Raw genomic sequence first — 1,141,218 nt, 5'->3', positions numbered from 1 at the left:
CCTGTGGGTCACGACCCCTTTGGGGGGTGAACAACCCTTTACAGGAGTCGCCTAAGACATAACAGTAGCAAAATTACAGTTATGAAGTAGCAACAAAAATAATTTTATGGTTGGGGGTCACCACAACATGAGGAACTATATTAAAGGGTCGCGGCATTAGGAAGGTTGAGAGCCACAGGGTTAGAGCGTCGGCCCACAAACCGGAGAGTCCTGGGTTCAGTGCCCGCTAAGGGCATGTACCTTGGTTGTGTTTCGTCCCCTGCCCCGGTTGGGGTTGTGTGGGTGGCGACCAGTCGATGTGTCTCTCTCATGTCGATGTTTCTCTCCCCCCACCCGCCATCTCCCGCTCTATCTAAAGATAAGTGCAATAAAAAAATGTCCTTGGGTGAGAATAAAATAAAAAAAAAGGAATAGTTAATTTGGGAAAATTTTCCCCAAATACTGATAAAGGGAGAAAGCAGTTCTTCACAAAGACAAGAGAAGCCACCAAACCTGCTGGGTATAGGGTCTGGGCCTGCTGGGTTCTCTTCCTTCCCACCAGCTGGACAGAGAGCTGCCCCTCCTCCTGAGGCAGCCCCTCTTCCCCCGAGAACCTCATTCTGTCTGTCACCGTGGCCCTGATAGCAGCTGCCATGTAGGGCACGGTGTCATTGCTGAGTGGACGAATAAAGCCTCAGGTATGTGGTATGTGAACTCATTCTTTTCTGTTTTGATCAGAAAAGAGGATCTGAAACAGAGCAACCGCAGTTATTTGTAGTTTTGCTCCAGGACTATATTAACCCCCCCATCCTCTGTCATAAAATCGTCCGCGGAGATCTGGACCCCTTCCAGATTGCACAAAAATATCATGCTGATCTATTACCTCAATGACATTATGCTGATACGAACGAGCAGAACGCGGCCAGTTCACTGGAGGTTTCAGGAAGCCCCACGCACACCAGTGGGTGTGCCTGTATTTATACTTGATGTCAGTGGCATTGTATAGCATCACCATTCTCTTACTTGTTTCAATTGTGACTGTGTTTTTAAGATCTATTTGTGTTATCTGTACATATGATCGTTTGCTTCATAATAAGAGTGAGAGTCAACCCAGATTGCTATGATCTCTCCTCCCGCAAACCTGCAGCACACATCCTTGTAGACAGGTATCACATGGTGCACGTGTTAGAATTTCTTTGGGTCCTAGGGGGGGTGTGTGCTTAATTCGCATGAGTAGTTTGGGACCGCTCTCTAAAAAGGCTTTACCAATTTACACTCCCATTGGCCATGTGTGAGGGAGACTATCTTCCTCATTTCTGCCACTAATTGGTATTACCCAGCATTCTAGTTTTTGCCTGTCTGAAGGTGTAAAGTGCTATCTCGTTTTAATTTGCATTTCTTTGACGACTAATGAGTTTGAGCATCACTTCATGTGCTTATTAGCTTTTGGGGTTGCCTTTTCTGTAAATTGCCTGTCATATCATTTGCCTATTTTTCTATTGGAGTTGATGTTCTCTTCTTGTTGCTTTACTGAGTTCCTTGTATATTCTGGATGTTAACCCCTTGTCAGTTTTAGACTTTGAAAAAGATCCCAACCCGATCATCTGACTCTTAATTGGCCCATGTTTTTATTTTTCATTTCTATTAAGCACTTCTTCATTTTGATGTAATCAGATTCAGCAAATGTGTGCATTCTGGTGTGTGCTTGTAAAGTTTTGCTACATAGTAATCTCCTTGCCCTTCCCTAAGCCCAAAGATAATCTTCCTATTTTTGTTTCTATTAACCCTATGATTTTCAACATTCACATTGAGCTCTTTAATTCACCCACAGTCCCCCTTATACGTGAGGCTAAACAGGGATCCAGTAATAATTGTATTAGTAGATCGAGCTGGTTTTCACTACCGTGTGCAAAATAATTCATCGTTTCCGTGTTGATTTGCAGTGCACCCCCTTTATTCCTGTTACGTTCCCACATATACATAGGTGGGCCTTTGAGTTTTATTCCATTGATATATTTATCAATTCTTGTGCTGATGCTACAGTTTTGGCTTTTAAAAAAAATATGACTATGGCTTTATAGTACGTTTTATTATTTAGTAGGGAAAGTCATCCGCTTCATTTCTTTTTTTTTTTTTTTTGGTTGGCTTTGTTCTTCATGTACTTTCTGTTAGTCCATATAATTTTTAGAGTAGATTTACCAAGTTTCTTTTTTAAAGAAAACACATACATACACACACACACACATATATATGCATAATATATCTGTACTTATTGTTGGGATTGCAGTGAATTTGTGAATCTGGGGAGAGGTGTCTTGGTTATAATAGTAAGTCATCCTATCTAAGGGTTGTCAATTATTTAACTTTTAAAATTCAACTCATGGAGGACTTTTATGTTCTTGGCTTAGTTCTCAGATAATACTTATTTTTTGTTGCTATTGTGATGTATTTCCTTTTTCCTTTTTGCATAGTTCCTGTCTGGTTTTGGAAATAGGATTATGTTAGCCCCACAAAATTAGCTGGGTAGCATTGTCTATTTTAAAAAAATTTTCTAGACAACTTGATTAAATTAGAAAATAACTGTTCCTTAGAAGTTTAGAAGAATATATATGTAGCATCATCTAAAACCATCTGGGTCAGCCTGGCAGGTGTGGCTCAGTGGACTGAGCATTGTCCCATGGACTGAAAGGTCCCAGTTTGATTCCCGATCCGGGCACATGCCCGGGTTTTGGGCTTGATCCCCAGTAGGGGGTGTGCAGAAGGCAGCCGATCAATGTTTTTCTTTCACATTGATGTTTCTTTCTCTCTCTCCCCCTTCCTTTCTCTCTCTAAAAAAAATACAAATACAAAACAAAAACATTAAAATCATCTGGGTTTAATGTTGTGTGGGATGATGGAGGGGACAAAAACAAGATTTTTTAATATGTATTTGTTCAAGGTCATTTATATGTCTGGTCAAATTCTATTCCTCTTGTACAAATTTTGACATTTTATATTTTCCTGTATGTTTACGCATTCCATATAGGTTCTTAAATTTGTTACCATCTAGCTCTTCATAATACTCTTTGAGTATTATTAACTTCCCTTTTTAGATTTTTTTCCAGAACAAACTTTTAGTTTTATTAATCTTTTCTCCTTTTCTCCTTCACTTTTTCATTGATTAAAGTGTTTATCATTGCTTTTCTTCCCTGGTTTGCATTGTTTTGTTATTTTTCATTTTCATATTTCTTGATAAATAAAAATATTTATTAGATGCCACAAATCTCCCACCAACTATTATTCTCAGCTGTGTCCCTAGTTTTGACAAGTACTGTTTCTCTTACCGTTTGCTTCTAAACACTTCTTCCACTTTATAGTTCTGTGTGATAGGTGGTACAGTCCAGGGGCCTGGGGCCTGTCTACCTGGCTTTGCATCCCTGCTGTACTACTCACTAGCTGTTTGGCCTTGGGCAAGTCACTCCACCTCTCTGCGCCTCCGTTTGTTTAAATTTCAGTAATGGTATTAGCTCATGCACAGACCACCACAGAACATGCCTGCATGTGGGAAAGACTGTGTAAATGATAGCTATTAAAGTTTCCAAAAGTTAAAGTGGGACACTGTAGCAATCTTTTAATTGTGAATTTCTAGTGAGAGAGTAGTCTTAGATGGGAACGGGGCCTGAGCCCTGCTAGAAAGACACAGAGAGAGACCCTGGGTCCGTATGAGGCTGAGACCTTAACTAGTCAGAGGCACACTCGTGGTGGCCACCTCCCCTGAAGGATGCCTCGCTGGGTCTGAGCAAGAAGAAAGAAGATTGCTTCTAGGGTTGAAGATCACAAGGCAGAGGGGAAGGACGGACAAATAAGAACGTCAAGGACACTGACAAGAAAACGTTCCAGAGATGCTTCGTGAAGACAGAGCAGATTGAATTGGGGGTGTGGTTAGGGGAGAAGAAGGGACAAGGATGACCCCAGGGTTTCTACAACTGGGGAGACAGAAGTGCTGGTTCCTCATGCCGGAAAAATAGGAAAAGGAGCAGTTTGGGAGGTGAAATGCAGAACTGGGATTCAGTTCTGGGCACATGCTGCGTGGGTTGGGTTTGGTCAGTGCATGAGTGTGGGTGTGGGCAGGAGAGGATGGCATGAGAGAGGAGAAAGGTGGGCAGGATCAAGTAACCCATTTAAGAGCATGAATATTCTCGAGTGCAAAGAGAGCGATGGAAGGAGTGTGAAGTAGGAGCTGGGCATGGTTAATAATGAGTTTTAGGAATACCACTGACTCCAGTATGGAGAATGGGTTATAGGAAGAGAGTGGAGGAGGGAGACAAGTTGAAAGGGATCTGGCCTTACCAGACACTGGGCATCACCAGGGCCCTGCATTCCAAAGGAGCCCACATTTGGCTTAATGCTCTGCTTTTATCTTGAGATTCTGAATCATTTGTCTTTGAACTTGTGTTTTGTAAGTCAAGTTCGATGGGATAAGGGAGTGTGTGCATGAGCAGAGGAAATGTACATAGTATGTATGTCTGCCATGATTCCTTGATGCTCCGTTTATATGTAGTGTGTGTGATGCCCCAGGAACAAAGAATTCTGGTGGACCCACAATCTGTGGATTTTACATGTCCATAACGGGTTGGTTGGTAGCCTTTATGTTTGAGTTTGCCTGGATATAAAATCTTGGCCCATTTCCCCTCTTATGTATCTTTAAAATGTTGCTTCATTTTTTTTTTTTAATCCTCACCCAAGGATATTTTTTTATTTATCTTCAGATAGAGTGGAAGGGAGGGAGAGAGAGGAGGAGAGAGGGAGAGAGAGAAACATTGATGTGAGAGGGACACATCGACTGGTTGCCTCCTGCACGACCACAACCAGGGCTGGGGATGAACTGCAACTGAGGTATGTGTCTTTGACTGGAATTGAACCCACAACCCATTGGTCCATGGGCCGTTGTTTTAACCGCTGAGCCAAACTGGCCTAGGTGTGTTGCTTCATTTTTAAAACATGAAATGTTGCCATCTTGTGTCTTGATGCCATCCTGATTGTCTTTTTTTAAAAAGTAAGTTAGACTTAACCTGAATACCTACAAGATTTTTATTTTATCGATAAGGAACAATCAAATCACTAAGCTATGTGTTAGTGTTGCCCAATCTAGGTTAATTCCCTAAGGGACAGAGTGTGCCCTTTCAATATTTAGATTCAAATCTTATATTTCAGGACATATCTTTAATTCAGTTTTAAAATAATTACTCTGTTTCCACTGTTTAGGTTTTATTTGTTAGGACTTTCAATTATACATATGTTGGATTTCCTTTGCCTACTTCTTTATCGTTTTCTCTCAAGTCTTTTTTATCTCTTTCTCTGCTTGATTTTATTTTATTTTTTACTTCTCTGTTCTGTATACTCTATTTTCCTTACTGTTCCCATCAAGGTGTCTACTCACCCTTGTGTTCCTTCTAATTCAATCTTTATTTCTGGATTGTTTAATTCTCTCTTTGTTTTCCAACTCTACCAGATTGTTTAAAATTCTCCTGTATTCCTGCCACCTCGTTTCTGAGTGCGCTGATTCCTGACGTGTGCTGTGTTCCTGACAGCTTCTCACGTTTTCTTAATTGCTCTCAACTCATTTAGTTTTGTGCCCACATACGTTCTCTTGGTCTACCAGAATAGGATTTCATTTATTTCCATTTCCATCTTCTTTTCTCTTGTTAAAAACCTTTGTTTGGAGTTATATTGTATTTCTCTTCATTTTCTGAATAAAAACGGTATTTTCCCCCCTAGATTCTTAGGAGAATTTTGCTATGGAAGGGGCAGAAATGGACCAGGTGGCTTTCCCTACATTTTCTGTTGTTGCTATGAGACCCCCAAATGGTGGTTTCTCTGTGTAATGTTTTTTTTTCACTTCTCTGAACTAAGCCTGAATCAAAAGGCTTAATTCCTGGGTTTCCTATTGCTCTGGGGCTTTGCTCTTTAAGGCAGAGTTCTACTCGTCCAACTTTCACGATCCGCTGTGGTAGCCACCAGCCACCTGTGGCTCTGAGCACCTGCAGTATGTGTAATCTGAACGGAGATGTAAAATACACACCAGATTTCACAGACTGAGTATGAAAAAAGTATGATAGCTCATTAATAATTTTTATGTTGATTGCATGTTGAAATAAAATTTTGAGTATATTCAATGAAATAAAATATATTATTAAACTTAATTTCACCTGTTTTCATGTCCTTTTTGAATGTGACTGCTAGAAAATATGAGCTAGGTGGCTTCCATTTGTGGCTAAGATTTTATTTCCACTAGACCACTCTGCCTTGGACTTTTTATTTTGCTGTTATAAGACAGCAAAATCTGCTTCCTATCAACTATGAACCTTTTCTCTCACCTCCCCCTAGTGTTCCTTCCTCATTCAATTTGTTTTCTGCTTCTAGCAGTTTTCTTTCAGGGTTGAACATGTGGAAGTGAGTCTTTCCTGGATATCTACAAAATCCTCTAGGACTCAGAGCCCTGTTGAATCCACCCCTCTGCAGCACCTTTATGTTTTTGTTTTTTAATATATGTTTTTATTGACTTTTTAGAGAGAGAGAGAAACATCAGTGAGAGAGAAACATCCATCAGCTGCCTCCTGCACGCCCCCTACTGGGGATCGAGCCCGCAACCCAGGCATGTGCCCTGACTGGGAATCGAACTGGGACCTCTCAGTCCATGGGACCACGCTCAATCTACTGAGCTGCACTGGCTGGGCCTGCAGCACCTTTTTGTACCCAGCCACAACATCCAGTTTAATCAGATTCTCACGTCTGCTTGAGCCCACTCAGGATGGAGGATTCTGCTTTTGAGTATGCAAATATTTTAGGGATTTGGGGGTTCTGAGACCATCAACAGAGTCTACTTTCAATTCCTGGGGCTCCTGAGTCACAGCTGCCATCGGTCCTGTCCTTTCTGTTACTCAGCAGACCTGCCTCATCTGCCCGCACACTGGACTGATGGGGAAGCTTCATCACCTAGTTTTGTTGGAGAGATAGTCTGTGCATTTCTTTTTTTTTTTTCTTTTTCTTTTGCTACTCTGTTGGTTTTCAGAAAATATTTTGTGTTAATTAGAAGACTACACTGCTGCCACAGTCTTACTCTAACTAGAATCCTCTCATTTTCTATATTCAATTCTTTAATCTACCTGGAGTTTATTTTGATGAACAGTGTGAAATGCTGATTATTTTATTTTATTTTATCCTCACCCTAGGACATTTTTTCCATTTTTTGTTCAGATAGATTGGGAGGGAGAGAGAGGAAGAGAGAGAGAGAAACATCGACATGAAAGAGACACATTGAGTGGCTGCCACCCGCACCACCAACCAGGGCCAGGGACAAACTGCAATCGAGGTACGTGCCCTTAGCGGGAACTGAACCCGGGTCTCTCTGGACCGCAGGCCGACGCTCTAACCACTGAGCAAAACCGGCCAGGGCTGATCTTTTTATTTTTAAGCAGTTTCACTTTTTATTTTTATAAAAGTTATACGTACATACTGAAGCAAAAGGAAAAAAAAAAGTATAATCTTCCCACCCAGAGAGAACCATTTTAACATTTTGATCTATATGCTTCCAGGCATTTTTAAGTTGGCTGACCTTGGGCAAATTACTTAGCATCCTTGAGATTCAGTACCATCATCTATGAAACTGGAGAAATAACATATTCCATTAAATCTAACATGCCATCAGTTGTAAGAATTACCTTTCTTTTTTTTTTTTTTTTTGCCACTGAGAAAGAAAGAAAAAAAACACTGCCAATTAAACTATGACACATAGGCAATCAATTTTAGGTATGTCGATATATAAAAATTTAATCTTAGAGTTGGTTCAAAATGGTAATAATGACCTTATGGGACTGTTATAGGAATAAAATGATATAATGTATGTAGAGTACAATAAGTGATGTGTTATTTCATTATATTAATATATTGACATTTATAAATGTAACTTATTGTTGAACACGTCGGTTATCTCAAGTTTTTAGCTATTATAAACATTAATAACTCATTAATAGATAAGTGCAAATGATCAAAACATTTTATTTATTTATTTTTTATCCTCACCCGAGGACATTTTTTCATTTTTTGTTCAGATGGAGTAGGAGGGAGAGAGAGTAACATCGACGTGAAAGGGACACATCAAGAGGCTGCCACCCACACAACCCAACCAGGGCCAGGGACAAACTGCAACGGAGGTACGTGCCCTTAGCAGGAACTGAACTCGGGTCTCTCTGGACCGCAGGCTGACGCTCTAACTGCTGAGCCAAACCAGCCAGGGCACAGATGATCAAAACATTTTAAATCTTAACACTGAGAAATGCAAATCAAAATGACAATGAAATACTGTTTCAATTTTCACATTAATAGGACTCTTTTGTGTTAAAGAAACATTAGGAAAACCCCAATACCTAGCAATACAAGGTAACTAAGTGACTGTGATTCGGTGGTATTCTCAGCCATTAAAAAAAAAGACAAAGGTAAACAATTTATGTCAAATGCTACAGTTCACAATGAAAACACAGTTATGCACATCTGTGCACTTAGCAACAGGAGCCACAAGAAGAAACAAATAGACAAATTAGTAGGAGGAGGCTTTAACTCACCCAGGTTTATGACACATTAACAAGTAATAGTATAAAATACCTAAAAATATAATGAATGAGTTAAGTCTAATATATGACCACACTGACTAACCATTAGAAACAGTGCCTCCACATGCCCTTAAAGTACTCCTGTTGGTTCACAAAATTGACCATATATTAATTCTAAAAGGAAACAAAAGCAGAAAGAGTGAGACAGTGTTCTCCGATCACAATGAAGTATCACTAAATAATAATAACAGTACTCAAGTGCAAAATTTTTTTTCTGACTATAAAACTTAGAACTTTCAAACAATTCTTAGGTGAGGAAGAAATCAAACCCCAAACTTCAAAGTATTTTTAAAAAAGTGATAACAAAAATCCTAAATATTAGACCTATGAGATAGAGATAGAATAGTGATCAGAGGAAAATTCATAGCCTCTGATATGTATATTAATAATCCAGTAAGAACGAACAAAATGAATCATGTTTAACTCAAGAAATTAGAAAAAATAAACCTTTAAAAGTCAGAAGGAAGGAATCACAAAAGGAAAAGCAGACACTAATCAATTTGAAAAGAGAAAAAAAAAAAGCATTACTAACTCCAAATGTGGGTTCTTTGTGGGGGAAACAAGAGTATTTTAGTGTTTTGGTAAACTAATAAAAAAAATGAGAAAAGTAAGATACACAAAATAATCATGACAATCAGAAAATAAATACAGAGGCAATTATTAGCATTGTGAGAGACACTGCTCAACTTGATGCAAATACATTTGACAACTAGAAGAAATCGATAATTTTATTAGAAAAAAATAATTTATCAAAACTGACTTCAGAAGAGAAAGAAATAATAAACAGACAAATTGCCATAGAAGAAATAATAGAAAATGCTCTTAAAGATTTACCCACTCTCTTGAAAAATAACCCATCCAAGTGTTACAGGGGAATTCTACCAGTTTTCTGACGGACAGATAATTGCAGTGCTACTAAAACTGCTTAGTGCCTGAAAGTCTTTTATTTCTTTACTGTTCAAATTGTGTAAAGCAAATAAAGACGCAGATATGAATATACATCATATGTATATACATTTATGAATATTGATGCAAAGTCCAAATTAAAATAGTACCAAACAAAATATAACAATGCTTATAAGCAAAACTAATATATTATGACCAAATGTTTACTACAGTCATACAAGAATGGTTCAATCTTTTAAAATATACTAAAATCTGCTGGGCCAGTGTGGCTCAGTTGGATGAGCATTGGCCAATGCTCCAGGAGGTCACTGTTTGACTCCGGATCAGGGCACATGACAGGTGCATGCTTGATCCCCAGTAGGGGGCGTGCAGGAGGCAGCCGATCAATGTTTCTCTCTCATCAATGTTTCTATGTCTCTCTCCTCCTTTCCTCTCTCAGAAATCAATAAAAACATATTAAAATAAATAAATAAAATACATTAAAATTGTTTAAAACCTATGATCTGTTATGTGATAAAGCAAGAATAGTGACATGTTAATGGCAGAAGGTAGGTGGTAGGTATATGCTTGTTCGGTGTAACATTATTTCAACCGGTATGTCTGAAAATTTTCATAATAAAATGGCAAAATATCTATTAATGTAATTCATCATATTAATAGGTCTAAGGAGAAAGATCATAAGATCATCTTCATAAACACTGAAAAGGCATTTGACAAAACTCAATATCTATTCTTAATTTTTAAAACATTTTCTAAAACAGGAATATATAGTTATTTCTTTAACATATAAAGTAGATTAATCTCAACCCATAAGCCAGCATTATGCTTAATAGGAAAATCACTAAAAAAATTCTCCTTAAAGTCAGGATAAAACAAAAATGTGCAATATCATTATTGGACTATTATTTAACATTGTTCTGGAAGAAATAACCAATGTAATTAAAGAAAGATATTAGAGGTATGAAACTAAGGAAGTGGGACATTAAATTATCTTTATTTGCAGTTGATAAGATGAAATGATATAATTGTATAGTTGTAAAACCCAAGAGACTCAACTGAAAAACCATTATTAAAATAAGATAGCTCAATAATGTGGTTGGGTACAAAATTAAAAGAAATATCAAGAGTGCATGTATATAGATAGAACATACTCTATGATTCTTAGCACACTCAGTGTTTTATCAAAATAAGAAATGTGTGATATATATGTGAACAAAATTTTGAAATACTGAGGATCACAAATGATGATTTTAAAAATGGAAAATTATTTCATGTTTCTGGGTAGAAGACTCAACATAAAGATGTCAGTTCTTTTTAAATTAATTTACAATGTAAAGGGATCTTACCAAAACGCCAATAGTATTATTTAGTGAAACCAGATGATCCTAAAGTTCAGATAAAAATAAACAAACCAAAACAGAAAACCAGCCTTTTTAAATATATATTTTTTTTAATCCTTACCCGAGGACATTTTCTCTATTTTTTGTTCAGATAGAGTGAGAGGGAGAGAGGGGAAGAGAGAGAGAGAGAAACATTGACATGAAAGGGACACACCGAGTGGCTGCCACCCGCATGACCAACCAGGGCCGGGGACAAACTGCAACCGAGGTATGTGCCCCCGGCAAGATCTGAACCCGGGTCTCTCTGGACCACAGGCCGACGCTCCAACTGCTGAGTCAAACCAGCCAGGGCGAAACCAGGCTTTTCAAATGTTAAGAAATTAGGGGGAAATAGGGCACCGAACAATGAAACATAAGGCTACAATGAGTAGAACAGTACAATGGTGGTACTTGCATATATGGACACATCAGTGGTACAGACTAAAAGTTCAGAATTAGACCCAAATATGCACAGTACTTTAGTATATGATAGAAATGGCATTTTATATCAGTGCGGGAAAGATTGCTCTTTCAATACTATGTCGAGATCATTGGAATGTCATCTGGGAAAAAAGTTGGATCCGTAAGAAATGTCCAAACCTGGAGAGAATTTTTACAAGAGTTACCTGGGCAAAAAAAGTTGGATCCTCAATGTGGATGCAAGAAAATTCTGAACCTAGAGAGAATTTTTATGAGTTTATTTGAGTCAAACTGACGACACTTGCCGGAAAGCAAATTCTCAACGGACGGAGACAATGCTCCGGGGAATGCAGCCCTGCCGTCTATTCTGTACATTAGAATCAAAGGAGGAGACATACGAAGGCTTACATGGAGTCCATGGGTGACGGATTAAGGGAGTGGGGGAAAACAAAGTGGGGAAATCTCTGGGGTTGGATAAAAAGGCAACATAGAGAAACACATGCTTGCTTCATGTTGGCAGGTGCAGGATAGTTAGACATTTACAGCACGGAGAGAGGTCTCCAGGGAACAAGGTAGCAGTGAGGGCTTCTGTGGTCCCCTGCTTTGGTACCATGGTTGTGTCCTGCGGGATCTGGCAAGATTACTCCGACATTCCACGGGTGTATGATGCAGAAAGACAACGGACAGGCTCCCCTAAGGTCAGTAAAGGAGGCTTAGGAGTAGGTTGTGAGTACCTGCCATGATTCACTTTTAGTTAGCGGTTTTTGTGTTCAGAGCGTCCGAGTGGTTATTTTCGGTCTCCAAGTTTGTCACGCCTGCCTCCTGTCGGGTTTAGCATGTGGCTCCTTTTTCGTCCATGCCAGTTTGTACCTTACACCAAAACAAATTCAAGTAGGTCAGAACTTTACTTACTTACTTACTTATTTATTTATTTTTGGTACGTGCCCCTGCGAACCGAACCCGGGACTCTCTGGTTCACAGGCTGATGCTCCAACTGCTGAGCCAAACCAGCCATGGCAGTCAGAGATTTAAACATAAAAATGAAACCATGAGCCCTGGCCGGTTTGGTTCAGCGGTTAGAGCATCAGCCTGCGGTCCCGAGAGACCTGGGTTCAGTTTCCACTAAGGGCATGTACCTTGGTTGCAGTTTTTCCCCGGTCCTGGTTGGGTGGCAGCCACTCGATGTGTCCCTTTCACATCGATGTTCCTCTCTCTCTCTCCCTCCCACTCTATCTGAACAAAAGAATGGAAAAATGTCCTCGGGTGAGGATAAAAACTAAAATAAAATAAAATGAAACCATGAGCCACAGAACAATGTTTTTATAATTTTGAAATGACAAAGGCTTATCTAAGTGTGACCACAACCCAGAAGCCATAAAAAAATCAATAAATTCAACAACCTTAAAAAAAAAATCATCAGAAACGAAATCCCAAGAAACTAAAAACCTGGGGGAGTCATTTGCAACTGATACAAAGCATCCCTAGAAAATGAGAAGAGTAAGAACAACAGCTCCACAACGTGTGGAGGCCTGAGGCACAGCTTCTCTTTCACGGAGTGTGACACCCCCTCGAAGGGCAAAACACGTTCGTGGGGGGCAAGATATCTTAGCCATTCCAATGCCTTGTGGCCTCCAATGTTCAAAGCTAAGCAGTAAGTCTTATTTCTTAGTATTTAATTTCGTCTGTTAACGATTTCATTGGTTATTTAAACAAATTTATTAATTATAATATAAATTCATATAATAAAATTGAATAATTAAACAATTCCCAAATTAATTAATTTTATTCAACAGATAAAGGTTTTCTCCTTATGGAGTCGATTGTGAAAAAGGATTCAGAAATACGAATCTAGACAAATGGTTTGTAAAAAAGGAAATACAGATGGTCGTTGAATGTAATAGACTCACCAAAAAATGTGCGTGAATGATCAAAGCATTCCTAATCCACATGGTGGACACAGCCCATCCGCTGATGAATGAATAAAGAAAATGTGATCTATTCATGCAAAAGAATATTATTCAGCCATGAAAAAGGAAGTACCAGTCATGGATGAATCTTGACCACACGATGCAAAGGGAAAGAAGCCAGTCACAATGGATCGCATAGTGGATGACTTTATTTATATGAAATGTCCAGAAAAGGCAAATCTATAGAGACAGAAAGTACGTGAGTGGTTGCTGAGGGCTGGGGGGCAAGGGCTGTTTGGGAGATGATAGCCAAAGGGTACAAACTTCTTATAGGGGTGATGAAATGTTCTAAAATTGTGGTGATGGTTGCACAACTCTGAGAATATACCAGAAGGCACTTAGTTGTACTTAATTTTAAATGGGTGAATTGTATGGTATGTGAATTATATCCAGTAAAGCTGTTACAAAAGAAAAAAAGAAAAAGATCAATAATAAGGGTTCTCAGTCTTTCTTTGGAATGGGCCACTTGGGGATCTCTTAAAAGCTATGGATACTCTCCTAGAAAAATTCACACATGCAGAAAAGTTTGCATTTAATTGCCGTGAGTTGAAGGACCCCCTAGACTCCCTGGGAGTCCATGTGGCTCAGATTAAGAACTTCTGCTGTGAAATATTTAGTGATATGAAAATCTATTCATTAATTGTCATTAAGTATAAAGCGCTGGCTTATAAAGGGAGAATGATTAGGGCGAGTTCATTTCTGTGGTGTGTGTGTGCAGTCATTGAGAAGAAACATCTGCGGAGTATCAACTCTTCCCATTCCTGTACATTTCTCATTTATGCAGGTCTCCTTTTATGTGAAGTTTTATGGTTCTCTTCATATGTCTGCACATTTTTTTTGGTTGTTTAATAATTTGAGTTGCTTTTTTGAATTGTGTTTTTATTCCAATATTGCTTTATAAATTTTTATTGCTGCCACATTTATTTTATAAGCTGCTACCTTACCAAACTTTATTAGTTTTTTTGACTTTTTACCCCTCCGTTTTATTTAATTTTCAAAATGAAAATACCATTATTGTTTTCTGAATATAAAAGTAATACATGTTCATCATTTTAAAATTCAAACAATTTAAAAGATTAGAAAGGGAAAGTACCTCGATAATTCTACCCCTAGGGATAACCACTGTTTCTTATTAGTTCTGAGTATTTTTCAGTTAATTATCTGGGGTTTCCCAGATAGAGAAATCATATCATCTTTAGTGAATGTGTGACAAGGAAAATGTTTTGAAGATATTAAACCAATTCATTTTCTTTAAAAAAGAATCTTAATTATGAAATATTTAAAATATACCAAAAAAAAGCATAGAAAATGATATAAAAGATACCCGTTTTACCATCATCGGAGTTTGGGAGTCTCTTTCCCCGCTCCTAACCTTCCCCCCCCCGGACAGCACTCTCCTTAAGTTGATGAGTATTATTCCCATATGCTTACAACATATTAATATCCACAAACCATACATACAATTCTTTTATGTGTTTGAAGTTTACATGAATAGTAGCACACTGTTCATATCTTTTTTAAAACCTGATTTTACCTGATCTACTCTCTCGGCAACTTTTAAATACACAATACAGTATTTTTAAATATAGTCACCATGATTCCTTAGACCCCATCTTACAGCTGGAAGTTTATACCCCTTCGCCAATGAATATCCCTTAGGGGACCCAGTAAACTCCTCTCTGTACCCAGATAACTTTATAAAAAAAATTTTTTTTTTCTTTATTGATTTTAGAGTGGAAGGGAGAGGAAGAGAGAGAGAAAAACATCAATGAGAGAACATCGATCGGCCGCCTCCTGCATGCCCCCTAGTGGGAATCGGGCCCACAACCTGGGCATGTGCCCTGGCCAGGAATCAAACCTACTACCTCTTGATACATGGGTTGATGCTCAACCACTGAGCCACACCAGCCGGGCCCAGATAACTTTTCATAGATGAGAATTCAGTTTTATTACATGCTCTCCCCTACATTTATTGAGATGATAATTTGATTTTTCTCTTTTAATGTATCACTGGGTAATTACATTAATATTTTTAAATGCTCCCTGGCCAGTTTGGCTCAGCGGTTAGAGCGTCGGCCTGCGGTCCAGAGAGACCCGGGTTCGGTTCCCACTAAGGGCACATACCTCGGTTGCAGTTTGTCCCCGGCCCTGGTCGGTCGTGCGGGTGGCAGCCACTCGATGTGTTCCTTTCACATCGATGTTTCTCTCTCTCTCTCTGTTCCCCTCTCTCCCTCCCACTCTACCTGAACAAAAAATGGAAAAATGTCCTCGGGTGAGGATTAAAAAACAAAAACAAAAACAAGAATATTTTTAAATGCTACACTATCTGGGCATTCTTCAAATAATCACTACTTGTTATAAGGTATAGTCCTGTTTTGCACTCATTACTCAATTTAATATTTTATTTAGGATTTTTGCATCTATGCTCAATAGTAAGACTGTCTCATAACAGGAAGACATTGTAGCTTCTAGTCTATTTTGGTATCAAGGTTATACCAGCTTCATAAGGTGTATTGAGGAGATTCCCCTTTCTTCATTCATGAGACCGTGTTGTAAATAATAAAGATTTGCTATTCCTTGAAGTTTTTTTTTTTTAATTTTTTGAAATATTTTTTCTTTATTGATTTTAGAGAGAGAGGAAGGGAGGGGGAGAGAGAGAGAAACATCAATGAGAGAGAACATCAATTGGTTGCCTCCTGCATGCCCCCCACTAGAGGTTCGGCCCACAGCCTGGCGACTTCCTTGTGCATGGGCCGATGCTCAACCAGTGAGCCACGCCAGCTGGGCTCCTTGAAGTTTTGATAGCTCTCACTTATTAAAGTATCTATGCCTAATAATTTTATTTTGTTTAATTTATACGGGTAGAGTCTAAAATACTGATATAATTTTGTTAATGAGTCAAGGTCTGTTCAGGTGCATCTTCTCTTTTTGGATCAGTTTTAGACATTATACTTATCTAGGAAATTGTTCAGATTTTTAATTTGTTATAAATTTTTTTGTAGTATCCTCCTACAATTTATTATATTGGAAGTTTTGTAGCTGCTCTCTTTTCATTTTTAGTATTGTTTATTTGTGCTTTTTACTTTTTCTTGATAAGTTATATTGGAGGTTTGTATGTTTTATTCATCTTTGTGAAGAGCCATTTTAAGTCCTTTTTAATGTTCTCTGCTGTTCATTTGTTTTGTATTTAATTGATTCCTGTTATCTTCTTTGTTCTCATTTTTATTATTGTCCTTTGAGTTTAGTTCCAGTTTTTTTTAACACTAGACTTGGATATTCGTTGATTTTAGAGTACTTCCTTCCTCCAGTATTGCTCCCTAGACGTTTTTAAAATATGATACTTTTTGTTTCATTTTCTAAATTAATGTGGTGTTTGATTTCTAATTTTATTTCATTGTTATCAGTGTATATGGTCTGCATGATACTGGAGTTTTCATAGACTAGCCTGAGCTAGCATGTGCTTATTTTTTTATTCTATTTTTTTATCCTCACCCGAGGACATTTTTCCATTTTTTGTTCAGGTAGAGTGGGAGGGAGAGAGGGGAACAGAGAGAGAGAGACACATCGATGTGAAAGGAACACATCGAGTGGCTGCCACCCGCATGACCGACCAGGGCCGGGGACAAACTGCAACCGAGGTACGTGCCCTTAGTGGGAACCGAACCCGGGTCTCTCTGGACCGCAGGCCGACGCTCTAACCGCTGAGCCAAACCGGCCAGGGCAGCATGTGCTTATTTTTTAACTGTTCCATAGGTGCTTGAGAAGATTGATTATTCCCTAAACAGTAAGTATAGGGTTCTAAACGACTTTATAAATTCTAACTTGTTAATACATCTTCTTTATTATTACTAGTTTTATTTTTCATCTGCTTGGGATAAATAAGAGAGAGTATATTTAAAATCTCCCTTTATGATTGTGGATGTGTTTGCTTTTCTTTATACTTTCAGACATTTTGCTTTATATATTTTGAGGTGGTTGTTAAGTGCATACAAGTTTAGGATTCTTGCATCTTCCTGGTTAATTGTTTCTTCTTATTGTGCAACATCACTCTTTATCTCTATTAATGCTTTTGCTTCAAAATCTATTTTGCCAGATCTATATAGAGGTATACCAGCTTTAAAATTATTTTTTGGCCCTGGCAGGTTTGGGTCAGTGGTTAGAGCATCGACCTGTGGACCAGAGAGTCCTGGGTTCGGTTCCCGCTAAGGGCACGTACCTCGGTTGCAGTTTGTCCCCAGCCCCGGATGGGGTGGGGTGGGTGGCAACCAGTCAATGTGTGTCTCTCACATCAGTGTTTCTCTCTCTCTCTCTTCCTCCCTCTCTCTCTCCTGCTCTGTCTGAAGATAAATGCAAAAATGTCCTCGGGTGAGGATTAAAAAAATTTCTTTTTGATAAAATTTCTCTGACATAACATTTTCTATTCTTTTATTTTCAGTCTTTCTGAGACAATCTTACTTTGTATACAGCTGTTTGCTTCCCCCTCCTCATTGCCAATCTAAGCATCTTTGTCTTTTAACTGGCAGGGTTAGTTCACTTACATTTATTCTGAATACTAACGTACATGTCTACCATCTTACTTTGTGCGTTCTGTTTCCCATCCTTTTTCATCTCATTTTCTGCCTCTGTTTGATTGATCGGATTTCTTTATACCTTTCCCTTGTTTTCACTACCCCAGTGCTTTGGAATCTATTTAGTGGTTTAACATCTATTTCTCTACTTTTCAGAAGGTATGCTTAAATTTTTATAACATATACTGGACAAAATATGTCTGAAAGTATAAAGATCCACAATCATAAAGGGAGATTTTAAATATACTCTTATTTATCTCAAGCAGATGAAAAATAAAATTAATAATAATAAAGAAGATGTATTAACAGACTAGAACTTATAAAAATCTGAAGTTAATCAGTATCCATGCCCTTATCCCAAACTGTTCAGAGATCTGATAGCCATTTCTTCCCATAATGTCCATGTTGTTGTTTTCTAGAAATTTAACCCCACATTGTTTTAAACCTTGTCTAAATTGACTCGCTGTTTAATATGTGGTTCCCTCTCCTGGGGGCTAAACTTCAGTTTGCATACCTATAGCTCTGGCTTTTGAAAACATCCCTCTTTATTTCTTACATTTGAGCATTTTCATTTGTGAGTATTTGTGTGTGTGTGTGTGTGTGTGTGTGTGTGTGTGAGAGAGAGAGAGAGAGAGAGAGAGAGAGAGAGAAAGAATTAATCAGTCTGTATTTTGAAAATGTGGGCTATCCTTTTACAGGATTTCTAGGAAGGTTCTGGAGGGGATAAGGACTCCCACCTCATCTCAGTCGGCCGTATTGAATGACACTTCAGATTGTTCATGCATTTATGTACATGAACTTAGAGAAAGTATAGTTTGTTTTGCTGTGGATTTTTCTAAACATATAAAGCATCATATTATATGTACTGTTCTGCATCTTTCCTTTTTTGGTCATAGTGCTCATCTTTTCCTGTCCATATCTATACATGAGAGTGATTCATATTAACTATGGCAGTGTCTTGCATAGTATGGGTTCAATATAGCTGACTCAACCACGCTCTGTGTGATGGGCACTTAGACTGTTTCCAGGTTTGCTGTTCTGGGACGCTGCAGTCAACGTCCTGTGCAAGCTGCCTTAGGAATGTGTGCCAGTGTTTCTCCAAGGTACAAGCACACGTGTGGAATTGTCATGTTATAGAGTACACATGTGTTCACTGTGGTCCTGTCCCAATGCCCTCCGAAGTGGAAATGCCATTTTATGTACATTTTCATATACATTTTATATTTCCTCTCATAATGTAAGAATCTATTACCCCATCCTGCCAACACTTGTTATACTCATCCTTTAAAAAATATATTAAAATAATGATTGAGAAATAGTATCTCCATTTTACTTTGCAATTAGTTCCCTGATTACTCATGAAATAAACATCTCTTCAAATATGACTATTGACCATTTGTATTTTATTTTCTGTGAATTGCCTGTTCATATCCTTTGCACAGTTTCTATTAGATTGTTCATCTTTTTCTTAGTGACTTGTATGCATTCTTTATTTATTCTTGATCCTAATCCTTTGTCTCTTAAATAGGTTGTAAACATTTTAAACATGTTTGTCACTTTTCAGAAACTTTTATGGTGTCATTTGTTATACCACAATTAAGGCTTATAGGGTAGTCAAGTGTATTAAACTTTGCATTTATGCCTTCTGATTTGTGTGCTTTATCTAGAAACTGTCCATTCTTCAAGTTGATAATACAGCCCCCTATATTTCTTCTAACACAGTTGTTTTGGGTTTTGCCTTTAGGACTTTAATCATTGGACCTTTTCCCTTATGGATAGTGTGAGGTCAGGATCTAATTTTATATTTTCTGAATGGGGGGCAACTGTCCCAATATCATTTATTGAATGGTATGTAATTTCTTCATGCTTATTTAGATTAATACATCAATGGACAAGATATATCTGAACTCTCTACTCAGCTGTATTATCTATTAATTTAATGGTCTTTTCCTGTACTGATATCCCACCATTTTAATTTCTATGATTTTATAAAGTTATTAATCTTATAGAATGAAAAATGGATTATGTTTAATATTTATCTGGTTGATTCATGCACATTTACTCTTCTATATTAATTTTAGATTCAGCTTGTAAAATTCCATGAAAAATTCTATCACGTTGCAATTGATATCATAATGACTTTAAAGTTTATTTGAGGGGAAATTTCTTTTCTTTTCCAAATGCTCTGAGCTTTTTATTTGTTCAAAATTTTGTTATACATTTTTTATTTTATTGCCTTAAAATGAGAAAATACAGACTTCTTCCAACAATCAATATTTATTGGCACCTACTTTGTAGCAGCGGCCAAGCTACACACTAAGGATCAATAAGAGACGGACCTGTTCTGCCCCTCTGTGACTATAACCGCCTACCCTTTGCAAGGTATTAACATTTCCTTTGTGGGCTAGAAAAATGTTTCTTTTTAAAAAATGCTAAGTGGAATGTGTTAAGATTATGTATTCTATGTATGTAGATTACAGAATTTGAAATATATCTAGTAAATAACCTTATTAATGAAGTTATTCATATCTTTCATATGTTTATTTCTTTTCGCCTAGTTGATTTGACAAAGACAAAGCGATGCAATAATATTAAGGTATCCCATTAAGATTATGATTTTGCCAAATTCATCTTGGTATTTCTAATAGCTTTGGCTTTGTATATTGCTTTTTTAAAAAAATACCATTTGTTAGATTTTTTAATAAAGAAAATGTTAAAGAATATCCCATAATCCCACCATCAGCATAATCCTCACTAATTCCTAAACACAGACACACACACACACACACACACACACACACACACACACACTCACTTAGGAAACTCAAATCGTTCAGAAACTAGAGAACAAATACTCAAGTTTCCTGCTTCTCTCTCTGTCTTCCCAAAGGTCGCCACTGTTAACCTTCCTCCCTGCAGCGTGCTCCACGGAGCCTTGTGTTCCTGGGCCCCGTGAGGAGCTGCATGGGTGCCCTCGTGCAGGACAGCCCTCGTCGTCGGGGAGCGGTGTTTTCAGATCTGTGCCCCAGATCCTACTGCCAATGCCTCCTGTTTGGAACTGCTTGCAACTAAACCACCTGCTTTCTAGAGTGCTGCTTCTCAGACATGTATGTGTATCCAAATGCCTAGACACGGAATCGAAGCAAATTTTAATTCAGTGGGTCTAAGGTAAGACCTGAGAGTCAGCATTTCTCATGAGCTCCCAGCTAATACCCAGGCTGCTGGTTCATGGGCCACACTCTGAGTAGCAAGGTCCCACCCTTAAACTTTGGAATCCTCTGGGGAGTTTTATCAAATATGGATGCCTGGGTACCACCCCCAGAAATTCTGATTTAATTGGTATGGCCTATGGACCCAGGTCATTCTAATGTGCAGCAAAGCGTGAGAACCACTGGTCTAAGGAAACCTTCTCCAGCACCACACCATGCTTTCGCCGCAGAATTGCTCTCAGCAGAGGCCTGAACCACAGCTGTGAAAGAAGCTCCTGTAACCTGTTCCACAGGTTCCTAGTGAGGACCAAGACCTTGACCATGTGCTTTCAAGGGCACAGACTTCACTTTGGACCTCACAGGAGACTTTTTAATTTTTTTTCCCTTTATTGATTTCGAGAGAGAGAGAGGAAGTGAGATGGAGAGAGAGATAGAAACATCGATGAGAGAGAACAGCAATTGGGCGCCTCCTGCATGCCCCCCACTGGGGATCGGGCCCACAACCTGGGCATGTGCCCTGACCAGGAATCAAACTGGCGACCTCTTGGTGCATGGGTCGATGCTCAACCACTGAGCCACACTGACCGAACTAGACTTTTTACTTTGTCTTTTTCTGCTATTGTGAGCTATGTCCCTGCAGTTTTGTGCCCCTGAGTTTTCCCTTCTCCTTTTAGGAGGCACTGATTTTGTCTGTGGTAGCTCCAGAGAGAGCAAATGAAATCAGAAAGTTGGCTGTGCTAAAAGCATCTGCAGAGCAAGCAAATTTTGCCCAGCTTTGATTTACCTACTAAGTTGGACAGTCCTGGCCAGGAGATGTTCTCCATCAACCAGCATCTAACCCAGGCTTGCTTCCATCTGTCATTGTCCTGCCTGGCTTATCTTTTAGTGTGTCTTATCTTTGCAGTGTCTTCCCTTAGAAAATGTGGTTGTCGAAGTGGGGTTCCTGGGCAGCAGTCTCAGCATCATCTTGGAACTGCTTAGAAATTCAAAAATCTCAAGCACCACCCAACCCTATTGATCAGAAACTTTGAAGGTGGGACCTTGAAATCTGTTTTATCAGGCCCACCAGGGGATTCTTATGCCCACTCAAGTTTGAGAACCCACCCCCAAGAGCAGGAGTCATGCTGACTCATTTATTTGATCTGGGGTGCTGCTGAGACATCACTATGTTGAAAAGTATCCCCTGATGATTCCACTGTGCAGCCAGGACCCTGAATCACTCACTGCCTTAGAGAGTCCTAATTCCTTTGATTTATCCGGCCATTTTCTTGGGGACCAACTAGTATCTTGATCTCCAGCTGCACTTTGAAACTCACCTTGTAATATTTGAGTATATTGTACTGATCTTCCTCTTCCCTCCCAAATTTGTCTGGGTTCTCTGTAACTCCTGGGTTTAGATGCCCAGTGTCTAAGGGGAGAGTTTCCGGTTGCTCCAATGATATAGTGTGTGTGTGTGTGTGTGTGTGTGTGTGTGTGTGTGTGTGTGTGTAAGAGGCCAGCTCCCAGTGGTTTCCTGGATTTGGTTCTCTTGGGGAGAATCACTCTAGTCTCGTCTCTGAGATCTTGCTTCTCCTCCTCTAGTAAATTTCCTCAATCACCATTTCTGGTGTAGTCACGGCTGAGACACGGCCTCGTTTCGACTGCTGTGTCTGTCGTTCCCATTCATAGCAGTCTGCTGTGCCTTCAAGGGCACACTGTCCTCCTATCCATCCAGTCTGGTCCCAAGGTCTCCAGCTTTCTGTTCCTCCAGGTTAGTGGGGCTTTTAAAATTGTTCCTTTTCTTCCACTTCTCCTGATCTAATAGTCTGCGGTATACTTTTCTCTGTGTACCCTGATTTTCTGGACAACTTAGTTCTTAGAGGCAACCTGCCCGTGGTCACATAGTTAAAAAGTGACAGACCTGGGATTCCATGTTTCATGTCCATATTCCCACTGCCTCTAGAATAAATGGCAGAAAGAGCGGACAGAATGGAGCAGACCACACTCTTTGCAGAATATATTCCTTCCAGACTAGAGAACGCTGATGGGCTATAAGCAGATTTAACTCTGTGCAAATCTGGAAGGGTACAGGCAGCCGACCTCTTAGGCTCTGGTTGGCTGAATTATAAAGTAACATTTGCGCATAAAAAAAAAATAACTATATAGTATAGTTGATTGTTTTACATATGTGCCACACATGCATGTTTTTTAAAAAAACTATTTCTTAGACAAATAGTATTATGGGTTAATGAGCTCTGTGGAAAGGGGCTTTAAATGGGATATGACTTTTTGCCAAAAGTTTGGCTTTTTATGTACTTACCAAAAAAATTTTAAAAACCAGTGGAATGTTCTTGCTGTGCCCCTCCCTCTGCCGTGGACTTCCTGGTGGCAGTCACTGTCCAGAGGCTGCTTATACACTGGGTCTTAGACAGGCCCAGGCACGGATGTGTCCCGCTCAGAGGAGGGGTAGTCAATGTCTGACACTTCCCAGGGCTTAAAATAATGCCCCTGAAGGAGAACACAAAGTGACCTGTAGCACAAGAGAAAACAAATCAGACATCTGGTCACCAAAGACAACAGTGACCAAAAGATTTGTAATGTTATATTGCGAATTAGCCCCTAACTTTCAAAACCTCATGAAAAGATGAATGTGAAATACCTCTATATTTAGTGCTTTTTTTTGATAAAAAATGAGTTAGGTATACGAACATGACAACAGTTACTAAAATAACTGCATTTCCAACCAACTCGTTCAGCAGGAAATCTGTTCTGTGTTCTTGAGTGGACTCCGCATGACCCCTCCTCCAGCAACAAGGGCAGCTTTGTTGAGCTCTAGTGAGCAATGGGCTTGGGGAAGGTCGGCTTTTCTTCTGCTATTTTCCATTTGCTATGGAACCTCCCCACACCACTGATCTGCACCTGACCTTGTAAGGCAGGAGGGCCCCAGATTGGGGGCGCTAACTCGAGAGCAAGCCATCTCTCCATACTTCAGCCCTGGGTAATTTGGGAAGAAGGTCAGCCCTAAACATTGCACCTGGAAACCAAGTTTTGTGTTAGAAAAATAGGTCTGACGTTGTCACTCCTTTACACAGAAAACCCTTCTGTGGCTCCACATTGTCGCTGGGAAGAGTTCCAACTGTTTAAGGTGGCCACGTGGCCTTGCAGGGTCTGGGGACTGCCCATCTTGCTAGCCTCGTTTCGAACCACCTTCCGATTTCCTTTTCTTAAATTGAATTTCAGAATTTATATCAAAGTGCATGTCCATGTTTTAAAAGAGTCAAATAGCAGCAGAAGGCTTATAATAAAGAACAATGGCCCCTGCTACAGCCTCAGTTTTCCCCTCCCATGAGGCAACTTTCAATTGGGTAGCAGTCTTTCCCGCCAGTTAGCTTTGCACTGTATTTCAAGACAACGTTTTATGCGGATAGTTCCACCTTTTTGAAGAACTATATATTGACTTTCTTGTAAGAAAAGTGAGACGATGCCCTGGCTGGTTTGGCTCAGCAGTTGGAGCGTCGGCCTGCGGACCAGAGAGTCCCAGGTTCTGTTCCCGCCAGGGGCACGTACCAAAAAAAAAAAGAAAGATGAGAATTTAGTTCTTTACATCACACTAAATACCCTCTCTTCCCATCCTACCAACATAGTTACATCACAAATTTTGTCAATTGAATATTCGATATTTATATAATTAGGACTATATAAATACTGGCCACAGCTGAGCAACGTTGTATACTATTAATACGTCCTTTTTTTGGTACAACTTTTGTTTTTCCCAGAGTTAATAGTTGCTTTGCTTTTCTCATTTGCCTAGTTTCTGTGACTTCTTCACCACTACAGCCTCAAACTTGCCAATGAACTCTAATCCTCCTCCCGATCTGGTCAAACGCCGTAGGTAATCTGTCATTGTTGTTTTCTTCCCTGGATACAGCCCTCCTGCAGCCTTCAATGTTTCTGACATAATCCAGGGTGATTTTTCTCCAGGCCTGCCTGGTACACAACTTGTCAACCTGACACATTTCCTTCCCATCACTTCAGTTTCCCGTTTTGCCTTCTGTTGGACCTCATTTCCCGTATCCCATGCTTTTCTCTTTCTTGGTTTTCTTCCTCATTCGGTTGTAGCATGTCTTCTAGTAGCATCCTGAGAAGAAATGCAGAGGAGCTAATGTATTTTTTAAATCTTGCATGTCTGGCCCTGGCTGGTTTGGCTCAGCGGTTAGAGCGTCGGCCTGCGCTCCAGGGAGACCCGGGTTTGGTTCCCACTAAGGGCATGTACCTCGGTTGCAGTTTGTCCCGGCCCTGGTTGGTCGTGCGGGTGGCAACCACTCAATGTGTCCCTTTCACGTCGATGTTTCTCTCTTGCTCTTTCTCTCTCTCTTCCTCTCTCTCCCTCCCCCTCTATCTGAACAAAAAATGGAAAAATGTTCTCAGGTGAGGATAAAAAAATATAAAAATAAATAAATAAACAAACCTTGCATGTCTGAAAATGTACTTATTCCTCTTTCACAGTTAATTGATGACTAGGTGAGATTCAGAATTTTTGGTTGGAACTTATTTTCCCTTATACTTTGTAAACCTTTGTTTCATGTCTCTGGCTTCCAGGGTTGCTATTGGAAAGTTCAGCCCTAATCTGGTTCACAGTTCTTCGTATACAACTTTCTTCCTTTCTGGAAGTTTCTAGGATCTATCTTTATTCTTGGTGTTTTAAAATGTCAATAATATAACTAACTGTGGGTCTAGCCGGTGTGGCTTGGTGGTTGAGCATTGACCCATGCCCAAGAGGTCACTGGTTCGATTCCCAGTCAGGACACATGCCCAAGTTGTGGGCCAGTCGATATTCTCTCTCATCGATGTTTCTATCTCTCTCTCCTTCTCCCTTCTTCTCTCTCTCAAATCAATAAGGGGGAAGAGAAAGACTAATTGTGGGTCCTTTTTCATTGGGCTGGATTGTTTGCTTTCAATCTGCAAAGTTAGGTCCTTTAATTATGGGAACTTTTTTTGTCTTATTTCTTTGGTAATATTCTCTTTTCTTTCTTTCTTTATTTAAAAAGTTGTTAGTAATTGATTTTAGATAGAGAGAGAGAAACATCCGTTTGTTCCCACTTATCTATGCACTCAGCATGCATTGGCTGGTTCTTGCCGTGCCCTGACCAGGAAACAAACCCACAACCGTGGCGTATCGTGATGATGCTCCCATCAACTGAGCTTCCTCTGGCTCTTTGGTGTCCTTCCTCCTCCCCTCAGACTCAGGAGGTTTTCAGAAAGAAGAAGAAAAGAGTTTTCTTCTCCTGCTAGGAGGCTGTTCAGGCCTGGCCATGGCCTCATCTACCCTGTGACCGTGTGTCTGCTGAGCTGGTCCCCGGGGTCCCTCCCAGCTGCTGGCCAAACGCAAAGGTCAGAAGGAACAAGGCTTCCCTTTGGTCCCTCAGCCTCACCACACGTCTGGGACGTTTTATGCATACCCTTGTTTTTTCTGTCTCTGGCACTCTGTCTGGGTCTCGGCCATTCTCTGTGTCTCTCTTTGTCTCCATTTCAGTGTCTCTGTCCCTTTCTCCCTCTGGACCCCTGTTCTCTCTGTACTGTTCTGCCCTTTTCCCCTCCCACCTTCTCTTCTCCCACGTCTCCCCCTTCATGTCCACCCACCTCATTTTTCCCTTTGTCTCCCTCCACATTCCTCCTGCGCCCGCTCCGGCTCTGGCTCTGAGAACACTTCTCTCTCCCCGGTACCCACACACTCGGAGGGCTCCTCTGAGTCCTTCCCCTGCCTCGCTCCAGGTGCCTGGGCGGTGGGGGCTTCCTGCAGCAGGGCCCCAGGTGTGGCGTGGCCTGGTGGCCGGCCGGACCGCCTGCTGTCTAACACTCTTGTAAGGTTACTATTTATCTAGTGCAACCAGAGTTGGCACACACATCTGGCGCCTGGTACTTAGTGCAATTATTTATGATTTCCACCAAGATTTAAAAGCTCATCGCCGGCCTTGTAATGCAGTAACTGATTGCGCTGCTAATGTAATTAAGAAAAGATTATGATGTCCACGTGGCGTACCAGATGGTGGCATTCATAGTAATCGGCGTGCACAACTGGCAGACAACTGCACAAGGGCAGCCGAGCGGAGGCAGCTGGAGACCAGCGTCTTCCTCCAGCCACTGAGGAAGGAGGGAAGGCTGCTGGGAGAGCTGGACAGGGCGGGGTGGGGAGGGAGGGCCGGGAGAGGAAAAGGGAACAGTGCAGAGGACTGGGGAGGAGATGAGGAGCCCATCACCCCGATCTGCTGTCCTAAGAGGGCCTCCTTTTTATTGCTCCCCCGCCCCCACACACCCCACAAAGTTTTGCTGTACACAAGCACACAAAGATGCACATGAACACAAACCCTCAGCCCACTGCAAATAAGGAACTCATTTCTTCAGTTACTGAAAAATTTTGACTACGTGACTAGTTGTGCTAAGCCCTGGGAATAATATATTGATCCATCAAGCAGATGTGTTCCCCTTCCTTGTGAAGCTCAACAACTAGAAAAGGAGTAAACGTTGATTAAATAACCACAAGAAGAAATGTAAAATTAGATTGTGAGCAATGTCATACATGAGAGGTGGCATTTTGAGGGCTTCCATCGGCACTTGATCGGGTCAGGAGTTCAGGGAAAGCTTCTCTGAGGAAGTAACACCTGAGATGTGCTCTGAAGAGTAACAGCTAACCTGGTGATGAGAGAAGGAAAGGGTGCAAGACGGACATGTGCAAAGGCCCTGGGGTTGGAAAGGGCATGGTAAATACATGCATAAAAAAAGAAGCCAGTGACCAAGAATAGCTAAGGCAACCTTGAAGAAGAGAAGTGACCTTGGATGCAAAGTTTTTTGTGTGTTTTTTTATAAAGCCATTGTAATTAAAACAGTGTGGTATTGGCACAAGGATAAACAAATTGACCGACGGAACAGAGGACAGGGTCTGGAAATAGATCCACGCGTGTACAATTACCATATTTATGACAAAGGCCACACCGTTGTGGGAAAAAATGGTCTTTTCAATAAATGGTGCTGGGTCAGTTGCATCTCCCTATGAAAAATAGTAGGTCTCTAATCTTATCTCACATCATATACAAAAAGAATTCCAGATGACTACAGAGCAAAATGTGAAAGGTAAAACAATAAAACTTAGAGGAAAACATAGGAGAGCAGTCCTGTGACCCTGGAGTAGGCAAATATGTCTTAAAAACAGGACACAGCCCTGGCCAGTTTGGCTCAGTGGTTGGAGTATTGCCTTGTGGACCAGAGAGTCCCAGGTTCGGTTTTCGCTAAGGGCATGTGCCTCGGTTGCAGTTTGTCCCCGGCCCGGGTTGGGGTCATGTGAGTGGCAGCCACTTGATGTGTCACTCTCACATCGATGTTTCTCTCTCTTTCTTCCTCCCTCTCTCCCTCCTGCTCTATCTGAAGATAAATGCAAAAATGTCCTCGGGTGAAGATAAAAAGAAAACAAAAACAGGACACAAAACAGCTAACTATATAAGAAAAAAACTCATAAATTGAACGCATCAAAGTCAATAAACTATTTTTAAAAAGCAAATAAACAACAACTATATTCAACATGGATGGATCTCGAAGATGTATTTATGAGTGAAAGCAGACAGGACGAAAGTGTAGACATGGATAATCCCATCTGTGTAAAGCACAAAAACAGGCAAAACTTAGCCCTGGCGTTAGAAGTCAGGAGAATGGTCGCCCTCGGGAAAGTAGGGACGGGAAAAGGACGCGAAGGTGGCGTCTGCAGTTTGTGATGTTCTATTTCATGTGCTGGGCCCTGGTTACATACTTCAAAAAAGTCCAGAGAAAGGAGGAAGAGGCCCGTGCGGCTGAAGCAGATCAAGGGGAAAGAATCAGGAGGAGGCTGAGGAGACAGGTAGAAACCACGCAGAGCCCAGGGGCCACGTAGAGGAGCAGTGGGAACCACTCCCGGGAGGGTTGAGAGATGGTTCCGTGACCTGTTTTGCATCTTTTGTATAAAGATGACTCCTTTCGAGTGTACTTACCTCCTTTTTCTCCTGAGATGCTACCAAAATGAATGGAAAGAAATGAACAAAGAGCGTCGGTCTGCAGTCCTGAGAGACCCGGGTTCGGTTCCCGCTAAGGGCATGTACCTCGATTGCGGTTTGTCCCCGGCCCTGGTCGGTTGTGTGGGTGGCAGCCACTCGATGTGTTCCTTTCACATCGATGTTTCTCTCTCTCTCTCTGTTCCTCTCTCTCCCTCCCACTCTACCTGAACAAAAAATGGAAAAATGTCCTCGGGTGAGGATAAAGAAAAAAAAAAAAAAAAAAGAAAGAAATGAACAGGATATACACCTACAGGGATGAAAACAACCAGAAGAGAGATTGTGGGCTAAAACCTTTCACGGAGTCTCTGGAAGCCAGAAAGTGGATGGGAGAGGGGAGTTGAGGCAGCCACTCAGGGGACCTGAGCTGCGGTGCAGTCCTGGGGGCCCTGGCACAGAAGGATTTGATCCCACAGAACCTGGGAGAGGCTTGGTCTCATGCAAGGGAGGGTGGGAGGGACACGTGGGCTTAAAGCACGGGGATTGATTGAAAGCTGGCCGATAAAGCCATCGAGTCCTATCCTTCTCAACCCCCTGCTACACAGAGAATGCACAGAAAAATACAAGTGAGAAAGGACTCAGACATGAATCACTCAAATGAAAACTTCAATAGAATTAAATGATACATTCAAGGAAACCCCCCAGAACATCAGACCAAGGTAAAGAGGCAGAAAATAGGAGAAGAAAATAGGGGGGAAAAAGGATTTGTTTAGGGGTTTCAATAGCTGACTAATAGTGGTTCCAGAAACACTTCATTTAAAAAGAGGGGGTGAAGGAAGAATTAACAAAGAAATAACAAGAAAATTCCCTGCAGCTGAAGGATGCGCATCTATGGCAGAGACCCACGGAATGCTCACGACCGTGAATACATGGAGACCCACACGCGGGGTCGTGTCATGCCTGGACACCACAAGCAGAGAGGAGGAGGAGCTGTTAAAAGCCTCAAGAACGAAAAGTGTATGTTACCTAGAAAGGACCGAGCACCAAAATGGCACCAAATTCCTCCTAGCAACACTAGAAACAATGTTTTCAATCGCACCAACATTTTGAGAGAAATCATTTCAGCTACCATTTATATGCCCAAGCCCCAGAAAAACAATAAAACAAAGAAAAGGCAAAGACTGTGTCCAAGAAACAATGGGCCAGCCCAGAAAAACAGCAGAGAAACCCTCAGAAAGAAGCCGGCCAATCTTAGGAGCAACCAGTCCGCCCGGCTCTGGAGTCTCCTGGGAAGGGAGAATGTCAGGCTGCAGATGAATGAAAATACGGTAATGACAGATAGCACAAGAGGAAAGGGACAGATGAAAATCCCAGGGAGAAAAGTATATTCAGAAAGGAAACTATAATCACAATACACTACTTTGCTCTGTAATGACCAGCATTTAAATAGTGTTTTCTGCCTAGCTGGTGTGGCCCAGTGGTTGAGCGTCGACCCCTGCACCAAGAGGTCGCCGTTCGATTCCCAGCCAGGGCACATGCCCAGGTTGTGGGCCTGATCCCCCCTGGGGGGCATGCAGGAGGCAGCCAATCGGCGTTCTCTCTCATCGATGTTTCTATCTCTCTCTCCCTCTTTGTCCAAAATCAATAAAAATAAAATAAATAAATAAATAAGTAGTGTTTTCTATGAACTAAATGCTCACCTATGGCAGCAGGAATTCAATGAATGTCTGAGTTCCGTAAATCGAGAAACAGAAATGGAGGCATGTTGTTGGAAGGGATCAGAGATATTGTAAATAGCAGCCAGAGGAGCTGGAAGTTGGATCAAGGGGTGGTGACTAGATGGGGATCCAGCAATGATGCCTAATTCCGTGCCTGTGTGTGTGGGTGGAGCCATCTACTCAATCCTGGCCAAGGGCTACGGCATTAGGAGAAGGCAGTGAGTTCAGCTGGGCACGTGTTTGGTGACATCAAAGAGAAGAGGTTAGTAGCCAGCTGTAAACACAGCTCTGAGCTCAGATCACTATCCAGTGTTAGGTAGCAACTGAAGTTCTCTGTGCACATGAGACCTCCCAGGGGGACGCAGACCCAGCTGCACTGGAGGAGCAGTGCACAGAGAGAAGTCATTGATGGTGTAAGGTTGATGGTCTCGTGTTAGATACATCCAGCACCCAGTTCCAGAGACACCGATAGAAATATATTCACAGTCACGACGCCCTGTCTAGCACAGTATAACCCAGACACACAAAGACTGCCCCTTACTTTATAGTAAAACCAGGCAGTTTGAGCTCCCATCCCACATACGGTGGAAGCTCCCCAGTATCTCTGTGGGTTTCCAGGCAGACTCTGGGGGTCCATTTGCCTGGTAGCTGCCCTCACTACTCTTCCAGCCTCTCCCAGTGGCTCTGAACTCCAGCTTCTGCAGTCCACGCCCACCCTTACCCTGCTATTCTCCTTGAACAGCACCATCGCACGTTCCTGGGTGAGCAGACTTGACTGAAGTGGGGGCCGTGGGGACCGTCATACACAACAGGAAGCAAATGGCAACTCAGTAGCAGACGTCATCATTCTTAGGGGTGTATCTGCTACAGGGAATTTTGCACCAGCCATGCCTTCCGTGGACTCCCTGTTCCGTTCCCTGCAGGGATCCTCTTCCTGCCGCGGCCCCCCCCCCCCCCCCCCCGTTTGTTCTTGTCTCTGTGCCCCTCCCACCACTCCTGCCCTTCCTGCCTCCCGGGCTGTCCTCAGAACTTCTGCTGAGAGCCAGCTCTCTCTCTTTCATCCCTTGCCATCCAGGCCTTACCAGGCCACTAACACCCAGGGAGGCCAACATAGTACTTTTCAAAACAAGGAGCCATTTTCCTGAGATGAATCACCTCCATCCCTTTGAGTGGTAAGCTGGCTGCCTTCTGTTTATTCTTTTAAAAGCACTCACACTTACACTCATGTGCAGATGTGCACACCACCTTGACATTCATTCATGTGCACACATGCTCAGGCCCTCACAACTACAGCTGTTCATGGATGTGTGTACACACTGGGTACACATGTTCGCATGCATACACCCTTGGGCATACAGACTTACTTACAGGCTTTTAACAGCACCCAGAGGTCGATCCAGAACCATTCCCTCAGGTTAATGCCACCCTGTGAGCGCCTGCCTGTGTCCACACCTGCTCTTGGCTGCTCTGGTCCCCCCGCTGTCGTAAGGGAGTGTTCTGCTCTTGGACTGGTGCCTGTCACCTGGGGAAGAGGTCTTCTCAGCCCAGAAACTAGAACTGAGCTAGTGAGCCTGAGCGTGTGGGAGTGGGCTCTGAAACATCCCCTGCACAGTGTCACCAAGGCGGCCCCTCCCTGAGCACGCAAGGCAGCCAGTGGGGCTGTGGTAGGAAAAATGATGGTCCCCCAAAGATGTCCACCTTTTAAATTCCAGAACCTGGGCATATATCACCTCACCTGGCAAATGGATGTTGCAGATGTGGGTCAGGCTAACGACGCTGAGAAGAGTGGGGAGGCCCCGTGTAACCACAGAGTTGTAGGGAGGAGGGAAACAGGAGGGTCCCGGGAGGTGTGACCACAGAGCAGAGTGGTGGCTGCCGGCTTTGAGGGTGGCGGGGCCAGGACCCCAGGAGTGCTGGCAGCTTGTAGATGCTGGAAAAGAAAAGGCAAGGAGAGGCTTTGCCCCAAGAGCCTCTAGGAGGAACTGCCCACATTAGTGCAGGGAGACCCAGCTCAGACTTGTGACCTCCAGAACTGTAAGATAACAAATTTGTATTGTTTAAGCCACTAAGCTTGCGGCCATTTTCCATGGCAGCATTAGGAAACTGCCGTGGGGCCCCGTGGCGTTGCCAGCCCGTGAGGCCGAGGTCGGGAAGCATGGGTGATGGGGAGGAACAGTGAGGGTGGGGCCCCCCGAGGTCCCTGTAGGCCGAATCGAGGCCAAGCCTTCCTCGCCTCGCTGTGACTGTCTGAGTTCTGCCAAGACTGAGCAGTTGGGTCTCGTCGCCCAGCAGCCCCGCCTCCAGAACCCCCTCTGCTAGGGGTGCACCTGGAGATGCTGGGTCTCCTTCTGGGCGTGGCAACCTGAGGCTCTGTGGTCCGTGGCTGTGGAAGGGGCAAACGCTGCCATCCCGCAGGGCTCTGGAGGGGACTCCAGGCTCTTTGGCTGATTGATGCCAAGTCTCTGGACCCACTGGGAGCTCCTCAGGTGCAGGTCTGTCTTTGGCTCATCTCCGGACCCCATGGCAGGGCCAGCTGTCCAGCCGGTGCCTCTGAACCTTTGTAGGGGCAGCAATGGACAGAAGCCCCAGGCCCACTGTATAAAACGAAATCTTTAGACTTACAAACGTTATTGATAATGTAATAAAATATCATGAAACCACTAGTCAGCTTCACTCAGATAGTCCTTTGACTGAAAGAAGAATTCTTTAAGTTATTTCAAAAAATGTGTTCATTTTTGTTCAAGCAACATAGAAGTGTATAAAATAAAGTCTCTTATCAATCTCCCTAATCACTGAATTGAGAAAATGTATTTAATAACTTAAAAGATAATATGAAAAATAAAAAATATATACCATATTCTTGGATGGAAATTTTTTTTTTTTTTAGGAATGTAAAAGTGGTTTTATTAAGGTGGGAAGAAATGGGGAAAAGGAAACCTTATCTTGAACTGAGCCGAATTAAAATAATAAGAAAGACTATAATAAATCCACTGAAAGTTGGGATGAATGAATGAGTCAGGGACCGAGGCTGAGATAACTGAGCGCATCAAGAGAGGAAGTGGGAGGATCGGGCAGGCATATGAAACACACTTGCTCGTTCTACAATCTTGAACTTGAGTATCTTGTTTTTTGTTTTGTTTTAATCCTCATTAGAGGATATTTTCCCATTTACTTTCAGACAGAGTGGGAGGGAGAGAGAGAAACATCAATGTGAAAGAGACACATTGACTGGCTGCCTCCCGCACAACCCTGACCAGGGCTGGCAAACCCGAGGTACATGCCCTTGACTGCAATTGAACCTATGACTCTGGTCCATAGGCTGACGCTCTAACCGCTGAGTCAAACCGGCCAGGGCTGAACATCTTGTTTTCAAACCACATTTTAAGTCATTAATCTTTATTTTTTAATAAAAATGAGCCCTTAATTGAAACAAGTTAACAATTAACTAAGGATGCAGGTGGATGGAAAATCTTAATATAAAAATGTCCATTCTCCCAACACTAATGTATAAATTTTATGTTATCCTAATTATAGTACCATCTTAATTGGATAAAATGAGCATACAGTTAATGTGGGAAAATAAGTGTCTGAGAATGGCCAAGAAATATTTAAAGGAGGAGACCTTAACTGATAGATATCAAAATATCCTATAAAGCCAGTAGAGTCCAACAATATCGTGTTGAAATAGGATAGTTGAATTGACAGGAAACTTTGGAACAGAGTAAAGAGCCTAGAAATATATCCCAGGATATATGATAATTCAATACATAATAAATATTTCACCTCAGGAAGAAAGAAAAAGGTGAATTAATAAATAATGCTAGAGAAAAGCACCTTATCCATCTGTAAGACTGGAGTTGGAGTCTCACCTCACACCATATAAAAAATTGAATCCCAATGGATTAATAAGACAAATGTGAAACTAAAGTATAAAAACCTTAGGAGAAACTTGAGGTGAATATATGTAGAATCCAGGGATTAGAGGGGACATTTTTACCTGTAGTAGAAAAACTAGAGTCTATCAAAAAAAAAAAAAGCCATTTTTTACTACATAAAATTTAATCTCACCCAGTTAATTTTTTATTTGATACTGTATGTCTTGGCTGTAGAATTCTCATTTGCTTATTTTTATAGTCTACTTCTTTGCTGAGTTTTTCTATTTAAGCATTCATTACTAGCATATTTTCCTTCATGTCCTTGAAAGTTATAGTTATTCTAGCTGCTTTAAAATGCGTGCTTCTTAATTCCAAGATCTGGGTCACCTTGAGGTTGTCCTCATGGTTGCCTTTTTTTTCTTGAATATGGCACATTGTCCTATTTCTTCTTGTGACTAGTAATTTTGGAGTGTATCCTGGATGCTACCAATGATACATTGTGGAGACTCTGGATTCTATGATGTTCCTCTGGAAGATGGTTGATTTTTTTTTTTTTTTTTTTTTTTTTTTACACCAGGCAATTAACTTGGCTGAACTCAAACTCCGAACTCCTGTGGTGGGCACAGCTGAAATCTCTATTCAGAAGGCACAGTTAGGCTTCTCAGAGTTCTCCACTGAATTCATTGTTCAGAAAAAACCTCGAGGTTTGAGCAAAGTTTACAAGCAGAATTTGGAACACCCCCCTCTGTGGATTTCTCCTTTCTGGGATTTTATCCTTCACTTTCCAATAACTATGGAAGCCCCAAAATTTGTCCTCTGGTTCCCCAGTAAGTAAGACACAGATTTCTATACAAATTTTAGCTGACTCATGTAGCACTGCCTGGGGCCTCCTTTAGGCACAAAGATGCAAAAATGAGAAACTCCTTCAATGTTACTCCTCTGGCCTCCAATTTCTGCCTGGGTTTGATCACCTTCAGTACCTGTACAGAGCCCGTTAAATATCTGATCCAGAGCTGAACACGTTTATCCGTCAGGAAATCACCTTTTACGAGGTATTCTGGCACTGGAGTGGGGACTCTCTGATGACATAAAATTTAAACATTTTTAGATGCCTAGAGATTCCCATAAACAAAGGTAAAAGACAAGCACTTAAGTTGGGAAAACTATATTTGCCATGCATATGACAGATAAAGAGTTAATTCCTAGTTCTTACAAATTGTTAAGAAAAAGACAAAGCATCTGATAGAAAATGTCCCCAGGGTATGAATAGGCTCAAAGAAGACTGAACTCCATGGCCAGTGAGCATGTGGCTCAGTGTCCTCGCACTCAGGGAAATGCAAATGGAAGCAACTCCTTGCCCATCAGACTGGCAAGAATTCAAAAGGATGTTAACACTGACTACGGATGGGGTAAAGGAAAAGTGTCTTTTCATATGTGACTGGTGAAAAAGAGAACTGATACTGCCTTTTAAGAAAGTAATATGGAAAAAATCTATTTAAAAAATTCAAATATACATTTCCTTCAACCCAACAATCTCATTAGTAAGAAGTTGTCCCATAGAAGTAAACAGAAACCCTCAGATGTAAAGTCTCTACAGGTGTTTAGTGCAGAAATATGTAGCGTCCAAAGAACCAGAAAGAGTCCATGAATAGGAGAGTGTAAATCGCGGCACATTTATACCATGGAACCAGAGTAGCCATTTAAAAGAAGAGATTCACTTGCAAGGATTTCCACAATATTATTAATTGAAAAATTAAAGAAATATATGTAATATGATTCCATTTGACAATGACTTGTGAGCTTCATATATATATATTTTGCTAGTTGATCAAGCCCCAAATCCGGAGGTTCCTCCTGATTCTTCTTGATCTGTTTGATCCCACATTTGATCCAGGGACAACCCCTGCCAGGGCTAAGCTTGATCCCTTGCTTAAGGTGGTGTCTGCCAGATTCAGCCTCCATAAAGGACACTTTCTTACTTGATATTATATTATATTATATATATATGAGTGCACAGACATATAAGAGGGTACAGAAGGATTCGAACCAAATTTTAACATTGGCTGTTGGAATATTAGAGAAGGACCAGGGAGATGGAAGAGGGGGTAAGATAAAAAAGTGTTTAAGAAGCGTTTTAGCCCTGGCCGGTTTGGCTCAGTGGTTAGAGCGTTGGCCCACAGACCGGAGAGTCCTGGGTTCGGTTCCCGCTAAGGGCATGTACCTTGGTTGTAGTTTGTCCCCGGCCTCAGTTGGGGTTGTGTGGGTGGCGACCAGTTGATGGGCCTCTCTCACATCGATGTTTCTCTCTCTCTCTTTCTCCCTCTCTCCCTTCCGCTCTATCTGAAGATAAATGCAAAAAATGTCCTTAGGTGAGGATAAATGAATAAAAAAGAAGCGTTTTAAAAGTGTCCATAAGAAGCACACATGATTTGATCCATTTATGTTCAGACAGGTGTATGAGAACAGAATAACAGAAAGTGTTTGAGGTATGATCATCAAAATGGGAATGGTGAGGTTTGGGGGATTATTAATTCTTTTGTTATATACTTTTATTTTTTTAAAAATCTTTTTAGGTATGTATATATCACATAATGGAAAAATAAAAGCTATTTTGTTTATGAATAAGATTTTAAAACTACTGAAGTTAACTTCTTCCCTATATGATGTTTTTCAGCCCAGGGCTACCTGTATACTTAGGACTCTTGGATTTCCATCTCCACTTCTAACCATGGTCAAGAGCTGCAGGTTCATAGACTGAGATGTCTGTTCAACTACTGCACCCGTATGAGCATCTCCAGCTGGACAGAGCCAGCCAGACTGGAGGGCTTGGTTGTCTCCTCTTTAATGGGCTCTTGCTTCAACCATCCCCATCTTAGTAAATGGCACCCCCCATTTAGCTAGTTGATCAAGCCCCAAATCCGGAGGTTCCTCCTGATTCTTCTTGATCTGTTTGATCCCACATTTGATCCAGGGACAATCCCTGCCAGGGCTAAGCTTGATCCCTTGCTTACGGTGGTGTCTGCTAGATTCAGCCTCCATAAAGGACACTTTCTTACTTGATATTATAAAGTAATCTGTTGAATAATACATTGAAATGGTGTGACTGTCTTGTGCCCCCAACATTTTATCCAACAATTTTAACATCCATTCCTGAGCCTTACTTGAATCAATTATTACATTGGTGATTGCAAAATGCTAATTTTTCTAATTTTATCACTGCTTCTATTTTTATTTTACACTGTTTTGTAAAGATGGTTTCCTCCTGTTCTCTCTTTGAGTGTTTCGGATGGATTCATGGGTTATATTATAATTCAATGTGCTGTAATCCATTATTGTCATTATTCTTTTGTATGCTCAAATTGTTCAAAATTTGGCCATCTCGGCCAAGCTACCTTCTGTGTCCTTTTGACATGTCCTCCCCAGTCTTGCAAGACACCTTGCTTTCTGGCATCACAGAACAGGGACAATTGGGAAAATTTAAATATAAACTTTATATTAGATGTTATTTTAGCAATGTTAGACTCTTGGGTATGATCATGGTATTGCGGTTATGCAGGAGACTGTCCTTGCCCTTAGAAGATACTCTGAAACCTCTTGGGGTGAAATGTGATGTCTGCAACTAACTCTCAAATGGGGGGACAGGGGAAGAAACAAATGTAGCAAAATGTTAACAGTTGGGGAAGCTAGTGTTTATTAAAAGGATACCTTTCTCTCAAGTGTTTTGTAGGGTTGGACTTCTTCAAAATACAAGTCGTGGAGAAGATAGGCCTGTCTCAGTCACTGGCCAGGCCCTTCCCTTCTGCCATGCGGACCCTCAGCACCGGCCCTGCTGCTATGCCCCTTGCTGGGCCCGCCTCCCCCACCCCTGCAGTCCAGTTTCGAGATTTAAATCAGAACTTGCCATGCCCTTGCCTGAAACTCTCCTTGACTCCTGAAATACAGTCTCAGTTCCTGCCCAAGGTCTCTGAGGCCTCCCAAGTCACCCTCCCTGCGCTCATCCTCGCCTGTGCCTCTCGTTCTGCTCCGCCTCCGGGCTTTCACTCCGGCCCTGGCCTTCTGGGCTCTCTTAGCCCAGATCTGCAATGAGTTTCTTCGTCTTGCTCACACTTGGAGAAGCCCTCGCTGCCCCTTACTGCACTGGCTTCTCCACGCCCACACAGGCACACTCTGCCCTCGACCTACTTAATGTTCTTGGTGCTGGATTGTTGTCTGTTTTCCCTGCGGGAGTGTAACGTGCTTGAAACAGGGACTTGTCTATTCAACACTATATCTATCCTTAGCACTGACAACAATCCTAACACACAGTAGGTGCACTATAAATACCTGGTGCGGATGTGCACTGATACAAACACACATATCTAGGTGTGTTTGCACACACAGATGCATGCACAAAGGGACACACACAGATGCTTATGAGGAACACACACAGAAGCAAAGTCACATGGAAACATCCATGAACAAACATACAAGTATAGTTTCTATAATTCACACACACACACACACACACGACATAAAAAGACAGATAAACTCACATAACAATACACACTTATCTTTAGTCATATATCCACTAATCCATGTACGTTCAAACGCCGACACATTGATGGAACAGACACAAAAATGTTCACACAGTCACACACACACACACACACACACACACACACACACACATGTCCAAGTATAGGGGCATACAGGGAACGCCTGCCATACTCTTGCACATGTGTGTGGGTGCACACACTTTGCCTTAGCCTGACTTAGCTAGGCTTTCACATCCTTGCTAAGCCTGGCCTGGGTGGGCACTGCTGGGCCATGCTGCACCCCTTGGCCTGGAGAGCCCCAAACCTCCCAGCAATGCTCCCCTCCCCAGGACAGATGATCTGCTGGGCAGGCACCCCCTGACGTATGACTGCCGCAAGGCCACCGTTTGAGCGGAAGTGTTGCAGAGACCATTAGCCACCTGAGCAGAGCTGCAAAACAGGCCTGGCTTGGCACCTGTGCTCCAACCACACTCACCTCTGAAATCACCGGGTCTCCCCGGGTAGTGCCCAAATACCCAGGCAGTGGCCTCTCCTAGCCCCACACTAAAGAGACAAGGGCAGCGGAGAAAGTCCTCAGCGCTCCCGAGGTGCCTAGCCACCCAGCTGGCAGGGATGATGGTCCTCAGCAATTTGAGATAAACTGGTATATGTTCTGCCCACAAACAGCCAGAACAACGGCTGGGTCTGGGGGGAGCTGTGGCTACCAGGAGAGGGTCTGAGAGGGCACCTGGTCCCGAGTGGGCTCGGCTGGTGCCTGGAACTCCCAAGGCACAGTCAGTCCAGACACTGGGGAGCAGACCAGCCCCAGAACCCAGTAGCTGGTGCAGCCCACCCAGGGCTACACGCCCAGCCTGCACAGGATTCCAGTCTGAGCTCATGAAGTCTTCAGACAGCTGGACACGTGTTCCCTCAGACATCAGGTGGCAGACCCAGGGGAAACCTCCGCGGCCAGCCTCTGGGCTGCCTCAGTATAGGCAGAGCCTTTGGGGAACACCCTCTGCTGGGCTCAGGAAGTGGCAGGGCAGGTCCCCTAAGGGTCCCAACCATATGTTCCAGCCTGGAAGCTGGAGAGGACACTGTTTGTTCAGCGACTCTGTGACACAGCTTTGAACAGGGCCAGCGCAGTGGAGAGCGAGGTGGGAGAGGACTGTTGTGTGCAGGTCACTGAGTTGGGCAGCTCACATACCTGATCTCTGTTGGGAGGGACTTCCCATCCCATTTTACAGACAAGAAAACTGAGACTCGGAGTGAAGACACTTGCCCCAGTCCTCACAAAGGGCTCTGGCCCCAGGCACAAAGGCCTCAGAGAGCCGGAGAGAACAGCCTGAGGTACTTCAAGGGTAATTTTCATCCTTGTCTTCAGGCCCAGTGAGGTTCTGAGGTTCCTAGAAAGGATGGGACCCTGGGGAGTTGGACCAAGGGCCCGGCACCGCCTCCCCCTTGGCCCTTGATTAATGCCTGACAGTCCTTCCACTCACAGGGAACTAATCAGACTAATATTTCCTGATGTGAACTCCGTGTCGCCCCAGAATGAGAAATCCCAGCCTCCTCGCATTCCGGACCCCAGATGAATGGGCTCCCGTCCCTGGCCTGTGAATGATGCGGCAGGAGTCTGCAGAGGGAGGTCGATAAAGGCCCTTCATCAGCAGAACGGCGGCCTCTCCCGCGGGCCAGCAGGCCTGGTCGCCTCGCCGCGCTGATCCCTGGGGCTGGCCCTGGACTCCCCATCAGAGATGGGGAGGTGAGGTCCATGCCCAGCAGATGGGGAGGGGGGACCCCGGGAAGGGACCGACAGGCCTTCTCCAGCCCAGCCATCGAAGCCAGGGCCCTCGGGGATCAGAGGGAAGGGTAGGGCCTGCTAACATTTTGTCTTGACTTCAAAGCTGCAGTGAGCCCGAGGAGGGCTTTAAGCTGCAGTCCAGGGCCGTGAGCAAATGCCTGCTGAAGGCGATGTAGGACCTCAAAGGCTTGTGGAAGGTGCTGGAACCGAGTGATTCTAGAATAGAAACACCAGTGGTGGTTGCTGTAGTAAGGGGGAAATAGGACTAATAGCCAGTACTGTTTACTGAGTGCTTACCATGTGCCAGCATGGTGCCAACATTGACATTCATTACTGCATTCAGTCCTCACAGAGCCCCGTGGAGTAAGGTGGTATTACCCCCATTTTACAGAGGAGTAAAGTGAGGCCTACAGCAGTGAAATGATACTCTAGAGGTGTCAGGATTCAACTCTAGATTTCCCTACCTTCAAACATGTGCTTTTAGCTATTCATCATCCAATCATTCCACTGATAATTTGTGGTTTTTTGTTTTTTTTTTAATATTTCTTCTTTAATGGTTTTAGAGAGAGAAGAAGGGAGAGAGAAAGATAGAAACATTGATGAGAGAGAATATCGCTTGGCTGTCTCCTGCATGCCCCCTACTGGGGATCGGGCCCACAACCTGGGCATGTGCCCTGACCGGGAATTGAACCGGTGACCTCTTGGTGCGTGGATGGATGCTCAACCACTGAGCCACACCAGCCGGGCTCCACTGATATTTGTAAAATGGCATCTTTGTGCCAGACATTGAGAGAGTTCTGGGACTACACAAGCCAGGAACCATCCCTGTCCTCCCGGAACTTGCAGTCTCTTGGGGGAACTGACGTCAAACAAGGTGATCAGGGTGCCTCATTGAGAATGTGGCTGGGGACAGGGTGCTCAAGGAACTTGCCAAGAAGAAGGGGAGGGAGAAATCAGTCCACTTCCAACTGGGGGTCTTGAGGACAAGTCCCCTTGAGGTGTCCAAAGGTGGAAAGAATCCAGGGCTGAAGGTCAGAGCATTGGACGCCAAAGCCAGAGCGAAGGGATTGTCCCTCATGCAGCCACAGCAGACGATGGGGTCAGGATGTGGACGTGGGCAGGAAGGAAGTGACCAGAAGGAAGCAGGGTCTCCTGTGTGAAGGAGGCAGTTGTCATGACCTGAACTGTATAGTACCTGGCTGGGTGGCTGGCTTAAAGGTGGGTATTGATAAGGACAGCTATCCACACCTGAGAGGGACATCTCCTCCTGAGGGTGTCCTTCTACAATGGGAGACACTTTGGGTCAGGTCACAGCTAAGACCAGGTGCTAGGTTTACGGGAGGTCCCCAGCCAAAAGCGCAGGGAGCAGTTGTGACTTTGGGGGATGGGACCTGGCATGGGTTGTGCAGGAGGTTCAAGCACCCAGCCAAACAGCTGGGTTCAGGGCAGGGTTCATGGTCCAGCAAGAAAGATGAGGTGAGAGTGGGGGCCAGATCTGAGCAGAACCAGAACCAGAGCTCAGGGCAATAGGAGTAATACTGGAGGCCACCTGCTGGCGGCTCTGCAGCCTGGACCTGCTCTTCACCCAGCCCTGACTGGGACTGGCGGTGGGGAGCTCCAGGTGGGAGGGCAGGGAGGCGGGGCTGGGAGGGAGCAGCCTCTGTCCTGGCTGCAGCGGGCTAGTCCTTCCTCTGCATTTTGCTAGTGGTTTGGCCTCAGGACTTCAGCTTCTTGCATCCTGAAGTTTGGGCCCATCAGACCCTCTCACATGGCTGCACCCTGTTTCTGACTGTGCCCTGAACCTGACCCTCAATTCACTCTTGACCCTTATCCTGTTCCTGTCTGCCATTCCTGAGCCCCACTCCAATCCTGAGGTTTCTTTCATCTCTGCGCCTTGGCTCCTCCAGGACCGTACACCTCCTGCTCATCCCACTCTGTCCTGAGTCGTACCCCTCCCCCATTCAGTTACCCCATCTTTGACTCCGGCCCCACCCCACCATCTCAGACCCATCCCAGATTCTTTCCCCTCCTCCACTCCACCCCTCTGCCCTTGAATTGGGGCCAAAATTCCATGGGAAGTTTGGGAGAAGAGATGAGAGTCTCTGTTGTTTATGCTTCTTATTCATTATTTTAAAAGTGAAGAGGTTCCTGTTTTCTTCGGTGGGAATTTAAAACTGCCCTCATTAATGTGCCATGTACAGAATCAATCCACAGCTTGTGACATCAGACTAGTGGTCACCTCGTGGGAGAAGGGAGGGTAGAGGATGGAGCGAGGGCACAGGGGGCCATCTGGGGGTTTCTGTTCTGTTTCTTGACCTGGGTGTTGGGTACACCGGTGTATTCAGTTGGTGAATCAAATGGTATACCTATGATTCGTGCACCTTTCTGTATCTGTGTTATACTTCACAGAAAGTTTTTATAAAATGCCCTGTAGTCTGGGCACTTTGGGTCCTGGGGCAATGGAGCTGGCCGAGGGTCCCTGTGTCACCGGGCTCTCAGTGTTCTCTGGACAAGCTTTCACCCCAATGGGACGCTGACAACAGCCCCCCTCATCCCCCCACTGTCCACTGGGACTGCCTTGGTGCCAGCTGCCTTTCCTACCCTAACAGCTGTATTTTTCAGGTCCAATATGACAGGCTCAATCTATTCCTGTTATATATTTCCCAGTAAATGGACAAGGTGAAAACAGTGTCAGTTCAAATCACTATCATGACACTTAATTCTGATTTACTGTACCTTTTGCTGCAATCTTGAAAGTGCCTGCGTCTGTGCCGAGCTGGATTGCCCAGCCAGGCCCCACGGGGTCCATGTTAAGATCAGCTTCAATAAAAGAATTTAGGGTAAGGCAGCCCCGGTGGGCAGGGGGCAAGCCGGGGCCCAGAGGACGAGCCAGCAGAGACGCTGAAGCCGCTGCTCTCCCACACCTCCCTCCCCGAGACTCTTTGTCCCCAGCCCCGTGTTTGCAGCAGCTGGGAAATTTATGGAGGCTCCATAAACGGGTTTTACAGACAGCTGTTAGAGCATGCCGAGCAAGGCTGGGCTGTCGGGGGACCTAGTCGCAGGCTTACAGCCAAGACACTTAAATATTATGGCCCCACATATATAAAAAGTGTGCTGTGCACGTCCTCTGCTCCCTCCCTCCTCCTGACCCAGGAGCATGGGGTATGGCCGGAGAATAGCAGCCTCTTCCAGTTGCCGTCTGCCAGAGACAAAATGCCCACAACCCCTTGCTCCAGCCCCTGCAGCCAAGGCCGGGAGCCTCTGGCTGGGCTGGCAGCGAGGAGGCAGCAGGGAGACAGCAGGGAGACTGGTCCAAACCGCAGTGCCAGGCATGCGCTGGCCTCCTCCCCCCACCTTCTTGGCCCGCTGTGCCTGAGCTCAGCTTACCACCTCCTTCTAGCCTCGGGGCCTGGCTCCAGCTGTTTCCTCTGCCTTGAAATCGCTCCCTTTCCCCCTCCCCCAACCCCTGCTTGCCCTGGCCACTTCCCGCCTACCCTTCCAGAACTCAGCTGGAATATTGCTTTCTCAGAGGCGGAGTCCCTATCCTCTAGCGTCAGGTCCCCTGTTACAAATGCTCATATCCCCGCGGACTTCTTCATAACATTTATAACAATTGTAATTAAATCATTAGTGGTGTCATTATCTGTTTAATGTCTGTCTTCCCCACTGGACAATAAACTCTGTGAAAGCGGAGATTCTATTTGAATGTATCCCTAGTGCCTTGCACAGGGCCTGGCACTCAATAAATATTCAGTGAGTGAATGAATGAATGAACGAACGAATGAACAAACGAGTGAACAAATGGAGATGCAGAGATGAATCCCACACAACACTCAGACATAGCACAAGGCAAAATGTGCTCAGATCCTAAGAGCAGGAGAAAGGTTCAGTAAAGAGAAGCCACTTCAACAGGGAGGAATCAGGAGAGGCTTCCGGGAAGAGGTGCCATCAGGCTTCCTGTTATATAGGAAACCGCTTTTATTTAAAAGTACCCAGCTGTGAAGCTTAAGATGTGAGTCTAGTCCCTTAGTCTCATTGAGCCTCAGCTTCCCTGTATTATAACAGGGCTAATGATGGTGCCCATATCACGTGGTGGTTGTGAAGGTTCAATGTAATGAGCTCAGCGCATGTAATGAGAGTTCCTTAAGCTATGTTACTACTGTAGCTAGAACTTGGGAGCAGCATGTGTGCAGGTATTTATGAGGGACAAAAATCATTCCCCTCGATGCCCTCTTGCCTCCAAAGCCATGTTTTGTTTCTCATAACCGTAGCCCCAGCTGTTTGACTGGGGGAGAATGTCTGACCCAATAAGAGCCAATCATAGGCTGGCTAGTGACCTATGACCTATGGCTGGGCCAATCAGATTTCCTTTCTTGGGTGTTTGATTGAAGAGACATGGGAAGAATTGGCAGTGAACTGAACTCCGTGATGGAAATATCATTGCACAACAAAGTGGAAATTAACAAGGAATCAGAGAGATGCCTCAGATACCTCCCCTCCCAGCCCATCTGTAACCTTATGGTAAGAGTTTTTCATTTGTTTTCTTTTTGAGGAGGCAGTACAGGCACACCTTGTTTTATTGTACTTTGCAGATACTGTGTTTTGTTTTTTTTTTATAAGTTGAGGGTTTGTGGCAACTCTGCCTCGAGCAAGTCTGGTGGCACCATTTTTCCAACAGCCTCCGAAGATGGTTAGCATTTTTTAGCAGTATTTTAAAATTAAGGTATGTACGTGTTTTAGGCATAATACTATTGCACATTTACTAGATTATACTATAGTGTAAATATAACTTTTATATGCACTGGGAAACAAAAAATATTTTTGTGTGTGTGACTCACTTTATTGTGATATTCACTTTATTGTGGTGATCTGGAAATGATCCTGCAATATCTCTGAGGTATAACTGTATAGCAATGCAATTAAATGTGACTTTTCACTCAAGGATGTATTAGCTGTGTGACCTTGGACAGAATACTTAACCTCTCTGAGCTTCAATTTCCTTACCTAGAAAATAGAGATTATAGGAATATTTATCTTAGGAAGTTGTTGTGTGGATTCAATGAGATAATGTGGCAGATTGTATTACTACTGTTCACTGATATCCTCCTCATTAAGACTAACCAGCCTAGTCTAAAAGAGATTGTCACTGCTGAAGCCTTAACCCTACCCTTAAGCCTCCAATCTTTTGTGGAAAGAAAAAAGGCTGAGAAATCTGCTCCACCCCTAAACTGGCCATATTCTCCAATGCTATCATTATATGTGGAAGAAGATAGGTTGGGCCATATGAAATTGCCAATATTCAATTCAATGTTTTATGGGCATTTTGATCCATAAAAGTGGATTTCCAGATGGTTCAACTTTAAAAAAAAGAAGGATCCCCCAAGAGCCATGATCCATAGAGATCACTGGACTGGGGCATTTCTCCCAGGAGATGGAATTGGGGCCTAATCAAGGAACATTCCCTATGTCTAGGGAATAGACCCTTCAAAATGTATACCCAGAATGACTTCAGAATCTACAGTACTGTGACTGCCTGGTGTCTCCTATTTTTGCCCCTTCAGAATGGAAGTGTATGACTATGGTTGCCCTGTCCCATTTCACTATAATATTTTGGGCCTGTGGACAGGGGGTAGCTGGACCTATTGGTTCATAGATCTCTGAATAAAAATGAGCTAGTTTTCTCTCTCTCAGATGAAGCGAATTCTAGGCATCATGTAGAAATCCTAGACTTTGAGCTTGAACAATGACTGGATGGGACTTTGGGTCACTTGCCTAGAGGTGAACAGGTTCTACATGTGGGCAATAGAGGGAATTGAACATGTGGTGACCAGAAAGGTAGACTGGTAGATTATTTTATTGGTCCTTAACACCCTGGCCCTTTGAGGTCAGTCTTGGCCACAAAACTCACTTAGGCCAATGAAATGTGAGTGCATGAGACATATTGCTCTAGGCAGAGACTCTTAAAAGCTAGTTTGTGCTTTGCCACACTCTTTCTTGCTGAAAAGATGACTGCAGCCAGCAATGTTCCAGACAGAAGATGCTCCAGAAGCCTGGGTCCTGGGAGAAAAAAAAATGTTGCCAAGCCATAGCCATTGTGCCCTTGACAGGCAGCATGACTGAGAAATAGACTTTGGCAGTCATAAGACCCTGGAATTTTAGAGTTGTTTGTTACTGCAACATAGCCTGGCTTATTCTGACTGATAAGATGCTATGCAAATAGCCTAGCACAGATTCTGGCTCAGAATAAGTGCCATCATTTTTTTTTCTTTATTGATATTAGAGAGAGAGCAGAAGAGAGAGGGAGCGATAGAAACATCGATGAGAGAGAACATTGACTGGCCTCCTCCTGCATGCCCCCCACCGGGGATCAGGCCCACAACCTGGGCATGTGCTCTGACCGGGAATCGAACGGGTGACCTCTTGGTGCAGGGTCCATGCTCAACCACTGAGCCACACCAGCTGGGCTGTGCCATCATTTATTCCTCCTGTCTCTTGAAAGCCAAAGGGTCATACTCAAAGGCCTGGAGGCAGAAAGCATGACTGCTTTGGTAAAGAATTCATTGTAACTAGAGTGAAGGTTATATGAAGGGGAATTGAAAAAAGTATCATAAAGAACTTGGACTAGAAGCCATGTGTCTGGTTTAACCAGCATAGAGAGTAGGAAATCCAGTCACCTTTTAACTTTGACTCTAAGACCCCATCTCCCCGTAGAAGAAAGAGTGCCTTTCTTCTCTTTTCACAATACCTGCTCCCTAAGTCTCCTCCTTACCCCAAGTTAAGTCTGAAATCCTCAGCAGGAGTCCATTGAAGCCACTGTGGTCTCACAGAGAGGATTTGAAAGAAAGTCTAATCTGTCCACCAGAGGGAGGGCCTATGTTCCTGGCTGCGGGTTTCCCTGCCTAGCAGTATCAGCTGAAAACAGACTGGCCAAAAGCAAGCAGCATAAAAGAAACAATTGATAGATCTCACTATACTAAAATGTAAAACTTCTAAATGACAGAAGACACCATAAACAAGCTAAAAACAAGCAGTAGCCCGAGAGAAAATATCTGCAATTTATATAACAGATAAGGGATTAGCATCCAAAATATATAAAGAATTCTAACAAATCAATAAGCAAAAGACAAATGGCCCAATAGAACACTCAGCAAATACTAAAATCAGTCGATTTATGGAAAAGGAAATTTAAATGGCCAATAAACTTGAAGAATGTTCAGTTTCACTAGTAATCAAGGAAATAAAACATTAAATTACCATGAACTATATGTCACTCATCAGATTGGCGCACACACAAAATTAAAGTTTGATATTAAATGTTAGTGATGGTGTGTGGGAATAGGGACTCTTGAATTCTGCTGGTGACGATGCAAATTGGCACAAGCACGTTGAAGGATAACAAACGCACTTGCTAGTATCTCCCCTGAAGAAAATGTTTGCACAGGTGCCCAAGGAGGCTTGGGGAAGCATGTCTACTGCAATACTGGTCAGAAGAGTAAAAAAGTGGGGAAAACCAAAGTGCCCACCAAAGGGGATTAGCTACATAAACCACAGCATGGCCACACTATGTAGTTCTGTGCAACTGTTTATAAGAATCCGGTAAATCTGTAACATAAGATGAAGAAATACTGTTGCGTGAATAAAACAAGTGGCAAAAAAAACCCCCCCAAAAACATAAAGCAGGACACTTTTTATGAATAGACAGAGAGAAAGAGAAACATACACAATACTTTTAAAAAATTTATAGATAAAAAATATTAGAAAGGATGATTCAGAGGGGAATAAGAGTAGCAGCCTGTGAGCCTGCTGGAAAGGGCCTTGTGTGGTGGTGGTCGGAAGAGAGATAGTGGGAAGAAATAATAACAATAAAGCTAAGTCCTCAAAAAGGACTTCGCTTTATTGTTATTATTTCTGTTTTTTTAGTTGGTTTTTTAAAATACTCACTGGAGGATATTTTTCCATTTATCTTCAGATAGAGTGGGGGGGGGGGAGAATGAGAGAGACAGAGAGAAACATTGATGTGAGAGGGACATCGATTGGTTGCCTCCCGCACAACCCTGACCAGGGCCAGGGACAAACCACAATGGAGGTACGTGCCCTTGACCAGAATCGAATCCACGACTCCTTGGTCCACAGGCTGATGCTCTCACTGCTGAGCCAAACTGCCCAGGGACGTTTGTTTTTTAAACAGAAGAGAGAAAGGAGGCAGTATTTAGGGACTGCTTGTGCAGTAAAAAATGAATTATTTATAAAGAGAAAAACAGGCTGTTTGGCTGATGACTCCCCTCCCCACTAACAGACCATGGGAACCAGGAGCACACACGTCCCCATCACTGATGGGCAATCATGCTTCAGGGTCCAAGAGGGGCAGACACTGTGCATTAGGGTAAACTAACAACTCTAACTACCATCAGCATGTCTCCGTGCCTTAACACAAGAGTTCATTTCTCACTCATGTCACAATTCAATGTGCATGGGGTGGGCGGGGGAAGCTCTGTTCCACACAGTCACTCAGGGCCCTAGACCCCTTCCATGTTGTGGTTCTTTCATCCTGTGGCTTCTTGTCATCCCCTGCATGGGGCTGGTGAGTGGAAAGTACAAGAGAGCCTGGAGAATTCCTCGGGAGATTTTTAGGGGCCAGGCCTGGAAGCAGCAATACCTCCCATACTGTTAGCCAGGACCTGGTCATATGGCCCCACCCAACTGCAAGGGAGGCTGGGAAATGCAGTCAAGCTGTGTGCTAGGGAAGAGGGAACTAGCTTAGTGATCAAATGGCAATGTCCACTCTCCCAGCTATGGCGTGCCCAGCTCCTATTTACACAGTTGTTTTAGGACACACCCCGGCTCACCTTCTCAGAGCACCCCCCACCTCCCTGCGCCACGCCGTTCCCCCAAGGTGCCCTCTGACTGTCAGCTTACAGCTTCTGAGTGGTTTCCAGCTCGGACCATCCTCGTCTACACCCACCTACTCCCACCTCCCAGGGTCTTGGCCCTGGGGAGCAGAGGAATCCTTCCCACACTCCATACCCAAATGCCCACCCTATTTTTAGTCTCCGGGGCAATATTTCTTCCAGGAGGAAGGTTTTCTTTGTTACTCTGGCGAATGAGTACAGATTTCATCAGGAGCAGTGGGAAGCTCTGGTTCTGAGATTCTGAGTAGGGTACTTGACGAAGTCCACGCCTTGGAAAGGTGAGGAGGGTGGACTGGGTGAGGACAGGATGAGGGGCTCGAGGCGAGGATGCAGAACGAGACCGGTGCCTACGCAGGGGCAGGGGCAGGGGCAGGGGCAGGGGCAGGGGCAGGGGCAGGGGCAGGGGCAGGGCGCGGGAGGGAGCCCCCGTAGCAGATATGGCAGGTTCCACACAGGGCAGCTGATGTGGTGATGCCATGTGTGGTGGAGGGACACGAGGGTGGCTCCCCGGTTTCGAAGGACAGTGACCCGGAACACTGAGATGGGGAACAGGTTTGGGACAGGAGACGGGTGAGTAACTCCGGGCTGGAAATGTCTGTGGACGTTCAGACAGAAACTTCCTGTGACAGCCGGGTGAACACAGCTGGAACTCAGCAGCAAGGTCTGGGATGTAGGTAGAGATCTGGGGATCATAGATGGTGCTGGAACTCAGCTCTCCCCAAAATAGGCTAAGAACTTGTCTTCGTGATTCCAGAATCCTGACGTTAGGTCAGCTGGAAGGACGCACTTCCAGACACCGAGTGACCTCTGTCACCGGGCACCGAGCTGACCATGTCCGGGAAGCACCTGGCAGAGGAGGGAGCCCCGGGAGGGCCGTCGTCTTTCCGTGAGGGAGCAGCCAGGTCCCGGGAGCAGAGGCTGTGAGCCGAGGCTGTGGCAGGGGCAGGACATGGCCAGGGCACGTGGACCAGGTTCACAGGCAGCCGACTGCCGTCACCCTCACGCAGGAGAGCCGTGAGCTTGGCTGAGTGCTTTGCTGTTGCCATTTTGAAACTCTTAAATCTTTTTTTAAAAAGTTGAAGTATAATTAATATACAGCCTTATGTTAGTTTCAGGTGTACAGCATGATTCGCTATTTGCATACATAATTCTATCTTTGAACTTGTTTTGTAGGTAAAGTCCAATGGGTTGATGAAGTGAGCAGAGGAGACACACGCAGTACACCAGTCCCCGTCCCTCGCCTCCCCCTTGGCATACCGTGTTTGCAATGTGCCATGAACACGGAATTCCAGGGGGCCCCAATGCTGGGGAACCCAACGAGGCTCTAAGCAACTAGAAGGTAAGTGTGTTATTTCTGCAGCTCAGTGTGGTGCTCGGCGCCCCAAGAGGCCACGCTTCTCCTTCAAATAGGAATTTCCTGGGAACACAGAAGGCAGTGGTGTCCTACGAAACACAAGCGACCAAGCAACCCAGTCATGTCCTTTCTCATTCATGCTGCTTCCCGGGACTAGCTGCTACTCCAGTTGAAAACCATGATGGAGGAGGAAAGGAGAAGCTGGAGCAGACATGGTCCCTTGCCCTCGGAGCCCTTCCTTGCCCATCAGTGGGCTACAGCAGAGTGGTAGGAGGGTGTGCGCGTGCCAGGAAGGGAAATAAACACAGTGGGGTGCGTTTCCTGCAGCTTTCCTTCTGTTCCAGTCGGAAGGAAATGCCTGTCGATGAGTACGAAATACGTGTGTATTTGGTGATTCTGCATACAGGTTAAATGCTCGTATATTTGCATTTAAAACTGCAATTGCAAAATATAAAGTGACAGTCAGGTCAATAATTAAAAACTGTATTATTTCTTTACTTAGAATGGCATTAAATAGCAAATAAAAATATTATGATAAGTCGAGAGGGAAACCACTGAAGAAAGGAAAAAACTTTATATTTTAATATTTTTAAATTGCACTTTCGCCCTGGCCGGTTGCTCAGTGGTTAGAGCGTGGGCCTGTGGTCCAGAGACCCGGGTTCGGTTCCTGCTAAGGACTCCCTCGGTTGCAGTTTGTCCCCGGCCCTGGTTGGTCGTGCCGGTGGCAGCCACTCGATATGTCCCTTTCACGTCGCTGTTTCTCTCTCTCTTCCTTCCACTCTATCTGAACAAAAAATGGAAAAAATTGTCCTTGGGTGAGGATAAAAAAAAATTGCCCTTTCCCCCTGCTTTTTGAACAAGGGGCCTATGTTTTCATTTTGTTGGCAGCCTCGAGTCCAGGGCTTCGCCTAGCACCTCGAGGCCCAAGGAAATTCTGTGCCTTTGGGAAGGCATTTGGCTCACTGGTTTCTTGACCAAGCTTTTGACCTTTCCTGTCACTTGGCACCGTCTCGGATCCTGGTGGCAGACTGCTCCACGGTTCAGAGCTCGGCTTGAGTCAGGCTGCCTTGATTCAAGTCACCGCTCGGCTTTGGTTGGCTGTGTGGTCGCTGGCAGATTCCTTGACCTCTCTGTCCCCTGGTTTTGCCACCTCTTGAATGGGGATTTTGATAACAGTACCGACGTCAAAGGGTTGTTGAGAAGGTGAGATGAATGAATGCCCGCCAAGGGTTTGGGACAGCTCTTGGAACCTACAACTGGGACTCAGTATGTATGAGCTGTTATTATTATAGCGTTTCCCACAACGTCACTGTACAGCAAGGAAGTCCCTGGGTTCCTTCTCCTCTTCCTGGGAGACAGGACGAAGAGTGGTCCCTGTGTGGGGGAGGGGCTGTGGGGAAGGAGGTTCGCGCAGGCCCCAGGCTGTGGGTCTGTGCGTGCAGGATGTGCTGTGAAGACTTGGTCTGCAAGTTGATGTGGTTCTGCTAGGGCTGCCAAGCAAAGTAGAGACCAGTGCTTTAAACGACAGATATTTATTGCCTCATCATTCTGGAGGCTAAAAGTCTGAGCTCAAAGGTGTCGGCAGGTTTGATTTCTTCTGAGGCCTCTCCCCTCAGCGTGTAGATGACCGACTTCTGCCTGTGTCCTCACAAGGTCATCCCTCTGTGTGTGTCTGTGTCCTAATCTCTTATAAAGACACCAATTGTATTGGATTAGGGCTCACCCATATGACCTTAATTTCCCCTTTAAAAGCCCTATCTCCAGTCTGACTGGTGTGGCTCAGTGGTTGAGCATTGACCCATGCACCAAGAGGTCGCCAGTTTGATTCCCAGTCAGGGCACATGCCCAGGTTGTGGGCCAGATCCCCAGTGGGGGACATGCAGGAGGCGGCCAATCCATATTCTTTCTCATCGATGTTTCTCTCTCTCTCGCAAATCAATAAAGGGGGAAAAAAGCAAAAAAAAAGCCCCATCTCCAAATACAGTCACATTCTGAGGTACTGGGGGTTAGGACTTCAGCATGTGGATTTCTGGGGAACACAGTTCAGCCCAGTGTCTGTGAGTGCCTGGCTGTTCTATGGGTCCCTGTGACCATAGGCTGGCACATCTGTGTGTGTCTGTGTCTCTGACTTTTGGGGACTTCGTCCTTGTGAGTGATGCCGGAGCTCCCGGGTCTTGGCATGCCTGTGTTTATGAGACCTCTTCAGTGTTCTGCGTCAACCTGACGGTGCTGTGAGTGGGTCTATAATCTAGGACGTCGCAGGTCTGGGAGACGGGGGGCCTGTAGGAATGGGATCTGCTCACCTCTGGGTCTCTGTGCACGGGGGTCCTCTGGTGTGTGTGTGGGGGGGGGGGGTCTGTAGATCTGAAATCTGCCCAGGCATGTGGCTGGAAGGCAGGATTTGAAAGGAGAGGGGAAGGATCACATTAATTTGAGGTTTGAAAGAAGACAGCATATTTACAAAAGCGAAAGAACAGAGGGTTAAACATATGTTGGCGACGACGGTAAGAGGACAGCAGCTGAGGCTGGGCTGGCTCCGGTGTGAGTTCTGTGGCATGTTGGTACCTTTAAAACTGTCACAGAACCAGATACAGAAGCAAAACAATGGGACTGAGCAGAATCCAAGGTGGGGGCAGGGAGAGGAGGAAGCAGCAGAAGCCACCTTCTGGGAGGTGGCGTCATCACGAAGGCCGCTTTGTCCAGCTCCAATGAGCACACAGCCAGGCCCTCCAACACTGAACATTTTCTCAGTCTCCACCCACCTCATCCCAGCTGAAACAAACCCGCAGCCTGAACCAGCGCAGAGGGGCGGGCGTGACCCTCACACACAGCTCGCTGGGCTCTGGGCTTCACGTGCATTTCTGTATTCTTCCCTGTAAGCCTGCAAGAAGGGAATTCTCCTCTCCAGCTAAGAGCTGAGAACACTGAGACCCAGAGGGACGCAGGGCCTTGGTCAAGGCCATAGCAGCTGGGATTTGAACTGAGGTCTTTCTATATGCTCTCAGGATTCTTGGGATGGTGTTTGGGAAAGAGGGGGAGAGAGAGAGAGAGAGAGAGAGAGAGAGAGAGAGAGAGAGAGAGAGAGAGAGAGAGAGAGAGAAGAAGAAGAAGAAGAAGAAGAAGAAGAAGAAGAAGAAGAAGAAGGAGGAGGAGGAGGAGGAGGAGGAGGACGACGAGGAGGAGGAAGGAAAGAAGGAAGGAAGGAAGGAAGGAAGGAAGGAAGGAAGGAAGGAAGGAAGGAAGGAAGGAAGGAAAAGAGGGAGGAAGAAAATGACAAAATATTCTTTGTGCTTTGAGGTCGAGTCTATGTTCAGGCCCCAGTGAATGGCCTGAAGGGGCAGTAGCCACCCCTTACTTTCTCCACTACACCCATCAGCCCTATGATAAATGGAGTTGATCACTTGGATCTATTCTTTTTGGAAAGTCAGTGGCTGTCAGGAGACAGTAGACACTGGTGGCTTCTAATCCAGGGAGCAGACTTTTTCTTGGGAAACAAATGGGAAGGGGATGGCAGAACAGAGATTCTTTGGTCCCCTGCCCTTGGCTCAGCTTGGAGCTGGTTGAATACCAGCTCTGGCCCACCCTGCCTGTCCATTTTCCTTGCACACTTGCTTTGCGGTTCTTTCCTCTTTTTATTGCACTGAACAGGTTGAAATGCACAGCTCTTTCAGGTTGTTCTTTAACTCAGGTCTTAGGGTACAAATGGCCCCTTGGATGTACCCACGGGGTCTTTTTCTTGGTGGCTTGTTTCCTTGGGTGCTTTGTCATTGTCCCAAACTCGCACTAAGCAGTGCTTGGTTTCCTTGGGAACCCCATGTGCCCCGGGGTGTATCTAAGACGGTTTGAAGCTTGCCTCCCTGGGGATCCCGAGGTCTTTCTCTGGTCCCCATGAGGTTGCTTATTAATTTCCCAGGATCAGTCTCCATGGCACCAGGCTTAACACTGGAGCAACAATGCAGCCCTGAACTCCTGGTTTCTTTTCCACTCTTGGCCCAGGCCAATGGCAAGTCCTTGCGCCTCTTTGGTAGACCAATGGGCAGAATTTCCCCTCATAAATTTTGTTGGGTAGAGGTTCTGCCTGTGTTTATTTGTAAGAATGGTACTTTCTCATTACCATGACGATGTCTTCTTGAGCCCATCGCAATCTGGAAATGTCTTTGTGACTAGCTCCTTTGTTCCTTTCCAGTTCCCATGTTTGTACTGTCTGTTCTAGGGCTACGCACCCTTATTTTCAGCCTGATTCTCACCACAGCTCTTTGAGGGTAGAAGTCCCCTCGTTGGCAAGGCTTTGGCTCACAATCTACAAGTTTTGATAAGGAGTGTTTTCCAACTCAAGCATCTAATGACCCTTCATGGATTTATAAATGCTTTCTTTACTTTCTGAGGTTTCCTTTTTCTTCATCTTTTGCCAGTCCTAACAGACTTTTAGGGTGAATACTAACGAGAAAGGACAACTACAGGTGTCTAGAGATGGTCTGTTTAAGTTGCACGTTTAAAGCGATAATGCCTGCTGGTCAGCACACAGGCAGGGAACCCTGTGGCCAGGTCGAACCCCTGCCCCAGGCCTCACTGAACGGTGTCACTTGGAGGTTCCAGCCCTGCTAAGGTCTTGGGGCCTCTGGCTGCCCATGGGGAGTTGGTGGCATGAGAGCCCTGGACTGAGTTGTCCTGGTGTCGCTTTTTCTTAGCAAGCACTTCCCTGGGGCTCCGGACTTTGCACGCATAGCTCAGTTCCTGCCCATTGGGTTCGCAGGACCCACTGTTCCCAGCCCAGGGAGGCCCTCCACCTCCGATCCTGCTCACCTTCCCAACATCGAGTTGCCTCTTCATCTGGTTCCTGGGGCATCTTCTTCGTGGCTTTGAATTCGGCTGTGCATTTACAGTTTTGAGTTATAGTTTATCTAGTATTTTAATGTATATAGAATAGGAGAGGGGATTTCCCATATTGGCTTAATGTGCCACATTAACTAGAAGTTTCTGGCATGCTTAGCTATTCTATACCTTTGAGCAAGACACTTAAACTTCTCTGAATCTCAGTTTCTTCATCCATAAAATAAGTAGGTTCTCTAATAGGAACATCCACAGAGTACGTTGTGAAGAGGATTAGGTGAGACAGGTACACAAAGAGGTTAGCAAACATGGTGCCTAGAACACAGTAGGTGTCCAGTAAATGGTAGGTGGCATCATTTCTGATCCTATTTTGCATGCAAAGATCTGAGAGATTAAGTAACTTGCCTAAAGTCACACAGCTGATCAGTGGAATAAACCCCAAGTAAAGTTTGAGTCTTCCCCATCCAGGAATCAGACATGTGAGTGAAGAGGTCTTTAGAATGACCCAGGCTCTAGTCACCACCTGAATGTACCCATGAGATACCCCAAGTGAGAACTGTCTAACAGCACCCAGTCAACCCCGATTCATGAGCAAAGTAAATGATTGCTCTTCTTATAAGTCCCTGTTTTGGGAAGCAATAGATAACAGGAACACTGCCCCATTGCTTACTAGGCACAGTTAACTCTTTGGGCAGACAGAGGAGATAGCACCACGTCATTTGTTCAGTATGTATTTGCTCAACAAACATAGATCTATCCTGCCCGATTGTGCCCCAGGCTTTTTCCTGGGTGCTGGGGATTCACTGGTAAACAAGACAGGCAAGCTAGGAAACAAACAAACAATGAAATTAGAAAAAAAAGAAAGGAAATACCAGGTAGTGATAGATGCCTGGATGAAAATAAAATATGATGAGACAGACTGACAGATGGAGGCTTTTCAACCTAGGTGATGAAACGAAGGTTTCTCTGAGGCAATTAAGTTGAGACGACTGTCAAAAGGGAGTAAGATCTGGCTGCGGAATATTACAGGAAGAAAGAGTTGCCAGAGGCAATGTCCTACGGTGGGAATGATCTTGGTGTGTCTGGGCATCCTTCAGAGGCTGGTGTGCCTGGAACACAGTGAATGCGGGAGCAAGGGGCAGGAGAGGAATGCCAGGAGGTAGGCAGGGGTACAACAGGTAGGGCTTTGTAGGCCAAGGAAAAGATGTAAGATCTTTCTCTGAATGTAGTGGGAAGGCACGGTGGTTACTTGAACACAGATGTTTGTCAGTCAGGATAGGATAGGCTATGCTGCAGTGACAAATAAGCCCTAAAATCTCAGTGTCATTCCACAGTGAAGCTCATGTTGTTCTTATGTCACAGTCTACTGTGTGTCTGGAGGGTTTCCTCGAAATGACAACTCAGGAATTCAGCCTGCTTCCATCTTATAGCACCATCATCTTGTAACTGCAAGGTCACCTTGATGCCATCTCCCTAGGGACAGGTAGAAGAAGAGGAGACAATGAGGAAGGCACACCGGATACCTCTCCACCTTAGCCTGGAAGTACTACAAATCACTCTGCTCATATCTCATTGGCCAGAACCAGTCAGATGGTCAAACGAACCACAGGGGAGGCTGGGAAATGTGAAGGAGCACACAGATACCTTGGTGAGCCTCAGCAGCCTCTACCATAGATTGTAATAGAATCGGATTTATATTTCCAGTTGGCACTCCGGTTACGGTGTGAAAAACGTGGATCATGATAGCAGCTGGAGTCCCAGCTGTGCCGAGGCTCTGAGATTGTAACCCAACTCCTTCCCTTTTGAATTTGTCACTTGTGGCTTTAAATGCTATGCAAATTTACCTCTTAGAACAGAAAAAAAAACACACTGAAAGTTGTATCCTGCTGGGATATTCAGATCAAAGCCTGGTCCAGAGTTCAGAACCAAATGTTTAATCAGGAGGCCCTGGTTCCCAGACTTTGGGATCATGGATTGGTAAATTCCAAAAATAACGTGGAAACAAACAAAGGGCTATTTTGTTTCAGAAGCCCATACTGTCATCATCATTTTGCAGAATAAAGGAAATCTTAATACTGAAAAGCCGGAAGGAAATAGTAGCACAATCAGGAACATTTCTTTCACAGAAAAGACAGTTGGCAGCTTTTACGCAGATCATACACACAGGCGCACACGCACACGCACCGAGCACATACATGAACGCGCTAGCTGGGTATACACAGATGCTCTACGTTAGCTGGCTTCCTGGAATGACCTGTGAGGATCCTTTATCATCGTTAAATAAGAGAGTCTGGGCCATGACCCACTATAGACCTATCGGAGTTGCCTGTGTGAGAAGGTGCTTGAGGCAAATGACCACCTTTCGTTCAAAGAACACCCTGGGAACTTGCAATCTGGGGATCACATTTGAACTCACTGCTTGCTTCCTTTTGCTGTGATACGTTAATGCTCACATTATCCCTCTCAACAGGCAGCCAGACTGGCTTCTTATTGTAATAGCTCTTACCTGTTGGAGGTGTCTTTCCCCTCTGGGCCCCTACAGTGAATTCTGACCGGGTAGCTTCGATCTGCAGCCAGAGCGGTCCAGACATTCCTCACATGGTCCATATGCCCAGCCTTCTTGCTGTGACGGGGTGACATGCAAACCGAAATGCACTTCTGCTTGTAGAGTGCCACGTTGTCCTTATTTTTCTCATTTTCCTATTTTCATTTTCTGTCTCGTTGACCAGCTCTGGTCCATGAACAGAGACTGGGAAGCTACGGGACAGGCAGAACAACTGCAGCCCAGGTCCAGGGCCAAACCCAGAGGTTTAGGAACCAGGCGCTGAGAGCCAAGGCGGCCAAATGGGTAAAGGGCGGACGCCTGGGTGAATGCTGGCGGAGCAGGCAACGCCTTGGGCGTTGGCGACAGGCTCTGGAGGGGCCTGGGGGGTGAGCTGGGAGCACCTAGAGAAGCCTGGTCATGACCTGCAGGAGCTGGCTGGACTCCACCTGCTTCTCCGGTCTTACCCCACCTGGCCCCCTCCAGTCAGAGAGACCTCCCTGTCACCTCTGCCCAAGCTCTTCTCTTTCTGTGTCCTGTGCACGTGTCCTTTCCACCAGGAGCACCTCCTTCCTTGCCTTAACCCTACCTTTCCCTGCCTGGCCATGCATCCTTCCAATGGAGCACACTGCTTTCTTGCTTGCATGGATTTAATAAACTTGGCGCTCCACAGAGGCACCTCCTCCCCTGTCCTGAGCCTTGAGGCTGACATCACGCTGGAAAGAACAGGTTTCCAACAGATGAGACGCAGAAGACTGAGGGAGGGGCAGGTGTGGAAAGGATGCTCAGGAGCGGATTCCAGATGTGTTACCTTGGAGATGCCCACTGGACCTTCAAGGTCCGTCGGGTGGAGTTTAGGGAGAAATCCAGGCTAGAGACATAAATTTGGGAGTCATCAGTACACGGCTGGTATTTAAAACCATTTTTGGGGGGAGGAGATTATGTGGGATGTGGCTCAAAGGCCCTCACTCTGGGACACAGTCGCTTCCAGCTGGCCTTGTCCACCTGACCTCACTGGTTGCCCTCCGGCCATGCACCCTTCACAGCGGCTCCAGCAAACCTCCCGCCCTCCTTGGACTTGTACGACCTTCCTCCTTTGCTTACGTGTTGACTGTTCCGCATTTTCCAAGGACCAGTGTATATATCTTTTTACTCTGTACCTTCTCCCTGGAACAGTGAATATTTCTCTTCTGACTCTATGTATTAATACTCTTGGGAAAATTACTTCACACTGTATTATACCCGTGCCACTGGAAGTACTTTGATAGATACCCAGGGAGTTTTCCCCTCAGCTGTGCCTCTTCCCTCTTTAAAGCCTCTTTTCTGAGCCTTAGCCCCTCAGGGCAGAAATGATAGGAAGCCAAAACAAAAACCAAACAAACAGCGAAAACAAAGGAGGAACTGCTTGGCTTTGCATTTTCAGATTTCAATATTAAAATTCCATGGCACCCAGAGAATAAGAAGATAAGCCACAGATATTTGCTAACGACAGCGCCTGGTACGTGCGCGTTGGTGAATAGATGCGATCTTGCCCTGTACCCCAAGTTACTGGGTCCAGTGTAGACCTGTTATTAGGCCTATCATATTCTCTCCCCCTACCTCTGAAATGGGGGCTTAGGGAGCTTGTCAGCGTCTGCAGCTCACTGGAACTGACACGGTATCCATGGGGGCTGAGGATACTGTCGGGGCAGCTGGCTTAGCCTGTGAACAGAGAGAAGAAAAGAGTGGTCGATTAGGGCACAGAACCGAGGCAGACACACAGGTCGCGGGAGTAACATGAGGGCATATGGCCCTGGAAGAGCCCTGGAATTTTCCTGCCTTCTGACTGCTTCCATGAGAGCCCCTGTTACTTCCATGAATTCCTTTTTGCCCAAGTTTGAGTGCATTTCTGTTCCTGACAACCACGTGACTGTGGACCGGTAACATCTGAATCCCCTCCACCCTGGGAGCCTCTTGAGGAGAAAACTGACTCTGTTCATCCATCTCAATCCAGAAGCCTGGCAGGATGCCAGTAAGGGATTGAAGGGATACTGTGGTCCATAGAATAACATGGCCCCGCCCCTCAGTTCTCCAGGACTGTGGAAATCCTGTCTGAGAGTTTCCTATAACAAAGTTACAAGCTGTCATTGTCACTTTGGTGTTTGGGGCCTCCAACCCCAAATCACCACAACGTGATTTAGGGTGCCCGAATTTCTATAATTGTACTGTGGGGGTCACGATCCCCTTCACAGGATCCATGTCAGTATTGAGTGAAAGAATTTATGCAGAAGGGTCTAGCCCAGGGCCTGGCACGGATATGGAAGCTATCATGATTTCTGACAACTGCCCTTGAGAACTGACATTCTTCATTCCAGAAATGTTTGTCAAGGACTGTGTCCTGGAGATAGGACTCCTACGGTGCCTGCCCTCGTGAAACTTACAATTGAAAGGAAAGGAAACAGCTTTTCTTCAATGCCATCGTTTAAAAAATATCTTTTATTTTTTAATGACAATTGACATTCCAGATTAGTTTCATGTGTACAACCCAGTGATTAGACATTATATAACTTACTAAGTGATCACCCCTATAAATGTAGTATCTATCTGACACTACACATCGTGATTACGACATTATTGACTATATTCCCTGTGCTATACTTTACATCCCTGTGACTGCTCTGTAACAACCAATTTGTACTTCTTAGTCCTTTCACCTTTTTTCCCAGCCCCCACCTCTCATCTGGGAACCGTCAAACTGTTCTCTGTATCTATGAGTCTGTTTCTGTTCTGCTTGTTCGTTTTTGGTTTTTTGGTTCCACATATAAGTGAACTCATATGGCATTTTTCTTCCTCTGTCTGACTTATTTTGCTCAGCACAATACCCTCTAGGTCCATCTGTGTTGTTGCAGATGGTAAGATTTCATTCTTTTTTTATGGCTGAGTCATATTCCATTTATATATACACTTCTTTATCCATTCATCTGTGGATGGATACTTAGGTTGCTTCCATATCTTGGGCTGTTGTAAATAAGCTGTGGTAAATATATGGGACTATCTGGATGTATATCTTCAGTGCTTTCTTTGTGCTAGCTCTCGGGTCAAGCTCCTCTTGATTTGGGAGGGTTTAGAAAGAATTACACAGTGGGTCTTTCATTATGTGGCACCTCCTTGTAAGAAAAGCAGTTCTGCATGTGGTTATGGTTTCTTAGTTTCAACAGCACTGTTTGTGGTTATTCTGTGTTTAGTTTTCACAACCTTCCAGTCAAACTCTCATGAAAAAGAGCCAGCCACATTTATACACCTGCCCCACGAACATGTCAATCCCACCTGCTCGCCTCTTGCTCCAACAAGCATCTGTGTTCACTCTGAGAGCACTGATCAGATCAGAAACTCTTCAGGCCGGGGAAAAGTTCCGTTTAGCTTGCGGGCTGACAACTGATGAAATTGTGCCCTCGCGCTCTCAAGGCAGAATCAATCCGTTCTGGTCCCCACGGACCAATAGCAGAACAGACCCTAAGAGTAAGGATGTATTTGTTAATTGAGAGGGCCCTGAAGGAGGACCAAAGAGGACAGAAGTGAGTGGTGGAGATCTCAGGTTCAGGAAGCTGCCCCAAGTTGGTCCTTGACCTGTGTGAGCGAGGCCTTGTTAAGCAGCAAGGACCTGCCCTCCAAACTGTGGCCATTTACCTACTTCTCTTTCAGAAAAAATACTCTTTGTGGCATTGAACCCTTCTGGGATCTCATGTGTCTGAAATACATTTACATGTTTTTGTTTTTTTTGTTTTTTTTTTTATCCTCACCCGAGGACATTTTTCCATTTTTTGTACAGATAGAGTGGGAGGGAGAGAGAGGAAGAGACAGAGAGAGAGAAACATCGACGTGAAGGGACACATCGAGTGGCTGCCACCGCACGACCAACCAGGGCCGGGGACAAACTGCAACCGAAGTACATGCCCTTAGCGGGAACCGAACCCGGGTCTCTCCGGACCGCAGGCCGATGCTCTAACCGCTGAGCCAAACCGACCAGGGCCATGTTTTTCTGATTATAAAAATCATACATGTTCTTTTTTTTAATTTTTAAAAATAATTTTATTAATTGCTAGAGAGAGAGAGATTGATGTGTGAGAGTGAAACATCCGTCGGCTGCCTCCTGCACACCCCCTACTGGAAATTGAGCCCGCAACCTGGGCACGTGCCCTGACCAGGAATCACACCAGCAACCTATCTGCGTTCAGGACCATGCCCAACCAACTGAGCCATATATATTGCCAGGGCAATATATGGTCATTATTAAAATTTTAAAAAATCTTAACTGCCTTCCTCCCTGATCAGGAAACATTGACTTTATTGAGATATAATTGACATATAACATTGTGTAAGTTTAGGGTATACAACATGATGATTTGATATTACACTATTGTGAAATGATTACCACAATAAAGTTAGTTAAGACAGCCATTGCCTTACATAGTTACATTAAAAATTTCTTGTGTGTGGTAAGAACTTTTAAGACCTACTCTCTTGGCAACTTTCAAGTATATAATACAGGATTGTTCACTATAGTGACCAGGCTGTAAACTAGATCCCCGGAATCTGTTCGTCTTATAACAGGAAGTTTATACCCTTTGACTATCTTTACCCATTTCCTCATACTCCCTCCACCTCCACTCCTGCAACCACCAATCTACTCTCTGTTTCTATGAGTTCAGTTTTTTCAGATTCCACATATAAGCGAGCTCATACAGTATTTGTCTTTCTTTGTCTGACTTATTTCACTTAGCGTAATGTCCTCAAGCTTCATCCATGTTGTCACAAATGGCAGGATTTCCTTTATTTTTATGGCTGGATAATGTTCCTTTGTATCTATCTCCTACCTTTTCTCTATCCATTCTTCCATCAAGACACTAGGCTGTTTCCATGTCCTGGCTAATGTAAATAATGCTTCAGCGAACATGAGAGTGCAGACATCTCTTCCAGATCCTGCTTTCATTGCCTTCAGATATATACCCAGAAGAGGAACTGCTGGATCACAGGGTAGTTCTGTTTTAACTTTTTTTTTTTTTTTTTTAGGAAATTCCACATTATTATTCAAGGGACGGGTGATTTTTATTGGTCTGAGAATATGGCCTGTCTCAGGAGGTGACTGTAGTTGACAAAACCAGTTTCCTAGCCTCCCTTGCAGTTAGGAATGGCCATGTTACCCATTCCGACCCATGGATCTTAGCAGATCTGCTGGGGAGTTTCTGGGAAAGATTTTGCTCTCTACCCCCTCACCTTCCATGGAAGAGGAGGCCATGACTCTGAAGCTGGAGGAGCTATCTGTGCCCATGAAGCAACAAACACAAGCATAATAGACAACCATCCTGAGGATGTCAGCCAAGGATGGAAGGGCATGTGTTCTTAAGGTCTTCATTTTCCTATAGCAAGAAGACTGAGGTAGATGACTGCTGGCCTGTACAATAAATGCCTATTGTTCAAGCACTGTGGTTGAGTGTTCTTCTGTTACTTGCATCCAAATTTCTAAGATATGCTAAAATGTAGATATAGATATGCTGAAATAGAAAATAAAAGTTTCTACCCTCCCTGTGATAGAGCCACTATTAATCTGTTAATGTTGGTATACATTTTCCCAAGTATTTTATGCATACATTAATATATAATCACAATTAAATATGAAATTAATGGGCTGGTAGAATAAATACATTCTGGTCTATAGCCTGCTTTTTTTTTTTTTTTTAATTAACAAAATACCATGGTATATTTCTATGTCATTTTTTAAATGATTCAGTGTTCTAGTGCCAAACAGTTAGGATATATCCAATATTTTCTCATTATCAGCAATGATGAAATGATTATCCTTGAACATACATTTGTGTGCACTGGCCTGATTGTTTACTTTAGACAATTATTTGACATGGATAAAGGGTATGCATATATTAAGTGTTGACACGTCTATCTATTAGGCAAACGTTTACTGAGGGACTAGTATGTGGGGCACATTTCTGCCTGGTGAACAGATACCTTGGTGGAGCTTTTAGTCTGGTGGGGAGACTGACAGTGGAACAGGCGAACAAATGGTAAGTAGTTACAAACTGTAATGAGTGATAAGCAGGAAATGAACTGATGCGGTATGAAAACATCAGGGACCTACTTTGACCAGTGAAGGCTTCCGTGGAGGTGACACTGATGCTGAGAGTTTAAGGGTGAGAGGGCCCAGGCCCTGTAAAGATGGAGAGGAGGAGCGCTCTAGGTGAAATCCCCAGGGAACAACTTTGAAATGTAAGAATCTAAAAGGAAGCCAGTGGGGCTAGAGCAGCTGAGGTGAGGGTGGAGGGCAGGCAAAGATCTTTAAAAAAATTTTTTTTTCTTTATTGATTTTAGAGAGAGAAAGGGAGAGGGAGAGAGAGAGAGAGAGAGATAGAAACATCAATGAGAGAGAACAATGATTGGCCGCCTCCTGCATGCCCCTCACTGGGGATTTGGCCCACATCCTGGGCATGTGCCCTGACCCAGAATTGAACCAGGGACCTCTTGGTGCAGGGGTCAACGCTCAGCCACTGAGCCACACCAGCTGGGCATAGGCAAAAATCTTGTAGGTCATATTGGAGCATTTGAATTATATAGAAAGTCACTGGAAGGCTTTAAGCAAGTGAGTGACTTGCTGCATTTTATTATTATTTTTTAATGATCATTCTGGTTGCTATTTTCCATTGTTTGGATGGAGGCAAAGCCAGGAGACCAACAAAATTATTGAAGTGGTCTAGGCAAGAGAGTATAGTTTGGAGTGGGGTCTTAAGAATATACAAGTAGCTCCGGCCGGTTTGGCTCAGTGATTAGAATGTCAGCCCATGAACTAACTGAAGGGTCGAAGGTTCGATTCTGGTCAAGGGCATATACCTGGGTTGCAGGTTCAATCCCCGGCCCATCAGGGTCCTGTGGGAGGCAATCATTCAATGTGTCTCTCTCACATTGATGTCTCTCTCTCTCTCTCCCCCTCCCTCCCTAAAAAAAATAAAGGAAAAATATCCTCAGGTGAGAATTAACAACAACAACAAAAATATAAAAATCGATCAGTGTGTACTTCTACACACAATATTGCATTATATTTTATATTCATTATTACTGTAATATTCTGATAATAATATTAATGTAATTAATTAATTTCAAAAATTTCCTGGATTCCCCCCATATTTATTTATCAAGATAAGTTTTAAAATAACTTTGTCATGCTCTATTGTACCCCATCCTCCAAATCATGTTGGTTCTTTGATTTGGATTACAATAAATTTATTAACTAAGTTGGGGAAGATAATGACATCTTTGCAATATTGAGACTTCCTGACCAGGGGTTTGTTATGCTTTTCCATTTATTAAGGACTTCTTGTGTGTTCTCATATAAGGTTTTATAGTTTGTTTCTCTGTCCTTTGCCATTTCTTGTTAAGGTTATGCCTAGGTATTTTATAGTTTTCATTGCTAATGTGAATATGAATATATATATTTTAAAAATTATACTTTCTACAGATATGCTAAAATGTAGATATAGATATGCTGAGATGGAAAATAAAAGTCTCTACCCTCCCTGCAGATGTAGTCACTATTATGTTGGTATACATTTTCCCAAGTATTTTATGCATATATTAATACATATAAATAGGGACTCCTATAAGTAATACCTTGCTCCCTCTTCTTAGTTTGGAAGAAACTGAGGATTAGTTCTAGGAAAGAGACATAGGAAATAAAAATACTTCTTTTATTACTATTAAAGCTAACTGGAAAATGTAGCTTTTGATCTGTACCTGAGGAGGCTTTCTGTATATCCTCTTGAGTTGGATAGATTTATCTCTATAGTAGCAGGCAGTACTGGACAATACCGTCTCTCTGCTCCAGAAACAGGTCTACTTACCACATGGTGGAGAGTACATGAAAATATTTGCTCCCTGCCATTAGCCAAAGCCAGAAAGAGAACTCAGAAGCATCTATTCTTATCCAGTTCCTTCTCCCAAACTCACTAATCAAACAAGTCACTCATCCTCCCCCAGGGTGGAGAGAAACCAAGAATCATTACTCTAATGGAAGTCCTATATGGAGAAGAAGGTGTTCCCCTTAGCATTTAGGAAAGCCATTGATTTTTATGCTTATCTTATAACTGGCCACTTTATCCAAACCTCTAAAATTTTTAGTTGATTACCCAGCCAGTGTGGCTCGTGGTTGAGCATCAACCCATGCACCAAGAGGTTACTGGTTCGATTCCTGGTTTTGGGCTTGATCCCTAATAGGGGGCATGCAGGAGGCAGCTGATCAATGTTTCTCTCTCATCTATATGTTTCTGTCTCTCGCTTCCTCTCTTGTTAAAAAAAAAAAATCAATAAAAACATATTTTAAAAATAATACAATTTTCAGTTGATTCTTTTCAGTTTTTGTTTTTAGGTATGTACTTAAGTCATGAGCAAATAATGACAATTTTGTCTCTTTCCAATATTTGTATTTCTTGTTTATTTTTCTTATTTTATTGCATTGGCTTCAGTTTTTAGCAATTATAGTAGGCATCCTTGTTTTTTTATTTAAATGAGAATACCTTTAGTGTTTCACCATTAGAAAATTTGTTGATGGCTTTTGATAAATAAACTTTGTCATGTTAAGAAGTTTAAATTTTCTTCCTAGTGTACTAAGAGGTTTTTAAAAATTTATAAGTAATTGAAGTTTGTTAAATTCTTTAAAGCATCTATCCTGTTGATGAGATCCTGTGATTTATTTTTCTTCAACAATGTGATGAATTTACAGATTCCCTAATGTTAAATTATCCTTGTACTTTCGGAATAAATCTTGTTTGATCGTGGAGGGTTTTGATTTGTTTTACAGCAAGCTGGATTTAAATTGCTAAGATTGTATTCAGTAGTTTTACAACTACTATATACTTAAGTGGGTTGGTCTACAGCAGTGATTTACATATTGGAGATTAATTGGTAAACTTCTAGTCTTGGCTCAGATGAGTTGGAGAAATGCCAGGTGAAACAGGTTTCTTCACTCCTGGACTTCACATAGATCTTAATATACTAATACTTATTGTGCCTCTTCAAAAGGTAGACTATAAATGGCATGCCCATTCTCTCAAATTATTTGACTGCAAAAATATATATTAAACTCTCAGGGAGCTAGTGTTCTATGTAGATCTGCACTTCTACTTGTTGGTGTTATCTCTGTTGGATTTTGGTATTGGGTTATGCTAAACTTGAGAAATAACATTGAAAACGTTTTGCCTTTTTTTCCTTTTTTCTGTGTAACAGCTTAAATAACATAGGGATTGTCTGTTCATTAATGGTTTGCTAGAACTTGCCTCTGAAACCATCTGATCCAGTGGCATTTGAGTGACACAGACACTTGCATGGCTTCCCCACAGGACCTTTTCTTCCACAGCCAGTTCTGCTTGGCACCCCTTTCTTTAGGATCAGACAGCTATTTTGGAAAAGCCTGGAATGTATGAAAATGAAACCTGATGCATTGGCAAATTGATGCAGATCAAGTCTGCGTGGGTCTCAGCTCCAAACTCTCCAGCCTTCTGACCAGAATCCTTTCATAGAGCATGCTGGCCTCTGCTTGGGGGTGCCTTGCTGGGACTGTGGGGGGGCATATTTGACTTGCACCCCCCCCCCTACTGTAGGGAGCACCTCTGCTAAAACCTCTCCCTCTGGTTGCTTCCCTGAGGCTGACCCCCAAACCCTGGCCCTGACCTGTGTGGGTAAATCATTTGCCTAGCTAGTGGGGATGTGGAAAATTGCTAGGATACTGGGGTCAATTTGAGAGGCCTGGGATTAACAGTGGGTTCTGGGGTCTGACCAAGCTTGTGTTGGGTCAGGTGGGGCAGTAGGGTTCCCTGACCTGGAGTAAGCAGAGCGGAAGAACTGGTCTGCGCTTCAGTAAAGCATAGAAGGGCCGGGTGGGCCGAGTGTCCCTGCAAGAGGCCAACGTGTGTGTGCGTGTGTGTTTGTGTGGTGTGTGTGTGTAACGGTTATCCCGGGCTCCAAAAGGCCTGGGGGCTTCCAGGGATCGGAGGCAGTGCGTTAGGACTGATCTGGGGTCCAGGAGGCCTAGGAGACTGAGTAGGCTGCGGGTGCCTGGAAGAGACCAACTCGGGGGAGGGGATACTGGTGTCCCAGGCGCCAAGAGGCCCGGGGCTCCCAGGGGTCTGAGGCTGCACTGGGGCCGCCTGCAGGCTCGGCGAGGCCCGGGTCTGCGGCGCCCGCCGTGGGGGAGGCCGGGGTTGGGGGAGGCGGGGGGCCGGCCGGGGCGGCGGCGCGGGCTCCGGACGCCAGAGGTCCAGGGTTCCCACTCTCTCCTCCGGCCCGAGCCAGCCTGGGGCGCCGGCCGCCTCCCCGGGAGCCCGCGCCAGTGTCGGGAGGCCCGGAGCCCGGCCCGCCGCCGCGGCCCGCGTTGGGGGCGCCGCCGCCGCCGCCAGGCCGCGCCCCGCCCCCGCCGCCGCCGCTCCCGGTGAGGCTCGCGCTCGAGCTGCGGCGCCGGCCCCGCCGCCTGGGCCCCGGGCCCGGCCCCTCCCGCGCCGCCCGGGCGATGAGAAGCTGCTTCTGCGTGAGACGGAGCCGGGACCCGCCGCCGCCGCAGCAGCCGCCGCCCCAGCGGGGAACAGTTAAGTGAGGCCGCGCGGGCCGGGCGCCGCGGAGGCTCGGCCGAGCCGGCCCTGCTGCCCCGGCGGGCGGGCGGGCGCGGGCCCCGGGCCGGGGGGCGGGCGGGCGGGCGGAGTCGAGCCGCGCGGAGGCCTTTCGGGCTCCGTGCCCGGCCCGCTGCGGGGACAGGCCCGGCGGCCGCTGCCCGGCCCGCGCGCCGCGGCTGCCCGTCCTGGCTTGGCCTTGCGGCGGGCAGGCGGTGGGGAGCCCGGGGACCCGAGTGCAAGCAGCGCCCCCAGGGCCGGGACAGGTGAGGGTCTCCCGAGAGCCTCCCCCATCTGTGTGAGCGGTGAGGCGGCTCACCTGTGCCCAGGCCGCCGGGCACAGACTGCGGACAGTCGTTTCACTGGCCTGGAGTCCAGCTCTCTGTAGTCACGTGGGTACAGATCAGCGTGCACCTGAGCCTCGGGCATCATCTAGGGTGTGGCCTCATCCGTGACCTGGGCACCTTTCTGCAAGATGAGGTGCCGGGCCTGGGCACCTGAGGCTCAGTGTACTCACCCTGGAAGGATGGTGGGCGTGTTGATGAGCACCCCACAGGCGCTCCAGCTCAAGTGAGGCTCAAGGGCAGGGGTTGGGACAGGAACTATGGTTTAGCGCCAGGGGACATCAAATCCCCAGAGACAGGCCGGGTGAAGAAGGCAGACCCATGAGCACCTTTGTCCTCTTTGTTACCGACACATAACTCTTCCTAAATTATCAGCCTTTCTCACCATTAAAGATATGACTCTTCTGTTCCCTGCTCCTCAGCAGCCTCTTCAGCAAGATGCAGAGGAAGGCCACACCAGGGCAAAAGGCAAATGACCTTTGCCCCTTCTTGCTCCCTGCCCCCATCCAACAACAGCACCCACTCAGATTTCTGCCACAGAAGCAGACTACAGGCCAGTGCCTCTTTAGCGGCCTTTGTCTCTGGTGGTTGCTTCTCAATGTAATCTCATTGTACATTTCTCGACAGCTGGCTGGATCTCATCTCATTTTAACAGGGCTAGAAAATCTTATCAGCTGCACCAGAAAAGCCTTAGAAAAGTTAGGAGATAAGCTCTGTGGAAGCCTAGACTAACTGAAAAACTGAGTGTACTCGGAAGGTCAGCTACAGGAGGTGGGTGACACCTTTCTTGTTCTCCAGAACTTGTGCAGGCTACTTTGGATATTGTCCATACACAGAATATTTAAACGGGGCCTCTGAGGGGTAGGGCCTGTGCTGGGACCTAGGCACCAGACCCGTGCGAAGCAGTTGACATGGCAATTACTGGTTCGTTTGAGCCTAGAATCATCTTCTCTCATCCACATTTTTCATTCCCTTCTTCCAGCTTTTTGGCCACACTCCTGATTTATGCCGAAGACATTTCCCCTGCCCTGCCTCCATCCAGCTGCTGCGTGTTCCCCACGCTAGCTGGAAGAGTGGCCATGGCTAAATGCAAGGGCTGTAGAATTAGACCTCATCTCAAGCCTTTGTGTTCTTGGGCAAATTGAACTTTTCTGAGCCTCAGTTGCCTCACCTGTGGAGTGAGGCTAATGATGATCATTCATTCTATCTCGTAGGATGATGGTGAGAATTGAAATATTACAAGAGGAGTGCTTAGCTCTGTGCCTGCCGCAGGGCAAGTGGTCAATAAAAGTTAGTGGTTATAATTAAGGGCTTGTTAACTGATTAATCAGAAGAGTAGCTTCATTTTTTTATTTTTTATTCTTATTTTTTAGAGTGCCTTTCTGTTTGTGATTATTATTTAATTCTTCTCAGAGCAACTAGGAAGGGATAATAGAGAGACCATTGGGCTTGAGTTGAGAGGCTTGGATTTGAATCTCACTCTACCTCCTGGGACTCGGGTGACCTTAGGCAAGTCATGGAACCTCATGGAACCTCTCTGAGTCTCATTTTGCTTATTTGTTAAAGTGGCTTAAGAATAAATCCTACCCCATAAGGCTGAATAAGCTAATGTATGTGAATGCGTGTGACACTGTGGAGGATGGGGGATCCTCACTAAATTTAAGTGGGATTCAGGGACAGACCCCAATTTGTGGATCTGCCGTTTAGACAATATGTGCGTAGGGGAGTGGCTATAAGAAAAGAAATAAAAGAATATCTTGCTTTTGTACATTTCACAAAAACCACATGACAAACACAATGACAAGACCCTCTCAGGGTCTTGGAAAAGGTGGGGGTGGTGGCTGAAAATTGACCTCAGTTTCAGAGCAGGTCTGCTTCTGGAGGCATCTGAATTCAGATGTCCTGGGCCCCTCTGCCCTAGCAGTCTGGAAGTGCTTTCTGCTTCACGCTCGAAGAGTGACATCCTTGCCACACTAGAAAGTAATGATGGTGTTGGAGTCAACATGGGAAATGTCAAAGGTGCTATTATGATGATGAAGATAACAAATGACTACATGGCTGGATGTGGTGGGCTGAGAGCACTGCATTTAGTGGGCTGCGGTTGAGTGAGCAGAGGCTCCTTTGCTCGTTAGGTTGTGGGAGGGGAGGCCTGGGTTCCTTGAGTGAGCAGCCTCTCCCCCAGGCATTCTTGTTCGCTCGGAGGCCCTCCCTGGCCAACATTTCACTGGCCCCACTGGCTCTCCTTGGTCTTCTGCTTGCTGGGTTGCCCTTGGGAGTTGTGGTTTCTCTGGGTTGTCTGTGCTGTTTGCAGTGGGGTTGCCTGCATCAGATCTCTCCCCATCTGCCTGGGAGGCAGAGATACTGCAGGGTGAGCTTGACATTACCTCCTTGTTGGAGACATCCTGTGGGCATGTGTTTGGTTTACTTGACACACTTCTGGCGAGATGCAGAGCTTGTCCAGGCTGAAATGTGAGAGGCCCATGGGCCTGGAGCCCAGGGGTCGCATGTTGGAGCTTTGTAGCTCCTACTTCCCCAAGGACTGGAGGGCCATCTTGTTGAGCCTGAGGCTAGAGTCAACAACACAAGGTCATTCCGTACACACATACACACACACACACACACACACACACACTTTAACACTTTAAAAAAATAATGAATACTCGACCTGGCTGCTGTGACTCAGTGGTTGGAATGTTGGCCCATGCATTTGAGAGTTGCGGGTTTGATTCCTGCTCAAAGGCATATACCTGGGTTGCAGGTTCAATCCCCAGCCCTGGTCAGGGTTCGTGCCAGAGGCAACCAATCAATGTGTCTCTCTCCCATCGATGTTTCTCCTCTCCCTTCCTCCCCCCTTCCCATCCACTATCTTAAAAAAAAAAAAAAAAAAAAAAAAAAATGAATGCAAAAATACCCTTGGGTGAGGATTAAAAAAATAAATAAAAATAAAATATTTTAAAAATGATACTTATCAGCAAAGTGTTCAAAGAATATCCCTTGATCCTTTAGGAGAGGTATATAAATGAAAACACAATGAGCTAAACATCCCTATGATGTTTATGAAAATGCAGACTCCAGGAGCTCAAACCCAGATCTGCAATCAGAATGTCCAGGGAAGGGGCCCCCAAATCTGCATGTTTAAAATAAACCTTGAGATGTACTTATTGAAATATGAGAAACACAGTTGTAGATGCTTTTAAAAAAAAATCCTCACCTGAGGATATGTTTATTGATCTTTTTTTAGAGAGAGAGAAACATCGATTTGAGAGAAAAACATTGATTGGTTGCCTCCTGCATGCACCCTGACCAGGATCGAACCCGCAACCTAGGTATGTGCCCTGACCAGGAATTGAACATGCGACCTTTCAGTGGACAGGATGACACTCCAACCCACTAAGCCACACCATTCAGGGCTGTAGATGCTTTAAAAAAAAAGTTGTAAAATACCCATAACATAAAATATACCCTCCTAATCATTTTTAACTGTATGGATCAGTGGCATTAAGTACATTCATGTTGTGTAACTAATCTCAGGAACTGTTTCATCTTGAGAAACTGAAACTCTGTACTCTTTAAATAACTCATTTTCTCCTCTCCTAACCCCTGGCAACTACCATTCTACTTTCTATTTCTATGAATTTGACTACTCTAGGTACCTTACATAACTGGAATTACACAGTATTTGACCTTTTGTGACTGGTTCATTTTACTTAGCATAATGTCTCAAGGGTCATTCATATTGTAGCATGCATCAGAATTTCCCTCTTTTTAAAGACTGAGTAATACTTCCTTGTATGGATGTGCCATATTTAGCTTATCCATTCATTTGTCTATGGGCACTTGGGTTGCTTTCACCTTTTAAGAGGCTATTGTGAATAATGCCACTGTGAACACTGATGTGCAAATATCTCTTTGAGACCCCATTCAATTCTTCAGGTATATCCCTGGTGAAACTGCTAGATCATATAGAAATTCTTTTTTAAAATTTTGGAGGAATCACCATACTGTTTTACATAACAGCTGCATTTTCATTTCCACCGGTGGTGTACCAGGGTTCTAATTTCTCCACATCCTTGCCAGTTTTTTGTTTTTGATGCGAGCCATCCTAAAGGACGTGAGGTGATATCTCACTGTGGTCTTGGTTTGCATTTCCTACTAATCAGTGATGTTGGACATCCTTTCGAGTGCTTGGTGGCCATTTGTATGTGATCTCTGGTGAAATGTTCAGTCAAGTCCTTTGCCCATTTTTTCATTTAATCGTTTCATTTTTGTTGTTGTTGTTGAGTTATAGTTCTTTATAGATTTGGATTTTAATCCCTTATCAGATATATCATTTGCAAATTTTTTTTTTCATTCCATAAGTTGTCTTTTTCACTCTGTGGATTGTATGTCTTTTTTAAAATCCTCACTCGAGGATATTTTTCCATTTATCTTTAGATAGAGTGGGAGGGTGGGAGAGTGAGAGAGAGAGAGAAACATTGATGTGAGAGGGACACATCAATTGGTTGCCTCCCACATGACCCCGACCAGGGCTGTGGACAACCCGCAACTGAGGTGTGTGCCCTTGACCGAAATCGAACCCAAGACTCATTGGTCCTCAGGCTGACACTCTAACCACTGAGCCAAACTGGCCAGGGCTGTGTGTGTCTTTTGATGCAAGTTCTACAGGTTCTCTATACACATTCTAACACTGTAGAGAAAATAGTATTATTTCATATTCTAATTTAATAGGGACAAAAATTTAGGCCCAGTTTAGTTAACTTGCCTGGGGTCACATAGCTGTAAGAAAGTGTCAGGGCTGGCATTCAGACTTGGGTCCCTCTGACTCTGAAGTGTGCAACCTTTTCAGCCCTCTGCTTTATCTCGCTTTCTCCCACAGAGATAATAGCAGAAGGAGGCCCCATGGGGATCTGCAGGAAGTGGTGTTGATTTGAGAAGCATTCAGTTACGGAACTAGGAACGGAACTGTGAACAGAAGACTTGGCAATCTGTCCCTTCCAGCCAGTGGGTGCCCTTTCCTGTGCCAGGGGTGGGGAACCTTTTTTTCTGCCAAGGGCCATTTAGATATGTATAACATCATTCTTGGGCCATACAAAATTATCAACTTAAAAATTAGCCTGCTCTATTTGGCGAGGCGTGTGATGTTCACTGGGATTGACTTCTCAGGCCTTACAAGGCCTGTGGCCGGATGTTCCCCACTTCTGCACCTATGTCATTGCTCAGACCTCAGAGCAGACAAGTGCAGGCTGTTTTGTTTATTTGTTTGTTGGTTTAAACTTTTCATAAGCTTGTTCCAAGGCCAACCTGCTACTCACAGTTCCCCCAGCCGTCTGTGTTAGTTCATGTCACTGTGACTTCTGCCTGACACTTTCACTGTTCTGCACCCTCCATCCTTCAGGGAGGCCACCCTAGTGGCAGCCCTTCTCTGTCTGCCTGACTCACCAGGCACAAGAAAGTGTCCCCTCATTTGTAGTCCCTTTCTTTTGGATATTTCCTCCAGCCTCTGAGCGCCACAAGTGGTGGCCATGTCTTGTTTGTGGCTGTATCACCCAGCATAGTGGCATTATCCAGTGTCAGCCCCAGACCAGTTTCATCAGAACCCAGGGGCTGGAATGGGCAGCTGTAGTTCTTACAGTCTCCGTAGGCGAGGCTTCTGTGCATCCAGCCTGGACATCTGCGAGCCACTGCCAGGCCCTCACCCAGCCTGCTTGAACCGAGACCCCTCTGGAATTGCTGGGGTGCGGCGGGCCACCTCCCTTCCCTGCAATTGTGGTGTTTGTCCTTCATGGGGCTGTGGCATGTTGTCCAGTGAAACATGCACAATTTTGAGAGGATGATAGGGACTTCATTCATTCATCTGTCCTTCCATGCAGCTCTCCTTTATCATTTATTGTGTGCCCACTGGGAGCCAGGCACTGGTGGACATAACACCTCTGAACAACTTATGTTCTTCCAGGGAAGTGTGTTATAACCCGAGAGATAAGGCTGTGTATTTGTGTGTACACATGTATGTGCTAAGACCGTGCGTGTCCTAGGATTCTCAGTGACAGCACCTGTGTGGCTGGGCAGCTGGGAAAGTTTTGGGGAGAATGGAAGATGTGACCCAGATTTAGAATGGTGGGGTGAGTGTCATAGGGAAGGTACTCTGTGGCCTGTGTTGCGGTCTTGGCTGACCTGTGTTGCAGAGGGAGAACCTGGGGGACTCATTCTGAGGCTGTTCTTCATGGATGATTACCTTCAGGTTCTTTCCATTCATTTGTTCATTCATTCAGTCACTCATCAAACATCTAATGAGTACATGCCACCTCGTATTCAAAGTTTGCCCTGCGGACCAGCTGTTTGAGCGTCACTGGAGCTTGTTAGAAATGCTGCCTCTCTGGCTCCATCCGAAACACGTTGAATCAGTATCTCTGGGAGTGGGTTAAAAAATCTGTTTTAACAAATGCTTCCGGTGACTCTTATGTATGCCAGAATTTGGAAACTCCTGCTCCAGAGTGTTGGAGTTTCCATCTTCATCAGTGCATACCCTCCTTCAACGCCCAGCACAGAGGCACTCCATACACGTTTGTGGGCCGACTGCTTTGCGCCAGCTTCTGTTAGGTACTGGGAATGTGGGAGATGCTTCAGGGGGAGGAGGGCAAGGTCAACTTAGTTTGGGGCTTTCTTGGGACTTGTGGGTGATGATGGACAATAGCACACTGAGTCTCGAGAGGAAGCTTCGGGCTGTGGAGGAATTTTTGGAAGCCATCAGCATACAGAGAAAACGATTAAATGCCCAAATGTATGAAAAGAAACATGTGAACGCCAGAGAGTGTGGTGTGCCTGGCTGTCCGGAAGCCATGCGTTCTGATGATTCGGAGTCCATTTGCCCTGTGTTGAGATGGCATTGACATTTATTTCTCCACAGACATTCTGACTATCAGGGCAAGGGTGTGACTCATGTCACTGAACATCAAGACAGCATTGCTCTTGGGGCCTCCTGGGATAGTTTCATCTGTAGGGTATCTGCCTCCTGTTGGGGTGGTTCTTCTTCATCTTCTCCGGGGAACAAGACCTGAAGGGAGTGGTCGGGAACGACCTTCATTTGCAGTAATGGTGGGCAAGTTGGTGCAGGGCTCAGGTGTCCTGGGGAAGGCCACTTCCCAACCAGCACCAGTATCTCTGGTTTTGCAGAGTCAGGCTTGTGAGGAGCAGGACTTTGGCCACTGCAGTGCTGTAGAATTTGATCCGGGTTTATTTTTGGAGAGTGAATTCTGGGATCTGGCATTGCACTATACTGGGCTGCAGCAACCTGAACCCCAGGCCTGCCTCACATGGTTCACAGGAAGTGCGTTTGGTAATCAAGTGGTTAATATAAATCCAATCATAGGTCAGATGGAGTGGATGCGTTTACACATCAGACTCTTCTATTAGAAGCAACAGACCTTTACTGGGGAAAAGGAAGTGCGTGCCATTGTTAGTTCCTGAGCTGGAAAATTCTTTGTGGTCTAGGTATGCTTAGAAAAATATTTGCTTTAGTTTCCCAATATCTTAGCAGCCTCCAGTAGCCTGTGGCCTGTTGCCACTGGACCACACACAACAGCGTTTGTCAGAGTGATTTGGCTTCTGACTGGTCTCTAGATAAGTGGTCCAGACCAAAGTACAGGAAGCAGCAGGATGCCATCCTGAGGTCCACAGTGGCGTCCTCAGCCTGTGCACTACCTCCCAAGAGCCAGCTAGCCATTCGCCGGGGTGCCGCATGGACCCTGGCCTCTGCTCTCAGTTCCTGAGGAGGTAGGTCTCTGCACCTTGGCTGCGTGGAGGTGGCCCAGTTTGTGTGTTTGTGTGTGTTGTGGTGTGCATTGGTGAAGCATGACCGTGACTGGGGCGGTGTCCTGTCCCCTGCTTAAGTTTTGTCAGTAGTAGAGAGGTGCCAGTAATCATGGGGCTACAGAGAAGGGCGTGGATTCCTACTGCCACTGGGAAGCAGGCAAAGCTGGGGGACAGCCATTCTCAGTCGAGACCCTGCTCTTAGGCCATTTCCCATAGAGAGTGAAATATTTATCCACTCCTCCTCCCAGCCCTGCAAGCTGGTAGCTGTGGGCACACACTTTGTCTTTTGTGCCCTTGACTTTGGCAACAAGCTGATCGAAATTTCGTCCTTCTGCAGGGATTAATTAACCTACTGTTTTTGTCATTTCAATTACGGTAGCCCCATTAACTGTCCTCTCCCCCGAATAGTTTGAAAGTACTCTCCTCAAAAGTTGTGTGAGTCACGCTTGTAGCCCTGGTGGGCCTTGCTGGCTGCCGCTGCTTCTGAGCCGGCAGGGAAGCCGAGTCAGGGTTCCTGCTGCTCCTCCTTTGAAGGCAGCACCCCCCACCCGCAGTTGTTGCCCCCTCCATCCTTAAACTCCTCAGCCTGCACCCCACCCCGCTGCTAAAGGGGCCTCGGTGGAGAGAGGTCTGAGCTCTGTTAGTTGGGTTTTGATTTCAGTACAGGAGTTGATAAAATGAGATAAACCCCAGGCTCACGGGGCCGGGGAAATTAAACAGAGATGATATCAAAGTTCCCCTGAGTTTTCAACTGTGATACAGTAGCTTAGTTTTCTCCCTGACTGGGGCTGGGAGGCACGCCTTTGATTCTGAAACAATGTTCAGCATCAGTTAAGCCCAGCACTGCTGACTTTTAGGGATTAAGCAAACTGTTGTGGTAATTCTTTGATCAGCTACAAGGGAGCAGTGTGCTGTCTGTATGAAGGGGCTTTCTAGTTAAAGTTCATTTCTCTGTGAACCTGGGATGACAGCACCGGCGGGGTGCTGCGGTGCTGGGAGCTGGGGCCTCCCCCAGGCACTGTCTGCGGCATTGCAGGCAGAAGCAGGAAGCGGTTTTCTCCCACCCAGCGCGGTGGCATCCTATCCATCCAGCATGCATGGAAAATATCCTCAGGCTTGGAAAACACACCTCACCCTAACGGACCCCATCTAGTCCTAGTATGTGTATGTGAGGTGCAGGCACACGCGTACACACACACACACACACACACACACTCTCTCTCTCTTCCACCTTGCAGAGAAATCCTCTTGGGCAGACACAGGAACAGCTGCCCAGAGCCAGGCTCTGCAGCCTCCAGACTTGCAAATGATCTAGCAGAGGCTGCCCGGGCACTGGGGGCAGAGATTGGGATGGGGATTGGGACCAGACGACCTGCAAGTTTCAATTAAGAGGACAAGCTCAAGGTCAGTGTTGCCACCACACTCTCCCCGCACCCAAGAGCAGACCCAACTCCCAAGTGCTGCCACCACCTTCGTTCTTTACCTGGCGTTTACTGAGAACCCTCTTAGTTTCAGATCGGCTCCATCCTATAGTTCTGAGTAATTTCAATATCTGTTATCTTGTCATTTGAAATACTGGGTCAACTTTTGGCTTTCACAATAGAGATCCTCCTTGCAGCCACAGCTAGGATGGTAGAAGTTCCCCAAATTGCCCCCTCCTCCTGGTGGGCCCTGAGACTTGCAGTTGATAATGGAGCCCCAGTGTGCTGTCGATAGGCTCACACCGCACCATGCATCAACCTATTCCCTCCTGTGCAGCGCTCAGATCTCCCTCATTAGGCCTAAATTTACCTCCGTCCTACACAAACATGGCCTTAGCTCATTTTTATTGTTGTAAATTATTTATGAGGGAAATGTGGAATCTTGAAACTGAGGTGTGAGGGAAATTAATCCCCGGTTACTGTTCTCTTTCTGTACTTCGCTCCCCCTTGCTCCACTTAACTGCACTATGGCTGGAGAAAGAAGAGCTTTGGCATTTTATATTTAATTAGTGTTGAAACTGTTTACTCAGTCGGATATGGGATGGGATGTTGGCCTCCTTCTGCACAGTGTCATGGAAAATAGACCAGACGGGGGGAAGAGGACAGAGGTCCCATTCAGCTCTGCTGTCTGCCGGCTGCACGCTGTCTGAGAACTCCGGGCCTCAGTTTCTCTCCTCTAAAATAGGGATAATGCGACTCAGCCACCTCCCAGGCTTGGTGTGAGCACTGCCTGAGAAGGAGCCTGAGACAGCTTCTGAGAATGCAGAGCCCTGTACAGGTGCAGTGGGGGTGTTTTAGTGTGTCCGTGTGCAGTTAGGGTTTTGAGAGAGAAGTGGGTGCTGGTGATACTGGCTGAGGGTGAAACCAGGAGTTGTGCAAGTAGGCCTTGGTATTTCATGCTTTAGACCAGCATCCCTCTTGCCAGACAGGTTAATGTTGGCTTTAAACACCCTGCCCCCCCTTCCCCCCTCCCTGGCAGATTCACTCTGCAGGCCAGCATTAATGGCCTCTTCTCCCCCTCGGAGAGGCCTGGCCTGTGACCCTGGGTGGCTGAGTACTCAGCGGTGCCATCCCTTCTGGCTCGAGGCTCCACACAGCCCGGGAAACGTGGAGTGCTAGTTAATAAATGGCCTTTTGTTAGGAAGGTCAATTGAAGTGACGGTAGAGATGCTGTTAAAAGTAATTTGCAGTCAGAAAATATGTAATTCAGGGCAGGCTGCTTTGAGTGATTGCCTCTGCCATGGATATCTTGGGCGTTTCTCATTAAAAGCTTCCCTCGCTGGTAGTGGGCTTCCTCCACCGCCGAGCTGGCCTCAGCCCCGCGCGGCGAGCAGTCATTTGTCTGTATTTCACAAAGGCTGCCTTGATCCCCAGGGTACCGCCACTGGGGGGAAAGGAAGAAGGCGTGCGAGATGCTCTGTGCAGTGCTCTGCTCGAACATCCTCCCGTCCTGCAGGCTGGGCGGTGACCGCGGTGTCCGGGCGGCCGGTCCTTTGTCTGCCTCAGCTGGAGGCAGCCTGCAGCCATCTTGGAACCTGCTGCTGGGCTGCTCCGGTGCATTCTGGGAGCAGCATCCTTGCTTTCCGAGCGCATTTCCCCGACTGCACTTGATAGCATGCTTCAGAGCAAAAGAGAGCCATTGTCATCAGTGCCTCGTGGAGGATATTGTAAGCCAAGGATGTGAATCTATCAGCAAATAAAACATTCCTTATTTATTCCCATGCTTACCTCCCCCTCCTCTCTCTCAGATAGTAGAGGCAATACTATCTTAATAAAAAAAAAAAAAAAAAAAAAAACTTACCTCGCATGTTCTTTATTAAATTCACAGCATGATGTTTTAGCACTGGCAGAATTTGTACATTTTGTTAATGAGTTGTTAATTGCAAAGCATTTTGGTAACCAACAGCAGGTACCAGTATTTTGCAAACTGCAGCATTGTTATTGTTATGTTACCAACAAGAGGGAATTTTCCAAGTGAAGATACTTTTTGATCAGTGTTTGCTTTGGATTGGGCCAGCGCCGATATTTAATTATAAACCTTTTTTTCCTGGGGGCGTGGGTGGGCTTTCATTCAGTAAGTATTTACTCGATGCCTACTGTGTGCGGGAAGCACTGAACCTCATGCTTTATGCAGATACACCTACCTGGCCAATGACATTTGTAAAGAGAAAATGATGCAGTGATGCAACGTGGTGTCCCGGGCCCTGCCCTGGGCCTCCAGAAGCTCATTTTCAGTAGACTTAAGTAAAGCATAACTTGGTTTGGCTTTTGTCGCGAACAGGAGCTGAGGGTGTGACTGCTGCCAGGCTAAGAAGCACCTTGATGGGAGACTTGGCTGCACTGCATTAAGTCTGTTCCCTGAGCCTTTTGTGGAGTCCAGGGGGGATACTGCTTACATGGGAGACTTACATATAGCATTTCAGTTGTTCCTATTTAGGAGGCACACTCATTTTTAATAGTCTCTGCCTTTTCTGAGTCTAGGCTGAGCACTAAGAGTATTTCTCCTGCCTGCCTGGTGAGGCAGGGAGTTGGCTTGCTTTAGAAGCAGTAACCAGCCTTGAGAGATCTGGCAGACCTACAGCCAGTGGGATTTAATTGCTGCAGAAGGAGGTGGAATTTAACTTGCTCTTTTTCAAGGCTTGTCCTTTTAAAAGTACTGCAAGTCATTTACATAAGGTGTTAACTTTTTTATTTGCTTTCCGGTGCTCTGCCACTCGAGCTGCCCAGACCCAGTGCTCTCTATATACTGCTTGTCTCCTCTGGTCACATCAAGAGGCAGTCAGCAGCAGAATAATAATTCCATTTCCCTCCCTGTCTCCCAAAGTGCCCAGAAAGAATTATGGTCATTGTTAGTGTTTAGCTTTGAGTAAATGCCCACGACCTGCGGGATTAAACACAACAAAGGGACCTTGCCAGTCCTCTCAGGAGTGGCGCCCAGCGTGTTTCTGGTCAGTTACCCTGGACCTGTGTGCCCCAAACCCCGCCAGCCTCATCTGTGCTTTTTGTTGAGTGCCTACTAAGTGCCAGGGACCTCTCCAGGACCTTCGTTTACATAACTCAGCTCTCACAGCAGCTCTGCGGCGACCGTCAGTGTCAAGACTCCTTGCTTGCTCCAGGTGGTGGAGCCGGACTTGAACACCATTCCTCTGCCTCAGTGCCCAGGAGGCTTTCTTTCCTGTGTTTGTTTGCAAAGCTCTGCCTAGCGAGCAGTCCATTCTGGTGGTGGTAGAGGCTGTGTGTTTGGAAGGCTGCACCTCCATGAAGAAATAGTGTAAGGGAGAGGAATGCAAGGTGGGGTTAGACTTAGCCCAGTCTGCTTTGTCCTCAGAGAAACTGCTGGTATCTGTTCAGAAGTCAGGCAGCTGGATGGCTGGATGGGAGACTGCAGAATGGTTTGCTTTGGGGTTTGAGTTAACATTACATACTTACTCAGAGCAGGGACAAGCCCTCATTAAGTGTATTAGCTCAGTGTTCAAAGCTAACCTGAGATAAGCAGAGGCCAGCGATGTTTTGAATTCTTGATCTGAGGAAAGAGGCAGGTAAGGTCAAGGCTCCCTTTGCCAGTTCAGGAAGTGGAGCTTAGCTCAGGATATCTGCCCTGAAAGTCCTGTTCTATCTGTTTGAGACTTTGCATTGTTCACATTAAACGCTCAGCTTGAATTTTGTGCTTTCTCTTTCCTTTTCGGAACCAGGACCAATCCACCATGCCTGAAGTCAAAGACCTTTCGGAAGCCTTGCCAGAGACGTCAATGGATCCCATCACGGGAGTGGGGGTGGTGGCTTCCCGGAACCGAGCCCCGACAGGCTATGATGTAGTAAGTCAGGATACTGTTTTGTACCTTTTGTTCACAGATTCAAGACCCTCCGACCCTTGTGTGTAAGATGTGTTTCTTCCCTCTAGAACCTTAAGCAGGGAGGGAAAGATCACGACTGGGCAGGCATGGGGCGTGTCCTGGCCTGGGAGTCAGAAGACCTGAGTCTGTCGGGGCAGCTCCCGGGGCTGAGTTGCTTGACCTCTGTGAGGCTCATTTTCACCTTCTGTAAAATTAAGGAATTGGATTCGTTGCTTTGCACTCACTTCTAGTTGTGACATTTCATGAAAATGATCCAAGAGTCTGAAAGACCCTGGGTGATTGTCATAGATTGTCCCACACGTGTGAATGTCATCAGTGTGTTGCCATACAGTCATACAGCTCTTCACAGTTTACAAAGCAGTCTCCTCCCCAGGAACCTGTTTAGCTCTCACGATCACATGGGGAAGACAAGTAGCTTTGTCTCCACCTTGCTGATGAGAACCCGAGCTCCGCCCTTGGGGGTGGCGGGTCTGGACCAGACCCCTCCCAAGTCCAGTGCTCTGACTGACCACACCACCACGCTGAGCAGAGCACCTGCCTTGCTTTCAGCAGACATTGGTGGTGTTCAGTAGTGCCACTGGCTGGAATCGGTTATTTTGTTTCAATAAATAAACCCGGATTTGGGCGGAGCTTTAAAGCATGCAGAGTAACGTCAGGAGGGTTGAGTCAATAGTGACCATCATCATGTGCTCTGAGATTCTGAAGTGGTCTCGTTTTCACTTTCCTCATTTTGTTTATGGCAGCATTTTATTCCTGCTCACTGAAGGTGTCTACCAAGATGGCATAAGAGTAAAAGAATGAGAGACTTAGTAGCCAGCTCTGAAAACCTGCCGATTAGTGTCTGACGTCCCAGGGGTGGGGGTGCGGGGAGGCAAGGCCTGGTCCCCAAGGACCCCAATGCAGGGTTTCTCGACCTTGGCACAATTGATGTTTTGGGACAGATAATCAGATAACTCTGTGTTGTGGGTTGTCCTGTGATCGTAGGATGTTTAGCAGCATCTTTGGCCTCTACTTTCTAGATGCCAATGGCACTAACCCCCCAGCTGGACAACCAAAACTGTGTCCAGATATTGCCACATGTCCCCAGGCGGAGGGGCTGGGTGGGCAAAATCACTCCCATTGAGAACTGTGCCGTGTGTTCCAGGCCAGCCAGCGCTGGTCCTGCAGGGGGAGAAGCCCGTTAAAATGTTCCCCCTCACTTTCCCAGCTGTCTGAAAGCCTTTAAACATTTTAAAAGTGAAAGAACGAGGGAATCTCTTTTGACAAAGATTTGAGTCTTACCTGCTGCCTGACTTCAAAGCACTGTTTGAATGTATAACTTGCCATAAAATAGAATCATTAGGTATGGCTTTGTGCCATAAAACTCTTGGGGAAGCTAATAAAAGTGTTCCCGATTTGAGAAGCCAGGGTCTTTGATGAATTGGATGTGAAGCAGCGGGCTGTGCGTGGGGCAGGGCGGGGCGCTCGCGGCCCGGGAGGACTGGGAGGGCTCCCGCGGGGCTCACACTCAGGGCACGGCCCCCCTTCACGCCATGCTCTTTTGTTGATCTGTGTCCTTCGCATTCTGCTGTACCTTCGGGGTCATCTTAAATGCTTGGCTAGTGGGCGGCAGATGGCCTTGGATAGTCTGGTTTTCTGAAAGTCTTGGGAAGTCTGACAGGAGCAGAATCTATCCCTATCATTTTCTCCTAACATCTCGCTCAGGGCAGGAGAGCGCAGTGTCAAATGAGTAAAATTAATAAGCACATTTCATGATTATGCTGTGCCGTGCATCACAGTGAAAGGTGAGCAGGGCACAGGGCTCTGGGGTCAGCCCGGCAATTACCCGCCTCCGCGCCAGGCTGCAGCGGCCGAGCTCCCTCCAAAGGCCCTTTCGGGGAGACAGCTGGAGTCACTTCTGTACTGACCACTGGACTCTTGTAGAGAAGCATCCAGTTCCCCAGAGGCCTGACCCTGAGTTCAAGGGCAATGAGGGGAGAAACTCCGCGTTCCTTTTTTCTGGAGTTTGCTGTGAAGTCAGCATCCTTATGGAAATATAAGACGTTTGATGGTGGCTGGGCCGCGGGGAGGCTCAGACAGAACCGCCAGGGCTGAGGACACCCGGCTGTGGATCGGGGCGAGACCTCCCCCGTCACCTGCTGTGGGAGTGATCTGCCTCATGCACAGTCACATCAAGCACTGTGACCACGCAGCCCTGAGACTCAGGCACCAGACGGACTGCTGGCCTGGGCGCACAGCCACTTTCGAAGGGGCATGGACCCTGTTGCTGCTTAAAGTAAAAGATGCCAAATGTTCGTTCATAAACATTTAATTTTATCACTCCTCTCCAGGTCAGGGGAAGCTGCTTAGGCTAGGAGCTGAGGCCTATTTGCTACACTTCCCCATTTGCTGTCCCGATCCCCGCATTCCCCTCTGAAGTAGCATCCCCCATCCCCTTTCTCATGCGTCTCGGAGTGGCTGGTGGTGATGCTCCTGACAGAGGGCGGGTGGGTCTTGTGTGTCCTTGTGACACCCCAGTTCCTGGTATAATGACTCTGTCGTAGATGTCTGGTGTTTGCTGAAGGTAGTACGTGCTGTTTTGTCAGTTTTTAGTGCATCGTGATGCCACAGAAGGACTTCATTCTAAAACTCTATACAGAATTAACCCAAGTCCCTCTGGGATGTCGCCGTGTCTAAGGGCATCGAGCTGGACATCACTGGTGACCATTGTTGGGTGTATTTCTTTGTATTTCCAGTAAAAGACAGCTTACCTTTTACCTGAATTCTTTTTCCTTTCTAAAAATTCTTTTGTCTCTTTACAACTCAGAGACTAGAGCCACAATACCATATTTATGAGATGACTCCCAGAAAGGAAAATTGTTTCTTTGATAATATACTTTTTGGTAATATGCTTTCACTTGCTATACTTTCACAAAAACAAAACAAAACGTCAGCAATACAGAGAGATAACAAACACTCCAGAGTGTTTTAATTTCACACCGTAATCTCTGCGGCCTGTTCTTCGAGCCCCTGCGGTGGGCCCGCTGGAAGCCGGGGGTGCCGTGGTGCATGAACGCGCTCCCTGCCCTCGTGATGCGTGCAGTCCGGAGGGGGAGGCCGGCGATTAATGATGCCACGAGTAAATGCAAAACAAAATTGTGGTAAGTGCTTGGAAGGGGAGTCCTAATAGACTATTTTTATCTTTCACGTCTAGCTTTGCAGATCTATCCGTTTCCCTTGCTGAGTCCCAGATTATGAGAGCACCGCCCCCCCACCAGCTTACTTCTGGGTGACGCTCCCCTCCCTGGAGACCTGCCGATGTCTGTCCTCCAGCCCCTTCCCTTCTGAGCCTTTCCCACAGCACCACTCCCGTGTGCTCAGGGCTATTTATTTGTTTATATTTTCTTTATTGATTTTACAGAGAGCGGAAGGGGGAGGCAGAGAGAGGTAGAAACATCGATGAGAGAGAACATCGATTGGCCGCCTCCTGCATGCCTCCCACCGGGGATCAGGCCCACAACCTGGGCAAGTGCCCTGACTGGGAATCGAACCGGCGGCCTCTTGGTGCAGGGTCGACGCTCAGCCGCTGAGCCACACCGGGCGGACTGCTCAGGGCTCTTTAGCGGCACTGTTTTGTTGGTGCCATCTATGAGGTCACCCTTGGCCGGGTACAGCCCCACTGCTAACCTGGCCTGAGGGGGGCAAACACCACCGTTCCTTCTTCTGCCGCTTTCCTTGGTTTCTCATAGAACAGCTGAGACCAGACTTACTTTAATGAGACTCCTCGAGCCGTGAGGACAGTGGGGATGCGAGAGCAGAGCGCGGAGACCGTCGATGCCTGCTGCCGATCCCAGGTCGGTCCGCTGACCCGCTGCTTGCGCGGCCTCGGCCTTGCTTTTGGCTGCCTCCATCCCACCTACGCTAGAACGGCGTTTAGAAGTGCCACCCGTAGGGTCCCAGCCCGAGAGACCTCGCCCCAGTCTAAGACCTCCTCCATTCCCTTCCTGAGCAACCCCACCCTGCACACTGGAGTCTGTGGCACAGTGACCCTGGAAGGACAGATTATCCTCCAGTGCAGTGACTGTTCCCAGATGTCCGGTTGGGGATTCTCAAGATTTTGTGAGCCTCAGTCCTCTGTAGAGCCCCCTGCCTTAAATTCCTCCTGCTGGGTCAGGGGGGGGGGCTGAGAGTGTGCATCCCAACTGATGCCCAGGGCCACTGGGCTGCTGGTCTGGGGGCCACACTTGGAGAACTACTGGGCTAAGTTAAGTCATTCTTTGTTAATTGATTTTTTGAGAGAGAGAGCGCACGAACAGAGAGATACAAGACTACTCTCCAGGGATGTGTGTCTATGTAAGTTTTTTAAAGAAATATTTTAAAAATCGGATGGTACTAGTCATACTCTTGTAACTCTTGAGAGGAGAGTAGAAGTGTGAGAGAGAGATACAGAGATACAGAGAGATACAGGACGACCCTCCAGCCAACTGAGCCACACTGGCCCAGGCTAAGTTAAGTCATTCTTAACTAATCTCCACGTGTGGTCATCATGGGCCTCTCTCCGGAATAGCCACGCTGGCTCTTCTGTTGTTTTTCAGCCTTTCTTGATTTAGAGTTCAGAAAGTCTCTGGGGATGCGTGTCTATGTTTGTAGGTTTCTTAAAGAAATATTTTTAAAATGAGATGGTACAAGTAATACTCTTGTAACTTTTATTTATTGATTTTTGAGAGGGGAGAGAGAGAGAAAGAAACAGAAACATTGATTTGTTCCACTTACTGATGCACTCATTAGTTGATTCCTGAAGGTGCCCATACTGGGAATAGAATCCTCAACCTTGACGTATCAGGACAGCACTCTAACCAACCGAGTTACTTGGCCAGGGCCTCTAGTAACTTAAAAATATGTATATATTATGGACATAGCTCCATATCTATCTATCTATCTATCTATCTATCTATCTATCATCTATCTAAAAATATATCAGCCTTCTAATAATGTTTATTTTACTATCTGGCTGTACCAAAATTTGATTAATAATCCCATATTGAAGGACATTTAGTTTGTTTCTATTTTTTTAATATGATAAGAAAAAAATCCTTTTATATGTGTCTTGGCATGGTGTCCTGTTAGCTCCACAGAGTAATTTCATAGGTTGAAATTACTGGGTCAGGGTGTCCACATTTCAACTCGATAAATATTGCCGATGGCCTTCTAGAAAGGTTGTCACATCTTGCCATTTTCTGTTCTCAGTGAGGGTAAGATAGATCTTGGAGTGGGGCATGAATTGCCTGAGTCTTCCCTTCCTCCGGGCTGTGGGCCAGCTCCGTGTCACGGTGGTTCTCGTCACAGTCGGCAAGCCTCCAGCAGCAAGGGCCCACATGGATCTTCTCCCCACGAGGCTGCTCGTGTCTGATAATCAGAGAGGGACAGAAATCCCAGGTCTCCCATTCGGCACACGTGATTTCAGCCTACCTTCCAGTCTCGCTTCTTCTCTGGCCTCATCCAACCTTTCATTTTCTCGTGTTCAGAATAAGTATGAACTTTGTACCATCACACCTCTGAGCCTACTTTTTCCTGTTTCCAAGGTTCCTGCACCCCTCCTATCCTGGTAAAATTTTACTCATTCTTCAAAACCCAGTTCGAATAGCTCCTTAGTGAAACTTCTCCTGATATTACTCATTCATTTACTTGTTCATGCATCGGTGTCACGAATATTTATTGAGTACTTACTTTTTTGTAAGGCACCCGGAAGCCCAGTATTCTAGAAGGTTGGGTCCTCTGAGGTGAAAGGTAAGAGATGAGGATGGACAGATGGACGAGGCCAGACCACAACAGAGTATTGCAAGCCCCACAGAGGAGTGGGAGTCATTCGAGGATGCGAAAGAGAAGAGGTTCTTGGATCCGTGTTTCTGAGAGTTTGCTTGTTGTGTGCGGCAAGGAAAGAATCGGAGGTGTAGGTACTGAGGCAGGTGGGTGAGTTTGGGGGCTCTGTGCTAGTGTCGGGTCAGGGGGTGCCAGCCTCACCTGTTAGCAGTGGGCTGGAAAGAAGTGGCTGTGTCTGGGGACCCGAATACATATTCTTTCACAGAAAAAACAGAGTTACTTTTGGGAGAGGGTGCGGAGGGGAGGGAAGGGAAGGACCAGAGTGACCCCAGCATGCCTTCCGGGAAGAGGGGTGGGTTTGATGCTGTCCGTTGAGGCAGGAACGTGGACAGCCAGGTGGGTGGAGCTGGGAACAGGCATTGGTTCATTGTGGACACGCTGAGTTTGCGGTGTTTGTGAGACATCTGGGTGGAGATGTCAGGCAGCCTAGGTCCGAGGTCTGGGTGTCATCGTTGCATAGCAGAGGCCATGGCATGACTGAGGTGGTCCAGAGGAGACAAGGGGTCATGCCAGCCCCCACATCAGCCCCCACCTCAGACCCTGGAGGAGCACTGATTAGGAAGGCGGGACAGGGCTGAGCATCCAGCGAGGTGGGTGGACTCTTACCAAGAAACTGAAGGGGCAGGTATTTCTGCGGAAGGGGTGGTCAGTGATTCAGAGTCGCCTGCAGGGTGAGTGAAATGGGACTGAACGGTGGGGGTGGCCGTGCGCTGGCGGCGGCTCGGAAGCAAGATTGGCGTGGCCTTGACGACCCGTGGAAGTGGGAGGTGACAACGGAGGCCGAGTGCAGGTGGCCTTTGAAGGAGAGAGGGGAGAGGGGAGCGGTACCTAGAGGATGACGGGGTCACCAGCGGGGGGTGGGGGGGCTGACCGTGGAGGAGAGAGGGGCTGCCTGCTGCAGCAGAACCCTCCAGAGAGCAGAGGCCTGGGCACCCAGAGCCTGCAGAGAGAAGCCAGGGAGTGACAGTTGTCCAGCTCCCCTTCCTGTCGCGGCCTCTGACCTCCGTCCGAGTGGGCCACCCGGTGAGGCAGGGACCCGTCATCTCGGAAGTCTCCACTGTCGTTCCTTCCTCTCTGTTCTTCCCCTCCACCTCCCTTTCTCTCAACACTCTGTTTATTTCTGAGACTAATTAGACAACAAAGCATTTCTTAAAAACGGTTGCACCTGTATAATTTATAGATGCCCCGAATGTGCCTGGGAGTTTCTGGATAATAGGCAGGCTCACGTGCACGCACAGTCCAACGTGAGGGCTCCGGGGCACTGGGCCAGCCCGGCTCGCTCGGGAGTGGGCTGTGTCTAGAGGACATAGGGAAGGGGAGCTTGAACGTCCTACCCTGCTTCACCAGAATAGAAAGAGAAAAAGATCCTGTAAATGCTGATGCAGATTCGAGCAGGCTGGTGTCTTTGTAGAGCTCACGATGCTGTCAGATCACATGGAAAGCATGCGAAGATGGTACGATATCTTGTTAAAAACACAGGGTAGATAGCAAGTGGGAAGGTGGGACATAGAATTATGTCCCATCTGATCACGGCTGTCACTTGGATCCCCAGAAGCTGAACTGGGAGAAGGGAGAGGTGAGCAGGGCAGGAAGACCCCCTTCTTCCTCAGGGCCAGAGGGTGGGGGACAGCCCAAAGCTTTGGGAGCCCCCCCCCCCCAGCTCTGCCTCCGTGAAGCTAAAGCAGAAACCAGGGCATCAGCAGCTCCCGGCCGCCCAGCTCCGCCCCAGACTCTGCGACCGGCTGCTCCCAGTGCAGAAATAACCGCAGACCCAGTTCCGCTCACACCCTGCTTTATTTTCAGAACCAGAACTTGTTTTGATAAAAGGTACCAGGTGTCTCCCTTTAGTTTTGTTAGAAAATACATTAAACGGAGATTTGCTGGAGACACGGAAAGCGGTTTTATGACCGGCCCTTGGGTCTTTGTGTAATTCTTACATCTTCCCTGCCCATTCCGCTTCGCCCTGCAGGGCCCGGGGTGGGGCCGCCAGAGAGGACGCCCGAGGACCACTGGTGCTCAGTACAGTGCCTGGCATCCAGGAGGCAGGCAGGAGGCAAACGGCTGTTGTTGGCATGAGTTGATCAGAAATAGTGGCTTAAACTGCCTCCTTCAAGGCTCTTCTCCCCGACCAGCTAGGAATTTTGGTTTTGACCAAAAGACTGCAATGACTTATTCCATAGTTGGGGTTCCTTTGGACAGCGGAGAGGCCCCGTGGGGAACAATGCAGTGTTCTGGGACTTCCTGCTGCTCCCTGAAACTTCCTAGTCGCTATTTAGAAAAGCCTCTAACAATGAAACCTCGTTAGTTGGATTAATGGAAAAGATGAGGGACCTGCTTTACTTTTCCTTTCATTTTTTTTTTAGTTAAACTTTCTATTTTGAGACTTCACCTGGAGTTTAAGAAGCGGTACAGTGAGGCCTTGTTTACCCTTTTACCCATTTCCCCCCAATGTAACAACTTGCAGACTGGAGTACAGTTTCGCAGCCCAGATATTGACATACATATGGTCAAGGTACAGAACATTTCTGTGTTGAAATGTACCAGGGGTTTTATTTTTATTCAGGTCTGGTGAGGCCAGCAGATCAGAAGACAACGGCCGTTGAAAAGTCGCTTGTTGTCAGGGATCCCAAGAGGAGGGTCACGCCGCTCCACGCAGGGCCCCGCGGGGAGGCTCCAGGCTTGTCAGGAGGCCACGGGAGGGAGAGAAAAGCTTTGGCAAGGGCGCTTTGTGGTCCTGCAGGAAAGGCAGGGCAAGCAGACTTAGGGCTGTCTAGTTTACATGTCAGTGGGCTCTGGGCTGGAGAGGTGGTCTCCAGTTGTCAGATACCTGGCCCTGGGGTGATTTAGGGCAGGGGGAGAGAGTCCCAGACTGAAAGAGCCTGATAGGAGGAGGCAGGTAGAGCTAGGGACTCAGGATTGGTTGGTTTATATTCAAAAGTGCTCATAGGTAGGTGGTTTACTGTCTCTAGGAATTAGCTAACCTCTCTTTTAACCACTGACAACCACTAATTTGTTCTCCAGTTCTATAATTTCGTCATTTCAGAAATATTATAGAAATGGAATCTTACAGCATGTAACTGTGGGGGATTGACCCCACCCCCACCCCACCCCACCCCGCCCTCAGAAACTCAGTGTAATTCTCTGGAGACTCGTCTGGCAAGTCTAACGCATGCATCAATAGTTTGTTCCTTTTTATTGCCGAACAGTGTTCATTGATAAACCTATACCGTGATCTGTTTAACCATTTACTCACTGAAGGACATCTTGGTGTTTCATTTGGAGCTATCATGAATAAAGGTACTATAAATACTCATGAACTGGTTTTTGTGTTAACCTAAGTTTTCATTCCTCTGGGATAAATGTCCAGGGGTACAACTGCTGGTCATCAGGTAGTCGCATATTTAGTTTTTTAATGAGAATGTCCGACTACTCTCCTTTGTGGCCATAACAGTTTACATTTCCACCAGTATTGTATGAATGATCCAGTTTCTCCACATCATTCCCAGCATGTTATCGTTAATATTTTTTGTTTTAGCCATTCTGATAGGTATGTAGCGATAACTCATTTGGTTTTAATTTGTATTCTTCTAGTGGCTAATGATGTTGAACACCTTTCCGTGTGCTTATTTGTCATGTCTGTATCTTCAATACAGTGTCACTTCATGTTTTACTCATTTTCTAATTGAATTGTTAGGTTTTTTTACTGTTGAGTTTTAAGAGTTCTTTGGGTATTTAGGTATGAGTCTTTTGTTGATTATGTGATTTGCAAATATTTTTTCCTAGTCTGTACTTGTCCTTTTATCTTAACAAGGTCTTTTACAGAGCAAAAGTTTAAAGTTTTCATGAAGTGCAGTTTGTTAATTTTTCCACTTATATTTTTGGTGTCAAATCTAAGAACTCTTAGCCAGCCCTAGATCCTGAAGATTTTCTCCTCTATTTTTTTCTGCAAGTTTGATAGTTTTACATTTAACATTTAAGTCTGGTACATGTTGATTTAATTTTGTATAAGGTGTGAACTTAGGTCAGAGTTCTTTTCCCCACCAGTGGATGAACAACTGCTCAGCACCATTTGCTGAAAAGGCCATCTTTCCTTCTGAATTGCTTTTCAACTGTTATAAAAATCAATTGGGCATATTTGGGTGGCTCTCTATTCAGCTCCATTCTGTCTAGCCCTCTGCCAATACCACACATTATTGATTACTGCAGCTACATAGTAAGTCTTGGCATTGGGTGGAATGATGCTTCCCACGTTATTCTTCTTTTTAAAAATTGTTATAGCTATTCAGGTTTCTTTGTGTCGTTCCGTATAAATTTTAGAATAATCTTTTCTATATACATTCTGCAGGAATTTAGATGGTAAGTAATATTTAAAAGGGGTTCTAGACCCAGTTCCAACAAGGGGGTGGTTCTCCCACCAAACAAGCTGTTTAACAATTCTGACACTGTCTCCTTGGAGACAGCACCAGACTCCACAGATTAAGGGCTCAGCCCCCATAAAACTACCCCACCTCACTTCAGATGCCAATTGCAAGTCCAAGTTGTCCCCTGTGCTTCTGACTGACCGGCTGTAGATCAGAAGTTCAGTGTCCCCCTTCTCAGGTTTGATAAATTTGAGTGGCCCATAGAACTAGAGAACCTTTTTACTTATTAGATCACGGGTTTATTATAAAAGGGTATAACTCAGGTATAGCCAGATGGAAGACATGCACAGGGCAAGGTATGTGGAAAGGGCACAGAGACTCCACGCCCTCTCTCCCAGCATGTCACTCTCTCCACATCTTCACATGTCCACTGCCCTGGAAGCTTTCTGAACTCCATCCTTTTGGGTTTTTTAGGAGGCTTCATTACATAGGCATTATTGATTAAATGATTGGCCATTGGTGGTTGGTTTAGATACCAGTTCTCTTCTCTCCCTGGAAATCAAGGAAAGGATTAGACTAAAAGTTCCAAACGGATGTGCAGAATTATTTGTAGCATTCCCTTATTCTTATTTTGATGCCTGCAGAGTCTATACTATTCTCTGATTCTGATATTGATCATTTGTGTATTCTCTCTTTTCTTTGTCAGTCTTAGAAGTTTGTCAATTTTATTAACCTTTTCAAAACAACCAGCTCTTTGTTTCATTGAGTTTTCTATTTTTCTGTTTTCAATTTAATTGATTTCTGCTTTTATCTTTGTTACTTCCTTCTGCTTGTTTTAAGTTTATTTTGCTCTTTTTCTAGGTTCTTGAGGTAAAAGCTTAGATTATTGATTTGAGACTTTCCCCCATTTCTAATATGTACATTTAGTGCTATAAATTTATCTCTCAGCACTACTTTAGCTATATCCCACAAGTTTTCATATACTTTATTTTTGTTTTTATTCTGTTCAGTGTATTTAAAATTTTTTATTAGACTTCTGTGACTCATGAGTTATTTAGAATTGTGTGTTTTGTTTTTTTTAGTTTCTAACCATTTAGAAAATTTCCAGTAATCTTTCTGTTATTGTTTTCTAGTTTGAGTCCATTGTGATTGGAGAACAGACTCTGTACGATCCCAGTTTTTAAAAATTCATTGAGGTTTGTTTTATAGCCCATGAAATGGTCTGCTTTGGTGTATGTTCCATGGCCATTTGCAAAGACAGTGTACTCTGCTGCTATTGAATGGAATTTTTTAAAAACATAGATTAGATCCTCTTGGTTGATAGTGCTGTTGTATTCTTCTGTATCCTGGCTGATTTTCTATCTAGTTATTCCATCAGTTTGAGAGAGCGTGGTGAAGTTTCCGACTGTAAGTTTGGAATTATCTTTTGTTCCTTTCATTTTATCCATTTTTGCTTCACATGCTTTTCAGCACTGTTGTCTGGTTCACACACATTTAGGACTGCTATGTCTTTTTGGTGTATTGACCATTTTATCATTGTATAGTGTCCCTTTCTGTCTTATACTTATCTTAGCTCCAATATCTATTTTATCTGATATTAGTATAGCTACTTCTGCTTCCTTTTAATTAATGTTTTCATGATATATCTTTTTTCCATACTTTCATTTTCAACCTGCTTATTACTATTATATTGGAAATAAGTTTCTTATAGACAGTATATAGTTAGATCATGTTTTTAAATCTACTCTGCAAAGCTCTGTTGTTGTTTTTTTAAATTTTTCTTTATTGATTTTAGAGAGAGGAAGGGAGAGGGAGAGAGATAGAGACATTGATTGGCTGTCTCCTGCATGCCCCCCACCGGGTATTAGGCCCACAACCTGGGCATGTGACTTGACTGGGAATCGAACTGGTGACCTCTTGGTGCATGGGTTGATGCTCAGCCACTGAGCCACATCATCTGGCAAAGCTCAGTCTTTTAATCGGTGTAGTTATATCATTTATATTTAATGTAATTATTGATATGTTGGGGCTTAAACCTGCCATTTTATTTTGTATTTTCTGTTTATTCTGTTATTTTAAAAAATTGTTTGTTTCTGTATTCTTTTTCCAGCCTTCCTGTGAGTCACTTGACATTTGTTAGAATTTCATTTTGGCTTATCAAAGTGTTTGGGGGTATATTTTGTTATACAGCATTTTTAGTGGTTGCTTTAGGTAATACATTCTGTGTGTGTGTGCGCACATGTGTGCGTGTGTGTATCTGGTAACATCTTATGTCTCTTTACCCTCCCTTATTTATAATATATTTGTCTTAAATATTTCCATATCAGACAGTGTTATAATTTTTGCTTCTACCATCAAACATAATTTAGAAAATTCAAAAGTAGAAGTCTATTTACCCATATTTTTATATCCATTTTTTTTCCTTCTTCTTGATGGTTCAAAGTTTCTTTTTTAAAATCATTTCTATTCTGTCTAGATAACTTCTTTAGCAGTTCTTTTAGAGTATGTCTGCTGGCGACAAATTCTCTTAGTTTTTCTTTATCTGAGGATGTCTATATTTCCTGTTCATTTCTGAAGGATATTGCACAGAATATAGGATTCTGGGTTGACAGTTCTTTTAGCACTTGAAAAATGATGTGTTATTTCCTCTGGCCACTCTGATTTCTAATGAGAAGTCTGCCATCATTTGAATTGTCGTTCCCCTATTTTCAATTCTTCAAACATTTTTCTTTGTCCTAATTTTTCAGAAGTTTGATTATGATGTGTACTGGTGTGAGTTTATTTGGATTTATCATGTTTAGAGTTTGCTTACCTTCTGGACTCTAGATTTATGCCTGTTAAATTTAGGAAGTTTTTAACCATTATTTTTTCAGGTACTTTTTTAGCCTTACCCTATTCCTCCTCTCGTGGAACTCTGATGAAAGGAGTGTTCGATCTTTTGTTATAGTACACAATTCCCTGAGGCTCTGTTCATTTTTTCTCAGTCTATTTTCTCTCTGTTTTTCACATTAGGTCATTTCTATTCTATCTCCCAGTTCACTGATTCTTTCTTCTCTATCTTCTATTCTGTTGCTGAGTCCATCCATTAAGTTTATTTCAGTTATTGCATTTTTCAGTTCTAAAATTTCAATTTGGTTCTTTCTATTTTCTATTTCTTTACTGAGACTTTCTATTGCTTTGCTGAGACTTTCTACTTTTTATTTGTTTCAAGCATGTTTATAATTGCGCAGTGAAGCATTTTCATGACGACTGTTTTAAAGTAGTTGGTTTTTTTTCCGCAGATAATTCTAGCATCTCTGTCATCCTGACTTTGGCTCTGTAGATTGTCTTTTTAAATTCAGTTTGAGATCTCTCTGTTTCATGGTGCTTTACTTTGATGAGTGGGTTTTGATTGAAACCTGGAAATTTGGGGTGTGCATTATGTTATGAGACTGTAGATCTTATTGAAACCTTTTATTTTAGCTGGCTTATTCTGACACTGATCTGGAAGTAAAAGGAAGATGACCATCTCTTCACTGCCAGGTAGGAGTAGAAGTTCAGGTTCCCCACTTGGCTTCTGTTGACACCCAAGGAGATGGGGCTCCTTGTTACTGCTGGATGGTGATGGGAGTTCCAACACTCCACTAAGCCTCCCTTATACCTCCCCTGTGGGACTGCCTCATTGCAGCTCTTTTTGTAGCCCTCACTGACATCACAGTGTTGGGGAAGTGGCCTTGTTAGATAGCATGGTGAAAGTCTTGATTTCCACAAGGTTTCTCTAATATCATTCCACGGGGGAGTGGGAGGGGCAAAGGGAGGGAAGCTTCATTGCTGCCTGATGGGGATGAAGGTCCTGGCTCTCTGTTTGGCCCTCCCTAATGGTGGGATACCTCGTCACATACAGCCTTGTGAGGGTGGACAGCTAGTCCCCCTACTCTGGCTTTACGGGCATGGGTGGGGGGGGGTACATTGTTTTATATGGTATTTGGCTGGAGTAGATCTGTTATTGGCTAAATGATCTATTAGGAGGCTTTTGTCAGGGCTTTTTTGGTCTGTGTCTGTTGCTGTTTCTGGGTTGCTGGCTTCTTTAGCTCCAGGTCTGAGATGTGTGGGGCCAAAAGAAACCACAGAACTCACCACATTGTTGCTCCTTGGGTCCCAAGGTCCCTAGCTGCCTGTCTTCTTCTCTAACCTTTCCGAGTGCACTTGTGCTTCTTTCATTTAATTCTCAGGATTTTAGTTGCATTTAGTGGGAAAACTAAGAAAAAGTATATCTTCTCCTATATTCCTGGAAGTAGAAGTCTCGGCTGGCTTCAATTTTATGTTAATTCGGGGTTAACCAGAGAATCTGTTTATTTCTAAGCCTGTCAGAAATCTTTCCTAAACATTTATGTTTCAGCCTTATGTATATAGACGAGAAATACGCTACTGCATGCTTGTAAAATACTTGTCTGTCACTCCTTAATGTCTACAAGACTCAAATGCTTTAGCCACCTTTCTCAGTTCCTGTGGTCCGCAGTTACAGGATTAAGAGACTGTTTGCTTGAGGGATGATGCGTGTGGGGAAGGAGAGACGTGGCTGAAGCTGAGAATGGCCAGGGTGAGCTGTATTACTGAGAGATGGCGGTCACTAAGGGGACAGAGAGTCTTTTCGGCACCTCAGTGTAAGGGAGATGAGGCCAGAAGGGAGAATCTCATCTGTTTCTTGAAGTAGTCAAAATCCAGGGGATCTAGCAATCAGTTCTATTAATTACTTGATTACTTGTGAAGCAATGTTTTGTTTTAGTAACGTAACACTGTGTTGTTAACAATTTGGTCTATATCTTTTCTTTTTTTTTCTTTTTTTTTTATCCTCACCCGAGGACATTTTTCCATTTTTTGTTCAGGTAGAGTGGGAGGGAGAGAGAGAGAGAGAGAAACATCGATGTGAAAGGGACACATCGAGTGGCTGCCACCCGCACGACCGACCAGGGCCGGGGACAAACTGCAACCGAGGTACATGCCCTTAGCGGGAACCGAACCCGGGTCTCTCAGGACCGTAGGCCGACGCTCTAACCGCTGAGCCAAACCGGCCAGGGCTGGTCTATATCTTTTCCAATCCTCTTCCTGTAGAGAGGGAGAGAAGGGGGAGGGGGGAGGGGGAGGGGGAGGCTGTATAGTTTAGTGACCAAAGCACAAACTCTGCAACCCTCTTACCTCGGTTCAGATCTTCGCTCTGCCACTTATGAGCTGCATGACCTTGGTCGTGGTACTTTACCTCTTAGTGCTTCAGTTTCCTTGTCTCTGAAGTGGGCGATATTCACAGAACTTTCCTCATAGAATTGTGGTGAGGATTAAATAAGCTAATGTCTATAAAGGGATTAAAACATTAACTTACATTACCTTGAGCCATATAGCTATATTATTATTATTATTATTATTATTATTATTAATACATGTGCTCTACAGAATATTCCTTCTTCCTTCTTTTCCTTAATAATTTATGTAGGAAATCTTTTCATATCAACATCATTCTTTTTCATGACTGTTTTCACTCTAACTTGTTAGCCACTGCCCTGCTAATGGAGTTACAAATTGTTTCCTTTGGTCTTTGAAAGGCAATGCTGTGTATACATATGTATATACATCTCCCTGTATCCCTGTACATATGTCTCTGGGTGTGTGCTGATGGGTGAAAGGATGTGCACATTTTACATTTTAGTAGTTACCACCAATAGCTGTTAAAACTGCTTTACCAGTTTATGTACGCTCCCAGGAAATGGTATACAAAAGTTTCTATTTACCCTCAGCCTTAACATCACTCTTTATTATCAGTCTTACTTTAATTTTTCCAAACGAGGAGCACATTGTATGAATTTGCAGTTCTGTTATTAGTAATGAGATTGAGCATCTTTTCATGTTTATTGGCCATTTGTATTTTTTTCAGTTAATATCCTGTTTTAAAGTTGACTTGTTGGCTTTTTCTTATTGGCTTGTAGGTTTCCCTTATATATTTTGTTTATTCTTTGACTATTATATATGTTACAAGTATTTTTCTCTCAGTCTATCATTGTCTTTCTACTTTATAGTATCAAAGTTTGTTGATTATTATTCATCTTTTCAAAGTTTTTAGTTTTTATGTAGTCACATCTATCAATTTCTTTTTAGTCTTAAAAGATATATCTAGATATTAAAACCACTAGGTGAAAGTTTTATGAGAAGTTGTATATTTACATAGTCTCAAAATATCTCTCATAAAATACTTAGTTGCAAAGAATAAAAGAGGGAAACCAAACAGATACCATGTTAAGCAAGTTACTGGTTAACATTACCAGTAATGAGACAGATAGACATCGTGTGCCTCTTGATATGATACACTGTGCGGAATACAGTGTATAAATAAATATATGAATTTAATAGAGAAAGGAAGAGAGAAAAAGCAAATGTGGTAAAATGTTAACATTTTAAGGAATCTGTGTATTTTTTGTAACATCTCTAAATCTTAAATTATTTCAAAATAACATGGTATAGCTTTTCATTTAAATTCTCTTCGATTTCTTTCACAAGATTTTTTAAGTTTTCAGTGTATAAGTCATGCAGATATTTTGCCAAATTTATCCTTTAGCATTTCATATATACATATACATATATATATTTTTAACCCTCACCCAAGGATATTTTCTCACTTATCTTCAGATGGAGTGGGAGGGAGGGAGGGAAGGAGACAGGAAGGGGAGGGAGAAAGAGACAGAGAGACATTGATGTGAGAGAGACACATTAATTGATTGCCTCCTGAACCATCTGGGGATGGAACTGCAACCGAGGTACATGCCCTTGACCAGAATTGAACTTTCAACTCTTTGGTCTGTGGGCTGACGCTCTAACCACCAAGCAAACCGGCCAGGGTAGCATTTCATTTTTTTTATCCTCACCTGAGGACACTTTTCTATTTTTTGTTCAGATAAAGTGGGAGGGAGAGAGAGAGAGAGAAACATCGATGTGAAAGGGACATATCGAGTGGCTGCCACCTGCACAACCCAACCAGGGCCGGGGACAAACTGCAACTGAGGTACATGCCCTTAGCGGGAAGTGAACCTGGGTCTCTCCGGACCTCAGGCCAACGCTCTAATCGCTGAGCCAAACCGGCCAGGGCTCATATTTTTGATGCTATTGTAAATGGTATTCAATTTTACTTTCCTCTATCCAGTCTAAACGCACTTTTATTTGTATTTCTTGTCCTACAGCACTGACTAGAACATCCAGTACACTGTTGAATTGAACTGGTGAAGGCAGACATCCTCACCTTATTCCAGATTGTAGGAGAAAATCATTCCGTATTTTATCACTTAAATATAGTGTTAGCTGTATCCCCCTTTTTTTGGAGATACTATTTAATAAGCTTAAAAAATACCCTTCCAGAGAGTTTTAATCATATACGAATATTGAATTTTGTCAAATGCTTTATCTCTATCTATGGAGATAATCATATCACTTCTCCTTTTTAGTCCTTTAATATGATGAAATATACTGATTGATTTTTGGTGTTGAACCAAACTTGGATTTCTGGGATAAATCCCACATGCACATAATGCATTGTTCTTTTAATGTATTGTTAGATGTGATTTGCTAAGACATTTTATGATATGTCATGAGAAATATTGATTGACCTGTAATTTTTGTTTCTTATAGTGTCTTTGTCTGGTTTTGGTATTAGGATAATGCTGGTCTCATATAATAAGTTGGGAAGTGTTTCTTCCTTAACTGTTTTCTGGAATATTTAATGTAGAATGGTATTTTTTTTCTTTACGTGTTTGTAGAGTTCACTAGTAAAACTATTTGGGCTTGGACCTGGGTGAGCTTCTAAAAATATTTAGTGCTAGTCAAGTTATCTATTCTTGAATGAGCTTTGGTAATTTGTGTCTGTCAAGAAACTTTTCCATTTAAATTTTCCAATGCCTGGGTGTAAAGTTGTTCATAATATTTTATTATCTTTTTATCTTCTTATTCATTCCTAGCAATGATCATTGCTATCATCTCTCTTTTTTCCTCATCAAATTGCCTAGACTTTTATCAATTTTATTGATCTTCTCAAAACACCAGCATTTGGTTTTATTTATTTTCTTTATTATTTTTATGTATTATGTTTTATTGTTTTCCCTTTATTATTTTCTTTCTTCTGCTGACTTTGAGTTTAATATTCTAGGTTTTTAAGATGGATGTGTTGGTTATTGATTTGAGATCTCTCTTTTTTCTAATATAACCATTTTAATGCTATGAATGTCCCTCTAGACTCTGCATTAGCTGCATGCCTGAAATTTTATTATTTTGTGTTTATATTTAATTCCATTAACAATACTATTTAATTCCCCTTTTGATTTCTTCTTTGATCTGTGGGCTGTTTAGATGTGTGTTGTCTTCTTCTTGAATAGCAGTAGCAATGATCTAACTCATCAAGATTTTTAATTTTAGTCACATAAGGCTACACATAGGAACTATTCATCATCGTCTCTCATAATTTTCAAATCTCCTTATACTCTTACTTTCCTTTTTTCAATCTACTTATATTTATTTCCTTTTACTATCATATTTGCAAAAGAGTTTATCTGTTATGTTTTTTACAAAAAAATCAATTCTCAATTAACAACTCTTCCTTTTCTCTTACTTCTGATTTCTTATTCTATTTTTATTATTTCTTTCCATGTGCCTCCATGAATTTGGGGATTTTCTAGATATATATCTGTTATTGACATCTTATGTAATTTCATGTCATCATAGAACATACTCAGTTTTATGGCCTAGAATAGGAGTCAGCAAACTTTTTCTGTAAAGGTCCAGATAGTAAATATTTTAAGCTTTGTGGACCACATGTGGTCTCTATTGCATATTCTTTTTAACCCTTAAAAATATAAAACTATGTGTAATTCACAGGCTTTACACAAAGAGTTACAGGCTGGACTTGGCCTGTGGGTTTTAGTTTATTAACCCCAACCTGGACTATGATCTGTCTTGGTAAATGCTCCATGTACACTTGAAAAGAATGGATTCTCTGCTGTTGTTGCAGTTGAAAAATTTCTGGACATTATTGAAATAGTTCTCCTTTACTTCTCTTTTTTCTGAGGCTCTAATTACATGTATATTAGACCAATTAATATTGTCCCACAGCTCAAGTAGCTAGAAAAACACATGGAAAGAAATAATAAAGATAGAATAAGAAATCAGAAGAGAAAAGGAAGAGTTGTTAATTGAGAATTGATTTTTTATAACAAGCATAATAGATAAACTCTTTTGCAAATATGATAGTAAAAGGAAATAAATATAAGTAGATTGAAAAAAGGAAAGTAAGAGTATAAGGAGATTTGAAAATTGTAAGAGACGATGATGAATAGTTCCTATGTGTAGCCTTATGTGACTAAAATTAAAAATCTTGATGAGTTAGATCATGCTACTGCTATTCAAGAAAAAGAAATTCAATAACAAACCTTATCAAAAGAAGATGTTGGAAAAGTCATTAGAGAATTATTTCTAACAAAAGTACTAGGCCCTAATTGTTTTATGTTAGCATTCCCTAAAATTGTCAAGGAACTGGTAATACCTTCATTATGCAAACTATCTTAAAGCTTTGAAAAAACATGGGAAGCTTCTCAGCTTATCTAGAGGAAAGCTAATCTCTTAAAAATATATATTTTGGCCTGGCCGGTGTGGCTCAGTGGATTGAGCAATGTCCCATGGACTGAGAGGTCCTGGTTCAATTCCCAGTCAGGGCACATGCCTGGGTTGCAAGCTCAGTCCCCAGTAGGGGGCGTGCAGGAGGCAGCCGATTGTTTCTCACACTGATGTTCTCTCTCTCTCCCCCTTCCTATCTCTCTAAAAAATCAATAAAAACATATTGAAAATATATATACATATATATTTTGCTTATGTCCAACAACCTCATTGAATTCTTTTATTGTTCCTAATTCTGACCTGCCCCTCACGCCCACCTCCACCCCAACCCCACCACCACTTGGTTTCATGGCTATTTCATGACCCTTTTGATCATGGTTTAGGCTGATGAGTTTATAAGGTTTATGTGATAGGAAATTATGTGACTGCAGATTCCCCTGTGTTTGTGTAGAGGGCAAGATAAGAAGGCCAAGAGTTTAAGAAGGGATTGATCTGTTGACTAAGCAAATATCCGATAACTCTACTCTCCACTCTCCTCTGTTGCAGCCAGTGGACTTGTTCCCAGCGCATCTCCCTAACTCCATTCCAGCCTTGTGTGTCCTATAGTATTGTCAGTAGAAACTGTCGAAAAGATCAGATTACTCACCTGCTTAGAATTGTTCTCCAGCTCTCTATTTTTAGGTTCAAAGGCAAATTCATTGTTTGATTTACAGCCGAATGCAGCAGCTAGCACTCAGGAGCTGTTTATCAAAAGGAAGGACTTCACTGGAACCTAAGACTTGTTTTTATTTGCCTTTCCCTGCCTTCTAGCCCTCACCCTATCCCTTGAACCCTACCCAGTTCTCAAATGAGATGTTCCCGTTTCTGCCTCTGTGTCTTTGTGCATCACAGCCTTCCTCTCCCTGTGGGATGATGTTCTAGCTCTTTGTGTTCTGATGGTGCATCCACTTTTCTCTGTTACAGCTCTTATCACTCTTCCACTACAGCTGTCGGCTAGTGTGTTCTATCTCTGTCCGCATCGCAAGGCCCCTGGAGGCCATGGAACGGTGTATGTCATAGAGCTGCACCTCCGATACCCAGCACGGTGCTTGGGTGCGTACATACACCACTGGGCATGCAAAGAACGTTCATTGAATTGAATTAGCTGGCTCATTTCTGTTTTGCCTTTCTGTGTCTGGGATATTGGATGCCAACATCCAGCTAAGTTATGTTTGTGTTAAACATGAATTGAAATGCAATTACAGCTGGCGACGTGGTTTGAGAGCTGAGTAATAGAGTAAATAGGAAGGGTGACTTAGTCCCAAGTGCCAGTTCATCTCCTTTGTTTTCTTGCTCCTGTCATTGAGGATGACTCATGAGCGCACAAGTTCAACTTGTCTCCTCTTAAATCCTATCACTTTCACCCTTCCTGTCTGACTTATCTTGCTGGGTCTCTTTCAGCCAGCAGCCCAGAGCCTGGCCTTGCAATCTGAGTGGGTTGGCTCCGGCAGGAACCTGGGCCACCTCTCCAGGTGGTCTGTGTGGAGAGCTGGGGCAGGGGTGAAGCCAGCGACACGGGGCAGGGGAGCCTGGGCCAGCGCGCAGACCAGTGTTCTTGCTCAAAGCCTGGGAGAGACAGAAAGGGTCACTGGATTTTCTGCTAGTCCCAGGATTGAGAGATTTTACTATTTTCTTAACCATATCCTGCTAGGGCCCTAGCTAGGGCAAAAACAGTGCCATTCATCAGTGACGTTGCCTTCTTGTCATAGGCCCATTTTGTTTTCATCATCTTACTGAACTGCAGTCAGAAATTGTGGCTTATACTTGGGCCTGTCTTGAGGTCCGGTGGTTTGGCCTAATAGAAAAACGTCCTTGTTCTTCACAAGGCACTTAGGTGTCTTGGAGTCTCAAAGTAGGGGTCTCCAGACCTGTGCCGTTGCTTTTTAGTGAGCATTCTCCAGCCTCCCTGAGTCGCCTGGCATGCTCCTGTACACAGGCCCACGCTCCAGGGTTCGGAGGGGATGCCCTTAAACTTTGGAGGTGGGTGGAGCAGCAGAAGAGGGGAGGCAGGCGTTCATTTATTCGCAGGTCCTGGGCTAGGCACTGGGAATCGTGAATGTCAGATGTAGTCCCTGCCTGCTCATAACTTACCGACCCAGCCAAGAGGTGGCAAAGGATGGAGCCCCTGTGGGTGGCTCTGTTCCTTCCCAAGATTGATCCCCCAGGCGAGTTCTCATTTCCATTTCTATCTGCCTCTGTCCTTGCTTGTAAATCCCTCCTTGTGTAAATGCGTTCATTCTGTCCTCATTCTCTACCCCTTTCCACACAAACCTGCCGCTGTCCCCTGTTCCTGAAAACAGGCAGATGCTGCACCACCTCCTGGCCCCTCACCAGCACTCCAGCACTGTCTTTGCAAGTGAGCCCTTCCTGCCCAGGGCATTTCGGCTTTTTCTTCATTTTCACTCACCCCTTAGAGTCTAACTGTCTAACTCAGTTGTTCCTTTCTGATTCTTACTCTTCTCGACCTCGTCTCAGCTTTGGATGCTGTTGACCAATTTCTTCCTTCTCTGATATGTTCCTCTTCTGAATGCAGAACTAACATATGCTCTTCGTAGACAATCTGGAAGATACAGAAAAGTGCAAGAAAGAGAATAAAAGTTACTCAATCTTACCACTCAGAGGAAAAATGCTGATAACATTTTGATATAGGTATATCCTTTAGTTTTAGTTTGTGTGTGTGTGTGTTTTAGCAATAATGGGATTCTTTTGTATGTACTGTTTCACAACATGCTTAGTATTGAATGGCATTTCCTTACTGTATTATTGCAGTAGTTTCTTAGATCATCAAATATTCTTGTATAGCCCTTCTTTCTTAAAAGTGATTTCTCTTATCCCTTCAATGTGGTTTCACCTATTTTCTACCTTGTTCTTTTCTGATCCCCCTTCTGTGGTGGTGTCTCCCACACCGAGGACATCCCCAGGAGCTGTCCCAGCCTTTCTCAAGGTCCTCTTCCAGCCGGGGTCCCGGTGACGCTGGAGCCGAGCGGCCACCCCCTACAGGTGACCTGTGCTCGGCCTCCCTTCTTCCTCGCCCGGCCCACACTCCACCTGCCTGGGAGACACGCCCTCGTGGCCTGGCTGTCTGATGCGCACTCTGAGTATCCTGGAACTAGACTGTCTTCTGTTCCCTTACCACTCCCACCCCGTCCCCCAACCCACAACTGCCCCTGAACTGTTCCTACCAGACAGAGCCCAGACTCCTCCTGAGGCTCCTCCACGCCCCCTCCCACACCCTGTCAGGCAGTTTCTTTCTTTCTTTGTTTTTTTATCATCACCTGAGGACATTTTTCCATTTTTGGTTCAGATAGAGTGGGAGGGAGGGAGTGAGGAAGGGAGGGCGGAGGGGGGTGGAGAGAGAGAGAGAGAGAGAAACATCGACGTGACAGGGACACATCGATGGATGCCTCCTGTACGACCCAACCTGGGCCGGGGACAAACTGCAACTGTGGGACATGCCCTTAGCGGGAACCGAACCCCGGTCCCTGTCTCTCTGGACAGCAGGCCGATGCTCTAACCGCTGAGCCAAACCAGCCAGGGCGGCAGTTTCTTGATTCTACCTCTGCTTCACCTTTCACATCGTCCTTTCCTATCTCTTCTGCCACCCAGCTCAGGTCCCCACCATCTGCCCACATAGCCTCTTCTAAGACACTCCGGTCCTCCCCTCTCAGCGCCGGGCTTCTCCTTTAAGCACCACTTAGAATTCCTTCTCCTGCTCCCAGTTCTGCAGAGATGCCTCCCCTTCCACCAAGGGAGTCCTAACTCCCACACCTGCCCTGCTCCGCCCACCCTGCCCGCCGTCTCCACTCTTACCCTGCACCGCCCGGTCCCTCCAGGGCTCTGACCCAGTCTGCCAGGGGTGTGCTGCCCCCCTTCCTCAGCCCCACTTCTGCCTGCTGATGCTCCCTGGTGTATCCCACCAACGCTGCCTTTGATTCTCCTCTCCCTCCCCTCCCCCGCCCCACCCCAGGTGCCTTGTTATTCTAGTTCATTCCTTACAGTACTAACATCACTTTGCCGAGCACTTCCAGTAACGCTGGATATCCGTGCTGTGTCTGTCTGTCCCTGTGCCCGCTGCTCCTGTAGACAGGATTTACTTCACACAGTGACCCTGTGAAATGACCATGATAATCATATTTTACAAATAAGAAAACAAAGCCTCAGGGAGCTGGAGGGCTCTTCCTGAGATCACACATCAGGCCCTGGCCGGTTTGGCTCAGCGGTTGGAGCGTCGGCCTGCGGTCCTGAGAGACCCGGGTTCGGTTCCCGCTAGGGGCGCGTACCTCGGTTGCAGTTTGTCCCCGGCCCTGGTCGGTTGTGCGGGTGGCAACCACTCGATGTGTTCCTTTCACATCGATGTTTCTCTCTCTCTCTCTCTGTTCCTCTCTCTCCCTCACACTCTACCTGAACAAAAAATGGAAAAATGTCCTCGGGTGAGGATAAAAAAAAAAAAAAAAAAGATAGATCACACATCAGGTGTGGGTGAGCTGGGATCAAACCCAGGTCTCCTGCCTCAGCATCGTGCCCTCACTGCGATGCGCCGCGTTGCTGGCCTTGCTCCGAGGTGGGGACCGCGCCTTGCACGTCTGTCTGCTGCCGTGCGTGGTGCCAGCGCCTTCCGTATCAGGAGTGCTGAGTAAACATTTGCCGAAAGGAAGAGGGGACCTGTGCCCATGTGATGACCACATGTGCAGGGAGAGGTCTCTCTTTAAAGCAGGTCAGCCTGCCCACTGGGTGTGGGAGGGAAGCAGTGCTCCTGATACGCCAACACCAGTATTGACCATCGATCAAGTGATCACTGAGTGCTGGTGCTGCTAGGCAGAGCGCTTTATCTGCATTGTCTCTCTTAGTTATTACTGCAGCCGTACGAGATACAACCCACCGTCTCCATTTACAGAGGCAGAGGCTGAGGCTCAGAGAGGTGGAGGAGCTCAGCCAAGGTCACACAGCTGCTGAGTGGTGAGGTCCGGATTAGAATGCACATCTTTCCGATACCAACGTCCATGTTTTAACCGGCTGTGTTCCCCTGCTTCCCTGGCCCAGAGAGCAGGCTTTGGGCGGTATGAGGCACAGACTGTTATGCAGCATCCAGCCAGAAGAGGACCTGGGAACGTCTGCAGGAACCGGCCTCACCCGCCGGCTGCTCTGTTCCTTTGCTGATCAGACGCACCCTCCATCCTGAAATTCTCGCTCACTGCCAGGACCTATGGTAGAGAGGGTCAGTGAACCCTGCCTTTTACATGTTTAATTAAGGATATCTTCATGACATTTTAAAAGTATAAAAGCTCATTTCTGAAAATCCAAATCATATAGAATTATGTAAACTAAAGAATGACAATATTACCTTTTCTTTTCTCTGACCTGACACAATGTGGAAATATCCTTCTAGACTTGTGGGGTTTGTTTTTTTTTTACAAAACAAAACTTATATTTATTTTTAATTAAATGAGGAATACAGAAATCTTATTTTGAAACATCAAATAATGCCACCAAAGCCCAGCTGACTTTCACCACACCCCTGATTTCTGGTGGCCACTCTGACGGTCTGTTCTCCGTCCTCGCTTCCCATGCATTTGCATGTGTGCGATTTTGTAGAACTAAGTCATAACTGTGCTCTTACTGTCAGACAGGTCGTGCAGTGAGCGCTTGCTTGTTTGTGCTGAATGATGCTCATGTCCTTTAGCTCTTTCCCGGTGAGTGTCCGGGGCCACCGCGCCCTCATTCCCTGACGTGGGGTCCCGGTGGGCCAAAGGCGCTACCCGGCATTCATTCTCCTGCTGCCCAACTTTTCGTTTTGTTCCAGTTTTCATTCAAGAAAGCCTTAGTCCAGCCTTTTTGTTCAGGCCAGATTTAGCAAATAAAAATACAGGGTGCCCAGTTAAATCTGAAAAATTTTAAATTTCAAAATACGGTTCGTTGTTTATCTGAAATTCTAGTTTAACCAGGTGTCCTGTTTTCTCTGGCAACATTGTACACATTTGCAAGTATTTGAAAGCCCCACTCTTTTTTTTTTTTTTTAGGTTTCTACTATCTGATTTTTTTTGCATTAAAAATTGTATTACAAGCCTGGCAGTACGGCTCAGTGGACTGAGTGCCGTCCCATGCACCAAGAGGTCACTGGTTCGCCCAGTCAGAGCACGTGCCTGGGTTTCAGGCTTGATCGCCAGTAGGGGGCGTGCAGGAGACAGCTGATCAATGTTTCTCTCTCTAAAAATTAATAAAAAACATTAAAAAAATTATATTCCAGAACAGTCCCATGTGTGTCCATGTTAGAGAAGGTTTGCTGTGAGCAGCTGAAGGAGAGGGAAGCTCCCGGAAGAAGAGAGGGTACTTCCGGCTGGTGTCCCTGGGGAGGCTTGGCAGGGCAGGCTGCTTCCCGCAGGCCGGGGATGAGAACCTTCCAGGTGAGGAGGTGTGAGAGGGACCAGGAGCACAGCCAGAGAGGCAGGATGGGCCAGGCAGGTGTAAGGAAGACAAGCTCGAGGAGGGAGAGCTGGAGAGGCAGCCAGGGCGGTGCAGTGACACAGAGGCCAGGGAGGAGTGGACAGTCGTGTCCCTGTGCTCTGGGAGGGGGCGAGGGAGCAGCCTGGGGCTGAGGGCGTTGCAGGGAGATGCGAGTTAGGGATCCAGAGGACGCTTGCTTGGGCTCCCTGACTCCTTGCTCTGCCTCAGTCTCCGGTGAAGAGTTAAAGTGGCTCCACCATTGGCCACGGTGTGACCCAGGCCAAGTGTGTGTTTCCACAGCGCATGATCTAACATATCCAGGGTCCTTTGAACTTCATTCCGATTCAGAGTGTCAGCCAGATATTTCCTCTGGAATGTCTGCAGAGTTTCCTGGCCCCTTTGATTGCTTCGTGTCTGCCAAATTCATCTTTGAAATGTGGGCGGGCTCTCTTAAAACACCAGGGTGTGAACAGGTTGACAAATCTGGTGGTTAGCTGGGGTGTCTTTCAAGAGCTTCTCTTGGGCAGAGGGCGCTCGAGCCGGCGTTGAGGAAGCGCTGACAGTTGTGAGGGTTTGCTGCACGCCCTGGTCCCGGGCGAGCGGGACGGCCGAGGTACCAAGCGTTTCTCACGCAAATCTTTGTTCCTCACCCCAGCAGATGAGGTCTTTGAAATGGTTGTTTTTCTTATCATAAAAGTTAAATGGAATCAAAAGGTACAAACTTCCAGTTGTAAAATAATTAGGTCATGGGGATGTAATGCACAGCATGCTCTGTGACCTGTCATTTCCTTTGTATGTGACCCGTTCTTTCTCTCTGGTTTTTAAATCCCAGATTTGGTGGGATGGTCTGATCTGTTGCTCCGGGGCAGGACTTGGCCGTTTGCTGTGGTGAACACTCAGGGCCTCTTGAATGTGGAGGCTCAGTTCTCGTCCATGTTTTATTTCTCTTTCCGAAAAATGTCCTCAGTTTGATGTTGTGTTGATCCTGTAGTTTATCTCATCTTTGCTTTTCATTTTCTGGAAGAATTCCTCAATTTTCTCTTCCAGTATTTTATTGTTAAATTATAGCTATAACTTTTTTTTTTTATCTCTAGGCTTTTTATATTGTCTTACATTGTTCCTCTGAAGAGATTTTCACAGTGGCCCATCCTTGCTCTGTGCAGCTGCCCGTTCCCTCATCCCTGAGGGTACGAACTGGAGGTTTCACCGTGGGCTCCTCAGTTTTCATTGTTTCCCTGTTACCTGGGCCGCCTCCAAGTTCCCCTTCATCCAGTCTGGGCCCTGACTGTCCCCCAATACCTGGTGACCCTTTGTCGTCAGTCTATATTTAAGCTCGCTGCTGACTCCTGGCGTTGAATCTGTGGATGGAGACGGGGTGGGGGACACGGGATGCAGCAGGGCGAGCTTCTGCGAAAGGACACCCGGAGTCTGTGTGATGGCCTCTCTCTACTCTGTACTCCAGGGACTGGTCCTTCCTCATCCAGCACGTGTGTGTGTGTGTGGGGGGGGCGGTATAGCTGGCTGCCAGGGAGAGCCTTATGGTGGCAGGGGAGAGGGGCCCACTCAAGGTGTATTGTTAACCCCTCGTTCCCACTCTGGAGTCTCATTTCCTCCTTCACCTCCTTCCCCACCCTCCAGGCTGGTATTTGGAGTCCTGAGCCTTACCGGTTTCGTGTCTGCAGAAACGACCTCAGAAATGGGGTAGGGGTGGGAGCCCAACCGCTTTGTTTACAGACCTTGTTCCGGTCGGCCTGTTTCAGCCCTAACTCACACCCGCCCACCTCCGTGTCCTCGCCCTCTGGTGTCTGGTGGCTCCGGGCCTGGAGGTCTGAGGGGCCCGGCCTTCACATGTCAACCCCCTACTCTGCTCAGTCTCCCACTTTGCACACCTGCACACACTGGTTGGCATCTCTCTTGTGTTGTACTCCTCTCTTGCTCCTTATTTTAACAGGTTCATCCTTTCTCCACTTGACTTTTAGTAGAGACATAAACCCATGTGCTCACGCTCCTCCTCCTCAGAGGCGGCTCCTATACCCAGGCAGGTGCTAGAACGAGAGAGAGGGAAGGTATGAGAGTGTGTGCACGTGCATGTAGGAAGAGAGTGCGTGTGCGTGTGTATGAGTGTGTGTGCGCGTGTGTGTGCACGTGTGTGTGAGTGTGTGCGCGTGCATGTAGGAAGAGAGTGCGTGTGTGTGTGAGTGTGTGCGTGCGTGTGTGTGCGCATGTGTGTGAGTGTGTGTGCGTGCATGTAGGAAGAGAGTGTGTGTGAGTGCGTGTGCGTGTGTGTGAAGCCCTGTAACAGACCCTCAGAGGTACTGCGGTCAGCGGCAGCTGTGATCATACTCTAGTCATCTGGGGAACAAGGCACAAGCAAGGTAACCAAAAAAATAAGTGGCCTCACAGAGGCCCGCACTGGCCTCTTGTTCACAGAGTGCTGATTTTGAGGGGGACACACTCAGTTCTGGGGTTAAATCCTGGAAATTCCACTTTTAAAAAGTCTTCCCTGACTTGGATAGCTGGCAGGGTCTGTGGCTTTTCACACTTTGCTCCTGATTGAGTGGCTGACTCCTTCATTCATTCCTTCATCAAGTTTTGATTGAGCCCACAGGGTCAGGGCCGGCTTAGTGCAGGGGAAAGATGGCGAGCAGAGCAGACAGCGTCCTCGCGGGTTAGAGGGCAGACACACGTCGTCACCCGCGTGTGTGCCTCATGTGGGAAGACCAGGTGGCCCAGAGGTGGGACACAGCCCCGGGACCGGAGGTCGGAGTGGAGCTCTAATGCGACAGTTCAGGACTTTCGAACCCAGGTGTAGCGTGACATCACTTTTAATATTTGGTTCGATGTATGTCCTCACCTTTAGCTTAGACGTGGGCACTCCCCGGTGAGCATGTGGCAGGCATTTTGCACGCTCATGTCCTCTAATCCCACAGTGCCCAGGAGGGGGCCCCTACACACTCCCTGTGTTAGTCTCAGAGGCTGGCCGCTGAGCTCACGGGGTCAGAATTGAACTTTTGCAGGGACACCCCACGAAGATGCCGGCCTCACCCATAGTTTATCTTGTAGGTCGTTAGCTCATCGAACTTAGGAGGGGAGAACTTCGGTCAGTGAGCCCCTCTGTGTGACTGGGTTGGAAAGAAGCTTCTCGGTGCCTGGACTCGCTCAGGGAAGGCCTGGCCTTGCTCCACCAGGGCCGCGCCCCTCGGGCTGCTGATGAGACAGGACCCGGTCTTCTCACTCCCCGCTCTTGTTCACGGAGCCGTGGCCCCGCGTGGATCTGGCTCGCGTGGCTCAGGCTTCAGGTGCCTCTGCATTCTGCCTACACACACACTCCCTGCCCCTCTCTCCCCCCCTTTCCCTCTCCTTCCCTCACTGCTCCTCCCCCCTCCCCCCCTTCCTCGCCTCCCCTCGCTGGGTTGGAGGGCACGCCACAGTTTCACTCCACTGCAGATGAGTCGTGGCCTCAGGGCCAGCCGGGCCTTCGGCTTGGTTGTCCGTTTATAGTGCGTCTCAGATGGGTCGGGGGCTGTAGCTGCCTGGACGGGGAAGGGGGACTGAGGAAGGGCCGGTCTGCTGGTGACCACATCTGCACTGGCCTCTCTCCTCCAAGGGGTCTTCCCCCAGGAAGGAACGTCTAGCAGCGGTGAGAAGAGGGAGCATCACTGTCAAACTGCAGAGACAACAGCCTGGATGGAGGGCGCACAGCACCCTCCGTGGCGTTCCCCAGGGTGTAGGGGGCCCTCTGAACGCCTTCCCAGTGGAGGGTTAGACACAGCTGCTCCCTTCGAGGCCCCGCCTGGGGTTCCTCAGACTTTGCGTATTCTGCAGACTTTGTTTTTAATGTATTAAAACTGATACATCTATTATACAGAAACCAAATAGGTTTCCTCATCTCTTTGTACCTATACATTTTTTATTTTCACATATTACTGGTTCTGAAATGGAGATGAACCTTAAAATAGCTTTGTATGGTTTGATATCAAGCTATTTCTTTTTTCCCTAAAGGGGTGTTTTTTAAATCCACGGTGATTCCCAAATGACTACATCCTAGAATTGAGGAAATGCAGTAAAATAGAGTTTAGGAAACAAAAAGTCTTTTAAAACATGGAGTCAAAGGGGGGAAACAAACTGGAGGATCCTTGGTGATGGGGAACTGGGCCCCTGCTTTAAATCTCCTGTTTTCAGGAAACCGTGTGAGCCCATCATGGAGAGAAGTGTGAGGGGGCCTCACCCTGGACCGGTTGGAGCGAAGGGTCCCTAAGATTACCCCTGCCGTTCCTCCTCCAGAGTTCAGGCTGAACACATTTGCATGTTTAGCAGAAGGACCTTTCTTCTTCCTTTGTAGCATTTGCTAATTTACAATTGTTGGGTTTGAAAAAAAGTGTTTTTCTTCCGCCTGTTGACCTGTGAGCTTTTCTGAGGCAGCCTCGGAGCCGTGGCTGTGGGGGGTCCGGGACTGTCCTGGCAGAGCCCGGGCGCCTGGCCCGTGCGTGTGATTGGAGCGGTCAGCGCTGTGAGTGTGTCTCGGGATGGGGCTGACCCCAGGCCTGTTCTGTGTAATGAATGGAGACACTTTCAGCAGTTTGTCAGCATGGCCAGCAGGGAGGTTGTCAGATCAAGGACTGCATCCGACGTCGACACCTCACAAGGACAACAGGGAGACTCCCAGTGCACCCCGAGTGGGATGCTGCTCCCTGAGGCTTCCTGGTGTCCCCCACGGGGTGCCAGCCAAGGGGTTGGAGGTCCATGAATCCTGACAAGATGCCGGTAACGCTGTCTGTTGGGCTGCCGAGCAAGAGGGCAGCCCCAGACTGGCAGTCCACGCGGGAAGCCGTCGGGTCGGCAGCCCCCTCTCTCCTCCTTCTGGCTCAGCATAATCCCTTCCCCACACCGCCCCGCCCCACAGTCCAGTGCACAGGTCCTGGGTGGCCCAGGTCAGGGCTGGCTTCGTCCTTGAACTCTTTGGAGAGGAAGATGCCTGCATGCGCGTGAGAAAATGGCTTCCTGGTGGGACGGTGAAGCAGGCCCTGGGTCTTCCCTATTTTTCGATCATGATACAGTTTCTGACCTTGAACACTACTCGAAGAGCTGGCACCAAGGGGACACGCCGAGGAGTGTCTTTTCCTGACACCTGCCCCTGGTGCCCAGTACACCCCCACGGACTGAGACACCCTGGCTGGCCCCAGGGCCCTGGAGCAAGGGGGACGTGTCGGTCTCCCCACAGGCGGTGCCCCTCTCAGGTGGCATTTCACACCCCATTGGACTTTTTCCTGCTCCCCTACCTCCTGTCCCCCGAGTAAGTGGTAATGAGCAACTTAATGTGCTGACTTCTCCAATCCCTCCTCGGTCCATTACAACAAAAGTTGTTCTTTTCTCATTAGAACCATTTTTGTCAGGGTGTCTTTAATCAATGGCTTCCCCGGGGACAATATTTTTAGAAGTTGTATTTTTCACACTCTCCCTTTTCCCCTTTTGGAAAATCTCTTCCCAGGGCCTAGTGAAATGAACTAATGAGATGCCAGGAGAGTTCCTGCCGGTGTTAATTGGCTCAGGTAGGGAGAAGCTGTGGGCTCACGCCCCCGTTGCGCCCCGCCTTACCTGCGGCCCTTCTCTGTCCCTGGTGCAGGTCGCACAGACGGCAGATGGCGTGGATGCTGACCTCTGGAAAGACGGCTTGTTTAAATCCAAGGTTACCAGATACCTGTGCTTCACAAGATCATTTTCCAAAGAAAATGTAAGTCTCCTAGTGCTTTTCCGTTTGCTGAGTGAGCACAAGCCACTTGCATTCCTGTTTGAAATGTCCTCCTGTTTTTGTTGTGGTTCATTTTCATCACCATGTTAATTTATCTGTGGTTTTAGTGAACGGGGTGGAACCAGCAGCTAGCGCTGTGCTTCATTTGTTAGCAGTATTACCAGCCGTGCACCCAAGTGCACCGTGAATTCCATTAAAATGTGTTCTCAGAAGGAAACCAGGAGATTTCTCTCGCAGCTCATTTGCCCACCTTTCCTCCAAGTCACAAATCACAGGGAGCGTGGACGTGAGACTTGCCAGTGGAGCTGGATACAAAGCTGACCCACAAGCCAGAAAGATGCTGCACGGTCACCCTTCCCACAGATACGGCCCTGTTTCCAAAATGGCTCTTTCCCCCCGAGTCTCTGCGACATAGGGTGTTTCGTTGTTTCTGCAGGTGTGGATTCACCAAATGCAGATTTCTGTTAGTATGTTGTTTTTCATATTTGGGCCCATAAATTAAGAAATTTTTGAAGATATCTACTGAGCTTTTCCAACAGTGTTTTAACAGGTGGCTTTCAGAAAAGGGAACTAGCACCCTGGACGGTTTGGCTCAGCAGTAGAGCGTCGGCCTGAGGACCAAAGAGTCCCGGGTTGAGTTCTGACCAAGGGCACGTACCTCGGTTGTGGTTCGTCCCCTGCCCAGGTTGGGGTCGTGTGGGTGGCAACCAGTCAATGTGTTGCTCTCACATTGATGTTTCTCTCTCTCTTTCTCCCTCCCTCTCTGACTGAAGATAAATGTAAAAAAAAAAAATCCTCGGGTGAGGATTTAAAAAAAAGGGGAAATAGCTTTCCCGAGCATCTGCCCCATGGGGGACCTGCCCTGGTCACCTCGCAAATACACCTCTTCCATCCCGACCGTCTCTGCATGTATCCGCTCCTTTCCTGACATCAGAGAGTTCGGGGTGTCTCCACGGTCACCTGTCTTGCCTAGCCCCAAATAGGGAGCAGGCTTTTATTTTTAGGAGTGCTGTTTTATTTTGGGCCTAAGTGTTACTGTCTCTAATGCAGAGATTTTTTTAAAAAAATATTTTTATCAATTTATTTTTATAAATTTTATTATAACAGTAATATATGTTCATGGTTTAAAAAGAAAAGAAAAACAACTTTAAACATCTTCCTTCAGAAGCGTGAATGGGAGAAGAAACGGCCTTTCTCCCATCACATATCCCCACAGCCCCACGGTCCCGTCACAGGGTCCTCGCCTGTCCCGCCTGCGGTTCGCATAGTTCTCTGACTGTCACTCTCTTCCACCTGCCGTGCCTGTGTTCACTGAGAAGGCTTTGGGAAGAAAATTACTGGTAACATTCAGAACCGGGAGCAAAGTCACTGCTTCAGTCCCCCCGGCCAATTCCAAGAGTGAGGTGTGCTTGGTGTGAAGTAGTTTCCAGTGGAGTGGGGTAGTCCTGGTGGAAACACTGGAACTTTCCTTACAGATAGGCCGGAGGGCAGCAGCTGCACCTGTCATGGTCTGAGCAGGTCCCCAGGGCTCAGGGCGTAGCATGCGGACAACCGAGGGGCCGGTCTGAAGGCCAGGTTGCCGTCACAGACGTCCCCCCCTCGCCCCACCTTCCCTCCTGCATCCACATTCACGTGGCATTCTCCGCCCCTTTGTCCCGGGAGGTACCTAAACCCTTTTTTGAAACTATTTATGTTTTTAGCTTTTGTCATCTCTGTTCTGTCTGCTGCTACCCCTTTGTGCAGAGGTCGGTCTGCACTGCTGCTCCAGGCTGTAAGGATGGACTCCCGGGGATTCGAACCTCTCGTGTTCACACCCTGGCCCTGCTCAGTGGTTTCACGGTGTCACTTCTGATCTCTGCTCAGTCTTCACCTGTCCCGACTGAAGAGGCTTCAGTTCAGAACTGTGGCCTCCCAGAACTGTGGTCTCTTTGATCATTTTTTATTTCTGTTTTTCTTGCACGTCCCCCAAAGGCTGTGGGTTATTGGTACTCTAGGCCAGAAGAGTCCCTGATCACTTGGTGTGGGGACAGTGACAAATCTAAAAAATGACAGAAGAGTCACCTGCACTTGTTAGTCTTGGAACCATAGGTAAACATATTATAGAAAATGCATTGATTTAGTCACCATTTCTTGAACATTAGAGAGATGTTCATTGACTGCTTCCTTTGTGTGTCTTCCTCCACGAGGCCCTGGTGGCAGGGGGTGTGATGAGGGATGTAAGATGAGGACCAGGGCTGTGGGAGAAACCTCTGCCTCTCTTGAAGCAGCATAGGAAACAGGTGCATTTAGGTTTCAGAAAAAAGAATGAATGGGTCCCGTAGTGAGATCCAAAGAGACCTATTTCCGGGGGCGGCAGGGGCCCGCTGCCGGGCCAGGAGCAGACAGGAACGAGGCAGCGTTTCATCTGTTGCAGCCCGTCTGCCGGCCCTGCTGTCGGAGCCGAGGCTTGGCGTAGCGTAATTTTTTACAACTGTAAAGGAGGGACGGGGGTGTCAAGACTGGACAGATTCTTAATTAGGTGACTTGAGACTCCCAATGTAGGAGTTTTGGGAGACTCCTTTGGAACCTAAATTTCTTTCCCCCAATAATGCTGTTAATACAGAAACCGGGCTTTGGAGTGACAGTGCGTCCCGGGGAAGGAGCGAGATTAATTGCACTTTTCATGCCCTGTACTTTCTGCATTACCTGTAATAATAATGTACATAGATTAGGTAGGGAGGATATTAAACAGAAGGATTTATGAACATTTGAATATTAAGTTGGTTATCTGTGGCTACCTTAAATGCAAGGTTGTCAAAAATAATTACAGTATACTAGCAAATACTGGCTACCAGAGGCAATATAAATACCCTGAGTCAGTGCATATTGGGCTTTTGGCATGAATCATTTGCTCAACAAGGATTGGGAATACGTTCTTCATATTTATGAGGAGGAAATGAAAGGGAGCACAGGATGGGGGAGGGGAGAGGAACACGCAAAATTAATGGTGTCGCAGACCCGCTGTATTAAACCCAGTGCAGCGCAGCCCCGTGTGCGGAGGGACCCCACTCAGACTGCGGGGAGCTCTGACAGCGCGGCCTCCTGCTTTGTATGCACCGGAGGGTGTTGTGATGCTTTTTAAAAATAGCCACACCACCCGTGTTCTGGTTTTATGATCGGGGACATTTGTAGAGTGCGGAGGGTGAGGTCGCTAAGTGGTTTGCAGTTGACTTCCGTAAAACCCAACCTGTCAAGCAGAAGACATTTGAGAAGGATATTGATGAATACCCAATCCATCTCCAGGGCAGGGAAACATACCCAGTTGTTAATTTCTAAATGCAGAAAGCAGTGATGACATGGAAACGCAACTGCCATGAAAAAAAATTATGATCGATTAGATGAGGCGGCTCTGAGAGCAGCTGATGTCTGAGAGTCAGGTGAACGGTTCAAACGCTGAAGTACACGGGCAGAGAATGCTCCGCGTCCGGAAGGGTCCCGGTCCACCTGCTGCGACCGCCCTGCATTGTTTTTCCGAGGCCCGGCCACCGAGACCCGCTGCTGGAGAGCGCCCGGCAGGCCGAGTTCTGCGGGGAAGAAACAGTTTGGGGACCACAGGCCCGGAGAAGCATCGGTCGCAGTTTGCACGAGATACACCCACCTTCAGTTACATTTTGAAGAATTTATTTCGCTTGTGTGCTTTTGGTTTACAATGTATTTATTAAATAGACATTTAATGTTTTTATTAATGTAGTTTAGATTTGTCATCCCAGCAAATCCAATTTGATTTCTGACTTTGAGCAGCCCACCCAGTCGAAAATGTACCAAAAGACATTAATTTATTCAGCTAATAATGACTGAGCACCTACGGTGTGCCAAGAACTGTGCTGGGTTTGGATTTATAGTAGTGACAGATAATTTTGGTCCCCGTGGTATATTTTGTTTTTTGGTTTTGTATTTTTGTTCATCTTTACCCGAGGATATTTTTTCCATTGATTTTATGACAGTGGAAGGGAGGGAAGGTGGGGAGAGAAAGAGAGAGAGAGAAACATCAATGTGAGAGAGACACGTCGATTGGTTGCCTCCCTCATGACCCCGACTGGGCTGGGGATGGAACCTGCAACCCTTGACCAGAATCGAACCTAAGATCCTTTGGTCCTTGGACCAACGCTCTAACTGCTGAGCCCAACCGGTCAGGGCAGGTCCTCCTGGTTCCTAAACTCTGCTGGGGAGACAGATGTTAAGTAACCTCACAAATGTGCCATTAGAATTTGATATGAAGGAAAAGAGTGCCGAGAGAGAATAGAGCCGGGAGCTGAGACGGTAAGAACTCCCTGAGTGGCCTTCAGCGACTGTGTTAGTTGGCACCATGCAGGGGGCAGGGGGCTGGCTGCCCATGAGCAGACAGAGTTGCAAGCTCTTCTCTGAGCAGGATGGAACAAGGCCCGAGGAGCTGCTGCAGAGGCCAGAGTGACGGGCTGACCATGGGTGCTTACCCACATGCAGAGCAAGGACCCTGCGGGTGCTCCGGCCGGGCTTCTGGGGATGAGCAGCTTCCGGGAAATGGGCACACAGAGTGCACTGCTCGTATCCTAACAGGGAGATTTGGGATCAGCAGCCATAAGTCTTTCCTTAACTGGCTCTAACTGGAGAAGGGGAAGCAAGCTGCAAATCACTCTGAAGATTTTAATGAAATCTCCGGGGTGGCCCACATATTTAAATTGTAGGGTAGATGCCTTCAGAGCTCATTTCCAGCCTGAAACGGGGGCTGCGTGTGCCGGCGCGTCTGCAGAGAACTCGCGCGCAGTTACAGGCCGGCGCCAGCCCTCTTCCGAAGGTATTTTCGCACCGGTTACGGAAACTGCGCACTGTGGACCCCACATACTACCACTAAACAGAAACTTTAAGAGGCCCTGGTGCATGTCATTTTAGAAGATGTGTAATACCGAGGCAGCAGGGCTTTCGCTCTGTATTTTATGATTCTTGAGATTTTACAGAATGTATCTAGCAACCGAAATATGTGTCAATATGCAGACTGGTGATCACTTTAGTCACCAAGCGTGTGCTTGGTTCTGTGTTTGGCTTAGATGCCGCTCTCTGCCCACGACTGGCCCAGGAATTTGCTTTCTAAGACCTGCTGGGCCCAGAGCTGGGCCCGGGATGTGTGCACAGCTGCCCTCTGCTGGGTCATGTCTCAAGCGTCTCCTGGGTTGCTCATCCACCTAACCAAGGCCATGACTAAGTGAGTGGCTTTGAGGTTCTGCAGATGAAACTCCTTCCCGCGGGCCACTGAGCCCCTGTGTCCGCTGGGGAACATTAAGTGGCACCTACTCTAATTAACCTGCTGCAAGAATTATTGTGTTAAATAATGCACCTCGAAACCAAGATGGCAAACCCACCACGGGCATGTTCGGATTAATAGTCTGTATCTCTTTTCTTTCTTCCCAAGAGTCATCTAGGGAACGTGTTAGTGGATATGAAGCTCATTGACATCAAGGACACTCTGCCTGTAGGCTTCATCCCAATTCAGGAGACCGTGGACACACGTGAGTCATCCTTTAGTCTGCTCATCATAATGAGAGTTTCCTTCTTCCAGGTACATTTTTAGATTTTTTATGTGCATTTTTCTTTGGAAATATTTTAGGAGTCCTTACTGCTTGCCCATGAATAAACCATGCAGATTTTGACACGTGTCTAACTTGGTTCTCCAAGGAGTCTGTAGTGTTCTGGCTAGTGCCATGTAAGTGAGCAGAATGTCCTTTTCTCTCAGAATGGGGCTCCCTGCAAAATTGGTCACTGAGGAATGGGTGGAGAAACTGGTGGTAGTTTGTCCTTAGCACATCTTCTGTGTCGCTGAAGCCAAGCTTGGCACAAGACCCAGAAGCAAAAGTGAAAAATTCAGAAGACGCCCAGGGAATGCAAGTGCAACAATGTCCCTATTTTTGGCTCTTGGAGCTTGCAGAAAGGTAGACCAGAAGGACGGCACATCAGAGCACACAGGATGCAGTCTGAGCCCCGAGCAGACCTGAGCTGAAGGAGGCGAGGACCCATGGAAGCTTCTGCAGGGTCCTGTCAGCTCTGAAACAGTGTGGAAACCTCTGCCTGTTTGAGCCTCCTCATTTTCATGTGAAGCCACTTGTTTTACTTTTAATTACTCTTACCTACTACCTTTAGGATGTCCATTCAGTAAAGCAGTAAATAAAAAATGAATACGGACTCCTTTCTTTTTGACATGACTTCTTTACGATGTTCGTCTCATTCTGCGTCATGTTTTCCACAGTTAGCCCCACTTAGACTCCCTCTTTTTGCTGTTTTTCTACTAGTATTTCGTGTAGACCAGACTTTTCATATCTGTATAGACTACCACCTTGCTCTTACTTTAATGAAGCAAGTAGATTCCATTGCATAGCATATGTTCATCTTCTTAAGAGCCTCCTCACTGTTGGACATTTTGCTGTTACTTGTTTGTTATGATATGCATTAGCTAATAATTGTAATAGCTGATATTCAGTATGTATTTACTGTATGCTAACCCCTATGATAAATGCTTTACATGCCTGATATCACTGAATCTTCAGAAGATCCCTATTTGGAAAGTGGTATTATTAAACCCATTTCACACATGCAATAAATGGGGTAACTGCTTAGAAGTAAAGAATTTATCCAAGGTCACACACCCAGAAGTCGGGGAGTAACTAGAATACACACACGAGTCAGACACCAGCCACACTCTTAACCACAGTGTCACTCAGTAAAGGCATGTGTTTAAGCACCTTTTACAGAAGGATTTTATATATTTATGTATCAGGAGCTTGGGTAACAGCTTTACTGGATATAATTCACATACCACACAATTTACCCATTAAAGTATACAATTTAGAGGTTTTTGGTATATTTGCAGAGTTTTGCAACCTTCACCACAATCAATTTTAGAGCATTTTATCCCATCCCCCAAAACCTCATGCCCATTAGCAAACACTCTCCATTTCTCTCCAACCCTCCCCTTCGCAGCCCCTGCCAGCCCTAGGCAGTGCCAGTCTACCTTGTCTGTAGATGTGCCTGTTCTGGACATTTCATACATGTGGAATCATACAATATGTGGTCTTTCATGATTGCCTTCTTTTACTTGGCATATGTTCAGGGTTCATCCATGTTGTAGCATCTATCAGCACTTCATTCTTTTTTATCATCAAATAATATGCCATTTATATGGATATACCACATTTTGCATATCCTTCCAATTGATGGATATTTGGGTTGTTTCTACTTTTGGCTATTATGAATAATGCTGCTATGAACATTTGTGTACAAGTTTTTGTGTGGGTGTATGTGTTCATTTCTCTTAGGTATACACCTAGATGTGGAATTGCTGGATCCTACTGTAACTCTAGAGTTAACGCTTTGAGGAACTGCCAGCTGGTTTCCAAAGGAGCAGTCGCATTTTACATTCTCACCTGCAGTGTAGGAGGGTTCCAGTTTCGCCACATCCTCCCAGCACGTGTTATTGTCATTCTTGTTTATTCCAGCCACCTTGTTGGGCATGAAGTGGTTTCTCATTGTGGTTCTGATTTGTTTCCCTGAGAGCTAAGGATGTTGAGCATCTTTTCATTTGCTCGTTGGCCGTTTGTGTGGCTCCTCTGGAGAAGTGTCTCTTCTGATCCTTTGCCATTTTAAATCGGGTTGTCTTTGTTTTACTGAGTTGTCAGAATATTTTATTATACAGGTGACCTTTGAACAACATGGGTTTGGGCTATACGGGTCCAGTTATATACAGATTTTTTTTCAATAAACACTATAACTGTATTTTCTTGTCTTTATGACTTTCTTAACATTTTCTTTTCTCTAGCTTATTCTATTGTAAGAATAGAGTATATAATTCATATACAAAATATATGTTAATTGACTATGTTATTAGCAAGACGTTGAGTCAACAGTAGGCTACTAGTAGTCAGGTTTTTGGGGAATCAAAATTATACCCTCCTTTTTAATGTGTGTGTGTGTGTGGGGGGGGGCATTGGTGCCCCTAATGCCTGCGTTTTTCAGGGGTTAACTGTATTCTAGATGTAGGTACTTTATCAATTATATGATTTGCAATATTTTCTCCCATTTTGTAGGTTTTCTTTTTACTTTCTTGGTGTGCTTTGAAAAGTTTTTTATTTTGATGAAGTTCATTTATTTTATTTTTTTGCTTATGCTTTTGGTGAATACCCAAGAAACTATTGCCTAATCCAAGATCACCAAGATCTGTGCCTGTTTTCCTAAGAGATTTATAGTTTGTTCTTCCATTTATGTCTTTAATCCATTTTGAGATAGTTTTTATGAATGGTGTGAGATAGGGGTCCAACTGTATTCTTTTGCATGAGAATATCCAGTTGAAGAACCATTCCTTCCTCCACTGACTTGTCTCAGCATCCTTGTCAAAAAGCCTTGAGCATAAATGTGAGCGTGTGTTTGTGGACTCCGCTCTCTTCCATCAGTCTGTGTGTCGTTCCTCATGCCCGTCTTGATGACTGCAGCTCTGTAGCAGACTTTCAAACCAGGAACTTTGAGTTCTCCAACTTTGTTCTTCCTTTTCCAGATGAACTGACTATTCTGGGTCACTTGAATTTTCATATACATTTTAGGATTTGTCAATTTCTGCAAAGAAGCCAGCTGGGATTTTGATAGGAATGATATTAAATCTGTAGGTCAGTTTGAGTATGTATAGATTTTGAATTATTTCCTTCTGATAGGTTTCTAAGTATGTGAGGCTGCAGGGTCACAGGTCCTCTATGGGTCTGCCCCTACGAACATGTCCCTCATCTTCAAACACCCACACTTGACCCAGCCGAGCCGCCCACTGTGCTCCCCACACTCCTTTCTTTTCTGTACGTACTTGCATTGTTGTTTTCCCAGCCAGAAATGCCCTTCCCCTCAACTCTGAATGTCCACACCCCAGATCTTTCAAGGGTGAGCCTGAGTGCTCCCACCCGCATCAAACAGTCTGGCCCCTGCAGCAGGAATTGTATTACCACATAACAGACAGGGCTGTAGTCAGTCGAGGGCAGGGTCCCTGTCTGCCTTCTTCACTGCTTGTCGTCACCCCTGGCACAGCACACATCGGGGGGGGGGGGGGAGGCGGGAAGTGAGCATGTGTGGTTCATGGTAGGAAGCCAGAGGCAGTGATCGATTCTGCTCTGAACCCCCATCTTTACCTCATTAGGACACTGTGAGGCTTGGCGTGGTGGAGAACTTGGGTTCGGGAGTCAGACTCGCCTGATATTGAGTCTGGTCCTGCACCTACGACAGTAGGACCTCACCCTCTGTGGCCTCAGTTTCTTCATCTGTAAAATGGTGGGGGGGTATTATCTACCTCATAATAATGTGTTTAGTTTGCATTTTAGCCATTTATATGTTTTCTTAATGTCTTTGCTACTCTTTCTTTGAGGGCACAGTCTGTGTGTAATTCACCTTTGAGCCACCCATCACATACAGTGCCTTGCTCAGAGAATGGGCTCAATAAAGAGAAGCATTATTGCTCTCTGTTGCCAAATTAGCTTCCAGAAATACCATTTCATGGTGCACTAATGATACAGACTTGTATCTGTTTTCCATAGACCAGCCAGCGTAGGTTTTACATTTTTTATTTAGTTTTGCTATCCTAATATTATTTAATTTTTCCCTCTTTATTTATTAGCAAGACTGATCATTTCACAAGTGTTTGCTTGCTACTTTTGCTTGGTCTTAAATGGCTTGTCCGCTTGAGAAGTAAAATGGCCTGTAGACTTATATTAATTTCCCACTTTGACTCGTGCTTTTCTTAATTTTAAAATTTGCATTGGTGGTCGTTTTTGACAACGAATTGACGTATAATGTCTTGATATTGATACTCTGTAGAGCCACAAGGGATTCCCCATTCTGCACTTTCCTCTTGTTGAACCAGGTACGCGAGGAAGCCCGGGGCAGAGTCCTGTCTGGGCCGCGACCTCGCCGCTGCGGGCGAGCCTACGTAGTGATCCGGGGCAGGCAGGCTTCCCGTGACTAGGGCGCATGCGTGGCCACGTCGTGGACTTTCTGAGGTTGTCCTGGCCTCTCCACCAGGTGTCTTATCCCACAAGGGGGGTGGGACTAGGGTAGCCTCTTCATTTTGTGTCACATGGTCATTTCCTGCAGCCTGCACCCAGGGGACAGGTGAGCCCGAGGTGGCCCGATAAACCTCTAGTCAGCTTGCGCAGTTTGAGTGCATGCAAGGCCCTGATTGTACAAAGTCAGCCAAAAGGATGAGACTCCTGTAATTAATTTAAAATACAGTTTCTTGCAATCCATACAGTACTTAAAAACTGGAAGACTGTTTGTTTTAGTGAAATGCTGTGTCCTTTCTCTGTGTTCATTAGCATGACTGAACACATTTCTATTGACTCTGTATAATATGTTTACTTAAAATTAGGCCTGTTTCAGCATGTGTCATTAGTGGCTCCAGGCTGTCGATGGGCAGCGGGGCAAAGAGCAGCGTGGCGAAAGCAGGTACAATACCTGTATCTTCACTTACTTTGAGGCCAGGTCTCACCTTCTCTGCACTTTGAAAGGCTGGTCTCTTCACTCAGACTCTCCAGGGTGCAAGGTTGCTCTGACAGTTTCCTCCCAAGATGCCGTCCCTGCCTTGCGGGGGACAATGTCTGGGGTCTGGATTCAGGACATTATTACTCTGCAGGTAGATCTGATCGCGCCCTCAGTTTACTCACCAAGGAAGAGAACCCACAAAGTTTCTGACTTTCCACCTGGCTCTTTTAAAAACAATCCCCTCCCCAACAATAGAACAACACCCCGGATTCTGGTCCCCCCTTGGTAAAGTCAGAACGGCCGCAGGCCTGCACGTCCCTCTCCGTTCTGCTCCCTGATTGGCGTGTGCTTCCTGCCTTCCCAGAACCGACAGACAGGCCTTGAAGGTTGGCGCCGAGCCCTGACATAAACTGTGCGCTGGAGGCTGCCTTGTAGTGACGATGACGAGCACATTCCCGGCGGTTCTCTGTCGAGCACTTCCGTGTGCCAGGCGCTGGGCTCAGTGAAGTGTATCTGTTCTCCCCTTTCATCCACCTACGTCCCTGTGGGGTGGGGTTTCACTGGCTCCCTTTTACAGATAATGGGGTGAGGCCCAGAGACATTAAGGTCATGGTCCTGGAAAGTGGCCGAGTTGGGATTTCAACCCAGGTCTGTCTGACCCAGGTATTGAGTGACTGCGGTTGCTTGAAACTCATGTTTAAAAACCACAAATGAGCCGGTGAACACCTGGCTGGCCACCTCTGGAGGTTGCTAGGACACCTACTCATCACTCTAAGACTCGATAAATAAAAGAATCACGTATTTATCTTTTTTTCCCCCTATACAAAGCATATTTCAGAGAGACTACTTCTTCAGTAGTTGAAGAAGAAAGGTTATTTTTTTTTTAATATAGAAGAATTCCAGCTAATACATGCAGAAGGAATGACAGATTTAGAAAATCGCCATTTTGAAACCTTGAATGAAATGATGGATTTAGGCAGCAGTCCTGAGAGGAAGGAGCACTGCTCAGAGAGTGGCTGTTGGGGACAATCACAGGGGCGCCAGGCCAGCACCCCCAGAAGCCGAGGTGGCAGAGCTGGAACCATGCCTCACTATGTGATCACCTGGGAAGTGTTCTTGCCTGAAAAATCCTGACCTGAATCGTATTGAGCCTTTAGCTGTAACTGCCCGTTTACAGGGGAGTGACCCAGTTTCTCCAGCTTACCAGTGCCCTGAACACAGGGGGGGAGAAGTGCAGAGGTTGTTCCAGAATAAAAGGGACATAAGAGACCTAACAACCATGTTCGGAAAAACCACCAGCTTTTGAGACATTTTTGAGGTACTGGAGGAAACTTGAATATAGACTATTTATTGGGTGATATTAAGGAATCCTTGTTCATTTTGTTAAGAATGATCACGGCTTGGTGGTCGTGTTAAGAATGTTGTCTGCCACAGATGCCTGCTGAGCTATTGACAGGTGACAAGACACAGTGTTAGATTCATTTTAAACCCTCCAGCTGGGCTAAAGCTGGGATGGAACCAGCTTGTTCAGCTTGGGCAGTGTTGAAACCAGACAAGGGGCATGTGTGGATTCACACACTTTGGGGAATGTTTGAAAATTTCCACAATGAAAAGTAAAAAAGGTACATGCCCTTGACTAGGAATCGAACCCACGACCCTTCAGTTCATGGGCCGACGCTCTAACCACTAAGCCATCAATGGAAAAAATATCCTCAGGTGACGATTAACAACAACAAAAAAGTGAAAACGAAGAGTCCGTGTGGCAACATGTACTAATGCCCAGGTGCCCACGTGCACACGTCTGAAGCGGGAGCCGTGAGTGGGTTGTTCAGGAGCTGGCTCCATGGGTTGATTCCAGGCGTTTTCTAGTGGAGGTGGATGCAGCCCTGGGAGCCCCTTCTCGGCCCAGAAATCTGCAGTCGGGTCCTGCAGACACAGCCTGTCCACCGTGGGCCTGGGGCAGGCAAGGCGGGTGCAGCCCAGTCCTTCTGTCGGGCACTTGGATGACCGGTCGCTTCCGCTGCCAGAAAGGGCACGCGACGGGAGAGGTGTGTGCGGAACAGAGACTCATGCCTTCCTTCTTGTTCTCCCCTCAGAGGAGGTGGCTTTCAGAAAGAAGAGGCTGTGCATCAAGTTCATCCCGCGGGACTCCACAGAAGCAGCGATCTGTGACATTCGGATCATGGGCCGGACCAAGCAGGCCCCTCCCCAGTACACATTTATTGGGTAAGTCTTCACAATACGGATCTTGTCGCCTGTCTCAGCCAAGAGTGCTCAGGTCACTGCTGGGGACGGAGTGCTGAGACTGTGACCAGGAGCTCGGCCTCCACTCTCATTGCTGCCCTTCCTGCGTGTGCTGCAGCCAGTTCAGACCGCCACGCTGTCCACCCCTCCTTGCCTTTGCTCATGCCACGTGCTGCATCCAAGGGCCTTTCCATCCGCTTGTCCTGTGTGTTTATCCTTGAGGCTCTGGGGCCTCCCAGGTGCCCAAAAGCCCAGGAGTTCCCTCCTTTGCGACCACCGGGCCTCACCCGCACTGTTGATTCGCCCACTCGGCTTATGAGGCAGCCTTTGTCCCACCGGGCCAAGGACCCGAGGCGGGGGTGACTGAGGCCAAGAGTGTTGTTACAGGGTTGTGTGCTAGCCGCAGAGATGAGCAACAAACAGAGATTGATAATGAAATCATTTTAATGAGCAACAAAAATGAAACATAACAGCGAAGGGCTTCCTTCAGCCAGGGGTTCAGGAAGGTGAGGCTTGAGCAGAGACCCCAAGCTCAAGAAGAAACCCGCCTGCAGAGTCCAAGGCAGAGCCTCTGGGCGGAGGAGAGGGGCGGGTGTAGCGTGGGAACAGGCGTGGCATCCGGGAGCAGCGTGGCTGGTGGGCGAGCCAGGGGGAGTCTGGGTGAGGGAGCGGCTAGCAGGACCTCGCAGGACATGGTGGCGGTGTGGGTTTGATTCCAGTGCACTGGGATGCCATTGGAGGTTAAGTCAGGGGAAAACATATTACGTGACCACGCTATAATTCCTTGTGCAGTTTTTTGGTCTGATGTTCCTCTTCCCTGATGAGCAGAGGGCTGGCCCATTGTGCCTTGCTCACCCAGTAGCCTCAGTACCAGGCACCGGCCTGGCTCTGAAGCCGCTTCACAAATACTAAGTACTGTACAAGGAATCTCAGGATTTCACTCTGGGCTCTTTGGATTGTGACAGGAAACCCAACTCAGGCTGGCTTAAGCAAAAGGAAGCATTTGTTCACGGATGTAACAGCAGAGCTCGGGGCAGGCTGGCTTCAGGTGTGGCTGGAAGTAGGCGCTCGGAGGATGTCACTAGGATCTAGTTTCCCCCTTTCCTCCTGGCTCCAGGTCCAGGGAGGACCCCGTTCCTAGACATGTTCTCCCCAGCAGAGGAATGGTGGCCCAGTCAGTTCACTACTTTCCTCCAGGTTCAAATCCCCAGGCAAAGAGCAAGTCTGTATTCTCGATAATGCAAACAGAAGTTCTAGAATTCAGTCTCATTGGTCTTGATTGATCTCACGAGGACCCTGTGCACGCTGAACTGTCACTGCTACCTGGAAAATGTCATTCTGTCTTCCAGGCCTGAACCATTGGAACTCAGGGACCAAGAATGAGGGGGTGGCTGCCCCCAGATACAGAGGGGAGGTAAAAATTCAGAATGGGGGAAGCGAATGGATGCTGATGTCCAAAAGATAATAGATGTTCAGTATACTTAGTCAACTGAAATTCAAGTCTTTCCAGTTAATCAGGGTGGTGGATGGTTTTTGGCCCCTCAGCCATGGCCTCTCTCCCTAGCTGGCTTTGCTGGCGTCTCGTTCGTCCCCGTGGGTCCCCATGGATTATTTCTCCTACTTGGCTTTTGAGGTCAACCTCCTGGGTCTTCTTGCTCATTTTAATCAGACCCTCCTCTTGACTCCGACAGCCAGAGCCTTTCCCCATAAGCCCCACACAAGCTGGGCGATAGACAAGCTGTGTTGTTTGCTTGAGGTGCGTGGGGAGCTGGTATCACAGAAACAGATTATTTTCATCCGGGTGCACAGAGTTTGTTCAGATTCTTCAGCTATGGAATCTGAATGCTCTGTCTCAAGATTTTGTTTTCTTAAGAAGGACTCTCTGATCATTTCCTTCCTACACACTCAGAATCTTGTTTTGCAACATGGTTTAAACAGGAGTAACAAATGGTAAGAGAGTAACCATATTCCATTGCCTTAGAAGCAGCCATTTACATACAAAGAGTAGAAGCCAACAATTTAATGATGAACTTTTAAAGTCTAATTTCAGTTTGTTATGTGTATTTTTAATTAGAAATTATACTACTTTAACAGATTTCAATTTTTAACCAATTTAAAAACTTCTAAAGAATAGACTCTTACCATATACATGTCTTGATAATCAAAACTAAAATCCTCTTTTATATCATTTTGAAGATTGCTAAATAAAGTACATTTTTGTTTTGTTTTGGGACAAAAATTCTTTTCCAGAGGCAGGCAATTTCAAATGTTATTTTTAAGTAAGGAAAGAGAATTCAGTTCAGAACGCTACGTCACTTTTTCTTAAAAACAGGCACAATTGCACATGTTACTTTGCAAGGGTTGGGTTGTCGGCGGAGGGAGACAGAAACCTCAGAGAGAGGGCTGCTCCTCCAAGGCCTGACCACAGACCCCGGCGGGGATGTGCAGCCGATGGGAATCAGCCTCTCCCCAAGAAGACGGATTGTGGTTTAGAATTGTTCCCACAGCAGACTGAGAAGCTGCTAGAAGGGTCCACTGGATAAATCTGTTTTCCTTTTTTTAAGAGATGATATTCCTCTACATCCCAAGATACAGTTCTGTGGGGCGGTTAAGAAGTTGTAAGTTGGATATGGCTGAAATAATCTCATTACAGTTCCTGAGAACAAACCTGTCTCAGAAACGCTTGTGACCCGTGTGCAGCCGGCTGCGCTGGGCAGGCATGTCGGGTCACAGGGCATTGGACGAGGCATCTGGCAGCCCTTTGGGGTCCAGTCTTAGTTGTGGTGGCTCATGGGGCACATGCTTCATGGTTTGAAGATGTCTCCCAAGCTCTGGGAGGTGAAGAAGATGGCCATGTCATAGAGGCCTGCCTGGCTGGGACAGTTGCCCTCACATTCGGCTCTGAACTGTGACACCCAGAGCACCAAGGGAGGTGATGTAACCACTCTGTGGACAAGAATTGATGCCCTGGTGTTTGAGGCTATGATTGTTTAGAAATAGTTGGTTTGCTTTGTTGCTCAGGTAGATGCTTTGTGCTAAAAAGTGCCATGAAGGTTTCTCTTTTCTCCTGAAGGGAACTGAACAGCATGGGGATCTGGTATCGAATGGGCAGAGTACCGAGAAATCATGACTCATCTCAACCCACGACACCTTCCCAGTCATCAGCTGCTTCCACCCCAGCCCCCAACCTTCCCAGGTGAGGCCTCGTCCATGGCGTCTTGTGCTGCTATGCATGTTACAGTCACGTGGCCTTGGCTCCCACAGCACACGTTTTAGAACACCTCCACTTGGCATCTGCTGGAATCGTGCAGAAGCAAGATACCTTTGGAGGAGATTTTTTAAGTCCAATTAGAAATCTTTGCATTGCATGAATGTAAAGGCCATTGTGTATTCTATTCTGCACATATTCTGAAGGCCCTAAAATAGCAGACTCTGCAGCTTTAAGTTGGCTCCCCAGTCTGAAGAGCTCATAGCTGCACACAGAATCTGCGGCCGCAGGCTTGGGAACAGTGGCCTGAAGAAGGTGGGATTCCTTCTTTGCCTCGGCCAGCGGCTCCTCTGAAACCCAGGAGGGTTGGTAAGTAATTATGCTCATTTTCATATTGTTTCTTTTCCCAGTGAGCTACAACTAAGAAATGAGTAGTTTGGGTATGAGAGAATAGAAGTTCTTCAAGGGATGTTAATTTCAATCAGTGTTTCCACAAAGAAACTTTGGAGAGCAAACTGGTCTCTCTGCAACTGATTTCAGTCACGATGCAGGTAGAAGTGGTCTCCACACTTTCTGCACGAAGCAGGTGGGAAAAAGAATCCTGTCAAATAACAAAAACCTCGGCATCACTAGCAATAAAGTATTTGAGGACAAGGAACAGCAATGATGGATTAAGTTTGAGAAAGGGATTGCGAAGGTAAATAAAACAAAGCATTGGCGAGGCAGCGCCCTTTGGGGATTGATGTAACATCAATGGGAATGGAGCTAGAAGCTTTCGTGTAGGGGAATAGAGATGAACACAGTCTGTCAGGGACACGACAAAATAGTCACCGGTGGCCCCTCCTGGTCTCCACGACCCACCTGCCCTCCGGGAGGTGGAGAGGGGGACGTGGCCACGGCTCTCTGCACTGTGCTCCAAGCAGCCGCCTCTGCAAGAAGGCGCTGTTCTGAGCCAGCAGCTCAGAGGGCTCTGACCTTCGGCCCAGCCCCCTCACGGACAGTCTCACAAACCAAGACTGGTCCTTCAACTTAACTGTCCCTGGAATCACCTGCAACTTTAGAAGCAGTTTTCCAGTTCACTTTGATAGGAAAAGATACGACTAGCTAACGAGCTGCCCGGAGGGGCAGATGGAGCAGTTGAGTGTCCCTGGTTTAGGAGTTCGAGGCTGGCACAGCTCAGTTCAGCCTTTGCTCACCACCTCAGCACTGTCATAGGTGCAGTCACCATACCTGTGCTTGGGGCTGCTCAGGCCCATCCCCATCACCTGTGCCAGGGCAGCTCCGGCCCATCCCTATCACCTGTGCTCAGGGTATCTCAGGCCTATCACCATCGCCATCACCTATCCCTGGGGTCAGCGCAGGCCCATCATCACCATCACCTGTCCCTGGGGTCAACTCAGGCCCATCATAACCATCACCTGTGCCTGGGGTCAGCTCAGGCCCATCATCACCATCACCTGTGCCCGGGGTCAGCTCAGGCCCATCATCACCATCACCTGTGCCTGGGGTCAGCTCAGGCCCATCATCACCATCATCTGTGCCCCGGGTCAGCTCAGGCCCATCATCATCACCATCACCTGTGCCCGGGGTCAGCTCAGGCCCATCATCATCACCATCACCTGTGCCCCGGGTCAGCTCAGGCCCATCACCTGTGGTCAGGGTGATCCTAAACTCAGCCCTGAAGTAGTTACAGCTGCTCCCCGTTGACATTCTATGGCTTGGAAGGGCCTAGAAATGGGCACAACCTTAGGGCAGGCTCTGCCTTCCTGTTGGATTAAAAAGAGCACCGGTTCTCCCAGTTAAAGCAGGACTGATGGCCCAGACGCTTGTGGTCAGTGGTATGGTCACTAGTCCCTGAAGCAGGAAGGCCCAAGAGCACAGGCCGTGTGGTGCCGGGCGCAACTGGAGGTGGCGTTTACAAGGCTTCTATGTTTTATAACCTCTTGTTGTACAGTTTATGGTTTACAATGGTTGCAGGGAAATTGGATCAGTTTTGTTTTACTTGCCAAATAAAACAAATGTCAAAATAGTCAATATAAAATGTATTCTAATTTGGCTGAGTTAAGCCGGCCAGTATGCAGTGGGATAATTGAATGTTACATTAATGCTTCCCAGTGAAAACCACTTGTCTGTCCCAAGCCCTCCTCTCTCGCTGTGTGGTATTTACAGGTGGCGTGCACACCTGTGTCAGCCTCCGAATTCATCACGGTGTTTGTGCCTTTGGCTTTTATATTGTTTTCTTATCCAGTATCTGTGATATTTTTTAAAAATGAAATACTGATTATTTATTGAAATTTTCCATTGAAGATTTATGAAATGATGAGGCTCCAGGTCTCAGTAATCTCGCCAGCGGAGGGCACCTGATACCTGACAGCTCTCTCTCTGGTGGTGAACCTCGGTGGTGCCTGTGTCCCCGTGTGGCCACACAAGCTCTGCAGGGCCCGTAGACTGAGCTCCTATGACTTCTGCTCTTCTCTCCCCTCCCCAAGCCTCAGACTTTAAGCTGAGCTGGTGGCTGCTGCTTCCCTTCCTGTCTCGTGCTTCTGCGTCTTTGCTCATGTGGATCCTGTGTATCAGGTGTCACAAATCCCTGCCTTAGATATCAGCTCAAATACCACCTCTCACAGGAAGTCTTCCCTGAACACCGCGGGGCTGGGCCTGTCCCTTGACCCTCTTCTGAGCGCCTCTAGGCTGTTACGTGTTTACTCTGTGTTGTGGTCATGCTCCTTGAGGGCAGGGACCATGTCCAGTACCTGTACCTCCCAGCACTCAGCTCAGACCCAGGCAAGTACTCAGTTATGCAAAAATACTTCTCCGACAACTTAGGACCTCATGCTGCTTTCCTCCACCTCCACTCCCCCAAACTCCCGAGCCCCGAGCAATCTGACGGATTCTCCTGAGGACGAGAGTATACAAACTTGTAGAAAATTGACAGAGCATAGAAAATAATGAACACACAGAAATCCCATTTCCAGTAAGCAAAGGTACATAATCTTGGTTATAGTTCCTTCAAGTCACTTTTCTGTGTACTTTTTACATGGGCGATAGCATATGATAGCAAGTTCGTGTCTTGCTGCTGCTTTCTCACGTAGTATTGAACCACAAGCATAAGAAATCCTTCTTCAAGCTTGGTCTTTGTGTGGACAGAAGGATCATTGCAAAGCCAAGGCTAGAGTGAGAGTGTGGTGGTGCAGTGCCCTCTACTGACCGAATTTGGAGGCGGCAGTGGGGAGGACTGGCAGGCTGGCTCCTGAGCAATGGGGGGCAGGCCATTTTCCCAGCAAATCCCTTGTGGGGACTGGAAGGGGACGAGGGAGCAGGGCCAGGAGCAGACCTTATTGCTTTCTTGAGCCTGAGCCTTTGTCTCAAAAGCTAAAATTGTGTTTTTCTGCCTCCGTTTCTTTTGTTGTCACTCACATTTCAAAGAACCCCCTGCCATTTTTTTTGAGAGCTCTGATCCTCAGTTTGATTCAGACAAAAGGGGCAGCTGGTGGACTTCATGGTCCTAGCAGAACTGGCTTCTCTTTCCAGAGGCAGGTGCTGCCCCGAGACAAGCACTTCCTGCCTGTCTCCCTGTCACTGCAGAAAGTGCCAGTCGTGGGCTGGAGTTGCCCTTTCACAGTAGGCAGCAACACTCCCCGCCAACCCAGACCAAAGCTGCCCCTTGGCTGTGTCTGCTGAACTGGATGCAGTGTTTGGTGATGGTTGTGGCAAAAGGTAGGATTAAATGTCTAGGCAGAGCTCCTGATTCAGCAAATCTTTATCTCGCCCACAGACAGCTCTGCACACATGTCTGAGTTTCCAAGTGAAGAAGGTTGTGCCCCCTCTTCCAGGAGCTCAGGGCCTCTGTTTCCCATCAGCGCGGCTCTGGCTCTGCCCATCCACCCAGCCTTGGGGCTGAGGCACGGCCACCTCTCCTTCTCTCCTTTGGCCTGGCCTCAGCTTTGAGTCTGCCTGGTGCAGGCTTCTCGGATTCCCTTCTGTGCTGCTGCCTCAGGGCCAGTGCAGATGGGGAAGTACCTTCCCGCTTCACCCAGGCCAGCCCCCCACCCCTCTCTCCCACACGGGGCCTCACACATGATTCTGCCCGGAAGAAAAGGTTCCGCTGCTGCCGGCACCAAGGTTTGGGAAAGTTCCGGGAGGTGGGTGGATTCCCAAGTGATGGAGCACCGGTTGCCCTGGAGCGTGGGTGGAGGGATGTTCTGTGTATTCCTGGCAGGGCCCCGTGCACTGCTGCCCCTGGCCTGCGGAGCCACTGGCTTGATAGAGACATCAGAAGCATGCTTATGAAATTTGCAGATGACACAGAGTCGTTAGGGAGAACTGAAGTTCTGAGTGACAGAGTCGATACTCCTCCGCTCCTGTGCAGCTAGAACACCCGCCGGAACCAGAGGTGAGGCGATGGGCAGAAACGGACAGGGCTGCCTGAGGCTCAGACAGCGGCCACACGAGAACCAGGTGGCGGAGACTGGACATAGCAGTTGTTTGTGTGAAATGACCGGCGTGAGCTTGGGGTGTGTGGAATGCAGCCCGGTGTGCACACAGGGCACATCCCACGAGGCAGTGTCCCACGCCTGCGGGCTATGTGGGGAGGGTCACGTCCGCTGCCACGCACCCCCTGTGAGAGTTGCCTGACTCCAGCCCTGCATCTGAGGATGAGAAATCACTCAGTTTTGACCCGAGTATGGCAGCTAGTTTCAGGTGTTTAAATATGTAGGAGATATAAGTGGTGTTTCCGGTAGGGTTGGGTCATGGAAAGCCCCAGAAGGCAAAATTAGATCCGGTGGACCGAAGTTAGAAGGAGGTAGGTTTGGGCTTAACATTTTAAATCAATAAAGAAAACTTCCCCAAAGTAAAAATGCTATGGCCTTGGAGAAGCTGACCTGAGGCCATGAGTTAGTTCCCAGCCACTGGCAATAGTCAAACAGCCTTTGGATTCTTCAGACTCGAAGAAATGTGTCCTGGTTCCTGTCCCCACACATGATAGGGCCTCAGACACCTTGCCTGGGTGACTCTGGGGCACTCCCGTGGTGGGGAGGGTGCTGAGCAGTGGGCATCTGTCCCGAGGTCTGCTCACCCGACTCGTAGCCCGCGGCTCTGCGGGCCAGTGTCAGAGGAGGAGGCCGGGCGCCTGCAGAGTGACCACCGTGCACCCTCACTGTACAGATGGCACCAAGGCCCATCCCAGCCTTGGCGTCAGGAGCTAAAGGCAAGTATTTTTCATCCCTTGCAGAGTCCATTTGAAATAAGTAGTCCGGGCTCCGGCACGCTGGGATTCTCGGGGTACCTCACGTCTGTGTGGACATTGGGCTCGGGTGTCCTCGAAAATGTGGTTCCAGTAGCTCCGGTCTGCCTTCCCATCGTCCTGGGGTGCTGAGGCTTGTCCATCACGGTCCTGCCGGAGCAGCCGCACCCAAACTCTGCTCCACACAGATCCCAGGCCGTGGGCACACCCTGTGACCCGCCACTGACCCCGTCCCTGCCCTGAGAAAGTGTCATCCAGTGCCACAGAGCACACAGCTTCTTTCCCAGCCAAGGAGTCCTGCCCAGCAGCCCGCGCCTGCGCCGGGCAGCCCCCAATAGCCCCCCCGGGAGCCGGTCAGGGCTTCCCTCGGAGGGTGCGTGGGGCTGCTCTGCGTTGTTCATAATCTGCCGGTGATTTGTCAGCTTCCAGCAAGATGTCAGTCACTGGTTCCGAAGTATGTTTCCTAGTGACAGACATAATTGTACTTAACTTTTTGCGTGGATGTTATCAATCTGTGACAGATACTCTGGGAAATGGGGCATTTTGATTGCAGAAGATCTGTCACATGCATTTAGTCTTCCTCTCAGGGACACCAGGATTCAGTCACAACTTTTGCATGTCGATGTCAGGTTTTGAGAACATAGATCCTTGCTGACCTCAAAAATCGTTCCGTCATTCCAATCCCAGGGCTGTCATCTAAAAGGTTAACGGCTCCTCCTAAAGGAGAGGGAAAAATCAGCCTACGGTGATCAAGAATTCAGGCCATGCACGCCCAGCTTGTCCCTGTCAGCCGTGGTCAGACGCCCCTGAGCTGCCGAGCTCTGTCCTGGCCTCGCTGACCTCACCTTCCTACCATGTGGGATCAACCCTGCTCCTTGATCAACCTGCAGAGTAAGCCGGTGACAGGACGGAGCCTTAGCTCACTGCTGGAGTCCCGTTGTCCACGCTGACACCCACAGTCCTCCGGCTGCCTTTTGTTCAGTGATAAGATGGTCTTTGTACCACAGATGACATGTCACCTGCTGTTGTGGCAGGACTTGAACGAGAGGCCCAGAGTGGCACCGATCAGGGAGACTGGATTCTCCTTTTCCCATCGAGGTGCTTGCAACCCGTCCTGAGTGACAGAAGGTTCGGTGCAGGCAGCATTTGCCAACGGGAAGGCCCAGCCCAGGGGCTGGAGGGATTCTGCTGTAGAGTTGAGAGCTGTGCTCTAACACAAGGGTCATCATGTGTGAGAAGGGTTGTGTGTGTCCTGCGTCAGGGTGAGATTAGAAGGCAAGGCCAAGGGCTGATTCCAGGATTTGATTTTTCCTAACAGCAAACAAATCATGACTTGGATTTGGAGCTCCACGTCCATGGGAGCAAGAAATGGTCTGGGGGTTGGTGAGCCGGGCGAGGGGCGCTCTGTCCTGCTCCCATTAAAGGCGGGCGGTGAACCTTGAACCTCTGCAGGGCAAGTCCAGGCGTTAACTGTGTCTCTGGATTTACTTGGAATAGTTAGGTTTCCTTTTCCTTCACACTAAAACCACACACTCTTATTCTTTGTTTAACTCTAAAGATGGGACACATTTTTATACCCTGCCTCGATGTGACACCTCTTCAGTTGTTTTGTTTTGCACAGGGAGACAAGCAGGCATTGCACATGTGAGTGACCTCACTCTGAAGTGTGGCCTTCCCCCGACGCTCAGTCGGAAGTACCGGCAGCCAGGTGTCTCGGAGAAGAGCTCTGTGGAGGGGGACTTGAACATGGAACTGGAGTCAGATTAGAGGTTGGGCTGCCTGGGGCTCAGGTATCACTTAACTAGTCCATGTTGACATGATTTGCCTGTAACTTTCAGGTCCCAGGTGTCCTGCCCTCCTGGTGGGGTTTTCACACATGCCGTGTTCCTTTCCTGGGCGGAACCGTCACTGGCTTCCATGGTCTGACACGTCTCCCACGTCATCTTACGTTAGTTAGGCGAGTCTCCTCCTGGCTCCTGAGCCTGTCATCCTCATTCCAGAAGCCCCTGTGCTCTGGCCAGTGCTGGGCCTCACCTCGTGCAGCCCCTGCGCTCCGGGAAGAGGCAGACTGGATTGCAGTCTGGCCTGTCCACCTCCACACCCGGGGGAGCCCTCGCCTCGTCTAGAAAGCCTGGGTCCTCTCGCTTTCCCCTTCCTCCCCTGCAGCCGCCTGGTCGGACAAGCACTGGCATTTCACATTCCCTGTCTGTGTTTGGTCTTACCACTAGATTGGCTGGCCCATTGAAGACAGGGATTCTCGTGTCCTGTTTTTCCTGAAAAGCCGCGGGAAAGGCTAGACACAGACGTAACAATGAGGGTGGTATTGCATCACTGTGGATCAAAATTCAGCAAGTGCTTTCAACTGTGTCATCTCATCTGATGCTCACAGTAAGCGTGCAGTGCAGTGCGTGGCCCCAAATGGCGGGGATCTGTGAATGTCAGGTGCCGGGCACATGTTAGGCACTCAGACAATATTTATTAGATGTACAAAGTAAGCTGGTTTAGATACATGAGACCAGGTATTATATATTTATCCATCATGTTTTTCACCTATTCTCCCATCCAGCCAGCCAGCAGAGGCTTGTATTGTATTTCCTAGGTCTCCGCACTGTTCCAAGTGCTTTGTAAATAACAACTCACTTAATCCTAATAACAGCTCTTTGGGTCAGGTACTATTATCACCTCCATTTTAAGATAAGGAAATGGAGATCAAGGAGGTTAGATTCCTTCCCCAGGGCCACACAGCTACGTGTCAGAGGTAGGATTTGCACCCAAGCAGATGAGCTACCTTTGGATTGCCGACAGCCCCTGTGCCCTGTCACAGGGTCATCACTGGTGGTGAATCATTCCATCGGAAAGCTGAGCAAGTGCCTCAGGGGGCCGGTGGTGGGTGCAGCCAGCGAGGACAGTGTCCCAGGCTCCTGCCCAGCAGCTGGAAGGCGAGGACTTCCCACAGGGTGCACATGTGGGTGGGGGGCTCATCATCGTCTTCCCTGCGTGCCTCTGGTCGGAAGCTGCCGAAGCTGTCTGCATTCCCACGCGTCTAGGGAGACAGCCCCTTGAGTTTAGATGATGACCAAGGAAACGCAGGCCTCACACGACTGGGTCCCAGCGTCCCGGACCCGGACCCTCGCACCCTTGGATGGCTTCAAAGCCCGTGACTAGGCAAGGTTACAAGCAGTTTGATTTATCCTGGTGATTAGCAGAATGGTGTGCAAGAGACCTACAGGGCCAGCTTATTTGAGTCTCTCTAAAATGCTGTCACAGAGCTGCGCCTGCTTTTGTAACAGGATCAAACTTAGTTGTGTCAGAAGACGTGTTTGAAGACTGTTTCCTCAGAAGGCGGTCGGTGTTGTTAGGCAGGAATGATGAGTTTAGGCTGAGCAATACACTTTTTGGTATTAATTTTTAATGTGGCTTCTTGGGAAGTCGGAGCTTCTATTTAATGAAGAATTGACTATTTGTCAATACAGCTCCCACCTCTGAGCTGGCCCTCCCGGCTTTGTCCCTCGCACATCAGGTTCTGACAAGGTATTTGCTGCTTGTACGTGTGTTATCGCTGTAATTTTTGTGACTCTGTGAGTGTCTAATTTTTCTTGGTGGTGCTGGTGGTTACGTGGGCCTCTCGCTGTCCCACAGAGCGGGTCACGAAGGCGGAGCGATTTCCTCCCGCGCCCGGTTCTCAGGTGCCCGGCAGCTCTGCGCAGCGGGGCTGAGCTCGGGGGTTTGGAGAAAGGCCTTTCTCAGGATTATGAAAATAGTTCTCTGTGTGTCAGAACAGATTTATCAGTTCACTTCAGGGTCGGTTTTGTGAACCAGACCATTTAGAGGAGGACATTTTACCTTTTATCGGAGTGGAAGCTGACAGTCTATTTGCAGGTAGCTGGCTCTGTGGAATATTTCACCTGCGCCTCGCAGTGTGAGTCTAGCCGTCAAACAAAGTGAAAATGGGTGTTAAACAAGCGATATTTCCCGGGACTTGACCAATGTGCACGCCCCCTCCCCCCCCAATGCTGTTCTATTTCAAGGCAGGGTTTCAATTATTAATTTGGATATTGAACAAAATCCTTTGCTTTGCAGTAACTTTTCAAAGGCCCTTCAGATTTATTTGGGTCGGGCTTCTGCGTGTGGGGGGGCAGCATTGAACTTGAGCAGCAGACACTTGGTTTCCAGTTGAATAATAATAATAGTTACTACTATAGGAATAAATACAGTTATCATCATTATTATTTCAGCTACAATTTTTTGAGAGCATCTTGTGCCAGGCATCATGCAAACGTTTTATGTATGTGGTTTTAATCTTTATAACCATGCAATGAGGTGAATCAAAGTGTCCTCCTCTAAACAAATGAGGAGACTGCAGCTTGGAGAGATGGTGACTGACTTACCCAAGGGCAGAACAGTAGGATTTAGAGGAGGCAGGATTGGAACCCAGGTCCCACCATTGTGTCTTCCCCACCTTCCTGGGGATCCTCAAGGCTCCCTGAATCTGGGGACTCTCTGCCTCAGATTGTGGGCACCCAAGTGGCCATGAGCTATTCCAGACCATAGCCCACATTCCGCCTCTGTTAGTTGGTGCTTTACTTTGCTAAACAAATTGCCTTCTCCAGAGTTTGGGAACGGGCATGGAGGAGGGGAACGCTGCCCCGGGCACGGAGGAGGGGAACGCTGCCCCGGGTTCTTTGTTGCGGTTTGCTGTGCTCAGTCCTGGTGCCCACCCCACGCCACCCGCCCCCACGCGCTCACGCTCTCACGCACGCGGCCTTTTGTGAATCTGAGTTTGGCAGCCTCGCCCCTCTTGGATTTTGGAAAAACGGATATTTTAGTAGGTTGGAAGGAGATGAAAAGCTAGCTGTGCCCATATGTTCCTTGTTTTTAAAAGTAGGGTCAGTGAGGTTTAGAGACTCTTTAAATATTTCAGTTTATAAGATTAGACCAGATCATCTGGAATGGAAGTGTGGTGCCCGCGGCCCCAGACTCTGCTGCTTTCTTCGCTCCTTTTATATGGGAGGTAGGTGTTTTGGCATTGCAGGATTCAAGTGTAATAAAACTTAAACATCGTGAATAAATGCCATGATTTGGAGTGTTGCTGCAGCTATGAAAGTTAGTTTCCTTTTTTTTTTTTTTTTTAAAGTAATCAGTGACTTGAAAAATAGCAGATTGGTACAAGGATGGTAATTTAGGAACCGAAAACTCCCAAGCTTTAAAGGAGTGAGGTCCTTGGCATTGTTTTCTAGGGAAGCATTTTCTTTCCTCAGTCAGATCTTCTGAGTGGAGATTAGACATCCATCCTGAAATCTGAATTCAGCACCAGTGCGCACTTTGAGTGAGACAGTGCATCATTGGCCGTCGTTTTCTCCTGAATTATGAATGGGAAATGATGTGGTTGCTTTTCTTGATCCCAGGATATTTATAGAAGCCCAGAATCTGAGCTACTGGCCAGCCCAACCCCCAGATTCTAACGGGGGCCCCTGGGAAGAGGCTTGATGCCCAGGTCACAGGGAGAGGCCCCGCCTCCGTACCGTGTGCCTGACATTTACACTCTCCACTGTGCGAGCCCACTGTCCTGGGTCACCAACGTGAGCGACCTACTGCCGGGAGCCACCGTGGGGAGGAGGGCTGTCTGTGACCACTGCCCTTGACCTGGCTTGTTTTCCAGGGTCCTGACCTTCTCCCACGCGAGAGGCAGGAACTCTGTGCCCACTGGCATTTCTTGTCTTGTTCTGTTCACTCGTCATACCTCTTCAATTCTAAATTTCAGACATAATTTGTCACTTTAGAGGAGGGAGTCATTAATAACCATTATTTAGAACTGTCGAACCTTCCTCTCTGTGTGTGAGTGTCTGAGTTAAGCATCCAAAAAATTGCCCTTGTTGGTGGCAAGCAGGGCCTCCGCGGGGACAGACCGTGCCGCCGCCCCCCTGGCCTTCTCGCGTTCTCGCTGTTCAGTCTGTGTTTAATCGCCGGGAGGGGCGGCGGAGGGGTAGGCAGGGCCTCCTGGAACTCATTAGTATCAGTACCAAAGAGCCTGTTGTAAAGTGTTGATTTTTTTTAACTGCTTGGAAAAAATTTCTCCTTAACTGTTTCATTTTAATGTACTTAAAAAAAGAAAAAATTTTTCTGGTCACACGTTTGAGACAGAATAGTTCAGAAACCCCGACTTCAGTTTCTGCGGGGTGTGGCTCTGAGCCGTTGTCCTGAATGAAGCTGAAGTTTTGTCATCACCCTCAGGCGGGGGGCTGAGGAAGAACCCCCAAACCTTCTGAAGGTGGGGCTGAGGAAGAACCCCCAAACCTTCTGAAGGTGGGGCCAAGGAAGAACCCCGAACCTTCCGATGGTGGGGCTGAGGAAGAACCCCCAAACCTTCTGAAGGTGGGGCCAAGGAAGAACCCCAAACCTTCTGAAGGTGGGGCCAAGGAAGAACCCCGAACCTTCCGATGGTGGAGCCGAGGAAGAACCCCCCAAACCTTCCGATGGTGGGGCTGAGGAAGAACCCCCCAAACCTTCCGATGGTGGGGCTGAGGAAGAACCCCCAAACCTTCCAATGGTGGGGCTGAGGAAGAACCCCGCAACCTTCCGATGGTGGGGCTGAGGAAGAACCCCCAAACCTTCCGATGGTGGGGCTGAGGAAGAACCCCCAAACCTTCCGAAGGTGGGGCTGAGGAAGAACCCCCAAACCTTCCGATGGTGGGGCTGAGGAAGAACCCCCAAACCTTCCGAAGGTGGGGCTGAGGAAGAACCCCCCAACCTTCCGATGGTGGGGCTGAGGAAGAACCCCCCAACCTTCCGATGGTGGGGCTGAGGAAGAACCCCCCGAACCTTCCGATGGTGGGGCTGAGGAAGAACCCCCCGAACCTTCCGATGGTGGGGCTGAGGAGGAACCCCCCAAACCTTCTGATGGTGGGGCTGAGGAAGAACCCCCCGAACCTTCCGATGGTGTGGCTGAGGAAGAACCCCCCGAACCTTCTGATGGTGGGGCTGAGGAAGAACCCCCCAACCTTCCGATGGTGGGGCTGAGGAAGAACCCCCCGAACCTTCCGATGGTGGGGCTGAGGAAGAACCCCCCGAACCTTCCGATGGTGTGGCTGAGGAAGAACCCCCCGAACCTTCTGATGGTGGGGCTGAGGAGGAACCCCCCAAACCTTCTGACACTGGTGAAGAAAAAGAATTAACATTCAGTGTATATGTTAATGCACGTTGTTATTCTTTAACATTAAAATTCCACTAAAGTACTAATAATTACTGTTAATATCTTCCCGTGGAAACTTACAGCAAAGGAGCAATAGTAGAAACAGTATTTAAGGGAGAGCTGCCGGCATGATAAGAATGCAAATAAGTGTTATTAGCCTAATGATTTTGCCGTCGCCATGGTTGTGCGGCGGCAGTGTTGTGAATATGTCATCCGGCACCCGTGAATTTGGAAAGTGTGTCAAAACACAACTTCAATTAGTTTGCTCTAATTATGGCTCTGGAGAGTTTGTAACTACATCACTCCTCATTAAAAGAGATTTTCTTATATGGATTAATGTAATATACAAAGGAAAGTTTCAAAGTTCCCGACGCCATTTGTTCCCGCAAGGAGCAGGCTCGGAGCAGGGCTGAGGGATCCTGGGCATCCCTCTGCCAGCCTGGCCCAGCAAGGGGCCGTGCCCGGGCCGGCGGGCCGCTCCCTCCTGCTGAAAGTGCAAATGGAGTTTCAACAATTTCCAAAAGAGGCTAACAACCCATCTCAAGCTTTAAAGAGAAAACTGCTCATCTGAAGCTATCGGGATGCCCCTCATTCTTAGCTTCTCAGTGGAGTCTGGGGGCAGAAAGGTCTTTAGACCTGCCACGGCCAAGTGCAGTGTGCAGAGTCAGCCTTTGGTCCTGTCCTGGGGGCTCGGAGGAAATTGCAAGGGAAAATCTTATTCTCGGTCATACAGAATCATGTGACGTCTATGAAATGTCACTAAAAGTCTTCATAGAGTGAAAAAGAGGACTTTAAGGAAATGTTTTCTCTTGTCTAAATTGATATATAGTTATAAATGCTGTTGTCGAGCTGTTACCATTTGGAAAGAAGAAAAATGCATTTACATTTTCTTGTTCTGTTACTGACGTTCCTCTCCCCGTGGACACCAGCAGTGTCCCCACAGTGCCCGCAGCGTCTGACCCTACAGCATCACCGCTCACAGGCGAGAGCGGGCAGAGGCTAAGACAGCAGCTGCGGCTGCTCTCCTCGGGGAGCTCAGTGGTGCACTTTGAACCCAAGAGTTAAGTTTTAGGGTGCTGACTGAGGAGCCCTGGGTTTAGGTTGCCCCCCCAATTTATTTGCGCAATGCTGAATATCCAAAATACATCTTTGAATACATTTTTGTCGTTATTTATGGTGAGCATAGGGAGTGTGTGTGTGTGAGACAGAGACAGAGACAGAGACAGAGACAGAGATGAGTGACTTGGCCAGCTTTATACCACTGTCACTGTTCCCTTGAACAAGTTATGTCACTCCTCCAAGCCTCAGTTTCCTCTCCTGTAAAATGGGCATGGGAATACCTTCTTTGCAGGCTTGTGGTGATAACAAAAGGGGGATATATGAAGTGCCACACCAGGCCCACAGTGGGCACGCGTGCACGTGGCCCTAACGCCTGGAGCTCATTTCTGAGCTTCGTCCAGGCGTGAGTGGTCCCTGCGGGTAGACCTTTCTGTTGCCACCATTTGGCGCCTTTCTGCCCCAGTGGTAGCCTCGGTCACCGCACTCCACTCCGAGTGCCCCAGGCATGCTCTCTCCCCTGCAGAGCGGGGACAAGAATCACTGTGCTCACAGGTGAGCAGCTGATAAAGGGTTAAGATAGCAATTGTGTAAGTCTTCCAGGCTTTCTCCCAGTTCTGCAATAATTTGATGAAGAACTTCACCCTAATTAAATATTCAAATTAGGAATAAGTGTCAATATGGCTTCCCATTGCCTGGAATGATGATTTATTGTATTCAAAACTCCAGCGGCTCACTGTAATCTAGACCGAACCGTTGCTCTTGATTATTTCCGCACCACACTTGCCATGTTTGTGCTTTAAGATTTAAACTAGTAATTGATTTGCCATATGCTGCCGAGCTGCACTGACTTGAAAGCGCTGCGCGGAGGAACCCGGGGAGTTTGGAATTGTGATTTCCTAGTCTTCCCGGGCAGCTTTCTCCCCTGGACCAGCGTGGAGTGGTTGTTTGTGGGGGGTTGCCCATGAGGAAAACTCATCATACAGTCAGGTCGGTAGGTTGAAGTTATATTGATCATGGTGAATGGGTTGCTTGAATGGAAAATGAACAAGTCTGCATTTATACTTACTCTGAGCTGGTGGCCTCTCAGCAAAGGAACTGGACGCGGTGGAAAAGCGTAAACTCAAATCCTAGCTCAGCCCATTTCCTGAGCTCTGTGACCTCGGGCACATATCCTAACCTCTCTGAACCACCTTTCCCCCATCTGTAGCATAAAACTTCCCTTACTGGGTTGTGGAGGTTAGAGGTGAGTGTAAAACACGAAGGAGGGTGCAAGTTCGCCCCGCCGGGCGGCTCAGTTGGCTGGAGTGTCGTCCGACCCATCCACCAAAAGGCCGCGGGCTCCATCCCCAGTCAGGGCGCATACCTATGTGGTGGGTTTGAACCTCAGTCAGGCCTGCAGGGAGGCAACGGTCGAGGTTTCTCTCTTACATTGATCTCTCTCTCTCTCCTCCCCCCACCTCCATCCTCTTCCTCTCTCTCTAAAAGGAAAAAAATCAATTAAAAAAGCATATTCTTGGGTGAGGATTTAAAAAAAAAAAGAACAGTGCAAGTGCGCAGAAAGTGGTAACTGTCAAGGTCCTGGGGTTACAGGAGCAGAGCCTCGGGCCCCTCCAGATTGCCGCCCCGCCATCTAGGGCAGAGGCTCTCTGCTCTGACCCCAGACGCCTACATGGCTGGCTTCTCACTTTGTGTCACCGCTTAGGTCTGTCTTGATTCCTGAGTGACTGTTTCATCGCTCGGCCTCTTCTGTCCCACTGCGTGCTCTCCTCTGGGCAGATGGGGCCACGGCGCCCTCTTCTGTCCCACTGCGTGCTCGCCTCTGGGCAGATGGGGCCACGGCGCCCTCTTCTGTCCCACTGCGTGCTCGCCTCTGGGCAGATGGGGCCACGGCGCCCTCTTCTGTCCCACTGCGTGCTCGCCTCTGGGCAGATGGGGCCACGGCGCCCTCTTCTCTCCCACTGCGTGCTCGCCTCTGGGCAGATGGGGCCACGGCGCCCTCTTCTCTCCCACTGCGTGCTCTCCTCTGGGCAGATGGGGCCACGGCGCCCATGTCCCTGGCATGTCACAGGGCTAGTGGGGCATCTGGGGCATGGCTGGTGCTCCACAGATGTGTGTTTTGTTTTATGCCATTGTTTTAAAATTAAAGCATATAACCTTATACTCTTATTTGCATATCTTCTGATATCTAGAGCGTTTTACTTTATAATTTAGGAGATTTATGTATGTGTTTCAATTTACTTTCCTAAAGGAGAAAGATAGGAGTTCATTTGTTTTTTTTAATTTTTATTTTCATGTTTTACTCTTTTAGAGAAGTTTTAGGTTTACATCAAAATTGAGAGGAAGGTATAGAGATTTTGTATATACCCTCAGCCCCATCATCAACGTTACTCATCAGAATGACACTTTTTTTTTTTTATTCTCACCTGAGGACATTTTTTTGTTCAGATAGAGTGGGAGGGAGAGAGAGAAAGAGAAAGAGAAACATGATGTTAAAGGGACACATCGAGCAGCTGCCATCCGCACGACCCAGCCAGGGCCGGGGACAAACTGCAACTGAGATACGTGCCCTTAGCAGGAACCGAACCCGAGTCTCTCTGGACCGCAGGCTGACTCTCTAACTGCTGAGCCAAATTGGCCAGGGCTTTTTTTTTAATCAAGGAGGAACCTACAGTGACACATCAGTCACCCAAAGTCCATAGTTTATCTCAGGGTTCACTCTTGGTGTTACACAATCTGTGAATTTGGACAAATGTGTAATGACATATGACTATCATTACAGTATCAGACAATATTGTCACTGCCCTAAAATTCCCTGTGTTCTGCCTATTCATCTTCTCCCTCAACCCTCTCTTCCTCTGGCAAACACTGACCTTTTTACTGTCTCTATAGCTTTGCCTTTTCCAGACTGTCATATTGTTGAAATCATGCAGTCTGTAGCCTTTTCATGTGGCTTCTTTCTCTTAGTAATCTCTACTTATCATTTGTTTCTGTTTTATTGTCTCAGCACCAAACACAGTGCTTGGCATATAGTAGGAGCTCAGTTAAACACCAGTGGACTGAACCAAGCACCGCATCTAATTACAGCAGCCTTGTGTGCTTGTTGGTACCACAGTCTGTCCCCTCTTGAAGGGCATTGTTTCATTGGGTATATTTGGAATTAAGTTTCAGGTCTGGGCATAGAAAGTTTATGAGCGAATGAATATCATTGTAGAAGAAATGGGTCTGTTTGAAGTTTTACAAAGCCTGACTTGTTTTTCCTGGTGTCAATTACAAAACAAAACACTGTTTCATCAGACCATGATAAATGATAGCAAACTTTGCACATGGAGATTGTTTTCTGAGGTTGGCTCCAAAATCAATGAGAAAAGAAAAATTGCCACCCCTAAAAATATGTTGGGGCCTAGAATCATCAAAATTACCGAGTTTCTGTTTCAGTGGAACCAAGTTACGAGAAAAAAAAAGTGCAAGATTTCCTCGCATCTCTGGGTCTTCAGAGGTCTGAATCCTAACTCAGAATCTCGGCGTGGAAGCGCAGGGGACCAGGAGCAGGAACCCTGGCTGTGAAGTCTTTGAGGAGAGTGTTGGTCAGGCCCTTTCGGCAGAAAATGATTCATTTTAATTACCTTCCAGGGTGATCCAGTACCTGAGCATATGGTCCTTAAGAAATAAGCTTCCCTAAACTGTCAGCGCGTGTGGGCACTGGTCAGGGACCTCGTTCTGACACCGCGGACCAGCCTTGGAGAGCTGATGCTGGAGAAGGTGCTTATTAAAATGCCAGCAGGTGTAGCAGAGGCCCCTTTCCTGTGACTCCCTCACCCTGCTTGTGCCAGGTGTTTTATAAAAGCCTTTTTCTTCATTAAATGGCATTCATTAAGCACGTCCTTACACCTGGCACAGAAGCTGTGTGTCACAGATGACTTCTTCCCAGTGGTGTTTCGTAGGAATAAAGTGGAATTTCATTTAGCCATTTGCTGTGTTCTTTCTCCCCCTGACCACCTTAACTCAATTATTGTGGCTTCTGCATATTCCTCCCCCTGACCCCATTCTGTGACTTTCCTTTGCACATTGCCTCCGGTCCTTGCCCACCAGCCAACACGTTTATCTGGGAAACATGATGTACCTTTAGCACCAAGAGCTGGGTGCCGCTGTCCTGCACCAGCCCCTCTAGCGCTCCCTGCCACTTTGAGAGGAAGTCTCCTCCTCGCTTTGCCATCCTCTTTTCTTCCTGAGAAACAGAAGAGCAAGTTCCCATTTACAAAAATGAACACGTAAAAGAGTATGGACTTCAGACTCTCGTCTCAGAGACGGGTCACGCCAGGAGCACGCTCCTGACCAGCCCTGCCTCAGCACAGGGACAGCGCTGAGGAGGTGCCCAGGCCCTGGCTGTGCCGTGGCAAACGTGTGTATGTGTAACCACAGAAATAGGTTGTTTGTGTGGTATTTGCATACTGTATGTCATTCTGCAAGTTGGTGGATTTTTTTTTTTACATAATGGCTGTTCTTTGAGATCTGGCCCTGTTGATATAAAAATGTCTAGCTCATTCTTTCTCCTTGTTCTGTCCTTGTTTAGTATTATATGAACATTTTGTCAACCTATTGCTCTTCATAAACACTGCCCACAGAGCCAGTTCCTGCCTCTTGCGCCCGGATCACCCTCCCCACATGGTCTGCACCCCGAGTCCCTTACTCAGAACCACATCACAAGCGCCCTCCGTCGGTCCAGCCACAAAACCTGCAGGCATCATTTTATGTCTGCCAGATATTCTGATCCAGACATAGTTATTTCCAGTATTTGAGTAGAGCATCTTGATTCAAAGTTGAACTTTTTTTATTTTCCCCATTGGGGTTCAGATCCATGCTGGGCCCCCTCGGGCAAGCTGCAGAACCACTCTGAGACCATCTGTCCAAGAGCTGGTCCCAGCGCCTCCTTGTAGTACCTGGGTGGGGGCTGCATGAGCCTGAAGGGTGAGCCCTGCCTCGAAGCAGCTCAGAGTATTTTGTCATGATTTCCTCAGGCTAGACTCCCACAAGGAAAGCGTAAATGCTGGTCCTTTGTCCCATCATCTCCCCGTTCTGAAGTCTTAATTCTGAATCATCTGGAACCTGTTAGACGTATTTCTTCCCGAGACAGGGACATGAATGGTCTTTTTGTGTTGTCATCTTCACATACAAAAGACAACTTGAAGGAGTGAAAGATTTCTAATTCATGACTTTCTTTCCTGTCCAAATTCTGTGGCTCCACTGTCACCAGGGAGTTAGTGTGACAGAGGAAGTGTCCGATGTCACCGTTGCAGGGTTCCTCTTGCTGTAGGTCCCTCTTCACTCCCTTTTCTGCCACACTGCGAACCCTATGAGCTTCTTTATTTAGGGTGTTTTACATTTTCTTTAGATCAGGAAAATATTTACTAAAGTATACTCAATGCAAGACAAACTGAACATATTTGAAGTATAATTTGTGGAGCTTGTCTAGTTTGTGCTGTTTTGTGTCCTATTTAAGAAGTCTGCCAAACCTAAGGTCACAAAGATTACCTCCTGTGTTTTCTTCTAGAAGAGGTCATGCTGTACCTGTGAAATCCTGATGCCTTTAAACAAAGAGTATCAAACCCTAGGCCTTCTGGACGTAATCGTTCACCCCTTCCCTTTGTGCTTCTCCAGAAGAGCCCCACGAATCTCTTGGGTCATTTCGTGTGTGTGTGTGTGTGTGTGTGTATATGGCGTGAGGTAAGCATCAAGGTTAATTTTTTTTTTTCCATGTGGCTCTCCGTCATTCCAGCATCTGAAAAGATGACCCTTTCCCCACTGAACCGTCTTGGCACCGCTGTTGAAATTCAATTGATCATATATGTGTGGTTCTATTTTTGGACTCTCCGTTCTGTTCCATTGATCTGTGTGTCTTTCCGCCAGTGCCACCCTGTCTTGATGCCTGTGACTTGACACTAAGTCTTGAAATCAGGATTGATTTAGTTGTGAGTCACTTTGTTGACTTTGGAGTGTTGGAAGCCCTATCAGCTTCTATATTTAGTTGTTTTATTTCTAATTAGACAAGCTTTGAACTTTGTAAACTGTTACTTCTCTTAATTGTTCAGATTTCTTTCTAACACCTAGAATATTTAGGTTGGTCTTTTTTCTCCATATCTATCGTATTTCCCCTCAGCATTGTCATCTCTGTGTTCTTTCTCTGCGTTCTAGAAAATCTTGGCAGGCTTGTCTACTGTGATACTAATTCAGTTTCTTGGAATTTCATTTCTGCATTATTTCTGAAGCAGATCGTTTTTCCGCACCCTGCGATACATTTTTTCCCAAGAGGGAATGCTCTTTTCATCTTGTCACATGACACTGTTATCCACCTTCCTGAGGGTGTGTATTTCTAGCTGGGTGTTGGCCAGAGGCAGGCCATGTGACCCTCTCCCCTCCCCCATCTCATTCGGGCGCTCATTATTTGGTGGTAGATCTTCTGACTCTTGGTTACCTTTCTCTGTTCTCGTTAGTTTTTGTGGAACCTGGGTGACCAGGGGCTGGCTGGAGCCGTCACTGGCCCTGCAAATCCTACAGACCTGCCTCCTTCTTAGGGCACGTAGCATTTCATCCTCCTAATTTGAACTTTAGCAGTCTTTTCGATACTTTCAACTATTGATCCTTTATATCAGTGAAAGTGAATAAACAAACGTAATTCATCATTACTTGGGGATATACTATTTAAATCTCTAGTCTGTCATTCTTGCTTACTTGGTCTCATAGACACAAGCTGTGTCCTTTAAGGGGTTCATCACTGCCACTAAGGAAAGGGGGCCCCTGGCCGGTGGGGGACTTGGAGGCGGCTGCATGCAGGGGTGAGCGCGTCTGTCTGCGAGCCCGTCAACTGCTCTTCGCTGGCTGGTGGTCTGGGCCGCTGCTCTCCGGCCGAGCTGGCTCTCTCAGTCAAGATACGTTTGTTTTTTATTTCAACTTTTATTTATTTTTTTGTCAAGATGTGTTTAAACCAGAGTGTCAAACCTGGGCCTCCGGGCTTCGTGCTCTTACCCCTTCCCTTTCCTCCTCCCTCGAGCAGTTCTGTGAGTCTCGGGTCCTTTTCCTGCCTATGCCTGGGTGCGGGCAGATGACCGGCAGGTAGAAACGAAGCCCTCACGCGTCCCGGGGCTTCACAGCTCCGTCTTCCGCAGGGTCACCCTCCGCACGCTGTCCTTGGACCATGGCCTTCAGACTTTGGGGTCTAGGAATTTTATACTCTTAACAATTGAGGATTCCAAAGAGCTCGTGTTTGTATGTGTTACCTTATTAGAAATTAAAACAGAAAAATGGAAACCACGAGAACGCCATGTCACGTGGCTCCTGGGAAATTCTTCTGTCTGCTTGTGAGAGTGAGAGGCAAGTGATGTCTTAGTGTTACTGTGGAAATACTGTGGCCGGTAGGCTCCCTGAAAGGGTCTCGGCGGCCCTCAGGGCTCTCTGGGGCTCACACTGAAAACTCCTGCCCCAGAAGGTGGTATACACGCTGTCAGCCTGAGAAACGGAATGGGAGGGTAATTTCACACCGTGTGTGTGTGTGTGTGTGTAGGGGAGGGGAGATAAAAGTGACAGCTGTCTCAAACCGTGCGTGTGCCTCGACGCTGCCCTCGGACGGTTTGGGAGGACGGCAGGCATTGCTGGTGCCTGGGCAGAGCCGTCTTCATTAAATGTGGCCACCGGGTCCAGAAGATTAATGGTCACATTTTAAAAATTCACATAGACCTGAAATCAGCACTAGAAAATACAGATTTAAATTAACAAGGAAAAAGCAGAATCCCATCAAAGGAAATAAATCGTGCTGGCAACTATTGTCACATAATAAAATGTGTTCTGTAACTGAAGGGCTTTTATATGGAGCTGGCTGCAGCTTAGTGGCCGTGTTAATTGAATAAGGTGCCTACGACTGACTTGGGGGGGAATGAAATTTCCCTGGGCGTCTGTTTAGCCCGAGCCCCTGTCAGCAGCTTGTGGGATGCTGACCTGATTGTTTCAGGGCAGCTGTCCTCCTGCAGAGATGTGATCACTCAGCAGGGTGTGCCCTGCCTCCTCTGGGTAGCTCCGAGGGTGGGGCAGAGGGGGAAGCTCAGCCCAGTGCCCGCGTTTAGGGGCTGTTGTAGTTAGAGTTCTCCAGTTACCAAACGGATTTTAGAAGAAGAACTCATCGCCCGAGTCAAGTGGCAGAATTTGCTGGCCTCTGATGGCCAGCCCCTCACTCCAGTGGTCCAGGACCTGCTGGGGACGGTACAGAAGGTCTTCCTCTCCAGGGGTCACGCGGTAGAGCTGGTTTCCTGGGGGTTCTTTCTACTTTCTCCTCTAGCAACACCCAGTGTCATGAGTGGGGCATGCCTTTAATCTCTGTGGCTGGCCGTGTTATGGGAAAGAAGCTAGAGAATATTGGGTTAACCGATCACAATTCCAAGTGTGAAAATAAGGATTTTATCTATCTTTTCTCACTAGACGCTACGGTGCTAGACATGAGTTCTGCCATTATCATCTTCTAAATGAGCGTAGAATGTTTTCTCTGACAGTCGTAGCATAGTTTTTAACCAGTCCCCTATTATTCGATATTTCCCTTTATTCCAGTTTTTGGCTTTACAAGCAGTGCCATGATGAATATATTTACTGTTTATGTAAAAATATCCATGAATCAAAAATGATTGCATTTTTCAAACCGTGAAGCAGCCCAGTTCTGGTGGTGAGAAGGAGGTGAGTGGGAGGCCTTGCTGTGAGTTTCCTGAGATTATCTCTACTTATAAGAATCAGACTCATTCACTCACTTAACAAGCATTAGGTAATATTACAGGGGTCTCCCTCGTGTTTCGTAAGTGCCCACTGTGTGGCGAGCACTGTCCTAGGCACTGGGGAGATGGTGGGAAGAGAAAGTGGAATGCAGACCATTTCTGGTGCTGTGCAGACACATCAGACAACCTGCAGGCCGGGAAGGGCTCTGCGGAAAGCAGAGTGATCACGAGAGAGTGACTGCAACCAGGCAGGTGCTTCCTCGGATGGGTGGTCAGGACAGGAATCTTAGGGGTGGCCTGTCTGAGGAGGAGGAGCGAGCTTCTGGAGAGCTGGGGGAAGAGTTGCAGGCCGAGGGAACAGCAAGTGCAAAGGCCCTGAGGCAGGAATGAGAATGAGGAGAAAGAGAAAAAAGCAGCTAGTAAGGTTGGAGGATGTGAGTGCCTGAGCCAGACAAGGTCAGAGAGGAGGGCTGGGCTGGAACTGGCAGGGCCTCGCAACCATGGACAGTTTGCATTTCATTCTAACACACAGGGAGGGCACCAGTGGGTTTTGTAATGCCCTGTACTGAGGCCCTCATGAGCAGGACTCTCAAATTATGCCAGGGATGGCAGGAGTCATGGGGAGAATAAGAGTCACACATGGATTATACTAGGAATTATACGTCTGCGTGCTCACCACAGGCCCAGTTCTGTGCTGTGTGCTCTGCCCACATCGTATGTAGCAAGGTGTGTACCGGGAGGCAGCATACCTCACTGAAGGGCACCGAGCTCCTGGTGGAGGGGCTGGGATTGGAACCTGCTGGGCAGACGTTAGGGTTGGTGCTCTTAACTACAGCCACTGCTTTGCCTCCCTGGGTACCAGCGGGGCCACGGCTTATCCAAATTTATATGTTGTTTTTCCCTTTGTAAATATTAGAGGGACTGCGACCTGTCAGGGTCACCAAGCTAGTAAATGGCAGAGATGTTGAGTCCCTGAACTCATGGGCTTCCAAAGGGTCTCCAGCCTGGACCCCACATCCCTGGTCGAGTAATCTCACTACATCTACCTGATGGTCAAGAGGCACATGAGGACAGCCTTAGATAATAGGAACCACCTGCAGGGGACGCAGGGATGGACTTTTTCTTTAACTCCTGGCTTTCTTTCGAGAGCCTGATTTTCCTGTTCTGTTAAACGAATACAGTTATTCCGACCTAAAAAGGTTGCTGAGAGGATTGAGCAAGGTGATGTATATGAAGGGACCTAGCCCAGTGCCTGGCAGCTGGGTCCCCACCAGACTCGGGGGATTAGAATGGCATTTTGTTCTGAGGCTCAGCTGATTACAGAGCTGTTTCTGCCCCTCTGTCACTTTTAGGCTAATCTGACTCTGCAGAGCCCCTGGGCCACTTCTCCTGCAGCAGGTGACTTTCATTCAATTTAACCACAGGTGATGTGTCCCTTGGCCCAAACTGCTCATTCTCATTAACAGAAGTCCTTGATTTGCCTCCTGTCCCCATGTCCCCTCCTTCCCATGTCCAGGAACAACAGAAGCAAAATTGCAAGAGCAGCTACTGCAGCGTCAGGAAGTCCTCTCCCTGACACCCCCTGCTCGGGGCCTGGCCCACTGTCTGCTTGCTGAAGGCTGCCCACACCCACTCGCAATCAGCCGCTATCGCTGGAGATTCCTGTTGAGCAGTTTCTCTGTAAAACACGCAGTCAAGTTTGCGACTTCAGTTCTCTCTTAATTTTACATTGACGGCGTCACCACGCTTGTCTGTTGTGTATGATCAGAAACTTTCCCCCTTGTCAGTTCCTGGCTGCTGCCAGCACTGGTTTCTTGCTACATCACACCTGCTTGCCTCCCTCACGGAGAGGAGCGGACGCACCGTAGAGTGGGTCTCCCGGAGATCCCTCGAGTCTCACTGGGCAAACACACACATGCAGAAATGAAATGACAGAGGCTAACAGCACTTCACGCCCAAGGAGGACCATGGGTTTTCATGGAGTAGAGGCAAAGCTTGATTTGGTCAACAAATGTTCAATAATCCAGGGCAGAAATTGTCCTAGAAAACGGGGTACAAACTTGATGAGATTCGGCCATGCTCTTGAGGTCACATCCACGTTAGGGAGACGGGTGTATGTCAAATGATTAAAGTCTGTTGTGATAACTGGACCAAGAGGGGTCATTCAGGCACCCAGTCCAACCTGGAACAAGCCCAGAAAGGTTCTACCAAAGAGGAGATGCTTAGGTGGGGTCTTGAAGGATGAATAGGAGTTTGGAGATTACGTGGGAAATAAATAGAGATTGTAGGAAGAGGGAACGGCATGGATAAAGAATCAGGCTAAGGCATGAAAAAAAACATGGCATATTCAGATTTACAAGGCTTCCCTTATTCCTGTTCGAGGGAGAAATACGCTGGAGATTGGGGCTCTGTGTGATGGCCAGGGTGTGGCTGTGGATGCGCTTGCCCAGGGCAAGTGCGCGGAGTGAGAAGGGAGCTGAACCCTCGACAACAGCAACCGTTAAAAGGTTGAAGGAGGAGCCAGAAAGGACCTTCGGCAAGGAAGAGAAAGAACCAGGCCAAGGGAGGGAGCGTTGCAGGGTCTGGCCAGACAGGCAGAATCTGACGACCTGGAGAGGCAAGGAAGTTCAGACCGTGTGGGGCAGCCAGGGAGCAAGTCCCACGTGCCAGAGAATTATCCCAAGACTGTGCCCTTAGAAGATCGCAGCAGGTCCTTTTGGCAGGACCTGCTGAGGGTCTGCACGCAGTAGGTGCTGAATGGTTGTTTGCAGTTCTGTGGGAATCTCCATCATACTTTGCTGCTCCATTTGCACCACTCGGGGCATCTTGGGTTTTCCCCTCACTTTCCCGCAGGCAGGCAATCTTTTAAAATTGCAAATTGGATCGTGTCACATCCCTGCTTAAAAATCCTTCTGGATAAAGTCAGAACCCATGTAGGGCCCTGAGTGCTGTGGCCCCGTAGCCCCGTTGAGCCTGGTCTCCTAGCCTCTCCCTGGCTTTTGGGCGCTGGCCTCCCTGCCTCCTTCCAGGTCTTCTCTCAGGCACCCTTCCTGCCACCTGGGGGCCTAAGCCTCCTGGGGCTGCGCTCCCCCCTGCCCGCCCCACCCTCCGCCTGCCCAGCCTCACTCCTCCCACACTGTGGTCCTCTGCCCTGTGCCCTGGGGAGGCCTGAGCAGAGCTGTGCGGCCTTAGTGTGCCTGCTTTCCACGTGGGATCGCATTTGTCAGCAAGTGTCCTGTGGGCGTTTCATGGCCCCTGCTTCAGGGTGAGCTCTGAGAAAGCAGGGCCCTGCCTGTCCTGCTACCGCTAAGTCCCCCAGAGATCGCTGCTGACGAGGGCCAGGTGCTTGCTTGGCCTCTGCCGTCATCCTGGTCCGCCTGTCTTCTCACCCCCCCCCCCCCCCCCCCGCGAGCCTTCCTGAATGCCGCCAACTGGAGTACTACCGCACTGCACAGACGTTCTGTGTCCCTAGTTCGATCAGATGCACCTTTTTAGGGTTTGCAAGGCTCAGAAATCTTAGGGTACAGCAGTCTTGCTGCACAGTTCTTCCCTGGAAATCTCCTCATTGGTACAGTGGGGCCGCAACAGCACCTACTCCGGTTTGAACCGCAGCCCCACATTTTTATGTTGCACTGAACCCTGCATGTCATGTAGCTGGCCCTGTGTCCGCCTTGTAGGGCGGTGTGAGGAGCCATGGGGAGCGCGTGAGACCCACATACCCCAGGGCCTGGCACATGGCAGGCACTCTCGGCAGGGTCACCTGTCATCATTTTAGCTCTGCTCAACCACAACCACAGTCAATAATTCATTCTTGTGTTTGCTCAGCTTCATTGACTAAGTGCTGTGGTCAGAGGCATTGATCAACTGCTTAAAACCCCTCTGCAGCTGCTCCTCACCCTCTCCGGTTCCCCAAGCTGGCCAGTCTGTAGTCACTGCTGGAGCTTGTTACAAATAGATTTCTGGATGCACCCCAGGCCCACTGAACCGGACTCCAGGGTCGGGGTCCTGAATCTATATTGTTAGCAAGTTCTCAGGCGACTCCGATGCCTTCATCTGGGCTGTGAGGGGCGAGCAGAGTTGGGACCCTTCATCTTCGTGCTAGAACTCAGACCTCCTTCCATTCCGGCCCTGGCTTGTCTGGTCCAGCTTGGTGTCCCATGTGAACCCTACCCTGCACCAGGGCTCGGCTTTCCCCGACTCCCAGGGAGTCCCTCCTACTCCGTTAGCACCCCTAGCCTCCTCCGAGAAAATGTCACAAGGAGCTGTGCTCCCTTTATTCGAATGTGTCCCTTCCTTTGGTGCTCACTCAGCACCCAGTTTGTGTTCTCCTCCAAGCAGGTCATGTTGCAGGGCAATTGTTCCTGCACCTCTGTCCCCTGCACCTGAGAGATCCTTCAGGGAGCCCACCCTGCACCTTCAGTGAGCGCCGTGTGCCTTCACTACCCGGTGGGCACGTGTGCACGTGGTGCCTGCTGCTTCCCCTACAGCCCGGAGCGCACAGTCAGTGCTCAGTGAAGCCCTCTGCCCGGTGAGCCAGCTGGTGGGCGGCACAGCGTCAGGGCTCCCGCCGCCGCCGCCGGGCACAGCGTCAGGGCTCACGCCGCCGCCGCCGGGCACAGCGTCAGGGCTCACCCCGCCGCCGCCGGGCACAGCGTCAGGGCTCACCCCGCCGCCGCCGCCGGGCACAGCGTCAGGGCTCACGCCGCCGCCGCCGGGCACAGCGTCAGGGCTCACCCCGCCGCCGCCGCCGGGCACAGCGTCAGGGCTCACGCCGCCGCCGCCGGGCACAGCGTCAGGGCTCACGCCGCCGCCGCCGGGCACAGCGTCAGGGCTCACCCCGCCGCCGCCGCCGGGCACAGCGTCAGGGCTCACCCCGCCGCCGCCGCCGGGCACAGCGTCAGGGCTCACCCCGCCGCCGCCGCCGGGCACAGCGTCAGGGCTCACGCCGCCGCCGCCGGGCACAGCGTCAGGGCTCACCCCGCCGCCGCCGCCGGGCACAGCGTCAGGGCTCACGCCGCCGCCGCCGGGCACAGCGTCAGGGCTCACGCCGCCGCCGCCGGGCACAGCGTCAGGGCTCACGCCGCCGCCGCCGGGCACAGCGTCAGGGCTCACCCCGCCGCCGCCGCCGGGCACAGCGTCAGGGCTCACCCCCGCCGCCGCCGCCGGGCACAGCGTCAGGGCTCACCCCGCCGCCGCCGGGCACAGCGTCAGGGCTCACGCCGCCGCCGCCGGGCACAGCGTCAGGGCTCACGCCGCCGCCGCCGGGCACAGCGTCAGGGCTCACCCCGCCGCCGCCGCCGGGCACAGCGTCAGGGCTCACCCCGCCGCCGCCGCCGGGCACAGCGTCAGGGCTCACCCCGCCGCCGCCGCCGGGCACAGCGTCAGGGCTCACCCCGCCGCCGCCGGGCACAGCGTCAGGGCTCACGCCGCCGCCGCCGGGCACAGCGTCAGGGCTCACGCCGCCGCCGCCGGGCACAGCGTCAGGGCTCACGCCGCCGCCGCCGGGCACAGCGTCAGGGCTCACCCCGCCGCCGCCGCCGGGCACAGCGTCAGGGCTCACCCCGCCGCCGGGCACAGCGTCAGGGCTCACCCCGCCGCCGCCGGGCACAGCGTCAGGGCTCACCCCGCCGCCGCCGGGCACAGCGTCAGGGCTCACGCCGCCGCCGCCGCCGCCGGGCACAGCGTCAGGGCTCACGCCGCCGCCGCCGGGCACAGCGTCAGGGCTCACCCCGCCGCCGCCGGGCACAGCGTCAGGGCTCACGCCGCCGCCGGGCACAGCATCAGGGCTCACCCCGCCGCCGGGCACAGCGTCAGGGCTCACCCCGCCGCCGGCAAACCAAATGCCTCTACTGTCCGCAGCGCCTGTTTTGTCCCCAGAGGCTCTGTGCGCTCCCGGCTCTGTGGGCATGGGCCCCGCCCAGAGGACCCTTCCCCCTGGGAGTCCATGTGCAAGAGTGGTTGTAGGACATCACCCACGTGTGGTGTGAAAAAGGCAGCGTGGAAAACATACAGCTTTCTTGTGTAGCAAATGCTTACAGCTCAGTGCTGAGCTGTTTCAAACCAACCCCACTCATACCAAGCAGAGAGGTTTTGGGTGTTGTTTTTCCCTCAGACCTGTGGGGTTTTAAATATTTCCTCTGTTATTTGGATCTTCCGTTTTCGCATCTGCTAAAAGCAGCTGACAACCACACCAAATGGGTTATTCGCTTGATTGGATATTCACATATGCTCCGTGTGCACTGTGGCTTTAACGGCCAGCGCCTGCGCCATGAGACATGCTGATCAGTCGAATGTGCTTACCTGAGCACCTACTGTGCGCTCCTGCCGGAGGGGGAACACGCAGACAGTTCCGAGTATGCCCTTCCCATCCTCTGTGATCATTGGCTTCCTGCACTCACGTGGTAACCATACCCAACACTCTCATCCACAAAGTGCTTCCTGAGCTGTTACCCTCAGCGGCCCTGCGGGCAGGTGTGGAAGCCAGTGGATGACAGTGGAACCCAGACGGTGTAACGACTAAGGCTCATGTCCAAAGCCCGAGTGTTCTGGCCCCATTGGTCCTCTTTGCCTTGTGGGCAGAGACCTGGGCTAAGTGGCCCAGCTCCTTGAAGCACCTTGGACATGCAATAGGCTGGAAAACCCTTTCTTCCTCTTGGATGTCCTTCCCAGTATGGCAGCTGATGTCTGGAAACTTCTGAACTCCTTGGGGGAGCTCAGGCTGGTGGAGAAGTCCTGCTCGCCAGGGGTGCCCACTGCTGCTCCGCTTTGCTGTGGGCTCAATGGCAGCGGGTGCTCTCTGAGCCTTGGGGGATGCTTCGTACACCCTGTAACCTCTTTTTCTCCTCTGTCTCTCTCTCAGGCACATCTCTCTAACGCTCCCTGCCACCTTCCGAGGCAGGAACAGCACTCGGGCCGACTATGAGTACCAGCACTCCAATCTGTATGCCATATCAGGTACGTGGGGCCCCTGCCAACGCCAGCTGCCGCGCCGGTGCGCGCCGCCTCCCTGATGTGTTTCCTGGCTTCCGTGGCATGTCTTACCTCTTCCTTCCCTGCAGGGGTCCTGTTCCCAGCAGGGGTCAGGCCTCCCCTTTCCTCGTGTCACCGCAGCGCTTAGAGGAGGGCCACATACTCAGCATGTTTTGAAACTAATGATGAAAAACAATGTGTAGATTTCACAAGCTTGAAGGGAGGTTTCCAGAGAATAGTCACCGCATTGTTCACCTGCCAGGGCCAGGGCCGGTTTCCCATGGGCACCCGGGGCGGCACAGAGGCTGGGCCCGGTCTGCTCACCCTCCTGTATCCAGGCCTGTCCTCACCTCTGATTTCTCAAAGCCAGGTTTGTAGCCAGAGGGTGCACTGGCGGTCCCCCAATCACCCCATCGTGGGAGTCTGTGATTTCTGAACTCGGCCTTGAAATTGATAGTGTTACGTTGGCAGGAACTTCATCAGTCCTAGTTTTCCTTTCCACCTTCACCCAGGGAGGGGAAACTTACAAGCCTTATTATGGAATTGAGATTCATTAGGTGCCTGGCAAGGCAGGTGACTTGCTAAGAGCCGAGGAAACCCACAAACTCGCCTCCGATTATACTGGGCCTCCAGTCAGGGTGTCTGTATCTAAGGGGGAAGTGGCAAAGCGGTGCCACTTACCAGCGCACACCCTTAATGGTGAGTGACATTTTGAACACGGGAACATGGCATTCATTCATGTACCATAATGAATCGGTTATTTAAAAGGTAATCTTTTTTCTAAAAATTGCGACTTCAGGTTACTAAATAGATGAAATAGAACAATGGTGTAATTCGTGTCAGTATTAGTTTTTCTTGTTATGATCACTCCCTAATAGCTTTGGAAGTAAAAGCAAAAGCCAGTTGTTCCGTTTCTGGGTGGCACACCTGCTGGGGGAAGGCAGGGGCAGGGCTGTTCCCGGAGCCGGCCCCCAGAGGGTCGAGGGAACATGTTGTCTAAGAAAAGCATCCCCAAGGAGAACTGCTTTTGTGCTGTGGCTATTTCAGCAGAGTCGACAAGGAGCATAACAAGTGTGGAAAGATGACCTATTTTGTAGCGGAGCTGACCATTTCCCCAGATGCTTCGTGGCAGAACAGGCCTGTGAACTCCTGCAGGGCGGCCCCGTTCCGCATGCACATAAGGAAGGCTCAGTCAAAGCAGATGACTTTTTCCTCCAGCTTGCAAATCTTTCTCCAGCAGAGTGTTCGGCTACCCCCCCTTACCTGGGTTCTCTGATGGCTTTCCCAGCTGTTGACGTTTCTGCAGAAAAGGGCCCACAGAGTGAAATCTCCTCTGGTTTGGCAGGAATATGCCTGTCTGCCTCTGGACCACTGCTTCCTCACCCCCTGGCTTTGATGAGGTGTTGTCTGGGTTCATTTCAGCTGTTAGTTTAGCAATACCGAGGTAACAGCCTCAAGACACAGGGGAAGCCATTCAGAAACTTCCTGTTACATTTATGTAAATGGCAGTCAGTTGGATTTTATCTTCCAAACGGAGGTAGTTGAGTCTGCAGCCCACAGCAGCAGGCAGCTCCGGCCTCCTCAGCGGCTGCAGGCACCAAATTGCTCTGCCAGGGTCCAGGAATGCTTTGTTGTGTTGTTGCCAGAAATACCCCGCAGGACCGGCTGGCTCCATAAGGCCTGCAAGCTCAGCACTGGGCAACCATGGTGCAGCTGGGAAGCCTGCCCGTCTACCCACCAGCAGCCTGCCTGCCAGTCGTTCTGGCTGGAAGGGAGCAGAGACCTCCCCTCCCCCATATAAACAGTATTTGGCACTGAGTGGCATGTCTCAGTTTGGTATTGTGAAGTTAAGGTTTCAGTGGTTTATTCCAAAAACAGTCAAGGCAAAGCGTGCCCCAGGCCCTAGCCCTTGCCCAGTGCCCAGTGCCATGGTGGCTGGAGCTCTGCTGGTAATGAAATGAATCATCCAAATGTGCTCCTTCCGGACGGCTCCGGCACATGCTCACTGCAGACTTCAGGGCTAAGCCTTTGGTACAAACTCCTGGTGTGCTCTGGTTCGTTCCTGAAAATATGTGATTAGTCTGCAGTCCTTCCTAAGATGAGTAGATCTCCAAACAGTGTCATTAGAATCAGGGAAAGTGGCCCACATTTAATCTGTCTGTATGGTTATTGAAGTAATATTTACTTTTAAATATTCTCCCAAGGGCATACCTCTTGATAGATCCCTTCTCCTGTACCTTTCACTGAGACCTCTATTCCCCACCTGCAAAAAGGAAGATGCTGCTCAGAGTTGCTGGAGAGACCAAGGAGAGAGTAGGTGGCTCTGTCCCCAGCACCAGAGGTGCTCATGAAGTGTTTGTGGAAGGAAGGGAGGAAGAAAGGAGGAAAGCGTTGAGCCCAGTGTCTCCCTAGGCCAGGAGTGCCCTCTGTGACCTCTGGGGCAGATGCCCATCCTGATTTCGCTGCTCAAACGCCTCCAGTGTCTGGGGCCACCAGCTGCCATGAGCTCATCCCACATCTTCGAGGTCCTTTCCTCCCTTGCTCTGTCTTCCTGTATGTTCAGATCCGTCCAGCCCTTGGGGGACGACGTGTTGTCTGCCAAACGTGACAGCTGTTCTACGTGGTGCGGCCAGTGGTGTCCTGCGCCCAGAAGTGGGGCGAGGAGCTTCTGCCAGCTCAGTGCTGAAATCCCGAGAAGCTCTGCCCCTTGCTCTGCCATCGTGTACCCTAATTAAAATGGGGTGAAGCACGCCCTGATCCTCACACTTCCTCTGGGAATGTTCCTCTCCAAGAAAATACACAGTGTGTAAAAATATGTATCTGCAAGGATGAGCGCTGCTACTTTTAAAAAATAATACCCCCAAAAAGGGGTGGGGGGGGATGCATTTCCTAAACACCTAAAACATAGGCAAACGGTTAACTTATGAACATCTATACAATGGCCTTAACTTTTCAGGCATCAGAAATGATTTAGATGAGAATATGTGCATAAGTATTAAGTGACAAAACATAATGAACAATGTGTGATCTCATTAAAATGTCTGGAAGGCGCATGCCAAGCTGTTTAAAGGGGCTGTCCCTGGACCTTCCTGCCCTTTTCTTCTTTTTGCTTCTTCGCAGTGTCTCATTTTTCTTTGACAACATGCGTGGCTTTTGTAATAAGGAAAAGTACAGCGCTGGTGTTAACTTGGCGGTTCCTGGCCGCCTTGCTGGCCCCGTGGTCACGGTCTCTGAGTGCTCCCACTCCTGACGCGTAGTCCGCTTTCAGGTTCTACTGGAAATCACTCTCAGGCCCAGATCAGTCATTTTCTCATTGCTCCTTTCTGAGAACACAGTTTGTCCTGTTGTCCAGCCCCCTGGAACCTCCTGTCCACTGACATTCCTCCAAGACCACCGCCTGCAGCTCCGTCGGCATCCTTTGCAGCCACTGTGGGCCGGCAGGTCCGCGTGTGAAGCACCTGGCGCCCCAGCCAGCCCCTCGCCTTTCTCGCTCCTCACCCTCCACGCCACCATGCTGTCCAGCTCCTTAGGGTTTGAGGATGCTTTTCCGTGGAGGGGGAGATAGAAATACCAGGTAGCTGCCTGGTTTGGCTCCCTTGGTCTCTTTTCCGGTCGGCAAACTGCAGCCTGTGGGCCGATCTCACCCACCGCCTGTGAGCTGAGGAGGAGTTCATATTTCTAGGTAGTTGAAAAAAACATCAAAAAGTAATATTTAGTGATGTGAAAATTATATGAAAGTCAAGTTCCAGTGTTCATAGTTTTTTTTTTTTTAATTCTCACCCAAGAATATGTTTTTATTGATTTTAGAGAGGGACGAAGGGGGAGAGAGAGAGAAAAACAGTGTGAGAGAGAATCATTGATCAGTTGCCTCCCTGTAGGTGCCCCAACAGGGCATCAAACCCACTCCCTAGGAAGTACCCTGACTGGGAATCGAACCCCCAACCTTTTGGTGTACAGGACAATGCTCCAACCAACTGAGACACCCGGCCAGGGCTAAATAAAGTTTTATTAGAACACATCCATGCTCGTTCCTTTACAACTGATCTGTAGCTGCTTTTTTTTTCTATCCTCACCCGAGGACTTTTTTTTTTTTTTTTTTTTTTGCATTTATCTTCAGATAGAGCAGGAGGGAGAGAGGGAGGAAGAGAGAGAAGGAAACATCAATGTGAGAGAGACACATCAACTGGCTGCCACCCACACAACCCCAACTGGGGCCGGGGACAAACTGCAACCAAGGTACGTGCCCTTAGTGGGAACCGAACCTGGGTCTCTCTGGTCTGCGGGCCGACGCTCTAACTGCTGAGCCAAACCAGCCAGGGCTGTAGCTGCTTTCACACAACAGTGGCAGAGCTGAGTGTCTGCAGCAGACTGTAAGGCCCACTGAACCTGAGATATTTACTGTCTGTCCCTTTACAGCAAACGTCTGCCGATGCCTGGTCTTTGTCATCTGCCCTAAGCAGTGGGTGCCCTCATTCTTACTCTTCTTTCTCTAAACATAATTTTATTTTATTTATTTATTAATTAATTTTTTTTTAATCCTCACCTGAGGACATTTTTCCATTTTTTTGTTAAGATAGAGTGGGAGGGAGAGAGAGCAAGAGAGAGAAACATCGACCTGAAAGGGACACATCGAGTGGCTGCCACCCGCACGACCCAACCAGGGCCAGGGACAAACTGCAACTGAGGTACGTGCCCTTAGTGGGAACTGAACCCGGGTCTCTCTGGACCGCAGGCTGATGCTCTAACCGCTGAGCCAAACCAACCAGGGCTATTAATTTCTTTTTGTTACAGATGTTTCTCCTTTTTCTCCCCTAGACACCCTCCTCCCCATCCCACCTCCACAGCACTATTGTCTGTATCCATTGGTTATGCATACATGCATGTAAGTTCTTAGGTTTATCTCATCCCTCCCCCGCACCCCCTTTCCTCTGAGGTTTGTCAGTCTGAACCCTACTCCTTTCTATGTCTCTGGGTCTATTTTGTTCATCAGCTTATTTTGTTCATTGTATCCCACAAATAAGTGAGATCATGTGGTATTTGTCTTTCTCTGATTGGCTTATTTAGCTTAGCATAATACTCTCCAGGTCCCTCCATGTTGTCTCAAAGGATAAGAGATCTTTCTTTCTTACAGCTGCATAGTATTTCATTGAGTACATAGTATTTCATTGTGTACCACAGTTTTTGTGTGCACTCATCTGTTGATGGACAGTTGGGCTGTTTCCAGATCTTAGCTATTGTAAATAGTGCTGCTATGAACATAAGGGTACATATATTTTTTCTGATTGGTGTTTCAGGCTTCTTAGGGTATATTCCTAGAATTAGGATCACTGGGTCAAATGGCAGTTCAATTTTTAATATTTTGAGGTAACACCATAGTGTTTTCCACAGTGGCTGCACCAGTCGGCATTCCCACCAGCAGTGTACTAGAGTCCCCTTTTCTCCACACCCTCGCCAACACTTGTTGTTTGATGATTTGTTGATGGCAGCCATTCTGACAAGTGTGAGGTGATACTTCATAGTCATTTTAATTTGCATCTCTCTGATGATTAGTGATGTTGAGCATTTTTTCATATGTCTCTTGGCCATTTGTATGTCCTGTTTGGAGAGATGTCTATTTAGGTCCTCTGCCCATTTTTTAATTGGGTTCTTTGTCTTCCTTTTGTTGAGTTGTATGAGTACTCTATATATTTTGGAAATTAACCCCATATCTGATGTATCGTTGGCAATTACGCTCTCTCATAGAGCTTTAAACATTTTGATGCTTTAAACATAATTTTAAACCACTTTTTAAATTGTCCTTTCTTTCAGTAAATGCTGGCTCAGCTTTCCTGGAGATGTTCTGACTTCTGTTACGTGTCCTAACCTCCCCCGTCCTGGGAGGGCTCTTTTCGGGGCCATGTGGTCTCTCTAGATTCTACCCCAAACCCCACTCCTCAGTGTCCTTGTCAGGACTCTTAGTGGTCGTCAGTTTTCTTTTTAAGAATATCTTATGTCTCCTGAAAATTCTTCTATTTTAGTTCCCAATTGATGGCATCCTACCTTTTTTTCCTTAGAATTTCTAGATGTTTAGATGTCTGACCATTTATCCATTTCTATTTCACCTGTTTCAGAAAGATTTAGGTAAATCCCAACATACATGTAGCAAAATAAAAATGGGAATGAAAAAATAGGACAGGAAAGCAGAGTGCAGCTGTTGGGGAAGGGGCTCTGGATTCAGTTCTGGGCCAGTACGGCTTCTGTGTGGACAACATGAAACAAACCGGTTGCTCAGGAAGAAACCCGACTGTCCCTTTCCCTGAATTCTTCCTCATAAAACTGGCCCCGTAAGATGCGGTGAACAACAAAATAACCGCTCTCAGTGCGTTGAGAAAGGGCCCACTCGAATGACCGTGTATGGGGATGCGTTCCTGTTTGAACCCCCAGATGTTTGGGAGTTGAGTAAAATGCTTCCTGTGCTGAATGCCACGTGCCTTAGGGACTGGAGACCTCGGGGGCTGCCAGGAGGGAGGAGCTCGCCTCCCCCGTCCCGTCCAGCCTCGGGACACACCTGTCCAGCAGCTCCCTGTGAGGGGCACTCAGCCTGGGGCACCAGGGTCGCTGCTTCTCACCTAGGAATGTCTGTTGTCAGTCTAATGACAGGTTTTACCTTGTGAACAGGTGACTGCTATGGGAAACCAATCTGGGCTAGTCTTTTGTTTGTGTGATGGTTGTTATAAACTGATGTATAGAGCCAGGTGAAGAATTTTTACCCCCAAAACTACTTTTCTCCCTTTTGAAAAAATTGACATGGTAGTATAAAATAGTAAAATTAAGCAAATGCATATTCAAACAGGCACGTAGTCAAACTGAAAATTTCACGTGTCCCCCGAATCCAGGATGCGCCACGGTGCTGAAGTACCCTGAGGCCTCACCATGCAGGGAGCCGTGGGGCTCGGTTCCTTCCCCGTCGGTTCGCGGGCAGGTTGCCACGCGGACGTCTTCATGTTTCCATCAGCAGCAGGCTGACCGTGTAATCTATTAACCACATCGTCCCGTTCGAGGGGGAAGGGCTCCAGGACAAAAGCCGTGACCTGGAACTAACCTGGTGGACCGTGGGGCGTAGTCACCCTGCTGCTAGCTTTTTTTTTTTTTTAGTTTTCTTTTTTGATTGCTGGAAAAGCCAGCTTATTGCCTTGTACAGCTGCTCCCTCTTAGAAACCAGTCCCCGTTCAAGATGTTTGACACCAGGAAACGTGTGAGCGTGGACAAGCCCGAGTCCATCAGCTCATCAGTTGAGCTCACGACTCTCCTACAGAGTGGAGGAGGATTTTATCTGAAACAGAACCGTGTATGAGCCATGTAACTGACATCAGGCCAGGAAAGCGCAAAGCAATTAAAAATAATTAATGATTTCTGAATATCAGCCTTCTCCATGCAGTTTTAATCTAGTCCTCATTTAAATTGGAAGATGGACATTTAATTATCAGTATTATGAAATTCATGATTTATATATTTCATCCAATTGGATAAAATTTCTGCCACCAGCTCTTCATCTTATTATGGAGGGGAAAAAAAAAAAAAAAACCCCTGTATATTTTAAGATTGGATCCTTTGAAAATTCATCTGCAGCATACCAAACAACTGTAAACATAGTGTCCTTTCACTTGGAGTGATTACATTTCTACCTTCTAATTAGGGGGAAAAAATCTCACCTGGAAAATCGAAAATAAACTTAAGACTGTAATGTGCATGCAGCAGAGCCGGGTTGGAAGGTGAAGGCCAGCAAGTGGAACAATGGGGTGCGTGGGGGATGCGCTCTCTGCTGCGGAAGGTTCCAGCCGGCACCTGCTCCGCGGTACCGTGCACGGAGTCCGCTGCAGACCCGCGCCCGTGCGCGTGCCCGCGGCCCTCGTTTCCCCGTGCGTGGGGGTGTCAGCTCCTGCGTGGGTTCAGTGCCTGTGTCGTGGGGACCACAAGTGAGAGAGAGCCAGTGCTTCTGGTGGAAGCCCTGAGTCACCTCGGGCAACTCTGCGTTCGCAGGTATCCCCCGGCCTTTGTCTGTAATGGACGCATTCGCGGGGCTTACGTGGCCTTGTTCCCGACCCCTCTGTCCTTCCTCCCCCGCCGAGGATTGTCAGAATCACCCAAGGCTGATGGGAGACGTGGTGGGGGAGTGTGGGGGAGGACGGCAAGGACCCAGAGGGGGCCATCTGTTTGACGCAGCCACAGATAATAGGATATGGGGAAATTCCTGAATGAAGTGCAAAAAAAAAAAAAAAAAAAAAATGGAAACACACACACATATATGTATGTATATGTATATATAATAATGGTGCTCAAATCAAGGAGGAAATAAGTCATTTTAAGGGCATATGCATTTTTATCGTCACCTCCAGCAGCCATTGCGTCCCTTGTCTATCCATCCATTCTTGCCCTGACTGACAACAAAATCGAGTACAAAGAAAAATATAATAAGAAAAAGAAGAAATGAGTCGGAGCGAATGGGGAATTGATCACACAGTGTATTTGTATATCCTGATGTAAAAGGTGCACTTGACAGGTGGCCAGGTTTGCTCTGTACACAACCATGTGTGTGCTGTCAGGCGCACGCACGCTGCCTTGTTTCGATTGATGAATTGCCTGCTTTCTTGATTAAACCTTCCGTCACTTAAGAAACAAAAAGCCTGTGTTTAGATGGCAGAGTGGGACATGCCGAAAGTCTGTCTCCTTTGCCTTTGTGCACATGTTGGGCGCAGACTGTGACATGTATTATTGAAATGGATGTGGCGTTTGCTGTGCAGTATTCCTTTCCTGGGAGAAAGGACTGTAAATTATCCGCTAATAATAAGCTTTAACCCTTTCAAAATGCAAAAGATTTAAGAGTGCAAATATTCATGTAGGCCTGGCTAATTGGATGTGCTTTTATACATCCGCCGCGGTCGCCGTGTCACTGGAGTTAATGAACAGCGTGTGCGGCAAACACGCGGGGCGCTTGGGGAACTCTCGCCTCTTGGAGGTGTCCGCTCTGCAAGCACCTCCTCTAGGATTTCGCAGACAGAGCCCCCTCGAAAGCCCTGAGCTGGGCTCCAGATCGTGTACTCTGGAGTCCATCCATAGCTGTGTCCAGTTCCCCGGCAGTCTTCTGGAGCTGAACATGAAGGGGGATCCTGTCTGCCCGCCTGCATTCCCACTCACAGGGCTGGGCCCCCGGGCTGGCTGGGCTCAGACCTGGCAGGTACCTGGAGCTGGTGCCTTGCACTCGGCTGTCTTCCTTGGCCAGGCTTTTCTATCCTCAGTCCAGTTGCCCCGGTGGCAGACTTATTTCCCCAAAGCATAACTCCTCAGATCAAACCTTCGTGCCCTGTCCCAGCCCACTGCCTACTGCATTCATTCAGACCTCACCTGCCTCGTGTCAGTGGCCAGTCTCTACCTGTCCTGTGTCTTCCAGCTATTTCTCCTTACCTGCATCCACCAGCCTGGGTTCTCCCTGGGTCTCCCCTTTGCATCTCTGTGCATTTGCCCCTGCCAGTCTGCTGGCTCCACCTTCTCCTCTTTGAAGGCCTGTTCCCAGCCTGCCTCTTCCGTGAGGCTTTTCTGACTCCCCTCCAGCTGGAGAAGCTCTCCTCCTCCTACTTTGTGTTGCAGAGATCTCAACTGCGGGCACCTTGAGAAGGCAGAGACTGTGTGTAGAGAGGCTGGAGGCTGCCTTCAATCCCTTTTGAATCGAGGAGGGTGTAATTAAACACAGGCAGAGAGAAGACAAAGATGGTTTTCTCCTGTTCATTTAGCAACGCAGAGCTACTGTGTGGCCAGGCCCAGTGTTCCCTCCTGGGGGCAACAGGAAGCCCGTGGAAGAAAGCTCAGCATGTGACTGATGGGGCATTTGGGGCCAGGAGCATGTAGGCCATCACACAGAGCCACTGTGAGTGGCCACACTGCACACATATGTGACTGGCACCCCAATAGGACTGTGCAGGGCCCTGCGTTATGTGACCTTGTCGGGCAAGTCACTCAGCGCTGGTTGTTCGTACGCGTAGAATGATTCGGTAACTGCCCACCACTTTCTCAGGATGCTGTGAAGATCCAGGACCTGAGAACACTTTGTAAATTGGGAAGCGATGCTGGAATGTCACTTCCCTTCATATTCACCTCCCCTGCAGGGCTGTGATCGGAGTAGGAGCCCAAGATGTGTTGAGAATTATCACTCGGACACAGTGGCTCACGCCCAGCATGGCCTTCGTCTTCCTTGCACTGTGCTGGTGATGGAAGTTCACATCTGAATGACTGCAGCTCAGGAAAGTGCTCTGGGTGCTCAGAGCGTTTCTCCGCAGACCAGAAGGACTTGCTGTGGGCTGGCTCGGCTTGGCGCCCCCTGGAAACTGAGACATTCTGTCACGCATGGTCACTTAGAAGCGGGCTATTTGCTGTGGCAAGCAGCCCACGAGCCCTTTCTCAGGAAGGTGACAGAATGATGGCTTGGGGGCAGGAAGGAGAGAGTCCTGGCAGAACGAGCCCAGACTCCTATAAAATCCTCCAGTGTGCCTTTCTTTGTTTTTTTGGCGGAAAGTGCTTGGGGGCTGCTTTCTGCTCCGGGCTTCATTTCTGCTTTTCCTGTGCTGCACGGGTAGGAGAAAGTTAAGACTTTTTCCAGTTTCGTCATCATGAAAAATAAAAACATTATTAGGTGACAGATACTTCAGTGCTGTTAAAAGGGTGGGCACCCTCCCGCTGTGCTTTCCTTCTCTCCGTGGTCTTTGAGCGTGGCAGAATTCAGGCGGCATCGGTGTAATGGGCCACGTCCCCCTCTTAAATCGGAGAGCGAGGCAGTGGGGGGGGGGGCGTGGGAAGAGCCATGCAGGAGCCAGAGAAGCCAGGTTCTCAGCAGGCACGGCACCAAGCCCTCCTGGGTCTGAACTCCCGCATCTCTCCACATCAGTAATTGCAGTAACAACACCCATAGCGTAAACATAGTAGAGCTAACGTTCACTGGAAGCTTCCTGTGTACCGGGCATTGGCTGCTATCTGAGGTAGCAGGGATGACACCCACCTTCCAGGGCTGAGGATTTGTGGGAAGGAGCCTTGAGTGTTTCGCAGATGGGCTACTGAACTGTTACCAGCGAAAGGGCATTGTTGCCTCCAGGCTCCACGGACATTCCCAAATACCACCTTGATGGTGATGGACACGGGACAGCTGGAGAAAACCCACCTTCCCGACACCGTTCTCCCTGTGTATCTGTCTTCTCTGTCAAGTTTTTAAATCCTAAATATACCCCCATCTCCCCATCACAGTGCCCCTCCTGGCAGGCCGCAGGATTGTGGGCAGTAGCGGGCCCTTTCCGGAGGCCGAGCCAGGGAGGATGCAAGCAGGGGGAACGCTTAATCCCAGCTCTTCATCTGCCCTGAGCACTGTAGAGGTTTAATCTGGGGCGAGTAACTTCTGGTTTACCCAACACCCCTGCCTAGGGGCAGGTTATATCAAATTAGCCTTTTGTTTCTTTTTCTATCTCTGTCTCTCTTGTAATAAAAGACTATCAACTGAGAGAAAAATTATATAATTAAGGCAACTTCTTTAATTTAAACACATTTAGGGAGCTGAAGTTGTTTTTGCCTTTATTAAAAAGGATTATGTTAATGTATTTTAATAATACCTAACCGTCCTTTAAAATTTACCCTATATAAGACTCCGTAGTAAGCACTTTGCATGCAGTTTATCATTTAACCCCAATAAATCCTTACCAAGAAAACCTTACAGAAGTCTTTAGGCTTTGTGCTATTACTTTTTTTATTTTATTTTTATCCTCACCCGAGGACATTGTTGCATTTATCTTCGGATAGAGCGGGAGGAAGAGAGGGAAGATGAGAGAGAAAAAGAAACATCGATGTGAGAGACACATTGAGTGGTTGCCACCCATACAACCCCACCGGGGCCAGGGACAAACCACAACCATGTACATGCCCATAGCGGGAACCGAACCTGGGACTCTCCGGTCCTCAGGCCGCAGCTCTAACCGCTGAGCAAACTGGCCAGGGCTGTGCTGTTACTTTTATCATCTGTATGTTACAGATACAGCGCGGCCGCCAGGTTTGCTGAGCTCCCAAGCTCGAGCCTTGTAAAATAAACATCTCTTATAAATATATTTTACAGTTATAAATATTTTTACTTTGCAGGTGGGAAAACAGACAAACTGAGGTTTAGAGAGGTTGTGATTTGCCCAAGGGTACACTGCTAGTAAGTGGGAGGGCTGAGATTCGAACCCAGGACTCTGGCCCCAGACCTCAGCTCCAGATCCCTGTGCTGAGGATGCTGCTTCTGGGGCTGTGACCATTGCCCGCACTTGTCACATTGAAGCTGGGAATGGCACACGCACCCCGAGTGAATTATACTGGGACGAACTTGGTAGATGAGGTCTCAGCATTCTTTAAATCTCAAATGATTCCTGGCCCATCACATCTGGGACCTCATCAGAGTGAGGCCCTTGATGTTTGGCTGATGACAACTCCCTAGTCCGTCGGGCATATTGAATAGTGGCCATGGCTCCCGCTGGCCGTTGCTGGGCAGAACACTGAGGGGTGAGCATACAGCCCCTCACTTAGTGCTGAGTGACCTTCGGCAAGGAGCTTAACCTGTCTGTGCCTTAATTTCCTAATCTGTTAAATGGGTGACTGGTTTATGGTGAGGGTCAGAATTGTGCCTGGTCATAGAAAGTGCTGCAGATGTGTGACTATGGCTGTCACTATTCCTCAGCTCCTCCCTTCCACCCCTGGTCAGATCCTTTTCCTCCTGGAAAGGGAATGTTCCAGGAACCTCAAGAGACCTTCTCTCCTTCAGTAGGTGGGGCTGTCGCTGGCCTTGCTGTTAGAGACCTTTGGGGGAACCCTGGGCACCTGCATGTTCCCTGCCATGGCCTTCTCTTAGCCCTGTGATGACACTGGGTGTCCCAAGCCCACCGTCTTCCTTTATTGGGACATTCCCCATGCGTTCTCCCCCCACCCCAGCCCTCCTGGACCCTGGCAGAGTCAGGGCTCTTGTTTTAACTCCCGGCCACCTTGGTGTCCCCCCTGCTGTGAAACTTCATTTTCCAGATTGGGCCTCCTCAGATGCCAGCCTCTGCTGAAATCAAGCCCAAGGCTAAGGAGCCGGTGCAGACCCTGTGTGTGCCCACCAGCCCCCGGCCCAGCCTCCCTTCAGCTCGGAGCCCTCCCGCCGCCACTGTGGCCAGGCTCCTGTGCCCGGCCTGGTGACTCACACAGTAGTCACGGGTCGCGTGCCGGGTCAGCACAGCTAAACTCTTGATGACTTGGTGAGTAAAGGCAGAACCTGGGGAGAAGTTAAGCTCCCAAGGTTTGGAGGGGAGATGAAAACTCATCCTGTATCTATTACACAAGATGAGCTCCTCCCTTTTGTGCTGGGATGAACACATTTAACTGCTCACCTCAGGACAGAATAAATTCTGGTCTGTTTCAGGGCAATGAAGCCCCCTTCCTGTGGACGGAAGACCTGGGTCCATCCGTCGTCACACATTTGGTGTTTGTGTCCTGAATACCCGATGCTTTTCCCCCCTTTTTACTAATGGCCAGTGATGTTTTAAAAACAAACAAAATACCCATAAACAGGGTGGTCTTCTGTTTATGTTTAAAAAAATAAAACCTTCAGTGCTCCAGCCTAGAGTTTGGACGGAATGTATTTATCACCCATCCCAGAGAGCAACGCTCCTTATTCCTCAGATTTGTCTTTCGATTGTCTCTCAGACAATGAGTGATGCGGGGCTCTCATCCAAGGTTGAGATCCTTTGTTAGAGAGCGGCTCCTCATGCCTGACTTGTTTTATAGCTCCGACGATCTCATGATCCACTGCGAGGCCCCATCCATAATTTTGAATGAGTGAGAAAAGCCTGCCTCGTTGGCCCTAAGCATCGCTTCTGGTGACACCCTTAGGAGCACTTAATCGCTTGCTACCTAGAGGCAATAAACACACCCATCTTTATGTCCCAGTTGCGCGTGATACGCCCCATGTTAACAGAATGCCAGGGTCACTCCTGTCAGAAGGGCCTTTGTCTCATGAATTGCACAGTTGTCACCCATCCTTCTTCTGCCGAAGATGGTTGTACCTCTTTAGGCCCAAGATGGGCAGCTTCTTTGGCCATAAGCCTCTTGGCTATTGATGCTTCTCATGAAACATTGGCCCTCTGATTGGTTTCTGATTCGTCTTTGGTTGTGCCATCCGTTTAATGCCCAGTTCTCTGATGGAGTTCAGGGTCCCTTCTGGGAGGGTACACAGTGAAGCCTTATTCACTGGGACGTGCCCCACGCCCAGCCCAGGACCTGGCCCACAGGAGGCGCTGTTGTTGCATTGATGTTTGAGGTCCTCCCCTTTGTGTCCAGTCCACTCTTTCCAGCTGTATGACTTTGGATAGTTTACGTAACATTTCAGTCTGTTTTGTCGTCTGTGACTTTGAGGGTTAGAGATAATGGACGTGAAGCACATAGCACCGAATGGGCACCTGGGAACTGGTATGACCGTCATAAATACTGTTATCCCAGCGATGTACTTCCTGTTATTCCAGGAGGCACTGGGCTTATTCACTCTACAGTTTGACAGCCCCACCTCATCTAAATACATTCGGGTGAGTGGGCAGCTAGCTGGTCCACTAAGGCAGAGCCAGGAAGGAACTCACTGGGAGGGACCTTGCCCGGTTCAGGGGACCCATTGGTGTAATATAAAGCAAACCCTCCCCCAGCCGGTGTGGCTCAGTGGTTGAGCACTGACCCTGCACCAAGAGGCCGCCGGTTGGATTCCTGGTCAGGGCACATGCCCAGGTTGTAGGCCTGATCCCCAGTAGGAGGCATGCAGGAGGCGGTCAATCGATGTTCTCTCTCATTGATGTTTCTGTCTCTCTCTCTATCCCTTCCTCTCTCTCTAAAATAAAGAAAAAAAAATAAAAATAGAAAAAAAGCAAACCCTCCATTCTAGTTCAGAAATCAGTAATTGCTTGAGATGTCAGTGTGCTGCTGGGTAACACAAGTTTAAAGAGAACTTCTCAACATGTGGTTTTCCCCTTCTCATCGAATCAGCTCTGACTGAGAAAGGATCTCTCTATGCTCAGCCATCTAAATGGTTTGACTTCCTTCTCCTTTGCCATTTGGTTTGTGGCTTTCTTTTCTGTCCCCTGTCCCTCCTATCGCAGGACCTTTTAGCAAAAACAAAACAAAACAAAACCCTTTCTTTGTCCCAGCATCCTTACCTACATAGCTGTGAGCCAGGGCCTGCTTTAAGGGTACATGAAAGTCACATCATGAAGTCCCCTGCCCTCCAGAGCTGCTGCCAGGCCAGGGGTCCCCAGGCTCTGAGGCCTGCGCTGCGGCTGGTGTGGCAGCCACCAGGCATTCAAGGTGTCCTTTCTCAGATGTCCCCGTCTTATGGGAGGACACAGGCCATCTATCCATGTTGAGGGATTGCTCCTTTCTTCAGGCTATGTTTTTAAAAAAGATATTGTACCTTTTATTTGGATTTAATGAGGACAGACATTTTAATCAGAGGTTAGTCATTTATTTTTGCAAACTATTGTTTTGATTCATCATTTTTGCAGATAATTAAATGGTTCAGTTGGCACAGTGTGTCTACTTATTAAAACAGGTAATTTTGAAAAAAGGAGATGCTATTTTTTGGATCACTGCACAAGAATTGCTTTTATCTTCATCTTTGAGCATAGTTTCTGGTTGTTTTGCCAGAATGCGTTCTTGTGTTCCAGCACTTGGTGTCCTCTCTGGTCTGGGGGGCGGGCATGCCCATGCATAATTGGGGTATTAGCCACTACACCCCCTGAAATGGGAGATGAAGAGTAAACTCTGCTGTTACCTTTCAGAAGGACTCTCCAGTTTTAATTGGATTGGGGAGAGAGCCTACAAGTTAAGAACTTCACTGAGCCGAAGGTGGTTCTTATGCTAAAAACAGATTAATTGTAGACCTTGCAGTGGGTGGAGTTCAAAAGTCAGTTACTGCTTGTCCTATTATAATTTACACACCTGGGATCTGAAAAAGTCTGTCACTTCGTATAAAAATGAAAAGGTTACGTGTACTAGTTGGAGTATACCTGTGACTTTCCATTTGTAAATGCTTTAGCTACATGTATTTGTATGTATGCAACTTGTAGCTGCAGAGCTGTGGTACTATAACTCCATCTGCGAGCAGGATCCCTGAGAAGAGTAACCTTTAAGATTTAGTTCTTGAAATCTACAGCTGCTTAGAATATAGCCCTTTGTCTGCAGTCGAATCCACTTGTAGGCTCTGGCCAGCCCTGCAGAGCCTTGGGACCACTTCACTCCCAGGTCATGAACCAGTAAAGAAATGGCCCTTCAGGGGTCAATTTTTTAAAAACAAATTGCTCAGGAGATTTGCTTTCTTTGATTTTTCCATGTTTGTGTCCTGAATCAGTTAATTTACTCATTAAAAGGATTTATTTTAGGTGGACCAATTAAAACTTTGGAAGCTAATTTTTTGCTGAGCTGTGCAGACCTCTGAAAACACAATTTATAGCATGGCTTCTGCCCTTTTCCACCGAGAGCTGTCTGATCGCACTGCAACCTCTGGCGCTCGGGAAGTTCTTTGTCCTCCCCTGTGGGCTGAGCCACGGCGTGGGTAGGTTTCTCCCAGCCTCCATCGTTTTAAGGTGAACAGGCAAGTCTAAGAAGTCCAGCCCAGCCCGGCTCAGGAGTGCCACGCCGTATTTGTTTGCTTGCATAAACCCCATAGTTTAATTTTTTTAATGGGAAGCTGCTGTGTAGTTTGGATATTTAAACAGTTATTAACCGAATGACAATTAACAGATTGCATAGACAGATTTTCTTTTGAAAACCTCTGAAATTGAGTACAGTTTGCAAAACTATCACGGCATAGTAATGACAATGAATTTTGATTTCCCGGAACTGATATTAGACTCCTTATTAAACTATGTGCATCTGCTTTTAATTTACTCCAAATAATTGGAAAATGCAATGAAGCTTTCCAATTAAAGCACGGCTTTATGCTGTTTAATAATACCCCCATAATATTATAGCTTATGAAGTGACAGGTGAGTTGGTGTATGAATAAAACATAAAGGCAGCAATAAGGGACAGAAAACCGGAGACAGTTGTGGGGATTTTAAATGCTGGATGTAATTTGCATATATTAATCTCTTCTTTTCAGCCTTATCAGGCGTTCTTCAGTATTTGAAGTTAAAATAGCGTTGACAGGCGGGAGTACGCTTAGTTTTTTCAAGGATTTATTACTTGTATAATTTCTGATCTTTAATAAGCAGATATGACTGATCCTCATAGTTCTATAGAAATCGGTTAATTGTTCCAGATGGCGTGTACTGATTATGCAAAATTACTTTTCACACCATTTTTTTTGTGATGGAGTTTGGAGTAAAATTAAATTTTTTATAGCCTTCTTATCATGCTGTTTTACAGTGGTTTTTCCACAGAAGTTGAATTTAATCTACTATATTACATTGACCAGCACAGTTATTCTAATGTAGCATTTTGTGATTTGACAAAGAATAATAGAACACATTGCTCATTGTTCATTACTGTGTTCCTAATAAAAAGGAGCTCCTGTGTATAGAACATAGCTGTTATTTATGAAGAATGCCTAATTCATGCCGTTAAAAATGCGAAATTGTACCATGAAGTGGTTCCTTTTGGGGAGAGAATATCTGGGAGAAGCAAATGGAAATCGGCTTGTTGCTGCCGATTTCACATGCTAGAGGAGGGGTCTTCTCTTAATGACCAGCGCTGAAATTGTGCTACTTTCTTCTTCTCTGAGGGGGGGCAGGGGGAGCTAGCTAATCTCATTCTATTAAGAGAGGTGTCACCGGTTGAGTCGTCTTGATTTACATAATCCCAGAAGTCTCTCATAATTGAATAGCATTTATAAAAGGTGGGTACACTTTGGTGTAAAGTATCAAAAAAAAAAAAAAAAAAAAAGTCTAAAAAGCTTCGATGATAGTTTGTCTCTAACATTTTCCAAAGTGTCCATTTTTGCAAAGCATGTCGCGCTCATATCAGATCCAAGCCCAGGTTGTGCTGCCAGGTGACATTGATCCAGGCTTGTTCTTGTCCAGCGTCAGTCTGCAGCTCAGCTGCTGGTGAAATGTGAAAGACTCAGCAGATTCACCCCAAAATGGGAGTCTGGGCTGTTATCTTGATGCAAGGGAGATGCAGTGTCCAGGCAGAGAGGTGGTTTTTGTTGGTGTTGCATCCAAAATCCTGTATGGGTGTGTAGTATTTTAAATATAGCAGATAACTATAGAGAAAAATAGGTCTGTGTCTATAATCTGAAGTCTGACCTGTTTTCAAAAAAGACAGCTGTGCGTTAAGTCTTATTGGGATTTTTATAGACCTGGGAAATATGTTTCTATTTTAAATTAGATTCCCTTGCGCAGGAAAACTCGGGTCTCTCTGGGATGGACCACTTGCTTCACCAGCTCAGTCCTGCCCAGCAGCCCCTCTCCCACGGCCGTCATCCGGGGCCTTCCTTGTTTGAACAGGCTAGAGGCGGATTTAGTCTGTTTAAAGGGTTCAATTCCTGTAGCCCTGGGGGAATCAAGCTTTTTTTTTTTTTTAAATATCCTTCCACCAGCAGCCTGATTGCTTTTCATGGAGGGTCCTTGGGGTGGAAGCAGGACTTCCCTATGCCTCTGAGGCCAGCTATAGGGACATAGACCTGGGAGCTAAGAGGATGTCTGTCTGTCAGTGTCTGCTGGGAGTGGGGGCTAAGGGTGCAGGGCGGAGGTTGCTCTCCGGGAACATGCAGCAGTTTCAGTGCGATTCCCAGACACGACCATCGCCAGGGTCGTGTAGGTTGTACTGTGCACTTCGCACCGTATTCTGGTCTTCAGAATCTTTTTGGTTAAATTCCATATTGTATCTAGTCCAGTCTTGAAGGAAGTCTAAGTAGTAAGGTCAATCTGTCCGGCTGCCTATAGCACTGAAATGACTAATCACAGCAAATGTAACTCCGGGAGGGGCCAGAGGACTTTCTGTAAACAGCACCCAGATTCGGTATTTGCTGCACCTCCAGGGCACTTCAGAAACCTGGGCCCTTTCACATCCCCTTTTTTGTAAACTCAAAATGTATTTTTGTGAAAATTGAAATTCTATGAAAAAGAGAACGTGTAAATCAGACACGATTAAAAATATTTGTTCTAATGCAGTAATAATTTGGTAGTAATGCTTTCATCAGTATAGCTTAAGGCTACATTAAGTGGACAGACTTTATATGGATTCTCTCATTTTAATCTTCAAAATGCTATCTAATGTCTCATTAAGACTTGCATATAATGTATCTTAAGTACAGTCATTAAATATAGTTTAGGGAGATTTATGTTCAGATATTGCTTAAAGATGTTTTAATAGGCCCATTTACTCTGATGATATTAATGAGCTCTTAATACAGACTAAGCTTCTAAAACTAGTGGTGAAGACTCCAGCCTGAACACAACAACTTGGAACTGATGCCCGGTTTGGACGAGAGCCCGCAGGTTATCTCTGCTGACCCCTCAAGGTTAGGGCAGACCCCTCCGATGAGCCCCGGCCTTCGGAAAAGGGCCGCCTCTCGCTCAGTCCGGCCGTTGACCCCCAAGGATTCCATTTTTCTGCAAGACTGAGTGCAGCCCTTTTCCTTGCCCCAAACCGTGCGCAGGACATGTGCTAATTTGGCCAAATTGTACATCTCCGAGATCATTTGAGTGGCGTTGACAGTCTCGGCGGTGGCACCGGGGCACGGGAGGGTTGAAGGAGGCTGTTTCCGGGCATCTCCAGGACACGTCTGCCCAGGAGGGCGCGCAGTCTGGCCCCATCGCGCGAGCAGCTTCCATCTGCCACGGTGACCTGGGAACGGTCAGGCGGGCGAGCTCACCGTCCAGGCATTCGTAGTGACTGAGATGCACCGAATAAAGTGGCCCCGCTAATTCAAAACCTGAAAGGGCAAGCCAGCCCAGCAGGACTCTGCCCCAAGCCCGACCGCAGTGGTCCCCAGGCCCCACTTTTAAACGTGTGGCAGAAGATCTCTGTGGCCGTGTTTCCTTTTCTTTCAGAGAAATATTGAAAAGCAGATTCTTTTGTTTCAGTTATTTTAGGAAGGGGGGGGAGAACCTGTAAGTTCAGAGACTTTTCTAATCATTAAATTGGTTTGTTATAAAAAGATAATAGCAAATTTCTTCTTTTCATAATTGGACATTTCTTCCCTGTGGGCTAATGCAGGCCCAGCCCAGCCTGTGCCTGCACAATAAGTGTGCGTTTGAAAAGCCATAACTGGCTAATAACAGCTACAGTGTCATCAGAGAGTAATGGTGTGCTGATTAGCATAATTAATGACAAATGGTGGTGCGGAATTGGTGGATTGGTTTAGCGGATGATGAATGCGGCCGGCCGGGGCTGGGGCCTGCCAACTAGGCCTCGCTGGCTGTCAGCCCTTCTGCTCTGGAGGCAGCCCTCATTAGTCACGATGGGAGGTGCCAGTTTGTGTTCTGTTTGGAGCACAGAAAACTTAATAATCCCCGTGAATGTGGCTTTCCCTTTTCCCTCTGTATTTACTCTCCAAAATCTCTCCTTGCTCGTCCCCACTGTGGCTGAGTCATGGAGACCCAGCTATTTCAAGACACTCCCGTGATGTTTGACGGGAAACAAAGGTGCTACATTGTAACAACCTCTCCTCCGGCCAGGGACGGAGCACTCCCCTCAGGAACTGTTTATCTGCACATTTATGAGGGGAAAGGAGATGAACTTGGGAAGCTCTACATTCTGTCCTGAAATAAGACTAGCACATTTATCTTTGACTTGATTAATCAGATCTAATTTGCATCCTCAAATGAGACTGATAAAAATGGATTTACCTTCTAACCTTTAGAAGGGGGGAAATATTTCTCTGCAAGATTTCTGGGGCTATCTTTCCTTAACTGATAAGAAGCAACTCTTTTATCAATAAAGATGAAAATCCTTAATTTGCATTAGTGAATGAGACTAATTATTATATAGTTAATTAGCATCTGGAAATGAGGATTATCTTAATTACAAAGCACAATTTCCCTAATAGCTACAAAACTGTAAGTTTGATCTGTGTGGAAATTGGTAACTATTATTATGTAATTAGTGATAACATTAATAGTACAGAGTATTTAGGCATGATTTGCATATGCAAATGTAATTTACCTGAGCCAAACAAGTGGACCATTAATGACTGGAGCATGGTAGAACAGACTGACTGAAAGTTCTGGGTAGCTGAATGGTACCCATTTTACGCCAAGTACCTAAGTTATTAAGCGGTAGAGTATGTAAGATCTTTTATATTTAGGTGGTCAGAGTGGATTTTGTTTTAAGAACTAGTAGCAGCAGGGTTAAGTAATAAAGCTAACTGCTTAGGGAAGCAGCCGGCCACACGGTCATCTCCTTGACTCTGATTTCCCACTGCTTCCCAGTACCCTTTGAGTCTCAGAAGTACTTTCCCTACACATTTTAACGTTTCTGGAGAGTGGACCTGTTTTCCGATTGAGGTGTACTGGTAACGCAGTAACACACACACACACGAGCACAGCAAATTGTACACTGACAGTGGCTGACAGCTCTTGGGGAGAAGCCAGCGCTTTCTGAACTTTATCTGCGTGGCCCTAGAGTCTCCTGCCTTCGGAGCTGCTGCTCGTCGTACCTTGTCTGGTTCCCATCGACTCTCACTTGCGGCTCCAACAGCGTTTCCCAAAACACAGGGCGTGTGCTGTGAGGCAGTGTAGAAGTGGATGGCGTTTTAATTTTTTTATTTCACCCATAATGCATATCAGAGGATAGCCTTGTTCGAATAAGATGAAAGTAGGTATATTGATCGGTCTTTGCTGGGTTCTGCTGCAGTGGCTGACAACACCACCGTTTTGTATGTCATTCAAGTTCCAAGCTGGTGACTGCAGATTGGTGGGGTCCTGCTCCATATGTCATCTCTTCTGGGACGCAGGCTGAAGGAGCAGCCCCTTGTCTGCAACATGCTGCTCGTGGAGCAGGGGGAGAGCAGAGAGACCTGGAAGATCTGGCCAGGCACCCAGCTGACACCAGTGTGCAGGACGCGTGGGATCTGCAGGCTGTCACAGGGAAGTGGGACCACATACTCAGGAATGGTCACTTTGAGTTTTAAAAAGTGAGTCTTCAGTTGTAAAGAGAAGTGTAAAGGCAACAATTATACTGGAAAAAAAAAAGTGACTGGGAGGAGACACTGTCCTGAAGTTTGGGAAGGCATCAGCCTGTCGTGTCTGTGGCATATCTTCAAGTGGTCAGGAGCTTGACTTCCCCTGGATGGTTAGCTGTTAGCTCGGGATTTTCACGGGTGTTCCCACATGGTGGAAATATCACTCTCCTCTGGGGTTTAAGGCTCATTTGACCACCTCCAGACTTGAGAAAGTCCCTTCCTCTCGGATTCAGCTTTCCCAGCGGCAAAGTGAAACTTGGACCAGGTGGTCCTGGCTGCCCTGCTCTCTGAGCACCTGTTGAGAGCCTGGCAGCCTCGCCGGGGCTGGAACAGAGGTGCTCCAGCAAGTTCTGCCCCGGGGCTGCCGGGACTCAGCAATTCCTAGAAGAACCTTTAAAAAATATTTTTTGCTACACAGAACAGTACATTAATTTATTTTTCTTTATCAAAAACAGACACAAACTTTTCTGAGTTATAAAAGTAGCATATTCATTGTACAGAAGTTGGAAAATACATCAAAGCATAGGGAAGAAAATAACATCCATAATCCCATTACCTAAAGAAACAATATTTGAAGGTAATCCTTTCAACTTTTTTCTGTACCATACATATTTATATATAAAAGTATATTTCTACCTAATCATCCATTCTGTCAGATTTATTGAGGTATAATTCACATACAATCAAATTCACTCTTTCCGTGTGTATAGTTCAGTGAATTTTGACTGATGCCAAATTACATGATAAATGTCATGTCCCCAGCACCAGAAGTAAGATATGGAGTTTCCCCCACACCCCCGAGAGTTCTCTTTCCTGTTTCCAGTCATTTTCCACCCTGCCCGTCCCTGGCGGCCAGTCGAGTTTCATGTCCCATGAGTGGAGTCACAGTGTGTACCCGATGGTTTTGAGAGTGGTTCATGCTGTTGCCAAGATGGGTAGCTTGCTCCTTTTTGTTGCTGAGACTGTTCATTATGTTTTTTGAGACTTGGTCCCTCTGCTTTCTCCTTGTCATTCAAGTCTTCCTCTGGGGGCATGCATGGGGGGCTGGGATTCAGTGTTCCTCATGATGCAATGTACTCTATCTAACCAGTCCTCTCTGACTGGGTACATTGTCTTCACTTCTAAAAGTAACACACTGGTGAATATCACTTTAGATAAATCTTTGTTCCTTAGGGTAAGTGTGCATTTTTAAGCATTTTGATATATATAATAACAAATTAACCACCAAACACTGCTACATATTAAAAGGGGTTTTTCCCCTGTAGCCTTACTAAGTCAATATTATTTTGTAAAATTAGTATCCATTGGAAAGATGAGATGGCATCTTATTGTTAGTTTACCATTCCTGGACTACCAGTGAAGGGCCGCCCCCTGTGGATTGGCCACGCCCCCTCCTTGCCTGCTCACACCCCTGCTTCCTCTGTTGGAGTATGGCTTTCTTACTGAGCTGTAGCAGCTCCTATGGAAAAGGTCTGCTTGTGCTCACGCTGCTGTCGCTTTTTTCCAATTTGTAGTCTGACCTTTCGTTTTGCTTTTCTTTGTTTTGTGCCTTTGCTATATTTTCCTTTTCCTATGGCCATTTTGTTTGAACTGGGGAATATAAATATATTTTAAAAACTGTTGGATTTTGAGTATTCATTTGAATATTTTGGATTTTGAATATTCATTTTGTAAGTGGCCACCTCCCTGGAGGCTTGTTATTTCCAGTAGCTTCAGATCGATTTACTTGGGTTTTCTTAGTAGACGACAATATCAGGTGCAAATGCAATTTTATCTCTTTGACAACATTGTACCTCTTTTTTTTTTTCCTTGCTTTATGTGATTGGCCAAAACCTCCAGAGCAACAAATGGTAGCGGCAATAGCTTGCATTCTCTTTTATCTGGTTCCTGACTTCAGTGGGAGGTTTCTATGTTCTGCAGTCAAGTCGAGATAGGCTGGTGATTTAGAATAGAGAGCTTGATCATGCTAAAGAGACAGTTCTCCTATTCCTATTTCCTGGGAGTTTTTAAAGAATTAAATTCAGGCACTAATTTTGATTTCATACAAAAGTAATTTCAGAATCTATCAATATAATATTGTATTCTTTCTTGTTTAACTTATTAATACGAATCATTTTATTTTGATAATTTAGCATTTAGAAATTGTTACATTTGTGAAGTAAATCCTACTTTACTATGGTGCATCAGTCTTTAAATATAGTATTCGATTTGAGCTGCTAAGTTAGGCTTTTGGTATTTTATGTAAGTGAAATTGGGCTTAATACTTATCAATATATTATTTTTGAGTGATTCAAGAATCAAAGTTTTTCTTTAAAATATAAGAATTTTTTTTTTTTTTTATCCTCACCCGAGGACATTTTTCCATTTTTTGTTCAGGTAGAGTGGGAGGGAGAGAGAGGAACAGAGAGAGAGAGAGAAACATCGATGTGAAAGGGACACATCGAGTGGCTGCCACCCGCACAACCGACCAGGGCCGGGGACAAACTGCAACCGAGGTACATGCCCTTAGCGGGAACCGAACCTGGGTCTCTCAGGACCGCAGGCCGACGCTCTAACCGCTGAGCCAAACTGGCCAGGGCTAAGAATATTTTTTAAGTATTTTGATTTCTATTCATTGCGGGAGGGAAAGATAATTAACAAAATTCCCTGTAAAAGCTAAATAGACCTGGAAGCACGTGAGCTCGGGGTACTGTGCGCGGAAGGACAGTAATTTCTATTTCTTTCACAATGGCTTGATTTTTCTTGAGTAAATTTTTTTTAAGAAAAATCAGCGCTTTCATTTAAATTTTAAACTTTAGTGTTGTAAAATTGTGCCTAAGAGCTTTTAATTTTAAAGTTAACATACCTGAGGTCAAATATATCTCTAATGTTATTTTCTCTCTCTCCCATTTTCTTGGTTATTCTTGCTAAGGATTTATTTATCTTTTCAAATAACCAGTTTTTAATTTATGTATAAAGGTTTTCGGGTTTTGTCGTATATTTCATTATTTAATTATATCTTTATTTCCTTTTTTCTAATTTGGTTTTCCTTATTCTTATTTTTTTTATATATCTTCTTGGGTTGAATAGTCACCTCATTTGTTTTCAGTTATTTTTTATTTTTTGAATACAGATATTTAAAGTTGTATTATATTATGGTGTATTTTGATGGTATTCTGATATATAGTACTCACATTTATAAATATGTAGTAATTTTAGTTTTGATTGCCTGACTCAAGTGTTAGAAAATATTTTTTCTGGCCCTGGCTGGTCTGGCTCAGCAGTTAGAGCGTCAGCCCACAAACCAGAGAGTCCTGGGTTCAGTTCCCACTAAGGGCACATACCTTGGTTGCATTGTTGGTGTGTCTCTCTCACATCGATGTTTCTCTCTCTCTCCTTCTCCCTCCCGCTCTATCTGAAGATAAATGCAAAAATGTCCTTGGTTGAGGATAAAAAAAAAAAAAAAAAAAAAAATTCTGAGTATTTGAGATTTTGTTTAACCTTTTCTTATTAATTTCTAATTTTATTACATGGTGACCAGAGAATGTGACCTGTATAATTTTTTATTTTTTAAAATGTACTTAGACTTTCTTTGTCATCTACTGTATGATCAGTTTTAGTCAATGTTCTATTGACACATGAAAGTATGTCTTCTTTTTGTAAGGTATAATGTTTGATACACACACACACTACCATTCTTTGATGCAGTAGGATTGATGGATATATTCCTATCCACACCCATATATACATTCATTAATCCTACTTGGCTGAAGAATGGTCGCTTTATTGTTCTGTAAATTTCTTCTTGGGTCATCATGGTTTTTTAGCATCAGTTTTTTCTGTTTCAGGTAGGGTTGGGCAGGCCTGAAGGTTTATTATGGTGTATTTTACTCTCCATCCAAGTAAAATCCCCCCTTGTTGTCCATTTCCTGTGTTTGGCCTTCAGTTGTACGATGTTCTTGTCCCGCATTGGCTCCCAGGTACCTGGCAGGCCCACAGCTCCCTCCGCCCTGGCCCAGGCAGGCTCCTCCTCAGGCCTTCGCTTCGGTCCTCCCCCACCCAGAGCGCCTCCTGTCCCCTGTCCCCTTCCTCAGCCTCCAGCTTGCGCTCCAGCCCCACACTTCGCGGAGGCCATCCGTGGTGACTCCTGTTCTCCTCCGGTTCCTTTCGTGAGCACCAGCCCACACCTGTCCGCTCCCTCCGTGCGCCCGTGAGCTGCCCCGCGGCGCTGTGCGTGGACAGGACTCCTGCTCTCGGATCCCCCAGTCCCGGCCCCCGGGACCGAGCCAGCCCTGCAGAGTCTTTTTTGCCACGTTATCTTGTTATTCAGGGGACTGACTGCTGCCACTAGACTAGTCTGTTCTTAGAGTTTATCGTGAAACGCCAACTAATTCATTTTTTAAAAATTACTTCAGGAGCCTTATTCCAAAACGTCAACCGTGGAAGTGCTGTCTGAAAGCTTTCCCACTTTCCCGCGTGGCACCCCAGGAGTCCACGCAAGGCCACCAGGCAGCATGGCCTAGAGAGGGGCCAGGGCTTTGGAGACCCCGCCCCCCAGGCTCGGCACGACCCAGTAACTGCAGATGCTCCTTGGCCTCCTGTGTGTGGCAGGGCCCCTTGCACCTCTCGCTGGGGGCCTGAGAATTCCACGGGGACCGTCCCTGTTCAGGCTTTACTGAGGAACTGCTGTGTGCCCAGCCCGGGAACAGGTCTGGTTGGTGACACGCAGTTTCAGGGCAGAGAGCCTGGGGGCAGTGGGTGGGTGCCTGGAGAGCGAGGGGTCCCCCCCACACCAGCTGGATCTGACCCGCCACCGTAAAAATTCAAATATAAACTGCAGAAATCAGATGTGCTCTCGGTCTGTTGAGATGGGTCACTGGAGAAGGCTCAGTGGCCGCAGGCGCATGGCACAGTGTCCACAGAGCGATGGTGGCAGGGGCAGGGGGCAGGCCCGGAGATCTGCAGGCCCGCTCAGGCTGCCTGACCGATGGGCGGGCCGGCCTCCCTGGCTTCCTGTCAGCAACGTGCTTTCGGGGAGAGTGAGTATGCCCCCCGCACCCCTCGCTAAGGCTCATTTCCAGAGGAGGCCAGAGACTCATTCTTCATGGTTAGAAGTAAGGACAGCCTATAATTTGGGCAAATTTAGCCACTTCCTACCTTTCCTGCTCAGAGACCTGGGGCGTTCGGGGAAGGCTGGCCCGGGCCCAGTACGCCGAGTCCCGCGGCGGCTGCGCTCAGCCTGGAGTGACTGTCGCGTCTTTACCTGCGATGTGACGGACTGGCTTCTGTCCCCTTACAGCTTGGCCACGCAGAAGCAAGTGACACCTGAGTCTGTCTGGTTTTAGGAATAACGGTTAATATTTATCGAGTGAAGTCACTTTCATGTAGGAACTTATTTCACCCTCATCACCACCCTGGGAAGCACGTGGGATTTTAGATGAAGAGCTGACGTTCTGAGAGGGTCAGCGAGTTTCCCAAGGTCGCACACTAAGTCGTGACAGTGCCCCCTGGACGCCTCCATTGTGCCTTCCACAAGGTTGTGGCATCGCGTTTGGCACTCTGCTCCCAGTTTGAAGCTTCTTTCGCCTTCCCTGGACTGTGCATTCCCCGAGGTCGTACCTGGCCCTGTCAGTCTGTGCTGCCACTGCCTGGTATCTGTGGCGGCAGAGTTGACTGAGGGCTCTGCCGTCAAGTTCATGTCACCATCCGACCTTCCCTGGGGACGGCAGGGAGGCCCACTGGGCCACGCACCCTGCCGGTTCCCGCGCTGTGCCGAGCGAAGACCCCCGGCCCTGGGTGGGGGCCTGGCTCCCAGCGAGGTGGTGGACAAATTGCATTTCCTCTCATTAGGCAGCCTAACTGATGGCCGGCTGAGCTTGCAGATCTTCCCGGGGACTGGTGGACCGGCCGCGGGCTCCCAGAGCAGCCTGGGAAGCCAGCCCCCATCACGGTGGCACAGATGGCAAGCCCAAACGACAGAGTAAACTCCAATATGTCTTGGAGACATTGTCAGCCTGCGGCTTATTTGTCATGTCACAGCAGTCTCCTGGTTCAGGGACACCCTCCCTCCTGGTCCTGCTCCCTCCCCTGGGTGAGGCTTATTTACAGGAAAGTGCTGATTTCAGGGCTGGGGGGAGGGCACAGAGACAGAGGGTTTCCGGAACACACATTGGTCATTTTCTGTCATGTTTCAGAAGCGAATATTAATAACAACAAACACTTAGCACTTCCTGGGTGTCGGCCCCTGTTCTGAGCACTTCACCCAAACCATCTCTTCTCCTCTCGGAACATCCCTGAGAGGCGTTGGTGTCATAGACCCCGGCTTACAGGTGCAGAAACGAAAGCACAGAGGTTAGTTGATTTACCCACAGTCACACAGCTCAGGCAGGCTGGTCCAGCATCTCCCTTACCCTCCACACAGTTGCCAGTGTGTGGTCGCGGCTGACAGGGCAGCTGAGGGGCCCCAGGGATGTCCTGTGGGCCTTGTGGGTGAAGACCAGCTGCTCCCCTCAGCATGAAACGGGGAGCACGAAGGCAAGGGCAGCTCAGTGGTCTGGCCTTCCCCCACGGTGACGAGCCCCCAGTGCCAGGGTCTGCCCTGGGGTGCCTGGTTCCTCGCAGGTGACATCTTTGTGACCTTGGAAGGGCAGTGGTTAGAAGAGGAACAAGAGGACTGGCAAGTTGAATCTCCCCTCTCTGCCTTTCACCCCAAATCTGATCAGGAGCCTGGTCCTTCACCATCGGGATCTTGGTTTCCTCAACTGGAGAAATTGAAATGGAGGCAGGAAAAGCCTCCTTAAAGAATACAGTGAAGCCCTGGCCAGTTTGGTTCAGTGGTTAGAGCATCGGCCCACCGACCAAAGAGTCACAGGTTCAATTCTGGTCAAGGGTATGTACCTCAGTTGCGGTTCGGTCCCCAGCCCTGGTCGGAGTCAGTCGGGGGGCAGCCAATTGAGGTGTCTCTCTCTCTCCTGCCCTCCTCCTCTATCTGAAGATAAATTGGAAAAGTATCCTTGGGTGAGGATTAAGAAAAAAAGAATACAGTGAAGATTCAATGAGGTGACACTTACAGAGTGGCCTGGCCCATGGTAGGTGCTCCCGCTGTGCAGAGTAGTGGGCTGGGAAGGACGAGGGGGGGACTCGCTTACAGGGATCCACCCCTCTGCAGGCTTCCATGGAGGGTGGACACGTGGCGAGCACTGTTGAGGGGGTGATCCTGACAGCTAGCTGCACCCCTCGGTCCTTTAGTGCTTCAAGGAGGAGCCTCAAGCCCAGACCATAGCAAGGCTCTGAGAAAAATGTGTTCAATCAAGCCTGTACCCTGAGTCCCACAGGCAGTAGGAGTTGAAACATTCTGGGGGCAGGAGGCAGAGAAAGGAGTGAGGGGCCCCAGGGAGCTTCGAGGTGGGACAGCCCTCATCCCCTGCCTCCCAGAGGTAGGAAGAGAGAACACTGGAGGGCCTGGGCTGGGTGCCCAAGACACACGTCCTTTGAAAGGATTTATTTATCTTTCTGATTTAGCTTTAGAGATGCGTAGGAACCCCCGCCTGTGGCCAGAGGAAGCAGTGAAAAGCCAGGTGGCATATAAAAAGCAGATTAGGTGAGTCGTGGGATTGATCCCGAGCTGTTTGCTGAGTCTCTGGGTAAATTCCATGCAGGTTGGTTGATTGGGGACACCTGGAATGTCCTGGGTTTGGCAGTTATGAAAGTCACACCGTTTCATTGCACAGCCCCTCTTACTGGTTATGTGGAACTTGTATGGAAAAAGCCCCATTCCCAGCAGCCCCTGTGCGAGTGGGAGGCAGGGGTCAGCCTGTCAAAGCCTCTTCAGGTTAGTGACCTGCAGAGGTACCTCCTTTGTCTCGGGTCGATGAATAAAGGAATGCTGTTACCAAGTGCCCCGGAGGGTCTTCATTTTATGTGTGCACACATGCAGGCGTGTGGCCGCACACGCATGCAGGCTTGCACGTGTACACACAACCAGAGCTCTCAAGTCCGATATGCATCGTAAACACTGAAGCCAGCACAGTCCTGGTATTCAGGCCTTTCAGTCAGTCACTGCTAGTCACTGGCTTGGTTCTGGGCCATAAAAGGCCAAGAAGACAGGCCCTGCCCATGGCCACGGGAGGGCTCCCCTCCAGGGCCTCTGCTTCGGCCAGCACTCTGCTGGGTGTGCGCTTGCACGCCCAGTGGGCCTGGGAGCTGGCCTGGGGGCGGGGAAGTGTGCTCCCTGTTGGAGCACAGTCTGTTTGGAGATTTGGGGGCAGCCGGCCTCCACAGGGCCTGCAGATTGTTTGGCAGTACAGGAAACTGGTTACGTTCCGAGTATTGCTGGAAATAACCAGGCCACTCGCTGTTCAGCCTCTCTGCTGGGTTAATAAGTGGAAAGTGTTTCAACTAGTGGAGGAAAGGGTTCTCAGAGCCTGGTTCCCGTGTCTTTGCTCTCCCGTGGGTGTGTTTGCATGTGGGGTGCAGGGCCAGGCGCGGGGGATGGGGCATGAATAGGGTTTGGGTGAGCTTGTTGGCTAAAGTAATTGGAATAATAACTGAAATATCTTGGAGGGGTGGGAGTTCAAGGGTAATTGCTAACCGATGTCAAAACTAAAAGAACTGTGAAATGCCTAGCAGCTTCACAGACCTTTCTGCAAATTGCAGGACACTGCTTACTCTGGGAAAAGTGACCTGCTAATTTTGGAGCGGTGGTGGCCATACGACAATGTGGTTTCATTGTAAATGCCCTGGAGTCAAGTCCCAGGCCTACCCCTAAGACAAGTCGCTCCCCTTCTTTGAGCTTCCGGTCAGTCTCTGTCCGGGGGCACAGCGGGAAAGGCTCATTGAAGACAAGACACACTGAAGTGCCTTGGCAGCCGTGAGATACATGAGGATGACAGAACCACATTTCTTCAACCCAGCGGCTTTTTATTGAGCATCTACTTTGCCTGTGCTGGTGTCATATACACAAACCCCATGAAGGTGCCGCCTCCCTGCGAGCCCTCCCGGGAGCAGCTGGTCCTCTGAATCCCAGCCGCGGGGTGGCTCAGACTGCAGGCCTGGCGAAGGGGGGGGCAGCAGAGCGGAGGTGGGCTGGGCCTGGCCGGCAGGAGAGCGTCTCCAGCAGTCGGGGTGCAGTGGCACACTCACCGCTTGCCCCTGCTCCATTCTCAAGGCTGGAGTTTTCTTTTCAACCTTGAGGTTGGACATTTCAGTGCCTGTGTCCTCTCTGCCCGCTCGGACTTTGAAAGAGCCCCATTCCCACAGCACTGCCCTGGTGTCCCCGCTGCTCTGTGGAAGAGGTGGGGGGTCACACAGGTGTGGCCTCTGCTCACCTATGGGGCTCAGGTGGTTTCTTTCTTGTTGCCATGCCACCCGTTCACACATGTTCACATGCATCACACACACACACCACACATGCACGTGCCACACATACACGCACACATCACATATGCAGGTGTCACACGCTCATGCACATATCACACGTGCACATGCATCACATGCGTGCGCACACATCACCCATGCATGTGTCAAACACACATGGCTCCACTAACCTGGTTGCCATCCTGGCCCGGGGAGAGGGACCATCAGGCCCTGACAGGGAAAAGCCTCTGAGAGAGAGAAAACGAACGTCTCGTGTCCCATCAGGAAAATCTGAGAAGGAGCTGAAGGTGCAGAGCCCGTACCTCGGGCGGGTGCCCCTTCGCATCCATTAGCAGCTTCCTTTGGTCCCTCCGCGGTTTAAAACCACCGCTCTCCACCGAGAAATAGCCTCCCTGCTTTAATTTTCCAACTTCAAAGATTACTTTCAAAATAAAGTTTTTCCAATGAAATTCCAGAGGTTTTACACATGTGTGAAAGGAGGAGTTTGGCTGTTAAAATGTGTTTGCTCTGCCCCTCGGTCCCCCAACTACAAAGGTTCCCAGACCGCCTGCACTTTGTTCTCTTAAATATTCTACCAGCTCACTCACGCCTCGCAGCACATTGCTGCGGCCTCTCCCTCCACCGCCAGGCGACTTCGGTTCGGCCAAGCCTGGTGGGCAAAGCAGACTTTTTACCACTGGAAGGAGCTTCCGGGTTCGGGTGCTGTTCACGCTGGTTCCCTGGACCCAGCTCTGTCACGGAACGCCACAGTGGCTGGCAGTGGCCCATGGACCAGTGGCCCCAGGGCATAGCCAAAGGAATTTTTGTTTTATTTTTTTTATTACAATGTGCATTCAACACCTTTTTGTATAAGTTTTAGGTGTACCAAAGGGACATAAGGGTAAGTTTGCCGTGGTTGTGGGTGTGTGTGTGGTTGATTTTCACCCTACACATCATCAGTCCCACAAAGACCCAACTGGATCATCGGGGTGGGGTGTAATTGGGAGTCTCTAATGCTCCCTGTTACGGCTTTGCTGTCATGAGTGATTTAGAACAATAAACTTTGCCCTGGCTGGTTTGGCTCAGTGGTAGAGTGTAGACAGACCAATGAGTCTCGGGTTCGATTCTGACCAAGGGTACATACCTCGGTTGCAATTCGTCCCAGCCCTGGTCAGGGTCATGCGGGAGGCAACCAGTTGATGTCCCTGTCACATCCATGTTTCTCTCTCTCTCTCTCCCTCCCTCCCTCCCTCCTACTCTATCTGAAGATAAAAAGAAAAATATCCTCGGGTGAGGATTTAAAAAAAAAAAACAATAAACTTTGATAAGCCATCTTGAAAATCTCTTCCCAATATGGTAATTAGGCCATAAATGTTTTCATAGGATAATTCCCAGATAGTCCCAAAGGCCCAAATTTAAAAACAGCTCTTTAGCACATAATTTCTCCCACAAAAATGTAGTAACGTAAAAGTGAAACATTTTGATGAACCTGTAGAACTAATGATTCTATAAAAATCAACGTCATTTATAAGTTATTTAAATAAATTTTGTCACTAAAATAAATACCTTCGTATATTACATCACTGTTAATAATTTTGATTGTGAGTTTGTTTATGTAAAAAGGAATTGGGCCAAGACCCATGGTTCCTCCAATCAAGCTGTCCGCGCGCTTGGCCGGGGTTCCCTGTGTCGCCCCTCCAGCTCCCCACCCCGGGAAGTTCCACATCCCGGCTGAGTCGTACGCGGCTGCGGAGCTAGGTGGGAAAGGGGGCAGTTAGAGCAACGAAGGCCACCTGACTCAGAAGCTTCCTTTTCTCCTGGGAAATGAGGGTTGCGAGAGGCATCGTCTTCCGACAGAGGCCCATTGCCCCGTTCGCTCCGCCTGCTTCGCCAGCGGCAGCGGGGCTCACAGCGCCCCCTTCACAGCCGCTCGCAACAGTGGGGGCGGGGGCTTCCTAAAGGTCTCAAACCACCTTTACTCTTGGAAATGTTTCCAGGCTCCCCGCTTCTCCTGAACCACAGAGGATCCCATGCTTCCTGCTTCCTTCCTCACACCACCCATTTAACCAGCTCTTCCCGAAGGGGCTGCTTACAGCGGGCGGAGCCCCGGCCACGCGCGCTGGCGGATCCCCGCTCCATTCCATTGCAGCGTGGGGCCCATTCGCGCAGAGCAGCGTCCGGCGCCGGCCACATTCCACCTGTAATTGATCCCAGACGCCTTCCGCACCCTCCCCAGCTACACCTTCATTTTCTTAGACCTCTGTGACTCCCTCTTCCCTTCCAGCGCCAGCAGTTGGCTCTTCGGTGGGGTCCATTTTTTACGGAAACAATCACTTCGAGAAAGTCACTGATTTTTTTTTTTTTTATCCTCACCCGAGGACATTTTTCCATATTTTCTTCAGATAGAGTGGGGGGGAGAGAGAGAGAGAGAGACATCAACGTGAAAGGGACACATTGACTGGTTGCCACCCACACAACCCCAACCAGGGCCGGGGACAAACTGCAACCAAGATACGAGCCCAAACCCGGGTCTCTCTGGACCGCAGGCCGACGCTCTAACCGCTGAGCCAAACCAGCCAGGGCGAAAGTCACTGATTTTGTAGGAGGAAAGCGGGGAGTAGCTAGCCCCTTGGGGCTGAAATTCAGGTGCTGGGTGTCTGTCGGGCTTCCTGACCAGCCAGCCGCCCTGCTCATGGCATCCCAGTGTCACAGATGACAAATTATCTCATGTCATGGCCTTTAGGATTTCCACCAAAAAGACACCACGGAGGTTCTAGTCTCAAGCACCAAGGCAGAGCCTGTTCTAGGCGTAAGGACACAGCTCTCTGGACTTCGGCCTTCTGTGCATTTCATCCCCCTGGACAGCCCTCAGGCATTCCCCATTGCCCTGGGAGAGGGGAGGAGAGGTGCTGGAGTAGCACCCCGAGCTCCCCCAGCATGCGGGGCTTTACAGCAGAACATTTGAAGCCACCTTGTATTTTCACAGCCTCGGGTAAAAGTGAAATCACGTTTTGGCACTTGTCCAACATGGATGGAATGGAGCAGAGAGCCCTGATCATCAGGCTAGCCCCTCTCCACCGAAACTGAATGGTAAAAACAAGCCCGGAAAGGCGTGCTCAAACAGCGTGCCTGTCCGAGACGATTTGGAAACTCTCTCAGGAACGCTGAGCTGCCTGTTAATGACCCGTGTCCTCCAAGAACCCGGACCAGCAGCCCTGAACCTTCTCTCACCAAGAGGCAGCCTTTGACTGGGTTCTGGGGTCCCTTCCAGCCTCTGCTCAGATGGTTTTTCCACTGACCCAATAAAGGATTACATAGCAGTCAGGAGACCCGTATTAAACACCCGGTTCTGTTAGTGGCCCGCTGGGTCGCATTGAGTAGGCCAGTAAACCTCTGAGCCTGGGTGTCGTCATTTTGAAACTGGAACAGGGTCAGCCCTACGGGCACAGGGTAGAAACGAGGACAGAGGAGATGCTGGGTGTTCAGCCACGTAGGAAAGTTACGAGGCACCACAGGTGTTCACGACGTGGTTCTTACAACACTGGTCTCTGAGCTCAATCTCTTGTTCAAGCTGCTTCCAGCCCGGCCCGGCCCTCACTCCACACTGGACTGCCTGCAGGATTTGCTTCCCCCGAAAGGTCTGGGTTTTTACATTTATGCAATACTCCCTGGAGCATTAAAGAAGGTGTTTTTAAGAAGAGGCCCTGGCTTCCTGTGGGGCCTTGCATTTCACGATGTCCCCGCCGACCCCCACAGTCTGGCCTGCGGGACTTCTGCTGTCGCCCTGAAAGCCGCATGGTGGGGAAGCCGCTTGCTGTGTCTTTCAAGCTGTTAGGTTCTGCGGAAATGTGTCCTTCCCCTCTGTGCTCTAACTAAAGGGTCCCTTTAAAAAATTCAAGGCAGATTTCCAAGTGGCTGGAAGTCACTACTCAGAGAAGCACAGAAAGATGTAAGGCGAAAAGTCCAGAATCCAGTACACATTCGAAACACGTTCCTTGGCTCTAGAACACGAAGAGCTGGTTTGAATGAGTAGAGAAGATGCCTTCGGTCAGGATTCCAGAGAAGACAGTCACAGTCGTCTGAGTTTATTCTCTTGTTCCTGCTATTGAAGGTCAGAGTCATAGACACCCTGAGAGTTCAGGAAACTCACTGCAGATGGACAGACAGACCAGGGACCTGTCAGGGTTCCTTTCATCCTTTGAGTTCTAGAGGCTCCATCCACATAAGGTGTGGATGGAAGAGAAGCCCGGGGTTAGGCTACATAATAAATGATCAATAATCAGTTGTGAGCAGAGTGCCCGGCTGTGCTTTGGCACTGGTATTTCTTGACATCTTGGCTGAGACTGTGCCGGAGTGCCAAGAGTCTGGCCCCCTGAGCTACAAGGACATGGTGACCCCAGCTGGCCTCCCTTTGCCCGGAAGCCTGCTCCCTCGCCTCTCAGCCACGATGGGGTGGGCCCATCGACCTCACAGTGCCTGGCACGAAGTCCCAGGCTTCCAAGAGGCAGCTGTCACCGACGCCACAGGACTGCCTGTCCCTGCCGTGGTTAGCGCTGTGGGTCATGGAGAGGCCTGTTTGTGCAGAAAAGCTTCACAGGACTAAACCCATGAGAGACTTGCAGTCACTGGGCCCATGAGACCCTCTGACTGCAGGCACAGGGCCGAGGCTCCCTGGGCGCCATTGTCCTGGTGCTCCTCAGCCAGAGTCTCTGAGGCTGGGGCTAGGGGTTTGTGTTTAATGAGCCTCCCAGGCGTTCTGACACATCTGGAAGCTTAGAACCTGTGGTCTGGGGAGAAAGGATGGTCTCCTGGAGTGTGGGCACAAGCTCTGAAGGTCCATCTTTAAAGCACTGACCAAGTGAGCTGACTCGTGCCCACCCTTACTCGCCCCCGCGTCTGGACTGGCCCCTCTCCCCGGGGGCGCCTCTGTCATGGTCAGGGATGAGCTTGCTCTCCAGAGAGGGCTGTGCGGTGGGCTGGCTTCAGGAGCGGGGCTGCCCTGGTGGAGAGGAGTGCCTCCTGCGATGCGGGGTGTCTGCTTGGACTTCCCTCGTGGGCTCCCGTTTGAACCACGTTTTCCCTGCCTGTGGCCTCTGCAGACTCCGGCACCCCTGTCTCAGCTGCTCTGGAGGCCGCCTGCCTGTCTCTCTGAGGGGCCCCCCAGCACGGTCCCAGATGAATCTGCGACGCGCTCCACAGCCTCTAAACCTGGCCCAGTTCCCCCCAACCGCGTGGGCTTGCTGGGCGCGGCTCGCTGTGCAGGGCCAGGCCCTGGGCGGCTGTGGCTGGAGCTCCATCTTCGCTGTCGCTTGCTGGAGATGTCCCCGTGAAAGTCACGGCAGCTGGGCCCACGTGTCTCCACCCGAGAAAGGAAGGCCCTCCACAAAATGGACCGCCAGACTTCTGGCTGGGGCCTTGGATTTGTTCATCCTCCGAGTTCTGACACCCTCGGTCAGCTCGCACCAGCCGTGTCTCCAGCTGTGCCGTGTAGGCCCCCGGGTTCTACGGCTGCACTTGCATGTGGCAGCAGCGGCGGCTGCCCCGTTTCTTCCCAGGGTCTCTGTGGTAGAGCAGGGTTGGAGGGCTGTGGAGCCAGGAGCAGCCAGGCAGCAAATGTCAGGGCCAGCAGGCGGGCATCCCCGCCGGCATCCTGGGCAGTGGAGGCGGGAGGAGGACCAGGGTCCGGAGAGATCTCTCGATAGAATTAGGAGGCACCGTAGAGTCCTAGGAAAGAGTTGGGCTCCCTGGGTTTAATTCTGCCTCTGCTCCTTGCGGCTGTGTGTTCCTGGGCAGGTTGCTCAGCTGCTCTGTGCCTGAATGTGCTCAAAATGGAGATGGTGATGATGATACATACACACGTACCTCCCTCCCTCCTGAATTATCATATCAGCACACAGGAAGCACTAGACCAGGGTCCGACACACAGTAGGACTTCAAATAAGTGTGAGCTGCTGCCACCACCACCCTCTTTGGGATGTAAAGGCCCGGCGACCAGTGAGGTATGGGGACAGGTCCCTGTTGCTCCAGGTCCCCGGACTGAATGTCCAAGTGGGTGGTAGAGCTGTGCTCTGGGACCAGGAAAACAGAAACAGGAAGCGTGTAAGGGAAGAGAAACCCACCCTTCCCGCCTTTTCCATTGTCTCTAGTGGGCTGGGCTGGGCAGAGCCCCCACGCTTCCGCTGCAGGCTGGCTCGGGCTCCTCAGGGACCGCTGTCTATTGTCTTTGAATGACACTGCTGGGGAGTCGCTTGTATTGATTCCCACGTGTGTAATTAAAACAATTGAGAAACAATTTTCACTATATAAAAAAAGAATAGCTGAACAGGAAGCCTCTTTTAAGCAGATGTTGTGCTGTGAGCCACATAGAAATATTATTTTGTCATCAACCCGGCACCCTGATCTCAAGGCTTAAAAGAAACTAAGGGAACATCTTTTCTACCAACCCAGCGTTTTTTAGCACCTAATATCATTTCACATTTAAAGGTGACAGCAATATCTTTAACGTTTTTCTATCGGATTAATAACATTTAATGTTCAAAGCAATAAAGCGAAATGTTTTCGTGAGGGTGCTTTATATCACTAGTGGAAAATTCAAGTTGGAAAAAAAAAAAAAAGACCACACACACAAAGTAATAGATGTCGGGAGCCATAAACTCACAAGGGAGCCAGGGCGTGGAGGCGGTTTTGTGGAGCCCGCGGGTGTGCGAGGCTGGGCCTGCGGGAGGGGCCGCGCCGGGCAGGGAGCGCGTGGGGCCCTCGCCCACTCCCCCAGCCATTCATCTCCACCCAGCAGTGGAATATGACAATGTTAGCATTTTTCATTTCCCTGACGTTACCATTAATAAAGCAATGATCCAAAAGGGGCTTTGCTGAGTCTGTTCTTTATGCTCCCATCACTCACGACTAGATAATTTCACACAGGATCGTTTTAAAATTAAATGACGATAAAAACGCTCTGCTGTTCTGTGTTCACCAGTTCATAGAAGTCTATCAAGTCATTAATGTGTCATGACAAACTGCTCGATGGATACAAGAGTAATTAATTATTTGACTAAATAACAAGTTGAACCCGGGGCTTTGAACCGCAGTGACACGCATCCCATTAAGGGCGTCTCGGAACCTTTGCGGGGCGCCGGCACGGAGGGCTAGAACGCAGGCCAGGGCGCCGGGGATGGTGAGAAACGATTCCGCAAACGCAGGGTGATAGTTTACAGGGACAAAGGCAGAGTGTCACACTCCGTGCCACGTGAAGTGTAGTGTCTCGAGTCCCCCGGCTGCGGCCATTTCCAGACGCACTTGATCAGGGATGATCTCCGGGAACAATTATACAGACTTTCATAATCACCATTAATCTCTGCATATTTTTCGAGATAATTACAGCAATTATGACTTAGATTTCTCTTACATGCCCATTGTGAAGAGGAACAAGTGCTCATTATAAAGGATAGTTCGAAGAACCTTGGATGAAAAGCCTTTGTCATGTCTGTGCTCACTATTTCAACTCATGTTGGCCCTGAAAGTTCCTCCAGAAATCAGAGGAACATTAGCAGGCTCCGTGATTAAATCATAAGGTTGAGCTTAGAGCGCGGGTAGAGTGGCGGGCTGAGCTGTTCGTCCGTGGGACGGCTGAGTGGTGGGAATGACTGTCGGCTGGCAGGAGATGCCCGTGACAGGTGCCGTCAGAGACGGGCAGCAGCCTCACACCTACGTCCCCTACAGACGTACGGAGCCAGCCGAAAGCCAGCATTTAGAGAGTACATTTTTGTGACATGCCCTTTAAAGGTTAATATTAAATCTGAAATCTGGGTAATTTATGGCATTGTACTTCATAGACGCAGCAACTAGACAGAAGGACACGCACACCCAGGGCTCCCAAGTCAGAGTGGGTGACAGGTCAGACGTCAGTTCCATTTCCAGCCCCCCCCCCCCGTTCCTCTTATCACCGTGGTCCCGAGAGTGTGTCCACTGGAGCCGAGTTTCAGATGTACTCCTTTCGAGGGAAGCCGTTTCCGCAGGGGATAGTTTCTTGAAAACTCTGCGGACTGGGAGTGTACCTGTGTGTGTCCCCACTAAGGGTGTGAAATCTGCAGTCTCCTGTCACCCTACACCCTCTGGGACCACCGGAGCCACCCCCCTCCACCAGATGCAGCAAGCCTACAGTGTGAGGGGAGGACGGCCAGGCCTTTGGTTTTGAACTGGGAAGTCCAGTATGTGAGCGTTCTGAACACTGAAGAGAAGGTAGGACGTGGCCACAGCTTTTCCCCTCTGCACATTGTCAGCGTTGCTGTGAAGCTGTGACCTGACCCAGTGCACACGCTGTGCGGTCCCATGTACACGTAATCTGGGTCTGGCCGCAGCCCCGCCCCGGGTTTATCTGGCCCACAGGTCTGCCACTTGCCGGGGCTTTGGAGTCACCTGGCCGCTCCAGGCAGGAGGAAGCCAGGCCACAGGCGGCTTCTCCCACCGTGGCTGCCCCACAGGGTCCACGCCGCAGCCCAGGGCCCAAGCCCCGCTCTGAAGCTCTCCTCCCGAATTCTCACTGCACTCGGGGGACCCGGGGCCTGGGGACTGGATCTCACTAATCAAGGGCAGGCGCTCTCTGTTCTGTGGTAACAAAAGGTCACATTTTGTTACCATTTTAACTTGTAGACAGTCTCTTCTCAAATCTTAAGTGAAATTGACAACAAGTTGGGACTCTTCCAGTGTGTGTGATACTTCAGCCTACAGCCCTGTTGCTAAGGCGCTTGGGCACATGAACACGTCATCAGAAACGTAGCCATTGCTCATGGACTCAGACCGAAGGGTTGGAATTCCCTTTCCCACAGAGTCCTGCAGACTTCCCACCACAAACAGCTTTCTTCTCGGCCAGGGCCTCCACCACCTCTTCCTTGCAGGCCTAGGCCAGCAGGAGCTCGTCCTCGGGGAAGGACGTCGGGAGAGGGACTCGAACACGCACCGGGCCAACAGACCACTGTTTCTGTGAGCAGCAGCTTGGAAGGTTCCTCAACAGGGTGACCTTTCAGCCAGGTTCAGGGGTTTCTGGACAGGGGCCTCTCCAGGCCGAGCCCACAGCAAGGAGAGGGGCATATCGAACACAGACTGTGTGGCCCGGTCAGAACAGGGTGCGAGGTCGGGGTAGCCAGATCTGTGGTGTGGGAAGAGGGTGTGGGGGAGGGGAACTGGGCCACAAAACTGGGCTAACTTCGGAGATCTCTGAGGTGGGCGTGTTGTCGTGGCCACGAGGGGTGTTTCCTGGTTGAGTGATTGCTCCCTAAGGTCTTCCGGGTCCGCGTAGCTTCTGGTCGCCTCCTCGCCCTTCTCGGTTATCCCTCCCGGTAGAAGACTGCCTGTTGTGTAGCAAGCTGACCCCACCTCATCTCTAGTGTGGTGGGAACACAGTGGATTTTACCTTGACTTGGAGCAAACTGTTGGTCTCCGCCCCAAGCCGTTAAGTACTTAGGAAGTTTAAAAAGTGTTTCTGCAGCGGAGTGAGAACGTTCGTGTTTGTGTATTTGGAGTTTCTCATGGGTGTCGAGCATTGGGCAGCCAGTCACGGCCCAGCTCTCTGGACCTTTGCCCTCCCAGCTCCTGCAGCTCAGAGACCCAGCTTAGCCGGTGGGAGGCGGGGTTTCTGCTGCCAAGCCCCTGCTGCCCCCCCCCGCCCCCCCCCCCCCCCCCGGCTGCTCTGAAGGAGGCTGGAGGGCCCTCAGACCCCTCAGGACACGGACTGTGTGAAGGTCTCCCCGGGTGAGGAAAGTGGCGGTTACTGGCAGGCGTTTTGTGTAGAGATGGGGGGACTGAGAAATGTGGGGGGTGGGGACTTCCTGATGCCCACACCAAATAGAAGCTCAGAGAACACTCGTTTGTGATGTAAAGGCACCTTTACAGTGAAGAGTGGCATTTCCCACTGATCTGGCAAATTAACTCCTGACACCAGGAGTGGTTTTCTTCACTGTGCATTTGGGGCTCTTTTCCAGGGAACAGTAAGCAGCACAGGCCCACCTGGGGCTGCTGCTACCCTTGAACTTGACCTACATCACCAGAGATGGCAGACGCCAGGGAGAGCCCTGGTCTAGGGCACCCAGTGTGGTGCTGCTGGGCAGGCCTTGCTTTGCCCCTGCAACGCCTTTGGGTTGGGACTCAGCCCACAGGCTACCTAACGTAATGTGGCTACACTTAGGTTTCCATGTAAAAGAAGGTGGAATAAGGTCTACTACTTGAGAAAGGCATTGTCCTCTAGTGCACTAATAATAGTAATAATAACAATAATAATGACCGTTATTGAGCGGTTGGTTTTACCCGGCTTTTATGTTTTTAGCTCATCTAAATGTGACAGCAGTCCAGGTATGATTATTTTCTCCCTACTACAGTTGGAAGAGAGGCACAGAGATTAAACGTGTGTCCTGAGTCAAAGCGGGGTGGGAGGACCTGACCCAAACTCACTCCTGGGAGAAGCACGGGCCGCTCGCGCTGTGAGGCTCGGCCAGAACCGCCGCGTGCTGAGCGCCTGCCGTCGGCCGTGCGGGCCCCTCGGTGCCGGTTCACCCGGCGGACTGCAGGGCCAGCCTGAGCATCTCCTCTGACAGATGAAAGTCAGAGACGCAGAGGCTGAGCAACTTGCCCAAAGCCCACGGCCAGCCAGTGGCTGAGCTCACACGTGGCTGAGCTCACACGTGGCTGAGCTCACACCGGTGTCCCGCTCCTTCCTGCCCACGGGGGCTGCCTCCCATGTGTGGGCCTCAGGAGGCTCTGGACGTGGCTGATAAATCACTCCTTTTGGCTTAAGAGTAACAGGCAAAACAAATTACCTCGGGGCCCAGAAGGAGGCTGTTGGCCCTGTATACACTCAGTTGGAATGTCTCCGAGGAGACAGCTCCGGAGGATCCGCGGATGCCTTCCAAGGAACACCCCCAGAGGGAAAGGACCAAGAACAGAACGTGCCTGGCGCTTTGCTTGCAGATGAGTCGTGAGAAATGGCCTTGAGATCTCGAGTCACTGGCATTTTTCCCACACAAATTGTGAAGGACTTTTGGACGACCGCAGGGAAGGGGAGAAGAGGGGGCCGGTTGCTGATCACTTACAGCCGGAGCCCCAAGCAGGCAGACAGAGTTAAAGGCCTCCCGCCACTCCGGCCGCGTCTCATTTCATTCTGAGGACTGCCTGCCAGTAGGCACGCTGTCCCCCACCGTCCCCGCAGGGACTCCTCAGGCACCGGGACTCAGGTTCACTTAACACCGCTCAACAGCTGTACGCAGACAACTAACCATCGAGATGCTGGAAATGTACTCTTTTTATTTTAAATTTTACATTTTCTATCACATGGTTTTGTGACTGTCGTGCGTGTTGAAATGAATGCATATGTTGATTGGAGCATCTTTTTGGTTGAGATGTCAGTGAGGGAAGGGGTCAGCGGCCCTGAGCAACGATGGGCACCCAAGGCCATGGGGTGGCCCTGGGTCCGAGCCCTTGGGAGTGGTCAGCAGTGGGTTTGGGTTGAGCCTGCAGAAGTCCGAGGGTGTGTGTTTGGAGGAGAAATTCAAGGATGGCTCTGAGACACTGCCCTGGCAAGTAAACTTACAGTTCTCATCTGAAGGAAGACGCAGGAGCCGTAGCCCTACCCCATGGCCAGGCAGAGTTCCCAGGGATTCACGGCAGAGCGGTCTGGGCATCCGGGAGTCCCCGTGGACGTACAGCAAACGGCATGCCAGCTGGGCCCTTGCCCGAGAGCGGCAAACACGGTGTTCGGGTCAGCTGGGAGAACCCCCCCCCCTTTCCTTCTTTAAGACAGGGGGTGGCACTGATACAGTAGCAGATTCAAGCTTTATTTGTTTAAACGTTGCAGATTCTATAAGCATTCACAGTCCTCTTGACTCGCGAGCCTGGCTGTAAAAAGAACAGTTGAATGAGCTCATTGTTTCCCGGTTTTTTTCTGGGATGTATTTTACAAACACGCCGGTGACAGGCCTGACGTGCTGATTTCTACGTGGCCGCACTTCAGTTTGGGATTACAGCATTAATAACAGAGTTCCATGCGTCATGCCATTTTTAAGCATGATCGTTATGATAAAGGGCATATACTTAATTACAGGCCTGCTTAATTACAGCTCTGTTGAAGCTCGTTTGTTTGGGAGAATGCTAATTGTGCTACGGAGCCTGCGGCACTTCGCACTTTCAGCGGCTGGAGGTTGCTCTCGGTGCGTGGATCAGCATTTTGTTAAAACTGCCACCAAAAACAAAATTCAAAAAGAACGATTAGGAAACACTGTCCTGGTACCGAAAGGAAACCTGTGGGCACGTGCCCCTCACAGCGGGCCGGGCGCTTCGCCTCCCCTTTCCAACTGCACTTCATTCCGCCCCCAAAGGGCCCCCTGAGAGAGTGTTGTGTTGTCCCCATTTTGCAGACAGGGTCACCAAGGCTCGGAGAGTAGAGGCGGCCTCCTGGGCCACACCTCTGCCACCTGATGAGCTGGAGTTAAGGCCCAGGTGCGTTGACCGCCAGCCCATCCTTACCCACCACCTCCCTGGTTGCACCCAGGCTGGACTCTGGGCTCAGCTCCTGGCTCCCTGGAGCCACATAACTGCTCTGAGCCTCAGTTTCCCTAAGTAGAACTTGCAAGTGATTGTGTTGAGGACTGTTGGGTGCAGTGTCACCACCTAGCCTGGGATGTCCCAGGATGTCCCACCTAGCGTGTGGGTGTCCTTTCCTTGTGTCGCTTTTGTAGAACGGGGCTAGGGGAGAAGTAGTGTTACCTCTGAGCTTGGGGGAGTCTTGGTTATGTCACACGGGGAGTTGGGGGACTACCAGGTGCCCCGGAACGCCACATTTGGCACCCGTGAGGAAAGGACAGGCTCTGTCCCTGCTTCTGGGTCATGACCATGGACTGGTCAGGCTGCGTCTATGTGAGAACCCCCCACCCCATAGAAACCCCAGGCTGACTGGGAGGGCAGGTTGGGGACAAAAATGCAGCCGCGAAGTTGGCTCCGTGAGAGCAGGGACCTCTCACTCGCTCTGCCTCCAGCCCCCCCCCCCCCCGTGTGTCGCTTGGAGAGAGACTCAGCAATAGACAGTGTGAGAATGAGCATCAGCCTCGGTGCAGAGCAGCGAGGAACACACGCACTATGTTTGGCAGACCTCTAGATATTTTAAAATATGGAAAGGCTGGCCAGATAAGGAGTAGAAATGAATGTTATGGAATTAGAAGGGGATTTAGCGGTTCCACAGATCAGCTTTGTAACCGACACAAAATCCCTCCCCAGCTCCCTGACACGTTTCCACCTGCTGGGGCCCCTGGTCCAGCTATGCTGGTCTTACCTCAGGGCTCCCCCAGAGGAGGGCAGCTCTCCCTCAGAGCCACACCCCCTCTCTCTAGCCCCTCCTCCTGTGACAGCTCCGAGAGTACTGCAGATGTTTGGTTACGGTTCCTTCCAGTCTTCTCTTCCTGGACCAGAGCCCCATCTTGCTGAACTGCCCACATGCTGGGCGCAGCACTGGGCTCTGGGGTCCCAGGCAAGGGCAGCAATGAGCAAAAATGGACAGGACCATGTCTTCCTGAAGCCTCAGGCCTGATGGCTTCCTCACCTGGTCTGGCTTTGGGTCCCTCACCATCGTGGACTCCCTTGGAAGCTGCCAGATGACCCTCTGAGGATTTGGTCTGGCACTGAACTCCAGACCGAGATGGTGACTCCTGGCCCTGGCACCTGGACTGTAGCACTGTGCCCTTTTCAAAGGGTGAAAGCACACTATTCGACCACAAACACCTCTCTCTTCTGTCCCTGCTGTCATTCCACATCTCTCATTCCGTCTCATAGCTGGCGTGAGACCTAAAGTCCAGGGCTTAACACCGACCTCTAGCCATTCCATCCATTCAGCTTAGCCCATGGTCCCAACGTTTTTAGATCTTACTGGATTTCTCTCTGTTACCAGTCCAGACTGCCCTCCCTGATTCCTGTCAGCCATATATCAGATAAGCACACTATGCACGGCTTCATTGAAGTGATTGGTAACACCCTGGGCAACCTCCAGAGAGGTCGCTCAAGGTCAGCATCAATCTATTAATCAGCTACTTGGGCATCCAGTCCAACCAGCCAGGGAATCTCCTGCCCTTAATGTTGTCCAGCCGTATGTATCTTATCTGCATGGGTGACGAGATATTTTGTCAAATGCATTGCTAAAATCCACATTCTTTCAGTCTAGCATAATCTTTGACATACTAGATTTTTTTTTTTTTAAGAAATGAAGTTTGTCAGGCAGCTTATCTGTTTAGCAAACTTTCACAGGCTCCTGGGGACTCCGGCCCCCAGTGGGGAACTGCCCTCATGGCTGAAAGTGCCCGTGTCTCCCGAGCGAGCTCGTCCTCAGGGCCCAGCCCGATCTCAGGATCCCCCCCACTCACTGTCTCTTCTTCTGAGTCTGTGTTCCTCTGTTTTCTAGAAAAGTATGAGTAGCGTCTGACTGAGCCTGTCTTTCTACAGTGAACCCCAAGATAAAGTGGTAGTTTGTCCCCGATTTCCTTCCTTCTCTCCACATGGGCTGCCTGCGGGTGGCCCCACAATGACACCACTTCTGGCCTCGGACATTTCTCTGTGAAGAGACTGCTTTTGAGCCTTTCTGGGCCAGGTGTGCCTTAACCAGACACCTTGATTGTTCACTTGGGCAATTAGCCCCCTCGGCCCCCACCACTTCCCACCGTTCTTCTCCAGCTTCTCCAGGTATGGGCCCGGGGTCATCACCCTGGAAGGCAGGTGGGGACGGGCTGCCGGGAGGCGTGGCTGGGCACGGTTCCCGCCTCCTTCCATCTCCGAGAGCTAAGAGCGGGCCTTTGAGAATGCAGTCTGTGTGTGCATGTATATATACACAGATATATGTGTGTACACAGATAAATAATATAAAAATAGATATTGCATATTACATAAATATGCTATAAAGTAGACATGATACGTTATACATTTATCTGTTTATATTATACAGGGGTGGGCAAAAGTAGGCTTACAGTTGTCTGTATGGAAAAATTATGCAGGTTATGATTATTACAACAGCTTTATTAACTCAAAGGAATGTCACGATACAACTGCAGCGCTAAAATGCCATTATTGCAAATACCCCAGTTTTACAGTTATAATTTCTCGGTCTTTTTCTCCTCAGTTTTTATTTACCGCCTTCCAAGTCCGACCAGCGGGTCTGGGCAGACGGCTCTGCCCCCGCCCGTCTTAGCCAGCAAGGCGGGAGCATAACAAACTGTCCCTGGGGCCGGGCCACCACCGTCCAGAGAGCCAGTCTTATGTTTCTAGATCATCTTTTCAAAGACATGACTGTCCACTGGAAGGAGGGATAAGCCCACTCCTGGGGGACTGCTAAGGGCCAAGGGTAGGAGTGTTCCTGGGAGCGAGGGAGATGTTTGGACTCCGTGGAGGTGGTGGTCGCTCCACACCGTGATGGCGCCAGGTGCCACGGCACCATTTCCTCTAAAGTGGGTCTTTGTATTATGTGAGCTTAGCCTCCATGATCACAATTAACAAACAAAATGAAACACTCCTCCGGCTTGGATCGTCTCCATCCCTGGAGGTGATCCCCAGACTCCTGCTGGAACCCACAGCTTCTGTCCCCACAGCCAGCAAGGTGGGCGGCGCAGCCCACGGGACTCTCAGTGGGGGTTGGCATGTGCCCCAGGGTGGACCCCAAGCCCCTGCACAGGGCCATTTGCCTGCCCTCACAGCCGCTGAGCCCCTCTGGGCCAAAGGCACAGGGATGCAGGGCTGACCTGCACACGGACTGCCAGGAGAGGAGACACGGTGCTGGGCATGAACCCAAGGGGGCTTGGAGGCTCGGGCTGGCCTCCTGCAGGAGGGGCTCTCTGAGCAGACCCCCAAGGATGGCCTGGTGTGAACGTAAGGGGTGAGGGGAAGGGCGTTCTGTGAAGAGGGACCGTGCTGGGCACCCTTCAGTGCCAGTGAGGACCCCACCTGGGAAATTCTCCCATTCTCTGCCCTTCTGAGGTACAAGTGTAACCCCGGCCTTTGGCTGGGGAGGAGCAGCCCTCCACCTCCCGCCCCCCAGTGCCTCCCAGCTCTGTCATTTCCCCGGGGAACATCAGGCCTTTGCAGGTCACCTTACCCCCTTTTCAGAACCCAGGTTCTCTAAACATACGTTGACATTTGCATAGAAACAGTTGTCACCAGGGAGAGGGAGTTTGTCACCCCCAAACAGAAACCCCCAAACGCTAGTACGGTCTTTAAACCTCCAAAGGCAGGATACCTCGTGAAGGATGGCAGGGGCTCCTGGCGGGGAGGTGTGTGCAGGAGATCACCCAGCACCTGCCGCGTGAAAACTGCACCAGGCGTCCGGGAGCCGCGGCCTGAGCAGAGCCCACGCGGCGTGCGGGGGACCCCGCCCAGCACCTGTCTGTCTGGGGGGCAGAGACAAGCGGGAGAGGTGTGTGCGGGTGTGCAGGCGGGTGGCAGCAGGGGCTCTGGGAATTTAAAGGAGGGGAAGGCGGCTGGGGCTTCCAGGGTCTGGCTTGGAATGGCCAGGACGGGGCAGCGCAGTGCCCGCGCGAGGGAAGGCCGGGGAACAGCGGGTTTGGGGAGAAGGCGGTGGTGGGTCTGCGTTTGGACCATTCCGAGCACACAGGCCTGACCCGAAGAACTTAGGGAAGGGCCACCGGGAGACTTGGGGTGGGCGTGATGATGGTCATCAAAACCTCGAAGGGCCCTGGTGTGGAAGAAGCAGGAGATTTGTGTTCAGAAATTCCACTTGTACCTCGTGCATGTGGGAGTCCCTGCTTGCTACCTGTGTGGCCCCGGCAGACCTCGACCTCTCTGAGCCTCTGATCCGGGGTCTGTGAAATGATCGGAAGTAGCGGTGCCACGGGCCTGCCTTTCTCCATGGAGGGGAGGGGTCGGAGTCACATGCCCTGTGGGGTGAGTCCATGTTGGGCAGACAGTGGCAGGAGCTGGGAAGGGAGCGGGCTGCCTCTTGGATCTTGAGTGGGACCTGGGCCTGCCCCTCTCTGGGAGGCACGGTGGCCTGGTCACCGATTGTCCAGCTGCAGGCACAGGTGCTCAGATCTCACCCGTGTGTCTGGATGTGAGTGGTTGAGAAGATTATTTGGGACTTTTTCCCTCCTTCCTGGGGAATAGGGGACAGTAGGCAGCCCTTAGCCGGTCGGCTTCCGGCGATCAGGGGCACGTTGGGCCTCCGGTGACGGGAGTCCGCAGGTGTCTGTCTGGGCCGGTGGCCACGCTTGGACAGCAGCCTTCACAGAAAGAAAGTGTCCAGTGCAGCAGCTGGGGCCAGCTCTGCAGGTTCTCTCTTCGGACTTACCAGAGGAAGTGTCATCTCTGCCCTGAAGTTAATCATGACTGTGTTTAAAGTGAGCCGTGAGGCGCGTCTTGCCGGCCAGAGGGCTGTCCCGGGTTTCTTTCCCTTCCCTCCTCTGCTGCTTCCCTCCTGCGCCTGCAGCTCTGCTCTGGGGGAAGTTGTTCGCTGCTTGTATCCCAGAGAAGTCTGTTTCCAGTGCTGGGGGAAGCAAAGAACATATTTCCCGGGAAACTGACTCTTCATGGCTTCTGTTCTGTCACTTCATTTCTTCCTAAAACCACAGTTTACCAGAAAACCACTCGCCGACGGCTGGGCTACAGGTCCTGGCCTCTGCCCATTTCCGTTCTGCTGGGACCTGACAGAGAAGCCAGGCCCAGGCTCCCCCAGTGCAGCCGAGCCCTCACACTGGGCGGACCCCGCGTCTCATCCTGTCGCGTGTGACCTGGTCACCTTGCCACAGTTTCCAGCACTGGCTGGTGTCAGTCCTCCTCGGACATGTAATTCATGAAGTGCACTTGTCCTAGGAGAGAACACACCAGCGGAGGCTGCACCACGCCGTGGTCTTCTCCGTGTGCCTTTGATGGCGATGACCTGGGGACCTGGTGGGCACCACGGATGAACACCCGCCTGCCCACCCTCCCCGTTTGTGTTCAGAGACCCGTTCTCCCCCTTTTTACTGTGTCCTGTTAAAACTGAGCCAGCTGGTGGGCCTTGAGCCAGCCCAGGACAAGACCAAGTTCAGGAAGGTGGCCGCGCAGCCCATGACCTGCTCTGCCCGGCGCTGCGCAGCTGCCCACTCGCACGCACCTTCGCTGAGCCGTGCGTCCGCCTTTGACACGTAACTTAAGAAGCTCATCCAAAACCGCAGCCAGGATTCACACCCAGTCTGTCTGACTCCAAAACCACTCTCATCCTGGCCATGGCTCAGTTGGTTGGAGCGTCGTTCCGTAAACCAAACGGTCGCAGGTTCGAGTCCCAGTCAGGGCACTTACCTAGGTCGCAGGTTCTATCTCTAGTTGGGGCAAATGATTGATGTTTCTCTCTCACATCGATGTTTCTATGTTTCTCTCTCTCTCTTTCTCCCTTCCTCTCTCTAAATCAAAAAACATATCCTTGAGTGAGGGTTAAAAAATAATAATAAACCACTGTTTCCTCCAATCTAGACTTTCCCGTGAGCCCTCCAGCCTGGGATGTGATACTCTGCTGAGCAGATGTCTGATGCACCTGCTGTGGCCCACCTCATGAGCACAGCTCTGTCCCCTCTCAGCCTCGTGCCCCTCTGTCCTGTGGCAGCCCCTGTGGCTCCTACCACTTGCCAGTCAGAGGCCAGGCTCCCAGGGTCAGGCGCTGGGCCCTTCTCTGCTCCCACAAGTCTTGTCTACACAACTGTCTGCTCTTCAGGGCATGTGCAGAGTGTCTACCTCCCACACCCCGTGGGAGTCCCAGGAGCAGGGATAGTACCTGTGCGCACATCCCCGTAGGCCTCACTCACCTGCGTGCAGGTGGGCTGCTCCCGCCACCAATTGGCTTGTCCTGTCCATGTCTACGTCTCAATTACTGTACTTGGACAATGTCTACAATGTTCTTTTCTCTCTCTGTTTCTTCTTTTGCAGCAATGGATGGTGTGCCTTTTATGATTTCAGAGAAGTTTTCTTGTGTTCCAGAAAGTGTAAGTTTTATGCATGATTTTCCTTCCCTCCCTCCAACCCCATCCTGACTCCTCCTGCTGGGGCATGCAGGGCTCTCCTGGGCCCTCACAGCCCATCCCAGTGAATAATTTCAGCCAGCATCTCCCCCTTTACCCCCATCCCCAGAAGCGTGGCCGGGCCCCCAGTGCCCATCGTAGGTACTGGAGAATGAATGGAAGAGGAGGAGGAGACAGACTAGCAGACTCAGATGCAGCGAGCCTTTTTGTTTCAAATGTGATGGTGAACTGGACTGAACTGCACTTGGTTTCCAAGTTCGGCCTAATTTTCGCTTGTTTTTTATTTTTTTATTTTAACCATGATGGTGTCCTATAGAACGCAAGCTGCCTCCTTTTCTCGTTTTAGTTGCTACATTCTGTGATGACCGTGTTCTCTGCTCTCCCTCGGCCCGTGTGGCTAGGCTGGCCCGCCAGCCAGGGCCTCGAAGCAGTAGGTCGTGTGCACGGCCGGCCAACGCTGACACCCAGATACATGTGAGCAAGCGGGGCCCAGCCGCCCCGAGCTCCCCTTAGGACAGAGGCCCTGAGCAAGCTGTTGGGCCCGAAGGGCAGAACTCGGCCCCTGAGAGGTGCCCACCACAAAGGCGTTGGTGGCTGGGGCTGGGGCTGCAGGCCCCGCCTGGCACTGGGGCCCTCTTGCGAGGGTGCCTGCCCCCAGGATGGTCGCCCCCCCCCCCTCCGCTGTGCAGGCCTGGCCCGTGCTGGCTCCACAGACTCGTTTCTGGGGTACGCTATCCTCTCTGAAGAAGTCGCTCCGAGCGGCTAATAGACGTGCTGTCCCGGATTGGGCACCAGCTAAAGAATCCCTTGGTGTTTTTCTTGGATCCAGCTGAAAACCACCCGGCTTGCGATTTGACCTGCTCTGTACTTTCCATTTTCATGAAATATAATAGGCCTCCTCTGAACCCTTCTGGTAAGCAGCTTAATCTTGAAAAATGCTCCTGACGTGACACGCGGAGCATGAGTAACTTCAGCCGACTCCGCTCGGCCGCGTTGCCATGGAGACGCTGGCGCCTCTCCCGCCCGCTCCCTGGGAGAGGCCGTTCTGTCCTGCGCACCGGCTCCAGGCGGGAAAGTTTAGTGGGGCAGTTAGAGCCTAATGATACAACAGCTGGACCTCTGCTGGAGCCCGGGCCGCGCGGGCAGGCCGCCCGTCCCCGCGCCGCCCGGCCTGGCAGCAGGTGAGAGCCAGCCGTGTTCTGGCCGCTGGCCGCGCAGCCCCGGGAGCCGGGCGCCGAATTCGGTGGCCCGGTCCCAAGATCGCCCTCACTAATGCGCTGCCACCGGGGCGCTGCCGACTCAGCAAGTGCTCAAGGCGGCGGACTCGGGCCAAGCCCGGTGCCAAGAGCTTCCCTGTGCTGCTCTCGCCGAGTCCCCCCAGCAGCCTGGCCGGGAGGGCTGCCTGCCCGCTGCTGCTAACAGGAGAGGAAATGATGAAGTGGTTGAACCTGAGGCGGGTTCTGAATCCCGGTCCTTGGACTCAGAAGCCAGCCTCTTCCCGCCTCCCCTTGAGGGAGACCCCCGCCGTGGCTCAGGCTCTGCCCCACCCCTGGGCTGCAGTTCGGCCGTGAAGGCCCTGGCGGTCTGTGGGAGGCCCCTGGGTTTCCCCGTTCAGGCCCTGCTGGCCTGGGCCAGTGTGCCCAAGGGGACCCGCGGGGTGGGGGCTCAGAGACAGTCTCTGCCCCCTCACTGTACATTTCAGCCCAGGCTTCTCTGGGCCTCCAGCTGACTGGTTGCCATGTGTGTGTGATTGTTCATGCCGGCTGCTGAAAAGCCAGCATCTTAAAGAAAAGGGTGGGTCCCCCATCTTCATGAAGTTATACAAACACCCATCGAAATGTGTTATTTTTCATCGCCATTCATTTCACAAATGATAATGGGTGGGCAGTTATTTCATTCCCTTGCATTTCAAAGACCTGGAATTCCCCCCGCTCCTTCCCTGGACACCTGGGAGTCCCGGACAAGAGATTCGCCACCTGCCGCGTGGAATTCGAGACCCGCCCCACCGCCCGGACCCAGCAGTCAGGGCGGTCTGGCGAAGCCCCGGCCGAGGGAAGGCAACCCGGCTCTCCACGTGGGCAGGGAGCGGAGGGGGCGGGAGTTGTTGGTGACCCTCAGTGCCTTTCAGGGCGGCCGTGGCCCTCCTGAGTGCTGAAGGCAGATGGCCAGGCAGGGGTCTCTGCCGGAAGGGACCACCCCCACTGGCGGCCATGCTTTCTGGAAGTGTGCTCCTGGCCGTCCACCCTCACTCATCAGCGCAGGGTCACACACCAGCAGACCGGGTCACGGGGTGGTGTGAGCTGTGCGTGGCAGCTGGGTGAAGCGGCCTTTTCCAGCCCTTACCAGGACGGCCTGGTCTGTATTTTCAGATGCAGCCCTTCGATCTGTTGGGAGTCACCATCAAATCGCTGGCAGAAATTGAGAAAGAGGTAAGCCAGCCACCCAGAGTCGGGAAGGGGCCTGGGCCTAGCTCAACCACCCGGGTCTCTCCTCCCATTAGGGGTCTGTTCCAGGCACGGGAGGGGCCTGGGTGTGGGGTGCCCTTTTGAGAAAAGCACTTCCATTTCACTCAAATGTATTTGCTCAGAAAAAGAAACCCGCTGTTAATGTGTGTATTACTCCAAGTCAGACATGTCCAGCATCACCTTGTCTTCCCGCGGTCGGAAGGCTTTAAGGGACAGATGGAACAATCAGTTGTACTTTCTTTTTTTTCACTGTCTCAGCTTGGAGGTGGGGGTTGGGGGATGGGCATGGAGTCGACGTTTCCGCCTCCTTCTGTTTTATGACGTGCCACCAGGAGGGGTCTGGGAACATGTCCCGGCCTCTTCGTGATTTAGAGGGTCCGGAGACACGCCGCTGTGCGTGGGGAGCTAGACCCCATTTGGCAGCCGGGTTCGAAATAGTTTGGGTGTTTTCCCAATAAAAAGAAAGAAATCCAAGATGGGGTCCACGTGAGGTCGCTGAAGAACGAGCTGAGATCATGGGGCCAGACGAGGCCGGGCGGCCGGTGTCTCCCTGAGACAGCGCAACGCGCGTGTCGTCTTTTATGCATCGGAGGCCGTTAAGCAGTCACGTGCTCGCAGCCAGCTCTCGTCTGAGAGGAACATTTGTCTCAAAGATGGAAATGGTAGAACCATTTCAATATCCTCAGCTCCTTGGGGTTTTCTCTCGTGTACCCAGCTAGCAGAAGCAGGTTGCATTATTGAAAGATGGCTGAAATCAAGGAAAATTGAATCAATGTAGTACAACAAATTTCTAAACCTGTCACAGCAAAAACAAGACAAAAAAGTCCCCCTTTGTCTTTGATTTTCAGTAAATCATAAAAACCAACTTGATTGTCATCCGTGGATTTGGGGGGGGCGGCAAACTTAGGAAGAAGGATGGCTGGCCACCGCCTCGGAGATGTGCACGTGGAATTCCTTGTCGGCCCCCCTCAAAACCGAGAGAGCCTGGGTGGTCCCGCCGGGACTGTCCCTCCGGCCCCTGCGCACCACCTGCCTTTGCGTGGGGTCCCGGATCCGTGGCGCTCGGTATGTGTGTGGGAAGGCTTCTGAGGGTGGTCTTCTCTGGATGCAGGTGGCAAAGCAGGCGTACATCCTGTGACCCCTTTAGGGTGGACACGTTTCTACAGAGGTCCAACCCAGCCCCGCCCTGACTGCGGGCAGGTTACACCCCCCTCTGTTGAAAGCGGAGGGTCTCCGCAGACCTGTCTCGAAGGATTTTTCATGAACACTAACTGAATATCCGTCCAGAGCGCTGGCAGACAGGTGCCTATCACTGTGGGTTGGGTGTCATGAGGTGGCGTGTGCTGGAGACAGGGGGTGGGAGGGCACCACCCGAGTGTCGCCTCCTCTCCCCGGTGCTCTGAGCTCGCTGGGCCACAGCCATCACCCCTGTGTTTAAGCACCTGATGTGCTCGGCTCTGGGCTCCTGGCTTTACCTGCAGCATCGCTGGTTGACACCCCATGCTGACCAGGTGGATGTCATTCCTCCGTGTCTGAGGTGGAGGAACTTGTTCAGGACAAAATTGAAACCTAGCGTGTCACACTCCAAACCCTCTTACTACGAGGTCCAAGTCTGTGGCTCCATGGACCTCTCAGAGGCTGGTGGGGACAACGGGTATAGGAGGCCCATGACCTGGCCCTGACCCTGGCCTTCGAGTCACAGGATAGGGTGACGTAGGGGAGGCCCAGTGCAGAGCCGGTGCGTGTGGTAGAGACCATTGAGGACCTCCGTTCTCTCCCCCGTTCTCAGGACTGAAATCTGGTCCCAAAGTGTGTGTGGTTAGACGGGATCATCTGTCAGGTGCTCCGACGTGCAGTCAGCTGCCCTGGCGTGAGTCTGTGCTCTTCCACTTACCTCGCTGAGCCTCAGTTTCCTCTTCTGTAAAAATGCTTACCCTGTAGCATTTGTGGGGTTTGACTGACAGAGTCTTGTAAATGGCTTAGAACAGTGCCTGCCCCGGCTACTGCTCAGTCAGCTAGCTGCCGCTGTGGGCACGGGCTTGGGCACGGGCATGGGCATGGGCACGCCTGTCCCCAGGACAGTGTGAACTGTGTGCGTCCAGCCCCTTGCAGCATGGCACACCGCTCTGTGCCGGTGGCTGAGCAGTGACACCCGGGTGACCGAGCCTAGCTGTATTTCTTATTTTTAGTGATGGGTTAAAAACACACATCTGTATTCTCTGTTGAAGGAAATTAAAGTGGCGTTTAAAATGTGGGGAAATGGGAAGAGGCTAGAAACGTTAAATAGGGTGTAAAACCATCACAAACACCCCAGCCGTCCAGAATGCTGTGGAGTTTTGCATTTAATCTGAGGATTTACACGTTACACCAGCCATCCGCGTGCATTTAATGGTGATTAGTATGTTGATATCCATACACTTTGGTGAACGGCTCCATCTTCTGCAACCACGTCAGAGGGTTTTCTCCATAAATAATCCTGAACTTGCTTCTTTTAGCCTCTGGTCCCAGCCTTGCAGGGGGAGCTGGAGGCCTGGGAGAAGCAGGGCCCACAGCACCCCCACCCCGGCTCTGGGTCCCGTGGGCCAGCCCTGGGCAGCTGTGTCTCCTCCGTCCATGACTTTGCTCCTTTTTATTCCCAGCAGGTCTGGCTGCTCTTGGTGGGGGAGGGATGGGCCGTGCCAGGGAGCTCTGCCGGGCAGTTTGCTCTGCTCACTGTAAACTCTTATTTCATCGTGTTTTACACTATTCAGCCAAACTTCCTGCCCCCCAAAAGATGGGAGACTGCCTCTGGGTTCAGGGACCCGATGCTGTGGCCGGCATGGGGCTCCGTGCCCATCCGGAACCCCTCCATGGGTCTCGCCTGGGCTCCTATGCAGTGGGAGAGCCCAGCACCCCTTCTCCCTCCACACCCTGTTCTCAGCAGAGACCTGGCCAGGTGGCCCACGGTGAGGGGAGCAGAGGGCCTGCCCCTGATGTTCGCCTCCAGACCCAGGGTAGATGGCTTTCCTACCTGCTCTAACTCGACTTACCTGCATTGCCTGGGATGTTTCTGAATCTTAGCCTGGCCCTGGGACAGGTCACTCCAGGAATGAACCCCATTCGCCTGTCAGCCTCGAGCTTGGTGCTTAGGGACCAAGGGGAGCACACCAGCAGCCAGCCCGAAGAGCTGGCCCCGTGCCTACACCGCCGCAGGCACCCGCCCGCGTGGACTCAGCCCGCCAACCACGAACTGCCTGTTGTTGAGTAACAGGCGGAAAGAGACAAGGTGTCACCCCAGTTGCGGGTGGGCAGGGCACCTCAGCCCCACAGAGTCCTGATGTGCTCAAGGGGGAGGGCCCCTAGGTTGGGGCCCGGCACTGTGGGTTTGCAGAGCCGTCTGGGGCCTACGTCGACAGTGGAGGCGGTGTGGTGTGGGGGAGACCAGTCTTCTCATCCGATGCCTGGAGTGGCCTGCCAGATCTGCCGCCTGGGTCTGACCCTGGGCCAAGTCCCCTGGCTCCACCTCCAGGCTGCAGTCCTGACGACCACCCCAGGCCACGCCCCGGTCAGCGGAGCCGTCGTAGGATCTCCCCAGCGGTTGTGGCCCAGGCAGGACTTGGTTAAGGTTCGTGTGAGACACCCAAGGAAGGTCATGTTTTAAGGTCATGATTAAAATCAGTGTACATGGCGTCGAGCAGATTTCGAAGAAAAAAAGAATCATTGGAAAGTCAAAACCCCTCACAACAGAAATACGCTCAAGCAATGTGGGTAGGTTGTTGAAAATGAACAAAGCCGTGGTTAATAAAAAAAAAACACCTAAAATCTGACAGCTTCTGGCCCTCCACGGTGTTGGCAGCCCCGGTTCTGCCCAGCCCTCCCCCCACCGCCGTGTTCGTCCGCAGCTCGGAGCAGGGGCTTTGCCGAGTAAATTAGTCCCAGGCTTGAGAAAGTGAGATTTTGTTCATGTCCCCTCAGCCCGGGAGGTGACTGGAGCTGCCCAGTGGCGGCTGTGGCAGCTCTAGGGAGGTTTCCTGGCCCCCTCCCCGTGGGGCTGGGCAGCAGCCGGGGTCCCTGGAGGCTGTGTCCCAGTGAAGGCCTTATTGTCCTCCCTGCTGCCCGAACAAAAGGTTCTCTCTACTCAAGAGTCAGGAAAAGTGTAATTTTGCAGCCGACCCCTGTGATGAAGCGTCTTCCCTCTGAGTGAGGAGATGGGCGTATAAATATTCTCTGTCTCCGCCGCTCTTTATTTCCCTTGTAAGCAGTCGCCCCATTTCTCCATCTGATGGATTCCCCATCGCCGCCGGGGCGGGAGCTCCCAGCCCGCAGACCAGCAGCAGCCTCTGCAAGAATTCCGGCTGTTACCTGTCCTGGAGCCTGTGTGTGCTCCTCCTCACCCACTGCCCCACCCTGCCCCTCAGACCAGTCTGCCCCTTGTCCCTAGGAGCGATGGCCAGGAGACAGTGGCCTCGGTGCCAGCAGATTTCATGCTGCGCGTGACGACCTGCAAGCCTTATAAAAATAGGAGCCAGCGATCCCCGTGGTAGCCGGGCATGCAGAGTGCCGTCCAGCCCCGTGCACAGCCGTGTCCCCACCTGCTGCCCACCTCCCACGGAAAACCACGACGCTCACCTCCCTGCAGTGGGTGCCACTCAGACCTAGCACGGGGGATGTGGTTAGCCTACCATGCTTCCTGGTGGAGCACACAGCCTCCATTTTCACTCGGCTCTAAAGCTGAAAGACAAGGGAGAGTCTAATTAGTAAAGGGACGATCCAATATTAATCACTCCCTTAAAATTGACAAGGGAGGCAGTTCATTTAACCACTTAATTGCTACAGGTTTTTATGGGCTGCTGTTTGCAGATGTATTTAATGAAGAAGTTATAAATCTGAGGAAGCTTAAAATTTTAATTTTATACCTAAATATTTTCCTTGTTCTCATGTTTGTAGTCAATCCTCCAGAGTGTAGTCACGTGGAATGTTCTTTAAATGAACATATTTGCTAACTGGCATGATTTCAGTTTTTAAAACATTGGTTCCAGCAATTAGGCATTTTTTTTCAGTTCCCAAATGACTAGAGAAATTCGTCTTGATTATAATTGCTCTTAGCCACGCATATCTAATTTGTGTCTTTTTAAGTGTTAATTAGTAAACAGTTTGAGCTGACATCTTTATGTGTTTGTGTGTTGAAAAATGGGGCTTATTGCTTATTTAGCTTGGGGCCGATTCCACTGGCATTTACGTCACGACATTGAGGTGAAATTAATGGAAATGCATTTGGCAGCTCGAGGTAAAAAGAATGTTTGAATTCAACTTCTGGACCTGCACTTTCCATGGCTTCTGCTGGCCCCTTCGAAGGTATGCGATTTAGAGTGGATGTGGGACCTGCCTTTGTGGGAAGAAAGTGAAACAGAAGATTTTTGTATCAGTAATGAAATGGCAGAGCCCCAATTTTATAAAAGCAAAATGTTCATATCCCAGCACAATTGTTCATTCTCTCGAATTTTGGAAAGCTTTCATTGTGCTTATTAACATGAAAGAATTTTGTGCAGGGAGAGGTCGCAAAATGCCTAGTCCCTTTGCACCATCTAGTGGTCAGGTCTTAAACTGCAACAGGAAACAAGCGGCCTCTCTACCTGTGAGATTGAACATTTTCAACACCCAGAATCCTTTTTCTTTATTTATATTCCAGTAAGGAAGCTGATATGTTTTTTTGGGGGGAAATCTGCCTACTTCACTTATCAAATAAAAGTTAGTTACATAGATCGACGTTAGGCGGTTCTCCCCCCCTCTTTTATGTTGCTGAGACGCAGCTGCCACCAGCTTCTAGAGCAGCCACTCGGTTGAGATCATTCCAGCCCAAAACAAAGAAAGTCAATGTGTGTGTTTAATGGATGGCCCTTCTGAAGGCACACAGGAAGTGCTGGCCTTATTTTGAAACGTGGGAAGTCGCTTGGGGCCACCCCCTCAGGAGTCTGACCACAGCTACGAAACCACTGTTTTATGCCACAGACAAGATTAGTCCTCTCCCCATAAATTGTGGCAGATCTCTCGGGCAGTTTATCATCTTTAACAGCTACCCTGCCAATCACAATCAACTTTTAACATTCCGTGTTTTCCCCCTGAGTTCAAAGGCTGTACGTGTTTATAAAAATGCAAACATTTCAGACACATAAATGTTCCCCGCATTCCACTCCTGGGACACACACACACTCACGCTCACATAAACGGTGTGTGGGCTCACAATATACATACTGTCCTATACCTTGGTTCACACTCACCAGTTTATCTTGCACATCCTTCCACAGCAGAGTGCAAGGATCTTACTCAGTCCTTCCAGTATCTACATTTCCTTTTATGATTATGCCATAATGTATTTAAGCAATTCACTATTGATTGACTTTTGAGTTCTAATTATTCGCTTATTACACTGCTGCAGTATAGTTCCTTGTACCTCTGTCTTTGTTCCCCTGGGTCTCTCTAGAATACCTGTTACCATTTTGCCTTCCTAAAAAAAGGTGTGCCTGCGTAACACTCTGCCTTTTGCATGTGAGGGTACCTGTTTCCCATATCGGCTCTGGGGCTGAGCTGTGAGCTGCCCCTGTATTCAAAGCTGAACATCTTTTCCTATGTTTATTGGTCATTTGTATTTCTTTTAAAATGTCTTTTGTTTGTACACTTTGCCTAATTTCCTCTGTTGGCTTCTTTAGCTTTTTTCATTCATTTTTAAAGAGTTCTTTATGTGTTTCAGAACAACCTTGTCTCTGCTCTGTGTTCACACACACACACACACACACACACACCACTTTAACCAGTGGCTTTTCACCTTGTTATGATGTGTTTCACTACATTTTTTCATGGGCAGTTCTGTTTATTTTTGGCTTCAGATCATACTTAGAAGATTATAAAAATATTCACTCCTGCCTGGCTGGTGTGGCTCAGTGGATTGAACGTCATCCCAGGGACTGAGAGGTCCCGGTTTAATTCCTGGTCAGGGCATAAGCCCGGGGTTGCAGGCTCCATCCCCAGTAGGGGGCATGCAGGAGGCAGCCAATCAATGTTTCTCTAAACAAATCAATAAGATAGGTATGTGGTTATTTAAGTATACACACACACACACACACATATATATATACATTCACTCCTATTTTCTCCTACCCTTTTATATTTTAATATATTAAAATAGTAAATGCTTTTCAACTACAACTACTTAATCCATCTGAAATTTATTAAAAGGTGAGAACTAGAACCATATTTATTGTATCCTAAAATGTTAGCTAGTTTTCTTTCTTTTTGTTAATCCTCCCCTGAGGAAATTTTCCATTGATTTTTAAACAGAGAGGAAGGGAGGAAGAGAGAGAAAGATAAAGAAAGCAACATCGCCCTGGCCGGTTTGGCTCAGCGGTTAGAGCATCAGCCTGCAGTCTGGAGAGACCCGGGTTCGGTTCCCACTAAGGGCGCATACCTCGGTTGCAGTTTGTCCCCGGCCCTGGTTGGGTCGTGTGGGTGGCAGTCACTCGATGTGTCCCTTTCACGTCGATGTTTCTCTCTCTCCCTCTCCCTGTCTCCCACTCTATCTGAACAAAAAATGGAAAAATGTCCTCGGGTGAAGATAAAAAAAAGAGAGAGCAACATCGATGTGAGAGAGACACATTAATTGGTTGCCTTCCACACGACCCCAACCAGGGCCAAAGGCCCCAACCAGTAACCAGCACTGCCCTTGACCAGATACTGAACCCGAAACCCTTCGTCTGAGGACCGACACTCTAGCTGCTGAGCCTAACCAGTCATAGCCATTTTTCTGAACATAGATTATTTACTTCGGTGAATTTTGTTGGGGGAGTGTATCGTTATTGATCTTCAGTGAATTTTAAATACTACTTTTATCTGAGTAACCATGTTTGGGCATATGACCACGTATACAATGATGACCCCATAGATTCTAAAGAAGCTGAAAAATGCCTACCGCAGTGACATCACGGCTGTCCTGACGTCACAGTTGTCCTGACGTCACGGCTGTCTGACGGCCCACTGCATTAGCCACGTGTTTGTGTGGTCTGGTGCGAACAGACCTCCTCCCACCGGTCGTGTCAAGTACAGCAGGCACAATCACGGGGAGTGCACGAGACCGGACAGTGACAATAAATGACTGTTACTGGTGCATGCACTCACACACTCTACTTTCTATTATTTTAGAGTGTGATCTCCGCACTAAACACGTCCGCTGGGAGAGCGCGCGGCGGCTCGGGGCGGCCCAGCCTCGCAGCGCCTGCCCTGATGGCATCGTTTTCCCTGGCGCTTGGGTAACTCTCCCGTGGTTCTGCGCAGTGACACGCGGTGCGAGCTGTCACCGCGGGCACGGGCTGTGCCGGGTCGCCCTGGTGTGTAGGGGCTGAACCACCCGGGTCTGCCTGAGCGCACCATGGTGTTCCCACAGCACAGGGGGCGCGACTGTCGTTCCACGTGTAAGTTGATCCAGGGACATTTCTCTTGACTCTTCTTATCCGTTACCACACTGTTTTGAACCTTGCAGCTGTATACATGACCCGGCCAGCTCTTTTTTTTTTTTTTTTTTTGGCACATGCCCCTAGTGGGAACTGAACGCGGGACTCTCTGGTCCGCAGGCCAACGAACGTCCAACTGCTGAGCCAAACCGGCCAGGGCCAGCTCTTTTTTTTTTTCTCCAAAATTTTCCTAATTATATTCATATGACTATTCTCCCAGCTGAACTTTAGAATCATTTTTCGAGCAGGAGGGAGTCCCAGAAACCTCAGGTGTTTATTTAACGGTATTGAGCAGACAGAAATGGGGGCTGATGGCATCTCGGGTGACGGTCCATCGGGCCTTTGCTCCTGTCACTCGGCGGCGGTCCTGCACTTTTCTGGGGGTTATTCCGAAGTGTCTTGTGTTTCTGTGGCTCTTGCAGATGGGATCGTTCCTTCCATTAGATGTTCTGTTATTTACGTACCAAGAAGCTTTGTGATTTGGAGTTGGCTCACACTGACTCACTGTGTCTGAGGGTTTCTCGGTTGCTTTCCATCCTGGGACACCTGCAAACCCGGCCTCATCCATGTGTGTCCCTCACCTGGGGCCTCAGCCTGCCTGGCCCATTCAGGTCACGGGGCCTCCTTGTCATTCATGTTTCGATGGAAATTTCTAATTTCAATGTTAATCCATAGTGTTACATTTTATCTTGCTATATATACGGACATGTCCCTTTTCTTATCGTGTTAAAGAATTGGCCATCTATTTTTATTTCCCTAAATGTTTCTATCAGAAATGGATGGTGGCTTTTGATAAATGTCTTTTAATCATCTACCGAGATGCTCGTATTTTTTTCTCCACGGGCATATTAATGTGGTAGATTATATTTATATTAATAGAGTTCCTAATTCTGAGAGTCTCGGACTCCCCCACCAGGTTGCTCCCACAGTGGCCCTGGGCATTCATCATGTAAATGAGGGAGCCAGGCTGGGCCATGGACCTGGGCTGGGGCAGCAACGGGCTGGGCACAGAGCTGCCTGCCCCGCACACCATGCCGAGCTGTGCCCGCCCTGCTCATGCAGAACGGACGCCCAGTGCATAGCTGGTCTGTGCAGGGCCTTCATAAAACCATGTTTCTTTCTGGCGTGGGGACCTTTCATCTCCCACATTTTAGAGGAATAGCCCCGGAACTGAACTCTTGGAAGATTACCTGGCAGGCAGGTAAGAATGAGCATGAAGGTGAGGTGCAGAATGGGCCAGGTCCTTCCCAGCGTGACCCACAGCTTGTCCTTTGCACCCAGAAAGCAGGGCCAGAAAGCGGTATTGTTTTACATATTGTCTGCAAATAACCCAGGAGAGGAAAAATACAAACATTGATGTTTTCGGTGATATTCAGATAAAATCTGCAATGCTCACTCGGTGGGAGGCCAGCCCGTGGCTGTCTGTGGACACAGTCTGGTGTTTAGCAGCAGACACCCGTCAGTCCCCAGCCCGCCCAGGTCCCCGCACGGAGCAGCCGGGCTGGGCAGGCAGGGGCCGCAGGGCCGCCCGCCCTGCAGTGAGGGAGGGTCCAGGGACAGCAAGACGCCTTCTGTGTCCTCGTCATCACACAGCACGGTCCACCACAAACGCGCTTTCCCCGTTCCCTTAGAAAGGACAGGCTTCTCCGTCTCCCCTTTGCCCACTCCCTAGTCAGGGGTACAAGACATCTTTCCCTTTCTTGCTTGCTGTGTCCCCGTCACCCCACACACTCACACACAGAATAGTCACAGTGATAAAGTGATCGGGCAGCGTACAGGGACTGTGGGGACGGAGTAGCCTCCAGTGGACCAGGAGAGGCCAGGGGTTGCTGCGCAGGAATGAAGGTCCAGGGTGGCCATATCCCGCTACTTTGTATACGAAGTGAGGACCTCCAGCTTGTCCATGGCCCGTGTGCAGAGAGACAAGCGCAGCTCATACCCAGACTTGTGCGTTCATCACTCACGGGGGTGATAGGGACAAGTCCTGGGCGCAGGACTTCCCATCCTAGTTAAGTACACAGGATAAGGGCCATCACAGCATCCTGTTGGGAGGACTGTGGGCATTCAGAGGACCAGGGCTGGGCTGACATTGCTGCTTCCATACAACCCTGAAAACTGGAATGACCACCCACCTGCCCAAGAGCTGACTCCCTGCCTTGGCTGCCTTCTCTCCTTGCACTGAGCTGACTCCCTGCCTTGGCTGCCTTCTCTCCTTGCACTGAGCGTGCCCAGAGCTCGATCGCCCTTCACTCACCCAGCCACCCAGCCATCCTTACACTCATCCATTTGTTCATCCATCCGTCCATCCATCTCTCCCAGGCCACAGCCTCTGCCGGCTCGGAGCTGCAGAAATGGCCGAGACCCCTTCTCAACACTGTACTCAAGGGGAATGTGGAAGGTGCTGTGGGGGAGGGGACCACCCCCAGAACCGGTGCCCCTCTAGCTGGCCTCGGAGGACGCGCAGGGCTTGGCCACTCAAGGGAGGAAGTGTCCCGAGGGAACCGCATGGGGAAAGGCACGGAGGTGGGGCGCCCGCCCATTAGGAGACGGAGCTTGTCAGGGAGATGGTAGAAACCATGCCTGGGGTGAGGTCTCTGCAGAAGCCATTCCCACTTCGCTCTAGGGGTGAGCAGGGTCCGCCCCAGGGTCGGGAGGTGGTCACTTCTCGGCTCCCGATGCTCCGCCCGAATCCCAGTGGAAGCGCTTTGTGAGCTGTGGCGCCGGAGATGGGGCCGCAGGTGCCACTGTCCCCTCCTGGGGCCCGCAGTTTGGAGCAGGAAAGGGGGTGACTGATGAGGACGGACGAAGTGACCCAGATGCCTGAGCAGCAGGTGGCCTGGCTGACCCCGCGCATGGAGGGCACTCAAGCAGTAGCTGCTCTCCCAGCCCCCCCGGGCGGCTCCGTGCAGGCCCTGGGCCGGGACGGGGGCCTTGGAGGGGCCCTTGACCAAGCCCTCACTTGGGGGACCCAGCAGTGGGATGGGGTGGAGCTCAGGGCAGAGCCAGCCTGGGAACGGACGTGGCTGACCAGCGGCTTTGCAGGATGGTGGTTAAGGGCCTCCCAGCTGTGTCCCGAGCCCTGCTGGTCTTGGTCCGGCCGCTCAGCCCCTCTTGGTCAGGCTCGCTCGTCTGTCATGGGAAGAACAGTACCAGCTTCATGGGGCTTGAAGATTTGGTGCCGACACTCACTCGGATCCCAGCAGTCCCTGCCACCCCGTCCCTTAGTAGTGACCACTGGGTCATAAGCTATAATCCAGGAGCCCTGAACTCCAGGCCCAATCTCACCAAATGAGGGAGTGAACAAGGTGTTCTCCCAGCTCTGGGGAGTTCTAGACGCCTCCAGGGATGGGGAGGGCGGTCCTGGCTTCCCCTACTCCCTCCACCCCCGCGCCCCTGTGTGTACACGGACAGCCGTCATCCTGTGTGTGTGTGCGGGCCCCGATCCATCCCCTCCCCCAGTTTTTCAGATGTCTAGCGGCCAGACCTGCACCATGGGGCCCGGGCCTGCCGCGCAGGCTCCTCCCAGTGCCCCTGCCTCTTCCCCTCCGTGGGCTGAGTTCCCGCAGCCAGGCTTGCCGGCGTGGCCTGGGCTGTGGGCTGCTGCTCGGAGCTCGCCCACCTCCCTCGGACTGTGCAGGACCCGCCACGCCTGCCAGAGCCCACCTGTCAGTGCGACAGAACCCGACTCCTGTCCTTGGCCTAGTCTCACTCCTTGACTCCCCTCCGCCCGGCCTGGCCTGGCCCTCCGGCCTCTGAGGGCCCCTCTTGCTGGCTCCCGGCTGCGGTCCCCCCACCTCCGATCGCTCTGCATGAAGTGGTGCAGACACCTGAGGCCAGGCCGGGCCAGCCCTGCCTCGGCTCCGTCTGTGACCTTGTGACGTGTGATGCTCCCCGCAGGGCACGCTCTGATCTGACCATCGCTGGACCCAGGGAGTGAAGGGCTGGGCCTGTGCTTGCCGTTTTCCATTATATTTGGTATTTCAGGCACGGGCTGGTGCCCGCCTCGCCATGCCACCCTCACCCCACCCCAGGCGGGCCGGGCACCCTGGGTGTCAGTTAAAACCCTTGTTCCTGATGCACCCACCAGGGGGACTGGCTTCTTCGCTCTCCTGGCGCTTTTACGTGAACTGTCGTAGGTGGGTCTCACCGCAACTTTGTGAGTGGGCCGGTGGTGGGGGTGTGGGGTAGTCGCCACCTGTTTGCCAGTGAGGCTGGGCAATAAAGTGACTCAGCCGCCAAGGTGCAGTCGGAAGCTGTGGTCAGCATCTTCCCCTGCCAGGACACTGGCCTCGCAGTGACAGAAGACTTCTGGAAGTTGGGAGTTGTGATGCATCAGTTGCAGGGTCTCCCGCCCGGAAGCACCCATCCCCAGGCCCCGGGCAGAGCCCCCCGAGGGCCCTGGCAGTGATGTCTCCTGGAGAGCCCGCCCAGGCCCGGCTTCCCACGCTGCTGTAATGGTGGCCTGTGCCCACCAGAGGGCGCCAAGGCCCGGCGCTGCTCAGCTGGGCTCGGCTCTGCAAACCCCACTTCTTTTTAATTGAAAAATTTTTTAATTCAAAAAGGATTTGCTGTTTGTACGCGAGGGCAGATTTTCCTTATGCGGGAGACTAATGTCTTGAGTAAACAGATCTGGGCCCAAAATCCACCTTCAAAGGTACTTGCTGTTTGCCCAAGGGAGTGAAAGGGCTTCCAGAAGCAGCCCTAGTCTCCTGGGCAAACACTTTGGGGCCAGCAGTCCCGGGCAGAGGACAGTGTCTGTGGGAAGGGTTATCCGCAGCCTAAGGGGGATTATGTCGGGGGACATATGTTGAAATTTCATTTGGGGAGTTAGAGAAAATAAGAGGAGGGAGTCACCCTTTTCTCCAGCCAATATAACCTAAAAAGGGAAAAACCCAAGGGCAGAGGTAGGGGGACAGCAGTCTGTGCCCGGCATCCTCCCGGATCCCTGGCCCTCTGGGGGGGGGGGGTCTGTGTACTTGGGCTGTGAGTCAGGGGAAGGCAGTGTGTGTTTCCCTCCCAGCCCAGCTGTGAGAAACAGGAATTCAGCAGTTCATCCTTCAAGGCCTGTCTGTCGGTGGCCCCCTTCCTAATGACCCTGTCCGCACTCCTGGCCACGGAGACTGGCCCCAGGGCTCCCCGCCAAGCCCTGCTCAGCACTTGCTTGCCCAGACTAGGAAATGTCCTGTTCCCCTCCGGCTCCCGCCTTTTTGGGGGGCCACTCCTGCCGGCCCCCAGGTCTGCAGAGTGAGCTGTGGACATCTGAGAGCTACTGCCTCCCTCTCCTTTCCTGGGCTCTCTGTGCCAACCAGCCCCCAACAGTCAGGGAGGCTGGCTGCCCCGTGTTCCCCCGAGCCTGGCACAGCAGGGCACCACAGAGACGTCCAGAGGAGGTGTGGCAGCCCGGGATGCTCTGGGCTGGGACCGGTAGCTCCCTCATTGGGGAGGTGCCTTACCTCTGCTCACCCCGCTGCCGCCAGGCAGGCAGCCCCCAGCCTCCTCCCCTCCCGCTTCAGTCCCTGGGTCCTCCTCTCGTCTTGACCTCGTGTGCTTTTCCTGAAACATCTCCACATCTGTAACTCCAGCTGCCCTGACCCCAAGTGCTTCCGATTTCCATCCATTGATCCCTGGTTCCATGTCTCCCCAGCCAAGGGGCTCCCCCTGGGTGCTCCTCGGAGACCACCCTAGGCCACCGGCAGAGATACTCTCATGTTCTCCCCCTCAGCCTTCTCTCCCTCGTGTGTTGCTCATTTGGGTTAATGGCCCCGGCGTGCCTCCCCCTGCCCACCTGGGGCTCTCCTCTGGCCCCAGCGCCCAGCACAGGGTGGATGTGGTGGGTGCTGAGGGAGCCCATCAGGGGACGCTTCCTGCTGTGATGCACCCGAGCAGCCACGAGGTGGCAGCATTGTCCTAGACGTTGCCTGAAGTCCAGGGCCTCTAAGGCTGCACGGGTCCGCCAGCCCCTGGGAGCTGGGACCCCAGGCCCTGTCTGTGGCCTGGTCGCTGGAGAGCAGAGGAGTGGCGGGCTGGGTGCTGCTCTGCCTCTCCCACGTAGCCGACAAGGGTGCAGGGAGTGCTTGCCTGGTGCCAGCAGGGGGCAGGCCCCAACCTGCCAGGCTCCTCCCACCCTGCCAGCAGGCCCTGGGAGTGCCGGCTGTGACCCCACTTTTTTTTTTTTTTACTGAGGCGTAATTGACAAACAACATTATATTCATTTCAGAGGAATCACATAGTGATTCAGTATTTGTATATATTACAAAATGGTCTAGTTCATGTCTGTTACCATAGTTACAGGATGTGTGTGTGTGGTGAGAACTTATTAGACTTACTCTTAGCAGCTTTCAAGTATGCGATGCAGTATTAACTGGAGTCGTCATGACTTAGTTTATAACTGGAAGTTTGTACCTTTTGACCCTCATTGCCCATTTACCCACCCCCACCCCCGGTGACCACCAGTCTGTTCTCTGTATCTGAGCTTGGTTGGGGTTTTGTGTCCTGTGTTTTTCTGTCTTAGATTCCACATATAAGTGAGATCAGAGGATTCTTTTTCTTCTTCTGACTTATTTCACTTGGCATAATGCTGTCACAGACGGCAGGATTTCCTTCCTTTCATGGCTGAGTAGTATTCCACTGTATGTACCACGTTTCCCCTGTCCGTTGTCTGTCTGTGGTGACTCAGGTCGTGTCTCTCGCGTGGCTGTTGAGATCAGTGGGGCGGGGGGCGTGGGGCACCTCTCTCTTCGAGGCTGTGTTTTCATTTCCTCGGGATAAGAACCAGAAGTGAATTAATTGCTGGTCACAGAGCAGTTCCGTTTTCGTTGTCTAAGGATCGCTGTACTGCCTTCCCCACCGAGTCTCACCGGCGGTGCTCACACTCACGTCGAGGCTGAGACCTGCCTGAGGGCACCCCGCACGATGCCTGCCCCCACCCCTCCTGGCAACACACATTGTTTGTAGGGACCACAGCCCTCTCTCACCTCCACGGTTCACACCGGGACCCCGTGTCTGTCTGTCCTGGGTCAGCCCCGTGGGACTGTCAGGCAGGGCAGCTGAGAACACAAACCCTAACTCCACTTTCAGTGTTCTCCCCCGGCGGGGTGCTGGCAGGAGGTGGGCAGGGGGCTTTGGGAGCCGTGGTGGGTCTGCAGCCTTCCCTGGGGTGCCCCGTGGATGGCCCCTGTGCAGTGGTTCCACACTGTCTTCCTCACAGCCTCCCGCCGCGTCCCGGAGGAGGTGGCGCTGGGCGGTGGCCGAGCTCAGCTAGGCAGCTCCACTCTGCTGTTTCGGGGGGGAGCCCCGTCTATGGCAATTCTAACTGCTAAAAAGGTTCAAAGGTCATTTTCAATGTCAGACAACCACTGCCTTAATCCAGCTTCCCAAACCCGCGGGGCCGCGTGGCCGCTCTGGCCTAGTGTCCCAGGCTGTCTCCACGACCTGGCCCATCTCTGCCCGGTGGGCACTCCTCCTGCCCTCCCCTGTGCCCCCTCTTCTGCCTGGCACGCCCTACCCAACATGGAGATGTCGAGACCCCACCTGCCTCAGGTCCCCTGTGCCCACAGTCGAGGTGCTGGTTCTCCGAGTTCCCGTCAGGCCGCGAACCTGCCTGTGCTGGTTCCTGTGGCGCAGGACCTGCTAGTGAACTCGGGTCTGAAGCGTGAGGGCTGAGCTCTCTTGCACGCAGACCACGCTGGCTCAGGCTGGGCGGCCTGTGGGGTGCTGCCGGGTCCCCCATTAGCGAGGCCATTCACACACCCTCAGGGAGTGGCTCCGGGCACGCAGGGGGAAAGCAAGGGGCCTGGTGGCTGTGGCCGGCCTTGGGTCCGGTTTGGGAGAGTCCCAGATCTGCCCGTACCTGTGTGCGACTCCTCCCAGGAGGAGGAGGGTGAGAGGTTGGAGGGTGCTGGGCGTGCAGTGTGGCCTGCTCAGCTCGCGCGTGCTGGCCACTGGCATCACGGCTCGGGGCGGGGCAGGGACTGTGAAAGGTACCCACCGTCACAGACTAGCCGGGCCCGCCCGCGTCCTCACACACTGACCGCCTCCCTCTCTGTCGCCCCGCAGTACGAGTACAGCTTCCGCACGGAGCAGAGCGCCGCCGCCAGGCTCCCGCCCAGCCCCACGCGCTGCCAGCAGATCCCGCAGTCCTGAGGGCCCGCTGCCGCCACGCGGGAGAGCCGGCCAGACTGCGCGCCCCGCCCTGCCCGCCCTGCCCGCCTCGCACTGCCGCACGGCTGGGCTGGGGGACTCCGGCAGCTGAGCCCGCGTCTTCGGTCATCAGCGCGCCTGACATGACGCCCAGCCCCTGGGGATGTTGTTCATAACCTCGACTAACCTGTGTGTGCTGTAGTGACCGGCGCTCCCGACATGTCTGTGACGAGCAGTCCTGTAGACATCCCCACCCGCCCCAGGAGTCCCCGGGCCCTGGACCAGGCTCAGGCCCAGTGACGCACCAGCTCCCTTCCCCCGTCATTGCCACTGATTACTGCTTCCTCCCGGGAGACCCTCACGGCTCGGCGATCACCCCGACCCGGGGCTCCCTGGAACAAGCCCTCAGTCCGACAGCACCGAGGCCCAGCACTTCCCACCCACCCGAGGGCCTGGGCCAGCGCCCTGCCCCACTGCGGACACCCCGCGCTTGGACTCGGCACGATCCTCACCCCGTGTCCTCAGTCGGGGAGCAGCTGCCGGCCCTCCCTGCCCAGGACGCTGGGCTACCCCTCCGCCCGCTTCCCCAAAGGGCTCGTCTCTGCACACCCAGGTGCCCTCCGCAGTGCCCACTGCCTCTTCGGTGCCGGACCGGGGACCACAGCAGCTGGCCCTCCCGGTCCTCGAGCAGCGAGGCTCTGTGAGCCAGTGACCAGCTCCAGGGGGACAGGGACATGTGGTCCCAAGTTCTGGAGCCAGGCCGTGTCTCCATGGCCCCTGCTCCCAGGAGCAGTTGTTCGGAAAAGTCCGTCCGACCCGGTCATCACTCCGGGGCCAGCGCTGACACTTCCGCCACGAGTGGCCACTGGGCCTGGTGCCGGCTGCCAAGTCCATCTCCACGCATGGTTGTCGTGACAGCAGGGTGCTGCCGTGGCTGGAGGCTCGGTCCCCCAGCGGCCTGCCTTGTCTGGCTGTTGGCGTCTCCCAGCCCGGGGTCACCAGGTGGTTGGGGCTTTGGATGGGTTTGGTGTGCGTCTGGAGGCTGGCATGTGGGTGGCCGCGAAGAACAGTGAGGTGCCCCCACCAGGAAGGTAGCACAGGAGAGCCACAGCCAGGCCGGACCCCTCCCTCAGTCCCGGGCCGGCATGGGGTTCGCTGGGAGGTTGGGGCGCAGTAGGACCAGCAACCATCTGGCTGAGAAGCAGGGTGGGCGAGCATACCTCCTGTGCCTGGCAGCCCTGCTCGCTCGGGCCTCTCCTCTCGCCCTGGGTCACCCCTAGGCCTTCATCTTAATACCTCTCGAGCTCGGTGCACGCGGGAGTGGGAGTCTCGCCTTCCCCCAGACCCGAGGGCACCCCTGGCGAGGCTGCCTGCCCGTGCCTCCCCCGCAAGGGGGCAGGAAGACAGAACACGGCCGAGACAGCAGTTCCTGGGGGACCTTTTGGTTTGGTGCCTACCCAGGAGAGCTGACCGGTCTCAGACGGGCCCACCAAGGTGAGCTGGTTGTTTCCGGGGAACTCGGGGAGCCCGTGGGCCCGAGGAGGTGCATGGGCGGAGCTGCTGCCCCCCCTCTGGTCTGCGCCCGGGCCCCCGCCCTGTTCCACGGCCTGTCGTGGATTCTGGACTAACGGCCAGGCGTTTCACCAGCTCCCCATTTACACCCTGGGGGCACCTGGCAGAGGGCAGACCTGTGTAGACTCAGGCCACGAGACGCCCCCACCCCACAGGCTTGGTCTGGACAGTGGCATTGGCTGGGACCGTCCCGTGACTGTGCTCAGTCGGCTGGTAGATTTTAGGCTGTTCCTACCCTGTTTCTTTGCCTTGTGAGGGGGGAGGTTCAGCGAGTGTGTGGGTGGCAGTGGGCTGGGGGTTGGGGGTCCCCAGCCTGCCGGGCTCTGGCTCACACCTACCAAGTGGACGACCTCCTGTCTCCCTCCTGGGGGGCACATCTTCCCCAGCCTCGGCCCACCCCCTCCGCCCCAGAAAGACCCCAAGCAGAGCAGCGCCTCCTCTGCCCCCTGCAGTCAGTCTCTCCTCAGAGGCCTTGGAAGTGGCCCCGCGGTGACGAGGACCCGCTGCAGGGTCCCTCGCACACTTGACAAGGCTTTACCCCACCCCAGTCCAAGAACGAGTCCGGGCCATGTCCTCCCCCCGAGCCAGACCGCGCTGGGGGAGAAGTCGCCAGTGGACCCCACGCTGCCCCGGCCTCGCCCCCTGTGCCGGTGACACGCGGTCCGGGTGAGAAGCACTGGGACCGGTGGGGGCGTCCCTCCTGCAGCGAGGCGGGGGCGGGGGCAGAGCAGCACTGACCGCCGAGCCCGGACTCCTGGCCGGGTGTCGGCCAGCACTGTAAGCACACGTTCCCCCGTCACCCCTCCAAACACCGACCCACAAGGAGGTGTTATTTGCTCCGTGTTACAGATGGAGAAGCTGAGACTTGTCCCAGGGCACAAGGCTGGTAAGGGGCAGAGACGGGACTTGGACGCAAGTCTCCTCAGCCCCAGAGCCCACGGTGCCAGCCATCCCAGCATAAGCACATGCCTCCTGAGGACTTTTTTGTGTCTAGGCCAGTCACGGACATCCCAGCCGCCACCTCAGCACCGGCGCTGCGCCCCCCCGGGGAGCCGCCTGCACGCGCTGCCCCAACGGGCTCCCTGGCGGCCCCGGCCCCTCGCCCGCCACCTGTGGGGAGGCCCCGCCCGCAGCCCCTTGAGACCCTGTGAGGGCAGAGGCCTGACGCACAGCCACCTGCCTGCACAGCGCACAGAAGCTGGGCTGTGGCCCTGGGGAGGAGGGGGCACCGCGCTCACCCCGGCCGTCTGGCGCCCTTGGGTCAGCCCAGCTCTCTTCACCTGTTGTCAGCCTGGCCCTGCGGCAGCTGCAGCTGTCACCACCCGCACGGGCTCCTGTGCTCCCAGCAGCGGGCGCGGGGCTGTGCCCCGCGCCTGGGCAGGCCGCTGCCTCGCGGGGAGCCGTCCTTCCCGCGTGTATTTATTGAGGTGACTCGTACTCGGCCCAGGGAGGTTTCACTGTGTGATTGTCTGTCTTCTTAATATAATTTGTTAAATAAATGTTTGTTTTAACCTTTTCCTGAGTTGCTGCTGTCTCTGAAGCCACCTGCTAAAGCGTCCCTCAGGCCTCCCACGTGTCCCAGACGTGGCCGCGCCACGGAGCAGGTGGCCACCACCACCCTGGCCTTCCCGCCTTCCAGAAAGAGCTGGTGGGCTGCTTGCCCCGCTCAGCTTGGATGTCCTGGTTACCGGCCAGAACTCAGGAGGGGCCGGAGAGCCCTGCGCCTCGGCACCAGCCCGGGAATGGCCCTGGAGGAGGAGACCCAGCGGTCGGAGCAGCCAGTGGGACGTGTGGCTTCAGAGGGTCGCCAGCGAAGAATGCGGCTTTCATCTGCGCCCCCCCGGGCTGCGTCTGAGCGGGGTTCAAGGGTCTGGCTGCCGGGGAGGACAGGCAGCTGGGCCGTTCAGTCCTGTCCCAACGACGCACCTGCGTGCAAGACGCGGCTCGTAAGGCGGGGAAGGGGCTGCAGGGCCGGGCACGCGCTCCCCCGAGGGTGGGCAGTTCAGGTTTCACCACCACAGCGCTTTGCCCCCAAGGTGACCTTTGCATTGTGGGCTGGACAGCAGGGGCTGAGCTGTCACTGCCTCCAGCCCTGTTCATGCCAGAGCAGCCCTGAACTCATCTCCTCTCGTTGGGACCACGAGGGTCCCCACAGGAGTGTCAGCGTGCCTGGCCCGGGCCCCCACGTCTGGCATCTCTCTGGTCTTCTTCCCACAGCAAGAGAAAAGCCCCCAGAGAATTAATTTCATGGAGTCTGAGGAGCTGGATTCAAATCCTGGCCCTGCCTCTTCCCGACCATGTGGCCTTGGGCTCCTGACCCAGCACCTGTCAGATGGCGGCTCCAGCCAAGCGTGGGAAGGTGGGATGTGGCATTCACAGGGCGTGGCACCAGCAGAGCCCGGATGTGCGTGCTGTTCCTGGGGCCTGGGTTCTGTGCCACCATCCATAGCGTGTGCGGTGGCCTCTGGCACCCAGGACCCAGGATCCACCTGGGACGGGCCGCAAGCACTGCTCAGGAAGGCAGCCAGGACGCTAGAGCCCAGGAGAGGTACACGCCAGCCTCGGGCAGCACAGAGCTAAATCCACACACAGCCGCCGAGGCACGGGTAGTAGCCAGACCCAGGGGACGCTCAGAGCCTGAAGCAGGACCCAGGCGAGCCTCTGGCCACAGCCAGGTGGCACCCATTTTTCCTGTCTTGCCCACGCTGCCTTGTCTGCCTCCACCTGGGTGTCTGCTTGCTTCCCCCTCCCTCACACTCTGGCCTCCCTCCCGTGTGCTCTGCACACCAGCATTCGTGGCACACACACACGTGTGTACACACAGCCACCCAAGTTTCAGTTCAGAAGATCCAGAGGCAAGAGTCCCAGGACAGACTCTGATTGGCCGGCCAGGGTCAGGTGACCCCTTCTGTTCCTGGTAGCTCTGACGCAGGTGGGAGGGGGAGCGTGCAATCCCAGAGTTATCTGGAGCAGGTCTAGGTTTGGGTCCTGGAGAGACATCTGCTGCAGAGGGAGGCATGGCTGTGGGCAGAGAGGTGGGAGACCCTCCCCGGGAGACGGAAAAGCACCCCACCCGCAGCTGCAGCGTGAGGAGAGGATGATGAGGTGGGTGACGCATCATCCGTCCATCTAGTCTTTCAAGTCACGTGTGAGTACATCCCACGTGCAGGCCCTGAGCTGGGCGCTGGGCTTCAGCAGTGACCTCTGCGCACTCACGAAGCAGATGATGCAGCCATTCTCGCTCCAGCCCCGGTACACACCCTGGCCACGCCTCTCCTGCTTCTCCCAGCTCCACCTGGTTCTTTCCCAAACTGGCTCCTCCCTAAAACTCAGGGCCTCCGAGCCGCCCCCCCCCCCCCCCCCCCCCCCCGTCCTGCATCCTCCCAGCAGCCGGGAGCAGCCCGTGTATTTAACTCTATGCTCAGATCCATCTCCTTGAGCTCCAGCTGCCCCGTGTCAGAAGCCACCTGGATGTCCCATCTTGACCTCAGCATATCCCGAGCTGAACGTACCAGCTCCCCAAGCCCCAAACGCCCCTTCTGACTTCTCCCCTGAAACAGCTCCTCCGTCCCCTGCCAGAGTCACGCCGCCACCACCTGGAGCTGTCTGTGGTCGTCCCGTTGCCAGCTGGACGGTCCTCTCACCTGAACGTGTTTCCAAACTCAGCCACTGTGTTCTCATCCTGCTCCCTTTCTAGCCCCGCCCCACACTTGTCACCTGATAGCGTCAGCCCCCTGGCCATCCCCCACCCCCGGGTTCCCTTGCAGCCCTTTTCTGCACAGCCGCGACTCCTAACAAGACTCCGCTGCCGCTGCTGTGCCCTCGCCCTGAGCCTGAAGTCCAGGTCCCCCGGGTTCCCACACGCCTTCCCACACCTGACCCCACTCCCAGCCCAGCTCCCGTGCACCTCCCTGCAGCGTCTGTGGTCCCTCAAACTCTCAACTCGGTGCTTCTGCGCCTTTGAATGTGCGAGTCCCTCTGCTCGAAATGCTCACCCTGGTTCTCCGCCTAGTAAACTCCCGTTCCTCCTCCAAGGCCCTGCTCCCACACGTCCTCGTGATGGCCTTCTCGACCCCTTGGAGGTAATGAACCCCACCCCCATGTCCAAGCCCCTCTCGACGTGGCACCTTAGAGGCATTGCTCCAGCTGGTATTGAAGCCATCTGGCCGTCTCACTGGGTATCTGCTCCTGGAGGAAGGGGTACAGGTCCCACTTATTACACTGCCCTCCCCAGCCACACGTACATTCAACCCGAGCACCCAGCCCAGGCCTAGGGAGGCAGCAGGTGAGAGGATGAATTCCCTGAAGCAGGCGGGGAGACAGGTGGACCAGACTCAATTGCTGAGAAGCCCACGAAGAATGGACCCCAGTGGCACTTGCTGTGAGACATGTGACCACCCCAGGGGCCATGATGAGCAGGGGCCAGCCTCCCTGGACAAGTCCTGGTGCTAGCCCCAAAGAGACCAGAGACAGGAGTGGGAGCTGGGCCCTCACCCAGCTGGTGTCTGAAGCCAAGGCACCCAGCATGGCCCGTGACGGTGGGGCAGGGAGATGACTTGCTGGGGAATGCTGGCTCTCTCCCTCGGCCCCAGCTCCGGGGCACGCCGGAGAAGGGGAGGGGACTGGTGGAGCACTGTGCCCAACACCGAAGCTTGGAGGGGCCCGGATGAGATTCGGCGTGGGCAGCGTGGTTTCCGGCCATGCGCGTTGCCCAGGTGGGTCCTTTCCATCCTTCCACCACCAGACAGCAGCTGAGCCCTCAGGTCACCTCTTATCACACCTTGACCCAGGTACGTGCAACCAGGTCTTGGGGAAGGCAGAGCTCTTGGGTGTCTCCTCGAGGGTCTGGTCTCCTGACACGGGAGGGCACCTGGGCAAGGTGGGCACAAGTTGGAGCACCTGAGGGACGTTCATGTCCCCACCTCCTCTGGAGGGGCCCAGGGTTCGCGGCTTTCACTGCACCTTCGCACGGCCTGTGTCCAGACCACCTAAATCCCTGAGATCAGAGTCTTCAGAGGATGCGGGACACGGCCGCTTGTCCGGCTCCCCGAGCAGTCAGTGTGCAGCCAAGGCTGAGAACCCCAGGCTAAGTTCGGGGCTCTCACCAGTCCCTTGGGACATGGCTCCAGCCGGCGGAGCGGGTGGTCCCCAAGAACAGAGTTCACAGGAGAAAAACACACCAGGAGAACCGGGAGACCAGACAGACGTGCATTCAATCTCAACAAAGAAACAGCCCCCAAGAGATGTGGGCGGACACTGGAAACATTAGGCAGGAGCAGTTGTTTTGAATAAGAGTCTATCCGTTTTTAAATACTGACAGACTAAAGAAGAAAAGAAACAGATAAGTCAGCAATTGCACTTGAAGATTTTACTACATTTCTCCCAGTAACTGTAGCCAAGTTGATAAAATATGAGCAAATACACAAGGCCAGCATTATCCTGATACCAAAACCAGGCAAGGACGCTCTAAGAAAAGAAAATCACAGGCCAATATCCCTGATGAACATAGATGCAAAAGTCCTCAACAAAATAGTGGCAAACCAAATTCAACAGTACATTAAAAGGATCATACTCCATGATCAAATGGAATTTATTCCAGGGGTGCAAGGATGATTCAACATTTGCAAATCAACCAGTGTGATACACCACATTAACACAGGGATAAAAACCATATGGTTATCTCAATACATGCAGAAAAAGTATTTGACAAACTTCAACATCCACTTATGATAAACACTCTCAACACACCAGATATAGAGGGAACATACCTCAACATAAAAAAGGCCATATATGACAAGCCCACAGCTAACATCACATGTGATGGTGCAAAGCTAAAAGCTTTTTCTATAAGATCAGGAACAAGATAAGGATGCCCATTCTCACCACTTTTATTCAACACAGTATTGGAAATCCTAGCCACAACAGTTGGGCAAGAAAATGAAATAAATGTCATCTAAATTGGAAAGGAAGAAGTAAAACTGTCACTATTTGCAGATGACATATTACATATAGAAAACCCTAAAGACTACACACACACACACACACACACACACACACACACACACAAGCCTGTGAATAAATAAATTCGTAAATTTGCAGGATACAGAATCAATCTACAAAAATCAGTTACTTGCCTGTATACTTATAATGAACTATCAGAAAGAGAAATTAAGAAAACAATCCCATTTATAATTGCATCAAAAAGAAGAATATACCTAGGAATAAATTTAACCCAAAGAGGTGAAAGACCTGTACACTGAAAACAATAAGGCATTGATGAAAGAAATTGAAGATGACACAAATAAATGGAAAAATATTTCACATTCATAGGTGGTTAGAATTAATACTGGAAGAATTAATATTGCTAACAAATCCACCATACCCAAAGCAATCTATAGACTCGGTGTAATCCCTATTAAAACCCCAGTGGCATTTTCACAGAAATAGAATAAACAGTCCTAAAATTTGTATGGAACCACAAAAGACCCCAAATAGCCAAAGCAATCTTGAGAAAGAAGAACAAAGCTGGAGGCATCATGCTCCCCGATTTCAAACTGTATTGCAAAGCTACAGTAATCAAGCATATATGATGACATGGTGTTGGCCTACAGACACACACACAGATCAATAGAACAGAACAGAGAGCCCAGAAATAAACCCACGCATATGTGGTACAGTTAGTTTATGACTAAGGAGCCGAGAATATACAATGGGGTAAAGGCAGTCTTTTCAACAAATGGTGTTGAGAAAACGAGACAGCCACTGTGTTCCACCATACAGTAAAGTGAACTCAAACTGGACTGGAAAGACTTAAATGTAAGACCTGAAACCATAAAACTAGAAGAAAACAGAGGTAGTAAACTCCTTGACATTGGTCTTAGCAATGAGTTTTTGGATCTGGCTCCAAAAGCAAAAATAAACAAGTGGAACTACATCAAATGAAAAAACTTCTGTACAGCAAAGAAGGTCAACAAAATGAAAAAGCAACCTGTGGAATGAGAGAAAATGTTTGCAATTCATATATCTGATAAGGTGTTGATATCCAAAATATATAAAGAATGCATACAACTCAGCAAAACAACCAATCAATTATAACATGGCCAGAGGATCTGAGTGGACATTTTTCCAAGGAAGACAGACCGATGGCCAACAGGTACATGAAAAGATGCTCACCATCACCAATCATCAGGGAACTGCAGATCAAAACCACAGTGAACTTGCACACCTGTCAGAATGGCTATTATCAAAATGACAAGAAATAACACCTGTTGGGGAGGGTGTGGAAAAGGGGAAACTGCTCGAAGTTGGTGGGAATGTACATTGGTGCAGCTACTATGGAAAACAGTATGGAGGATCCTCAAAAAATTAAATATCGAACTACCATAGGATTCAGCAATTCCACTTCTGGGTATTTATCCAAAGAAAACAAAAACACTAGTTCAGAAAGATATATGCACCCCTCTGTTCACTGAAGCATTCTTTTTAATAGCCGATAAAGTGCCCATGATGGATGAATGGATAAAGAAGGTGAGGTATGTATGTACACAATAGAATACTATTCAGCCATAAAAAAGAATGAAATGTTGCCATTTGCAACAACATGGATGAACCTCGAGGGCATTATGCTACATGAAATAAGTCAGACAGAAAGATACTGTGTGATCTCACTTCTACGTGGATTTTATTTATTTTTGTTACAATAAAACAAAACAAGCTCATAGATACAGAGAACAGAGTGGTGGTTGCTGGAGGTGGGGTGGGGAGGCAAAATGAGTTAAGGGGGTCAAAAGGTACAAGCTTCTAATTATAAACTAATTAAATCATCAGGCTATAATATACGACATGGTGACTACGGTTAATACGTCCTATAGTGCATATTTGAGCATGGCTAAGTATGGCGACAGAAGGTAACTAGACTTACTGTGATCATCTCACAGTATATACAAATACTGAATCAGTGTTGTACACCTGAAACTAATGTTATGTGTCCATTATAGCTCAATAAAAAAATAATTTTTGCCCGTCCGGTGTGGCTCTGTGGTTGAGCGTTGACCCATGCACCAAGAGGTCGCTGGTTGGATTCCTGGTCAGGGGACATGCCCGGGTTGTGGGCCGATCCCCAGTGGGGGGCATGCGGGAGGCGGCCAATCGATGTTCTCTCTCATCGATGTTTCTCTCTCTCTCCCTCTCCCTTCCTCTCTCTCTGAAAATTAATTTTAAAAAATGTTTTTAATAATTTTTTAAACTTAAAAATTTATTAATAAATGTAGTCCAGCCCTGGCCGGTTTTGCTCAGCGGTTAGAGCATCGATCTGCGGTCCAGAGAGACCCGGGTTCGGTTCCCGCTAAGGGCACGTACCTCGGTTGGTTTGTCCCCGGCCCTGGTTGGTCGTGCAGGTGGCGGCCACTCGATGTGTCCCTTTCAGGTCAATGTTTCTCTCTCTCCCTCCCACTGTATCTGAACAAAGAATGGAGAAATGTCCTCAGGTGAGGATAAAAAAATAAATATAGTCCAATTATTCAACTTTTCCTTTATGGTCGGTGCTTTAGAATCTTGGCCTTTAAAAATGGCTCTTACATGCTGCTGCGCCTTCCCTCGCAGGACTCCTGGGAGACGGGAGGAAAGGGTCCAGAGGGCCCAGGTCGGCGGACGGTGCTGAGTGACGGTGACTCGCGGGTGGAGCACTGCGCAGCTCACGGGGCGCCAGCAAACATTTACGGAGGACGGTAGCGGTCCACCGTCTGTGTTATCACCACAGCCCTGCACTCGGGGACCCCCCGCTTAGCAGACATGGAAACTGAGGCTCCAGAGAGTGCTCAGAAGCTCACAGCCGACCAGAGGAGCTCGGGGAGCCCATCCGAGTCTGCCCAGCCTCAGAGCTGTGTCCGAAGGCAGCCTGGATTACCGCCACCCCAGAGGACGTGTCCTGTCGTGTAGGGGTTCCTCCTGAGGTCAGAGAGGCCCAGCTCGGCCGTGTCCCCGATATGTGACCCCGAGGCTCTGTGATCACAGCACCAGCCACCGGGGCTTTCCAGAGAAGAAACTGAGGTCAGGACCCCCCCCCCCCCACACACACACACACTTGGCCCAGGGTGTAGCACAGTGCTGGGGGTGGGACGGCACCCAGCAAAGGGTATTTGGCCCTGGGGAGGCCCCCAAAGGCCCCTTCAGTGTGGGCAGGAAGGGAAACAGGGTCCAAGGTAACCTGTCCACCCATATGGAAGCTGGTGTTTCATCCATGTTCCTTGGCGAGAATTCACCAGGAAACCCAAGGTGCTCTGGGCTAGTACCAACCCCACTGCACCAACCGTCGCTGCACCCTGCTGGGTTGGGGCCGCCTGGGGCCAGGCCAGAGATGCAGGGCAGCCGGTGGCACTGACTAGCAGGGGTCCCTAGAGTGGCCCTCTTGCAGCTCCCAGGGAGGAGGCACTTTCCAGGGAGGCAAAACCCCTCTGAGTCCCATTTCCCACCTGGGAGAACCCGGGAGGTCTCTTGTATTTTTCTCTGGCCTGTTTTCTCCTCTGAAATGGGGGCCGACCTGTAGCTCCTTTCAAGGTTGCTGGGTCGCTGTCAAGTGCGGATCAGGCAGGCAGCGGGCCCTTCTCTGCGCAGCCCGGGCTGCCCGTGCACACACCGACTCCGGCCGCGCGGGGGCGCTCTTCCGCACCGGGCCGAGCGCGCTCCGGCTCTGCGGGCACCCCACCGCGTGCTGGCGGATCTTTCCCCTGGCAGAAGGCAGAGCTCGCGGAGGAGAGGACGTTTGGACCGAGTGCAGCCTGCAGCGAGCCCCCTCCACGACCCTCATGGGTTCCACCCGGCTCACCCGCCGGCTTTTGAGCAAAGGCCCGCGAGGACTCCGGAGCCCCGATGGAGGACAGGCGACGCCCAGCCACCTCACTGAGCTCCGTAATCCGGATCTGCTGGAGGGACCTGAGCCTCCGCCCTGGGGCCACAAGCTGTCAGCTCCGTCCTCCCTTGTGCATGGGCTTGGACAAGTCACATCTCTGAGCCTCAGCTTCCACATCCATAAAATGGGGAAGTCCACAGTCCCTACTTTGAAAAGTCACTGAAGTTAAAGGAGACATATCACTGTTGTCCAGCTTCTGGGCCCGCAGCAAGCCACCCGACCTCCCTGAGCCTCCGTTTCCCCAGCTGTATAATGGGGATGATAAGTTCCTTACCTCACAGGGTCAGTGTACAGATGGATTGCAGCCGCTTCCTGGCACCCCCTGAGCTATCAGTAAACAGCTCGTGGGGTTAGGAAAGCTCAGCAGAGGCCCCCAGCCCACCGCCCTAGCCTGTGTCCTGAACCCTACCATTCATTGTCCGGTAGGGATCTGGGCCGCCCAGTTTGGAAGCTGCTGGCTTAGAGCACAGCTGGTACCCCTCTGGTTCCTGCTGGAATGGGGCTCAGTTGTGTAGCCCACAGCATCTGGGAGGGTGGGGGATGGGCAGGGAGGCAGCGCGCCCCTCCCCCCACTGGTCTGCAGGGCCCTCTCTGGTTGAGTCACCTGGCAAAAACACTCAGTTTTGACACCATCCAGAAAATGAAAATGTCCCAAGCGTCTAATCCTTCCCTTCCTTTTGGCAACTTAAGCCGCCCTGAAACAACCAAGGCAGCGAACACAGTGTGGGCCTCCAGGCTGGAGCGCCCCGCCCCCCCAAAGCCCACCTCGGACCGGGGAAGCCAAGCCAAGCCTCAGGTCGGACTCCGTCTCACCAGGGGTGGAGTGACCCCGACCCAAACCAGCCCATGTCACAGTGTGCCTCCAAACTAGCTGGCCTGAGGGGCACACCCTGGACCCTGACTTTCTTCCCAACCAGGGCTGCTGCCCACCCTCATCCCCCCACCCCCCAAAAAATATTTGAAATGGTCTTTGACTGAAGTGAGATTAATCCTCAGTTCCCTGACAGTGTCCTTGGGCATGTGTTTTTATAACCTCCCTTTAAAATGAGAACCATTTGTCGCAGAGAAGTGGGGAGGCCCGGCCCCAACTGCTGGGCCAGACATCACCGGCACCTGATTGAATGTCAAGGACGGTGCGAGGGGCCAGGGCCGAGGTGAGAGTCGGATGTAAGCAGTGATAACCTGTCTCTTGCTGGTCTCTGCTTGGTCCTCCGCTCCAGTGGCATAAACGGGAGGATCCTGACCAGTCCTGCCTCTCCACACACCAGCCATACACCCTTGAGCTGCTGACTGCCTCTCTGAACCTTACTTTCTTCATCTGTAAAATGGGAAATGATGGTCCCTACCTCCCAGGTGATGTGCCCAGCCCAGCGCCTAGAAGACCGCAGACCCTCAATGTTTAGTGAGGCTTTTAAACATGGTCTCAGCTCCCTTGGAACTCCTGTTGGAAGGGCAAGGTACCCCTGCCTGGGGCCCTCCATAGGCCTGCAGACGTCCATCCCAAAGGTGGCCCCAGTCTCCCCATACAGGCTCACCCCTAGGTGAGAGGGTGTCCCTGCACAGAACTTGAGTTGCTGGTGCTTTAACATGGAGAAGGCTGACCTGAGTTTATAGGCGCTACAATGCAATCTCTTTAATTAACTCTGAGCCCTCTGTCGGTGGCCTCCTCCCCCAGCACCGTCTCCCCCACCCCAAGTCCTGTTTGAAGTTTGCAGCCCCCCCCCCTTCCTGCCGTCTCTGCTTGCTGAACCAACAGCAGACCCTTCAGGCTCAGCTGGGAGGGATTTATTGGAGAATTTCCATCATGGGCTCCTGGCTCAAACTTGTTGCTTCCCCAAAAGTCTCCCCAGAAGTTTGATACTTGTGGAACTGAGGCTTGAAGGAGGGACTCTGATGATCTCCGACCTCAGAAGTGCACCTGGGCCTGTCGGAGAGTTCACGGCCCGGACACGGACACGGAGGAAGGGCGCACAGACAGCGAGAGAGATGCTGGTTCCGGAGCCGCGGCGGAGGTACCAGAATCGCCCGCTTTTAGGGAACTGCTTAGAAAGAGTCTGCCCTCACCTCCGCCTCCCCCAGCAGTGCTGTGTTTGTGCAGGTGCCTGGATCTCTCCGGCGGCGGAGGCTTGGTCTCGGGGCTGGAAAGCTTGAGAACCTGAGCTGCGAGTCCTGAGTGGTGGGACTGGACACCAAAGCCACAGAGATGTGCCGTTTTCAGCATTTTTCTTAAGCGACGCGGCTCGCCTCCCCGAAGGCGTTCCCCTGGCAGTTTTCAGATGGAGGAGCCCACGCCCTTCCGTGGGAGCCGAGCCAAGAAGGTCCTGGGACCGAGGCCCCACGTGCCGCTCATTCCTCTCCCCCTCTGGGCAGGGCTGACTCCTTCCATTTCTAGGAGAGATCTTTGCAGTGATGGATACGCCGTGGCCCCAACTGCTGGGGCCCTGGGCAGGAAAAACAACATCTTTTGCAGTTTTTCGTAAAGCCTCCCACTCCTTGCTTAATAAGTGCTGAAAGCGGCACAAACAGAAAGACCCCGGGCTTTCCATGACTAACAAGATGACCACATCAGGCAGCCGTGCCCTGGTCCCCGGAGTGAGGTGTCCAATTCCCTCCCTGGACCTCCGTCAGCAGTGCTTTGAAGCCCCAGCGAGGCTGCCGCCGAGCTCGGAGCTCGGGAGGAGCCGAGGGGGAAGGGGCCAGGCGCCCCCTGCACGATGGGCACCGATTGCCCACGATAAAGAACCGCAGCCTCGTCCAGCTTGTGCTGAATCGCTCTTTTCAAAAGCCCCGTCAGATGGTTCCACTTCTCTGCGCGCTTTGTTGAAAGATGTAAAAATTTCAAACCACCGCAAAGTAAACATTTCAAAACTCGCTCTTTTCAGAATCCATCACATTTTCAAAAATCCCTTGAATTCCATCTCTCCGCTCCACCCCCCATCTTTTGCTCTCCTCGGACTCGAGTGTTTTTCATTAATTTAGAAGCAGTCCAGGTAAAGATGGTGTTTTCGAGCCGTGTTTTACGGGCGGGAAGTAACTTTGTTATTTAGGAGATGTATTAGATAAGTCGATGTCTTGTCAAAATCAAGCAGGTTTTCTTTATTAGGGTGAAATCGTAATGAACTCATCTGCTTCTAATATTTATAAAGAGAAGAGAGGCCATTAATTCTACTGCTTGTGAATAAAACCATCTGTGATTTCTTTCCATTTGATGGGCTTTGGTTTTAATATACATTTTTCACAAATAAGCGCAGAGATTTTTTGGTGAAAATGTCACATTCAGGATCTCATAAAGAAAGAATGCAAAGGGAGGAAAACGAAATGTTTTGTTAGCTAAGTAATTTCTCACCTTGCAGAGTGGGGAACATTTGAGCCAACTTTAGCACATTAGGTGATAGACTCGCCCATTCAACGCTAATGCAATCCATGACATGTTACAAGGCGAACCACGTCCGTTTTGAAGTTTGTTTTCCTTCGGGAATTACACAGTTCGTTTAACCTAATCTGTCCTGACACTTGAATTATAATATTATGAGCTTCTTCAGGGAAGTAAAACAGTAGTTGCTGCTTAAAAGCAAAGCAGAAGTTAATAAAGTGGGCAAAATGTCAAGGAAAAGGGGCTAATCGAATCATGGTGTCATTCTCTAGAGAAAATACAGTCAACTTGTATTTTTTTTTTTTCCAGTGGAAATCTGGGACGCCTAATGACATATTTCTGTCTGGTAAGAAATTTGAACTCTGAAACCGAACTTGATTAAACCCCAAACTGCACGACCTTGCCCACTGGGACCACTCGGGGACTTTGACTTCTGGGTGTCAGAGCTTAATTAAAATATTCACCCAGCTGCTCTCCCCTCGCCAAGGGGACCCGGAGGAATTAAACCAATAAGCTTAATTCTATTAGTTCACCTGCCTGTGTACACAGGGATGCGGAAGGCCATTGACTGGCTCAGAAGAAAATCATCAGACCCATCCTGTTAATTCAGCGCGGCTGTCCCCGCACCGGGGCGGGTCTCCCAAACAGAGCTCCACGGGACACTCAGCGGCTCAGCTCCTGACTCTCAACACGTGCAGCTTTTTCAATCTGTCGTCCAAGAAAGCAAAAATGCCAAGCAAGTCATTATAAGGATTTATGTGTGTGTTATGACTTATACATCATTTATCATAACGTAATATTTACCGAGTTCTCTGCCACGCTGCTGAGCCTGTCCCATTCGCGTCTCAAGGAAATCGTCACTTCCACTCTGTGAAGTATAAACACCGTTATAACCCCACTTGACAGATGAGAAAACTGAGGCTCTGGGAGGTGAAGTGGATTGAGCTCTTCAGCCCTAGGAGTGAGGGCTTCACAGATGTTTGCTTGACCATTTTAATTAACTTATTTTATATCTGCCCTACACACAGTATAAAATTTAGAAGGTACAGAGGCTGTAAAGGGTTCTTACCCTTCCCCAGCCCCCTGTTCCCCTCCCCAAGGCAGCCACTTTGGACAATTTTTAGCATCTCCTTCCAGAGTCAAGGCTTATACCAGCAAATACATGTCTATTTCCTTTTCTAAAAACACATATGGAACATAACAGGTATGCTATTCTTCAGCTTGTTTTTTTAATTTCATAATCTCTCTGGCGTGTCCTCCACCTCCCTCCTTTTGAGACTGCATGCCATTCCATTCATGTAGTGGATGTAGTGGACTGAACCGTACGAGATTGTCAGTGTCCAACCATGTTTGGCCGGTACCAATGCCAGCTTAATATCAGAGTGTTGTTTACCTGATCTCCTGGGCTGGAGGTGGTTTCCCCGCTTTTGCACCTGCAACAGTGCTGTCTGCGTAGCCCTTCTCACCCGGATGGGTCTGATCTGTAGGACGGATTCTTAAAAGCGCCACTACCTGTGACGTGGGTAAGTCAAGTCCCATCCCTCGGCCCGAAGTGATCGGAATGAAGCGGTTCCATGGAGTGGTTACCAGAGCCCCTGGCAGGCTCTGTTGCTGTGCTGTGAGCCTGTTGTTCCCACCTTTGTCATTCCATAGCATAGCTAGAGACGGCCCCCCACCACCTCGGGAGCGTAACCACAGCTCCGGCTCAGGGTCCCCCAAATCACTGTGGAAACAGATGCTTCCCACCCAACACTCACTCCCACCCTGCTGGCTGGGTCTGTCGGCCAGAGGATGAGACATTTCCCGGGATCAATACAAATGGAATAGAACTCCATCCTGGGCGGCAGCAGCAAGTCTTGGCTTTTTAATAAGGGGACCTCCAGAGGATATTGCATTCCTATGACAACGGCCAACAGGCCTTGATTTTTAGTGTCAGAATGTGTTTCGTGCACAGGTCTGCGGCCGGAGCTTGGCTGAGTGCTGGGTGGGTGTCTCGGGCGGGGACCAGGCTGGTGGTTGCTTAAAGGCTGCTGCAGACACCAGTCCGCTGTCCCAGCCCGTTGCCTGGCCGCAGCCCCTGCGGGCCACCTGTTCCCAAAGGCGGCTGCCTTTCCAGCTGGCCTGCAGTGGAGCCCGCGTCATCTGCAGCCACGGACCTGGTTATTTACGGCTTGCCCGAGGTCCCGACGACCAGGCATCCCTGGGATGACGGCAACTCGCCTTAAACAGGACCAGGTACCTGGGCAGAGGGGGCAGCAAGTGTGAGTGACCATACAGACAGCCTCTTTCCTTGCTATAAATTAATCTGATAAGAGTGGCTTAAAGAAACACCCTGTTTGGTCCCTGTTTGAAAAGACTTGAGAGGGGCCAGCTACGAACTGTCCAGGACAAACTGGGAGGTTCCGAAAACACGATTCTCGCCCAAACAGCCTTGATGCCTCTGGGTTCTGTCTCTTGAGTCTTCTGCCTCTTTTTAAATGATCTGCTGATGCAGAGCAGGGCTGAGGAAGACGGCAGAACAGAAAAACAGCTGGCGTGGAAGCAGATAGAATCGCAGTGATTTATTTCCAGGGATTTGATATTTTAAGTTATTGTTGTTGTTATGTGTGGGCAATAAATCATATTTTAAAGTATCTGTTAATAGAGTGTTTTATTCTTAAAAAATAATAATTATTTTTTCTCTCTTTCAAGTGGATGGGTTGTTTCTTGAAGCCAAGTCCTCGGGTTTTATTAAGAGACGTGACAATAAATAAGAATGTGTCAATAAGTTTTCCACTGGGAAACTTCACCACCCGATCTTGTCAACTAAAAAGGGTCTCGTCCCCTCAGAAGTGAGCAGAAGAAAGGGGGCCTTTTGTTGTTGCTTACAATCCTGTGTTTGACTATATGGAAATGTCTTTAGTCCTCTGGCTTTTTAACCACTGGATTCCTGTTTAGGGATTTTAAATACCGTGATGGGTTCTCTCTCCGAGTTTCAAAAGGCGACTCTCAAAATTGCACCCACCAAAGCCCTTAAAACCAGGCAAGGTCTTGAGGGATGATTACAACATTCTTTTGTGTGACACAGTAACACCCGCTCGTGGGCACCCTCCGACCCTCCGCTGAAAGTGACTGACTGGGCTGCAGCTTAAAACTAATCTTGTCCTTGGCTCCCTGGCAAGAGGTCAGGAGGAGAGCCCTTCAGAACATGATCTCCGGCGAGATCTGAAGGGCTCGGGGAACATAACGCCTCGGAAAGGGCGGGGGAGACGGAGAGAAAGAGAAAGAAAAAGAATAAAAACAAAATTAAATTTTTACAATTAAGTATATTCCTTTTTTTTTTTTTTCATTTAGTTAATTTCCAGCCGCTCACGTTTATTGCACATTAATTATGCATACAGCTTTTGTGCGACTTAAAAAGTGAAGAATGTGATTCTTAGCCTTTCATGGGAGATCCGGCTGCCGGCTGCGGGCCGTGGCTGGAGAGGCTCCGGGTCAGAAGGGGCAGGAGCTGCACCCCACCCCCAGGCCCTGAGCAGTGTGGAGAGGGGACAATGACAGTCCACCCGCCAACACAGACCCCGTATTCTCAGATCTGGCCACCTCGACTTACTTAAAAGCAGTTTCTACGGCAGGGGTGGTGACCGAGGGCCCCAAAGGGTTGGCTGGATGTGTTTCTGGGCCAAGTCTAAGAAGAAGACTTCAAACTAGCCCCTGACCAGCCCCCTCAGCTTGTCGTGGCCAATATCTGAGTTCACACCCACTGGCCCAGGCCTGGGGGCTAAAGCAGAATGTGACGAGGCAACAGACCTGGGACGGAGGGGGCATTTCCTTCCATGCCACCCACCCCTACTTGCCAAAGGAAGCAGGGAGGTGGAGCCCGAGGTGGGGGCAGTCACAGGGTTGGGAGAGCCTTCTTCCAGTTCCACCCACCCCGGCCACAGTCCAGACCCCCGTGCTCCCACGACGGCCTCAGGACCGCACGGGCAGGTGGTCCTCTGCCAGCATGCTGTGTGACACCAGGCCAGGGCCACAGTCTCTGCCCCTCGCAAACCCGCGTGGAAATGCCTGTTCGGCCGGGACCTCGGGCTCTGCTCCCAGCTGGGCCCTCTGGTCTGCGAGGCCGGCACTTCCTCTTCGGTCCTGAGACCAGGGGTCCGGCCACCTCGTGGCACCTCGCACTCACCCTGAGCCGGCAGGCACCCTATTTCCTGCACAGGTTCAGAACAGACAGACGCAGGACCCAAGCCCAGAACCACCCTCCCTGCTGGGTGATTCTGCAAAGGGGCTCCCTCTCTCCGATCCCGGATTCCTCATCTCAAACAAGGGTCTGCACAGGGTTCTCCTCGGTTTGGATGGAATGTTGCCTCCAAAGCCCCAGCCCGGGGTGAGCACCCAGGAAATGGGAGCTCGCAACAGCCCAGAGGAGTGGGCATGGAGACCTCGTTTTAAAGTGAAGGAAACTGAGGCTTTGGGAGGGAAGGCACCCTGCCCAGCCTGGACACAGGAGAGACTGCTCCCAGTGTCCTTCTGGGTCCCACTGCCCTCAGTTCATAAGGGGCCAGAGCCTGACCCCTTTTCTCCATCCACTGATGGTGGAGATGAAGTGACAGGAACGGAGACTCATGCAATCCGTCCCTCTCTGCCTAGGAGGGCTTTTGTGGAGGGTTTGCAGGAAGGGAGGCTGGCACATGGGCTCCTTGGCTCTTGGTCCCTTGGTCCCAGCTCCCTCCGTGTACAACCACAAACCAGTGACTCAGATATCAGCCCAGGGAACAAAGACTGGGGGAGCCACCGCGCCGCCGAGGGGCTCAGCGAGCCGGGGCCTGCACAGCCAGCGGCCCAGGGCGACACCCCCAGGCACAGCCAGGCTCGGGCAGGCTCCGGCTCCCCACGCTCACCCCACTGGACGCGCGGGGCTTGGGGCCGGGCCGCCGCTTCCGCTTGCTGCTTTAATAAAGCTGCTCTCCCAATAGTCCTGCCAGGAGAAGCTGTAAAATCTCTCTCCCTCTCCGGATCCCCACCCCTTTCCGCAGTGACTCGGCCGAACTTGACAAAGTAAATTGTCATCATAAAGAAGCCAACCGGGCAGAATAACAAACAACATGTTTAACATTTATTACTCTGCCTTCTGACAAACTGAAATGTGAAAATATGCCAAAATTCGGGTTTCATAAAACAATTTTTCATCAAGTTCTTTCCTTTGACAAAGTGCCTTCGTTTATTTCCGGGTGAGAGTCGCTTCAAACGCCACAGCGTTTCTAGAAACGGGGCTCGGGTCGGATTCCCAAGGCTCTTTGGCTCCATTAGACTCGCCGCGATGCCAATATCCCAGCTTTCCTAGAAGCCACCGAGCGGTCATGCTGCCCGACACAGGGGGCACCAGCCTTCTGAAATGAACCTCACGATGCGCCAGTCACCAGCACCATGATCCCAATTCGCTATTGTGGTAAAAGACACATAACACAGAATGTACCCTCTTAACCATTTTATTTATTTATTTTTTTATCCTCACCCGAGGACATTTTTCCATCCTTTGTTCAGGTAGAGTGGGAGGGAGAGAGAGGAACAGAGAGAGAGTGAGAAACATCGACGTGAAGGGACACATCGAGTGGCTGCCACCCACACGACCGACCAGGGCCGGGGACAAACGCAACTGAAGTACGTGCCCCTAGCGGGAACCGAACCCGGGTCTCTCTGGACCGCAGGCCGACGCTCTAACCGCTGAGCCAAACCGGCCAGGGCCCTCTTAACCATTTTAAATGTGCAACTCGGTGGCATTCAGTACATTGACATTGCTGTGACACCATCACCACCATCCATCTCCAGAACCCTTTGCATCTTGCAAAACTGAAATTCCGTCTCCATCAAATGCTCCCTGCCCGCCCCCCCTCCCCCACCCCGGCAACCACCCATCTCCTTTCTGCCTCTCTGAATCTGACTTCTCTAGGTCCCTCATCCAAGGGACATCCTGCAGTTTGTCTTTCTGTAACTGGCTCATCTCATTTGGCAAATGTCCTCCAGGTTGTAGCCCGTGTCCGGATTGCCTTCCTGTTGAAGGCTGAATACTATTCCTTTGGCCCAAACTCTGCGTCTAATAGGTACACAGTCACATACTCAAATACACATCACAACACATGCCCTCCACAGGGGGAATGGAAAAGGCACCACCTCTCACCCTCATCCCAGCTCAGCTTCGATGGCCCCGAAGGGAGTTGGAGATGGGGGGTACCCCGATCTGCCCGGTCTCAGGTCTCCCACTCTCCCTACATGCCCTTGTCTGCTGGGCAGGGGCGAGCTGGAAGACAGAGCCCTCTGCACTCAGGAGCAGGGAGGACGACCCGGGGTAGGCTCTGGTCGTAGATACATTTAATCAACAAACACCGTCCAAGCACCTACAGTGCCCGGGCTCTCTGCTTCCTCAGAACTCACGACTTTGCCACTGAGCATCATCTCACCCCCTCCAACTGTCCCAAACGGAGATCTAAGCCAAAGGAAGCCTAAAATAACAGTACTCTGTCCCACCGTTTGGTTTTGGGTTGAGGTATCAGCACGTAGGTCTTGACTAATTATCAAAACCCCAGCCTCTCGAACTACCGTTAATTTTCTTCGAAGGGTAGCGGTGCTGTGGTCGCGGAGGAGAACGGCCGTATTCGGAGAAAGGGCACACTGAAATACACTTTCAAACTCACAGCGAGAAATACTTCGACGAGCGTCTACCTAGAGAAAGCAAGTGCGGCCAAATGTTTCCATGTGTGGAATCCGGGGGGTGGGCACGTGGCCATTCTGTGCCCACTGCTTTCAACTTGTCCATGAGCTTGAATATTTTCATAATGAAATGTCAGGGGGAAACCCTTTGCCCGCAGCATGCCCCTCCCGTTACTGCTCTGTCCCTCTGCACGAGTGTGGCCCAGAGGCCAAGGAGACATGTCAGTGATGGGCCATGGAAAGGACACTCTGCCAGGTACACGCGCAGGAGGCATCACGCGGATCTGCCCACAAACTGCCGGAACAGCGGTTCAGGGGAGCACCCTGCTCCAACATCACCACCCCCAGCGACTCATTAGGACCACGGGCAGGGCTGTCCCCAGACCTCCCTCCTCACACTCTGGGCCACTCTCTGGGGCGTCCCAGTCGGCTGTGAAGCATGTGGCACAGAATCCACCACTGACCAGAATCAGACACCCCTCTGCGAGCAGAGGGACCACAGCCACCTCACCCTCTGTCTCCCCGCCGCCGGCCCAGGGCCTGGCACAAAGCGGGCACTTGATGGAATGAATTCATTCATCTTACAATCAAGGTTCTCTCTTCTCAAGTTAGAATAAAGTTCAAGTCCTTCCTCATGGCCCAGCTGACCACCGAGATCAGGGGTGAATGGCTGGCAGTGATGTGGCGCCTGGGCACACCTGCTCCCTGCCTTCCTGGGCGGAGGCAGCTGAGGGTGAGCAGGCCTGAGAGCCCCATGGGAGAGGGCAGGAGGAGACCTTGGCGCCAGGAGATGGGGGTGGGAGCGGCCAGGCCACTCGGCCGGGGACAAGCTGCCCTGGGCAGAGCCGGGCATCCAGGTGAGCTTCTCCTGGACGGCCTTTGAAACCCAAACGTCTCCCATGGGAAGGCCCTGGGGGGGGATGGGCTCTGGCAGTTCAACGCCTGCTGGCCAGAAGGGGGGGCCTCGTCTGACGAGGAAGAACCACCTGAGAGGGTGTTTCCTTTTAATCATCAGAGATCAAAGACAAGTCCCACTGGGCTGGGACTCCTCCGGGGAGCCAGCAGGCAGCCACGAAGGGCTGCTCCTGTCCCACGGTGCCTGGCTCAGTGCCCCTCCCTTCCAGAGCTGCTACCCAGGGCAGTCGGGGCTCAAGGACCTCAGCACAGGCTTCTCCCTGACTTCATGGCTGTGGCCTCACGGGAGCCCTGGCACCGGGTACAGAGAAGGGAGGGAGGAAGGGAGGGAGTGTGCAGCTAAAGACGGGAGTGCCCAGGGGCCTGAGGGCCAGCTGAGGCTCTGGCCCCCTTGGAAAGCCCCTGGTTAAGCGCTGGGCTGTGGGTTGACAGCCAGTCCCAGCCTGTCTCTGACCAGTCGGCCACCTAACTCTCTTCCGTAAGCAGGGCACACTTGTCTGCTGCACTAAGGCATCCTTATCAGACACTTGGCTCGGGGCCTGGCATCGTCATCCTCGCTGCTGTGCGAGACCTGCGTGTGCTCATGGTGCCAGCGACCCTGGGGCTGTGACGCACTTCTAGCCGATACTGACACTGGGGACCGCAGACCCAGCGTGACCGGCAAGTCGGTCTGAATATGGAACCCAGCGAAGCCCCCTCCTTGCCCATTGCTCATGGCCTGGGCCAGCATCCCCAATCCAGCGCCTGCCATCTCCCCGCCCCAGGAGATGAGATGGCCTGTGTCCCCCAAGGACAGAGGCCAGAGACTTTGGCCCTGCTCTGTTTCCATGAAAGAGCAAAACCACCGCAGGGTTCAAAAGGAAAAAGAGGAAAACCTGGTAACTCGTCCCAGACGGTCCGTCCGCTGTATCAAAGCTGATTCCAGGGAGCAGCGTTCCCACCAGGAGAGGCCGCAGCCTCATTAGGGAGCTCTGGGGACGATGAAAAAGCCTGGCCGCCACGCACATCCCGGGACAATTAGGCCTTGTCCCCCTGCCTTCAAAGGCAGTCTCCCTGTGTGTGTGTGTGCGTGTGCGTGTGCGTGTGTGTGTGTGTGTGCGTGTGTGTGTGCGTATGTGTGTGTGTGAAAGCCTCCGTGTGGGTCTCTTCTTTCTCTTTGGCTCTTTGTTTCTCTGTCTCTGTCTCTCTCTCCTTTCCGTCTATTCTTCCTCCCCTCCCCACATGTCTCCAGCCGTCCGTCTTCTGCCTGCCAGGTCCCCACAGGTGTCCTCGCCCAAACAAACCCCACTCCCAGGCACCCAATGTGGCCAAAAGATGGGTCGGGTACAGTCACTTTGGCCAAGTCCTTCGAACTCCAGTTCTGCCATCATGAGCTCAGAATGCAAACTATTCCCTCAGAGCACAGGCTGGCTCCGGTTTCCAGATGCCGCCCTTGGATGCGCTGCGTCTAAGCCCAGATTCTTCCCCAAACCTGGCGAGCACCGCCCCGCCCTGCCCCACGGAGAGCTTCCTACCCATGTCAGGAGCCCTAAGCAAGGGCAGTAACATCCCTCTGCACCCTGTGCGCGGCTGGGGCCTTACTTTGAGAGGCATCCTGTTCTCCGGAGAAACAGGCTCACTTCTGGAGTGACACCCAAAACAGATCCAGGCCCCACCAGCAGCACCGGCCTGCCCAGTCCTGCCAGCGCCGCCCAGGCCCCGGGCACCATGAAGTTTCCTGTTACCGCCAACACCCCTTGTGAGACACAGATTCCGACATCGGGCAATTATTTGAAGGGATCAGCGTGTTGCTTTAAGTGAGAAGGCAAATTCTAGATACTTCTTTGTGTCATAACACCAGAGGAAGCCGGCCCAATATTTGCAAAATTAGAAACAGCCTAGGTCTCAGCCCCTGGCTGATGGCACTCAGGTATTCATCCATTAAGGCAATCAAAAGAGCTTAAATAAAAGTCTGAAGCCTGCAATATACATGTCCATGAACAAGCGGTAAAACTTCCTGAAAAGGTGATTTCAAAGCCATATTGCCCACGCTTGGCAAATTGCATATTTAATTATTTTGTCAGTCCCTCTTTCTCCTCTAATCTTTGGGGAAAATGCCTTTGGACATACGAAACCAGTTAGGATAATTAAGGTACGATGGAATTAGGTGTCGGCTGATTTCTCAGAAAGATGGCATCCTCTAACCTGGTACGAGATGTGTGCAAACCCCAAAAGGCAGCCACGTCTGTAATGTCTGCCTTTCCACAGAAAGATCAAAGGTCCTTTGTCCCTTTCAAGATGTTTGTAGAATTTGTTTCCCAATTATCCCACATTTGCGCACTGGGACATCCTAGTTAACTCTTTGATGGCACCTCTGGAATTGGGCCGTAATTGACATCAAGCCGCACCTCCCTGCTCCAGGCTCGAGGCCAAGAGTCCCATCTGGGGTCTGCACTCCGAGAGGGGCGAGGTGGGATGGGAGAGAGGAAAGGATTCAGGCGGAGGTCTGGGTCCCTCCGGTTTCAGAGGCTTTTCGCTGGGTGACGCGGGACTCGCTCCGTCGCTGGGACTTGTCGAAACATTGGCCAACTCCCTCGCTCTCCTGGTGTGACTCGGGGCTAGGATTTTGCCTTTGCAAAATGTTGCCACCCTGAGATCAGAGGCTGCCTGCCTTTGAATAGCATTCTGGAAAGAAAATAGGCTGAATACATGATTTTCCCACACTGGGATATTTCTCCACAAGATGTTAAAAAAAAAAAAAAAAAAAAACAAGAAAAAGAAAAAGCTATCAAATATTTGGGAAAAGTGGGAGAGAAAAAGCCATCAGGATTTGGCATTTTAATTATGACATTTGGAAACAATGTGATCAGGATAGCATACCAAGGTATAAAGTCAAATGTTAAAATGTTTTCTCTAACATAAAGATATTTTTGTAGTGTGTGTTTTATTTACTTTTTATTGTTATTCTTTTTTCATGTTCTGTCCATCTTTTTTCCCCTGATGGCTTAGTTCAAACAATTGGTCTGTAACAATTTTGTCTTAGCAAAAAGAAGAGAGGGAGAAAGAAACAAAAATAAAAACCTTTCAAAGTCTCTTCATCCGCAGATGCAATGCCCCCAAGGAAATACTTTTCTGGAAAAATCCACCACAATTTGAAAAATAAAATACCGCTGATTTAAGGAATCCTATTTCCAGCAGTTGCCCCAAGAACTTTTTCTTATACTTTGTCTGTTTCTTTCCGGGCGTCTTCCCCCTTAAGAATCCACCTGTGTCCTAAGGAGTCCTGCAGGAAGGAGGTGACTCCAGGAACAGCCAGGGAGAAGTGCCCTTACAGCGTGGGCTGTTTTGGAAATTCTTCCAGGGGAGCCAGAGATCAGAGGCAGCTGCCGCTGCATTCTCTGCAAACAAGGAACTCAAAAATGCCTCATTTCCCTGACAAAAATGTCCCATTGTGAGGGAACTCCTAAGCCCCTCCTGAAAGAAAAATGTCACAAAAAAATGCCTTTTCTACTCTTTGCAACAGTAAAGGGGTGATCGCGGCACCTCTAGGTGCTGAGAGCAGTGCCCCCCACATGGGTTCCTCCTGCCGGAGAAAACCTGGCAGGTTCTCCCTGGTGGGGAACAGGCACCCCCAGCGGGAAAAGGGCCCTGGGCAGACCTACCAGATTTAACAAGTAAATATACAGTCTGTACCATTCAGCTGGAGTTTCAGATAAACAAGAAATAATTTTTTTTTAGTATAAGTTTGTCCCAAATACTACAGCAGACATACTAAAAATTATTCCTGGTTACCTCAAATTACCATTGAATGGCACGTCCTATATCTTATCCAACAATCCTAGCCCTGGGGTCCACATGGGGTGGAGAAACGGAGCAGGGACACCCTAATTTGTCCATCCAGAAGCAGAAGGGTCCACAAGAGAACCATGCTCCACGGTGGGATGGGGTCTGCAGAAGGCAGGACGCCTCCGCCCTGTGCCAGCCCTGAGCAGGGCTTCCCATGGTCCCCCCACTCCTCCCTCACTAGCCCCAGGTCAGTGACCGTGACCTGAGGGAGGAGGCACAGGCGAGTCACCAGCGAGCAGACCAGACGGAGCCTGCGCTGAGGGCACGCGGCTGGACACGGAGCTGGAAGCTCTGGGGGGCTTGTTCGGAAGCCCACGTACTCACTGCCGCGAGAGCCGGGACTCGGCCCGCCTTCTGACACCTATTATAATTCGGTGCCATTTATTTTGATGAGTGGTGGCATGCAGGCATCGCGACATTGTAGGAGCTTTGGCTGCGACTCCTGGCCTGGCTGTCCCCAGTCTGCGTGGGTGCAGACCCCTGAATGCTCGCTGAGTCCCCAGACCGCCGGCCCTGCTGGGGTGGTGGGGCCTCCGGTCCACAAGGCAAGGCGGGGTGGGTGAGGGTGGCGAGTGAATTCAAATCGTGAGTGCAGAGGAAGGGGTACCGTTCCTCGGGGCTAACTTCCCAGGTTCTCGCTCTCTGCCCCCCACTATAAGGAGCTGGCCCCTGCTTCCCACAGCTCCTCAGTGGTCGGCTGCCCCACTCTTCCAGCCCCAACCCCTCCCTCAGCCAGTTCTTTCTCCTATCCCCCCTAATTCCCTCCTGCTGTAGAAGTCCTTCTGGTCATGCTGGGCCTCCAGGGAGACAGAACAGCTGGTCAGCATCTGGTGCTCTCCATTAGCCAGGGCCCCTGCCCCCTGGGCCTTCCGCTCCCTGGGCAGAATAATCCCGTTTCCTCTAACCTTCCGACTGGGTCCCGTGCTTTCATCATGTCCAGCGCAGCCTCTGCAGCCTCTCCAGGCTCCCCGGCCCTCCCATGGTTTCTGCTGAGCCAGGCCAGGCTGGCCGGCAGCGATGGGGGCAGGGGTGACTGACCCCTCTCTCCTCCCAGCCAGAGAGGTGGGGATGGGGGCAGCCGTGTCTAGGAGAGGCAGCAGATGTCAGGGCCATGCCGGGTTCCCCCACTGCCAGGTGAGCCCCGTCTTGTCACCTGGGAATGGGGGACCCTGTGCCCTCGCTCGAAGGTTTGATGGGTGGACGCCAGGAGGTGGTGGGGTCGAGCTCTCTGCCTCTCTCCAGGCCATCCCCAACTCCCCTTCCTCCGCTGGGCGAAGTTGAGCCAGAACCCCATCTCTTAAACCTGACCTTCCTCACCTGTAAAGGGACAGTCAGGGAGATTCCAGGGACAGGCCCCCAACGTGCGTGGCCGTGGCTCACAGCGAGAGCTCGGGGGCGTCAGGACAAGATTATCACGGGGACTGTGCCCAACGACGGTATCATTATCATTGCCTGTCATCCCAGACCAGGATGACCCTCCCAAAGGCCCAGCGGCCCAGGCCCACTCCACCTCCCACCGTGGGCCTGGATTGTGTGCTCACTGGTGGGCCCTGCCACAGCCCTGCTGGCCGGGAAGGAAGGGGCCTGCGAACAGGGCTGAGTTCTGTTCTTCTCCTCGGCGCTTCCAGAAAGATTCGGGAAATCTCCCCTTTCCAGAAGCCTCCATGGCCCCGGTGCAGGGCTCACTACCCGGGCCCTCTCCCCAGCCTGGGCGCTGAGCTGGCCAGGCCAGTGCCACTGAGCGCAGCGCTCGGCCTTGACAGATCTGAACAAAAGCCAAGTTCACAGAAACTTCCAGCCACCGCACGGGCCTCGGGCCATGCCCCTCGGAGACCCACCACCATGGAAGTGTCCGGAAGCAGCATGAGGACCCTCGATTTCGAAGATGAGCACACCATCCCAACCTCTGCTTCTTCGAGGCCCCTCGTCCTGGAAGGGGCTGCAGAACCACAGGAGTTCGCCATCGCCCCCCCCCCCCGGCCTCTGTGAACCCCAGGAGCCTGGGGCTTGCTCCTCAACAGCGTTGGTGGCATCCCCAGCACCCCCTCCTCATGTCATCGTATCTGCAAACAGACACCCAGCACATAACCTCACGATTAATTTCCCCAACTTGGAAAGAATCCCGGAGACTAGAGAGATATTTATTAAATGCAAACTTCTAATTACTTTGCGGAATGCTGATGAAAACTACTCCTTAAGTAATCTTTTTCCTAGTGACTGAGCTCCGACGTATTTTTCTAGCAATTATTTTTAACATCCCGAAAATTGCCCTGAAGATATGCAAAACACATTTCCTATGAATCGCACTTAAGAGAGGCAGGCTCTCTTTTCCCTCCGTCTCAGTTATTAAGAAAATGGGAAGTCAAATTTGTCGCTAATCACATTTCCGCAGCAGATCCTAATGGGGGTGACGCCCCCACAGCGAACAAGGAAAGGAAACCAAGAAATAAAGCTGAGACCGCGCCTGCCGTGTCTGTGTGTCTGCCACTCCCGCCAAGGTGTGTGGGTTCCAGGCGGGATTTTCCCGGCCTGCCCGCCCTCTCTGAGTGGGTCCCAAGGAGCTAAGAGCTGTAAGAACTTACCTGCAGGCGTCCCGAGGGGCAGGCTGGTCTCCGGAGCGGAGCGTGCCAGGGCTGGGCCCGGGAAGGTGGAGGTGCCGCGTGTGCAGGGCTTTGTGGACAGGTGCACGGGCCCATCCCTCTGCGAGGCGCTACCTGCGGTTTACTGGACGTTTATTAGAAGCCCACGCAATATCATGAAGCACCTGCAGGCAATAAAACCCCTCACATGTGTGAGGCCTTGAGGAAATTAACGGCTCCTCCCTGGGGATGCATATTTTGTGAAGATGTTTATTACAGATGAAGTGCTCCCGGGGTGGACCATTAACAAGTTGTAGAGTGATAAAAGGGTTTTTATCCTTTCTCAGTGACACAAGTAGGAAGAAGGCTTTCACGGAATCCATAAAAGGCCCACTTCCTAATGAATTTTCTTAACTCTTTATTAATAGGGTTGGCTGAGTGAAGTTGGGGGTCCTTGGACCGCTGGACTGTGAGACAAGGCGGACAGAGCAGGATGGGGAGGGGGGGCAGGGGACCTGGATGCTGACCAGAGAACACACCAGAAGGGTCTGGGTTCGAATTCCAGGCCTGGAGGACCGTTCAAGCGCCTGATGAAAGCGTCCTGCCCCAGGAAACTCATTTGCAGGCCCCACCAGGTGATGGGGTGAGTCAGGCCAAAAGGCAGGTTCCAAGCCCCTCTTTTTAACCCCCTGTTCCCCACTCTGGCCTGCAGGCCATTACCAAGATGAAAGCCCGGAGAACGCCTTTGGACCACGACTGTGGAACCTAATTGAATTATATGAACGCAGTTAAACGTCTGCTTCAGAGAGGCAGGGCTCACTTTCAAGACTGGATGCTTCAGGAGTTAATGGGCTATTTGAACAATATAGGCCAAGAGCCGAACACAGGTGGGCTGTGTTAATAACTTTATTTAGACCCGCTTTTTTTTTCCCTTTGAGGCGCACAAGCCTTCCATTAATGCATTCATTAGAGTTTATGGCCGGGCTCTGGTTTTCTCCTAATGACACTGTCCAGACCCGGCTCCCCAGCTAATTGAGGCCAGCTGCCCAGCTGCCCCTCCCCGGCCTCGGGACCCCGTGTCACCAGGATTAGCTGCTGGAACTGGAGCTGGGCCTGAGCCTGGGCAGGGCTGGGGACAATGGCAGTTTGGGGAGGGGACCCTGCTGTTCTCCCATACCCCAGTAGCTGCAGGAGAAGAGGGGTCAAGGGACCCTGTGTATTTGGACACCCCCGGCCCCACCCAGGCACGGTGAAGGAGCCCAGATGGGTGGACTGCCACCACCCGTCACCATGGCCAGCGCCGCCTCCACTCCTGCCCCCTTCTGGTCCTCCTCCCCACTGCAATCCCTGCTGTTCCAGAGGCCAGTCGGATCCCATCAGGCCCCTTCGTCAGCCCGCGTGCTCCCTGCCGTCCTCAGAGGGAGGGTCACACTGTGCCTGGTGGCCTCCCGCCGCACCGTTCACTGTCCCATTCGCGCATCTCGGGCCCCTCCTCTGCTCCTTGTGGGCCCTCCACCAGGGGGAACGTAAAGTCCACACTATCAAAGAGCATCTGGCGGAACATTGAGAGTATAGTTGTGATTAAATAACATCTATTCCAGGAGTGCCGGTCCGAGAAGGCAGGGTCCTCGTGGAGGGTTTGCTTATAAGATCACAAAACTGCCCTGGCCGGTTTGGCTCAGCAGTTAGAGCGCCGGCCGGTGGACCGGAGAGTCCCGGTTCGGTTCCCACTAAGGGCACGTGCCTCGGTTGCAGTTTGTCCCCAGCCTGGTTGGGGTCGAGTGGGTGGCAGCCACTTGATGTGCCTCTCTCACGTCGATGTTTCTCTCTCTCTTCCTCCCTCTCCCCCTCCCGCTCTATCTGAAGATAAATGCAAAAATGTCCTCGGGTGAGGATAAAAAAATAAAATAAAATAATAAATAAATAAAATAAAATATATTAAAAAAAAAGATAACAAAACATATTGTAAAACTATAGCAATGAAATCAGGGCGATCCTGGCAGAGGAAGAGATGAGCATGCCCATGAGCTAGACCCACAAGAGAATTAAGAGCAGCAAAAGGTAAAATTCAAATCAATAAGAAAATAATGGAATTTTTAATAAATAATGTGGAGATATTAGAAGAACCACTAAGAATAAAATAAAGTTAGATTCCTACCTTATGTGAAAAGAAACTCCAGATAGATGAAAGATTTAAATTTTTAGAAGAGATTTTTCTTTTTAATTATCAGAAAAAAATATTGGTGAGTATGTTTATAGTCTTGAGTATGGGGACAATCTTTCCAATGGGACTCCAAAGACAAAAAAAAAATTTAATTGCTATATTTAACTGCATAAAATTATAAAATATTTGGTGTATCAAAATATTCCAAAGGAACAAAATATGAAAGACACTCTAAATTTGAGGGGGGAAAGATAGCTTCTAGATACGACAGAGTGAGTGTATTTCGTATAAATACCTCTTACAAATCTAAAAATATGAGACACTTCACAAAAGAAGAAATAAAAGTGGCCCATGTGTGTAAGAAAGGGTGCCCAAACTCACCAATACTTTAAAAAAGGGTAAATTAATACAACACCAAGATAGCATATTTTGCTTATCAGATTTGTCAAGATTCAAAAGAATGATGACGCCCAGTGCTGAGGAGATGCGGGGACAGAGGCAGTCTGGTCACTGCGGTGGGAGAGCCCATTGGTGCAGCCTCCTGGAGGCGGCGGTGCAGATGAACACCTTTAACCTGGATACGACCTTGGCCCTGGCCGGTGTGGTCAGTTGGTTGGGCACCATCCTGGGCACTGAAGGGCTGCCGGTTCAATTTCTGCTCAAGACACATGCCCAGGTTTCGAACTTTCTCGCTCTCTCTCTCCCTCTCCCTTCCTCATTCTCTAAAAATAAATTTTAAAACATTATGTGTAGATATATATATACATATATGTATATGTATACACACACACACACACACACACACACACACATATATATATAAATTCTGAAAAGATGCCCAAAATAAAACTGCAAGGGGGATATAGCTATTTATCCTTTTAAATTTTTTATCTTAATTTTTTTTAATTAAAAAAAAAAAAGAGCCCTGACCAGTTTGGCTCAGCAGTTAGACCGTCAGCCTGCGGTCCAGAGAGACCCGGGTTCGGTTTCCGCTAAGGGCACGTACCTCGGTTGCAGTTTGTCCCCGGCCCTGGTTGGGTCATGCGGGTGGGAACCACTCAATGTGTCCCTTTATTTTTTTTTTATCCTCACCTGAGGACATTTTTCCATTTTTTGTTCAGATAGAGTGGGAGGGAGAGAGAGAAAGAGAAAGAGAGAGAGAAACATCGATATGAAAGGGACACATCAAGTGGCGGCCACCCGCACAACCAAACCAGGGCGGGGGACAAACTGCAACCGAGGTACATGCCCTTAGCAGGAACCGAACCCGGGTCTCTCCGAACCACAGGCCGACGCTCTACCGCTGAGTCAAACTGGCCAGGGCTCGATGTGTCCCTTTCATGTCGATGTTTCTTTCTCTCTCTCTCTCTCCCTCCCACTCTATCTAAAAAAAAATGGAAAAGTGTCCTCGGGTGAGGATAAAAAAAAAAAGGAGAGCCCGTCCAGTGTGGCTCAGTGGTTGAGCGTTGACCCATGCACCAAGAGGTCACCAGTTCGATTCCCGGTCAGCGCACATGCCCAGGTTGTGGGCCCGATACCCAGCGGGGAACATGCAGGAGGAGGCCAATCGATGTTCTCTCTCATTGATGTGTCTCCTTCTCTCCCTCTCCCTTCCTCTCTCTCTAAAAATTAATAAAGAAAAAAAATTTTAATTAGAAAGATATTCTAAATATATAAGTGCATATTTTCTTATGGAAGACCTGTCAAAATTATCAGGTTCCTAAATAGCACTAATAACATGATATCAACTTTTTAAAAAAGAAGTGTGTGTGTGTGTGTATCTGGTTTGTCTGTATTGTTTCATCTCACTGCTGGGCTTAATAAATATTTGTTAGATAAATCAAAATGCATATTCCTGGAAGATACACGTTAATATCTTTAATGGTGCCGGTCCCTGGGTGATAGGATTATAAATGTCTTTTATTTGTCATTTTTCCCTAAAGTATTTTTAAATAAATAGGTATTGTGTGTATTATTTTCATAACTTTTTCAATTGAAAGAAATAGAAGCCAATCGTTTCTCTACAGAACGGTGACTGACGGGCTGGTCAATGGCCAAGCTGAGATCTGGAGGCACTGAGGAAGGCGGACAGGAGGAGCCAGCCGTCCTGACACAGTCTGCCAAGGGACACCCCTCCTCAAGGCCCCTACCCTAGCACCCCTTCCCCACCGCCCTGATTCCCATCTCAGACAAACGTCAGACACACCGGGAAGCAAACAGTCATTTCCTGGCCCCAGCCCAGATCGCAAGCTCCTGGAGGTGAATGAGGGCACCATGGTCTGGAGCCACCGGGAGAGCCCAGTGTGGTGCCAGGGCCCGGGCAACCCACAGAGCAGGGCTGGACGCTACTGCCCTGCTGACATCCCAGCTTCCAAGTTCCCTCATGATCTGGCCTCAGTTTACCGCTACAAAGTCGTATGTCATCTGTCTCCCGTGAACCCCACTCCCCTCCACCCTCCACTGAACTGCCCACTCTTCCTGGAACCGGCCTGGTCCCTTCACACTTTCATGCGCCCCACTTTGCCTTTGCATTCAGAGATGCTCCCCATTAACAAGTGGGGTCTAGAAGTAGCCCGCAGCCGCCCTGCCCCCAGAATCCCGGGTCTCAGAACACCCACTCCCTGGTCTGGACCGCGGTCACCCTCCCACCACCCCCGGGGGGACCACCTTGGCCCTGGTGTGCTGTCTGTGCCGGAGACGGACGCTCAGCGGAGCACTCAGGAGCCACCCTCTTACAGATCCCATTCTGGGGCCCGGGGGGCTGGCGCTCTCCTGACCACCCCTCAGCCCCCTCAGCTGCTGGCTCACAGAGGAGTCTTGCACGTTAATAAGCAATAGTCAAGCACCCCATTAGAAAAAACACCAATCTTCCAATAAGTGCATGGGGCAGGGGCTTCCTGTTCTGCACCTCAAACAGCTCGGGAACCTCATCTTGGAGTGGGGGTGGGTCCCGGCTTGGTCCTGGCCCCTGCGGGCTCTGGCCCTCCTCTGCTCCCCACCCCAAGCTTCTCCAGCTGGGCTCAGCATCCGACACCCCCGACACCCCCGCACGCAGGTCTGTCAGCTCCCATCATTCCCTGTGCCCTCCAGCACCTCAGTGCCAGCAGGTGACGGCCAGTCGGGGATGTCCTGGTGACAGGACTGGAGGAAAGGGTGACATGTGCTGGGGAGGGGTTGCTGACGGCCCCGGGGGTCTGCGTGGGCTCACCCCGCTCATTTCCCGCAGCCCTGGAGCACGACCTTGCTCTCCGCCCTCTGCTCCCCGGCTCCCTCCCACACCATGGCACGCAGGACCCGTCCCTGGGCTCCAGGACAGCTCCTCTCGCCATCTGTCTGTCCCTCTGGTCCGGGTCTCAGCAGATCTGGTGGCCCTGGGCCTGGCCACATGCGGAGGGCTTGGAGGGTGTCCTGGCGCATTCATCATGACGAGGCAGACCCGCAGCGGGCAGGGCCAGCGAGCAGGCAGGGGCACCCGGGAGGCTGCCCCTCTGACCCTCTAACCCCACTGACCCCTGGGGTGCCCCCTGTGCCTGCCCTGCTGGCCGCGGGCTATGAGGGAAGGAGAGACCGAGGAGGGGCAGGTGAGGGCATTGGGGCAGAGGCTGCGCAGAGGGTCTGGGGCTCACAGGATCCTGTCCTGGTTGACGTGAGCCCGTCCAGGCCTGGCCCCGGGTCATCAAATCCTGGCTCCGCAGCTGCGTGGCCTCAGCAAACTCCCAGCTTCTCTAACCTCAGCTTCCTCCTCTGTTCAGTGGGCACAGTGCTCGCGTCTGCATCACTGGGTTGCCCATGGATTAAATGAGAATGCCCACTTCAGTGCCCCGCTCGCTGCTGGGCCACCTGAGCCCTGGGGCACAGGACCGCTCCCACCCTCCCTCCCCTCCCCTGCCCCTCCTCACTGTGAAGGAGGAGGAGAGGCGGTTGAAGCCTCTGAAACCCACTCAGGAAGCCTGTGGGATGTCAGGGTGGGAATGGTCTGGAATGGAGCAGTCCCTGGCCCTGGGCCCTGAGGGGTCCTGCTGCCTGTCCCCATGCTGTGCCCATGCCCACGAGCATGGCTGGGGAGACCTCGCTGGCCCCTCCCCCATCCCCGCAGCCCTCGCCCCAGCCCCTCACCTGCTCACTCACCCCCAGCCTCTCTCACCACCTGCACCCCACAAGTCCCCACAGGGCAATGTGGCCTTCAGATAGGAAGTCCCCTTGACATTTAGGGCCCCAAACCGAGGCCCCCCACCATGGGGCCCACCTTGCTGTGGCCTCCCCTTCGGCTGGGCCCTGCCTCCAGCCCCTCGTCAGAGGTTTCTTTTCTCGCTCTAGGTTCCCTTGGCCTAGAAACCTGCCCAGGTCTCTCCCCCACTTAAAAAAAAGCCCTCTGCCCTGGCTGCTGTGGCTCAGCTGCTGGGCATCGTCCCATGCACCAGGGGTTGCTGGTTTCGTTCCAGGCCAGGGCCCATGCCTGGGTTTCAGGCTTGATCCCCGGTGGGGGCACACGAGAGGAGGCAGCTGATCCGTGTTCTGCTCTCACACTGATGTTTCTCTCTCTCTCCCTTTCCCTTCCTTTCTCTCTAAAATCAATAAAACATTTGTAAATGACATAAATAAAACGTCCCCCAGCAGCCACGCCCTCTCACAGCTCCTCCCCTGCACAGGCAAACTCCCAAGGAGGGTCCCTGGCAGCCCCCACCCCTACTGCCCCTGCCCTGGATGCCCCACTGGGCTCCGCTCGCCTCCCTCTCCCACGGAGCCCTTCCTCCCAGCCCCCGCCTCTAGGTGCGTCTGTTCTGTCTCAACTTCTCGACCCCGCCTTCCTGAGACTTTCCCTTCTCCTGGCTTCCCTCTCCCTCCGCACCCTGGTGCCCCGAACCCTCTGACCCTCACAGGTAACATCCTTTGTTCCTTGCTGAACCCGGGCACCTAGCACGGCGCCTGGCACAGTTGAGTGAGTGGGTGAGTGAGTGGGTGAGTGAACAGAGTGGCCAGAGCCCAGTGAGGCGAAAGGGGCTGAGGGGATCCAGAGGCGGAGCTGGGCAGGAAGTCCACCGCAGCAAGGAGAGTGGGTGTCCCTGTGCAGACAGGCAACCCCATGAGGCCGGAGAGGGGTGGGCTTGAGAGGAAGGACCATGGAGCCAAACAGCACCGGATTCCAGCCCTGACTCTGCCTCCTGGGCCTCCACATCCTCATCTGTGAAGTGGGCCAGTAGCCACGCTTGGAAGGGATGTCAGCTTGCTCCTGCCGCCGCTTACTGCAGGGTCCTGAGCTCATCTCCTCATCACAAGCCTGGAAGCAGGTCAGACTCTTGTCCCCACTTTTCAGATGAGGAAGCCAAGGCCAGAGAGGTTAGGTGGTTTGTCCGGGGACACAGGGTTCAAGGGTGAAGGGGGGAGGATGTGAACCAAGCAGTCTGACTCCAGGGCCAGCACTGCAATGGGCACATCGACGGCGTCCCAGGCGAGGATGCCCACCCAGCACGGGGCTTACTCTCCGGGTGCCCTCGAGGTGGAGCCTCCAAGAGTCAGTAAGGAAGTCCAGGGTGGCGAAGGCTTCGGGTGGGGAGGTAAGGACACACCGGCCACATGAGAAAGGGCAGGGAACCTTACATTCAGCTGGGGCTCTGACTGTGAGCCAGGGCAGGTGACAGTGTCCATGCAGCAGACTCGTACACTCTGAGAGGCCAGGATCAGGCCCGGCTCATTTACCACTCGGCCCTCGGTACCCACTCAGTGCCTGGCACATAGGAGGCAGACGTCGGATGGATGGATAGATGAAGGTCTGGGTGGTTGAATGAAAGAGGTCACTGTATTAAAATGGATGTCACCCTTCAACCCAAAAGTTCTATTCTGGAAGTTGTTCTACAGACAAATAATCCAATGATGTGTTTATAAGATTCTTCCATGCAGTTTTGATATAATAACAAAAGACAGGCCACAATCAAAATGTCTAGCATAGGGGGCTGGTTCAGTAAGTCAAGGCTGTCTGCACAGTGGAGTACTATACAGCTGTCAAAAGGAGGCCTGGCCGGTTTGGCTCAGCGGTTAGAGCGTCGGCCTGCGGTCCTGAGAGACCCGGGTTCGGTTCCCGCTAAGGGCGCGTACCTCGATTGTAGTTTGTCCCCGGCCCTGGTCGGTTGTGCGGGTGGCAGCCACTCGATGTGTTCCTTTCACATCGATGTTTCTCTCTCTCTCTCTCTGTTCCTCTCTCTCCCTCCCACTCTACCTGAACCAAAAAAAAAAGGAGACACCCATCCACAGAAACATGGAAAGATCTTTAAGATGAAATAAATAGAAAGAGGAAGGTGGAACCATGCGACGCAGCATCTTGGTTTGTTTTACGTGCACCCTATGATGGCACCTCCGTGTTATGTGCAGAGAAACCCAGGAAGGACACCCAGGAAGCTGAGGGCAGCACGTCTTTGTCAAGATGCAGGTGGGAACTGGGACCTCATTGTTGTGTCTGTCCATAAATAACTTCGACCCATGTGAATTGCTCTGTAGTTTAAATAGTTAAATGTAAGATATTTTGTAACAGGTTACAAGGTAAGGCAGGGTCCCGGCGAAGAGGACGGCTCAGCCCTGGGGCTGGCAGCCAAAGCCTGGGCTGTGCAATGCTGTGTGCACGGTGGAGCGCCCCTGGGGCCCCTGCTGAGGGGTGGCTGGAAGGTGGGACAGTGGGTGACACACTGGCAAAGACCATACCCCTTCCCCAGGCAGGGTGGGCTGCCTTCCTGATGGCTGTCCCTGGTGTGCAGGGACAGAAACTGAAGCACAGAGAAGGCATTGCCTGCCAGGTTCCTGGCCTGGTAATGAGTCAAACTGGTGTAGGAGCCCCTGTACCGAGCTCAGGCTTACACGTCTATTTTCATTCATTCATTCATTCATTCATCATTCATTCATCATGTATTCCTTGAGTCCCTGCCAGGACTGAGTGCCAGGGACTCGTGTGTAAATCAGGGCAGGGCAGGGAGGGACACTCAGGCAGGCGCTTGAAGGTACAAGTCGGAATCTGAACACGGAGGCTGGGCAGAGGGACCAGCACACAAAGGCCAAGGCGGGGGAGGGGAGGGGTACTGCTGAAGACCCGGTGCCTGGCCTCACCCTCCCCTCCGGGTGCAGGCTCAGAGCTGAGCAGAGACTTGCCCATTCCAGGAACCCCAACATGTGGGCACCCTAGCCTCAATGCCGGTACACTAAGGGAGTGGCAAGAGACAGGCCAGGGCTGGGCAGCTGGCCTGGGGGAGTGGGTTCGAGTGCCAGGCAGAGGGCCCAGGGCAGCCTCGTGGGGGGCGGGGGGACAGAACGGGAGGGGTGGCTCTTTGAGGGGGCAGCAGCTGCCTCCCTGGCTGCCACCCTCTCCGGGGTGATGGGCGGGCTGATAGCAGCGGTGTTGGGCGGGCTGAGGGGGCGCACTGTGTCCTCCCCGCAAAGTTCTTTATCAGCCGGATGCGCCGTTGCCAGGGAGCCTGCTTCAGGCCCTGCTCCAGCCGTTGCTGGGAGGATTATCAGAAAGATTTGAGTCTTTTTAATTAAAATCGTGCCGAATGCAATTCTGCGGCCGCCTGCTCAGAGAAGCCCATTCAGTATCCTGTCGATGTCTCGATAGCTTTGTCTCCCAGGCCCTGCTATCAGGCCATCCATCTGGTTGCAAGGCAGCCACCCTGTCCCCAGCCTGACAGCGGTGGGCACCAGGGGAGCAAACAGGTAGGGTGGGGGCCCCGATTGCTAGGTGCAGGCCCGAGATCCCGCAGGAAAACTCTGCCCAGAGCCAGGCCAGAACACCAGGCGCTGGGCCCCCTCACTCAGCCTTAAATATTCTCCTGGGCCGCGGCACCACACCACTTGAGCATTTCCTCGGTGCCAGCTTCTGTGCCCGGCAACCCAGAAGGAAGGCTGCAACCCTAGAGGGAAGGTTCTGTTATCATTCCCATTCTGCAGATGGGAAAACAGAGCCCAGAGGAGGGCAGTCACTCACCCAGGTCCACACAGCTGGGAAGAGGCAGAATCAGGATTCGACCCTGGATCCTTCTGCCTCCAGTCTCCTCTCTAAATTGCTAATCTCTGACTGAGTGCTTAGCCCGAGCCTCCCCAGCCAGCCCAGCCTCTCTCCCCAGGCCTCCTGGCTTCGTCCAGACCCTCCCACTGCTGGTGGCCGTGATCCTGAGAGCAGCAGCCCGGCGTTCGGCGCAGCCTGCGGAGGCCGCTCCAGCTCCGCCCCGTCACTCTGCGGGGACAGGGACCCGGGAGGGTGAGCCACAAGCCCGGTACCTCAACGCCAGGCACAGTCCGGCCGGGTCTCTCTGGTTTATAGCAGCCACCACGGCCTCGCTCTTCCCCAGAGGAGGCAAGTGTGTGCCTGGCACAGCCTGGGAGGCGAGTCAGGGTCGGGGCTGGGGGCTGCGAGCTGGTTCACGCTACGGCCAGAGGATAAAATTAACTCGATAAATAACATGGGCACACAAGGGCGGGGGTGTGCTTTTTAGAAAACCCAGCAGCTCCAGGCACCCACGCCTGTGTGCTGACTTCATAGAGCTATGTTTTAATTGCAAGCCCCACACCCTGGCTGCAGCTGCCCTGCAGAGGAGGACGTGTGTTCTTTTTAATTAAATCTGTCTGTTATCACTGCGCATTGTTATGAAGGGTGGCCCATTAGCAGCGCGGCGGCTGCTGGGAAGCGCCTACCGCACTGGACACACGGCAGGAAATCGCTGACCCCTCCCCTGTCCACGCGCAGCGCCAGGGAGAGGCTCTGGCTAGGCCGCTCACCCTGAGCCCGGCTGCGCTCCAGGCAGGCACCTGCCACCAGGGGTCTTGCTGAGCACGGAGCCCCTCGTGCCAGCACCTGGGAGGAGCCGGCTCCCGGGTCAGGGAAACCTGGGTGGAGCCCTAGCTCAGCCACTTGTTTGCTGCGTGACCCTGGGAACATAACTTCGCCTCTGTTGGTAACGGAGTTGATGGGCAGCTGCATATGTTGGCCCATCCTATTGACTTCACACCACACCTCAAGATGCAGGGACAGGTGTTATCCCCATTATACAGAGAGCAAAACTGAGGCTCAGAAACCACTTACTAGGGACACACAGTTTGTATTGTGGCTGAGCCAGGGTTTGAATGGACTGCTGCCTCAGTTTCCCCACCTGAAAAATGAAGATAATGGTCCTCAACTGGGAATGGGGGGCCATTAAATAGGACAATGAAGAGCAGGGAATGAGTCTCAATACATGGGAGCTGCTTTTATTTGAACTTTGTATTTTAAGTGCAGGCGAGGCTGTTAGTCCCCTACTGTCCTTGTACACACACCCCTCAGACGTCATCCCACAACTGGACATCCCAGCAGCCTCCTGGTCGGGTCTCCTGCCCTGGTATGCCTTTCAATCCTGTCTCCTCTAAGCGCTCAGAGCAGTCTCTCAGTCTATCATTAAAATAACATATATTTGATTTTTACTCGATTATAAAATAAAATCAGAAAAAACATGTATAAAAGAAAAGCATAAAAAGAACATTGAAATTGCCTATAATGCAATATTGTTATCTATTTAGGTTGATTTCTTTCTGCCATCTCCCTGCTCACTCATTCATTCATTCTCATTCACTCGTTCAGTATTTCGTGAGCCCTTACTCTGCGCTAAGCCTTGTGCTGGGGAAACCGTGGTGAACACGACCAACCTGCTCCCTGTCTTCAGTGAGCGCCACATGAGGAGATGGATGTGGAATGGGCCAGCCCAGCCATGATACGGAACCTCGCGTGTAAAATGCACTGCCCCACATATTTAAGGGATTATACACCATAACCATGCGGAATTCCTTTCTGGAATGGAGGGATAATTTAACATATGAACATTGATCAATGTCATGTACCCCATTAACAGAATAAAAGGGAAAAAACACAGGAGCATCCCAACTAATGCAGAAAAGCATTTGACAGATTTCAAGACCCTTTCGTGATTAAAAAACACCTAACAAACAAGCAATGGAAGGTAACTACCTCAACGTAATAAAAGCCATATATGAAAAACCCACACAAACATAGCCCATGGTGGGAAAATGAACGCTCCCTCTGAGATCCGGAGCCAGGCAAGGAGACCGCTTTTACCTCTTCCAGTCGATGTAGGACTGGGGGTGCCGACACGGTGGGGAGGCAGGGAAAAGGCGTCCAGCCAGAAGGGAAGAAGTGAAATCATATCTGCTCACGGACTATGAACGTACATGACGAAAAGCCGAAAAGCCCATGGTTAGAACTGATAGCCAAATTCCAAAACCCGTGGTTAGCATGACTGATCCAGTGCAACAAGGATGCAGGAGACAAAGTCAACACACAAAAATCGGTTATATTTCTGAACACTAACCATGAATGATCTGAAAAAGAAATTAAGGAAATTTCATGTATAATAACATCGAAAAGAATAAACTGCTTAGGAATTAACCAAGGAGGTGGAAAACTTGTGAAATAAAAACTGTAAAACGTTTCTGAAAAGAAGTTAAAGACAAATAAATGGAAAAACATCGCGTGTTCGTGAACGGAAGGAATTCATGTTTCTAACACGTCAATACTTCCCAAGACAATCTACCCATGTAACGCAACCCCTATCAAACTCTCAATGATTTTTTTTTTTTTTGGCAGAAATAAAAAGCATCCAAAAATTCACATGGAATCTCAAGGAACACCAAATAGCCAAAGCAATCCTGAGAAATAAGAACAAAGTTGGAGTCATGAGAACAAAGTCTGAGTTCAAAAGTTACCACAGCCCTGGCCAGTTTGGCTCAGCGGTTAGAGCGTCGGCCTGCGGTCCGGAGAGACCCGGGTTCGGTTCCCGCTAAGGGCACGTACCTCGGTTGCAGTTTGATCCCGGCCCTGGTTGGTCGTGTGGGTGGCAGCCACTCGATGTGTCCCTTCACATCGATGTTTCTCTCTCTCTCTTCCTCTCTCTCCCTCCCACTCTATCTGTACAAAAAATGGAAAAATATCCTCGGGTGAGGATAAAAAAAAAAAAAAAAGTTACCACAAACGTACTATATCGATGCAAAGCGCGGGGCCTGGCATAAACACAGACGTAGAGACAAAGGGGCAGAAGAGAGTGTGCAGAAATAAACTCTCACAACGGGATCAAATGATTTGCACATGGGCGCCGAGACTGGCCAATGGGGGAAGACAGTCTTTTCCACCAGTGGTGCTGGGGAACTGGATATCTACGTGCAAACGAATGAAGCTGGACCCTTACCTAACATATTCTACAAAGTGCATTCAAAATGGACCCAGGCCCAAAGTGTAAGGCCTAAAACTATAAAACTCCGAGAAGAAAACAGGGCAAAATTCCCCAACATTGAACGTGGCAATGACTTCTTGGATATGGTACCAAAGGCACAGGCAACAGAAAGGACAAGTTGAACTTGAACAAAATTAAAATTTTTTGTGCATCGAAAGACACCTTCCAGAGAGTGAAAAAAGGCAACCCACAGAATGGAGGAAATATTTACAAATCAAATGTCTGATCAAGGATTAATATCCAAAATATAGAGAGAATTCCTAAAACTCAACAAAAACACACAACCCAATTCAAAAATAGGCCAAAAACTTGACTAAGTTTCTCCAAAGAAGATACACCAATAGCCCATAAACACATGAAAAGATGCTCAACGTCATTTATCTTTATTTTATTTTATTTTATTTTATTTTATCCTCACCCGAGGACATTTTTCCATATTTTGTTCAGGTAGAGTGGGAGGGAGAGAGAGGAACAGAGAGAGAGAGAGAGAAACATCGACGTGAGAGGAACACATCGAGTGGCTGCCACCCGCACAACCGACCAGGGCCGGGGACAAACTGCAACCAAGGTACGCGCCCTTAGCGGGAACCGAACCCGGTCTCTCAGGACCGCAGGCCGACGCTCTAACCGCTGAGCCAAACCGGCCAGGGCTCATTTATCTTTAGAGACACGCAGATCACAACTACATTTCACACCACTTGGATGACTGTTGTAAAAATAACAACCCCAACCAAAGAAAGTTATGGTGAGGACGTGGAGGACCTGGGACCCTTGTGCACTGTTGGCGGGAATGTAAGGTGGTTCAGCCGCTGTGGAAAACAGCGTGGCAGTTTCTCAACAAATTGAAAATAGAATTGGCAGATGATCTAGCAATTCCACTTCTGGGTATATATGAAAAAGAGCCGAGAGCAGAGGCACTATGAACAATAGGGGCGGGGAAAGGAAGGCATAATTGACAGTGATCTTATTTTACACCACATTTGAATATTTTCCCACATACCTTTATAACTGATTTTTTTTCATTATTATTATTTCTTTATTCCTCACCCGAAGATACTTTTCTATTTATCATCAGATAGACTGGGAGGGAGGGAAAGAGAGAGAGAGAAACATCGATGTGACAGAACCACATTGACTGGTTGCCTCCTGAATGACCAGCCAGGGCTGGGGACGAACCGAGGTACTTGGCCGGAATCGAACCCACGACTCATCGGTTCACAGGCTGATGCTCTAACAACTGAGCCAAACAGGCCAGGGCTGTAACTGATTTTTTTAAAAATAAGTAACATTCAAGAAATAAATATATATTTTTCAAACATTACTGTTTTAAATTTTTTATGCGTCGTAGAGTTTTATTATCTATTCACCTGGGTTCAAATCCTAACCCCATCTCGTCCTGATGGCGTGATCTCAGCACACGTGACCTCCCATCTCAGAGGCTCAGATTCTTCATCTATGCTCTTCAGATGGGAACGACCCCGTGAGACATGAGCACAAGCGTAGTCAGCGCGCAGCACATAGTGGTTGCTCATCTCTTCCCACCTGAGCTCGGGAGGGTCCTCCACTCAGCTCAGCCTCGGCTCCCTCGTGTCCTGCTCCACTAGGACCACCTCTAGCTCTGGCTTCAGTTGGATCTTCTCTGACCAGCTCTGGCCCCAAGCTGGGCCAGAAACACTTGAAATGGTGGCCCCCCAGGGAAAGGGGTCCCCCTCTGGGGCTCGATCCCTGCAGCCCCCATCCATCTCCTGCCAGCTGGCCAGCGCATCTGAGGCCCATGTGTGTGCTCTCCCAGCCGGGGTTTGGGTTCCTTGTTTTATGGCTTCCTAATCCTCACTTGGCAGAAAGGAAGTGGTGGGTCCGCCTGGCCGCGTGGAGAGTGGCCGGAGGATCCGGAAAGGAAAGAAAGATTCATGGACCATCAAACGGGACTTGTGCCTTGGAGGCCACCCCAGCCATTCGCATAGAGATAAATCACTGTCTGAAAAGGAAGATGAAAGGTGCAGGGATGCGGGTCCTGTCTTAGGAGACAAACGTGCCGAGGGGGACTTTTCCCCTGGACTCCTGCAGAGCTGGGCTGGTGACCTCCCAGGGGCTCCTGAGACCTGTCCCTCACTCATCTTGCCCAGGCCCAGAGGGACTGGCTTCCTGGGCCTGGGACCGGTGCAGTCTTGCAGCACCTTGCAGGGAGAAGGGCCTGGCGCTTGGCTGAATGTTCTGCTGTCACCATCTTCAATTCTTAATTCTGAGCAGAGGGCCTACATTTTCCTTTCGTCTGGGTCCTGAAAATTATGCAGCTGGTTCTGCCTGGCCAGGAGTCGCTTTGGGCATCTGGTACTCCACACCCTCTCTGGCCAGTGATTATCCGTCACAGCTCACATGCCTCCAGAGACAAAGACCTCACTTCCTCCTAGGGTGGCCCCCTGAGGCCGACGAGACACCACTACAGCTCAGAGACCTATCTCACAGGTTGTGAGAACAATCTGTCCACTAGTCCTAGCTCTCCCCCTCCCCCCGACTGAGGTGGGCATGTTTTTGCACCTGTTTCCTTGTCTGAGAAGGAGGTTAATAATAGGGCCATTGTGGGAATTCAGTGAGATAATGTATACATGGTGCATGACACACTGCTTTTATAGTTCATCAGTGATCACTGTTATTATATACTATTGGAAAAGGCTTCCTTCTGTCCAGTTGGGATCTGCAGGTCTGAACAATGGTTAGGGGGAGGGGAGAGAAGAAGGCAAATGCACATGCGTGCACGCACACACACATACACCCAGAAGCTCCCTTCTAAGGTCAAACCTGAGCCTTCACCTGGGCTCCACCCATCAGGTACCTTGTTCTCTGCTGCCATCTTCTGGCTGCGATAGGGCACTGCATCACAGCTGACGTTGGACACCAAGCTTTATTCCTTCTGCTAGTCTTAGAAGATAATCAAATCACTGGACAGTCGTTTGCAGAGGGTCGGGTTTGTGCCAGGAACTGGGGATTTTGCCGAGAACATAAAGACAAGGTCCCTCCCTCTTGGAACTGACATCCTTGAAGGAGAAATGGATAATAAACAAGAAAAACAATCATTTGATTTCCGCGATTGCTAAGTACAACAAACAGAAAGAAAGAATGCAGCCCAGACGGTGTGGCTCAGTCGACCCATGCACCAAGAGGTCGCTGGTTCGATTCCCGGTCAAGGCACATGCCCAGGTGGTGGGCACAGTCCCCAGTGGGGAGCATGCAGGAGGCGGCCAGTCCATGTTCTCTCTCATCGATATTTCTATCTCTCTCTCCCTCTCCCTTCCTCTCTCTTTAAAATCAATAAAATATATATATATATTTAAGAAAGAAATAACGCAGAGTGTGGGGAACGGAGGTTGTGGGCTCTCGGTGGAGCCAGAAGGACAAGGTCCGTTGTGAGGCGGGATCTGGAGGACAACAGGTTGAAAGCCTGTCAGGCAGGGAGGACAGTGGTCTCTGCTGCGGCCCCATCGGCCAGGCTTCCCGGCCCCGCCTCCCACCTCCGGTAGAGCTGTGGGCAACTTCCTCCCTGACCTTCCTCCTCAGTTTCCGTGTCTGGGAAATGGGGAGAATCACGGCCACTCTTCCAATTAGTGCTGTTCTGAGACTTCAGTGGGATCCTGGAGGGGAAAACATTTTGTGGATTGTAGCATTCCTATTCCATATAATCTTATTGTTCGCTAGCATTTGCTATATGTTTTACTAGAGCAGGGACTCTACTAAGCGCTTTTATAAATTAAATCATTGAATTCTTAGAAGAACCCTGCTAGGTAGGTGATTACGCCCCTTTTCCAGACGAGGAAATCGAGGATCAGGAGATAAAGTGGCAGCCAAGGGGTTTGGATGAGTGAGAGTTGGGGCCCAACACTTGTCTGTAGGAAGGCAGGGCCACAGCCTGCATGCTCGCTCCAACGCCCACTCACTTCCATCCACACTTCCGGTCTCAGCACCCTGGGGAGAGATGGTGAGGGCAGCAGAGGGAAGGGCTTCCCTCGGGGACGCAGACCCTGGGCTCCAGTCTCCATGACTCAGGAAAACATTGTCTGTTGAATACAACTCTCCCACGACACGCCACCATCCCAATGCAGGGTGGGTTCCTATATCCGTGGACCTTAGTATTTCACACTTCCTGTGCCCACCCTGTCTGACCCAGAGATGCTGCCTGGTCTCTCTGGCTCGGTGTTCTCATCTGCAGAGCAGGGAGCAGGAGCAGGATCCCTGGGAGCCTGTGAAACAGCGTGTACAGATCGCAGGAACCGTGAAGCGCATACATACAGCGGCCGGGCATCGTTGCTGGCACCAAGCACCACGCTAAGTGCTTTTCGTGCATTTTCTCTTTTCATCCTCACAACAACCCTGTTAGTGACCCTCTGGTCCTGGTTGGCCTGGAATTTTCCAGGCTTTAGCACTGAAAGTCCCACAGCCCAAGAAATCCCTCAATTCTGGGCAAGCTCGTAAGATAGAGAATGTTTTCTCCATTTTCCAGGTGGGGAAACTGAGGCTCTGAGTAAATATGCACTTACCCCGGGTCCCACAGCCAGGAAGAAGCCCAGGTCTGTGGTCTTCAAAGCTGTCCTCTGGCTAAGACACCTGGCTGGTTCCCGGGGACAGTGGGAGCCATAGAAGGTTCAGGGCAGTGGCAGGCTCATGCCCAGAAGCTCATTGCCCACCCAGGCAGGCCTGTGCCATGTAGCTGTTGGGATGTCGGCCAATGATATAATTCAGAGGAGGACAACCTGGATTGACAGCAAAATGCCCTGTCACCCTCCACTCCTTGTTCAGGTTTTGACTTGGAAGACACCAATGCCTCACATACGTTCAACATGGGCTCATGGCCCAAGAGACTCAGTTGCTTCCAAATGGGGCTGTAGACCTCACCTCCCCGGAACCCGTGGTTGATGTTCACGTGGTTTCAGACACCTGAGGGCCTTTGGCAGGGAGGTGGGCCCACAGAGTGGAGTGAGGAGCTCAGGCTCAGGGTAGACAGGTGTGGGGCAAACCCCAGCCGGAGCTCCTGTCCTCAACTGCTATTGAGCGATCACTGAGTGACCCTCTAAAGGTCACTGAATTGTCACCGTGGCTCAGTAGGGAAGGCCTGTTATTATCCCCCATGTTACAGATGGATAAACTAAGGCTGAGAGGGAGCATGACTTGCCCTAAGTCACTCAGTGGGAAGTGCCTGAGCTGAAGACCGGGATCCTACAGCCCCAAAGTCCCCGGTCGCCTCCTTATCTCGCCTCCTGTGTACTGTGGAGTGAGCTGGATGGGTCCCGCCCTCCGCGCCTTGGTCCGCTCACCTGGGAGACGGAGCAGGAGCCCACAGCTCCCCGTGTGCGGGGGACGCAGAGACGCGGTTTGCAAAGCACTCCAGAGGGACCAGGGCCTTGGCAGCAAAAGTGACTGATAACCCTTACTGCTGACGCACAGCGAGCCGATCTGCGCGTGCAAACACATGGTTTAGTCCTCTATTCTTGTCGCCACTGTGCCCACGCGCCGGGAGCAGGGAGCAGAGCACCCACTGTGTGCCGGGTGCGGCTGCAGGTTCTCCATGCGCGTCATTAACCCGTGTGCTTCTCACGGCTCCGAATTCTCGTGGGCAATTCACGGGCTGAGCCCCAGCGAGAAGGAACGCCCGCAGCCACTCGGCTACTGCGGGGAGGGCTGGGGTTTGAGTCCAACAAGGATGTCCTGGCTTTGGGGAGGGGCAGGAGGCCGGAGGGCTCTGTTCCCCGGGGCTGTGGGTGCCCGGATCCGGCTCTGTTGGGGAGAGATGAAAGCAGCGTGGAGGATGGGTGGGCAGTGGGGTGGAAGGGGGCCAGGAGAGGTCAGGCAGTCAGAACAACCGCACCGACGCTGAGTCGTGAAGGATGGGCGAGAGAGACTTGTGAAGAACCGGAGAGAGTGCACCCAGCCTCGGTTTCCCCCTCTGCGAAGAATGCTGCCTGGAGCTGCCCTGCCCTTGGGGAGGTCACAGACTGGAGTGGAGGCAGAGCCCCAGGCAGCTGTGACCCACAAGCTCCAGGAAAAGGCCAAGGGACATGCTGGGCTGGGCCAGCTTGGAGAAGGGAAGGGAAGCCTCTTCAGGGAGGGTCAGGAAGGCTGCCTGGAGGAGGGGCCCTGGGAGCTGGCCCTCAGGTTGCGGGAGGGATTGGCCTGCTGCCTGGGGGGCCAAGGGGCTGTAGCCTGCATCTCTAGTGGAAGGAAGAAGGACCAGTGATGGGTCTGGGGTCTGGGATACCGGACATGAAGAAGGCAGGGCCCTAACCCACAGCTCTGAAATCTCCCCCTGGCAGGGTAGGGAAGGGCTGAAGCCGAAGCCAGGCTGATGGACGGGACAGGACAGGAGGAGGCGATGGCCATCGGCAGGGAGGGCCGGGAGGAGGGGGATACAGATGGGAAGCAGGTGGGGGGTGGGTGAGAGGCAGGAGACAGATGAGGCCTGGACAGGGAGGAAACGGAGAACAAGATGAGAGATAAGATTTCAAAGGCCCGTCAGACGGTGGCAGCGGTGAGGGGCAGCGCCTGGCCCTGGGCCAGGGAGGGCAAGGCTGGTGGGTGGGGTGGGGCTGAGAGACCAAGGAGGAGAGGGGGTAGGAGGACCCCGGACGGACAGCTCCAGCTCGGGCTCCTCAGAGCCCTGCTCACACCACTGTGTCCCCAAGGGCTGGCCCACTGTACCTCTCGTCCTTCCTACTGTCCCCACCCACAGTCCCTGTCTCCCTGACTCTGTCCAGCTGGGACCCATGCCCAGCGTTCAGGGGTGTGGCCAGTACTGTCCCCTGGGTCCCCAGCCATGTTTGATCCCTGCAGCATCGGCCATACCTTAGCCCAGGGAGGGCGGTCATGCTCTCAGAGGTCAGTGTCCCTGTGCAATGGGGGGGGGTGCAAGCCCCTCCTGGCCCCTGTAGCCCCCACATTTCAGAAGCAGATGGAACCCGAAGGGGAAGACTGGAAGAGCATGGAGAAGCCCATGCAACCTGAGTCCCTGGGAGTATCCGGAAGGTCCTGGGTGAGCTGAACGTACCTCTACCCCCCACAGCCTCTGCTCTCACCTCATCCTAGGTGGCCTGCAGGCGGCTCTGGGGACCCCGGCCATGCAGATCCTGTGGCAGCCCCTGACCTGCAAACATCAGCCCAAACCAACCCCCACCTCTCTGCACCACGGGTGTTGGCACCGGGCAGCCTGGATGGACACCAGGCTCCACCTGGTACCTGCTGGGGCCGTTGGGCCAGTTGTTCAGCTCTGTGCTCCAGGGTGGATGGGTCAGTGGTGGTACCTGCACCCACGGGTCGATGTTGGAAGCCAATAAAGGCCCAGCACACTAGGCCCTGGTTGAGTTGGCATACGACCCCCTTCCCTCAATCCTGCCATCTCCATAGACCGATGGGATACAAAGGCCCCAACTAGAGGGTAAGACCTAGGGTGCCCCTGCCGCCCAGTAGCATCAGACAGTGTTAGAAGCCAGGGTGATCTCTGACATATGGCCTGAGTTAAAGGACAAGTGTCCAAATACAGCTCCGCCTCCACGGACCACTGGTGCCAATTTGCCCCAACTGGTGCAGAGTCCCCAGCTGAATGGACACCGGCTAAAGAGAGCCCACATTCAGGGCCATTCTGACTTCTGGTAACTATGACGATGATGCGGGAAGTGAGCCCCGTGCATGGGGGTGAGGACCTAAATCTTGGCCAGTGAGCTCAGCGTGGGTCCTGAGCTTGTCTGGTGCAGGGAGAGCTCGTGGGAGGTGGGCGCAGCGGCAGCCGAGCCGCAGCCGGGGGCAGGCCTCCGGGGGCCCTCGGCCCTGCCCTGTAGCTGGCACTGCTGGAGGACACAGGGTGAGCACACATACCCACGTCCCCGTGCTCGCGCACTCGGTCCGGTTAGCAGGGACAGCTCGAGACAGGAGTAATACGCAAATACGTCAGCGGGTGCTGAGGGCTCCAGACAAAACAGCAGGAACAGAGGGTGGGTGCCGGGGTGGGTGTCACCGGAGGTCACAAACAGGATGGCCAAGAGCAAGTGCTACGGAGGTGACATTTGAGCAAGGACCTGAGGGAGGTGCGGAGGGAGCCACGTGGACATCTGGGGGAAGAGAGTGCCAGGCAGAGGGCACAGCAGGTGCCAAGGCCCTGAGGAGGGCATGAGCCTGGCGAGTGTGAGGAGGGAGGGGCTGGAGCGGCTCAGAAAGGAACAGACAGGGCCCTGGCTGGTTTGGCTCCTTAGAGCATCGGCCTGCGGACCGAAGAGTCTCGGGTTCGATTTCGGTCAAGGGCACGCACCTCAGTTATGGTTCAGTCCCCGGCCCTGGTCAGGGTCATGCAGGAGGCAGTCAATGTGTCTCTCACATCCATGTCTCCTCCCCACTCTGTCTGAAGTTGGTGGAAGGATATCCTTTAAAGGAACAGGGCGAGGGCATCGTTGCGAAGGCTGACTCGCCTGGCTCAGCGGGTGTGCGCGCGGTGAGCAGAGCCAGGACACGAGCTGACTTGAGCCGGAAGAGGACCACGCAGCCCGTGTGTGGCGAAGAGCGCGGGAGCACGCTGTCGCTCAGGCAGCAGGGGACGGTGCCGGACCAGACAGGTGGCATGGGGAGGGTGTGGGGCCCCGTCGGAGTCAGGGTGCACTGGGAACACGGAGCTGGGGTTTCATGACGGAGCGGGGTGGAGGGGCAAGAAGAGAAAGAGTCGAGGTTTGGGGCCTGAGCGAGGCAGGAAGGAAGTCCCCGTGAGAGATGGGGAGGCTGTGGGGGTGGGGCGGGATTCCATTCTGACCTCTAACTTCACGCACGGAAGGCGGCAGTGAGGACAGAGTGGTCTGGTGGGTGACAATTGGCAGTGGTGTCTGAGGGGGGCAGCGCACCTCAGCCAAGGCTGGGCCCCTGGCACAGTACAAGGTGAGCAGCTCCTGGTGCAGCCAGTGCTGGGAGGGCGTCACCGGAGGAGCAGGGTGACAGGTGTAGAGTGGAGGCTGGCGGGGGTGGGGTGCCCAGAGCCAGCAGCGCAGGCGTGAGGAGGCGCTGAGGAGGTGGGCTCAGAGTCCGGGGACCCATCAGGCCGACGCGTGGTCTGTCGCAGCCTCTGACATCAGAGCATGTGGAGCAGCGTCTAGAACCTGGAGTCTGACGGGACCGAGTTCAAATCCAGCCCCTTTATTTCCCGGCGGGAACCCAGTCTCAAGCATCTCTGAGACGAAAACCTGGGCTCCGGGGTATTGAACGGGGGTCTGAAACCAGCTACACACATGCTGCTTGGCCCAAGTTCTCCCCGAAGGTCATGACCACATGTTCTTTCTGGAAGGTGTCCCCACAGGTCAGGGGGACCCTTCTCATCTTGGGTCCCAGCGCAAATGTCACCTTCGCAAAGATGCTGTTATGGACACTCTTGAGCACTCTGGATGCCAATGGCCCATTCTGTCTCCATCTCAGCTCCATGCATGGGCAAGGGGACACACTGCGCACCGGCTGCCTTGGGGCTTCTGGCTGGACCCAGCGCAGAGCCGGGCACAGAGCTCAGCTACCTGCAACCCAGGCATTCGGGAAGAGATAACCTCGGGGGCCACACCTGTGACCAATGGGGACTGAAGCCGGTGGGCAAATGCTTTCCCCACTTTGCCCAGAGGGACAGTCCTGAGATGTTTCACACACCTCCTCCCCCGTCCAACGGGCTTGAGCACAGATCGTCCCTAGAGCGGCCGACTTCATGACACCCTCACACTGGCTCTTCCCCCTCCCTGTGCTCACACCCCCACTGAGGACTTGCACAGAAGTCTTGGTCTCAGGTGCTTTCAGGGAGCCTGGGCTGGGGCAGAGGCCCTGCTGGGCCACCTGCTCCTAAGTGGCCATTTCATCCCAGCCCCCGAGGGCCCCTCATCACAACCCTCCCCTCAATCTCATCCCCATGCCTTTCATGCTGGGCCGGTCACGCTCATTTGCTGTCGACTCCTGTTCCCCTCTCTCCCCAGCTAAACTGCAGACCTGTGAGGGCTCCACCCTAACACCTGAAACAGCCCGGGACATACTTGGCCCTCAGTAAATATTAGTCACGTGAATTAGACGAGAACGCAGACTTTGCATTCCTCAGCCGGGATCAGGCCTATGTAGAATGGACTAGAAAGCTGAGTCTTTATTCTGGGGAGAGGTGTGCTGTCTCTAAAAACAGGATGTCACTATTCGGATCCACCTAGACAGGCCCCTGCCCTTGAAGGTGATGAAGGTCCACAAAGGAGGCATTGAAATCTATCAGTCAGAGAGCATTATGGCAACTCTGGGGACAGATCATCCTCCCCAGGAACCTTGACTGCCTTGCGCATCTAAATCAACCGGGCTGTTAGGAAGTATCCCCAGACCCCAGAGAGCAGCCTGGGGGACTTGAATACAAGGACTTTCTTTTGCCAAGTGGCAAAGGTAAGCTTCTCAGCTGCTAAGCAGGTGCTGGGCTTCTGTGACCTCATTCACCGACCTCGCAGTGTGGGTTTCTCAGGGGCAGGAGCGGGGGACAAACTAGGTACCATGTGCAGAATGGCTGGACATGTGCCCTGTTGTAACCTCATCTTCATTACTTTTCCCACCTGTGACCCTGCACCTTCGTTGTCAGACCTAAGAGACGAGCCCAGTCCTCCCACACAGACCACCGTCACCCCCAGAGCAGGCAGCAAGGCAGAGCGCGGGTCTCTCCCTGCGCGGCAGCTGTGTGCCCTGGAGCCGGGGAAGTTCCCCCTCTGAGCCCCTGCTGTGGCTGTCAGGTGGGGAAGATAACACCCGTCTTCTGAGGGTGTAAGAGGACTAAATGAGATAATAGAGGAAAAGAGTTTAAATTCGTTCTTCACAAAGAGCTCTCGGGAATGGGGCTACACTGGGCTGAGTAGTGTCCCCCAAATTCACATCCAGCCAGAATCTCAGGCTGCGACTTTCTTTGACAAGAAGTCTTTGCGGATGTGGTCAGCTCCGCCGAGATGAGGTCCTCCTGGCTTAGAGCGAGCCCTAGATGCAGTGGCCGGTGTCTACAGAGAAAGGAGGGGCCGCCGGGACCCAGGCGCAGAGGAGACACGCAGGGACAGGCCACGTGAAGACGGAGGCCGAGCCTGGGTGATGCACCTGCCGCCGAGGAACACCAAGAGCCGCCGCCACCCAGAAGCCCAGGGAGGCGGACTCCCCCGGGGCCTCAGAAGGCACCAGCCCTGCTCACGCCGTGACTTTGGACGTCAGGCCTCGAGAAACTGGGGGAGAATAAACTGTTTCTCAAGCCACCCATTTTGTGGTACTTGTTTGCCAGCAAGTAAACCCAGGGCTGTGGCGACAGGACGCTCATCATGTCAATGATGTCTGGCCCTCGAGGGGATGGACCCAGGGCACAGGGGTCTCTATAACCCACGAGGACCCACACACACTGGTTCCTTAGCGTGCTGTTCGCGACTTGAATTCCCAGGACGTGTCTGGAGCACGGGGTTCCTCCACGGATCGGGGAGAACGTCTGTGCCTCCAGGCACCCAGATGTGTTTAAATCCCACCGTCTGTGAAGTCAGGATCCCGAGAGCCTCTGGGATTTACCGGCAGTGTACACCACCCGTGTGCATCAGCCAGGGCATGTCCAGAGTAGTGACCGAGCACCGGGCAGTGATACTGACACAGCTCCCCACCTGTGTCCAAGGACAGGTGAGCACATTCGCAGCGCTCAGACAGAGCCCACACCCACAGAAGCCTCTGTCGCACATGTGCAATGGAGAGGACACCAGGTGTGGCCACGAACCACCCCGGCTAACAGCCGGTATACACGGCGCCCGGGCGCAGGGACCGCGCACGTGGAGATCGGCAGCCGGGAGGAGTCTGCCCCGCAGAGGTGGCTCCGAGGAACTCGGAGTAGCTATGGCACATGGAAAGCAGAGAAGGAGGAAAATCCATTTGGGGCCAAGAGCTCTGTCTGAACTTTGTCCTTTTCTCAAGCAAAAGAAAATATTATTTCACCCTCTAAAGAACCACACATAATAACAGGCGAAATGTCAAGACCAATGTTGATATAAACCCCCAAGGAAAACAAACATCTCCGTACCTTCTCCACGGCCTCGCCACCTCACCCTGCTCAGCTAGTTTAAACAGATCTGGCGGTGGGCAGAGGGGAGGCGAGAGGCGGGGCGGCTGCCTGGCTGGGGGGCCGGGAGGGAGGCCGGGCCTCTGCAGGACCGGGAGCCGGCTGGGCGAGCCTGGCCTGGGGAGGACACACAGATCACACCGGCTTGGTCTGATTTCAAATCCCAACGTCACTCACTGGCTCTGTGCCCTTGGGCAAAGAGCCTGACCTCTCTGAACCTGAGTTTCCTCATTCACATATCAGGAGGATGGCATATGTGATCATGCAGGTAGGGCACCACGCACGGTGCCTGGCACACGTGTTAAATAAAATAACGACTATTACAGGCCCAGCCAGGCCTCCCAGCAGGGAAGGCCAGGGTCTGGGACCGCCGGGGCTGGGGGGCGGCCAAGGTGCCAGTGTGTGAACAAACATTCCCTGAGCACCCACCAGGCAGCCAGCGCTCGCCTACCTACTCCACCGAAATCACCTACGCACCCATGCAGCCCTTGGAGAGGATCGGCCTCGTGTTGTAAGAAGGGAAACAGAGGCTCGGGAAGGTGAAGGGACTTGCCCAAGGTCACACAGCTGGGAAGGGGACTGACATTTAAAGCCAGGCTGTCCGGCTCCAAAGGCCCCGGGCACGGCTGGTTCCCAGGCCCATCAGGAAGCTGGAAACCCGGTTCTGGTCCCAGAGTCCCTGGGCCTCTGCACCCAAGGGGTGTGTTGGGAGATGTTAGGCTGCACTTCCCAGGTGACCCCCAAATTTGGCTCTGGCTTGAAGCCTCAACTGACCAGTCCCCGGTGATTTGTTCTCCTAGCCCCACCCAGGGGTTCCTCCAAACTTTCAGTCCAGTTGCTTTGTGTCTGAATTGAAGACAACCCAACAAATATTTATTGAGCCCCCTCTCTGTGCCAGACCCTCGGCTGAGCCCTAGAGATTCAGGGTTGAATCATCTTCAAGTCCACCTCTCGAGAAGTCTCAATCCAGGGGTGGGGCAGGTAGATGGAACAAGACTATTAAAATATAATAAATAGCTGCTTTTGTAGGTGCCTTATAAACCCAGTAGGACCGTAGAAGGGGTGCCCGAGTCTTCCAGGGGCCTCGAAAGGGAATGACATTTGAGTGAAGACTTGAAAATGAACAGGAGTTTGCCAGGAGGACCAGAGAGGATGGAGCAGCTCTGGTAAAAGCAGGGAGGCAGGCCTGGCCTGTGTGGCTCAGTGGTTGAGCATCAGCCCAGGCACCAACAGGTCGCAGGTTCGATTCCCGGTCAGGGCACATGCCCAGGTTGTGGGTCAAATTCCCAGTGCGGGGCATGCGGGAGGCGGCCAGTCGATGTTCTCTCTCATCGATGTGTCTATCTCTCTCTCCCTCTCCCTTCCTCTCTCTCTAAAAACCAATAAAGAAAAAAAAATTTTTAAAGAAAAAGCAGGGAGGCAGGAGAGCCTGGTGTGAGGGGCATCACCACAGTGCACATTGCTGTGGGGTGTGGGAGGCTGGCAGGGAGGTTAATGAACTGACCCACGATCCCCAGGAGAAAGTGGGGAGGAGGAGGGGGCAGGAGCCACATCACAATGGGTTTTACTGAGGTGGGTTTATTGTGAGAGCAGCAGGGACCACTGAAGGGACAGAACGGATCAAATTTGCATTTGAGGAAGATTGATCCGTGTACTGGGGGGGGGGGGGGGGAGGCTGCAGGAAGAAGACCAGGCTGGAACATTGGGAGATGACAGGGGGAGGGAGGGGGCACCGGGAGGTGCACAAGGTAGAACATGGAGCAGGAGGAGTGGATGATGGAGAAGAGGGAGGAGTCTGCTCAGATCCCACACTGCTCACACCTGGGCAGAGGCCTCTGGTGAGGTGGGGGGGACTTCCTGGGGGATGCGTTGAGTCAGAGGGGCCCGTGAGGTGTCCCACCAAAGACCCCAGAGGCAGCTGATTATGTGGGTTGGAAGATAAGCCAGAGGCGGGGTGCGGGTTTGCTTATCACCCCTGTGGTCGTGGTGGCTGAGGTCCCCCGGGAGGGTGGCTGGGGCCTGGCTGGAACGCTCGGCACACCGACACTTAAGACGCGGAGCAAAGCACAGTGGAGAGGTAGCTGGGAGGAGCCGGAGGCAGGCGGTGTACCAGAGAAGTGTTAAGGGTGCAAGAAGGCTCAAAACCCAGCCGATGGACCAGACCACATGAAGGACAGAGGTGGCCTCGCCAGGAGCCACTTCCGGGAGGGGAGCCGAGGGCGGGCGTGCACAGGGCCACGGCTAGATGGAGGCGAGGCCGTGGACGGCAGGGGCCACGCACTGGCCTTTGTAAAAGCGTGGCAGGAAGTGGAAAGAGACAGAAGATGGTGGGAGCAAGAGGCTCAAGGTCAAGAGGAGGTTTGTATTTCAAAATGGGAAACTTAAAAAGCTGCTGGTGGTTCAGTTCGCGTCACAGGGGCCGCTGGGCTCCTGGGGGCAAGGAGGCTCTGTGGAGGACAGTGAGACGGGCCAGAGTGGTGGGCTGGGAGGGTCGAGCCCGGGAGGGCAGAGGGAGGAGCAGTGTGGACCAGGGTGGGGGTGGGGGCCTGGGCACGGGGGCCCAAGGCCAGGCCGGAGCCCAGCGGGCGCAGAGGCGCGAGGCCCGGGCTCTGGGTTCAGGCTGACCTGGGCTGCATCCCAGCCCGTCCCCAGCTGCGTGACCCTGCGGTCCCCCCACCTCGCTGTTCCCTCATCCCCGAGAGCTGCCCCGCGGGAACTGGGGCACGAAAGGCATTCGGCACAGGACCCGGCGGCAGAGGACCTGGATAAATGTTAGCGAATAAGAATAATAAATAATGAGGAGCGATCGGAGGGTTTTGAAGCTGGGGAGTGACAAGGTCAAATCTGTATTTTAGAAAGACCCCGCCGGAGGAGGAGGCAGCCTTGGGGAGAAACTAAAAGGTCGTGCACTTCTCGAGGTATTTCTCTGAAGTCTGTGGGAAGTTTGTAGTGTCAGGTTAAAGATTTTATTGGTTCCATGTTTGGTTTTGATTCGGCGGTTTCCTCCGTCCTCCCGCTCGGACGCGGCTCACCGGCTGCGCTCAGACCTGGCCTGGGAGCGGGTCCGCCCGGGCTGCGAGGGGCCCTTCAGAAAGGAATCAGCCGGGGGAGGAAACACAGAAACACACACAAATGACGTGGGTGGGTTTGGGGAGCGCTGGCCGGGCTGGCGGGGGCGGGTGGGCTGGGGCCCCCTAGTGGCCCCTTGAGGAGGAGACTGCAGGGCCAGGGGCTCCTGGCGGGACGAGCAGCAGGGTTCCAGCCCGCCTCTCCCACCCCTCGCGGCCTCAGCTGAAGTTTTCATTTGGGAACAGCACTGACCTGCCTTCTGGGGCCCGCGGTGAGCCCCAGTGGCAGGCCCGGGTGAGACGGAACAGCAGTAATAATATCAGCGAGGGTTGTTGTGGGGTCTCGCTCTCAGCCCCCTGCTCAGCTCTCTGGCGAGACAGACGTGTGATTAGCCCCATGACACAGAGGAGGACAGTGCGGTTCAGGGAATCATCTGCTCGGCCAAGGCCCTGACTTAGACCGGAGCCCTGGAAAAGACCCCCACTCGTCCACCCTGCTCCAGGGCAACCACCTGTGTGGATCCCTGGCAACACTGCCCTGTCAGGAGCCCAGGGGGGCAGGTGGCCTTCCCTTCCAGCTCTCCGCCCATCCGCTGTGCGACCTTAGGCGAGTGGCTCCCCCTCTCTGAACCTTGACTGCGTCCTCCACAGTCTGGTGCAGGTCCATGGCCAGTCCCACCTGTCTTGGGCCCAGCACATAGTAGGCACTCCACGGAGGCCCAGGCCCCCTTCCCAGGGCGTCCTGTCAGGGATGATTATCCCCATGGAATCCACACTGTGAAAATAAACATGAACTCAAGTGGCCCCAGTCTCCGTGGCAGCCAAGGGGAAGCCCGGTCCCCAGCCTGTGTCTGTTCTGGGCAAGAACAAAAGTTTCCCTGTGAGGTCGCCCCCACCCCCTCTCCCCTTCTGGAGCCAGCTGGGATGGGGAGGGGGGAGTGGGCCAGGCCTCAGCCCGGTCAGCTCAGCTGCCCATCAAAGCCCCACCCCACCCCAACACCACCCAGGCCAGGGCAGGTGAAGGGCCCCAAACTCAGGTGCCCCAGGGGCAGAAAGCTTGGATTGTAGCAGGATTGAGAGAGAGAAGAGGTGACCCTGGGGACACCAAACAAGGACTAGATTCCAGGGACACGGATTGGGGAAGCCACCCGGCTATCCTTGCACACACCTTCGACCACCAGCCTCCCCGTTCGAAGCCTCTCAGATTGCGGGTTTCCGGAGCCGCCGGGAAATGGGCTGGCCCTAGAGGACACGGCAGAGCCAGCCCAGAACCTGTGACAGAGAGAAATGGTGCAAATTCTGGTCCATCATAACTTGCCATTGGGCCGAAAGCGTCCTCTTTGAACCTCCGTCTCTGCATCTGAGTCACAGGAGGGACCATCCAGCTGGGGCCAAGGGGCAGCTACATCCAAGTTCAGCAGGGAGCTTCTGCTCAGCAGCTATTTGTAGCCACTGGGGACGGGCAGTGTCCCGGAGCGGGTGTGAGATGCCCACAGTGGGCTCAGATGTGTGACAGCCTGGGGGCACCGGAGAGCTGGGGCGATGGGAGCAGGGCTTCCGGGAGGAGCAGCGGCCTCCCAGAGGGAAGAAGAGCCAGGTTCAGCACAGGACCAAAGGGGCAGAAGGTGGCTGCCCTGCGCGGCAGTGTGGCAGTCTCGACACCAGTGTGGACACAGCTCTCCTGACAGTGGGATTGCTCCCTGGGGACAAAAGCAGCTGTGTGGATGGAGCCCTGCTCTGGGGCCCCCTAACCAAGCCGGAGCCAGAGGAGTGACCTCGCCTTCCCCTCCGAGGCCGTCAGAGCACAGGAAGCCGCAGGGAGGGCCAGCTCTGCGTGGACAGCGGCCGCGGTGGTAAACTGTGTTCGGGTGGCAGTGTCAGATGACAACCAGGATTTGTGTGAATTGCACCTCCATAACGCAGTCTAAAAAGACTTCATCGATGATGGTTCATTGCTAATATACAGAAATACAAGTGATTTTTGTATTTTGATTTTGTATCTTGCAATTTTATTGAATGCATTAGTTTTAGTAGTTTTTCTGTAGGTTACATTGGGTTTTCTACATATTCGTGCCATCTGCATATAAATACAACTTACTTCTTGCTTTCAAATAAAATGACAACCAGAATTTACCTGCGGGTGCAGGTTACAGTTCCCCTCCGGTCCCCCTGAAACACCCAGAAGAGCGGCTTTTCTGAGTGAAGAGGCTGGTGCTCGGACCCAGCAAGATCAAGTCACAGTGAACCTTCCATGCCCTCCCTTAGGAGGGGACTGTCCAGTGTGATGTGCAAGGTTCTAGCCAACTTAGAAATCTCTTTATCCACAGAGATTATGTGTAGATGGATACATGTAATAGGTGTGTTCCTTTTAAATTTGATATAAAATTCCTTACAATAATTTTTTTATATATATATCCAACTTATTGTCATCATAGGCTGATGACATCCACGTAATGGTGATCACATCCCTACTCTATGGGGATCTTGAGAATCCATGACATCGGAGCTGTAAAAGTGTGTGACGCAGAGCGAAATTTGGAGCACACAGAACTGGGCCGTTCATTGTCTGGAAAAGACATTTAAGTGTTTAATAATGTATTGCTAACCCCCCCGCCCCATTTATATGGTGAAGCCTAACATGCTATGTGGAGGCATTAGGAGGTGGAGCCTTTGGGACGTGATTCGGTCATGAGGGTAGAGACCTCGTGAATAGGGTTGGTGCTCCTAATAAAAGGGGTTCCCACACCCCTTCTGCTGTGAAGACACAGTAAGAAGTGAATGTCTGAACGAGGAATGAGTCCCTTTGCAAATACTGATACTTGATCTTAGACTTCTCAGCCTCCAGAACCGTGAGCAATACATTTCTGTTGTTTAAAAGCCACTCAGTCTTGCTCGGCCGGTGTGGCTCCGTGGTTGAGCGTCAACTCATGCATCAAGGGGTCACTGGTTTGATTCCCAGTCATGACACATGCCCAGGTTGTGAGCCTGACCCCCAGTGGGGGGCATGGAGGAGACGGCCAGTCGATGTTCTCTCTCATCGATGTTTCTATCTCTCTCTCCCTCTCCCTTCCTCACTCTCTAAAATCAAAAAAGAAAAAAAAAAAATTTAAATAATTAAATAAAAGCCACTCAGTGTCTGGTATTCTGTTATAGCAGCCTACAGGGACTAAGACGTGTATTTTATTAAAAAATTAAACATCTCCAAAACATTAGAGTGTAGGTTTTTAAACCTGTAAAACTCTTTGATTCTACAATTCTAGTTTTCAAAACTGATCATTAGGACATTGTGAAAAGGCCCTGAACGGTTTGGCTCAGCAGTTAGAGCGTTGGCCTGCGGACCAAAGAGTCTCGGGTTCGATTCCGGTCAAGGGCACGTACTTTGGTTGCGGTTCCTGGCCCTGGTCAGGGTCATGCGGGAGGCAGCCAATCAATGTGTCTCTCTCACATCAATGTTTCTCTCTCTCTCTCCCCCTCCCACTCTATCTGAAGATAAATGGAAAAATATCCTCGGGTGAGGATTAAAAAAAGAAAATTGTGAAATGCACAAATGTACAGATCAGTTGATTGATAGATAGTGGAGAACATCACAACATCATACAAAAATAACTTGGAGATGCCCTGCAAGTCAAGGGGAACGCGGACGGCTCCGCGGCCACGCCGGGTGCTGTGCAGATACACCTGCCTGTGCAGCGTGCTTGATTCCTGGGAGAGGCGGCAGTGATGCGTGTTAGAGGAGACTCTCACTGTGGTCATCATACATACATACATATAGGAAACTATCTGGAAAACACCTCAAACTGTTTGCCTGATTATCCCTAACAGGTGACGTTAGGAATAATGTGCACTTCTTTCCTGATTTTCTTGTTGTTTTATCTGCATTTTCTTGCCTTTCTACAGTTAAAGTGATAACGACAACGATATGAACAATTTCTTAAGCAGTTGCTTGGTGCCAAGCAATGTGATTCGAGCTCTGTGTGCGTGTCCCTACCTCACCCGTGGGACGGCTCTGGGGGACAAGTGCCACTGACTACAGACTCCGCTGAAAGCGACAGAACATCTAACTCCGACCAGCTTAAGCAAAGAAAGAGGACTAATTAGCTCACGGTGATGGGAAATCACAACTGGCTTCACGCATGGGGTTCGAAAGTGGTCCCGTGGGTTTCTGTTGACACTACTCCTCTGGGGCAGCTTCATTCTCAGACAACCAATCCCATCTGGGAGCAAGGTGGGGGGCCCAGCACGCCCTTGCACTGCAAGGCTGTGGGAAGGAAGTGGTTCCAGCGAAGCCCTAAAGGACCCTCCATTGGATGGCTTGGGTCACATGGCCACCCATGAATCAGTCTCTGTAGTCAGGGATGGCTTAAGCCTGCGTCACATGCCACAGTCATGGAGCCAAGGAGTGAAGTCATAGCTCAGAGTGGGAGAGAATTGGTCCTCCCAGAGCAAAAGCAGGAGCTGGGTCACGGATGCTAGACAGGAGGGAAAAACAAGGTGACGGCCACAACTCGCTCCAAGTCACAGAGAAGCTGGAGCTCAGAGACGGAAAATCGTTTGTTCAAAGTCATATAGATAGTAAGTCAGGAGTCCGGGATTTGCAGCCTCATTTTCTAACTCCAAAGACCATAAACTTATTTACTAAACAATACTGCCTCCTGTGATGACTTGTATGGTATTTTGATTGAATAAAATCAAAATAAAATCACAAGCTCCCGTCAATGGGTTATGGTCCCTGGATGCTGAAGGTGCAGGTGGGGTCAGGGCACACCTGAGACACTTGTGCCCAATGCTTCCTTCCCAGAGGCTGGCCATCCAGGTGCCTTGTATCTTTCCATCAGACAAGCTGCCAAGAGCAGCCCTGACATCAGCAAATGGAAAGTGCAGCCCAGAAGAAGACACACGTGATGATAACATCTGATATTGGTGGCTCATCGTGTGCCAGGTATTGTGCTATTGATTCCTCATGACCGCCTGTGGAGGTGGGAACAGTTGCTGCCCTGTGTTACGGATGAGGAAACAGAGCACAGAGAGGGGAGTTCCTAGCCAAGGTCACACAGCCATCGCCGGTGGAGCAGGGCGGAGGCTGACCCGACTCCAGAGCCAGCCCCTCATCACACGCTCCGACGCCCGCGTTCCTCCGCGGCCCAGAGGGCATTTCAGTGGTACCTCCAGAGGTCGGAACTGCAGAGAGTGAACGTGCAGATGCTGTAACTCCAAGCACTGAAGGAGGCAAGGAAGGCTGCTGCTTCTGCTACACCCTCCTGGCTGCCCGGCATCGGCTGGGGAAAGACTGTGCAGTCGGGACCGAGGCCCAGTGCACAGCCTGGAACCTGCTAAATAGTCTTCCTGTTGCGATTTCAGTCTTAATCTTGAGTTTATAATTATTTTATATGGTAAAGGATGTCATCACTGGTAAAAATAAATCCAACCTCTAAGTAGACACAGGTTTAAAGGATGTTCAATTAGGAGAATATTCATGATACATTGTTAGTGATTTTTTTAATGGCAACTATAGAACCATAGCTATATAGCATGATCCAAATGTTGTTTCTTAAAATATGTATATCCATAGGTTTAAAAAAACAACAAAGGAATAAACAACAGACTAATTCTGGGGGCTAGTATTATAGACTATTTTTATTTTCTCCTTTGTTTATTTCTACACTTTTCAAATTTTCTATAATACAGTATATTATATCCATAATTTAAAAGTTAATACATTTTTTACAAAGGTTTCCAAGTACAAACGGCATGAGACTTCCATAGCAACCTCAAGCTTTGTTTCCCTTTTAACTTTCTTTCTTCATTTATTCATTCATTCGACAAACACCCACGGGTTTCTGCTGTGTGGGGCCCTGTTTTGAGCGGACCGGGTGCAGCAGGTGGGCCATAATGGTCTGCTCAGACAGGAGCGACCTCACTAGGTGTGAGCCCTGTAGGAAGAGGACTGTGTCTGGTCCCCCTGTGTCCCGGTCCCTGAGACGGGGTCCTCACAGGTGCTCCGGAGACTGGTGAACAAGCGAGTGGCCCAGATTCCAGCTCCTTGACTTCTGCAAAATGGGGGGGATACTTACTTCGTGGGGTGGTTTGAACGTCTTTTACCCCATTCCTGGAAATAGTACTAGACCCTCAACAAAGAACAGAAACAATGCATTTCGAACTGGGTAGATTATGATGGTGTACAAAGCTAGGGGTCAGGCTTCCCCTGCAAGTCTCCGGAGCTTGACTAGAAGTAAATTAAGTTTAAAATTTGGACAAGGTGTGTGGAGCACACTCCGCTTATCTAGCGAAAGAGGAGGCATTGCATTTTCAAATGGAAAGACAACGCGAAAAGTTCCCCAAAGGGAGAGGCAGGGAGCAGATAGAGTGGCCGACAGAAGCTAGACCTCATCGTGTTCCGTGCCTCGCAGACCCAACTTGGACACCAGGCAAATGTGTCACATAACCACAAAACAGTGTTAAATGTTTTCAAAAGAAGTTGCAAATATCACAAAGCAAAACAAACACCAAGCTGACTTCGGGCAGGTTGGCGATAACCACGTGGGGAGGAGTCACTCCAGCGACTGCAGCCCAGTCACTGTGGCTGTCCATCCCTAACAAGACGTCCCCTGAAGGTACTCTCACCTGAGGTGCCAGGTGGGACTCAGCAAATCTGTCCACTTACCGCTTACCAGGAGCTGGGGAAAGGGACACGGCCTGGGAGAAAGAATACACAGTGTAAAATGTGTGGGGCTCAACCAAGCAAGCTGCGGTCCTGGATTTAATTGAGAAGTGTCCATATGAACTGATGATGTATTTTTAATAATGTAATAGACTTTCTTTTTTGAGAAGTTTTAGGTTTATAGAAAAATGAGCAGAGAGCACAGAACGTTCTCATACACCCCTTCACCCCACCCCCCCGGGTTCCCCTATTATTATTATTATTATTAATTATCTTGCATTAGTGACAGATTCATCTGTTCCAATTGATGAGCCGATGCTGATACAGTATTATTAACTGAAGTCCATAGTTAATGTTAGGCTTCACCTTTGGCGTTGTATATTCTATGGGTCTGGACAAACGGACAGAGACCTGCATCCCATTGCAGTGGTGTAGAGAACAGTTTCCCTCCCCTAAGAATGCCCTGTGGTCCACCTCTGCATCCCGTCCTCCCTCCAGCCCTGACAGCTGCGGGTCTTTCACTGTCTGCGTAGTTCTGCCTTTTCCAGAACGTCATGTAGTTGGAATCATAAAGTCTGTAGCCCTCTCCGACCGGCTTCTTTCGTTCAGCAATATGCATTTAGATGTCTCCGTCTTCATGCCTTCGTGCCTCGTTTCTTTTCACCTTTGACTAGCATTCCATCATGTGAATATACTACAGTGTGTTTATCCATTTACCTACTAAAGGACAGCTTGGCTGCCTAGTTTCGACAAGTATAGTTCAGAATGTATTAATATTCTCTAGCTCTGGCCACTAAAAATGCCCAGAAACAGTGACCAACTGACTCATTATTGAGAACTGTTAAAGAACCAAGTCTTTGTATGGTCTGTATTGTGTATTGAATGATATTGTACCACACCTTGGGGTAACTAGAGCTGATGAAAAGAAGTTCCCTTTTACAAATATTCCAGATAATGAGCGGAGGAGGGCATTCATGACAGCTGACTTCACACACACAGAGAGCACCGGGCACCGTGACTTCCCACTGGAAGGACACACCTCCTGTGAAGCATTAGCTCCCAGATCAAACCTGAGCATGATCAAGCCTCTAGATCTGGTTATAAGAAATGCAGAGGACAGAGGACCATGTGCAAGGACCTCACAGGAACTTGAGTAGCACAACGCAGCTTGGGAGAAACTCTACAGGACAAACAACCAGCTTCTTTCAACAAATGGCGAAGCTGGAGAGGGAGGGAGGCAGGGTAGGAGGGAAACAGAGACAGAGACAGAGAGACAAGAGGGAGAGAGGCAAAAGTATAAATTAAAAGGGACTTAAGACATATGTATGGCCCTGGCCGGGTAGCTCAGTTGGTTAGAGTGTTGTCCCAGGGCACCAAGGTTGTGGGTTCAATGCCCGACCAGGGCACATACAAGAATCAACCAAAGAATGACTAAATAAGTGGAAGAACAAATCGATGTTTCTCTTTCTCTCTCTAAAAATCAATAAATAAGAATTTTTTTTTAGAGCTTTAAAATAAAAAGAGACATATATGGACTTCTTTTATAAAGTGTTAAATGACAGTTCTGAGACAGTCAAGGACACGTAAGCACTGACTAGATATGTGTGGTGGTAATGATTTCTCCAGGTGTGATAATGGCATTGTGGCTCTAATATTTTTAAAGATTTCCTTATCTCCTAAAAAAGAGATACCGAAATAGTTATGGTTGAAATGTTACAGTGTCCAGGATTCTCTTCCAAATAACCCGCTGGGCTAGGGGACTTGGGCGTGAGTTGTATGTGTTGAAGCTGGGTGATAGGTACACTATTCTCCCTACATTTATATATGTTTGACATTTCCTGTAATAAAACAAAGCTTAATAAAAAATGAAAGCTCCTTTTCACTAAGGCAGAGGCTCCCGGGCTCTCTGCGCCTCCGATGTCTTTCTGTTTTCACCTGTTTGAATAAAATGTGGTCTAGGTGGCAACTGTCTTCAATCCTCCTTCCTTCCAGTGCCTGTTGGGTTGGTCCTCACCCGCAGGGCCGAGGAGGGACCACGGGCAGTGCCTTCTCCTCACTAAGCCTGCACCCTGGGAAGGACCACCAGCCGCCAGGCAGAGGGAACAAAGCTGGATTCGGACCCTAGACCGCGGCCAACTTCACAGAGGGAGGTAGGAGCGTTCCAAACCCACCGCAGCCCACCCCCAGGGGGGCTCCTCCCCGGGTCACGTGCAGTGCAGGGCGCTCCCAGCCCAGCACAAACCAGGTGGATCAAAGCAGAATCCTGTAGAGATTAAGAGCCTGGGCCCTGAGAGGCAGGGGTTCAATGCCAGCTCTCCCAGCTCGCGGCTTCCCCGGCCTGAGCCTCGGTTTCCCCTCCGGTAGAGGGCACTGTGAGCGCCGCCCTCGCGAGGCTGTGGTGCGGACTCAGCGTGAGACTGTGAAGCCTTAGCTCGGGGCCAGGCTGGAATGTCCCCCAACAAACAGTGGTTATTTCTGCTGCTAGTAGTACTATTAGTATTAATTATTCCAGAGCCAGGAGATAAAGTAGGGCTTTCCCCAAAAAAACTGATTGCTTATATTTGCCTGTTTGCAGAGCATGATGTATTTGAGAACCTTCTCAAGTACTGCGTTCTGAGCGGCAGACTGCTGTCTGGGGAAGACGCATCAGGCCCAACGACCGCACTCGGCGCTCACTGGGATGTTAATCCCAGCAACCTGACGAAGGGGCTAAAAGAGATAAAGTAAGGGTGTGTCCTTTCAGACTTTCTCCTGGGAGCGTGGCCTGATGCAGTGGAGGTGGGATGTCGTTGCAGATAAGCAGAAGCTGGGGGATTGCGGGTTTCTGCGGGAGGAGTAAGAATAACTGGCGGTGTGGTGGGGCAGGTGTGGGGCGTGGGGCAGTGACGGCACCGTGCACACCCCGCCACCTGTCAGACAACCTGGAGAGGCTGGAGGGGGTGCTCTGGAGAATGACACCGTGCTGGCCATCTGGAAAGTGGCTTAGTAACGACAGAGGACACAGATTCACAAATGCAGGCGAACACAGGCCACAAAAACAGGGACAGAGACTCGGCCTTCTACATGGAAAACTCCTGTGTGTTGAAACACGCTCCACAGTGAAAGGCACCCACTGGGAGGGAGGAAATATTCGCAAAGCATGTACCCGGAAGGGGTTGATATCCAGAACATGTAAAGAACTCTGACAACTCAACGACAACAAAAACAAATATGGGCAAAAGATGTGAATAGACATTTCTTCAAAGAAGAATGACCACGTGAAAAGAGGCTCACCATCACTATTCATTAAGGAAATCCAGATCAAACCCATGATCAACGACTACCTCATATCCACGTAGATACTACTAACAAAACAAAAAAATAGAGGACGTAAAGAAATTGGGACCCTTGTGCAATGTGGGGTGGGAGGTGAAATGGTGCAGCCACTATGGAAAACAGTATGGCGGTTCTTCTAAAAAGTAATATTGGATTACCATATGATCCAGCCATTCCACTTCTGGGTCTATACCCAAAGAATGGAAGGCAGAAATCTGAGATATTCATACACTCATGTTCATGGCAGCATTAGTCACAAAAGCCAAGGAGTGGAAGCAACTCATGTCCATCAACAGAGGAATGGATAAACAAAATGTGTTATATACATACAGAGCAATGTTATTCAGTCTTTAAAAAGAAGGAATTTCTGCCCTGGTCGGTTTGGCTCAGTGGTTGGAGCGTTGGCCTGCAGACCAGAGTCTTGAGTTCGATTCCGGTCAAGGGCATGTACCTCGGTTATAGTTCGATGCCTAGCCCTGGTCAGGGTCATGCGGGAGGTGGCAGCCGGTGTGTTTCTCTCACATCAATGTTTCTCTCTCTCTCTCTCTCCCCCCCTCTCACTCTATCTGAAGATAAATGGAAAAATATATCCTTGGGTGAGAATTTTTTAAAAAGAAGGAATTTCTGACACAGGCTATAACATAGATGAACCTTGAGGACGTTATGTTAAGTGAAATAAGCCAGTCACAAATGGACAAACATCTATGATTCCATCTGTATGAGGTACCCAGAGCAGTCAAATTCATAGACACAGAAAGCAGAATGGTGGTTCCCAGGGCCAGGTGGGACAGAGGATGGGGACAGAGTTTCCGTATTGCGAGGTGAAGAGTTCTGGAGATGGATGGCGGTGATGAGCTGTACACTTAAAAATGGTTGATGCCCAGCCAGGGTGGCTCAGTGGATTGAGTGTCGTCCCATGACTGAGAGGTCCCGGTTTGATTCCCAGTCAGGGCACATGCTGGGGTTTCAGGTTCGATCCCCAGTAGTGGGCGTGCAGGAGGTAGCCGATCCATGTTTCTCTCTCATTGATGTTTCTATCTCTCTCCCTTCCTCTCTCTCTAAAAAAGTCAATAAAAACATATTTGAAAAAAAAATGTTTGAGATGGCTGGGCTGGAGTGACTCAGTTGGTTGAGCATCATCCCGTGTAACCAAATGTTGCCTGTTGGAACCCCGGTCAAGATGCATACACGGGTTTCAAGTTTGATCCCAGTCAGGGAGTGTTCAGAAAGCAACAGAGCAATGTTTCTCTCTCACATCAATGTTTCTCTCCTCTCCTCCTCCTCCTCCGCTTCCTCCTCCTCCTCCTCCTTTTTCTTTTCTCTAAGCATGCCACAAGTGAGAATTTTTTAAAAATGATTGAGATGGTAAATGTGATATGTTATTTGATCACAATTTAAAAGTCAGAAATGCAAGTGAAGAGCTTGACATTAAATTGCCTCAGAAACTTCAAGAAAATCAGTATTTATATATTTTTTTATCTCTTTTCAACCCATTTTTCAGGTTACTGTTATAAACATCCAAAATTATAATCAAATGGTGATTGTCATTTTACAGGTGATACCCAACTCATGAACTTCATATTTTAGGTGGGCATTTGACATTCCCATCGTCTGCAGTTTATATACTCCAACTGGCCAAGAACATTTGGGGGGATCTTTAGAAAAACGCGAGAGTACTTTCCATCCTTTCTCACATGTTCAGGGAACATACGGAATCATTTCCCTGCACCTCTGCCCCCCACCGCCAGCCCTCCTTGGACACTCCAGCCCTGTCGAGCAGCCCTGGACTGTTTTGGGGCCCCCACACAGCCGAGAACCCAGAGCTCGGGGCCCCAGGGCCCCCACAAAGCCTGCCCAATGGGCACTTCCTAAATGCAGAGAGCATTTAGTGTCTAAAAGGCTCATGTCTGTGGGCTTTTTAATGTTCTTTTATTAAAAACTAATGAGCTGCTCAGAGAAATGACTGGAAGCAGATCTTTTGAATTGTTCCTACATCCCAGCGTTCCTTTTGCAGAGTCTCTTCAAGGACATCACCTTCCAGCTGCTCCATGATGAGCCCCTCCCGCAGGGCCTCTGTGCATGGGGGCCGCGAGGGCTCGAGGCTTGAGGGTGGAATCTGGAGTCTCCGCATGCACCGGGTGCCTATGACAGGGACCGCCCCGGCCACAACCCCTGTCCCCTGCACTGAGTGAGGCCGTCACCAGCCCCACGGTTGCCTCTATGAGTACCACCAGGAATCCCCAGAGAAGTGTCGATTTAGGTCCTATGCCCATTTTATTTATTTATTTATTTATTTATTTATTTTTTATCCTCACCCGAGGACACTTTTCCATTTTTTGTTCAGATAGAGCGGGAGGGAGAGAGAGGAAGAGAGAGAGAGAGAGAAACATCGATGTGAAGGGACACATCGAGTGGCTGCCACCCGCACGACCAACCAGGGCCAGGGACAAACTGCAACCGAGGTACATGCCCTTAGCGGGAACCGAACCCGGGTCTCTCTGTACCGGAGGCCGACGCTCTAACCGCTGAGCCAAACCGGCCAGGGCCCTATGCCCATTTTTTAATTGGATTGTTTGGGGAGAGGAGTTGGTGTTGAGTTGTATGAGTTTTTTATAAATTTTGGACATTAACCCCTTATTGGATGTATCACTGGTGAACATGTTCCTCCGCTCGGCGGGTTGTCTCTTCATCTTGTTGGCGGTGTCCTTGGCGTGCGAAAGCTTTTTCGTCTGATCTAGTCCATTTGTTTGCTTTTTTTCTTTTGTTTCCCTTGTCTGAGGAGATAGATCAGACCTGAAACTAACGCAAAATAATACTGAATGTAAACGGTAATTGAAAACAAAGTTTTTAGTTTTAAAAATAAAAATAAAATAAAATGTGTGGGGAAGAAAAAGAATCTCCAGATAGCAGCCTCTCCTTCCCTCACCCATTCCCGCCCCCCCACCCAATCCTGCCCCCCCAAAGCCTCAGAGCTGCTCTGCATCCAAGACCCTGCTGCCTCAGTTTCCCCCGACCAGTCCACCCTCCCCAGGAGCCGAGCAAACCCGTCTTCCTCTGCGTCCTCTCCAGGCAGGTGAGTCAGAGCATCCCCCTCACCCATCCTAGCGCTTCAGTAGACGGATGGGGGAAAGGGGACGGTCACTCAGCACAGCAAGCAGACTCATCTGAGGCTGGGACAAGTCATTTCTTGCCTGAGTCCTCAGCTGGTCTCCGTGGGAGAGGCATATCCCCAGCCGCCGAGCCAGCACGATGTGGACCACGTTCTGTTCCAAGGGCACGTGTCCCCTCCTCATCTTACAGACCCCTTCCATTGCCACCGAAAGGTGCTCTCCCTGTCACCCCTTCCTGCGTTTCTCCCTGAGACTGCACGGGGAGGTGGAGAGGTGGGAAGACAGAGTATCCCATCCCACCATGAAGGAGAAACACACCTTGCTGACAGTACGTAAGAAAGAAACCTAAGCTGATGGGCAGGTAAAGGAAGGCTTCTGGGAGGTGGCGACATTTACACGGAGACGGAAAGGATGAAGAGGAGTAAGCCGGGAAAGGGAGTGCACAGAGCCCTCCGGGCTGTTCAGAGCCCGCAGACAAGAGAGGGTACGAGCTGCTTGGGAAGCGGCATAAAGCCAGTGTGCCTGGCAAGTAGCACGGAGAGCAAAGGGGAAGGAGGTAGAGATGAGGCCAGGGATGGACACCGGCCAGGAGGCCTCAGAGGCCACCGGGAGAATTCTAGACTTGGAGGCTTTTCCTGGGTTTGGGAAAGTCTGAATTACCGAGCTCTCCTAGGGGGGAACCCTGCCGGTCAGACGTGCAGGCTGGAGTGTAGGTGGGAGCCAGGATGCAGGGATGACATTTTCTGGCGTTTCTGTGCACTGAGTCCCACAGAGCTCCCACAGCCGGCTCACCACCCTTCTAGGCTGCCTGGCACCCACAGGGGGCAGAGTAAGGGCAGTAGCTTTGGGCCTGGCTCTACCACTCGGGCACCAGGAGCAAGGCACTCCCCACTCGGAGCCCCGCCTTCCTTGTCTGGGCCACGGGAATCCACACCCGCGACTGCACAGACTCGTTATAGGGTCCACGAGACCACCGATGTCAGAGGCTTGACAAAGGGGCTGGTAGAGTAAGTCATCAATAAAGGTCAATTATCATCAGCATTCCCAGTACTGTTATTGTTGATGTCTGCCGCCCGTCCTGGCTCCAGTGCTGCTCCAGCTGCTGGCTGCCGGACTGTTTCGGGGGCAGACACTGCCAAGACCCAGGACAGGGACGCTCTCCTTTTTTGCATAAATGCACATCTTGCCTTCAGAAGAGCCCCTCCTTCCAAGGAGCGTCCAGCGGGGTTGCTTGGGGGACACATTCCAGAAAGAATAACTCTGTGTAACATGAAACCCTGAATCTGGAAACACAACCTCTCTGGGAAATTAGAGGATCGGGTCTGCTCAAGGACCGCCCGGGCTCCCTCCATACAAAAGGGATATTGAAACCCAAAGGCCTCGTCACTTGGCCTCCTGCCTCTGGTCTCACCCCTCACCACAGCCAGAGAGCTCTTCCTAAAAAACAAACTTGACTGTGGCACTACCACACTGTTTAAATCTCCCGTGGCTCCTCACTGCCCTCAGGGTCAAGTCTCTCTCCTCATCTAGTCCCGCCGTGCCCTATGGCGAGGCTCCTTCCCACCCCTGTGGCCATGCCCTTGCTCTGACCCAGCCATACATGCTTCCAATGGATGGAGTCTTTCCTGCCTCAGGACCTTTGCACATCCAGTGACCCTCGTGCCTCCTCTAACAGGTCACTACCAATTCTAGATTCAAAAGCCCACAGTCCTAGTTGAACCCACACATAGTAATGAAAAGTAGCAACGCCATTCCCATTTTCCAGATGAAGAAGCTGGGGCCCTGAGAACCATCATGTGACTCCTGAAACTAAGCCTCAAGCCAGACTCCAGAATCTTTCGGTGTCCAAGAGGAAGCACCTGTCTGTGCCTCTGTCACAACAAGAGGATGCAGACAAGAGAGAAAGCCACAGAGAAGAAAGGGGCCAGTGTGGCAGCGAGCAAAGGCACTGCAGTCACCCGGAATGCGTTCAAAACCCAGCATAGCACTCGTACACCTGTGGGCTCAGCAATGCACTAGACCAGTCTGAACCTCAGTTTTCTCATCTGTAAAGTGGGGCTAAATAATGCCTCCCTCAAAGGCGCAGGGGGCGTACTCAGGAATAACACATCGGAGCATCTGCAGTATGTGTTGAGACTCAGTGAATGTCATGTGCCGCCCGCCCTGTTGCAGCTGGGAGGCTGCCAGTCCAGACCAGCTCATCCCAGACCAGACTTGCATCACCCTAGGTTAGGCTGACGGGGCCCGGGAACCATCCCTGCCCTGTTTTCTGTTTCGTTTTCCAGCCTTGCCTTTGGAAAAAGTCCAGCTTCCTCCTGCGGGAAGAAGGCAGGAGGGGAACTGTTCATGCCTTGGCCTGGATGCCCGGAGGAGCCCTGTGGGGAGGACCTGGGGTTTGGAGTCTGGGCCAATCTAGGTCTGAATCCACGATCTGACCCTTAGGATGCTGTGTGACCCTGGGTAAAGTGACTTCACCTCTCTGAAGCGCTGATTTCTCCACCTGTTAAAAAGTCTCATGATTTCTACACCGGGGCAGATGGAGGGACTGGGACGAGAGGATTCTGGGTGTGCTTTCCAGTGTACAGTGACTCCTCTTGGGGAGGAGCTGACGCTCGGGGAGAGGCGGAGGCTTACCACAGGAGTCACCAACCCAGATGCCCCTTGGCAAACTGAAGAGGGCAGCTATCTGGCCTGGTGTCGGGGTGTGGGGCTCAATTGGGGAAAAGGGCACAATTCAGCCCAGATTATCAATACCTTGCTGGCTGCGGGCCTAAGACTATCAGGCCTATGATTTTTCAGGAGAAAAATCCATATTTTCACGCAAAAATCTCATGAACAAAGTATGGTCAGGAGTATAGACAGTATGATCTCATTTACATAAAATTCAAAAACAGGCAAAACTCTGGTAAGGTGATAAGACACCAGGTCAGTGTTTTCCCGGGAGGAAGGCCGGGCAGTTATCACCTGGGAGGGCGGCAGGAGGGAGCCAGAAACATGTTCTCTCTTGATCTGCGTGTTGGGGGCATGAGCGTAATGTTATGCTTTGTGCACTTCTCTATATGTATATTATACTTCAATAAAAACGCTAAAATAATTTTAGAACAAATAAATCAAGACTGCCGTGCTGGGAGGAGACAGCCAGTATGGGCCAAACCAGAGTCCTGCAGGCGGCATCAGGCACCTGAGACAGGGGCTTGGGTGCTCCTGGCCCCTGACACCGTGCATGGGCTCTTCACCCGTATGGAGTACCCCTGCTTCGCAAACCACAAAGGAGGAACCCCCAGCCTGCCCACCTGCTGCCCTGCCTGGAGAGGGTGGGAATCCCATCTCTATCAGCCTGTCTCCCAGCCACATACTTCTGAGCTCAAATTCTAGAGAAGCAGGCACACCCTGCCACTTATATGATGAAGTGATGCCCCCAAACCTCACCCTTATCTATTATTCATTTCACTTCACCAAGAATACCCAGAGGGCAGTAATCAAAGGCAGCCAGTTCTGTTTCCAAAAAGCCTTCCTAGAATCTGGAATTCACCGAGCCTGCCTCCCAGCCCACAACCCCACGCAGCAAACCCCCAGGCTGCAAACCCAACAGGCACCGGCCCCAGTGCCCACGAGCCCTGGCAGAGGGGTGGTGGTCCGCAGTGGGGCTGCCCCAGCTCCACCCTCTGCCCACTCTGGATATCTTGGTTTTATTTTTATTTTCACTCTCATTCTTTTCTTTCGGAGGCCCACAGAAGGCCCACACACCTCCTATAGAAAGCGGCACCAGCCAAAACAAATGCACATCAAATGCATTTATTTGCACAGACACTCATAAAAACTTTACTAGACACCACATAATTACAGGAAGGGGCGAACCTCCAACTCCGCGGATCCCTAGTGTTTGGAAGTGGATTGAAGACAAAGATGAAATAGGATGGGCGCTGGGCCCGCATCACACTCAGCCACCCCCCTTTTCCAGCCTGGACCCTCCCGAGGGAGGCCAATGAACTTTCTTGTTTTTATGAAATTGTGTCCAATTCATATAAAATGTCTTTCTGTGAGTTATTAATGTACTAATGGGGCTTTTTTGGTTCCAAATATGGTCCTCAGTTGTCTCTTTGTTCTGGCTCAAGTCCTTTGCCTGGGAAGCCCTTGGTTTTACCCATCCCATCCATTTGGTAAGAAATGCAAAGATTCTTGAGGAAAGTGCCTTTTAAAAAATAAATATAAACAGCGCCTTGAGCATCCCACATGGTGGGTTTTGATGCAATGGGCTGAACCCCTAATTCTGTTCCCTACCAGGGGTCTGGCTTAGGTTGTCCTGGCCCTGGAAGTCTGGGCACTGCCTGGAGGTGGGTGCCCAGCCCACAGCTGTGGGGATCTGAGTCTCATCTGCCCTAAAGGGAGACAGATGGCTGAGCTCCTGTTCATTCAATCATTGACCAAATATGTATAGAGCCCATTATGTGCCAGACACTTTGGTGAGCACTTACATGTTGTCCTCTCTACTACCTTGTAGGATAAATGCTGTCCTTACACCCACTTTACAGATGAGGAAGCTGAGGTACAAAGAGAGAGCAGGTCTTTCCTGAGGTCCCACAGCTAGATCCTGAACCAGATCTAGGTGACTCCCAGAGACCTGTTCTTGACCACTCCTAAACTCTGTCTGGCCAGTGGAAGACCTTAGCCTTGAGCCACCTGACCCGGGTACTGTCCCTCCCTAAGCACCAGCCCTGGGCTGACAGCACCCTTTGGATCTAAGGGAGCCTGGTCTCCTGACCCAACAGGGAGGAATCTCACGACTAATGGCCCAGACCTTGTGCTGAAAAGTCATGGGTCTGTGGCCAGAGACCCCACCAGCTGGTTGGGGGGGGGGAGCTGAGCTGCAGAAAACAGAGGAATTTTGCTGGGGCTGGGCAGTCCGCCACATTGCACAAAGGCACACACTAGCGCACCGCCTCAGAGTCACACACTGTGCCTCACCAGCAAACTCTGCCTAAAATCCCATCTCCTGCCGCCCCTCCCATCTGCCTAAAAACACAGAAGGGAGAGAAGCTGCTCCCAGCCCTGAGTCAGCGGGACCACAGCCTGGACCTCTCCCCAGTCACTCCTCTTTGGATCTCCACCGAACTCAGGGTCTCTGAGTTCTCCAAAAGCACAAGACCATAGACACTTTTCCAGGGGCTGTGGGAAGTGACCATGTTACTTATCACACATCCATCTCTTTGCTAGCTAGGAAGGGGCCTGAGCCTTTGACCCACATGGCCTGGGGCCAACCACCCTTGGGGTCTGCAGCGATGCCTCCAGCTCCACCTCCAGAGCTCCCAGGTCTCCTGACCCCGGGCTGCCTCCCTGAATAGCAACTCCCAACCTGGGTCAGGCTGGGAGCGCTCAGGTCCGGTCTGGCTGACTCCCGTTGGATCTGAGTGGCTTTCCAGCAGGGTAGAATCGTGGACTGGGGTAGCTCCTCCTCTGAACTTCCATGCCTCAAGGCTCTGGCCCTGCCCAGGATCCTCGCCTCCAGCACCGGGGCGATGCACCGGCTCCATGCAGGGAGGAGAGGGTCACCAAGCAGTGCCGGTGGCTCCTGGCGAGGCGGGGGTGTGGGGAGGAAGCACGGTCCTAAGGAAAGAAGCAATGGGGAATGGGGAGAGCTCAGTGAAGATGGGACAACCACAAGATTTGGGAAGTCCAGACGCCCACCCTAGGCTTCCCTCTCCGGTTTTGCTTCTTCCCAAGCGATTCCCCACAGAAAACATCTGAAGCTTTTTCTGCCGCTTAAGTCGGAGCCAGAGAGAATCCCGGATCAGCCGGAGCGCCCGCGTCGTGGGTCCGGGGTCGCTGGGGCCAATCGGCGGGTACCGGATCACACGAACTGCTGTCGGGCAGAACAAGGTGCTGTTCGCTGCCCACGGGTTGTATCGGACTCGGGGCCTAGGCCCCGGTTCTACCGTCCAGTCGGCCACTTCTTCAGCGGGGAAGAGGTCTGGAGGTCCGGAGTCGCGCTTGGGTTTGAGAGGCCGGGGGCCTCCGCGCGTCTGTGCGAAGTATCCGGGTCGACAGACCCAGCTGGGGGAACGAGTGACGGGCAGCAGGGACAAAGGGCAAGGAACAGGACCTATACGGTGACCCCAAAAGAGGGGCAGACGAATGGGCAGTGAGCAGGAGGGCGCAGAGAGGGGACTCCGGGTTGTGCACTAAGCAGCCCGCCCCTCCGACCGCAGAGGGCAGCCCCTCGGCAGCCGCGTGGCTCGGAGCCCCATCTTTGGCCCTCCCAATGTCTGCTCCGGTGGTGTGGGCTGTGGCACGGGCAAGGGCTCGGAGTGACCTGCCAAAATTCTGTGCTCCCCAGGACAGACCAGCCACCGGCATCCGAGCCGGACTGCCGCACGTCCTCCGGCGCTGAGACCCAGCCAGCTGGTGGCCCGGAATTGCGACCCTGGACACAGCCGGCGGCCCCCGACTCGGCTCAGGACGCATGGCCCGAGGGTCAGAGAAGTCTAAGAGGCCTGGACACAGGGGCCCCCATTCCGCCAAAAGGGAGAAAAGAAGTGTGGAGAGGAAGAGGCTGGGCATAGGAAGGGGGTCAGTGGGAGACAGGCGGGGGGGAATGGAACGCTGCACTGGGAGTCTGGGGTCTGGGGTCGGTCTGCAGTGTCTGTGACCGGAGAGGATTTCCAAGTGCGCTCTGAAGAAGGCAAGGGTCTGGGCCGGGAACCGGGACCCTCTTGCCTCGTCGCCCGACAGCAGGTGCAGGGACGCAGCGCTACCAGCAGAGGGCAGAATATGCCCGATCGGTCTGCGAGCCCTGGGCCCGGCTCCGCGCCTCCAGGCCGCCCTCTTCTCCAGGCAGCAGCCGGCCCCCGCCCCAGATGCCGGAGTAGGCGGCCCTGGCCCAACCTCGGGAGCCCAAGGCCTGGGGTTTTCTAAGACCGAGGATCAAAGGCGTGTGAGAAAAACTCCACATTCACTCATCCACCCTCCTGGATATAGACACACAAAAAGTAATAAATACCCAGAGACATAGAGCCGTGCACACGTATACTCCCAAACCCCCAAAACTCTGAGACACTCGAGCACATAGAATCATTCAGAAACTCGGAGATACACATAGACACACAAAGATGCCACGACGAAACACATACAGAAAAGGATCCCAGACACAATACAGAGGCTGAAAAAAGACACACAAAGACATATGTGCCCGCAAAGAGTGGTACAGACACAGGGATAAACACAAAGACCTACAAAACCATGGAATATACAGAGGCACGGAAGGGCCCACAGATTCACACACACACACACACACACACACACACACACACACATAAGGATGCAGGGGAATCAGATACACATTCACAGATTCACACTTTTGGGGCCCAGAAAGTCTCAGGGACACAGAAATATTGTATGTGCACGGAAACACGGTGCACACACACGTACGCAAGAGCCTCAGAGTCCGGAGCGTCCACACGCACAGACACACACAGATACAGGTACTGGGGTGGGGCGGGAGGCCCTAATCCTCCACAAAACCGGGCCCCTCCGCGGGGCCCCCGCGGCACAGGGGGCCACTTCTGACCAAGCCTCCCCTAAGCTCCAAATCCGATCCGCCCTCTCGCCTCCAGCGGGGTCAGGGGACCCGCCTCCCATGCCCTCCGCCCTCACCCGGCTCCGCACCGCTGCTCCGCTCCAAGAGGGGCGGGAGCTGGCCCGCCACAGCTCGCGGGGTCAGCCCGCGCCTGCCCCAGGGCCGCATTGCCCCCCACCCCTGCCCCGGAGCGAGCCGCGCCTCCATGGGGACCCAGGGACCAAAGATACAGCCAGTCCCGGCGCAGGGCACTGAGCACGAAACAGTGGCCTGTGCACCAAGCGCAGTGCCAGGCCCGGTGTGCCAGGCCTCGCGGGCGCCTCAGTCAGTCTTGCCGGCCCCTTGCTCCCCGGTGCCGAGGCCCACTTTGCCCAGCCTCTCCATGGCGCTGTCCCTGCCGGCCCCGACCCCTGGCCAGGTCCCTCCACCACCAAAGGTCGCCTATCCCAGCGGCCAGTCAGGTTTCCGTCGAGCGGCGAAATACACATCGTCCCGGACTTTCAGTCCCCGACCTGGGGACACCACTCCCTACCCGTGTTCCTCGCTCCAAATCCTGCGAAGCCAGGTTCTCATTCATTGCCCTCCAACCCTACCCGTGGACCCCCTTTCCCAGACCTAACCGTCCTCTAAACTTTCCGTCGCCTGAACCCCTGCCTCACTCTCCTCTCCGGTCCAATGTCCCCCATTCTTGACCCTGGGGCCCCTCCGCGATCTTCGCTCACCCCTTCACCCAATCTCTGCCACGTCTAAAGCCTTTCCAGACCCCTCACCCCAAATCCGGGGCCCACCCCCTCTCCCTGGGCCAAGGCTCCCTTTGGCAAGTCCTGGGCCAGCAGCCCTCTCCTCCCGCCGGTTCCAGCCCCTCAGTCCCGGCAGCTAGCCCTCTCTTCGGACCAAACCGGCCCCGGGAAGGCGCCGCCGCCCGGGGACTCCAACTCAGCCCGGTGCGACCTACCTCGGCCGACAGTCGGGGTCCCCGGGCGGCCACTCCCGGCCGGCGCCGTCCCCTGGTGGAGCCGCTGCGCTCCCCGCCATCCGCGCAGTCTGGCCTCGTTCAGGGCCACTCCTCTGAGCGCTGGAGCTTTAAAAAATATTAATAATGAAGAAGGCAAGAAAAAAGAAACCCTTCATTCCCCAACTCCCAAATCAATTTTTCAAGGGGGTGGGGCAGAAGGATTTGTTTGGAGGACGACCCAAACTTCTGAGAGGGACTAGCGGGGCGTTCGGCCTGGCTGGGGCTCCCGAGCCCATGCTCGGGGCCAGGCGCCGCGCGGGGAGCAAGCTGGGGGCGTGGGGAGCCCTCCCGCGGCGGGGGGGCGGCGACGGCACTATTTGACGTGGAGCCGCCGGCTCATCCCGGCGCAGGGATACGAAGCGCTCCAATGAGTTCAAATGTCAGGAAGTTTGAGGAGGGGTGAGGCGGCTCCCGGCCGGAGTATCCCTCCGCCGCAAGCCCCAGCTCTAAACCGAGCGGCTCCTTCGGCGCACCATGGCACTGGAGTAGTGCGGGGAGCGCGCCGGGAGCCCCGCGGCCCGCTGCGCCCCGCCCGGGACCCCGCTGCGCCGCCCGCGCCCCCCCCAGCCCGCGGGGCCGCCCCTACACCCCCGCCCCCTCCCCCGCCCGCCGCCGCCGCCGCCACCGCCGCCGCCGCCGCCGCCGTCTCCTCCCCGCGGCTCCGTCTGCCGCTGCGGCCGCAGCCCAGCTCCGGGGCTGACAAGCAGGTGACAGAAGAGCCGGCGCGCGTGGCTGCGAGTGCCCGGGAGAGCGCGGCGCGGACTGCAGCCGCCCCGGCCCGCCAGCACGACGCCGGGGCCCGGGGCCAGCGTGTCGCCGCTGCACGCTCGCCGGGGGCAACCCGCGGCCCCAGCCGCAGCCCCAACCCCGCGGGAGCCGCGCCTCCCCGGCTCCGGGGACGCGGCGGCGGCGAGCGGGCAGGCGGGCGGGTGGGCGAGCACCCTGGCTGGCGGGGCCCGCAGCACGCCCCGCGTCCCATGGATATAGCAACAGGTCCCGAGTCTCTGGAGAGGTGCTTCCCCCGCGGGCAGACGGACTGCGCCAAGATGTTGGACGGCATCAAGATGGAGGAGCACGCCCTGCGCCCCGGACCCGCCACTCTGGGGGTGCTGCTGGGTGAGTGCGGGGTCGGAACGCCGGAATGGTCACGGGCAGGAGACAGGGGCCTCGTCCCGAGGTGGAAACAGGCGTCTAGGCCAACTGATAAAGGAAATGGTTTGCAGGACATGGGGGTGTGGGGGAACACAGAAAACTCCAGGAGTGATCACCAGAGGGGCAACAAGCTAGACAGGCATCCTGCGGGGACAGAGGTATGCAGGGACATCTCCTAGGAGGGAGGACAGGACAGCTCCAGCCTCCACCCACCCACCCCCATCTTCATCTGGCCTCGGATCTAGAGATGCCACTCTGGGCGGGAGGTAGGAGGTGGGTGGCAGGGGTGATGGAGGACCCAAGTAGTCACCTTGGCAAGCTTGAAAGTAGTGCCAGGTCACTTGGGGAGGGGGAGCTTCTAAAAGAAAAGTGTCCCCCGAGTCCTCCAAATCACAGATTTGGGGAGATTGGGGACAGAAGACCACGAATGCCACTGTGGGGCATTTCAGCCAGCGAGCACCCCAGCCTCACCTCGTCTGTCTCGGTCCCAGCCGGCTACCCCGCGCGGTGCTCGTTCTGATACGTATTAATACCAAGCGCTGGATCTCGGGAGAAGGGGAGAGCTCAGCGCCGAGCCAAGGCTCGAGGCCCGCGGACTCTCCGCGCCGGAGTCCGCAGACTAGAACGAACTAGCTGAGGCTGCCCGGCCCTTGGCGCGGCGGCCAGGGGAGCGCAGGCGGCGGGCAACGCTCCCGGGCTGCCCTCGCCCTTGGAGCCGGGGCTGCGGGTACCAAGCGGCCGGGACGCCGGGGCCCGGCTGGTCGGCGCTGACGGCCCGGCTCTCGTCCTGTGCGCTGCAGGCTCCGACTGCCCGCATCCCGCCGTTTGCGAGGGCTGCCAGCGGCCCATCTCCGACCGCTTCCTGATGCGAGTCAACGAGTCGTCCTGGCACGAGGAGTGTTTGCAGTGCGCGGCGTGTCAGCAAGCCCTCACCACCAGCTGCTACTTCCGGGATCGGAAACTGTACTGCAAACAAGACTACCAACAGTAAGCGCCTCTCGTCCTCCTCCTTCCCCGCCGCCGCCCGGCACTCGAGTCTGGCCGCCCCCCTGCCAGGCCGGCCCGCGTCCACCCTGCGCCGGCTCTGTGCGCTGCTGGGCCCGTCAGCTCCGAGGGCTCTGTGGGCTGCGCGTCTCCGGCAGGGGCGAACCATCCCTGCCGGGCCGACATTGGTGGGGTGGCCGGGAGCCTCGGGCAGCTCCTAGTTGCTGTCCTTTGTCCGGAAAACCTGCTCTGGGCCGCTGAGCTGGGGTGCAGGACAAGGCCCTGGGCCGACTGGGGTATAGATGCCGGCGGTCCTAGGAGGCCTGAATTGGGGACCAGGAATCAAGTTCCAAACGAAAGCAGTGCTTTAGGGAGTCAGGCCCTGGTGGTGTGCTTCTTCAGCCCAAAGCAGGGTCTGTGGAGATTTGGGATTCCTGGAGCAAAGAGATGGAGTGCAGGGATGCTGAACTGCCTGAGCAGCCCCCATATCCCCTCGCTGCCAGCCACCGCGCTGCATTTTTAGTCCCTGTTGGAGAGAAAAGGATGTCCATCTTCCCCAAAACCGTGCCATGCGGGAATTTTGCACTTACAGTTTTCGTTGGCTGGAGGTGTCTAGGAAGAGGACCTCAAGAGGTGGCGGACTACAATCTGGGGCTCCCCATGAGGCTGGGGAACTGACAGAATGAGACTCCCCAGTAGGCTTTCTTTTTTGCAACGTGTAAGTTTTGGGGAGGGTGGCCTGCTCTGCCCTGGTGTAGCTCAAGCCTCAGGGTTGAGGCCAGAGGCTGTAGGTTGAGCTCTACCTGCTGACTTTTGTTTTTAGCTGAGTCTGGATTTGTCTGGCAAGGGGCTTGGGACAGATAAGAGTAGATACGGCCTTTTTTTCTTTCTTTCTTTCGTCTGGGTTTTGTGCCTGGCAGTATGATTGAGAGAGAAGCAAAGAGATGCAACAGCCCAAAGAGGGGTGTGGGGATCCCCAGGGCAGAATTTCGGAGGCAAGTGGGTGCCTGCGACAACTTTCTAGTGAGGCCTGGAAAACTCTTTCAGATGGGGCTGAGGGTGGGTAGGCTGCTCAGGTGGTTTGGGGCTCAGAGGAGACTGTGTGTACCCACGCCTCTGGGAAAAGGCTGGGCTGCCGGTGCCTGGTGGTCAGTGCAGCCTACCTGCTCTGCCCAGGGACTGTCTCTAAATGCAGGCCCTGATGAAAATTGGAGCAGCTAGCCTGCCCATCCAACTGCTTGGCTGAAGCCTGAGCCCTCAAGAGGGCATCGGGTTCTACTCTGAAAGGCTCTGGCTGAGGCTCCTACTAGGGCCTAATCTGGCTGTGCTTCCCTGGTCTGGGGGCCTAGCAAGAGCTGCTTTCTGTGCCTTGCTTTTCTTGCCGGCTGGGGGCTCTGCGGGCAGGAGCTGGGGCCAGATTCAGAGAGTCAGCTCTTTCACTGGTCCCAGAGCCCAGCTGAGGCCTCCCACTCTGACTGGAGCACCCCCGATTAGCCACACTGCCGTCGATCCTTTTGCACTGTTCCCTGGACCGATGGGATTCTAGTTCCAGCAGAAGATGAGGCCACCAGTCAGCTCAGCCACAGACAGCACAAATAAAATGGGGAAAGTGGTTTGGGGTAAATGTGGTTGGTGGCTTTGGGCCGGCCTGGGAGCAGCCCCTCGGCAGGGCTCACCAGCTTCCAGCCCACCCACGTCCTGCAGCCCTCACGAGCTCTCCCTGCCCAACCCGAGCTAGGCTCTGGCAGTGCCACTGCCCACTCAGGTCAGCCACCGGCCTGGACGCATCAACACGTGGGGGCAGGAGGCTCAGGAAACTGAATGGGCGTCCGAATCATTTGTGCAGGTTTTTGAAACTTTTTTTTACCTATCGGAAAGGCTCTTTCTGACCTCTTGTACAAATCTGCTCATTCCACCCCCCACTCTCACCCTCCAATTATTTGTGAAGCTCCTTCCTACAGCAAGGAGAGAGGATACCCTTGGTTCTTCAGAGCACAGAACTGTGGTCACGAAATCTGAACTGGATGTTAGAGCTGAGGGACCAACCCCCTCATTTTACAAAACAATTAAACATTTGCGATTGCTTTGTCAAAAGTATATTTGTTTTTAAAAGAAAAAAAGGCCCCTAAGAGCTTTTTCTTCTTCAGTGCAATAGGGGTGTATGCAAGTCAATTTTGGAATAAGGCGAATTTCGGTCCCGAGTCTGGCTCCAGCAGGGCTGCAGCCTCCGGGTGGGCAGAATTCACACCCCTCAAGGTGCCCCCCTCCTCCCTCGCCCCCTCTTTCTTCCAGTAACACCAATTAGGTATCTGCACTAGGTGGGCCGGTTATCAAGACAATCCTGGGGACAAACCCCGGGTGCGGATCCGCAGCCCTTCTCAGGGAGAGCCAGCGCAGCCAGGCCAGGAGGGACTCACTGGGAAGCAATGTTCTTTTCACAATAAAAATATATTTCACGATTTATTTTTTTCTTTGAGGATCGCAGAGGCATATTTATTGCATCTGTGCATAAATGCTTTCAGACGAGAATCCAGGCAAGTGGGCACAGAAACGTGCCTTCTCGATTTTGTCTTGTCTGTGCGTCAGCAGTATTGGGAAATTAACAACCCCCCAGCCCTGTAACTTTTGAAAAACGCGTCCTCCCCTCTAGGAGCCGCGGGACTCGGTTCTTAGACAGAGCTGGTTATTTTCCTTCAGCCCTTTTCTCCAGCTCGACTTGTTTTCAAGGATTCTGGACACCCAGAAGCGCAGCATTATTTTACGCACCACGGGGGTAATTAATTGACATTCGGACGAATCTGATAGCATTTGATACAAATCCACTAGCACGCCCTGCACACGCAAAACAGAGTGGGGGCCATGGCATTTGGCATTTTCACGCATAACTCAAAAGTCTCCCTTTTTTCCTACGTGTTTTTTTCTTGGGGGGGGTGGTGGTGAGAGGGCATCCTTCTAAGGAAAGAATCCCAAAGCATCGGATGGTTCTCCTGTGCCCGAGGCTCTGGTCGCTCGGCTCGTGCTCCTCAGACAGAAACTCCGGCTAGAAACCGGGGAGGAGATGCGGCCTCCAAATGCGAAATCACGAACACCCCTCTCCCTCCTCCACCGAGAACGCATGAAAAAATGACAACAAACCCCCCCCCCCCGGCATTTTTTTTCTTGGCGGCTTGGCGAAACAGAATTATGTAACTCTTTTCTTGCCGTCTGTCGCTCGTCTGGAAAGGGTTTCTGTCCTGAGGAGGTGGCGCGAATTCCTGGAGGAGGCTCCGGAAAGGGGGAGGGTTGGCAGGAGAGTCCAAAAATCTGTCACAAAATGGAGTCTAATCGCTTGTAAGACAGCTCCCAGGTCTGGCGACCTGAGACTCGTCTGCGTTCGAGCAGGAAGATGCGGGGCTGCCACCCAGGCCAGGCACCCACCTCGGCCTCCTGGGCTGGGCGCCCTTGCCTCTCCGCCGCAGTCACAGGGCCCTGCTGAGCTGGCGAAGGTCCCTCTGGGCTCACTTGCCCAGGTAGGATGCACCATCCTCGGCAGGAGGGGGCAGTGGGGTTTTGATTGAGTTTCACAAAAAGCTGTCTGAGTCCCGGGGTGATTTTTTTTTTTTAATTTACCCCAGCTGGCTGCATGAAACTCCAGTGGCCCAACCCCACTCTTCCCAGCACATTCCTTTCCTTGGAAGTGTTTACACCGGGAAAGGCTTTCCTGGGAGGCTCACCTCCCCTTGGAGTACCAGCAGCGGCAGAGCCTGGGTGTGGTACAGGGAAGGAGCAAAGTCGGCCGGTCTTTTCTGGCTGCTGCATCTCCCAGCTTGGAAGGCCTCCCATAGGCCTTGCTGCAAGGTGCTAGTTACCAGCAGGACCCCCTCCACGAGTGGGTACTCCGGCTGGCATAGTCCCCCGGACTCATTCAGGGCTGCAGACACCCCTGCCCCTAGCCTGGGGTAAGGGCCTGTCCTGGAAATGGATCTCCTTGAAAGGAAGGGCCAGCGCTTGGCCTTACGAAAAGGCCTCCGTAGTGCTCTCCTTGGGGATCTGAAGGCTGAAGGGCTCGCTCTGCCAGCCCAAAGCCTGGGGATCCTCTGGCCCCTGGGAGGGCACCTCTCCATTTAACCCCAGCACCTTGGCTGCAGGCGAAAGGGTAAGCAAAGGCTTTCCTGAGGTTGGAGTCATCCGCTGCTGAACGGAGGCATTATTCACAGCTGACTCCTGGCTCACCCTGTATTCCCCAGGCTCTGGGCTCGGGGAGCCTAATTTGTTTGCCGCTTTTCTCGAGTGGAGGGGAAGCAGGCTGTGAGGGTCTCCTCTGGGGTACGTGATTGGTGACCCTCAGCCCCCTCCCTTTCTGTCCACTGGAGCCAAGCTAAGGACCTCACTGCCCTGGCACCTACCGGAGCCTCTTCTATGAAATGGGGAGGTGCCCACCTGGAGGCAAGAATTCTTGTAAGGATTCGAGATGATGTGCCCCAAAGGACCTGGCATCCTGTGGAATAGAAATGACTGTTGTTACGATTATCACCATCACCATGGCAAGGAATACCTTGTCACACCAAACTGCCCACGGGTTCCATGTCAGAGAGCAGTGCAGCTGGAATGCCGGCTCCCAGAGCCTCTCTAAGCAGGGAAGGGGGGATGGGGTGCAACCCTGGGAAAACCAGTCCCTTTGCCTGGGACATGGAGGATTCTGCTTCCCTCGGTGATGAAAAGAGCATTAGACTCTGAGGCAGACCTGGATTCACCTCCCAGCCTCAGCACTCAGCAGCTGTGTGATCTTAGCCAGGTGGCTGCCCATCTCTGAGCCCTGGGTTCTCCATCAGCAAACGAGGGGCGAGGGTGTCATATCCTAGGGAGTTGTGAGAATTACACAGAACACCCTGGGGGGCTTCAGTAACTGTTCTGTATTCCATGGGATCCAGTATCCTCTCCAGAGAGGCAGGAAAACATCTGATTGTAAGGGTGAGAACAAATGCCAACTGTGCGCTCTCAGGAAGGGCAGACAGTGGGGTGGGGCTGGCTGGTGTGCTGGCCTCTTTCTTCTTGGGAGCCATGGTGGGTGGACACTGGACCAGAGCTATGACCTTTCCACTGAGGAACTATTGGAATCTCCAGGATCCAGTTTGGAAAATACACAATATTATAATCTCATGTTTGGAAAACTGTCCGTGCTTATTGTTTTTTGTGATTCAACTGACAGAAAATAAAGTTCAACCAACATCTCTGAGGCCGAGGGGGGGGGTTCAGGAGAGGGGGTATATGGGGAGAGATCCAGGGATCTGTTTCTCAGAAAGAAGATGAGGTGTAAAAGGTAAAAGGTGAGCAACCCCAGCCCAGGTGGTCAGATGGATCCTCCAGCCAGGGGAGGAGAGTTTTTGGTCCGCGATGGGCTGGGGTGCCTCCCCAGAGAACCTCCCCTGTCCTGTGGCTGTGAGGTTTTTAAAACAAAACAAAACAAAAAAACCACTCCAGTCCTACTTTGGCATTAGGCTGAGGAATGGAGGACACTCTCAATGACATGAGTTATAACTTCCAATTTGTTGGACACCACAGTCAGGCCTCAGCTTCAGGGGAGGGAGGAAGAGAGGGATGGTCGGCTCATCCGAGGAGCCTGGGCGAGCTGTCAGTCACTGGGGGTGCAGGAGGACCCTAGGCCCCTGGCTTTCTGGCTGGCCCAGCCTTCTCCAACCCCTAGATTCTGTGCTGATGGCAGCAAAGAGCAAAACCAAAATTATATATATTTATTGCCACTGCAGTCAGAAGTGAGGAGGCAGTGGTAGTGAGGGGAGGGCCAGGCTGAAACCATATTTGAAAAAGTTGATTCACAAGGCAGAGGAAGCAAAGTGGCAGACGTTTGCCATTTCATCGACCGGCTGGTGTTCTCCATTCATGTCATAAATGTCTCCTGTCATTTGAAGCCAAAAGCAACATGATTTGGTTCCCCGGTGGCCTATAGGGTTTTTCTCCTTTTTTTTTTCTTTTTCTTTTTTTGCAGTAAATGTTTATTTGTTAATAATACACTTTAAACAGCCTAGCCTTGACCTCAAGTCTCCTGAAGCATCCATCTTCTCTCCAAAAAATCTTTCAAAGTTTGTGTAATTTTGGGGGAAGGTGTAACTGACGGGGCAGTGAAGGGCCTGTGTTTGCTTTAACTACTGCTGCGTGGTGGAGTGGTGGGTATAAGGGGCCACTGTGCTTCGAATGGCAACTTTCTTGGGTTTCAGGACTGGCTGACAGCACTTCCTCACTGCCCTGTACCTTTGCTTCTCCTGATCAGTACAAATAAATTTCTGCATGGGCCCTTCCTTTGTTATTCCCGGGGCAATATTCTATCCATTTCTGTTCAGGTTCTTGACTGGCAGCCGCTGGACCTGCCTGGTGGACCCTGGGGCCCTGAAAGGGGTTGGGGGAGTGTTGGGGTCCAGAGGATGTGTGAGTACATTGGGGGGGGGGGGCTCTGTCTCGATTGGGAGCCTGCCTCAGACAGGCCTGGACCCAGAGTGCTGGCTGATAGCAGAGCACCTGGCTGGCCCTGTACTTGGTGAACTGGGGGAAGTGTCGCTGAAGGAAAAACCCGGTTCCTGGGGTTTGGTTCCAGAAGAAACAAAGATGTTTGCTTCCTAGCCGGCCTGTGCCGTAAGAGGTTTCCCTGGGAACTGCAAGGTGGTTGCCAGCCCCGGAGGGTTTTGAGGGCTGCCCAGAGCAACAGAGGTGCCCAGGAGGGCTGGTGGGAGTGAGGAGAACACCGAACTGCTGGCTAGATGCAGAAAGTGAGCGAGCATGCAAGACACAGGCTGCCAGCCGCCCCCCAGGTGCCTCAGCGCCCCACTGCAGCTGGTGATGGGAGGTGGGAGAGGAGGAGCAGCGCTGGGCCACTGGGCCCGACACGCTGGGGCTGGGTGTGACTGCTGTTCCCCTCTCCTGCCTCCGGCTTTCCTCGGGGACGCAGTGACTGTGGTCATGTGACTGCGAAATTGCCATAGTTACTGGGCTGTCGGGGTGTGGGAGCTCGCCCAGGCCTGGAGCCTGTGGAGATGAAGAGGACCAAGGTGCTCTGCGGCTACCTCCTCCACATGCAGGACCCCTTCTTGGGCACATTTTTCTCCAAGGAAAGGGCAAGATTGCAATGACAGGTGAGGGAGAGCGGCACTGGCCCCCAGGACCTTCAGGGAAGGGCTGATGGCTCTTCTTGAGCCTCAGTTTTCTCCTCTGTGAAATAGGGGCAATAATTTCAGTCTCAGGATAAAATGAATCCATCTCCGAGGATAAAGAGAAACCAATGCAAAGGTGCCAGCCTGCACTGGGCATTCAGTCAGGATATGTTTCCTTCCTGCCGGAGAAGTGAGCCCGAGACGCCCTGCCTGGTAGGAATGCACTGTCCGCCTGTTGTGGGAGGCCTACAGCGTGTAACCCCCAAAATAGGCCTCCCAGAGGGGCCTTGCCCACCCCCTGCTCCTCAGCCAGGTCTGGGGCCTGTATTTTGAAATGTTCCCTTGGAAAAGGAATGGGGCAAGGCTGGCTGTCGACACTGGTCCTTGGAGGCAGGCAGTCAGCAATCTGAATGAACCCTGCCTCCAGTACCACTGAGGCACACAGGTCTGTTCATCTCCAACAGACTCTTGAACGTGGCCAGTGTAGATGTGAACGCAGGAGCAGAGCCTTACCCCAGAGGGGCAGCCCACTGTAGTGCTCTAGAAAGAAAAAGAATTGGCCCATCTTGAGTGCCCTCTATGTATATTGACGTTTATCACTCTAGATCCAAGTGTAGGTGAGGAGACCGAGGCTGAAAGAGTTAAGTGACTTCCCTCAGGTCCAGAGTTACTCTGTAGCAGATTTCCCCCCAGGCATGTCTAACTCCCCAAAGCTGATGGCATCCCTAAATCCTCATGTCTTGACCTTCCCGGAGGCCCAGATTCCTGCTCTGGACAGTTAGGATTCTCCCTAGAGCGCCCAGCCTGGAAGGTGCGGGGAAATAGCTGCCCCGGGGTTGGGAAGGGTTGGGTAAGGGTCACTGCCCTCTTTGCGCCGGAATGCCCTGTAGGGCCAGCCTTTGCTAGAGAAGGAAAAAGGTTAGAACAACTGCCTTTCTCCCGGTGGGAGAGCTTCCTTCGAGGCTGGGCGCGCAGGCGGGGCGGTTCTCCGCGGTCTCCACCCGCGCCCTCCTCCAGGTCCACCTCTCGGAGGGGTCCTGCTCCTCGTTTGCCTTTCCCCCCAGTGGAGCGGCGCGGTGCACCGGCTCCTCGGCTCCCGGGCTCCTCCACCGAGCCGCGGGCGCCAGCGGCGGTTGATGAATTTCGGTGTCACCAGGGGTTTAGCCCGGATTTGGGAACCGCGCGCTCTAATACGCGCACACGGTCCTGCCCTTTCTAAAGCGCAGCCCTTTCACCCAGCCGCTGATTTATGAAGGAACCCGATCCCGGGACGGGCTGGGCTGGAGCCGGGAGTCCGGGGCCCCCGCGACAGAACTTCGTGCTCCTCCGCGTTTCGGGGGCCGTCGGCGGCTCCGGGTGCTCTCCTGGGCTGGACTGGGGGCGTCCTGCCGGGTGGAGCCTTCCACGGCCCGGGAGGAGCGAGTCCCCTCGGAGCCACTTACACCCGCTGGAAGGCAGAGGCTGGCGGGGAGCGTCCGCGTTTTCATTGGGAATGGAGCAGAGCGGTCGCCCCTCCCCAAGCCCTCCTGCCGACCCCCTCGGGCAGGCCCAAAAGCAGCGAGTTCGGGAGGTTTGTTTATTGAGGGAACAGAAAATTGAAAAAAGAGTCTAAGACCTTTTTCCCGCCTGAGAAATGTGCAAAGTCCCTCAGCTCCCGGAGCAGCCCAGCGGCCGGAAAGCCGCGTTCTCGGCGCAGAGGCTCGCGCCCCCAGCCCCCACCTCGTGCGCCCCGGCCCCAGCGCGGCGGGAGGGCGGCATTTTTTCAGATTTGGTTTGCAGGGGGGAAATGTGGTTGTATCAATCCACAAATATTTACTCTTAACAGACTTGTATCTGTGGAGATTTCGAACAAAGACAGTTTAGGGGGATTACAAAAACCCTAAACCCCGTTTTTCTCCCGGACTTGGTGCTTTAAATGCCGATTACTGGCAAGCCATATCCAACAGCAACGGGGGGAGGCGGGCAGGGTCGGGGACGGGGTGGGGGCCGAGTCCAGCCATTAAATGTAACTTTTCATTATGAAAAGGATTTCGCCGGTTTTATCTTCTAATAAGATTATGTCACGAACACAAGTACCTAGGATGGTGCTGAGTGACAGGGCTCTGTCGTTTAATCAGAGACTGCGCCGCTCAAACCGCGGGGCCCTTTGTCCGACGGAGTGAACGACGGAAACTTGCCGTCCTAATCCCCTTATTCATGTCAAGCAGAGAAAAGAAGGCAAGCACCTTACAACCGTGTCCCCTCCACCCCTTCCGAGGGCAGGAGGAGGGGGGCTCCGGTCCTGTCGCCCCTGGCGCCTGTTCTTTCCGAGCGCCTGGGTCTCCCCAGCCGGTCAAGCATTGCAGCAGGGGTGGGAGAAGGGGTTGCTTTGCAGAAGCCTCAATTGTCAGCTTCTGGAAAATGGGACAACTGTCCCACGAACAGAGGATGCTGGTTGGGGAGATTTTTATTTTTATGTTTTTGCTTCCACTGACGGAGAGCACGGGCCGCACTGTCCCCTCATCCCAGGAAAGATGGCACTGGGGGTGCACACCCGCCACTCCCATTAAAGTGGGACTGACAAAAATCAAGAGGCCACATGGAGATGCCAGGCTGGGGTCTTCCACGAAGCGGATTTCGTTGGATCGCTGGAGCTAATATTCCTACGCTCTGTACTCCTGCGAGTTTCGGGGGTTGACCATTACCGCTGCTCGCTCAGCCCGTTTCTTCTGAGGGCGAATTCCTTTGTTCAACCCCCCACCCCCAAGGAAAGCCGCTTCTCCGCCGGGCCGTGGCGCCTTTATTCTTGCCACCTTCGCCGCTTTCGCTACCCTTGTCCCACAGTTTGCAAATCTTTCCTGCTGCGCCCAGGCCGCGCAGACCCAGCCGGGTGCGCCGACCAGCCCCTCGACGTGGCCGCCTTGCCCGAGCCAGGCTGCCTGCTCGGACAAGACAGCTCCAGCCAGCAGAGCGGTCGCAGCAGGAACGGACTTTAGCTGCAGGCATTCGCCTCCGGGCACAGCGGGAAGCCGCAGGCTTCGGAGAAGCGGCCGTGCGCGGTTCCGGGTCGCTGCAACGGCTGAAAAAACCAAAAGCAAAACCAACACCCAGCAAATGAAACCCGTGCGTCCCCACGGCTCCGCTTTGCGCCCCTCCAGAGGACTAGGCTGACCACCTCTGGGCTGGCTTCTAGGGTCTCAGACGGAAGGCCCAGGATCATCGGAGCTGGAGGGGTACTTCTGAGGAATTTGCCTCCAATATACCGGGCTCCTTGGCATCCTTTAAAGCTCTTAGGCTTTTTAGGCTGTGCTCAGGGGCAGCCGCCCCGGGATCCCAGTGTGCCCCGGGAGTGTTCTGGAGACGCCTGGCTGCACGCAGTCTCCTCCCTCTCGAGCCCAAACTCCAGCACGGGGAGAATCGGGCTGAGAGCTGGGTGTCACCTCGTAAAAGCGACAGGCAAGGGCTGTTTTATGGGGAGGGAGAAGGGGCAGGAAGTGATGCTTCCATCTGTGGCCGCACCGGGACAGAGAGCCCCCACGGAGGGAGCCCTATCTGGGTGGGGGACTGCTAGGGGAACCGAGTAGGCTCAGAGGCTCTGGGGTCTGCGACTATAAGCATTGGGCAGGGACAGACCAGAGCTGGAAAGGGGACTGGCCCATGGGCCGGGAACCAGAGCTCACCTCCCGCCTGTCCTCTCCTCTCCAGGAGCCCCCTCTGCAATCCCAGGCTCAGCCAACAGCCCGGGCCCTGCCTCCCAGGCCGGGGGTGGGGGAGAGACTTTCTCCCTCGAAACACTTGATACCAACTTTGTTTTTTTGGCAAGAAAAATAAGCCTTGTTTGGAAAAGGGGGGGGGGGGTCGAGTGAGCGAGGGAAGGAGCGAGCCTGCGGCAGAGCAAACTTTGCGGATTAGGTTTCAGCGCCTCCGCCCCACCCCCAGCCCCGCGGCGGTGATTTGTGTGCGGGGGTCTGTGACCCTGCGAGGCATCAAACGGCCCGCGGGAACCGGCCGAGTTCAGAGGGACAGTGGGCAGAGGGGCGGCCTAAGACAACGCAGATGGTTCATATCAGCCCTGCCGGCCGAGCCCTGGGCTCGCAGCGTCTGCCCGCCAGCCCGGGCTCCTGGGCAGGGAAGAGACCTGGGGTCTTGAGGGAGGCCAAGGCCTGAGCCTGAGCAGTAATGGGGAACCCGGAGTGCAGCAGCCAATGCCCAGGTATCCCCCCGCAAAAAGGAGGCTAGGAGGCCAGTGACCAAGTTCCTCCACTGAGGTCTGATCCCATCCAGCTCAGGAGCTGACCCTCCTGGTCTGCCCAGAGTGGCCTCTGAGCGTTGACTGGCCTGAAGGGAGATCCTCCAATCTCTGCCTAGTGGCCACTGTGTACCCCACCCCTGCCCAGGAGGAAGCTGATGCTCATCAGGGTCATAGTGTCCCTCCCCCAGGGGCCCTTAGTAGCCTTTTTCTTCTCAGGAGGTATCCTGCCTTCAGCCTGCCTGCAGCGATGGGTTTGGAAAACCCCGACCTGCCTCTGACATTCATTCATTCCACCTCTGTGGTAGAGTGCCCTCCCCTCCCTGCCCACTTGAGCGCACTGCCTGGCCTGGGCAGACTCCCAGGGACTCTTCTCCTTTCTTGCTCCTCGCCCGCCCGGAGGGAAAGCCAAGAAGAAGGCTCACTCATGCATTGGCCCAGAGCCTTTCCTTGAGGGTGGGGCTCACAGGGGCCTTGGCCTCTGAGCCTGCTGTCCCCTCTTCTGGGAGCTGGAGCCCTGCTGGCTGTTGATACCAACAGGCCCAGGCCTCTCAGCCCTGATCCTCAGGCCTGGCTTTTTCCATGGCATCCAAGAACCAGCTTCAATGACCACAGCAGCACGCAGCAGGCCACACCCAGCACCGCACCAAACCATTGCTTTCAAGTGTCCCAGCTGAAGGGCTCTTCAGGATCCTTGTAGAAATGGGAAAACCGAGGCCCAGGTGCGGCCGGGACTTGCTCCTAAACTCACTCGTTTGTAGCAGAATGAAGGCAGGAACCCCAGTTTGCCCACTGCCAGGTTAAGGAATTTCTATGTGGCAACTCCACACTTCTTTCTAGAACCCTCTCCCAGGTTCTGGCTTTAGCAGTGGCCTACTCTGTTCTCCCTGGACTGAGGTCACTGAGAGGAGAAGAGCCTTTGTTTCTGGTTCCTGAGAGGGTAATAGGTGAGCCCCCGAGATGCTATATTCTGAGAGCTTTTCTAATCGCACGGGACTTGTGGGTTTGGGAATTTTATCTTTGAAACTGGGACATTGAGGGACAAGAGCCAGGTGAGCACTGCTACATCCCACCATCCCTTTATCCTTCTAATGTCTGACTCCCAAACACCCTGGGCTTGGCCCTTCCTCTCTGCAGCGACTGGGGGAGGGGCAGTGGGCTGTGGGGACCTCTCAGGGCTCCATCTCCCAGGGTCCCCACCTCGGGGGAGCAGCCGGCTGGGTCATCTGTACATGGAAGACACATCTGTCCTCCACATGTTGGAGGCCAAGCAGAGGACATGTGGTTTGGGACGTGTTATCTTAATCATATTTATTAGCCAATCTCGAAATAAATAAAAAAAAAAGTTTGATATTGTTACGATTCGGAAAAGATCCCCAAAATCTACAGGGTAACAGATCAGCACAGGCTGCCAGCAACAGCCAGGTTTCTTTCAGCTGGGCTCAGGACATGGCTTTGGAAGTTCTTGGGTTGTTCTGGTGCAATGGAATCTCTATGCTGTGAAACAACACTTACCGCTTTCATTTGCTCAAGCAGAGATCTGAAGCAGAATTAATTACCTTGCCTTGACTGATAGTTGTTCTGTTGGAGTATGGTTCTAATCCTTATTAACATTCTCTAAAGTCAGGCATGAAATATGACTTTTACAACACACTCTTTGGCATATGTTTTTCTTTCCCAGGATATTTTTCAGGCTATCTCCGAGCGCACTGCTGTTCATTATTTTTGCCGCAGGTCTAAAGTCACCAGCCCCAAAGCCAGTCCCGCACAGAGCACAGCCAAAGGGGTGGAGGGTGGGAATGACACATCTCTGCTCACGACGCAAATTGCTTCTGATTATTGAGCTTTGAATGTTTTCCTCCATCATGTTTTTATTAAAACCTCCAGCAGCACATTTACCCTTGATGGTGTCTTCATTTAGGTTAAAAAAAAAAAAAGGACAGGGAGTTCCCCTTTCTATAGCAGTATGTAAAGAAAATAATTCTTATGACCGCAAAATTACCGTCCAAACCTGGTTCTAGTAAAGCTGGCCCTGCTTTGACAAGCCCAGCAGGCTGGGAGCTTTTTTCTGAGTGTTCCAGCTGCTGGGGAAACAGACCAGGGAGGAAGCCCACAGAAGCCTCTGTTCTGCAGGGAACTCGGGGTGCCTCTCAGGAGCTAACACTTCCCAAGTTTGTGAGCTGCAGAAGGGGGCCTGGCTGCAGGGGGCTTGCTGACAAGCAGGCCCAGCCCAGAGAGCACAGTCCAGCAGCAGCAACAATAGTAATCACCGCTCATGCTTGGTGAGTGCTCATGGTCATCATGCACTGCTGCTCTGAGCACTTCCATTCTTCACCTGTGCCCTGCGCCACCCAGGTGCCCTTATTCTCATTTTCAGAGAAGACAACCGAGGCACAGAGAAGTTGAGTAACTTGCCCAAGGTCACACAGCTCGTAAGTGGAACTGGGATTGGAGGTCAGGCATTCTGCCAGGAGAAGACGTTCAGCGATCCTTCGGCAGGGCACATTCTGGCCCCTGCTGCGTTCAGTGCCCCAGTGGTGGTTGGGCACCCGAGCTCAATGTTACTTGTTGAGCGAATGCCTCGTCATTAATGGCCAGTATTCTCTGCGTGCTGCCTCTGGTAAAGGTTTGACGGGGTTATGCTCATTGAATCTTCTCACTGCCCCAGAACAGGTATTATTGTTATTATTTTCCATTTTGCCCCACTGGAGTTTGGCCTGAGAGGTGCAGTTATTCCCCCAAGGCGCAGCTGCAGATACCAATGAGACCTACCGACTACTGGGTACATGTTATGTGCGTGCTCAGGGCTGAGCCCTTGGACTGCAGATCCGATGAGAGTTCCTAAAAGCTCTGTTCTTTACCCTGGTTTCCAGGTGGCAGAAGTGGGGCTCTGAGAGGTGAAGCCACATACCTGGGGTCACACAGCCAGTTGGGAGCTGCACCTACAGGTGCCCAGACTTGTCCTCTGGACCCCCTCAGCCTTGAAGGGCCTGGTGTTGCGGGAGCACCCGGACCAAGCCTTCTTGAGGGGTCTCACTTGGGCTGAATGAGTATCCCGGCATTAGTCAGGGAATATTTCAGCACTGAAGAGAGGAGTGTGTCTGTGACCAGCCTCATCCCATCCTAACCTCTTTACCGATGGGAACCAGGGCACAGAGAACTTAAGTGACTTGCCCTGGGTCACACAGCCAGTGAGGAGCTGATGGGAATCATGCTCCGGCATCTGGCTTGGAGGTGGTGTTTCTCAGAGAGGGACCTGAGTCCTCATCTTTATCGTCAGCGTTGTCGCCATCACGCATGACCGTTGCTGAGTGCCTTCTGAATGCTCCCAGGACAGCAGGGAGGTTCAGAGAGGGGAGGTGATTTTTTGCAGGAATGCACTGCAAGGTCTAGTTGGCCTACCTGGCCAGCCGGTTCCCTCCTGCTCTGGGCAGGGACAGGGAAGCAGGCCAACCCCATGAATGGAGCTTAGCCAGCCCTCACAGGGCCGCCTTTACCCCTGTCTTGCCTTTGGGGCTCAGGCTGAGGGTCCAACAGCTCGGGGCAGGCACTGTCTGCCCTTTGAAGGGGATAGCCTCCTGAGTGTCACTTTGAACTGCAAAGGGGCCTGTGGCGAGGGCTCGGCCCCTCCCACGTGCCCCCTCCGCCCACCCCTCCAGATCTGGTTCCAGTTGGCAGGCCTGGAGCCAGAAGGGCAGGCAGGGCAGCGGCCCCCCTGTGGGATGTCAGCCTGATAAGTGAGCAGCGGCAGACCCCTGGAGGAGGCTGGAGCTGGCCACCCACTGGCCCAACCATCCTACGTGGCAAGAGTTCAGGCCAGTCACGAGGTGCCATCCTCCCACAGACATGCCCTTGTGGCTGCAGAGAAACAGCTCCCTGAACATCAAATATTTAAATTAAAATAACAGCGATAATCATATTAACTGATAAAAAGAAACGTCTCGCCCTGGGGCACAGGGAGCGTCATGGAATCTGCCATGTCCTCTGGTTGGTGAGTGCCCGTGGCAGGAGGTCAGGAGGGGTATTAGGTAAGAGACTGCTGCATCTGGGCAGCTAATCACCAGGAACCCGGCTGGAGGCCTTGAGTGGCTCAACCAGGTCCTGGCTAAGCTGTCCTCAGAGAGCTCCCAGGCAAAGTTGGTGTGGTGACGGGTGGGTGCAGAGTTGAACCCCTGTACCTGGAAATGTTGGCCTTTTCTCTGATTTTGTGACCCCAGAGCTGATTTCTCAGGAGGTCGATAACCAGATTCTTAGCCACATAGAGGAGAGATGCCAGTGCTTTGGAGCCTTGGGGTTCAGAGTTTTGTCTGAGCTCTGCCACTTACTGGCTGTGTGACTTTAAGTTAGATGCTTGACCTCTCTGTGCCTCAGGTCCCTCAATGTCTGTTGAGGACCAAACACCTGCCTTAGGGCAATTATGAGCTTTAAAGGAGAAAGCAGATGCAGTGTCCTCATGTTAGGTGTGTGGTTCTTGCTGATATTATTGCTGATGCTCCCATAGTCCTTTGTGTTGGGCCTGAGCAGGTATCTGACTTTGTTTATATGTGTCAGGCGGTCTCCTTGCTAGAGTTCTTTGTGTGCACCGTGCCTCAGCTGTAACAGGTCATGATGCATAGTAGGTGCTCAGTTAGTATTAAAAGAAAATATAAGGGAATAGCTTGGAGGAGGCTAGACTGGCTGGGTGGTCTCCAGGCTCAGCCTCTTTCTAGCTGTGTGACCCTTGGCAAGTTCCTTAGCCTCCCTGAGCCTCTGTTCCCTTGTTGGTAAAATGAGCATAATCAAAGAGCTTAGCTTCTGGGGTTGTTGTGAGTATTAAATGAAGTGATGAGCCCTGGCCAGTTTGGCTTAGTGGTTGGAGCATTAGCCTGCAGACCAAAGGGTTGAGGGTTCAATTCCTGGTCAAGGGTATGTACCTGGATTGCAGGTTTGATCCCCAGCCCTGGTTGGGATCATGTGAGAGGCAACCAATCGATGTGCCTCCCTCCCCTTTCCTCATTCCCTCCCTTCTACTCTATCTTTAAAAAAAAAAAAAATCAGTGGAAATATATTCCTCCAGTGAGGATTAACAAAAAGAGAGAGAGAATAAAAAAATTAAATAAACAAATAAAGTGATGAATGCAAAGAGCCCTGTCCGTAAATGGGAGCTATTTTTGTTCGTGGGAAGGGCTATGGGCAGGGCTCTGGTTATAACACAAGACAGCAAGAGTCTGCGTGCTGGGTTCCCCTGGGAAGCTGAGATGGGAGGCTGAACTGGGGAGGATTTGAGGAGGACAGTGCAGGTGGGGGCACTGGTAGCCAGAATGGTGGGGGTTAAATTGGTGGCCCTAGAAAAGTGGGCTGTGACAGTGAGTCTGCCCAGGGGCTGCTGGGACGTGGTGCTGCAGAAGGGAGGGGGCATGGTAGCTATGCAACAGGGTTTGGATTTTATCCTGTGGGCAGGAGGGAGCCATCGAAGGTTATTGGACAGGGGGTGACAGGACTGGAGAGGCACTTTATGGGGATGACACTGGCAGCGTGTGCATGGGATTGGAGACTGGAGACCGTCTCTTCAGAGGTGAGGGCAGTAGAGGGGACTGGAAAGGGGACAGATTCAAGCCAAATCCAGGAGGCAGTTCTGAAGACTGAGGGGAGGGAATGGGACACAGGGAGAGTCAGAGACCTGGGGCTTGCAGCTGGGGTGATGGGACCCCCAGGTCCTGAGCCACTCTGGTCTGGTCCCAGCCCGGGTGACCTAGTTGGCTGAGTCCTTGGCAGGTCCAGCTTCACGGGCATGTGATCTGTGCAGTCACACAGGCCCTACACTCGGAAGGACTCTGCTTGGTGTAATGCTCTGCTGTCACCTCTTGAAGTCCTTCATCCTTTCTAAACATGTACTCTGGGTTGTCATTTTGCACTGGGCCCTGCAAACTATGTAGTTGGTCCCGAGTCTCAGGCTCTGGCCTGTTGAAATGGGGACCTGAGTGGGCCTGAGCTGGAACAGGCCTGCAGGAAGACACTCTCCCTGCTCCATTAGCCTGAGGCTTGTTCTCAGATGGAGAGGCTTCTTCCTCCTGGCCATCAGCTTGGCCAGCCAGGCCTTCCTCAGACAGGCTCCACCTCCTGTCATCCTCTGTGCTCAGCTATGAGCGCACCTGCTGTTCCCCACACATCTCTGACACTTGTCCACCTGTATGTCTTGCTCAAGCTATAATGGTATATCCCCTGCCCTCCGTCATCTTGTCTGCTTCTGGAAAAGTCCTCCTCTGAACGCTTGGCATGAGAGTCATCGGTTTCAAGTTGTCTCCCGGGCCTCATACTCCAAACCCCCTTCCCCAGGACTTGGGTCTGTCCTGCAGCGCTTGTTAAACACACAGATTCCTAGGTCTGTGGACGGACTTGAACTCTGGGGTGAAGCCTATGAATCTGCATCCCTGGCGGCCCCCCTGGGGATACCTGTGTACACTGAGCCCCACGCCTGGCCCTGGGCTCAGTGTCTGCATGCTGACTGAATGAGTCTTCCTGCGGCCAGGCACACTGCCTGGCATGGCGTGGCACCGGTGGGTGGGTGACTCTGGAGAGGGGGTGGGGGGATGGCAGCAAGTGTGGATCCAGAGGATGGTTGGGAAGACACCTGGCCCATCCTGGAGATTCCGGCTGGGCCACAGTTCTTCCCCTCTCCCTGAAACCCCAGGATGTGGGGGCCAAGCTGCCCACAGTGGGAGCCCGACGGGGCACGGGAGGACAAAGTGAGCACCTCTAGGAGGCAGGAAGTGAGCAGAGGCCTTAGGGGCCCACCGGCATCCTCTGTCAGCAGTCTCCACCACCTCCCGCGGTCACATCACGACCAGGTCTGACTCCAGCCCCTGTGTCTCTCTGATCCACCCCCTCCTCTTCCAGACAACTGCTTGTCATCTCGTGCTCATGGCCCGTACACCATTGTCTTGCAGGGCAGCAGGCAGAACATCCGGGGCTCTCCCAGAGCCAGGGGAGTGGACTTTTGGAATTGGTGAGATCAGGAACAGGTACACAGGGGAAGTCGATGTAAGGAGCTTTTGAAAAACCAATTGCAGTAGGAGGAAAGGCTGTGGCGAGGGCGCTCCAGGCTGGGTACTGCCTGGGCAAAGGCACAAGGCTGACAAGCCCGGGCCAGACTGATGTTTCCTGCGCAGGCCTGATGATGCAACACAGCCACCCATGACCTTGGAGGTTCAAAGGAAAGTGCGTGTCTCAGAGTCTGGTGGTTCTGATCTTGGTTCCATCACTCTCTGCTGTCTAACCCAGTTTCTCCACCTGTGAATCGGGCAGTCTAAAAGCCACCTAAGATTCCCAGCAAATGAAGCAAAGGTGGTTGCTATTCATCATCATCATTGTTGTCGTCGTCATCGCACAAATTGCAGCGGAGGAAGCTGGAGCCCAGAGAGGTTAAGTGGCTGCTCTGAGGTCACCCAGCTGGGAAGTGGGTAGTTTGTACTCAGGCCTGACTGCTAATAATTCCAAGGGTGACGCTTCCTGGTGTTGTGGGCGCTGCGTCCCATAGGAAAGGAGGTGACACCCTGAGGCCGGATTTGAACCCAGGCAGCCTGAGCCAGAGCCTGCCCAGTGGGCTGCTGGTCCTCCAGTGGTGGACAGTGGGAGGCAGCCACTCCCATGGCCCAGGACGGGGCACTGGGGATGACAAGTGACAGAGCAACAGCTACTTCTTGCCGAAGGATAGATAGCCTGATGGCCCGGGGTTCTCTGGACATCCTTCATGCCAGCACCCTCCCTCGATGACCCTCCTGCAGGCCTTGGTCTCACATAGGAGCCAGGATCCCACCAAGTACTTCTTGGTGTTTACAGTGAGGCTACTGTGTGCCTCGTCCCAGGCACCGAGGACATAAGTCAGAGACAGCCTGACCCTAAAGAGCTCACCGTCCAGTGGGGGAGAGGTGCGTCCCTGGCAGCAGCTGGCTGAAGGCTCTGATGGAGGCAGCATGGGGCATTGAGGACTCTGGGAAGAGGCCTCCTCTCCCAGACGGGGGAGTGGGGGTGTGGAGGAGGGCTTCCTGGAGGAAGAGCTATCATGCTGATGGCAGAGGGATTATCTAGGTAAAATGGGCAAGGGCGCAGCTTTTGGGTAGAGGGAACAGCAAGGTCCTGAAAGTGGGCTCTGCTGGCGGTGCAGGGAGAGGTCCCATCACACAGGGTCTTGAAGGCTGTGCGAGGGAGTCTGGCCTTCACTCCAGGGGCCGCTGGAAGCCATGGACTGATTCTAAGTAGGGGAGTGCAGTGATCATATCTGAGCATGAAGTTCACTCTGACCGCTGAGTGGACAGCAGGGAGAGCAGGGCGAGGCGAGGGAGGAAGCAGGAAGGTTGGGGAGGTTGCCTTGCAGCACAGTGCTCAGGTGTGCGCACCTGAGTGCACTCAGATGGGCATGCGTGTCTCTGTGGGTGTCAACAGGACTGAGCTTCACGAGGGTGGGGCACATGTCAGTGGGCACCAGGCATCCGTTCGTGTCCGTGCATCTGGGCGCGTGTCTGCATGAGTTGTCCATCACGGTTAACAAGGGTTAACTGGGGTGTGTTAACACAGGTGTTGGTGTGTGGGTGCACGTGGCAGGTTGTGAGTTGGCAGCCTCTCTGCAGCCCTGCTGCCCGGGAGAGGCCCAGGGAGCGAACCTTGAGCAAGAGGACAGAAAGCTGTTGGCCTCAGTTGAACCAGCCAGACCTAGTGTAGCTGCCAGCCGGTCTTGACACCCGGTCCCCAGCCAGAAGCGGCCAGCCCCACCTCTGCTTAGCTTTAGTGCCATGCTGCCTCCAATGGGGTTATCGCTCCTGTAAATCATCTCAAAGTGTTTCATCACTGCAGTACCTGCCAGGCTCACTGCGGCTGAGCTGCTGGGTGGTGGGTGGTAGGCGTGGGCGCGAGTGATCTGAACAGGCAGCATCGGGGGAGGGCGGCTCAGAGCCTTCTCCAGATCCATGGCTTATTCTCCCAGACGCTCAATGCCAGCACATGGGGAGGACAGAGGGACAGCGAGCAGGGACAGCTCCTGTGTCCGTGTGTGTGTGTCCATGTGTGTGTGTGTGTGTGTATCCCTGATGTGCTACTGTGCCTGAATGTGCTGCTCTGCAGGTGTGGCTGTGGGCCGGCACGTCATCCTCTGTGCCTGTGACAGTGTCCCTGCCTGTCACCATGTCAGGAGCTCAGGTCTCAGTGTGCTTGTTTCTGTGTCAGTGTGGGAGGGCGTGCTGCCTGTTTCTCTGCGTGGTTGTGGATGTGGGCAATTCCGTGGGGTGTGATGTGGGGGTGTGTGTGTGTGTCTGGGGGCCGTTGTGTGGGTGAAGGTCCCAGCCACTGTGGGTTGAGATGGCAGGGAGCAGCGAGGGCGCACATGTGTGTCAGAGGGGCACTGCCGGTGTATGTTTGGACACGGGCCGGATGTGACAGGAGCAGCAGCCGATGGCCCCTCCTGGCCTGTGACGTCCGAGGCCAGCTGCAAGAGCCCAGCGGGTTTGGGCAGGAATTTCCTCTCACCTTTATCGTGGTCAGAGGGTGGAGGGTGGGGTGTGATGATGGATGACTGTGCTGGGGCTGTGGAGGCAGCAGCAGAATGGGGGCACCCTCTCACTCCCTGTGTTAGTGGAAAGAGTCAGCAGCTCCTCCCCTCCCCTCCCCTGTCCTCCCCTTCCTCCTCTTTCTCTTCCTCCTCCTCCTCTCTCTTCTCAGGGACTGGGCCCAGGCTTAGCTTCAGAGTGAAAGGGGTGGATACCCGGGAGGCCTCCTAGATGGGGCCCAGACCCTGGGAGGGGACACACTCCCCCTTCTCTCCCATGGCTTCAGCTAGGGGGTCTGCTCTGGGCCTGTAGCCATGAAGCCTCATCCAGGTCGCAGGCTGGGTCTCAGGGCCTGGCGTGAGGAGGGGTCAGGTGGCCCAGTGCTAGCAGGGCAAGGGCCTGGGGCCCAAGTGAGCCCCTGCTGGTGTCCCTGGCAGGTGGGGCATGACAGGTGTGCTCCAGTGGAAGTGCCCCGGCTGATGTGTCCTCACAGGTGTGCCCCAGCCCACGGCCCCCAACAGGTGTGCCCTGACAGGTGTACACTGACCGAGTTTCTCTGGGCAGAGGGGTGGAGCCCGCCTGCTGGGCTCCTAAGGCCCCCAATCCCCGCTGGCCTCTGCAGCCTGGAGGCCACGGCCACCACCACTGCCCTGCCCTCGGCCCTGCCACCCTGAGGAGCTGACCTCGACCCCACCTGGCCCCCCATGTCCCAGCTCAGGGGCTCACAAAGGGAGAGGAGGGAAGAGAAAAATCGCAGAGATTTGTCTTGTCTCGGGCTGACAGCGGAGCGAGTGATTGCCAGGCCCGCTTGGCAGTTTTTAATCATTTTATCTCTGTTCTCGGCTCTCCGGGGAGACAGCCAGTGCTTAGCAGTCTGCTCAGAAAGACCTCGGGGCGCGTGGCGCAGCGGCGGCTCGGAGCTCCCATTATTAGCTGTGCTCTTCGGAGCGCGCTCCGATCTCTCCCGGGGGAGCCGGTGAAAAATTAACACGGGCGGGCAGCGCGGGCGCCCGATGTAACTGTAATTACTCCATTGATATTCCTCACACAATAGCGCTGTCATCAGTCATTTACATAAACTTTCTCTCCTCAAAGACGGGCGGAGGTTCCTAATCCTATTGGGTGCTTCCACTGCATGCATTATACAAGGCGGCGGCTCCTAGGTGAGGAGGGGAGCGAGGGGAGGGGAGCGAAGGGGAGGGGAGGGGAGGGGAAAGAGAGTTGAGAGAGGGAATGAATGAGGAGAGGGAGGAACTGGGAGAGACAGGGAGGAGAGGTGGGGATGAGTGAGAATAATTGGAAGAGAAATGGAGAGGAGAGACCTACGGGGTAGTGGCAGAGCCTGAGCCTCCTGGAAGAGGGTGGGGACCCCTTGGGCTGGAGCCCAGTGGGGCTGGGGTCCTGCTTTGCCTGATGAGGGTCCCACTGAATCTGGGGCCATCCTTCCAGGGTTGGGTGAGGGAGGTTCCTGGCCAGCCGGCCCCTCAGCTTCTGTCCATTGTCTTGGGGCAGGCAAACCTGATCCTCCAGGGACGGTCAACAAAGCCCTGTCCCCTCCCAGGACCATCCCCGGTTGAGGCACTGGGGGACCCTAAGGCCCACTGTGCCTCTGGACTCTGACTGGAGGCTCTTCAGCTGCTAAAGAGTTAAAACCTCCCTGGAAATTACCCCCGTAATGACCTAATTAAAGACTTCGGGGCCACCTACTCCAGGGTGAAAGCTAATAACACCACCCAACAATAATAATCTTGTTGGAGCCCCCCTTGTTATTGCTGCAGCCTTGCCCCTCTTTCCCCCCCCACCCCCCTCCCCTGGTCCAGCCTGTGCAAGCTGTTGGTGACTAGGGAGGAGGGCCGGGCGCAGCCCTCCAGCTGGGCAGGGACGGGCTCAGGAGGGGAGCAAGGGGAGAGGCCCAGGATAGTCAAATTTCTGTTGCTGAATATTTAATGAAGCTTGCGCGGTTTATTTGGTTGGCCTGTCGATTTTTATTCTTCTGTCAATAGCTTCTCATATGTGGGGCTGTGATGATCTTTAGCAGGGCCTCTCCAGGGACGGCTGTCACTAAATGCAATTATGGATTTTATACCTCAATGTGTTTGATATTTCCACTGATCTAATTTGCAGCCTGGTAGTTTATTGTTTGGCATTTTAATGGCGTTCAAATGCTATGGGAAATTTGATTTCTTTTTATAATTCCTCCTTAACGCAGTTAATGCGGGTGGCGGGATGGCCCAGATTTTAGAGTCCAATGTATAGGAAGAAGGGGAGAGAAGAGAACACACCCTTGTCTGTGTGTCCACTGAAGGGAGAGCCCCCTTTGAGCCATGGGGCCTGGGTGCCTGCCTGCCGCTCGGTTGGGGAATTTTGGTGGCTGGCAAAGGAGCTGGGGCTGAGGTGTGGAGGGCCCAGGGCTCGGCAGACGGGCCAGCAGGCCGTCCTTTGCTCCCGGTGTCCTGAGCTCCATGGACTGTAGGCCTTGTCACAGGACCTCTCCAAGTGGCCGTCCAGGCACGGCCCTGTCTGGTCTTGAGCAGCTGTGGAGTCAGGGACCATCCCTCCATTGCCACCAGTTTCTGTGACCTGTAGCTAAGGGCAGGGGCTACACCAGTCCTGGGCCTTTGAGCCTAGGGGTCACTGTGACATCCCGGAATCTCTAACAAGTCCTTTTGGGGCCTCAGCCACATTCACCAAATGTATCCACTCCAGGTCCCAGGTCGGGGATGTTCCCACTTTGCCCCTGTCTGTCCCTCTCCTTTTCTTCCTGGTCTCCTTGGGGAGACATGAAGAGCCCTGGGTCCTAGAGGCTGTGTGGGTCTCTTCTAGGCTGGACTGGACCACAGAGCAAGGTGGAGGTCCCCCGCCTCCTTCAGGTACCCCCCAGCAGAGCCACCTTCCTTCCTGACAGTGTCCACAGGCCGGGCAGCTGGACAGGAGTGACCTTCTGCCCTTAGGTATCAGTGGGGCATGGAGGACACTCGGGAGCCCATTCCCAGGCCTGCTGCATGGCAGCACAGCCAGGGCGGGACTCCGGCAGTTGTCCTGGATTTTCTACTTACTTATTTTTCTTTATTGATTTTAGAGAGAGAGGGAGGGAAGGAGAGGGAGAAGGAGAGAGAAACATCAATGAGAGAGAACATCGATTGGCCGCCTCCTGCATGCCCCCCACTGGGTATCGGGCCCACAACCTGGGCATATGCCCTGACCGGGAATGGAACCGGCGACCTCTTGGTGCACGGGTCGACACTCAACCACTGAGCCACACCGGTCGGCTGTCCTGGATTTTCTAAAACATCTTTTGGGGAAAAAGAGTCTAGAAAGGCTCAGGAACCTCTTCCAAGTGGCCTGCCTGGAAGTGAGCAGGGAAAATGGCGTCAGATGGGTAGACCAAGTCTCTCTGTCCTGGTTTCCAAAGCTGCACCGGGCAGGCCAGGCAGCTGCCCGGGGCACGAGGTGGGAGCTCAGGCCTCTCAGGGAGGGTCTTTCCAGGCTTCCCGTGGCCTGTAGACCCCGAATTCTGGTTTGGAAGGGCCCCTTTCCTGGAGCACAGTGGAATCTGGACTCCAGGACTCTGGGGATGTAGAAATAATTCAGGCTGCCCTTACCGGACACTGCTCCGCACTTTGCGCACATTGTCTCGTTGCATCCGCAGACAGTGTAGGTACCATGATTATCCCCATTTCACAGAGGCACAGCCTGAGGCTCTGAGAGTTTTACAGCACCGGCCTGAGGTCAGAGCTGATCAGGACCAGGACACAAACCCAAGTGTGTGTACCTTTAGAAGCCCTCCTCTTAGCCAGGGGGCCTGATAGTATGGTCTTCCCAGGGCCGGCCTGTTCAGGGAGAGATGGTCATCCCCTAGTCTGTCAACTTTTATTCTTCTGTCCTTTTCTTCCCCCCTTTCTTCCTCCTCCCCCTTCTCCTCTTCCTTCTCCTCCCCAGCATCATTGGCCCTGGGCCAGTCTACCCCCATAACCCACCAGGCTGCTGGCTTGGCCACAGTAGGTAGGTTCTGTCTTTGGGGGAGTTTTGCACCTTTTGGAAAGGAACGACTGTCCTTTCCTTCCTTCTGACCTTGCCATTTGCCCCAGGTCTCTGCTGTGTACAGTCTGTCTTCCACACGGCCGCTGTCCACGGCGTCGGTCCCGCCAGCCTCTTGCCCACTTGAGCGTGAGCAGCCGTGGTAACAGCTCCTGCTCACTGAGCCGCTACTCCAGGCAGGCCTTGGGCCAAGCACTTGTCATACTCTCTCACAACTCCACGAGGTAGGGACCAGGATTATCCCCATTTTACAGATGAGGAGACTGAGGCTCAGAGAAGGCACATTCCTGCCAGGGTCCTAGTGAGACTCAGCTTCCCCCTCCCAACTAGAACAATTATGTTACCCAATAGCTTTCTTGTGTGTGTGATGCCACCTAATGTCATGGCGATTGTGTTCATATGTGTGTCCCAAGGCCGCCTACGAGGCCCAATAGGGCGGAGGCTGGGCTTGTCCTACTCATCGTCTGTCTGCTGCCACAAGAGGGCCTGGCACATCCCAGATCCCAGAAAGGCTGCTGAACAGATGAGTGGATGGACAAGTGAGACCCAAAGCTCATGCCCTTGACCTCTCCTCACAGCCACCGGAAGGTCTCCTGGGGCCTTCAGGAGAGCTTCCGGTCTGGATGCCAGGTGCCAACGTTGTTGCCGGTTTCTTCCCACTCAGATCCCATCGCCAGCCCCTCCGCCCCACCCCAGATGCCCAGTTCTCACTTTTTCTGGACGCTCAACTGGTTTGGAAGGTCCCCTTTCCTGGAGCACAGTGGTATCTGGACTCCAGGACTCTGGGGATGCAGATAATTCAAGCTGCCTTTACCGGACACTGCTCCGCACTTTGCGCACATTGTCACGTTGCATCCGCAGACAGTGTAGGTACCATGATTATCCCCATTTCACAGAGGCACAGCCTGAGGCTCTGAGAGTTTTACAGCACCGGCCTGAGGTCAGAGCTGATCAGGACCAGGACACAAACCTCGTGCCTCTGTGCCCCTGTCCATGCTGTCTCCTCCCCAAGAATGGCATCCCCTTCCTTCCACCAGGCTCATCCTGGAAGACCCCGGCAGCCTCCCCAGTGCCCTGCAGGGCTGGCCCCAGCCTCATCACACGGCTTTGCCACTGTCCCCGCTGCCCTGGCATTACCTGGAGGTGAGGCTGTCCGATTCTAGCACAGACACTGAGTGGGCAAGGGGAAGAAGCAAGCAGAGGGAAGACACTCTGCCGCTGCTCCTCTCGGGAACTCCCTGCCCATCCTGGAGGCTTCAGGCAAACCCTTCTCCTGCTTGCTCAGAAACTCCCTCCTGGGGTGGAAGGGAAAATGGATTGAAACTTTGTCAGTCCCGAGTGTGGACAGGACGCTGTCAGCAGGTGATGGGTAAGCAGTCCCCTGGTGGCCTCACCCGGTCCTGAGAGCTGTCTGGTGTGAAGTGGCCCCCCACCTTCCCACCCCCAATCAGCAGTGAAATCAGACCTGAGTAATCTGATGTTCCACTTAGGAAAGAAAACAGAAATCCCTGGCCGGGGAAGAGGCTGGGGCTGTGGCGGCAGGGCACAGCCTGCAAGCATCAGCTTCAGCCATCAGGGCCTGATAAGATCTTCACAGCTCGTTATCCTGGGTCAGGCTGCTGTGTGGTGCTGCTGGGGGCAGCTCTCCAGGTAGCTGGCTCTGTTCTCTACGTCTGCCTGTGGAGGGGTGAGGGCTGTGGGACGTGGGGAGACAGCTGCGGGAGAAGTGGGGTCCCAAGGCCTCTGTCTGCCTCCGGAAGCTCCCACGTTCAATCCTAGACTCCCAATAGCGCCCAGGAGAAGGGATGAACACAGGCAGTGCAGCTGGATGGGGCTCGGTGGGAGCCTAGCCCAGTCATTTCCGGCTGCGTGCCCCTGGGCAAGTCATATGCCCACAGTCGCCTACTCTAACCGGGGAGCAGGACCCCTGCGATTCCTTGCTTGTTGACAAGATTTAGTGACATCCTGTTTGTCTCTGACGCAGATGAGGAGCTCAACAAATCGGGGGACCATGTCATTCCTATTGTTCCAACCCAGACACGTTCAGAGTGCAAAGGGATGTTAATAATAATATGCTGGGACCATATCAGCTAGGACTGTCCCAGGTCACCTGTCACACAGTGCTCTTCGCAGGTCAGGAGCAGGTGTGTCAGGTGCGCTGCGGGAGCCCCCTCGTCTCTCCCCAGGGCTTGTGGGCAGGAGGGGTAAGCTGGCACGGTCCTGTGTGACACGACAGAGCGCTTCCTGCGTGCCAGCAGTTCCTTCCGGAGTTGTCGTCCTAACCCTATGAGGTACATACCGCGTTTATGCCCACTTCACAGGCGAGGAACTGAAGCTCAGAGAGGTCAAGTGACTTGCGCAGGTCCCTCCGACAGGAAGGGGCAGAAATGGGACCTGAAAGCAGGTCTGGTTGATCCCCAGCTGGAGACACTTCACTGGACAGCACTGCCCCCCCCCCGCCCCGAGCAGGCCAGTCCCTCTGCCCCGGCAGCGGACGGACGGACGGACGGGAGGAGGCCAGGCTGACAAAGGGCCATCTGGAGGCCAGGTGGAGCCATCTCCTCCTGCCAGGTAACGGGCCGCCGGCTCTTGGGCCTGCGCAAGCCTCCTGGGCCCTCGGCCTGCACCCCACCAGCAGGGCACCGGCAGAGTTGGTTTCCCGGGCGGGCCGGAGGGTCTCCCCCAGCAGCTCAGCAGCTGTCAGGATTAAAGAATGAGATGGGGAAAGAAATCCATAAACTGCGGTTTTGAAAAACCTGTTTGTTGGGTGAGCTATTGATTGACTGGAAGGCTCCTCCCAAGTCAGCATTTAAGCTTAATGGCAGAAGAGGATGGTGGGGTCAGGCACAGAAATGGGAGCGGGAAATGTCAGCTCAGCCCCCGGACCCCACCCCCACCTGTTCCCCAACAACCTGCTGGCCCCTCCTTGGGCGAAGGGCTGGCCCTGTAGGCTCAGGACGGCTGTCCCTGCTTCCCCCCTGCATTGCAGGGCTGTGGTGTGGATGTGCAGAGCGGAGCCCTCCGGAAGCAGGGCAGGGCGGGGGCTTTGCCTGCAGGTGAACTCAGAGAGAACCCTGCCCTGCACTTCCTAGCCCCTCCCAGAGCCTCAGCTTCCTTTTCTGTAAAATGGGACCACTGCCCCCTTTGCAGGGTGCCAGGAGACTCAGACGCACACCCAGCTGGGCGCCAGGTGGACACAGAGGGAAGCTCCTGGGTGCACCTTCCTGAGTCAGGTGCTGGTGGACACGTGTGTTCCACTTGGGATTCTCCAGAGCAAAACAGGCCCTTTTCAGCAATCATGTTGAGTGTCTCAGAATCCCTGCCAAGAGCTGACAGGGACGGGCCCTGGGGGCTTCTCCTCCCAGCCCACCTGCTGTCGGTCTCTCCGGAGAGGTGCTCTGCTCCCCTCCACCTGGCCCCGGCGGCATCTTACTCGCTGCATTCTTCCAGCTCCCTCCTGCTCCCTGCTCAGCGGGCGGGTCGCCCCCACCCCACCCGAGGCCCTTGGCCAAGAGCCTTCCTCAGAGAGGGAGCCCACCTCTCAGACACCACCCCCCGCACATCAGGTGGCGCCTCTCCCCGGACTCTGCACTGGGCCCTCAGCAGACCCCTCCCCAGCACCTCCTATTGGCCCCTCGGCCCTGTAGGGGGACACAGGGAGGGCTCAGACCTGGACCCATCCTCAGGGAGCACCCAGTCTGATAAAGGAGACAGATATGGACACCTGTAATACCAAACTGTTTGAGAGATGTCCCGGGACCCAGCCTCTCCCCCAGGGCACACGGCTTGGCAGGCTGAGCATGGACTTAATTTCAGCCCACTCACCCCTCTGTGGGGCACGTTGTCCAGTGGACAACTACACAGTCATAGAGGGCACCCTGGGAGGCGGCACGGTCCGCGGAGAAGACCGCTGTGCAGACCCTGATGTCAGAGAGGGTGCCCGCAGGCTGAAGGGTAGAGGGTCTCGCTGGGGCCCTTGAGCACGTGGGAGGAATGTCTCCTTGCAGAGCTACGGAGGGGCCGGGCCTGTCCTCAGAACTCCCAGAGTTTGTGTTTAAGAGTTTGAGCTGACTCGAGAGGCTAGAGGGAGTCACAAAGGGAGCAAAAGCACCCAAACTGCTGCATAAAGAGCAGGTTGGGGGTGACGCTCATGAGGGAGGAGGTTTAGGAACACCGGTCCTCTGGGATGGGAGCCCCGCCTGTCCTACATGCTTAGTGTAGTACCTGGTGCCGCTAGGCTCTCGATGCCTATTTCCTGAGTTATCGACCCAGCAGAGGGTCAGAATTATGGCTCAGTTCTCCTCATTTGAGACCAGAGATCCCTTGCTTCTTGGCAGTGTGACCAGGAGCAACCCAGTGGGCTAAACTCTGTTCTTCCTCTTGAGAAGAGACCTCAGTTTGCTCCCCTGTGATATGGGCTGATGGCCCAGTGTAGAATGTGGATGATAAGAGGAATGTCTGAGTGCCTGGAAGAGCCGGAAAGTGTGCTGACCCCTCTTACCCTATTTATCTGTCCACCTCACTTTTCCACCCATCCATCTAGCCATCCATCTGTCCACCCATCCATTTATCCACCTATCCATCTATTCATCTACTCACTCATCCACCAATCTATCCATCCATCTACCCATTTATCCACCTGCCCATCCATCCATCCATCCATCCACACATTCATCCACCCATCCATCCATCCATCCACCCATCCATTCGTCCATCCATCATGCATCCATCCATCCATCTGTCCACCCATCCATTTATCCACCCATCCATCTGTTCATCTACTCACTCATTCACCAATTTATCCATCCATCTACCCATTTATCCACCTATCCATCCATCCATCCATCCATCCACCCATCCATCCATCCATCCATCCATCCATCCATCCATCCATCCATCCATCCATCCATCCATCCTTCCATCTATTCATGCATCCATCCAAGATTCACTGAGGGCCCACTTCATACCAGACCTCATGTTGGACACATGAAGACACAGCGGTGAACCTATGGTTACAGGTTTCACCGCAGCCCAGCAGGGGAGACAGACGAATACTCAGGTGATTAGGTAGGTGCAACATACTCCACTCCCATGAGGCCAGGGTCAGTTTGCACATCTGTAAGACAAGCCTCTTGGCCCCTGGCTTCTCTTTTTTGGGGTGAGCAGAGGTCAGCTCTTAGCGACAGTGTGCCCAAAATCAAACTCCCTTAGAGGAGGTAAACTTTCGTAGAGGTGGGATGTTCCTCGAGACATTTTTCTACACATTTACATTCAGTTCTACATGCTGGTGACTTTGGGACCAAGTAGGATCGTGCCGCACACACGGTTTGGCAACCTGCGTTTTTCACTCACCGGGCAGTTCCTGTCGTGTCGATGCAGCTCATCCTCACTGTCCGCTGGCCCCGCGTGCAGTTCACCAGCCCTAACAACGGATGGGGGTGTGTGTTCAGTTTCCACTATGTCAAGAATGCTGCCGTGAACATCCTCGCACAGCAGCTTTGCACAGACGTGCAGGAACTGGGCTCGGTGTGGATGGGGAACAGAGCTGGAGGGACGGAGAGTTGGGGAAAGAGAGATGGACCTGGAGGGAAAGGCACTGCCGGCACATGGAAATGTGTGCAGACACCCAGAGAGTCCGGGCAGCCTGACTGGTCTGGGAAACAATCGGTGGCTCCAGGTAGCTGAAGTGTTGTGTGCATGAGAGGAAGCATGACCTGGCTGGTCCCTTCCGGAAGCCACACTGGGAGGAGGCTGAGAGCTTGTGGTACCTGCTCAGGGCTCTGCAGCTCTGGCCCGTGCATGAGGATGCCAGCCTGCCCCAGCTCCATGTGCCAGTCTGCGCCCTTAGGGAAATCCCCCACCTTAGGAACAGGCAGCCCAGGTTGGTCCCGGGCATGGTCTGGGACAGTTCACGGGGACACAGACATCCCTCCCCAGAGACCCAATATCTGCCCCCAACCCTTCTGTCCTGCTCTCTCCAGGGAGCTGCCAGTCTGCCCTGCCCGTCCCGCTGTCCGGACCCTGGCAGCTCCTTGGACGATGGGACGGGCAGCTTTGCAGCATGTGGCCTGACTCGACGCAGTCTGCATTTGTATCCCTTCAGCGCGCTGTGAAATTCATAACACCCGGTAATGACTTCCTCACTGTACTGGGTAAAGAGAGGGAAAGAAAAAAAAGGCCCTTGAAGAAAAATGAACCGTGGCAGGCATGGACTCCATTTGTAACAATATGGAAATTGATTGTTGAGTCGGAGGAATATTTTGTAGTTTGCTTAGCTGTGCCCGGCACTAATAGCCGGGAACATTAGTGAACCCAGGGAATGAGTTATGGGCACATTAAGGAGGCCTCGAGGCTCCTGGGCCTCCCTCAAAGGCAGGTCCCAGTCCCCTGGGTCTGCCTGCCACCGTGGGCACTGGCTCCCTCCTTCCGGGCCTGGCTGGGGCTCTGCAGTCACAGGAAAGCAGAGGTGCCGTCCTGCTGGAGGGTGGGGGCAGGACTCGGGTTCAAATCTCAGCTGCTCTCACGTGTTTGCTGTGTTGTCTCGGGCCGGTGACTTGGCCTCTCGGGCTCAGTTTTCTGACCAGTGGAAAGGTGCTCATCACCCCTTGCTCAGGGAGTGTGGGTGTGCTGGGGGACAGTGATGTAGAGCAAGGAGCACAGGGCTGGGCAGAGTGGTGGCTGAGGAAGCCACATGGTAGGTGAGTGGACAGGCGAGTGGGTGGATGGCTCTCCAGCTAAAGATGGTGGTTGGAGTCAGGTGGCAGATGCCAGTTGGAGGCACTAGAGTGGTGGGACTGCCCAGGACCATGAGGCTTCCGAGGACCGAGGAGGCTGCAGCTATGGGGACAGTGAGTTGGGACCCAGGCACTGGGTGGAGGGAGGCAGTGACTTCAGCCTCCTCTGCACTTCAGCAATGTCCAGGCCCCAAACCTATCAGGTTGGGCACCACGGACGTCTTGACTTGCTCGTGTGAGTGCTCTGCAGGGCCTGAGACGCCCTGAGACCCCTTGGGACCCCCTGATCAGAAGCTGTGATCCAGAACTCGACTTCCCATCTCGGCCAGAGGCACCCTTCCTCTGAGTGCCTAGGGGCGGTTCCCGGGTGCCTCCCTCACCCTCGCCTCCTGCAGCCTGGCCATTGGACCCCTTGGCTGCCACTCAAATCTCTTTTTCTTTCTGTCCCCTTGGCCATTCCCCAACCCAGGCCTCCCTATCCTTCCTCTGAACAACTGCATTGGGCTCTTCCTGGCCTCCCTACCTGTCAGCTGTCCCTCCACCCTGAGTCACAATGTACTTTTCAGAATGTCCATCTGACCTTGTCACTTCCTCGCTTCCAAGCCTTCCTTGCTCTCCGGTACCCTTCCAGGAGGCCAGGACCTGTCGGAACCTCCCCGGGCATCTCCGGCTGCCTCCCTGCACCCTCCCAGCCCCCCTCCCGTGTAAGCACTGGCACAGGGTTCTCCAGCCTGAGCGGCCATCCGAAGCCCCCAGAGGGCCTGGGAAACTGCACGCTGCAGTACGTACAAACTACAAACGAGTTTGTCCAACTGGACGTTCCCGCAGTTTCCGATTCCGTGAATCTGGGGCGAGGCCTGGGAATTCGCATTTCTCATAAGATTCCAGGTGATGCGGAAGCCCCCGTTTTGGGGAACCTCACTTTGGGAACCACTGTTTCAGGCGTGCAAACTGTTTTACTGATCTCAAACATCCGCTTCATTCCTGCCACCAAAGATAAGAATGCCCTCCCTTCCTCTTCCATCCTCTCCCGGTCACCAAGCAGAGGCTGGCCTGGAGTCCCCCTGTTACGGCACCCTGTTGCCCCTCCTGGTCCACACGGCTGGAGATGCTTGTCTGACCACCTCTGAGTCCGAGGGCCAGGAGGCCTCAGATAAAGGGCATTCTGCCCTCCCAGGTGTCTGGGCCGCGTGTGTTGGCATTTCAAACACAGGATCTGGTTGTCAGGGGTGTGGACGGACCATTTGGGGGGGGCACAGACCCAGGCAGCTCTCCTAGAGGCCGGAGAGCAGAGGCCTCTGGGAAGACAAGGCCAGAGCTGCAACTCTGAGCGGTCAGCTGAAAGGCAGGGCAGCCCAGTGTTTTGTTTTAATCACGAGTGAGATGCTGACGTGGGCCTCCCTGGGGGCAGCGAGGGGGAGACCAGCCCCTGGTCAGTGGAGGTGCTTCTGCAAACAGTGAAGAAAACCCAAGTCAGCAGCCGCGGGGGAGAGAGGGCCAGCGGGCCTGGAAAGGGGACACTCGTTATGCCAGGAGGGCGGCAAGAAAGCTGCTCCGTGCCCCGCGATCTCCTCGCGGCAGCTCAGCCTGCCCGGGCAGGCCGTGCCCGGTGCTGCCGTCCGAGCAGCGTGGCCAGAGCCCCAGGCGGCCCTTCAGGAGCCGCCGCACAGCTGGAATTGTTGGCCACAGCAAAACTTCCAGCGCGTCCTCACCGTGGGTGCCCTGGGCGGCCCTCGGCAGGCCGGCAAAGTGCTCGCCATACCTATTTTAAACACCAGTGTAATGGTTTATGGCCCATAGAGGGATAATTACGGAGTGCAGAACCCGGCTTTTATGGCCCCTCCTCCCCAGGGCGCACTTAGAGAACAGTATGTGTCATGTAGCCAATTTAGATAATGATTCTGATAAAGATAAACGGAATTGTTTATTATAAGTAATTGGGTCTGCTAAGGCCCAGATGAGGCAGTGATGGGGCAGGATGCGATGGATGTGGGGACATGGGGACAGGGGCCTGGATGGGGCTCCAGGGTGGAGACAGGTTTGCTCCTTGCACACTGTGTGTGTGTGTATGTGTCTCTCTCTCTTTCCCTCCTCTCTCTCTTCCCTCTCCCCACGTCCCTTTCCTCTCTGGGGCTGAATGGATCCTCCTCCATCTGCACCAGGGCAGTGGCTGCTCCTGGGCATGAATAAATCATGTGGTTTTCTGTTGAGTCAGCTGAGCGGGGGAGGCACCTGGACAGAGAGCCAGGAGGAGGGGAAGGGGTCCTGACCCACCCTGGGCTCCAGGGCAGCCTGGCCGATGGGCCACAGACCCCAGGCGGGTCCCCGGAGGCCCCAGGGCTGCTGTCCTCCTGGCGGCTGCTGGCAGGCATCTGGGGAGTGGGGCAAGGTGCGGGAACTGAGGGCAGCCCAAAGCTGAGACTCAGAGATGTCTCAAGGGGACTGGTGGCCCCCTGGGGGGGTCTTTGTGAAGGATAAACAAAGTGGAGGGCCTTTGAGCCCACCCCCGCCCCACAACACACACACCTGAGACCTCTAATTACGCCTCAGCCCCAGGCAGGACCGTGGGAAGGCTGCCCCTTTAACCTGCCCGCCTGACCCCTCGGCCCAGCCCCTCTCCTGAGGGCTCCTGGGTCTCAGCGCCTGACTCTGCAGGGTGGAGAGGGGTCTGAAGACCGGGTTCTGAAACATGGGGTGCTCCGAGAATAGGGCCTCTGAGGACAGAACCCACGTCCCCACGGTCTCTGTGTGAGGGTCCCCAGAAGCCGGGCCCTGAGCTGGGGGCTCGACAAGCTGGGGTGTCTGCGGAAGGGTCCTGCAAACCAGCACCCTTGAGGGGGTGTGGGGACCTACAGGTCAGTCTCACATGCAGGATTTCACAGTCGAGCTTGAACGGGAAACCCCACAAGCCAAGATTTGGAGGACCCACAAAATGAAGGAATCCTGCAAACCAGTGTCCTTGAGGTGGGGGACCCTGCGTAACAGGGACATCAAGACAGAAAAGCAAAGCCACAGACCAGGGTGCCTGAGGCAGAGAGGTCCCTTAGGCGGGATACCTCACGAGGCTTGGGGGTCCCAGGGTCCCCACAACAGAGGCTCCGCTTGGCCCATCAGACCCAGGTGTAGGGGCCCTGGCTTGTCTGCCAGAGGCTGCAGCTTCCCGGGATTGAAACCCAAACCGGAGGAGCCGCCTGTCACCGTGCCTGTGATCCGAGGCGTGATTGAGAGGGGCGAGGCGGAGGGGGTGAGGCGGGTGCTCGAGGCCTCCAGGCAGCCCCTCTGCGTGGAGCAGCAGCCCAGCAGGAGTCTGAGAAGGAGCAAAAGCAGGGATTTTCTCTTTCTTCTTTGCCCGCTTATCTGATCACAGCGGAGGGACGGGCCCCAGTTCAAAGGCAGTGTCCTTATCAGCTGGGATTTGTTTGGGGCGTGATAACTGCACCTGGCAGGGAAGCCTTCCTGCAGGTGGAGGGCGGGTCTGGGGCCTCAGGGTGCGTGTGTCCCCGGGATCTGAGCACACACACATCTTGACAAGCACCCACGGTCTCTGTGTGCTGGTCTTGGTGCCGTGTGTCTGTCCGAGTGTGCACATCTCCCACCTGTTTGTAACTGTGTGCATGTGGGTGGGCACCGAGCAGGTCTCCCCTGGGCAGGGTACAAAAGGAAGGGGCTCAGCTCTGGGCCTGAGACTGAGCTTCCCTGGTGATGCTGGTCCCTGCCGCCCTGTACCTCCCTGTGGGATACAGGGATGGGTACAACAGGGATGGAGGAGAGAGGAACGCGATGCCGAGGTTGTTGATGGGATGTTGATGGAGAAGAAAACCTTTGGAGAGGCCAAATCAGATGAGAGGGCTGGTGTAGGCTGGGGCCGGGCATGCCTGAGTGGGAAGCCAGCTACAGGGCCAAGGGGCCCACAGGCAGGGCCAGAGCCACGGACTGACCCACGAGTGCTCTGGGGCCTGGGTCTTTTTGTGCCAGGACTTGGCTTAGCTGGAGACCCATCCCTCCCGTTTTGTTCCAAGTGCATGTTTTTTAATTAAATTTTTTATTTTGAGATAATTATAGATTCTTCGGCAGTTGTGAGAAATAATACAGAGATTCCCCTGTCCCCTTCCCTCCGTTTCTCCCAGTGGAAAGTAACATCTTGCACAACAAAAGCGCGATATCCCAACCAGGACATTAACATCAGTCCACTGCACCCATCTTTTCCAGATTTCGCCAGTGTTACATGCGTTTGTGTGTGTGTGCGCGCGCGCATGATGTAGTTCTGTGCAATTCTATAGCGTGTGAGTTCTGTGTCCACCACCGCAGATGAGATAGGGAGCAGGTCCATCACAGGGGTCCCTCCTCTCGCCTGTAATAGCCACACCCATCCCCCCAGCCCCAGCCCTAAGCCCCTGGGGTTTTTTGTTTTGTTTAGTAAAGGGCACCCCTACCTACCAGGCTCCCAAGCTGAAAATCCTGGCATTATCTTGGTACCTGTCCTCTCTGCTCCCCACCCCTGCGTATCTGGACATCCAAGCCCATGTGCTCACTTAACCCTAACCATTTCTGTGACTCTCCCCTTCTCTCCACCCCCATCACTGCCCTGGCTCTCCTCCTGCATTCTTGGCCCTGCTCGCGTCCTCTGTGCTGTGCCCAGGCACTTCTCAGAGGCTACATCTCTGCGTGCCCCAAACTTCCTGCAGCCCCGCTGCTAGGGGACAGCTCTGCCCTGCCCCTCTCTGCCCTGCCCCTCTGCCGCCTCTGCGCTCTCTCTCTCTCTCTCTCTCTCTCTCTCTCTCTGCGTTCCGGCACTGAGAGCACCAAGCCATCCCCTCTGCTGGCCGTGCCTACCCCGCTCGCTACTCTTGGGCGACTCCTGACTCCTGCGCCTCTCACAGGTTTCAGCTGGAGCGCAGGATCCAGGGCGCCTTCCCAACTTCCTGTTTGCTCCCCTCCGCTGGGCTCCCCCCCCGCTGCCCCAGACCCATCCGTGTATTGTCATGGTCTGTTTACTTGCCAGTCTTCCCCAGAGACGGCAAATAACTTGAAGGCAGAGACTGTGTCTGGTTTAGTGCTGTGAGCCTGTGTCTGTGTGGTGAGGAGCAGATGCCCCAATCTGGTCGGCGTGAAAAATGAACGGATGGGTGGGCAGGTGGTAGGTACTCGAGTTGGCCTGGTGTCCCCGCTCCAGGAGGGGACACCCAAACAGGGGCTGGAGCCGATGGAGGGAGATTGTTTGCGAGAGTCTTACTGAACTGTAGCCACATGTCCCAGAATAGGGCCTCCCCCTGTGACCTCTGCCTTCTTCCCTGTGACCTGTTGGCCAAGGCCTGAGCAGCTGGCTCTGGAGAAGGATACAAAGGAACAACTAGTGAGTGCCCTCTGGATGCCAGGCTCGGAGCATGCCACAGGGAACAGAGTGGGCCTGTGGGCAAAGCGGGGAGAGTTGTGACAAGAAATCCCGGGTCTGTTTTTGCCAGCTGTGTGGCAATAGAGGGGTGATGATGATCTCTTCCACATGCACTTCCTAGGAGCAAAGGGAAGCAGTGGGTATGAGTGTGATAATGCTGTGTGTGCAGTGTGAGCTAATTAACTTGTTGGAGGCCCCCAAAGGTGCCCTGGCCTGGGGCTGAAGCCAGGAGGGTATCCCCAGCTCAGCCCTGAGGGTCCCAATAACCCTGCCCTTCAGCCCTCCTGTGGTGGCCCCCTTAGATGGGAAGATCCGAGTGTCCTCCTCTGTCCCCTGAAGGGGACAAGCAAGATGGGATCAGTGATGGGTGGGACTGAGGGAGCTGGCCAGGGTGCTAGTCGTTGGGGGTTACCCGCCCAGCACGGAGGAATTCTGTGCTAAAAGGACAGACGGACAGGAAGGGGAGCCCTGAATGAGGGCATCATGGATTGGAATCCTGGCTTTGTCTTCCCCTAGACTCCCCGCGACACGGAGGGAGGGGCTTTGCTATTTAGTTCACCGGTGTACCCCTAGCACCCAGGACAGTGCTTGGCACGTAGCAGCTGCTCAAAACATTTGTCGGATGAATGAGTCAGCCTTGGGCAAATCGCTTGTCTAAGCCTCAGTTAAAAATGGGAATAGAATGCTGCTGTTTTGTTTTGTTTTAGATGTAATTCCCATAACGTGAAATTTCACATAACATAAACTTCCTAACTCAGAGCTTTTTGGTGCAGCTGCCAGGTTGAACGTTTCAGTCATTGGAAGTGAAAGCACGGGGCGAGGGATCCCCAAAGTGGCCGGCTCGCCCTGTGCCCGGATGGCGGTGTTTTTCTAGTTCATGGTATACACCCGCAGCTTCCAAGATTCCTAAAATAAGGAGTGAGTCAAATCCTGAGAGATTGCAGGGGAAGTAAATGGAGCACCCCGGCTGATATTTTACCACGATGAGGATTGTGTGGAGCTCTGAGCATCCCAGCAGCCAAGACAAAAGGAGAAATAGGATGGGGGAGAGAATTCCCAACGTTTGACCACAGGAGGCTGACAGGTTCATCAGCGAAGACTTTCCTCCCTGTTAACCAAAGTCATTGTTTGCGGTTGTGTTATATGAAGAATGAAAAATAGATGTCAAACCCCACCCTTCAATGAAGTAAAATATTAAATAAGGTGTTCGTCAGAGGCCGTCTCACCCCGCTCATGTTCCAAACAGACAAGGATGGAGGGCTCAGAGGCGCTTGGAGAAGGCATTTCTGGGGGTCATGTGCTGAGGAAGGAAGGGGTATGATGCTCCAGGGAACTAGAGGGACGTGGGGGCAGGGAGGGCTTAGGAGCCCGGCGGGAGCGTGGCCTTGGCTGGTCAGAGCTGAGCTCCGCGGAATCTGAACCGCAGCTGGAAGAACTGCAGGGTTTCCCCTCCTTGGCACTGTGGACATGTGGGCAGGGTCATCCTCTGCTGTGGGGGGCTGTCCTGTGCATTGTCAGGCCAGCAGCACCCGCCTCCGCCCCCAAGGTGCCGCTAGCACCATGCCCCAGTCATGCCCATCAGAAATGCCTCCAGACACTGCTGAAGCCTTCTGGGGGGGCGAAACCGCCCCTGCTTGGGAAGAGCTGGACTGAGGGGCACCAGGCCTTCTGACCTTATACTTTGGTGTGGCCACATCTGGAGATGTTTTGCACCGATGCCCCCAAACTGTCCCCCGTCCTGGACCCGGCTTTGCACATCACTGGATGAAAGAAAGAATCATATTCTTCTGACGTGGCGCCGGTCACCTCCCAGCCACTCACCTGGCCCCCGTGCCACCGTTTAAGCAACATGTGTGCATTTTTTGAATGTCTTGTTATATTTTGTTCTGAGCATGTAAAACAGTAAAGCAAGAGGGAATCAAACAGTAAAACAAGCGGCAGAATAAAAGCACTACCACTGTTAAGAAGAAGCGTTCTCCTCCCAAAGGTGGGCACTACCAGCTGGACAAGGTGGACAGGAAAATGGCAGAAATAAAGAATAGGAGCATGGTCGTGCACAGGGAACTCGGGAGCATTTCTGAAGACTGGGCAGGTGACTGTATGTCACACAAAATGCACAGAGCAGGAAAGTGTACCTGGGCTTCTGATCCTACTTTGAGTTCTCTGCAAACAGAACTCTGCTTATAACGCCCGAGTCTGCTACCCAAAGGGACTCGTTTCTGCATCGCCTTAGGCACGGAATCAGGGGCTGCCGACCTGCATGGCGGGGGGCCCAGGAGAGGGGAAGACCCATGGGCTCTGGGTCTCGTGAGGGAAGGTGGCAGGGCATCCTTGCTGCAGAGCCTTGCCACGTCCACGGGGGCAGGGATACCATGTTCTGCGGCCAGAGTTTGGGGAGCTGGCAGATCTCGACGCAGTCACCCATCCAATCAGGCGGGCCTTCCGCGAGCAGTCAGCGGGACCTGCTGCACACCAGCCACTGTAGGAGGCATGGGACATACAGAAATGAGCGCGAGAACCCCAGAGAGCCCCCGTGTTGGCCCCTAAGGCGGCCCGTGCCCTGGCGGGCAGGCGGTTCATCGTACAAGGGCAGCCAGCGAAGGGCATGAGTAGGAGACTGAAACCCATTTTGCACGCTGCTCACCTGGTGCAGGGCTGTGCCAGCCAGGAGAAGGGGTGCCGCCTCACTTAGCATGAAGGGCCGCGTGGGCGAGCAGTCCAGTCAAGGCATGAACAGGAGCCTTGGGGCTCCACTGGGGGAAAGCGGCAGTGGGCTGGGCGACACCATCTCGGAAAAGGGGCTAAAGGACACGGTAGCAGGGTTGGACATTCCTGCATGTGGAGGGCAGAGGGAATTCTCAGGTGGGTGCAAAGGTCAAGAGGCATGACCAAGGACACTGTGTTTGGGGAGAGAGAGGGCTGGGTTGTAGGCGTTGGGGGAGGGGTGAGAAGGGAGGCCAAGGGGGCAGGAAGGGTGGGCCTGCAAAGGGCACCAAGTGCCAGGATTGGAGTGTGGGGGAAGGGTGCCAGGAAGGGTCTGCAGCCAGGTACGAACTTGTCAGCTCTGGGTCCCTTTGGCCAGGGCACAGGGAGTGGGCTGGAAGCCAGCCAGCCTCCATTTTGGCCTGCCCCCTCCCCCAGGCCTCCGAGGACCTGGGGACACCCTGCCTGCTGACCCTCTGCCCTCCCTGCCGCCTGCCAGCCCCCTCCCTCCGGTCCAAATTCCCACCTCCTGATTAGATTTGGGAAGGACTAATTAGATATAATTCATTATCCTCAAAAATGAGATCAGAAATCAGGAGCTCTCCTCAGAAGAAGGTGGCCTCGCCCCTCATCCATCATGCCTCTAAGTAACCAATTTCGAGTCAGGCGGATGCACGCGGCCGCGTTATTACCTTGTCATAAATAGTTAGGGGAAGGCCCCCGAACGAGGCAGCTTTATAAATGGTTTTTATCACATTAGTTTGCAGTTATTTGTCATCCACTTTGCTTAAGATAAATGCTAAACAAATAATCAAGTTATCAAGCCAAAACCTCAGAAAAGCATTTGCATTAATTGCAGCAGGAGAGGCCAGGGTCCCAGTCCAGAGCCCCTGCCCGGCTCCGTAGCTGGGTGAGCAGGAGGAGGCAGGAAGTCCTCACGGGGGCCAGAGGCTCCACCGTGGGCCAGGGGCTGGGGCCAGGGTGTTTGAGGTGGGTGATCTGGGCCTCCTCTCCCTCATGTCCATGCAGACATACACAGACATGCACAGAGACATACAGACACACGTATGTAAACATGCCAACTCACATGCACACACACTCACACACAGGCTCGCTTAGTGTTGCTGGGAGCCGGTGGTGCCTTTTGTCTGGCCCCAGAAGGGCCCTGTCACAGGCCTGAATGGACCCCCTGCCCCAACAGAGCATGACAGCTTCAGGCAAATTGTGCCCCGGGCCTGTCTGGTTCCTGTCCTGGCCACCAGTGATGGGCAGGTGGTGAGGAGGGCCTGGGCCTGGGCGGAACGTGTCCTGGGGCGCCGGCTGACCCCCTCCCAGCTGGGCCCAGAAGGCTCCCTCCAGCAGCAGCCCCTCAGTAGAGAATGGCAATGTCACGCTGCCCCCAGGGGGCCCTCCTGTGCCCCAGCTGGGCCAGAGATGGGCAGGCCTGCAGGCACCCACCCCCCTTACCCCAGCAGGGCCGACCCTGCCCTTCCAGGCTCTTCTACATGCAGGGCAGGGCAGGGACCCCGTTAGATCTGGCTGTGTGCGGGTGTCTACACTGGCCTCAGAGGTCCTAGTGGGGTGTTCTGTGCTAACTTAGAGGTTGTCCTGGGGTGGCCAAGGCAATGTGAGCTTCCTGTGGTCAGTGTGGACCTGCCTGGAGCTGCCTAAGAAGTGCTCTCAGAAGCCGGAATAATAGGGTGACGATCAGCATGGACACCGGAGCCAGGTGGCCGGGGGGAGCCCAGCCAAACCACTGGGAGACTTGGGGCAAGTTACTTAACTCTCCGGCCTCAGCTTTCTCATCTGAAACTGGGGTAGTAACAGCACCCACCTCCAGGTCACCGTGAGGCTCAACTGAGTTCATATTTGCAAAGTGCGTGTCTGAAAACCGAGAACACAGTAAGTTCCCGGGCAGGCCTCGACGTCCTGCAGGTCAGGGGGTGGCAAGGCTCGTGTGGATGCTCGGGCAGTCTTCGCGCGGGTGTATCTGTCCCTTCCTCCTCCACCGAGCACCGAGCACCTGGCGTGGGCCGGGGCTGTAACCCAGCCCGCTGCGGCCCAGCCTGCTGCGGTTCTTGGATGGGACTGGGGACAAAAACGATGAAAGAGGCAGTGTTGGGGCCTTTGGAAGGTGTCCCAGTGAGGGACAGGAGTGCTTCAGTAGTCAGGGGAGCCCGTGGAAGACATCCCCGAAAAAGCAAGATCTAAGATCTGGGGTGCAAAAGAGGAAGCCTGGAGATGAGAGGAAGAATTCCCCCCATAGGACAACCTCTGTGGCCAGCAGAGATCCCGCTGCACCGCGTGGCCTCTGCAGCCTGTGTGGACACCCCATGCAGAGTGACTCAAGGCTAGTGTGGACGCCCCGGTGCACGGCTGCCTTTGAGGTCCCATTGGCTCCTTGCCAGGAGCCCCAGCAGGGCCAGGCCTGGTTTCTGAGCAGGACAGCATGGGCAGCCGGGATGGAGCAGGCGCACATCTCCAGGGCAGCTGCTCCGGGTGGTGGGCGGAGGGCTGGCGCGTGGGGGGCACTGAAGCTGAGCTGCAGCACATGGTTGCTGTCTGTTTATTGGGCAGTGAGCAGGTTTAATGGGCCAGCCTGGAGGCCATGGAGAGGCGTCCCTCAGAGGAGCTATAGAGGGAGGCCCCTCCCTCCTGCCCCAACTGCTCCAGCTCAGCTGGGCCCCCGGGAGCCTGGGGCTCTGTGGGGCCCAGTGGGGTCCCTGCCCGCCCCCTCCCCTCCCACTAGCCTGCGGTGGGGCTGAGGCCCAGCATTGAGCAGGCACCTGGAAATGCCAGGCCCTGGTGGGAGGGGCTGGGCCTGCCCATTACTATCCTCAGAGCCCCGAGGGTTCCCTGCAAGGTGTGGACATAACAGTGGGGAGAGAGGACACCTGGCCAGGCACGACCTTTGCCCCAGCCCAGGCAGGCCTGCAGCCCCCAGCCTAGTGGCCCCCAGAAGCCCCCGCCGCCTCAATCACTCATTTCCCCACCCTCTGAACAGCTGGTGCTTCCAGGGAAATTACCTAATGAATCAACAATGTGGGGATTGTGGAGGCGGAATGGCTCAGAATGGGACTTTCTCCCAGCGTTAGGCCCACCGGGCACGGAGGGCACCTGCGGGGCACAGAGCCCTCTGCATGCCCCCCCTCCGCCCAGCACCCTGCTGGTTAAAGAAATCCGGAGTCAGACAGATCTGGGTGCCATTGCCAGTCCCTGCTTGGCTGCTTGCCAGTCGTGTGGCCTTACACAAGTGACTTTAGCTCTCAGCCTTGGTTTTTCCCCTCCGTACGAACAGGGTTGTTATGGTACCGTGTGCTCAGGGGCTGTGCTGGTTGAGAGATGGTCCCTGTTCGGTGCTTAGCGTGGGCCCAGCAGAAATGACTGTCCAGTACCTGGGAGCCTGGTGTAACGATCATCACTACACCTGCCCAGACAAGTCCCTTTCAGCCTCAGTTTCCCTGTCTGTAAAGTGGGGCCAGGAGCCCCTGTGCTTCAGGGTGGTGGTCAGGACTGAAATGTCGCAGCCGGTGGGAGGCCTCTGGCCTGGTTTCTGCCCCTGAGACGTCCTGGCTCCCAGCCTGGGAGCACAGCCTGGGAACTGCAGAACCAGTTCCCCAGTCTAGCCGCATGGGCCTCCCACGCCCTGCCCTCGGGGGAAGGATGCCTACTCCCAGGGTGGGCACAGGGGTCTGGGGAGGAACAGCAGCAGTGTATGGAGCTGGGCCTGGGCTGGGAACGGTGGGCAGCCTGCTGAAGCCGGCCCCAAGCTGGGCACAGAGGGCCCATTGTTGCAGGGCCCGGCCAGACCAGGCCCTCAAGAGCGGCCATCACTGTGGAGTTTCGAGAAGTGTCTAGACAGGGCAGCCCCAGGCCCTGGCCTGGCCTTCCTGGGAGTGGGGCTGTACCACAAGAACAGGCAGGGAGGCTGGTACCTTTGGTTCAGACAGACAGACAGAGGAGGGTGGGGTGGGGACAGGGCTGCCAAGCAGGAAGAACAAACAGGCACAATCCAGACAGCATTGGTCCTGATGGCTCGCTTGGAACCTGGGGAGGGGCCTGGGCCTGGGAGTCAGAAAACCCTGGGTTACAGTCTTGACTCTGTTGCTGAGGGACCTGGGGCAGGTGAATGCCCCTCTCTGAGCCTCAGTGGAACAACCTACCATTTGAGAACTTGGGTCGAGAGACTTGGGTTCAAATCCCAACTCTGCCACTTCCTACAGTGGTGTGGCTTCGGCAAGGGACCTCTTTGAGCCTTAGTATCCCCACCTATGAAGTGGGGATAATAATAATCCTTTCCTCATTTCTAAAATGAGATGAAACATAAGCCAGTTAGAATCATGCCTGGCAGATAATGAGTGTAATAAACCTTAACGACCAGCCATTGTTACCATCTTCCCGATTTGTTTTGGATGAAACCAGACCTGCCTGGCACAGAGCAGTGATCGTACTGGAAAGTGCCTTTTCTGAGAGAGCCTGCTAGGGCCCTTGCCCTGTCCTTGGCCTCAGTGGCCCTGCCCAAGAAATGGACTCATCCCAGACCAGGCCACCCAGGAGGCAGGGGCAGCAGGCCAGGCTGCCAGTGGGGAATCCCCCTCCCCAGCCTCTGCCACCCAGCACCAGGCTATTTTTAGCAGGGTGAGTAGGAGTAGTTGTCTTATCTCTGCCTGGTATTTTTGGCACGTCCTGACCGACAGGGCTCTCAGCCCTCCTGTGCCAGCAGCACCCACGGGCTTGGCCTGAGTCCTGTGCCAGGGTCTCCAGGTGGAAGGGACACCTGTCCAGCCACCCCTCATTTGCCTCCAGCTTCTAGGCCACCCACAGGCGGTCCCAGGGCTGAGGCTGTGGGGGTCTTACATCTGTAAAGGGGAGCTGAGCAGTAGCCTCCCCTCCCCCCCCACGCTCTGTGTGGTTTCCATGGCAATGAGCACAAATCCCCCAGCCCTTCACAGAGGAGCCTTGTTTGTTTTGCCCACAGAGCTCTGGAGACCAAGTCACAGTCCTGGCCCTCCAGATCCCCCACTCAGCCCAGCCCACTCCCCAACCTGATCAGATCGACAGGCCCAGGGTGACTGGGCTGAGCCGCCATCAACAGAAGCTAGGGGTGTCATCTCCCAGTCCCTTCCCTCTGGGAGCCTCACTCCCCTTGTGTGAATGTTACGACACAACGTGACGCGGCCTGTACTAGGAGCTTACTAAAGACACAAGCTGTGCCCGGTCTGTTCTGGACCAGTCATTCCCTTTCTGAGCCTCAGGTTCTCCCAGTGCAGAACAGGGATAAAGGTCTCTCTGTCATTAGAGGTGGGAAGCATTAAACATGATGTCTATACAGTGCTGAGCACAGTGCTTGGCGTCAATCAAGTGCCGGTCAGGCGGGATTGCTTTCTTCTCACTAGTGTTTCTGTTGTTGTTACTCGCATGCCCAGGTAGGGGTAGGGTGTCCCCACCATGCCTCCTGCCTCTCTGCCTTCCTCCAGCTCAGAGAGCTGCTGGCTGAGCCCAGTCCCCTTCTCTGTCCCCCCACCCAGCGGTAACCTGATTTGGGGGAGGGGCGCCGCAGCCTGGCACGGCCCATTGTTTGCCTCCCCCTTCAGCCCGGGCCAGGAGGCAGGGGGCGGGGCTACCAGCTGTGCGGTGACATTCCGCAGCCCTGCTAACCGCTGCTCGACTCTGGTGGCTAAATTGAGTCTCGGTTTCCTTAAAATGACTATTTATTGCTTTAATGCAGTATTGAGTATTTACTGAGTGTTGGCAAAAAGGCTGGCTCAGCTCGGGCTCCGCAGGGCTGCCCGCCAGCAGGGCTGCTCCAGGCGGGCTGGTCTGGAGGGGTGGGGAAGCCCCTCTTTCCAGAGGAACAAAGGCCCCTCCGATGCTCCTGTGCTGGGCTGCAGGGGCGGGGTCATTGAGTCTCTGATCAGGACCAGCCCCTCCCCTGGGTAGTGTGTGCGAGGACCGGGCTGGCCTGACACCCCCACCTGCCCCTCACCAGCCGTGGAGAATCGCTGGCCTTTGAACGGAGCAGCAGCAGCAGCTGCCCCCCACTAGCCCCTGGCAGCCCACCTCTTCAGCCGGCAAGCCCATGCCAGCCTGGGGCATCTCAGCTGTGTCCCCCTGCACAGAGACACCACCACACCACACCCACCCAACCAGGGGGAGGGCCCCCCGGGGGAGCCGCACCATTGTCTCCAGGGTTAATGCAAAGGCGGCCCAAGAACAGAAGAAAGCATGCATGGAGGGGTAAAGGCGGAGGAATCATTTCCATCTTAGCTGAGTGTGGAGGGGCTGTGTCCGGACCTGTGCTGAGGGGCTGTGCCTTGGGACTCAGTAAGCCTCGTAACCTGGGAGGAGGGAGCTACTAATTTTTCCCTGTTTACCAGATGAGAAAACTGAGGTTTGAGAAGCTTGACTGGAACCCAGGTCTGGCTGCTTGACTCCCCACCTTCTAGGAGCCCAGGGTGTTTGGGGACCACAGGAGGAGGTGGGCACTCCGGCAGGCTCCCTGGAGGAGGCACCCATTGAATCTAGCCCTGACGAATGGAAAGCCTTGCACCCCCAGCCCTGGAGGCGTAGGGGCAGGCCAGGAAGGGGTGCAGAGGAACCGAGGTGGGCCAGCAAAGACCTGAGCAGAGTAGCTGAGGGAGGCTGATCAACTGAGTGGGATCAGATCAGGTGGCTTTTGTGCGGCTGGGGCCTCGCATCCATGTCTAGAAAGAGGAAGGGTTCCTCTGGCGAGTGAGAGGGGGGTAGAAAGGTGAGGGCAAAGAAGGGTGGGAGGAAGGAGGGAAGTGGACAGAGAAGCTGATGCAGTGCAGGCAATGGTGTAATAGCCGCTAGTGTGCCCGCTGCTCTGTCCCGTTGCTGAGTGGAAGGACTCTGCAGACTTCCGAGCAGGTGACAGTTTGTCACTCCCAGGGTCAGAAGGCAGGTGGAGAGGGGCCAGAGGCCAGCGTAAGCCTGGGGGGGGGTGGGATCCAGGGACAAGGGTCTGCAGGAGTACCACATGGGCAGAATAGGAGAGGAAGAGAGAGGACCAAGGGTTCGAGGTCCTGGCCCTCAGCCCTGGATGTACAGTGGGTGTCACCTCCAGAAGGGCTGGTCAGAAGGAGCTGAGCTTGGGAGGAAATGATAAATAGGGCATATTCCTTCTTTTTTATATTATAAAAATCATTGTTGCTTGTTGAAAAATAAATCCAGACAAAGCAGAGGTAAGTCCAAATGGGCCATTCGTCCCCTTTCACCCCACCCCTTCCCAGAGGCAGTCGATTGACTGATGGGTAATATTCCAGACCTTTCCTACATGTGTGTGAGCATGTTCTGCGCGTGTGCGGTTGCTTTTCCTTCCTACGGGACCACATTCGATCTGCACTTGCTCACTCCACTTAGCCACATGCTAAGGACATGTCAGTGCACGTGGACTTACCCCATCTTTGCAACCACAACATAACCGTCCAGGGAATGGGTGAGCCGTGATTTACGACCCCGACTCCCCACTGACAGCCCTTTGGGCTGTGGCCAGCACTTCGCCGTTACGCACAATACATCAGCAACGTCCTGGTGCCTATATCTCCGTGCACATGTGCCACACGATGGGGAACAGCGCGCAAACACTGGCTATGCTGCCCTGGGGGCTAGAGCGGCCCAGGAAGCCAGTGGGTAAGGGGTCTGGGGCCCAGGGGAGGAAGAGGGGGGCTTGAAGAAGAGGTCGATGCTATGTAGCTGGAAATGGTGGCTCAAGGGCTTTTGGTACTAAAGGGACAGTCAAGGCCATAAGAGGACAGCGCCCCAGGGGTCCAGGCCTTTAAGAGCAGGTGATGAGTGCCCTGGCCGGTTTGGCTCTGCGGTTAGAGCGTCGGCCTGCGGTCCAGAGAGACCCGGGTTCGGTTCCCGCTAAGGGCACGCACCTCGGTTGCAGTTTGTCCCCGGCCCTGGTTGGGGTCGTGTGGGAGGCAGCCACTCGATATATCTCTCTCACATCGATGTCTCGCTCTCTCTTCCTCTCTCTCCTCCCACTCTATCTAAACAAAAAAATGAAAGAATGTCCTCGGGTGAGGATAAAAAAAAAAAAGAGAGAGCAGGTGGACAGCCAGAACCAGCAAACACATGGCGAGAGACCAGACCATGTGCTGTCTTCGTTTCCAGAAGAAAGGGATGGCTAAACGCAGCAAATGGCAGAGGAGGGCGTGAACTTAGATGGCCAGACCTTGACCCAGTCCCGGCACATAGTAGCTGCTCAGTAAACATTGGCTGGTTGAATGCATGAATGAGGCCCTTGGGTCGAAGGGTACGTGAGCTTTCAGCAGAATGGCAGCTTTGGAAAAGGGGAGGGAGCGCAGGGGAAGATGTGGTAGCAGTGGGGGTGGACAGAGCCCCCCTGGAGCAGGTGGCCAGGGAAGGGGAAAGGTGGGTGGGTTGAGGAGTGTCCCAGGGGTTAAGAGAGGGGGGACAAGGAAGAGACCCTGAGAAAGTACTTTGGACTTTGGGGCTCAGGTTTAGGGATTCTTATTGGGGTCAAGACCCTGCAGGGACCTCAGTTTTGGGGGTGGTCACTGTCTCAGTGTACCTTCACCAGAACCCTGCAAAGGCAGGTTATAACCTCCCGTGTTACATACGAGGAAACTGAGGCTCTGGAAGTGGAGTCATAGGCCCACGGTCACAGAACTAAGATGCATCCACATCTTCTAGACTCACCTCCACCCAGGGAGCAAGGAGCCCTCGGGACCCACTCCTTTTGCCACCGTGTGGGGGAGGCCTGTGCACTTTGCCTCCCTGTGAGACCACCCGGTGCTTGGCTGGGTAAGGAAACCAGATGCCATCCGACTTGTTGGTGCGGTACAAATGGACATGAAGACTGGGGTGGGCTTGGGCTTCAGCCTGGCCAAGGGCTCTCTGGGTGAGAGGAGGGGACGAGGGATGAGGGTGGGGAGGAGGAGGAGGCAGGCCCAGCGGAGATGGGGCATTCCAGGCAGCAGACCGCAGGGTGACACTGAGTGTGGAAGCAGGACTTCCTGGTGCCTGAGAGAGGACGGGGCCAGGGGAGCCGTGGCCTGAAGGGGGCTGGCAGAGGGACACAGGGATGGCTCTCCTGGGCATGAGGACAGAGGGACACTGGGCTTGGCCTGGAGAGGACCCCCAGCAGGAGCAGGGGGTGGGCGCCGGCCTAGCCACCGAGCAGCCTCTGCCTGTGGCCAGTCCCTCCCCTGTGCCCGGCCCTCCCACCCCACCTGGCGATACGCCAGCAGCCACTCAGGACAGCCAACCCTTCCTAGACATTTTCTCCCAAAAGAGTTTCACCTGGACCTACAGTTCGCATTTGTCTGTATGTGTGTGCATTTGTGCGTGTGTATGTGTGGTGTGTACACGTATGTCCAGGTATGTCCCAGGGCACTGGTGTGGGCCTGTGTCTTTGTTTTCTTGTGTCTATTTGTGTCCTTGTTTGTCCTGATCTCTTGTGTTCTTGTGTGTGTGTGTACCTGGGATTTTGTGCTCCTGTGTGTGTCTGTGGGTACCTGTGTGTACCTGTGTGTGTACTTTTGTGTGCGCCTGTTTCCCTGTGTAAGCAGATGCCATTCCAGTCACCTTATGTATGTGTGACTGTGTCCATCTGGGTGTGTCCACAGGGATACATGTGTTATGGGTGTGTTCCTATGTGTCGTGTACTTGTGAGGCCGTGTGGCTGGGGTTCAGTTATAATGAGAGCAGGGTGAAAAGAGAGGTCATAGGAGCCCAAAGTCTCTCAGGATCTGGGCAGCCCACTTCCCTGCTCCTGTCCCCAAGAGGACTCGCCCCACAAGTACTCCAGGCCACACGGCCAGGCAGGAGCCACAGTGACCATGGCAGAGGCGGGGAAGCAAGTGAGAGGGATGAAGCCTTCAAAGGTGGCTGCGGTGGGGCTCCCGGGCCAGAGGTTGATGACAGCTGTGGGCAGGACCTGCCCAACTGACAGGGGCCAGGCTCCCAGCCCTACTCTGGACCGCAACCTGGCATCTTCCCCAGAAACCCGGCCCTGGGAAATCTCCCAGTCTGAGTGCCCAACATAATCTCTGGCCTGTGCCTCAATATCCCAAAACTCAGGCCAGCAGGCCTGGGTCCCCCAGAGCAGTCACCTGATCCTGAATCTGGGTGACACCCCTCCAGTGGGAAGACCCCTGCGCCGAGAGCCCCAACGACCTGCCATGAATTGACATATGACTACATGGGTAGATGCAATGGCTGTCCCCTCGGTGAAAACGTGCACACAGGTTTATAAGCAGTTGTATGTGGGTATAAATGTGTGAACTTGCTCAGAGATCAGCCTGTAAACATAGTTGTACACAGGTGCAGTCCTAAAAGGTAGCACGTGTCAGTGTGCATGTGAGTTTGTGTGGATAGTGCATGTGTGCATGTGGGCCCAGACACTCCTATTTGCATATGTCTGAACAGCAGAGGTAGGTGTGAGTGGCTATACACGTGTGTACAGATATGTACATGTATAGTACCAGGGTACACATTAAGTGTTGGCAGGCATATGTAAGTGGATATTGGTGAGGGCCTATAAACTATTGGCATGTGCAGTCCAGGTGTGCACACATGCATGTGTACACACATGTGTATAGGGAGGTGTGTGTATTCGTGGAGACCCGTGTACCATGGTGGAAGTCATGTAACAGGTGAGCTCACGTGGGTGTGGGTAGGCCTGAGGATCAGGAGGCTTGTACACACATAGACCTGTTCTCCTGACCAAGCCAGCTGCTCCCACTGTGGTTACGTAGAAGGGAGTACAGGGCAGACATACACACAGCCAGGGAGGCCTCCAAGGTGGCAGAGTGGGCACAAGGGACACATGGGACATGGGCACCTCCCCAACTCTCCCAGAGCTTGGCATCTGGGCACATTCCCCATACCCAGCTCATCAGTGATGTGGGCAGAATTCAGTCCCACTCCAGTAAACCCCGCTCTGTCTGCCGCCACCGCCACCGCCACCATGAGCTGGGAGGAGGGGACCGTGCTCGGAAATCGACCATAAATTTCTCGAGATGCTTTAATTTTTTAAAAGCCCCAAGTAGATGCTTTGCCTTGCGAAAATCCACAAATACCGGCTCGATGAGGTGCGCCAGCAGAAGGCCCAGCCAGGCCCGCGGTCCTCCCCTCCCGGCAGCTGGGCCCGGGCTCAGCTGGGGCCCCTGGCCTGGCCAGCGGGGCCAAGGGGCCCATCTTTGTTCCGAGCAGGGCTCAGACTGCAGAGTGGCTGGGTAAATAGTCGCCGCAGTAATCGCAGGCTGATTCCAACTAATTAAATCCTGCGCCAAGAGCCCACTCCAGCTAGTATCCCGAGAGGCCACGAAAACAGACACCCCAGACAGGGCTTTGCTCCAGGTCAGGTCTGGCTCTCTAATCCCGTATCTTTTGAAAGATAGGCGCGTCCCGGGATGAGGGGTCAGCGGGCCTGCCCTGCTCCGAGCGGTGGAATTTTTCAATAACCAGCAGCTGGGTCACCAGGCACACAAAGGCAGTGCAATATCCTGTAGGCTTACGCGGAGAGGGCTCGAGCCACGCAGAGCCAGCTCCCTCCAGGCCGGGGCAGCACCCCCCACAGCCCAGGCCCCTAGCGGAGAGAGCACTTGGCCAGGCCTCCACCCCCTGCCCCAGGGACAGAGAGCGGTCCCTGGTCCCTGGCTGCCCCTCCTCCCAAACTGGCCTTTCAAGCAAATTCATCTTCCTTATTAAAAACCAGCCTTGATACTTTCAGGCCCCAGCTGTGGCTGGGCTGCAGGGGTGGGGGGTGGGGGGACGCCCCAGGGCAGGGCTGCTGGGACCAGGCCCTCTCCAAGGGACAGTGGATGTTCCTCCCTCTGGGAGGCCACACTGCACAGAGCAGAGGTCTCCCGCTCCGGAAGGGAAGACCAGGGTTCAAATCCCAGGGGGTCACTCTGCCTGAGGAGATCCTGTCTTGGCTATGCACCGACTGATGACCTTGAACAAGGGGCTCACTTGTCCCATCTGTGGAATGGGGATCATCAGTCAGTGTGAGGTTAGCTCTCTGCTCCCTCCCCCAGCCTCAGTTTCTTGCACTGTATAATGGGGCCGGCTCCGGGAGAAGCAGGGCTTGTGCCCTGGGGCGCACACACTGTCGAGGGCTGTCCTTGGCGGGAACCGCACAGCACATGTGAGAGTGATTAGAAGCTGCAGAGCGCCGGTTGATTTTATTTTATTTTTTCCCAGAGAAACAATAGTTGCCCCTCTCCCGAGTCTGGAATGCTTTCCGCCCAGGGTCTGGGACCCCTCATTTAAATTGGCTGCGAAGGGACAGGCGCTGTGAGCTCGGGAGGAGGTTGTTAGGGATGGAAAGCCGGGGCCCAGGAATTTACAATCCGTTACTCGAGAGGTGTCCTGCCTCCCCCTCACCTCCTCCAGGCCTACGCAGGCCCAGAATGTGCCGTAAAGATGTCACATTGGGTGGGGGGTGCCGAGGAGGGATCCAGGGCCTGGCCGGTGGGGGGTGGTACACAGCCAGTGACAGAATCCCAGCTGGATGAGCCTGGGTGAGAGCCGCCCTCTCTGAGGTGCCCCTGGGTAAGCGGGACAGAAGGGGCTGGCTCGGTGGGAGCATGTGTGTCCGCAGGCACCCCTTCACTCCAGTAACGCCCCTGTGAGGCAGGTGAGAGCCCACTAAGGGCGAGGTCCCCAGGCCCAGGGGGTGCCTTACACGGGCCCTTGGTCAACACTGTGCACCTCTCACTGCCCGCCTGTGCCAGGCACAGTGCTTGGAACTCTGGTCACATACCAGGCAAGAGGCTCTCTTGTCCTTTGCCAAATCACACAATGACCTCTCCTTATTGGAGGCTCTGACACTGTTGCTGTGAGGCTTGGCACAGGGCACACTGTCTTTCTGAGCCTCAGTTTCCTCATCTGTGAAATGGGCATTTCCCCTGCCTGACAGGTGTGAGGGGGAATGAAATCAGTAATGCAAGAGTTGGGCCCAGAGCCAGGCACAGTGCTGGTGCTGTCAGTGTGGGGCACGTGGAGAGCCTGGCACTGGGGGGGCACCTCCCAAGAGAAGGGGCATTTGAGGGGATCTGGGGGAGTGAGTGGGGCCACTGATAGGAAGGGGGAGGGCACAGCACGCTGGTAGCTGAGCATTGTGGGCACCTAACCTACCAGGTCCCACAAACAATTGACCTCCTGTGGGAGGGTCAGATCTGAGAGCTGTGTGGGAGACTGATGATGGGTCAAATGTGAGACAGCTGTCAAGGAAGAGGGAGGACCAAGGCTCACTCCGGCGGTGGTGAGGGTGGCTGTTGGTGGCCGCAGGGAGATGGAGATGGGAGTAGACATAGGTCTGGAGGCCAGTCTGTGAGGTGAGTGTCACCTGAGAAGTGCAGCGCTGCTTGGAGGTGTGCGGAGGGTGAGGGCAGGGCTGGCGTGGGGCCCAGGAAGCCCCAGGGTCCCCACCGGGAACCATGTCTGCCCTGAGCAGACATATTCCCAAGAGGCGATTTGAGATGACAATTCTCAAGGCACCCCCGTCCCACCGGGTCCCCAGGCTCTGAGACACTCAGTTTCTGATCTCGGTGGGCAGTGGGCGTCATTGCCCGGAGCTCATGGTGACTGTGGCCCAGCTAGGCCTGTCAGCATTTCTGTCACCATCTCCTGGAGACCCCCCTCCCCCAGCCCAGAGCCCTGAGCAAGGACATTCCTTGTCTCAGAGATGAACATTTAGGAGCCTTCTGCTCAGGGCTGGTGGGAGGAGCAGGGGTGGAGGGCACATCCTCGAGGGAAACCGCATGGAAATGCCCTGCCAGTGTGTGACCGCGGGGGGAGGGGAGCAGAGTAAACAGCCACTGCCCTGTCCTCTCTGCGGCTGCAGCCAGGTACACAGGCCTGTTTGGACAGCTGCCTTGTCTGTCCCTCTGTTTGGGAGATGCTGGCTGATAGATGGGGGTGGGCAGACTCTTAACCCCTCGCTGCCCGCAGGGCCGCATGCTCGCTGCCTCCCTCCATGGGTACAGGGGAGCCAGAGGCTGCTCCTAGGCGTCCCAACCCAGCTTCTCTCTAGGGACTCCTAACTCTGAGTCAGGGGCGGTGAGTGGCTACAGGACAAGGTGAGGAGGACTCCAGGACATGGACAGTCTGTCCCCTCTCTACCAGGGGGCCAAGGACAGAGGGAAGGGGGACAAGCAGGGGCAGAATCTGTCCCCCTGTCTGTCTAGAGCCCTTCTTCTCACCCCACACCCAGGCCCCAGGGCGCCTCCTCTACATAAGTATATTAAAAGACAGCTGCCAGGCTTTCTCAGGGCTGCCCCTCTTCACCTGCAGGGAGGGAGGGGGGTTCAGGGCCACCAGCAGCAGGCCCCTCTGAAGTGTGAGCAGACAGAGATGGGCCTGCACTGGCTGGGGGCGGGGAGAGCTGGGCTCAGGTCCAGAGAGCCTGACTTGGGGGGGATCCCAGACCCGATGATGATGTGGATGCTGATCTGGGTGACTGCGCTCCTGGTGTGTCCACGTGGGCCCCATCCACCATCATGCATCCCCCTCTCAGCCCCTCTCTTCCCTCTACCAGGCTCCCCACCACGCCAAAGCCCAGTCCCTTTAACACCCTACATGGCTCTCAGATAGCCACCCCCTTCTCCCACTCCTGCACCCTGGACTGCTGTGCCTCTCACCTGCAGGGCACCAACAGCGATCCCCGTAGCTGGCCACCTACTCCCCTTCTGTGCCCCGCCCCTTAGTCCCTGTTCAGCAGCCAAAATAATCTTTTAAAAATGTAAATCGCTCAAGCCACTCCCCACTTAAAACGTTTCAGTGGCTTCCCACCAGCTCTTGAGACGAAGACAAAAATCCTTTAAGTGGCCCACAGGCCATCAGCAGAGCACAGGCTCTAGGAAGCAGGGTTTGCCCACTCGCGGAGTGTGGGGCAGGGCCGCCGAGGTGCTGGGGCCAGGAGAGGGGTCCAGGAGAGGGGTCCTCCAATAGTCAAGCAGGTGGGAGGGGACAGTGGGCGATTCAAACAGTTTGTAGAGTAAATTAGCATTTGAGTAAAACAAACGAAGTGGACAAAAGCCTCAACCAGTTCTTATTTCAAAAAAAAAAAGAAAAGAAAAGTCGGGGTGCGAGGGATAATAGGTACACACTGGCTTGTGTACGCATTACAGTGTTGTGGGTGGAGGCCCCGAGGGAAGAGTGGTCGCCCCTGGGGAAGGGACCTGGACAGCTAGGAATGAGTGGAGGAGACAGAAGTGAACACTTTGTACATTTCAATGTTAAAGCATTACCTATTCACAAAGAAATTCAATTATTAAAGTACCGCATTTTGAAGTTGGTGAGACCCTGCACACCCAAGCTGGCTCCTTCAACTCTCCAGATCCATGCCCCCCTCCCGCACACACAGACACACATGCCTGGGCTGGATCAGGAGCAATTGCACCTACGTTCTGTTCACCTGTCTCTGTTCTAGGCAGTAGGTCCATGTGGGCAGGGCCCTCCTCTGGCTGGCTCACAGCTGTCCCCAGCGCCCAGCATTGCACCTGGCACACAGTAAGCGCCCCATCAGCCTCTGGGGAATGGGTGAACTAAAGGTGGAGAGGATGCCCTGGGAATTTTGAGGAGTGGGCTGCAGACGGGGGCGGGCAGTGCCCACCTGAGCCTTGAAGCCCAAGGATTTTGCCACATTCACAGGTGGGTGATGCTCCAAGCGGAGGGCAGTGCAGGGCGCAAAGCCCAGGCTGCTGGATTTCCCTAGCAACCCGCCTGCCAATTGCAGCTCCTCCACGCCAAGCTGTGTCTTGGGCAAGTTACCTTCCCTCTCTGCGCCTCAGTTTGCTCCTCCGCAGAATGGAGGCGTTGGCAGGGGCCTGTCCGAGTTGCTTGGGGCGGGTCCGCGGCCCCCACCGGGAGGCTGCACACAGTCGGCGCAGGATAAATGCTGGGGAACTGCTGCGGGCGCGGGGAAAGGGTTAAAGCCAGGCGCTTTTTAATTGTCAAATGACTGCGGGCGATTAGCGCTGGCAGCTTCCTCAATAATCGCTCTTCTCTGTACCTGCTGGGAGCTTAATTAAAAAACAAAGAGGCTCAATTTAAAGGCCATTACTATGCTAATGCAGCCGGGCGGGCGGTGATTAAGCGGCTCTGGCGGGCGGCGAGCGGCTGGGGCGGGGCGCGGGGCGATCAGTTACCCACTAAACAGACCGGCGCCCGCCGCGGTGCCCGGCCCGGGCGCCGGCTCTGACCCGCCCCGATCGCCCCTTGCCTGCCCTCACCTGGCTGGAGCCCCATAGCAGAGACCCACGGAGGTGGGCTCCCAGACCCTCTTATTGCTCCTTAGCAAAGGGTCCGACTGTGGGTAGGAAATCAATGCCACCCACACCTCCAAGGACTCCTCCAGAATGTCCCCTCCTGCTTCCCACCAGCGTGGAGCCCAGCTTCTCTCCTGCTCCCACTTCTCAGGTTAATCTCAGGCCCCTCAGTGGGCTGTGTCCCTGCAGAAAGTCAGCCAGACACTGACAGGCTGATGGCTGGAAGCAGATCTCAGGCTCCCAAACTGCCAGGGCATTTGCTCCCTTGTCCAACCACCTCCCCAACCTCCTACAAGGCAGGCTGACCGGGGATGGGTCCTCCTGTAGCTCACCGCTGGGTGACCCGCTTCAGGAAGGGACTCCTATCTCCCAGGGTGGTCATGAAGCTTTGAGCACAGGGTGGGCTGGTTCCCTGTAGTTTGACATTTAGGAATGCCTGCCAGGTTGGGGTTCAGAAACTTCACAGCAAGAGCACAGACAGGTGTGTGTGTTGGGGGGGGGGGTTGTTTCCAGATCTCGTGAGAGAGACTGGGCAGTGAGGTCCTCCTTGACTCAGCTAACAAACTTATTGCTCTCCCTCGCCACATTAACAGGAGTATAGCGTGGGGAATAAGGGAGGAGACGGCTCTTCTTGCCACTGAAAGATTGAGTTGCTGGGTGCTTTAAGGGCTATTTGGACAAACTCAGACTTGTGACCTAAGTTTGGAGAAATAGCTACTAGAATCTGGGGGTTTAACCAGGAGAGGGAGATGTCGGACCCGCTGTCTTTCGGTCTCAGAAGGGCAGGAAAGAGCTCACTTAGTCTGTATGGTTTGACCCTGCGAGTGTTTTCATTGGCTGCCTGGTAAAATTTGTGATCATAAAACTGTAGTGATTTTATTGGTAACATTGAAAACCGCCCTACCTGTGCCTGGCAGGGCAGGGCAGGGCGGGGGGGCGGGATTTAACTTGGTAAATTAACCAGTACAAGATACAACTGACAACAATGAAACTATCCATTGTAAAATGTGTCGCTGGCTACAAATTAACCAGAGAGTCAAATCTTGATAATCAGTGAGTTGCAGTTAGAGCACAAACCTGATGATAAGAGCCAACCTTTATTGAAAATTTCCATGGAAAATAATTTATCTCAATGAAAATAATTTTAGTAAACTAAAGATGACAATGGAAAAAGTTGTAAATTATTAAACTGCACTAGAAAGAAAATTGATCAAAAAATTAAATTGCCTTAATGGAGTTTGTTCCAGAAAATACTTGCTCAAAGGAAGTTGATCAATATTGTTACAACCCTGATTAAAATTCTATGGTCTATGTACAGGGAGCCCAAAATCCTTGGGGTCAGAATGATGGGGCCAAATGTCAGCTTGGTCAGCTGTTAGGCTCAGTGGTACCCCAGATTTCTCCTTTTGGGATCTCCTTGTTTCTTACACCCAGAGTGCGCTGAGTCTTGCTCCCCACTGACTCCTCATCTCTTAGCACAGTGTTTGGTCATGGTGGGTGTTTGTAAATGCTTACAGAATCAACTAGCCTTACGGTAAAATCCGTAACAGGTAGTTGCTGCTTTCAAAAGGAGGAATCATGGCATAAGATTTGGCACAGACAGAGAGAGTGCCTAAGTATGTGCTGAATAAATAGAAGGATGCATGGGTGCATGGATGGGTGTGTGGATGGATGCATGGGTGCATGGATGGGTGTGTGGATGGATGCATGGGTGCATGGATGGGTGGCCGGATGGGTGGGTGGCTGAGAGGAGTGGATGGATTGGGGAGTGGATAGCTGGGCAGGTGGATGGATGGGTATCTGGCTGAGTGGCTGTGTGAGTGGATGGGTGTGTGGATGGATGGATGGAATGGCTGTGTAAGTGGGTGGATAGATGGATGGGTAGATAAGTAGATGGATGGATGGGTGAGCAGATGGGAACAAAAGAAACCTGATCTATGTTCTTTTTTAAAAAAATATATTTTTTCTTTATTGATTTTAAAGAGAGAGGAAGGGAGAGTGAGAGAGAGAAAGAAACATCAATAAGAGAGAACATCGATCGGCCACCTCCTGCATGCCCCCCACTGGGGATTTGGCCCACAACGTGCCCTGACTGGGAATCGAACCTGTGAACTCTTGGTGCATGGGTCGATGCTCAGCCTCTGAGCCACACGAGCCAGGTTGATCTATCTTCATTAGCCCAACATTCAAGGCCTTCAGCTTGACCCTTCTCCTTTCCCATCTCTGCGCCAACCTGAGTGACCCACCGTCTCCTGCTTCTCTACCCCTACACAGAGCCCAGGCTCTGGAACCAGACACACCCCTGTTCCCGTCCCACCCTACCATTTCCCCCATTCAATCCTTTGCACACTTTACAGCCCCCTTCTCTGGGAAGTCTCCCCTGATCCCAGCTCTGCCCACCACCAGGCCAAGTTTGCACCTCATCAAGCCCTACCCTGGATCCCTCGGCCCTTCCTGGACACACGGCTCTGGCCCAGACCTGTTCTGCCCACTCAGGACCCTGGAGAGAAAGACAAAGGTCTCTACCCCATGTGATGTGGTGTTCTCATTTTCTACCCGTGTCATCGCCACCTCACCTCTGTAACCTTGGCACCCCCAGCTGCAGACCAACCAGGTCATGGGCCCAGCAGCCCTGAGCTGAGCAAGCACGAGCAGGGTCATTCCAAGCGGTGGGCAGGGCGGGAGGAGCTGAGGCAGGAGGGGGCTTCGAGCACAGGGAGGTCTAGGGAACTGGCAGCGAAGCAGGGAGAAGGAGCGGAAGCTCTGCAGCTTCCTGTCCCAGCTTCCGCCCAGGGTCTGGCGCTGCACGGTTACCCTCTGGAACATCCCTGTCTTCTCTTGTGAAAAGAGGGTGATAGTGCCTACCTCTCAGGGGTCTTTTGGGGGAGGAGTCCATGTACAAATAAGGCACAGGGCCCAATAGATATTAGTAAGTAATAGTAGCAACAACAATGGCTGCTGGATGTGGCAACTAAGAGCTAGGGACTCAGTGACAATGGGAGAAGGGAACTTGGTGAGTAGGTGAGAGAGGGTTCCCACTGTGAGCTCAGCAGGAGCTCATAGTAGGTGCTTAATGAATGAATGAATACACGAATCAGCACATGAATTGAATTTGACATAGAAGGGCAGAAGAAAGAGGGAGGAGCATCAACCCCAATGTCAATGAATTGGTGCGTGCAGGTAAAGGCCTTAGCTGTGCCTGGCCAGGACCTCAGGGGCCCTGCCAGGCTTCCTGGCCCAGGTTTTCCTGCTTCCTGTCTGGAGGGCCTGTGGGAGGACAGCCCGAGGGACGTGATGCTCCAGCTTCCACCTGCTCCGGACCATTGACTCCCCTGATGTCACCAGAGAAGCCCCACTATCTCCTAATGGAAAAGAGACTCGTGGGGCAGAGTCTGGGCCTTGCCCCAGCACCCCCAAGGATCAGAGCCCCAAAGGTGCCAAGCCATGTGCCCACAGCGACTCCCTATATAGGAGTGTGTGTGTCTGTGTGTGAGTATGTGTTTGTGTGCATGTGTGTGTGTGTGTGTGTGTGTCCTGGCAGCTCCTAACAGTGTCTCTAGCTGGGGCCTCTCAGAACTCCAGACTCCGATATGCAGCAGCCCCAGACGCACCGACGTGGCCCCCAGAAGGCAGCTCTGATGAGATGCGTCCAGACCCGCACTCCGGATGCTTCCCTCGCCACCCTGCCTCAGTCGCCACTTCATTGAATGCAGCTCCGTCCTTCTTGGTCAGGCCCGCAGCTCTTGGACTCACCCATGCCTCTATCCTTTCGCATCCACCCCAGGCTGACCACTTCTTAGCTCCTCCCCTGCTCCCTGGTCTGAGCTGACATCATCTTTTTTTTTATTTTATTTTATTTATTTATTTTTTTATCCTCACCCGAGGACATTTTTCCATTTTTTGTTCAGGTAGAGTGGGAGGGAGAGAGAGGAACAGAGAGAGAGAGAGAAACATCGATGTGAAAGGGACACATCGAGTGGCTGCCACCCGCACGACCCAACCAGGGCCGGGGACAAACTGCAACCGAGGTACGTGCCCTTAGCGGGAACCGAACCCGGGTCTCTCAGGACCGCAGGCCGACGCTCTAACCACTGAGCCAAACCGGCCAGGGCGGAGCTGACATCATCTTTTGCTAGGATTACTGAGATAACCTCCCAGCCCAGCTCGCTGCTCCCCCCACTCCCACATAGCTGCTGAGGAACCCAGTTAAAGTGTCAGTGGGATCAGATCCCCCTTTGCTCAAAGCTGACATGATCTTCCCCCTCCCTTGTCGCTCACCTATCACCTCCCCTTCAGCTACACGGGCCTCCTTGTCATTTCCCCAACATTTCAGATATACTCATGCCTCAGGGCCTTTGCACTTGCTGTTCCCTCTGTGGGGAAGGGGCTACCCCTTTCCCCCAGATATCTCAGTAAGCCTCTGACTGCCCTTTGTGAAACCCCTGCCACCTCCATCGCCCCTCCCTGCCTCATTTTTCTTCATCATTGTCACCAGTTATGCTCTGCATGCGACCTATGCCCTGATGCATCTATCTGTTGCCTGTCCCCTGGTCCAGTAGAATGGAAGGAAGGGGGAGGCTTGGGAGGGACTGTCCAGTTGGCTCACTGCTCTATCCCCAGCCTCCAGACAGTGCCTGGCACCGCAGTGGGCCTAAATAAATGTGTGGAATCACGGAATGTGTGTACCCCGCGGTCCTGGCTGTGCCCGTCCTGCCCTGGTCCTGGCCCTGGCCGGTGACCTCCAGCCCTGGCTGGGAGCTCCCGACAGCGCCCGGCCCGGATCAAAGGGCCAAGGAGCCGGCGGCCCGCACAGCTGGGTCTGCGCCCCGCAGGAAGCGCCGGGGCAGCCCTCGCGGCGGGTCTGGCCCTGGCGCGGCGAGGCGGCCCAGAGGCCCTGCGAGGCCCGCGCACTGGCGGCCGTCGGTCCGAGCGCCGGCCACGCCGCGCATTCCAGCCGCGTGATTGACGCGCGCACCGGGGCCCCCGCCTGCGGCTCCCGCCGCCCGCCTGGCCCGCCGCCGCCGCCGCATCAAAGCAGATGTTTGCAGCTGGTTTGAGTTGGATCCCCATCAACAGGCCCCTTTTTGTCTCAAAATAAAAAACAGCTACGCCCGGAATGATAAGGACGCGACAGGCACGTGGGGGAGATGTCAACGAGTTGGGAGGGAGGAGGCCAGGCAGCTCCCTCTGCCTGCTCTGCCCCATCAGCTTCCGCAAGTGACAGGGTTCTGTCCCCTCAGCTCCTGTGAACTCCAGCTCATCCCTCAGCCGGCGTCATCACAGTCCCCAGAGCAATGATGTTATCCACCGCACTGAGCCCTGCCTAACTAAGGGCCTGCTCCGAGGGCTCTGGTGTGACCCTTCCATCCTGGGAACCTCACCACCAGTCTGTGAAGGGGGCTTGGCACAGAGAGGACACACACCTTGTCGTGACCACCTGGAAGGTGGGGGTTTCGGTCCCAGATTTCAGATGGTGAAACAGGTTGAGAGAGAGTAGCTGGCTGCCCCCAAGGTCAGACAGCTAGTAGGTGGCAGAGCTGGGATTCAGAGCCCTCTGGCCATTCCTTCTGCCCAGAAGCAGGTTCCTAACTATGTGTCGTGTTGCCTTATCTGGGCAGTCCCCAGCCCTCCTGCAGGTAGGCCAGCATCCTTCCCTGGCCTCCCAGCTCACTGGGCATGCCCCACCGAAGCACTGGTGGTGAGAGTCCTGCTCCCCGGCACCAGCTCTGTCTGCCTCTGCTCCCCAACCATCTTGCATGAGCCTGGCTCGCCGCCAGCACCATGGGTGTTTGCTGGGTGAATGCAAGAAGGTGCAGCCAGGGGGGCGAGGGGCTGGGATTCCAGGCACCACGCCTGGTGGTCGCCATGGAGGGAGTGTGTCCAGGAACTGTGGGACTTGGGCCTAGAGAAACCCTGAAATAAACCGGGCCCAGAAACGGCCTGTTCCCCAGTGTGGCCCGGTGAGGGTCTAACAGAAGCCCACACCTCAAAGGGACCGCCAGACTGACAGACAGGGAGAGCACAGACCCAACAACGGTGTGATCGGGGGGCTTCAGACTGGAATGAGTGATGAAGGGGGGCTCCAGAACCTGCGCGAGGCGAGAGCCTGGGGGGGCACACCTGCCGAGAGGCCCTCTGTGCCAGGCGCTGGGCTGGACTACCTCGAACAGGTAAAAACCCACCGGATTTTCAGTCACTAGCTGAGGGAGGGATCAACACCCCCATTTTACAGATGGGGAAACTGAGTCTCAAAGAAGGGATATGAATGAACCAAGACCACACCACTGGTGTTGATGTGAAAAAGCACATTCCTGAGGATGGGGGCTCACAAAGAGCCCTTGAGTGAGCAGGGGACAGAAGGGACAGAGGGCAGAGTCCAGATGGCCCGCCTTGAGTAAGGTGTCCAGGCCTGGCCCACTCACGATGGCCGCCCTGGGGCTTTTCCTGTGCAGTAAGGAGGAGGGTGCTGTTGGGGGTTTGCTGCAGGACCCCCAGCCCAGCAAGAGTCACGTCTACAACTTCGTTGATTAAAGTTAGACACTGGACACCAGGTTGTATGGTTGTGAAGGGGGTGGGGACAGGGGAGGGCGAGTTCACCTATCTTGTTACCTGGCAGCATTCTCAGACCCCCCAGAAGCAGGGCATCCAATATTCTCCTGTCCTACCGGGCTGCTCATTCTGTTCTTCACAAGGTTGTTCGTTCACTCAACAAACACTACCTAGCACCTCCTCAGTGCCAGAGCCCAGGGACAGGAGGCGAATTCGACCCGGTTCCTGATTCCTCGGTCCACGGGGACTTCAGACACACACATATCTGGGTCCGTGGGCATCAGGGGAGGCTTCACAGAGGAGGTGACACTTATATTGGGTCTTGAAGGATGAAAAAGAGTTTAAACAAGAGGCAAAGGAAAGGGGGCGAGAAGACAGGCCTTGGTGGGACTTAAGCGTGAAGGAGGCAGGAGGGAGCTGGCTGTCTCCAAGGAGCAGGGAGAAGCAGGCGACGGACTGGAGCGGAGGGCCGGGGGCCAGGTGTCGGGTGGAGTGGGGCCTGGAGTGCCGTCACTGGGGTTGGGACTTCTCCTGAAATCGCTGCATGCTCTTGGACCGAGAACCCAGCCAGGGCTCTGTGATGGGGTACGGGAAGGGCGGTGCGGTGAGAGGACATGGTAAGAGGGGCTCCGCTCAGCAGGGACAGCGACTGGGGTGCTGGAGAGATGATGGCAGGGACCGTGGTCCCCACTGATTTAACCTAGCCATTATCCCCATGGGGCAGGTGGGACACTGAGGCTCAGAGAGAAGGAACTGTGTGAGGTTCCAGTGTAGCAAGTGACAGAGCCAGGGCTCCAGGCCTGGTCTGTGCTCCACGATATGGGCGTGAAGACCCCTGAGGAGAGGCCGAGTCCCCCCCAGTTGTTAGGAAACCAGTTTGATCAGAGATGAAAGAATCAGCCATACTGTGTGCATCTCTGCAGCTGTCAACGGTTTAAGAGAAATGAATTGATCAGATGGGTACTCCCTGTTCAAATGCTCCAGAAAAAATTGGTTTTGGAGTTTTGTTTACTAGCTCAATGAGTTTAATACATTGAGCATTAAATAAATAAGCAACAAAAACTCAGAAGAGATGGAGATAGGTTACAGCCTGGGACTCTCCCAGAGTAGGACGTCCCTAAAAGGAGGATTTTTGCTCCCTAAGCACAGATGATTGGTGCGGGGGGCTGTTTGTGAGGCAAAGATGTTCAGTTTCGTTTAAGAAAAATTCAAACACCTACTGGGTACTGGGCTCACACTGAGTAATGAGAACTCAGGGTGAACCAGGCCCCTGCCCACGATGTTCCGGGCCTTGAGGGCAGACAGACGTGGGTGTGGTGCTCAGACCACGGGGCAAGGTGACTGACCAGCGGAGAAACTCGTGGATGCCCAGGGCAGGGTGGGGGGGGGGCGGGTATACGCAGTGACGGTGCTGCTGCGTGTGACCTGGAACGAGTAACCTGCCCTCGGCACCTTGGTGTGCTCATCTGCAAAATGGGGAGGGAAGCAGTCTTCCTTTTAGGGTTCTGGGTTTGCTGAGGCTGTGCAGGTAGATGGTAATTGCGCTTGATCAGTGCTCAGTAATGTTAACGACACAGAACTGAGCCGGGAGTGCTGTCCTGCTCAGGCCGCACAGAAGCTAGGAGGCCTGATCTAGAGCCCAGGGTGCTGGGAGAGGGGACCATGGCTAGGACCTGTAAACCCAGTGTCAGGGAGGCTTCTCTCTGGAGTCTCAGACCCCAGTGAGGGGGATCAACAAAGGCATGTTGGACACGTGTGGGACAAGAGAAGGGCAGACACCAGCTCCTGTAGTGTCCTTAGCACTGTGTTGGCCCTTCCAACAACCCCATAGGTAGGTATCATCGTTCCCATTCTACAGATGAAGAAATTGAGGCTCAGAGACGTTAAATGTCTTGACCAAAGTCACACAGCAAAAAAGTGAGGGAGCCAGGATGGAACCCCAGGCTGCCTGCTCCAGCGCCCGGCCCCTCCCCCAGCCCTGCAGACTGCTCCCCTCCCAGGTGGCACTGCCTCCCCAGGGATACAGAGGGTACCAGAGGGGAGGTGGGCCTGGAAATGTGTAAAGCAAGTCCCTAGTATAAGTGCCACAGTGTGTGGGAGAGTGAGGATAAGGAACACAGAGAGGGAGAGAGGGAGGCATTTTCTAAGGCTGGAGAGGAGAGGGGCTTCCTGGAAGAAGGGGTGCCCCAGCAGGGGCTTGGGGGCAGAGATGGGGAGTCGAGGGAAAGGTGATCTGGGCGTGGGGAGCACGAGGGAGGGCTTGGCAGAGTTATACGGGTTACCAGCAAGCCGATGTGCTTGTGCCGTGGTCACAAAGCTGCCCTCTAGATTTGGGCTTTCTGGACTGGGTGCGTGAGGGGGGCACTGAGAGGGCAGGCAGCTAGTGGGGGAGCCACAGGCAGCTCCTCCTGGGGCACCCCACCGTCTCTGCCTCCCAGCCCCCCAGCCCCAGTGTGGGCAGCAGGGACACACACACCTGGAATTCCTAGCACAGTTCGGAGTGGAATTGTCCCCATCTTACAGAAGAGGAAACTGAGACTCTGACTTGCCCAAGGTCACAGAGTCAATGGAGCTGATGAGCGGCTGAGTCAGGACTGAGATCGGCACCTCTCCAGCGCCTTTCACACCAGGCCAAAACCCCTGGGGGCAGGAGGGGAAGGGAGCAGGAAGGCCTTCCATCCTGACCGCCTCCCCGGCTTTGCAGTATCCGCAGCATCCCTGGAGAGGCTTGCTCCTGGCCTCAGAAAGCCAGCCCCAGCCCACTGACCATTCCCTCTGTGCTCGGCTTTATGCTGACAGTTTACTGCATCCTCACACTGAGCAGCAGGCAGTGTTGTTGAGCCCATTATACAGATACGTAAGCTGAGGCTCAGAGATAGGAAATTACTTGCCCGGTCAGCAACCAGAGTGGTGGAATCAGGCACTGAGTCTGAGTCCATCTGATGCCTGTGCTACCCTCCTGTGGCTGGGTCTGCTCCTGGGTGGCTCCTTCCACCAATCCGTCCATGGAGGGAGGGGCTCATGGAGAGGAGGGGACCCTGCTGGTGCCCCAACCCTCCCACGCATGCTGTTAGCAGCTCTCACCCCTGCACGGTAGACAAAGGCACCCCATAATTGGGAGTGAGTATTTCATGTGTCCCCCCTGATGTTTTATTGGGAGGAGAGATGCTCAGAGACCAAACGGATGGCACATTCCGTTTATAAAGTGTGCGCAGTTTGTTTTATTTCCCGAGTTTTTGCAATCTAGATAACAGATGATGCCCCGAGTGGCTGGCGCTGCCTCTGTAATGGCGGCGCTGAGCCTTTGGAGAAGTATTAATAATAGATTGTGTTGATGAGTTTGGAGAAAGTAGCAATCGACCCCCTGCTGCCAAGGCATTAGCGGGGCTGCTCTGAATGCAGCCTGCACGGTGGCAGTGTCTGCAAATGCGGGTCACCCGCCCTGCTGCTCCCTCCCCCAGCCTAAGGCGTCCTCTGGGGAGCCTCCCAAGGTGTGCTGACCTCTGCCGGAGACCCCGGCCCTGCCCTGCTGGCCACATCTCTGTCCACAAGCCACAGAGGCTGGCTGCGGATCGTAATGGGGCCCCCAGGACAGGAGGTGGAGTGTGGGGAGGGGACAGAGGGAGAGTGCGGGGGCAGGACAGAAGTGTCCTCCACGTCAGAGCAGCGGGTTCTGCACACCTGGCTCCTCCCCCGGCCCCTGGCAGAGCTGGATGGGGCCTCTGCCTGAGGCTGCCGTGCACAGTTGGGTGGGTTGTACCCTGAACGAAGGTATCCAGCCACAGGGCCAAATTAGAGCCCAAATCCAGCTCAGGTTCTTCTTGCAAAGTCACACACAGGGGATCCCTGTCTGCCTGGAGCACAGCCTGGCCTGAGCCTCTGCCACCCCAAACCTCCACTCCCCCTTCATAAACACTCTCGAGGCCTCCCCGAGGCTCAGGTGCAGTGAGGTCCTGCCTGTGGAACCCCTGGAGGGCTGACAGGGGCACGTGCTGCCACTCAGATGTGATCTGCGCTCACAGCATTACATGCTCGGCCGGTATCACTGAGTTCTGACAACAGCCCTTGGAGGGATGTCCTGTTGACACCCCGTTTCATGGCAGAAGGAACTGAGGCCAGAGAAGCTCAGGTGAGCATAAAGGAGGCCATCTTCCCAGGACTGGGCCATCAAGGCAGGCTTCCCAGAGGAAGTGGCGCTGCAGTTGGGCATTGCAGGATGAGTAGGAGCCTGTGGGGTAGAATAGAGAGGGCAGCAGGGTTGCCGGGGATGCCCCCGGTTTGAGTGCCCTGGCCGGTGCCAGGGGCAGCAGCAGAACGCGGACGGGCCCGGTCCACTGCACCTCCCGGCTCACTGTGGGCGGTGCGGATGAGCCCCGGGAAGGGAGGAGGCCGAATGCCTCGCGTTTATGGCCGTTCCAGAACCGATTAGCAGAGACTGCAGCTGTAATCTGTGCCTGTGATGGCGAGCCATAAAGAGGGATGGCATGTGCACAGCGCTCCCAAGGTGGCGCCCACAGACGTGGCCCGGGGACGCGGGGAATGAAAAATGGTTTTAATTCCCTCCCAGCAGCAATAATTTGATTCTTCATAAATTTTTCCATCAAAGTGTTGTTGAGGCTGAGTTCCCACAGAGCAGGGCACATGTCAGGGATGGGCGGCCAGAAGAAGCGGTCAGTCGGTGTGGGCAGAGGAGGGGCCGTGCTGCTCGGACCCTTCCGTACACGCTGGCCAGAGGCTGGAGCCCCCGCCTGGCTTTGTACCCCGAGAGGGACGATGAGTCCACTTTGTCACGGAGGGACCAGATTAGGTCCAGGCTCAGAGTCGGCTCCATCACTTACCACCTGTGTGACTCTGAGCAAGTGACTCCACCTCTCAGCACCTCGATTTCCTAATCTCTAAAATGGGATTAATATTCCTTCCTGCCTTACAGGGTGGCCTCAAGGGTTAAGTGTTTGTGCAGGCAGAGTGCTCAAAACAGCGGCTGGCGTGCCATACACGCTCAGTAAATGCATCTCTTCATGGTAGCGATGCTTAAACTGACCAGGTGTTAGCCAAGCCCAGGGCCAGAGGAAGAAAGGCCAGTGTTAGGGTGGTCTGGAGAAACTACAGACTGTTCCGTGGGGCACAGCCTGGGGGAGCAGAGGGGACGAGAGAAGAGGCAGGATCGCCAAGGGCCATGAGTGCCAGCCTCAGGAACCTGATGTTCTCCTAAGGGCACTAGGGAGCCATGGAAGAGTCTAGTCCAGGGAAGCAACATGACCTGGTATATTTTAGGCAGATCTTTCTGGCTCTCATCCTGGAAGACAAAGGGTTGTTGGGGCCAGGAGCCCAGGGAGGGGACTGGGACAGTCACTCAGAAAGGAGAGGAGGGGCCCATGCTGGGTGGTAGGTTGAACATGGTGGGGATTGCTTGCATGTGGGGGTGCTGGAGGGGCAGGGAGGAGGCAGAGCGGGTCCTGGAGTGAGGGTGGTTAGACCCAGGGGCTGCCTGCCCTTCCCCTCAGGGCAGGGGCCTGCCTGGTTCTGGGAAAGGTTGAGGCTAACCTTGTACTCTGCCCTCTAGTGGCCACTGTACCTCTGCGCAGGAAGGGCCCTGAGCAGACCCACACACGAGGGCACCTCTGGGCAGGATGTCCAATGTCCACCCTGAGGCCACCAGGCCCTGCGAGCCAGAAGAGTAGGGCTACCGGGCCCTCCCCCAATTGCTCTGTGCCCAGGGAGGGGTCAGGGTGATGGGAGGGAGAGGTTCTCAATAGGCAGTGGCCTCTGGGAGGGAGCCTGAGCCCAGCTAATGTGCCCACTCTGCGCACCCACAGGCTCTTCGCGGCCAAGTGCAGCGGCTGCATGGAGAAGATTGCCCCCACGGAGTTTGTGATGCGGGCACTGGAATGCGTGTACCACCTGGGCTGCTTCTGCTGCTGTGTTTGTGAGCGGCAGCTACGCAAGGGCGATGAGTTCGTGCTCAAGGAGGGCCAGCTGCTGTGCAAGGGTGACTACGAGAAGGAGAAGGACCTGCTCAGCTCCGTGAGCCCCGACGAGTCGGACTCTGGTGAGCCTGGCTGGAGCTGGGGAGCAGGCGGCAGGGGGGCGGCTGGGCAGGGTGCTGTGGAAGGGGAAACCCAGGGCCTGAGCTACACACAGACTACGCACCCACATCCATATGCATGTGTGCACTGATGTGTTCACATACACATGTGCACACGCGCAGGGGCACATGGACATCAATGTGCACACATACTCCCACATGGCACACAAATGCACCTGCGGACATTGCCACTGAAGCACACGTACCTGTGCATATGGGTACATGCGTGTGATCACAAATGCACACACACACAAGCACATAAAATGCACATGTGGGTACCCATGCCCAGGAGTGTATATACACAGGCACGTGGACATTCGTAGACATATGCTCACATGTCCAAGCATGCAATAACTCACACACAGGTATGCAAACACACATGCATGTGCATGCATGACCCAGCACACACATGCCGTCAGCACTGATGCATATGGCTATACACACGTTTAACCACGTGCTCACGTGTGCTGTGGTTTGCACATGTGTGCGCATACACACACCCTGCTCTCTGGCCCACAATACTCTCCCTTTTTCTTTCTCGCCTTGCCCCCACTGTGGCCGAGCACCACTTGGTCTCCACCAGCACCAGGTCTGTAGGCTGCTGATGTCTGAGAGGCAGGGATCTGATGTGTCCTCTTGCCTTTGGCTCCCCGAAGCCTTCAGCAGCGGGGAGCAGCAGCCCTGAGCTGTCCCCTATTTCCCAGATGGGTGGGGAGCCTGAGGCTCTCTGTGGCAGAGGGAAAGACCCCATTTCCCAGGGTGAAGGCGCCTCTCTACTTTGCTCCGACCTCCAAAGGATTATGCCAGTTTGGAGCCCTCCTGGCAGGAAGGCCCAGCCAGGAAAGAGTCTTAATGCAGGAAAAGCCAGGGAGGTGGCTGGCGCCCTGTCATCCCTGGGGGTAGTGGAAGGACAAGCAGGGAGCAGGGATGACCTCCTCTGTGCTGGGCCTTTGGGATAACCTGGAGCCCATGGTCACAGGATCAGCACAGGCGGAAGGGCTTTGTCACTGCCAGGACTCTTGGTGGAGGTAACGAGCTCCCATCCATCTGTCCTCTGTGTACCCCTGGGCAGGGCACCACCCTGTGGGAGAGCAGAGGCTGGCCAGGTGCCATTGGCCCATCCACACTAGGCCCAGGAAGGGGTCTTTGCGGGATGAGACAGCCCCGCCCACAAGGGCTCATGCTCTGAGAAAGACAGGCCTGGAGAGAGGAGACCAGTCCAGACATGGTGACAGCAGGGGGCACGTGTCTGGCTGGGAGGCTCTGCTGTCCATCCAGGGGGCCTCTCTGAGAAACACGACTCTGGGGCACGGAAGTGGCCAGCTGTACACAGTGTTGTGGGTGTGTCTCGGGGGGAACATGCATGTTCTGCACACATGTGTGTACGTGCCTATTCAGGTATGTGCACGCTAGGTCATCCTGTCTGTGAGCACGTACCTGTGTGTGTGTGTTAATGTCTGTGAGTGGCATGCACTCGAGCCTTGGTGGGCCCATGTGCCAGTCTGTATGTGTGAGCATGGTGTGTGTGTGTGTGTGTGTGGCTGTCTTTGTCATGAATACTCCTGTGTGAGAACATCTGGGGCGTGGCCTTTGCCTGTCCATTCTGAGTCCCTGGAAGCTTCAAGGAAGAAGGTTCTCTGGGCCCTGGGCCCGGCTGGCTCTCAGAGGTCAGCCCTGTGGATTGGGGCCCCAGGGTGCCAGGGGCCAGCCATGGCAGGTGTAGGCAGGAGGCAACGGGATCCCGTCTCGCAGCAGGTTGCCTAAGGGTACAAAGCTGATAAACTGGGCTCTGTCCCCCACAGTAAAGAGTGAGGACGAGGATGGGGACATGAAGCCTGCCAAGGGGCAGGGCAGCCAGAGCAAGGGCAGCGGGGATGACGGGAAGGACCCACGGAGACCCAAGCGGCCCCGCACCATCCTCACCACGCAGCAGCGAAGAGCCTTCAAGGCCTCCTTCGAGGTCTCCTCCAAGCCCTGCCGAAAGGTGAGGGGCAGCTGGGTGGGGTGGGGGGCTGACCCGCACCTGCTGCCTTTCCAGACACCACCCTCCACTCGTACTGGGGCGAGGACATCCCTCCACCCCCCCACTCATGCATCCGTCTCCCCAGTCCTCCCCGGGGCCTGACCTGTGTCCCTCTGCCCCTCCCCCTCTCCTGGCAGGTCCGAGAGACGCTGGCGGCAGAGACCGGCCTCAGCGTGCGCGTGGTCCAGGTCTGGTTTCAGAACCAAAGAGCAAAGGTGAGAGGCCAGCCCCCCACTGGGCAGACGTGGAGTGGGGGCCGCGGACGACAGAGGGCCTGATGTGGGTGGGTAGGTGAGGAACGAATCAGGGCGGGCGGGGCGGGGGCGGGGACTGGCATGAACTGAGTCTTCTGCAGATGAAGAAGCTGGCACGGCGGCACCAGCAGCAGCAGGAGCAGCAGAACTCCCAGCGGCTGGGCCAAGGTGAGGCAGGGCAGGGGCCGGGGCAGGGGCCGGGGCCGGGGCCGGGGCAGGGGCCGGGGCAGGGGCCTCCGCCGGTCCTGAGAAGCCTCCCACCGCGGCTGACCGCGCTCCCTCGGGAACTGCTGGCCTGGATGCAGCCCAGGTCGATGCAGTAGAGAGGAGGCAGCAAGCACTGCGCACAGGAGAGATGGCAGGGTGGGCAGCCGGGGGCGGGGGCAGAGTTTCTGATGTTAACTACAGTCCTTGACTCACTGTCACCGTGTGTTCTCATCACACGACATGCTCCTTCTCACTCAATTCTCACACATCCCTGTGAGGCCGGGCACTGTCATGTCCCATTTCACAGATGAGGAGACTGAGGCTCAGTGAGACTAAGGCCCAGTTAGTATGGGACAATCTGGCCGGGAGGGGGGCTCCTGAGCTGCGTGTGTACCAGGACCATACGCCCCGCCGCCCACAGCAGGAGCCAGCAGACTCCAGAGAAAGTCTGCAGGGTGTGGAGTCAGGCTGCGCCCCTGCCGGACAGTGAGGCGCTGCCCGCCCCAACACTGGGCTTTGCCAAAGCGCAGGGCTGCTCTCTGAGGCCTCCTGGGGACAGGGGACCTTCAAGGCCTTCAGGGGGCACAGGGAACTCTGGGACCGGGAAAGTGGGGTGTGCGCCCAGGGCTGCCTGCTCGGAAGTGAAACAGGGTCTTCAGGGCAGATGCCAGGGCCCGTCACTCAGGACTTCAGGGGCCAAGTCAGTGTCCCAGGCTGAAGCCAGGACTAAGGCCATGGCCGAGGGGCCCAGTTCTTCCCCCCTCTCCCTCTGTCCCCTCTCCCGATGGCCCGAATCTCCCACAGGGCTCGCGAGCTGTGCTGCCTCCTAGACTCAGTCTCCCAGAGAATGTCCCTCAGGCCCCGTAAGCTCCCCACGGCCACACTGGACTCCACATCGCTGTCCCTGCCGCCACATGCGCCAGACACCCCTGCCCCCCCCTCCGACCCAACCTCAGCAAATGGCACAGCCACCCAGTGCCACACCAGGAGCCCGGAGCCATCTCTGACCCTTCCTGTCCCCCATACACGCATCCACCCAGTGCCACACCAGGAGCCCGGAGCCATCTCTGACCCTTCCTGTCCCCCATACACGCATCCACCCAGTGGCCACACCAGGAGCCCGGAGCCATCTCTGACCCTTCCTGTCCCCCATACACGCATCCACCCAGTGGCCACACCAGGAGCCCGGAGCCAACTCTGGCCCTTCCTGTCCCCCATACACGCATCCACCCAGTGGCCACATCCAGCATCTGCTTCCTGTTCCCGTATCTCAGGCCCCTGCTCGCTGTCGTCTTCCTCATATGTCATCTCCCTTGAGAGGGACCTCAGACCTGCCTGGCTTCCTCCTCCCACTGGTTCCCACCTCCCCGTCCAGCTCCCCAGCCTTTCTCCACAGCCGGTCTGGGGGCCCCTGCTCAGCTCCCTGCCCCCACACCATCTTTCAGCTCGTGTCTCCCCATGCCCGCCTTCTCCCTGCGCACCCTCCGGCCCACAGACTGGGCTCCTGCTCCCTCCCTGCCTCTATTGCCCCTTGGCCTGCGAGCTGCCCCCGCTCAGGCTGCTGAATCCCTGTTGGTTCTTTAAGGCACACGGGGTTGGGGTCCCTTCCTCCAGGAAGCCTTTCTGGGCCTGTTTGGCCTGGGCTCGGGCCCCACCTGTGTCCAGATGTAGGATGACTCATTGCCACCTACTTAGGTGTCTCCCAGAGGGTGTGGGCACCTGGAGGGCAGGGCCTCGGGGGGAAGGGAGGGCTTAGGGAGGGGAGGCTCCAGCTTCTGATAAACTGGTTCTGGGAGAGGAGCTGGAGTGTCTGGGGAGGGAGAGGGGGGAGGAGGGGAGGAAAGGGAGGGGGGAGAGGAGGCAAGGAAGGGGGGAGAAGAGGGAGGGGAGGGGGGAGGGAAGGGAGAGGAGAGGGGAGGGGAGGGAGGCTCAGATAATGGCTCAGTGGTCCTGTGGGCCCGGGAAGGCCACAGGCAACCTCAGCTGCAGGGTGAGGGTGTCCGGGGAAGTCTGGAGGTCGGAGGGACTGCCCTGGGCCTGGGGTATGCGGGTTACCGTGGGGGCTCGGGGGCTCCCAGGATGAGGCGGGCGGGCCAGTCAGTGAAGCCGAGCTCTCCCCCAGAGGTCCTGTCGAGTCGCATGGAGGGCATGATGGCCTCCTACACACCGCTGGCCCCACCGCAGCAGCAGATCGTGGCCATGGAGCAGAGCCCCTACGGCAGCAGCGACCCCTTCCAGCAGGGCCTCACGCCACCCCAAATGCCAGGTGACCACATGAACCCCTATGGTAAGCTGCCCCACCTCCTGCCCTAGCACCACCCCTGCTCCCTGCCTGGCAGGCCTGGGGCCATGACAGCCACCTCCCACCCCGGCGACACGGCTGGCTCGTGCCCGCCTCCTGACGGGACAGGGACGCCCTCCAGACCCTTCCTGTGGCCCCAGCCCCTTGGGTCAGGCACGCTGCCGGCAGTCATCCTGTCTCCCCTCGCCTCCTGCCACACAGCCTGTAGGGCCGACAGGGTCCCCAGGAGCCGCAGCCCACACCCCCATCCTGACGCCGCCTCTGCCCCCCAGGGAACGACTCCATCTTCCACGACATCGACAGCGATACCTCCTTAACCAGCCTCAGCGACTGCTTCCTCGGCTCCTCCGACGTGGGCTCCCTGCAGGCCCGCGTGGGGAACCCCATCGACCGGCTCTACTCCATGCAGAGTTCCTACTTCGCCTCCTGAGAGCCGGCTGGCCGCGCGGACACTTGGGCCAGGGTCCTGGGGTGGGCCCGCGGGCCACAGCGGCCAGCCCGCCACCCCGACCCCGCCGCCCACACAGACTCTAAGACAGCCATACGGTGCCCTCCTGCCGGCCAGCCGGGCCTGGCTAACGTGCCCACTGGCACAGCCAGACAGGCAGATGAGCACAGCCGGGCAGGGCCTGTGTCCTGCCCACAGAGACCGTGTCACCCAGGGACCCAGAGCTCTCGGACAGCCACTCGCCTCCCAGCCCACCTTGGCCTCCATCGCCGCTTCTGTCCCCATCTTTTTTGGGAAGCTTAAATTCTCTCTATTTTTTTAAACATCCTCTCTGTGTCCAGCCAACCTCCACGGCCCAGGCTTAGGCCCAGGCTTAGGCCCAGTGCTTGCCCGGGACGACGCTCTGCCCGGGGCCTCTCCCCTGCGAGGATCTGTACACCTGTGCCCTGGGCTGCTGCCCACCTCCCCTCCTCTGCCGCAGGCCTGCCGCCGAGGACCACCCCTCCCAGCCAGAGCCTGGAGCAGAGGCGGGGAGTCTGCCAGGTGCCAGCCCCACCACGGCTCTGCCCAGAGGGCAGTCACGGGGGAGGGTAGATGGAACCAGGCAGGCCTGAGGGGACAGACGCACGTGCAGATGCACACACCTAAGGGCACACTTAATGCAGAAATGCACACAGACGTAGGGACACTGAAAGACAGGCCTCTGCAGAGAGCCCTGCAGGGTCAGGAAGGGGCCAGACGGGGAGGGAACCCCTCTTCTTATAGTAATAGGAGAGGAAGGAGGGACGGGGGGAGGAAGGGGAGAGGATGGGCTGAGCCTGAAGCAGGTGGACTCAGATGCACTCTAACCTCACCCAGATGGAGGCTGAGCTGCCTGAACAGGCTGGGCAGCTGCCAACCAGCAGCAAGGGCAGAGGCAGAGTGCTCAGACCAGGCCGACTTGGGCAAAACGGCGGAGCCTCCAGGTGGAAAGGGACCTCGCAAGTCACCCACTTGGCACTCCATCTTATGCTTGGCTCCTCAGGCCACCCCTGCCTCTCCTTGCATACTTCCCGTGACAAGGAGCCCACTTCTTCATCAGGCCCCGAGTCAGCTGCCCTTTTCTGCTGATTTTACCTCTGTCTTTTTCGGCCCTGAATCCTTGCTTCTCAAAGCCAGGCTTTCCGGTTTCTTCAGCTCTTCCTCTTGGAACTGTACCCACAGCAGGGCTCCAGCTTTCCCTCTCAAGGCGTGGAGTACATGCAACCCAATCTTCCCACTGACATCAGCCAGCCAAAGTGAGCAGGCCCATCACCTCCCCGCTTCAGGTGCCCTGCCTCTGTTAATGTGCCCGAGACCCAGTTAATGGTTTAGGCCACATAACCTTGGAAACTCACCCTGCTCTTCTGTAAGTGAATCCCCTGACCACCACACACGTGACAGCTAAGCCACAGCTCTTCTGTGTGTGCGGACGGGGTGGTCGGCCCTGTGCCTTTCACCCAAGGCAGGTGGACCCTCGGGCCTCTCCCTGTTTGGCGTTGGCCCGTTAACCATCCGCCTCGGGTGATGCATTCCACTGCATCCGGTCCTGTTCTGCACACTGCTGGAAGGCAGATAGCTCTGTCAGCCCTCCTCCCCCCTTCACTTAACTCGAACCCTGCCAAAGAGGAAGTGAGGTCAGGCTAATGGGCCTGGCTCTCAGTGACCCCTGGAGGTCACTATGTCCTCAGCCAGGTGCTCACAGCCCTGCCTTTAATTCTAACTCGGAGCCCTCGGCTGCCGCCTGAGGTCTGCCTGTCCAGCCTTTGAGCAAATGGGACGATGTCTGACTCCGCCTTTGGGCCCCTCTGCTTGGCCCTCACTGGGATCCGCAAAGTTCGCCAACCTGTTCAGCGTTGGCTCCTCTGCCCGCTGGAGCAACCTGAGTCCCTCTGGCGCGACCTGGGCTCATCTCCCCACCCCTCCTAGCTGCTGTGCTCAGACCTCATTCTGCCCTTCGCCAGGGCACCACCAGAGGGGGACGAGGCCCAGCGTCAGCCTGGGGCCAAGCGGCCAGCCGGCCCTCTGGGCTCTCGTGCCACACAGCACGCCCACAGGGATCCCAGTGGGTGCCCTTGGCCCTCGGCAGCTTCCGCTTCCCCATCTCCTGGTCCCGAGCAGCCCTGCTTTCCCGGGAGATGCTGCCCTTTCTCCTTTCGCACGGTCCAGCCACCGCGGGGCACCTGGGCAGGGCCGGGTGGAGGCCCCAGTCCCCAGGAGACCTGGCCACCCGCCCACACTCTGAGTTGGAAAGAACCTCAGGAATGGGTCATCTAGTCTACCACCGCCCTTACTTGGCAGCAGGAAAATCTGGGCCAGGAGAGGGGAGGGGACCGACCAACCCTGTGCCAGCCAGTCAGTGACAGAGCTTGAGCTGAGAACAGGGACCCCGTGCCGCCCTGCACCCTCCCTACCTGGTGACTGACCTCGGGGTGGGGGCATGACTCGGCTAAGTCACTCTTGCCACTGCGGCGCCCCACAAACCCCGAAGCAGCCCCAGCTCTGCCCTCTGCCAGGGGCTGGTACAGGGACACCCACGCTCACGACCCACAGATTGTCAAAGCCAGAAGGGACCTCGGAGAGCCCCTCACGCCTGAGTCACCCCTCAGCTGTGGTTAGGTGACCCCTTCACTGCTGAGGCTCACTGCCCCCCCAGGCTCTCGGGCTCTGAGGCCCCTCTGCCCAGCCCTGGGCTGCGTGTGGGGACCCAGATGACCCAGATGTAGTGCCTGCCCGTGGGGGGCTGTCTCCTAGAAGGACAGACATGCACTCCGCCCCCGACCTTGTTGAGGGCCCATTTCTCAGACGAGGAACCCGAGGCCCAGAGAAGGGAGGCAGGTGTTCAGGGTCACCCCCAGGGGCACACAGAGCGGGCAGGCCCCCTGGGGCCTGGGGCGAGCCGAGAGCAGCAGGCTTCTCCCCCTTCAAGGGAGGAAGTGCAGCCTTGACTGGAGGGGGGTGCGTAGCCAGGACCCCCTCCCCTCCGGATGAGGGGCCATCAGGGCTGTGGGGCGGGGGGAGGGGACGCCCCAGGGAGAGAGACGGTGAGAGAGTGGTCCCTGGAGGAAGAGGCAGGGTGAGTGGCAGGCCGGGAGGGGACCGCTAGGGCAGGGAGACTCGGAGAGAGGGCGTCCGCCCCAGGTAACAGTGAGTGAGGGCAGAGGAGGGACCAGAGGGTGGGCTGTGCCACCAGCCAGAGCCTCGGCGGCCTTCTCCATGGACAGAGGGGCACACTGGTTCCGAGGGTCAGACAGGGATCGCTGGGCCTGTAAGAGAATGGGTCAGTGCAAGTGGCTGCGCATCTGGGAGGCTTTCTGGAGGAGGGGCCACCGTCCAGGTGCGCAGGGCCGAGCAGGGCCAGGCCCCAGCACGGGGTCGGAGCAGCCTGTTCTCCTCTAGGGGGCTCACCTGCCTGGCCACCCCTCTCTCATTTCACACACGAACCTTGGAGGAGGGAGAACCGGCCTCGCCCTGCCTCGCCCCAGCCTGACCCTGGCACCACCGGGATGAGGATCGCACCTCCCATCTGGGAGAACCCACGGCTCTGGGCTCGCTTCGCCCTGTGGAGAAGGGGTCCACACTCACACCCACGCACATAGACACACACTCACACCCAGACGCACACGGAGGCACACAGACTCACACCCCGGCGCGCACAGCCCGGGGGCGGGGGAGCAGGAGGACCCTCCAGCCTCTGGCCCTCGGGAGGTGCCGTTTCCAATGAGCCTCTTTGCTGGTGCCCCCACCCCACTGGGGTTCTCCCAGGAGCCCAGCCTCGCTGGGTGGGGACTGGGCACCGGCCTTTCCTGTTTTCCTTGTACAGACTCTCACTGCCCACCCACCAGCCCCAGACACATTTTATTTAATAACTTGTCATTGTTAAATTATTTATTAGCGTTTACCACATTACCACCCCACCCTGCCCTCCACTCGCACCTTCCGCTCTTTCCACAAAAGCAGAAAATGGAAACGACAAAAATGAGACATCAGTATATTTGTAAATAAACCGACCTGTACACGCCTGTGGTGACTCTCCTTGGGGGGAGGGGCTGTGCTGGGCCTGGGCCAGTCCTGCATGAGACGTTAGCAGGTCTCTTGATGGCTGCCAGGGACAGCAGGTCACGGACAAGGGCTTGGGGTCCCTGGTCTTGCCCAACCCATTCTCTTGTCCTATTTCATAATCCTCATCTCCCTATTGTTGAACCATCTCCACCCTGAGAACAAACACATTCATCCCATCTCACTCCCCAGCTCTCATTCGTTCATCCAGCCAATAGGGAGCCTGTAAGTGCCAGGCCGAGAACCAGGCCTCCTGGTCCTTGGTGCAAGGAAGTAGTCAGTGTAGCATGAGCTCAGCTGAGGTACAGTGAGACCTTGTTACAGGGTACCCAACCTCATCTGGAGGGGTAGAGCATCCGGGAGGGCTTCCTGGAAGAAGCTACACGTCAAGCTGAGACCCAGTTATCCAGCATGGCAGAGACTGGACGAGGAGGAGAGGGGTCTGGGAGTGCTCTGGGCTTGTGCAAAACCGCATAGGCAAACTCTTGTGAATCTCCTAACCTCCAGAGATAGCCACATCTGGGGGCGGAGGAGAAGCAACGAGGCTGGAGGCAGGGCTAGACCATCCAGGGTCTTGCGAGTGGCGCACAGATTCATTTAGGTCAAGTGGCCTGGATGGAGGCAGGGAGAGGTGACAATGGCTTCAACTGCTAGAGGCGGTAACAGTGGGGAGAAAGAAGGGGACAGGTCCCCAACACATTGGTGAGATAGGAAAGTCAAAGCAACACCTAGGCTCCCAGATCACTGAGAAGGGCTTCCTGGAACACTCTGGCCTGGGGCACATGGAGCTTTGGGTGTCTGGGGGCATCAAGTGGACATGTCCTGAAACAGGGCTGGCTCTCAAAGGGACCAGAGGCTGAGCACCCAGGTGTTCAACAACCAGGTGGGTGAGCTCACCCAAGGGAACGTTACAGAAGAGTGAAGAGGCAAACCCTGAGTATCATGAGAACTTGGGAGTTGATCGAGGATGGTGGCGGGTGAGGAATGGGTGGCCATGGCAGAGACTCAAAGGAATTTGCTTCTCAAAGTGTGTTCCTTGAAGTCTCCAGGTCCTTCGGAGCACCTTGAGGAGTGTGTGTGTGTGTGTGTGTGTGTGAGAACGGCTCTGCGGGTCAGTTGACCAGGTGTGCTGTGCAGGAAGCTGGGTGCCTGTAGGTATCCGTGTATTGTGTACAGCTGGGTCTCCCCACGAGGCTGTCTAGATCTGCATATGGATGTATGTCTGTGTGTTCGCGAGGATGTTTGTATGTCCACACATGGGTCTCTCATTGTACATCTTTGTGCATCCGGGAGGCTCTGGTGTCCGGTTCTCTCCCTGCCCCCACCCCTGATGCTCCTGGGCAGCTTCTCTCCCTCTGCCCATGGGCACCAGCGCCCCCTGGAGGCGCACTCTGCCCTGCACCCTTTTCTGCAGCCTCTGGGTGATTCTCACAGCTACATGGCTTCAGGGACCTGGACATGTTGAGGCCCTCCGGTTCATTCCTCCTTTGCACCCCACAATACCCTGGGAGGCTGGTATTAAGGTCTCAAATTTCAGAAGGGAAACCGGAGGCTCAGAAAGAGGCAGCAACCGGGTCCATATGACAAAGCTAACCAGGGGCAGCAGAAACAGAGATCAAAATTAGGTTTGGTGGCACATGGCCTTGTCCCCACCCCGCTGCCACCCTAAGCCCACACTCTGGCCCTGTGATCTTGTCCTCCGAGGTCAGGCCCAGGGACCCCAGGAGCAAAGAAACTCTCTCCTGCCTTCAAAGTGGCCTCACCTAGGCTCAGAGAAGTTAAGTCACTCGGCCCAGACTGCACAGCACAGAGCAGGACTAAGCTGGGACTTCATGTCCAGGCCCCAGGCCTAGGCTTGTGTACAGGGGCCTCCAAGCTCCCCCGGCCCCGCAGCAGCAGGCTGCCAACTCTCTTGCCTATAGCAACCGCTTAAAATCCTGTCACTAAAAAATGTGGTGGTGAGGGGGGTGGTTGGAGGGGCGGGCTGTGCTAATCCTTCGCTCCCCTGTCTCCTCCTGTCTTCTTCCCCCAGCCCAGAAAGGGAATCATGAGAGGGGGAGGAGAGGCAGGCCGAGTCTCAGGAGACGAGAGGGCCCGGGCCGCCTCAGTCAGGACGGACACTAGCCAAGCTCGCATCATTGCTGGTCGCAGACTGGCCCTGGGCTCAGCAGTGCAGCGGGCCGTGGGCCAGGGGGCAGGCGGGGGCGAGGGGAGGGCTGCGGGGAGCAGCCCCACGGGGAGACTGGCGGAGCCCTACACATCTTGTTTCACTTTCCTCAGCTCCGTGGGGCGGGGCACTGTCATGTCCACTTGACAGATGGAGACACTGCTCCCCCAGGTTCTTCCCAGGTGCTCCCACCCTGCAGCCGGCACCGCTCGACCTCAGGTGTCTCCTAGGCCTCTGAGTGTCCCTGACCCCATGCCAGGCAGACCTGGACTCTGGGCAATGACAGCCAGCCAGGGGGACTCTATTATGGCCTTGACTTCAGAGCAACCCCTGGGGCTTGCCGGGAAAATGGATGCGGCACCCCCACCCCGCCCTCGGCTCACCCTTGTGGTCTTCATCCCTTTCCAGGCAGACCCCCAGCCCCAGACCTGCCTGGGCCGAGCACAAGGAGGAGTGAAAAGAGCACAGAGGACTCAGAGCGGTGGCAGGGTTCGCCGGCTGTGCCTGGAATGCCTCCCGGAGGAGGGAACAGCCAGCACAGGGGCTCAGAGGGGAGAGCTGCAGGGGTCTGGGAGGCAGCACACACCCAGGGTGCGCTGAGGGGCCAAAGCCAGAGGTGGCAGGCGACACCCTGGTGCTACCAGTGCCCCCTCTGTCGGTCAGGCCCTTGGCAGTGGAGGGTGCCTGGCAACATTCCATCCTCTGATTTAGCTGGGAATACAGTCAGCACACTGAGATTCTGAATAATAGAGATGAGTATGTGTAACTTACCTACTGTGGCCCCATGAGGAATAATACAAAGCAAAACGTCCTGGACCTACTCCCTAGAAACTGTACATTTTTTATTCCTTGGAGCCCTGATGTCCCAGGTGCATCTATTTCTTCATTTGGAAAACTCTGGTCCAAATCAGAAAGGAGTAATGTACAGAAATTTCTTAGCACAGAATCTGTGGGAATGTGCCCCGTGGCAGGCAACCCCTCCTGCATCTCCTGTCTGCGGCAGAACACCGAGGAGCCTTTCTATGGGCAACACCCCCTTTCACTCCTCAACTCCCTTATTAAAGTTTGGGGTACTTTGCTACTAAATCCGCAAGACAGACCAGAAGCTACTTCGAATTTCGCTATTAAACCTGCAGTCACCCATGTTTGGCCACGAGGTGGCGATCGAGAGTCAGGCAAGTGAGACCCGAAGCGCGGGGCTTGGAGCTGATGGGTGATCTTGGAGCCTTCGGATCACGGCCAGAAGGGGAAGGAGGGAAGAAACCCTATTCCTCAGAGGCTTCTGTGTGCCAGGTACTGTCACAGGGACAATACCAGGCATTCCTGAGAAGTAGGTGTGCTGGGGTCCTTTTACAGGACAGGAAAGTCAGCTCAGAAGCCACACAGCTGGGTAATGGCAGAGCTGGGGCGCACACACACACACACACACACACACACACAGAAGAGCAAAAATAGGGCGGGGGTGGGGGGGTGGGGAAGCAGCCTCTCCTTGAGCACTCCCAACCTGTTTGGCTCATCCCACTGACTTCTCACAATGACCTGGGAGGCAGATACTGTCACTACCCCCATTTTATTGACGTGGAAACTGAGGCTTAGGAAGCTAATGCCTTGGGAGGCTGTTTATCCTCAATGCCCTGGCTGCTGGGGAAGCAGCCCTCCCTGAGCCCAGAGGGGACCGCAGTGGTGAGTAGAGAACCACCATCTCCTCCCACCTCCAACTCCCAGCCCCAGCCTTGCCCAGCCCCTTCTCCCCCGCCCCTCCTCCAGGAAGGTCAGCAGGGTCTTCCAGGATCTTCCAGGACAGGGGATGCAGGTCACAGCAGGAAGCCCCGTTCAGGGCCAATGTTTCGTTCTGATCATTGCAGTCACTGAGACCTGCCAGTGGCGACAGCCAGTCTGGCAGGACCTGGGGCTCAGGAGTTTGGGGGTTCCCTGCCACACTCAGCTTCAGGGAATTTGTCATGAGTGTTATCAAGCTCGAATCCCAGCTCTGCCACTCACTGGCCATGACCTTGGGCAAATCTCTGTTTCTTTATAAACTGAAGGGCAAGCACAGAACCGTCAAGAGGGTCACATGAGTAAGTGAGCCAGACAGGGTTCATCCTACCCCAGGCACTCAAACATGGGGGTTAAGATTATTCATGGGTGCCCGGCTGGTGTGGCTCAGTGGTTGAGTGTCGACCCATGCCCAGGAGGTTGTTGGTTCGATTTCCAGTCAGGGTACATGCCCAGGTTGTGGGCCTGATCCCCAGTGGGGGGCATGCAGGAGGCGGCCAATCGATGTTTCTCTCTCATTGAAGTTTCTCTCTCTCTCTAAAAAAAAAAAAAAAAAATCAATAAAGAAAAAAAACACTTAAAAAAAAGATTATTCATGAATGCCCATCACTTCTGCCCACCCAGGAGGCTAACCCTCAGCCCAGAACACTCAACCAAGGGGACCTAAGGGCCCTGAAGGAGGTGTGTGGACTCATCCTTGCCACTAGCGATGGGGAGGCTCCCCCACCCCTTTAGGCCAAGAAGGCATCCAGAAGCTGTTTGCTGCGACATCAGCCTTCCTTTCCCCAAGCTCTGAGGCTGACAGACACCTGGGCCTGCTGTGACCTCAGGGCTATGCCAGAGGAGGCAGTGGGAGCTTGTCCCTGCCAGTCAGCTGACCTGAGCCCACTGGCCCAGGCCTCAGGGCTGGAGAAGGATGATGCACCTTCTTGGATCACAGGTCACAGGGATGCTTGCAGCTATACTCCTTACCACAGGAGGGAGCCCTCGAGATCATGGCCAATGCAGAGGAGGTAAGAAGAAAGATGGACACAGAAAGAGGCAGCCCCAGGCCTTCAGTTTAAGGAGGCATCAAAAGGCTAACAAACAAATGACTAACAAAGTCTTTTATTGCTGATGCTAGTCTGAGACTCTGTCACTTGCCCCCAGAGTCCTGACTAAAACCCACACCATTTCACAGGGTTATTGGGTGAAGGAGATAATATTTCCAAGTTTCTGGCATAAAAATTAGTTCTCAAAAGAAAAAGGAACTGTGAGCTGGGATGATTCTCAGCAGAACACAGTAATGACCTCTGCATCTCTCCACCCCTGGTTGTGCAACATGACCCCCCGTTTATAGCAATATGGTTTGTGCAGCTCCAATATGCACAGACTCTGAGCTGGGGTTTAAGAGGAGACATTGCTTGGGGGCACTTTCCCCCTGCAGATTCCATTCAACGGGATGTCGTCAGAGATTCCTGAGAACAAATGAAATAGTAGTCGCTCGTGTAAAATACACAATGAACACCACCTGTCACTGCTAGGGCAGTTCCTCCCGTCTGAGCTCTGGTGGCCGCGAGCACCTGCCAGGGGTGGGGTCCCCTCTGGTCCCAGGTGCTGCTCCAGTTCACCCACAGCTGGAACTGGGAGGCTGTGCCACAGGGCCAGGCAGTGGGATACTTCATAAGCAACAGAGTTCAGTTGAAAAAGTGAATTACTGGTGCTGAGTTACTAATAAGCAAATAATCAGGTTATGCCCATCACAAAAATGTCCACAGACAGAGTGACTGTGACAAGGGCAGAAAATGAGTCATGCTCTGCAAAGCACAGTGACGCTGAAAATCTGGAAGAAGGTCACTTCCAGCGATTGCTCTTCTGCGTCTAACATGCCTTGCCGACACCTAGTAATAATGATGACGATGACCAGGACCCCGGTAATAGCCGTCGTGTGTGTGCTGAGTGCGTATCGCGGGCCAGTGCCTTCAGGCATTATCTCGTTTCATTCTTACTCTAAGTAGCATTATCCCCATTCTACAGATGAAGCCACTGACGTTCTGAGGCGTGTAGGCGGCGTCAAGGGGGTCGCAGAGCTGGTGAGTGGCAGATGCTGAGAGCGGGTTACCAGCGTAAACAGGACAGGCAGGAAAAGCCCTGTTTTTTTGCAACTCTGCCCTTCTGAGGGGTGGGGCGGGCTTCGCCAGACCCGGCTCCAAGCCAAGGGATGGATGAGGAGGCCCTTTCCCAGGAGAGGGCTGAGCAGGGCTGAGAGGCGTGGCCCATCCTAAGCAGCTACCCTGCCAGTGGCCAGCAGGTTGGCTCAGACGTGCCAGGACAAGGGAAGCAGGGGGAAGGGAGACTGCCGGCCAGAAAGCCACCCTCCCGCTCCTGGGCCAGCCGGGCCCCAGCCCTGGCGGGATCTGTGCCTCTCACATCACTGCCTGGTGCTGACAGAGGGGAGCGGCAGGCAGAGTCAGCAACGTGCTGAGTTCACACAGCCAGTCGCAACCAGGGGAAGATGTTGAAGGGAGCGGAAGAGGGTGGGTCCATTTTCAAGATGAAAGCTCCGCCCCCACCCTGAGAGTCCAGGAAGGAATTCTGTAGATTTGAAGCCTAGAAAGTTGATAAACATCAGGCTGGTGAGGAGAAGCTGCAGGAAGAAGTGGGCCTCATCCATGGGGAGTCCGGATGTAGAAACAGGTACAGGAGCTGAGGCCCCTGGAGTCCAAGTCACTGGAGAAGCTGGGGACCTGCCTCAGTGGTGACTCCTCCTAGCTGGGGCACTGCCAGGGACTGGGCCTGGCCAGCAGCACCACGGCAGGGAGGACTCTCCTACCACTGAGCAGGAAAAACAGTCAGACAAACCACTGTAATTTGTTTTTCCCCTCTGCATTTTGGCTAATTCCTGACCCCCTAAAATTATGTCATTCACATTTGGTTATTACTGAGCTTCATACAAGTGATATCATACTATATATTGTCTTCTACTATTTCATTTTTTTATTCATTTTTAAAAATATGTTTTTATTGATATTTTAGAGAGAGAGGAAGGGAGAGAGAGAGAGAAACAACGACGGGAGAAACATCAGTCGGCTGCCTCCTGCACGCCCCCTACTGGGGATCGAGCATGTGCCCTGACGGGGAATCCAACCAGGACCTCTTGGTGCATGGGTCAGCACTCAATCCACTGAGCCACACCTACTGGGCCATATAGCCATTGTTTATTGCTATATAATACTCCACTTATTTATTAGTGCTACAGCAGACATTAGGTCTTTCCAGTTTCTCACTAGAATGAACAACGCTGCGGCGAGTGTCCATCTACAAGGCTCTGTGACCAGAGATTTCCAGATCCCGCCCTGGGAGAGGAGTTACAGGGCTACCAGCATGTGCACTGGGCCAACTCTCTAAGGTGAAGCCAGTGTTTCCCAACGTGATTTTACTATTTACACTCCTACCAGCAATTAATAAGAGTTGTTGTTGCTCCCCATCCTTGACGGCACCTATCAGTTTTGACCTGCATCAAATGACCTTATTTGCTACCTCTTTGTTATTCATGAGGTTGCGTATCTATTCAATGCATCTTCTTCATCTGTGTTTTCTTTTTGTGAAATGCCTATTGGTGTCCTTTGCTCAATTCTCTTTCAGCTTGTTTATCTTTTTCTTATTTATTTCAAGGGTTTTTTAATATATAGCTGCAAATAAATATATGTATTACAAATAATTTCTCCAATTTGTGAAATAGAAGTTCTACATTTTAATGTAGCCTGATTTGTCATACTTTTTATGGTGTGCTGTTTCTTTGGTCTTGTTTACAAAACCTTCCCTACCTGAGTCATAAAGATATCCTGCCATATTTTCTTCTTCAATTTTAAAGTTTTGACTTTCATATTTAAATTTTAGATTCCTGTCACTATTCTAAACATTGTTTTTTTCTGAGTTGTTTTATAAGCGAGTATAAAGAAGAAAAAGTTAGTTTTGAATATTATTTTATATTCTGTCACCTTGATAAACTCGTATTAATTCTGACAGTATCACAGTATATTATTTTGGATTTTTAATGTAGATAATCATATCATCTGGAAATGATAGTTTTGTTTCTTTCCAAATATTATACCTTGCCTTCTTTCCTTTCTTTCTTTCTTCCTCCCTCCCTCCCTCCCTTCCTTCCTTCAATCCTTCCTTCCTTCCTTATTTTCTTATTCTTTTCCTTGTTCCTTTGTATTAATATGTTGGCTGGGACTTCCAATAAAATATTGATTAGGAGGGTATTAAGGTCCTTGTTTTGTGTTGTTAAGGAGAATGCTTTTTCATTTTTACCACTATGATTTTGCTAGTTAAGACAATGCCCTTAACCTGGAAAGTATTATCCTAAGCAAAACAAACCAAACAGAGAAAGACAAGTATCATATGATCTCACTTATTTGTGGAATATAATGAACATAACAGTCTGAGGAATGGGCTAGTCCCAGAGACGTGGAAGTGGGGTACAGACTGACAATCCCCAGAACAGGGGGTGGTGGGGGAGAGATAAACCACAGAACTTATATGCATGTATGCATGAACAAAGGTCATGGACAACAAAGCTGGGGACAGGGTGGGGAGGGAGGGGGAGGAGGAGTCAGTGGGGGAAAAAGGAAAAACATCTGTAATAAAAATAAATTAATTAATTTTAAAAAATGACAATGCCCTTATATTCCTAGTAAAAAATGTAACCACATAAGGATGTTGATTTTGATTAAATGCCTTTCAGCATATAGCCTTTCTCCTTTAACCTGTTAATGTTACTGCATACTTACATATTTTATATATAAATAACATTATACAAATAATATGTAATATGTAATATAATATATAATTATACATTATATACTATATATATTGATGATATTAACATATTAATATATAATATATATTGTTATACCACCCTTACATCCATGGTATAAACCAGAAATTTTCAACCTTTTTCATCCCATGGCACACATAAACTAATTACTAAAATTCTGCAGCACACCAAAAAAATACGTTTTTGCCAATCTGACAAAAAAAAAAAAAATAGATATAATTTTAATTCATTCACACCAGATGGTTATTGTTGTGTTGGCTGTTGCCGTTTTTTAATTTTATAATCTAAAGTAAAAAAGGTCAATGCCCCCGATTAAATAGTCAGGTATTGCATGTTTTAAAAATTCTTGCAAAACACCAGTTGAAAATCACTGGTATAAACCCATTTGGTCATGATTTTTAAATATTTTATTGGATTTATTTTCCTGCTATTCTTTTAAAATTTTTGTATCTAGGCACATGGGTGAGGTTGTCTGGGTCTGGGTACTAAAGTTACGCTGATTTCTCAAAGTGAGCTGAGTATTCCCTATTTTCTATACTCTGGAAGAATGTGTATACAATTGTAATATCTGTTTCTTGAATGTTTGAAATCATCTGGATTTGATGTTTTCTATGTGGAAGAATGTTAGCTACCTAGTCAATTATATTTACTGGCTATGGGACTATTCAGGATTTTTATTTCTTTTTGACTCAGTTTTGATAAGTCATGTTTCAGAGACTTGATGCCTTTTGCCTGTTTTAAAATTTATTAATATGAAGTTGTATAAGATACTCTTTTTAAAATATTTTTCATTTCTGCTCCATCTGTGGCACTGTTTCCTTTCTGATTCCTAATATTATTTTTCTGTCTGTGTCTTTTAAATTTTTGCCGATTTTTATCTATTTTACTACGCTTTCAAAGAACCAGTGTTGGCCTTGTTAATTCCCTCTATGTATCTTTATTTTTTCTATTTCATTAAGTGGTATCCTCTCTTCTACTTTCATTGAGTTCTGTTGTATTGTACTTTTTCGAATTTTTTAAGTTGGATACTAGCTCATTAATCATCAGCTTTTCTTTTTTTAAAAAATAGAAACATTAAAGGCTCTAAATTTTCTTCAAACTACCATTTTTTATGCCTTACACAAATTTTGATATGTAATATTTTCATTCATATCTAAGTACTTTAAAACTTTCCAGTTTAATTTTTTTTAAATTTAAAAACCTGAAAATGTTTTCACTTATCATTTTATCATTGACTTTTAACCTAATTGCATTGTAGGTTACAGAAACATGACCTATATGATACCAGTTGTTATAATTTGGTGAGAATTACATTATGTTCTATTACGCGATCACTATTTATAAATTTCCCATGTGCATAAAAACACTTATATTCTCTAATTGTTGATTTAGGATTTTATCAACATCCATTTAGTCATGTATGTAAATTGTGTAGTTTATATCATCTATATCTTAATATTTTTCTTTTCTTCAGATATTAATAACTGTAAGAGATACCGAAGTCTTCTATAATAATCATGGATTTATCAAATTTTCTCTGTAGTTCTATTCATTCTGGCTTTGGATATTTTGAGGCTGTTTTATTAGCTAAACTGTTTTATCTTCCAGATGTACCAAAATTTTTATCATTATTAGGAACTTCCTTTATCTCTTACAGTAATATTTAACTTAATGCCTTTTTGATACTAATAAACCACCCCGATTTTCCTTTAGTTGGTATTTTTCTGATGTAGCAGTTGAGTACCCTTATTTTCAGCCTTTTAGTGTCCTTATGTTTTAGAAGTGGTTCTTAATAGACCACATATAGCTAAAATTTAAAAATAGTATATCTGATCATCTCTGTCATTTAGCTGGAGAGTTTAGCACATTACCTTTTTTTTAAGATTAGTGATACATTTTGTATCTACCATCTAACGTTTTGCTTCTTTTAAAATACCTATTTTTTCCATGGTTCTTGTTTCTTACTTTTAAAAAAATAGTTTACTAGTTTTTAGAGAGAGAGGAAGGGAGAAGAGAGAAACATTGATGTTAGGGTAAGAACACCAATTGGCTGCCTCCTGCATGGCCTCCACTGGGGATCCAGCCCCCAACCTGGGAATCAAACCAACAGCCTCTTGGTGCATGGGACAACCCCCAATCAACTGAACCGCACAGGCCAGGGCTAAATGCAATTTTCTTTTGTAATCAATTTGTTTCTTTTCTCTGGTTGTGTAGAAGATCTCTTTATCTTTGATTTTCTGCAAATTTGTTAACTATGTCTGGGTGTGGATACTGTAAAGTTCTGAACCACTCCCAGCCATTATCTCTTCAAATATTACCTCACATTGGCTTCCTCTCTTCTTTCCTTATTGGTCTCAGTTGCACAGTAGACCTTCTCATTCTTCCTTCCATCTTTTAACCTCCTTGTCATATTTTACATCTTCTTTGCTCTCTGTGCTGTATTCTGGGTAATCCTTCAAATCTATTTTCCAGTTCATAATATATCTCTTCAGCTACATCCAATCTATTTAATCCAACTGATGAGATGTTTATATCATCAATGATAATTTTCATTTATGCAAGTTTTATTTGGTTTGTATTCAAAATTTTGGTCATTTTTGATAGGCTTTTCTTCTATATTCTGTGTGTGTATGTGTATGCATGTGTGTTGTGTACTGGTGTGATTCCACCTTATATTTCTTTAATTATTTATACATGATTGTTTTATGTTCTGTATTTGGTAATTCCAATAGCCAAACTATGTGTCTAAGGTGTCTAAATATATTGTTTATTATATTGCTGACTCTCAAACACAGTGGCTCATTTCCTTATAATTTGGTGATCACTGATTGTGAGCTCATTTTTTGTTGAATTTAATCTGTGGGAATGCTAATGACCTAACTTGAAGGTGCATTCCTACTTGGGTGCATTGGTTTCTGCCAGGAGTCAGAAACTGCTATTAGCCTGAAACTATTTTAACCACCTATCAAGTTAAGTTCTCTCACTGTACCTCTGCCCTAGACAGAATTTGCCTATCACAGTGCTTATTTCAACATTTAACCTAACTTTCCTGTTTACCTGTTAGTTACCATTCCATGCTTTAGTTTCAGTTTCCCATTGTCTTGTTGTGTTTGTCTTGGTGGAGGGTGTTTAGTCCTTGGAGGTTTCCTTACTTTTTAATAAACCCAACAACGTATTAAGAGTAATGGTTTGTTTTGTTTTTGTAATTCATGCAGAGTCAACTTAAATTTTAGTGGGAAGGCCTTTCAAAGCACAAGTCTGACATCTCACCAAAGTGGAAATCCCAGGATGCTACTATTATCCCCATTTTACAGATGAGGAAAAACTGGGGCTCAGAAAATTAAATGTCTTGCTCAAGATTACACAGACAACCAGTGGCAGAGGCAAGACTAGAACCCATGCTGTCTGATTCCAGAGCCTGAGCCTCAGCGTTTAATCAGAGGTTTGTTGGTCCCCAATGGAGAGAAGCATGCCTATAGGTTTGCAGCCTTCAAGCATGTGGTGCAGGTCCAGGCCAGCACTCTGGGATGAACCCACAAGCTTCTGCAGGGGGGAAGGTGAGTAGACCAGTTCAGCTCAGAGTGGGCAGGCCCCAGCCACCCAGCACCAGCTGCCTCCTCAGCACCAGTTCAGCCCATAGCTCCCACCCTGGGAAAGGAGCCAGCAGGCGCTTCCTGCGCTTGAGTTTCCATGACAACCAGTCACCCTATATGATGAAAAGCAAAAGCCACAGGCAGTGAGTGGAACATTCCTGACTCTTGAGTCCTCATTATTGGTAGGTCTTCTGCAGCCTTGGGGGCAGGATGAGGGGGGTTCAGAGGAAAGAGAATTTATATGAAGGGGCAATGTTCAAACAACAGCACTCACCAGCCCTTTCTCCTTACCCACTCCCCAGTTATGGTGGCCCCAGGGTTCCAGGTCCAAGGAAGTCCAGAAACACACTGGAGGTGGCCTGGTGCTAGGTCCCAAACACCGGGTTTACCAAATGAGAGTCCCTGCCCTTGGTGAACCGTCAGTCTAGTGCAAGACTCACCCAGGTCCTAATAGCCAGTTACAACCCGGCCCAAGCCACAGAGGCCATGAAAACACAGAAGACGGATTCCTCCCCGGAAGACTTCCCAACGCAGAGATACCTGATCTGGGCCACAAAGGCTGATGTGAACTTAGCCCAGTGGAGAGGGAGGAAAGGGAATTCCAGGTAGAGGGAACCACGTGTGATAGGATCGGAAACACAAAGGTGCAAGGGTCACTTCAATACAAGCAGGTGAGGGAAGCGGGAGAGGCCGCTGCAGAGGGGAGCCAGGCCCGAGCTCGAAGGGCCTGGACTATGATGCCGTGAACCTCAGCTTTGTCCTGGGAGCAGCAGGCAGCTGACATGGCCCAAACGTCATTGCGGCATCAAGGATGGATAGGAGCCAGGGAACCCAGCTAGGAGTCTGTCACAATGATGCAGGAGAGACCACAGTAATGAGGACAATGACTGCAGTGGCAGGGATAAGAGAGAAGGGGAGACTTGAGAGATGTTTAGAGAGCAAGTCAACAGGACGGTGAGAGCTTGGATGGGAGAAATATAGAAAGGACAGGCATTGACTAGAAGACAGAACGCAGGAGCAGGGGAGGGGCGGCCATATCAAGCTCTTTCTGGGTTGTGTGGAGGTCACCCACTTGCCTCATAATGATGCCAGTGGTTGCGTTCCTGGTATGTGATCTCCAGGACATTTCCTCTCCAGGTCAATGGAGAAAAAGAATGTTTCAGGGCCTTCTTCAGCCTGGAGGCGTCAGCAGCCTTCAACTACCAGGTGGGCAGTTCCTGGTGCTGTTTGCCAGCCCCACACAACCTCTGCTCTGAACCACACCAGCCCGATGTCCCACAGCCCCTGCGAGGGGCAGTGGGGGGCAGCTGGAGTCTCTCACAGCTGGGCCACTGGCCCCTCATATTCCAGGCTGGTGAAGCCAAATTTCTGTTTCATACCGTTGCCTTCTGGTTATGTGCTTGTTACAAACATATCCAGTTATATCTGCGCCTGCTGGGTTGTGTAGCCTGGGGCTGTAAGTGTAGAGAAATCAAGGTGATGATTGCAAGTCTAGGAAATGTGGCTCTGGAGTCAGACAGAACTGGGTGCAAATCCCACCTCTACCCTAACTGGCTGTGTCCCCAGGCATGTGTCCCCACCGGACAGGGCCCCCAAATGCTCCTCACCCTTCTACTCTTGCTTTTCTCCTCCCTCACGCTCCCTCTCCTGTTCACACTCATCTCTTTTATAAGCTCCCCTCTTCTTCCTCAGCCCCTTGGGCCACAGTCCTCTCCTGCCCACACCTGCAACATGCCCCACCCAGACTAATCTTAGCAAGGAGTCATAGGCTCCTAAGTGAACAGTGCTGGGGTGCAATGGCTCCCCACTCCCTTCCATTCATCTCCGGCCCCCAGCCCGATCTCCAGGCAGGTGCCAGGCCTCGCCAGTAGGGACCAGAGCTGGTGCCCAGCCGCACTCATATATTTGATCCTGACTCAGGACTTGGGGGCACCAATCTGCCCCCAGGGGAAGCTGGGGCAGGGTTGGCAACGCAACTGGGGCTCCAAGGCTGGTATGCATTTCTGTTCCTCTTATTGCTTCTTCCAGCATCCCCTCACCCCACCTCACCCAACACACACCCCGACACGCTGAGAGTAGAAGGAGGGAGGTGTGGCCTGAGAAGGAGCCTGGAGAGGGGGCGGGGCTAGGCCTGAGAAACTGCGAGGCAAACCCCCGCCTCGTGGGCCCCGACAGCTCAGACGCCCTCCAGGAAGGCCTGGGGGAACCAGAAGGGGGTCGCAGGCTGGACGCCCCGCCGAGTCCGGGCGCCCCGGGCCTGATCGCGCCCTGCCTGGTGGGGCCACCCCTCGGCTGGGGAAGGCTCCCAGACCCAGCACCCGCTTCCTCCCCGGGGCGGGTCCGTCGGCCACAAGCCAAGCGCCGTAAAATTTAAAGAGGTGAGAGAGACACTTCGCAGAAACCTCAGCAGCGCGGGGAAATGAAATAAGGCCTCCCTTCGGGGCGCCTCCCCCCTACCGCTCGGCCGGGCCGGGTCACCCCGGAGGGTCCAGGTGCGGGCGGGCGCTGCACAGCCCCCTCCTCGGGGCTAGGGTAAAGACACGCTGCCCCGCAGCGAGCGAGCGAGAGCAAGACCAGGCACCCCGGGATCTGCACCCCAGCAGCGTGCCGAGTGTCCCAGGCTGGGGCCTAATCCGGCCCCTGTCCTTCGTCCTCTCCCCCACGTGGCAAAGCGGACCCAGAAACACTCCCCCGTGCTTTTCCGGGTGTCCGAGGGTGCTTCTGTCCCTGCCGCCCCTCCCTCTCCACCGGCTGAGCGCCCCCACCCACCCTGCGCGCCCCGATGATGGATGGAGCCTTCAGGGAGCCAGCGCGGGCGGGCTCAGCTCGGCGGAAATGAAGAGGATAAGATCTGCGAGCCGAGCCGCCCCTGACACGGTGATATCCGCCTTGCTCGCAGCGCTCTGGGTGATGGATGGAACCGAGCAGACCTCCTCCCCCACCACAGCCCTGCGAGTAGTGGGCCCAAGGGTCCCCGCCCCACAGCCCCGAACCCCACCCCCACGGGCCCGAGCGCTCGCTTGCGCGCGCGCGCACACACACACACACACACACACACACACACACGCAGGCTCGACCCCAACACGATGTTCCTAGAGTCTCATGGACCCAAGAGGGTGTGGCCACTGTGAAACTAAGCCCTGGAAGAGGGTCCTGGCACGCGAGCGGGACAACAGTTGCTTCTTACGTTCATGATCTTGTTTGACCACCGAACAGGTCAGGCTTGGCAGGAACAGGGATAGCGGGGCAGTGCTGGTACTGTCCAAATAGCCCCCCTCTTCCCTGTTGCCATGGTTACCATCTTCCTAGCACTATCTCACAGCAACATTATCGTTACCATGGTTACAGGCACCTCATCCCCCTCCTCTGCATTGCTATCATTTGCTTGTCATCACCATTCACTCATTCACACCTTGGTGTGTTCACTCATCCCTTCATCCTGCTCATCAGCTGGGCATAAAGATGAGTAAGCCGGTTTCCACCTTTGGGAGTGCAGAGCGGAATAGGGGAGACAGGGCACATTCTGCATAGTTCCTTAGAACCATTAGGCCTTGACACATAGATGGTTTGGTAGAAAGAATACGCAGGGGACACCAGGCAGGGAAAGCAACAATAAAAACAAGCATGAAGCCATCGACAGCATGACCACCACCACCACGTGGTGCTGCGTGTTCTTGGAGGAGAGCACACTCTCTGTCAGGGGCAGACAGTAAGGAGAGAAGACATGTTCCTGCCACACTATGAAAGATCTTTAATGATCCAAGATTCCCTGTGGCATGGCTCTTGGAGTCTGATAGACCTGGATTTGAATCCTGACTTTGCCACCTCCAAACTCAGGGGCTTTGGGCACATCATTTCTGCCGTGTCTGGCACTTTAGGAAGTGCAGTGGAAGTCCTTGTTTTTACTCTTGGTATTTCTAACCTTGCAAAGGAGCTTTGGAGAACCCCAACATTAACACTTTTAGCCTCTAGGAGGAGCTCAAGTTCCTCTCCCTAACCTACTTCCTAATGCCAAACCCCAGAGGAACCAAGGTGGGTGGTTAAAGCCAAGATATTACTGGAGGATGAAATCTAGGAGTGGGGCTTTCCTGGAAATACATCCACCTGTGTGTACCCTCTCCTTTGTCCACAGGCTGTCTCTGGAAGTAAAGGAGTCAACCGGTGGGGACCTGCTGGCTGTGTAAAGGCTAGGGCTCACTCACCGAGGCTCGCTCACATGGCTATGTGAACCCAAGGCTTTAGATGACTGTTCTTTAACTAGAGTTTCCCATCTGAACCCACAGAGGGCTTTTTTTGAGATGTGAATGCCCAGAAAATCCAACTCAGCAGGCTTGGGTTTGAATCCTGGAAGAAGCTTCTAGGGGATTCTAACATGCACCCTGTTTGATTTCCTAGATACGTTGACCGCTTAGGCCCCTAGGGCCAGCACTCAGTGGGCATCTTTGACTCTGTCCATGCAGCTCCTCTCTCTTCTCGAGGACACTATCTCCATCCCGGGGCTATACCAAGAGCTGCCATGTTCTTTCATGACTCAGTTGACTGATCCAGAAATAGGCAACTGACCCAGGAGAAACCAGTCAGAATCCTTCTCTGGGATTTTCAGAAATTACTTAATTAAAGCTTTAATATTTTTTAAAATTGATAATGTTTAGAGAGAGAGGAAGGAAGAGGGAGAGATGGAAACATCGATGACAGAGAACATCGATCGACCACTTCCCTCATGCCCCCCACTGGGGATCAGGCCCACAACCTGAGCATGTGTCCTGACCGGGAATCCAACCGGCGACCTCTTGATGCGTGGGTCGATGGTCAACCACTGAGCCACACTGGCCAGGCTTTAATTAAAGCTTTAAATATAAACTATTTTTATATATGGAAAAATAGAAAGTAATATAATAAAACCCTTGCAATCATCACCCATATTTAGCAATCATTAACATTTTCCCAAATCACTTCTATCTGATTTTGCTCTCTTTATGATCCTTTTTTATCACTTTCTTCACTACTACTCACGGGTAACCATATTTCTTAATCGGTGTGTATTCTGCCCGTTCACATTGTATACTTTTACAGCGTGCAGGTGTCCATAAAACTATAGTGTTATTTGTGTGCTTTAAACACTTAAGTAGTTGTCCTACACCATTGTGTACATATTTACATGAATGGAATCATTCTCAACTTGTTTTCACTCAACATTATTTTCTGAGATTTGTCCACATTGACATATGTAGCCCTTGTTTATTCATTTTACCTGAGGAAGAGTAGCACGCTATATAAAAATACCATCATTTCTTTATTTACTTCAGTATTGGTAGATATACAGATTGTTTCCTGATGTTGTTGCAATTGCAAGTGATCCTGCAATGAGCATTCTTGTACATGTCTCTGTGCATGAGAGCAAATGTCTCTGGTGCATACACCAGGGGAATGGCCAGGTGCCGGCTCGGTACATTGTCAAGTTGTATTTCCAACTGATCCCTAAAGTGGTTGCACTAATTTACCCTCCCCCCAGCAGTATGCAAGAGTCTTCATTTCCCCACATCCTCGCTAATACTTGCACTGCCGGACTTTTACATTTCCATCCATCTGACTGAAGTGCTGTGGTATCTTACCGTGAATCTTTCTGTTATGCTTCCCGAGTTATTAATGAAGTTAAGCATCTTTTTGTTTTTTATGGGAAATTTCATTTTCTCTTTTGTGTATTGGCTGTTCATGTCCTTTGTTCGCTTTTCTGATGATTGTTTGCCTTTATCTTATTAAACTGGAGCTTTTATGTAATCTGAATATTAACCCGTTACAGTTTTTTACTTTGAAAATATTTTCTCCCACTTTGTGGTTTAAATGATTTTTTTTTAAACTTAGGATGTCTTTCTTTATATATAGTGGTTTGGGCATAGGAATAGACAAAACAATGAAGCCAAAAAGAGTCAAATGTATCAGTCTTTTCCTTCATGATGGACGCTTTCCTCTCTCTCTCTTAATAAATACTTCCCTAAACAAGACCAAAACATGTTCTCTAATACTTTCCTCTAATTATTTTAAAGTTTTTGCTTTTTTACTGTTAGCCTTCGAGTCACCTAGATTTTTACATATGGCCTTCCATATGTATCATGTGATACTGGCTCTCATTCAGATGGCCAATTGTCCCTGCGCCATATATTGCAGGGTTCCCCACCTCCCCACTGATTTGTGAAGCTGTCACTGTCATAGACAGACATTCCATACGTGTGTAAGTTAGTTTCTGGGCTCTGCTTTCTGTCCTCTTGATCTGTTTATCCCTGCGCCAGCACAACAGAGTTTTGACGATTGTATCTGTGTAAGAAATCTGGATAAGTGGCAGGTGTGGCCGACTGGCTAGCTCTCCACCACACCTGTTTCCTCCTGTTCTTGGGACCACTGCTGGGCTCCATGTCACAGCCTCCCTGGCAAGTAGGTGTGGCCACATGAGTGGGTTCTAGCCAATGAGGTGAATGGGAACCAACGCACCACTTCTAGGCATTGCTTAGAAACCTCCCACATACGATCCTTCATTCTATTTCCCTTTCTGCCAGCAAACATGTATTGCAACCTTGAAATGGGAGCCAAAATGGGAAGAAAGCTGGGTGTATGCATTGCTGCTTGAAGGAGGGTAGCCCACTCATAAGGAACATCCATTTTGGCTGTTACACAATCCAGAAATATACTTGTATCATGTTTGAGCCTTAAACATGCTGAGATGTGTCTGTTTCAGCAGCTAGTGCCACCCTAGTACAGTCCGGCTAAGTAGCTCTCTGCCCCTTCATGCTTCCTCTCCAAAGTTGTCCTGGCTGGTTTGGGCCGTTATCTTCATAGGAACTTTAAGATCAGTTTACCAAGTCCCTTTAAAAAACCTTGCTGTGTCTTAGTTGCAATTCCATTTAATTTCTGGATTAAGTTGTAGAGGCTTGCTATCTTTTTTTGAGTCTCTCCATTCAAAAACACAACCCATTTACTTAGATATTATTTATTTGATGTTATTAGATCTTATTTGGTTGACTTGTATTAAATCAATAAAGATACACAATTTATCTTATACATAGGTCTTGTGTATCTTCTGTTACATTTTGTCCTAGTTAATTTTATTGTCACTGTGAATGAATTTTTTTTTTCTTTTTCACATTATAGGTCCTAATTGGTTGCTGCTTGTTGTATAGGAGCCTGGTGTTGTCTGAATATTTATCTTGTATCTGGCAACCTTGCCAATTTTTTTTATTAGTTCTAATAATGTATTTTTCCTTAATTTACTACATAGAAAATCATATAAGCCCTGGCCGGTTTGGCTCAGCGGTTAGAGCGTCGGCCTGCGGTACAGAGAGACCCGGGTTCGGTTCCCGCTAAGGGCATGTACCTCGGTTGCAGTTTGTCCCCGGCCCTGGTTGGTCGTGCGGGTGGCAGCCATTCGATGTGTCCCTTCACGTCGATGTTTCTCTCTCTCTCTTCCTCTCTCTCCCTCCTGCTCTATCTGAACAAAAAATGGAAAAATGTCCTCGGGTGAGGATTAAAAAAAAAAAAAGAAAATCATATAAGAGATGCCTCCATGTGCTATGTCCTCTGCCTGGAACTCCCTTATCCCACCTGGTTCACTCCTTCAACCTTAGGTCTTTGTTGAAATATCATCTAACCAGTCAGGCCTTCCCTAACCCCTGTATAAAGTAGCACGCACATGCCCATATACACACCATTCTTTTTTATTTTTTCTAATCCTCATCCGAGGATATTTTTCTATTTATCTTCAGATAGAGTGGGAGGGAGAGAGAGGGAGAGAAAGGGACAGAGAGAGAAACACCAACATGAGAGGGACACACAGACTGTCTGCTTCTCCCCACCCCTGGCAAACACTGCTCTTATTATTGTCTCCAGTTTTGCCTTTGCCAGAATGTCATGTAGTTGGAATCATACCTATTGTAATCTTTTCGGATTGGCTTCTTTTGCCTAGCAATGTGCATTGAAGGTTCCTCTGTGTCTTTTTGTCATATTAGGGTTCTGGAATGTAATAGTGTCACGTTGTTGTTTTGACATATGCTATGGAGCATCGTTTCATAAGCTGAGTAGCCTCCTGTATTATTTTCTTTGGTGAGGTGTGTATTAAGGTCCCTTACCCATTTTTTAATAAGGTAGGTAGTTTTCTTATTCAGTTTTAAGACTTCTTTGTATATTTTGGATAACAGTCCTTCATCAGATGTGTCTTTTGCAAATATTCTCTCCCAGTGTGTGGTTTGCCTTCTCATTCTCTTGATATTGTCTTTTGCAGAGCAGAAGTTTTCCATTTTAATGAAGTCCAGCTTATCAATTATTTCTTTTATGGGTCATGTCTTTGATGTTGCACATTTTTTTCCAGTACAAAAATCAGAGGGGTTGTTTCTAATATTTCACCACTTGTGATCTTTGTAGTGGGTTTTGGGTAGTTTAAAAAAGTTTTTTGTATTCATAGCATTCTAAGAGTTTAAATATTTTATTTTTATTTTAAATGGTTTTTCTCCATCTATTGAGATTTATTTTTAATCAATTAATGTGGTGAATTTCACCAATAGATTTAATAATATTAAATCATTTTTGTTTTCCTGGGATAAATTTGATTTAGTGTTGGTGTATATTTAGTATAAAATTTAGAATTCATTTTGTCATCATTTTAGAAGGAATTTTGCATCTATGATCTAAGTGAGATTGTTCTATCATTTTCCTTTCTCATAGTATTTTACAGCTCTTGTTTCAAGGTTTTCTCAGCCACACAAAAAGTGGTAGAGTTGAGGGTTTATTCTCTTTCTACTCATGAAACAGTCTAAGACAGGAGTTACTGATTTCTTGAAATTTTGGTAAAACTCACCTGAAAAATATCCAACTTCTAATGTTTCCGTTGTAGGTCAAATTCTCAAGTAGTTTTATGTCTATTGGAATTTTCTATATTTTCTGAAGCTAGTATTGATCAGATGTCTATTTCATATAAGTTTCTAAATATATTTACATAGACTCGTTTAAAGTATTCCCTTATGATCCTTCATTTCTACTGTTTATATGTATGTCTCTTTCTTAAAATTTCTCTTGTTCTTTCATTAACCTTGCTAGAGGATGTCTACTTTATTAGTCTTTTAAAATAACTAACTTTTTATTTTGTTGATTACTTCTTTTGCTTTGTCTTCTAGTTCATATTCCTGTTTTCTTGAATTGAAAATTTTATTCCATTATTTTCAGTCACTTCAGTTTTTATAATAAAGGTATTTTAAGGCTATAATTTATCTCTAAGCTCCACTTGGGTGGCAACCCACAAGTTTGTACACATAGAGTTTTAATTGTTCAATTATAAATATTTGTATGTTATAATCTTCTTTCATTCACTACTTATTTAGAGATGTCTTTTTCTACTCTGGCTAGCCTTTTACTATTAAATCCCAAGTTCATGAGGTCTGTATAATAGTGCTACTTTGTTATTTTTTAGTTTTCTTTTATGTTATTTTTGAGTCTTCTTTTATGTGCTAGAATGGGTCTATATTCATAAACATTCCACATATCCATGAAGACTGTACATTTTCCCCATTTGCTACATGGGGAAAATTTTACATAGATTCTTTATATTAAGCTTGTTAATTCTGTTGTCTAGTCTTCTATATCTTCTTTATCCTTAAGAGTTTTTTATTTTCTCCTTATCCCATCTGAAATGTGTTAAAATCTCCCAGTATAATTGCGAATTTGTCCATTTTTGCTTTAGTGCATCTAGGCTACATCAAGTTCAGTGTTATATTTTCCTGCAAAGTTGTTCTTTGCAGCCTCATCACCCACTTTTCTTAATATTGCTCTTTTCTCTAAAGTTTATTTTGATTGGTATTGACATCGCTATGCCAGCTCCCTTTCGGTTAGTGTCTACTTATTACCAGATGTTTCTTTGTCTCCAGCCCATTTCCCTCCTCTAGGTTTGCCTCTTGTAAACAGGTATACAGGACAGCTACACTTTTAAACCAACCTGAAAAACTCTGTCTCTTAATGGGTGAATTTAATTTACTTACACTTGTTGTGATTTTTCTTTTATTTGGAACTACTTATAACATCTATTTATCATCTGTGTGTGACTTTTCACTTTGTTTTTCTTTATTCTTTCCTTATTTTCTGCCTTCAATTGAATTAATCATTCCCCTTTTTCCTTTTATTGGTTCATAAGTTGTATTTTCTTTTTATCTTATTTGAGTAATTACCCTTACAGATCTTAACACAAACCACTGATGTAACAAAGGTGAATAATCAATATTTCCATCATTTTCCATAATAATATAAGTAGTAATATATTTAATTTATATATCAACTCCACTATTTATTTTTTATTGTCTAGCATTTAGTATCACCATATTTTTAATTCTCCCATTAGTTATTTAGTTGTTTTACAGCAAGGCTTGCCATATTTTATCAAATCTAAGATGTCATCAATTATAAGAAACACTATTATTAAGTGTGCCTCCAAGCCCAGCTGGTGTGGCTCAGTGGGTTGAGGGCTATTCCATGGACTGAGAGGTCCCGGTTGGATTTCTGGTCAGGGCACGTGCCCAGGTTTCAGGCTCCATCCCCGGTGCAGGGCGTGCAGGAGGCAGCCGTTCAATGTGTCTCTCTTACATCGATGTTTCTCGTCTCTCTCCCTTTCTCTCTCTCTAAAAAAATCAATAAAAACATATTTTTTTAAAAAATGTGCCTCCAAGAAAAAAGAGGGGTAATGTCAACAAAAATGACAACGTAAGGACCTCTGAAAATTCCCTCCTCCATAAAAGCAATGAAAACACTGGCAAAATGGTCAAAAACAACTTTTTCAGAACTCTGGAAATTAACCAAATTTTCACACTATCTGGGAAGCACCTATTTAAGAAACAAACAAAAACAAACAAACCAACAGCTGAATGTCAGTAAGAGCAGCAAACTTTAGAGCATTTTAACTTTTATAATTCTCATCTCCGCCACCCCTGACTCTTCACAGTCCTTTTCCTACAATTACTGTACAGTTAAAACCAGCAGCTTGACTGCCATTGGAAGGGGCAGAATGGGTTGGTGGCCCTTCAAAGTCCCATTCTCAGAGAAGACAAACTAAGTCCCATTCTCAGAGAAGACTCAAACTATTAAAATCAGAAACTGGAGAAGAGAGAGTACTACCAACCTTATGGAAATAAAAAGATTACAAGGGAACAAATTAAATAGCTTAGATGAGCCCCAGCCAGTCTGGCTCAGCAATTATAGCGTTGCCTGAGGACCAAAGAGTTGTGGGTTCAGTTCTGGCCAAGGGCACATGCCTTGGTTGTGGTTTGATTCCAAGCCCTGGTCCGGGTCATTCGGGAGGCAACAAATCGATGTGTCTCTCTCACACTAATGTTTCTCTCTCTCTCTCTCTCTCTTCCTCCTACTCTATCTGAAGATAAATGGAAAAATATCATCGTGGGAGGATTAAAAAATAAGTAAGTAAATAGCTTAGATGAAATGGACAAATTCCTAGAAAGACACAGACTACTGAAAATGGCTTTTTATTAAAAGCTGAGTATCTGAACAGACTTGCTAACAAGAGACTAACTTAGTGAGCAAAAACTTTCTGCAAATGGGACTGCCCTTTGACCCAAAGATCCCGCTTCTGGGGAACATATCCTAAGAATCCCGAAACACTGATCAGAAAGAATTTGTGCATCCCTGTGTTTAGAGCAGCATTATTTACAACAGCCAAGATCTGGCAACATCCCAAGTGCCCATCAGCCGATGAGTGGATAAAAAAGCTGCAGTACATTTACACAATGGAATATTATGCAGCTGTAAAAAAAAAAAATCTTATCTTTTGCAACAGCATGAATGGACCTAGAAGGTATTATGCTAAGCAAAATAAGCCAGTCAGAGAAAAACAAAGACCATATGATTTGACTAATATGTGAAATCTAATGAACAAAATAAACTGATGAACAAAATGGAACTAAAAGCATGGATGCATGGAACAGACTGGCCGGTGCCTAAGGCGAGAGAGGTGGGTGTGACTAGGTAAAGAAGGTGACAGGATTAGCTCAAAAACAAATATGCCTACCCCATGCACACTGATGGTGGCGTGGTGAAGGCCAAGGGCGGGGAGGCAGGGGTGAATGGAGGTGGGCAAAGAGTGGGGAAAAGAGTAGACAGCTGCGATTATGTCAACATCAAAATTTTTTAATAAAATAAACTCTGCAAAGAAAAGCCGAGGACCAGATGACTTCACTGGTGTGTTCTACCAATTTGTAGGGCCTCACTGTTCTCAGTGCCCTCTTACTTTAACATGAGACATTCCAACGTGTGAATTCAGTCAGGGGACATAGGAGAGGCTCAGGAAGGCAAAGTGAATGATCCCCATGGGTCCCAGGGAGACAAAGCTCTGGGGAGTGGGCTCAACCAAGCAGGTGGGGAGTCCAGAGAACAAGGACCTGTGGGCAAGTGCCTTTATTGGGGGTCAAGGTGGGCGCCGCTAGAAAAGGTGAAAGGGGACTTCATTGGTGTGTTTATTACATTCATTTCATGGGTGCGTTTAAAAGTCATGGTCAGGAGAGGGCAGAAAGGGGACCTTGTAACAGAAGCCAACCTTCTCACACTGACACGCCTGGTCACCTGGGGTCACCTGGGCCGGGTGCTCATAGCCTGTGTGTTGAGGATGTTGAGGCAGCAGAGAAAAAAAGGAGGAAAATTTATGAAAATTTCAAATGTACACTAGAGTTGGAGAAAGGGCCGGGGAGAACGTGGAAGAGGGACGGGCTATTACTATATGAGCTGTGGTTTGAGCTCTGAAATGTACCCGGGGTCGTCTTTTTTCCTCCCCCCTCCCCCCTCCTTTTCTCCCACTTTTCCTCCCCTCTCCTTCCTCCCTTCCTTCCTTTTCTCCTGCCTTCCTCCTTCCCTCCCTCCCTGCGCCCCTCTCTGGGAGAGACGAGGAAGCTGGGCAGTCCGTGGCTCAGTGGTTAGCCATTATATATTACTGGTCACATATTTTACACTCGGCAGCATGAAAAAAAGGGCATAAAACTGCAATTAAATGTCTGAACTGTTGCTATTTTAGAAATTAAAACAGCCTACATTATCCTCGGTGCAACTCCGATTACTGACTCAGGGCTGAGGAGCAGTTATTCCCACCACTTTAACCGACTTCTTTCCCATAAAAACCCCTTGTTAATGGGTCCCTGGGGACCTCTGAAAATAACAAGATCTGTAATAAAGAAATTAATAACATGCAGAGCAGGCCACAGCTAAAAAGCTTTTTAGAATATATTAATGGTTTTGTTCTGAATGAGGAATATTTGCACCTAAATACCTCGTCTTTGATTTTCAGTTGGTGCCGGGGCTGGGAGTCACCCCCTGGAGGGGAAGTCGGCCACCCCCAGGGTCAGCCCCCCCGCAGAGCAATGGCCATCGCAGTCCGCTGGCTGGTCTCCTCCCTCCTGTCTCTCCATCTCTCCGCCTCCACCTGTCCGCTTTCTCAGTGAGACTGTCCTCTCTCTCCATTTGCTCCGCCTCTATGTCCTCTTCCTCTTCCCATCGCTGTTTCTGGGACTGTTTCTCAGGGTCTTTCTCTTCTCACTTCGTCTCCTCTCTTCAGTTCACACTCTATCCCTTCTTCACTTTTCTCCAATTAAATGCTTCTCTGTGGCTTTCTACATTGCTATTTGTCATCTATGTGTCTATCAACTATCATCTATCTATCTGTCTATCGTCTATCTATCTATCTGTCTATCGTCTATCTATCTATCTATCATCTAACATCTATCATCTATCATCTGTCTACCTGCCTGTCTTTCTCAATCACCCTCCTTGGACATCTCAGTCTCCCCTCTTACGCCTCTGTCTGTCCCCATCTCCCGACTCTGCTGCCTCCCTCTTCCACTGACCCAGTCCTGCATCTCTCAAAACTCCACACACTCTCAGTATGAATCCAAAGCCCCTGCCCTTTAGTTTATCTAGTGCAAAGTTAAGACTTTCCTAAAGAGAGTTCCTTTGGAAACTAAGTGGCCACTAAGAAGACACAGCTGCCTAGAAAGTATTGCATTCCCCTGGAATTCTGGGTTTCCACTCTGTGTAGGGGTCAGGGGGTATGTGATCAGCCTGGAGAGTCGAGCGGCGATTCTCCACTGCTCGCCTTCCCCTAGAGTTGAGGATGAGAACTTTGGAACCAGACATTTCAATCCCATGTCCTGTGTCTTCACGAGCTGTGGGACCTTTTAGCAAATCACTGAAACTCAGTCTCTGTTTCTTCATCTGAAAAATGGGGATAAAACAGGTAGGTAAATAATGTGTGCCCGTTTTTGCAATCTACCATGGCATGGTAAATGGAAAACAGAAAATGCAATGGCAGAAATTGTTTGCAAGTGACTTTGCAGCTCCTCCCATCAAGCACTGGGGCCTATTTCCCCACCCTTAGAATCTGGGCTGGTCTTACAACTTGCTGTCACCAGTGGAGTGGCTCGTGCCATTGCCAGAGACTAAGCCTGGGCTAGCCTGCTGACAGGTGAGAGCCTACACGGGCAGAGACAAGCTGTCCCACCTGTGCCACATGGGTCAGCCAGCCCCCAGCCAAGGAGGCCACTGACTGCAGACCCATGAAAGAGCCCAGCCCAGATCAGCAGAACTACTTTGCTGAGCCGAGCCCAAACCGCTGACCCACAGAGTCTTGAGCTAAGTAAACTGATTTTTTTCCTACCATCTTAACACTTTTTAAAAATATTTTTTTACTGATTTTTTTTTTTAGGGGGAGAGAGAGAAACATCAAGGTGAGAGCACAACGTGGATTGGCTGCCTCCTGAACGCCCTCTATTGGAGATCGAACCCACAACTCTTCAGTGCACAGGACGACACCCAAATAACTGAGCCACACCAGGCGGGCTGGACACTTTTGAAGTGTGCAGTTCTGTAAAGGACATTCACACTGCTGGGCATCAGATCTCCAGAGCTTTTCCATCTCGGAAAACGGAAACGCTACGCCCACTCATCAACCCCCCACTCTCCCTGCCCAGCCTTGGCAACCACCTTCTACCTTCTGTTTTACAGGTTCAGCCTCTCCAGGTACCTCAGGGAAGTGGAATCATACAGTACTTGTCTTTTTGTGACTGGCTTATTTCACTTCGCATAATGTCCTTGAGGGTCACCATGTGTTGATGTTTTAAGCTACTAAATTTTGGGGTAATCAGCAAAAGATAACCGACAAGCATGCCTTCCTCTTTATTCACACACATACATGCACACGCACATGCATGCACACACACACACACACACACACTTTCAGGTTCAAATTGTGGTTCCAGGTTGTTACTCACAGTACTGTTTACTATCACTAGCTGTTAAAAATTGCCGCCATGGCCCTGGCTGGTTTGGCTCAGCGGTTAGAGCATCGGCCTGTGGTCCAGAGAGACCCGGGTTCGGATCCCACTAAGGGCACGTACCTCGGTTGCAGTGTGTCCCCGGCCCCGGTTGGGGTCGTACAGGAGGCAGCCACTCGATGTGTCCCTTTCACATCGATGTTTCTCTCTCCCTCTTCCTCTCTCTTCCTCCCACTCTATCTGATCAAAAATGGAAAAATGTCCTCGGGTGAGGATAAAAAACAAACAAATTGCCACCGCGTGTTAGCATCTGCTAGCTCAGCATCGCTCCCTACAGCCCCGACCCCCTCTGGCGGCATTTCCCTGCTTGCAGAGGTCGGCCCAGCGTTGTGAGCTGTGCAAGGGCCAGCGAGTGGCGCGCTTTCTGCTTCCCTGTGCATCTGGCGTGTCTTTATTTCATTCTAAAATTTGAATCATGATTAGTATTCTAGGTTCAAAGTTCTTTCTAATCAGCACACTGAAGACATTTCCACACCTTTTTCTCACGCCCAGTGGAACTGATGAGAAGTCTGATGCCCATTCGAGTTGCATGTCTTTGTAGGTAATTTATCTCGGGGAGGGGGACCCCTTTTATGATTTCTGTAATTCTAGTAGACAGATGTTTGCACTTTTGAATCCAGTCTCCAAGTCTCTTAGCTTTTCTTCCCTATTCCCCTTCTTTTTCTCTTTGTACGAGGTTCTGGAGATTTCCTCCAGCTCTTTCATTAATGCTTCAGCAAAACTTCAAAACAAATTCAACTATGATCTCTTTTTTTATTTACAAGCTAACTGATTCCTCTTCATAAATGCCATTTTGATTTCACAACTTCCTATTACTGTTCCATGAATGGAACTCCCTCTTTTATCTCCGATGATCCAAAATATCCTTGATGATCCAAAATAGCCTTTTCTGGCTGCTTACTCATCTGTTTCCTGGGGTGACGTCCCTTCTCTGCTGAGCTCACTGTAGTGTTGGTGTCCTCGGGTGCCAGTGACCCTGAGTTGACACTCACCTTTAAGGAGACCCCCCCCCATAGCAGCTGCCGGGGCTCCTTCTCCCTGACCTGCTTTCATCCGCTTCCTTCTTTTAGGGACACCTGTCTGTCTCTAGAGCTCAGAGCATTCTCTTGTTTTAGGGTACACTTCTGATTTAACTAATTTACTTAATAAATCTTTTTCTACCAGCTCCAGGGTTCAATGAAAGACAGCAAGTCTTTAGGGTTCACTCAGTCTCTGCCAGAAATACAGGTTTCCTGGCCCACTGGTAACTGAGCATTCAGCAAAAGTGGGACCCCAAAGTCTTCAGAGGGGGAGGCCCTTGGGAGTCTCTGGTCCGGTCCCTTCTGCACCTTACTCAGCACTCAGAGTCCAGACAGGATCAGTCACAGCCCGGTAAGGGCGTGCTGGGTCCCAGGATCCACGGCGGGGAGTAAGGCGCCCTCAGCCCCTCCCCCTCCTCCTCCTCTCCGGCCTGTTCCTGGTCCACTTGCGCCACCTCCTCCTCTGCCCCAGCAAATCTTCCTGTGTTAGTTAAAATGCTGGGTTATCATGATTTTTTAAAAAATTACTAGTTTCAGCAAAAGGGAGACTTTACTGGCAAAAGACCAGGTGAGCCACCGGGCTGAGGAAGAGAAGCAGAGCCTTGACAACTGTCACCAGGAGTAGGAGTGCTGGGGGCTTCTCTCTCCACCTCATCACTTCTCCTCCCTGCACACCCGCATCACCTTCCTCTCCCTCTGCCTACCGCTGCCCCTGCCCCTGCCCTGGCCCGTGTCCACATGACAGCACACCTGCCACCGCGTGCTCCAGACGCGGCCGCAGTCCAGCTCAGCCGTCCAGGGCACCGGAATCACCTTGCTCTAGATCAGAGACCTAAGGCCCGGGAAGGGGCTCACCAGTTCAGCTTGGGCGGACGGCTGTGTGGACAGGTGGACGGCTGTGTGGACGTGTGGACAGCTGTGCGGGCAGGTGGACGGCTATGTGGACAGGTGGACGGCTGTGTGGACAGGTGGACGGCTGTGTGGACGTGTGGACAGCTGTGTGGACGTGTGGACGGCTGTGCGAACGGGTGGACAGCTCTGTGGATGTGTGGACGGCTGTGTGGACAGGTGGACGGCTGTGTGGACGTGTGGACGGCTGTGTGGACATGTGGACGGCTGTGCGGACGGGTGGACAGCTATGCGAACGGGTAGACAGCTCTGTGGATATGTGGACAGCTGTGTGGACAGGTGGACGGCTGTGTGGACGGCTGTGCGGACATGTAGATGGCTGTGTGGATGAGTGGACAGCTGTGTGGACATGTGGGCGGCTGTGCGAACGGGTGGACGGCTGTGCGAATGGGTGGATGGCTCTGTGGACATGTGGACGGCTGTGCGAACGAGTGGATGGCTCCGTGGACGTGTGGACGGCTGTGTGGACGTGAAGATGGGGAACTGCATAGGCTCAGAACCCCCCTCTTCGATGCAAAGAGAGTAGTTAGCTGTAGCCTCCACCTGTGAACTTTCGGGTCTGCCTCAGCTACGGAGCCAAGGCGATGTTCTTCTTAGGATGGCCCCAGCCAGTGACTGCGCACCACCAGGCTGTAGCAGAAGGGTCCAAGGTGGACTCCCCTAACTGATGACCTTTGTCCCAAAGCTCCCCCCAGGGCCAGCTCGGCCCTGGTCAGATCTGCACCACAATCCACTGCCCCTGCCCACTGCCCTCCACCCCTTTCCTTTCCCAGGCTCACTCCCCAACAAACCATTTGCATCCCTAACTTTGCCTCTGGTCCTGCTTCCCTGACAGCTCAGCCCTTGGCCATTATCTGAGCTCAACAGGTCAGGATGACCTTACACAAAATAGCTGCTCTCACAGAGAGACACAGGGAAGGGAGATGGCCTAGAAGAGGGAGTGCCCAGGACATGCCTTCTCCTGTGGGCTTTTAAAAATTAGTTGATTTTAATTGTAGTAAAATACACATGACATAAAGTTTGCCATCATGAGCATCCAGTGCACAGTTCAGGGGCATCAGGACATTCACTTCCGGTGCAGTCAGGGCCTCGGTTCATCCACACAACTCTCCATCCAGCAAAACTGAGACTCTGTCCCCATAAACACTGACCCCTCCCAAACCCCCGGAGACCACTGTCCTACCTCTGTCACTGTGCATTTGAATCTGACGACTCGAAGCGCCTCACATAAGCGGAATCATTCCTGTCTGTCCATCTGCCATTATTTCACAGCATGATGTCCTCAAGGCTCATCCACGTTGTAGCAGGTGTCAGAACTTTGGTCCCTTTTAAGGTTGAATAATATTCTATTGTGTATATATGTGCATGCGCGTGCGCGCACACACACACACACACACCATTTGTTTATCTATTTACCCATCAACAGACACTTGGGTTGCTTCCACCTTTGGGCTAGTGTGAATAACACTGCTATGAATACGGGTGTGCAAATATCTCTTTGAATCCCTGCTTTCAATTCATTGAGTATAAACCCAGCACAGGAATTGCTAGATCACACAGTCATTCTAGTTCTATTTTTTGAGGAACCATTTTCCATAGCAGCTGCACCATTTCACATCCTTACCGACAACAACCCTTCCCACCATCCACAGCCCTTCCCACCACCACCAACACTTCCCACCGACGACAACCCTTCCCAACAACAACACTTCCCACCGACGACAACCCTTCCCACCACCAACACCACTTCCCACCGACGACAACCCTTCCCACTGCCAACAACCTTTCACACCAACAACACCCCTTTTACACGGTGGAAGTACTTGACGCCACGGAGCTGTGCACTTACAAAGAGTTCAGGTAATAATGCTTACAAGGAGCGGAGTTTACCACTATTTCTCCACATCCTCACCAGCACTGGTTATTTTCTGGTTTCACTGATACTAGACGTCCTAATAAATATGAGGGGGCCGGTCTGTACTTCTATGGGGATGGCATCCAGCCGTCCCCACTGATGGGGGCGGGGGGCTGGTGTCCCAGGTGAGCTGTCCCCCTCCGGACAAAGGCACTCCCTCCCTTAGCTTCTAGGAGTGTTGCTTGCTAATGGCTCATACTGAACTTGTCACCCAGAATGACCCTTGGCCAATGGACCTGCCTTCTTCCCTCGGGATGGCCCTCATGCAATGACTGCTGGGTGCAGAGTTAAAGGTCCAGCCCCCTCACGCCAACCTGGAGCGACCCTGAAGGGCCCCCAGCTCCACAGCTCCTGCTGAGATGAGCAGAGGCCTCTGCTGTAACCAGATCGAAGTCCAGCCTGACCCTCTGCCCGTTCTGGGGGCCCAGTGGGGCCAGATAAAGGCCTGTATCGATTTGGTTCAAAGCCAAGTTTGAGAACCACTGTACTGAACCCTGGAGCAGGTCCAGTCAGGCTGTCAGGGCCCCTGCCGAGGGTGGGGCCAGCCATAGCCGTGCCTGGGCTTCGGGCTCTGTGTTTGAACCAGGCCCCCTCACCCAGGACAGGAGGCAAAGACCGACGGCTGTCTACACTCGGTTTGCTAGAGACCTGCACCTCCGCCTCAACACCAGAAGCTTCGAGGACAAGGCTCTTCCCCAGACACTGACCTGCAGTCTTGGGACCTGCAAGTCGGTGCATTTCAGTCTGTGCCTTGGTTCATGCTGCTCCCGGGAGAAATGCCCTTCCCACTTGGCTCAACTCCTCCTCACCCTTCCGGGTTCAGGCCAGAGACGTCCTTCATGAAGCCCTTCCTGGCTCTTCCTAGCATCACCCCGCAGACATCTGCTCCCAGGCCGGCCTGGCACCTCGCAGTCTGCCCTGAAGAGGGAGACCCTTCCCTCCACTCTTCCCACCCCTGGGCCTTTGCACATGCTGTGCCAGGCACCAAGGAACCACTTCTGGGGCCACATGTCCCTGGATCTTCAAAGCACAGCCTTGTGCCATGGGTGCTGCGGTCCTTCTTACTCTGCAGGCCAAGAACCAGTCTCAGAGACAGGGTGGCTCCCTCCACCTCGGCCACCCAGGGTGTCGGGGCAGAGCAGGGAAGAGCTCTCCTCTCCTGTCCTCCCCCCTCCCCAGGATTCCTCTGTGAGACCTTCCGCCAACCCACACCTCATCAGGTATTTATGGTTTTGCCTGTAAAAGGACAAGCCATCCCGATAAGATAGAAACATTTTATGGGGCAACAAAAATATAGATAAAATTTTATAGTGCAAATCGGGAGGAGGAAAGTATTAAGTTCCACAAACACCTTTAAATTTTAAACAGCCCCATTGCAGGGTCCCTGGAGCCAAACTTAAATAATGGATCAGAAAGGGGATAAATCTCCTCGGTCCCCTGTGTGACAGTGGGAGAGACCTGATCGACAAACAGACAGGAGGGGGGGCGGGCCGCCCGGTGCAGTGCCGGGCCCTGGTGGGCCGCAGTGCGGGCAGAGAGCCTTGTCTTTATTGTACTTATAAAATATACATGGCCCTTTATTGAATTGCCTGCTGTCGAAATCTGCAAGAATGTTATTGCCTTTTACTGTCCTGGAGAGAAGCAGAGCAGCAACATCTGTGTAATTTCATAAGATGCAGGAGCCATAAATCTGATTGTGCCGGATATAAGATCGATCGTAAAAAATCACGCATTGAACAGAGATCGCGATGCCGAGAAGCAGCGGGGCTGCAGCAGCTTGGGGGTGATGCTCTGCACCCCCACACGCCATCCCAGGTGGGGCTCTGGACAGCAGGTGCTTTGGGAAAGCAACACCCTCTTTGTGGGGTCAAAGCCTCACTGGGGACCAACCCCCATGGCGTCAAAACCCTCCAAGGCCCATGGGAGACCACAGGAGGGAAGCCGGAGGTGATAGGGGGCCAGGACTTACTGTCCTTGATGCATAAGGAGCAGAAGGATGTAGACACACTCACTCACAGCCACCCCACCATCAGAGACACATGGACACACCTCGGGACACAAAGGTACAACCAAGACACTCTCTCCAACCCCTGTCCTAACCCCCCTCACACCACCAACCTCAATAACTCAGTTGCCTGATCCTTCCCTGCTATCACTTGCTTTATATCTTCATAAAAAGCACAGTTATCTCGAATTTGTAGATAGTTGGGTTGGAGACCACAAATAAAACCCCTCTCTTTCCCTCCGAGCTTGGAGCCAATGAGAAATAAGACACAGAAACTGATCAAACATCAGCTGCATCCCTGAGCCAGGCGGTCTGGAAGGCGTGGCAGAATGAGGGACTCAGTGGGCCTCCTCCTGCGCCTTAGGAACTGAATGGCCCCTTCCACTTGCGGGCTGTCCCCTGCAGGGGCAACGCCTCCCAAGGAAGTCTACACACCCCACCATGGGCAGGCCAGCACGCACCCACCGTGCAGGCAGGACCTTGGGCTGCAGACAGCTCAGATCCTGTCTCCAAACGCACCACTCAGTCTCACCTCCCTTGGGGCAGAATCAGTGAGGGCTGCAGACAAGAGCAGGACCGTCCCTCCAGGAACTGGGGGTCCACACAGCAATGAGAGCGCCTCCATCCCTGGCCTCGCCCCTGAGATGCAGTCTAAGAAACTCACCAGAAATGTGAAGAGAAGGGAAAGGTTTGCACAGGACTTCTGGGCTCTCTGAACACCTGCAAATTACTTTTCCTGTCCATCACAGCTGCCCTGACCGACGGCTGTGTGAGAAGGGGTGCGTGTTGAAGAACGAGATGATACCCAAGGAGATCCTCTGCCAACAGCACTCTCAGTTATCTGTTGCTGAGTAACGAATTACCCCAAAACACAGGGGCTTGAGGCTAAAGCATTGGTTCACTCACAGCTTCTTGTAGGTCTGGAATCCTCCAGGGTGTGGCCAAGCTGGTCTTCCCGCTCAGGGTCCCACAGGCTGGAGTCATCTCATAACTCAACTGGGGAAGAAGCTACATCCAAACTCACCTGCGTGGTTGCTGGCAGAATTCAGCTCCTCGGGGGCTGCTGGCCAGGGCCTTGTCCTGTGGGCCTCTCCACCGGGGCAGCTGACTCCCTCAAACTGTACAAGCTGAGAAGGCAACAGAGAGAGGTAGCTGGCAAGACAAAAGTCCAGCCTTTGTGACTAATCTCAGCAGTCACCACCCATTGCTTTTGCCATATTCTATTCATTAGCAGCAAGTCTCACTCAAAGGGAGGCAGATATACAAGGGCATGAACACCAAAGGCGGGGATCACTGGGAGCCAGGAAACACCTATCACAATCACTCTTTCCAGAAGCTCCTCTTCCCTAGCCATAAGCAGGACCCAGAAGGTTCCCTGAGGTTTGTGGTTCAAAGCAGACTACAACAAGAAAGCAGGCATAGTGTGCCAGACCGTGAGTGAAGCTAGAGGCTGCAATGACCAGGACCAGAAAGAAGTGACCCTGGATTCAAGAGTGGGAGTCCTTACATCAAAGCCTTAGACCTACCCTTGGGGGTGGATGATGTAGCTAACCAATCAGCCACTACAATCCCATTTTCCCTTGCCACCTTCCACAGTAGACCAAAAAGCTGTTCCTCTTTTTCCCAGCATCCCTTGCAACCAGGATAGCCATAGAATGCAGTTTTGGCCAATGAAATGTAGTATTCTGGGTGGCTCTGGGTAAGAAGCAGCTGGGACCATCCACCTCCCCCTCCTTCCTGCCTTGGACACAGACTTGCTGTCTGGAGTGGTGGCAGCCACCTTGTGACCGTAAGACAACAACCATATACTACAAGGCCACAGTAATCAAAACAGCATGGTACTGGCATAAATACAGACATATAGATCAAGGGAGCAGAACAGAGAGCCCAGAAATAAACCCACACCTTTATGGTCAATTAATACTAGACAAAGAAGGCAATGGGGTCGACACTCTAGTCAATAAATGGTGTTGGGTAAATTGGACAGATATATGCAAAAAAATACAACTAGACCACTTCCTTACACCAAACACAAGAATATTCTCAAAATGGATTAAATACTTAAATGTAAGACCCGAAGCCATAAAAATCCTTGAAGAAAACACAGGCAGGTAAAATCTCAAACATTTCTCGTAGCACTATTTTTTCTGATATATCTCCTCGGGCAAGGGAAACAAAAGAAAAAATAAAGATATGAGACTATATTGCCATGGGCTGTTTGCTCAATGGTTAGAGCATCAGCTCACAGATCAATGAGTCTCGGGTTCAATTCTGGTCAAAGGCACGTACCTCAGTTGCAGTTCGTCCCCAGCCAGGGTCGGGGTGTGTGGGAGGTAACCAGTTGATGTGTCTCTCTCACATCAATGTTTCTTTCTCTCTCCCAATCTCTCTTTCTCTCTCCCTCCATCCCAATTTATCTGAAGAAAAATATCTTCAGGTGAGGATTAAAAAAAGAAGAAGAAGAAATGTGACTATATCAAACTAAAAAGTCTTTGCACAGCAAAGGAAACCATCAACAAAATGAAAAAGCAACCCACTAAATGGGAGAACATATTCACCAATGATATATCTGATAAGGGGTTAATGTCCAAAATTTATAAAGAATTCATACAACTCAACACCAAGAAACTCCACAAACAATCCAATTAAAAATGGGCAGCCCTGGCCAGTTGGAACGTTGTCCTCTACACCAAAAGGTTGCAGGTTTGATTCCTGGTCAGGGCACATACTTAAGTTGTGGGTTCCATCCCCAATTGGGACATGTATGGGAGGCAACCAATCGACGTTTCTCTCTCATGTTGATCTCTTTCTCTCTCTCCCCCCCTTTATCTCTCTAAAAATCAATAAAAACATATCCTTGGGTGAGGATTAAAAAAAAATTGGGCAAAGGACCTGAATAGACACTTCTCCAAAGAGGACACACAGATGACCAATAAACATGAAAAATGCTCAACATCACCAATCATCAGAGAAATGCAAATTAAAACCACAATGAGATATCACCTCACACCTGCCAGAATGGCTACCATCGGTAAATCAACAAACAAAAGTGCTGACAAGGATGTGGAGAAAAGGGAACCCTCACGCACTGTTGGTGGGAATGAGATTGGTGCAGCCACTGTGGAAAACAGTATGGAGCCTCCTCAAAAAATTAAAAATGTAACTGCCGCCCTGGCCGGTTTGGTTCAGCGGTTAGAGCATGGGCCTACGGTCCAGAGAGACCCAGGTTCGGTTCCCACTAAGGGCATGTACCTCAGCTGCAGTTTGTCCCCGGCCCTGGTTGGGTCATGCAGGTGGCAGCCACTCGGTGTGTCCCTTTCACGTCGATGTTTCTCTCTCTCTCTCTCTCCCTCCCACTCTATCTGAACAAAATATCAAAAAAAAAAAAAAATGTAACTGCCTTATGACCCAGTGATTCTCCTTCTCAAAATTCATCCAAAGAAACCCATAACACTTATTCAAAAGAATATATTCACCCCTGTGTTCAATGCAACACTATTTACAATTTTGGAGGCAGCCCAAGTGCCCATCAGCAGATGAGTAGATAAAAAAGCTGTGGTACATTTACACGACAGAATACTATGCAACTATAAAAAAGAAGGAAATCTTACCTTTTGTGAGAGCATGGATGGACCTAAGTAAAATAAGCCAGTCAGAGAAAGACAAATACCATGATTTCACTTATATGTGGAATCTAATGAATAACATAAACAAACAAAATAGAAACAGACTCATAGATACAAAGAACAGACTGAAAGTTGACAGAGGGAAAGGGGTGGGGGGGCTAGGTGAAATGATTAAGAAAAAAAAACTTCATAACCCAGCCTGTGTGGCTCAGTGGTTAAGTGTCGACCCACACACCAAGAGGTCTCCAGTTCAATTCCCGGTCAGGGCACATGCCCAGGTTGTGGGCCTGATCCCCAGTGGGGGGCATGCAGGAGGCAGCCAATCGATGTTCTCTGTCATCGATGTTTCTCTCTCTCCCTCTCCCTTCCTCTCTCTCTAAAATCAATAAAGAAAAAAATTATTTAAAAGAAAAAAAACTTCATAGACACAGACAATAGTATGATGATTACCAGAGGGAAAGGGGGGTAGGGACAGGTAGAAAGGGGGGATAAATGGTGATGGAAGGAGTCTAGACTTTGCGTGATGAGCACACAATAGAATATAACGATGTATTCTAGAATTGTACACTTGAAACCTATGTCATTTTATTAACCAATGTCACCCCAATAAATTCAATGTAAAAAAAACAACGATGACAACCATGAGGAGAGAAAAGCCCACCTGCTAAGAATATTGAATTAGAAAGACAGAAGGACCTTAAAAGCCATCGTTGATCACCAGGTCAACCACCGCCCTTCTCGAGACTTCGTTTTACATGTGAAAATAAACTCCTCTTTGTTTGAGCTAATGTTTGCCGAGTTTTCTGATACCTACACAGCCCGACACATCCTCTATCTGGATGAGAGCGGCAGCCAACAAAGACAGCGCGGCTTTGGAATGGGTGTCCCCTTCTGCGAGGCGACGCGGTGCACAGGGCACAGATGCAAGGAAGCAGAGAGATAAAACCGTTTCCAAAGGCATGCCATCCAATTTGGCAGGAGTGTGGGAAAATGATCACTCTTATGCACTGTCGGTGGACGTATAGACTGGTTTCGCCCTATTGAGAGTAATTTAGCTACATCTATCATACTATGAAATACGCAACGTCTCTGACCTAGAAACCTCGCGTCTATAAATCTATCCTCCAGAAATCAGCACATGCGTGTGTAATGTGAGAAGCATAAGAGTGTTCATTGCAGCATTGCTTATCAGAGCAAAAATCGGAAGCAATCTCTATGTCCATCAGCAGGTGCACAGTGAAATAAATTATGGTTGAAGTCTGTGCCATCCAGCGTGGTAGCCGCTGGCCACGTGAGGCTACTCAGCACTTGAAATGTGACCAGTCCGAACTAAGACGTGCTGTTGGTGTAAAATACATGCTAGGTTTCGGACATTTAATATTTAAACATAATGTAAAATATCTCATTCATACTTACGTATTGTTTACATGTTGAAATGGTAATATTTTGGACCTATTGGGTTAAGTAAAATATATTATGAAAATTAATTCCACTTGTTTCATTTTCTCTTTTTCAGTGTGGCTACTAGAAAATTGAAAAGTACAAGTGTGGCTCACATTGCATTTCTATTGGACACGCTGTTTTAAACACAGATGGAACACTGCACAGCCTCTAACAGGGTAAGGTAGATATAAATGTTCATTTGGAAAAATGCTCACAATATATTAGTAAGTTAATAAGAATTTGTACAACTAGAAAAATAGAATGATCCCAAATTTGGAAAGAAAACCAGTGAACATTGTATGTAGATAAAATTCATAAAGAACAGACTAAACCACTAACAGTAGTGACCTGGGAGTAAGCATGCTTTTTATTTTTTACACTCCGTTATTTTATTTCTTCCGTAATCAATATGATATGTGTGTGTGTGTGTATGTGTATTTTTTGTTGTTGTTAAAATCTTCACCCAAAGATATTTTTCCATTTATCTTCAGAGTGGGAGGGAAGAAAGAGAGAAACATCGACGTGAGGGATACACATCTATCAGTTGCCTCCTGCACGACCCTGACCTGGGCCAGGGACCGAACCACGACCAAGGTCCGTGCCCTTGACTGGAATCAAACCCACAACTCTTTGGTTGGCGAACCGATGCTCTAACCACTGAGAAAAACTGGCCAGGGCTGTAATCGGTATGATTTTTTTTTTATCCTCACCTGAGGACATTTTTGCATTTATCTTCAGATAGAGCAGGAGGGAGAGAAGGAGGAAGAGAAAGAGAGAAACATACTGGTTGCCACCCACACGACCCCAACCAGAGCCGGGGACGAACTGCAACCGAGGTACGTGCCCTTAGTGGGAACCGTACCCGGGACTCTCTGGTCTGTGGGCCAACGCTCTAACCGCTGAGCCAAACCGGCCAGGGCTCGATATGATTTTAACGGTAAAGACAGGGGAGTAACAGCAGCAAAGCAGCAACTGCCACAGTTTGCCATGGAAACCGGTGCCTTCGAAACCAGGTATCTGAAACATGCAGAGGGGCTGATCGGGGAGAAAACTGCAGAAAAGCCAAGTGGGATGAGGGGCCACCCGAGGGGACAGTGACTCCAAGGAGACATGCAGCCATGATCAAGACGCCATTCCAGCATCCTGGCCGAACCTGCCACACTGGTTCGCGTCCCTGCCTTCCTGCACGAGGTGGCTGGAAGCCACCACCAACCCCTCGAGGGGACACGAGATGGGAAGGTCCTGAGAACTGCTATTCAGTGAAGCTGCATGCGGTCCACCCACTTCAATGGTCTCAGTTAAGATTTATTTGCAACAACAGGAGTCTGCTTCCAACCAACTTAGGAGAAAACGGAGCTGCGGGGTCTTTGCTATGGGGCCATCTCCAGGGCTTCATGAGTAAGCAGGAGGCTTAACCAGAACCAGACTGCCTGCATCAGAGACTTTCCAAGGCTGTCTTATCCTGCAACCTGCTGCCTCCCCCACCTCACGATGTCCACTGAGAAGTCCTTGGCCATTGCCTGGGCCAGGAAATTGTTGCCAGGGAGTCCTTAGTGAGCATGGCTTCTGGGGCCTCCCCTATTTAGGTAGAGGGTGGGAAGGTCTAAGTAAGGGGATCGCTGTGGGCTGGGCAACACTGCAAAATGTTTGTGCCTTGGTGTGATTTTTGTCGTTGCTCCTTCAATGCATTCTTTAATTTTCAAAGGGCCAAGTTCAAGAGCCTCACTCCTGTGTTGAGGTAGATCACTGCCGTGGAGGAAGTCTGCTGGAACACCTGCCCGCAAGGCCTTGTCAAGGACTCTGAGACTTTTGCCATGTTCCTAGTTATGCAGGCGAGACCGGTCATGACACCTGACAGGCCCCGTTCCTAACTGCCAGCTATGTCTGCCCGTTCTTTACAAATACCACGTCCAAGAGCTACTCCATGCCTCAGTCAGACCCACACTTCCTTTTCTTTGAAAAATTTTCTTCTTTATTGATTTTGAGAGAGAGAGGAAAGGAGAGGGAGAGAGAGACAGAAACATCAATGAGAGGAACATCGATTGGCCGCCTCCTGCATGCCCCCCACTGGGGATCGGGCCCACAACCTGGGCACGTGCCCTGACTGGGAATCCAACTGGCGACCTCTTGGTGCATGAGTGGACACTCAATCACTGAGCCACAGTGGCTGGGCAGTCCTATACTTTCTAGTTGTTCTTTTTTTTTTTCTTTTTTGCATTTTACCATATGTAATTTTTTACAACTTTTTTTTGGTTAATCCTCACCCAAGGACATTTTTTTATTGATTTTTAGAAAAAGTGGAAGGGAGAAAGGGAGGGGGAGGGGAGGAGGGGGGAGAGAGGAAAACATCAATGTGAGAGAGACGCATAGATTCCCCCACACAACTTCCACCAGGGACGGGGATCAAACCTGCAACCCAGGTACATGCCCTTGACCGGAATCAAACCCACAACCCTTCGGTCCATGAGCCAATGCTCTAACCACAGAACCAAACCAGCCAGGGCTACTTTATTAAGATACACTTACATACCCTAAAATTCATCCATTTAAAGGGTACAGTTCAGCCCTGGTTGGGTGACTCAGTTGGTTGGAGCATCATCCTGCACACCAAAAAGGTTTCGGGTTCAAATCTCAGTCAGGGTACATACCTAGGTTGTAGGTTCATTCCCTGGTCGGGCAGATGCGTGAGGCAACTGATCGATGTTTCTCTCTCACATCGGTATTTCTCTCTCTCTCTTTCTCTCTCCCTTTTCTCTCTAAAATAAATTTTTAAAATGCTTTAAAGGCTACAGTTCTGTGGTCTTTATTATAGTCACAGAGATGTGCAACCATTGCACAACTGAAATCTAATTTTATCTACTTTAAGGCTTAGTTCCAATTAGTTTACCTAATTTTAGGACATTTTCATCACCCTTGAAAGAAACCCTTACCTATTAGCTGCCATAGACCCATTAACTCCCAACCACTAGCCACCGGGAACCACTAATCTACTTTATGTCTCTGCCTCTTCTGGGCTTCTCTTATAAATGGAACCATAATATGTGATCTTTTGTGACTGACTTCTTTCACGTAGCATGTTTTCAAGGTTCGCCCATGTTGTAGTTTGTATCAATACTTCATTGCCCGGCTGGTGAGGGTCAGTGGATTGAATATAGTCCCATGGACTGAGAGGTCCCAGTTTGATTCCCTGTCAGGGCACATGCCCAGGTTGTGGGCTCGATTCCCAGTGGGGGGCATGTAGGAGGCAGCTGCTTAATGTCTCTCTCTCTCTTCCTCTCTCTCTCTAGGAAAAAAAAAATCAATGTTTAAAAAATACTTCATTCCTTTTTACTGCTGAATAATATTTGACATACGAATACACCACATTTTCTTTACCTACTCATGAGTTGATAGACATTATGGTTGTATCCACTTTTTCGATATTACGGATAATGCTGCTATGAACATTCATGTACAAGTTGTTGTGTGAACATATTTTTCATTTCTCTGGGGTATATACCTAGCAGTGGAACTAAGCCTTCTAACCCCCCTGGGGAACTCACCTTTCCCTGAACTCTCTAGCTTCCCAGGCCACCTTCCCTTTAACATCCATAAAACAGCCAGGTGAGCCCTGGCCAGTTTGGCTCAGCGGTTAGAGCGTCGGTCCAATGGCCAAAGAGTCACAGGTTTGATTCCAGTCAAGGGCATGTATCTCAGTTGCTGTTCAGTCCTGGCCCTGGTCAGGGTCGTGTGGAAGGCAACCAATTAAGGTGTCTCTCACATGGATGTTTCTCTCTCTCTCCCCCTCCAACTCTATCTGAAGATAAATGGCAAAATATCCTCTGGTGAGGATGTAAAACAAACCACCAGGTGAGCCCTCACCACACTTGCTCGTGGCTCGCGGGCTCTCCTTGCTCTGGTGCGGCAGGAATTTCTGAGGGACGCGTCTGTGTTTCCAGATGCATCTCCTCACAATTGCTTCAGGGGTTTCTGCTCATCGTCCCATGCTGCCTGTCACTTCTTCTCCAGTGCACTGTGGCTCTCCCCAAATGTGGACATAGGCACCCCCTAAATTCTCCCAAAACATAGCTAACACCAAACTGGAGCGCTAGAATTTTACTAAAACCTGGGGTGGGGATCCAAAGGAGGTGTGAAGGTGATGGGAAACATCATGACCAGATGTTCACTGAGAAGTGAGGGAGGGTCCCCTGCTGGAGGCAGAACACAGCTAGTCTCTCCTCCCCCAGGAGGGCGGGTAAATCATGTCTTCCCTCCAACCACAGCCTGGGAGAGGCACAGACTCAGGCCAGGCCTTGCGTCCTCCCGGCCGGGGCGGGGGCGAGGAGAGCCAGGTAAGGAGAGCAAGAAAGCGATGACCTGCCCGTCCTGTCGGGAGCTGCCTCACTCCCGGCCTGGCAGGAGTTCAAAGCTGAGTTTATTTCTGGGTTTTTACATGGGTTCCTCAAAGATCTTTAGTCACAGGATTTCTCCCCTGAGCTGTCTCGGCCCAGGCAAATGCACCTCTATTCTGGATGCTAGCTCACTCCTTCCTCAGCTCCAAGCAACTGGTCTACCTTCAGCTCTGCTCTGCTGTGTCCAGGCCTCCACACCGCACTGTGGGTGAGGGCGAAGGCAATCCTGTATCCCGTCCACAAGAAGCATCTATGTATCCTTAGCCATGACAGACCGTAAGAGTGAAACCCTCCCACACAGACGGCTTCCAGCAGCCAATCAGCTCACCTTAGCCCTTTGGTTCCAGCAGCCAGTCATCGCGTATTAGTCCATTAGTCCTCAGATGGGATCCAGACACAAGTCCCCCAGGAGCCATAACTTCAGGGGATGTATATCAAGCTCTCCAGGTGGTTCTAATTGAAGGCTCTCTATTGAAGCTTCAGGTGAGAGACAGGTACCCCCAGCCTCTCCCTGCCAAGGAGGGGGTACCCCCATCACCATCACACCAACAACTCTCTCCAAAAAGTCATCCCCCAAATCCTCTTTTAGTAGCCATTATCCTGCCCCTTTCATACGTTCAGTGTGGTGAGAGGTTAGGAAGTTGTCTAATAGGCTTCTCACTACCAACCCCATGCAGGTCCCACAGGCATCTGGTCTCCTAATTCCTACTGGTACCTGATGTCTATTGCTTAGGGCATGGCCAAAACTTCCATTTCAACACTTCCATTCCTGTAACACTGCTGTTAGAATAGCAACATGAGAACCAAAACTATAGGGAAAACAGCTACAAATGCCCAGGCAGATCAAATAAGTTCCCGACAAGAGAAAGAATAACGATTTGTCTGTGGACATCTCATTTACCCCACTGTGTGTGAAGTAGAAAGCACTTAAGAGTTCTGAGGGGAAAAGATTGTGATACTAGAATTCCATACTCAGCAAAATAATATTCAGATGAGAAGACAAAAGAAAATTTCAACCCTGTACCACCAATACATCCCTTCTGGAAAAGTGATTCAAAGAAGTATGTAGTCAAGATAAAGACTTTATATATAATGTGGTCTGAAAGAAACATGGGTAGGAAATCAAAACTGTTAAGCTTTTTCTTTGTTGATGGCTCAGGGTGCATTTTATTTTATTTTATTTTATCCTCACCCGAGGACATTTTTCTTTTTTCTTTTTTTTGATATTTTGTTCAGATAGAGTGGGAGAGAGAGAGAGAGAGAGAAACATTGACGTGAAAGGGACACATCGAGTGGTTGCCACCCTCGCAACCCAACCAGGGCCGGGGACAAACTGCAACCGACGTACATGCCCTTAGCGGGAACCAAACCCAGGTCTCTCTGGACCGCAGGCCAACACTCTAACTGCTGAGCCAAACTGGCCAGGGCTATTGGTTTTCTTTAAGAACTGTTAAGGTTACAGTTAATTCTAACTAATAGGAAACAACATGAATTTTTATGCAGTCTCTCAAAAAGGATTCCTGCCAAGCCAGTGTGGCTCAGTGGATGGAGCATCATCCCATGGACTGAGAGGTCCTGGTACCACTCCCGGTCAGGGCATAAGCCTAGGTTTCAGGCTTGATCCCCAGTAGGGGGCGTGCAGGAGGCAGCCAATCAATGTTTTTCACTTATCAAGGTTTCTATCTTTTTTTTTTTTTTAAAAAGCATATTTTTAAAAAGTTATCTCATTCTTTTTTTAATCCTTACCCGAGCATACTTTTTTCCATTTATCTTCAGATAGAGTGGGAGGGATTGGGAGGGTGAGAGAGGAAGAGAGAGAGAGAGAGAGAGAAAGAGAGAAAGAAACATCGATGAGAGAGAGAAACATCGATGTGAGAGTTGCTTCCCACATGACCCCAACCAGGGAACCAGGGCCGGGGACCAAACCACAATCAAGGTATGTGCCCTTGACCAGAATCGAACCCACGACTTTTTGGTCTGCAGGCCAATGCTCTAACTGCTGAGCCAAACCAGCCAGGACAGGTTATCTCATTTTTTAGAAAATTATTCTTGAAGACACATACAGTAAAAAAATTAATAATAACACGTCATTTACCACATATGTTAATTTAGTAATGTTTCTGAAGTGTGGATGGTAAGGAAAGGGTCACTAAAACATGCTAAAAGCCAGATCTTGTTTGCAGATTACCGATACTTCAACTTTTCGACATTGGAATTAGCAATGTAATTTTAAATGTTTGTTCATTATTTATATTAAAAAATACTGGTAGAAAAGCATATAGAATTGCCCAAAACAGAAGGGAAAAGAAGAAAGACAAAGCCAGTAAAAGACCATTAAAGAGAGAAAACTACAAAAGTGAAAGAAACAGAAAGTGTAACACACGACGTCAAAAACAAGACCAATTATTAACAGCTGTAAATTTTTAATGATTAAATTCTATTGAAAGACAAAGATTCTCAGGTTGGGTGAAAAAGAAAAGCCTAGCTCTATACTTGGTTCAGTTCTCTCCGGCTGAGTGGCAAACCACCCAAAACTCAGTGGCTTAAGACGTCACCGAACTGTTACTTCTCAGGAAGGGCGAGGCGGGTCACTCACTTGGCTGCATTCTGCAGGGCTGGCTGGGCCGTGCAGTCCGAGAACAGGTCACTCACGTGTGTGGTGCTTTGCTGCTTCTCCACCGGGCCTCTGTCTGCAAGAGTGTTGTATCATTTAATATTACAGACTGAACACCTGGATGTATGGTGGCTGGCTTCCTCCAACACCAGAAGTTATCGGACCTTTTATTTAAAGGCTAGGCTGGACGAACAAACGTCATTTCCTCTGCTTCCTATTGGTCAAAGCAAGATCCAAGGTCATTCCTTGAGGAGATAGACCCCACCTCCTGGTGGGCGGAGCGACCTGTGCTGACAGAGAAGAAAAGAATTTATGCCATTGCTTTGGAGGCTACCTCCATTGTGCTTTACAAGAAAGCCATCTAAAATGACATAATTATGGTCCAGCCAGTTTGGCTCAGTGGTTGAGCGTCGACCCATGCACCAAGAGGTCGCTGGTTCGATTCCTAGTCAGGACACATGCCCAGGTTGTGGGCCCGATCCCCAGTGGGTGGCATGCAGGAGGCGGCCAGTCCATGTTCTTGCTCATCAATATTTCTATCTCTCTCTCCCTCTCCCTTCCTCTCTCTCTCAAATCAATAAAGAAAAAAATGTTTTTAAATAAAATGACATAATTATAAAACATTTAAAGTAGATAAATGTATTTCAGGAAAATTCAAATAGAATAAAGAGAGCATGGTAATCATATTTTTAAGGGCATAATTCAAGGGAGAAAGCGTTCAATGGAACTGTGAGATATGTATTTAGCTGATGATATGTATCTTCATCAAGAAAATGTTATAATACTCATTGATTGAATACTCACATAGATCATTCTATTTAATCTCACAACAGTTCCAGGAGGTAAATGCTATTCTTCGCCCCATTTCACAGATGAGGAACCTGAGGCTTAGAGAGATTGAGTAAAAAAATCATCCACATCTACACATTTTGTAAGGGGAAGAACCAAGATTTGAACTCAGGTAACCTAATACCAGAGTTCTAGCTCTTACTCACTGAGGAATTGATTCATTCTGCATCTGAATCATGTGGATAAGCACACTGAAAAGAATATAGCATAGAGCAAAAACTGAAATATGAGGAGATTTTCACAAAACCACAACCGGATTAGGAGATTTTAAAACATCTGTCTCAGAATTTGACAAATCAAATATATTAAAAATCATATAGACTATGTAAATAATAAAATTAACAAGATTGTGTTAATATATCTAGCATTTCTATGGGGAATTACATGTTTTTTCCCCCAAATGCTCACAGAACATAAAGACACATTGATTAAGTAATGAGTCTCAAAGTAAACCTCAATAAATTCCAAACAGTAGAAACTAGAATTTCTACAAATCAATAATAAAAAGACAAATGACCAAGTAGAAAAATGGGAAAGCATAGGAAAGGACAATTTACAAATGAGGTCATATAAATGGCCCCAAATATATAAAAAGATGTTCAAACCTCACTAGCAAACATGGAACTTGAAATCAAATCAGCAAGATACTATTTTATTTTTACACAACAGACCGGGAAATTTTTTTAATTAAAAAACTATTGATAAGAGGCTAGGAAAGGATTTTGTAGTGCTGGTGGAGTATACACTGATATGGCCATTTTAAAGGACCATTTGGAAGTATCAATTAGTAGTTTCAACCGGTGTGACTATGTCACAAAGCAACTCAACTTGCAGAACCTACGCTGGATCCTGGTGCTGGCCAGGATGAAGTAAGTCACTACGGCCCATCTCTCACTGATGGCAGCAAAACACAAAACACCTAAGACTGAAAATAGCAAGTGGATTGGCAGGAGGGCCAACTCTTAAAGCCTCTTACGGAGTAAGTTTTCCGGGTTTTGGTCCTCTTATCATCCAGCTTTCAGCCGAGCGTGGCCCCAGCACAAAACCTCCCAGCGATGCAGGCAGCAAAACCCCCTGGGGAAACCCGTTCTCCTGGGCAGAGCTGGAAGAGGGGCCTCCATGAGTCAGAGAATGGGAGATATCTCTTTTTCTTCTTTTCTCTCCTTTGAACTTTTCTAAGAACGGGAAAACGATAATTAATTAAATCAAAAGCTGGCTCTTTGGAAAGATAAATACTATTAGAGCCCATGAGTGAGCCAAAGCCATACTCACCTTATGACCGCAAATGTTTTTATTAACAAACAAGAAAGATTACAAGTAAATGAATTAAGCCTTCAACTCAAAGAGTTAGAAGAAGAAAAATAAAATTAAGTAGAAGGAAAGAATTAGTAGGTATAAAAGCAACCAACTGCCTACATATAAATCTTAGCGTCACTACTTGTTAGCTGTGTGTACTTGGGCACGTCACTTGCTAGTTTTGTGACTTGGTTTGTCATCTGTAAAATGAAATAACATAGTCCTTGATTCACAAGGTTGTCATGAAGGTGAAATGAGCCAGTACAGCTTGGACTAGTACTCAGCACAGAGTAAACACTACATAAATGTTTGCTATTGTATTTCTCTATGGCTACTGTTACTATTCAATTTCTGGAAGGTCTTATGAAGAGAACAAAAAAAATAAAGCACAGACACACATCATGACTAAGATGGAATTTTTTAAAAAGAGAAATACAAAGATGTTTTTAAATTATAAATGAAATTTATAATAAATAAATAAAATTATAAATAAAATTATAAATGTATCACTTTATGCTAAAAAATCAAATTTTCTAGGTAAATATGATACTTATTTCAGGAACTATATATATATGACTTAAATGGATTTGATAGGAAGAAACCAGGAAAGACTAATAATGTAGCTAATAAGTTTAAAGCAATTGTCAAAGGCCCTGGGACCGGATGGTTTTACAGATGAATTAGTAAACATTTTAGGAACAGCTACTGTCTAAATTATTTCCAAAATGTTCAAAGCACTAAAATACATGGAAAAGTTCCCGTTCATTTTATGAGTCTGCATAATGCTGATACCCAAAACAAATAGAGCACAAAAATAAAAATTTTGTTCAAAAATCTCACCTAGATATATCAGCAAATAAACATGTCAGCAAATAGAAAATCTAAATAAGATATCAGCAAACTTAAAAATCAAGTGAAAGTGAGTAATACGTCATTGCCAGGGTTATTCTTGGAAAGCAAGGCTAGTTTAATTCGAGAGTGTGGGTTTTGGAGGCAAATGGCCAGGTTTTGAATCTGGCTTCATCACTTAACCGAAAGTGGCTGAGTGATCCAGGTAAGTGATGGGATCTCTCTGCAGTTGTTGCCCAGTTTGTAAAGTGTAAATAACAATATCTAATTCACAGGAATGCAAGGATTAAATTAAAACAATTCATTTGAAGAACTGAGCCAAATATTTGGTCCATAGTAAGCACTCAACAATGGCTAGATATTAGTATTAATTTTTAATAGTATTAAAACCCCTTGATAATGCAACTGGCATGAGCTCCCCACTCAGCTCAAGTTTTTGAACAGGGTCAACCAAATGTCTTAATTTCTGAATAGGAAGAGTGGAGAAGAAGACATCACAGGGCAGGAAACCCAAGATGCATGGGGCAGAGGGTGTGCCCCTGTGTTCCCAGAATTCCCCCAGCTCAATCTCCCTGGACTGGTTTGAGATTATTAGTATCAAATAACCTAGGGATTCCTAGAATTGCTGTGTCTATCCTAGAAGTCTTAGCCAACCACATAACTCAGAATGGTCCCCATGGATATTTAAGTGATAGCAGCAAACAGCCACCAGGAGGCAATAAACTACAGCTGAAGCAAGGGCACATGGGATGCCAGATCCTGTGGGAGCACCTGGCCCTCTGGCTGCTCAGTTTCACCCTGTTTATTCCACAATCATGCAATCCTGCAGTTTACCCCATAGAATGTCTTTAACCACATCTGATGCATTGTGGTGGAGTTTCACTATGTAGGTGCTCAACAAATGTCTGCGAATCAATGAGAGAATGCTTACAGACATGGACACGTGGTGGCGCCTTCCAAGGGAGCCAGCTCATCTCATTGGAAGGCACTGCTGGGTTTCAGGCCCGGCTGGGAGTGACTATCCACCCAGATGTGGAAACTCCCTTCTCCTGAAAACTCCACCAGTAACTAAAGCGCCATGCTGGTGGCTTTAGAATCGAGGCCCAGAATCCATACACTTGGGACATAATCAGATTTGTGCTTTTAAAAGTCCACTGTGGCTCCAGAGAGGGAGAAGGGTTAGAGGAAACAACGGTGGACACTGGGATGGACGATGAGGAGGAGAAACTAGTTTGGCATGAAGGTGAAGAGTTCGGTTTTGACTTCTTTGAGTTTGAGGGATCCAGAAGGTCAGATACCAAAGGTTTATTGTGTTTGCAGGTGTGAAGAGAGACCGGGTTCCCGAGGGATGGGCTGCAATAGCAGTTCCCCATCCAGAAGTGGCGTGGAACCCTCAGTGCAGAGGGCACGTCTCAGGGACTCCCAGGACCCTGCCTCCCTCCCTCCCACTCACCTCTGGTTTCAGCTGCAGTTGTGATGGACAGTTCCACACAAGCTCCGACTCCCCTGCGCTGACAGCGTCCCACCTCAAGAGCACTCTGCGTCCTTTCCCTTCTCCAACACCTGGAAATGCAGGGGGTTAGTGCCCCTGTGGGCATCCTCCCCCCAGCAGAGACCGGAGCCGATGGATTAGTGCTCTGCCCCCATTTTCGGTGAGACGATTTGGGGTGGGTGCTCTGTACACTTCACAGAGGCCCTGGAGGAGTCAGCCTTTGCTGCAGACAGCTGCAGTCTCAAGAATGCTTCCCCTCATCTCCCTGCTCCCTCACTCCTACTTCCTGGGGTCACATCCCAAATGAGCTACCTGCACCCAAGTCTTTGTCTCAGACTGTGCTGCGGGGGGCTGCAGGACCCTCTGGTTTCCATGCCCTTTGAATACCTGCAAAGCAGATGTGCCACTGGGCTGGGCAGCCTGATCCTCTGGTGGGGCCAACTCTTTTTGGGGAAGGTGAACAGCCGGGAAAATACTCAATCTAAGCTGACCGAGGTCTCTCTGCTCATTCCTGGACTCCTGACCCTGAGCCCTCTCCACAGAGCCTGGATCTTCACAAAACTGTCTCCTGGAGGTGTCTGGCCTCGCTCCTCTAGACAGGAGAGGGTGGCAGGTTTCCAGTCCAGGATGATGCTCTCCCCAAACGTGATGAACGTTTCTGCCTGCTTCTTTACTCCGTATTGCCCCCCACGCCAGTGAACAAGGCCTCACCCAAACCTAGGAGGGCCCTCCACCATCATCTGAATGTTCTCCCACCCCCCACCTCACAGGCTCGAGCCTCTCGCCTCTCCTGTACCAACTGCAACAGCGCCACCTTCAGGCCGCCATGGAGAAACGTATCTTCTGAACCCTACAGGGTGCCTGGGTTAGTCTTTTAGGCTGGGAGGCAGGGGTGGGCTGGGGGGTGGGAGGGTTTACAACTGCAGGCTGATGCTATTGGGCAACTCGGGTCACCCCTCTGGTCCCTGATATAAAGTGAGCATGGCAATTCCTCCAGGGCTGGCTATGAGGACAGAGTGGATGAGCACACCTGGAGAGTGCCTGGTGCCTAGCAATGGCCCAGTGACCAGTTCCAAGGTTGGATGACATACTTGTGGGCCTGGTTTGAAAAATCCCCAAACAACCAACAATTTGTGGGGCTTATGAACTTACAGAAGTCCTTGGCCCCCTTTTCTATGGTTCTCTGCTTTTTTGCTTTAGACCTCAGAGGCACAGAACTTGCTCCCTCATCATCGTCAGTCCAACTCACAGTCATTACAGTGCACTTGAGTCCTCTTGTGTTTTTGTTTGCTTTGTTTTTGTCTCTTTCATCCCCCTTCTTGAACCCTCCCTTCCTCCTTCCTTCCCACAAGCAAACATTCTTATGTTGTCAATGTGTGAATGTGTGTCTGTAGCCATGAAAATATATGTTGCAGCATATTTAAGTAGTATTTGCCAGACATCTTGTTTGGCATTCCATTTTTATGATCTGTCTGTGTTAACATCATTCTAATTCATTCCATTGAACCGCTGCATGGTGTTCGTCATTTGCATATGTCCCTGTGATCTATCTACTTTATGAGTAAGCATCTTGCATGTTTCCACCTCTTGGCTATCACCAGTAAGGGCTTCGAGAAATATCCCTGGGAAAATCTCTTCGTCGACCTGCGTGAGAGATGCTCTGGAGCATGTGCCCAGAAGTGGGATTGCTGGAGCAGGGGGTATATGTTCTCCACTCACCCCCCCAGTTCTCACTCCCACCAGGACAAGGGTTTCTAGGTACCCCCATCTTCGCCATGTGTGCCCATCTGCTGGTTATACAGGGGAGCTCATCGTCACCTCCCTCTCCTCTTCAACCCTGGCTGCCCGCCTAGATGTACTGCCAAAGGAAGTGATGAGGTGAGGCCTCCTACATGCCAGGCGCTTCATTACCGTTCAAGACAAGCGGCTCCAGCGGCGAGATGACCCACACCTCTTCACTTGCTATCATCCATGCACTAAGACCAACTTGGTCACAGCCAGCTGGACAAGGGGTGGTGCGTGAGCCTAAAGACATGCCGAGGTGCCTGGCCAGCCCCGAGATGGCTCTAAAACCTCCATCCATCCTGCGAGGCCAAAGCAGCTCATCGAATGCAGCTTGGTCAAGAAGGGGGATGAAATGTGTGACAAACAGCGAAGTGGGTGGTTTTATTTGGGCTGCTGTGCTGAGCCCTGTTAGCAATTCCTTGCTTGTCTCTGAGGCAGGAGGGGCCACTGTGGCATAGGACAAACTGGGGTGTGGGGCTGGACGGCAGTGTCCCTTTCGAGCTCATATTTCTCCAAATCCCTGAAGTGCTTTTGTATACAGGTTTTCAAAGTCACAGGCTCTGAGTCAGAATGTCCTGGGTCCCCACTTAGCTGCCTCACAGGACTCTTGTAGATGACAAAGACGCAGTACACAGAGTACTTGGCAGGGTTCCAGGCAAATGCTATGTCCCCCAAATGGCCATCTAGTAACTGTCCATTACAAAGGAAATACATTCTCCACTTTACAAATTGTAAAAGTGACTCTCAGAGAGGCTGAGCCACTGGTAAGAAAGCGGAATTCAAACTTGGGTCTGTCTGACTGCTCGTTTCCATTTTCCCAGGCTGCCTGACTTCAGGGCCTCCCATCCTCTGCCAGCACCTGGGCTGAGTCCAGCCCCAGACGATGAGGCTCCAGGTCCTAGAATCCTCCCCAGGGTGGGCAACAGGCCCCGGGCCCTCTTGGCAGGGGTCCCTCAGAGAGTGGGGGGCCCAGGGCAGACCTGGACCCAGGTGGGGCTGTAGGAGGCTCCCAGGTGCTGGGAAGGTGGCAGCCTGGCCCTTCTCCAAGCACATTCAGAGCCAACCCAAGGGAACCCCCGGTCCTGGCGGTGCCAGCATGCCTGGGGCACAAGCATTGAGACATTAAATATTCAACGTGTCGGCTGGCTTCCAAGCTTGGTAATTAAAACTCTTATTTCATATTTTACACAGGATGGACAGGGAGGTCATGGGGCTGCTCTAAGAGGTTTCATAGCTTCCTTGTTCACAGGCGAAGTGGCTCTCCTGAGGAAAACTTCCCTCTCACGTGGGACCCACACGGCCCTGTTTATGAAGTGATTTCCTGGGAGGGCAGGGGATGGAGGTGGGGCGTGTCCAGGGTACAGGGCCTTTCAGGGCTCCCAGAGAGGTCTCAGACTTGCTTTCTACTTCTCCAGAATGGGTCTGTGTTCCCAGGAGCCTGCAGAGGGCGGGGCCTCGGCCCGTCACCCCGGCTGCGATGGCAGCCTGGGAACAGCTGGCTCTGGAAATGGGGCGAAGGAGCTCTGGGGGACTGGAGGGAGGGCGGCGGGAGGGGGAGCTTTCTCTTAGCCTCCAGCGCCATCTGCTGACTGTGTGCTAAACTGCAGCTCTCAGAGGCCAGCGGGAGACCAAATTTGAGCTCTGGGCTTGGGGAGAAAGGGGATTCAGGAAAATCAGGCCTCGTGTTTTGGGAAACATTTTAAAAACACAGTTTAGGTTTGTGAATTTTTCAGTATGTTATTATTCTCCGAGTCAAGAAATAAATAAGACTCAGACTTGTATCTCTGGGGACCCAACCCAGCATGATAACCAGAAAGACCTGTCAGTAACCACAGAGACCTGTCACTTGAGTGTTATGTATGTACTGAGCACTGGACTACATGATTCAAATGAGTTATCTCATTGCGGGACTATTATCATGCTGCATGCCCATTTTACAAATGAAAACACTTCGGCTGTGAGAGGCCCCCAAAGTCCAGAATCCGGTATCAGGACTTATGGCAAAGCTATGGTGTTGAGACGGTATGGCGTCAGTACAAGGATAGACACGATCCCCAGCAGAGCAGAGGAGAGCCCACAGGCAGATCCTCGCACACACGGGCCCATGGACATGCAGGGCAGGGGGAAAGGAGAGTTTCCAGTAGTTGCTTTTGAGACAACAGGGTCTCCACAGGGGGAGATGGGACCTCTAATTTCACCATCTGCAAAGTACAAATGATGCACTGGCCTCAGGAGGGGCTGGACCAGGAACTGAAGAACTGTTGGGAACCCAGTGGCTCCTCTGTCCCTACCACCTTCTCCTCCCCGCTCCTGACACTTACTGGGTGTATTTTAGGTGCTGGCACTGTACTAAGGGCTGTCCGGGCACTCTCACGGAGTCCCTACAACATTTCTCTGGGGCCAGCATGATTATCCCCATTCTACAGCGGAGGAAACCGAGGCTCGGAGATTGGTCCTTTGTCCAGATACATAATGTATAGAAGGTGGGGCTGGGATTTGAACCCAAGTAGGATGGTTCCAGAGCCCGCTGTGTTACGGTGCCCCTTCTAGAAACAAGGCATTCACTGTGGTGTGGAGAGACTGGGGGATCTGGAGGCTGGAGGGTGAGTGGAGATGGGTGGGAGGTAGACCTGGAAGGTGGGTAGAACCAGGCTATTGAGGGCCTAGAATGCCACCCAAGGAGCGTGCCCCTTCTCCTCCAAGGCCCTGGAAGCCAGGCAGTCACATTTGCTCCTTTGCAACAATTCTCCCCATCACTGACCAGGATGCCGGGCCAGCAGTTTTGAGAGGACTGTTAAGACACAGGCTGGCTCCCTTCCAACCTGAATCCTCATTTCGTAGGTCCTAGAGGTGAACCAGTTACACCTTCCCTGCCCAGGGCAGGTCCGAATCTGCCTAGCTAGGCCAGGATGAGGTGGAGAGTCAGGAGGTAGTCTGGCCATATTAGTTAGAAAGTTCTGATTGCAAAAAAAAAAAAAAAAAAAACACAAAAAAGCAGAAACCCATTTTGAACTGCTAATGACCTCAAACTGGGAATTCCATGTTTCAAATAGTGAAAATCAGAAATGCCACCAAGTTCCCCCGGGAGGACCTGGGATCAGAATTAGAGACGCGGTGGGACATGACCTGTCCTCCTCTGCTTTCTGCACCCGCCCTCACCCCTTCCTTTCTTTCACGGTCCGGGTTCCGAGAGTCACTCCTCTCTGCTTCTGCTGCCGCCTTCCCTCTCCAGCCACCAATGTGCAGGGACTCCCACCTCCCTAGCTGCAGCTCTGTCTGTTACTTGACCCCCGGAATCCCATACCTGCCTGCCTCCCGGACAAGGTCATCTGGGTATCCCACAAGTACCTCAAACTCAGCATGTCTCAAACTAAACCCTGTGTCCTCACTCAGTGTTCCCATTCTGAGAGTGGCGCCCTCACCCGTCCAGTTGGCCCAGTCACCAATGCCAAAAATCTGGGAGATACTGCAGACTCCTCCTGTTCCCCCACTCCCACATTCAGGAGTCACTAAGTCCTGCTCATCTTCCTCCTAGCTAGCTCTCAAATGGGCCCCTCTCTCTAAATCTCCTTAGACCTGTAAACATCTCTTATGTGGATGACCACAGTAGCCTCCCCATAGGTCTCTCCCCCTTCAGTCTTAAAACACAAAGTGGATGTCCCCCCTCTGTCTAAAGCCCATCAGTCATTAGCATATGGATAGACACATAGTTCAACAGAATAGAATTGAGAGTCTGGAAATAAATGTAGATATTTATGGGCAATTGAATTGGAGGGGTATGGTTTAGTCTTTTCAATAAGTGGTGCTGGGACAACTGGATATCCACATGCAAAAGAATGAAGTGGGACCCTTACCTCACACCATATACAAAACTAACTCAAAATTGATCTAGGGCCTAAATGTAAGAGCTAAAACTTTAAAACTCTTAGGAGAAAGTGTAGGAATAAATCTTCACGACCTTGGATTAGGCAGTGGTTTCTTAGATGGGACACCAAAGCACAAGTAACCAAAGGAAAAAGAGATGAAATGAACCTGATTAAAACGAAAACGTCTGTGCTTCAGAAGACACTGAAAGTTTGGCAGTTCCTCAAAAAGTGAAACATCGGGTTACCATATGGCCCAGTAATTTCACTTCTAGGCATATACCCAAAAGATCTGAAAGCATATGATGTTCACACAAAAAGTTGTACATAAACATTCAATGGCAGCATTATTCACAATAGCCAAAAGGTAGAAACAATTCAAATATCTGTCAACAGATGATAGATAAACAAAATGTGGTATATCCATACAATGGAATATTACTCAGCCATAAAAAGAAGTACTACTGATGCACATGATAACATGGATGACCTTTGAAAATGTTATGCTAAGTGAAAGAAGCCAGACACAAAAGGCCACACAGTGTACGATTTTGTTTATATGAAATGTCCAGAATGGGAAAATCCAAAGAGACAGAAAATAAATGAGTGGTTTCTAGGGCCTCAAGGGAGAAGAGAAGGGGCGTGATTGCTAATGGTGCAACACTTCTTTTTGGAAGATGAATATGTTCTGGAATTACATAATGAGGATGGTTGCAAACAACCTTAAGAATATGCTAAAAACATCTGAATTGCATACTTTAAGAGGATAAAGCTTGTGGTGTGTGAATTATACTTCAATTTAAATAAATACTTGACTAGCTTCCCATGACCCCCAGGACTTTGCATGTTCAAATCCTGAGATTCTTCCAGCCCTAGCTCCTGTTGGTCCTTCCATTAATCACTTTGCTCAGAGAAATAAAGATCCTAGGAGTGATGTATTTTTAAAAAGCAATTTAACATTGAGATTTGACCTTCGAGCATAGGAGCTGGGCAGGCAGCTTTTCTAAGTCTGTTGCCCCTGCGTCTACGTGTGCGAACCGCAAAGGCATCTGACTAACCATTGCTGCTGCTTCATCCCCACCCTCCTAACTTCACGGGAATTCCCTTGAAGCCAACGCTGCCCCAGAGCACACAGGGAAGGACATTCTGGGAAATGTAGTTCCAACTTAGCTGTGTGGACACGGCACAAAGCCACCCACCACTCTTCTCACATGGTGGTCCTCAGCCGGGAACACAGTTCCCATTCCTACTCTCACCCCTCATTCCTACTCAACCTTCACATCTCAGCTTCCAGTGGGAGGTCTCCCTGCCTCTTCCTCCAGACTTGGGCGGGCCCCTCTTCGGTCCCCCAAGGCCTGCTTTATGGGGTCCCCACCTGTGGAGGTTGTGCATAACTCTGAGAGCACTACTCACATTCTCGGTCATCATAGACGCACACCTTTACATGACTCTTCCCACAGGTGGCAGCAAAATGACCGGAGCCATGGACATCTTTTTCTAATTCTCACAAAGGTGTCCATAGCCTGTCTGGGGCTGACTGCAGTTCCGTTCTCTCGAGGGATGGTGGTCCATGGCTGCTAGGCTGTGTCCCTTTCTAGACTGTGAGCCCCAGTGAGCAGGGATCACACCTGAACAATTCAGTTGGTGCCCCCAGCATGCAGCATACAGCCTAGCACACAGCAGACACGCAATGTTCTAAGACAATGGAATAAATGAAGATCCAGGAGATGAGAGAGGAGTAGAAGGAGAGAGTACAGAAAGGTGGGTGAGCTGGAGGCTTCAGGCAGGAAGAAGAGGAAGCCCCGCAGGGCAGTTTGGGGTACAGAGTCAGGAGCCAGGCTCCCATCCCCATCGCTGACCAGCTGAGTGACTTCCAACAAGTCACTTCCCCTCTCTGTGCCTCAATTTGCTCATCTTAAAAATAAAGAAAATAAGAATAACACCTTTTTAAGGGATTAGCAGGAAAATTCATTGGGCTAATGTTTGCAAAATACTTAGCTGCATTAAAGTATTTGTAGATAGATAGATAGACAGATAGAGAAAATAAGAGAAAACTGAATTATTTTGTTTCTTAAAGCCAGAGCAAAAGGCAGTCCCCCCAGAGAAGCAGCTGCTGGGGTTTTCCAACTGAGAGGTTGGAAGGCAGTGTAGACTTTTACTCTGAAAATATATCGGTTTGAGAGCATCAAGACAGATGCCCCAGCTGGTAAGAACATCTAGACTGGAGGGCATTGCATTAGCATACTGTCACTTAAGGAATTATTGCTCTTAGAATACCAGCTTCTGCACAATAAAATGATTTTTAAAACAACATTTTAAAAAGCCGATTAAAACATAATGCTTTGTTTAGTTACTGCCACAAAATGTTTTGTTTGTAAATTACAGTCTAGTGGATTTAATTTACTTTCTGCTGACACCCCTATTAGACGTGATGGACCAGGCAGGCACCCCAAGGCTTCAGGCTCCAAAGCAGCATTTCGGAAGCTTTAGGAGCGGGCATGGCCAGGCTCCCTCCCCACCCCCAGGGCCCGAGTCTCCTGATGGCCAGGACACAGCAGTCCTCCTGCAAGCTCTTCTTACCATGTGGGATTTGGGGCTTGGCAGGACACTGTGTGCAGAGAGCAGAGACTGAAAACTGGCCTCCAAGGACCAAGTTCAGCCAACCGAGTGTTAACCTGGCTCACGCTACGATTTCTACAACTACAAGCCAGCATTTAAAATTCAGATCTCACTTTAAAATCTGGATGTTTTGCTACTTTTGAAAACTGGGCAGAACTAGCAACACTGGACTGTTACAGGGGCAGAAAGGAAGGCTGGCCCTGGCCGGTGTGGCTCAGTGGGTTGGGCATTATCCTGAGCGCTGAAAGTTTGCTGCTTTGATTCCCGGTCAGGGCACATGCTTGGGTTTTGGGTTTGATCCCCTGTAAAGGGGGAGCAGGAGGCAGCAAGCAGCCAATCAATGCTTTGCTCTCACATCAATATTTCTCTCTCCCTCTCCCTTCCTCTTTTTCTCTCTAATAATAATAATAATAATAATAATAATAAACATATATTTTTAAAGAAGTCTGAAGTAAGAGGTAATATGCTTTCCAGTTTGTCACAATCATTTCCTGCCGTCTCCCTCACATTCCGGAGTTTGAGACCTTCAGATCCTGTGAGCTGGGGCCTGTGAGCTGCTGCTCTTCTTTGGGAGAGGAGCATACCCGATCCCACGTGCATGGATCAGTGTGCCAGCAGGGAACAGCACGCTGCAAGCTGCGTCACTGAGGGGAGTTTAGTGGTGGGATTATTTAGGAAGGTGTGGACAGGGCTTAGGAGAAGCCAGAGGGAACGATAGGGCACCCCAGTGCTACTAACTCCCAGACTGTTACCACCCTAGGTCTGAAGGGACGCAGAGAGGGGCCCTGGAGAAGGGGGGCAACTGACGGAGCTGAGGCTGGATCGAGGGCTGCAGCTAGCCATGGCGCCCCCCACGAACAGAGCCTGGAAAAAAACCCTCCAAGTGCCCTCTCCTCCCTCCCTGCAGGCTCCTCTGATGCTCCCTGTGCCACACCTGGAAGCCAGAGGCTAAGGAGTCCAGATGGGTTAGCCTCCCAGAACACAGAGTTAGGGAGGGGGAGGCAAACAGAGGAGCTGGGGGAGGGTCCTGTGGAAGAGAACCGGCCTGCCAGGTGTCCATCGAAAGTGACACAACAAAAAATACACAGAGGGGACCAAATGTTTAAGAAACAAATAACAGTGTGTAAATATTCATGTGGAAGTTAAGAATACATATTCTTATGCATTTAATGTGCAGGTGCCTGGTCCACTTCTCTCAAAGGCATCCCCTTCCTGGTCCCTGGAGTCATCTGACTTTGTGTCACTGACACTGGGAGAGTTATGTCCTTCCCTGCTGCCCCTCCCACCCCACCACACTCTCTCTTCCTTTCCACTTGGGGAAGGTGATTCCCATCCATTCCCCAAAGAGAACACAGCATTAGAAATAAGACCCTTCCCATCGTCCTCTCCACTCCCCTCATCTGTGTGGTGAGGTGGGGGACAGGGCACAGCTTGGACACTGCGCTCTCCCTGGACGTGCCCTCAAGAACACCTCATCCCTTGTGTCTGCTCCTGCTGCCACGCAGTAGCTCAGCAAGGCGGAGCACCCCAACCCTGTGGCGAGGGCTACCTGGCCTAATGGCACCCCCATGGCTGGGAGAGCAACTCAGGGAGGGAGGAGTCAGAAGTCTCACTTCAGCCCCAGGTTCAAGCTGCATTCTCCAGTTCAGATTTGCCATTAATATAGCTGAAGTTATTGTCCTTATTTGATCTTGATTCCTTATGTCCTATATTGAAACTTGGACTTATTTTTTGACTGCCCAGCATAAACACTCATCCTGTGGGTCTATAAAGGAATTCTCCACTTTATGAGCTTCAGAGGGAGAACTCACCTCCCACTATAAGTCCAAAAGGCCAGTGGCCGCTTTCCCAGCCTCCCTTGCAGCTAGGAAGCAGGCACAGGACCGGGCTCAGCCGGCCAGAGGACTCTGAAATAGTCACTAGAGGCCCAGGGAGGCAACTGCAGCAAGACTGGCTTCCAAGCCAGCAGCAGCAGCAACAGTGAAGACTGGGGTGTCCATCGAAAGTGACAGTGATGGCGGCAGTGGTGGTGGCAGCAGCTTTCTGGCCACTCCAGTTCTATGATCCACAGTCACTGACCCTGACTTTCCAGCCCTCCTTCCCAGGCACAGTGTGAGCCACCAGTACCCTTTTAGTGAATTCCTCTTCTGCTGAAATTAGATAGACTCACACTGTTCCGTGTGACCTTGAACTCCCAGTAATACTGGTGCACACATTCCCCAAGAGCCAGAACCCTGGAGGAAAGAGGCGGTAACTGGTCTCCCAGCCTCTCCCCCAGCAACTGCCGCACGGACTGTGTGTCGATTAGACTATCTGGATTGTAAAAAAGCAAAACAATACAAAAGCAAAGCCTGAAACTGACCAACAATAAAGGGGGTGCCTGTCCCATGAGGCTAGGCGCGGACTCTTAGCAAGAAACTGATTTTTCTCTGGCTCCTTTTTATGTCTTTCTCAGTTTCAAGCTCACTCTCAGCCCCTCGCATGGGCCTCTGCAACCACAGACTCTCCTCTCGTAGCAATAAAATTACTATAAAAGTTCTTGGGCCCTGTCCGGTTTGGCTCAGCGGTTAGAGCGTCGGCCCGCAGACCAGAGAGTCCTGGGTTCAGTTCCCGCTAAGGGCACGTGCCTCAGTTGCAGTTTGTCCCTGGCCCTGGTTGGGGTAGTGTGGGTGGCAGCCAGTCCACGTGTCTCTCTCACATCGAAGTTTCTCTCTCTCTCTTCCTCCCTCCCTCTCTCTTGCTCTATCTGAAGATAAATGTAAAAATGTCCTTGGGTGAGGATAAAAAAAAAAAAAAGCTCTTGACCTCCCATCCTCCATGCCATCCCATCAACGAAGGTCTCTTCTGTTCGCTCCCTCACACGTCCCGGGGTGTCCCGATGGAGTCACATGCCTGTCACACGCACTCCGTGGTAGGAGAATGGAATAAGCTGACTGACTTCAGCAAATCAAAGCCCACCCGGAGTTTAATCTTCTCAGACCACAGGGTAAGAATGGAGTTGGTGGTCAAGTCCCCCCAAAAGTCAGCTACTATGGGTGGGAAGAGGGGCATGGATGCTGGGAACCTTCGGGGGACTCAGTGTGCACCTGGGCCAGTCCCTTCCCTCTTCGTGCCTCAGTGGCCAGGTCTGTCCATGTGTGGGGGTGCACGGTGGAACCCTTTCACCCTCCTAGTCTACAGGAGTGTGGGTCTCAGAGGAGTAGTAGCGTTACCCCAAGTCGGTGGCCGCGTGGATGGACTTGTGAGTGCCTAAACTTCACACGTTGAACCCTAATGCCCAGTACCTCCAAATGTGACCGCCTCCGGAGATAGAGTCTAAAAGAGGTGACAAGTTGATATAAGGCCACTAGAGCGAGACCTAATCCAATCTGACTGTGTCCTCATAAGAAGAGGACACTAGGACATACAGAGAGACGCCAGGGGCTCATGTGTGCCACAGAGAAGTGGCTGCGTGAGGACAGTTAGAAGGCGGCATCAGGAAAGCCAAGGAGAGAGGCCTCAGGAAAAACCAAACCTGACCTTGGACTTCCGGCCTCCAGAACTGTGAGAAGATACATTTCTGTCGTTGAAGCCTGTCTGTGGTGCTGTGTGATGGCTGCCAGCGCTGACTAAGCCACCAGTCATGAACTTGGAGCACCTGTGAAAGGGGAGGGTCCGTCCAGCCAGGTTCCCATCCCTGCTCTGCTTCAGTGACATGACCCTGAGCAAGCCACTGCACGTCTCTGAGCCCAGCAGCGCTGGGAGCCGCGCTCTCCCAGAGCGGTTGCTGTGTCTGCAGTTTCTGTTGGCCACCTGCAGACGTGGTGATTGTCAAGAGCACGACAAAAAGATATTCAAGGGAGCAGGAGGACAGCAAGGCCAGTCTGTCCATCACGCCGGTGAAGCTTCAGCGGTCAGACCTGGAGCCATGTGAGGGTAGGTAAAGGGCAGTGTGTCCCCACCGACCGGTGGCAGGGTCCTCCTCTCGGCCCCACAAGCTCCACCTCCGGACCCTGCCCTCAGCACCTAGGGATACAGCTTTTGGGGGGCTCCCTCTTCCAGACTTCCCTTCTGTAAAAGGAGGATAATAGCAGGACCTACTGCACGGAATTGTAGTAAATATTCAGTAGGATAATAAACGTAAAGGGATGAGCACAGTGCCTCCTATAGAGTCAATGTCCAGAGACTGACTATGAAAGCCATTGTCACTCACTGGGCTTGGGCCTTATAAGGCGAAGACACTATGCTTGCCTGCGAGTTAGAGCCACGCTCGGTTTCCTATATGCATCCCCACCCACGTGCAACCCCCACCCCTGGGTAGCTGGACCACCCTCCTCAGTGATCTCTCTGCACCCAGGTTCACCTACCTCCATTCCAAGCTCCACCTGGCAGCCAGCATGAGCTTTCAAAACAGCCCTAAACATGTTACTTCTAGCAGAAGCTCCCCCTGCCCCTGCACATGCCCCTCGTCCTCGGGACCAAGGTCAAGCTCCCCATGTGGCTTGTCAGGCCTGCAGTGGTCAGACCTCCTGCCCTCCCCTCCAGCCTCATCTCCACCCCTCCTTCCTCCAAGCACCACACTCCACATTGAACAATTTTCAGTTCCTTAAGCACGCTGTGCCTGTTCTCATCTCTGGGTCTTTGCCTGTCCCCTCTGCCCGGAATACACTTGTCCCACCGCTTCACTTGGCCAGCTTGTCCTTTAGACGTCAAATCGGATGTCACTTTTTCTGGGAGGCCCCCTGAACCCAAGGTGGAGGCCTCCTCTATTCTCTCGTGGTCCCCAGCTCCCATGCTGGATTGAAATGGCCTTCTGGCGTCTCATTGCTACACCGTGAACTCTGAGGAGAACTGTGACTGTGTCATTCACCACAGAATCCCGTAGGCTGGCCCGGGGCCCGGACTGTTGCAGACCCTCAAAAAACATTTGCTAATTGTATTGGTTTCCTATTGCTGCCATAACAAATTACCACAAATTTAGCAGCTCAAACAATGCAAATTTACTATTTTATAGTTGCGTAGGGCCGTCCCGTAGAGAGGGGGTGTAGGTCAAAAGTCTGCCATGGGTCTCACCCTTTCTGGAGGCTCCGGGGGAGGATTCTGTTCCTTGTTCATTTGGGTTGTTGGCAGGATCCAATTCCTTGCACATTTGGGGGCTGACAGTTTCCTTGCTGGCTGTCAGCTGGGGACCATTACGGATTCTGGAGGCCACACACATTCCTTGGCTTGTGGCTGCCTTCCCCCATCTCCAAAGCCAGGGACAGCAGGTTGAATCCCTCTAATGCTTCAAATCAATCCTCCTTCTCGCTCTGTCTCATCTTTCAGACCTGGGTGGGAAAGGTTTTTCACTTTTTAGGACTCCTGATATCATTGGGTCCTCCTAGATAATCCAGGGTAATCTCCCCACCTCCGGGACTGTAACCTCAACCACATCTGCAAACCCCTTTTTCCCGTGTAAGGTAACACGTTCACAGGTTCTGGGGATTAGGATGTGGACATCTTTAGGGAGCTATTATTCTGCCTAATACACTAATAGATGAAAGTTATTGAAAAATCAGCAGAATGTTAGAAACAAGCTTGGATGGAGGCAGGCCACCCACAGCTAGAGAGTTGGGCCTGGCTCAGTGGCTGCCAGCAAGGTGGAGGAGCTGAGTCAGTGGTCCACAGGGAGGGTGTGGGACCAGGGGAGGTAGGAGAGAGCCGGTAACGAAGACCCTTCTCTCTCTCTTTTTTTTAAATCCTCACCTGAGGATAGTTTTTCAAATATCTTCAGATAGAGTGGGATGGGAGAGAAAGAGAGAGAAACATGCATGTGAGAGAGACACATCAACTGGTTGCCTCCCACATGACCCTGACCAGGGCCGTGGATGAACTGCAACCGAAGTAATGTGCCCTTGACCAGAATCGAACCCATGACTCTTTGGTCCGCGGGCTGATGCTCTAACCGCTGAGCCAAACCGGCCAGGGCAGGAAGACCCTTCTCCATGAATGTAAGGATCGGAGCAGAACATTTTGGGGCCAGTGATGATGCAGGGGCAGAAAGAATTAAAATCTCAGGTAGAATGACAGGATTGTAATTGACAGGATTTTCCAGTCCTATGGACTAGAAACTGATCCTCCTCTCAGTTATAACCCACATTTTAAACAGACTCCTGGCCTCTTAAAATACAAATAGTGTCAACTAAAACCACCGTCCCTTCTCCTGGGAGAGCTCAGTGTGCTTCCTGGGTGCCTGCAAGTGGCCCAGGGTAGACCTCTCACTAGTCACCCCTGGATCTAAGTGCCAGCTTATGCTGAATTTGTTCAATTTCTGTCCCTGTACCTCATCATCTCCAAAGGAACTTTCCTTTGATGTACACACACACACACACACACACCACATTCCTGCAGGGCCTTTGTGAGTCTAACAACCTTTCTTGAAAGTCTAGGGTGACAGAGGGGGGTTTAACTTCACAAGCATCCAAGCAAAACATTCCTTAAATTTACATATTAAATATCCTTGACCTTAAATGAATTTTCATGCTTCCTGCACCAGAAGTTTCCCACTGGCCACACCACAGAGCTCCCTGGCTTCTCTATCCCTTTCATCCTTCCTCTTCCCCTCCTCTCCCCTGGAGGGGCTCCTCTGAATCCTTCTCACCCAGCACACAGAGTAACGGAGATAGAGGCTGAGTTATTGGCCCCAGTCCTCCACCCTGCCCTGTATCCTTGTGCCATGTGACTTTGCACTTCGCCCACTGGAAGTGGACTTTCCAACCCCTTGACTGTGGGCTCGGCCATATGACTTGCGTAGGCCAGTGAGACGTTGACAGAAATGACAGAAGCCAAGCATGAAATGTGCTTGCACAGTGAAGTCTGATCTCTTGCTACTCTGTATTCCATGGGAAGAACTTCCCTTGGGTAGCTACTGTCCCTTCAGCAGGGACCCAGAATGAAAACACATGGGCAGACCTGAGCCCAACCTGCAGTGAGGAGCCAGGCCCAGCTGCACCCACAGCTTGAGGCAGGCTACCCAGCTGAGCCCAGCTGACACCGGCCAACCCTTAACTGACACATGAGTGAGAACAAATAACTTGTTTTAAGCCTCTGAGTTTGGGGGTAAGTGTGTGTGTGTGTGTGTGTGTGTGTGTGTGTGTTTATATGTATACATATAAACAGCCATCAATCTTGCCAGGTACCTGTCAGTTTTATTAGTCTCTCCAAGAGTCTAACTTTAGGTTTTATTGCTCTTCTTTATTGTGTTTCTGTTTTCTGTTTAATTAATACATGATCTTTGCTTTCCTTCCTTTCACTTTCCTTGGGCTTTTTTTGTTTCCTTTTTCCAACCTTCTAAGCTAAGTGATGAGGTCATTACCTTTACACTTTTCTTCTGTTGTAAGAATGCTAGTATGTAAATTTCCATCTGAAAACTCTTTTTTGCTGATAACACAGATTTGGAACGTGGCATTTTCATCATCCATCAATTCTAAATATTTTAAAATGTTCATTATGATCTCTTTCTTAACCTACTAATTATTTTCAGGTGTGTTTTTAAATGTCCAAAGAGAGAATTTTTTTTTTTTAATCCTCAACCAAGGATATTTCTCCATTTATCTTCAGATAGAGTGTGAGGCAGGGAGGAAGGGGGGGAGAGAGAGAGAGAGAGAGAGAGAGAGAGAGATCGATGCAAGAGAGACACATCAATTGGTTGCCTCCCGCATAACACTGACCAGGGCCTGGGACCAAACTGCAACCAAGGTACGTGTCCTTGACCATAATCGAACCCACGACTCTCTGGTCCATGAGCCAACACTCTAACCACTGAGCCAAACTAGTCAGGGTGATAGAGAATATTTTGACTTGTGGGGATGTAAAATAATACAATCACTGTGGAAAACACTTTGACAATTTCTTAGAAAATTAAACATAATAAATACAGTAATCCCACTTGTAGGTATTCATAAAACTGAAATGAAAACTTAAAACGGCCCTGGCCAGTTTGGCTCAGCGGTTAGAGCGTCGGCCTGCGGTCCGCAGAGACCCGGGTTCGGTTCCCGCTAAGGGCATGTACTTCGGTTGCAGTTTGTCCCCGGCCCTGGTTGGTCGTGCGGGTGGCAGCCACTCGATGTGTCCCTTCACATCGATGTTTCTCTCTCTCTCCCCCTTCCTCTCTCTCCCTCCCGCTCTATCTGTACAAAAAATGGAAAAATGTCCTCGGGTGAGGATAAAAAAAAAAAAAAAAGGAAAAAAAAAAAAAACTTAAAACGTATACATTAATATTTATAGTGGCTTTATACATAATTACCCAAAACTGGAAACAACTCACATGTTCTGCAACTGGAAAATGGAAAAGCAAACTGTGGTACATCTATGTAATGGAATGCCACTCGGCAATAAAATGGAATAAACTGCAGATACCACAACAACATGCATTAATCTCAAAAGCTTTATATGCTAAGTGAAAGAAGCCAGACTCAGAAGGCTACATGCTATATGATTCTATTTGGAACAGGCGAAACTATAGGGACAAGAAAAGATAGTCCCTATAGGTTCCCCTGAGTGAGGGTAATCCACAGGCTTGGAGAAAATATTTTTAAATCACTTATCTGATAAAGAACTTATATCCATAATATATTAACAACCTCAAACTTAACCATAAGAAAGGAAACAATCCAGTTTTTAAAAGGAGGGGGGGGCAAGATTTGAGCAAATACTTCACCAAAGAATGAAGATCATTCAACATGATCAGTCATTAGAAAAATGTCAAATAAAGCCACAATGAGATGGCACAACATATCTATTAAATGTCTTTTTAAAAACAACTCTCAATACCACATATTAAATCAAAGATGTGGTGGACAGCACTAAAGAATGCCACAATCTCCACTATGATGGTACATTTGTCAGTTTCTTTTTGTTTTTTTTGTTTTTATTTTTATTTTTTATCATCCTCACCCGAGGACATTTTTCCATTTCTTGTTCAGGTAGAGTGGGAGGGAGAGAGAGGAAGAGAGAGAGAGAGAGAAACATCGATGTGAAAGGGACACATCGAGTGGTCGCCACCCGCACAACCAACCAGGGCCGGGGACAAACTGCAACCGAGGTACGTGCCCTTAGCGGGAACCGAACCCGGGTCTCTCCGGACCACAGGCCGACGCTCTAACCGCTGAGCCAAACCGGCCAGGGCTGTCAGTTTCTTTTTGTAGTTTCATTAATTTCTACTCTAAACCATAGTTTGAAGCTATAATGATATGTGGCTACAACTTAGAATTATTATGTACTTCTGGTGAGCTGAACCTTTCTCGTTTTCATACAACCTATTCATATCACTTATCTTTTGCTCAGTTAGGCTGCAGTCACTACAGGATGGCAGGAAACCTGCATTCGCTCTTAAAGCACCCACCTGCAAGTGGCACGTTTCACATTACATGCCAGAGAAAGCCACATCACCACACCTAACCTAAAAATCTCAGTGGTTTACAATAAAGGCTCATCTTTCACTCATCCTTTATGGATCATTTGTCGCACTACCCATTCTTCATTCTATGTTTCTTCATTCAAGGATCCAGGCAGAAAGCGTATGCCCATCTGGAACATTATCTTCTCATGACACAAAGAAAGAACAGTGGTTCTTTTTTTTTTATCCTCACCTGAGGACATTTTTCCATTTTTTGTACAGATAGAGTGGGAGGGAGAGAGAGAGAGAGAGAGAGAGAGAGAGAGAGAGAGAGAGAGAGAGAAACATCGACGTGAAAGGGACACATCGAGTGGCTGCCACCCGCACGACCAACCAGGGCCGGGGACAAACTGCAACCGAGGTACGTGCCCTTAGCGGGAACCGAACCCGGGTCTCTCCGTACCGCAGGCTGACGCTCTAACCGCTGAGCCAAACCGGCCAGGGCAAGAGCAGTGGTTCTTAAAGCTCCTCAGGACTGCATGTATAACTTCCATTCACTTTCCAGTGACGGAGCATGAAGCTGGGAATGCAGGCCTCCTACAGGGACCAGCAGCAAATTATTGAGAACAATGACACAATTTAGCACATTATTTTTAGCAACGCTTTTTGCCTTCAAGTCTGTTTCTCTGATGTTAATATAGCTAACAGACCTCGCAGGATCTCTTTTAACATTCTTTCACTTCACATTTTCTGTCTTTGTGTTTCAAACAGTGTGTAGTTTGATTTTTTAAAAAAACTGATGTTACAATTTGTCTTTTAACTAAAAAGTTTCAGGTTTCTTTTAATATATTTATTGTGATTGCTAATGCATTTGAGTTTATCTTTCCACTTTATTCTGTGCTTTGTACTTTTTCCAGTTTTTATGTTCTTTTGTTTCTGCCTTTATTTCCTTCCTTTCCTTCTTTTTAAAAATATTATTATTTTCTTCTTTGGGTTTGGTTGGTAATTATTCTTTTAATGGTAAACCTCAAAATTTAACATTCATATTTCATTAAAAGCCTAACATTAACACATATTTTTATACACAGTCCAAAGACGTTAGAGTGAGTGAACTAATGACTCCAATTCTTCACTTTCCCTGTATATAAACTCTTTGCCATAATCCTTCATAACTCCTTTCTATATCTCTCTGGACTCAGCTACATGACTTGCTTTGGCCAATGACATGACAGAAGAGTCTTGGGAATGTGCTTGTACATTTCTATTTGCTCCTTTGTGTCCCTGACATTGCCATGAGAACTTGTCCAGACTCCCTGGCTGGTGAATAAGAGACCCATGGAACAGAGTCAAGGCCCATAGCCAAGGCCATTATAGATCAGCTGATCCCGGACTTGTAAGCAAGCCCAGCCAACCTCAGCAGAGCTTCCTAACCCACCCCAAGCAGATGCCAGGTATGTGAGCAATAAACAAATATAATTGCATGGCTCTGAGGTCTTGTGGCTATTTGTTATGCAATACATAACGGATGCACACTTTATGTTTTAACTTCAATAATCCTCTTATACTTGGCTAACTATCATTCAATTATTTGGGTTTTACCTTTTATAATACCACAATTTATAAATTGTTCTCATTTTTTGCCCTTGATATTTGTTTATATTTACCCACATTTGCTATTTTATTTGCCCACCAATCTTTATTGCTCCTCGGATCTTCCTCTTGGAATCATTTCATTTCTTTCTGAAATATATCTTCTGGATGATCCTTCAGTTAAATTCTGTTGGTAGTAACTCTAGTTTTGTTGATCTGAAAAGATTGTGTTTTCATTCTTGAAACGTTGTTTGCTAAGTATACAATTTTAGGTAGACAATTGTTTTCTCTCATTGCATTAAGGCTATTATTTCCTTCCTTTTAATAAATATGTTTTTATTGATTTAAAGATAGAGATAGAAACATTGATGTGAGAGAGAAATATTGATTGATGGCCTCCTGCATGTCCCCTACTGGAAATCAAGCCCACAACCTGGGCATGAGCCCTGATGGAGAATAGAACCAGGACCTCTCAGTTCATGGTATGACGCTCAATCCATTGAGCCACATCGGCCGGGCAAGGCTATTATTTTATTAATGATATTATGTCATAGTTATTGTTATTGTTGGTCCCATTCTTGCCATTAAACAGTCATGAGTTGGTATCACAGTCATTTCACCATCTGTCTTTTTTTTTTTTTTTTTTTTAGAGAGAGAGAGAGGAAGGGAGAGGGAGAGATTGATAGAAACATCGATGAGAGAGAGCATCAGTTGGCTGCCTCCTGCATGTCCCCCACTGGGGATTGGGCCCACAACCTGGGCATGTGCCCTGACCAGGAATCAAATTGGCGACCTCTTGGTGCTTGGGTCGACACTCAACCACTGAGCCACACAGGCCAGGCTCACTATCTGTCTTTAAAATCATCTCTGTGCCTTGCTGTTCTGCAGGTTCACCAGACAGTCTCCTAAGGATTCTTATCTTTCATCAATTCTGGAAAATTCTCAGTTATTATTTGCCTTGCTCACATTTAATTTATCATCTCCTTCTAAAATAATTGATAAGCATATGATGGACCTTCTCATTCTTATCCATTTCCTTATCTCTCTGGGATGCCTTTTGTGTTATTTTCTTCAAATCTGTCTTTTATTTTACTAATTTCTCTTCAGCTGTATCTAATTTGGCATTTAACCCTTCCAATGAGCTATACATTTAAAATGGATCTGCCTCTGTTGCTTGTTTTCTCTGCTTATTTCCACATGGGTTTTGTGGTTTTTAATTGTGAGTTCATATTCACTTGGAAGCCTCTCTGTGGGAATTCTCCGAGACCTGTGCTAACAGTGAGTTCTTCCAGAAAGGACTTGTGTTTGCTTCCATCTAGTACCTAGTACCTTGCCTCTGCAGGGAAGGGTTTTTCCTCTGGTTTAACTTCCCCTGAAGATATATGCCTTCTTGGGTCCCAACCTGATGTTCCAATTTGGCCCATCATCCTGCCTGGACCCAAGAAGATGCCCCTACAGGTGGTAGCAACATCATTGTTTACCTACCTCTAGAGATGATTTTCAAAATATTTGTCAGTATAGTATATGCACCAACCAACCTGAACAAATGCAGATTGTACCTGTGCATAACTTCTGAATGTCCACTTTGTCTAACCTCCTAGGCCTGCTTTACTGCTTTCTCCCTGGCCTCAGATGACTTTTCTGACTTTCTCACAAGATTATCCATGTATTTAAAAGTGTGTTTGCAATATTCCTCCTAGCAATTTTATATAGTTGCTGTTATATTTGCAGATATGTAGTCTATAATATTGCTAGAAATATAGTCCAAGTAAGAAGTTTATTAGGCTCATACAACAAAACATCCAGGGGCAAGCATTTCAAACCATTTCAAACCATTTCAAACCTGGGACTATAGCTTAATGTCATATGAGATCTAGGATCTGTCAAACTTTCTGCTTTGTGGCCTGAGCTTAGCATGTGCTTGTCATGACACAAGCACATGATGGTGACTGAACTTCCAACTTTCAGGTCTACTGAGAGACAGGAAGAAAATAGTGGCAAGGCACTTAAGGAGTGAATATCCTCAACTAGAAGTCCCAGTAGGTTTGTAAACAAAAGAAAACAAAACAAAAGCAAACACTTTTCCTCACTCAATTACTTCTATAATATCTATAATAAGTATTATGGGCCAGAAGCTGGTCATATGACTATGCCTTGTCCAGCTACCCAACTACTGGGCTAATGATAATAAAATTATCATAACACTCTGGACCAATTATGAGTCATTCGCTCCAGCCGGAGTGAAGGTCTGCCTCCTCGAGATCACGGAATCTCCTCTAGTACCTGAACAAAATGGGTTTTTTCCTAGGGGACCCAGCACAACTGCCACACTGAGGGTACTGGTCCTTTTACTGAACATTTACTAAGCATCCACTACGTGCTAAAGGTGCTGTGAAGGCAGAAAAGGATTTGATACCACTTCTGCTAGGCAGGCTGAGTGAAATAGGTCAACATTTATAGTCCCTCAAGCTGACCTGCACCAGGCTATACTGCGCAGGCGCGGATACCTTGGGACGCTCTCTAGAAGTCGCCTGGATCCGGAGTCACGCATGCGCACACCGCTGTCTCGCTGACGCACCCTCGGAAGCACTGGCAGTTTCAGGGGGCGGCACCGGGAAGCGTTTCCGGGGGCGGGGGTGCAGACTGAGGCGGTCGCGGCGGCGGCGGCTTGAACGGGCCTGGTTCCGGCGGCGGAAAGTGTCCCGGGCCGGCTATGAGAGCGCCGAGCCCTTGGCAGGTACGGCGGGGTCGGGACAGCGGGCAGTGGGGGGCCGGGAGGGGAGCGCAGAGGTGTGGGGCTCACCGAGGCGTGCGGCGCCGGCCCCGCCAGGCCTGTTCCGCCGACCCGGATGCTTCAGCCGCGTGCGGTGGTTGGAGTCCCGGTGCCCGGGTCCTACTTCTGCGGGCTCCGGCCATCTCGGCGCGCGGACCGCGACACCCAGGTCCCCGAGGTGGCGCCTGGCCCAAGGTCACCCTGCGGCGGCGGACCTCGGCGGGCCAGAGCGCTTGGAGATCAGCCCCCGACTGTCCGCCGGCCTTTCGCGACCTCCAGGTGGGCGCGGCTTGGCAGCCTCGTGTTGGAGCCCAGGCCGGGAGGAAGGTGCGCCCGGACCTCCCAGTACCTGCCTGTTTACCTCTGTGCCCCACCTCCCTTCCTGTCCCTGTCCCCTGCCGGCACCTGCCCCTGTTCGCCTCTCAGCTCGGCCCCTGTCAGTCAGCTGTCTGTCTCAACCTGCTTCGTGTCTCGACCCTGTTGTTTCCCTTTTAGTGCTTCTTCTCATTCATGGCCCGCCTGTCAGGCCACCTGTGCTTCTCTGCCACCAGCTCTGTCTGGCTTGTTTTGGCCTCCCCAACAGGGTTGGTCTGGGCAGGGCGGGCAGGCCTGCCCAGACCTCTGAGCTCTGGAAGGTGACTCATGACCCCTTGAAGCTTCCTGCCCTGGTGACGTTCTCGGTGACTAGACTGCAGTTTGGCCCCAACTCTGACAGGTGTCTGCCCAAGCTGAATGTCGGGGTACAGGAGCTCCTGGCCAGCAGACAGCAGCCATCTCAGAGCCCAACTTCATGAATCCTTGCCTTCTCTTACCCATGGCTTTTCAGGCCTAGTGCACAGCTCCCTACTTTCTGGGAGAGCTGCATGCTTCATTCAGGATTGTCAGTATGTCCAGTTCAATTATGAGAAACCTAATGATCTAGGGTTCATCCTTTGCTTTACAGAAGTACTCATTGGAGAAATAAGCCAGACACAAAAGAACAAATACTGTATGAGTCCGCTTATATGAGATATCTAAAATAGGCAAATTCACAGAGGAAGAAAGTAGAATATAGTTTACCAAGAGCTGGGGGAGGAGGGAATGGAGGTGAGTTATTGTTTAATTGGATACAGAGTTTTAGTTTGGGATGATACATTCTAAAAATGCGTAGTGGTGATGGTTGCACAACATTATGAATGTACTAAATGCCACAAATTGTGTACTTTAAAATGGTAAATTTTACGTTAAGTATCTTTTACCACCAGTGCTTAAAAAATTGCTCATTGGCCCTGGCCAGTTTGGGTCAGCGGTTAGAGCATCGGCCTGCGGTCCTGAGAGGCCCGGGTTTGGTTCCCGCTAAGGGCACGTACCTCAGTTGCAATTTGTCCCCGGCCCTGGTTGGTCGTGCGGGTGGCAGCCACTCGATGTGTCCCTTTCACGTCGATGTTTCTCTCTCTCTCTCTTTGTTCCTCTCTCTCCCTCCCACTCTACCTGAACAAAAAATGGAAAAATGTCCTCAGGTAAGGATAAAAAAAAAAAAAGCTCATTAGAGACACCTGGAACTAATAAGCTCTTTGACAATGTGATTTTTAAAAATTCACTCTGTAGCTTTTAGGAATAGTATTTAGTTGAACCTACATTTATTGATACCTGCTCTCTTCACAGCCAAGGTCCTTAGGAGACTGGTTAACAGAATTTGGTTAGAATCTTCCTCAAGTTTTCTACTTATAGCAGGTTCCCACCCTCTTCCCTCATCATATTCCCTGGAGTCATTGCAGGAATCTGCTGCATAAGTAGGAAAATTGAGGAAGATTTTGCTTTTCACATAAAGAAAAATTCATAGGGTTGGAAAAATACTTCTTTTATTATAATAATGCAAAATTATGTGTTATTTCTTATGTGCATTTTGAAGGGGGGGCTTTTATTTTATGCTCTCTTATTTAAGCGATCAGTTTTCCTGTAAGATAGTTTATCAAACTTTCTTTTTTTTTTTTTTTAATCCTCACCGGAGAACATTTTTCCATTTATCTAAGATATAGTGGGAGGGAGGAAGGGAGAGAGAGAAAAACATAGACAGGTTGCCTCCCATAAGACCCTGACCAGGGCCAGGGATGAACTGCCCTCGACCAGAATTGAACCTGCAACTTACGGGTCCGCAGGCCAATGCTCTAACTGCTGAACCAAACCAGCCAGAGCTATCAAACTCTTATAAGATGTAGCAGCTGAATTACCACCATGTTGAATCCTAGATACCATCGATTATTTTATGTACCACCAAAGTAAGAGAAAATACTGCTAATTAGCCCTGGCCGGTTTGGCTCAGCGGTTAAAGCGTTGGCCTGCGGTCTGGAGAGACCTGGGTTCGGTTCCCGCTAAGGGCACGCACCTCAGTTGCAGTTTGTCCCCGGCCCTGGTTGGATCGTGTGGGTGGCGGCCACTCGATGTGTCCCTTTCACATCTATGTTTCTCTCTCTTTCTCCCCCCCCCCCACTCTGTCTGAAGATAGATGCAAAAAAAAGTGTCCTCGGGTGAGGATAAAAAAATAAATAAATAAATTTTTTCAGGCATTTCATTAAACTTCTTAACATTCCTTCTCTTTTGAATATTTTTCATTTCAGAGTTGCCTCCATGCTTTTCCAGTGTTGCCCTTTGTGCCATCAAAAACATTGATGAGGCTCTTAGGACGGCTCTACCGTTGTCTCAGGCAGTGACAGCTATTACATTTCCACCTGGCCATCACATTCTGATTTAAGAAATTTAAAAATGTGTGTGTGTTGGGGGGGGGGGGGGGCTCTCTTAAAATCAATTGAATAGGCTCTATAATTTTCATGAACTGTTTTTTACCTTATATCTAAATAAACATAGAAAAATGTTTGTCTTATTTGCAACATACTGAGGAAAAAAACTTTCCTTTTATTTTGTTGGTATGTAATTAATAATGTTCATGAAACAAGCGCCTTTCTGCCTTCTACTTTCTTGATTTGAGCTTCTTCTCCTGAATTCTAATGAATATGAGAGGGTGCAGTTAAAGACATTTCCTTGGCTTTATTGTAATGTAATGGCAGGAAGACTGATAAGTGGGGAGTTAGTGGCTAGAATAATACCTTCTTTTTTTATTTGTATTTGCATTGTTTATATATTTTAAAATTTTTTAGAGAGAGAGAGAAAGGAAGTGAGAGGGAGAGAGAGAGAGCCTTCCATCCGTACCCCCACTGGAGATCGAATGCAAAACCTAGGTCTGTGCCCTGACGAGAATTCAACCTGTTACCCTTCAGTGCATGGGACGACGCTCCAACCAAGTGAGCCACACCAGGCGGGCAATACCTTCTCCCCCCCACCCAATTTATTGAGGTATAGTTGGCATACAATAGTATGTTAGTTTTAGGTGTACAACATTTGTAGACCTTATGATTTGATCGCAAACTGAGTCTAATGACCATATGTCACTGCACAAAGTTATTACAATATGTTGACTATATTCCCTGTGCTGTACATTACATCTTCAAGGCTAATTTATTTTAACTGGAACTATGTACATCTTATTCCCCTAACCTCATTCACCTGCCCCCCCACCCCCACCCCTTTCTCCCCTCTGGGAACTATCAACTATCAGTTTGTTCTCTGTTTCTGTGAGTCTGTTTTTGTTTTGTTTTGTTTTTAGAGTCCACCTGTTAGTGAAATCAAACAGTATTTGTGTTTCTCTGTCGGACTTCACTTAGCATAATACCATCTAGGTGCATCCATGTTGTCACAATGGCAAGATTTCATTCTTTTTTATTTCTGAGTAATATTCCATTGTATACACATACCTCATCTTCTTTATCCATTCATCTATTAATGGACACTGAGGTTGCTTCCATATCTTTGCTATTGTAAATGTAGCAATAAACATAAGGGTGCATAATACCATTTTTTTTTAAATCTCAAATTGTTTACCATAATGGAATGTTTGCCCTGAAGTTTTAAAACATTCAGATGTCACTTAAAGGAAGAGATGAGCCAAACTTCATAATGTTGGTAGCTTTTTTTTTTTTAGAAATCCTAAAATAGGTTTTACTAAGTTCTTTCTTTGGCTAGAGTATTCCAATTAGGAGAAAATATAGGGGTGCTGATTGACCTTGGTCTGGAGACTGAAAACATTTTCCAGAGGATATCTTAATTCTTCATAATTACATAGGCATTGACCAGCGTTGGTTTTCTATATTTGACAAATGTGCCATGGTAATGTAAGATGTTAACATTAAAGGAAATTGGATGGTCACTCTCAACATTCTTTTTTTTTTTTTATCCTCACCCGAGGACATTTTTCCATTTTTTGTTCAGATAGAGTGGGAGGAAGACAGAGAAAGAGAGAAACATTGATGTGAAAGGGATACATCAAGTGGTTGCCACCCGCACGACCCAACCAGGGCAGGGGACAAACTGCAACCGAGGTACGAGGTACGTGCCCTTAGCGGGAACCGAACCCGGGTCTCTCTGGACTGCAGGCTGACACTCTAACTGCTGGGCCAAACAAACCAGGGCACGCTCAACATTATTTACAACTCTTCTATAAAGCTGAAATTATTCCAGAATTAAAAGTTTATTTAAAAATAACAAAGGCAGAAGCTAAGAAGGTGCAGAATAGATGTTAATATAACAAAAAAATACCAATCTTGATTAGTTTTCTTTCTGCTGCTCACATACATGTGTAGTCTTTATTAGCAAGGCACATGTACACAGTGACTAGCACGAGCATCTCTTTTATATTTTCAGCATGGTGTTTCCTTTCAGAAGTCATGTGATTTTAATAGAAGCAAAACTGAGAAATGGGTTCCTTTTCCTTATTCATTCATACTGCTTTTTGATGGCCATAGTATAAGGAACTTTATCCCAGGAATACAACTTTGCATTAGGTAAGCTATACTTGCTAAAAATACAATTAAAAATTTTTTTTTTTTTACTAGAATGGTTTCTTTTTCACCAAAAATAATAATGTAGTTGTATTTAAATGCCCTAGGCCAGAAGTTTCTTTTACTTCTCTTCTGGGGAGGAGAAACCACACATAGAAGGCCAATCACTGCCATACATTGTACTGATGGATCATTTAACTTCAGAGAAACATTTCTGCTAAGTGACTTTTTTTTTTTAACTTAGAAAAATATTAGATTTGGAATTACACTTCTGTTTGAATCCTGGCATACCACTTCCTAGATAAGTGACCCTGAGCTTCAGTTAACTCATCTTTAAAATGACTGTGATGTCACTGGGGTGCTGTGAGACCTAAGTTTACATAGTCTGCTGTAAACTAACTGTAAAGCATTGTAACCAAGAATTTTGGTAGGAATGTGTGTTGGTATTTTTGTACATTTGTGCCAGTCTTTAGATTTACTGAAATAATATTTAGTGTTTTAGTGTTTAAATGTGCTCTCTATAGTAAACATGCAAATTACTATCAATTTCAGCCCTTATGCCCTCCTTCCGGGATTCTGATTAGGCACCTTGAATTTGTCCCACTGTTCACTGATACCGTCTTCCCCTTTCTCTTTTTTTCTTTCTTTCTCTGTTTTAAGTTGTTTCTATTGCTGTGCTTTCAAGTTCACTAATCTTTTCTTCTACAGTGTTAATTTTGTTGTTATTTCCATCCAGTATTGGTTGGTTTTGTTTTGTTATGTTTTAATTGATAGGAGTTCGTGTTTTGTTATGTTTTAATTAATAGGAGTTCGACCTGGGTCTTTTTTTTTTTCCTGTCTACCTAAAATGCTTAATTTCCCTCGAGTTTCTTGAACTTATGGAATATAGAATTTTCTTTTTTTTTTTTTTTTTTTTTTTTTTTTTTTTTTTTTTTTTTTTAATCCTCACCCGAGGATATTTTTCCATTTTTTGTACAGATAGAATGGGAGGGAGAGAGAGGAAGGGAGAGAGAGTGAGAAACATCGACGTGAAGGGACACATCGAGTGGCTGCCACCCGCACGACCAACCAGGGCCGGGGACAAATTGCAACCGAAGTACGTGCCCTTAGTGGGAACCGAACCCGGGTCTCTCTGGACCGCAGGCCGACGCTCTAACCGCTGAGCCAAACTGGCCAGGGCTGGAATATAGAATTTTCTACTAATTGTATAAATCTGTCATTCTAGGACTGTTTCCACTGATTTTTTTTTTTTCTCTCTCTCTCCTTATTATGGGTACACTTTCTGCTTTTTTGCATGCATGGTTATTTTAATGGATGCCAGACATGAATTCTACCTGTTGAGTTCTGGATAATTTTCTGTGGTGTAAATATTCTCAAGCTTTGTTCTGAAACACAATTAAGTTACTTGGAAATAGTTTGATCCTTTTGAGGCTTGTTTTTTTTTTTTTTTTTTTTTTATCCTCACCCGAGGACATTTTTCGATATTTTGTTCAGATAGAGTGAGAGGGAGAGAGAGAGAGAGAAACATCGACGTGAAAGTGACACATCGAGTGGTTGCCACCCACACGACCCAACCAGGGCTGGGGACAAACTGCAACCAAGGTACGTGCCCTTAGCGGGAACCGAACCCGGGTCTCTCCGGACCGCAGGCCGACGCTCTAACCGCTGAGCCAAACCGGCCAGGGCTTGAGGCTTGTTTTTAAGCTTTGTTTAGCGAGGACTGCATTTTGTCTGGGGCTTATTTGTCCCTACCGCAAGACTTTTCTGAATACTTAAGGTTTTCCACTCAGGGAAGTTTTCTTCTATTAAATATTTTATCTGATTATTCCTTCTACTCCATTCATTTGGTCTTTCTCTCAAAGACAGTAATTAGCCATATGTTGTGGTGCTTTATCTCTAATCTCTTTCTCCTATTATCTTCTCTCTTGTTGTTTTCATATTTTTATCCTCCTCCTGAATTCTGATAGAAGTTCCTCAAAGTGCCTTCCACATCATTGATTCCATTTTCTGTAGTTGAAATTCTGCATCTTATTCCCTGCTTAAATTTCTGCTGTATTAGTTTCCTTATATCTTTTCTTTAATTCAATGAGCTCCGTGTGTGTGTGTGTGTGTGTGTGTGTGTGTGTGTGTGTGTGTGTTCATTGATTTTTTTTAGAGGGAAAGAGAGATAGAATCATCAATGTGAGAGAGAAACATCTATCAGCTGCCTCCTGCACGCCCCCTACTGGGGATCAAGCCTGCAACTGGGGCCTCTCAGTCCATGGAACGATGCTTAATCCACTGAGCCAGGCAGTGAGCTCTTTTTTAAAAATATTATTCTGCTATTTTGTCTCATCTTCCTTATACTTCATTCATAGTGACCATGTAAGTTGGTGGAAAACTACAATTTGAAAATGCTATCTAAACTGTACTCTTTGGCCCTGGCTGGTTTGGCTCAGCGGTTAGAGCGTCGGCCTGCAGTCCAGAGAGACCTGGGTTCGGTTCCCGCTAAGGGCACGTACCTCGGTTGCAGTTTGTCCCCTGCCATGGTCGGTCGTGCGGGTGGCAGCCACTCGATGTAATCCTTTCACGTCGATGTTTCTCTCTCTCTCTGTTCCTCTCTCTCCCTCCCACTCTACCTGAACAAAAAATGGAAAAATGTCCTCGGGTGAGGATAAAAATAAATAAATAAATAAATAAATAAGTAAGTAAATAAATACATAAATAAATTGTACTCTGTTTATTTCTTGCTATTTTCTTTTTTGTTATTGTAGAATCTATTTACTGACCCCATTTACTTAACAGAATTAAAATCATGTTTATTTTATTTTGTTTATTAATTTTATAGAGGGAAACATTCTGTTCAGGTGTGAAATTTTCTCCCTTTTGGGTTGATTGGTTTAGGTCCTTCACCATATACCTGGATGCTGTGGAAATAAACTCTTAGATCTTTTGCTGGTGGACAGCTTGAACCATATTGACACCAGAGCTTAGCTTAAGGGAATGACTGAGGCCAGAGGCCATGTCTTAGGTACTCTCAGGAGAGCTTGAGCTCTCTGCACTTTCTTCTGTGTTGGTGAAATAGTGATACTAGGGGCATACTTTAGTCTCTCTGGCAAATGATGAGCTCTGCCTTTGCTTCCTTCCTGGACTAATAATACTGAGCCACATTCTCTCATGTCAATTTTTTTTTCTTTTAAGAGATCTCTGCTGAGCAAACTTTGGTATCCCAATACAGCCACTTCTGAGTGTTGCCAATCTGTAAGACCTGTCCCATGTCCACCCTTGCTTTTTGGTTACAGACCTTCCAAATGAACAGGTGCTAGTGGTCCTCTGACACAACTGCTGTTGCTATACCAGGATTACCTGGTAGAGCAGGTGGCATTGCAGGGCCAACGTCTCCCTTCAACTGGGCCCCGTCGCCACTGTATCCTTAATTAAAGTTTGTGGCATATAGATAACTCTGATCTCTAGTTTCTAGGACTCAGGCAATTTTTTCCATATTTCTTAGATTATTTTGGTTAGGATGTGATAAATGAGAAGAATTATAGACTGCCCTCTGGTCTTCCTCTTACCTTGGTGACACCATAATTTATAGAGACAGGATATATAACTAGGGTTTACCAGGTTCCCTCCCCTGAATTCCTCCTGAGTTTGTAATTCTCCTGTGGTGCTTTTTTATCAGGCTTTGTCTTGAATAATAGGGTTGTATGCGTGTTTTTTTTTGTTGTTGTTTTTGTTTTGTTTTTTATCTCCCCTACCAGATTATAAACTCTGGACAGCAAGATGTCTTGACCATCTTAGAAATCCCTCATAGTACCTTGCATAGAGTATTTATGTTGTTGTTTTAGTGAGTTAATTCATTACTTCTGTTAAACTCTTTTTAAACAATTGTAACAGGAACTATACTATTACTATAGATTTCAGCTGCCTATAACTTCATAAATACTGGTTATGTAACATAAAAACCTTTAGAAGTTCAGGCTTTGCATGTTATTGACATCAGGAAATATGTAGAAATGCCACATTCACCCAAAATCATGGGCAGAGATTGGATACTTATTAAATTGCAATTGACACAGTTAAAAATAGTTATATGACTTTTCCCAGTTGTTTTAGTGTGTGATAAAAAATATATATGTAAAATTCAATTTGCCATTTTAACCACTTTCAAGTGCACAATTCAGTAGCATTAATTATACTTGTTGTGCAATCAGCACCACTTTGTATTTCCAAAATTATTCTTACCCCAAACAGAAACTCTACCCATTAAGCAATAACTCCTGAGTCCATGGTAACCTCTAATCTACTTTCTGTCTCTATGAGTTTGCCTATTCTAGATAGTTCATATAAGTGGAATTACACGACATTTGTACTTTTGTGACTGGCTTATTTAAGTTAATGTTTAGTACAGTGTTTTATTTTTAGCATAATATTTTCAGTGATCATCCATGTTGTAGCATGTATCAGAACACTTCTTTTTGTTTGTGTTCTGTATGTCTTGTAGGTGTAATTGATTTATAATATTATTCAGTACCTTTATTTACTTAAAGATCTTCTCTCTGGTTTTTCTATCAAATATTGAAAGTGAGGTGTTGAAGTCTCCAGGTGTTATTGTAGATCTGTCTGTTTCTCTCTTTGGTTCTGTACATTTTTGTTTCATTATATTTTGCTTTATTATATTTATCTTGTTAGGTGTAAATATGTGTGTGTTTATAATTGTTATATCTTCTTGATAGCTTGAACCTTTTTTCAATATAGAGTACCCTTCTTTGTTCTTGTAACCTTTGTGACTTAAAATCTCTTTTGTCTGGTGATAACACAGGGGTGGGGAAAAGTAGGTTTACAGATGTCCATATGGAAAGTAATATAACAATTAATAAACAATACAAGAATGAACTTTGTTTTCTGTACTCACAACTGTAAACCTACTTTTGCCCAGCCCTGAATAGGCACCCCAGCTGTCTTTGGTTACTCTTTGAAAGGAATATTTTTTCATTTTACTTTCAACCTCTTTGTGCCTTTATAGCTGGAGTCTTTTATAGACAACATATAAATAAATTATGTTTTTAATCAATTCTGCTAATCTCTGCCTTTTAATTGGAAGAAGAATTGTATCATTTAGCTGTTTGTTTTCTGAATATCATGTATGTTTCAGAGTTGTTTATTTGTTTGTTTTATTGTTGTTAATCCTCACCTGAGGACATTTTTCCATTAACTTTTTTAGATAGAGTGGATAGAGTAGAGGGGGAATGGGGGAGAGAGACAGACAGACATCGATGTGAGAGAAACACATCAATTGGTTGCCTCCTGCATGACCCCGACCGGGACCTGCAACCCAAGTATGCGCCCTTGACCCCGGGATCAAACCCGAGATCCTTCAGTCTTCAGGCGGATGCTCTAACCACAGAGAAAATCCAGCCAGGGCTTTTGTATTCCATTTAGAGTCCCTTCTTTTCTTTTCATGTATATTTTTAGTTATTTTCCTGGTAGTTGCATTGGGGTTTACAATCAATATCTTAAACTTATAACAACCTAGTTTGACTCATTCAAACTAGAATTTCCTAATTCTAGAGGCTAGAAGTCTGAGATTGTGGTGTTGGAAGATTTAGTTTCAATAGTATATAAACACTGCTCCTATACATCTTTGTCCCTCCCCTTTCATATTGTTATTGTCACAGATTACATCTTAATACATTGTGTGCCTGTTAACATAGATTCACAATTATTGTTTTATTCATTTGTCTTTTAAATCATATAGGAAAAGAAGAGGGGTTATAAAAAGCATAAAAATATCAATTTCTGTATTTATCTACATTGTCACCTTTTTCAGTAGCCTTTATTCTTTCATATGGCTTTGAATTACTGCCTGGTGTTCTTATTTTTAAATATGTTTTTATTGATTTTTTTTTAGAGAGAGAGGAAGGGACAGAGATAGAAACATTGATGTGAGAGAGAAACAAAAATAGACTGCTTCCTACACGCCCCCTGCCGGGGATCAAGTCCACAACCCGGACATGTGTCCTAACTGGGAATTGAACCGGGACCTCTCAGTCCATGGGACGATGCTCAATTCTTTTTTATAATTTTTATTTATTGATTGATTTTAGAGAGAGAGGAAGGGAGACAGGGAAACATCAATTTATTGTTCCACTTATTTATGCATTCATTGTTTGATTCTTATATGTACCCTGACTGGGGATCAAACCTGCAACTTTGGCATATAGGATGATGTTCAAACCAACTGAGCTAGGGCCTCCCTTTAATTCTTGAAAGGATAGTTTTGCCAGATGTAGAATAATAGAATACTTGGTTGACAAATTTTTCTTCTAGTACTTTAAATGTCATACCACTGCCTTCTGGCCTCTGTGGTTTCTGATGAGAAATTAACTGTTAATCTTATTAAGGAGCCCTTTTATGCGATGAGTCACTTCTTTCTTGTGCTTTCAAGGATTATCTCTTGTCTTTGGCTTCTACTACTTGACTTACAATGTGTCTCATGTGGATTTCTTTAACTTTATCCCGGTTGGAGTTTGTTGAGCTTCTTGGATGTGTAGGTATGTATGTTTTTTTTATCAAATTTGGGAAATTTTGACCATTGTTTCTTTTAATACCTTTTCTACCCTTTCTTTTTCTGAGACTCCCATGGTGTGCATGTTGGTGTTGGTACATTTGATGGTGTCCCACAGGTACTTCAGATTGTGTTCATTTTTCTTCATTCTTCTTTCTACTCTTCAGGCTGGATAATAACATTTGCTTTATCTTTTAATTTGCTGATTTTTTTTTCCGTTTTTTGCTTCTGCCTGCTTAAATCTGCCATTGAACTCCTTTTGCAAATTTTAAATTTCAGCTTGTACTTATTTCCTAGGTCTGCCATAACAAGACATCACAGACTGGGTCATTTAAATAACAGAATTTTTTTGTTTCCCAATTCTAGAGGCTAGAAGTCTGAGATTGTGGTGTTGGAAGATTTGGTTTCTCCTGAGCACTTCTCCTTAGCTTGTAGATAGCTACTTTTTCAATTTCTTCATATTGCGCCCCTCAACCCTCCAATATCTCTCTGTGTGTCCAAATTCATTTCTTACAAAAAGACCAGTTGGAGTGGATTAGGGCCCACCCCGATGGCCCCATTTTAACTTAATTACCTCTTTAAAGGCCTTATATCCAAATACAGTCACATTCTGGGGTACTGGAGGTTATAGGGCTTCAACATGTGAATGGAGAGAGAGGAGGATACAATTCAGCCCATAACACAGCTTTCGTTCTTTTTAACTCCAGAATTTCTACTTGGTTCCTTTTTTATAATTTCTAACTCTTCATTGACAGTGTTTTCCTGATTTCCTTTCATTCTTTGTACATAGGGTTTTGTTTTGTTTTTAGCAACTTGAACGTATGTAAGATGGTTGATTTAACATCTCTGACTAGTGATTCCAATATCTGAAATTTCTCAGGGAGGGTTTCTGTCTAATTCTTGTTTTCCTGTGAATGCTCTATATTTTTCTTTTTCTTTGTATGCTTTGTAGTTCAGGTTGAGAACTGGAACATTTTGAATATTCTAATGTGGTAACTCTTGAAATAAGATTTATCCCCTCCTAGGCAATTTCCTTCATTACTTGTTGAGGACTGCAGTTGCCTATTTGTGTGGTGATTTTTCCTATTTTCCACAGTCTGTAGTGTTCCTTGTTGCATGTAGTCACAGGAGTATCTATGTGGTCAGTCTATGACTTGACAAAGATTTCCTTAAATGCTTTTACCCAGAGGAAAGGGTGAGGGTGTATTTGGTTTTTTTGTTTGTTTGTTTGTTTTTAATCTTGTTATGATGGATGCTGCTGGGCAAGCCACTTCAACCTGAGGGATCAGAACAAAGCTGTGTGGGTCTACCAGGCTGGCCAGGATGCAAAACCCTCCAGTTTTTTAGGACATGGTCCTTATTGTCTGCCCTGGCATCACAGCCACTGTAGGAATGTGGGCCAATGTACCCCAGGCTATGGCAGGGCTGAGGAATGGGGATTATAGCTGGTTTGGGCATGCTGCTTTCTTCGCAAGATTCACAGCCTCTCCCCGCATCAAGCATTGCCTTGGTTACTGTAAGTGTCTGATCAGATTCCAGGGTTCCGAAATAGTTGATTCTGATTGTTTTAACAGCTTACTGGTTGTTTTTGTGGAGGGACTGACTTCTAGAGCTTCCTACTCCACCATTTTCTGTAATACCACCATGGTATTTAATTTTGTAGAACTATTTTTAAAAGTCTATTCTCAATCATTTAAAATTCTACAACAGCCCTGGCCGGTTTGGCTCAGCGGTAAGAGTGTCAGCCCAAGGACCAAAGAGTCACAGATTTGATTCCAGTCAAGGGCATGTACCTTAGTTGCAGTTCAATCCCCAGCCCTGGTTGGGGGTGTCTGGGAGGCAACCAATCTCTGTCTCTCTTTTTCTCTCTCTCTCTCTCTCTCTCTCTCTTTCTCTCTTTCTCTCTCTGTCTCCCTCCCTCCATCCCTTCCTCCTGTTTTATCTGAAAATCAATGGAAAAAATATCCTCTGGTGAGGTAAAAAAATAATAATAAATAAAATAAAATTCTACAACACATACTTGAAATCTTGAAGAAAAGATGGATATTCACTATTGGAAAAGTAGACTAGCCATTTTGGAGGGGAAAGGGTTGGATCCCAATATTACTCTTTATGCCAAAATAAACTTTGTGTATTAAAGGTTTAAGTGCTTTTTAAAAAATGTGCCAGGAAAAAAACTAAATAATTATTTTTACTTTTAAAAAATAACCTTGGAGTTGGGAATTCCTTTCTATGTCTAACATAAAGCCCTGGAGCCATAAGAGCAAAGATTGGGTAATTTACATAAATTTCAAAGTTAATTTCATGAATTTACTAAAAAACTACAAATCAATAAGATGAATTGCCCAATTTACTTGAGCAAAGGATATGACTGATAATTTATAGAAAAAACAAATGACCAATAAACATGAGTAAAGAGAATCTTATTCATAATTAAAGAAATGTTGGTCAAAACAACAGTGAATCATGGGTTAGTCATGTTGGCGATTTGCCAACTTTTTTTTCTTATTTGATAACATCCAGTGTTAAAAGTGTAGGAGAGTAGAACTGTTATTGCTGTTGGTTAGAGTGTGACTTGCTGCAACCTTTCTGGAAAGTAGTTTGGTAATTAATATGTATCAGAATGTCATATGCACAGCCCTTTGACCCAGCAATTCCACTGGTAGAGATTAATCTATAGATATCCATTATGGCAGTGTTCATAATTTTAAAATCCTAAACTATTAAAATTCTGTATGAAGAGAACTGCTTAAATTATGAGAAATCCATATAGCAGGAAACTATATAGCCATTTGAACAGAATGAGTTAGCGCTTTTTGTGCTAATGTGGTGTCTTAGTCCATTTGGATTACTGTAACAAAACATCAAAGACTGGGTCGCTGATAAACAGAAATTTATCCCTCAGAGTTCTGGGGACTGGAAAGTCCCAGGTCAAGGGGCCGGAAGATTGAGTGTCTGGTGAGGGCACAACTCCCTATTTCATAGGAATTCTGTCCTCATAGGGAATTCTGTCTGTGGTGTCTTTTGTTAGGAAACTAATCCCATTCGTGCGTGTGTTAGTCCCTCTCCTCCTTTTTTCAAATAGCTAAAAACAAAATTCTGCAGTGTTGAGATCAAGCAGAGAATCTGTTTACCCAGTGTAGTTCTCAAAATTTACATACCTCTAGTCTATGCATTTCTATAGTTTTCTTTCCTTTTTGAAACTGCAAATATGTAAATAGTTTGTTTCTTGGTCTATTTTTGTTTTAAATTATGAAATATTTTAAGAGGTATAAACCATAAACTAATACTTCATTCTAAAAACACTGTCTTAACCTCTCAAAATTATTAATGACCACTTGTATTTTGGCATCTTAGAAAAGGCAGAATGCTGTGATAAGAAAAATAGCATAGGCATTGGAGTCTTAGAAACCTAGATGCAAGTCCTAGCTTAATAAAAACTAGCTTTTATTTTGACTTTGGCAAAGTTGCTTGAAATCACTGAATTTGAGAATATTAATCCCTATAGTTACAGAGTCCTTGTAAAGATTAAGTTGGGGGGGGGGTATTTATATACAGTAATTATAAAACAAGGGCATTATATACTCAAGAAACAGTTTATTCTCTTGGCATCTCTCCCTATCTCTCAACGATGACTTGCAATCTTTGTTTTGGTTGTTTGGTTCTTTTATCGTATACGTCTGTCTCATACGTGGTATTTAGCAATATTTAGATATAGAAATAGTTGATTCCGATCATTTTAACGGCTCACTGGTTGTTTTTGTGGAGGAACTGACCTCTAGAGCCAGGTGAAAAATAGCACTGATGAATTTCTTGGGTTTTCTGGTTTGTTTTAATTTACTGTGGAATTATGGTGCATAAGCAGGATTTCCATCAAAGTTCATCCTGTTCATTGTTGTTAGAAACTGTCTCTAGTGCTTGACTTACCCCATAAAATACATTTATAGTAACAACAAAGATAACCCCTTATTCTTTGTTGAAATTTTATCTTTGGTCTGTAACTTTTTAAACAATTTGAAGACCAGCAGATAGAAGGAATTCCTTGCCTCGCCATTTCATTTGTTTTGCATTCTCAGAAAGCTCCTGAAATTCCGACAGCAACTAGAGAAATTCACATCGTTGGGGGCCTTAGCCTATTCTTCCTTTGGCTGAGGGACCAAAGGCATTGTTGTCCTGACCTGGCCACTTCAGCCCTCTTGCCCCTTCCTCCCTCACTGGATTCTAGCCCAGTGGTCTCCTCTCAGTCCCTTGCAGTTGCCAGGTTCATTCCTGCCTCAGAGCCTTTCCATATTCTCTTCCTTCGGCCCACAATTCCATCCTTACTCCTATTTGGAATTTTGGATTGAATCTGAAGCCTCTTAAAAATTCTATCAGTTTGATACATATCATGTTTGTTTTGACTAAAAGTAGTTACTTAGTTTTACTTGTGGGATTTGTGTAGAGTGTGAATCTACTTTCTGTGGATTCTATTCTCTCATTCATAGAAACAGGCAAAATCAAGAGTTAATAATACCATGAAGAGTGGTGGTGGTTCCTGCTGTTGGCACTCTCAGACCTGCAGGCCTTGCCCTGGGGCATGAATGCTCCACCCACTGGTGCCCACAGGCAAGGGGATATGGAACTGTGGAACCTGTTTTAGTTTCCTTAGTGATCAATATGTTTCTCTTTGGGCTGGCATTAGTACTAATTTTTCTTTCTTTTGTAGCACTGAACAAGATTTGTGATGAAATGGAGCCTGGAACAAACTCTTTTCGAGTAGAATTTCCTGATTTTTCCAGCACCATTCTGCAGAAACTGAATCAGCAGCGCCAGCAAGGGCAATTATGTGATGTCTCCATTGTTGTGCAAGGCCACATTTTCCGGGCACACAAAGCTGTTCTTGCTGCCAGTTCACCCTACTTTTGTGACCAGGTGCTCCTGAAAAACAGCAGGAGGATTGTTTTGCCTGATGTGATGAACCCAAGAGTGTTTGAGAACATTCTCCTATCTAGTTATACAGGACGTCTAGTAATGCCTGCTCCAGAAATTGTTAGTTACTTAACAGCAGCAAGCTTCCTCCAGATGTGGCATGTGGTCGACAAATGCACTGAGGTTTTAGAAGGAAACCCTACAGTCCTTTGTCAAAAACTAAATCACAGTAGTGACCACCAATCTCCAAGCAGCAGTAGTTATAATGGCCTGGTGGAGAGCTTTGAGCTGGGCTCTGGGAGCCATACTGATTTCCCCAAATCCCAAGAACTGAGAGATGGGGAGAATGAAGAGGAGAGCACCAAAGACGAGCTATCATCTCAGCTCACTGAGCATGAATACCTTCCCAGCAACTCGTCCACAGAGCATGACCGGCTGAGCACCGAAATGGCAAGCCAGGACGGGGAGGAGGGGGCCAGCGACAGTGCTGAGTTCCACTACACCCGGCCTCTGTACAGCAAGCCCAGCATAATGGCACACAAACGCTGGATCCACGTGAAACCTGAGCGCTTTGAACAGGCGTGCGAGGGCATGGACGTGCACGCACCCTACGACGAGCACCAGGTCACCGAGTCCATCAACACCATGCAGACCGAGCACTCGGTCCAGCCTTCGGGAGTAGAGGAAGACTTTCACATCGTGGAAAAAAAAGTGGAAGCAGAATTTGACGAACAGGCTGATGAAAGCAATTATGATGAGCAGGTGGATTTTTATGGCTCTTCCATGGAAGAGTTTTCTGGAGAGAGGTCGGAGGGAAATCTAATAGGGCACAGACAGGAGGCTGCCCTAGCAGCAGGCTACAGTGAGAATATTGAAATGGTAACAGGGATTAAAGAAGAAGCTTCCCACTTAGGATTCTCAGCCACTGACAAGCTGTATCCTTGTCAGTGTGGGAAAAGTTTCACTCACAAGAGTCAGAGAGATCGACACATGAGTATGCACCTCGGTCTTCGGCCTTATGGCTGTGGTGTCTGTGGTAAGAAATTCAAAATGAAGCATCATCTCGTGGGCCACATGAAGATCCACACAGGCATAAAGCCATATGAGTGTAATATCTGTGCAAAGAGATTTATGTGGAGGGACAGTTTCCACAGGCATGTGACTTCTTGTACCAAGTCTTATGAAGCCGCAAAGGCTGAGCAGAATACGACTGAGGCTAACTAAAAATAGCATCTGGCCCTTGAGTGGCAGGCACAAAAATAAACGATGGTAATTATGCAAATCTGGGCACAGATGATGTGTGCTACTTGCTATTATGAGAGAAGCTTAAAAAAATGGAAGATATTTCTGAAAGACCAGTTCTAAGTAGGCCAATTAAAAAAATCTAATTCCTCAGATTTGTATGTTTCAGTGCGGGCCTGCAGTAGGTAATGGGGGTAAGTGACCCCCGTCCCAACTGGCCAGGTACACCTCTAGGCCTGTATGATTGAGGCAGGTGGACTCGGTGATAAAGGTACCTGTACTTGGAACTGGACTCTAGCCCACCAGTTCCATTTCAGGCGGTAGCAGTTTTTGATCACTCATTATTACAAGGTCATGTTGGAAGTTTATTTTGCTCTTACTATAGATACTTAGGCAGTGTGGATTTGTTTTGGTAGCTGCTTTACTGAATAAAATGCTACTTATGTAAAAGCTACAAATAATGTGATTCCTCGGTTGCAAAATTGATTAACAGAGCTCTCTTATCTGGTTTTATTCTTTCTAAAAGGGTATTTTAACTAAAACTATGGCAATAGTAAGAGGATGACAGTCTTAAGTTTGAAACAATTTATGGTACAAGCTTCAATTTCTATAAGATGCCACTGTCACAGTGTGTTTCAGACTCTTGATAATACAAAGTTTTGTATTTTAGTACTAACATTTAGTTTGAACAATAGTATCTAATTATAATTCTCTAGTGTGCTAGAGATAGGTATTTCTAATTGGTTTGCTGTCCCAAATCCTTTTTGTTTAACTGTAGCATCCACACAGTGGGATCCGCCCTGTGGCTAGTAGACATCTAGCCTGATATGACTGACCACGGTACATTGGCTGCTGTAGCCATTTTGCTCCATCTTAGATTATGGTGCTTCCCAAAGAGGTCATTCAGTGACCACAGTTAGTGGGAAGGAGCCAAAAGTCACGACTGAGAATGACCAGTGAACTTCAGGAGTTAATCGAGTGCTGCAATGGCAGTCCCGACTGGCAGAGTGAGAGTTGCCGAACAGCAGAATTGTGAGTGGCAGGTAATAATGGAAGGGGAAGAAACTGTACAAGACAAGAGGAGTCTTGGAAATACACTGGTAGGGGAGATATTTATTCTCTAGAGGGCCACACTGAGCTAATGCTGCCAGTTCTTTTAGAAATGCTGGAATGTGTTTTAATGGGGAGGAAAGGAGTCCTAATTTTAGAAAATAGTCTACAGATTCATGCTCCCAAATTATAGACAAAAGCTGCATAAATTTACAAGTCCACATAGCCAGCTATACCTACCCAAAACAACAAGATGAGCAGCTATTCTGAGACCTTTTTGCCGATCAGTCAGATGTTTTAGGGTGAAAAAGCAAGCATATATTCAGGTTGCTTTTAAGCTGTGTAATTACCTGAAATTAACACCAGGGTAGGACAGGGTGCTACTCTATGTCAACTTTTCCATAAAGGGACTGGTCTATTACTTCCAAGTGAAAACTTTTTTTCCTAAAAATAAAAACTTTTCTTGGATTTGGGATGAAATTTTGTTTTAAAAGTTTGATTTTGCTCTAGTATGACAGACATTGCTGGCAATGGCCTCTGATCCTTAAGCTCCTCCCACCAGGTGTTTACTTGTTGAATGTTGTCTGGAAAGGGGAAAGAAAGTACTTATTTACCAGTTAACTCTTGTAATCAAGATTACAAAACAGGGATCTATTCATTAACACTGTATCATTCTCGATATATAAAAAGCACTTTGTATTTAAAACTTTATTATAAATATACATATATATATATATATATATTGATTTTTTAACCTAGAAACTAGATATTACCTCTTGGTTGTTTGCCACATGAATATCCTCTTAGTGTTGAAACTTTCCCCGTTACCAGTCCTTTCTCTGAACCTGGCAGAAGTGACTGGACAATCAAGCTCACGATTCCTTTTCTGTCTCTCATGTTAGAAGCCAGGGGGTTTCAGGTCTGAGCCTAGCCATTACGTGTGAGGAGAAATTGTTTTAGTACCCCTTCCAGTTTCAGTACTGAGGCAGTGAAGTCATTTGTTCTGCCTAAAGCTGAGTCCCCTCTTCCATAGTATCAGCAAACCATCTTCTGCCTGTTTGGAAGGTGTGACACCCTGTTTCCCATTAAAGGTTATATTCAAAGAAGCATTGGGACATTGGAGAAGAGTCCCAAAGGTAAAATGCATATATTTGGGGAAAATCATGGTCCTTCAGTTATGCTGATGTCAGCCAGCACACTGTCACAGTAACAGTGAAACGCTCGTGTTGGTCCGGGAGTGGGGGTAGCCCACCATCTTTCAGAAGCAATCCGTTATGCTGGGATTTGCTTCATGTGTTATGAAGATAGATGTATCTTTTGTTGAAATCCTTATGTGCACATCAGCTACTAAATGTAGAATTTAAAGTCCAACTTCTTCACCTCTGCTGTTTTTTTAAGGTTTTTTTGATAGTTGGGGTTTGTAAAAAGTAAAGTTGCTGATCGGGTCAGGCAGACCCCAGGAGATGGTTGGGCATCTGAAATGCTGGCATGTTCAGAGAGCTGGGGAAGGGGATTGCCTTAGTTTGGGTAGTAAACGTGAATTTTTATAAACTTGGCTTTTTAGGAGTAGGAGGTCATACTATATTACTACCTGTTTTTCCTGCCTGCCCTGGGTTGGATAGTCTATCTCCTTAGCCTCTGTACAGCTTTAGAAAATCTTTATCCTTCCAAAGTTTGGATGGCTGTGGGTAACATTTTCCAAACAGTCTTTCAGGGATTGTGTCAGTGGCCTACAACCAAGGTATTTGTCCTGTACTTTGAGTCTTAACTGTGGTTTTTCTCTAATCCCAGCGGGAAAGGGCTTCAAGGCACCACCAATGGTATTTCATATTCGTACTTATACAACGCCTTTAATTTTAGATATGCACGTTACAGTAATCCACTGGGTCAAGTAGGTGTCACTGTCTGAGGAAGGACTGCGCCAGCCTTTCCTCAAATGTTGAGGGCCACCCTCAGGCGCTCCTGGGCCCCAGTCTGGTGAGTCCAGTTTCTAGATCTCACTTTGCAGTCTCCTTCTGGCCACAACTTTCAAAGAGTCTTCCCCGAAGGGTCTCCTCCATTCTAATGGGCTTTTGCTGAGCTAAACTGGCCCTAGGCTGACTTCTAGCTGTTGGGGAAAGCTGCTGAGTCTCAGGGGCTTCTTCCCACGGAGGCTCACCCCCCCAAGCTGCCGCGGAAGCGGTGAGAGCAGAAGCAGCAGAGCCATGCTTTCCCTGCAGTCCCCTTGGCACCAAGGGAGGCAAGGACTCCATCCCACCAATCCAAGTGTTTGCGTTTAGAAGCCTCTGATCACTTAGGAATGCTGGAAACCAAGCAACATATTACCCTCCCCCAGCCCCCATCTGTGCCACACTTAATTTTGTGATTTGGGTTGCTTTCATGGGTGACTAACTTTGTTCAGTGAAACCAGGGTTTGTTTGAGTTTTTTCTTTGCTACTTATATATTTAAAGGTACATATTTCTTATTTTAGATCTCTACTGATAGTACTCTATGGGAAGATGCTGGAACACATTTTGCAAATGTGACTTTTTTTTTTAGTTTTGCTTGAAGCCTGTGTCACAATGTCAGTTGCTGCTGCCTTCTTCCTTTTATGAGGTTCCCAATGTTTCTTCCAGAAAATTACTTTATTTATGCAAGTCAGGTGACTCTTAGACCACGAAACCATTTAATGATAAACAGGTTATCTAGGTGCATATCTTATTGATATTTTGTGAAATGTTATGCCTGTGTTGCAAAAGTTGAATAGTTTTGTCTTTATATATTGCTGTCTTCAGTGTACAGCATGGTTTTACTTAATTGAATGTTACTGTTTAATATTTTCTTCTTATAGAAGAGACCATGCCCTTTTGTATGACATGTTTTAATAAATGTTATCTGTCAACTTTGTAAAAGTTTTTTCACTTTGGGTAAATGAAACATGTCTTTGTTTTTATTCTGGCTTTTGCCACCTGAGAATAAAAGTTATATTGTGGCCTTTTGATAGTAAATACCAAATAGCCAGTCGGATCAGATAGGTACTGAGTGAATTTGCGGTGCCAGGCACTTACGATGATTACCTCATTTTAAACCCTGCCAGCCCCATCATGTGTTAGGTGTCCTGGACGTTCTCTGTTTGCTCCTCTGGGTGCTCTCCCCACCCTCTGCTTCGTTCTGGAGTCTGGCCTCTGTGAACTTATCCTGGCCTCTGGTCAGGATCTGCCAGGCGTGCTGGACGCGTTGGCATTTGAGGAGAGAGGAGATGGGGAAGTCACTCCCCTGGCTTCTTCCTGCCAGGTGTGGGTTGATGGTGGCTGGGCTCCTCTGCCAAGGGCCACAGCTCCTGTCTGGCAACTTCAGGGTTTGGTCACCACACCCTGCCCTTGTCATTTCAAGCAGAGCATTAGTTCCTACGCCCTATTTTGCCAGGCCTCGGGCTTCACTGCCCTCGTGGGAGTTCCTTAACCCTGCCCACCCCCTTTGTAAATAGTCCCTTTAGGAAACTCTCCTCGGCCACCCCAGCTGAGTATGTCATTTGTGTCATTCAGGACCCTGGCTGATGCCCTAGGTATTCATTTCACCCACGAGCCTGCTGTGATTCAGAAAAGGCAGGGTGTTACCAGAGGTACGGTGACCCGTGACCGTGGAGTGGAGCTGGGGTGCGAGGCAGGACTGGCTGCAGCACGTGGAGGTGGCTTTCCTCTGCTCTGTAGTTCAAGCTCTTTCGGGGTCTCTCCCGCGCCGCACTCTGTCCTTCCCGTCCCCCGCCAAAGAAAACCCTAAGGAACAGCAGCAGTCTCTTTAAAAGTGCCGCAGGCGCTGAGGGCCCCACACATTTCCTCACAACAGCTCATCGCCGAGACGCTGCTTGTTTTAGACCAAACTTAACCATCTTCCCACACAAACCTTCTGTTACCACTGTTTGTTGTGAGGTTCCCCTCCCCACTGCTGATTTCGGAGCCAAGTACAGACTGCCGCGGCCAGCTCACGTGAAGTTCGAAAGAGCCACGCGTAGCCTTGGCCGAGGTGGGGCCTGTGCACCCTGACCGTGGGCAGACAGCTCAGTCCCTGCGACATGTGACCCCTCCAGCCCCTCTTCACCCTCCGGGGCACCCTGCCGAGGCCCTGCCTACCAGCAGCCCAGCCCACCTGGGAAGTGTGACGGTGACAAGCACTGGGCTCCTTATTAGGAGAGGAAAGAGAAGTGACCCGCTTGTGTCTGTGAATAGAAGTGGGGTGGGGTGTGAGGGGTGCTGCCCAGATGGAGCATGCCACACCTGTGCGGTTTATTTAGCTTTCCTCCTGGTCGATTCAGGCACGGTTTCCCACCAAACCACCACTGCACCGAGACCGTCTCCGTGCCTGGGCACCTCGGAGGGTGCACAGCCCTCGAACTTGCTCACCGTCAGTGGATCAGTTAGCAGGTTAGCAACAGGAGATGAGGTAAGCTTGAACTTGACGTAGCAGTCATTCATTGTTTGGTAACGATTTGATTACGTTTTTTCTCGGTGCAGAAAACGAGAGATAAGAGCTCTGTGCCCTTTTACCTCTATCTCGTGTACCTTTTAAGAAAACTTGGACAGCGCTCTGTGTTTAGGGTTCAGTAAATGAAGATGGGCAGGAGAGGCATTTTTTCCCAAAACCAAAAGGGGAGTGAAGATGGGGAGAGAAATCTCACAGTCTTTCTAAACTGGTTTGACTAGTTTGAATCAAAACCAAACAATTTGATTTTAGAATCTTCTACCACTTTCTTGTACCACTGCAAGTAGCTCGATGCAATTACAGCAAAATCACAGCTGTCCTTTGAGGGAACATGTGGGCTCCGTAAAAACAGGGTAATTTATAAGCAATATTGTAGGTAAATATATATTATTAAAAAACAGTGGCTTTTTAGACTCTTGTGATTATGAGTTCTGATTTTTTTCCCTCATGTTCCAAAATAAGAAACCAGTACTAGAGCCATTAAATGTATTTATAGCTTAATAAGATACTAGTTAGTCCCCAGAGTACACTGGTCTGCCTGATGTAGCAGCTAACCTTTACGAGCGGGAACTAAAGGCTGCTTCCAGAACTGCCTGTCTTGTTAACTCTGGGTTTGCTGAAAAGATCCTCGGCTACACACGGTCACTCGGTCACTCGTGATGGTGGATGCCAAATCAGTGAGAGCTGCTAAAACGCCTGCAGGGGCTGGCTTAGTAGATGTAGGATTTTAAATGACAGCAGTGACCTTGACCGAAACTAGAAAAGGTTCATTTTTACTTCATTTATATAGTACGCAGTACTTTGTAGATACAATATGAAGATACACAGATTTTTTTTTTAATTTTTTAATTTTTATTGATTTTAGAGAGGAAAGGAGAGGGAGAGAGAGATAGAAACATTGATGAGAGAGAACGTCAGTTGGCCGCCTCCTGCATGTTCCCCACTGGGGATCGGGCCCCCAACCTGGGCGTGTTCCCTGACCAGGAATCGAACTGGTGACCTTTTGGTGCATGGGTTGACACTCACCCACTGAACCACACCAGCCAGGCAATACAGAGAATTTTTGTTGGAGAATTTGTATCTCTTTACTGCAGTTCTGTGTGCTTATTGGGCTCTGAACACCTACTCAAAACACTGAACACCGTACCCACTTTAATAAGTGTAAGAAGAATTGGGATTATGGACTGAAAATCACAGCTATAAGTGAAGGTTTTATTGCACGTTTAATATATGCCAAGTTCTTAACTTGCATTAACTCGTTTATTCCTCATAACAGTCCTGTGAGAGACAATTTTATTCCAGGATACCCCACAGAGCAGGAAAGAATGACAGCTTCTATTCTGTCAGAGAGATGTGGTATTTTTTTCCCCACCTGGGCCAGCAGGGATGTCTATCTGAGAGTGTGGTTTGCACAGTTGTCCCTCTCCACCTGCGAGACACTGAGCGCGTTTTCTGGGGCTGGGGAGTGCAGACTGGGCTAATTTAGCCTTTGGTGCCCTGGGTGATGGGTGACTCACCAGCAGCCCTCAGGTTGCTGTCCTTTGCGCTCTGGAGAATACTGTCCCGTCCAGATAGGGTTCTAGCCTGGATCAGCAGCTGGCCCTAGGTGAATTCCTTGGGTTCAGGAAAAGCATGTAGAAGTTAAACCCAGGTATAGAGAGCCCAGTGATTCTCAAACAGAAAAGTTCCATCAGGGTCTACTCCAAGGAATGGACAGGCAAAAGGAGCATGACCCCAACCCCTTACTCCCTTCGGACCAGAGCAGCTTTAAAAAAAATTTTTTTCGCCCTGGCAGGTTAGGCTCAGCGGTTGGAGTGTCGGCCCATGGACCCGAGAGTCCCAGGTTTGGTTCCCTCTAGGGGCACGTACCTCGGTTGTGGTTTGTCCCCAGCCCCGGTTGGAGTTGTGTGGGTGGCATCTACTCCATGTGTCTCTCTCATGTTGATGTCTCTCTCTCTCTTCCTCCCTTTCTCCCTCCCGCTCCATCTGAAGATAAATGCAAAAGTGTCCTCGGATGAGGATTAAAAAAAAAAAATCTTTTTTTTTCCTTTATTGATATTAGAGAGGGGAAGGGAGAGGGAGAGATAGAAACATCTATGAGAGGAAACATTAATTGGCCACCTCCTGTATGCTCCTTACTGGGGATTTGGCCCACAACCTGGGCATGTGCCCTGACTGGGAATCAAACCAGTGACCTCTTGGTGCCTGGGTCAGCACTCAACCACTGAGCCACACCTGCCTGCCCAGAGCAGCTTTAATTTCATGTGGCACAGACAACGACCTGCTCACTCCCTTGCAGAGCTTCCGTTTATTCAGGGCCTGCTGTGTTCCACACTGTTCTAAGGCCTTTCTGTGCATTAACTGTTCACCCTTGCACCAACCCTGCAAGTAGGTCAGTGCCATTCCTGTCTAGCAGGAGGACTGATGGCAGAGCCAGGATTAAAACCCAGGCAGCCCGAGTCCTGAGCGCCACTTAGCTACACGTGCTCTGTTGCTTTCTGGTGACTTGCCTGCCCAAGGGTTCAGACCGTCCAGAGGAAACCCCACTGTGCCTGCTGGTGCCCTGGGTGTAAAATTGTGACCATTGCTCTGATATTTATCACCAGGATTTATTTGGCACCAGGAGCACCTATTTATCTCTGAGTTGGTGGGCCCCAAGCCAGCCCACCCTGTTCTGTCAGCCTTTGGGGCAGCACTCACTCCCTCACAATAGCCCCCACTCCCACTGTAGTCTTCTCCCGCTGCTGCTTCAAGCACCTCTCCTTCCCAGGCAGATCCGAGCCTGCCACCTCCCATGATCCATCGGACAGAATCTCAGCTGCTTAGCCTGGCATCCAGGCCCCAAGCTGACATTAGCCTACTTGTTCATTTTTGTTTGCCAATCCCCACGTGAGCCCTGGCTGCTCTCCTTGGGCTTCACTCTGTCCTCATGTGGATGATTTTCCCTGCATTGAATACTACTCATCTTCTCTTTCATCCACCTCTCCCTAATCTTTGTCCTCCTGGAAAACTCCTGTAAAAATAAAACTAATCTCTTAATGCCTTCCCTGAGCACCGCTGACAACTATTCACACCTCTCTCAGTGATACCGTTTCATTTTGAACTTAGTTCTGCTGTAGCATTTGTGATTTTATATATACCATTCATCCTTCACACACCCCGGTTCCCTGTTAGACAGTGAGCTCCTCAGAAATAGAAACTGTGTCTTAACTGTCTCTAGGTGGCCGTTCCTGGCACAGCCCCAATCCACAGTCAGTAAATACTGCTGAATTTAACAAATAATAAATGCAAATTTTACTGTTCAGTTCTTACCCACCAATTACAGCCACGGGCTGTTTGCTTCATCAAAGACCTTACTTAGGAAGTGTGGGCACCTAGCAATCTTAGGAAGTGACCTCTTCCAGCTTAATGTCATCTAAGTATTGCTGAAATTGCCCATTAGCTGAGAATTCTAAGTATAGGTCCCCTTTCATAACCCAAATGAAAGATTTTATATCTGAGTAGGTGCTTGGCTGTAATACTGTATTTAGGTGAAGTCAGGCAGAAGAGGGCATGGGGTTTATCAAATAATGACATCTGGTAGAGAAAAGTCAGTGGCTCAGCCAAAATGTCAGTAGAATCACTTACAGTTGACAACTTGCTTTGAAAGCAGAATAAACTTGACTTGCTACACTCCTTATGAAATATATTAGCCCCATCGTGAAGAAAAGCAACTCTTTTTTTGTTGTTAATTTCTTCTAGAAACTTGTTCTGGAAGAGAGCATATTTTCGGTGCCATTCTGGCACAACCCAAAACAGCTGATTACATGTTAGTTGGTGCTCCAGCTAATACTAAAATTGGTAGCAGTTGATTAAGGACCAAAAGTTGCTTTGTGATTCATTCATTCAAATTGTGATTTATCTGAGCCTTAGGTAATAATGGAATCTTGTAGTCGGGAAACAGAATCTGGGCGGGACAACTCGGGGGTCACACGCAATAAGGTTTGTTTCTTGTGAGCCGGCTCTGGGGGAGCGGGCACGAGGCTTCTCTGGCCATCCGAAAGCAGAAGGCAGCCGCGAGCCTGGGACTCACTTAAGGGACTCTGCCAAGGAGGCGTCAAGCAGTTCTGCAGGAAGTGGTTTCAGTGGCATCTTAGGGCAAATGTTTCTACTTTTCAAGTAGAGAGACCACTTTCAAATATCAGAAAATTTTTGCAGAGCACCCGGCTCCCAAACGTAATAGTCTACCAGGAAAAATTCAAAATCACAAAACGCTATTATGAATTCAGTAATACTTAAATGCATTTATATTTATTCTTCAAAAAGTATATAGTTGAAAAGTATTAGCACGCAGATGGGGAATCTAGAAAAGTAGTTTTATATCCCTTGATCAATTCATTCATTCTCTCATTTATTTACCAAATATGTATTGACCACCAGCTGTGGCCCTAGGTTAGAGTTTGGCTGTCTTCAGAGGCTACGTAAAGCACTGCAGGAGACAAAGAAGTGGGCATTTCAGGATAGGTCCTTTGCGGTCTGTCAGGTAAATGGCTAAACATTATGAATCCAGACCTGTAAATAAGATTGGAGAACATTTCTCAAACACACCTCACTGTGGCTGGTAACCAGGACACTCTTAGCTGTGGATGTGGTGGAAGTCACTGAGCTTAATTCATCTTCAGGCCAAGACCCAAGTTACAGCCATTTCCTGTCACGGCTGTACAGCTACTCTGAATCTCACCTGCTTTCCTGGGTTTTCAGCGAACTCATCACGGTCACTCCTGGAGTAGAAAGGGGCAGAACTTCCCCATCAACGATTTCTATTTCTGCCTCCCAGGATTTTCCCATTCCCCCTTTTTGAGCAGAACCCTTTCTCATAATTCGTCCACCATAGTTCAGGACATTGAATTCACAAGGACAGTATGGGAGCTATGAAATAAATCAGTAACAGGCCCTCAAAGAGCGCACTGTCTAGTAGGCAAAAAAAGAAAAAATAAATAAGCCCTGGCAGGTGTGGCTCAGTTGGTTGGGTGCCATCCCATGCAGCTGAGGGTCACCGGTTCAATCCCAGACAGGGCACCTGCCCAAATTGTGGGCTAGATCCCAGGTATGGGGCATGCAGGAGGCAGCTGATCAATGTTGCTCTCTCACATCAATGTTTCTCTCTACCTCTCCCTTCCTCTCTCTAAAACCAATAAAAGCATATCCTCAGGTGAGGATTTGAAAAAAAAATGTAAGAGCCTAACACTACATGCTGTTCTAGGTACTGAGAACATGACAATAAATAACACAAAAATCCCTGCTCTCCTGGAGGTCACATGCTAGAGGCAGGTAAGACTGGGACCCCTCCGATGCTCATGAGAATCACCACAGACTCACACAGGATGACTGGGGGCGTGGAGGAAGCTTCCTCATGCTATCAGCCTCTGAGCGGGGCCCGGAAGGATGGGTGGCATTCTGGCCCGTGGGACTGTGGATTAAGTGAAGCGGAGGCCAACCTCACCCAGAGGGAAAAGTATTAAGAAAGGCATGGAGGTGGGGAAATATGGAAGGAGTTGTGGAGATACGTAGGAAAGTGTACACAACTTGGGGGCCGAGTTATTACTCTGGTAATGGATGTCGGCTACTGAGCATTTACGGTGTGGGTGTGCCGGACTCTGTGCTACACTCCTTACGCCTGGTATCTCTCTAGATCTTTACTACGAGCCAGCTGGAAAGGTAAATGAAAACAGGCTCAGAGAGAGGTTAAGTACGTGGCAGAGCCAGAATTCTAAACTAGGTCATCTGACTCTGAAGCCCAAGCGTGTGACAATTATACCGTGTTGGTGCCCCAGGTCCTGAAGGAACTCAGAGCCCAGGCTGTGGACGTGATTTCACAGGTGATGATCAGGGCTGTCAGGAAGATTAACCCAATGGAATGACATGACCTATTAGACATGTTGTTTGTCCTGCATTCCCTACATGGGCTGAGTGACAAATACCAGGCTTGCCAAGGTGGTTTCCTGGGTGTGGAACGTGCCTGGAGGGAGGGGCCGCCAGAGCCCGGGTAGGCCAAGTTCAAAGCCCGTGATGGGATAGTGCAGTACTACTGGACTCCCGGTGGTCTGGTGGAGTGGGGAGGGCCTGCTGTTAACCTAGGTACAGTAGCCCGAGAACAAGAATCGCAGACGCTCCTTCTAACCTTGTTCTTCTTTGTGGGATTTTTGCCCCTCGCACTGGTCACGTGCCCTCCAGTCATGAATACCAGCCACATTCCAATGAGCAGCTCCTTTCACATAAGTCAGAAACTGCTCCATAATGTACACAAAAAAGGGCTGTGCTCACCCCCTTCTCTCTATGAAGGTCATGACAGAAGAGCAGCTTGCGGGGAGTCTCAAGCACCCCATCCCTATCCACTCAATTAAGTACAGTTCTTTAAAGATGTGGAAGGTGGCTGTCTCCACCCGTCCTCGTTATCTCTCACCTAGATTACTGAGCCAGCCTGGTCTCCCAGTTCCACTTCATCCTTCGCTCATCTGTCAACCTCACTCTTTCATCATGTCACCAAGCTGCTTTGAAACGTCCAGGGGGTCCCCAGTTCCTCCCAAAGTAGGCCCAGATTCTTTAGACTGTAGGCTTAGATTTCCTTCCGGGATTGTCTTCTCCACTCCATCACTCTTCTCTCTGGCCCAGTCTCATATTCCTTGAACTTGCCCTCACTCCCCTATACCCAGGAACATTATTGATGTTCCCTGTTTGGCAGATGCCCACTTTGTCCTCCTCCTGCCCATTAGTCCCACCCCAAATAAAGTCCATTTCTAATGCCACCTTCCCATCTCAGTGTCGTCTGTCCTTCCTTTGGACCCCCAGGAAAGCTCAGGTTGTGTCACTCATGCAGGTGGCATTTGGGTGCACATTGCTAAGCTCTGTGAGACCAGAAGGGAGTTGGGACCTGTGGTGTCTATGTCCACTGCACTTCTGTGTTCCTTATAGCACAGGGCCTGGCACCCCACATATTTGTTCACGTGAAGCCAGAACAGTCTCCTACAGGCTTTAGGAAGGCTTGGTTATGGCAGTGGTCAGGTGAGAGACGGGAGACATCAAATTCTCATTCGGGTGAGAGCTGAAAATGTATGAAACTGTACCATTATTGCCTGTAGTCCCTCTTGTAAATTCTATCACCCAGCAAATGGAGGTTTCTTTTCTTTTCTTTCTTTTTTTTTTTTTATCCTCACCCGAGGACATTTTTTCCATTTTTTGTTCAGATAGAGTGGGAGGGAGAGAAAGGAAGAGAGAGAGAGAGAGGGAGACATCGACGTGAAAGGGACACATCGAGTGGCTGCCACCTGCATGACCCAACCAGGGCCGGGGACAAACTGCAACCGAGGTACGTGCCCTTAGCAGGAACCGAACCCAGGTCTCTCTGGACCACAGGCCGACGTTCCAACCGCTGAGCCAAACCGGCCGGGGCGGGAGGTTTATTTTCTAACCAGCCACCCCCAAGCAGGAACTGCTTCAGAATTGCTGGGTATTGAAAATCTTCGTTGTCACACTCGAGTTGCTCTTCAGGACTCAAGTGTGCCGATTCCCTGGGAGGACCCTGCTGCCTCCCCCACAAGCCTGTGAGTGGCTGCCACCGCCTGGGGCCTGGGCTCAGGAACCCAGAGCTGGTTTCAAACCGCGTCACATACCACAGTCTTACCCGTGGCCGAACTGCGTCTGCTTCTCTGGCCTCTCCCCACTCTTTACACATGGAGGTCGATAATAATTTAGCTGTATTTTATTTTTGAACTTAGAGTGACTAGTGTGGCTGACTTTAAAAAGTGCCTTCTTGTTCTTGGAGTAATCTTGTTAGTCCCAAACTGCTCCTTTCAGAAATCCAGACCCCAAAGAAACCCCCTGCCTTGGGCAGGATGAAAGGAACCTTGGTATTCTACAGAACGCCTGGGAGGCAGCTTGTCCAATGATCAGAGGAGCGCTTTGGGGGGATTATGCAAGATGGAAGAGTAGCTTGGAATCTGTTGGTGGGAGCCCCTTCCCACATATGACTTGTCTGCTCCAGGGCAAACTGTTACATGTTCTTAAAGATTTTCTCCAGTTAGCAGCTCTCCTTTGTAGCCGTCACTGACCCTTGGCCTCTGTCAGAGGTCATGATACAGAACTTGTACAGACTGATCAAGGAAGAGACCCTGGATGAGAGTCCCTCCCCTTTCACTAGGAGAGGAAAGTTGTCTCTTGGTAGAGTTTAATGGCCCCCATAGACACGAGAAAGCTGGGCAGAGTATGCTATTCTCTGGTCGCTCTGAGAGTTAGTTTGAACTTAAAGAAATTTACATAGAAGTTTGCATCATCATTGTGTGATTCATTCCTGGACCTCAGGATTTCCTGCTGGCCACTTGTACTTTCTTTTGTGAAACTGAAGTGTGATCAAGCATAAAAGAGCACAAAGCATAAATGTGTAGCTCAATGAATTTTCACAAAATGAACGTACCCATATCACCAGTACCCAGGTCAAAAAACATGGGGCTCACAGAAACACCAATCAGAAAGAATATATGTACCCCCATGTTCGTAGCAGCACTATTTACAATAGCTAAGGTCTGGAAACAGCCCAAGTGTCCATCAGTAGATGAATGGATAAAAAAGCTGTGGTACATATACACAATGGAGTACTATACAGCTGTAAGAAAGAAAGATCTCTTATCCTTTGAGACGACATGGAGGGACCTGGAAAGTATTATCTAAGCGAAACAGAAAGACAAGTATCATATGATCTCACTTATTTGTGGAATATAATGAACATAACAGTCTGAGGAATGGGGTAGTCCCAGAGATGTGGAAGTGGGGTACAGACTGACAATCTCCAGAAGAGGGGGTGAGGGGAGAGATAAACCACAGAACTTATATGCATGTATGCATGAACAATGGACATGGACAACAAAGTTGGGGACAGGGCAGGGAGGGGGGAATCAGTGGGGGGAAAAAGAGAAACATCTGTAACAAAAATAAATTAATTAAAAAACAAAACAACAACAAAAAAATGGGCTCAAAATTCCCCCCATTCCTCTTTCCAAGAGTAACCTCTCCCGGCTCATAGCACCATAGATTAGTTCTGCCCATCTTTGAACTTTATACAGATAGGGTTATATAGTGCATACCCTGTATCTGTCTTCTTTCGCTTCTGTGATGGTTTCTAGGCTTTATCCATTGTGTTGTGTGTGATTGTAGTTCCCCATGCTCGTTTTTAATTCACTTGTTCTTTAAGTGGGATGGTCCCCAAACTCGCAGCTCCAACTCCATCAGAGTACCGTTCTCCGCAGCAGACTGTTGCGATTCTGAATGAGCTCGTCATACGTATCCTCACCCTGCTGGAAACAGCATTCCCAGCTACAGGGATGAGACGCCAGCAAGGGGAACGATGGGTATTTGGAGAAACTCCTGGGCCAACAATACAGCGTGAATTCTACCGAGTAAAGAAAGGGCCATGCTTACTCTTTGCCTCCAATTCTTTCTTCTGAGTTTCTAGGTCTCCTGAAATGGTCTTTGTAGTGTGCTTTAGAACTCAAGATGGCCTTTCTGCTGAGGATGTTTAACTGGAGAGAGATCTAGAGGCTGAAGCATCAGCAAATCTTAAGGAAGCACTCCACATCGGTGGGTTTCTGGAACACGTGGATGTGTTGGTGGAAGTGAGGTTGTTTCAGGTGACGAGAACGATGTCAGTCACACACTGCCCTTTGCACCTGGGGCATTGCTGTCGCTCATTTCTTAGGGGTGCTCTGCCTGTCTGTCAGCTCTGTGGGAAGGCAAGGGGAGCAACAGCGTCGAGAGGAGCTGGAGTGAGGCCTGAGGAGGGATGGCCTGGCAGGGGATGGTCCTCCCATGGGCAGGATGCTGCCCACTCAGGAGGGCTCCATGAATCTGAACTATCCATGCTCATGGGAGCCAGCTGGAGCCTGACTGTTGTCCTTTCTTTGTTCCTTGTTTTAAAACATTTATTGAGCACGTGCCTTGTGCCCAGCTTTGGGCTAGGCACAGGGACCCCAGTGAGGAACAAGACTCTCAAGTCACAGGAAGCCCCGACAACAGGAAGTGCTGGTAACTTCTAAGAATTGTGAGAGAGCTACACAAGGTCCCTGTGTTGCTGCTCATGCCTGACAGCCGAGTCAGGCTCAGTCCAGGGCTCAGTCTGATGGCTCCCAGGTAGTTGCCACGATAGGGAAGCCTCAGCAGGAGGAGAAATCTCATCCGAACAACCCCCGTGAGTGTACGAGCTGCTGGTTTCTGTGTGTTTATCATACACGAGGCACTTTGTAAAGTACTTTACAATCATTGTCGCCTTGTACTACTCCCAACAACCCTTTGGGATCAGAACACTTATCATCTGCATTTTACCGATGAAACAGAAGTGCAGAGAGGTTAGGCATCTGAACTTTGTCCAATGAGTTTTGACCATAGAAATTGTTCTGTTTATCGCTTGACCGGAAGTTGAGCCTCCCCTAGCCAGACTTCAGGACTGAAAGGTCTGCCTAAGAAGTCAAAGCAGATGAGCGTGTCTAAACTTTGCCAAAACTCCAGGAACTGGAGGAAAAAGAAGCATAAGCTTAAGAGAAGAAGGGAATGGTAGAGTTTACTCACTCGTCTAAACGTCTTATAAGGACAGGTTAGAAAATAGCAAGTGTTACCGTGTGGGTTGTTAGCTACACCAGGCTTCCAAGCTGGGAAACGGCGAAAGTGCTTTGGCCCCAGCCAGGAGAAGAGGTCCATGCCGAGCTCCTGAGAGTCTAGAGCGGCGGGCACCCTAGACAAGTTTAACCTTGGTTTCCGGGTGTTCTGAAAGGCTACTTATTTTCAGAGAGGACAAAAACGGTGTCTTACAAACCAGGGCATTAGAAATAAATAAAAGGCCCAAATACCTCAGTCTTCTTGAATCTTGACTGACAAGAAAGGCATCATCCGCTTTGAACAGAGACTGTTCTCCAGGCAATGAGAGTGGGGGCAATGGAGGGAGGGAGCAGATCAGTTGAAGAGCTTTTCTCAAGTGGCCCGAGGCAAAGATTCCATGGAGTTAAGCTGCTTGATGAAAGGGGAGCCAGAATGACAGTGTCAGGGTGGAGGGGGTTTGGGGGGAAGGAAAAGCCAGGGACACACTGCGATGCCCCTGCATTGCTTCCATTAGCTCAGTGCCTCATACGTTAACAGGTCCTATTGGTTCAGTACCCCCCAAGTGCCAGGCTCTGAAAATCACTTTACCTGTTATCTTGTAGGATTCTCATAACCACCATCTGGAGCAGGCACTATCACCAAGCCCATTTTATAGTCAAGAAAACTGAGGTTGAGAGAGTCTGATTGACTTGCCCAGGGTCTCATGGCTTTTATTATGTGGCCCAGTCTTGGAAATGTGGTGAAAGAATGCCTAGTAATGGTGGAATCACTGAACCTGAAAACAAAGCCAGCCCACCTCTGGGCCAGAGATGGTGGACAGGACGACAGAGCTGAGACTAGGGACAGAGGGAACACAGGAGCTAGGGAGGAGCAGGTCCTGGGGGAACCCAGCAGAAGAGGACTGATCAGAGCAGGGCATGCACACAGGGCTCAGGCAAACCCAGCTCAATGGCAGCAGGGAGGGAGATCGAAGTGAGAAAGGCAGATGTGAGCATCCTCTTGTTTGATAGAGAAGTAAGGCAAGAACTTCAAAACTCTGTCATTGATGATATACCGTCCTCTCCCCTTCCCTGCTCATTTTTCGGTAGCCCTTCTCCCCATCTAACATACTCTATGTTTTGTTAGTTTATGCCTCTCTTTCCCTAATAGCATGTATGATTCAGAAGGGAGATTTTATTCCTGTTGACTTCTATATCCCCAACACCTAGAGCAATGTTTGGCACTTAATTAGCACCCAATAAATATGTGTTGAATGAATAAATACGCAACCGCACCGTCATGACAGGGGTCTCTCAGGCACTGTGCCTCCACTGCCCAGCAGCTCTGCTCTGAGCCTGGGGATCTCACCTGCCCTGTCGGGACTCCCGCTGTCACTGAGTGTGAATGAGCAAGGCGAGATGCACAGGGATCTAGGACACAGGGTCAAAAACCATGTGCTGAGCACCCTCTTCATGCTCAGCAATAGTATTAAAAAAAAAAAAAAAGCAGAGGTCACGCTCGCCATTAACATATGTTTACATTGGTCAAAACTCATATCTTACTACATAAAGTTGATTAAAACAAAGAGAAACAGCATGATTTGGGGTGGTGAACACACAATATAGAGGATGTCTTATAGAATTGTACACCTGAAACCTATATAATTTTATTAACCAATGTGACCCCAATAAATTCAATTAAAAACAAAGGAAACAAAGATGGCCCTGGTTGGTTTTGCTCAGTGGTTAGAGCGACTCATTGGTTCATGGGTTCGATTCCGGCCAAGGGCATCTACCTCGGTTGCGGTTCGCCCTGGCCCTGGTTGGGGTCGTGCGGGAGGCAACCCGTCAATGGGTCTCTTTCATATCAATGTTTCTCTCTCTCTCCTTCTCTTCCTCTCTCTCCCTCCCACCCTATTTGAACAAAAATGGAAAAAATATCCTTGGGTGAGGATTAAAAAACAGAAACAAATATAAACTCTCCTCCTTCTTCCATAATGCCTGGGATCATTCACAGTCCCCTGGGGATTCTGTTCCCAAAGAGCTCCCCTCCTTTCTGATTCTGATGTGAGGAGGAAAGGACTAAAGGACTAGCAGAAGGAAAGAAAAAAGAGAGAGAGATTAAAGAGATCCCCTCTGTCCGGATCCTCATATTCAAAATCTTTAGTGAGGCTTTCAAACAATCAGATGCCATGACTTCATTTTAAACAGCTCTCAACTCAAGAAAGAGATGAAGTCACGTCCAAGGTCAATGGGACTATTTGCTCTAGAAAAATTTACTTAGAGGGGAAAGATTCCATCTCCCCAGGCATCTTTTTAAAAGTCTTGGTCATCAAAGTCACCTGCAAAGCCCTCTGACTTCCCAGCCAAGGAGAGCAATGCTTCTGGTCCAGGGTTTGACAGACAGGATGTTGGTTTTACATTAAACCCATGTGGCGACGTGAACACTCTTCACGAGCAGTTTGCTCACTCCATTGAAATCCATGCCCGGCAGGTGTATGCCTGGTTTAGAACACTCAGAGCACCAAGTCACCTTTTTAAACCAGGCTAGCTCTTTGCAGATGTCTTCATTTTACTGACTAGTCAGTCATCTGTCAGTGAGAAAACGGGAGTTACAACAGTCCAACTTAAGACATAGCTTTCAAGAATGCCATTGCTTCTGAGCTTTACTCTGGATTTATTGACTGTGTTTGGGGCAAAAACACAACCAGGTTAAATATACTCATTGACTGTTATGATGTCTTCTGATTCCAGGAATGTTTAAGTGTGAACAGGAACACATCCTTTATTTAAAAAGGAAATTTAGTAATATCAGGCCCCATCTTCAGATGAGTAAGAAAATGTAAAAAGAGTGATTCACCCAAAGCAACTCTAAGGACTTCTCCATTCTCTTAACCAGATTACACCTACCACAGTATATAGGAGGGCATGTATGAAACTTTGCGATTCATGGCTTGGATGAATACAGTACCACAAAAAAGTGTATGTAGTCATGTACCCTCTCCTGGAGTATAGTCACCCTTCTGACCAGTAGGTGTGTCCTCTGCAGGAACTGGGGCAGAGAGGAGCCATGCAAATGTCCTGAAAACCATACTTTTCCAGTGAGAATTCCTTGCAAATGTGAAAGGCCTTTCTCTTCTCACCTGTCATCCTTATGGGTCAAGGAAACTGCGAAATAGGGGCTGTCAAGATCAGGAGATCGTTTACACAGATGGGGAGACTGGGTAGTAAGGTGTGATGAAGACAAAAGGGGAAGACAAAAGGGGGTTCATTCTCTCAGCTCATTCATTCATTTATTCATTCCTGTTTCACTCAGCAAATATTTATTGCTGCCCATTCAGTACCAGGTTCTCTACAGGGTGCAGATCAATTAAACAGCCAGTATGGCTCACTGGTTGAGCTTCGATCCATGCACCAAGAGGTCGCCGGTTTGATTCCCAGTAAGGGCACATGCCCAGATTGTGGACCCGATCCCTATTGGGGGGCATGCAGGAGGCGGCCAATCAATGTTCTCTCTCATCAGTGTTTCTATCTCTCTCTCCCTCTCCCTTCCTCTCTCCAAAATTAATAAAGAAAAAAATAATTTAAAAAATTTTTTAATAAACAGCCCCTGCCCTCAAAGAATTTAGACTTAGAAGCAAAAATAGATAACCACTCATCATCTATGAATTCAACAAATTTTTATGGAGTACCAAGCACTGGAGAAACAGCAGGTCAGAAGTCAGACAAGGTCTCATCCTCACAAAGTTTACAAGGTAGTGGTGGGGGACACAGATATTAAACTCATAACTGTACAAGTAATTCATTAATCACCACTGTGGTTAACACAAAGGAGAAGTAGAGCGTGTCGGCAGAGTCGACTACAAGGGGCAGTGCTGGAGGATCGGCAAGGAACCGGACAGAGCAGCAGACCGGGAAGGAAATGAAGGTGGAGCAGGACTCCAGGGCAGCGTCTGATCCAGTGGGTGTCAGCAGGGCTGAGGTCAGGGCCCAGGCCCACCCAGAGGCTGCACAGGTGAGACACAGGGGGAGGAGACAGCAAGCTCTCTCTCCAGGAAGTGAGAAAAGGCCTCATGGAAATGGGTGGGGCTCTGGAAGCCATCCTTTCTCCCCTGCTTTCTTGCTGACCAAGAATATTTATTGAGTGTGTCATGCTGGAAGCATATATTACTCACCGAGATAAATGCCATCACCCTCCTTACACAGACGAGGAGGTCAATGCTCAGCAGGGTGAATGCCTTGCCCCAGGTCAGATCACCGAGCTCCTGTGTGGTTGAGTGGGGACTGGGACCGGGACCTCATCAGCCACAGCACTCTACTGCCCGGTCTTGGCTATGGGAAGGGAGACTACAGGTCACTCTATGCTACAGAGGCAACCAGGTGGAAGGAACCCTGACCGACTGGGATGTCCTAGAAGTCAGTGGACATCTTGGGACTGACTGGGGAGACAGACTCCCCATGCTGGCCCAGAACTACTCCAGTAGTGAGGCAGGTAGGTGGAAGGGGCACACTAAGTGGGTCCCAGTGAGGAGCGCATGAGTGAGGCAACTCCAAATAATTCATATCATTGTTTTAAGGGATACTCATGACTTACGTGTGTCCTGTAAGGACTCCGACAGGTGCCAGTACAGACAATAAGTTTTACCAAACTCTGGGGATTTCAAAGTGGGCCAGAGCCATGTAGTGGAGCCTGACTTCCAACAGAAAAGGTCTCTGCGGAGGAGAGGCTGGGATCAGGTAACCTGGCTATCCTGACTCTCCAAGGGCTCAGGAATCTGAATAGGTGAGAAGTGGAGAGTCTGGCCATGTCTGTCCTAGGAAGAGAGAAGAGGGAAGAAGGAAAGGGGAATTCACTTTTACAAGCACTTCACATACTATCTCAATTAACACGTGACATGGAGGGGAGGCCAGCTGATGTATTTTAACCACGTGCCTTGGAAGAAGAGGAAGTGGAACACAGATACTGGCAGACGCCAGCTGCCACTGTCACAAATGCTGACCCCATTATAGCAAAACCCTTGCTTGACTGGATTGAAGATTAACCCCAGAATTTGAGGAAATGTGAATTTGATTATTTCATAAATACTGAGGTGGAAACTGGATGGATACCTATGGAATAAATTAAAATGAGTCCCATACACCACCCTCCAGACTCTTCTTGATTTCAAATAGGCTAAAATGCCATGAGATTATGGGAAAATAGAAACATGTATCCCAATAGTGAAGAAGTGACAATTTTTTAACTAAAATAAATTGATCGAGATTATGATCAGCTCAACAACAGCAAGGGCAGGGGACTGGAAAATATATGAGTTTAATGGCCCAATTAAGTGGGGGAATAATGAGTGTTCAATGGACAGATGGCCAATAACTTTGAGACACTTGGCACAAAAGTTAAATACTTAGGAACATTTTAGTCTATATAGTCCTTAACGACACGCAAATACTGTACTACAGCCAGGAAGACCCCAACTCTTAGTAACAGATTGAGCAAAATTCAGTTAAAATGATGAGGCCTACCACACTGGTCTGTAGGGACACAAGCACTCATTCGTAGGCATGTGATCAGCCCATGGTCCTGGCAAGATGATGCAGTCCTGTGCCCTTGAGTTCACTGATCTTACTCTTGGGGACAGATCTCAAGGAAACAGCTCAAGAGGAATAGTAATTAGAGTGAGACTGTCTGCCCATGCGCCTGCAGTTAGAAACCAGTTACTTAAAATTCTGTGTTTGGAATATTTCATTGCCTTAAGCTCCTGTCTGGAGTCAGAGAGACAAAGGAGCTCATCTTCTCTGACATTTAGCTGTGTGACTTTAGATATGTCACTTACCTCTCTGAACCTCAGTTCCCTTATGAATAAAATGGGGGTAATAATAGATGGTTACCTCCTGGGGTTATGTATTAGGGGTCATATCTATAAAGTGTGTACACAGTGCCCTGCACAGAGTGTTTAACAAAGGGTAGCTGTTATTACAAGATGGCTACTGGATGGATCCTGGAGAGAGAGTTCCTGCTTGCAAAGGATGAAGTAGCATCAGGAAGTCTCAGCTTTATACCCTGAAGAGGAGCCAGTATCTTTGACTCCTAGTTTACTTTTATTTCAAAGTCATAAAAAGGAAGATAGACCTCTGTCCACTACGGAGTCCACCAAAGTGCCAAGAGAGTTCTTTAAAGGGTGTTAAATTCGCCCAAAGCCGAAAGTAAAATGCTGGGCAAGGCTGGCACTCTCACCCCAGTGCCAAGATTGGGGTGTCTCCAAAAATCTGGCAATGCACATTTTTGAGACCTGCTCTGTGACAAGGGCTTTATAACCTCAATTTCGTAATTTTCATCTCCATTTTGAAAGAGAGGAAATCTCCCCAAGGTCCTATATTAGGTAACCGGGTATGGCAGGTCCCCAGGCCCCTGCTCCGAACCACTGCCCCTCACTGCCTTCAGCTGCCTCGCCAGGTGCAGCTTGAGTTAAGAGGCAGGCGCCTTTCGGAAAGGCTGTGAAACCAGGGTCTCGGAAGGAGAAGGCTGAGCCGGGGTGGGCACAGGCCCCTGGTGCTGGCGTGTCGAGGGTCCTGACCTCCCTCCCACCCATTCCGCTCCGGGAACCCCAGAGCGCGTCCCGCTGCGGAGCCCTCCTCCCGCCGGCAGGGGGCGCCGGGAGGACCGCGGGCCGGAGGCTTGGCGAGCAGAGCCGCCGCCGCTCCCTTCTGGAGTCGGGACCAAGGCTGCAGCTCGCCCAGTCGTACGTAGCAAGGCTCCGGGACGTGCTCGGGGCGCAATCCGGGACCCAGAACCCCGGCGAGAGGCCCCCGCCGCCGCCGCCGCGCCGCCGTCTCGGTCCACGCCTGCCCGGAAGAGCTGGCGCCTAGGGGGCGGGGTCGAGAAGCGCTTCCGGGGGCGGGGGGCGCGGGCTGGGGCGGCTGCCGGAGCGGCGGGGACGGGCCTGGCGCCGGCGGCGGCGGAGGGAGCGCCGCGGGCGGGCAATGTGAGCGCGGCGCTCTCGGCAGGTGAGGCGCGCCGGCCGGGGACGACTGGCGGCGGGCGAGGCTCGGGCAGAGCTGGCGGGGCTGGGGGCAGCCCCCGGCCGATGTCCGGCTCCCTGTGGGCGCGGCGGGGCGGGAGCCTCCGCGCCTGGTCAGTCCGGCGGGCCGGCGGGTGGGCGGGCGGCACGGCTGGAGCCCAGGCCGGGCGGGGTCGGGAGGCCCCGGGCACCTGCTCGGGCCAGGCGCGCGCTTCCGAGGGGCCAACAGCGCCCGGCTCGGAGTCCACTGGCGGGCCAAGGGGTCACGCTCGGCCAGCTGCCCTGGGCTCTCCAGCCTCCGCCCCGGGCGTCTGGGGATCCCCTGCTTCCGGGCCCTTCGCCCTCGGGGGCGCTACCCCTTTGTACGAGGCCAGATGGGTGAAACCCCTGGATAACCGGGCCGGGCCGCGGGGTTGGCCCTGCTGGTGTTTGCAACGGAGCTCTTGCCCCAAGCCACCGCCTTTCTCCCGGCGGCACGTCGTGCTTGGCCCTAGACGTCTCCATGGTCACTCTCCCCCTCAGTCGGTCCTGCCATTACCGAGGGCTGGGTGGGGGTGTAAACAGTGCCCTAGGCTGGGCGGCTGTGCTTTAGGGTGGCACCGGTCTGGGAGTCCCGGTCCTGAGGCTTTCAGCAAGCCTCTTCCACGCTGGGCCTCAGTTTCCCCATCTGGTCAGTGAGGGTTTTAACATTAGCTCTCTGAAGATCCTCCCAACTCTACCATTCTGTGTATGTCTGAAATTGGAAGGGCTGTCCCTGGTTCAAGATATTGGGCAGTTTCACTGAAGACTTTGTAAATAGGGACTTTTTGGCCACTTAATACACTAGGTTTCAGACAGGCTTTAAAATGATTCCAGGAAGCGTTTCTAAACCTTACCTTACTCAATCCACCCCTTGCTTTTGTGCCTACTAGTAGTCAATCACATCTCTCTGAGTTTCTGCGTGTAACATTTTTGTTGTTGTTTATATTTGCCCATTTTCTCTTTGTTCCCTAGTCCAGATCCTCTTTGCCTCACATATGGGTTATTGCAACAGCTTCTTAGCTGGTCTCTGACTTTAGAAGTCCCCTCCCCACTTCCACCATCCTTCCTTATGCTAATGCCAAACTTAATATAGGAAGTAAAAAAAAAAAAGAGTTGAGTGTTTGCTTGCTTATTAAATGTCAAGATGCTGTTCCATGTGGTGGGGGAAGGTAGTAGAAGACACTCTTAGAGTCTCCGAGCAGGTTTGCACTGGGTGCTGAGACTTGACCTGTGAGAGGCACTTTATTACACAAGGCTGTGTGCTGTAGAATTAAGAGCAAGAAGAGATGGAGGTTGTTATAAGCCAAGTGGTCCAGGAAGGCTTAAAGAGGGAGTAGGGTTTGAGCTGACTGTTAAAGGGTGAGTAGGCTTCAAATAGGAAAAGAGGAGTCAGGTGCAGTGATCTTATGGAATTAGTGAATAGACCAGAGTCCTTGCAGAGAAGGGTTCATATAGGAAGGGAATATGAGGAAGGATTGGTTGGGTTAGTTCCTGAAAGAACTTAACGCTAGGCCAAAGCTGGAACTATTCTAAAGGCAGTAGGGGTGGTTCCTGATCATTTGTAGCAGAGAAGGGAGAGCTTAGGGGCCAGGTGATCAGCCAAGAGGCCTCAGCATTTATACCACTCTTCAAAAATGAACAGTAGCCTCTTGCCTGCCACATTGTGTTTAGCCATTGCCCACCCTGTCTTTTCAAGGCTCTCCTTGATTGGCCCCTCCTCACCTACCTGAACCTTATTCCCTGCTTCTCTCTCCCCGACCCTGGCCCCTTTGGGAACGAATTCATGACTGTCTCTAGGGCAGTGATTTTCAGCTGGTGTGCCACAAGAGTTTTTAAAACATGTGATACCTGACTAGTCAGGGGCACTGACCTCTTTTCCTTTAGATGGTCAAATTAAAAGAAATGATAACAGCCAACACAACAATAGCTGTCTGGTGTGAGTGAATGAATCAAAATTATACCTATTTTGTTGTTGTCACATCAGCAAAAAGTATATTTGTATGTGTACTGCAGAATTTTAATAATTAGTTTATGTGTGCCGTGAGATGAAAAGGGTTGAAAATCGCTTCTCTAGGGCTTTGCTCCTGTTGTTTCCCCTTCTGAAGTACTGGCCTCCTTTTTCTCCTCTGTGTAAATTCTCCATTTCACTTCCTTCAAGCCCCTGCTGAAGATATACTTCCTCCAGAGGGTGTTCCCCGGCTGCCCTACCCCCATGCCTCTGTGGCTCAGGCTCAGAATCTAAAGCCCAGGGTTCAGCATTTGTTCCTTGCTTAATAAACTTGTTCTTGTCCGAAGCAGAGTGGGAGTTTTTTGAGTGCATTGGGCCGTAATACATGTCCCTGAGCCCTTGTAGTATCTAATACTATAGCTGGACTTTTTAAATAGGCACTCAAATACTTCTTGATTTTTGCTGATAAACAACTTTTTTTTAAAAGGACGTTCTGTTATCAGCTTTTCCTGTCTTATGGCACATGTCTAATGCTGCCATTCAAGGTGGATATTTTTCAGTTTTAATACTTAGGGTGCCGATAACATAAATTTTTGAAACATTAAAATGTTTACTCTTATTTGTGAGGAAAGGAAAACAAAGTCATGTAATTATTTATTTAGTGGCTGTGAGGAAAGAAAGACCATCAGCTTTGGAATCAGACAGGCCTGGGTTGGAATCCCAGCAAGGCTACTTATAGCTCGGTGAACTTGGGCAGTTTATATAATGTCTCAGCCTGTTTTCTCACCTGTAGTGTGGGGATAAAATCTACTTCATGGGGTTGCTACGAGTTTTAAAATGAAAAAATGTTTACGAAGAGCTGGCAAACTTGCAGCACCTAGTAACTGCTTAATACATTTTTAATCATCATTCTTATTAATATTAGGTGTAAATGTATCATGGTGAGGAAGTGAAAGGTTGCTGAACCTCATTGTATCCACTGACTTGGTTTCTGTATGTCCCCGGATCCTGCTTCTACCTTCCAGCTCAAGCATGAATCTAGAATGCCATCACTGTCTCTTACTCCCATTAATTTTCATGTTACTCTTATTTGAATTCTGCTTAATGTTTTTCAGTCTGCTTAACTGTGTTCATTTAATGTTTTGTAGTTGACAAACTGTTGAATTTAGCTTAGTGAAGGTCATCAGCTGAATGCAGTTTAATTTCCAATGGTAATTTTCTGATTGATATTGATGGCATGGATAAACCTCATGGAAGAAAGCAATTCAAGGTGAGCTTTTCTATTCCCCTTGTCATAAGAGGCGAGACTTAATGTATTTTCCAGGTCCAGTGCCCACTGAAATGTCAGCTGTAAGCAGATATAGGATGCTGCTCCTTGACTCTTTTTGAGTTCTTTGCCTTCAGAAAGCATACTCATTATTTTACTTGAAACAAGTCTTTCTAATTCATGATTGGAACTTGAAACATCTGTTTGCCCACTTCATAGACATAAGTAAAAAGAATGGCTATTATGTAGAGAAATGGGTACAGACTACTCAAAGTATAGCAAATTATAACCCCTTAATTATCTCTGTGTCAGTGTAATGATACATCCTTAAGTGAAAATTCTCTTTCCACTCAAAACTGATCAGTGCGGCACCAATAAAAACCCTGCTTCTCACCAGTGTGCCTGAATTCAAATCTTACTCTTACAGGATTTAAGAATTCTGACTCTGGAGACTGATAAATCAAGGTTCAAATCCTGACTCAGCCAGTTTTAGTGACTTTGGGAAAGGCTCTTAGTCTCTGAGTTTGTTTCCTTGTCTGTAGAATAGGGATAGTTGCAGTATCTATCTCCTAGTGTTGTGAAGATTCAGTGAGCAGGTAAAGACATAGTAGGAGCTCAATAATGGTTGGTTTCTAAGATTGCCAGTAAGGTTAAAGAGGCTGTTCCTACCCTGCTAGAAAAGCTCAGAAGAAGCTTCTGATGTTTTGCAAGACAAACTCCACTGTGAAACCAAACCACACTCTCAGAATTAGTGTATCCGAGCAGCCTTGGAAAATGTTAACGCCTTGGTGGGAAATCTTAACAGTTTGGATAAAAATGTTCTTTCAGGCTCACATGAATTAATGCAGTAAGAACTCTAGACTTGTTTTCTTTTAAATTAGGATGAGTGCTTCATGAATATCCATTGCAGAATGCCATTTTATTTATTTTTTTCTTGCCTGGGGTTTCAGCGGCACCAGAATGTTTCTTGTTATTCTTATTCGGCTGCTGCTTTCTAAAGGATTACATTGTAATTCATGACAGCTCAATTTTAGTTTTGATCTAGACCCAGGCAGAAATACCTAGAAAAGTTATTTTTATATAGTTTTTACTGCTGCTCTCATGCCTGTCGCCCATAGTGCTTCCATCTGTGGACTTTTAAGTGACTTTTTGTATGAGAACGAAAATTAGGTATCTTCAGGTCTCCGGGGCCTGATAGGGAAAGCCTCGCTTGAGTTGTGTCTCTATTATCAGCAAGTGACTGAAGCCAGCAGGTGCATGTCTCGGTTTGGAGTCATGAGTATCTTGATTGAGAATTGTGGGTACCTCTCGGTGCCTTAAACTACTTCCAAATTTGCAACCTTACTTTCCTTTCTTGGAAGTGTCACTGGGTGTTTTTAAGTGAAGTGGAGCACATTAGAGTGTTGATGGGCTAGAGGGGAATGAGCTATCTTGTTAGATTTTGCCTGCTGACCGAGATGGTCCTATATCTCTTGGGTCTTCAGCAGAAAAAGTTGAAAGCTCAGGGTGCAGCTGTGGTGGCAGTCATCAGTTTTGAACCACCAACTTGGTTTAGATTGTGTCAGCTTCCTTATGCTGAGAGCCCCTTCTGCTGGACACACAGTCCCTGCCCTCAGCTCAGCTCAGCAGCGAGAGTGTGAGAGCTCAGCAGCATGGGAGGCTCAGAAAATCAGCCCTTCGCTAATGGCTTGTACACTTTTGTTCCGGTTGTCATTACAGGGAAACGGTTACAGGGCTTTACCCAGGGATAGGGATTTCAAGGAGCATTTGGGTGTTTTGCCCAGATGACATTTAAGTGTCCTTTCTCATCTTTAGGTTCTCTTCAAAATGGGTCAGCAGTAAGAGAAGATGTCACTGTTTTGGTTTTCATTGTATGGTTTCCTTACAGCTTAACAACACATGATGCAGAAATGATGTGCTAAGGAGAGGGCTAGCTGCAGATGTTACCTCTTTAATGAGATGTCATGTTATAGTACTTCTTTTATAGGAGCAAACAACTTTTCTGTTCTCAGCTATCTTTTTTCTGTCTTTTCTCCTGAGTAACCTCTTCTTACCACATCCATCCTCAGTACAGTTTTTGGTTACTCCCAAATTGGTATCTTAAGGTCTTGTTTCTCTGCAGTTCCAGCCCCATGTTTCCCACTGCTTATTGGACAGCTCTTCTCAGGTGCCTAGTGGGTAACCTAACTCAGCTTGTCTGAGGCTGAACTAACTTGCCTCCCAGAATGGATAACACCCCTCAGTCTCCAAACCCTGTTGAGTCCTTCTCCAAACCCATGTTCAAATTGGCTACTGCCTGATTTGGTGTGAGTTTTCTCATCTAGCGTTCAAGGCCTTCCACATTCCAACTGTGGTGCTCTTTTCCATGTCACCCCTTGTAACTGGACCCTGGCCACTACTCAGACATTTCTCTCCGCTCTGCTCTGCTCTGCCACTACTTCCATCTGGAGTGTTCTTTGTGTTCCATTTAAGTACAAATCCTGTCCAGATATTACTTCCACCATGAAGTTTTTCTTTGTTCATTTTGAATTTTAAAAAATCTCTTTTTGGTCAAAACTAATCAGTGTTAATCATTGTTTCTCATAGTTTTATGTTTCTGTCTCTAGAATTGGTTGATACACTAATTATTCATTTGCAGTCTATCTTTCTCTAGATTCCTTGGTTTAAAAAATTATATATTTTTAGGTAAAATCCTATAACATGTCTTAGAAAATTTTTTAGCTAGAATAATGCAGCTATGTGATAAAAACAAACAAACATATATACACAAAATAAAGTCTGTTTCCCTTCTGTCTCTCCAGTCCTTAATCCTTATTCCCCAAGTCACCACCATTAATAGTTTCATGCTAAAAGCCTACAGTAGCATATATTTATTCTTTTAAGAAAAGTACATATATCTTGTTCCGTATCTTGCTGGTTTTGGCTAAGTGTTAGAGCTTATCAAAGCATACAGATCTATCTAGTACTTTTAATGGCTGCAAGTGTTTCATTGTTGATTTTTTTTTTTTTTTTAATCCTCATCCGAGGACATTTTTCCATTTTTTGTACAGACAGTGTGGGAGGGAGAGAGAGGAAGAGAGAGAGAGGGAAACATCGATGTGAAAGGGACACATCGAGTGGCTGCCACCCGCACGACCAACCAGGGCCGGGGACAAACTGCAACCGAGGTACATGCCCTTAGCGGGAACCGAACCCGGGTCTCTCCGGACCGCAGGCGGACGCTCTAACCGCTGAGCCAAACCAGCCAGGGCTGATTTTTTTTTTTTAATTAGTCTCTTAAGGTTGTTTCCCTCTCTTTATTATTATTTTTTACTATGGCAAATAAAAGTGCTCAGTACATTATCCTAACAGACCTTTGTAAATACTGTATATTTGTAGGCTCAATTCCCAGTAGGTAATTGTGGAGCAAATGGTAAATGCCTTTTACATTTTGGTCACTATTACCAGATTATCTCTCAGGATTATACTTTCTAGCCTTTTAAATGTGCGCAAATCTGATGCATTACAAATGGTATCTCGTTTTTTCTTTTTGTAATTCACAAGCATTTAGTTATGAATAAAGCTAAACATCTTTTCGTGTGTTTTTCGGTCCTGTGTCTTCTTTTTTTTTGGACTGTTAATATCTTCTGCCCCTTCTTCCATAGGATTTTCTGTGTCACCCTAGTCTGTTTGATTGATAATATGAATTAAGGAATTTGGGAAGTAGCCCTTTGTCAAATGTGATGTATTTTTCCTCACTGTCATTTATCTTGGGGGATATTTTTTGGGGGTGCTTATAAACTATGTTACCAAATGTATTTGTCTCTGCCTTTGTGGCTGCAGGGACTTATGTCACATTTGAAAAGGCCTTTATATCATTATAAAAAACTCATTAGTGCTTTCTTTCAGCTACTTTTTGGTGATAATCAAGTCTTTTTCAAATTCCATCATAAGAATAAAATGGCATTAAGTGGAAAATAATGAACTCTCCTTTCATCCCCGGTTGGTTTAAAAGAAATTGGTAAACCTGCACCACATTTAAAAACTTGGATTTTCATATATAAGTGTTATCATATATAAGGGCAGTCATTGCCTTTTTGCCTCTTTTGCTCAAAACTCAGTGGGAGGAATGGGGTGAAAGGAAAAGCAGAGTGTCATTTAACTGGTACCTGTTCACCCTCTGAGGACCAGTGTGTCTGTTAAAAAGTATCGTCAGCTGGTCTCCCTGTCTTTGCGAAGTGGCTTTTTTTATTTTAAAGCTCCTTTAGTTAAAATGTGTTTCTTCTTAGTGAGTTTTGGAATCAGGATTAGGGGTATCATTCCCTTGTTTGTTGCATTTCAGAATGACATCTCTTCGGGGTGTGGTGATATGTTCTGCAGTTTTTTGGGTGGGATCTTACAAAGATTTCAAGTAGCTTTACTAAACCGTGTTGTCATATGGTCTTGCATCAGATCTTAGTTTTATTTTCAGAGCACGTTTGCATGTTTATTTCTGGGACTCCTCTCCTTCACTTTTTACTTCAGAACTGTGGGAGGACTGTCCCAGGCTGGCTTGTATGGTAATTTATAGGCGGTACCACTCTCCCCTGAGGTTTGTGCCCACAGTCCTCACTGTGTAAATGGCCTCCTCCTCTGGTTGCCTGGTCTGCTTTCACTCCCCAGCATGTGCCCATTTTCTTCCCCGAACCTGCCTGTTCTCCATTCCTTGTGGTTCTGTCTAGCACTGGCCTTGCTGCTGTTCTCGGTGCTTGGTCAGTCCTGGAGAGCCCCTCATGCCTGCTCTTGCTTTTTGCACACCAGTCTCGGTGCTGCTTGGAATTCTGTTGAACTTGGGCTGAACCTGTGTCTTGGCAGCATCTGCTGTCTATGACTTTCACCTTCAAACAGTAAAACGACCAGTTACTTGAGCCCTAGATCAGTGGTTTCTAATTAGTTGAGGCTTTAGCATATAAAAATAGCTGTTTACTTAAAGCAGGTAAAATCAGCCGGGGTTAGGGGCTCTGAGAGAGAAAGGGGAATAAAAGTTGTGAATATGGAAGACATACTTCAGCTGGAGGCCACCTAGAACTTTTTTCTGATCATAGCCCTTCTCTACTGGTGATTTTGATCTAGAGAGGGTGCTAGTAAATTTCTAAAGCTGAAGTTGCTTAGTCGCAGGGGATGTGCATTTGTGATTTTGATGGATATTACTAAAATATACTCACAGAGGAAGGAATAGGAGCCCTGGTCAGCAGTAGGATTTTTGCCACCTGTCCCTATCGCTTTCCCTTGCCACCACCCTCAGGCGGAATATAACCTAGGGCAAGCTTTCTTTTCATCATGCTTGCCTTTTCTCAGCTCTTCCTGCCTCCCGATGCTGGTCCTCCCCTTCCCACTGGGCAAATTAAATAAGACTCATTGCACAGGGGGTCTAGATGGGCAGACTTTGGAACAGTCCTGAGAAAATTAGCCTCTTAGAGCCTCAGTTTTCCTTATCTCTAAAGTGAGGGTAGTAATACTGCCTTCTGGGAGGTCAGGAGGATTCAGTGAAATAATGCATAAAAGGCCTTTATGACATGCCTAGCATGTACCAGATATTTAATAAATGGTTATTAATGATGATGGGCTTTCCCAAGTAAGGGGAGAAAGCTAAGGAGTGTTGTGGGAGATTTCAGTGATCCCCTTTTACAACTGCTAAGGCCAGGGTGGTGGTGGCTGGATACATGGAAGTGGACAAGTGTTTGGACTGCCCACATCAGAGGTGGTCCTTCCCAGAATCCACTGTTGAAACCAGTGATGGCAGAGTCAGACCATGACAAAGGCATTGTGTGAGTTGAAGGCTGCTTCCAGTGGTGTGAAAGTATTCTCAAATTAAAGAGATGGGACGAGCAGGAGGTTTTTGTGTCCATTGCTTGAATGAGCAGAAGAGGAGGAGCTGACAGTTTTTAATTTCCCAAAAGACCATTTCAACTAAGGCCTCTCCATTTATGTTTTTTCAAAGAAGTATTTCACATTCTTATCCAAAATGTAGTTATTACAAACAAAACAAAGTAAGTATTGTTCAAATAAGTATTAATGGTATTGAAGAAAAATAGCTTACATGTGCTTTTTTTTTTAATGAAAATATAGCAATGTAAATGTCTAGTTTGGGGATGCTTTTTGCTTAATATAAATGTGACACAAAGACCAGTGATTAATCTTCTGAATTAAAAACCCCTGATTCTGATGTATTTAGTGAGTGAAATAATCAAGTTCATTATTGTTTTCTGAAGCAGCTGCAAACTTAGTCTAAATGAAAAAACTAATATAAATCACTTCTCTGCATTATCAACAGTGAATTCCATTCCTGTATGCCTGAGTTGGGAGGCATCTACATGAAGCTTGTCTCAAACTGCAAGACAGGGACTCTTACTCATCTTTGAATTCCCTTTGGTTTTGTACATGCAGAAGATTGAAATGGAATGAATATTTCCTATAAATGTAGAAAAATAATTTAAATTCCCAGTCAGTATGCCATTTAGTGATAGCAATTAAGTCTAATACGTACTTGCAGTACATATGACAAAAGGCTAATTTCCTTAATTTGCAAAGAGTTTTGACAATTCAATAAAAAAGGCAAATATGGGCAAAGGATATGAACACGTAATTCAAAGACAGATTCAGACAAATTGCCATTAAACACAAGAAAAGATGATCAACCTCATTTATAATTAAATAAATGCACATCAAAATAATGAGATACTGTTTTTAACCTATTAGTTCAGCAAAAGTGAGAAAGTTTAATATCCATTATTGGCAGTTATAGGTGGATAGGCAATTTCCAAGTGCTGCTGGTGAAAGGGTAGTTGCTGCCCTCTTTTGGGAAGTAGTTGGCTTTATTGATTGAAATGAAAAACTAACTCAGCACTTCCTCTGCTAGGAAGAGATGCTGTCTATGACTGTGTAAGTCGTTTCCTGCCTTGGTATCCATTGGGGACTGCTGAAGTAAGTTGTCACACAGCCACCCATGGAATACTATGAAGTCGGAAAAGATAAAAGTAGGTGAGTTTGTGCTGCTGTGGAAGGATTTTACGGTGTATGAAATACATTTTAAAAAGCAGAGACCAGAATAGTTTACGCTGATAGATGCTTACAATTTTCTCTGAAAGAACACCCAAAAACTCTTACCAGTGATTATCTTTGGGAAGAGGAGCTGGGGAAGAGTTTTGCTATTCATTTTATATTTTCTGTACTATAATTTGAAATTTGATCATATGCATATTTTATTTTTAAGGTTAAGTAATTAAACATTGATGTAACTTAGGTGTAGATTCACTGACATTCCATTCAGGAAAGCAAGCAAGACCTATAAGAAGCCAGTGAGTAGCCCATGTTGGGAAGTTGCCGATACAGAGGAATGGAGGATCATATTTGAACTTGATGTCTCTGTAAGAAGATATGACTTCCTTTACCTTAGGACCACTGGGCTCAATAAATTAGGTCATTGTGTATAGAACTTGTGATTTTTAATTAGTCTTTTTCTCCCTTTAGCCTGGTAATATGCCTAGGACTTAAATTACCTGCAAATTCCTTGTGTGTCATTCAGCCTCTTACTCAAGAGTGTTGCTTGTTAACAGCTTTAGGCAGGAGCCTGAATTTCATTGTCACTGCCAAGGAAGTGTTCATGTAAAGGAGAGGAGAATGGAGCACTTCCTTTCTCATTTTGCAGAAAAATGGAATCCCTCTTTTAGGTGTTGATCATAGTCTTTTGTTTTTCTCTTCAGTGATTTTTTTTTTTTCCAAGTGTAGTTTTCTGCTTTTCTTCTGAGAAGATAAAACGCCATACAGAGGAGGAGGAAGCCTCATTGTAAAACTATTTTCAGTTTTACAGACTCTTACAGAAATACTGTTATTTTCCTTTTTCTGCTGGTTTTTGCCCAAGACTCTATACCTTTAAAAAGCCTAAACCCACCTTTTTTTGACCTTTAATTCCAGAAGTCACTATTTACACATCTTTGTGTCATGAAAATGCTGTAATGAATGGGTAACATTTGGACACTTGGTAGGTGCCAGGCAGTATCTGTGTTTCTAGAAGGCAGTCTGGTGTAGATATGAGCATATGGTGTAGGTATGGAGCCAGACTAAGTTTGTCTATTAGCAGTGGAACTTTTGGCAAGTGTCTTAACTTCTTGTCCTGTTTCTTCATGTATACAGTAGGACCAATCGTTGTATTTCCCTCACAGAGTCCATAAGAGGATTAAATTAGTTAATATATACAAGAAGTATTTAGCATAAGGTATGGACTCATTTATATGTGAACTATTATGCACATCCATTGCACGAATTTCCCTCATTTCATTGTTAAGCAATTGTGTTGGGAAGTAGTTCTTTCAAGACCTTTTGTAGATAAGGAAATCAGTTAACTGACTTGTCCAAGGCCACATAGCTATTTAAATGTTCATTATTATCATTTTTATTAGAAAGTGGCAGAGCCAGGATTCATATCCAAGTCTAACTTCAAAGCAGTTCTCTTTGTTACACCATTCTGTCTCCCTAAAAAGAGTCTGTAATAGCTAACCTTGATGACCATGTGCCAAGCAGCCATTGTGCTAAGTGCTTCCTACTTGCTGCATGTATTTCTCATAACAACCCGTGAGGCAAGGACTAGTATTCCTATTTTAAAGATAAGAAAACAGACTCTGAAAGGTTATAAAGTATCTTGCCCAGAGTTTTACAAGTGTAAAGCAGGTATCATTTGAACACAGATCTGACTCCAAATTCATGCTCTTAATGGTTTTATGATATTTTTTATCTTTTAAAAACTGGATGAGGTGTCTTAACATTTTTTAAATGTTTCTTGTTTTTATTAATTTTTTTATCCTCACTCAAGGACATTTTTTCATTTTTTGTTCAGATAGAGCGGGAGGGAGAGAGAGAAACATCGACGTGAAAGGAACACGAGTGGCTGCCACCCGCACGACCCAACCAGGGCCGGGGACAAACCACAACCCAGGTACATGCCCTTAGTGGGAACCGAACCCAGGTCTCTCTGGACCGCAGGCCGACGCTCTAACCGCTAAGCCAAACCAGCCAGGGCTATTTCTTGTTTATAATAAGTAATACATTCACATAGTTCAGAAATTTAAAATCTAAAAGGATTCACTGAAAGTTAATAGACCTTCCAACTACCCTGTTCCCCTTGCAAGAGGCAATTAACTAAGGTTTTATTATATTATTCCAGAAATATTCTATGCATATCCATATACTGTGTATATATTGACACAGTAGTGTGTTTGTTTTCATATTGTTTTATACAAAAAGCATATATACTACACTGTTCTGCACCTCACCCTTTTCATTCAGCATATAACATCGTGCTTGTTTCATGTCAGTACTAAAGAGCGTCCTCATTTATTTTTTTCTGGTTGTATTAATAGTCTTTAGTATGGTTGTACCATAATTTAGTAACCAGGCTCCTCTTGATAGGCATTTCGTTTGTTTTGATTCTTTTGTCGTCATGGACAATGCTGTAGTAAATTCCTAGGAATAAAATTGTCCAATTATAGGGAACATGCATTTATAATTTGATGAATATTACTAAAATGCCCTCCAAAGTATTTGTATCATTTTTTACTCTTTCAGTATTATTTCTATCTATATATATATTTTTTAGTTTTTAGTTTTCTTAGTGATTTTAGAGAGAGGAAGGGGGAGAGAGACAAACATCGATGAGAGAGAACATCGATTGGCCGCCTCCTGCATGCCCCCATTGGGGATTTAGCCCACAATCTGACATGTGCCCTAACTGGGAATTGAACTGGGGACCTCTTGGAGCATGGGTTGCTACTCAACCACTGAACCACACTGGCTGGGCTATTTCCTGTGTATATTTAATACCTGTATATGCATACGTACTTTTAGACATATTCTACTTTTATTGCCTGATTTTTTAAATAGTTATATTGAGATATAACTTACATATCATAAAATTTGTCCATCTTACATGCATATTTCAGTGACTTGTAATAAATTTAAAGTTGTATAACTGTCACCATAATCTGATTTTAGACCATTTCCATTACCCAATAAGATACTTCATGCCCATTTGCATTTGCTCTGTTACCTGATTTTTTGCTGTTATTAAATATTTATTCAGCGAATATATATATATATATTTTTTATCCTCACTCGAGGACATTTTTTCATTTTTTGTTCAGATAGAGTGGGAGGGAGAGAGAGGAAGAAACAGAGAGAGAAACATAGACATGAAAGGGACACATCCAGTGGCTGCCACCCGCACAACCCAACCAGGGCCAGGGACAAACTGCAACCGAGGTATGTGCCCTTAGCGGGAACCAAACCTGGGTCTCTCCAAACCGCAGGCCAATGCTCTAACCACTGAGCCAGACTGGCCAGGGCTATTCACCGAATATTTAGTGATTGTCTGTTATGTGCCAGGCAGTAGACTGGCAGATAGTTAATAAAACAGGTAAAAATCCATGTCTTTGTGGGGTTTACATTTTATGGAGTTAGCTTTGTATTCTTCGTTATAATCACTTTAATAATAGTATTCAGCATATAGGTGTAGTGTGCTTTAATAATTCTCTGTTGTTGGACATTTAGGTTATTTCCATTGTTTTGCTATTGTAATTGAATATACTTATGGATGCATTCTTGTTCCTATCTCCATGACTTTTTTATGGTACAAAGTGCTGAGTCAAGAGAAATGCCTATATGTATGTATGTATGTGTGTGTGTGTGTGTGTGTGTTTGTATTTTTTTTTAATATGTTTTCATTGATATTTAGAGAGGGAGGGAGAGATAGAAACATCCATCAGCTGCCTCCTGCACAACCCCTACCAGGGATGGAGCCTGCAACATGGGCATGTGCCCCAACTGGGAATCAAACCGTTGACCTCTTGGTACATGAGTCGATGTTCAACCACTGAGTCACACTGGCTGGGCAGGGAAATGCCTATTTTTATATAAATGCCTAATCACAGTGTTGTACACCTAAAACTAATATAATTGAAAAATTATATTACTGTAATTGAAAAATTAAAAAAATTTTTTAAAGAGAGAAATACCCATTTTGAAGGCTTTTGTTATATGTGACTCCCAGAAACAGATAAGAGCACTCTTCTGTCTCTTTAGCACTGCCAGCTGGGTTGTGTTTTTAAGTTTTGCCAATTTGAGAAAGGAGAATTGTGTCTTGTTAATTATTATTTCTTTGTTTATTGATGAAGTTGTTAAGCATTTTATCTCTATTTAAAAGCTATTTTTAATTTCTTTTTTCAAAGCATCTGTTCATACTCTTTGTTTTTCAATTATTATTTGGCTTTTACTGATTTGTAAGAGAGTTTTATACTTCTGCGTTTTATAATTTGTCCTTTTCTGAAAAAAGGTATTTTTATATAAGTTTTTACCTTTATAGTTAAATCTCTGTTTCTTCTGGTATGTCTTTGTGTACTTAAACATACATTCTCTAGCCCTGGCCAGTATGGCTCAATAGTTAGAGCATCGAACTATAACCTTGGAGTATTGAGAAGATGCTATAATCAACTGAGCTACCCAGCCAGGACTGTTTTTTGTTTTTTTTTCTAAAATGTCTTCAGGTGGTTCATTTTGTTGGAGTATCATTCTGTACACCAAAAGATTGCGGGTTCAATGCACAGTCAGAGGACACACCTAGGTTTCAGGTTCGATCCCCAGTTGGGGCACTTACTGGAGGCAACCAGTCAATGTTTCTCTCTTTCTCCTCCTCTCTCCCTCTCTCAAAATCAATAAAAACCTATCCTTAGGCGAGATTTAAAAAAAAAAAACTTCAGTATTTATTCTTCTAGATCTGTCTAGTATAATATGGTAGCCACTAGCTACATGTGGCTATTGAGTATTGAAATGTGGTTATTCCAAATTGAGATGTATATAAAATATGCATCAGATTTCAAAGACTTAAATAATTTTCTAATATTGATTACATGTTGAAATGATGATTTTTAGATATTTTGGGTAAAGTAAAATATATTAAAATTAATTTTATATTTGCATTTTATTATTTTGTTATTGAATTTTCAAGAGGAAGGGAAAAGGAGAGATAGAAACATCCATGTGAGAGAGAACCGTCAATCGGCTGCATTCTGCACCAGTCCTACTGGGCATCAAGCCCAGAACCCCGGCATGTGCCCTGACTGGGAATTGAACCTGTGACCTCTTGGTGCATGGGTTTTTTGCTTTGTTTTTTTATCTTATCTTTATTGTTGAATGTATTACAGATGTTCCTCATTTCCCCCCCCTCCTCCCCACTTCCACCCCCCTCCTGCCTTTTCCCACACTGTTGTCTGTGTCCATTGGTTACGCATATAAGTTCTTTGGTTTATTTCCTCCCACCCCCCAACCCCCTTCCCTTTGAGGTTTGTCAGTCTAGCAACCAATTTGTACTTCTTAACCCCTCACCTTTTTCATCCATTCCCCCAACCCCCCTCCCATCTGGCAACCAACAAAATGTTCTCTGCATGTATGAGAGTGCTTCTGTTCTGCCTATTCATTTTGTTTGTAGATTCAATTGTCGATAGATATGTATTTACTGCCATTTTGTTTGTTCATACATTTTATCATCTTCAAAAAGACCCTTCAACATTTCATATAATAACAATTTGGTGGTGATGAATTCATTTAACTTTTTCTTGTCTGGGAAAGTCTTTATATGGCCATTGATTCTAAATGACAGCTTTGCAGGATAGAGTAATCTTGGTTGTAGGTTCTTGCTTTTCATCACTCTGAATATTTCTTGCCACTCCCTTCTGGCCTGCAAAGTTTCTTTTGAGAAATCAGCCGACAGTCTTATGGGAACTCCCTTGTAGGTAACTGTTTTTCTCTTGCTGCTTTTAAGATTTTCTCTTTGTCTTGAACCTTTTGCATTTTGATGATGATGTGTCTTGGTGTGGGCCTCTTAGGGTTCATCTTGTTTGGGACTCTCTGTGCTTCCTGGACTTGTATGTCTGTTTCCTTCACCAAGTTAGGGAAGTTTTCTGCCATTATTGTTTCAAATAGGTTTTCAATTTCTTGTTCTCTCTCTTTTCCTCCTGGCACCGCCAAGATACAAATGTTGGCATGCTTGAAGTTGTCCCAGAGGCTCCTTACACTATCCTCATTTTTTTGGATTCTTTTTTCTTTTTGCTGTTCTGATTGGATGTTTTTTGCTTTCTTATATTCCAAATCGATGGTTTGCTTCTTGGCTTTACCTACTCTACTATTGAATCTGTGTACATTATTCTTTATTTCAGTTAGTGCATCCTTCATTTCTGACTGGTCCTTTTTTATGCTCTTGAGGCCCTCACTAAGTTCGCTGAAGTTCTCACTAAGTTCATTGAGCATCCTTATAAGCAGTATTTTGAACTCAGCATCAGTTAGGTTGCTTATCTCCATTTCACTTTGTTCTTTTCCTGGGGTTTTGTTCTGTTTTTTCATTTGGGACCTGTTTCTTTGTCTCCTCATTCTGGCTGTCTCCCTGTGTTTGTTTCTATGTATTACTTAACGAGAGGTATGGGGCTAGCTGAGACCAGATGCTGCTCATTTGAAAGAATATAGGAAAACCTGAAGCGGGATCCAAGACAGGCCAATCCTATGGTTAAACAACTGACAACAGCTTGGGTGGGCCTGAAAGTTGGGTGGGGCGGGGCCTCAGGGAATCACCAGGGTGGGGCAACCAGTGTGAGCCAGGTTTCTGGAGTCCCAGATATGGTGGCTGTCTGCCGCCCCAGGGAAGGGCTCATCAAAGGAACAAAGGCCTCTGACAGCAGTTTGTCCAGGAGAAAGCCCCCTCTCCAGCCCTTGCTCCACTGCCAAACAGCTCAGTTCTTCCCTGTATGTCTCTGGTGCCCCTCAGGTTGCCTCCCCTCCAAGCTTAGAGGGAGTGAGTCCGATAAGTCCATGCGCGGGCCCTTTAAGAGGAGCTGCCTGGGGCTCCAGCCGCCTCTGCCTCCCTGAGCCTCAGTTCCCGCTGGTTTTTCCAGCCTGAAGTTATGGGGACTTCTCTTCCTGGCACTGAAACCCTGAGTGGGGCTCCTGGTGTGGGATGGGGACCCTTCAGTCCTAACGGAGGACCTTCCCAGCCGAGGTGTCCTCCTGATTTTTATCTGCCACACGTGGGTGTGGGACCAGCCCGTCGCACCTCCGCCGTCCTGCCGGTCTCGATGTGGCTGCTGCTTTAATTTTGTAGTTGTAGGACTTCCATTCGGCTTGATTTCAGGCGGTTCTGAATGATGGTTGTTCCGTAGTTTAGTTGTAACTTTGATGTGGTTGTGGGAGGACGCGATACCACGTTTACGCCGCCATCTTGACCGGAAGTCCTCTTGGTGCATGGGTTGATTGATGCTCAACCACTGAGCCACACCAGCTGGGCTTTGTATTTGTATTTTAAACATTGTAACTCTTAGAAGACATTATACATATAGGTTGCATATGTATAATTACATACATATCTGTTGGCCAGCAGTGTTCTAGAATAATTTTTAAATCATTTTGTCAAGTTTCTAAGAAAATACTCCATTGGGCTGTATTATATTTATAAGTTAATTTTGGAGGGAAAGTATCCATCTTTATGTCAAATACTCCTGCCAGAAGCATGATATGTGTTTTCATTTAGACATGTTTTTGTTATTATTAAAGTCTTATGGTTTTCTTCTATTTTTGGTCCCACTCCAGCCCCACCCCCCACCCCCGGTATTGGGCACTGTTGTTGGTTGTAACTGGTCATTGAGAGCCTTCACTTACTAGATCTTGATTCTAACAGACTTTTTCAAGTGATTATCTTAGGTTTTCTGTGTCAATAATTATGTCTGCCTTGAATCGTTTTTTTTTGTTTTTTGCTTCTTTTTTAATGGCTGTATGCCCTAATTTTCTCTTTGTCTTGCTTTGGCTGGAACTTCTAGAACAATGTTAAGTAAGAGAAGTGATGGGCAGACAACCTTATATCCTCCCAAGCAATAATGGGAATGCCTTCACAAAAGTGTGTTTGCACCAGGGAACACTAATTCTTTGGAATATTAATATCTGTACCTTGAGAGAACAGTTTCACACTTAAATGAGTTTGCAAACTACTGAGTTAAATGGATTTTTTGTCTGCAGGACTTTTCATATGGGTTATTATGCTAATATGTTTTTAATCCCTAAGAGGGTAGGGTTACTGAGGCTAGCTCATGGGCTTGCTCTACTGAATACATTGTGGGAAATACAGGTATAATGTTTTCTTTTTAAGGATGATGTTGCCATTGGTTTACAGTAGATACTGTTATTATATTATTTTTCTATTCCTAGTTTATTGAGTTGTTTTTGTCCTCTCCATATTTAGAAGGGCCTTTCTTTAGCTTTCTCACATGCATTTTGGCACTGTATTGATTGGGCCATGTGATTTTTCTCCTTTCACTTATTGATGTTCCAGATTATATTTGTATATTTCCTAACATACAGTTATCCTTACATTTGGTCATACTATGTATTCTTTAATAGGTTATGTTTGCTAATATTTCCTCTAGGACTTTCAAATCTGCTTACTTAGACAGTTTTCTTTTTTATGCTGTTTGCCATCTTCTAGTATCAGATTTATACCATACAAACCAAAATGCTTTATTTATTTTTTTTATCCTCACCCGAGGACATTTTCCCATTTTTTGTTCAGGGAGAGAGGAACAGAGAGAGAGAGAGAAACATCGACGCGAAAGGAACACATCGAGTGGCTGCCACCCGACGACCGACCAGAGCCAGGGACAAACTGCAACCGAGGTACATGCCCTTAGCGGGAACTGAACCCGGATCTCTCAGGACCGCAGGCCGACGCTCTAACCGCTGAGCCAAACCGGCCAGGGCTCAAAATGCTTTAAATGTTTTAACGTGCATCTAGAACAGTGTGAATGGCCTGAAGATCATTTGTGCTTTGGTACTTCTTTTTAATTTAATTTTGCCAGTTTATGTTCATTCTGTACAGATTTCAATAATAAATCTAGAATAAATAAGAGCACACTATTCCTCTTTAATAACTAAAATGTTTGAACTAAAATTTTGACATAAAAAAAATTCTGATGTGATCTCATCACACTAACCAATTGATTCTTTTCTGCAAGGGTCTTAGGTTTAGTTGCACATTGTCTTGTCTTATAATTACAGATTTTTTCTCTGTGATTATATGCTATTCTATATTAATTGCTTTGCTTTTTTTTTGTTAGTCATCACTCAAGAATATTTTTTCCATTGATTTTTGTTGTTGTTAAGAGAGAGTGGAAGAGAAGGAGAGAGGTGTGGGGGAGACAAAGAAAGAAACATCAATGTGCGAAAACATATTGATTGGTTGCCTCCCACACGTGCCCAACCAGGGCTGGAACTCGAACCTGCAACCCAGGTACGTGCCCTTGACTGGGAATCGAACCCGTGACCCTTTGGTGTGCAGGCTGACACTCTAACCACTGAACCACACCAGCCAGGGCTATTAGTTACTTTTTTGCTTTCTTTGGGTTTATTCCTTTTCTAACTTAATGAGTAATCTTATTAATATTTATTCTTTATTGTTTAATAATAAAAATTTTAAGGCACTGATTCTCCTTGTTAAATTTTGTTGTTTCAAAATCTTTAACATTTTATTATGAAAAATTTCAAACACAGAAAAGTTGAATTTTACAGTAAACACCTGTATACCCACCATCTAGACAAGTGTAGACTTGTAAACATTTCAGTCTGTTTACTTTATCGCATATCTATTCATCTCTTTGTTTTCGACACATTCCAGGTAAGTTGAAAACATAGTAAACTTGACTCCTAAACCCTTCTTGAAGTGGCCTCCTTAGTGTAGTAGGCAGCGCGTCGGTCTCATGCACACTTCTTACTAAAGATCCGATGTGAGGTTTTAAATTTTCTAAATAGTTTTCTTCCTTTTAGATTTTGTTTTTGATTCAGTACTCATCCAGGAGGTGTTTACATTTCTTTTGGTTGGGTTTTGAAAACTCAAATACTGTTAGATCCAATTTTATTATGTCTGGCCAGAGAATGCAGCCTGGGCTATATACACTGCTGTAGTGTGGAGTGACTCACTGCTGCGGATTCTAGGCAAGAGGCAGCCAGCCTGTAAGAGGTGTGCGGGTGCGGTGAGCACTAGTGGAGGACCTTACGGTTATGAGGTGTGGCACTCCTTTTGCTCCTACTGTCTAAAAAAACCCTTTGCGACATTTGTTTCTGTCCAAAACACCCATGGAGGCATTTGGTGTATGCCAAAATGTCCTTGAAATTTGGTGCTATCAGAAAATGTCCATGAGCGCCCTAGCTGGTTTTGCTCAGTGGTTAGAGCATTGGCCGGCAGTCCAGAGAGACCTGGGTCCAGTTCCTGCTAAGGGCACGTATCTCGGTTGTAATCTGTCCTCGTCCTGGTTGGGTTGTGTGGGTGGCAGCCACTCGATGTGTCCCTTTCATGTCGATGTTTCTCTCTCCCTCCCTCCCACTCTATCTGAACAAGAAATGGAAAAAATGTCCATGAGCATATTTGGTCCATGCCAAATGGTCAAGGACCAAATGTCTCCAAGGATGTGTTAGGACCAAATGTCCACTAATCCTAAAAACTTCGCTGAAAGGGACTGAGCATTGCTCTACAACTTACCAACTCAAAAAGATATAAAGGTGTGCAGAGCTGAAGGGGGAAATGCACATCAAGACAACATCTCATATTCTAAAGTAAAAAGGGTTCAGCTCCATTGTTTCCTGTATATTGAAAATATACAAATAAGGCAGAACATTCTTTAGATGAATTTACTTATATTTTACAAAGCAAAAGTCCTCAAAACTAGGTGAAACAGAAATATTTTTCATAAAATGATACCAAATGCTCAACCAGAGCTGAAATGGCCCTACTATGTATGACATGTTTTAATTTGGATCAAGATGAAAGTTAGGCAATTAGGACACTAGGCTAATCAATCATTTGGTTATTTGACTTTAGGTGAATTAACCAAGACATGAAAAACTGGTAATAAATAAGAGGAAGAATGCTCAGGCAGACCCTAGGAGGTATAGTAGGTACAATGGTGGAGGGGGGGTTATTTTGCCAGCTTGTGCTTCTGTTGCTTGTACTTAGTGAGGAGTCATTGATGAATTGTGAAACTCTTTCTTTCTGCAGATTACACTTCATGTCAGTAGAAATGGACAGCAGCAGTTTTATTCAGTTTGATGTGCCCGAGTACAGCAGCACCGTTCTGAGCCAGCTAAATGAACTCCGCCTACAAGGGAAACTATGTGACATCATTGTCCACATTCAGGGTCAGCCATTCCGAGCCCACAAAGCAGTCCTTGCTGCCAGCTCCCCATATTTCCGGGACCATTCAGCATTAAGTACCATGAGTGGCTTGTCAATATCAGTGATTAAAAATCCCAATGTGTTTGAACAGTTGCTTTCGTTTTGTTACACTGGAAGAATGTCCTTGCAGCTGAAGGATGTTGTCAGTTTTCTGACAGCAGCCAGCTTTCTTCAGATGCAGTGTGTCATCGACAAGTGCACACAGATCCTAGAGAGCATCCATTCAAAAATCAGTGTTGGAGATGTTGACTCTGTTACCGTTGGTGCTGAAGAGACTCCAGAGAGTCGAAATGGAGTTAAAGACGGCAGTTTCTTTGCCAACCCAGTCGAGATCTCGCCCCCTTATTGCCCTCAGGTACGGCAGCCCACCACAAGCAGTGATCTGCGGATGGAGACGACGCCCAGCAAAGCTTTGCGCAGCCGCCTCCAGGAGGAAGGGCACTCGGACCGAGGGAGCAGTGGGAGCGTTTCTGAGTACGAGATTCAGATAGAGGGGGACCATGATCAAGGGGACCTGTTGGTGAGGGAGAGCCAGATCACTGAGGTGAAGGTGAAGATGGAGAAGTCTGACCGGCCCAGCTGTTCTGACAGCTCCTCTCTGGGAGACGATGGCTACCACACTGAGATGGTTGACGGGGAACAAGTTGTTGCAGTAAATGTGGGTTCCTATGGTTCTGTGCTCCAGCATGCATATTCCTATTCCCAGGCAGCCTCACAGCCAGCCAGTGTATCAGAAGCTTTTGGAAGTTTGAGTAATTCTAGCCCATCCAGGTCCATGCTGAGCTATTTCCGTGGAGGGCGTGCCCGCCAAAAGCGGGCTTTGTCTGTCCATCTGCACAGTGATCTACAGGGCTTGGTGCAGGGTTCAGACAGCGAAGCTGTGATGAATAACCCCGGGTATGAGAGCAGCCCCCGGGAGAGGAGTGCAAGAGGTCACTGGTACCCGTACAATGAGAGGTTGATCTGTATTTACTGTGGAAAGTCCTTCAACCAGAAAGGAAGCCTTGACAGGCATATGCGACTCCATATGGGAATCACCCCCTTTGTGTGCAAGTTCTGTGGGAAGAAGTACACACGTAAGGACCAGCTGGAGTACCACATCCGGGGCCATACTGATGATAAACCATTCCGTTGTGAGATCTGCGGGAAGTGCTTTCCATTCCAAGGTACCCTCAACCAGCACCTGCGGAAAAACCACCCAGGTGTAGCAGAAGTCAGGAGTCGTATTGAGTCCCCCGAGAGAACAGATGTGTATGTGGAACAGAAACTAGAAAATGATGCATCGGCCTCCGAGATGGCCCTAGATTCCCGGATGGAAATTCATACAGTGTCTGATGCTCCTGATTAAGATGGTAAAGAAATGCACCCAAACAAAGCACATTAATCAATGCATATTTGTGATTTGCTTTGTTGTAATCTTTAGTTTTCCCAACCATCTGGAAATCTCTTGGCAGTTTTTCTAAGGTTTCTGGAAGGGACACTTCATTGTGTTTATCCTCCCCCCCCTTCTCCTTCCCCCAAGGAGCTCAAAGCATGAAGGGCATCGTATCCAGGGAAAACACAGGCTGACAGTATTCCTCTTTGGCTGAACTTTTAATCCAAAATCTGCCAGTGATTTAGCTATGCCAACTGGTTGACCCTGTATTTTCTGCCAAGAGGCATACTCTCACTGGGGCCGTTGCGCACTGGCCCCGGTGCATCTCCATTGAGAGACTAGGGTGCCGTCAGCTGATATAAATGGGTAACCTTTTCTAATTTAAAATTACTTTTACGGAGTAGTTAGACGATTTATATATATATAATAAAGTGATTATTATATATATAGTATATATACATTCTCAAATTTGGTTTTATTCTGGTTGAGGTGAATGTAAGAGGAATATATAATTTAATACAATGTGAACAGGGCTTTTGACTCTGTCCCATCCCTACCTAATATGTTAGGGTTTTGCCCTTTTATTTCCCTTACAAAAGAATGTTAATAGGTTTTCATATATATTAACCATTGTGTCCAAAAGCAAGCAAAGCAAATCACAGTGTTCATAGCTCTGCTTCATAACAAATACATAAACCAAATGCCATAAAATGTATTCAACTCTAGTTGGAAACCATTTGGAATTTTTGTTAGTTGTCCAGTGGGTAAGCTGGATGACCCGTGGTGCTGACCTTTTTACATATTGTAGTGTTTTATTAGCCAACCCCAAAGGAGCAGTGGTTTTCATTGTTTTTACTGGCCTCCGAATCTACCTTCATTCCGTACTGTAGAAACATACACACCAGGTAACTAAGTCGGATCACTCTCTACCATGAGTTACTACTCGCACTAAAGGAAAAGGATTTGTAGTTCTATCTACAATATTCTCCAAGCAGTGTTGTGGTTTATTTTATTTTTTTTTCCTTTTTCTTTTCAAACAGCCAGTTCAGGTGCACAGCAACTTTTTCTACATGCAGTTCCCAGGGAAACTGCAGAACTTGGAATTTGTACTTTTGTAAAGATATACTCTATGGGAATTGCAAGCAATATATCTATCTTAGTATTGTGTGTGCTAATGAGAGCCTCTGTGGCTCCCCCACTCTCAGTGTTTCCTGCTTAAAGAAACCAACATTGAAAAAGCCCTCTAAGACACTCTGTGTGTCACCAAATCTGTGTGTCACCATTTTTTTATTTTTTTGTCACGTGGTGCTATCTTTATTTTGTATAGTTTTAGGTCAGTATAGTTGTAGAAAATGTGAAATCTAATGGTAATAGTGAATTACAATTTTTTTCCTCTCGAATTTATAGCTTGAAAAGAGACCTCAAAAGCATGTGCTGGCAAACACATTACTGTATAAAAACATACCTGAGTCCTATTTGAATAATATTTTATTAGTGCTTTAGGAGATGTCTCCAGTTCTATATTTTGTTCACCCGTGTGCTTCTAGTAAACAAAATGGGCTTTACAAGATGGCTTTGGTACTGTATCTTCTGCCAGTAATTCGGTGAGCAATTTGGTGGTGAGTCTGTGCTGCAGGCCGCCAATGGGGGGCCAGCACTCCCCGCTCTGCTCGAGAACCGTGGCTCAGCCTCAAGACCAGCGTCTCGCAGGAGAACAGCACAAACCCACCTGAAAGAAAACAAGTGGAAAGACCAACCTCAGGCTAGGAGTTAAAGGAATAAAAAATAGATGTTTGCTGGTTTTCCATGCCTTTTTGGCTCTCAGAATACCAAGAATGGTGGGGGTTGGGGTTTTTTGTTTTGTTTAGGGGGGGGTTATTTTGAGAAAAAAAGAGTCATTCAGGCCCTTGTGTGTGATAGTCCCCGGGGGTGGTAGCTGTGCAGTGGCATCTCTTTAGCACACAGGATCTGTTCACGGGCGAACTGCTGCGCTGCACACCAGTGTTACTCCGTACAGGTCACACTCGAGTCCTGCTGCTCCGAGGAGCGGCTCCTGCTAAATCGGGTATACGGTATGCCTTTTTCCTGTCGAACTGCCTAAGCAGGGCCTGCTCTCTCCCTGAAGCACTTGCTCAACCCCGGTCAAAGCTGCGTGCCTCGGGGGGAGGCTGGACCCCAAGTGTTTACCCACTTAAATATGTTCTGGGGTTTCAGGTAAATGTTTGTGATTTTTTTTCCTTATATAAATAAGGTAGGTTTTGATTTTTTTTTTTTTTTTTTTTTTTTAAAGAATGAACTGCAAAAAATTTGTGTTGTGATTGATACAAAATTACGTTTGTGACAAGAAATTTCCAAATTAAGGACATGAGAGGTGAAGCTCAGGGAAGGACCCTCCTTTCACTCAGGCTTGGGGCCTTCTAAGAGGTCTCCAGAGCATTCTGTGATGTATCAGACAAGGTAGGAGGAGAAACACTTGGGGCTAGCCCCTCGAATGTTCTGGTTCTTGTCACTGTGTCTGTCTTAACCTTATTTACATGGCGTCCTTTGTATTTGTAAATGTGTTTAACTGGTTTGAGTTTACCAAAGAGTGACTTATCCAAAATTGTCTTTGACAAAAATATACATTGCTTTGATTGTACAGTTCAGGTTCAAACATTGTAATGGGACTGTTAAGGGGCAGAAAATTGATTGAGTTTCCCTCGAATAATTGTGATTCCACATTTTGCAAGTTCCACTTGCTCCCATTCATGTTGCTAACACTTTACCCTTTCCACTGCTAGCAGTGTTAAGAAAGAATTCTCAAGCCATAACACAGTACTGTAAGGTTCCACAGGGCTTCGAGGGAGGCAGCGGAGGCCAGCCCGCCGCTGCAGCCTCTCTGAGTGTGCGGGCTGCCGTGCTTCCCAGGGTGCATGGCAGGTGACAGGTTACTCCATTCAGATCGGGCAGCAGCAATTACTTGTGCCTTGTCACATGAGGATGTGCCAGGAGGATTACCATGACCACAGAGCAGAAACATTCTCTCCCCGAAGTTCACCTCACGTCTCTGCAGACGAAGCACGCTGTGTAACTCCTTAGAGCAACTCTTTTTGGAAAGCAAAGTCCCTATTTCTGTACAGTTTTAGGTTAGACGTTTCATTTATAACAAATGCAAAAATCAGTTAAGATTAAAGTGATATGTGAAGAAATCTTTTACAGTAAAATATATCCTGAGTTCCTATAGGTTTGTTCATAATTGAGTCTCTTCTTGAGCTACCTTTTCCATACATAGACAATGTGAAGACAGTGACAGCATCCTTTCTATAGGGTTTTACCTGTTATTACAAACTGTGAAGACAAAGAATTTTATACTTTTACTGTTTGTGCTTCTAAACAGTTATTTTCATTCTAATCAGTTCTCTACCCTCTAATTTCTACTAAAGCTGTAAATACATTTAGAAATTATATTTGTAAATACAGTATATGAAGACAAGTTAATTTTTTGGTCAGTGGCAAACCTCCCAGTTGGCGCTGCCTTGGCAGTTTCTTGTGGGTTTTTTTAACAGCAGAGAAAGGATACTGTCGGTTCACTGTTAAGCAGAATATACTGTAGAACTAAATTGATCATTTTTAAATCTTCCAGAGCATGAGTAGATGTCTTTTCTAATGATAGCAGTTATAACCAAGTCTTTGTTTTCCCTTAGCCCAGACCATAGGCCTGCATATTTTTGTGTGTGGTTTTGTTTTTACTTTTGTTTTTACAATCTAGACTCTAGGAACAATTTGCAGGAACACAAAACAAGGGCTGGGGGGGAAATCATCTATGTGAATGAGCTTTACTTTGAAGAAATCAGTGTATTTTATTTTAACAACTTTTTTCTGTTAGTTACTGTGATTTTTTGTTGTTGTTATCGTCGTCGTTGTCGTTATTGTTAAATTCTATAATGGTTTCCTGTGAAGCCTCCACTGAAAGGGACTCAAATATGCAACACCTAAACTATTTTCCAAGGGCACATGCCCCTTGAATGGTGCTTCTAGACTGGTCAGGGTTATTTATTAAATTTTATATATGAAAGTATTGGGGAACTATGTAAATTCTTTATATGAAACTATCTAGTTCATAAATCATAGATTTCATATTACTCAGTGCAACTGAACTAAAAGTTCAGAAGAGTCATTCACATTGTTCCAAATTTGTAATGGTTGCCACACGCCACATACGTCTTTTTCAGTAAGTGCCAGAGTGTTTCCACTGTTTCTGCCCAGTGCTTGACCTCTCAGCCCGGAAGAGAACCTGTTTTCTCTGGGTCTGCACAGACAGGGCTATTGTATCTTGATCAAGTCCTGAAGTGAGCCTTGCAGTAGATTCAGTAAACGGACCTCTTGCTGCCCCTCAGTGACAAGTATGCTGTGAATTCAACCATTGGACTTGCTGCCCAAGCCTTTGGTTGCTGCCCTGACTATAGTAAGAGGTAAACTTACCTGGTTTCTTTGAGAAGGACCATTTTCCTAATGTGAAAACCATCTCTCTCACCACTTTTATTAGTAGGGCTATAACATTTTCTTCCGTTATAAATGGTTGAGCAATTTGAATGACTCAACAGTGTCATTATCTTGCAATATAAACTGGTAACCTCACAACTCCACACTTCATCACCACATGAAGTAAATGAAGCTAGCTAAGCGGATGCTGTATCAACTAGTAACTTGCCATTAAGGATTATTTTATAGCATGAATTTAAGACTATTTATTCAAATGATATTTTACTCTTGTATTCATTTTGTTTTAGATTTGTGACATGAATATTTCAGTGCTGCTTAATTTTGTTCTGAATTCTTGTTTCTTGCTTGTAAATGGCTTTTTTTATGGTATAAAGTCAATGGAAATTGCTGTTTGTAAATAAAAATGCTGCTAGAGCGAATGTGCTGTGGTCTCCCTCTGTGTCTGCCCCTTTGGGCCCCTGCGTTTCACTGACTCTAACATCCGCAGTGTCATAGTTTCTGTAACCACTGTTTTCGAAAGGTTAAGATTTCATGAAAGCTCTTGTGCCACTCCGGCAAGGGGTAGAGGAGAGAGAAGCCGGTCTACTTCAGACCTTTCCTTGGGTGGCGAAGACTGGATTTTCAGGGGCCCTGGTGTGCCTCCAGGCTTCCCAGGACAAGCCCCTGGTGAATCCTTTCCCCCTGGCCTGCAGAAGTACCCCTCTGGCTCCCTTGAATGTGCCTTGTTCCGCCAGAGGGCTTGGAGCTGCATGTGCTGTTTTTGCTGTCTCCGTCGGCTCCCACAGCCTGTAACTCCTCCAGATTCCAGCTGGGTGGGGAGCCCTTCCCTCAGCCCTTCTAGGTCAGGCCCCTTTAACAGAGACTTGTATTGAGCTGTGTTCCTGCCCTTTGGAACACATTTCAATTGGTAATTGTACATTGACTAGTGAGGTTATTCAATTAATGTTTCTCCTCCTAGCCTGTGAGTTCCATGATAAAAGGCATCCTGGACCGTCTCCCTCACCTGTCACGCCAGCAGGTACACATTAAAGACTGAATGAAGGAGCAAAGGCATGTGTTCTGGGGGCGTCGAGCAGGGTGGGTGGGTGGGAATTAAACCTGGCTTGTATGCTGTTAGGGCCGGCTTGCTGCTTAGTGTAAAACCAGGTCTCTCTCTCCTTTCCCACTAGGGTTTCTTTACAGATGAGTGGGCAGTAAGCTGGTGCACAGTGCACGAGGTCATGTAGGAACCAGCTTCACTTGCTAGCTGGGCCTGGAGACTCCTCAGGTACTCAGGGCATGATGGAGAAAGTGCATTGACCTGCCAGTCTGCAGGTCTGGTGTCTAGCCATTCCTTTGGCTATGACCTTAAGCTCCAGTTTGTCTAAAATGATGGAGTTGGACTCCTGTGGCTTAGGCAAGTTGTGAGGCAGTGGCTTCTGATAGGTTTGTGATTTCCGTTAGACTGGAGAAGTAGCCCAGAGTCAAGAATCAGAGGCAAGCCTTTCCAACAGGGCTTGAGGAGTATTCCCAGGGCATGGGTCCTGGAACTAGGAGCAGCACCTGAAGCAGGTAACACTGGCAAAGGCGGTTGGTAGTTGCTGGCTCTTTCCATTTGTCCTGAAGTCATGGTCTGTCTTTACTTTTGCTTCTTCTAACTATAATACACACAGTTGGCCAATCCTGCCTGGCTTTAGGGATGTTTGTGATATCCTTTATAATGTCAGAGGACCACTACCTACCCCTTACTGCTTGATGGTCTGCATTTCTGTTTCCTGGACCATTTCCTCAATCCTCAATGACTTAAACATCTCGTGCAATGTTTTCCTTTTGTTTTTCACAACAGGCCTAACTTGCATACCTTTTGTCAGCAAATAGGGCTCAACAATTTTCAGAAGACAAATGGCAAAAAGAGTCCACCTCCAAGAAAAGAAATGCTACAGAACACAGCTGCCTGGGGGAGTGCCCTGGAGCCCTCTGGGGGTGGTCACTGTGCAGTGCGGGGCCAGAGGTGTGCAGCAAAGCTCGTTGATCCAGTTTTCACTGGCCAATGTACTATTACTGTGAAAGCGAGGGTGGAGGGATATATGTCTATGAACAGTGGATTATAATGCAGTCACCCGCAGGGTAACCTGCCCGAGACAGCAGGGACAGAATTGCCTCCCTTTCCTCTCCAACTCAGACAGCAAATAGGTGCCCTGCCCCTTGTCTTTGAAAGAGGTTGCTTACTAGGACTTCTTTTGTTCCTGCCTGTGCCCTAATGGAGTTTGGATCTAATCAGTCCGGCTGGGCCTCTAGGGGATAGCGACATTCCCTTTGGAGGCAGCTAGTTCAGCGTTGCTGTCCCCTCAGACTGTAGACTAGCCCACCTCAAGCTTGGCTGGGAGGCAGTGAGGTCCTGGCACTCAAAACATTTCTTCATCCCTTTTGGCCTCAGCCTTGGTGCTCTGATCAGCTCTTGAGTACTCTGTTTCCCAACACAAGATCTGCCCCAGTTGTACCCCAGCCCCCACCAGTGGCTGTGCATGGCCCAAGCGTGAGCTAGAATGGATCCTGCAAGTCTGTACTACCTTCAGGTGCCGTGTGTGTGTGTTCGTTAAAATGTGCAAATTGGGTAAGCCATTTTGAATTCTGCCCCCTTTCCCAGAGTGCTTAATGTGGAAGGGAAAGACCCTTACATGCTTGAAAGAGTGGGAAGGGACCACCCAGGCTATCTACTCCCCGCCTCTCAATACTGGGACTGCTCTATTGGTCTATGGGCATAATCTCCAGTTTCCACTTGTATTCTTCCTTATCCTGAGCCTCAAATCTGCCTCTCTAGCCAGGCCAGTGGGCTCAGTGGTTGAGCGTTGACCCCTGCACCAAGAGGTCACTGGTTTGATTCCGTCAGGGCACATGCCCAGGTTGCAGGCTTGATCCCCAGCCCGGGGGCATGCAGGAGGCAGCCGATTGATGTTTTTCTCTCTCATCAATGTTTCTGTCTCTTTTCCCCTCTCCCCTCCTCTCTCTCTAAAACCAATAAAAACATATTTTTGAAAATCTGCCTCCTTGGAGTTAGGCCCTTGGATCTCTGCTCTATTCCACAGGACTACAGCATGCTTGGAATATTCAGTGACAGCAGTCCTGTCTCTGTGCAGCCCTCTCTGGGCTTTTCTAGGGTGAATGTGACTCTGGGCTATTGTTTTTTAGAGGCTAGGCCATGGAGACATCCTTCTTTCTGCCCACCTCCTTCCACTCCAGGGCTTTAATGGACACAATTATGAGACATGTTTCTGATAGAATTTTGTTGGAACTGAGGTGGTGGAATCCATAACTTGGAAGAACACTTCTTTGGCAAACAAATTACTTTTGTGTGAGTGTTATTTTAACTGTCCTGTCTCTGCCAGATGTTCTATTCATCGCACATCCGGCTCCCTGGAGTAGTTTTCAGGTTTTCTGTTATTTTTTTAACCCCTCAGCTCCTTCACTCTCTCCCCTTACATCGCCACATGTCAATGTGAGAATTGAAAGACCCCTTTAATCTGGGAGCTCTGGGCTCTGCGAATGGACTCTGGCATCTGAATTTCCTCCAAGGCCTCACACCCATTCCCTCCATGAGCATCCTCTCCCTGCATGACTAATTCTTCTCTCCAGGGCGCTCTGGCTTTCCTGACTTCACAGGCACAGGTGCTAAATCAGCTGGGTAAAGAGATTCCTGTCCTCTGTGTATCATCTTTGCAGAGGGCAGGCACAGAGGTCATTTGCTAGCTTCATATCACTTCCTCTTTGCTCTTACAACATAACTGCCTCCCCATACTCTGGCCTCACTCACCCCTTCTTGCCTGCTGGATCCTGGCCAGGCTTCTGGTGAAATGGAAAAGGTGTTAGGTGTTCAATAACTAAACTACTAGTTGCCTTCTTTTCCTCCACCGCATGGTCCCCCTCCTCCCAGAAGGGGCCTCTAGGGATCTCCTGCCCCCAGGCTCTGTTGAAAGTCTCCACTTCGACTGCAGTCAGGAGGTGACCAGCTGCAGGTGCTGTGAGTGCTAGAGATATCTACCCCGAAGCTAGAACCAGCACCTCTGCCTACACTTTTACTTGTGGAAGAGTTTCTCTTCATTAAGTGTCAGGTGCTATCTGGATATAATAGTCTAAGCCTAGATGGAAAGAACTGGGTGGTGGTCTTCGTGGGGGCTCTGATGCTATCTCTCAATTGATAGTGTCAGAATTGAGTCAAATTGTAGGATGCCCAGCTGGTGTGGGGAAAACCATGCCCCCTTCACACATAGTGGAATCGGTGACCAGAACCTTTCCTTTCCTGTGTCCTTTCGGCCCTAGGAACACAAGCTGCTTCCTTCTATCATTACATGTTTCCTCAGGGTAATACGGTCCTTATACTTCATGTGCAATGATATTATTTGAAGATAGACTCTGACTAATTAAAGATGCATATTGTAAACCTTAGGTCAACCATGAACATTTTGAAGCATTTACGTGGTTTAACATACTGTACTGGATTGTCAGCAGTGTGGCACCATTCCCCTTTCTGTGGTCTCCCATATGTCAGAGTGTGGATGCTTAGAACTACATTTCCCATCATTCCTTGCCAGAAAGTGTCCTCATTAGAATCTACCAATGAAAAGTCCAGTTGATTCTTGTTACTTGCAGTAGTTGTACCCTATCAAGTCATTGTGAACACTAATTAAACCATTGTTCCTAGGGTACATACAGGGTTAGGTTTCTGTGAGCCTCTGCACATTATTGTGACCCAATCAAAACTTAACCTTGTTTCATGTGTGCCGCTGTTTACAGACACCTTGATGTATATTGTTAATTCCTTATCATTGAGCTCACAACCAGCAGCTCCAGCTCTAACTCATGCCTGAACCAAGTTTATCTAACACAGGCGCTTTCTCTGTAAGGCACCTCACAGCCTTCCTGTGCTTGGGAACACTGGACAGCGTGTCACCACTATGCCTGGGGCTCCTTTTAAACAGAGAAATCACTAACAAAAAGCTCAGAAATGCAAAAAATGTATTAAATGGGTTGCGAAAAGGATACTTGTTTACAGGATGAGAGCTTGTTTGACCTCTGCTGGGAATGTGCACCTGGGGCCACTCGAATTTTTTGCTTATCTGTGAATGACCTTGAAAGTGCCATGAGTATTAATTTTTGGATTACAAATCAATTTTAGCGGTAGGCTAATCTACAAATACATAAACCATAAATAATGAGGATGGATTGTATGTCCATTTCAGCACGCCCACTTCTTCTAACATCTATCAGGACAACTCAGGTATTTCCACTTCACTGAGTCTTGGCCATTGCTTTTTGCCAGGCTTCTAAGAACTACTCCTTGCTGGGGTGTTAAATCCCATGTCCAGAGAAAATGTCCTCAAGTCAATGAGCTCTTGCTTATCTAGTCTTATATTCCCACTTCCTTGATCAAGTACCAGCAAAATTCAATCTGGGGATTACTGCCCTAGCTTCTGCCAGCACATGCCGGCTAATTCTTGCATTCTTCAGGTAGATAGTCTGCTGTTTCCTTATTGGTCCCAGTGCATACCCAGCCAGGTTATGTTGGGATTTAACCCTTGTTACCAGCCTGGCAGCCTGGAGAGAGGTGGGGCAGCACCGAAGGCAGGGGCACCTGTTGTCTGTGTGGAAGGGCTTCTGCAGCACGTACCAGCACAGTGGTGTCTCCAATTCTTATGAAGGAAAGGTGTGCCAGCTTGGCAACTTTTGAGGGGCCTGGGGTGCATGCATGTTGCAAAGCCAACATCCTCAGGAACATCCATCCGGATGGCCCCATCTCGTATTTTTAAGATCCCAGGTTTCCCCATCAGGGCTGTGACCTTCATCCCAATAGACTTGCATTGGCTGAGCATTCAGACACCTCTGGTCTTCAGCTTGCCACTCAAGCGTGTCTGTTCTTCCACTACCTCGGCTGATGAGAACCTCTTTGCAAGCTACCTCCACAGCTTTCTGGCTCTCACACTTAGTCATTAACTGCTCCTTAACTGCCCGCAGTCTCTCATTATCCTTCTGCAGTACAACTTAGCTGAAACCAGCCAGCTAGCTTCCTCTGTCTTCATAGACATTGATCTCCCCAATTTTGAAACTCTGGTTATCATGGCACCCACCACAGTATTCTTCTCCATGGGGATATTTTCGCAGATCACCATCAGTAAAATCTTTAGCATTTGAGCCACCACCTCGTTCCAGGGACTGTCTGTGTTCCACCAGGAGAGCAGCCAGTTTGCCTGCTGGGCAGTGGGTGAGCCAGTTCTAATTTCCCTGACCACTCCTAGTACTTCTTGTGCCCGTCCAGGTTCACTGAGAAGCAGATGCCAACACAGGATTCAACATGCAAGGATTTTTATTAAGGGAAATGGTCAGGGAGCTGAGGAAGACTGAGAGAGCCACCAGACTGTGATGCGAATCTGACCCCAAGTGAAGGAGAGAGGTAAGTTAGTGTGTGGAAACAGCCTATCCCACCATGCTTCATGAGGGAGTTCAGCAGGGCTGCTGGGCAGCCCTTGAGCTCGAGATGATTGTTAGAGGAGTCCCACTGTCATCCAGGGACCAGCCACCTTAGAAACCCCGCCATGTCTGGCACTGGGTGCAGCCCTTGTATTGCGTTGCCTCAGTGCAAATGCGTTCGTTACACGGTTTCAAAGATCAGCAGCTGGACCCCTGGTCAAATGAGCTCCCAGTAGTTGGAGGTCTGCAAGCTGCATTCTCATGGCCACTAGAGGACTAACTTTCTTTCTCAGGAGAACCCTGCAAGGTAGGCACTCTGAAGAGTACCTCCTTATAACTGAGAAAATGAAGGCTTAGAGAAGTTTGGACACTTGTCTAAGGCCACATAGTTGGGAAGTGGCAAAGCCAGCATTATTTCCAGGAACGGACCAAATTGAAAATTGCGTTCTCAACTCCTGTTCTTCCAGTCTTCCCTGCTGTCCATGTCGACCTTGAGGGAGTCTCACCATTGTACTGTTATCTGTACCCCAGTGATGGTGTTCTTTTGTGTATCCTCTCCTCTGTCTCATAATTCCCTGAGGATTTGGAGGAGTACTACATTCTAGAATCCTTGTTGCTCCTGGGTTCTTTTTTTTTTTTTTATCATCCTCACCCGAGGACATTTTTTCATTCTTTGTTCAGGTAGAGTGGGAGGGAGAAAGAGGAACAGAGAGAGAGAGAAACACCGATGTGAAAGGGACACATCGAGTGGTTGCCACCCGCACAACCAACCAGGGCCGGGGACAAACTGCAACCGAGGTACGTGCCCTTAGTGGGAACTGAACCCGGGTCTCTCCGGACCGCAGGCCGATGCTCTAACCGCTGAGCCAAACCGGCCAGGGCGCTCCTGGGTTCTTGATGGCATCTGCACAGAAGCTGTCTCTTGGGCACCAGGGCAGGGTAGGTCGTGACTCTGTATTAGTCATTTATTGCTATATAACAGTTTTATCAGAGACTTAGCAGTTTAAAACAACACACATTTATTATCTCAGTTTCTATGGGTCAAGAGTCTGGCACGGATTAGCTGGGCCCTTTTCCTCAGGGTTTCACAACGCTATAGTCCAGGTGTTGGCCAGGGATGCAATCTCATCTGAGGCTAGACAGGAAGGATCCATGTCTGAGCTCACATGATTGTTGTCATCATTCAGTTCCTGCAGGCTGCTGCACTGAGGGCCTCAGTTTCTTGCTGGCCATTGGCCAGAGACTCCAGCTCACAACGTGGCAGCTTGCTTCTTCAAAGCCAGCAAAAGAGAGTCTCCTAGGAAGATGGACTATAATCTTATGTAACATAATCACATACAGCCTAAAACCTTCTACACTCAGTGAAAGGGATCACACAACGCCATGGACTTTGGAGGTAGGGATGATGGGGACCATCCTAGAGTCCGTATACCACAGCTTCCTTGTTGATCAGCATTGCTAATGAACATAGATCCTTAAACTGTCACAAAGCTTGGCTCTCCAGGAAGTACAAATCTTTGCAGAGGCAGCTGGACTGGAGAATCCCCCTTGGTGACTTCTCCAACTCTCCTCGTCTCCTGTGGTTCAAAAAATCCTTCCCCTCATGGAGAGTGACAAACACATGAGATGCTGAGAGCTGGCCCACTCCACCAGCACATCACACATTAACAGTGGGCGATAGTTAAGTATCTTCTTTGGTGATTATTCTTTTTTAAATGTAAAATGACAGAAAATTTCCTCAGAGATCCCTGAAGACTTAGCAATGGCTTAATTTCTGATTTTTTTCTTCTCTCTCCCCCCAACCCCCCCTTTTAAAAAAATTTGTTTTTCTTTATTGATTTTAGAGAGGGGAAGGGAGAGGGAGAGAGAGATAGAAACATCAATGAGAGAGAATATCGATTGGCCGCCTCCTGCATGCCCCCACTGGGGATTGGGCCCACAACCTGGGCATGTGCCCTGACTGGGAATTGAACTGGCGACCTCTTGGTGTATGGGTCTATGCTCAACCACTGAGCCACACCGGCTGGGCCTCCCCCTAACCCCCTTTCTTCTCAGCTTTGGGAAACACAGTAACCAAATCTTTTCATACTCTGATGTTATAAAATGAATTTGAAAATTGTCAAAATGACGTTCTATTTGTCTACGTGTCCAAGAACCACTCAGAGTAAGACAGAACATAGGGCCTTCCTTCAGTGGGATGCAGAACAAAGGTTTGGGTGTGTGTGTGTGTGTGTGTGTGTGTGTGTGTGTCTGGATTTCCAAGGCTTCACAGACCTGGTTATCACTGTTTGCAACTTCTTATCTCTGCGACTTAAAACAAATGACTTAACCTCTTCGTTCACTTCATTGCATCTGGCACGGAATAAAGGATCTGGGAGCAGGGAGACAAGAGACAGGCTCATTTCCCAGCTTTGCACCAGCAAGTGCCTTCGCCCTGTGGGGTCTTTGCCCAGCTGTAAAATAAATGGATTGGACTTGAGGCTCTTTGAGGTTTCTTATGGCTCTGGCATTCTGTGTTCTCTGCTTACCTCTGAGTTGTAAAGAATGGACATTAAACTAGGCCGGTGTGGCTCAGTGGTCGAATGTTGACCCAGGCACCAAGAGGTGGCCAGTTCCATTCCCGGTCAGGGCACATGCCCAGGTTGTGGGCCCGATTCCCAGTGGGGGGCATGCAGGAGGCGGCCAATCGATGGTCTCTCTCATGGATGTTTCTCTCTCTAAAATCAATCAAGAAAAAAAAATGGACATTAAGGTGATGTCTCTCACAAAACCATTTTTCATTGAAAACGGTAAATCCTAGGTGGGATTTTAAGGGAAACTGCTTGAGGCCTGGAATGATGTATAGGGAACGCGAGGCGATGCTATTTCTAGGAAGGGGATGGGCGTGGCGGATCGCTGAGGAGGGTGTGCGGCCCGGAGCATCCTTGCAGGCTGACAGAGCGTCCACCGGCGCAAGCAGAGGCCGAGCCCAGGGAAGACCGCGGCTGCAGCGACTGCGCACTGGCGCGCCCAGCCGGCCGATTTGCGTGTCTCCGCCTTTGCGACCGGTTTATTGGGGGAACTGGTCCAGAGCTGCCCACCGATTGGCTGGGCGGCCCGCCGCTCAGCTCCAGGAGCGGACGGTTTCTACTGCGGCTGGGTACCGGCTCCGCTCCCGCGTCGGCCTGCGCTCCAGCTGCGCCCGGCCCGGCCCCGGCCTGGCTCGGCCCCGCTGCGGCCTCGGAGCGAAGGCGCCGCTGCCGCCTGGGCCGCTCCCAGGGCCATGAGGAGGCGGCGGCAGCCACTGCGGCCCGCGTCAAGGTGACCGGCCGGGACTGCGGCGGCAGCGGCTGCGAGAGCGGGCGGTGAGAAGAGCGGCCCGCGGGGCGGGGCGGGGCCCTGAGGGCTGGGCTGGAGGGAGCTGCAGGTGCTGGAGGCGGGACCCGGAGGGGCCGCTGGGCCGGGAGCGGCCTCGGGGCGGGAGGCGGGCCTGGGGGGGTGGAGGTTTTGTCGGGCTAGTTTACGGGCGCCGGAGCAGGGTCGGGGGCCTTCGTTGCGCTGGTCCGGTGGGGGCTTGGTATGGAGGGCAGCAGGTGTGGGCATGGAGGTGGGGAAAGGCCGCAGATGCGGGGGGCGGGGCTGGCGGAGGCAGTTCGTGGGGCCGAGGGGCTGCAGGTGTGGGGGGCGGGGCCAGGTGGGATCACAGGTTTGCCACTGGGTGGTGGCCGCGAGGTGAGGCCAAAGTGGCCGGAGAGCTTGTGCCTAAGGAAACCACAGGTGCAAGGGGCGGGGCTAGGGAGGCCTGCAGGCGCGGGGGGCGGATCCCTGAATCGTTGCTGGTCCGGAAGCGGGGCCCCAGGTGAGGAGCGAGCAGAGGTGAGTGGTCACCCGAAAAGGGAATGCTGCCTTCTCGGGGGGGGGGGGGCAGGGGAGGTAGAAGCAGGAGTTTGGGGTTCTCAGAGGGTTCTGGAGGTTTCGAGGGTTCTCGCTGGGCCAGAGGGGCCTGCCAGGCCTGCCTGTGCTTCTCCTGAGTCGGACTTGGGTCTCCGCTCTCCTGACTACTCGACTGGCCGCTTCCCTGTTCCACATCGTGCCTTAAGTGGGACATCATTTTTCACGTCTCAAGGACTTTTCCTGTTGCTGTTGCGGGGGCCATGCCTAGATTGGGGGGCTCTTGGCTTTCTTTCTATGATCAGCTGTTGAGAAGTGTGTGTGCTTGAAGACTAGTTGGGAAGCTTGACCAGACCTGGCTTTCTGGCGCCTGATACCAGAAGCTGCTGCAAATCTTAACAGTGGTCGTCTCCAAATGTAGGAAATAAATGGCAGCCTGGTTAGGGGGAAGAACGGGAATGAGAGTTCAGAAGCTTTTTCCTCAGTGTCATTTTGGAGAATCTTTTTCTGCTTTGCAAAACCAGCATCATAGTACCTGCCTTGTGTGCCTCCCAGGGGCCTTGTGAGGATAGGATGGAACCGTGCTTACTGAGCACATCCTTGTAAAGTTATGAGTCTCCCTTGTCTGTGTTGATGGGCAAGTTGGATTCAGGAACTGGGGGGTCTAAAGAGCAGGAGATTTCTGAGAGGAGGGGATTTCTAGGCCATTTTCTTGTTTCAGTTTGGGATGAGGCTTATGGCAGGGAGTCCCCAAAAGACTAATTCCTGTCTCTGATGATGACTGCTCCTCCCTGTGAGGCTCTGAGGGAGCTGTGGCAGGGAACAATGGCAGAAGGAAAGTAGGGGAACATTGTTTGCTGACCTTTAGACCCCAACCCCAGTGAGGACTCTGAACTGGAGCTTGAGGCTTAGGCTTTAACCTTATGGAATTCCCCCTCCCAATTCAAGTACAAACCCTGATTCTACCACAGTAAACAGAGGGGAATGCCAGAACTTCATTAGATTCCTACAGGGGCAGAGAGAAGAAAGCAAGATTATGGGGCTCCCTCCTGTTCAGAAGAGAGTCCCCATATTCACGTGTGTCCTTTTATTGTGCAGTGCCTTTACTCCCTAGCAGTTAGACCAATCTGAACTCTTAATTCCTCCTACCCGTGTTGCATGGACAGAGAGAAGGCAGGAGAAGGCTTCTCCTGTACTGGTCTGCATTTGTCTTCACATTAGAATATATGGGACTTTTGGGGACCAACCACCCTGGTGCTGGCTTCTCTCACTACCACTGGTTTTATGGTGGTGACCCAGTGGCATCATGGGGATAGCATCTCAGGGCTGGGTCCTTACTCTGGCCTGTGCTTATTTGGCAGGTACCCACAGGGTCTAGATGCAGCATGTGTGAGTTGTCCTATTCTGTCCCTGTAGAAACTATGTAAATGACTCTTAGAGATTGCTGCCCTCTGCATAACCATCATGCTCTGTGGATTAAAAGGAAAGCCCAAACTTGGTGGCACACAAGAGCTAGACACGTATTGGATAATGAGAGGATAGGTTTTTTGATGGGTATTATTACAGTGACATATCAGGGTTGAGAGACAAATTTCATTAATGGAAAATATTGCATCTGAGGTTCTCTGTGACATAACCCAGTCTACCTTTTTAAATTAATTTTCCTTTTCAGTATGAAGGGTAAGACCTCTGGCTTGGAAGTCAGGCAGGTCTGCATTGGAAACCTCATGCACCAGTTTCTTAGCTTCTCAGAACTTTAATTTTCTTATTTGTAAAAAACAAGGATAATTATGCTCACCTTGAGAGCTCATTATGAAGAACAGATGAGACAAGATATGTGAAGGCACCTGATGTGTTAGGCACTCAATATATACTAGGGTCCGCTTCTGTCCCTCCCTGCCTGCTCTTCTTTCTTTCTTTCTTTCTTTCTTTCTTTCTTTCTTATCCTCACTTGAGGACATTTTTCCCTTTTTTTTGTTCAGATAGAGCAGGAGGGAAAGAGAGGAAGAGAGTGAGAAACATCGACATGAAAGGGACACATCGAGTGGCCGCCACCCTCATGACCCAACCAGGGCCGGGGACAAACTGCAACTGAGGCACGTGCCCTCAGCGGGAACTGAACCCAGGTCTCTCGGGACCGCAGGCTGACGCTCTAACCGCTGAGCCAAAGCGGCCAGGGCTGCTTGCTCTTCTTTCAACACAACAGAATAGCATATAGCATATAAGAAGAGCAGGACTGGTGATTCTGAGGCTTTCACTTCTTTTCTTTCTTTCTTCTTTTTTAAAATCCTCACCCGAGGATATTTTTCCATTTATCTTCAGACAGGGTGGGAGGGGGAGAGGGAGAGACATTGATGTAAAAGAGACACATTGATTGGCTGCCTCCTGCATGACCCTGATCAGGGCCGGGACCAAACCACAACCCGGGTACGTGCCCTTGACCAGAATCGAACCTGTGACTCTTTGGTCCGAGAGCTGATCCCCTAACAGCTGAACCAAAACCACTGAACCAAACCGGCCAGGGCTCCTTTTTTTTAAAATGTTTTTATTGATTTTTTTAGAGAGAGAGGAAGGGAGAGAGAGAGAGAGATAGAAACAACGATGTGAGAGATACATCGATCGGCTGCCTCCTGCACGCTCCCTACTGGGGATCGAGCCTGCAACCCAGGCATGTGCCCTGAACAGGAATCGAACCGGGACCTCTCAGTCCATGGGACTGATGCTCCATTCACTGAGCCACACCGGCCAGGCAAGCCTTTCACTTCTTATGTAACTTTGGTCCTATCCGGTCCCCTCTCCAGGCCTCGGTTTTCTTAGCTGAGTGAGAATGGTGCTAGGTTATGTGAACATCAAGGATGGTCCTAGCTCTGGCATTCTGATTAGCATGCCCTCATATTTTCTTGAAAGACAGGAGGGAGGAAACTAACGACCTGTTCTTTAGTTCTTTTTAAAACATCTGTTTAGCACTTTGCCTACCACAGAAAAAATATTGCAACATTACTGAAATTAGTGAACTTCAACAAGGAAGGCAAAAATTGTTTAACAGTCCTATTTTACCCCAAATTAAGTTCATCTATTTTGTATTCATAAACATGCATAATTTTTTATGGTTACAATCATATGTATGTGAGTATTTGGAAAAGGCCTGGCAATAAGTGGTTTCTTTAAATGATGTTTTAATCTTATTTTTTAAGAAGTAAAAAATAAAAAATTACACATGGATTATTTTTAAAGGCAAGTTGTTCAGAGAGGGAACAAATGTAAAATGTTTTGCCTCAAGCTTCCAGTTCCTAGTTCTTCTCCCTAGAGGCAAACACTGTTACCATTTTTCTTGTTTATTATATATTTTTCTTGTACAAATAACACCATTCTATACATACTCTTGCTCCTTCATTTATTATTAACTTGATCTATTTCAGAAATTGTCCCAACTTTGGAAAATGTTCCAGTTGGAAAATGGTACATAGAGTTTCTCCTTAATAAATTATTTTGGCTGATATTGTAAGCACGATTTTGACCCCCCTCCCCCCATGATGTTTACTCAGTAATGGTTAGCAGTCATTGTGTAGAAGAATAACGAGACAGCTTTTGTTCTCCTCTAGGAAAGAAATGGCTTTGGTCTCAGTGAACAGTAGACTAAAGAGTAATCCATGCATTTGGATTCAAGGCAGAGGACAGAGAAAGGAAAGGGGATTTGTTCACTAGTCATTGATAACTGATTTTTCATTCGCATATGATCCATAGTTCAGCTCTGTCACTTACTGTATGACTTGAGACAATTTACCGAATCTTTCTGTTTTAGTTTCCTTATCTGTAAAGTGGATGATGATAATAGGATCTGCCTTTTGGTACTTGAGCAGTAGGTGCTCAAGAAAGGGTAGCTGGTATGTCATTAATAATCTAAAGTTGATTCTTTTATTCTTTGTCAGCAGATATTTACTTGGTAGTTGAGGGTGAGCCATGAAGAATGCCCTTGAGATGCTCACATACTGTGCAAGGAGACAGGCATACAAGTCACTGATTACAAAAGAATATGGTGTGCCTGATGGTGGGGAGGTGACTGTATGGGGGCCATGGAGGCAGGAAACAATGACTTCTCTCTGGGTGATTTGAGAATGGCTTCCCAGCTCAAATCTTCCTTCCTTTGTGAATCCTTCATTCTAGGCACAAGTGACTATTCCCATTTGTGCTCCCTTGACTTTCATTGTGTATACACTTTGATGAGAGCATTATTGCATGCATGTTACTGTACAGGGAGTCTCCTACTTTCATTTTTGCTGAGTCTCCAGGCTATGCTTTTGGTGGACATCGTGATGGACCTCTGCTCAAACAAGTTATGTCACCAAATGTTGGTGAACTTTTACTGACAAGCTATCAGATCAGTGGTGAAACCCAGACTTTGGACTCTATTACTTCATTCCCCAAGTATTTGAGTGCTGACTCTGAGACAGGCATGTGTTGTGCCATATACCAGCTGCAGACTTTGGGTATGGCTGGTGATACTTGTCCTACTAAGTCTTAGGGGTGGGAGAGGAAAGAAAGACTTGCTTCAGATGCTCCAGGATAAGATGGGGAAGCAGAAAAAAAGGACAGATCTAAAAATGAACTGCTTAGCTTGGTGAACCCATCACTCTGTTCCCCAGAAGTATGGCTGCTCACCCTTCCCTTGGGGTGGAGTTGTGGAGGAGCAGGCCTGAGGGAGATGAGTAGGTGGTCTGTAGATTTTGACCATTGTTAGGGGATAGTTGGTCAGGTTGGCTTCTGTGAGGAGCATCCTGGAGCATTTCTGGGGCCACTTCTTAGAAAGAGAAGAGACGTCACTTCCTTCTGTGGGCATTCATTCACCAGCCTTGCTGGACTCCTGCTTTGGGCTAAACCCTTTGCCTGGATGCTGGGCCTGTGGAGATGAAGAAGCTCCATCCTGTCCTTGTGGACCCACTGGTCAGTAAGTGGAGAAGTCACACATAAACAGAAGGTGATTGACTATGATGGAAGACCTCAAGTGAAGTGGCCAAGCAGATTCAGACTCAAGCCAAGCTGACCTGGGTTCAAATCCTGGCTTTTCTACCCATGGCCTCTGTGACCTTGGGCAAATGTGCTCCCCACTCGAAGTCTGTTTACTGATATATAAAATGGGGACAGCAGTGTTACCTAACTTGAGGCTGTTGTTGAAGATTCACTGAAATAATGCAGTGGAATGTTGAGCACGTATTGGCTATATTCTCTGGGTTCTAGTAAAGAGGTAATGGTGCTGTTTGGGTGGTGAAGGTGATGGTTATCCAAGAAACCAGCTCTGAAGACACGAAGTGCTTAAGGAGTTCGTGAAACATTCCTCAGGGAACTGCTGACCCAGGGCTGTAGGTTTGTCTACAAGTGTTTCCTCCTCCTTTTTTGCACAAGCTCTTCTAAAGGTGACTTCCCAGCACCATCAGGAGCGATGACCTGCACCAGTCAATTCCAGGACTGTTCCCTGTGGGGAGGCCTGAGTCAGACTTGTCTCACCTGTCCTTACTGAGAAGCGCAGAGACCACGAAGACCCAGAGCAGCAAATCCTTCCGCGGTTTTTCTGCAGAGTTTTCAAATCCATTGTGTTCTTTGCAGGAGATTTGTCTCCTGAGCGTCAGAGAGGCAGACAGGGCAGCACTGAAAGCAGACTCTGGAATCAGGAGGGTATGGGTCCGTGTCCTGACTCTACCACTCACAAGCCCTGTGATTTCAGGCAAGTGACCACTCCTCTGTTTCCTCACGGGTACAGGAAGCGTGGTGGTACCTACCTCCCTTGGTTCTTACAAGGCTTCAAGGAGGTGCTGAGGAACAGTACTTAGCATATTGCTTGCACACCATGAGCACCTGGTAAATGTGAGCTAGGGTAACGTTCTCTTTGAACCACCATTAGAGGGCTTTTCAGTTGCCTGTGGAGGGTGGCAGGCGGAACTCAGCCTGCGGTGGGGGTGCATGTGCAAGCCACTATAGCCCTATAGCCGTGGAGTTCCAGTGAGGGAGAGGACGGAGTCACCTTGAGGGTGGGACCGCTCTCAGGCCAGTTCAGGAAGTGAAAGCTGGTGTGCCCAGTTCCTTCTTTTTCATTTTTCTGTGATTCCATGTAAATAATGGGTCTTCGGTAGGAACTAATGCAACATTACACTTTTCCTCTTTAGGATTTAAAATTTTTTAAAAATATATTTTATTTATTGATTTTAGAGAGAGAGGAAAGGAGAGGGAGAGAGAGAGCTAGAAACATTGATGAGAGAGAACATCGATTGGCCGTCTCCTGCATGCCCCCCACTGGGGATTTGGCCCACAATCTGGGCATGTGCCCTGACTGGGAATCAAAACAGCCACCTCTGCCCTGGCCGGTTTGGCTCAGCGGTTAGAGCGTCCGCCTGCGGTCCGGAGAGACCCGGGTTCGGTTCCCGCTAAGGGCATGTACCTCGGTTGCAGTTTGTCCCCGGCCCTGGTTGGTCGTGCGGGTGGCAGCCACTCGATGTGTCCCTTTCATATCGATGTTTCCCTCTCTCTCTCTTCCTCTGTCTCCCTCCCACTCTGTCTGTACAAAAAATGGAAAAATGTCCTTGGATGAGGATAAAAAAAAAAAAAAAAGAAACAGCCACCTCTTGGTGCATGGGTCAATGCTCAACCAGTGAGCCACACCAGCCGGGCAGATTTAAATATTTTTATTACAAGGTTTTACTTTATTTTTTCTTTTTCAGATAGAGTGGGAGGTGGGGAGAGAGAGAGAGAGAAACATCGATGAGAGAGACACATTGATTGGTTGCCTCCTGCACGAGCCCAACCAGGGCTGGGGACCGAACTGAAACTCAGGTACATGCCCTTGACTGGAATCAAGCCCATGACTCTTTGGTCTGCAGCCCTATACTCTAACCGCTGAGCCAAACCGACCAGGGCATAAGGTTTTATTTTAAATTTAAGACAATTACTTGAGTATTCAGAAGAAAAATTAAATGCTTGGCTTCAACAGTCAAAGGTTTTTTTTAAGGTCATCTTATTGGAGACTAAAGGAAGAATAATGAACATAATTAAATTCGTGTTTATTGGGTACAATAATTCTTATTCACTCTTGTATAAGCTTGGTAACTAGGTCAAGGAAAATCTGTGCTTTTGGCATATTTTTGAGTAATTAAATATTTATAAAAACAAGCTAATAAATTCAGGAGAATTTGCTGTGTCTCTTCTTGTGGCAATAAAGTAGTATTTGGAGTTAGTGAATTTCACTATTTTAAGATATTTCTTATTTTGTGTCATTTCTTGGCTGGCTGTGTTTTGTTGTTTTTTTCCTCTAAGAACCATTTCTCCAACATTCTGTCCACTAACATTGTAGGTTGTTTCCCCGTTAGGCGCCCACAACACCCTGCTGTAGCATGTGATAACACTGTGTGACCAACAGCGACTTCTTTGCGACTCCCCTGCTGGGCTTTGCAGAATAAGGGTCTGCACTTGTTCCTCCCACCCTCATGATCTGAGTATGTCATTCCCTCTGCTCAAAACCCTTCAGTGGTTTCTAATTTCTCCTAGAAAAAAGACCAAATTGGTAGCAAGGCCTGCAGGGTGTAACGATGTGCTCTTCAGTGTAATGGTCGGTTATGACTCTCTCCTCTGCAGTGTAATGTAGTCCCATCAGATCATGGACTGTGGCTGTTGGCTCACCATCAGGCCCTCAGTGCCTGGCATATAGCTTCTGGCCCATAGTAGGTGCTCCATAAATGTTTGTTGAATGAACAAATGAAGTGAGTGCCCAGGGACTGACCTGAATCTATAAAATGAGATGGTTGTTGGATCTGAGGTCCCTCCATTTGAAATATCCCAACCCATTACAAAGTGTCTTGACACCCAGTTTTTCAGCCTTATTGATTCTGCACAGTAGGTGGGGGCAGGCTTTGACATGCAGAGGAGAAAATGGATGCTCAGAGAGTTTAAACTGTCCAAGGTGTAACTAAGGGAGAAGCTGAGTCCTCCTCAGGGTGCCTCAAGTTGTGGTTCCTGACATACAACGGAGGAGTCACAGGCGAGGTAAGGAAACAGATTCATTGAAAAAAGGTATTTGTAATCATTTCTCTTGGTTTTAGTTATTTTAATTTCCTAATTATTGAATTCGAGGAGTTGAGTTCAATTTGGAGTGATGGGTTTAAGGCGTAGTTTCATTCTAGGAACCAGGAAACCCTGATCTTTCTTATAAATGGCCCAAGTATAGTCATCATTGTTGCTGATTGGCTGATAGCTAAGATTAGAATTCGTTCTTGTTGAGAAGCTTTTTGATAAAATTAGAAGTTGCTTGCTGATTGATAATGTAGTATTCTTTTGGTGTTTTCCAAAGATGCTGGCTTTGTCTGGCGGGGGTGGCTCAGTGGTTGAGTGTCAGTCCATGCACCAAGAGGTTGCCGGTTCGATTCCCTGTCAGGACACATGCCCAGGTTGTGGGCCTGATGGGGGGGGGGGGGGGGCAGGCGGGAAGTAGCCAATTCATGTTCTCTGTCATTGATGTTTCTTCTTTCTCTCTCTCCCTCTCACTTCCTCTCTCTATAAAATCAGTAAAGGAAAAAAAAAAAAAAGCTGCTGGTTGCTTCAGTTAACTTATTTCTCTACTTTATCTTTGGTATGCCTGCTACTGGGCTGTTTTGCAGTGAGCACTGCTGTGGCCTTTGTGCTCATCGGATATAGTGCTAGTTCATCCCGAAGGTTAGGGGTCACTGAGTCCACTGTCCCCACTTTCCAGGCTTTCATACTCAGGTGTCCTGAGTCCCCACCCAGTGACACCCATGGACTTTAGCACATCCATTTGCATAGTGCAGTTTCTCAATAACCACTGCAGCTCATGGGGTGTTGCTTATAGACTGTGTCGTAAAGAAGCATTTCTCACCAATGAAGCCTCTGCCTCAGGGTTCTTGACTGAATCTGCAGTGAGACTGCATGGGAAGAGGAACTAAGACTTGACTCATTGTAGAGCTCCTGCTGAGAAAAGGCATTGCCTCTGGTGGGCTGTTAGCAACACATGTACTGATCCTAGGGGCTTCATCAACATTAGGGGGCTCCTTAAGGCCTGAGCGATTCTTGGAACTTTGTTTTATCAACAGAGCCAGTATACTTGTGGAACAGAGAGAGCAGCCTGCTATTACAGAAAGATCATTGAAGATGAAGCCAGAGTGCCAGGTGTGTCAGTTTGCTCTGACACCTGCTTTCCAAGTAAACAGGAATCCCCCCACCCTTTCTTCAGTAGGAAATCCCCAGTTTTAAGATCTGAGATTGCTTTGTGAGGGTTGAGTCAGAGTAAAGAGGGCTGCATGATATTAAAGTATTGTACCAGTAATCAAAGGCAGCCTTATTCCTTGTTCCTCCCTTTCTTCCAGACCTACCTGCCTGCCAGTCCATCTGTCCAGCCATCCGTCCATCCACCCATTCATCCAGTTCATGTTTGGGGCCTGCTGAGTGCCAGCACTATGCTGACTGTAGGGCCACAGTAGAGGAAAAAGACAAGCTGGTCCTTGCTACCTTTTAGCTTAGAGTCTAATAGCAAAGTTAAATAAGTATAAAAATAATAAGTATATAAAAATGAATTACAGTACTGATGACAGTGGCTATAAAAGAGGAGGACAAGGTGCTGAGAGTCCATAAACGGGATGGTTTTCCTTGCCAGGAGGGTCAGAGATAGCCTCTCAGAGGAAAAGGAGTTGGTTTTAGCCAGGTGAAGAGGTGACAGTTATATCTGTCATGGTCCCAGCTGGGGCAAGGGTCTGGTGAATTCAAGAAGTAGCAGCAAGTCAGCGTGGCTAGGACACTGAGTACAAGGGAGACACTAGGGTTCACGCCCTGATGGTCATGGCATTGTTTTTCTGACCTGTGCTGGAAATCCAGTCAAATTCTATAGTTGCTGATTCTTCTTCAGAACTCCAATCACCAAAGCATCATTACTGAAGAATTACCTGCCATGGTTTCCAGGATAGCAGCTGGACTTATTTTTATTGCTTTAAAGATTGGTTGCTTCCTGTGCTTCTCCTGGGCATGGACGAGCACCTTGATCTCCTTAGCAATTTTCATTCATAAAGTAAACGTTTACTGAGCCTGTAACTGGCTTGACTCCTTGCCCTTAGGAGCCTGCAGACCTGACAGAGGTGCATAAATGCTGCTGCTGCTGCTGTGTCAGGGGTGGTGAGTGGTGGAGACGGAAGCTTATGGGGCAGAATCAGAATCACAGGTTGTTAAAGGTAGATTTCCAGTTTCCCAGGTGAAGCGGACATAGAGGAAATGGACTGGATAGAGATACCGCAGGAGAGAGCATGCGCGTCACAGGTGAGCTGTGTGGTGTTGCTGGAGTGTGAGGCTTGTGAAGGGCGGGAGGACCAGCTGAGGGAGATGAAGTTGGAAAAGTGGTTTGGGTTAGTACTCAGAGGGACTCGCAGGCCATGCCTGGAAGTTTGGATGTTATCCTGCGGGGCGTGGAGACATGTTCTGGTGAAGATTGGTGGTGTGGGAGGAGGTGGGCGTTTGGGAGGTGAATCCAGAGGCTGTTGCATCTGATCCTGGCCATGGGGCTGCAGAGGAGCAGGCAGGTTTTGAGAAACTGAGGTAGAGGCCTCTCTCCTTGGAGATCTAGTGGGTGGGAGGAGGGCAGTGTCAGTGTTTCTCACTTCATCAAGGTGATGTGCGGGGCCAGTCACAGAGACAAGGAACATAAAAAGAACATAAACCCTGTGGGGCAGCATTTGGCAGCTGGCCTGCGAGTCCAGAGTTCAGGGGTAGGTCTGGGCCAGTGCAGTAGTTCTCACTCTTTGGAGTATCAGAATCCTCTGGTGTTTAGGGGAGAGAGACTGGCCGTCTGCACATTGAAGAGTTTTCACAGATTCTTCTGATGCCCACACTGGTCTAGAGAGAGACTTGAGGTCATCTTTGTAGCACTGGCCCCGAAAGTGGTAGGAGGGGTATGGGACTACTCAGGAAGCCAAGGATCCTGGCTGCACTGCTGGGACACCCCAGCACGAGGGGCGGAACCAGCAGAAGAGAAGGAGAGGAGAGGTCAGGGAGGAAGGAGGAAGATGATAGTGTGGGACTGGTGTGGGGTTCCCTCCAGCACTCTCCCGGCAGGGCCTCTACCCCCACTCTCAAAGCTGGGTGCTTTGGTGCTTCACATCGGCACTCTTATTGTCACTAATGTCAGCCAGTCTCTCCCGAGAAAGGTCATTTTAGTTATCGTTGCTTCTGCGTGTAAAAGACTCTGAGGGAGGCTCTAAACCCTTCAGTCTCCCTTAGAGCCTCTTAGGCAGTCCACTCACATCTTATGTTGGTGATCCTTTGGACCAAAATCTCTGGCTCCTGAAGCAGGAAAGCTGGGACCCCATTTAACATCCTAGGGTTCGGGATGAGTCTGTAACCTTGGTGGGGAGACATATGTCTAGATCCCAGGAAAGGCAGCTGTCAAAACTGTTGGAGGAAATTCTGGGAAGGTGATAAAACCATTTAGCCTGGACGAATGTAGTGTGGGAGCCCTGTGACTTGGGAGTGAGTGCATGGTTGGTCCCCCATGTTTCCTGAGCTTGGGTGCCAGAACTTATAGGTAAGGTCTCAGAGTTAGAGTACATAAGATCTACCCAGACTGCCAGTGGAGGGAAGATCCTAAATTGGCAAAAGTGGAAGTCTCTCTGGTGGGTCTAAATGCCTGACTGAGGTCAGCTTACAGAACCCAGTGAAGAGCCTTTAATCTGAGAAAGCCAATGGGAAACAGCTCTATGATCCACCATCTGTTTTGTATTACGCTGAACTCAAAGACCTAGGAGTGTGGACAGAGGCAGAGACTGGTTGTCACTGACCCTGGTGCTGAAAGCCACAGATGAGCGCCAAGAAAGGATTAGGGATAACTTGAGGAAAGTAGCTAGCTGTCTTTAATACCAGAGCCAGCCCCCTGGTATGAAGCCATTTGCTCCTCAGGAAAGGAAAGGAAAAGGGATTAATGTTTGAAGAGTTGAGATGCCCCAGTGCTTAGGCACAGCGAAGGAAGCAGATGGCTAGATGGGAGTACATGTTCCAATACAGAATGTAACGTGCTGTTCAGCTCTTGTGGGACAGAACATAAAGAGATGGTTCAGAATAGGGTGCAGACTTATTTGGGTTCAGATCCTGCATTTGCCCAAGGACTCACTGCCCCAGTGGCCTGGGTTGGGGTGGTTAGGACCCTGCATTCTTGGCATACCCAATAAGACATGTTGGAGACTACAGAAGACTGAGTCTCCGAGCAGGTGGTTGGCAGAATTCAGTGGGACAATGTGTGTGGAGCGTGTGCCACAGTGTGCACCAATAGGAAGCTCTTGATCAGTGTTATTCCTTGTAATGTCTGTGGGCTGTGGAAAGACCAGCCCAGCTATGACATGATCAGTTATCACAGTCTTTCTGCCCGGTTTTCAGTGTTTAGACAAGACTGAATGTCCTGGGATCGACAGGACACTGGGGCAAACTGAAAGGGAGAGAAGCTAACTCTCAGTTGCTTGTGTATAGTTCTTGCCTTACTGCATACGTTCCATACCCATGGGGCATGTGCTCTGCTAGCTCTTGGTGAGTTATTTATAACTCACTTTTTATATATAGTTAAGTGAAGTTATTTCTTGAGCTTAATATTCATGGTTTGCTTAATTTGAAATAAAGTATAGTAAACCTTAAGAAATAGGGTATTACTTGTTTAGACATATATTTAGCAAGATTCTTCATAACTAATTCCAGACTAATGAAACTTTAAATCTGTATGATGTATAAGAGTATCATAAGTATGTAGAGCTAAAGGATATTTAAAGATTAGCTCAACTTTCCAGTTTTATAGAAGAAAAAACTGAGGCAAGAGAAGTGAAGACGTTGGCTAAAGAATGATCACAGGTGATGAGTGACAGATGCCATACCTTAGCCCACAGTCCTCTCTGGGAAACCTTGAGCTCATTAGGGTAAATAGAGGAAACTAAGGGTATTTGTCTACACTGTTTTTGGTTAAATATCAGGCCAGGACTCATCTGTGCTCACTCAAGAATGAACAAATAGAAACACTGACATTAGCAAGGACCCACGGAGAAGATTAGCAGCATAAGGAAAATAAACAAGGCATGCAAGATCTAGAGGAAGAGCAAGCTTTGGGGAGATGTTTACAAACCTTTATTCACTAAACTGAAGTAAATTTCAGACATCATCTTCTTTGTGCTCTCTGAGAAGTTAATGATGCTCTGAAAGATTAGATGATGCATCGACAGGCTGAGATGAAAAAGGAGCTTGAGGACTTAAAGAACCTAAGGAAATAAATCACATAATGCAGCACTTGGAATTAGTGGCACTGCAGAGAGTCAAGGAATCAAGAAGAGGATCAATGGCCAATCTCAGAAGGGTTAGGAAGGCAACAGGAGACCTCAGATGTGGGTGATGGACCAGATCAGAGACCAGACAAATGGCATAGAGGAAATCCTCAATTTTCCTGAACTGAAGAAGACCTGGGGGGCTCTCACCAATCAGGCAAAACTAGCAAATTAGCTAACACTTAAAATAATATCCAGGGAACTATTAAAAAAATTTCAAGACTAAAGAGAGGATACCATAAGCATCCAGACAAAAGGAACCTTAAAATCAAAGAAAAAAAATATTAGGCTGGGCTCAGACTTGTCTACACATAGGCTCCAAAGGCAGCAGAGCAGTACCCACTGAGTTTTGAGGGAGAAAGGTTGTGACCCAGGAATTTACACTCAGCCAAGTTTCAGTTCACATTTGACAGTAAAGAAATTTATTTCACTCATGCAAGGACACACCTGTGTGTAGCTTTTGCTATAGCCATGCACCATTCCTGGGAAAAAAATCACTAAGAGGTCTGCTCTGGCCGCTGAAAGATGAATCAAAGTAAAAGGCCACGAATGGGCAAGTCAGAGTAGGAAAGGATTGGCAGCAAGAGGGCAACCATTCAGCTAATAGAATACAGATGAAAAGATTATGGAAAGAAGATAAAACATTAAACCATTATTAATAGAAGAAGGCAGGAAGAGAATTTCTGCTTGAACCAGAGATCGCGTGTGTGAGCACACTCTGCATGCCTAAGACCTCTACAGGTGTGAGGATGAAAGATTTGAGTAGTATGCAGAATACCTGTGACCACTTGTATGGCGGTGCCTCTGGGCACCATCTTTTCAAACTGCCCTGGAGAGGTTTGCGTGGCACCTTCATTCTGCAGGGTGGCACATTGCTGGTGGGAATGTAAAATGGTGCATTCTTTAGAAAACAATTTGGCAGTTCTCAAAAAATTAAGCATCGAGTTACCATGTGACTAACAATTCTTTTCTTAGGTATATACCCAAGATAATTGAAAACATATATCTATACAAAAACATATACATGCATGTTCATAGCAGTATTATTCATAATAGCAAAATGGAAACAGCCCCCAAATCCATTACTTGATAAGCAAAAGGTGGTATATCTATATAGTGAAGTATTATTCAGCCATAAAAAATAACTAAGTACATAAATGAGCCTGGAAAACTTTCTAAGTTAAAGACACCAGACTTAAAAGGCCACATACTGCGTGATTCTGTTTCTCTGAATGTCTAGAAGAATCAAATCCATAAAGACAGAAGGTAGATTAGTGGCTTCCAGGGAGATGGGGGAATGGAAGTGAGTGCTGATGGTTTTCTTTTGGGGGTGATGAGAAGGTTCTGGTATTAGTGGTAATGGTTGTACAACTTAGTGAATATGCTAAAAACTGCCAAGTTCTACAGAAAAGGGTACATTTTATGGTATTTAAATTAGATCTCAATTTTTAAAAATAGGTCTTTCCTCATTATTAAATGTTAAATGTAGAAAAATAAGAAACAGAGTTAGACAAAAAGCAGCCATCCTCTTACTGTTAATATTTGGGTTACATGTATTCAGACTGTCATGAGTGGTGCGTGGGACCAGCACAGCCCACAGCATGTTCTGCATTAGCCTCTCGTCGGGGTGTTTGTCCACAAGCAGTATTTTGCTGCAGGTGGAAATGGTGCACTCTTGGAGTCAAAAGACCTGGGTTCCTGCTCTGATGCACCTCAGGTTTGTGGGCTGAAGAGAGGAACTTAATTTCTTTCCTCATCTTAATTAATTAATTATTTATTTATAAAAAAAAAAACCTCACCTGAGGATATTTTCCATTGACTTTTTAGATAGAGAGGAAGAGAAAAAGAGAGGCGCGGGGGGGGGGGGGGGAGATATCAATTGGTTGCCTCCTGTACCACCCCGACTGGTGCCAGGGATTGACCTGCAACCCAGGTAGCCCTGGCCAGTTTGGCTCAGTGGTTAGAACGTCAGCCTGCAGACCAAAGGGTCTCAGATTCGATTCCCAGTCAAGAGCACACACCTGGGTTGCAGTTTCAATCCTTGGCACTGGTTGGGGTCGTACAGGAGGCACAATTGATGTATCAATTCACATCGATGTTTCTCTCTCTCTCTCTGTTCCTCTCTCTCCCACTCTACCTGAACAAAAAATGGAAAAATGTCCTCAGGTGAGGATGATAAAAAAAAAAAAAAAAAATTAATGGAGCCCTGGCCGGTCTGGCTCAGCAATTAGAGCATCGGCCTGCAGACCAATGAGTCGTGGGTTCAGTTCTGGTTAGGGGCGTGTATCTTGGTTGTGGTTTTTTCCTGGCCCTGGTCGGGTGGTGCAGGAGGCAACCAGTCGATGTGTCTCTCACATCAATGTTTCTCTCTCTCTCTCTCTCTCTCTGCTTCCCTCCCTCCTACTGTATCTGATGATAAATAGAAAAATATCCTTGGATGAGGATTAAAAAGAAAAATCAATGGAGAAATATCCTCAAGTGAGGATGAACAAAAAATAATAAATGAATGAATGAATGAATGAATGAATGAATGAATAAATAAATAAATAGATTGTAATATTTACTTTGTGATATCTTACCCACTAGAATGGCTAAAATGAAAAAAAGAAAGACCATATCAAGTGCTGGCAGGTAGCGCAACCAGAGCTGTCAGGTGGTTCAGCCCAATCTGGAGAACTGGCATCATCTACCAAAGCTGAACACACATTTGCCTTAGGATCCGCAGTTCCACTCCTAGGTGTCAACCCAAGAAAGGCATATGAGTGTGTACCAAATGGTATGTTCAAGACTGTGCATAGCAGCACCATCTGTAACAGCCAGACTGGGGACAGGAGTGCCCACCAGTGGCAGGATGGACAAAGATGCACATGGTGAACTCCCACATGCCACACTGTCACCAGGAAGCACTCATGACCAGTGATTCAGTGAAAAAGGATGAATTTCACAGACGTAATGCTCATTCAGACACAAAAGTTGCATACTGTGTGATTCCATTCATACCACGTCTAGGAATCAGTAGTGGCTACCTTGGGAGGCAGGCAGTGCTAGAAGGGGGCGTGGTGGGGCCTGGGGCCTGGCGCTCTGTCTCTCAGTTTGCATGCTGGTTGCTGGGGTGTGTTCACTCTAGGACAGTTCTTTGCCCTGTGTGCTTTTCTGTACATATGTTGCACTTCCATAAAAAGTTTATTTAAAACACTGAAAAAAGGAAGCTTATCAATCACGTTGCTCTCACTAAAACTTGTTAATGAGAACAAAGTTTTTTTGTATTGTTGATGAATAAAATAAAATAATTATTTTAACATACTTATTTCATCTTTATCTCTTTCTTTGATCATTTATATTTGTTTTATAATGTACATAACATGTTGCTACATGAGGACATATTTAATTTACAAATAAATATATGTATGTTAGAGATGCTTGCTAAATTTTTTTCCACTATTGGCAGCGAAGACTCCAAAGGTTGGTGAGTGGTGGCTCCAGGTTGTAACAGAAGGGGCAGGCTGAGCAGAGGCCCGGCTGTGGGAAGCTGGTGGGTGAGGGGGTGAGCCTCAAGCACTTCCATCAGCTTCTGTGTCGGGATTGGTTTCGGAGCATGAAGTGTGGGACAGGGAAGTGGCAGTGAAGCTGAAGAGGGCGCCAGGCCTCTGAGGTCTTGGGTTCCAGGAGCCCGGTGTGGGGGTGGGGGTGCTGAGAGCAAGCTCTGAAAGGTTAGAGGACAAAAGGAAGGGATCGAGCAGAAGAAAACAGAGGAGGCCAAAGAGACTAAGGAGAGAGGAAGAGAAAAAGAAGGGTGAAGTCATTAGTAGGGGTTGAGAGATGAGTTTCCAGAGCTGATGAACCATGGTAAAGCTACTCAGAGGCAGAGCCTTAGGCCACTAGCCTCAGCAAGTAGAGCTCCTGGTGGTCAGGTGGGGTCACCAAGTGGGTCATGGTAAGATGGTGTGATGGTGAGGAAGTCACTGGCGTCTGATGGGAAACAGCCTGGAGTTTAAGGGTCGAAGCTGTTTTGAAGATTGGGGAGAACTGAAGATGTTCTCAGGAAGAAGAAAGGACCGAGAGAGTGGAAGACACTGAGGCTGCAAGGGAGGGCTGACTGGCCTGGGTCTCAGGCAGATGCCTCTTCTCAGAGGTGGGAGCGGAGGACCAGGACAAGATGTAGAAACATTCAGGTTGAAGGATGGACCTGGGGGAGCTGAAGTCAGTGCTCCTCACTGCAGGATGTCCTAAAGCCACACACCTGGGCATGGGCAGGTGAGAGTGAGGTGTGGGGGTGTGGAGAGAGGGTTTTGGAGAAAACAAACCGGTGATGGGGGCCCTCTGCAGGCACCTGTGCAGGATGCTAGTCTGTGCCAGTGGCCTCTTGGCTGCCGCTGCTCGGGGTGTACTGGGCACCCCCTTCCTGGCCCCATACTCTTTTTTCCAACAGCCATGTGCCTGAGGGCAGGGCTGTTTGTGTCTGGGCACTCCCGAGTTCCTTTCTTGCTGGGTGGCACTTGCTGCCTTGGCTGCCAGAATGCACCCTCCTATGGGGTCAGTACTTCTCTCAGTGCGAGAAGCCCTCACACACTTAACGTAGTGTGTATTCGAAGCAGGGGAAGGGGAATAGTCACCAAGGAAGTTTAAGTTAATTTTGGTGACTTTAGGACAGGCTTTGCTACCTGGTAGGCTAATGATGATATTAAATATTGATCTATGGGAAAAGTATTTGACATGTCAAAGACCAAGTTGAAATCAGATCTTGTAGTACTATAGTTGGTGTGGCCTTGCTGAGCTTTGGGAAACAAGTCTTAAGTTTCACCATATGGAATATCGATGTAAATTGAGTGATTCCCTCTACTTTTTTTTTTTTTTAATCCTCACCTGAGGATATTTTTCCACTGATTTTTAAACAGAGTGGGAAGGGGAGAGAGATTAAGCTCTGGGGTTTTCTCTGTGGTTCTTGTGTCAAGGGCTTTTTCTTTTCTTTCTCTCTCTACCTCTCCCTGTACAAAACCTCTAGTTACTACTCTGTCATACTGTCACCCCTTTGCTCCCACTGATCAGAAGACAGATGTTCTGTATCTGACCCCCCAACAACTGGCGTTACTTGGACAACCTCCTTTCTCTTGAGCCAGGGTCCATGTGCCTCTCCACAGGCCTCCTCTGTCCCCAGTTCAGCTCCCCTCCCCACTTGGGCTGTCCTAGCTTGAGACCCTTCAGCAGAAAGGGTCAGCTCTTCGTGTGGGTTATGCTTGGCTGTGGGAGGATGGGGTGCGGGAATATGGAGAGACAACAATTTACTGGGCAGCCAGCTGCCACCCTGCGATTCTTGCTCCCTGAGATTCTGCCCTCCCCATTTGGCACCTCTTCTGAGAATGCTTTTCAGCATTCCCCTGCTCACTGGAGCTCTCCCTCTTAAACCCGTGACATGTGTTTTAACCTCTTCCCATGGCCCTGGCCACATTCTGCATTGCATCCTGCTTTGACAGGCCTTGTCCTTCCTGCCTTATCTTCTTGACTAGACTCTAGGCTCTTTTAAGGCAGGCGTTGTGTCCTGCTTATTAGTGGATCCCATGCAGCGCCTTGCTTAATATCTTACACAGGTGCTCAGTGAATATTACTAGACTGGAAGCAACAGGGAATCTCTCAGGGCTCCCAGCATTAACTTTAGTCATGGCCCTCAGGTCCTGAAATAACATAAAAGAATATGGGAAAAGGCAGGGAGTGTTGCCAAGAAGAATTGTGGGAGGCTCTATTCAGGTAGGAGCAGTCAAAAACTGTTAAAAGCTGAAATATTACAATATTTTTCAGATTCTTCTCGTAGCCCTACCCTTCTGTCAACCCATTATCATAAAAGAGGCAGAGGGTGAAGCTTCTGATGCCTTCCTGCCAGGGGCCCAGTCATCCTTGATATCACGTGATTCACTGAAGTACAAGTAATTCATATACTGCTTAGAAGAAGCAAGTTCCCTAAAACTCACTTCTCAGTGGGATTGGTTCCCCTAAGGAGAACCCTGGTGACAACTGTTGGCCTAAAGGTAAGTGCACATGAGAAAACTGAGAGCCAGAGAAGTAATTTCCCTGAGGTCACACAGCGCGTAAGTCGCAGAGTTGAGATTTGACTTGGGTCAGTCTAGTTCCTCTCCACTGTCTGTGCATTGAGTCTGATTAGAACTGAGTTCCACAGGAGGGTCTGCAGCTGCCTGCTTGCTGCCTGTGCCCTTGGTGGGGCTGCCCGATCTCACCCACCCTAGGGGATCTGGGCAGAATTACTCCCAGTCTGCGCAGCTGGCAGAGCACTGCCTCTCCCCTGTCTCCAGGGGCTGGAAGGCAGAGGACCTGCTCCCCACTTCTCAGCAGGAAGGTCACGGCCTGCCAGCTCATTTCGTTTGGGCCCCTTGAGCAAAGGCTGTGAGGTCATCTAGGGCCTCAGGCTCGTCACTGCTGCAGAAGATCGAGCAGCCCGGCTCGAACAGGGTATGAGGACCTGCATCCTTCAGCAGCAAAGACAAATGACAGCACATTTGCAGGGATTGGCTGTCGAAGGGAGGGAAGCCAAGCCGCACGCTTGGAGCAGTGGGTCCTTTGAGGCAGGATGGATGGAGAAGATGCATAAGAGCTTTAATTTATATAGCGAGAGCTTCCAAAGGGACAAGGTTCCAGTGTACCAGAGGCTTTCTGGAACTAAAACGCATGGCTTTTGAATTTAAAAATCAATAGAAGGATTGAAACGAGTGGTTTGGAAGGTCGAATAGGAGAAATGCTTCACAACCCAGAACAATAACAAAAAGAAATGGAAATAATGAATTAAAATGTGAGGCACTCTGCCCTGGCCAGTTTGGCTCAGCAGTTAGAGCGTTGGCCTGCGGACTGGAGATATTCCCACTAAGGGCATATACCTCGGTTGCAGTTTGTCCCTGGCCCTGGTTGGGGTCATGTGGGTGGCAGCCACTCGGTGTGTCTCTCTCATGTTGATGTTTCTCTCCCCACCCCCACTCTATCTGAAGATAAATGCAAAAATGTCCTCGAGTGAGGATTAAAAAAAAAATGTGAGGCACTTGAGACCTTGTCCAGGAGACCTGGCATGGGAATAATGGGAGTTTCGGAGGAGGAAAAGGATAGAGGGAGGAGTCATAGAAAAGCAGTGCGAGAAAATGTCACTGAATTGAAGAAAGATTTAATTCTTTGAATTAAATGGATTCACGCAGCTTACACTGAGACCAACACTTAAGACCTATATTTCTAGCAAAGTTCCTAAACTCGAAGAAGGAGAAAAAAAATTGTAAAATATTGTAGGAAGAAAGAACAGGTTGTTTTCAAAAGAAAGAGAATCGGAATGTTACTGGTCTTTCCACGTACAAACCTGGAAGCTGGAAGGCAGTAGATGGGTGTCTCCAGACTGTCAGAGGGAGGGGCTGTAGCCCTCTGTATACCCAGCCGAGATGTCGCTCACTGCTCGTTGCAAAAGAAGGACATGTAAAACATGTGAGGACATAAAACATAGCATTATCTATTAAATGTACCCAAGGAAAATACTCAGTGAAGTATTTGTCCTCTAGCTGAAGGACAAAGCGGAGCAGAGATACTGAGATGGGAAGGAGCAGGGAGGAGGGAGGAGGAGATGAACCAGCCCTTTTACCCTGGATGTGAGACAGCAAAGTGGGCATGGCCACCGGGTGCTCCAGCAACATTTTGGCACCTGTTTCAGCCTACACATCTTCCTGGACGGAAAGCCACTTCCAAGGGCCTGATTAGGGGAGGGGTAGGCAGAGGAACTTGACACTCATTACAAAACATGCTCCCCCACAGGCAGCGCCTGGGGTTTTCAGTGGGTTGGGTGCCTTTAAGTGCCCCCTCCTTCCCTCATACCCAGCGTGGCTCCTCAACCTTTTCTCTTGATCCTCCCTTGAGAGGCCATGGCCCTGACCACTTAGGAATGGATTGGAATGCAAGGGAATGGGAAGTAGGGGGGAGGGGAGGAAGTAAATGGAAAGCAAGGACCAGGCTTGATCTTTACATGTTGGGTGTGTTGAAGGTCAGTCTTTAGGGAGTCTGGGAAGGGAGCTGGGCTGGAGGGATTATTCAGGCAAGTCTGATTCGTAGCTGAAGCCCCTCTGGGGAGGGTCCACCTGGGCCCTGCCTGGGCTGAACCTGAGCGCAGTGCATTAGCCCCAGGTGTTTGTCCCACTCTCCTCTCCACGCCCCAGCACTGCAGGAGTACCGTCTCCTTGACGTCCCTCTGTGCAGTTCTGGAGCTTTGTTTTTTGGCAGCAGAACCAGATGGCTGGAGTTGCTGATGGGGTGGCTTAAGCATTGCGGTCTTGCTCTGACCTTGCCCCTTTCTTCCTGTAGCAGGCTAGTGGGGTAGTTCATTCATTTTTATTGAGAACACAACAGACTACGTGCCGGCAACTGGGGGAAAAATAACATTTGAACCCTTACACTGTGCCAGTTGCTGTGATCAACACTCCACAGAGGTGGCCTCCATTCAGGAACTTAAGACATAAATCTCTTGGACAAGTACCTGGCACCTGCTGGTTCTCCTGAGTGCCCCTAGAGCTTTTAGCTAATGCTCACATGAGGTGAGCACAGTCCCATATCCCCACCTCACAGAGGGGCAATATGATGCTTAGAGGTACTTGCCAGCCATCATGTAGGTGGTAGGTGGCAGTGCCAGGATTCAAATCCAGAACTGTTGGACTTACAAGTCCCGTCTCTGAGGGTAAATTAGATGGGTGTGACTTCTGGTTTAGCAGAGAGATGCTCAGAGAAAGCAATTTGGTCTAGTGACAAGTGCTACAGCAGGCAAAGTGGAGGGAGGGTGCCTAGAGGAGGGCACTTGACTCAAGCCTGAAGGATGGAGGAGAGACCAGTATTCCAGGCAGAGCCCTCGGTGTGGTCAACATTGCTTCCTCATCATCCATGGGATACACCTGTCTCCTCTGGGCTTTGGTGAGGAGGCACTAGTTTAGTGGTCTGTGCACATACTCAGTTAGTGATTAATCATCTGAGGGCAGGGGCGTGGCTACTCATTCTAGCCAGACTTCTGGGACCTTATCACCCAGGTACTCCCATGGGAATAGACCCCTCCCCTTCCAAGCACCGTGTGATCTGAGGTCCTGTCACTCTGCTTTATGAATCCCCCAGCCTTCTTGGGACACATGTGCACAAGACCTGGGTTAGATCTGTGCTGCCCAGCTGTCTGTCACTCCACTCCTGTCCCTCCAGTGAGTATATTCGGCTGTCCCAGAGGACTGCTCCACTGCAGTTACACATAAAGAAATGAAGCATCATTATAAAATTATGGTGGACAATCTAAACTAACTAAACCCCACCATAGCATACCACCCCCACAAATCAAACTGTTTGCCTGTTTCTTTTCCAGTCTCTGTCCACAGGGCAAGAGGGTTTTTATACAGTTGTGTCTCTTGCCTCTTCCTTTTCACAGTTGGAAATAAGATTAATCAGTTAAGAAGTGGCCACCAGGTGGCAGCACAGCACCAGACATCTGATGCCAACCTTCCAAGTCTGTAATACCTGGGAGTGAGCCATCCTTGAAGTGCTTGTCTGTGGAAGTTTATTTTCAGTTTTCTCTTTAAATGCTGTGCTTCTCATAGAAGTTTTTCATAACCATTTTAACAGAAATCGAACAGAAGTATACAAAAAAGTAGAAAGTAAAAGTGTTGTGCAATGACACCTTTAAGAAGCAATGATATAAACGGATGGATATCCTTCTGTACTTTTATGTGTGTTCACAGTAGACATAAATATAAACATGTCCTAATGTCACTTTCTCAATAAGACCCCCTTTAAAATTATGACCCTGCCCCCTCCCCACTTTCTTTGTCCCCTTTTCCTGCTTTGCTTTTTCTCTATCACCTATCACCAGCTGGCATACCATATAGTTTACTGAATGCCTTATTTTTATTTATTGTCTGTTTACTCCAGAATATACTGGGAGACTTGGCTTTTTCTTCACTGCTCTATGCCCAGCACCTGGACCAGTGCCTGACACATACTAGACTTTCAGTAAATACTCGATGAATGAATGAATGTTAATATGTCCTGAATTTGTGGACATCTTTTCCATCTAAATATTGATCTACCTCATCCTTTTAAACCACTGCTTAGTGTCCCCTTGGATGACACGCTCCACGGCTGCCTGTCCTGAAGCACAGCTGTGTGGGTCCCCAGTGCTTGCTTGCCTTTTGTAGGTGGAGGTGCAGTCAGTGGCCTTCCTAGAATGTACTCTCTGGTGACCTGTCTGATGATTTCCTTGCTTTGCTCAGACGCTGGGCTTAGTGCTTTACACACAATATTTCATGTGATCCTCATATTATACACCTCACATCCGTGAAAGGTGCTGCTCTTAGCTTTTCTCTTTGCAGGGACAAGCCCCTGCCCAAGACCACATGTCTGCCAGGAGTTGAGCCACAGCTCTTGGGGGAGGGGGATTCTTTATTAAAAAAAATTTAATCCTCACCTGAGGATGTTATTGATTTTAGAGGGAGAAGAAGGGAGAGAGAGAGAGAGAGAGAGAGAGAGAGAGAGAGAGAGAGAGAAATTGATATGAGAAACATTGATCAGTTGCCTTCTGTACATCCCCCGACTGGGGATTGAACCCAAAACCTAGGTATGTGTCCTAACCAGGAATCAAATCTGCCACCTTTTGGTGTAGGGGATGATGCTCCAACAGAGCCACCTGGCCAGAATGGGTGGGGGGTGGTATCCGGGGGTGGATTCTTTATTAAGGGTATTACTGCATCATCTCTCATGTAACATCACTAACACCCTTTCCTCACTTTGTAGATTGTCTTTCATCTTTTTTATAATGTCTTTTCCTAATCAGAAATTTTAATTTTTAATGTAGTTAAATTCTGCCAATAGTTTCCTTTGTTTTCTGGCTTTTGTATCACCCTAGAGAGGACTTCTTCACCCCAAGATTGTAAAAAGGTGATTTGTGTTTTCATTAGTATTTCTATGTGGATTTTTTTGTTTAAATCTTTAATAACAATTTATTCTTGCCCTGGCCTTTGTGGCTCAGTGGCTAGAGCATCAGCCTGTGCACTGAAGGGTCTTAGGTTGATTCTTGGTCAAGGGCATATACCTGGGTTGCAGGCTCAATCCCTGGTCCCAGGTGGGGGTGTACAGAAGGCAACTTAATCAATGTGTCTCTCTCTCCCACCTTCCTTCCTCCATTCCACTGTCTCCAAAAATCAGTGGAAAATATATCCTCAGGTGAGGATTAACAAGAACAACCAAAATGATTCTTATATATAATATTGGGTAAAATTTTAAACTAATCCTCCCTCACATGAATAGTTAATTGTTTCATCAACATTTATTTATTATTTTAAGCACCAGGACCAACGATCACCAGCTGCCCGAAATCTCTCAATGTTAATTCTGCACGTAGAACAATCAAGCTGCTTATGTGTGCCACTCACAACAGAAGCCCTTTTTTCATCAACATTTATTGAATAATCCATCTTCCCCCCCGTTTGAAATGCCATCTTGATCAGTTGTTATTTCTCATGTGTACTTGATCCTGTTTTCTGGACTGTCCTGTCCTGCTGATCCGTTCATCTCTTTGATGTGGCTTCCTGGCAGGGCAGGTCCCTGTTCATTATACTTTTTTTTTTGAAAACTTCTTAGCTCTTTTTAATTTTTCTTCCAGATGAAATTTTAAATCAGTTTGTTGAATTCCAAAATGAATTCCCTTAGGATTTATAATGAGCTTACATTTTATATATAGATCACTTGGGGAGAATTGATGTCTTTACAATATTGTCTTGTTAAGAGAAATGAAATACCTCTCCTTTGATTTTAAACCCTCATTTTTGTTTTTTAGTTAGATTTCATCATTTGCTTCAAATGATTTTTAAACATCTTTTGAAGTACACACACACACACACACACACACACACAGTTTTGTTGGTGGTAGGCTCTTGTACCAGTCCATTTTTGCCACTTATTTGCATAGAGGAGATCGTTGATTTTATGGCCGGATGTCTAACACTCCTAGCTTTTTCTTCAATCCAATTCCATTTGCTTCAAATTTTCTAGGAATTCTTCATTTCTGGTTTGTTGATGCCACCCTTCTTTGTATTTTAACACTGCAACAGATTTCTTGCTCTTGTTTTCTATTTCTTTGGTCACTTCAACGAGATTTGAAGAGGGGAAGGCAAATGTGTGGACCCAATTTATTGTCTTGAAACTATTTTTATAGTTTGCTGTGAAAAGTCATTTTCTCTGGTCCAGCTGGTGTGGGTCAGTGGTAGAGCATCGACCCATCTACCAAGAGGTCACCAGTTTGATTCCTGGTCAGGGCACATGCCCAGGGTGTGGGCCCAGTCCCCAGTGGGGGGCATGCAGGAGGCGGCAAATTGATGTTGATGTTTCTATCTCTCCCTCTCCCTTCTCTCTCTAAAAATTAATAAAGAAAAAAATTTTTTTTTAAAAGTCATTTTCTCTGTACACTTTTGGCCCCTCCCCCACCCCTCTCCTGAAGCATTCTCCGTGGACTGTGGGATGACGCCTGCAGACACCGTAGAACTAGGAGGGTGTTTCCCTTGAACTTTGGCTCATGGGGCATGCCCTTTATTCCTAAGAGGCTTTCGGGCTGCTGCCCAGACTGTTTCCTGCCCTTCTCCGGACAGACCTTGCCCATCCCACCTTATTCCCTGGAGACAGCTTTCCTCCAATTTTGGTGGGATGTGCCAGGCTGTCCATGTCAGGAGTCAGTGGTATTTGTCAGGAGGGCCCCAAAGTGTCGGTGGCCTGTTCTGCCTACCTACTTCTCATCTCGAGGTTTCTGAAGTACCTGACCAGAGAAGGAACAGCATCAAAGGAGAATCAAAACACCTGCGTTTGGAGCCAGGCCAGGGCTTGGCACCTCCACCATAGGGCTCTCTGGTTAGAGCTGGTTGAAGCAGGTGATGGGCTCACAGCCGCATCCCCTAAGCTTGATCTGTATCTTGGGCCCTTGCCTTCCTCTGGCCCAGGCAGGCACACTTAGGGGTGCATGTGGGAGTCAGAGAAGGCTGAGCCCGTGCGGGGCCCTGTTCCTTTCAGGGATCCCACGGCAGCAAGTGTGGAGAAAGGGCCTCCAACAGGCTGTGACCTTTTGGCACTTAGTGATGCTCCTGAAGGGTGTGGCCCAGTGAACGAGCTGGGCCCTTACCAGTCAGGCCAGTTAAGTGCTCTGCCCTTGGCAGGGTCAAGGAGGGAGGGAGGGATCCCCTGCTCCTTAGAGTAAACCATCCCCTGGCCCCATGCTCCGTCCACCACAGATAGTGTGTGTTTTGGCCTACATGTCACCGGTGTAGAATACCTGAACCTCAACACCCGAGCTGTAACCCTCAAAGGATGGTTTGTACAGGAAAGGGCCACCCCTCATTATAGGCCTGCTTGTGGAGTGTGTGTGTTGGGGGGTGGGGTGTAAGGGCGTGGGCTACCTTTGTAAATTTTAAAACTTTTATTTTGAAATAATTTTAGACTTACAGAAAAGTTGCAAAATTATATAGAACAGTCACGAATACCTTTAACCCAGCTTACATGTTAACAGTTTACATAACCATAGTCCAGCTATCAAATTAACTTGGGTACGATCCTGTGAACTGAACTGCCGACCTTTTTCAGATGTCACCAGTGTACCCTTACTGTTTTTATTTTGTCCCAGGATTCAGCCCAAGATCCCTCCCTGCTTTTAGTGTTGAGTCTCCTTGGTCTCCTCCAGTCCGTGATAGTCCCCTTGTTTGTCCAGAAATCCACATCAGACACCAGACTGTTGCTGGGTAAGATGTATGGTCTGGTTTTTGTGCTTCTGTTTCACACACGTCCTGAGTAAAGGCGTCTCATAGAGAACTTCATTAAGCCCCAGCTCTTGTCATAGGTGCCTGGCTGGCCGGTATTCTGGTGGAAGTCGGCTCCTCCTGCCCCCGCGGGCTTCCCTCCTCGGGGACAGTCTGAGAGAGGCCACCATTCCTTCAGGGGCCAGGGAAGCAGCACACAGCCCTTTGCCATCCCTGAGGCTTGCTTTGTCAGACGCCCTGCTCTTTCCCTTGCAGTTTAATATTGCCCTCCACTAACTCCTGCTCAGACGTGCCCAGAAACCCCAGCCCCACCCCTGCCTGCGTCTCTTACCTGCCCTTTTCTGCCCATCTGGCCCTGAGGGAGTCAGGAACTTCTCACCCCTTCGAGCCAGCCTTTCCCTGACATGATGGTGCTCTTCTGTCAGATCCTGACGGGTTTGGGGGGCCCACCCTCATTTCCTCGTTCTCCCTGTCACCCCATATCCTGAAGCTCCCTTCAAGCCCTCCCACAGGTGTCCCTAGGTCTCACTTACCAGCCAGTGGCCGCAGGTGGAGATCTCTCCTCCACCTGCTTCCTCAGCCTCGTCTGGGACGTGGGAACCTTTGGTCTAGAGAGGAACTAGATGTGTGGGGGGATGGGAAGCTCTAGCTGGCCTCCTTGTAAAGGGTTTAAATTAAAACTATTTGGCCAATTGGAGGATTCATTTCTTTTGAGGACCCTTTCCTGGTTTTATGAGAAATACACATTCTTCACTCATATTCCTCCCGTTGCCTTAACTTGAAATTGGTTTCTTGTGGTCTTGTGCTGAGAGAGCCTTGCCCATGCCAGCCCTACCCCAGGGAGGGGGCCGGAGGTGGGGAGCATGTTGACACTGGCAGTAGCTGTCATCCACTGAGACACGGCCCCAGCGCTTCCAACAGGCACCATCCTGACTCCTTCAGCGTCTGTGGCGGGGGGCCAGCGGCTCTCCCCATTTTTACAGATGAGAAAGGTGAGGCTTGGCCAGTTGAGAAACTTGCCAAGGGGACAAAGTAAGTGGTAGGTGAAAATTCAAATCCAGCTTTACATGCTCTGTAAGCCACAGAGGTGCTGGCTCCCTCTGCTGCCTCGCAGGTGGCAGGTGGCGCTGCGGAGCCCTGGCCGCAGGCTGTGTGCCCTGGGTGGGGCGCGCTGAGCTCCGCGCTCCCACAAGGCCTCCGGGCCTAGGCGCACCCCAAGTGCTGCCACAGCCAGGAGTCCGTTTCCAAATGGATGCTGATGTTGCTGGGATTGTTAAACCACACCTTTATTTTAAAGTGTTGGTGATTTATCCTAGTGTTTTATCGGGAGTTTTTCTTAATCAACCGCTGTCAAAAAGAACTAAATTACCTTCAGTGTTGAAAAGGAAGGCCTCTAACATGCATTTTCATATGTACTGATAGGCCTGGGTACCTGCCTACATCTCCGCAAGGGGATGGATGTGTGCTAAGTGCCGCCCTTCATGACGTGGACTGTGTAACCGTGGGCTGGGGGAGGGGACTTTCCTTTTCTATTTTGTGCCTTTTTTTTTAGTTTATATAATTTTAACATGTACATTCAGGAAGCCCCCCCCCCCCTTACCTGCAATGGTTAGGCACCCAGGCTAGACTTTAATTTTATTTTTTATTCCTCACCCAAGGATACTTTTCTGTTTATCATCAGATAGAGTGGGAGGGAGAGAGAGAGACAGAGAGAAACATTGATGTGATAGAGACACATTGACTGGTTGCCTCTCGTAGGACCAGACCAGGGCCAGACGAACTGCAAACAAGGTACATGCCCTTGACCGGAATCGAACCTGCAGCTCATTGGTCCATGGGCTGATGCTCTAGCCACTGAGCCAAACCAGCCAGGGCTGGACTTTAGTTTTCTGAGGACGAGATGGGCCTTGCTCTTCTCTGCTTCTTGGGCTTCAGCACAGTGTGTGGGCCGGGGCGGGCGTGGGGGGGCTTGATTAGTGCTTGTCCGCGAATTTGTGGATTGCTGCCTGTTTGTGCCGGCTTTACCTCAGCTCCATAAGTGTAGGTGCTTTCCTTGCCCAAGAAGATACCCATCCTGGCCCTTTTCTTGAGCTTTGCTCAGTTTCACCGGTCTTATCCCCCACGGTATCTGCAGACCCTGACTCTAACCCCTGCCTTCTCTCCCAAGCACTGCTGCTTTCTCTCCTCCATGGAGGCACAGCGCCTTTGGACACAGCGGTACCTCCCCAGCCGTTCTCTCTCCCTCAGTGAGGAGGTGAGATGTTGTATGTTGAACATCTGGTGGGATGGTTTGGAAGGAGGAGGGGAGGGCGTGGGTGGACACTGCAGTGAGCGATGGCATTGCAGGTCCGACATGCTGACGTGGCCAGGCCTCTCTGTGCAAGTTGCCAGGCACTGCTGCTTGCCAGGAAAGGGTTTGGCTAGCTTAGAGAGGGTCAGGAAGAGGTAGAGATAGCAGCAGTGCCAGCCCTTACAAGGCTGGCCTTCCTGAGCTGCTGGCGGGTGGTCCAGCCCCAGCCCCAGCCCCAGCCCCAGCCCCAGCCCCAGCCCCAGCCCCAGCCCCAGCGGGATGGACCCTGAGGGAAACCTTTCGGCAATGCAAAATCTGATCCTGTGTCTGTGGCTCAGTGTGTGTGTATGTGTGGACATACATGCTCTTATTGCTCCTGAAGTGGACCGAAAATGGGTGGGGGGTGGTTTGTTTCCTTCCTATTCGTCTTTGTCATGGCTTCTGTTCAAGACCCAGGAAGGTGGCGCAGGCTTCGACCACATCTGCGGAGGGCAGCACGCCCCATGCCGAGGACACGGGCTCTGAACCAGCGTGGCGTCCATTTCCATCCTTGCCCGAACATTTGGAAGAGATCACTCCTGTAATTGAACATTCTTGGATGTGTGTATTTTCTTTGAAACAACCTCTGTAAGCTTAGGAAAAAGTGGTTATTCTGCCTTCTCAACAGTGGTCTGCACCAGACTGTCTCATGTTATTTTCTTGGTTTCCTGAGCCTGAAACACTGAAGCAGAATTCTGAGTTTGGAAGGAAACCAACTTTGCATATGGGGTTTTCCTTCCCCTCCTCAGGAGCCCACACACACCAGACCAGACTCTGTCACACAGAAACAGGAGACGTGGGATTGTTCTGTGGTTCTGATACAACTGCCACGTGCTTGCGAAGTTACATCATGAGAACTGCTTTTTCTCCTGCAGTGTTTCAGTTTCCGAGGAGGCATTAGCAGCCTGAGTGTGTGTGTGCGCGTGCGTGCGTGTACATGCGTGCGTGTGTGTGTGTGTGTGTGTGTGTGTGTGGTGAGAGAGGCAGAAGGTGGAAAAATAGGGTTTTGGTGTGTACAGATTAATGTGGCCAAACTAAAAAAGCTGGTTCACTTACATTTAGGCTAGATTGCCTCTGGTGTAGCAGGGAACACAGTCATTGCTGGTGTGTAATCATCCCCAGGTTACAGGGCAATTTCTCTCTGAGTGCCGTTTCCTCATCTATAAAAATCCTTCGCCAGAGCTTGAAACAAAGTGCTTAATACATTTAAAGGGTCAGGATGACAGTGATGATCAGACTGCACACAGCTCAGGGCTTAGGAAAAGTTTCACCATATTTGCCGAATGTGAGGCACAATGTCATTGCTGTGACTGGTGTCAGTATGTTAAAACAAGCTGCCTGGCTTATTGCCGCTGTGCCCCAGTACCCGTGTTAGTCTAGGATGGACACGGGGCTGGGGAGAGTGAGAAGGGGGAGCTACTCCCCTGCACTCCTGGCACATTGGCATCTCAGGTGTCTTCACTGCCCTCCTCGTTCTCTGCCCCTTGAAACGCTCCCATTGATCCTTTAAGACCCAGCTCAATAGCTCTCTCAGTGATGTCTTCTTTGACCCCCGAAGGTGAACCTAAGGTTTGTTACTGCACTGCAGGATCCTGGAGGGCAGCCTGTGTCATCTTTAAGTCCAGATCCGCAGAACTGGTCCTGCTTCTGGCTCAGGGAATGGGTGTTGAGGGAAGGAGTGAGTGATCTGTGTGTGCCTGTTGGTCAACATCTACCCAGTCATAATGGCCCCAAGTCATGCTCTCTCTCCTTTTCCCTCACATGCAGTCCATCAGCAGCTCTTGTCTGTCCCACCTCCAGACCTCCTCTGCAGTGCATCCCTCTGTCCCATGGCCAGCAGTCCTAGGCATCACCATAGCTTACCCCACTGGCCTCACTGCTCCTGTATTTTCGGCTCTCCAACACAGTTCTCACACAGTGATCTCCAAAAGCAGATCAGATCGTGTCACTCGCCTACTCAGAACCCTCTTGTATACACCACATCAACTCCAGACTCCCCACCATGGCCTGCGAGGCCCCGTGCCCAGCCCCGGCCTGTCTGTCCGCTGCCTGCCGCTCTCTACCTCCATCCACGACCATCTGCCTCCATCACAAAGCTCCTGAGCTCATGTGCATCTCGGGGCCTTGGTGCCTGCTGTGCCCTCTGCAAAGAGCAGTCTTCTTGTTATGGTTGACTCCTTTCTAAGGTTCAGTTCAGATATCACATCTGCAGAGAGTCCTTCCTTGACCACCCTGGAAAATACTCTGTTCCACTTTATTGTATGTCTTCTAGACATTTCTTATTACCCGAAATTACCTTCTTTGTTCACGTGTATTTTCTGATTCCTGCCCTGGAATGTAAACTCTGCGGGAGCAGGGGCTTTTCACTTCATGTCCTCAGTGGCCTGGGACAGGGGTTTTAATCCTTACCCGAGGATATTTTTCCATTTTTTGTACAGATAGAATGGGAGGGAGAGAGAGTGAGAAACATCGACGTGAAGGGACACATCGAGTGGCTGCCACCCGCACGACCAACCAGGGCCGGGGACAAACTGCAACAGAAGTACGTGCCCTTAGCGGGAACCGAACCCGGGTCTCTCCGGACCGCAGGCCGACGCTCTAACCGCTGAGCCAAACCGGCCAGGGCTGGGACAGGGGTTTTAGACCAGGCACCTCTGAATTTGAATGAGGAAAAAAATGGCATCTTTATTTTCACAAACTTCTAACTAAAGTATAGCATTTCTCTCAATTACTAATATAGACAGTGAGTCATAATAATGTTAACGGTATTTGGGACTTTGTCACCAATAAAAATCACAGATATTTTTCTAACACATAATAGCTCTGGGTAGCTCAGAATGCCTATGCTCATAACTACTTTGAAATGATGGTAGTTTTCAGACCCACCAATAGATCTTGTTATTTAATGCAATTATATATATATATTTATAGATATATATTCCCTTACATGAAGAAATATATATATTACCACATTACCAATTGTTTTAAAAATGATTTCATGACTGTACATTAATATAATTGGCTTCCTGAGTAATCCTGTGTAATTTTATTTTACGCATTTAAAAACATTTCTGTGAGAAAGGGCCCCAAGGCCTCACCAGACCGCCAAAGGGGTCCAAGGCATAACACGGTGAGGAGCTCCTGCCTGGAAAGGCCACATGATGCAGGAGCTCGAGGGAATGCATGGCGACCAGGCTCACATCTTCCCCACTCAGGTGAGCCCCTGTGTTCCAGGGCCAGGCTTCTGGTGGCTCGGCATGAACTTGGTGTTTAGGTGATAGCCCTGGTCAAGGTCTTTTAGAATTGTAACTATCTGACGTGAAAGAGGCATTTACAACAGAGCAGTGGGAACCAGGCCCAGTGCTCTCCTCCTCTTTCAGACACGCTGTCTCTTCAGCTTCTCTCTGTGCATCTCCTGACAGCTGTCGCTGCACCCGGCAGGGTTTGGCCAACCTCTCCTCCAGAAGGTACAGTGCCTCAGTTTGATTAACCAGCAGAGATTGGTATCTTGGGGTCCTGAGTTCCCAGGAGAATGAGGTGGCCAGTCCAGCCTGGGAGCCTTGGTTTCCATCTTCGGGGCCCCACCTGTGAGGTTGGGAAGGGGTTCTTAGGGAGGGGCCTGAGCTGGGCCGACCTTGTTGGGAGTCATTCCTGGTGAGGAGTTGGGGCTTGGCCAGGCTTCAGGGACTGATGGTGGATGGGTGGGGATTTCTCTGGGCCTTGGAAAGGATCTTCCATTCTGTTTGGTTCTGTTTTTTCTTAGCGTGTGAAATATCACTTGTCTGAGAATTGCTGCCCATAAATTAGACTGTTTTCGTCAGTGGCGAGGCATGCAGAAGTCAGATCGGGAACAAGTGCTGTCTGTCTTTCTGGCTCAGGCTGCTGGAAGCATAGTGGGTCTACAGACAGTCAAGATCAGACTGACACGTCCTTCTTTTCCATCTACCTCCAGACCATCTTTCCCAGTCGCCTTTGGGCTTGACTGTGCTCTCCAGGATTGATTATCTCATGGACATCACAGATTGAGCATCTCCTAAATTAAATCCATCATCTTTTCCTACACCTCTGTCCCTTCCCTTGATGAGGGACACGCCATCCTTCTGGTATCTCCAGCCAGAAACCATTCATCCTCAGCTTGTTCTCTCTCACCCCTTCATCAATTTCTACTGAATTTCTGACTTCACTGTCTTTTAGTCTGTCTCTGATTTCACTGCTACAGCCGTAGCTCAGAGGACCCACCTCGTCTGTTGCCTGGAGAATTGCAGTTGGCTTCCAGCTGTGTCCTTGCCTTCTCCTTCCCTTCCCCCATTACATTCTCCTTACTCTCCTCCTCACGTTCCTGCTGAACTGCTGTGGCTGCAGTTCTGTGATGCTTAGTGACGTGGTAAATGCTCTACTAGGATTGTGCACACATTGGTATGAAAGCAACTGCTTCTGCTTTGGGTGGTCCAGGCACGATAACAGGCAAAATGGCATTGGAGCAGGGTCTCGAGTGATAAGGGGCTGGCGGGACGGCACAAGCAAATGCACCAAAGCGTGAGTTACTCTAGGTCTCTATGCTTCAGGTTCCTCCTGCGCAGCATGGCTGTGACCGTAGGACCTGCCTGAGGACTGCTGTGAGGTCTGATGAGTCGAGGTGTGTAAAACACGGCATGTGGCGAGGACTGTGCAATGTTAGCGGTCGTCCACGTCATTCCTGATGAAATGATCTGGTGCCCAGGGAGACACAGCAGGATCAGTGTGTCTTCTTCACCTGCCTCCACTGTAAAACAAAGGTCACAAACGCTAATGCCTGCTAGGGCCAGGCACGTGGCGAAAGGGCTGCACAGGCCTGGTGGGCAGCCGCTGCGCAACCCAGCTGATGGCCGTCATGCAGGAATGTGGGCTCAGTACTGCCAGGTACTCCTGTTTTCAAGGAAAGTCAGAAACCTAAGTTCTGTGTGAAACCTTTCCATTTTTAAACATTGATGATTAATTTAAAAAAATATTAAAACCTATAAAGTACATCGGTGGGCCATGTTTAGCCCAAAGGCCACCAGCTCATAACCTTTCTTTACAGGTCTCCTCTGGGGTCATCTGCTCAGTCTCGCACAGCTGTTTCCCCATGGGTGGGGCCTATTTTCTTTGAGGGCTGGTGTTCATGAGCCCCTTTGCCTTGCAGGACGTCTCCAGACAGGTTATGTCACCGACAGAGGCTGCCCTGAAGCTCCCTGTGGCCTGGAGACTATGTACAAGAGGAATGGTCTGATGGCTAGCATGTTGGTCACCTCCGCCACTCCACAGGTATGGGGACTGCGAGGACGACAGTGGGGGCTTCTTCTCAGCTGTCCCAGGCTCCCGCAGGTTCACGGGCAGCAAGGCTGCAGGCTCTGTGAATAACGCTATTCTTAGCACTGCTGAGGCCCCTGGCCATGCCAGGCATGCGATCTGGGAGGCAGTCGGTCCTGAGGGTCAGTATGTTTCCTGAAGTCGTTCTCTTCAAAGAAAGACAAATACCCGCTCAGTCCAGCTTAGTGAGTGCCACATTCCATTTCAGTGGCAAGAAGTGATCAGACCTTTCCCCAGAAAAGCCGATGCTGATTATAAATAAGTCACACATTCCGGAATGAAGTCAGACAGAAGTGATTCCAACTGGCCCTGTGTTCTTATTTACCTTGCTCAGTGGGAAATGGCTGTAAGGACCGGTGGTCTGAGAGTAGCCTGGGCTAGGGCCTCTTCCCTGGGGGGTTGGGAGTTTGCTTTCCAAGTTCAGTAATGGAGCAGAGGCATGTAGGGGGAGTAGGTGTCATCTGCGACCCAAGGATGCCACCACACATGATGCGTAATGCCTGGTCCTGTAACAAACTGGCAGTGTCAGCGATCCGAGCTCACAAGGCCTTCATAGTTGAGCTGAGCGTTTTAAATGATCCTATGTAATCAGCTAGAAATTTACAGAAACTAATTCATTTCTTATAAACCTTTAGAAAATTTTTCTAATTTGATCTCTGGTTCTGAAAAGCAGACTTGTGGGTACCTTTTAAAATTTCCTGATGGCGCCATTATAGGTTTAAATAAAGTTACTGCATCACCACCACCACCACCACTACCAATGAACATATTTGGGGCAACTTTCGATTAAACAAGGACCCTTGTATGAGTACATGTTTAGGACAGATGCAATGGGCATTACAGGAAAGTTATAAAACCTGGAACCCAGGAATGGACTCTCTTTAGTAACTAGAGGAATCAGACTTCTGTTTCTATTTACAATTTACACTCCATCTAGAGTAGAACTTCTTTTTTCTCTGCTCTCCCTGTGTGTATATATACACATACTTACACATACATGCATACATATATACTGTGTATATGTACACATATACATCTACATATGTATGTGTATCCAGAACATGGTAAGTACTCAATAAACATCTGTTGAATGGATGAATGAATGAATGAATGAATACATGTATAATTGAAATGCTCAATGAAGTTTGGTGACTGAATGACATGTCTACACACATCCAAACCCATGACTAGTTCTTACTCTATGCCAGGCATGCTCGCACGCTCACCAGCATTAGCCACTTAGTCCTCACAATAGCCCCACGAGGTGTGGACTGTTGTTTTACCCCTAGTTCACAGATAAAGAAAACCAAGGCAGGGAGAGGTGGATAATCTGGCTTCGGATCACATGGCTGGTCAGTGTTGGGTGGGGACTCAAAGCCAGGCCTCTGACTTGAGCGGGTGTGCTCCTAACCATGATGGCACTACACCATCATGCCCTTTCATCTGCTCCCCGGAAGGTGGGAAGTGCTGAGTGATGCACAGGCTCGTCTGCTCAGAGTGTGTGTAGGACTGGTGGGGAGAACAGGTGGCCAGGTCCAGAGGCATTATTCTCCAAAGTGCAACAGATTTTCCTCAGGGGAGACTGTCCCCTTGCCCATACAACTTTTAAAATAGCTATGCCTGAGCCTACCCAGGCCCCTAGGACTCTAGAACCAGCATCTCCCTGGGGGAAGGGGAGAGGATTCTGTCAGTTGCCCTGCAGGCTTCATTTTATATAACCCACACTGCCACCCTGGGGAGTAGGTTCCAGCGGTACCACTTTACAGATGGCTGAGACCGTGAGATGAAGTCACTCGCCCGAGGTCAGACAGCAGCTAGTGTGGAGCTGGCCTTTCAACCAGGCCTGTCTGACTTCAGAGCTCTTCACCGCCAAGGACACTGCTCCTTAAGATCATCTTGGAGTCTGGTATCGTAGGCTCACTTGTAAAACCTTTGAATGACACAGGCCTATTGAAATCTACAGGGTTAAGTTTCTGCTCCTCCTTTTAACCTCACATTTTCAGTTGTTGACTATTGGTTTCCCTCATTGGCGTAAAAACACTCTAATTTCCAGTAAGATTGCAAAGTTTTTCCAGATATAGCCATTTTGGAAAGAGTGAAATAAAGAGGAATTAATAAAAACATATTCTCTGAATCCCAGTCCAAGATGTTGAGGTTAATGGAAACCACAAACCCCCTTCATGGATTGAGCCGAATACAACCATTTATGAAGGGCAGTTTTTGGGTGGTAAGTGTGATTGGTTCCCCAAAGTAGAATTTGATGAAATTAAATAAAAATGAAGAGAAGGTGTGTTCAGCATTCCAGGATCCCCGCAGTGTTGGGTTTCATGCAACCGGCCACATTTGGGGCATTTTAACTTGCTTTTTTATGGGAGACCCTCTCTTTACTTGCAGGACTCACAGTATTCTTCCTAACAAGGGACTCTACTAAATATAACTTTCACGCCTGTCTCCAAGGCCAGTTGGTTACCTCTCACCTCATCAGCTAATAGGCTTTTGAATTCCAAGTGGCCCGTGCGTGAAATAAGCCTGAGAGTCAGTTTCACATTTTGTGGAACAATTTTCTGCAATGACTCTAAGTAGGAAAAAAAAAAAGAAAGGTAAAACCAAGTAATGTTTGAAAGGCATAACGAAACAGGTGATCTCTCTCCTCTGGCCTCCGAAGATGGGAAGGCCAGTTCTCTCTGGAGGAAGAGTGGGCTGTACTTCTGAGCCTACCACCACGCAGCCAGCTGAAGCGGGTGGGGTGTGGACATCTGGGATCAAAGAGATGCCAGCCAGGCTCACTCTCCGGCTCTTCACTTTCCTAGCCGAGATACCTTGGGGAGGTAACATTGCCTCTACTTCCCTAGCTGTGAAATGGGAACAACAATAGTGTGTACTCACAGCTGTTATGAGAATCAAACAAGAGTATGCATATGAAGTGCTCAGCACCGAGCCTGGAACAGGGTGAAGCACTGAGCAATGGGGGCTTTTATCACCATGCAGTTCTGTCACTCTCGCCTCCTCAGTTCTGAGGTGTGAGAGGCAGCGACTCTGGAGTCAGCCAGACTACTCAGGTGGCACCCTCTCTCCCTGTCCCTGCAGGGCAGCAGCAGCTCAGACTCTCTGGAGGGCCAGAGCTGCGACTATGCCAGCAAGAGCTACGACGCTGTGGTCTTCGATGTCTTGAAAGTGACTCCCGAGGAGTTCGCTGTAAGTAACAGAACTGATGTGGGTGCTGGGCCCTCAGCTGGGTGCTAGAGAGTCATTGCTCAGGGTGGAGACAACCTGTGTACCCAACAATAGGGGATTGTTGAATAAAACGTTCTTTATAAAATGCCACACAGCACTAGAGAGGGTTGAGAAATGAGCCACCTTGGGAGGCATATGCAATGTATACCAGTGTGAGAGCAGCAGGTTACAGCACAGTCTGTAGAGAATCATGTCGTTTTAAAAGGCAGATACAATACACATTTATATTTGCAAGAAAAAGTCTAGATCTGGTGTTTACATATTTTAAATATCTGGATATATATAGCCCAACACATTCCTTACTGTGGCTTCTGGTTACAGGATTCTAGGAAATTAGAATTTATTTTATTTTTTTAAATTTTTATTTATCTATACATTCTATATTCTGATAGCGACTGTTTTTTGTACAATAATAGACAATATTATTTGGGCGATTTTTATAATAATAAATTAAAATTTTTTTTTCCTTCATCCCATGTGTTGCTGTTGGTCTGACCGAGGGGGCGTTCTTGTGCAGGAGCAGAGTGGGCTCCTTGGTTTCCTTGACTTGGTTTCTTCCTTTTGTGCTTTAAGGGCAGAGGGAGGACAGTGGCTGCGGCGGCCTCTTGGCTGGGTGAGCGCTGTCCCAGGGCTGGATGTCTCTGCAGAACCCCTGAGTGCTTCCCACCAGGCCCACGCCTTCCCTGGCCCCCTTGATGGAACAGGTTCCGTGCCCTCCACAGTGCTAAGGGAGCTAACTGGGCTCCCTCTCGTTTCGGTGCCATCACTGGCTCCCATGTTTACTTTGTCCAGACCATGCTAAGCCTGGTACATGCGTCTTCCCCTTCAGTGTGTCCGAGGGATCCTTTTAAAACCTATGTAGAACTCTTCAGTGGATCCCTCATGTTAGAATGAGACCCAGAGTTGCTCCCAGGCCTCCATGCCCACTGTGGTCTGGCCAACCCAGCTCTCCTGCCCCGGTCTCCTTATTCCCAGGTATGCAGTGCCTTCCTTTCTTCCCCAGACTCACCTGGCATCCCCCTGCCTCAGGGCCCTGTGCTTATTCTTCCTTCAGCCCTAACGGCTCTCCTCCTTGTGTCCCTTGGCCTCTGTTCAGATGTCAGTCCGGGCTAAGGTAACATCTCGCCATCATTCTCTTTCCTCACCCTGCTCTGTTTTCTTCCTACCTTTTATCACTACCCAACATTACATTATTTAATAACATTTTTATGCTACATTTTTTCTACTTGGAATATAAACTCTCTAAGGACAGAAACTTTATCTGACTTGTTCATGGCTCTTTCCCTGGTTCCCAGAGTAGTGCCTCACTCCTAGTGGGTGCTCCGCAAATCTGCACCGACCAAAGAATCCAGTCCTCAGAACAAACTGCAGAGGCAGAGGATTAGCTCTTGATTTTCTAATAAAGAAACTAAGGATCTAGGAGATTAATTTTTTTTTTCCCCTGGGTCAGGTGTGGGCAGAGCCAAGTCTGAACCTTTCATCTACTCATTATTTACTTACTTAATGCTAGATGGTAATAATAAGGGCAGCTCCCATTTTTTAACCATGTCTACATCTTATGTTAAATGTTTTACATGCATTATCTAATTTATTTTCCACAACAGCCATAGAAGTGAAGTATATTCATTATTCTCAATGTACTAATGAGCAAGTCAGTGCTTAGGCAGGTCACCTCTTCATACAGTAAATGGCACTATCTATCTGGGATTTAAGACCAGGGCTGACTGACATTCTAGACCAACACTACTCAACAAATATATAATCTGAGCCTCATGTGTGATTTTAAATTTTCTAGTAGCCACAGGTGAATTACTTTTATTTTTTTATTTATTTTTTAATCCTCACTTGAGGACATTTTTCGATATTTTGCTCAGATAGAGTGAGAGGGAGAGAGAGAGAGAAACATCGACGTGAAAGCTACACATCGAGTGGCTGCCACCCACATGACCCAACCAGGGCTGGGGACAAACTGCAACCAAGGTACATGCCCTTAGCGGGAACCGAACCCGGGTCTCTCCGGACCGCAGGCCGACGCTCTAACCGCTGAGCCAAACCGGCCAGGGCTGAATTACTTTTAAAAATATATTTTATTTAACTTAGTCTCTTTAAAAATATTATTAATATCAACATGTAAGCAACATAAAAGTATTGAAATACTTTGTATCCTTTCTTCAAAGTATTCTTTCAAACTCAATGTGTATTTTAAACTTAAAGTGCTAATGACATTTCAAATAGCCACATGTGGCTAGTGGCCACCGTGTTGGGCAGTGCAATGTTAGTGTATCCTCATGGCTGCACAGCTGTATCGCCCCTCCTTTAGAAGACTTCGCGGACCTTGCTGGCTGCTGGCTGAGCTTCTGTATTCTTTTGCATTTGTTTGTGTATTGTATTTTTGAGTTATATTTTTTAGCTTCATGAAAGGAATGAAGCAATAATGAAGTTTAAAATTTTTACTATTGTCCTGGGTGGTTTGGCTCAGTGTTTAGGGTGTTGGCCTGCAGACCAAAGGGTTGCAGGTTTGACTCCCAGTCAAGGGCACATACCTGGATTGCAGATTTGACCCTGGCCCCACTAAGGGTATGTAGGAGGCAGCCAATTGATGTGTGTCTCTCACATCGATGTTTAATCCCGGCAGGACTCCTTGGTGACACATGGGACTGATTTTCTAGTCTCGGCCGTAGACTGTTTCCCGGCCTTCCCCAGGCCACTTTCCTGGTGAATGCTCCGAGGGCGCAGGGCTAAAGCCTTGGCCGCCCTCGGCAGAGCCAGTGTGTCTTTCGCTTAGATGTGAAGCCAAGACCCCTGGAGTTTTTAGTCGCTGGGGAAGCATTGGAGTTGCCAGGTGTTGGAATTTAATCAGATCACCTCGTATTTTAGTTTCCTGTCTAATATAAAAGAAAGTAAAAAAGTGAGATACAAAAGTCCATTAAAAATCATTTAAGTGATTTTGGAAGATGGTGGTGACAACAGCATAGTTTTTGTTCTTTCTGAATCCCCACATAACAAACTCTAAAGCCCAGTAACAATATTTACAATGAAACTAGCTGACAAAGCCTAAACACAAATGGCTGGGGACGCGCCATCTACAAGACCTGCAGAGCATCTGCATCTGTGCAGGAGAAAGCAGCAGCAGGCATTGAGACATTTGCAGACTGGAGGATAGGAGAACCCCAACAGTTTCAACGGGAATTCGCTGGGAAGTTTGGCAGGTTAATATGAGAACAGCAATTACAGTTGAGAGGGATTTGAAGCACTCAAATAATGGCTGGGTGGAAGAGATCTGTGGACTAGCCCCTAAAATCTCTTGAAACCAGCCCACCAGGGCTCACTTCCAGGACCAGGCTCCATGCCAAAGAGAAATTCAGTATGAGAGTGGAGTAAAAGTAATCAGGATAGGGGAAGTTATGGTTAAGGGAAAATAAATTAAATAAATAAATAAAATTGCACGTGTGTGTGTGTATAATCTCAAAAAGCAACTGCATTTTTTGTTTGTTTGTTTTTGTTTTGTTAATCCTCACCAGAGGATATTTTTTCCATTGATTTTGTATTTTAGAGAGAGTCGTAAGGAGGGATGTGGGGAAGAGAGAGAGAGACATTGATGTGAGACACATTGATTTGTTTCCTCCTGCACGGGCCCCCGACCAGGCCAGGGATTGAATCTGCAACCCAGGTATGTGCCCTTGACTGGGAATCGAAACCCGGGCCCTCCAGTGCATGGACTGATGCTCTAACCACTGAGCAACACCGGCCAGAGCACAACTGCATGTTTTTGAACACTGCATGACAGCAAACAAAAGAAGAGCTATGTGAAATTAGAAGGCTACCCTAAACCATGTTTCCCTCTTAAAAGTTCAGGAAAACAAATTTTACATAAAAATAAAGAACAAGAAATTATTGTTGTCAAATCTTTCAGTTATTATAAGAAAAAAGAATAAGGAGAGAATCCCTACAGATAATAAAAGAATGCCTGAAAAACAGGCCACAAAGCAAACGAAAACTGTAGTTCTCTATTTCAAAATAAGCTAAGAGACATTAAGATTATGCTGTAAGCCTTAAACAACATAAATCTAGAATAGGAAAATTTCAGGAATGAGGTAGAACTTGGGAAGATGTGAACATTAAAAAATGATTTTGGAAATGAAAGTTGAACTAGAAGAAACACAAGAATAGATAAACATAACAGAAATGCCGAAGGCAGGAGAAATTTTAGATCAAAATAAATGAAGAAAGATAATAAGACTGAGAAAAAGTGACAAATATTGATGATAGGCAAAGAAGACCCAACATGTAGATAATAGGAATCCCTGAAAGGGGAGAATAAAAAGGCAGCGGAACTGAACTACTTAAACTGTAATTTAAGAAAACTTTCACAAAATAGAAAAAAAAGATTCAAAATTACATATTGAAAAAGTATATGATAACGCTGACAGTATTAACCTAGAATGGTCAAACCAGGGACATATTTTTGGTAAACTACTAGATTAAAGGAAAAGAAAGTTCTTTGGGCATCTAGACAAAACAGCAAATGGCTTATAAGAGAAATAAAATTAGATTATCATCAGTCTTTTTGACAGAAACACCCTTTGCCAAAAGAAAGTAGAATAACAAATAAATCAAGAAAAGAAAAAAATGTGAGCCAAAGATTTTATATCCAGCAAAACCTTCAAGTATAAAGGACACCAGTGAACTATTATGAACATGCAAGGCCCCAGACAGTGTTATCCCTGTGAGCCCTTTCTGAGGAATCTACAGGAGAACAGGCTTCAGACCGTGAAAGTGATTAGAGAAACATTACTCTAAAGACTGGTGGAGAGTCCGGCCGGTGTGCCTCAGTGGTTGAGCATCGACCCATGCACCAAGAGGTTGCTGGTTTGATTCCCGGTCAGGACACATGCTCAGGATGTGGGCCCGATCCCCAGTGGGGGGGGGGGGGTATGTAGGAGGTGGCCAATCGATGTTTCTATCTCTCCTTCTCACTTCCTCTCTCTCTAAAAATCAATAAAGGGGGAAAAAAAACTGGTGGAGAGCAGTCAACACTCACAGTAGTGTTAAGATTAAATGAGGATTAAAAGGGAAAGAGTATAGTATTTAATGGCTATATATGCCCATAAAATAGACATAGCATGACTATTGTAGTATAAACTACAAAAATGGAAGAGAATGGAGAGAACATATGCCAAATTTCATAACTTTTCATAGTAATTATATTGATAAGTGGTAGCATTAGTATTGTTTTCCAAGACCATTGGATGTATAATATAGGACAAAGTAAACGAATAATTATGGGATACTATAGTCCCATATATCCTGTGCCTTTTTGTTTGTTAATCCTCACTCAAGGATATGTTTTCCATCGATTTTTAGAGAGAAAGAGGGTGGGAGGGAGGAAGGGAGGGGGGAGAGAGAGAGAGAGAGAAACAGAAACATCGATGTGAGAGAGACACATAAATTGGTTGCCACCCAAACATACCCTGACTGGGGCTGGCTATTGAACTGCAACCCAGGTACATGCCCTTGACTGGGAATCGAACCCTCAACCTTGCAGTGCATGGGCCAACACTCTAACCACTGAGCCACACTGGCCAGGGCTACCCTGTGTCCTTGAGACTGGGATTTTTGATATGGAAGAAAGGAGATACAGAAGTAATACAGAAGATGTGAGTTAGAGGGAAAAAAAGTGTTCTGAATTTGAATTTGAAATATCAGCATGAAGTCCAGATTGTGGTCTTGAAATATTATTTATCACTGAAAGGCTCCAGGGCTTCCTCAATAACTGGTTGATTCCAAGTCTGGAACAGAAAATGTTCAAGATAAGCCAGTATATCATTCGAGCACCAGCAGGGAAGCTATCAAGGGTTACGAGAGTCATGTCAAAAGGACTCAAGAGCCAGCTAGGGGAAGCTCCCCACTGCCCAATGATGGGGCAGTCTGAGCTTCAAAAGGATGATAATTACAATTGATTGAAACCCATCAAGCAATAGATCATCATTGGATGATGACAGAGAACCAATTTATTATCTTAGAAACTGAGAAATAGAAGGATAGAATCCAGCATTTGTTCTGCCTTTTACTTTTGAACTGTACTGGGTAACCAAACAGTAGATAAGAGAGTTTCTCTCTATTAAATTATTTCAGGGAATAAATGGGAAAGAAATGATAGAATTAAAATATCACCATTTTATGTTCCCAGTGAATTAATAGGTCTAAGCATCGAACATCAATGGCCACTCACATCACAAAAGGAGAGAAATTATGTGTCTCTCAATGAAACAACATCATACCATTTTCAGTCCTGTCAAAGGACCAAACCTGTGTCTGATCAAGTCTGGTTCTAGTCGCCAACTTGCAGAAAATACCAAGGACAGAGGAATGTGTAGACCTGCACCACGAGTGTGGGAACCGTGTAGGTCAAATGGCCTGAATTCTTCAGCAGATACATTATAAGGAACAAAGAGATGGAGAGAATACCTGTAGATGAAAAGAAACTTAAAAATACACATCAATCCTGGCTGGTTTTGCTCAGCAGTTAGAGCATCAGCCCGAGGACTGAAATGTCTCGGGTTTGATTCCTGGTCAAGGGCTTTTACCTGGGTTTCAGGTTTGATCCCTAGCCTCCATCAGGGTCGTGTGGGAAGCAATCAATTGATGTGTCTCTTTCACATTGATGTTTCTCTCTCTCTCTCTCTCTCTCTTTCTCTTTCCCCCCTCAGGTGAGAATTAACAATAACAACAACAAATATGAATCACATTTTTAAAAAAGTCAAGATGAAACTGTGACATCTTGGTATACACACTTGGGTGATAAAATTATAAAGAAACATCCTGCCGGTTCTCAAAAATAGAGGGAGTTAACTTGAACTGTGGGGGAGCTTTCCAAGGCCCTCTGAGCTCTCAGCTCAATTGCACAAGGCTTTTCTGTTCCCTAGGAATTAATCCAAATGTCAGGAGCACTTGGCCAACAGTCTCTATGGGTCTGGCAGGAGAAATGCCAGATAGTGGTTACTTTTGACAGGAAGGAGGGGCTTGTGATTGGGACAAGGCACATGGAGGAACTCTGAGGTGACTTTAAAAAAAAATTGTGGTAAACTATATGTAACATAAAAGTTACCAGCTTAACTGTTTTTAAGTGTACAGGTCAGTAGTGTTAAGCACATTCAAATTATTATGCAACCAATCTCTAGAACTGTATTCATCTTGCAGACTCAGAACTCTGTACCAGTTAAACCATTCTTCATTCCGCACTACCCTCAGCACCATTCTGCTTTCTGTCTCTATGAATCTGACTACCCTGGGTACCTCATATAAATGGAATCACACAGTATGTCTTTTTGTCACTGGCATAGGGATCATTGTGTCAATAGTGTGTTCGTTTCACCGATTAGGAGATAAAATCTAAATGCGGTGACGGATCCTGGGTCGAGACAAAATCATTATAAGAAACAGTGCTGAGATAATTAGCAAATTCTGAATGTGGACTGTATGTTAGATAATCCTGTTGTGCTAATGATAAACTTCCTGAATGTAGTAAGTTTAACATTATGTAAGAGGGTCATCTTGTTCTTGGGAAATAACATGCTGAAGGATTTAAGGGTAAAGAGTCATAATATTTGTATTTTACTCTCAAGTGGTTCTGAAAAAAAATGTGCATGTATAATTATAGGTATAGAGATAAATTGAAGGAGGTAAATGTTAATGATTAGTTAAGCTAGGTGAAAGGTTATGGAGTTCATGTTTTTGTTCTGGCAACATTTTTGTAAGTATGACATTTAAAAAAAATAAAAAGTTAAAAATCTCTTCATGAGTTACTGCCAGATTACTTTCCAAAAAGAACAAACAGAGCAGTTCATAGTCCCATCAGTCCTGATGGCATTGGTGGATGACAAATGGTATCTTCCTGTTTAATTTGCATTTCCTTGACTCCACTTCTAAAATTGCCAGACATGTGCTTCCTGTGGCTCTGGGAGCAGAAGCAGGAATGTATCTTTGGAGCGATTACTTTTTGTTCTGTGAGCCCTCTTGGTTAGACACTGGCAGAGTGATCTAGATGCAAATTTAAAGAGATCTTCTGTTATAAGACAGACCACTGATTTGCCAACCACTTTTTTGGGGCGGGGGTCGTGTATTTGGGGGCTGGAAGGGACTTGCACTAAGGTTCTAGTTGGGAAGAGAGGATTTAGTCAACCTCTGTTGAAGGGGAGAAACACTACATTTAACATATACAAAACCTTTTTTTCTTTTGCTAAGTAGCTTTCATTTATCCATGTAATACCATCTTTTTCTTTAGGGCCACATTGTAAAGTGGCCCTCTAGGTTTCTCTATTCTGAAGGATTCATATCTATAGAAAAGTTTTGAGATACGTGGAGATTGGCCACTTCCCTAAAAGGCTGGATTTTTAGGAGGAAAAAGAAGATGGGAGAAGGGGTTGGGATTAGAGGAAGCATTGCCAAGTAACTAGCTTAATTGGATATCCTGTGTTGAGACTTTATTTCCAAAAGTAAGGAGAAGCCATTAAGATGCTTGTTCATGAATGTTTCCGTCAGTCCAGGCGTGTGCTCCCACTACCTTGGGTTTGCTGCTTGGAAATGCGTCTCATTGTCTAGTGTTTCTGTGGAGGCTGTGCCACCCCCCAGGAGATGCCCTTTCTCTCCAAAGAGCCAGGGCCTCTCCCCAGGGAGAGGGCTGAGAGCTTGCTGTGAAGAGGGGCAGGACCTGACCTCACCCCTCAAGCTCCCCCCCACATCCTCCCTTTTTAGTTAAAACTGCCTGTGTTGGGGTGCTGAAACTTCCAGGGAAGCTCACCAACAACCCTTTTCACAGGTGTTTGGCTTTGTAGTAAAATGACATGACATTCATAATTGGATGATTTTACCTATGTGCCAATATATTCTTGCTCTGGATGCTGAATCTTTTTTGTCTGGAATTGAGAGGATAGAAACGGAAGAGATTCTTCTGAAAACCCTCAGATAGTGTGTTTGGGACCAGCCAATCTATTTTAAGTATGATGACCTCTGTTGATCTTGTTTGTTTAGAATAAAACCCTTGAACACATTTTCTGATTTATAGTTTGAGCAGGGATCAGAATATTCAAAACTTGAACCACCAAAAAAATATATGCAATGTAAAGTCACTATTTTAATATATCATTTGGAAATTCAGTAGCGAACCCTAGAACTGATGGCAGGATGGAAAGGAAGTTTTCTCATTTTCACATTAGCAGACTTTTGGTTCTTTTCCTAAATGACATTGCAAACATCCTGCCGGTTCTCCCGGATAGGGAGTTAACTTGAACCGAGGGAGAGATTTCCAAGACCCCCTGAGCTCTCAGCTCAAATCTGTTTTCACAAGGCCTTTCTGTTCCCTAGGATGGCAGAATTAGTCCAAATGTCAGGAGCACTTGGCCAACAATCTCCATGGGTCTGGCAGGGGAAATGCCAGTCTGTTTGCACTGCCCTGGCCAGACACACAGGCCTGTAGGCCTCAGGGCTTAGTAGTCACTTGACACCCAGATTACGAGGCCAAATCCACGTGTGCTGACATCCGATGTTCCGTTGCCATTGGTGGGTGGACCGAGAGGTGGAAGAGGGTGGATCCCCAAGTGTTTCATTCCCAGTGCCATCCACTGTCTCTCTGCTGAGCTTCCATTAGTGGCAGTTTTTCTCCTCTGTGCCCTTGAAGAGCACTAGCCTTTTGGAGGGGACCGAGAGGCTCTCCACTGAAGCTGCCTGCTTATTTCCCACTCCTGCTTAGAGATGTCCTCTGTACATATGATATGCACATAGATTCTCTCTCTATGCACACACAACCATAGCCATGCCATACCCACTTCCTCCCCTCGACACATGCACAGATCGAGAGCATCTGTCAGGTGCCAGGCATTCTGTACCTTTTGTCTTGAGTTTTCACCAAGATCCTATAAGACAAGGATTACTGTTACTGCTTTCTAGGTGTGGCACCTGAGACTGGGAGAGTTGTCAGGTGTCACATCAAATATTGCTGATAAGCAGTGGTATCCAGACATACCCAAGCTCCATCGATTCCAGAGCCCGTGTTTGTTCCAGGCACCATGTCCTCCCAGGTGACCTGTGTTTGGTGGACAGAGTGTCTTCTTTCTTTAAGAGGCATCCAAAGGCCGTCAGCTCTCCTTTCCCTGGGCTGTCACAGGGGTGTCTCTTATCTGACACCTGGCACCCCACGTGACATACAGAGATAGGTAGGTCATGTGACGTCAACTCAGCTCAGGCTTCAGCCTGTGATGTTGTCACACTGGTGCCTCTTCCTGCTGCTCAGCGAGGACGGCCTTAGCCAGGCGGGTGCTTTCTGTGCCCACACACTGTGCTTCTCATGCTAGTGGTGGTGAAGGGCCAATTGATTTTTCAGTTCCAATCTGTAGAAGACTTAATACTTAAAAAAAATACAATAAGAGTATTGTGGCAAATCACTATAAAAGTTTCCAAATGCTCGCTCTCCAATTCTGTAGTTATCTCATATGCCATGGGCTGTGGGATACAGTTTGTGTCCCAGCACTGGTCTGGGGGGCATTCTGAGCGTCACGCTGCCATGTCATTTGGAGGAGGCTTAGACTTCAGGAGAAATGGGCAATTTCTATAAGCCACAAGTTTTTTAAAAATTTAAATTTAGTGTCTGTTTAGCATTCTAACTTTTAATATTGTCAACTTTTTTTTTTTATCCTCACCCATAGACATTTTTCCATTTTTTGTTCAGATAAAGTGGGAGGGAGAGAGAGGAAGGGAGAGAGAGAGAGAAACATCGACATGAAGAGACACATAGAGTGGCTGCTACCCGCACGACCAACCAGGGCCGGGGACAGACCGCAATTGAGGTACATGCCCTTAGAGGGAACCGAACCCGGGTCTCTCTGGACTGCAGGCCGACGCTCTAACCGCTGAGCCAAATCGGCCAGGGCAATATTGTCAACTTTTTAATGTTACAAAAGTCATTCACACTTGAAAAAAAGACACTTAAATTGTACAAAAAGATCCAAACCAAAAAATGTTCCCCTTCCTCTCAGTTCCACCCTTCAAACTACTATCACCAATTCTTAAGTTGGACATTTGTCTAACATTCAGGAAGGAAGGGTGTGGATCAAGATTTATGATGAGGGAAGGGATGGGAGAGGCATTTTAGAAATTTGCCTGTTTTTTACTCTTGTTCTATCTTGATTTTTATTCACTGGGGAAAGTATAACTTTTAAGCATGTGTTATTACTCTGTATAGATGCCAAGGGACATGACAGTTACCTTTGTGTTTTCTAACGCCCGTTTGTTTTCTTCTGTTGCAGAGCCAGATCACGTTAATGGACATCCCTGTGTTTAAAGCCATCCAGCCAGAGGTCTGTACCTTGTCCTTGATACTGTTCTGAAAGCCATGTTAGAGTGACTTGGTTTCTCAGTTTCTCTCTTGAAGTCTCTATAAGCGAATGTGATAGATTTAACGCCCATGAAAGAAGGCAGCCAGAAACTTTCCATTCTCCATGCTGCCCATTCTTTGAACCAGGTGTTTGGGTTTTCCAGAGAATGTCACCACATCTGTCCAGTCCAGCCAGGCTGTAGCATTTGGTGCCCATGGCCTCCACGCCTGAGTCAGGTCTTGGCACATGAATTACTTTTCCCAGGCTACTCTCGTTGAGAATGGTCACTGTCAAGAAAGGAAGATGGGGGAACATTTTTCTAGAGAGCTTTCTTTTTGTTGATCCCAAATTATCGTGGTTGCCTTGTGTCTGATTTGAAACCAGTTGCTACAGCAAAACACATACATATTTACATTAAATTGTACATTTATAGCAACAGCATATTCAGTAAAGAGAAAAAAAATTGACTTAAAAAAGTTGATTAAAAATTGCTGGAAATGCTTAGCAGTTGATAATGAGGCTTTATAGTTATTTTAATCAGAGTTCTTTATTTGTTAGCAAGGAATAAAAATGCATTTCAAAGTAGCAGTGATAGGCAGAAGAAGAACTTATTGCAAGGATGAAAGGGGCATTTTACAGAATCCATGGGCGTGGCATTCCGGCAGCCTGGAGAGCCCACCAGGGTACAGGCCATTTCTGCTTCTTGCCTCTGCTCTATCTCTCCTTCTCCTTCTCCCTTCTGCCTTCGCTTCTGTCTGCCTGTGTGGTTCAGCATGCTTCCCCACAGGGCCCATGTTTACAGTGTCCCCACTGACGCCACCTACCAGACTGAGACCAGCAACTCTCAGTCCAGCCCAGCTGAATCATGTGTCTAGTGTGGGTTCAGTGACCCAGGTCAGGAGTTCATGGCCAAGACGAGCAAGCACAGCTGAGGGGACCCAGCCTTGTGAGTGGGGTGCAGATTTCAGAGAGGAGGGATGTTGATGGAGAAAGATGTCAAAAGGTGTCTGCCGTGAATTCCAGAACACACTTAACGTGCCCTTCGTACAGTATGGTAGCTGTAAAAACTGAGGAAAACAGCATTTTACTGCAAAGTCAGACAAAGGATCCAGGCCTTCTGGGAGCTGGTATCTATCCTATTAGAGATCAGGAGGAAACTCGTATCGTTAGCTGCTATCAGCATTTATGAGAAGACGTGGCAGTGGTTTTTGTTATTTGTGTGTGTGTGTGTGTGTGTGTGTGTGTGCATGCACATGTGTGTATGTGCGTGTGTGCATGTGTTGTGTTCTGTAGGTTTGGGGAGCAGAGCTATGTTTGCTCTTTTTAATTGGCTGATTTCCAGTCTTCTGTTTTGTTCTGACATGGAGTTATCTATTCTTTCTAATTAAAAAAATATTAACTGAAACAACTCACTACCTCTTGGAGCCTTTTGGGGGGAATAGTTGCTTGATGGTCACCTTAGTTCTCAGCTGGAGCTTCTTCTGATCATGTTCTCTGCTTAGCTTTGCTCTGGAGTGGTTTAGACATTTGGATCTTTATTCTTTGTCCTGAGCACTGAGGAGGGCAGCTCAGCCTGCTGAGAGCCTGAACCCTGGACCTGCGCGTACTGGGAGGCTGCTCAGGCTGACTGCAGGGGGGAAAAGGTGGGGCGTCTTCAGAGGCCCAGCTAGGGGCAGACCAAGGCTTCCCCCGGCACTGCAGTTTGGAAGGAACCTCAATCCAAGGCATATCTGGTTTCAAGTTGTGACAAGACGGGAAGGTGGAGATGCTTTGCTTTCAAGATTTTAGCTTGGAGCAGTGGTTCTCCAGTGTGGTTGCACATCAGAGTTGCCTGGGCTGCCTCTGAAACATGGGGTGCCCAGACTCCACCTAAACCATTGAATCTGAGCCTCTGGGTCGGGGCCCAGAACCCAGTCAGCCTTGTTTTGTAAAGGCTTTCCAGATGATTCTGGTGCAGAGTGGGGATTAGAACGAATTGCTTTGAGGTATCTGGAGAAACACCAAACTTGAATGTCTTGGATCTATGATACGTTAGCTAAAAGGGGAAGCGTTTTATTCCTCATTGTCATTGTCAACCAATGCGGTTAAAAAGAGGACCCTGGGAACTGCCCCAGCTTTTTCACTATTTTATTTTTGTTAGCAGACTGAAAACTGGAATTTTTTTTCTTGAAGATGCCTACCACATTGTGGCTAGACCACCCCAGAATTGGAAGGATATGAATAGGGGATGATTTTAAGTTTGTTGTAGACAAGACGTTCCAGGAAGCAGAGGCCAGCATCTGAGAGCAAGATGGGCACTTTGAGTGACCTGGACCCACAGAGGATCAGAGGACCTGTGGACTGGTGCCTTCCAGCCCTGACCATGCATCAGAATCAGTTGAGGAGCTCTGTAAAAAATGTGTGTGTGTGTGTATACACATATATGTGCATGTGTGCATATACACGTGTGTGTGTGTATGGATGCCTTGGCTCCATCCTTGGTTTTGATTTCATAGGGTTAGAGTGGGTTGGGAATCTGCGTTTCAATCAGTTATAGTTGCTGTTCTTTTTAAAAAATAGTTTCTTGATTTTTTAGAGAGAGAGGAAAGGAGAGAGAGAAAAGAGAAACGTCAATGTGAGAGAGAAACATGGATCGGCCACCTCCTGCACACCCCCTTCTGGGGATTGAGCCCACAACCAAGGCATGTGCCCTGACTGGCAAACTAACCGGGACCTCTCAGTCCACGGGTGGACACTCAGTCTATGGAGCCACACTGGCCAGGTGTCACTGTTCTTTTTTTTTTTTTTTTTTAATCCTCACCCAAGGATATTTTTTGTACAGATAGAGTGGGAGGGAGAGAGAGGAAGGGAGAGAGAGTGAGAAACATCGACGTGAAGGGACACATCGAGTGGCTGCCACCCGCAGGACCAACCAGGGCCGGGGACAAACTGCAACCGAAGTACGTGCCCTTAGCGGGAACCGAACCCGGGTCTCTCCGGACCGCAGGCCGACGCTCTAACCGCTGAGCCAAACTGGCCAGGGCTCACTGTTCTTTTTGATGCATAAATCGTCCTGCCTGAACCAGCGGGAGCCCTTCCATGTCACCTCCTGTGTCAGCACGATCCCTTCATTTTCATAACTGCCTTGCTCTTTGGCACAGTGAGATATGCCAGTGTGATGTCGGACGTGTCCACTGAAAGCCTGGGTCCAGGCATTCCTCGGGGTGCTGGTTTCTTTTAGTGGGAAATAATATTTAGAAACCGCAATCTGGGTGAGAGGATATTCATTGCTACTGGGTTGGTGTTGCTTTTAGGTCTTTTTGGATGACAGGGCTAGAAAATATTTATTTTTTTGAAAGGAAAAGTCATGAGAGTATAATTAGGGCAGGTGGTGTTGTTTCTCTACAGTTCCTCCCTCCTCACCCCTGTCATAACTTCCCTGTGGGTGTATGTATTTCCCCAATGTATAGATTTGGGGCTTGGCCCTGTGACTTAGGCACAAGTAATAGTATGCAAGTGGTGAGCTGAGGTGGGGAGAGGCATGACACACTTCCACCAGTCCTCCTGGAATTTCTGCTCTCCGTGGTGTACCGGTAGCTCTTGCTTGTTTAGCCTGAATCCCAAACCCAAAGCCTGAATTCCAGCCCAGCCTGGCCCAGCCAAAGGGAACCCACCAGAGATCAGTTGAACTGCAGTCACTATACAGAACTGTGAGCATGAAATAAACATTGTTCCTGTGAGCCTCTGAGATTTGAGGGTTGTGTGTTATACCACATTATCTTGTAGAAATAGAATCAGTACAATGTTGATCTTTCCACTTCCAATCTAATATTACAGGTTGTAAACTGACTTCTCTTGATTTTTATATGTTGTTTACACCGACAATTTTGGTTCCTAACAACATTAAATAATTACTTTTTTATATTATCTCATCATAGGTGAAATTAGTTTTATTTTTATTTACTTTTTATCCTCACCCGAGGATATTTTTCCATTTTTTGTACAGATAGAGTGGGAGGGAGAGAGAGGAAGGGAGAGAGAGAGAGAAACATCGACGTGAAGGGACACATCGAGTGGCTGCCACCCGCACGACCAACCAGGGCCGGGGACAAACTGCAACCAAAGTACGTGCCCTTAGCGGGAACCGAACCCGGGTCTCTCCGGACCGCAGGCCGACACTCTAACCGCTGAGCCAAACTGGCCAGGGCTGAAATTAGTTTTAAATTAACTATTAATAATATATCACAAATATAAAATAAAATACCAATGTAACTGTTAACCAATGTACTGTAAAGCTGAACATTTCTTTGCAATTCTCTTTGTCTTTAGTTCCTCTTCTTATCTTCTCTCCTTGTACTCCCAGGCAGACCTTCTTCTTCACTTCTCCCAAAGGTCTTTGGAAGCACCAGGGCAGAAAAGGGGGTTATGCTCCCTTGGTTCTGGAGCTCTGCATCCTGAGACCCTGTTGTGATCCCAGTGGCTGGAGCATAGTTGACGCCCAGTAAGTGGTTCTCGAATGGGCGGAGAGGACTGAGTGAGAGAAGTGCTGCAGCAGAACACTAGCTGGCTGTGTTTGGGCACATGGCCAGGGGGGAGCACCAGGAAGGGACCATTATTACCAGGGTGCCTGTTTTGCGGTGTAACCACTTTCCCCAAAGCAAGGGTTTTGCCTCGTGAGCTCAGCCTTTGAAGATTCAAATTTCCCAGTGCTGTTGGTAACTGAGAGGGAACTGTGGCTTCTGCTCTTTTCTGCAGGGGACCGTAAGAGCATCACCCCAGGGCTTAGAGGAAGCCAGGCAGACGGTGAGTTAAGGGTTGGCAGAGAGCAAGGAAAATGGAAGTTAGCAAATATGGAAGCATGACTTCCCTGTTCCCTGGTGACTCTAACAAGTGAAAATTTTATCAAAAATTGGCTCATTAACGCAGATACAACTTTGCAGTATAATAGCTCACAGCTGTGTTTAACTTACAAGCTGTGGCCTAGAACCCTATCACCACCATGGTGGGTTGGGTTGCAGGGACTGAGCAGGGTCGGGGTGGATTTTTGGTGGCCAGGGGCCAGGCCGAGGGCTGCATTGTAGAGGACGTCTTTCTGAGGGGCCCCAGGGGCAGCAGCCTTGTGAGAAGGAACATTTTCAGGGTGGCATTTTGTTCCCACCAGCATTCTCTACCAAGTAAATCTGTCAGTCATTATGCCCAACTCTCAACCTACGAAACTGAAGGTCCAACAGTTTCTCAGAAGCCAGTTTAAATGTCAGAACTGTTTTTGTCATTAGTTTCCATGTGGAGCAGCATCAAGGGGGAACTGCTGTTCTTAGAATGTGCTGAGAGTGAGCACGGCGTGTGCGTTCCCCAGCCCCGGTTCCCGCCAGGCCGCGCCGCTGGGCCCAGTCCTGCTGCAGTGTGCTCAGGAGCACGGGCGGGAGCTGCCAGAGCTGGCTTGCTCCCGGCATCGCCCTTTCCAGCTCATTCTCTTTATGCTTCAATTTCCTCAAGTGTAAAATGGGGGAAATCATAGTTTTCACCGCACCGTGGGCTTGTAAGAACTGAGATCGGTGTTAGCCTGCAGTAAGTTCCGGTAACCTGTGGCTATTCCTCCTCACCGGCAAGTTCGCGTGTGTGTCAGGACACGAGGCATGCTCCGCAGAGGTGCAGGGTGCCTTTGTGGGAGCCAGGGTCCTAACAGGTGATGCTTCCAGGAGCATAGTGGTTAAGAGCACTGTACTTGGAACCCTTCAGATCTGAATTTGCATGCCGGTTGGTCCCCGGAATGGCAGGAAGGGGAGGTCTCATGAAGACGAGCTTCATGCTGTGCTGTGGGCTCTGCAAACAGTGACTAGGGAGACCTGTTCTGCCCTGGAGTTGGGGTGCTGGCACGAAGCCTTGAGGCTGAAAGGATCACACCTTGTAGGGGATTTGGGGAATGGGATGGGAGTTGGGAAGGGCATTTCAGGCAGAATGAATAACTCATTGAAAAGGCAGATAATGTGTTGAGCAAAACTAAATACTCCTTTCGGCGCTGGTGTCCGGGGAGAAGAAAAGCTGAGCCTGCCATTCTCTTGGCTCTGTTCCTCGAGGGCATCGCTGCCTGGACGTGGGCGTGCCAGGGCTTGCCCGAAGTCAGTGTGCATCGCTGCCCGGACGTGGGCGTGCCAGGGCTTGCCCGAAGTCAGTGTGCATCGCTGCCTGGACGTGGGCGTGCCAGGGCTTGCCCGAAGTCAGTGTGCATCGCTGCCCGGACGTGGGCGTGCCCAGGGCTTGCCTGAAGTCAGTGTGCATCACTGCCTGGACGTGGGCGTGCCAGGGCTTGCCCGAAGTCAGTGTGCATCGCTGCCCGGACGTGGGCATGCCAGGGCTTGCCCGAAGTCAGTGTGCATCGCTGCCTGGACGTGGGCGTGCCCAGGGCTTGCCCGAAGTCAGTGTGCATCGCTGCCTGGACGTCGTGGGCGTGCCAGGGCTTGCCCGAAGTCAGTGTGCATCGCTGCCTGGACGTCGTGGGCGTGCCAGGGCTTGCCCGAAGTCAGTGTGCATTGCTGCCTGGACGTCGTGGGCGTGCCAGGGCTTGCCCGAAGTCAGTGTGCGTCTCTCCAGCTGGCACTGGCTCTGGGGCGCGTGGGGTCACAGAGGCAGGTGGATGAGTGTCCAGCGGGCCGAGTGTGTTGCAAATGAGCTGTGGGGGCACCAAGGTTGGTGCGGTGGAGAGCCAAGCTGTGCGCCTGCGAATTCTCCAGGCTGCTTGCTGCCCCGCCCACACGGCTCCATTCCCACTGTCGTTTCCCAGTGGTCAGACCGACCCCACGTCCTCATTCGTCCATCAGACCACTGTGCTACCTGCTGGAGAGACAGAGACAAGGGGGTGTTGGCACAGTCCAACAAGAGTGAGGGGGAAGAATATAAACAAACAGTAAATAAAAAGTATTGGGGGGCTGTAGGGTCATCAAAGAGAGTGTGGGGGGTAGGGATGGGCAGGGGGCAGAGCTTTATCTTGTTAGCCTCGGGGGTTCGCTGAGGGATTTCAAAAGGGAGAGATCTGACAGATTTGTATTTTAGGAAGTGCATTCTAACCACCGAGGCAGAACCGACTGGAGTCAGGAGACTGGTTAGCAGGCTGGGCAATGGTCTGTGAGGTGAGGATGGTAGTGACAGAGAGGAGGGGAGGGCCTGGTGCGAGACTGGTTATGAGGCTGCTGGGAGAGCCGAGACCAGGAGAAACAGGAGAGACAGCAATAGACTGTGCCTTTGGGAAGCAGAGGAGGAGCAGGGGTCAAGAAGGAGGCAAAGAAAGTGGCCCCAGGGATAGGAGGAGGCCGAGGGAAGTATCCTGGAAGTCAAGCAGGATGGTCAGCAGTGTTTTGCCTGGGGGGAGGGAGGCCAGAAAGGCTGGAGAGGGCTGAGGGCCTGAAAGACTCCAAAAGGGCGAAGGACCAGGAGTCAAACTGGGCAAAGTGGAAATTTGATGAGGACTTGGGGTCTGAGAGGAAGGCCAGGAGGTCATGGGGGAAGCAGGAGCTCTGAGTTCAGGGTCTTAGAGGCAGTGTTGGTGACTGTGCTTGAAGGGGTGTTGGCTGTGCCTTTTTGGTGGCTGAAGTAGAGGGGAGATGAAGGTCTTTCTAGTAGGAGGTTGAGGTGCTATGTGACCCAGGGGTGAGAAGTCATACCACCCAGTTTAGTGTTGTCCCTGGAGAATGGGAGAAGAGAAGACTGTGAGCCAGAGCTAAAAGCGTAAGGACATCCTAGGATTGGGAGCTGACAGCAATGTGGAGAGAGATGGAGGTGCCAGGAAGTAGGCTCCCCTCGAGAGGAAAGCTATGGGCCTGGACCAGGAGCCCCATGAAATGAGGAGCCAAGAGTGTCACCACTACCTGCCACTTGGGTTAAGGCATAGACCAGATGCTCAGTGTTAGTAGAAGGCAGGCAGGGGTGGTCTGGGTGGGTGTGCTATCCTTGGCTTTCCTCCTTACCATGGCCTTGGGGGAGCCTGGTATTTAAAGGAAAAGGCCGAGCTGGTCAGAATGAAGAGGTAGGAGCAGCATTAACAAATGTTTTGGGACATTGTCCAGATAGAACTCATGTCCCTGTGGGGCACTGACTAGAGATTTCGTTTCACTCTTTCCCTCATCGGGGTTTGAGACCCCAGAGCATGGCTTGACCAGCATCTCCAGTTGGCAGAAGGCTGGCCTGCAGGAATGAAGGCTCCCCACCGAAGTACAATTCCCCCTGGGCCACATGACACGTTAGTTCAGGAAAACACTGCCTGTGGGTTCAGGAACCTGACCCTCTGGCCTTTTGTCTGGATGCTGTTTGCCTGCTCAGAAGAAGCGGGCATTCCAGAAGGCCGAGGTCAGTGTTGGATGTCGGACAAACCCTGTGTGTCTTTGCTGCTCCTTGGAATTAACTGTTGGGCCCTGGGAGAAGGGAAGAGCTTTGCCAGAAGGCAGTTATTTGTAAAAAGGAGATCGGTTTCGCTGACATCATTGAAACCCCTCTCTCAGGTCACACACTGGGCGGTTTTCTCAGACCATTTCCCTCCACTGCCCCAGCCTGGCCTAAATTACTGCCACCTCTCTGGTCACATCACCCCATGGTCAGTCCCACCCCCAACCTCCTCTCTGCATCCAGAGACATCTTTCTAAAGCCAGAGTCTGACTTCCTGGTCCCTCCCAGCACCCTCTGAGGCTCCCCACTGCTCTGAAGTTGCAGGCCTGCCAGCCAGGCTCTGCACAGTGGGCCAGCAACAGGCCTCCTGGCCTCCAGGGCCCCAGCAGGCTACCACCACGCCATGCTCCCCACAGCCTCCCAGCTGGTTTCCCTTCCCTCAGTGCCTTCCCACATGCTGTGCTCTGGCCTGGACCGCTCTTCTCTTCCCTCTCATAGGTGGAATGCCGGGGTAGTGGGCCCTCCTGTCCCCTCCCACCCCCGTACCACCCACCACTTCTTATGTGTAGTGCTTTTCAGCATTGTGCCGAAATGTCTTGACTTTTGAAAGTTTGAATAATTATTTGTGTCAGGTCTGTCTCCCTGCTAGATTATAAACTCCATCTACACAAGGATTATGACAGCACCATTCACCCCTATCCTGTGACCCAGTGCAGGGCCCGATGTTATTTGTTCAGTACATTTAGGATGTAGTAGTAGCCGGAGTAGTAATAATAATATTGGCTCCTTTTGACTGCTTGCTATACTGCCTCCCTTTGTTCAGAAAACTGAATTAGGTAGTAGGGGCGTGGCCCAGGTACCCTCTAGGTTGACCAGGGCACGGGTGGGGTGGAGGCACCAGAAGCCTGGGCAGTTGTCTCTTCCATCTGTTATTTCTCTGAGTTCACATTTGCTTCTTGTTTCCTAGTGATCGCTGTAGCCATTGTGACAGCTTCTCGTGACAATGGAAGCAGGGTGGAAAAGGGCTTCCCCTAGCTCCATTCATGATGGAGAAAGAGGTTGGGGTGTCTCTCTGGACAGAGGGTGAGGAGAGCCTGCTGGGGCAGGAGTTGGTCTGGCTGCAGACATAGGCCAGCAGTACATTTGATCCAATGAAACCATCTTTGCAACTTCCAGACTGTTTTTTTTTTTCTCTTCTCGAGTGTGGATATGACATTAGCTCTGGTTAGAAACCAAATTTCCTTTTAAATGAATTAATAACACAAAACAGAACCTTTGGTGAACAGCTGTTTTTATCCATGGGGACCTGGCGCCTGGTTGTGACTTTGTCTGCAAGGAAAAAAGGGTTCATTTGGACTCTTGTGGCAGGAGCAACAGCAGGATTCCAGGCAGTTTGGAGCACTGGGAGGGCCATGAGCTTCGGAGGCAGGAAGGGCTGCATTTGCAACCTGGCTCTGCTGCTCTCTAGCTGTGTGACCCTGGCAAGTTCCTTCACCTCCCAGTGCCTCCTTTCCTTATCTGTAAAATGCAAGTGATACCCGTCTCAGAGTGTTGTGATGGTTGAAGGACATTGCATGGGCATGCGTCCTGGCCGGCGGCAGAAACTCACAAGTTATCTCTTCTCTTTTGAGAGAAGTCAGGGATGTGATAGGAGGAAAGCAAGGGCAATGTTGTTAAGTGACGTGTAGAAGGGCCCCAGGGAAGACCTTTACTGTCACCATTGTGTCCCTTACTCCAGCCACATAGTCTGGCACATTATAAGATCAGGGCTTGCCAGTACTTACTGAATGAATGAGAGACAGATAGAAAAGCATTTCTTTTTGTATGGTCTCAAACTCAAGAGCTGGGGCTCTGGAAGGAGAAGGAGGTTTGTATCTGTGTGATCATGCTCAAGTCAATTGCTTAAAGTCTTAGTTTCCCTAAGTGTAAAATGGAGGTGATAATATGACTACCTCGGAAAATTGGACATGAGGGCTGAGTGAGATTTTTTTCATCTTTTTTGAGGTATACTTGACATGTGATAAACCACACATAAATAAAGCCAACACTGATGAGTTTGGCTGTATATGTATACCTGTGAAACCGTCATCAAATCAAGATACTAAACCTACCCATCACTCGGAAAGTCTTCTCATGCTCCTTGCAATCCCTCCTCTCCAGCTCCCTCCACTGTCTTGAAATCAAGCAGTCCTTAAAATGTGTTCCTCTGTCTCAAATTGTTTTGGCTGTTCTTTCACAGTTCCACATACATTTTAAAATCAGCTTGTTCAGTTTTACAATAAGCCTGATAGGCTGTTGATTGTGGTGACATTGTATCTGCAGGTCAATTTGGGGAGAATTGGCATCTTGACAATATTGAGTCACCTAGCCGTGAGCACAGTATGTATCTTCATGTACATGGGTCTTCTTTAATGTAATTCAGTAATGGCATACCATTTTCAGCGTCTAGGTCTTACACATCTTTTGTCAGATTTATTCCTAAGTATTTTATTTTCTGTGCTATTATAAATGTTATTTTATTTAAGTTAAATTCCACTTTCTCATCACTGGTTTATACAAATATGATTTATTATTATTTTTAAAAATATATTTTTATTGATTTCCAGAGAGAGAGGAAGGGAGAGGGACAGAGAGAGAGAGACATTGATGAGAGAGAACATTGGCTGCCTCACTGGGGGTTGAATCCACAACCTGGGCACGTGCCCTGACTGGGAATTGAACTGGCTGGCAACCTCTTGGTCTCTGGGTTGATGCTCTAACCGCTGAGCAAAATTAGCCAGAACATGACTTATTTTTTTAAAAATTGACCTTGTATCCTAAATTCACTTTGCTAAACTCACTTATGTTAGTAGATTTTTTGTAGATTCTATAAGGTATTCTACACAGATGATGATGTCTCTGTGAATAATAACAGTTTTCTTTCTTTTTTCCTGATCAATCTGTCAAAGTTTATTGACTTTATTGATCTTAAAAATTTTTTTTGGTTTCATTAATTTTTTTGTATTGCTTTTCTGTTTTCTAAGCCATTGATTTTTGTTTATGTTTTTAATTATTTCCTTTCTTCTGCTCACTTTGAGTTTAATCTGCTGTTCTAGTTCCTTAAAGTGGAAGCTGAGGTTAAGAATTTGAGACCTTTCTTCATTTCCAGTGTTGGCATCTAGTGCTAGAACTCTCCTTCCAAGCATGGCTTTAGCATTACCCCACACATTTTGATATTTTAGGATTTCATTTCCATTCAGTTCAAAATGCTTTCTAATTTTCCTTTTGATTTCTTTTTGACCCATGAATTATTTAGAAATGTATTATTTAGTTTCCAAATATTTGGGAATTTTCTAGATTTTTTATGCTATCGATTTCTAATTCCATTGTGGTTAGAGAACATACTTTATACAATTTGAATTATTTTAAATTTATTGAGATTTATGTTAGGCATAGAACATGGTTGATCTTGGTTAAGTTCTGAGTGAACTTGAAAAAAATGTATTTTCTGCTGTTTTACATGGTGTTCTATAAATATAATTTAGGTCAAGTTTGTTAATAGGATTATTAAAGTCATCTATATCCTAATTGATTTTCAGTCTATTTGTTGTATTAACTATTGAGAGAAGAGTATTGAAATCTCTCACTGTAATTGTAGATGTGTCAATTTTTCCTTTAAGTTCTATCAGTTTTTGCTTCATGCATTTTGAAATTCTATTATTAACTGCATAAACATTTATAATTGTTTTGTTCTCCTATTGAATTTACCCTTTATCATTATGAAATAACCTGCCTTATCTCTGGTAATATTCTTTGCTCTGAAATCTACTTTGATGATATAGCCATCTTTCTTTTGATGTGCTAGCATGAGCTGTGGTCTGAATGTTTGTGTCCTCCCTAAATTCATATGTTGAAATCCTAATTCCCACTGTGATGATACGTATTAGAACATAAGGCCTTTGGGCGAGCCCTCACGATTGGGATTATTGACCTTGTAAGAGAGACCCCAGAGAACTGGTTCATTTCCTTCACCACGTGAGGACACAGTGGGAAGATGCTGTCTACAAACCAGGGTTTCGGCCCTGAGCAGACACTGACTCTACCAGCATCTTCATCTGGGACTGCCCAGCCTCTAGAACTGTGAGAAGTGAAGTGGTTGTTTATAAACCACTTCATTTATGGAATTTTTGTCACAGTAATCTGAGTGGACTAAGATAGCATGATATATCGTTTTCACCCTGTTACTTTCAACCTATTTGTATCTTTATATTTAAAATGGGTTTGTTGCAGGCAGCATACAGTTGACTCCTGCATTTTTATCTAATCTAACAATTTCTGCCTTTTAATTGGGGTACTTAGACTATTTATATTTAATGTGACTATTGATCTGGTTAAATTGAATCTATTCTTTGTTCTCCTTTTCCTCTTCTGACTTTTAAAGTAATTGAACATATTTTATGATTTTATCTCTTATTGGCTAACTAGCTGTATTTCTTTTAGTGATTGGTTTAGTTTGTAGTATACATCTGTAACGTATCACAGACTACTTTCAAGCAATATATACCATTCCATGTATAATATGAGAAGTTTGCAACAGTATATTTCTATTTACCTTCTTGCTATTCTTTGTAGTATTTTTATCATACATTTTACTTCTACATATGTAATAATCTCTAGAAGATATTATTGCTTTTGCATTAAATAATTATGTTAAAGTCAGTTATCTTTTAAAGAGATTTTAAAAAATACATGTAAAAACAAAAAGCACAAATCTTAATGGTACAGCCCTGGTTGGTTTGGCTCAGTGGTTAGAGTGTTAGCCCTCGGACCAAAGGGTCGTGGGTTCAGTTCTCAGCCAAGGGCGTGTACCTGGGTTGCAGGTTGATTCCCTGGCCCTGGTCAGGGGCATGCGGGAGGCAACCAATCCATGTGTTTCTCTCACATCGATGTTTCTTTTTTTTTTTTTCCCCTCTCTCTCTCTCTCTCTCCCCCCCCCCCCCCCCTCTACTCTATCTAAAAATCAATGGGAAAATATCCTTGGGTGAAGATTAACAATAACAAAAAAATCTTAAGGGTACAACTCAATGCATTTTTACAAAGTAAACCAACCATGTAACTGCCCTTGGATCAAGATATAAAACAGCCCACCCCATGCCCCCTCCACGTCATTCACTACCCCCACGTATAATCACTGTTCTTCTATCACTACCAGTAGTTTTGTCTGTTTTTAAACTTTATACAAATGGAACCATATTATATATACTTTTTTTGTCTGTGACTATTTTCATTTAACATTATATGCATGAGATTTGTCATGTTTTTGTGTGTAGCAGGAGTTTTACCCTTTTTCATTTTGTCATAGTATTCCACTCATTTCATGAGTAGGCCATATTTTATTTCTCTTTCTCAATGCCGGTTGTTTCCAGTTTAAGGCCATTGTGAATGATGCTGCTGCAGACACCCTCGAACATTTTGTTGGATGTGAACACTCATTTCTCTTGAGTATAGTGTCCAGGAGTGAAATTGCTGGTCATAAAGAATGTGTATGTTCAGCTTAACAGCTACTGCCAAACAGTTCTCAAAAGTGATTCTACCAGTTTACATTTCTGTCAGCAGTGTGAGAGGTTCAGGTGTTCCTGCCTTTGCCAACACATGATATTGTCAGGGGACAAAGGGCCAGCAGAGACCTCACCTGATGGCATTTCCCTTCTTTCTGGGGCCATGTGCCCTCAACTCTCAGCGGCCTTGGTTGCTCTCTGATATCTTCAAAGAGCCCGTTTTTTGTTGTTTCTTTATCCAGTTCTTATGGTTAATTCAATACTTGTTACTTTGCCACAAACAGAATCAAAAACCTCTTTCTTTATTTTGAAGACTGTCTTCTGTGGGAAAAAGTTATTTTTCTCAAAGCATATGAAGGTGTCATTCTACTCTGGAAGTGTGTAGAGTGGCCCGCGATGCCAGCGTGTGCACCTGGGGATGGCAGGCCTGGCACTGTGTGATGTCGTCTGGTGTTTTCCCGTCAGAAGGGATTTATGAAAGCGTGTCTAACCTTTGTCCTCACTTAGCACTGTATGCGTCTGTGTCTGCACTGGTCCTCGCTGAAGTCAGAAAATGTCAAATGGAAGGAGGGCAGGACTACTTTTGTTTTTGTTCTGTTTTGAATTACCGCTTTTCATCTCCATCTTCTTCTTTTTTAAAATTAAATTTATTGGGATGACATTGGTTAATAAAATTATATAGGTTTCATAGTCCAGTGATAGGACTCTTGTCAGTGATCACATGACACCTGAGTGGGGGAAGGGCACCCACCTCCCAAAGATGCCTAGGGGAAAAGAAAACTTATTGAGGAGAAGAAGGCTTCACTTGGAAAGGCTGGAAATTTTCCAAAATTTGGACATGCCCCAACACAAAAACCTTGTTTGAAAACTCCGTCCAAACTGCTTAGTGCACTGCCCCGAGAAAGAAGCCACTCTGCAGGAGAGAGCTCGCCGGGCTGGGACCTGGCGGAGCTGAGCTGCTGCGCGGAGCTGAGCTGCTGCGCGGAGCAGAGGAAGGAGATTAAAGCAGTTCCCGGGTCAGATGATGTCATTGCTAGGCCAGCTGCCCCTTCTTCCAGTATTTTGAAGTAGGTCATGGAAAGAATCAGCAGCTGTGCCATGTCTTTTGAAATTCATTGCACAAGCCGCTCGTGATAGTGATAGTCTCAGTGCCCCCAGCTCCTGCTGGGACCTGTTACCTGCGTGCTGTCAGTATTCAAGAAGAGCTCTTATTCTGCAGACCCCTTTGGGAAACCGCAGGCCTTCACAATGGCAAACAGTTTCTGTGCCAAGCTCAATTCTGACGGAAAGGTCTGTCAGGGCTGTCTGGACGGATGAAGCAGGAGGGCCTGCCCGCCTGCCCCTGCGGCTGGGACTTTCTGTGCCAACGTGCGCTGCTGTCAGAGACGGCAGTGGCCCCCGAGCCTGCGCTGCCACCTTCTCTGGAGGCTGTGCTATGAAATGGGGCAGAACGTAACGCCGCTTCGATGGCCCAGGAGCTCACCAGCTCTCCAAAGACCAGCCTTGAGGTACTGGCCTGAACTTCAGGCTGAAGTTCTACTTTTTTTTTTTCTTTGAAAGTAAAGCAAAACACACAAAACAGAGAAAGAGGAATTTATTCATGACTTGGCTTACTTACCAAATATTTATGGCCATGTGAATGAGGTAAATCTTTCAATTCACCATTATGGATGGTTCTGGAAAATGGGCAGTTTGGGCCATGCCGCCCCCTAAGAGAGGAGCCTGGGCTAGACAAGGCTGCAAGCTTTGTACTGCTGGAAAAAATATAGGTACGGCCTGGGTGGCGCAGTGATGCTGAGCCTCAGCATCAGGACCTGGACATACCTGGAAGCACTGCCCTTCTCTGCGGAAGGCTGCTTCTGCCCAGGGAGGCAGGCACCGGGTACGGATTCGCAGTCCTTCCTGGGAAGGCCATCAGTGATGGAGACCTTGACTGCTTTGCTCCGTGGCTGCAGAGAAAAGAAAATGATGTGCAGTTGGTTCAACTGGAAAGCCCCTGGAGAACACTGCCGGTCCTTGGCATCCGACGCTCACTGACTCTCCAGCGGGCTTTGGAGAGATGATCTGGTGGCCACTGCCTGCCTTCGGGTTTTCAGCATCTGTTGGTGAACAAAAGAGTCAGGTTGACTGAATGTCGAGATATTATGTGTCAGGGAACCTCGTGTCAAGGAGTGTTTCATAATATCAACTTTATATTCCATAATAATAATTATAACTATATTTTTAAAATGCTTTTGTCCGTTACTATTCTAATAATTTTACATTGAAGATTCATAACAGTCATATAAAGAAGGCACTTTTTAAATAATTTATTTTAGAGAGAGAGAAACATTGATTTGTTGTTCCACTTATTTATGCATTCATTGGTTGCTTCTTGTATGTGCCCTGACTGGAGATTGAACCCATAACCTTGGTGTATCAGGACAGTGCTCTAACCGACCGAGCTACCCAGCCAGGGCCAGGAAGGCACCTTTATTTTCCTCATCTTCAAGTGAGGAGGCTGAGGCTGGAGAGGTGAATGGATCTGCCCAGGGCTGGTTAGCAGCAAAGCTAGATTTGAGCTCGGGTGGTCTGGCTCGAGGGCCCACATGGCAGCCAGACTTCAGCAGGAGGGAGCCTCACCGTAGTTTGTGTTTGCTCTTATTGCCACAGTTTGGATTTCTTTTGATTCTTTTCAGGAAGTTGTTCTTAATTTATTTTTTGCTTCAAAAAATAGGAGAGAGAGCAGTAATCTCTGAAAAGATTTTTTTCATTCAGATTTAATGTTAAGATAAATTGTGTATAAAATTCCACATAATTTTTAACACATTTTACTGGGGAGGGAGTCCATAGCTTTCATTAGATTCCAAAGGACCGTGCAACTCAAGGGCCGGGGCCACATCTAGTGTGTTGTCTCCCGTGCTCGGGGTGGTGCTGGGCACATAGTATTTGTTCAGTAAATTTTCATTGACTCACTGAATAAAACATTACTGTGCTTAAAGAATTGAACTTCCTATCTAGAAAACTCACTTTTTTTTTTTTTTTTTTTTAATCCTCACCCAAGGATATTTTTCCATTTTTTGTACAGATATAGTGGGAGGGAGAGAGAGGAAGGGAGAGAGAGAGAGAAACATCGACGTGAAGGGACACATCGAGTGGCTGCCACCCGCACGACCAACCAGGGCCGGGGACAAACTGCAACTGAAGTACGTGCCCTTAGCGGGAACCGAACCCGGGTCTCTCCGGACCACAGGCTGACGCTCTAACCGCTGAGCCAAACGGGCCAGGGCTAGAAAACTCACTTTTTAAAATTATTTTACTTCTTGCTAATTGATATAGGATACCACTCATTCAGTCAGTGATTGGTTTTTCAACAACAGCTGTAGCCAGGTACTTAGGAGCTGGTCATACAAAGATGAACAAATTAGATTCTTAGGCCCTATCCTAGAGTCTAGAGAGTGAAGACAGACAATTCAACAAGCACTGCAATAAAGAATAGTAATGGGAGCCCTGACCGGTTTTGCTCAGCAGTTAGAGCATCGGCCCATGGACCAGAGAGTCATGGGTTTGATTCCAGTCAAGGGCACGTACCTTGGTTTCGGTTTGGTTCCTGGCCCTGGTCAGGGTTGTGTGGGAGGCAGCCAGTCGATGTGTCTCTCACATTGATATTTCTCTCCCCCCACCACTCCGTCTGAAGATAAATGGAAAAATATCCTTGGGTGAGGATTAAAACAAGAATAGTAGGGGGAGTTCCACGTGCACACAGGAGCACTCGTGTGGTCTGGGTAGTGGTGGGGTTCAGGAAAGCTTGTGTAGGTTTTAGCCAAGACCTGAGGAATGAGGTGGAGTTGGTCTGGTGAAGGGTAGGAGAAGGAATATTTCTGAGAGATGGAATGCCATGTACCAAGGCTTTAGGTGAGAGCACAGGACAGGTAGGACAAAGGAGGGAATGAAACGCCGGGCAGCGGGGTGGGTGGTGAAGGAAAGTAGATGATGTGGGGTTGGGCGGGCCCTTGGAGATTGGTTTTGTGCATGTTGAATTCGAGGTGCCTGTGAGACAGCCACCCAAGACGCCCAGTGCCAGAAGCATGGCTGCAAATGGGATACTTCTTTCTCAAGTTCTGTGGGCATTAACTGCGTGCCCTGTGGCAGAACTCTAGCTGATTCTGCCTATAGGAGGGCTTGTGAAGGGATTTGGGGGCTGATTTGCCACTGCAGACTCATTAGTAGCCAAAGTGTTGGAACACTAGTGGGACCTGGGGGAGAGCAAACACCTGCAGGGGCAGCCTTGAGGGAAGTGGCCTCTGTGACAACCAGAGCAGCGGAGCGGGGTGACATTGAGAGGAGAGGAGCATCTTGGTTGCCTAGCACCCCCTAGAAAGGAAGAGGAAGAGTTAGGGCTCAAACACCTTATCTTGGGGGGAGATTGTGTGGCATATTGGTTAATAAGTTCGGAGAGAGCTGAGTTGGAGATCCTGCTCTCCCACGAACTGCTTGTGTGAACTTGGGCAGGTTCTTTAACATCTCTAAACCTTTGTTGTCTCACCTGTGAAATAGTGATGCCAATAGCAACTACTTCATGGCGTTATTGAGGGGATTCATGTGATAATGCATTTAAATTCCCACCTAATACTCTGGCTGGAGCTGCTGCTGTTCCTTCTCTCTTCTTTCTCATTTGTTTCTGTTATCACCACCCAGATGTCTCTCCGAGATGGGTATAAACAGTCTTGCATCTTGAATCTCAGTCCTATGGATTTAGAAAGGCCAGGCTTTCTCTCCAGGTCTCCCGTCATGTGCGCCATGTCTACACTGTCACGTGATGTGACAACACCTTTGCAGGTTCCTCCGGAAGACTCTGTCACACAGAGTGCAGGGAAGCCTCAGAGACTCCATGGGAGCCACATTAATAGCTTTAACAGGCACTGCAGGCCCCGGTTTCTAAAATACCCATGATGTGCACCATCAGTGTGGGCTCCTGAGCTGATCTCAAGTCTAGCTTTTCCAGCTCTTTGTTCCCCGCTCAGGATCATCCATTTCCCTTCACTATGCAGAACAGGTCAGATCCCCTGGCACCTATAGCCTAGTGTGCATCTCAAATCCATGAAGGTACCAGCAGGACAGAGTTCCTCCACCTACTGGGGCCACCTTCACTGGGGATTGCGGTTGTAAATAGCCCCTTTGGTGGTGGTGGTGGGGAGTAGATTTCATTATTATTATTTTTTATTCCATACTCAAGGATATTTTTCCATTTATCTTCAGATAGAGTGGGAGGGAGGGAGGAAGGGAGTAAAGAAGAAGGGAGGGAGAGAGAGGGAGAGGGAGAGAGACACATTGATTGGTTGCTTCCCTTACGACCCCAACCAGGGCTGGGGACCGAACTGCAATTGAGGTCCATGCCCTTGACCAGAATCAAACCTGAGACTCTGGTCTGTGCGCCGATGCTCTAATCACTGAACCAAACCAGCCAGGGCTCATTATTTCCATTGATGGTCACAAATGCTTCTGTTTTAGACCAACGAGACAGACCAGACTCAGACTCCAAACTGGGTTCAAATTAAGAGAGCTTTATTAGCCATGCGGCGACTGTCCCATCCTACGTAGAGAGAGCAGCCCCGATCTCAGGGGGAGGGTTGCTTGTATAGTTTTCTTAGCCCCTGTTAAGAAATTGGGCTAAGGGTCTGCGAGCAAGCAAGCATGTACAGAAGCGGATGGATATCTGCAGTTAGCCATTGTGTCTGAGGGGTGAGCAGTTCTATTTGCACAATGTAGTGGTCAGCTTCGGCTGATGCCTTTCTCCCTCCTACCTAGTTCCTGTAATCCTCTTAGGGTCCAGGGGAAGGTCTACCAAGTGGGAAATTTTTAACTACAAGTTTTCACAGTACTTTAGCTGTCTGTTTTTTTGTTTCATTGCCCTGTTGCCTGTCCTTCGCACTTCTTTGCTGAGGGCCCTGGGGAAAGAGCTGGCAGGTGGAACCTACGGGTGGGACTGGGTTGAGAGCCGGATTTGGTGTATGGCCAAAATCTACCTCCGTTGAAACCCTGGCCTTGCCACTTGCTGCCCTGTGGCCTCACGCAGTTCGCTTCATTTCTCTGGTCTGTGCCTGGGGGTCCAGGCTGGCTTTCCCTTGAAAACTCCATGCCCTGGAGCAAATGCCCCCCAGGGGGATGGATCACTGTCTTAATCTCCACCCACCTTTCCCACTTCCTTGAAAGATCAGCATCCCTCTGCTAACCCCTCTGAAGCAATCAGAGAAACAAAGCTGCCCATTGGAATGTCAGTGATTGTAGAATCTCTCAGAGTTGGAAGCCTTGTCCTTGGTCTATGGTTCCTGGCTCCTGACTCTTCCAAGGAGGTCCCTGGATTCCCTCCCCTCCCCTCCCCTCCCCTCCCCTCCCCTCCCCTCCCCTCCCCTCCGGCCACCCAGGCTGATGCTCGGTGAGAATACAACCATGGGAAACCAGGTGAGTCAGAATGTTTTTATTTTCAAGTAACGGAAACGCTCAAGCCAGCTTGACAAAAGGGGAATTTGCCAACAAAAAGGGGAATTTACTATAAGCCTCAAGGGGTGTCTGAAGGAAGCTAGAAGTGGAGAGAGCCTGGAAGTCCTGGCCAGACACTCATCTTTCATCTCTCTCCTCGACCTTCCTCACATCTCTGTCCCACTTCCACACTGGCTTCCCGAAACCCTGGTAGGCAAGGAGGCCCCAACATGGCTGCCAGGCTCCTTAGCCCAGGGGGCTGGTTTCTTCTCTCTCCCTCCATCTAGACTCCACATCTGTACACAAGGAATCATTAATGGCCCCCTCGGGTCAGATTCTTGTCATTTAGGCAACTTGCCCTGAGATCGGTTTAGGGCAAGATGTAGTTCCCAGAGAAGTGGGAGGGGTCCAAAGTGGGCGGGCACTCCCACAGTGCTAGTGATGGGGAGCCAGTGTCCTTCAGTGTTTCCTTGTCCTCATATGTGCTTCGCCTCGTGGGAGCCTGTGGCTCAGAGACCCCCGCCTGCCACAGTCAGGGCCTTTCATGTCATATTGTGCAGGCTTCTGAACAGAGCCCGCGAGGATGGGGTGGGGACCCGGGAGAACTTGGTTGAATGAGTGATGCCTCCTGAAAATCAGTGTCCCTAAATGGCCCATGTTTAGAAAACTTTAATTTGTACACGGCTTAGGTCAGATGTGGGAGCACTTGGCCGTTAGAAAGAGCTTTACATATTTATTTAGGATGAAGAAAGATCCCCTTATGCAGGAGCTCATTCTGCATTTTAGTAACTCCCGCTGTGGTCTGTGATGTGTGACTCTGTGAGGGATGCAGTCGGCCTCTGGAGGGCCCCAGACAGCCACTGGCTTGCTGGGTTCTTGCAGACCTCTGGGGTGGAAGGAGCCCCAGAGCCTCGGTTCCCTCACCTGCCAGCGTGGCCAGGAAGGGCTCTGCCTTGGTTGGACATGAGGGGGTCTGCCCTGGTGGCCGGTGATGTGTGTGGAAGTACCCTTTGCCTAGACACTTAGAATTCAGTTGAGTATATGAAACGAATAATATCTCTAACTGGAAAAAAATCGAACTGCATTTCAAGTCCTTTATTTATATCTGGCTGATACTTAAAGAGCTATTTTGACTAGGTTTGTACCTGTGTGCAACTGAGACAGTGTGTCGACTCCTTCACACCACAAGATATTTAAAAAATAAATACTGTTTAATAGGATTTTGCATGCCAAGATTTAGACTGAATGTCAGAGCATAAAAATGGGTTTGTATGTAATGGGAAGATTAACAGGCAGTTCCCCCCACCCCCTGGCCTCCCTCGCAGAGTGGTCCTGGCAGCCCCTTCCCGCCTGTAAATACTTGGGGTTGCCTCATTGGCATGTCAGCACGGGCAGAAGCAGCCAGATGATTTTATGATCCATAAATGCAAGCACCAGACGTGCTCCGAAATTCATTAGTGTTTGCTTGTCATTACAAATAGCCTGTGTTGTTTGCCTTCCGACTAGACTGGCGGACAGGCTGGGCCCAACCCGTGTGTGGAGGGCTCCGAAGCCCTGACTCTCTTGGGAAATGAGAGTTTAAAGCAAACTTTTAATTTATGGCTGAAGGTTGTTTCTTTCTCTTGAGTGTAGGTCTTCAAAGTTTGAATCTTTATATGTAGATCAGCCTTTCCTTCAGTGGAAAATGTGAGGTTCTTGGATAAAACCTACTCATTAAAGCGGTGTGACCGCCCCCCCCCCGCATTGTGAATAAACTTTTTGAAGAGGGTAAGCCTCTCAAAACGCTGTGCCCAGACACTTCCCTGGGCCGCCTTGCCCTGCTTTGCAGAGCACAGCTCGCTCACTCCTCAGCTGCCCTTCCCTCCTCTTGGTCCCTGGGCACTCAGGGCTCAGACTGTGGCCTGCCCTTGCCTGCATCCCACCATGGTCCATTTCAGACCCCAGGGACCCTTCGAGGCCATGTGAGACTGGATGGCTCTGAGCCTCTGCCCTCTGACGTGGGAGTGGTCAGAGCACAGCTGAGGGGCTCAGCTGCACAGATGCTGAGGTCAAGGTTCAGGCAGCCCTCGACGTCTGAGTGGCAGCTGGGGGAAGGCTGATGTGCAAGGGGCCAGATGTCTGAGGTCTCTGAGTGATGTTATAGATTTGGATGTAATTAGAGGAGATGATCTTCCAAATGATCTTCAAATGGCTTGCTTAGGCATTCCCAGGCCTGCTTTGGATGGTGGCTTTTTATACTTATTATTCAGTCATCTTGCACATATTGTCTATGTGTACAGCTTCCTGCCTGGTGTTTCAGGGACTCAGGGATGAATGAGAAATCCCTGGTCCAATGGGAAAGGTAAGACATTTGTATACTAATTACAAGGGCCACACCACAGGGGCAGAGTGAGTGCTAAGCTGGAGGGAAGCCAGTAGTCCTAGCCAGGGGCAATGGGCACAGCAGCCCAGGGCTCCTGTTTGCTTGCGGCCTGGAAAGATTGGTATGATTTGAACACAAGAAAGGGCATTCCAGGTAGAAGGACACCTGAACACAGGTAAGGCATTTGGGAAGAAAGTGGCCTTGTGCAGGGACCAGTGAGCAGATTAGTTTGGCTAGAGCAAGGAGAGGTGAAGGGCCTTGTGAAAAGTAGACTAGAGAATATCGTGGTCCCACTGTGGAGGTTGAGAGTGCCATGCCCGGGTCTCCTGGGACTTTGTTCTGTAGGCCCTGGCAGAGCTGCGCTTCCTTCTAGAAGCTGAACAAGCAACAGCCAAAACCCCACAGCTCCCCAGACACAGCATGCCCCAAACCAAACCTGAGTCTTCCTCCAGAATCCTGTTGTGGCCCCACCCCTAGAATGGCACATCTGCCCACCCAGTCAGGCCAAACACTTGGTCTGTCATCAGCAACTCCTCTCTCTCCTGCACTCTCTACTCCTAGGCAGTCCCTGTCTCCCCTTCTTCCACTTCTGTGTCCCCAGTGCCGCCCCCCAGCTCAGGCTGCCCTCTTACCTCCTCCTCAGTTTATATACCTATCTCCCAACGGGCATCTTTGCACCCACTTCTGCCCCATCCTACTCTGTCGCCCATCCTGCAGTTTTCAAATCTCTATCCGCATCACTGAGTGTCTTCAGAATTTCCACTGGCTTCCCCAGTGTCCGTAGGATCAGCTCCAAGTCTTTAAGATGGGTGTGCAGGCCTTGTGAGACCTGGCGTATCCCTTCCTCCCAGCCCCTCTTCGGCCCTCCCCCCGCATTTCTCTGCTTCACCTATTCTGGCTTCCTCGCAGGTCCTTGGGTCTACCTCCAGGCCTGTGCACTTGCTGTTCTCTGCCTGGCAGGCCTGCCCTTCATGCCACTCCTCTCTGCGTTACCTGGCTCACTGCTAGCCCCCTGCTCCTTATCTAAGCCAGCCCCCGTCACACTGTCTTCGCACTCTGAACTTGTCCTTAGCCACTTAGTAACACATTCGTAGTTAACGTGTATATTCTCCACTGGAAGACAAACGCTCTGTTCAGTGCTCTATCCCCCGAGCCTTGCACCATGCCTGGCACAGAGGAGGCACTCTGCAAAGACTGGCTGGCTATTACTGATTAGATGGCGCTGGAGACAGAACTGAGGAGCTGGCTGGGCCTGAGTTTGGGCTTGAAGCCATGGTCTCACTCCCTGTCTTATAAAAGGTGGTTTCACACCATCAAAGGCTAGTGGCTCCAGTGTCTGAAAGGTTTCCTCACACTTCTAATTTAAATAAGTATCCTTATATAGATCAAACATTCGGAAGGTTGGATTTTCCTTTTAGCCTTTCAGGAGAGGAAACAGCTTTGCAGAAAGAGCCGTTCCCCCTGGCCTGCTGGTGCACTGGCCGTCTGTGGTCACCAACCGGCAGTTCGGATGTCGGACAGCCAGCACTCCCTATGTGTCCTGCTGTGTAGCCATTACTGGAATTTATCAGCAGTCGGCTTTTCGCCGGAAATCTTGCTCTGTCCTTTAAGCTGCTTGTGATCATAAACCAATTTACTGGGGGTGGGGGGAAGACTCTTTCAGTGTGATTCATTGAATGAAACGATTAACTTGATGAATCAAGACTTACCCTGCAACTCTGCCTTGCTCCATACTGCAAGGGGGCCGGGTATGTCCTTAGGGTCGGGACAGCCCTCAGACCGTATGCATCCTCCAGGTTCATCAGTGTCTACACACCACCCCCTTCCCCATCACACCTTTAGCCTTTTCTGAGTGAAGAGTCTTTACATCCTGGCCTGTCTGGTTACCACACTTTGTACCTCAGTCTCCCTCTGGGGCCTTTTGTCTTCAAAGCTCAGGCTCTGGTGTCTGCTACTTACTACCTAGATGGACTCGCATACATTATTTCCTCTCTGGGAGCCTGTCTTCTCATCTGTAAAATGGAATGGTAAAATCTACTTCATGGTCTGGCTTCGAGACTTAAGCAAAACATGATAGGTGAAAGCACACTGTGCGGTACCCAGAATGTGGGGATGTGCAGCAACGTGCAGTTCTCTCCCTTCCCGTCTCTGTTCATTTCGTAGCCCTGTGGTGCCATCGACTGTGTCACTATTCAGTCCGTATTATTCAAAATGTGGGTGGAAATTGTGATGATAACGCTTGGCCAGGCTGAGAGCACAGTGGTTAGGAGCCTGGGCTTTGGAGTCATGGAGAACTGGATTTGAATCCCAGTTTTGTCACTTATTTGCTGTGTGAGCTGGGGCAAGCTAATTGTCCTCTCTGAATCTCAGTTTTACTTATGTGTGAACTGGGGGCATAATAGCCCTTCCTGATAGATAGATGTCATCCTTAAAAGATCAAGTGGCATAATGTCTAAGAATAGTATTTAGCCTAGTGCCTGGCCCATAGTAAGCATGCTGTTAGCTGCTGTGTATTATTATTATCATCATCATCATCATCATCATCATCATCATCATTATTCTCAGCCTGGACACAGGACTGAGCTCATCTGGAAGGACTCTGCCTGCCTCTCAGAGTGAGAAGAAAGGTGGGCAGGTGGTAGGTTATCTTACTGTGTTCTCTTCCTGTCTGGGGAGATTTGGGGCCATATACTTTGAGTCTCAGCCCCCTTAGATGGGTCCCAGGTATAAGGTGACTAATGCTGCCTCTTTGGTGTCTTCCAAGCCTCCGGTGTCTGCTCCTGACATATCTTTTCTTGGGAACATGGTGATCACGTGCACTACCCATTTGTGTCTCTCTCCGAGTTCCTCTCCTGCCGTGGATAGCTTGCTGTCCACAGTGGGGCCCTCACACCCTCCTTCCCTGTCCGCTCCACCTGGATGCACCTCTCTACGGAACTTCCACCTCAGGGACAGGCTGATCCCACCTTGACTTTAATCCTTCTGAATCCTAATGCCTTTGAACACCTTGCCTTCTCTCTTTTCTTTTCTTTGCTTCTTCTTCTCCTCCCTCCCCTGCCCTCTCCTCCCTTTCTCCTGCTCCCACCCCTTCTCTTTTTCTGGAACCTGAGTTTTTGATGGCCGATGGTCATTTGTGTTTTTGTGTTCACCAGACCCACCTGCTTCCTGCCTCCCTGACTGCCGGTCTCCTCCGTCCCCGTGGAGCAGTGCAGTGCCCTGAGCCCCCACTCTTTCTTGCCTGTCTCTCAGACTCAGCCTCTCCATGCTCCCTCTGTACACCTGGAGAAGGAAAACCACTGCAGTCATGCAGTCTCCAGGGACAGGACTGACTGAATAGTATTTTCATATAAACCAGACATGTGACCTCTGCTTCTCTTTGGCTTGTAGGATGGGAGAACTGGAATAATCTTAAAGACCAGTAAGTGCCCCTGTATTTTACAGACAGGAAACTGAGCCCCCAAAGTAAGAAGTCTCAAAGGGAGTTTAGGGCACCACTGAGATTAGAACCCAGGACTTCTGACTTAGAATGTCCCCACAAAATCATGACATTGCCCATGTGAGTTACACGTGTCTTTCTTGATCTGTTAAAGATCTTTTCATTCCATCTGTGACATGAATCCCTCTAACAGCTCAAGTGGATCTACCTAATCCATGAGTGGCAAGCTCTGCCTTCCTTTGTGAAGGAGGGGAGTGGAGGAGGGGACAGACCTCAAGTAATAAGAAACCTAGGTCAGTAAGGTGCCATTTCATCACCTGTCCAGTCTTTCTACATGTCCTGGGTGACCTTCCTCTCTGTTTCGTAGCAGATGGGGCTTCTTGACTGGTCTTCAGTTCTGCCTAACCCCTCCTTTTCAATATGTATATCTTGTATTTCATAGTCATGTCTTGTACATTGGCAAGAGCTGTGTTTTCCATTATGGTGGCCGCATGTGGCTATGGGCACTTAAAATGTGGCTATTTCAAGTTGAGGTGTTCTACAAGTGTGAAGAACAGACTAGATTTCAGTGACCTAGTATACAATAGAATGTAAGCTATTTCATCAGTAACTTATTACATTTTATATTGATTACAAGTTGAAAAGATAGTATTGTGGGTATATTGAGTTAAATAAATTAATAACTTAATTTTATCCATTTTCTCCATTTTTGAGTCTGGCTATTAGAAAATTTAAAATATGTGTCTTGCATTATATTTCTGGGTTATAGCTTCTAGGTCTTTCTCAACTGGGGATTCATGAGAGAAGTAAGCCCTACTGCCTGAAGGTCCATTGTATGTAATGAAGGTACCATTCTCAGGAGAACTGAGAAAGTCCTCATTTTCTATGCTCTGTGGTCCAGATAAGGAGCCTGGTTGAGAAAGACTGCCCCCCACCTGTTGTTTCCAATTTTAATTCAAATTCCTGTGATGTTTTTCTTTTTTGTATAATGATGGCTGTTGGTTTGAGATAGATGTTACTAAACTTCTAAGTTCTTTGTTTTCTTTTTAAAATATAAGTGAATGGTGCATTTTGCTAATTACCTTTAAGAATCTGGAAGGATCATATCACTTTCTCTGATTTATTGATGTGCTGTTATTATGTTAGAATGTTCATAACATCATGTCAGATGATGTGTGTGTGTGTGAGTGTGCATGTGTGTGAGTGTGTGTGCCCATAAGTGTGTGTGGAAAGTTTATTGGAGAGTGATCAATAGTGCCTGAGCAAAGGAAGTGGGATGGAGCTGAAATGAGTTGGATTGCGATAGTTGTACTGGACTCACCCACGTAGGATTCTGTTTCCCCCTCGTTCTGAATTTGTTAGGTGTTAGGGTTTGGGACTTTTTTCCATCACTTATTGTGCTCTGGAATAAATTATTTAGTATACGAATCAGGTGTTCTTTAAAAGTCTTCGAGGACTCACTGGTAAAATCATATGGTCCTGGAACCTTTGAGTTAACTTTTCCAGTTTCCAGTGTGATGTTTAGCATACTCACCAGACATAGGAAAGTTTATTTGGCCCAAAACTGAAAAGCAGTACAAAGATTAGGCCGGTGCCTGCGTCCTCTCAGGGAGCAGGTACTTCCAGAAATTCCATTCTGCGTTCCCAGCAGTAGTCAGGGTGACCCTGCAGTGTGTGAGGATCTAAATTAAGAATGATCAAGTTGTGCCGAAGAATGCGATTACCACTTCCAGTTGCAGTGGAAGCCTTGCGCTACAGATTAGAGATCGCAAAAAACCAGAGTGGAGTTGGAAGACAAGCTAGAATGTTCTCCCGGAACTCTGAGGACAAACAGAAGGAGACACACGTGATGGGTGCTTCTAGATGTCATGTGTGTATCATAGGGATTCTGCAAAAGGAAGGATGGGGCAGAGGGGAGATGCTGGTGACAGAGTGAGGACAACAGCAGGTTGTAAAACCACAGGTACAGCCTGAGCTCAGTTATGAGAGTGAGTGTGTGCACATGTGTGTGTGTACTTGCACCTGGGAGTGGGTGTGGCCACCATCCTGGAGACACAGGTGCCCTGTGACTCAGGCTCCTGACACACGCAGGCCTGCCTGAGTTTGAATCTTGGCTTCATATTGACCACATCTGAGGGTTTGAGCAAATTATGTAACTTTGCCAACTAAGCTTTCATTTCTTCATTTGTAATATAGGACAGTAATTGTACCTATCAGACAGTGTAGTACCTATCACAGAGAATTCAGTGAGCAACGGATAAATGTATGTAAAACTGTTGACCTTGTGCCTGGCACTTAGTAAGTACTCAGGAAATGTTAGCTGTTGTAGTTATTGTCATTGTTATTGACCAAAATGTAATCTCTAGTTTTCTCCAGGTATTAGGCTAATGGTGGTTTAACTCTTCTTCTATGGGCTCTCTGTGTTATCCAAGTTTTCTGTAATGAACATGTACTAGGTCCCTAATCAAATAAACAGTCTGTTCTTTTAAAAAGGGAACATCTGAATGATGTTATTTGGAAAAAACTTCCTCCAATAATGTGGAGAAAGGGAATTGAGCCTCGTCCCCAGGGTGAGTGGGAAAGGAATGGGTGGCCCTGTGGGGCTCGAAATGGGCTTGCGAGTCTGGGCAAGCTGATCTGCCCATGGCTGCTCTCCGTTCTGTTCCTGGGGCCTGTCTCTCTCACATGGATGGGAGACTGTGCACAGGGACATACTTGGCTGCTGCCCTGCGCTGACAGCTGGTTCTCATTGCAGAGCTGCACAGTACTAGGGCTGGAAAGGGAATGTTTGGGGAAATTTGTATCATCCTCATGATCCCAAATCTACATGTTTTCTGAGCAGACAGTAGTTTGGGGATTTGATGGAACAGTAGTGGCTGTAATAGAGTTGCTTTTCTATAGAAACAATGACTCAAAGCGGATGAAGATGAATTCCTTCATTCAGTGATCTCCCCTCATCACACACCCTTACTCCTTAGGAGGCACCGTTTGTCCCCAGCGACTCTTTCCCTGCTTGTGGTTTTAGTCGGGGAGCCGAGGCCCTGTGGAGGCCCTCCTGTCTGTGTCTCCTGGGCCCTGCCTCCTTCCCTTCAACATACAGCCCCTAGCAGGTGTTTATTTCAAATTACTAAAGTACATTGCTCTCACATGATACATTATAATTGCCCACGTGTGAGAGTCTAGTCCAGACAGATCAGAGTACAGCAGAGGAGCACTTCCTGGGTTTGGGTCTGTCTGCACTTGCTTCTCATGTTATCAGGGCAGTAAAACACACACAGCCTGAGGCTCTCGAGCTACCTCTCCTCATTCTCTTCCCATCCTTCTCAGAAGGAAATCCAGCCCTGACCTGGCCTCCCCAGCCCCTTCCTTTCCCACCACCTCCCCTCCCACTGTCCCCCAGGCTCATGCAGCTTTAACCACACTGGCCACCTTGTTTTCCCAGAGACTCCATGGTGGCCCAGCTCAGGGCTTTTACCCTTGTACTTCCTTCTGCCCGGAGCCCTCTCCCCGGCACTTGCAGAGCCTGCTGCCTCGCCTCACTCATGTCTCCACTCCAGCCTCAGCTCATCGGCCAGGCCTCCTGAGGCCTCCCCTCCAACTCTCCTATTCCTCATCCCGATTAATACTTTTCTTTTCTTTTTTTTTTTTTTTTAATCCTCACCCGAGGACATTTTTCCATGTTTTGTACAGACAGAGTGGGAGGAAGAGAGAGAGAGAGGGAAACATCGATGTGAAAGGGACACATCGAGTGGCTGCCACCCGCATGACCAACCAGGGCCGGGGACAAACTGCAACCAAGGTCCGTGCCCTTAGCGGGAACCGAACCCGGGTCTCTCCGGACCGCAGGCCGACGCTCTAACCGCTGAGCCAAACCAGCCAGGGCCCGATTAATACTTTTCATACAATCTATCATCATCAGACTAATGACAAGATTTTCATCTCTCTCCCCTCCTGCAGGACATAAGTCCCATGAAAGCAACGACATGTTTGTTTTGTTCATTGCTGTACTTCCTAAAACACACGTTAACTGTGGTAAAGAAATGAATGGAGACGTGCTTTATGAACTGTCAGTTACTGTGTGCCTTCCTTCTCTCTTTCTCTTCCTTCTGTGTCCTTTCGTCTCACCTTTCCCCTCCTCCTCCTCCATGACCCTCCTCCTCCTCCTCTTCTTCATCATCATCATCCAAGAAAGAGCTAGTGGCACCTCTGCCCACTGACAGCCACTCAGAAGGCTTGGACCTAGAATGTGTCTTGCAGGATGCCAACCTCGGGAAACAAAGCAGGAGGGTGCAGGATGACACGGAGCCCCTCACAAGGCCTCGTCCGAGACCGGGAGCTGCCCCAGCACAGTGTCGGCACTTAGTTGGCCTTGCTTTCCCTCACTTCTTCCCTCTCTCCCTTCCTTTCTTCCATCCTTCCTCTCTTCCCTCGCTTCCTTAGTCCTTTTGCCTTTTCCTCCTTTCCTTTTTTGTTTTTTTAATCCTCTTCTGAAGACATTTTTCCACCTTTTTGTTCAGGTAGAGTGGGAGGGAGAGAGAGGAAGAGAGACAGAGAGAAACATTGATGTGAAAGGGACACATCGGATGGCTGCCTCCCGCACGACCAACCAGGGCCGGGGACAAACTGCAACCGAGGTACGTGCCCTTAGCGGGAACTGAACCCGGGTCTCTCTGGACCGCAGGCCGACGCTCTAACTGCTGAGCCAAACCAGCCAGGGCATTCTTCCTTTTCTTTTCCTTCCATCTTAAAAAAATATTTTTTTAATTGATTTTTAGAGAGAGAGGAAGGGAGAGAGAGAGAGAGAAAGAAATATCAATGTGAGAGAAAAGCAACAATCCATTGCCTCCTGCATAACCGAGGCATGTATCCTGACTGGGAATTGAAACTGCAACCTTTCTGTGCACAGGACAACACCCAACCAGCTGAGCCACACCAGCTGGGGCTCTTTTCCTCCATTTTTCATTACAGCTGGTTTTGTTCCAGGGAAGGTTTAGGTAGTTCCTGCCGTGAGCCCTCCAGTTGACTGCTGCCTCCTTTGGGCTTCACTTGATTAAAGCCCTAACATCTCTCTGCAGGACAGGTATGTTTCCCGAAGGTCCAGCTGGTCATGAATTTCACATGATCACTCCATCAGAAGGTACAGAAGCATCTTGTGCTTATGTGGAAACTGTCATTTATAAATTTTGACACTGACAGTTATAAGCTGATTATGGCTTTATAAAAAATTTGTATGTTTCTGAGTATTTACTCAACCGTTGAGATTTAATTTTAGAAGGGTTACAGTGTGTGATCCTGACGCATGTCATCCATTAGAATTGTTTGTAGTCATCCTGTACGTGATAATCAGAACAGAAGAGCGTAGGAAACAGACTTTGATGCCTACCCCTCTCCAGACGTAAACTCTTAGTTTAAATGTTTTTTCTTTTCTTCTGTTGGTGACTTTTGGAACTTTATTTGGTGCATTGAAACCTCAATTTCTAGTTTCATCAGCTTTATACGGTGTTTCTTGACTGCCCACTTCCTGTGCTTTTCCTTCCCTCTCCACCTGCCACCTTCAGTCAGCTGTACTTTTTCATTGTCAAGTTAGTTACATTGACATTGACATTCTGCAGTGACCACTGCGTCCATCTCCTTTTTCCTTAGGCTGACTCTGAGAACTGAAAGCTAGCAAGCACCATTTGTTATTATTATGCTATGTAAATACTACTCAGTGCCACGCTAAGTAGTGCGCCAAGATTCTGTTTCATTCTCCAGGACCCTGGGCCATCCCAGGGACAAGGTGCCTTACATCAGGGACCCACGGGTTCTCTTTTCTTTCAGTCCATTGCTGCCTAATATTGGGATGTATATAAGCATATAATATTTAAATGGATGCAACTATTAAGATATATTAAATAGCCTTGGCCGGTTTGCTCAGTGTTTAGTGCATCAGCCAACGGACCAGAGAGACCCGGGTTTGGTTTTCGCTAGGGGCACGTACCTCAGTTGCAGTTCGTCCCCAGCCCTGGTCAGGGTTGTGTGGGTGGCAACCAGTTGATGTGTCTTGCTCACATCGATTTTTCTCTCTCTTCCTCCCTCTCTCCCTCTCACTCTATCTGAAGATAAATGAAAAAAAAAAAAAAAAGTTCTCGGGTGAGGATTAAAAATATATATATATATATATATACACACACACATACACTATTTAAATGTACATATATTTGAATACATATATCACATTTAAATGTATACAAATAGGAACTTTTGTTTTTCGTTATTCTTAGAGATTATAATTGCTTTCTTTCTATTATCATTTGCCTTCATCATGTCCTCATACCTTTTCAAGCTTTCCATTATATTTTTATTTCTATCATATTTTTTGTAAAGATTTGTAATTGATTTTTAGAGAGAGGGAATGGGAGAGGCGGGGGAAGAGAGAGAGAGAAAAAGAGAGAGAAACATCCACGTGCCTGACTGGGAATCAAACAGGCAACCCTTTGGTGCACGGGACAATGCCAGCCAACTGAGCCACACTGGCCAGGGCTATCCTATGTTTAATCTCATGAATTTCTTCCCAGAGCCCTCTCTTCAGGGCCTTTGTTCTTTAGTCATTTTGCATAACTGTTGTTATGGGATTTCCCTTCATAGTCCTCTATGGTTGGACTACTCACTTTTCTTTTTTTTTTTTAAAGTCACATTTATTGAGGTTTAATTTCATCTAGTAAAATTCACCCTTTTTAGTGAAGTTTGTTGAGTTTTGATAAATGTGTGCTCTCATGTAAACCACCACAATTGAGAGAGAGAGTGTCCGTCACGTTGAAACTCCCCTGTGCTCGTTGTGGTCATTTTGTCTCCTGTCCCAAGTCCCTGGCAGCCAGTGATCTAATTTCCACTCCTGTAGTTTTTACCTTTCTCAGAATGTCATATAAATGGAACCATCTCATGTTTTTGTGTCTGGTCTCTTTCACTTAGCATAAAGCTTTCAACATTCACCTGTGCAAGGCAGTTCATCCCTCCTGTACTGCTGAGTAGTATTTGATTATATGGCTGAACTACAATTTGTTTATCCTTCGCGGACTGATGGAAATCTGGGTTGTTTTTATTTTGGAGAAATTGAGAATGAAGCTGCCATCAACGTGAGATTGCTGGGCATCTGCTATGTGTATGTTCAGTTTTGTGAGAAACTGCCAAACTGCTTTCCCACGCTGCTGCACCGTTCTGCATCCCAGCAGTGAGCTCCGAGAGTCCTGGAATGCCTTACCCCTTCGTCAGATCCCGCTGCCGAGCCCGGACTGGCGCGGTCTCCCCCACTGCCTCAGTGGGCCACCCGTTCCCTGGGGTGGTTTTAGAATGCCTTTGACTAAGTGAGGGGTCGTTGCACCAGTTCTGAAGATTGTTCCAGAGCACAGATGGGAGGGGTGGGGAGGAGCACAGAGGCAGGAGGAAGAAATAAGGTTGCCACTGAGCAGAATGGTAATGTGGTGTTGGCAGCCAGCTTGGTGGGGTTCCTGAGGCCGGATTCAGTGACCTTTCCTCGAGGTGGTGCATTTTCCATGCGGGCATGTTTTAGGAACGTGATTTGGAGAAGAATTAAGCACATGTGTGGAAGCTCCATGTGTAGGCACCAGCATCCTATGTCCTGGTAGCCTAGATCTTTTGGGGATCTTCAGGGAGGACTTGTCCACTTCCCAGGTCTCCTCTTCCAGGGCCTTACCTCTCTGACCCCAGACATGGTCAGGGTCAGGCCTTTCTCAGACCACTCAGGGCCTCTGGCTCCCGGGTACCTAAGAACAAAGCTGGCAGCTAGAGCGGGCGCTCCTGGCAGTGTGGCTCAGAGAAACTGTGCAGGGCAAGCTAAGACTCTTGCTGTCACCTAGGAATGCTTGCAGACGGGGGCATTCAGACAGAGTTGTTTTTACATCAGTTAGTGATTTTTTCCCCATAACAGTTTCTTTGTAATAAACATTCTCCTTTGATGTCAGAATGGATGTCTAAATGAATCTCACATTGTTGTGTTTTTATGTAAGGCAGCTGGTCAGACACCTTTTCAGTCTGGGCCTGCTGATTTTTCGGTCATAGGTGCCTGTGGGATACCAAGGACAGTATGGCCAGGAGGTAGCTGAATATCATGTCTGGAGCTCAGGAGAGAAACTTGGGTTGAATGTAGACATGCAGTTGAGGCCATGGCAGTAAATGTGATCCTCTGGGGGAACACTGGACAGATGTAGGTGGGGGTGGGGCACATGTGTCAGAAAATGAAAATGCAATTGGAAAGTAGGACTGAGAATGGGGGCCCTGAGAAGTCAGAAGACAACCAGAGGAATATGAGCTGAAGGGGAAGGACAGAGAGACCTACCGCGGAGGGGTGCCTGGCCAGGACACTGTCGCTATTGGGGAAGAGGGCAATTTCAGTGGCGCGGGGGTGGGAAGGGGAGAGGAAAGCCTGTTGAAACAGGGAGAACAGACAACCCTTTCAAGACATTTGCCTCTGAGGAGAAGACAGAGTGAGCAGGAGCTAGAGGAGACTGGAGGGCTAGAAAAGATGTCTTTTGTTATTACTCTCATTGTTATTGTATTTTTGTTTTTTTAATCCTCACCCAGGGATATTTTTACATTTATCTTGAGACAGAGAGGGAGGGAGGGAGAGAAACATCAATGTGAGAGAGACACATCAACTGGTTGCCTCCCACACGACCCCGGCTGGGGCTGGGGACAAACCACAACTGAGGTACGTGCCCTTGGCTTGAATCAAACCCGGGACTCTTTGGTCCACAGGCCGATGCTCTAATCGCTGAGCCAAACTGGCCAGGGCACGTTGTTATTGTTATCATCACCATTATTATTCATGGGAGAGGCTTCTGCACATTAAAATGCTAGTGGGAAGAAGAGATTTGGGAGGAAGAGGGTGAAGATACAGGAGCAAAAGGGCATCAGATCCTCCGATGGGGAGGGGATGGGACCCGCAGCCAAGGAAGAGAGTGGGTCCTGAGAGCAAGGGGCTTCCCTTCCACTGAGGCCAGAGGAATGTATATTTGTATGTTTAGTGGCAGAAAGTTTTCTTCTGACATCTTATTCTCCCTGACAAACCCGGGAACATCCACCTAAGAGAGGAGAGGTCCCAGAAGAAGCTGGCAAAGGACTGTATAGGCTCTTACTCTCCCTTTGCATCCAGTTGGCGTCAGCAGAGGACTCGGAGTCAGAGTCAAGGACAGCCTGGGGGGGATCGCCCCACTCCCCCACAGCCCGGGGCCTTACAGTGTCAGTCAACCCTGTCTCCCTTCCAGAACCAGCCCTGTCTCCGCTGGTCAATTTTAACTTATTTAACTCAAATCCGTTCCATAGCATGGACCTTTTTTAGGCATTAGCATTAGACTGGAAGAGTATTGTTCTATTACCTCACATTTTCCAAACCCACTTCACACAGATGGAATCTCTTGTAATCCTATAAGGCCAAACACAGAAGAGGAACAGTGCCAAGGAGGCTGGGCTTGGGATTTGTTTTAGCAGATAGAATGGTCTTATTTCTTTTGACATCTTGATAAATCTTTCTGCACTGCGTTTGGGAGATTCCAGCACCAAGGAACACATTCATTCAACAAACGCTGCCCAGCATCTGCCGTGAGCAGGCCTGTGCCCTGCATGTCACCTGTTGTCACCTCTCCTTTGGACTCTGCCACAGTTCTGTGGGTGGAACTGATGCCGAGAGAGGTTAGCTTACCCAAGGTTGCCCAGGAGATTAATCATTGCCAGACTGGACTTGGAGTTGAGGTCCTTGGCCCTAAGTCCTTTGCTCCTTCTGTTTTATCAAGGAATCTCTTCAACAATGTTTTACTCCACTGGGGTTTTCGTTTGAAATATCACGTGTCTTCCAGTGCAGAATGTTCCTTAGGGGATTTTCTAAACCCAAGAACTGCACATAAGGTTTTTGAGTCATGGTCTTAGAAATGTTCAAATCAAATAAATTCAGGGCAGATGTATTAATAACTATGTGCTTTGGTTCCTGCCTGCGTGACATCAGCAAAATAAAAGAGGAATAATAATAGATTTTTAAATCATTCAAAACAGCAACAAGAGTGTGGTGTGGAAGAAAGCAGAGGGTTTGCACTGATACTGACGCGCAGGGTCCTGGGAGGAGGTGGGGGGATGAGCATCATCACATACTTGTCACGTGCTGGGTACTCTGTGTGTTTTAATCTCATTTAATTGTCATGATGAGCTTCACAGATCAATGGAGGATTATACCCATTTTAAGATGAGAAGATTGAGGTTCTGAGAAGATGAGCATTCTGTAGGTGGTGTGTGGAGGACCAGGATCTGATGGTCTTTCTAACAGGAAGGGGCACACCACTCCCTCTCAGGATGTCTTCCGATGTTCCTTATGGTGTGGTGTAAGACTACAGGCTCAGCTAAATGTACACACACACACACACACACACACACACACAACTTGGCTGTTTATTAAATAATTCAGGGGAAAAAACACAAAAGGAGCAACTAATAGCCAGAAATTAGGCCACAACCATGCTTCAGTCCTTGAAAATCAGTTTTATGCATTCACTTCTGTATCTGATTGTAACCCCTCCCTTTCCAGGACTAGCTTGAGATTCACAGGGGAGACGCCTCTTGTCCTCACAATTAGACTTTGAAGGGCGGTAACATACATTCGCAAAGTGATTAAGATAGGCAAAAAGGTGGAGCGGGGTGAAGTCATTGTAACTCGGATAGGTCAAATATACATGTTCAGAACAAGGGGAATCATAGTACACAGGTAAAAAATTTTTAATCCTTCCATGAGAATATATTCATTGATTTTAGAAGGAGTGGGGTGGAGAGAGATCAACGTCAATGTGAGAGGAACATCGATTGCTTGCCTCCCATAAGCCCCCCGACCCGGGATTGAACCCACAACCTTTTTGGTGTATGGGACAATGTGCCAACCAACTGCACCACCTGGCCAGGGCTACACAGGTAGATTTTACATCTCAAAGATATGTGTACTTTTGAAAAAGAGTAGAGTCAAAGTATTGATTCGTGAGGACAAATAGCACTGAGCCCCTTTCCTCTTTGTTAAAGTGGATGGGCTGAGAATTAGATGAGTGCCCCCTCCCCCCCAGTGCTGGCGTGGGGGGTTCTTGATACACGGTAGCGCTAGTCAGCATCATTGCCGTTACCGCTACTTAGTGTGAAGGACTCGGCAGGGTCGAGAATGGTTGTGCTTTCTCACGTGGGTGACTGGGAGGGCAGCGATGCCATTTACGGACATGAGGCGGCCAGGAAGAGGCGCTGTTTCTCAGCTCCTGGTTGGTTCAGTCGTTCTCACGGCCAGGTCATTCATCTTGTCTCCAGAGCTGTCCATTGCCTTCAGCCAGGCTTCCCACAGGTGCCTGTCTGCGGGTCATAGCTGGGCCCTGAGATGCACTGGAGAGCATGGCACTTCAGGCGTAGCTGCTGCCTAGTAGACCCTGATCTGTGTCTGTTCCCGTTGGTGGGCAGGTGGCCCTCGCTAAAGATCTTATGAAAGTTCCAGATATGTGACAAAATAATGTTATCGATACTGAGGCCTGATATAAGGTAAAAGGCAGTCTTGTAACTTAGGGGTAGAGGACTTTAGAATCTGCCCCCTCCTCCATTCTCTGCCAGGGCTCCCCAGACACAAGCCGAGAGTGTTAGGCATTTGGATAGTGGCTTTTCCTTGGTCCTTTTATACAACACCCCCCCCCACACACACACACACACACACACGCACACCAACTAGATCCCATTAGATTGCCCCTGTTTCCTCCCTTGGAGAGGAACCAGCCTCACTCATAGGTAAACTGTAGGTAATTTGAGCAAATTATAATGTTAAACCTGCTGGGACAGAAGAGATAAGACCCCTGAAGAAGATATTAAAGGGAACCTCTCCTTCTGTCCCCTTTTGGTTACATGACGGATGGGAGGGTCCAGCCTCAGGTGGGAATCTGAGGTGATCCCAGAAGCTCCCTGATTGCACTGGGCTTCGGTTGGGCTGTCCTGGACTCCAGGGGTGGAGATTGTCATGTAGCTGATGAAATTTCAGATTTCCAGCCACATTTAAGTTTTAAGTTTGCCTATGGGGGATGAGTCCCACTGGTTAAAACATTACATCCTCTCTCAGACAATTTGTATCAAGAAGGGACTTCTGGTCCCAGAAAAGCTGGCAGAGTGGCAGTGGTGGGAGTAAGAATATTTTGGCACAGAAGTCCTGGGAAATGTGGCTGGGGTTGTGGAGAAAGTATCCCACCTCTCCTCACCTCTAAGGGTCCCAGGAAGCCCCTCCGCCCAGCCTTCCTTTCCAGAGGAGGAGGATTTTCTCACCCTGGTGAAGATACGAATGGCCGAGGCTCCGGTCCTCCCCACCTCCATGTGCATGTTCCAGTTAGATGCCCCTGATATGTCTGCATCCCGCTTCAAATCACTGTTGAAACTGACTCTCTGCTTCCTAGGAACTAGCCAGCTGTGGATGGAGTAAGAAGGAGAAACATAGTCTCGCCCCAAACGTTGTGGCCTTTACCCGGAGGTTTAACCAGGTAAGCAACCCCTTACCTGTGCCTGTCCAGATAGCAGTGTTGTCCCTGTAAGGGAGCCCTTCCAGGGTTCAATCCCAGGCACCTGGCCCCAGGTTTAGACCCCTCTTCCTGAACCCCTCACCTTCATCCATTCTTGGGCCATCATAGTCCTCTTTTTCACACATCAGGTGGAACTGAATACATCTTCCCTGTGTTTAAATTGCTTCAGTGGCTTCCAATTCCACATAAGCTGATGTTCAAGCACCTTAATTGCCCTACAAGGTCCTGCATGGTGGATCTGGCTTATGTCCCCATGCCAGCCGCATCTCTTGTCCCTCGCTCTACTCTGCAGGCTTTAGCCACCCTGGCCTTCCTTCTCTTTCCTGATGTGCCATATTTCTGTCCCGTCCGGCTTCCATACCTGGGCTTTTCAGCTCAGAACTCCTCCTCAGCCTTGGGGAGTCTCCTGTGAACTCCCAGCCTATATAAAGTCTCCGTCACACATTCCCTCACTGCACCTGTGCTTCTCATGTGGCCCTTTACTCCTCTGTCTTCACTTTGTGTAACTCTCTAGTCTCTACCTTCCTTGCCAGTCTGCAGGCTCCACGGGGGTGGAACCATTGTCTCCCTTGTTCATCACTGCGTCCCCCGCTGCTTTGCCCAAGCTCGGGCATGTAATAGACCCCCAGTGAATATATGTGGAATGAATGAACGAAGTGCTCCAGAAACATTCCTCGAATTTCTTTGAATTCCTGGTGGCCTGGTCATTGGCCTCATACGTCCTCCTACAAACTGATTTGGTCCAGCCAGAACCTTTGCTCCCTGTTTGAGGGTCTCTGCCTCTACTTACGGAATGAGGGTGGAGACTTGGGCTAGCTGAAGGGGGTGGGCTTTGATGGCTCTGTCAGCCCTCCTAGAACATGATCTTCAGGAGAAAACACCCTGTAAGACCCCCTTTGGATGGATCAAACCCCCAAATGGTGCTGTTAACTGTTTTTCTTGTTTTCTGCTTGTTTTTCTAGTTTTAAGTGAGGGCAGTGGCCTAGAGGTTGCATAGTGGGCATGACTGGACCTCAAGGTGATGGGCCTGGGTTCCTTTGACCCCTTTCTCCAGCTGGGTGTTCTCTCTCGGAAATGGTGGGTCCTGGGCATCACCATTGCTCAGTTTTCCCCAGGCTTCCCCAGCCTTGGCTGCCACCTCGGTGCAGCAGGAGCCCCAGAGAGGCACCAGCCTGGAGCCCTGAGATTGAGGCTGGGTTAACATTACTGTTGTTTTATGAGATAACAGGAACTGAGGAAGGCCTGTCTGCGGTAGAGACTGCACACCGTTTGTTTTGAAAAGGGAAGTTCTGAAGCCTTTTGTTTCTTTTTTCTTTGTTTTCAGAATCTTTCCCTTTTCAACTGAGCTTAGTCTTTTGAAAAAACAAAAAAAACAGATGTGCACACACTATCAGGGGATTCATAGTTTCCTTAGCAAAACTATCTGACCACGAGCCAGCCCCGGCCCACCTCCGACGAGCCTCGAGCTCCCGGAGGAGGCCCCTGGGGGCTCTGATGTAATCTGCTGTGCACGCGGAGGCCAGGTCAGCGTGGCGACCGGCAGTGTGGCTTGTTCTGCGAACAATTGCATTGTGTCCAGATCAATAAAGCGAGCCAGCTTAAACTCACGTTTTCCCAAAAGATGTTCTGAACAACGGTCTTGCTGCCGGCCTGTCAGCCGCTTGGAGCGAGTAGCTCTTGGACATAGTCCTGATAACTCCAGTCTGACAACTGGCCGGCAGCCAGGTCTGGTCAGCCTCTGGGGCTGCTTTCTCTGAGATAAACTGATGGGCATCCCTTCCTGGCAGACTGCCATATGTGAGAACAAGCCTCCTCATCAGACTCTAGGTAAAGGAAAGCCGGTCACTTACCTTTCTGAGCCTCAGTTTCCTTATCTGTGAGAATAGTTACAGTACTCAGCTTGCACAGTTGTTATGAAAATTAAATGAAAAAGGCACTCCAGGGGGAAGGAGAGAGCTAACTGTAGAATATAAAAAGACTCTCAGGCAGAGACGGTGGCCCAGACAAAAGAGAGATCGCGACTTTTGAAGTGGCCCTAGTGCACGAGGGTAGATGGTTTTCTATAGTTGCCCTTTGCAGCCTGGGAGCAGGGACATAGGAGGGCAAACACTTGGATCCATCCACGGTTGGGGGTTAGCAAAGCAGATTTTTGGAAGGAGCAAGGGACAGGGGAGCTTAAAGTACTGATGGGAGTGGGGGGGCGAAGTGACAGATGATAGGGGATCAGTCTGCTCAGGGGTAAAGGCTGCCAGGGACTCCAGGGTATGGTGAGGCAGAAGGGCGGGCACTGTGGGGGCTCAAGGAGAAGGTAAGGACTGAAAGGGTGAAAGGTTGTGGCCCACAACTGGAATTTAAGTTTCTGGGGCAGAGCAGTTCTGGGTGATTGTGAGGAGCAGGTGACTGAAGTGCGTAGGTGGACAGTAGTTGCCGAAGTGGTCGAGGGCCCTGAGGCCATGGTCACTCACCGTGGTATTGAAGTTGCCCAAGGAAGGACGCAGGGTTTGGAAGAAGGCACGGAGAGGAAGACAGTGATCCAGGTCCTGATCTATTTACCATTTCTATAGTTGGACCCTTTTCAGATGTCAAAAAGGGGAGCGGGCCCTGGCCGGTTTGGCTCAGCTGTTGGAGCATCGGCCTGCGGACCAGAGAGTCCCAGGTTCAGTTCCCGCTGGGCCCTAGCGGCCAGGGGCATGTACCAAAAAAAAAAAAAAGTAGGGCGGGTCATATATAAAGATTCTTTTCAGACTGGCTCTTTCACTTAGCAGTATGCATTTAAGATTCACCCATGTCTTTATACGACTTGATGTCTTATCCTTTTCTTTTTTCCCTCACCTGAGGACATTTTTCCATTTTTTGTTCAGATAGAGTGGGAGGGAGAGAGAGGAAGAGAGAGAGAGAGGAACATCGATGTGAAGGGGACACATCAAGTGGCTGCCACCCGCACGACCAACCAGGGCCGGGGACAAACTGCAACCGAGGTACGTGCCCTTAGCGGGAACCGAACCCGGGTCTCTCTGTACCGACCTCCAACCTGGCCAAACTGGCCAGGGCTCCTTTTGTTTTTTAATGAATACTATTCCATTGTATGGATATACCAGTTTGTCTATGCATTCACCTATTGAAGGATATCTTAATTACTTCCAGTTCTTGATGATTATGAATAAAATTGCTATAAACACATGCATGCTTTTTGTATGTATATGTGATCATAAGATTTCAAATAAGCTGGGTAAGTGCCTCGGAGTACAATCACTGGATTGTGTCTATACCATTTTGCATTCCCACCAGCAGTGATGAAAGTTTGTGTTGCTTCAGATCCTTGCCAATAATTAGTATTGTCAGGGTTCTTAAATTTTATTTGTTTATTTTAGCCATTCTAATGGTGGGTGGTAATCTCGCTTTCCTTTGCTTTATCCAGCCACCCTTGGATGCCTCACATGAAGAGCAGGGGGTTACTGTCACACAGGAGTGGCATGTCAATATCACAGTGGCCAGAGGGTGAGGGGAAGAATGCATGTTATATAAGGACCAGGTGAAGGAGCTAGGATTGAGAAGACTCAGGAAGGAGATACTCAAGGTTTTTTTTTTTTCAAGTAATTGAGGGGTTCTAATGGGGAAGCTGTTTAAGCATAACCTATGGGCCTAATCAGTAAGTACAGAGACCAGCGGATAGGAGTGGGGAGCAGTGCTTTATCCTAATACAAGGTAGTTTAGGCGGAGACCAGACAGGGCTATAGCACAGTGACTATAGAACATCCCGGCGGGGGGGGGGGGGGGGGATGTGTGTGCTGAAGAAAAGGGTGGGTGGGTCCTTTAAGTTCCTTCTAACTCCAGTTTTCTAAGAAAACTGTGAATGAGCTTATGAGAAATTTATGGGAAAGTAGATTTCTCATAAGAAAAGATAGTATTTTTAAACCTGAATTTTTCTTTGCTTTATGCTTTGTTTTATTTTTGGTTGATTAAATAAAGTTCTTTGTGTTCATAACTATTCTGCTTTATTCATCTGTAATACTATTGTGAAATTTCCCAGGGGATAGCTTTGTCTTCAGTGGCTAAATTCTAGTGCTAATTATACCAGTGGAACAATAATAGTGGTAACAATAGCTTATGTGTTTGAAAAGCTCGTTAGCATCATGACCAAGTGCCATTTATTCCAGGTATGCATGACTGGTTCAGCAGTTGAAAATCAACTAATGTAATCCAGTGTATTCAAAGGCTAGAGAAGAAAAATCATGTCATCATACCAATTGATTCAAAAAAGCATTTGACAAAATTAAACATCCATTCATGACAAAAAGAACATCTCAGCAAATTAGGAATAGAAGGGAGCTTTTTCAGCTTGATAAAAGCTATCTACAACAGTCCTGCAGCCAACATCATACTGAATCGTGAGACACTAGAGACCCTCCCTCCTGAGACTGGGAACAAGGCAAGGATGTGCTTTCTTACCACTTCCCTTCAGCATCATACTGGAAGTCCTGACTAGTGCAATAAGACAAGAAAAACAAGATATACAGATTGAAAAAGAAGAAATAAAACTGTCTTTATTCACAGATGACATTACTGTATGTGTAGAAAAATCTCAAAGAAATATATTTTTTAAAAATCTCTTGGAAATAATGAGTATAGCAGGGTTACAGTATATAAAAGCTTTCCTATACCAGGAATGAAAAATTGGAATTGTAAATTAAAAAAATTTACAATAGTACACACACGCACATGAAGAAATACTTAGGTATAAAACTAACGTATAGATTCCGTGTGCAGAAAACTACAAAACACGTATGTGAAAAATCAAAGTAGATTGAAATAGAGAAATATTCTATCTTCATGGATTAGAAGATTCATTAGTAAGATGTCAATTCTTGCCAACTTGATCTACAGATTCAGTTCAATCCTGGTCAAAATCTCAGCAAGCTATTTTATAAATATCAACAAACTGATTCTAAAATTGTTATGGCTAAAGACATGGACTAACCAACACAATACTGAAAAAAATAACAAAGTTGGCAGACTCACTCTGTTTTCAAGACCAACAGTAAAGCTACAGTAATCAAGACAGCATGGTATCGACTAGCAACTAGACATCTAGGATAATGGAACAGAATAGAGAGCCCAGAAATAGACCCACACAAACACGGTCAACCAGTCTGTGACAAGTGCATGAAGACATTCAATGGAGAAAGGGTCATTCCTTCAACAAATGATGCTGGAATAATTGAACATTTTTTGGCATATATATATATATATAAATGAATTTAGACACCGAGTTTAGGCCTTTCATAAAAATTTACTCAAAATGAGTCATAGACCTAAATGTAAAAGTCTAAACAATAGAACTTTTGGGAAAAAAACAAAAACAGAAGAAAAATCTACAGGCCCTTTGGTGATGAGTTATTAGATATGACACCAAAGTACAATCCATGAAAGAAAAACTTGAAAAGTTGGACTTCATTAAAATTAAAATTTTCTACTCTGTAAAAACACTGCTAAAAGAATTTTTTTAAAAAAGCAGACTGGGAAAATATTTACATAACACATATCTGATAAAATACTTGTATCCAAAATTTACTCTGAAAATTCAGCAATAAGAAAACAACCCAATTAAAACATGGGCAAAAGACCAGAACAGACACCTCATCGAAGAAGACATACAGATAGCAAAATAGACGTGAAAAGATGCTCAACATCATTTGTCACTGGGGAAATGCAAAACACTCCATACCTATTAAAATGGCTAAAAATATGGGGGGGGAGGGGACCCTGACAAAATGTCAATTGCTAACAAATACCTGGAGCAACACAAACTTATTCATTGCTGGTGTGAAAGCAAAATAGTACAGACACAACCCAGTAACTGTACTGCTAGTTGTTTGGTTTCTAATCCATTGTATCACTGTCTACTGAAAGGAACCCAGGCTCTTTGGAGAAGTGGCTCGTTTAGGACTGGGGCACAAAATGTATAAGATGGGCCTGTAGTCCCTTATAGTGCCAGAAAGTAAGGAAATGCTCAAAGAAGCCAACAAACCAAGACAATGCTGAGGTATTATCAAAGGGAAGGGATGCACGAACCAACGGAAAGAGGTCTCAGTAGCCAAAGCTGGAACAACTTGAGCAATAAAATAAATAACAGTGTTGGATTGCAACCCAAAGTATAAAATAAATATATGTGAGTTTCTTCTGATATAAACAAGGGATCGAATAAATAAATGGAGGAGACAAGACAAGCCTCCTATGCAGAAGAATTCCAGGTTATTAATGTAAATATTTTGCCCCCCAGAAGGTGGAGCGCAGCTGCTCACTTCCTTCTGTAGTGACTTCCTTGGAAAGTTTGAGATGAAAATATTTATGTAACCAGTTCCCTATTGATGGGCACTTTGGTTTTTTCTATTCTTTGGCTTTATAAGCAGTGCTTCAGTGAACCTTTGTACATATGTCCCTCTAAACTTCTGTATTCATAAGGTAAATATTCTAGGGAGAATATAACTTTAACATCTTAAAAGATATATTTCAAGTGTTCTTCAAAATGGCCCTGTGAATTTATATTCCCCCAAACAGTGGAAAAGAGTACCACTTTCTCCACACTTTTGGTACAATATATGACTCACAAAGGGTTAATGTATTTCCTTTAATATTAAAAGACCATTTACTAATCAATTGTAAGAGGGCAGATGTCCCAATAGAAAGATGGGCGAAGGACCCGAGCAGGTAATTCACAAGGCAAATAGTACAAGTGGCCTATAAATATTTGTAACAAAAAACTGAAAAAAAGTGCAAAAAATATTAACTGAGTAGTCCTGAAAGAAATGCAAAACAAAAACAGTGAGACATTATTTTGTTTGTTAGTTTAGTAAAGAAAAAAAAAGTTGCAATCACTGGTACATTTGCCTACATGTGAGAACATGGATCTGCTCAAACTTGTTCATAGATAAACAAACAGACCTTTTAAAGGCCAAGATTTTTTTATATATACTTTTGGAAAAAAGGTACACACACTTTTATCCATTCCATCTTACAGAAGTTTATCTTAAGACCTTAATTAAAAATATGTAAAGATATATGTAGAAATATGTTTACTGTAGCATTTTCTATTACAAGAAAATAATTAGAAATAACCTACCTAACAATAGGGGGTCACTTGATGATGAAACATCCCTAAGATAAAGTACTTAGCAGCTGCTAAAAATTATGTTGCAGAAGAATGTTTATTCACTTATAAAAATTCTTGTTATAACATGATTAATATATATCAATGTAATTCTCTTTGTAAGGACACATACCACAGTGCTTATGGTGGTGGTCAGTATGTGAGAATGAGGCTTGTCTTTTGTGCTTATCTGTTTTCACGTTTTCTGCATTAAGCTCCTCTTAAATTTTGTACTTAGTTGCCCGGCTGGTGTGGCTCCGTAATTGAGCATCGACCCATGCCCCAAGAGGTCGCTGGTTCAATTCCTGATCAGGGCACATTCCCAGGTTGTGGGCTCGGTCCCCAGGGGCCAGCCAGTCGATATTCTCTCTCATCGATGTTTCTATCTCTCCCTCTTACTTCCTCTCTCTCTCTCTATAATCAATAAAGAAAAAAAAATGTAGTTAGAAAAGAGAATTAAAAATGTTTAAAACTGTGACCCTACCTTTGTAATATCGTTCTTATCTGCCCCTTCTCTCCATCTACTTCAACATGGCCCTAGCTTAGACTTCCCACCTCTCACTTAGACCACTGCACCAATTTCCTGTTGGGCATCTCTACAGAGGGATCGAGCCTGTCATTCTTCTGCTCAGAAGCCTCTGGGACTTTCCCCGAGTATAATCGTCTTAGGCCCTTTTCATCACTTTGTGCTCCAGACGCCCACTATCTTCCTTTCACTTCCCTTTCAGCATCCATCTCCCTCATTCTCCCACCCCGCAGAAGACCGGCCAGAACAGTCCTGTCAGTCTACTCGCCTCCCCCTGGTCCTGGTGTATACACCACACCTCAGTCCTGTCTTTACCTGTTTAAAGTCTACCCCTTTCAGGGCCTGCCTCCTCCAAGAAGCCTTCTTCTGTCATCGCCTCCCCATACTCCATCCAGTTCAGGCCACGATCATCAGCTGCCTTTTAAGACAGTGATTTCGGGAGGATCCTGTCTCCTCCTTTGGTCATCCCCGTACCTGGCAAGCACCGACAGGGTCTGGACTCATGTGCCTGAAGTCTGCACACAGTAAGGGCTTCATGAAAGTCCGTGGGATTGAATTGACCCAGAGTTGCTTCCGCATACTGTGTGCTGCAGATCAGAGTCAACTCTGCCTTGGCCCATAATTGTGCCTTAAGTATGTGATTTTTTTGGCATGCAGGAATCTATTAAATTATATAGTACACATAAATGATCACACTTGAGATTATGTGGCATAAAAATGTACATGTATTAAAATACCAGGTTTATGGGCATATCCCTTGGCATCCAGAATATCTTTCTTCCACAACTGGCTAGTGAGCATTTGAGTCTGAACTGAATTGTAGGCAATACCTTGGAAATCATTTAGGCAAATCATCTGGGAAAAAATGATTCTATGGAAACCGGGGCAACCACAGATAATTATGCATAGAAAATTTTCTATAATATTCCTGCTTAAAATGAAAAGCAAAGTTTTCATTCTTGGTTATTTTTTCCTTGTTTTCTCATTGAAAAGGGGCAGTACTTCAGTAAAGAGAATACCTTTGGTTGCAGCAGTAAACATGCTTTGTTAACTCTAGACTGCTCTTAACTATTTTTTGCTCTGTAGAATTTAGAGGTTTTCATGCCTCACCTTCCTTTGGGTTTCACATACCCTCCCCGCTGTGCCCAGACCCCCACTGTTCCCTGCACAGCTGTCCTGGCGCTCTTGGCACTGCGTTCCGCACAGATGGCTGTTGTAGCAGTGCCACATAAGCCGAAAGCCAGCCATCCCCAGCGCTGCTTGGCAGGAAGCCCCCTCTGTGTTCACGGAGGTGTCATGCGAGTCAGCTACACGTGGATAGATGACTTTCTTGGTCCCACCAATGGACTCGGAGGCTTGAGGGTGTTGATTTTTGAGCACGAATGATGTTCTGAACCAAACGTGCCTGTGTGTTCTTTTGGCATCTGCTGTCTCCAGAAAAACATGCCCTGAACCTGCATTGCCTTATGGAACTTTGAAAGATGTTTCTGTGTCATTTACGTTGGTATGTGGGTGACCCTACCCAAGAATATTAAACTTGTTACATTTGTGTGAATATTGGTAAATTCTTTGTCTTGGATCTGGCTGGGGATATGGATTTCATGGGTGGTACTGACAATATGCATATCCCTTTGGGCCCTTGGCCATCGTCCATTCATCCATCCATGGTTTCTCCACAACTGGGACCCTTCTGAGTAGGAATCCTGTTTGACTCATCTCAGAATTCCCTGCAGCAACTCCCCTGGAGGACAATAAAAGTTCTTTCTTCTCTCAGCACCTCTGTGTGTTGGAAAGGTGGTGCTGAGAATATGGGACCCATTTGTTGCGTTAGGTGTCATAAAGGAACCTGAGACCTCACACAACCCTAGGCAGTGCTCCCGATTCCCCAACCTCTGGGAACTCCCGTTAACGGTGGGTAAGGGTGACATGGGTAGCCTGGCATTTAACAGTTTTTCTGGTGTGTGTCTGTGTATATGTATTTGGTTCTACAGGTCAGTTTTTGGGTCGTACGAGAAATTCTAACAGCACAGACTTTAAAAATAAGGGCAGAAATCCTGAGCCATTTTGTGAAAATAGCCAAGGTAAGCTGTTTCTTTTTTTTAAATCCCCTTTCTTTCTTTGTCCCAAAAATATGTTTCCTCAATAATTTGGAAGCGGCTTTGCTCTGGGTCTGCTGGACAGGGTTTAAACAGGGGGCTGTGACCCGACTTCCCCAGACAGAGGCAGCTGTAAGACCAGCCTGGATGACCAAGCAGGCTCCCCGCCCCCACGCACATGTTGGCAGCATGCTCTCCACCCCATGATTTTGGCAGCCAACTATTCCCTTTGGCCTTTCATGCTCCATGAGGCCCCACGGGCTTCCCCTTGGATCCATCATCCTCTAGCTTCAGATTTATCCAGCACTGGGGGTGATGGGTTTGAGTTCACATTGATGTTTGTGATACCATCATATCCTGACTGTTTGTCTCCAGTCAGCAAAGCTCACCTCACCCATCCTGAGCTTAAGGCCTGGGCGGGATGACCCTGTTGCTCCTGCTCCCAGCTCTTGGCCCGACAGGTTCTGTCCTTGTCAGTTGTTGGGTATCAGGCTCACATTTGCATCCCACCTTTCCCCTCCTCTCCCCTCATGTCTGCCAGTCTAGGCTGTGATCCCACCTTCACTATTTACACAGCCCTGCCAGCTCCTCCCCACACTCTGCCCCCGACTGCCAGGCTTGCCTGACTCGGCAGACACTGTCTGGTTCGCGCCTTGCTCCGTGTGCGCATGTTGTCTTCCCACCAGATGCTGGGCCAGCTACCTTGACCAAGGTCCCTCACGAGCCAGGCCCCGTGACAGGTGCTGTACTGAAATGATCGTAGTCGATGCTCATGTGATTATTATCCCATTTTCATAGGAAAAGGGGAGGCTTAGAGAGGTGAGTGTCCATGCCCAGGGCCCCACAGAGTTATAGGGAGCCTGCCTCTGCCTTCAGGGGAGCTGCTCTCCTGCCCCTCCTCACGGGAAGGTTAACCGCATCTGTCTATAAAGTATGTGTGTTAGGGGCTTCATGATACTCATTGCCGTTAGTGAGTGCATTCTGGGCCACGTGAGAAAGTGGGATTAAGTTCCAGCCCATCTGGTGCTTTCAATTTGGAATTAGTTTATGGTCCCCTCCCAAGGGATCTAAAATGATCCCTTTTTAACCTGCGATCTTCGGATGGTGGATCACCACAGGGCACCGTGCCCTGGGAATGTGCTTGTGCAAGCCCCTCCTTCCCTGGGCCTTGGTTTCCCATCTGCACACCTCCCAGAGCGCCTCTAGCTCTCAGGGAATTTGGTGACAGGTATAGCAATTTAAATACATAAGATGAAATCCAGTTCACACAGAGTCTATTACTACACGACAGGAGACCCGGAGAATGTTACACGATGTGTGAAATGAAGTACAGTCTGTGTGGCCAGAGAGAAATCTCCTAATAGCAACAGAGCTGTGAAGACTGGGCATACGGGCTTTTCATTTATTTGTTCATTTTACTCTTCCCTACTGTGTTCTGTGCTAAGTACTGGGGACATGATGGCAGACACAACTTTGTCCCTGCTCTTAGGGAGCATAGTCCAGTGTGCTAAGGAGATGCACAGACTCCTGTGGGATCAGATAGGTGGGGTCCCCAGACTTGAGAACATGGTTAGGAAAGACACAGTAGAGGAGGTAGCACCTGAGCTTGGAAGTACCTAAGACGAGTGATGGGGGGGGGGGCAGTCTTCCCAATAAAGATGAGCAACCCACACCACCTCGAGTGCTGATCCTGGCAGCAGGCACTGGCCTAGGAGGTTTACATGAGCTGTTGCAGGTAGCAGAGGGGCCCCAATCACCTTCCTCATTTTAGATGTGAGGATGCCAAGGCTCCGAAGTCATGCTCAGAAGCAGTGCCCTGTGCCAAAGGACACACGGTGGTGGGAGCCGAGATTGGCTCCGGAGAGCCTGCTTGCTAACCCAGATGTCACTGACTCCCAGGAATGAGAAACGCAACCCCGGCCCTGTTAGCAGGTGTCCCTCAGCATAAAACCAGGAACAGAGCCGTTACATTTTCTGCACTTAATCTCGACTGTGTCTCCTGTTGCCCTCCACGGCAAGGAACTTGTCTGAGACGGAATTGAATCCAAATGTTCTCACTAGTTCCGGGTCTGGTTCAAAGGAGTGTGGTCAAGTGGTTACAAAGCCAGGGCTCCATCCTCCCGCCAAGGGGATTATGCAGATTGACAGTGTCTTTCCTCAGCCCTTCTCCTTCCCCTGTCCAGGTGATCACAGCAGACCCACGCTGATACTGCTGGCACAGCTGAGGTTTCAGTTAACATAAGCCTTCTGGGACAGTTCAGATTTGTCTAAAAAAGGAACCTAAGGGACATTATCAAACCTTATCCCGGGCCACGTTTCTGTCCAGCAGCCAGACTAGTCAGCTTGTGAAATTTTGCAAATGTTGGAGCTGCAAACTCACCTTTGACAATTTGAAAGAAGAGCATATGGTTTCTATGAATTTCCTAGAACTACATTTTCTGCATGAGGTATTTTTAAATGTAATGGAATTTCATAAATATGACAACATTTGGTAACACTTGAGCATGTTTTCGTTCTGTTGTTTATAGCAGCAAAATAATCCATTCCATATCTTTTTTCAGAAACTTCTGGAGCTCAACAACCTTCATTCTCTCATGTCTGTGGTGTCGGCATTACAAAGTGCACCCATCTTCAGGCTGACGAAGACCTGGGCTGTAAGTGAATCTGCCTAAGTGTGTCCTTTGATTTGGGCTGGCAGTGCCTGGGTGCAGTTCTTCATTCCTTCTGCCCCGGAAGCCTTTCTCCAATGTCTGCCCTCTGCCAACAACTGGGGACGACTGGGGCATCCTCTCTCCTTCAGGGACCTCGAACCATCTGGGTTCCAGGCAGTTGTGAGGACACTGACGTGGGTGGGTTTGGAAGTCCCCAGGGTGGACCTCCCCCTAGCCTACCACGCCCTTCGTGATGGCTGGGTCAGTGGCATGACTTCTGTCCCCCGCTTGGCTGGTGTTCTTCTCTGGCAGGTGCCAAACTGCTCCTGGGCGATCTCTGGGCTGATGGTGGTTTGCAGCTGCTGTGGATTGCTGGCCACTCAGCTAGGAGTTTCTCTGGAGAAACCTGTGACCCTCATGTAGGGAAAAGTGATTTTTTTTTAAGGCCATGGATAATTTCAGTCCAGAGGTGGAGTCTGATAGTTATATAATTGAGTCTGTAGGAAAGTTTTTCTGCTGTAAAAATATTTTAAAAATATCTCAGACCTCTTTATCCTCCTTAGCTTGGCACAGCGCCTGACATGGGGAAAGTAATCGCTATTTCCATCTCGTTAGCATTCACCTCCTGGCCGCCTGGTGCAGGGTCTCTCACAGCCGCACATCCCCAGCCTTTCAAGACCTGTTTATGTCCCACGGAACTGAAGGAAACTGTATGGAATTGTCAGCTGTACTTCTGCTACTCATTCCCAAACTTCTCTCTGCCAGTCTGTGGGGCTGGGCTCTGGCTCATACTTGGCTAGCTCAGAGGCTTTTAAATTGCACAGGGATTATGCTGTAGGTGATCAGATTTGAGCCTTGTTTCTTTAAAGTGCAATTTTCCATAGATCTAACTCTAACAAAGTCGAGCGAGGAATGTTAGCTTGGACTCAGAAAACTGGGTCTGTGTTCAGGCACAGTTCAGAGCGTGACTTCTGTGGGATGTTTCCCATATCTACTCAGGGAGGTTGGCCTAGATCAGCAGTTTTCCATCAGTGCTTTTGGAGCCCAGGGGTTCCTTGGAGCTGCCGTGGGGGCTGCCAGGGGCTGGGGGAGAAGAGGAGGGGTGCTAAGCAGACAGTTGGGCACTATTTCCACCAGAGCGGCTCCTTTTGTATCAGTTTTATGTACTGGGCTGCTGGGTGAATTTCAGGTGAGCAGTGGCATTGGAGGCGGAGAGCAAGTTAGGGAGCCGCTGGTCTCTGCAGTGGCTGTCAGCCCATGATTCCCTGACTCCATCTGAACTGAGAGGCTTTTTTTCAAAAGTTGCTTGGAGATTCTTTTTCAAATGAATTGTCCATCATTTAGATGCTGTTATTGTTTCTTGGACTGCTGGGAGCTGTGTGGACACAGAGGAAGGAATGATGAATCTCATGGTGCATAGACCTTACTGTCTGTGATATTGTGACTCCCGATGACTCCTCTAAGTTTATAGTTGGTGAGGGCCCTAGGGACTCTCACAAGCCACCTCTCACTCACCTGTCCTACTAGTCCAAGGACAGTGGTTTGCACAGAGCATTTAGGAAATGCACTTGGCCAAACGCATCATCTTTCCCCTTCATCCTGATCACCCCAGCCCAGTGGAATTGACGACTACATTGCATCCCTGACACCCTCTCCACACCTGTCCTTACACAGCACGTAGCACATCTGCTCTGTAGTTTTGTTCACAGGTTTGCCTCCCCATCTGACTGCCTTCCTTCATGATGAGGCTTGTTTTTCCCTGTATCCCTGGTGCCCAGCTGAATATACACTTGTTTGAATTGTATATGTTTAGTGTACTGAATTGAATTCTTCTCTTGCTATTAATATCTGGTAATAAGATTAGCCACAGAAATGTTGCCCCAAAAAAGAGCTTTTTCCCCTCTCCCCACATGACCCTTGATCTGGTACTGGTGAGACCTCATGGGCCCACAGAGCAGGAAGGAGCAGGAGCACTGGAGGCATTGCTGTAGTTTTTATAGTCTTTGCTTATCAGAAAAGGAAACTGAGGTTCCTAGAGGCACAATGACCTATCCAAGATCACAGAGCTAGCGGGTGCCAGAACCGATGCGATGCAGCCTTGCCTTGCTGGACCCCATAGTCCATGTTTTTGGCCAGCGTGCCAGATGACTTGGCAGTGACGGGACTTGATGTTGGAACCAGGCTGTGCGTAGAGCATGGAGAAACAGGCGTGCACGCTGCTTGGGAAGTGGGTCTGGAGAAGTGAGGCTGGTTCACTGCCCCGGGGACAGGGCAGGACTGGCTCCTTGGCATTGCACTGAAACCCTGGCTATCTGGGAAACTCGGACAGAAGTGAGTTACAGGTGTGGGAGGAGACCTGCCTCTTGGTTGCACCATGGGTGACCTCCAGCAAGGGCCAGTTGGTCATTAGCTGTAGGACAGGCAACCTGTTGGCTGGTCCCTGGCTGGCTGCTGAATGCCAGAAACTGCGTGAGCTGGGACAGGACGGAGATTGACACCAAGCATGGGCCCACACATAGTCGCCCTTAGCAAGTGCTGGCCAGATGCATAAACAGGGAGGGAGTCACCTTCTGCCGGCCCGGGAAATATAGATAGGATCTGATTTATCCCGGCACCAGGGCCACTTTGGAATATTGGCTGCCTCAAAACCAGGAGACCTTAGAAGTTGTATCAGCCAGTTCTGATTTCCTGAGTACACATTACCGTGTGTACTTATTCATTCTGCAAATCAAATATTTATTGAATGCCTCCTCCATGCCAGGCCCTAAGGCTATGCTCAAGGCCCCTGTCTTCATGAGCTTTTTAAAAAAAAATGTTATTCAGAAGACACAGACATGTTATTGAGGGAGAATAAACACATGCCTAGTCTGGCTGGCACGAGAAGTGATCGATGTTTGTTGAATGCATGAAGTAATGAACAAAGAACTGTCAGATGGGAACAAAATGATCAGAAGACTGAAACAGGAGGATATGATAAATATGGCTGGGCATTCAGGGAAGGCCTGTCTGAAACAAAAGAGCCAGCTGTGCCAAGATGAGGGCACGAGCATTCCAGACAGAGGGCACAGCCAGTGCAAAGGCCCAAGTGGGAAGAAACACACAGGCTGCTGGGGTAGGAACACCGTGGGCCAGGAGGAGGTTGGTGTAAGATGCCATGGATGGGAAGCAAGACTGACCATGAAGGGCTCAGGGCCAGGGAGAGGAGTCAGGTTGTATTCTAAGTGTAGGAGACTAACATGATCTGGTTTACAGTTGCTTTTGTGTTTTTAGAGAGAGGGGAAGGGAGAGAGAGATAGAAACATCGATGTGAGAGAGAACCATCAATTGGCTACCTCCTGCATGCCTCCTACTGGGTATTGGGCCTGCAACCTGGGCATGTGCCCTGACCTGGAATTGATGTTTTTTAATTACTGTTGCTACTGGTTGGAAAACAAATTGAGTAGGGTGTTCTGGAAGGGTCCAACAGTGGAAATGGGCCCAGTTAGGAGGTTAGGGCAGAATATAGGAGAGAGAAGATGTTGGCTGGGAGGGAGGAAGTGGCAGTGGACATGGAGAAAACTGGACTGATAGGGAAGGCATTCTGAAGATAGAGTTGGCAGGATTTGTGATGGATGGGATGTTGGAGATGAGGAAAAGAAAAGAATGAAGGAGGATTCCTAGGTTTTGCACTTGAGCAACTGGAAGATGGTGAAACTCGGTCTCAAGAGGAGACTGCCTTATTCTTGAGTGACCTGGGGGGATGGAATTCCTGGAGAATGGGTGAATCACTCCTAGTAATTACAGTCATGTGCTACACACCACACACACGCACACACACACGCATGCACACGCACAGCCTGCTCTGTGCGTGTTCCCATTATGATTCACTCTTTCCTGCTGAACCGATCCAGAGATTTTGACTCATCTGCAGGAGCAAAGTGAAAACGGAGGTTTCTGGCTGGGAGGACATCTCAGCCAATGGGTCAGGAGGCCTGGTCTGCAGGGTGGTGACCTGGAAGGGGACCTTTCTGGGAACAGGGCTCTTGCTCCCAGACATCGGGGGGCACAGGATCATTAAGCTGCAGTTCTGGGAATGGTTACTTTGCAAATACCCTAAGAAGACAGATGTGTTCATATTTTGGATTTTCGAGTCTTCAATCCAGGAAGTGTCCCAGTAGCTACCCTCTGAGGTTGTTGAGAAGGTGGTGACAGACGTGGGCTGCCTGTTTCAGGCTTTCCGAACCTTGGCTCAGGTAGGAGGCAAGATGGGTGAGGGGGTGAGGAGATGGAAGGCAGAGGAAACCAACATTTGCACTCTCCAGTTACTCCTTCCCCAGACCGTCCTCAGTAGCCCTGCCTGCACTGCCTCTCAGAAGTTCCCAGACATGAATACTGCTGACATCGCCACCCTCATCTTTCTTGACTTCGTCGCAACTTTGGACCCTGTTTATCACCCTCTTCTTGAAAAATCTTTTTTCGCTTGCTTGGTTTCTTTCTGCCATTCTGGCAGCTGGCTCCTCCCTGACTGCTTCTGTTCCTCCCGCCCATTGGACATAGGTGTCCTGGAGCCTCTGACCCCAGTTCCCACCCTCCCCATTCCTTGGGGTGTCACTGGCTCGGAGAGCTTCAGCCATCACCTGCGTTCCCAGGGGTGGCTGCCTCCTCAGCTCTCAGCCCAGCCTCTCTCCGAAGCTCTAGCCCCGCGTTCCCACACCTGCTCCAGAGTCCTCTGCTCACATGTTCCTTTGACAGCTCACAACTTGGCACGTCTGAAACCCAACTTTGGTTTCCAGAAAGTGCCAGTGAGTGCCAGAAGCCTCTTAGCAGACTGTGCTGTGGACTTTGAGGCAATATGGCAGACTGAGCTATTGAGGAAGAAGTCTCTCCCTCCCAGCTGCCTGCTCCAAACACACAAACTCAAACACTGGATAAAATGCAACCAAATTAAAAACCAAGAAGCAAGTTGAGCCAGAAGCTAAGGAAGGAAAGTCAGCATATGCTAGACGTAAAGAATGCTCTCAGGGTCGGCATGTGAGCAGAGCTGTGTGAAGCGCCAAGGCCGCTGCAGCTGGGGACGGTTCTGCCCGCAGGGGAGGAGGGGCCAGGCGCCGACTCCGTGGGTTGCAGTTTCCTCCAGACATCAGAGAGCCATCCATGTCACCGTCAGAAAACACCTGTTCATCTGGGAAGTGCCCGCGAGAGCATGGATGACAGGTCACCTTAGAAACTGTGACCCTGGCCCGTATCTCAGGTGGCTGCGGGTCTGAGTACCACAGGACCCGAATTCTTGAATTGGTGTGGGGAATCCCAGGCGACGCTCTAACCGCTGAGCCAAACTGGCCAGGGCTGAAATAATCTTTTAAATGGATACAAAACTTGTCAGTATTCCCAAGGAGATAATCAGGCATTCCATGACACGTAATTTGCCTTTCTGTGACAGGAATTATTCACATTATAACAGTTTCTACAAGTTAACTTTTATCTGTACAGGGTTTAAAATAGCCTTAGTCAAAGACAAATACAGACAGCTAACTGGGATACCTTATAAATTTCAAAGTCACCATTTTTTCTGGTTAATGACAATCTCCATTACTTCTAATATTTCACATTATAAATATGACTTTGTAGCTTATTTTTCAGAAACTGATAATTTGTATCTAAAGGGGTGAAAATTACTTTTTTAAAGTGTCCTAGTTTCATTCCTTACTCATTCCGCACTCAGTCTGTTGAATCCATTGGTCCATAGATTAGCCACGGCACTAAAAATTCTTTCCATACCAGCAGCAGACACTGGAATTAAAGTAGGATTTTGAGCCAGTTTTACATATTTGGAGCAGCAGGCTGTTTGTTGAAAAACATTTCCACGTGTCAAGAAATGTTATTCTCTCGAGGTAATGGGACAAGATACCAAAGTCCTCATAAAGAGGATTTGGAGGGACTTCTGTTTTTTCCTCCATGGAGACAGTTTTCAGATTTGAACTATTTTCCAGAAGAGGGTGGTTTTCATTATCAGTCAATAAAGGTGCCACATACAGGCTCTCAGAATATGGTAAAGGAAATTTCCAAAAACAGCACATTTCTTCAGGTATTTGACCAAGATCTGTGGTCTTCCTGGCTTTTGACCCGGTGATTTATGAGTCCCAGTTATCCCTTGGAGCTGACACTTGGCACCATGAAAATGATTTAAAATCAATATGCAAGGGTTGGTTTTTACTTTGTAATTTTAGTTCACTTCACATATGTGGTTATAGCCCCTTTCTCAATTCTAATGTCTGTTTTTGCTTTTTGCCTTATTTGTAGAGGTTTTACCTGTTCTATTGGTATTTTATATAAATTAATCTTGGGTTTATTTATCATTTCTGTAGGCTTGGTATTTAGTTCTTTGTTTTTTACTATATGAATTTCTGATTTTACCTATTAATCAGTTTCTTATCCTCCACCCCTTTTCTAGCTTCTTGAGTTGAATGTTTAGTTGATTTATATTCTTAGTTGTTTAATTATAAAAGATTTTAAAACCATTAGTTTCCTCTCAGTACAGTTTTGGCCTCATCCCATAGTTTAACATAGAGTGTTTTCATTATTTGTGGTTTGTAAATAGTCCATAATCTTGGCTTTTACCCCTTCTGCCTGAGGATTATTGGAGTAAAGTTTTCCAAGGAATGGATTTTTAAGTTATCATTGTAGTTTTCTCATTCTTTTATTCAGCAAGTGTTCAGGCAGTGCTCCGGTGCCAGAGCCGCAGCAGGTGCAGGGAAAGGAGACGGAGCACACAGCACGGCTCCATGGGTGTGCTGCTAGCCGCTGAGCTCGGATGGAGCCACGCAAAACTGCAGCGTCGTCAGTATTATGGAAGGGCACCTCAGGTGCCCCACAGCTTCGAAACTTTACTACAAGTGGAGTCGACTGTTGTATTTAGTGAACTGTTCCTCAAGCTTATTTCCTTACCTCTTCCCGAGCATGAATGCTTTTAGTATCTGTTTGACTCAAGTAGGCAAATAGTTTATTTTCTTGTACATATATCTAATAGTTTCTTCCTTAGGCTTCCTGTAAACTCTAAAATCTAAAGGACCTTCCATTCAAATGAAGTTTTTAGTTCATGGCTCTGCTTGTAATAAAACTTTAAAACATGTATAAGTAAATGCTGTTATTTTTTAAAATGAACAAACACTATATTTTAAAAATTAAATCTTAAAAGAATTTTTTTTCAGCATAATACATGCACATTCATTTTAAAGATCACTATGTACTTAAAGGCTTAGTGAAACAAGAACACTCGTCTCTCCGTACCCCATTCATTCCCCAGAGGCACCGCTTAGCAGTTCATTAGAAGGCTCTACCGCAGTTCTGCCCCCTTCCCACCAATGTGCTTTTGTCACAGTTCTTGGTCCATTTGCTTCAGACAGTATTTGGTGACAGTGTTTAGTGGATGTTGGGTTAGTTTTCCTCATCTTCTCTCATTCTTCAAACACACTCATGTTACTGTGATTAAATCACTCGTTAAATGAATATTTAGTGTTTTAATTATTAGGAGTGTGTAAATATGGTTCTCTGTAGTCAAGTAGTAAAGTATTAAGAACATGTTCTTTCTGGAATACTTTTATGTTTCCTTAGAATTTCTAATTCCCTTAAAAAATAATTCTTACTCCAGCTACCTTCTGTCTGCCAGGTGTTACACACGCACTCTTTCGCTCACACACACTCACACACACACACGCACACACAGGTGACTCTTGAACAATGCAGGTTTGAATTTCACAGGCCTACTTATACCAGATTTCACAAAGGTGACCCATACAGTTCAGTTGACCTTTGAAGTTCAAACCTATATTGTCCGAGGGTCAACTGTGTATGTATATATTATATTATTTTATAATGTTATACATTTTAATATTATGGGTTTTTTTTTGTTTTTTGGTGGGTTTTTTTATCCTCACCTGAGGACATTTTTCCATTTTTTGTTCAGATAGAGTGGGAGGTAGAGAGAGAGAGAGAGAGAGAGAAACATCGACGTGAAAGGGACACATCGAGTGGTTGCCACCCCCACGACCCAACCAGGGCCGGGGACAAACTGCAACCGAGGTACGTGCCCTTAGCAGGAACCGAATCTGGGTTTCTCTGGACCACAGGCAGACGCTCTAACCACTGAGCCAAACCGGCCAGGGATTAATATTATGTTTTAAATATTATATAATATTTTGCTCTGGCCAGTTTGGCTCAGCAGTTGGAGTGTCGGCCTGCGGTCCAGAGAAACCCGGGTTCGGTTCGTGCTAAGGGCACGTACCTCGGTTGCAGTGTGTCCCCAGCCCTGATTGGGTCGTGCAGGTGGCTACCACGCGATGTGTCCCTTTCATGTCGATGTTTCTCTCTCTCTCTCTCCCTCCCACTCTATCTGAACAAAATATCAAAAAAAAAAAATGTCCTCAGGTGAGGATAAAAAAAAAATTATATAATATTTTACTAGATTTTATATAATATATAAACTTCAAAATGAATTTATTTGTATTATATATAATAAATATATGTTTTCTTAACAAATGTATGGTTCTATCAGGTTTTCTGTGGCACCTTCTCTTTCTCTGGACACATCTCTTCTGGGATGTGAACCAGTCATTCTTAAGGCCTGCTGTTCATCTGTCATCCCAGAAACTCCCTTTACTGCCCCTAGATTGGATCCACTGTTTCCTGTATCCCATATCTTCCTATATTTGGCTTATTCCTTTATTTTGATAGAGGAAGTTCTTAAGTAGTTTTCAAATACATGATTTGGAAATATATGTTCTAAGTTATTTCATGTTTTCTATCATCTTATGTGTTATTACTGAGAAATCAGATGCCACCCTGAATTTCATTTGTGGGCCCAGAATGGAGCACATGAGTGAAGTTAACCAGGTCCAGCCCTTCTGAATATGTGTGTATGTGTGTGTAGTGTTGGAAAGTTGGTAGGGAGTACGTATACAGAGACAAGGTTCACAGGGGGAAGTGTTAACAGGTGGAGCTCGGTTTTCAATGTAGGAAGCATGTAAATCTGACTGCCTGTGGCTGTCCTACTCTGCCCAAGAAGCCCAAGTATTGACTGAGGTCAGATCTGCAGAGCAAGTTTCAGGGACATCCCCCCAGGGCTCTAAGCTCATTCTGGCCTGGTCATATCCATGTCAGGACACAGATGATAGGCTGTTCACCGCTGTGGTGCCATGCATAATGGCACTTGACAGGCTAGGCAGGCAGGCTGAACGTGGAAGGGGACAAAGGCAGTTTCCCAGCTGGGTCAGAGATCAAGCGGTATGAGCGCTGGGCAGCAGCACGGGTCAGCTGCGGTGAGCATGAGGATAACACAGGGCTTTGTTCGACTGCTGCTGAACATGGGGGACTGCCAGGGAATTCAGTGGGGCTCTAAGTTGCATTCATAAAGAGGTGACCTCCCAATCAAGGGTACGAGGGGCCTGCTCCACTTTACAATGGGGCAGTTCAAAGCTAGGGTATCTCATTCTGATCTGGGCATATATTGTCATTTAGTGAGTTTCTCATCCTTAAATGTTCTTTTCAAGGGCCTCTCTATATAGCTTTCCTTGACACTTCCCTCACCCATATTTACTTATTATTTGTCTGGGTTCTTGGTCTCTATTTACTTGCCCGTGTTGCTATAATAGACATCTCTCTCCTCTGTGAAGGGAGTTCTCCAAGGATACTCAGACAGTGATTATGAACCTGAAATAGAAGCAATAGCCTTGGCCCCATCCTTGTTAACTAGACTTGTAAAGATCAGATGAGTCGTATATTACAAATGGGGAATGGTGTTATTTCCTGTCCATTTGTTAATGTGATAAATAACAGCTTCGAATTAGCAAGCCAGCTACACAGCCCTTGTCCTAAGCATCTGTGTAGCATCCCCACCCTGACATGTCCTGAATTTCTCAATAGGAAAAAGAAAAAAAAACCAAACTTGCTATTTACTCGCTTCAGCACTGGGACCTTCCTTTCAGCTTATTCTTTTACCTCTCCTCCTTGAAGTCCTTAAACTGTCATTGCTCAGCCGGGTCGTCACACAGCTATATCCTCTGTGGTTCCAGAGGCCAAGGATTAAGGAGGTGGGCAGGCCTGCCCATGGCAACCCAGGCTTCCTGATGCACCAGACATGGCCCGGGTCTGGGATTTGCAGACCCAGGTCTTGGGAACTTGTACTCATGTAACCTTAAGGCGTTACTTCAGTACAAAAGGCCTACTTCTCCTGGTGCTGGACTTCCCCTGGTCCTGTTCTACTTCTCTCTGCTGTTTGGCGGGGCTGAAGTCTGACAAATGTGGCAGGTTTGCTGGTCCAGGTCCTTGCACAGACCACTGGGGTCTCGACACCAAACCCGACCAAGGATTCCAGGGCCAAGGTCCCCTTCCATTATACTCCTGGGCTCAGCCATTGATCTAAAATCCCAGAGGCATCCAACTTGTGTGGCTCAGTGGTTGAGCATCAACCCATGCACCTAGAGGTCGCCGGTTCAACTCCCAGTCAGGATACATGCCCAGGTTGTGGGCCCAATCCCCAGTGGGGGGGCATGCAGGAGGCGGCCAATCGATGTTCTCTCTCATGGATGTTTCTCTCTCTCACTTCCTCTCTCTCTAAAATCAATAAAGAAAAAAAAATCCCAGAGGCAGTAGATCCTGGAAGCTAAACTTGGGGGGGCCATATGCTGTGCCAAAACCAGCCCTCTCCAAAAAAAAAAAAAGATCCCAGATCCTCTTTTTAAGCCTATTTTCCCAGCATAGACTCTTTCTCAAAGCCATTTTATCCAAGAAGACATTGCCATTTCCGGGCACTGGTCCTTGACTTGGGACATGCAGGGTGACCACAACATCCAGGTTCCTCTGCCTTCCTTCCAGAAAGCCTCCTTATGCACATTGAACCTTCCCTGCCCTGGTGACCAGCTGTACAGAGCAGAGACCTCAGTCATAAAGGCTCTTGCTTCTCTAACCTCAGGGCTGTGGATACCTGCTCCTTCTGTATTGTCTTAACTAAGTCATCACTTAGGTGACCATATGAATAAAAAGCTTGGCTTCTTTTGATTAAAATACCATAACCAGTGTAAATATGACACAGCTATAAGCCATAGGGAATCTGGAGAGGGTAGCCTAGACTAGAGAGATAGCCTGGCTAGTGCACAAACCACACAGGTGAATTGTGTGAAAATTCCCAGGGCCTACAGCAATGGCAGAGATGTTGAGAGAGAAGTAGCTGTGGACTTAGGTAAAGAGGCTGCTGTAGCTGTGAGTTACTCTGGGACATGGCACAATTTGCTTTACTCTCTGGGCTCCTTGCTCTTGTAGGGTCTATACAAGGAGGCAGGTGCTACACAGGGGAGTCTGGCATCATTTAGAGCAGTGGACTACATAGCATCAGAGGATATCTTCCAAGTGTGAGAGTCTATGAAAACTGGCAGATTGAGGCCATGACACTTGCCATCTTTGCATGAAGCTGCCTCTTAGGCTCTTCAGTTGCCAACACCCAAGATTTGGCACAGCATAGACATGGCATTCTGATGTTTCCTTTCCATCTTTGCCCACAGTTATCCTTTCTCTCTAGCTTCTTCCGGTTTATTTCTTTTCTTTCTCATACATGTGTGTTCTTCTCACCCCAGCTTTTGAATCGAAAAGACAAGACCACCTTTGAGAAATTGGACTACCTGATGTCCAAAGAAGATAATTACAAGCGGACACGGGAATATATCCGAAGCCTGAAGATGGTTCCCAGTATTCCCTATCTAGGTAGGAGTCTGAATTTGCTTATTAGTTTTTAAGAAACCTGCTCAGTACCAAATAAGATGTTTTTATAGTTTCTAGTTGAGAAATTTCCAGGAAGCAGCATGGGCCATGGATAAAGAAGTAATTAATTGGTTGGCTCCTTGGATTGAAACAGGTTGTTGATAATTCCCAAGGAGGGGAACCTTGATGAGGGCCTTGAAACAAGGGATATTCTGCTTCTCACACAAGTGACCTGTGAATCCCAAGCCTCCCAACCTGCAGCCCAGAAAGGTCACAAGACTTACTGGTTCATTCACATCCTCCCAAACTGAGGGGACTCAGGCCAAACCCCTCTGTTTTGATATTATTAATACACACACACACACACACACACACACACGCGCGCGCGCACGTGTGCGGTGTCCCAAAAATGTATACACAACTTCGAATTATTATAAAGCCAGTGTTTATTAAAATGCTTTTCATTTTCAAAATGTAATAGAATCTATAGAGACCCTGTATACATTTTTTGGGACACCCTATATTTTTATCCTCACCTAAGGATATGTTATTGATTTGAGAGAGAGAGAAAGAGACTTTGATGTGAGAGAAACATCCATAGGTTACCTCCTGTATGTGCCCTGACTGAGGATCGAACCCGAAACCTAGGTATGTGCCCTGATCAGGAATCGAACCAGAAACCTTTTGGTGCATGGGATGACGCTCTAACCAACTGAGCCACACCAGCCAGGGCTTAATATATTTTAGAAGATTTGTACCAACAAAATAATAATAATGATTATTGATTCTTCTGATTAGAAAATAACTTACTGTAGAGAATTAGGAAGAGAAAAAAATTATTATAATTTGTTATCCCACCTAGAGATAATCCTAGTTGCTTCATATCTTTTCATTCATTTGGGTACACTTAAAATATATATGTTTATTCTATTGTGAACATTTAATATTATTGCCTATGTTTCTACACAATGATTCAGTCCCATCAAAATCAAATCTGCTAATATTGACATTAAGTTGTCAAACTATCTGCACGTAGTTATGATTATTACCTTACAAAAAAGTCCTAGATTTGTTATTGTTGGGTCAAAACGTAAGCAAAATGCTGTGCCTTTTTATATATTTTTTTAAATGCTCTCCATAGAGGTGGTAACAGCTTATATTACTTTCATTGGCAGGGGATGAAATTACCTGTTTTTCCCACGTGCACAGATACTTTGTATTTTTATGTACTTTTTAATTTTCTGTTCTTTTTTTTTTAATCCTCAACCGAGGACATTTTTCCATTTTTTGTACAGATAGAGTGGGAGGGAGAGAGAGGAAGGGAGAGAGAGCGAGAAACATCGACGTGAAGGGACACATCGAGTGGCTGCCACCCGCACGACCAACCAGGGCCGGGGACAAACTGCAACCGAAGTACGTGCCCTTAGCGGGAACCGAACCCGGGTCTCTCTGGACCACAGGCTGACGCTCTAACTGCTGAGCCAAACTGGCCAGGGCAATTTTCTGTTCTTTTCTCTTTTTTTTAATCTTTGCTAATTTGCGAGGTGAAAAATGCTTCTTGTAGTTTGCATTTCAGGGTTATGCTAATTTTATAAAAAGTATTTCTATCTTTTTATGATCTAAAATAGTATTAATAACAAGAGAAATTAGGGTTTTTATAGAAGTGACTGCTAATATTTTCAGAGATCTAGTACAATTTATTGGAGATACATTTTTGACAACTTTTTTTGTTGGTACGTGCCCCGAACCGCTAGGGTGTAGCAGGAACCAAACCCGAGACTCTCTGGTCCACAGGCTGACGCTCTAACCGCTGAGCCAAACCAGCCAGGGCCATTTTTGACAACTTGTAAATTGCTTCCATGAACGTTGTTTATTTAGATTTTCTAATTCTCTTAAAGCCAATTTGGAAAATTTATTTTTAGTAGAAAATTGTTTATTTGATCCAAATTTTAAAAATGAGCCTTGGCCGGTTTGGCTCAGCGGTTAGAGCATTGGCCTGCGGTCTGGAGAGACCCGGGTTCGGTTCCCGCTAAGGGTTTGTACCTCGGTTGCAGTTTGTCCCCGGCCCTGGTTGGTCGTGCGGGTGGCAGCCACTCGATGTGTCCCTTTCACGTCAATGTTTCTCTCTCTCTCTCTCTTCCTCTCTCTCCCTCCCACTCTATCTGTGCAAAAAATGGAAAAATGTCCTCGGGTGAGGATAAAAAAAAAAAGATTAGCATAGAGTTTTATATGGTACTCTCTTACACATTTTAACCTATCTAAGGTTTATATTTGCTTTGTATTCCTAATGGTTTGCATTTTTCTTTTCTCTTTCTTTAATTTGCTTTGCCAGAGGTATGTCTGCTGATCTTCCCAGAGAATTAGGCTTTGTATTTGTTATCAGGCCCATTGTCTTCCTGCTTTCTAACCGACTGTATTCCAGCAGCCTGATGTGCGTCTTCTCTCCACATTTTAGCCCTTGCAATTGGGATGCATCTTTCAGTTGTGGTAACAAAGCATTGTGACATGGCTTAATTGGCAGTTTTTCTTAGTGGTACATAAAATAACCGTGCATCCTATAATAGATGACATCCTAAACTTGGTGAAATATGGGACTTTTGCTTTTGTCTTTTATAATTCATTTCTCCTGATTTCCTTAAAGGGTAGATGTACATTTTCTTCTAATTGCTGCTTTTGTTATATCCTGCATGTTTTAATGAATAGTATTCTCACTGATATTCTTTCAATGTTCTATAATTATGGTTTCAGTTTTTCTTTTATCCAAGTATTATTTAAGGTAGTGGTTTTTAAAATTTTCAAGCGCGTGTTTTTTTTTTCAAGTGGCCTTACTGAGATATAATTTATGTATCATCCATGTAGCATGTACAATTCAATGGTTTTTAGTATTTTCAGAGTTGCACAACCATCTGCACAATTTAGTACATTTTTATCACCCCAAAGAGAAACCCATGTCTATTAATAATCACTCCCGCTTTTTCTAGCCACCCCCCTCTGCGTTCACCCATCCTCAGCCGTAGGCAATCACTGATCTACTTTCTGTCTCCATAGATGTGCTTCTTATGGAAAGTTCACATAGATTGAATCTGTAGTGTGTGGTCTTTATGACTGGCTTTATTCCCTTAGCATTATGTTTTAAAGGTTCATCCACATTGGAGCATGTTCAGTATTTTATTCCTTCTTATTGCCAAATAATATTCCATTATATGGATATACCATGTTTCATTTATCCATTTGATGGCTATATGGGTGGTTTTACTTTTTAGCTGTTATGCATAACACTGCTATGAATGGCTTTGGAATTTTAAAATGTAGTCTTTTCTCTAACTTTTTTACATTGGTTTAGAATATGTAACATACATGCTTTCTAGGTTTTAAAAAATGTTTGAGATTTGTCTTGTGGATTAATGTAAGATCAGTTTTTATAAACGTTTCCTGGGTGCTGAAAAAGAAGGTGTAATTTCTCAAATTACTCTTATAATTACTCATGTATAATATTCAAATTATTAATTTTTGACGACTTGGTCTAAAGACAGGAATATATGTTGGACTCCCCTTGCCCTGCATTATTTAATACGTAGAAGTTTATAAAGTTGTCGACTCATTTGGATGTGTCCCCTACAAAATGATCTTGATTACATTTATTATTTGCTTTTACTTTGAAATGTTTAAGCCTGTGAAATGTTTTATTTTTCCTTTTATAAGTCTTTGATTATATTTTGGGTTTTAATCTTTTATGAGTGATCCTTGAGAACAGCATTTAGTTGAAGCCAATATGAGAGATCTTTCCTTTTAGTAGAGGAGTAAAAGTCTCACATTTGTTTAGACTTCAGCCATGTTATTGGATTGAATGTCATCCTATGCTTTCTTTTCTCACCCTTTCCTTGTTTCCTCTTATGGCTGGCTGTAACCTGCGATGTCTCTCTACTTGGTCACTGGCAAATCCCCTTCTCGGATCCACAGGTGGAGGGCATGTTGATATACAGAGCTCCCAAGCCCATCCCCACTTTGCCAGAGGCTAATCAACTGAGGGATGAGATTGATGGTATTAGGATGAGGGCAGCCTAGTGCAGTCTATTACTGGTTCTATTAGCTGCTGCTCCAGGATCGCCAAGGATGGCCTCTTCTCTCTCGTGAGAGTGATCACGAGAGCTGCCATGTATGTCTGCTTTCTCTGCGCCTGGCACTTTGCTCGGCTTTTTAGTGCATTACTGCAGTGAATGCTCACAGTAGCCTAGTGAATAAGCAGGTGCTGAGGGGTTGCCTAGGGTCACATAACTGGAAAGTGGCAGAGCCAGGACTCTGCTCAGATGGTCTGGCTTTAGCCCTAAGCTTTTGACACTGCCCTCTCCTGACTCTCCACCTCTACTGTCCAGGTCATTATTTTCCTACTCCTCCCTTGTAGTTGCCACCTGTACGTCCTCTGCCATTTATGACTTGTGGATGGCTTCCACCGGGCACTGTATAAAGCGGGATGAATTGTGATACTCTCTGTTCTTGGATCACAAAGCGGTGCTATCTTGTGTTTTCGAGGGCATCAGTCCATGGGTCTCAGCCAAGGGCAAACTGGACCAGTACATCTCCCCTTTCTGACTCATGTCCCTTGTCATCTGACCGAGCACGTGCACCCCAGATCCCCCCACTACAGAGGAGTCCTGTCCTCAGGGCCCTGGGGTCACTACAAAAGCTCTTGTTGGACTTGCAGTGGACAGGTAGCCCAAGCTGGCCCTGAGGCCCCTTGCCACTGAGTGCCTGGACAGATTCAGCCTCCTTGTCCTCGGTCACCTCACCTCAGCTGCCTCTTCATGGCAGGTGCTTCCCGAGAGACTCCGTGTGGGCCTCATTCTCCTTCAAGGCCCCCCTGCTTTTGCCTCTAAGCCTGACCAGCTTAACTGCCTTCCGTTGTCCCTCAGCCTCACAGCGATTTCCCTGTCCCCGCAGGCCAGCTGGACTGCATTTCTCGTGCTCACATCAGAATGACTCCTGGCATGTACAGGAGCCGAAGCTGCCATAGCTTCACTGAAAAGAATGAGGCAAGATCCCGTTGTGAGTCTCAGAGGGGCCATCCGTCCCCAGGTCAGCTCGGAGCCCTACTGCACCTCTGAGTGCCGTGGACAGATGGTGCCCAAATGCAGGTTGTGGTTTCAGGACTGGATTCCCCTCGAAACCCCAGCCTGTCCCAGGGACGAATTTGTTTATTGAAGGAGGAATTGTTACATAATTCCTGAAAAGTACAATATAGGGAAAAAATGTCTGAAACCATCCCCCCAACCCTCCGCCCCAGCAGAGTCCTCTCGGTAGGACTGTCCCTGGGGGAGAGGGAGTTATTCTTTGGGAGCGACTTTGGGTCCGTCCCTGGTATTTCCAGCTGCTCTGTTAGTTCCACTGCTTGAGGCCTTGAAGGCTGCCATGGCAGGTATTTGCCTCTTGCAGCAAGTGTGGGTTTACTTTGCGATGATCCTTCTAAACTTCTGTGCACCGTCCTGTGCTCACCGCTTTCCTGGGACTCTTCACCAGCAGTCGTCCTGCATTGTGTGGGTGTGTACCCCGAGTCCCTTTCATGCAGTTTGCTGCGTGGAAAGCTTTTGTACACTGAGTTCCTCATGAAATATAATTTTAAAAACACTGAGAGAGAAACGACATTTAAAAAATAAGACTCTTGCTGTGGCCTGTTTGGCTCGATGGTTAGAGTGTTGGCTCGCGGACCGGAGTGGAGGGTCCGGCCAAGGGCATGTACCTCCGTGGTGGTTTAATCCCCAGCCCTGGTTGGGGTCATGTGGGAGGCAAGCGATTGATGTCTCTCTCACGTCAGATGTTTCTCTCTCTCTCACCCCCTTCCTCCCTCCTACTCTATCTGAAAATCAATGGAAAAGTATCTTCGGGGGAAGATTTAAAAAATAATAACAATAAGACTCTTTTTGTATCAAAAACTTTCTTTTCAGTTACTTCAAAGTGTAAAAATAGTGGTGGGAAATAGTCAGGTGGGTTATTTGCAGCTTAATTTTATCTGCTGGGAACTCGTAAACGGCCAGTTCAGACCGAAATGATAACAAAAGCCTGCAAAGAGCTGTGAGAATGGCTGCCCCGTTTATTTCTAAATAGCTTTATTGCCTTGGAGAGTGGTTGTCACTACCTGTAACTCCCTCCAGGAAATAGCTAAATAAAATTAGGAATGCATTTTAAAAGGTTTAGAGCTGATTCTAAAAGTATAAGCCGTGTGGAAAATTGTGATCTCTCAAGGAACAAAAATTAGGCATTCTGACAATTCTGAATAGCAAGAACATTTAGACATTCTTGGTAAACTTACTGAGACTTCTAATATGTGAAATAAATATCTAGAACCCAAGCTATTCCTTCAAATAAGCAAATCCTTCCATCCATTTTTAAAAAGTAAGACTTTATTTTCAAAGATGGACTCTGAAGTGTAAATACAGGCATGGCATTTCTGAGTATAAAATAAACAGACCTAAACTGTTGGATTTCTAAAAGGACGTTTAAAAAGAAGAGGTCATTGTTCACAAAGGAGTGTTTACACTGACGCCCCAAAGCCCTCAGAACAGCAAGGTGAATGGGGGGCTCCTACCCTGAGCCTGAGGGTGGCAGGCCTTCTGCAAGTGGGAATGTCCTCACCCCGGTCCTCAGGTGCTCAGTAGGCACTTCCAACAGCTGATGCGCTCCTCAGACACCAGCTTTGCTCTGCTGGGGCTCACATCTCAGATCTGGTCACAGGCAGTGAACGACAAACCAGTGAGCTGAGCGCTATGAAGGGAAAGGCAAAGGAGTAAATAAAGGGGGACCTGACCCAGTCTCAGGGACCAGGGAGGGCTTTCTGGAGAGAAACCCTAAAGGGGTGAAGGGTGGGAGGTGAGCATGCCAAAGATAGCAGCTTGTGCAAGAACCCTCAAGTGGGGAAAACATGTTTGTTGGAAAACTGGCTGGAGAGATGATGATGAGGGGAGAGTGTCATGAGAAGCAGCTGGAGTGGAAGGGAGGGTGAGATCGCCTGGGGCCTAGACTATCTGAGTGGGGAGTTCAGGCTCTGCCCCCCGCCCCCGCTAAGAGCAGTTGGGAACCACGGAGAAAGGGCATGACTGGCCTGGATTTGCATTTAGCACCAGTCACTCTGTCTACAGCATGTGAATGGCTTTGAGGTGGTCAGGCTGGAGGTGGGAAGACCAGGTGGGGGACCGTGCAGAAGCCTGTGGTGTATCACTGTATTTCAGAATAGGCCGGGGGGGTGGAAAGCCCTTTAAAAACGGGTCATTTTAGAGCAAAGCCTTGGAATGACATAACACAGCTGCAGGGAGCCAGGTCCCTTATATGTGATGGAGACACATAGCATTTCCCTGCACTTTGGCTTTGAGGACCAGTGTGTGCATCTGCGCAGCGGGCCCTGAAAGCAGGGATGGAAGGCAAGCGCAGGAGCCCTTGATCCGCCTGCAGAAAGCAGGAGGGTGGCGCGGGCGGACGCCACCAGCACTTCCGCTTCCCGGGCCGTGGATCAAAGTGGCTATTGCCACCAGTTCCCTAGGATCAAGTCCGATGGCTCCCAAGTCGGCGTTACCACAATATTATCCAGCTGTCCTCAAGTTTATCAGCATTAAGGGTAATCCTTTCTCTTAATGCCCAACTGAAAAAATTCCATTCCACATGCAGTAAACCCAGTCTTTTTTCCCCTCAGTTCCCCATTCCATGTGTTTCCAAAGATCCCCAGGGAATACTCATTTGTTCCACAGATCCATCCTGGTTGCTACATGGTGCCTCAGCCACTGCCTGGCCCCAAACCTCTGGTCCCTCCCTCCAGTCATCTCCTGCCTTTCCTAACCAGTCTCTCCAGCTGGACCTGCGTGGAGCCAGGCTCCTCCTTCCTTCTCTGGGGAAGCACAGTTTAGGGATGGATAAGGGGATGTCAGAGCCACAAAGACAAGCTGAAGCCTGCGTTTTGGAATGCCTGCTCTGGAGTCCACGGGCCAGGCCCTTCTCCTTTTTGCCCGGTGGCCTCATGCTGCAGGGGCTGACCTGTTGCCCTCCTTCCCTAGCCCAGGAGAACCTTTGATCAAGTTTCCCCTTCTCCAAAATGAGGCATCCTCCCTCTCTGGGGCCTAGCAAGCAGGAAATACTGCCCTCTGACTCATCTCAAACATGCTTCTCAATCAACAGAATCATCACAAAGACACACCCCACACCCCAAATGAAGGAACCCTTCCCCACTGTTCTGTAGAGTGGTCAGCTGTACATTTTCTCACATTGCTCCCTTCCAGAAGAGAACTTGACCTTTACTTTAGTAGTCTCAGGTTTGTTACCTTAAAATGTACATTTCTCAGTCTTGCTTCTGAAACTGGGACTTCATAGTCTTGCTCAATTTTTACAAAAAAACAGTAGATGTTATTAAAATTCCCATTTTATGAATGAAAAAAAAAACAACCACCGTTTGACTTATGACTTACCCAATATCATATGCCAGGCGGATATCGAGTTTAACTCAAGATCTCATGCTCTGGCTGGGGTCCCACCCAGCCTTGCCTTATGCATCCTTCGTTTAATATCTGTTTCCATGGAGAGAAACAGTGTGGGAGGAAAACATGGGGGTGGGGGGGTGCTTCCTGCATGCTTTGCTGCCCAGAGCTGAGCACCTTGTCACATTTGTCCCTTCTGGGGCACAGGAGGGACTTGCAGCCAGCTTTTCTCTGGGTCAGGAAGTTTTGTCTGATCCCCCAAAAGGAGGAGAGAGCACAAGCCAATTTTGTGCAAGAGAATGTGTTTTCCTGGAAGGAATCTACGCTCACCAGGATGACTGCTCTCTTTGACCTTCAGGCTTTGAATTTCTAATTAGAAGCTAACAATAATAATAATAATGGCAACAAACTGTTTGTTCTTCCACCACGGTGAAAGCTGAGCAATTCACTCTCATTATCTCATTTAATCCTCCCAACACCCTTCCTCTGAGGGAGGCACTATTGTTTTAACTTATTTCACAGCTGTAGAAGCTAAGCAAGACTTTGCTCAAACCCAGGTCTGACCCCACTACCCAACCACTTGCCTTAGCGCTGCCAGGTGCTTCCTTTACCGGGTCTTTCCCCCCTGGGGAAACCAGGAGAGTGGGCTGAGAAGAGGAGTGTCTCCAGGGACTGGCCTGTGTGAACAGAGCTTTGAGATGGGAATCCAAGGGTCACTAGCTCTGAAGAAGAAAAGGGTTGGGTGGAGGAAGGACCAGTGAGTTTCTCCATCCTTAGGGCTAACCTGGGGCCATTGGGACGTCTCTGCACACTATTTCCGAGAGGAAGAGTTAAGATAGTGCCCTGAAAATCTGGAAGATGTTGTGTGAGAGATAGCTTTTCAGATGGCCACCTATGATCCCTGCCCCTGGTATTTGTGTCCTTGTATAATCCCTCTCCCTTGAGTGTGGGCAGAACTTACTTCTGAGATTGGGTTATAAAAAGACTGCTTTCTATGTTGGATGCAAGTTTGCTCTCTCTTTCTCTCTCTTGGATCACACAACCTGGGGGGATCCAGCTGCCAAGCACTTGGCAGTCCCGTGAAGAGGCCCATGTGACCAGGGACAGACTTGCCAACCACCCTGTGAGCGAGCTCAGAAGTGGACTCTACCTGAGTGGAGCCTTCCGATAAGACGGCAGCCCCAGCCAACAGCTTCACCTCATCAGTTGAGACACCCTGAGCCAGAGGCATCTTGCTAAGATCCATGCAAATTCCTGACCCACAGAATCTACAAGATAATCAGTGTTGTAAGCTGCACAGTTTGGGGGCAATCTGTTACACAGCATTGGATAGCTAATACATTGCCCGATCTTCATCACTACCCCACAGTTATTACTGTTCCATCTGCACTAGGACACAATCAGCTGTAACACTGAACACACAAAGGACTGAGATTGACCTCGAGGGCAGCAGGAAGTGCTAGGTCCCTCTGAGGTGCTCATGTTGAGGAACAGAGCTCCTGTGGGACAGAGGGCGTGGTTGCACCTGGAGAGGGGATGGACTCTGCAACTCTCTAAGGAAGAAAGGTGCCTGAGAAGGGCATGACAGTTACCCCCAGAAAGGCTGCAGGTCCCTAGTCAAGTGTATGTTGGCCTTTAAAGTGCAGGGTGTCCAGACTTTGAGAGCCAGGAATCCTGCGTGGGGGAGAACAAGGCCGCCGGGCGAGGCCGTGCGCAGGAGTGGATTCAGCACCCACTCATTTTCTTAAAAGCTTATTAAAATAGAAAAGTAACACATTTGTTGTAAAACTCATTCACACTAGAAAGAAGTCTATAAAGTAAAAAGTGAAAATCCCCTTCTTGCTCTCCTACTGCTCGGAGGCAACCACTGGTAACAGTTGGCACGTATTTTTCCAGACTTCTTAATCTACTGACACAAACACATGTGCGCAAGGGTGTGAGAGAAATACGGTGCTTTTCAACCGAAACGGGGACAGACATTCGCGTGTGTGGTTTTGCCCTTCTTGTCCCACTCACAGTGCCATCAGTGCTCAGCGGCAGCAAACACAGAAGTCATTCCTGCCACTGGCTCCAGGCACACACAGATGGCGGGTGACTTGCTGGGTGGTGCCTGGATGTGTGCTCAGTCGTTGAGCCCCAACCGATAAACGACTGGTCAGGTTGTCCCAGCTTTCTCCCTTTGACTGGTGGTGCAGTGGGGAGCATCCTTAGGCATGTATCTTCGCTCGCGTGCCCGTCAGTATTTCTGAAACATTGAATGCCAGGAGTGGAATTACTGGGGCAAAGAGGACGGGTGCCGTCATTTTGATAGCGACTGCTGGAGTGCCCTCGGCAAGGGTTGCCATTTCCAGCAGCAGTGTGAACAAGCCTGTGTTTTCCACTCTCACCAACGCTAGATGTTACCAACCATTTTTATTTGTGATAAAATGATAGGTGAGCCCTGGCCGGGTAGTTCAGTTAGTTAGAGCTTCATCCTGATATGCAAGGTTGCAGATTCGATCCCTGGTCAGGGCACATATAAGAAGCAATCAGTGAATGCATGAATAATAAGTGGAACAGCCCAGCTGGTGTGGCTCAGTGGTTGAGCATCGACCCATACACCAAGAGGTCGCCAGTTCAATTCCTGGTCAGGGCACGTGGCCAGGTTGTAGGCCAAATCCCCAGTGGGGGGCATGGAGGAGGGGGCCAGTCGATATTCTCTCTCATTGATATTTCTATCTCTTTCTCCCTCTCCCTTCCTCACTCTCTAAAATCAATAAAGAAAAAAATACTAATGATAAGTGGAACAACAAAGCGATGTCCCTCCACTCTCTCTTTCTCTAAAAACAAACAATAATAAATAAATAAATAAATACATACATACATAAATAAATAAATAAAATGGTAGGTGAAAGAAGACAAGTTGTTATCATACATATTTCTCTTCCCACCAGTTCTTTGAGCCCTTGGAAGAGAAGCTGCTTTTCTGCTTGAAACACATGCTCCCTGGGCTCTCAGGGTTCAGCAGCCAGGCCTCAGGGCCTCCCACCCAACTGCTCAGCCGCCCTCTGCTCTTGCTTCTGCATCCTGAGTGTCGGTCCTCACTCCTGTCCCTGTGTCCCAGCACAGCCCTGAGCTGCCCTGATCAGTGAGGAAAGGCTGCCTGGCTGTGGGTTCCTGCTGAGAGGAGGCAGACAGAAATCCATTCCCCAGGCACGCTTGCCTGGGGCTTGGTCAGCATTCTGGGCTCCGGAGGCTACATGCTTCTCATTTTTCCCCCAATATGAGATCACTAGAACGTTGGCCTCTGTCATCACAGAGCCCCAGAAGGGAGTTCTCACTCCATCCCCTCTACATTAGCTGCCCTTCTAGGCTCTTGGCCACTCCCAGCTCTGCTATGGGTCAGGGCAAACGTGGCCTGCACTCCCTTGTCCAGGGAGCTCTCTTCTATCGTGAGCTGTCCCTCAGCTCCAGGAGGGTGCTTGTGCTGAAACAGGGGCAAAGGAGCCAGATGGGCCATCAGCGAGTGGGGGACGAGACAGCCAGATGGCCGACCACCTGGAGGTGCCATCTGCGGAAGTGCTTTGGGAAGGCTGCACAGATGGGCAGGATTATCTCTGTCTGGGTTCCCGTGTGTGGGCTGAGCTGGCCCAGGATGCCCAGGTCAGGAGCGACAGGACACTTGAATGTCCTGGCTATGGTTGGTACTAAAGATTTTGTCCACAAGTAGCGAATGCGAGGCTTGGGCTGGCTTAGGCCTGACTCTGGAATCGGAGAGGTGAGGAAGCCCAGGCCTGAAGGCATGGAGTTGAGAGATGAGCCACCTCATCAGGGACCAGTGACCAGAGCATCTGGACCAGGATTTGTACCAGGTAGAATTGGTGCACGAGGCAGCAGCCAGGCCAGCCAGCCTTTGGACTGTGAGTGCCAAAGGGTGGGTCTGGGTCTGTAGGTTGTAGGACTAGTGGCTCAGTTTTCCCGCAGGAAGAAGGGAGAAAGGTAGGGCACAACAGCTTTAGACCTGGCAAAGGGTTGGAAGCCCCAAGAAGCTGTGGAATAGTCTCCATCATTGCCCCTATTATTGTGTGCCCTGCCCACTAGGATAAATGGGGCAAATAGCCCTGAACTGGCTTTCTGACATCTGGGGACCTGCTGTCCATCCAGCTGCTTCTGCACAGTCAGGTTGGCCGGCTACCTGACATACCTGCTCCTGTGGGCAGGGGGCTCCATGGCTGCCATGATTCTTAGACATACTGGGGAATGATCATGAGCGACAGAGGAGCTCAACTCCTCAGTGTCCCAGGTGGCATGTTCTTGGGCAAGTTACTTACATCTCTGAGCCCTGATTTCTGTTGTGTCAAAAGGAGGGTAGTTATAGAACCCAGCTCATAGGGTTGGTGTGAGAGTTTTAAGAGACTTGCATGGTGCCCTCATAGATGGCACATGGTATGAGTGTTATCCAGAGCACAATGCTGCCAGAAAGCCCCACCGTGGGGACCTTTGAGACGAATCCACAGAGACTACTGAGAAACTCAGCATGTCCAGGAAGGGCAGGAAGAGCCCTGTCTGGGCACAACCAGTTGTCCTGTCTAGGGACCCGGGTGGGCTTTCTGGGGTAGGGCTGGGGGAGAGTAGGACACAATCTAACCAGCAGAAGGACGGAATTCATCTAGCTGGCAAAATGTGGTCCGTGGAGAGGATGGGGGCCAATAGGAGCTGGAGGATGGTCTAGACACTTTTTAGATATAGACCCAGCCCTGAGCCCTCCTTTCCTGGGAACCTGGGAACTCCCCCACCTCTCCCACAGCTCCCTGTTCATTTCACCCCTCCACGCTGAGGCACTGACAGGACGGAGCTGTCCTCTGGCCGGAGTCCGCACTGGCACGGAGAGGTGCTTGTAAGTGCTGGCATTCGGACCAGGAGGCGTGTGAGCTCAGGAATCCTGTGCTAGGAGAGCAGACGGATGCACAATGAGAAACAGAGAGGGACCCTGCAGAGAAAGAGGGAAGGGAAAGGGAGAGGAGGGGAAAGCGCCGCCGTGCCTCTTGAAGGCCTTCCAGGCAGTTCCGCTTCCTGGCCCTGGTGAGGCCCAGCTGTGTCCCCTCTCATGGACTCTGGGAGATACCTCGTGTCCTTACATAACCAACTTATTAAATGAGCTGGACTAGTCAGGTGTAAGAAGAAACCAACTTTATTTTTTCCTCAGTGTCGTTCCCAGCCTACTCTGTGGACTAGTTTTATTTCCTGTCGACGCCGAAAACAGCATCTTTCTGCCATTGGGCATGACGAAGCCCAGCAGTTGCCTCCTGCATGCGCAGAGGGCACAATCTACCAGCCCCATCCTAGCAGCCCATTGTCACAGTCTGGACTCCGAAAGCAGACCAGCCCTGGCTGGCGGCCTGGGGTGTGGAGGGCACGGAGCAGCGTCTCCACTGGGCCCAGTCTCTCTGCTTCCCCCACTCGCCTGCCTAGTGGTGTGGCCCTTGGGGCTGAGGGAGAAGGACGGGTCAGGGCCATCTTTTGTGGCCAGTTCGGTCGTTGTCCAGAACTTGCACCCACGCTCTGTCCTTTTCTCTCTTTGCTGTCTTTTCTCCCTTTTCGCTGCCGCTTCTTCAGATTTTCCTTTCTGGGCACCACTGACTCAGCTGCCCAGAGAGGGTAATGCTTCTCTTCCAGCTGACCACTTAGGACTCCCCGATTGGCTCCTGGGCCTCCTGCCCTCTCCCCACCCCCACCCCCTATCCAGGCTGCCCTCTGGTTCCTCGGAGACCTGTGTCTGTGCCTCCCCTGCCCCATCCGTGGGCTTGCTGTTTGCTCTCTATGTGGTCAGTTTTTCTGGACCTAAGGCATGAGTCAGAGGGGAGCACTCATGCTTGTCCACGCCAAACTCCTCGAGTGCCCCTGAAGTCCCTGTCAGGACAGGACTGAAAGAAAAACCTTTGAACTACTGAAAACAACATCTGTGAGAGTACAATTCTCATAATCCACAATGCTCTTTGGGAACTCAAGGTGTTTCTGTAGTGGTGGGGGACAGCTCCTCCCCACAAGGATATTTTTCTGTACTTTTCTCACAGTCTGCAGGTGAACAGTGTGTTCCTGTTGGAGAACCAGTCTGAGGCCACACCCTGCAGGGACGGTTTTGCACCTGCTCTAGAAGGTGGGCTACTCGCCTTAGGGGTCTAGATAAAACCGAGGTGGCAGGAAGAGTGTCTAATGTTTGTTATGCTTAAAATGTCCCCTTTTTTGTCTAATCTAGTTGTCTGGCTTTCTCTTAGGGTAACCAAGAGTGTATACAAGACTTTGTAGAACAGGTGAGGTGGCTTTGGGAGGTGACGGAAGACCCCTTGGGCTCCCAAAGACCACCTATGGATTATAAGAATTGTAGATTCTCATAAACATTGTTTTCAGTGGTGAGAGGTTCTCTTTTAACCTTGCTTGGTCCTATCAGTGTTACTGGCTTGAAGAACCTCTCTGTCTTCCTGTCCTGTTCCCCAGCAGGTGGATACCCTCCAGTGACCAAGGTTTTGGCCCAAACTGGGACATTGGGGTTTGGCAGAGTTTCACTGACTTCCTTCAGGGTCTGTAGGAGGTCCTTAAGGTCACCATGGAGACCTAGTAACAGTAGGACTCCTCTGACTAGAGGCTCTAAAGGTCACAATATGGATGAGGAGGAGTGTTGACATGGATGGGTCAGACTGGCGGTGTTTGCTGGTGGGGGGAGCAGCTCACTGGGCACTAAGGTGCACTGCACTTGAGCAGGGCTCTCTCTCGTCTCCATATTCTCCTCTGATGCTTTGGTTTGGTAAGCTGTCTCCCCTCCCTCCCCATTCTGCTCTAAGGAGAGTGGGTTCCATATCTCCGGTGGGCTTATTTCTGCCTCTCCTTCCCCATAGCCAACTGCAGCTTTGCTAGAGAAAGCTCCCATGTGGTTGTTACGAAGAGGGATCTTCGGGTCCAGAGGTGTAAGTGCATTTAAAATTTTGATATATACATTGCCAAATTGTCATGTTGTATCAGTTTATACTCCCATCCAGGGTATGTAGAGTACATACTTCTCCATTGCCTTGTCTACATGGGGGTTGACACTGTTTTCGTCTCTGCCAATCCAGGTGGCAGGCACCCTGTGATGGCGTAGGCTCGATTCAGTGCCCCTCTTGTTACTTCTGACGTTGGAGTCTTTTCTTGTGTACTGGCCATTTGTGAGTCTTCTGATGTGTCTGTGTACTTGACCAAGTTTTCTATCACAGTGTTTGTATCTTTCTTAATTGGAAAGAGTTCCTGGTGCAGCATGAATATTAATTCTATATTTTTCCTTGTTTCACATTTGCCTTTCGATCTCAGTCATGTTTGGTTTTTCAAAGGACAGAAAATGTGGGGCTTTGTTTAGTTATGTCCCTGAGTCTTTTCCTTTATGGTTTTGGGGTTTCCTATCATGCCTAGAGATGCTTCCCGACACATGGGTTTGTTTCACAGGGGGGTGGTCCTGGCAGTTGGCAGGGAAGTCGGGTTGGCATGAGGAGGTGGAGGCACAGGACTCCTGGCCGTGAGGGCAGAGGGGACGAGCGTACACCGAGCAGAGAAGAGCTGCAGCGGAGGGAGGCGTTGACCTCGGTGAGGGGCACAGAGGAGTCCTTAGTTTTGACCGAGGAAGGTGTTGACCACACTGCCTGTGAGGGGCGACCAGGAAACAGGAGCAGACAGGATGTAAGGAGGTGGAGCACCAGAGGACCGTCCTGGCCTGAGGGACTGTCACAGGGCTGCTGGGGCACACGTGGAAATCAAAGATAGGGAGAGTGTGACTTAAAGGACTTGGCTGCATGTTCCTGGTGCTGAATCTCTTCCTGGTTTTACTTAAAGAGGCTCTAATATAGGAGGTCCCAGAAAGGCCTTCACAAACAATAACACACAGTGTGGATACATCCAAATAGCACTGATGGCTTTTATTGCAGATTTGTGCCATTACAAGGATAATCTGGGAATATATTAAAAAAAAACACCTCCCTTTTATATACACAAAACATGCTACATGGTACACTTTGTGAGAATGCTGAGGTAATAGGCACACACCCAGACATGGACAGTACCAAATGTTCCAACGTCTCGCACACCCCGACCCACTCACCCACTGGGAGGGTCTCACCTGACTCCTCTCTCGCTCCCTGCTTGGCAATAGTTCAGGTGGTACTGAGTCTGACACTTATGGCCAACAGGACTTGGGAAGCCACCTCGCTGTAACACAACAAACAAAGGGCCTGGTGGCCCTGGTTTCAGTAACTCACAAGAACGGCCGTTTCTCACTTTTGTGGCGCCTGCTTTCTCCGGGAAGTGTACTGGGGATGAGATGCGGACTCTAGTGGCCTGAAAGCATGGGACCTTTGGTCTGTAGCCATTTGGGGGTCCTAGTGATCAGATGGTGACTTCTCTCCATCCAGTTGGATAGCTCCTGGGCAAGGTAGGTTATTAGTTCTGTGAAGGTTAAAATAACACGTAGGCTAAAGTGTGGATGGAAAATACAAAACTGCGGATACATTATCTATGTGGCTGGTAGTTAGTTTTGGGCTTGGCCTTCCCTTTCCTGGCCAGAAACCTGGAGCCCAGATTGTCTCCTACTCAGAGGCAAAGGAACCTTGCCTAGAAAGAAGGGGTGATGTGACAGAAAAGGCCAGGAGAGGGGAGGCATGGAGAAGAAAAGAGCAGAAAGGCGCTCAGAAGCAGAGCAAGTGGCCATCGGGTGACACATACAAGGCACTTCTTGAATGGTGCTGAATGAATGAATAAGCGGGCAGACGAGCGGACAGATGGACGGGGGGATGGTAGAAGTCCTGAGAATGGGAGGGAGTATAGAAATGGAGATGGAGGTGGATTTTGACATTTGATTAGGTGCTCAAAGGGGTTCTTAAGTTGAAAACCCCTGTAGAGAATAGCGTTATAGACATTCCTGTAAGAAATCAGGCACATGGACACCAAGTCTTGATCTTTGAATCAGAGCTATACAGTCTATGATCTGCTCTGAAACTCAAGTAACATGACACAAGGAAATGCTTTCCTCCCAAGAGCAATGTTGGTAAGAGCTTCCACACATGCGAATTGAATATATGTGTGTTTAGGTATACAAGGCAAACCTATATATGTATCTAGATATATGACATGTGCCATATATCTCAATGCATATACATGTGGTATGCACATAAGTGAGCAGGGTCGGCTCATACACATGCATATTATGAAGGTATTTTGCAGTTGTGTTTTTATTGTAGGAACTTAATTTATTTAAGGAAAGACTGGTCTGCAGTCCTGTCCTGTCTGGAAACATGAGAGGCTGTCTGGTGTGAAGGAAAGTAGTAGGGACAGAGAATACTGTACTATTCAGTTCCATTATCTGCCGCAGTGACTCGGGAAAACAGTCCACCATCTCAGTCCTTCTGGCCCCCAGCTGAACTGGTGAGGAGTTGCTTTTTGTGCTGAGGCCTGCATGGCCAGGGCAGGCTCCTGACAAAGGCCACGAGAGGTCAGGAGGGGAGCTGGCTTAGTGGAAGGTGTTGGGATTGGGCCGGATCATCATCACCACTTTCTTGAGTGAGTAGGAGCCTCCTCGGAACTCGGCCCAGTAGACTCCATCCTGGTAGCGGCTCCGGTAATGGCCCCCGCGGTACCAAACCCCATTGAGGTTGGCATGGGCGCAGGCGTTATACCACCAGCCTCCCTTCTGGTAGTGGGCACAATTCCCTGCAGGAGAGAAGGGAGTGAGAAGGTCTTGGGGAGGAAGCGGTTTACCCATGTCCACTGTTTGCTTGGGAACTTTAGCAGGACCCTCTCTGTGGGGCCTGTAGGGCAAGAATGCTTGAGAGTCAGACCGGGCTCCAGACCTGCACAGACCTGTCTTTGAGGCTCGGCCTTCTGGCTGACAAGCTGTGTGATTCTGGGCGACTTAACTTCACTGAGCCACCAAATTCTCATCGCAAATTGAGGGTAAACATATGCCTCCCGCACAGGACCACATGGGGATTGAATAAGGGCACGTATTTTAGCTCCCAGCTGCGGGGCTTGGTGCAGAGGAAGCTGGGGAGGACTCACACCACAGGTTTGCACAAAACATGGAAATAGCCTGAGGGGCGGGGGGAAAGGCAAAAGGGTTTTTCTTAGGAATTGTTTTAGAGTTGAAACTGTTGGATCAAGAGTTTTTATTGCCCTGGCCAGTTTGGTTCAGCCTGCAGACCAGAGAGTCCTGGGTTCGATTCCCATTAAGGGCATGTACCTTGGTTGCAGTTTGTATCTGGCCCCAGTTGGAGTCATGTGGGTGGCAGCCAGTCGATGTGTCTCTCTCTCTTCCTTTCTCTCTCCCTCTTGCTCTATCTGAAGATAAATGCAAAAAGTGTCCTCGGGTGAGGATAAAAAGAGTCTTTATAGAATGACAGAGGATGTGTTTGAGAGAAAATTCTCTTCTATTCCTCCCCAATCTGAATTCCAGCCAAATACACACACACACACACACACACACACACACACACATATGTGTGTGTATATATATATATTATTTCATAAAAAAAAGATATTTTTATAAAACTTTTTTTTTTTTAATCCCCACCGAGAACATTTTTCCATTTTTTGTTCAGCTAGAGTGGAAGGGAGAGAGCGGAAGAGAGAGAGAGAGAGAGAGAGAGAGAGAGAAACAGCGATGTGAAAGGGACACATCGGGTGGCTGCCTCCCACATGACCCAACCAGGCTGGGGACAAACTGCAACCGAGGTATGTGCCCTTAGCGGGAACCAAACCCGGATTTCTCTGGACCGCAGGCCGACACTCTAACCACTGAGCCAAACCGGCCAGGGTTTTATGAAACTTTTGACACTATTGTATCATTCTGGATTTTTCTGCCAAGGACAAGCAGTTTGGAACAGTGGTAAAAGTATGGGCAAGGCTTGTTCTTCATAGGAAGAGGGAGGAAGAGGAGACTCTGTCTGCTTGGGCTGCTCTTAGCTAAAAGAGGGGGTCCCCAGTTTCCTGATCAGCCCTAGGAAGCAGGCCCCCACTCAGGGGAAGGGCTGCCCCAGTCAAGTTTGTGGGTTGGGGGCCTGATGGAGCTGGTGGGCCCGCTCCGGCCGAGGCCTCGGGGTCAGGTGAGCAGGGAGCAGGCCAGCTGAAGCAAATAGCTGAGGGGAGACTCAGCCCCAGGCACCTCGGAGCCCCAGCAGCCCAGGTTTTCCAGCACGTTTCTCGGGTTCCTCTGGGCCATGACTTGAGGCCACAAGGACTGAAGGGCAGTGCTGTGTTTGGAGAGCAGTCAGCCAGCCTCCTGCCAGCAGAGGCCCCTCCCAGGCTTGCTCTGTGCGCCTCCAGACACCAGGAGCTCACCTCTGCTCTGCCCACTGACCTGCTGCTGGATTGGCCTGATGGGTGGGCTCATGGGACAGTCTTCTCCCTGCGGCCCATGATGGTCTGAAGAATGCTGTACCAGCCCCATGTCCCTAGAGCCTGACCCGCTCTGAGGGTCGTCTTCCTACCCTTCCACCAGTGAGCAGGTGGAGGTCTCTACATGCCCCCTGATGTCGTGAGAACCGCCTGAGGGAGTGTGGCTGCATGGGGACCTGGAGTCCATAAGGACCTCCCTCCTCAGTATGCAGGCAGCAGAGCGTCCCTGAAGGGCAGGTAGTTCCTGGGACAGTCCTCAAGGGCAGGGAGTAGCCTTTGGACCAGGACTGAATGGGGAGCTGGGGCAGGAGGGGACGAGGTTTGCCCTTGAGAACAGACAGCCTCGGCCTGGAGGGGTTGCCTCACGGGGAGGAGCTAGGCCTTGCTTACTCGCCAGCTAGCCAGGGCCTCATCTCAAGAATTGGGTGTGGGCTTTGAGAGGCATTAACTGAGGGGGTCAGGGGTTGAGTCTGTGCTTATAATTTTCTGTCCCTCTCCCACACACCTCCGCTTTGAAAAATCTAATAAAGACTTCTTAGTAAAGACCTAGGTGTGAGGCACGTGACCTTGGACAGATCACTCAGCTCTTCCGCAGGTTCCTCTCACTGGCTGGCCCCCTGCAGCGCACATGAACAGCGGGCAGCAGCAGTCACACGGAGCCCACTGGGCCGCCCTGTCTGTGTGTCGAGTCCCAGGCAGCACTCAGGGGCCTTCCCGCTAACTGTCTCACCACCCTGCAGGGTAGGAATGGCCCTCATTTCCACGTGTGGAGACTGAGGCCAGAGAGATGAAGCAGGACGCCCAAGGACACATGTAGGAGGGGACTGGCACTGTATTCCCGGGTGTGGCCCAGAGTCCGCGGGGTGAGTGGCCCTGACACACAGTGCCTCAGGCAGAGAGGTGACACGAGTGCACCGATTGGCCAGCAAATGTGGGGTCTGTACACCTCTTAACTTTACCTTTGGTAAATGCCATTTTGCCCCAGCTTGGCAAAGGGGATCTGTGGGCAGTGGGCAGAGGGGTGGACCTTTGGGGGCAGGGACAGGCTCAGGCAGCTGGGCCCTGGGATCTTCCCATTCTCAGGCCCTGAAGTTTGGGGCCCTGGCTTTGGTTGACCTCTTTCCTCTGCCCTCCACCTGGATTTGACTCCACTAGTCCTACCTGTGTAGACATCGTGGTCTCTGTCCAGAGTGGTAAACTGCTTGCCGTTGTGCCAGGTGAAGGAGTCACCAGCATTGCCATGGTAGCGCCCCAGCCGCAGCTTGTAATACTCGCTCTCAGGCTCCAGGCGGAAGCTGGCATATTCTGCAAAGACCTTGCGGCCAGACCAGTCCTCCATGGTCACCAGCAGTTTGTAGTTGCCTTGGTTCGTCAGCCAGTAAATGTTCTCCAGGCCCAGCCAGTACTCGCCGTCGATGTTCCCAAACCCTTGCTGGGGAAAATGCAGGGGAGCATTAGTGAGGACTGGGCAGTGCCCTCGGCCAGCAGGGCCTGGCTGTTAGAGGCACAGCACTGGATAGAAGGGCCTGGAAACAGGAGCACATGAGGCAGGTCTGGGTTCAAGTCCCCACTCCTCTACTTGGCTGTGCCTTGATGAGTCACCACATCTTTCTGAGCCTCAGTCAGCATCATCTAGGCCAGCAGTTCTCAACCTGCGGGTCGTGACCCCTTTGAGGGTCGAACGACCCTTTCACAGGGGTCACCTAAGACATAACAGTAGCAAAATTATAGTTATGAAGTAGCAAAGAAAATAATTTTGTGGTTGGGGGGTCACCACAACATGAGGAACTGTATTAAAGGGTCGTGGCATTAGGAAGGTTGAGAACCACCGGGGCGATCTAGAGAGTGCCCGGTCTGTGCTAGGCATTATGTGAGCACGGGGGGTGCTGCTACTTTCCCCACCCGGCTGTGCAGGGACACATGGGATGCAGCACATGGAGAGCCCAGCACACAGCAGGATGCAGCGAGAGCTCCTTGGATAAGTCCCTTACCTTCTCTGAGCTGCAGTTTTCTTCTTGGGGTGGGCTGTGTGAGAGGGCCCGTGAACTCCAAAGCACAGACAGGTGTGAACTGCGACAAGCAAGTGCCACATTCCCCTGGGCTCCCTCTTGGTCTAAAATCTGGTGGTTTTGTTATTGTGTTTACATGTAGTTTGGGGAGTCATTAGCTGAGTCATGGCCACTGAAGGCTTAAAAATAGATGGATTCAGCCCTGGCCGGTTTGGCTCAGCGGTTAGAGCATCAGCCTGTGGTCCAGAGAGACCTGGGTTTGGTTCCCACTAAGGGCACGTACCTCAATTGCAGTTTGTCCTCAGCCCTGGTTGGGTCATGCAGGTGGCAACCACTTAGTGTGTCCCTTTCACATTGATGTTTCTCTCTCTCTCTCTCCCTCCCACTCTAGATGAACAAAAAATGGAAAAATGTCCTTGTGTGAGGATAAAAAAAAGAAAGAAAATAGATGGCTTCAGTAATAACAATAGGAATAATAGTATTTAGTGAGCTAAATACTGTACTGGCATTGTTACCAGAACTTTACGTAGGGTAGTTTATTAATCCTTCTGCCAGCTCATAAGAGCTAGGTGCTATCATTATCCTCCCTAGAATGTGTGAACTGAAGCCCAGACAGGCCCAGCATCGCAGAGCACTGGAGGGTGAGGCAGGATTTGAATCCAGAGCCCTGTCTTAACCATTGTGCTCTGCTGCCTCTGAGAAACAGAAGACAGAAAGGAGGAGGAAGGAGTTAGGCTGTGTGTCTCCAGAAAACTCTCATTAGGAGGCAGAGGAGAAAAAGAAGGAAGCAAAGACACAGGCCTGTCAGGAGGTGGGTCGGAGGGCAGCCAGGGCTGGAAGGGGGCACAGCAGAGCCACAGGCAGCCATCGGTGTCAGCCAGCTGAGCAGGTCATCTCACTTTTTTATCTAGAAACTGGGTTGTTACCAGTGTGTCCCCCTAGGATTGACGTGAGACTCAGCGAGGTGCTGAATGGAAGTGCTCTGGTGGTGCCTGGCGCGTGGCAGGTGCCCAGTACACTGAGCTGCTCTGGGTGTGCGCACCACCTCTTGGTTTCGTGGAGGGAGGCAGAGGCACAGCCGAGCCTTCGCAGCCCTTCCTATTGTGAGAATGAGTATTCAGCCACCTAGGAATTGGGACTTGTCCCTTCTGAGCTGTGTGAACACATCTTCCCACAAGGAAGCCCCAGCTGGGAGTAAGCTGTTCCCCACACCCAGGCTGGAGTGAGGAGCCACTGCACCCATCCGTGGGCTTTGTGGTCTGGACTCCGGACTCCCGGCAGTTGTGAGTGGCAGGCAGGAAGGAGCTACTGGCCCTCCTGTCCCTGGTGGGTCTGCAGAAATGGCCCTGTCTGTGTCCTCCTTGCCTCAGGCACAAGCCCTGACAGGTCAGCAGGCACCTTCCCTCCGAGTGGCTCCGTCACTGCTCAGTCAGGCCTCTCAAGGTGGGCCAGTCGTTTTGTGGGCAGCACAGATAGGCCCTGTGGTCCTCACCTTGTATGTCTCCCAGTTCCTGAAGAAGTTGACAGAGCCGTCCAGGCGCCTCTGGATGACGGTCCAGCCACCAGGGTCGTGCCGCTGGTCGCACCACACCTGCATGAGACGGTTGGTGTTCTCTGGCTTCACCAGGTAGATGGAGCTGGTGTCATGGCCATCCTCCAGGGCCTGCAGGCAGTCTCTCCATGGGCCTGGGGACACAGACGTGCACATGTCACAGACAGGCCACTGAGCAGGCTCAGCCTCTGCGGCAGTGGTCCCCCCTCCAGTTTCACCTTCTGCAGTTTCAGTTACCCACGGTCAACCATGGTCTGAAAATATTAAATGGAAAATTCCAGAAATAAACAATTCATATGTTTTAAATTGTACATTGTCCTAAGTAGCATGATGAAATCTTACACCCTCCCACTCTATCCCGACTGTATGAGAATCATCTCTGCCCAGCATCTGCATGCAGTTCACGCTCCCCGCCCATCAGTCACTCAGGAGCTGTCTCCGTGGTCAGGTCGCCTGTCCCTGCATCGCACTACTTGTGTTCAAGTCACCTTTATTTTGCTTAGTCATGGCCCCGAAGCGCAGGAGTGGTGCTGGCAGATCAGATGGGCCAGAGAGGAGCTGTCAAGTGCCTCCTTGAAGTAGAAAGGTGCAAGTTCTCCACTTATTAAGGGAAGAAGAGAAATTGTATGCTGAGCTTGCTAAGATCTATGATAAGAAGGGGTGCTCTCTGTGGAATTGTGAAAAAGGAAAAAGAAATGTGTGCTGGTTTGCTGAGAAAGAGAGCACATTCATACAACTGTTGTTATAGTATGTGATGACTTTTATTTTTAGTTATTATTACTCTCTTACTGTGTTAATTTATAAATTAAATTTTATCATAGGTATGTATGTATAGGAAAAACCATGGTAGATAGATAGGCAGGCAGGCAGGCAGGCAGGCAGATAGGTAGGTAGGTAGGTAGGTAGATAGATAGATAGATAGATAGATAGATAGATAGATAGATAGATAGATAGATAGTTTGGTATTATCTGTGGTTTCAGGCATCCACTGGGGATCTTGGAACCTGTCCCCCAAGGATAAGAGGGGACCATTGTAATGTGATATAAAGACAGGAGCTCCGGGCTAGAGGTCAGGATGCCTGGACTCCAAGCTCCCCCTACCCCCTTCACACTCCTTCAGGGTGTGATCCTACCTCTCCAAGTCCTCAGTTTCCCTAGCTTGTAGAAGGGAGACCCTCTTTGCCTCATTTAAGGTTGTAAGGATTACTGAGATCATTTGTGTGGAGTTCCTGGAGTGCGCACCAGATACAGCAATATTCGCCAGCAATATCTGGGCTCTGATGGCCGAGTCCCATCAGGGAGACGGGCTGCCTGCCCTTCCCAAGTCTTGTGGGCTGAGGTTGGCTGGCAGCACCTCAGTTCTGGCTCCACACTTGCTTTGTCAGTGACAGTGCTCAGTGACAACTGCCGCAGTTTTTAGTAAGTGAATCTCTATGTAGTCACAGGGGCCCAAGCAGTGCCCCAAATTTGGCCATGTAGCCAGCGATTTCAGGGTACTTCTGGGATTCAGACACTGGCCTCCAAGCATTCTTAAGGGACCAAGTTCCATTTCAGCTCAATCTGTATATTTTCCTAGGAAAGCTCACCAAGGCCCCCATGCTTTGAGTTCACATGTTCTATATAGGCAGGTCCGTGAACTTCGAGGATGGTGTCTAGGACACACCCCAGTCCATGGCTCTCTTCTGAAATGGAGACCAGGTGTGATCTGTGACTTCACTGAGCTTGAGCAGCTCAGTCAGAAGGAACGAGTGTCTCTTGGAGTCTGAATAGCTACTATAGGTCTGTCCCCTCCCCACTCCCATCTTCCTTGGTGGTTTCCTGCATTGTTTGGATGTTAGTCCTGTCAATAAGGAGGTACAGACTTGAGTCACCAGGTTCAAATAAGGTGGCTTCTTCCTCTTCCCCGTTCAACTGAGGAAGCTTGAGGACCTAGCCATTGAACTACACATTTTATTTTATTAGCTATATATTTTGAAATAAATAAAATCGCCATACTTTGCTTTAGCTTTTCTTCAAAATATTGCCCACACTGAGATGCTAAAGATGAAACGTGCTAGGAAAACTCCACTTTGTCCTTTCTAACAACTATTTCAACAACTATTTCCTGAGTCACGGGCCTGGCAGGTACTGTGCTGGTAGCAGGAGCCCAGGGCAGGGTGGGGCTGCTCTGATGCCCAGAAAGGGAGGAGCTGACCCCACCAGCCTGCTGTTGACTTGTATTCCTGGGAATCTTGTCCTTCCCCCTGTGTGTGGGAGAGGAGGAGGTGATTCCAGGGGCAGGTGTGCTCAGCTGTGCTTGCCTAGGTCAGACTTCTCAGATTCCTTCCTGGTTGGTGGTACGGCTCCATTAGTCCACATGTGATGGCAAAACAGGAAATGTTTGGGTTTTTTGGTCTTTGTTACACCTCCCTCTCAGGTGGGCTTTTCCTAAGCCCTCGCAGCTGTGTTTGAGCGGCCTCCCTGGAGCCTGATGGGAAGGTGGGGGCTGGCTTGGCTCGCCCCTCGCCTGGCTCGCCCCTCTGTCCCCTGGGCCCAGTATAGCACTGAGAAGAAAGGTTGGTGTGGCTGCTGACAGTTATCCCAGGAGGCTCCTCCCTTCATCCTCCAGGGACAGGCTTCTCACTCATTTACTTGTTCACCAGCCCTCTCTCCCCTCCAAGTGGTGGGCAGTACCCCTGCACCGCCCCAGAGCAGAGGCGCACAAGCGGCTGCTTCCTCCTTCGCCCGGTGCCTCTTCCGTCCTGGGCAGGGGAGGCCAGACCCCAGAAAGAACATTCATGAAGGAGAAAAAGGTTTTGGTTGTGCTCGGCCCACAGCCCCAGGGACCAAGGCAGAGAATGGGAGTCTGTCCCCGACAGCTGGAGCAGAGCGTGCAGTGGGCGTGGGGCCTCCCAGCTCTTTACCGAGTCAGAGCACAGGAGAGGCCGCTGGACGCGAAGGCCAGTGCTGGGAGACCCAGCAGAACTGCCTGGAAACCAGCAGCCAGGCTCCCGCTGCAGAAAGGCGGCTTTGGAAAAGGTGCAGTGTGGGGAGAAGCTTCCGAGGTCACAGGAGAGGGCAGGTCAGCTTCGTGGCTCCTGGCCTGAGCTACTTTTGTGGGTGCTGTCAATGGCTTTAACTTCACCTTTGGCATTTCTACAAAGAGCTCTCTCTAAAAGGCAAGTGTTTTAAAATATTTTGGGGTTACAGTCCCTTTAAGAATTTGGGGAAAGCTATAGACCCTATATTCAGAAAAATTCAGACACACAATTTTGCCTATTAATTTCAGAAGGTAAATGGACCTCCAAACCCCAGGTTATGAAGCCCTAGCTCTAAGAGAGTCCTGACGAGTAGTAGCAATAATAAAATACTCCTCCCAGCCAGCATGTAGTGAGCACTTACCGTGTGTCCCATCCATGTATTTATACACCCCACCCTCCTGACACAGCATGGGGACATTAGGTGACACCCCCAAGTCACATGGCTAGTGAGGGGCAGATCCAGCATCTGAACCTAGGTGGTCTGGGGGTCCAGAACCACACTCTATAGCTCTTTTTTTTCCCCCAGCCAGAGTGAACTCCAGGGTAGGGATGCCCAGGCTGACTTATCTCTGTATCCTGTTTTTAATCTTTGCTAGTCAGCCAGGTAAAAAAAATAAAAATTTACACTTCTTCTTTGTCAAAGTATTATACCCTAAAAAATATCTTTATGTTTATCTTTTGGTGTCCTTTGCCCATTTTTTACTATTTTAGTATCTTTTATGAAGATACTAAGGAAGTGTTCCCTTCCTTTTAAGTTTTTTCTAAAGATTTTTTAAAATTTTATTTTATATATATATATAGAGAGAAACATCGATGTGAGAGAAACATCAGTCCATTGCCTCCCCATGTACCCTGACCGGGAATTGAGCCATGAACCTTCAGTGCATGAAACGATGCTCCAACCAACCGAGCCACGTTGGCCAGGGCTCCTTTTAGTTTTTTTTTTTTTTTAAGGCAAATCTGTCAGTCACCCTTTTCCTTTAAAGCTTTTAGGTATAGCATGCTTTCTAAAATCATGGAGTAGGTATATAAGTGTGCGGTATTTTCTGCTGTTGCAAAACAAAAACAAAAACAAAAAAATCCTCCATTTTCTACCGCACCCTGCACTTTTCATGATTCCAAAGACCCATTAGTTTCCATCAGTAACCACATTTCCAAACAGTTTTTCCTCGAAACGCGTGCAGAGCTCTAGCAGATCTTCTGCATTCAAACATTCCCTTTCCCTTTGCAAAGGTCAGAAAATTAAATGATGGATGAAAATTAGTCAGAAAAATGCTTAGCACTGAGACATTGGCAAATGATCCAATAGCAGAAGATGGCAGCAGTAAGGTTGTCGTGTGACTCCATTGAAAGGGCCAGTGCAGAACATCCTACTTTGGTGAGAAACCTGTACTTGCTCTCTAGACAGGTCTCACTGTGGAAGGCCAGGTGAGGGGTCCGACTTTGAGGACTCCACGGAGGAAGTGTGGGGCTCGGCGCTAGGACCCCAAACTTGGAGTCAGGAGCCCTCGGCTCACAGTGCTACTTTAGACAGGTCCTCGGGTCTCCATTTCTTCTTCTGTAAATGGGGGAAGAACCCCCACCTCTTCTGAGGGTCTCATGAACCCGAGAGCACCCAGTACAAGGCAGCCAGGGCAGATGCCAGTAAGGGTGCTCCCTTCCCTCCCTCCCACAGATGAAAGCTGATCATTTTGAAGTTGTCCACTCCCCACCTCTCCCCACCCCCACACAAACAAGTTACTGTATCTGCTTTTGAATTTCTGAGATTAAATGTAAGATTATTTACTGAGAGATGTTTTCCATAAAGGCATATTTGAAAAGCCAGAACTGCAGTGGAGAGGGCCACAAAGATACATTGAAATGAAGACTGGAAATCTTTTTTGTCAATGAAACTGCATTTTCAGTGTGCATGGGCAGAGCTCTCCCTGCGGAACAGTGCAAATGCCCGGGCGTATTTCCCTTGGCTCCCCTTCTGAAAGGGCGGCTGTGCCCAGAGCACCAGGCCAACACTAACTCGGCGGCACCAGGGCCCGCTCGCAGAGGAGTGAGCGCCCCAACCTCATCTCTATAAAGACCATATTTACACTCTCGGAGCTGCAGCGGGATGTTCCACGTGAAGGGAAGCGCAGCTGCCATGGCCGCGCTGAGCCTGCTGTTTCCTCGGGGAAGCGACTCGGGAGTGGAAAGCACACAGGACCAGGAGTCAGGAGGCCTCGGGGAGAAGATGGCAAGGGGAACACAAAGCACACAGGCCTTGGGCCCTCAAATCCCATGTCAAACTGGGTAAGTGTAGAGGTGATCAGGTTTGGATGCCAAAGTCCCCTCCTGCTTCCTTCTCCCTGGCAGGGGTGCTTGACAGAAGAGGTGTCACGAGGACTGTAGCCTCTCAGGAAGCCAGGAACCACTTCCGGATGGCTGATCGGGGCATACCACCCCAGTGCAGGGCCTTTCTGTAAAGCAGAGATGGAGCTTGCAGCCAGCCCAGGCCGGGGTGAACTCCATAGTCCCAGTTCCCTCCCTGGGTCTGGGACAGCCTCCTGCCCACCCAGGCCCTAGTGGAGAAACAGGCTCACCAACTGCATCACCTTTCACTGCAGTCCCCGCTCCTGCTAGGGAAAGTGACCTCCTGATGATCTATCTCACCAGGTTGCCTGGAAGCTCCCACTGAGGCCAGCAGCTAAGAAGTGGGTAGACAGGGGCTGTGTGGGCAGGAGTGAGGCCTCTTCCCCCGGCTGTGGCTGAGGCAAGGGAGGAAGGGCGGAGTTCTTCCTCGCCATGAGCTGGACTAGAGCACGTGGCTGGGCAGCGGCCTGACTGGCCTCCTTACCGGCTATGCCCTAGTCTCTGGACTTGACCACCTGATGCCGTGCAGAGGCCCCTGTGGTCCATGGGAAATGTTCTAGGGATGTTTCAGTTCACATGTGGGCACTGGGGAGAGGCGTCTGTGATAGCACCAAGACACACTGCTTTTACGTGAGAACCATATGCTATTTTCAATTATTCCCACTGATGGTCTCTGTCCAAAAAGTCCTTTCACCACTCCCTGAAACTTTTCTCTAACAGGAGAAACAACTAGTTGTTGAAATTGGATCTGGAGTTTTCTAGCCAAATTAATCTATCTGAGAGCCAGGGCATGTGGAGTGCTTGGATGTGCGTCCCGGCGAAGCCAGCAACAGGAGTCCTGGGCATCCCAGGCGGGGGCAGGAGGGCGGACACCTGGGACGGGGTGGAGAGGGTCAGTTATAGGTGCTACTCGTGTCTCATTTACCCAGAAGAATGGAGAAATAATATTTTGGTTCTGAAAATATATATTCTATGTCAAGCACCACTTTTGAGTACAAAATAACCTAAACACCAGGACGGCTCGTGCATTCCCAAAGGCATCACCAATTCAAGTTCCTGCATGGCCTCAGAGTGACATTATGAATATTATTTCTGGTCCTTCTGGGGAAAGGGTCCAAATGTTCGTGCCTGCTGTTCAGGCCACTTAACATGCCCTCAGATGATGGGCACAGGGCCTGGGGCCGACAAGCTTTTCAGGAGTTTATGAAAGTGTTCGAGGCCTAGGAAAATCTATTAGCTCTAAAATATGAAAAGAGAACTACAAAATCAAATTTTATAAGCATGTAATTAGATTTCTGCAAAGTTTAACATCTTGTCAAGTTCGTTAATTGTTAAATTTAGTCTCCATGAAAATGTTATTACTCTTGAAAACAATTTGTAGGTAGATTTTTCTCACTTCCCAAGAATTCCTGAACATGCTTCATGTTTGCCGAGAAATCAGAGCCAACCATAAATGAATTGTGTTACTCTTGGCCAAATAATTTCAAAAGCAAAATTATTAAAATCCTTTTATAATTCTTACAGTAAAAATTATAGTAGATGTGTGAGGTGGGTGGACTTCAATGTTTTTGATACACTCTGAGGCCTCCCAAGTAAGAACTCCCAGGGCCCAGGCAGAGCTTACAGGGATCCTGCCGCTGCCTGTTGGACCTCAGAATAAACAGACATTGCGGTGTTGCTTCCCAAAGAACACTTAGGAAAACACTGTGCTCGCTCCTTGGTCTCCATCAATACCGTGGGCAGGAGGGGAAACAAGGACTTGAAAGCAGTCCCTTAAAAGGGAGAAGTTAGACTGGGGGGACTGTGGTGGGCTCCCCACGTGCAGAGGGGAGCAACTCACTGCGGCTCCCCAGGACGAGTGGGAGGGGTGCCCGAGGCTGCTTGGGGGAGGGAGGTCTCTGGACGCCAAGGCGGCCTGGGTGCGGTGATGAAACGACTGAGGCTCTTGCAGCCCAGAGACTGGTGGTGCCGTTCTGTGGGCACGTCTTGGAAGAGCCTGGCACGCCCAAGGTTGCGACCCACGATACCGGACAGCGGCCCCTGTGGTGCTGGCCCCTTAACCATTTCCCAGAAAGGGACTCAGCTTATGGGTTTGTTCTTAGAGAACCCACATTGGCTTTCACTGACCACCTTTTAATTTTCCAAATACTCACAAACCCCTCTTTATAACCTTTTCTATAATTTTTCTGGGGCTTGACCACAAGCCAGTTGGTATGTATTTCTATCTTGTCCTTTTTCTCTTTCTGAAAACAGGACATTTGCCCAGCACTAAGCCTAGTCTTTGTGATTTCTAGGTGATTGCAGTGGTTCTGAGACCATATCTGCAAGGTCCTCAGCCCTCCTCATCCTCTCCTCCAGGAAGTCTTCCCTACCCTGGAAGAGCTACTCATCCTGCTCAGGCTCCCACAATGTCTCCCATACTTTCTCTACTAGAATGTAAGAACAGTGACCACGGTGTATCTAGGGCCTGACACGCTGTTTCATCTCGTCCTCACAAGTCCCTGTAGCAGTGAGCAAATGAAGGCTCGGGCAGAAAAGGTGGACAGTCTGGGATTAGAACTCAGCCCTGCCTTCTGAGCCCTGGTCCCTTCTGCCGCCCTGGGCTGTCACCATCACACCAAACATCAGGATTGTGGGGGTCTACCTCCCCACCAGACTGTGGGATCCTTCGGGGCAGGAGCCTTCTCGGGGCAGTGACTGTGTGCTGGTCTTCCCAGTCCCCTGCCTGCCTCCCTCTCCCGTTTGCTCACCGCCACCAGCTGCAACCCCTTTGTCACCTTCATTCTGTTCTTTTCAGTCTGGGAACCAGTAGCAATAAATCCATCTGGAAACAGGGACCCCACACCAGGGGTAATCGGGATGTAGACCAGCCCTTGGGAACGGAAACCTGCGCTGTGGGGAAGTCTGGGTGGTGTGCAGCAGAAAGGCGGCCTGGTATGCGTCTTCTGTTCTCTTGGCTGTGACTCTAGCCTACCACTTCATTTCAGCGGTCAGAAATGTAATAAAGAAAACTGTTATATTTGTCACTTAGACTAAAAACTTTTAGCAAAATCATTCTCTACGTGTACAGTAATTTTAACTTAAATTATTGTATTAAAAATCTATTAAGGGAAAATAATTTATTCTTTAAAAAAAAAAAAGAATGCCATGAAACCACTCTGGGTCCTATAGCTGCACTGGCTCATCTGGGGGTACAGGGCCAGGGTCATCAGGCTCCTTACACATACTCTGCCTCCAGGGTCATCACAGGGCAGAGGCTGAGGCGGCGCTGCTGCAGGGAGTGTAGGAGGGACTGTCTCCAGTGTCCCTGTTAGCAGTCTCTGCTGCCTGCGCCCTTCCTTGGTCCTGAGAGAGGCCACTGGGCAGTACCCGGCCTTGCTTTCACAGCAGTACACTGCCCGACGCACTCAGCGAGTCTAACCAACTTTGTTTAGACACTGTGGTGGGATGCTAACTCAATTCTGCTTGCTTTATCATTTTTTTCTGGGGGAGCATCTCAGGGCTACAAGCCAGTCTGCTGCATAAATTCACCACAACAATCCCTTTGTGTGACTAGTGAGCTGGCCACAGATGCCTGAGCTCCAGGATTTTCTAGATAACTCTCAGTTTGCCAAGTGCCAAACTGTTGCAATTTCCTGGCCAGAGGATGCCAGATCACCACTTTTAACAGTAACAAGTTGATAGTTTATCTCCTGGGGCTGTAAATAGCCTAAGCACTTAGCCAAATGTTTTCCTTGGGAAATGCCTGCATCATAGAGGACGAGCTCGCCATCACACTCAGAGGCTCGCTGGGACCTGGTCCCCGACGTGCCCCTGAGGGGAAAAGCGAAAGCACAGCTAGAAGGCAGAAGACCCAGCTCGAACTGGAACAGCTTTTGTTTATGAAGAGCCAGCAAAGAATGCTCTTTGCAACATCACTGGATTACGTAGTTTGTCATGAATTTGGGAATCTTATTTTGTTCAACAATAACATTTTAGAAGCGAGACAGCATAGTGCAGTGCCTGGCACAAGCTCCCTCCGGAGGCATGGGAGCTGGGTTGGGTTTCCCTCAGCCTCTGTGACCTGAAAGGCCCAGTCAGCGGGGTCTAGAGTCACCCTCGCCGTCCTCACAGTTGCCAGCGCTTCAGGCTTGGAAGCCCTGTTGGCTAGAGCTGGTCTACCCACCTGACCATCAGCTCTCACCTGGACTGACGATTGCTTCACCTCCAGGAGGGATGGAAGCCATGGCATGATACATCTCATTCTCCATCTTAAAACATGTCACTGTGCTAGGGAACCACAACCTCATGTCCGTATTTCCCCACCTCGAGGGGGCGTGGAGGCAGCAGATAAAATAAAAGGAAAAAAATCCATCCAGGAAAACACTCATTCAAATCGCCCGTGCATCCCTGGCCACATGCTGCAGTGTGATGCTAACTTAATTCTGCTTTCTTTCTTTTTTTTTTGGCCTCTTCTCAGGGTTATAATACAGTCTAGTACATAAATTCACCACAACAATCTCTTTTGTGACTAGCTGGCCACAGTTGGTTCCTCCTAGGCCTGCACAAAGTAGCAATGTATCCAAGGGTTTTGCGGTAACAATGTTTCACTTTTTAGAGACGGTTCTAATAGCAAATCCACTAATGCTATTCCCAGAGCTCTTTTACAGGGAGCTGCTTGGAACCTGGTCCATGAAATAGTGATAGAGGGTCAGGTCCCAGGCAGCTGGCACCTGGGGCAAAGTCAAGCATTTATAGAGTGATTTCACACTAGTTCCCCTCTAGCCTTGCCATGGAAATGTGCACTATCCCAGAATGGTTAAGACAGACTCGCATTTGAGCCTTGGCTGAGCTACTTATACTTAGTAGCTGTGTAATCTTGGCCAAGTTACTTAACTTCCAAACCTCAATATCCTAGGTCAGCGATTTCAACCTTTTTTATCTCATGGCACACCCAAACTGATTATTAAAATTCTGCGGCACACCAAAAAATATTATGTATTTTTGCCGATCTGACAAAAAAAAAAATAGGTACAATTTTGATTCATTCACACTGGACAGCTATTGTATTGGCTATTGTATTTTTTATTTGACAGCCTTGGGGAAAAGAGGTCAGTGAGCCTGAGTAAATAGGTATTGTGTTCTAAAAATTCTGGAGACACACAAGTTGAAAATGGCTCTCCTAGATGTTAGAAGTCCAGGGGCCAATTTTGGCCCTGCCACCGACAGGTCTGGGATGGGAAGGCTGTGCGGGGGGATCTGAGAGGCACTAACAAGCTCTGTGATTTCATGGCCCCTTCTGATTCCACTGAGAAACAAACTTAGCTGAGTATGTCCTCTCGCTCAAGACAGTACACATCTAGAAATGCCCACTCCTTTCGGTTTTCAGAAGGTTCGTTTCAGACAAGGCCTCACTGGTGGCAGCTAGTGGTCAACTGCCTCTTCTTTTCTGACCAGTGTCTGGGACGGCGCTGTGGCACGAGGGCGGACTGGTGCTGGTCGTGCCTGGGCCGCGCTGAGGAATGGTGTCCCAGGCCTCCCAGAACCATCTGGAGAGAAGGCAGAGATGAGGCTTCATCCTGTCCTTCCCTTTGCCCCTTTGCCCTTTGCCCTGCAGCCTTCCTTGTTCACAGGCCTCATTGGCGTGTGTGTAGGTGTAAGTCAAAGGCACCCAGCTGGAGAAGGTCAGGGGAGGTGTGAGGATGAGGAGTGGAGAAGAAGAGAGGAAGGTCGGTGACAGTAGGTCCCCACGGAGAGAGGGCCTTATCATAAGCATCATCGTAACTGAAATGCCCCTAGGTCTGGCCAAACCTGAGAGAGACGGGACAAAACCCCAAGTGAGATGCCAGGGAAGCCGGAAGCTGTCCGGGTGTCCCTCACTCAGGCTCTGAGTGCCTGGCCTGGGGCCAGCCTGTGACTGTCTGGCTGGGAACAAGCTAGGGAGTGCAGCTTCAGATAAGCGGCCATGGCTCCCGCGGTCCCCTGGGAAGGGCTGAGCTGTGGGCTGAGCGGCCTGGACGATGAGGAAAAGAGTGGATGGTTCTGAGATTGCGGAATGAAAGACTGAGAAGCTGCCAAAGTTTGAGTGCGACAGTGTTTAATTGCAGAGGTGCTTCTGGCTGAGGGATGTCCCCAGGAACAAAGAATCTGTTGGGCAAGAGCATAGAAGAGGTTTTGTTTTCCAAAACCAGAACCTGCCCCCAAGCTCTCAGAACAGGCCTGATAAGAGCTCTCTGCTGATTGGCTGAGAGAGAACATCTGTGTTTTCCTCTCAGTTTTTTCCACCCCAGGAAAAGGGAAGGGCCCCCGGCCACACTCTTCCACGGCCAGGTGCTTGTCTCAGCTGGCAACGCCTGGTGTGCCAGTTCAGTGGTCAGATGGGTCACAAGGAGTCTATTACTAACACTTGGTACCAACATTTGGGAGGGCTTTACTTTAAAAAAAAAAAAAAAAGGTAAATTGTAGTGTATTTACGTTTTCACCATAGTAAAACCATTGCCATTCCCTCCCATGCAGGTGTGTTATCCTAAGTGGGGGAGAAAGGGTCTAGGTGTGTGCAGGAGCCTTGGCATGCACAAGCCCACTCTGGACTGACCGTGAGGCAGCAGGGGAACCAAATCACTTGTGGTGCCAGGAGTAGGGCCACGTGCCTGGGTCTTTGCATGGACTCATCTGTGTCAGGGGCCCATAGTAACTCGGTTTCCTAACTCCCAAATCCACCTGGTAAACTCACACAGATCCTTAAAGATGCAACACTGAAGTCCCCACCTCTGTGCAACTTCCCCTTCTGCTCCAGGCAGACTCAGTCATGCCACCTAGTGTCCCCACAGCACTCGCGTGCCCTCTAAGGGACACGGAGCACACTGTGCTATCACCACAGTGACTGCACAGCCCAGGATTTCTCTGTGTTCCTGACCTCAGGTACTTGGTTATGCTGGTCCCATCAGTTCTCACAATGTTCTGGAAATTTTGACCTTGACGGATACTTTGAGAGAAATCCTCTGTCAGACCTGATGTGCTGATCGTATGGGGTGGACTGGTGGGTATCAGGTGGGTCCCAGTGCATCCATGCATCTGCCACCTCCCCCAGACTGAGTTCCTGGAGGTCCAGGACCATAGGTTTCACCTGCTTGCCTAGTCTGCTCTGTGACCAGCACAGAGAAGGGGCTCTGCCATTGTTGCTGCCCCACAAGACATAGTATCACATATGCCTGACTGCACTGAGTTTCCATAACGAGCTTGCGATATTATGACTCTTGTCCCCACTTTACAGAGGAGAAAATTGAGGCCCAGAGCTAAGCAGCTAATAAGGGGTGGATACAAACCTAGGTCTTCATTCCCTCTGTATCTGTCAGCTCAGTTCAAGCTGAGCAATGTCCTGAAATTGTGGAGTCAGAAACCAGAGGTGCTCAGGTGAGGGGAGATCTATTTGTTATCTACTGAGGTCAGCCTGACTCCTGTCAGGATTATAACAACTTTCAACTGAGCCTTTATTTGGTGCCCAAAGATGTGTTAGCACGCTCTGCCCTCTCTTCTGGAGCTTCTGATTTAGAATGGACACGTGTACCGCTGACCGTGTGTCTGTATGCTGTAGATCAGCTAGAGTGCCCCAGCTAAAAAGGGACTATTGATTTATTTCAGTCTCCTTGTTTTAAGATGAAGAGACCAAGACCAAAGGCCTGTGTTCTCAACCTGCACAGCCAGAGGGGGCTTTCCTGCCAGGTGCTGTGGCCGCTGCTCCGCCCGCACCCGTGCACCGCCAACAGTGCTGTCCTGGCCTTCCGTAGGCCGCCCTCCTGTGCTCAGGCCAGCCCCTCTCTGGAATTAGTAAGAAGCGGCTCTTCCCAGTCGTAATGGCTATTTTCAGAAGTGTGAAATAAGTGTAAAATAGGATAGTTTCAGTAAAAATATCTCCCTGCTTATACAGTGAGGTGGTACCAAAATCACTGACTTTGAGCAGATATGGGGTTAGGTTTTGCAAAGATGAATCTGGTTCTCAAATGACAGCCACTTGGAAGGTTCACAGGGTCCTGGGTGAAGGACAGACAGCCTGAGCTAGGGAGCTGGGCTCCCTCAGTGAGGATTCCCAGAGCCCTAGAGGGTAGAGCAGTCAGCACCAGATTTAAAGGTAAAGGCCTAAAGCCAAATCCAGCCTGAGGATCCCAACCCTGTGAGCAAGTTTCTTATCATCTCAGTGTATCTACCACAAGGAGCTATAGGGGTTAATAACGTAACATACGTTCAAGCGTCCAGTGCCAATATCTTGGACAAGCTTCAAGACTTACCAGCATTTCCATTCCTCCCCATAATGATATTCTGAGAATTATTATATTTTAAGATGAAATGTGTATTTAAGAGTCTATGAAGTCATCACTGAAAGTTCTAGACAGCAGCGGACTCTAGGAAATGTGTGGGCTTGAGAAAGTAACCCTTCCCACCCCCAGCCCCTACAATGTGTTTCTCATACTTTTAATGTGAACACACTTTTTCCTTTGGCCTGTTGTTTCTTCAGTGGGCACTTACCAAATGCCATTTCTGTGCCAGGCACAGTGCTAGAGCTTGCAGGCGAGACAGCCTACTTGCCAACACAGCACATCGAGTGCAGAGCCCAGAAAACTACAGGTTTGGGTTCTTTCCCATCAGAGGCCAGAGCACATGTTCTGCTCTGACACTTCCCCTGTTTCCCGCGTCTACCTGGAGCATCCATCTAAGGAATGTGGTCCCCCTTGCACCCCACCTGCTCCAGCAGCTTGACCCAAGGGATTGCTGGGGGATTGTGCAGGTCTGCTGGCCCAGCTTCAACGTGCTGTGGCTTTTCCCCAGCTCTTGGCCACAGCCAAGGGAAGCCTGGGGCCTGGAGCCAGCTCCCAGAAGGAACTTACCCGATGGCTTGTCTGTGGAAGACGGGAGGTTGGTGAGGGTGGGCATGGTGGGCAGAGGGGGCGGCAGCACCTTCAGGTTCTGATCACTCTGGATCTCATTGGTGGAAAACTGATTGATGATGCGGTTGTAGGGGGACGGCTGGTAGATCTGGGGTGGAGTAGCGGGGGGCGGCTGGGGCATGGGTCTGGCCGCCGGCACCCGCTGGCAGTGCTCCTCGAGCTGTGCGATGATCTCCGATTGGTTGTGGGCCAGTGTGGCCAGGTGCTGGTACTTGTGCTCCAGGTCCTTGTACTTGCTGGCCAGCTGCAGCATGTCGGCTGTCTGGTTGAGGATGCGGTTCTCCAGCTGGGAGAGCTCCAGTGCATTGTCCCGCTTGCGGATGATCTCGTGCAGGAGCTGCATGTAGAGCTGCGTGACCCGTGAGTTCATATTGCGGCTCTCCTTGCGCAGCAGCTTCACCTCGCTCACGATGCCGCCGTCCACCTCCACTAGCTGCTGCAGTGTCTCAATCTGCCGTTTCTGCTTGAGCAGCTCGTTGTTGAGCAGCTCTAGCTCCTGCTTGTGCACACGGTTCTCCAGGAGCACTTCGGGCTCCTTGGAGTTGACGCAGATGGCACCTGTGACCCGTTGCTGGGGCACAATGAAGGTATAGGTGCACTTGTCCGGGGACTCGCCAGCCCGCTTGTACCTGTTCAGATAAATGAACTCACTTGGCGAGCCCTCTTCTGTGCCTTCTAACCCATCCTTCTGGCCAGCAGCAGCTCCCGAGGCAGCCAGCAGTCCCAGCCACCAGCATGTCACACATAGCGCCCTCATGGTTCTTGCAAAATGGTGGTTTTTCTTTGCGAACAGAGCCTATGAAAACCTGAAAGTAAACAGAAGGGGAGACTCAGTAACAGTCCTGTCACTGCCAGTGGCCTGTGCCATAAATGAGCTCAGCCTTCTCCCCAGGCAGATCTTTCCAAACGCACAGCTCCAGGAGGCAGACCTTCTGGAAGCAACAGAAGGAGACAGGCAGGCCCCAGCTGAGACAGAAAGGAAAAGGGATGAGACTGGGGCATCTGAAAGCAGGAGCCCACAGCCCTGCTGTTCCTGGAGCCAGTTCCAGTGCCCATAGCCTGAGAACCTCGTGAGGGCAGGTTGAAGCTGGGAGGGAAGGCGGAGGAGGGGTTGTCCTCTCTGCCTTCTCCTCTGCCTCACAGCCCTCAGACCATGAAGTCTCCTCATTCTACATGTTCATAACCCCCAGACTTTCCCTTTACAACACCGATCACAGTTTTGAGGAATTAGAATTACTTGGGGTTCCTTCTGCTGAACTCCACGTTGCATGAGGGCAGGCACTGAGTCCATCCTTTATCCCAAGGATGCTGCACTAAGTGGGCTTTCAGCAAATATTTGTTACATGAATGAATTGCTAGATGTAGTATGGCATGTGTTCAGTTTTTAGTGGACAATGTGAATGGAAGGATGTGTCCAGTCCCATGGCTTTGGCCGTGTGTTAGTCACGCTGCAGAGCCCAAACCGGAAAAAAACAACTGAACTCCTAGAAATCCAGATATTTGCCACAGACAGTAACTGCACGGTCCCAATCATTGCAACGTGATTGACCCAGGCGGGAGCAGAAAGGAGACATGTGTCTTTGGAGTAGTTTCAGTTCTATTCTTGGACCATTCATACCTTCCCCAGTTATCCATCGAACATCTATGTGCCAGGCAGTGTGCCGGCTGCCGGAGACACCATTGCACATGGGACAGAGCCTGCCTCTGCCCTCACGGGGCTTACCCATCATTACACAGTCTCTAAGTGCTGGGAGGGGGAAGTAGCATGTGCTTTGAAAGAGTGTAACAGGGAATTGACCTCGTCGGAGAGGTCAGGAAAGCTTCCCTGAGAAAGTGACCTATACGCTGACCCTTGGGGGATGAGTTAGGCCAAGAGGGAGGGGACGGACATGCCCAGATCCCTCCTCTTGCCTTCTCAAGGACATTGCTCCAGCAATTCCCCCATTTCTTCCGTGTGATCACATTTTCCCAACAATCATGCTGTCATTTCTCTCAACTTAAAGAATATCCTCTCTTGACCTCACATCCCCTCTCCAGCTACTGTTCCATTTCTCTGCTCCCCTTTTTAGCAGAATCCTTCATCAAGTTTGCTGTGCTCAGTCTTTACTCCCAAATTTATTTCTCTAGCCTAGACCTCACCGTTTGACTCCAGACTCATATATCCAAATAAGACAATTCACTCGCCTATCGCTGGGCACCTCAAACTTAAATGATCCAGAAATGAACTCCTCATGTTCCCCACAGCTCCATCCCAACTCGTGTTCATCCCAGTGCTTCCTATTGTAAACGGCAACTTCGTTCTTCTAGTTGCTCAGGCCAAAAACCTTGGAGTCATCCTTCCTTTCTTTCATACCGCACATCTGATTCACCACCAAATTGTAATAGCAGTATCGTGGAAGCATCCCTCGAATCCTACTGCTTCTCCCACCTCGCCCGCACCCTGGTGCGCCCCACCTCACCTCTCACCTGGACCTAGCTGGTCGCCCTGCTCCTGCGCTTGCCTGCTACAGCCTGTCCTCATCCCAGCACCCAGAGCAGATGATTCTTTTGTAAAAGTCAAATCGGGTCACTCTTCTACCCAAAAGCCTCTTGTGGCTGCTCATCTTGGAGAAAAAGCTAACGGGTCTCTAAGGCCCTCTTCATCTGGTCCCACTTCGTCCCTGACCTCATCTCAGACACCTCTCCTGCTCGTCACGCTACTGCAGCTGCACTGTCTCCTCGAGTCCTCAGGCTCACCAGGCACACCTATGACTCAGGGCCTTTACACCTGCTGCTTCAGGTCTACAACACTCTCCTCATTGCTCGCTGCCTGGCTTCTTTCAGGCCTTTGCTGAAATGTCACCTTCCCAGTGAGGTCCTCCCGGCTTACTTGACTTGTGATCTCACCATCTTTCCCTCAGGTGTCCTCATCACCATCACACAGTGTCTCCTTCCCCACCCCTGTGAATGTAAGCTCCATGGGGGTGGGAGGAGGTGTGTTTTGATCTCTGCTCCATCCAAGGTGCCTTGGCATGGCCTGGAATAATACTAGGAGTTCAACAAGTATTTGTGGATGGAAAGAAAAGACACGCCCACCAACAGCTGCAGGCAGTGGCCAGGCTATGGTAGGGACTCTGAGCAGGGAAGTGATTGCCTGAGGGGGACCATTGCACAGGAGACCATTTATTATATTTATTCATATCTTTTATAACATCCACTTACTGAGTGCCCACTAGGTACCTGAACCAGCACTGAACATTTTGCACCTGCTTTCTACTTTATCCAATTCTCACAATGTCTGTTTAAAGTGGATACTGTTGTTATATTCATTTTAAAGATGAGGAGACTGAGACTCAGAGAGGCTAAGTGACTTGCCAAAGATCACACAGTCCTGGCTGAACCAGGACTCAGCCCTGGCCTGATGTACTTAAAACTGTTGACGTAGGAAACATCCAGATCTCTAGAGAATTTTTATACGTTGCTAAACTGACAATTGCTGAGAAGCAGAATCTCAAGAGGCTGAGAAAATTCTCTGGAGAATGGCAGTTTTGCAGCTTATTTTATACATTAGAATAAAAGGAGATGTAAGGAGAGTTGCATGAAATCCATGGGTGGTAGACTAGTGGGGAGGGAGAAACAATCTCTGGGATTGGATAAGAAGGCAAACTAGAGAGACACCTACTTCTGTTCCATTGGTGGGCACAGGATAGGTAATAAACACTTATAGCACATAGAGATGGTATGTGGGGACAAGAAAACCAGAGATTCTGTAATCTAGTGCCCAGGGTTGTGCCTTGAGGGGACTGGAAAAGAAGATTACTCTACATTTCAAAAGTGTTATTTTAGGGGCAAAAAGACAATAGACAGGCTCGCTTAAGGTAAAGCTCAACCTCGGTCAAGCGGAGGATATGCCTCCCCGCCACCACTCTCTCTCTGTGAGGAGTTTTTACATCTAGACCATCCTATGTGGTTAGTTACTGTTGGTCTCAGTTTGTCAGGCCGCCTTGCAGGCCTCTCATGAGCTTGTCAGGTTTTGTATGTAGGCCTCTTTTTGTCCACAAACCTTCAGACTCTTAATGATTACACAGAAATGCACTTAATCTAGTTTTAGTAGTAAAAACACATTAGCACCATTTTTTCTGGTTTCACATTAATTTATGCTAAAATAACCACAACACAGGGCCTGAAGGTCTTGTCTTCCCAGGCCCCCTATGGGAGGGTCTCCTGTGAGCAGCCTGGGTCCAGGCTCCACCTGTGACAGCCAGTGGGCAGTTACAAACAGACCCTGCGCTCGCCAGGGCCGCGCTAAGCTGTTCTCTGCTGAAATGCCAAAGCCCAAGCCTAGTTCCAGTGCCCAGCTCTGGCCCTTCAGGCCAGGCAAAGAAAGGTGTTTGGGAGCCTCTGGTGTGGGCGGGGCTATGAGGTAGGGCTGCAGTGACAGGAATGGAAACCGGGCTGAGTTTGTGAGTGTTTGCCTGGTTTCCAACACACGTTGGCTGCTCCCGTGCAAGCAGCCACGCCCGGCCCGGAACAATGGGAAGGAGCCGCCTCCCTGCTTGGATGGGCCTGCTCATTGCCTCCCAGGGCTGCTCACCTGTCCGCACAGCTGGTGACAAACACCTCTGTGTGCTGTGCTGCCGGCAGCCTGGGCCTCCGCATGGCCAAGACACCACCAGAGGCCCAGGGAGGCAATGTGACTGCAGGAAAGGGTTGACTTCCAAACCTTCCCAGGCAGAACCCGAGACTAGGCAGGGACACACTGTTTATCACTGAGTTCTGCTCCTTCCCGAGCGTGGGCTCTCACGGCTTCCCGGGAAGAGCTGTGCCCCTGGATGTGGGCTCCTGAAGGCTGAGCCTCTTCTGTGAAATGGGGTGACCCAGCCCACCTTGTGCACAGGGACATGGAAGTGCTTCTGAGACTAGAGATGGACTAACATGACAGTGGCATTGTAACAAGGGTAACAGCTGGCTGAGGGAGGAGGGCTGGCCACGTGCAGACAGTGTGTCCAGCATTTTTGCCATCTCCTTGAACCCCTCCCCTCACCCCGAGGAGATACCAGAATTAATTATCCCATTTCATAGAGGAGGGACTTGTCCTGTCTCACAAAGCTGGGCTCTGACCAGGAGGTCTGGGTGGCCTCACCGCCCAGCCCTGAAGCAGTCGCTGGTCGGACTGAGTCCTGGCTGTCTTGGTGTCCCTAGCATATCACACAGTACTGGGCGCAGAGTGGGGAAGTAAGAGGCATGCAAACACCATCAATGCTTTCTGCAAAGAGCATTTCTGAGATCGTTCACTTAAAAAGTGAGCCAAACTTGACAGTTAACACTGGTACAGACATTTAGGTTCCCAGAGCCCTTCACGTACACATGATCTCATTCCATCACTACAACATTCCGAGCGAGTTGGCAGCAGTATGCTGTTTAGAGGGTGAGGACACTGAGGCTCAAAAAGGTGTCTTGCCCAAGGTCACATTGTGAGTGGTGGGACCAGTCGTGAAACTGCCAGTTCTGGGTCTTCCATTACATTTCCATGGAGTCCGGGTTTGGCGGGAGTGACCTGGAGCTGCTTGGGTTACAAGGAAGGGAAGGAACAGGGCTCCTGACATACATCGTTCCAGGTAATTCAGTGAGGTTGCTATAAATGGGGACACAGAAACCCAGATAGGCTACGTGACCGTCCCAGGAGCACGGGGCAGCCTGACACCAAGAGCTGCCCTCAGCCTTGGACGCGTTCATTTTTCTGAAAGAGTCCAACCCCCTCCTCAGTTGTTCCCTAGTTTGGCAGTTTTTAATGGGTAGTAATGAGTTTGTTTACTTTTGCTCTCTTGATATTTATTCAACTAATTGCATCCCGAGAGAAATAACCCCCAGCATTCCAGCCATCTTAGACCTGGGGAAGAGCTCAATTCCAACCACAGCCATGCTCCTCAGTTTCTTCCTATGACCAACAAAGAAAAGCAAATCCAACTATTTTCCTTGGCTTCACTATGAAAATAAAAATGATTCTTGAAATGGCTTTTCCACATTGTATTGTGAGGAGTTTCCATTATGCACGGGTTTCCCTTCCCACAAGTGGGGCTCGTGTGACTGAGCCATGTGATGGCCTCTGCAGGCCGAGAGGTGGCCTCCCCAGGGCTCTGGTCCTACCCAGCCTCCAGTGGGCCGCCGTGAGCATCCCTGTGTGAGCACACGGCCCTGGTTCATGCCCCTCAGCACCACAGCCCACAGCCCCCGTGAGGGCCTTTAGAAGACAGAGCAATGTGTCTTGCCCTGTGGCAGAAGCTGCTGGCCTGGGGTACTCTGGTGAGTTCTCCCCCAAAGATTAGGAATGACAAAAGTTCAAATACTAAAAATGAATAGCATAGCCAATGATCACCTAAGCGCTTTATATGCAGGGTGGGCAAAAGTAGGCTCTCAGTTGTTTATATGGAAAAAGACATTCCAGTTATGATTATTACATCAGCTTTATTAACTCTGTTTCGTGTACTGAAAACAACTGGAAGCCTACTTCTGCCCACCTCTGAACACTGCCTCAGCCTTCCCCACAGTCCTGGGAGGGAAGCCCTGTTACTCCAGGGCCGCCGAGCCTGTGACCCACCAGGCACCTCTGGGGAGCACAGCTCCATCATCCTTGTAGTTTTGTGTTACAGCAATCTTCTAATTCCCACAAAAACACTTTTAAGACTAACAGCAGGTGAGTAAACTATTGAGATGCAAAGCCCATGAGTCATTTTGCCCAGTCACCAAGCAAAGTGCTACTAAGTGGCAGAGCCGGTCACAGAATGCCGAAGTAACCATGCTGAACGTATACAAACAAAAGTGCTGCAGTCACAGGCAGCTCCAAAGAGATTGTTCTCTGACCCCACCCCAGGCAGGGGGAGGACAGGGGAGCTCTTGAGACCCCTAGGACTGCTGACCACAGGGAAACCTCTAAATTAAATCCAGATCGCAGGATGGAGTCATCACTAGTCTGAAGGGCTCGTAGACCCCATCCCTCTCTCCCCAGCCAGCCCTGCCCCATCATCCTGTAACCACAGAGGAAGGCCAGGCCAGAGGCACCACAGGAGGCCTGAGAAGAGGGCCTCTAGGCCACTGAGGGCTCTGGAACTGCCACCTGGCCGCGAGTGTGCCCCACTGGCCTCTGACGGCCGGGTTCTGGGAAGCCAGGAACCTGAGCTATGTTTGAGTGGGTCTGACAGACCCGTGTATCAGTCAAGATTGTTAAGCCAACATCAGGACAGACAAGAGAAAATTCAAAACTTCCAGGTTGACAGTTTTTCCTACTAAGCTGGTTGAGATGTATGACAAGCCAGTAGGCTGATACCCAAACCAACTGATAATCCCGGATGTGAGAGGGATCCAGACAGAGGAAAATTCCAAAAGATAATGTCCGAGAAGGCCCGACTGACCATTAGTATAGATAATGACAGCAGTCACTTGTTGGTTGTGAACTTACTGTGTGCCTAGCTGCACTCTGTCTCATTGGCGCTCACAGCCCTGTGAATAGGGGCCCATGTGTCCTGGTTGGCTTATGTAATTATTTAATAGCACCCCCATTACTCTCAAAAATGCCCTGATTGGGTAACAAATTATATGGTCTCCTTACCTGGGAGAAAGGTATTATTACCTGCATTTTGCAGTAGAAGAAACCCACGTTCAGAAAGGTTAGGTCACGTGCCCAAGGTCACTTGGAATAGACATCAGGACTGGGGTTCAGCTGTCGACTGCGAGGTCCATGTCCTCACTTTCATCAGGATCGTCTCCCTAGCCAGTAAGTCTGGTGTTTAATGGATGGGATGCAGATAACTTCTTAGTCTCCGCTGACTGAGTAAGTGGAAATGCTGCCAGGTCAGCACGAGGGTGAGTTCGTTAGATATCAGGAAGCTTCCTGATCGGCCACGTGGTGAGACCCCACAGTGGGCATCTAGGATGAGCAGTGGCGACCTCACCTTTGAGAACCTGGAGTGGCTGTGCCTCAGGGTCCTGCACCACCAGCCTGGGGCAGGGAGGGAACAGCCACATCTCCAACTGCCGTCCCTTCCCTGCCTGGGCTCCTGTGAATCACTCCCCACAAACAGGGCACCCAGACCCTGACAGTTCAGCTCTCACGAGACCTTCAGCAAACCTTCTGTCCATCCACCCAACCTTCTACTGCCCATCCCTGTAGCTCTCCCAGCCATTGTGTGTGGCTGCAGCCTGGGCCCAGTGATGGGAACACAGCATGAGCCAGAGATGCAGGTAGTGTAGGATCAGACAGATTTGCCTGGAAGAGGGGCTCTTGGGGATCGAATATGCCTGATGCCCTGAGCTCCTGCCTCTGGGGAGTTGCTGGCTCCAGGGAAGGGCTGAGTTCATGGAGGAGGCGGGTTGTGGTCACACTGTGAGATCATAGGGTAAGAGGGGATGTGGTTAGGCAGTGGGGAGCTGGTTGCCTTAGCCAGGGGGACAAGGATGCTGCTGTTACTTTTATATGGTACATTACTTGGGAACCATTTTGAGATTCCCCCAAAGCCAGCGCACTGAGCCCTCGGTGGTGCCAGGAGCCTCGGCCAGCAGAGCAGAGGCGGGAGAGTCTGCAGAAGCCATTTCAGAGCCCGGCTTCTGAGTTGGCTGCCACATTTCCGGCAGGCCTGATGTACTCTGGAGCCCTGGAACCGGGGGAGCCTCAGAGGAGAGGGAGAATCCTGGGACTGGGGACAGTGCTCCCCGCATGGCTTCCGGGAAAACCAGCCCTTGCTTGGAGCTGTTCTGCTGGGCCAGGCTGAGTGTTGGTGCCAGGGCCACCTCTGTTAGCCTGAGCTTATCCCTCAAGCACTGGGACAAGCACTGTGGTGCCTGCCTCACTGATTCCGCAGCTCTGCAAGGCAGGGGCTGTGCTTGTCCCCATTTCACAGCTGAGGAAACAGGTAAGGGATGAAGTCATCTGCGCAGGGCCACGGAGCTACCAAGTGGTGAAGCTGGGCTTGGAACCAGGTTTGCTTACTCCGGAGCCAGCTCTCTTATCCACACAGCCCTCACTGCCCCCGGCCTTTGGGATGACACATCTCCAGGCCTGTCTTTCTAACACTTAGATCTGGTCTCATCAGGGTCCTACTTAGAACACAGAACCTGTGTTGTCACGCCTCCCTGCCTCTGCACTTCCCCCGTTGTCCTGCCTGCACCTTCCTTTCTAAGCGGACCTCACAAGTCCCCTCTGTGAAGCTGTCCATTCACAGTGAGGCCCCCTCTCTCCTCCAGCTCAGACACAGAGGGGAATGGGTGGCACCTGGCTTGAGAGGCTTGCCTGCCTAGGCCTAAGGCTTGCTTCATGCATTCATTTGTTCATTCACTCACTCACTCACAGATACCTTTCTCTTCCTGGCCCCGAGTCGGTATTGAGTCACTATTAGAGGTTCAGCAGTGACTAAGAGATACAATCTTTTTTTCAAGGAGGCTGGAATGGGACCACCTCGAGTTTGGGCATTCCTGGAGCTGGGTGGGTCCTCTTATCTTGGAGAAAAGTACAGAGTTCCTTCTGGTCTTATCCTGGGTGATCTCTGGCCTGCCTTTCTGAAGGAACTAGGCAGCAGGGGAGGCTGAGGCTCTGGGGTTGCTCGCCCATATAGGCTGGTTCCACCAGAGAATAGAGCTGAAACAATAGCTCGATTGTAAGGGCACTGCCTGCCCCTTCCTCCCCACACCACACACACATGTGAACGGTTGGTTCTGTGATCAGCATGTTTCACAGTGATGCATACATGTAATGGGACATTGTAATGTTTTACAATGTTGACAATTTTCTAATGTTTTACAACATTACAATATGATGTTTACAATGCCCCCCCCCCCAAAGCTCTTATGAAATCAGTCATACAGCTTACAGTCAAAGAGAGGGAATTATGATTTTGTCTTAGAAACTACTGTCAGAATAAGGTTCTGATGTGACCCATCACCACCAACTCCAAGCTGTCAGTGGCTGAATAAACTCTTCTATTTGAGGTGTTTTATATAAATTCACAGAAAAGAAATGCTATTGAATGAATTGATTCATTCTTGAGATTTCTACAGTGTGTTTGTCCAGGATGGCAGCGGGATGGGGTAGAATGAGCCCAGATCTGGGTTTGAATCCCTGCTTTTTGGCCCACTAATAGAGCTGGGCAGAGGTGCTGCACCCTCTGAGCCTCAGTTTCCTCTTCTGTGAAGTGGGGACAGCATCACCCATCTTAGCGCCACATGCTTCCTCTTTACAAGTCTCCTGCTGTGTGTGTCTGTGTGATTGTTAGCTTCACCTTCCCTTCCTCCCACTGGGCTGTGGATGCAAGAAACAGAGCCCCTCCCCTCTGACTGCTGTTAATTAAGACCATGTCAGATGAAATGGGCAGTGGTTAAGAGAAGGTCAGAGCTGCTCTGGCCGGTTTGGCTCGGCAGTTAGAGCATCGGCCCACAGACCAAAGAGTCATGGGTTCAATTCCAGTCAAGGGCACATACCTTGGATGCTAGTTAATCCCCTACCCTGGTTGGGGTTGTGCAGGAGGCAATCGATGTGAGACACATTGATGTTTCTCTCTCTCTCTCTCTCTCTCTTTCTCTCTCTCTCTTTCTCTCTCCTTCCTACCCTCCCACTCTATCTGAAAATCAGTGGAAAAATATCCTTGGGTGAGGATTAAAAAAAAAAAAAAGGCAAGCTTTTAAAAAAGAGAGGGCAGAGCTGAGTGTACCTGCCTTGGGCAGGGCTGCTGTCTATTATGTTTGTTCTATTTTTTTTTTTTTTATTCTAATCCTCACCAGAGGATATTTTTCTATTGATTTTCAGATAGAGTGGGGGGGGGGGGGGGAGAGAGAAACATCAGTGTGAGAGAGACACACCGATTGGTTGCTTCCCGGAAGGCCCCGACCAGGGACGGGGACCAAACCACAACCAAGGTACGTGCCCTTGACTGGAATTGAATCCAAGGGCCGACCCTCTAACCACTGAGACACACTCGCCAGGGCTGTTATGTTTGTTCTAATGTAGCTACCAGTGCCTCTCCCTGATGGCTTCTGAGGGCTTGCTTAGGTGTGGCCCAGGGTAGACCCCAAGGACCTGCGTCCCGCTTCAGCAGCCCTTGGAGTCTCCAGCTGGGAGTGCAGGAAACACCAAGCTCTGCTCCTTGGAGCTGATGCCAGAGATCCATGTGCCAACGTGGGGGACAGCAGTGCCGAGACCAGGTGCGTGGGTTTCTGAAGTCAGACAGCCTGGCTCCGAATCCGGTTCCCGCACGCTGACGGCTGTGCTGAGCTCATCTGTCAGAGGGGCGGCAGCAATGCCTAATGCCTGCCTGTCTCCGGGAGCTTGCAGTGATGCCTAGAGTCCCCTGCCCCTTCCCCCAGGCTACGTGCTTCACACATTTTTATCTCTCTACACGACTGCCTTTATTGAATAATAATTAGTCTTATTTGTGCTAGCCAGCCCTGTGATGTCCCTCAGAGCCTCTGCTTGGCCTGGGCTGCCCAGAGAGCACAGTGAGCCACCATGGTTCCAGGCTGAGGCTTCTGCAGCCCCAGAGTCCTGGTGCTGGAAAAGCAAATACTTAACATCAGCTTTTCACAGTGCTTCCAGGAGTTCAGGAGCCCACAGAGACCTCTGGGGCCACAGGAGAGATGCTACTGTCACGGGCTGAGATGCACCAGGGTTGGCTGATGTCATGTGGCAGACTTGTGATTGGGGTGGGGTTTGGGCAGGGGTCACTGCCTCAGGACGGGCCTGGCACCGGTCCTCCTGCTCTGTGGACCTCCTGCAGCATGGAGAGAGCTCACTTTCCTCAACCACTGCGCTGCTGGTGGGGAGAGCGACAGGTGGACAGAGTGCCCGTGTGGATGGAGGTGCTTGTACTACAGTGTTGGTATCGAATGCACTGAGTTCCTTTTGTCATTACGCCTGCACTCTTCCTTAGTGTGGGCTTCTGGGACCTTGGGAGGGTACCCAGGGTGGGCAGCCTTGTGGATTTCCTGACACCCTAGCAGGATATGTCAGGACAGAGGGAGAACGTGGGTCTCTGTTCTTTCCTTTCTGCAGTTCTGATTGTTATGGTTCTTACTGGTCAGTGACGAACATCTGCGGTTTGTCGCACACCAGGCACTGCGCTGAGGCCTTCCCAGGCAAGACCCATGTGGCCCTGCTCGAAGGTGGTGGAATGTGGTTTAGGGTACTGGGTTCAAGTCTTGGGCTGGCACTTATTAACCACGTGGCCTCGGGCACGTCACTTACCCTCTGTGCCTCAGTTTCCTACCCGCAAAATGGTGATGAATGGCAGTACTTAGGTGATAGGCTGGTTGGTGAGTTCCTGGATCGGGGTAAGTGCAATCTAGGCGCTCGCTGTTCTTAAGAGAGGGGCACTTTCATCATCCCATTCTACGGAAAAGGGAACCGAGGCTCAGAGAGGCTAAGTGTTCTGCCAGAGTCAGTTGGCTCACAAGTAGAAGAGCTAGGATTTGAACCTTACTCTGCCTCAGTTTGGAAAAGAACACGTAGGGAGCACTGGGCCAGCTTCGGAGGTGGCGTTCCCGACTTTCCTCAGAGCTGCGATGAAAGGGGACCCTTTTCTGAGCCACTGAACTGGCCTCTGGGAGCTCTCCTCATCCTCAGCAGAGGCACAGCTGACCCGTGACATACATATCACAGAAGCGGAGGGAGGGATCAGGGAAGAGATTGTTTCGAAATGTTGTCTGACGCTGAGCGCTTTCAAGGGACTCGGAATGTGGAGTCTGCGCTGTCCCCCTGCCTGGTTCCAGTCCTGCCCTATTTCCCAGCCGTGTCCAGCCTGCTGGAGACCTGGGGTGCCATCCTGTGTGAGGAGGGCTCAGGTGTCCTCGGACATGCAGAGAAAGCCAGGCAGCACTTTGCCCCAAGTCACAGTGGCACAAATCCCTGGCTGACATGTCCCTTCCAGTGCCGGAGCCCTTCGCCCCTCTCCGCCCCAGCAGAGGGTGTGGGCACCAGCTGCTCAGCTCCAGGGAACTTTCTGAACAAGGGCTCCTGGCTCCCACCGAACAGCTTTTGCTTTTACTCTTTGGATATCATCTCTAGCCAGAGTGCCGAGGAACCCAGAAGTTCAAAACGGCTTCTCAAGTGCTCCCACCCCTGCTGTCTCCAACTCCTTGGGTCTGCTGGCCACACACCTACACACTCGTGCACACACCCAGCTCCCAGCAGACCCAGGAGCCACTGCCATCCCCCAAAGGGTCTTTGTCTGAGGAGGAGAGTGGGCTTACTAAAGAAGCCTCAAAACCCCAACCCATGACCTCATGTCCAGAGCACCACCCTCTGCCCAAGCGCCCACAGATCCTGGCCCGGCACATGCCTTGTTTGGCTCCAAGAGAAAGCAGGAGTGGCCCCTTGTGGGATCCAGTTGCACACAACCCCCCCCCCAGCTGGAGGAGTCAGGGGTCTTGAGCCCTGAGACATGGGGCCAGATGCTGCCTCTTGCCGCCTGCCCTGTCCCTCGGTGCCACCCGGCTGCCCCTTACCTCTTCCCTCCTGCTTGGCTTCCGAGGCAGCTCCTCACATGCTTCTCCGCGGCCGTCAGCGAGGCAGCCTCTCCATGGCCTCCAGGAGGGCTCCTCGCGTCACAGGCTGGCCCGGTCACCCAGCAGCCCTGCCTCACTGGCCTCTGCTGGCTCTGCTCCGCCTGCACAGTGGGGCTCGGCAGGCTGGGGCGGGGGCTGGCCAGGGGTCCTGCGGGGCTGCTCAGGACCTGCCTTCTCCGGTGGTGGGGGCTGGCGGCCACCTCAGGGCCATGCTCTGCAGGTCCAGATTCAGGAGGCGCAGCTCACGGCTCGGTCCGTCCTTAGGCCGTCTGCTGCAGCCTCATTTGAACTCCCAGCTCCTTTGTGGAGCCTTTACATGCCGCCCGCCCGGAGGAAACTGTGAGCAAAGCCTGACCCTGGTTGGCTGCAGGCACTTCTCTCCACCCACCGATGCAAGAGGATCCCCCAGGCCCCAGAAAGGCTCCGGGCCTCCCCTCAGCCCCAGACAGAGGCGGGCCGCCCGGTGATGTCACACTAGCTCCGGCCCCAGCTGGCCTGGCCCCTCCCGCCCCAGCTCAGCTTTGGCGGCTTTGGCAGCCCCCTCCTTCCCTGGCACGAGCAGCTTGGCCCAGCTCTGCTCCCTGGCCCGCCCCGCTCCCCAAACCCCAGGCAGCTCCTGGTTTGCTCTGCAAAGCAGCCTGCTTCCCCTCTGACTCAGGTAATGGGCTGGATCTGCTCCTGCTGTGCAGGCAGCAATGTGCAAACAGCAGAGAGCCCAGGCTCCCACCCTGTCAGAAGAGCCCCAGGTGGGCAGGCAGCCCCCCCATGGCCTTCCTGGAGGCTTCATTCCTGCCTCGAAACCCTGGGGACAGAGCCCAGGCTGCCTGCACAGAATCCAGTAGCATCTGTGCTGTGCAAGTTAGCGGGAGACAGGAGCCTAGGACATGGAAATGCCACAGCTGGGGCGAGGGCAGCACGGGGGGAGCACTGCCATTCCCCACCTAGATGGCTTTGCTTAAGTCGCCTCTCTGGGTATCCCATTCATGCATCAGCAAATGAGTGAATACTAGTAATCTACCTCCAAGGGGTGCGGTGAGGATTCTGTGAGGTTACCCCGGAAAGAGCTTGGCACAGGGCAGGACGCCTCAGTGGACCAAACTCACAGGTGGGCTGGGCGTTGCTGTGACCTCCCAATCAGGCTCTTCAAAGAAGAAATAGTGGGGGACCATCAGAGTCCTCAGCGGTCTGTCATCAAGGTGGAGTTGTGAATGCTTATAGAGTTGGAGCAAGAAAGAAGAAGACAGCACTGGACCCCGAAAGTGAGCGGTCCTACGGGGCGGGGGGGAGGAGGGCATGTATCGGGAAGGGGGTCATCAGGCACAAGTGTGGCCCTCTGCCTGGACAACATCCATGGAAAACATCGGTGGTGACTCTTCTCTCCTTTAAAAAATATTAGTGATGATGATGGCAGTGGTGCTGATGTTTGGGTCCAAATTGAGAGAAATTTTAATGGGCTTCTCCTCACTCCTAAGCACAGTGTATCATGTTCGTGGTCCCTGGGCCAACGGGTCCATTGTGGCCCTCCCCTCCTAAGTCGACTGCCACTTCTGTCTTTAGCTTCCTTTGGCATGCTCAGACGCCCTCCTTTTTCCGTTTGTCAGCCCCGTTTCTTTTTAGAAGGCGGATCTTTGCCAAAAGACCCCAGTAGGTTATAGGCCACAACATTAGCCAGATAGCTGGATTGGACAGAAACCCTTCCCACACCTCCTGTGGGAGTAAAGATACCCATCCATTCTTTGGATTCTCCCACAGGCCTGGAGGGGCATGGCGGGGCCATGGTCAGCCCCTGGTGGTGGAGCGTGGCAGGCTGGGGGCTCGAGATCAGCACCAGCACGGGATGGGGGGCGGAATTCTTCTAGAGCTATACCCTTGACAGCCTGGAGGCTGGCCTATATCCTTTTTTTTTCTCCTTCCCTCTTCTCTCTCTTCTTTAGGATGTCTGTCTCTCTTCTGCAGGGTGTGGAACCTGCTCTCAGCCAACACCAGGAATCCAAAGTCTCTGTCCTCATAGAGCTCACTGTCAGGAGGGGAGACAGACAGACAGACTGGGGTACATGAGAAGTCTGGGTGCTAAGGGATATCTAAGCCGGAGGCCTGATCAAGCCTGGACAGGGCAGTCAAGGCAAGCTCCCTGACAAAGTGGTGATCTCACTGAACCTGGACACTGGTAAGAGTTAGCAGATTGTGAGCCTGGAGAAAGGATTGTGGTCTGGGCAGAGCAATAGTGTGTAAAGTCTGTGTGGTTGGATTGCTTTTTCAAAGAGATGGCTCCAACAATATCTGCTGGTCCACCGTGAGACCTTGACACTCCTCCCACTGAGGGGTAGGGCCTCTGGCCTCTCCCCTTGAATCCAGGTGGGCTCATGACTTGCTTGTAACCAATAGAATGCAGTGGAGGTGACACTGTGGGACTTCCAAGGCCAGGTGAGAACAGGTGGTGCAGCTTCTGCCTTGTTCACTGGGACACTCTGTTTTGGAGCCTGAGCCAGGCTGGAGCCTAAGAAGTCCAGCTACCCACAGGCTGCCGCGCAGAGGCCCCCTGTAGCACAGGTCCTGGCTGACAGCCAGCATCTACCCCGAGGGGAGGAAAGATGCCCCTAGTCATCAAGTTGAGTCACCCCCCAGCTAGAGAGTCTTCCTGCTGAGGCCCCAAATATCAGGAGCAAAGATGAGGCCTCCCACTGTTCCTTATCTGAATTCCTGACCACAGAGCCCTTGAGGATAAGAACATGGTAGCTTTAGGCGCTTAGTTTGGGTGGCAATTTGTTACACAGCAGTAGTAACTGGAGCAGACCCTAAGGAAAGGGCAGTTTCAGGGAGTGCTTTCCTGGAGCTGAAAAGAGCATTTTTCTGAGGAGAGAAAGGGGAGCAGGACAGAACATGAGGCCTCTTGAGAGGTGGGGCTTTATCCCAAGGAAGGTCGGAAGCCACTGAAAGGTTTTGAGCATGCGGCGTTCTGAATTGCTTTTACTTTTAGAAGCCCCCCGGTAATTGTTGACTGCAGCCTGGCTTGACACGTCATCCAGAGCTGGTGGGAGATGGCTGCAGCATCCTGGTAAGAGAGGCAGTTGGCCTCACTAGGTCGGTGGAAGGGGGTAATTCCCTGACTTTCCCTCCCTCTGGAACAGCTGCAGCCCACGTCTCTTGAAAACCAGTTTGCTTTCACAATTCAAAGTTCCTAGTCTCATCAAGTGGGGGAGGAGCACCAGGGTGGCCTGTTCTGTCCATCTTTGCATAACCCCTGCCCCTTTGGTGGCCTTGGGCAGTTGAGTATGCTGCTGAGGAGCTTGAGCCGTAGAGGCAAATTCTAGTCCTACCACTCAGTAGCTCTGAGCCTCACTTTGCTCACCTGTAAAATGGAGAGGATACAAGGATTTACCTCATAAGGCTGTTGTGAAAATTAAATAAGACACATTAAATGTAATACACAATGGCTAGTACATAGTAAGTGCTCAATAAATGTTGGCTATAGTAATTTTTATTGCTTCCTTGGCTGTGAGTTCCCTAAGCACTGGGGCATGAATGGGCTAGGCCATGTAGAGTGAAAGGGTTAGTAATGTTTTAAAGGGTAAAGGTAAAAGCTTGCAAAAGGTGGAAATTGTGAAAAAATTGTGTTGCTTGCATGACCTTTGCTCAGCCTTCTGTTGAGTATGGATAAGGATTATCTGGATTGTCCACAAGGCCGTGAATCACCCAGCAGATGCAGGACGAGATACCAGGCCAGTCCAGCTGCAAAGTGGACAACGGGCCAGGCAGAGTACATTGGCAGGAACTGCCAGAAGCTAAAAGTAGAGTATATAACCTACACCCCAATTGTTATTTGAGGTGGACCCTTTTCGGATCAGCCTGCCTGCACCCAGGCACATGCAATAAAGCCATCTTGCTCTACATTGGCCTTGTGCTGTGGATGTGATCTCCCGCCAGCTCAGACCTTTTATAGAGCTCTCCTTTTGTCTTGCCCAGTGCAGTGGAGTGGGTACATGAGTGGGTAAATAGCTGTGCCTTAGTCTAACAGACCCAGGCTCAAATCCCAACTCTGTGCCTAACCTGGCAATTTTCTGATTCTCTTTATTTCTTTTTTTAAATACGTTTTTATTGATATTTTAGAAAAAGAGGAAGAGAGAGAGAGAGGAACATTGATGTGAGAGAGAAACATCAATCTGCTGCCTGCTGCACACCCCCTACTTGGGATCGAGTCCAAAATCTGGGCATGTGCCCTGACTGGGAATCAAACTGGGACCTCTCAGTCCATGGGACAGAGCTTAATTCACTGAGCCACACTGGCTGGGCAAGAATCTTAATTATGTCCCACAGTTTGTATAAATTATTTCATGTCTTATCACCTTCCTGACAACTACAATTTTTTTTTCCTGCTGGGATGTTGAACTGAGATACTGTGTATGTGGTAGGAGTGTGTGGGGGGACTGTATGGGAGTGTTATAAGGGGGTACTTGGGAGGGGAACTTTGTTGTATCTTGTAATCTCAGAGTCTCACCAGCATTTCAAGCTTCACATATCCCAAATTGATTTCCCCCCTTTTTAGAACTTTTTAAATGCCTTTCCATTGTCTTCTGGCCTACATTGTTTTTGATCAGAAATTCATTCACTTCCTTATTGTCATTTCTGTGTATATAGTAAGTCTTTTTCCTTCTGACTTCTTTTCATATTTCTCTTCTTTGATTTTTAGTAGTTTGACTGTGGTATGACTAGAAGTGGTTTTCTTTGTATTTATTCTTTGTAGGCTTCACTGATCTTCTTAGATCTATGGGTTGATATTTCTTACTGAATTTGGGGATGTGGGGTACTTTTTGGTCATTATTCCTTCAAATATTTTTACTGCCCAATTCTCTCTCCTTCTGGAATTCCATTTACACACTAGGTTTATCCCACTGAAGCTCCATGTATTTATTTATTTATATCTTTTTTTAATTCTGTTCTTCAGTTTGGATCATTTCTATTACCTATCTTCAAGTTTGATGATCTTTTCTTCTACTGTATCTAATCTGTTAATTTCATCCAAAATATATTTTATGTCAGGTACTTTATTTTTTGGTCCTAGAATTTACCTAGGTTTATTTTTATCAATCCCATTTCTCTTCTGAGATTCTTTACCCATTTATTTATTCTATTCTTCATTTCCTGAAAATCCTGTATCTATTTATAATAACTATTTTAAAGTCCTTGTTTACTATATCCAACATCCAGTTCATCAATGGGTCTGATTTTATTGACTATTTTTTCTCTTGATTTTGAATCCTATTTTCCTGCTTCTTCACATATCTCTATATTTTTTATTGTGTACTGAGGTTAGACATTGAGGATGAACATTTTGGATGATACATTGAAAAGAGTGTATTTCATTGTCTTCTTCTGAAGAATGTTGTTTTGTTCTAGCAGGAAGTCAAATTACTAGTATGTCCACTTGAGTTTGTGGAGGCTAGGTTTTTAGATTTTATTCAGGAAGGTTTATTTTTATTTTGTCCATAGCCCTGGGGTATAACCCTTAGTCCTGAGCTTATTTGTAAGACATGGTTTTTCTGGAATTAAATCAAATGGCTTAAGTGTTTGCTAAGCCCCTTTAACTTGGCAGGATTTGAACTCCAAATTCTGTTTTTCAGGCAATGTTGAATTCTCTGCTCCCAGCTATTAGGGAGCTTTGGAGCTCCTTGGAGTCTCTATCTACACATAAACAATTTAGGGGTTAATTAAGGATTTTGGAGGGAATTTGTACAGCAGTTTTGGAGCTTCCCCTCTGTGGGTCTCTCCTTTCTGGCATTTTCTTCTTCAGTTTTTATCCTCAATGTCTAACCTCTTTCCTTCTTTCCAGCTGATAATACTGCTATATTCTGCTCTCCTATGTATCACCATAACCTGGGAAGTTCTCTTGTGTGCTTCCCATCTTTCAAGGACCATGTCTTGCTTTAGGTTGTTTTCAGGTAGTTTGTTTTTGTATATTATCCAGATCTTATCATTGCCATTGGCCAGAGAGTTACTTCAATATGACCACTCCTCCATTTCAGGAACAGGAACTCCCTACACCCCAGTTGAATGTGTCTTCTCACCCATGCCTCCTGTACTCACCGCTGTAGTTGCCAACCGTAAACCTAGCCAGCTGGTTGATAGTTCTTGATTTGTATCTCTTTCTTCCCTGCTCTTGGTCATAATCTGCTGGGTAATATCAGTCCTAATAATTCTTAGGTTGGTTCAGCTCAGTGTACCCTCCTGGGGACCAGAAGATGACAAAATATGTTGTCCCCACAAGCCTTGTTAGAGCACCTTATGTAGCTACCTGTGATGTACTAGATACCGATCTCAACGTTTTATGGGTATCTTTTTATTTCTCCTTTCAGAATTTATGAGGGGAGTATTACTATTCTGTTCTACTAACAAGAAGACAGAGCCTTAACGAAGTGAAATCCCTTGCACCCGACCAGGAAGTAATGGGACTGGGATTAATACCTACCTCAAAACTTGTAGGAACACAGTTGCCCTGAAAACAAATCGCATTTCTTCAATTCTAACACATGTTTTCTTGTTTTAAGTCTTTGAAATCAGGACACATCTTAAAGTTAATAAGCATGTCAAGGTTTAATTGCAGCACTTTTTGTTTTTTATGAGAACATGATGCATTTATCAGTTGATGACTTCTCAGATTGGAAGAAGTTTGGCAGTTTTAGTGATCGGGGTTCCAGTGACAATGACCCATAGTTAAGGGCCAATAAGGCAAGGCCCCCTCCTCTCCTGGTCAGCTGGTATTGGAAAGGTCTAGGGCAGGGTTGAAGCATCAGAAAGCCTGCAGAAACTGCCAAAATCCTCCATCCATCCAGATTTAATACAGCAGCTGCCTGTAAGCTGAGAGTGAGCCAGCTGGTCCTCTCCCCTCCTGGAGGTATTGTGGTCAGATCCTATGACTTGATTCCCTGTGCCTGGCAAGGGGACCACGTGTTCCCTGGCCCTGGTGAGAAGTTGGGAGACTTGCATTTATGGGAGGATTTTAGGGCAGTGCTACTGGTTAGCCTGTGCTGCCTCGTATCACAGAAGATGTCCAGGCCACATGGAAAGCCCTTTGAAGACACTGTCTGTTATGTGCTTGCCAAGCAAATGTCAGCACAGGGCGCATGCTCAGTTACTAAGCAGCTTTGAGAGTCTGTTTTTAGCTCATGTATGATCTACTTCATTCCTGACTTCTTTGCCCACTGCCCGCAGACAGAGTCAGGGCCACGCTTCTCCTCGAGTCTAGATATCACCTAACAGTCAGACACATTTGCTAGTCAGTCAACAAATCTTTATTAAGCCCCATCTGAGCACCAGAGTTTGGGCTCCAGGTCAGTTTACTAAAAGGCAATCTGCTGAGCCTCGGTCGCCTGGTTTCCGCTCTGTCGTCCTAAAGGGGTTTGAAGGAAGGCTCGCTTGGTCTGGTCCCAGCTCACACACTGCAGCCGGTGCTGGGGCCCGTCCCAGGAGGGGAGACTGGGGAACAGAGTCAGGGGAGATTTAATTTTAGTTTGCTGGTTTTCTTCGTATCTTCATAATAAAAAAATTCACAGGAAATTTCCAAAGCTGTTTTAAATCATCCCCATTCTATATAAAATTTTTAAAAATTGTTACTTCTGGAACATTGTCTGTGTCAGACGAGACCTTTGTCTCAAAGAGGAGATAAGGGCCCGAAGGCAGCCTTGCGGTCAGGGCAGGAGGACCCAGCTCCTCACAGATCCCCGCTGAAGCTCCGGCCCAGGAGCAGCGAGCAGTTGATGACCTTGCTTATCTTTCCCAGGGGCCCAGGAAGGTGGCTGGGCAGACAAATGAGGGCTTCTGGAAGCTTGCTAGGCATGAGGCCAGGGTGAAATCACCAGGGAGAGAAGCTCCTGACACCTCGAGATCCATCCTGAAGGGACCCTCCCCATCCCCTTTAACGCGGAACTCAGACTGTCCTGGTTTCTATGTGTGCAGAGTATTTGGTAAACAGAATGCTTGAGCCCTGACTTGCTGGAAGGGGCAAATCCCAGCTGGCGCCCCAGACGCTCAACCTATTTCGGGCCTGGTCTCTTCATCCCCCACCCTCCACCCCCCTGCAGAGGTCTGTGGTCTGAGTGTTCATCTGGGCCCCCCCACCACCCACCACGGGGATCGGAGAGACGCCGTTGGAGGAGCTGGTTTCACGTTCCTTTCCTGCTAGAGCCTGGGCCCGGCCAGGTCCCCCACCCCCTCCCCAGCTGATGCCTGGTATCCACTTAGTACATGCTCTTGTCCCCACTCCCCCCGTGAATGCTGTGATTCAGCACACACAGAGAGGAGCTTCACTTAAGAAAGAAAGTATTCACGGCCGCCATCCAGCTCCGGCAGGCGCCGGGAGACAGCTGCCGGCTCCTGCCCGGCCGGGATGGGAGGGCCGCCCACCCTTCGTACACAGAGGGGTCTCTCCTCCTTATTTTTTTTTTTTAAGACCCACAGTCCCTTTTGGTTGCTGGACCAAATGCAGCTTAAATCTGTGTTCAGAACACCTCATTAATAAGTAGCAGATTAATAGTCTCCTGGAATTAAGAGAACACCACTCATTCAACAGAATGTGTGTTGCAGGCCTGTGCGTGCGTGGGAGCGTGCTGGGCTCCTTCTGCAGAGCTGCACGGCCTGGAGGATGCCGAGCCGTGGGCCCAGATCCTTCCCCACCCAGGACCCCTCCTGCCTTGTCCTACCTCTGGGTTAAAAATGCCTGTAACTAACAATGGCCACCGAGTGTACTGTGAGGTTTATAGTTACTGTGTGCCAGGTACATTGGGAAAGCCCATAGCTTCTTGCGGTGGGTCGATAACTCTATAATCCCTACTGTGCAGATGAGGAAACTAAGGCAAAGAAAAGTCAGAAGTCTTGTGCACGGTCACTCAAAGCAAAGTCTGGCCTCAGAATGGACACAGCTTAGTGTTTCTCTGTTGTTGAAATGCCACGTGTATTAAGTAAAAGTAAGCGCCTTACCTCCTTATTGTCAACAACTCAGAGCTTCTGGACAACTGAGAGCAACTATATAATACACAGTATATGATTTTCCCGCCCGCCCCCCCTCTAGCCCAGCTCCTTCCCCGGATCCACTCCTGTAAACCCAGATAGGTGCTGGACTCGAGACTAGCCACGTTTTGAGACAAGACAGATGCTTTCCCCAAGGCCCAGTGCGGAGGTTCTGGGGGAGTCCTTTTCAGAGACTGGGCATGTGATGAACTGTAGAACCTTTGGGCCCTCCATGGAGCACGGGGAGCCCCTGGGGAGCTGAGAGTAGGGGGCCACATGTTTTCAGCCCCCCTCTCCCTCTCTGGGGAAGAAGAGGAAGAGGGTTATTGATGTTTGGGTCATATTGAACATAAAAACTGGTGCCTGTTCCTGGTGTAAAGATTTCTGAAGGTGGGACTCTGTAAAATCACCAGGACTTCAAAGGACTTGAATATCGGGAAGAGGTGGGTCCACCCTCTCATTCCAGTTCTTGGGGGCCCTCACAGGGTGCCAGGAACTAGCCCAAAGTACTGTGTCTCCATGTGAAGAGGACGGAGGCTGGCAGCAGGCAGGTTCTGTGGTTGCCCAGGCGGCGCACCAGCCCAGGGAAGGGATGCCCGCTGCTCTTTCACCACAGAGGAGCCAGGGCACAGCTGCACACGTCCCTGGAAAACCCAGGTCAGGACCACCACCTGTGTGAGGACACCCACACTGAGAGGACCAGACCAGACCAGTCCCTCCCACCACCGGCAGGGAACTCCTGCGTGAGCAGGTCGCGCTTCCCCAGGGAGAGTGGGCCGGTGAGGTCTGCTGCACCCTGAGAGCACTCAGGGAGGGTGTCCAGACAGAAGGGAAAGGGACTCGGTGAGGGCAGAGCCCTGCCATCCCACCGCCTCCAAGCCCCGGGCACAGGGGAGGGAGGGAAGGAGAATGGAGATGAGCTTCGAATTGAGTTTGAATCAAGTCTTCAGATAAACAGAACCAAGTCCTAAATCTTGAAATGTGACTGTGCTAATAATGGTGACTGCAAAGTTACAGAGTCTGGCTCAGATCTCACTGAGAGAACGTCGCCCAAAATTGGAAAGGGGAGTCTGCACAGCAGGGTGGGGAGTAGGTATTAGAGAGAGCACATTATGTCATAGTTGTCTCCCAGTGGACTCGGACTCCTCCATACAGTAGTAATGACCTTGCTCATCTAGCGGCCCCAGGTTGGGAGCCACTGGTCTGGCCACCAATGCCCAGGAGCCCCTACGCAGTGAGAGGTGTGGCAGAAACACGCCCTGAGCTCTGGCCGGCTGTGGCGTGCACACGAGTGAGACGGCAGCACGCCTGGCCGGGAGCCGTGGCAGTGGAGGTGGTCGCTGAAGGGGAGAAGGAGGAAGAAGAAAGCAAGAGGCAGGGGGTCTGTGGGGCATTGCTGAGCACCCCTCTTCCAGGCACGCTCCAGGGGCTTTCACAGGCCTCCTCGCCACGGGGCAGCAACGCACGGTGTGCTGAAGAGTCCTAACCCAAGTGCCAGGAGAATTTGGGATTCAAGTCCCAGCTCACTGCATATAAAGTATGTACCTTGAGGGTGCCATTCAGCCTCTCTGGGCCTCACTGCCCCTGTGGAACAGTGACCACACAGTGGGGTTGTTTTCAGGATACAGAGGGAAAAGCTGGTGAACTGCTAACGATAGTCCAGCCCCCAGAAGCGTGCACACCTGGCTTGCACACCTCTCACCACTGTCACCTCATCATCTCTGGAGGAAGGTGTGCTCCCATTATGAGGGAGATGTCTTCATTCTCATGGCGAGGGGCGGGGCGGGGGTGAGGGTGGAGTCCGGGTGCTTTACTCCACACCCGGCTCTAACCTGCAGCTGGCCCAGTGCAGTCTGCGGATGTCAGCGCTCGCTGCCTTTCACCCAGCGACCCTCTCTCCGGGAGGAGCAGACCTGTCAGAGGTGCAAGGGACATGGCTTAGTCTGGTCCCCTCCGATACCTGTGGCCCTGTAGAGCAGGTGGTCTCCATACTCTGTCCTTCTTGCTCTCCTCCTGGAGGAAGAGAAGGAAGGAGCGACTTCAGAATTGAAACCTGTAGACTCCATGGTATAGCGAAAACAGGCGGTCACAGAAATGACCCCGGGAGTCTTCTCTCAGCCTTGGAAGGGAGTTTGTCTTAGTTTGGGCTACTCTGACAAAATATGGATGGTCCCAACTCACAATGGTTCAACTTAGGACTTTTCGACTCAACGATGGTACTAAAGGTATATGCATTCAGTAGAAACTCGACTTCGAATTTTGAGTGTTGATCTTTCCCCAGCTAGCAATCTGCGGCACAATACTTTCTTGTGATGTTGGGTGGCAGCAGCAAGCCGCAGCTCAGCTGGGCACGCGGTCGTGAGGGCAAACGACCTATACTCTACGCGTAGTGTGTAATGCCTTTTCGACTTATATTTCAACGTGCGATGGGTTTATTGGGATGGAACCCCATCATAAATTGAGAAGCATCTGTACCATAAACTGGATGCCTTATAAACAACAAACATTTATTTTTCAAAGTTTTAAAGGCTGGGAAGTTCCAAGATCAAGGCACTGGTAGATCCAGTGTCTGGTGAGGGCTCTCTTCCTGGGTCAGAGACAACTGTCCTCTTGGTGTATCTGAACTCTGTGGCAGGTGAGGGAGCTCTCTGGAGTCTCTTCTATAAGGGTGCTAATCCCATTCATGAGGGTTCCACCCTCATGACCTAATGACCCCCAAAGGCCCCATCTTCTAATACCATCACCTTGGGGTTAGAATTTCAACATGGATTTTAGGGGGACCCAAATATTTCGTTCACAGCAGGTTGTATTTTTAATTGTCCTGTAATGAGCAGTCATTGAGTTTGACAAAAAGCTTAAATCACACCTGGGTAACTGAGATAACTTCCTGTTTGATAAGGTCACCCATCAGGATGCCTGTTCTTTTTGACATCCAGTGTTCACCTCCCACCTAGCCCTCCCCCCACCCCACTGTCCCTGGGGCTGCCTGGATTTTGTGGTGTAGCCTCTGATCTTGTGAGCCATTCATATGACTTTCTGTCACTTGCAACCAGAAGGGTTCGGACCTATACATCCCCCCTCCTTTCATTTAGAAAATGTTCACTGAGCACCTGTGGTGTGGCAGCTGCGGTGCTGGCCCTGGAGGGCTGTGGCCCCTGACCCTGGGGACTCACGGCCTGGCTGGGGCAGGCGCTGAATAACCAACAAGTAGAGGCTAAGGAGTCTGGCAGGTGGGGCTTTGAACCCCACTCCGTCACTCGCTGGCCAGATGACCTTGGGTAGGTTTAGTTTCTCTGAGCCCAGGTACTTTATCTGTAAATGGGGACCCCCCCCAAGGGTTCAAGGAGATGTGATGTGGGGCTAGCAGACAGCCCTTGGAGAATGGACACCACTCATACCATTAGGATTAGATTTCTTTAATTACAGACTGATTATTACAGAGGAGAAGCCGAGGTGGCCCAGAGGGCTCTGCAGGGAGCGCTGTGGTCAGAGCTAGAGAGGGCAGGTCTGTAGAGTGGGCCTAGTGATGGCAGCTCCTTCAGAGACTGCGTGCGCGCCCCCTGGAGCTCACTGATGGTCAGGCCCAGTGCCTGACCTCCACTGGGGGCCCAGTAAATGGTACTTGCTAGATTATCATTAATGCACTAGGGTCACAGTTACTGGTGGGTAGGCAGCACTTTCATTGGCCAGAAGTTTTCGCTCAAACCTAATCTGAATTCTTCATGTTCTGGTTCTGATCCTGGCAGAGAAGAGGATCCTGAGCTTGGGTCGCACAGGATCCCACGGGACCACTCTGTCTCTCCCTGTAATCTGCTCCCGTGGCTTGGCCCCTGCACCTCAGTTCTCTGTCCTTACAAGGGATGGAAGATGATCCTTCCCAGAGAGACATGTCCAGACTTCAGGGCAACAGTGCCGTGCCTGGGCTTGCCTTGCCTCAGAGGAAGGGTTGGCCAGAAGGTGGGTCACGCTGTCCTGTGCTGACATGCAACAGGCCTGGCAACGCAAGATGTGCTGAGCCACCTGTGCTGCTGTCCCCAGGAGACTGTTGGTATGGCCTGTGGCTGGGAGACATTTTCAGAACTGCTGTTCCTGGGTCAGTCTACTGTAGGGAGCCCAGGAAGTTGTGACTGCCAGGCTGTGGCAGACTTGCCCATTTACATTACCCAGTCCACGCCACCCCATCGTCTCCTTCTCAGGAAGTGGGCACCCTACTCAGTGGCTGCATAAATGCCTGGCTGTGCTGGCCACAGGTGCCTCAGTGGACAGGACCAGTACTGGAGACCTGTGGGGCTTTTCCTGTCTGCGTCAGGGCAGCGCGTGGACCATGCAGAGTGGCAGAGACGCCCTAGCTGCGCCCTCAGGCCAACCAAGTGGGAGACACTATACCTTCAGGTGCAGAGACCCCCAACATCAAGCTCTTCGGGAAGTGGAGCACTGGTGAGCGACAGATCAATGACATTTCCTTGCAGGATTGCACCGCAGTGAAGAAGTATGCCAAGTACCTGCTTTACGGTGCAGGGCACTGTGTGGCCCAGACCTCCTCAGGGTGCAGTGCCCATTGCGGAGCACCTCGCATCGTCAAGCCTGCCTTCCAGATCACCACCCGCCACCGACGAGAACCCCTGCAGGTCCTGGTGGCTGCCACAGCAGCCCTCAGGAGGACTCAGCTCGCCTTGAGTGAGCCACAACCATGAGGCGCCAGGCTGCGGACGTGCCGCTCTGTGTCATGTGATCAAGCCATCTGGTTGCTATGCACAAGTGCCCGGGAGGCTCTTCCATGACATCAAGACCATCACCAACTGCCCGGCAGATGAGCTCATCATCGTGGCCAAGGGCTCCTTCAACTCCTATGCTATCAAGAAGAAAGATGGAGGGTCAATGGGGGAAAAAAGAGGAGATGTCTGTAATACTTTCAACAATAAAGATTTTTTTAAAAAGAAGAGGAGGAAGGGCACCCGAGTGGGAAGCCCTGGGTGCCTAGCAAAGGACAACTGTAGGTGGACCTTGCCCCCAGGGTGACCTTTCCTCCCCTAGCAGATCGCTGCTCATGCAGTTTGGACCCCCTGAACTTCCCTCCCTGGAGAGAACATCTAGACCTCAGTTGTATTTCAGCTCCAGGCCCAGAAAAGCAGCAGGACTAGACAAGCAATACCATGCCATGGCTGACCTCCGGACCAACTGCATTGAATAATGTCCGCCTGCCCTGGCTCCCACCAGTCATTCAGTGGAGACCCCGACCCTGAAAGGACACACCCGGAAAACTGATGAATATTCTATTAAGATCTACCCCTGGGATCTCCCCTAAAATTTCCACCCTTAAAACGCTTAGGATAAAGAACCCAGCACTCCCCCCCCCCACCCCCCCAAGGCCTGTCACCATTACCTTCCTTCCTTCTAAGCTCCAAGGGCCCTTCCTTTACCTCTAAAACATGTTTCCTAAGCTTATTTATTGTACAAATTACTTCTACATTTGTGTTTTTCTGAATAAATGTTCTCATAAGTGAAGGAAAAGAAGGAGAGGAAGAGGAAGAAGGAGAAGGGAAAGAGGAAGGGAGGGAGGAAGGGAGAGAGGGAGGGAGGGAGGGAGGGAGGGAGATGAGTTGGAGCATGTGGCCAAGTCCAACCGTTGATTGCCTGGCTGCGGCCCCAATAAACCTGTTTGGCCTTTAGGGCAGCACCATCAAAAAAACAAAGACCTGATGGTAAAGGGATGCCAAATAGCCAATGGTGTGACCCACTGAGGGGCCAGAGCTCAGAGAACCTGTCCTGGGCCGCGTGTGAGCAGCAGGTGGGCCAGCAGAGCCAGGGCAGAGGGGAGAAGCAGAGCCTGCCTTGGCTTGAGGGTCAAACAGGCAAGAGTCCTCACCCCAGTCACCGCTCCCCAGGTTGCCACCTGACCTTGCCATGTGTTGTCCCAGGAGTGGAACAGCTGCTGCAAGGACCCAGTAAGACAGTCTAGTGTCTCCCCACTTTAGGCCTTTGCTCATCTTCACTATCCCTCCTCTCTTTCTTACTTTTCTCTTTAAACCTATTTTATTCATATCTGTGATATTAAGGCTTTGCTATGCTGTAGTTTTTCTAATACATGCTAGAATAGATACAAATATCCATCCCCAGACCACCCATGAACCTCTCAGTGATGTGTCCATACTTTGAGGAACACAGAGATGAACAGCGCAGCCCATGAACTTGACCCATGCTGAGCTCCCACCATGAGTCGGCTCTGATGTTGTCATGAGTATCATCACGACTGCCATTATCATGGCACCGAGTCTGCAGGAGGAAGCTTGGCTCTCTTGTCACTGACAGCCCCTCTTCTCTGCCCGGGAAGTCTGTCCTCCTCCTGCTTTTCTTCCCACCTTCAGAGTCAACTTTGGGGTGCCCCAGCAGTTGCGTGCCTGACTGGCAGGGTCAGATGTGTGAGCTCAGCTGTTCACCCCCAAACCCTGGGGCCGTGGGGGCACCTGTGTAAAGCAGTAGCTCAGATGATGTGATGTGTGGCCACTTCCTGGGTCCTTCACAGAAGGTTTCCAGGGTGCCCAGGCTCACTACCTCACTGAAGAAGGAGACCCTCGGGACCTTCCACCAATGGGACAGGCCACCAGAACCACAGGCTGTGGAGAGTGTGCTCGTGTGAAGGACACGCCTCAGTCCCGAGAGTGCTTATTCCACAGCCATGGGCTTATAGGCGGCTATTTTTCTCATCACCTTTTATCTGTTTCCCAGGATGAATATAAATTCCCCTTTTAATCAGAAAAGCTATGTTCTTTTCAACCTTAAAAAAAAAAGGTAGTATAGATAGGGAGGCAGTAAAGATTCCCAGACAAACGGGGTCAGCCAAGGAGTCCACGTGGGAGGGGATGGATGAGGGCGGTGGCCCTGGAGGGAAAGGCAGGTGGAGGTGGAGGAGGGGGCAGAGGAAGCCAAGGTCATTCGTTTAGGAGGTAGGATGCCCACAGGGAGGGACTACTGCGGGTGGGGGTGATGGGCAGCCGTTGGGGAAAACCAGCCTCCGAAGAGAATAGGGGCGACACCGAGGAGTGGGCTGGAGCCTTGCCAAGGCTGGAAATTGGGGGTGTGCAGTGTTGGGTGTGTGGCACCGGCGGCACTTGGCAGCCTGTGCAGAGGCTGGGAGATGCCTCTGGAGGTGGATGCAGGGATGGGGCTTTGACAGCCTGCACCTGGCCAACCAGTGGTGCCAGGAGGTTCAGGGGGCAAGAGGGATGGGGATCCAGAGGACCAACCCCACAGTAATACAGAAACTGACAGAAAAAAAAAAAGAGGGAAGAGGTGAACTCAAGCTTGAGATTTTTATGCCAAACTGAAATTCCTACTTACTCAACCTTCAAATATTTTGTAAGTTTGAGATTCTCCAGCCTGCAGCAACACAGAGCTGCCTCCCTGCCTGGTTGTCTCACTTTCCTTGGTCAGAATCCACCCTTGGGGGTTTCCAGCCCCGGCATGTTCCATGCCAACCAACTGTCTGACCACTGCCAGAGAACCTCGTGTGATCTCAGGCTGGTGGTCCCAGGCGTTGATTTCATGGGCAAGGGGATCTTTGGAAAGAAAGTTGGGAGGCTCTCACAGGCTGCCAACATTTTTTTTTTTAATGATGAATGAAGAAAATATAAACCACCATTATTATTTCCTAGAAGAAGGGACATCTGAACACCAAGAGTGTAAGCCGGGCATAATCTCAGAAGAAAGGCTATGTTTTCCCAAGTAAGGGCAATTGGCAACCTTTTGCTGACACGGTTTGTTAAAGTTTTAAAAAATGTAATATTGATTTAAAATGTTTTGAATATAGAAAATTACAACATGAAATTTTATCACAGGTTTTTACCTTATTTGTAAGTGAACCTCTGACAGGAATTTGTCATTTTGGAGTACATAGTCATCAGCCATCTAGGACCTGGTGTATTTCACAGTTGTCCGTGAAAATCCCGCCTCCCCAAGGTCTGCCGACAGGAAGGGCACAGCTCTCTTAGTGTCAGCTGCGGGGACAGGCCTCCTCCCCACTGCTGGGAAGTAAGTCAGGGTAGCAGGCCAGGTTTTGGGCTAGCAAATGCCTGTTCACCTCACAGGGAACAGGGGATCCATCCAAGAGGGGCTCAGGGGACAGGGAGTCCGTCCTTACAGACCCGCCCATGTGCAGGTTAAGAGAAGCCCTGGTCTCAGTCTCCAAGCGTAGGAATAGCGTCCGATAGACGCATGTGCAGCACCCTATGCTGCGAATGGTTCATACGACAGGCCACATCATGGGGGGACAGGATGCCAGGCTGAGTGGTCTGATCTAATTTTGTGGGTGAAGGCTGTTGGGGCAGAGACTCTGGAGGCCATGGGACGGGTGGGCATATCTGGAGGGAAGTGGGAGCTGGTAGAGGCTCGCCAGCAATCTATCCTGGCAGGTCAAGCGAGGTCAGCAAAGCCCAGATCCCTCCAGGGAGGCTGCAAGCTCCATTCTCCTGGCTGTAAATCAGACCCGAGGCACCGCTCTCCTGAATGTCATGTGCCCCTCAGCGTGGGTGACCAGTGAAGTAACTGGGAAGAGGAGAGACATGAGGTTTCTTGAGTTCTGGGAGAAAACCACTCTTCTTTTGGGGCTTGTTGACTATTTATATTTACATATATATATATATATATATGTGCAAATATGTATGTATATATATAAATGTATGTGTATATTTACATAACATGCATATGTTTACATAATATATGACATCATATAAATATGTATTTGTTGCTACTTTGATGAGAAACTTAGATCTGATAGTTAATATCAATGATCAGAATACAGTTTTATCTTACTTAAAGATTAACATATTCGCCCTGGCTGGTTTGGCTCAGCGGTTGGAGCATCGGCCTGCGGTTCAGAGAGACCCGGATTCGGTTCCCGCTAAGGGCATGTACCTCGGTTGCGGTTTGTCCCCGGCCCTGATTGGGTCGTGCGGGTGGCAGCCACTCGATGTGTCCCTTTCACGTTGATATTTCTCTCTCTCTCTCTTCCTTCCACTCTATCTGAACGAAAAATAAAAAAATGTCCTCGGGTGAGGATAAAAAAAAAAAAAAAAAAAGATTAACATATTCTTTTAAAATATGCACAAACAACTGGGTAACACTGCTGTAAGATTTTTTAAGCAGTTAGAATCCCACTAGTCCAGCATTTGAATCTTTATTTTCCTATTTTTGCCATATAGTTGAATTTCCTTAGCTATTTCCCCATTATCTGACATTAGGATGTGGCCAGCTTTTTATTTTGTTTTCAGCCACAATAGATTTCCCCACAATGAATACCTGTGTGTGTACAGTGTATTCCCTTCTTTAAAAAAGTGTTTCCTCAGAATATGTCCCAAGGGTGGGATTACTGAGTCAAGGGCACCAGTGGTCTGTGGCTGTGGAATCCCTCAAGCTTTGCGGAAGGCTGTACCCGCGCACCCTGCTGCCAGCCGAGGACGGGTTCCCTTCACCGCAGCCTTCTAGCTTTCAGCGCTGGTCTTATTTTAAATCTAATGATGTAATGGGTTTTAAAGGGCAGCTTTTACTTATTAATTCACATTTCTTCGTCCACTCCATCTCTCTGCTCAGGGCCCCTGTGTTCTTTCTCCACTCATCCCCACGCGTGACTTCATTGCTCTCTACCCCCAACGAGAAGCCAGATGAATGAATGGTTGTTGGGGCTGCACATTCTTCCTTGTTTGTGTGGGAACTACCTCAATAGGCTTAAAGGAAAGACAGTGGAAAGATGTTTAAAGTATAAATAGATTTGGTGACACCTCTTATTTGTTCAAGGTGGTCCCAGTAATGAATGCTGGCTCTGTGCTTCTGGGAGTATGTTTATGTCTCATTTGAATTCTAGAAGACATCAGAGTTGGAATGTTAGCGCAGGATGTATAATCTAAGTCAGAGATGAAAGAGTCCCCATCAAAACAGCCCCTTCTTTCTAGGCGTCCGTAATTACCCAGGCGGAGGTCTCCGCGCGGGGACAGGACTCCCAGTTGGAGAATGTCTGAAGGAAACTTGAAGGCCAACCCCTCTGCTTCTGCCTGGAACAGTTCTCAAGAGTAATGAAACAGGCTTGGGACAGTAATGGGACAGGCTTGGACCAGCCCCAGACCCTCCTAGGGTCGCCCCCCGATGGTGGCTGGAGCCCTGGGCCCTCTACCTTATTGCTCCCATGCCAAAACTGAGGGTCAGAGGGACTGGGGAGCTGTTCTGAGGCCACTGCGAGCAAGTCAGTGGCAGAGGGGGCCCTCCCCACAGACCACCCGGCTCCAGAGCCCCCACCCTAAATGGCACGAACGGGACCTGCTCTCCAGGCTGGCTTCCAGAGGGCTGAGTCCTGGAGCAGCTGCTGCCCCTGAGGGTGGCGGTTCTCCCACCCCCAAGCCCAGCCCGTCCATGCTGGTGGACACTGGTGTCTGGTCGTCAAAGCTGAGGAATCTCAGAGGGCTGTGTCCTGAGGTTCATGGCTAGGGCAGTGCTGACACAGAGCGGATGCCTCTTACTGAAGGAAGCATTTGGCTTTGGAGGCCTTAGCCCAGAGATGTGGCCGAGCCGGGGCCCATGAGGCTGTTCGGGTGAGGTTTTGTGGGGCTTAAATCAGACTTTTCTGCCTGAGCTCTTGGTAATCCACTTGAAACTGAGTACTGTTCTGACCCAGAGATGTTTCCACTCCCCGGAAGGGCATCTGCCCTCTCTGAAGACAGGGTTTATGACAGCCCTCCAGGCCTGGGCTAAGGATCTCAGAAGGCAGGGACCACAGGACTCAGCTTTTGCATGAAACGAAACGGAGAGCTTTGTGACTGAAAGGGTGTCCCTCAGCCCACCCAGCCATAACTGGGAGGTCAAAAGAGCATGGTTTGGGACCAGCCAGACCTGGATTCAAATCTTGGCTTCTCAAGCTTCTGGCCAGGAGACCTTTGGAAAGTCACCCTACCTTTCCAAATCTGTTTCCCCACCTGGATGATGGGGTAATGATCCTTTCCTTGAGGCCCTGTTGGTGGATGAGCTGAGGAGATAGGTCTAAGGCCCAGAGCATATGGTCTGGCTCAGGGTCACCCCACAAATGGTAGTGCCCCCACCCCAGCTTCTCAGGCTTTATACACTCACGTGCTGTCCTGCAGGGCGAGGACAAGTCAGGGCGAGGCAGGGCCACACCATGGGTCAGAACCAGACTCCAGAGTGGGACCTGGGGTGCAGTCTTGGCTCTGTCCTCAGTTCACAGAGGACTTCAGTGATTGGCAGGTGCAGCTCTTGGCCCAGAGCCTGGCACACAGTAGGAGCTCAGTGACGTGGTCTCGGTTACCGCCACTGCTCCCCCAAGGCTCCCATTCTCCCCGCTGTGCTCCAGGCAGCTCTCTTGTCCCCGCTCCATTCCTTCGTGTGAATTCTGGGTCACTGGGGGGTCTTGCTGAGAGGGAGACTCAGGCCAGATCTCTGTCAGAAAACTCTGCTTGAGTGAGAGGGGCAGGCCTTTGCCCAGAGCAATGCCCACTGCAGCCTGGAAAGCAGGGCGTTTACAAATTATTCTTCCCTCGCCGGTGCCCCGAGGCAGATTTTTCTCTTTAGCTGAGATGTACTTTCTCTGCCATTTTGACCTCTCTTCTCTGAGGAGCGTCCTGCGATGGTTTAACCGGCAGTGTCCTGAGGAGGGTAGCCTTTGGCCCAACCCTGCCGGAAGGGCACTGAGCTGTGAAGAAGGGGTGGAGCCAGGACTGAGGCAAGGTGATGCTGCAGAAGCAACCAGAGTAGAAGGCTGCGTCTCACGGAGGTGACCAGGAGCCCCGAGTCAGGGGGTCAGCTTTCTTCAGTCATTTCCCAAGAGACTTGAGTCCAGTTGGCAGTGCAAGAGTAGGTGTGAGTGAGCCCTCCAGTCTGAAGTCCGACCCCAGCCAGTGACCTGGCTCTCCTTCACCCTCCTCCGTCCCACCTCAGGCACAGTCCGAGGCCAGCAAGCTCCCGCTGCTGGTGGGGCTGAGTTCTCTTCTGCCCTGTGAGATTGGTTCCCAGGTTTGGTGGGAGTAGCCCCTCCAGCCCACCCAGACCATGGAGTAGGCCTGGAAAAGGGCAAGCTGGCCCTGGGCCAGTGGATCTGACGGGGCCGAATGCCCCCACACACAGTGTGTCCTGGAGAAGAGCAGAGCCCACAGACATGGCCCCCTGTGGAGCAGGACGAGCCCCTGGTCCCTGAAAGAGGGGTTTCTAGGACAGTCCTACAGGGACTTACATCATGTCATCTCTACTGAGCAAGGCAGGGAGAGATCGAAACACCTGACCTGAACACCACGAATCAATTGGTAGTCAGATGCTTCTTCCCCCAGAGGGGCCCAAGGAGCCTTTCAGTATTTTATTTCAGCAAAATCAAAAAGAATTTATATTAAGAAAGTGAACATCAGTTTGGATCTAGCTAACTCTCCGAAAATCTGTTGCTTGTTTTCCAGAGAATGCAGGGTTCGGTGATTGAGGGTTAGAACTCCGTGTTTTGTTACACAGTTTCCATTGAGTAATGACCAATCTGACAGTTTTGCCTTTGCCTCCACTATTTTTTGTTACACTTAAAGACTAGGTGAAGTGTGGTCACAGATACACAAGCAAGCGCATTAGTGGAAGTGGAAAATACTTTGGTGATTGAAGCAGCCGGCCGGCTGGCCGTGAGCTCACTCTCTGGCTGGGATCCTGGTGGCCTTGGACGTCAGGGAGCCTTTCTGTGCACAGTAGCGAAGCTGTGAGCCAGGGTTGGAAAGACAAGCTCGGAGTGTTTTCCTTGGCACGTGGGCAGCCTTGATTCTACCCAATATGAGGCAGGTTTCTGAAGCTTTCGCTGGGGGAATCATCTTGCGTTTCCTTTTGGTGACGTCAGCTACTCTGGGAGCCCTTTATAGCACTCAGAAAAATGTGGGCATCTAGCTTGAGATGGCAGAACACAGGGCTGACCTATCCGGCGGAGGAGTGAGGCACCTGGCCGCCGCAGGACCCTCTTCCACTCCACGGAGTCTCAGAGGCCAGATCGAAAGTCATGTGTGTGCTAGTCAAGTTTCCACATCCAGTCCCGCCGTCCCCAAACACCCTTTTCTGAGCCCGTCCTGGGTGCGAGGCTCGGTGCTGGGCCCTTGAGAACGGAGGTCGGATGTGATGCGTGCTGTCCTCAGGAGGTGGCCCTGCTCTCAGTGGCCAGGAGGAACCAGCTAGCAGCCGGAGGATAAGGAGGTCTGTGGGCAAGGGCAGGAAATGCCTCTGCCAGGCTCAGAGCCACGCAGCGGAGGGCTCATCCAGGGAGCTGCAAGGGGCCCATGTGACTGGAGTATCGTGGAAGAGAGAGGAAGAGGAGGACAGAGAAGCCGGCATGGGCAGAACCCGGAGCCTGGAGCCTTTGCCTCCTGGGATGGAAAGTCGTTGGGTAATTTTAAGTTGAGGAAAGGCACAGTCTGATGGGGTTTTAGAAAGAACACAGGGTGTAGGATGGATCGGAAGTGGAGACCCAAGACAAGGGAGGCGTCAGGAGATAACGAATCATTAACAATGGACTGTAGACTCCAAGGCTGTTGTAAAAGTTTGTGGCCTTTAAGTCAAAACCTAAAGACCAGGCCTCAACAGAAGCTACGAATGTCTGGAAAATCATTTGCATAAAATATTGCCTCCCTTTTCTCTACCCAAAAACTGTTTACTTCTTCAACTGTAAGAAAGAAGGAAGGAAAGGGAGGGAGACAGGAAAAGACCTTGCTCTTTTATATTTCTAAAAGTAGTACATACTCATAGCTAAAGGCTGAAAAATATAAAATTGTATAAAACAGAAAACAACCCCAAAAATTCTATCCCTAAAGATGGTGCCATTAATAGGTAGGGCAATTTATCTCCTCCCCTCTTCTCCCCTGTGTATAAAATCATACCTGATTTTTTTTTTCCCTTAAAAATACATCATGGATATCTTTTCATGTCAGTTCTTAGAAATGTATTTTAGTCTTTTAATACCTGAATCATATTCCTCTGCTTGGATAAAAGGAAATTATTTATTCAAACCATGCAATTTTTCATTATTATAAATTACAAACTATGGTGCAACAAACATTCTTTATTTCTTTGGCCAATTTGTAAGAATATCGCTATAAAATAAATTTCTAGAAGTGGAATTGCTGGACATTGGAAAAATACATATTAGAAATTGTTGGTAGATACTGCCAAATTCTTCCCCCAAACGTTTCCGTCACTGTAGTTGGCTTTGTATAAGAGTGACTGTGTCCAAGCACCCTCATCAACACCCATATCAACCTTCTTGAGCTTTGCCAGCATAAATGGCAAGAAACAGACTTGTTTTAATTTATACTTCTTGATTATTAGTGAGGTTTAGGCATCTTTCATGTCTTTATTGATCATCTTCTATAACATTATTTGCATTTATTGCAGGAGGTCTTTATATATTTGAACTATTGACTGCCTTTAAATTGCAAATATTTTTCTCATTTTGGCATTTATTTTTAAACTGGATGTAAGGTATTTTCTTGGATCGTGCAGAATTGTGCGAGTCTTTTCTTTCATTGCTTGAGTTTCATGTCACACTTAAGCCTTTGTGCACCCCAAGCTTATAAAAAAATTCTCCTTTATTTTATTACTACAGTCGTCCCTCGCCACCTTGCGTTTTGACTTTCACAGCTTCACTCTATCATAGTTTTTTCAAATATATTCATTAAAAAGTTGATCGAGTTAGTGAAAATGATACAGCACACGCTCAGTTGTCTGAGTCAATTATACACCTCTTTATTACAATTAAAATTAAAATCACTGTACGTATAGACTGTAGGCCTATGTATTCGAGCACCCCAGGATCCTTCAGCACCAGGTGCAACCGCTAGAGTCTGGAACAGATTAACCGCAATAAATGAGGGGCGACTATACTGGGATTTCAATCCTAACCTCACCTGGAATTTATTCTGTATTAAGGAATGAAGTAGGCATCAGCTTTATATTTTCCTAAAGAGGTAACCACTTGTCCCAATACCATTTATTGAAGGACTTACCCTTTTCCTATTGATTTAAAATGTCCCTCTGTCTTCACTAAATGTACATGTGTGCATATTCCTTACTCGTTGGTTTATTTGTCTGATTTTGTAGCAGTGCCGCGCTGCCTAACGATGACAGAGTCACAGCACATTTCTTCATGTTCTTTTAAAAAATACTCTATTTCATCTACTGACTCCTCTACATGAACTTGGAAATCAACTTTGAAATCATGTGAATTTTATATGTTAATAAGGACAAGTCCCCTTTGTCATTTTTCTTTTCAAAAACATTCTGTTCTCATTCCAGGTGAACTTTGGAATCATATGAAATTCATATATTGATTAGACAATAATTGACATCTTTACAATGTTGAGTCTTCCTATCTAGGAATATTATATATTTTCTCATTTGTTTGCATCCATATCCTTAAGATATTTTTACTGTATGGGTTTTTATCTTAATTATCAAAGTGTTAGCATTCTTATCATGACAACCAAAATCCAGAGAGTTATGGAAAAAAGGTATGAAGTGTGCTTTTGATTCATTAAAGTAGATTCTTCAAAGAAGAATTAAGCTCAGAATATGTCCATATTTAAATATTATAAAAATTTTTTATCAAATAATTATTATTCATATAGATCTTACACATTTCTGTTTAAGTTTATTTCCAGGGGTTTTATAGTTTTGTTTTTATTGCATATGACCTCCTTCTTTTTTCACTTCTGGCTGATAATTGCTGGTAAATAAGAATGCTATGATTTACAAATATTTAATTTGAATTTAACTCTGTTATTTAATACTGACTGTTTTTCAGTTGACTATCCTGGATTAATTGTATAACTAATTCTATCACTTGAAAATAATAGTAATGTTATATGTATCTTTAGTAATTATAACACATTTCTTGGTTTTGTCTTATCTCATTGGCTTGTGCATCCAGAATAGTGTTCAATGATAGCAGCATGGCAGGTATTCTTGACTTCTTCCTAGTAATAGGATTTCATATGAAGAACATTGTTTTAATTTTTCCAACATGCATCTTTTATCACACTAAGAAAGTCTGTTCCGTCCTGGCTGTTTGGCTCAGCGGTTGGAGCGTCGGCCTGCGGTCCAGAGAGACCCGGGTTTGGTTCCCACTAAGGGCATGTACCTCGGTTACAGTTTGTCCCCGGCCCTGGTTGGTCGTGCGGGTGGCGGCCACTCGATGTGTCCCTTTCACATCGATGTTTCTCTCTCTCTCTCTCTTCCTCTCTCTCCCTATCACTCTATCTGAACAAAAAAATGGAAAAATGTCCTCGGGTGAGGATTAAAAAAAAAAAAAAGAAAGTCTGTTCCTAGCTCAGTGTTTTATCAGGAATGAATATTAAAGTTATCAGTAACTTTTTAGCATCTCTCAAAATTATTTGTTGAAGTATCATTGTACTCCTATAATAAACGTGTTTGCTTTCTTAATAATCTTTAACATACTACTAATTCAGTTTGCTAATATTATTTTAAAACACTGGTTTCCATAAAAGCATTTGGATATTGTACTTTTTAATTATAGTATCTTTCTCAATATTGTTAGTATTTTTCTCTTTATTGGTAACTTGAAGGTTTTTGCCTCTTCTTGAGACAATTTTGGGAAGATAGCTATTCCTAGTAAGTACCCGTTTCAGCTAGATTTTCAAATATGTTGGCATACAAATCGTACATACCACAATTCCACACCTCCTCCATATTTGAGGTCATATCCTCTCTCTCATCCCTAACATTGTACATCTGTGTCTTCTTTCTTTTTTCTCCATTGTACGTACCAAAGAAATTGTCTACTTTATTGACTTTTCAAAGAACCAACTTTCAGTTTTATCACGCTGTAAGACTTTTAATTCATTATTTCTGCTTTTATATGTCAGTTGTGTTCTTTTACTTTCTTTTGCATTGTTTTGTTTTTTTTCTAGTTCTCTATAATGAATACTAAGTTCATTTATTTTTTATCTTCCTTAATTATGAATATAAGCATGTGTGGCCATGGAGTTTTCTCCGAGTAGTTATGCGGCTTTGACTGCATCCTACATGTATATGGTCTGTTATTTTTAACTTTAATTTCTTCTTTTATCTCTGAATTATTTGGAGTGGGTTTTTTTTCCCTTCCCAACTAGTTCATTTTTAAAATCTGTTTTTACCTCTGGGGCAGGAGAGGAAGTGGAATGACTCTAGACCTATCAAAACCATATGGATTATGAATGTGGGAGGTACGATTTCCCCCAAAGGAAAAGTGGGAGCTGTTTCCAAAAGAATTGGGAGTGGATGATAAGCAGACAAAAGTGCCAGTTTCTTCTCTATTGTCAATAGAGTTGCTGAAGGGTTAAATGAGATAGTACATGTAATTTACTTAACACAATGTCCAGCACAAACCAAACTGAATAATAACGACCACATTAATGCCATCTCCTCATGCCCTTTTTTCCTGTTAATCAGAATTCCAGCACATGCTATGTGATCCCATAGCTCTCTGGGGAAACATCTGCAAACAGTAGGTTACCCCATTGCACCTGCAGATGGCCAGGTGATCCCCATGGCATGAGGGGATCTGTGGTTGTGTCCTCACTTCACCTTGGGGAGCCAGGAGGAGATTTGACTCCCCCAACCCTAGATTCTGGGCAGGCTGCAGGCTGTGGGACTTTGTCCATGTGCCTTTGTGATTCATGAGCCTCCACACCATGAAATAAGCAAGGCCATGTGCTTGTCCAAGAAACATGGTCTCTGACCACCTGACATGTGACTGCCTGGGACTGCCGCCTTTCTGCAGACCTGGGAGACATCTGACTCAGTGTTGGTCAGCTTGCAGCACACTCCATATGAGGAGTATTCTTTAAATGAGGATTCTTCTCCTGCAGTCCATGTTTTGCATGATTGATATTAATTGACAGGCACTAATTAATACAGTCTTCTGCATCTTGACAGAGAGCCTGGGCCGCCCGCTGAGATCTCCGCCTGCAGTAGATGGAATTGCTTTGTGCTCTCTTTAAAAATAAAACAAAAAAAAACACCCTAATGAGCTGCTTCTCTGTTATTTCATTTGGAATTTATCAGGACAGTTTATGTGCTCAAACCACACAAGTATAGTTCTGGGTGCCAGCACTCCTCACTTCTGAAGTTTAAAAGTGATCTTTTCAAGGCAAAGCAGGAGAACATGGAAAAAAGTCTTTTATCTCAAACTTGAAAAGAGAGAGCGAGCGAGAGAGAATGGAAAGCATACGATGGAAATGTGGCATGTCTTTACGCTGTGCAGGGTTTTTCCCCTCAACACAGCAGAATTTTTCTTATTAATAGATAGCTGTGTGAGAAAAACCAAAACCAGAGTTGGGATGGAAGTGAGACGGGCGGTGATGGGAGGAACAAGAGGGCAGTGAGTTCTGGGCTTGTGGCGAAGCCCGGTGCCAGCCGAGGGCTTTGGCTCTGGCAGGCTGAGAGCGCCGGCTTCTCGCGGGCTGTGCCCCCTGGAGCAGAGTGTCCCCTGGCCTTAAGAGAAGGTGTCTGTTCAGGAGAGCACCTCCTTTGTCAGCCTGGCACTCCCTCCTGAGGGTCAGGGCGTCTTGTGGACAAACCCTGGTGGGGGGCCTGCATTCACTGTCAGGAAGAGGGTTTGGCCATGCGCCCCGGGGTTCGGACCAGCCCAGCTCAGAGGGCATCTGCAGCCGAGCAAGCGGAGGGCCGCTCACTGTGAGCCGCCCACTGTGGCGGTCCGACTGGCACTTCTGTTGCAGCCGCAGCATTGACACCAGGCCTGTGTGGGGCATGGAACGGGGAGCGGAGCAGAAGCATGTGTGGGTAGCTGTCCATCTCAGAGGAGGTCCAGTCTGCAGGCGCGCAAGCCAAGGGATAGAAGCTGGCTGCCAGCAGCGTCATTGGGGGGGAAAAAACCAGGTCACTGGAGGGGTCCTCAAACAGCCAACTCTATGGCTGGGACCCTTGTTTCTGTGCCAGCCAATGACTCCCAGACCCCAGTGCTCAGCGCTGCTCTCTGTCCCAAATATTTGGAGTCAGAGGGGCCTGAATTCAAATCCTGACTCCCCCATTTGCAAGCTGTGTGATCTTGGACAAGTCGCCTTTCCTCTCTAAGCTCTCGTTTCCTAATCTGTGAAACGGGGAATGAGAGGACCTAGATGCCGTGATACAAGCAAGGCTATTACTGTTACGTTTGTTTCCTCCAGCACATCTGCACCTCCCAGTCTAGCACCGCCCAGCCCCATGGCAGCCAGGGCCAGTGGCTGGTCCAATTACTGTCCAACTTAACAAGGCCAATAACACAGTATCTGCTGCAGTAACTGTATAAATAGGGTAGGAGCTGAGATGTCCCCGCTAGTCTGTCGCAACCCAGATGGAAGCTCCAGCCGTGGCCTGTCTAAGGTGGGTGGCCACCACGTGGTCGGCATCTGGGCACCATCCTTGGTTATGGCAAACCCAGCTGGTACCTCCCTCCCATGGGGCCTCGCCATAGAGCCAGGCTCAAGGTTAGCTGAGCTTCTTGGGCATCTCAGTGGTCCAGGCTCTGGGCCAGCAGACTCCTTACAACCACCGTCATTACTCCCCATCACAGTCAAGGAAACTGAGGACCTGGGAGGTAAAAAGGCTCACCCGAGGCCACCCAGCGTGGCAGAACCAGAGTTTCCAAAGCTCCTGGTTCCAAGTCCTACACTCTCCCACTCACACCACAGCTGCTTGTCACATGGCAGACTTGGCAGGGGCCCCGGGCCTGGGTGGGCCCACTGACGATGGGACCTGGACAGATATAGCATGGTGGGTGCCAGGGAGGCAATGCGAGGAGGTGGATGATGTCGGAGGGGAGGTGGCCACAGTACAGTCGTGAGCCTTCTTGGAGAGTGTTGACTCCAAAGCAGAAAGCAGGCAGGGAGAGCCATGGCCTGGAAACCTCTGGGTTCAGCTTGCCTCACCAGCTGCCAGGCACCAGAGGACTGGCTGGGGTAACGAAAAGGACTAGCAATATGGCATCCTGGATGCAGACCTGTGTTCGAATCCTGCCTCTGTCACTTCCCAGGTGTGTGGCCTCAGATAAGCAAAGTGACTCTCTCAGCTTCAGTTCCCCCCTCCATACACTAGAGATAAAACCTCCCTGACCACAGAGGTGTTGCTAGGGGGCAACCATGTGGGCAAAGCTCTTAGTGCAGGATCTGGCACCGAGCGAGTGCTCAGTCTTATGACTGTTATCACCTACCTCTAAGTGACTCTTTCTTCATCTACAAAATGAGGGTAATGATGAGGGTACTTTATAAGGTTATTGTGTGGATTCAATAAAACATGGCTTCATTCATGCTTTTCTTCTTTCAACTACTGTTTACCAAGCAGCTCCTGTTTGCTCTGTTCCAGCCTCTGGGGACTGAGCTCGCGGAGCAAGACGCACTTCCTACTGGAGGGGCTGTAAGTCTGATGGGGAAAGCAGATGTTAAGTGCATGAATGATACAAGCAGGTATAGAATTACAGTTGTGGTGAGTGCGAACTGCGTACAGGGCCGAGCACAGGCTCCGTACAGCTGGGAAGTGGCTGTCCTCACTACTTCATTACAGTTGCAGGGGTGGGGATGTCCGGCCCGCGGGTCGTTTAAGGCCCGTGAAATCAATCCCAGCGAACATCACACGCCTCACCAAATTAGCCTGACCAAAGACTAGCAGGCTAATTTTTATGTTGATAATTTTGTATGGCCCACGAATGATGTTATAAATATCCAAATGGCCCTTGGCAGAAAAAAGGTTCCCCACCCCTAGCTTAGGCTTTTAAATATTTCCAGTTATGGGCTAATAATACTGAAAAGATTTCCCTGGATTTGTGCAGTAGTAGCTGTGGAAGATTTGCTGCTTTGGGAGTGTGTGTTATGGGAGGTTCTGTCCAGGCATTGCCGCAGACTGAGGTCCCTCCAGGGCACCGAGGCCAGGAGGCCTCCTTTGGGAGATCTTTTCAGTCCCCAGCACGTCATGGCCTTGGCCTGTCCTTTCTGGACCCGGGGAGTAGACAGGTGCTGAAGTCTGCACATTCCTTGGAGGTGGGTGATGAACACTCTGACAGTGGAATTTGCTCCTGTTAAATAGTGAGCTCTCAGTGCCAACAGGGTTCAAGCAGGGGCTGGGCAGTGGAAGCGGTGTGCCAGCCCTTCAAAGGCCAGCTCCTCCTGGCCTCTGTTTGCAGAGCCAGGGACGTGAGAGGAAGCGAGGGGCCAGCACCCACTGCGCAAGGCGGAATAAGGCAGAGCTTCCGTGCTGGTGCTGTCAAGGAAAGGTGATGCCCGTGCCTTGCTGACGGCCTTTGAGTGGGTGGGAACGTAGGGGCTGGAGCCAGACAGACCCGGGCTCAAATCCTGCCTCCTCGCTCTGAGGCCTCAGGGAGCTCTCTTCGTTTCTCTGAGCTTTTGTTTCCTCTGACTGTCATGAGGTTGATGGAAGGACCACAGGAGGCTATACGTTTCCATCTGGCAGTAAATCCCTGGGAGGCATCAGGCCTCTCTCCCTTTCGTGTCCTGTTCCTCAGTGTGTCTGCTCCTGGGCCAAGCATTCACTCTGCCCCTCAGAGGCAGCTGGGTTCGAGTCTGCAGCCGGTTCTCACCTGGAACAAAGCTGCCTCGTGTCCCGTATGCCGTTCCCTCGTGCTCAGCACAAGAGGACACTGTTGTGGTGGAGGCAGTGATGGGGTTTTTAGGATTGCCACCGCCGACTCCTTGGGGAGGTAACTGAGTTACATTGTTAAGAGGAAAAACGAGGTCAAGGGAAAGAATACATCTGCGGGTTTCAACATACCAAACTTGGAGCTTCTATGCAGGGGAAATTATTTCTAATTATTAAAATTTTGGAAACATGATGCCGCTAGAAAGAATGGAAGTGGAAATGGCCCCTGTGAGAAGTACTGCCATATGTTTCTGCGATTTAACGGTTTCCGGTAACAATGTGCAGTATTATAAAAGCAGATGAATGACTGACTTAAGGTAGCGAGTGGCAGCAGTCTCCTGTGGAGGCAGGCACCGGCTGTGTGACCCGGAGCTGTTACACAGCCCCTGTGCGTTCCCTGTCCTCCTCTGTCAGATGCGATGTTGTAAGGATAAGCAGCACAATGGATGTACAAGTGAGCACAGTGCTCATTTACCCACGCACAAAATCCTCAACTTTCAAGTGCCTGGTTAATTACATGTGTAATAATTCATAGTAGTTTAATAGTAAACTTTTAGGGCTATACATTTCCACTTTGGTCTGACCCCATAAATTTTGACATGTGGTGTTCTTATTGTCATTGTCTTTAAATAGATGTTTTATTTTAGATTTTTTGGTCTTTCTTCTTTGACCTGAGAGTTGCTTGTAAGTGCGTATATGTGTGCACGTGTGTGTTTTCCAAATGGTTAGACTATTTTATTTTATTTTATTTTTATTTTTTGGTGGTATGTGCCCCTAGCGGGAACCGAACCCAGGACTCTCTGGTCCGCAGGCCAACGCTCAACTGCTGAGCCAAACTGGCCAGGGCTGGTTAGACTTTTTAAAATATTTATTGTTAAATTCTACATGTAATGTAAGGTCAAAGAATGTGGATAATATGGTTTACTTTTTGAAACTTACTAAACTTTTCTTCACAGTCTAGTATATAATCAATTTTTGTAAGCATTCCATGGGTATTTGAAAAGAATTACATTTTCATTTATATAACACCAAAGCTTGTTAATTTTGTTACTCAAATACTATATTCATATATGCACACATATGTACATATATATGTATGTGTAGGTATGTTTATATATATGTCTATGTATATTTTTGTACACACACATGAATTCAGGAAAAGACATGCCATAGGCTCCCTGCATGGTTATATCTTTGTTAAATTCACCATTTGTTTCTGGCAGTTTTTTGCTATGTATATTTTGATGCGTGTTGCTTTGTCTATAGAAATTTGTAATCATTAGATCTTCTCAATCAACTGTGCTTTTCATTAATATCAGTCGCTCCTCTTTGCCTTGGTCAGTGCTTTCTGCCTTGAACTCTGCTTTATATCGCTGCTCCTGCTCAAGCCCACCAATATTATGGGTATAGTGGCAGTACTCACGGAGGGCTGCTGGAGGACAGTCACCGGCTGTCGGCACACATCCCCAGAGTCTGAAGCGCGGCCCAATGGCAGCTAGTCAGCTGAGAGCTGTGTGGCGCGTCACGCTACCCAGCCAGGCCTCCCCTCCCAGCCCTGCCTTATTCCGGATTCCCCCAGGGGTGATGCGTGAGGCCATGGGGCTCCACTGGCCTGTCGTAGCTAGGTTTGTATATCACAGTTATTTTCTTATTAACACCCTCAGGAGAATTCTCTGTCTAGTCTTAGCTTTTTTTTTTTTTAACCAAGGATTGTTGCTTTTTAAATTGTCCCTTAATTTATTATTTCGGGGTGTGCGTGTGTGCAGATAGACATGCAGATAAGTGAATAAATGAAAAAACTGAATTCAGTCCAAATGGTGTTCTCCTGGAAATGATACCTTAAACCTATTAAACTTCATCGGTTGGTGAAAAACACAAGTATTCATTCATCTCTTTTACGTCCTGTTATTTTCCAGTTGGGCTAGAAGAAAAAAAATCCTCGTTGCTGGAGAGTGTATGAACCAGAAATGCCAAAATCTTTTCAGCATTCACTTTGGTTGCCACTCAGATGCTTGATTTACAGTTGGACGATCTATGAAAAATCAGGAGTCAGGATGGGACCGAAGTCCAGTAGTTCTCGGTTTTCTCTGAGTGGCCCTTTGTGTCTTCTCTCAGAGCAGCTCTCAACATCCTCTTTACTTCTAGGGATCTATCTTCTGGATTTAATCTACATCGATTCTGCATATCCTGCCTCAGGCAGCATCATGGAAAACGAACAAAGATCCAATCAGATGAACAATATTCTCCGAATAATCGCTGACTTACAAGTCTCCTGCAGCTACGGTTAGTACCCCTGCGCACTGGAGCTGAACTGTTACATCACTGAAATGTGGGCCCGGCACCCCTCAGTGAGAAAGCTCTGTCTGGAGCATCAGATATGTGCTGGACTTTTTACACACTGGCTTGATCTTCAAAGACTGTGCAAGCTAGATGTTATCATCTTTGTGTTGCAGATGAGGAAACTGAGACTGAGAACAGGTTAGTCACTTATCTTAGTTCGTGTTTCGTGAGTGACAGAGCCGTTCTGTCTGGCTCTCTAGCCATTCATTCATGAGCTTTGGGGGCAGCTCCTGGGCAGCTCTCCTGCAGGCAGATTTGGGGACCCTGGCTCCTCCGTCTCATGGCTCTGCTGTGTCCCCTGGCCACAGACTCCTCCGCCGAACTCCACATCACGATGCAGGACTAGAGAGACTCGTGTGAGTGGGTTCTGTGGGCCAGGGCTGCATGTGGCACTCATTACTTCTGCTCAGGAAGGCTGAGAAGAGTAATCTCGCTGTGGGCCTGGAAGGCAAAGGGAAATGGTGTGGTAGACAACTCGCCAGGCTCTGCCCAAGTGTGACCATGATGGCGGGGAGGTAGATGGAGGAGATGGTTGTTGCAGACAGGGCCAAGGAGCTAAGAAGTCAGGACGCTGAGTGGGCAGTCCATGTGGGCATTAAGTTCACCCAAAATGATGGTGGGCTTTGGGGTGTGGAGCTCAGCTGTGAGCCAGGTGCCCAGGTCCCCCAGGATTGGTGTGAATGACCAGGAGCCAGTCGGGAGGAATCAGCAGTGGAGAGGAGGATGGGCAGTAGAGTTGCAGGAATGTGCCTCCGTGGATCAGGGTTTTCACAAAAGGGTGGAGTAAAAGTCTGGAAGTGGCAAAGGGACAAGACAGAAACCAATTCTACACAGGGTGTGAGCAAACCCACAGGACACAGGGTAAAAGAAATCCAGCAGCCTCCACTTGGAAAAGCCCCCTGGGAAGCCAGGGTCAGCTTCCTGAAAGGTGGGCTCACTGAAGCAAAAGGCCCTCTCCCAAGCCCCTGACAGGGGGTGGGATAGGTGTCAGCACTCCCAGACCAGCTGCCCTCTGCCCAGAAGCGCAGCGAGGGGACTGTGTTCCCAGTGCAGTCCTCCCACCATGGCCCTTTCCACAGACAAGTACCTCGACACCTACTGTCCCACTGGCCAGCAGAGCGATCACAGACACGCTTTGGGATCAGACAGATAAGGGTTCTGATCTCAGCTCTGCCTCTTAAGAAGTCATTTTCTCATCTCTGAGTCTGAGGTTTTCTCATCAGTAAACCAGGGACATGATGTTTGCAGAGCCCTTAGCACAACCGACATTTCACTGGAGCTCAGCAGATGCTCACTCTTTTTTTTTCTTTATTGATTTTAAGAGAGAGGAAGGGAGAGGGAGAGAGAGAAACATCGATGAGAGAGCACGTCGATGGGCCGCCTCCTGCATGTCCCCCACTGGGGATTGGGCCCACAGCCCGGGCATGTGCCCTGGGCATGTGCCCACATCCTGGTGCGTGGGTCGATGTTCAACCACTGAGCCACACCGCCCAGGCCAGACGCTCACTCTTAGTGTCACTACCTGCATCTTCCCCGCCGTCAGCTCCGGGAAGCAGGTACCATCCCTGCTGTAGAGACTAGAGCACTGAGGCTCCAGAGAAACCAAGCGACCTGTTCAGAATCTCGCAGTTAAGGGGCAGAGCCATCAGGTGCTCCTCATATTACCTGGATGCACCTCCCCGGAAAGCGGGGGTCCTTCCCCACCCTTTTTCTGCTGTTCTTCACAACCTCCTCCACTGCCTCCACCTGCCCTCTTCGCTCGTTCTGCCCCACCCTGTGGGGAACAGCAGAGAGGATCTTGTAGGGTTTTTTGCCCCTCAGGAGTGCAGTGACCATGAAGTCTGCAGAGAGCATCTGATGGCAGTCACTCCAGGAAACAGACAGTGCAGTGTGGCAGGTGACCTGGGATCAAAAGCCAGCTCTGTCCCTTCTCAGTGACACGAGCTTTGCAAGTTGCCACGGCTTCTTCCTCTGTGAGATGGAGGAAGGTGTGAAGGTTAAAGCAGATGTCTCCTGGAAGTCCCAGAACAGAGCCTGGCACCGAGCAGGTGCTCAAACATCTAGGCCCGTCCCTGTCTCCCCAGGACGCAGCAGCTGCAGCCATGGGCCAGACTCTCCAGCTGTGCCAGGATCGGGGAGGGGGGGGGGGCTTCCACACCAGGCTGGATGAGGGCTTTTCATTCATTCTTGCTTTCTTGTCAAACAGGGGTGGTAGACATGGGAGGTTTGCCAGGCTACCACAGTAAAAACCTGTTTTAGGACACAGACACCTGGCTCTGGCCTGTTCCGGAGGCAAACTTTCCCCAAAGACCCATCTTCCCTCCAGCCAAAGAACGGCGGTGGCTCAGGGTGAGGTGTCTGTGGCCCAGCCATCTGGGGGCACTCCTCGAGGGCAGAACCCAAGCCTGGTGACCCCTCTGTGCCCAGTGACCAGCACAGGGCCTGGCCCAAGGGACCATCAGCAACTCTTGAATACGTGTCCCAGTACCCAAGGAGCATCTAGTGCCACAATCAGTGATCCCTACATTTCTCACTGGGAACCTGGAGCTGGGGAAAGATTGAAGCCTCTGGGCTCTGTGCACCTTTGCAGATCACCTCACCACCCTGCCCCACGTGCAGAAGTACCTGAAGTCCGTGCGCTACATCGAAGAGCTCCAGAAGTTCGTGGAAGACGACAACTACAAGTGAGTGTCCACTCTCCCTCCTGCCCCAGCACCTGCCCGGAGTGTGACCTCTGACCCCAGTGAGCCAGATGGGGGCTGTCTGCCCCAGGCCCATGGGCCCCACAGTTCTGAGCAAGGGGTTTTGGGAACTCAGCTGCTCTCTCCCAAGGCGCAGGGGTACTGGAACGTGGATGCCACGGCTCTGCGAGGTGCAGGCCTGGTGCCCCAGGTCTCCCGAGTGACTCGCTGCTGCCCTCCAGCCCGTCTCCAGGCTGGCAGACAGCTCTCCAGGAATCAGTGTCATGGACGGCACCGCTCCTGTGGTCCCAGCTTTCTGTAGGGTACGACGCGCTGGCTGGCGTTGGCCGAGGCACCGCCTCCGTGCCACGTAGCCTTTCAGAGTTAGACCCAGTTCCCAGGAAGACCCCTGCGCCCTCTGGCCTCACCTTCCACTCACCCTGCTCTGGCTTTCAGTTTTTCTTTTATTTGTGGCACCTGGAATTTACCCAGCGTTTCTGTTTATTTAGAGGGTTTTTCATACCCACTCTGCCATATTGATTGGACATCCTCTTGGCTCATTTTGAGCTTGAGGTCATCTCTGAGCCTCAGTATGTTTTCATATGGCCTGATCCATCGAGGCAAGTCTCTCATCTTGTACTTGATCATTTGCCCCCAACTGTCAATTTCACCTGTATTCTTTTAATCCCGTCTTCTTCATTGCTTCTGGTCTACCAGGATTCCTTTGAATCCTGTTAGCCAATATATATTTTTTAATCTCTTCCTGTTTTGGATCTGAAAATGTGATCAACTTGATTACTCTTCATCTAAATAAGTCCCTGAAAACTGTAGAGAACAGTGGTCATTAGAGACACCCCCCCAGGTTTCCTGTGATTCACAGGGACCCTGGGAATGACTTCAAACACTTCCACATCTGCTAGCTCTGCAGTAGTGGACTCGGCCCCTCTCCGATCGGTCACCTGGGAGGACTTGTCACCATCCAGATGTCTGGGGTGGGGCCTGAAATTTGTATTTTTTCAAAGCTCTATAGGTGGTTCTAATGATTGGTTATAACCTTGGGAATAAGACATAATATCTTTAGTTGTTATTGTATAATACTTTGTTAAATTGGCATATAATATGAAATTTTGATCTATTACATAATAGTAACAACAAGAGCTGAAAAGCAGAGATTATCATTAAAATTATGTTTGCCACAAATTGAGCTCATTTTACTTACAAAGCATTTGCTGTGCTTAGAAATGTACTCTGGAGTGTGAAATGATTCCCACTTAGGTTCCGGGGTAATATTTTCCATTCCTGTGCCAGCGGCACAATTAAAGAGACAGTAGTTTTTCATTAACACTAAGATCCCTTAAGGAGAAAAATGATCTATAAATACACTGACCATGACATAATCCTTGGACAAGCTGTGGGTTGTGAGTAATGACTCGGTCCCTGCTGAAGGACTTTGAGCACCCCCAGCATTTAATGCTAAAGAACAGTCAGCTAGGACTTTACAAAGGCCCCTTTGTTGTTGTCAAAGTGGACAAACCCAGGAGGAAGCCGGCATTCTCGCCCCGGGGCCCAGACCACTGAGGGAGTCTTCCCAGGGAGCGAGGCCCTTCCCTGGCTCTGAGTGGCAGAGACGTCGGGACTCCTGACTCTGCCGGAGGAACCCACTCTCCACAGTCCAGCTAGAGACTTGCTTCCCGCTCCAAAGGGAGCGCTAGTTGCTTAGCTGGTGCCCTGGTGACTATATTTCTAACATCCTGCCCCTTTTGCTTTGGAGATATTGTGCCAGGGGGCCCACCCAGTGCTTTTCTTTTCTTAGCCTTTGGTCTTTTATTTTCTTAAGAAAAATTACTCAAATTCCCATTAGCATTAAGTGAGCATAATTTTGGGCATTATTCTCTGTGTAGAAAGTACATGGATATTCAGGGAGAAGGGTGGATATATAGATGGAAGCAGGGCTAGAACCTATTAACATTGAATCATGCTGTCCTGGCCGGTTTGGCTCAGAGGTTAGAGCATCAGCCCATGGACCAGAGAGACCTGGGTTCAGTTCCCGCTAAGGGCACGTACCAAAAAAAAGGTCTGAGCTGGCGGGAGATCACATCCACAACACAAGGCCAATGAGAGCGAAATGGCTTTATTGCATGTGCCTGGGTGCAGGCGGGCTGAGCCAAAAAGGGTCCACCTCAAATAACAATTGGGGTGTAGGTTATATACTCTACTTTTAGCTTCTGGCAGTTCCCGCCAATGTACTCTGCCTGGCCCGTTGTCCACTTTGCAGCTGGATTGGTCTGGTATCTCGTCCTGCATCTGCTGGGTGATTCATGGCCTTGCGGACAATCCAGATAATCCTTATCCGTACTCAACAGAAGGCTGAGCAAAGGTCATGCAAGAACACAATTTCCACCTTTTGCAAGCTTTTACCTTTACCCTGTAAAATGTTGCTAACCCTTTCAATACACATCATGGTTCTCACCGCTCGTTGTTTCTCCACAGCTTCTCTGTTCCTGGAGCCTTTATTTAAGTTTAGATGATTTCAGTAGGTCTTCACGAGTCCTGCACGCTCTGGTTTCCTTCATGAACACGTCCGTGTGACGTGCCGGGCGGCACTTCTTTGCGTCTCTCCCCTGGATGCGCAGCCCCTGCTCCGGTGCCTCTGGCCTTTGTCCGTTGCTTACAGAAGCCTCAAGCCAGTCCATTTTTGCCTCTTGTTAAGTGTCTTATTTGGTCTGCCTGGTGGGTGAAGAATTCCCTGAGTTTCAGAAGCTTGACAAGCGGGCTGCCTCAGAGTGGAGGGTTTGTACCAGATTTTCCCGGAACGTGGTGTGCTCTTCCTTCACTCCAGAGGAATTCTTCTGGTTTACATCTTTGACTCCTTCCGTGCCATTTCTTGGCTCTTCTCTTTCAGGGATTCTAGGAAGCCACATGCTGGCGCTCTCTGCCTTCCTTATCCACTGGCTTCTCTCTGATGGCTCTAATCTCCGTCTTTGTCATCATGGTCACTCGGTCGCTTGGGTCATCTGTTTCTACTTAGCTGTTCATCCAGTCCTTGATGTGTTCCCCTAGGTCTCCAGTCCCCCTCATCATCTTACTCCTCTGTGTTGTCATCTTGTTTCTTAGGTCTTGTTTTATTCAGCCTATATTCTACACGCGTTGCTCTTCTGATCAAAGTACCTCTGGGGCTACCCTTCGGCTGCATGATTTGCTCGCTTCCTCTCTCAGTTTTCTGGGAGGATGTCTGCCAGGTTGCCGTGCCATTCCTTTTCATCTTGCTCCCAGGTGAGGGGCTCCGTCTGGGTGTTCCATGGCTGTGATCGCGGGAGGGACAGCTGACCCCACTGCCTTTTGTGTGATAAGGTTGGGTCTCCTGCTGTGTGGTTCTCAGTCTTTCCCTCCTGGTCCTGGGGGCACGCAGGCTCAGGCTCCGCAAGGAAGGGGGCAAGCCCTCTGTCCTAAGTGTGGGGCCCTATTTAAAGACCTGTGTCAAGGTGTCCTCCACCTTGCTGGAGACTCTGTCCCATTCCAGGAAGGGACACCCTCAAATGTGAAACTCCCGCCTCACCCTGGAGGCTTCATTTCCATCAGCGTGCTCACCATGCTCTCCACCCATCCCATCCGTGTCTCCCAGCCTCTGGAGCCCCTAGAAGACGGGTGGGTAAGGACCCCACTCAGCCCTATTGAGAAGTCAGCGGGCAGGACAGGAGCCATGCCATGTTACAACTCCTGGTCAGACGTCACCATCCTTTTTCTCTTTCCTTGGCTGCAAGCTTCTGGAGTTCAGGCTTCGGTTCACACCCTGCCCTTGTCGAGCAGTATCTGGTGCGTTTGTTTACTCCTGAGCTTTCATAGTTGTTTGTTGGGAGAAGGGGAGTCTAACATCTGGCTTCAGTCTGTCATTTTCACCCAGCAGTTCTTAACTGACGCTCTTAAAACATAACAACAACACTGAAATGCCAATCCTCACAGTGTGCCCACTGCCTCCTGCCTCTCCGGGGCAACCCAGAGGGAGGGGCCGTGGGGTCAGACACTCCGGTTTGATGCCCTGCTCTGCCACGTGCTGCCCCATGAATTTTGGGAGCTACTTCAGCTCACTGCTCCTCAGCTTCCTCATCTCTAAGACGGCGATAATATGTCTACCTGGTCCTAGGGTTGTCTTGAGCAGATGGGCCACGATTACTCTTTTTGCTGTGTTGTCCTTAACCATTATTTGGTCACGGGAACCCTCTGGGGACTTGGAAGGAAGTCACTGTAATCTGGAGCAGACCTCAAGGTATTCTTGGGATTCGTGACCATAATCGCCCGTAACAGCTGCCCAGTCTCCTGGCTGATTGCAAATGTACACGTGCTCAATCCCCTGACACACCAGCCCCCTCTGACCATGTGAAAAAATCTGTTTTCAGACTGTCACTCAGAATTGAACCAGGAAGCAGCTCTCCAAGACTCGTCTCTTCCAAGGAAGACCTTGCAGGTACGGTAGCTGCACTCCAGATGGAATGGGGGCAGACTGGCTGAAAGCCCAGATGGGCTGCCAGGGCTGGTCCTGACTGCAGGCCACAGGGCCCAGCCCACCCACGCTGACCTCTCTAGGCTCCTCATCACGTAGCACCCCTGGGGGGCACCTCTGGCTGAGGCTCCCTGGAAGAGCCTGAGACCTAAACGCCCCAAGAGAGGCAAGATCAGAACCCCAGGTCGGGCGCATGCACAGGGTAGATGGAGAAAACCCCAGATCTTCCCCAGGTCACCTGGACCCTTATCATCAGGCTTACTGCCCTGGAGTCGACATGCCTCGGGGGGTACACTGGACGCCTGGGTCCTTGGTGTCGCCTGACACAGACGGAGCGTTAGTTCTGTTCACACACTTGGGACACACACAGTGTCCCCTGGCGATTCGACCTGAGCCATGCTGTTCCCTAGCTTTGTTGTTCACCCTCCCTGATCTCCTGTGACCTCAACCACAGTGAGCGTGATGCTGGCAGTCACCTAGCAGGGTTGTGTGCAGCCCGGGCAGGTTCACACCTGTGCAGCACTCTGCCCACCCGGGATCGTTGTGGAAGTGCGTTGTCATCGTCACTGCAACGGTTCCCTTTTCTCAGTGTTCCAGCCAAGTCTCCGCGCCCGGCTGATCTCTGCTGCTGCCCAGGGAGGGGCGACTGCGCTCCTCCTCCTGGTCTGAGCCTGGTACCCCACCCTGGCTTCTCGGCCACTGCGGTGTTGGATAAGCACCTCCACTCCTCTGGGCCTCGGTTTCCTTACCTGTAAGATGAGGGTAATACAACCTCCATCCCAGGATCGTTGGGAGGTCAGAATGGAAATGATATTTGGAAGGCACTCCATGTAGTCTGATGTGAGTCCAGGGAGGGGGTGGCCATTACAAGATGCCACCTGGTATTGTGGCATCCTCAGCCTGTTGACCTGTTCAAGCTGTTCTCTCCACTGTCTGGAGCCCGGCCAGTGTGGCAGCTGCATCTGCTGCCAGGCACGGGACCGCAGAGCCCACAGGAGGCAGTGTGGCCGCCACCCCAGCAAGCGAAGCCCCTGCCCTGCCTCCCAGGGTTTTTCCACACCTCTTTTCCAGCCTCCCCTGGCTCCATCATGTGGGCTGGACCCTGCCCCTGGCACCCTAGGGGCTGCATGCTGACTTAGGAGAGGGAGACACTGATGGATCCACAGAGGCTTGAGAGGTTCTGCTGTCCCAGCTCGAGAGACAGAGTCCTGGCCTCCACTTGATTTCACAGGTTCCGTGAGCCCAGACCTGAGCATGTGGCAGATGGTCCACTGCAAAGGTGACTGGACGTGGAGCCCTGGTGCAGGCCTTGTCTCTGCCTCCTCAGCTCTGCTCCGCTGTAGGGCACCTCCGCCTCTCGGGCAGCAGAGTTCCCTCCAGGTGCTCGGCGCCTGCACCTGCCTGTGGGGACGGGCAGGGCCGCGGCAGAGGGGCGCCGGGAACAGCAGCAGCACCCTACGGCCTTGTTTAGGGCCAGAACGAACAATAGGAAACACTGACCTTCCCGACTTTCTTCAAGAGATGATGCCAGGATTCTAGGGCAGAGGGTGGGCTCAGATATAGGTGTTCTGCCCTCTGGGTCTCCGCCAACTGCGTTTGATGAGAAGCCACTGTGGCCTCACGTGGTTAACACGCATTAGCAGGAGAAGCCACAGCTCTGGCCTTCCCAGGTGCCAAAGTCCCCAGGGCCACCCTCCCAACAGTGTGGGGGTTCATGTCCCAGAGCCCCTGCCTGTCCCCAGCTCTGGTCAGTGCCACCTGCTCTCCCTGCTCGCCAGAGGGGTGTGGAACAGCAGGAGGCTCAGAAAACTAACACCGCTCACTGGGGGCCTCGAGGACTGGGCCGCTCAAGGTCAGCAGACTCTCCTTCCACACCATCCCTCGTCACCTCCACCTGCTCTGTTGTCTCGTGAAACCAGAGCCTTCCGGCAGCCGTCGGAATCCTGGCAGGAAACAGAATGGCCTCGCTGGCTCACAGAAGGAGACCTGGTGAAGACGGGGTGGGAACAAGAATGCATACTCACATACAGCGTGGCGTGGTGCCCAGCACTGCCAGGCTGAAGGCCCCGGGAAGAAAACGTTACCAACTCCGGTGACTGCTGGTTCACAGCGGACTCAGCATCTGAGGGGTCAGACAATACCCAGCCCCCGCCAAGGCTCACTTTCTCCATCTGTAGAGTGGACACACGAATACCTCCCTCACAGGCTTGTTGTGGGAATTTACCAAGATCACATGTGTAAAACCCTGAGCCCTGAGCCTGACACACAGAAGACACTCGAGTGCAACACCCATGATCAGGATGGTGTTGTTATTGTCAATGTCATTCCGCGTCTGCACGAATCACCCTTCAGGTTTTAGTGAGACATCACTGCCTCTGGGAAGCTCTCCTCCCACCCTCGCCCACCCCTCTGTCACACCAGGGTGGGCAAGCCAGGAGCCAAATCCAGTGCCCCAGTTTGTTTGGGCGCACACCACACCCATCATTAACCTATGGCCTCCGGCCGCCTCACACTCCAATGGCAGAGCTGAGTGGCCTGCAAAGCCTAAAGCCTCCACTAGCCGGCCTTGCCCTCAGTTCCCAACCCTGCGCTCCCCTGACAGCTCTGCGCAGCACCTCCATCTGTGGGAATCAGACCGTTGTCTGTGCTTGTTTGCCCCAGCTCTGCCTTCCCCTCAGACTGCAGCCCCGGAGAGAAGGACCCCGTCTGGAGTCCCAGAGCCGGGCACACAGGGCACTGGGTGAATACCGATGGCCCCCGGCTCTCGACCCTCCAGCCCCAGACTCTGCGATCCTTGCTGCGCCTGGTGGGCACCTGGTTCTCAGAGCAGCTGGGAGCTGCCGGCTGCTGACTCTGCACTCCCCCCCGAGCAGTGCTGAGGCCAGCAGTTTGCCGCAGCAGAGCAGCCCGGCCGCAGGGGTGTTTTCCACCAATTTCCCGAATCCCTGGCTGCAGCGCTGGAAGCAGGATGTTAGGTTTTCATTGATCACCAGAGGGCTTGGGAGTGTCTGGAAGGCTTCAGACTCACCCGGAGCCTCAGGTGAGAGAGAGCTGGTGCCTCTGCGGCCCTGGGACAGCCCAGGGTCCCGGGGAGGATGGGGCTGGAGGGGCAGCTCCGGAGATGCCTTCCCTGGCCTGGCAGTTAGATGGGGCTTCGTGGCAGGAGCCTGACCAGATCTGGGGACAGGAATGTGCCTCTTGCAGGCCCAGGAATGGCAGGAACACAGCCACCCTCAGCTCCTTGGGAGGAGTTTGAAGCTACTGCTCTGGACTCTCTTTCCAGCAGGCAGGCACCTGCCAAGGAAAAGTCCTAAAATGCGTTCATTCGTTCCTTCACTCAAGACTCCTGTGCCAGGGGCCTGCTGTGAACCAGGCGCTTGCTATGGGCCATGTACCCAGGAGCAAAGCACAGACCTGCCCTCATGGAGCTGACACGTTAACGGGGAGAAAGGCGGCAGAAGCTACAAGGGAGCAAGCTATGGAATGTTGAGGAGCCGAAAGAAGGCCAGTGTGAGCTCCCTGACCCCTCGTTTTGGCTGCACCCACTTCCTGAACCAGCTCACCTGCCTAGGGCGAGGGAGATCAGACTGCGGCCCTGGGAGCAGCCTTAGTCTCAGGTCCCTCTGCAGCCTTGGCTATTGTCAGAGGGTCCCTGCTGAGGCTGTGCCCTCTGTCCCTGCACTGGCCCCTGCACCCCAGAGAGCTGCCCCCACTCTGCACCCCAGCAGATGCACACCGACAAGTAGACTGTGAGAAAGGAAATGGAGAAACCTTCTCAGTTTCTGATCCATGGTGGAAAAAAGGCCAGGAATGCCACGTTTTCAATTTTCCCCCATATGTAATGTTTCGTTTATATAAATGAACTAATATTTTCCTGGAGAGCAAAAATCATAAAGAATGTTGACCCCAGAGAGGGCAGTCATGTTTGTGTGTGCCTTGGAACCTGGGAGCCGGTTCCAGATTTTGTGAGCCCCACCCCCACGTGGCCGGACCGACTGACAGGTTTTCTCTGAAGAGTCCTTGGCAGCAGCGCAAGTCCCTGGAAAATCCCAGCCTGCGCCTCGGGTTTCTGCGCTCCCCGCAGGACTGCTCTCCCACACGCCTCTGTCTCGTTTGATCGCCCGCTGGGTAGGAGCCCTGCTCGGAGTCGGCAAACCCAGGTTCCAAGCCTGGCTCTGGCACTTAGCCTCAGGGCCTTGGGCAGTCGCTTCCCCCACTGAGCCTCAGTTTTCTCATTGGTGAGTGGGAATAAGAAATGCGTCACGTGGGCTCACTTCACAGGGTGAGGCTGTGCCGAAAAAGCCCTTAGCGCCATGCCTGGTGCGTGCCCACCTCTCAGGGACGTGCTCCTTCTGTCCTGGGGGAGGGCCTCCCTCCGCTCCAGCTCACCATTTACCAGCGTGTCGGATTGTGGCTGCATGACAGCCACCCAGAATCTAGGGGCACGAGACAACCATTTCATTATTCTCACTGCTTCTGTGAGTCAGGAAGTCGGATGGGATGCAGCCGGACAGCTCGCTACACACTCTCTGGGCCTCAGCGGGAAGGACCCGAGGACCAAGAGGGACTCGATGCCTGGGGGCTGGAACCATCATCTGGGTGTGCTTGTGGCTGCTGGCCAGAGCGGCAGCTGGGGCTGGATGTGCGTGTACATGTGGCCACCCGTGTGACCTGGGCGGCCTCGCCATAGTGCAGTCTCAGGGTCATCAGACTGACACAGCAGCGATCCCCAGGCAAAGTGTCTCGAGAGCAGGGTGGAAACTGCATCACAGCACCTGCATGACCCACCTCGGAAGTCATGTAGCCTCGTTTTGCCACTCTCTGTAGGTCAAGCCTGTCACAAAGACGCAGGTTTAAGGAGGGGGCGCAGACAGGACCACTCAGTGAGAGTGGTGTCAGAGAGTGTGCACACGTGCGTTAGAGCCGGCGCACGGCTGGGCCACGCGGGAGGCAGAGGCTCAAAGACCACAGGCATCAGGACGCTAACGTGCTGTGAGCACTTCCCGTTCACTCAGTGACCTCGCACCTCCCTGGGAGGGGGGCCGGTATCTCAGTGCGGAAGGTGCCTCGCCTGTGTGCGGAGGGAGGCGCAGGGCTGACTGCTGAGCCCAGGGGTCCGGACTGGGCCCGTCTGGATGCAGCAGCGAAAGAAGCAGGGTGCAGATGGGGGCCCCAGAGTGCTTCGGGCTCGGCACCCACCACCCTCGAGTCTGCAGTGCAGCAAGAGCCCTGCCTCGGAGACAGCCCTGGCTCACGGGTGACTCCCGCAGTCACTGAGTCTCTCCCTGTCCCAGCTTGTCCCTGAGAAGGCTGGTTCTGTGCACAAATCAGCTCCAAACCCGCTGGGCATAAAATAGCTTTCCCTTGCCTCAGCAGGGGTTTCAGGCTGCCTGCTTGTGGGGGCCAGCAAGGGCCCTGGGCCTTGTCCCTCCCCAACGTTTCTCTGCCTCCCTCAGCTTCCCAGCCGTGGGCAACGGGAGGGAAGGACACAGTCTTTGCAGTGGGTGCCGCTGCCTTGGGACATGGGCACCAGCCCAGGTGCAGGAGACAGCACTGATGTGTCCTCTCGCAGGCACCGCCCAGGGCTTTTCAGAGAACGTCCAGGTCCCGACCCGGGCAAATACCACACCATTCCGGGGGCCACTGCAGCCACTTCCACAGCCCCTCCGAGTCCATGCCCCATGCCAGCTCCTTGCTGCTTGGACCCTCTCAGCTCCGTACAGTGGTCCTCACAGGGCCACCCCTTCCTTATCCCAACAGGGCTGCGCGCACAGCTAAGCCTAGTGTGACCACCACTGTCCCCTGGCTGTCCATGCTGGCTCCGCAGGCCTGAGTAAGACCCTGGTGGTCTCCTGGATGCCCCACTGCTGGGGACATAGTTCACGCTCCCCAGGTGGTCTGTGGAGACCCCTCACTGTGGGGGGTTGTTGAAGAGATCACTCCTTCCGTGTGCTACTCTCTCTTCCCTTTTATAGTCTCTGAATGGGTGAGGGGCTCAAGGGCTGGGAAGCCAGTCTTCACCGTTCACCCTGGAAGTACACACCTGCTTTGTTCTGAAGTCTCATCTTGGTAGGCTGATATGTCAAGGTCAGACAGAGGAGCTGAGACCCAAGCCGGTTCCGCCTGCCTCCGCTGCCCAGCTCCTCATGCGGCACCGCTGGCATCCCTGGCATCCTTGTTCCCTGTGGCCTGGGAATCTGGGCCTCTGACTCCAAGCAGAAGACGGCTGGGCCTCCCCACAGTGAAGGGTGATCTTGGCTCACACTGGGGCCATGGAGCTGCATGTGTAAGAAACAAAGAATGCATGTGAATGCAAAGGGGACCCGCTCCCAGGCTCGACCACGAAACCTGGCCAGAGAAAGGTTTCAACACAAACAGACTCTGTGCAGAGGGGCCCCGTGTCCCGGCGTGCCACAGGGCACTGGCAGACCCAGAGAAGGGCCAGTTCTGGGTCTGGGAACAGGCTCCGAGCAGGTGAAGGAAAGAAGCCGAGAGGGACCCCCTTCAGGATGGATGGAAGTATGCCCTGTGCCTCGCACGTTCAGGGTGGTGCTTTCAAGAGCTCAAGTCACGGCAGTTCCTCTTCTCCACTGAGGAGACGACCATGAGCTCCCAGCTCCGCCCTGGGCAGAGGCTGCGCTGGAACCAAGTCTTGTGACTCCCAGTTGAGTGGTTTCGTCTCTTCCACAGCTGCCTCCCATTAATTTTCGACGTGCGAGACTTGGAAAGCACCCTCGAAGGCAGCCGTGAGCCTGCCCGACTGCTGAGATCAGGCAGTGCTCTTGGATGCTGCTGGAAACCCCTGGGACAGGACTCCCCATCCCAGCCCGTGTCCTCAGCCGAGCCGCCGCCTCTGCAGCCGTGAGCACACGACCGAGCACCCGCTGTGTGCCCAACCCTGCTGGGCACTGGGAGAGCCCCTGCCTCAGAGAGCTGGCATCTGCTGGGAGCGACGGGCAGGCCACAGGACATCACACACGATTACTTAGTTACCAATGGGCGGGTGCGGTGCAGGCCAGGTGCCGGCCACCTGAGAGCAAGTGACAGCAGGCCTAGACGCTGGAGGAGGCTTACCGCCCTCGACGCGAGGACTCGGACAGACACGTGAAGCCTGGGCTCGGCTCTTGGTGCCGCCCGCGCTGCTGTCTCCTCACCCCCGAGACAGGACCAGGGCAGCAAGCTTTCCCTCCATTCTCCTCACCGGGCAGCGTCCTGGCACGGGCTGGCGGACCGGGTGGCGGCGAGGTCCCCCAGTTGGCTGTCTCTCGACGCGGATCGGAGAAAAGGGGGGCATTGCTGTGTTTCCGCCGCGGAGATGGGTGCTGCCTGCGCAAGGCCCCCCGGAGGGAAAGGGCTGCTGGGGGGGGGGGGGCGACTGCCTCTGAACACTGTGCCTTCCTAGGAACGACAGCTGAAGCCAGAGGGCTTTCCTCCTGTGCCTGCAGGGGTCCTCTCGCAGTTGTCCTAGTGACCCTGGTCCAACAAGTCCTTCCAGCCGTGGTCTTCCCGCCCCACAGACGCTGCTTTCCTGTCTGCCCCAGCCTTGCCTCTTCTCACGGAGCTAACACCCCTGGTCTCGTCCCTCCTGGGGTGCCAGACACCCCCGTGCTGACGTCTGTCTCCCGACTCAGTCCCACACTGAGCTTCCCCGCGGCTCCTGGAGTGACTGGCACCAGGGTCATCCCGAGTCCCCCTCCCACCACCACCTGCTGGTCCATCTCCTGGATGCCTCTCGTCCACATCTCCCTCCCAGCCTGAGCTTTCCAGGGTGCAAGTCTGAGCACTTGACTGACCCTCCTAGAAATCTCTGCATCTTCCCTCATTAAACTCTGAGTCCTTCATCACCACACCCTTCCCCCGCTCCCCACTCCACACTGGTCCATTCCCCAGCTCAGCTCTTCAGCCAGGCTGGTGCTCCGCGTTCCTCCAGCAGCCGGCTCTCTCCCGGGTCTTTGCGTGTGCTGCTCCCCTGGCTCTGCGGGGCCCCAGCGCCAGGAAGTCCCAACCTCCAGGTCCTCCCTGACCTTCCCACGTTCCCAGTCCCACGTGGCGGCGTTGAGCGAACAGCAGTCCTGTGAGGAGGTGTGGCCAGGCCTAAATGAGGTCCCGTGTATACGCGTTCAGCTTAGTCTCTGGCACTTTGTAGATGCTCGGTGAAGAGGCCGTTACCATTACCACCATCGTTATGGGCATGGTGGTTCTGCTATGGGTGTACTTATGCTAGTACTGCAGATCTGTGAGGACGAGTCTCCTATCAAGGCGTGTGTCCGTCCTGGGTATAATGATCTGGTTGCCGTCTGTCCCCCACCAGACTGGACACTGTGAAGGCGGAGTGTCAGCTCTCCAGAAGGCCTGGCAGAGGCGCCTGGCCCGCAGCTGGCACAGGGTGGGGAAACCTTTGCTGCAGGAAGGGGGGGGAGGCACGAGCCCCTCCTCACAGGGAGTCTGCCAACCCAGGTTGCTGTCTCTGTTTTGTGGACATAGACGTCAAGCCCAGAGTGCGAGGTGACTTGCCCAGGTTCACTGGGCCTGCACGTGGCCGAAGCTGAGGGGAGCCAGGCCTGCCTGCTGTCCATCAGCCTTCACCCTGTCCGCTCCAGAGCCGTGACGAGGAGCCTGTGCTGTTTTCTCTACCAATCAGCGAGTGGTCTGTGGGCAGCATGTCGGTTTCTTAAGAAAACTGTAATGAAAACCAGATTTTTTTTCCTACATGATATCTCGTTCCCCACAGACTGTCAGTTCTCATATATTCCAATAAAACTGCTAAAGAAACAGCCACTTAAAGAGCTTTAAAGATTATTCATGGAAAAATTATGCTGAGGAAAAATAGAGCAATCCTCTGAGATAGTCAAGCCACACGGTCAGTTTTTCCAGCTGCTCGTGCCATATCGGCCCGGCAGCAGGGACCACACTGCTCAGTGAGGCCAGAGCCCCGCTCATGCTCACCGTCCCCACCCCTGCCCCGGCCCCTGCCCGCAGGACATGGAGAAAACACCCACCAGCCACCCAGCTCAGACAGCCTCCTGGAGACACGTGTCCCGGGCACTGTCACGTGGTGGCCGTCCAAGGCGTGGTGTGGCCGGAGCTGAGGCCTTTCAGTAGCAGAGAGCAGCACTTACTGGCAGGGGCCACCCCCATCCCTAGGCCCCAGCTGAATGGAAATTCTTCTGCTTCCACGTCAGATGCAGGCTGCTGGTCAACAGTGAGGAGGGATGGGCGTGGCCAAGACCCAGGGCCTCCAGAACAGCGTTAGTTTGACACTGGGCCCTGGGAGATCACAGCCTCTTCTGCGTGTGCCCCCCGTCCTTCCCCCAGCAGTGTTGGGGGGCATCTGAGGCCAGGCATGCCTCCCAGAGCCATCCAAGGCAGTAAGAAAGGGGGCAGACCCTGGCCTTGTCCCGGGGAGGCAATGGCTGAGTGGAGGCTTGGGGACTCGAAGGTGGGATCAGAGCAGGAGTGGGAGCCACAGGGAGACAGGCGGGAGGAGCTGTCAGGAGTGAGCAGGAAGAGCCTCGCGTGCCGAGAGCAAACCAGCACCCTTCCCCGCGTGCCAGCTGTGCTCCCCGTGTCCCTTCCGAAGTGCAGTAGTCGAAGTAGCCACTGCATAGGACTCGATGAGCTGGGACATGGGAGAGTGTGGACAAGGCCAGCACACAGGTGGTCCCTCACCTTCCCTTTCCCAGCAGCAGCAGCTGGGCCTTATTCAGCACATGTTTCCTGGCGGAATCCCTCCTGCTGCTCAGATCACCTCCTACACGTCACTGTGTTCCTTCTCCCTCCAGTTTTCACCAATGCCTGACCTTTGAACTGCAGAGCTCCTCCCCACCACACTGTAGCCTGGGTTCAAGTCCCACGTGTAGGAGACACGTAAGCCCTAGTGTACGTGCACCCACCTCGTGGACTGCAGCCCATGCACACAGCTTGATTATCACCATTATTATTGCTACAACACCACGGAGTCCAGCTCCAGTTCAAACCACGAGGGGAGGGGCCATGCGACTTGACCTTTACAAAATATTTTCTGAACCCAGGGTGGGAGCCAGAGTGACTCAGGCAGAGACTGTAATCCCGCTGATAAACAAGGCGATTCCTCCCTCTGCACGGAGGGGTCACATTGAGCAACATGAGCAAAACAAAAACAAAGCAGGCAGCTCCATCCTTCCTCTCCCTCTGGGGCCGCGGCACAGGACGTTTCCTCCGGACAGAGCTTGCTGTCGCCTCGACTTTGTGAGCAGAAGCTCTTCAGGGAGCTCTGGAATCTCGGGGGAGCATGCCCAGCCCCACCAGAGGCGATGGGGTTGGAACCTGCAGGGATGGGCCGGCACCGTTCCCACACGCGGCCCGAGGACTCGGCACCTGCCCGGTTAGGGACTGCGGCCTCTAGAAGCTGGTGGGCTGTGGACCTGGCCAGGCAAGTGCGCACACCATCGTCTCCTCGGGCAGCTTCAGCGCCTCCACACACTCCTCCAAGGCCTTCCATGGGCCTGGCTGGTCGCGGGGTCCAGGTCGGGCCTGTCTGCGTTCAGGACAGTGAGCCTCGTCGTGGCGCTCCTGTCCACGTGGACTGTACACACAGTGGGCCCATAGACTGTAACGGAGCTGAAGAGTTCCTGTCGCGCGGGGACGTCACAGCTGTCCCGATGTCCTAGCGCGACGCGTTACCCGCGTGCTTGTGTGATGCTACTCCCGCCAGTCATGGAAAGTGCAGCAGGTACAATCGTTTGGCATGCGTGAGCCTTGACAGTGATGATAAATGACCGTGACTGGTTTGTATTTACCATACTTCTAGTTATTGTAGAGGGATTCTTTTTGCTGCTAAAAAGAAAAGCTGTTTGACGGAGACCAGGACGCTGCGTCGCACCAGCAGCTGCCTCCTGTTTACCGAGCCGCGATCGGCATTTTCTCTGGTGCGTGGCTCCAGCTCAGCAGTAGTGTTTGTGCAGTAGGCTGGACCGTCCAGGCTGTGTCCATGCACTCTGAACACGTCCCTGTCATTAGCAGCGCATAGCACTGTTGGTCTGTCAGAGCCCTGTTCTTGAGACCCCACACGCAGGTTGCTGGGACGCCACATGCAGGCTGGAATTGGGACCGAGACGGTGTGCCGTCTCCTCCACCAGGCCGGAGCCCAGGCGGCTGCACCCAGAGGCAGTGTGGCGGGGCCTCCTTGCTGAGGTTCCTCGGGCCACAAACAGCAGCATCACTAGCATGCCAAGGGCTCTGGGGGGAGCCGATGAGTGTTCATTGGTTTTGCAAAATTGAGGTCATTGAAAATATCATTAGGTGTGGAACCAGATTTGTAGCGAGTTGAGGGGCGAGTGAGAGGGACAGAAGCAGAGCGACGAGCAGTGCGCGCGTCTGTGTGGAGAAGCGTGGCCGACAGGGAGGGAGCTGCCGGGCCCGGGCCCATGGTACAGAAAATGGGAGACAAGAGTGTTTGTGGGCTGGAGGAGGGGCAGCGAGAGAAGGGGAGAGTGACGGAGCGATTCTCAGAAGGTGCAGACGGACCGGAGAGAGAGCGGAGCCTGGGATGGAGGCAGCCCCTCCCGAGGCCCCCCAGGAAGGCTGGTGGGGTAGGGGCGCGGAGATCGCAGGGCCAGATGAGAGATGAAGTGACGGCCACTCTCATGGAGCAGAGAGCACCGTCATTGGAAGCGAGGGGTCCAGGGGTGGTGCAGGGGGCGTAAGGGGAGAGGTGACGTTTGGGAATAGTTGCTGAGGGAAAAAGGGAGAAAGCTGGCCGAGGCCTAGGATGGGGCTGGTGCGGGGCCTTGGGGATGAAGGAGAAAGAGTGTGTGCAGAGTGGGGTGCGGAGGGGAGAAGCGGCGAGACAGCAGCTGGGAGCAGGAGCTCGGAGCTCGGGGAGATGTGCGTGGCCCTGCCTCGTGAACCTTCCCAGGTGCCAGAAGGGAGCTAGGCCATCCAGAGCGAGCAGGTGGGACGTGAACACTGATGAGCCGAGCATGCTGGAGGAACCCGTAGGTCACTGTGGGTCTGCGGCAGCCTGTGCGGAGGGTGTGGAGCCCTGGATGGGCCACGGGCCTCCCGGGCCCCACGGGCCTCCCGGGCCCGGGAAGGTTCCCGCATGGCAGGCAGGCAGCAGCCCTGGTTTGCTGTGTTTGGTGTGCTCTGCAGAAGTGCAGAGGCCCGGCCCCACTTCCTGTCTGTCCCAGGGAGCTGGGCCTTAGCATCTTGGGGTCACCTCCCTAAAAGACTGCTCTTACCGAGCCACAGAGGACAGCACTTCAGAGGACAGCGGTGGTCGGGACCGCACCCCTCAAATAGGGCTGTGGACGCCACCAGTGTGCTCAGAGGGGCTGTGGCCCCAACCCCTGGCTCCGATGGCCCTTGGGGTCCCCAGGACTAAGGCAGAGGAGAACGTGGTAATAAGGATGACAAACAGTTATGAGTGTTGACTATGAAACTGCATACATTACCTCGTGACTCCTCCCAATTACCTGCAAGGTGAATTGAATTATTTCCACTTCTCAGGTGAGGAAACTGAAGCTCAAGGGAATAAGTGATCCATCCAAGGCACCCAGGCAGTAACTGACAGGCCCTCAGGCGGAGCCCCTGCCCACCTGGCTGTGCCCTGGCTCCGTGAACCCTCTGCCTCCCCACAAGCTCTCCGTCCCTTTGCTGAGTGAGCGGGCAGAGAAGAGAAAGTGGCTGTGGAAGGGCACGGGATGGGCACCAGCCTTGGACTCAGAAGACATTCTGTTAAGTCTCAACTCGGTTACCCTGCTGGATGGCCTTGGATAAGTCATACCCCGTCAGGGGCACTGTGCACAGCAGGACACCAGCCATCCTGACTGGGGTCATCCCTGGGAGTGCGGGGTCGGTGTCTCACGAGGAGAAGCCACGGGCTTGGTGAGCCCTGCTCCGCCTCTGACAGCTGGGCCAGGTGCCTGACCCGGGACCTGGGCCCACGTCCTCTGGGCCTCTGCAGCCCCCGTCATCGCGCTCTGCTCTGTTCACAGGCCCCTCTGCCGGCCCCAGTTCCGCGAGGTCCAGCCGGCGGCCCACCTGTCCTGATGCGTCTGTTGCTGGCAGCCTCCCCACACCCCCGGTCCCGAGGCACAGGAAGAGCCACAGCCTGGGCAACAAGTGGGTAACTGGGCAGGCCGCACTCGGGCTCCAGATGGGCTGAGCGTGGGCCCCGGGCTAACGGGAGTGCCTGCCTGCCGAGCCTCCCGCCCCGGCTGGGAGCTGCCGACGGTGCTCTCGGTCTCCCTGGCTGGTGCACTGTCCTCAGGCGGGCACGGGTCAGCAAGCTGGGGTGGCACTGCTGACAGGCATCCCAGCTCGTAGCCGACGGGGACGCAGCAGTGGGACTCCTGCCGTCAGTTGCCCGAGCTCAGTGAGTGCTGTGAACCCCAGAGTCCAGAGGGCACTACGCCTGTCATCCAGGCAGCACTCGGTGTCTCATGGTGCCTGCCAGTCGCAGGGCTCAGGGTCTCTGCTTGCCCGTTGCTAGGACAGTGCACCTGCCGCTGCTTCACCCAGCCCTGTGGGGTTGACAGCTGGGACGTGGGTGGTCCTTGGCATGGCCGGGGCAGCCGTGCCCGTGTCCCCAGGGTATTGGGCACAGGCTCCTGAACAGCTGGACCCATCCCTCCCTCCCTCCCTCCGTTCCTTTCTGCCTGCCTTCCTTTGTCCGTCTTCTCCCTCCCTCCCTCCCTCCCTCCCTCCCTCCCTCCCTCCCTCCCTCCCTTCCTTCCTTCCTTCCTTCCTTCCTTCTTTCCTCCACCACTAAGATAGCCGCAGCTGGAGGAGAAAATGGTTGCTCTCTGAGTGTCTAGGGCTCAGTCTGCAGACACTCTGCCCGTGCCTGTCACACAGGGCCCATGGAGCCCTGCGGCCGTGGAGGGAGGCGCGGTGTGGTGCGCTCTGTAAGACTAGTCCAGGGAGGGTCAGCGGGGCGGAGCGCCTTCCAACTGTGAGGTTGGAGCAAGGATTTGGGCCAGGTGTGTGTGACTCCAGAACCAGAGATGATGACTGCAGGGCCACACTGCCCCTTCCCTACGTGCCCCATCGGTCACAAGCACCACCCACTCACTTGAGCCCCATATCATCCAGGGAGACAGGCAGGGCAAGTGCTGTTAGTCCCCACCCGACAGGTGGGGAAACTGAGGCCCAGATAAAGGATGTGACTTGCCCAAGGTCACACTGTGAGACAGGGCAGAGCCTGGGCTGGTACCTGGTTCCGGGTGGAGGTCTTTGTCCTGCAAGTGCGCCATCTACGCAGGAGCCCAGGGCAGGTGTGACCACTGTTACTCCATAGATATGGAGCGTTGCCTTCTTTCTTCCTTTCCGTTTTCCAGTATGATGTGTCAGTTGAGTGTAGTTGAGAGTAAAAGTGCGACATTCCCATCGGAGAAAGCGAGGCACCTGCTGGACGACAGTGTCCTAGAGTCCCGCAGCCCTCGCAGGGGCCTCGCCCTCACCTCCTCTGCCGTCACCAATGGACTCTCCCTAGGTAAGCGTCTCTGGCCTGCACGTGACAGCAGGTGGCCACAGCCCGGTGTGTGCTCGTGTCTGTCTGTCCCTGTGCAGCGCCCGGTGGCCCCTCACCCCCGCAGAAAGGGCTCCCTGCAGGAGTCACCTGGCCTCTGGGGCGCCATGAAATGCCCTGGGCTCGTCCCCATCCTGCTGGTGGCCCTGAGCATAGCAGGCAGGTGGAGGGAGCAGCCACACACTGAGACCCGCCGTCACTGGTTGGTAACTGTCAGAGCCTGGCTGCTGCCCCGGTGGGGCTTCTGCCCCCAGGGAGCCACAGGTCCAGCAGGCAGGATAGTCGAGGGAGCTATCTGAGGGCAACAGCGGGTTCTCATACGTGTACTTGTCATCACACCAAAAAGTCAGTGAGGGAGGATGAACAAGTGACCTTCAAGAGTGAAACTGCATGTCTGAGCTTCAGCCGGAAATGGTGCTCATGTCGGCTGCAGGGACTGAGCCCTGAGGCCAGGTGGGTTGAGGTCAGAGGCAGAGCTGGGATGGCGCTGTGCCCGGCCTCGGTCTGTCCCCCTGCAGTGCCCAGACCACCTGTTGTTGCTGCCGGCAGACAGTCCTCGGATGGCCATGCCCTCGCGGTGTGCCTGTGCGTCCACAGTCCTTGTGTCTGCATGTCTGTCTGCTTCCCTCCTGGCATTGGAGGCGGTTTAGACAGTGCCAGGCTGGGCCGGCCTGGTGAGGCCGGGGGGGTGGAGGGCCCATGAGCAGGGGGAGGAAGGATGTGTGTGGGGACATGTTCCACTCCCCTGTGAAATGAGGCCAGTGCTGAGGCCACATCAGTCCAGGGGACAGCCGTCTCCCACCACCAGAAAGCCTGTGGCCAACGAGGTCCATGTCTGCCCTCTCTTGGGAGGAGGCCATCCCATGGGACCTGTCAGGCGTGTGCAGTGGTGTGGCGCGGAGGTCTGTGCGCCTCGGCGAGGAGTCCTGGGGCCACCGTGGCAGGGACGGCTGGTTAGAGCAGAGAGCAGGTCTCCTCTCAGACTCCGGAGGCTGAGGGCGTTATGGGTCACCAAGAGGGACCTGTCTGCGGCTCCCCGTGACCTGCTCATGGAGCCCTTTCCTCCCGTGTCCTGTGGGATGGGGTTCTGACCCAGGCGGGGAAACGCCTGAGCATTCAGCTGCACCGCACTGCAGCCCTTGTACACCCTGGAAACTTCCTGAGCTGCGCCCCAGTCCAGGCCCTGCTCTTCCTGAACAGAAAACAGCCAGCGCAGTGCTCCTAGTGTCCAGGCGGGGATCACCTAGTGTCCGGGCGGGAATCACCTAGTGTCCGGGCGGGGATCACCTAGTGTCCGGGCGGGGATCACCTAGTGTCCGGGTGGGGGTCACCTAGTGTCCGGGCGGGGGTCACCTAGTGTCCGGGCGGGGTCACCTAGTGTCCGGGCGGGGATCACCTAGTGTCCGGGCGGGGGTCACCTAGTGTCCGGGCGGGGGTCACCTAGTGTCCGGGCGGGGGTCACCTAGTGTCCGGGCGGGGGTCACCTAGTGTCCGGGCGGGGAGCTTCCGGCTCCTGCATGCGGGCACTCGGGCGTTTTTCCGATTGGAGCTGAGGCCTGGGAGCAGGTGGCCTTGTGCATTGCCCTGTTTGGAGTGAACCGGTTCTCTGTTCTATAACTCCCTTGGGCCTGAGGCCTCCTCATTCCCCCTTTCCCACGCCCAGCCTCAGTGCCAGCAGCAAAGAACCCTGAGCCGAGGCACCTCGAGTTCGGGGCGGGGGGGGGCAGTACAGGGACACATGGCATCGGTGAAGGCCGTGGCGAGCCCCCGAGAAGCAGATGTTGGGTCAGCCCAGGGACGCAGGCCTGAGGGGAGGGTCAAATCCCTCTCTGTGTGTGAACTGGCCAGGGGTCTAAATGGACCCTCAAGGCTTCTAATGCTGGGCAGCTGCTCTGTGACTGGTCTAGCCAAGCCCTGACCCTCGGGGAGGTGCTTATTTGGCCTCTGTCCACAACAGGCCAAAACAGAGGCCTAAGGACCCAGACCCCAGTTGTCCTGGGGCCACAGCTGCAGCCTCCTGGGAGCAGTGGGAAGGGAGCGGTGGGCCCACCTGGGAGCAGAGGGACGGGTGGTGCCTTACACCCTCCCAGGGCAGGGAGCAGACATAAACGCAGCAGAAACCCCAGTGGCGATGGCCCGCGGGGCCAGGAAGCTGTTTTCTAGCGCTCTGTGGAGCTCGAGGGCCTGAGCCCAGCGAGCCAGGATACTGGCCCCCTGGCGAGGCGGCCTTGCTCATTGACCTGTGTTCCTTTTCCAGGCAGTAGTGAGAGCTCAGAGTTTAGTGAAGAGATGTCTTCAGGGCTGGAAAGGTGAGTGTGGCCTCAGCGTGGCCTCCCTCCCAGGGGAGGTGTTCGGGGCCCCAGGGAGCTGGAGACAGCTCCAGGCAAGGACAGCCCCCAGCCTCCCTCCAGGAGCCCAGCCTGGTGAGGGCTCCGGGCTCCTCAGTCAACTCGGCCCAGGGGCAGGGCCAACCGAGGGAGGGTGGGGAGGAGGCCCAGCCCCCTGCTGAGCAGCCTGCTCCTTCTCTGGCCCAGAGCTAGCCCAGGAGCCTGGCAGGGCCAGCGCCTCGCCCAGGGCCGAGCTGCTGGGGAGACCTGGGAGCAGATTTGGTCTGAAATGTGGGCTCTTGAAACCGAGCCGGAGAACGGCCTAGTCTGCAGATGGGCATGTGGCTCCGCCTGGTGGGGTCTGAGAGTGTTGCACCCACACGGCCTCGGCCTTGGGCTGACCCAGCCTGCTGGGCACTGGTGACAGCAAAGTGGACGCCTCAGTCCAGGGTTTGGCTCCCTGAGGGATGCCCGTCGGCCTGGGGAATCAGACCTGCTCTGGAATCCACCCTCGGCTCCCACTCCACATCTTGGTGCTTCTCAGTGCCAGGCACCCCGTGGGCCCTGGGAAACAAGGCCCCGTGAATGGGGAGCTCCATGGTCTCGGCGCCTCCAAAGCTGAGGGACGTCCTGGCAGTTCTGAGGGGAGGCAGGGAGAAACCCAGTGACACAGGAGGTAGTGAAAGGAGGTCCCATCCTTCAGAGGGCCCTCCACTAAGGTGTAGGGGCCTGTGTGCGCAGACAGGCGCACACACACAGTTATACACACTCACACATGTGGGTGAACATAGCCACACACATACATTCACACACATGCACACACATACCTTACACACACACGCAGTTATGCACACTCACACATGCCCACACAGACCTCACACATACACACACACACACAGTTATACATACTCACACACATACACACACGGGTGAACATAGCCACCCATGTACATTCACACACATACCTCACACACACACACACACAGTTATACACACTCACACATGGGTGAACATAGCCCACACACATGCATTCACACACATGCGCACACAGACCACACACACACACACATGGGTGAACATAGCCACACACATGCATTCACACACATGCGCACACAGACCACACACACACAGTTATACACACTCATACACATACTCACATGTGCATAAACATAGCCACACACATACATTCACACACATGCACACATACACCACACACAAATACGTGCCTCACACATACATGTGCGCGCGCACACACACACCCCCTTTGGGGCTGAGCTCCTGTCTCCTCAGTCCCCAGTATCAGCCAATGGCCAGAGAGGAGGTAGGTCCTGCCAGCAAGTCCGCACGGGGCGGAGGATGCCCTGTGGGGACAGGGTCTTGGCCTTCCTCAGCACTCAGGGGACTCTGGGCCACCCTGAGGAGGAGGCTTACAGGCAGGCCAGCGTCTCCCGCCACAGGCCCACCAGGGGACGTGGAGTGGGAGGCAGGCACAGTGCCAAGATCCTGAGTATCATCCAGACCTGGACCTATTCACTGTTCATTGGTCTCTCCCTCCCTTCCTTCCTTCCTTCCTTCCTTCCTTCCTTCCTTCCTTCCTTCCTTCCTTCCTTCCCTCCCTCCCTCCCTCCCTCCCTCCCTCATTCATTCACACATTCCCTCCCTCATTCATTCACACATTCATTTGTCCAGTACCCACTTGCTAAGCAGTGCTCCCTGCCACCGCACCCTGAGGGCAGCAGAAAGAGCTCCTGCTCGCACCCCGCCTGAGGCCAGAGCTGCCGGCAAGGGGGAGAGAGCGGTTCTGACCGGGAGCCGCGTGCGCCCAGTGCGGGCAGCACTGAGATGCAGCGGTTCTTGCTTCTGTCACGAGAACGGGGCGCTAGGGTCCCCATCCAGCCAGATGTCTGTCACAGGTGCTTCCAGGGTGGCATCTCCTGCAAGCGCTGGTCTCCGAACGAGCTCACCTGTGCGGATGCCCAGCAGCCTCCGGGAGCATCCCGCAGAGAGAAGGTCACGTTGCTCACTCTTGGGGCCTGGTGCCTGGTCCAGCCCTTCCTTGATGAGAGGAACAGGAGACCACCTGTTTAGGAAGGTGCCAGAGGGGCTAGGGTGTCCCCCCCAGTCCCTTCCGGACCCACCGCAGTGCTTACCGTCCAGCAGCCAGTGCCTCTTGGCCTCCAGTCTCCACGTCCATCCCTCACCGCCTCTCTTCACGTCTGCCAGAAAGATCCCCCCGCCAGGCGTGTGAGCGTTCCCGACCGTCCTAGAAGGCAGGGCTGACCTCACACGCCCAGACGTCCTGGTTTAACATTCCTTCTCTCACAGTTCAGGGACCTCTGTTCATGTTGCCAGCTGGGCCTCCCTCATTCCCAACCTTTGCCCACCTACTGCTCAGCCCCCCTGGGTCTGCCTTCCACCCTGGCCTACCTCAAGCCACGTGATCCTGCTCTGTGAAGGGGAGCAGATTCCCTCCTCCCCAGGAGCCGGGGCATCACCCTGCCTGGGCCCAGAGGCCAGCACCTGCCCAGAAAGAGCCTTCACAGAAAGCGAGCGCCCCTGGGAGCCGGGCCGGCTGACCCACACTGCTCTGCATCTCCAGCCTGCGTGGGCAGACCGCCGGAACCGCAGCCAGGGCGGCCCCTCCCAGGGCAGTGGGGTGTGAGAGAGGAAGAGGGCCTGGCTTCTCCAGTCCCCAGAGGCCAGGCTAAGGTGAGGGGCAATGCCTAAGCCTGGGGGCCAGGACCTTTACCTGAGTTGCCCACCAGCCCCTAACCCTGGCGACAGGCCTGGCTCCGGCCAGGAAGAGAAATGGAGGCAGAGACCATGCTCACCCCCCCACTGGCTGGAGGGCATGTCTTAGTCACCCTTCATGCCACAGCCAGCAGGCAGCAGGGGGTCCCCACTGTCCGGCCCAGGTTGGGGTCACCTGGGCCCGTCTGGCAACTCTGCCTTCCCCAAGTGTACACACATGGACATGTCAGCCCGCGGCCCGAGGGCAGTCCTTGGATGGCAGCCAGAGCTCAGGCAGCGCCCACGTGGGAGCCCGCACAGTTCTGGGGACCCGCTGCGTGGATCTCGGGGAGTATGCCAGGCGAGGGGTGGCATGGCCACCAACGTTGCTTCTTGCTGGGCATGTGCAGTGAGGGAGGGTTCGGGGGCAGAGGGGACCTTCTGCCGCTGCTCTCACCCTCCCGCCCGCATCCCCTTCGCCGCCACGAGGTCCAGGGCCTGTGCTGGGGAGGGCGGCCAGACCCAGCAAGGCGCCGGTCAGTGCTCAGTCCAGGGCTGCCCTGTCTCCAGAGCCAGGCTGAGGGCAGCGGTGGTCCTGGGCCAGGCCCTCCAGAGCAGAGGCCAGAGTCACTGGGGAGTGAGAGAGGAATGGGGGCCCCTTTCCGTCTCATGGTGCCGCCTCAGCTTTCTCGCCTGTGTCCTGGGAGTGGGGACCAAGGCAGGAGGAGCGGGGTGGCCCTTTCCTTTGTCCCCGTGGACTTCACTGGACGTGGGGACGGGGACGGTGCACCAAGCTGACCTCGAGCAGACCTCGGCTCCTCAGTGATTAAAGGGGAGGACAGGTCAGTCAGGCCCTGGGAAAGGCAGAGGGTCCTTCTTTAGGCCCAATTTGGCCTGGAGGTGAGAACCAGACTATCGGGCTGAGCTAACGTTTTTAATGAAGTTTTTAAAAAGAGGAACAAAGTGGATGCTAAAGATGAACATACATGTAGGTATGAAAACACCTAATATCACTCATCTTGCTTATCTCTGAGTTGTAGGGTTACTGAGTGAGGCTTTTGTTTGTTTGTTTTCTATATTCTCCACTTTTCCACAATGGGTAAATGTTTCTTTTAAAACCAGAAAAATTAACATTCAACTTTTTTTACTGAAGACGTCAGAATTGTTTACTGATCTGTTTTTAAGAGGTAGTATGAAAATGCATCTGAGTTCGGTACGAAGCACTGGGCCACCTCCCCGGCTGGCGTGGCCGGCGTGCCGCAGAGCACGGGTGAGGAGGCGGAGAACGTGGTGGGGAGACGAGGCCGCCCCTGGAGGGAGGGGCAGAGGCTGCTTCTCCCTGCTCCCCGGACAGATTAGGAGCTGGTCACCGCTCCCAGCCGTTTGGGAGGCAGAGATAGGTCAGCAATGGCAGGGAGTGTCCAGTGGGGGCCAGATCAGACTGCAGGTTCAGGGGTGCCCCTGTCGGGGTGCTGGTTAAGCAGAAGCCCAAGGACATTTGGTGAAGAGGATCACCGTGGGCCTCAAGCGGGCCTGGGCCCTGAGGAGGCTGTGAGGCCTGGGCTGTGAGCCAGGAGGGAGAGGCGCCGGGAATGCTTGGTGTCTCTCGGAGTCACTGCAGGAGAGCTGGCTCCAGGACGCACCCTCGTCCCTGAAGTTCCGCGGGCCTCACGGTGAGATCTGGCCTGGCCTCTGCCCACCGCCTGCAGCCGGCCTGCCGCCAGGTCCGCTTGCTGTCTCAGTGACCTTGGCCTGTCTCAGCCTCTCGGCCTCAGCCCCTCCCCTCTGCAGGGAAGGTGCCCACGGGAAATTCTTAGCACATCGGTGGAGGTACTACAGTTGGGAAAGTTATTTTGGGATTTTTATGAATCTCACTCAGTAGGTACCTCTTGCCAGGAAGCAAGTGGTCCAGGGGTGTAAGGCTGGGTCGGGTGAAGAGAAAATTCCCTGGCGGCAGTCCCGCCGTTACGGAGTGGAGGGACTATAAGAAGGCAAGTGTCCACCTGCCCTGGCCAGCCTCCAGGTGACTGAACAGTGGGAGGGCCCTTTAAGAGAGGCAGCCGGCTGCTGGCCGCACCGGGGCTCTAGGCTGTTGAGGCTGGAGGTTGCGATTGCTGCCCTGTGGGGTTCGCTGGTTCTCAGCTGCTGCAGCCTTCTGGCACCTTAGGGAGACCCCAGGAAAGCAGAGTCGTGGCAGCTGGGCCCTGAGCCTGCTTCCCTCAAGTCTGAGTTTGTAGACACTCTTTCCCCCCTGAGATCAGGGTCTGCAGACACCCCGGTGTGCCAGGTACAAGGGTGCCTCTTGAGCCCCGAATGCCACGGCGTTTGGGAGAGGGAGGTGAAGCTCTGGAGGCCATCCTGGAGGTGAGGGCCCATTTCAACTGGAGTGCAGCCATGAGAGTGGCTGGTGTCAGGGTGCTCTCCGCACGCCCGTCCTGCTCGGGTCCTCCATCCTGCCGTGCGCCTCGCTGGCCCGGTGGGCTGAGAGCCCAGCTCTGGCATCGCTCTCCCTCAAGGGGGCCATTTCTTGCCTCATTCCCAGCTGCAAACACTGAAGTCTGGCAACTGAGGCTCCACCCAGGAGCTCAGGCCCCTCTGAGAACGGTGGCAGCGGTGCTTGGGCCTTTCTCTTGACCCTGTCCTTGGCCTAGCTGACAAGGGCTGGGCCCTGCCCGTAAGTTGCTGGGGCTTCACAGGTAGCTGAGAAGTCTGCCCCGACCTCTCCGTCCAGTGCTCACCGCCCCCGTCGGGTCCTCGGAAGTGGGCAGCCCTCTCCTCTGTCCCGTGTCGATCCTTTTCTGTGGAGATCGGCTCTGCTCCCCTCTTGGCAGACCTGACTTCTGGACTGTCAGCTCGCCGAGGGGCGCTGGACACCTCACAGCGTCAGCCAGCCACGGAGCCTGGCTCTCGTCGCTCCAGCGTGGCTCCTAACGGCCGGAGAGAAGAGCTGATTGACTTGGCGCGGACCAGGCCTCGTTCTGGCCGCTCAGCTGAGCTCGCTGTGGAGTGTGGCTCCTAGTGATCAGGGACGTTGCCCAGAGAGTGAGTGACTTGCAGGCAGTACACGCCCTCCGACAAGTCTGCTGGAGAGCTGTCCCGGGGTCCAGCAGAGCTCGGGGGGCAGCTTCCTGCCTGCAGAGGAGAGGGAGTCACCAGGAAGTGGCCAGGGCGTCCCACCAGGGTTTGCTGGTGCAGGTGGACCCGTTGATGGACACTCACCTGGACCCTCCCCCAGGTACACTCCCACCAGGGGCTCCGTGCACTTGAGATAGACAAGATTACTGAGGTCTCCATGTAATTATTATCCAAGACTTCTCCCTGCCCCCCAACCTCCTAGATCAGGAACAGGGACTCAGGGTTAAATTATGAAATGTATCCCCCAAGATACATTCAGTGTGTACCCCGAAAACTCTCAAGGGGAAGGTGTCTTGCAGGCCTGTTTGGCTAGTCTGAGTTCTCGTGATGCTATTGGCCAAGCAGGACCCTGGCTGCTCCCACCTCAGCAGCACCACCCAGGCCTCCTCCCTCCAGTGCTGTGACCTTGGGCAAGCTACTCCACCTCCCACGCCTCAGATCCCTTATCTCCGCGGTGGGGTAAGAACAGTGCGCCTCACAGTGTTTACTCAGACAGGACAGTGCGTGAATACCGCTTAGCACATGAGCTGGAAGCTGCCACCCCTCCTCACCACCATCCGGCACCCCACCATCCCACCGTCCCGAGCTCCCTTCATCCTGTCACCATCGTCATCACCATCTTGCACACCCTTGGGGACTAAGGTGTTCTACTTGGTTGCTAGCCCCCATCTTCTCCAGACCAGACTTCCCATGAGCAAGGTTGTCTAGCTGCAGCCCTCCTCCCTGCCACCCCCAAGGTCCATCCCTGGAAGGGAAAGCAAAATGGCCTTCCTGGGTACAGTCTGCTCAGCCATGTGTTCAGCACGACGCTGCCCACGGTGCCCGTGGCTCTGGGGTGGGAGCCCCGTGTCATTCAGAGAAACCCCGGTTTCTGGAGCTCGCCAGACACCACTGCCCGTTCATTTTGCATTTTGTGGCTCTGAACATTCGAATGACAGATCTTCTCAGAGCAGGGAAGTGACCGGCCTCTCCCTGGCTCCTCTGCTGTGCTCGGTCGCCTGGCCCAGCGGAGCTGCCCCACGTCACACCGCCCTCCAGCCTGCGGGCTCACCTCGGGCGGGAAGGCTGGCCACCGTGGCCCCAACTCCAGTCTCCTAAAATCTGGCTCAGGGAGGAGTCACCTTTACACTGCCCTTCCAGGCCGGGGTTACTCCCCCGGCTCCAGGGAGAGCGGGCTCTGACTGCCCACCTGGGCCTCCCACATGGGAAAGCCAGCCTCCCTCTGTGAGCACCTATCCTATCCCCAAGCACAGGCCAGTGGGGGAGGGTGGTGCCCTTCCCCGAGCTGGGAGGGACCCCGTACGAAAGCGCTGGGTTGTCTCCTGGCGGGCAGTCCATGAGCAGCAGCTGCTCTTTAGTGCCAGGAAGCCAAAGCCACCGGGAAACACCCCACTGGGAAACCCAGGGACCAGGGACCCGAAGGAGGCCCTGCCCCAGGAGGCCCAGCCAGCCTCACAGACCCCACAGCCCATTGCGCTGCAGCAGAAACAGGGGTGCCTCCCGAGAACGCCAGGAAGCCGCCCGGAGCTGGCTCCAAACCTGGGCCCAGCCCCCAGCAGACCCCACCACACGACACCTTAGCCTCTTCCCACCCTGAGAGGTGTGGGCGGAGCTGGGCTATGGTCAGACGGACCTGGGTTCAGATCCTGGCTAACCAGGCACATGCCTCTGCCAAGTGTCCCCACCTCACGGTGCCTCAGTTTCCCCACTCTGGAGAGGTTAATGGGCTGACAAGGCTCCAGTGAGGGTGTGTGTGGCCTGGCTCTCAGGAGCGCTCTGACTGTGACTGCTCCGTGGGCCGCTGGCGTCCCCGCACTGCCCTAGCCTGTGCACGTGGGACACCTCGGTCCTTAGGAGGAACACGGAATGGCGAGGCTGGTTGGAAGATGCTGACCCAAAGCCCTCCATCCACACTTGTCAGTCCTGCCAAACATCTGTTAGGTATGCACCCACAGACGGTCTCCAAAGAGGGGACAGAATGATGGACAGAGGTGGCAGCACCACCACGTCATGGGTCTGAGGAACTACTGGTGGTCACCGACAGTCCATGGCTGCACACTTTCCTGGGGTGCCGGGGAAAGAAGACCCCTGAGAAGAAAGGTTGGGAGCAGGGGCCAGAGGATGCAGCTCTGAGAAGGGAGGGTCCATCTCCAGCTCCGCACTAGCGGCTCAGCAGGAAGTCAGATCAAATGAGGAGACTCCCCCTGTATGTAGGATGTCACCACAGCAATGCTCGCTGTCAGACCCTGCCCGGCCGTGAATCCTGGGCGTGGCTGAGATGAAAGCAGCCTTGGAGGCTCCTGAGTGAGCCTCGAGCTGCTGCTGCTGCTCTTAGTGACCGTGTGGTGACACACCTGGTTGTGCCCGACAGTGCTGCCAGCTGTGGTGAAGTGCAGCAGCTTTGCAGAAATGAGCAGATTCATTGTTTTCTGTAGAGCAGCCCGTCCGCTCACTGCCTTGCCAGCCTCGAGACGGTCACCTGGAGACCTGGGAGCTTGCCTGGGCGGCGGCGCTGGGGGTGTTGGTTCGCTGACCTGGCAGCTCGGATGTCCCCCGACGTGCTCATAGCATGACCGAGGAGGCAGGGGTGGAGTTGGGGTGGGGCTTCCTGAGCTAATGATCACAGCCTGAGATGCTCTTGCCTCTCAGAGCATCTGGTCTTCCCAGCCTGTTGCTAAAATTCAACCTTTTCCCTCCGAAGCAGGGGACGTCTCTACGCCACGCTGGGGCCCAACTGGCGGGTTCCCGTTCGGAATTCTCCCAGAACCCGGAGCTGCGTCTACAGGTATTCATTTATTCATGTGTTCGCCTGTTCGACAGAGGCATGGGGTGCCTGTGGGTGCCCAGCACCGTGCTGGAGGCCGTGAATGATGGGCACGGCCTCTGCCTGGGACCAGGAGGATGCTGCTACAGAAGGAGCAGGAGCGGAGCGGAGTCACCGGTGCCCATGATCCCAGAGAAGGGGGTGCTCTGGGAGCGGAGCATAGGGAAGGGCTCCCTGGAGAAATGACTGGAGGAGAGATGGGAATTGACCTGATGAATAAAGGGAGGGCAGGCAGAGGGCTTACCAGATGCCCCGGGCAGAGGGACAGTCCACGGGGCCTTAGGCAGGAAGAGCGGGGGACAGTCTGAAGGAAAGTCGGTGTAAGAAACAAGAGGGGTGGGGTGTGAGATGAGGCGGGAACGGAGGGCAGAGCCACATCCAGCAGAGGGTAAGGGTGGTGGTCTCAGAGCAATGGAGGCTTGGGTATGAGACAGGAGGGAAGGAGAGGCGGGGCGACCTGGAGGGCACATGGGGGGACGGGCGAGGATGCCGAGGCCAGGGCTGAGCGTGGGCCGTGGTTCAAAGGAAGATCAAGCTCTGCCCTTAGCTGGGGGGAGTGGGGTGGCTGCGATGGGGGAGTGGGGTGGCTGCGATGGGGGAGTGGGGTGGCTGCGATGGGGGAGTGGGGCGGCTGCGATGGGCAGTCAGGCGTTGCAAGGGTGGGGAGTAAGAGAAGGAAACCCCTAGGTTTCTGGCTCAAGCAGCTGGGTGGGTAGTGGTGCCCTTCACGGGAATGAGCGGGGAGCATCCTGCGGGGGTGCCTGTGGGGTGCCTTCCAGTGAGCAGAAGCTCCTGCTTTCTGATTGGAGCTTAGGAGAGAGGCTGGGCTGGCACTGCACTTGGCCGTCTTCACCCACAGGTGGCGCCCGAAGCCCCGGGGCAGCAGGAGGGACGGGATGGGGGGGGCTGTGCTCCCTTCTCACTGCGCCCCCACGCTCCCACTTCCTCGGTGCTCCTCCCAGCCTCCTGCCAGCACAAAAGGAGGGGCTACGTAATCCCCCAATTCCCCAAGTGGAGAGGAAGCCCACAGGTGTGAGCCCCGGCAGCCGTCAGGGGCGGGATCGGGTGTAGGTGCTACCTGGGGCCTGGGTCACGGAGCTAGGCCACCAGATGCAGAGTTTTGCGGCACTCAGACAGACGAGGGGGGCGAGCTCCCGGTGCGGGTGAGCCCAGGCCACCTTCCTCGTGCTCTCTGCGGCCTCGGGCCCTCCGTCCCTGGCCTTGCCCAGCCCTGGTGAGTCCTCCGGTCTGAGGCAGCACCGCGCACCCCGTGAGTAGGAGGGTCCTGACCTCAGCTCCTCCAGGCGCTGTCTGACCGGCGGTCTCCCCTCAGCCCCACTGGCCCGTGCACCTGTACGCTGGGGAGCTCGGCAGCAGTGCCCACCATGGAGGGGCCTCTGAGAAGGAAAACGCTGCTCAAGGAAGGGCGGAAGCCCGCGGTAAGTGCGGACTCCTTGGGTCAGGGGCAGCGCGGGCCTCAGCCGGACCTGAGCTCCAGAGAGCAGCCAGCCAGGGTTCCAGGCTGAGGAACTCGGTTCACACGTCTGCAAATTGGATAAAACAGTGCCTGCGTCCTAAAGGACTTGGCAAGACCTCACATGCACAGCGGTGCGCACAGTGAGCCTGCAGTGATGGGAGCTGGGCAGTTTGCCTGGGAGCCGGGAGCTAGGGTGGACACTGCCCCTAAGAAGGGCAGCACGGCCTGGGGTGTTCCCAGCCCCGGTCCCTCTCCACCCCCAGCAACGTCATAAGACAAGTCACAGTATGACAGGGACAGGAAATCAGGAGGCCTTTCAGGCACCACCACTAGCCCCCAGGTCACCCATGCTGGACCTAGATGTCCTGGCCCCACGACCCCACCCGCAGCAGGGCCTCAGCCCCTTGCAAAGGCCTCTCTGTTATTTCCACCCACGGTCAGCTACCTGCAAACCTGCCTGTGAGCAGCGTCTGCTTGTCTCTGCTCTGTCCCTGCCTGCCCCTGACCCCTGCCTGCCCCTGACCCCTGCCTCCCCTGCTCTGTCCCTGCCTGCCCCTGACCCCTGCCTGCCCTGCTCTGACCCTGCCTGCCCCTGACCCCTGCCTGCCCCTGACCCCTGCCTGCCCACCCGCTGCCCGTGGAGCCTCTTGGAGATGCCCCTCCTACCAGCACCCATGAAGATGCCCACTCCCCCCGGGCCCTAGTCCAGGTGCTGCCTCCAGACTCCCCGTCTGCAGGTGCCAGGTGGTTCGTGAGTGAGGAGGAGTCTTCGCCCCATCTCTGGGCCATACTCTGTCCTTGAACCCAGGGTGTCACAGAGCATCCTGTGACCTGGGGCCCTGTATCTAGCCTGTTGGACCTACCTGCCTGCCTCTCTCCTGTATCCAGAGTTCAGGCCCAGCCACTCCGAGGCCAGAGCGAGACCTAACAAGCCGTGTTTCCCCAAATGCTGCTCAGTCCACTAGGGGGTGATGAAATCAGTTCAGGATGACCTGTTGCTTTTTTTAAGTAGGACAGAAAATAATGGAATTCCTTACACTGAGTAAAGATAAGTGTTCGACATGCGTGTGCGTGTCTGTCACCCACGCCTGTGGGTGCCCACCGCTTTCAGATCTGTGGCTCGACTGCGCCCAGCAGGAGGGTCTTCAGGTTGTGATGCAGCGCAGCGTGCTCCGTGCACTCAGCCCTGTTCCTCCCAGAACCAGAGGCCCACCGAAGGGATTTCCCCACCCAAGAGTGGGCCGAACGCCAGTGCCAGCCTCCTGGCCTGGAGGGCCGGAGCCTGCTGCAGCCAGCCTGCGCGGTTTCCCGCCTCCGGCCACACGTCCAAGAGCACGGCCGTGCAGACACTGTCCTCGGCCAGGTGTACACGTCTGGGTTTCAGAAATGGTCCCCCCGCCGCCTGAACACAGACAGCAGCCTTGGCACGGCCCCGAGGAGAGGAGGAGGAAGGGCCCTGTGAGGGAGTGCAGAGGGCCGCGGCTCAGGGCTGAGCTCAGGGCACGCCGAGGACGAGGACGGTCTGCCTCCTCTGGGTCCCGGGTGGCACTGGGGTAGGGACTGCCTGGGGCAAGGGCCGGGCTCTGCCCCACCACTCCCAGTGCTGCCACTCGGCCTCCCTCCCCGTGTAGCTGGCCTCGTGGACCAGGTACTGGGTCATCCTCTCAGGATCCACCCTCCTGTACTACGGAGCCAAGTCCTTGCGGGGCACAGACAGGAAACACGTAAGTCCCCCGAAAGGACTCCCTGTGCTGGGGCTTTATCTGTGTGAACTGGGGGGCGTGGGGGGAGTGGGGCAGGCCCTGGGCGGAAGGAGCCTGGTGTGGCCCAGGTCAGCCTTTTGGGGAGGGAGGATGTGAGCCTCCTGGCTATGCGCTGTTCTTCTCCAGTACAAATCCACGCCTGGCAAAAAGGTGTCCATCGTGGGCTGGATGGTGCAGCTGCCCGACGACCCCGAGCATCCGGACATCTTCCAGCTGAACAACCCTGACAAAGGTGGGCAGGGCCTGCAGCTGGGTCTGCGCTCCTCTCCGCCTGCTTCCTCTTCTGCTAAGTGTGCATTTGGAACAATGGGAACTTTTGAGGTTGTAGCTTTCTCTTTGCTTTAGATTCTAATGCTCTCGGGGTCCCCTCACTAGACGGTGGTCACTGTGTCCACCGAGCACATAGCACGTGGCTGGGGAGTCCTTCGTGTGGCCTCACCTGTGGCCACTGGGGCCCTCACCCCTGAGCTGGAGCCTCAGGCTCTTGGAGTAAACAATGTCACGCTGGAGGAGGCAGTGACCATGTGGCCGTACGGGTCTTGGGCCTTGGGAGATTCTGGGGACACCCATGAGACTCCGACAGTGTCCTGACCCAAGGCCAAATCAGAGAACTCTTTTACAAACGCTCCAATTTGAATGTGCTGGTTGTCCCCCAGTTCCTCTTGGTTCTGTCCATACCCCTTGCCATGCTGGGATGGAGGGAAAGTTCTGGACACCAGCTTGTCCAGGAGCCCTGTCTGCACTGTCGTTCGGAAAAGCTCACACCAGTCTCCTCGGTAGCCCTCAATTGCCCAGGCCTTGGAGTCTGAACTACTGGAATAATCACAATACCTGTGATGGCACCTCCGAGAGAAACCACAGGTGTCTTCACATGGCACACTGCAGCCAGCCTCGCACCTGCCCGGCCGGCTCGCCTCGGCGGAGAAGCATGGACAGGACCGCGTCGCGCATTTGCTTCCTAGTAGTTTGGCCACTTATTTCAGTGTTGATCTCCTTCATGTTTGATTTTATGCATTTGAAACATTACTCTGACAAGGTTCCACAGGCGTCACCAGAGCCAAAGGGCCACATGGCCCCAAAATGGTTAAGAGCCCAGGGCCAAAGAGACAGCCCGGGAGTACGGTGGTGGTCGTGGTGGTCGTGGTGGTCTGGGGCGGGGGCGGGGGGGTGGCATTTCCCTCTTCAGCAAACCCAGGCTTGCATTGGGCTGCTCTTGACTGTCCTTAGTTTAGTGACCCATGTCCACCTTTAATTTCATGTCATGGTCACAGGCAGCCCCTCCTCTGTGACCCTCTTAACCACTGGCTTCTCTGTCCATCAGGCAATGTTTACAAGTTCCAGACTGGCTCCCGGTTTCATGCAATACTGTGGCACAAGCATTTGGATGATGCATGTAAAAGCAACAGGCCTCAGGTAAAGTCACCAAAATCCTGCTTGTCACCCGAAATACCCTCTCTCACCCTTGGGACTGAAGGCCCATAGAAAACAAGGTTACCTCCTTCCCCCAGAGCCAATCCGCTAGGCTCTCAGGCATCCTTTGATCTGCCTTTTCCCATGAGACAGGGCGCCCCTGCTCAGCTTACAACGTAGCCCGGGTTCAGACCAGAACTTTGAGTCTAGTCCCTATGTTTGGCCCACTGAAGGAAGTGCACAGAAATAGCCATCAGGGACAGGTAGGTGGCAGATGCTACATCGCCCCAAGGTTTAAGCCACAGCATGCATTTAGAGCATCCCCCCAAAGTTGATTCATGGGAACACTCCTCACTGCCCGACTGGCTTCCCGGGAATAGTCATCACAACAGCCCACGTACTGGGCGCTGACTGGGCTGCTGCCGCGCGGGGCTCTGGGCTGCTGGACCTGGCTGGCGGCTCGGCCCCCTCCCTCCCCAACCACACCCACCCGACCCAGGACCAGGCCTCACTCGAAACGCTTCACGTGCAGGACCTGGCCCAGGCCTCCCAGTACCCCTGCGAGGCAGGTCCTCTCCCTGCCTCCATTTTATACCCAGGACACTGAGGCTCAGAAGTGGCAGACACTAGCCGTGGCCTCCCCCGGCCTGCCCCACTCCAGAGTCTGTGCTTGCCACCCTGGGCTCTCAGGCCTCACCCCTCCCAGGCGGCCTGCAGCGGAGGTTCCTCATGGGAGTCAGGTGGGTGGCAGCCCTGGGCCGCTGCGCCCAGTCTGTGGGCCACCCTGAGCTCCCCAGGGCCCGGCCAGAGGAGGGAGCTGGGGAGTGGGTTCCTCTGGGTCTGGGGAAGGGGCACCAGGGCTTGGAGTAGACGGTGGCAGCAAAGGTAGGAGCAGCTGGGAGGCAGCAGCCCTGGGTCTGAGGGGGTCTCAGCCAAGGCGAGCTCACACCAGGCAGGGGTCCGGCAGGGGAGGGACCTCAGCTGTGCTGGTCGCAGCTCAGTCACCTGCCCTCAAACCCGTTCTCGTGAGCGGCGGTGGGCCTCTCGCGGCTGTTCCCTGTTCTGTCCTGTTCACGAGGACACGTATGACAAGCTAACCCAACTATAGATGAGAAGAAACCAGAAAGCAGAATTAGCAGAAAGTCTGACACAGTAGACAGGACAAGACCCACACAAGGAGAAACTCAAGGTACCCCGGGAAGCTCAGAACCGATGGCACTGGGGCCTGTGGGCTCGCCTCCGCCTGCTAGGGATTCGCCCAAGGGGTGCGCTCCCCCATGCCCACTGCGGCGCTGTCCTCGAGAGCAAGGCACCTGGGAGCCTCGGCCCCTCAGTCCATCCCCGCGTGCAGTTGGAGAGCTGGCGGCAGAGCTGGGTGTGGCGCCCAGAGCCCGGGTGCGAGTGCAGCAGCAGGCGGCAGAGCGCTGACGTGCACGGGCGTGGTCACTCTCCGCACGTGTGCGTGTAAACATTCAGATGATACACGAGAAGCCGTAACCCTGTCCTAGAGTGCTTCCTACCTGTTTACTTTGAACCAGCGATTTCCAGCCGCTGTGCCACGGGACCTGTGTAAACATGCAATGTGCCTGACTAGTCAGGAACACTGCCTTTTCCCTTCGATTGTCAAGTAAAAAATAGCAGCAGCCAATACTACCATAGCCGTTCGGTGTGAATAAATCAAAATTATACCGATTTTTCTGTCAGATTGGCAAAAATATGTATTTTTGGTACACTGCAGAACTCAGTAGTTGGTTGACGTGCCGTGAGATGAAAAAGGCGGGAACCGCTGCGAGAATCCAGTGTGGAGGCCCGTCTGCCTGTGGGCGGGCCGGGGGTTTGGTGCTGGGTGGCCAGTCACCTCTAGATGAACAAGGCATTGGGGCTTGAACAAGGCCGGTGCCACCTCTGGTCACATTAGGAGGAAGAACGTCCTGGCCTCCTCGGCACGGGTCACACCACGTGTGTCCCGGACCCCTCATTAGCTCTGAGTGACCTGTGAGCAGGAGGCTGGGGTGGCTCCCGGCCTGACAGGGACCAGGACAGTGGTGGAGGGGAGGGAACAGGGCCTTGCTGTCCGCCCGTGGTGGCACGGCGGGGCCGCAGCCAGGAGCGCCGATGGTCCTCTGAGCGAGAGCCCGTTGGCCCTCTGGGAGGGCAGCCGAGCTGGCAGCAGGCACAGCAGGTGGCAGGGAACTGGGTCAAACCCAGGTGGCAGAGCAGGTGTTTGGGCGGAAGGACGAATGGATTGCATTTCATGTGTGGCAAATGTGGGGGTGCCATGGCAAGATTTTGCCACTTTTCCGTATTTTTGTTTAATTTTTAGAGCTAGGGAAGTGGGACCATTAGTTTTCCATTCTTTTCCCTTTTTATTTCTAATTTACTTTCAACCAAATTCTCCTGCTCTCTGCTGTATATAGTAATCAAACACTGGCGACAGCCGAACATTCCACAGCAGAGGGTGTTCCAGCAAGTCCTTCCGTGCGGTGGCGACAGGAGGGCGCAGGGTCGGGTGCACAAACGCATCTGCTCCTGTGGGAAGTCCAGTCGTCAAGATCAGTTTTCTTTTTGGGGGAATTGCATTTCTTAAAATGGTTTGTCTAATGTTTAAACCTCATAACCCCATAACTCCTGATTTGTTTACCATTCCTGCAGAATGTTAGCACATGTATCGGTTTCCTTACTGTCTTGCCTGGGGTACATTTTTTAAAACGTTTTTCATAAACAGAACCATAACTGAATATTCTCTTCCGTGACCCGCTTCCCTGCGGTGTGTTCCTAAGAGTCCTCCCTCAGGCGTGCAGCTCACCTCATCCCCTCGCCTGACTTCCTAACAGCCGTCCCGCAGTGACCCTGGTGACCGCTTCCTGTGCGAGAGGCGCGCGGTCCAGCCCATCACTGTGTCCACACTGACACCAGGGTGGAACTGTGTTTGATGAAAGTGCTTTTCCTCAGACCTGGAGCCGCCCAGCACGGTGGGCAGAGGAGGCCCGGGGCTGGGGGCATGTTAGCCGCTTTGAGGGGAGGGGGCAACACCCTGACCTTGGGGGCTGGGACCCCCCAGTAAAGGGAGCTGGGATCATGTCCTGGGGACATAGCTCTGGGGAGGTCTTGGGGTTCCTGATCTCCCCAAGCTTACTCATTGTGCTTCCATGCGCTGGTCCTACCGCCCCTCCCCCATCTCTGCAGGATCTGTGTCCTCTCAGTTTGACTTGGACCCAGGGATCCGGGTTAGAGCATGGGATCTGGTGTCTTAGCCCTGCCACTTACCGGCTGTGGACATCACCTCTCTAAGCCTCAGTTTCCTCCTCTTTATAATGGGGACTCTGCCAATACCTGCCTCGGGCTGTGAGGACGCCAGGCCACAACGCATGCGCAGTGTTCAGAGCAGTCACTTAGCGCAGGGTCACTACTGCTGGGCCTCCCCCACCTGGCATGCTCACTCAGTCCTGGGCAAGGCCTGGCCCACCCTTTAGGGACCACCCCTCGTCCCCATCCGAAGGGTCGGAACTCTGACAGAAGGCTGAGCTTTCTCTTCTAGGTACCGGCAAACCTTATGTCATTTGAGTAAGTCTCTGCAGGACTTGGCGTGACTTCAGAGGCTTCTGGAAGCCCTGCCCGGGACCGGTGGTGAGCGCAGGCCCTGGGCACAGCCATCCGCCAGGGTGCTGGGAGACTCACAGCGGGACTCTGGGCCACGCCGCCTGTGGCCTCACAGTCCAGAGGGCCCCAGCGCGGGATCCGCCGCCAATCCCCAGCGACTCTCATGACACTCGTTCAGCAGCTACACTCCGTGACCCCCCTGGGCCCTCGTCTGTCCACCAGCTGCTGCTGTGACTAGAGAGCCTCTGGCCCACGTGGGTCCCCAGTGCTGTCTCCTGCACAGAGGAGCGGAGAGCTGGAGCAGGGTGTGGGGCTGACCGCACACCCCAGGGCACGGGTCGCCCCACAGGCCCCTCAGATTTCATACAACCCGAAGCGTCCTCGGCGTGTGGGTGCCGTCCACGTGTGCATGCGAGCGAGTGTGAACTCTTCGGGAAACATGCATTTTGGCACAAGACTCGTGACATCGCACACTTCATTGGCTGTGAGGCCCTGCTTTAACCTTCAGTGACAGCCTCGGCCACCAAGGAAGGTCAGAGTGAGAGCCCAGATCCCTCCTGTGTTAAGGGTCCCTCGCATTCCTTTACTGTAAACAAGCAATGCCTTAAATTGTGTCTTGTTTTCTGTTCCTATGGGTGCTATTCATCTGGAAGGCCTGCTTCCCGGGCCAGTCCCTTCCAGGCCTGTTGTGTCAGCCCTTCTGAGACAGGACTCGGCTTCAGGACTGTGGACTGGGCCGCTGGCCTGCTTGCTTCCTCCCCTCCCCTCTCCTGCAGGGGCCGAGGGCCCTTCTCTTCCCATCCCCCGCCATGCAGGATGGGAAGTTGTGACACTTGTCCCAGCTTCCCAGAAGCAGCTCGAGGCCGCCACGCTCACCGCCAATGGCTGCGCCAACTCTCCCCACAGGCCGAGGCTTCTGCTCCGTCATCTCACCCCTCTGCCTCCACTGCCAGGGTGGGGCCCGCTGGGGTTCCTGATCACGCTGGGGAGCTGAGTGACACTGAGGCCTTAAGCTCCCCCAATGTTACCCCGACCCAGTCACCAGCAAGTTTTCCATCATCCAGGCCCAAGGGCACATTTTTGGTGACCATGGTGACGAGAGCAAAGCCCCGGGGAGGGAACGGCCCAAGCTCCGCATTCAGTTAAGAAGAGTTTGTCGCGTGAACAACATCCTTTATCTGTCACTGGCATATCTTTAAGTGACTTTTATTTTGCACAAATATATTTTTATTCAAACTAATTATTAAAAATTAACTTTATTTATGGTAGCTTTATCATCATGGCCCCCCACCCCCAAATCTGGGTGTCCTAATTCTGAGAAGGAAACCATATAAGGATTTTCTGAAAGAAACTGAATTTCTGAGTCCTTGTTGCTATCATGGTTTTCAAGCTCACACTGATCAGACATCAAATCACCCCGAATCATTTCTGGGCAAGATGCTTCAGAACGACATCTTAGCCAGTAAATGGTGGTTGGTCAATGTGAGAACAACTGAAGGATGCACCACTATATTTTGATCAAATGGTAACAAGTTTTCTGAAAACCTGAATGAATTGGTGAGGAAAGGTGTTGTCATCAGGGCCTTATTTAGAGGTCAAGCCTACTGTGCTCAGTAACAAAGTCTGGAGTGCTTTCATGCCAGGAGAAAGTCCGGAGGGGAAAGGTGACGCCGTCACACCTTGGCCCTGGGTGCTTTGCACACTCACCTGCAGCTGCACCTAATTCATAGTGACAGCTGTTCAAACTGGCTTCGAGAGGCCGAATGGAAACACCCAGCACTCCAAACGCTTCTCGCCAGAACCATCCAGTGTTAATCTCACCTACATCCAATCTGATAATTTTTAAAAAGTCTTAAGTTTGGATGAACCTGTAAGACTAGAACATCAGCTACTTATTTTCCTTGTATTTCTCCATTCTCCAGTTGTCCTGGGTTTTCTCACATGAAATATCACACGTGTCAAACCAGAAACCTCGGAATCCAGGCTGCACTAAATCAGATCATTTTCTGCCCTTTGCAAATTTTTCTTCTCTTTCACATATGTTTTCTTCCGAGCCTAATTTGAAATAGCGCAATTACAGTTCTTTCCAAAGTGTTAGTCTTTTCACTAATTGAGACTGATCCCACACCCACTCCTAGAAATAGTCTTAGGTTGGATTCTTGAAGAATCTGTTTAGACCTCATTGGCCAAGTCCCCATGAACTGGTACTAACCTTGACCTACCAGAGAGTCCTAGGGAGAAGCTGAGACACCGGGCTCTCCCAGCAGGGCTCGGAGCCAAGCGTGTGAGTGAAGAGCAGACTGTCTTCCCAGCGTCACTTTGCCCCTCAAGCTGCAGATGAGTAGGCCCACAGGCTGGGACAGGAGGGGCCAGGCACAAAGCCCAAAGGGGGGAAGTCCGTGGGTGGATCCTCACCTGGAGGAAAGCGTTTCTGGTTTTTGCTCTTTGACTGTTCATAGTGCACAAATGTTTGTGAAACCATTCAAGATGGTATGTCTTGCATGCATATGCTGTTTTGTTTTGTTTTTTAAAGCAAACAGATCATGACACCCCAAAAGGAAAATTGTACGATGCTGTCTGCAAACTAGAGCAGGTAGCTGGTGTCACTACCATGGCCAGCTCCCTCGCCTCTTCCTGGGAGTACTTTTTACCCCTTTCAGTATGACACGTTTTGTAAGTCAAGGTCAGCCAAGTGTGCTCTGACAGCTGAAATGCGTCCTGGAGGGCTGATCCGATGGGCAGCCCCAGAAGTATCGTTCTGAGCGTGCGCAGTGAGAGGGTGTGGCCGCTCCTTCCCTGAAGAAGCCCGTTCATCACCCTGTCCCACCGTGGAGCCTAAAGAAGATACTTGAAGGGATTCTGTTTGGGAAAGAACCCGCTCTCTCTTGCCAACTGAATTTATAAAGCTTTTCCTTTCTTGCCAAGGTGGCCAGTATTTCTTTCATCACCTTCCTCCCACCTCTGAAGCCCACGGCGTGTGTCCTTTAGGATGTCATTGTACAGGTGGAAAATGGCCCGTGAACATGGGAAGTCTTTTGCAAGCAGGGTCTGTTTTGATTTCACAGGTGGAGTCGAGAGCTCCCACCCCCGTCACTAATGCTTATAACCAGGTGAATATTGCCAAAAACACAACCTAACTTATTTTCAGTGACTTCATAAATTACTTTTATCAGCCCCACATCATAGTGACATGCTGGGTGATTTCATACTTAAAAAAGAAAAAAACAAAACAAGAATCCCTTTGAAAGAACAGATTCTCTGCAAAACCACCTATTCCTTCCTTCCTTCATTCACATCTCTCGTGCATGCTTCCTGCGTGCCGGGCTCTCTCCGGGAGATAAACGGCTGAGAACAAGACAGACCGATCCCTGCCCTCAAGGAGCTGACCACTCAGTGAACAAATAATCTTCACACTGGAACTCCTCCTGCAAGACCCTGCCTGTCTCAGCACTGAGTACAGACCCTGTGCGGATCCCCCCAGAAAGCTTCAAGAGGCTCAACAGACTGAACAGCCCTTAATCTGAGAGTTCAGTTGCAATGAGGACTGGACAGAGTCGCTGTCCTAGAGGCTGATTGGTGTAGAACAGGCAGGTCAGAGCTACTCTTGGGCGCACAGAGGACTCCGAGGTGAAATGAGAGCAGGGTCAGCATGTTCACAGTATTTACTTCAGAGGTTTTTTTTTGGGGGGGGGGGGGAGGCAGAATTTCATGTTAAATGCAAGTACAGCGTGAGCGAGAGCTGCATTTCTTGTGGTGAGAACTTGCACCATGGACCACCTCGCAGGCTGCACCAGTGAGTGCGCCGGAGGCAGCCCGAAGTCCCCATCCGCAGCAGCAGCGCCATGGAGCATCTGTCTGCTCTGTAACCACTAATCTCTCGACCCATTTCTGAACAACTGTGATCATTCGATAATGAAACGATAGTAATTCATTTGTTAGTATGTATAATCTTTCAATAAATTTTGTGCCAAAATGCATGGTTTTTCACTTAGCATTCAAAATGTTGCATAGAGAGTATTTTAAGTATCGATTTCATATGTATTCTTCAAAGTAAGTTGAAAATCAGTTTTTACATTTTAATTTGTTTCCTGTTGACTCTGTTGCCCTCTCCTGGGCCGTCTTTCCCAGCAGACCCCCTGCATGCAGTTGTGTAAGGACTTTATTCCCATGAAGTGTCTCTCCCACGGGAACACAGCATCAGCCCTCCAGGAGTCTTTAGATTTTTGGTGAAGTATTTTGTTACCTCAGTCTTGTATCAAGTTGCTGTATTTTTCAGCTTGTTACACTGCTAATAATTGTTTCACTAATTAACTACTTTAATGTACAAACATCTTTGTTTACTTTGAAATTAAATGTGTTTTCCAATGAATATTGCTCAATTTATTCAAGTCATGTGCGTTTCATTTATAAACAGTGGCTGTGCCAGATACAGGGCCCAGTTAAGAGGTTATTAGAACACAAATGACATATAGGGGCAGTGGCCTCAGGAAGGACAGAGTCAATGGTGTGGACACGCAGGGAGGGAGGTGAGGGATCTGGGGAGGCTTAGAGGACAGGGGGCATTTGGAGACTCATTTCAGAGATCTCTGAACACATGAAGGGCAGAGAAGGCAGAAAGACAGGAGGAGGAACAGAATGAGGTTGGGAAAAGCAGCCAACCTAGTCTCACTGAGTAAAGAATTTGGGGGAGTAATGGGATCCAAGTCTGAAAAGATAAGTTGTTAATTCATGTTAAACAAAATCCGAAAACCCACTGTAGCTTAAGAGAAAATGAGACTGTCTTACAAGGTGGGGAGGCTGTCTTACAAGGGTTGTCTCGTGGACACCTGAGGGGAGGACCAAAGTGGGGTCTCAAGGGGCCAGAGGGACAAATGGAAGGTCCCTGTATCTTTCACTCTCCCCCTTCATTCTCTCCAGACTGGCTTCTCTGCTGGAAGGTGCAGAAGGCAGAGTCCTGGGAAGGCAAGTCACTGAGGCAGTGTGCACTAGGAGGGACATGCTCCAAGTTGATCATGTCAGCCCCCGGTCCTGTCTGCCTCAGTTTCCCAGCTAGTGTCTTCCAAAGCTGCAGGAGCCAATTCTCCAAGCGCAAGCTCCCCCCCAACACACACACACACTTCCCCAGGCTGTTCACCCCAGTTCCAGGCCAGCATGGCCACACCACCCTAGCCAAGACAAGCCCTGATATCTGAGGTACCCTGTTTACCTCCTCTCACCTCCTCACAATTTAGATGGCACAGTGATCCCCAGCCTTACCCAGATAGGGCCGCTTCCCTCGGCCCCAGGGTAGTGCCCAAGGGCTCCGAGACCAATGCATTTGACTTGGGGAGGAGGTGAAGACGGTGGGGTGTGGTGGTTGTCACAAAGCTGGAAAGCGATGCAGTCAAGACTTGAACCCACCATCGGTAGCCCGCAAAGCTCCAGCCCCTCAGGCTCACTGCGACAGGCGCCACACATGACCTCCGGGAGACAGCAGTACCCCCTCTTGGTGGAGAGAGATCCGCGAGCTACGCGGACAGCGCGGTACAAGGCCTATTTAGCATCCAGGGTAGGCAAGGTACCCTTGCGCACCGGGAGTCGGGGGTCCGGCGCCCGCGGAGATGAAACGGAATGGGCGGGACCGCGGGCGTGGGCGGGGACAGATCGCGGGCGGGGCCTGGGGGCGGGGCTGAAGGCTGAGCCTGGTCCCCTGCTGAGTTGAGGAGAGCTGTCAGAGTGAACCCCGCAGTCTGGAGGCTGGGGTGTGCTGAAATGTGGAGGAGCAATGCTCCAGGAAGCCGACCCTTGGGGTGAGGGCGAGGGCCGCGCGTGATCGCCGTAGTGGAGGGGTAGGTGGGTGGGGCCTGGGTCAGTGCTGAGGGGCAAGGAGAGGGAAGGGTGGGGCTGAGGACCGGGTGGGTGTTTAATGCGTGGAGGCCGAGCAGAGGTTCGGAGAGCCAGCCCCGGGAACCGAGCGGGACCAGCGCGGGATGGGCGTGGCTAGAGAGCGGGGCGGGGATGGGGTGGGGCCTCGGCCCGTTGGAGGAGCACGGAGTGGGCTGGGTTGAGTTCGGGATGGTGGCCGGGCCAGGGCGGGGCCTAGACACCCCTGAGGGGCCAGGAGTGGGAGGGGCCGGTGCTCGGGGCGGGGTCTGGACCCGGCTGAGGGGCAAGGAGAGGGCGGGGCTGAAGTTCGGGGCGGGGCAGGGGCGGGGCCTGGGCCGGGCGGAGGCGTGCGGGGCGGGGCGTGGGCTGCGGCGCGTGAGCCGAGCGGCCCGCCGAGCCCCGCCGAAGCCCGAGCCCACCCGAGTGCGTCCGAGCCCGCGGTCCCCGCCCGGGGCGATGGAGCCGGAGCTTGGTGGGGAGGCCGCTGCGCTCCTGCGGCAGAAGAGGGCGGCGCTGCGGCGCAGGGGGTGCAGCTTCGAGAGCCCCAGGTACCGCGGCTGGGAGGGGTGCGGTCGGGAGGGGCGGAAGCGGGGTCGGCCAGGTCGGGGGGTGGTGGCGGTCGGAGGAAACCGAGGGCCGGGAGGCGGAGGCGCCGGGAGGGTCACGGGGGGCCTGAGGGTACCGGGCGAGGAGCCTGGGCGGAGCGCCTGCGGGGTGAGGGGGACTGGGCCGCCTGAGCGAGGTGCGGGAGGGGTTCGCCGCAGAGAAGAACCTGGCGAGCGTCGGGAATCCAGAGCAGAAGAGACCCCGCAAAGCGTCGGCTCTGTGGCAGGCCCCAGGCAAAGCCGTGGCTCGAGCGGATTTGGGGCGGAGAACGTGCCCCGCCCGCCTCTTGTAAATTGCTCAAGGACAAGGTCGGGAAATAGCCCTGCTATAGTCCAAGGAAGGTCTCCCTCTTCCCGGGAGCCGCTCTGCGCCGCCCCAGGACCCCGGCCAGCTGCAGCCTCCCCATCCCCGCTCCGCGGTCACGCACACCTGCTGCCTGACGGCCCCGCCCATCCTGGCGCGGCGAGGCCCCCAGCTGGTGGGGCCGGCTGTGCCCTCGGACCCGCCGACTCCTCCCCTCGGCCTGCGTGCCCTGCCCTCCGCCTGGCCCCCTTCCCCTGGCCTGGGGCACCCTCTTGAGACGCTGGATTCCTTCTCTGCCCTGGAACCTTGCCCCACAGACACGCCCTCACCCGCCGGGCTTGGCATCGCTCCCTCCGCTCTGCCAGACTCATTCCCTGCGAGAGCATTTTCTAACTTGGAGTGCCTTCTCCCGCTCCAACATCGCTAAAGTTGGCCCTGCCATTTTTCCAGCACCCCCCATCCCCGCACTTCTAGATGACTCCAGCAGCCTCCCCGCTAGACTTCCCGCCTTTAATCTTCCTCCTCTCCAATCCCCATCCTCGCTGGCCGCTGGAGGGGTCTTCCCAAAACTGTCAGCTGTGCCCCTCTGCTGCCTAAAGCTCCCCCACCCCATCTCCCACCTGCCACCGGAAGCTCTTCCTCTCCCACAGCAGTGATGGGGACTGGGGTAGGGGACAAGGAGAAAGAGAGGAGGAAGAACTCCGGTCCTCACCCAGGCCAGAAAAAGGGTTCAATTGCTGGGCTTAAAACCAGGATCCTTGGTGTGAGGTCCTTGTACAGCTTGCCTCACCCTTGGTGCTCCCCCAGTCCTGGATGAGAGTATAAGCACCATGAGAACAGAGACCTCTGCTCTGTCCCCTGAACCTGGTTCAGGCCAGGGCCGTCACAGACATTTCTGTCTGTCAAATGATTAAATGCCAGACCTGCTGGTAATTCTGCTCTTACACTGTGCTTTTTCTCATCTGTGTCTTTACTCACACCATGCTCCTTTCTCTGTTTAGAATAGTCTTTTCTTTACTTGTTGGATAATACCTCCTCCTCCCCCTTTGGGAAGACTTCCTGAACCCCAAGCTGAGCCCTGAGCTGTATCGACCATCTGTGTGTGTGTGTGTGTGTGTGTGTGTGTGTATACACACACACACACATATATATATCAACCTATGTGTATATAATGTCTCCCCCGCTAGACTGGGAGAACCAGACAAATACGGTCTCTGCTCTTCTGGAGAAAAAGTATACCAAGAGATGAGGCTGAAGAGGTGAGCCCAGAGTGGATCCAGACTGGATCCAGGCACGAGGGAGCATGCTTTCATCAGCTGTCCAACAGAACTTTCAAACCATTCTGTAACCTGTGCTTCCTGATACCACTGGCCACCTGTGGCTACTGAGAACTTGAAATATGCTAATGCAACTAAGAAACTGAATTTTGCATTTTATTTAACGTTAACTAATGTAAATTTAAGTAGCCACATATGACTAATGTTTACAGTATTGGACAGCACCAAATAGAAATTTCTTTCTTCCTCTGAATTCTCACCATTACCACCCCCTCCTTTGTCCTCATAACCTCCCACCTGAAGACTAAATGACTTCTTGGCCTCCAGAGGTCTTTTCTCCATTTAACACTCCATGATATTATCCAATAAACCTTAAAAACAATTATTACCACTTTTCTGGTGATAAAAATAATTTATGTTTATTGGAGGACAATTTATTTAACTCATCCTTTATTGTAATGCAGTTTATTGCCAGTTTTTCGCTTTTACTAAAGACACATCGAATCCATGTGCGTTAGCCTGTTTATGAAGATGTAATCACTTTCTTAAGATAAATTCATAGAAATGATGGGGATTATTGGATCCAAAAAAATGAACATTTGGCATAATGCAAATTGCCCACTAGAAAGTTGTACCAATCCACAGTTCTCCCAAGAACATATAAATGTGCCTGTTTTTACTCATCTCATGCTAGGAATTATTATTTAAAAATATTGGCCAAAGCTGTCTCTTGTTTTAATTTAAATGTCCTTGTTTAGGAGAGAGGTGAAACTTGTCTCATATTTTTTCATAATTTGTATTTTTTTTTAATGAAATATAGTACATTTTGTCCATTTTTCCTTTGGAATGTTAACTTTTTTCCTTATTGAATTGGAGCACTTTTTATTTGTTGAGGGAATTAAGTTTTTTAGTCAAATATGTAGCAGATATTTTTGCGGTTCATGATTTGCCTTTTAACTTTGTTTATGGTATTATTTGATAAAGTGTTTACTATCTCTTTTAAAATTTAGTCAGATGGATTTATTTCTCCTGTTTGTGCTTAGTTAGAAGAGACTTCTCTAACTTAAAACAAGTCAGTGTCCGTTCCTGTTGTTTTTGTTGTTTTTAAACAAAATCCCTGTTTAATCTGTTAATCAAAATTGTCTTACTTCATTTTGTTTGTTTGTTAATCCTCATCTGAGGATAATTTTTCATTGATTTTTAGATAGAGTAGAAGGGAGGGAGGGAGGGGGAGAGAGAGAGAGAAACATTGATGTGAGAGAGACACATCGATTGGTTGCCTCCCGCACAACCCCGGCCAGTCAGGGATGAATCTGCAACCCAGGTATGTGTCCTTGACTGGGAATCAAACCTGCGACCCCACAGTCTGCGGGTTGATGCTCTAACCACCGAACCAAACTGGCCAGGGCACCTGTGAAGCTTCTTAACCACACACATGTGTGGGTCCCTACCCCGGGCCTATTGTTCCAGGAAGTCTAGAGCGGTACTGGGGTGTGTGGATGCTCAGAAAGCTCTGTGGGTGATCCTGATGGGCAACAAGGGTGAGAACCTCTCCCCATTAGCGAGCGTGTTGCCAGATTAGCCTCCCTTACTCCAGAGTCCTCACTTCTCACTTCCTTTGGTATCAAGTTCAAATGCCACCACTTCATATTTAGGGCCTTCCAGGGTCTGCTTTAACCATATTGACTCAGTCATCTTGTGGACATCAGGAAAAAAGAGGCATTACTTTTAGGATGGACACTGTCTTTGCTAAATATTCCATGTCAACTCTGACAACTGGTGGGCAGACACAGCATAATGAAAGTAAAGGAGCAAGGAGTGGCCCAGATGTTAGGCGTCCAGGCAGGTAGCAGGGAGAAAGGCTGGCTGGGAAATCTGGAGGCCGCAGGGCAAGGCACTTGTCCTAGATGTGTGTGTCCTGATTTTGTCAGAAGGCATATCCGATAATGTTCAAGAACAAGGGCTTTGGAATGAGACAGACCTGGATTTGTGTTTCTGTCCTTTTTCTTGCTGTGTGTGCGGCCTTGGACAACTTGCTTAACCCCTCTGAGCCTTGGTTAACACGTTTGAAAAATGACAGTAACACCTGTCTCACAATGTTGATGTGAGCTTTAAATGAATTGATTTATACAAATTGCCCAAAATAGTATCTAGCACAAAGCATACTAAATAGTAACTTTTATGGACAAAGATGGTTAACATTTATATGACAGTTCTCCGCCTTTCCCTTGCCTTGTTAAAATTCTAGCTTTGTCCATTCCATTTTTCTTCCTTCTCTGCCCTCAGATCAAAGCCCTGCCTTGCTTTTTTGCAATTTTGAGCTGCAGATTTAGGAGGAAGAGAGGGATTGAGGAGGAGGATGGTAGGCACACAGGGCGCTAAACACTTTCAGGGGATGATTTAGAGGTGAGAGATACAGAAACATCTCCTTTGTATGAGAGAGGCCAATAGGTCTCCCTACTGTTTTTGTTGCTTTAAGACACATTTCAAAACATGGATTTGTTACCTTTTGTGACTTTGTGATGATCAGGAAATACAGTTAATGAACCTGAGTTACATTCAATTACTCTTCTCTAGCTGAACAGTGTCATTTTGGCTGCAGCACTTCATGGAGCTGACACGTGAACCACAGCATTAACAGGGATACATATTAGTAGGGTTGAATTTGCAAGGTAAATCCGAAAGATCAAAGATCTTGGCACTGAATGGAACTTGAGGCATCACTGAAATCAACCTGAAACGTTTTCCTGGGCTTCAGCTCCAGAGATTCACTGTGTCAGGGTGGGTCTGTGGATTGTGTTTCTAACAAGCTCACAAGTAACGCCAGTACTGCTGGCCTGGGATATACTTTGAAAACCACTCCATTAGGGTAATGCAGGAATCCCTTCTACCACAACCCTTGCAGCTGGTCATCCGACTTCTGTTTATTACGTCTAAGGGCAGGGAGCCCACTGCGTCACAAGGCAAGCCTTTTGATTGTTGGGAAGCTCTGTTATTTTCCCCTAATCACGAAGTCGAAGCTTACCTCATTATACTTGTCACTCGTCATTCACGATTCTACTTTTATCATCATTTGCAGTAGTAGTGCCTGTAGTCCTAAGTGAAAAGGGGAGGCTTGGATTTTGGGGTGCAGACTCAGTCAGATGGTTCTTACTCCTAGCTACCCAGTTGAAGTCACCACTGAACAGTTAGTTCTCCAGCCACAAGCAGGACCAGTAACTCATTGGCATTTTTTCTGATTGGTGCCTTTCCAGTTGCTAATTTAAAAAAATATATTATTAAAAGCTATGAATGACAAGCCAAGGAGAAGTATTGGTTCATGCAATTGGAACATCCCAGGGTAGACCGAGTTTTGGGAGAGGAGAGATCCGCTCAAATAATGTCATCAGGCGTCTTCTTCTCTGGGTTGGCTTGCTTTCTTTGTAAGGTCTTTCCTCATGGAGACAATGAAAGTGAACTATTCCAGGCTTACTTTCCACCACTGTATAATCCCAACAGAAAGATAGGGCCTCTTTCTCAGTGGTTTTAGAACATGTCTTAGGCTTGGCATTCATTGGACCTCTTGAGTTCTGTGCTCATCCCTGAACCAATCATTTTGGCCAGACAGGGGTAAAACATGCTAATTGGCTGGGCCTGAGTCATGTACCCAACCCAGAGATAGATCACTTCCATCCACAGAGACTAAGAGGTAGTGATTGTCCAAAGGAAAAAAAATCACAGTGCTATTAATCAGAAGGGAGGATGGATACTGGATTGGCAAAAAAAAAAAAAAAAAAAAATCATTATATCTGGGAAGCTTTCCAAAATACAGATACCCAGATGCTAATTGGGGTTTCCATATTGTTTTTAAGTTGTCATAAAAGACTACCTTAGCTGAGTGGTTAAATTATGCTTACTGTGTTTAGCCACAGTGGATGCGAAGCCCTACAGAGACAGAAGATTGTGAATTGCAAACGGAAAACAACATATTTTCTCCTTTCCCAAATATTGCTTCCTACATAGTGGCTTCCTCATTAGTAATGCTCATAACCCACGCCGTGTGAGAACAAACCTGATGCCAAGACAAATGCTTTGCTGTTCCTGAATATGGTTTTCCAGGCCAGATAGGGTCAGAAAAGAACAATTATCCCTTAGGCACTGGGTTGCCTTCTTTTCTTCTTCCTTCTGTTTCTCCTGACTCATAGATTCCTAGATTTTTTTTTTTCTTTAGTTTTTTTCCAGGAGACACATTTTTTTCCCAGGTAGTTTTGTAAACAAGTATTTTAATGTGCACTGTCTCCATAGTCTTTATTCTTCCACATTCTGTTGTTATTCTTTTTCTTTGTGTCAGGCCCGTAAGTATTTTAATCACAAATAAGTCTGCTGCTATCAGCTTTCTTTTGGAAAAATAGCAGACTTCCCGGGAAGAACTGTGGAGAGCTGTCTTGTATTGGGCTCACATAACAGGCTCCTAGGGCCAACAGAAGAAAATTAATTTTCATATGTCTGTTCTCCTATGAGAAGGAAAAAAAAAAAAAAAACCCATCTTTTATTATTCACTAAGAAGTTAAGTTAATATAAACCAGCTTCCTTTCTTGGAGGAAGACAATAGTCAAATTAGTTTTGCTTTGGAAGGTTAATATGAGAAATTATGTTTGGTGGTTTGGTTTCCAGAGCTGAAGATCTGAACAGAGATGGAGTCTGGCAAATAATGCTGTCAGAAAGGTATAAGGGATTTGGTTTATAGTGAGACTCACTGCTGGTCTTCCTAGAGTCGGGTGGGGGGGATCTAAAGCCGCCCGCAAGTGTGGAGATGTGGGAAAATATGAACCACACGTCTGGTCGTCTTCTAGAGCTGGGGTCAGTGTTCAAAATCATTAAGATAATTTACCTCTTTTTCTGTACTGTCTGAAATCTGGTGTGTAGTTTGCACTTACAGCACCTCAGTTCAGACTGGTCACATATTAAGGGCTCAATGGTCCAACGTGGTTGGTGGCTACCTTATTGGACAGTGCAGTTAGGGACCGTCAGGTAGGAAATGTTTGAAGAATGCGTCAAGGTCTTATTTTGTTCTTTTTTAATCCATTTAACCAGACTGGTGATAAGCAGTTTTTATTTTTTAGTTATATTTTTTGTTGTTGTTAATCCTCACCTGAGGGCATTTTTTCCCCTGATTTTTAGAGAGTGGAAGGGGGGAGAGAGGGAGAGGCAGGGGGAGGGAGGGAGGGAGAAACATCAATGTGAGAGACTCATCAATTGGCTGCCTCTTACATACGCCCTGACTGAGGCTGGGGATCAAATCTGCAACCTAGGTATGCGCCCTTGACTGGGTGTCGAACCTGTGACCCTTTGGTGTTCAGGCTGATGCTCCAACCACTGATCCACACTGGCCAGGGCTGTTTTGTTCTTTTTTTTTTTTTTTTTTTTTTTTTTTATCATCCTCACCCGAGGACATTTTTCCATTCTTTGTTCAGGTAGAATGGAAGGGAGAGAGAGGAACAGAGAGAGAGAGAAACATCGATGTGAAAGGGACACATCGAGTGGTCGCCACCCGCACGACCAACCAGGGCCGGGGACAAACTGCAACCGAGGTACGTGCCCTAAGCGGGAACCGAACCCGGGTCTCTCCGGACTGCAGGCCGACGCTCTAACCGCTGAGCCAAACCGGCCAGGGCTGTTTTGTTCTTTAATGGGACTGAATTACAGTGAAATAGGAAAAGGAAAAAAATATTGTGGTGGTGGGGGGGGAGGATAATAGGAATCTTTAGGAAAAGGGAATCAATCAATAAACGTTGTGAGTCGGGAAGAATGGCAATGATTTGATGAACTGTGCTTAACTGTTCATGGAGATCCCAAGTAAGATTTAGACTTTGAGATTTGAATGTGAAACCATGTGTCATGGATACATAAGGCCCTTAAAAATTTTTTTTATTTGGGGAAATTAGTCTTCATAAATAGTTAAAAAACAGAGAGGGAATGATTTTTCTGTCACATGCTAGGTCGAACAAAACAAAGGACTAAGAATTGGCCATTGGGTTCAGCGTCCTGTGGTCCTCGGGGGGCTGTTTCTTGGGAAGAGTGAGGATGGATCGTCTCCCTGCCTGGCTTCAAGAGCTAACGAAAGGACAGGAATTGGACACGGTGACTATCCGCAGCCCTGCAGGGGTGGAGGGGATGTGAGTTGAACATTTTGTTTGATTTGATTTTGTTTTGTTTTGTTTTGTTTTTTGCTTTTGTTTTAGAGAGAGATGTAGATCTGACAGGAGTGATCTAGTAAAGAGAAAAGATTTCAGTAGGGGAGGAGGTATTTTACTTGAAAAAGAGAACATTCACAGAGGATATAATAGCTGTCTTCCCACATTTGAAAAGGTGTCATGAAAAAGAAATTAGGCCCACTCCGTGTATGCCCCGGGCTGGACTTAGATCGCAGCGGGTGGGGGGATGATGAAACAGCGCGGACTCGGGACATGAGAGTGCGTCCCAGCAGTCGGTGCTCCCCAGCTAGGGTGGCTTTATCCAAGATGCAGTAGAAGTGTTATCACTGGAGATGGTAAAGCATCTGTGGTTAGACGGGCGCCTCTCGACTTTGTGGTTCCCAGCAGCCTTCCAGAGCTGCTGTCTCCGTGTTGGTGACGCGCTCGACAGGACCGAAGCAGCACGAAGCAGGGCCGCGGGAGCCGGGCGCAGTCACTACTCGCTGCAGCGGTGACCTGAGGGCACCCGCAGTGAGCGCGCTCTGTGGCTGCCCTTCAGCTCCTCCTGGCCCCGTGAGCAGAACTGCTCAGTGCTTTGACCAAGCTCTCTGTCACTCAAATGGCAGAATGCCTACGTATTCCTAGAAAAACAGCCTCTTTTCGTCGCCCCTGGAAGGCACACCATTGCACCCACCAGAAGGAAGCTGTGCCCTGCTCTGCACTCTGCCTAGGGTCACCTATACTGGCGAGCTCAGAATCCAATCTGACCGTCACCACCATTACTCTCAGTCAGTGGTCTGTTGCCTACCAGAATCCACGCTACCTCCTATAAGCAGACGAGATTTGATAGCACAGGGAGTTAAATGCTCACAAAGTTGTTGGCAGGGCTGGACAGCAGGCTGTCGTCAGCTCCCAGGGGCAGCTCCAAGCCCCCAGAGCCACTGCGCTCTGCGTGATCAGGAAGCCTGCTACTTCATAACCAGAAACTGACCAGTCCGGAAGCTGCTGCCGCCGCCGCCAGCCGCAGAGCCACACCCCCTCTCTGTCGCTGCTGCTGCAGGGGGCTGTGGGACCGAGAAGCTGCTGCCCCCAGAGCCGCAGCAGCCCTGCCGTGGCCTGCAGAAGCCCAGTGATGCCCTGGATCCTCTCTGGGTCTGCCTGGCTCCGTTCCAGATCAGCCTCCTGTGAGTGCATCCGATGTGTGGAACCTAAATGACGGCTTTACCTTGCAGTGGCAGAGGAGGTCAGGACGACTACGTGTCAGCTCTCCAACTTCTGCCCACTGCACTGCGGTCTGAGCAAGTCGGCCACGGTATCTGCCACAAACAGCATCTTTCTGCAATGTAGCAACAATGAATTAGACATGTTGATCCAAGCTGGTGGTGTACCAGGGAAGGCTCCTGTGCACTGGCGTGCTGCCGCAGACCTGGCTTGCCAGTCTCGGGGCTGCTTTTGTGGGCGAGGAGGTAGAAATGGAAAAACAAATTAAAACGACAATGAGGTATCACCTCGCACCTGTCAGAATGGCCGCCATCAACAAATCATCCAACAACAAGTGCTGGCAAGGGTGTGGAGAAAAGGGGACTCTAGTGCACTGCTGGTGGGAATGCAGACTGGTGCAGCCACTATGGAAAACACTATGGTGTTACCTCAGAAAATTAAAAGTTGAACTTCCATTTGACCCAGTGATCCCACTCCTAGGAATATACCCTAAGAAGCCTGAAACACCAATCAGAAAGAATATATGTACCCCCATATTCATAGAAGCACTATTTACAATAGCTAAGATCTGGAAACAGCCCAAGTGTCCATCAGTACACGAATGGATAAAAAAGCTGTGGTACATGTACACAATGGAGTACTATGCAGCTGTAAGAAAGAAAGATCTCTTATCCTTGGAGACAACATGGAGGGACCTGGAAAGTATTATCCTAAGTGAAACAAACCAAGCAGAGAAAGACAAATATCACATGATCTCACTTATTTGTAGAATATAATGAACATAACAGTCTGAGGAATAGGCTAGAAGTAGGGTACAGACTGACAGCCCTCAGAAGAGGGGGTGGTAGGGGGAGGGAAGAGATAAACCACAGAACCTATATGCATGTACACATAACCGACGGACATGGACAACAGAGCCGGGTACGAGGTGGGGGGATGGGGAGGAGGATGTCAATAGGGAAAAAAAAAAAAAAGAAACATCTATAATAAGAATAAATTTTTAAAACAAAATTTTTAAATAGCCCTGGCCGGTTTGGCTCAACGGTCAGAGTGTCGGCCTGTGGACCAGAGGGTCCTGGGTTCGGTTCTTGCTAAGGGCACGTACCTCATTTGCAGTTCGTCCCTGGCCCCGGATGGGGTCATGTGGGTGGCAACCACTCGATGTGTCTCTCTCACATCGATGTTTCTCTCTGTCTCTTCCCACCTCTCTCCCTCCAACTATATCTGAGGATAAATGCAAAAATGTCCTCAGGTGAGGGAAAAAAAAGAAAAGAAATGGAAAACCCAGCCTCCGGTGGGCACTTGAAGTGGACTTTCCAGCCATGAGTGACAGTGATTCCGCACTCTTAGCTCAGATGGGAGTTAGGACATAAATGCCTGACTCACTCTCTTTGGCCCGAGAGGAAAGTATCTTCCGAAGAGCTGGCAGCGGTGAGGATTTTCTGGAATCGTTGCTCTTGGTCAGGCCTGGGGTGGTGGTTTGCAGGTGGATCCTCTGCTCTGTGCACTTGTCAGTCCTCACAAAGCATCTGCCCGTCAGAAATTGGCAAAGAAATTGAGCAGGTCCCACAGTGAACTGCCTGAAGCCACCGTGACCTCATTCAGGAAAGGCCAGCACGGCCCGACAACAAACATGTACTGAGCACTTCTGAGCGCTAGGCACGGGGTACACGGAGAACAAGCAGACCGGGTTCCCGCTCCCGTGGGGCCGACAGCCCGGCGGCCAAGCACAGAGCGCGCCAGGAGAGAGCCGCGTCCCGAGGCCGACTTCGGCTGTGCCGAGTGCTGGGGAGGAGGAAGGGTACAGGACAAGGGATGACTCTGCGGAGGGGGCAGTTTAGATTTGGGGACAGAGGGATCTGTCTTCCCACTGCCCTCGCTGTGGCGGACTGTTGCTCCCGCGGCTGCTGAGCCAGCTCAGACCCCAAAAGCTGATCTTGGTTTGAAGATAGGCAAGCATGATGGTGCCCTTGGTTTAGGGGTGTTTTCAGCCAACCGTCCGAGCAATAATGTACAAGATCAAAAATGCAAGGGAGTGGGTCTGGCTCCCAAAGTGTCCCCTGTTCCTCGTGGCATTACGGCAGCAACTGGGCGACCAGTGCTGCCTGCACCTGGGAGGACCGGCCACATGGAAGGAGCCAGCACTGGACCCGGCGCCTGTTGTGCCACGTTGCCCCACTGGGGAGTCCACCCGCCAGCGTTTGCCGTGGCGCGTGTGCCACAGCTGTGGTTTTCCGTGGTCTGTTTCTCGCTGCATCGTTGGGCCTCCGTGGGCCTGGCCGTGCCACGGCGGCTGCCCGGCCCCCGTGGGAGCGCTGATGACCGCATGGCCATCAGCGGAGGGCTCCCTGTGAAGCAGGCCACCGTTCTCATGACTGCCCTCTGTTTAGACTCGCAGTACTAACACCCGAGGCACACTGAGGGCTCGGGGGTCAGAGCGGAAGAGGAGAAAACTAAACTGTGGCTTCTGCAGGCTGTCTCCAGTGTGATGAAAACCCCGCACATACAAGCACCTGCCCAAGAGACTCACTCCTGGACACCCCGGTTCCTCTCCTGAGGCCCCCTGCGCTCCCAGAAGGCACCTCAGCCCTGTGAGTCAGCCTTCTGCTGCCCCACTCCGGCACTGTTATCCTGGAGTCTTGTGAAGTCTGTCTTGTTTTGAGAGAGGCCTTGTTCTTTCATTTTCTTGAGAAAACAAAGCCGTGATATTGGTCATCTGACCCCTGCTAAAAATCTTCTGATCTGTCCTCTTCATCTGCCTTTGCAAAGCTTATTTCATGGAAACAGTGCCGTCTGGGTCTGTGTTTGCCTGTTAATAACATGGGTAGGTTCACCTTGGCCCCCTTCCCTTTATCTGAACAACAGCGAGCCTTCCCTTTCGGAGCTGGAGCCGAGCTCTAGTCCTGACCCGTCTCGGGAGGCAGGAAGGGTACAGGGGCCGTGGGAACGTGCCATCTGTTTTACTTTCTCCCCAGAGCATCTGCAGGGCCCTGTGCCTGTGGTGTGGGCGACCCCGTGGCAGGACTTCCCTTGAGTTTTCAGCTGCCCCCACCCCACTTCAGGGCAAACAAGTCCCTCCCAAGAGGGTCTGGGTTGGTGTGGTTTCCCCACTCATGGGCCTTCTTTCAGTGGATTCAAATATCCTTTGGGTTAATATCCTGTCGGTTTCCATGGGCTCTGAAGATAGCTCTTACTTCTCTTCTCCGCCTTTCTCAGATCGTGCCCCTCCATATTAGAGAGCTGGAGCACTGGGGGGAAAGGACGCAGAACAGCTCCTGCCCTGTCCTGCTCACGCTTCCAGAGCGCGTCCTCCAAAGCAGCCCGCGAGGCCTCGAGAACGTTCTCCTGGCTCCCCTCATGACATCAGAGGTAGAACCGGGTGTTCGCTGCCGTCTGTCCACACTTTGCTGTACCCACGTCTTCAGGGTTACGGCAGGGAGTCCGGCCATTCTCCTGTTTCAATAAATTTTCTCTGAACATTGGGCTATTTTTGTGTATCCCCTGGGTTCCAAGGAGTTGTGCCAACAGTCACTTACTCTGCCATCTTTCCAAGAAGTTCTTCAACTGCTGAGTATTTTAAATAGTGAGACAATAAAGATACAGTATGGCAGAAGATTAGAGGAAAGTACATTTTTTAAATGAGAGAGTTAAGGCTAGAAAAGATAACAGAAATGAGAAAAAGGATTAAAATGAACAGTGATGAGACAGAAACTAAACAGTTAGAAAATGAAGCTAAGAATTAGATGAAAGTATAAAAAATGAACCCAGAAACTAAGGGTAAAGTTATGGCACAGAGATAAAATTCAATAGTGAGAGAAGTTTAAAAGAACTGGCATTTAAGTGTTTTTAAACAAAATCTAAAGATTAAAGGGCTTGAAAATAACATGCTAAGATAAAGAAATAATCTTAGTAGTTCAAGATTAAAATAAACTAAAAGAGCCCTGGCATGTTTGGCTCAGCGGTTAGAGCGTTGGCCCGCGGACCAATGAGTCGCAGGTTCGATTCCAGTCAAGGGCACGTGTCTTGGTTGTGGTTCATCCCTGGCCCTGGTCAGGTCACACGGGAGGCAACCAGTTGATGTGATTCTATCACATCGATGTTTCTCTCTCTCTCTTTCTCTCCACCACCCCCAACTCCATCTGATGATAAATGGAAAAGTATTCTTGAGTGAGGAATAAAAAAAAAAAAAGAAAATATATATAAACTAAAAGAATGTAGGCTGTTCTTCATTCTTTTATGAAGAGGGGAGTGGAGTTGGGGAGGCTGGGTGAAAAGGTGAGGGAATTAAGCAAAAAAAAAAAAAAAAAGAGCCCTGGCCGGTTTGGCTCAGCGGTTAGAGCGTTGGCCTTCGGTCTGGAGAGACCCGGGTTCGGTTCCCGCTAAGGGCATGTACCTCGGTTGCAGTTTGTCCCCGGCCCTGGTTGGTCGTGCAGGTGGCAGCCACTCGACATGTCCCTTTCACATCGATGTTTCTCTCTCTCTCCCCCTCCCACTCCATCTGAACAAAAAATGGAAAAATGTCCTCAGGTGAGGATTAAAAAAAAAAGACAACAAACTCATAGACACAGATAACAGTATGGTGCCCTCCAGAGGGAAAGGGGGTGGGGGAGGAGGAGGAGGGTAAAGGGGGGATAAATGGTGATGGGAGGAGACTTGACTTGGGGTGGTGAACACATAATACAATATACAGATAATATATAACTGTACACCTGAAACCTATATAATTTTATTAACCAATGACAGCCCAATAAATTCAATAAATTTAAAAAAGAAGACATTATAAAGAGTCCCTTTTGACCAAAGTGCTATCTAAGGGTGCTGCTTATCTTTCCATTTCTGAGTCTGGGTTTTGTTTGCTTGTCTGTCTGCCGTCAGGGAAGGAGCGGGCAGGCTTCGGGGATGCGGTTCTCGGTTATCCCCACGGACAGTCCGGGTAGCGCCTCCGCCGGTGCCCGCTGCTGCGTGCTCTGTGCCATTCCTCCTGAGCTGGGGCCTTGGTCCTCGTCGTCTGCAGTGCTGTGGCCAGTGTGAGCCCCTTTTCATGGCTTTTCTTGGGCATTTGAATGGGAAATTAGGAGACACTCTGAGCTCCCCGAGCCTGGCACAGTGACGGTGAGGTCCCACTGGTCATCTCCAGGAGCACCATGGACGTAGCTGTCCCTTACTGGATGAATGTTGCCTTTTCCTAAGCAAGTCAGTGGTGGTTTCATGCTCGCTGTCCTTTTACCTGAGACCCCTAACTTGACGGTGTGGATGACCACTCGGTGCTGAGGGCCGTAGGATTTGGCGGCGCCTTCCTCCCCCTACGTGCGTGCGCAGTAAGGGCGTGATGCCTTCTGCTGGGACAGGGGTCTTGGGAGTGCCTTGGCTCCCCGCCCTGGCTTCCTAATGGCGCTGGCTCTGGGTCGTGGCACCAGCACGGGCCGCGCGTGGCCTGTCATTCTCCTTCTCTGTTCTCAAGGCCTCTTCCATCTCCTTCCTCCTCAGTACTGCACCGCAGCCTCCAGGCCCGCCGATGGATCCGCTGACAAAGGGGTCCTGTGGCGGGCAGGTGGCACAGACCCTGCTGTGGAAAGCAAAGTCGTCTCTCTCCTTTCGCATCCAGCCCCTTCAGACATGGCCAACAAAAGACCCTGAAGTAGAGTCCCAGGTCAACCTGTAAGTAAGTAAAAGAAACATCGTCTGTTTGGGCTCATGCTCCCTGTAACTTGAAATCCCTTAATGCTCAGGAAGAACATTACTTTTGGAATTTGGGTTGGGAGGTGTCACTTTTTTACTTAATGGTGTCTTATTTATTTATTTGGCAATATTCATTGAGCACCTGCTCATGTCAGCCATAGTGAGCAAAACAGAACCAGTTCCTGTGTTCAGGGGATTTACAGTTTATGGGACAAGATAGCCAACTATCAAATACTCACACAAATAAGTGCCGACTGCTTTGTGCTAAGTGCTGTGGAACGTGCTGCCTTGATTCAGTACACATTTACAGAACGCCTTCTGTGTGCCAGCAGCATACTAAAGATACAAGAGAATAAGAGATTTCTTTACCCTTGAATATCAAATAGTATCGGGGGGGGGGGAGGGATCCCACATTATTCAGAAGTGGTAATAATAACCGTACTATAGCTATTATGTTAACAGAGTCTAAGCCCCACGGGGTGGTGACTGTATTTTCCTGTTTACTCTCGAATCCTCAGGGTTTTGTATGGTGTGCAATATTTGTTGGCTGGATGAAGGAGTAAATGACTGAGAAAGGTAGTACAGGACAGGGTGCTTAGCTCTCCAGGGGAATCAAAGGCAACTAGATGCCACGATATGATCGACTTAAAACAAATGAGATACTTCATCAGTTCAATGCAACAAACACTTAGAGATGCTCGCTGTACCCAGTGCTTGTGTGCCGCGAATCCCTCGCCAGGGGCGTGATCAGAATCACCTGTGGGGCTTCAGAAACAACTGACGCCGGAAGCCCACCCCCAGAGATTCTGATTCAGTGGCTCTGGAGTGGCTAAAAGAGGACTCTTCTTAAGGAATTTACAGCTTTTCCAGGGAGACACAAGTAACTAAATAACTCCGGTGCTGCTAGAGAAGACATGTATCCACTGCCGCAGGAGTAAGACGGGAGGAAGGGGGAGCCGTCGGGCTTGCCAGGCAGAATGAGCATCCCAGGCAGGAAAGGGCAAAGAAGGCCGCTTAAAGCAGAGGAAACTGCAGAGCTAAGGCTGGGACTGGGGGGAGTATGTCCCAGCAGTGTGGACAGGCATTAAACCAGGGGCGGTCCACCCCAGCTGCACCTGAGCATCACCCCTCTGCAGAGCTAAGGCTGGGACTGGGGGCAGTATGTCCCAGCAGTGTGGACAGGCATTAAACCAGGGGCGGTCCACCCCAGCTGCACCTGAGCATCACCCCTCTGCAGAGCTAAGGCTGGGACTGGGGGCAGTATGTCCCAGCAGTGTGGATAGGCATTAAACCAGGGGCGGTCCACCCCAGCTGCACCTGAGCATCACCTCTCTGCAGAGCTAAGGCTGGGATTGGGGGCAGTATGTCCCAGCAGTGTGGACAGGCATTAAACCAGAGGCGGTCCACCCCAGCTGCACCTGAGCATCACCCCTCTGCAGAGCTAAGGCTGGGACTGGGGGCAGTATGTCCCAGCAGTGTGGATAGGCATTAAACCAGGGGCGGTCCACCCCAGCTGCACCCGAGCATCACCCCTCTGCAGAGCTAAGGCTGGGGTTGGGGGCAGTATGTCCCAGCAGTGTGGACAGGCATTAAACCAGGGGCGGTCCACCCCAGCTGCACCCGAGCATCACCCCTCTGCAGAGCTAAGGCTGGGGTTGGGGGCAGTATGTCCCAGCAGTGTGGACAGGCATTAAACCAGGGGCGGTCCACCCCAGCTGCACCTGAGCATCACCCCTCTGCAGAGCTAAGGCTGGGACTGGGGGGAGTATGTCCCAGCAGTGTGGACAGGCATTAAACCAGGGGCGGTCCACCCCAGCTGCACCTGAGCATCACCCCTCTGCAGAGCTAAGGCTGGGACAGGGGGCAGTATGTCCCAGCAGTGTGGACAGGCATTAAACCAGAGGCGGTCCACCCCAGCTGCACCTGAGCATCACCCCTCTGCAGAGCTAAGGCTGGGACTGGGGGCAGTATGTCCCAGCAGTGTGGACAGGCATTAAACCAGGGGCGGTCCACCCCAGCTGCACCTGAGCATCACTCCTCTGCAGAGCTAAGGCTGAGGTTGGGGGCAGTATGTCCCAGCAGTGTGGACAGGCATTAAACCAGGGGCGGTCCACCCCAGCTGCACCTGAGCATCACCCCTCTGCAGAGCTAAGGCTGGGGTTGGGGGCAGTATGTCCCAGCAGTGTGGACAGGCATTAAACCAGGGGCGGTCCACCCCAGCTGCACCTGAGCATCACCCCTCTGCAGAGCTAAGGCTGGGGTTGGGGGCAGTATGTCCCAGCAGTGTGGACAGGCATTAAACCAGGGGCGGTCCACCCCAGCTGCACCTGAGCATCACCCCTCTGCAGAGCTAAGGCTGGGACTGGGGGCAGTATGTCCCAGCAGTGTGGACAGGCATTAAACCAGGGGCGGTCCACCCCAGCTGCACCTGAGCATCACCCCTCTGCAGAGCTAAGGCTGGGACTGGGGGCAGTATGTCCCAGCAGTGTGGATAGGCATTAAACCAGGGGCGGTCCACCCCAGCTGCACCTGAGCATCACCCCTCTGCAGAGCTAAGGCTGGGGTTGGGGGGAGTATGTCCCAGCAGTGTGGATAGGCATTAAACCAGGGGCGGTCCACCCCAGCTGCACCTGAGCATCACCCCAGGAGCTTTACAAACGTAAGGAAGCTTGCACCGCCCCTCTAGGATCTCGAGGGCTAGGGTGGGACACAAATGCCACTAGTTTATAAAGCTCCCAGGTGCCCTGGCCGGTTTGGCTCAGCAGTTAGAGCATCGGCCCGTGGACCAGAGAGTCCCGGGTTCGGTTGCCGCTAAGGGCATGTGCCTCGGTTGCAGCTTGTCCCTGGCCCTGGTTGGGATCGTGTGGGTGGCAACTAATCCATGTGTCTCTCTCACATCGATGTTTCTCTCTCTCTCTCTCTCTCTCTCTCTTCCTTCTTCTCTCCTTCCTGCTCTATCTAAAGATAAATGCAAAAAATAAATATATAAATAAAAATAAAGCTCCCAGGAGATTCGCGTGTGCAGCCAATGTTGAGAAAGGCTGCTTTAAAAAGGTGACCTCACATAAATCGATACAGAGTAGTTATGGAACACCCTGTATGCCTAGCCAAGAGGTCGGAACTTTGGATCTGAGGCCATGGGGAGCCTCTGATAGCTTCCCCGATGTTGAGAGAGAATGCAGTTTGAAACAGACAGGGTCCCCAGAGGCCAGACACATTCTGGACTGCGAGCTGTGTGTGGACGCTTGGGGAGGCTGGGGAGGCCTGGAGGCTGGCTTTGCAGAGCCCCGCCATGCCTTCCGCAAGTGCCCCTTAGGTCCATCTGTGAGAACATGGGGATTGAATGCTTCCTTGATTTGACACTGAAATCTCAAATTTCAGTACTTAATTTTCTGAGCAAAATGCCTTCAGTTTTCCGGAGGCCACTGGTAACCAGAGTCCGGGGCAGTCCTGGCGCGCTGCAAGGGAGGGAAGGGACGCCAGGGCCCCGTGTAGCAAAGGTGGGGTAGGGAGAGGAGCTGCCTTCCCTCCCCCAGGCCCCCGGCGGGCTTACAGTCCTCGCAGCGGTCCGCGGCACCGCCTCTCCTCTAGACTACCAGCCGCAGGATGCATCGAGGGGTGACGAGGTCAAGGGGGCGGGAAGAACTGACGGCCTGGGACAGGCCCGGGACAGCCCGAGGTGAGCCTGGTTAGGGGCGGACTGAGTCCTGCTGATTGGGAGCAGCTGGGCTAGCAAAACTAGAGGAAGGTGGGTCCGGCCAAGGGCTTGAAGCTGAACCTCGAGTACCGGATGTTGGGTGTTCTGGAAAACGTGCCACAAAGATGTGTCTTTAAGAACTGCCATTCTGTGGGCCACTCATTCATTAACTCATTCATTCAGCAAACATCGATTGATTACTAGCATACCGGGCACTCATGTACACATCCTAAAAGCGTTTTCTTATTTAGTCTTCACAAAAAACAAAAACAAACAAAAAAAACCCGATGCGGTAGCTACCGTGAGCTTCATTTTACAGATAAGGAAGCTGAGGTCCAGAATGGTTGAGACTTGTCCAGGACACACAGCTTGTAAGTGACAGCAGGGATTTGATCCTAGATCTTTCTGGCTCCATTGCCCACAAAGTAACCTCACTGTGCTCAGCCATGCAATCAGGAGCAAAGTATTTAGGGGATGTCAGTGTCCACAGGGCATCGTGACCTGAATATAACAGTGCCATACTGGACAGCAATCAAGTTGACCAAGCACAAAATTGGGCCTTGTGCTAGGTACAGTGGTAACACAAAGACCTGTCTCTGCCGGAAAAGGCTTCTGTTAGCAACTGAACCATTTTGACTGAGCACTTGTGTGTTGTACTAGGCCCTGTGCTAGGCACTGGGGATGCAGAGAAAGCCCCTCCTTCCAGATTAAGTGGGGGAGGAAGGAAGTGCTGTTCCCTAGGGCAGTCTTCGGAGATTTCTCAGCGGAGGGAGTACTCGAGGGATGGGAGGTGTACAGGCTGAGGTGGGGGAGACCGTCCCGGACATGTGTGCATACGTGCAAAGGCCAGCAGCATGAAGGCACTTCGGGGTCGAGGGAACCAGGAGCAGTCTGGTTTGGCCAGTGCATCTCGGGGAGTGCTGAGCAGTGAGTCTGGGAAGGTCAATTCACTGGGGAGGGGGAGGGCTTAACTACCCTGCTGAGAAGTTTGGTCTGACCGTAGGTCCAGGCACTGCATGATCAGGTTTGCTTACTGGAAAGGTAACTGGGGTCAGTGGGCAGCTAGATTGCAGTTTGATAAAGCCCATGGCAGGGGGCCTATTGACGTGGGCAGGTAAGAAATGGCAGGAGCAATGAGATTAAGTCATTTTTAAGAGGAAGCTTCGAGTGTACCTGGTAAACTTATAGGTGGTGGGATATGGACGGTGAGCCTCGGAGTTTTGACTCAGGCAACAGAACGGTGGTTCTTGCCATTAATAAGAGGCCCTGGGATGAGACAGCACCAAATCCAAGGTAGAGTAAGACAGAGATTATAGCTAAATGCTGTCTGGCAGAAGAGGGGTCCGATTACATCCTTGGGGGCAGGGGTTACTTAGGAAAGTTTTTGGAGTGAGTCATGTGACATGGGCCTTGACAAAGGAGTAGAACCTTCCTTCATTCCCTTCCTTTCCTTGAGTAGATTTGATCAGGCAGAGATGGGGGCGTAGGAGCGTCTAGATGGCCTCTCGTGTGGTGAAGTACTAGGAAGTCTGGAAAGTCCAATTGGGAAACATATTATGAAAGATGTTGTACTTCATCCTTGGAACATTGGTTTTGAATGGATTTTGAGACAAGGCAAGTGATGGTTTGAGCTCTGATTATAAAAAGTTAATTTTGCTACGTACAGTAAGGAAACCAATCAAGAGACGAACTAGGAAGGGGCTTGTTGGTTGTAAGTGGCAGAAAACCAGTGCAAAATAGTTAAAGCCTAAAAGGAGATGTATGGGGTCATGTAGCCAGACTGAGGAAAGGGGCAGACCGATCGGGGGTGACTAGATCCAAGCCTCAGATGCTGCAAAGTCAGTCCATTTTCTCTTACTCCCACAACCTCCCATCCCTTAGCCCTGTTTCCCAAAGCCTCAGACCTAGTCTGCTCCTGAGTGACGGGCCGCCTCATTTCCAAGCACAGTGCTGGGAAGCAAGCCTTCGGGTGTGCTGTTGGGGGAGATCCTCTTCCCCGTCCTCGTGTTTCCACTCCCATGGAGGAACGGCTGGACCACCGACCTGTCTGCTTCCGTCTTTCCTCTCTCGCTTTTGGGATCTGGTTGCCCGCAGAGCTGTGTGGTGTCTCCTCCCCCGTTCCCCTGTGGAAAACACACCTGACTCTCCTAGAGACAGGTGTGGCGGCCCGTCTGGCCCGGTCTCCCCTGCTGGAGACCGACAGCGGAGGCTGGCACAGCAATGCCCCTGGCGGCCGTGCAGGCGAGCGTCTGCCCTGGAAGGGGCAGCATCTCCCGCGCTCTGCTCCAGATCTGAGCGGGGGCAGGGGAGCCGTTGGAAGCACAGTTGGCTCTTTGGCTCAGTTTGCCAACGGGACTCTGACGGTGAGGAAATTTACATTTTGATTTCCATTTGCCCAACTCCTGTCACTAATTCCCAATCGATTCCAAACACAGCGAAGGGAGCAGTCTGATTTATTGATAAACTTGCAAAGCTCCAACAGCTGTGAGCTAGGCAGGGCCCTGTGTGGGTCTGGTTAGGAGAGGTTTGTTGGTTTTGACTCTCTTGTCCTTCCCCGTCTCAGCAGAGTGTATGTAGAAAGTGCTCAGTAAACGTATGTGTGGGTGGAAGTTAAGGTTAGGAGACAGAAAGTGGACATGGAAAGGGGGAAGGGCAAGGGACTCGGAGACGCTGTGGGCCTCTGCACACGTCCTCAGCGCCACGTGCCACGTGCCAGCCAAGGCACTGCAGCTTAGCAGTCGTTCATCTAGGGAATCGGTGTCATAGGATGGGGTCCTTCTCTTCAGTGGAACACTGTGTGGCCATAGGAAAGAACACGGGAGCTTCTTGGCGCTGATTTGGAAAGATCGCCACGACACATGAACTGAAAAAAAGAACAAAAACGAGGAGTAGAGTTGCGTATGTTTTGCTGCCAGTTTGTGTAAAGAAGAGGGGGTGGGGCATGTATTTCTCTGTTTTGGTAAATGCACCCCACCCCTCTGGGAGGTACGCGATACCCCATCCAGGGTGACGGTGGGGAGAGGATGTGCCGCCTGAGAGGGCAGGAGAGGGAGGCTCCGCCCTGAACAGCCTCTTTGCTCTGAACCAAGCGAGTGGGTCGTCTCTTCAAAGAGTGAAATACGAATGTTCAGATACACACCTACGACTTTAGAAAGCAGCACTGTGCAGGCAGCCGTAACAGGGCCTGGTGACTGGCCAGATGCCGGATGTGAGAGAAGACAGGGATGACTCTGGACTGGGTACCTCGAGTGACACGGTGTGGCAGTGGCCGTGCGTGTGATCTGGGCCAGGTATGTCTTAGGGGCTGCTAGGGTGTCCGCGGGACTACGCCGCAGCTGGAAGGCTGCATTTGCAGTTGGAGAGGGAGAGCCAAGTTGAAGATTTGGTTTGGAGAGTCATCAGCGCCGAGGTGCAGGAACAGCGAGGTCCCGGGGAGGGAGGAGGCCTGATTGAAGGGAGAGGATTGCATTGGGGAGGCGGATGGGCTCACTCTGCCAGGACAGCCTGGCCCTTGGCTGGGAACTGAGGCTGCAAGACGCCCTGCCCCCACTGAGCTCAGCATCCCCCGCGGGACGACGGCTAAGAGCAGTCAATTGTTCCTCTAGCAGGTTGTGCCATCCCTAAGAATCGTAGTCCTTGGACAATTCACGTTTTCTATTCTTTCGAATTTCACAGTCCTCATGGGCCAGCAACCCATTTTTGGTGCTCACCTCATCTCAAAGTACAGTACAGAACACCATAAGGACACACTATAAATAGGGACTGGATATTATTGCTCTTTTAATCACTGCTTTTGAGAGGCCAAAGGAATCGGTGTAGACTCTCCTGCCCCAAATCCGCCGCAGCCAGCACGCGTTTGTGTACATCTCGTTCTGGCTGCGGAAGCGGGCTGCTTGTCTCGGCACCTGCTCCGCTGACAAGTGATCTTAGTCAGGTGCTGTGGCCTCCCACATTCTGAGTCTGGTGTGTCTGTTACTTTGCTTTCTTTAAAGAACATCACCCCCCTTCCCTCCCCACTCTCCCTCACCCATGGCTTCCTAGTCTCATTTTCTTAGACTATCTCAGAATCAGAGGAGCTGAGTGAAGTAAAAAAAATTTTTTTGGAAAATATAGTTTGACCTTAAAAGCACAGAGGAAGCAGCTTCTCTTCGGCTGCATGCTCTGAATGCACTCAGAGGCCGGCAGCACCGACGGACGTGGGGCAGGTCCAGACTGGTCCGGAACATTATTTTTTTTATTTTTTTCTTTATTGGTTTTAGAGAGAGAGGAAGGGAAAGGGAGAGAGAGATAGAAACATCGATGAGAGAGAACATCGACTGGCCGCCTCCTGCATGCCCCCCACTGGGAATCGGGCCCACAACCTGGGCATGTGCCCTGACCGGGAATCGAACCGGTGACCTCCTGGAGCACGGGTCGACGCTCAACCACTGAGCCACACCGGCCGGGCTGGTCCAGAAGAGTATATAGTACAGTACAGAGATCATTTTAAAGGTAGCCTGGGCCTTTGCCCTCTCCTAGGTTACCTCGGGGTGAAATTCAGTCCATTCTATAAGCACTTATTTTTATGTTTCAGACTAAGAATTTTTCACTTGTTAGCTATGAAGGGGATCAGAACATGCCCCATAAAAAGATGCTACTTTGGCCTAAGGATTATTTTGAGCTGAAGGCAATTGAGAAAAAGCAGACACAGGAAGACATCTCTGCCCTCCCCCTATCTGCCTAAAAGCAGGACAGAAATTTCCATTTGTAAAGGTGCCCCCTCTCCTCCCCTGTACCAAGAGGAGGAGAAGGACACTGTCAGCAGAGTCAGAGAGGCACCAAGATGAGTCTTCATGCACAGACCTTGCTAAATAACCCTTACAGACTCTCCATTTCCCCATGGATTTACCTTCCCATGACCTACCAGTTTAAGAAGCCCCAAATCCCTTTCCTTTTGTCCAGTCACTTCTCCACAATGTATCGCCTTCGTTAAAATGGTATATAAACCCCTGAGTCTAACTGCTTCTTTGGGTTTGCTTTTCTGTGGAGCCCTTTTACATGTAAAATTAAAGATAAGATTTGTGTGCCTTTTTTTCTGTTAGTCTTTTGTCATTTTAATTCACAGGCCCCAGTCATGGAACCTAACAGGGTACAGGAAAAGTTTTTTCTCCCCAACAGCTGTGTTCCTAAAAGGAGAAAATGTTTGATTATGGCAGGTTCTAACTTGCCCCTAGCTTTCCGCGAAGAGCTTTTTCGTCTCCTTTATGTTGTTCTTGAAGCGCACACACATTTTCCTCCTAATGAGAGGTGTGGATACACAACCTATATTTATTCAGATCGTTATCGTACTCAACTCGACACCATGCTAACTGCTTCATATGTATTTTTTCATTAAAACCAACAGCTGTGTGAGAAAGTTACCATGGTTTTCAGTCTTTGTTGAACTCATTAGTTAATTAAGCCCCATTTTACAGTGGTAGATCTGAAGACCCATGAAGAAGCTGTTTCTTGCTTAAGATCAGGCAGGGAGTTAGTGGTGGGTTAGACCAGGCTAAATGAATATCAGGCAACACTTATGTACCTATAATTTCTGTATACATATAGACATTATTTAAGTTTAGGGTCAGACTCCTGTATTTTTTCTGTATGACATTTTAAAATAATTTTTCTGTTGAGCTGTCATTTACATGCTGTACATTGCAAGCATCTCAGGTATACAGTTGGATGAGTCTGACATTTGCTGCTGATTCACTTTTAATGTTACAGGGGCGACCAGTCGCATTCAATTGTAGTGTCTATTAAAAGGCCCCGTTACCAGACATGGGATCTGTGCGCTTCATCGCGAGCTAATGGCTAGTGGGTGGTGTCGCGATGTGTTTACTGTGATGGCTCGCACAGCCGTTCTTGGTTGGCTCATATTACTGGCAATGTGTTAACCTCTGAAATGAAATTTTTTAAGATTGACCTGAGGCAACATTTACAGTATTTTTATGTCTGCTCAAAAGCAGATTTCATGAATATACAGCCGCCGCGGGTAGAATGCTGAGCCCATGGGTGTCTCCAGGCCTGATCCCAGAGGGAGTTACAAAGTCGTTTGTGTGTTTGTCCTGCCCCCTCTCTAGGTTCCTACACAGGGTGACTCACCCCTCCCTCCCGTGCCACTCTTGGTCTCTGTAAAGAAGAAAAACCCCAGGGAGCATGATGACTCTCCTCAGATATTTATTCGAAGGGCTTTCCTGTAGAAGTGATCTTAACTTGTTTTATGTGGTCCCAAAGGACTGGTGGCTACCTTTCACCGCCCCCCCACCCATCCACCCACCATCCATCCACCCACCCATCCATCCACCCATCCATCCATCCACCCATCCATCCATCCACCCATCCATCCATCCACCCATCCATCCATCCACCCATCCACCCATCCATCCATCCATCCATCCACCCACCCATCCATCCATCCACCCACCCATCCATCCATCCATCCATCCATCCATCCACCCACCCATCCATCCATCCATCCACCACCCATCCATCCATCCATCCATCCATCCATCCACCCACCCACCCATCCATCCACCCACCCATCCACCCACCCACCCATCCATCCACCCATCCATCTACCCACCCACCCATCCATCCACCCATCCACCATCCATCCATCCACCCATTCATCCATCCACCCATCCATCCATCCACCCATCCATCCATCCACCCATCCATCCATCCACCCATCCATCCATCCACCCATCCACCCATCCACCCATCCATCCATCCATCCATCCATCCACCCCCCATCCATCCATCCACCCACCCACCCATCCATCCACCATCCATCCATCCATCCATCCACCATCCACCATCCACCCATCCATCCATCCACCCATCCACCATCCATCCACCCATCCATCCATCCACCCATCCACCCATCCATCCACCCATCCATCCACCCATCCACCCATCCACTCATCCATCCACCATCCATCCACCCATCCACCATCCATCCACCCATCCATCCACCCATCCACCCATCCATCCATCCACCCACCATCCACCCATCCATCCATCCATCCACCCATCCATCCACCCACCCACCCATCCATCCATCCACCCACCCATCCATCCACCCACCCATCCACCCACCCATCCATCCACCCACCCACCCATCCACCCACCCATCCATCCACCCACCCATCCACCCATCCACCCACCCATCCACCCATCCATCCACCCATCCATCTGACCATCATTCAACAGAACCTCGCTGAGAGCTCACTCCGCCAAGATTATCTGTGCTAAGAATCCTGCACTGGACAGCACCAATAAGGCACCTCTCGTTGTGGGGCTCGTGTTCTAATGGGGGAGGCAGATGTCTCTCCAGTACTCATTGTAACGTCTAGTCTGGGAGTGGGCGTGGGGCCTGGGAGAAGGAGGAGCACGGAGAGAGCAGTCCAGGTGCTAAGATGAGAGCGGCTTCGGAAGCTGAAGGAAAGAGAGAGAGGCAGCGTGGCTGAGCGCCGAGAGGGAGGGAAAGTGGGCCAGACTAGGCCGGGGCCAGGGTGTGCACGTGATGCTGGAGGAGTGAAAGGAAAATGAGGGGGTGAAGATGTAGGACCAGCTGGTGGAAATTAAGGTTCGGTGGCTTTCAACTCAGTATAGAAAAACTATTTGACAGGAAGAATGGAGGGCTGTGGGATATACTGTGTTTATCACTGACAGTGTGTAAGTGGAGACTGGAGAACTATTTTTCAAGTGTCTGATAGAGAATACACAATCTCAGGTGACAGGTTAGACACCAAGTGGTCCTTAAGTTTCTGGACATGGACGTCTTTTCCATCCTCGGGTCCTGTGATAGGAGGCGGGAAGACTAAGGCTGTGTGAGGACCTGTGAGACTGAGGGGCTGGGCGGGCCAGATGAGGGAGATGATCACCAGTGATATGTGACGATCGATCGATTGTAGAGCTTACAAGACAGGGAGACGTCAAAGGTGATTCCGCAGCTTGGAGAGTGTGAAAATAATCGTGCACCAACAGAAATGAGAAACCAAGTTACTGGATGAGTTCTGGAAAATTCATACGGAGCTGCTGGTGCTTCTGGGAGAATTAGGAAAGGTAATTAAGCCCAGAGGGGTATATTGGAGATGTGTCAGTAATATTGATGCTGTAAGAGTAGATAAATTCTACAAAGGACAGACCTTAGGGAGCACTTCAAGTCTGGGAGCAGAAAAAGACAGGACAGACCAGCGAGGGAGACCGGGATGAGATGGACTCCTAGGCTTCGTAGAGGAGGTTCTTCCGTAGGCATCGGGTGGGTCAGGGTCTGCCAGCATTTCCTAGAGTTACCGTGAGAGTTTACTTTTGTTAAAACTACAGGTGCTTGAACACCTAAGGCAAGAGAAACAAAGGATAAAATGAACACATGGGACTACATCAAACTAAAAAGCTTCTGCACAGCAAAAGAAACAACCATCAAAACGGAAAGGGATCCCACTATATGGGAGACCATATTCACCAATGATGCATCAGATAAGGGGTTAACTTCCAAAATATATAGAGTGCTCATACAACTCTACAAAAGGAAGACAAAGAACCCAATTAAAAAATGGGCAGAGGACCTAAATAGACACTTCTCCAAACAGGACATAAAAATGGCCAAGAGACACATGAAGAAATGCTCAACATCACTAGTCATCAGAGAGATGCAAATTAAAACAACTATGAGGTATCACCTCACACCTGTCAGAATGGCCACCATCAACAAATCATCAAACAACAAGTGTTGGTGAGGGTGTGGAGAAAAGGGGACTCTAGTACACTGCTGGTGGGAATGCAGACTGGTGCAGCCACTGTGGAAAACACTATGGTGTTACCTCAAAAAGTTAAAAATTGAACAGCCATTTGACCCAGTGATCCCACTCCTAGGAATATACCCTAAGAAACCTGAAACACCAATCAGAAAGAATATATGTACCCCCATGTTCATAGCAGTACTATTTACAATAGCTAAGATCTGGAAACAGCCCAAGTGTCCATCAGTAGATGAGTGGATTAAAAAGCTGTGGTACATGTACACAATGGAGTACTATGCAGCTGTAAGAAAGAAAGATCTCTTATCCTTTGAGATGGTATGGAGGGACCTGGAGAGTATTATGCTAAGTGAAACAAGACAAGCAGAGAAAGACAAATATCACATGATCTCACTTATTTGTGGAATATAATGAACTAAACAAACTGCTGAACAAAATTAACCCAGAGACATGGAGGTGGGGTATAGGCTGACAAGCCTCAGAGGAGGGGGGTTAGGGGGGGAGAGATAAATCACAGAACTTACATGCATGTATGCATGACCAATGAACGTAGACAACAAAGCTGGGGATGGGGTGGGAGGGAAGGGGAGGAGGGTGTCAATGGGGGAAAAATGAGAAACATCTGTAACAAAAACAAATTAATGAATAAAAAATTTTTTAAGAAAAGAAGTAGTTGGACTACATAAAAAACAACAACAACAGGTGCTTGGGTCCCACTCCTGAAGATTCTGAGGGGGGAGGTCTGGGTGAAAATGGGCATTTATATATTTATTTGAAAATGTTTTAAGCAAACTTTAAAACTTTTGCAAGGAATGATAGGAGACTATCTTAGTGACATCATGATGGTGAAGGATTTTTTCAAAAATCCTCTCCCAAGGATATTTTTTTACTGATTTTCAGATAGAGTGGATTGGGGAGAGAGAGAAATGGTGAAGGATTTTTTTTTTTTTTAATCCTCAACTGAGGACATTTTTTTCATTTTTTGTTCAGATAGAGTGGGAGGGAGAGAAAGGAAGAGAGAGCGAGAGAAACATCGACGTGAAAGGGACACATCAAGTGGCCACCACCCACACGACCCAACCAGGGCCGGGGGCAAACTGCAACCGAGGTACATGCCCCTAGCGGGAACTGAACCCGGGTCTCTCTGGACCGCAGGCCGACGCTCTGACCGCTGAGCCAAACCAGCCAGGTCTGGTGAAGGATTTTTAAATCGAAATACAAAGACCATGAAAGGCAAAGACTGAAAATATCTATATTAGAATTTTAAAATTTCTACATGATAAAAGATACCAGGAAAACAGTTTTTTTAAAAAAGCACTCTTTGGAAGAAGACATCTGTAATTTGTTAACCAAAAAAAGCATTGACATTTAGAATATATAAATTATTCCTCTAGTTCAATTAGAAAAAAACCAACAACCTTCAAAGAGGGAGTAGGCAAAGGATGGGATAGGCAAATGACCAAAAAGGTAACTCAGCTGGCCATAAGCATAGGAAAAGAGGTTTAAGCTCTTGCATTATCAGAAGAATGGAAATTACAGCCACAACACAGCAAGACATTTCATATCCTTCATACGGACAAAAACCAGTTTTTGACAATCCCAAGTGTTGACGGGGATATGGAGCAAATAGAACTCACACACTGCTGGTGGGAGAGTGAAGTTGGTGTGCAGTAAGTTCTCACTGAACATCATTGATGGATTCTTGGAACTGCAGTGAGACGACATGTAAGGAAACCAGTTTTACCACAGGCTAATTGACATAAACAAGAGTGAATTTCCTACATCTCATCAGTGTTGTAACGAAACAACGTTGAACAAAACGACATTATTTTTAGGACCTGCTTTACTCACTTTGGGAAGCAAATTTGGCAGCATATAAAAACTAAAGATGCACTTGTCATGATGCAGCAGCTGCCCTCCTGGGCATGGATCTAGGGAAGCGATTCACTTGTGTTCAAGGAGACATGTAAGAGGATGTTCATTACAGCATTGTTTAAAAATTGGAAATAACTAAAATGTCCAGTCGGAGGATGGAGGACCAATGGGGCATTGATGCTGTAGGATACAGCAGTGTAAATGCATTCATTAGAGCTACAGGTGTCAGCATGCACAAATCTCAAAAACAAATTGTTCAACCAGAGAAGCTAGGTGCAGGGAGATATGTACAGTATGGTATTCTTTTGTGTAAAATTTTAAAATATTGTTTTGAATGAGTACATGGCCAGTACACATATAAAAATATAAGCAGGAAGTATAAACTAAATTTCCTAGTGGTGGTTTCAGGGAGGAGAGGGTTACATAGGAGTTTCAAGTCTGTCTATAATGTTCATTAGGGTATTCTTTATTTTTCTGTCTTGAAATAGTTCTCCTTGTTTTCTTTATCAATTTTAGAAAGAGAAGAAGGGAAAAGGAGAGAGAGATAGAAACATCGATGAGAGAGAACATCTATTGGCTGCTTCCTGCATGCCCCACACTGGGGATCGGCCCACCACCTGGGCATGTGCCCTGACAGGGAATCGAACTAGCGACCTCTTGGTGCATGGGTTGACACTCAACCACTGAGCCACACCAGCTGGGCTTGAAATATTTCCTAATAAAATGAATAGAGAAAAAATCCAGATGATTCTGATATATAGCAGTTGAGAACCAAGGTCTAGAATCCATGCTTCTCAGGTTCCAATGAGCATGTAAATCCTTGGAGGATCTTGTTAAAATGCTGATTCTGTTTCATTAGCTCTTGGGTGGGGCCCGAGAGCCTGCATTTTGAACAGCTCAGGTCCAAGGCCCATTCTCAGCAGCAAGGGTCAGAGTGACCTTGGTGTTCTCTAGGATTCTTGCTGCCTGGGGACCAGGTAGAAGCGCCCACTCTGGATAGCATGCCTCCCTTCAGAGTCTGGGTGCTGTTGGAGGCAGAAGTTGTGAATGAATCTCAGCGGGGAAATTTTGAGAACCTGGGGAGATGAGTTCTGGAAGGATTTCCCCCAAGGACAAGTCTGCGGCGGTGGGAGGTAGGCAGCGACATATGGCGTCTGCTGCTGTGTGGCCATGCATATACAGGTCTCCTTGAACAGTGCTCCCCAGACCAGATTCTCCTCTGAGCTGGAAAGCCCGCCAGTCTTGACCTTCCAGGAAAGCAAAGCCAAGGTCCCTGAGGAGTGGAGAGGGAGGGTCCGGATGTGTAGACACTACCCTTTACAGGAGTCGTTTTGTAGGTAACAGTCCCCAGGTTTTCGGATGGTGGGTCTTGAGCTGTGAAGAGCTCCGAAGCTTCTGCCCTGGGCGCCCCCCGGGAAGACTGCGTGTGCTGCTCATGCAGGGAGCACAGGTTTGCCGCTCGCAGGTGTTTGTGTGCGCAGTGTGTTTGTTCCGGGCAGTGCTGTGCCCTGTCTGTCTGCCCACGGCCCTGTACGTGCTCACCGGGGGCCACACGTCTCAGCTGCAGCACCTGGTGCCCCACAGGTGCCCAGTAACTGCTTATTGAATGAGTGAAAGAATTTTGACTCGGATGCAATTTTACAAGTTAAATTTTTTGTTTTGAGAGAATCATGGATTCATATGCACTTAAAAGAAACAGCACAGAGAGACACCATGTACCCTCTACCCAGTTTCCCCCAATGGTGACATCCTTGATACAACCCATTAGACTTAGATTTCCCATTTTACATATCATTTGGTCATACTTGTAAGTTCATTCATCCACCACCAAAGACAAGGCACAGTGGCTCCATCACCACCCCGTCACGTTGCCCTCTTATAACCTCACCTCCCTGCCCCTTCCCTCTATAATGTTATCATTTCAGGAACGGCACATAAGTGATTCACACACGATGCCACCTTTTAGGACTAGCTTGTTCACTCAGTATAGTCCCTGGAGATGTATCCGAGTTGTTGCTTGTATCAGTAGTTGGTCCCTTTAAATTGCTGAGTAATAATCTGTGGTATTGATGTACCACAATTGAACTGTTCGCCCTTTGAAGGACACATCGGCCTTTCCCAGTTTGGGGAATGTTAGCTGTGAACATTTGTGTGCAGGTTTTTGTGGATTTACGTTTTCATTTCTCCGGGAGAAATGCCCAAGAGTGCAGTCACTGGCCCATACGTTGACTGCATGTCACCTTCTATGGGAAACAGCCCCCGTTCTCCACAGAGGCGTGGCGTACCGTGCACCTTCCACCCCGGCCCTGCGTCCTCGCCGGCATTTGGTGTGGTTGCTATGTTTGTGTTTGGAGATACAACTTCAAAGGCACTGGTAGGGAGCATCCTCGGAAGGAAGCGTGCAGTGAGTTTCTGTGAGGCTTTGTTGATAGAAAGCCAGGTAGGCTCTGGGGCAGTGTCAGGACTGTGTGGACACACGGATGCTGGGGGAGGGTGCATCCCAGCCTGTTTGAGGAAGGAGGATTACAATGAGGATGACTGCCTAATGGCGAAAGTAACAAGAAACGTACCAGAGGTTTGTCAGAATATCTAATGGCCGATGGGGTTCAAGCAGAGCAAAGGCGAGCATGATTCGTTTATTCAGCAAATCCTTCTGGAGTGGCCCCCTCTGCCCCAGGCCCTCTGCAAGACTCGGGGCGCGGCGGTGACACGACAGGAAGGGTCCCTGACACAGTAGCCAGCATTTGTTTAGTGACTGCTATGGGTCAGGTGTTGTCCTCAGCACTTTGTGATATCTTTTAATCCTCCCACGGCGACAGATATTACTTCCAGCCCACGTGACAGATGTGGAAACAGGCTCGGCGACTTGCCTGCGGTCACAGAGCCGGGGTACCGGAAAATCCGAACGCAGGCATGTCGGACCACTTTATGGTGGTGAGCCTTGCTGTGGGGCGATAACCCTAAGACCCTGGCAAGGAGCACATGGTACTGCAACCCCAGAAACCCAGTGGGGCAGCTGGGAGCCATCCGGAGCAGGAATGGAGGGCTCTGGTGTCCCGAGACCCTTCCACTCTGGAAATCGTCCTGCTCACTTCTAACCTATTAAATCTGGTGCCTCTTCAAACGAGGTCAGAAAATCTTCCATTTCATCATTAGAAATTACTGGCATCTCTTCTTTTCTGTGTCACTTACCTTCGGGAGGAGAGACAGCTGGTCCCCTTTGGCCAACAAGCTATTCTAGACCCTACTGTAGGAGGTCCTGGGCTCTCTGAGCCTAGATCTGTAGCCTACCTTCTCCATCCCTCAAATAGCGGGGTCCCTTCCTCTGTCTATTTCTACCTGCTTATCAAGGGGGCTGAGGCATTGTCCTGGGGCTCCTGACATTGAACCCTGCTGTTAGTAGGCTTCTGAAAAACTGCCTGATGTTTCTCAGATTCTCTGTTGGTCCCGGAAGAGTCCCTGTTCTGGCTGTTGCTTCAGCGAGGCCTGGATTAGCAGGGCCTGGCCAGTCATTAGGGCCCGTCACTAATCTGTGGGTGAGCGGAGTAGGGACCAGTATTGAGTCTCTGCTTCCTTCTTTTTTCTTGATTCAGTTTCCATGACCTTTCCAGGAATCTGACTTATCATGTAATGGCAATTTGTGTAGCCTCTACGTGGGGCGGGACATCTTTGCAGTCATTGTGGGCCAATTTCTTTTCTTTTCTTTATTGATTTCTAGAGAGAGAGGAAGGGAGAGGGAGAGAGAGAGAGACAGAAACATCGGTGAGAGAGAACATCAATTGGCCACCTCCTGCATGCCCCCCGCTGGAGATTTGGCCCACAACCTGGGCATGTGCCCTGACCAGGAATTGAATGGTGACCTCTTGGTGCACGGGTCAATGCTCAACCACTGAGCCATACTGGCCGGGCTGGGTCACATCTCTGAAGGCCCTCAGCTCTCTTCATGCTTACAAAGCATGATCCAGCATCCTCACACATGAATTGCTAAAACAGAGGCGTTTTTATTTGGAACCCAGACCACACTGCGTGCAAGGAACTTGAACTCTCTGGTGTGTCTTTGCACCTGCTTTGTTCTGGTAACATACTCTTGGTCCCAGGTATTTTCCTGGTGAGGTCACACTGCTGGGCTGGCACTTTAGGGCGGAGATGCTGTGCTGAGCTGGGGTGCTTCCCTAGCCCTGCCCCAGGGGGCCTGCTGGGTGGCCCCAGGCCTCTCTTTCAGCTGCAGGGGGAAAGAAGGCATCTTATTTAAAACTCTTAAAAAGTGAGCAATCCGCCCAGCCAGTGTGGCTCAGTTGGTTGACCTTGTGTCATGCACCAGCAGGTTGCTGGTTCGATTCCTGGTCAAGGCATATGCCTGGAGTGCAGGCTTAATCCCCAGCAGGGGGCGAGCAGGAGGCAGCTGATCAATGACGTTTTACTCTCATGGATGTTTCTCTCTCTCTCTCCCCCTCTCCCTTCCTCTCTTTAAAGATCAATAAAAGCATTTAAAAAAACAACAACAAAACTTAGTAATCATTTATGCCGAACACCCCTTTCCAGGGCTCTAACAACCTGAGAAGAATTCACACTAATAATAAGGGTAATAGTAGTAGCTATATTTATTCAGCAGTTTTCATGTCATAGACATTGTGCTTAGAATAAGCTTCTGTCTGCTCTTTCTAAGGTATTCTTTGTAACCCTGTTAAGGAGCAGATACTGCCAGCCACGCGTGGTACACGAGGGAACGAGACCCGGCGGGGTGAGGCCCTGTGTCTGACCGAAGCGGGTCCCTGCAGGCTGCAGCCTCCCCTCCCAGCACAGGGCTCCATCGGGCCTGTCCTTCCCGTGAGAGAGCTGCAGGGTGGGAAAGGTTCCCAGGTTCCCGCGTCCCCCGGAAGAGCAGCGTTTTCAAACCACTGGGGACCACCTGCACCGGCGTCCCCGGCTGCTTGTTACAACCACAGACATGCTGACTTGCAGCCTCTGGGACTAGAGCCAGGGAATCTGCATTTCTAGACCGCTCCCCTGGGGGCTCGGGTGGACTCTGAAGTCTGATAATGCTGCCGGCCGGTATTTTCTTTGGCACACTGCTCTCGGCTTGTGGACAGGCCTGCAGCCAACCAAGGGGAGGGCGGGGCTCCTGGGCAGTGGGGGCAAACGTTCTCTAGAGGGCCGGATAGTAACAGTTTGCACGTCCTGGGCCACACAGGTCACTGTTGCAGATTTCCACTCTGCCACTGTAACGGAAAAGCAGCCACAGATGACCTGTGGCCAAAGGGCCTAGCCGCCTTCTAACAAAACCTTTTCAAAAGCAGGCGCTGGTGAGGGCAGAGTTCGCTAACCCTGGATAGTGGGCCCACCAGCCCTCTGAGGACCCCTTTTTGGGGGAGTTATTCTCACACTACTTCCTGTTACCTATACAGAGTTCCATCAACTAAGGCAAAACCACCTGGCCCTGCTGGGTGGCTCTCAGCTGGTGAGAGCACCATCCCGACACACCAGTGTTGCGGGTTTGATCCCGGGTCAGGGCACATACAAGAATTAACCAATGACTGTATAAATAAGTGGAACAAGTTGATGTTTCTCTCCTTCTCTCTCTCCCTCCCCCCTTCCTCTTTCTCTCTAAAAGCAATCAATAAAAAAATTCTAAAAACATAAAATCACCTGTTATAAAGGTAAACCCTGAATCGTAGTGATGTAAAACAATGATGGTTGTTTCTCACTCATATCATGGCCCAGTGAGGCTGTTTCTACTTGGGATCTTCTATGGGCTCCTTTAGGGACCAGGGCTCATCCTTGGCTACCCCTCTTGGTCTTCACAGCCCTCTCCATTCAGCCAGTGGTTGAGACAGAGAGCACGGATGATGCATGGCAAGTTCCTAGGTCTGGAAGAGGTGCCCATCATTTCTACCCACCTTTCACTGGCCAGACTCTTCCTGTCTGGGGTCCAGAAGCAGAGCGATTTCTCAAGCCTATGAGGCCCTTTGTCTCTAGACTCTCTCTGTTCCCTTCTGTCTTTGCTTGACACCCAGCCAGTTCTTGCCCGGGCTCATCTCTTCCTTGTCAGAACCCTTGCTGAGGTCAGCCGCCAGAGCCAGCATCACTGATCTGTCCAGCCACTTTGCCTGGAGCTGCAGGCTCCGAAGGCACAGGTGCACCTTCTCAACGGCTGCAGGTGTCCACTTCACCACATCTTTTCTACTTGATAACACAGATCTCCCTCTTTCAGCCTCTGAGATCAATTTCCGCCCTGGCTGCTGTCTTCCTACTAAGCCGGCCCCACGTGGTTCAGGTTGTTGCTATGGCAGCACCCCACTGCGAGATACCAACTTCCGTGTTAGTTCAGGTGACAGGGTGGCTTTAACAGGTAAAGCCGAGTTCTGCATGCTTAATGTTCATTTCCTGCTCACATTGTGTTCTAGTAGAAATGTTCTTGGAAAGGTGGGTCATTCAGAGACCCAGGTTTTTCCATCTTGAAGCTCTGCCTTTTGGTGGGTCCTTGTAGTCCTCTGCCCCTGCCGGCCCTGGGGAAGGAGAGGAAGTATCCCCGGGGGATGTGCCTGGAAGTGGCCCACGTCACTTCTGCCTCTTGGCCAGAACGCAGTCCTATGGTCACACTTTACTGCAGAAGGGCCAGGAAGTATAGTCTGGCCACAAGCCCAGGGGGAGAAGAGAACAGGTTTTGGTGTGCACATAGCACAAGCCCAAGAGGAAAAGAGAGCAGTTGGGGGCCAGGACTGTCTGGACCCATGGAATAAGGACCAGGGGCTGACGAGGGAATGTCCGCGGGCAGCCTGCCTTGGTGCTCACGAGGGTGCTAGCAGGCAGCAGCCAGTAAGACCCAAATATATGCAAATATATGCAAGTATCTTCATTAATGCAACAGACATTTCCTGCGAGTCCCCTCTGTGCCGGGCAGTGGGCCAGGCACAGGGTCCCTGGAGGAGAACAGCTCCTCCTACAGCTCTGGGGGATCCCCTCTGATCACACCCTTTGTGCTGGAAGCCAAGGGGCCAGAGGGCCCCAGGAGGGAGAAGGGAGTGGGGGAGGGGTTAACAGGGCTGCTTTGGGTGCCTCCCACAGCCCTAGGCCCGCCCCAGCTAGCTGAGCCCCCTGCCATCCTGGCAGGACATCTCTGCAGTGTCTCGGATGAAAGGCCCTTAGAGGGAGAAAGGGCCTCCCTGAGCAGACGCTCTGTGTGATGTCCTGGTTTTGTCAGAGGACGTTGTTTTCCCTCCCTGCGGCTGCTCCAGGCGTCGTGTTGTCATCCATTCTGTTTGTCTCTGGCTCTGCGTTAGAACCCCTGGGTGGTGCCCAGGGCCGCCTGAGCTCCGCCCTGGCCCTTCCATCAGAACTGCTGCCAGCGCTGGCTGCACAGTGGACCGAGCGAGAACTGGAGAGGGTGCAGGATCTGGGCACGGTGGCTTTCCACCAGCGCCACGGGCTCCGCCCTGGGCCCGGCTCTGTCCGAGTGCGTGGACGCTCTTCTCACGGAACCCACGACTCCCGAGAGCCCGGGTGGCCGGGCAAGACCCGAAGCTGCTCCGGAGGGCAGTGGCAGCTCTCCAGGGGACGGCGTGGAGGGCGTATTGAACACGGCCAGAGCGGCCACGCAGGGGAGTGTTTAAATCACTTTCAGGGATTATTTTTGGTAGAAAATCTTGTCACCAGAAGCAGGAAGGTCATATCTAGGACACCCTTCCAAGCCGCATTCGTTAATTTGCTGCACATTTTCAGCTAAGGAAGTGAGAACTACAAAAGGTTAAATTTCTCATATAAGATTAATTCTCCATCTCTGTGAAATGGAGGCAGAATACCATTAGACTCTCTAATCCCGTTTCTCTCACGCTGTCTCTCCTGGAGCCTATCAGACAGTGTCCCGGCAGCGGCAGTCCTTGGGTGCTGGCAGCATCGCTCTCTTTCCGAACCGCCGTTGGGGCTGCCGGTTAGAAAATGTAGCCCACCTTTTCAGGAAGGATGAAAAGGTACTAACTGCACCTTTCTTTGCATGTCGGGTCCCAAATGTTCTAGCCATCTTAAATATACCAGTCCTGTGTCATTTCAGTTTCTAGATTTCATTAGAGTAATTTGCATGACATATTAGATCAAAACTTATTAAAACTGTTTGTGCTTGCGGATCTCGGGTGGTTTCATGAGTCCTAATTAGTCCGTAGGACATGTGTCTTCTGAGTGTGTAACTGTGCATTCGAGATGCAAATGCAGGAACAATTTTGCCCCTGTTTCAATTGCTCTTGTTCAGTAACTCGTGATTTTTCTTATCTGATTTAAGTCTTTCTTGCGGGGAGGGGGGATGGGAAAGGATAAGCTACTGCTATGTGAAAAACTAAATATACTTGGAAGTTGGATATTTAGATTTTTTTTTTTTGCCTTGGTCTTTTTCATATTGTTCTAAATTGGGGGGGGGGGGTGGTGGAGCCTACCAGGATTTTGAAGATTTTGTTTTCTCTCATTTAAAAGTTTTATTTCTCCTATGTAGCATCAAGTGATGCTGGTTATTTTTATGTGGAATATTTGGGACAAAGAAGCTCTCTTAAGGAAAGATAATTGCAAGCTTTGTTCCTTACCCCAAGTTTGCTGCACGGTCTCCCTCCCCTTTGCTTACACAGAAATGAAATTATAAACCACCAGCGGCCTTGGAAATTTCAATCGATTCCAAATGACTAAATGTTTAATTCAATCTTTGCCGAGACTTCCAGGGATGACTCGGGTGTTTTGCTCTTTACTGAGGGCTCCACAAGAGCCGGGCTCTGCCATGGCTGCCGAGGCCTGTGTCTGTTGCAAGGGGGCTCCCCTGCAGTGAGGCGCCGGGGCCAGCCTGTCCACAGCAGCCCTTTTTTGCAAATGGTAGTGGATTTTTGCAGAAGGTTTGTGACCAGGTCGCTATGTGTAATACTGATGAAGCATTTTTGTTCCAGCTCTGTCTCGGAAGACCTAGGCTGTAGACGTGGGGATTTCAGTAGGAAACATTATGGATCTGTGGAGCTGGTAAGTTTCCACTGCCTGTTCAGTGGTGGCACATTGATTTGGATTTAAAGAGGCTCGCCAAGCTCATCAGATCTTTTGTTGTCTATTTACTGTTAGACCATGTGAATACCGTATGCGGACTGGATGCGAATAGATGACTATTAGAAGACTGTAATAATCTGATCATCTTCATTTGTTTTTATTGTTACGTACTTTTCATCTGTCTTTCAGTTTGTTAAAAACATGTGGCTTGGTATTTTTCCCTGTTAATGATATAATTTTAAAAATCATTTATGAATTAGGAAAGCATTTGGTTTTTATATTATCTTGTTCCTGAAAGTTTATAAATCTAGTTTTTGAGGTGTGAATATTATTGCAATACATATTTTGATTTTTTTTTTTTGTACCTTTGCTGTCTGGGTATGTGATAGGAGTTAAGATATTTATGAGATTTTTTTTTTCTGTTAAAAATGTATCTATTGGACTAGATAAATGACAGTAATAGATGATCAATATTTGGAATGAAAATACATTTTCCTTAATGAGGGACATTGGGGTTTGTGTTATGATTTTTTAAACCGATATGCTTTCGTTTTAAAAGAGGCATAATTAAGGCATATAATAGCCTCAATTATTTTTAAAGGCAGAATTGTGATTTTTTTCTAATTGCATAGAAATTTGACCACATTTTCAGGATGAAATTCTCTTGATTATTATTTAACATTATTAAAAACATTACATTTATTATTTCTATTTACAAAACAAACAAAAAAAAGGAGTTGATTGGATCCATTTGCATAGTACACAATTATCCCTATTAATATAAGTTGCATTCTTACAGGGCTTTGGTAGTAGGAAAATATACCCCCAAGTTGTGTCCCAGCAGAGTTCTACTTGAACTCAAGCATATATCACAGGCTCAGCTGCGTACCTGGCCCAGGGCTGAATATTCCTGAAAATATAAAATAAGTAAAAGATCTGGTCCTTGTTCTTAAAGAGCTTACTGTCCTCCAGCTGGGCTGGCAAGATACATAAAATATCTAAAGAATGAATTTGTCACATAAAAGACTGACTCATCGATTGACTCAATCAGTGCCAATTCTGGGGCAGACGCCATGCCAACTCAAACTCCCACCTCCCCTGAAGGAGCGTGCACGTAACTACAACTCCCGGTGCGAGCTGGTGAATATTGGGAGGTATACAGCGGGACACGGTGGGGAAGAGAGAAGGGAGGGAGCCTGGGGAGGTGGCCCGGACGGCTTCAAGGAGACTGCAGGATATGGTTTGGGGGCAAAGAAGGTAAGACAGTAGATGCCTGGCAGTGTCATGATTTTTGGCAGTGGTGTGTCCAAAGGGCAGCGAGCCAATGGTCCTGCCTAGCAGAGTGTGCAAAGCAGCAGAGCTGAGTGGTTACAGAGCAAGAAGGCTTTGGAATCAGAAAGGCCTGGGTTCATGTCCCAGCTCCATCGCTTATTGTCTCTGTGAACGTCTCTGAACCTCAGTGGTGCTTACTTAAGGCCTCGTGCTCGGAAATCATTCTGGTTTCCTCATTTGCAGGTGGTATGATCTTGGACTTCTTTTGGCCTCGGTTTTCTCCTCTATGAAATGGGGATATTGATAGTATCTACCTTACAGAGCTGTTAGCAAATTAAATGAGATAACGAATGCACCGAAGCACAGTCCATGTTAACTAGCTATGCGAGTAAAGATGAAATTTGGTAGCAGAAGTAGCACCTCGATGCTCAGGTGGAGACTTTGAACTCGATCTAACAAGTAGTCCAGAGCTCTTGTAAACAGCGAGAACAGTGTTGGGAGAGACAGTACAGGATGGAAGATGGACCCTTTGCAGACGTGTGGAAATCACAGACTATCAGATTGGGAAGGTTCTTGAGAGCAGTGGTTTTGAACGTGAACAGGCACCAGAATCACCTGGAGACTTCATTAAAACAGACTGCTGGGCCCTACCCAGAGTTTCTGGTTCATTAGGTCTGGGCTAACCCAGAACTTACACTTCTAACAAGTTCCCAGATGATGTGGATACTGCTGTTCCCAGGACCACATTTGAAGAAACCCTGCCTTCGGAGAAGCCCAGACTAGTCATCTGTTCTCCCAGAAGTTCTCCAATCCATTCGTTCCTGTGTTCATTCTGGAGCCATGAGTGTGTGCGTGTGTGTGCGTATGTGTGCGCGTGTGTGCGTGTGCGCACCTGCAGTTGACCTTTTAAAATAGTATAAAGTAAATTTTACATACATTTTTAAATCCCAGGTATAATTTCACCACCTTGCAGCAAGTGTTTTCATCTTCTTCTGGTACCTTCCAATCTTTATAGCTACAAATGTCATTTCTACGTGGTTGCAGTCAAATCATGCTTTCATTTTGCGTTCCTCCTTTTTCATCTGACTGTATGTTGTGCATATCTTCTTGCTCTGTGGTCCTCAGTGTTACTATTCTAATTGGCACGTGATAGCCCAACATGGTGACAAACGATTCTCTGTGTAGTTTCTAGTTTTCCCATGTTAGCAATGATATCCGTGGTGGTTGGGATGGTTGGGAAAAATGACATAAGTAAAGCCCCATTTTTACTATCTAAGGATCTCTTGAAATTCTGACTGCAGTGTTTTTGTTTATTTTTGGTTAATCCTTACTGGGTGATATTTTTCCACTGATTTTTAGATAGAGGGAAAGGGAAGGAGGGATAGAGAAAGAGAGGAAGGAAGAGAGAGAGAGAGAGAGAGAGAGACATCAATTGATTGCCTCCCAAACAAGCCTGGGACCAGGGATCAAACCTGCCAACTAGGTATGTGCCCTTGACTGGGAATCGAACCCACAACCCTTCCCCCCTCGGGCTGCTGCTGTAACCGCTGAGCCAAACCCGCCAGGGCTCCAGTGTTTAAAGGAAGAAGACGTATCTCTCACCTATGAAAAGCAGAGGATTAAGTTAAACCTCAGTTTATGTGTTCTGTGTTTACGAAAAGGTGAATTTCACTTCTCTTGCACCCGGTTCGATGAATATTCTTGGGAACTGCAAACAGTGTGGGGGGGACCAGGATTCTGTACAACTGAAATTTAGCATGTTCTCTGACCTGGAACACATGGGAGGAAGCCCTTGTGGAGAACTGAGCTGGGCCGTCCGCATCGGTAATGAGGGCAATGGAGGGGCTGGGTTGTACTCGGGTGTAAATGTGGTGAGAACGGGCGCTCAGCGGCTGCAGACTCGTGCGAGAGGCTGCCAGCCCTCATTCAGTCCCTGTGCACGGAAGGCCTGCCCCGTGGGGCACTGTGCCAGGCACGGAGGGGCCGGAAAGGCCTTCTGCTCTCCGGGAGCTACACACTAGCTGCAGAAACCAACCTCCTCGAACTTTAGCCCCCGGGCTGCTGCTTCCGTGGCCCCCAGCCAGGTGCCCTGCCCGAACCAGGGATCGGTTCCCTGCCAGGTCCAGCTCCGGGGAAGGAAGTCACCAACAAGAGTGCAGGAACCGCCTGGGCCACCGCCACCAGAAGCTCCCTCTGTGCCTCTCCGCCCGCGACCTCTCGGCTTCTGTCTGCGCGCCTGTTCCACGGCCCAGGCCGGCCCCTCCCTGCCGCCGCCTCTGGCCGCCGCTTCTCCCAGCAGCGCCTTCTCAGTGCTGTGTTTATTGTGGGAAAACACACACAACATGAAATTTACCATTCTTAAGTGTACCATTCCGCATTGAGTACACTCACAACACTATGGGGCCATCGGCACTGTCCACGTTCAGAGCATTTTCCATCATCCCAACAGAAACTGTCCCCATGACGTGGTAGCTCCATGTCCCTCCTCCCCGCCCCCTGGTAACCTCCGCTTGACTCTGTCTCTCTGAACGTGTCAATTCTAGGTACTCATGTAGGGGAATTACATAACATCTGCCCTTTTGCATCTGGTTCATTTCACTTAGCATAGTATTTTCGAGGTGCATGCATGTTATAGCATGTACCAGTGTTTTATTGCTTTTTATGGCTGAATATTATCCCACTGGTCATATATACCACATTTTGTGTATTCATCTATCGACGGGCGCTTGGGTTCTTTACACTTTTTAGCTGTTGGGAATGATACTGCTGTGAACATGCGTTACAATATGTGCTCGAGTCCCTGCATTCAGTTCCTTGGGTATATCAGCAAGGGGAGGAACACACGTTGCCACGGGCAGTACACAGCGGCTCCAGACTCTCCACATTCTCACCAACACTTGTCATTTCCCCTTTTTTCTTTTCTTTTTTTTTATCCTCACCCAAGGACTTTTTTTCCATTTTTGTTCAGATAGAGTGGGAGGGAGAGAGAGGAAGAGAGAGAGAGAGAGAAACATCGACGTGAAAGGGACCCATCGAGTGGCTGCCTCCCGCACGACCCCAACCAAGGCCAGAGATGAATCACAACGGAAGTATGTACCCTTGACCAGAATTGAACCCGCAACTCATGGGTCCGCGGGCCAACACTCTAACTGCTCAGCCAAACCGGCCAGGGCTCCCCCTTTTTCTTAATAGCCACATTAATAGGTGTGAAGTGGTACCTCTTAGTTTGAAAAAAAATTTTTTTCTATATTATTTAGAGAAAGAGGAAGGGAGAGGAAGAGAGAGATGGAAACATCGATGAGAGAGAACATCGATTGGCCACCTTCTGCATGCCCCCACTGGGGATTTGACCCACAACTTGGGTCGACTCTCGCCCACTAAGCCACACCAGCAGGGCTCTTAGTTCTTTGTTGTTGTTGTTGTTGTTTTTCATTGATTCTAGAGAGAGGAAAGGAGAGGGAGAGAGAGAGAGAAACATTGATGTGAGAGGGATACATCTACCAACTGCCTCCTCTCCCATGTCTGCCCCGACCAGGGATCAAACCCCCAACCTGGGTATGCGCCCTAACCCAGAAATGAACCTGCCACCTTTTGGTGTATGGGACAACCCTCCAACCAACTGAGCCACACCAGCCAGGGCTTATAGTTGTTTTCATTTGCCTTTCACTAATGAGTAATGACGTTGAGAATCTTCTCGTGTTTATTGGCCATTTGCATATCTTCTTTGGAGAAATGGTATTCAAATCCTTTGACCATTTTTTAAAAATATAATTTTACTGATTTTTTATAGAGAGGAAAGGAAAGAGAGAAACATTGATGTGAGAGAGACACATCAATCAGCTGCCTCCTGCACGTCCCCAGCCAGGGATCGAGCCCACAACCCAGGCATGTGCCGTGACTGGGAATCGAACCTGGACCTCTCAGTCCACGGGATGACACTCAGTCCACTGAGCCACACCGGCTGGGCCTTTGACCATTTTTTAATGAGGTTGTTTATTTTGCTGTTGTTGAGTTGTAGGAGTTCTTAATATATTCTATATATTAATCCCTTATCAGATATATAATTTACAAATACTTTCTCCTCTTATGTGGGTTGTCTTTTTATTCTGTTGACAATGTCCTTTAGTGCATAGAACTTTTTAGTTTTCATGAAGTTCAATTTATCTATTTTTTCTTTTGTTGCCTATACTTTTGGTGTTATATCCTAGAAATCATTGCCAAATCCAGTGTCATGAAGGTTTTCCCCTACATTTTCTTCTAAGAGTTTTATAGTTGCAGCTTTTACATTTAAGTATTTGATCCATTTTGAGTTAATTTTTGTATATGGTATGAGGTAAGGGTCCAACTTCATTCTTTTGCGTGTGAATAGCCAGTTCTCCCGGCACCATTTGTTGAAAAGACTGTCCTTTTCCCATTGAATAGTCTTGGCACCCTTGTTGAAAATCAATTGACCATGTATGCAAGGGGCAGTTTTTGGGCTTTCTCGTCTATCTCATTGCACTATATGTCTGTCCTTATGCCAGAGTGGTGTTTTAAAATGTTGATAATACAATGTCTTTTCTTTCTAAAAATCCTTTATTGGCTGCCCATTGTCCTTCATGTCTAGACCCTTTACCGAGAACCTGTGTGATCCCTGCCCTGTCTTCCTCTTCCACCATGCTTCCACTGGCTTCATTTTGGTCTCTAGCACACATTGAGTTCTTCTCTGTCCCAGGGCCTTTGCACTTACTGTTTCTTCTCTCTGGACTAGGCTCCCCCAGAACTTCTCATGTCTGGTCTCAGTTTAAATACCACCTCTTCAGAGAGGCCTCTCCTGACCACCCTATCTAAAATAGTCCCCCTCTGTGTTATTTATTCTCTAACTCAGCATCCTATTTATTTTCTTTATAGCATTTATCACGATCTGTATTTATTTCACTGATTTGTTAGTAACTGCTCTCTCATCCACTAGAGGCGAGGGTGGAAATCGTGTCTGTCTTGTCCATTGTTGTGTTTCTAGCCCCTGTCACATACTGAGTTCTCATTCAGTGTTCCTTATTACTGAACTGATTTCCAGCCCCCAGTGTCCCTGGTCTTACAGCTCTGTTGCCCTCTAGAGTCTGCTCATTCTTGGGTACTAATTTCAACATCCAAGTAGAACATTGTGGATCAGCTGCTCCAGTTCAGGTACCTCTCCCTGATTCAGACACTTGGGTTCAGAGTTGTGGGGTCATGTGATATAAATGCCCCCCCTCCCATCTCCTTAGCAAAGTTTGTGGACAGGGCAGATTCTCTCTGAAGAGGATGCAGGCAAACATCAGTTTCAAAGAGCAAGGGCTGGGCAAGAACTCCCCAAAATGTGTTGTCTACATCCCTTCATCGTAGATGATTTAAAAGCTCAAACTAAAAGCACCTGGTGAAAATGTCTTCCTCTTCTAGTGGACTGTTATCCCTGGCACTTGTTAAAGCCCATAAATAAGGATATAGGTGATAAACTCCCTGAAAATAGGAATCATGGCTCTTCGTTTACCACTGTGTTCCTAGTCCCAAGCATAATGCTCAGCATTAGGTACTTAGTAAATATTGGTTGAATGAGTGAATGGTTCAATTTAGAAACTAGAGAGTAGCCTAACCCATTAAAAAAAAATTGAGAGAGGAAAGGAGGAACAAGCTATTTTGATCCCCTCTGCCCCCAAAATACAGCCAGACTCCTGAGCTCGCGATGCTTTCTGTCACATGCCATTTTTCTCCCTGACGAATGGGGGCCGGGCGGCTCAGGGCAGCGTTCTGCGGAAGGCGCGGCTGGTGCACCATCGACCATTTCTCGTCACTTTATATTGAAACCTGTCAGGAACAGCATGAGATTGTTTGTAGCTTTTATTGATCTTTTCTTGGCCTTCGGCTCAGTGGATGAGGCACTGACGTGGTAGGAATGATGAATGGCACGGGCGCAGTGTAGACCTCGCCCCTGCCTACACCGTGACACTCTGAGGAAGTCACCATGTGCAGGTGGTTTCAAGTCAGGATAAAACAGGGACGTACATTGCTCATTCCTTGTCCAACTTGAACCTTAATGACTGATGCCTGCACCAGACGGGATGCACGCTTCCTGCTCCATCGGAGAGCAACGTGGGTGCTCCGCTGAGGCCAGCGCGGTTGTGTCGTTACAGACTCGAGGGAGCCGGAGCGGGTTACGGTGGGCTTGCTCGGCATCTGCAGATTCGAACATTCGAGGTTTCAGCTGAGGACTCCTGCGGTCTGACACGTAGTCACCTGTGTTTTTGCTCAGGCACAAATCTGGATCCTGCCTGTGGACTGTTGTGCAGAAAGACAGCCCTTGGCCAGTGAAAGATGTCGCTGCCCATCCTGCATCCCTGACTCTGTGCAGTTCTGTTCTTTGTGGTTGATCCTCACGTGAGGATATTTTTCCATTGACTTTTAGGTAAGAGTGGAAGGGAGCGAGGGAGCGAGAGAGAGAAACATTGATGTGAGAGAGACACATTGATTGATTGCCTCCCACACGACCCCGACGGGGCCGGGGATTGAACCTGCAGCCCAGGTACGTGCCCTTGACCGGGAATCGAATCCATGACCCTCCAGTCCATAGGCTGACACTCTAACCACTGAGCCAAACATGCCAGGGCTGCAGTTCTGTTCTCTATTTAGGGTTGAGTAGGCGGTTTTTGTTTTCATGGGCTAAATTAGATTCCATGTGGTATTACCAAATTGAGAGATTAGTGCAAGTACCAGCATACTTCCCTCGGGAACATCAGACGTCCAGGCTTCAGCATTCGGCAGCTGAACACATAACGCCGACAGCTGTTCCTAATGTGCAGCTGGCTCGGGCCTGCGTCTTGGAGGCGGGCGTAGGTACCACCGCACTTGTCTGAGAGCCTTCGCCAGCGAGTTCACCTGGTTTTAAGCCGTGGGGCTGGGGATATTTTTAATGGCTTTGTGGGTAATGGGAATGCTGACTTTGAATCTTTTCCAAGGCTAAAATTATTACAACCGTTTTTGGTGAGGTAGAACTTGGAGGCCTTAACTATATAATTATTTATACATTAGAATGGGACCAGAAATCTTTTATCACGATTATTATTGTGCTATTGCTATTATTAGTTTCAACATTTATGGGAATGCTTACTGGGTCCCAGTCACTGAGATAAATGCTTTAGACGCATTTGCCTACGTAACCCTCACAAACAACCCTAGGCGGCAGGTAGTATTTATTAACGCCGCGCACCGTGGGTGCCCAGAGGACATGTGTGGACATTGAGGGGATCCCCATTTAACTGATGATCTCAGAGAGGTCCCACAGCTAATGGGTGCGCAGGAGACATCTGCACCCAGGTCTGTATGACTCCTGGAGCCGCTGGGCCTCATCTCTTTGCCGCTCTTCCGGCCCCTCTGCTCCGGCTGCTCTGTAAGGGCAGCAGGAGGGTCGTGGCAGCGGTCACCTCTGCCCTTAGCCGCAGCGGAGCGTACCTCTGCTTTAGGTGGCAGCTCAAACGTATAACTTCAAACTCTCTTCTGTCCAAATCTTCGTGAAAGCTTGGTTTTAAGAATGTTTATAAAGAATTATCCAAAAAGGTGTCTGTAGCGTAACTGGTTTAAATTGGATTCTTGGATTAATCCCAAGCATAAGGCAGCCACAAACACTTGGCCTCTCAGATGGCTCCTGTGGCTCTGCGCCTCGGCACCCGGCCTGTAGCCCCAGGGTCGGGGTGGAATGTGCCGCGGAGGGTGCTCTGGAGGACTTCTCTCAGTCTGCCACAAAGTGTCTGTCTCAAGAGGACCTCTGAGTTCCGAGGAGCAGGCAGCACCGTGCTCCTGAGAAACTGCTCTGTTGTGAACCATATGGCGATGGGAAGCCGTGCACGTCGGGTTTTCCCCTTGCAGTGGCCTCTAGGGAGCTCAGAGCCCCGGTTACCACCTGCCTTCCAGGACTTCAGAGCATGCAGCTTACTCTGTTCTCTTGTTATCAGTTTATTTACCCACACCTAATTTCCCCTTGTTCTGAGCTTGCTCACCATTTCATTTTATCCTTTGAGTTCAGGAAGCTGTTTTACATATTTTTTTTAAAAAAAATAAAGATAGAGCATAAACAAACCAAAAAAGTATTTCTGTATCCAGCCCTTCACAGGGTATCATCTGTTTTTCACTGGTCTATAGAATGGCTTTGGTCCGCGTCTCCTCCCTGCCCTACTTTTCGATGTAGTGTGACTTTATGACCTGTTTACCTCGGATCAACAACTTCCCCGGAGACTCAGCACCTGCTGACCAGCCATTTGGTGACCGTCTTGAACACTGAGCTCTGTGTTAATGGCATGAATAGCTGGGGCACAAATCTATACCAAATCCACTAGCTAAACGCACAGTGCGACGAGACTACCAGGCAAGGCCTCCAGACTTTCCCAGGCACACATCTTGGGAGCAGCCACTTCCATGACATTTGGCACCTGCATGTTCTCTAGTTTCAAAACTCCAGCTCCCTTCTACAGGTGCGGTCTTACTCATGCTCGTCTAAGGGCACAAGTCGCCCAGTCCCCAGTGGTCATCTTCCCTCGTCGAGGTGGTCGTCTCTGTTCATGGACTGCAATGATCTCTACCTGGCGGGATGTGGGTCCCTGGTATACTATACAAATACTTCCACATTTTAACCAATGCACGACAGTTTGCTTTTTATATAACCAGAGATACAAGCTGCTAACCTGTTGTTTACTGGGTTACTTCTTCTTCACAGGAAAGCAGGTTTTCTACCTTGATTGTGGTTTCTTGTGTATGCAAGAGGCAGAATTCTCACCTGTGTCTCAAACACCGTCTTTCTTGGGGCCTATTTAATGAGAATATCCTTTGCCGCTCACGTCTTTGTGCCAAAGTGGTCTCTGCCCTGCACCGTCGCGCCGTATGCCCCCGACTTCCAGAGAGACCAGGCTCAGCAGCGCGCATTGTCACGTGTAGCAAAAACAAAATCTGAACTTGACCAAAAATATGTAATGTTACCTACCTTTGCATACTGCTAGCGTGAATAGAAAATATTTCCATTTTCTGAAAGTGCTTTTTAAGAACCCGTGTTTAGCCCTGGCCGGTTTTGCTCAGTGGTTAGAGCATTGGCCTGTGGTCCAGAGAGGCCCGGGTTCGGTTCCCGCTAAGGGCGCATACCTCAGTTGCAGTTTGTCCCCGGCCCTGGTTGGTCATGCGGGTGGCAGCCACTTGATGTGTCCCTTTCACATCGATGTTTCTCTCTCTCTCTCTTCCTCTCTTTCCCTCCCACTCTCTCTGAACAAAAATGGGAAAAAAAACATCCTCGGGTGAGGATAAAAAAAAAAAAGAACCCGTGTTTACTTCTGATGTAGGCAGGTCCACCATCAGAACTGGAGGAACTGACAGTCACACACACACACACACACACACACACACACACACACACACACACGAGTTTGAAAGCCACTCTTATGTTTCTTTTGGTGCCGTTAGAGTTGAAAAGGGATTTGATCTCCTTGCCAACCTTTCACCGTGTGGGCTCTGGGCATGCAGAGGTCCTGTTGAGGCCCTCAGAATCAAGTCTGGCCCTTGTAACTCATCAGCTGCCTCCTGGCAGGCACCTGGGGACAGATCTCCCTGGGGCTTTTGCGTTTCGCTGGGTCTCTCTCGGTGCCCCTATGCTGAGACCCTTGTCTCTCCGCATTCTCCCGCCCAGGTGCGGTGCCCCTTCGGGTATGCGTCCAGTGCACGGTGGAGCAGCTCTCCCCTCTTTGTTTTTGTTTTTTTCTTATCCTCACCCAAGGCCATTTTTGCATTCATCTTCAGACAGAGTGGGAGGGAGAGAGGGAGGAAGAGAGAGAGAGACACATGGAGTGGCTGCCACCCACACGACCCCAGCCGGGCCGGGACAAACTGCAAGGGAGGTACGTGCCCTTAGTGGGAACCGCACCCGGGTCTCTCTGGTTGGCGGGCCGGCGCTCTAACCGCTGAGCCAAACAGGCCAGGGCAGCTCTCCCCTCTTGTAAGAGACAGGAGCATCTCTGGGTTCGAAAAGCTTTCTCCCTCCTTGTCCCCACTAAGTGGAGTCAGGGAAAGCCAGGCCCCCAAACCTGGGTCGCCTGGCAACACCGAGGGTCCCTGCTTCACGTCCCCACTTTCTGTCCAGCCACCTCCAGGACTCTCATTTTTACCGTATTGAACCATTTCACCCATTTAATTAAAGCAGTTACTTTGGGTTCCCTTTTTGGCTTCAGCTTTTTAATTGGTCTATTGCTGTTACCACTGTGTTCCAGCCTTTTAAAGTATGATCTCAAACTGCGTTTGCTGAATAGATGCGAAGACTTTTTAGTTACCCTGGGAGGACAGTCCAGCCTCCCTCCGAGCTCTCTTGTCGGTCCTACAATGGCTCCACGATTTCCCTCTGAAGTCACCCTCCCCTCCTTGCTCCTCAACGAGCCTGCTCTTGCCAAGGTCCCCAAAGGCCCACCTGCTGCCGTATCCAGGCCTCGTGTCTAGTATTTATCTCACAGGACCACTCTGCACACCGGCCCTGTTGAACCGGCTCCCTTGGTGTCCGCCTGCTCCCTCACACCTGTCCTGCCTGCCGGCCTCCCCTCCTCAGCTTCTGTGCGGGACCCCTTCCCTCCGCCTGGCCCGGCAGCCCGAGGGGACCCCTCCCCTCCACCTGGCCCAGCAGCCTGAGGGGACCCCTTCCCTCCACCTGGCCCCGGCAGCCTGAGGGGACCACTTCCTTCCCTCCACCTGGCCCGGCAGCCCGAGGGGACCACTTCCTTCCCTCCACCTGGCCCGCAGCCCGAGGGGACCCCTTCCTTCCCTCCACCTGGCCCAGCAGCCCGAGGGGACCACTTCCTTCCCTCCACCTGGCCCGGCAGCCCAAGGGGACCACTTCCTTCCCTCCACCTGGCCCGCAGCCCGAGGGGACCCCTTCCTTCCCTTCCGCCTGGCCCCGGCAGCCTGAGGGGGCCCCTTCCTTCCCTCCACCTGGCCCGGCAGCCCGAGGGGACCCCTTCCTTCCCTCCACCTGGCCCGGCAGCCCGAGGGGACCACTTCCTTTCCTTTCACCTGGCCCGCAGCCCGCGGGGACCCCTTCCTTCCCTTCCTGGCCCCGGCAGCGCGATGCCCCTCCGTCGGGCTCCAGATCTCTATGGCTATGGCGCTCCCTGCATCTTTCCTCCACCAGGGCCTCCCTGTCTGCCTTCCGACTGGTGACCAGCAGGTCCATGTATTCAGCCCAGATCTCTATCCACAGTGTATGGAACCGGAGGATCAAATGCCCGCCAGGCATCTCTCCTGGGCATCTCTCCTGGGGTGGCCTGGGGGGCAACTGGACCTTAGCATGCCCCAAGCTGAACTCACACCCTTGTTTCTCTTCCCTGGCACCTTCCTCTCAGTTGCTAATTCTAGAAACCAGGAGGCCCCCACAGCGCACATCCAGTCTCTCACCAGACCCTGGGGGTGATGCGTTCTAAACAGGTTTCACGGCCTAGTTGCTCTGCACACATGGATGTGCACGCCCATGCCAGGCCGCCTTTTGTGCATGTACGTCCGTCCGCACACAAGAAGTGGAAAGCGTGCACATGGAGTAGTGTGCATGTACCAGTTTACATTTCACAACTGCCTGAGGAGGTGTGGACACTGTTATTGCCCATTTTATAGCTGAGGTAACTGAGGTTCAGGGAGGGACTTGTTCAAGTCTTAGGGCTTGTTCTCCCACCTCATCCGCCATAGGTTGTGTTGACGTCAGAGTCTGTTGTCCTGCTTTGTCGTAGGCTGTGCCAGTGCCCCTCGGACGGCACGTGCATAGTAATCACTCGTCCAGTTGGCTTGAACTTCAGGTTAGGAGTCATGTCTGCAGTGGGCCCAACAGTGTACATTTTCACTGGCTTCCATTATGAAAGTGACTTGTATTCTCATTTGGTCTTTTGAGGAGTTAGGAAGAACACAGGGCTTCTGTGTTCTCCTTTTATTTTTATACTTTGGTATATATATATACTTTTCCATCACCGTGTATTTTCTCTGTGCCCACCCGCCCCCACCCTCATCACCACCCTGTCGTCCATGTCCTCGAGTTCTCCCTCTCTCTCTCTCTTCTGCTCAGTCCCTCCATCGATACCCCCTTGTGTGTGTGTGTGTGTGTGTGTGTGTGTGTGACATTTCCCTGAGTTTCGGGCACTTTCCCTGGCCCTCCCTGACTTCTCGAAGATTCCATCCGCCGAGCTTTGATGAGATCGCGTCCAGTGTGTCGCCGTCCTCGGCTGCAGCTGGCCTGAGTCTGGAGTTTGACATCTTTGATGCTGTAAAGGAATCCCCCGTGGACTGCCTGTCAACATCACCGCTGTGCCTCGACACAAACAAGTGACCACAACGACACAGCAGCAGCCGGGCCCCTTCGGCGCCTCTGCGGTGCTTGTGGAAGGAAGTGGGTGCTCACTCTGCAGCTCCACCCGACGCTTCCCACAGCCTCGCCCCAGCCTGTCTCCGGCCCCCCGCTCACCACCCAGCCAGACGGCCCTGTGCCCAGGACCCAGCCTCCGGGGCTTCTCCGTGCCCCTCCTCCTCCCGGAACACCTGCGACGTGGGCCCCTGCCACGGCTCGGGTTCCATGCGGCCGTCTCCGATCCCCGCGGGGAAGCCATCGGTCACTCTTTAGAAATCTACGGTCTGTTCATTTCTCTGTGGTACCTGTCACACACTGGAATTGTGTGTGGGCACTTCTCACCTTTTCCAGTGGGCAGAGCTCATGGTTCTTTGTGTTCTTTCCCCAAAGGGCATTTTTTAAAATAAGAGAAGGTTTGTTTAGAAAGTCAGGGAGGCAGGAGTGAGCCGTAGAAGGAGTGGGCTCAGGAAACAAGCTTCAGGAAGGGCCTTGGAGCTGAGGAGAGAGGGGGGGAACCGCCGGCCACTTCGCCCCCTGCCACGTGCCCCGTGTAGCTGCTAGCAGGGGGGTTTTGCTAAAAATCTTGTGTCTGATAAATTCTTTTTTCTCCTCTTAAAATGTTTATATTACGTCCCGTTCTTTGTGTGTGGAGTGTGCCTGTCTATGCTGATATACTTTTCTGATTATAAAAGGAATACATGCTCATTATATTCATTGTGTTCATTCACAATGTACTGGAAAAGCACAGGAGAATTAAATTCAGCTGTAACCTTACCACCGGCGGATAATCACTGTTAAGATTTAGTGTATGTCCTTTTAGTAATTAAATATATATACAAAATGGGTTTATATATTTTATTGTGCTTCTTAAAAACAAAGTATAATAATCTTTTGAAGGCATAGATACTCTTCTACAAACCATTTTGTCTCCTCCCAGCCAAATCTCTTATTTCTTCTCCATGTCTAATTGTGTTGGCTCTTATTCCAGAACAATAGTAAATATCACGATGGCAGGCTTCCCTGACCTGGAGTCCCAGGTAAGTTTTTTAGGCATTGCAGGAGGGTATCTTTTCTCAATCATTACATAACTGGGAATATCTCAAGTTATACCTCCCACAAGAACAGCTTGGCTGGTTTTCAATTTCTGAGTCATCATCTTTTTCTCTTAAAACTTCGCAGATTTCGATCTGTGATCATGCTAGTTCCTTAAGCCTGCTGTAACAAATTACCACAAGCCAAATGGCTTAAAATAACAGGAAAATCTTCTCACGCAGTTCCAGAGGCTGGACGCCCAGAACTAAGATGTCGGCAGGGCCATGCCCCGTCTCCGAAGGCTCTGAGGACGAACCGGTCCTTGCTCTTCTAGGTTCGCAATTGCCAGCCATCCCTGACCCCGTGGGCTGGCCGCCACCTCCCTCCAGCCCTGGCCGGTCATCACACGGCCTTCTTTCCTGCGTCTCTGGAACCCTCTCTTCTCTCTTATAAAGACACCGCCCTAATCCAGTCTGACCGCATCTTAATGAATTATACCCACAAGAAGAGCCCATTCTGAGGTTCCAGGCGGATGTAAATGTTGCGGGGGGGGGGGGGGCTGCTAGTCAACCCAGTCCAGTTACCTTCTGCCCTTGAGTGTTCTGAAGAGAAGTCTGAGGCAATTTCATTTATTTTTCTTTCTCGATAACCTTTCCTGCCCGGATTTTTCTCAGATCTTCTTTAAAAAATTTTTTTTTCTGTATTGATTTTTAGAGAGAGAGGAAGGGAGAAGGAGAGAGAGATAGAACCATCCATGAGAGAGAACATTGATTGGCCGCTTCCTGCACGCCCCTCACTGGAGATCGGGCCCACCACCCGGGAATCGAACCAGAGACCTCTTGGTGTGTGGGTCAATGCACAGCCACCGAGCCACACCAGCTGGGCTCAAATCATCATCTTTATTCTTTTATTTCAAAAATGTTTCCCATTTTTCTACATGTTTCTCTTTTCATTATTTTGGCCTAGAACATTGCATCTTAGTGATTCTTCGATCCGGGTCTTATGTCAGGGCTGAATATTTTCTTCTGTATGTCATTGAATATTGTTCATTCCGCCCCCGAGACAGTAAGACAGGTCTTTTTCTCCGTCCCCCATACCGGTATAGTCTCTTCTTTCTCATCATATTTGGTTCCTTTTCATTCTGGGACAGCATCGCAGATGCTGAACACATGACTGTGCCCGTTTCCTGCAGTGAACATGTCGCTTTCCTCCTCCGGTGAGGATTTCAATCCGACGTCTGCAATTTTGGTCCTTTTTTTCTTTTCTTTATCTTCCCACCGCCACAAGCTTCGTGTACTTTTTGCAAAGATCACATCTTCTGTCTTATTAACATCTTCCAAAATTTTGTTTTGGTTTCATGGTAAAAAATGATAGACTTCCTTTTGTAGTTTTCAGGATCATCTGTAACATTTTTTTTTTTTTCCCACAGCTACATGTTGGGTTTTTCTTTTCCTTCGTACAAAATCTTCAAACAAAGAGATCTATTCAGACCGGGTGTTTTTCCATAGATCGTAGGTGTAACTGGCCCTCGGCTCTCACTGTGTTTTCGGGGACCGCGGTGTCTCCGAGATAAACAGCTGGGTGCTGCCGCTGGTGCCGAGCTGCCCGCTCCGTGTCCGGCGTCTCGTGTCCGGCGTCTCGTGTCCGGCGTCTCGGCAGCGGCTGCCTGTGCGGCGCTGCCGGGGTGAGACAGGACGCTGTCCACGCGTGGCCCGTGCTGCTCTGCGGCAGGGGCTCCAGGGGCGACAGGTGGCAGTCTGGCTGGAAGAAGAGTATCGGGGTGATGTTTGCCCCGCTCTCTGCATGAGCTTGAGGAAATGGCATCTGCGTAGACTAAGGCACTGGAGGGAGATATGAGGTGGTGAGCTCTCCCATCCCAGCCACCCTTTGGGGCCGCCGCTCTGCTCCAGGCCGCCTCCCGTCCCTCCCCACCGGCCGCCCTTTGCGTGAAACCTGCGTCTCCTAAAAAGGGCTTTGTCCTCCTCCCTCTCGCTGCCTGCCCGGATTCTTCTTTGAGAGGGTTAGGATGCCTGCGGCTCCCTTATGCAGCAGCCGTGCAGGCAAAGGATGACTCCGGTGTTTTACTGTGACTGTGGAACCCCGGTGGCCCTCAGCCAGGATGGGGACGCGGAGGGGGGACCCAGTGCGACCGCAGACCTGCTGTTCCAGGCAGTGGAGTCGGCCAGCTGTTTTCCAGTTCCTGCTGGCTGCGAGGGAGTGGCCATGCCTTGCTTCTGGCCGTAGGCTGGGCGGTCTTTCTTCCGACGCGTCAACTGTCACTTCTGTGTGTGCTACATCTTCACAGGTGTTTTACTGGGAAGTCGAATCTCAGGGACAGCGAGCCAGGTGTTACTTTGATGAGGAAACCAAGGCAGATATATTTTGACACGGAGGGTCAGGTGACAGTACACACCCTGACTTGCCTCGCAGTTCTCCGTGCAATAGGCAGGGAAGGTCATCTCTTAAAGGAGAGGGTGTTTCTGGGACGGTGACTGGCCAGTCGAGGACAGGAGGGAGATGTGAGGGGAAGTGAAAAAGGAATGGACGGAAGAAGTGGCCGAGAGCACCAGCCTGTGGGCGGCCTGGTCCTCGGAAGCATTTGTTCCTCCGAGACAGACAAGGGAGAGAGGGGTTCTTGGGGAGGGGTGATGGGGAGCAGCGACTGGAGTCGGTGGGCACGGAAGTCAGCCGTGCGTGGGATCTGAGCATTGACGTGACTGGTGCAGACCCCCAGCTAGAATGTGCACCAAAGAGACCAGAGTGAGTTATACGCCAGGGACCGTCGGGACGGAGCCACGCCAGCGCGGGTGAGAGCGTCGTCGGGGCTCTCGTGGCGGATGGCAAGGCCGTGAACTCAAGTGAAGTTATTAGATTTGACAAAGCAGAAGGCCATGAGCTCAAAACATCAGATACATCATTGTGATGAATGTTGAGCTTGCTGAGGATGGTGGCCAAGGATTGATGATGGTTTAAAAAAAGTCTGAGCCCCGATCCAGGCCTTGGGGGTTCTACTTCAGCCGACATTATTCTCTCCTAGCGGGAGAGACTTCCCACCACCCTGCGTGCCTGACACGTGTCCAGCGCCTCAGCCGCCGACCCCCAGACATTTCCCGGTCCCTCGGCACAAGCAGAAGGGACGGAGGTGAGCTGGTCCCGTCTGGTCCCTGCACTCCGCGCCTGGGCTCTCCCTGGAGGCGGTGAAGTGCGTCAGGAGGGACCAGGAGCCGGCGCCCGGGAGCCGCACTCACCGTCGGGTGCCCGCTCCACCCACCTGCAGGCCTGGACTCCACCCCCACACACATGCTTCTTTGCTGTTTTATAGAAACATTTACATTTTATTTCATTCTTCTGAGCAGTACTTTCTAATTCAGAGGTGGTGTGTGTGTGTGTGTGTGTGTGTGTGGTCTGCATATACAGGGTCAAATGGGTCTTCTTGACCAGTATTTGTTTTGTTTTTTTAAATCTGCTTATGTGGGAGGTCATTTCTCAAAGGTCCCATATATCTTCCAGACTAGACTGTGCTGCAGAGTGAAACGTTCTATAGTTCCCCGAGGCAGAGTTGGCTGGCCAGCCTCTGACCTCCCCCAGCACCCGTTCCTGCTTCGGTAGTGGCATTGAACCAGGTTGTGGTGATTATCTGCCCCTCCCCACGCTCGTCCTGCTCCCTGGGCCGGGGGTCGTGTGCGTGGGCCTTTATAAGTTCAGCAGGTAGCACAGGCCCTGAAAAGAGGTTCTTGATAATGTTTGCTAAACAGACACGTGTTTAAACAGACTGCCCAAGAGTTAAAATACAGCATTAAAATGGTTCAGTTATACTACTAATAAGCAGAGCATTTTCTACTAATTATATTATCATATATGTTGTTTAACATTTATTGAGCACTTCCTGTGTCCAGGCACTGTTCTAGGCTCATTACATGTTTTGTTTTTTTAAAGGTTTTTTTTTTTCCCTTTATTGATTTGAGAGAGAGAGAAACATCGATGAAAGAGAACATTGATGGCCGCCCCCTGCACGCCCCCCACAGGGGATCAGGCCCACAACCAGGGCATGTGTCCTGACTGGGAATCGAACCGGTGACCTCTTGGTGCATGAGTTGATGCTCACACTGAGCCACACTAGCCAGATTCACTATATGTTTTATTTTATCAAATCCTCTCCACAAGCCTAGAGGTGGTTACAGTCAGTGTCCTCATTTTGAAGATAAGGAAACTCACATTTAGAAAGGAAAATTTAAGTGATTTGCCTAAGACCACACAGCTAATAAGTGTGGAGCTGAGATTTGAACCTGCTCAGTTGAGTACCAAAACACATACTCATAGCCACTCATTTCAAAGAAAGGAAATGGGATGTGAGGGCGATCTGGCTGCGACATCTGTCACCCCATTGATCGCCAGGGTTGATTGGGCTGATCTGGCTGGCTAGGTGGGTGTCCCTCTCCTCCCTCAACCGATCCATGTTCGTCCCTCCTGAAGCTGCGCGCTCGGTCGAAGAGGACGACCTTCCCCCCAGAGGAGAGGACCGGTCTTCGGTCAAGGGTATACGAGTAGCTGCGCTCCCCTGCTAGAACCTCCAAACAAGCTCTCAAAGAAAGGAAATGGTGGGGGGCGGGGGAGATCTGAAATATTATTTGAGAGACATACTTTACATAAACTTTTGGAGATTTTATTCTGGGTTAAAATACTGTTTCTGTGCCCTAGCCGGTTGCTCAATGTTTAGAGCATTGGCCGGGGGACCAAAGGGTCATGGGTTCGATTCCAGTAAGGGCATGTACCTGGGTTGCGGGTTCGGTCTCCGGCCCCAGTTGGGGTCATGTGGAAGGCAACCAGTTGATATGTCTCTCCCTCCCTCCTTCCCTCCCTTCCACTCTCTAAAATAAAAAGTCAATGGAGAAATATCCTTGAAGGAGGATTAACAAACATAAATAAATAAAATACTATTTCGGTGATTTGTATACCTGACTGTCGTGCACAGTGCGTGATAAACAGACGGCGGTGTCCTAGCCCTGCACGACCCAAAGCGACAGCGTAGAGGAAAGAAGTGTGTATCAACCTAGGAAACATTCTCATTCCATTGCCTGTAATATTACATGAATGATATTTTTACTTACAGTAGTTAATGAATGACATTTTACGCTTCCCGTTTTTTATTTTTAATTAATTTGCTCAACCATACAAATAGATGTTATTACTTGGATGTTACTTTCTCCCAGAAACACAACATCCAGTACCTTGAACACGTTACAGTTTGGGCTGTTGCCACTGTTTTCGGTGTGTGACAGCCGAGGGCTTTCGGCCTGAGCCTGGATCCTGGGGCGCAGAGCTGCGTGGGAGCCGGCGCGGTCCTGTGCGGTAGCACTGCCCGTGGACACGTGTGACCGTCCAGCGTGGCGCCCTCGTGTAGCTGCTGCCCTTGAAATGTGACAGGCGGCTGAGGACCTGACTGCTTTCCGCTTGGCTCTAACTCATTTACAGAAACGTGAGGGGTGCCAGCGGCTACCGTATGGGATCGTGCGAGACGCGACAGGAACCCCCCCACCCCCACCCCCACCCCGCCCTGCAGACACCAGTCCCATCACTCCAGGTGCCTTTGCCGTTTTCGCCTGGGGTGTGACCAAACCAGATGTAAGACAAAATTAAGGAAAACAAAATGAAAAGCCTGTCCTCTTTTCTTAACGTTGTTGACGTTAAATGCGTACTAACAACCCTGGACTCCTGCACCTGAACACATGCAAAAAGATTCTGCTCCTTCTCTGAGGCCCGCTCCCCTGCTTTGGGGGAGCATGTGCTGTCTGGGGGCCCGCCCGCGCCCCTGCTTTCCTGTGGGGGAGCATGCGCTGTCGTGGGGGCCCGCCCGCACCCCTGCTTTCCTGTGGGGGAGCATGCGTCTCCTCAGGAAACCCTCTGAGCCAGGGCAGCCTGGGTGGGCTAGTGTTCTGACACCTTGGTCAGTTCCTACAAATAGTTCTTGGTATATTCAGGTTTCTTTCTTATCTTACAATAATTTTCATTGTGTATATTTTCCTAGAAAATGTCCATTTCATTGCAGTTTTGGGTAATATTTGCATAGTTTCATGTAGTAGTCTCTCATGCTTTTAAAAATCTCTCTCTTCTTAGTGGTTTATGTTTTCTTTATTATCACTCTGTGGTGTATGTGTGTGTGTGTGTGTTCTTTGCTTTTTAAAATCAGACGTGCAGCCCCGCCAGTGTGGCTCAGTTTTAAAAGAGTTTAGTTGATGTTCTTAAGCGGTATGTATCCTCTGTACCGTGATAAATTAAATATTTGTCTATTAAATTATGCTTATTAATTTTATAAATTTAGTCCCCTATAAATTTTTACTAGTTTTTGCCTTGACCTATCAGGAAGAAACATATTAAAATTTTCTATTATAATTACAATTTTATAAACTCCTATTTATAATAGTTTTTATTTTTAAAAAAAATTTATTGGATTTTAGAGAGAGAGGAAGGGAAAGGGAAAGATAGATAGAAACATCGATGAGAGAGAACATCGATTGGCCGCCTCCTGCATGCCCCCCACTGGGGATCGGGCCCACAACCTGGGTGTGTGCCCTGACTGGGAATCGAGCCAACAACCTCTTGGTGCAGGGTCGACGCTCAACCACTGAGCTGTACCGGCTGGGCAGTAGTTTTTATTTTATAATAAGTGTCTATAATTATTATATTTAGGGAGTGGGTGAATTAATTTACGAATGTACTATAACTTTTTTATTTTGGTATAAATTCTACCATCTGATTTTATCATTCCTTCATCACTTTCTTTTCTTTTTTCCACCTCACCATAAGTGTTTTTTCCTTTCATGACTGTTTTATTGTATTTAATCTGTCTCTTACTGGTAGTTGGATTTCATCTATGTTCCCAACCTTTGAGTCTTATTTTCCATCTAACGGGAACGTAGCCCATTGCTATGCTGTTCTCCCTGTTGACCTCGAGGGAGGTTCCCGGTTCCCCTCGATCCACCTCCTCATTTTGCCCCTCTCCCTCACTCCACCCCTCCGGAGCGCAGACCTGGACTGAGCAGATGGAAGGCACATCGTACTGAACTCCTGGGCAGGCAGAACTACCTTCACCACGACCAGAGCACACATGGGAATGGCCTTTGTGGACACTTCTCCCAGAAGAACACCAAAGGGCAAAGATGCTCCTGGGCGAGGAGGCAGAAGCTGCCCCCCCTGCTGGCATTGGAGTGGGCAGGCTACACTGCCGTGCGCTCTGCTCTACTCCTGAACCTTTCGGGCCAGTCTGCAAACTGATTTTCTAATGTACCCTTTTGGGGGTGTTGTTTTCCGAGTATCTTGTCTTTTGGTTTCGTGCGGCCACTGTAAAATGTGGTCTATGTCTCAAAATTCAGAAACCAGGCTTCACATTTTGAAAGCTGATCACAGATTGTTCCATACCATAGATCCAGTATCCTCCCAAATCATTACAATAATTAGCCATTGCCTGCCTCGTGCTTTTGCAGATTTGTTTCAAAGAACATCTGCTCTGATATCTCAGATCAGTTTCCATGTCTTATTTTTTTTTTAATCCTCACTTGAGGACACTTTTTTTTTTTTTTTTGCATTTATCTTCAGATAGAGTGGAAGGGAGAGAGGGAGGAAGAGAGAGAGAGAGAAACATCAATGTGAGAGAGACACACCGAGTGGTTGCCTCCCGCACAACCCCAACCAGGGCCAGGGACAAACTGCAACCGAGGAGTGTGCCCTTAGTGGGAACCGAACCCCGGTCTCTCTGGTCCGCAGGCCGACACTGTAACTGCTGAGCCAAACCAGCCAGGGCAGTTTCCATGTTTTAAATTATGGACTTGTCATAGGTTCAATTATTATTTTGTTGTTGTTGTTCTTCCTAGTAGGGTCTATTTGTTGGCTTGGAACATCAAATTTCAGATAAGAACAAGCTTATTCACGGTCATATCCCGCCAGACACCCTAAGTCAGTGTGACTGCGCCCCACCCTGCGGGCTCACAACAAATCCACCATCTTCACTGTGGATGTCAAGGTCTCTCCGGCCAGTGGAGAGGGCAAGAAGGTGTGGGAGAGGCACCTGCCCTCTCCAAAGGGCCTAGGTCCCCAAATGGCCACCAGGAACTTTGACCCACCTTCGAGTAGAGAGACTTAAATCAAAAGATAACCGGGGGGCAGGGGGGAATGTGGGCTAGCCACGCGTCCAGCTACAGTTCCGTTGCTGTGGGACACGCAGGCCCGGGGTTTGGTGGCAGTCAGAACTCTCTGTACCACGTAGAAAGAGTTGGGAGCAGGTTCTAGGTGGAGCGGCACTGGGCATTGATATGGGTTCTAGGAGGCAGTGTGCCCTTCCTGAGCCAGACCTCCTGCCAACGAAAGGAAGAATGTACAGATTTGTATAGTTTTAATTGGTTGGATCCGAGGTTTATGAGAATAATAGAAGGAAAACTACTGATGGAAACAGCTTCTCTGCTGCGCTAAAAGGATTTTCCCTGTGGTGTTTGTTTCATCGTCTAGTTCACTGGAGCACTGTCTCCGGTCACATCAGCTGGCGTGCCAGCCCTCACCAGGCACCCGCCACCGTGGCACCCTGTGCTTTGTAAGCCAACGGCCCAAGCCAGCTGCACAAGTGGGGGCTGCCATTCTGCGTGCCAGCCTGGATCGCCTTCCCAGTGTGACCGGAGGTGGCCTTCCCCCCAGTGCCCTGACACGCCCCTCACGTCCGCAGGTCCTGCCAGCATAGGGCTGCTAGTTTGACCTGCCGGGTTGATTAAGTTACCACCCAGGCTGACTCCCCCTTGCACGCTGTGGTGCAGGTGACTTGGCCCGTCCTTCACTCTGTTTCTTGTGTGAGTAATGAACCTTCTCTGGTTTCCAGGACTGGAGTAGATCTTACCCCAGTTTTATATTCCTTTGGTCATTTCAATGGGAATTCGGCCTTCATCTATTTCCATAGTTCTCATTCGGGAGATATTTCGTGAATGTCTACACGGTGTCAGGCAGTGTCAGCTCGGGGGGTGCAGTGGTGAGGAGAAACATGGTCCCTGCCCTGTGGAGCTGCTCCAGGGGGTCGAGGGAGCACGTGCGGAGAGGCTGGCACGAAAGGAACAGTCCACAAAGACGTGGGACCCCCGCTCTGAGGATGCTCCAGCACTTACGGCGGGTTCAGCTTTCAGGCACTGAGGTCGGGGAGGCCCCCGCAGTGCGGACTGTGGAGAAATGGGGTGATCAGTAGGCGTATGCTAGGGAGCATGGAGAGGAGGCGTCCCAGGCGAGGAGTGATGTGTGCGCCCTCTGGGGGGACGGAGTGGGGCGCTGGGGTAGACGGGATCATGGGGCAATCAGATTTGCTGTTTGACAAAACCGCCCGGGGCGCAGTGAGGAGTGGGTGGGAGAGAAGCAACGGTGGGTGGGTGTATGGACTGGTTGGGAGGCGGGTGCAGTCATCAGGTGACAAGGGACAGTGACTTCGATGGTGGAGATGGTGAAGATGATCGAGTTAAACAGGTTAGCCTGAGGTCGGAGTTCAGTGCCTCTGGGTTCCGTGATCATGAGTTCAGAGGGAACTAAGTGCCTTCAGACCATCAAATCATTAAACATGCCCTTCTTTTCTCCTTCTCGGACCTTTTAAGCAAGATACGCCATCAGCTTCTTGTTCTAACCTCAACACAGGCAAGGGGCATTCCTGGCAGTGTCAGGAACATAGTTGGTAGACATTTCGCTTCTATATCCGTGTGAATGAAGGAGCGAATCATTGCGTGACTGTCAGCTCTCCTTCCCAGCCTTGGAGCCCGGATGAGACCGGCCATAGTGAGGACTCGGTCTGCCAACCTCTCATTCCCGGGGTGTGCCTCACCCTGTCCTCAGAGACCCATGTCAGACATCACTAATTGATTGCAGCTCTTTTTCTCCCCAAGTTCAAATGTCACCTCAGAATGCTTCCCCCAAAGCGCCTGAGGCAGCCTATATCAGTAACACTTGGCTGGACACCTGTTTGCCATTCCTGCTGTTTTATCAGTGAGTAGAAGCTCACAAGCAAAGAAGAAATGAACACCAAACCCTCTGTGCTTCCCTGTGGACACGGCAGTAACCCAGGGGACCTCTGTTCATCTGGCACGTGGGCTTTGGAACTGGCCTCTGTCAAGTTAGGAAACAGTCCACAGGCTCCCTCACCTCTGCCGCCAGCTGCAGAGCTCGGGGGTCCCCGTGGCCACTCTGTTTCGCGTGAGACTCACAGAATTCACTGAGAGCTGTTAGAGCTCACTTAGGGTCTAGTTCAGTGCAAAGACACAGATTGGGATGGGCCGAGGGGACTGACACACGGACGGAGTGCAGGAGAGCGCGTTCCAATGCAGAGCCCCCACTTGGCCCGCCCCCGTGCGGTCAGGGACGGCACTACTCCTCCCGCTAATGGGGATAGTGCGTGCGCCTCCTGCCAGCCAGGGGAGCGCACCTGAGACTCCGTGTCCAGGGGCAGAGCTGATTCCCTGTGACCCAAAGCCCCCAGGTAGACAGACAGCCAGGCAGGGCATCCCCAGGGCTTAGAGGTCCCCTCCCAGGAGCCAAGGGCAAAGGTCAACCTCTCCTTGGGCAAGGTTAAATTCTTGACTACACAGCTTGTCTTGTCATCTTCAGTGCACCGACCGTGTGATGATCTGACGCCATAAATGGCTAAACGTACAGAAAAATCTTCTACTAGTGTGTGTTTTTTAAAACATTTTGCAAGGTAAAGATTAGGTATAAAAACTGGACTTTATCATGGGTATTCCGTGGAGGGTGGTCAGGTAGGGTCGTGGTTAGGCGAGGATAAGAGGTTTCTGCAGTCTGACTGCCTGTTCCCATTCCAGGTCTGCTACGTGCTAATTATGGGACCTTAGCGAGTTACTGTTAACCTTTTTCTGCCTCGGTTTCCTCATTCGTGAGAATAACAGTAGTACCTACCTTGTGTTGTTATTAGGAGAATCAAATGAGATAAGGTTAAGGCAGGAAGAATTCATGGTATGTAGAAGCATTCGATAAATATTAGATACTATTATTTTTTTATTTATCGTGAAGCAAATTACCAACGCTTTACAAACAATTTTCCATGGGAAAATCTGTAGTTTTTCCCTGAAATGTTCTCATTGTCACACCTTCATGTCTCCCCACACGAGTGAAAACGCGATGACAGTCTTTCTTAATAAGTTGTGTATGTTTGACTGGGTCAGTCTGGAGGCAGAGTGGTGGGTGTGCCCCCCTGGGCACCTGGGTCCTTGGGAGCCTGCGATACGGAAATCGTTGGCAGATCCTGGCTGTAAACCATGGGCAGATTGAGAAAGTAAAAAAAGAAAAAAGATGTCATTTTTCCAAGCTGCTCCTGAGCAATCTAGAGGATCTGGGAGAAAGTAAGTTATATAGGGAGTCAGTAATTTTAGAACTGACGGGCCCTGACCTCCTTTTCCCTCACCTCCTTCTAGCATCGAGTCCCTTGACGGCTCTTGGCAAGCATCGCGTGCCAGGGCTAAAACACAGTCTGCCTGCCTGGGTCGGGACGGTCGTTCTCCTGGAAACTGCCGCTGAACGGAGCACAGGATCTTTCTGCGACGGCAGCGGGGCCTGGCGTTCATGCCAGCCACTGACTGTGCCTTAGGCCTTCCTGTGCGGGCGGCTGAACTCGAGACTTGGCTTCCGGCTCTGTCGTCTGTGAGCTGCAGCTGCCCACGTGTCCTGTGTATTAAGATTATTCTTCCCTAGGGTGCATCGCCTTAATGTTTTCAGTACTGGAAAAGGTTCACGTGTAGAATCGATGCTGTAGTTTTCCACTCCTGCAGGTTATGGGTGCGAGTCCTCACTCTCCAGCGCCTAAAGGCCATGGGGCTGGCTGGCTGAGGACTTGGCCGACAGAGCGTCAGAAAGACCGTGAGGGCTAGGTGGGGTCCCCCAGCTCTTGTTGGATTTGGCTTACCTATGGGACAGATGCAGACAGAGGGACACTGCAGATGGCGACCCAGCCACCTAACTGTGTGCTCTCTTGTCCCCCAGCTCATTTCTAGTGATGCCGATGGAGCCATCCAAAGGGCCGGACGGTTCAGAGTGGAGAACGGCTCTTCGGATGAGGTAAGGAAGCCTACCAGACGGGGACTGTCACCAAGCCATGGTGTTGAGATGCAGCACTGAGCAGTGTGTGACCCTCGCTGCACCGAAGTCTTGCTGCATGGAGTCGGGAGGGGTAAATAGAGCTCTTTAGCTCTGCTTGAAGCCGACCTGAAGGGGAAATGCCATTATTCTTTGTATAAAGGTGCTATTAGTAGGGTGACACGTGCCCTGTAGAAGGTCTATAAGAAAACCAGGTGGCCTAGCCAGTGTGGCTCAGCAGTTGAGCATCAGCCCATGCACCAAGAGGTCGCTGGTTCGATTCCCGGTCAGGGCACATGCCCAAGTTGTGGGCCCGATCCCCAGTGGGGGGTGTGCAGGAGGCAGCCACTTGATGTTCTCTTTCATCGATGTTTCTATCTCTCGCTCCTTCTCCCTTTCTCTGTCTCTAAAATCAATAAAGAAAAGAACATTTAAAAAAAGGAAAAGAAAATCAAGTAGACACACGAGATGGGACCAAGGACAAATTCACAGCCACGACACCCTTTGTGAAGGGCCCCCAGAATCCCAGGCTGATCACTGTCATGTGAGCAGTCGGGGTCCGGGAGAGAGATGCAAAAACTTACTGTGGTTACCAAATGGCATCTTCATTCAGAGAGGACACCAGGCCCTGGCCGGTTTGGCTCAGCGGTTAGAGCGTCGGCCTGCAGTCCAGAGAGACCCGGGTTCGGTTCCCGCTAAGGGCATGTACCTTGGCTGCAGTTTGTCCCCGGGCCTGGTTGGGTCGTGTGGGTGGCAGCCACTCGATGTGTCCCTTTCACATCGATGTTTCTCTCTCTTCCTCTCTCTCCTTCCCGCTCTATCTGAGTAAAAAATAGAAAAATGTCCTCGGATGAGGATAAAAAAAAAAAAAATGCAGTCCAGAGAGGACACCAGGAAAGGGGGTCATTACTGTACCACTCCTCGGACCCAAGCCCTCATCCTGGGCTCTCCTGGTCTTCCTTGCCAGGCCACAGGGACTGGGTTGCTTTTCTTTCTTTAAAACGTCCACTGCCCGCTCTATCCCTTGGGGTCTCCCCCTAAAACTGCAGAGGGCAGTGTCAGTCCCCCAGTTTTTTCTTCTCGGCTGCCTGTTTGAGAGGTCGCCCATCACAGAGCTTCCTCAGCGCCCCCTCTGGAGCCAGCCACGCCAGCTGTGCGTTCCAGCCCTCCCACCCCCCAGTTGTAGGACCCTGGGCAAGTAACCTAGGCTTTGTGAGCCTCGGTTTCTTCATCTGCACGGTGGAAACTGTCTCGGGGTGATTGAGAGGGTTCTGTGAGCTAAGCTCGAGAGGCTGTTGCACTGTGCCCGGCATGGAGCGGGCATTCGGTAGGTGATGGCTGTAATACTGATCATGGTGTTGGTCATGGTAAGACTGGTGCCTTAGAGCCAGCCTTGCCCTGCTGACCACCCCTTCATCAAATTCCAGGGGAAGGGCTATAGCTTTATCTCAAAAGGCCACAGCATCCGGGAAGTTGTTGCCCGTCTCCGCCGAGGCCTTCACTGAGCGTAGCCACTTACCCAGACGCCTACCCTCGACACTGCTCTATGTGACAGGGGCGGTTCCGTCCTGGGCTGGGCCTCTGAACAGGTGTGCACATACTCCTTGTCCAGAGTGATGTCAGCTGACCCACACAGGAGGAGGAACTCCCAGGGAAGTTTGCTTCTCCCCAGATGGCCCAGCTCCTGAGACGAGACAGGCCTGTCACCACAGACAAGGCAGCCCAGGGCGTCCCAGGAGCTCGGTCAGGAGCATCGAGCCCTCCTCTGGCTCAGAAAGCCAGCAGCCGCCACGCTGAGTTCCTGCTGTGAGAACCCAGGTACCGGAGACCGCAGAGGTCGCTGTACCTCGAGAAATCCTTCTGCTCCCAAATTTGGCGGAACACCAGCCCAGCCCGAAATGAACAAGCTGCCCGGGACGTGCCGCACCCACAAAGCAGAGCTCGGCCTCTGCCGTCACCAGTGTCTGGAGGAAAGCCGAGCCTCCCAGGACAGACAGACAGGAGCCTTCACGTGGTCCTAGGGTCCCCACTCGCTTTGGTGATGCCACCTGGTCCTGCCACATGCCTGAGGACATGTCTGGGACCCCATCGGGGATCGGAAATCACCGGTGGAGCGTGCTGGTCGGGACTGGCTCGAGTCCGCCTGCCTGCGGTCCTCAGGGCTCCATACTCACCGGCAGTGTGGCCGTGGGCAGCTCACGCACCATCTTGGGAACCATTTGGTAGAGTGGTTGATTTCGCAAATCACTGTGGTCTGTTGTATTCAAAACACAGGCCTGTCTCAGATGGCTTCTCTAGAAATACGATAACGGGGCTCAAATAACAGTGTTAAATTTTGTTTCTGCCAGAGGCTCTAAGCAAGCATCCTCGGTTGGAGCTCGTTGGCGGTGTTTTAACTGACGGCCTTCGGTTTAAAGCTGCTGGCCAGCGCGAGTGCGCAGCCTGGTGGAAGACCTTGCGGAACCTGAGACTCGGGAAACAACAACCCACAGCTCGCGGGGCTGGTGGTTCTGGGTTAGTGGCGACTCCGTACCGCTGCTTAAAACTGTCCAAGCCCACGAACAAATGACCAGACAATTTCACTGTTGGGTTATTCTTCCTTTTCTTATTGCATTTTAAGAACTCTCTGTACCGTGTGGATGCTAGACCCTTATCAGACGTGTGAGTTGCAGAAGTTTCCTCTCGTTTTGGGGGTGTCTCTTCACTCTCTTGATTGTGTCCTTGGAAGCACAGAAGTTTTCAATCCGACGGGGTCTACTTCATCTATGTCCCTTTCGTTACCTGTGTTTTTTATGTCGTATCTAAGAATCCATTGCCGAATCTAAGGTTGCTTGGTCGCTTTTTATAGTTCCTGTTGACACTGTCTTAAAATGTTAAATTTGCCATCTATTTTTCTCAACATTGTCAGTGTAATGGTTTCATCATCCAGGACTGACAGCCGAAGCCTGGTCTTTGCGGGGCTGCTTGTCCCGGCTCCGCTCAGCTTCTCTGCATCTTCCGTGTGCTGTCCATGGTGCCGGTCGGTGGTGCCGGACCGAGCTGGTGTCGGGGGACGGCCTGGTGGTGTGGGGGAAACACCTGCCGGAATTGGGGTCAGGATTGGACGGAGGATTCGCGGTCACTTCTTCCAAATACCTCTAAATGAAATTCTCAGCTGGAGACTTTTTATCCCCTCTTCCCCCAAGTGGTGGAGAAGGAGCCGAAAATTTACACGGAGGCCAGCTTGTCACAGCTGTTGAGGCCACTGCCCACCCAGCCCACTCCGCCCCGTGGCAGCCTTCCCGTGACTCTGGGCAGAGTGGGCTCCTCTGGTCCCCCTTCCCTTCAGCGTGCAACCCTTCGGGTCCCCGCTTAATGTGGAGTGGGAGAGTCTCCCGTTCGCCTGACCTGCTTCAGCGAGTCCTTGGCATCGGATTCCTTGCCCTCTTGTCCCGGAAAGTCACCAAAGCCCATATTTCGTTCTGCCAGGATTGACAGGTACTGTCAAGCTAGGAACAGTTTCCGTGTGCGCCTTACCTCTCTGCGTCCCCGTGCGGGCTGGTCGTTCCATGCTATCTTACACGCACGCCAGTGCTTTTTAGTATTTCTAAACGATGATTTTTAGTATTGCTCTAGCACTTTTAGTTTCTTCAGTGGGAGGTTGGTTGAATAACCTGACCCACCATGACTTAAGGTACAGCAGGAGCGCTTTCCGTAGAATATGGCAAGTCATTCATTCAACCCACATGCACAGGGCCGTCTCTCAGTGTCGGACGGGGGGTGCAGGCGTGAGTGGCACCGCTGGGGTCCCTCCCTCAGCTCGCCGACTGGCACGGAGAGCGGCCGATCAGTGAAGCGCACAAGTGCGCAGGGTGATTGCAGCTTTGGGCTCCTGTAGAGAGAACAAGCAGGGGCCATGGTGCAAAGTAAGGACAGCCCCGCTTGGATGGAGGGGCCAGGCCTCACTGGGGAGCATGGTGAGGCCAAGGCCTCCGGCCGTGCTTCTCAGACTGTTCGTGGGGAAGGACTGACTTTTGGATTTCCAGGCTGATGCAGAACTGTGTTCTGCTGTGGTCCTACTAGGTGCAACCAGTGTGCAACTTACCACCAAGTCAGGGACACCCAGGTTGGTCTGGACCTAGTTTAAGGACATGGACTTAGGTGTCACAGTAATGGCAACATGCTGTGAAAGTTCCTAAGTGCCTGCTTTCCACTCCTGAGCACGTCATCGTGCTCTGGTAAACATTGGCAGGTCAGCACCGTGGACCATAGCTTGGTGTTCATCTGGACCAGCCCCCTACCCAAGGCCAGCCCCCCACCCAAGGCATGAATCCCAACAGTCAGCTGTCTGTCCCTGCTCAAATAGCTCTAGTAAAGAGAAACTTACTACTCCTAAAAAAAAAAAAAAAAAAAAAAAAGGCAGCCCTGGCCAGTTTGGCTCAGTACTTAGAGCACTGGCCTGCGGTCCTGAGAGACCCGGGTTCGGTTCCCGCTAAGGGCATGTACCTCGGTTGCAGTTTGTCCCCGGCCCTGGTTGGGTCGTGGGGTTGGCAACCACTCGACGTGTCCCTTTCACGTCGATGTTTCTCTCTCTCTCTCCCTCCCACTCTATCTGAACAAAAAATGGAAAAATGTTCTCGGGTGAGGATAAAAAAAAAAAAGAGAGAAACTTACTACTCCTTTAATAGTTCTTCTCCTTCCTGAGGCCAACCAATTCTGACACCAACTGAGTGTTCCACAGTGTAATTCAGTTCCAGCACCAACTACCCGGAGCTGTTGTCCGACTGCACAGGGTCAAGAGCTCGGGCCCACGAAACGGCCTTCACTTCAGGCGCCAGTCGAGAGTATCAGGCCCCAGGCTACAGAGTCAGGGCTCCCCACAACCCCCCTCCGCGGGTTCACCAATTTGCTAAAATGACTCACAGAGCTCGAGAAAGCACTTTACTTACTATTAACCCATTTACTGCAAAGGATACGATTCAGAAACAGAGAAAAATTAAGAGATGTGTAGGCCAATGGTGGGGGGGGCACGGAGCCTCCATGCACCTTGGTGTGTTCACCATCCCGGGGCTCCCTGCTCCCCGTGGTGCAGGGGCTTTTACGGAGGTTCTGGCACATCAGCATGATTGTTTGCATCTTCGGCCGTTGGTGACTGGGTCCGTCTCCAGCCCCTCATCCACGGAGATTCCAAGATGGGTCTGAAAGATCCAAGCTTCTAAATCGAGTCCTGGTTTTTCCAGTGACCAGCCCCATCCTGAAGCTCTCTAGGGACCCCAAGAGTCTCCTCCTCAGAGCGACAGATGCTTATATCACCCTTATCACGCAGGAAGTTCCAAGGTTTTGGGGGGTCTGTGCCAGGAACTGGGGACGAAGACCAAATATATATTTCCCACTGTACAACACCCAAAAGCAATTAATTTTTTTTCTCAGCACCTCTAATTGCTAGGAAGTCTGTTTTAATTGAGCAGAACTCATCTGCCCGTCTTGCACTCTGAGGTTCTATTTCCGTTCTCTGTAGCCCATAGTATGAGGCTGGGCCCCCTCGGCCGTGGTCACCTTCAGGCGTCCCAGGACATCTGCCGTTTGCCTCCTGAGACCTGGACTCAGTCCCCTCGGCATCAGCCTTGCTGCTGCCCCCTGGGCCCACACGAGGTCGTTAGTGAGCCTTTTACACCAAAGTGCGCGGAACCGAACTCCGGGCCCCCCCAGCCGCAGAGTGGAGCAGGCCGGCCCCCCGCCTTGCTGAGGACACACTCCCCTTTTCACGAAGCCTGGTGACTCGTGAGCCACAGACGCTGACCCACCCCGACCTTTCACCCGTGCTGCTGCTTAGCTGAGAGGCGACATCATGGTGTAGCGGGGACAACTCTGGAGTCAGGCAAACCTTTGCAGACCTCCGCTCTGCCACTTTCCAGTTGATGACAGCGTCTGGGGGCCTCCCCCCTCAGGGGCAGCATGGGGACAAGCTCCTGCCTGGGGGGATCGGCCGCCCTTCCCCACCCTGTGCCTTGTGCCTGCAGCTTGTATTTGCACCTCGGTGTAGGGCTTTGCATGGTCCCCTGAATCGAATCTCTTTAGTGTGGCCCAGAATTGCTCATTGTCAAGAGATTTTTTGACATCTTGTTTCTGTCATGTGTCCTCTTAGCTCAGCCCCTGGGAAGCTTTAGATTACCTTGTGCTTCTCCGGCCATCTGTGTACTTATTCTGGTGATTAATTAAAACGAGTGTGACCCTGAGGTGGCCCACTGGAGGCCTCCCTTACAGCTCACATGTGTATCAGCACCTGGCAGGGCAGGGGACAGTCTCCAGCTCTGCAAGCGCTCGCTAGACTGGGGGTGTAAATGAATGCAGTCTTTTGGGAGGGCAATTAGCAGTGAGGAAAAATGCACATAGCAGTTACCCAGCAGCTCTATTGTTAGCGTGTGTTTGGTACATTATTTAAAGTAGACAAAAGAAACACACCTGGAAACTGCCTCGGTTTCCATCAGTAGAGGGGTGATTATGGAGATTATGATGCAGTTATACATGGAATGCTTAGCAACCATTGGGGGGAGGGGGTACCACAGAAATGCGTTTCAGATACAGCGTTAGAAAAGCAAGTTCCAGAGGGATCTGTAGGATGTCATCCCATTTCCTTAAAAACAACAAAAGAAAGGTCAGTCTGCCTGTCAATATGCAAGAAGGTTTCTAAAAGGTCACCTAAGAATGTACTAGTCATTTCTTGTGGGGGATGGAAGGGGAGGTCAGAACAAAGTTGGAGTAACGCAACTTCCCACTCCAGGCCCCTTCTGCTCTGTGCACAGTGTGTACATCTACACTCAAGGGGAGGGTTTAATTGCTTTCTAATCCTCACCCGAGGATATTTTCCATTTATCTTCAGATAGAGTGGGGTGATGGGGAGGGGAGGGAGAGAGAGGGAGGGAGAGAAAGAGAGGGAGAGAGAGAAACATTAATGTGAGAGAGACACATTGATTGATTGCCTCCCATATGACCCCAACCAGGGGACCGAACTGAAACCGAGGTACATGCCCTTGACCAGACTCGAGCCCCAGACTCTTTGGTCCACAGGCTGACGCTCTAACTGCTAAGCCAAACCAGCCAGGGCTGGAGTGTTCAATTTTAAAAAATCTGTATAGTTGTTGCCTGGCTGGTGTGGCTCAGTGGTTGAGCACCAACCCATGCAACAAGAGGTCGCTGGTTCGATTCCCAGTCAGGGCACATGCCCAGGTTGTGGGCCCGATCCCCAGCGGGGGGCACGCAGGAGGCGGCCAGTGGATGTTCTCTCTCATCGACATTTCTATCTCTCTTCCTCTCCCTTCCTCTCTCTCTAAAATCAATGAAGAAAAAAAATTTGTTTTTAATCTGTATAGTTGTTAAAAAAGAATAAGGCAGATCTGTATGTTCTGACATGGCAATATTCCTAAGATATTTTCTTTAGTGAAGAAAACATGTTTCAGCCCTGGCTGGTTTGGCTCAGCAGTTAGAGCATCAACCTGCTGACCGAAGGGTCTAGGGTTTGATTCCCGGTCAAGTACACATACTTGGGTTGCAGGTTTGATCCCTGGCCCTGGTCGGGGTTGTGTGGGAGGCAACCAGCTGATGTCTCTCTCACATCCATGTCTCTCTCTCTCTCTCCCTCCCTCCCTTCTTTCCACTCTATCTAAAAATCAATGGAAAAAAATATCCTTGGGAGAGGATTAACAAAAAAAAAGAAAACAAGTTTCAGTATAATTTCTATACTACTATCTCATTCATGAAAACACATGACATGTATATAAGAATGTGTGTATATGTATGTGTACGTGTGTATGTATGTAGATAGGTGTGTGTGAGAGTGTGGATGTGTTATGTGTGCATTATGTATAAAGCAAGCCCATCTTTGTAAGTGCATAGAGAGATATGGGACTATGCACCCCAATCTGGTAGCGTGGTTATTATAGGGACAGGAAGTGGGGTGGGCATGGGGGATGGGGACAGAAAAGATTTTAATGTTTGTGTGATTTCACTTTTTTTTTTTTTTTTTTATCCTCACCCGAGGACATTTTTCCATTTTTTGTTCAGATAGAGCGGGAGGGAGAGAGAGGAAGAGAGAGAGAGAGAGAAACATCGACGTGAAAGGGACACATCGAGTGGCTGCCACCCGCACGACCAACCAGGGCCGGGGACAAACTGCAACCGAGGTACGTGCCCTTAGCGGGAACCAAACCCGGGTCTCTCTGTACTGCAGGCCGACGCTCCAACCTCTGAGCCAAACTGGCCAGGGCTGATTTCACTTTTTTCAAGCAGCTTATATTTATATCTGCAACGGAAAAAATTCGGTTTATTTTTTTTAAATCTGTCTTCTTTACTGCCAGTGTTCTCTCAGCAGCTTAATCTAGAACCTGAAGCAAAGTCTGTTTAAATGCATCCAGCGAACTCGCTCTAGAAGAGACAGGAAAACCACAGGCAGCCTGTGGACTGTGCGTCTGATTTGTAGTCTGTGCTGTGTGGGTTCCCGGCTCAGAGGCGAGGTAGAGGACATTCAGATTACGTGAGGGTGTAATATATGGGTTTCGACTAAGTTCACAATACCTTGGCCAGACCAGCCTTCCTCCTTCACACCCCACGGTGTAAATGGGCTAAAAAGGACAATGAAGGCAGTGGGGGCGTCTGAGGGCTTTGGACCCCGGTGCAGACATGCCCTGGATGGCTTAGTCTCGGGCTCCTTCAGGCTCGGCACATCCAGGCCCGTGTGCGGCGCAGAAGAATTCCGCCTCGTTACTCTCCACAATTCCTCTTAGCAAACGATGATCTAAAAGGGCATAAAATAAGTGTGGGTGTTCGCAATGTCAGACTTGAGTTGCCTGGAAAATGCGCTCATCGGAATATTTCCCCCAGTCTTCTTGTTGATGTCAAATAGATAACGTGTCCTGTGCCTCTGTCCCAGAAGTGCTGCAGACAAGCCATATCTCCGACCCCTGCAAAATGGGACAGACTCAGAACGGCTGGGCCTTATGAAAGACGAAAGCCACAGGCAGGGGCTGCTGCGCCCACTCCAGATCCGCTGAGCCACAGGTGGAATGCTGGGCCGGGACAGGGGAGAGCAGCTCATTCACTGGCTGATGTCAGCCCGAGCGTCCCCTTCGGAAAAGCGTGGGCGGTACCTGCAAACTGGAGCATCTGCACCCTGGCTCCCAGGACGTACACTCAACAGAAATGAGTGCTTATGTCCCCCAAAAGACAGACACAAGACATTCAGAGTGGCTTTATTCGGAATAACCCCAAACTGGAAACAACCCGTATGTCCACCAACTGAAGAGTGAATCTATAAACCGTGGTGTCCGTGCTGTGGACAGTGACGTGGCCGTGGGAAGAAGGGAACTCCTGCTACACCAGTAAATGGATGAATGTCACAGACTGGATGTCAAAGGACACAAAGCCTGGCTCACATGAATACACACAATATAACTTCATGCTATGAAATTCAAGAGTGGGTACAATGAACCCGCAGTGATGGGAGTTGGCATGATGGTTACCTGTTGGGGTGTGGTTGGGTATTGACTGGGAAAGTGAGTGGAGGAGCCTTTTGGGGTACCAAAAATGTTTTCTATCTTGATCCTGGTAGTGGTGATAAAGGTATATATATGTTATTTTAACTTATTTAGCTGTTAAGGAGGAACAGAGCTTTGCCATCCCCAAAATAGGCCTTTTTGGGGATAGTGATTCATTTCAGCTGGTTATTTTTTTTTAAATCTTTATTGTTGAATGTAGAATGTATTACAGATGTTCCTCATTTTTCCCCCATTGACCCCCTCCTCCCCACTCCCGCCCCCCTCCCGCCTTTTCCCACACTATTGTCTGTGTCCATTGGTTATGCATATAAGTTCTTTGGTTTATTTCTTTCCACCCCCCCAACCCCTTTCCCTTTGAGGTTTGTCAGTCTAGCAAAGAATTTGTACTTCTTAATCCCTTCACCTTTTTCACCCATTCCCCCAACCCCCTCCCATCTGGCAACCAACAAAATGTTCTCTGTATCTAAGAGAATGTTTCTGTTCTACCTGTTCATTTTGTTTGTAGATTCCATTGTTGATAGATATGTATTCATTGCCATTTTGTTTGTTCATATATTTTATCTTTTTCTTCAAAAAGACCCTTCATCATTTCATATAATAACGGTTTGGTGGTGATGAACTCCTTTAACTTTTTCTTGTCTGGGAAACTCTTTATATGGCCATCGATTCTAAATGACAGCTTTGCAGGATAGGGTAATCTTGGTTGTAGGTCAGCTGGTTATCTTTAAGAAAACAAAAGACTCAAAAAGATCTTTTGGCTTCCCCCTTACCTGCCTATAGAAAAGCCTGCTTCAGGGCCCTGGCCTGTTTGGCTCAGCGGTTAGAGCGTCGGCCTGTGGACCAATGAGTTGCGGGTTCGATTGCAGTCAAGGGCACACGTACCTCGGTTGCAGTTCGTCCCCGGCTCTGGCCGGGGTTGTGCAGGAGGCAGCTGGTCCATGTGGCTCCCTCACTTCGATGTTTCTCTCTTTCTCCCTCTATCCCACTCTATCTGATGAAACATAGAAAAATATCCTCAGGTGAAGATTTTTTTAAATGTACGTGTGTGCAGGGAGAAAACATAGTGCCCTGGCTGGGTAGTCGGATGGTTAGAGTGTAGTCCCGGTGAGCCCGGGTTGCACTTCAGATTCCCAGTCAGGGCACATGCAGGAGTCAGCCAATGAAAGCGTGGGTGGGTGGAACCACAAGTCAGCGTCCCCTCTCTCTGTCTCTCTCTCAATCTCTCTTCTCTCCCTCTTCCCCTCTCCCTTCCTCTCTCTCTAAAATCAATAAATAATAAAAAAGAAAAGCCTGCTCCAGGAAGGGGGGTCACCTTAGCATAATATGAGCTAATGTGACAGAGGAGGGACCTGGAGAGTTGGTTTGTCAGGTTGCCTTCTGTGTCCCATTGTTTCTGGGTTAAGAATTTTTTTACCAAATTTACATGGTCCCTTGCTAATTTGATTATTAGACTAGCCAGAAGAACCCAGAAAAGTAGAAGGAAAATTATGTCTCCTCCCCTGGAAAGTACACGTAAGGTGTGTGCCCCTCACTGTTTCTACTGCACGTCATCAGAAATGCAAACTCATTGTCAGAGTCATTCTTCTGGGGTTCTGGGAAGAGGGGCTCTTTTTTTTTTTTTTTGCTTAGTTTCCATTGCTTTTGTCAGTTCCTGTGTATATTCTTGTCTTCCCACCTCATCATGTGTGCTTTTAACAAGGGATGGGGAGTGTCTTGCGAGACTCACAACTTTTTTGGCGTTGGGCTTTTTCCCCACTCTAGTTAGGTATTCAGTGACGAAGAAAGTTAAATAGGTAACTTTTTGGTCATTAAAAAGAACCCATCATTCTGGGCCTTTGCAGCCCCTTAGCAATCTGTGTCACCCATCGACCCCTTCTCAGAATAATGTTTTTAAATGCACGAGACAAAATGCCTAGGGTTACGAAGGAAAACAGTTGTATTGAAATAGTTATCAAAATGATTTTTAAAAATCCAATATATGATGCTGTAATATACATGTTTTTAAAAAATTAATACATGAGATAACAAATCCAGCTGCAGGTCTTATAACTATTGTAATTTTGAACAGTGAAGAGTGTAAACAATATTTCAAGATATCTGCAGTCATTATAAAGAATTATGAAAATATCTGTGATTCTTTTGTGTGACATGGTTATTGGGCCTGTTTATCCTACTGTTGTTTTTGCATATATTCATAACTACCAAATGAAATACTAATTTTAGTTAGGAATTAGGGAAAAGAAAGATTTTTGTTGCCCCATCCATGTCCATGTCCGCCCTGGATTCTTTCGGAACCCCTAATATATAGCATAATTCTCAAAGTTCAGTGTTTCGGAATCACCTGGGATGCTAGTTAAAATGCAGATTCTAGGGCCCTAACCCCAGAAACCCTGCGAAAGGGTCTCAAGGGGGGCTGAGGGTGCACTTTGTAACACATTTAGAAGCACTGAGCTCAGCTCTGGGCTGCTGTCACCTGAGAGAACCCCCTCTGGGCCCTGCAACTGTTGGAGCTCGAGAGGCTTAAATGTCCTGGTGGCTCAGCGTCCCCTCTCCAGGTTCTGCAGGCATTTCCCAGGATCCAGGGCCTCGGGACCATGACGCCCACCACTGTGGGTCTGATGTGTGAGGCCAGCTGCCTTGGCTGCATCCGTGTCTAGCCAGCTGATGCGCGTGGCTGGCTGGGGGACCCCAGGGTTGTGCGTCTGCGTGCCGCACGGCTGTGTGGCAGAAGGGACTGGGGAGCAGGAGCATGCCAGTGGTTTATGGCTGCAAAACGAGTGGCTGTTGATAATGAGCATCCAGAAATTCTACAGGGAACAAACTCCAATTATACGGCCTTCCCGAGTCACGCCAAAAGGTCAAAGCTAAGAGGCAACATCTCGAACTGGTGATCGGCATTAGCATCACCACCAAGGAACCGATGGATATCTTGAAATGTGATCAGCCGAGAAGGACGGCATCCCTTAGGAGTGTTCCGACCAGCGATGCATAACCTGATTCTAATCCTGGGGACATCAGACAAACCCAACTGAGGCATGCTTTATCTTTAAAAATGGGGGTGCTGCGGTCTTCACCAATGCCAGTGGGACTGTTCCAGATTGAGGGAATCTGAAGGCAGGGCACCAAGTGATCCCCCTAAATGACGTGGTTGAGTCAATTGACAAAATTGGCATAGAGCCCGTAAAGTATTGTGTCCCAAATGAATTTGCAAAAGTTGATAAAGTTGTATTGTGGTTATGTAAGAAGATACCCCTATGCCTGGGAAATACTGAAGCCTTCAGGAATATACGGCTATTCTTTATGCAACTTAGTCTCAAACGATTGAGGAAAAGTTCTCTGTGTGTGTGTGTGTGTGTGTGTGTGTGTGCAGAGAGGAGGGAGGGGCACATGACCCAGGGGGACAGAATGTGAACAGCAGGTGGATCTGGTAAACACTCTGAGTCTCGCAGCTTTTGTACGTACATGTCAACAGATGACTTTTTGAAATTCAAGAAAATCCAATAAAAAGCACAATAATACTAAGAAATTTTACTGTACCTTTGACTCCTCGGTAGATGAAAAAGGCAGCACATTCCAAAGGACACAGACGGTGGTATAAGGTTAAGATGGTTAAAAAGAAAGGGAACCTCTGCAATGGGGACTGAGTTCGGTTTCAGCCCCACTGCGCGTTATCTCGGCAGCGGGAGACAGCATCCTTCCGCTCCTCGAGCCTCACTTCTCTCGTCGGAAAGTCGGGGTACGCCTGCCCCGTGAAGCTGGTGGCGGTCCTGTGGAGCTAACGCTTAGGAAGTGCCCGGCCTGCTGCCCGGCAGGTACAGCCCGCTCCCTGAGTGTCTGTGTGTCCACGGCGTGAGGAGCAGGCATCCCGGTTCACTCTGCGTGACGCGAGCCTGCAGCCTGACGGGGGGACAGAAGTGCCTGCAGCTCCCCCTCCCAGGGACAGGGCGCAGCCGTCGGCGTCGTGCACCCAGCAGCGTGTCGGGAACCCTGTCCACCTGCAGCTCCCCCTCTCCCAGGGACAGGGCGCAGCCGTCGGCGTCGTGCACCCAGCAGCGTGTCGGGAACCCTGTCCGCCTGCAGCTCCCCCTCTCCCAGGGACAGGGCTCAGCCGTCGGCGCCGTGCACCCAGCAGCGTGTCGGGAACCCTGTCCGCCTGCAGCTCCCCCTCTCCCAGGGACAGGTCTCAGCCGTAGGCGTCGTGCACCCAGCAGCGTGTCGGGAACCCTGTCCGCCGTGACCTCGTAGGGTGTACTCCGGAAATCTCAGCCACTCAGCATCGGACGAGCAGTCGTATAATTCATTACATTACTGAGATTTTCTCTCATTTAACCTGCTCTCTCAATAGTTGCCCCCAGAAGCTTTCAGTAACATTCAGTATTCATTCCTAAGAGGAGTCTCTTTGTAAACTTGGAATTTAAACTTCTTCAACGTGATAAAGAAACTGGCCACAGGCATCTAGGAAGTCGCTGGAGGCATGTCCGAATCAGAAAGCATGTTCCAGCCCTGGCCTGTGTGGCTCAGTTGGTTGCTGGTCGCTGGCCGCTGGCTCGATTCCCAGTCAGGGCACGTGCCCAGGTTTGGGCTCCATCCCTAGTAGGAGGCGTGCACCAGGCAGCCGACTGTTTCCCTCTCACATCGCTGTTCTTTCTCCCTCTCCCTTCCTCTCTTTCTAAAAATCCATTTAAATCATCTTTTAAAAAAGTATGTTCCAGAATGTATCTAATATACTGGCACAATGTAGATGTCGCTGGGGTTTTCAACTGTATGTTCATTATGATTTCATTTGGTCAAAATCATGTACGTTTTAAAATTCTACAAAGAATATGAACTCGAGTAAGATGCTGAAGAGACACTCCAGGTGGAGTGTGCCTTACAGGGGGACAAGCAGGAGGTGTGCCTGTAGGGGGCGCCAACTTCCAAAGATTGTGGAAGCTTCGAACCAGAAAGGAAACTCTAAACCCAAGTTATACTCGGGTTAGAAATAGTGACCTCACTGGTTCCCTTGGGCCTTTTCCCCACACCCCAGGGTGCTTCTGTGATGTGGATTTAGACCGGGTGTCTTATTTGTATTTATCTTTAGATAGAGCGGGAGAGAGAGAGGAGGGAAGAGAGAGAGAAACATCAATGTGAGAGAGACACATCGAGCGGCTGCCACCCACACGACCCCAACTGAAGCTGAGGTACATGCCCTTAGCGGGAACCGAACCCAGGACTCTCCGGCCTGCGGGCTGATGCTCTAACCGCTGAGCCGAACCTGCCAGGGCTGCGTACGCTTTAAATGAAGACTTTTCTGATTCTTTGGCCTCTGGTTCGCTGTCAGCTTCTAGTTTACGTTCTAAACGGCCTCTTAACGGCACAACTCTGTTCCATTACAGGATGCGACTGCTCTGCCAGGTACTTGGCGCAGGACAGACGTGCACTTGGAGAATCCAGAGTACCACACCAGATGGTATTTCAAATACTTTCTAGGACAAGGTGACTATGCGTTAGGGTGGTTGGGAAGGAGGGGCATTCAAAATGAAAACGGGTGCTGGTGCAATCTCTGGTACCCCATATGTGTGACACTAGCCAGTTTAGGGACACTAATGTCAGGGCACTTCACTCCAAGGTCAGTAGTAAGCTTTGTAGATTTGAAAATTCAATTGAGTCTCCTTCCTTCCTTCCTTCCTTCCTTCCTTTATGTATTTATTTATTTATGGGGCGGGGGAGCAGTTAGTTTTGTCCCTGGGGAGCTAGAGGGGATTAGATCTTCTGCATGAGTGATTTGAGACATAGGAGAATTTTCAGGGTGGAAAACAACTTTAGACTTAACAAGGCAAGGACCCTGTCTGTAGTGGGTTTTGAACACAGTTCAGGGCTATGAGGGAGGGACATGGTTCCCCGAGTTCCAGGGCCAATACAGAGCTGGCAAAGAGGCATGACCCTGCCTTCACGAGGACTGTGGAACAGATTGGAATCCTGGCTCCGCTACTACCAACCATAGGGCCTTACACCAGTTACCTCTACTTCTGGGGGCATGACTGGTAGGCCTGGCAGATGTGTCCATGAGAAGAATGGAGCAAAGGTGAAGCCTGGTGCCTGGCACAGAGCAGGAGCCAGTCCCTGAGGGCAAAGCACATTTGCAGCAAAGGGCTCGTGCACCTGTCGGGACAGGCCGGCAGCAGGAGCGTGGCTCCCGACAGAAGGAATGGAAGAGCACTCACTGTTGTCAGATTAGAAACGAGTTAGATAAATTTCTTACCAGACGAACACGTTTGCTGGTAGGAGATGTGATGCTTGAGCTATAAAGTGAGAGTGATCAAACCCTAAAGGTGTCTTTTTAAAAAATACGATCCCGTTCTGTGCTAAGAAGTTCACTTACTTGGCAAGGCAAGTTTTGTTATAAAGAAATCAGCGGAAAGTTGTCAGCTTCCCAGCTGTTTGTAAGACATAGTTCCTGGAGCAAGGATGACTAGAGAAAGACGGGGCCTAAGTGTGGGTGCCTTCAGCCTCCTCCGCCGGCTTAAACCCTCAGGATCTAATAGGAAGCCCAGAGGAAGGCAGGCTCTGGGGTTGGTGGAGTCACAGGCTCTGTGATGTCATCAAGGCTGGGCCTCCTCAGGGTCACAAGATGGTTGCAGCGATTCCAGCCATCACTTCCAGACACCACCAACCAGAGTCTAGAGAAGGCCATCCTCAAGAGTGAGGAAGCCTTTCCAGAAACTCGTTTCTCCTCCTGTCTCATTGGCCAGAATTGGGTCCCATGTCATTCCTGAACCAGTCTCTGGCGTGACGGGAGTGGATGATTCTAGAGTGATCAGGTTCTATTTCAAACTGGGTTTGGATGACTGTTGCCTGACCATGTGTGAAGGCCTGGACACCGTCCGAAGTGCCCGTACCACGGGGGCTGGAAGAACCGCTTGCATTTCCGCTGCTCTGAACCTGTTTCTTTTCCAGTCCATCAGAACTATGTCGGGAACGACGCAGAGAAGAGCCCCTTCTTCCTGTCCGTGACCCTTTCTGACCAGAACAACCAGCGCGTCCCTCAGTATCGTGCGATCCTTTGGAGGAAAACAGTGAGTTACTGCCCTGCACCTGGGGTTTCAGCACCACCTGACCCGTGTGCTGTGTGGCCTCTGTTTATATAAACCTCTGTGTGATGTGTCAGAAATGTTCTTTTTTAAGCGGGTTTAAGGTAGCAGGCTGACATAGAGCAGAGTTAGCTCTTTCTCTGAATGATGTTCTGCAGGGAGGTCTGGTCTGGCACGTCACCCTCTGCCCACTGCAACCGGGGCCGGTCTTGCCATCGGCATGGCTGTTCTCGAAGCAGAGCCTGGGCATCGTTTTCAAGGGGACTGTCCGAGGACTGTGGGGTACCTCGAGTGCATGCGTGGCGGTCTTTCCTTCTAGTCCTCTCTTAGGAAGCAAGTGTGTTTATCCGAAGCCCCCACCTTCAGTACTGGGGGCGGGGGCTCTTTTCTGTCCCTCCCCCTTGTAATGTTCGCTGACCACAGTATTCCAATCTCTTGTGGTTTAAGTGTTCCCTTTGGATTACTCTGTCTATGTTGACTAATAATCAGTCCTTCTGATTTCTTTCCCCTTCCCGTCCCTGCTGCTCTTGAAGTGGACGTTTGAGGGACTGGGGAGAGGGTTTGGGACCTCACGGTGGCAGGAGGAAGGGCCTTGCATCCACATGGGACCCTCTGGGTTCCTTCTGCTTTCGCATGTGGCTGCTCTGCCTCTGACCCAGCCACCTCTGAGACGTAACTTGTCCCCTCTGGCTCCTTGGGGTCATTGGAAAGCGCCAGCTCCCGAAATCCCTGGTCCCGGCCTCTCGCCCCTTGTTGTGAAGTCACTGCCTTGGGGAACGCCTTGGCTGGTCCCGGGTCTCTGGGTGTCGCCTGCGAGCCACGGTCGGACGGGAGGAGGCAGGAGCGGGGCTTAGGCTCCTGGGTCGGATCCTGCTGACCGTCCGCCCTCGAGGCTGCTGCGTCACTGCCCTCACCGTTCACACCGCTCTGCTGGACCGAGAGCCCTGCGGAAGGCCCAGGCGGGACGCGAGCCCTCGGCCAGGTGTCCTCCGGCGCCTTCAGATATATTCACAGCAGCCTCTCTGCCCCTTCAAGACTGTCCTCCCAATGGGGAGCCACGCACCCCACATCTAACCCCTTAGCTTTCCTGTCTTCCTTCTCCCTTCCTTCCACCAAGGCGGAAAGGGGTAGGGTTCCCGCTCCTGCGACCTGTCAGGAATACATGTCAGTGTCGAATGTTCTTCCCTCAGGAAGTCGCCGGCACTCCACCTCCTCCTGGGACTTGGCCGGGAACCAGGGAGAGAGGGTGGCGCAAGCGCAGCGGGAAATGTTTGCTTATTTTCATTTCCAAAGATGTTGTCTCTGTTCTGTCATATGCTATAATAAGCGCTCTGAAGGGAGCAGAGACGCAAAATGATCCGGGGGACCTGCCTCCGAGGAGACAGCTCAGGGAAAGCTGAGGAGGTGGCATTTAGAGAGACCTGAGGAGACAGGAAAGCAGCCAGGGCGGAGGGGCCAGGGACTGAGGGCAGCACATGAGACAGTGAGGTGCGCTCTGGAGTTAGAGAAGCCAGGGGGTGGGGCTTAGAGCCCAGGACCACCGTGCAGGCCACCTGTGGGCCCCAGCCTGCCTCACCTGCGGCCACCTGTGGGCCCCAGCCTGGCTCACCTGCGGCCACCTGTGGGCCCAGCCTGCCTCACCTGCGGCCACCTGTGGGCCCCAGCCTGGCTCACCTGCGGCCACCTGTGGGCCCCAGCCTGGCTCACCTGCGGCCACCTGTGGGCCCCAGCCTGCCTCACCTGCGGCCACCTGTGGGCCCCAGCCTGCCTCACCTGCGGCCACCTGTGGGCCCCAGCCTGCCTCACCTGCGGCCACCTGTGGGCCCCAGCCTGCCTCACCTGCGGCCACCTGTGGGCCCCAGCCTGCCTCACCTGCGGCCACCTGTGGGCCCCAGCCTGCCTCACCTGCGGCCACCTGTGGGCCCCAGCCTGCCTCACCTGCGGCCACCTGTGGGCCCCAGCCTGCCTCACCTGCGGCCACCTGTGGGCCCCAGCCTGCCTCACCTGCGGGCCACCTGTGGGCCCCAGCCTGCCTCACCTGCGGCCACCTGTGGGCCCCAGCCTGCCTCACCTGCGGCCACCTGTGGGCCCCAGCCTGCCTCACCTGCGGCCACCTGTGGGCCCCAGCCTGCCTCACCTGCGGCCACCTGTGGGCGCCTGTCTAGAAGGGGGCTTGACTCTGACCTTGCTCCACCCCTACCTCGCCTCCCTTTGCTTCCCGCGAAACTTTCCTAAGGCAGTTTTACAGAGAAGCCACGGGCAGCTCACGGGGGCGGATGGAACAGCGAGGGCATCCAGCGCCAGCTGAGGGGACAGGAACATCTTCAGGAACTGCCTTCGTGGGGGTGAAGCCCAGGGCTCATGGGAGTGGCCATTTAGGTTTTTCTTCACCACCAACGATGTGGATGCTTCTCCATTCATTCCCTCTATTCACCTGATATGGACTGAGTACTTTCTGTGCGTCAGTCACAGTGGGTGCTCACTGAGAAAGGAGGAAGCACTTTCAATAAATAAACGCAGATACAGATAAGTACCCATGACACACATCTCCCAGTTATTTCTAGTTCAGCAAGTCCTGGACTTGGGGCTGTCACACCGGGGGCCCACTGAACGTGTGGAGACTGTTTTCTTATGATCTTCGGGGCTGCCTCTTGGCTCAGGGACCAGAGCCCCTTCTCCTCTGGTTCAGGTGGCCCACCTCAGGCCCTGGGGACCGGCAGCCCGAAGGCGGGAGTGCTGTTTTGCAGACACCGTGAATGCTGGGTTGGGGAGCGTGGAAGGCGCTGGCGGGCCTGAGCCAGACTTCCGTCAGCGCATGTTCACTCAAAGACGTGCTCGCTGGAGGAAAGGAGAAAGACCGGACGGATTTCTTTTAAATGGCCGGGGAAGGCTCTTTCAGAGATGGAAATCGCCAAACTTCCCATTAATTTGGTGTTTTGCCTTTCCAGGGTACCCAGAAAATCTGCCTTCCCTACAGTCCCACCAAGACTCTCTCTGTGAAGTCCATCTTAAGGTGAGTGCCAGTGAACAGAAACCCAACACCAGGAGCCGTTATACATGTTTTCCCTGTGATCATCCTGTTCGCTTTCTGTCTCGAGCCTTGGCTGGTACCAGACACTTTCCCAAGCACTTGGCGTGCATTAGCTCATGTGATGTCACAGCAGCCCTTTAAGGCAGGCACCGGTGTCATCCCCGTTTTGTAGATGAGGAGGCGGAGGCTCGGGGAGCCAGCGGGGTCACACAGCCCGAGGCCGGGTGCAGACTCCAGGCCTCCAGCCTCTCGGGCTCACTTTCATGCCTGCGTCCCCTCCCTCAAATGCATGCGGGCACTTTGCTTTTGTAAGGAACATCAGGAAACATTTTTCCTTTTATGTTTCTGCTTTGAAAGAGAAACTCTTATGTCAGCAAATGCCTCTGGGGAAGAATGTCCTTATTCTTCACCAAACAGAAAGGTTAGTGAGCGGCGCACGGAGCTGCCGGCGCCCAGCTGCCTCTCCCCCACTTTCAGGTCCCTCCCCTGTTGGGTGGCAGATTCCCCAGGAATGCCACCGCTCAGATCAGGCCCGTTGCTTTGTCACCTGCTAAGACAGGACGTCACAGGCACCGCAGCGTCTGTTTCCAGGCCCTGCGCTACGTGCTTTATAAGCATCTCTCGGCAAATCTTTAAACCGGCTCCAGAGTGGACCTGTTACCCTCTCCAGTCCTGTAAGAGGAGTGGAGCCATGGAGAGGCCAGGGGCTTCGGCAGAGAGCTCACAGCTCCGGAGCCAAGAGCTGGGACTGAAGCCCGGGCTCCCGTGACTGCAGGCGTGGCTGTCAGCCTCAGCTGTCCTTCTGTGGGACTGTGAGCCTATCCCAGGGGCCTGTGGCTCTCTCTTGGGCTGGGACCAGGTGGTAGCGGGTGGGGGGTGCTTTCCCCAGCTACAGCCCTCAGCTGCCAAAGGTCCCTTCGAGTGACAGGCGCCCTCTCCGGCTAGGATTGCGTCGGGCTGATGGGCGGGCACTGAGTTAAGTAAAAACTGTCATGACTCCGTTTCAAGCTGGGGCCCCTCTCCGAGGTGCAGGCCCCTCTCCGGCCCCGCCTGGCCTGCGGATGTTTCTGCCTGGTCTGAAGCACCGTGAGGAGGTTCCCCTTTGTTGAGCACAGGAATATCCTGCTGTTTCTAAATCTCAGCTTGCTTTGAAAATAACACTTGGAATTATCGTGGCTTAAGATGGTTGTGAATCTCTTTTTCCTGAAGAGAAGTTACTCCAGCTCCTTTCTTCTTTAAAGACAAGGGATTTCGTGGGGTTATCATTTCATTGTTACCTGAGCAGGGCCCTCACCCCTGCCCACCACTCGTAGCCAGAGCAAACCTCGGCAAGAACGTATTTTTAAAGGTGTGAAAATGAAAACTCCTGCAGTTTCTGCCAATTGGAAAATAAAAGAAGTTTGTACTTTTTTGTTACAATCATGAACTTGAAAACGTCAAAGGAAATTAAAATATAAATACTATGGAGTCAGATAAGCCCGAGTTCAAATCTTGACTCTACTACTTAACAGCTTTGTTATCCTGGCCTGAGCCTCCATTTGCTCATCTTTAAGATGGGGACGAAGTAGTGCCGGCCGCCCAGAGACTAAAGGAGACAGTCCGTGGAGCGCACTGAGCAGAGTGCCCGGAATCAGTGCCTGTAACGTGAGCTCGTATTTCTGCCTTTCCCTTACAAACAAGCATCCTGGCAGCAAGGGGCCTGAGCGATCACCCAGTTCAGTTGGTTTCTCCTCTCGGGGGACTTCGTCCAAAGGAAGCTCACGTCGCTCGTCCAGGGGAAAACAAGGAACGACCTCGTAAGGACGGTGTTTTGCCCTAAGTGGCAGAGGAACAGCCGAAGGAAGGAAGGTCTCCCAGGCCGTCTTAATTGCATTTCAGTTTACTGTGGCCGACTCTGAAAATGTCAATGAGTCACTTTTTTAGGAAATAAAAGTCAGAATCGTGAAGCTTAGTCGAGGTTGCCCGAAACAAATGCTTTCGACTCCCCTTCCTCTCTCATCCTCTGAGTGTCACGAGGGGACAGCTGTACCAGGAAAGCACAGCGTGGCGTTTGGTTACTGCCCTGTGTTCGTGTAGTTGTGCACTGGTCCCTTCTTCGGCGGTTCGTGTCTCCCGTGGGCCAGGCCCTTGCGCGGTGTTCTAGGAGACGTTATTTAGCTTCTCTAAGGAACCAAGACTTCTCCGTGTTAGTTCTGTTTCTGTGCCTCATTCTCTCCATTCTGTTTCAGTGCCATGAATCTGGACAAATTTGAGAAAGGCCCCAGGGAAATTTTCCATCCTGAGATACAGAAGGTAACTGAACTTCACGCCTCGTAACTGTATCAATTTGGTCAGGGTTGGGTCAGAACTGACGGATCATTAGTGGTCCTCGGCCAAGGGTCACGCCCAGAATCACCTGGGAGCTTTGAAATCATCATGTGGAGAACTCACACCTGAGATTCTGATGGGCTGGGTCCAGGGTAGAGGCCAGGAATCTGTATTTCTGGAAAGTTCCGCGAGTGGGTCTGCAGCACGGACCCAGCTGAGCACCGCCAAACGGGGTGACCCTCCACCTAGGAACTGAAAGTGTGTGTTCAGAAGGATCTCACTGGCTTAAAAGCCATTCTTTTTACGGAGTGATGTAAAATTATGTGGAGGTGAGACTTTTTTAAGTAATAACGTGGAAGGTGCTTACCGAGCTGAGTCGGGTAGGACGCCGTGGGCCTGTGGAGGCCAGAGCGTGCCCAGAAAGCCGTCCCGCTTCCTGAGCACTTGCTGTAGGGGAGAGAGTCTGTGCTCAAGAAAAACACTCAAGTCATAACCTAGGTGACGGCCCATCAGACAAATGTCAACCAAGCTTTGTCTTGCAGTTGCAACCAATGTAGCTTTGAAACTCTCCCCTTGAAAGATATAAACATCGCTAGTAGCTATGTGTCGGGGAACTCCAAGGAGTTGGGGACACCAGGGTGGTGGGCAGGAGAGGCTGAGAGGCAGGTCGGGATTCCGTCCAGGAGGGCCGGGAGCATCGTGCTAACCTGCCTTCTGGGGAGTAACTCAGACCCGTGAGGGGGACAGGTAGAGGGTGGGCATCTTTGCTTGAGTACCTTTCAAGTCTAGTTAGCTTGTGAAATAAAGCTGTTGGCTCACAACTAAGCTTACCCCAGATGTGCAGAGTTGTGAACTCCCATATCTTTGGTATTACTCTGTTAAAATAATATTTGGCCCAGCCTATGTGGCTCAGTGGATTGAGCATCGTCCCATGGACTGAGAGGTCCCAGTTTGGTTCCTGGTCAGATTCCCGGTCAGGGCACATGTCCGGGTTGCAGGCTCAATCCCCAGTAGGGGGCATGTAGGAGGCAGCCGATCGATATTTATCTCTCACATGATGTTTCTCTCGCTCCCTAAAAAAAAAAAAAAAAAAAAAAAAAAATCAATAAAAATAATAGTAACAAAAATTTTAAAAATAATAAAATAAAATAGTATTTGTACCCCCACTCAACTCGAAAAGGAACTGAGGCAAACCAGGGTGTGGGTTTCAACTTGAAGCAGCCATAAGCCATGCTATGCTTATCAGTAATTTTTATAGCAAACTAAAAAACAAATTAGGATAATAAATATGCCAGTGCCAATGTGCCTTTAGTACTTCATGTGTATGGCTTATCACTCTTAATCCTTCCCTTCTTGGAGCGGAGACATGACCCCCGGACACTAGGCCCCAAAAGCCACAGAGCCCACGGATGCGTCTTCCTGCGGCTCCTGCTGAGGTGGTCTCTGCCCCGTCATCCTTACCTGCTCGCTCTTCCGTAAACTGAGAGGACAAGTGAATGGGACCTGGTGTATAGCATAACCAACATTCGTGTTTTAGCTTTTCCTCCCTTCACAAGTGTGTGTGTGTGTATGCATGTCTGTATGCCTGTGTAAACGTGTGTATATGTGCATGAGTGTATACGTGTGTGCATGTGTGTATGCCTTGTGCACATGTGTGTATGCCTGTGTGTGTGTGTGTGTATGTGTGCACGTGTGTGTGCCTGTGTGTGTATGCGCAGATGTGTGTATGCCTGTGTGCGACTGTGTGTGCATGTGCGTATGCCTGTGTGCGCGTGTATGTGCCACATAGCAGCAGTCACTTTACAGCTCTCACCAGGTTTCAGTAGACTTCCTACAGGCTTTGGGTTTCGGGAAAAGAGTTCTTCCAAATCCCTGGATCCAAACAGTAAACAGAACGTGAGCCACCTGCATTATAAAGAAGGCGGGAAAGTGTCTGAGCTGTTTAAGGATGTTACTGGTCTGTTTCTGGCTGCTCGACTATGGCAACATCTTTCTTGGCCCAAATCTTTTCGGTAGCGAGGTGTGATAAGCTAGCTTTAAACAGAGAGGAAACCTGGGTGCCTGTTTCTTCCCGCTGCCGCGCACCAGGTAACAGGACTTCCTGGCGTGAGCAGGTGTTTTACGAACATCTGCGGAGCTCAGTTTGAATTGTAAAAGCATGTCTGAGGTGGGGGGGGGGTGGAAACGTGAGTCAAGTTAAGCTTGGCTTTCACAGAGAGTCGAGATAAAACGGTCACTGTTACACACGGACATAACGTTTCCAACTTTATTTGACAGGACCTGCTGGTTCTTGAGGAACAGGAGGTGAGCACTTTGACGAGCTGTCTGTCCCGTACGTATAAACACGCTCTGCTGCCAGCCAGCCTGTCCCCGGCCTTGCAGTGTGAGGGACCTGTTTACTGACACGGCTCTTCAAGGTGTATCTCAGGATGTTCTGCGCAGCCAGCTCTACAGATATACAAACACCCGAGCTACCTAAACCCACTTGGGAATGTTCAAGTGTTAACCTCACGATCAGTGCGGGGAATGAGGTTTTCATTTTCATTCAAGTGAAGACAGGGCGTCTGCGCTTCATTCCACACTCGGTTTACAGGACGCCGTATTTTATTTGTGCCTCCTGTCCCTGTTGCCCCACTTTTTAAAAATGTATTGGGTTTTCTGTGTGCATCACTAACAGGGAAATACCTAAAATGTTATAAATAGGCCATTTGAGTCAGTAAATTACAGTGCGTGGATCCCAGGCCTCTCAGTACGTGGCGTATCATTGGTCCGGCTGCTCTGGCCAAACTCGAAAAAATCCGAACACGTCTCTTTCCCTCGTAGCCCACGTCAGATAGATCCCCCCCTCAAACATTGCTCACGCCTCCACCGTGATCACGCGGATGCGCTGACCCTGCCGCCGCCATCTCGTGCCCGGGCTGTGCAGTCTCCAGCCCTTCTCCCTGCGTCCGCTCTCGCCTCTGCCCCAGTTCTCACACAGTATCCACGTGGTCCTTTTAAAACCCGTCCAGCCAGGCCATCCCTGTGCCCAAGACGCTCGTGGTTTCCATCCCACTCCTAGGGAAGCCCAGCGTCCTCACCATGGCCTGCTGGGCCCTGCCACCTCCAGTCCTCCACTCCGCTGTCCCCTCGATGTCCTTCTCTTCCACCTCCCCAGGAGGAGCCTGCTGCTCCCCCACCCACGCCCTCGTTCATAGGCTCTTTGATCAGAGAGGCCTTCCCTCCTCACCCTAAAACAGCACACCCTGCCCACCCTCTGCCCTCCCCACCGCCTTGTTTTTCCTCTGGACACGTGTGTTCACGTGTTTAAGTTTACCGTCGCCCCCACCAGGACGTAAGCGCCACGAGAACAGGACTTCCTTTTGTCCGCTGCGGTATCCTCGGGTCCTAGAGCAGTGCGGATACAGGGCACAGAGTACATCTTTGTTGGTCAACCATGTGAATCATGTATTGCTAGAACTATGAAATACTGCGATGCCACTTTTAGAAAGGAGGTAGACCTTTACCTCCTGGCGTGGAAAGATGTCCGTGGCAGACATCTGCTGAACAAAGAAGCGGTTCACGGGGCAATAGTTACAGTTTACGCCCGGTTTCTGTAAACGGAGATTTGCACGTCTGTTCATTGGTTCGCCGACTCAACAAATGTTCACTGAGCCCGCACGGTGTGTACCGCACGCTGTTCGAGGCACTGGGGGTACACTGATGAGGAAGACAAGGTCCTTCTCCTGGCCTTGCATCCTGGTGGGCAAGAAAATTAAACAAGTACAAAAGCAAGCATCAACGGTAGCCCCAGGGCTGCGAAGAAAGTAGAAGGGAGGTGCTGTGGGGTAAGGAGCTGGTTTTCTACATGAACACAGAAGGCTCTCCGAGGCTTGACACCTCGGCCGATGCCTGGACACGGCCACGTAACGCAGAGAAGGGGCTGGGAGGATGCCCCCGTCCGCTAGCGGGCGGCTTTAGCGGGCAGTGGACGTGGAGGGCGCCGGCGAAAGAAGCGTGTGTTTTCTATATCTAACCCACGTGTGAATCCTGCTTGTTGCTAAAGAGTTCGTGAGCTCCATGTGCCGTTTGCAAAAGGCCAAAAATAAAAGTAATACACATCTTTGGTAAACATTTGAAAAATACAGGAATGCGCAGAAAATAAAAGGAAAATATCGCCCACAATCACGGAGAAAACTCGTATTGGTCTAGTATCGCATTTTGGTATATGTTTGTTATATTTTGTGTAAAATTAGGATTATACTTTATATGGTCTTTACGTCTCAAAATTGCTCATTCATTCACGATTTATTGAGTACCCACAGAGTGTAGAGACTAATATAATGAAGACCTATAAACCCACTACTCAGCTTAAGAAATAATTTATTAAAAACACACTGAGTACCCGGTTGGTGTGGCTTAGTGGTTGAGTGTCAACCCAGGCACCAAGAGGTTACCGGTTCGATTCCCAGTTCAGGGCACATGCCCAGGTTGTGGACCCGATCCCCAGTGGGGGCCATGCAGGAGGCGGCCCATCAGTGTTCTCTCTCATCGATGTTTTTATCTCTTTCTTCCTCTCCCTTTCTCTCTCTAAAATCAATAAAAGAAAAAAAATTTTTTTTTTAATTTTAACAAAACACACTGAGCTCTCTGATCCTATTCTGCTGTCTTCTATAGGAGCTGTCACCTTGCACTGGGATCATTCCTTCAGGATCTGATTTTAATCCAGTGTTTAAAGTTGAGGATGGTGGACTAAACATTTGTACTAGCTACTTCTTCTTTTACTGAATGTATTGGGCTGACATTGGTTAATAAAATTATATAGGTTTCGGGTGTACAGTTCTATAATACATCATCTGTACATTGTACTGTGTGTTCACCACCCCAAGTCAAGTCTCCTTCCATCACCATTTATCCCCACTTCACGCTCTTCTCTCCCCCGCCCCCCCTTCCCCCCTGGTGATCACCATACTGTTATCTGTATCTATAGGGTTTTTTTCTTTCTTAATCTCTTCACCTATTTCACCCAGTCCCCCAACCTCCTTTCCCTCTGACAGCTGTCGGTGTGTTCTCTGTATCTATGAGTCTGTTTCTGTTTTGCTTGTTAATTTTGTTCATTAGATTCCACATATAAGTGAAATCATATGGTACTTGCCTTTCTCTGTGCTAGCTACTTGTTTTTAATGTTTTCATTGATTTTTTTTGGAGAGAGAGAAACATCGATGTGAGAGAGATACATCCATTGGCTGCCTCCTCCACACCCTCACTGGGGATGGAGCCCGAAACCCAGACATGTGCCCTGACCGGGAATCACACCGGGACCTCTCAGTCCACGGGGCGATGCTCCATCCACCGAGCCTCACCGGCCAGGCGGACTAGCTACTTCTTGATTGCCTTTCCCCCATGTGTCCGTTTTGCCATTTCTTGAGATTAAATATCTTTAGAAATTGGGGGAGAGGAGCTTCTAAAAGCGTCCACAGGGCCCTGGCCGGTTTGGCTCAGCGGTTAGAGTGTCGACCTGCGGTCCGGAGAGACCCGGGTTCGGTTCCCGCTAAGGGCACGTACCTTGGTTGCAGTTTGTCCCCGGCCCTGGTTGGTCGTGCGGGTGGCAGCCACTCGATGTGTCCCTTCACATCGATGTTTCTCTCTCTCTCTCCCTCCCACTCTATCTGTACAAAAAAAAAAAAAAGGAAAAAATATCCTCGGGTGAGGATAAAAGCGTCCACAGGCTTCAGCTCAAGGTTGGCATGCTGAGTTTTGGGCCCTGGGCTCTCCGGTGCCAACTGGGTCTGGACAGCTGCGGACCAGTTGGTCCGAAGGTGATACCAGCCCTGTAGGTCCCGGGGGCTGTTTATCTTCAGCTCTGTTTTGCCGCAGAATGGGCCAGGCCTCCTACGGACGCCATTAGTGATGACATTACAAATGAATGAACTCACGTAAAAGCATAGAGTTTCATCTGTACGCTGTAAAAAATCTACAGAAATAAAGGAGTGCTTGTTCCATTCTGCGGCAAAACAGAGCTGAAGATAAATAGCCCAAAACTCAGCATGACAACCTTGAGCTGAAGCCTGGGCCCTGGTCGGAATTGAGATCGAGGGGAGGGAATAACCCCCCAGGGTCCATTGTGCCAGGGCCGTCTTCCTAAGTAATGACTAGCACATCTCATAGGTCTGTGTGCTTCGATGACAGCTGACGTCACCACCTTTTGTTGTCTTGTTGCAAGGGCTCTGTGAATTTCAAGTTCGGGGTTCTTTTTGCCAAAGACGGGCAGCTCACCGATGACGAGATGTTCAGCAACGGTGAGTGTCTCCTCTGCCTGTCGCAGTTTGGACAATCCAAACTGAACTTGCCAGTTGAGGTGGAGCCTTTAATACAAAGAAACAGCCAGTAGTTTTATGAACTTGTGGGGTAAGTTTCCAGGGCGAAGTTTGTAGGGCAGATGTTGCCCAGTTTCACTCACTTGATCAGTATTTACCGGTCACTTACTTTGCACCAGAGAGGCGGTCTGAGGGGAAGTACGTGGGTCTGCAGTCTCAGGAGCAGAGGAGGGTTTTCTCTGATTTCTGGGGCTGGGGGAATTATGAAATGGCGTCACTTCCCTGGTTTAGCACTTTTCATGTTCAGTACCTGTTTATTGTTCATGGAAACAGAAATAATGTTTTCATCTCACAGTGTGAAACCCTGTGACCCCAGCCTGGCAGGGGAGGTGGGGGAGTCTGATTCTGTGGTTTCCCTTCCCCCGAGTTCCCGGGCATGGCGGGCCCTGCCAGGCTCCCGAGGAGGAGGCACGACGCCCCGTTCCCTTTCCGCAGCCGCGTCTGCACGTCTACGGTCCAGCAACTCCGGCTAGAAAACGAGGACGTGGTGACACCTGCCTTCTTCACATGTTATGTCTTCTTACAGAAATCGGAAGTGACGCTTTTCAAAAATTTTTAAACCTCCTGGGTGACACAATCACTCTCAAGGGCTGGACAGGCTACCGTGGCGGTCTGGACACGAAAAGTAAGCTTGCCTCTGGATTTGTTCTGCTGGGATGTGTAGAACTTCTGCCGGCAGCCTGATCTGTGTTTGCATATATACCCAAGGTGGGGAAAGAGGGTAAGTGGGAATTGGAGCTTCTCGCCGAGGCTGGCACCCGGGTCACTGGACACATTTGGTGGCTCCATTGAGCTTGGCAAGACTGAGTCAACCCTCGCACCCTCGGGGTGGCAGGGCCACGGTCTGCCCCTCAGTTCTTACGCTGAGCACCTCGTGTGCCAGGACGGTGCCCGGCTCCGGGAACACAGCAGCGGATAAACCAGCAGAGTCCCTGCCTCTCTAGGAGCTTAGAGCGGACAACACAGGCGCGAAGCGGACTATCAGATAGTTTAGTCCTCAGTACGGGAGGAAGGACGAAGGGAAAGTACCGAGTGCCACGGGGCACCTGACTGATCTGGGGGAGGAGATTGAGAGGATTCCCCAGGCAGTGGCGAGTGAGAGTGGAGGTGCGAGGGGAGGAGAATTCCCCGCAGAGAACGTTGGTGAAGTCCCTGCGGCAGGAAAGAGCGTGATGTGTTCGTTGGTGAAGTCCCTGCGGCAGGAAAGAGCGTGATGTGTTCTAGAAACCAGGAGAACCCTTTCGGCTGGAGAGAGCGGAGGGCCTGGAGGAAGGGGAGGGGGATGACTCCGCAGGGAGCTGAGATCACGTTCACAATTTTGGATGTTATTCCAAGTGGGATTGATGTCATTAAAGGATTGAAGGAGGCACTTGCCGGCAGAGTGCACCTTTGAGCACAGGCTGGCGGTGGCGCGGAGCTGGCCCAGAGGGTGGGGAAGACAGACGCTGTGCCACCCAGAGGAGAGCCGAGAGCCGCTGGTCTGGCCGCAGGGCGGGAGGGCCCGGAGCAGCCGCGGCAAGTGCGGGATGGAAGGCAGAATTGGCATGATCTCCCGTGGGTGCCTGCCCTTGGGGAGGAAGAGGAAAAGGAAACCCCAGGACACCTGGGGGGCAGCAGTGTGGGGCTGAAGGTCAATAAGGTCACAGGTTTAGATTTGGAATCACTTAAGCTGTCTCCTGAAGGCATTTCTAGTTCCCCCTGTTTTTTGCTGTGTTTTATTTGCTCTTCATATTAGTCCTTGAGGTAAGCCAGACAAGTGGCGTGAGGCTCCCTTGGCCGAATTGAACAGGCTTCAGGTCCAGCACCTTCGCCCCCGGAGCCTCAGCTGTCCCCGGGCCTCTGTGGCCTCTGTTCTGAACAGGGAAAGGGTGGGCAGCTTGCGAGACCTGCCCTGGGAGCGACGTGAATGGCGGCTTCAGGATGAAGCATTGGCCCGGGTGTCAGGCCCGGCTGCACCCCGACAAGCCCCGCGTGCCCGTGGGGAACCCCAGGGTGCCTGTGGGCTCATCCGCCTGTGGGCTCATCACCCTGCGGGCCCGGCCTCTGCTTCCGTCAGAGCTGCCTCGAGCCGAACCCTGGCCGTGACCAGGCCCCCTGCCGAGCACTCTGCAGTAGCATCTCAACCTCCCTGGGAGTTAGAGGCTGTGTTTTTGTTTCGTTTTTTATCTCCATTTTCAATTTAAGAAGCTGAGGCTCAGAGAAAGGTGAGGTGACTTGTCAAAAGGAACATTGCTCATGAGAGCTTGAACCCAGGTCCGCCGGAGTCCGAAGCCCGGGCTCTCCCGTGCTGTCCAGCTCGGCCCGTGTGTGTCCCTCTTGTTTGTGGGCACGATCGTTAGTTGCACGGCCTCTTGTGTTCATTTCGGCCTGTGCGCCAGCAGTAACCGGAAGGAAGGAACCGTAGCGCGCTCGCCTTTCCAGCCCAGGCTTCTCGTGCCGGTCTCTGCTCCTCGAGCGAGCCGAGAGCGGAGGAAGAGGCCTGCCCACGGGGGCAGGATCCACGCCGTTGGCTCCCCTCAGGTGGATACCCAGGTGGTCTCAGGGACTGCACTGACCGTGTGCTCTGCTCCCCTCGTCTGCACTGGGAGCTCCCTGCACCCGCTGAATGCGTGTTTGTCTTTTGCAGATGATACCACAGGGATACATTCGGTTTATACCGTATACCAAGGCCACGAGATCATGTTTCATGTCTCCACCATGTTGCCATATTCCAAAGAGAACAGGCAGCAGGTACGTGTGAACACAGGCTCTCTGAGGACGCAGACCCTCAGATAGCGAGCTGACCGCAGAAAGCACCGTTCTGATTTCAGTTCGAGACCGTAGGTGTTAGCAGAGGAGCGGGGCTCCGGGGGCCGCTTCGGGGGGCTGCTGACAGTCTCTGTACTTGACCTTTCAACAAGCCTTTGGGAGATCTATCCTCACTGACGCCATCCCTGTGAAGAAGTACAGGGTCGGAGGGAATAGTGCGTGTGTGTGTTTCTGCATGTGTGTGAGTGGCTTATGGACTCCAGAGACCGTCTTGCATAGATGCTGCCTTTTCTCTGTGACTTCTAGTGGGCCTTGCCTCTTGTCCGGGACATAAAATAAGTGGATTCCGCACTATGGCAGGCAGTGGTTTTCAGACGAGTGCAGGTTAACACTGCCTGCTTGCGCTGTGCCATGTTGGGGAAAACGCTACCTTAGACCCTCCTCACTCACCCCAGGGAGTGGCCATTTCCAGGAGGGAAAATTCTAATTTGCAAAGACACAGGCTGCTGGTTTTGAAGGCTTGGAGGGGGCGGGGGGTTTGTTTAGCTTCTGATTAGATTCGGATCCAAACATCACAAACATGAATGCATAGTTGTTCAGCACCGATTTGTGAGACAGAGAGAGAGAGAATGTGATGGGGCTAAAAGGGCTTTTTTCTGAGCACTTGCATCCTTATTTCAAGAAGACTTCACTGGGGGCAGACACAAAGCAGATCCGTGGGCCGAGAGGTGGGGTTACAGTCATGGGATACAAGGTGCTTTGGGGACCTGCGGGGGGTGGGAAGGGCTGGTTCTGTTTGAGGGTTTGGGGCCTGGGGTGGGAGCTGGTGGGTTGTCTCCCCCGGAGCTTGTCGCCTGTTCTGGCGTCAGGAGCCTGACTCCTCTGGGAGCGGACAGGTGGCAGCAGGAAGCGCCGGGCCGGGAAGGCGGCTCCTGTGCCGGGAGTCACATCTGCGAGGCATCTTCCTTGGTGCGTCGAGGACCCCGGAGCACTGCTACGGCTGCACCTGTCGGGGCTGAGGCGCTCAGGCTCTGGGGTGCCGTGGAGGAGGGACCACGCTGGCCTTCCCGACCGTCCTGCACTGTGTGGAGCTCTTACAGCTCAGTAACATTACACAAACTGCCACGGACACATTCCACAATCCTCCTCCTCCCCCAACCCAGCCTTGCCAGCCCTGTTTATTCACCAACCTTGCCCTGTCCTGTGGCAGACGGCCCCTGAGCCCGAGGGGGGCTGTGTCAGGTCAGCCTCTGCCCGGCTCGGGTCCTCGGCCGTATCTTTTTGAGGGGCTGTCGGCACATGAAGGCGTCGGCGCTCTCACCCGTGCACCGAAATGTCCCCGGCGGAGCCCTGGTGTTTCCAGCACCCACGTTCCTGGGTAGTGCTGGGCCCTCCACAAGCCCAGCGTCAGTAGATACGAAGAAAATCAGAACAATAAGTGCGTCTCTGTTGCCGGGACGAAGCTGCAGGTGGGAAGAGGGGAAAGACGTGCAGAATGAGACTGAGCCTTCGGGCCTGCTCACGGCAGGGCAGAGAAGGACCACGGACTGTGAGCCGCTCTCCGTACCTGCCGTGGTCTCCTGGGGCCTAAGGGAGCAGTCAGCAAGGCAGAGGCTAGCCTGGCTCGTAAAACCTCAGGGGCTTTGCCATCTAGAATACTAATGGAACAATCTGAGCCACATCCCAGATCTGATGTAAGGAAACAAACTTTCTCGAAGGTGTTGGAGGTTCTGGTACTATAACAACCTATCTCTCTCCTTCCTCCATCCTTGTACCAAACTGTAACGGGGTGTGGGACGGGGTGCAGATGTTTGCCTCTCTGGGGCCTCATCTTCCTCACATCCCGCCACGTCCAGCACCACTGACGTCGTCTGGCCTCCCCCACCCCCCGGCAGCATCTAGGACCTGTGAAAGCCAGGCTCCAGGAGCTCCCCGATCTGGACCAGATCCCAGCTCGGCCGTGAACGAGCTCCGGGTCTCGGGCACTTCCTGTGCGTTGCCGTGCCCGGGGCTCCGCCGTCGGCCCTCTTCTCGCTCTGACTCCTTCGCTCCCCTGATCTCATTCAGTCTCCTGGCTTTAAATAGCTCTTACATGCCAGTGGCACCCACGTCGACCTCTCCAGCCAGACCTCTCCGGAGCCCACTCAGTGGGTGCTTACCGCCTGCTCTGCTAAGTCAAGTGCCGTGCGCCCCCTCCCACCTGCCGTCCACAGCACAGCTACGTGGCTGCAAAGAGCTAATAGGATCTGCAAGACTGAAAAGACTTACTGTCTGCCCCTTTACAGAAAAAAAAAAATTGCTGACCACATGTCCAGGAGATCATTTTGGAGAGGTCAGCGGGGTCAGATTAGGCAGGGCCTGTGCTCCCACCAAGTATGTGCTCCAGGACTGAGCATCTCTGCTACAGATGGTTGAGCCGTGGGAATTCTGATGCAAGGCCTCTTGTTTGGGGGCCTTGAGCGCCGGCTGAGAGATGATGTGTGAGGGTGGAGACGATCAGAGAAGTGAAACGGGAGAGAAAGGAGGCCAGGAGGCTGGTTAGGAGGCTTCTGCACAGGGTAGACCAGAGGACATCAGGCCTGAATTGGGAGGGGGCCGCGGAGGTGGACAGGGAGGCCATCCGGGCTCTGTGATCGCTGTGGCTGGTCGCCCCTGCTCACCTCTTCCCTCTGGGCCACACCCGAGCGGCCCTCTCAGTGATGCTGTTTGTGCTCACGTCCAGGTGGAGAGGAAGCGCCACATTGGGAACGACATCGTCACCATCGTGTTCCAAGAAGGGGAGGAGCCCTCTCCTGCCTTTAAGCCTTCCATGATCCGCTCTCATTTCACACGTATCCTGTGTGAACGCTCCGGTTCCGCGAGCGCTGGGTCAGCCGGCTGAGACGCTCCCCCCACCCCGCGTCACCCTGGACTTGCATGTTACCAAGGCTCCGCGTTGCTACGTACAGGCCCCCGCTTGGGATGTTCCCCTCCGCTCTGTCCCCACTCTGTCCCCATCCACTGGATGATGGGTGAACTCACTCTCAGACAACCCTTGACCTCCAGAGCCTCTCCCCTCTGTCCGCGTGGTCTATGGAGTGAGGGGAGCTTCCTACCGGCCATCGATACGAGAGGGATTAGAAGTACAGTGAACCCCCTGAGAAATGGGCTGTAGGCATAAAAACTTGCCAGTGAAGATAAAAAGCCAAAGTAGTGTTTCTTTGTTGATCCTAAGCCCTAGTAACAGGTGCTACCTTGTCATCTCTTAAAATTTGAGGAATGACAGAATTAAGCACATTTTTATTCTCCTTTGCTTCCTGTCATTTCTGTTCAGCTCGGGTGGCCGGCAAAGTCCTGCTGACGTTCCCTGTGATGCCCGAGCTCAGCCCAGTCAGACGGGCTTGGGCCACGGACCATGGCGGGGAGCCCAGGGTGGTTCCTCCGCAGCCCGTATGAGTGAAAGGCAGCGAGTGTGCGCGGTCGGGAGGCCCCGCCAGCAGGCTGGGAGACAGGGCCCTCACTACCAATGGCATCTGGGAGAAGGCCGCCCTGCACACTTTGACCTGTGCACTGTCAGCTAACGATACAGCAGGGAAGTTTCTAAGAGTGGGAAACTGCCCAGTTTCTTCCGTGAGGGCAGGGAAGAAAGCGAGAACACCTACCCGTGCCTCACTGAGCGTTGTTCCCGCTCGCTGGGATCGTGGCTGTGTTCCCTGGGGTGAAGGCCACCGCCCCCCGCCTGCAGTGGCCTTGTAGGGCAGAGCTTCTCCAGGCCCGCGCAGGACGCGGAGGGGCGAGTCCAGGGGGCTGGGGGGGACTCATTGCGTTGAGAACTTCCCTTGGTCACACATTTCGCTTTGGGCACATTTGTGTCTGGAAGGAGACAAGCAGGTAGTTGGCAGATTCCCTCCTCTGAGTCTAGCTGTGGAAACACTTGGAGGAATTGGTGGCTTTTTAGCCTGAGCTAAGGAAAAGGGGGGCTGGGAGATGGCAGGGGTGGGGGAGGGGGAAGAAAGGGACGCTGCCTGGAGGTTGGTTCCATTTTAGCTCAGCGTACCCCACAGGAGCCAAGTAGACGCCCCCAGAGGCTGCCACCAGCTACATGCATTTGTGCTGGTCTGTTTAGTCTGCCAGAGCCAGACGGAGAGAGCGGGAAAGTGTGCATACAGGGAACACTTGAATCGCTTTTCCCTTCAAAATGTGGAAGATGAACACTATGACTAATTTCCTGTTGGGATCTTTGCATTTCCAGGCAACAGAATTGCTCTTTTTGCCTTGTTGGCTACATTGTTGCTTAGGAGCTTTATCCATATGCTTTCCTGACACATTTGGAGATTTAGCTCTTTCCCCAAAGGATGAACACCAGAGGCTGAACCCAAGTCTTCCTGGGTTGTCTCTTTCAAAGAGGTCCATCTAAGGGTGACGAGTGCCCTGACCACAAAGGGCAGGGGGAGGATGATTCTGCAGCAGGGGTTTTCAAAGCACAAGCTACTGACTGAACACTGGGGTTAATGATCCATTTCCTTAACGATCACCACAGATATTTTTGCCTTAGTGAGGTATGATCAGCAAAATGACAATTACAGGTAGGTACTGACTTCGTCATCGCTTGCTTGTTCTAATTCTCAGATGTGCTTGTTAATGTGGCATTCACTGTAGGATATAGATATTTCTTGATTGATTTGGTGTGTCCTCACCTTAGAGAACTTTCTTCAAGGCCACCATCTCTTCGGGGAAAACGTATTCCATATCCTGTTGCTCTGTGCAGTAGACCCAGGGTCAGAGTAGTTTGGAGTCTTACTGTACGCTGCCGTGGACACAAATTTGATATATTTGATCTTGACCAGAGTGTCCCCTTCCCTAGACTGCACCCTTGCCTGCTTATCCTTCTGTTCTCAAAAACTACTCCGCTGAGGGTATTGCAGTGTGAAAAAAGCATGAACTTTGAGATTTGAGTTGGAATCCCAACTCTGTCACTTATTCACGTTGAGGCTTTGAAAAAGCATTTGTCATCTTCAAGCCTCAGCTAATGATAGAATGAAGGTAGTGATACTACCTTGGCAAGTTGGTGAGACTCTATCAGTGTGTGCCTTAAAGCACCAAGAAAGCTACCTGGGATGCAGTGGGTGCTCACTGGTAGCCTTTGCTATTATTCCTGGGGTGCATGAGCTTGCCCATGGCTGGTGGGTGGGACCACGAAGGCTACAGGAAGAGTTGGCCTCTGCCCTGACGCACACAGGGCACCGCATGGTGACGAGGCTCTGGCAGCCCGCGGGAGGGCACCTCCTATGGAATGAATATTCCTGACATAGCCCGTGGGCAACTGGACAGACTTAAGGTCCAGATATTGATGATCTCTGAAGAAAAAATAAAGCAATCCTGAAATGTTCTCTGTGCAGGCTGAAAATATTTTCGGAAGAAAGCGTGCCGCTCTTCGGACCACCCTTGCCATCCCCACCGGTGTTTCCAGACCACCAGGAATTCAGGGACTTTTTGCTAGTGAAACGTAAGTTCTATTTTGAAATGTTTTTGCAATTTGGTCTACATGAGACTACATTTCTGCAGATTCTCCCAGGATGCTGTTGTATAAGAAAGTATCCTTGTTTAGGCTTTGATTCTATTCCATGTCCTGTTACTTCTTCACACGAAGTGTATGTAGCTTTCTGGTGGTGGTGTGTAGCTTTTCCCCTGTGTCTTTACCTTCAAGAAAGTGTTCTGAAACCTGGGGTTCGGGAAGTGAGCAGTCTGTGGGGTGCCAGCAACAGGGAAGAAGCGACCACAGGCATATAGTCCTTTCACCGTGGACTAGAGACCACTCAGCAACACTAAGGATCCACTTTTCAGTGGGAGCCATTGATTTGCATGGGAGCCAGCGAACAGGGTGACTTTCTTCAGCAGCCTCAGAAGCTTAGGGTGGAAGGACATGAAGTTTCAGCTGAAGATTTGCAAAGTGGAAGAACACAGGCCAAAGATTATGAAAGGGTGTGTTGACGTCACAGAGGATGGAGCCAGGAAGGACCAGGAGGGGCTTGGAGGACTGAGAGAAAAGGTAGAAAGCAAGGATCAGAAGTCTCTGAATTCCAAAGTGGATTTGTTAGGAGGGAGGAAGTGGGCCAGGTGGAAAACTCCAAGATAACAGGAAGTGGCATTTCAACAAAAAATGTGAACTTTTCTTCTATTCAGCAAAAAAAAGTTACATAAATGGATGTATCTGGAGTACAAAGGAAAAAATATCCTCAAACAAAAGACTTTCCAGCCCTGCTGGTGTGGCCCAGTGGATTGAGCATCATCCCATGGACCGAGAGGTCCCGGTTCGATTTCCTGTTAGGGCACGTGCCCGGGTTGTGAGCCAAATCCCCAGTGGGGCATGCAGGAGGTGACCAATTGATGTTCTCTCTCATGGATATTTCTGTCTCTCTCTCCCTCTCCCTTCCTCTCTCTCTAAAGCAAAATAAAATTAAAAATTTCAATCCAATACTTTTCCATTTATTTTCATATAGAGTGAGATGGGGAGAGAGAGAGAGAGAAGGAGAGAGAGAGAGAGGGAGAGAGAAACATCAATGTGAGAGAGACATGACGACTGGTTGCCTCCCACACGACCCCGACCAGGGCCAGGGACCAAACCCCAACCGAGGTGCGTGCTCATGACTGGGATTGAACCCGTGACTCTTTGGTCCTGGGCCGGCGCCCTAACCACTGAGCCAGACCGGCCAGGGCTCCATCTTACAAGATAGAGAACCGAGGCCCTGAGCCGCTTAATGCTTTGCTTGAGGAGGTGCAGAGAGCAGCACTGTGGCTCCGGACCCACAGCTGTGCTGACGTCAGGCTCCGCCTCTGCCCTGCCCCCCACCCCTGCCCCGCCCCCCCCGCCCCTGCCCTCCACTGGGCTCCCCGCCCTCCGCTCTGACGTGTGACCCGACGGCCTGCCACGTTCACTCTTAGTGTCTAGTCCACGAAGCCACTGGCTTATTCCCCAGAAGAAACTTGCATTAGGCTAAGAAGCTGAGAACACTACTTAGTCAATTGTTTTTTTCCTAACAAAATGTCACAAACACATATTTAGTCCTGTTGAGTGGCACGCTGGTGGTTTGGCCCCTGTGTTGGAGGAGTGGGGGGGCGCAGAGTGGGTGTGGAGGTCTTCGAGTAATCACAGCCCCTGCCCGAAGCCGTAGTCCGACAGCAGAGGTGAGACAGACAGCCGCCCTGCGGACGCTCGGTGCGTGTGGAGAGAGCTGGCGTGTCAGGGTGCCCCCACGAGGGAATGACCGCTGTGATGCCACATCGGGAGGGTGGGCAGTGGTCACGGAGACGTTTTCTGGAGAAGAACATCCTTCAATAGCGTGTTAACATTTGTAACTCCCTTTACAACTTGATTGATTTTAGTAATTAACGGTGAAAAAGCCACTTTGGAAACCCCAACCTTCGCCCAGAAACGTCGACGCACTCTGGATATGTTGATTCGGTCTTTGTACCAGGATTTGATGCCGGATTTGCATAAGGTAAGCGGGTCCACGGACCTCTTTGCTTCTCGTGGGGTCTGAGCTGAGAAACGGGTCCCAGCGATGAGGTCTGGTTAGAAGAACAGAGGAGTCGCCGGATCCTTGCTGTCGAGACAGGCCTGTGGCCACCGTGGCTGACGTCCTCTCTGTTCCCACGACAAGGAGGGATGTTGACAGTCCATACTTGGGAACGTGGTTTTCATAAAGCCAGGGCTGTGGAAACTGAGGTGCAGGCAGGGGCAGGTGTGTCAAACCGCAGTCCAAGGAGCGTTGGAGAGTGGGTTTGGGGTGGCCGCCCTTGCTGGCGTTCCCGGTGCCGTGGAGCTGGTGGCCAGGCACGCGGGATCGTGGAGAGAGACTGGGTGCTTTTTCGGCTTCCTGGAGCCGCTGGTTTGCAGCCCCAGCTGTCAGCCCTCACACAGCGCTGGCCCTCCCCGGGGGCTCTTCCACGCCTGGCATCCAGCACGGAGGCTCGGCTCCCTACAGGCTTCGTGAGTGAGTGAATGCAGAAGGCAGACACAGGGGCCTTGAGACAAATAGCTTTGTGCATTCAGAGGAGCCGGAGACGGAGACCTGACCACCATGTGTGGGACTCATAACATATTTTTCTTTTTTAGAACATGCTGAACAGGCGATCCTTTAGTGACGTCTTACCAGAGTCACCCAAGTCAGCGCGGAAGAAGGAGGAGGCCCGCCAGGCCGAGTTTGTTAGAATAGGGCAGGTGGGTTGTATTCTGAAACCTTTTGCAGGACGTGGAGTTGTGAGCCCTTTCGAACCGGCAAAGAACTTTATGTTGGCACACTTCTGCAGGAGCCTGTCATTCTCTTAGGTGCTTGTGGAAACCCCAGTGAGATTTTCCACGAGCCTGTAGGCAGGAGCCCGCAGGTGTGAGTGACAGCAAGGCACTGCAGAGGGGAGTGCAGCTGACGAGATGCCGCAGGGCCAGCTGCGCCCTCCGGGCGAGGGGCGTGTCCCGTTGGCGGCCTCCTGGGAGCTCTCTGAAGAGCAGGCAGCCAGTTTGGGAAAAGCACCTCGAACCCCTCCCTGGCAGCAATCGCCACAGTCAGGTGGCCCCCAGGCATCACCTCCTTCCAGACTTTGGAGGAAATCACTCCCCTTTGCCTTGCTCCCACGTGACCTCAGTGTTTCTCGTTCCGGGAGAAACAGCAGGGAGACGAAGGCGAGCTGCCTGCTTCAGATAAGGTTCTGACCCAGAAGTAGAGAGCTAAGCAAGGTGAGCAGGGAGAGCCTGGAGGCAAAGGTCACTGTTTCCCAAAATAGGTGCCCTGTGTCAGGGGCCACCAGCGTTGGTCCTTGGTTAAAGGTCCCGACTGCCTTCAGAGATTCGATTCATCACAGATTCGATTCATCACGTTCCAGAAGGAGCCTGGGGCTTGTTCTCAGTTCTCACGGTTTGGGAGTCACTGCACTGACATACTGATTGGTGGACATGACAGACCGCATTTGGGGCCCTTGGGCTGTGTGGGCATTGTCATTAGGGCTTCAGCAGATGAGGCTGCCTGCAGTCCTTCAATGATGGGACAGCTTGGGAGCCTGAAACTTCAGTCTGAAATTACTCCTATTCTATGTATTTAATTTTTTTTATTTTTATTTTTTCATCCTAACCTGAGGACATTTTCCCACCTATCTTCAGATAGAGTGGGAGGGAGGGAGAGAGAGAAACATGGACGCGAGAGGGACACATTGACTGGTTGCCTCCCACATGACCCTGACCAGAGCTGGGGGCAAACCGCAAACGAGGTATGTGCCCTTGACTGGAATCGAACCCGTGACTCTTTGGTCCACGGGCTGACACTCTAACTGCTGAGCCAAACTGGCCAGAGCTATTTACTTATTTATTTAGTAATTTATTTTCTTTCTTTATTCATTTTAGAGAGAGAGGAAGGGAGAGGGGGAGAGAGATAGAAACATCCATGAGAGAGAACATCAGTTGGCCACCTCCTGCATGCCCGCCACCTGGGGATGTGGTCCACAATCTGGGCATGTGCCCTGACTGGGAATCAAACCAGTGACTTCTTGGTGCATGGGTCGACGTTCAACCACTGAGCCACACCGGCTGGGCTATTTATTTATTTTTTAATATAAGTCATACCTGTTGCTCCTGCTGCCTTTTCCTGCCCGATAACAAACTTTAAAAGAGATTTCTGTTCTTAAGGCGCTGAAACTGAAATCCATTGTGAGAGTGGATGCTCCGTCCAGCTGGGTGGCTGCAGGGGTCTGTAAAAAGGAGGTGAGTTGGTGATCCTTTCAGGTTCCACTCCGATTCTTGGAAAGAGGTCTGCGGGGCAGGAGGAAGGAGAGCTTGCCTGTTGCAGGGGCCTCAGAGGAAGGTGAAGCTGGGGAGCATTTAGTGAGCGCCCCCCTGTGTCCACAGCATGCACGCGCCTTTCCGGCTCAGGCGCAGAGCTGCTGGGCCAGGCCCGGTCGGGCGGACTGGCGTCCAGAGTGCTCCTCGGGCCTTGTGTGCAGACGGATCGCCTGGACAGCTTGACCAGATTCATGTTCTGAGCCGGCAGCTCAGGGAAGGGTCAGGATGCTGCGTTTCTAACAAGCACTAGGGCGGTGTCCTGACCGTAGCACTCTGAACAGCGAGGCTCTGGGGCAGTGCTTCCGAGCTTCCGTGCAGGAGAATCACCCCTGGAGTCGCGGGTGCAGGAGGTCGGGGGTGGGCCCTAAGAATTGGCAATTCAGACATGTGCCCAGATGATGCTGATGCTGTTGGTCAGAGGACTACTGTTGAGAAACCACTGCTTACTTGGCAGCTTGTTCAGCCAACCAAAAAATTCTCACTTCCACATGGAGAAAGAACTAAGTGGTAAGGAAGAGAAGATAAAAATAAATAAGTTGCAGTATGAACTTACAGTTTGCATGATTTTGAACTATAAAGCAACACCCAATGCACTTAAGTATGTCTGTGTTTGGAATATGTAATAGTTAAATGGAGCAAATTTATGGACAAGAGAAGTGTCTGTTATAAAAGCAAAAGAATTATGAATATATTGGCTTCAGCTATAAAGGTACAGATGACTTGTATCTAAATTACAGACCCTGCACGCATTAAAATCTGTTTTCAGGAAAATGATGGGCTCAAAATACAAGGGATGCTAAAAACCACAACCCAACTTACACAAGACGGATGACAAAGCATCTTTCCAAAGTTGCAGAAATTCCCCCCGTCTGCTGGTTCGTGTGGGATTTGCAGGGTTGCCAAACACTTTATAAATACCAAATTCCAATACGATTTAGTGACCTTCTTTGCACGAGGTTCTGAGGCAGGTGTAGGAATGAAAGTCAGTGGAGTGGCACTTGTTCGCCAGTGAACAACAAGGAAAGAGCTTCCATCTTTCGATCAGCTCACAAGCTCTCGTGGCCACGGCCGTCCAGGAGAAACACTGCTCTGGAGAGGCCAGAGCCCCACACGCTGCTGCAAGGATGTTCTCTTCCCGATGGGCTTTGCCAGCCTGCCAGGCATCCATCGGTTCCTGAGCTGTGCTGACGTCCTCAGAGGGAGCTGACTCCTGTGCTCAGGCGGGAAGGCTGCAGGGCGCACCAGCCCGCAGAGTCTGTGTGCCCCTCATGGCAGAAAGGAGCTCGGTGAAGGGGCAAACACCCATCCTCAGAGCATCTCTGACACCTTGTACATGTCCTCACGTCGAGGAGTCCCCTGTGAGGACTCACGAAAGCAACGGGTGTGCAAGCACACACACACACACACACACACCCATACCCATTAAAATGTACGAACGGCACATCTACACAGCACAGTACGATTTCAGGGTTCCACAGACCTTGAGCCCCCCCTGGGTCCTCCAGGGCCCTTAGATCTTCTGGGGCAGAACCCTGTTCTACACAAGCGTTCTCAGCTCGTGCCCCGGCTCAGAGACGATGGGGCCACTGCGAGGAGCCGCCCAGCTCAGTAGTCGCAGATGCTCTGATGTCTGGTCTGTCTCCCACTCGGCATTGACATCGACTTGCTTCGTCCTGTTCTCCTGCTGTAAGTCACGGACTCAGAATTTCCAGAAACTTTCTTAGGGAAATGCCATTGCAGTTAATGACTTGCACTTGTGTAGCCCTTTTTCGGGTTATAAAGTGTCTTCACAGTCTTCGTGTGACCTTTTCAGAACGGTCCGGGCCTCCTCTTAGCAATTACATGTTCAGTCGGAGGCGTGTGGGTTTCTTCAGGGGAAAACAGGCGTTTCTAAGGGAGTGACCATACACACCGAGGTTCACATGACACCCTGGAAGGTGGCCTCAGAGCCGTCACTGCTGCTTTGAGCACTTGAACCTGCATGTACCAGGCGCACAAACATCCATACACGGGCTCTTGCACAGCCCTGGTAGGACGTCTGATTGAGAGGGAAAAATGAAGAGGTAGGGCTTCGCCTTGTCCCTGAGAAGCTCCAAAAGCTTCTCTATTCTTTGAGGCCAAGCCATGTGCCTTGGAGAGAAGTGAATGGTTCTGGTGAAAACGTCCACAGTTTCGGTGGGACGAGGAACCCGCTAAGCAAGGCCCGCTGACTCGCGGTGTCCACGCGCAGCTCGGGCAGTGGGAGGGAGGGCCAACTCCCCATGCCTGAACCGCCGTGGGAACTAAGGACGAGAGTCAAGGGGTGTGAGTATGCCACACGGGGGTACGTGAGTAGGTTTTGTCGGCAGCACTTGCCATATTCCTATAAACGTGTTATTTTTTTCTCTAAGATTGTGTAGCCTCAAATGGGTCCATAAGCATCTTCTTGTTAAGACACTATCAACATCCTGCATTCTGTATGTTGTAATAATTTTGCTGAATCAGCAACACAGAAATCTAACATTTTTAAGAGAGTTATGTAGGACTCCCTTTCATGATGAACCGAAGTGAATTTCCCCCAAAAAATAGGCATCAATTGGTCCAACTCCCAAGGGTTAAAGAAAAATATTTGCTAAAAAACAAACAAAAAACATTGCCAACACTTTGATTGCCCCTAAAGAACATTGAGAATACAGGGACGGGATGGTGTCAGAAACATGAGACGTGACTCTTTTCCTGTTGCATATGTATTTGAAAGGAGACTTCTTAAGAAAGGGAACTGAGCCCTGGCCGGTTTGGCTCAGCTGTTAAAGCGTCGGCCTGCGGTCCGGAGAGACCCAGGTTCGGTTCCCATTAAGGGCATGTACCTCGGTTGCAGTTTGTCCCCGGCCCTGGTTGGTCGTGCAGGTGGCAACCACTCAATGTGTCCCTTTCACGTCAATGTTTCTCTCTCTCCCTCCCTCCCTCCCTCTCTATCTAAACAAAATATCGGGGGGGGGGGGGATGTCCTTGGGTGAAGATTAAAAAAAAAGAAAGGGAACCGAGCCCAGAGCCCATCTGGCCAGCAGGGTGGAGGGGATCTGTGTTGCTGTTTCAGGCGTATACCTGTCTCAGGTGTGCAGCCCCACTGGGGGCCGGCCGTGTTCGTTCTGGTGCACTTACGTTCCGATGCTTGTGTCGCCTCGCAGCCTTGGGAGCCCCAGTGTTTCTGCAGTAATTTCCCCCACGAAGCCGTGTGTGCAGATCCCTGGGGCCAGGCCTTGCTTGTCTCCACTGATGCTGGCGTCTTGCTAGTGGATGGTTAGTGAGTAGCTGTTCCTTCAAATGTGTTTATTTGTGTGAATTGTACTTCTGAGATGGGTGACTGCCAGTCGACTCCCTTTAGACAAATGTGTCCTCAGCAATGAGGTTAGTAGAGTTTCATTTCCTTATAAGATTAACCCCTTGTTTTCAGGACAAGCAGAGGGAGTATTTTCTGAACCAGCAAACCGGAGGGTGAGTTGTGCATGATAGGTTCATCCCCTGCCCGAATCTCTGAGTGGTCTGTGGATGACCTGCAAAAAGACTCCTGTGGGCCAAGACTTAGCGTGATTTCAACACTTACCTAAGTGCACAAGGACGTGGTTATTTAGAGCCTCCCTCTCAGGGACATGCTCTCTCTCGCTCAAAGCTCTCCTTTCTATTTTTAAGGTTTCTAGTTTGAAAAGTACTTGGTGTTCAAAACAACTGTAAGAAGCTTAGGTAATCCATTTTTGACGGATAGAGAAACAAAAAGATTTTGACAGGAAGACAGATTTCATCTCAATATAAAATCAAACTTTCTGACATCCGGGTGGATCAGCCTGCCTGGGGGGTAGTCAGCTCCCTGCCACCACAGAGCAGTGACCCATCGGGCATGTCCTTGGCGAGGATGCTGTAGAGGGAGTTGAACTTCAGGTGGGGATTGGATTTAGGCTCTAGGACCGTGTGGTCCCTTCCTGCAGGAGGGCCCTGTGGATTTTTCCAGACTCCAAATGAAGGTTAAAGGGGCTAAACACTGGTAACAAGTGTCTCCCAGGCTTCAGAGGAGCCATAGGCAGTGAGACAGCATCTTCCAAGGGCACATCCTCCACTGCGCAGAAGCAGGCTGCCCAGGCTCTGATTACCATAGTGAGTGTCTGAGCATCTGAAAAGCCACCACTGTGAGAGTGACGGCCTGAACCTGCCGCATCTGCCCACCCTTGGTCGTGGCCTTTACTCCCTCCTCAGACCCTGACTCAGCATCTGTGCGAGGTGCCTCTAAAGACAAGACAGGTGGGCCAGGCTTTGCAATGGACTTACTTCTGACCTCACCTGTTACTTTTCATATATGTGTCAATTGTGTGCCCGTAACCCTACACACACACACACACACACACACACAAGTTACACAGTAAATGTATATGTAATTGTATAACTCATTTACTAAAAGGCAGATAATTTAAAATTTATAATTTAAGAATTTAAGTTAAATATTAATTTTAGAAATTACAAAATAGTTACAAAATCTTTGTGATCTGAAAGACTTCAGGCTTCTTTTTTTAGAGAGGGGAAGGGAGAGGAAGAGAGAGAAACATGGATGTGAGAGAGACATCGCTTAGTTGCCTTCCGTACGTGCCCCGACTGAGGATCGAACCCGCAACCCAGGTATGTGCCTTAACCGGGAATCAAACCCACAACCTTTTGGTGTACGGGATGATGCTCAGACCAACTGAACCACACCAGCCAGGGCAGTGACGGTGATTTTTTAAGTGGCTGAGAAGTAGTTTATAATCATGAAAAGTGATGAAATGAACAAAACGGGAGGATGATCACAACTACAATGAGGAAGTTGTGGCGATTACATTGTTACAGATGTTAAGTGCTTAAGGCAGCGCCTGGCACATGGTAGTAACTTATTACACGGCAACTGTTATCTTTTCTGTATCCTAATGAACTTGCTAAAAGGTAGCAAAGTCCACAGATTTTGACAGAAGTACAACCAAATAAAAGAACTTATTAAAAAACACACATACTGGCCCAGCTGGTGTGGCACAGTGGGTGAACATCGACCCATGTACCAAGAGGTTGCCAGTTCAATTCCAGGTCAGGGCACATGCCCAGATTGTGGGCCCAATCCCCAGTGGGGGGCATGAAGGAGGTGGCCAATCGATGTTCTCTCTCATCAATGTTTCTATCTCTCTCTCTCCCTTTCTCTCTCTCTCTCAAATTAATAAAGAAAAAATTTGTTTAATAAATTAATAAATTACACACACACCTACCCTGGCCACTGAAGCTCAGTTGGTTGAGCGTTGTCCCATGCACTGAAAGGTTGCCGGTTCATTTTCTAGCACAGCCCATACGCAGGTTGCGGGTTCGAGCCCTGATAGAGGGTGCGCAGGAGGTAGCCAATCGATGTTTCTCTCTCTCTCCCTCTCCCTTCCTTTCTCTCTTAAAAAAAAAAAAATCAATAAAAAGTTAAAACACACACACACACCTTATAGGTTTGGTGTAGTCTCTTAGTTTTATAGATGAAGAAACTGAGGCCTAAAGAAATGATATGACTTGCCCAAGATCACACAGCTAGTGGCCGAACCCAGAGGTGATTCCTAGTTCAATGTCTCTGCACTAAACCATCTACATTTTATTAAAATGAAACTCTACCAATGCTATTGTCTTTACCTTAACACAGAGTTCCAAAAAATATATTCCTGAGTTTTTTTGTGAGTGGCCATGAAAGTTTGCTTTGGCTGAAAAGAGAATATGGCTTTCCTGGTACGCCTGTGTGCTGTTAAGCTGTAACTTTCTTATTATTGCTTTGCTTACCTTTTTCTTGTCTATACTTAACGGTATTGCGAATTGTTTCTATAAGTGAATCTCTCCTCCTGTTTCAGGCTGAGTTTCCCTCTATCCCATTAGCCTCTGCTTAATTTCATCGGATTTAGCCCCTTGAGAATCTGCTCCTTTCGGGGCATTATTAAGAATTCAAGATCCTTTGTATTCTAAGTGTAGCAAAACCTACTCTGAAGGGAGACTAAATACTGATTGAACACCACTTGTTTTGGTTTTGCAGTAATAGAAAAGCCAGGTCTAGAGGATTATTTCTTCATAAAGAGGTTGTAAGAAGAACAAAACTGTTAAGAAGCTGTCGTGAAATCTACACGTCACTTGCTCGTACCCTTGCCTCCTCTCCCTTCCTGTGCTGTGTCAGCCTGTTCAGCCACCTGGGAAAGGTTTGATGGAGGGTAAATGCCCACATCCTCTATGCAGAGCTGGGCAGCTATACAGCGTCGCCCTGTTTTCAGTGAGAAATGAAGCGCCCCGTCACTTACTGATTCTTTGCAGTATGTTGCTTCCGAGGTCATGCCATCCATCATGGGGACGCAGGCTGCTTTTAGACTTTGTCCTCGCAGAGTGCGATTCCGCATGCTCAGGACGTGGCCTTGGGCAAGTCAGTAGAACCTCTGAGCCTCAAGTTCCTCATCTGTTAAATGGGAGTATTACAGGTTCCTACCTAACAGGGTCATAGGGACATTTACATGAAATGACATGTGAAACTCTCAGCATTAGGGCCTGGCTTGTAGGAAGCCCTCAGTGTCTCTTAGCTGCCATTCACAAAATGAAATAATTCTAGTGACTTAGACCAGTGTGGTGGTGGGTACTGAAGTGCTCGTCCGTGTTCTGAAAAACCAAGTCTGAGAGAGTATCCGATGGCCCTGGCAGAAGCACAGAGAGCTTGAGAGTCGAAACCCTGGGGTAGAAAAGAAGGAAAGCGGTTTGATGGGCTCTCGTAGAACTTACATTTGCCCCATCATTATGGGACCTGGAGACAACCCCTCTGTCTAGTAAAAGCTTCAGAGGCTTGTCTCTGACCAATCAGAGCCCTCACTGGCCTTCAGGAGCGGGAGATCCCTTCCCTGTGACGTGGTCATCAATCCTGAGGACAATGTCTGCCCCTCCTCGCACCGCTCAGATCCTGGAAGAGGCCAGATGCTCAGGGCCCCTTGCACCTAAATTATAATCAGACAACAAACCCAACCCACAGCAGAGCACTTGAAGGTCTAAGTGTCTGACAACGTCCAGATGACCAGTACGCTAGCCACTGCTGCCTGAATGTCCGCACCATCCCCGGACCTCGCGGCCTCGCCCTGGTTCCGTGTGAGCTCAGAGCAGACCCTTTGCTTATGAAACACTGTGTCCTGCAGACACCCAGCAGCAAAGTAATTGCTAGCAATTTAAGATCCCAGTAAGTAAGCTTAAAAGCAAATCCCACATATAATTACAATGCCTTTAATCATCCATTTACCTGGCATCTTCCTGAGCATTTCCATGGAAAGTAGCTTTTTCCTGTTACTCGGGCAATGTAATTGATTATTTCTCTCTTACTTTTGTCTAAAAAGGAGATTCCATATTCTTATATGGAGAGAGATAAAAATTTATTGGTAAACTATTGATAGAGAACGGGCACGCTGGAATAGGCTATGTTTGTCTTTATTTTAAATACAAAAGGAAATTTTAATTTTGTTCTCATGAGAAATACACTGAATAATCTGATACGATGCAATTTCTTTTTTCTTTCTTTTTTTTCTTTATTGATTTTAGAGAGAGAGGAAGGGAGAGGGAGAAAGAGAGAAACATCAATGAAAGAGAACATCAGTTGGTTGCCTCCTGCATGCCCCTCACTGGGGATCCACCCACAACCTGGGCGTGTGCCCTGACTGGGAATTGAACCTGTGACCTCTTGGTGCGTGGGTCGATGCCACACTGGCCAGGCCAATTTCAAAAATTATGTAAAAACCAGGAACTACTTGGAGAAATGGCTGAGCTTTTTTTTTTACCTGGGTGTTCAGTCCTTTGTAAAAACCCCAGAAAACCTGGGATTGAGAGATGCTATCTTTCCTTTGATGAACATTGAGGGATCTAATCTAGTTCACGGGCCCAGTGGAGAGCTGTGAATGCCTCTGGGAAGGGAGCGTCAGTCCCTCTCCTGGAGCTGAGAGACTAGTCTTGAACTTACCGCACAGCCCTGTGGGAGCTCTGGAAGCTGCCCTCCTTCCTGGCCTAGAGAGCGCTGGCATCCAACGGCCCACAGCACGTCCGCTAGGCTCTGGAAAGCGTGGCAGGTTGCAGGGTTGGGTAACCAGGTTTCCTTTTGCAGACGACCTCCCAGCAGTGCCAGTGTTTGACAGGACTCTGCCCGTGAAGCAGATGCACGTGCTCGAGGCTCTGGACCTCCTGATTCTCCGCGCGGACAGAGGTGATGCTCCCCTGCGGGTGGTGCTCCCCTGTGGGTGGTGCTCCCCTGTGGGTGGTGCTCCCTTCCAGGTGGTGTTACCCCCAGTGGTGCTTCCTACCTCCCTGTTGGTGCTCCTCTCTAGGTAGTGTCCCCCTTTAGGTGGTGCCCCCCTGCAGGTGGTGCTCCCCTACGGGTGGTGCTACCCTTTAGGTGGTGCCCCCCCGGGTAGTGCTCCCCTCCAGGTGGTGTTACCCCCAGTGGTGCTTCCTGCCTCTCCGTTGGTGCTCCTCTCTAGGTGGTGCTCCTCTCTAGGTGGTGCTCCTCTCTAGGTAGTGCTCCTCTCTAGGTAGTGCTCCCCCTGCAGGTGGTGCTCCCCTGCGGGTGGTGCTCCCCTGCAGGTGCCGGTCTCCAGGGGGAAGGGAAGTGCAGCCCTCTGGTCAGCACCAAGGCTCACGGGGTTTGACTATGTAGGTCATTCCAAGTGTTTCTGCTCCTAGTGCCCAGTGCTCAGGATTCCTGGGTGGCCCATTGTTTCTCTGAGGAGGAGACAGGGAAGGAGAGAACATGGTGGGGGACAGGGCATCCTTAACTGTATTGTTAGGTAAAGGCGGTGGGGGGTTCTCCCTGATTCCAGAACGCCTCGGGTCCTCATTCCTCTAGGCCTGGCTTTCCCACACAGTCTGCCCCTCCCGTTCTCTCTCTCACCTTCCCACTGTCTCCTCTCTGCCCGCTTCCTCCCACCAGGGAAAGACGCCCGCCTCTTTGTGTTCAGGCTGAGCGCCGTGCAGAAGGGCGTCGAGGGCAAGCAGGCCGCCAGGGGCAGGTGCGACTGCAGGGACAACAAGCTGGAGAAGACGAAAGGTGAGGCGCGCACCCCCTGGCTGCGGCCGCCCGCACTGCCCGGCCTCGCCGAGGGTTAAACCGAGGAGGGCTTCGGGTTATCGGTGTTTTCCACTCGGAAACGTCACAGGGATAAATACATCACTGGCTCCCTGGGAGGACCGAGTGCTGGGGAAACCCGTGGGGGACCGGAGGAAACCCTAGGCCTGTGCAGCAGGCGTGGGGGTGGGCCAGGCTCTGGGAGCAACTGTGAGAAGAAACCTTTAACCTTCCAGTCTGGTTTCCAGAGCTCGGTTCCCCTCACTTTAATTCACATCCTGTCGTGAATATGAAGCCAAGACCGCAGACTACAATAAAGGGACTGTAACTTCCTTCATTTTCCTGTAACTCAACCCAGTTCTTATTCCAAGTCTCCACTGTGCCGGTGGCGGCAGCATCCTCAGCCACGTCGCAGGTTATGCCCAGCCTCCGGGCTCGAAGGTATTGCCAGCGTCAGGCCCGCGGGCTGCCAACCTCTCGCGCCTGATGGGCGTCGTCGCTCTCTCTTCCCAGGGTGCCACTTGTATGCCATCAACACTCACCACAGCCGAGAGCTGAGGGTTGTTGTCGCCATCCGGAACAAGCTGCTTCTGATCACGAGGAAACACAACAAGCTGAGGGGGGTAGCGGGCCCCTCGCTGTCGTCGCCCCTGTCGGAGTCCCCTGTTGAAGAATTCCAGTACATCAGGGTAGGTTTTCCCCTCAAACCCCTTCTCTTCTGGCCACGGTGTCACGAGGCCAACTCTCCTTCCTCCCTGAGGCCGACCTCCCACTAGGGGACCCTCACCTGTGGCCCTGAGGCCCAAGGACCGAGGCCAGCAGGGCTCTCCCTTCCTTCCGGCTCCCCCATGCCAGGGACCACCCAGAGGGGCTGCTCTGGGCACTGAGCATAGGCCCCTCCTCTCGCGGAGACGTCCTTCCCGTTGCAGGGTAGCACCGTGAGCAGGTCCTCTGCAAGTCCGAGGATAGCAGGGAAGCAGGGTAAGGGAGCAGAGGGCCGTGGGTCGGGGAGGCGGGCTCCAGCTGAAAAGGGGTGTCCCGGAAACCATCTCTGGAAAGGTTACCTGGAGCAGAGATCTGAATGGAACATGCGTGAGTGATGAGGGTGTCAGAGAAAGGGGCGCTCCGGACCCCAATCACGGCACAGGCGGGGGAGGGGAAGCCACTGGGAGGTGACATGTGTCACCAAGACTTTTCTGGCCACTGGACAGAGGAGAGCATAGGGGCCACGAGTGGGAGTCAGGGGTCCTGTTAGAGGCTAATGCGGGACCCTCGTAAGAGATGGCGGTAGCTTTGGTGGCTGGAGAGGTGGGGAGATGCTGAGGGCAAAGCAGCCTGGTCACTGGGACTTGCTGATCAATGGAGGGTGGAACACTGTGAAAAAGCTTCCTTGAAGGTCAGGGTCCTCCCTGATCTCACCATTTGTAGCTTTTTAAAAACTATGGTACAGCCCTGGCCGGTTTGGCTCAGCGGTTAGAGCGTCGTCCTGCGGACCGGAGAGGCCCGGGTTCGGTTCCTACGAAGGGCATGTACCTCGGTGGCAGTTTGTCCCCAGCCCTGGTTGGGGTGATGTAGGTGGCGGCCACTTGATGTGTCTCTCTCATGCCGATGTTTCTCTCTCTCCCTCCCTCCCGCTCTATCTGAAAATAAATGCAAAAACACAAAAGAAAAACGATGGTACATCCTGGCGTGCAAAGTGCCGAACATCGGCTGCGAAGGCAGAGTACGCCTGCAGGCCAGCTGAGAAATTGTTTCTGCCTCCAGCGCGCACATCAGTTTCTGCTAATATTTCACTCAGGGGATCAAACAGCATGACAGCTAACATCTTGCTTTAAGTCGGCGTCAGTCTTCGTGGTACAGTCGTTAGCAACTTTAAGGAGTATTTATAGAGAGCATGTACATTTAGGAGGCAGATGAGCTTTGAAAGCAGATTTCCTGAGTTCAGATCTTGGCCCTGCCGCATATAAACTAGGTGGCCTAGGCGAGTCACGTGATCCTCGAGCCTCAGTTTCCTCCTCCGTGTGGAATAATAGCCACACCTACTTCATGAGGTGGTTGTGAGGCTTCATAAGAACAGCGCTTGCTTGGCACTGTGGTAAATGCTCAACAAAGCTGGCGATTCTTACTACTTTTCATCATCATTGTAATTATTAGATCACAGGACAGGACCACACTGTTGAATAACTTTTGTAAAATTGTTCCCCAGGCCCTGGCCGGTTTGGCTCAGCGGTTAGAGCGTCGGCCTGCGGTCCAGAGAGACCCGGGTTCGGTTTCCGCTAAGGGCACGTACCTCGGCTGCAGTTTGTCCCCGGCCCTGGCTGGTCGTGTGGGTGGCAGCCACTCAGTGTGTTCACGTCAATGTTTCTCTTTCTCTCTCTCCCTCCCACTCTATCTGAACAAAAAATGGAAAAATGTCCTCGGGTGAGGATAAAAAAGAATTAAAATTGTTCCCCCGCCCTGCTCCTGCGTAGTGGACGGGTCTGGTCCTGAGGACAGGGTGTGGGAGGGAGAACTCTGACGCCCGCCTGCCCCCTTTGCCGTCCCTCCCTTCCTGGAGCCTGGGCTGGGGGGCCTTCTCCTAGGTGGGGTGCAGGGGCGCTCGATGGGAAGATGGCCGCTCTGTGTCCTGACCCCTTTCTCCTACACCATTGTCAACCACACAGGAGATCTGTCTGTCCGACTCCCCTGCGGTGATGACCTTGGTAGACGGCCCAACGGAAGAGAGTGACAATGTCATCTGCGTGGCTTACCGACACCAGTTTGACGTGGTGAACGAGAGCACGGGCGAGGCCTTCCGGCTGCACCACGTGGAAGCCGGCAGGGTGAGTTGACAGCTCCGGGCAGGAGGGGATGGAGGACGCCCAGGGTTGGGCCTTCCAGCTCTGTGACGCCAGGTTAGCAGGCCTTGTGGTTGACACCGCGCTGTGCTAGGCAGGCCGTGCCACTTGGAGTGGCCATTGTAGCTGAACATGGTTCGGTCTAATGTAACCGTCCCGTTGCCCTGTTCGGCTTTTCCACATCGCCCCTGCCATTCCAGTCTTCCCAGTAGAAGAGAACTGAATGCGGCGAAAGGCTGATAGAAATACGTAGGTAAATGAGAGCGTGTTTGGTGCTGCGTCCCGGATGGGCCTCTGGAGAGCGAATTGTTTCTGCAGACTCACAGGTTGGGGCCTTGGCGGCTGGGGGGGGGGGGGGCGGCTGTTCCTGTGGCCTTGGAGGCCCACAAAGAAAAGAAAGGACGAAGGGTCGGAAAGAGAGAAAGCCGAGCGGCACAGGCATCTGCATCCGCTGGCCTGAGCTACAGAAAGCAGTGACGGCCTGGGTCCGGACAAAGTCCAGGGCCCGCTCGAAACTGGACTGAAGCATAAAGATAACTGTGGGTCTGAACGCAGTGCCCCTGAGGGCTGGTGGCTCCCTGTCACTAGAGCTGCTCCAGCAGACACAGACACTGACTTACAGATGCCAGAGCCCTGCAGCGGGTTGGTCGCTGTGAAGCAGGCCGAGGCCAGATCACTGACGCCGGAGCCTCCTGGAGCCTGCACAGTGTGGTGCCCGCCCGCCATCCTAGGGACCGAGGACACCACAGAGCGGGGATGGCGCCCCCATTCAGCAAGGCCGAGACGGCAGAGTTACACTCTGTAAGACATGAAAACTACAACTTGTACCAGGACCTGCCCTGCATAAATATTCATCAAATTTGCTAATTATTAAGAGACTGAACACTTCACGAGAGACCGATTTTAAGAAATAGGAAAACCAGCCCTGAACAGTGGTTAGAGCATCAGCCCGTGAACCAAAGAATCCCAGGTTCGATTCTGGTCGTGGGCACGTACCTCGGTTGCGGTTCGTCCCTGGCCCTGGTCAGGGTCATTCGGGAGGCAACCAATCGATGTATCTCTCTCACATCAATGTTTCTCTCGCTCGCTGTCCCTCCCACTGTGTCTGAAAATGGAAAGAAAAAAAAAAGAAATAGGAAAACCAGAAAAGCTACCAATGGCCTTGTCCCAGCCCAGAGATTTTGCTGTGGCACAGGCTTTGCCAGTTTTAAATTATCCCCAGGTGATTCTAATGTTCGGACAAGTTTTCAGATCACTGGTACGCACCGTCTCAACTCTGGCTGGAAAGCTTTAGAAGGCTCGGTGCTCACCCCCCCCCCCCCCCCCCAGCAATTCAGTTACATCAGAATTTCTGGGTATGTGGCACTTGGAAATTGAATATTGTAAGTCCCCCCACACACCCCCAACTGCCCCCAGGGATGTTAATATAGACCCAGGAGAACAAGTCTATCCTGAAACTCTTCCTAATTCAGAGGCGGGAGGACCCGGACCTGGAGTCTTCTAGCCGCTGACGGCCGGCCGGGGAGGAAGGGCCCCTTCCTGCTTTTCCACAGTGTGTGGCCGCCGCGGGGGTAGAACCATCCTGGCCGAAAGGGTCCTTGTTCCTTCCGGCCTTTCCTTGGCCACTAGTTTCCTAGGGATTGTTGTTCTTTGCTTATATTTAATATTCTGATCATTCATTAGACTGTTTGTGGACATTTTCTAAGATTCCTGAAGAGCCAGGAAAATTTGGGTTAAAAATAGTGATTTGTTTTTTAATAAGGCCTGTGTTTTGTTTTTCTGAAAGCTAGGAGGAACAATTCTAAAATTTTCTCCTTTATATATATTTTTTAAATCCTCACCCTAAGACATGCTTATTGATTTGAGAGAGAGAGAGAGAGAAACATCGACGTGAGAGAGAAACGCCGATCGGTTGCCTCCCATACATGCCCCGACCGGGGCTCAAACCCTATTCCTGGGTATATGCCCCGACCTGGGATTGAACTGGCCACCTTTCAGTGTCTGGGACGACGCTCCAACCCACTGAGCCACACTGACGAGGGTTCTCTTCTTTATTATGCTTGTTACAAGAAAGATACAAAGCTCTTCCCTAAGAGGAAACGTTTTCCAGACCTTGCTGAACCGCCCGGCTCGGAGGGGCCCAGAGAGTAAGTGTGCGGGTCCCCTCGCCTGGTGAGTCAGCAGAGATGCCCACCCTGCAGGGGGGCACTGTCCAGCTGGGGAGAGAATGAGAAGGCCGCAGGCTGTTTTCACACCGCTCAGTCGGGTGGTTTCTGCGTCCTGCGGCACAGGCCGGTGCAGCCAGGCAGGAGGGGAGGCGGCTGCGTGCCTCCGGGTCTGCTCCTGGTGCTGCCGAGGGCGCGGCGCCCAGCGGGTGCCAGTGGATGGCTGGCCGAGCTTCCGCTCCCATTCCTCCTCTCGTCCTGCCGAGCCCCTGATTCCCATCTCAGGCTCCTCCCTCCCCACCTCAGGGTCTGAGTCAGGCCCAGCTCCGGAGGACATGGCGGTGGCAGCAGCAGACTGCATTCGAAAGTCACATCTTACACAGGCCTCCTGGGACCTGCCGCCCAGCTCCGGGAGCCTGCACAGGCCTCCCTCCCACAGCCAAGGTGTCCTCCGGGAGGAACTGCTCAGCCGGTGACGGGGTGGGGTCTCTGGCTTATTCTCTGGGCCCAGGTGGTTCCCAACTGGGCGCTCACCCCCGAATCACCCGGGAAGGCTGGCCGCTGTCCCACCAGGGGCTCCCTCTTTCAGCCCCAGCCCGGGCCGGGGGGCAGGGTCCAGGCTTCACTTGTTACAAGTGTGTTGTGAATGTTCACAACCACCAGATGTTACTTGCATCATTTTTTAAATGCCAATAAAAGGAACTACTTCTTTTTAAGCTAATAAAAGTTAAAAAGCCAGTGCCGGGGCCCTACGTTAGACCTACTATGTCAGGATCTCTCGAAGTGAGAACCCAGAATCTGCCTTTTTTTAAAGCTCTCGTTGACTCTCGTGTCCTCGCCTGGAGAAGACACAGTGTCGCCGAGACTGACACCCGCCAGGCCCTCGCCAGCGAGGAGGCAGACTACGTGTCGAAGCATGAAGTGGTCTCACCGAGCCAAGCGTTAGTAAAGGTCTCACAGGAGGCTACGGAGGCTCAGGAGGAAGTGGTTAGGTCCCAGCTGTGGTCTCTGTCCCTGATCCTGGCCCTGTGGCCAGAGCTGTGCCACTGTCCCCCACCACCTGCCCCACAGCCTGAATCTCTGAATACAGCCGAGCTCTCCTGCCTGTCAGCACAGTCCCCGCGTGCCCCCTGGCAGACCCACCTGCTGCCAACTGCTGCCCTGGCGTCTCCTGCCGCTGCCTTGCCACCCCAAGCACATGCACAGGCCTCACCTCTAAACCGCCAGGGTGCAGGCCGCCTCGCCCCTCCCCCCCCACCGCGGCCTGGCTGGCGCCGCGCCAGAGCACACTCTCTCACAAGTCTTCCCAGCAGTCTGGGGAAGCACTTTGACGTCCCCATTTCTGTAGAAAAGGAAACTGGGGCCCAGAAAAGAGTGGCTTGTGTACCCAAATCCAGGCAGCTGGTAGCTGTCAGGGGCAGACTTGAACTTGTCTAAGCCCGAAGGCCAGGCCCCTAAACCCAGCGTCCACCGCCAGGTCGTAAGGCATGATGGGGACATCAGGTCCTGCTACAAAGCTGGTAGCACTTGCCCCTCCCCCCAGAAGTTCACAGTCTGGCCGAGTGCATACAACATACCCACTACGGCCCGAAGCCACTGGCTGAGACAAGTGTCATCAAACTGACAAGTCCTGGGACACCTGAGGAGGAAGTGATGCTAAGTCAAAGCAATGGGGACAGTAAGGTTCCTCGTAGGGGCCCCTGAGACTCAAGGGCTGTTCCCTCATGGACGCCTGTTTCCGGGTGCTGGTTCCGTAACTAAATAATGCTGCCGGCTGACGTTCATTGACCAAGTGCCAGGCCCGTGCCAGGTGCTCCGGGAGTCTTCAGCCCTGTAGGAGTAGGTGCCCTTACTACCTCTCACTTTCAGTTGTAGACACCGGGGTTCTGAGAGGCTGAAGGACGGGCCCACATGCACACATCTGTAACGGGTCCGAGCCAGGGTTGATTTATTCACCGTGCACTAGGTGGGCGTTGCCTCTGCTCCGTGTGCCAAGCCCCGGTTTGGGTGCCGCGATGCCAGCACGACCTCCGCCTGGCGGGAGGAGAGCACCAGCAAACACGCTGACTCAGACGGCGACTCGTGCCCGTAGTACTTGCGGTGGAGCCGTGTGCTGTGTCAGTGGGGGAGTTATTTGGACCCCCACATCTTTCTGTTCCCAGAGTGGGTACTCTTGACCTCTGGGCCCCACTGTCTCCCACCCCTCTGAGGCTCCCGCGACTCCTGGTAGCGGCGTTTGCCTCATGATACCTAGTTTCACGTACTTGTGTGCTTTCTGATGGTTTTTCCCCAGGAGGTGAAACCTTGCCGGTTCATTTCTGTAGGCCTATCGGTGCCTGGAGCGTGCCGGGAATGAGGGGCAGGGTTCCGCGGAGGGACTGCCAGGGCTGAGACCAAGGCCCTGGCCCCGGGGTGGCAGTGGGGGCCTCAGGGCGGTGCCGAGACTGCTTAGAGGGGAAGGGCGGCGGGCCTGGGAGGAGTCCACGCCGGCCTGGGCAGTGCAGAGAAAGTCTGGAGAGAGATGAGCCAAGTCCAGGAGACGGCTCGAGGTCCTGCCTGGAGAGGTCAGGACAGCCTCGGGGCAGCAGGGGCACCCAAGACATCTGAGGACATTGAAGAGGCTGCTACTGGACGGGGGTGGTAGGGGAGCCCCTGAAACTTGGGGGGAAGCTCTGCTAACAGAAAGGAGGAGGTTTAGAGGGAAGCCAGTCGTGTGGAGCCTTCCCCAAGTGCTGGCAGGTGGCAGGCCCCGCACGGAAGTCGCGGCCTCGTAGTTGGAGCTCTCGTTGCAGTCCAGCGAAGCACGCGTATCGTTCACCAGGTCACAGACGTAGACCGGAGGCCGGAGGGTAGCATTTGCCGCAAACCACAGAGGCAGCGAGTGGCGTAGGCAGGATTTGAACTTGGGTCTGTCTGACCAGAGTCCGTGCTCCTACCTGCTCCCCCCGTGGCCTCTTGCTTCTTTGGACAAGGAATCTGTTGCATTGTGAGAACAAAAGACCTAGAACTATGGACTGGAGCTCTGAAGAGAATGTGGCTGCGGTTGCTGATTTAAAGATTTTAAGCACCAAGTCCAATTTGAAGCCAGTAAGGTGGGTATTTTTCCAAGTGAGGAGAGAGGCAAGAGACGGAAGAATAATCTGAAGTGGAGAGGGGACAGGAGGGAGGAGTCGTCCCGTGCCAGCCTGCGGGGAAGCGGACAGAGGCCTGGGGTCCCGGGAGAAGGGCGTCTCTGTTGAGCTCAGAGGACTTGCTCCCTGATGGGCGGGAGGCCAGACGACAAGCATTAGGAACACGAGTGAGGAACTGCAAGAAGCAGGCGATTTTCAGAGGGTTAGAGTTTGGGAGATGAGGAGGAACCAAGGGCAGCATCAGCTCGAGCACCCTCTCTCCAGCGCTTGCCCGGAGAGAGGGGTTTGCCCAGATCACAGCCTCGGTCCTCTGACACCCTTTCCATTGAGTCGCGCGGCCCCTCCAAGTGAGAGAGAGTCTGGCCGTGAAGACAGGCCGCGGCCATTTGAAGATGCAGAGACCCTGCGCGAGGCAGCAGCAGTGGGGGACAGGACAAGGACCAGGCCGGCTCCCATCTGGCTGTGCCACTTGCGAGCTGTGACTTCACCTCTCCGAGCCCCCCTTTCCTCATCTGTGTACTGGGGGTAAGAGCACTTACTTTCCAGGGTTGACGTGAGACTGACATGAATAACCCACAGGAGAAAGCTCCGGGGACTGGAGCTCATTACCTAAATGAACCGTTTACTAGAGAGCAGAGATGCCTGCTACAGAGCTTCTCAGTGGGACAGACGCTGAGCAAGTCCCGGGGAGGAAGAAGGGAGCGCCATCCTCCTTCCATACCTACCGTGTATTGCAGCCACGCCCCCTTCCCCCCTCCCCCGTGGCGCGGGGGTGCTGGGGAGGTGGAACCAGCCCCCCCCCGTGGCGTGGGGGTGCTGGAGAGGTGGAACCAGCCCCCCCCGTGGCATGGGGGTGCTGGAGAGGTGGAACCAGCCCCCCCTGTGGCGTGGGGGTGCTGGAGAGGTGGAACCAGCCCCCCCCCGTGGCGTGGGGGTGCTGGAGAGGTGGAACCAGCCCCCCCCGTGGCGTGGGGGTGCTGGAGAGGTGGAACCAGCCCCCCCCTGTGGCATGGGGGTGCTGGAGAGGTGGAACCATGGCCCCACGTGGCATGGGGGTGCTGGAGAGGTGGAACCATGGCCCCCACGTGGCATGGGGGTGCTGGAGAGGTGGAACCATGGCCCCACGTGGCATGGGGGTGCTGGAGAGGTGGAACCATGGCCCCATGTGGCATGGGGGTGCTGGAGAGGTGGAACCATGGCTCCCACATGGCATGGGGGTGCTGGAGAGGTGGAACCATGGCCCCACGTGGCATGGGGGTGCTGGAGAGGGGGAAAAGCCCGCAGCACCTGAGTTCACAGAGCCGAGGGCCCCCTCCGAGGGAGGTCTTGAAGGGCGTCAGTGTCCAGCCGGCCCACGAGCACTGCCCATTATCATTGCAGGTTCATTTTGTTGCAGCTATTGATGTTTACGAAGATGGGGAAGCCGGGCTGCTCTTATGCTACAACTGTAAGTGACCCATGTGTTTGTCTCTTGGCTGAAATCCACTGTCCTTTGCCGGTGGGGGAGGGGACGATTTAAAGGGACTTCACCTCAGATTTACCTAATGTGTGGTTCCCGCGGTCTTAACCGCACCCCAGGAAGCATCTAACAATCGCATTCCTTCCTGCATCTCCCAACACGTCCCAGACCTGCCGCCCTGTCTCCAGGAAGTGGGAGTGGCAGTTAGGGTGACAGCTTCCATTTAGGGAGCCCTGACTGCATGCGACGTGCTGTGCTCAGTCTGCTGTAGTCGTCTCTTCAATTCCCAGGTGGCTATACCTGTAGTTTGGAGAGGAGGCAGCTGAGGCCACGAGAGGTGAACTGCCTTGCTCGGGATGCTGCAGAGCAGCGGAGCCAGGGCTCACATCTGGGGCCTGGGATCGCAGGCCCAGAATTTTAACCACAGGGGCCGTTCTACTTTTGGCTCTTCCTCAGGTGCCAATGACATCAGCCTCTACCTGGTATCCGGCCTCAGCTGGGTTAGTTGGAGTCAGGTGGCAGTGTGGGTTTGCCAGACCAGAAGTGCCAAAGAGGGTCTTTCAGGGTTTTCAGCATTTCAAAAAAACATCGTTTGCCCGGCTGGCGCGGCTCAGTGGTTGAGTGTCGACCCCGCAACAAGAGGTCGCTGGATCAATTCCCGGTCAGGGCACGTGCCTGGGTTGTGGGCCCGATCCCCAGTGCGGGGCATGCAGGAGGCAGCCAGTTGATGTTTCTCTCTCTTTTTCCCTCTCCCTTCCTCTCTCTCTAAAGTCAATGAAGAAAAAAAAATTTTTTTAATCTTTTTATAGCTCAAAGTAGACACTTTCATGGATAAGACTGCCCAGTCTAACTAAAACACAGAAACACATTTTTTGCCGCCTAGAATTGAATTAATGTAGAGTGGTATTGCTGTTATATCACAAGGGGCAGATACTTTGGTTAATTAATCTTTGATGAATAAGTATGGGAAAGCCCATTATTAAGAGAGAAATTTGTTTGGAAAACATTATCTTTCAAAATTCTAGATCTATGGGAAATAAGTTGGGCAAAGGAGTCACAAGGCGGGAGCCTCTCGGCCAGCAAATCTCTCCGTTAGGCTGTTTTGACCTCAGGTCTGTCTAAACCCCGCCTTCAGACCACCAGCCTGCAACAGACCTGGGACAGAGGAGCCACCGCCGGGCAGAGGATCAGGCCCGGTGCCCCCCCCCCTGCCCCCACGCCCCCCCCACGCCAGTGCGCAGCGTCCAGGCCACCGCTGCCCTCTGTCCTTGTTTTCAGGGCTGAGGGGAGCAGGGGTCTCGTGGTTCAAGTCACTTCTCATCTCTTTAAAGTGTGATCTTTTCACTTCATTGAAAAATCTATGAGAAACATTTGTGATAGAACGTTTTTAAACAGGGATGTAGATTTTTTCCTTTTCACTTCTGAAAGGGGTGGGAGGGGTTTTCAGTGGGGCAGACATTGCAAACAGAGCTCAGGTTTGCAGATCGAGAGGACGGGTCCCAGGAGAAAGGGAGCTGGGAACCAAGAAGGCCGCCCCCTCAGTACCACGTTTGAAGCTTGATTCCCCCTAATGTTAGTGTTCCTGGGGGCCGTGTTCCTGGGGGCCGTGTTCCGGGGGCCGTGTTCCTGGGGGCCATGTTCCTGGGGGCCGTGTTCCTGGGCGGCGTTCCTGGGGCGGCGTTCCTGGGGCCGTGTTCCTGGGGCCGTGTTCCTGTGGCGGTGTTCCTATGGGGTGGTGTTCCTGGGGCCGTGTTCCTGGGGCCGTGTTCCTGCAGGACGTGTTCCTGCGGCGGTGTTCCTGTGGGCCGTGTTCCTGCGGGCCGTGTTCCTGTGGGGTGGTGTTCCTGGGGCCGTGTTCCTGGGGGCCGTGTTCCGGGGGCCATGTTCCTGGGGGCCGTGTTCCTGGGCGGCGTTCCTGGGGCGGCGTTCCTGGGGCCGTGTTCCTGGGGCCGTGTTCCTGTGGCGGTGTTCCTATGGGGTGGTGTTCCTGGGGCCGTGTTCCTGGGGACGTGTTCCTGCAGGACGTGTTCCTGCGGCGGTGTTCCTGTGGGCCGTGTTCCTGCGGCGGTGTTCCTGCGGGCCGTGTTCCTGCGGGCCGTGTTCCTGCGGGCCGTGTTCCTGTGGGGTGGTGTTCCTGGGGCCGTGTTCCTGTGGGGCCGTGTTCCTGGGGCCGTGTTCCTGCAGGACGTGTTCCTGCGGGCCGTGTTCCTGCGGGCCGTGTTCCTGTGGGGTGGTGTTCCTGGGGCCGTGTTCCTGTGGGGCCGTGTTCCTGGGGCCGTGTTCCTGCAGGACATGTTCCTGCGGGCCGTGTTCTTGTGGGGTGGTGTTCCTGGGGCCGTGTTCCTGCAGGACGAGTTCCTGGGGCTGTGTTCCTGCAGGACGTGTTCCTGGGGCGGTGTTCCTGCAGGACGAGTTCCTGGGGCCGTGTTCCTGCGGCGGTGTTCCTGGGGCCGTGTTCCTGCAGGACGAGTTCCTGGGGCCGTGTTCCTGCAGGACGAGTTCCTGGGGCGGTGTTCCTGCAGGGGGGCGGAACCAGCACTGTGCCAGGAGTGCCGTTTCCCTCGGGCTCACTCACCTCCGGCTTTCATCTCGGCACGGGATCCGGGTGTCTGTTTCCCAGTCCACCAGGCCTCCGGAGGGTAATCTCTCTGTCTTTAGACCCCACATAGGTCAAGGCCTGGGCAATCCCAGAGCTTCCCAGACCCACTTGTCTTTCCCAAACCGTGTCACTTCCTCCCATTTCTTTGGGTCAGGAATGTGGCTTGGGTTTTCTTTTTTTTCTTTTTTTTTAAACAATTATTCTTTATTGATTTTAGAGAGAGAAGAAGGGAAGGGGAGAAAGAGATAGAAACATCAATGAGAGAGAACATCAATTGGCCGCCTCCTGCATGCCCCCCATGGGGATCGGGCCCACAACCTGGGCATGTGCCCTGACCGGGAATCGAACTGGTGACCTCTTGGTGCCTGGGTCGATGCTCTCTCTCTCTAATGTCAATAAAGAAAAAAAAATTGTTTTAAAGAAAATGTGGCTGTGATCTTAGCACAGAGTAATGACTCACCTTTAATACAAATGACAATTTCAGGACAAAGGGTGGACTCTGCTGATGTCCAAAGATAACCGAACAAGGAGGACTGGAAAGGCCCACAGAGCTCCCTGATTCCCCAGGGACTGGAGGTGACCTCACCAAGTGCAGCTCCGGAAGCAGTGTCCGGAGGACAGACCTGCTTCCGGAGACTGTCGTGAGCATTGACCAGGGTGCGCGTGTGAAGCCCGGCACGTGCCGGGCGCAGCAAGATTTCAGTCTTCCTCCTTGACCCCAGACTCAGCAGAGCGTTCACTCAGAACCCAGCTGTTCACCTCTGCAGACTTTCCTACATGCAGAAAAGGACTTTTCTTCAAGAAAATGTATTTGAAATTGGAAAGAGTATCTGTCACCCTATTCTCTCCCTGCTGTTGGGGAAAGCAAAGGAGTGAAGGTCACAGAGGCTGAGCTCCTCCCTGTGCGGTGACAATTCTTAGTCCTGCCCTCACCCCTCCCTCCCCCGACCCCCTTCAGGCTGCCATTTTTTTTTGGTTAATCCTTACCTGAGATATTTTGTCTATCGCTTTTCTAGAGAGTGGAAGGGAGGGAGGGAGAAAGAGAGAAACATTGATGTGAGAGAGACACATTGATTGGTTGCCTCCCACGTGTGCCTCGACCAGGGCAGGGGATGGATTCTGCAACCCAGGGACATACCCTTGACCAGGAATCGAACCCAAGACCCTTTGGTCCTCGGGCTGACACTCTAACAACTGAGCCACACCGGCCAGGGCCAGACTGCCCTTTTCAACCATATGAATGACCTGTGTGCCCAGCACAGGTTAGGTTCTGGAGACACACAGTGGAAGGCACAGCCGTGGACGGTGTGAGCTCAGTCAGGGGAGGGCTAGGCAGGGACACAGCACACAGAGCATGAACGCGGTCTCAGCACTGGGCTTCCAGAAACCCGCTCCGCGTCCTTCCCTAAGCCATTCAGTCTGGTTTGGAGGCCCCTCTCTTGGAATGTCTGAGGTGACAGCAACATGACCAGTGTGGCCTCGGAGCGAGTGGGGGTGCGGTGGGTGAATGGCACCCACAAGAAGACCAGATCAGGCTGGCCTGGCATTGTACTCTGGCCAGCAAATGGGGGGTTTTGAGCAAAGGGGCACCATGACCGGACTCGGGGGTAGAAAGGGCACCCTGGCCACCGTGTGAAAATTGAGGGGAGCTGGCAAAGGTGGGGACAGCAGGGACCGGGCGGCCGTGCGCACCTGGTGAAAGGGGACCATGGGTCAGACCGCACGACAGCGGTGGAGGTGTATTTTAAATATGAGAACCCAGATAATTTGCTGATGAATCAAAAGTGGGGTACGAGAGGAAGAGAAACAAGATTCTGCAGTTGGGGCCCGAGCCGCCGGGAGAACGAAGAATACCATGACTGAGAAGGGGCCTAGCGGGGAGCACGCTGGGGAGGGTCTGGGTTCAGTTTGGACATGCTGGCGCCTCCTAGCTATCCTGGCGGAGACCCTCAGCCACCAGCTGGACATTCGAGTCCAGAGCCCAGGGCGGAGGGCTGCCGGAGACCTCCACTGGGTGTCATGAGCATGCAAGTGCCGTTTAGTCATGAGATAGTCATGAGAATAAAGAGGCTGTGTAAAGAGAAGTGGGAGAGAGGAGGACCCAGCGAAGACTGAGGAGTGGCCGGAAAGGAGGAAACCAGGAGCAGGCCGGTCCTGGAAGGCACTGTTTAAGGAGGGAGTGACCGGGAGCGCCGGGGTTGAGAGCAGCCTGGAGGGCAGGAGGCAGGAGGGCAGGAGGGCAGGAAGGGAGGATGGGCAGCCTGGAGGGCAGGAGGCAGGAGGGCAGGAGGGCAGGAGGCAGGAGGGCAGGAGGCAGGAGGGGAGGAGGCAGGAGGGGAGGAGGCAGGAGGGCAGGAGGCAGGAGGGCAGGAGGCAGGAGGGGAGGAGGGGAGGAGGGCAGGAAGGGAGGATGGGCAGCCTGGAGGGCAGGAGGCAGGAGGGCAGGAGGGGAGGATGGGAGCCTGGAGGGCAGGAGGCAGGAGGGCAGGAGGGCAGGTTTACAAGGGCCTAGGACCCCTCGGTATAAGCAGGAGTTTCTGAGCTGGAGCCGGAGCAGAAGCCTGACTGCACAGGACGCCAGGGAAGGGGAAGGGGAACTAGAGACAAGTCTTCCACAGAATTTCACTTCAAGGAAAAGGGAGAAAAAAGAAGGGGGTAATAGCTAGAGGAGGAAGGGAGGTCATATGCATTTTGTTTTTCTGAACAGTGACATAAACATGTAGTAAGGCTGTTGGGAAAGACACAGAGGAGGCAGGAAACTGGCAGTGCAGGAGAGAGGGCAGAATTACCAGAGCAAGTCCCGGAGGGGGGGAGGATGGGCAGCCTGGAGGGGAGGAGGGCAGGAGGGGGGGCAGCCTGGAGGGGAGGACGGCAGGAGGGGAGGAGGGGGGCAGCCTGGAGGGGAGGAGGGCAGGAGGGCAGGAGGGCCAGCGCGGAGGGGAGGACAGGCTGAGCCTCAGAGCATCCACGTCACAGGAGGAGGCAGTGGACACAGCAGGTGAGGAGCCTGTGACAGGAGATCCAGGTGGCCTTCCCGAGCCTGCCTTTCCTCAGGGAGCAAGGTCTTGAGCTGAGAGTGGGGACCTTTTCTCCCAGGGTAGCAAAACAAAGCCATACAGACTCTAGTTAGCTTTTCTTCCCTAGTAGTCCCTCTGTTGAACAGAGCTGTTTACAAAGCCTGAGGTCCCATCCAGGGGTCCCTGAGCCCAGTGGGACAGGACATCCCAGGAAGACCTGAGGGCGGGCGGGAGCTTCAGAGGGGCCGTGGGCTCTGCTGGGATGGCCGTGCTGCTGTCACCCCCGTCCTTGCCCCACATGGGCCTCGGCAGCCCCCTGCTTCCACAGCCCCTCACGCCGGACCCAGCTCTCAGCTCCAGCACCTGATTGATGGCCACGAGTTTCTTGTTAGGGTGAGGGAAGCGTACAGTCAGATTGCGATGGTGTACAACTCTGTAAATATACTAAAATTCATTGACTTGTACACGTAAAATGGATAGATTTTATGGCATACAAATAGTATCTCAATAAAGCTGTTCTTAGAAAGAATTTAAAATAAAATTGTTTGGCTAAGACATGACAGGCTGCCCAACCAGTGTGGCTCAGTGGTTGAGTGTTGTCCCATGGACTGAGAGGTCCCAGTTCGATTCCCGGTCAGGGCACATGCCCGGGTTGCAGGCTCGATCCCCAGTAGGGGGCGTGTGGGAGGCAGTCGATTGGTGTGCCCCTCTCACATCGATGTTTCTCTCTCTCTCCCTTCCTTTATCTCTAAAAGAATCAATAAAAATATATATTTTTTAAAAAGACATGACGGGCTTCTGGAATGAAAGCGGCCTCTGTTTCTCCGCGACCTTCCGCACTCTGAGTGTCTGACCCACCCGGACTGTGCAGAGCTCGGAGCAGGGTCATTGAACTCATCTGGCTTTAATCTAATGCTGGCTCGGGTGCACCAAGGGGTGCAGGCACATGGCTTCAAGTTTTCCCAATAAAATGTGGGGGGCAGTCTGTGGCTCTCACCTCTTTGTCCTGCTGCGTGGGGCTCCGTGTGTGGCCTGCCTCGAAGGAGGCCTCCCCCATCCAGGGGCTGCCATCGGGCGGACCTGTGTCCTCCCCACACAGCACGGCTGAGGCTTCGGACAAGCGACTTCACCTCTCCTCGCCTCCATGTTCTCACCTGTACAGTGAGCGGAGCACTAGCATCAGCTTCGTAAGGTTGTACAGATGACACGGGTTAGTGTTTTTAAAGCTCAGAGCCTGGCACGTGGTAAGTTCTCCCCAAGTGGCAGCTGTGGTGATTGTAGTTCTGACCCTGAGGATCTGGCCTCAGGACGGTAGTCGCACCAGCTGTTTATAAAGAACGAACAGATAGGATGCCGTTCCTGTCGCCTGTTTTTCATTTGTCTAATTACAGCGATCTAAACGTTGTCTCTAACAAAAATGAGTCGCTATTGTTTCGTTGCAGACAGTTGCATCTATAAAAAAGTTTGTCCGTTAAATGGGGGCTCTTTTTTGGTTCAACCGTCTGCGTCAGATTTCCAGTTCTGTTGGAACCAAGCTCCTTGTGCGATCGGTAAGAACCCTCCACCGCAACCCTCTCCCCTCGCCTGGTCTGAACCGGGATCCTCTGTGAGCAGCTCGCTGGCTTCCTGCTGAGCTGCCATAAATTATGTGAACATGGGTACTCGGTGTTCTTTCCTCTTTAACTGCTTCTATTGTTCCCCTTCGGGGCGTTGTCTTCCCCTGTTCCTCCCAGTTCTCAGTGCCAAGCACGAGAGCCTCGGAATCGGAAATCCCAGCTTTCCGTGTCCTTTCATTTCTGGGGCTCGCTCCCCTTTTCTGAAATCCACGAGCGAGGGCTCCAGTCCTGAAACACTGACGGACTTGGGGGAGAAGCACCCACTTTCAGTGCCGTTCCTAGTTTTGAAGCTCGGAGGTCTAGGATCAGAGCTGGGGCGCTTGGCCTGCGCTGGGGATGTCAGGACACGCATGGCGGTGCCTCGTGCATGTGGTTCGGGGTCCAAGCTGGGCACCTGCCTGTTGAGAGTCAGATCTGAACCAAGAATGTTCGAGTTAGTACTGTTTTCCTCGAAATAAAAGTATGTGCTGAGAGGTAGACTTTCCAGAGTTCCGAGGGGAGTGGAGGAGCCCGTCGCGGTGCCGGAGGACCGTCTGGCTAAGGACAGATCAGATGTGGTGGGGGAGAGGGCGGTGCGGAGATGCTGCGTTCTGTTCCGAGCCACCCCACGGAGGTCTGGGCAGAGCAGGGGCGAGGCGAGGCGAGGCGAGGGAGTGCGAGGAGTCCGCAGGGGAAGGCCCGAGGGTGGAGGAGAGCGCAGAGAGGGCCAGGCCGAAGGGGGAGAGCGGGAAGGGGCCAAAGAGGCAAAGGGGGGTCGCTGGGCAACCCAGGCAGTTGTGGTGTTTGGAAGTCACAAGGTGTCATAGAAACAATGTCAAGAAGAGGGGCCGATCTCAACAAACCCATTGAACCCAAGGGACCCGGTGAGGGACAGACACCACCCCTGCCAGATGCAGGACAGGGGGAGGCCAGAGGAGTGACCGGTGACAGGAAAGGACAAATGAGTGAGGCCAGAGAGGGGCTGTCAGCTGGGCAGAGCCGGGAAGCTGGCAGGAGACACGGGGGCAGTGCACCCGTCAGAAGCAGAAGCCTGGGGGTAAGGGGGGCTGTCAGGGTCGGGGCGCATGCCCAGAGGGAAGGAGAGAAGCAGCAGAGCAGGGGCGGGTGTGAGCCAGCAGCGCCCTCACAGCCAGGCGGGCGGGAGCCGACGCCCCTGTCCCCTTGCAGTCTGCGCTTTCCCGTACCTGCTGGCCTTCACCACCGACTCCATCGAGATCCGCCTGGTGGTGAACGGGAACCTGGTCCACACGGCAGTGGTGCCCCAGCTGCAGCTCCTGGCCTCCAGGGTGAGTAGACCCGGGCTCGTGTTTCTGTCTGAGGGGCTGTGGGAGCCCCAGCGCCAGGAGGGGTCAGGCCGCGGGGACACCCTCCCGCCCAGCTAGGATGAGCAGGGCGATGTGGCCTGTGCTGCCGGGAAGGGACATGAGCACACTGGGAGCGACTCCCAGCTGGGTTTTGTGTATGGCCGCGGGCTTCAGAACGCCCCTCCTAGTGACGCGGACGTTGTTGGGTGCTTGTGGCCGGTGGGGAGCACTCAGCTGAAGAGACAGGGGCACTGGTCACTGTCGCGCAAAGGACACTCCAAGTCCGAAAAATAGGAGTTTGAAATAGCGCTTTCTTCCTGTCCACTTTCTGTCCTCGATTTGAATTTGAATCCTGTGCACTATGGAGAACAGAGTAATCTGGGTTTAGTAACACAGAATTTGAGCAAAACCAAGGATACAGGGAGGAAGATGACTTCCCCCGTGTCATGGCACTGATCCATGATCCAGAGGATTGTTCTAGTACCTCCCCTGAGACAGACACCCCCTCCAGGTCTTCCCCAACCCTGCCAGACGACCCTGCCAGGCGGGGCTGGTCCCCTGCTGCACCCCTGGCACTTTCTCTGCCCTGACTGGCATCACATCTGGTGGTGGTGACTGCATATCTGTCTACTTGCCCCTCTACCGTGACACTTCTCTGAAGGCAGGGACCCAGCCACCAAATCACTCACGTGGCACTAGTGGTGAATGTCGAACCAGGCCTCCGGAAAGTGTGTGTGTGTCTGTGTGTGCAGATACACATATCCGTACATGAGTTAATTACATATTTTACTGATATAAAAATTAAAAGCTTACAATTTACAGATAAAATATGTACTGCTTTGTATCCTAAAGTCCACTCACTCACTCAGCCATTAGCTCTCACAAAATGCTTCTGTTAATTTTTGCTGAACTCGTATCTGTAACCAACCTATGGTTGCAGGTGAACCAGTGATCTTGCAGCCGGAGTACAGCTCAGTCCATTCATTCTTTTTCCAGCAAGTTTCTGTTCAGTCTGATACGGGAGCTACTATTAGACTGTTCCTCACCCTCACACAAGTCAGTCATTGCCCTGGCCGGTTTGGCTCAGCGGTTAGAGCGTCGGCCTGCGGTCCGGAGAGACCTGGGTTCGGTTCCCACTAAGGGCACGTACTTCGGTTGCGGTTTGTCCCCGGCCCTGGTTGGTCGTGCGGGTGGCAGCCACACGATGTGTCTCTTCACATCGATGTTTCTCTCTCTCTCTCCCTTCCTCTCTCTCCCTCCCACTCTATGTGTACAAAAAATGGAAAAATATCCTCGGGTGAGGATAAAAAATAAAATAAATAAATAAATAAATAAATAAATAAATCAAAACAAAAAACAAAACAAAACAAAAAGTCAGTCATTAAATCAAAACTTCTTTCCGTTTCAGCATTAGACTCGACACACCTTTTCATTTTAACCTTTATTCTTACCATTTTCCCCATCGCTTTAAGTCTAGACAGTCAACAAATCAAGCTTCGGTGTGTAGCTTTGCCGATTTCCGGGGTGTAACCAGTCCCACCATGATCCGGTTTGAGCTCCCGTGGGACCATGGACTCAGAGCTGGGGGGTGGCACGCAGGACCCACTATTACTCAGTGTCCCCCCCCACTCAGATACCATGGCTGTGAAAACCTCAACAGCACAGATCACAGTAAATGTAGCCAAATAATTAGGAATGGCTGAATTTTGATATTGAGTACGTTTGTTTTTGATATAATTCATCTCAGTTTAATAACGGCTGTATTGAATGGCTTGTAAAATCCCTGAAAGTTGGGGCTCCTGCCTCAGTGCCCGCTGGCTCCAGCCCTTGGGTTCACGGAACCAGCGCGTCCCGGGTGGGCAGGATCTCATGTGGACCCAGCGCACGAGCGACCCATTTGCCCCCTGTGAGCGGTCCTGACTGAGTCCCCAGGTCCTTTCCGGTTCTGAGATTCCTGTTAGGGAGGTGTGCATTGTCAAGGTTGCAGGTGTGTCAACAACGAGATGGGGGAGGGCAGGTGAACCCAGGGCAGGGGAGGGGCGGGCGGGCCTTTCCCGGGGACCCTCCCCAGGCCCCGAGCTGATCGGAGGAGCTGAGTGAGGACCCGGGCCGCTGTGTGCAGGGCTCAGAACACAGGCAGCTCTGACGTTTCTCTCTCTCTAGTCGGACATATACTTCACAGCAACTGCCGCGGAGAACGAGGTCTGGTCTGCAGGCAGCTCCAAGGGGGCCAGTGCCCACAACTCCCCTCAGACGCCCCAGGGCGGAGATGCGCCGGTGTTTCCTGCATCCCTGGGGGAAGGTGAGGTCCAGTTTTACTGTCTCATCAATAGGATGTTACTCCATTCACGGTCAGACATCAACATGGGACTACTGCCTACAAAGGGCACTGGGCCATAAGAAACGTGCCTGAATGCAGGGGTTGCATTCTTAAGAAACTCAGTGATCACCCCCCCCCCCCAAATTTTCAAAATAATTGTTTCAGCGGCGAGAAGGGAGCTGAGGCCGGAACTATTCTGACTTGTCGAGCAAAGTGACTTGTCCCTCGGGGATTAACAACAGAGTGGGTTTTGTAGCGGGAAGTATATGGTCATGAGACCCGCCTGTCGCTCAACACGCCCATTGCACACTCCACCTGGCTCCGCCCAGGGTCCCGGAGGCCTTCGTGTGGTTGCCGGTCACTCTGAGCCCAGCTTTGCCCGGCTCTCACCGCGTCAGTCCCCGTGTGGCTCCGTGAGGCCTGGGCTCCCCTGGTGGCCTTCTATGTGCTGCCAGTGGTGGGTGCATCTTACCCACTTCACCCGTGAAAACGGCGCCCTTAGAAAACACGACTGTCGGGCACCTCCCTTTATTGCTCCTAATGGGAACTTGGGGGATTCGCCTGCAGCATGAAGACTTCCTTCCTGCCCGCTGTTGAGGAACAAGAAATCATCCTCTTGTCAATAACATGAACTTTTCTTAAAGTCCTGACGTTCGTTTCTAAATCACTTCTCAGGTGAAATTCAATCCAAAAATCTGTACAAGATCCCACTGAGGAACCTTGTGGGCAGAAGCATCGAGCGGCCTCTGAAATCGCCCTTGGTCTCCAAGGTCATCACCCCGCCCACCTCCATCGGGGTGGGCATCGCCGCCATCCCCGTCACCCACTCCTTGTCCCTGTCCCGGATGGAGATTAAAGAAATAGCAAGCAGGACACGCAGGGAGCTGCTAGGTAATGGCTCTCGATTTGTTTGTTTTCCGTTTGTAAATATACCGGCGGTTTGTATCTTTGGACAGTCATTGTCCTCCAAAACAATGAGTTAAAAAGAAACTTTCCCTTCAGTAAGGGTTTATAAATAATACAGTGCACCGACACCAAGGAATGCTACCCGGTTCCCCCCAACAGCGATGTCTCAGTCTACGTTCATTGGTGTGGAAAGCTGCCCAAACCATGGCCAAGGGGGTGGGGGGCACTTTGTAAATAGTATGTCTAGTCTGATACAATTTTTAAAAATATAAGTATCATCCTGGCTGGTTTGGCTCAGCGGTTCGAGCGTCCACCTGTGGACCAAAGAGTCGTGGGTTCGATTCCAGTCAAGGGCTTGTACCTTGCTTGCGGTTTGGCCCCCGGCCCTGGTTGGGGTCATGCAGAAGGCAACCAGTTGATGTGTCCCTCTCACATCGATGTTTCTCTCTCTCTCCTCCTCTCCCCCTCCTCCTTCCCCCCTCCCACTCTATCTGAAGATAAATGGGAAAAAAAATATCCTGGGCTGAGGATTTAAAATGTGTGTGTGTGTGTGTGTGTGTGTGTGTGTGTGTGTGTGTGTGATTTCCTAGAAAAGTGCCTAGGAGGACTTCTATCCTACAGTTCTGAGATGCAGTTTTATACTTGTATATCCAAAAGGTTAAATTTCCTGTGTGTGTCTGTATTTGCGGTGCGGTTCCGTTATTACTTCTCGAAGGCCCTGGACCGTGGGGGTGGGTCTGTGGGGATGGCACACGTGCAAGGCACTGGTGATGCCCTCTCTAGGCTGCCGACGGGCGACAGTACCAGAGAAACATAAAGCGCAAGATAACTGGGAAAGGCTAGCCTGTTACAAAGCTTTTTGTTCAGAATGGAGAAAACATGAGGGAAAATGATACGTTAGGCCAGAAAGAACTTGAATTGGGACCTGCGTGCCCTAAAACTGCAAGAACAGTGGTCTCAGCACACGCCCACCCCACAGTCCCGTTTCGTGGACAACAGGAGGGGAGTCGGGCACCGGAGACACGGGCTCTGGCCCTGGCCAAGTCGGTTGGTTTCAGAAGCTGGCACTTTCCACTGTGCTTTCCAGACCTGCGCGTTGCTATTTGCAACCCACCGTTTCTTTTTTTTTTTTATCCTCACCCGAGGACATTTTTCCATTTTTTGTTCAGGTAGAGTGGGAGGGAGAGAGAGGAACAGAGAGAGAGAGAAACATCGATGTGAAAGGGACACATCGAGTGGCTGCCACCCGCACGACCAACCAGGGCCGGGGACAAACTGCAACCGAGGTACGTGCCCTTAGCGGGAACCGAACCCGGGTCTCTCCAGACCGCAGGCCAACGCTCTAACCGCTGAGCCAAACCGGCCAGGGTGACCCACCATTTCTTATGTAAGTTTGATCTCCAGCCAGTTTTACGAGCCCCTGTGCTTTTCCAAAACGGAACCGAACTGGGTTGGAGAACTACCGTTGCCAGGGGTAGGCTTTTCTTTCTGCTCAACTCTTCTGAGTCTCTCGATTTGAGTGTTTAAATTTTTGGCAATACACATATTCTTTATCATCGGGGGAAGAGGGGACGACCTTCCACCAACAAGAAAACCAAGGACATATGTTTTAAAATACATACTGTATCTTCTTTCTTCCTGACTCTGTCCCCACAACACACCAATTCCCAGCCGAGAACAAGGGGATTGCGTCCCTGGCAGCCCCGTGGGGAGCACCTTCTGACCTGTGCTTCTCCCTGCCATCCAGGTCTCTCCGATGACGGGGGGCCCAGGTCAGAAGCAGCATCAAAGCCTAAATCAAAGGCCCGGAAGCGGTTTGAAGAAAGCCATGGAGGTCCCACGCCAGGGACAGTGAGGTCAACGAGCAGCGACAGGTAAAGGAAGCAGCAGCCCCAGCAGCCCTGCTCAGGTGGTGGCCCTTCGAGTCACAGCACTGGCACCAGGCCCATCCGCTGTCGGGGACGCCATGGGCCGGCCCCAGCGCCTCCAGGAGGCTGCCCAGAGAGCAGCGGGAGGCCCGACGGATGGGCGGCCTCACCAGCACTCCAACAAATGCTCATCAGAGGACAGGAAGACACGTTTATATTTTTTGCTCATCATATGTATTGACAGAGATTTTGTTTTAAAAGATGCTCAGTGAGAGCGACAGGAGAGGCGTGTCCGCCATACTCCGCGGAAGGGAACTGCCACAGCCCCACTGGGTGGCAGTTCAGCATCCCTTGCCAGTGAACGCCTGAATCCCACTGGCGTGTCCCCTGGCAGCCTCTGGTCCCTCAGGCGGCATCTTCTGTGCTCCGTTCATTCATCCAGCACGCACCCCTGGAGCGCCTGGCGCTGAGCTGGGTGCTGGGGACACGGAGAGGGCTGACGGGCTTCACAGGCCTGTGGGGAGGGCCTACAAGGACATTGTAGGAAGTGCAGCGTTCCAGGGGGCCGGCGATGCAGAGGAAAGTGGGGTGCGATCCACCCCATACCTGAGGCAGGGGCATCTAACACCTCAGGCACAGCGGAGCCAAGTCTCATAAATAAGGAAGCAGTAGCCAGGCCAGAGGGGGAGCATCTGCTCGGGCTTTAATCCACAAATTTCTGTCGAGCCCGACTATGTGACCAGGCCCCTGCCCGCTCGGAGAAACAAACCATAAACCTGTAAACCAATAAGCACATTAAATCATTTCCAACTGGGACACGTGCTATAAGGAAATTTTTAAAAAGATAAATGATGTGGGGTGGACAGGTCTACTTTGGCAGGGGGTGTGGCGCTCAAGGAAGGCTCCTTTGAGGAAGTGGCATCGAGCTGAGCGAGAGATGGAGACACACTGAGGGCTGGGAGGAGGCTAGCGGGGTCGGCAAGCCTGGCCCTACGGCCTGTGGGTAGGAGTTTCAGCCTTAACCTCAGGCCACAGGGAGCCATGGGAGGGTTTGAAGCAGAGTGACATTATCTCGATGGGCACTTGAGCAGGGTAAGTGATGCCTCACAAGCACCTCCCATGTGTCACCACTGGCCTTTGGAATACACATCAGTCCACGAGGTCGGGCTGTCGGACTGCAGGCCCCAAGCTCCATCACGCCCCCACCTCTCCCTTCACTGGGTGGGGGAAGCCAGGCTTGGGAGCTCAAATGAGCAGGAAACTGCCAGACACTAGGCCCAGGTCAGTGGTGTTCCCAGTGATCCTTTTCCGGTGCCTTTTCTCTTCTAGGATTACATCAGGCTCCTTGGAAAGTCCTTCCACTGCCGAAGCCAATTCCGAAGGGCACTGCCACTCAGCAGGCTCCGACCAGGACCCTGGGGCAGACAGAGAAGGCAGCCCGGTCTGGGGCAGCAGCCCCTTCCAGCTCACGGCTTCCTCGGATGAAGACGTTATTGACTTGAAGTAAACAGAGTTCGAAGAGAGTGTGCCACCTCTGATTTTCTTATGGAGGTTTATACTCTCTAACCAGTACTCACATCATTTCTCAACAGAGTGTGGCTGTTAGCCTGTCGTGATCTATTGGACCAAACCTTCCGCACACTCGGCCAGCTTGGGTCAGTCTCTAGTGTCCAGTGCCATCGTTCTCGACCTTTGTTTCCTTCTGTCCAAGAACCATCAGTCCCCTTGTAATACAGGTGGTAGATTTCATTGAAGTTTTAGATCAAAACTTTGAATAAATAAAAAATGTTCATTCTTATGGCAGCCTTCTCTTCTATTTTATATACATAGATGAGAAAATTATTTTTATTACAGTTTTATGTCACATGATGTGTTTCTTTTATAAAGAAAATCCTTTGCTTTTAAATTTTCTTATAAAATAAGTTTTCTTTCTGTACCTTTGACCCCGTTACTGTTTTAGGAACCAGCTCTGTTCCTGCCCTTAGATTCTTGAGAAAAGTTGGTTAGGTTTTATTTATTTATTTATTTTCTTTGTTTACTGATTTTAGAGAGAGGAAAGGAAAGGGAGAGATAGAAACATCGATGAGAGAGAACATCGACTGGCCGCCTCCTGCATGCCCCCCACTGGGGATTGGGCCCACAACCTGGGCATCTGTCCTGACCAGGAATTGAACTGGCAACCTCTTGGTGCATGGGTCAACGCTCAACCACTGAGCCACACTGGCCGAGCCAGGTAGTTAGATTTTAGAAGCTCCTGGTTCTTCCTCCTTGTGTCCTCATGAAAAATAATAAGGTATAGGAAGGAGCTTGTTAAGAGTCTTAAGATGATTTTGTTTGGTTTTATTATTACTCTGACATCTATAACCAGGGAACAGCTAGCACAGTGGTCATTCTCAAGTTCCTTTCTCTTGTTCAGGTCGGCTTTGCTCTTTCACATAACTCAAATGATTATCCTTCTTCCGGTGATTTATCTGCCTTCCACTGTTCCCTCTTCAAAGTGAGAAGAAAACGTGGGTTTGGCCATGTGCAAATGAAACAGCCAACTGTCAGCCTCTAGCCAGGACAGATCAAAGGGAGAAACTGGTTTCCCAGACATTGTAAAAATTTAACTTACCTCTAGCTTTAGTCTGAGGATTTCATTTTATTACATCTCTTCTTACCCATATTACCCATCAAAAGAAACTTTAAATCACTTCTCCTCTTAAAGCAGCTCTGAGTTCTGCAGGTCCCCTCTGAGTGTGACATGACCTTGACCTGACAGAAGTTTGGCTCCTGCCTCCTCGTGGGCCTTGAACACTGTGGGGGAGCTTCCCTCCCTGCCTGTTGCACACGTGGTTCAACATGATGGTGGATCCAAGCTGAAGGCTGCCTGGTTCCCTTCAGCAGAAGAGTCAGAAAGCAAATTAGTAATAAAGACAGTGCTTGGGGGGAGGGGGGTGTTGACAACCAAATGTGCTTCTTGTGGCCTCTGCTCCCATTCTTCCTTTGTGTTTTGCTATGCCCTTCACAGACAGGGGAAAACAAAACCCATTACATCTTGTGTCTTGACCTCACCCAAAGTTTGATGAATCTGGTTTTATTATTTTTTTGCTTTTCAAATAAGGAAACTGAGGCTCAGAAAGGGGCAATGAGTAGAACCTGTGAGTTTCCTGGCCCCAGAGCTGGGCTTTCTCTCCTGGCCACCAAGCAGAGCCAGGCAGAGTGGTTGTGTCCATTGGATCCAACTGATGTTTTCCACGTTAAACTAATTTGTGAGCTTTATGAGCTTGTACATGTGTTTCCTGAAGTGAATTGCTTCTCAGCCTGGAAGAGAAAAATCAAGGGCTTTTTAGACCATTTTTACAAAAGATTGACAGTATCAGAGTCACCCCATGATTTGACAAAAGTCACAGATCTGAGGAAGGAATGTAGAAAGGACAAGAGGTAGACCCTACTAATCAGACAGATGGTCCTTAGCTTATAAAGGAAGGGGGGTGTAGGAGGCTGCTCTGGCAGCAGCATCTGCTTACAGTGGTCAAGAAGTGAACACTGCACACTCACGGGGAGGGAGGCCACCAGTCCCGGGCAGGAGCAGATTTGTAGGGGCCCATGGCTCAGAGGGCTGGCTGGCACTAGCTGGACTCACTGGAGCATCCTGTCTACATAAGCCTCTCCACATAACCCACTGGCTGAGTTACAAAATAAACTGTCTAACTGAACAGTTTACCCATGGAGTTTGAGTGATTCATCCACCCTGCAAACACCAAGTGCTGTCCGGAGAAGGAGGTCTTTGCATTGGTGGAGGGAGAGAAGTAAACTGGTGATCACAAAGCAGTGCTCAGTGCTGTAATAAAAATTTATAACTCGAGCACAAGATGCTTTGTAAACAGAGAGGAAGTTGCCTGTCCTTAAAGGTAGTACAGTCAGGTGACAGCACTAGGTCAAACACCTATCACGATCATACAGCATTTGAGTGCTTCCCATGTGCTTGGTGTTCATGTACATTGCCCCTACTGAAAACTCTTCTTGGAAGACAGATACTGTCATCTCCACTTAGAGATGAGGAAACAGGGGCCCAGAGAAATATGAGAAGGTAAGCCTCCTATGCATAGCCGCGGTTCCTTCCAGAATTACACAGCACTCCACTGCAGCTGCCTGCACCCAGAGAGTGTTGGATACAAATGGCACGATTCTCCAGAGCCCTAACCTCATCATCCTCAACTCCAGCTGTTAACATCCGCAGGGACTCAAAGCTGGGAGGTATTTGAATGAAGATTCAAGAGTCGGGATTACCTGTGAAGTGAGAGGAACTTAACAGGGAGCGTGGAGCTCACACTTACGCCCTGATTAGTCACACAGGCAGCATGGGGGACCCCACCCAACACGGGTCCCCCGCGCCTGGAGGTCCTAGTCGTAGTAAACTGCAGCCTTCCCCAATCTGAGGGCTCGAAGTGGTGACCCGCGCGAATGCGGGCTGCGATGCCCAGGGACACCCCCCAACCCCCTCTACCCTCCCCACCCCCACCCCTCACCTCCTGCGGGCAGCCCAGCTGGAACGCCGGGCCAGGCTCTGCGTCTGGGAGGAGAGTGACACAGGATAGTCATTAGGACAGTCATTTGGATAACTCCAGCCCTGCGGCTCCCGACAGACAGAGCAGGGCCAGGCGGAGGGGCCAGGATTCTCCAACTCGTGGTCCAGAGCAGCGGTTGACGAGGAGCAGGAACTGCAGAGGGGACTACAGGAGGATTGGCAACTGCACAAAGTCCAGGCTGGAAATCCTCGGCGTGACCCACGTGCTCCGCCTTTGTCCCGCTCCTAGCCTCATTGGTTGAAGCTAGACTGAGAGGCGATTCCGGGGCAAGTGCAATCCCCGCCCTCCACCCTCATTGGCCGGCTCGGCTGGAGGCCTATTTGACCCCGCCTAGCTCGCGCCACACCCTCATTGGATAATTGGGTAACATTGCTCCTCCTATTCATTGGATAACTCTGTCCTAGGGGCGGTTCCAAGGGGCTTCGCCAACCAGCTCCTTGCTTCCATTGGTCTACTTCGACTTGAAGGGCGGATCTCAACGCACACAGTAACCGTGCCTTGCGTTCCCATTGGCTGCTCTCATCCCACGCCCGTTGCCACCCCAGAGCCTCCCGGAGATGCTCAGCGGCCGGCTCTGCTGGCAGAGGCTGCTGCGGACTGCAGTCGCGGGACCCGTGGCAGTTCTGAGCGGGCCCAGCAAGCGTTGGCCGCGGACATGACGCCTGAGGACCAGGAGGAGACCCAGCTGCTCCCGCGGCCGTCCAGCGGGAGGTGAGCGGACGAGGGAACTCGGGCCTGGCGTGCGGTCTCGCCCCTCTCGCTGCGCCCAGGCCGGCGTCGCTCACGGACCGCTTTATCCCCGCAGTGTTCCCCGCGGCCGCCGCGTCTTCCTCGCCGCTTTCGCCGCTGCCCTAGGCCCGCTCAGCTTCGGCTTCGCGCTCGGCTACAGTTCCCCGGCCATCCCGAGCCTACGGCGCGCCGCGCCCCCGGCCCCACGTCTCGACGACGCCGCCGCCTCCTGGTTCGGGGTGAGACCTCCGGCTGGGACCCTCCACAACCATCCCCTCTGACGCGCGATGGGATCCTCCCCCTGCCTTGCTTAGGGCGGGCACTCAGACCCTCCACCAAGTACGTCCCAGTTCCCCCGCCAGGGGTTCACCCTCTCCCGGACCACCAGCCAGGGACCCAGCCCCCTTTCCTCTGTGGTAGCTGAGGTTGGAGTGGAGGGCGAGGTTGGACCTACCCCTGGAGCCTCTTCCTAAGCCGGCGTTTGCCCCTAGGCCATCGTGACCCTGGGGGCCGCGGCGGGGGGCGTACTGGGCGGCTGGCTAGTGGACCGCGCCGGGCGCAAGCTGAGCCTTCTGTTCTGCACCGTGCCCTTCGTGACCGGCTTTGCCGTCATCACCGCCGCCCAGCACGTGTGGATGCTGCTGGGGGGCCGCCTACTCACCGGCCTAGCCTGCGGCATTGCCTCGCTAGTGGCCCCGGTGAGTGTCCCCTAGCCTCGCGCTCAGGGAAGGAGGAACAGTAGCAGACCTTGGGGCGTGGTTCTCCCTGCAGCCTCCTGGGTGGCCCTTATCTACTTTATCTCCCTTACCCCTTGCAGTGGGCCCCAACCGCTGTTATTAGCCCCGTTTGCAGATGAAGTGAGTTTCGCAAAAGTGCACTCCTTTGTCCAGGCTCAATTAGTCAGTGGTGAAGCCATTACCCAGGATTGTGCCATTTAGCCCAGCCTCCGTTTTACTCTACAAATAGGATGCATCTGTGGCTGGTTAACAGAAGCCTGGCAGTATGGCTTGGATCCCCCTTGTCATTCAGACCACTGACTACAGTTTAGCAACAAAATTCTGCCTGGTTTGTCCTGGGGGCAGAGGTTGCTACCACCTGCCGCTCCTTCACTGCTCACACACCAGTCCTCGCTGCTTCCCATCTGCCAGCTCCTGACCCAGCACTGCCCAAGCTGCCTTTGGAGCTGCACACACCCGGGTGACATCCCAGCTCTGCCACTTTCCCAGGGCAGAGCGCCTCTCTGGGCCTCAGTTCCCTCCCCTGTAAAGTGAGAATGACAGATTACCTCATGCATTGGGCGAGGAACCAGACACCGCACATTAGCCCTGTCACGGCTTGGGAAGGACTTGGACCCTGGCAGCTGGGATTGCTGCATGACCAGTGAACTGCTGCTGGCCATGGGCTCAGATGATCCACCGGTCACACCCCGACCTGGTTGAGATTGAAAGCAGTGGCTCTGGGTCCTCCCTGCTCATCCCTTTGCACCTGCCACTCATTTCACCTGCATTTGCTGGGCAGCTGGGTTGGATTTTATGTTTTGGGTTTTAACTGGGCAAAAACACACCTAAGTCATGGGCATGAGGTATGGAGTAACTCAGAAGTAATGGCAAGGCCTTTCTGGCTCCTGAGCACAGTCACTGGGAGCCACTGAAGCGAAGAGTTCCCGCTTAACTCCACGGGCACCATGCCAGCAGCCCAGGTGTCACCTGGAGCTAGTTAAAAAGGCAGAGTCTTAGGCCCCACCTCAGACCTACTGCACCACAATCTGTTTTATCAAGGGTAATGATGCAGTTCAGTGAAAGTTTGAAAAGCTCTGTGCACCCGCCCACCCACCACCCAACACACAGCAGCCACATATATACCCTTAACCCCTTGAAACACCTGCTGCAGATCACTTCGTGGGGAGGGAATGAGGAAGGCCCTGACCTGGGGCTTGCAATTAGGGGCCCACCAGGCCCACATTGTTATCAAGCTCTCATCTTAATTGCTGACAGGTCTATATCTCCGAAATTGCCTACCCAGAAGTGCGGGGGCTGCTCGGCTCCTGTGTGCAGCTGATGGTCGTCATAGGCATCCTCCTAGCCTACCTGGCAGGTAAGTTTTCACATGATCTCTTGTGATCCCTGTTAGTGGCCACGTGATATGGAAACTGAAGTTTGGAGAGGTCACACAGCCAGTGCCCAAGGGGCTGTGTTCCCAGACCTCCTCCCTGAGACCCTGGGGTGTGTGGGTCTTGTGACTAAGTTCCTGGAAGAGCTAAAGAAGGCAGTGTGCTCATCTTCCCGGGGCAGAAGCCCGTTCCGAGGTCTGGGGAGAGCTGACTGCTTAGGTCAGTCCCTCACTGTGCAGTGACAAATCAAGGATTCCAGGGGCAAGTAGGACACCCCCAAAATCTTCAGCCCAGGAGCTCAGAAGGCCCATCCACGTCTCCCTCAGGAACATCAGGACTGGATTTGCAGCGTGAAGGAGGCAGGTTCCCGGAGACCTGAGGTCAGAGCTGGGCCCAGCACCAGCATGTTGTCACCAGAACTGGGGTAGAAAGAGGGCAGGCTTCATCCCTGACAGTCCCGGACTAAGGGAGGTCCTTTGCTGCTTATTGGCCGTGTGGTCTTGGCCTACTCCCAGCCCCTGGGAGCTTCACTTTCCCTGTCTTTAAGTGGAGGTAACCTTACCTTGGCCAAGGCTGTCGAAGGTTTCAAGTGACATAAGAAAAGTGCCTGGTCAGCAAGCCCCACATGACAGTTGTCAAGGATGGCCTGAGAAGCATGGTGGGGATGGGAGCTTGGGGGTTTTGGTTCTGATGGGTGTGGTGGGGCCTGGCCATGTGCCCTGTGGGTCTTTAGAATGATCATATGCAGGTTTTTGGTCTTTCTTTTTACCCACTTACATCTCGACTAATTCAGAATTCTGCCAGCAGTCTGGCTGCTGTGGGGGCCCCACAGTGTGCCAAAGCCCTGCCATGTACGCACAGTGACATTTGGGACAGACACATAGGTGTCGACGTGCCCATAGAATTATCTCCAGTTCATCATAATCTGTACTTCCATTGATCAGTTCCTGTGACTTGATCCTGTAGTGTTCAGTGTAAAGTCCCCCCACTCTGTCCCCCTTCCTCTCTGGGGGAACCAGCCTTGCCTGCCTCTTGGTGGCCTTCCAGAGGGTCTGCATGAGGACTATGCGTAGTTGTTCTCCCGCCCCAAAAGTGTACACAAGCGGTGCTTTGTCATACCCGTCATTACATAGCAAGCGCCTCATTTCTTCTATAAAGGCTGTGTATTCACTGAGCCGATGTAGCATAGTGGTGTACCCATCATCGTTTCTGCATTTCAGCAACAATGATAACAAGAGTTGCTGGGGTGGGTGAGGGGCCCGGCACTCTCTGAGAAGGCCCAGGCTGGCTCACCCTGGCCCTGGCCTCTGACCTCCCTGTGCAGGCTGGGTCCTGGAGTGGCGCTGGCTGGCCGTGCTGGGCTGTGTGCCCCCCTCCTTCATGATGCTGCTCATGTGCTGCATGCCCGAGACCCCACGCTTCCTGCTGACTCAGCACAAGCACCAGGAGGCCTCGGCCGCCATGCAGTTCCTGTGGGGCCCTGAGCAGGGCTGGGAAGAGCCCCCTGTCGGGGCTGAGCACCAGGTGAGGGGCTGGGAGGTGAAGCTCGGGGAAGGGGTCAGTGAGGTGCCACCTATCTGCAATCAGAGAGGCCAGCTCAGGTCATTCCCAAGGACGTACTCACACAGTCAGTGAGGGGCACTGTTGTCCCGCATGCCAGCCAGGAAAGGCCTGCTGAGCCCCACTCCGTGGCTTGGCCCTAGCCTTGGAGATCACTGGGAAAGCCTGAACCTTGATCTTACTGAAGAGAAAGCCAGGCCGGGTCCAAGGGACCTGCAGGGCAGACTTGAGGACTTGGATTTTTATGTGAGGGCTTTGTGGCAGGGGATGAGATTGCGTCTCTGCCACTTACCTGCCGTATGACTATCCCATTGTCAAGCTTTAGTTTCTTCGTGTAAAAAGGAGTCTTAGCACATGTCTGGTGGTGGCGGTGAGGACTTGGGGCGAGGTGTGGCGCTTGGCCCAGGCCCGAGGCTGGTGGGATTCCAGACCCCCTGGCCCTTTGTCCAGGTGCTCTTTGTGGCTTCCCCAACATGTCAGAAAGGGATGTACAGAGGTGAGGACCTAGTCACCGTACAAATGGGGAGGCTGTAGTGATGCAGAGACCTGTGCCCGGATGAGGCCCGGACAAGAAGCTGGGGCTCTCTTCCTCCACCAGGCCTAGGATGGTGGTTAGAGCCTGGGCGCCCCTCGGGAGGGGGAAGAGCAGCACTGATGCCCGTTTCTGCTGGGCAGGGCTTCCAGCTGGCCGAGCTGAGGCGTCCTGGCATCTACAAGCCCTTCGCCATCGGCGTTTCACTGATGGTCTTCCAGCAGCTGTCGGGGATCAACGCGGTCATGTTCTATGCAGAGACCATCTTCGAGGAGGCCAAGTTCAAGGTAAAGGGGCCCCTGCCCCGGCTGGCCTCATCCAGATGCCATGTGGTGTGGCCTAGTCCCAGGGTCTTTGCCTGACCCACCTCTGCCCATCCCCCCAGAACAGCAGCTTGGCCTCCGTCATCGTGGGCGTCATCCAGGTGCTGTTCACGGCCATGGCGGCCCTCATCATGGACAGAGCTGGGCGGAGGCTGCTCCTGGCCTTGTCAGGTGAGGCCTGAGGGCTCGGGCTCAGGCCTGTGCACGTGGGGTGGTCCAGGCCGGCTCCCCACCACAGGCTGGAGGGTCTTTGCCGAGGCCCCTGGGTTTTGGGAGGAGAAGCAGAAGCGCCCCTGAGAATGAGACCGAGATTTAACGGGAGTGTTCGATGCAGACTGGACCCGCGCTCATGGCAGCACCAAATCACACCTTGACCTTTGCTGTGAACCTACAGGGAAGGTGCCATTGGGACCCCGGTTATGAGGAAACTGAGGGCCCTAGAGGCGAAGTGACTTGACCTCTCTGAGTCTGTTTCCCCTCTGAAATGGGGGTAATGGTGGGCCATCGTGAGGATCAGCAGAGGGTTGGGGAGAGCCCCCTCGCGAGCTGGGGCCCATGAGCACTTGGTACTGCGGGGTAGACGGGTTCCAACAGGGCTGCTCCACTCACCACTGCTCCTCAGGCCCGGGGCTCTGCTTCCGGGAGCTTCTTGGAGTTCTTTGAGGTTTGAGGTCCAAGCCAGGGCTGGCAGGGCCGGGCTGGGGTCGGTGCTGCCCAGTCAGGGCTCCCGGGTACCGCTCACGCCCCTCTTCAAGGTGTCCAGGCCATGTTGCTGTGGCCACACAGGTTGGAGGCTCCTGCCCCGGGAGCCACGCGCCCGGGCTATGGGCCGCTTCCCCGAGCACCCTGCCCGCCGCTGCCTCCACCTGCAGGTGTGGTCATGGTGGTCAGCGCCAGTGCCTTTGGCGCCTACTTCAAGCTGACCCAGGGTGGCCCCAGCAACTCCTCGCACGTGGACCTCCTGGCACCCATCTCCACGGAGCCTGCTGATGCCAGTGCAGGGCTGGCCTGGTTGGCGGTGGGCAGCATGTGCCTCTTCATTGCTGGTGAGAAGGGGGCCTGTGGGGAGGTTGGTGGGGACCAATGGGGGTGCCCTATCACTGCTGCGTTCCTATGGATCCCAGTGAGTCCAGCCTGGTCTCAAGTGTCCAAATAGGTCCCCGACTCTGTATTTATAGCTCTGATCACGTGTCAAGCACCCAGCTAAGCCCTCCTATGCTCCTCTCACTTACTCCCCACATCAGCACGCTGAGTAGCCCCATCGATATCCCAGTCTGTAGAGAGGGGACCTGAGTGTAAGAAGGGAAGGGCCTGGCCTAAGACCGCCCAGCAGGAAGGCGCAGAGCTGGGGGCCCCGACCAGAATCCAGGCCCTCAGCCCATGCCAGGCTCGGAGAGGCTTCAGCCCTGCGGTCTGCTGCAAGCCGAGGGGCCCGGCCCCTGTGGCTTCTGATGCCTGTCTTGCTCCCGCAGGCTTCGCTGTGGGCTGGGGGCCCATCCCCTGGCTCCTCATGTCTGAGATCTTCCCTCTGCACGTCAAGGGCGTGGCCACCGGCATCTGTGTCCTCACCAACTGGCTCATGGCCTTTCTGGTGACAAAAGAGTTCAGCAGCCTCATGGTGAGTACAGGCCCTGATGGCCACCCCCTCACAGAGTCAGCAGAGAAGCACTTTTAGATTATTCTCTGCAAAAAAGACGGGGTCAGTGGCCTCGTGTGCAGGCTGAGGTCCCACCATCCTGGGAGACAGATGGACTGGGGCAGGCCGTGACCACTCGGGCCTTCAGGCTGTGTTGGTGGAGGACAGCAGGGAGGGCCTCCTCCATTGGACATGGTGGGGATAGGTCGGGAAGTATGGCTGTAGAGTCCACAGGCCTGGGCTCCAGCCCTGCCTTGGCCATTTCCCTGCTGTGTGACTTCGGTGTGCTGCTTACCTTCTCTGAACCAGCTTCCTTGGCTGAACATCGAGGAGAGCGAAGTACCTTCCTCGTAGGGTTGATGGGAACATCAGTTCAGCATTTTGCTGCCTTCTCATGACGGATCGACACACACATGGTCCTGCCCAAGGGCCTCCCAGCTGCGGGGGTGGGGGTGCTGGAGCAGATAGACAAGCATTGTGCTCAGTCATGTGTTCTGCCCAGTCCTGGTACACACCACGTCCAGGCTGCTCATGGTGCCAGAGACAGCAAGAAACGAGATGGACAGGGCCCCCTTTATGACAAGGGCTGGGACAGCAGGGGACAGTGGTGGGAGAATGAACCACCAGGAGACAGGGCTGGGGCCGGGGGGCAGGTCCTGAGAGGCATGGATGCCCAGGGCTGGCCGGGAGTCTGTCCAGGGCACAGGCCCATTCAGGCAGCTGCCCTGGGGAGGGAGAGCTGGGAAGGAGGGGCCTGTGGTTCCGGGCTGGGAGGGTGGACAGGCTCTGACCAGAGGGAACTGCTCACTCTTCCCTCCACACCTGTGGGCTGAGCGTCCCTGTGAGCTCACACTGCCGCCCGTCAGCCTGCTGTTACAAGGTTCACCACTCCCTCCAGTACCAAGAAAGGAGGCCCCTCTGGGCGCGGGGACCTCAGAGGGCAGGTCTGGGGGCTCTGGAGTCAGGCCCTAGGGATGAAAGAGCCCAACTGTCCCTTGATAGTGCGTCTCTGACCTGGGGGCAGTCAATCACAGCGAGCCTCAGTTTCCCCAGCACACAACATCCACACCTTGGGCAGTACTCAGCCCCAGCTTCTAGATGACCACACCAGACCCTCCTCCACTGCCCTGAGTCTGGGGCCTCCACTCGTGATCCTGTGAGGGCCCCTGACCTTCTGCCGTGGTCACTGTGGCTCGCTCTCTCTCTCTGCAGGAGGTGCTCAGGCCCTACGGTGCTTTCTGGCTCGCATCCGCCTTCTGCATCGTCAGTGTCCTTTTCACTTTGTTCTGTGTCCCTGAAACCAAAGGAAAGACTTTGGAGCAAATCACAGCCCATTTTGAGGGGCGATGACAGCCCCTTCCCGAGAGCAGCTGCCCCTCCTAGCTGGGCCAGTTTGGGCTTCAAAGCCTGCCTGTGACTTGGAGCTGGGCCCCAGCCAGAGGCCAGAGCACCTGCCCATCCCGAGCCAGGATCCAGGACCGAAGCCCCTCGAAGCCTTGTCCTCCGGGTCCCTCCTTCCTGCCGAGCCCTCTACAGCCCCATGAGCCACGGGCATGAGGCTCCCAGCCCCGGGCCACTTCCCACCACTGCTCTGAGACTGGGTAGAAGGGTACATCTCCGAGGGTCTTCGCTACCCTTTGGCCAGTCCTCCACGTGCTGTCGCTGTCCTGACACTAAAGTGACAATGGAGGAGGGACTCCTGGCTCCTCCCTTTCTGGAGGAGGTGCTTTTGGAGGCTGGTGGTAGCCCATGGTCTCCTCACAGGGCTGCATCATCAAGAAGGAACTTTGTTTGCCAAATAAAGATTTGACTCAGAGCCCTGGCCGGGCAGTTCACTTGGTCGGAGTGTCATCCCGTACACCAAAAGGTTGCAGGTTTGGTTCCAGGTCAGGGCACATGCCTTGGTTGAAGGTTTGATCCCTGGTCGGGCACGTATGGGAAGCAGCCAATCTATTTTCTCTGTCACGTTGATGTCGCTCTCTCTCTTTCTCTCCCCTCCCTCCTCCTTCCTCTCTCTCTAAAAATCAATAAAACATATCCTCCAGTGAGGACTAAAAAATAAGATTTGACTCAGAAAATCAGGTCACGGCCTCTCTGAGCTGCAGTTTGAGAGCATTTTCCTGTCCCTTCCGTCAGTGGGCCTTGCTGAGAACATCTAGGGGTTTGTTTCCTGTCCTGTAACCTGCTTTATTCACTTCGCAGCCCACGTGCACCCACCTTGAGGTCTTTTTTTTTTCTTTATTGATTTTAGGGAGAAAGGAAGGGAGAGGGGGGGGGAGAGAGAGAGATCCATGAGGGAGAACATTGATTGGCTGCCTCCTGCACCTCCTGCATGCCCCCCACTGGGGATCTGGCCCACAACCTGGGCATGTGCCCTGACCAGGAATCCAACCGGTGCCTCTTGGTGCATGGGTCGATGCTCAACCAGTGAGCCACACCACCGGGCTTGAAATCTATTAATCTATAGTGAGGCCAGAGAGCAGGGCGGTGGGGAGAGGGGCAGTGGTACAAGGGAGAGTGGAGGGGAGGGTGGGCGGTGGTGCAGGGGAGCTCTGAGGGGAGGGTGGGCGGTGGTGCAGGGGAGCTCCGAGGGGAGGGCGGGCAGTGGTACAAGGGAGAGTGGAGGGGAGGGCGGGCGGTGGTGCAGGGGAGCACCGAGGGGAGGGCGGGCAGTGGTGCAGGGGAGCGTGGAGGGGAGGGCGGGCGGTGGTGCGGGGGAGCGGCCCCCAGGGTTAGTTTCTGGAAGATTCTGCAGCAGCTGCACTGATTTTAGTAAAATGCACCAAGGAATACACAGGACAGCTCTCAGCTTTAGCAAAGTCCAAATTCCTGGGGGTCTTCCAGAAGCAAGGTCACGTCCAAGTGCAGGCTCTCTCCCATATCGCTAACTGCACGTCTAGTGTCGTCAGTGCTTTATTAAGGCATATTTACATGTTATCAAATTCAGTTGTTTGTGTAAAATGTGATGACTGAGGTCAAAGGTACATAGCTTGTCCCCACCACCACAATGAAGACAGGATATTTTCATCACCTCAGAATGTCCTCTTGTCTGCAGTCAGTCGCCTCCCTACAGCTGTGGCCCCGGCACCCACAGATGTGTTCCATCCCTATAGTTGGGCTTTGTCTAGACCTTCATAGCACCGGAATCATTTGGTTTGCAGTCCTTTGAGTAGCCTGGACTCAGCCAAGTGGGTTTCGGCTCATCCGTGTTGTGTGTGTCGGCAGTTCATTCCTGTGTCACATGGTGTCCGTTGGACGTCTGGGCCCCTTACAGCTCCTGACTGATGAATAACGTTGTCATAAACATTTGCATTCAAGTTTTGTGTGGAGTGGAACTTCCGGGCCACATATTAAGTTTATGCTTAACTGTTTTAAGAAGCCACCAAACTATTTTCCAGTGTTTGTACCATTTGGCATTCTCAGCAGCAAGACAGCCCCTCGCCCTGGCCGGTTTGGCTCAGCGGTTAGCGCGTCGGCCTGCGGTCCAGAGAGACCCGGGTTCGGTTCCCGCTAAGGGCACGTACCTCGGTTGCAGTTTGTCCCCAGCCCTGGTTGGGTCGTGCGAGTGGATGTGTCCCTTTCACATTGATGTTTCTCTCTCTCTCTCTCCCCCTCCGACTCTATCTGAGCAAAAAATGGAAAAATGTCCTCAGGGGAGGATTAAAAAAAAAAAAGACACAGCCCCTCGCCCTCCGCCTCCTCAACAATTCATATTCGCTGCTACAAACAAAGCTGTTTACATCGTTAACTTTTCGCAAGTGGTCTACTCTCGGATTTCCTCTGGACTCACTTGATCCGGTTTAATTGGTCCTTCTCTTTGATGCTGCTGGTTTATCTCAGATCTACGGTGAGCTTCCCGTCATCCACACTCAGGGATGGAGAACTAGCCGTTTAACTAGCCGCGGTGCTCCCCTCCCACCCACTCTCCATTCAGTTGGATTTGTTCCCTTTTGTACATCTTCGCTGTCATTTCCATGGGATTTGGAAGAAGAGAAGAGGTAAATGTGTAAATTCAGTGAGCCAGCTTGAAATGTAAGCTTCCTCCATTCTTTTTTTATTATTATTTTTTAATCCTCACCCGAGGATATTTTTCTCAAATATCTTCAGATAGAGTAAGAGTGAGTAGGAGGAGAGAGAGAGAAACATCGATGTGAGAGGGACACATCGATTGGTTGCCTCCCACACAACCCCAACCAGGGCCAGGGATGAACCACAACCGAGGTACGTGCTCTTGGCCGGAATCAAACCCATGACTCTGGTCCACAGGCTGATGCTCTATCACTGAGCCAAACTACCCAGGGCTTTCTCCATTCTTTTAATATGTTTGTTTGCCATTGGAGTCATGGTATATGGCAAAGAGTAGGTGCTCAAATAGTTACTAAATTTAAGAATTTAAGTTTTTTTTTTTTTAATCCTCACCTGAGGACATTTTTCCATTGTTCCACACTCAGATGGTTTCCAGTTTTCTGCTTATTGATAATTCTGTTATTTTAGATATAGATTTAGAGAAAGAGATGAGACAACAGAGGGAGATAAAAGAGGAGAGAGGAGAGATGAGAAAGTTGATAGAAGAAGTGAGAGGGATAACGAGAAATGATAGTGATAGACGAGATAGAAAATAGAGATGGAGGTGGGCAGAGATGGAAGTAGTGGTGATGATGGAAGATGGAGATGGTTATGGAATGAATGGTGTCCCCCTAAAATCTGTATGTTGAAGCCCTAACCCCAGTGCTTTAGAATGTGACTATATTTAGAGATAAGGCCTTTAAGAAGGTAATTAAGGTAAAATTCAGGTCAAGGATGGGTCCTAATCCAGTATGACCTGTGCCCTTATAAGACACACACACACACACACACGCACACAGGGAAGACCATGTGAAAAGGCAAAGGTGGCCATTTTCAAGACAAGAGCCCTCAGAGGAAACCAACCCAGCCAACACCTTGGATTTAGCCTCCAGAACTCAGAGGAAATAAATTTCTGACATAGTTGGGGAGAAAGAGAACTAGGGATAAACCTCACATAGGCAACCAGAAATTTCTTAGGATAAAACCTTAGAAGCATAATTGCTGGTCAAAGGAGTTGTGCGTTACAAAAGCTACTGTTCCGTCCTGTTAGGCCGCACCCCAGAAGGCTGTACACTGGCTGTGTATGAGAGGGCCCTGTCCCCTACCATCTCAGAACCTGTTCTCAGTGAGTTGGCATAAAGAGTGGGAGCCGGACCTTCAGACAGGTTCGGGCACACATTAGGTGTCTAATGACAGACAGCCTTGGCGCCTGTGCGAATCATGTCCACATTTAACTCGATATGACAGGCCGCCCACTCTTGGCCACTTCACAAAAGACTGGTCTTTATACTGGATAACTTCTCGACATGGATAACTTCTCGACAAGCAGAGACTGCTTCTAGCTCCTGCTTGGCCATCCCCAGCCTCTGCAAACGGGGCTGGCAAAGGACCAGAGGGAAGGCAGGGGGGTGGGTCACTCCCCACTCGGGAGATGATTAAACTTGTGGGCAAGGAAGCCCTCATGTGACTTTAACCCTACAGTGGCCATTTCCTCTGTAAGCCAGGAGCCAGGAGCCATGGCAGCATGGTGAGTAAGAGCCAGTGGACTTGGTTCAAATTCTGATTGTACTACTCACTGTCAATGTGACCTGGACAAGTCACTTAACCTCACCAAGTCTCAGTTTATTCATCTGTAAATGAGCATAATGATGCTATCTCCCTTACAAGATTGTTGTGAGGATGAAAGAAAATAATTGTGTAAAGCACGTAGAACTGATTATGTCACAGAGAAAGTGTTGGATAGATGTTAGCTGGCGGTGGTGAGGCTGTGGTGGAGCTGGGGAGCTGCATGCAAGGCTGGTGTGAGCTCCAAGGTGTGCCTCTGGAAGGGACATCTGGAATCTTGACACATTTTTCTCTTTATATCTATTTCCTACTCAGCTCCCTCAGTATCTCCTACCAAACCATCTTCTGACTGCTGCCAGCACCCACTTATAGGTATCAAGGACTGTTGGCACACATGCCCTTCAGAGGTCCCCTGAGACTCCCTTGGGGCCTTTCCATCAGGGCACAAGATGCTGTAGGGACCAAGAACCATCCACAGCTGGCAGTCCAGTATCTGCCGCAGGGGCCAGCCCAGCACTATCAGACACAGGACCGTGGAGAAGAGAAGGATAAAATTCCCACAAGACAGGTGCAGCAGAAGCTGTGCTTTACCCAGCCCAGAGAAGACAAGTCTTTGCAGTGGATAATCGTACCAGTCTGCCCATCAATACTCACTCCATCTCTACCCTCCCCACCTGCAACACTTCCAGAAGAATCCTGGCCTCTGCAAACCTGAGAACAGGACTGCCCTAACGCCGTCCAGTGGCCACAGGCGGAACTGTATCAGTTAGAGCTTGAAGCACTCTGGACCTTCTAGCGGCCATGGGTAGGAAACCCTCTGCTACCGCCGAGTGGCCAGTGTAGGATTAGCACCTGTTGGCCTGTGGCTGCGGGCGGAACCGCACTCAGCTGGAAGGAGCCAAAAGTCAAGGAAAACTGGCAGCCCCTGGAAGCTGGAAGAGGCAAGGAAACAGATTCTCCCCTAGAGCCTCAGGAAGGCACGTAACAATACCAACACCTTCATTTTATCCCGGGGAGATCCATCTCAGACTCCTGGCCTCCAAAGCTGGAAGCCCAAATTGCAGAAGCCCAAAGTAGAAAAGGCCATCTCAAAGAGATCTGTAGGTGTGACTTGCCTAATGGAGTTAATCCAGTAAGAGTCAAAGAGGACCCACAAAGTTAAGAGGATTATATTGACAAAAACGCTACCAGATGTGACTGAAGGGGACAGAGACAGTACAACAGGAGAAACGACCTTAGCAGCCGACACTCATTTCTGCTTCCCAGGTAACGCATTCCCGTTAGAATGCCTTTAAAATTAAATTGGTTATCCACAAATTGCTTGGGTAGTGAAGAACTGTCATCAGCGCTCTGAGGAAGCCCACTGAAATATCCCCTGGAGCAGCCAGGCAGCCTCCGCGAGACAACGTTCAGGGTCTCCTCACAGCAGTGCCAGTCGTACACCATCAAAGTGCGTTTCTGCCCCGGAATCACTGAAGTTCCCTCCTGAGAATTCCAGCCCACCAACCCGTGGCACCCCTGTTCACACCGCGAGGCCCTCATTTCCTTTACTCTTCCCAAACGCTCAAGAGGACCCTGAAGGTGGGTGGGGCTGGGCCTGGGCTGAAGGTCCCGAAGTCCAAGACCCGAGCGATCTGCTGCTCTGGGAACGTGAACCACTGAAAAATCAGGGGCCCGGCACCAGTGTAGCTCTGTGCGTGCGCTAAAACTACAACTCCCAGGGTCCTTCGCGCCAAGTCGCTTCCTGCCTCGGAGGCCCCCGGCGTTGGATTCCGGTGGACCTGAAGAGCATGTGCAACACAGCATGATGGGAAATAGATTCTGGGAGCAAGGACTGGCGGAATCGTCCCTGAGAGGTCAACGAGGATGTGCGGCTCACAAAGCTGGCGCCGAGAGAAGGCTTTGGCCAGGAAGAGAGCGCGGAGACTTCTGGGGAATGGAGTCTGGAGGGACTGGGATGCGTGCGCGCATGACCGAAAGTGACGGTGTTCAGGCGCGTCCCCTTTGGCGCGAGAGCCGGACCTGGTGTTTGGCAGGAGCTGGAAGCGGCTTCTCAGCTCGCGCCGGCACCCAGTACCCGGCAGCCCGCTCGGGCCGCCCGCGGCGATTTTTTCACGCGGGGTTCTGTTTGAGACCGAGTCGTTGCTTGCGCCTCGGGCTCCCTACCGACGCCTGGCTGTGGCTGGCGAGACAGTGAAAGACCCGGCTGGACAGGCCCCACCGCAGCGCCCAGGGCCCAGCACTGCAGGCTCAGACCCGGCACCCGAGCGGGGCCGGAGAGGAGGCCACGGTCAGAGTGGGTCTGCAGTGAAGCGACGCTGACGCCCGGAGAACACTGGGAGGCGATGTCGCGAGGTGAGACCCAAATGCTGGGGGAAGGTGAGGAGTGGAGGGAAGGGTTTGCGGGAGATCCGGCTTCTTGTCCCGGCTTGCGCCCTATTACTGCGGTGCGACCCGGCCCAGAACCCTGCGGTTATCCTTCCACTTAGGGACGATCTTTAATTAAGAAATCTGGGGTCAAAAAAGTTTGAGGAGCTCAAGCCTGGATAATCTCTGAGTATCCAACCCCTCACCCCGATCTGCCTGATGGACCGATAGCATCTTAGAGAGAATGGGGCCTGGGAAGGAAAATGGGACGAACTCGGGGTCTCCTCCACTGCTTCTGATCTTCCAGCTCTTGACGCAGCTGGGGATGCTTGGAACAGGAGCACTGGCTCCACCTGAGATGAGGGCGGGTTCGACCCAGTTGGATTGTGAAGTTGTGGAGGGTACATGTGGAATCAGAAATCCTGTTTAAACTGTTGGGTGCCTTGCCAGGTTTCTTAACCTGTGTTTTTATGGAGGAAAGGGTAAAATAATTGAGTACCTCGTTTACCTCTAAGAGCTGTAAGCATCAAATAGCGTTTTTGAAAACACTTTTTAATTTTTTTTGGTACATGCCCCTAGCGGGAACCGAACCTGGGACTCTGGTCCACAGGCCAACGTTCCAACCGCTGAGCCAAACCAGCCAGAGCTGAAAGCCCCTTTAACGCCTTGCAGGACACAAATGCGCATTTAATCTTAACCACCGAGGCCTGTGCCATCCTCCCCTAGATCAAGGAGCCCCAGTGTTGGTCAGTAACTCTCCAAGCCCAATTTGACATACAGCATTTCGTGCTGTCTTCCCCCAGAGACCTGAGAACGCAAGCAGGAGGTTATCATCCTCTCCCAAGAGAGTTAGGTACAACTCAATAACATAAGGTCTGTACTAAGACCTGTATCCAGACCTTTTTCTTTTTCTGAGGACTGTACTACCTCTACTACTTTTTGAATTGAGATATAATTCACGTAACTACAGTATTAGCTTTTAAAATATACAGTCAACTGGCTTTTAGTATACTTGCAAAGTTGTACAACCATCACCACTATTTAGTTCTAGAACGTTTTCATTACCCCAAAACCTGTGCCCATTAACCACTACCTCTTCCACCTACCCCCCTGGCAACCACTAATCTTTTTGCCCTGTGGATTTGCCCATTGTGGACATTTCATAAAAACAGAATCATACAATATATGTGTCTGACATTTCATTTAGGGTAATGTTGTGACATGAATGAATGTACCTCGTTCCTTCTTATGGCTAAATAATATTCCATTACATGGACATACTACATTTTTATTGATTTTTCTAGGGAGAGGGAAAGGTTGAGATAGAAACATCAATGTGGGAGAGAAACTTGGATCAGCTGCCTCCTGCACGCCCCCTAGTGGGGATCGAGCCCACAACCCAGGTATGTGCCCTGACCCAGAATTAACTGGAACCTCTCAGTCCATGGGAGGATGCTGAATCCACTGAGCCACACCGCGGGGCTGGACATACTACGGTTTATCTGTTACTGGGCTGATGGACATTGGGTAGTTTCCAGTATGGGCTATTATGAATAATGCTGTGAACATGCGTGCACAAGTTTTTGTGTGGACATATTTTCATTACTCTTGGGTTTATGCCTGGGCGAGGGGAATTGCTGTATCAGTTTAACTTTCCAAGGAGCTGCCAAACTGTTTTCCACAATGGCTGCACCATTTTACATTCCCAGTAGCAATGTATGAGCGTTCCAGTTTCTCTACATCAACACTTGTCTTTCATCTTTTTCCATTTTAGCCATCTAGAGTGTGTGAAGTGGTAACCTCATTATGGTTTGATATGCATTTGTCCAATGAGTAATGATATTAAGCATCTTTTCATGTACTTTTTGGCTATTTGTATTATCTTGCTTGGAGAAGTATCCAAATCCTCTGCCCATTTTGAAATTGGGTTGTCTTTTTGTTGTAAGAATTCTTGATATATTCTGGACACTGGATCCTTAGAAGATGTAGGATTTTGCAGTGGTTATCTTTTCACTTTCTCTATAGTACCCTTTGAAGCACAAAGTTTTTAATTTTGATGAAATCCAATTTATTTTTTCTTTTGTTGCCATATCTAAGAAACTATTGCCTAATTAGAGGTTATAAACATTTGTTTTCTTCTAGGAGTTTTAGCTTTTACATTAGGTCTTTGATCCATTTTGATCATTTTATTAGCAGTACAAGGTAAGAGTCTAACTTCATTCTTTTAATTTTTTTTATTTAGAGAGGAAGGGAGGAGAGGAGAAAAAGAACTATTCGTTGTTTACTTATTTATGCATTCATAGGGTTCTTGTATGTGCCCTGACCAGGGATCGAACCCACAATCTTGGCATTTCAGGATGATGCTCTAATTAACTGAGCTACCCAGTCAGGGCCTCTAACTTCATTCTTTTTTTTAATTTTTTTATCCTCACCCAAGGACTTTTTTATTTTTTATCCTCACCCAAGGACATTCCTCCATTTTTTGTTCAGATAGAGTGGGAGGGAGAGAAAGAGAGAGAGAGAGAAACATTAACGTGAAAGAGACACATCAAGTGGCTGCCATCCGCATGACCAACCAGGGCCGGGGACAAACTGCAACTGAGGTATGCGCCCTTAGCGGGAACCGAACCCTGGTCTCTCTGGACTGCAGGCCGACACACTCCAACCGCTGAGCCAAACCGGCCAGGGCTTTTTTCCATTTTTTGTTCAGATAGAGCGGGAGGGAGAGAGGGAGGGAGAAACATCGACATGAAAGGGACACATCGAGTGGTTGCCACCCACACAACCCAGCCAGGGCCGGGGACAAACTGCATACGTGCCCCTAGTGGGAACCGAACCCGGGTCTCTCTGGACCTCAGGCCGGTGCTCTAATCACTGAGCCCAACTGGCCAGGGCTCTAACTTCATTATGTGGGTGTCCAGTTGTCCGAGCTCCATTTCTTGAAAAGTTTGTTCTTTCCCTATGTAATGTCTTGGTGCTCTTATTGAAAATCAGTTGTTTATAAATGTTTATTTCTCAGTTCTTTTCTGTTGATCTTTATGTCTATCCTTATACCAGTACCACACTATTTTTTTTTTTTTAGTACCACACTATTTTAATTACTGTTTTGTAGAAACTTGATAATTGTGAATGAGTTCAACTTAGTTCTTTTTCCAGATTGGTGGACTATCCTGGGTCTCTTGCATTTCCATATGAATTTTAGAATCACTGTATCAATTTCTGTAAAAAAGCCAGCTGGGATTTTGATAGGGATCGTTCTGACTCAACAATGTTTGGTAGGTTTTAGTGTATATGAGGTGTACTTTTGTTTTTATTCCTGTGTATTTCATTCTTTTAATGCTCTTGTAATAGAATTGCTTTAAATCTCACTTTTGGACTGTTCATTGCTAGTACCTAAAAATATTAAAATCTTTTGCCCATTTTTAAGTAGGTTGTCTATTGTATATTCATCTTGCATCCTGCAATCTTGATGAACTTGTTTACCTGTTCCAGTTTGTAGATTCCTTAAGATCTCTGGATACAAAATCTTGTCATCATGAATACAGTTTAAATTCCTTTCCAATCTGGATGCCTGATTTATTTATTCCCCTGCCTAACTGCCCTGGCCAGAACTTCCAGTAAAATACTGAACAGCAGTGGCAAGAGCAGACATCTTTGTCTTGTTTCTGACCTTACAGAGAAAGCATCAGGCTTCCACCGTTAAGTACGATGTTTGCTCTGGTCTTTTCGTAGGTGCCTTTCCTCAAGTACAAGAAGTTCCCTTCTGTTAATAGTTTGAGTGTTTTATCATGAAATGTGTCATATTTTGTAAAATGGTCTTTTTGGTGTTCACTGATGATCATGTGGGGTTTTTTCCTCTGTATTAGTATGGTGCATTACATAGATTTTTGTATGTTGAACCAACCTGTGTTCCTGGGATGAATCCTCTTGGTCATTACCTTCTTTTGATTAGGCAAATGTCTTAAATTTGCAGAGCCACTTTCTCCAAAGAACTAATACGTAATATTTGTAAACTATATACTTAACTTGCACTTTCATCTTCAAAGCAACAACTTTACAAGGGAATATCATTCCCATTTTACGGATGAGAAAAATGAGACTTAGAGAGGTTTTGTTATTTGCACACTCCTGGCAAGTGGTGGATCTCGGATACTTGAGTCTGTTACACTCTAATGCTTCCCTATGTCTGACTGAATTGGTATTTCTGAGGTAGGAAGAAGAGAATGGGGAAACGTACATCCCACTATGAGTCTGCAAATTCACCCTGTGTCCTGAGACTTTTTTTTTTAATCCTCACTCAAGGATATTTTTCCACTTATCTTCATATGGGGGGTGGGGGGCTTTGATTGGTTGCCTGCTGATTGACCCCGACCAGGGCCTGGACCAAACCGCAACCAAGGTACGTGTCCTTGACTGGAATCAAACCTGCAACTCTTTGGTCTGTGAGCTGACCCTCTAACCACTGAGCCAAACCAGCCAGGGCATGACCTGAAACTTTCCGTGTCCTTTGAGCCCCCTCTTCAGGGTGAGAATGTGAGACTTTCTACCTTGATGAGCTATACACTTTTATGCCTCATTGGTTTCTTTCTCTTCCCCCAGAACCACCTTCTCCACACCCTACTCTTTCCCAAGAGCAAAGCGCAAGAGAGGAAGGAATGGTGGCTGGTCTCCTCACAGTGGGGCCACATGTAAGTTGGAAATGTACTCTGAGGCCAGTCTTTTTATTATAACATTAAGGGTTTTTTTGTTGTTAATTACAAAAGGAACTCATGTTCATTGTAGAAAACATGAAAAATATAGAAGACACACACCCAGTGGGTGATACTGAGGAGGAGGAAGGACTAAGCACTTGATTTGTGGGGAGCTGCAGGAAAGGGAAGATTGACACTCAGGTTTCTGGGTGGCTAACTAGGAGACTGTTCCCTGAACTGAAGATGACAGGCTTCCTTGCCCCTATGTCTTTGCTCATGGTGCTTCCCCTGCCTTGGGTAATCTCCTCTTGCTCCTTTTGAGGAATCTCCTACAGGCCAGCTCAGTGACTGCCTTCTCTCTGTGGTCTTCCTGTCCTCCTCCTGCCCTCCACACAGGATTCCTCTTCTACCTTATAAACTGATCTGTCCATCTCTTTGACACATTACAGGGGGTTGCATGTGTACCTGGATGTCCTGCTGTACCATGTGATGTGAATTTATGGGGATATTTATTAAATGTTCTGAAAACATTACCTTTCACATCTGTTTGCTAATTTGCACCTGATTGTTCATTATGTAAACTCACATTCTAATTCTGTTCTATATTGGCTCTTAATTCCCACGCAGCTTTATTTTCTGTCCAATTACTGTTTATGTAATTTCACATATTTTCTATTTATCAGTAGGTGAAATCTACCAGAATTGTGAATGTGAAGGCAAGGGAGACTGTATTTTATTTATATTTGTGTGTCAGTGTCCCAGTAGTGCTAAGCACATAGTGAGTGCTTTTCTGGAACTACCCAGAGCCCTGAATCCTTTCCAAGACCCTTTCTAGGCCTGCTAGCCATCTTACCCAGAGTCATCCTCCCAGCCTCCCCCTTCTCAACCACATACCCTAAGGTTACTGGGCAAGAAGAAATGTGTTTGTTGTTTCAGGGATCCACACCCTTTGGCAATGTGACTGTAGCTTTTACTCACAAAGAGTGGAGGCACTTGGTCCCTGCTCCAAGGGACAGGTTCGAGGAGGAGATACCGGAAAAGTCCAGGAACCTGGTCCTACTGGGTAAGGAAACCATTGAAAATACATAATCTTCTCAATTCTGAGAACCTGCAGCCCTTTCCAATGTTGAGTGATCTTGAATTGCAGACACCGTGGAGGGGCAGTGTTTATTCCTCCTGGTTCCCTAGGAAAAGGTCTCTGTACTCTTAGCTAGGAAATAGGCATTTTCATTTTGCTCCCTGAGGCTGCACCTCACCGTTTTCTTTTTTTCCCAGTAGAGTTTGGGGTAAACCTTCCAGTTCCCTCCATAGTCATTAATTTTCCATGTGCCTAAGTAGCTTGCTTTACGAGCTTAACTGCTTGGCTTGACCCCATATTTGAGGGCATTTGTGTATCTCCTTCCAGAAATGCCTCACTAAGACATTGGCCCCATGTCTGTCTTACTACTGTACCCCTTAGTATGTGGCACCAATGAATGAAATTAATGACTTAACTGGCCTGTTTCTACTCCCCTGAATTCTGAGTGGCTATTAGGACAAATCTCTAAAGCCCGTTTTTCTTCCCTTTGAATAGGACTTCCAGTTTCCCAACCTGGCATGAACTCCCAGTTAGAACAAGGAGAAAGCCCATGGATGCTGGAGGGAGAAGGCCTAAGGACTACCTGTCCAGGTAAATGAACAAGCACTAAGCCAGTGAGTCTTGGGAGCAAAAACCCCTTTGAAGCCCACATGAATGCATTTGACAGGTAATAGTGACTGGGGGATACAAAGGTGAGACTTGGAATACGGATGGGGGTGAGGGCTATTTTAGATCAGATGAATAGGAAAGACCACTTTGAGGAGGTGACATTGGAGCTGAGATCTGAAGGAAGAGAATGAACCAGCCATGTGAGTATTTGGGGGAGAAACATTCTGAGCCACAACTTGTATTGAGGGTCCAAGTTGGGAATGAGCTTGGCTTGTGTTGGGATCAAAAGGCCTTAGTACTCAGTGAACAAGAGGGAGAGTGGTAGGCAGGGGCCAGATCTATAGGGCTCTGGAGGCCCATGGTAAGGGATTTGGATTTTATTCAGATCAGATAGGGGCCACTGATGGTTTTGAGCAGGAAAGGGGCAATATTTGATTTGTTTTAAAAGATAACTCAGCAGGTATGTGGATAATAGACTTTCAGGTTCAAGAATAAAAGCAGGGAGATCAGCTGAGAATCTGATGCAGACAAATTCCAGTGAGATAACTATGGGTGGTAAGGAGGATTCAGGACATATTTGGGTGTTAAAGCCAAAAGGACTCATTAGTGAATTGGATGTAAGAGCAAGAGGCATTAAGGATGACCCTGCCTGAGTATTTGGTGAATGGGAAAACTGACAAAGACACTGGCACTCGGGAGAGGTGGGCTGAGGAAGGACAGTCCATGAACATCACATGATCTTCTAAATTGCTCCTTTTCATCTTTTACTCAGAAGTCATATGTAATCAAATACATAGAGACTCTCTCAACCAGAAACGGGGACTTCTGTGCTCACGATTGATTGGGCATTAGTACACACCTGCACCTTCGAGGGAAATCTGCTTAATGTGAAGCTAAGGAAAATGTCCAAGATGGTAACAAGCTTTCATAAAAGTTATTATTCCTCAGGTATTAATCTGGGTCTGTTATGTGCCTTAACTCATTTAATCCTCACAATAATTCTGCCATGAGAGCTACAAATAAGTCCAAAGCACAGAAAGAGTAAGTAATATGTCCAAAGTCACACAGCTCTTAAGAGGTGGAGCCATGATGTGAAAGACCGTCTAGGTCAAGATTTTGTATAGAAATTCAAATTAAGGGTACCTAGAACTAACCTGCTATTCCCTACTCATTTCTGAGAAATAAGACCTTAAGTTAAATTGTGAAAGGAAACTCCATAGCCTTCCCTAACGCTCCACTCCCTTACCTACAAACCCCCGTGTAGGAGGCAGGTATCTGGGACCTTATGTTTCACTTACTTTTGATACTTCCAAATACTATACATTAACTTGCATTTTAAAACTTTCTATTCAAATGAACAAGGCCCCAGAGAGGGTTAACAATAGTTAACTCTGGGGCTTCTAGTCCAAGGTGGCAGTGTAGGAAGACCCTGAACTCTCCTCCTCCCACAAACATGCTAAATTTACACCAACAGGCAGAGCAGTCCCCCTGAAGAGCTGAGAGCTGACTGAACAGCTTCTGCAAAAGAAACAAGCAAGTGACCACATAGAAATGTGTAGGTGAGACCAAGACATGGTACTGTGGGCATCCTGTTCCCAATGCACGGACCTGCAGCAGGAAAGGATCACTGAAGGGCCTGCTTACAGACTTGCACACCAGGATCTTGGCCGAAACCAGCTCCATGGCTGTCCCCAAATTCCCCACAGCCTCCAACTGCTCCAGTTACAGCTCCAGGCTCCCATGCAACATAGCCCACCCCTGGGATTCCCTGCAGCCTGCTTCAGCTTCCAGCTGGCCCTCCAAGGTGTCACTCATACCTGTCCCAACAGCAGCTCCAGGCTCTGAAGTAGCTTGACCCCTGGACTCCTCATGGCCTGATCCCACTCCAACTGGTCTGCCAAGGTGGTCCCCAGTACAGCTTGCCCCTGGGGCTCCCTATGGCCCACACCTGCTACAGCTAAAGCTCCAACTGGCCCACCAAGGCACCCCAAAGTGCCTGTCCTCAGGCCTCCCTGCAGCCTGAGCCCACTCAACTATAGCTCCAGCCAACCTGCCGAGCCAACCCCAGTGAGGCTCAGCCTGGGACTCCCTGGGGCCTAAAATGGCACCAACTAAAGCCCCAGCAGTTCTGCCAATGTGGCCCAAGCGAGGCTTGTCCCAGCCTCCCTGCCTTCCTCATCTCCAGTTGACCTGCCAAACACACTGGGCAGTGTATACAAGGGGAAGGAAGCTCCTACACAAGGCCACTCCTAGCACAGAGAAGTTGCTCTTTGCCTAATTCATAGAAACAAACAGCCAAAATGAGGAAAAAGAGAAATACGTTCCAAATAGGACAAAACCCCAGGAAAAGAACTGAATGCAATGGAGACAAGCAGTCTACCAAATAGAGTTCAAAACACTAGCCCTGGCTGGTTTAGCTCAGCTGTTAGAGCGTCAGCCCACGGACCAGAGTCCTGAGTTCGGTTTCTGCTAAGGGCACATACCTCGGTTGCAGTTCGTCCTCAACCCTGGTTGGGGTCATGTGGGTGGCAACCAGTCAATGTGTAGCTCTCACATCAATGTTTCTCTCTCCCTCCCACTCTATCTAAAGATAAATGCAAAATGTCCTTGGGTGAGGATTAAAAAAAAAACTGGTTATAAGGATGTTCAATGAATCCAGGAGAATAGATTAACTCAGCGAGAATTTAAATAAAGATAGAAAATATAAAAAAGAACCAGTCACCCTGGCCGGTATGGCTCGATTGGTTAAGCATCATCCCATATATCACGAGGTCACAGGATTGATCCCCAGTAGGGGGTGTGCAGGAGGCAGCTGATCCATGTCTCTCTTCCTCATCCTCTAAAAAAACTCAATATAAACACTTTTTTTTTTTTTTAAGAAAGAACCAATCAGAACTGAAGAGTAACTGAATCCCCCAACCAGAACAGTAAAAATAAAACAGAATTATAAAAAATGAGTTTTGGGGACCTCTGGGACATCATCAAGTGTACCAACATTCAAATCACAGTGGTCCCAGAAGAGACAGAAAACCTATTTAAAGAAATAAATGACCGCCCTGGCCGGTTTGGCTCAGCGGTTAGAGCGTCAGCCTGCGGTCCAGAGAGACCCGGGTTCGGTTCCCGCTAAGGGCACGTACCTTGGTTGCAGTTTGTCCCCAGCCCGGGTTGGGTTGTGTGGGTGGCAACCACTCGATGTGTCGCTTTCACGTCGATGTTTTGCTCTCGCTCTCTCTCTCTCTCTATCTGAACAAAATATCGAAAAATGTCCTCGGGTGAGGATAAAAAAAAATAAAGAAAGAAAGAAATAAATGACCAAGCCCTGGCTGGTTTAGCTCAGTGGTTAGTGAGTCATCCAGCATATCAAAGGGTTGCAGGTTCGATCCTGGTCAGGGTGCATGCAGAGGTAACCAGTCGGTGTCTGCCTGTTTCTCTCTCCCTCTACCCCCTCTCTCTCTATCTAAAAATCAACAAAAAAATATCCTTGGGTGAGAATTAAAAACAACCCAAAAGTCATGAAGACTGATTTTCAAGATTTCTGTTCTGAAGAAACTCAACAAGGTACAAGAAAACTCGGAGACAGTTCAGTGAGGTCAGGAACAAAATTAATGAACAAAAGGAATACTTTACCAAAGAGACTGAAACTATAAAAAAGAACCAAACAAATTCTGCAGCTGAAGAACTATCAATAAATGAGGTGAAGAATACATTAAGCCCTGGCAGGGTGGCTGTTGATTAGAGCATTGTCCCATACACCAAACAGGTTGCAGGTTCAATCCCTTGGGGTGCATATAAAGAGGCAACCAATCGATATTTCTCTATCACATCAATCTTTCCCTCTCTCCCTTTGTGTCTATAAAAAAAATAAAAATAAATCAATGAACATATCCTCAAGTGATTTTAAAAAAAAAAATTAAAAAGCATTGGAAATACAGATCAAGTGGATGACAGAATTAGCGAACCTGAAAGTAAAAATCTAGAAATGATTGAGATTGAGGGAGAGAGAGCTAAGTTTAAAAAAGAACTCTAAGATCTGACTCCATTAAAAAGAGCAACATAAGGGCCCTGGCCGGTTTGGCTCCACAGAGTGTCAACCTGAGGACCAAAGGGTTGTGGGTTCAACTCCGGTCAAGGGCTCGTACCTTAGTCAGTTTGTCCCCGGCACTGACTGGGCGGGAGGCAACCAGTCAATGTATCCCTCTTACGTCGATGTTTCTCTCTCCCCCCACTGCCATTCTATCTGAAGATAAAAGAAAAATATCTTCGGGTGAGGATTAAAAAAATAATTGATGGGAACTTCACAAACCTAGAGAGAGAACTGGACAATCTAATACAAGAAGCTAACAGATTATGAAATTATCTCAATGCAAAAAGACCTCCAGACACATTAAAACTGTCTAGAATTAATGAATGATAAAGAATTCCCAAGGCAGCCAGGGAAAAAGACAGTAACCTACAAAGGAAAACTTACGAGATTATCCCTATATTTCTCAGTAACCCTATAGGCCAGTAGAGTGGAACAATATTTCCAAAATATCTAAATAAAACACCAGCCAAGACTAGCAAAATTATCCATGATAGATGAGTGGGTGAAGATGTAGTACATATATACAATGGAATATTAATTGGGTGTAAAAAAAAATCTACAAGAATCATTAACTTAAAAAATATCCATACTACTAAAAATAATTCAGATTCAGTTAAATTTATAAAAGATCGAGATCTATCCCACCACACAGAGGTAAAGCTTTAGTCTTTATACCAACACTAGAATTAACCAATTTTTGAAATCTTATTTAAAAAGTGAAAGAATTCATGTTGCTGCATTGCTCATCAGCTTTTTAAAGTGAATTATCTATACCAGGTAAGCATATTGCCCAAAACAACTGAGAATTGTGAGACTAAGAACACAACTTGAGACTACTACCCAGTATTTGGCAAAAACAATGCGTATCAGAAAGAAAAGTATTGCATCAGTGGAGGATTAGGGTAAATTCATCCCTTTGCAGTTTAGAAAAGGGGGCGAAAGTGTGCTGGTGTCTCTGAAAAGCCATCTTGGTCATTATTCATGGCTTAGAACAGAAACGTAAACCAGTAATGTTCTGGGTGAGAAAGAAAGAAGCATCAAACCTGTCTGCTAGGAGCTCAGCCAGACTCCAGCCTTTTGTTATTCAGCAGTCTCTTCTTCCACCAAAGGAATTTCTAAAATTGCCTTTCTAAATATTTTTCAGACTGGAAAATTATATCTGAATCACCACCAGAGCAAGACATTTCTGAAGAATCTTTCCAAGACACAAGGGCAGAGCTGTCCCTTGGGGAGTCAGATCACAGGAACTGTGAATGGGGGAAGAGTTTCAATGTGAGACCAGTCCTTTCTCCACAGCAGAGAGTTCCTATAGAAGTGAGACCCCGTAAATGTGAACCACGGACAAAGAGCTTCAGGAGGAATTCAGACATAATTAAAACTCACAGAGCGAAGCCGTACACGTGTAATGAATGTGGCAAAGCCTTCAGTTACTGTTCTTCCCTTTCACAGCATCAGAAGAGCCACACAGGGGAGAAGCCGTATGAGTGCAATGAGTGTGGGAAGGCCTTTACCCAGAGCTCATCTCTCGTTCAGCACCAAAGGGTTCACACTGGAGAGAAGCCTTACAAATGCAGCGAGTGTGGAAGAGCCTTCAGCCAGAATGCAAACCTCACAAAACACCAGCGAACCCACACCGGAGAAAAGCCCTACAAGTGTGCCGAGTGTGAGAAGGCCTTCAGTGACTGTTCGGCCCTCGTTCAGCATCAGAGAGTTCACACTGGAGAGAAGCCCTATGAATGCAGCGACTGCGGGAAGGCCTTCCGTCACAGCGCCAACCTCACGAACCACCAGAGGACGCACACGGGGGAGAAGCCCTACAAGTGCAGGGAGTGCGGGAAGGCCTTCAGTTACTGTGCAGCGTTCATTCAGCATCAGAGGATCCACACAGGAGAGAAGCCGTACAAATGTAACGCATGCGGGAAGGCCTTCAGCCAGAGCGCCAACCTCACGAACCACCAGAGGACTCACACGGGGGAGAAGCCCTACAAGTGCAGGGAGTGTGGGAAGGCCTTCAGCCAAAGCACAAATCTGATAATCCACCAAAAGACCCACACTGGGGAGAAGCCATACAAATGTAATGAATGTGGGAAATTCTTCAGTGAGAGTTCAGCCCTTATTCGACATCATATAATTCACACTGGAGAAAAACCCTATGAATGCAATGAGTGCGGCAAAGCATTTAACCAGAGTTCGTCCCTTAGTCAGCACCAGAGAATTCACACTGGTGTGAAACCCTACCAATGTAGGGAGTGCGGGAAGGCCTTCAGGTGTAGTTCTGCTTTCATTAGACACCAGAGACTCCACGCTGGAGAGTAACTGGGAACATGACCTATGTGGACGGGGACCTGACAGGTAGTTTGAAAGCCCCTAGAAACATGTTTTTGCTCCTTTAATAAAATCACTTACGTGGAAGCAGCTTTTCTTTAACATCTTCTGTAATCTTAAACAACCCAAGTCAAATTACTAGTTACCTATATTCAGTGGACCAAAGTACGTTGTGTGCCAAGCACTCTAGAAACCTTGGTTTACAAAGATGTGCTAAAATCAATGAAAGACTTGGTTCCTACTTAAAGGCTAAGTATCTTGGCAATGGCATCTCTCCTTGAATAATGGCCATTGCAAAAGAACCAATACTAGCCAGGAAAGAGCATTTCTCTATAATGTAGTCAACAAGGTATCTGATTAAGGAGAGTGAATTCAATTGAGAAAGGGATTCTAGGACCAACCATTTAATGCTACAGTTTCATTGGGGATGGGTAAAGGAGTCACTCCTTAGTGTGAACTATATGAAAATCTACACAGCTGCAACTTAAGGAACACTGCTTGTTATACCCAATGCCTACTTTATGAACTAAATGCTTGTTTCTGCTGTAAAGAAAGTCCCAGGAAAGGACAGTGAAGCTGAGAGTGTCAGGAGGAAATTACTGAAATCTCTCCATAAGGCACATCCTTTTCTATGGAGACACTAACATGGAGGGACAACCCAATTACAGCCATGCTTTTCCTGGCTCGGGTAGGTGGGTCATCACTTCTTTCCCCTCACTGGAGAACAGTTGTTTCCTTTTCTACTTTGCACTGCCCTGGTGGGTACTGCCCCTTGATATTTACAACTAACTTCACACACAACCTGTGTGATCTCATCACAGCACTTACAAAACTCCTGTGTTTTCCTAAGTTTTTGGACAGACCTCCCATTACCAGTTGCCTGCTGTAAGGGAAGCCTATGACAACTGCCCTCACCTAAGGCCTCTAGCTTTGAATCTTTAGGCGACTTGGCACCTATCCTGGAATCCTCATTTTCCCCTCACTTTTCCACTAAAGGGTAGTTTGTTTCCCAAACCTGATTACACCTGGGGCAGTTAAAAACCACCTACCTAAAAGGGCATGTTGATGAAATTATGGGAGAGGCAAAGAAATTACTAATGGCAGAAAATTAAGTTCTTGGATTAATCATTCCCAGCTCCCTTTAGGGTAGTGACAAGAAACCCCTTCCAAGTGGTGCTTCAAGCTACTCAGGTGTGGCTTGTCCCAGTGCGCCGGTGTCCATTCATTGTATGTTTAATAAAGGGAAAAGGAATGATAAGCTCTAAAGGTGGTTCCAAGGAAACAAGGGAAAATGAGGAAAAGATGGGAAAACATATATTAGAAGATAGTCTGTTAACTGGTTTAAAGCAAACAAGTTCAGAGAATGGTAGGGTAGACCGTAGCTAAACTTTAGTATACTTGACCCTCACTTTCACACATAAACTCAAGATCCATCAAGGACTTATGATAAAGATTGTTTCCTTGTTCCATCAGTGAACCCCAGCTGTGCACTGCAATGGATATCAAAGTCGAATTCTGGGCTCTGGGCCCCAAATGACCAAATAATTTGGTCTGGGATGAAGAACTTCACCCCCCATGTAGTTATGCTAAACATGTTTTCCTTCTTTATGAAGAGATCCATGAACGTCTCTACAAAAACCGCTGAGACTCCCCTTCTGGATGTCTTCCCTGAGCTGGTCCAATCAAGGTCAGAAATCTGTTTGTCACCCATAAGGAGCTCATTGCCCAGACTGCTACTTCCACGGGTTCACCACCTTGGCCCCACTAACCACCTGACCACAAAGGAGCTTAGCTTCCCCCAGGGAAGAGGCCACATCAGAAAGTCCATTGGTTGTCAAATGATCTTTAATTGAAACATTTTCCTTTGTAGCTCTTAACTCTGTGGGAAAGAAAAAAGAAATCCTATCAGTGATAGGACAAAAAGTCTTCTCGACCCCACTACTGCCCATTTCTAGAACTCTCTAGCTTTCACAGATTTTAGCAAACAAAACTGATGTAGAAGTCACTTACAGCCGGGCATTCCACAGCACCGCTGTTGATGTCATCTATGATGTCATGAGGGTGGCGGCCATCAACATTGCAGCCCACAGACTGGGCAGTCCCCAGGATCTCCTTAATGGTTCCTATAATTAGAAAAGGTGGCATTAGATGGAGATGTCGGCCCCTCACAATCCTCAAACACCAGTGGGAAAATACTTTTGAGTTCCAAAGCAGGCAACTCTCATAAAATACCAGAAATAACACCCTGACTCTCCTAATTCTTTTTTTTTTTTTGCTAATCCTCACCCAAGGATATTTTTTTCCATTGATTCTTGGAATGAAAGAGAGAAAGAAAAGCATCAATGTGAGAGAGACACAGTGATTAGTTGTCTCCTATATATGCCCTGGCTGGGACAGGGAATCTAACCAGCAACATGAGCCACACAGGCCTAATTCAGAATTCAGAGTTCCATTTAGTTATGTAAGCCCTGAATGCAAAGTCTCCATGATACCCAGATTAAACACATCTGGCCCCAAATCTTCACCATGATCAAGCCATTTTGGGGTCTTCTAGAATCACATCTCCTTTAAGTGGGAAAATGCTACCACTTGGTGAATGTGCCCCTTATCACAAGGTAGTTCCATGTTGCCCTGCTCTTACCAGAGAGTTCTCTAGCTAAAGACCGGTGCCGCATCTGTCGGGCAATGTTGACAATCTCATCAAAAGTGATGTTTCCACTGTGCTTAACTGCAGGGGGAAAAAATACAGCAAACGTTTTGTTACAGCACAAACCCAGAGCAGACCACATAATGCACTCCCCCCTCAGCCATTTCCAGGTTGTCCCCATGCTTTCGGCACAGAGTCATCCACATGAAGAATAACCCTGTTTCCTAAGCTGGGGTTTAGTTTCAGCTCACCACTGGATTGCACCAGCCAACAGAGAACTGGTCAGGTGCAGTGGCGGGTGGCTAATGGCAAAACCAACTCTTTACTAATTGTATGTATAAAAGACTGTTTTAGAGATGAGAAAAGACAAGCTTAAATTATTGGGGTTAGTTAAGCTATTCAGAATGCCACCCAGCTCTCAGAAGTGCTCTCCTAATTACTAATCATCATTCTCAGTTGCTTCACCCTGCATGGCACTTCTGGGTACTGCCCAGACCTTTAAGAGCTAACCATCAAACCCCCGTGCCATCCCTAGGTTTTATTAAAGAGAAAACATGCAGCTATGTATTAAGTATTATGTAGACAATACCACTAACAACTCAGATTACCAAGGAAAAAACCACTCACTGTTTTTTTGCTTCTTTCTGTCTCGTGGTGGTTCTTTGAGAGCTTTGATGATCAGGGCAGAGGCAGAAGGCACTACCTCAATCTGCAGAAGAGATTCTCAATGTGAATAAGCCCTACCCCACCCTCCAACGAAGACAATACTGCCAAGAACTTGGTTCTTGGAGACCATGGGCCAGGCTAACTGTACTTGCTGTACATTCTCAAATAATTTTCACAATCCAGAACACGGCCTAGCCCAGGAGACATGTGATTTGCCCAATGTCACACAAGTGACAAGAGTCAATATTTGAGCACATGTCTTTGACTTTGCTCTATACTCTCAGAAAAACTTTCCCCATAGATAAACTCTCTCACCTAGCAGCACATGGCAAAAACCTTGCACCCAGGAATCCCAGAGGATGGCTTCCCCGGCCCTCCCTCAAAACAAGTACCTGGGCCTGTCTGTTCTGAATGGTCAGTTTCACTGTAATCCTCAGACCCTTCCAATCACCGGTTGCTTTGGCGATGTCATCACCAACCTTTTTAGGAGACTGTAGAACAGAAATAAAGGTATGTAATCATATTGTGCCCAAAGTTTAAGCAGCCTGAAAACCTGCCCAGTCTTCCTTACTTGGCAATATACCCCAAGTCTCCCTCTCCCTTACAGAGCACACAGGAAACTGAAGCACACAACTGTACCTACCCAATCAAGGGGAGGCTCTCACTGTGGTATAAACTGGGAAAATGAAACTATGGGTGAGGTTTGTTCAGGGTTGTAAGCTGCAGGCTAAAGGCCATAATGATGCAGAGTAACTGAACACACCTACTCTCTCCTAAGGACCTACTGGGAACGCAGGAAGGAATCTCCAACACTAATTACATTCAAATCGCCAGGAGAGCTTTAACAATATCAGTTCCTGCCCTGGCAGGTTTGCCTCAGAGGTTAGAGCATTAGCCCTCAGACCAAAGGGACCCAGGTTCAAGTCCTGGTCAAGGGCATGTATATGGGCTGCAGGTTCTATCCCCAGCCCTGGTCGGGGGTCATGCAGAAGGAAACCAAACAATGTTTCTTCCTCCCTCCCTCCCTCCCTCTATCTAAAAGGTCAATGGAAAATATACTCTAGTGAGGATTAACAAAAAAAATAAAAGGTATTAGTTCCTGTGTCAGGCCACCCCAAGTAAATCTACTTGGGATCTGGGCATTTGCTACTTTAGAATTTCCTGGTGACTACTAGGAAACAAATATGTGCATTGAGTGTTAGCAGAGCTAAGGGCCAAGAAGAGTATTTTAAGACACTGGTTAAGCAAGACCAAGGTGGGAGAACATTTGGGACAGAAGACCACTGTTCAAGGAACAAAGGCCTAATGATATTTAGGGAAATTCAAGTTCAATAAAATGGAAAAGCAGGCAAATAAGACTGGTCATATTAACCAGGTTTAGAGCAGAGTAGGAAATGCCACTGGACTTCAAAACCCTCACGCAGCCCCTTCCAGGCTACCCCTCGGGTGGGCTAACAGGAGAGGTTAAGACACAGAGGAGAAGTTACCGCTTCAAGGTACTGGGTTGGGTTTTCTTTTTTTTTTTAATCCAAATCCGAGGACATTTTTCCATTTTTTGTACAGACAGAGTGGGAGGGAGAGAGAGGAAGAGAGAGAGAGGGAAACAACGATGTGAAAGGGACACATCGAGTGGCTGCCACCCACACGACCGGGACCAACCATGGCCGGGGACAAACTGCAACCGAGGTACATGCCCTTAGCGGGAACCGAACCCGGGTCTCTCCGGACCGCAGGCGGACGCTCTAACCGCTGAGCCAAACCGGCCAGGGCTGGGTTGGGTTTTCATACACAACTTCCCTACCGCACCTAGTGGCAATTCAGCGAACGTGAGGTCTGGCCGCGGATGGAAATCCGCCAGCGCCAAATGACAGGCAGAGCAGAACTGCTCTCCTCCTCGGGTAAGAAACGCCCCACCACCGAAATGACTTACCAGGCCCAGGGGGCCGATCTTGGGGGCCAGGGCAGACGTGGCACCGACTTCCCCACCGGTGCACCTCAGGTATACTGGGAGGAATGAGAACGGTAAGTGCCTCTGCCGAGTCCCAGCCACTGCCCTCTCCCCGCATCGTTCCGGGGCAACCACACCACCTTTTGCCTCTTCTCCAAACAGCACAAGAGCCTCAGAGAGGAGCGAGGCAGGCCACCCTCCTCGCGCGTGGGCTGCTCCAAGCGCCACGAGAACCAGCGGCCTCCGGTTCGGCCAGGCTACCGAGGCCCACACCGCGCCGGCGGGGAGGCAGCCGGACCGCCAGCCAACCCAGTCCGAGGGGGAAAGCGCCCGAGACAAGCCTTACCCTAAGGCGTGCGGGCTGCAAAGCCGCCACAGGTCTTCCGGTCCTCCCTCCCCATTTACACGTGGGGAAGCTGAGGCCCAGAAAGGGTAAGAGACTTGGCCAGGACTTCGCTGTGCCCTGAACGCGGCAACGGGAAGGCCTCTAGTAGGCAGCAGCTTTAACGCGCGACGTGGGAAAGGCAGTAACAGCGGAGGGGCCGCAGGCCCGACGGGCTGCTCCATCCCGCAGCCCCGGCCACAATAAAACACGCACCGACTTTGATCTCGTTGGGGTCGAACTTCGGCGGCATGATGGAGGTGGCTGGTGTCGGATGAACCCGGATTCGGGACCACCGAAGAAAGTTGCACCCAAGCCTCCTCCGAGCCGAAAGACCGGAACACCTTCAGCAACGCCGGATATAGGCAGGAAAGCGCGGCTATCGCGAGAACCGCCCTCTCCGCCCAGCCTCCCAGCGACGCCCTTGCCGCCATGTTACTTATGGGCAGGCACCGGAGGCTGATGAGAGGAGGCACTGTCACCGTGGTGAGCGGTGAAGGGGGGCTCAGGAGGGGGTTCAGGGCAGTTCGCCCAGGGGAGGCACACTAGAGAGGGCGGCTCCCAAGATCCCGTCCCCCCTTTCCTCATCCTCCCTTATTGTGTGGGTCACCCCACGGTCTCTGTCATCCAATCCCAGGGTTCCGCCCCTCCCCTCAGAGGTCTGCACACATTCCGAGACTCCAGGTCCACAGCGACCCCGGCCCTCTTTTAACTCCCTCGTGATGTGTGCATTTTAGTTATCAAACCAATTTTCGTTGGCGTCCAAATCTGTTCTAACTTCTAAATCTAAGAGACTGCGGTTCTGAGTCTCAGACTTCGTCATCCTGGTCTGCATGACTTTATGAGATTCTGACTTGATGTCCCCAGCTCCAGCGTTTGCAGACCAGCCTCCGGATCCACCGGGCTCCTGCCAGGTGGTCTGCGACCCGGCTTCCATGACCGAGCCCTACGAGTGATCGCCTGCCTTCTGGTTCCCCCGCGGGTTCGTCGGGGACCTGCCCACCCACAAAGCCAGGTGGGCCACTCCCCACTCCAGCCAGGGGAGGATGGGTGTGGTTCTCCCCATCTGGACTGGACGTCGGGGGAAGGGACGGATGAGGGGTGGGCATGGGGAACAGGTTGGGAAGAGCTGATCTGGGAGGGATGAGGGAGGAATGGTCACGGGGAGAGGTGGAGAGGGCTGGACCTGGGGGGAGGGGGTTAGTCATTAGGAAGCAGAAGAGTAAGAGCTGGTCATCAGGGAAGGATGGGGAAGAGCTGATTTTAGGCTATTCCTCACCCCTGCAGGCAGATGGGTTGACAAGAGGGGCCTGAGCCAACTCTGCAGTATTGGCCGGCTCCACAGACAGCCCAGGCCCCTGTGGGGGGAGACCTGTGGTCTCTCCCGCTCCCCCTGAGGACTGGGTGTGTGTCTGGGGCCTTAAACTAGGAGGCCCTCAGTAAATGTTTGTTTGATGTGTGGTGCTATGTGGCCAATGTTTGTTGAGCACTCCTTATGTGCCAGGTACTGTGCTATGGGCTTTTGTATATGAAATCACTGGATCCTCATAGAACCAGGTGTTGGTAACATTATTACTCACCCTTTACAGATGAGGAATGAGGCTCAGAGAGCTGAAGCAAGGTGACAGGGTTCGTGGGTGTTAGATCTGGGATTCCCGCTCAGTTATATTTCATCCCAAATCCTATGGTGTTAACCGTAAGCCTCCCTGGATGAGTGCTTCCTGGCCCATTGATGTCCATTATCAAGCGCTGATATATGCAGATCCTGGGTAGGCAGTGAGCTCCTGGCTCCTGAGTTCAGGACAGTGTACGTAGTGTGTGCTAAGTTATTCTAGCACCAAAGAGTTGGGAAATCCAGAGGATCAGGGCTGGCAAAAACAGAATTCCAGACTGGTTTTGCTACAATCCAGGCTGTATAAACAAGTCACTGAACTCAATTATCTTCAGTGTCATCACTATATACAGGGCTGTGGTGAGAATCGAATGGAATAATAACTGTGAGAGTGGTAAGGTGCCTGAGAATTGCTTTTGAATTTGTATTTTAAAAATCTCTTTGGGCCCTGGCCAGTTTGGCTCAGTGATTAGAGCGTCGGCCCGCGGACTGAAGGGTATCAGGTTTAATTCCAGTCAAGGGCACATACCTGGGTTGCAGGTTCAATCCTCAACCCTGGTTAGGGTTGTGTGGGGGGCAACCAATCGATGTGTGTGTCTCACATCAATGTTTCTCTCTCTCCGCCTCACCCCCTCCCTTCTACTCTATCTAAAAAATCAATTAAGTCAATGGAAAAATATCCTCTGGTGAGGACAAAATATATATATCTTTGGTTATAGTGTAGTTGACGAGCCCCCCAAGGTCATGGCTGGCTGATGTCATGCCATGTTGGATGTGCAGATGCTACTCTAACAGTGTTTCAGAGGCTAGAAGTAGTTCATCAGGCCAGCCTGTTAGAGTCCTCAGGGAGCATCCTTGGAAAGGACTTGAACTTTCTCTAGGTCACCCCCTTGCCTAACATGGAGGAGAGATGGGAATCTAGAACGGGGCAAAATTATGCCAAGGTCTCACAGTGGCTGGTGACAAATGTGGTCCCAAACCCTGGTCACCTGGCTTGCCATTGTGCTCTTTCTACCACATACTGATGCTTATTGTTTGCTTAACAAAGAACAAAGGATATTGAGCATCTGCCACACCTGGCTCAGGACAGAGTGATGGTTGAGATGGACACATTTCCCGCCCTCAAGGAACTTACACTCCAACAGACCAGCTACGTGCTCTGTGTTACTGTGCTACCTGCCCTAGGTGTGACAGATTCCCCGGGTCCTAGCTTTTCTCTCATGCCCTAGTGTCGTGAAGATTGCCCCGGGGAAAAGGAACAATGCCACTCTTCTTCCGGAAGCGGAAACCCAGTGAGGAGGCTCGGAAACGCCTGGAATACCAGATGTGTCTGGTGAGCAGAAATGGATTTCCTGTGAATTCTTGTACAACTCTGCCTCTGCCCCATAAAACAGAGCTTTGCCCTGCCCCCCAACGAGCCGTGCTCTCTCCGGTCAGCCTCCCCCACGCCCGGTGGAAATCTCTGACGTAGAGCAGAAAGATGAGGCTGCCTGTCAGGCGCTCAGGAGTGCCCTGTGCTTCCCTCCGTAGACTGGTTATACCTGTCATTACCTGTTCATTTGCTCTTCCCTGCTGGCCCGCAAGCCCCTGTAAAGCAGGGATCGCTGGTCCACCTACAAAATGGACTCGTTGAACCAGATGGTGACCATGGTCCCTTGCAGATCTTTAATCCTTTTTCTTTGCCTGGTTTGTTCACTCTCCAAGGATGTTTTGTTTGAAACATAAAAATAATTTTTATCCTTAGGCAAAAGAAGCTGGGGCAGATGACATTCTTGACATCTCTAAATGTGAGCTCTCAGAGGTAAACTGGGGTGGTGTTCTGGTTGTGAATTCGATCTGTCCTTTGTTTCTTGAAGCACGTGTCCCTGGGAAGACAGGTGTGGACTGGGGCTTTCAAAGGCCCAGAAGCACTAATCAAGAGATCTTTCCTTAGATTTTGTTCTTGTCCCAAAGAATTGAGATGCTCTTTGCCTCAGCATAGTCTTCAAAAGTCAAAGAGGCTGCTTAGAAAATGTACCCACAGATTCCTAGGAGAATCTGGGTTTCTCCAGGCTCTGCACAGCACCAGAGATCTTTCTTCTGCCCCTGATAGAGTTGATGATGGGGATGGGTGGGTGGGCTAGGGCCAGGCAAGGCAGTCTCCTGCCAGCTGATTGGGAGGGCTCCTCACCAGCCTTTCCCTGGGCTGAGCCTTTCACATCAGCATTTTGCATTGTCCGCCTCCTGCTTCATCTCTTCCTCACATGTGTACCGTTTAGAAAACAAACTGAAAACTGGTGGGAGGGGAGGCGCTGACCCTTCTTTATTTTATCTTAGATTCCATTTGGGGCTTTCGCAACATGCAAAGTTCTGCAGAAGAAGGTGAGATGAGTCCTTTTCAGAGAATTGTTTATTGCTTGTTTGCAATCGGGTGGGACTTTTAGGAGTTCTCTCCCTGGCATCTCTCTTCTCTGGGATTCTCGCCCTTTCGGCCTGCAGCAGGTCTTTTCCCAGTTAGGAGAGCTGGCTTTGGCATTGGACAGCCCTGGGTCACATCCTGGCCTGGCCCCTCATGACTTGGGCAACTTCCTTAAACTCTTACCTCTCTGTTTCCTCATCTATGAAGTGGACATTTTCGTGGCTTACTCTCGCACAGCTGTAGTGAGAATCGAGTGCGTTGACAGGCAGAGAGGTGGAGACAGAGATACATGCACAGAGTGTATTGCCTGCCACAGGGCAAACCCTGAGCAACCTCATTGTTACCAGTAATGAGAACCACACGCACTTCACTCTGGTCACCTGGGGAGATCAAGAATGTGATGAATGATTGTTCGGAAAATCTCTGCAGCTTTGAATGTGGCTAAATACGAGTCAGCTAAATAAGTTATTTAGATGAAGGTAGATGAGAGGTGCTCCCTATCAACAGAGTAGTGAGGTCCTTGACACTGGAAGTATCCATGCAGGAGTTGATGCCTAACAAAGGTGACACAGATTGAGCACCGGACCATGTGGCAGCCCTGGGCCGAATGCTTTTGTCCTTTAGCTTGTTAGTCATCATGACACCCCTCGGAGATCAGGACAACAGCGTGGATACCACTTCTGAGAATGGAAAGTAGAATTAGCCCTCTAAGGTCCCTTTTACCCTAGAAATTCCAGGCCTTCTGATTCCACTTTGGAGATCCCATCCCCACCCCCTGTGGTGTTTGGGAGAGCAGAGAGGGCTGGGCAGGGCAGGGTGGGGCTGATGTGCCTGCCCACAGCCTTCCCCACCTGCTGCTCCTCAACCTGACGTGCCATGGCGACCATCTTTCCCACAGGTGTTGATTGTCCACACGAATCACCTCACTTCCCTGATTCCGAAATCCTGCAGCCTCCTGAGTCTCATAACCATCAAGGTACTGCGGCCCTTCTCCCAGGCTCGGGGGTTCTGCCTGGCTTCCAGCTGGCAGCCAAGCATCCCTCAGTCCAAGCTTATGCCAGACCGGACTGATGTAATAGTCAATCTGGGGTTTGATCAGGAGATTTTATTGGACACCTTCTATGTGCTGGGGATGGGGTTCCCAGGAGAACCAGCCACAGCCCTGCCCCTGGGGAGCTTGCCGCTAGGTGGAGGGACAAACCGTAGACTCATAGCAAGCGAACTAGCGGAGAGCAGGCAGACCCAGACAAACCAGAACAGGACAACAGGACGGATGCCAGGCATCGTGTGGTCAGTGTGTGAAAGCCCAGTGACCTGGGACAACTCCCTCCTGACTGTCAGGACAGGACTGGGTGTTGTAGTCACACAATACGTGAGGTGTGCCGAAGGATTGTGTCACATGATCATGCACTGTGACCATGGGTATATTCACTAGGAGAAAAGACCGGCAGTACAGTCATCCAGGTGCTTTTATGGTTAAGTCTGGCAGGCAGGGACTGGGGTAGTTTTTGCTTCTCTTCATTGTCCAACATGGTTATTTTTGATGTCAGAAAGAGAGAACATTAAATGTTCTTATACTTATGTACATTTATATTTCATATAAAAATTTCATATAAATATGTATATACATCCTGTGCCTTTTCTGCTCATTTTCCTTGTCCAAAAAATTAACAATTATAGGTAAGCAGAAAATGAGGAAAAACACATGATTTCATATTCCAGAGAAGCACTATCAATATTTTATTGTATATTTAGTAGTCATTTTCTATGAAAACATGTTTATACTATTAAGATTTTTTTTTCTTTTTAACATATAAATATCTTTGCACACTTTTCTCACTCAATGGTCAAAGTAAATATTTGGTAAATGAAAGGTTGAAATGGGATCATCCTTTGGAGGGGAAGTGGGGTGGATGGTCGTGGGAGAGGAGAGGCTGGGCTCTCTGTTCCTACAGCAGAAGCCGGAGGAGCCAGCGAGCTCTGGCCTCAGGACCTGAGCTGAGAAGGGCAGTCTCAGTTGGTCACTGTTGGGTACAGAGCTTTTCTTCCTTCCGCAGGTTCTGGATCTTCATGATAATCAGCTGGCAGCCCTCCCTGAGGACATAGGGCAGCTGGCAGCCCTCCAGGTAAAGCTTCAAGAAGCAACACCCACGTCTGATCGCCTAAGTGAGAAATCGCAGCCACAGGGGCCTGGAATGTTCTGGCTGTGCTGTGGCGCCAGCTCCCCCGCCCCTTTGCTGTTAAGACACCCAGCAATGCCCTCACCGTAGCAGTCTGGGCTGTGGGTGTCCCCCTACCATGTGTTTGGCTTGTTCTTTTTGGGATTTCATCATGAGCTTCCAGAACTTTATAGAAAAAGAGCTCCCAGCGGGTCCACCTTTTAATTTTTTTTTATTTTTTATCCTCACCCGAGGACATTTTTCCATTTTTTGTTCAGATAGAGCGGGAGGGAGAGAGAGGAAGAGAGAGAGAGAGAAACATCGATGCGAAGGGACACATCGAGTGGCTGCCACCCACACGACCATCACCTTTTAAAATGCTGAGTCCAGCACTCTGATTCATTGGCTCCCCTCTGGTCCCTGCCAGGAGCCCTCCACTGGTTGAATGCTAACTGCGTGCCAGCCCAGCTAAGCATTTCCCTTGCATATCTGTTGACACAGCTTCCCAGTGAGGCAGGTGTTGACTGTCCCCATTTTATTTATTTATTTATTTTATTTTATTTTTTTATCCTCACCCGAGGACATTTTTCCACTTTTTGTTCAGATAGAGCGGGAGGGTGAGAGAGGAAGAGAGAGAGAGAAACATCGATGTGAAGGGACACATCGAGTGGCTGCCACCCGCACGACCAACCAGGGCCGGGGACAAACTGCAACCGAGGTACGTGTCCTTAGCGGGAACCGAACCCGGGTCTCTCTGTACCGCAGGCCGATGCTCCAACCGCTGAGCCAAACCGGCCAGGGCGACTGTCCCCATTTTAAAGAGGAAGAAGCGGTCTTCCTTCACACTTAAGTTAGCATCCCTTGTCTTCACCCTTTGTGATGGGTCCCCCTGTCTCTCCAGCCTCCTCCCTGCTTTCTCCCCTTCGTTCCCTGCAGTCAGCTCCTAACACCCTGTGGCCTTCTGTGCCCACCTCTCCACCAGGCTTTTCCTTCTGCCTGAGTGCCTTATCATCACAGCCCAAATATCCCTGAGGATCCTTCCTGACCTCCCTGAGTAGATCTCCCTTACTCACCTCTGTGTCCACTCCAGATTAGTTCCCTGAGAGCACTATTGCAGTATATGTGTCTGTTGGCTTGACTGTCCCCCTACTGAAATGTAACCCTGGGGGGGGCTGCACCCTCACCTAGCACACTGCCATACACATGGAGGAGACTAGTACTTGGATGAACAACCCTACGATGTGGGCGATGCTGCTGCATCTTACCGAAGAGAAAACTGTCCAGAGAAATGACTATAACTTGCCCAAAGTCACATAAAGAACTTGTGGCAGAAGAGAAGTACTTGCCACCAGTTAGAGAGAGCCACATTGAATACCTTGGGGTAGCATCTTTGGGGACATTTTTAATGTGTATATTTTTATAGAATTGCTGCATTCACTATTTTGTAATGTGTATACCTGACAATAACTTATAACCATCCCTTGGTTCATCAAATATTCATATTATTTTCAATGGCTGCTTAGCTTTCCATTGTATCTATATTTAATGGCTACTTAGTGCGTCATCCTATTGACCTTGTTCACCTCACAGCACCGCGTCCTGTGGGGAACACGACTTTCGGAATCCAACAAACCCAGGGTCCCCCTGGCACGCGCAGCTGCAGCCTTGGGGCTTGGGTGGATCCCACCGCCTGCATGCACTCAGTTTCCTGCCCTAACAGCGGGCTAACTGGAGCCTTACCGAGCTGCCTCACCTGGATCCCTGAACCTCAGTCCTCTTCTCCCTCCTGATCGTGGGCTCTGGCTGTGATGTTATGGTCTGTGTAAATGATGGGTCCTCAGCCAGGACCGGTTCAAGGTCTGGCTTTGCTCTCCTGGGCACATGGTCTCGTTGGTCTGAGCCTCAGCTTCCCCATCTCTCAGCTTTCCCATCTCACAGAGCTGTCCGGAGCAGGTAAAGGTGTGTGTAGTGCCCAGATGATTCCTGGCCTGAGCAGGGGTAGCACTTTGTCCGTATGTGGTATCTCATCATTTTTTCACAATTTTTTTTTACTTTTTTTTTTTTTTCGTTTGGAGTGGAAGGGAAGGAGAGAGAGAGAAAAAAAAACATCAATGTGAGAGACACATCAATTGGTTGCCTCCCTCAGGAATCTAACTGGGGGTGGGAATTGAACCTACAACCCAGGTACATGCCCTTGACCAGGAATCGAACCCATGACCCTTCAGTCCAAGGGCCGATGCTCTAACCACTGAGAAAACTGGAAGGGGCTTTTTAAAAAAAATTTTATTGATTGACTGTTAGAGAAAGAGAGAAATATCAATTTTTTGTTTTTCTTGTCCATGCTTTGGTTGATTCTTGTATGTGCCCTGACCAGGGATTGAACCTACAATCTTGGTGGATCGGGATGATGCTCCAACCATCTAAGCTACCTGGCCAGGATGGGCCTCATCATTTTTCCCTCTTTTGTAGGTATTGAACGTGGAAAGGAATCAACTGACGTATCTCCCATGTTCCATTGGGAACCTGACTCAGCTCCAGACCCTCAATGTGAAAGGTAGGAGCCAAAAAGCCCTGTCCGTGTGACCCTTAGCTCCATCCCAGCCAGCAACCTCCTGGGAGCCATTGAGCACGAGGGCAGCCAGTCCTGAGGTGTCACTGTAACTGGACTGACCACCTGTTAGGTTGGTCTATCTCCATGGTAACCATAGATAGGCCGGTGTCGGGAGGAGGGCAGACAGCATTGACAGCCAGGCCTCTGAGGCACCATCACTTGTATTTGTAACAATGAGTGTGGTGATGAGAGTAGTGGACTGACTGGGTGAGAGCAATTTGGGAGCCATGGGAACGGTCCTGGTGCTTCACACTCAGTGAACAGCGCTTCCACGCTCAGCAATTCAGGGAGCCTCATGACAAGTCGTGAGGTCCGGAGAGGGAGGAAGCATCATCCCCAAGTCACAGGGTGAAGACAATGAGGCTCAGAGCAGTGACTTGCTCAAGACCACCCAGTGTGATCAGGACAGAACCAAGATTCCAGTGTATCAGGAGAGGCCTGCCTCACCGCTCCCCAGCCCTTTCATTTCTTCTGGCTGTTTTAAGCACCTTCTGCACAGAACGGCTCCATCTGCCTGTATGTAACATGAATAATGATAAACATAACGGCGCCCCATTTATTGATCCCTTACTATGTGATAGGCACTGTGCTCTGGATCTCATTTGCATAATCTTATTGAATCCCTCTGTATTCCTCTGAGGCCAAATGCTATTATTATCCCATTTCACAAACAAGAAGTCTGTGCCCCAGGGAGGTGAAGTTGATTTTCTAAAGTCACCCGGCTAGTAAGCTGTGGAGTGGGCACTCGAGCCCAGGTTGCTGACACCCCATCATGTGTTCTTCCTTACGGATTCTCAGTCAGGGTCAGAGTGAGGCACCCACTTCCCCCCGAGTCCCGGTGTGTGTCAGACAGGAAGCTAGTGAAGAGGTTTTGGGGTGTTGAGCTGTGCCACCGGGATCTCTCCAGACAACAGGCTGAAGGAGCTTCCAGACACGTTGGGGGAACTTCGAAGCTTGCGTACTCTCGACATCTGTGAAAATGAGATTCAGAGGTTGCCGCAGATGCTGGCACACGTCCGAACTCTGGAGGTGAGGAGAGCTATTCTCGCCTGGGTTCTCTCCGCTGTCTCCCCCTGCCTCGGTGCTGAGTCCTGGCCTGGTCACAGGGTGCAGGGCTTGCAGAGATCTCAGCACATGGTCTTGGGAGCTTGCAGAGTGACTGATGGATGTGTGAACGGTTGTACTTACGTGGCTTTGTGGTCCTTATGGTGGCACAGAAACATTTCTGGAGTGAAGAGATAATGCCAAGTCCTGGCAGGGTAAACACTGTATGAGAGTGGTATTTGAGCCAGACCTTAAAGGAGAAATAAGCTGTGGGGATGTAGACAAGGGTAAAAGGAGCATTCCGGATACTTACTAAGGCTAAACTTGACTTGCATTAGCTCTCTGAATCCTCACAAAAACCCTGTGAGGCAGATACTGTTGTGCTCCTTTGCAGATGAAGAAGCTGAGACATGGACCATTTAAGGGGCTTGCCCAAGGTCCACACAACTAGTAACAGCAAAGATGGTATCAAAAACCAGGCCGTCTGAATCCAGGGCCTGTGCTCTTCTCCTCTGTGCAACTCGGCCTCTGGAATGGGGACTTACCCATTCAAATGGCATACATCTGCCCAAGCCTTCCAGACTCTTCTGAGGAGCTATCAGTGAATCAGCTCTCAAGCCACACTGCTGCCCCCAGTGGCTGGTCCCTGCTGCCATGGCGGACAGCCTGAGGAAGGTCAGGCTGCTCTCCCTGGGCAGGCTGGGAATCAGGCCAGCACGTGGATATTCTCTGTGCTGTCCAGTAGAACTGCCAGCGATAATGGAAATGTTCAGTGGCTGCTGTCCAAACCAGTAGCCACTAGCCACATGTGGCTCTGGCGCACTATGTGTGGCTAGTATGACCAAGGAACAACATGTTTCATTTTATTGAATTTTAATTTATTTATATTTAAATGGCTACCTGTGCTCAGTTGGTACCTTATTGGACAGCGCAGCTCAGAGCAGTGTTCCTAACTTTGAAGCCATTCTAAGATAGCTAGTAAGAGCTCTGTGATTCGCTTTATATTGATTCTTTAAACAAAAACCTTTTGAGCGTCTTGTGGTGGCGCCTTGGACAAACCTGTTTTCGGAATGAGACAGTAACAGCAGCCATTCTTAGTTGAGGCCACAGTCTTTTTCACATTATCTCCTATTACCCATCAGACAGCCTGCCAGGTCGGTGATACTGTGCCTGTTGAAGTCAAGTGGCCCGTTCAGGGATACACAGCTGGCCCACGGCGAGCTGGAGTCTGAAACCAGGACTGTATGACTCAGTGCAGTGCTGTCCAATAGCTGCTCCTCCTGCCGATGACAAAAGTGTCCCTGAGTCTGTGCCATCCAATACGATAGCTGCTGGCCACCTCTGGCTTTTGTGCACTTGACATGTGGCTGGTGCAACTGAGGAACTGAGCTCAAAATTCTCTTTAATTTTAATCAGTTAAAATTTAAACTTAAGCCTGGCCGGTGGGTTCAGTGGTTAGAGCGTTGGCCTGTGGCACTCGGTGGCATCCGAAGGGTGGTGGGAAGCGAGAGGATGGCAGGAGGAGAGCTTAGTTAAAAAGAAGTCATGCAGTGGCCATGGGCAGCTTAGTGGGCGTTTGTGTGGACCTGCGTCCCTCTTTCCTGGGCTTCACTTCATGTGAGCATGTGTGTGTGCTGGTATAAGTTTTTTTTTTTTAACTTCAAATGTCGTAGTGCATTAAAGCTTCCAATATTAAAACATTTTTTTTTTCATTTAGAGGAAACCCCAGAATCCACCCATAGAGGAAACCACTTTGAGTCTGATACACATTGCTCCAAATTGTTTTCTATAAATATACTAATCTGAGACTATATGAGTTGTTTTTTTTTTTTACAAAATGGAATCTAATTTTTTATGTTGTCCTATAACTTCTTTTTTTTTTTGCACATAATTATATTTATTCCAAAACATTAATTGAGTGCTTGCTGCATGCTAGGCACTGTTCTAGGAGCTGGGAACACTGACAGAATGAGACAGGTAAGCTTTCCCTACCAGGCAGAGAAGATAGCAATACGTATTCACAACTGCACTGGTGGTTTCGATTGTGTTGAGCAGTGAAGTGAATGATGTGTATATATATGTGTGTGTGTGTATATATATAGATAGATAGATCTATATCTATCTATCTATCTATATCTATCTATGCGTATCTAGATAGATAGATAGACAGACAGACAGACAGAGATATATAGAGAGAGAGAGACAGAGAGAGAAGCGTCTCTTGCCCGATCAGTGTGGCTCCGTGGTTGAGCATAGACCCATGTACCAAGAGGTCACTGGTTTGATTTCCAGTCAGAGCACATGCCCAGGTTGTGGGCCTGATCCCCAGTGGGGGACATGCAGGAGGTGGCCAAACAATGTCCTCTGTCATCGATGTTTCTATCTCTCTCCCTCTCACTTCCTCTCTCTCTAAATCAATAAAGAAAAAATTTTAAAAACAAATGAAGACGGGTCCCCTTGTGTCTGCAGACTCTGAGCCTGGATGCCTCCTCCATGGTCTTCCCACCGCCAGAGGTGTGTGGCGCTGGCACCGAGGCCATTCAGCAGTTCCTCTGCAAAGGTAAGGCCAGGCAGCTGCCGCCTCCGCTCCGTGAGCACTCGGGGACCCAGTGGCTGCCCTGTGCCAGTCCAGGCTGGGAGGCAGCAGAGACCGAGGAGGCCAGAGTCTAGCTGGAGAAACAGCCAAACATTATCACAAGGAAATATAACTGTGTATTGTGGTTATGAGAGGACAATGGAGCATCAGATTTAGGGGCCTTGGGGAAGGTCTCTCTGAGAAAGTGGCTCCATTGAAACCTGAGGGATGATTAGGACTTAGACCAGAGAGAAGGATGTTCCCGGCAGACAGAGGGCCATGGAGGGAAGGCCGAGTGGCTGGGCGTGGCCTGGGAAGAAGGACAGGGATGAAGTGAGAAGGTGTCTAGGCCCCTCATGCAGGAGAGGAATTTGATCACATTTGCTTTTTACAAAGGTTGCCCCACCTACAGGGAGAAGGGATTGGAGGAAGCAAGAGTGGAGGATGGGGGGCCAGTTAGGAGGTCACCGAGGTCATCTAGAAGAGACACCATGGTGGATTGGACTTAGAGAAGTGGCATTGCAGCAGGAGGAGCTAAACCCCTTGTGGGTGGCAGCAGGGGAAAGCGGTATACAGGCAAACCTTGGAGATGTCGTGGGCTCATTTCCAGATCACTGCCATCAAGTGGGGCATGATATTTTTGTTGGTGTGAGTGTGTTTGTGTGTCGGGGGGGCAGGTGGGTGGTGTATCTTGCCTTCAATTTAAAAACAAAACAGCCCTGGCCGATTTGGCTCAGCGCTTAGAGTGTCGGCCTGCGGTCCAGAGAGACCCGGGTTCAGTTCCTGCTAAGGGCACGTACTTTGATTACAGTTTGTCCCCGGCCCTGGTTGGGTCGTGTGGGTGGCGACCACTCAATGTGTTCCTTTCACGTCGATGTTTCTCTCTCTCTTCCCCTCTCTCCTTCCCGCTCTATCTGAACAAAAAATGAAAAAAAATGTCCTCAGGTGAGGATAAAAATAAATACATACATACATACATAAAATAAAAACAAAAACAATAACATCTGTGAAGCACAATAAAGCAACGTATGCCTGTACCAAGGTACCTCCTATCAGGCAAGAGGGGCACCTGTCACCTGCTGAACTTCTGGAACACAGCCAAAACTCAACGTAATGAGAAAGCAAAGGGAAGTTCTTTTCAATAAATGATTCTGGATCAATTAGATTTCATGTAGGAAAAAAAAGAACCTTAACCTCTTCCTTAAATAGGAGACAGGCTATAATATATAAAGAGCACCTACAAATCAGCAAGAATAAAGCAAATCCCAATAAAAAATGGGTAAAGTATTCAGGAGGAAACTGCAGTGTCAGCGAAGGCAAGTATCTTGCCCAAGATTTCACACACAAGAAATCATGGGTAAAGCTGGATCTTGAACCCAGACTCCAACTCCTAATCTCGGGCTCTTTTTTTTCTACCTTATTTTCACTTGGATGTAGAGAGACAGGTGTTGGGCTTATTTTTTCACTCAGCTGATGCTTATTGAGCACTGGCCACATTCCGGCCCAGGCATTGGGACTGTTGAGCCACATAAGGGCCCAGTCTAGGGCAGGGGAGCAGTGGCCCGAGGTGGGGATGGGACAGGATGCTGAAGAGGAAGGAGGAAGGCAAGGGAGGCAGCAGCTGGCAGCTCCAGGTACCTGGGCTTTCTCCTCCCCCCGGTCAGCTTGTGTCGTCTCTTGCAGAGTCAGGACTGGAATACTACCCGCCTTCTCAGTATCTGCTGCCAGTCCTGGAGCGAGATGGAGCCGAGACCTCCCAGGACAGCCCTGATGGGCCCACAGCCAGGTTCTCCAGGGAGGAGGTAGAGTGGCAGGTAAGATGCACCCGTTCGCTGGCCCTGGGCATCGAGGGGATGTTCAGAGCTGCGGCCTGTAGATTCCTCTGTCAAACTGAATTCACCTCCGTTTAGACCCGTGTGCTTAGTTAGACTGCTTTCACGGGCCAACTACAGCTGCTCACCTCTAGCTCACCAAGCATTAGCTGCACCGTGCTCCCCTCTGCCGTTCCCTCCGTCTGGAGCTCTCCCCGCTCACCTTTTCCCACCAACTCGTTCTCATCCGTCAGCTCTCTGTTTAAACATCACATCCTCTGAGAAGCCTTCCATCACCAGCCCAGGTCAGGTCCCCTGTCATATGTCCTCAGAGTGCCCCATCCGTACGTTTCCTTGGGAACACTGACCATAGCTCTAAGTTAAATGAAGAATTATATGGGAGATGATTTGTTGAATGTCTGTCTGCCCTGCTCAATGGACATTGTGAGAGTGGGGCTCATGTCTGCATTGTTTATTGTTCTCTCTCAGCAAATACTTCTTGCCTCAATGCCACTCGCTGTACAGGACACCTGTCATGCTCTCGGTTCTGTGAAGAAGTCAGGCAGGCACACGTCAGCACCAGCAGCACGCTGGCTCTCCCAGATCCCTGCTACATCACACACACACACATTCAGGCACACCTTGGAGAGATTGTGGGTTCCGTTCCAACTGCAATAAAATGAGTATTTCAATAAAGCAAGTCAAATGAATGTTTTGATTTCCCAGAGCATATAAAAGTTACATTTACACTGTACAGTAGCTACATTTATACTGTACTGTAGTCTATTAAGTATGCAATAGTATTATGTCTAAAAAATTTTACATACCATAATTTAGAAATATTTTATTGCTAAAAATGCTAATCATCATCTAGTCTTCAGCAAGTCTCAATCTTCTTGCTGGCTGAGTGTCTTACCTCGATATTGAAAAAAACACAGTATTGGTCAAGTGCAGTAAAGTGAAGTGTAATAAAACAATGTATGTCTGCATATATCTTTTTCCAAAGACACAAATTATATGTAAATAGATGTGTAGACTTGGATCTGAGAATGATACATGGGGGAGTGAGGGTGGAGTCAGGATTGGGACTTCGAGTGTTCAGTGGGTGCTTTAACTTTTTTAAACGAGAATATGTTCAGATGTTATCTTTTTTTTTCTTTCTTTTTTTTATCCTCACCCAAGGACATTTTTTTCCATTTTTTGTTCAGATAGAGTGGGAGGGAGAGAGAGAGAGAGAAACATCAACGTGAAAAGTACATGTCGAGTGATTGCCACCCACAGGACCCAACCAGGGCCGGGGACAAACTGCAGCCGAGGTACATGCCCTTAGCAGGAACCGAACCCAGGTCTCTCAGGACCGCAGGTCAATGCTCTAACCGCTGAGCCAAACCGGCCAGGGCCAGATGTTATCTTTATAATTAAAGATTAAGTTTTAAAACTTTTCTCCTACATCAGGATAGGAAAGATTTTATGTCCTTAGAGGATTCTACATCTACAGCTCAGACAGAGACTGGTCCTGGTCTCAGAGCCCAAGAACTAAATAGAAGGGCCACTGGAAAAGTATGTGTGGCCTGGCCAGTGTGGCTCAGTGGCTGAACATCAACCCATGCACCAAAAGGTCGCCGATTCGATTCCCAGTCAGGGCACATGCCCATGTTCTGGGTCCAATCCCCAGTGCGGGGCATGCAGGAGGTGGCCAATCGATGTTCTCTCTCATCGATGTTTCTCTCTCTCTCTCCCTCTCCCTTCTTCTCTCTCTAAAAATCAATAAAGAAAAAAAAGCTTTTTTAAAAATTATATACTTTTTTAAAAGTGTGTGCGTGTGCGTGTGTGTTGATGTTTAAGTACAGAAGTCATGCATGTTCCTTGTTATAAATCTAAACAGTACAGAAATACACAGTGTAAGTAGATGGCACCCCAAACCTGCAGTCCACCCCCTGGAGTAATCACCATGAACTGATTAGTGAACCTCCTTCCTAACTTTGTCTCAACAACTACAAATCTCAGAGTAGATTTTCATTGCTGTGGTTTTTACAAGAGTGAACTCATGCTGCACACAGAGTGAAAGATAGCAGGCATCTTTCTCTGTGGCCACACCCACAATCGCCCCATTATTTGAGAGTTGTATAATATTCCACTGTATAGATGCACCTGACTCACTGGAGCAATCACCTGTTAATGGACATTTGAGTTACTGCCAGTGCTTTCGCTCTTTTGAACAACCCTGCAGGAATTTGTGCAAGCACCCTGTGCACTTGGGAGTGTTTCTGTGGGCTAGAGCTGGGTGCTGCAGGTGTGTTGTGTAGACATTCAAGGGACTCAGGTGTCCCATTTCTTGGTCTCCTTTTCTGAGTACCAGGCCTTCTCAGTGCCGCATCCCCAGAACTGTCTTGAAGACATTTCCATGGTGGGCCAAGCCCCATGGTTCTCAACCCTGGTGTCCACTAGAACCACCCACCCCGCCATTCTAATGCCGTGCCCTGGGGTGGGCCTGGGAGTCTGAATGGTGTCAGGCTGCTCACCTTCTCTGACCACTGTCTTTTCCCCCCAGAACAGGTTCTCAGACTACGAGAAGAGAAAGGTAAGAAAGCACCTTTTGTCCTCGTCACTTTTCTTCTCATTAAAGATTTCAACAGTTATAAAAGACTTGAGGAAACAAGTCCTTCCTGCCTCTCAATTAGAGGTAAAGCAATGCTTTCCTCTTACATCCATCGCCTCAGCATGTGCTCACAGCCTCGGTAGGTGGTAGAGTATCTCCACTTGACAGATGAGAAGACTGAGGCTCAGAGCGTATGAGCCCAACCCCAGGCTCTAAACCACTGGCCTCTGCCAGCAAACAGCCTGTTTTATTACAGTGGGGTTCTGGGGGTTGCTCAGCGCTAAGACCTGCAGCCTGCACTATCCAGAGTTTCGGGGTGGGTTCACCCTGCTGTCATGTCCTAATGCCCACAGAGCTGTGCCAACAGTCACCAGCATCTACATTCTTGCAGGAACAGAAGATGCTGGAAAAACTCGAGTTTGAACGGCGCCTGGAACTCGGGCAGCGAGAGCACGCCCAGCTCCTTCAGCAGAGCCACAGTCAGAAGGACGAGATCCTTCAGTCGGTCAGGGAGGTTCGTGAGCAGCCAGGTGGGATCAGGCCTGTCTGTGCACCCTGCCAGGTCCTCCTGACTGCAGCCGGGGTCCCTCTGATGTGGGAAGGCAGTGGGAGGAAGCTCTCTCACTTCCGTACTCCAGAGCCTGGGCCTTTACATCACCTAGTCCAGCCTCCTCGTGAGCAGTGGACCCCCTGAGTCCCAGCAAGGGGAGGGCCTGGTCCAAGGTCACATGGAAAGGGCTGGCAGGATGGGGACAGGAAACCCATTCTTCTAACCAAGGTCCAGGGTCCTTCACTTCCCTATGGTGTCTGAAGGGGTCCCCAACGCTCAGGACCTCTGTCTGTCCTGCCGCAGGAGCAGTCCCGGCTGGAGCAGGGCCTCAGTGAGCACCAGCGCTACATTGACACAGAGCGTCAGCGGCTGCAGGAGCAGCTGAAGCAGACGGAGCAGAACATCTCCAACCGGATCCAGAAGCTCCTGCAAGACAATCAGAGGTCGGGCTCCCGTCTTCCCAGCCCCCAGACCCAGCAACCTTCTCCCACACAGTACCCCTGAAGGAGACCAAAATGGTGGTCTTCCCCATCACAGGCTCTACCCTGCCCAAGGTTTCCATCGTTAGGGTCCAATCTTGGTTCTGCAGTTTGCACCAGCTTAAAGAGGAAAGACTGATCTGGGCATGGCCAGCTCTGTCTCTTGTCGTGGGGCAGCCACTGATTGGACCTGTGCCTCCCCAGTTTCCCATCTGCAAATAAGTGGATTTAACAAGATAGCTGAGATCACATCTGTTCCAATACTTTCGGTTCCAAGTAACCTCTAGCACTGAGGTCAACCATTCACCCTACAGGGAGATTTGCTTTAAACCATCCTGTCCAAATAGGAGCTGCTGAGAGCAGGTCTTGATGGGGCTCGCGAGAAAGGGGGCCAGATAGAGATCTCAGGAAGCCTAAGAACGTCTAGTTAGGGTCCCTACTGGAAAGAGTCCAGAAACAGCTTCGCCACACCTGTCACTTCCGGGCTTCCATTTGCTTTTCACTGACTCCTCTGCCATCCGGGTCAGCCAGCCCTGGTGCTGCTCCACACGCCCTCACCACCGAGGGCATCCGGGGAAGCTACCATCTGCTGTGCTAAGTGCCACGCACTTTGTGTATATTTTTTCACTCACTCTTTACAGATACTCCACGAAGTTGTTTTGTTTTTTAGTGTTGTTCCCATGTCACAGACGAGGAACTGGGGCTTGGAGTGATTGAGTAACTGCCTGAGCCCACAGAGCCCTCCCTCAGTGGTGGGGCTAAGAGGCCCCAGCCCAGTCACTAGGCCCCCTCCGCACCGCCAGTGAGGGGCGGTTCTGTGGGAGGCAGGCCTGCTGGAGACGGCCGCAGGGACCTCTCCTGCATTTCTCCACAGGCAAAAGAAAAGTTCCGAGATTTTGAAGTCGCTGGAAAATGAAAGGTAAGTGTTCTGCTTTATCGCTTTCTCAGGATGGCCTTCCTGGGTGGGGGCTTTGGGATTCGAATGTCTTATAATTCTCAAGGATTGTGCCAGAAAGTTTTCCTAAAGCTATAAGGAGAGTCACCTCATTAGAGAATATTATTAAAAAGAATCACTATCTGCAAGTTTGTTAAAATACATTCCTGCCCTGGCTGGTTTGGCTCAGCAGTTAGAGCATCGGCCTGCGGTCCGGAGAGACCCAGGTTCGGTTCCCGCTAAGGGCATGTACCTCGGTTGCAGTTTGTCCCCGGCCCTGGTTGGTCGTGCGGGTGGCAGCCACTCGATGTGTCCCTTTCACGTCGATGTTTCTCTCTCTCTCTCTCTTCCTCTTTCTCCCTCCCACTCTATCTGTACAAAAAAATGGAAAAATGTCCTCGGGTGAGGATTAAAAAAAAAAAAACATTCCTGACAAAAATTTTGACGTGAATGAGTTGTATAATGTTCAACTATATTCCTAGTATAAAAAAATTACACACAAAAAAAAATCTACATTTCTGGGGGAAAAAAGAATTTGGTTACGTGAATTATGTACAAAAGAATAATCTGTAGCTGTTCAAAATCTTGTAGAAGAGTATTCCTTATTAAAGGAAACACAATGTGTTGCTAAGTGGAAAAGGGGGCTCTGCAGTCTATCTTTTTTTTTTTTTTTATCCTCACCCGAGGACATTTTTCCATTTTTTGTTCAGGTAGAGTGGGAGGGAGAGAGAGGAACAGAGAGAGAGAGAAACATCGATGTGAAGGGACACATCGAGTGGCTGCCACCCGCACAACCGACCAGGGCCGGGGACAAACTACAACCGAGGTACGCGCCCTTAGCGGGAACCAAACCTGGGTCTCTCAGGACCGCAGGCCGACGCTCTAACCGCTGAGCCAAACCGGCCAGGGCCATTTTTTTATTTCTCAGTTACAATTGACATACATTATGTTAGTTTCATATGTACACTTCAGTGATTAGACATTATGTAACTTAACCAAGTGGTCATCCAGGTAAGTCTTGCACCCATCTGACACCATACATAGTTATTAGAATATTATTGACTATATTCCCTAGTCTGTACTTTATGTCCCCATGACTATTCTATAACAACCAATTTGAACTTCTAGCCCTTCACCTTTTTCTCCCAACCCCCAACCTCCCTCCTATCTGGCAACCATCTATGAGTCTGTTTCTGGTCTGCTTGTTTATTTATTTTGTTTTTTAGATTCAATTGTTGATAGGTATGTATTTATTGCCATTTTATTGTTAATATTTTTTTCTATCATTTCCTGAAGACACTCTGTATGTTTCTGTGCTCAGAAAGCGAAAAGCCCCACCTCCAGTGGTTTACACTGAACATTTTTGAGAAGTGGGGATTAGAGTTGGTGATATAATTTTTCCTTTGTGTTTTCAGTATTTTCCAAGTGTGCTGCATTGAGGTGCACCACTCTCTGTAGTAATAAGAAAAGGTGACAGCCGGGAGGGACAACCTCCCTCCCTTCCCTGGGTATTAATGGGATCTCTCCTGGTTCTCCAAATCCCAAAATAGGAGCATGGACTTTGCTGCTATCCTTACGCCCAGCCTTGGGAAGACCTCCTAGGGTGCTCCCACCAGGCTGCAGCCCCGTCACCCCACCCACTGAAGCTGCGGTGCTTGCAGTAGTCAGGGGTGGTCAAGGACAAGCTGAGTTGTGGCCAGTGGCATCGTTTATTCAGCACACACTGACCAAGTCCCCTGTCTGTGCTGGGCCTGGGGTCCAGCCACGTACCAGTACAGCCTTCCCTTGAGCAGCCCGTGGTCTGTGCTTCTTCCAGTGAAGCCAGACCCTGCAGAAACATTAAAGGGTTATCCCTCCAAGCCACTTACCTGTTTAGTGTGGGGGGAAATGCACACACGTGCAGCATGCACATGCATCCATGTAATTACCTTTTATATTTTCACTTTATTTTTTTTATTACATTTTGCATTTGACACATTTTTATTTTCATTTATTATATCATGGATGTATTTCTGTGCCAAAAACATTATTTGTAATAACTGTAGGGTATTCTATTATGTGATTATATCATAATTTATTTGATTATTCTTCGGTTTATGAACATTTGTTTCTAGTTTTTCACAATTACAAGTACTGTTACAGTGAATATCTTCTAAGTATACCTATATGCATTTATGTGAATATTTTTGAAGAAACTTCAAAGGACATTTGATAGGTATTGCCAAATTGCCTTCTAAAAAACATTTTGTCAGTTTTACACTCTTCTCACCTATATATGAAAGTGCCCATTTCTCCACCTTCATTGCTATCACCAGTTGTTATCAGTTTTCTTCATCTCAACCCATCTGCTAGGTGAAAAGATTTTACTTTTTTTAGTTACCAGTGATGTTAAGCATCTTTCCATATGTTTATTGGTCACTTGTATTTAAGCATCACTGAGATGACTATTTGTGCCCTTTGTCCATTTTTCTAAGGGAATGTTTGTCTTTTTGTATAAGAGACTGTTAACTACAAGGCTGAAGGTAAACAGGGCCCCGGTGGAGAGGGGTATGATGCAGCAAGAGCACATCTAGGGCGGCACATCAAGGAGGACTTCCTGAAGGAGGTGCTGTTCTGATGGGATTCCCTCTTGGAAAGGAAACGTTTGCTAAATAAATGGATGGATTGTCTCTTTAGAATAAGAATGGAACAGCTGATGTCCATAACCCAGGAAGAGACAGAGAACCTGCGGAGACGTGAGATTGCCTGTGAGTCTCCGTGGGGAGAGGGCGCGGTCATGGGAACAGAGCTTGGCTGTCTGGGGGTGGGGGCAGGGGTAGACAGCCCTGTCTTTGTTGGCCACCTATATAGGGTGCTGAGTGTTAATCCCTTGAGAGGGAAAGTATTCATGAAAAGTAAGAAGTGGTATACTGTATTTAGTGCGATAACATTTAAAAGTTTTTATTGTGGTAAAATATATACAACATAAAATTTACCATTTTAACCACTTTTAATTGTATAGTTTTGTGGTGTTTAAGTACATTATTGTGCAGCCATTACCACCCCCATCTCCAGAATTGCTTGCATCTTGCAAAACTGAAACTATACCCGTTCAATAACAAGTCATCATTCCCCCTCCCCCAGCCCCTGACAACCCCCATTCTACTTTCTGTCTCTGACTCTGATTACTCTAAGGACCCCATATAAGTGGAATCATATGGTATTTGTCTTGTTGTTGACTGGTTTCTTTCACTTAGCACGTCCTCAAGGTTCATTCATGTAGCTTCTCTGAATTTCCTTCCATTTTAAGGCTGAATGCTATTCCATGATATAGATATACCACATTTTGTTAATCTGTTCATCCATCAGTGGGCACTAGGGTTGTTTCCATCTGTTGGCTATTGTGAATAATGCTACTATGAACATGGGTGTGCATGTATCTGTTCAAGTCTCTGCTTTCAATTTCTCAGTGTTAATTTTTTTTTTTAATCCTCACCCGAGGACATTTTTTGCATTTATCTTCAGATAGAGTGGGAAGGAGAGAGGGGGAAAGAGAGAAAGAGAAATATCGACTCGAGAGAGACAGATCGACTGGTTGCCACCCGCACGACCCAACCAGGGCCGGGGACAAACTGCAACCGAGGTACGTGCCCTTAGCAGGAACCAAACCTGGGTCTCTCTAACTACTGAGCCAAACCGGCCAGGGCTAGTGTTAATTTTTTTAACCCAAAAATATGCATTGACATTTGACTGGAAGAATATATATCAAGCCCTGGCTGGTTTGGCTCAGCGGTTAGAGCGTCAGCCTGCGGTCCAGAGAGACCCGGGTTCGGTTCCCACTAAGGGCACGTACCTCGGTTGCAGTTTGTCCCCGGCCCTGGTTGGTCGTGCAGGTGGCAGCCACTCGATGTGTCCCTTTCACATCGATGTTTCTCTCTCTCTCTCTCTCTCTCTCTCTCTCTCTCTCTCTCTTCCAGTCTACCTGAACAAAAAATGGAAAAATGTCCTCAGGTGAGGATAAAAAAAAAAAAAAGAATATATCAAAATATAATATCTTTGGGTGACAGATTATAGGAGATTCTGTGTGTGCTGTTCAGTGTTTTACAATTAGTCAATCTTTCAAGCTTGTGACTTCTATAGTTTTAAAAAAAGATTTCTTTTAAGGGTGACAGGTAGGTGACTAGGTGATCCCCACGAGGCCACCCCAGGAGCGCTGCCCTTCTTCAGCCCCATTCATGTCTCCTCAGCCGCCATGCAGCAGATGCTGGCCGAGAGCTGCAGGAGCCGCTTCGTCCAGATGGCCTACGAGTCCCAGAGGCACCACTTGGTCCAGCAGGCCTGTTCCAGGTGAGGTGAGGAGAGGCTTCCTGAGCGAGGGAGTTGGGGAGCCGGCTCTGGGCCCAGGGGGTCCCCTGCGCCTGGCCACCCCAGCCTCCGCCATGCTATCAGAGGCCAGTGCTGACCTCATGATTCTGTGTTGGGCAATACCTTGTTTTATTGCACTTCACGGATAAAGAGTTGTTTACAGATGAAGGGTTTGTGGCAACCATGCCTCAAGCAAGTCTATTGACACCATTTTTCCTACAGGCTCAGTTAGTTAGCATGTTTTAGTAATAAAGAATTTTTTAATTCAAGTGTGTACATTATTTGTTGAGCACTTAATAGATTATAGTATAGTGCAAACATAACTCTTGTATATACACATTGGGAAACTCAAAAATTCCTATGACTCACTTTATTGCGGTATTTCCTTAATTGTGGTGGTCTGGAACCAAACCCACAACATCTCTGAGGTAGGCCTGTTCTCACTACCGCCTCTCATGCACTTCCTGTGTGCAGGCACTCCGCCAGGTGACAGGCGTTAGCTGACTGACTCTCTGAGGGGCTAGATTGTTACTAGCCCCGTTTTATTTTTATTTTTATTTTTTTTTATTTATTTATTTTTTTATCCTCACCCGAGGACAGTTTTCCATTTTTTTGTTCAGATAGTGTGGGAGGGAGAGAGAGAAACATCGACGTGAAAGAAACACATTGAGTGGTTGCCACCCACACGACCCATCCAGGGCTGGGGACAAACTGCAACCGAGGTATGTGCCCTTAGTGGGAACTGAACCCGGGTCTCTCCGGACCGCAGGTCGACACTCTAACCGCTGAGCCAAACTGACCAGGGCACTAGCCCTGTTTTAGAATCACAGCTCAGTTTCACAGGTGCTATGTGACACACCCAAAGAAACACAACTACAACTGACAGCCAGGATTCGAACCCAAGCAGAGTGGGGGTGCTCTGGACTCTGGTGCACTTGTCATTGCCAAGGGTCTGCACAGGTCGGGGACAGGGTTGTCCTCAATGCTGGTGGTGACGAGGTCTGAGTGTCCAAGTTCACCGTGGCACTGTGGGTTTGTTGTTGGAGGAGCCACAGGTGTCTGGCGCAGCCAGGTGAGAAAAGCCCCGCAGATTCTCAGGAGGCCCAGGGGGATGGGCCAGTAGCCCTGGCTGCCCTTGTGTGTCTCCTCCCATCCAGGTGGCACAGCTGCCAGTCTCCCGTGTCCTCGGGCAGGGCTCTCTTCCTCCTTTCCTGGTGTATGATGTGATTAGGAGCACGGGCACTTCTTCTGATAGTAACTATGAAGTCTTGGGCAAGTTCCTGTCCCTTTCTGAGCCCCAGTTTTCATATCAGAAAAATGGGGAGAAATCACAGTACCTTCTCCTCCAATTACTGAAGCCTTTGATGAGCATCAGTTGCATAATGTCTGCCACATAGGGTCCAGTAAATAACAGCTGTTATTATGAAACAAGCAAACTCAAAACCAATATTATACCAAAGTATGGACATATGTGAGGTTGGAGGGTTGGATTTTTGTACCAAAAACTGAACTTGTTCTAGAGACTGAGAGCAGACCCTCTGCCAGGACAAGCAATGCTGGGGCGGGGAATGCAGACAGTGTGCCCAGGAAGGACAACTTCTCAAGGACAGCTTGCATGGCTTACCTAGGAGGCCGTGTTCCGGTGGAGGGGTGGATGAGAGGACCCGGGGTCATGTTTCCCAGCTCCCAAGTCACAGGCTCTGTCACCTTCCTTCCAGAGCCGTGGAATTCAGACTCTGTGTCTACACCCAGCCTGGAACATGGCCCCCAACAGGCGCTCCGTAGTATTGTTGAAGGACTAAATGGTTTATCCTGATCTCCAAGGTTCCTAGCACATAGTAGGTGCTCAGAAAATGTTGAGAGAGTAAATGAATTTGCTGTCTTTCTGGCAGTATGGCTGAAATGGATGAACGGTTCCAACAGATTCTGTCATGGCAGCAGATGGATCAGAACAAAGCCATCAGCCAGATCCTGCAGGAGGTGAGCCCTTGACCAGGACGTGAGGGCGGGGGTGCACGAAAGGCATGCTGGGGCCGAGCATCAGAACTCTACCTGGAGCCCTGTCTTGGATAGGGTGTGAGACCCGACATGCTCAGTGCATTTAGTACAAACTGTCAGGAAGAGAGGAACAAGGAGAGGCCTCTGGATGGTGAGCTCTGGTCACTGAAATCCAGAGAAGCATCCCCTACTTCTCTGTGGGCGCCCACTCTCCATGCTGTGGGGGCTGCATCATAGAAGCACCCCCTTCCCTGGGGGGCACCACACCCGTGCTGTGGGGGCCCCATCATCAGGACTGAAAGGGCAGGGAGTGATGGGATCACAGCACAGAGGAGGAGCCCACAAGGGGGCGCTGCGGGACCTGGACTCCCTGCCAAGCCCGTGCACCTGCCTGCTCCTGCTCTCAGCTGGCCCGTTGGGGAGCCAGGCGTGGCCCCGCTCAGCAGGCCGTGGTCTCTGTTGCAGAGCGCCATGCAGAAGGCTGCATTTGAGGCTCTCCAGGTGAAGAAAGACCTGATGCATCGGCAGATCAGGAATCAAGTGAGTGTGGGGGTCACGGCCCCCCATCTAGACCTGTCTTGTCAGCTTTCAGAGACACGCAGAAGGGACTGGACAGGTGGCGTTAAGGTTGAATCCAGGCTCCTTCACAGGGCAGCTCAGCAGTTCTCCCTTCAGAACCTCCCTTTCCTCCCAGAACCTCGCTCAGGGGCTGTTGGGAGGTGCCCCAAGGCAACACTGTGAGTGCTCCGCAAGTGTGACTTGTTGTCACCGTTTCTCATGCCGCCCAGGGCTGAGGGGAGGGCCGCGCGGCCTTGACTGCTGGGCGGCTCTGCGCTGACCACTCCCCAGGCAGCCGGCTCAAACCCCAGCGTCCCATCAGCTCTGAACTGGGACGAACGGATTTCCCAGCTGAGGGGGCAGGAGGCCCTGGTGTCAGCTGGGCCTGGAGGACAGGGCTGCGCTTCATTAGGGCTCTGCTGCTGACCTTCGGGCAGGCCGTGGGCAGGCCCCACTGTGGCCTGTCGGCCCCTCCGTGGCGTGGGGCTGTCTGTACGCTGGGCTTCCCCGAGGGCGCGGTGCGCTGCGCGGCTGGAGACGAAGTGAGCTTTTAGGCTTAGGAGCGCTCATCGCATCGTATTAACACCTTTTGAATTTCACATTTTGCATGTTTTTTTTCCTTTTTATTCTTTTCTTATTTGGCCAAAACCAGCTTATCTTTTAATTTCCTTCTTTAATTTCAATCCTACATAGCCAGACATGAAGCTCATTCCTCTGACCAGGGTTTGGTGGGGACATAGGAACTTAGGGACAAGGGTCATAGGCACAGGGCAGAGACTGGCTGTGGGGTCTGACCCCCAGGGCTAAAAGTCCCAAGTCACACCCTGAGGGTGTGCAGTGACCCCTAGACATTCTCACTGTGGGTGGTTTGGACCCACCATGCCAGCTGTTCCCCTGTAGACCCCGGGAAGGCATATCCCAGGGAAAGGGCTCACTCACTTACCTGCTCTGTGTCCTTGAGCAAGTTACTTAATGTCTCTGGGCCTCAGTTTTCTTATCTGTAAAGTGGAGGCAATAATACCTCCTAATAGCCAGAGGAAAACTGATGAACTATATATATAAAGTGCCCAGCACAGGGCTAGTACACAGAATTCTCTCAATATCAGCTACTACTCCTGGTATCATTCAGTCACTTCCACGACCCTCTGCTCCCCTCTGTGACAGCTGTTCAGAGGAAGCCAGAGAACTGGACCAGCAGGAGGCTCAGGGAGAGCTCTCTGTCTGCTCTTCCCTCTGGCCTGAACCATGGGGGAAAGCCCCTTCTTTGTTCCACAAGCCTTCATTCATCACCCACTTGGACACAGGCCCCGCGCTCAGATCTTGATCAACAGTATTGACCAGGACAAGCATGTCCACACCCCGCCCAAAGTACTCAGGGCCCCTATTCCAGAGACCCCCAGAAAAGAGTCTTAGACCCCACTTGGCCATCAGAGAGCAGTGGCACAGAACTGAACTATGGTTAATGTGAATAAAAAACACCCTGTCTCATCTTCTGTTTAGATTAAGTTAATAGAAACTGAGTTATTGCAGCTGACACAGCTGGAGTTAAAGAGGAAATCCCTGGACACAGAGGCACTACAGGTATGTAGGGCTCCCTGGCCTGCCCCGTCCCTCCCCTGTCCCCCGATGGACGCTCCCACCTGGTTCCCCCACCGCCTCTCCAGTAGGCAGGGCAGGTCTCCTCTGTGGCTAGGACCTTGGAGGTGCCTTAATCCCAGAAGGCTGATGGGAGCACAGGCCAAGGTTAGGGGTCGGGTCAGCCTGAGTCTAGGCAGGAGGGTCAGAGGAAGGAGGGTTTCATTGCCAAGGCTCACCCAGGTGACATCTTCATCACTGCATTTTCTTTGTTTTGGAGCCGGGTTGCTCCCTGTCTCTTTAAGCCATGCTTCTGGGGTGCTGGTTTGACTCATGGGCTTTCATCCTCTGGGGAAGGAGCTTTCTTGGTGTCCTAAGAATGTCTGGAGGGGAGGGCCCGGCCGTGACTGTGTCACTCCCTGCAGGCAGCTTCTCTGTGAGCTCAGCCTGGTGTCCTGCTCACAGAGTAAGGCAGCAGGGCTAGCAGATGGCATTCTGGGCTGCAAGTCTGGGACCTGGGTTCTGTCCCAGCATAGTCTTGCTGTGTGACCTGGGTGGGCTGGGATGGGGGGGGGGCCCTTTTCCTTCTCTGTGCCTCAGTCTGTCCAGTTGTACACAAAGGGACTGTATCAATGGTGTGTGAAGACCTGTGCCCTATACCTGGCTTTGAGCAGAGCTGTCTGTTCTCAGTGGAAATCTTAAGTTGTCTCATGGGCTTCTCAGTCCAGTGAAAGAACACTGGGGCCTGGTGTCCTGGTCTGACCGCCAGGGATGTGCTGTGTGCCCTTAGGCAGGTCACTTCCCCTCCCTGGGCCTCCGTTTCTTCCCTCCATGACATGGAAGTGATCTTCCAGGCCCAGCCATCGTCAGGGCCGTGACCCAGGTGAACTAGCAAGCAGAAAGTCTAGTGTGAGCCTGGAAACGGCCTTCAGAGAGGAGGGGGTGAGCTGGCAGCGCAGGGGCCCTTGTCTCTTGCCCGTTAGAGCTAGCGGCTCCCGTTGTTTCTGGGGCCTCCGTGGGTTCCAAGGTAAGAGATGAGGGGAACACAGACACAGATGAGGGCTCTGCTCGGTCCACATGTGCACCCATCTGTGTAGAGCCTCCAGACTGGGCAATGGGTGACACCTGCCCTCCCCACCGTGTGCTTCCACCATGTGCTTCCCCCACGTGCTCTGCAGTCAGTGAGAGGAGGTCAGACACCCTGGCTTGTCATTTCCTTTGTTTGCTGTTTCTTGCCACTCCACCAACATCAGTTGCTAGATTCCATGCCTGGCCTTAGCCCCCCGGGGAAGGGAGATGCAGGCTTAGAAGCAGGTGGGGAGGGGGTGCCTGGGCAGAGGGGCTCCTCGGCTCTGCCCCTATTTCTCAGCCTGAGACTGTGGGCAGAGCCTTGAATGGAGTTGGGCCCTCCATGGGCCCCCAGCTGGCAGCTGGGGACTCAGTGAGGGGCATCCTGCCACAGAGCCCTTGGGACTTCTGGCGCCAGGGGTGCTGTGAGCTTCCAGCGGCACTGGATGTGGCCTTGTGTTGCAGGAGATGATCTCAGAGCAGCGCTGGGCCCTCAGCAACCTGCTCCAGCAGCTGCTCAAAGAGAAGGCGCAGCGAGAGGAAGAGCTCCGGACCATCCTGGTGCGTTGGCTTCCACGGGGCTCACTTTCCCCCTGCACACTTGCCGATCCTAGAGTCACTTGTTACTCAAGTCATAGCTGTTCATCAAGGAGAAAAGGAAAGTATAAGGGAAAAGAATCTCACTCCTGAGAGTTACCTGTTGCTAACGTTTTGATGATGTACGTTTTTCAAACATTGTGCCTTTAAACCTAAAATAGTGCGTAGCCCTGGAGGACCTGCTCATTTTTGTCTATTCGCTTCATGTCACTAAATAGGCCTCTTTCCATGGCTGCGTTTAGACAGGTCATCATGTAGCCTGTTGAGCATTTAGACTGTTTCCTGTTCTTCGCTTCTATAAGCCGTGCTCTGTGGTCATCTTTGCAGCTAAGGTTTGAGAACAGCTGAGCCCAGGAGAGGACTTGCTGTCTCAGGGCAGGCCTTTTAATGACCCCTTGGCAGGAGTTGCCCATTTGTCCCCAATTCTCCAATGGGTTTGACTCTGGCACGTCATCAGGGCAGGTGGGGTCAGGTCCTCCAGACCCCAAGAGCACCTGAGTGGTGAGGACGGAGGCCATCCCACTAACTGGGGCTGGGAGGACCCAGTCACTCCCCTGGCACCGTTATTGCTCCTGGCATCCTCTGAGCCCACTGTGGGCAGGCCCTGTGCAGGGCACAGAGAAGACTGAGACCAGCTTCTTTCTAAGCCCTGCTCGGGCCCAAATGCCACGTTTGTGCTGATCAGGAGCTGCCCTGCCCTCACGCTGCCTGACCGCCGTCGTGGACAAGTTGTGGTGATGCGGGCGTTTGGCAGGAGCAGCCATATGCTGTGTCCTGTGCTCCTGCCCTCGGGGGGTCTCGAGGGGCTCACTGTCCAGGGAAGGAAGCACTGCCTCGGCAGAACGTGAATGTCAGGGTCACAGGTTCCAGAAGAGAGGTATATGCACAGCCCAGGCCGGAAGAGGGGGAAGGTCCAGGAGTGACCACCAAAGGGCAGTCAGGCCCCTGAGGGGACTGGGGCAGTGCCTGTGTTGGCATCCTGCTCCCCACATCACATCTGGCCCCCAGTCTGCAGCTGCAGCCCTGGATGGGCCAGCTCAGCTGCTCAGGCCCAGGCTCCAGAGCAAGACCTGGGTCTGAACCGTGGCCCTGACCCTGGGCAGCTCTTTGACCTTGGGCAGGCTGGTTATCCCTCTGAAGCTCCGTTTCTCCACTCGTGAGGCAGAGTCCGCTTCACAGTTGTGAGAATTAAGTGCACAGCATCTCTGCGCAGCCGAGTCTGGCGCACGCGCTCGAAAGCGAGCTGCTGCTGTCAGCACGTCTGCTCACGCTCTGCCCTGGCACCTAGCGCAGCGCCTGGCCCAGAGCAGCGCTCCGGGAGCGCGGATGACAGAGTGAAGAATCCATTTCAGTAGCATGTTCATAAGTCTCTAGCGGGTCAGAATGATGAAGGCCTCTCAAAACGCTGAAGGTGTCCTTGGAATCCTATTTCTTTCCCTGCCTGGCACCCAGGAGACCAGCCCAAGCTTTGGGTGGGGGGCTGCTTAGTGCTTTGCTGTTTCCACAAGCAGATGAGAAAATATCCCTCCCAGACCAGTGCCAAAGCGAGGTACCCAGTGTCAGCAGCCCATGTTCGGGCCCCCACCAGGTGTGGTGTGTGAGATCCTTCTCAGCAGTAAGTCGGAGTGGTGATGCTTCCTGCCTTCCCTGTGTCTAGTTTACGTGATGCAATGATGGGGGCAGGAAAGTGTTTGCAAAATACCAAGTGCCGTCCACATGCAGAGGAGCATAGTTCACAGACATCCCTGCCATTCTCGTTTTTATGTACTGGTTTGTGACTAAAAGTATCGGCTTCGTTCTTGGCAGACGGAGTTAGAAGCCAAAAGCGAAACCAAGCAGGAAAATTACTGGCTGATTCAGTACCAACGGCTTTTGAACCAGAAGCCCTTGTCCTTGAAGCTGCAGGTAAGGACGGGCGGCGCCCACCCCCACCAGAAGCCAGGAGGGCTCCAATCCCAGGGCCCTCGCGCCTCAGGGATTCCCTGCTTCTTGATCCTTCTAGTTTAATTCCCTTCCTATTTCTGGTGGCTGGTGTGCCAGGTCCTGTGCTAGACCCCAGGAGGACGGAAATGAAAGGGAGGGAGGGTTCATTCTGGTGAGGACAGACAGCCTGCCATGTGCGACAGAGACCTGTGAGCCCACAGTGGGGCCGGGCCTGCTGTACACGCCGGCACAGGCGACCAAGCCAGATGTGTTCCCCTCTCTCTCTCTCTATCTCCCTCTCTCCCCGCACACTTAAAAAAAAAAAAAAAATGGATTCTTTCTATGCCTGCTATTTGACAGCTTTCACCCTTAGCAGTGGTGATGGGCAGTTGTCCAGGCCTGCACACATAGATGTCCTCATTGTCTCCAGACAGCTGCATGGTGTGTAGCACATGGGTGAACCCTCATTTATTTAAACAGTCCCCTCCTGACAGGTCAAGTTGCTTGTATATATTCAGACCCTTTGTTTGCTGTGGTAAATAATGGCTTCTGGTTTTTCTTCCCTTGGTTTGCTTGTGCAGGAAGAAGGCATGGAGCAGCAGCTGGCGGCCCTGCTGGTGGAGCTGTCGGCCGAGCACTACCTGCCCATCTTCGCCCATCACCGCATCTCGCTGGACATGCTGAGCCGGATGAGCCCCGGGGACCTGGCCAAGGTGGGCAGCACCAGCCTCTCGGGGGTGCTCAGGGAGGCGAGCTGGGCCACTGGCCCAACCTGGCCAGTGGTCAGCTGGCTCTTCTTGCAGTTCTTGGTGAGGTGCCTCAGCAAATGTCCCAGGGCCCCTTGCTTCCAGATGGCTAGAACACCTGCCCCAACTGCCCCCAACCAGCTAGACGTGCCCTACATGCCTGAAGGCTGAGAAAATCTAGGGACGTGGTCCTGCTGACCCAGAGCACCCACCTGCTCAGACTGGGTCTTTACGTTGGAGGGTCAAGACAATTCCTTGGAGGTCATCTGGTCCAGCCCCGACCCACCCCACAGTCGTAGAGATCTTGTCACAGCAGCACGGCCGGAGCCAGTATATCGCACTAATCCATTTACTCCTCACAGGAGACGGATAGCAGTGGGGCTCACATCTCGGTAGCACTTCCCAGCGCCAGGCCCTGTTCTGAGCACTTTCACAAGCTCACTCACTGAGTCCTCCCAACCTGGGCAGGCAGGCGACGTTTCATCATTTTTCAGATGAGGAAACAGACACACACTAAGGCGGTCATTTGCCTGAGGTCACACAGCAGAGCCAGGACTTGAGCTGGGTGCTTTGGTGCCGGAATCCATGCTGCTGACCACTCTGCTGTACTGCCTGTGCCCAAGGGCTGTCCCCACACCCAAGGGCTGCATGGGAGCCATGTTGCCCAAGCTCAGGTGCTTGCGCCCTGGAGGCTGAGGGTGATTCTGCTGCTGCTGCTGCTCAGCAGCTCTGTCTGTTCCTCGTGAACTGTGACAGAGGGTCCTGGCTTACTGGTCACAAGTGGCGTGAGGTCATGCCGGTGAAACTGTCAGCACAGTCCCTGGCACAGAGAAGCCCCTGCTAAGCCGTGGTGTTGGCTTCCTTTGGGCCTCAGTTTCTCTCTCTGCCACACTGATGGTTGAGTCCAGGCTTACTGGGCCCCAGTACGCAGCTAGGAATGAGGCGGTCCCCGTGGCTCTGTACTGTGCAGCCGGCTCCCACCCAACCCAGGCCACAGTCTGCTCTTGGACTCTGCAGGTGGGTGTCTCGGAAGCCGGCCTGCAACACGAGATCCTGCGGAGAGTCCAGGAGCTGCTGGACGCGGCCAGGATGCAGCCAGGTACCAGCACCAGCCTTATGTGTGGACTGTGGTTGAGGGTGGTCATCTGTTGACTTTTCAGGTCGAGCCCTAAAGGCTGGTTCTTGTCCCTGTAAGTTCTTAAAGTCCCCTCCTGAAGGAACAGGATTTACAAAGGAGAACAACAAGCCACAGAATGGAGGTTTCTTTCAGCAGTTCAGGGCCCTCCTGGCTCCCTGTTCCATGACCTTCCCTGAACCCACCCTGCAGACCTTGGCAACCATACACCCAGGATCCTTGGAGTTGGAGAAGCCAGCTGTACCCAGTGCCCAGCACTGTGCCTGGGGCAGCCTGGGGTTTGTCTGCAGAAGGACGTTTGTGACAGGCTGTGAAGGGGTAGGTGCAGGTCATAAAGGCACTCTGCCCCGTGGAGGTGAGGAGTGGCAGGCCCTGTGGCCGCCGTCGGGGCAGGCTTGGGAGCCGGGTCTCCTGTGTGCCAGTCATGATCCAGGTGCCAGGTGCTCGCTGGCCATTTCACGTGCACTATGTCGTGTCACCTCTGTTTCAAGTCCATCCGGTGGGCACTGTTGTTATCCTCATTGGAGGGGTGGGGAAACAGGCTCAGAGAGGTTAATTCGTCTCCGTGACATCACACAGCTGGCATGTGGCTGGGCCACTGGGCTTTGCTGCTCCCTCAAGAAGAGACCGACAGGCCGCGACAAGCGGAAGGAAGCCTGGGGCCTAGGACAAGAGTGAAGGAGAGGGCAGGCTGCCAGGCTGGGCAGGTCTGTCTGAGGCAGAGGCTGAAGGTGGGGTTGCCGGACCAGACCGCAGGGGTGAGGCAGGAGCTTGGGCTGCCTGGCTGGAGGAGGCCCTGGGCCCTGGTGTCAGGGCTGACGGCACCTGGAGGAGGCCCTGGGCCCTGGCCCCTGGCATCAGGGCTGACGGCAGCACCTGGAGGAGGCCCTGGGCCCTGGCGTCGGGGCTGACGGCAGCACCTGGAGGAGGCCCTGGGCCCTGGTGCCAGGGCTGATGGCAGCACCATGCCGTCTGCAGATACCAGCCTTCCGGCAATTTTACTCCAGGGACTGACTCTACCTAAGAAAAAGTCATTAACCTTCCGTCCTTCGATACCAAGTATTGTGCAGAACAGGCCCCTTCCAATGTTTGTTCCCCAGCCCACCCCCTCTTGCGCTCAGGGTGGAGGTCAGGAACAGTTTGACATCCGGACTTGGGGTCGCCCTAACCCTAAGAGACTAATCTCCATGGAGCAGGAATTGCCAGCACCCTTTCACTCCGAGCCCCTCCAGCATTCAGAACGGCTGCCTCACGTCTCCCCCAGCCCTAGAGCTAGCAGGAGCCGCTCCCTGCTCGGAGCTGATCCCTGTCGCAGACTGTCCCTGCTGCCGCGTGTGACGCCTCGGCTGCTTAGGGTGGCTTCCTGGCTGCACCCCCCCCCTTCCCAGCAGGAAGGGGGCTGTGGCAGGAGGTTTCTTCTGAGCTCCAGAAGGGACAGGAAATCCTCAGGCACTTTCCTACCAATTCTCGTATTGCTCCCAGGACTCGCTGTGTTACAGTAAATATAGGAGGGCCTCTTTACCGAGGCTTTGGGGCACCCTGATACCCTCAGAGTGTCTAGTATAATAACCTTTGAAAATACTTCAGGTTTTTTTCTAATTATATAAAAAAAAAAATACTATTTGCAATAAGACACAGAACAAATAGAACATATGAACTGTGATCAGGATGGGGGTCAGGGCTGAAAGACTCAGTGTCGGTGGTGCGCACTGCGTGGTAATGAGGGAGACGCGTTCTGTAAGGGCCCTTCTGAAGTCCTGCCTGGGGCTGGATGCGGCTCCAGGCCAGAGCAGTGGGCACACTGGGGGCTCTGCCCGAGGCCTGGGGGAGCAGCCATGGGGCTTTCTCACTCCTGTCCCTGCTCCTCTGAGTCCTGATGGGCAGTGGGCAGACCATCTCCTGGGCCACGGGGTGGAGAAGATGAGAGGGAGGCTCAGTGCACCCCAGGGCCCCAGCCAGAAGTTCCTGTGCCGCGACTCCACCACCAGAGGGCCCTGCGGCTTTGGGCAAGTGGCTTCCCTGAGTTCCAGTCTCTCATCTGAGTGACAGCGCCCTACTTGGCAGGGTGGCTGTTAAGGATCCAGGGGACGTTAGGGGTAAGAGACCCAGTTAACCAGAGCTGCGCCCCCCTGCCAGCGCCCCAGCACTCCTGTCTTACAGATGGGGAATGAGAAATAAGGGGGGGGTGGTGAGGCGGCCCTTCCACCCCCACTCTGAGATCACAGCACCCTTCCAGCTCACTGTCCACTGGGGGCAGGCTGGGCTGGGGCACCCCTAGGGGTTGGGATCACGGGGAGTGGCCCTGGCTCAGCCTCTTTGTCTGGACCCGCAGAGCTGCTGAAACCCCCCCAGAGAGAGGTCCTTGGGGCCCTGGAGCCCAGCGCCCCTGAGGAGTGTCCTGATCCCGTGAGGCCGTCGGCTCCCTCCGGGGAGCTGGAGGTGCAGACCTCGGAGTGTGTCGTGTGCCTGGAGCGGGAGGTGAGTCTCCAGAGTCCCCACCCTGCCAGCTGCCGTGCCGCGGTCTCCTGTCCGTCCCTCCCGGCCAGTCTTCCTACTCACTCTGCTCTAGTCATGTAAGGAGGTGTTTGTTAGAAATTGTGGAAAATTCAGGACATAAAGACGACCCGTGATCCCGTGGCCTAAACATGAGCAATACTAACATCATTTTTGGGCCCTTTTTTTTCAGAGAGGGTTTTTTCCCTACTTAACAAATACATCAGGGAAAATTTCCCAAATTGTTAAATATCAACAACACAATTTCCTCTGAAGAGGCTATTTAAAACCATCTTTTAAAAAAAACCAACTATAACAACATTCACCCTGATCGTAAAAATGAAACAGCGCAGCACATAAAATTAAATTCCACCCTTCCCTCTGCCGTGCGATCCTACGTAGAAGCGGCATCCGTGCCGAACGTCCTGTGCCCCGGTCTCCACCAGACCTGGGCTGGCCGAGGTGTGGAAGGACTTGGTTATAACTGGAACCGAAATCCTGCTTTGGGGCCCATAGGTTGGCATCAGTTTCGGTTATTACAAACTGCTGTTCTGAACAACCTTGAACCAAGTAGGGAGCGCGGCCTTGATCACTGTCCTACGATAAATCCCTGAAGAGAGGCGACCTGAAGCGGCCCGAGGGGGCTTCTGGGCCATCATGTCCGAATGGCCTGGGGCTGGGGCTGGGCCAGGGCGGGTTGGGAAGGTCCGCAAGGTCCAGCGGCAGGGCTGGTTCCGTGCTGTCACCTCAGCGGAGGCTGTGGGGGCTGTCGGCAAGTAGTGAAACATGGGGGAATGTAACCCAGTTTTATTTTAGAAAGAAAGGGGTGGGGCTTATGGGTATTTATAGATTTGAAACAAAATATGAAGAAATAGAGTCAAACTGCTACCAGAAGGAAGGGCTAGATTCTGCCTTGCTGCACGTGGTGCACGTTCCTGGGCGGGTGTGGTCCAGGGCGCCCGCGGTGCCAGTGGCAGCCCAGACCCTCCTGCTCTCTCCTCAGGCCCAGATGATCTTCCTCAACTGCGGCCACGTCTGCTGCTGCCCCCAGTGCTGCCAGCCTCTGCGCACGTGCCCGCTGTGCCGCCAGGAGATCACCCAGCGCCTCCGCATCTACCGCAGCCGCTGAGCAGGCTGCCCTGGCCCCGCTGCCCACCGCCCCACCTGCAGGCCCAGGGCTCCAGCTCACCCCTGCTCCACCCAGACGTAAGGCCACGTGCTGGGCCCTGCCCACAGCTCAGGAGGGTGTCCCCACCCCTGACCTCCATGCCCGGGAGAGCCGGCCGGGGCAGAGAGCGAGTGTTCCTGATGACCTGAGTACTGTGGAAGACGGTCCCTCGGGCACTAGAGAGGGGTGGGGGTGGAGAGGCTGCTGTGCCTGCCACCATCTGCGCCCAGGACTAAGGGAACTGGCCCGTGTGGCTCTGCCACTTCCCAGCTGACTGTGGCAGGCGCCTCGGTGTCCTTGTAAGGGGAACACTGACAGTGCTTCCCGTTCAGCAGGTGGTGGGAGTGCAGAGGACCCTGGTCCGGGGAGGGGAGGCCACACGTGGAGCCAGTGTGCAGTGTGGCCACAGGCCACCACGGGCTCTCTGGTCGGCTGGAAGGAGCTTAGTGCAGGCCTTGTGCCACAGGCGACATCAGCCCCTCCTTACCCCCCTCCCTGTTGCCCCCGACGCTCTGGGCCCCTCTGCTCCCCAGATCTACACCACCTCACCCCGTGCCGCTCAAGGGCAGGCAACGAGCTTTGCAGGCCCAAAGCAAGAACGTCAATAAACCCACTTCCTGCCTGCTTCTTCAGAGTCATCACTGGGTCCTGATGGAGCCTGGGGAGGGGAAGGGTCGAGGCCCGGGGTGGGGTCAGGAGAGGGCTGCACCTCAGCCGGAAGGAGAGGGAGGAGGCAGCCGGTCCTGACTAAGGTGATGCGAACCCCCTGTCCAGTGGAGAGCCGGGCTGAGGGCAGCGGCTCTGCGAGCAGGCTGGGCTGCGGGGCCCGCACCGTGCACCCCTTGTCCTCCCGGACCAGGGAGCCCCAGCTGAGGGCTGAAGGCCGACCGTGCCCCTGGGACACTGCGGTGCTGGGCTGAACCCGTGCGGTTGCGCGGCTGTTCACTGCGTTCCAGTGGCCACGCGCTTTGTTCTTGCTGTGGAGCTGCCCGTTTGTGGTGCTTTTCTGGCCAGTGGTGTTGAACCCAGGGCAGCTTTTTCTCGGGGCTAGAGGCAGGCCTGCCCAGGGCGCGTGGGCTCTGCCACTAGCTATCTCTGAGTGACCCTGGCCAGCCTTCCAGACTCGATTTCCCCATTGATTCAATACGGGATGTGATGGGCCCTGATGTGGACCGGTGGCCACCAGGGGACACCAAGTGCTCACCGCAGGTGCAGTGCCGAGCCAGCTGATGCAGGGGACAGGCGCTGGGGTGGAAGAAGAGTCCTGGGCCTCAGTTTCCCTACCTCATTGGGACTGCCCTGCGGCTAAAATGGACAAAGGCCGCTTGTGGTGTGAGCTGTTTTCCAGGCAGGAGCTGGGGCCTCTTCCCGAGATGTCTCCTCCCCCCTGGGACCTTTGACAGTTCCTCCTGGGCTCCCCTTGGTCCAGTGGGGAGACTGAGGCCCAAGGTGGGCAGGGCCACTTTGCAGAGCACAGCGTGTGCCTTGGAAGGAAGGGCACTGGTAATTCCTTCTATAGGTGAGAGTCTGAGGCGGAGTTAGTGGCACAGAGGACAACAGCAGGACTGCAGGTGACCTCCCAGCCTGGCCCCGTCACCCCTGCTGCTCCACACCCAGCCCTGGCCACGTGGACAGGCTGGGACCAAGGAAACCGACCCCCCTACGGTGACTGCCTGCCTCCCATCCAGAAGCACCTTTTTATGGGTGAAGCAACCAATCCCACCAGTTGTGTGTGTGTGGGGGGGTCCCTGTGTCCCATAACCTCACCAAGGTTCCCCACCGTCCTGGGCCTCTGTTTACACGTTGGGGTGTGGTGATGACGGCACCACCTCCTGGAGCTGCTGCAAGGCTCTCGGTCCTGCGTGTGAGGGGCACGGCCCACGGCAAGTACCGGCTGTGTGCTCCGGAGTCTTGAAAACGGCGTTGCTGTTTGATCCAGCATGAGCTGGGCCACCCCCACTGCGGGTGCCCTATGGCCAAGCAGCCCTAAAGCTGCTGCAGTCTCTCTTGTCCCCCGAGGCTCCTTGAAGAGGACCTGCCCAGGCCTAGCTGGGAAGCCGCCTCAGCCGCTGGCGGGCCGTCACCGCATGTCCTATGGCTTGTCTCGGAGCCTGTTTCCTCCTCCGTACATGGGGTGATAGCCGAAGTCTGACCTAGAGGCACTCGGTCTAGCAAGCCCAGAAGCCAGGTGCGCGGACAGGCCTAGACGCAGTCTCCAGCCCAGGTCTCGGCCAGCACCACACACAGGCCACTGGCTTTAAATAAAGCATTTATTGATTAGTACAGGCTTAAACACTTCGCTTAATATTTTCAATACAGTGTCTGGGAAGGATGACTGGATACCCCAGAAGAAGGCGCCAGAGGAGAACATCTGAGGATGGTCTGTCGGTGAAAGAGGCTCGTGAAGCGCTTGACATTAGGGCTGGTGGGGAAGCGGGGCCCCGAGCGCCAACCACTGCTGCCGGTCCTGGGGGTGCAAGGCCCGGACCCCACCCTAGGGCCCTGAAGGAGTCAGGGTCTGCCCTGCCAGGCTGAGGTTGCCTTGGCTTGACCCTCACCCCCGGAACAAGCAGCTGAAGGATAGTTGGCCCCACATGACTCACATTTGAAAAAGGGTCTGGAATGTTCAGGGTGAGGTGACCTGGTGACTCAGGAAGTAAGGGCCAAGCCACAGCCTGACCCCAAGTCCTCAGAGCAACCACCAGCGGTGCCTTGGGGAGCCATGGCCCCTCAGGACCCCTACCAGCTCCCTCAGTGGACAGCACGTACCTTGGAGGTGGCCCCCACCTCCCCTCAGCCCAGCCCAGCAGGTGGGCACAGAACTCCGGACCTGGCAGGCAGGTGGGAGACTGCAGGGGCTGGAAGTGGGGGAGACAAAGGCCTGACGGGCTGCCGGCCTCCGCAAGGCTCCCTCTGCCCGCTGCTCACACACTCGCCCCTCCTGCCTCAGACACTTCCTCCCCAGACCAGCACATCTGGGCCTTTCTCGTTCACCCCAGGCCTGTGGCCCCATCTCCCTTCACGGAGCACCCTCCCCAGCCAGCTCTAGCCTGAAGACTCCTTCCTTGCACCTCCCCTCACCGGGCGGGGAAAGCGAGGCCACTGTCCCCTCCAGAGCTGGCCTCTGGGCCCAGCCCTCCATGTTCCTGATGAGCCCTCGGTGAGGGGGATTCACAGGCTGTGAGTCAGCAGACCATGCCTTCACCTCCCTCTCTGCAAAGATGACAGAACCCACGGGGGAAACAGGCCACAGAGGGAAGGCAGGAAGGGAGGACCCAGAGAACTGGGGTGCTCCTCAGCCCCTCAGTTATGCTCAGCCCCCAGCACAAGCAGGAAAGCCAGGATCACCCCACAGAAGAGAAAACAGAGCAACAAAGTATGGCTGAACCCAATAAAGTGACTTCAGGTGAGCCCGTCCCTGTCCAGCCCAGAGATGCCGCACCAGCCTTGCCCACCTCCACCCAGAGGCACAGACCCTCGCTCCTGCCCAGAGCCGAGCTTGCCAGCGCCTCGGAGGGAGGGGCCTGTGCGCCTTGTCCAACAGAAGCTCGGGGTGGCCAGCCTAGAACTCAGTCTGCACCCCTGCGCTGTCCTCGGTGGTGGTGTGGATGGGGGGGCGGCCACCAGGGCTGGCCTCCTGTTCCCCGGTCTCCTGGTCATTGGGTTTGGGAGGCTCCAGGTCCACAGCCTTTCCAGGTGGGAGCTGCTGGACGGGCGAGGCAGGTGGTGAGGAGGCCGCAGGTGGTGAGGAGGCCACAGGTGGTGAGGAGGGCAGAGGTGGTGAGGAGGGCACAGAGATGTTCACGGACTGGGGGCTCTTCTGCAAGGGGGCCCCGTTGAGCAAGGGGCAGGCCGGCGGGGGGCTCTCAGCCCGCAGATCCTGCGCCAGCAGGTCACGGACCTCAGTGACACTGTCCAGGGATGCAGGTGACAGTAGCTCAGGGCCAGCCTCGAAGGGCAGCCCTGCTTCCTCATCCTGGACCACGGACACCACCTGCTTGGCACGCCGTCGTTTTTCCGAGGTGGTGGCTGCTTCCGGGACACTGGAGCTGGGGCTGCCACTGTCCCCACTGACACCCCCACTGCCGCCGTACTCCTCACCCCAGTCGATGGGAGAGTCCCCGGCCAGCAGGTGCAGGTTGGGGTCACTGTTGTGCAGGACCACGCTGTCCCGGTACAGGTTGTGCTTCCTCTGCACAGCGGCCTCCTTCACAGCTGCAGAACCAAACGAGTGGCATCAGGACACTTACCACACAGACCACAGCTGCCACCGCACCCTTCACTGTGCCCAAATGTGACCAGGGTCATCCCCCAGAGGCCGCCCCACAGTCGGAGTGAGTGATGTCACTGGGACGTGACTTACTCCAGGCCTCACTGCTAGGAAGGAGGAGCCGTGACCCTCACCCAAGCTGGTAACCACCTTGTCACCCTGTCACTCATCGGACACTCCCGAAATGCTAAGGCCGCACAAAGAAGCAAAGGCACAGAAGCTCGACGCTACCCTCCTGGCACACGGCTAACTGGGCCGACCCTGGGCCGTGGGCATACAGCTCCTGCTTCTCCTGGCAGCTTCACTGACCCCGCCAGACAGACTTCTAGGCCGCCGCCTCAGCACCCTCCTGGAGTAAGAATCCCACCAGCAGCGGCGGCGGCGGGAGCGCCCCGACCCAGCTCCCTGCAGCCCTCCCGTGGGGGCCGGCACATACCCTGCAGGATGTCCTTCATGACCGTCTGCAGCACCACCTCCTCGTACGTGTTCTCTACCAGGATAAACCTGGCAAAGTCCTCGAAGATCAGCTCCTGGAACCGGGGCAGCTCCTGCAAGGGAAGGCGGGCACGGGGCTGAGGGGCAGTCAGGGTCTCGGGGCAGAGGGTCCTCGGGCTCCACCCCACCCAGCGGCCGGTCAGGCTGGCGGCACTCTCGGGACCTGGGGCCGGTGGGCCGGTGGGGCCGGTGGGGCTGGGCTGCTCACCGACTTGCAGGTGGGGGCCAGCTTCTTGAGCAGGAACGGGATCGTGATCTGCAGCAGCGCCTCCCGGAAGAAGCGTTTCCGCACGGAGCTGCTGTCATAGTTGTATTTCTGCCAGGAGAGAGGGGTGGCGGCTCCGAGTCAGTGGGCCCCACCGGCCCCTGGCAGGGGGACGGAAGGCTGGGGGTCTGACCTGAGCCTCAGCGGCCTCATTTGTACCAGAGGGTGGGTGGTGCCTCCCGTAGGGGCTGACATCCTGGTGGCAGCCCGGGGACAGGGCCCAGGGCTCGGCCACCTTGGGAGCTGCTCACCTTCAGCACCCGATCAAGGACCCGCTGGATGGACTTGCACAGCTCCTCCTTGGTGGGCCCCTTGCCCAGCTCCTGGTGCAGGAGGGTCTCGAAGGTGTACACGGTGTTGTCCATTTGCTGTGGGACACACCAGGGGCACATGAGGACCCCGGAGTGACCACAGCCCCTCGCTGCGTGCCTCCGAGGGGCTCCTCAGCCAGGGGTCCCAGGCCAGCCCGGGAGGAGTGGGTGGCGTGTGCTCCTCACTGAGCTCACGCTCCCAGTGACCGAGTGTCTGCTGTGCACTGGCACAGTGCTAGGCACAGGGCAGTCCCTGCAGGAGGGCCTTGGAGAGCAAGGGGGGACCCATGGGGGGAGGGTCTCTAAGCTGAGACCTGAAAGATGAGTTCAAATTAGCAGGTGAACAGGACAGGTGTTCCAGACAGATGGGACAGTGCCCAGACCAGAGCGGGAGAGCACGCCAGGCTGAGCGTGCCTGCAGGCGCCACGCGAGGAGGAAAGGCCAGGCAGTGGGGGCGCCCCCAGCAGGTGGGGACTGTGGAAGGGGAGGGCTGGGGGTGCAGGGCAGTGGGCCCTGGCCCACCTCACGCATGTAGATCTGGGCTCGCTGCTTGAACACGGACGTGCTGGACACGTCGAAACGCTGCTGCAGCCCGTCCAGCCGCAGGGGCTCCATCTTCTCGTAGCAGCTCTGCATCTTGATGGGGTGATACGCCAGCTGGGACAGTTTCTCCATGTACTGCGGGGGAGGGAGCGCGGGGCCTGAGCGGGGACCACCGAGTGGCCAGGCAGCCCCGCACCCACACCTTGGCTGGGCCCTCGGAGTTGAGGCCCTGGGGATGGGGGTACCGACAAGGGCAGCAGCACCACCTGGGTGCTGGGAGGCGGGTTCCGCTCTCTCTGGGGAGCTGGGTGACCCTGGGCAGGTCATTCACCCCCTCTGAGCCTCAGGTTCCTCAACCTAAAATCAGGTGGTTTCTCATGATCTCTAAGGTCTTTTCTGGTTCTCAAATCCTGTGATTATATTGTCTGTGGGTATGGAAGGGGAGGCTAAGATTACAGGATCAATGATCTTCACCTGACAGCCATGTGGGGTTCCAGGCAGCGGAGGACCCAATATGGGGACTGTGGAAGGGCGTTAACCCCGAGAACCAGATAGCAGGGGCCAGTAAGAGAGGTGGGCTGTGTCCATCAGTGGGCACACAGAACGGCGGACACGCATATTAATTCCACCTTGACAATTCCGGCCTCACATCGGAAGCTTGTCTCGCCTTCCTCTCTCCTCTCTCCTCTCTTCCCTTCTTCTCCTCCTTCCCCTCCTCCCTTCGCGGTTAAGTTCTTTGGTATTTTAGCCATCCGCGTGGCTTATAAAGGCTGGTGGCAGGGGTTACGCTCCCCTTTCCTCTAGTGCCGGCCGCAACAGGACAGCCCACAGCTTCAGCCTGGTGGACTCAGCCCCTCAGGCCCTGTGTACGGGTTATTCAGGGAGGGGAATGCCCCCCCGCCCCCGTCACAGTGATGGCCTGACCCAAACCCAGGAACTGACAAGCCGGCTCACCTCGCCCAGCTTGTCTATTCCACCCTGGTTGATGACGTTCAGGTTCATGTCGGTGACCTCCTTCAGGAAAATGTCCCACACCTCGTTGAAGCCCTGGCTGGTGGGCACCATGAGGGCCTCCAGGATGGACGAGATGTAGGGCTGGACGTGGTTCCGGACACACACCTCCGCCTTGGGGAGGATGAAGGCTGCACCCAGAGGGAGCTGGTTAGCTGATGTCCCCGCAGAGCAACTCCCGGCCATCCCAGACCCGAGCTAGAGGCAGGCTGTTGGGTAATGTTTTTTCTTTTTTTAAAGAAAACCACTCGTGCCCGGCCGGTGTGGCTCACTGGTTGAATGTCGACCCATACACCAAGAGGTCGCCAGTTCGACTCCCGGTCAGGACACATGCCCAGGTTGTGGGCCAAATTCCCAGTGGGGGGGCATGCAGGAGGCAGCCAATCGATGTTCTCTCTCATGGATGTTTCTATCTCTCTCTCCCTTCCTCTCTCTCTAAAATCAATAAAGGAGCCCTGGCCGGTTTGGCTCAGCAGTTAGAGTGTCGACCTGCAGTCCAGAGAGACCCAGGTTCGGTTCCCGCTAAGGGCTTGTACCTCAGTTGCAGTTTGTCCCTGGCCCTGGTTGGTTGTGTGGGTGGCAGCCACTCAATGTGTCCCTTTCACGTCGATGTTTCTCTCTCTCTCTTCCTCTCTCTCCCTCCCACTCTACCTGAACAAAAAAATGGAAAAATGTCCTCGGGTGAGGATTAAAAAAATAAAATCAATAAAAGAAAAAAATTATTTAAGACTTCATTTAAAAAAAAAAAAACCACTCGTGCCCAGCTGGTGTGGCTCAGTGGGTTGAGCATTGTCCCATGGACTGAGAGGTCACGGTTCGATTCTCAGTCAGGACACGTGCCCAGGTTGCGGGCTCGATCCCCAGCAGGGGGCGTGCAGGAGGCAGCGATCGATGTTTCTATCTCTCTAAAACAAAATCAATAAAAAAATGTATTTAAAGACAACCGCTCGTGACAACAGCTGCAAACAATGACTCTAGAGACAGTAAAGCCGGTAAATCCACGGGTGCTCTGGGAGTGGACCCCGGCATCCTGACCCTGACGCAGGAGGCTGAGAGATCTGCTCGTTGGGAGGTGCTGCAGCTCTTCTGCTCCACTAGAGCCGGAAAAGAACGGCTTTGGGGGTCTCACTCATTTTAGAAGGAAAGGAAAACACCTGAGTAGATTCAGTGAGCCTCTGGGTTTTGTAAACACTGAGGCCGACCCTGCTCTGGAATGGTGTGGCCTGGCTCAGCGTGACATGTGAAAGGTTGTGTCCCTGTGATCAGGGACCATCTCCAGGACCCTCTGACCATGGCGTCTTTACCCTGGGCGTTCTGACCTCCCTCCCTCTCCTCTGCCCAGCTAGTGCTGTTTGCTCCGCAGAATAAATGGCACATCCCGCTGTCCCGTCCGTCCCAGTGACTACAGCCAGTCAAGAATAACTCTCGGGCAACTGACAACTCCGGCCAGTGCGTCATGGTGACAAGGGAGTGAAAGGATCCCAGCTGGCTGGGAACAGAAAGGAGCGTAAATGGACTCGGAAAAGTCAGACTTGGTGACACGGAGTCATCACAAAGTTACGCTGACGTCCGCTAAAACGACACGTGGAGAAAATCTGTGATGGACCAAAGATGAGCAAAAGGCAGCGGAACCTCCTTCCAGACATTTAGATCTGCCAGATCTGGGTCTATAGAAATAACAGGCACCAAACAACCCTTGGGGTTGGAAAGCAATGGCTCAGATTTGATTTCGGTTTGTTAAAACAACCAATGAATCGAGTCGCTGCTGTGAAACACATGGGCCATGAAATGGACGGGAGGCCCACCCTGGCCCCTGATGGCCAGGGGTCCTGCAGGTCAGCACAACAAAGACCAGCATGGCAGGAGGCCCGCCTACCTCGGATCTTGCTGGCCAGGTGCTCCTTGGAGGTGATGATCTGGTCCATGTCAGTGCGGATGACCGCCTCCATGGCCGGCCGGGCCAGCAGCAGCTTGGACAGCACCGCCTCAAAGTGCGCTTTGGCCTGCTCGTATACCATGCGGTACACGGCGTCTGAGATCTGTTGGGCAGAGACATGGTGTCAGGCTGGGGTGTCAAGCTGCGGGCCCCAGCCCCACCCCCAAGCCCAGACCACCCACCTGGATCCACTGCCGCTGTCGCTCCTGTGGCTTCCCCTTCAGCCGAGGGGCGAGCTCTGCCTTTAGCTCAGGGCCCAGCTCCTCCATCACCAGGTTGCTCAGGATCTAGGACCAGGGGCACAGCCGGGGCAGGGGTTGGAGCATGGCCAGGTATGCTCCTCTCCATGTTCCATCAAGCCCAGCCACTCGGGCCCCTGACTCCTCAGAATTTAGCCCTTTGCTCCAGGTCTCCAGTGCCCTCTCTCCTGAGAATCCTTCCCACAGGTCTCAGCTTATCTGCCTGGGTGTCCTGCAGGATCCTCAGCTCAAGGGTCACACCTCAGGGCCTTTGCACATGCCGCCTTCCCGTCTGGAATACCACACCCCTCCCCACTAGGCTGCACAGGGAAGTGTGTGTGTGTGTGTGTCTATTTCTCCTGCTAGACAGAGAGTTCCATGAGGTCCAGGGCTGAGTCCCTCTTGTTCATAGTGGCGTCTGGGCACCTGGGCCAGGGCAGGTGCTCAGCAAATGACTGAACAAAATAATATCTCCATCTGCATGGCTAACTTCCGCCTCCACCTATCTAAATCTGAGCTTGTTGTCCCGGTCCAAACCTTCAGCACCCCATAGCCACATCTAGGCCTGGGGTAACTTCTGCAGTCTCCCCACCAGCTTCCTGCCTCACCTGCACCTCGTTCCCACACAGCATCTCCCAGGTGCCGTAGAGCTCCTTCGACTGGCGGTACATGCGGATGGCGTCGGTGAACGCAGGGCCCTCCACCTTGGAGTCTTCAGGGATCCCTGCCCAGGAGAGGGAAGGAGAGAGGAGGTCAGCAGGATGGCTGAACACACACCCCCCCCCCACCTGTGACCCCTCTGCCATTGCTGGTGGGCAGGTGCAGCAGCAGGGATTGCCCACCACCGACAGCAGCCAGGCAGCCAGACCTCCACATCCTCCTGTCTCCTCAAGTCCTCCGACCACCCCAAGACACAGGCACTGTCGTTAGCCCCACTTCTCAGGTGGTAGGCCACTGCCGAAGGCCCAAGGGCAGTGATGGCAGAGCCAGGACTTGGTGCCACCCCCCAGGGGAGGCGCCCCAAGACCCCCGCCCCGTCCTGCCCCTCCCCGACGCCCCCAGGGGCCGCACGCTCCCCCGCCAGGGCCCCACAGGAAGTGTTCTCAGCTTTGCGGCAGATGCTCTGCTGCACGGAAGCAGCCGCAGCCGATCTGTGAACGATCGTGATTCACAACAGTGCCCGTGGACGTGGTCGGCCAAGCCTGGTTCCAGATCAGTGAACCCCAAAGGGCCTCAGTTCCCCTCCTGAACACGGGGAACCATGACCTGGTCTGGCCTCACAAGTCAACCCTTGACTAGTACCGTGGCCGGGCCCGTCCTGAGCCCTCGGGCAGGCCCTGGGTCTGCCTCAGTCACTGCTGTGTGTCCAGGCTGACTAGACAACGCCACAAACACTATTTCTCTATTTTTGTTATTGGTGGTGGCCCAGATGAGTTTGCCCACCTCCCAGGGGCTGGCGGTGAACCTGCAGACTGGGTGCTGTTGGGGGGGGGGGGGCAAGCAGCAGGAAGTTGCAAAACCCGACTGGGGAAGGACGCGGTTAAACACCGCAGGGCCAGCAGCGGGCGGCTGCCCTGGCCACGTGCCTCCAACCGCGCGTCCCGGAGCCGAGGGAAGGGAAACAGCTCGTGCCTCCAAACCGGCTCCCACTGCGATGACTGCACGCTGAGTCACCCCACAGAGAAAAAGCCCCTTTCTGCCGTGGAGGACGCCACCCCTCCCACCTGCATCTGACCACAGCCATCACCGAGCTCAGCGGCAGGGAAACTGAGGCCTACCCCTATCCCTGGACTGGCATGGAGCTGGGGGCGGGGGGAGCCTCACCCCTGCGCTCAGGGACCTGAGCTCAGGAGGTGCTTGGAGCAGAGCCAGGGGTGTTCCGGAGCACCGTGCAGAGCCCCTGGGGAGGGGTGCTGCTCATGTGGGCCAGGAGAGAACCCCCCTCAAGCTCAGGAGGGGCACGGACCCCCAGAGACCAGGTTTTGCCTAAAACGTCCGGGCTCTGCATTACTTGCAGCCTCTCCCACATCAGGACTGTTCTACAAGTGAGTCAGGTGTGCGGAGGCGCTTTGCAGGTGGCAGGAAGGTGAGGCAGGGGGCGGGGGCAGTCGGAAGGACGCTGCCCGGCTGGGCCCTGGCTCTGGCCAGCCAGACCCCTAGGATGTCTCTAGTCTGCATGCCAAGCTGCATGCCTTACAAAAGTGAGGGTCACTCCTGAGCGCCCCATGGGCCTGGCTGCTAGGGGCTGAGTCATGTGTGTGTCTCCCCCTGCCCCCCATATGTTGAAGCCCTAACCCCTAGCACTTCAGAACGTGACTGTATTCGGTGATAGGACCTTAAAGAGGTAATGAAGGTAAAATGAGGTCATTCGTCTGGGCCCTAATCCAGTATGACCGGCGTCCTTATAAAAAAGCACACGTGGACTCGGAATGTCCGCACACGGAGGGAGGACCACGTAAAGACTCGGGGAAGGCAGCCCTCTGCGGTCAAGGAGAAAGGCCTCGAAGGAATCAGACCTGCTGGCACCTTGACCTCGGACTCCCAGCCTCCCGAACTGTGAGACAATGCATTTCTGTTGTTCCAGCCACCAGACTGTGCTTAGCTACGCAGCCAGAGCAACTAAGATACTGGCCCTGGGCTGAGACCTGAGACCCCGAACACATCCCTGCCCCCAGTCCTGTGAGGAAGGGCTGTTCTCAGGCCCTCCCCTGGTGCGCAGAGAGGCTCAGAGAGGCAGTTACTGGCTCAAGGACACACAGCACCAGGACTCAGACCCAAGACCCGCTGACTCCAGCGAGACCTGGAGACTTCCTGCCTGGGGGTCGTCAGGGTCAGGCTGAGGAAGGAAACTGCATTCCTCAGTCCTGGGCCGCAGACAGCAAGAGGCCTTGGCCTCTGCGCCCCGGGCCCACCCTGAGGCTCAGCCCAGCGCCTCGGCTGCCTCTTGCCACCCCCAGCCGCTCCAGGAATGCAGGATGTGAGGGGGGCCTGGGATGAGCTGGCGTCCACCCAGCTTGGCCTCCTTCCCCACTCACCCCCCACTTCCTGGCAACCCCCCGAGCAATTCCAGGCTCCACAAATTCCAGGCCCAGCCTCCAAACTGCGAGCTGAAGGAAGCAGAGAACTTTCCCACAGTCTTCAGGGTGAGGAAAGGCTGGTCTGAAACCAGCCTGGTCAGCTCCAGACCCCCTTCCTGCGCAGCCCCCCCCCCCCCGCAGCTGTCCCTGGGGCACAAAGGCCCAAGGGGCTGCCCTCCGCCTTCCCGCCGCACACTCACTAATGTGCCAAGCACGAGGCCAAGCGCTCCACCAGAACCAATTAATTCGCTCCTCCCAGCAACCCCACACTACACACGGAGATCTGAACTGGTCCTGTCCCCACCCCCCACCTGGCCTGGGGTCACCGGACAGATCAGCCATTGGCCTTAGAAACCTGGAGAGGGTGGAAATGGGCCAGGCTGGGGGCAGGGAGAGGAGGGAGGAAGAAGGAAGGAGGAGGGAGGGTGCCCAGCCCAGGCAGCCAGAGCCCAGATGGCCTCCACCCAGTCCTGGCCCCGCAGCCCCCGGGGACGTGGGAACAGGAGGCCCTTTGTGGGCGGCAGGGCCCGGCCCAGGTGGCAGGGGTTGGCCTGACTGAGGACCTGGTTCCTCTGCCTGGCAGAGTCCAGACAGGGCAGGGCGGCTCTGGAGAGGAGAGGACAAGAGGGTGAGCCAGCACCAGGCGTGGGTGCCACACTGTCCACTGCTGTGTCAGTGGGTCCACGCTGGGCCAGGCCGGCAGGGCGGGCAGGGGCAGGCACAGCTGCCTCCCTCTGCTGCCCCAAGGCCAGGTCACTAGGAAGGCCATTCGGGGTCCAGGACAGGGTGCTTCCTCCTCCGGGCTCCATCCTCCCCTCAAGACACAATCACAAGCCTTTTTGATCAAACTCCTTACGGCCCTGTAAGGCTCTACTGACCAGTGTCCCCTGCAATTCAGGGCCTCCTCTAAACTGCCCCCACCTCTGGGCACCCCCTCAGGCAGGGGCCACCTCTGTCTGGAACTCTCTTTCCTCTGCTGAAGGTCAATTCACCCTTCGGGCCTCACCCCGCCCACCCCTCCCCATACCATGGATCAGGACCCCGCCCAGTGCACTCACACCCTCGGGCTCCCGGGTAGCACAGCTGTGACTCATCGCCCCTGCTATCCTCATCTGTTTCACATCTGTCTCCCTTCTCCCTTGCTGCATCCTGGTGCCCAGACACAAAAAATGTTTGTTGAATGAATGAGTGAGCTGGAAGAGACCTCATAACTTCCCAGATGAGGACAGAGGCCTTGAGGGAGGAAGTAAACCTCCGAGAGTACCTGGGGTCGGTGGTAAGGGGGGAAAATGATATAATAAAAACAACGCTTACAAGCACTGAGTGGATTCTCATTGCGAATCCTCACAAAACCCTCAGACGGGGGAGGGGTTCTAGCCCCATTTTCAGAGGTCCCAGAGGTATCAGTCTCCTAAGATCATGTTGCTAGAAGTGGCAGGATCAAGATTGTGATTCTGTAATCCAGGATCCAAGGCCTAACAACCACGCCTGTCTGAGAGCAATCTCCCGAGTTCTTTCTGAGCAACAGGAATTGGTTTTTTGTTTGTTTTGTTTTTTTAATCCTCACCCAAGGATATAAATTTATTGATGGGGGGGAGGGGGGGTAGAAACATCAATGTGAGAAAGAAACATTGATTGGTTGCCTCCCATACGCACCCCGACAGGGGATCGAACCTGCAACCTTTTGGTGTACGGGATGACACTCCAACCAACTGAAACTGAACCACCCAGCCAGGGCAACACAGAATTGTTTTCATCAAGGAAAAAGGTTAAGGGCAGCATCACAGTGGTTTCTTTTTTCTTTTTTCTTTTTTTTTTTACCTCACCCAAGGATATTTTTCCACTGATTTTCAGATAGAGTGGGAGGGAGGGAGAAAGAGAGAGAGAAAAAAACATCGATGTGAGAGGGACACATCAATTGGTTGCCTCCTGCACGACCTCAAGTAGGGCCAGGGACGAACTACAACTGAGGTACGTGCCCTTGACTGAATCAAACCCGTGACTCTGTGGTCCAAGGCTCGCTGAGTCAAACCGGCCAGGGCCACCATGGTTTTTCTTACAAACCCAGAAGGAAAAGAAAACAGGCATAGAGCAGGGTTGCCATACCATACTCAGCCAGTAGGTGTCGCCATTCAGCACCTCACCCAGGTGATGCCCCTCACCCCCACCGCCCAGGGCCTGAAGGCCACTCACCATTGTTACAGTGCCGGACGCAGTCCTGCAGGACAGCCTGCCACTTTTCCTGCTCAGCTTCCGTCATCATGCAGAAGTAGTAGTGCCGTGCAGAAGGGTGCCAGAGGATGAGTGGGAACTGCGTGGGGCACTTAAGGATGGGAGCAGTGCCTGATTTCGAAGTGATCCCTGTGTAGACAGTGCCCTCTGAGCGGCTGCAGTTCCCCTGGGCCTCAGTTTATGGGGCAGGCCCAGGCCCACAGAGGGTCAGCCTGTCCTGGGATTACCAGCAAGTCCGTGAGGGGGCAGCATCCTTTCTGCTGAGTCCTCCACAACCTGACTACAGGGGCCCTGGCATCTGTTTAGACCCATTTCTTAGAGCTGGTAACGCAGTCGCACCCCACCCCCACTTGGGGAAGGTTCTAAACTCCGTGTGGGAGGCACAAATAACACAGGGTCAGAGCCCTCAGGTTCAGGGGCCGAGCATTACCTTCTCGGGTTTCTCTTCAAATTTTAGCTCTGGAGGCCAAAGTGTGGTTTAAATGTCCAAGGTGGGAGGGAGGCATGGGGGTGGGGGACAGAAGAAATAAAAGGGGATTTTTCTCTCTCTATTCTGTCTGCATGGGTATTCGAGATGCCGTGAGATAAGGGGTCCTGGGCTCTGGCCTCGCACTGTTGTTAATGATGAAACAATGAGAGTTCTTCTTTGCACCCTGGCTGTCTTTCCCTGTGCTGGGCCAGGGCACAGACCTCACGGGGTCCACACGATCCCCCCAGGTCAGTCCGCTCAGTGCTGTATTGCCCGCAAAGACACAGCAAAAATAAACCAGAGGGTGGGCTGGAATCCAGGAAAAAGACTCCTGCTGAGCACTCAGCCACTCTGGGCGCTTTAGTCCCAAGTCCCATCTAGGGACACCTGCTGCCCTCCAGTCCAGCATCTCCCCCTTCAGTTCCCTGGGATCATCTGACAGGCCGGTGTGCTCCTCTAAGGCTTCTGGGAGTCTGACAAGGTGGGTGGACAGGGCACTGAGAATAACTCTGCCCAAATGCAGTATTGAGTCAGCAGTTTGCAAAGCAGGGTCACCCCATCATCTTCTCCCAGGAGTCTCTCGAGGACTCGGGGAAGGGAAGGATAAAGAGTGAGGTCCCCAGTGCACAGCTGTGATCATAAGCTTCAGGAAGCAGGGGACTCGGGTGAGGCCCACACAGGTTCAGGCCTCGGGCCTCCTCCGTGCTGGGCCTCGTTTACCTGGTAAGGAGTTGCCAACCAGCTCCAGGTACTGGTCCATGGAGGTGAGGATTTTGTAGCCTGCGCTGTTGATTATAGCTCGGGGTGGGACCTGCCGCTCATAGGCCTGAGGAGAGGGCAAGAGAGATGGTCCCTGGGGGTTAGAGGTAATGACCAAGCCAAATCCCATCTCCAGCTCTGGCTCCAGGACCCTGCTCAGTGTTGCTGACCAGGGCAGGAAGGAGAGGAGGGCAAGGAAGAAAGGGAGGAGGAAGAGAGACACGGGGAGGAAGAAGAGGAGTCAGACCAACATGGTGACTAAAGGCAACATGGTAATTTGACCTGAACCCAGGCTCTGCGCTCAAATTCTGGCTCCACTGCCTGGCCGGTGTGGCTCAGTGGATTGAGCATAGCCCCATGGACTGATAGGTCCCGGTTCGATTCCTGGTCAGGGCACATGCCCTGGTTACAGCCCCAGTAGGGGGTGTACAGGAGGCAGCCCATTAATGTTTCTGTCTCACATCGATGTTTCTATCTCTCTCTCCCTTCCTCTCTCTCTAAAAAAACATCAATAAAAACTTTTTTTTTTTTTAATGCTGGCTCCACTGAGTACCACCTGTGTGATGCTGAGGATAAGGTTCCTCCATCTCCTGTATGCTTCAGTTTCTTCATCTATAAAACCAGGATAATAATGACCCCTACCTCACTGGATAATCCATAAAAAATGACCAGCACAGTGCCTGGCAGGGAAAGCGAGCATGAGGTTATCATCATCATCACTACGGCTACTACTGCCTCTACTATCAGCAAGTACCACTAGCCGATACAAGGCACTGTGCTCGGGCACTGCATGCTTCATTGCACAGAATTCACACAATCTAACATGTGGGTGCCATTAGTAGCCACAAGTTCACACAGCAGTAAGCAGGGACCTATGACATGAACCTGGACTGTCAGCCTCCAGAGCCCAGTTTTTGATGATTACCCTGAACTGTCCACCAACTCCCTACATTAGCAGCCAAGCCCCCTGTGGAGGAGAGTTAGGTCTGGGCGCTTCTTTCTTTCACCTGTGGGGAGAAAGTGGTTCTGCAGCAGTAGCTCATAGAGCAGGGCTGCCGTGCTGCACCGTGCCACTAGGTGTCACTACTCAACACATTTCGTGAGAGCTCAAAACTCTGGGGCACTGATTATTGGCCAAGTGTGGTCCCAGATCATCAACAGCATCAACAGCACCTTGAACTTGTTAGAAATGCAAATTGTTGACACTACTTCAGACCTGGATCAAACAAGCAGGACCAGCAACCTGCCTTTCTAACAAGGTTTCCAGGCCACTGGGATGGAATTCTATCAATTTGAGAACTACTGCCCTGGGGCCAGGTTGCTCCTGACTCTGTTACTCTTAACACTGATTTGTCCTGAAACAGAGGGCTCTAGCCTGTCCTGACAGCTCTGGAGAATCATGGAAGGTTCTGTAGGTGGGGCTTCCTCAAGGGCTCGAGGACACTCAGCAGGACACGTTCCCCCACTGCAGGTCACTGCCACCCAGGGGTAAGCTGTTGAAGAGCAAGGATAGGAGGGGTCGGAGGAGTGAGTGGCAGGAAGCCCAGCCAGCAAGGAGGCGGAGGTGGAGGAGGCCCTGAAAATGGAGAGATTTGGAAGGACTTGAGAGAGATTCGGAGGGATGGGTAGGAGCTAGTGAGTTGGTTATGGGGCATTCAGAGCTGGATGCCTGGATGGATGACACTTAGAGAGGACACCCTGAGCAAGCAAGCAGCTCTGGCGAGGTGGGAAGGGGTGGGGGAAGGTGCTGAGGTTCTGCTTTGGCCCTGGTGATGGGGGAGGGGGATGCTGGAGTCTCAGGCTAGGAGCTGGGGGCTTGCCATTTGCCATGATAATGACCGACCGTGAGAGAGGACAGCTGGGGGAGAGGAGGAGCCACAGAGGAGGGGAAGGCCTGGCTGGGGCCGGAGGGGGGCTGGGGGCTCAGTGAGGAGCACAGGGCCGAATGGGGCAGGGTGGCAGCCTCACCACTTTGTTCTCATAGAGGATCAGCCCGTAGTTGTGGGGCACAAGGCTGAAGCGGTTCCTCCACTTCTTGTTGTCCTCCTGGTACTGGAAGAGGTTCCCCGAGAAGATGATGCGCTCATCCAGCGGCACCTGCGGGAGGGAAGAGGGCGGAGTGAGGCCGGCGAGGCAGGGGGTCCTTCGCAAGGTGACAGCTGGCCCGTGGAGGCAGCGTGCTCACCCACGAAGGCCTCCGAGGCAGGGCTGGGTGTCACCCACTTGGCAACTGAGGAAAGTGAGGCTCAGGGCAGTGAGGGGTCCAGAAAGAGCGGAGGCGATGTCAGGACTTGAACCCAGGCCACGCACCACAATTCAGAACCCAGATAAGACCCCACTCGGCCCTGGCCCTAGCAGGCACGGCTACCTCGGGACGGGTCTGGGACTTTCTTGTAAGACAGTCACTCCAGCTGAGGGGACAGGCCCAAGGACAAGGCCAGTGAAGGCCCCAGTGCCTGGGCAAGTCTCTTCCCAGCTCTGAGCCTCAGTTTCTCCTCAGGGCAGCAAACCCTTGCCCAGGTGGCTCCAGAGAGCCTCCCCAGCTGACAGCTGACGGGACGGGCTCCGTGCATCCCGGTGAGCGTGCAGGGGACCGCAGTCTGGCGGGCTCGATGTTTGACCGGTGTCCTGACAGACTGGTGACCAGTGTGAGCAGCCAGAACGCCCTAGCTTCAACGCTGCCTGTGACTCAGTGCGACAGGCCTGTGGCCTCCCCTCGGAGCCTCAGCTTCCCCTTCTGTAAACTAGGACAGTGACAGCAGTGCCTTCCCGGAGGACTGAGGTGACGTGCACAGAGGTCACAGGCAGCAGGCACCTGGCAGGCAGTGTGCTCACAGCCCGCGGAGCTGCCACGCCCCCGTCAGGACCGCTCCTCTGCGGGCTCCCAGCTCCCACTGGTCGGGGTGGGGAGGGGTGGCCCCCAGAGAGGCCTTCCAGAACAGATGGGCTCCTAGCTTCAGGACAGCAGGCCCAGGCCTCGGGGAGCAGGCGTACTCCCGGGGGGGCGGAGCTCAGGGAGCCTGGGGTTCCTCGATTTCTGGGCAGGTTCTCTGTTCTACAAATATGGTGCCTTCTGCAGAAGAAGCTCGTATCTGTGCACTGAGGGGAGAAAGCAGGGCTTCGATGCTGCTGACCCTCCGACCCTCCGATTCCCTGCGCTGCTTCTGGGCGCGGCTGCGGTCAGGTGCGAGGGCCCCTCCCGAGCTGCCCCAGGCCCTCTCCACAGGCAGCCCCTCTTCCCACAGCCTCCCTACTGCTCCTCAAGGGGAAATGCCAAAACACTCTTGGAAAATGAGGGCCCATTGTACTTAAACAATAGGACCCTGCAGACTGCTTCCTACCCAGGGATAAAAATATTTACAGGAAAAGAAAATGATTCCCCCTACACCCCACCACCCCACCACCCCCACACAGCGGGCTTTGCCCAGGTCACAGAGCTGCCACTCAGCGGTCTATATTTAGACCAGAGCTGCTCTCAACCCACTTCTCAATCCCCACGTCCTCTAGAAAGAGAGCAGAGAGCTCTCCTGACACCCTGCTGAGACCCTCGAGGCCCCAGGCCTCTGCTTGGGGCAGGAGCTGTGACTCAGGGGCAGTGGGAGGCTGTGGCTAAGGGCCGGCCTTCCCAGGCCCAGTTGGGGCTCAGCACCCCACCCCCAAGTCCACCTCCAGATCCTGGGCAGCCCGTAATGGGTGGTTGGTTTCGGGTTTGGGTTTTATTTTTAAGACTTTCCAATGGCAGAACCGTGTTTCCATTGGACGGTCCGCAGGAAATGAAATAGAACCGGCAGCCCAGGGAAAATATTTCGGATTCTGCAAAGCTCTCCAATACCACGGTGGGAATGTGTGGTGGGTGGCGAGTGGGTAGCGCGCAGACGCCGGCTCCAGCAGCCCGGGTTCCAGTCCCAGCTCCACCACCCACACCAGGGGAGCCTGGCCAAGCAGCTGGACCTCTCGAGCCTCAGCGTCCACAGCTGTGCCGGGGACAGCATCGTAACTCCTCAGACCCTGGAGCTGCGCCAGCTGATGAACCATGCTCGCTTAGAACACCTGCAATTTCTTTATTTCTGTCTTTATCATGACTATGACTATTTTTATTATTTTATTATTATTTCTTATAAAAACAATTTATGTGATGATGATGACGATTAATATTATTTCTGTTGTTATGATATTACTATCATGACTTAACATCACGATGGCCAGTTTCCTGAGTGCCAAAGCGGGAGCAAAATCCCTGCCTTTCCGGGACTGTGGATGACTCCTCTTCCTCTTCTTGCTTACGTGTTAATTCTGTCTTCCTACAACGGACAAGCACCCTGAGTGCTAACGGCACTTCTCATGCAGGGTAAAGGCTTCGTGCTATCAGCCAGCTCCGCTTCTATCCAGGTTATTGGGACCTGCACCCCTGTGACATTTCTTTCCAAATAGGGGACACTTCCAGCTCTGCCCACTCGAAGTAGCTCACCTGCCTCCCTTCTGTTACACAGGTGTGCACCTGCCAGACCCAGGCACCTCTGCACCTCTGCCCTCTGTTGTCAGGGGGTCAGGAGGTTGCCATGACACCAGGAGAACCAGTCTTTTCTGGGTCCAAAATCAAAGGGACACGTGATGCTCCGAGAGGCTCTGACACACAGCCCTGACCTCCCCTCTGCCCTCAGTAGGCTGGGCGTCGAGGTAGAAAGAGCCCTTGGCTAGAAATCTGGAACCTGGCTTGAGTCCTGCCTCCACCATCCTGGGCAAGCCATCTAAAGGTTCTGCTCTGGGCCCTTTGCATGTGCCACTGCCTTGGTCTGATGCTCCTCCTCCCATCAGGTCCTCAGCTGAGATGGCCCTTCTTCCAGGAAGCCCTCGGGGTCCACCCAGATGAGGCCAGGCCCCACTGTCTGAGTTCACCTCCTCCATAGTGCCCACTTGATGGTGTGGACAGCTGTTTACTGTCTCCTGGAGTGTCTGCGGGGCCAGCAAGGGCAGCATGGCCCAGCACCTGGCCGGACGCGGTCAGTGTGTCCCCGACAAGGGGCCCGCCTGGCTCTCTCTCAAGGTCATCCTTGGTCTCCTGGCAGCTGCCCCACCCCCTGGGCTGACACCTCCAGCTGCTCTTCCTGCTGAGAAGACACCAAAGGGTAATACACCCTCAAAACCAGGTCAAGTGACTCCAGCTCTGTCCCTTTGGTCGCAACAGGCACATTTTCAGCCACTGGGTTTGGGGGAGGATGGAGAGTGGAATGAACTAAAATAAAAACCCCGGAGTCAGCCTTCTTGGCCTTTGCTGTCTGTTCTGCGGCCTCCCCGTGGCCCCTGCCCGTCTGCCCCCGTGCCTGAACCCATGGCTCCCACCTCCTCGCAGCTGCTCTGACTCCTCTGGCCCGTGATGGTCTGAATGCCACGTCACAGACAGAGAAACCGAGGCACGTGTCTGCTGCCACCCAGCAAGTCAGGACTCATACCCCCTTAGTGATCCCATCTGCCCCCCAACCACATGCCCTTCATCCTCTCACTGAACCCGCCCCACAGCCCTACGCAGGAGGTGCCCATTTATCAGAGGAGGAGACTGAGCCCTGAGGGTCGAATCAACTCCGAGAATTTGAGCCCAGGTCCTCCCGAGTTCTATCCTACCAGACCACGGGGCTCCTCCGTCCCTGCTCTAGGACCTTGGCCCCAGCACCTGGAAGGGGCTGCCAGTCCCTCACTGGATGGTTACTGGGCAAACACAATCGTACTCCTGACAGTGGGATAATGACGAGGCCGGTGACGATGACAGTGTCAGCCGGCACTCACCAGACACCTTCCCTCCTCCCGGCACCCGGCTGACTCGACTCTTCATCCTGACTGCATCCTGTGCAGGTGTGCCAACCCACCGTACGGAGGCACCAACCAAGGCTCCCGGAGGTGAGGTCACCGGCTCACGGCCACACAGCCAGTCGGAGAAGGATGTGGCCAGAACCCAGGCCTGCCAAGGTGACTGCAGAGTCCCAGCTCTGCGCTGGAGGGGCAGAGCCGGGGGGAGTCACCCACCGTGATAAAGGGCCCTGGACACCACCACCACGTCATCTGCCTATTCAGAAGCTGTGTGGGGCTCTTCGAGACCATCATGGCAACCACAGGTGAGCGGAGGCCAGAGCCCGACCAGGATCCGCCCTGTGCCCGGCCTGGGGCGCTCACCTTCCGCGAGAGCAGCTGGGCCTGCGGCGCCCCGGTGCCCTCGATCTCGTGCCGCATGCTGTTGAACAGGGCGACGCCATACTGGTCCTCATAGAATCGAAGGAACTCCGTCAGGATCTTTCCAGTTTTCTCTGAAAAGGCAGGACAAACAGGAACGTGAGGTCACCATGGTTATTTACCTGCAGCGACCCTGCCCTAGGGAGGGGTGTCCACAACGCCCCAAATCCTGCTTATAAAATTGTTTGTTTTCATCGGCGTTGATTGCATTTCTGGGCAGAACTGTGGACATCCTGCAGTGCCCGGGTGAACCTCCACACAGGGAAATGGGCAGTGACCCCAGACAGAGAAGTTATGAGGGACCAAGAGACCAGAAAAAGACACTCAGTTCTGCAGTCATCAAATGCAGCCGAACCAAGAGTCCCCGTCCCCGGGCGACCAGGATGCAGAGTGACAGGATCCTGTTGTGTTTTGTTTTTGTTTTTTTTTATTTTGGTACATGCCCCTAGTGGGAACCAAACCCGGGACTCTGGTCGGCAGGCCGACGCTCCAACCGCTGAGCCAAACCGGCCAGGGCACACAGGATCCTGTTGATTACCATCTCATTTAAAGTCATCCCTGTCTGCCCTGGCCGATTCGGCTCAGTGGTTAGAGCCTCAGCCCGTGGACCAGAGAGGCCCGGGTTTGGTTCTCACTAAGGGCACGTACCTTGGTTGTCCCCGACCCGGTTGGGGTTGTGCGGGTGGCAACCACTCGATGTGTCTCTCTCACATCCATGTTTCTCTCTCTCTTCCTTCCTCTCTCCCTCCCACTTTATCTGAAGATAAATGCAAAAATGTCCCCAGGTGAGGATTAAAAGAAGTAAAAAATAAAGTCATCCCTGTCTGTGCACATAAGTTATTTATTCCCGGAGTCACAGGAGGAGCTGGGAAGGTCCAGGCTGTGCGATGGGACCTCTGGGTGTGGGAATGAGGAGTGCAGAGTCCAGTCCATTTTCTGCTTCATTCACTTTTATAGCATTTAATTATTTTATGAGCATGAGTCTTTTCACAATAAGAAATAAATATTCTAAAAGTGATTCATCCACCAAGTTAACAACCTTTTCGCTCGCACTGGCCGCTTGCTTCTCTCTTTTGCTAGAGCAGGTTCTGAACAGAGAAGGCGAGTACGGTAGCCCCAGCAGGCCCAGCACACGTTAGACGCTCGGTACTTGCACTGCTGGGCATCCCTATGTGCAGATGAAGAAACTGAGGTCCGGAGAGGGTTGTGACCCTGACAAGAGGGCCTGCACCTTTGCATGATCCCAGAGAATCTCCAGGAAAACTTCCTGGTGCTGAGTCCCGACCAAGGGTGTGAGCTGGCCCACTGCCCAGCAACCATTCTGGGCCTCAGTTTCCCCCTGCACACAGAGAGGGCCGGACTCAATTATGGACAGGCCCTACTACCTCCGACAGTCTTGGATTCTAAGTTTCTCAAAGGAAAAGGGGCTGACGTGACACTGTTTCCGCCCATGGCTGGTCTCTGGGGACAGTGAGCACCTGGCTAGGACAGCATTGCATTTAATCCTCCCTGTGAGGTAGGGCTGGGTCACCCATTTTACAGAGGAGGAAACTGAGACCCAGAGAGGTTAAGTCTTCAGTACAAGGTTGTACAGCTAGCAGGCGGTGCAGCTAGGAGGTGGTCCTGGGGCCCAGCCAGGGGGTGGTGGCCACAGAGGATGACTAAAAGCAGGTGTCACCTGCCCCATCTGAGGGCTCAGGCAAGCCACGCCCTCTACTCCCTGTAAAGGAAGTTCATCGTGGGGAACCCTCTCCATGGGCATGGCCATGCTGTGCTCCCCTTTCCTGGAATGAGGTTGTCTGTCCAGATTCTGTTTTGGGGAGGAGGACAGGAGAACAAATGAAGAATTTGCTTACAATGCCCCCCCTTTTCTTTATCCTCACCCGAGGACATTTTTCAATACTTTGTTCAGATAGAGTGGGAGGGGGAGAGAGAGAGAGAAGCATCGATGTGAAAGGGACACATCGAGTGGTTGCCACCCACACGGCCCAACCAGGGCCAGGGACAAAATGCAAGCAAGTTACGTGCCCTTAGCGGGAACCGAACCCAGGTCTCTCCGGACCGCAGGCCAACGCTCCAACCGCTGAGCCAAACCGGCCAGGGCCCAATGCCCCTTTTTTAAAAACAATTAGCAACCAGAACTCTCTCAAAGACCCTGGGAATTGTTTTTAAAACTTATGAGGCAAGCCCTGGCCGGTTTGGCTCAGCAGTTAAAACTTATGAGGCAAGATGGGGGTTGAAGGTGGGTTGGGGGGAGAGGTGGGGTAATGAATTGAAGCCAAGTAGAGAAAATAGGGTCCTGGATGACACTAATGTTGATAAGTCATGTAATCATCACCACAGTTACCACTGAGTGTTCACCCGAGCCCATGGGCGGCAAGTGCTGTGGCATGAACCCAGAGAATCTTCAGGAAAACCCAAGGGGGTCAGTCGGTGCTACTGTTTTCCCGTTTTAGGGAGGAGGAGGCTCATGGTCACAGAACAGAGAGCCCGGATCTCAGCTGTCAGCCCACACAGCCTTGGTCTGGAGTTCTGTCCCAAGCAGCCTGACTCCCAGCGGACGCTCCCCAGCATGCAGGACAGGTAGGCTCGGGCCCTCTGATGGCGAGGGTCCTCCAGCCACGGCTCTGGCAGCTGACCCAGCCCTGGTGCACCCAGCCTCAGACAGCATGATTTCTAGAAGGGCCGCATCTGCCCTGACCCTCAGAGAGCCAGGTCCAGGAGGAGCTGAAGCGGGGCCTAGCTGCCGGGTCAGTGAAGGCAGACATGGTATCCAGGCAGCTTTAGGAGGCGAGACTGGGGGAAAGGCCGGAGGGCCAGCCAGGTGACGGCCCAGGCAGCATCGAGGGACCGGCGTCGTGGAGGCCCGCGCTGGGTGGGGCTGCGGGTTGGAGAGGAAGTCAGCGGAGGCCGAGGAAGTGACAGACAACCAGAACAAGGTGACCCAGACAGAGCCAGAGGCAAAAATGAGACCGACAGGCCTGAAACATCCGGGCTGGGAGGTGAGGAGGACATTCATTCTAGACCTCTCACATGATCCGAGGGCAACGGTGGGACCAGGGCCAGGACTGGGGGGACAAGTCACCAGGCAGAGGGTGGAGAGAGGAGAGAGTACGAGCAGGAACCTGGGGAACTCAGTCCCTGGAGCAGGAAAAGGGGAGGCAGCCCCATGCGCCCTGCACCCCGACAGACTGCAGCAGCCCTGGCCCCCATCCCTCCCAGCTGCGGTGACAGGGGTGCCTTGCCATCCAAACCCAAGAACTGTACAGATCTGACCTGTTTTTAGATAAACCCTTTGCGACCTAAAATTCCAGACCCAAACAGACTGAAAAGTGTGGGGTCTCTCACTACCCAGCTCTGCTCTCCCAGCTCGGGAGCCGAACTGATCGGGACGCTTGTATCTGTCTAAGCATTGACTGCAAACCCCCGGCGGGGGCCCCAGCGCCCTCCTGGTCACCACGAGATCCCCTTTGTTCACTCCTTTTGGCCTGGCACAGGCAGTGCTAGGGGGGGAGGGGTCCGTTTGCCAAATGTATGGGCAAAGGCTGGGTAAGGGGTGGTGGCAATGGCATCCTCTGAGGGGTTACGGACTAGGAGGTGGCATCACTAGGGAGCTGGGCGCTAGCCTAAGTTTGGCAGCAAAGGGAGCACTGGACAGGGAAGACGGGGAACGTGGCTTGTTGGCAGAGGTGGCCCCGAGCACATTCTTGAGAAATGTCCTATGGCGGCTTGGAAGGAACTGCCCTGAGCTTGATACGGAGGAAATGCCACAGGAAGGCAGAGGATGAGGACTTCGAACTTTGGAGAGGCAGGAGGGGGAGGGTCCAGCCCCGTCCAAGGACAAAGATGGCAGGGTACCAGCCATGGACAGGGTCACCCTCTCTGGCCAGATGCTGCTGGAGAGGAAGACCCTGACCGCCCCCTCCCTACAAACCCTACTCCGCACCCCACTTTCCCCTTCCGGCCTCCCTGCAGGGCTTTCTCCCCAGGAGCTGCCGCAGGGACTGTGTAACTTGAATTCCCGCTGTAGCACCCCTGCCTGGGTTTCTGTGGGTGGCTCTCCTGCACCCCCGCCCACACCAGCTCTTCTGACTTTCTCTGGCCATCCGGAGACACCACACACTGCCGACTAGGGGTGGCCAAGACCAAGGCTCACAACCATGAAGGGGACTCAGCCAGAGAGGGTGAGGGGCTCACCTGAGGTCACATAGCCCGACCGAGGCTCTGAGACCCCTGCTGATCCTGGCTCTGACCAGGTTCAAGGGTCCCACAGGGCACGCCCCGCCCCTGGGCCCAGAGGGCAGAAAAGGAGCTGGCTGTGGCCCCACTTCCAGAAGCAGGGCCAACCCCAGGAACTGGGAGACCAAGCTAGTTGTAGGGATCCAGTTGCTGCTGGGAGCTAGATGCTGGGGCAGAGACCTTTGAGGGTGTGTGCCGGCCTCGCCAACCGCCCACAGGTTCCACCAGCCTCCCTCCCACCTGGCACTGACTCAGCCCCAGGTGCTGGTGGAGCAGGTAGTGGGACGGAGAGAGCCTGCCCTCCAGCCCCAGGTGCCCAGGCTCCGGGTGAGGAGCACAGGGTGGGCACTGGAGTCCCAGCTCTGCCAGACCCCAGCCCTGCAGGGCCTCAAGCCCTTCACCTGTGCAATGAGCATGGATCCATTCACAGTGCTCTGCAGCTCGGGGTGGCCGCCAAGTGCTCACTTCTGACTGCCGTAAACGCCACTATTAATCATCAGTGTTCAGCCTACAACAATGTAAGAGGCTAACATTTTTATTAGCAAGGATAACTTTTATAGTTTGAAAAAAATCCAATAAAAACTTTAAAAAAAAAAAGAACCAGGAAAATAATTACTAAATAATAATGGTAAGGGTGGATAAATCTTCAAAAGACAAAGAGTAGACAAAGGGAAAGCCCAAGAGGAGGAAGGAACTGCACAGGCAAAGGTGGGGGCGGGGGGAGGCAGGCCAGGTGTGTGCAAGGAACACCTCGGAACCCAGGTTCCTACCTGGCCTTGGCAGGGTCCCCTGGCATAATCTTCTGCCTCTGCTAGTGCCCAGAGCCAATCGCTGCCCCCTTTTGTGCCCCTCTGCCAACATGTACCACAGAATTAGGACGGCCCAACACACATTCAGATTCTTCAAATGGCCCCAGACGTGAATACGGTAAATAAAGCCCTCATTTCACAGGTGTATGAACCAAGATTCAGAAAGCTCAGCGGCTCATTTCTCTCTGTCAGTCAATAAAAACCTAGTGTGCAGTTTCGAGGGTGTCACAGGAAGGGCCCACAGGTGGGGTTCCTGATTCCCTCATCAGCCCAAGAGGGCAGCCCGGGAATTCTAGGGGTGGATGTGAGATCTGAGTGCCCGGCCACCACTGCGTTCTGGGACCTCAGGAAGCCACTGACCACCTGGGGCTCTATCTGCAAGTCATGTCCGTAGGATGAGGGTAGTGGGCTTCCTCTGGCTTCAAAGAGGGCACTTCCCAGGACATGGGGACCAGGGCAAAACACACACACACACACACACACACACACACACACACACACACGCACAGTTTGTTTTGGAGTCAAGCCTTCCAGTGAGTTAGTTGGTTGAGTAAGGGATCTTGTATCTACAATCTCCAGATCTTAAGATGGCTCTGCCCCCAGGTGCCAGTGTGGAGGGGGTCCCGGGCCTGGGCTCAGATCCTGCTGCCTCTGCAGCTTCCCAGCTAAGGGACTTGAGAGACCCGGCGACTTAAAGACACACAGCCTGGAAGGGAAAGACACCGTGTGTCAAACCAAAGCCTCTTCCTCCCTGGCCTCCCACACTGCAGCACAACAGCATTTCCAAAGCCCCACCTCACACCTTCCTGCTGGGCCTCTGGTCCTACGAGGAAGGTAAAGCCAGCTTTACTGTCCCCATTTTACAGATGAAGAAACTAAGGTTCAGAGAGGCAAGTGACTTTCCCAACACTGGCTATACTGTCAGAGCCAGGCCTGAAGTCTGGGGTCTCTGTCCCCCATCTGGTCAGAGCTAGCAGGGAACCTTCACACCTACTGGGTCCTTAATTATCCATCTGCTCTGGGCTTCAACTGTTCTACTTATAAAATGGGTGGATGGGTCTCTGTTGGCTCAGCTGATCTAAAATCTCAATGACGGTCTAATCGGTGTTGTCCTGGCCCGGGGAGCTGACCAGATGCTGGCCTCAGCACCGCCTCTGAGCTGCTGATGAGTTAACTGAGTGGGAGCTGACCACAGCGCCCCTCCCCCCAGGCTGGCAGAGGAGGGGGTGGGGGCAGGAGTCAGCACCATTTCCTCTGGGCACAAGAGCTCTGAATTCAAGTCCCAGCTCTGCCACCTACGAGCTGTGTGGCTCTGGCCAAAGCACTTTCCCTCTCTAAACCTGTTTCCATCTCTGCAAAATGGCACAACAGTGTGTGCCTGACTGGGCGTAAGATCTATGAGCTACGGAGAGTAAAGCGCTTTGCCCCAACAAGAAGGTACAACCCTGATGGGGGCTCCTATGAAGTGCTCTTGTCCAAGGTTCTTCTAACCCAGGAGAAGCCCTTGAGACAGGCTGGGCAACCACTGCCCATCCCCGGACCAGCCCAACGGCAGCCAAAGCGGCCGGAAGGACATTAATCTCTGATTTTCCAAACTGACAACGCTAAGGATCATGCTACTTCCTGCATTGAGATAACGGAGGCCCCAGAGAACTGGGGAACCCCAGGTGGCCTGACGTTCCGGGGACTCTGGGAGCGCAGAAGATGGAGTATTGAGCCCATTGTTCACACAGGGAAACTGAGGCTCAGAGAGAAGAAAGTACTTGCTGAGCTGAGAACGGGAGGAAGGAGCACAGGGTCCTGCGAGGGCGGACCGAGACGGTGACACTCGACGCCCTGAGTCTGCATTGCCAAGCTAGGAGTGTCTTTGCTTTCCCATGGCCCTCTCAGAGCCCAGCACACGCCATACCTGAGCTACATCTTCACCTGGATCATCTCCCCAAACCCTCAAGTCAGCCCCGGGCAGAGGTGGTGTCCTGTTAGAGGAACAAGGAGACCGAGACCCAGAGAACTGAGACCCCCCCCAAGTCCCTCAACTGGGAAGCTGCAGAGGCAGCAGGATCTAAGTCCAGGCCTGGGGCACCCCTCCATGCTGACAATGGGGTGCCAGGGCAAAGAGGAAGCTCTCTAGCTGAGACCACATCAGCCTCGTGCCAACCCTGGGGGCTTCACACTGTCGCAGACCTGATTTGACCTGAGCCGAGGGCACTGTGCCAGGCCTGTTCCTGGCTCGTCTGGTCCCTCCAGTGGGCTCCAGGGACACACCTCATCACCAGGCCCTGCCCGGTTTCAGGGCTGACAGATTTGCCGACTGAAACCAGGCAGGCAGTACCCTGTAGGGTGGGGTAGGCCCAGAACCTGCCTGCCTAGTTCCCAGAGCTCTGGGGAGCAGGGCCAGGGTGGGAACGTGGGGGAGACAGGCCAGGACACCAACCCCACCCGCCAGAGAGCCACCCACCCCTGAGTTGAAGGAATAGCAGACAGTGGGGCAGAAACTCCATTTCCCTGAGCTGTGTAGTTGTTCCAAGCACCACCGTGGGAGGGAAGGGAAAGCCCGAGGTTAGAGGTACCGACACTCTCCCAGGGTCACCCGCACATCCCTACCGAGCATGGTCAGTGTGCCGGGCCCCAGCGCCCAGCCCGAGGCCTTTCTCCACGACCACCCGCTAGGACTGTTAACACAAGTAGCAAGGCTGTTCCTGCGCACCCCCTGCACCCGGCACAGGGCTGCCGTTCGCTGTTCGTGCACTGTCCCCCTTCACAGGGGCGGGCACCGACACTCAGAGAGGGCAGGTGGCTTCCCCAGGCACAGACAGCTTGTACATGACGTCACCCAGAAGAGTCTGAGTCCAGCCGGGAACCAAAGTTTAGGCAAATCCATCTCTCCCCCCCGATTCCAGACCGCCAGCCCCTGGGGGGGGCCCTGTGCTGCACCGGCCCTGTGGGTGGCCGCTGTCAGAAAGGCTGACAAGGCTCCTGCTCAGGACCCGTAATCAGGGGGACCTGGTGGAGAGGTAATGACAGGCTCCCTCGGCCAGCAAGGGACGGGGATGGCAGCCCGCCCATGAGGAGAGCCTGAGCGAGCAACTGGAACTCTGCAGAGGCGGATGCAGGACGGGGCAGGACACCTGGGTGCACCCCCAGGCCTGTCCTTGTCCAGAGGGGAATAGCACCCAGGGAGAGCACCCCATGAGTGCCCTGAAGAAGGGGTGTGCTCAGAGCACCTGTAAGGCAATGGCAGGTCCCTGGGACCCCACTGGTGGGCCCAAGAGGATGCCGACCCCTCCGTGCCCTGCTCCCAGGCACAAGGCCATCAAGGTGCAGCGGGCTTCCCAGCCAGGGACCAGGACAGCTCAGCCCAGACTACAGCAAAAGTCACTGCCCGCCCCTCACCGCACCCCCCGCCAGGCCACTCCCGTGGTATGCCCGTCCCACCTCCAAATGTCTCCCCCCTTCCTTCCGATCCTCCCCCTTGAACTTCCCCTCCTGAAAAAGCTCCTATGGCTCCCACTGGGCTCCCCAAGACCCCGAGTGCCTCTGCTGGCCACGGGTCCTGCACAGGCTCCGCTGGGTCAGAACACTCCTGTCTCCTCCGCCGAGCCCACGCCTCAGCTCTTCCCCCAGGGACTCCCCAGGCTGAGGGATGCCCCCGACTCCCACAAACCCCCTGTTGATCTCACAGTGGGTCCAGGCGTGTTCCTGTCTGACTCCCCCTGGCAGTACCCACCACATCTGGGACAAGGCCTGGCACATAGTGGGAATGGGAAGAAAGCCCAGATCGAGAGGCCCCGGGCAGCGAGCTGGAGCCAGGGCCGCCCCCCACAGGGAGACACCGCCCCCATTGAGCAATAAGGCTCCCCACACACACCCAGAAATTCCTCACACAGAAAGGGAGGCTTAGGCCCAACCCAGGGGCTGTGGCCGGGCCCAGGGATGAGAGAATGCGCACAATGCTGTCCCTTTTCCTCGGGAAGGTGGTTGCCACCTGAGAGGTTTCCCTCCCTGCAGGCCTCAGGTGCCCTCAAGGGACCCTCTGCTGCGGTCACCCCCTCCCCGGGGCAAAACCTCTCCCCATAAATACAGCAGCCCTCAGCACACCAAAAGCCCGATAATGGTGCCCGCTTCGGCAGCACATATGCTACCATTGGAACGATGCAGAGATTGGCACGGCCCCGCGCAAAGGCCCCATAACGACAATCACCTCACGCCGTGCCAGCTCCGTGGGAGGGACTTTCTGTGAGAGAGAGCACGTGGCCAGGACGGAGGTTTCATCGTCGTCCCGTGGATGGAGGGAAACAGGAAAGCGTGGGGCAGTTCCAGAGCCTGCCTCACGCCACACAGCTAGAAAGGCACAAGGCAGGCTGGTGACACCCCGCGCTCCGCACCCGGGCCAGCACTCTGCACACGGCCGAGGCGGTGGGTACAGGTATCAGAGACTGTGAGGCCCAGCGACTTGGCCGAGGTTAGCCAGCTGCCAAGTGAAAGAGAACGCCCTGGCCGGTGTGGCTCAGGGGTCGGAGCATCGGCCTGCGGACCAGGGAGTCCCAAGTTCGGTTCCCACTAGGGGCACGTACCCAAAAAAAAAAAAAAAGAAGAAGAACACTGCAAACTGGGGCTTGAACCCGGACTCCAGGGCTGTGGAAACCTCAGGAGACAGTCACATGTGGCACTTTGTAAAGGCTCTCGCCGGCCTCCCAGAGGCCGTGGGCTCACCCATCACTGCATTCTCAGCACCTACACGGGGCCTGGCAACCTGCAGCCGCGAGCACATGACACTGAATCCAGGACCCACCAGGATCCCAATCCCATTGCCCTTCCCAGGCCCCACCCTACCCATTTCCGACCTGACCCAGGTACCCCCACCTCCATGCGCTCACCAAGGCTGTGCCCTCTGGCTGGAGCCCCCCTCCCCCTTTCCCACAATTCTCAACCTAACCAGGCTTTAAGGCCCTACCCAAACTTCATCTCTCCCATCACAGGGTTTGCAGTTTTATTTGCATATAATTATAATAATAACTGGGGCATGAGCTAATGCATGTAACACTTAGCCCAGTGCCAGGCACAGAGGCAGCTGCCTGTGTTAACAATTAGTCAACATTATTTCACTTAACCCTCGCCCAGATGTATTGTCAAACCGTTTTGTAGATGAGGACTCAGGCTCGGGTGGGGAGGTGACATCACACAGGTGAGAGCAAAACGGGAGGTGAAGCCAAGCTCACCTCTGCCCAGCACTCCGTCCCAGCCTGGCCCTGTGCGCCCCGGGAGAACCCACAGGTGCGTGTGCACCCTGCTGGGACATCCCCCCTGGGCGGGCAGCTCCCTGGGTCTGGTAACAGCAGCTCAAGTCCCAGCTCTCTATTGGACAGATGGGGCAACTGAGGCTGGGGGTGGGGGAGGAGCAGCCCAGTGAGCTCCCATAGCCCTTGTCAGTGGCTCAGCTCCTCGTGAGAAAGAAGTTAGTGGGGATTTCGTTCCCAGACAGGAAAACGGGCTCTGGTCTTGGGGTCTCTGGCCTGGAATGCTCTCCCAGAGCCCACCTCCACCGTCTGGCCAGGCTCAAATGTCACCTCTTCCTCCCCAGATTCAAACGTCACCTCCTCAGGAACCCCCCAAGTCCTGTGCCCACAGCCTCTGCTACCACGGTCCCCACTTCTCCGTGGCACTCTTCACTGCTACGATTACGGTGTCACTGTGAGAGGCTCCGCCGACCCGGCTCCCCGCAGACAGAGACCCGTCCGATCCCGGCACCCAGCGCTTGCTGGGTGAACAACGCCCGGCGGAAACGCATCCAGTTTCAGATGCCAAAGCGGCCATGCAGGGGGCCTCGTGGGCCTGGGGGCTCCGGAGGGCAGAGGCTGGCCAGGCCTCCCCATCACGAAGCAGGTCTGGGGCAAGGCGGCGGCCCGGGGAGCTGGCCGGGGCGTCCACAAAGCTGCCTTTAAAGCTCTTCTCAGTTAGCAAATATTTAACTGAGGCTCAGCAACCCAGGTCTGCTGGGAAGTGTGAGCTCGGAGGCAGGAGGGCCCGAGCAGGGGGGTGGCTGAGGGCAGGCCCAGAGAAATGTCACAAACAAGGCAGACTGAGGACCCAGCCACCCGGGACTGCCCTTTCCTTTACACCTCCAGGCTGCCTGGGAGGAAGTCAGTTCCCATCTAGACACAAACAGAGGGAAACAAAAGCCCTCTCATCCCCTCCGGCCCCTCCCTCCCTGCCTGGCAGCAGCCCCATGCCCACAGCCTACAGTTGGCGGCTTGTTTGGGGCCTAGAACCCAGGCATCCCTGCTCTCTGGGACCACAGACCAAGCTGGGAAAGGTGAAGAAGGGGTGCCAAGGCCCCTCTGCGGGGTCTGCCACCCAGGACAGGCGCGGCTACCCACCCTCCCCTGGGGCCAGCGCCGTGCCTGCCACAGGGCACCATTTCCACTCCCAGCAGCACGTTTCAGGTCGGCCCCGAGGTGTCTGAGCCTGACGTGGCCAAAGCCACATCCCAGGCCAATGGAGTCATGGAGGAAGAATCAAAGGGAGGGTCAAAGGCAGCTGGAGACCCCCGGAGCTGCAAGGTGCCCTGGACAGGACCAGCCACCTCGCACTGTGCACCCCAACTCAACTTCCTGTCCACCTGCCCCCGAGAGACCCTGGCTGGGGACCGACAGCACACCCCTGCTCAGTGCTTCCGTGGCCTGACCTCTGAGCGCCGTGTTCTCTGTGCACCGGCTTCTCCCTCACACGGTTACTGTCATCAGGATGGACACAGACGCAGCTGACCTGTGCTAATGGCAGTTTTCTGTGGTGTATTTCATGCAAATAAGAACCAGAGAAGCAGCTACATGCTTGGGGTTCAATCTTTCTGGGCCCCCAAAGGGAAGATGGGGAGAGAAATGCCAATGAAATTCTGAAGGCAAACACCCACCAAACCACACACCACCAAACCTCGGCCAACCAAAGCCAGTCTGCTCCGTGGGGCTCTTGGTGGGTCGTCCTTGTCGCTCTGAACCTCCCCTTCCCACAGGGAGACAAGGCTGAGGGAGGCTGGATGTGAAGTGCTTTGAACTTCGCGAGGGCAGGACCATGTGTGTCTTGCTCTCCTGATATCTTGTACCCATACGTTGTTGTTGTTTTTTTCTATCACAGTAGGACATCCAGGTCAATGAAAATCCTCTACGGTTTCAACATCAATCTTGCTCAGTACATGATAAATGACTCTTTAAATTTTTTTTTCTTTATTGATTTTAGAGAGAGAGGAAGGGAGAGGGAGAGAGAGATAGAAACATCAATGAGAGACAACACAGACTGGCCGCCTCCTGCATGCCCCACACTGGGGATTTGGCCCACAACCTGGGCATGTGCCCTGACCAGGAATCCAACTGGTGACCTCTTGGTACATGGGTTGATGCTCAACCACTGAGCCACACCGGCCGGGCAATGAATGACTCTTTAAAGGGCTGAGTACCAGGTAGGAGCTGCTAAGGGAAAGGAGGGAAGACTTAGCTCTTCTCCCCAAACAAAAAGGGTTGGATAATTCCTTGGGAAAAGAGATGCTGGGAAAACCCAGTCTTAGCAGGCTGAAGCCAAACTGGAGCCATTCTCAAGTGACTCACCAAAGACAGATAAAACTCGAGAGGGCTTTCTAAGATACCCAGTGTGGAGCAGGTGGCCCTAGGAGGTAGAGAGCTCCCCATCACTGGGGGTGTGCAAGCAGAGGCTGGATGGCCAATTGGCAAGGAGGCTGCAGAGAAGATTCTCTCCCAAGAGGGGGGTTAACAGTAAAAATATAAACATTGGGATCAGCAGACCTGGCCCTGCTACAGACCATGACTTCCCAAGCCTCAGTTTCTTCATCTATAAAATGGAGAGAAAAGTAGTACACACCTCAGAGAGTTGCTGTGAGGACTAAATAAGACACCGTGTGAGAAGTGCTTGGCACTCTGCCTGACTGTTGGTAAGAGCCCGATAAATGCCAGCTGCTGTTCTAATGAGAACCAATCACTAATAAATGCCAGTTACTGTGGTGCAATTCTAATGGGGAGGGGCTTCCCAGAGCCACAACCCCCCACATTTCATTAGCCGAGCGCCCTCTGATGCCCACATCCTTTTCACTGAGTCCACACACACACACACACACACACACACACACACACACACTCACACACACGCACACGCATGCACACACACCTGCCTGCAGTGCTTGGCTCCCTGGGTAGGGGAAGGGCTCCTGCCTTCTCAAAGCCAGGGAGCGAGAGGGAGGAAGGTGAGCCATTATAAAAATCCACTACGTGTTTGCTGCTGGGCCAGAGGAAACCCAATCTGGGGCCGGAACGCCAGGGCCCCAGAGCGTGGTGAGGCTTTATGCAGATAGAAGATGAAAAGTGTATTCAAATAACAAGGCTCCTAGGGCTACCAGCAGGGACAGCAGGGACGCGGGCCCTGCCCCACCCTGGGTCACCAGCTGCAGGTCTCTACGGGCTCCAGAGGGGACCAGAAGGGGAGGTACCAGAAAAATCCCCTTGGAGGCCCTGCCAGCCTCACACGCCTGTGCCAGGTGCCTGCTGACCCCTAGCTGTGCTCCATGGAGAGCTGCTCTTAGCCAGCAGGCCCAAGTTCTGCGTCTGCTTCCTGGGGTCAAGGGTCCCTCGGCCCCGAGTCTGGGCACTGACTACTACTGGGTGTCCTTGGGCAAGTCCCTCACACTTCCTGGCTCTCCATCTCCTTGTCTTTCCAGTGAAGGATCTGGACTCCATTGCACTGGACCCTCAAGACCATGACCCCCTCGGACTGGTACGTAAGACAGGACCCCTTGGGCAGGCCCAGAGGCGACTGCAATCAGGCCTGATCAGTGCTCCGAGTCCCACCTGTCGACCTGGAATACTGAAAGCACTGTCCCTGACAGTCACCCCCATAAAGCAGAACCCCCAGTTTAGTCCTCAGCACAACTGTGCTTCAATAATTAACTGTTCGGTGTCTGTGTCCCCCATGAGGGGAGGGACCTGTCTGTCTCATCCATGGTCTCCCGCAGCACCTGGCACGTCAGCATTTGTCCCTGGCTTCGAGACTACACCAGGGCGCCTCAGTCCAGTCTCCCAGGCATCTCAAGACACGGAAGAGGTTGGGGTTTTCAGGAAGGCCAGCTAAGGCCTGGGCACAGACCCCTCCCACCCCAGGGGCTCTCTGATCCCTGTGGGGCACTTCCTGCAGTTGGGGCCGGTTCTGGGGCTGGCCAGGCCAGCTCAAGGTCACACACATCAGCTGCAGAAAAGGTCACTACCCCATCACACAAACCAAGCTGTCACCTAAGCTCGGATCCTCAGTTTCCTCCTTAGCAGGTTCTGTCATATGATACAGCACCTGCTGGGGGCCTGGAAATCGGAGCTGAGCAGACCCTGGAGCCCCTTCCACCCTCTCAAGGGCAGGGGGGGACCGCGCCGAGAGGCAGGAGGCCCGGGTCTGCCGGGCTCTCACCCCGGGCAGGAACAGCACCCTGCTTCTGTGGCCCCCAGGAGAAGGACAGAGCAGCCCCACAGAGGGACAGACGCATGGGCATCTCAGAAACAACTACCAAAGTGTCATGCGCACCGGGAAGTAGCAAGAACCACAGCAAACCACCAATTTCTGGGAAATTCTGGTTCCCCAAATACCTGCGCTGTCTGGGCTTCAGGCCTTTGCAGAGCTGCCCCTGTGCCTGTGAGCGCCCTCCTCCTTCATCCTTTAGGTGGTGCCCAGACACCCAGTCCTCCCACAACCGCCCCTGACGACCAAGTCCAGGGGCTCCCACAGACGCCCTACCCCCTCCTGGGCTGGAGTTCCATGCTGGGTTTGTCCTCCCAGAAAGGGGTCCTTGGGAGGGTGAGGACAATGGCTGCCTCCCCATCGGGCACCCACAGCCCCACACGAGCTGGCACTGAGCGAGCTCTCGACGGGGGAACTGAGGGACGAAGCCACAGAAACGACCCCGGCGGTCCACCGGAGCACTGCGTACAGCCGTGAGAAACACGAACTCGCGTGCCCAGCAAGAGGCTTTGGCTGAGCAAGTCGGAAGGCAGACCACCAGGACCTAAGGGGACGCACTGCGGGGCCCGCCCCTGCTGCTGGTTGTGCATCAGGAAGTGCCCGCGGGTCGCTCTTTCTGGGTGGCAGGGTTCTTGGCAGTTTCCACCTTCTTCCTATTATTTCTCTTTATTTTCTAAGTTTCTGTCATCGTTAGATATTGCTCATGTAATGACGACCACTCTGAGGAAACTCCACGTTGAAAGCTCAAGCTCCAGGAACTAGGACCGACCTTTGGCAGATGCTGGCTGGCAGGTGGGAGCCACCGAGGGGGGTGGGGGGTCAGAGCTCCTGCTGAGAGACCTGGAGACCTGTCACCAGAGTCCAGGAGGGAAGCCCAGGCCTTGGCGGGGACACTGCACCCCAAGGGCAGCAACTCTTTTCTGAGTGTTCCCTCTGCGCCGGGCACCAGGCGTGTGGCACCCTCATAAAGCTCACAACACTCAGAGGTAGCCATGGCAGCCCCACTGCACAGATGGCGAAAGAGAGCTGAGGTCACAAGGCACCCAGGCGGAGGGGGAGCCCTGAGCACTGCCGAAAGCAGTGTCTGAGCCCAGCCTTCGGCCGCACACACCTGCAGGGACCACGCAGGTCACCTGAGGGCCTGGGGCCACACTCTGGCCGGAGCATTGAGCAGGGCACCGAAGGGTGGCGGGCTGGTGGGTCGTAGACTCTCCCAGTTGAATGAGCCCACCCACGGCGCCTCCCTGCCTGGCACGGGGCGGGGGGGGGGGGGCGAGCTCCATGTTGTGTAATTCATCCACCCTCGTGGGCTCCAACCACTAGTCTGTCCATCCACAGCCAGTGCCTCCCGGGCAGGGCAGAAGAAGTGCCCAGTAGATGTCTGTTGCTATTCTTAGAGCAGCCAAGGTAAAATCCTCTTTCTAAAACCCAGGCAGTGAGTGTTGATGGGACAGGGCTCCCCACTCCCTGGTCCCTTTGCCTGGCACTCTGGGCTACACCAGGCAGGGCTCCTGTCCCTCTCTCCAGCCACAGTCCCCCGGCCCCACTCCAAAGACAGGCAACTGTCTGCGCTAAGCCTCTCCCGCTTCCTGCCTGTACCCCCACTCTGATGGCCAAAATCCCACCTGTCCTTCAAGACTCAAACACACCTCCTTCTAGAATCTTCCTCTTGCTACCTCTCTCCAAGCCTGCTCGTGCCTTGCAACCCCCTTGGGGTTCCCACCGGCCAGAGTGGCTCGGATTCTGGAGTCAGACAGAAGAATCACGATTTTCCCCCAAAATGTGGCTAATAGGAGTATTTTTTAAAAATATCTTTGCCATGAAAAAGAAACCAAGAGAGAATAAAGAAAAATAAATAAATAATCATTTTCTTACCAGCCCTAAAAAATATAAATATCTATTAGCATTTCGATGAATTTCCTTCCATATTTTTTTACTACACTGTATAGATATATACACTTGCAGACCAACGGAACTACGTCTTCACCTTATTGGCTACCTATTATGCCATTGAACATGACCTACTGGTTGACATCCCGCCTTTTTTCCCTGCTTCAACCAGTGTTGTAACGTAATGTGACCACTTGGCCACTTTCGGGCAGATTCCAGGTGCGGAAGGTGGGCAGGTTCCCCAGGCCCTCCGAGCCACCTTTCTGGTGTTGCTCCCACAGCTGATGGGCTCAGCGAGGACCACCCTCCTCGGGCAGCCGTTTCCTGCCCGGCCTTTAGGAGGACCAGTGCTGTAGTCCCAGAGGCCTCTGTACCCCAAATTTCTGCCTCGGGACGCACAAAGAAAGGATTTCAGGGACTATGAACCCAGTCCTCCAGTCCAGCATTTCGGCTTTGCAGTCCCAGAGGCTGTGTTCGTCCCCCTAAAGCCCAGGAGTGACGGCCCAACTCTGGGGGGCCAGCAGCTGGACCCGGCCTCTGTCACAGCGCCCCTCCCAGACAGGCCTGCTGGGTGGGAACTGAGGCTCGCTCTCCCACCCACTCAGAGCACCCCGGACGAGTCCCTTGGCCACCAGGAGCCTGTTCCCTCATCTGTGACAGAAGAGCAAATAACGGGCATTGCCGTGACGGTCCCACACAAGGGCTCCGCGCAAGCCTGGCCAAGGGCCCACAAGTGTGAACTCGCTAGGACGAGGGTCATTTGGTCGCAAAGATTTGCCCTCGGATAATTATTTAATTAACGACTGGCTGGTAACTATTGTTCGAATCGCTCCTTGAGCTCCACACAGACAGGGCCTGGGCAGCTGGATGTGGGTGTCAAACACGTGTGCCCCTGTGCCTGACACACAGTGAGTCATCAGGGCACCAGGGCCCAGGTGTCCTTTCCCCGCCTGCCACACCAGGGGCTCAGTCCTATAGCCTACCACCTGGAGCTGCAGAGGAAACAGGAGACAGGGGAGGGGCAGCCTGACCATCAACAATCCTCAGGCCCCTGCTTCTCCCAGGATGGGCATCTATCTCCTCGGGCTCAGCGCCAGTCAGCCGGAGAGGAATACAGGCCAGGAGGAAGGAAGCCCTGTGTGGCTGCGTGCGCTCCGTGCCTGCGGTCTCGGGCACAGTGGGGCCCAAACCGCTCCTTCCAGAAGGAAGAGGGGAACTCAGAACCAGCCAGGGCTCTGCACCCGCCTGCATCGGCCCCACCCACCCCTCGAACCCCTAACCCACACTCAGCAACCACCAGACCCTTCTTCATCCAAACAGCCTCAGGGTCCCTATATGCTGAGAGAATGTAAACCTTTTGCAATGATATTTATTCATTCATTCACTGCTAAGGAATTAAAGCCATTTAAACCTGTAAGTGTTCATTAAGCTATTGATTATTGAGCATTTACTGTGCCCACTGCTATGTTAAGTATTCATAAATGTAATTTATAAACACGCATCATGTAATTTAAACTTTACAACCCAGTGAAGTATTATTATCATTCCCATTTTGCAGCTGATGAAACTAAGGAGTAGAACCAAGGAACTGTCCCGGGGGCACATGGCTAGTGGCTGCTAGAGTGAGCTCTGACCCTCGAGGCCACACTGTCCACCTCGGGAACCCACTGTGACTGAGCCCTCCAGGTGTCATATCACAGAGGAGAATCAGAACCACAACCATGCAAGAAGGCCAGAGGAGGGGCCCTGACCCAGCCTGTGCACATGGGGCCAAGGAAGGAGAGCTCCTGGCTGCTGGTCCATGGGTCTTACAGGGCCTTTCAGGGTCTGGAACTACACCCAGAGGGCTTTCCAGAGTCATCCAACCTCTTCATTGAACCATGGGGAAACTGAGGCCCAGAGCGGAGGCTAGACAGAGGTCCCATTCACAGAGCCAAACTCTCAGAAGCCACACAGGGGACACAGGAAGAGGAGGGGGGGAGAAAGGGAGGGGAGTGGAGGGCTCTGCCCTTAATCACACAGGAAGTCTGCTGGCCCACCCTGGGGGCTCCAACCAGACGAGCAGCCCAGCCCCCCATCCGCAGGGAAGCAGCAGCAGCTCCGCTCAGATTCCGGCACAATCTCATCAGGCAAACAGGAAAGCTGAGCTGGGCGGCCTGTTCCAGCCTGACTTGGATTGGAGCTCTGGCCTCCCAGGAGCAGGCTGACTCCCGGGTCACCTACAAAGTACCCCTCTGCTGGAGAGCGGGGCCCTCTGGCCACGAAGAAGCACCGAGACTTGAGGTCCTGGCTGGCCGCAGGCAGGCCAGTGAGAGAAAGGGGTCCTGTGTTCCACCATTCGCCTCCAATCTTCCCCGTCTCCTCCCTCCTGGAGACGGGATCATCCCCATCTAGGGATGGAGAACTGAGGCCCAGAGAGGAGCCGCCCTTGACCAAAGTCACACAGTGAACTGTGACTGCTGAGCTGAGCCTGGAGGGCAGAGCAATGGTCACCCCAGGGGGTCGGGCCGCACCCTCTCCCCCCTCCCCCTTTCTTGGAAGCTTTCAATGTGGGAGTAGGCTGTTTCAAGTCTTCCAGAACACCTCACTGTCTGCGGGTGGACAGGCCCGGGCTGTCTGCTCAGACACAGGCCTATCTGTGAGGCCCGCACAGGGCCGCTCTCTCCCTCACCCAGGGCTTGTTTGTTTACTCAGTTCTCCAAATTACAACCTTCACAGCCCCACCCAGCCGCTCACGCCTTCCCGACCAGTCTCTGCTGTCTGGGCCGGCCACGGGGGCAGAGGGGACCCAGGAAAGGCCAGGGCCATGCTGCATCCTCTGAGACCCTGGGCACTCCCCTCTCTCTGAGCCCCAGTTCACTCTAACAAAATGGGGGGAGGGGTTCGATGCCTGGCTAGGAGGAAGAAGGGTCTGGGCCACAAGGAGAAAAGCAGCCCGTGCCCATCAGGCAAGTTCCAAACTCAGCGAGGGGCGCGGTGGCCGGGCGGAGCTGCGGCTCCCGACCCTAAGCTCTGTTCTCTTTTCTCCCTCTACCCCTCAAGAACATTCCCAAAATCCAAGCAGAAAAGCAAAACCAAAATGTGAGACTCTCAGCTCACCCCTCTCTGGATGTCACCTCACCCCTTAAGGCCCTGGCAGGCAGCGAATGACGCGGCTCCTCCCTGAACTCGGCTAAAATGGAATCACCCAGCACCTTCCCTCGTGCCGGGAACCATTGCCCCCCGGATCGCCACACACCCCACAGGCAGGGATCACTGCCGACTTTACTGACAGCTGAGGCCCAGGGGACAGGGGTCCCTGGGCGGCAGAAGCCAGTGCCTCCCAGAGGCCAGACTCGCTGCCTGCTGAGCTGGGCTGACCAAGTGTTCCCAGCCAAGGTGCGCTTTGTAAAACAAGATCACTGTCTTTGTGACACGACCACACCGCATCCAGCCTGATGGAGCTTCTTGGCTGGTATGAGTCCCCAGGTTCATGTCACTGCTTCATCGCCACCACCCTGCTCAGCGCTTCCTATGACAAGATGACATCATGTCATAAATATTTGCTGAGCACCTGCGCTGTGCCTTCAATGCAGCCCAAGGTTCACAGACTACCAAGAGGTCAGAGCTAGAAGGGCACTGTCTTCGTGGCCTTTGACTGTGTCTTAGAGACTGTGCTAGTGCCCCTTGCACAGAGGCAAAGTGAGGTTGGAGAGGAGGAAGGCTTGCCAAAGGCCACCTGGCTCCAGCCCTGGGACTCTTCCCCTCCAGCCTGCACCCGTACGGCTCCTGGTAGGCGGGTAGATTAGAGCTGAGCGGAGCACGGGGAATGAGTAGTCCCTGCCCCAGGGGCTCCTGTTCTAGAAGATTCCGGCTTAGCAGACTTGACTGGATACAAGCAGCTCTGTTCGGCGTGGAGCGTGGGGAAGGTGAGCAGCAGCTGCAGTCGGCTTGGCCTGGCCCCGGATGTGTGGGTGAGAAAGTGGGGCTCACCCTTTGCAAACCACAATTCATTCTTCCTCTGCCCCTCCTGACTGCCCTCCTGGAGCCCCACCCCTGCACATGGACCCTGTACCGGTGCCCTAGCCCAAGCCCTGCACTTCAGTCTCCCTGACAGGAGGGACTTCCTTTGCAGTCCCATTATGGACTATACGCAACAATAATAGCTAATGACAACAGGAGCCAAATCTTTCTCAAATGCAAAGAGCTGTACCCATATCATTTTATTGATCCCTCACAACTACCTAGCAGGTCTGGGCTACCTCAAGCCCATTTTACAGATGAGGAACCTGAGGCACAGAAAAGGGAAGGGACCTATCACATAACAGGGCAGTTGAGACAAGATCTCAAACTAGGTCCTTAGAATCCAGGCCTAGTCCTCTTCCCACTCTGCCCTTGGAAGTTCTCACACTCAGGGCTGCCTAGAAAGGGAATGAGTCTCCTGTCACAGGAGGAATGGGAGCAGAGGGGGACCATTGGCTGCCTTGATAAATCGACCTGACAGGGCCGAGAAGGACAGACACCAGATGTCCCCAACCTCACACATTACCATCACGGAGGCCTGGTTGTTCCATCTCCCCCATGTACACTGTGCCCTGACTGTGCCCCACCCCCATCCACACTGGCTCAGGCCCCCCACTCACCACTGGGCCTTCCTCTCATCCTCCCTCATGCACACTGATCTGCCTGTGACACTTCTGCCCGAAAATGCCTCTGAGGCCTCCCCATGCCCCTCAGGAAAAAGTCCCCTCCTCTCCGAGACCAGTCCCCGTGGCTTCCTCCCCTTCACCCTATCCCTCCCCCACCCTTCACACCTTCCCACAGAAGGTCTGCCCCTCTGAGAGGGGCAGGGGCCATGTAGGAATTTGTGCACCAGCATGTCCCTGGGGCCTAGCACAGCACATGGCACACTAGAAGCTCAACAACTATTGACTGAATGAAAGAAAGAACAGCCGAGCCCTGGCCGGTGTGGCTCAGGTGGTGGGCGTCCTCCCGCGCACCGAAAGGCTGCAGGCTCGATCCCTGGCGGGGGCTGCAGGAAGCACAATCCATGTTCCACTCTCACACCGATGTTTCTCTCTCTGCCTCTCCCTTCCTCCCTCTAAAAAGTCAACAAAAATATATGTTAAAAAAAAATAGAAGGACCAAGTGTGTCTGGGGCCAGAGCTCATCACACCCATGTGGGTCTCACAGGCATGCAGAAAGGGACCCTCCACCTCAACTGCTCACATCCAAACCCACCCAGCCCTGCCTGGAAGGCGCCCTGAGTCCCCGAGGAAAGCGTTCCCAGGGGCAGAGAGTCCCCGAGAGCAGATACTGGTCTTCGGGCCACAGATATGGAGAAAAGGCATAGAGAAGCGTACCACTGGCCCAGAGCCCCACCGCAAATGGCCAATAGGACCAGGCTTGAGACCCGCAAGTCTAGTTCTGGACACAAGGCCTTGCAAGGGGGGGAGTGTTCTCATTTGTACGTCACCCATTTATTCTGTGTGCCCTGCCCAGTGCCAGGCAGAGTGTGGCCGATGTTGAATGACTGACCGTGCTATGTAACCAGGGACCCTGTCTCACCATCCTCCAGGTACCTGCCACAGATGCCCAGAGCCACAGCCTGGTGCTCCTCAACCTGGGGCGTGCCAACTTCCGGGGCACACAGAAGGGGGTTGGGGGTGTCTGAGGCCCCAGGACAGACTGGCACACCACCTTCAATGAAGTGCCAACCAGAACAGCCACCCCTGACTTCTCACCATTCGCCAGCCCTGGGCTGCACTGTCCAGGGCTGGCGCTCGTGATCCTCACTCCTGCCATCCTCTCTTACAGAGGATGCTGGGGCTTGGAGAAGGTGACCGACCTGTCCCAAAACACCAGTCCGTCTAGTGGCAGAGCTGGGTCTCGAACCCAAGCGTTCTGACTGCGGAGCCTTGTCCCGAACCTCTCAACTCCCTGTCGCTTCTAACTTTCCATCGTCCACTGTGTCACCAGGCAGCGGGCCAGAGGTAGTGTATCCAAACCTGGACAGTTCCCAGGGGGTGGAACCAGGTGCCCCGAGAGGTCGGCACTTCCTGCTCTTCCAGTTTTAAAATCTGTGCGATCAGAAGATTGCGGCCTTCCTGACTCAGAGCCTAAGATTCCACCAGGGGGGCTCGCTCGGCGAGGGTAGCTGAGGGTAGCTGAGGGTATAGGGATCTATCTGCCTTCACTATGCCTTAGAACTGCCCAGCACCGGGCTTCAGAAAACCCTCCTCGCCCAGGCAGGGAAGTGGAGGGGGTGGGGCAGGGCAAGGGAGAAGCAGTTCAGGAATTTGTGCAACCCGCAGGATGATGCTGCTGGAGACCCAGGGCAAAGTGAGTCATGAGCTTTGCCTGCGGAGGAGGGGGAGACATGAGGGAGAACAAGACTGGCCAAGGAGGGACTTGAGTCTCAGAATGAGTAATGACAGGAGGGATAGATTTGTGCAACCTACAGGAGCCTCTGACACACAAGGCTCTGTTCCCACTCGGCTCCTCCCCATCCCCGGGCCCCTTCCTCCACCCCTGCTTCCTTTCAGGGCCTTTTCCACGTAGCCCCCCTGCCCAACCTGGGCACCAGGAAAGGTCCAGTCGCAGTGGAGCACGGTTTTAACAACTAAGACCTCGGACTCCCAGGCCTGCGCCTAGGCCTGCCACTGACCTGCTCTGTCTCTACCTGTGAAACACCGGGAGGGGGGAGGGGGTGAGGATTCCCTGAGGTATACAGGCAAAGGAAGGCCGGAACATAGTAAGTGATCAGTTAAAGGGTGACTAATCTTACAGGTACTGTTCAGAGCCTGACATGGCCCCTCCCTACTCCATCAATCACCATCCTCAGGCAGGAAACCAAGTAATAAGAGTCCCTGCAGGCTGGGGGAGTAGTCACACATACCCAAAGGTCAATGTCATCAGTCCATGTCCCCAGCTCAGAGGTAGCCCCTTTGAGCCCCCTACCCTACAGAAAGATGCTCAGAGGTGCATCCAGATTGAAATGTCCAGATTGGGGTAAGCGACCAGGGGAGAAGAGGGCCAGAGAATGAGTCTGTCCTCAGCGGGAGAGCTGAACAGGGCAGAAAAGGAAGCAAACACAGTGACTCAATTTGCCTCTGAGAGCCGCGGTCTGGTCACAGTGAAGCCGGCAATGTCCGGCCTAGGAGAAGGCTGGGAAAATGGTCTTTCTGTATGGAGGGCCTCGGGCGGCACAAGAAGCAGCCTTTGGGACGCTCCAGTGACCTATACATTGTGTAGTGGGAGAAGCAAGACACAAACTGAGCCACGGTCTCAGCCACGTACAACAATAAACACAGAAGGGGAAGACCACTAAAGAATGAAGTGGTTATCACAGAATGGCGCGGGATTCCTACTCTTGTCTCCACTTCACTCCTCGGAGGCAGGGAGGGAGGCCGCGGGCCGGCCTGGGTTTAGAAGGTCTCTTTGGCAGTGTGTAGAGGAAGAATGCAGGGGTGAAGCGGGAAGGATGGAGACGTGAGGCAGAAAGCAGCTCCTAGCAGGCTGGGCCGGAGCCTCGGCCATGAGAAAGGACAGAGTGGAGGCTTGACAAGGGGGGAGGGCCCGGTCAGCTCCAACAAAAGCACATTATGTAAGAGACACAAAAGCGGAGCAGAATCCCCAGACACTTCACCCCGGGGACTGACCCAGACCTTGGCTAAGGGCAGCAGCCCAGGTGGAGCCAAGCTGCTTCTGGCCAGCTTGGTCTCTCTGCAAAGCCCAGGCAGCAACTAGGAAGCCACACACCTGGGTGGGGGGGGGTGACCAAAAGCGCACACCTCCAGCCCTTCACTTCGGGGACCTACAGCCAATTCCCAAAGATGTGAGGTAGATTTTTAAAATCAGTTTGGAAAAAGGCATTCATTGTTTTGCTCTGTAAACAAACGAGATGCTTATGGACCAACAGAAAAGGGTGTCAAATGTTTATAGCCTTTTCAGAGGCTATGCATCAACACAGGACCCAGGAGTTCCATTTCGAGGTCTCTGTGCTTCTGGGACCAGGCATGGGACATGGGCAAAGAGGTTTGGGTTGGCAGCACAGAGATTACTAGCCAAATATTGGAAACAACCCAAGTGTCCAGTGACAGGGGACCCGGTAAATAAGCCACGCCATGCACAGAGAAACCCACCGACAGGCGATCGGGCAGACCCATGCCTTCTGACCTGGAGAGACATTCACAACATACTGAGTGAAAAAGGCAAACCACAGACACATATCATCGGACCTCCTTTTAGAACCAGAGCTAACTACACGTGCACACAGAGCTGTACGTCTGGAAAGAGTGACACGCCAAACTTGAGGGGTTTCTTCTGGGAGTGGAATTGAAGGGAGGGAAGAGAGAGGGAGCGCCCGGTCTTCTACCTCACACCGCCACATCGTGTGCGTGTGCGCGGTGCTCCGACCAAACAACGTCACCAAGAGTTGGGAAGGATTGGGGTGGGGGGCAGGCATGGCTACTAATGAGTAGAGGGTCCTTTCAGGGTGATGAGAATGCTTTAAAATTGATTGTGGTGATAGTTGCACAACTCTGAATACACACAAAAGAAAACATTGACTTGTACACTTTAAGTGGATGAATTGTCTGGCAGGTGAATTATGTTTCAATAAGGCTGCTATTTGAAAAAAGAATCAGCAAGGAGAAAGTGAGAAGGCAGAAGGCAGGCGCGTAGGTACGGGCGGACTCCCTCACTAGCCTCTAGGTAGTAAACTTCAGGGTAGTATGTGCGAGTGGGGGGGTTCCTTGGCCCCCACAATTTCATCCTGGTCAATAGAATTCCTAGAGCAATGGCAAGTCCTTTAAGGCCGTCCTAGAGGGAGGAGGGCCCCTCCAGGCAAGGCCAGGTTTCCTGCCAACGGCGCAAGACCCAGTCCCTACTTGTACATCTTGAGCAACAGCGAGCTCACTCCCTCACCTGCTCCATCTTGGCTTATGTGGCTCAGACCATATGCAAAGAATTCCCCATATAGCCCGGCTGGTGTGGCTCAGCGGTTGAGCGTCGACTCATGCACCAAGAGGTCGCTGGTTCGAATCCCAGTCAGGGCACATGCCCAGGTTGTGGGCCGGATCCCCAGTGGGGGGCATGTAGGAGGCGGCCCATTGATGTTCTCTCTCATCAATGTCTCTATTTCTCTCCCCCTTCCTCTCTCTCTAAAAAATCAATAAAGAAAATTATTTTTTTTTAAAAGAATTCCTCATACAGCTCCGACATGGGCCACCCAGACACTGCCATTCTCTTGCCCTAATCCTATCCCGTGGGCCTAACCCCCCCTCTCCTTGTCCACTTCCTTGTAGCTTCCCCCACAACTGCCCTCCCACTCCAGATAACCCACATCCATCCCACATATATGCCAACATGGAAGGAACCCAGTCATCAAGGTTTCTGAACACCCCAGTGAACTCTTAAATCCAGAGACCCTGACCCCAGGGACTGCACAACCCCTGTTTTAGGTTTAGGACCTAAACCACAGCTACAGTTGCCACCTTCAAACTCCACACACCTGGCCACTCTCCTTGCCCACCCGAGAACCAGTAACAGAGAGGGAATGACAGTCTCTACAAAGCAACTGTTTGCTGAGCACTTACTGCGCCCCAATCGCTGGGCTGAGTTTCTTACCTTATCAAATCCTACTAGTACCTAGTAGGAAGGGACTATTATTCCCACTTTACAGATAAGAAAATTGAGATTAAGATGCTGGCCCAAGGTCCTGCCAACTAACACACTGCGGAGTCAATGTGAGGACCCTGAGCTGGCTCAAGTCTGGAGGAGATTTGTGGGGAAAATCTGGGATCGCTCGGCTCTCGGAGCTGGAAGGGACATCAGTCATCAGGTAGCACAACTCTTCAGTTCTCAACTAGGGAAACTGAGACCCAGAGAGAGGGGCTGCCCAGGTTACACAGGCCTCCTGGCTCCCAGACCAGGGCTCCAGGGCTCTTTCCTCCGAGCAAACTCCCTCATAAAAGCAGGAGGAAATCATCCTGCATCAGCCCCAAGGGGCCCTGGTGTGAGAACAAGCAAGCCCCTGCTTGCCAGAGGCTTTGAAATCCCAGGATGAAAGGCACAGTGACAGCAAAACAGCACCGTGGGCAGGAGCACGCCTGACCCCTGCCAGGACTTGCCAGCCGGCATTCACCTGCTCACCTGCTCGGGGGCGGGCCAGTCAAGCCACAGAATTCTAACAGGCCTTGGAGCTCAGAGCACTGTGTGTGTGTGTGGGGGGGGGGGTGTTCCAAACCCTGACGTTTCTACAGGGGCGGCCCCAGGTTTCCTGGGCGAAGAACCAGGCCCCAGATAGGGAGGGCGCTGGAATTTTAATTGTCTGGCATGAAAGTGCCCACTGCTCCTTGGATGGGGAGAGGAGGGTGCAGGATCACTGGAGGTGGCAAAAGCATGCCCTCATTCCCCCCCCAGCAGAGGTTTCTAAGGAAGCTCACTACCTTGGCAAGGGCTGGAGGCGTGCTGGCTTCCTTTCCTTCTAAGCTGCTACCCCTACACTTCAGGAGCCCCTTCAGGTGAGCTTGGACCAGGAATCTAAGGCATTTGAAGGGGGTTATTAATAGCACTGAAGTGTTGAAAAGAGGGAGGCCAGCAGGCTCAGAGTGGGCACAACCCTCTTCCACCCAGCCTGGTATCCACAAAACAAACCCAACCCTGTCCAGGAAAGGACACTTCACCTTTTGTGGTCTTAGCCTCCTCCCCTGTGCATGGTAGGGGGAGGGGGGGGTTCTGGCAGTTCTCAGCCCAGGAGGTGGGAGGATGGGGAGAGCCAGAGTGGGTGTGGGGAAAGGAAAAATCCCACTGAAGAAAGTGAAGCACACCCCACCCAAGCTGGGTGAGGGGCCCCAACAGGAGGTGGTGAATGGATGGACTGTTACAGAGCCCCAGGAGGCTGCCACCGACAGGGAGGGGACAGGAAGACTCCGCCCTGGCCTTCCTCCTCCCTGAGTCCTTGTCCTACAAGCAACAGTTCCCAGACTTAACCCCCTGCTGGACCCAGGCAGCAGAGGGTCTGACTCATTTCTACATCACCCTCATCGAGGGCCAGCCCCAGCCTCTGATACAAAGGGGGAGCTTACGCCATGGGCTCAGGACCACAGTTACCTGACAAACCTTCCCCAGCACCTTCTTTGTGCCTAGAGGGGGTGGGACCCGGAGTTAAGGGCCACCTGGTCCCTGTTCTCAAGGGGTACTATCCAGCAGAATACAGCTTGTGAAATTTCTCTATGAGACACATTAAGATAAGTGTGTAAGCAGACACAGTGCTCTGGGCACATCAGACAGGGTGAGGCAAATTCAGTGGAGATGAATGGTCTCCTCTTTCCATAGGCTGCCCCCGCACCCTACAGGGACCAGCAACCTGTCATTGGTGCCTCCTCTGTGTAAACTAGCTTGCTTAAGTCTCTCAACAACTCATAAATAAAGAAGAAATCATTCACCCCGTTTTAAAGAGGAGAAAACTGAGGTGCCAGGACATTAAGAGACTTGTCCAAGATCTCATGGCTGGGAAACAGACCCCGGGGTTCCACCCAGGTAGCTCCCCCAGGGTGGAGAGGGGAGCCACAGAACTGAGTTTCCCAGGCAGCCCGAGAGTCTCACCCTCTTTCCCTTCTCTGGGGTTAGGGGAGGAGGAACCCGGGACTCTGCTGCAGTCACTGTGTTTCCCTGGGGAGCAGCAGGAACACCCTGCTGAGCCTGAGCCAAAGGACAGGGGTTCTGACCCACCCCTCCTGTGCACCCCATCTATTTCTAGCCCCACTCCCCAGGCTCAGTCCCAAGCATGGATGGGCTCATCCCTGGAAGTCTCAGCCACGTGTACTGGGGCTGGAGCTGGGGCAGGGAGAGCTGGGGACTGGGACAGTTAGGGAAGACGGTCTGGACACGCTGGCCGAGTGGGCCTGGAATGCTTCCGGGCTGGGATAAGATACCCGAGGTGGGGGTGAGACTGCGACCCCTCCCACAGCTCGATTGGAGTAGTGTGTTGGGGATCCGATCCGATGGGACCAGCTCCGTGGGGATTCCTTTGGAGGGCAGGGGTTTTCAAGTCCCCTCTGGAGGGGGAAGGGTGAGCTCTGAAGAGGTTGGGAAGGGGCGCCCAGACGTGGAGGAAACAAGCTTGGGCTTCGGACTTGGCCCCCAGCCGTTCCCGCCCTACCCGGGACCTGGCTCTCGGAGACCCCAGCCCCAGGCGACCGGCCGGCCCGGGTGGGGGCGTGGCCCAGGGCTCCTGTTGGACCCCGGGAGCGCGCGGCGCGGCGCGGGACTCACCTGCGATGTGCTGGCGCCGGGCGTCGTCCAGGTGCGTGGACAGCACGTCCCCCATCGTGAAGGAAAGCCGCGGCCCGATCCGCCCGCCACCCGCCGCTGCCCGCGCTGCTCAGGCGGACGCCGCTGGCGCCATGGAGCCCGGCCCGCCCTGCTCCGCCGCTCCCGTCGCCCAGGCTGCGGCCTCCACCCCGATCGCGCTCCGGCTCCGGCCGCGTCGGTCAGGGGCAGCCTCAGCCCCGCCGCTCCCCGCCCCGCCCCGCCCCGCCCCGCCAGGCTCCGCCCCCGGGTCGAGCCCCGCCCCCTCCGCGGCCCCAGGCGGGCGGGCGGGGCCAGGGGCCAGGGGCGCCGGACTGCCAGCGAGACAGAGACAAAGAGCAGATCGGAGAAAAGGGGGGACCGGGGAGAGACTGAGAGAGGCGCACCAGAAGCGACCGAACCGAAGAAAGAGATGGGGATGGGGGGTCATCTGAAAGAACGGGGGTTGCCCTGGGTGTCACTCCTGCCCTTCCCTGCGCGTGAAGAGAACCACGCGAGGAGGACTCGGGGGACTGGTAGCGGACACTAGGCCGAAGTGCGGGAGCTCAGCGCTCGCGCCCCATTCCCACCTTCTCTCCCCTGCACCATGCCCTCCTGCCCCCAGCCCCGCCCGCGCTGCCATTCTCAGGAAGTTCTCTGGCCTCGGTCCGACCTGCCTCTGAAGGTGTGACCTCCAGTCTTGCACAATAATGCAGGAATCGGGGAGGGAGCAGGGACGGCTCCTGCTCAAAGGCATTCCTGGTCCCAGTGATGGCAGGACATTTCTCAGGCTCAGCATATAGGTATTTCCCTGGGGAGGTGGCTCGTGGGACAGGCCAAGTGAGGAATGGAAAAAATAATAGCTCTTTACAGTTTGCCTAAGACTCAGATTCAAAACCCACGGACCCGTAGGCATGGACTTAGGATGCCAGGCCTGCCAGGCTGGGGTTGGGTGGATCACAGGTACCTGAGGAATGTGTTTCAACCCTACCCTTGGGACCTCCCAAGGTGGATAGATGGGTTAATAACCATGATTCCCAGATCATGGCCTGGGGTGGCAGAGCCCTTCCTTGGCTGCTGATACTCAGACCTCTACTGCACCCAAAGGGTCATCCAGTTTCTGCTTGCTTACCCTGGTGACAGCACTCAGCACTTCTGCATGCATCCCACCTGTAATTAGAGAGCTCTTATTGTAACTGTGACCGAGGCAGAAAATTGTGCTAATAAAAGTTAACATTACCGAACACAGGTACTCTGTCCTGTCAGCGCCACAGAAGAGAGATTTGAAGCTGAGTAATGTGATGAGGACACTCAGTCATGCGTTAGGTGGCTTACTGGGCTTACCACTGTTTCAACAAACAGATGACAAACACCTTCTGCTTGCCGGGCCCTGTGCAAGATGCTGGGGGTGAAACGGGAGGAAGCCAGGCTGCTCTACCCTCTCTGTGACCCAGCACAAGTGGCATTACTCTGAACCTCAGTTTCCTTATCTGTCAAATAAGAATAATGACACTTTGTTGTGAGGATTAAGTGAGAAAACAAAGTGGCTAGCACAGTGCCTGGTACAGAACCAGTCATACAGAACCCACCATTCATCACAGTCCCTGCCCTCAAGAACTTATAGAAGCTTGAGGAAAATTATGGGGGGAGTAGTGCCAGAGCTACAAGTTGAAAAACCAGAATTTTGAGAGCAGATACTGGGGGCAGGCATTCCAGAGAGCGGGGATGGCATAGAAGGAGGCGCAGTCTTTGAAGAGCAGGATGTATTCACGCAGCAGATTCATCAGGTGGAGTTGAAGTCAAGCTGGCAGGGATTACTTATTTCCTTTTACAGAGAAGGAAACCGAAGCCCAGAGAGGGAAAGTAGCTTGCCGAAGTCACACAGCAAGGCAGAGGTCGAGTCCGACCAGAAGCCAAGTCCCCTGATAACCAGTGCCTGGTTCCCTTAGAGCAACCAGAAGCAAGTGATCCTACCAGCCTCATTTTATTTTTCCCATGGCCAAAATTATAGGGCCTGGAAAGGCCTGCTCTGCCCTGGGAGGGGGTAGCTGGCATAGCTGGCACTGAGCACCTTAGTGTGTTTTCTCAGCCATATTAAAGGCCTGGGCCATTTGGGATAGAGGTGGGGCCACAGCAGCCTTTGGCCAGACCTCATGGTGCACCCAGGCCCATGAGCCTGGAACACCGACAAACTTGCCAGCATGCCAGGCCTCTGGCCCAAGAACCCTCCCTCTCGGCTTTGGAGACCCTCTGCCATATGTCACCTTACCACTCTGGGCATCCATGTCCTCATATGTGAGAGGTAAGTGAGACCCTGAAAGTGGAAAGGCATTAGCAGCTACAGGGCACTCTACATGCCTGTGAACAGCTCCCCCTGACCTTGGGGCTAGTCCCTTCCAATCAAGATTCATTCATTTCACACACACCCAAAATCTATTATCTAGAAATGGGGTGGAGGGGAAGTGACTGCAAACAAGTCAGAAGGGAACAGTTGAGGAAGATGGAAATAGTCTATGCCTTGGTGTAATGGTCATACAGGAGTCAAAACTCAAATTATACAAATTAATAGATATATTTTTTAATGTTTTTTTTATTAGAGGGAGAGAGAGAAACATCAATGTGAGAGAGAAACTGGGGATTGAGCCCACAACCCAGGCATGTGCCCTGAGAAGGAATCGAATCAGGACCTCTCAGTCCATGGGACGATGCTCAATCCACTTAGCCACACCAGCTGAGCTAGATGCATTTTATTATATGTAAATAATAGTTCAATAAAGTTGATTTATAACTGAAAAAACAGTCCTGCCCGGTTTGGCTCAGCGGCTAGAGCTTCGGCCTGGGACCAAAGAGCCCCAGGTTTGATTCTGGCCAAGGGCATGTACCTCGGTTGCAGTTCGTCCCTGGCCCCAGTTGGGGACATGCAGGTGGCAACCAATCGATGTGTCTCTCTCACATGGATGTTTCTTTCTCTCTCTCTCTCCCCCTCCCACTCTATCTGAGGATAAATGTAAAAATGTCCTCAGGTGAGGATTAAAAAAAACTAAAATAAAACTGAAAAAACCTATAGAGCAGCCGTGTGTCAGGCGACACACTGCAAGTGATGGTGACACATCAGCATACAAGATAATCAAGGTCTTCGCCCTTGCAGAGGTTATGGTCTCATTATGTTCTGGAGGGAGAAAGACAGGACACAAACAACATGGCTGCAGAGTGCGATAAACATTAAGATAAAAAAACAGATCGAGGGGGTCGAGTGACAGGTGTGGGGGTGCCTCCTAGGAAGGTGGTCTAGGAAGGTCTCCCTGAGGAGGTGACACTTGGAAACCTGCTTGGCAAGAAGAAGCCTGCTCCGGGAAGGTCGGGGAATGCTGCCATTTGTGGAGCAGGGACACGGGGAACCACGGGGAAAGCAGCACCAGGAGCCGCTGCCTCACCCGTAGTTCTCACAATCTCCCTGTGGGAAGAATCACCCACTGCGGAAAAACGTAAAAGACGATATTCTACTGTATGCACATAGCAATCCTTGTTTAAACACTGGATGGGAGGCATGCCAGGTAGAAGTGTCAGTGGGAAGCCCTGGCCGGTGGCTCAGCCGTCTCCATACGTCAAGGTTGTGGGTTCCATCCCTGGTCAGGGCACATACAAATATCAACCAGTGACTGCATCAATAAGTGGGACAACAAATTGATGTTTCTCTTTCTCTCTCTCAAATCAATCAATCAATCAATTTTATTTGAAATAGTGTCAGTGTAAGAAAAGTCCTTAGGGATCCTGTGGCCAGACAGCTATTTCGAGACAATTATAGGGAAGAGAAGAGAGGGGTCCCTACTGAGGATGGGTGGGACCAGTGGGAGACTCCCGGAGCACCAAAGCACGGAGTTGTTTTACTTGATTCTGGGAAGATTGTAAAGTTCTTCAGAAGTTGTCAGCATCCCACTACGTTATGTTAGTAAGCCAGGCCAGTTACGATCTTTGGGTGGGGGAAGAATGACATTCTTTAAAGGAAAGAAAAATGAATCTAGTCATCAGTATTCTATGAGGAAGCAGAAAAGATGAAGGATTCCAGGAAATTAGACATCGGAAGAATTTCTCTGCTCTATAAATTTGGGAACCCCTGCCCTTACACTTGAGGCTGTTTTGTTTTCTTCATTTTCAAAATGCATTTGTTTATTTTCCTCCCCAGGCAGCCATGCATTATAAACCATAAGCACGTGACCGCCACATGATTCCTCAGTAAGACCAGGGCTTTCTGGATCTGACGGCTGGAGCAGTTCTAGGAGTCAAACCTTAAAGCTTTCCCCACAGCCACGTGTACCTCTGATGCTTGGGTTACCGAACACAAACTCGCTGGATAACTTGTCCTCAACATAGTCCATTTCTGTTCCTTAGCTGTGCTTTCTTTTCGCTGACTGCTCTGGAACACCTTCTTCATCAGAATCTCCTTTTGTCTTTGTATGACCTGGAGTGTAAGCAAGGCCATTGCCACCCTTGTCTCGGACACCAGCTTTCAAGCCTACGTGTTCAGGCTTGTCTTTAAGAAGTTGTTCTGGCCCTGGCCAGTTTGGCTCAGCGGTTGGAGTGTCGGCCTGCGGCCCAGAGAGACCCGGGTTCGGTTTCCGCTAAGGGCGCGTACCTCGGTTGCATTTTGTCCCCGGCCCTGGTTGCAGGTGGTGGCCACTCGATGTGTCCCTTTCACGTGGATGTTTCTCTCTCTCTCTCTGTTCCTCTCTCTCCCTCCCACTCTACCTGAACACAAATGGAAAAATGTCCTAGGGTGAGGAAAAAAAAAAAAGAAAGAAAGAAGTTGTTCTGTGATGTTTACTGCTGAGAGGTCAGGGTGAGCACAGCCAGTGGACTGCGCCTAGCTTGCTGGCAACCCTGGCAAGCTAGGGAGGCCCCCATCCTCGCCGCCCCTGCACCCCTGCGTCTCGGGCCAGACCTTGGCCGCCTCTCCCCATGGACACTGATGCATTCGCTTGAGGCTGTTGTGATATTCAGTTTCTGGTTCTGAGTAATTAAAACATCTTTTTCATGAATGTATTGGCTATTGGTAGAATTTTTAAATAATTTATATCCTCTGCCAGCTTTTCTACTGGGATGTGTATCTTTTTCCTTTTTCTTGATCTTTAAGAATTTTTTCTATAGGAAGAATTTCTCAAGTCTGATCTTCTTCTAGGGGTCTGGGGGCCATCTCTACCCACCAGGCTCTCCCACACTCTTTCCCTGCCCAGGCCCCGGAGCCTGGCGGGAGATTTAGGTCCAGAGCTAAGCAGGGAGGGAAGGTTCCTCCTGCCCACCCGCTAGGCCTGCCCCCTCCCAGCTCCTGATTCATGGGTCCTTTGTAAGGAATTGGCTTCTTTCAACCTGCCTCCCTGTGGGGCTGCCCCGCCCCACCCCACCCCACATTTAGAAAGAAGGACCCAAAGGTGAAAAATAATAATACTTTACTGTGAAAGGGAGGATCCAGAAGGTAGGAGCCAGAGCTTGGACAGAAGCCAGGAGAAATGAAGGGATATGCCCCAGAACATCTAGGAGGGTCCCAGGCAGGGACCCTTCCCAGTCTCAGAAGCGGCGGGACCTCCCTTGACCCATGGGTCCCTCTCCCTCCCAGCTGGCTCTAAGCTCCAGCTCTGCTCTTCCCTCAAACCTGTCGGACCTGAAATAGCCCAGGAGAAAGAAAAAACAAACACCTCGGGTAAACAGCAGGGAGTGTGAGTGAATCAGGATTTTGTTTTTAAGAAATATCATGTGTCCACTGCTGTTTACCCAGTTGGCATGGCCCGCTGTGCGGAAGGGATCCTGGCACCCTGCCCGGACCTCCCCTCTTTATTAACTGTGGGGCGGTGGTGGATGGAGCCACAGCTCAGCTTATTTCATCTGTCACCTGGCCTCTGGCCGCTAAACTCCCTTCTTGCTCCTCCCAGTGGCCGGCTCCACCCCACGCCCAAGGCCAAGCCCGTGACTACTGCCCAGCCTTTGACAGGCCTCCTGCCTCCAGCCCCCCTTTCGTTCCTCACCGGCAGCCAGCTGGATTGTTCTAAAACACAGCTATGACCATATCGTTCCCCTGCTTCAAACCTTCTGGTCCCCCCTGTCCTCGAGCTGCAGTCAGACCCAGACCCTAGATGCGGCATTAGGGCTCCTGCCAGCCTCTCTTTTGCCCCTCTTCTGCCTGCTCCTCTCTGACCTTTCACATCCTCAAAGTAGCCGCGCTCCCTCCTACGTCAGGGCTTACACACATGCTGGCTCCCCTTCCCCATTTTGCCCCGCCAGACACCATTCATCCTCCAGACCTCAGCTAAAACCACCCTTCATCAGAGAGGTCCTTCCCGTCCCCGCCCCCCGGCGTCTTCATCGCAATCAGCACATTTATAATTATTCTATTCTGTGTGGTTATTTGTTTAAACAGATCCTCCTCTCTGATGACAAGGACTGTCCTCATTCAACAGGACGTTCCTCGTGTCCCATGTAATGGGAGCTTGGGTGAGCACCTGCAATGTGCAGAATGCTGTCCTGGGCACTGGAGGGGAATGTGACAGTGGGCACCCACTTGGCCCCTGCACCTTGGCTGGCTCATGCCTGCAGTGGCCACACCCCCTGGCCTCCCCATGTGAGAGCAAAGTCTGTTCTACAGCATCTCTGTCATGCAGAACCTCTGCTTGCATGCCTCCAGGAAGGGGGAGCTTACCACCTCCCCAGGTCACAACTCCAAGTGGACCCAACAGTGCCAGAGTCAGAAAAGGGAGTGTCAAAGTGCCAGCAAATAGGCAGGGAGTGAGAAATAATCTCAAAGGGTTGATAAAAAACAACCAAAGCTTTCATCCACTTCGGGCTCGTGCCTTGAGCAGCTCTGGGCTTACACCACCTGCCTCTTTAATCTCCACCACAGCTCTGTAAAAGTCCCTTTGGGGGGCACTCATCTCATAAGATAGAAAACTGAGGCTCAGTGAGGTTGAGTGGCCCATCCAAGGTCACACAGCAAGTACGAGGTGGAGATGACACCCCACACAGCTCGGCCTGCCTCACAGCGTCCAGGTGCCACACAGCACTGTCCTCCACACCCAGTGCCCTGTGCTCATCTCCCTCCCAGACGCCACACGGGGTCTCTACTATGCCCACTACTTACCTACCGGTCTGTTTTTCACTTAACAATAGAATATGGATGTCTTTTGATGCTAATGAATTTTTTTTTCCCTTTATTCATTTTAGAGACAGAGAAAGGGAGAAGGAGAGAGAGATAGAAACATTGATGAGAGAGAACATTGATTGACCACCTCCTGCATGCCCCCTTGGGGATTGGGCCCACAACCTGGGCATGTGTCCTGACCGGAATCGAACGGGCAACCTCTTGGTGCATGGGTTGATGCTCAACCACTGAGCCACACCAGCCAGACTGATGCTAATGAATTTTTAATTCTACTAATTTTTTTTTTTTTTTTTGCATTTATCTTCAGATAGAGGAGGAGGGAGAGAGTGAGGAAGAAAGTAAGAGAAACATCGATGTGAGAGAGACACATTGAGTGGTTGCCACCCACACAACCCCAACCAGGGCCGGGGACAAACTGCAACCGAGGTACATGCCCTTAGCGGAAACCGAACCCGGGACTCTCTGGTCCGCAGGCCGACACTAACCGCTGAGCCAAACCAGCCAGGGCAATTCTACTAATTTTCAAGGGCTGCATCATATTCCCTTGTAGGGCCTATTAAACTACTTACCTATGACCAAGTGCTTATTTCCTTAATTAGATAAATTTCTAGAAGTGGAATTACTGGTATAAACCTCCTTTGGAGCTTTTTGACACATGGTGACAAATTGTCCTGATAAAATGATCATAGCAGCCAGCGTCCCCCTGGCACTTGCATGTGCCTGTCATATGTCCCTTGTCAGGAAACCCTTGCCTTCTACTAATTACTACTGTTAAGTAGTCTCATTATTGCTTTGTTTAAATAATTGCCTTTAAGTAATAGAAAAGTAAATAATAAAAAAAATTACATATAATTTCAAATAAATGTCCATTTCACTCATATGCTCACACACACAAAAGGAAGAAAAGTCACTCTTGTGCACAAGCCCTGCCTTCCATCTCACCCCGCCCTCCAGAGCGGGAGCCCCCAGAGCAGGGACCTCGAGCCTGGCCCGTCCTGACTTCCTGGCACGTCCTGGAGAGATGTTTGCTGCTGGGCCAGTGTCGCAGTCACTCCCAGTTCCTCCGGAGCCAGCCAGGAGTTTCGGGTCTCCTACCCCCACCCAGTTCTTCCAAGTCAGGCTGGTTTCCTGCTAACTGAAGCTACCCCTCACCAGCTGGTGATTCAGAGCCCGGCCAGGGTGGCAGCACTAGCCTACCCAGCCCTGCCAGTGACTAAGCTTGTGGTGAGGCTGGGCTGGGCCTGTTGGGGTGGGGCCACCTCCGCCCCAGCCTGGCTCTCCTTCCTCTCTCCCCCGTCTTGCTAATTTCTGTCCTCTGGGCCTTCCAGATAGAATGTGAATAATCTGGTCTCTGAATGCGGAGTGTGCCGGGGATAACAGGCCGGGTTCCCACCCCCTGAGGGGGCAGAGCCTGGAGGACCGAGGAGAAGGCCCAAGAGAAAGTGGTGTGTGTGTGTAGAGTGTCCAAGGTGGCCACTATGTGAATATAGACTGATCAGGGACCCAGGACAGGGAGCTTTCAAGGACTGGGCTGTCCTGCTGTAAATGGTGTCTGAGAACTGGCAAAGTCAATGACAACAGTCTCAAGTCAGGGCCCCAGCTGGCTTGGCTGGTGCAGCACAAGCTGGATTCAGCCCGTCACCCAGTCCATCGGGACAGCTTTGCAGAGGGTTTGACCTGTGTGCTTCTGCGTGGAGCCCTGAGCCATGAGGCAGCCACGGGAACGGTCCCTCCTCCCCGGGACACCTAGAAATGTGTGTAGGGGTGTTTTTAATCATCACTATGTGTGGTGTCTGTCTGTGGGGGTGGGGGAGGATGACTACTGAAGGTCAGAGATGTTGAGCATACTACTGTTTTTGTCCTGCCCAGAGACAAAATCCTTTCCCCTGACTCCCAAATCCAGGGCTGAGACCCCTCTCCTGCCCAGTAATGTTGTGAAGAGGGTCATGCTGACTTCAGAAGCACCTTCCAAGGTTCCAGGTGGTTTTTAGATACAAGAAGACATACAAATGACTAACATATGTGAAAAGATCTCAACGTCACTAGCTATTAGGGAAATGCAAATCAAAACTACAAGGAGATACCACCTCACACCCGTTAGAATGCCGCTAGCAACAAGACAAGCAGTAACAAGAGCTGGAGAGGATGTGGAGAAAAAGGAACCTCATTCACTGCTGCTGGGAATGCATACTGGTGCATGGAGGGTCCTCAAAACATTTAGAATGGAGCTGCCATATGGCCCAGCAACCTCTCTGCTGGGTATCTACCAGAAAAACTTAAAACATTTATTTGTAAATATATATGTACTCCTATGTTCGCTGCAGGATTATTCAGGGTGGCTAAGACAGAAACAACCGAAGTGTCCTTCAGCGGATATACAATGGAATACTAGCCAGCCATAAGAAAGAAGGAAATACTACCATTTGCTACAAATGAATGAATCTTGAGAATATCATCATGCTAAGCAAAATGTGAGATGGAAAAAGTCAAGAACCATATGATTTCACTCATATGTGGGATATAAAACTGAAAGCAACAAGTGAACAAACAAACAAAAGCTCATAGATACAGACAACAGTAGGGTAGTTACCAGAGGGAAGGGGGTAAAGGCAGTCATATATATGATAATGAAAGGAGGTTTGATTTTGGGCGGTGAACACAGTGCAGTCTACAGATGTTACATTATAGAATTGTACACCTGAAACCTGTACTATTTTATTAACCAGTGTCATCTCAATGAATGTAATTTTTTTTTTTTATTTTTTATTTTTTATTTTTTTGTTACAGATATTTTACCTTTTTACCCCATTGGCAACCCCCACCCCACCCCCCCTCCACCCTGTCCCCGGCTTAGTTGTCCATGTCCATTGGTCATGCATACATGCATATGAGTTCTGTGGTTAATCTCTTCCCACCCCCCCCCCCCATCCCCTCTTCTGAGGGATGTCAGTCTGTGCCCTACTTCCATGTGTCTGGGTCTACTGTATTCCTCAGACTGTTATGTTCATTATATTCCGTATATAAGTGAGATCATGTGGTATTTGTCTTTTTCTGCTTGGCTTCTTTCACTTAGGATAATACTTTCCAGGTCCCTCCATGTCGTCTCAAAGGATAAGAGATCTTTCTTTCTTACCGCTGCATAGTATTCCATTGTGTATATGTACCACAGCTTTTTGATCCATTCGTCTACTGGTGGACACTTGGGCTGTTTCCAGATCTTAGCTATTATAAATAGTGCTGCTATGAACATGGGGGTACATATATTCTTCCTGATTGGTGTTTCAGGCTTCTTAGGGTATATTCCCAGCAGTGGGATCACTGGGTCAAATGGAAGTTCAATTTTTAATTTTTTGAGGTAGCACCATATTGTTTTCCATAGCGGCTGCACCAGTCTGCATTCCCACCAGCAGTGTATTAGAGTCCCCTTTTCTCCACACCCTCGCCAACACTTGTTGTTTGATGATTTGTTGATGGCGGCCATTCTGACAGGTGTGAGGTGATACCTCATTGTTGTTTTAATTTGCATCTCTCTGATGATTAGTGATGTTGAGCATTTCTTCATATGTCTCTTGGCCATTTGTATGTCCTGTTTGGAGAGGTGTCTATTCAACTCCTCTGCCCATTTTTTAATTGGGTTCTTTGTCTTCCTTTTGTGGAGTTGTATGAGCACTCTGTATATATTGGAAATTAACCCCTTATCTGATACATCATTGGCAATGATGTTCTCCCATACAGTGGGTTGCCTTTCCATTTTGATGATTGTTTCTTTTGCTGTGCAGAAGCTTTTTAGTTTGATGTAGTCCCATGTGTTCATTTTCTCCTTTATTTCTGTTGCCTTAGGTGATGTATCAGTGAAAATTCTGCTCCGTATGATGTCCGAAATTTTGTTGCCTACATTTTCTTCTAGAATTTTTATGGATTCACGGGTCACATTTAAGTCTTTTATCCATTTTGAGTTTATTTTTGTGTATGGTGTAAGTTGATGGTCTAGTTTCATTTTTTTGCATGTAGCTGTCCAATTTTCCCAACACCATTTATTAAAGAGGCTGTCTTTACTCCACTGTATGCTCTTGCCACCTTTGTCAAATATTAATTGAGCGTATTGCCTTGGGTCCATTTCTGGGTTTTCAGTTCTGTTCCACTGGTCTATATGCCTGTTCTTGTGCCAGTACCAGGCTGTTTTGGTTACAGTCGCTTTGTAGTATAACCTGATATCTGGTATTGTGATCCCTCCAACTTTGTTCTTCTTTTTCAAGATTGCTGTGGCTATTCGGGGTCTTTTTTGGTTCCATATGAACTTTTGAAGTATTTGTTCTAGTTCTATGAAATATGTTGTTGGTATTTTGATAGGGATTGCATTGAATCTATAGATTGCTTTGGGTAGTATGGACATTTTAATTATGTTAATTCTTCCAATCCATGAACAGGGTATGTGCTTCCACTTTTTTATATCTTCCTCTATTTCTTTTTTCAATGATCTGTAGTTTTCTGCAAATAGGTCCTTTACTTCTTTGGTTAAGTTTATTCCTAGGTATCGTAATTTTTTTGGAGCGATGGTAAATGGGATTGTTTTTTCAGTTTCTCTTTCTGTGAGTTCATCATTGATGTACAAGAATGCCGTCGATTTCTTGACGTTAATTTTGTATCCTGCTACTTTGCCAAATTCATTTATTAAGTCTAATAGATTTTTGATGGAGTCTTTAGGGTTTTCTATGTACAATATCATGTCATCTGCAAATAATGACAGTTTCACTTCCTCCTTTCCAATTTGGATCCCTTTTATTTTTTCTTCACGTCTGATTGCTGTGGCTAAGACTTCCAGTACAATGTTAAATAAGAGTGGCGAAAGTGGACATCCCTGTCTTGTTCCTGTTCTTAATGGGAATGTTTTTAGTTTCTGTCCTCAATGAATGTAATTTTAAAAAGATACATTGTCTCCCTAGTCTTGAACCTTCCATGGCCAGGGATGCAGGTGATGTTCTCATTCCTCACTTAGTAATCGTGATGGTGATGACGTGGGGATGACACCCAGCAGCCCCTGTGTGTCGGGTGTGTGGCCAGGCTTTTGGATGTGTTATTTTCGTGACGGCCCTGTCACTGTTATTGTCCCCATTTTGCAGAAGAGGAAGGACAAGGTCAGAGAGGTGAGGGCAGTCATAAGGGTGGGAAGTCAGGAAGCCCATTTTACAAACCTGGTTCTACTTCACACCAAAGCCCTACTCACCACTGGAAGGACAGATGGCAAACTGACTCACAGATAGTCTCTGCTCCCCAAGCAGCCACCGGCAGAAGCAGGCAGAACCGAGGTGGCTGAGCCCATTAATCAGGGTCCTCCAGTACTTCCCGAGGTCCCATGGCTTCGAATGACTGTGAGGTTGTTTAATAGGAATAAAACCCCCGAGGAAGGCCTTTCTCCTGCCTTTTCTCTACACCTGCTGCCTACTCTCTCCAAGTATTTCCTGCTCTGGAAAATGTTAAGTTCATTCCTTTTACCTGCAGTAATCTTCCTTTTTCCCCGTAAGGTATCATCTCAATTTTGAAGGACTCCAACATTGCTAAATCCTTCCCTGGCCTGCGCCTGCGGGAAAAGCCCTGAGCCACCCTGGGGGTGAGCAGGAGGGAATCTGATGGAATTCCCAAGGCCGAGGACCGGCTCTGGCTGGCTCTCACCCTCCTGGCCTCAGTTTTCAAAACAACGAGCTCTACCATCCGAGTTGTAGGAGGCAAGGAAGTCAGCCACGCACAGCACTTAGCCTAGGGCCTGGTGGCTCGTGAATGGTACAGCTCTAAAGATGACGGTCAGCATTTAGGGTGGAAGACATGCGGTCTACAAAGGATTCTAACTCTGATGATCAGGGAGGACAGTGGCCAGAGCCATGATAGGGATCTGAGAAGGGCCCTGCGAGCCCGGAGCTGGGAGGGTGTGGCATGAGGCCGGGTGGCTTCTTGGTGGAGCCGGGCCACAAGGGATGGGCTGGATTTGCTGGAAAGCAGCCTTCGTCGCTGAGCTGCAGAACTCTGGTTGGTAGAAATTCTCTGGGGTGGGGGATGCTACAGGTGAGATGGAAGGACCCCGCGGGACCTGGATGAGGCTGGAAGTGTCAGTCTGGGAAACAGGGTCAGGCGGCCAGTTCCTTTCTTTTCTTGTCTGATTTGTTGAAGCCTAATTTACATACATCGAAGGCATGCGTCTCAATGAGTTAATAAACATGTGTCTGCAGCTTTATTGAAGTAGAATGAACAAAGAGTAAGCGGCACATATCTAAAGTGCAAAATCTGATGATTTGGGGCATGTGAATACATCTGTAAGCCATCAACACAATCAAGATAAGAAAGCAGCACACGCCCTGGCCAGTTTGGCTCAGCGGTTAGAGTGTCGGCCTGTGGTCCGGAGAGACCCGGGTTCGGTTCCCGCTAAGGGCACGTACTTCGGTTGCAGTTTGTCCCCGGCCCTGGTCGTGCGAGTGGCAGCCACTCGATGTGTCCCTTCACATCGATGTTTCTCTCTCTCTCTCCCTTCCTCTCTCTCCCTCCCACTCTATCTGTACAAAAAAAAAATGGAAAAATGTCCTCGGGTGAGGATAAAAAAAAAAAAAAAAAGAAAGCAGCACACACACCCCCCCCCCCCCGAGTTTGCCCGTAGTTTCTCCCTTCCTCTTCCACCTGACATGCATCCCAAGCAACAATTACTCTGGTTTTTATCACTGTAGATGAGTTTGCATTTTCCAGGATTTTATATAAATAAATCATACAGTATTATTCTCTTTGTGTTTGGCTTTTAAAAAACCCAGTGTCACTATTGTGAGATTCAGCCATGTTGTTGTGCGTATTTTTTTTTTTATCCTCACCTGAGGACACTTTTTTTTGTTGTTGTTCAGATAGAGTGGGAGGGAGAGAGAGAGAAACATGGACGTGAAAGGGATACATCGAGTGGTCACCACCCGCACGACCCAACCAGGGCCGGGGACCAACTGCAACTGAGGTACGTGCCCTTAGCGGGAACCGAACCCAGGTCTCTCTGGACCGAGGGCCGACGCTCTAACCGCTGAGCCAAACCGGCCAGGGCTGTTGTGCGTATTAACAGCCCATTCCTTTTTATCGCTGGCTTATTACACGTATGCATGTACCACCAGTTCTTCATCCATTCGCTGGTTGATGGCCATTTGAGTTGCTTCCACTGTTAAACTGTTAAAAATAAAGCTGCTGTGAACTTCTGTGCATAGCTCGATGAATTTTGATCTCTGTGTACGTGTGTGTAACCATCACCCAGATCAAGACATGAGGTATGTCCAGTACCCCAGAGTGTTCTCTTACGCCAGGCCATATTCCCCCAAAGGTAACCGCTCTTCTGACTGTAGAGAAACGCCACAAAGTATTTATCCATTCTCCCATTGCTCCCAGTTTGGGGCTATTATAAACAAAGAGGCTACGAACATTCGCTACAAATCTTTCTGTGGACACAGATTTTCATTTCTCCGGGTGCCTGGGGAAGAGCTAGGAGTGGAATTTCTGGTTCATTGGGGAAGGATGGCTTTATTACTTCAAACTGTCAAACATTTTTTTCCCAAACGGTTGTGTCGTTTTACACTCCCACCAACAGTGTCCCAGAATTCCAGTTGCTCCACATTCTTGCCAAGTTTGTTATCGTCAAGCCTTTTCACTTCAGCCTTTCTGGTGATGAGCAGTGGTATTTCATGTGGTTGGTTTTGTGCGTCTCTCATGACTGATGACTCATCACGCTCAGCATGCTTTCAGATGCTTATTGGATTTTATTTCTCCTTTCAACTTTGTGTTACTGCAAAAGTAAAACATGCGTAAGATAAGACATTTAATGACAGAAGCATACAGTAGAGTAAAAAAGTTTAACTTATTCTCCCAATTTCACTCCCTGGCATTAGCTAATGGTTTATTATACAGCACAAACAGATATAATTGAACACACACACACATATTTACATGTTTTAACCAGAAAAAAAAAACCCTTTGGTTTTTATTGAACATATACTATGTGCAGATTTAGGCTAAGGGATATCATGTCACTGAATCTGTACAACAACTGGGAGAAGTAGATGAAGAGACTGGGGCCCAGAGAGGTGAAGACAGTTGTCATGGTCACACAGCTCATAAGTGGCGATACTTAAACCCAGGTCTCTGACATTGAAACCCCAGCTGGAGTAACTGAGACGCTCTCCTCTTACAACCTCGGATTCACTCGCTCGTTCATCTGTTTCCTTCCTTCATTCAGCAAATACTCTTGGAGCCCATGTCAGGCCTCCTTTAGGAGCCACAGATGAGCCGAGGCGTCAGACAGGTAGACTGACTTACATCACTCGGGGGGAAAGGGCTGTGATGGGAGAAACCCACCTCTGGGTGAGGAAAGGGTCCCGGAGGAAGGGATCCCTGGGAGGTGTGAAGGATGCCCGGAGGAAAGAGGTCAGGCTGCAGAAACGGCATGTCTGTGACAGGGCGCACTCGCGGGAAGCCCGTCTCGTCCCTGAGGCATGGCTGGGGTCCAGTGGAGACAGGTGAGGTGCACCGTGCTGGCAGCAAGACCTTGTGACCATCTTAAGGAGCCTGGCTCTATCCTGAGCATAAGGAGGAACGGTGGATGGGCTGGATTCACGATTTTCGGATTCCAAGGTTTTAGGATTTAATTTCTCTCCCTCTCAATCCTAAAATTCCTCTGCAAGGAGCACAGTGTCTGTGGGAGGCTCAGAGGCCACTCTGGCACAAGGCTCCACAGCTGTCCCCAAGGGCAGATGTCTACAAGCAGAATTCAGGCTGCCTGGTCAGCCAGGAAGAAACCCATTGCCCCCTGGTGGTGGCCGGAGGGAAATCTGACTCCGGGAGGGGTTGGGGAAATAGTCCTCAGGTCCCACTCCTCCCCCAGGGCTCCCACCTCAGCCACCAGTACCATCACCCGCCAGTTATTCAGCCAGGGCTCACCCTAGAGTCCCCTCTTTCCCTCATTTCACCCCACCTCTGCCACTTCTCATCCTGCGGCTGCTCCAGGTTGATCCTCCCTCCCTCTCGCCTCTAACCTTTGCCACAGACTCCCCACTGGTTTCTCTTGTCAGTGTGGACCACTACTCTAGTCTCTACACAGAAGCTAGGGCAATCTTTCGTTATTATTATTTATTTAAGTTATTTATAGTAAATTGTGCAAATCTTACGTGCACAGCTTGCTACATTTTTGTGTATGTAATCACCCCGGAAACACCTACCCGGATCAGGCTGCAGAACATTCCCAGGCCCAGAAACCCAGCTGGTTCCCCTCCCCACAAAGAGAGCCAGTATCCCCATCTCTAGCACCATAGATCAGTTTGGCCCATTGTTAAACTGCAAAGAGACAAAGGTACCATGTAAAGTGCAACCTTCGGTGTCCAGCTTATTGCACTCAGCATCGTATTCTTGAGCTTTACCCGTGGTGTGGTGTGTGCTTACACATCGTCCTTTTTATTGTCTGGCAGTATTTCCTGTGTGAGTGAGCGACCGTCCATTTATCAAGTTCTACCACTGAGGGACATTTGGGTCGCTTCTAGTTTGTGGCTGTTAAGAATACACTGCTGCCCGACCAGTGTGGCTCTGTGGTTGAGCATTGACCCAGGCAACAAGAGATTGCCAGTTTGATTCCCAGTCAGGGCACATGCCCAGGTTGTACCCCCCATGGGGGGCATGCAGGAGGCGGCCAATCGATGCTCTCTCTTACTGATGTTTCTATCTCTCTCTCCTTCTCCCTTCCTCTCTCTCCAAACAATAAAGAAAAGAAAAAATACACAGCTATGTACCTTCTGGTACAAGTCTTTTGATCACCACAACTCATTTCTAGGTACATGCCCAGAAGTGGAACCACTGGGTCGCAAGGGAGGCAGAGTGTTGGCCTCAGTAGGTACCACCACAAAGCTTTCCAAGTGGCTGTGCCAACTACAGCCCACTGGTCATGTGTAGAGTAGAGTGATTTTTTTTTTTTTATCCTCACCGGAGGACATTTTTCCATTTTTTTTTTTTGTTGTTCAGGTAGAGTGGGAGGGAGAGAGAGGAACAGAGAGACAGAGAGAGAAACATCGACGTGAAAGGAACACATCGAGTGGCTGCCACCCGCACAACCGACCAGGGCCGGGGATAAATTGCAACCGAAGTACGTGCCCCTAGCGGGAACCGAACCCGGGTCTCTCAGGACCGCAGGCTGACGCTCTAACCGCTGAGCCAAACCGGCCAGGGCTAGAGTAGAGTGATCTTTTAAACTTTTATTTAGAAATCATTTCCAACTTACAGAAAAGTTGCAAGATAAAACTAATACAAAGAGTATATTTGTATAATGCCTTACTTAAATTAAATTATTACTTTATATCATGGGAATCTATCTATATATCTATGTATCGATCTATCTAGATACACACACTTGGACATATACACACACAGCATGGGATTTTATACACACATATATAACATTCCTATATTATGTGTGTGGATGGATATAATTTCTTCAAATCATCTGAGTGTAGACTTTATAGATCATGCTTTTTTTTTTGGTACGTGCCCCTAGCGGGAACCGAACCTGGGACTCTCTGGTCTGCAGGCTGATGCTCCAACTGCTGAGCCAATCCAGCCAGGGCATAGATCATGCTTCTTTACCCCTAAACACTCCAGTGTGTATTTCCCAAGCACGGGGATATTCTCCTACATAACTACCATACAGTTTTCAACTTAGGTAGAATTCATATTGATTCAGTTCTCTACCATCCACATTCTTACGTGGTAACTGCCCCAATAGCACCTTGCCCGCGTTCTTTTTTCCGCAGCACCGATAGTCCAAGGCCAGGCATTGCGCTTTGCCGGCACATCTCTGGTCTCTGCAGACTCTGTCAGCGGGGACCATTTCCACAGCCCAGCTTTGCTTTTATAATTCCCACCTGGGAGCAGTATTTGCCCTTCTGGGGGACATTTGACAATGTCTGGAGACACTGTGGGTTGTCATAACGGGGAGTGTACCACTCACTTCTGGTGGGTAGAGGCCAGGGATGCTGCTAATCATCCTACAGTGCACAGACCAGGCCCCACAACAGAGAATCATTTGGTCCCAACGTCAATAGTGCCAAGGTTGAGAAACCACAGACTAGAGTGAAATTCTAAAACCGTGACTCACATCCCACCACCTTCCTGTTTAAATCCCTCCAATAGCTTCCCATTGTTTTCGAAATAAAATCCAAGCTCTTCATCATGGCCTACTAAGCCCTACGTGACCGGGCCCCAGACCTCATCACTTCCTTCCCTCTTTCTCCTTCACTGTTTTTCAGCCAAAACAATCTGTTTGCTCCATAAATGTGCCCACCTTACTCCTACCCCGGGGCCTTTGCACTCCCTGTTCCCTCTGCCTTGAACACTTTTCTTCCAGATATCCACTTGGTAGATCCCTTAGCATTCAGGTCTCTTCTCAAATGCCCCCTCTTTAGAGAGGCTTCTTGACAACCCAGTTTTTCTACCCCATTACCCTGTTTTAGTTTTTGTATAACACTTATTTGTTCTCTGAACTTATTTTCTTTGTTTAATTACATGTTTATTGCTTGCCTTCCTCACCAGAGTGAACGCTGCATGCGGGGAAGAGGAATTTTTAACCATTTTCTTTGCTATGGTATCTCAGGCACCTAAAACAAGTCCTGTCACATAGCAGGCATGCAAAAATATTTGTTGAATAAACAAATATGGCCTAATGGTTACAAGAATTGGTGTTGATAGGTGCAACTTTCTTCAGTTGTCCTGAATCTGGGTTCATCTGACACCAGCCGCCTCCACCATGTCCCTGAAGTTTGAACCCAACAAGGTCAAAGTTGTGTACCTGAGGCACAGTGCTGGGGAAGCCAGTACCACTCTGCCCTGGCTCCCAAGACCAACCTCTTCGGTCTGCCTCCAAAAAGGTTGGTGATGGCATCGCCAAAGCACCCAGCGATTGGAGGGGTCTGAGGATCACAGTGAAACTGACCATTCAGGACAGACAGGCCCAGATAGAGACAGTGCCTCTGCCTCTGCCCTGATCACCAGAGCCCTCAAAGAACTGCCACGCGAAAGACACAAAATAACATTGAGCACAGTGGAAACATCACTTCTGATGAGATTGTCAACATTGCCCAGCAAATGTGGCGCCAATCTTTAGCTAGAGAACTCTCTGGAGCCATTAAAGAGATGCTGGGGACTGCCCAGTCTGTAGGCTGCCAATGTTGATGGCCACCACCCTCATGACATCAACAGCGGTGTAGTGGAATGCTGCCCGGCTAGTTAAGAGCTATAAAGGAAAATATTGCAATTACAGAGCACTGGAGAACCAAAAACAAAAAGGAATGAGTGTTGAGTCAGACAGACCTCAGATCAAATCATGGCCCTGCCACTGACCAGCTGTGGAACTTTGAGTAAAGGACTTCACAGCTCTGAGCCTCAGTTTCCTCATTTGTACACAAAGGTAAAGTGGTGCCTCTATCACAAGTGTGTTTAATGCTTGTAGAATATCACTGGGCACAGAGTAAGTGCTTGCCAACTTATCGCTGTGGTTCAGACATAGGTGAGGCAGCAGGGATGGGTGGGTACTAGGACAGAATCCACCCAAACTCTTTTTCTCCCACAATCCCACACGCAGTCCTTCTTCTCTTGGCCATCTGAAGCTCTTGTAACACTTTATTGCATTTTTTGGATGCCTCCTTACTTGACAGCTGCCCGAGGGCAGAGATACCCCCTCTACTTAATGCACCACCTGACCTAGAGGAGCGGGAAAAAAAGGAAGGAAGGGAGGGAGGGAAGAATGGTCTTTCCTGCGGCCTTACCGGCCTTACGGAAGAGGTGAGATGTCAGTGCTGGGTTGGGGGAGGGAATGAGGGTGGGGGTGAAGATCAGGTTTTAGGAGTATAAGGTGATGGGAATGGAAGGCAACGAGGTTCTAGTCTAGGGTGAAAAATTTAAGGGGGGGCGGGGTGCCAAAAACCTTAGTTATCAAGATAAATAGTTGATGTAATATTTTTAAAATCAAAATTAGTGCCAAAAATTTTATGGTGAACGAAATGTCAGAATTTCAAGCAAAACCAGGATTCAACACAGTACTGTGCCAGTCATATTGGAGCCTGGGGCAAAAGGTAAAAATCGGGATACCATTGCCCAGTCCCGGCCCTCAGGGTCCTGCTGTTCCTCCTGCCTGCCGGCAGGGGGTGGAGTCAACCTGGTTTTAGAAAATTGTCTCTGCTTGGTCTTTGCTTTCCAGATCTGTGGAATTACTTCCAGAAGACACTGACCTGGCTGGGTGGGCATTCTGTGATCTTGGATAAGTCCTTTCTCCTCTCTGGGCCTCAGTTTTCCTATCTGTAAAGGGCTAGGAGCTCACGTTTCATTTCTAGTTCAAACATTCTCAGTCACCCTCACTCTTCATGCCACACCATTTGGAATGTAACTGTTTTCAATTTAGCACCCAGCTGCTGGTTCTCTGGTCGAACGCTCAGCTGCAAGAAACCTGGGAGTTTCTGAAGGGCAGGTTCTCCATTGTACAAACCTGTAGCCTTCCTGACGTGTAGAGCATGGTGCAGGCGCGAACTCGAGGCTTAAACACCGTCTGGTCAAAAGTTATTCATGTTATCTCTTCTTTAATTTGTTTATGTAAATGATTTAACTCGACTGTTCCTAGTGATGAAATCTCTTATTCTTGGGGTGGGAGATAGAACCCAAAAGTAAAAAGTGTATGATTTTTCTTAAAAAATGTGTGTGTGTGTGTGTGTGTGTGTGTGTGTGTTGGTACTAAAGTAAAATGAAATGGGAATTTTCTGTATTTTCCTGTAATCTAAAATAGTTTATGTAACAGGAATAATCTGATCTTTAATTAATTAATTAAATCCTCACCCGAGGATATTTTTCCATTGATTTTCAGATAGAATGGGAGGGAAGGAGGGAGGGAAGGAGGGAGGGAGGGAGGGAGGGAGGGAGAGAAACATCCATGTGTGAGAGACACATCTTTGGTTGCCTCCCACAGGACCCTGACCGGGGCCAGGGATCAAACCACAAACGAGGTATGTGCCCTTGACCGGAATCGATCCCTGCAACTCTTTGGTCCACAGGTGCAACCTCTAACCGCTGAGCCAGACCGGCCAGGGCGAAGACTAGATAAAACTCAGCTATAAAACCATCTAGGCCCGGTGCCTTTTTTCACCTGCAACTTTTTATTAAAAAATTTCAAATCCACAGAAAAAATGAACACTCTTCAACTAGATTCACCAGTTGTTAACATTTTATCACATTTGTGCTCCCCCCCTCTCTGACACACACACATTCACTCATACTCTACTTTGTACTGTGTCATCTTAGCTGGAACCAAGTTTCCTAGAATTCTCTTCCCTGTGTGGTTCCAAGTTAGGTTGGCCACAAAATAAATTCACCCAAGATTTGGAAGGAGCCGTCGTTTTTTATGCTTTGTGCTTGAGTGGAAGGCCTCAGGCCTTCCTGTAGCAGGCCCTTGCTTGTCACTGAGCTGCTAAGTTGGCTTGTGATTGGTTCTGGGCATGTGTCTTCTCTGGTTCCTGCTAGGTCTCCTCCTTCGGTTCTCAGAGTCCCGGGCCAGATATGTGTGCCGCTCTGCGGTAAAGGACACCAGTTCTCCTGCAGGCCACCGGTGTCATTGAGATTGGAGAGGATGAGACAGATACGTCCTTGCTCTCCCCTAACACATCCATCTCTTCTTTCCAACTACCGCAGGTGCAGAGGCCTTGCACAGTGTGTTCCACATTTAACTTTTTTTTTGTTGTTCAACTATTTGAAAGGTGAAATGCAAACATCAAATACTTCATTCCTAACTACATTTTTTAAAATTGTTATCTCCCCTGAGATTTGGAACTTTCTTCTACATAAACAAAATCTCATTAGCCCAACCAAGAAAACCGCATTATCCCAACCAGAAGGCACTAGATATAATAATATTATCTAGCACACTGTCTATATTCAGATTTCTCTGTCCTGATAATGTCCTTTTGATGTTTTTTTAAAAACTCCAGAATCTAATCAAGACCCTCCAGTGCATTTAGTTGTCATATCTCTTTAATCTTTTAATCTAGGACAATTCAACCTTTATCCCCCCCCCCCCTTTCATGACTTAGATTTTTTTTTAAGAGTCTAGGTCAAGCCCTTGCCAATTTGGCTCAGCAGTTAGAGCGTTGGCCTGCTGTCCAGAGAAACCCGGGTTCGGTTCCCGCAGCTAAGAACATGTACCTCAGTTGCAGTTTGTCCCCGACCCTGGTTGGGTCGTGCAGGAGGCAACCACTCGATGTGTCCCTTTCACGTCGATGTTTTTCTCTCTCTCTCTTCCTCCCACTCTGAACAAAAAATGGAAAAATGTCCTCGGGTGAGGGGAAAAAAAAGAGTCTAGGTCAAGCCCAGCCAGTATGGCTCAGTGGTTGAGTGTTAACCCATGCACCAAGGGGTTGCCAGTTCGATTCCCAGTCAGGGCACATGCCCAGGTTGTAGGCCCAATTCCTAGTGGGGGGCATACAGGAGGCCGCCAATTGATGTTCTTTCTCATCAATGTTTCTATCTCTCTCTTCCTCTCTCTCTAAAATCAATAAAGAAAAGAAAAATTTTTTAAGAGTCTAGGTCAACTGTCTTATAAAATGTTGTATCGTTTTCTCTTCTGTAGTTTGTTTTGGTTCTTCACTGGTTTGTTTTGATGTATCTGTTTGCTACTTCCTGATTAGATTCAGGTTGGACAGTTTGGGCTACAATACTACACAGGGGATGTTGTATATTCCTATTGCATTGTCTAAGCAGGCACTTCACGTTGGACCATTCCAGGAGCGACCTTTGGAAGGCAGCCTCTCATTATCTTACCAATGTGGTCCATGGTTCTTAGTCTGTTAAAATGTCCTGCTTCTTGGGTCAATTTTGATAGTTTATAGTTTACTAGAAGATCATCTATTTTCTTTTGTTATTCTAATGTATTACCATATAGTGTTTAAAGTTGCTTTAATAACATCCACATCTGTATTTGCATTGCCTTTCTCCGTCCTGGTGTTGCATAGTTTTGCTTTCCCTCCTGATATTCACCTTTAGTTAAGATTTTATCTTTTCAAACAATTCTTTTTATCCTTTTAGTATTTTTTTCTATTTCATTAATGTTGACTTTTATCTTACCTTTTTCCTGCTTCTTTCCTTTATTGTATTGCTGCTTTTCTAATTTCTTAGGTTGAATACTTAATTCAGTTATTTTTGGTCTTTTATTAACAATAAAAGTATTTAAGTCTGTCAGTGTTCATCTGAGTACAACTTTAATGGTGTCCCATAGGGGTTTTTGTGGAGGGATCCCATAGAGTTTTAGTATGAAGAAGTCTTTTTTATTTCCTTTTTGAGATACTTTTAACAATAAAAGTATACTGTATCTCTTGTGTAATGAAATATAAAGAAAAAATACACAAAATTCCACCCCACTGTAGACAATGACATCATCCAGGATTTCCCCGCTGCAGTCAGAGGGGAAATGCAGGAATTAGGAATGATGATGGCGTAGCAATAGCAGAGAACTTGATCTTGCTTCTCAAGGAAGGAGACAGGCAGTCTTTTAGCCTGAGGTTCATTCGAAAGTTGGGCCCTGGCCGGTTTGGCTCCGTAGTACAGCGTCTGCCCGCGGACCAGCGAGTCCTAGGTTCAGTTCCAGCCAAGGGCACGACCTAGGTTTTGGTTCTTCTCCAGCCTGGGGTCGTGCGGGACGCAGCCGGTCAATGTGTCCCTCTCACGTAGATGTTTCTCTCTATCTCCCCCTCTCTCTACCTGAGGATAGGAGGAAAAATATCCTCGGGTGAGGATTTAAAAAAAGCTGGGCCCACAGTAGGGGTAGGGAGGTGGTGAAATATGGATCTCATAGAAAGTGTGAAAATCCTTTAATGAGATTCATTTTCAGAGTAAAAGAGGTCTTTTTCTCCTCCACCCGCCCCCCCTTTTTAAGCAGTCAAAGAAAACACCAAGGGGGAAAAGCAAGCTGTAACCCAGAATGCAGAATGCAAAGCTCTGCCTCCTCCTCCGTGAGGCCCCAGCAGTGGAAATGGGGGTGCGTGGGGGGTGCTTGCAGCTTTCGGTGAAACAGGGCAGAGAACTACTTATAAATATGCTGGAACAGCTCTTGGGCGCCCATCCTTTTGCCACAGGAGGAAGCAGGCATTTTTAGGCTCCAGGGTGGGATGTTGCCAACAGATGGCTTCAGGTTGATGGGATCCATGAAATAAAGCAACTGCTATTTTTGTTTTGTGTATATGTATATAATTTATTACTATTTGACAGATTGATGCTTTGGGTTTTTTAATTGCTTGATTGATTTTAGAGAGAGAGGAATGGGTGGAGAGGAGAGAGAGAGAGAGAGAGAGAGAGAGAGAGATTTGTTGTTCCACTTGTTTATGTATTCATTAGTTGATTCTTTTATGTACCCTGACCAGGGATTGAACCCACAACCTTGGCCTATCAGGATGATGCTCTAGCCAACTGAGCTACCCAGCCAGGCTTTGTTTTGTATATTAAACATCTGCTCAAACAGCTCCTCTGCATACACAGGGCGTGACTGTGGTGTGTTTAAAGGGAGAGGGGAGTTTATCAACACCTGAAGGAAGGACCACAGCCTGAAAAGAGGGAAGGAGGACTTTGGGGTTAAGAGGAACCCCAGCATCAGAAGTGAGCAGGATTTCCAGTATAGAGGGGGCAGGTGGGTCCCCAAAGGTCTGGGCAGTGAACCCCAAGCTTGTGGTCAATCAGACCTCACCCAAAGTCCGCTTCCTCTGCTAACCCAATGGCAGGCACTTAAGATACCTCCAGGGTGGGTAGGTGGTGAGGAGGGGAGTCCGGTCCCTAGGATGGACCTTCTTGTCTACCTGCTTCCTGACTCAGGAGACAGACACCAGTGTGATTCAAGACAAGAAGCCCATGACCTACCCAGATTATGCATAAATGGGAAATGGAGAAACTGATGTCCCCAGCGAAGAAGTGACTGGCTGGGGCTACCAAACAAGGCAGGACTAGAGCCTGAGCATGGACTCCTGGCTTCCCAAAGCTAAGAGTCATACTCGGACTGCAGTGAGGTAGGCTCTGGGCCCTGACTCTGTGCAGGGTAGGGTGGGAAAGAGGCTGCTGTCAGGGAGGGGTGAGTGGGGGAAAGTGGAGGCGGGAAGACAGCAGACAAAAAAAGAGAAAGGGAGGAGGTCATGGAAAACAGGCAGGAAGCTCGAGGGACCGGAAAGATGCCTTGTTTCATTTGAGTTGACAGCCCTGGTCGGTTTGGCTCAGCGGTTAGAGCATCAGCCTGCGGTCCGGAGAGACCCAGGTTCGGTTCCCGCTAAGGGCACGTACCTCGGTTGCAGTTTGTCCCTGGCCCTGGTTGGGTTGTGTGGGTGGTGACCACTCAATGTGTCCCTTTCACATCAATGTTTCTCTCCCTCCCTCCCTCCCACTCTATCTGAACAAAATATCAAAAAATGTCCTCCGGTGAGGATTAAAAAAAAATGAACTCATTTGAGTTGAGAGAGGCAGGGATCCCTCCTTTTCCCAGACTACTGAGAGCTTTTAGGGGTCCCTTTCCCCCCACCTTTTTTGCAGAAGGGTAAGTTGCACTTTTTCAAGAAGTTTGGAGTACAGTCTCCCTCACCTACAGTCAATCCTCACCTGTGCGCACCCTGACTTTTGCTCAGGTTACCAGTGACCTCTCAACTGCAACATCCGCTGGTGTTTCTCATTTTCAGCCGAGCCCTGGGGCCTGAGAGCGGTGAGCTAGCCCATCTTTCTGCACCCCTGGCTCATTCTGCACCTCTCTGTCCATTTCCCTTCCACCCCTCTGGGCTCTGCTCTCTTTGCTCAGCTTTAAACTGGAGTATTTCTCGGCATCCTTCACATGACCCTTGACCCCAGGTCATCTCAGTCACTCTTCCTGGAGTCATCTGTATTCTATGTGCTGACAGGGATGCCCAGATCTGGCTACTGACTTTGAACTCCTATCCAACCACTTCTCAGTGAAGCCCAGTTTGCCCATCCCCTTTAAAATGCAAACTGTTCACCCTACTCTATTTTTATCATAGCACTTAACACCTTCTAACATACTATATCATTTATCATTTACTTATTTATTGTGTTTCCCCCACTAGAATGTCAGCTTTATATCCATAGGGACTTTTCTCCTTTGTTCATTGCTGCATCTCCAGTGCCTAGAATAGTGCCTGGCACATAGTAGGTGTTTAATAAACATCGTTGAATTAGTGAATGCCACCACACTTCGCCTATGCCAGAGGTTCCCAAACATAGCAGCCTTTCTCAGTAATTTTGTCATAGTGTTCTAGACCAGAAGGAAAACCTAACAGTTCTTGTTTATTAAGTAGTTAGAACCTAACAACTTATCTCCTAACAACTTAGTAACAATCTGAAAAAATAATACTCACAAATCAAAAAAATTTTTAATATAATTTTTTTAAATCCTCACCCAAGGGTCTTTTTACGTTTATCATCAGATAGAGTGAGAGGGAGGGAGGGAGAGAAACATCGATGTGAGAGAGACACATTGATTGGTTGCCTCCCGCATGACCCGACCAGGGCCAGGGTCTAACTGCAACCTATGTGCCCTTGACCAGAATCGAACCTGTGACTCATTGGTCTGTGGCTGACACCCTAACTGCTGAGCCAAACTGGCCAGGGCAATGTAAGTCTTAATTAATCACCATTACTTACTAATGGGGTGAGAAGATATATTGTAACCACATCAGACATTGACACTTTCATTCCTTGTTCCATCTTGATTTTCATAAATTGTTTACTTCTTATCACATCAGTGGCCAAACATCCAGTTTTACAAAGATAATGTCATAGAAAAGAATATAGTTAAGTGTAATGCTGAACCTGTCAACTACTGCCAACTAATGGTTTTCAAAACAGATGGTATATCATTGTGTTTATTTCTAAAATTTAAAATACTCCACTGTGCTCCTGTTAATTTGCTGTGGTGCCCCAGGGTTCCCTGGCACAGGGTTTGGGAACCATGAGCCTATGGTCTTTTCTTTGATCGGATCTGATCTTCTCTTTCTTCTCAGCCTCTGGGCTCAACTCAGATGCCACGTCTTCCATAAACCTTTCTGGCCAAGCTGGCCAGAAACAAAACACATCTGAACAAAACTATTTCCCCAGATGGAATGAAAACTCTCTCCTCTGTGATCCCACAATGGTTTAATGCAAAAGGCATGAATTGTTCTCTGATACCCAAAGTGTAAAAAATGCCATATTTCTTTATTTTTCTAAACCGAATAAAACCATCTTTAAGTCTCCTCTGTCTGAAGTCACTGAGATTTCCAATATCTGGCATTCAGGGGTGGCTCCCTCCTTGTTCTTGGGCATGTCCCAGGATGGTGGGGCTTTCACAGTGCCAGCAAAACTGACTTGCCTGCATCAGCTGTCCTCAGAGGCATCCAATGCAGTTGCTCGCCAGTCGTTCAAAAGTGGCTAGCTCTGATCCGCTGCCCCAGAGCCAGGCTGAGCAGAGGAACCCTCTGCTGGCTCTCCAGGCTGAGGGGGACGTCCTGGTTCTCGGTGCCCCGGCACTCACACCAGCACTACCTCTGCCTGAAGTCTGGGGCACTCTGTGTGAGCGGGTAGAAGTCAGGGCCTCTCAGGAACCTGCTGCTTGGGGAAATCCAACCTCTCTCTTTGGGAAAAGGTATTGGTCCTTCACAGTTTGCATTCAGGTAACCCAGGGGGCTGGATGTGGCCTACGGATGTGTTTTATTTGGTCAGTGTGGTGTTATTACATTTTTAAAAATCTATTGGAGCACTTAAACATTGGAAGAGGTCACATAATTGCTCCAGTCAAGACCCTTAGTCACCACTGGCTGGAGCTGAGTAAGCACTGCCCCTCGGAGCAAGGCATGTGTCCTGCAGTTGGCCACATCTGTGGTGTTACTCAGTCTACTGGCCCCTACAGTCCTTTTGAGTTTGAGAACCTAGCCTAGGATTTTGAAAACCAAGCCTTTTTTGATAATGTACTCCGACCTCAAACACAAAAACCTGTTAGCTCACTGCTGGGGATAAGGATGTACCCGACAAGCACTCCGGGCCCAGCTGCTCTTTGCATGCGGTGTGGGGTAGCAGGAGTGGCTGCAATGGAGACAATTACTTTTTCACTCTCTTCCAATGAGCCTACGGCAGCAAAAGAGGCAGGGACAACGACTGAAACCCCTATGACTGTATTTAGAGCCTCATGTCATGTCATTTTTGCCAATATTAATAGCTAACATTCTTTGGGCCCTTACTAGGTTCCCAGAATTAAAGACCCTTCCTTATACATATTACCTTGTTCAGTTCCTCAGAAACTGCTCCTAAAAGAATGTAGCAGAATCTCAAGAAGGCCCAGCAGCCCAGAGGAGGGGTGAAAGTGAACACGAAGAAATGTAGCAGCTGCTGCCCCTGAAGAGTAGGAGTGGGGGGAGGGTGTGTGTGCAAGCCCGAGGCTGTCCGAGAAGAGGCCCGGACTCTGGACCCAGGGCTCTCCAACAGGCCCTGGGTGTGTGGGGGGCCCTAGCCAGTGGGTCCGCGGTATCAGTAGGTCTGGTGGAAGCAAATGCACCCAGTTACTTCTGTCTCACCCTGGTCTACCCCATTGCCTATTCCAGCTAGCTTGTTCCTCTCTCTCCATTCTCAGTCGCTCCAGGCCGCTTTCTCCCTCTCTGGGCTGACCCCATCTTCTTCCCACTTCCCTGTGCATCCGTCTTCCCACTTCCGTGGCTCCTGACGCAGTGACCAACCCCTCATGTGACCCGTGTGTGAATCACAGGACTCTTCCCACCCGCAGCAACTGGCCGGCACCAGGGCTCTGCAGAGGAAGCAGGCCGCGCATGCGCAGCAGTAGGCGCACCTGCTCGCGGGGTGGGCGGGGCAGTGGACCAGCCCAGAGCATCCCGCCCATACAGCGGGGACCCGCCCTCCGGCTGGGCTGGGATCCAGGTGGTGGACCTGCTTGGGTCCGGACTCCCAAGGGATTGTGGTTCTCATTGCTGATACGCTCCCAGCAAGCTCACACAGCCAAACCTCTCCTTAGGTCAGGGCGCCTGGGCATCGACGTTCTCCCCTGAGCATCAGGAAGTCAGAGCGTGAAACCCGGGTCTGCACTTAGAACGGTGTGACCTTGGGCAAGTGACTCGATCTCCCTGCGTCCCAGGAAAATGGAGTAATAATAGCACGAACCTCGTGGGGGCCATAATGAGAATTCAGTGAAAATTCACAAGAGCCCTTTGCGAAGTGTTTGGCGTGTATCAAACGCATATCCAAATAAAGAATACAGAGCAAACGGTAGGACTGTGTGATGACTGAGGGAAGATTTTACCCTATCGTGTAGGTAATCCCGCTGGCTCCTTAGAGCCACTCTGAGAGGCCTTAAGCTTTATTGTGTCTGTTTCAGAGATGGAGAGACCAAGGCTCAGAGATGTCAGAGATCTCTAATCAGGTCTTAGATTCCATATCCAGCGTGATTCCAACCCGTGGCCTCAGAGTCAAGGGTTCCAGAGTGAGCTCACAGTATATCAACCCTTTGCTTTTTTAACCATCCTATTTAAAATGACACCCATTCTAATGATTGCCATTCCTAGTGAACATCTCAGGTACACATCCGTAGGAAAGGATTTCTTTTTTTGCCTTTCCTTTTGTAGAAAATAAGGAGCTGCTATATTTTCTTTGCTATGACTTTTGAGGTGGTCTCCACAGATTCCAGGCCACCCAATAGTTCCGGAGCCCTGAAGTGAGGTCTACTCCTAGGGGCTGTCCTTTCCACCCTGCCCCTTAGACTCTCTCCCCTGTAGTCACACTGGCCCCTCTCTGTTCCTGGAAAAGCCAAACTCCTTTCTGGCACTTGGTTTCTGCACCTTCCGTATATCTGCCCAGAACACTCTCCCAGTTCCCTCTTGCTACCTTTCACTCATTTCAGGAAGCCTATCCTGACTGCACCCCTCCCCACACACAGGGGTCAGGTGCCCCGTCATTCACTCCCACAGCCCCTTGTCCTGCTTCAGCACTAATTAGCACAGCAACTCAGTGCTGCGTGCGATTCCTTGATTCCTGTCTGTCTCCCCAGCTAGAATCCAGGCTCCTTGGGGATGGTCTCTGCCGACTTGTGCAGCTGGCTGAGGAGGTAATCACCAGCGGCATCACGAGTGCATCTTAAGTCTCCTCACATTTGCAAACTATCTCCTCCTTCTCCAAATGCACCAAGACTATCAATATCTTCCTTGCTGAGCCCAGGCATAAAGAGATGACAGATGAATACTTTCTCTCTCTGAGAAGTCACATGAAGGTTCTGTTAGGGTATATTTGGGTGGGGATGAGAAGATGGTCAAATCTTCATGCCCTGGGGCTAGTGGCTGAACTAGAACATGTGGCCTCTTGTCCTTGTTGCTCACTGCATGACATTGGGAAAGTCCTCTTTTAGGCCTCAGCTTCTTTACTTGTGGCTCAATATAAAATAAGGGTTCAGAATTCAGATTTTATAAGTGGATCTTTTCTTTGTCACTTACTAGCAAAGTACTTATCTTCTGTGGATTTCAATGTTCTCATCTGTAAAATAGTATTATATCTCTTAATATTATTAAGAAAGAGACCTAGCTCACAGAGCTATTTCAAAAACTTAATGAGTATTTATTAATTTTACAACTACCAGCTCTCCCATTCTTTTTTATTTTTATTTTTTAAAATCTTGACATTTACTCTTTCTTTATTGATTGTATAGGGAGAGGAAAGGAGAGGGATAGAGAGAGAGAGAGAGAGAGAGAGAGAGAGAGAGAGAGATGGAAACATCAATGAGAGAGAACATCAATTGGCTGCCTCCTGCATGCCCCCACTGGGGATTTGGCCTACAAGCTGGGCATGTGCCCTGACTGGGAATTGAACTGGCGACCTCTTAGTGCATGGGTTGATGCTCAACCACTGAGCCACAGTGGTCGGGCTCCTTTTTGATTTTTAATGGGCTCTACTTTATTTTATTTTATTTTATTTTTTAAGCCAGAGATGAGCCCTGTCCCATATTTTAAAAGTAAGCTCCCCCATTAACAAATTAATTGCTGCAGAAACTGACCTGGGACCACTTAGATAAATGTGGACTCCAGGAAGGAGATATACTAAGACCAAGGGTAGTCCCACAGCATAGTCTTATCAGATTTGGGACGTAAAAATTTCTAGACTTTCAGTGCCCCAAAAACTAGGATTTGAGTCTTCCTTGTACAGGGCTATAGCTCCAATGCCCAGAATGGAGGCTTCCATACAGCAATGAGATAACAATAAAAATTTGCCAATGAATGACACACAGCCCGACAGCAAGTCTAGTGCTCAGTTCTCTGAGCCTCAGTTTTTTTCATCTGAAAATGGAGATGAAAAGCAACGCCCAGTTATTGTGAGAATTTAATGAGAAGGTGCATGTCAGGGGCTTAGCATGGAGCTTGACGCCTAACAGTTCAGAACGGTGGATTTATGCATAGATACCCAGAGAGATGAGACTGTGTCTATAAACCCACCGCACGTTGTGTCCCGGTGTGGGTGCTACTAATAGAGATCCAGCTTCGGAGTTCCATTTATGGGCAGGGCAAGAATGAACGGCTACCAAAAAAAAGGAAAGACAGGACCATAGCTGGATTTCAGGAAGATGGAGAGTGTTAGTAGCCTGTAGCCAGGGATTCAGGTGCGGAGGAAGCGGAGGGGACTTCAGGGCCTCGCGCTCCGGGAGCGCGCGGTTGCCGAGGGCGCGCGGCGCGTGAGGTGAGGGGGAGGGCGCGGCTCTGGCTCCAGCCAGAGACTGCCTCGCGTCCAGCCGCATCTCGGCGGGCGGGGCCGAGCCCTCGGGCCGCAGTGCGATTGGCGGAGGCGCGCGGGTGACGCTGACGGGTGGCGTGAGGCCCCGCCCCTGGCCGGCCCCGCCCTCGCGCGCGCTCGCCTGCGGGTCGGCAGCCTCGCTCTGGCTGGTGCGGCGCCCCCGCGCGGAGTCCGCGCGTCAGTCGGTCCCTGGAGCTGCTGTGGGGCGGCGGGTTGCAGCCAGCAGAGCGCGCCGACCCGGGGAGGCGGCGGTGTCCGCGGGCGTCGCGTGAGGAGGCTCGGAGCCTGAAGACTCGCGCCGCGCAATGGCACCCATTGGCCTCAAAGCCGTGGTCGGAGAGAGTAAGTGGAGTCGGGGTCTTCTCCGCAGGCGGGGGCTGCGGCTGCCCGGGAGGAGCCCGGCGCTGTACCTGCCCACAGCGCCCGGGCCTCCGGGTTGGCTGCTCGCCCCGCCCGGCCGGGGGCATCTGGCTGGGAGGGCTCCGTTATTCCGGCGCCGCCCTCCGAGGGCAGTCCCTCCGGCCTCCTGCGGCCCGCGCCCCTTCCCTTCTTTCCCCGCTCTCCCCTTCCCGAATTCCACACCCTCCCCGCCCTCCCCCTCCATCCCGTCCCTCCTCCTCCCCTCCCGCCCCTTTATCCCCATGCCTCCCTTTGATCCCCACTCCTCTCGTGCCTCCACCCCTCGCCCCGTCTCTCCCGTCTTCACCCCTATTTCTTTCCTCTTCATTCCTTTTCCCTTCACCCCCGGCACCCCATCCCTCCCCCTTCACCTCGCCTTTTACCCTCTGCTGTTCATTCCCTCCCCCTTCTGCACCTCATCACACTCTCCCCTGCACCCCATTCTTCACTCCATCACCTCCCCCCATTTCCCTTCTCACCTTCCTTTATTCCCTAAGCCCCTTGATGCCATTCCTTTTTCTTTCTCCAGTCCCTCCCACTTTCCCACCCTCCTTCGTGAATCGTGACGAGCGAAATCCCAGCCTGCGCCTCCTCCCCCTTCCTCCTCCCTCCGGGGAGCCGGGGCCGCGGTCCCCGGCTGCAGAGACCCACCTGGGAGCGGCTCCGCGCGCCCAGCCGGGGCCGCTCCTGGCAGCTGGAGAGAAGCCAGTTTTCCGGAGGCTTGGCTCTGCCGGGCTGAGGCCGTCGCTCTCCTGCTTCCGTTCCCGGGTCTTGGTTTCAAGGGCGGGATGTTCTCAGGGTCCTGAACCCTTCCAAATCACACCAGGGATGAGGAGAACTGCCCTGTGCGGCGGGAGGTGGCCCTGCCCAGCACCGCAGTCTGCAGCCTCCCTGTTTGCACGGCTCAGCCTTTGCTTGGCTGCACGTTTCGGGCTGTTCAGATCACGGGTGCAGGGAGGAAATGGTTGTTTATGGGTTTGGATGAAAGGCTCGACGTAAATGGATTTTTAAAAAAAGGATGGTGGTGAGTGCCGGCTGCAGCGGAGCGAGGGCTGGTGTTGGTAATATTGGGGAAACGGCGTCCTCGGTGCTAAGATTGGTGATGTGTAGACAGACCGTGCCTCTTCAGTATTTTGCCTATTTCTTTAACAACAACAACAACAACAACAAAAATGTGTAAGGATTGCTGTGGTTTTTGCTTCCTCTTTTGGAATGAAGAGAAAATTAAAACTGGACTTTTCTCTGGAGGAGAGGATGAAAAAGGAGACAGAATAAAAATGGTGGAAATTAGTTTCCTTTCCAGATTCTCTCCTGTTATATATAGCGCACATTCTCCTCTCTCCTTTGCTACCAAATGTTTTTGACTGTGTAGTGTTCCATTCGAGCATCATTACTGTTTTTTTTTCTTTTCCATTCTTTTCATCGATGTATAGGAAATATCCCCACTACACCAGAAGAAAATTGTTATAAAAACTGAACCCCACACGAAGACGTTTTTTGTTTTTTTTTGTTTTTAAGTGCCTGCCTTCCCCATGCAGTAAAAGTTCTGAATCACATACTTTCTATTTTCTAAGGAGAATCAAGGTGTTTAGGGCTGGAAGGACCCATAGGGATCCTGTAACCTCAACACCCTCTTTTTAACCCTGGGGGCGGTGGGTGGGGGCGGGCAGAACGAGGTCAGAGCAGTTAAATGACATGCCAAAATTAGTGTTGATTAATTTCTAAAACCTGGTGTCCATTTCCTTGAAACATTAGTAAAAACAATGACTTTCTTCATTATTCTAGATATATCCTTTACTTCCAATACCTTTATAAAGTGGTATGGAATATGGAATGGGAAGAATGTGAATGTTACTTTATATTCTTTCAAATGTTTTGAATAAGGTGTTTTTAAAACAAAATCCTTCAGTGCTACAGAAATCTGGTTTTTGCATCCTTGACATTTGCCAAGACCTTGTTGGCCCAGGTGGCTCCTTAGTTCTTCCCTTCCCTCATTTTATTTATTTTATTAAAAAAATTTTTTTTTCTTTATTGATTTTAGAGAGAGAGGAAAGGAGAGGGAGAGAGAGATAGAAACATCAATGAGAGAGAACATCGACTGGCCACTCCCTGCATGCCCCCCACTGGGGACCCCCCCACATACTGGGCATGTGTCCGGACCAGGAATCGAACCTGCGCCCTACTCGTGCATGGGTCGACGCTCAACCATTGAGCCACACCAGCTGGACTTCCCTCATTTTTTTTTTTAAGAAGGAAGCATAAAGGGAGAAATAAATCAATATGGAATATGGCCAAAATTTATTTTCTGAAATAAAACAAAGCTAGTTTTTATGAAAACAAAAACAAACCAATTTTATATTGGGGAATGTGTGAATAGTGTACTATTCCTTTAACAGTTGAGTTAGATATACATTTGGGGGAGAATATTGCAGTTCTTTGTCAATAATATAGGTTAATTCTGGCTCATAATTTTGGATGGGGTTTCTAGCTTTGCCATTTTCTTTTAAAATAAAAGCAAACTAAAGATTTTTTAAAAAAACAAAATGCAACAGTTTAAATGTCACTTTCGCCCTGGCCTGTTTGGCTCAGTGGTTAGAGCGTCAGCCCGCGGACCAGAGACACCCGGGTTTGGTTCCTGCTAAGGGCATGTATCTCGGTTGCAGTTTGTCCCCGGCCCTGGTTGGGGTCGTGTGGGTGGCAACCACTCGATGTGTCTCTCTCTCTCTTCCTGCCTCTCTCCCTCCCGCTCTATCTGAAGATAAATGCAAAAATGTCCTCGGGTGAGGATAAAAATAAATAAATAAGTAAATAAAATAAATGTCACCTTCAAGCCTGGTCTTCCCAATCTAAATGAACAACCCACAGTCACTGTTTATCATATTTCCTCAATAATTTTCTTCATAGCCATTAAAATGGTCTGAAACGATCTTGTTGAATGTTTTTTGTTTGTTTGTTTTTCGTTTGTATGTGTTTGATTGTTTCATCCACTGGAATGTTGCTTCCTATAGAGCAAGGTCTCTGACATGTTCACCACTGGATCCCACGCTCGAGATGGTGTCTGGCTCATAGTAGGCAGTCAGTGAATACTTATTGAATGAATGAATGAAGGATACAACGGAGAGCAAAATAAATGTAGTTTTGACTTCTTTTGTCACATGGTTCTGAGTTGAGTTTTAGAATGGCAGTAGGTACAGGCACAACAAAAGTAGAGGAGATGGGTCAGCATTAGTTGTTCACTCAACAAATGTTTGTTCAGAGCTGGTTAGGAATCACAGGAGAATGCACAGCAATTAAAATATGGACACTCTCCTACTGTGTGACAGACTTAAACTATTCTGAATTCTGAAATGCTTTCCCTGTCCCAAGTTTTCCTTGTCACTTTGCCCAACACACTTAGGGTCTACTCATTGTATTGCACTTCTTTGTGTTGGTCTTGCCCACTGGACCAGAAGTTCCTTTGGAGGAGAGTAGGACCTTGTGTTATTCTTATGTCTATCTTTAATGTCATGAATTAGTGCTTGGTATTCAGTAAATATTGAATGAATGACTTAATCTTGTATATAGCAGTTCAGAGAATGGACTCTGGAAATAGATTACCTTGGAAAAAATTCTGATCAACCACTTATAGCTGTGTGACTTTTGCAAATAATGGAACCTTTTGTGCCTCAATTTCTTAATCTACAAAAAGGTAGTAATAGCATCTACGTTGTGGGGTTCTATAGTATTAAATGGTGTAATGCAGATGTATAACATTTAGCATAGTTCTTGGCATACAGTAAAATCAGTAAATATTATATGAAGAGATCCACAAAGAGGGTCAGTAAAAGTGTTAGAGGATTTTGAGAAGAGGCAGACTACCTCTGTCCTGTGGGGCCAGAGTTTTGGGGGAGAAAGCAGTCTGGGATAAACTTGAAAAGGGTGCAAATGACCTGGAAGAATGGACCTGAAGAACATATGGAGGATTTGTAATTTGACCCAATTTCTGTTCCTAGTCCTACTAATTTACTTACATTTCCCCCATACATGTTGTTTTCTCCTCTCTACATAGAGATTGTAAGAGAAAGGACAGTTTTTTTGTGTGTGGCATTTTTATATCAAGTTCATGTTACTAGAAGATGCTTCAATTATGTAAATCCATGTTGCATAATCCAGAGTTTATTCCTGTTCCCTGAAGTTCTGTCAGTGTGTTACAAAGATTCAAGGATTACAAAAGGTACTGTTTGATTTTCTTGTTTCCTAGCTGTTAGCAGTTTCTCCTCATGTTCGATTATAAGAATCACATTCTTTTGGAAAAGAATGTATTTTCCATTTGTACATTAAATACATACCTTTTCCAAATGGGGCTGTGATTCCAGGGATATGTCACAAGTTGAGAGGACACCTCAATAGAAGCAATCTCATTCATACACTTTTTCTTTAGAGAAAGTATATTAAGTACATGTAGCATTTTTCCCATTTTTAAAATTAAGGTATTATTTACACACAGTAAACTTCACCCCTTTTAGTGAACAGTTCTTCAAATTTCAGTTCATTACATAGAGTTGTGTAACCACCACCATAATCAAAATACAGAATGATGTCATCACTCCCTCGAAATTCCCTCTGCTGCCCCTTTCAAGTGAATCTCTCCTCCCACCCCCATCCCCAGCCCCTAGCAAACATGGAACTATTCCTATAGTGTTTGCCTTTTCTAGAGTGTCATAGCAATAGAATCATAGAGTATGTAGCTTTTTAAATATGACCTCTTTAACTTAGCATAATGCATGAGAGAGTCATTCATGTTGCCTGTATTTGTAGTTTGTCCCTTCTCATTGCTGACTGCTGTTCTCTTGTGTGGATGTACTACAGTTTGTTTATCCATTCCGCAACTAAAGGACGTTTGAGTTATTTGCACTTTGGGTCACTTGCAAATGCTTCTGTGAACGGTCACACACAGGTTTTGGTGTGAACATATCACTTGCACATGTAAATACCTAGAAGTGGGAGAATGGGTCATATGACGAGTGTGTTTAACTTTATAAGAAACTGTCAAATTGTTTCCAAAGTGGATGTGCCCTTTCACATTCCTACCAGCATTCTTATTACTACAGTTGACTGCTGAATAATGCAGGGGTTAGGGGTGCCCACCACATGTACTTGAAATCTGCACAGAACTTTTTTTTTAAGATAAAAAAATATGTATTTACAGAGAGAGAAAGGGAGAGGGAAAGAGAGACATCAATGTGAGAGCGAAACATCGAAACGTAGATTGGCTGCCTCCTGCACACCCTCCACCAGGAAATCGAGCCTGCAACCCGGGCATGTGCCCTGACTGGGAATCAAACTGGCAACCTTTCAGTGCATGGGACATCGCCCAACCAATTGAGCCACACCAGCCAGGGCTCTGTAGAACTTTTGACTCCCCCAAAACTTCAGTCATCCCTAGGTGTCCACTGGAGATTGGTTCCAGGACCTCCACAGTACCAAAAACCACAGATGCTTAAATCCCCTACATAAAATGGTGTAGACCAGTGCCTACAGTTGGCCCGCTGAGTCTGGGGATTCCCAACTGCAGATGGAAAAGACTGTTTTAAACCCCTGGATATGGAGGGCTGAGTTTTGAGAGATCTTTATATATTTTGGTAACAGTCCTTTATCAGATAGATGATTTACAAATATTTTCTCATAGTTTGTGAGTTTGTTTGGTTTTTATTCTATTAAAACGATTTTTTGCCCTAGCTGGTTTGGCTCAGTGGTCGGCCTGCGGACCAATGAGTCTCGGGTTCGATTCTAGTCAAGGTCACGTACCTTGGTTGTGGTTTGGTCCCCGGCCCTGCTCGGGATTGTAGGAGGCAACCAATCGATGTGTCTCTCTCACATCAATGTTTCTCTCTCCCCTTCCCACTCTGTCTGAAGATAAATGGAAAAAAATATCCTCAGGTGAAGATTAAAAAAAGAAAAAATATATTTTTCAAAAAGCAGAAGTTTTAACTTTTGATGAAGTCCAATTTATCTTTTTTTTTCTTTTATAGATTGTGCTTTTGGTATCCTATTTTAAAACTTGCCTAACCCAAGTTCACAAAAATTTTCTATGCTTTACTTATTTTTTGTTTTCTTCTCGAAGTTGTATAGTTTTAAGCCTTACATTTAGGCTTTGATCCATTTTAAATTAGTTTTCTGTATATCATCTGAGTTATGATCAAGGTTGATGCTTGTGTATATATGAATTTTCTTTTGGTAAGTGAATACCCAGTTGTTCCAGCACCATTTGTTGAAAAGACATTAATTTTTGCCATTGAATTGTCTTTGTTCTTTGTGGAAAATTAGTTGGCCATATGTGGTGGGTTTGTTTCTGGACTCAGTGTCCTGTTTCATTGATCTGGATGTATGCTTTCACCAATACCCACTCTGTCTCAATTATTGTAGCTTTAAAGTAGGACTGGAAACCAGCTATTATGAATCTTCTAACTTTTTTTGGTTTGTTTTCCAAATTGTTTTGATTCTTTGATTAATTTGCTTTTCCATGATAATTATAGACTCAGTTTACCAGTTTCTGTTTTTAAAAATCTCTCTGAATTTTGCCCGGTCGGTGTGGCTCAGTGGTTGAGAATCGACCCATGCACCAGGAGGTTGCTGGTTCGATTCCCGATCAGGGCACGTGCCCAGGTTGGGGGTCCGATCCCCAGTCGGCGGCATGCAGGAGGTGGCCAATCAATGTTGTCTCTCATCAGTATTTCTACCTCTCTCTCTCCTTCTCCCTTCCTCTCTGTCTAAAAATCAATAAAGAGCCCTGGCCGGTTTGGTTCAGCCGTTAGAGTGTCGGCCTGCAGTCCCGAGAGACCCGGGTTCGGCCCCTGCTGGGGGTATGTACCTCGGTTGCAATTTATCCCCGGCCCTGGTGGGTCATGTGGGTGGCAGCCACTCGATGTGTCTCTTTCACGTCGACATTCCTCTCTCTATCTCCCTCTCTCTCCCTCCCACTCTATCTGAACAAAAAATGGAAAAATGTCCTCAGGTGAGGATTAAAAAAAAAAAAAATCAATAAAGAAAAACAATTTATTTGATCTTTCTGAATTTTGCCCAGCCAGTGTGGCTCAGTGGATTGAGCATAGTCTCATGGACTGAGAGGTCCTGATTAGATTCCTGGTTAGGGTACATGCCCAGGTTGCAGGCTCCATCCCCAGTAAAGGATGTGCAAGAGGTAGCTGGTCGATGTTTCTCTCTCATATTGATATTTCTCTCTCTCTCTCTCCCTAAAAATCAATAAAACCATATTAAAAAATAAAATAAGCCCTGGCTGGTTTGGCTCAGAGGTTAGGGCATCGACCAGGGGACCAAAGAGTCCCAGGTTTGAGTCCGGCCAAGGGCACGTGCCTCGGTTTCAGTTCGGTCCCCGGCCTGATCAGGGTCGTGCAGGAGCAACCGATGGATGTGTCTGGATGTCTGTCTGTCTGTCTCTCTCTCTCTCTCTCCCTCCCTCCCACTCTGTCTAAAGATAAATAAAAAAGTGTCCTTGAGTGAGGATTAAAAAGTAATAATAAACTACTTGCTTTTAGTTCCAGTTTACTAAGAGTTTTTGTTTTTATTATTTACTTATTTAATATTTTTTTATTAATTTTTTTTTTATCCTCACCCGAGGACATTTTTGCATCCATCTTCAGATACAGCAGGAGGGAGAGAGGGAGGAAGAGAGAGAGAAATATCAATGTGAGAGAGACACATCGAGTGGTTACCACCCACACAACCCAACCGGGGCCAGGGACAAACTGCAACCAAGGTACGTGCCCCTATCAGGAACCGAACCCGGGCCTCTCTGGTTCGTGGGCTGATGCTTTAACCTCTGAGCCAAACTGGCCAGGGCTTTTTATTAATTTTTTAAGAGAGAGGAAGGGGGTGGGAGGAAGGGAGGGAGAGAGAGGGGGGAGGAGGGAGAGAAAGAGAAAAACATCAGTTGGTTGCCTCCTGCTGGTTCCCTACTGGAGATCTGCCTGCTACCTGGGCATGTGCCCCAACTGGAAACGGAACTAGCAATTTTCAGTGCATAGGATGATGCCCAACCAACTGAGCCACACTGGCCAGGACAAGAGTTTTTGTTTATAAGATCAGAATTAACTACTTTTTCATTTTCTTTAGAAATTATCCTATAGTTGTTTAATTTAATCTAGTAATGTAACATGATTAATTTTAATATTGATCAATCATTATACTTTTTTTTTTTATCCTCACTTGAGGACATTTTTCCTTTTTGTTTTTTTGTGTTTTTTTGCTCAGATAGAGTGGGAGGGAGAGAGAGGAAGAGAAAGAGAGAAACATCGACGTGGGGACACATCGAGTGGCATGACCAACCAGGGCCAAGGACAAACTGCTACCGAGGTACGCGCCCTTAGCGGAAACCGAACCCGGGTCTCTCTGGACCGCAGGCCGATGCTCTAACTGCTGAGCCAAACTGGCCAGGGCTCATTACACTTTTTAAATACACTTTACTTGATAGTCATGTATTATTATTTTTCTGTATTACTAAATCCACTGAGCCACACTGGCCAGGCAGTGCCAGAATTTCTTTCTCCTTAAATGGATTAGGAAGGTCTCCATCTTTTTACATGTTCCAGAACAAATCATATAACATGAAAATTCCCTTCCTGATTGTTAGAAATGATTTATTCATAAAACTATTTGAATTTGTTGCTTTTGGTGGGGGAAGAGGATAAATATTTGACAGCCTTTTAAAATTTATTCGATTATAATTTGTTTATTTAGGCTTTCTACTTCTTGAGTCAGTTTTGGCAATTTATATTTCCTTATAAAATAAAACTTTCAACTGAAAATTTTCAAATTTATTGACTAAATTAAATTTTTAGAATTTTAAAAAGATATTCTTCATCAGTAGTTGTGATCTCCTTTCTCATTCTATCCTGTTTGTTATTATTTTTATGAAAATACTTGCTAGAGACTTGTCTATTTTAATTGTCTTTTTAAAAAAATCAGTTTCTTTTATGTTGTGGGCGTGTGTTCTTAATTTAATTTTGAATGCTTGGTTCATTTTTTAAAAAGTATTTTTTTCTTTTTATTGATTTTAGAGAGAGAGGAAGGGAGAGGGAGAGAGATAAAAAACATTGATGAGAGAGAACATCAATTGTCCGCCTCCTGCATGCCCCCCACTGGGGATTTGGCCCACAACTGGGCCGTGTACCCTGACTGGGAATCAAACTGGTGACCTCTTGGTGCGTGAGTCAACGCTCAACCACTGAGCCACACCGGCCAGGCTCATTTTTTTCTTCTAATAAAAGCATCTAGGGCTGAGTGCAGGGTTGGTTGTATCCCATAGGTTCTACCCACCCCCCACACCCCCATAGTTTTTAATATGCAATGTTCTTGCCATTTATTTCTAAATATAGTCCTCCTATATATTGAACTAGAGGTTACTCTTATGGGGTGATAAGTAGTTTAAATGGGGGAAAATTTTCTATAAGAGGTGGTTTGGGGCTCAGGTATCATTCATGTGTTAACTGTCAGATGTCAGAGAGCATATATCTGCCACAGGATCCAAAAAGGGCTTATTGAATGTACTGAAAGATTTTCCCTCTGGATTTTTTTGGCGCACAGCATCTCTTAGACAAACAGGTATTTGGCAGCTAATGAAGTGTCTTTTCTTTAGTGGAGTAGCCAGGCCAAATTTTATAGTTATCACTGGCAACTCAACAGCCATAAATTTTGAACCCTAGTCCTGTGGTTGCCTATATGGGAAGTGCTTGGAGAGTCCCCAACTGGATCCTCTTATTTGATTGCCTCAGTTGATTGCTTCAGTGCAGGGCTGTTCTGGAGCTAGAGTTAGGGTGAGGTATCTAAGACTTCATTTCAGCAAGTATGAGTTGTACTTACGCTTACCCCCCATGCTTATTTCAAAGTTGTTTTTTTTTGCAAAAAACAGTGCTGGGTATTAGAAAAAGTTCTGGACTAGAAGTCAGACATCCAGCTAACAGCCCCAGTTTTAATGCTTAGTGACCTGGATGGGTTATTTAACTTCTTTTGAAATTGAGGAGTCTAATCCCAGCATCACAGAATTCTTTAAGGTTCACATTAAATAATATACAAAAACATTTCTTGGAGAACAAGGAGTCACGATAAGGGTTTATTATTATTTTACAGATGTAATTACAGAGATTAGTATACTTGCTGAAGGTTACTGAATAAATCATTAGGAGAATCTAGGAAATGAATCACTCATACTTTTGATAGACACATGATCTAATAATCACTAGACAACAGCCAGCTATTGCCTACTCTGATGTCCTTTGGGAAGGTTTGCATTGGTTAAAACAAAGTGATTTATTCTGATGTACAGTGATCTGATCTTAATATACATCTCTGGATCTCCAAAGCAACAATAACTACTGATAACTCAAATTGCAAGCTCTCACAGGGTAGATTTTCAATATTCCTTTCTTTCTGGGTTTTTTTTGTGTGTGTTTTTTTTATGCCACTGATATTTTGCTTTAAATGTCTACTAATTATTTGGTCTAAGAGCTGACTTTGTAGGAAGTGAATGAGAATTAAGTATTTATCACACTAGGAAAGCATTAGAGATGGCGAAAAGTAGAGGAAAACAAACAAATTTTTAAAAAATCATTGGAGCCCTGGCCGGTTTGGCTCAGTGGTTAGAGCGTCGGCCTGCGGTCCAGAGAGACCCGGGTTTGGTTCCCGCTAAGGGCATGTACCTCGGTTGCAGTTTGTCCCCGGCCCTGGTCAGTTGTGCGGGTGGCAGCCACTCGATGTGTTCCTTTCGCATCCATGTTTCTCTCTCTCTCTCTGTTCCTCTCTCTCCCTCCCACTCTACCTGAACAAAAAATGGAAAAATGTCCTCGGGTGAGGATGATACAAAAAAAAACAACAAGAAAAATAAATAAATAAAAAAATAAAAAATCATTGGTGCCTAGCTGTGAAGATCCAGGTTGGAGTCAGAGTCTCCAGCAGTTACTCCTTGTTTGTAGGACTTCTGGGATGTCAGAGAAACCCAGGTTCACGTATCTCAGCTCATTTCCATTTCAGCATGCTTCGGAAGGTTCTGGGACCAAGTTTTCATTCATTTGACCAATATTTATGCAGTCTCTCCTGCGAGTCAGAAGCTGTGCTAAGGGCAGCAGATGTAATGGTGTAAAAGTAGACCTGGTCCTCGTGAGATTTAGACAAGCAGCGGTGATACACGGGGGTAAAGGCCCTGAGAGGGACAAATGGTGTGATGATATTAGAGCACATGGGGGAACTCCTAACAAGGCCTGGGGAATGAGGGAGGCTGAGGGAGACCTGGAAGAGGAGGCCTTAGCCAGGACCTGGGGGAGAGTACGTCAAGTAGATCCATGTCTAGCCCTGGCCAGTTTGGTTCTGCGGTTAGAGCATTGGCCTGCGGTCCAGAGAGACCTGGGTTCGGTTCCCGCTAAGGGCACGTCCCTCAGTTGCAGTTTGTCCCCGGCCCTGGTTGGGTTGTATGTGTGACAGCCACTTGATGTGTCCTTTCTTTTTTTTTCTTAATCCTCACCTGAGGACATTTTTCCATTTTTTGTTTTAGTTTTTTTATCCTCACTCGAGGACATTTTTCCATTTTTTGTTCAGATAGAGCGGGAGGGAGGGAGAGGAAGAAAGAGAGAGAGAAACATTGACGTGAAAGGGACACATCGAATGGCTGCCACCCGCACAACCAACCAGGACCGGGGACAAACTGCAACTGAGGTACGCACCCTTAGCGGGAACCGAACCCGGGTCTCTCTGGACCGCAGGCCGACGCTCTAACTGCTGAGCCAAACCGGCCAGGGCCAGACATTTTTTTAAAAGCTGAAAGAATTCACTACCAGCAGACCTGCACTACAGAAATGATAGCACAGGGAAAGCTGGATCCACACAACGCTGTAAGGAATGCCCGACGTGACAACCACGTGGGTGAATATCAGCCACATTTTCAGAGACTGCTGGTCTTCCCGCGAATCTTCCCGCGAATGCCCCACCGTGATCCTGCACTATACTCTTGGGATTTGTTTTCACTCGCTTGTTTTGAATCCTCCTGCCTATTTTATGTCCTTTCTTGGTTTGCTCTTGCCTGTTTTGGTGGAGCACATCTCCCAGGAGCTTCTGGGAAAAGGGAGATCATTTTATTGAGACTTTGCGTGTCTAAAAATAACTACTTTAACTTCTACTTGCTTGATGGTTTGGAGGGACATAGACTTCTACACTGGAAATTATTTTCCTTCAGAGTTTTGTCCTGCCATTGTCTTGTTTCCAGTGTTGTCTTTGAGGAGTTGGAAGACATTTGATTCCTGAGCCTTTGTTTATGTCCACATCTTCCCCTCTGAAGTCTCCCATCTATCCCTAGCGTTCTGGACTTTCATAGCAATTTGCCTTGGTGTTTGTCTGTTCTGCACTGTGTTAGACCAGGGTCAGAACTTTTTTTTGTAAAGGACCATGTAGTAAATACTTTACTTTCTGTGGTCCATGTATGGTCTCTGCCACACATTCTTCTTTTTTTTTTTTCCCTACCCCTTTAAGGTATTAAAGCTGTTCTTAACTTAAAATGTAAAAACCAGGCTACAGGCTGAATTTGGCCCATGGACCATCATTTGTTAGACATGCAGTGGCCCTCTGCCATCTGGCACCTGATGCCATTGACTTCTTCAATAATTTCACTAATTTCTTCTGAATGTTCTCTTTGTAGAATTCTTGTTACTCAGATATTAAACCTCTTGGATTGGTCCTCCAATTTTATCTTTTTTCTTCAGTTATTTATCTCTTTAGCTCTTTGCTGTGTTTCAGGGAGATTGCCTAAACATTATCTTCCAGCCCTTCTATTTTATTTTTTAAATATATTTTTATTGATTTTTTTTTTAGAGAGAGGAAGGGAGAGAGAAATAGAAACATTGATGTGAGAGAAACATTGATAGGCTGCCTTCTGCACACCCCATACTGGGGATCGAGCCCACAACCCAGGCATGTGCCCTGACCAGGAATCAAACCGGGACCTCTGAGTCCACTGGATGATGCTCAATCCACTGAGCCACACCAGCCACAGCCCTTCTATTTTAAATTTATGCTGTCATGTCCTTTAAACAGTTCTGAAAGCTCTTTTTAGTTATCTTTTTTATAGCCCCTATTCTTGTTTCATGGTTGTGGTATCTTCTTTAATGTCTCTCTCTTTTAAAAAAAACATTTTGAAAAGTCTGTTCCCTCCAGGTTTTGTTGTTGTTTTGTTTGCTTTGGTCTCTAACCATGTAGGAACTTCCCTCGGATGTGACTCACATCCTGACTGGCTGCTTGTGATTAAGAAAGAGACCATAATGCTAATTGGGAGCGCTGACCTTGCGGATGGCTCTGACCTGGGTGGGCTGTTTGTTGGGGAATCCCCAATGTCAATATCTTTAGATTTTTCTTGTTGAGCTCAATTCCCAGAGAAGTCTGTGTGTCCTGCCTAGGAGATGAAGAGGTCTGGCTGCCACAATTCTGGGAGCTGGGTGGACAAAAAGGGTCCAGTATGGAGAGAGGGTAGTTCTCAATAATCCCTATATTTGGTAGTTAGTCCCTGTTTTCAGTATTAGACTCACGCTCTCAACTATGCCTTGGTTTTCAGTCTTCGGTGTGGAAGAACAATCTCCCAGGGAAGGGAAGTGGTAGAATGGATCTAGGCTGTAACTGCTTCTCAAATACCTTCCTACCCACATGCCTGTGCCCCCTCCCATTTTTGAAGTTCCAGAGGTACCTGGTGCTGCCAGTTCCTGAGACTGGTGAGGATTCCTCTATGTACATTTGGTGGGTTTCCAGTTCCCTGCCCCTGGCTTAGGACTCCACTGCAGCTGGGTTCTGCTTCCCTGAGCCTGCTAGTCAGTTTCCACACATCGGTTACAGAAAAGAAGGCCACAGACTCAGAATTTTAAAGTAAGGCTTTATCATTTATGAGAACTGTGTTCCAGGAAGGAAGGAGGGGAGTGGCTGCCAGCCAGAGGCTGGGGACCACCACACCCCGGTTTCTTAACATAGCAAAATGACTGGCTCTCTTGGCCACATTTTTTCTTTCCTGCTGACAGGAGAGTGGAAGCAGTCTGCTGGAGTTCTTGGGCCATTTGTCTGGGCAGCAAACAAAAGTCAGACTAAACAGAGACAGGTTCAAAGAACATTTGGGACACCCCATATCCAGAAATTTCATTCTGAATGAGCTCACTTGCTCACTGTAAAGCAGGAAATCAAGTGAAGACTAAGGTCATTTCTTCCGATGCTGGGTACCCCTCCTAGACCCCGATATAACCCTCAGTGGAGTGGTCTTTGGCATAGAACTTTTTACTAAATTATATAATTTGGAGAGATGGATTTTACCAGTCAGTTCTCCATCACTCACCCATCCCCTAGCTGAAGGCCCAGCAAAAACTATGATCCCAGCACATATTCTGAGGACAATATTCAAATAATGCCCAGGTAAATGGGGAGGGGCAAAGAAGGCCCACCCACACATTGTCTATACAAATAAATGGTCGGAGAGAATTGCCTCTGGTCTAGGTGATTTAAGCAGAAAAGAAAAAAATCTACATGGGCACTTTGTAAAAGTTTGATAAGGAAAAACGACAGAACCCCGGTCCGAGGACTAAAGAGTCACAGGTTCAATTCTGGTCAAGAGCACGTACCTTGGTTGCAGTTCCTCCCCAGCCCTGGCCGGGGTCATGTGGGATGCAACCAGTTGATGGGTCCCTCTCACATCGATGTTTCTCTCTCTCTCCCTTCCTCCCATTCTATTTGAAGATAAATAGAAAAATATCCTAGGGTGAGGATTAAAAAAAGAAAAATGACAAACATGGCATGAAGGCTCAGGTAAAGAATTAATTTTTTTAAGTCACTCTCAAACATAAAAATGACAAACAGAGCTAATGTGAAAAATCAGAATGAAGTGGAAAATGGGCTGTCCAGGCCACGAAATTGAAAACAAAAAGCGATCGCATGGCAGAACTAACAAACAAATTTTAAGACACATGAAGCAGAACCTCTTCTTCGGAGCGCGGAAGACCAATGAAGAAATCATCCGTCTGTGTAGCCAGGGCAAGTTTGTACAAACTCAGCTATTTCTTCTGGATTTTCGGTGTTTCTTCTGTCTCGGAGCTCCACCTCTTCCTGTGCTTGATCCTGAGCCCAGACCCCAACAGGATGTTTTCTTTTCCTGGTGTCTTATTGTAGCCAGTGACAAGGATTTGGGAACAGGAAGCAGCCCTCCTGAAATCAGACCTTTGTGTGTGCTGGTACATGGGTGGGGGGAACATTTTCTGCCTTGTGGAAGCTTCCCTGAGGTGTCATGTCAGTTTGACACCTCTGGACTGGCTGTATTGAAGGTTCCAGAGAGGGCTTGAGCCTGTGGTCTTGTCTTGCTGTATGAGACTAAACATTTTTTAATATCTCAATCCTGAAGGAGGTTAAATATTAGAGCAGGACAGATTGGGCTGACGGAATCTTGAATTTCAGAGTAAGAGGATTCCTACCATCACTGTCATGGACAAGTCACTTGATCTCTCTCAGGTCCAATTGCTTTATAAAGTTGATGAGGTCGGGGTTTCTCAACCTCAGCACTATTGACATTTTGAGCCTGTGCATTGTGGGATGTGTAGCGGCATTCCTGGTTTCTCCCCATAGCACCCTCCATTTGTGACATTCAAAAAAGTCTCCAGCCCTGGCCAGTTTGGCTCAGTGGTTAGAGTGTCAGCCCGTGGACTAAAGAGTCTCGGGTTCAATTCTGGTCAAGGTCATGCACCTTGGTTGCAGTTCGGTCCCCGGCCCTAGTCGGGGTCGTGAGGGAGGCAATGTGTCTCTCTCACATCAATGTTTCTCTCTCTCTTTCTCTCTCTCTCTCCCCCTCCCTTCCACTCTGTCTGAAAATAAGTGGAAAAATGTCCTTGGGTGAGGATTAAAAAAAATATATCTCCAGACATTGCTGAGTGTGCTCTGGGGTGGGGGTGAGGGTGGGGGGACCACTCCCTATTGAGAACCACTGGACTAGATGAGTTTATGTCCCCTCTCTGCTCTGGGTTTCTGAGATTGTATGAAACATTCCATTCTTCTCTTTCCAAAGTGTAATTTTCCTAACCCTCTAGTGCTTAGGAAAACTCACACTTAACTCAAGAAATGTGATTTGGAGCCATTAAATGCTACATCTACCAATTTAAGATACTCGCCACAGCTGGGGTTCCTGCCAAGATCAAGATAGATGCCGATTCTTTGTCCCTGCTGTTCAAGGCAGAATTACTGTAGTCATCATGGAGTGTGCATCAGGAGGACAGGCTTTCTGCAGAGAAGCAGACACAGGCAGACAGGCCAAATGGCCATTAACAGCTGAGCTCTGCTGCTGTGGGTAATGTACAAGGCAGTGTGTTTGCTTCTTTAGTAAATGTAAAATACTTCCCAAACGCCTGCCCGATGGTGTCACTGTCTAGTAGAAAAGTGGCCCTCATTAGTGAGTCCCCCCTTTTTTTTTAATGTCTTATTTGCAATAGTAGTGCTTTCTGTCCTGGAAGATCAATTGCCATTTCAGCATTTTAAATCTTTGTTTGGTTTATTTGTTTCAAAATATTAGTGTAACTAAATAGTATTTACTACTGTAAGCTATTGATTTTAAGAAGATATAAATTGTTTGGGTTTTCTTTTTTGATTGATGTTTCTGTTTGTGTATATTTGGTAGCTTTGCGACTCCTTTTATCCAAGGAACATTATGTTATAGGCAACCTCTGGAGAAGAAAATAGCTCTTTTGGAACTGTTGCATTTAAAGTGCAGCTGGCTCTTGGGTTCGAACCTAGTTAGTGGCGACACGGCTAAATGCACCAAGAAGGTCGGAATCGTCGGTAAATACGGAACACATTATGGCACCTCAGGAAAATGGTGAAGAAAATTGAAACCAGCCAGCATGCCAAGTACACTTGCTCCTTCTGTGGCAAAACCAAGATGAAGAGACGAGCGGTGGGATCTGGACCGTGGTTCCTGCATGAAGACAGTCGCTGGTGGCGCCTGGACCTACAGCCCCACTGCTGCCTCACTGTCCAGTCCGCCATCGGAAGACTGAGGAACTGAAAGACCAGGGGAAGCTCCACAGTTTGAAACACTGCCAGCCTATAATAAGTGGGTTAATTTACATTAAAATAAAATAAAATAAAGTGCAGCTGGGAAGTCCTATTTCTACTCTTTTCTTGTCCCCAGTTTGAAATTTCCTTTCTAATCAAAGTTCCAAGGTCCATGAGGCTTTGCTTTCGATTTTATATCTCCTTAGCCTTTTGGCTCTAAACCTTATGAAGCAGAATGGGGAACATAAGACAGAAAATGAGGATTTCCTGTGAAAGAGAGCGTGAATAGTCATTTCTGTGTGGTCCTTTGTGATTAGCCTCTTTGGCTTAGCATGTTATAAAGGTTCATTTGTATTGTTGCATGTATAAGTACTTTATTCCTTTTTATAGCTGAATCATATTTCATTTTATGAATATACTTCATTTATCCATTCATCAATTGATGGCCATTTGGGGTTCCACTTTTTGGCTATTATGAGTAATGCTGCTATGAACATTTGTGTACAAGTTTTTGTGTGGACATATGTTTTCATTTCTCTTAGGTATACACCTAGGAGTGGAATTGCTGAATCCTGTGGTAACTCTATATTTAGCCATTTGAGGAATTGCCAAATTGTTTTCCAACACAGCTGTACCATTCTACATTCCCACCAGCAGTGCACAAAGGATCTTGGCGACTTTTTACACTACGCTGCAGCTGTAATGTCTTGTTTCTTCAACTCGACTATAGGTTCCTTGAGGTCAAGAAATGGCTTTATGCATTTTTGTTTGTTTGTTTGTTTATTTGTTTGTTTTGTATTCTCCATATATTTCATGTATTTATCCACATTTTATTGTTATTTGCTAGATAGTTTACTTCTTGGGGCCTCAGTTTTCTCTTTTGTAAAAGGGTGATTATAATGCTTTATCTTGCAGGGTTGCTGTGAGCTTTAAATGAGATGATACATGTAAAAATTTATATAACAATGTGTTCCATATAGTAAGTTTTCAATAAATGTTAGATACTGCTACATTGGTGGCAGGTTTTTTTTCCCCTAATTGCAACTGAGTTATTGACTGTCGGTGACCTAATCATTTTCTTTCATGTGGATTCTTAAAAGAATTTTGGCTAACTTTGTGCTATCTTAATTAGACACTGGTAAAAAATTAATACATAGAAAAATGCTTAGATGGCAGAAACTTTGGAGCTGAGCCTTTGTGTCTATATATTCACATAACACCACACTTGTCACTGACTTTGGTTGAGGAGAGTTAAGGGAAAAAACATTTCTATGGCCTTTTGGCTTGTACACATGTACCGGCCAGAATAGTCGTGGTTTATGTCATGTTTCCCAAAAATAAAGAGATCTCCCTTCCCAGCAGTCCCTGTGAAAGTGTCTCTGGGACTTCTCCAAGCAGTGGTCTTTGAACTGGGGGCTCTGAATCCAGGGGTGTCAGGAGAGTGACAGGTGGAAGGGAGTGTGGAGGTGGTTGCCGAGAGCCACTGGGTTGAATCACCTTACTCAGCCATGAGGGGAGCCGTGAACAGAACTGCTCATTTCCCTCCCAGCAAGCACTGCTCAGTTATGCCACTCAGGGGTTCATTCATTCTGCAGGCATTTGCTAAGTCACTTCATGCCAGATGCCAGAGATGGGCGGGAGTGAGGGTGCAGAGGGGGAGGGAGCTGGCGTGTTTGAAGGTGAATGAATGGAGCTTCGTACAAAGAGCAGAGCACAGTGAGTGACTTGTGGAGTCCTTTCTCCAGGAGCAGTTACTGCTTTAAAGACCCAGTGAGACTCCAGGTGACTGCTCTGTGCGCGTCCTGAACCATTCTCTCCCTCACTGAGCTCACTAAGTCTCCCCATACTTGCTTTCATGCTGTTCTTGCCTGTCCTGTTCTTGGTCACAACGTGGGGACTTTGCATCTGCTCTTCCTGTTCCTGGAAAACTTCCCCCAGATCTTCACAGGGCTGTTCTTGCCTCCACCTCCTCAGATGACCTTCTCCCCATCACACTCTACTTTATTCACCTTTCAAATGTTCTTTGAGCACGTACTCTCTAGACTGATCTTGTTTATTCCCTCGTGTTTATTGGCTCTCTCCCTCCCACATCAGGTGTCAGCACCTGAGAGCAGGAGTCTTGTTTAGCGTGGTCATTATGGCTTTTCCATAGTGGAAGGATGTCTGGCCCATAGCAAGTGTTCAATAAATCATCACTGTTGAATGGATGAAAGAATTTGTGTGCAGAGAAACAAACTGGAAAACAGGAGACAGCTCACAAACTCTGTGGAGGAGCAATAAGAAACCAATAGTAAATTCACCAGATTCTTCCTTTTTAGGACTGCCAAATACCACTTAAAATAGATGATGATGATGCTGGTGAAAACCAACAGTGTAGTAAGTACCACTCTAGGCATGGAACTAAGGGCCTTACATACTTTAACTCATTTAATCCTCACAATAACTATGAGGCAGTTGTATGGTCATTCCCATTTTACAGATGGGGAAACTGTGACACAGAGTTTTTTTTAATTCTCACCCAAGGATGTGTTTCTATTGATTTTCAAAGAGAGAGGAAGGGAGTGAAGGAGAGAGAGAGAGAGAGAAAGAAAGAGAGAGAGAGAGAGAGAGAGAGAGAAAGGTTGATCAGTTGCCTCTTGCACACTCCCATCCAGAGATCAAACCCACAACCTAGGCATATGCCCTGACTGGGAATCAAACCCACAACCTTTTGGTGCGTGGGATGATGCTCCAACCAGCTGAGCCACCCAGTCAGGGCTAGAGAGATTTAATAACTTGCCCAAAGTCACAGCTAGTAAATGAAGGAGCAGGAATTTGAACCTTAACCATCTGACTCCAAAAACCTTAACCATCTGACTCCAAAACTCACTTTGCTTTACTGTGTCAAAGCGATCATTGCAATAACAAAGAAATAACATTACAGCAACAGAGAAAAGGACACCTGGCTTCAGTTTCAGGGTCTAGTCCGAGACAGTGTGTGTAGTGAGTGGGAGAGCATTTGGACAGGAATCCAGAGACTTGTTTCTGCTCACTCTGGAGTGACCAGAGGCCTTGCCCATTCCAGATGGTTGTATTTTGCAGGGATATCTCAGTCCTAAAATGAGGGACTTAGACTCTGGCCTTAGATGATCTCCAAGGTTCTTTCCAATATAAGAGTTCTTAAACACCAAAGAAGTAGAAAGTTACATGAAAAGTTACTTTAGTTCCCCAGGCCTCAACCAAGGAGCATGAGTATATGGGCATGCATTCCCTCACGTGCTGTTTGTGCCCAGGAAAGGACCCTAACCTGGAAGTGCTCTTTCCCTCACTTTGTACATATACATGTCTCTCCTGTTTCAATGTTTCAGCAAGAAAGTGCTACTTCCATATTCAAAACAACACCTAAGGCAAAAACAATGAAAGTGGTTTGTGGTTAGGTTACCAATAGTTTATGTATAAATGGGTATTTCTAAGGGAAGGATCGTGAGTGCTTGGAAAGCTTGTTTACAAGTATTTGAACCATTTCCTCCTGTCTTGTTTAGTATTACCTTATTCCATCTGGAAAAAATACGTTTGTTCCAAAAGGAGAATCTTCCGCCCAGAGCAAGACTTTCAGAGACTTGCTTGCGGTCTTCAGATATCTGCAGTGCTGTCAGGGGAAGGGACAAGCTTCTAGTGCTTCCAGAGCACAATTACCAGCCCCCCCCCCCCCCCGCCCAAGAATCGACAGGGAGTGGGGTCCCAGGCCAGTGCATACTGGCAAACAGCAGTGGTCTTGCTAGAAACTTGTCACTGTTGCCACGTCAAAAGTTCTCTTGTAATTTTTGTAGTTATTTTGTATCTGCTCCCTCTCTAAATGTTTTAATGTTTCTAATAGTTTTTCAGTTGATTCCCATGATTTCCTGAAGCAGATATTCTTTCTTACCATTATTATACCTCATTTTGTTTTCCTGTCTTAGTGAATTTTCAGAACACTGTTAAGGGATAGCAAATTAAAAATATAGTTCTGTATGCCATGTTGTGACATTAAATGTTTTACTTTCTATGGGCCCCTACTTGTGGTTCAACATTAGCACATCTGTTCCTAAATAAACAGAGGTCACTCTGTCCCCTCAGCAGGCATAAGGGTTCTCATGTTCAATTTTATGTTTACATTTAAGGTGTATGTACATTGGCGCATTGGCAATGTAGTCACATGTGTATTGTGGGTCAGAGAAGTTTTCAAGTTTCTGGTGAACTACCAGAGTTTGCTTTTAAATATTGTTGTGATAGCCCTGGCTGGTTTGGCTCAGCCCACGGACCAGAGAGACCTGGGTTCAGTTCCCACTAAGGGCACATACCTCAGTTGCAGGTTGCAGTTTGTCCCTGGCCCCAGTTGGGGTCGTGTGGGTGGCAGCCACTCAATGTGTCTCTCTTACATCGATGTTTCTCTCTCTCCCTCCCGCTCTATCTGAAGATAAATGCAAAAATATTGGGTGCCCTGGTTGGTCTGGCTCAGCAGTTAGAGTGTTGGCATGTGGTCCAGAGAGACCCGGGTTCAGTTCCCGCTAAGGGCACGTACCTCGGTAGCAGTTTGTCCCCGGCCCTGGTTGGGTCGTGTGGGTGGCAACCACTTGATGTGTCCCTTTCACATCGATGTTCCTCTCTCTCTCTCTCTCTCTCTCTCTCTCTCTCTCTCTCTCTCTCTCTCTCTCCCCCTCCTTCCCTCCCGCACTATCTGAACAAAAATGTCCTTGGGTGAGGATAAAAAAAATATATATATATCTTTGTGATTATTTCAAAGCTGCATTTTCAATATGTATGGAAGTGATATGTCCATTTTCTTGTCTGTATGAATAACATTTTTAGAGTGCTATTACAATTGGTGCCTTTTGTTGAATGTCCTAGATGTGTCAGGTACTGTACTAGGCATTTTATCTCATTAATCTTCACAACAGGTCATTAGATTGTTATAATTTTAATTTTGCAGATGAGAAAATGGAAATTTAAAACACTTTATTTTTTTTATTTTTATTTTTTCCAATAGACTTTCACTAAAACCTTTATTAATAATCCATTCTTTCTCCACTGACTTGAAAAGTGGAGAGAGAGAGAGAGAGAGATCTTACAATTAAGTCAATAAAATGGATCTTTTATGGACTGTATATCCTAGTCCACTGATATTTTGGTTTATTCCTCTACTAGTACATTTTGATACTTTCAAATATCTATAAACTATATAAATTCTAGTATCTAAACTTCAATATTCTTCTTTTTCAACTTTTCTTAATCCCTTATTTTTCTTGAGGAGCTCTAAAGTCAATGAGCTCCAGAAGAGGGGGTGGCGGGAAAGAGACAAACCACAGAACCTACATGCATGCACGCATGAACAGTGGACCGACAAGGCTGGGGACGGGGCGGGGAGGGGTAAGGTTTGCAGCTCTCCCTGGTGTCTGTGCTTTGGCTTCCAGCTAGTATATCAGGTGCACCTGAAGAGGGCCCAGATAACCTTAGATCACCTGCTGTTTTTCTCAGGACTTGGGAGGGATTTGTTGAGTTTGGGCGTCACCTAGGACCTAGAAGGTATGGTTGAGAAGAAACCCACTTTCTTACTCCTTTGACAATGAGGGAAGCAGAGTCCACCAGGCTGTGGCCCTCATAATTACGGAGAAGTCGAAGCTCCCTGGTCTGTTTTGTCCCATCTACATTGAAAGGGTGGGTGGTGGAGCGATGCTTTGGCTGTAGGTACACATGATTTGGCACGAAGAAATAAGACCAGCTGGCTGGACCAGGCTCGGAGGTTTTATTCTTTCTTTTCACACAAAGGGAACTTACAAGGGAGATGGAATGTGATGGCCAGGGGATTACTGGTGAGGAAGTAGCCCAGGTGACTTGACTCGCAGTAATGCTCAGATGGGCTCTAATCCTTGTTTTCTTTTCAGTATTGGATTAGAAAAATGTAGGGCAGGATTAGAATTAGCTGTTAATAATACCCTTGACATGCCCTGGCCGGTTTGGCTCAGCGGTTAGAGCGTTGGCCTGCGGTCCGGAGAGACCCGGGTTCGGTTCCCGCTAAGGGCATGTACTTCGGTTGCAGTTTGTCCCCGGCCCTGGTTGGTCATGCAGGTGGCAGCCACTCGATGTGTCCCTTCACGTCGATGTTTCTCTCTCTCTCTCCCTTCCTCTCTCTCCCTCCCACTCTATCTGTACAAAAAATGGAAAGGTGTCCTCGGGTGAGGATAAAAAAAAAAAAAAAAAAAAAAAAAAAAATAATACCCTTGACAAATATATGCCTGTGAAGTTCAGAACAGGCATAGCAAGGTAGGAAGGGTTGAAGTGGCAGCTGTTATTCCCAGTCTTTGCTACTTATGATTCTTGTTTTGATCTTTTTTATTCTACCTCTGTCTTCCCCTATGAAAAAGTGACTTGAATTTAAAGTAATTTTGTATAGTAGCAAAGAAAAAAAATAATTCCCAGTAATAAAAGAAATTTAAATAAAAACAACAAAATATTTTATTTTCTGCTGACACATTAGCAAGGATTAAAATAAGCACACCTCTGGAGTACTATGCAGCTGTAAGAAAGAAAGATCTCTTTCTTATCCTTTGAGATGACATGGAGGGACCTGGAAAGTATTATCCTAAGCAAAACAAGCCAAGCAGAAAAAGACAAATACCACATGATCTCACTTATTTGTGTAATATAATGAACATAACAGTCTGAGGAATAGGGTAGACCCAGAGACGTGGAAGTAGGGTACAGACTGATAACCCTCAGAAGAGGGTATGGTAGGGGGAGAGAAGAGATAAACCACAGAATTTATATGCATGTACGCATAACCAATGGACATGGACAACAAAGCCGGGGACAGGGTGGGGGGGCTGGGGAGGAGGGTGTCAATGGGGTAAAAAAAGAAACATCTGTAACAAAAATAAAATTTAAAAAAAATCAGTAAAGACACAGAAGATTTGACCAACAGTATTATCCACCTCGATCTAATTGATATTTACAGAACAATGTACCCAACAGAATGCACATTATTTTCAAGTTCAAATGCCCTGCTATATTGACTAAGGTAGCTCATATGCTGAGCCATAAAAAGACTCAAAGACTCAATTTACAATCATAAGAAAATATTTTCTGATTGTAATAGAATCACATTATAAATCAGTAACAATAACATGTAAAAAAAAACAACAAAAAACCAAATACTTGAAAATGAAGCAGTAGAGTTCTAAATAATAAACAGTCTAAGAAATAAAAAAATAAAAATAAAATAAAGTAAGCACACCTCAGGTATTATTTTATGTTACTATGTTAATTTGGAGAGTCATGCAAAGTACTGGTGATACTTATACTCTACCTATTCATTCTACCCAGAAAGCTCTCCTAATGATAATTTGTGTGAAGAAAAGCCCTGGGCACAGAGATGTTCACTGACACATTTTTATACCATTTTTCCTATTACAAAAAACAATGTATACGCAATGCAGAAAGCTTGGGTGAACATAGGAAGACAAATTAGCAATTAAAGATCAACCATCATTTTGCTACACAAAAATAGCATTTTGGTATAAGTTTTTCTAATTTTTTCCTATGTATATATACTTTTATTTTTTTAAATATTTTTAATTGTTTTTTTTAGAGAGAGAGGAAGGAAAAGAGATAGAAACATCAATGTGAGAGAGAAACATCAATCGGCTGCCTCCTGGACACATCCTACTGGGGATTGAACCTGCAACCCAGGCATGTGCCCTGACCAGGAATAGAACTGGGACCTTTCGGTCCATGGGCCAGAACTCAGTCCACTGAGCCACACCAGCCAGGCTATATATACTTTTAAAAAAGGGGTTGTAACATGCCCGTTTTCCTCCCTTGATCATATATTTTGAATAATTTTTCCCTCTGTTGTACTCAGCTGGGGAAACCTTAACCCTAGTTGAAACCAACTCTTCTTTCCTTCCTGGTTTGTACCTGGACAGCCGAACATTGTTTGAAAAAAAAAAAAATGAAATCACACAATTGAGCTGTCTGGTTACATACTAAATTCATGGTCATGAACCTCAAATTAGCCCTTAATACTGTTCAGAAATGCCAACCTGTCTCTGTGGTAAATCCACTCTCCCAGTCTTCAGGAAGGTATCTGATACCCTGTTTGTTCAAACCCACCACATGCAATGCTACTCTGCCCACTCTTAGCCAGTGACCTCCTCTCCAACAAGGAGACCCCCTCACCTCTGCCACCAAATCTTCAAGCCCACCAAGGTCTTCTCCCTACTTCCTACTGGATGCCATGTGGTACGTGCCCTGCTGTTGTTCATGCCTGGTGTTTAATGACTGGCAAACAGTGGTTACTCAACAAATGTTACTAAATGAAAGAGTGAATGAATGAATATATAGTTTCCCATATCATTATTTCTGATGAGTACATAGTAGTCCATTGCACAAATGTAACCTAATTTACTTACCCCTGCTCTATTATTGGATATATTTGTTTCCAATTTTTCACTACACTGAAACATGGGAAATAATCTAAATGGCTATTAGGAAACTATAGACTATTATGGTTGTATTTTAAAACCTTGGAAGCATTTTTATTAACCTGAGGAAATGAGTTTAACTTTACAAAAAAAAAAGCATAAGTAAAATTACATGCACGACGTGATTTTAACTGTAAAAGTGCATAGAAAAAGCCAGTAGGAAATTTCAAATTGGCAGAATTACAGATGATTTTTATTTTTTTAAGTATGCAAGAAATTCATGGTATTCTTCTTTATGCTTTTCTGTGTTTTCCAAGTGTACTTCAGTGAGTGTATTTTTATGATCAGGAATACAGGAATACAGTTCTTCAACATTTTAGAACACATTTACAGCACATCAGATTATTGCAGATAGTCAAAAGCAGAGTAAGGAATCCTTGTGCTCTACAGAATGACCTACGCGTTTGAAACACACTTGCTAATAAGTCCTTCCAGGCTTGTTTACTACCTGGGTTTAGAGAGGGAGGTTGAGTGGTATTTCCTGTGAGATTTGCATGGCTAGGTGTGTACTTATGTGTAGAGGGGAATAATAGAGACTGGGGCTTACCAAAATGGTGATTTGGGGGTAAGAACATCTCACAGATATGCTTAGGGTTGGAAAGGCTTCATATCTGTTTTTGGAGCTTAAGGGGGTTCCTATGGCCTGAGGTATTGTCACAGCCTTTTACTCACTTAATTTACGGCAATGGTTCTCAAATCCAAGACCCTTTTGGGAGTCTATGAGGTCGAAACTATCTTCTTAATAAGACTAATAAGGTGTTATTTGCCTTGTTCACTCTTATTCTTTTACAAGTACACAGTGTTTTCCAGATACTGTCTGATTTACAACTGATTGTAGGAGCAGATAGGAGACTCCAGTTGTCCACCTGTCTCCTATGAAGCCAGACATTAAAAAGAGTTGCAAAGATGTAAAAAAAGCCAGTATTCTCACTAAAATTGTTTTCTTGCAGAAAATAGTCATTTTATTAAAATGCTATTTATGTTAACAGATTTATTGTTGCTTTAATTAATTAACTTTTAAAAATTTCTCAGAGCTGCTATTTCTTTAAAAAAATTGATTTTGGTCCTGGCCGGTTTGGCTCAGCGGTTAGAGCGTCGGCCTGCGGTCCAGAGAGACCCAGGTTCGGTTCCTGCTAAGGGCATGTACCTCAGTTTGTCCCTGGCCCTGGATGGGTCGTGCGGGTGGCAACCATTCGATGTGTCCCTTTCACGTCGACGTTTCTCTCTCCCTCCCACACTATCTGAACAAAAATGGAAAAGTGTCTTCAGGTGAGGATAAAAAGAAATTTGATTTTTAGAGGGGGAGAGAGAAAAACAAAAACAATCAATATTATTGTACATTGATTGTTTGTACATTGTTTGGTTGTACATTGATTGGTTGCCTCCCATACAAACCCCAACCGGGGATGGAACCTGCAACCTGGGTAAGTGCCCTGACCAAGAATCTAACTCGTGAACTTTCACTGTATGGGAGAACGCTCCAACCAACTGAGCCACACTGGACAGGGCTCTAGTTCACTATTTCTAATACAGTAAATATCAGTAGATATTTACCTATATAAGCAAACACTCCTTGGGAACCTTAATTTTTTTAAAGTATAATATCATCCTGCCCTGGCCAGTTTTGTTCAGTGGTTAGAGCATCAGCCTGTGGACCAGAGAGTGCTGGGTTTGGTTCCCGCTGTACCTCGGTTGCAGTTTGTCCCCGGCCCCAGTTGGGGTCATATGGGTGGCAACCAGTCTATGTGTCTCTCTCACATCGATGTTTCTCTCTCTCTCTTCGCCCCTTTCTCCCTCCCACTCTATCTGAAGATAAATGAAAAAAAAAAAAAAAGTCCTTGGATGAGGATAAAATAATAATAATAAAGTATAATGTAGTCCTTAGACCAGGAAGTTTGAGAACCACCAAATTAAGGAAACAGGAAGAGACCTCTTAATGGTGAATTTATTGTGGCTCAGCGAACAGGTTGATTGAACAAAGAGAACAAAGCCCATGGGGAGAAAAATGACCTAGTCTAATAGGCAGCTGTTGGAAGTCCTTGAACTCACATTAAGCTTTCCTTTTCCCCTCCTTTTCTTCCTCCTTTTCTTCTTCCCTCCTGTTTTAGAGATCTTGCATGATGTGATAAAGAAGGTAAAGAAGAAGGGGGAGTGGAAGGTAAGTAGAACAGTACAATTAATGGCCTTAAAGGTGAGTTCATGTGGCAGGAATAACAGTGAGGGTAGAGTTGAGGCAAAGGTATAGAGGCAGGGAGTGAAGACCTTTGTTGTGTCCATAGACTACCAAAAAGAGGTCATCTGCATATGTCTCTCATTTTTGATGATTCTGATTATGAAATCTCTTGGTCATAAAGCTTATCTGAAAGATCATTTGCTGGGGCAGGTTTGCAGTATAACTCTTTTATTCAAACAAAATCTTACCTGGAACCCATATATAAACAGAAGAAGCTGGACTTCTGCCTGCTATGGGAGAGAAAGATGATACCTTCTGGCCCCTCTGGCAGCCCTAAAGCATCTCTATGGAGCCCATACAGTGCGAAAAGCCCTCTTCTGGTCTGTCCCCATCTGTCAGTAACTACATGTTTATGCATGTAACTTTGAGAGCAATGCTGGGTGTTTCACATATAATGTACATGCAAGAACTATTCAAGCCAATCACACAGATTATGGCCTCAGTTCTCGGAGTGAGTGACGCAAGGAGTGGGACAATGTGCTGTGCTCCATTCAGGAAGTCAGCATTTTAAGGGTCACTTGGTTATCTGGGGCTGGACCTTTCACTGGCCAGGAGAGCACGTAGTTTCACTTGAATTCCCTGTGTGTTATTGAAGAGTTTATTCCAACCACTCTTGCCCCCAAGTTTTCCTGTAGTCAAGAGCCCACACATTTTCAAGTCCATCAGGCTGGGAACAGCAGGGTGGTTGGCACAGGAGGGTTTTGCGCTCACCCCTGGCCTTGTGAGCTGTTTCAGCCAGGACACCCTCCACACCGCCAGATCAGCAGGCCATCTGTGGGAACTCTCTGTGCCTGTCTTGGTGGACATAGAGTTTTAAAAAGATCTTGAGGAGGTTGCCTCGTAGAATGAAAATTGGCCCTTATACTGCAGCAGAGTCTAGCCTCTGTTTCCTCGGTTTATACCATTAAAGGAGACAAGAACTAGCCTTGTTAACCGCATTCCTCTCTCTCCTGTGGGCTGAATGGAGCTGGGAGAGGCCAGCTGAAGCATTGCAGGCGTGAAGCTTTTAGACCCAAGGGCACATGCCTGTTCCTCCCGTCTGGACCGAAGCGCGCTGCATGTGCTGTGAAGGTGCATCCTGATGACACTGTCACAGGCCTCACCTTCCAGACCGTCCGTGTGGCACAAGTGCTCTTCTCCCTTTAAGAAAGAGTTATGCCCTGGAAAAACTCTCCAATTTCGTTTTCTCTGAGTGTGGGTGCAATAGATTATTTCTCTCTCTCTCTCTCTCTCTCTCTTTTTTTTATGAGTAATTATTCTCTTTATCATGAAAAATGAAAAGTTTAATTTTTTTTAAGCTTATACAATTAAATCAAGTCAGTGAGCACAAACTCTTAACTCTGAAGTTAGTTTTGCGTGTGGAAGGAAAAGGCCGGCATGTATTTCAGCAAACTTCTGGCCCACAGGAAATAGCGAAACTCAGTATTCTGCCGTCCGGGGCTCGTGGGGAAGCCTGACATGTAAGCCGATGAGAGGATCGGAAAGATGCCATCCAGGCTGTAAGCTGGTCTCTTTGCTTCCAGGTGCTGGTGGTCGATCAGCTGAGCATGAGGATGCTGTCCTCCTGCTGTAAGATGACAGACATCATGACCGAGGGGATAACAAGTGAGCACACCGTTCTCCCTGCCCTTCCGTGACACTCAGGCCTTCCCTCTGTGCCGGCTTTCCCCCTCCCTATTAAACTCTTTCTCTTGACTTTAGATTCTCCCAACAACTTGGTGGTAAGACTATAAATTTCTGAGAGAGACCCAAGGCTTCTTGTTCATCACTGAATCCCTAATCCACTGCTAGATGCTCATTAAATATCTGTTAAAGGATGCCAAAAGGAAGGTTAGGTCAAGAAAAAGGCTGGCCATTCAATAGATAAAAGGAGGCAAAAGACCTGAACAGGCACTTAACAAAATGGCCAATAAATACGTGAAAAATTACCTGTGTTAGGGGCCAGGGGACTAATTAAAACCAGAGTAAGATATGGCTGTATACTTACCAGACTAGAATACTTAAACTCTGATAATGCCAAGTGACAGAGAGGATGTAGAAAACTGGGAACTTCCTTATGATGGAGAGTTAGTTGGTATAGCTACTTTGAAAAGCACTTAGTGGTGTCTAGGAGAGTTGAAGGTATGTGTGTCCTATGGTTAGATGTGTGTCCTAGACAGCCTCAGGCGTGTGTGCCCAGCATGAACATAAGGAATGTTCACAGAATGTTGTTCATAGTAGCCCCAAATTGGAAACAACCAAAATATCCATCAAGAGTAGAATGAATGGTAAACAAAATTGTGGTAGAGCCATACAGTGGGGAATACTATATAGCAATGAAAACAAATGGCCTCTGACTACTCACAACAGCATGAGTGACTGATAAACATATTGGTGAGCAAAAGAAGCAAGATACTAAAAAGTACTTCCAGTGTGCTTTAATTTATGTGCAGTGCAGATCCAGGCAGAACAGCTAGACTGTCTTGAAATGCAGATGTAAGTGGTATAACCATAGAGAAGCGGTTGCTATTCCTGTCAGGATGGTGGTTGTCTGGACGGAAGGGCGGAAACTGATGAAGGGAATGGGCACTTCTGCAGTGCTGGTGGTTCTGCTCCCTAACGTGCGTGCTGCTTATACAGACACTCACTTTATAATTATTGGTATGTTTATGTTTTATTCCCTCTTTACAATGTGCGTTATAATTTCACAATAAATCGATATTTTAAAAAAGTTAAATCACCTGCTCAAGGTTCGTAGCCAGTGTCGCACCGGAGACTAGGACTTGGACCCGGCTCCTGTTCCAGGGCTCGTGCTCACTCATCTCCCTCGGGGCTCCTTTAAGAGGGATCGTGCATTTTAACCTTTGAAACAGCACTGACTAAAAACCAATCTCTTTTGAGGTATTATTTCTTTTCTTTTTTTAATACGATTTTTAAATTTTTTTAGAGAGAGAGAAACATCGATGTGAGAGAGATACATCAATTAACTGCCTCCTGCAGGCCCCCCACGGGGGATCGAGCCCACAACCCAGGCATGTGCCCTGACTGGGAATCGAACCTGGACCTCTCAGTCCATGGGACAGTGCTCCATCCACTGAGCCACACCGGCCGGGCTTGAGTCCCAATTTTTAAAGGAACATTTCCAAATCCAGTTTATCTATCACCAGAAACATAGTCCTGTAAATGGGACTACATAATTTTTGGTGTAACTTTTTGTTATTCAGCTCTTCAGGACCAGGCTTGCCCCTGTTTTGAGCTTACAAAGTTATTTTCTTCATTCATTTTTAAAAACAATATTTTTCTCTAGCAAAGCAAAAAATGCACAAAGTTAAGGGGAGGAGAAAACCAAATGGAGCTAACAAGCTTCTAACAAAGGAGCAGCAGTGCCCTGCCTTCCTCCTCTCTCCCTCATCCCCCAGGGCCAGGCGCCCACAAACAGCCGCTCTGCTCTTTGTTCTGGTTCTTTTTTATTTTTCTAAATAAATGCTTATAATATTATCTCTTGATCCATCAATGTTGGACGTTATCTATTGACTTCCTGTGGTAGATGAGAGTTCGGCTCTCCCCGTCTGCACACAGACGCTTCCCTACCCGAAAGGCGGCTTTTAAAAATGTCCTTATTTGACAGAATTTAAAAGTTAACAACCCTGTGTTGAATCCCAAAACATTTCAGGAGAAAGCACTATTGGCTTATGAAACTCAAAAATGTACAACCGCTGGTAAAGAAGCTGGTTGAGGGATTTTGGTATTAATTTGAACATCATTTGGGGTGAGAAGTCTTTATAAATGTGACAAAGGATACTTCTAAAGTGTTGCCTTTACTTCCCTCAATCACCTGCATGGGAAATGGCACCAAGTACTGCCCTCTCTGTGCCAGAGGACGGTACAGCAGAGGTGACTGTCTTAAGCTCTGCCAGGTGACTAGGAGGACGACTGTCCCAAAGCTCTTCTTTCCAGGTGGAGCAACTGGCATAACTAAAAGAACAAGCAAACACAATGCCCTGGTTTGCTTTGGCAACATATACTGTTCAGTCTTGGAGCTACTGAGAGGGTATGTTTGGAATGTCCTCATTTGAGATACAGGGGGAAATGACAAAACATCCAATGGTTGATAAATAAGCCCAACATGGAAATTCTAAAGGAATTGGGATTTGGGGGGACAGGTGAGAAAAAATGGAAGGAAGAGGCAAACTTTTTATTTTCAATCAGAGCAGATCAAAACATGTACTTCAACTGAAACAAGAAGTGGGAAATATTTAGTGTGGTACGGTGTCGGGTTTTCTAAAATCTGGAGCACTGTGAGACAGCAGAAAATGGTGACTCTAAGGAAGGGGCCATGATCTGCCCTGCACCCCAATTTTTATCTGTGCCAGTCTGAGGGGACCTGCAGCTGTCGCTTCCAGCCCTGTGGTGACCAGTTGTGTTTTCTTATTCACGGTGGGCCGCTGTCTTGTTGTCTAGTTGTGGAAGATATCAACAAGTGCAGGGAGCCGCTGCCCAGCCTGGAGGCTGTGTATCTCATCACTCCGTCTGAGAAGGTAAATCCTCCCCCAGAAGAGCTTTGGCTGGCTTGGTGCCTGCGCGGCAGTGTCTGCAGTTTCTAGGTTAAGCACGCATTTGACACACAGTTTAAGCATGCAGCCCGCAAGCGGAGGGAGGGGTGCAGTGAGGAGCGAGGAGAGCGTTAGGCTTTCTGAGATACAGCGGCTGTCTGGAGAGTCAGCGCCGGGCCATTCTAGCTCCCTTGCACGCCCTCTCTGCATAATGAGTGTTCAGAATACCTGTCTTATCATTTTGGGGGGTTGGTTCAAATCAGCATCCAGACAAGGCCCACCTCCTTGCTTTTGGCTGATAGTTGTCTTAGGTCTGTCTCTCCATAAATTCCCCCATTTTTACACTTTCTCTTCACCTGTAAAAACTGGCTTATGTATGAGTTCCCGAAGAGGCAACTAAATTGCCAGAACTTTATCAGTGTGAATCTCCTGGAAGGTTTCTGACCAGTTTCCCCCTTTGTGGGTCTCTTCTTAGAAACCCACGTTATGGTGGCTCAAAGAACTGACACTGTCATTCTGGAATGGTCTAAAAGGCTTTTGTTCATCTAAACTCTCAGATAATCCCAGTTGCAAGTCCCCAGAACTCCGTTACAGCCAAACACCAGTTCGGATTATACATGGAAAATCTCCTGATATTTTGTGCAAGTAGCTTGAAAGCCGTCTTGGATTTAACTTAGTCCAGATATAGGTTCCATTTGCTTCCAGACTTGGATTCAGTTTCCTCTTTTGTCCCTCTCCACAGTCTGTCCGCTCTCTCATCAATGACTTTAAGGACCCACCGACCGCTAAGTACCGGGCTGCCCATGTCTTCTTCACCGACTGTAAGTATGACTGGCAGATGCTGCCCATCCTCCAGGTTAGCGTTTCTGCACGGCAAGGTTGAGCCAAAGCGCGGCCAGGGCAACAGGGAAGGAATGGGTTGTTGCCATTGATTGTCCTGATCTTTCATTTTCCTTTCAGAAGGAAAGTTGCATAAGAGATTAAAATAAGCACACACAAATATAAACCTACTAGGCTGGGCAGTCCTTCCTGATGGAAACTAGCGCCTCTTCTTAGGACTAGAGGGTTTTTTTTTTTCCCTTTATTGATTTTAGAGAGGAAGGGAAAAGGAGAGAGAGAAACGTCGATGAGAGAGAACACTGATTGGCCGCCTCCTACTTGCCCCACACTGGGGATCAGGCCCACAACCTGGGCATGTGCCCTGACCGGGAATCGAACTGTCGACCTCTTGGTGCATGGGTCGACGCTCAACCACTGAGCCACACTGGCCGGGCAGGACTAGAGGGTTTAATGCTGAGTTGAATTTCCCAATGCCAGCCTTGGTGTGTCATTTTATGGACTTCCAGATATCACTGTCAACAACAGTGTATTTCCATCTGTTTTGAACCACAGAGATTTTTCATCTGGTGGTCTTTGCATCAGCTAGAACTGCGCCATTGTCCTAGAGTCCGCTCTGTTACTTTGTGGAGGTCGTGTGCATGGAGCCTAGTGCACTGACATCTCAGTCAGTCTTTGTTAATAGCAGAGAGATGCGTAGGGCTGGATAGCTGAAGTGCACAATAACAACAGATCCCTTAGTGTTCTCCTAGGAAAACCCACCCAACTCACCACTGTGAGAGTGGGGAAAGGTTCTGGCAAAGAATAATTTTACACTATTTGAATGTGGGTGACAAAGAGAGCAGGTAGATGGCATTAGTAATAATGAAACAGTAATGCATTTCTGGCATCCTACACCCATGTTTGGCCCAGGAGAGTCATGTGAAATCATGGTTCCCCACCAAATGGGTCTCCTGAGCAGCTGAGGTCCTTAGAGGGTCCAGGGGAAACACCTGCATCCCATTGCCCAGTGATATGATTTTTCTTTATTTTATCTTTCATAAGCATGGTGTTTGTATATATTGCAGGTCTTTTTCTTACCCCTTAATCTCTTCTGTTTTTTTTCCTTCCTCTCCTCGATAGCAGAAAATAGTTTTTATTAACTCCCAATATCTCAGTCTTTATTGCCCGTTGTTCCTCTGTTCTATGTTGAGGGCCTTGTCGGTGTTTTTATTCTCCTTTTATAGCCTAGAGGTAGTAGATATCTTAGGATGGGATGACCTTTTTATTTGCCTTTTAAAATACCTAATAAATGAAGAAACTACCAGACGTATGGGACTGTTGAAATGAACCAGTCAACGGACAGGAAAACCTGGCACCTTTTGTCTTGCAGCTTGTCCAGATGCCCTGTTTAACGAGCTGGTAAAATCTCGAGCGGCCAAAGTCATCAAAACCCTGACGGAAATCAACATTGCATTTCTCCCCTACGAGTCCCAGGTGAGGCTGGGTGCGAGGCTGGGTGCGCAGCGAGGCTGGGTGCGCAGCTCTGCAACCCAGCTCTTCCATCAGGAACTGAGGGTGGGGCCAGGCGCATGCAGGGAGTGGGGGAGGGAACATGTCAGAGTCTGGATCACTGAGTGAGGTGTGAGTGGATGTTTATGTAGTGGAAAGAGGCAGTGTTCCTTAGGGGTCTGCCCCGGCCCTCATCTTACTCTCCAGTTATTTCTGACTTTTTAAAAAAGCCACAGTGCCTTTCTTTGTGTGCATTTGTCCTGCTCACAGTGGCCACTCCAACTGGCCGAGTCCTGAATAACCGAAAGGTAGCTAATCTGAAAAGGGCATGGAAGGAGACGGATCAGACAACCCCATCTGCTGTGAAGGAGACTGTTTTTATGTGGAGATAACCTCAGCCTGTCATGTGCTGAGAGAACAGATGGTCCCCTTCGTCATTAGCCCTTAACACTTCCTGTGCCAAGGGCTGTGGCAGCAAACTGCCTCCTTGGAAAACACGAAGTTGTTAAGCCAGTAACGGTGAAGCTGATTGTGAGAATGTGTGCAAAATATGCATCTTAGTATTTTAAGATTTGTTAGAATGTCTCTTCTAGCAAACAAAGAAACAAAGTAACAGGACTTTTATACATTCTGTAGAGATAAAGACAATGATTGTGGCATTTGGCATCTTTATAGATCAGCTTCTAGACACCAAAGAGTGACCTGCTCTTAGCTAAGGAGGGATGGAAAAAGTACAGTGTGAACATTTAAGACAGACAGTCTCTTTCCTGGCTCGCTTGGTCTGAAGGCTGCTCCCAGCCCGAGGGCAGGATATTTCCTTCTCTGTGTGAGCCCTGTCACCACCCGGATTGAACAAAATCCAACTGCAGCATGTTCAAACATATCATATTTCATAGATTTTTAAAAAGTAACAAACTTAAAAAAAAAACAAAAAACTTCAGGTTTTCTCGATGATCAGTATGGTTTACATAAATGAGATTCTGAGAGAATACCAGTGGCTGGTAGGCTAGGTAGTTCAAGAGAACATTTGAAACTTCTAGAACTCTCCCAAGAAAAATAGTTAGAACATACTCCTGAGGATAGAAAATTGTTAAATCAAAAAGCTCCATTATTTGTACACAGTCCCAGCACAATTCCTAGCTTATCCCTTATTTACTTAAACCTATAATGACCCCTGAGGTCTGATACTAGCTTCCTCTCCTGCTCTCCTGGTCTCCTCATTGTTCGTCAGACATTTCCTCCATCTGGAAGTCCCCCTCCTGGGGAGAAACTCCGCACCTCCTTCAAACCCTGTCCAAGTGTCACCTCAGGGAGGCCTTGTCCTCCCTGTCCAGCTCTCCTGGGCATTCTTTCTCTGCTTTATTATTTTCTCATACACTTATCAATTTCTCGCATACCATAAAACTTACTTTTTATTATGTTTATTGCTTATTGCCTGCCTTCCCTTCACACACTCCACGAGGACAGTTATGTTTTGGTCACTAATAGTTCCCACGTGTCTAGCACAGTGCCTGGCACAGAAGACACCCAGCACATCTTTGAAGAATAAACGTCACATGTTCTGTAGACTCACTCCCAGGGACGGAGAAGATGCTGACAGTTCACCGTTCTGGATGCAAACACTACATATGGGTATGCTTTTTGCCTCCTCCTCAGGTGTATTCCTTGGACTCTGCTGACTCTTTCCAGAGCTTCTACAGTCCCCACAAGGCTCAGATGAAGAATCCTATACTGGAGCGCCTGGCAGAGCAGATCGCAACTCTGTGTGCCACCCTGAAGGAGTACCCAGCTGTGCGGTACCGGGGGTAAGGCAGCACCGCGGGAGGAACGGTCCCACTCCTCGTCCGGCCTTAAGATTCCTTTGGCAGTTGTCTCAAGAGGGTCAAGATTTGAGTGTCTCGCATTTATAATTATTCTTCCAGTGGTTTCATTATTTTCTAAATTTTATTGTGAAATATAATAATACATACCGAAAAGAGTATAAAGTATATATATTCAGTTATGAGTAACTAAAATATGAACCCTAGCCCAGCTGGTGTGCTTGGTGGACTGAGTGTCGTCCCATAGACTGAGAGGTCCCGGTTCCATTCCAGGTCAGGGCACGTACCCAGATTGCGGGCTCGATCCCCAGTAGGGGGTGTGCAGGACTCGGCTGATCAGTGTTTCTCACTTTGATGTATCTGTCTCTCTCTCCCTTCCTCTCTCTCTAAAAATAAATAAAAACATATTTTTAAAAAATTAACCCCTATGTAATAGCAACCCAGGTTTTCTATAGTTTTTCATCTCTTTATAACCTCTAAAAACAAACATTATCTTTGCAGAAGATGTCGTAGAGTAAGGTAAAATACAAAGAGAATAATTCTCTAAAGGACATAGTTCTCAGATTTTTAAAAAAATGTTTTTTTCTTTATTGACTTTAGAGAAGAAGGGAGAGGGAGAGATAGAAACATTGATGAGAGAGAACATTGATTGACCGCCTCCTGCACACCCCCCACTGGGGATTGGGCCCACAACTTGGGCATGTGCCCTGACCAGGAATTGAACCGGAGACCTCTGGGTACATGGGTCGATGCTTAAGCACAGAGCCACAGTGGCCGGGCTGTCCTCAGGTTTTATAGTCATTCGCCCATCACTTACCTGATGTGTGCTAAGTGCTGAGGAGACAACCTGAGGACACAGCCCCCATCTGGGCAGGCAGGTAGATCCCAGGAGATGTACTGGAAGCCGCGCACCGACAGTGTAAGCCCTGCGAGATGAGTGCCTTAGGACAGACAATCCAAGGGCCTGGGTCTCCAGAGTAGGGAGAGGGCCCTTCAAGCTCAGAGATCAACAACAGCTTCAGACTAGAGGTGACATTTGAACTAGGTCTTAAAGGGCAGGTTTGGATTTCAGTAGACCTATGAGAGGCAGGGGGCCCTTTCTGTGGACAATTGGCTCTTGCCATTGGTATGAGCAAAAGCATGGAGCGGGGAAAACCAAGGGCAAGCTTGAGGAGGATTGGGATCCAGCACAGTGTATGCGTAGGGCAGCAGGGTGAGATGGGGCCATTTCTGGGGGCCTCATGCCAGCTTTGGGGTCCTTCAGTGGCCATCCCTGGGAAACCTTTGGGGGTTGTCGGGAGTGAACAGCAGTGAGGTTGGAGCGTGAAGATGGGAGTGTGAGCAAGTGTAGGCGAGGAGGAAGTGGAAGCAGGGGCCATGGTGAGAGGAGCTGAGGGCCTGAGCCTGGAGTGCAAGGATCGGCGCTCCACCCATCCTGTTGCCTCATTGTCTGCTGGACACGTAACCATAGGAAACCGCCTCCCTTGGTCTGCCAGCATCTGGCCTCCCTCTGTTCTTGGTGTTCACTGACAGAAGCCTAGTGCAAGTCAAGAGGGGGCCGAGGCCATATCTCCTGACGGAGCAGTGGCAGATTAGAGTTCATTCGTGGGAGGGATAGGGCTGGGACAGAGCTGCTTTAGTCCTGAGCCTGGCCAGGTGGCAGGCAGCCGCCACACACTGTATACAATTGGGTGGGGACCAGGAAATGATGTCAGACTTAGCCAAGGGGTGAGGTTCAGAGGTTCTCACTTGCAGCAAAACAAGACCCAAGGGAATTTGAACTGAGGGCATTGAGAATCAGGTGGATCAGGCTCAGACGGCCGATCATGGGAAAAGGATGGATGGTCAGGACCCTCTGCCGATGTGTGGTTGTTTATCTGAAGCTGCTTGGAAAGACTGTTTGCATTTCGATAGTTTGAAAAAAGAGAAAGAGAGAGAACTAGCCCAGCCGGTGTGGCTCAGTGAATTTTGTCGCCCCATGGACTGAGAGGTCTGGGTTTGATTCCCAGTCAGGGCACATGTCGGGTTTCAGGCTTGATCCTCGGGGGTGGGGGGGTGCAGGAGGCAGTCAATCGACATCTCTCTCTCTTTCTCTCTTACACATCGATGTTTCTCTCTCTAAAAGTATATATATATATATATATATCAATAAAAGAAAATAAAATTTTAAAAAAGGAACTAGAAAATCACCTATTTATGTTCCAGGCATTGAGCTGAATATATTATTCTGTTTTTAATTATACATGTAATATGTGAATATATTCTCATTGTGAAAGAACAATGCAGGTGATGTGCACACGCCCCTTGAGCTTGCCTGCACGGCCTGCCTTTCTCCCTGAGGGTGATCACCCCGAGTCTCCTTCTTTGCCAGGGAATACAAGGACAATGCCTTGCTGGCCCAGCTAATCCAGGACAAGCTCGACGCCTACAAAGCTGATGACCCGACTATGGGGGAGGTAGGTCTGGACATGGACCACGTGATTCTCACCAAGTGACCACTGTGTGGGTGGCAGTCCTGGGGACCTCTCGTGCTCACAGAGCATACATAAGTGCCGCTGTGCCTGATCATTGGCCCCTGGTGAAATGCTCAGGCCCTTGGGCAGGCCGATTTTGAGAGTCTATTCAGTGTAGCCAGGGGTGACCGACTCATTCCTATTCTCTGAGACTTCCCCAGATTTCGCACTGAAAACCCTGTGTCGTGGGGACTCCTCAGTAGTGCAGTATCACCCCCCAGAAAGTGGCATTCTCCAGACCTTTTTCAGATTTCACTAGTTTGTACTTGTACTGTGTGTGTCCATCCTATTCAGTTGTATCACATGTACAGATTCGTGTAACCCCCACTGCAGTCAAGACACAGAGTTCCTCATTATCTTGGTTTAAAACCAGAAGGCCCAGGTCCTGGGAACCCTCGGTCCCAGGAAGACCGCATGGGGAGCCACTGTTTGTAGCTGAACCCAGGTGGTGCTCTTTTTCTTGAGCTCACTTTGGACCCGCCACAGTTTGGATCTGCTCCAGAGGACCTCACTCTGAAACAGACACATTGGAGTCGCGGGCACATGGTATTCACTGTGTTCTTGTCAAGCAGTAAATGGACTATATTTGGTGCTATTTTAGTAGGTTTGCCTCCAAGTTCACTCCTAGCTGCCCCCTGTTATAGGACGGGCTGCGCTGGTTGCAGAAGCCGGCACTGTGGAGTGGCTTGTGAAAGTCCCCCATGTCCTTCTTCTAGGGCCCAGACAAGGCTCGCTCCCAGCTCCTGATCCTGGACCGCGGTTTCGACCCCAGTTCCCCTGTACTTCATGAACTGACCTTTCAGGCTATGAGTTACGATCTGCTGCCTATTGAGAATGACGTGTACAAGTAAGTGTATGCACCCCAGAGAGACTGCAGCTTTGCAAACGGACCAGAAACACCTCTAACTTAAGGAAAAACAAGGGCGCCATTAATCCTAGGAAAAGTGGGTCATCGATAGTCTTGCCAATAAGCCCGCAAGCTTTTCTGTGAGTTCCCAAAATCCACATGGCATTTCTAGCCAGGACCTCTGGCCCCTTTTGGGGGAGACAAGGAGTTTAGTTCACAGCGCACATCACCTCAGTCCCCAGCCTGCTCGGATCTGTCAGTATGTTGACTTGGGCATGTGTGCATAGCTTATTCAGAGCTGAGTCTTCTTACTTGTAGATCATCACATGTGACAACAAAATATATCCACAGGAGTTTCTTTCTGATCCTCATTTGCAGAGGAGCTGTTTTCTGTATTATAAACATTTTTCTTGGTAGCAGTCATTAGAAACTCACTTTCCGAAAATGGATTTATATTGTTATGGAAAGAGACTGTTGTTCTCGTGTCATTTATTTTACAACATTTATCATTAAGGCAGTGGTTTCAAAATGAACGTTCTGAAAATATGAGTGAATCTCTGCCCCTTTCCAATGGGCACCCATGGCTCTTGCCTTCCTGGGGACGTTCATGATTTCACACGTTGCTGTAGGCTGAGGGCCGGTAGCAGGTAGCTGCTGAAAGACAGTTAGGCACCACACATTGGAGGATGGGACGCAGTCCTGTCTGAGGGACAAAGCGTGATCTTTATCTTTCCCTTCTAAGTAACTCTGAAGCCACCTGCAACCTGACTTCACACCCTGAACCATGTGGCTCAGGTGGCGCTCACATCAGCTGACCCTGAGGAACCTAAAACAGAACTTCAAGTCATTTGACCTTGATTAGAGCTTTGGGTCTCCCTGCCCAAGGAATTGTAGCTGTTAGTACTCGTACCACAGGCTTCAGATGGTCATGGGGCTTGTGAATCATTCCTGTGGACATCTGTCCACTGAGGCTGGGAACTCTTGTCTGTTAGGAACCAGAGGGAACTTGAATGAATTTTGTGGGGACCTCCTCTCTCTAGGTATGAGACGAGTGGCATCGGAGAGGCACGGGTGAAGGAAGTGCTTCTGGATGAGGATGACGACCTCTGGATAACACTGCGCCACAAGCACATCGCAGAGGTGTCCCAGTAAGAGCCCCTTCCCCTGCGCTCCTCCTGGCGAAGCGTTTCTCCCAGTGCGGTTGCTGCAGCGTGCACTCTGGGCTCTGGGGTGGAGCTCATCAGTGGGTGAAATTGCTGCCTCAGCGAAGTCGCCAACGTGCTAACCTGTGATGATAAATCCCTTCTGATCTCTGGGCTCCACCAACTTCACTAAGTTAGAAAATTCGTTCTGTGTTAGGGGGACTTTAGGATTTTGGGAAAGCATTTGTAGCTCTCAGCAAAATGCTTATTAAACACTAAATATGTCAAATGAATCTGTTCCTTTGAAAGGTCCAGGTGCCACTAAGTGCAATCCTCTTTAATGTAGCTAGTGTAACCTTCCTCTGCTGTGGTCACACCTAGAGTTTCTGAGCAAGAACTGGTGCCTCTGTACACTGAACCTACTTAGCTCTGAAAAATGTTTCAAAATGTTTCCAACATCTAAACATTGTTATAAGACCTTTAAACAAGTCTGTTTTTACAAAAAGATACATTCTGCTACATTGAGTTGGTGATATCCTCAGGAAATTCACAAGGAAGAGTGAGAAAATGACAGTGTCTTGGATAGCTCTGCTGTTTAGAATTGGTCTCTACACTGTAGGGATCACTCAACTTTAGAAAAATATTGATTCGCATTTCCAGTATTTACATTTATCTGTGAAGTACATATATGCTTTGTTGTACTAATGTGTATATTTTGCAGTATGTACAAAAACATAAATTTGAAAAGGATGAAGTAAACATAAATAGATGTCCTCATTTTTCCTTCTCTCTTCTTGAATCATCTCGTGCATCCCACTCTGGGGAACCCTGGTTTAGAATAGTAGCTGGAAAAACAATGTCTGTCTGTCTGTCTCTCTCTTTCTGTCTTAGAAAATTACTTTAAATGCATACCTTACTGGCAGGAAAATTCACCACATTTCCCTAAAGGAAGAATCTCGCGTTATTCCTATATCATCCGTACAGAGGTGCTTGGTGTTGCTTTAAAACTTAGCTGCCTCCTTCTGTCTTCCAGGGAAGTCACCCGTTCTCTGAAAGACTTTTCTTCTAGCAAGAGAATGAACACCGGGGAGAAGGTAAACCCATACTAATGCTGCGATGCCCTTTACATTGATCCCTGCCTTCTCTCTAGGAGCAGGGAGATGGCTTCTTGGCATCAGGCTAGTGAGTTGGGGGCTAGCATCCTCCCTTCATCCATGACCACTTTGTCTTATTTTTGCCTTCAAGATTGAGACACGGAGCCCCAGCTTTTGACATTTGTAGAGAGCTTCCTTTGTTACTGTGAGGATTCATATTTGCTGTTTTGGATCATGATTCGTTTTGAACTGGAAGAACTGTGAAACCTTTTTTAGCTTGTGGAGGAATTAGAATTCATGACCTGACTTTCCTGGGCCTTTCCTTATCCTGGCTGTTTGTCAGAGGTGGCTTACCTGGCTCAGTCAAGGGAGATACAGCTCTGACTGTGTCACTTCCCTGCTTAAAGCTATTTAGTGACTTCCCGCTCCCAGGGAGTCAAGCCCCACCTGCCGGTCTGTCTCACCATGTGCTTTCCTTTCCCTTCCAGACCACTATGCGGGACCTGTCCCAGATGCTGAAGAAAATGCCCCAGTACCAGAAAGAGCTCAGCAAGGTATGGCAACCCAAAGCGATCACTTGGAATCATGTATGTAAGCAGCTTCAGAAAGATGTCTCAAAGTCCCAGCACACTAACCAATTCGTTCACATCCACAAATTTTTCAGTCATCTTCAAGTTTTATTAGACACAAATAGAAGGCTGGATAGACAGCTTATTTTCTATTGCTTTTCCTTTTCATCTTTTTCTCTTTATTCTTCCTCTTCCTTTTCTCATTGACCTGGCCACAGAGCTGCTTGAGTGTCATCATGACATGGCAGCTGGCTTCCCTGGAGTGAGTGACCTGGGAGAGGGAGCTCAAAGTCACAGTGCCCTTCCTGTCCTGATCTGGGATGTCATGCATCACTTCCTCCGCACTATTCTTAGAAGTGAGACACTAAATCCAGCCCATGCTTAAGGAGAGAGGAGCTCAGCTCCTCCTGGAGGAAATAATATCAAAGAATTTGTGGACACGCTGTGAAACCATCATACGCCCCACCTCTCCGAAGGATTCCTCCCTCTTAGAATGTGGTTTGCTCCTCTCTCGTGATGCACAATTTCCTACCTTGTGTTGTGTGCCAGCCTGTATATGTTTCCTCTCCATCGTGAGGCTGGAGACTCCTGGGTGCTTAGCCCAGTGTTTGTACCTCATCAGTGCTTGGTAGATGTTGCATGCATCAGTGGTAATTTCTTGATCACAAACTCTGCTTTTTCCTAGTATTCGACCCACCTGCACCTTGCCGAGGACTGCATGAAGCATTACCAAGGCACTGTGGACAAGCTCTGCCGAGTGGAGCAGGTAGGACCCTTTCCTTCTCTTCCTGCCAGGCCCATTTACCAGCTGAGTGGTAACCTCTGACCTTGACCATCCTGCAGAATCATAGGAAGCAGAGATGGGAAAGCCCACTAGATCGCGTTGTCGCCTCTTGAGTGAGCACCGTGCCGCACAGTGGTAGGGACTAGACTGGTCTGGATTGCTGTGCCGTTTGGATTTTGCTTGTCTGGCTTTCCAAAGGTTTTGAGTGGACAGGGCTAGCTGAATTATATTGCGAATGTATTTCCTCCTGCTGTGGCCACCCAGTTCTGGAGGCCTAGGGGCTGAGAGATAGTGTTGTAGCAGGTCAGAAACCTGCCCGCAGACTTACTGATCGCAGTTAGGGCTGTAAGTTGAGAGTTTGGGATTTGAATTGTCTCTGACGTGGATTTATTTGATGTGCCTATTTCTCTCTTTATTTTCCTCATCCACAAAGGGAAATACAATCTGCCACCACCTCCAGGGGGGCAGCGTGCAGTCACTAAGCTGGCACTCCGTTCTCCAAGTGTGCTAACATTGCTCAGCAGGGGTCAGCTTCTGAAGGGAGAGAGGGCACTGAACGATCCCGACGCCTCGGCAGAAGCTCCCTTTTCACAGAAAACACAGCTCAGGTTCTCAGTGTGAGGCTAAGATTAAATCTTTGGTTTGCTGTGATAGGCTCAGCTTAGGGTTTGGAAGACCTGTCCGGATTCACTGCCCCTCTTCTGATGGAAGCAGCCCTGCCAAAACCCATCCCTTTCACGGGTGATCTGGCCGAACACGGTGTCCTGTCCAGAAGAGCGTCACCATCCAGAGGATGGGTTGTCTCTAGATCAGTGAAAATGCAGTTGGGATTAATCCTTGGAAGTTAAATTGTTTCAGAAGTTCTCAGTAGTATTTATTGAACTAGTTACATTTCATTTGACTTTCAGAGGGTGTTAGCATCAGGTCCTGCTGAACAGTATCAGTGAGGCTGGCAGCTGAGATGCAAGGGCCTGGGAGGGAGAGGTGCCCGCCCTCCTCCCACCCAGACTGGGAAGAGGCCACGAACGCCAGGTCATAATTACTATGAACTCCTGGGATCTCAAGAGAGAAAAAAAGGGAATCTTCAGGCAACCCCTGTAAGAACCACAGGGGAAATTGGTCTCAGAACAACACCAAACGGTTCTTGATGGGCTGAGATTGCTGTGCTGCTTCCTCTGGCCTGTTGAGGGCGGGTCTGACTGGGCCGCGTGAAGCGAAGTGGGGTCGGCAGACTGTGCTCACTTCACTTCCTTCCTCCTCGGCTCCTCTCAGTTCTCCGCCTTCATCTCCCTGGGTTGGGTTTGCAGGTATGGGAGCCTGTTCTTTTTCCTCCTCACCTTAGAAATGGTTGGAAGATTAAAGACAGACTAAAAACCCGAGTAGTTAAAACTCAAAAGGCATGCCTTTCCGTGCCAGGGGGCAGCGTGGGGAGAGTGGAGCCAGGCGGAGGCCCTCACGGTGCCAGCCTTTCCTGTGTGGGAAGTGCGTCCCGCCAGGCCCCCATCCCTCTGCAGGGCGCTGGGGCTCTCTAGAGGACCTACGGGATCGAACTTTCCCTGGGAGCTGGCACCGGCACACTGGCATCTGCCTGAAGGGAACAGCCAAGCCTTAAACAGGAGGGCAAATCATGGAAAGTGAAACCCGGATCTTTTTTCTCGTGGCGGCTCTAGAAAACTTGCTGGTCATGCCGGTGCTAGATACCAGGCGTGGTGGGAGGAGAAGGACCTGTTTAGACCTTCCCCAACTCCGCCACAGAGCTCAGACATTATGGACCAGCAATTTTCAAGTAGTTACCACCTATCCAGACTGTCACCAGAAATAAGGCCAACATGCTATGTTTTCTTTTGGTTAATCCTCACCCAAGGATATTTTATCCATTGATTTTTTTTTTTTTTTTTTTTTAGAGTGAAGGGATGGGGAGAGAGAGAGAGAAACATTGATGTGAGAGAGATCCACTGGTTGCCTCCCATACATGCCCTCACTGGGCCGGGGGTCAAACCTGCCACCCAGGTATGTGCCCTTGACCGGGAATTGAACCCATCCGTGCACAGGCTGATGCTTTAACCACTGAGCCACATCGGCCAGGGCTATTGTATGTTTCCTGTAGGACCTGGCCATGGGCACGGATGCTGAAGGCGAGAAGATCAAGGACCCAATGCGAGCCATTGTCCCCATTCTGCTGGATGCAAATGTCAGCACTTATGACAAAATCCGCATCATCCTTCTCTACATCTTTCTGAAGAATGGTAGGAATGGTGGGGTGCCCAGGAGGGACAGCTGGGAGAGAAAACAAGGCAGAGGAGTGGTTTAAAGACATGAAAAGGGTATTTAACATAAAGGGGCTCTTTACGTTTGGGGAAATGTAACATAGGCAAATCAGTTTTCCCTGGAGTCCAAGTGTCCCCCAGTAGTTCTAGGATTAACCAGTGGCATGAGACCTACGGCGGAGGACAGGGTGGGGGAGCAGGGCGAGCCCTTAAAGCGGGGAGAGTGTAATGTCCCCTTTATTAGAATACGCCTGCCAGACACTTTGAACTTGCATCGCACTTGTAATCTGTGCCTTTAAATACCTGCTTTTACCCACGAGTGTCCATTGTGCAGAAAGACGGGCAGGGACTCTCTTGTGCACATTCACTTTGATGTGGGCCCAGGGTGGCAGGGACGGCTGAGAAATAGGAGTCAGGGAGACAGAGACCATGCGGCGCAGTTGCTGGTGGTCACGGCCCGGGATGGACTGGTTGAGTGGAACAGGTGCCCCATCTTGTCCTTGTCTTATAGTAAAGTTGATGCAGTGAACAGATTAGTTACCAGTAATGCTGAGGAGGAGAAGGGCACTGCCCCCCCCCCCCACCAGGCAGTTGGATCTGCCTCTGAGTGTGTGGTAACGGGGTTGTCTTCTCTCAGGCATCACTGAGGAAAACCTGAACAAACTGATCCAGCATGCCCAGATCCCCCCGGAGGACAGTGAGATTATCACCAACATGGCGCACCTGGGAGTGCCCATCGTCACAGATGTAAGGGGCCGCCTTGCGCATGGGGAGGGGGAGGCAGAAGGGGAGCTAGTGGGTCTCCTCTCTTCTCTCCTCACTTACTTAAGGCAGCTTATGAGACAGGCACTTCAGCACTGAGCAAAAGAAAACATGTACAGTCAGAGAAACAAAGATACAGAGATGGAAGTAAAACAGAGGTTTAGCGCCAGGAGGCCAGACGTGCACAGCCGGGGGTCGAGCGCAGCCACTAGAGCTGAGCTGTGTCTGTGAACCAGCCACAGCAGGTGTCACACCAGCTCCTTCAGGTTCATCTGGCTCTGCCTCTGGACACCTAGACGCAGCTGCTGCTTTTAGGATCAACACAGCGTCAAGCAGTGTGACCGCTCTGAGTCTTCAGCCCTGGCGCTGATTTGGGACCAAGCCGGGGCAGGTGGTCTGGGGGGCCCGACCTCAGTGGGCTCGAGGAGAGGCTAGGGGGGCTCCAGGATGAGGAGGGGGCCTGAGCGCTCTTCAGGTGGGGACGGTGCGCAGGTGGGGACGGTGCGTTCTTCCAGGAGGCATCAGCTGCGCTACCACAGTGCTGACCCAGCTAGAGCCCAGATGCCCTCCTTTTGGAATCGGCACCAAAGCCTTTGCTCCAGAGCCGCCCGACCAGAGACCTGTAACTGGCATTTCTGAACCTCTGTTTACAAGAGGGACCAAGATGAGGGTGGAGATCATTCCTTCAGCACATCCTGTGTTGTTGAAACAAAATCAAAGAATAAGTCATACCCCAAGTAGTATTTTTTGTAAGCAATCTATTTTTTTTTTTTTTAACTCCCTGGTTCTTTTTTGAAAACACTTTTATATTGACCCACATTTGCCATTGTTCATGGCTTGAAAAAACCAAATTTGCTCCAGGTTCCTAAAAGGGGCATATTTTTGGCTTTTCCAGGGAAAACAGCCCCCCACTCATTAGTCTTTGCCCGTGCTGCCTCCCTGAAGGAAGTCCTTGAGGCCGGCAAGGTCACTGAGGGCCCATATGGCCCCTGACAGTCTAACCTTGTGTGTGTTTGCATTCAGTCCACGTTGCGTCGCAGGAGCAAGCCAGAACGGAAGGAGCGCATCAGTGAGCAGACCTACCAGCTCTCAAGATGGACCCCGATTATTAAAGACATCATGGAGGTCAGTGATGTGGGGTGGGAGGGATGGAGAGGGACAGCCAGGCCCAGGTGCTTCCAGCTTCACGGCTGTTAGGTGGCCGTGACACCTGAGGACTTGCATCTGGGTCTCCGGAGCTCTCTCAGGCCTCATAGCAGGTCTTGTCCTGAGGGCTTATGAAGAGCAGTCCCAAGAGACTGCCAGGTGCAGATCCCCCAGATCCATGTGGTCCAGCCCGTTACAGACCCTCGAAGGTACCGCACCCAACGGAACCAAACAAATCGCAGCATTGAAAGTCCAGTGAATAGTGACTTCCACGCTGAGGTGTGTGTGCCAGGCGGACACCTCTGCAGGGGCAAAGGGGCCTCCGAATGGCACCCCGGCCTGCCCCCACCTTCTCCCACTGCTCCCCTCCTTCAGCCCTCCTTGCCAACCAGAGACCCTGCCAAGCATAGGTCCGCCTCTGCTCTCCTGTTCAAACCCTTCCCTTGTCTGGAATGCTCTTGCTCTCCTTTCCACTCCCTGGATCCTGCCTCCCTTCAAAGTTCCCATCGGGTCTCCTGTTCCATACTCCACTCCACCCATCTGCCCCCGGCCCCACAGAGGCCTCCCCTGGGCTCCTGTAGCATATGTAGGGAGGCTTTGTGTGTATGTGTATGCTACTTGGCAGTTTGGGTCACCTTTTTATACCTTGGTGCTGTGCCCTCAGAGGACATGTCCTCTGGCCCTATGCCTTGTGTGTAGCAGGTTCCATATTTGTAAGGCAGCCTGTCCCTTCCAGCTCTTCTTGTAGATCAAGGGAACCCTGCGTAAAATCCAACTCTGCTAGTTTTTGGGGTGGGATTGGGGCAATCTGTACAATTCCTGTACCCTGGGACCAGGGTCCTAAGAATGAAGAGACTTGATCAGAACCCCTTTGTTAGTTCATAGCAGACCAGGTGTTTTTACTGATTTATACATTAAGATAAATATATTTTAAATAGAATAGTGAGTCATCATCCTATTTTTAAAACTCACAAACCAAAAGGATGGGTGAACATGAGACATTTAGAAACCAATTACATTTCTTTGCTTGCTGCAGTAGATAATGCCAAACCCTGTCTCATTCCCTTCTTTGTTCTATGCTCCCTTTTTCTGCCCCTCCTTCCCAGTCCTGCAAAGAGACATGTGTAGACTTCACATGGTAGCTGTTAGGGGGAGTGTAGATTTCTAGTGGCAGGAGGTGGGGAGCTGGAATCCACCCACCAGATAATTAGCTTCTTGGAAAAGTGAGGGTAGAAGGCTTTCTCTTGCCTGAGAGACTGCCCATGCCGAGTTTCTACAAGCCTGAGAGTAAGTGTCAGGAATTTATTGGACAGAGTATAGCATAATCTCACATAGAATATAAAAGAGGGAAAAAAAAGAATTAATTGGAAGGGAAGCAAGAAAAATCAGTGTAATTTTTTAAAATGCTTTTATTGATTTTGTTTGTTTGGTTGGTTTTTTTATCCTCACCGGAGGACATTTTCTTGCATTTATCTTCAGATAGAGCGGGAGGGAGAGAGGGGAGAAGAGAGAGAAAGAGGCATCGATGTGAGAGAGATACATCGACTGGTTGCCACCCGCACAACTTCCCAGTCAGGGCCGGGGACAAACTGCAACCAAGGCATGTGCCCTTAGTGAGAACCAAACTCAGGACTCTCTGGTCCACAGGCCAACGCTGTAACCGCTGAGCCAAACCAGCCAGGGTGCTTTTATTGATTTTTAGAGAGAGGAAGGGAGAAGGAGGGAGATCTAGAAACATAGATGAAAGAACATCAATTGACCGCCTCCTGCATGCCCCCACCTGGGGCTCGAGCCCACAGCCAGGGCATGTGTCCTGACTAGGAATCGAACCGGTGACCTTTTGGTGCATGGGTCAATGCTCAACCAGTGAGCCACCCTGGCCAGGCTTTTTGCATTTTTTAAACTTCTCTTAAAGAACAGGCCTGCAGACTAACCTTAGTGTGTCAGCTGGTTATGGGGTATCCTCTCCAGCCACAGCGGCAGCAGGGGAGAGGCTCTGGGTGTTGCAAACCTGACTTGTTCTTCAAATTGTCTCACCTGAGTTGCCATCAGCAGTTTTCCAATAGGTGGCAGACCTAACGTCGGTCTCTTTCCTTTCCAGGACACCATTGAGGACAAACTCGACACCAAGCACTACCCTTATATCTCTACCCGCTCCTCTGCCTCCTTCAGCACCACCGCTGTCAGGTAGGTGGGAATCCCTGAGCAGGCAAGGGGGCAGTAAGTGGGCCTCTGGTTGGATGTCAGCTACATCGTAGTCCTGTTGTGATGCAGCATGACCCATGGGAACCCTCTTGCTGTGCTCATCGTGGCCAGGGAGTAGGCCAGGTCCTTACAGTGCCCTGAGGCCCTTGCCCCTCTGGCTTCTGTTCCTCTGTGACTCATTCCTCACTCCTCCCTTCTGTCGCTCCACTCCAGCCAACCAGCCTCCTTGCTCTTCCTTGAACCTGCCAAGCTTACTTCTGCCTCAGGACCTTTGCACTTGCTTTTTTCTCTGCCTGAAATGATCTGTCCCCGGCTATATCTGCATAGCTCTCCTCTTATCTCCTTTAGGTCTTTTTTTTTTTTTTTATAGATAGAGTGGGAGGGAGAGAGAGGAAGGGAGAGAGAGAGAGAGAGAAACATCGACGTGAAGGGACACATCGAGTGGCTGCCACCCGCACGACCAACCAGGGCTGGGGACAAACTGCAACCGAAGTACGTGCCCTTAGCGGGAACCGAACCTGGGTCTCTCCGGACCGCAGGCCGACGCTCTAACCGCTGAGCCACACTGGCCAGGGCTCCTTTAGGTCTTTAATAAGTATTGCCCTTTATGACCTTTCCCTAACCACCCAGTTTAAAATTACAGTACATCAGTGTGCCTAGCAGCATTATTCATAATAGCTCAAAAGTAGAAGTGACCCAGATGTCCATCAACTGATGGGCAATAAACAAAATGTGATAGATTCACACAATGGAATATTATTTACGCAAAAAAAGGAATGAGGTACTGATCCATGCTACAACATGGGTGTACCTTGAAACATTCTGCTAAGTGAAAGAAGAAATCACAAAAGACCACGTACTGTACAATTCCATTTATATGAAACATCCAAAATGGGCAAATCTATAAAGACAAAGTAGGTTAGTGGTTGCCAGGAACTGGGAGTGGAGTGGGGGTGGGGCAATGGGGAGTGAGCGCTGATGGGTATGGGTTTCTTTTGGGGGAATGAAAATGGTCTAATTCACATGTGACTATACTGAAAAACCATCGCGATGTACACTTTAATGGGTGAATTGTATGATATGGAAATTATCACTCAATAAAGGTGTTACAGAAAATAAAGAAAAGAATTGCAGCCCCCCCGCAACAGTTCCCATCTCTCTCCCCTGCTTTGTTTTCTCCCACGGATGACACCACCTCTGAGTGTGCTGCTTGTGTCGATCTCGGTTATGGCCAATCTCCCCGAGCTGGGACGTCGGCTTGGGAGCGCAGAGCCCTGTGTCTGTTTCTCCTCGGTGCCTGGAGCAGAGCCTGGCACATGGCAGGTGCTCGGTGCATTCTGCCTTCCCTTCTGTAGAGAATTCAGCTCAGTTATTTGTTAAGGAGGGGATGAATGCATCGTCCACACAGAGCACATTTCTCACACCCGTTCGTGATGGCAGTGTGGATGCCTTGGGTTTACTGGGTTTCTGCCATGTGCCTGGTGATGCTCAGACCAACATTTGTCCACTTCAGGATAAGCGTAGACAGCAGTCTGTCCCCAGGTTCTCCACTCGGTGTGTTCTCGGTCACCCACGGTGCCTGCAGGGTCTGCTTTTGAAAGCTCTTCCTCTCATTCTCCTCCTGCCCTTGATCATCGAGAAAGCTTTCGTGGGTGCACTCGGAGGACACCGCCACGTGCCCATCCCTGGGGCTCTGAGGCCTACAGCGCATTTCACCCCCTGACTCTCTTCTTGCCTCCCTGGTTTAGGTTCCTCCCTGACCCACGGCAGCCTCTGGTACCTTCCCTGAGATGGCAGGGTGCTCGGAGCCAGGGTGCTACTCTGTTTCTCTGACAGCGAGAACTTTGCTTGGCTTCTGAGGACAGTCAGGACTGAACACATGAGCTCGGAACGGGAGGGTCGCTCCCTCTAGGAGGGCAAGCACAGTGCTGCTGGAATGTGCAGTTCCCAGGACCGACTTGAGGACGTCCACCTTGGCCACTTTGCCTGCCCACCTTCTCTCTTGCCCCTCCTCCTTCCAGCTTCACTGTCAGGCTTCCCCTGGGGGTGGAGGCCTGCGTGGCATTTACAACATTGTGCTGCCACCCCCACTTGGCAGTGGGGGCCCGAAGTTGATGGCAGCATTGGGGTAAAATACAAAATCCAAGCAGTGCCCTAGGCAGGCCGGCTGACGATGGCAGAATATCAGACTATTGCTCAGGCAGAGAAAGTGACCGAAAGTCTGCTGGCCCACACGGCCCCAGTGCCTTTGAGGTTTGGAAAGTGACTTCAATGCTGTCATGAGTCAGGAACAAGAGAAAAGATTTCACTTTCCGGAGGAAACTTGCTCTCCTTGATTTGATATGATTTTTATTTTATGTTCCCCATTTTCTTAACCTGAAAGTGACCCGTTTATCATTATTTTTGAGGACAAAGTGAAGCTCTGTTGAGGAAACCCAGTGGCAGAGCGGTCACCTCTGGGGAAGTGTCCCACTGCTAAAATGCGTGTCTTTTGGGAGGCAGCTCGGTGTCCCCTCTTCTGAGAAGCCTTCCCCTGTGACGCCCAGGCAGCATTAGATGGCCCTGCCCTGTGTTTATCACTCAGCTCCTCTCTGTCCTAGCACAGCCAGGACCTGCCCCCCCCCCCCCCGCCCCTCTCACCCGAGTTAGGCGGTGAGCCTTGGTTCGGGGCTGCATCTCCCTTGGGCTGCACGTGGTGCTGAGGCAGCCCTGGCCCAGGGAGGCGCTCCGCACACACTTGTGCAGAAGCCAGGCCTTGGGCTCTGCGGTCACTGCTCGCTGCCAGCACAGTGCCCCAGACAAACCTGGAAACACATACAACCCGGGTAGACTGCTGGACAAACGTGATGCCAGGTGGAACTGTTGAACTTAACATGTCAAACTGCAGAGCCGACCTGAACCTGGCTGCTGCCCGCTTGTTTCCAAGAGACGGACGGGTCGCAGCGCAGACGCTCGTGGTGGTTCTCTGCGAAGCCAGAGCACTTGCTGGTTTGCACTGCGGTTCTTGCACAACACTCACTACGCACCTGCTCTGGCCGCTGCGTACAGACAAATGTGTGAACGAGTCATGGGGGTGTGAAGTGATAGGTGCTGTGAGTGCAGATAAACATTATTCTCTCTCTCTCCCGCCCCCCAGTGCCCGCTATGGGCACTGGCATAAGAACAAGGCCCCCGGGGAGTACCGCAGTGGTCCCCGCCTCATCATTTTCATCCTGGGAGGCGTGAGCCTGAGTGAGATGCGCTGTGCCTACGAGGTGACCCAGGCCAACGGCAAGTGGGAGGTGCTCATAGGTGAGTCGCATGTTTTCTGGAGGGAAGGGCCTGCTTCGCCGCACTTTGGCTCCATTCCACGCTTTGGTGTTTTATTCTGTCTTTGACTCTCCATTGCCCCCCAACTTCATCTCGAGACCTGTTCGTGGGTGGCAGAAGCTAAGGGGTGAGAGGTTCCTTCCTCATGTCTGCACTGTCTCTTGGTGAGAGGCAGCTGCATGGGTGGGAAGGGCCTGGACACGGACTCCGACGGCCCCGGGCCCACTTTCTTTTTTTTTCTTTTTTTATTTTTTATCCTCACCCGAGGATATTTTTCAATTTTTTGTACAGATAGAGTGGGAGGGAGAGAGAGGAAGGGAGAGAGAGAGAGAAACATCAACGTGAAGGAACACATCGAGTGGCTGCCACCCACACGACCAACCAGGGCCGGGGACAAACTGCAACCGAAGCACGTGCCCTTAGCGGGAACTGAACCCGGGTCTCTCCGGACCGCAGGCCGACACTCTAACCGCTGAGCCAAACTGGCCAGGGCCCCGGGCCCACTTTCTGCTGTGCCCCTGCCTTGCGGGTCACCTGGAGCACAAGTCCCCTCTCCAGTCTGCCGTCTGCTATTCAACCAAGGGGGTTAAGAACAGCCTCAAACTAGGCCTGAGGTGGGACGTGTCCATGTCCTGGAATGGGCCTCACCCCAGAGGTGCTTGGTGGAAAGGGGGTAAATTCTGCCCCCTCCTTTACCTCTCGCTTGGAGATGAACAGACATGGCGTGTGAGCAGACACCACCCAGACATCGGCCTGACTGCTGCACTCTGCTCAGCGCCCCCCAGCCTGGCCCCACGACGTCCGGGTCTGCCCCTTCTGGGACTTCCTGATGGTTGCCAGAAGAAAGGCAGCAGCGCAGGAGCTGACTGAACGCAGGAGCTTGCTTTCCTGCGTGTAGAGCCCCACAGTGCCAGGGCTGGAAGAGAAACAATGAGCTGAGGAAAATCTTGCTTTCTCCAGATATCTTCCTCTTTTTCCCATCTTTTCCTTACAAAATGGAGTAGCACTTGCTCGGGAGCCGCTTGGCAGTAATTGGCCAGAGGCTGTCCGTACACACTGCCCTGGCCGGTTCCTGCCCTTTCCCTTATGGCAGTAAGACACGTCAGCTTTAACCCTCTACTCTGGAGGGCCCAGTCACAGAGCCCCAGGCTTCAGAGGGAGCAGGCTCTACACACCAGCCCACGTGGCCGGTCCTGGTGTCTCAGGATGGACCTGGCGCTGTCCCCTCCTTCCAGATACCACCGTTCAGGGGGGTCATAGGCATCCTTTCTCCCCTCCCTACTCCCTGAAGCTTCCCATCTGGTTGCCATTTCTCCACATATTGTTTCTTCCTTTGTGTTATGTAGGCGCCCGTGATAAAGCTCTGTCCCCTGCGGCATACGTGTTACATGCATGCGGTAGATGATTCTTAGCTCAAACACAGCCTTCTTGGGCAGAAGCTGTCATAGCTGGGCTGGGGTAAACCTCCATCTTCAGCCTCGGCCCTGACCTGAGGTTCCCGCGGGAGGTGGTAACCTGGGGAGATAAAGTGGCTTCAGATTCATGGAGGGGCCCCGCTCAGACAGCCGACGTCCACCGTGTGGCCTCACCTGCTTTGTGCATGCCAGCCATCCTTGCAGCATGTGTGCATGCGTGTGTGTGCGTGCGTGCGTGTGTGTGCGTTCTTGCTCGTGTGCGTCTTGCTTTCTCATACCTCACTGGCTGCATAAAATGTAGGCCTAAGTTGGCATGTTCCTGTAACGTACCTTGTTCAAGCAGTCAGCTGGCCTCTGTTCTCCCGCAGGTTCTACTCATATTCTTACTCCCACCAAATTTCTCATGGACCTGAGACACCCCGACTTCAGGGAGTCCTCTAGGGTATCTTTTGAGGATCAGGCTCCAACAATGGAGTGAGAGCCAAAGAAACAAAGTAAAAGCAGCTTATTACAGAAAAGAAACTCTTCCGCTCTGAAGGGTTTTCTTTGATTATTCCGTCACTCTTTTTATTTTTCCCTTTTTAGTTTATTATTTATTTGATTTTCCTTTAACAAGAAAATGCTTGCAGTTCTTAACACCGATTGAAAATGTGTCCGATGCTGCCTTCACACACCCTGCCATGGGCGCCTCCGGGCCGCTCGGCCCGCTCAGGCCTCGGGCGGCCTGCTGCTCAGCCCCACGGCTGCGGCCTGCTGGGCTGCCGCGAACTCCTCCCGGGCGGGAATTGAGGGATGCCAGAGGCGCGGCGCCTGAGCCCGCTGGTTCAGGGACGGACTCGTGGGCACCAGGGAGAGAGCACGTTGTGTCCTGGTTGGGACGTGGTGGGAACTCCAGAGTGGGGCCAGCGGTGCTCAAGGGGCGGCACGTCCAGGAAGGCAGAGCTCCAGTGGAGACACCCTGGACCCCGCTCGTGGGGAAGGCTTGGCGGGTGTCAGGACAGACTCCAAGTCAGTGGTAGTCAGACATGTAAATGCCTCTTTCCTGGGACAGGCACGTCTCCTGAGGAGCAGTTTCTAAGGGGCGGTGGGGCGATGAACTCCAGCCATCCAGGGAAAGAGCTCATGTCTCATGTTCCTCTGGGGAAAACAGCACTTAACAGTCATTTGCTCTTTCAGGAATTACGTTTGTTTTAATTCTGGGATCCTTGGGAGAGTTGAGTAATCACATCCTCCTCTCCCACTGAAGCCTCTTGGTAAGATCTGAGAGGCTTTGGGTAGAAATCTGTGCCTTTTAAAGAGCACTTCTCTCTCCCACACACTGCCTCATCTCAGCCACCCCGCAACCCAGTCTGTTTGGTAGGTTATCCGGATGGTATTCGTGTCCTGTTCCCTCCTCTCGCCCTCCCTCCTACACATGTGCTGGGAGCCTCCTCTGATGGTTTGAGTAGCAGACTGATCCCGAACTGCACTGCAGCGTTAGGCAGCCTCGGCTTCACTGCCTGTTCTGTGCTGAGGCCACGTCTCACGTACCTGAATGCATATACTCCATGACAGTGGACCCTGAAAATGCCCCCTCCCCCTGGGCTGAGACGTGGCTCAGTGAGTCTCAGAATGTGAGTCACCTGTGAGCAGCGGGGAGGTCTGGACTCTGGCCCCGGCTCTGCCACGAATACCTGTGTGACTGTAGGTCATTCCCACTTACTGGCCACAGTGTGTGGAACAGGGAGGCTGGATTATAGGGTCCCAAGGCTCCTCTGAGCTCTGACCATCTGTAATTCAGGTTTGTGACTCAAACCATGCAGCCCTACCTGTTCTCTGTGCTCCCTGGTGGCCTCCGGAGAATGGTCCATCAGACCTTGGCTAGGAAATCTCGAAAGGTGCTTGTTTACATGAAGGGAGTGTGCTCATCCCCAAAGGACTTACTCTAAAGGTCAGACCATTTATCTCCTATTTCCTGCCTTGGGCAGACAGCTCCCCAGGGCAGCAGAGAGGAGAGAAATAGCTAGTGGCTGTGAGCCAGGACTGGGGCTGGCTGTGGCCCTGGGTACCTCCCATTCTGCCCAGGCTGCTCCCCAACGCAAGCCCAAGCTAGTGGGTGGTGAAGAAAAACAGTCTTTGTTTAGAAACACCTTGGTAGTTTGGTCATCAGAGATAACCTACTTCTGTGTACAGGTGGCAGGAGGGTGAATAGCATTTACTGCAAGATGTTTTGTGGTTTTTTAAATTATTATTATTTATCAATTTTGAGAGAGAGAGAGAGAGAAACATCGATTTATTGCTCCACTTATTTATGCATTCATTTATTGATTCTTGTATGTGCTCTGACTGGGGCTCGAACCCACAACCTCGATGTATCGTGACAATGCTCTAGCCAACTGAGCCACCCGGTCAGGGCTACAGTATGTATTTTAAGATGCAGAGAAGGCCCTGGCCAGTTTGGTTCAGTGGTTAGAGCATTGGCCCGTGGACCAGAGAGACCCGGGTTCGGTTCCCGCTGAGGGCATGTACCTCGGTTGCAGTTTGTCCCCGGCCCCGGTTGGGGTCATGTGGGTGGCAGCCACTCGATGTGTCTCTCTCTCTCTTTCTTCCTCCTTTTCTCCCTTCTGCTCTATCTGAAGATAAATGCAAAAGTGTCCTTGGGTGAGGATTAAAAAAAAAAAACTCCGAGAAGGACAGATGTTGAGTCAAGGTTGCAGCAGTGGCAGACCACTTGCGGGTCTGAAAGAATCACAAACGCAGGTCCCAGGGCTCCTGCTAGGACTCACTCTGGGTTCCCTGCTGCAGAAGAAGCCTGTCCTCTGCAGACTATTTTCCTTTGTTTTAGGTTTGATCAGCAGAGAGGGTCTCAGCTGCCACCAGAGAAAGGGAGCACAGATAGACTCTGGCTGTACATTTGTGGCTTCTGAAATGCTTTGCTGGATTTTAGAGAGTTCAGTTAAGAAAAAGGAGGCCCAGAGCCCTAATACCAGGGAGGTCAGAAAGGAGATGAGAATCTGATTTGCCCCTTCTGTTGTGATCATCCACGTGACCCAAGACTAGGACCAGGTGACAGAACAGTAGAGGGCAGGGGTCGTCTCCTCCCAGTCTTGGTATTAGCAGGAATGTAGCCTTCAAGAGCAGATGAGTTCTCCCGCTTAGCAGTGAACAGCGGGCGTCCCCAGCAGGCCCGGTGCAGCGGGACCAGGCGAGGCTCTTTCTCCTGCGCTTGGCCCGCTGCCCAGGTCTTCGTTAGAGGGAGCAAGTGTAGGTAACTGTTGGCAGATACCACCCAGCCTCACCTTAATCCCTGCTAATCACTCATCTCTTCAGATTGCCTGAGAAATGACATCTGTTGGTTTGCTTCACCTCCGCACTCTGGGCGGTGTTTTGAAAGCACTGGTCGTTAGGGATTTCCAGAGGCTGTCGGAGGCTAATGCAGGAGGGCGGAAAGGCTGGGTGAGACCGGTTACAGCGTCCCTGCCGCTTCGCGCTCTGACTTTCGCGGCTTCACTCTATCGCGGTTTTTTCAAATATATTCATTAAAAAGTTGATCGAGACAGTGAAAATGATGCAGCACACACTCGGTGGTCTGAGTCAATTATACACCCCTGTATTACAACTAAAATTAAAATCACTGTACGTGTGGACTGTAGGCCTATGTGTTCGAGCGCCCCAGGATCCTTCAGCACCAGGGGCAACCGCTAGAGTCTGGAACGGATTAACCGCGATAAACGAGGGACGACTGTACACGGCACTTACACCTGGGAGGAAGTTTTTGGTTTTTTATATCGAATATCTTGCTTTATTCCAGATTGGGCTCAGACAAGTTGCATTTTTCAGTGGGACTGGGATTTGCATGTGAATTCAGAGCCCAGCCGTTGCCCGCTGCTGTGTGAGCACTCTCTTGCCCAGCCCTCCAGGGCCAGGGCATCACAGGGCGCCCAGAATCCAGGCCAGCAGCATGGCCTCCGGGCCTGGCTGTGCCACCAGCCTGCGGCAAGCCAGCAGTGCGCTGCTGGGCGTCATGCTCCCGTCGAAGTGCGGGTGGCCGGAGCACTGTTGTCCTAACCTGCCACTGGAGAAAGGGATTTTGTCCCAGCAGACCTCACTGCCTGGCCCACAGCTGAGTTTTCTGGCTGACTTTGTTCTTGGAGACCACTGTTCACATTTCTGTCTTTCAGAGATAGAGTGAGAGGGATTCTCAGAGCAGAGGAGCCCATTTGCTGTTCTAGAGGCTTTGTGGTCAGCCACAGGCAGGTTCAAAATGAGAACATTTGCATTAAACTTGCCCCACTCAATTAGCAATGTCTGTGGTGGTGGAAAGCCTGCCCAAGGTATTGAAACAGTGCAGATGATTGGGTGTCAGGATTGGCCCTCAGGTGATTCAGATTAACACCAGCTGCTCTGGGTCCTTTAGAGAGACCAGGTGAGCTAGGGCCCAGGGTCCCGAGAGGCCTCACGGTTGCTCGGTAACTCTTGGCCCTGGGTTTTCTTTCAGTCAAAGGCTGGTCACACCAGATGGTCAGTGATCAGATGTTATCAGAAAATTCTAGAGCATGGATTCCTTAACCTCTTTTTGGCATCCCTGAAATCCTGAATTTGCAAGTAAGCAAGGGTAGGGGGAGCACTTTGGGATAGGCACCCGATCAGAGGCCTCCTTTTGATTTTTCCTCTAACTGGAGTCTGCCTGCTTGTTTCCTGGCACTCAGTGGGTGGCCGGGAGGAGGGCATCAGGGCGTTTTTCTGGCCTGTGCACTGCTCTTGTCTCAGCCTGGGAAGCCCCGGAGCTGACCCTGCTTCCGGAACCTGGGGCTGTCTTTCCGGGTGGAGACATATAGACTGTGTCGCTAGGGAGTCCCTCATTCTCACAATGGTTCACCGTGAAGAATATGGTAACATTTATGTCCTGCTTCCCCATTTGTAGACAGCCTTTGACTTTCTTTAGGAAGATTGGTAAGGTCACAGAAATGAGGGTACTTTGGGGGAAAGAACAGCCAGGGACTTACCGCTGAAGCCTCTGCCGCAGGAGCCTCGGGTGTGCGGAACAGTGAGTCAGCTTTAGAGCTCGGGGCTGGTGCCTGGGCATGGGCACGGGCACCACACTAGCGCAATGGCAAGCAGCCCCTTGCAGCAGGGACAGGTGGCTGGGACTCGAACTGCAGAAAATGGGGTGTTGGAAGAAACTCCTCATGCTAGGGAAGGCTTTACACGTTTTCTGCTGTTTTGGACTGCCCAGGAAGGTCGCAGGCCTGCAGTTCCAGCAGCCATAGGTCAACTGAGCAAGTAGTGGTCAAAGGCATAGGGACCCTGGTATGTGGAATCCCGCCCAACAAGCCAGCCAAAGCCTTGTTTGCCTGCCCTGGGGTGGAAATCTGGCATCCTGAGGTTTCTGTGCCCCTCGTCCCATGAAGGCCATCCCTTTGCCTGCATCTCCTGGGAGGCACATTTTCAAGTACGGATCTCTTTTGTTCAGTTCTGTCCCACCAGGATCTTTCTTTAAGCCCACTCTGCATGCGTGCAGGCTTCATGCTCACAACCAGTCACCTGTTCTGTTGAGTACGTCCATGTCCAAACCACACGGTCCATGCATCTTGTTTTACTGCACTTGCCAGATCTCTCCTTATGAAAAAGGACTTCATTTATTTTTATTTTTTATTTTTTTATTTTTGCGGTAGAAGTACACCTAATTCCATTAGCTTAAATTTTTGCAAGCATTTCTAATCTCTTACAATGCACGGTCTCTGCAAGGTAAGGCCTCAGGTACCCCAGCCCTCTCCCTTTCACACCTGAGGTCCCACCCACCACAGCAGGACCAACCACCTGGCTCCCAGAGGTCAGTGGCTTCCCCCAGGGTGTTCTGTCCATCAGCTTCCTCCCTACCAGGCACCATTCTTTCCACATACAGGCCCCTCGTAGCCCCTGCCCCATTCCCAACCTTCCCCCGCCCCGCCATGTGGTCTGGAACCCCTCCCCGTTTCACCTTGAGTTCAGAGTGCAGCTGCCTCATCCCTTGGCAGATGGCACTGAGCCCTGAGGGAGAGGCCTGCTCCTTCCTTGGTGCAGCCTGGGACCCTGCCTGAGCCAGAGGATGTGTTTGGTTTATCCACAGTCCCCAAATGTCTCCTAGGCCTATGGTGGCATGGCCCCAAACCCCAGTCCCCAACCCCCTCCCTGCTTCCACTAACCTAGACCAGGGTGGGGGCGGGGGGAGAGGGCAGTTCTCGGAATCTGGAGGAACAGGGAAGGAGGAGAATTCAGAGCTAGAGCTGGCCGGCTGACTGTCTTTTCTGCCTCCCCCAGGATCCACGCAGATTCTCACCCCACAAAAACTGCTGGACACGCTGAAGAAACTGAATAAAACAGATGAAGAAATAAGCAGTTAAAAAAAATTAGCCACCCCTCCAAAAAGCGAGCCCTCTTCCTTCCATGCTCTGCTGCCGACCGCCTTGGTTACGTTGCTGACCTGTCCCTCCTTCCTCCCGGCTCTGCACGCCTGGCCGGCGCCACCGCCGCCGACTTCTTGTGTTCAATGATGCCCTCTTCTCGTCTGAAACAAAAGAAAATAATGCATTGTTTTTTAAAAAGACTATCTTTGCTATGTACCCTGAGAGGAGAAGTTGGTGTGTAAGTGGCACGCTGCTGGAGAGGTGTCGGAACCGTTCAGAATGAATGGACACCTTCTCCCCACTAGTTGTGATTCCTTGACCTTGTACATAACCCAGCGCGACATGGGCAGATCGCTTGAGTGTGGGAAGGTAGATGCTTGGGTGTTTGCAGAAACCTGTCTTGGGCTGTTTCTGTTCTTGCTGGGACTCAGATGGCTGTTCTGGGAGTATTTCAAACTGAGGCTATATCTGTTCTCTTCCCTCGGGTTCCCGCCCCTCAGTGCCTGCTCTCATCCAGACGGGCAGGGCAGTGAGGATCAGGCGGCACTCAGGAGGTTGGAGCTGGAACTGACCTCTTTGCTTTCCCCAGTGGCTCATGCCCCCAGTGCTGTGGCTGTGGGTGGGGGCCAGGATGTCCACGAGAGGTCAGGCGGTGCCGGGTGGTGGTCAGTTTGTCCCAGCACCCCCCCGGCCCGTGTCCACAGCACTGTGATTGGAGGGACGTTGTTCTGCAGCCTAAGTCACCTGCCCAGATGAGGGCAGCAAGCCCCCTGGGACCTGGTCTCGGAGAAGTGGTTAGGCCTGATCCTTTGGCCAGAGGTCCTCTTTCTTAGTGGGGTCAGCTGGGTGGAGCTCAGGGGGGAGGAATGGACTAGAACAGAGTGGGTTCTGCAGGCTGCTGGTCAGAGCGCCCTTTCCTGTAGAGAGGGTCCATCCCCTAAGACGCCAGACGGCCGGAAGAATAGCCCATCGTTGGACTTATTCAGACCTTTCCCCACTCAGATTATCCTCAGTTGAAGATACTTCCTAATATTTTATTTTTTGTAGTGCGGGGTCATATGTCATTGTGCTTGTAAGAGAAAATGATCATTTTATTCTCTGTATAAAACTTAGCTGTATAAAACTTAGCTCTAATGCAGAAATTAAAGAGGCAAATGCAGGCAGGATGTCTCGACGTCCTCAAGACTCAGCAGTTCCCGCTCTGGGAGTGAGCGCACCGTTGGTTCTGCTGCTGCTGTGAGATATAATGACAGTGGAAGTCACAAAAATGTCCCCTGTCCAGCCCCCCCCACCCTGTACTCCTGCAGACCGCGTGTATATTACTGTCTCGTGCTGTCCTTGCAAACGTGGTGTGTGCTAGTTCCACGCGGCCCCGCCTTCCTTTCCCGGTCCGCCCGCCTGGTCGCTGCATTGTGGTGTTCTCGCCTCGAGGCTTGGGACTCTCCCCTTCGCACTCAGATTAGTTTTCAGGTCTGTCTGTCCTCCCCCTTAAGATATCTTATTTCCTTAGGACAGAACTGTAGGTACTCGCATTGGTGGATTTCCTACTGTTACTGCTTGTTTTGTCCCCTCCCCGTGACCAACAATGCTCATGCTTCAGGACCTTGTTTGTCGAACATGTTGGTTTTCCTTTCTCTGTTATTTATATAAAAATAATTTATCAAGGATATTTTAAAAATCTAGTCTGTCTTGAACCTTGAAATGGTCAGAATCTCAGTGTTTGGAAGTATTGAAGCACAAACATGTATCATCTCTGTACTGTTCTGTACTAAAGCACTCGAGTCTAATAAATAAATAAGCCAGCGCCCATTCATGGTGTCCAAGGTGGCTCTGGGCTGGTTTCACTGTGGGACGCGGGAGGAGAAAGGCCCCTGCAGTGGTCCCCGGAGAGGAGTCCAGCCACCTGGCCGCGGCCTGGAGTCTTCTGGATCCAGGTTTTTAAGGTCACTCGCATTCAGATCTGTAGCTGTCGCACGCTTGGGGAGAGTCCATGAAGCTCGTCTTGGCCCCTAGCAGCAGCAGGTGCTGCCTGTAGCCGAGGAGGTC

General features: G+C 50.3%; 13 protein-coding genes, 1 non-coding gene and 1 pseudogene across 24 annotated transcripts; 11 read left to right on the top strand and 4 right to left on the bottom strand.

The window, feature by feature from the left end:
• The first annotated feature begins 69,156 nt into the window (after positions 1–69,156).
• Positions 69,157–229,636, top strand: MVB12B (multivesicular body subunit 12B). Of its 2 annotated transcripts, none has more exons than XM_036261138.1 (10): positions 69,157–69,231; positions 82,580–82,702; positions 114,686–114,793; positions 120,237–120,333; positions 127,423–127,552; positions 130,644–130,766; positions 159,878–159,972; positions 210,440–210,495; positions 212,901–212,960; positions 229,532–229,636. In XM_036261138.1, the coding sequence occupies exons 1-10, from the start codon at positions 69,157–69,159 to the stop codon at positions 229,616–229,618; spliced, it is 954 nt and encodes a 317-aa protein (XP_036117031.1). In that variant the 3' UTR covers positions 229,619–229,636. The 2 variants fall into 2 exon arrangements, with proteins under 2 accessions (XP_036117031.1, XP_036117032.1); XM_036261139.1 differs by lacking the exon at positions 69,157–69,231 and adding an exon at positions 77,344–77,367.
• An 80,063-nt stretch (positions 229,637–309,699) lies between these two features.
• LMX1B (LIM homeobox transcription factor 1 beta) lies at positions 309,700–384,827 on the top strand. 3 transcript variants are annotated; one of them, XM_036261428.1, is made up of 8 exons: positions 309,700–309,838; positions 310,675–310,861; positions 379,244–379,476; positions 381,315–381,496; positions 381,673–381,750; positions 381,891–381,957; positions 384,119–384,262; positions 384,571–384,827. In XM_036261428.1, the coding sequence occupies exons 1-8, from the start codon at positions 309,700–309,702 to the stop codon at positions 384,726–384,728; spliced, it is 1,188 nt and encodes a 395-aa protein (XP_036117321.1). In that variant the 3' UTR covers positions 384,729–384,827. The 3 variants fall into 3 exon arrangements, with proteins under 3 accessions (XP_036117321.1, XP_036117320.1, XP_036117319.1); XM_036261427.1 differs by having other exon boundaries at positions 384,119–384,283; positions 384,571–384,728; XM_036261426.1 differs by having other exon boundaries at positions 381,891–382,009; positions 384,108–384,262; positions 384,571–384,728.
• A 76,001-nt stretch (positions 384,828–460,828) lies between these two features.
• Positions 460,829–480,238, top strand: ZBTB43 (zinc finger and BTB domain containing 43). The gene is made up of 2 exons (XM_036262058.1): positions 460,829–460,894; positions 477,057–480,238. Exon 2 carries the CDS (start codon positions 477,080–477,082, stop codon positions 478,481–478,483), a length of 1,404 nt encoding a protein of 467 aa, XP_036117951.1. The 5' UTR covers positions 460,829–460,894; positions 477,057–477,079; the 3' UTR covers positions 478,484–480,238.
• Positions 480,239–501,560: 21,322 nt separating this feature from the next.
• Positions 501,561–535,380, top strand: ZBTB34 (zinc finger and BTB domain containing 34). Of its 3 annotated transcripts, XM_036261939.1 has the most exons (4): positions 501,561–501,610; positions 511,738–511,859; positions 522,952–524,480; positions 535,275–535,380. In XM_036261939.1, the coding sequence occupies exons 2-3, from the start codon at positions 511,825–511,827 to the stop codon at positions 524,474–524,476; spliced, it is 1,560 nt and encodes a 519-aa protein (XP_036117832.1). In that variant the 5' UTR covers positions 501,561–501,610; positions 511,738–511,824; the 3' UTR covers positions 524,477–524,480; positions 535,275–535,380. The 3 variants fall into 3 exon arrangements, with proteins under 3 accessions (XP_036117832.1, XP_036117834.1, XP_036117833.1); XM_036261941.1 differs by lacking the exon at positions 511,738–511,859 and having other exon boundaries at positions 501,569–501,610; XM_036261940.1 differs by lacking the exons at positions 501,561–501,610; positions 535,275–535,380 and adding an exon at positions 526,794–529,401 and having other exon boundaries at positions 511,765–511,859.
• Positions 535,381–538,539: 3,159 nt separating this feature from the next.
• RALGPS1 (Ral GEF with PH domain and SH3 binding motif 1) lies at positions 538,540–777,315 on the top strand. Of its 2 annotated transcripts, XM_036261938.1 has the most exons (22): positions 558,597–558,650; positions 568,594–568,680; positions 571,838–571,970; positions 573,917–574,038; positions 577,171–577,278; positions 588,618–588,668; positions 627,279–627,362; positions 637,066–637,155; positions 639,732–639,824; positions 651,425–651,551; positions 735,555–735,692; positions 738,340–738,433; positions 742,825–742,892; positions 755,906–756,032; positions 757,250–757,404; positions 759,698–759,749; positions 768,337–768,417; positions 769,790–769,895; positions 771,565–771,657; positions 771,823–771,928; positions 773,018–773,109; positions 776,645–777,315. In XM_036261938.1, exons 2-22 carry the CDS (start codon positions 568,615–568,617, stop codon positions 776,672–776,674), a joined length of 2,016 nt encoding a protein of 671 aa, XP_036117831.1. In that variant the 5' UTR covers positions 558,597–558,650; positions 568,594–568,614; the 3' UTR covers positions 776,675–777,315. The 2 variants fall into 2 exon arrangements, with proteins under 2 accessions (XP_036117830.1, XP_036117831.1); XM_036261937.1 differs by lacking the exons at positions 558,597–558,650; positions 568,594–568,680; positions 571,838–571,970; positions 757,250–757,404; positions 759,698–759,749 and adding an exon at positions 538,540–538,770 and having other exon boundaries at positions 768,334–768,417.
• Positions 669,205–703,199, bottom strand: ANGPTL2 (angiopoietin like 2). The gene is made up of 5 exons (XM_036261942.1): positions 702,699–703,199; positions 689,175–690,040; positions 674,891–675,084; positions 672,551–672,821; positions 669,205–669,706 (listed from the first exon to the last, which is right to left on the bottom strand). Exons 2-5 carry the CDS (start codon positions 689,989–689,991, stop codon positions 669,507–669,509), a joined length of 1,482 nt encoding a protein of 493 aa, XP_036117835.1. The 5' UTR covers positions 689,992–690,040; positions 702,699–703,199; the 3' UTR covers positions 669,205–669,506.
• Positions 713,972–718,160, top strand: LOC118629925 (annotated as a pseudogene).
• A 5,133-nt stretch (positions 777,316–782,448) lies between the features above and the next one.
• On the top strand, positions 782,449–923,028 carry GARNL3 (GTPase activating Rap/RanGAP domain like 3). Of its 2 annotated transcripts, XM_036260803.1 has the most exons (30): positions 782,449–782,495; positions 797,639–797,809; positions 821,104–821,173; positions 847,863–847,937; positions 862,861–862,960; positions 864,422–864,540; positions 867,504–867,568; positions 869,815–869,878; positions 872,171–872,197; positions 876,096–876,171; positions 876,776–876,874; positions 878,876–878,979; positions 881,720–881,828; positions 883,517–883,562; positions 884,376–884,482; positions 886,360–886,475; positions 887,093–887,197; positions 888,653–888,727; positions 891,973–892,084; positions 896,940–897,038; positions 897,762–897,878; positions 898,410–898,585; positions 900,560–900,718; positions 907,410–907,476; positions 914,547–914,654; positions 915,888–916,006; positions 918,188–918,326; positions 919,020–919,235; positions 920,998–921,124; positions 922,448–922,847. In XM_036260803.1, exons 1-30 carry the CDS (start codon positions 782,458–782,460, stop codon positions 922,623–922,625), a joined length of 3,183 nt encoding a protein of 1,060 aa, XP_036116696.1. In that variant the 5' UTR covers positions 782,449–782,457; the 3' UTR covers positions 922,626–922,847. The 2 variants fall into 2 exon arrangements, with proteins under 2 accessions (XP_036116696.1, XP_036116695.1); XM_036260802.1 differs by lacking the exons at positions 782,449–782,495; positions 797,639–797,809 and having other exon boundaries at positions 820,738–821,173; positions 922,448–923,028.
• Positions 923,029–926,272: 3,244 nt separating this feature from the next.
• On the top strand, positions 926,273–934,388 carry SLC2A8 (solute carrier family 2 member 8). 2 transcript variants are annotated; one of them, XM_036262086.1, is made up of 10 exons: positions 926,273–926,400; positions 926,495–926,657; positions 926,910–927,116; positions 928,413–928,512; positions 929,853–930,052; positions 930,764–930,907; positions 931,006–931,114; positions 931,816–931,989; positions 932,416–932,561; positions 933,792–934,388. In XM_036262086.1, the coding sequence occupies exons 1-10, from the start codon at positions 926,345–926,347 to the stop codon at positions 933,927–933,929; spliced, it is 1,437 nt and encodes a 478-aa protein (XP_036117979.1). In that variant the 5' UTR covers positions 926,273–926,344; the 3' UTR covers positions 933,930–934,388. The 2 variants fall into 2 exon arrangements, with proteins under 2 accessions (XP_036117979.1, XP_036117980.1); XM_036262087.1 differs by lacking the exon at positions 932,416–932,561 and having other exon boundaries at positions 933,792–933,877.
• Positions 934,389–940,245: 5,857 nt separating this feature from the next.
• Positions 940,246–953,484, top strand: ZNF79 (zinc finger protein 79). Of its 2 annotated transcripts, none has more exons than XM_036261493.1 (5): positions 940,246–940,565; positions 945,177–945,265; positions 946,205–946,331; positions 946,842–946,937; positions 952,184–953,484. In XM_036261493.1, the coding sequence occupies exons 1-5, from the start codon at positions 940,556–940,558 to the stop codon at positions 953,353–953,355; spliced, it is 1,494 nt and encodes a 497-aa protein (XP_036117386.1). In that variant the 5' UTR covers positions 940,246–940,555; the 3' UTR covers positions 953,356–953,484. The 2 variants fall into 2 exon arrangements, with proteins under 2 accessions (XP_036117386.1, XP_036117387.1); XM_036261494.1 differs by lacking the exon at positions 940,246–940,565 and adding an exon at positions 943,773–943,852.
• Positions 953,485–955,231: 1,747 nt separating this feature from the next.
• Positions 955,232–959,356, bottom strand: RPL12 (ribosomal protein L12). The gene is made up of 7 exons (XM_036261495.1): positions 959,224–959,356; positions 958,608–958,681; positions 957,070–957,168; positions 956,639–956,720; positions 956,006–956,092; positions 955,375–955,487; positions 955,232–955,243 (listed from the first exon to the last, which is right to left on the bottom strand). The coding sequence occupies exons 1-7, from the start codon at positions 959,258–959,260 to the stop codon at positions 955,238–955,240; spliced, it is 498 nt and encodes a 165-aa protein (XP_036117388.1). The 5' UTR covers positions 959,261–959,356; the 3' UTR covers positions 955,232–955,237.
• LOC118630350 lies at positions 956,181–956,310 on the bottom strand. Its single transcript, XR_004959592.1, has one exon. It is a non-coding gene; the product is annotated as a small nucleolar RNA SNORA65 (small nucleolar RNA).
• Positions 959,357–959,450: 94 nt separating the features above from the next.
• Positions 959,451–995,975, top strand: LRSAM1 (leucine rich repeat and sterile alpha motif containing 1). Its single transcript, XM_036261854.1, has 26 exons — positions 959,451–959,493; positions 959,875–960,022; positions 961,849–961,952; positions 962,364–962,420; positions 962,936–962,980; positions 963,916–963,993; positions 965,075–965,143; positions 967,646–967,730; positions 968,695–968,816; positions 971,301–971,391; positions 973,090–973,220; positions 975,769–975,798; positions 976,208–976,330; positions 976,670–976,809; positions 977,720–977,764; positions 980,456–980,526; positions 982,006–982,105; positions 984,016–984,103; positions 984,587–984,661; positions 986,180–986,260; positions 987,788–987,883; positions 989,726–989,824; positions 990,424–990,555; positions 991,606–991,687; positions 994,056–994,201; positions 995,220–995,975. Exons 3-26 carry the CDS (start codon positions 961,881–961,883, stop codon positions 995,343–995,345), a joined length of 2,184 nt encoding a protein of 727 aa, XP_036117747.1. The 5' UTR covers positions 959,451–959,493; positions 959,875–960,022; positions 961,849–961,880; the 3' UTR covers positions 995,346–995,975.
• Positions 995,976–997,664: 1,689 nt separating this feature from the next.
• Positions 997,665–1,046,021, bottom strand: NIBAN2 (niban apoptosis regulator 2). The gene is made up of 14 exons (XM_036261828.1): positions 1,045,915–1,046,021; positions 1,017,158–1,017,288; positions 1,012,961–1,013,089; positions 1,010,954–1,011,059; positions 1,009,726–1,009,893; positions 1,005,064–1,005,179; positions 1,004,399–1,004,503; positions 1,004,157–1,004,319; positions 1,002,224–1,002,411; positions 1,001,249–1,001,404; positions 1,000,666–1,000,782; positions 1,000,358–1,000,465; positions 1,000,091–1,000,202; positions 997,665–999,599 (listed from the first exon to the last, which is right to left on the bottom strand). The coding sequence occupies exons 1-14, from the start codon at positions 1,045,967–1,045,969 to the stop codon at positions 998,947–998,949; spliced, it is 2,307 nt and encodes a 768-aa protein (XP_036117721.1). The 5' UTR covers positions 1,045,970–1,046,021; the 3' UTR covers positions 997,665–998,946.
• A 32,071-nt stretch (positions 1,046,022–1,078,092) lies between these two features.
• STXBP1 (syntaxin binding protein 1) lies at positions 1,078,093–1,139,365 on the top strand. 2 transcript variants are annotated; one of them, XM_036261292.1, is made up of 19 exons: positions 1,078,093–1,078,240; positions 1,105,950–1,105,999; positions 1,107,598–1,107,679; positions 1,110,515–1,110,591; positions 1,111,349–1,111,427; positions 1,112,816–1,112,919; positions 1,114,591–1,114,739; positions 1,117,126–1,117,210; positions 1,117,984–1,118,114; positions 1,119,155–1,119,262; positions 1,120,290–1,120,350; positions 1,120,839–1,120,904; positions 1,121,605–1,121,685; positions 1,123,811–1,123,949; positions 1,124,608–1,124,717; positions 1,125,756–1,125,857; positions 1,127,980–1,128,065; positions 1,131,220–1,131,374; positions 1,139,087–1,139,365. In XM_036261292.1, the coding sequence occupies exons 1-19, from the start codon at positions 1,078,204–1,078,206 to the stop codon at positions 1,139,167–1,139,169; spliced, it is 1,785 nt and encodes a 594-aa protein (XP_036117185.1). In that variant the 5' UTR covers positions 1,078,093–1,078,203; the 3' UTR covers positions 1,139,170–1,139,365. The 2 variants fall into 2 exon arrangements, with proteins under 2 accessions (XP_036117185.1, XP_036117184.1); XM_036261291.1 differs by lacking the exon at positions 1,139,087–1,139,365 and adding an exon at positions 1,133,176–1,133,285 and having other exon boundaries at positions 1,078,101–1,078,240.
• Positions 1,139,366–1,141,218: the final 1,853 nt, after the last annotated feature.

This window comes from Molossus molossus, unplaced genomic scaffold, assembly GCF_014108415.1.
Source record: "Molossus molossus isolate mMolMol1 unplaced genomic scaffold, mMolMol1.p scaffold_m16_p_14, whole genome shotgun sequence".
Taxonomy (NCBI): domain Eukaryota; kingdom Metazoa; phylum Chordata; class Mammalia; order Chiroptera; family Molossidae; genus Molossus; species Molossus molossus.
The sequence above is the reverse complement of the archived record's forward strand: the minus strand, read 5'-3'. Positions and strand labels throughout refer to the sequence as shown.

What these genes read in the sequence shown, in the direction of transcription:
- MVB12B (XM_036261138.1), top strand. Translation starts at nt 69,157, where the DNA reads ATGAGAAGCTGCTTCTGCGTGAGACGGAGCCGGGACCCGCCGCCGCCG. An exon ending in CGCCGCCCCAGCGGGGAACA is followed by an intron (nt 69,232 to 82,579) that starts GTTAAGTGAGGC and finishes TTTCGGAACCAG; the next exon opens with GACCAATCCACCATGCCTGA. An exon ending in CAATCTGTATGCCATATCAG is followed by an intron (nt 159,973 to 210,439) that starts GTACGTGGGGCC and finishes CTTCTTTTGCAG; the next exon opens with CAATGGATGGTGTGCCTTTT.
- LMX1B (XM_036261426.1), top strand. Translation starts at nt 309,700, where the DNA reads ATGGATATAGCAACAGGTCCCGAGTCTCTGGAGAGGTGCTTCCCCCGC. An exon ending in GGGCCGGGGCCGGGGCAGGG is followed by an intron (nt 382,010 to 384,107) that starts GCCGGGGCAGGG and finishes AGTGAAGCCGAG; the next exon opens with CTCTCCCCCAGAGGTCCTGT. An exon ending in CACGCCACCCCAAATGCCAG is followed by an intron (nt 384,263 to 384,570) that starts GTGACCACATGA and finishes TCTGCCCCCCAG; the next exon opens with GGAACGACTCCATCTTCCAC.
- ZBTB43 (XM_036262058.1), top strand. Translation starts at nt 477,080, where the DNA reads ATGGAGCCTGGAACAAACTCTTTTCGAGTAGAATTTCCTGATTTTTCC.
- ZBTB34 (XM_036261939.1), top strand. Translation starts at nt 511,825, where the DNA reads ATGGAATACTATGAAGTCGGAAAAGATAAAAGTAG. An exon ending in GTCGGAAAAGATAAAAGTAG is followed by an intron (nt 511,860 to 522,951) that starts GTGAGTTTGTGC and finishes TTCTTTCTGCAG; the next exon opens with ATTACACTTCATGTCAGTAG.
- RALGPS1 (XM_036261938.1), top strand. Translation starts at nt 568,615, where the DNA reads ATGGAGGCACAGCGCCTTTGGACACAGCGGTACCTCCCCAGCCGTTCT. An exon ending in CTCTCTCCCTCAGTGAGGAG is followed by an intron (nt 568,681 to 571,837) that starts GTGAGATGTTGT and finishes TCTGTGAGAAAG; the next exon opens with GGCCCCAAGGCCTCACCAGA. An exon ending in TTAAAGCCATCCAGCCAGAG is followed by an intron (nt 588,669 to 627,278) that starts GTCTGTACCTTG and finishes TCTGCTTCCTAG; the next exon opens with GAACTAGCCAGCTGTGGATG.
- ANGPTL2 (XM_036261942.1), bottom strand. Translation starts at nt 689,991, where the DNA reads ATGAGGGCGCTATGTGTGACATGCTGGTGGCTGGGACTGCTGGCTGCC. An exon ending in TTCCACAGACAAGCCATCGG is followed by an intron (nt 675,085 to 689,174) that starts GTAAGTTCCTTC and finishes CTGTGTCCCCAG; the next exon opens with GCCCATGGAGAGACTGCCTG. An exon ending in AGACCACGATGTCTACACAG is followed by an intron (nt 669,707 to 672,550) that starts GTAGGACTAGTG and finishes TCTCTCCTGCAG; the next exon opens with GGAATTGTGCCCACTACCAG.
- GARNL3 (XM_036260802.1), top strand. Translation starts at nt 820,853, where the DNA reads ATGTTTAATTCAATCTTTGCCGAGACTTCCAGGGATGACTCGGGTGTT. An exon ending in AAGAATTCCAGTACATCAGG is followed by an intron (nt 898,586 to 900,559) that starts GTAGGTTTTCCC and finishes TCAACCACACAG; the next exon opens with GAGATCTGTCTGTCCGACTC. An exon ending in TGCAGCTCCTGGCCTCCAGG is followed by an intron (nt 916,007 to 918,187) that starts GTGAGTAGACCC and finishes CTCTCTCTCTAG; the next exon opens with TCGGACATATACTTCACAGC.
- SLC2A8 (XM_036262086.1), top strand. Translation starts at nt 926,345, where the DNA reads ATGACGCCTGAGGACCAGGAGGAGACCCAGCTGCTCCCGCGGCCGTCC. An exon ending in CCTCCTAGCCTACCTGGCAG is followed by an intron (nt 928,513 to 929,852) that starts GTAAGTTTTCAC and finishes CTCCCTGTGCAG; the next exon opens with GCTGGGTCCTGGAGTGGCGC. An exon ending in AAGAGTTCAGCAGCCTCATG is followed by an intron (nt 932,562 to 933,791) that starts GTGAGTACAGGC and finishes CTCTCTCTGCAG; the next exon opens with GAGGTGCTCAGGCCCTACGG.
- ZNF79 (XM_036261493.1), top strand. An exon ending in TCCTCACAGTGGGGCCACAT is followed by an intron (nt 945,266 to 946,204) that starts GTAAGTTGGAAA and finishes TTGTTGTTTCAG; the next exon opens with GGATCCACACCCTTTGGCAA. An exon ending in CCTAAGGACTACCTGTCCAG is followed by an intron (nt 946,938 to 952,183) that starts GTAAATGAACAA and finishes AATATTTTTCAG; the next exon opens with ACTGGAAAATTATATCTGAA.
- RPL12 (XM_036261495.1), bottom strand. Translation starts at nt 959,260, where the DNA reads ATGCCGCCGAAGTTCGACCCCAACGAGATCAAAGTCG. An exon ending in TTCAGAACAGACAGGCCCAG is followed by an intron (nt 956,721 to 957,069) that starts GTACTTGTTTTG and finishes TCTCTTCTGCAG; the next exon opens with ATTGAGGTAGTGCCTTCTGC. An exon ending in CAGAAAGAAGCAAAAAAACA is followed by an intron (nt 956,093 to 956,638) that starts GTGAGTGGTTTT and finishes TTCCCCCTGCAG; the next exon opens with TTAAGCACAGTGGAAACATC.
- LRSAM1 (XM_036261854.1), top strand. Translation starts at nt 961,881, where the DNA reads ATGCCACTCTTCTTCCGGAAGCGGAAACCCAGTGAGGAGGCTCGGAAA. An exon ending in ATCGGCAGATCAGGAATCAA is followed by an intron (nt 984,662 to 986,179) that starts GTGAGTGTGGGG and finishes TCTTCTGTTTAG; the next exon opens with ATTAAGTTAATAGAAACTGA. An exon ending in CCTTGTCCTTGAAGCTGCAG is followed by an intron (nt 989,825 to 990,423) that starts GTAAGGACGGGC and finishes TTGCTTGTGCAG; the next exon opens with GAAGAAGGCATGGAGCAGCA.
- NIBAN2 (XM_036261828.1), bottom strand. Translation starts at nt 1,045,969, where the DNA reads ATGGGGGACGTGCTGTCCACGCACCTGGACGACGCCCGGCGCCAGCAC. An exon ending in CCCAGCTGCTCTCGCGGAAG is followed by an intron (nt 1,013,090 to 1,017,157) that starts GTGAGCGCCCCA and finishes TCCCTCCCGCAG; the next exon opens with GTGCCGCTGGATGAGCGCAT. An exon ending in GAATAGACAAGCTGGGCGAG is followed by an intron (nt 1,001,405 to 1,002,223) that starts GTGAGCCGGCTT and finishes CCTCCCCCGCAG; the next exon opens with TACATGGAGAAACTGTCCCA.
- STXBP1 (XM_036261291.1), top strand. Translation starts at nt 1,078,204, where the DNA reads ATGGCACCCATTGGCCTCAAAGCCGTGGTCGGAGAGA. An exon ending in ACCAGAAAGAGCTCAGCAAG is followed by an intron (nt 1,120,905 to 1,121,604) that starts GTATGGCAACCC and finishes GCTTTTTCCTAG; the next exon opens with TATTCGACCCACCTGCACCT. An exon ending in CTACATCTTTCTGAAGAATG is followed by an intron (nt 1,123,950 to 1,124,607) that starts GTAGGAATGGTG and finishes GTCTTCTCTCAG; the next exon opens with GCATCACTGAGGAAAACCTG.